Source organism: Pleurodeles waltl, chromosome 2_2 (assembly GCF_031143425.1).
Source record: "Pleurodeles waltl isolate 20211129_DDA chromosome 2_2, aPleWal1.hap1.20221129, whole genome shotgun sequence".
NCBI classification, from domain to species: domain Eukaryota; kingdom Metazoa; phylum Chordata; class Amphibia; order Caudata; family Salamandridae; genus Pleurodeles; species Pleurodeles waltl.
The window spans coordinates 643,036,140-644,189,572 of NC_090439.1; the positions used below are offsets into that span (position 1 = coordinate 643,036,140).

The 1,153,433-nt window shown below is 45.0% G+C and overlaps 1 protein-coding gene across 1 annotated transcript; it reads left to right on the forward strand.

Annotated features, from left to right (window-relative positions):
• Positions 1-168,699: 168,699 nt before the first annotated feature.
• On the forward strand, positions 168,700-967,431 carry XKR4 (XK related 4). Its single transcript, XM_069220191.1, is given in 4 exon segments — positions 168,700-169,379; positions 544,983-545,010; positions 545,012-545,186; positions 966,110-967,431. Coding segments are annotated over 4 exon segments (1,830 nt in total). The 3' UTR covers positions 967,057-967,431.
• The last annotated feature ends 186,002 nt before the right edge of the window (positions 967,432-1,153,433 follow it).

Consider the following 1,153,433-nt stretch of genomic DNA (forward strand, 5'->3'; position numbering starts at 1 on the left):
CTACTGGTAGGGTCCTGCAGATGGTGGAGGACTCAGGCTGGCTGTGGTACTAGCGCTGCAGCACCCCTGCAATGGAGGGCATGGTGGCATTGAGCTGTTTCCATTGCTCCATAGCCTCCTGTTGGTGTGCTACCTGCAGCCTCTGATTCTGCTCCAAGGTGACCAGGATCTGGCCCATCTTGTCCTGGGTATGGTGGTATGCTCCCAGGACCTCGGATATCACCTCCTGGGCTGCTGCATCCATCCTTTGGCCACCCCCCTGGGCCACTAATGCCCTCCCACTGGGCCTAGCCCCCTGTGCCTTAGTCCCCTGCACAGGTCTGGCAGTCCCACTTGCACTGGGCCCTTCGTCATCCTGCCTGTTGGTGGGTTGAAAATCTGGCCTCTCTACATGTGGGCCACTAGTTTGTGGCCTGGAGACACTGATGTGGGGTCGTTTGGCCAGAGCTGATGATGGTGGCTGGGTGGTATGGGTGTCAGTGGTATCCTGGGTGGGGCTGCTGGAGGGTGACAGTCCAGGACTGTGTGATGGGCCAGGGAGTTTCTCTATTTCAAGGCATCCCTCTGCACTCTCCTGAGTGAGGCCTCTGTCTTCAGGTGGGGCGCTGGCACTCGTTGGCGTCTCCGTCCGGGTGGCATGGGTGGTGGTGCCTGTGTGGGGGAATAGACAGGTGGGTGTCAGGTACTTTATTGGCAATTGCAGCACTGCTCTGCACTACTTGATGGTTATATTCCCCTGTCGTCTCATGCTAGGTCACTTCGTGTAAATTTGGTTGCATTTTATGTGGGTGGGTGGAGGTAAATTGTGGGTGGTGTAGTGCCACTAGGGAATCTATGCAGGGGTAGCTTACTGTGCCCTGGGGGCTGGATGGTGCTCTATTTGTGGGATTGTGGGCATGCAGAGAAGTTGGATGTGGTTTTTGGGGCCTGGGTAGGGGATGGGGTCCTGGTGGTAGTGAGGGGGATGGGGTGATATATATGCATTACAGGTGTGATGACTGTTAAGGTATTGTAGTTGCTTACCTGAGTCCAGTCCTCCAGTGAGTCCGGTAAGGTCCTCCGGGTGCAGGATAGCCAGGACCTTTTCCTCCCAGTCGGTGTATTCGGGGGGTGTAGGTAGGGGACGACCATCAGTCTTTTGTACGGCGATGTCGTGTCTGGATGCTATTGACCTTCCTGGACAGGTCACTCCATCTCTTCTGAATGTCGCCCTTGTGTGTGGATGGTTTCCGCTGCTTTGACCTTGTTGACAATCGTCTGCCATAGCTCCAGCTTCCTTGCCACGGGTGTCTGCTTCACCTGTGTCCCCCGAATAGTTGTGGCTTGAGCCTGAGTATTTCGTCCAACATGGTCCTTATCTACCTGCCTGTGAAGCGGGGGTGGTTAGGGGGTGCCATGGTGAGTGTTGTGGGTGATGTGTTGTAGGTGTATTGGTGAGGGTGCTGTTGTCTGGTTGGGTGTGTGGCTTGTGATGGTGTTTGGTGTATGCATGTGTTTTAGTGGTGTGTTTGTGTGTGTGACTTGTGTGATGGGTAGTTCAGCGTATGTGTGTTATGTTGTCAATATCTGTCTTGCTATTGTGATGCAAAAGATTGTGGTGTGTGTATGTGTTTTATAGTGTTGTGGATGTATGTCAGGTGTGTGGGTTTCAAACTTGCCAATGGGTGCATTTGTTGTTGGTACGTCCCATTGCTGGCCGTGGCAGTCCGTACCGCCAATGGTCATTCAGCATTCACTATCCGCCACGCTGATTTGTGCATCATTATTTGGTGGGCAGAGGATTTGTCTGCACGGTGGTGGCGGGGTAGGGTGTACTGCCTTTCTGCCGTCGTAGGCCCTGGTGGTGGGTGGAGGTTGCAGGATTTTGGGAGGTTTTACTTTTTGGCATCATTATTCGGCGATGTGCAGTCTACTGCCACTGGTGGTCTTTTGTTCACCGTTGCCACGGCGGTCAGCGGTGTTTACCGCCATGTTCATAATGACCACCTATGTCCCTACCAGCTCCCTCACAGAGTGTTGAGGGGAGTGCAGGGGCGTGTGGAGCCTGGCTATGGTGCCCCCACAAGGTCCCTCAGGCGCAAGTTGTGTGGAAGTATCAAAGTTGCCAGTAGGACCAGACATGAACATCCCCATCCAACATGTCTCAAATATGCACTAACAACAGATTTGAGGTCCTAGCCCCGAGGGAGGATTGAGTAGGGAGGGGGAAACTGCCAGGTCAAACAATGGGATATGGCTATCTCTGTCAGCAGGGCAGCTGATGGATTAGACATGGGCGGAGGACAGCTTGACGAGTCAGTAGCATCAATTCGTCTGGGTTTTAAGGCTGAGATCAAGAACAGATTTGCAGTCTCTGAGGCCAATCACCTTGGGATCCATGCCTCCTGTCAAGTGCTGAGTCAAAAATTGGATGAGGTGGTTGAAAGGAACAGGCTGTTGGAGGAGGAAGTTGCTCAGGCTAAGCAGAATACTCAGAAGAATAGAACAGGCATCAATTTACTACTCAAGCAAAATCAAGGCCTGAGAGAGGACTTGGAGACTAACGAGAAACACTCCTGGAGGAATAATTTCTGAATTCTCTATGTTCCAGAGGCAGAGAAAGGTGGAGATATGAAAGCCTTCATCAGAACACTTCTTCGAGATACATTCCTTAAGGATCGGCCTGACATTAATCTCGATCACGAGATCCAGAGAACACATAGAGACTTGTTTAAAAGAAACTCAAACCGTCAAAAACCCAGGAAGATTCTGGCTTTGTCATATCTGAGCTCTTTATTTCATCCAGAGAAATCTATTTTATATTGCATGAATGATTACATTGTTCTCCCTTTAAGTGGGTCTGCCACCGACACTTCCCCTATCAAATATGCATGACACCATTGTTGGCATGACTTAGGCATTGAAGTGTATAGGAATGTAAGGGATGGAAAACCTGTAATACCCAGTTTCACCACTAATATGTCCTGCACATGGAGAGCAGTGGACACTGGGGTGCCAAGTCCATAAAAATCATGCAAACCATTCACATTCATGTGTAATGATTGTGACTACCATTATGGTGAAAAACGTCTGCGATCTTTGTTTTTCAGCTGAGAAAATATGTGTAATTATGTTTAATTTGAGGTCCAGGTTTAATTTGATGTTTGTTTTGATACATATTGGCTTGTGATCAAAATATTAATGTGCTCAAGGCATTAGACATGGCCAGCAGCCTTACCCTCTGTCCAACACCCCTGCCCAAAGAGGACACAAGCGTAGTCGTCAGCTATCTCATTCAATTCTGGTGCAGGGCATGACCTTCAGCTATTCCCTACGCCCTTTGTCACTATCTCTACAGACCATTTTAAGGAGCCTACGGTGTTCTACCACAGCATTAGGGTGAGGGTATGGGAATTAGCTACATCCTGCTCATCTGCCCCAAACATATGATTTACATTGACATGCTTATGCCCTACAGGCCTACAGCCACACCCTGGACCATAATTACGAGGCCCTTGCACTGCTGTTGTGTCACTTTTTATGATACAACTGCAGCACAAACCACTAAACCATATTTAGGAGGCAACGCTCAGCCACTTTGCTTGGGTTTGAATGGCCTCATAAATATATAGTAAGGCAAGGCAACGCAAATTGCTGTGTTGTCTTACTTTGCACAAGGGAAGCATTCCATGGATGTTGGTGGTGGGTGTTCCCACGCAACACCCATGGATTTTGATGCATCTCCAGATGTAGAATACCTTGCAAACCTGGGGATGCACTAAAACCTTACACTTCAACAGAAGAGGCTGAACATGGAGAAATATCACTATTTCTCCTTGTTGTTTCCCTTCCTGCACAAAAACAATCCTGCATGCAACGTAGGCACCCTTGCACCATGGTGCAAGGGTGGCAGCGTTGGTGCTAGGCCGCTGAAAATGGCACTGGCGCAGGGGGAAAGGACAGGAATGCGCTGCAGTGGCAGTTTTCTCATTTTAGCTCCAGGGCCATGCACCCTGCTTTATTATATCTAGTGAATAATAATCTTCTGTTCTGTTGGTATATAAAGAAAATGCAGTCTAGCAGCAGCCTAAGACATCCTTGCTGAAAAGAATGTCTGATGTCTGGCACAGGTGCACAAAGACACATGAACCAGCCATCAGAGATTATCCAAGGCTGGTGAAACCCCCAGCCCTGGTCTCAGATCCCTGGCATGCCTCAGTGCCTCCCAATCAGTGACATAGTAAAGCACCACAGATAAAGTTAGCCACACCATTGCAGGCTTAAGCCCTGCAGTGCCTGTGGTTACATGTCACGCAGCCAGTCACCCCACCCTTTCCCAACTCGTCACTGAGTTGGAAAAGGGTGGGGTGAATGAGCAGAGACTGAACACTCGAATCTGCGACTGCACAGGTTTGAGGTTTCAGTTTCAAGTGACTGAAGCTGAAAGAAGCAGCTGGAGTCTAAATGAGACCTGCACAGACAGCAAGGTAAGTGAAGAATGCTTTGAAATACTTTGTATGTATGTGTGACAGTGTGTGTCCGTGAAACAGTGTGTGTGTGTGTGTACATTGTGAGCCTGTCTGTGTGTCTATGTGCGTATATGTGGATAAACATCAGAGTGCCAGTGAAGGAGTGAATCAAAGTGAGGACAATGAGGTATATGAAGAGTTAGTACAAGTGAGAAAGAATGAGTGAAGGAGAATAATTGGTAGTGTAACTGAATCTTACTGTATGTGAGACTGAGTCAAGTCTGAATGATTTAGAGAATGAGTGAGATAGGGTGAGTCAGTGTGAGGGTGAGGGAGACTGATTAAGTCAGACTGAGTGAGAATGATTGTGTCTGAGTGAGTTTGAGCCAGAATGAGTGTGAATGAGTGAGTCTGAGTGAGTACAAGTAAGTCAGAGTAAATCAGAATGAGAATGACTGAGTGATTCAGTGAGAATGAGTGAGATTGGGTGTGAATGACCAAGGCACAGTGTGAATGAGTAAGACTGAGTCACAGTGAGGCTGAGTGAGTCAGAATGAGTGAGACTGAATGGGACTAATTGTAAATGAGTGAGACGAATTGAGTATGAGTGAGTCACAGTGAAACTGAATCCAAATACATATGACTGAGTGAATCAAGGAGGACGAGTGCGTTATGAGGAGAATCTGGGAAATTAGGTGAGCATGAGTGAGAATAATCAGGAATGAGTGAATCAAAGTGAGAAAGAGTAAAACTGAGTGTCAGTGAGACTGAGTGAGTCAGAGTGACATTGTGTGAGTCAGAATGACTGAAACTGAGTGGGACTGATTGAGTATGAGTGAGTCACAGTGAAATCGAGTGAATCAGAGTAAGTGGGACTGAGTGAATCATGGAGAATGAGTGAGTCATAGGAGACTCAGGGAAACTAGTTGAGAATGAGTGAGACTGAATGAGAATGAGTGAGTCAGAGAGAGAGAGACTGAGTGAAACAGAGTGAAACTAAGGGAGACTAAGTGAGTCAGAGTAATATTGAGTGAAACTGACTGACTTAGAATGAGTGGGATTGAGTGGGTCAGAGTGAGAATGGGTGAGACTGCATGAGTCAATGAAACTGTGTAAAAGTAAGTAAAAGTGATTGCAAGTGCGAGTGAGAGTAAATGACTAAACCAGAGTGAGAATAAGTGAGAGATTATGACTGACTGCAGCAAGTATGAGTGAACCCACTAAACTCTCCAAGTAAGTGAGCCAGTCTCGTTCACTGGCATCCAAGCCAAGGATTACACTCACATCTTTTAATGGTCACTAGCCCCCACTGATGCGCTATGCCACAGATACGGCATATTCCTGCCCTTTTCCTATGAAGCAGGGCACCACAGCAGGGCAACTTGCTACCCTGCACCAAAAAACATAAATATGCCCCCCTGTGCCTAATGCCACAGCCATCAGAGCCCACCTATGCTCATGCACTGTTTAGTTTGCTTTGAAACAAGTTATAAAAAAAACCTAAAATACAGATTAAAACAGCAAGCAGAGAAAGCCATTAAAGCAATAAAAATGATTGATTTATTCAAGGCAGCTTGTATTACTTTCGAGTTTGTTCCTAGTGTACTTCTAGCCTGAAGCAATATAGGCTGCAATTGGAAGAAATATGACTGAAGTGTCTGTCTTATCTAACAATAGTACTTCCTTGGTGGACTAAGGCCCATAATTATTAAACAGAGGGACCAGCTGTATTGTTAGCTCTAGGTGGTATCTTTTAAATGAGATCGTTCTTTATCGGTTTTACTTATCTGGATAACTTTAATTTGCCAGAATTCCGCCTTGATGACTGTGAAACTTGTTGCCAATTTACTGAGATTCGCCCAAAAGACGCCACAGCCCATCGCTTCTATCGTTTCCTCTACTCTTTTAATCCAAGGGCTGACATTATGGGGGTCATTACAACATTGGCAGTAAAAGCCACAAACCGCCGTGCAGAAGACTGCCAACACACCGCTGCGCCTGCGGAATTCCGCCACGGTCATTATGACCCACAGCTCGGAATCCGCCAAAATCCAGACATCCACACAAGTACGCCACACCAAAGGTCAGTGATAAACTGGCGATAACAAAACCTCCACCATCACGCCAAGAGAAATACGTCCACACTATCATGACCCACAAATCCACGTGGCGGTCTTTCAACCACGGTATTCCATTGGCGGTACACACCGCTGCACTCAAAATACACACACATTTACAAAACACTACCACATTGGAAATTTCGAAATACAAACACCTGATACACATACACACACCACTCCCACACCCCCAATACAATATAAAACACACACTCACATTAACCACAAACCCTTACGTCAACAATTGCGACTGAGGGCCAGAGAGAGACACCACCATCTACAAACTAGCATCCACAGGCACTCCACACCATCACTCACACAACATCCACGCACCTCACACAACACACCTCTAAATATCACCCCACACATCACAACACACACCACCCCACACATCACCCAAACCACCCCATGGCACCGCAAAGACACCCCAGGTTCTCTGAGGAGGAGCTCAGGGTTACGGTGGAGGAAATCATCCGGGTAGAACCACAGCTATTCAGATCACAGGTGCAGCACACCACCATAGTTAGGAAGATGGAGCTATGGCGAAGAATCGTGGACAGGGTCAACGCAGTGGGACAGCACCCAAGACCTAGGGATGACATTAGGAAGAGGTGGAACGACCTATGGGGGAAGGTGCGTTCCGTGGTCTCAAGACACCACATTGCGGTTCAGAGGACTGGAGGAGAACCCCGACCTCCTCCCCCCAACTAACAACGTGGGAGGAGCAGGTGTTGGCTATACTGCATCCTGAGGGCCTCGCAGGAGTAGCTGGAGGATTGGACTCTGGTAAGTCAAATCTTTCACTACTTCATTCGCCACCCTACCTGCATGCTATCACATGCCCCCACCCTCGCCTTCACCCCCATCACTCCAACTCCTCACATAGGTCCCAATATCACAAATCACACATCACAAACTCAAGCCCTGCATGTAACACCAAAGCATGGACACCCATCACCAATGCATGGCCACTAAACATACCCACACACACCCCTAAACCATTATCACACAAGGTCCTACACAGGAATGCAAGCACTGGGGTACACGGTCACCCACCCATTGCACACCATGGCACACACAGATGCAACAATCATGCCTTTACACCCCTGCAGGACCCCTACCCAACGTCACCGGGCAGGAGGTTCCAGATATGTCCACTCCACGCACAGAAGAGGCCCACAGTGATGACAGCAGCTCTGTCCAGCTAGATCTAGATGACCAGCCCGGCCCATCTGAAACCTCAGGACAGTCGGTTCCCCTCACACTGGCACAGGCCACTACAGAGCTTGCCCCCTCTGGAAACACCAGCACAGCACTCACCCAGTGGGCCCATACCTCTGTCCCCAGGACACGTCAATCAGCAGTGTGTCCACCACTACAGGGAACCCAGGCTAACCCACCACCCCAACGACACCAGGGACCTGTGGGCAGTAGTAGTGGGCACACGGTTCAGGGGACAGAGGCCCAGGAACACAGGGGAACTGGGAGGGCTGCTGTGCGACAGGGGGAGGACAGGCCCAGGGAACCCACTCTCCATGAGGCCCTCTCCAACATCAAGGGAGCCTACCACCATTCCCAGGAGACGATGGCAACGGTACTGGCCAAGTTTCAGGAGATCCAGCGGCTGCAGGAGGAACAGTATTTGGGCTTCAGGGAGGAACTCAAATCCATCAATTCCACCCAGGGCACCATTGTAGGGGTGCTGAAGGAACTCGTGAACACCAGGAGGGACACTGTGGTACAGCAAGGGGCCCCTGACACTAGCCTGAACGATGAACTGCCCACCACCTCTGCCAGTGCTAGTGGACAGGAGGCACCGCCACAGGACCACCACACCAGCACCCCACCCCCTGCAGATGAAGAACCACCCCGCAAATGGTCCCTGAGATCCAGGACAAAGACAGAGAACAATGCCAAGACCCCCGCCAAGAAATGAGACCACCCTGATTGTCATCCTTCTGTCCCACTTTGTCACCCTGTCCATACTTAAACTGCCCCAGCTCCACTTCCTATGCCCCTTTGGACAATGCACCTCTGAGATTAATAGACTGGATTCAGCCATGGACATTCCTCCACCATCACCCCTGACCATTTTACAACCTCCTCCACTTTTGAGCACTTAAATAAACACCCTTAAATCAAAAAACAATCTGGAGTCAGTCTGTGCTTTCGAAAATGTGTATGTGCAATAACAGTGTCAAAATGCTATATCAAATGTAATGTCAACATACCTATGTCACACAGCTCTAGTCCATGCGGAAACAAAGCAGATGTCACACAGTGGGACCCACATCTGTGAAATCGTAAGGGAAAGTGACAACTCATTGACCATACACTGGGTGAAAATGACAGACAGATGAGAGGTAGTAGAATTAAATCAGATGTAGCAGGCTGTGTTGCCTTCTTACCTGTGTCTCACTGGAAGTATTGCAGGATCACCGTGTTCCTGTTGTCTATGTCCTCTTCTTCTGCTTCCTCGTCTTCACTGTCCACAGGCTCCACAGCTGCCACTACACCTCCATCTGGACCATCCTCCTGCAGAAAAGGCACCTGTCATCGCAAAGCCAAGTTGTGAAGCATACAGCAGGCCACGTTGACCTGGCACACCTTCTTTGGTGAGTAGAATAGGGTACCACCTGTCATATGGAGGCACCGGAACCTGGCCTTCAGGAGGCTGCAGGTCCTCTCTATAACCCTCCTAGTTCACCCATGGACCTTATTGTAGCGTTCCTCTGCCCTTGTCCTGGGATTCCTCACTGGGGTCAGTAGCCATGACAGGTTGGGGTAACCAGAGTCACCTGCAAATGGCGAGGGACAACTGTTAGACACACACTAACTCAAAGGGACATCCCCAGACCCAGACAACTATTCACACTGTATTGGGTCCATGTCCTCACCTAATAGCCAGACACGGCGCCTCTGGAGTTGCCCCATCACATAAGGGATGCTGCTATTTCTCAAAAGGTAAGCGTCATGCACTGAGCCAGGGAATTTGGCATTCACATGGGAGATGTACTGGTCTACCAAACACACCATCTGCACATTCATCGAATGGTAACTCTTCCGGTTTCTGTACACCTGTTCACTCCTGCGGGGGGGAACAAGGCCACATGTGTCCCATCAATGGCACCTATGATGTTGGGGATATGTCCCGGGGCATAGAAATCACCTTTCACTGTAGGTAAATCCACCACCTGAGGGAAAAAGGATGTAGCTCCGCATGTGTTTCAGCAGGGCAGACAACACTCTGGACAACACGTTGGAAAATATAGGCTGGGACATCCCTGATGCAATGGCCACTGTAGTTTGAAATGACCCACTTGCTCGGAAATGGAGTACTGACAGCACCTGCACTTGAGGGGGGATTCCTGTGGGATGCTGGATAGCTGACATCAGGTCTGGCTCCAACTGGGCACACAGTTCCTGGATTGTGGCACGATCAAGTCTATAGGTGATGATCACATGTCGCTCCTCCATTGTCGACAGGTCCACCAGCGGTCTGTACACCGGAGGAAGCCACCATCTCCTCACATACCCCAGCGGACGGTGCCTATGGAGGAGAACAGCGAGCAGAGAGTCAACCAACTCTGAGGTACGTAAACACAGCTTACTCTGAACTATTAGCAAATCAACATATGCCTGTATGAGTGTGTAGGCAAGGCCTAGATATGTGTGACGCAGTACAAAATAATGGCATGTGGGCCCATGAAATGGCAGCTACCTGACTTGTAAAGTGGGACAATGGGATATGAGGTAACTGCGCTGGCGTTGTACACGGTCGCGGTAGGCGGTCGAAGACCGCGGCGTAATCCTGCATTTGTTAACATTGGACCCTATGGGTCCCAGGAGCCAATGACGATGTACGCCGGCGGTGACGGTACGCACTGCTGCGGACGTGACCGCCATTTTCTCTCTGTTCAATCACTTGATACCTGATCTTCGACAGGAGAGGACCTACACTGCAAGTGCTGCTGTGACCTCAGTCTGGAAAAGACAATGGCTCGTGTGTCTGGGGAAAGGGCCCCTGCCTTCAGCACGGAGGAGTTGGAGAAACTCATGGATGGGGTCCTCCCCCAGTACACGCTACTCTACGGTCCTCCAGACAAACAGGTAAGTACAGTGTGAGCTTGCTGTATGGGCAATGCCTGTGTGGAGTGGTGTGGATGAAAGATAGGGGGGGTGAGAATGAGGTGTGCATGAAACCACGGTGAGTGCATGTGCGTCATGGCAAGGGTAGGGATGCGGTCCAATTACTGTGACGGTGCGGATGGTAATAACTTCTCTTTTTCACCTGTACTATTCCTTTAGGTCAGTGCCCACCAGAAGAAGGACATTTGGCGTGCCATCGCCAAGGAAGTCCGGACACTAGGGGTCTACCACAGACGTAGCACCCACTGCCGGAAAAGATGGGAGGACATTCACCGCTGGAGCAAGAAGATGGCAGAGGCCCAGCTGGGGATGGCCTCCCAACGTGGGAGGGGTGCCCATCGCAGCATGACCCCCCTGATGTTCAGGATCCTGGTGGTGGCGTACCCGGAGTTGGATGGGCTCTTGAGGGCATCACAGCAGCCACAAGGGGGTGAGTACACTCTAATTCTGCTGATTCAGCGCGCATTGGAGGTGTCTGGGTGGGGGAGGTGGGCTTTGGGTTCCCCTAGGCCAGGGCGAGTTTAGTAGGCAAGACCCTTCTTAAGACAGGCCCATCTGTGCCCCCCGCATCTATAGGTACAGCCGCCACCCCCCCTACCAGCACCGGCCTCCCAGCAGCCCCTCAGTGTGTGTCCCGTGCCCGCTCACCCAGGAGGGTGGGCATCTCCTTTGCCCCAGGCACCTCAGCCCCTGCCCCTGTCACCCCCTGCTGCCCTCAGTGAGGAGGCCATTGACCTCCTCAGGTCCCTCAATGTTGGGCAGTCTACCATTTTGAATGCCATCCAGGGTGTAGAGAGGCAGTTGCAACAAACCAATGCACACCTGGAGGGCATTCACTCTGGTCAGGCAGCCCATCAGCGAGCTTTTCAGACTCTGGCCTCAGCACTGATGGCAGCCATTGTCCCTGTCTCTAGCCTTCCCCCTCCAACTTCCTCCACCCAGACCCAAACCCCTGTACCTCAGCCTATCCCAAGCACACCATCAGACCAGCATGCACACACCTCAACACAGAAGGGAAGCTCTGGCAAACATAAGCACCACACATCACACAGGCATTCACGCAAGCATCACACATATGTAGACACACCAACGTCCACTGCCTCCACTGTGTCCCCCTCCTCCTCGTCTCCCTCCTCCCTCCCTGTCTCATCTCCACTGACACCTGCATGCACTACATCCTCAGCCACTACATCCATCACCAGCACACCCACCACCACACCCCGTTCACATACAGTCACCACCCCCACTACCATTCACACATCCCCTGTGTCCTCTCCCAGTGTGTCTGTGAGGCCATCCACCTCACAACAGCCTCCAGCCCATGCACCTTCACCCAAAGTCACCAAACGTACACCTCCTACAACCACTACCTCTTCCTCCACTCCCCAAACCCCCTCCATCTACCCGTCCCAGTGTTCCTAAGAAACTTTTCCTGTCCAACCTTGACCTCTTTCCCTCACCTCCCCCACCCCTTCAGTCTCCTAGGGCCCGACTCTCCAGGTCCCATTCCAGCACCTCAGCCACAACATCTGCGTGACCAGTGGTGCCAGTAGTGACCGGCTTCTGGAGTGCACCAGGCAGCAGGGCAGCCAGTGTGGCAAGGAGCCAGGGCACGGACAGTCCCCCACCTGTAAAGCATAAAAAGTTGGCCAGTGCCCGGCGGGAGAGGGGAAAGAAATCAGCCATCAAAGCCGCTCCCAGGGGTACAGTTGGGGGTGTGGAGACAGCTGCGCCACCATCCAAGGTGGGGAAGGGGCACAGTAAAACTGGCAAGTCTGGGAAGATCTGCACGGCGGACAAGATTGCCACCAGCCCCGCTTCCCAGGACACCGCCGCCACCAGCCCCGCTGCCCAGGACACTGCCACCAGCAGCACCGCTGCCCAGGACGCTGCCACCATCAGCACCACTGCCCAGAACACCGCCGTCACCAGCCCCGCAGCCCAGGACACCACCGCCAGCAGCACCGCTGCCCAGGACACCGCCGCCAGCAGAACCGCTGCCCAGGACACCACCGCCAGCAGCCCCGCTGCCCAGGACACCACCGCCAGCAGCCCGCAGGCCAGTGAGCGCCAATGATTCCGACGCTACTGAGGCCGCCACGGGCAGGATGAAGCACTCTGGGCACAAAGCCCCCTCCAGAACCAGTGGAGTATCACATCCACTACCTCTGTCCTTGGCAGGATGAAGCACTCTGGGCACAAAGCCCCCTCCAGAACCAGTGGAGTATCACATCCACTACCTCTGCCCTTGGCAGGATGAAGCACTCTGGGCACAAAGCTCCCTCCAGAACCAGTGTAGTATCACATCCACTACCTCTGCCCTTGGCAGGATGAAGCACTCTGGGCACAAAGCCCCCTCCAGAAACCAGTGGAGAATGTTATCCACTCACACAGTCCTTGGCAGGATGAAGCACTCTGGGCACAAAGCCCCCACCAGTACCAGTGGAGTATCACATCCACTACCTCTGTCCTTGGCAGGATGAAGCACTCTGGGCACAAAGCCCCCTCCAGAAACCAATGGAGAATGTTATCCACTTGAGAGACTGTGGCTTTGCGCTCCCCAGGATAAAGCAGTGGACAAACCACCCACTGGAGAGACTTGAGAGACTGTGGCTTTGCACTCCCCAGGATTGAACAGTGGGCAAACCACCCACTGTAGAGACTTGAGAGACTGTGGCTTTGCACTCCCCAGGATTGAACAGTGGGCAAACCACCCACTGTAGAGACTTGAGAGACTGTGGCTTTGCACTCCCCAGGATTGAACAGTGGGCATGGAGCCCCCTCGTGGATCTGGCGTTGTGCACTCATCCGGCTGAGGTGCCCCCCCCCTTCCCTTCCCCCTGAGGTGCCTGTTTTATATCTATCTGATGCCCCAGCAGTGTTCTGTCTGTCTTGTTCGGGTATTGAGTGTGGGCCTCGCCCATGCCTTTTGGGCCCAGTGGTCCACAGACTATGATAGTGGAATACCTTGGACTTGTATTCTTGGTGTATATATTTGTTTATAGTGTGAATATCTTAATATATGTATATATTTTTGATTACTGTCTTCGTATATATTACAATCATTCGACTCATTTCCTTTTGTCCTTGCATTCTTCCAGGGGGGATTGGGGAGTGTAACTGTGATGTATCATGATGTATTAGTGTGTGTGTTGTCGTGGGTGAGGGTGGGGGTGTTGCGTGTGTGTGTCACTGTTTTTTCCCTCCCCTGTGTCATAGGTGCAGTACTCACCATGGTCTTCGCCGCCGGCGTTCGTGTTCCTGGTAGAGGAGCAGGAAGATAAAGGCTGGAAGAATCTGAAGTTCCGGTTCCATGGCGTCCTGGTTCCTCGTGGAATGTGTAGAGGTGAGCGTTTTCCCTTCCAAGTCCTGTTTCCGTTGTTTTTTTGTTCGCGGTGTATCCGCACCGGAAAAGGTGGCGGATTGGTGGCTTGTAATAATGTGGGCGGTACATTGTCTTCCACCTGTCTGTTGGCAGTTACCGCCGCGGTGTTTGTTTGTACCGCCTTGGAGGTCGGAGTGTTAAAGTGGCTGTCTATCTTGGCGGTTTCCACCACGGTCGTGATTTAAAAAAATTCCCGCCGGCCTGTTGGCGGTTTTACCGCCGCTTTAAAACCGACCACCAGGGTTGTAATGACCACCTATATACTTCCATGCTCAAAAGATCATGCTGTGCATTTCGCTATACAACGGCGTGAGAGTTTGCACGAACCCTTGCCCGCAGCAAGACTGGTTGCAGTTGGATCACATCTATGGGATTATGCCCAAGTTCTAACTTAGTTGGGTACCACAGCCCACAAGCAGGAGTTTCTTAAGCAAACTGTTTACCTTTTGTGCCTCTGACATTCTTTGCTAAGCCCATATTTCTGCTCTGCTTGTGGCCGGCGCAAGAGCCGTCATTCTATACATGTCTAGGATAGCTTTTCCTGAGTCTCACTGATATTTTGTTTGCTGCATTGTCCAGCTCCCATGTTTTGCTTCATGGTGCCAACTATCCTCTTTTTTGTTGGAGTCTCGTTTACAGTAAAACCATGTTTCAGGAGAGTCTTCTGATTTATAATTAAAAACGTGGTTTTGCTTGCTTTTATCGTGAATTTGTTTCTTTTTACAATCTGTCCTAAGGCCCTTTAAAGCATGGTACATTACCAGAATCACTATTTTTCATTTCCCAATGGTGCCACACCAAGGTTAATGTCCGATAGATACTTATGTACATCATTTGTATATAAATGAAGACGCGTTCCTATTGGACCCCAACACCATATGGAATGTATTTGGTTTATTCCCTGTTCGCCCCATAGCTGATCCTTGTTGTGGGGTCTTGGTGCACCTATATCAGGGCTGAAAGTAGTTACTCTGGAATTCCCTGTACTTTTCACATCGTCCACAATAAAACTATCTAAAAAGAGTTGAAGGCATTCTTCAGCTCAATAAAAGTTCAATTGTTGTTAAGTCTGCTCTGAACTCTGATTGGACTGAAAGTTTCTCTCTTTCAATGCAATCTTGAAGGTGGTTTAGTTGCTGTTTGCCATATATTTTATCTGCCTCATATGGTGGTGATATGGGGCAGTAGTTTGAAGGATCTGAGGGTACAGCAACTGCTGATCTTCACACAGCATTGAACACATATAGTCCAGGTGCCTCCCCGCTGCTAGTCTGCTGCTAATCTTGAGGTACTGCTCGTACCTCCACCCTTCTCCTCTTTCACCCTCTCTCTTTCTTGCTCTTTCTCTCTCCCTGGAGATTCAGCCAGACACCCTCATGCTCTCACACCATCTGTGTTGTTCGCAGGACTCCGATATTTTAGGAGCAGAACTGCATACGTGCCAACCCTCCCGATTCAGACGGGAGACTGCCGATTTCAACGCTAGTCTCCTGCTTCCCGATTCCAGCATTTAACCCGGGGCGTCAGCTGACAGGGCCTGGGTTTGTGTACTCGGAGTATGCTCTGCCGATAATCTGCTTCTGCAGGCCAGAGCACAGCACTCGCATCACGCTCTCTCTGACTGCCATAGTGCTTTCTCCCTGCTCCTGACAGGTAAGGGAAAAAAGGTACCGTACATTTGCGTACCTAATATCCGATCCTGCAGCAGCAGACTTGCAAATCCACAGCACAACAGTAACTCGCTTACTCGATTCAGGACCCCATTCTCCTGATTTTTTCTAAAAATCTCCTACTTTCTCTTCTAAAATGTTAGCACGTATGGAACTGCTGCAGGCGTCATTTATCACGTATGTCCGCTTTCACTTGCCCACCTGTGAAGAGATACGAGTCACGAGTTTTAGCACCTAAATCTGTGCTGGTGTGAAGGCAGCGGTTGACAAGGCCTCTAGTGTGTGTCTACGCTGACTTGACGGGTGCTTCTCTCTGAGAGAGGAAAGGGAGGTGAGTTGAGCGTTTGGGACTATTGGACAGAACTTTGGTTCTCTGGCAAAATATATTTGTATATACACCTTTACTGATGATTCATTATGAACGAATATTTGACTGCGTTACTTGTGTGTCTGAATGGGATTTTACTGATTCAATTTATATGTTTGTTTTAACAGCAGTTTTTTTAGGTTCGAGTCCGCGTGGGCATTTGTTAGCGCATGTGTCTCTCTTGGGAGACACTATTGTTAACAAAAAAGGGCTTGGAGTCCTCCCATTGCTTGCCATTCCTTTAGCTTCACTGTCAATCTTCTTTACTTTCTCTCAATTATACAGCACAGGCCAAGCATCACTTACTGTTTCTTCACTGGCACAGGGACCAAGCACAGATTGATTCCCCACCATTAGGGGCATATTTATGAGCCCCTTGCTATGCCCTGCACCATATTTAGAAGGTGGCATTAAGCCTCTTTTTGTGGCTTAATGCTACCTTGTAAATACGACCCTTTCACACGCAGCCATTTGCATGGAAGGGGCGTGCAATGGGTGTTTTCTGTGGATGTGCCACAACAACACCCATTCCATTTTGACGTTGCCTCAGATTTACAAGTGTTTGTAAACCAGAGGCAGCGCCAAAATCTAACGCCATCCCAGGGGTGGCGTTAGCAAGGCACAACAAGAAGGAATACTTTTATTCCTCCTCGTTTTTTGCTTTTAATGTGTGTGCTGCATTCTGCAGCACACATGGAAAGACCAAAGTGCCAGACATGATGGTTCATGTGTGGGAAGGTGTCCCTTCCTGCACATAAGCAATGATTTAAAAATTACGAGTTGGCACTTCTGTGTATGCTGCATTTTGCAGCACACACAGAAATGTCAAATCGCCATTAGTGATTGTTTATGTGCAGGAAGGGACACCTTCCCACACATAAACAATCACACTCCTCAATGCAGACATCTAGCACAATGGTGCGTTGGCACTGGCAGCTAAATTTAGCGCAGCGCAAGGGACAACACAGGTGTGCGCCGTATTCAATTAATTACAGCTCATCCTTGCGTTGCAAAAATGACGGAGCGCGCTGGTGCCAATTTTGGCGCAGTGGCGCGCTCCATAGTTTTTCTCTATATGGGCCCAAGTGTCTTTTTGCTGCTCGCACCATGACCAGAATACAATTTGTTCCCCCTCCTAGTCAACCCTTTCCCCACCAGTGATACTTCACTCATCTACCCCTTCTCATGTTGCTGCTTCCGTCTCCCCAACCCTCCCCGTTGAATTCAATTACAATACTATGCTACTACCAGTCGCGGCTTGTGGGGTTCATAGTGGGCGGGGCAGCCGGCATGCGGGGGAGAGAGTGGTGGGGCAATAAAAACATAAAAATAAAATACATTTTTAGAAAACTTTCCCTCGCTCCTCACACCGCTCCTCTCCTCTGTCGCTGCAGGTACAGGCTCTCAGCCTGCCCTGCGGCCAATCCTGACGCTGCTGGCTGGGAGCGCCAAGCCAGGGCATTCCCAGGCAGACTGGGTGCCTGTACAGACTGGGAGGCTACGGCGCATGTGTGTTTAGTCGGCCCAAGACGGCCGGCCAAACATACATGCGCAGTGAGGGGAGTACACAGTGCACTCCCCTCACTACTCAGCACCCTGCATGCCCCGCCCTTTAACAAGGAAAGGATAATAAACATAGTTTATTATCCTTTCCTTGTAACTGGATTTGCAGCAGTTGCTGATGGTGGGGGGTGACGCTCCTCGGCCCTAGCGGAGGAGCCGCCACTGGCTACTACTGTGTTGCACTTTCTGCCTGTACAGCAGGAGTACAATAAATAGAACACAACTGACACTCTAAAGACTTGCACAGACAGCAGATTATGACTGAGCACGCATTAACATTTAGATTGTAGGTTGCCTCCTCTTCTTTATTGAATTTGTAACTGTTGGTGGTCGTTTGCAAGATACTTCTGTGTGACCCACTACTCCAAGTTCGTTGTTAACATTTCATATATCAGTTTGTGTAACAGTTCAGGTGACTCTGAGTACAAGCACGCATGAAGTAAACCCTCTACCCACACTGCACGAAGACGTTTACCGTTGGTTACGGTTTAAACTTTCCTGGGACTATTTTTCGTATATTTGAGCACCAAAACCTGTAAAAACGTGCACTTGCTACTGTTTTCACTTGAAGGAAAAAACATGTGCAGCTTTACAGTACATCTATATAGAGGGGCAGCAATTGAACATTGTTGTTCCCTCAAAAGTCTACTGCCATTTAATCCTATTGGCATTTTTCTCCTATTTACTCCTTACTATGTCCGCATGGTCAGAAACAGAACTTACCGACGGTTCCAGAAGACATTTGCTCTCAGTTTTGTTTACACCCCCGATGATAAAGTGTCTTTAATGATCAGCATTCATTTCATAATCAACCACTTGTTCTCTTTTAAAATTTGTCCCACGAAGGAGAGTAGGAGAGCTATTACCCCTCATGGGGTCCTCCTCGTCCCAGTCCTAACAAATTAAGCTTGCCCTCCACCCGACAGTAGTAACACTGAAGTCCTTCTTTTTTTTTTATTATATAATTTTTTTTTTTTTATAAAACAGCTCCTCCCCCCACCTCGTCCTATATGTTACCAAGCAGAACCAGACAAGGTGCAACAGGGAGGGAAGGAGGGAAGAGGACTGGGCCGAGGAGGACCCCTAATCGGCGTAATGAAAATTACCAGTAAGTAACGGAACAATAATGCCTCTGCTTCAGAGAGCTGCTGGGGGAGTAGGGTGTTGTGGACACTGGATGACCTTTCTCCAGCTGAGAGGTGGAATCTTTTATTTAACCTTTTCGGTCATTGAATAGCAGGAAATGCGCCAAAGCCTAAATACTGTAATATGGTACAATAGCACATTACAGCCCAAAGAGCAGCCTGCACTAAAGTGCATCATTTACATGCTGAGAATGTATTTAAATTAGGTATTTATTTTGGGTGCGTTCCGTTGATACTGTCGTGATGAAGTAATAATGAGACCACAGACCAGACCAAGTGATCAGCTTGGTTTCTGTTAACAGTGTAGTTTTTGTAATGCAATGGTAGCAATAATCAGAGAAGATAATGGGATAAGGGACTACATCTGGTGGTCGGGTTGTGAGAACAAAATCTGAGTTTTGTCATCTCTCATTTGTTCTACTTCGATGCCAGTCCTGGGCCTTTTCTTTGTACCACATTGTTTTGGTATGTCGCCCCCCTTTCTTCAATTTAATGAAAGTCAAAAGACACTTAAAGCTCACTCCCACCTCAGTGTTTTCATAGTTGCATGCAGTGTGTTTTCTGGTTTGCAAGACATTGTTTACAACAAACATTGGCAAAGCCAATAGGTCTCGCCTGTAAGAGATCATTTGGCTTGGTCTATGTTTTATTAACTGTGTTGAACAGTAGCGCAGCATGTGTATCACAGCTGAAAGTAAAAAAAATGAAAGCGCTATGATGCGGTCAATACTTGCCTCGTCATAGCGCTTTTATTATTTTTACTTTAAGCTATGTTGCAGAGCAGCTGTGCTGCAATGCAACCCTGCGTAAAAATGTTGACAAATCCAAGAGATCTTGAATAGGCAAGATCTATTGGCTTTGCCAATGCTTGCTGTTTACGGACACTTTTCACGGAGGCTCAGTGTACAACACATTGTCAACTGGAAAAGCTGACTGCCATACAGTGTTCTGTAAATATGTACAGAAGGGATGTCCCGATCACCCAAAGTTTCAATAAAAAGGTGAAATCAAATAGAAAGAAAATAAAAAAAGTAAAGGGCTTCAAAGAAAGGCTCAAGGCAGATCAAGTTTCAGTTCTTTTGCTTGGACCACTGTGAGCCCATAAATGATCCTTTATCAAAAAAACTTTTGTATTCACATAGTTGTCAAACTGGTTCACAAGAGGCATCTTCTGAACCAGTAGGATTGTGACTTTTTCACTCAAGTGGTATTCTTATACATCTGGTACAGGCCTCCCATAGAGTTTCAATTGTGAATTTCAGTTCATCCTCTCAAGTCAATGCTTCTCACTGCCGTAGAATATTAAAACCGTGTGGACTTCAAAGATGTAATTTCTGGGGCAAGGTAAAAAATGGTACATTTCAGTCAGGATGGAGGAATGGTTAACTTAACACCCTGTATCAAATTCTTGGTCATGGGTCCCAAATGAGAATGGGATCAAACCATCAGCATAGACATGACTCCTTGGTGTCCTCAACAGAGCCAGGTCTTCGGTTGGGGTTTCAACCACATTTTAGCCAAAAGCTTCTGATTCTCTTTTGGAATGTGGCATGGATTTTTATACATAACAGAAAGTGGACTCACTGTTAAATTCTAAGGGAGATATAATTTGCCTCTGACAGACCTGAGTAATGAGTAAGTTTCAGATAGGAAATTATGTTGTTATTAGCACCCCCGTCAGAAGTTCTAGAAGAAGCCATACAAGTGGAGCTATTTCCTGCCTCCTCTCTGTGCAAACATTTATAACGATATAAGGCCTTATGTATCAAAGGGTTTTACTCTTTTTTTGTCTATGGGAAAGTGTTTTCTTACATATTGGCCATAGTTACTACTCATTCAAATAATGCAGTGCATTAAATCTATAGGGTCTTCCAAGGTACACAATTCCTCCTAGCTACTGTTTTAAGTGTATGTGCCTCCAGGTTTGATTTTTAATACAGTTCTTTTATTTTATTTAATAAAAACAATCAAAGAGGAACACGTTGACCAGTTTTTAATTCTTGGTGATTTTAATGCTAAATTATCCAAAAAGTTCTTGAAATGTACCGAAATGTGTAACTGGAGGAGGTCTGGACTATTATCCCTGCCTTGGTCCTGCAGAATAGTAGGGCAGATTAGCAAGGGATAGTATTGCTTCAAAAACTATTGGAGTTGGATAGTGTGGTCCTAAATGGCAGGAAACTCAGTGGCTAAACCATCACCAAGGTCCATCCTGTTTCTCCATAATGGATAACCTCATCTCCTTATTTGAAGACGACCTAAAGCAATCATTCAACTTAATGTGTAAAATGTAATGTACTCCTAATACAATGGCAGGTTGAAATTTGGAAGCAGGAGATTGGAAGGTTCAGAAATCTTTTGCAGGCATTCAATGGTCTCTAAAAAACATTACTTCTTATATACAAAGGTTTTGCTATGTACCAAATAATTACTCTGTAATGGCAAGAGTGATACAATTGCAAAATGTAAATTTTGTATGGCTGGTTAAACTGATTTTCAATTTAAACTTCAAAAATAACTTTAATTTTATGTACTATATTTCCATTAGTTAACCATTTATTTTAAAATAAAGTTAATAGTGTTATATGTAGTGCTTTGTATTGTATTTATTATTTTGTTCTACATTTAAAATAAATATATAAAATCAATTTACAACAATATTTAAAAAAAAAATATTTGTAATGTTGATGTTTGCATTAAATAATTTCCTTATGTTCCCCTATACTTTACCACGCAGAGATGTCTGCATGGTAAAGTATCTTAACACAGTATATTAAATTAAAGTTATTTTTCAAAGTTTAAATTCAGAAAAATAATTTCCATATAAAGAAAAAAATGCATTAAAATTATTAAAAGTGATGTATAGAATGCATTAAAATTGACATAGTTATATTTTAATAAATACGATTGTTACTTTAATTTTTAAATTCAAAATGGGGTGTTAAAATACTTTGTAATGAAATAATACATATATACTTTGTATGCATGTTTTTATTAAAATAAATATATTTATATTTTTATTTTTTTTTAAATTATTTCATTTATTATTTTTTCCTGTGTGCAGGAACTTACATTCACATTTTTTGAATAAGGAACAATGAGTCAATTTACTCAAAAGTGTAAATTACTCAAATATGAAGTTACCTTTGAGAATCAGGCCCATTGTGATTTTCTTTTAATCTTATTGAATTGAGGGCTATGTAATGTCTATATAAACTTGACTGCACTGCTAAGAATGGAAACTCATTTAAACAATTGGACAACATTTACTTCAGAATAAAACCTGTAACTTAAGCAACATGGCGTTGACATTTTTTCTTAATTTAAATCTTGGATGTTTTCCATTTTTATCTTAATTCACATCAAAGTGATGCAGAGATGATTTTATAGTAAACATCGAATTTGTTGTTATATATGAGTCCGCCTGACAGAAAAACAGGCAAAATGTATGAATATATGTCTCTTTTACTAGATGTGGAAACCATGACGTTAAGAATACAATGCCAATAAGATGAATAGATGAATCTGCCAATATGTTAATTGTTTCATTAAATATACTGATGCTTTCAATTTATTGGTAAACAATGTGATAGTGTCTAACCGATCATGCATTTATTATTTACAAGATGTGAGAGCTGTAATGACACTTATTTAATTTAATAATAATTAATTTTTATTTCTTTAATTTGTCGTCTTATTCCATTTCTTTTGCAATATTTTCCATTAAGAAGTATTTGGATTGTCAGAGAAGTTTCCACCTTGATGTTATAAATATAGCATTGTAGAAACAATGTGCTAACATTCTGTTTTTGCCCGAAGTACTGACATGTCACTGTGATAGTCCCAAAACACGCACAGAAAAGCAAAATTGACAATCAGAGCGATCTGTTAAATAGGGTATTTATTTTCTTTTGAAATTAAAAAGCTACTTGTGAAAGAATAAAAGATAACCTAATCCACCACTCTTTAGGGCCCACTGGCTCTTTTCTAATTTTGTATGCCAATGTTGGAGCACTGCATCACAGGAGCCCCCTTTTTCCGACGATCAAATATGGAGGTCCCCACTCTATAATACTCGTTAAGATTAGGCTCACTGAGTCATGGCGCTGGAAGTGGGGGTTGCTGCAGCTACCCCAAAATAACCCTGCTGGAGTTCAGAAGGTGAAAGAGCAATGAAGATGAACATATTTTGTTTTTTTCAGTCACATTTGCTGTCGTTGAAAGACCGAGGTCAAATGTCAGAGAATGTCTTCTAACAAATTGTTGCTTATTTTTTACCATGGAAATTAGTGTTTACTTTATCTGACTACAAAGTAAGAGAATTTTGTAAAATGAACTCTGACAGTCTTGCTGATGTGAAAAGAAAGGCTGCAGGATGTATTTTTTTCTAACACACGACAAAATATGCACACCTATAAATGGACTGTGCAAAGGTTTCAAAATATATCAGCAATTACAAAACCACAAATGAAGGTGATGCACAAATGACACATATTGGTTGAAACCGGATTTCTACACATTTTCTCTTGTGGGTTATATAGTTTTATTGATAAAACAATGCCTTTGCAAATTAAGTGGCCATTTCAGTGGCGAATGTGCTCTCTGTAAATGCCAGTGCACTACCACACAATGGTTTAGCAATATATTTCCTACAGTGTGCTCCAAAATGCACCACCAGCTGCATTCTAAACCCCTACCAAACCCGTGCCACTTTCTTGCTCAATGGATGTGGCTCACTTCCTACATTTGATGTTTTGTGACACTGAATTTTTCACAATTCCTATTAGTTCAGTGATGTAAGGTTGATGGGAGCATCCCAGCTCTGAAAATTGTTCCAGCACCACTGAATTGTGTGAAAAACCTTTAGACTAACCAAACTATTATAGTATGCGTGAACAACTGGCAGATTTGCTATTCAACTACATCACAAGACATAGAACAATTGTGGGAATTGGTAACCCCAAAAAGTGTAAAACAACTATTTTAGAATGATTCAGAGCGGGTTGAGAATGTATGTATTTCAGCTGCTGGAGACAATACAAACAAGCTTTGGGAAAGCAAATAGGTCTTGCCTGTACAATAACTATTTTCCTTGGCAATGTGTTTTTGCCATGTAGCACACTACTGTGGCTATTGTTCAGCATGGTTAAAAGCTAGTGGGGTGGAGTGTCATAGAGTGGAGTGGGGAAGAGAGTGTTGTAGAGTTCTGTGGCTCTGTGGCAGAGAGTGTCATAGAGTGGAGTGGGTGGAATAGTGTAGAGTAGGTTGGAGTGGATTGAGGTACTGGGGTCGATTAGATTGGAGAAAAGTGGAATGGGTTGGGGTGAGGTAGAGTGGATTGGATTTGAGTGGGGTGGATTGGATTGGGTTGGATTGGAGTGGGGTGGATTAAATTGTATTGGGGTGGGTGGATTGGATTTCAGTGATAGGACTGGGGTGGAGTGGATTTGGGTGGGTTGGACTGGAGTGGGGTAGATTAGATCGGACTGGAGTAGGGTAGATTGGAGTGAGGTGGATTGGACTTATTGGATTGGCGTGGGGTGGATTGGACTGGAGGGGGGTGGATAGGATTGGGTGGGTGGATTGGATTGAGGTGGGATGGATTGGAGTGGGGTAGGCTGGATGGATTGGATTGGAGTGGGGTGGACTGAACTAGGATGGAGTGGATTGGTATAAAGTGGAGTCGATTGGAGTAGAGTGTGGTTGAGCGGGGTGGATTGGATCAGAGTGGGGTGGATTGAAATGGAGTTGGGTGCATTGGATTGGGGTGTGGTGTGCTGGACTGGAGTGTGATGGATTGGATTGGATTGGGGTGGGGGGGATTGGTTTCGGACAGATTGGGGTGTGGTGGATTGCATTGAGGTGGGGTGGATTTGATTGGCGTGGGGTCAATTGGTTTTAATGGAGATTGGAGTGGGGTGGGCTGATGTAATGGAGTGGGGTAGACTGAACTGGGATGGGGAGGGGTGGGATGGATTAGAGTGGGGTAGATTGGAGTGGGGTGGATTGTATTAAGGTGGAGTGGAGTGGATTGGATTGGCGTGGGGTGGATTTATCTAGGATGGGGTAGGTTGGACTGGGTTGGACTGGGTAGGCTGGATGGATAGGATTGGAGTGCAATGGACCTAACTAGGATGGGGTGGGTTGGACTGGGTTGGATTGGAGTGGATTGAGGTGGGGTGGACTGGATTGGGGGATTGGATTGGCATGTAGTGCATTGGATTGGAGTAGGGTGATCAAGTTGAGTGGGGTGGATTGGATAAGGGTGCGATGGTCTGGACAGGGGTGTGGTGGATTTGGGTGGGGTGGGATGTTTGGAGAGGAGTAGATAGTTTGGGGTGGGTGGATTGGAGTGGGGTGGATTGGAATAGAGTGGGGTGGATTGGACTGGAGTGGGTTGGATTAAATTGGAGTGGATGGATTGGACTGGAGTGGGGTGAACTGGATTGATGTGGGGTGAAGTGATTGGAGTGGGGTGGATTGTGTAAGAGTGGGGTGGGGTGGTTTAAGGTGGTTTGGGGTTGTGTGGATTGAATTGAGGTTAGGTGGATTAAGATGGACTGGATTGGACTGCAGTAGGATAGATTAAGGTGGATTGTATTGAGTGGAATGGTTTCGGGGTGTGACTGGATTGGATTGGAGTGAGGTGGACTGGGTTGTGGTGGACTTGACTGGAGTAGGATGGATTAGATTGGAGTGGGGTGGAATTGATTTTAGTAGGTGGACTGTGTTGGATTGGAGTGGGATGTTTGGATTGGAGTAGGGTGGGTTAGATCAGAGTGGGGTAGATTGGAGTGAAGTGGATTGGAGTGGGGGTGAATTGGAGTAGAGTGGAGTGAAACGGAGTGTGGTGGATTAGACGGGTGGTGTGGGGTGGTGTGGATGGGAGTGGGGTGGGTTAGGTTGGACTGAAGTGGGTGATTGGACTGAAGTGGGTGGATTGTATTGGAGTTGGGTAGAATAAGGTGGATTGTATTGAGGTGGGATGGATTGAGGTGGTGTGACTGGATTGGTCTGGATTGAGGTGGACTGGGAGTGGACTGGGAGGTGGGGTAGATTAAGGTGGATTGTATTGGATTGGGATGGATTGGGGTGGTATGACTGGATTGGACTGGAGTGAGGTGGACTAGGTTGAGGCGGACTTGACTGGAGAAGGATGTATTGGATTGGAATGGGGTGGAATTTATTTGAGTGGGTGGACTGGGTTGGATTGGAGTAGGATGGTTTGGATTGGAGTGGGGTGGGTTAGGTTGGAGTGGGTGGGTGGGTTCGAGTGGGGTAGATTGGAGTGGAGTGGAGTGGATTGAAGTGGGGTGGAGTGAATTGAAGTGTGGTTGGTTAGACTGGGGTGATGTGGATTGGAGTGGGGTGGGACGGACTGGAGAGGGGTGGGTTGGACTGGAGTTGGGTGATTGGACTGGAGTGTGTGGATTGGAGTGAATTGGGGTGGGTTGGACTGGATTGGGGTGAGGTGTATTGTATTGGGATGGGGTAGATCGGGCTGTGCTGTATTGGGGTGGATTGGATTAGAGTGGGGTGGATTGTGGTGGATTAGAGTGGGGTGAATTGGGATGGAGTGGGGTGAACTGGGATGGGGTGGGGTGGATTGGGAAGAGGTGAATTGTATTGGGGTGGGTTGGATGAGATTGGGGTGGGGTGGGGTGGATTGGATTGGAGTGGAGTAAATTTGATTGGTGTGGGGTGGATTGGAGTGGATTAAGGTGTTTTGGAGTAGGGTGGATTGGATTGACGTTAGGTGGATTAAGATGGACTGGATTGGACTGCAGTAGGGTAGATTAAGGTGGATTGTATAGAGTGGAATGGTTGGGGTGGTGTGATTGGATTGGAGTGAGATGGACTGGGTTGTGGTAGTCTTGACTGGAGTGGGATGGATTAGATTGGAGTGGGGTAGAATTGATTTGAGTGGGTGGACTGGGTTGAATTGGAGTGAGATGGTTTGGATTGGAGTGGTGTGGTGTGGATTAGATTGGAGTAGGGTGGGTTGGAGCGGGGTAGATTGGAGTGGAGTGGATTGGAGTGGGGTGATTTGGAGTAGGGTGGAGTGAATTGGAATGTGGTAGATTAGACTGAGGTGGGGTAGATTGGAGTGGGGTGGGACGGACTGGAGAGGGTTAGGTTGGACTGGAGTTGGGTGATTGGACTGGAGTGTGTGGATTGGATTGGAGTGAATTGGGGTGGGTTGGAGTGGATTGGGGTGAGGTGTATCGTATTGAGGAGGGGTAGATCGGACTGTTGTGTATTGGGGTGGATTGGATTGGGGAGGAATGGATTAGAGGGGGGTGGATTGTGGTGGATTGGAGTGAGGTGAATTGGGATGGAGTTGGGTGAACTGGGGTTGGGTGGGGTGGATTTGATTGGGAGGAGGTGAATTGTACAGGAGTGGTTTGGATCAGATTGGAGTGGGTGGATTTCATTGTAGTGGAGTAAATTTGATTAGTGTGGAGTGGAATGGAGTGGATTAAGGTGGTTTGGAGTGGGGTGAATTGGATTGAAGTAGGGTGAATTAAGGTGGACTGGATTGGACTGCAGTGGGGCAGAGTATGTGGGTTGTATTGCAGTGGGATGGATTTGGGTGGTGTGGGTGGTTTGGACAGGAGTGAGGTGGATTGGGTTGTGGTGGACTTGATTGGAGTGGGGTGGATTGGATTTGAGTGGTGTGGAATTGATTTGAGTGGATGGATCAGGTTTTATTGGATTGAGATGGTTTGGATTGGAGTGGGGAGGGTTGGATTGGACTGTGGTGGGTTGGAGTGGGGTAGAGTGGAGTGGATTGGAGGGAAGTGGGTTGGATTGGACTGAGGAAGGTTGGAGTGGGGTAGAGTGGGGTGGATTGGAGTGAGGTGGAGTGGATTTGAGTGGGGGTAGGGTGGATTGGATTGGAGTGGGGTGGGTTGGACTGGACTGGAGTGGGGTGGGGTGGGGTGAGGTGGGGTACATTTGACTGGAGTGGGGTCAATTGGACTGGAGTTGATTGGATTGGAGTGGATTGGATTGGGGGTTGGATTGAATTGTTGTTCGGTGTATTGGATTGGAGTGGGGTAGATTGGAATGGGCTGCATTGGGGTGGATTGGATTGGTGTGGGATGGATTGGAGTGGATTGGAGTGGTGTGAATTGGGATGGAGTGAGGTGAATTGGAATAGGGTAAATTGGGATGGGGTGATTTGATTGGAGTGGGAAGAATTGGAGTGGGGCAGATTGTTATGGATTGGAGTAGGTTGTTTGGGATTGGAGTGAGGCAGATTGGAGTGGGGCATGTTGGAGTGGGGGAGATTGTTTTGGGCTGGAGTGGGGCAGATTGGAGTGGGACACATTGAAATGGATTGGAGTAGGGCAGATTGTTATGGATTGAAGTGGGGCAGATTGTTTTGGATTGGACTGGGGCAGATTGTTTTGGATTGGAGTTGGGCAGATTGTTTTGGACTGGAGTGGGACAGATTAGATTGAGTGGGTCAGGTTGTATTGGAGTGGGGCAGATTGTTTTGAAGTGGGGTAGATTAGGCTGGAGTGGAGTAAGGAGGATTAGATTGGAACGGGGTAGATTCGATTGAGCTGGATTAGGGTGTATTGGATTAGAGTGGTGTGTATTAGATTGGAGATAGATGGGATGGATTGGTCTATAATGGGGTAGATTGGAGTGCAGTGAATTGGGATGGAGTGGTGTGGACTGGAGTCGGGCAGATTGGATTGGAATGGGGCAGATCGGAGTGGGGTTGATTGTTTTAGATTGAGTGGGGTGGATTGTAGTGGGGCAGGCTTGTTTGGATTGAATTGGGGCAGATTTGAGTAGGGTGGATTGAAGTGGGGCAGATTGCTTTGGATTGGAGTGGGGCAGATTGGAGAGAGGCAGATTGGAACGAGGCAGTTTGTTTTAGATTGGAGTAGGGCAGATTGTTCTAGATTGGTGTGGGGCACAATGTTTTGGATTGCTTTTGGATTGGAGTGGGACAGATTGAAGTGTGGCAGAGTTTTTTGGATTGGGGTACAGGAGATTGCAGTGGGGCAGATTGTTTTGGATCAGAGTGGACATCTTTTTTGGATTGGAGTGGGGCAGATTGGTGTGGAGCAGATGTTTTAGATTAGAGTGGGACAGTATGGAGGGAGGCACACCATAATGGGGCAAATTGTTTTGAATTGGAGTGGGGCAGATTGTTTAGGATTAAAGCAGGTCAGATTGTTTGGATTAGAGTGTGGCAGAGTGTTTTGGATTTCAGAGGGGCACATTGTTTTGGAGTGGTGCAGATTGTTTTGGATTGGAGTCGGGCAGGTTGGAGTGCTGAAGATTGGAGTGGGGCAGATTGTTTTGGTCTGGAGTGGGGCAAATTGGAGTGGGGTAGATTTGGAAGATTGGAGTGGGGTGAGTTGGAGTGGACTGGATTGGGGTGGGATTGGTTGGATTGGATTGGATTGAGCCGAGTTGATTGTGTGGGGTGGGTTGGATTGGCGTGGATTGTATGGAGAGGATTGGAGTTGGTTGGATTGGGGTGTACTGCACAATTTTCTTTCTGTCGCTTTGCAATATTTAGAACAAGATAATCGCCATCTTTTGAGAACAGCTCCCACAAGCAAAAACAAAAGAAAACATGAGTGCAGAGTGAGAAAAAACAATTTGGGAAAATAAAAGAAAGTTAGCTATAGAAAACAAAACTTAGCAGTTTTGTTTATACTTCTAGGCACGTTTTTGCAAGTCACACGCCTTCTGTTTTCACGGCACTAGAAGTTTAACAGAATGAAATAGTACCTCAGTCATGCAGAGAGCAGCAGACAGGCACTGATTAAGTTGAATCAATCAGTGCTCAGTCCCTGTTTCACAAAGAGGAATGGAAATGATGCTTGGCCTGCAGTGAAGAATTATGAGGCGGTAAAGAAGAGTGCCACGCAAGCCAACACATGCCAACAAACGAGTGGGCTCAAAACCCTTAAATGTAAACAAGAGTCTCACAAGTGAAATGCATGCAAAGTGCATGCTCTTGCAGGCTCAACCCTAAAAATGGGAGAAAAGTGGTATAATAAGTACAAAGAACTCTCCTTTGATCTCATGGAAATTCTTATTGATAAGGCAGAAAGGATCATTACTAAACTCCAGGCAGAGACCAAAGTAGCTAAAAAATAAATGCAGCAAATGTGGGAGAGATGGGGGTGGGAGGGTGGTTGGAAAATGGAGAATACTTTCTTTAAAGTGAGAGAGATTTAGAGAGTAGTAAGCTGGTTTAAGGGAGGAGTTTAGGGAGGGGCAAACACCCACACCACAAATGAGTAAGCCCAGTGCTATTCACAAACTCCACCTCTAAAGTTACTACAGACAAAAAAGACCCAAAACTGTAGTAAATGTACTCAAGTCCATCGGTGGAGTAAGTGCTGCATCACGCATGGCCATTTACAGGTACTGCAAGATGCTGCCATAGAACGTTACGAAGCAACCATATAACTCTACAATATATTGGAAAATAATGGAACATTTTAAGTTGATTTTTTAAATATATAATAATTCTGAGAACTTTTGAGTTAATCATGTGTGGATTTTTAAATTTGCTATCATCCATTTTTTGCTTTAAAGCTTATCCTGTTGAATTTTATAAGAAGGAACACACACAATAAGGCAAATAGTTATTGTTATGAACTCCACTACACATTTAGAGGTGAAACACAATTCAACACTATCCAAACACATTCGGCTGAGCACAAAAGAAATGAACTCACACTCCAAATTTGATTCTGCTTTACTTTGTCTGTGAATGTGTTTGTTGCTTTGCCTCTCCTTTTAAGGAATAATTATTTGAAGAGGAGATAGGGGATTTACAGGCAAAGGATCAACATCTTTAGGATGTCTAGGGAAGGAGTCATTACCAGATACCACTTCTTACCTGGTATGATCAGTGACAGGGTTCCAGATTGGGAGCTGGGGCTTGATCCACGTATAGACTGCTCCCAGTCTTTGTCCATGTCAAAATATTAGCTGCACTCCATTCAGCTTTCCAGAGGGTCAGCTCTGATGAAGTAAGCACATCGCAGGTAAGCCCTTCCCAATATTTTTGCCAGGTACTGAGATTAATCAACAGAAGAGTGCACCAGGCAGAAAGGCAAAGGTGGCAAGGAATGTTATGCCTTTGCTCACTTCTCTAAGTGCTAAGTGGCACAGACTACATCCATGTGACACTTCAGTCACCTCACCACATGGCACCGCTCTTCTACAGCAGACACCACTGGCATTCCATGAACTTGTAAGTTGTCTGAAATGTTTGGGCTTATTATCCTGGAGGCATACACAATAGCTACTTCTTGCATCAGTTATCTTTTGCACAACGCTTGGGTACTGAGGATTTTGGTGACATTTGGCTCACTGGAAAATAACATAATTTCATGTTGGGCAAACTGTGCATCAAGGGGCGTGAACTCTCAAAAATGTAATTAATACAGCACAATACACCACCATTACCCTGGCACACTGTGCATTTATGTATGCATGGTGTCTTACATTTAGAATAGAAACTCTTTTTAAGATATGTACATGTCTTTGTTGCAGGGGCTACTAGTTATTCTCCCTCTCTATTTTAGGGCACCCATATGTACACAAGTCATTATTAAACAAACTTCTAGGATCCTCAAGTCTCAATTCAGATATATTGCCCATACATAGGGTCTGTTGGAATAAGCTCCAGGCGTTATGTGCAAGGTTATTGTAGCCTGGTGTGTGTTGCAAAGCATTGCCATGCGGTGGCTTTCATATAGATTTTGACCCTGATCTATGCCTAGATCCAGATATCCATGTGGGTTACAAAACTGAGGTCAAGATATACTGGTGTGGGATCAACTAGTTAACAATTTCTTTCCTTGAAATCCTAGTTTGGGTGATGCTGCATTTTTGTGGTTGGACAGTCTCTTGTCAGTGATGAATTGTCGACTACCAAAGCACATATATGTAGCATCCTTAAACAATTTTCTAATTTACATAATCAACAAATATGCTATGCTCGAGGTAAAAATACATTACCATTTTATTTTTTTAGAACATTCCTATGCTTTTCTTTGACACCACTTAAACAGGTGGTGCACTCATGCTTTAGGACAGCCATATTTCTGACAAATAAATGGCATACACACACAATCTCGGTTACAGTTTTTTGGATCCTCTAAATTTTGGGGGGGTTTCTCCACAAGCAGAGGTCTCCCTCCTGCAAACGGACCTTTCTCCTCTGCCAGTGGAGGGTTCGCTCCTGCATGCCGAGTCTCTGTCCCACATGCAGACATCTCTGTTTTACATGCGAGCAGTCATGTGTTAAATCCAAGCTTTGTTCTAATATTCCATATTATATTTAGCCTGTGCTATTTGTGAGTTGAGAAAGGAATGAACGTTTACAAATAAAACATGCATGTATTGTAGTTTTGGTTGGAGTTAATAATCAGTTTTTCTGGACATAATGGAAATGATTTTCAAATTCTATATTCTGTGAGAGCATAATAGTTAAAAGGCAATTTCAACATTTGGGTTCATTCACATTTACATTTTGTCAGACTTTTATTTTATGTGATGCTGACATAATGTGCTTTCAACTTACTTTCAAGGCACCATATTTTTCTAAAAAATATTTCTAAATTCACATAATTAGTAAACAAAATTAATACATGTTGCACAAAAATCAACAATAATACATAATCATTTAGAACGTTTCGCAAAAATACACTCAAATCTAAGAAAGGCAATGTGTTGAAGATGTTGCAAAACATCTTTCAAAAATGTAGTCCCAGGGAAATGGCAAAAAAACACTCATCTTTGCACAAACGTCTCTTCTCCTTTAAATGCCTGGTTCCAAAGACTTTTGAAAATTATCACTTCTTACAATTTGGAAGATGGTAAACATTAGTATATAAACACTAGTGTGCTACCTGTTTGGAAAAGATTGCACAATGTAATTTCTTGTATGTAGGGGTACAACATCCCTTATAAATAAAGTACATTTGATATGAAGTATTGAACAGATGAATTCCAAGTTACTTTCATTTTTTATATTTCTTTTCAGCGTACTGGACTGGCCAGGCATCAGTGGGGCAGGACCCAGGGCAAAGAAGGAGTTCCTCAACTACTAGGCGGGCACAATAGCTGAACCCTACCTGCAAGAAGGAGGAAGCCCAGGGAAGTTCAGTACACCCCCCCAAAGAGGAACAAGATATGTAATGAAAAGACTCAGCACAGGCTGTAGAGCAAATTTAGGGATCAGGGCAGTGGACACCACCAGGTGTGGGGAGCTGCTCCTGGCCCTGAGGAAGAGATACCACTGGTGTCCGAAGAGTAGGCCCCACCACCATCCGGGCCAGTGTCCATCCCCTTCTTAAATCCAGAGGCCCTCATACCATCAGGGCCTTCACTTGCTCTCCCTGCACAGCTTTAACCTCGTCTTCCAATAGCCTGCCCAAAACAACACCATTAGTTGAGGGGCACTTTAGCCTCCTGAAACCCAACAGCCCTTTTGCATAACACACTCCCTTTGCCCAGATTATGTGTCGTAGTCTGCTCTCAAGTAGGCACTCAGGCCAATCAGAGAGTTTCAGAGAGCAGTCTCTCGGGATCTCCAGGATTTTATTGGAGAGGTCAGAATACTCAGAGAGACATTCACTGAAGAGCTTTAAACTTTATGTCAATCAATCAATAATATTTATAAAGCGCGCTACTCACCCGTGAGGGTCTCAAGGCGCTAGGGGAGGGGGTTACTGCTGCTTGAAGAGCCAGGTTTTGAGCTGCCTCTGGAATGCGAGGTGGTCCTGGGTGGTCCTGAGGTTGGCGGGGAGGGAGTTCCATGTCTTGGCCGCCAGGTAGGAGAAGGATTTCCCACCTGCCATTGTGCGGCGGATGCGAGGGACGGCGGCAAGTGAGAGGTTGGCGGAGTGAAGTTGACGGGTGGGCATGTAGAAAATGAGGCGACGGTTGAGGTATTCGGGTCCCTTATTGTGGAGGGCTTTGTGTGCGTGGGTGAGGAGCCTGAAGGTGATCCTTTTGTTGATGGGTAGCCAGTGCAGGTGTCTCAGGTGGGCGGAGATGTGGCTGCTGCGGGTTATGTCGAGGATGAGGCGAGCTGAGGCGTTTTGTATTCGCTGAAGACGTTTCTGGAGTTTTGTGGTGGTTCCTACGTATAGGGTGTTTCCGTAGTCCAGGCGGCTTGTGACGAGGGCGTGGGTCACAGTTTTTCTGGTGTCGGTGGGGATCCAGCGGAAGATCTTTCGGAGCATGCGGAGAGTGAGGAAGCAGGAAGACGATACAGCGTTGACTTGTTTGGTCATGGTGAGAAGCGGGTCCAGGATGAATCCGAGGTTGCGTGCGTGGTCTGAGGGGGTTGGTGCGGTGCCTAGGGCCGTGGGCCACCAAGAGTTGTCCCAGGCGGATGGGGTGTTTCCGAGGATGAGGACTTCCGTTTTGTCTGAGTTCAGTTTCAGACGGCTGAGTTTCATCCATTCTACGATGTCTTTCATTCCATCCTGCAGGTTGGTCTTGGCGATGGTAGGGTCCTTGGTGAGGGAAAGTATCAGCTGGGTGTCGTCGGCGTAGGAGATGATGTTGATGTTGTGTTTGCGTGCGATGTCGGCGAGGGGGCTCATGTAGACATTGAAGAGAGTCGGGCTGAGCGAGGAGCCCTGTGGGAGGCCGCAGATGATCTCGGTGGGGTCCGAGCGGAACGGCGGGAGGTAGAATCTTTTAGAGCTGTTAGAGAGGAAAGAGGTGATCCAGTCCAGGGCCTGTCCTTGGATACCGGTGGAGCGGAGGCGGTATATTAGGGTTCGGTGGCAGACGGTGTCGAAGGCAGCCGAGAGGTCGAGGAGGATGAGGGCGGCTGTTTCTCCGTTGTCCATCAGAGTTCTGATGTCATCGGTGACTGCGATGAGGGTGGTTTCTGTGCTGTGGTTGGCTCGGAACCGGACTAGGAGGGGTCGAGTAGGTTGTTGTCTTCAAGGAATTCGGTCAGTTGCTTGTTGACGGTCTTCTCGATGACTTTGGCAGGGAAGGGGAGGAGTGAGATGGGGCGGAAGTTCTTCAGGTCGTTGGGGTCCGCTGTAGGTTTCTTCAGGAGAGCGTTGACTTCCACGTGTTTCCAGCTCTCGGGGAAGATGGCAGATGCAAACGAGCTGTTGATGATGGTCTGGAGATGGGGGGCGATGATGTCGTTGGCTTTGTTGAAGATGAAGTGGGAGCAGGGGTACGAGGGGGCACCGGAGTGGATGGTGTTCATGGTAGTTTTGGTCTCTTCCGTGCTGATGTGTGTCCAGGCGCTGAGGGTGATGGCTGGGGCTGTGGGTTCTGTGGTGGTTGGCTGGGTCTGAGGACCGAAGCTGTCGTGTAGGTCGGTGATCTTTCGATGGAAGAAGGTAGCGAGGGAGTTGCAGAGATCTTGTGAGGGCGTGATGGAGTTGGAGTTGGCGCTAGGATTGGAGAGCTCTTTGACGATGTTGAAGAGTTCTTTGCTGTTGTGAGTGTTCTTGTCCAGTCTGTCTTTGAAGGATGTTCTCTTGGTGGCGCGGATCAGCTGATGGTGTTTGCGGGTGGCGTTTTTGAGGGCAGACATGTTTTCTACGGTGTGGTCTTTGCGCCAGGCTTTCTCGAGGGTACGGCAGTTTTTTTTTGGATTCCTTGAGGGTGTCTGTGAACCATTGAGGTTTCCTGGCGTTGGTCTGTCTTGGGAGGCGTCTGAGGGGTGCGAGGTTGTCCGCGCAGTTGGTGATCCAATGTGTGAGGCTGAGGGCTGCGTTGTTGGCGTTGGTGGAGATGGTAGGTTGGTTGTGGCTGAGAGTGGAGAGTAGCTGTTCCGTGGAGATTTTGTTCCAATGTCTGCGTGGGATGGGTTGTGTGCGGAGGTGGAGAGTCTTGCGTCTGAAGGTGAAGTGGACACATCTGTGGTCGGTCCAGTGTATTATGGAGGAGTGGCTGAAGGATACATGGTTGCTGGCGGAGAAGATGGGGTCGAACGTGTGTCCGGCGATGTGGGTCGGGGTGTTCACCAGTTGCTTGAGACCGAGGTTGGCGAGGTTGGCGAGCAGGGTAGTGGTGTTGGGGTCGTTGTTCTGCTCCAGGTGGAAGTTGAGGTCTCTGAGGAGGATGTAGTCTGGCGAGGCTAGGGTGTGCGGGGAGATGAAGTCAGCGATGGATTCGCTGAAGAGGGCGCGTGGTTCAGGGGGTCTGTAGATGAGAGTTCCTCTGAGGGTGGTCCTGGGGTCGGTGTGGATCTGGAAGTGCATGTGTTCAGCGGCGAGGGGGGTATCTTTGGTGGAAGTGGTGACGTTGATGGAGTCCTTGAATATGATGGCGATTCCTCCTCCGACTTGGTTGGTGCGGTCTCTCCTGGTGATCTTGTAGCCGTCGGGGATGGCTATGGCGATGTCGCCATATGGCCTCATGACCACCTTGATAGCAGGTCTAATGTCACATTTGCTTCTCCAACTAACCCCACCCCCTGTTGTCTTTTTCTCCTAGTTCATCTGCCATCTCTGTTTTCCCTGCTACCCCTATGCTTTCCTCATCCCAGGTGTGTCTGTTCCCGCCCCAGCAAGACATTTAACACCCTTGTCAGAGGAGAATTTTTTGATCCTTGTGGTGAACAGTGAAACCGAGGACCACCCAGAAATTTTGCCCCCAAACCATAAAGATAAGTCTGACACCCATCTTGGGAGAGTTATTTTATCATAGTTTAGGAAAATGTACTTTGTTTAAGAATGTGGTTTGGCTTTTTTTTTTTTTTTAACAAAATGAATAATTCTTTTTATGGACGGATTTTTTGGCTCTTTATGGACACTTATTTTTAATTGGTCCTCTTTGTATATAGACTTCCTCCTGTTACATTTCCTGGCATATTTTTTGTATTAGCCCTCTCCTTCTCCTCTGAACCAAGGGCCTGATTTAGATTTCAGCATATGGGTTACAACAGTGACAGGTAGCCTATTCCCTGAAATACAAATGCCACTATTTTCTATCGGATTTATATTTTGGCAGGCGGGATATCCGTCTTGGTTGTGACAGAGTAGCCATCTGCCGATATCTAAATCAGGCCTTAAGACATTTTATTCCATTCCATTCCCAGGGACAGTTTATTTATTCTCTTTTTTTCAAAAATATATATTTTTCAACTTATATATAAAAATAAAAACAATAAAACATTGTCTTTCTTGGTTTTCATTATTTGCTGATTACTTGACTGTATGTCAGGAAGAAGAAATGTTTAGTTATTCAGAAAATGCTTTCAATATCATTATGGTATTATGGTATTTTTAAATCCAATACACTTGTAATGTAAACAAAGAAGAGAACAACACTTCTCTATATGGTAACTTCCACATCAAACATTCTACACAGATGAGAGATAGATATAGGGTTATTATAAAAAAAAAGTATGTAGCATTTTATTTTTCGAAATCGTTTTCAATGAGTGTGTTAGGGATAGATTTGGGTAACTTAACTAAAGTTATTTGGGGGTTTATATCATACTCTCCCTTCGCAGTAGTGGTGGTGAGACTAAAAGTGTGATTTTCTTGTGGGTGGTTGAGTTGATGGTGGTTGAGTTGGTAATAGTTGGGCTGATGGTGGTGGAGGTTGAGTGGTGGCAGTGGTGCAGCTAGAGGTAACACAGGTGACTGGGCAAATGTGTGTGTGGTAGGCAGGTGGTGTACCCATCCAAGGGTGAGGAGCCACTATCGAATCTTGTGCATGTTTTGGCCATGAAGAATGACACTCACGTGTTTTGCATATTATGCTTGTTGTAGCCATCAGCCAAGCCATTCTGCCTTGCTCTCCTTTCCCTCAAATTTGAAAGATGTTCTCAGTGCATCTTTGCCATGTCTTAATAGCATTCCATAATGTTATTGAAGGCACTGGTTTGCCTGTCAATCATCTGAAAGAGCCCTTTAAGAGATACGGCTATCTCATGAAGAGTAGCCTCCATTGAATGATTATCTTCTTGCCCATTAGACTGCTGTAGGAAAAAGCAAAAATAACCAAAAACAAACAGCTGTTCAAGACTTATTGTAAGGTGTCCTTGCACACGCCATTTATTGCATCTAGCTTTGTCTGTTTATCCAAATTGACATAAATTGTTTGTGTTCTCTCTAATATTAGTTCTTTTTCTCTGAATCCCAGATATGTCAATGTAAGGTATTGCCTCATCTTGTATGGTCACTCCCAAGTTTTTTGGCTGATGCTGCTTATTTTTCTGACTCTGAGAGTACACTGAGGCCTGCTAACCAGACCTCATTGCCAGTGGCTTGACACTAAACTGTATGTCGAGATAGCTGTACCCAATTGGAAATGCCTAACTTACCTGTACCTAGTGTATGCTACCCTATTGCCCACAGCATGTAACTTAGAGGGGTACCCGAAAGCAACCTATGACACAGGCAGGGCAGGTATTTTACTTGTCCTGACAGCAAACACACAAAACCACTGTCTTTGCTGTGGAAAGGCTTGGTCACCCAATTGGCGAGGATATAATTATACCGTGACCCCTAGGCTGTCCTAAATCTTGAACGGTGTGACCAAAGAGGGCACTCCAAGGTATCAAACAATTTATCACATTGAGTTGACTTGTATCTCAGATCGAAATTATTGTAATGTGTTGCAGTGTGCAACTTCTACAAAGCTGTCACCTTGTTGCCTTTAACATTCCTGTGCCTCCCTTGGCACACATGGAGCCTGTTCCACAAAATATTTTTTTGCTCTCCTGGAGAGACCTGCCAACAACTTTTGGGAAGGAGAACAATGAGGGATTGCAGGCCAAAGAGGTATTACCTCCCATCTTCAGGAAGCCATTTTGGTTCTCCTGAGGGCATTTTCTGAGCTTAAATGGGCACCCCTGGCACCCAGACCTCAGATCTCTACCACCTGGAAGAAGGACAGAAGGTACACTGCCCTGCTGCACTAAAGGAGCAGCAAAGAGAGGCTGCACTGATGAAGATTGCACCTGCTGCACTTGGTAGCAAGTGAAGGAGGGGCCAGTGGTTGCAGTGTCCTGCTCGAGGAGCTGTATTCTCCAGAGCACAGCAAAGCCAAGAGACTCCAAGTGCGAGCTGACTGGCCACCTGTTTGCAGCACAGAGACACAACAGCTGAAGAAGCCTGCTGGGCAGGTTGGTAGCCCAAAGTCTTTAAGCAGCTACCACCACCAATGTACAGCACCTGGGACCAGGACCCAACACACAGAGGTGCACCCGAAATTGTTGGAGAGCTGCTGAAGCCCTGGGAAGGAGAGGTATTGACACACGAAGGATTGGCTTGTGACAGCAACACTGAGCGACTGGTGTTCCAGTGACGACTGGACTTCAGCCATACTGGAGAGGACCTTGTGGGACTTTGAACCAGTGACCAGGATCTTCTCGCCATCTTTGTGGACCAAGGAGTGTCTGCAGGAAGGCTCCCATTGACTGCATTGAATCCACAGCATCTTTGAGCCATCTTCACCATCCTTCATCCCTTGCATCAGAACCACTCACTAGGAATCATTGCATCGAAAATAAAGGACCTGGAACTGCATGAAAACTGCTTCTTCTGTGGATATATCTGTTCTTGAGAACTTTGCTGATCCCCCTGACTCGCTCCTTGCTAGAACTGGCCTCTCTAAATGCCTCTAACAAACTGCATTGGCATTTAGCCAAGTTTTCCTTGGAGAAGTTTTTAAGAGTGAAATTCACTGAATTTGCCAAAGTTTGTTCATGGTTGTGTGAAAACTCTTTCATTTATTATTGCTTGTAAAATCCATATCTCCGGAACCCTCTGGTGGATGATTTTCATTGGGGTGTGTAAATTCTTTTAAATAAACAGTCTGTTTTTATAAACTGGTGTCTGATTTCTTGAGTAATTTCAATTGTTCTGGTGCTGTTTAAATGCTTTATACTTGTTCCTTTGTGTAAGCCTTGCTGCTCAGTGATGAAGGTACGCAGGGTTGAGCTGAGGGTTTGACAGACAACATCTAAGGCTCCTAAAGGGGTTGGTAAGTGTGTTATGCAGTGAGGTTACCCAACGACACCATATTATGTATCCCATACTCTCACAGTCAAGATACAGAGGTCTGTGGCTTGCAGTAGCTCGCGTTGAGGCACGCTTCTTGCTACCTCGTTTGTGTCCCTTGCTAACAAAGTGCTGCACCTCCACTCTGCACCTGTGCCTGATGTTCACTTCAGTTACAGCAGCAGCCAGAACAGCAGAGTGTAGACTGGGCAAGATATCTCTTCTCATGAGTCACTGCACTGCCTCTAGGGCACCTGTGCATCTCACCCCTGGGGGTAAACGTGTGTGGCCAGAGGAGGTGATGAGGTAAAGTGATTCAGACAGGCAGACCTGGGACTTGTGAGGGATTGGTTATGGTGGATTTAGCCTGAGCTGTGTGTCACATCATTGACCACAGTGCACACCCTCAGCATGTGGTACATTGAGGAGATAAAATGTGAGCTTTGGAAGACAAAGGGCATGAGTCCCTCAGCTGTTAAAGAGAATACATTTTTACTGAGGTAGAGCAGGAATTCACAGCATATTTATGGTCTTCAAAATATTATATGAAGTGTGATAAATTGCTCTCCAGACACAGTTTTTGTCTAGTGATGCCCCTCACAGCCTGGAGCACCCACAACAAAGGCACAAAGAGGTGTGCATAATCGCATGAGGGATGGCAATATAGAAGGGGTCCCACTAACCCCTGAGTTAACGCCTGGCCACCAGAGGGACTGCAGAGAGATATATGGAAGGTTTTCCAATGTCTTCTCGCTGGTTCAATGGTTGAGACCTGTCTGTGTGCATGATATAGACACAGGAAATAGTCTACCAGTGAAGCGTGGGATCTACAGCATGTCTGACCGGGTTCAGGGTTGTTTACGGTGAAACTTGCCAAGATGTTGGGCCTGTGGGTCAGTGATATATATTGTAGTCTGTGGTCTCGTCCTGTGGTCCTAGTAACAAATCAGTGATCTATTGACTTGCAGTTCTTTGTGGAATACTAAGCTCTTAATGAATTAACCAAAACTGATGCCCATCCATTCCCAAAATCGGATGAGTTTGTGGATCGGTTAGGTGCTGCAAAATACTTGAGTATAATGGATCTGACAGCTGAGTACTAGCAGAATGCATTAGCACCAGATGCCAAACAGAAGACAACATATTCTGTGCCAGAGGGGCTAGATTACTTAAAGGCAATGACCTTTAGGTTGAAGAATTCTCCTGCCACTTTTCAGCAGCTGGTGAACCATGTTTTCGCAGGGCTGAAGGAGTTCTGTGTGGCTTTTCTGGATGACATTGCGGTGTGTAGTAATTCATGGCAGGATCACCTGTGTCACCTAGCACAGCTATTGGCTAAAATAAAGAAGGCAAACCTGACCATCAAGTTGACCAAGTGTCAGGTGAGGCAGTCCTCTGTAATTTACATTGGACATAAGGTGGCGAACGTGAAGATTCATCCATTGGATGCCATGATTCAGTCTGTGATGGAGTGGGAGGTGCACTAGTCTAAAGTGAGGGCCTTTTTCAATCAATCAATCAATCAATCAATCAATCAGTAATTTGTATAGTGCTGCTTATCACCCAAGGCACTGTTGAGGGGGAGCCGCTTAGTTGAAAAGCCAGGTCTTGAGGTCCTTCTTGAACTGATTGAGTGAGTGGGGCATGCCTGAAGTGGATTGGTAGCATGTTTCAGGTCGGCGCTGTGAGGTAAGAGAAGGACTTGCCTCGCACTGTGCTCTTCCTGATTCTAAGTGTGGTGGTGAGGGCAAGTTGAGAAGATCAGAATTGTCTGGCAGGGGTGTAGAAAGATAGGCAGAGGTGGAATATGCCTGTCTGCAGAGCCTTGTAGGCATGTGTCAGGAGCTTGAAGGTGATACGTCTGTTGATGGGGAGCCAACGCAGGTCTCTAAGGTGGGCAGAGATGTGAGGGAGGGATGTCTAGGATGAGTCTGGATGCTGCGTTCTAAATTCTCTGGAGCCTTGCTTGGAGCTTCTTCGGGATTTCAGCATAGAGAGCATTGCAGTAGTTGACAAGTGCGCGGGTGACTGTCCTTCTGACCTCGGTGAAGAGATCTTCCGGAGGAGGCAGAGAGTGTAGATGCATGATAATGAGACGGTGTTGACTTGGTGGTTCATGGACAGCATGGAGTGCAGTGTGATAACCAGGTTGTGTGTGTGGTCGGTGAGTAGAAGGGCGCTTTTGAGGCCAGCTTGCCACCAGGAGTTGTCCCAGGCGGAGGGAGTGGGACCCAGGATGAGGATTTCAGTCTTGTCTGAGTTGAGCTTGAGGTAGCTGTTTTTCATCCAGTTGGCGACTGCTCTCATTTTGTTGTGGAAATTATTTTTGGCTGTTAATGGTTTGTCGGTGAGGGAGAGAATTAGTTGTGTGTCGTTGATGACTATGTTGAGGCCGTGGTGTCTGATGATTTTTGTGAGCGGAGCCATGTAGATATTGAAGAGGGTTGGGCTCAGGGAAGTGCCTTGGGGTACTCCACAGAAGGTTTCTGTTGGTTCTGAGATGAACAGCAGGAGTCTGACTCTCTGGGTTCTTCCAGTGAGGAAAGTGTGGATCCATCCCAGGGCCTTGCCACAGATGCTGGCGTCATGAAGTCTGGTGCATAGGGTGTTGTGTGATGTGGTGTCTAAGGCGGTGGAGAGGTAAAAGAGGATGAGGGCAGCCATGTCTCCGTGGTCCAGTATGGTGCAGATGTCATCTGTTACTGCGAGCAGTGCTGTTTCAGTGCTGTGGTTGCTTCTGAAACCAGATTGGGAGAGGTCCAGGCTTTGGTTTGACTCAAGGAATTCCATGAGCTGCGTGATCATGGCCTTTTCGGTTACCTAGGCTGGGAAGGGGAGAAGAGAAATGGGCCTGTAGTTTTTCACATCTCTAGGATCGACAGTGGGTTTCTTTAGTAGTGGGTTGATCTCTGCATGCTTACAGTCATTCAGGAAGGTGGCTGTTTTGGTGGAGCAGTTGATTTTCCGGCACAGCTCAGGGGCGATGGTGGTGCTGGCTCGGTTGAAGATGTGGTGTGGGTACGTGGCCGAGGGTGCCTATGAGTGGATAGAGTTCATGAGCTTTCGGTGTCTTCTGAAGAGATGGAGCTGCACTGGCTCAGAGTCGGTTGGGCGATGGGGTTCGTGGTGGTGCTGGTCCACGGTGGCAGTGGGATTTGGCTCTTGAATGCTTTGAGTATGTCCTTGATTTTATGGTGGAAAATGTGGCAAAGTCATTGCAGAGGTCTTGAGAGAGGGGGGATGTCTATGGTGTCCATGCCTGGGTTCGTGAATTCCTTGACTATTCTAAAAAGCTCTTTGCTGTTGTGCGTGTTGGTGCTGAGGCGTTCCTGGATGGCAGCCTTTCTTGAGGCTCTGATTCATTGGTGGTGTGTGGTGATTGCAACTTTCTCTACTGTACGGTCTGCCATGTTTTTGCTGTTCCTCCATTTGAGTCGTCTGCAGGTACACTTTGAATCTTGGAAGTCAGTTGTGAACCAGCTGGGTTTCTTGTGGTGCTGACTTCTGGCGGGTTTTCTTCGGGGGGCTATGGTGTTTGCACAGTCGGTGATCCAGCGATGGAGGTTGTGAGCCAAGTCGTTTGTGTCTGTGGTCTCTGGTGGAGGGGGAGGATAAGTGCGTCGGTGAACTGGGCTTCGGAGATCTTGCTCCAGTTCCTGCAGGGGGGGCAGGAGGCGTGGTGGCATATGGTGGTCTTGGTAAATGTGTAGTGGACGCAGTGGTGATTGGTCCAGAAGTGTTCGGAGGTTTGAGAGATGGAAGACAGGGTCAAGGGTGTGCCCTGCTGGGTGAGTGGAGATGTTGACCAGTTGCTTGAGTCGGAGAGTGGCGAGGTTGTCCAGGAGGGTTGTGGTGTTAGGGTCGTTGTGGTTTTCGAGATGAAAGTTGAGGTCACCGAGGAGGATGAATTCAGTGGAGGTGAGGGCATTGGGGTGATGAGGTCTGCAATGGCCTTGCTGAACTAGGTGCAATTGAAATGCTCACTGTGTATTACAGGAACTTTGCGGCTAACTATGGAAGAAAAATTACCACAGTGTCTACTTTGACTTCCAAGAGGAAGCCCAGGAAAGTGATTGGTAGAGTATCGCTATAAGCATACACATACACAGTATTGTGCAAACTGGTGGGCGATGTCTGTGTTCCCAGTAATTTGTTTGCCCATTCAAGTCGAGCAGATATGGAATGGGGCCTTGTTGTGAGTTGTTGGAGTAGAGATAATGTAGGAGTTTACTGGCTTTTTCTCCTCTGAAAGAGCTTCTACTAGGACCAGAACTGGAGGCTAAGGTTTGCCATTCTTCCAGCTGGGAGAGGGGATTTCACTGAGGTAAATCCAAGACCACCTGCCCTGGAATCAGCCGCACCAGTGCTTTCCTGCTTTCCAAGACCAGTGTACTCTGTGTGGAAGAGGAAAGCACTTGGAGGGAGCGAGGTCCAGTAGGGGATCCTGGCAAGTGGATCCCCATTGCAAGTGTGAGGAAATGGCTGCTGCACCGATCCGGCCATCGCCCATGTGTAGACTGAATTTGGTGACCACGTATCACCAAGAGGGTCGCTGTGAAGAGCTAGGAGCATTGCCATGGTTTTGCCAACTTCTAGAGGAAAGAACGCTGTGATGACGTGTGTGTCTGAGACCCAACTAAAGTATTGGAACCCAATTGATCGTTCCCCTACCTGATCGAAGGATCATAAAAACTACTGAGTAACTATAACTTGCGCTCTCGCCATGCACAGCTTATGTCCTCACATATTACATCACTTATGGCATGTTCTCTACATCATTGATAAAATCATTGTAACATCTGCAATGACATCATTGATGACAACACTGTGCATGGCAGAGGTCCAAGATATAGTTACTTTAAGGCAAGAGTTATAGTTACTTGGGATAACTAACTGGTGAATTTCAGTTGTTTTGTTTGTCCACAATAGCATATTTTACCTAATATTTTCACCTAACTATAACGTCCCCTTAAGCTTTTTGGCTTTTTTGGTCAAATATATCTTTTACAGTGGTGGTAAACATTGTATAGTTATATTTATGTGTGACTTATCATAGGAAAAGCATTCTTTTTTTTGCTAATAACAGTGGCGCTATTGATGAAACTTCACAAAACTTTCTCAGAAAAGGTTCACCCACCTCAGCTCCTTACTGGAATGTTTTGGGGTGATCCATCAAGTGGGGGCTGAGAACAAGGGTGGGCCCAAAATGCAATTTCCCTATGCAATTTTCATAGAGAAATGAGACAATGCTACAGAAAAAGTAGCTAAACAGAATTACTAATAATTTGGAAGAATGTTACACAGAAAGCATGTTTTTGAGATTTGGTGTAAATCCATTCAGTAGGTTTGGAGAAATGAAGGTAAAAAATGTTTAAAAAATAGAGATATATTGACAGCTGCCCCAGGTTTGGCCCTGAACACAACCTCACAAAAATATGCATGACGCAAATGTGTACTTGCAATGACAGTGTCTGTGAGCTTTTCTGTCAAAAAAATGTCTGCTGTGTGTGTACAATATGGTCACTGGTGACTGTGGCTCCTGTGAGCATGGGCATGTTGTAAGAGTGTGCCTGCCATGACAGTCTGTGAACCACAAGATTAATTCTGCCATGAGAAGGTGCCTACAGTAGGTGCATCGTTCTCTGAGTGTGTGTCTCCTATGAGAGTGTGCCTGGTGAGAGTTTGTAGATGTTGTAATGTGGCAGGTATGACTATCTCTCTGCTGCATTACTATGCCTGCGCATTTTATCTGCCTGGAGGGGCAGCCAGCCCATTAGGGAAAGAGTAGAGCAACCTCACCACTTTCATCAGTTGTCGTTGCCAATAATCATGCTTCTGGCCTAAATTGCATTCAAGAGTCAAACATGCACATGTGCGATGTACAGAGCTCTATGCCTGTGATAGAGCGGAACGTGGTAACAATTTACCTGCGTTCGGATGCTCTTTAGGTCGATGAATCTTCTGACCAAGTGGGAACTCTCTGTACTATTAATCGATCACTCACCTTATATCGTTAATCAATAACGAACATAAGCAACACCTTGAACAACATAACACTTAACAATTAATCCAGAATACATTTCGGCGAACCCTGACCTTTCAGCCAGGAATAACCACACCAGTTTATTGCAAAGTTAGTGAATTTATTTCCCTATATTAACAAAGCTAGCACGATATAGATGTGTCTCAACACCAAATGATAAACATATATGAACATTAATAGCTGTCCATATCGTCGAAACAAGTGTAATCTATGTAGCATTTGAATCACAAGGCATTCGATAGTGGCAATACAAAGCACTAATACGATAATCTGTAATGGGCTAATTGCGTACATTTAGTCAGCATAACAAGATCTCCAATTGCATTGTGCGACATATGGAATCCTCATCTAACCTCAAATTAGCATCAGCATGTGGGACTTCATGCAAAAACGATTTGGCAACATCAATTTAGAAAACTCCTAGCTAGGGTCCTTATCAAAATCAGCAGTTGGTTACCTAAAAGAAACACAATGCAATTTTACAATTTCCTTTCATAATTACCAATTCCAATCAGCAATCAATGAAGTCTTCGTCTCACAGGTACCGTTTCTCGATCAGCATGGGACGGGACAAAGGGGCAGGGGTGAACGGGGCAATTGCCTCACGGCGGCAAGATAAGATTACTACTTCATGCAAAGGGGCAAATCAAAGTTAAAGTCTCTAGGGCAAGAATCATTAAAGTCTCTTTCTCTCGACTAGAGAAAGCATCAAAGTCTCTCAAAATGGTGTCGCAGCAAAATGGGTCATAGTAGCTACGAAGTCAAAATGACGGGATGTCCGAAGATAGAGAGAGCTTCCCTCTCATGCACCTGGGTTTTATAGACAACAGTTCAAGTCCAGTAGGGTCTTCATTGGAGGGTTCATAGGTTAGCTTCAAATTGACCAATCAAAAACGACAGTTCTCAAGCTTTTACTTAAGCATACATTATCCTTGGAGATGGGTACGCAATTTGCAACATTGTTTCTCGATTAGCTTACTCTCAGAGGCTCCATTGTCCGCACCTGCAAGCCGACCTTGAGTTAAAGAGAAAATATGCCATGCTGGCACCAACTTTAAGATAAGCATGCGAGCAGTCTCTGTGGAAAAGTACAGCTTCAAGCAGAAATACACGTTTAATACCACAGTGGAAAAATACGAACGTTTAAACCGTGAGACCAGGCAACTAGGCCAAAGCCTCCGCTAAAGTAATGCTAAGCTAAGGCATTTCAAATAAGCAAATCGTAGCACGCGTTTATGATTATGTCGGATTAGTGCATTTCTAATACACCACGTTATATAAAGCACGCGTATAAATGATGGCAAACTACTCTGAGGGCACATTTTGTCCCCGTACAATCTTTATTAATTCGGTTAATGTCACACATGATTATTTCAGCACTACGTTTATGCGTTAATAAATCAAAACCTTCATTTTCTGCTTCATCAATCCCTCCTCTGATGACTACTTGTCATCACACAAATTTAGCCCACAAATTTTATCCCATTAAAATTCTGTCAGCTCCCTTTTCCTTTTAGTCCCCCTAGTTTGCGCTTTGTATTCTTCTGCCATTTTTTTCATAATTTTCTCCTCCTTTCTTCTTTTAATTCTCTCCATAATCATTATTATTCCCCTTTTTATTCCCCAAATTCCAAATACACAAATTATCACTATTAATATCCCTTCTATTATTTTCAATAATATTCCATTCCAAATTCCCCCAATCCAATGTCCCACTGAAGCAAGTCCCTTTCCTACCTTCTCCCACACTCCTGGTTCTTTCAGTTCCTTCAAATCTGCACTTTCTTTTGTTAGATTAGCAAGCATAGTTTTAATTTTCACACTATTATCAGGTATATAGGTGCAGCAGTGACGTGCACCAATCATTTTGCAAACGCCTCCATCCTTTGCTAAAAGAATGTCTAAAGCAAGCCTATTTTGAAGAGTCATAGCTCTTTCCGCTGCAAGTTCAGCATCCATCAGGATTATAGCACCTGAAAACTTTGTCAGCATGTTATCCACTATAGTAGACAACTTTCTTATTTTGATGGAATTCAGCACAACTCCTAATGAAGGAATCATGGCTCCAAATATATCACCTACCACAGCAGCTGCGGTCTCTCTTTTCTGGATACGGTGGGATCCAGGTGTCTTTTTAATCATCGATATGTCATCCAGTTGATAAACCTTCGGAAACACTATACCCAAATAACATCTTCCACACCATCCCTTTGGAAGACGATAATAGGCATTATGCCCACAAATGTAATACACCCCTGGAATGACAGGGTCAAGTCCGTCCATCATGAATGTCCATTTGGCCTTAAAAATAAACGTATGTTTGCATTCACTCGCTCCTACAAAAATATTGTCATAGTAAGATTCACCTCGATATATACAAAACTTCCCTACATGCCAAGCATCTAAAGCTATTTTCCCTTGTGTCTTTATAGCAGCAAAATCATAATTATCTACTGAAGTCCTCTTATGCAGTTCTTTTTCTAACTTCGCCTTCATTTGAGCCCTTCTATCATCTGTGCGATCTAAAAAGCTTATTTCTACAGCAGAGACGGAGCAAGTAAGGTTCTCCCTATGAGCATGAGCCGTTTCAAAAGGTTGCATTGGCTCGAAAAAATCCCTCATAATTTTGTAATCCCAATATTTTGCAGTCTCGCTTAGCTGTGCTATTATAGGAACATAAGCAAAGGTAACATCATAATTTGAGAAAAAATACTGTATATTAGATTGACCAAAAAACCTAGACATTACTATACTACATGTAATCCCATATGTAAGAGGCATGTGGTGATAAGTCACCCCTTCCTTTACTGATGTCGGTATCTGAGTACACACATAACAATCTTTCGCATCCATAGTCTCAACATACTCTGTTAGTAAGCGATAGAAAACGTTATACGAAAGCTCTTTCTTATCATGCAAGAGCCTCTCATCCATTGCTAGCCTTTTCAATGGTGTTAGTTCAGTGACAGTAACAGGAACAATAGTAGAAGCAGCAATAGTCTCATTCTCACCCTTTCCATGCATTCCAAACACAATTGCCATTATTATTAGTACACATGTTAGTACCAAGCCTATACACACGTATTTACAATACTTCTTTCTATTGTTTTGCATAGCGTACCCAGGCATGATCTGTATAGAATCAGAGAGCTAGAAGCACCTATAAATGAAACTACTTAGCAATTCAGTTACAAAGCTTGAACGAGCACAATGTTCACACCGTCTTCTTCAAGAGGCCAGTCACTTATCGGTTAGCAGCATTTGTCTCAATTCGGTTTAGCAATGTCTCAGCTGGTTGTTTATCTCACGTTAGATTGCAGCAAGCAATGCCATTTACTACCGTTTCAGTCAACAGAGTCTATGAAACTTTTCTTTTCTATTGGTATCTCTTCTTCTTCTTCGTTCTCGATGCTTAGAGATACAAACTCATCAGTCCAATCATCATTGACTGCATATGCCCATTCAGGACCGGAATACCTCTTGTTTGGTATCCTTTTCCTTTTCAATTTTGCTTCTCTCTTGGATTCTGCTTCGCTGGCACTCTCCTCCTTTGCCAAGTCCTTTTCCTCACTTGACAATTGTTCCACGACGGTCACTTCCTTTCTTTTCTCTTTCACTTTCGGCCTTCCTCCTGCGTTCAAACCTTCTTTACCCTTTTCTTTTATCGGTGAGATACTTAGTCTTCTTTTTGCACCGTGTCCGTTTGATGGACCTGCGATCTTTTCTGTAGAGGTTTGAACTCTTTCGTTCTGCTCTTCTTTGTCCCCACCTTCAGGGGAATCAGTCACGTTTTCCTTTTCTTTTTCTGTATCGTCTGTTTCTGGGAAAGCCCCCTTCTGCTCAGGCTCTCCTGCCTTCTCACTCTCCTCGAGCCCTTCGTCACCGTTACTTTCTTCAGGCTCTGTATCACTTTCAGCTGCTTCAGGTTCCTTGTCACCTTCAGCTGCTTCAGGCTTTTTGCTACCCTCAGCTGCCTCAGGTTCTTTGTCACCTGCAGCTTCGTCGTCGCTGTCTGAACTTTCTCCTTGGTCTTCCCCAAGTGAGTCGGACTCTTCGTTCTCCAATAATATCTCTTTTTCTCCTGCTGTTGCTTGTTCGCTTTCAGTTCGCTTTTGTTCTGTCTCAGCACTCGGCACCGTTTTATCAGGCACTGGTAGTTTCAGCGCTTCAACTTCCTCATCTGTGGGACACAGCACCTTCTTTGTATGACTGGCGTGAATCCAGTTGGGAACCCCCGCGCACTTCACAGCGGTAGTTGTTGTCAGGATCACTTGGAAAGGGCCTTTCCAACGGGGTTCCAGACACGACTTCCTCACGTGCTTCTTTATCACGACCCAGTCACCTGCTTTCAGGGCGTGTCCTGGACCTTGGATCGGTGGCAAGGTGGTCGCCTCCACCTGGTGAGAGAAAGAGCGAACCACGTCAGCCAGACCTTTGCAGTAGTCTAACACCATATCATCTGTAATATTCAAAAGCATATTTGCGGGAACTGCAGGAAGTCTCATAGCCCTGCCCATGAGAATTTCGTGCGGAGACAATCCAGTTTTTCTATCCGGAGTGTTTCTCATTGACATTAGCACTAAGGGCAATGCGTCAGGCCATTTCAAATTTGTTGATGCACATATTTTTGCCTTTCTCGATTTCAGCGTACCATTCATCTGCTCCACCAGTCCTGATGCCTCAGGACGATAGCTACAGTGCAGCTTTTGCTCAATGTTCAGTGCTTCGCAAAGTAACTTCATCACCTCGTTATTGAAGTGACTTCCCCTATCTGATTCTAAAGAGATCGGGAATCCGAAACGTGGTATTAACTCCCACAATAATAGCTTGGCAACTGTAAGACTGTCATTTCTACGTGTGGGGTATGCCTCAATCCAATGACTAAAAATGCACACAATCACCAACACATATCTTAAACCTCCATGCACAGGCATCTCAATGAAGTCCATCTGCATTCGGCTAAAAGGACCGCTTGCCCTACCAATGTGGCTCGCGTTCACAACTGTTCCCTTTCCTGGGTTCATCTGTTGGCAAGTGACACATCGATGGCAAACTGCTTCCGCAGCTTGGCGAAATCTGGGGTTAAACCAATCAGTTTTGAACAATCTTATCATGGCATCTCTCCCTAGGTGAGCTTGCCCATGATAGAACCGCGCAAGCTGTGATAAGAGACTATTTGGCAAAACACATTTTCCCTCATGTGAAACCCATAGCTCGTCTTGTCTTTTTATGCATTGTGATTTAATCCAGGAATCTCTTTCATCCTCCCTGACATTACTTTGTAGTGCTTTTAGTACTTCTATTGTATCTACGACCTTCAAGGCAAATGCTTCAGCTGGTTCGAGTTCTGGTTCACTTATTGTATTCCAATCATCCCTTAACAATATACAGTTCAAGGCACAAAATCTTGCGACTTGATCTGCATAGGCGTTTCCCAGAGACACATAGTCCTGTCCTTTCGTGTGAGCACTGCACTTTACCACTGCAACTTCAGCTGGTACTTGAATGGCATGTAACAACTCCCTTATTCTCTCCCCATTTTTCACTGGGGATCCTGAAGAAGTCAGGAAACCTCTCTGTGACCACAGTTGTCCAAAGTCATGCACAATCCCAAACCCGTATTGGCTATCAGTGTAAATGGTGACTTTCATCAATGCAGACAATTGACATGCTCTAGTAAGGGCTACAGTTCTGCTACTTGTGCAGAATAGACTCCTTGGAGCCATCCCGCTTCCAAGACCCCTGTTACAGTACATACAGCATATCCTGCTTTCAAAATTCCCACCCCATCTCTTAGACATGAGCCATCAACAAAAAGAATTTGGTCATTTTCATCAAGTTTTGTATCCTTGATGTCCGGTCGGGGTTTTGTGCAAAATTCAGTCACCTGAAGGCAGTCATGCTCGACGTCTTCAACGTTCTCAATTTCAGCATGTTCTCCAGGAAGCAAGGTAGCTGGATTCAACGTAGTGCACCTTTTCAGCTGCACATTCGGTGAGCCCAGAATAGTCGTTTCATACCTTGTGAGTCTTGCTCCAGTCATGTGCTGTGTTCGGGATCGGGTCAAAAGTATCTCAACTGAGTGAGGGACCATGACTGTTACTGGGTGTCCCATCACTATTCCTTCACTCTGAGTGAGGCTGATACCAACTGCTGCTACAGCGCGCAAACACCCTGGGAGTGCTGCTGCAACCGGATCCAAAGTAGCTGAAAAATACGCTACTGGTCTGTTTACGCCACCATGGGCTTGAGTCAAGACAGACAAAGAACATGCATCACGTTCATGGCAAAACAATGTGAAAGGCTTTGTGTAATCAGGCATACCTAAGGCTGGAGCCCTGCACATGCACTCCTTTAATTCAACAAAAGCATCCATCTCATCCCCTTTCAGTTCGATCTGATCCAAGGCATCCTTCTGGGTCAATTTCAGTAAAGGCTTTGCTAGAGACGAGAAGTTGGGAATCCACTGGCGACAGTATCCCACCATTCCCAAAAACTTCCTCACCTCCTTCCTTGTCTTTGGTGGATTCATTTGAAGTACACTTGTAATTCTTTCCTTCATTATTTTCCGTGACCCTTTCTCTATCTGGTGACCCAAGTATTTCACTTTCTTCTGACAGAACTGCAGTTTGGAAGGAGACACCTTGTGTCCATTCCCTCCCAAATGGTTCAACAGAGCAATGGTATCGGCTGTGCAGCCACTTTCTGTCTTTGATGCAACCAGTAAGTCATCAATGTACTGTACTAGGGTTGACTCGAATGGCAACTCTAACTCTTCCAAGTCTTTCTTTAGAACCTGATTGAATATCGACGGTGACTCAGAAAACCCCTGAGGAATTCGGCACCAACTGTACACTCTGTCTAGGAATTTGAAACAAAAGAGGAATTGGCTGTCCTCATGAAGAGGCACAGAAAAGAATGCTTGTGACAAATCGATGACTGAGAACCACTCAGCTTCGCAAGGGATCTGAAACATTATCACAGCTGGATTCGGTACGACAGGGCAGCACTTTATTATGATGTCATTTATTTTCCTCAAATCCTGTACAAGTCGGACTTTCCCACTTGGCTTTATTAGTCCCATTATCGGTGAATTACATGGGCTGCTTAATACTTCTTTCAGTACTCCCTGCTTCACGAATTCGTCAATAAGTTGGGCAACTTTCATGAGGGTATCTTGTGGCATGTGGTATTGTGGGGTCTGGGGAAAGATCGCATTGGGCTTTACCATCACTTTTACTGGTTCTACTCCTTTCATCAATCCCACCTCTTTCCCTGTCATGTCCCACACTTTCTCTCCGACTGTTTCCCGTAGTTCTGCTGGGATATCTTCTTCAGTTATCATTGGTAAAAGACAAATCAGAGGATACTCTTCGTCAACTGTTTCTATCTCATCCCCCTCTACACTGTCCTCGTCTTCCCCATCATTGCTCGTCTCTATTGTTATTCCTTCGTTTGAACACATGATCGAGCAACCCAATTTACACAATAGGTCTCTTCCTAACAGTGCTATCGGGCTTGAGTCACACACCACAAACTGATGTACCCCTTGATAGTTACCAATGTTGACTGGTATCGGATCTGTTATTGGGTTCGTCAGATGCCTGTTTGCTACTCCCACCACTTGAACTGTCCTCCCCGAGAGTGGCAAATTTGGTACTTCACTGCTCTTAACTGTTGAACGTGTGGCTCCCGTGTCAACCAGGAATGAGACGCGATGACCCATTACTCTTCCCTCTACGTACGGACCCTTTTGATCAACTTCTAGGGATGCCGAAAGCACACAATCTCCTTCCTCTTCTGAGCTTTCACTCTCCCATACATTGTTTATTCCACTCTCACTGTGTAATGGGAACTGTTGTACTGTGCCGTTTGTGCTCATTACCTGACCCGTTACCTGTGGAGGAACCATCATTTGCTGCTGACTCATTGGTGCCAAAGGTATTTGCATTTGCTGATTAGGTACCAAAGGTAACTGCTGTTGCATCGGCTGCATTTGCGTCATCTGCACACGGGGCATCTGCATCTGCTGCGGCTGCATAGGTTGTAATCCCTGCAATAGATTTATGGTCTGAAAATTTGGGTTTGGACCTCTTATTTTCGGTCCTCTCATTGTCTGAAATGCATTGACATCATTGTTTTGCTGACCAACACCTACACCTGCACCTGCACCTTCCTGCACCACCATCGGACACTCGCGTTTCCAATGACCTACGTTTCCGCACGCGTGACACGGCATCACCTTTTTCATTGCCTGCACACCTGTCACAACAGTGTTCAAATCCGGACCATTATTCACAAAACCTCCTCTACCTCTGCCTCTGCCCTGTGGCTGAAACGCCATGTTTCCTTGCAACTGCGGCTGCTGTTGCTGAAACACCATGCCTCCCTGCAACTGCGGCTGTTGTTGCGGTACCTGTTGTTGAAACCCTTGCATCCCTGGCAACCCTTGCAGCCCTTGCAGACCTTGCAAGCCTGTCTGAGCCGCCTTAAGCTGCATCATCATCACCTTCTCTTTCAGCTTTTTCTGTTTCACCTCAATTTCATCGCTACAGTATTTCGCATAAGTCAAGACTTCATCAATCGGTTTCGACTGCCAGCAGATCAAATGCGATTTTATCATCTGACTTATCTCTGGTCTCAGCCCTTCCACAAATCTGAACACAAAATGAAGCATATCTTTCGCCTCGATTGCTTCTGTGCCACTGTAATTCTTGAACGCCTTCAACAACCTCTCATAGTAACTATGAATCGATTCTTTAGCCTCTTGGGCAGTTCGATCAATTTTCTGCCAATCCACATTTTTGGCGGCAACCTTCGTCTTCAAATGTTCAATCACCTTATAGTACAGACACATCACCATAGGTGATGGCGCACCCGTCTCTCTGTCTCTCTCTGGTTCACTTGTCGGCCAACCTACAGCTCTTTTGCAATCCTCCCACAAATCTGCCGGAACCACAATCTCGAATAAAGTGTTCAGGTCTTCCCAGAGACATTTGGCAAGCTTCACAAACCTATCAGTCTTTTGATACCATTCGATCGGCTTCTCCCTCAGTTTGGGAAAATCATTCGTAAAAGACTGAATATCACTCCTGTGCCATGGTACATGTACTAACTTTCCTCCTGCTGTCTCCCTCATTGGTAACATGGTTACGGTCTCGCTGCTCTGTGGTCTTTTCTCATTGTGTTCTGTAACACTGTCCCTCCTCTTATCCTTCCTCTTTACCCATCTGCTTTCCCACTTGTCTAAGCACCTCCACACTTGGGCACTCTGCAACAATTCTCTAAGGTGTGCCTTCATGCCTGCTGATCTCATGTGTTCAAAATCTGTGGTCCCAAAATCCAACCTATAGCTCCTGCTCAAGTGTTTCGTCTTGCCTATGTCAATCCCGTTCCTGTCTGCTACTTCCTGCAAACTTTTATGTACCTTGTTTACCTCTTTCGTGATCTTTGGACATAGATACCTCAACTCCTCTTCCGTGTAGGATTCTAACCTGTTCACACCCATATTCCCTTCCACCAATTCTTGTGCTTCCATGTTCAGCCTCATCCTGCTCAAGTAATCGTCTCCTTTCCCACTGTCTGAGCTTTGTGTGGAATTTAAACTGTTGAACCACTGTGTCAGCTGTTGCGCATTTACCCCTATCAGTGTAGCATTCACATCGACTGCCATCGATGGTTGTGGCAACTTTTCAGTGTTCGATGTTAATGGTATTATCAGTGGGGGGCTCGACCTCACCAGTGTTGATTGAGCGCATACGGGACTAAACTCCATCAAGGACCCAGACCCAGTTGGTTGAGCCACTATCGGGGTTATCCCTGGAGTGTTTTCTATGCACCTTCTTTCTGTCCCATCCTGCAGCATCGGTCCCTGACTGTTCATGCCTAAGTTAGGCTGACTATACAAAGGTACCACTGGACCTACGGTAATGGGCAGTGATATCGCATCTGGATTTTGTCCATTTCCCATATTCTGAGGCATGTTCATCCCCATATTATGGGCCATCATTGCCGGCATGCCCATCTGACTTCCCGTCATTTGAGCATGAACATTTCCTCCCTGCATCTGCTTTTGAGGCATCATAAACTGAGTTGATTCAGCTTGTGCCATTGTCGGGTTGTAACCATTCTGTACGCCCCTTACGGTTGGATCTAGAATCATTCCTCCACTGTTATCACTACTGTAGTACCCTGGCATCTGCGGCTGATAGTGTTCTGCTGGTTTCAACACGGGCACATCTGGATACGTTCTCCTGACCTGCGGTATCTGTGGGGTGAGCAGTAAACTCGGGTCCTTAGATCCCGATGGTACTCCTGTATTCTGCGTTTCACTGTTCTGTACCGATGCCGGAGGGGCAGAACTGGTACTTGGACCTTGTCCATTCTCTGCATAAGGTGGTGGACGGTCGTTCAGCAACTCCATTATCAATTCCTCATCCTCTAGCTCCTCTTCTTTTCTCAACTTTTCCTCGTCCTCTCTGTCCTTGGAACACTTACTGTCTGTCTTACAGGTAGCTTTCTTACCTGTCTCCTCTTCATCTTTAGTAATTGCGGGGAACAATTTTATTCCCTGCAATACATCTGACCTCCACACCTTCTGCGCATTATCCCACCTAGCATCCGCTAGTGTCTTTTCTACCTTCCTCATCCTTGTTTCAAACTTGTTTTTCTGTTGCTGTCTAGCCATGAGTTCCCATATTGCTAGAGCCTCAAACTGTGCTGGCCTTGGAGGCACCTTCATGTCATACATCGTGAATCTTAAGTTCTCTAGGACCCTTATATTGAATGTCCCATGTATCGGGAATGCTACGCTCCCATGTTTCTCTGTCCACTTGTGCCATTGTTTTAGCCAAAGGCACGGAGCTACCCCTTTTTCCTCCATTACAATGTAAGCTGGTTAACCCTCGGGCGGCGTTTCCTCTCCTACGCTCGCTTTAATGTAAGTCTCCCCCTTCATCGCACTCCTAAATGCTTTAAGGAATTTCATTTTCTCGTCTTTTAATTCACAAAGTTTATAATCAATAGATCACTGTTATTCCACAAGATTTGTAATCAATTGGTGACTTTAATTCCCGGAATACTCTTCACCTGCCTTTCCCCTTCCAATCGAGTGCCACGGACTGCGTCCAATCCGTGCGCGACCCTTCTTTCCAACCAACCTATCCCAGCGCGGCTCTTAGTGACGTCACACTCACACACACTGCGGCTGACAAAGCCTCGCGGCTAATCCTCCTTCACTCAGTTCCTCCCGTAACAACTTTTGCATGTATCGCGAGCTACCAAAAACTAAAACAGATCTGTCGGTTTACTACAGGAAGGGTAACATAATCGCTTCAGGACCTTAGGGACCTTTCACTAACCTCGGCCACTATTCGATCTCTTTCACCAGCCTCGGCCGCTATTCCGTCTTTCTCAATCCCCACATTCGCAAGCAAATCTGACCCGCAGACCTACTCTCAACTTGTCAATGATCTGTTCTAGTGCACTTAGAATCTCGTCAAAGCCCGAAGTCGAAGTTCCTATCACTCCCTAACACACATACCCACTTGTTGACCACGCCCGATCAACCTACTAAACCGCCCAGACCACAACATGGATCAACATACTCCGGAGTCTCTTGACCTCGCAGGGCCCGCCTCAACAACAACAACCACGTGGACCTTTTTATGCACAAAGCGCCAGACGCACATGAAGTTCGACGACTTCCCTACTCTCACACTCGGAGCCGCACCTCCGCTAACTCTATGAAGTTCGACGACTTCTCTAGTTCTACACTCGGAGTCGCACCTCCGCTATCCTTAAAAGAAAATCCTCGCAACCTTTTCACACACCCTGCGGCAATAAGCTGTGCAAGCGCAAAACCCTAACTTCACTCATACCATCACTAGTACCGCCAACGCTGTTTCCACATCTCCTTTCTCTCCATTCGCAAGTTCCGAGATCCCGGGAAAGTCGCGGTGGACCTAGCCCATCATCATCTTGTCAATCAGTTTTATCCAGGAAAATCTAATTCAACTTTTCGAATGGGGTCTCAAAAATGCGTAACCGTTAATTCGACACCATGTACTCTAATGGTACAGGGTCCCAAAAGACGAAACCGTCCTCTGCTACCATCTACTGATAGAGCGGAACGTGGTAACAATTTACCTGCGTTCGGATGCTCTTTAGGTCGATGAATCTTCTGACCAAGTGGGAACTCTCTGTACTATTAATCGATCACTCACCTTATATCGTTAATCAATAACGAACATAAGCAACACCTTGAACAACATAACACTTAACAATTAATCCAGAATACATTTCGGCGAACCCTGACCTTTCAGCCAGGAATAACCACACCAGTTTATTGCAAAGTTAGTGAATTTATTTCCCTATATTAACAAAGCTAGCACGATATAGATGTGTCTCAACACCAAATGATAAACATATATGAACATTAATAGCTGTCCATATCGTCGAAACAAGTGTAATCTATGTAGCATTTGAATCACAAGGCATTCGATAGTGGCAATACAAAGCACTAATACGATAATCTGTAATGGGCTAATTGCGTACATTTAGTCAGCATAACAAGATCTCCAATTGCATCGTGCGACATATGGAATCCTCATCTAACCTCAAATTAGCATCAGCATGTGGGACTTCATGCAAAAACGATTTGGCAACATCAATTTAGAAAACTCCTAGCTAGGGTCCTTATCAAAATCAGCAGTTGGTTACCTAAAAGAAACACAATGCAATTTTACAATTTCCTTTCATAATTACCAATTCCAATCAGCAATCAATGAAGTCTTCGTCTCACAGGTACCGTTTCTCGATCAGCATGGGACGGGACAAAGGGGCAGGGGTGAACGGGGCAATTGCCTCACGGCGGCAAGATAAGATTACTACTTCATGCAAAGGGGCAAATCAAAGTTAAAGTCTCTAGGGCAAGAATCATTAAAGTCTCTTTCTCTCGACTAGAGAAAGCATCAAAGTCTCTCAAAATGGCGTCGCAGCAAAATGGGTCATAGTAGCTACGAAGTCAAAATGACGGGATGTCCGAAGATAGAGAGAGCTTCCCTCTCATGCACCTGGGTTTTATAGACAACAGTTCAAGTCCAGTAGGGTCTTCATTGGAGGGTTCATAGGTTAGCTTCAAATTGACCAATCAAAAACGACAGTTCTCAAGCTTTTACTTAAGCATACATTATCCTTGGAGATGGGTACGCAATTTGCAACATTGTTTCTCGATTAGCTTACTCTCAGAGGCTCCATTGTCCGCACCTGCAAGCCGACCTTGAGTTAAAGAGAAAATATGCCATGCTGGCACCAACTTTAAGATAAGCATGCGAGCAGTCTCTGTGGAAAAGTACAGCTTCAAGCAGAAATACACGTTTAATACCACAGTGGAAAAATACGAACGTTTAAACCGTGAGACCAGGCAACTAGGCCAAAGCCTCCGCTAAAGTAATGCTAAGCTAAGGCATTTCAAATAAGCAAATCGTAGCACACGTTTATGATTATGTCGGATTAGTGCATTTCTAATACACCACGTTATATAAAGCACGCGTATAAATGATGGCAAACTACTCTGAGGGCACATTTTGTCCCCGTACAATCTTTATTAATTCGGTTAATGTCACACATGATTATTTCAGCACTACGTTTATGCGTTAATAAATCAAAACCTTCATTTTCTGCTTCATCACCTGTCATCCCATTCCACATGCACAATCTCTATGTAATAGAAGGACAAAACGCAAGAAATATGGGTTACCTGTAATAAAAAACATTTCATGTCCACACCTCTCATACAGAAGGCCCCCTGCCCAGTTTCAGAGTAAAAATGATGCTGTGTAACCCAGAGTTATGCCCTTCCCGTGACTCACTTTGGCCCTAGTTACTCAACAAATTACAGAGAGAAGTCTGAGGTAATCAAGATTCCATTTCTTGTATATTTGATCTATTTTATTATGTATAAGTCCTGTGTAAAGAAGCCTCATCCTGTCAACAAGACCTTCCACTCCAACTGCCCCAGTTAGGAACCTTGTTGAGCTCTTTCACATTCTATGTTCCATATTCTTAGAACGGTCTTGTTCACAACACATAGAGCTTCCAATACAAACAAGTACGTGTACAGTGCTTAACAACAAGTAACTAGGTACATCAATAAGAGTACAATACCACATCACCTCCCTTACATTACAGACTAAAAACATAGTACCATTGGAGACTATAAAACAAATAAAATTATACATAGTCCCTTAATTTCTCTGGTCTCCGTGTTGATCTCACAGGTCTGAAACCCACCTTTTTTGTTGCATCAACATGAGACCTCCCATCAATTACTTCCGGAGTACTTGCCTCCGGAGTGACAGATTTATGAAACTCCTCTAGTCTACTGATACCACATTTTGCCACTCTGTTTAAATTCCATATCTTATGATCATTCGTCTTTATTGCATTTTTAAAAAGTTTCAAAACCTTAAATGGACCTATGAATTTGGTATCTGTTTTCTCCCTTCTAGGAGATTTTATCTTTATCCAATCTCCAACACTTATTCTAGTTTCTTTTACACTTTTGTGCACATCATACCATTTTTTCCTTAAATTCTTTTTCTCTTGTTCTTTCTTCCTCCATCCCCTCACATCCCCGCAAAGAGGATCCATACCCAAACGTTTCTCTTGTACCCAACGAGGGGCTACCTCATGACAAGGTAACCTTCCCTTAAATAAGCGAAAGGGTGTCACCCCTGTGGATGAGTGTGGAGTCAAGCGATATTCCCGTACTTTCTTCTTTATTTCGCTCTCCCATTTACTACCTTGTCTTTGTGCTAGTTGTATACTTTCTTTGAGTACCTTAATGAAGCGTTCCACTACCCCATTGGATTCAGGATGATATAAAGCTGCCCTTTTATGTTTAATCCCTCTATCTTTTAGAAAGGATTCCGTGGCTTTTGACACAAATTGAACCCCATTGTCTGTAAGAACGGAAGAGGGAAACCCTTCCCTCTCAAAAAGTTCCTCTAAAAAGGCAATTACATCCTTAGATTCCACTGAACTTACTATCTTTATCTCTGGCCATCTTGAATACATATCAATGGAAACTAGTACATACCTGTCTACTGAGCCCAACCTCACTGGCCCCAAAATATCTAAGGCTATATCCATCCAAGGTCCTAAGGCATCCTCCCTTATCACCATGGGTTGTGTTCTACATTTTAAGACTTTGTCTGACTGAACACAAAAGCGACATTCCCTTACCTCTCTCTCTACCATAGTGTCCATTGCAGGCCACCAGTATGTGCATCTAAGCCTTACCTTCCACTCCAACTGCCACAGTTAGGAACCTTGTTGAGCTCTTTCACATTCTATGTTCCATATTCTTAGAACGGTCTTGTTCACAACACATAGAGCTTCCAATACAAACAAGTACGTGTACAGTGCTTAACAACAAGTAACTAGGTACATCAATAAGAGTACAATACCACAAAGTCACTAATTAGTTCTCCTTCAATACTGTTCGTAGCACTTATGGACACACACACACACACACACACAGACACACATATAGTCCTCAGATGTAATTCATCACCAAAACTTACTGTATTGAAAACTCTATATGAGTTCAGATGTGCATCAGAGGCTGAAACTACACATAAATGACTGCTGCTCCCACCCTGTTATTGTCCAAACCATTCCCTGTAGGATGATCCAGTCACTGATCGACCCTTGCTTTAACCCTGCTAGCCCGAAAAACATTTTAACCCCTTTTCCAAAACGGGCCACGTGCCTTAACATTTAAAGTGCATCACACACAGGGCTAAAAAGTAGTGAAAACGTGCTGTGAGTGCACACCTGGGGTATAGGGGCTACTAATTGGTACTCCAGTTCGAAATAAACAATTTGCTAAAAAAGTACAAAGTGCGTCAAATGGGGGCTGTAGCATAATATCTGTTAGGATTTCCGATGGAATTACAACCATTGTTATTTCAGCTAATTAGAAATTGTCCGTTGTTCTCTTTTCTCCGCATATTTTGAGACTTCAAACCCCAAACCTCCAGTGGTGGTGAAACTCCTTTAGGACAGAAATTCACAAATAGTGAAATAGCATTAGGGGTTGCACTCGGCGACACCTTGCAGTATGTGGGAGGGGGTCCTACAAAGCTTGAACGTCTACTTCTTCGGCCTTCATGTTCTTCACGACGGCAGCATCGTTGTTCAGTTCCTTCACTGCGCCGCTAAGAATTTCAGAAACCACGCTGACAACTACATTTATTTCCCCCTGTTAAACACCAATCAATCGCCGCACTGCACCTACGAATGTTCTGAATTCTGATGAATGGACGCAGCCAGAATTTCCAGTGAGGCAACAGCTTCTTGCAAATGTGCACCACGAGGCTGAGCGATTTCCGTCGCCTGACCACAGAGTGTGACATCTGAACCTCCACGGTAGGCTTCCAACGGAATTAAACCAAATAGTAGCCACATCAGTTGCCTCTTCGGTACCTCGAAAGTGGATGACTTTGGTGGCCCAGCAGCTGTGGAACTTGCCGATCATATCCTTTCTATCAAGATTAGCTGAGATGATTTTCGCTAGCTCTTACAAGTAGCCTGGGATATGTTTTTCCTGTCTCTATAATTCACCAGACACTAATTTACTTATGGCAAACTACTGGCTCGGCACAGAGTGTGCCTGCGTTATCTCCTGCCATAATAAATACTTCAATGATACCAAGCTTGTTTTTTTAAAAGGATAGCAGCATAGGATAGGTAGGCATTAATTTGCTGTTGATGACTTTAAGGAGCACTCTAAAATCCCTGCAAATCAAGTTCTTGTTCAGTCATTGGAAGGCCTAAGTTAAAGCTTTTGGGGAGCTTTTCAAGTACTTTATTCGTAGAATCATTCGACCTCTCTCGTCCAAACAGACAACTCCATATTTTTTAGGTCATTACCCTTACTAGATGTACATTTTTTGGTGATTAACAACCTCTTTTCATTATATTACGGCCAAAGACCATGACCTTGTCTTGGCTGAATTATTGTCAATAGTATGGGACCCCTACAAAATGTGTAAAGCTTCAGGTGATCTCTGAACATCAATAGGTGTCTGATCAACAAGAATCGTGTCATCTACATATTGTAAGATTTGAATTTTCCGGACAGCAAGACGCTGTAGAGACGAGAGAGTTGCACCCATATATTGAATAAGTCCTCTAAGTGTACATTGAATAACTAGGGGCCAAAATACACCCTTGCTTTAGAGGCCTCTGTTGGTAAATACCTTGTCTGACATGGCCCATTTTGGCACCTTAATTTTGACCCATGTGTCGGTATATATGGAGATAATGGCTCTTAACAAGGCTGATGGTATGCCCTACTTTGTCAGTTTGGCCTACAGAGTTGTTCTATCCACATTATCAAAAGCGGTGATAAAGTCAATGAATGCAGCATACAATGATTTCCTCTTCTTTATCATAGTCTCATCAATAGGAGTGAAAAGACAGAATAGGTTGCCCTCAATTTTTCCACCTTTTTAGAATCCTTTTGGAAAGAAGGAGATTATTTGGTTCTTCATGGTCCACTTTTCTAACTCTTTGTTTAAAATGCGGGCAAAACATTTTCCCTCCACATCCAGAAAATCTATCAGTCTAAGAATTTCAGGAGAATTATTGTCCTTATTGTCCCTTTTTATGAATGGAAACCAATAAATGTCCCTTTCAGCTCTCGGGGACCACATATCATGTTAGGCACAGGTTCTACTGTGGCGTCAGCATCTTGGCCCACATCGCTGGTGCTGCATTGCCACGAAATCCCAGCTATTAGCTTAAACTGAATAGTGGATTCTGCGCAAGAGGTCAATGGATAGACGCGACAAAGGAGTGAGGGGATGTCATCAATTAGCAATGTGACTATCAACAGTAATCAATATATTCAGAATTCTGAGCCTCAAACAATAACCACAAAAGCTTATTAAGAAGAATTATAAATGTATTTCCCTAGATTAACAATGCTAATGTCACGAAAATAACTCTCAAACACAAATGATAGGCATATAGAATCAATTTTGGCTGATTAGAACGTCTGATATATCTGAGTTTAATCAAAACAATCAAGCAAATAATATCCAGTATCATAACACTGATTAATAACACCAGAATTGGCAACAAAGGTAAAGTATACATTAGTACAAACAATCAAAGAGTGTCAATATGAATCCTGAGCACTTGAAAATTAATTCCCTCACTAACCACCAATTAGCATCAACATGTTGGATTTCATGTAAAAGAATTTAGAAACACAAATTTAGAAAAACACACTAACTCGGGTTATTAAAAACATTATTGTTACTATGCAGCATTTAAACTATATGTTGCAGCTGGTACCTGCAAAGCAAAAGAGACACATATATCAATGCAATTTCATACATTACCAATACAACAACAACATGCAGTCTACTTCAGCAAAGGGACACCATCAGATACGTCTTCAGAGAATCAGGCCTATCGATAGCTAAACCCACACCGCTAACACAACTCGAACCATCAGAAACTCTAACTAAGAATTTTAAAATCCCCCTCTAGAGTCTCCCATTCTTCTTTTTCTCTTGATAAGATTCCTACCCAGATAGTTATACTAATCTTCAAAAAGTTTATGATTGGTCAGTACTTGGGGTGGTTTACGATTCAACCAATAGTCGCTTTAATTGATAACCTTAAATGCAATGACATCAATAATAACCAGGACACATTCATAACAGTAACTTTTCCTCTTCTGTCTCGTCTGTGACTCCATTGTTCCATCTCGTCTAAACTTCTCTTCTCAGGAAGAAACTTCTCAAGTCCAAACATTTACTTCCATCCTCAAGGCAGAAACCACGTATTAGTGACAATTTCAAACAATAGAACGTTCAAATCATATTATGGTTTTATAAATCTGGCCTTGTAAGACACAGTGCACAATGGAAAATTACCACAACTTTAGTTAGAATTTTGCTTAGCCAAAGAACAGAAATTAATTATGGCAACCATTTTCAAAAGTCACCTGTTTTCGCATGTAAATTTATTATATGATTAATACATTGAAATCATTAATAAAATGTATTAGAAAATTCACCCTCTCACAATCCCTCCCCCGATGACTATTTATGCCATCACATCAATCCATAATAAATATATGTATTATCACCAAATAATTCAAAATCTGGTCTCATTTACTTTCACATAATTTTTTTTTTCCCTTTATTTTTTCCATGGAGTTTAGTCATTTGTACATCAAATCTTCTCAGATTCTTTTCAAGTCTTCTCCTTTTCAAACATTTCATCAATTTATATATTCCCCGGTTTCTAATTAAACAAAACATAATTATTGCCCCCCATTTTAATATTGTTAATATAAATCCTTTTCCCACATTGCCAAACCAATTTCCCACACCTGCAATTCCATTGCCAGCTTTCTCCCAAACTGTAGTTTCAGTTAGTTCTTTTAAATCTTATTTATTATTGTTACATTTTTAATCAACTCTCTAACTTCTCCTGAATTATCAGAAATGTATGCACAACAATGACTTAAACCAAGTAATTTACAAACTCCGCCCTCTTTTGCCAAGAGAATGTCTAATGCATGGCAGTTCTGAAGTGCCATAGCTCTTGTAGCAGCCAATTCAGTATCTAGAAGAATGATAGCTCCAGAATAACTTGTTAACATGTAATCAACTATTGTAGACAACTTCTGTATCTTGATAGATTTCATAACTACTTCTACTGAAGGAATTATAGCTCCAAAAATGTCTCCCACAATGCTAGAAATTGATTCTCGCTTGTGTCTCGTTTGAATTTTCATCATCTCAGGAAATTTACTCAAGTCTTCCAGCTGATACATTTTTGGAAAGACTTTTCCAAAATAACATGTTCCATACCATCCTCTAGCAGGACAGTAATATGCATTTCTTCCACAAATATAATAGATACCAGGTACCAGTGGATCCTGTCCATTCATCATAAAATCCCATTTACTCTGGAACATAAACACATGTCTACACTCACTCGTTCGCAAAAACACTCTATCATTCTTACTCCATGGCTTATATATACAAAGATTTCCCACATGCTCAGCATCCAATGTTAGTTTTCCTCGTTTAGTAATGTTAGTATAAGCATAATCAATCCCAGGTCTTCAAATAATTATTCCCTTACCTATCCTTGCCTTTATTTCTCTCCTTCTAACTTCTGTATTGTCCAAAACTTTCTTCTCTACAGGTGTTAGTAAACATGTTAAATTATTGCAATGAGCAAAAGCAGTGCCAAAAGTTAAAGTAGGCTCAAAGAAATCTCTCATAATAACTATGTTATAATCCTTAGCTATTCTATTCAAATAACCAATGACAGGTACAAACGAAAATACCATGTCATAATTTGAATAGAAATACTGAATATATTCTTGGTTATAAAAGAGCGTTAGTAAAAGACAGCAGCTTATAGCATAAGTGACAGGCAAACTATGGTAAGTAGTTCCTTCTTCCACTGAAGTCGGAATCTGTGTACATACATAATCTTTTGTGTCCATCACCTCAACACACTCAAGCAATAAGTGATAGAAACCATTGGAATAAAGCTCTTTCTCTTCATGTAAGTATTTGACATCTATTCTAAACTTGTCCTTCGTTAGTGATGTAATAGTGGTATCCACAGAGTTATCAATCTTTGCAGAATGGTTGGGTCCATTCGTCTCATAAAGAATCACTCCTACGAATAACAATAAACACATTAACACACTCGCTGCTGCCAATCCAATACCTAAAATCCTACAATGGCCAATTCTACTGTTTTGGTTATGAAAGTTTCTCATAGTCTCCATGGATTGTTAAAACCAAAAAATAAAATAAAAATTAAGTAAACAAAATCCAAAATCCCTCCTAATTTCTTTTCTTCCAATAGTTCATTCACTCAGGATAGTCTCTTTTTTTCAATTCCAGTATAGCAGCTTGTCAAGTCTGGTTAGTTTAGTTATTAATGTCTCTTTTAAGTACAACTTTCAGATAATTTGCAACGTCTTTTCCCAGATCTTTTCTCATAATCTTCAAGTGTCAGGATAAAAAATGTCTGTGTCTCTATCAAAACAATAACTCAAAAATTCTTCTTGCTATTCATTTGTAGTTATATATGCCCATTCTGGACCAGAATATCACCTCCTTGTAACTCTTTTTCTTTTCGGTCTTTTACTGCTTTCGCCTTCTTCTCCACTGCTGTTTTCTCCTTCATTCAACTCTTTATCCTCTTGACTCAGTGTTACTACATTAATTCTTCCACTTTTTTAACTTTTCTTTGCCTAACTGTCTCCTTTCAATGTCTTCTTCATTAACAACTTTCTCAAAATGTATCCATCGCTTGATTTTGAACCTTTTTCTTCTGACATTCCAGCAACTCGTTCAGGAAGAGTTTAATCCACTTGTGCGGGACTACCCTCAATTCCTTTCCCAATGGGGGTCAGTCCTTTGTTCGGTTTGGTATGTCAAACCACGTGCTACTGAGGACACCCTCCTCTGAGCAGATCTTCTATCAGCCAATTGTTTCTGATCACTCTCATCTAAGGAAACCCTCTCTTGATCAGAATTTCTCTCAACCGATATTCCTCTTTCTTCATGAACCAACTCTTCTTCTACTCTGTCTGCAGATTGTTCAGCCTTTTCTGAGCCTTATTCTTTCTCATCTGTTATAGGAGTAGCTACATCTTGATCATTGTTTGGATCTGGCTCTTTACTTTCTTGCTCTTTACCTTAGTCAGCTGTTGGTAACCTCAACAACTCCTCTTCTTGTTATTCACCTTTCTCGCATGGCTGGCATGCACCCAGTTCGGTAAACCTGCAGACTTCACAGCTGTTGGTGTTGTGAGAATGACTTGATAAGGTCCCTTCCACCGTGGCTCCAGACAAGACCTCTTCACATGCTTCTGTATATTTACCCAATCACCAGCTCTCAAGTTGTGGCCTTGACCTTGTATTTGTTGCACCGTTGTTGCTTCCACCTGATGAAAAAAAAGACCGAACCACATCAGCTCGCTTTTGCAATAATTTAGCACCATGTCATCTGTAATATTCACAAGTGCATTTGCAGGTATCGCTGGCAATCTCATTGCTCTCCCCATTAAAATTTTATGAGGGGACAACCCAGTCTTCTTGTCAGGAGTACTTCTCATTGACATTAGAATTAGTGGTAAAGCATCTGGCCACTTTAAATTCATTGACGCACACACCTTTGCCAATCAAGACTTTAAAATTTCTATTCATCTGCTCTACAAGTCCTGATGCTTCTGGGCGATAACTACAATGTAGTTTTCACTGAATGTTTAATGCTGAAAAAAGTAATTTTATCACTTCTTTATTGAAGTGGCTTTCTCTATCTGATTCTAAAGAGACTGTAAAGCCAAAACGTGAAATTAGCTCTCTCAAAAGTAATTTAGCTACTGTAAGGCTATCAATTCTCCTTGTTGGATATGCCTCAATCCAGTGACTAAAAATGCACAATCACTAATACATATTTCAAACCAACACACACAGGCATCTCAATAAAATCCATTTCCATTCTGCTGAATGGACCTCCTGCCATGCCTATGTGTCCCATGTTGACAACCGTTCCTTTGTCTACATTCCTCTGTTGGCAGACAATGTACCTATGGCAAACCAGTTCAGCAACTTGTCTAAATTTTGGATTATACCAGAACTGTTTGAAACACCTAATCATCGCATCTCTCCCTATGTGTGCTTGACCATGATAATATCTGGTCATTTGTGGCAACAGACTGTTTGGCAAAAACACTTTTCCTTCTATTGACACCCAAATGACATCTTCTCTTTGACTGCAATTATGTTTTACCCAATCTCTACGCTCTTCTTCTGGAACATTGTTCTGTATGGTTTTCAGCTCTTCTAAGGTCTCAACAGTTTGCAATGTGTAATTTGTATGCACTTCATCATTTTCAGACATTAATTCCCAATTTCCTTTAAATAAACTACCATTTAAGGCACAAACTTTTGGTCTGCATGAGCATTTTCCAAAGTTACATAATCTTGTTCTCTCTGATGTGCATTGCATTTAACCATGGCAATTATCTCAGGTTTCTGTACAGCCTGTAGTAATTCGTGTATCCTTTCACCATTCCTTACAGGTGAACCCGATGAGGTTAAAAAACCTCTCTGTGACCAGATTTGCCCAAAATTGTGTACGATACTGAATCCATACTGGCTGGCAGTGTAGATCGTTACTTTCATCTGATACAATAATTGGCATGCTCTAGTAAGAGCCACCAATTCTGCAAACTAAGCAGAAATCACTCCTTTAAGCCACGAAGCTTCTAGTTTGCCAGTAACTGTGCACACTGCATAGCCTGCTCGCAATGCACCTCTGTTGTCTCTTAGACAGGAACCATCAACAAAGATAATTTGATCATTGTCTTCCAGACAAGTGTCTTTATTATCATCTCTTGGTTTTGTGCATAATTCTGTCACTTCTAAACAATCATGTTCAGTATCATCTATTTTGTCTGGATCATCTCTCTCATCTGGTAACAACGTTGCCGGGTTAAGCACTGTGCACCTCTTGATCGTCACATTTGGTACCCCAAGAATCACTGTCTCATAACGTGTCAATCTTGCATTGGTCAAGTATTGTGTCTTTGATTGTGTCAATAAAACTTCTCTTGAAAGAGGTACCATTACTCTCAGAAGATGACCCATTACAATATTTTCACTTTAAATTATACTCTGCTCAACTGCTGCACTGCTCATAAGCATCCTAGTTAGGCCGCTGCAACGGGATCCAAAGTAGCTGAAAAATATGCTACTGGTCGATTGACACCACCATGTGTCTGTGTCAAGACAGACAAAGAACATCCATCACGCTCATGACAAAACAACAGAAAAGGTTTTGTGTAATAAGGCATACCTAGAGCTGGGGCTTGACACAAACATTCTCTCAGCTCAGTAAATGCTCTCATGCATTCTTCATCCATCATTATGTGGTCTGAAACATCCTTATGCGTCAGCTTTTGCAAAGGTTTAGAAATGACTGTAAAATTTGGAATCCACTGACGACAAAATTGTACCATTCCCAGAAACATCCTCGACTCTTTCTGTAAACTTGGTATTTTCATTCTCATAATTGTCGCTACTCTTTCCCTCGAGATTCTTCTAGATCCTTTTTCATTAAAATTACTCAAATATTTTACTTCTCGCTAACAATACTGCAACTTGGTTGGAGATACCTTATGCAATTGTATCCTCTCTGCAACCGTCTTTTGTCTTTGATGCAATTAATAAATCATCAATGTATTGCACCAATGTTGATTGGTAAGGCATTACCAATGACTCCAGGTTATTTTTCAAAATCTGATTGGAAATCGATGGTGACTCTGAAAACCCTTGAGGAATTCTACACCAGTAATAGACTCTGGTCAGAAATTTGAAACAAAAGAAATATCTACTGTCCTCATGTAGAGGTACCGAAAAGAATGCTTGACACAAATCAGTCACTGTGAACCATTCTGCATCACACGGAATCTGAAACATTATCACAGCTGGATTTGGCACGACTGAACAACATTTCACCACAATATCATTTATTTTCCTCAAATCCTGTACAAGACTAATTTTCCCACTTAGCTTTTTCGAACCCATTATTGGAGAATTGCACAGACTACTCATCACTTCCTTCAAAACTCCCTGTTCCCAAAACTGTTCTACTAAAGGTCTTATCCCTTCAATTGCCTCATTTGTCTTGGGATATTGTGCAGTTTGTCAAAACACCACATTCTCTTTCACTGCCACTCTGACTCCTTCAACTCCTTTAATTAAGCCAATGTCTTTTCCTTATAAATCCCAAACCTTTGACTTGACTCTCTCCTGTAAGTCAACTGGTAGATTTTGTATTTAAAAAACTGGAAAGAAATTAATTAAGACAACTGAATTGTTGTCTTCATTTGTCTGCTCATTTTCATTTGTCTGATCATAAAAATTAATCAGAGGAAGCTCCCTGGGCACCAATTCCTTTTCAACAGTAATCATCGAATCCTCTCCATCACTGTTTGTCTCAATTCCATTCCCTTCAGTTGAACATGAAATTGAACAATTTATCTTACACAGCAAGTCTCTTCCCAGTAATGACACTGGACTACAATCACAAATGCCAAAACTGTGGAAATCTCTAAAATTGCCACCCTTCACAAGAACAGGTTCTGTAAGAGTGTTAGTCAAATGTTTGTTTGCAACTCCTACTTCTGAACTGTCATCTCTGAAATCGGTATATCTGAAACTTCCACAGTTCTTACTGTTGAAGGTGTTGCTCCTGTATCAATCAGAAAGTTAACTTCATGACCATGTACTTCACCCTTCACACAAGAACCTCTCTGATCCACTTCTAATGATGCTGCCGTCACATACTCCTCCTCATCTGGACTATCCAACTGCCATTCATCTTTTATTTCATCCTCAATGTGTAAAGGAAATTGTTCAGCTGTTTTTTCACTTTTGTTCTTTTTCTGATTTTGACCACTTGTGAAAGCATTACCTGTTGTTGATCCATAGGACTCTGTATCATTTGAACCTGTCTCTGCATGTGTATTTGCTGTATAGGCACTATCTGCACCTGTGGCTGCATTTGTTGTATTTGTGGCATTCGTACTTGTTGTACTTGTGTTTGTTCATTCTGTATCTGTTGTATTGGTTGTAAAGGGTGAAAACCTTGCATACTATTCATATTATTCTGGAAATTCTGCTGTTGACCCCCCATTCTAGGTCCTCTCATGCTCTGATGTGAATTGACACTGTTTGTCTGCTGTGCAACACCACTTTGTTTTAACATCGGACACTGTCTTTTCCAATGTCCAAATACCCCGCAATTATGACAAAGTAACACCTTTCGGGGGTCATTACAACCCTGGAGGACGGTGTTAAAGCGGCGGTAAGACCGCAAACAGGCTGACGAAAAAAAAAAGGGAATTATGACCGTGGCGGAAACCGCCAACAAAGGCAGCCACTTTAACACTCCGGCCACCACAGCGGTACAGACAAACAGCGCGGCGGTCACCGCCAACAGACAGGCGGAAGACAAAGTACCGCCCACAGTATCACAACCTACCAATCCGCCACCTTTTCCGGGGCGGACTCACCGTGGATGAAAACACGGCGGAAACAGCCATTTCAATGGGAAAACGCTCACCTCTACACACTCCACGAGGAAGGAGGACACCATGGAACCGGAACTCCAAATACTCCCTGCAATAGTCTTCCTGCTCCTGTACGACCATCATCAACGCCGGCGCCGAAGACAACGGTGAGTACTGCACCTACGACATAGGGGAGGGGGGAGGCAAAAGTCAGGGACACACACACGCAACACCCCCACCCCACCCCGACTCTCACCCACTACAACACACACACCAATGCATATCCAAACATTACAGTAACAACCCCCAAACCCCCCGGAAGAATGCAAAGACAAAAGGAAATGAGTTCAACCATTGTAATATATCAAAATACAGTAACCAAATATATACAGATATAATTTCACATTCAACAAAATATACATCACGATTAGTAGTGCAGGTAATGCTCCATTCAATGTCCGTGGACCACTGGGCCCAAAATGCATGGGCGAGGCCCACACATGATACCTGAGCAAAACGGAGAGAACACTGCTGGGGCATCAGATAGAAATACAACAGGCACCTCAGGGGGAAGGGAAGGGGGGGCACTTCAGCCGGATGAGTGCAGCACGCCAGATCCACGAGGGGGCTCCATGCCCATTGATGTATCCTGGGGAGTGCAAAGCCACAGTCTCTCAAGTCTCTACAGTGGGTGGGTTGCCCACTGTTCAATCCTGGGGAGTGCAAAGCCACAGTCTCTCAAGTCTCTACAGTGGGTGGGTTGCCCACTGTTCAATCCTGGGGAGTGCAAAGCCACAGTCTCTCAAGTCTCTACAGTGGGTGGGTTGCCCACTGTACCATCCTGGGGAGTGCAAAGCCACAGTCTCTCAAGTCTCTACAGTGGGTGGTTTGCCCACTGTACCATCCTGGGGAGTGCAAAGCCACAGTCTCTCAAGTCTCTACAGTGAGTGGGTTGCCCACTGTTCAATCCTGGGGAGTGCAAAGCCACAGTCTCTCAAGTCGATAACAGTCTCCACTGGTTCTGGAGGGGGACTGGTGCCCAGAGTGCTTCATCCTGTTAAGGACAGACGGAGTGGATGCTGTTCTCCACTGGTTCTGGAGGGGGACTGGTGCCCAGAGTGCTTCATCCTGCCAAGGACTGAGGTAGAGGATGCATGTCTCCACTGGTTCTGGAGGGGGACTGGTGCCCAGAGTGCTTCATCCTGTTAAGGACAGACGGAGTGGATGCTGTTCTCCACTGGTTCTGGAGGGGGACTGGTGCCCACTCTCCCCGTAACGGTCCCAGTTCCGTCACTGCCCCTGCCGCACATGGGCTAGCGGTTCTTGAGTTGGCGGTGCTTGCCCTGTTCAGCGGTGCTTTCCATGGCGGTCTTTGCCCTATTCAGTGGTGCTTGCCCTGTTCAGCGGTGCTTGCCATGGCGGTCTTTGCCCTGTTCAGCGGTGCTTGCCCTGTTCAGCGGTGCTTGACTTTGCTGTCTATGGCCTGTTCAGCGGTGTTTGTCATGGCGGTCCTTCATTGCCCAGCGGGGCTGTGGCTGCCGGGGCCCTCCTGGGCACTGACTCTGGCGGCGGCCTCCTGGCCAGTGACGATGGGGCTGCCCTCCTAAGCACTGACTCTGGCGGTGGCCTCCTGGCCAGTGACGATGGGGCTGCCTTCCTGGGCACTGACTCTGGTGGTGGCCTCCTGGCCAGTGACGATGGGCAGCAGGGATGAAGGCGGGCTTCTCCGCCGTGCTGCTCTTCTCAGACTTTGGCGATTTCTTCTGCCCCTTCCCTACCTTGGGAGGAGTCACAGTTGAGTGGACACTCCCCCCGGGACCCTTGTGAGCTGCTTTGCCGGCTGGAGTCTTCCCCCTCTCCCGTCGGGCACTGTCCAACTTCTGGTGCTTCACAGGGGGGGGACTGGCGGTGCTGTGGCTCCGTGTCACACTGGCTGCCCTGGTGCCCAGTGCACTCCACATACCTCTAACAGGCACCACTGGTACCTGCGATTTTTTGGCTGAGGTGCTAGTACGGGACCTATGAATTGGAGGTGGGGGTGGGAAAGAGGTCAAGGTTGCTCAGGAAAAGTTTCTTACGAACACTGGGACGGGTAGCTGGAGGGGGTCTGGGAGTCGAGGAAGAGGAGGTGGTTGTAGGAGGTGTAACTTTTGTTGATTTGGGTGCAGGTGCATGCGGTGGAGGCTGTCGTGCAATGGATGGATGTTGGGTGGGTGTGTGCAGGCTGGTCTGATGGTGTGCTTGGGATAGGCTGGGGTACAGGGGATTGGGTCTGGGTGGAGGAATTTGGAGGGGGGAGGCTAGAGACAGGGACAATGGCTGCCATCAGTGCTGAGGCCAGAGATTGCAGGGTTCGATGAAGGGTAGCCTGACCAGAATGAATGCCCTCCAGGAATGCATTTGTGTGTTGCAACTCCCTTTCTACACCCTGGATGGCATTCAAAATGGTAGACTGCCCAACAGTGAGGGACCTGAGGAGGTCAATTGCCTCCTCACTGAGAGCAGCAGAGGTGACAGGGGCCAGGGGCAGGGGCTGAGGTGCCTAGGCCGAAGGAGATGCCCACCCTCCTGGGTGAGCGGGCACGGGGCGAAGGATGAGGGGCTGCTGTGAGGGCGGTGCTGGTAGGGGGGGGTGGCGGCTGTACCTGTAGAAGTGGGGGGCACAGATGTTGCCGCCACCACAAGGGACCTCCCATCGGAGGACGAGTCTGTGTCACTGGTTGCTGATCCTGTGACTGCCGTGAAGCTCTCCTCGCCCTCCATCCCACTGGTGTATTCAGAGTCCGTGGTGTGGCCCTCCATGGCCATGTGGGATGCAGCTCCCTCGTGCTCCGGTGCCAATGTACCTCCGTCTGATGATGCTGATGCACACAAGAACAGGGAGAGCACAAAAAGGGGGAGGGGATGACAGAAGGAAGACAGGTTGAGTGCATTGCTTACCGCTACCGTTGGCGGACAATACAGACACAGGAGCCCCCTGCACTACGCCGCGCTGTTGGGCTCTACTGATGCAGTTCCTGGGATATGGCCTACATGGCTATGGTGGACATCAGCACACATAGATGACACAGGGGCATGTATACCTGTACTTGGCACTCTACAGAGGTGGGGTGGAGTGCCACATGGCCTGCATTACGGAGGGGCCTAGCCTACGGAACTCGCCCTGGCCTAGGGAAACCCACAGTTATCCTCCCGCACCCAGACACCTTCACTGCGCGCAAAGTCCGCTGAATGAGAGTGTACTCACCCCCTTGTGTCTGCTGTGATGCCCTCAAGCGCCCATCCAACTCAGGGTAGGCCACCGCCAGGATCCGGAACATCAGGGGGGTCATGGTGCGACGGGCACCCTCCCATGTTGGGAAGCCATCCCCATCTGAGCCTCCGCCGTCTTCTTGCTCCAGCGGCGAATGTCCTCCCATCTTTTACGGCAGTGGGTGCTCCGTCTCTGGTGGACCCCCAGGGTCCGGACGTCCTTGGCGATGGCACGGCAAATATCCTTCTTCTGGTGGGCACTGACCTACATGACATGTACAGGGGAAGAAGAGAAGTCATTAACAACTGCACAGTCAAAGTGAGTGGCCCACATCCTTACCATTGCCATGTGGCACATGCATTCACAGTCCTTCATGGTCACAGAACTCTGCCCCCTTCCTTCTTACTACCAGCCCTCTCCACCCAGGCATAGCCCATACAACTTGCTCCCTGTGTACTCACCTGTTGGTCTGGAGGACCGTAGAGTAGCGTGTACTGGGGGAGGACCCCGTCCACGAGCTTCTCCAACTCCTGTTCAGTGAAGGCAGGGGCCCTTTCCCCAGGCGCACGAGCCATTGTCTCTTCCAGACCGAGGTCACAGCAGCACTTGCAGTGTAGGACCTCTCCTGTCGAAGATCAGGTATCGAGTGATTGAACAGATAGAAAATGGCAGTCACGTCTGCGGCGGTGACGTCCGCGGCGGTGCATATCATCACCGCCGGCGCACTTCGTCATTGGCTCCTGGGACCCATAGGGTCCATTGTTAACCAATGCAGCATTGCGCAGCGGTCTTCGACCGCCAACCGCGACGGTGTACAACACCAGCGCAGTTACCTCACATCCCATTGTCTCAGTTTAGATGTCAGGCAGCCGTCATTTCAGGGGCCCACATGGCCCACACTCTGTAAATACAATTTACAGAGTGCATATGCACTTTAGCACTGGTTAGCAGTGGTAAAGTGCTCAGAGTTCAAAAGCCAGCAGCAACAGGTCAGAAAAATAGGAGGCAGGAGGCTAACACATTGGGGATGACCCTGCATAAGCAAAAAAGTCCAACACGACCCCCTACCAGCCTAAAGCCAGGGAAGAACAATCAATACCTTGATGTACTTCCCTGATTGGGGTGATAGAACAAGGACACAGGCCCACAACAGCAGGGGCATGTTCTACGCCTTCCTGACTCCAGCTGGATCCTTCTGTCCATACTCTCAGGGCCCACTAAGCTAACCCATGGGGAACCCTTCTCCTCATCTCCAGATACCCTCTGTGCAGCACCTAACTTTACTTTGCTCACAGATGTATCCCAATTGGCAGATAGTACCACCAGGGCCAACACAGTGGTGTTGCCCACTCCGCCCCCGGGGTGTGAATCTCGTCTCCCCCAGGGGCAACTCTGTCCACCAGGACAGCAAGCCACAGTGACCCCTGACAACTGTCAGGGATAAGAGCACAACCTCAGGCTTCTCCAAGCACTAGGACTGTAGAGAGTGGGGGGCGGTAGTAAAGAGCCCTTCAAAGATACAGTTATCTGCAACATAACAAGATAAACTGTACCAAGCTGTACTCTACAGCTGCACACCAGCAACTAATTAGGAAATACAGCGGTCATTGTGTAAAAGAAAACATTTCAGATGAGAACATGAACAAGGCCACATTCATGTTGCAAAGGTGAACTCAGCTTTTCCTGGAATGAAGAAAGGGACATTATGTGAAGCAAGATGGCATCCAGACCGTAGTCATTTTCAAATACAGGCTGGCCCATATTAACTGTGGTTATTCTAAACGTGAATGATACACAATCAGTACATTTGTGTGTTACATGTAAATCAGGGATGGCTTCTTTGCAGTGCACTTAGGTTTCTCTAACAGCCGGTTTGGAGAAACTGCCCAGACTCCCACGCAGTGTCTGAGTGGCAGAACAAGCCGCTCAGACCAATGCTGGTGCTCCTCTCATGCTAGTTATAGCATGAGAGCAGCTCCAGGTTTGGGTGGGGAGTCTGTGCTGGTGTCCCAGGGACTACTGGGACACCAACACCATCAAAGAGGTTCAAGGCAGCTGGCAGCGGCAGGAAAAGGTACGTTTATTTAAAAAAAAAGTATTTTTGTTTTTTACCCTGTCCTCCTCCCTGTCCCCCCTGCCCCAATAGTTGAGATTTGCAGTGGCCGCCACTGAAGTTAATGACAATACTGTATGAATGCAAAACCCTTAATATGGAGTGATGTGAGCAAGGCTCAGCAACATGCAAAATCAACTCTTAACATGCTTTTACTAAAGCAATTAAGATAAACGAGGTCAGTAGAAAACATCTAGTTTTTCAATATCTGTTCACTTTAAAAGAAGTCTCCCGATAATAGGTTGTGTTTGTGACCTCAGTAGTTGAATTTTTTATGTGCGTTATTACATCACGTAAGAGATTTCTTTCTGTTACTGATATTTTAATTTCCGTTATTTTCATTTAATTTATGAACAGTAAAGTTGTAGTGCTTGACATTAGCAGCATATAACATCGTCAAACATGTTCATTTGTACAAGGAGCATAAAAATTGAAAACTTTTTGCACAGAAAATTAATGTGCTGCTGACTGTTTTTTCCGAAAGATTGCCGAGGATTATGATATCATAAAGGCACAAGACATTAAACGTTCGCAAATGTGATATGTTAAGAATTATAGTTAAACAATCCTTATGCTGCACGTTATCTGCATTTGCCCTGTTCTTGGCCAACAGCGAAGAAGCATGCTGAAAAGAGAATTTAAGGCAGTGGGGTTAGATCTTGCAGAGCTATAATCGAGGCATTAGATCAAAAGAGCATAATGATTAATATTTTATGTGTACAAACAGTTCCTGGATATTTTGAAAGCCCTGGTCAGGAGGTGACGAGGATGGATGGCAAAGAAGGCCTCAGATAGAAGTTTGAAAACTATCTAGACTATAGCAGGCTGCTAGGGAAACCACAATTTTACTGTCTCCATATCCCACCATAGTGGACATTTGGCTAGCGTTCCCTAACCACTCACACAAGGAAGCATCAGTATTTATTTAATGTTTTGCACATTTTTGCACACAGCATAATCCTTTATTAACCCCGCAAATTAAACATGAGCACATCTGCACTGCTGCATCATTTTGCACATTGCACAGGCTTTGGCCAACCGTGTATGTGCATCTTTGCAAATAGTATAAGTCTACCAGCCCCGTACATTAAATACAAGCTCATTTGAACTTATGCATAGTTTTGCACATAGTACTGGCTCCGTACCAGTTGGTACCACCAAAATTAGATAAACCTTTAAGCGCGCATTCTGATTAATTCATTATTCCTCTTTGAATCCTTGCCTACTTGTTGTATTTTAATAATGTTTGTGGTTTCAATTGACTAATAAACAAAACACTACTACTGCTACTACATATAAATAATCCTTGCACTGTGTGCAGTACATCTCCCCTTTACCCGGTGATAGGTATTGTTAGGTTTACAACAATACTTAAAAGAAAGCATCTTGTTTCACAAGGAGCACGCACACAATATAATTAACACTCACCACAGACAATAATGTGAAATGTGCCTGTATTCTTCAAAATACAGGAATTTGCTTTTCCACTGAGCATTGCTTCAACATAGGCACATAGGTATATGATCAAGTGGTGCCTGGTGTATATATCTGAAGGCCATTTTTAAGAAGAGGAGGGATAGGTATGCCTTTTGCTGTGTCTCTAGTTCTGCACTGGTGCTCTGCTCTCCAGCTGTGCTGCACAGCCAGTTGATGTGGATGATTCATAGAATCTGGCAGCCAGGACAGAAATGGATTTACCTCGCTTTTCTTTGTTGTTTCCATTCCTCCTCCGACCTGATTCTGCTCCTTTGCTTCATTTCTTCAACCCAAAGGTTCAGGTTCCTCTCTCTCTTTCTCTCTCTCTCTCTGTCTCTCTTTCTCTCTTTCTCAGCTGACTTTCACTCTCAAACAATGTATATTTCAGATTTGTACTAAGAGTCTTATTTATTACTCTTCTTTCAAGAGGAGGAAGAAATTATGAAGGCCATTGCATAAGACAATTCATCGAAAAATTAAAATTAAAAAGTGGCTGTATAGGAAAATGCCACTATTGGCATGGTTGCCTTGTAATTATGCCAACTTTGATTGAAAGTGTTCTGGGATCCTGCTAACCAGGCCCCAGCACCAGTGTTCTTTCCCTAAAACTGTACCTATGTTTCCACAATTGGCACAGCCCCGGCACACAGTTAAGTCCTTTGTAAAATGTACCCATGGTACTAAGGGCCCTGTGGCCAGGGAAGGTCTCCAAGGGCTTCGGCATCTATTATGCCACCCTGGGGGACCCCTCACTCAGCCCATGCACACTTCCTTGCAGCTTGTATGTGCTGGTGGGGAGAAAAAGACAAAGTCGGCATGGCACCCCTCTCAGGGTACCATGCCCCCAAACCACTGCCTGTGGCATAGCATAGGTAAGTCACCCCCCTAGCAGGCCTTACAGCCCTAAGGCAGGGTGCACTATACCACAGGTGAGGGCGTAGCTGCATGAGCAATACACCTCTACAGTGTCTAAGTCTATTCAAAGACATTGTAAGTGCAGTGTAGCCATATTGAGTTTATGGTCTGGGAGTTTGTCATTACGAACTCCACAGCTCCATAATGGTGCCACGAGTGACTACCAAAACAAATAAATAAAGTGAACTATGGAAATGTGTCTAAAACAGGAGTGATAAACATCATTTTTTTCATATTCAGATCATAAACATTGTTTGGTGTATACACAAAAGGATTAAAACCCATTATTATTTGCTTCATTTCTATATATGTCTCCTCTTTCTCTATTATAGGTGTCATTTTGGAAAATGGCAGAAAGGGTGCTCTGAGGCGTTACTTTCTGTCTCTTTAAGACTCCCAAAACCTATGTTTTGACACCAAAATGAAGTATATAGATCTCATGGTTCCTGAAATGTTACATCATCACTGCAGCACAACTGCCGTTTTTGAAAATGTTGTCCAGAAATATCAGCCCAGATTAGCAATGTCTACCCAAGCTAAATTACTTTTGTAATAAAACAGAGATAAAAAATTAAAATCTCTGGACAACAATTTTTGTACAGAGGTTTATCAAAAGGCGAAGACTGCATAGATTAGATACAGAGTTACACCTATCATATGTGAAACTACATTCAGCAGTTTTATGATTGCTAATAGTAACATTAAGGCCCTATTGTGAACTGTATGTGTCCTCAGCCTTTGATGTAAGTGGGTGGGGCACTTATGCTTACTGCTAGGCGTACATCTATGCACAGAGTTTCAGAATTGCATTCTGATGGGGATTTATGTCCAAGCACAGGTGTTAATGTATCTGTGAGGAGAACTCAGTCAATAGGTTTAACTTTCTGAATTGGGCCCATTATGCACAGTATGATGGTCTTGCGTTTATATGAATCATATAATTCAGGAAATGTTTACTTTTCAATGGGGCTGGGCATGTCATATGTTTCAGCCCCCACTAAATGGAAGCAATCATTACCACTGGCACAGTTTAAACATAAGAGTGCATGCAGGAGTACATGATTTCAAAACAACTCATTCAAAGTCTAGAAGAACAGTTCTAAAGTGTTGTTATGCTTCCCCGCCCCCCAGAGGACCTGGATATCAATCAATTACATGAGATTATTCTAATGTTTTTATTGCAGTGTTCTCCATCACTGCCGTCTTTAATGAGCCAATTACAACTTCATTCTCAGTGAACTTTACATCACTGTAACTTACTGCTTAAGGCAGAATTGCCTTTTATCATGAAATCATAAGGTTACATTTTATGTGAAACTGACAGACTGTTGTTACTTCACTATGCTAAAATATAATGTTTCCTGCTGAAGGTTCATGTCTTGAAATGTTGTACCTGCAGCATAATGTCGAGAAGTCTGAAGCACATTTATTTGTTCACTTTCAAACCTTTAGGGGCATATTTATACTCCGTTTGCGCCGAATTTGCGTTGTTTTTTTCGACGCAAATTCGACGCAAAACTAACTCCATATTTATACTTTGGCGTTAGACGCGTCTAGCGCCAAAGTTCATGGAGTTAGCGTCATTTTTTTGCGTGAACACCTTCCTTGCATTAATGATATGCAAGGTAGGCGTTCCCGTCTTAAAAAATGACTGCGATGCATATGCGTCGTATTTATACTCCCGGGCAAAAATGACGCCCGGGAGTGGGTGGAACTAAAAAACCCGCATTTGCGCCAGATTTTAGCGCCTGGGTCAGGGCAGGCGTTAAGGGACCTGTGGGCTCAGAATGAGCCCAGAGGTGCCCTCCCCTGCCCCCAGGGACACCCCCTGCCACCCTTGCCCACCCCAGGAGGACACCCAAGGATGGAGGGACCCATCCCAGGGAAGAAAAGGTAAGTTGTAGTAAGTATTTAAAAAAAAAAAAAATTGTGGCATAGGGGGGCCTGATTTGTGCCCCCCTACATGCCACTATGCCCAATGACCATGCCCAGGGGACAGAAGTCCCCTGGGCATGGCCATTGGGCAAGGGGGCATGACTCCTGTCTTTGCTAAGACAGGAGTCATGTTAATGGCGTCTGGGCGCCAAAAAAAAATGGCGCAAATCGGGTTAAGACGATTTTTTTGCCTCAGCCTGACTTGCCCCATTTTTGGACGCCCAAACGCCATTTTTCCCTACGCCGGCGCTGCCTGGTGTACGTGGTTTTTTTCCACGCACACCAGGCAGCGCCGGTCGGCTAACGCCGGCTAACGCCATTCAATAAATACGGCGCCCGCATGGCGCTTCAGAATGGCGTTAGCCGGCGCTAATTTTTTTGTCGCACAACTGCGTTAGCGCAGTTTGCGTCAAAAAGTATAAATATGGCCCTAAGTACTTGCGTAGTTTCACATTACATAGGTAGTTCAGTTTGAACCCAGTTTGCGCCTGGTTGAGAACTACACTAACGAAAGTGGGGAAAAGCCATAACACTGTAACATTCTGCAAATAATCTTTCTAATGTGTGGACACTATTTGGTTTGTTGCCTTTTTATGGAAATGTAATTAAGGCGTTATGTGGTTTTCCTTGTTAAACAAAAATACGTTTTTATCATTGTGGAGAGTTACAAAGCTGTGGAGAAAAATATTTCCTGGCTGCATTTCAGCCGTGGTTGAGATACAAATCATGTAATTTCTGCTACTTTCCAACAAGGATTTTCCGACTTACACCCTCATTCCTTTTTTTCCTTTTTTTTTTTTTATTGGTGGAAGAAAACATATTACATAAACATCTTTAAATCATTATAAACTGAAAACTTACAGTAAGATAATCTATGGGGGTAAAGAGAAAAGATAAACGAAAAAGGGGGATAAAAGATAAGGTACAGAATAATAAAAAAAAAAAAAAAAAAAAAAAAAAGGGGAAAAAACCATCACCAAATTAAATCATTCATATCAAATACAGAGCCTAACCACCCCACAAATACTAACTTGGGAATGGTACCCCTTAATTCGAAGATGGGTGACCCCAGCCGGTATGGGCCTGTACCCAGGCCTGAAACAGACCCCATATTGTCTTCCCCTTCCTCCTGGCCTGTCTCCCCTTCCGTTCATACAATGATTTTTCCAAGTAGTAAGAGGAAAGCAACCTAGCCAACCATTGTTGCCAGGACGGGGGTCGTGGATCCAGCCATGCCGATGCTATACAAATTCGAGCCACCGCCATGGCTATGAATATAAATGCCCTACAAGGTCCAGCGATTTCGCCATCTGTCCCAAAGACCATAATTTCAGGTGTAAGGTTTATATCATAGCCCACTACTTCCTTCAAAACAGATTGGATCCCTTCCCTTAAAGCTTTTAATTCCCCACAGGTAGGCTTCATATGGATAATATCTGTTCCGTACATCCCACATCTCGGACAGCTTGTTCCTGTCGTACATCCCCATTTGACAAGATGGGCTGGTGAATAATACAGATCAAATATAGTCTTATAATGCTGCGCTTGTAGGGAAGATGATAATAAAGTAGTGCATCCCAACTCCAATGAACTCAGGAAATTGCTACTACCCTCTGCCATTTTCTTACTCCACCTCTCCTTATGTTTTTCTAAATCGTCAGCTTGTTCTACTAAAAAGATAGGGTAGGTTGACCTAATGGCTAAGCTGGGTTTTGCCAACATGTCGTCCAGCAATTGGATACTTTTGAATCCCTGAGCCCCCCCTGTTTTTTTCCCTAAAAAATCCCTTATCTGTAAGTATTTGAAAAAATCCCTTTTCTGTAGCCCATACTGTTCCTGTAGGTCTCGAAATGTCTTGACCCCCGAGTTATCAAAAAAAGTTCCTAACCGAGTTACACCTAATGTACACCACTTCGCCATATATTTATCGTGAAATATTTCTGGGAGTAATGGATTCTTCTTGACCATAGTATAATAATTATATCTACCTAGTCCTTTTTTTTTACACCAAAATCGCCACCACTTGTGAGCGGCTTCTAACACTTTATACCTAGTTTTTTTGTAATATCCAGGCTCATGGTATGTTACTAGACACCCATTGGCAGCTTCTCCTATCTGCAGCTCCTATATGTTGGGGCTGTCAACAATTGTAGTACCTTCCATATCAAATCCGAATAGTGGGCGCATGTATTGAAAGGCTGCTGCCAATTGATACAATTTTATATTCGGTAAGGACCATCCACCCCTTTCCCGTGGAAGAGACATATATTTACTCGCTCTCCTGCACTTTCCATATGCCCATATAAACCTCATGATCATTCTGTCAATCTCTTTAAATTTTAGATTGGAGAAATACAATGGGATAGTGCGAAATAAATACAACAGCTTCGGAAGGAAAATCAACTTTATCATATTGCATCGTCCTACAATAGTTAAATGTAGATTATCCCATCTACGTGCATCTTCTCTAAATTTAGCAAGTATAGGATCTATATTTAAATTTACTACTTTATCTATATTCGGTGTGATATTAATACCTAGGTATACTGCATGATCCACCCTCCGTGTATCTTTAATATTTGTATATTGATTAGCCAACAGTTGTGTCTTGGCTCCATTTAACGAATATCCAGAAAACCGACCAAATTTTTTCGCCACCACTTCTATTTCTTTTAGTGCTGAATCAGGGGATGATACAGTGGCTTATTCGGATGAAGAAGCCTTAGAGTTTTTGTATCCTATCACGACAGGAAAACTAGATAAGAGCGACCAGCTATTCCTTGGAGAACAGATAGACATTACAGCAATAGAAATGGCAATCAACAATCTGCTCACAGGGAAGGCTACTGGCCCTGATGCTATCCCCTTAGAATTTTATAAAGTTTTTAAGTCACCTTTGCTTCCGGTAATGTTGGAGCTGTATGTTCAGGTACAAAAAGGAGGGAAAATCCCCCCGTCTTGGGACCTAGCTAACATAGTCATATTCCAGAAGAAGGGCAAATCCCCATAAAATCCTGCCTCATATCGCCCGATCACATTAATAAATAGTGATGCCAAGATATATTCAAAGATCTTGGCCGCCCGATTGTCATTGGTGATAAAAAAGCTGGTTTCTCCATGGCAGCACGGGTTTATTCCAGGGAGAGACACGACTAATCATATTCAGAGAGTCTTAGCACTCTTTGACTCCACGGAAGCTGTTAAAGAGCCTATGGCGGCTATCTTTCTGGATGCAGAGAAAGCTTTTGATCGGGTAAAGTGGAAGTACTTGTGGTCTGTAATGGAACAGCTTGGGCTAGGGAGGCAATTCATTACAGCAATTAGGGCCTTATACAGATCCCCAGCGGCGAAAATACAACTAATGGGAGGACAATCTGAGACTATATTGATTAGGAGAGGAACCAGGCAGGGGTGCCCCTGCTCTCCTCTTCTCTTTGCTCTGTATATAGACCCTTTGCTGAGACAATTGGAAGCGAATAATAAGATACCACCAATTCACAGGCAGGGATGGGATACCAAAGTTCTAGCATACGCAGATGATATAGCCATACTAACCCCATCCCCTGATTCAGCACTTACACCCTCATTCCAATGTGGAAAGCAGCTTACATCTAAACTGAATTCACATTTTGCCAGACTTTTTACCCAGCTCTAATTCGTCCTGGTAAATCCGTCAGGATATGTGCAGGGAAAATATTGATGTTCCGAGTTTTGCAGCTTGGCACAGAGAAAACATGGCATTATAGCCAGGTTATCCCCATTCAGAATTCCACAATTGGAATGGATAGGTATTACCACAACTATCAAACACTGTGCCCTGAAGTCCCTGAATTTACTGAATGCAGAATTGCACGACATAATAGGCGCATAATATCTGGACTAAGAGGAGCTCTAGGCCCTCATTTCAACCCTGGTGGTAAATGCTGTTGACTTCCGTGCTGACGACCACCAACATACCATGACCGCGGCGGTATACCGTTACGGGTATTATGACCCACACAGAGAAATCCGCCACTATACAGACACACACACAAGTCCGCCAGCCCAAAGGTCAGTGATAAACTGGCAGTACCAAAACCCACACCGTTACGGCAACAGAAATACGTCCACAGAATCATGACCCGCGAATCACCGCGGCGGTCATTCAACCGCAGTAAACCATTGGCGGTACACACCGCCATGCTCAAAATAAACACACACTAACAAAACTACACCACATTGGACAATTCAAACTACACACACCTGACACTCATATACACACCACACCCACACACGCAAACCAATATAAAAAAACACACCCACATACCCACAACCCCTTACAATGAAAAAAAATATTGCCAACTGAGAGAGAGACAAGCCAGGGGCACCCACTGAATCTGAGCCACATAACACCATCACCCATACACCATCCACGCACCTCACAGCACACACCCCAAAACATCACCCCACACACCCTCACACATACCACTCACACTACAGCCATGGCACCACAAAGACACCCCAGGTTTTCTAAGGGTCATGGAGGAGGAAGTCATCAGGGTAGAGCCACAGCTATTCGGATCACTGCTAGGAAGATGGAGCTATGGCGGAGAGTCGTGGACAGGGTCAACGCCGTGGGACAGCACCCCAGAACAAGGGATGACATCAGGAAGAGGTGGAACGACCTACGGGGGAAGTGCATTCCATGGTAGCAAGACACCAGGTAGCCGTACTGAGGACTGGCGGTGGACCCCCACCTCCTCCCCCAAAACTTACAACATGGGAGGAGCTAGTCTTGGCGATCATGCATCCTGAGGGCCTCGCAGGAGTAGCAGGAGGACTGGACTCTGGTAAGTCAAATCTTTACTACTATATCCCCCACCCTACCTGCATGCCATCACAAACTCCTACCTCTACCCTCACCCCATCACTCCACCACCTCACATATACCCCATTATCACAACCCACCCATTCCAATACCAAGCCCTGCATGCAACACCAATACACCAATACATGGACACCCATCACAGACCTGCATGGACACCCATCACCACAGCATGCACACTAGTGACAATCACTTAGCCAAACCAATAACATCTCACACAACCTAAAGGTGCCTTCCTAATAACAGCCACAGAGGGAAACATATCCATGCACAAGATGGCACACGCTGATACAATAACACTGCATTTACATCCCCATAGGACCCCCATTCCACGTCACCGGAGAGGAGGTGCCACCAACATCCAGTCCCCCCAGAAGAGGCCCACAGTGATGACAGCAGCTCTGCACGCCTGGATCACGATGACCAACCTGGCCCATCAGGGACTTCTGGACAGTCGGTTACCCTGCCACAGTCCTAACCCACCACAGAGCCTCCCCCCTCAGGAAACACCAGCACAGCACCCACCCAGCGGGCCCGTACCTCTGTCCCCAGGACATGTCAATCAGCAGTGTGTCCACCACGACAGGGACCCCAGGCAACCCCACAAACCCAAGACAATCAGAGACCTGGGGTTAGTGGCAGTGGGCACACGGTTCAGGGGACAGAGGCACAAGACAAAAGGGAAGCTGGGAGGACTGCTGTGCGACAGGGGGAGGACAGGCCCAGGGAACCCACTCTCACGAGGCACTTGCAGGGATCCTGGGAGCATACCACCATTTCCAGGAGACCATGGGCCAGATACTGTACAAGTTGCAGGAGACCCAGCAGCTGCAGGAGGGACAGTACCTGGGGATCAGGGAGGACCTGAAAGACATCCACACCACCCTGGTCACCATTGCAGGGCTGCTGGCAGACATGGCCAACACCATGAGGGAGGCAGTGGCACACCAACGGGCCCCTGACACTAGCCACACTGATGAACAGCCCTCCACCTCCGCCAGCACTAGTGGACAGGAGGGCCCCGCCACAGAACCAACAGGCCACCAGCACCCCACTCCCTGCAGAAGGAGAACCACCCCGCAAACGGTCCCTGTGATCCAGGCATAAGCCAGAGAACATTGCCAAGACCCCCACCAGGAAATAAGACTCTCCTGATTGCCACCCTTGTGGCCCACTCTGTCACCCTGTCCACCTTTAACTGACATTGCTCCCCTTCCTATGCCCCCTTGGACAATGCACCTGTGATACAAATAGACTGGACTCTACCCTGGACTTTCCTCCATCAGCAACCCAGCCCATTGCAATACCCCCTACACTTATTAGCACATAAATAAACACCCTTGGAACAAATACAAGTATGGAGTCTGTCAATTGATTGAAATATGTATTAGTTTAACAAGCTGTAAACATTGCAATTCAAATGTACAGTTATATATACATAGTTATGACCTGTAGTGGGCAGCAATAAACACACCAGGAGCCAGAGTGGGGCACAGAGATCTGAAAATAGAGATGCAAAAGGGTACAGTAAGTGGCCATAGATATAGGGAAATCATGCTGCCATGTTCAATGTCTAACACAAAACTGCAATAGAAAGTGAAGTTACAGTGTCTTACCTGTGTGTCACTGGATGTACTGTTGAATGAGTGAACTTCTGTTGTCCACAACCTTCTTCCTCTGCCTTCTCTGCGTCACTGTCTACAGGCTCCACCGCTGCCACACGACTGTCTCCGGGCTCCTCCTCCTGCAGAAAAGGCACCTGATGTTTCAAGGCCAGGTTGTGCAACACGCAACATGCAACGATGATCTGGCACACCTTCTTGGGTGAGTAGTACAGGGCTCCACCTGTCAGATGGAGGCACCAGAATATGGCCTTCAGGAGGCCAAAGGTTCTCTCATTTATCATCCTTGTTCACCCATGTGCCTCACTGTAACGTTCCTCTGCCCTTGTCCTGGCATTCCGCACTGGGGTCAGTAGCCATGAGAGGTTGGGGTAACTAGAGTCACCAGCAAATATCAAGGGATACCTGTTAGCCACACACTCACCCTTAGGGCCAAACCCACACCCATATACCTACACCAACTGGGTGGGGACCATGGGCTCACCTATTAGCCACATCCGGTGCCTCTGGAGTTGAGACATCACATATGAAATGCTGCTATTCCTCAAGATAAAGGCATCATGCACAGAGCCAGGATACTTGGCATTGACATGGGAGAAGTACTAGTCCGCCAAACACACCATCTGCACATTCAGAGAGTGAAAGCTTTTTCTATTGCTGAACACTTGTTCATTTCTTCAGGGGGGGTACAAATGCTATATGTGTGCCATCAATGGCACCAATGATGTTGGGGATATGTCCCAGGGCATAAAAGTCAGCCTTCTTTGTGGCCAAATCCTCCACCTGGGGGAATATGATGTAGCTGCGCATGTGTTTCAGCAGGGCAGACAACACTCAGGTCAACACGTTGGAGAACATTGGCTGAGACATCCCTAATGCCATGGCCACTGTTGCTTGGAAGGAACCACTTGCCAGGAAATGGAGCACTGACAGGACCTGCACTAGAGGGGGGATACCTGTGGGCTGGCGGATAGCTGAAATCAGTTCTGGCTCCAGTTGGGCACACAGTTCTTGGATTGTGGCCCTATCAAGTCTGTAGGTAAGGATAATGTGTCTCTCCTCCATTGTCGCCAGGTCCACCAGGGGTCTGTACACGGGGGGAATGTCTCCATTTCCTATTCGTCCTCAGCGGTTGAACTCTAGGGTGGAAAACGGTGAGCAGAGGGTCATATTCACACATATGTGAAAATAAAAATGCATTTTTTCCTTTACAGAAACAGCATGTGAATTCGAGAGTCAGTTGATGTGCCAATGTCTGCTGTGATGCAGTTAGATTCCATGGCCTGTGCCCCCCTTGAAATGGCGGCTGCCTGACCTGTGAGGAAAGATAAGTGGAAATGAGATAATTCTGCTGGCGTTGTGCGCTGTTGCGGTCGGTGGTCGACGACCGCCACGCAACTTCGCATTGGTTATCATTGGGCCCTATGGGTTCCAGGAGCCGCTGACGATGTACACCAGCGGTGATGGTAAGCACCGTCACGGACGTGACCGCCATTTTCTATCTGTTCACTCACTTGCTACCTGACCTTCAACAGGAGAGGACCTACACTGCAAGTGCTGCTGTGACCTGTGTCTGGAAGCGACAATGGCTCGAGTGTCTGGGGAAAGGGTCCCCGCCTTCACTTCGGAGGAGTTGGAGAGACTGGTGGATGGGGTCCTACTCCAGTACACTTTACTGTATGATGCATGGGCCATGAATGTATGGATTGCTGTGTGTGTAAGCCTGTAGGGGGGGCTGAGGGGTCCTGGACAGAGTGCTGCATGTCTGGTGGTCAATGTCTGTGCGTAAGGGGATGGGAGAGATATTGTAGGCCATGAGTGTAACAGTCCGGACTGTACGACTAATCCCTATTTTCTATGCATATTTTCCTGCAGGTCAGTGCCCATCAGAAAAAGGGTATTTGGCGTGCCATCCCCAAGGAGGTGCGGACCCTGGGGGTGGAGCACCCAATGCCGCAAAAGGTTGGAGGACCTGCGCCGCTGGGCAAGGAAGATGGTGGAGGCCCAGCTGGGGCTGGCCTCCCAACGAGGAAGGGGTGCCCGTCGTACCCTGAACCCCCCTTGATGTTCCGCATCCTGGCGGTGGCCTATCCGGAGTTGGATGGGTGCTTGAAGGCATCACAGTAGCCAAAAGTTGGGTGAGTACAGATTCAGAATCATGACTTTGCACACGTTAAGGTTTTACCTGGGTGGGGGATGTGGGCTGTGGGTGCCCGTATGCCAGGGCGAACTGGCTGGGTAGGTCCCTTGTTGGGCTAGCTCTGAAGCACTCCAACCCCAATAGTGTTAGTGGGCATCTACTACTGGGCAGGGTCCTATTGATGTCAGGTGTGCAACTAATGGGCATTAGGCAATGTACCCCATGGGCTAGTGACTAGCTTTGTAACTGGTATTGCCTGGTCTAGTGCACAGGGCTGATTCCTGTGTGCTGTGTACGCCAACGGTAGTGTTTTTGCTAGCATTGACCAAGTGTATCCTCTGTCTCCCCCCCCCTTTTTGTTAAGGACAGGCTGTCCTTGTGTGCATTAGCATCATCTGGCGGAGGAGCAGAGGCACCGTCAACGGAGAGACCTGCATCCCACATGGGCCTGGAGGCCGAATCCACCAACGGTGAGGGCTCCAGGGGGACGGAGGGCAAGGGGAGCACCACGACTGAGACAGGAGGGGACATTACCGACAGCGACTCCTCCTCCGATGGAAGCTCCCTGCTGGTGGCGGACACCTCTGTACCCACCCCAACGACAGGTACAGCTGCAACCCCCGTACCAGCATCGCCCTCCCAGCAGCCCCTCAGCGTGTTTCCCGTGCCCGCTCACCCAGGAAGGTGGGCATCTCCTTCGCCACAGGCACCTCAGGCCATGCCCCAGTTAGCCCTGCTGTCCTCAGTGAGGAGGCTATTGAGCTCCTGAGATCCCTCACTGTTGGGCAGTCAACCATACTGAATGCCATCCAGGGTGTCAAAAGGCATTTGCAACAAGCAAATGCATACCTGGAGGGCATCCACTCTGGCGTGGCGACCCAACAGAGAGCATTTCAGGCTCTGGCCTATGCACTGATGGCAGCCATTGTCCACGTCTCCAGCCTCCCTATTTAACTTCCTCTACCCAGTCCCCAATCCCTAAACCCCAACCTATCCCAAGTACACCTTCAGACCAGCAATCACACAAATCAACACACAAAAGTGGCTCAGGCAAACACAATCACCACACTTCATCTCACATGCACTCACACAAGCACCATCCCCATGCAGACACACCAACATCCACTGCCTCCACTATGTCCCCCTCCTCCTCCTCGTCCACATCCCTCCCAGTAGCGTCTCCACTCGCACCTGCATGCACTACATCCTCATTCACTACCTCCATCACCAGCACGCCTATCACTACACGCCCTTCACTGGCAGTCACCACCCCACATCCATGCACATGTCCCCTGTGTCCTCTCCCACTGTGTCTGTGACCCCTCCTCCCAAAGTACACAAACGCAAGCACACACCCACCCAACAGCCATCCACCTCACAACAACATCCAGCTCATGCACCTGCACCCATACACAGCGGACGGTTACCTCCTACAAGCACTCCCTCTTCCTCCACTCCCAAACCTTCACCCGGTTCCCGCCTCAATGTCCCTAAGAAGCTTTTCCTCGCCACCCTTGACCTCTTCCCTACCCCTCCTCCCGTCCTTCACCTCGGGCCAGGGTGGCCAGAACCCAGCCCAGCACCTCAGCCACCAGGTCCACGTCCACTGTGGTTTCTGCAGCTGTGAGAGGCTCCAAGGAGGCACCCGTCAGCCCAGCCAGTGTGCCACCAACACCTGCCAAGGACAAGAAGGTTCCACCACCTGGCAAGGGCAAGAAGGGGACAGCATCCAGCAAGGGGAACGAGGCACAACCAGCCAGCAAGGCCAAGTCAAAGACTCCAGCTGGCAGAAGCAAGGAGGCACTACCATCTGCCAAGGGCAGGAAGGGGCACAAAACACCAGCCTTGGCACTTCAGCCGTCCGAGCCTGCAGATGAAGGCCTGGAGGCTACCACCACAACCTCCAGCACCGCCTGCACCATGGCCAGCACTGCCACCTGCACCACCACAAGGACTGTCACCTGCACCGCCGCAAGCAGCACCACTGCCAGCAGCCCCAGGGGGCAGCCGTCCGAGCCTGCACGTGAAGGCATGGAGGCTACCACCACAACCGCCAGCACCACCACCTGCACCGCGGGCAGCACCGCCACAAGCGGCACCACTGCCAGCAGCAGCAGCTCCAGTGGGCAGCTGTCCGAAGCTGCAGGAGAAGGCCTGGAGGCTACCACCACAACCGCCAGCACCGCCACCTGCACAGCAGCCAGCACCACGACCTGCACCGCCGCAAGCAGGACCACTGCCAGAAGCAGCTGCCCTAGTGGGCAGTCGTCCGAGGCTGCAGGTGAAGGCCTGGAGGCCACCACCACTTTCAGCACCCCCACCTGCAGCGCAACTGCGATTCAATGAGCAGCCGTCACTACCGGAGAGCAGTGTGTAGTGGTGACTACATGGGCTGCAGTGCGTCCTGGCCCCTGCAAAATCTGTTGTTGTGATACCCAAGTGAGAGACTGTGACCTTGCACTCCAAAACATCTGCATCACAGGGCGCAATGCCCCCTCCAGAACAAGTGGAAGAAGGCATCCACTCACCCCCTCCTTGCCAGGATGAAGCACACTTGGGACAAAGCCCCCTCCAGAACCAGTGGAAGAAGGCATCTACTCACCCCATCCTTGCCAGGATGAAGCACTCTGGGCACAAAGCCCCCACCAGAACCAGTGGTAGAAGGCATCCACTCACCCCATCCTTGCCAGGATGAAGCACACTGGGCACAAAGCCCCCTCCAGAACCAGTAGAAGAAGGCATCCACTCACCCCCTCCTTGCCAGGATGAAGCACACTGGGCACAAGGCCCCTGCCAGAACCAGTGGAAGAAGGCACCCACTAGAAAGACTGTGGCCTTGCACTCCCCAGGACCAAGCTTTGGGCAAAGCACCCACTAGAGAGACTGTGGCCTTGCACTCCCCAGGACCAAGCAGTGGGCAAACCACCCACTTGAGAGACTGTGGCCTTGCACTCCCCAAGACCAAGCAGTGGGCAAAGCACCCACTTGAGAGACTGTGGCCTTGCACTCCCCAGGACCAAGCAGTGAGTAAAGCACCCACTTGAGAGACTGTGGCCTTGCACTCCCCAGGACCACTCCCCAGGACCAAGCAGTGGGCAAAGCACCCACATGAGAGACTGTGGGCTTGCACTCCCCAGGACCAAGCAGTGGGCAAAGCACCCATTTGAGAGACTGTGGCCTTGTGCTTCCCAGGACTAAGCAGTGAGTAAAGCACCCACTTGAGAGACTGTGGCCTTGCACTCCCCAGGACCACTCCCCAGGACCAAGCAGTGGGCAAAGCACCCACTTCAGAGACTGTGGCCTTGCACTCCACAGGACCAAGCAGTGGGCATGGAGCCCTCTCCAGGAGCAGTGGCGTTGTACCATCTTCCGTCTAAGGTGCCCCCCATTCCCCGTCCCCCTGAGGTGCCCGTGTGTTTTCGACCTGATGCCCCTACAGTGTTCTCTCTGTATTGAGGCAGGAGTCAAGTGTGGGCTTGGCCTATGTGTTTTGGCCCAGTGGGCCACGGTCATTTTTGAGTGGGCAGTGTCCCGCCTTTTGTATATATTATATATATTGTAAATACTGTTTTTGATTTATGAACGTGTTTCTAAGTGTTTCTAATATAACACTTATTTGGCTCAATTCCCTTTGTACTTGTGTTATTCCTGAGGGTTATGGGGTGTATATGTAATGTTGTTGAATGTGGTTGTGTGTATGTGTTGGGGGTGGGGGTGTTCCATGTGTGTGTCACTCTCTTTTTTCTACCCCCCTCCCTTGTGTGCTAGGTGCAGTACTCACTGTGGTCGTCGTTGCCGGCGTTGGTGCTCCTGGTGTATGAGAAGATACACCAGCATGGGCAAAACCGGCAGCTCGGCCCCCATGGCGTCCTGGTTCTTCCTTGAGTGTCGAGAGGTGAGTCGTTTCCCTTCAGAGTACTGTTTCCGCCGTGCTTTTGATCGCTTGGTACCGCCGCAGAAAAGCTAGCGGATGGGAGGGTTGTAATGCTTTGGGCAGTACATTGTCTTCCGTCTGACTGTTGGCGGTTACCGCCGCAGTGTTTGTTGCTACCGCCGTCGTGGTCGGAGTGTTAAAGTGGCTGTATGTGTTGGCGGTTTCCGCCATGGTCATGATTCCGTTTATTTTACTGCCGGCCTGTTGGCAGTGTTATCGCCACTTTAACACCGACTGCCAGGGTTGAAATTAGGGCCTTAGTCTTCTCTTCATGCAAACAGTCCTATTGTTGGAAGATGTGAATCAGTGAAGTTCTCTGGTGATCGGAGGTGAGGGAATACTCCTTCCAGTGGAGAATCTGAGATCAGACCTTTACTGATGTCAAGTATTTTGTGTGTGAGGGGGTCTCTCTGCCTCCATTTTAAGAAATGCTGTAAAAATGCAGCAAGGAAACTAGAAGACCATTCAGACAAAAGCAGTAAGACTCAGAAAGCAACAATGGTTTAAAAAAGTTAATCTAATTGTTGAAAACCTGAACAGAGAAAGTATACAGTAGGATTTAGAATTTCAAGAGTTATTTTCAGTATGGAAGACGGTAATAGTGGAGTAATTATTAGGGCCAAAAGTTACCTAAATGTATACATCTAAGGGATGATATCCCTCACTATTTAGAATATCATTAACTGTAATTGTTCTCGAAATAATGCACACTGGGAAAAAAAGATGCCACCACTGCGTTTAGCATCTAGAAAACCAGATATTTTGGCATGTGCTTGCAGTTTGGGAAAGTTGTTCAACATAATAGGTGTAAAATATGTGCTGGTCTGGAACGTCTTCCCTCAACAGGTTAATTTCCGTTTAGGTACATTTCATTACATCTATTATCACATGTAATTTCTGAAAAGTGAATTGACGCTGTCGTGGATGGTGCAGTTTATGCACTCTTGCTATTTGCATGCTCGTGTATGGCGAGGCTTGCTACTCACTGCTGGTTCCACAGAAATTCCTGGAAATGCCACGACATTGTGTTCCTGCACCCCACGGCACTTGCACTCCCTCGGACCTAGATGTCAATAATGGAGCAGAAGCAGTGGCAGTGGCATCCATAATTGTGAGGGTCACCGTGCACCCCAAATACTACTGTCTTTTACAACCTAACCAGGGAAGAGGAAGGCCCGTTTTCCTCACTTGCATTAGAGCCAATCACACCATTGCTGCACCTTTTGACTTTTTGTGTGTCACTGGAATCCACAATAGCCAATTGCTTCATCTTAGCAGACATAAGGCTGACGCACAAAGGCCAGCACTGTCGCCAATCTCATGTGATGCTCACATCATTTGTGGTGCCATTGAAACATACAGCTGATGCTGCAGGGGTGAAAGGGAGCATAGACAGCATCTTGGAAGTGCACTTGGTGATGGAGTGAGGGCAGATAGTGCAGTGTGAGAGAAATGTATCAACAGTTGTTAAAGGACAATACAACAACCCAAGAAGCCAAACACTGTGACTTGCGTTTAATGCAAAACTAGCAGGCGACACTGCAAATGATCAAGAGACAATTGTCATTTCAACCGACCAAAGCTCATGCCCAAAAACAGCCAGTGGGAGCATGTAAGGCTAAAGTACATGCTCATTTGAATGCTTAGTATACATTTATATCTCTATACAAGTCCACAGGGCAGACACTTCTTCGTGTCTGCAAAACATGTAGTGAATAGATGACGGGATCTTCTTGTAGAGAAAATGCGAGACTTACTTGAAGCAGCAGACAGAATACATAAGCACACTGGTGGCTTCATTCATTTCTTGACATCACAGTTCTGGCTGCCAACATCGAAAGAAAGGTTATGCTTTGGTGTGAGATAAAGTAAACATGAAAATCTACCACCTCAAATAAAACGGTTACTACACCTAGTTGAGGCATTGGATGTAGCAAAAGTGTAGAGAATAAAGAGCCCTTCAGATTAATAAAAAAAAAAACATTCATGTCTTATACATATGTCAGTGGACGTTCAATATACTGATGCAAAAAAGAAACACTGACATCAAAACTACAGGAAAACAGGATTGTGTTTTCACACAGTATAATGTGGTTAGTGCCGCTCCCTGTGGCTGCTGCCTCATAGGGCCATAGTGGTTTGAAGAGCAAGACATTTGGAAAAGATGGTCGATTTTAGAATATCGTTGCTGGACCGCATCTTCCAAATCTACCCTGATCTTAACCACCCTTAAACCCTGAAGTAAAAAATCAATCTGCAATGTTGCTGCACAGACTTTTTAACTTGCATAAGTAACTGTGTGCCCCACTTGTAATCTTTGTCAATCACTTTCAGTAAAATCAAACCGATTAAGTAGGAATTCAAGAAATGTGAAGGAGCAAGGAAAACCGCGAGTCCAGAAGGTCACATGGTGTTGTGAATCCCTATTTAGACCTCACTGAAAACCTGAAAATAAATGCAGGTGTTAATGAGGTGCGAGACACTTAGGGGGTCATTCTGACCCCGGCGGTAAAAGGCGCTTACCGCCGGTCAGAAGACCGCCATAACACCGCCGCGGCCGCGGAAAGCCGCCACGGTCATTCTGACCCACAACGGCCAAACCTCCAAAAATCCGACCTCCACTGCAGGCCGCCACATCAGCGGGCAGCGATAAACTGGAGATGACCAAACCTCCACCGTCACGCCAACAGAAATACGCCCATGCCATTTCGACCCACGAATCAACGCAGCGGGCTTTCCAACGCGGTATTCCATTGGCGGTACACAGCGCCGCGGTCAAAATACACACACAGCACCAAAACACAGGCACATTGGACAATTACAAATACACACACCTGATACACATACACAACCCACTCCCACACAATCAATCAACTATAAAACACACCCCCACATCACCCACAAACCCCTGCGACCACAATTACTGAGAGAAGGAGAGAGAGACACAGCAGACAATCCATAGCAATACACACTGAGGCACACTACACCATCACACACACCACATAGTAGCACAAAGCACCACACACCAACATACTCATCATCACATACACCACCCCACACCTCACCCACACCACCCCATGGCACCCCAAAGGCACCCACGCTTTTCGGACCAAGAACTCCGGGTGATGGTGGAGGAAATCCTAACAGTGGAACCCCAGCTCTTCGGCTCACAGGTGCAGCACACCAGTATAGCTAGGAAGGCGGAGCTATGGCAGCGGATCGTGGACAGCGTCAACGCGGTGGGACAGCATCCCAGGAATAGGGAGGACATCCGCAAACGATGGAACGACCTACGGGGGAAGGTCCGATCTATGGTCTCCAGGCACAACATCGCGGTCCAGAAGACTGGCGGCGGACCCCCACCCACCCCTCCCGAATTTACATCATGGGAGCAAGAGGTCTTCAACATCCTGCATCCTCAGGGCCTCGCAGGAGAAGCCGGAGGAATGGACTCTGGTAAGTCCAATCTCAACTACTATATCCCCCCCACCCCACCAGCATGCCAACCCACACCCCCACCCTCACCCCCAAACCCCCAGCACACATCCTCCCTGACAATGTCTCACCAGCACAACCCACCCATCCCAACACCAACTCCTGCATGCCAACACAATCCATGGACACCCATCACCCAAGCATGACCACTGCACTTACCCCCCCCCCACTAACTACCCTCACAACACCTCCCTCAAGTGAATGCCTGCACTGGGGGACGAGGGCACCCATAACACGCACGCCATTGCACACACAGAAACAATAACCAAACTCTCTTACCCCATGCAGGACCCGAACGCCAACACACCAGCCAGGAGGGTCCAGAAATGTCCATCCCACCCCCGGAACAGGCCCACAGTGAGGACAGCAGCTCTGTCGACACTGAACCTGATGACCAGCCCGGACCATCGGGGACCTCTGGGCAGTCGGTTCCCCTCAGGCAGCCACAGGCCACACCAGACCCGACCCCCTCTGCCAACACCAGCACAGCTCCCACCCAGCGGCCCCATGCCTCTGTCTCTAGGACACGTCAATCAGCGGTGTGTCTGCCACTACAGGGCACCCAGGCTAACCCAACACCCCAACAACAACAGGGACCTGGGGGCAGTGGGAGCGGGCACACCGTCCAGGAGACAGAGGCCGGGGGAAACCGGGCAGCTCGGAGGGCTGCTGTGCGACAGGGGGGGGAGGAGAGGCCCAGGGAACCCACTCTCCAAGAGGCCCTCACCACCATCATGGGGGCCTACCACCACTCCCAAGAGACGATGGCGACGGTACTGGCCAGGTTCACGGAGATCCAGGCACAGCAGGAGGAACGCTACATGGGGTTCAGGGAGGAGCTGAGAATCATCGGGACCGCAATGGGGACCATCGTCCTGGCCCTCAACAGGATAGAAGACGCGTTGCGGGACCATGTGGCACCACACAGGGCCCCTGTCACTAGCCCGGACCAGGAACAGCCTACCACCTCCGCCGGCGCAAGTGGACAGGAGGCCCCAACACCACGACAGGCCACCAGAACCCCACCTCCTGCTGAAGAACAACCACCCCGTAAGAGGAGCCTGAGATCCAAAAAAAAGACAGAGTAGGATGTCAAGACCCCCGCCAGCAGGACATACCCCCTGAACTCTTCCCACTGTCCCACATTGCCACCCTGTCCAACCATGAACTGCCTCTGCTCCATCCTTCCACAGGCAAAAGGACAATGCACCTGTGAGACTGAGAACTGGACTCTGCCATGGACATTACTCCACCCCCACCCATCACCCTTATAATCACATGTACCAATATCTAGCACTGTAAATAAATCACATATTGCACACAAATCAGTTTGGAGTCATGCTGTATTATTAGCAAATGTTTTACATATTACTGTTCAATATCTGTTCTGTCAATTAGTGATGACAACATACCAATGTCAATACGCTGTAGTTCATGGGCAAACCAAGCAGAAGTCAGGCACTGAGTCATACAGCACTGAGAAGGGAAGGGAAAAACAAAAATTAACCAAAAAGATCTGGTGGGAACTACAGAAAGTACAGATGCAGGAGGCTATAAGCAATTGTGAAATGGCGTGGGTGATTCTTACCTGGGTGTTACTGGAAATACTGTTGTATCACTCTGTCCCTATTGTCTGTGTCGTCCTCTGAGTCTTCCTCCTCTTCACTCTCCACAGGCTCCACGGCTTCTACAACACCACCATCTGGACCATCCTCCTGCAGGAAAGGCACCTGGCGTCGCAAAGCCAGGTTGTGAAGCATACAGCACGCCACGATGATATGGCACACCTTCTTTGGTGAGTACATTAGGGATCCACCGGTCATATGCAGGCACCTAAACCTGGCCTTCAGGAGGCCAAAGGTTCGCTCAATCACCCTCCTAGTACGCCCATGGGCCTCATTGTAGCGTTCCTCTGCCCTTGTCCGGGGATTCCTCACTGGGGTCAGTAGCCACGGCAGGTTGGGGTAACCAGAGTCACCTATTAGCCACACACGTTGTCTCTGTAGCTGCTCCATCACATAGGGGATGCTGCTATTTCGCATCACATACGCGTCATGCACTGACCCTGGGAACTTGGCATTTACATGGGAGATGTACTGGTCAGCCAAACAGACCACCTGGACATTAATCGAATGATAACTTTTTCTGTTTCGGTACACCTGCTCATCGTCTTTTGGGGGTACCCAAGCCACATGGGTCCCATCAATGGCACCAATGATGTTGGGGATATGTCCAAGGGCATAGAAATCACCCTTCACTGTAGGCAAGTCACCCTCCTCTGGGAAAATGATGTAGCTCCGCATGAGTTTCATCAGGGCAGACAACACTCTGCTCAAAATCTTAGAAAACATAGGCTGAGACATTCCAGATGACATGGCCACTGTGGTCTGGAATGACCCACTTGCCAAAAAATGGAGGACTGACAAAACCTGCACCAGAGGGGGAATCCCTGTGGGTTGGCGGATGGGGGACATCAGGTCTGGCTCCAGCTGGGCACACAGTTCATGGATAGTGGCACGGTCAAGTCTGTATCGAAGTATTATATTGCGTTCTTCCATTGTCGACAGGTCCACCAGCGGTCGGTACACGCGAGGATTCCTCCTTCTCATCCCAAGTCCCAGCGGACGGTGCCTAGGAAGGACAACATGGAGCACAGAGTCAGCCAAACCACAGGTACGTACAGACAGCTTGCACAGTTAAAGAATGGCAATGGGTTGCAAGGCGTGTATGTGTGGCAATGCAAGGCCTAGGCCTGTGTGTCGCAGTCAAAATTAAGCCATGTAGGCCCTTGAAATGGCGGCTGCCTGACCTGTGAAGTGGGACAATGGGATGTGAGGTCAATGCGCTGGCGGGGCACACCGTGGCGGTAGGCGGTCGAAGACCGCGGCGCAAAGCCGCATTGGTTAACATTGAAGCCTATGGGTTTCAGGAGCCAATGACGAAGTGCGCCGGCGGTCGCGGTACGCACCGCCGCGGTACGCACCGCCGCGGGCGTGACCGCCATTTTCTATCTGCTTAATCACTCGAGACCTGATCATCCACAGGAGAGGACCTATACTGCAAGTGCTGCTGTGACCTCGGTCTGGAAGATACAATGGCTGCTGCGACTGGGGAAAGGGCCCCTGCCTTCACGTCTGAAGAGTTGGAGAAGCTCGTGGATGGGGTCCTCCCCCAGTATGCGCTACTTTACGGTCCTCCAGACCAACAAGTGAGTACACCGGGTGCACATGGAATGGGCTATGCCTGTGTGGATTGGGGTGGATGTAAGTTGGTGGGGTGGGGGGCGAATGAGGAGTGCAACGCCCGACAGATGAGAGCATGTGCCATATGGCAAAGTTGGAGGGGGGGCCAATCACATCTAACATGCAGGTCATTGATGATTTCCTCCTTTCCACCCTGTACATGTCAAATAGGTCAGCGCCCATCAGAAGATCGAGATTTGGCGTGCCATCGCCAAGGAAGTCCGGAACTTGGGGGTCCACAACAGACGGGGCACCCACTGCCGCAAGAGGTGGGAGGACATCTGCCGCGGAACAAGGAAGACCGCAGAAACACTGCTGGGGATGGCCTCCCAACCTAGGAGGGGTGCCAGTCGCACCATGACCCCCCTGATGTCCCGGATCCTGGCGGTGGCCTACCCTGAAATGGATGGGCGCTTTAAGACATCACAGCAGACACAAGGGGGTGAGTATCAGCACATTCTCCTATCTTTCTGCGCAGTGGAGGCGTATGGGTGGGGGAGGAGGGCTGTGGGTGACATTAGGCCAGGGCGCTTTCTGTAGTGTAGTCCTCTCCCTTAGGCATGGCCCTGTGCCCCCGGCCCCCACCTCGGTAGGGTGACAAGTACAGCCATTGAAGGTCCAGCATCTCCCATGTGCGAGTTTGACGTCTCTTGGTCTGTTGTCTTAGTCAGTAGTACTGAGTAGTGTACCCCAAATGCGCGGCTTAGTTCATTAGGCACCTGTGTCTGTCCTCTCCGCCAACGGTGTTGACATTGCATGCACTCAACCTGGTCTTCTTTTTTCTCCCCCCACCCTTTCTCTTCATCTTCTTGTGCATGTGTGCATTAGCATCATCAGGCGGAGGAGATTTGGCATCGGAGCACGAGGGAGCTGCAGGACACAAGGCCCCGGTGGGCCCAGGAACAGACACCGAGGGCACCAGTGATCCGGAGGGCGAGGGGAGCACCACGACGGGGACCGCTGGTGAGAGCAGCGAAAGCGACACGTCCTCGGATGGGAGCTCCCTAGGGGTGGCGGCAACATCCGTGCCCCCCGCCTCTACAGGTACAGCCGCCACCCAGCGCACCAGCCCCGCCCTCCCAGCAGCCCCTCAGTCTTCGCTCCGTGCCCGTTCGCCCAGGAAGGCGCGCGTCTCCTTCGCCCCAGGCACCTCAGCCCCTCCCCTGTTGCCCCTGCTGCCCTCAGTGTGGAGCTCATTGACCTGGTAAGGACGCTCATTGTTGGGCAGACGACCCTTTTGAATGCCATCCAGGGTGTGCAAAGGGAGGTGCAACAGAGCAATGAGTACCTGGAGGGCATTCATTCGGGTCAGGCTGCCCATCAACGAGCGTTCACTGCTCTGGCCTCAGCACTGACGGCAGCCATTGTCCCTGTTTCCAGCCTCCCTCTTCTTACTGCCTCCAGCCTTTCTCTGTCTCCTGTCCCTCAGCCTATCCCATCCACACCATCAGACCAGCCTGCACACACCTCAACACCCAAGAGCAGCTCATCCAAACACAAGCACCACAGATCCCACAAACACTCACCCAAGCAACACCCAGATGCAGACATGCCAACAGCCACTGCCACCCCTGTGTCTCCCTCCTCCTCGTCTCCCTCCTCCCTCCCTGTGACGTCTACACTCACACCTGCATGCAACCCAACATCAGCCAGTGCTTCCATCACCACCTCACCCTCCAGTACAGTCCACACTCGTGCAGTCACCACCCCCACTGCCATTTACACGTCCCCTGTGTCCTCTCCCACTGTGTCTGTCACCCCCTCTTCCAAGACACACAAACGCAGGCAGCCACCCCCCCAACAGCCATCCACCTCACGACAGCCTACAGCACCAGCACCTTCACCCAATGACAGCACACCTGACTCTCCTACAACCACCTCCTCTACCTCCACTTCCATCTCCACTTCTCCTACCCTTTACCTTGGCCCTAAGAAACTTTTCATGGCTAACCTTGACCTCTTTCCCCCCGATGAGCTCCCCCATCCATCTTCAAAGAGTCCCAAGAGCACCGCAGCCACCACCAGCCCAGCTTCGGGTGTCACTGTTGTGCATGGGTTCTGGAGCCCACCCTTTGCCAGCAGTGACACATCGATCAGCAGCAAGGACACGTCCAGCCCCCCCCCGGCAAGAGGACCCGCAAAAACAAGGGCCGCCGTGCGAGGACCGACAGGGCTGCCCCCAAGGAGCAATGTGCGGCCACTTCACCACCCACACCATCTAGGGGAGGCAAGGGCCCGAGAGCCCCATCAAAGGAGAGGAAGGGCAGCAGGAGCGCGGAGAAGGTGGACCCCACATGCCACATCCCAGCTGGGAAGGAGGACACTAAGGAGGCCAGGAGTCCATCCCCGAAGGGTCCAGAAACGTCACGGTCCGCGGGCGACTGAGCAGGGAGTCCAGGCCAGGTCTGGCTCCCTTGACCTGCTGGATGAGCACCGCTGAACCGGGCCCGCCGTGGAGAAGAGCACCGCTGAACAGGGCCCGCCGTGGAGAAGAGCACCGCTGAACAGGGCCCGCCGTGGAGAAGAGCACCGCTGAACAGGGCCCGCGGTGAAGAAGAGCACCGCTGAACAGGGCCCGCCGTGGAGAAGAGCACCGCTGAACAGGGCCCGCCGTGGAGAAGAGCACCGCTGAACAGGGCCCGCCGTGGAGAAGAGCACCGCTGAACAGGGCCCGCGGTGAAGAAGAGCACCGCTGAACAGGGCCCGCCGTGGAGAAGAGCACCGCTGAACAGGGCCCGCCGTGGAGAAGAGCACCGCTGAACAGGGCCCGCGGTGAAGAAGAGCACCGCTGAACAGGGCCCGCCGTGGAGAAGAGCACCGCTGAACAGGGCCCGCCGTGGAGAAGAGCACCGCTGAACAGGGCCCTTCTTCTCAAGCACCGCTCCGCTGGGCCCTTCTTCTCAAGCACCGCTCCGCTGGGCACCGCCGTCTCAAGGACCGCTCCGCTGGGCCCTTCCTCTCAAGCACCGCTCCGCTGGGCACCGCCATCTCAAGCACCGCTCCGCTGGGCCCTTCTTCTCAAGCACCGCTTCGCTGGGCCCTTCTTCTCAAGCACCGCTCCGCTGGGCCCTTCCTCTCAAGCACCGCTACGCTGGGCCCTTCTTCTCAAGCACCGCTCTGCTGGGCCCTTCATCTCAAGCACCGCTCTGCTGGGCACCGCCGTCTCAAGCACCGCTCCGCTGGGCCCTTCTTCTGAAATACCGCTCCGCTGGGCACCGCCGTCTCAAGGACCGCTCCGCTGGGCCCTTCCTCTCAAGCACCGCTCCGCTGGGCACCGCCGTCTCAAGCACCGCTCCGCTGGGCCCTTCTTCTCAAGCACCGCTCCGCTGGGCCCTTCATCTCAAGCACCGCTCCGCTGGGCACTGCCGTCTCAATCACTGTTTATGGTTCACTGTGCCCACCATGCCTCCTCCTTGACCAGTGGAGACTGTCATCCACCTGATGGACTGTGGCTTTGCACTCCCCAGGATGGTCCAGTGGGCAGCCCACCCACTGTAGAGACATTGAGAGACTGTGGCTTTGCACTCCCCAGGATGGTCCAGTGGGCAGCCCACCCACTGTAGAGACATTGAGAGACTGTGGCTTTGCACTCCCCAGGATGGTACAGTGGGCAGCCCACCCACTGTAGAGACATTGAGAGACTGTGGCTTTGCACTCCCCAGGATGGTACAGTGGGCATGGTGGCTCCTCGTGGATCTGGCGTCGTGGACTCATGTGGCTGTGGTGCCCCCCCCTTCCCTTCCCCCTGAGGTGCCTGTAGTTTTTACATCTGATGCCCCTGCAGTGTTCTCTCCAAAGGACTCAGGTCTCCTGTGTGGGCTTTGCCCTTGTTTCTCAAAACTTTGGCCCACGGACATGATGAATTCGTAGGATGTGCAGGACTTGTTACTTCAGTTATACACTGATGTGTATGTCATTTGTTTTCTTGTGAATATCTTTCATGGTTGTACGATATTTTTCAGGACCTTTTTGGTACATAAATATTTATTCCAAATTTGATTATGTCCTAGCATTTTTCTGGGGTGTTTGGGTGGTGTCACTGTGACTTGTTGCTCTGCATTGGTGTGTACATAGTTGGGGCGGGGGGGTCGCATATGTGTGTGCCCGTAACCTTTCGTCCTCCCCCCTCCCGTGTGTCGTAGGTGCAGTACTCACCGTTGTCGTCTGCGCCGGACTTCGTACTCGTGGTAGATGAGAAGGTAGACGAGAGCAGGTAGGATGTTTAATTCGGATTCCATGCTGTCCTCCTTCCTCCTGGAGTGCGTAGTGGTGAGCGTTTTCCCGTTCGTAGTCTGTTTCCGCCGTGTTTTTATCGGCGGTGCTCCCGCCCCGGAAAAGGTGGCGGATTGGTGAGTTGTGATAGGGTGGGTGGTACATTGTCTGCCGCCTGGCTGTTGGCGGTGACCGCCGCGCTGTTTGTTTGTACCGCCGTGGCGGGCGGAGTGTTAAAGTGGCTGTCTGTGTTGGCGGTTCCCGCCAGGGTCAGAATTTCATATTTTTTACCGCCAGCCTGTTGGCGGGTTGGCCGCCGCTTTAACACAGACCGCCAGGGTTAGAATCACCCCCTTAATATTCTTGGAAATCTGCTTTTAATTTGAGTTGCTTATGCGCCAATCAACTCATGTGAACCACAGGGCCAAAGACAATTCTCTAAAAGTGGCATTTCCCCCTGCAATGCTCAATAGACAATATCCAACCAAAGCTGCAACCCATACTTCTTCACGGAAAGTATGAGAACATTATTTCAAATGCAGTCCAAAAAGGTCCACATGTTTCGAAAGTGTGTGAAAAACGCAAAAGGTTAATAATGAAAAATCTACTTACAATTAGGAAATGAGAAATGGAATTAGGGCTTTAAGATTTTTTCTTTGAAAAAAGCAAGCAGCAAATCTACCTTCTGCGTGTCAAACTAGACAAAGAGAGAGGATATGGAATGGAGCATCCGTCCTTTCAATAGATGCCCCTTGCCATCATACTCATTGTTCCCTATATTTTTGCCTTCTACAGCTGCTTTCCATACACTATGTATAAAACCTGGGGGAAAGGGAGGGTGGGTACCACTATCAGCAACTGGAAACCAGTAGGTGCCTTTTGGAAACGTCAAAACAACCAGAGAAACAACTGGTTGAATGTCGGACTCTCAAACTCAAGAGATGCCAAGACAGGAGACATTGACTCAGAGAGCAGTGGCCAAAATTTCAAAGACTAAAACATATCTTTGTATGCTAAGCTTTTAACTCGAGTATAAGCAAAATAATGAGATTGCAAGACTCAAACTGGAGAGCCAGAAGGCAAACATGGAAGTGTACCAAACTCCAGTACTTTTCTAGAAGTAACTTTCAATCTCTGATGTCATTTTCCAATGATACCCATACTAAAAATTGCACCAGGCAGTTCTGACACAATCAATGGAATCAAAAGCCCTATGACAAGCAAACACAATATCCTGCTCCAGTTATTAGGGACATCCCCAAGCTATGCATCACTGGTGGTAGGAGTAGTCAGCGATTCGTCGTGGGGCCAATCAAGGTAGACACAGACATTAGGTAGACTTATAGTTTCTCAGATTTTAGCTATTCAGAACATTATATCTTGAAATTTGATTGCATGCAATTAATATTGATTACAGGTTTAAGTAACATTCTATACTTTAAGAGAGAAGCTTAATTAGTGTTGTACTTTGACTCTTGCTCTCGACAAGACTGCTGGTTAAGGGATGACACCACTTATGTTTGTAGGTGACTAGGTCAGTCCTACAACAAGTCGCAACTGTCGGCCCAACCATCCCGGCTCACAAGCTGTACCTCACCAAAAACCCAAACAGTAAAAGGTGATTTGTGGCAGTCTTTATGCATGGACTCAAGAGTGTGACATCTCAAGGAAGTCGTGGTTAAATTTAGATTACCCTTTTCTCACATGAGCAACATTTGTCAGTCATACACAGGCAACGAAGGAGATGCAGTAAAGTTTCAATAGGTTTTATTAACAAGACTGCAATCTACTATAAATTGCTTGGGCTGCAATGAGTAGGATAATGAACAATGCAAGAAACAGAATGGGGAAAAACAAGAGTCATGAATACAAAGACCTCCACCATCTTGCAATAACATAAAATGTGGAATAGATGTGAAATATGCCCTATTACCCTAGCATGATGAACCTAATCTCTAACCTAAAGAGAGCTAGGTGTGTTAAACCTACTCTGCCAGTACCATGTCCATGAGAAGAGCGCCCCAACCCTCATTACCTTGGAATGAGGTCTCTAGATCAGACTCCGTGGGGACACAAAGACTGGGTCAGCATCACGGTAACATGTAGCATAGATAGCATTGATAGCATCTGGTAGGAATCCCTCTGATTATCTTGTCTATGTGAGCTGTATTTATACAGATCTGGTAGGACCTCTGACGCAGGTATGTTCCCAAACAATAGAAAAGAAGTCATGCTTGGGGTGGCATTATATAAACAATTCCCTGAAAAGGTACATTGTGTTACTGTCACACGAAAGTGGGAAAGTACATAATGTGAATACCTATGTATTTCATTTATCTTTGACACTGATAGTGATGGCTTTACAGAGTGGCACTGATACCATGAAACAAAAACATCTTCCTAACTATAAACATGGCAGCCATCTTGGAAGAAATAATTAAATAAATGTGCTAAAACAGAGCAAGCTAAGTAGGTTAAAAGTCACTAGGTGACAGGGTCACAGGCCTGCAAGCCAAAGGCTAAGCTAAACTCCTGATTCCCATTAAAACTAAATAGGATCCACTACATTAGTGTCTGATATCTCTTTCCCAAATCAGCTGTCGCTCACATTATGAGGATATTGTGTCAAATGAGAACAACCATGAACTAGGGTGGACCACCCATCTTTGCACTTTAGCGTATCAAGGTGCTCTTGCCAATGGCTACATGTTTGCTTACTACAAACAGACACAACATGCAATGTACCATGGTATTTTCAAGAAGGCAAAACTCTTTGGCCACACTAATCTTGGACTTTAAGAGCTGGTGGTGTGTGAGAGTGTCATAGGGAATCGCCAGTGGTCTCCCACATCTAATACTAAAATCCAGTTTGAAGCAGGCACAGTACCTTCAACAAACCCAGAGACAGATGACTGATGGGACAAAAGTAGGGTCCTTTAGCAGACAGACAAGGGACACCCAAATTATCTTGGCATCCTGTTCTTTCTCTTCCAAGTGAACTCCAAGTTTTACTTGTGGCTCAAAAAAGGCATGTCAAGTAGGATTTGACAATGTGGTCTCAAGATGATGCCCACAACCCTCAATCTGAATATTCTTTTGAGCTCAGAGTGGTCTTCTATGCCCATTCAGGTCAGTGTATTGTTTTCTCCTGGGAGGTATTTTAGCACAGGATGGAGCTGGGAGAGGCTTATTCTAGTTAGCCTGCTGACAGTTCAGGCTGGTAAAGGGTAACTTTCCCAAAGTTACTTTTCCTTGATATTTATTACCAATCTGGCTTCACCATTTATTTCATTTTCAATAACTATTAAAAATGTGGTAAATTATTTTTCTAAGTTGGTCCTTTCCAGAGAAAGCAGTATTGTATTTTAATCTGTTCTCTGGTTTGCTACAGAGGACAGCTAAACTTGCCACAGTGAAAATTGTTTTAGGACCTTGCTACTGTAGGGACATGGTAGCATTAATTTTCTACATGTCCTAATACCATGCACCCTACCTGGTGAGCTACAAGGCTTACATAGGGCTGACTTACTAGTATTTTAAAGGGAAGTCTTTACGCATTAAAAAGGGTTATTTTAATAGGTCACACTGCATATTTTACACATTAACTACATTGGTAGGACTGAAGTAATGTTTTCCTTTGTCAAACTGGTGGATGGCACAGTACATGCTGTAGTCCATTGGTGACAATTAACTTTTCATGACATGGGTGTATTTCCCTTTCATTTACTATGATTTTGTAGAAACATTGAAAAAGCCAATCAATAATTAACTAATTTCTAAAGGTTTTAAGAGTCATAACACATACTGTGGGCACTAGACAGTGCTGAAGCACTACGAAATCCTAGCTATTACTTAAACTGAATAGTGGATTTTGCGCAAGAGGTCAATGGATCGACGCAACATAGGATTGAGAGGATGTCATCAATGAGTAATGCAATTTCCAAAATTAAATAACAAATTTAGTATACTGAATGTATTAAGAAGAATTATGAATTTATTTCCATAGATTAACAATGCTAATGTCACGAAAATAACTCTCAAACACAAGTGATAAGCATATAGGATTAATAATGGCTGATTAGAACGTCTTATATATCTGAGTTTAATCAAAATGATCAAGCAAATAATCTCCAGATTAATAACACTGATTAACAACACCAGAATAGGCAATAACGGCAAACTATGCATTAGTACAAACAATCAAAGAATGTCAATATAAATCTTGAGCATTTAAAGTTAATACCCTCATTAACCACAAATCAGCATCGACATGTTGGACTTCATGTGAAAAGAATTTAGTAACACAAATTTATAAAAATCACTCTATCTCGGGTTATTATAAAAACCCATTATTAATATGCAGCAGTCAAATTATAAGTTGCAGCTGGTACCTGCAAAGCAAAAGAGACACATATATCATTACAATTTCATACATTACCCATGAAACAACAACATGCAGTCTACTTCAGCATAAGGACACCATAAGGTAAGTCTTCAGAGAATCAGGCCTAATAACAGTTAAACCCGAACTGCTAGTATGTCTCGAACCATCAGGAACTCGAACTAAAGATCTCTCTAAAGTTTGACAGAATTCTATCCTAGAGTCCTGCTATGGAGTCTAAAATCTGACCACAGAAAATCCTACCCAGGTTGTTTTACTAATCTTCAAAAAGTTTATGATTGGTCAGTACATGGGGTGGTTACGATTCAGCCAATAGTAATTCTAATTGATAACCTAAAGTGCGGTGATGTCACATTAACCAGGACATATGCATAACAGCAACTTTTCCTCTTCCATCTCGTCTGTAGCTCCATTGTTCCATCCCGTCTAAACTTCTCTTCTCAGGAAGAAACGTCTTACAAAGTAACTCTTACTTCCATCCTCAAGGAAAAAAAACACGTATTAGTGACAATTTCAGACAATAGAACATTCAACTTATGCAAGAACTTGGTTAAACATGGCCTTGTAAGACATAACGCAGCAACCAACTAGGGGTGTGTACACGTCTATGATACCATCCAACACACTTTTATAAAAAGCATTGAACTATGGAAAATAACCACAACGTTTGATTAGAATTTTGCTTAGCTAAGAACAGAAATGAACTATGGCAACCATTTTCAAAAGTCACCCATTTTTGTATGTTAATTCACTATCTAATTAATATACTAAAATTATTAATAAAACATATTAGAAAATTCACGCTCTCACAACAGCAATGCCCCGGTGTGCAGAGTCTAGACATCAGCAATAAAACTTAGCAAGAAATTGTGTTAACCATGCCAAAAATTGGCTTTTTTTTCACACAAGCCCTCCATAGCTAAAAAAGCAAAGCACACCAGCAAGCCCCTTGGCAATTCATATTGTTTTGAGAAGAAACAATGTGGAAAAGTCCTCTGTGTTGGCGGGCTCAGTTCCAGCCTCACTCTGACTGCCTTGTCTAACCCTTGGGGCATTAGGGCCCCCCTCAATAGTTTTTGACCAAGCTCCCAGTTCTGTCTTTGACAGTACTGCCATTCATTCAAGCTCAGCCATAGCAACTGACCTGGTCCATAGGGAGCCGTTCTCATCTGCAGACCCTACCTGGGATAGAGCTAACACTAGCCTCCTCAGAGAGGCCTGCCAGCCAGAGAATAGGACCTTCATGGCCAACATTGTGATATAGCTTATCCTACCTCCTAGGTCAAGCTTCTGTCCCTAATAGCTATGCCCAAAAGGCTAGCAACCAACAGAGGCCACCAACTGCTGACAGGTGGATTCTCTGCTCTGGTGCCTGCAGTAGGCCTGACCTCTAGCAGCTGGGTTGGCAGGGAGTTGTCCACTTTCTCCTGAGGCCCCTGAGGCCTCTTAGGTTTTTCAGAGGTGGGGGTTACAAATGCAGGTTGCAGACACCCTTCTTCCATTGTCACTTCTGCTATCCCAGGGTCTGTACTCTGAGAATGACTATGTGCTTGGCAGTTCAGAACTTTTAGAGTGGGCACACAGTTCTCCTCAATGATGACACACTCTGTTTGTGACTTGTAGGAGTGTGGCTCAGGTCCACAGTCTTCTGTTGTTGTGACAGTGCAGGCAGCACCTCCAGGCCAAACGTGACCCAACCAGTGATGATTTTGGGGCCCTCTCCTTTCAGGTCAAGCAACATCTGTTCTCCGGTCTCCCCATTGTGGATGGCATCCACCCCTCACTCTTCTCTAGGGTCTCTGTCACATATGTTTAGGGAGAGCACCCTGGGAAAATTGCATTTTTGGGACATCCTGTTCAAGCCCCCATTGTGGCTCTTTTATCCTCTGTGGAGGCTCATTGCCAAAGATGAAGTCTAGGGGCATGTCAGGACTGACAATTTGTGTTCTCTGGGCAAATAACCCCTCCCGTTGTAAGGATACTAAGGCCAAGGGGCGGACAGTTTCCAGCCCATAGCCATTATTTGCTCTGCAAACTGGCAGATATCCTGGCAGGTACCGTTCTGAGAAAACCTATATTCCAACACCATTGTATGAGTGAGCAGCATATCCCACACAGCAGATCAGGTACCCCATTCACTGTGACCCTGTGAAAGAACTCTCAGGCATCACCAGCTTATCTTCCTCCCAGACATGGACTACTAGGGTCTCCTCTCAGTAGTCCTCCCACAAAACTACACTAGTCACCTTCATAGAGTATCCACTAGTGCTACCATTTCTCTTGCCTTCTCATATTGGGAGTTGTTCCAGATGCAAGTTTTGAGAGATGACCTCAGAGGCAATACCGTAGCTTTAATCCTAGCATATATCCGGAAACAATGTATAAAATATAAGAGTAGGGGGAACATCCTATTGAGTTTCAAACTATCTTAAAATAGCCAACTTTTTGTGCATTGAGAGCTTGGCACTCACTTGTGGATTGCGCACCTGTGCAAAGCGCGTATTTGAATTATAACATTATGTTATTCTAGATATTTGGCTTCCTGGTTAAGATTATGAGCACAGAATTAAACTATCGTAGTGGTTAGAATTATCGAGCACCAATACGAGCGCCACAATATGGCGTTCAGATCAGGCCATTTGAATATGTGGACGCGGACTAGCGGTAGTCCGTCTTCTGTTTTTATAAACCCCTTTGGGTGCGCAATGTTTCCCGATATTCTTGCCAGAGGAGGAACAGCGTTACAGCTGCGTGTTCTGACACCGAGAGTGCGGACCTGCGGCGTTTGTTAAAAGCTTAAAAAGTAAGTGTCTACGATGCAGGAGTTGTAGAGGTTTTGCAGCTCGTGCAGAGAGCAATTTTTAGTCTTAATTAGATCTTTATACGCTGGATATTTTTTTGATGGTTTCAGAACAAGGTGAAATGACTGCACAGACGCCGGTGTGTAAACGAAGGGCGCCATTAGTTAGGTAAGCCACCATGTGTTGTTTCTTAGCACTTGTTCAGATGGCAGAGCAGCCGCGTGCGTAAAGATTAACAGGGCGGGTTGCCCTTCTCTTCTCTTATCTTTTGGTCTGTTTTTGGCATACGAAGCTCGTACACCCACTATAATTGAAAGAAAAGGTATGAATTATAATGTGGAAGGGTCACTTGACGGAGTAGCTTGTAAAGCTGATGATATGAGCCACCTGAGCTAGACTTTTTAGTGGCATGCCCTGCGAATACATTGTTCATTCTAAAGTGACTTTTTAGGCACGATAGGTGGTGTCTGATATTAATATGGATTTGTAAATAAGGGGCTAGTAGAGGTATTCTGACATGGATTCTTGACACATTGGGTGTTAGGTGGTGGAAAAGATGAATGTAAGAGGCTACGTATAATGTATGTTTTTATTTTTATAGTGTTGCCAGTGTTCCCCGACAGTCCTGATGAGGCCTATAGTTGTCAGGCCGAAATGCGTCGACATATTTCCAATGGGTCCAAGGAGTCGGATCAAATAATCAATTGATTCCAAAAGAAACCTATGTAGCACTTCTTACTGCCTTGGATAAAGAAAATTAAGGCAGTATACAGCTGGGTGCAAGATCCTTGGGCACCATATAATTGTTGATCACTTCGTTTATGATATTTTGTGTTGTGACTTTTCTAGAAATCGTTGGAGTAGGGCACATATGTAGTTATATTGTATGGATTTTATGTTTTACATGTTTGGGATGATTGTAAATATGTACATTTAAGTGTATTCTAATCCACTGTAGTGTCTTTTGTGTATAGGTAGGAAGTCTGACTCTGACCTTGATACGTGTGTGTATATTTACAAATATAATAAATAAGGAAAATAGTTTTATTCCTCCGAACCAGGAGTTATTATTGGTTTCGTGTAATAATTACTTAATTTGTCCCTCTTCTGCTAAACTTTTGTTTGACCATTTCTCTTGGGACATGAAAAATTTCTCTTTCTGTGCCCTAACTGCAGATGGTCAAAGCACCTTCCACTCGCAAAGAAAATCTGTCTTCTGGGTACCTACTTCCCTGTTTTTCAGGAGTTGGATGGGACTCTTCCCCTTTTCAGATGTTTGGGGCCCTAAGGAGGTTTCTATTAGAGACCTGCTACTCCCCTCATTTCCTTGTGTGGGCCTGCTACTGTCTTGGAATCACCCTCTGGGATCTTGTAGGCACCTGAACATACCCACACATCAGCTGCCCTTCCAAGTGTACTGGGATCAGTCAGTTTAGAGTCCACTGGGTGCAGGTGGAAATCTGAAGAACAATTATTCAAGATTTGATCAGTCATAATCAAACAGTATTGCCCATCAAAAGTATCCTCTGTATTGTCCTTCACCTGGCCCTCTGGTGCCTTTAAGTAGATATCTACAAACTCAGTCCAGGATTGTTGTGATTATTTGTGTGTGTCACAGAATTTCTTCCAGTACTCTTCAGGTGTAAGACTGAACGTCTATCACTAGGGCCTATTACATATGTGTGTATGAGTGAGCTACCTTTTCTCCTTGATTCAGGAGTGCATTCCTCCCCATTCTTGATACCAACTTCCACAGTAAGGCTCCCTAGTGATTCTCATCACACCTGCACATTCTCAATGCTCTTTTATAGGAGGTAAACCATTTGTCGGTGTCACCCCCCACCAAAAAGCTAGTCACAATTATCTTGGGGTAATGGGTACAAGCCCCTCTGACACTTCACCATTGCTGCCACCATCATCATAGGACTGGACAGATCCCACCCTGGCTCTCTTCTCTTTTCTCCCCTAGGGCCTAAGGCTAATTGCTTCTCCTCCAGGTCCAAAGTAGCTGGCTGTAACCTCAATTCTCTCTCACTTTTCAGCCTGCTAACTTCAGTGTGTGAGCTTCCAGCTCTGATGGGGTGATGCTGTGAGAGGACATATTGCTTCCAGCCCTGGACAACACAGGAAATTCTGCTGTTTGGGTACGCCATTTGGACTAGCTTTCCATCCATCCATGTCATCTTCAGAGTTGATCTGTGCCTGGCGGGCCTTCTCCTAGGCCCTAAGGGTCCTCTTGTAGTCCTTCTTGCTGTCATCCAGGCCCATCTTCATCTTCCCTGCTTTGCATATGGCCTTTATCTCCACCACAGCAAAATTAGCCATTGTAACCAGGTCCACTTCTATGTTTCCTTAGACTTAAGGTGCAAAAATTGAAATGACAAATAATTTAAAAGAGATATCTAAGAAATGCGTATCATTTGATTTGTGTCAGAAAAAGATACGAATGGAGGACAGCCTTCCGAACTAATTTTGGGCTCTTTGAATATCAAATTATGCCATTTGGATTGTGCAGTGCACCAGCTGCATTTTAATATTTCATTAATGCAATCCTTTGTGAGTACATTGATATTTTTGTAATTGTTTTGCCCAGAGTTTAAAAAAAGGAATTCCATCCCACTTTTCTGAAGAAGCAAATGAAGCCTTTCAAACTTGCAAGAAGATCTTATTTTGCCCATCCAGATCCTCTACATCCATATTTTGTAGAAGCAGATGCATCAGACATAGTCCTTGGAGCAATTCTTTCGCAGTATCACCCAGAGACAGGACAGCTACATCCTATGTCCTATTATTCAAGGAAATTAACACCATCAAAAAATAAAATACTCTGTTTCAGACAAAGAATTTCTATTGAATAAATCATCTTTTGAGTGATGGACAAATTACCTTTTAGGAGCTGCCTCTCCTATTACAGTGAATACTGATCATCAAAATATTTTGCAAAAGCATTCCTTGCACAATTGAGATGGTCTTCATTTTTTGCTGAGTATCACATTTAGATCAAGATGTCAAAATGGAAAAGCAGATGCACTGTCCAGAAATCAAGATACCAACTCACACAAGTGGAGTTTTTTATGCAAATAAACCATAGTGAAAATTCTAAGGATCAAGTTATTGCAGAATTAATGAAGGGAAGACTGATTTATGAATTCATTGTTCAACGGGTGACTTAAGATGAAGGAAAAAAATCCAAAGAAGATTTACTGTGGTACAAAAGAATAATTTCTTTACCTACTCTTAAACTGTGACAGCAAATTTTACATAAAACCCATGGCTGTCCCTTTTATGATCATTCTGTTATCACAAAAACTCAATCAAAACACACTGCTAGTAGGAAAGGTTAAGAAAAGAAGGGCAACAATATGTATCTATATTTGACACCTGCAGCAAGACTAACAATGATTGAATAAAATCCATGGGTTATCCATACCCACTTCACAATCCACCACAGTCTTGGCATATTATGGTCACTAGATTTCACAGATGACCTCCACTCTTAAAATGCATTCACTACTATTAGGATGGTGGCGCATTCATTAACAAATATGCCATATCTGATACCAGTAAAAGGCAAACAGCAGTAAAACCTAGTGAGTTGCTTATACAAAATATTGGGCCCCTCCATGGAATATCTTTAGTAATAATTTCATATTGAGGATCTCAGCTTATCTTGGGGGGCATTTTACTAGTTCATAAGATTAGAATTCAGGTTCTTTTCTGCATTCCATAAACAAAATAATGGTCAGATGGCAATATTAAGGGCCTGAATATGACTTTGACGGTCCCACCACAGGACTGCCAAAGCCGCAGGGAGGACGCCATGGCAGTGACATCCACCCCGTTCATATTACAATGTTCCCACTGGGCTGATAGGTGGAAAAATTGCAATACACATTCCCGCCGGGCTGACAGGCGGGAACCGTGCTTGGATATTGGCCACAGCTCCTTCAATGAAAAATATATTTACACAATTTACATAATTAATAATCAATAAACAATGAATAATAAATGGATTAAAAATTTAAATAATCATTTAATTAGCTTCTCACTCTATCACTCTACAAACCCAACAACCCTCAGCTAGCATATAACTAAAAAAATATAATTATTACACAATTTACAAAATTAACCATCAATAAAATCATTAATAATAAATGACTAATTAATTAATACGCATTATTTAACTACCCACCCTATATCGCTACAAGCTCAACAACCCACACCTAATATGTAACTTGAAAAAATGATTACACAATTTATATAATTAATAATCAATTAAACAATTATTAATACATTAATAACTAATTATTAACTATTACTTAATCAACTACCCAATGTATGTTCCTACAAACCTAGCAACCCACACCTAAAAGATATAACTAGAAAATTGACATAATGAATTATTAATGAAATAAATAATAATACATTATTATCTAATTGTTAATTAATTATACTTAATTAATTCCCCACCCTGTACCTCTACAAACCTCAAAACCCACTACAACACTATAAATTACCATTAAAAGGCGAATTAACAATTATATATCACTTAAAATTACAAACTATGTTCAAAAATATTGTCAGCACATATACAAACAATATTCAACATGAAAAACTAATATATGAACTAAACACATAAAGATAATTTAAAAATGATATTTTTTACAACTATACTATAGAAAACGATATTACCAGCACAGATATTCTAAAAAACAATATTACTTACCTAAACATAAATTGATAGTCTTGTCAACAATATTTCTGCATCACAATATTTCTGTATAGTGATATGTTTTCTGATATTACTGTTTCTCGATATTTAAAACTCGATATTTTGTCCAAACACCAAAACTAATTTCAGCAACAAATGGAGGGGAAAGGGCAAACAGTTTGGAGGAATACCACTCTAAGGCTGAGAGGTCTAACACTAAATGAAGAGCAGAGAAAGTCAGTTGGTAGCATGGACCACAGGGGTGATGTGAAGAGTTGGTGAGTGCTCCTGTAAAACACATCAAACTCCTCACAGTTTGATGGGAAGCGTATGTGCTTCCATTTTTGTTTAACACTTGTGACATGGAAGATATCATAAATCTCTGCAGCAGATGCAATATCCAAATGATCGTAGTTTTGAAAAAAGGAGATATAACACATGCTGATATGTCATAAGTATGAATACCTTTTCTTTATGTTTGACAATGGTAGCCCACAGATCTTCAACATGTTAACATAATCTTGTTTTTACGCTGAGAGGATTTGAGTGTTGGATCAAGTAAATATGAATCTGTTATGCCTGAAGCAGGCATCTATTGATGTAAGATGGCTTCATATCTTATGCAGGCTAACAGGCTTTGTATGTACTAAATCATTAGGCATTGCCTATGCACATCAAGTTTTATTTGTGTGTGTTGTAAACGTCAGAACATGATTTTTCCATTCTCTGCTGCATGGTGGCTAAAAATCTGCTTGGAATTCGATATTCCACAAAGAGCTAAAATATAGTTTAGGTTGTATGTGATTCCCAAACAAAAACATTGTTTTCTATCCCATGTAACAAGAGTGTTATCCAAGCTTAAAAGGCCCTTCCTTGCTCAGTGTGTAGTAATGCATGAGAAAGGTATAAAGGACCCTAGCAGTAGGGGACACAGACTGACCACTTGCTTGGGAAAGATCCTAACAAAATGACTCTGATTTTAATCCTCCTGGCATAAGAGTCGATAAGGATAGTTACAAGACTCTGCTAATAAAATAATAAATCAAACCATGAGTCAGCGTTATAAAATATGGGTTGAAAATTATGATATTTTATGGATGTGTGATGAACAATGTTTGCTGTGTATTTAGCGTTCACCTTTATTTCATATTTATTTGCTGAGAGGTTCATAATTACAACATAATTCTTGCTCACATGTTTTATACAAGTATAGCATATAATAAATATGAATACATTATAAAATACCATCATTTGAGTGCTCAGGGTGGGGCTCTACTATATCACCTGCAGATGTAACAGATTCTCTGACAGATTTTTTGTCTCTTAACAGCCTTACTTCCCATATGCATAATGCATATACACTTGCCAATTTCACCTGCTCCTTACTGTAGTGTCTCGCACATTTTGTGACAGAACCCTTTTGGTGCCTAATGGACTCCGTAGAGGTGTGATGTAGCAGTTACAGCAAACTGCAATGAATGCTTGGTTTAGAGTGTTGAGTTTGCAGTTACACACAGAAGAATAAAGACATGTACTATTCAGCTCCATATATGGCGTAGTTTTTGGCAGGTACCTAGGCATGGGAGGACGCTACAACTAGTGACGAGATAGGGGATAAGTAACTTGAAGAATGTTCATGCTCTCCCAGAGACTTTGTTGTAGTCCAAGCAAAGTTGCCGTGCGTGCCATGGATGTCACTGTTGAAGTACGGAATCAACGCTTCATGCATGTGGAGTCAAAGCACAGCTCCAGCCACCCCTAAGCAGTTGAAGACAACAAAATCATTGTAAAGAGTCTACATGTTGGTGGCCAAGAACCTAGTGGTCACGCCATACATAAAGGTAACACACTGCCATGCAAAATAAAATTGTACATTATATGGAGAGTTAACGCTGAAGGCAGAAACAACCAGGTTTACAAAGCTCAGCCAAAGATAATAATAACTTGCCAAGTAATGCCGCAAACAAAACCGCTTCAAGGAGGAAATCAACCAGCTGAAAGGAAGTGAAAACTGATGTCTAGAAAAGAAGAAATACATTACTTACCGAATCCACTAAAGAGAATCATTGTAACACAGCACTCGGTGAAGTGCCTCAAGGAGAAGTGCCCAGGGTTGTGTTTACTGAGCCATCCTTGCCCGAAACGGTTTGCCCACTAAGTTGCTGAGTGGGGCTCAGAATAACTTCATAGGTCTTTATACCCCTGCACCTATTTTTCCCCCTTCCTCTCTCCTTCCCCTCTTCCCCTTTCTTTCCTTTCCAAACCACAAAAACCCCACCCAACACCCTTCTCCCCTCTCCTCCCCTCCACCCTGTCTTTCCCCCCTACTTTAGACCCATTCCTTCTCTCTGTTGCTCCATTTAACAATGGTACATTTATTTCTCCAGCTCCCATTTGGGCGTTTGATGGGAGACTCATGGGACTTCAACCCCCATGAGCCTCAAGTCCGTGGTAACGTGCCTCGGTAACTACCACAGAGTGCGTGAGTCACATCACCCTACGCAATGGTCAGTTTCATCTTGATTTTTCAGCACCGTGGTGACGTGCCTAGCACATGCCCATGGAATGCACAAGTTGACTTGACGCGCAGGTGAATCATCTCAGTGATGGGCTTTATCAGCATACTCGCCGCTCTGGCCTTAAGTTTCAAGCGGCTGGGGCAGGGACCCAATTAGGTTATTTTGTAGGATGCTTCCTTTGATGCAGTAAGTCCTGCCTTCTACCTCTGGCTGGGGGCCACTTCAAGCAGACATTCCGGAACCTTTCACCACAGATAAGATGATTGTTCTAATTGTTGTCTGTCATTCATTTTGTATTTACCTTGACCATATACTCTTGGTTTTCTTTGATATTGGGGTATGTATCATGTATGGTGACTTTGGATACAAGCAAACCACTAACACATTTATGGGAGATACACTAGTAGTTTGCCTCATTGTTTTCCATTCCCTTATTAACCTTTTAAGCATAGCGACCACCTTGCACTGGCCTAATTTACATCCCTACGGGACACTTTGTAATTTTCCTTGTGCTCTCGTTATTTTAGTTGACTCTGAATCTCGGGACACTATAGTATATACCTTACATTTACTACTCCTTGCATCCTTTATCCTCTCACAGAGTGTGACTACAAGGGGCATCCTCCCCTCCCCAGACCAGGGGCAACTTGCCTTTTTCCTGTAGGGTAAGAGAATGAGCCAGTATTTTTTTTTTGTTGAGGTGTCAAACATTAATTTTGTTTGAGATTTGCATGTGTGTGTGTTCACCTTTAGCATTATTTTTTCACTCATAGAGTGCTGTGGCTTGCTGTGACTACTTTCATGCACTGTGTGTCAATTGTGTCTGTAATTTTAATTCAACTTACTTTCCCTTTCTTTTATAGGCTACCCCATAATGAGCTATCCCTCATATAGGCCCAGTTTGCATATTAGCGGTGCTTTTCACTCTTAGCGTAGGATAGGCACTTACCATGCATATAGGAGGGATACTAGGCCCTGATGAATGCCCCAGACCAGCTCAGCTAGACAAGCGGGCAGAAACATGTTGGTCATTAGGACTATGGTGACACTATGAATCATTATACTCAATAGCGTCCCAATTGTGTTTTAAACCTTACCAACAAACACCACTATTAAAGGTGTAAGATACATTGGTGTTTTGTTAGGTAATTTTAGCTTCTATTTTCATTCAACTGGATGCCCACGTTATTCAGAAAGATATAATTTCAGCACTCCCTCAGAGTTCCTTTAACGACGAACTGTGCTAGGATGTGAGGTAGTGCGCCCCCAACCCCCCTTCCTATTTAAAAGGCTCCCTTGAGCCAGTGAGCTGACGAGCTTTGGAGATGCACCCGTGTGCCTGTGAGTGGTACTTGACCTGAGAGGATTTTGGCAGCATTTTCAGCAACCCCGATAAATATTCCTTGTTCTCTACTCTCTACTGATGAAGGGCTAAACCCAGAAACACATGTCTAGAGATATACAGCAATGTCTGCACCAACTTTGGTGAAAAACTACAGATAATATTCAAGTAAGCGCTAACTGTGAACTGCATTTACCAGGATGCAAAGGGGTGAACTGTGCTGGGATGTGAGGCAGTGTGCTCCCAACCCCACTTCCTTTAACAACGAGGTTGAGTCCGCCAAGGTGGTACCATCCTACCTGGCTGGGGATAGGTGGTCAAATGATGAAGCATGACACTATAATGTGTGTGAGACCACCTATTCCGTAAAGAGGAATCCCCCTCCCACAGTACACAACTACCATTACCATACCTCACACCGAAATTAGACCACTACAGCAGTGATCTGATCATTGGTTGAATAGGCCAGACCGGCCTGTCCACCAAGTTTAGCATATTTTTGTGTTGTTAACTTCATAGGTCTTCAAAGATTAAAGAGCCGAAAAGGACTTTCGGAATGGTGACATTTTTTAGGTGGCAGCTAAAAATGACGCTACAGTTCCAAGTAATGTCAAGGACGATCCTGAGGACAACATGTGAAAGGACCTTGGAGAAGGTTTGCATAAACATGATTACCAAACAGCATCAGAGAACAGGCTACCCTCAGCATCAATAAGTTCCACAGTGGTCTGCAAACCTTCCTGAAACCACCACCATCCTTCGGTAGTGCCTAAAAGCAAAATGTTGGCAATAGATGGGCTGCATGGATAGAGACATTTGATGATTTCATTGATGCACTTGAAGAGATTGATAACAGAAAGTTTTTCTAACATCTCAAAAATCTTGCTGGTGATGATGTGAAAAATGTCATAAAGAAACTGACAAGAACTGACAAGGAAGTCACAAGCCATTAGATTAAAGCAGCCTTACATCTCAAATTCAATCCAGCACCAAACGATTATAAAAGACACATTTTCAGTCAACAACACCAAAAACCATTGAGGAATTTGTGGAGCTACTCGATACAATCATCAAACACTGTAAGTGAAATTAATTTAATGATGAAGAAGCTATGCTTCTTAGAGTTATTGATGGATCTTTGTCAGATTGGGTCAGATGACAAATGCTGAGAGAAACTCTTAGTCTGAAGCGAGTCTTAATGGCTGCCAGAGCTGAAGAGCCTGCAGAAACACAAGCTGCTGACATGGAGGTCAGAGGTGCCCAGGGTGAATCAGTCATAAGTGGGAAAAGTAAGCCAAAGCAAAAGACTAAAGGGCCCAAAGGGTCTGATTTAGATATCGGCGGATGGGTTACTCTGTCACAACAGTGACAGATATCCTGTATACCAAAATATAAATCCCACAGTGAATAATGGGATTTATATTTTGGTGGACGGGATATCCATCACCGTTGTGACAGAGTAACCCGTCCGCCGATACCTAAATCAGGCTCACAGTGGTGTCTACACGTAAAAAGAAGTTATGTTTTATATGTGGATTTTTGTTTTCTCATGAAAGTAAATGTCCCGCCATTGGACAGATACGTAAAGACTGTTGTAAAGAGAATCATTTTGTGAAGGTTTGTAAAGCAAAGAAAAAAGCAAGTGTGTTGCATCAGGAAGCTAAAATGGCTAGCAGAATGTTCCAGAAGCAACGTTCGATGCATGCCCACAAGGCCAAGTGGCGACATAAGTGGTGCATCGATAAACTTAATACCTGAAGGGAAGTACAATGAAGTACGCCATTGAAAACCAAAGTGTATACATTGGCTGCATCGATGCCCATAAAGAGTCTAGGTTTATTTGCAGTGACAATGAAACACATCAAAATGAAGGTGCAAGCACCCATCCATGTGCTTCAAGGTACAGCGTCAAGTGCCTCTTTACTCTGTTTCAGCACAGTCACTGATATGGGACTAATATTTGGGAATTACAACTTGAATGCTCATCACAAAATAGTAAGTCAATTCCCTCCATTGTTTCATGATTTAGGGAAACTTAAGACTATGAAAGTAAAGCTGCATTTTAATGAGGATGTATGTCCTGTTGCTCAGACTCATAGACAATTAGATTTTTATTTACAAGAAGCTTCTGATAAAGAACATGAATCGTTACTCAAGCATGACAATATAGAGCATTCTTCTGGTCTGATATAATGGGTTTCTCCCATAATAGTAGTGCCTGAAATGGACAATGAAGGAGCTGTACGCATAAGCATTGACATGTGTCAGGCAAACTAGGAACTTGAACGAGAACAACATCCAGGTCCACACATTGCTGACATGATAACACAATTAAATGGTGCAAAGGTCTTCTCTCATCGTGATTTAAATAAAGGTTATCATCAGTTGGAACTTGAAGAAAATTGCAGGTACATTATAATCTTTTCTACACATGTTGGTCTGTTTCAATATAAAATACTTAGTTTTGTTGTGCTGTTGGCTGCAGAACTTTTCCAAGATGTCATTTGATGTATCATACAGCATGCTGTGAATATTTTCAATTATAGCAATGATATTTTAGTTTTTGGAGCTAAACTGAAGGAGCATGACAATGCTCTCACGCAAGTATGTTGTTTACTTACTGATGCAGGTTTGACTTTGAATGCAGATAAGTGTGATTTCTACAAGACAAAGCTAAAATTCTTTGGCCATATTGTTTCTGATGGGGGTACGACACCTGACACTGCGAAAGTACAAGCACTGTCAAATGCTGATCCCCCACAAGATATTTCAATGGTATGCTTATTTCTTGGCAAAGCCAGTTACTGTTCAAGATATGTACAAGACTTTGCCACTGTAAGTGCTCCATTACGAGAGTTAACAAAGAAAAATATTTCATTTAATGGTCACAATGTGAGAAAAGTTTCAAGAAAATCAAATAAACTATTGAAAATGCTGCTGAAATGGCATACTTCAATCTGAAACTTCATACAGAGGTTGTTGTTGATGCTAGTCCTGTCAGGCTAGGCGCTATTCTTGCACAGCCCAGTGGACACCCAAATGCTCGAAAGCACATTGTGGCATATGCCAGAAGACGTTTGTCCCAAACATACGTGCTTATTCACAACCTGAGAAAGAAAGTTTAGCTGTGGTACGGGCTTGTGAACATTTCCATGTATTCCTGAAGGGAAAGCCTTTTATGCTGGTAACTGATCATCCAGCTTTACAGATCCTTGGCAATCCAAAAGCCAAGATGCCTCCTCGCACTGAACAATGGGTACTGCAATTGCAAGAGTACAATTATACCATTGTGCATCATTCAGGGAAGGATCAAAACCCTGCTTACTACTTTTCCAGAGTGCCTGCACAAGGCCAAGTTATTCCGCCCAAGACGACTGAAGCCTACATTAATTTCTTTGTAAGATCAAATACGTAAGCTGCTATCTTGTTAGCACAGACTATCACTGCCACAAGCCATGATAGTGACATGCTGAATTTAAAAGACATAATTACACATCAGTCATGAAACCGAAACACTCGACCTCTGATGGTCAATGATGGTGAATTAAAAAAAAATACAGAAATGTTAAAGATGAACTGTTCATAACTCAAGAGGGTGTTATACTGCGAGGGTTGAGGATACTGATTCTGGAGAGTCTGCATCAGAAAATAATTGAAGAGGCTCACGAAGGACATTGTGATATTGTTGCCACAAAAAGAGCTCTCTGAGACCGAGTTTGCTTTCCGTATTTAGATGAGAGGGCTGAAAAAGAACTTAAGGTCTGTCATCTATGCAATTTCCTTTCTACAAATCTTACTCACCATACTCTGAACATGTCAGAACTCCCATGCATGGGAGAGAACAGACATCAAATGTTTCAGTCCCCTTGATAATGTACATCACCTAAGGGTGATTGTGGACGAATACTCAAGTTTTCTTTAGTCAAAGACCTCTCATCCACAACTCGCGAACGAGTCATTGAGAGACTAGATGACATCTTTGCAACATGGGGTGTTCCAGCGATTTTGAAGTCTGATAATGCCCTGCCTTTTAACAGTCGATAATTAAAAGAATTCCTAAGGCATCTGAATACAAAACATAAAAAAGGTACACCTTTGTGGCCGCAGTTCAATGGACTGTTGAGCGTTTTATGAGTATGCTAAAGAAAGTAGTACAGCATGCAACTTGAGAAGCCCAGTTTGAAAACTGTATTAAATCCTACCCTATAAGGTTATCGTTCAGCAACTCTTTTGACCAGAGGCAAAAATGACAGCTTCCAGTAACCAGATCAGGTCGACTGATGAAAGCGCCGTGAAGGTTGATTGAAGACATGTAGCTGTACATATAGGTGAGTGTGTGTGTATGTGTGTGTGTGTGTGTAACCCTTTTGGCTCTGAACAGACTCCATAGAAGTGTGAGGTAGTCATGAGAGTGGAATGCAATGAAAGATTTGTTTATAATGTTGAGTTCACAGTTACGCCCAGAATAAGAATTTTTTTTTGATATTCTGCTCCGTGTGTGGCGTAGTCTTTAGCGGGTACCCATGCTGAGGAGGACACTACACTTAGATGTGTTAATTTTCTTTTCGAGGTTTTCAAATCTACTGGGTGGGGCCAAAACATATAAGGATACACAACAGAATATGTATTCAAATCATGCTACAAATGCAAATGTTAAGTAGTAGGTGTCACTATAACTGATCTGGCAGTTCTTATGCTTGATATTCTGAACCAGGCCTGTCCATACATGCATTGGTTATCTGAAGTTTAGTTGCTGGTTTCCTCAGCAGGCAAACTAAGATATGTATATATCTGAACAAGTGGTGAGAACAGCAAGAAGTTATGACTTACTAGCATTGCACATCACACAGGGAAGTGCCACTGTATCCTTTTTTTTAAATAGATGCAATTATTGTTTGGATTACTTAAACCCATTCTATTATATTCAGGGTGTGCTCTTACCAGCAGGCCTCAGGTGCACGTGGGGCTAACAAATAGTCTCTAGGTGATTGGTCCTTCACAGTGCCAAGAGGGCCTCCTTGGTCTCTAGGTGGTTAGTGGGTGCAAGGCTCCACTCTGGTGGTGAGATGCCCCTTTGGTGGTTACAGTAATGCACATGGCAATGATGGCGTTGTTGCAATTTAACAACCTGTAAGACAGGTGGCAATGACTTGCATGGGGTGAGGGTGAATGGAGGGACTTCACAGCCACTTGGCTTGTTGCATTAGTGTGGTTCTTCTCCTGTGGCATGTGCAGTTGCTAGCGGGGATGCCATCTCCTTCAAGCAGCTGGTGACAAGTGGCTGGATGATCGCACTGTGAAGCTTGGGGTGTGGGACAGCCACTATACTGAAAGAGAAGAACAGCACTGACAATGCAAGGAGTCACGTGACTGTGAAGTTGCTCAAGTCACCTTCATCCCATTCTCATTGTCATTATATAGTTGAGGGCCCTAGGTCCTCATGCAGAGTAAATGACTGCACCGACACAGGTGCACAGTGTAGTGAACTGGCCACAAGCATGTGCACTCTGGCTCCTTTATTGTCAGGCCCACGTCATTTAGGACACCTGTGATGGATGGTTGTGGGATGAGCGTAAAGGGCCAGCCCTCAGAGAGTGGCTGGAGAAAAACCACTTTGGGGTCCTCATTTGAGAAAAGAGGCGAGAAATCAACTGGTGGGCCCGAATTCAGCCAAGAGCCACCTTCTCCCAGTTAGGTCTCATTCAACCATACCTTTATGTAAACTGTGCTTCCAAGGTCTTTTTTACATATGTTAATGTCTTGTGAGGAGAACAAACCATAACTTACCATATGTCCTTTTCCTTTTAATATATACTTGTTCAAAGGGCACATGATGTGTGACCGTACAATATGCTCTTATATTGTAGTTGAGGGATTCTGGTGACATCATAAGCTACGAGGCTGAAGACAACATAGGAAATTATTATCTGCTATGTATTTCTTATTTTCCATCTTTATATTGGTAAAGTTAGTGTGCAAACTGTGTTTTTTCGAGAAGGGAAATGTTTATTAAAAACAGTAAGCGAAATGGAGTTTAGTGTTTGATTGACCGTATTAAAAAGAAGAGTAAATATTTTATATTTGGTTAAGGATATATGGTTCTTGAAAAGACAGGTTTTCCGTTGTTAAATAGAGCATTCTATCTGTAAAAAGCAAAGAGTTTTGAAGCTACTCCCAACTAATAATGGTCCCATTAGCAATTGTAATGTTCAGGTTCTGCTTAGCTTTTATGAATAGACTGATAATTAAATAGTAGTAGTGGTTAAGTAAAGAAATTGTTTTGAATATGCAGATTTTGCATAGCTTTCATTAAGAGGTTTCTGAGTGAACAATAGTTAAAGGCAAAACTCAGTAGAGGGGTTCGGGCTGCCATTATCTAACTGTTTTGTCTTGCACAGAAACTATGTAGCTAAATTGAAGAAAATACGCCTGAATGTAGGCCTGCTATTGGATGGCAAACATATTTCATAAGAATTATATCATATCCATAAAATAACATTCTCTGTTGGTGAAGCCACTGCTTTGCCTCGTGTAAGCCATGTCCCCTCCCCGCGTTCAACATTTTGAATACGGGGCATATTAAACTCTATGCATCTACATATGTAATACAAACATATGTGTACACTTATTATGGAACAAGGATATGGAACATTGACAGCCTGCATTTTACAAGAGTTTCAAATATACACTTTGTGAAGGAGTCACAGGCAGAGCACACATGGGAGAGAGGTTATACCAGGTATTCACAGGCAGTGGGAGGCCTAAGGCTCTCGAAGAAATATTCAGACTTACCTTCTGGAGGCATGGTCACATTTTACGTCTTTACCCCATTACAGCAGCAACACGTTGATGCCACAGCACTGCCTTCATAGTTCGGTGGACGTTAACGTGTCGTCCACTGGAGGGGATGCGGGAATCGCTGGTGCCTGCACAAGAGGCTTCTCGGATGGAAATACATATGGGGCCCAAAGCACAATCTCTTCTGTGTCAGCTGCTGACCCGCCACCTGCCCATCAATGACATCAGCGCACTGCAAGGAGTGCTGACTTCACTGATCCCACCGAATGGCACCAGTGGAGCAGGTAAGGAAGCTCAGAGTGTGACCAGTGGGTATTGCTCCCCCTAGCGAGCACCCTTCAGTTTGAGGGAAACATCGCTGGAAAGGGGAGAGTCCCCCCTTTCCAGCAATGCCTCTGTCAAACAGATTCCTGCTTGTGGATGTTCCCTGACCCATGAGCAGGAATTGACCCTCCCAGGGATGCATATTTAAAATAGCTCGATTTTTGATTACTTTGGGAGAGCTGATAAGACCCAAGAGGAGGGAGCAATCACCTCCTCAGGAAACAGAACATTTGGCATCCACGTTCACAGCCACATTCTTAGCTGCCTGGGGCCTTTCTGCCCTGCCCCCCTGCCCTCTGAGAAGCAATCTCCCCTTTCCAAGGGAGTCCCTCTGGTTCCACTCATCCCAGCAGAGGGCAATGTCTCAGCCCACTTCTGACACTGATCAGATACTGTATCATTCACACTGTACTACCTCCCACCATAGCACAAAAAATGTCAGCTCATTGCAGCCATCGATCAGTTTTTCCATCATTCACATTTTGCTTCTGCCCACCCCAGCTTACAGCACTGGGCAGTGGATCAGGCCACTTCACCCATTATTCTGATATAGTGACATAGACATTTTTCTTCTGTTCACCGCAGCATAGGCAATGTGCCAGCCCCTTCATGCCATGATTACTTGCATTGTGCCGTCAAATGATACTTTTTTTGAAGCTGTCTCTTGCTTTTTTGCCGACGAGCAAGAGTGCATGTTGCTTGGGTTTTCCAGTTAAATGGAAGCCTATTCATGCAAGCATATCTGTCTTAGAATGGGTGACGTCCTATGAAGTGCACTAGCATCAGTCAATTTCTCACAACATCCACTGCATGGCAACACAATATATTTGTTTACAATTTGGACACTAGCGCTACAATCCTATAATCCTTTGGTTTTAGAATACGAAGTAATTTACTGTGTCACTTACCAGAACCGGTGACTTTTAAGGCAATTTTTTGGTTGTCTTGCAATTCTTTATTTGATTAGCCACTCACCTTACCTTGATGCACTCTTATTTGCCGACAGGAAACAAACCTTGCATTTCATATTTTCCCACAAATAATGACAAATGGGATGCGATGGAGACCAGTTACCCATACTCCTCGATGAACTTGACATAATTCTTTTGCACCCTGTTTATTGTCCTAACAAGCAGGTAACATGGTATGTGTTTTGTGACCTCATTCTGCAATCCAGATCACTATGTGATATTTTCCAGATATACTAGACAGCGGAATGTGACAGTAGCTAACGATGGACGTTTTAAGTGAGTCCCATGTGTACGTTTAGCCTTCTAACATTGAACACCACATCCTAATTAATATAACATGAGGATGAGTATGTGTAAGCTGAGCGACGTGCTATTAATTAAAAAAGAAATCAGATTTATTGTTTATAGATTGTTCTGACGCAGATATGCTAATTAGAAATTATTAATGAATGTTTATGCGTTTTGATTAACAAGAAGTTAATAGAAAAATTAAATGTAGAGAAATTAATGTGCATGATTGAAAATGTGCCCACGGAGAGTGACAGCTAGTTTAAACGAACTTGTACTAAAATGATTAAAAATGTGAAAAAGAGTAATAATAATGTAGTAATATGTCATATTAAGATGTATAACCTATGTTTTGCATTATATTGTAGAGTTAACTTAGCCGAAGTTGTGGCCTAGTTACCAGGTCTCATGCAGAAGCTGAATTTCTAGCGCACTGTAAAGAAGCTGGTGCGTTGAACTGACCATGAACCGCGTATGTTAATAAAATCTGCTTAGCTAGAATTTTCTGCAATGTACCGTCATACAGGAGATGATGGAACTAGACATGTAACAATTTTGGTGTAAGACAGACTCAATGTACTTTCCCAGGACTTGAACAATAGAGACACTGGAGAAGAGAAGAAGATGCAACATTTTTGATACCAGATGAGCCGGATGATGAGGACTTTGTACATTGAACCAATCAACGAACTGAGAACAGCGTAGTCTTAGAATTCAAAGATTTGCTAAATTAATATTATTGGGTAGAGTAATAACTGGTGATTGACTGACCAATTAGGATTTAGGGGGATGGACTGGAAAAGCTTAATATAAAGTCATGACGAAGGGTAAAAACTTCAGATGATGCGAAGGGAGAACTTATGTAGATATTAGATGTCAGAAGATGCGATTCGAGGTTCTGTCATTGGGCTCATGCTCTTGAGATCCCCTGATGCGTTGCTGATAGATTGATGATCTGAAGACGAAGACTGACTTTGTTGCTGATCCATTCTGTGGATAGGTAGCTATGACAATGTGACTGTTAACTTTTTGTGCTTTTCTTTTCAGGTACCAACTGCGCTGTTTAAATAGTTTTTCTTTTAGCTAGATATTTTCTAAATTCATGTCCTAAATTGTTTTCGCATGAAGTCCCGCATGCTAATGTTAATCTGGGTTAGTAAGGTTCCTTTGGGTGACGTTGACAGTGACAAATGATTGACAAACTGATTGCTGAACTCGGCTATTAATGTCAATATATTAATCTTTGTTAACTTGTGCTGAAGCAGTAGAGCATATGTTTTCTCAAGTTCTGAATAGATTATGTTATTGGTGGTCACTAATGGATTAACTATGAGATAATTGAATAAAGTTTGAATTAAACCAATGGTTTAGAATTGTAACTAATAGAGTAATCAAAATTGTTAAAATGTTTAATGAGTTGTGGTTATTCATGAAATGTTGATATATTGTCTAATGTTTAATGATTCTCTTAGTGGTTTTTGATTGACTTCATTAATTATTGATGACATTGATTACCACACGGCTAGGATACTCCATGAGATCCAAAAGGTTCATCGGCCTATACGCGTCCCCTTTAAGTTTACTTACTAAGGACCAGGCGGGCTAGCAATTGTTATGTATAGGGTCCTCTGATTGAAGCTATTGACTGTGAGGTAAGAGCTCCTCCCTTGCACACTGTTGCGCCACGTTTCCCTAGGCCGCGCAACAGGGTAATTCTTTGTTCCTTCACTTGGTAGGGCTCTTACTCCCTTGTGTCCTGATGAAGACACTGCAGGTGATTTATATTTTACAAGGTCTTAACATAGACATATATATGTTGAGTATGCAGACAATATGTACAAAACATAAATCTGAACTCTAAAGAGAGTCTGTGATTTATTAATCAATTTGTACTAGTCAACTTTTTTCTTTATAATCACAGTTCACTTATTTTCTCTTTTTCACCAAGCATTATTACAGCACTGTTCTATAGAGAACCTACTTTCTTAGTTATTCATTGGCTGATTATTGTAAATTTTGGATTAAATTAATATTTTCATAATATATGGTTGTTGATCACCCATTGCTCTCAAAGTAAGAAGCATGCAAATGATACATCCAAGAAAGCCATTGTACTTGTATTTTAATTTTGTACCTAGAATCTCAGGAATATCAGGTTGCCCCTTTTCTGCTTTCCTTGTTTGCTTGGAGAAATATTATTGGGGGGGTATTTCATCTTTGTCCTAATGCACATTAACTATTATGGAGATGTTTATAATACAACCATTCTAATGCACATTTAGACAAAGAATGTATAACAAGTTACCCTTTAGTAAAATATAAAATATTATGTGCATTTTGATTTTTGGGGAATGTGGCTCCATGTGTATGACCTGTTCATAGTAGATTCTCAGACGGATTTGTCTTGCTAATAACAATCCCTTATGCTCAATTCTAAATTAGTGGAGGCAGGGTGAGAACCAACTGACACTTCTATTTTTCTGTATTTATCTTTTTGGGTATAATTGGTCTACCAGGTGTCATTCCAATAAATTGGAGGTTACACAGCATGGCACCTAACTTAGGACTTTGCTTCAAAGAGCTGGTGCCGCAAAAAAACATAAGCCACACACAAAGTTAACTGGAGACATCAGAAGTGTTTTACAATCCTCCATAGTACTAGGGAAGGTATCCCCTTGCCCAGGTGAGGTTTGTAGAGTTATAAAAGATCTGCCCATATTGCTAGTACTGAGCTTTATCATTTGTAAGCAATGGTAAGGGGAGCACAGGAGGCAGAACTAGAAACTGTTGATATGGCGCAGAATGTGAGCCACACCCCTACTGCCATCTGACAGCAAAGAGACTGCTACTGATCATGGGAGAAATCACAGTGGATGCTGAAACTGACCCAATATATTAAATTGAGGTATTCTATTTATGGGTTGAAACAGAGGTTGTGGATGCAATATGACAATTCACACATTATTCAGTAATAGATCCTCCAGCATGCTGTGAGCCTTATAGATTTATTGAAGTGCTGTTAACTAACATACATCACTTGATGTTGCCTCAAGAGAGGCTACCACGAGTAACGTGTACAATGCACTTAGGAAGTTTAACTTTCAGGGCAGACATGGCCCAAATTAGCTACACGAACACTTCACCCAGAAAAGGATCACATGAACATAGGAAACAATAGGGACATGTTGACCGAGGTCATTGCAATATACAGTAAACTGAGGTAATATGTAATACAACTGTTTGGTGTAATGACTGACCAAATCCACGGGGATGTCAAGAGTCACAAGCTTTTCTACCTCGGCCACATTACCCGCTAAAGTTTCAATAATTTGAACATCTGATGAGGCTGGAGGTGGGAGGAGGATAAGTGTCTCCTGCTTGAACCAAGGAGGGGTCTGACTGGTGCTTAATGATATCGACAACTTATCCTAAAAGATAGGTGACAAAATGTATTATTACTGCTATTTCTTTAGGAACAAATCCTGGTAGCATATAAAGACCTCTATCCAGCAGTCTCTGTATTTCAACGCACATAATGATAATCAGTAAATAATTAATAACTGAACTCTCAATTTCTTTACTAAACACATAAACATAAACCAAATACTCATAAAAAGGTATCGGATTGGAACCTTTGATGTTCAGAGTGAAGGAGCTCTGTTCAAAAAGTGTTCCATAAGAAACCCTTGCACCATAGTTCCATAACCAAAGCCAGATAATTGGATGGGCATCTGTCATTTCCTCTGATAGTTCTCAGTTGTACGCAGGCAACAAGCTATCCAAAGTTTCAAAAACAAGGAGTTCAAAATTTCAGTGACTAGACACAGAAGAAGGAATGAAACAATCGGGAAGCATCTGCACTCAGTGCGTCACTTCTAAATACTCTTGAAATGGCTATCATCATTTAATTCCCATAACGCCAAAGGAAATCTCGTGAGAATAAACCCGCTACGGCGAATCAGGATAACTCTCTCCTTTTACCACTCGGTACTGTATCCGTCTTCAGTGAGTATAAAGTCATATCAGATAGACCCAGCTGAAGTATGAGTAAATAATTTATGCAAATACAGCTATCTAAAAATGTATGGAGCTGTGGGAAGTGTAAATATCTCTGAAAAGGAATCACTCTAAACAACTGATCTTCCTATTGCATCTGTAATGATTATCACCGTAACAATACCTCTCCTAACAAAGACCATAGTGATGCCTTTGGAGCCGACTTTCAAATTACTAGCATGTCACAGACACTGAGTGAGTGAAAGATTTAGGGCCTGGTTTAGGTCTTGGCAGATGGAATACTCCATCACAAATGTGATGGATATCCTGTCCACCGTATTACGATGCTATTGACTGTAATGGGGTCATAATATGGCAGACGGGATATCCATCACGTTTGTGACAGAGTATTCCCCTCTGCCAAGATCGAAATCAGGCCCTAATTGTTTATGCTTTCAATAAAAACCATATACTATAAAACGGTAAAAAGAACAATAAAGTATGTCAATAAAAAGGAAAGTATAATTCTATGTATTCTATATGAAATAAAAATTATCAGTGAATTAGTGAATTTAGGCCAGATTTAGATCTCGGCAGAGGGGTTACTCCGTCGCAAGGGTCACGGACATCCTGTCTGCCGAAATCTAAATACCATTGTTTTCTATGGTATTTCGATTTTGGCAGACAGGATAGCCGTCAAAATTGTGATGGAGTAACCCCTCCGCCAAGATCTAAATCAGTGCCATAGTCTTGTAAAGCTTTATGGTCAATTCTAAAAATGTAGTTATGTGTCCAACATTTTTGGGCAATATGCTCTGAAGTGAAAAGAATTTGCTTTGGAGATTTTTCTAATTGAATAACTGGTCTTATGTATTTTCTACATATATAAAAAAAAGTCTTGGGCATAGGCAAACTATGTGTTAAATTTATTACTCACCCAGATTACCAATGCAGAGTTGCCTTTTATAGTATGGTTGCAGGAGTCATCAAATTGGTTAAAGGCAAGATTCAATAGTCTAAATTGAAGGATGGCTTTCTTTGCTTTAGTAATAATCAGGGTCACTGGAATTATGCGGCAGGAGGGTGACAAATTATGCAGTAGTGTTGAGTAAATTATGCAGCAAGAAAAGGCAAACTATGTGGCTTAGGGTACTAGTATTACTTTATTAGTTTGTCATTTTTATACTTGGTAAAGCTGCATGGGCACTGGTTGCACCTCATTAGTACTAGTTTAACACCCAAATTTAGCAGTAAGCTACATAAAGCTTTGAAAAAGGGCCTTCTCCTGCGCAGCAGCATGTATAGCTTCTTTTTTAATAACTTTTGAACAGTTTGAGCTAGAAACAATATTATTTTTGTTAATATCTGCAGATTGTGCAGGTGATGATGGATTATGTGGCGAATGCAGCAAATCTATAACTATACAAAGATATAATCGACCACAGAATTGCATAATTCAAGTGGCCCTGATAATAATATTAAAGCCCAAGTATGGCTGACTAGGGCGTAGTGAACTTTTGCAGGTTAAGCGGGGGTGCTAATGAGGCAGATTAAATTGTTTTATGTTTCTTCTTAACATAAAACTGATAAGTCATTGCAAGTCAGAAGTTAAAACTAATATATTCTGCAAGAATAAACTATAATAACACACCTGTAGGGTGGGGATCAAAAGAAAACCTAAAAGCAGCCTGAAACTATGACAGAGAGAAAGACAAAGTATTAAATTCAAGTTTATTATGTTACGGAACTCCGATACAGATCAACATAAGATAAACACATAAATACACGATGAGAAGAAATGTAAGAAATAACAATTGAATTAAACTTTGATAGACATATTGAAATAAATTAATACAAAGTTAAAAAAACACTTAAAATAGTTGGTAACTCAAGCACAGAACATTTCATTAGGCGGAATAAATAAAGCTTGAAATAAATTTGATGCAGATCTGAGTGAGAGAGATAGACAGATGGGTAAAAATTGCAGATGGATCCAGTTGTAAGAGATCCATGGCATATAAGAAATTCCTACTGATGGTATATTTCACTTTGTGACCAGCTAATATTTATTCTTTTAGCAGTGACCACAAGGAGTCGTCACAGCTCGTCATCAAATTAAACATCCACCGGATTACTGCGGCCAGGCCTTGAATAAAAGCACTACGCAGGCCCAACTCAAGTCTTAGTAAATGTGCAGAGAAGGCAGAGTTTTCGGTTAAAATATTTCTTAAAACACGTCCTTCGAGTTTGTCGAGAAAGATCCACTTGGAAACTGCAATCTGCTCAATACCATACAGTAACGATGGATGTATCTTTACCCGATATACCTCTAAGAGATGCTTAAAATGCCTTCTGCCCGTTGCTGTATAGAGGGTGTTCAAACCATTGGTTTGAGATTGGGCCTTTCTGTGATTATGCTCTCTTTCTTTGAGATTCCCACAGACAATTTTACCCAGAAATGTGTAAGAGGTGACTCTTTCAAGCTGTTGAGCTCCCATGGTCCAATTAAAATTGCTGTACTTTCATTTTTTGTTCCCATGAAAGCACAAGATTTTACTTTTTGAGCAATTTATCTTTAAAAAGTGCGCTTCAGAATAATCCTCGAGGGCTTTTAGCTTATTATTAAGCCCCGTTGGGGTACGATCTAAAATGATTATGTCATCAGCATAAAGTAGACAGCATAAAGATCTGCCTCCTAATTTGGGAGCAAAACCCTCACATTAAGTTAAATGTGCTGGTACGTCTGAAAGATACAGAGAAAATAACAGTGGAGCTAACATACATCCTTGTTTTAGGCCGTTTTTAGTTAGTATAACATAAGATAGACCTAGTTCACCCCCTAGCAAAACTCTGCACCAGGTGGAGGAGTAAAGAGCAACCACAAGGTCAAAGAAGGGGCTGGGCATGCCTAATCTTAAAAGCTTCTTCCATAACAGAACACGGTCAACCTTATCAAATGCTCTGGAGAAACATATGAAGGCTGCATAGATCTGCTGCCCTTTCAGAGAGAAATATTTTTAACTACTTACTTGCAACATGGAAATGTTGTCAATTGTGCCATGATTTTTCCTAAAACCTGACTGCTTTAAGGGAATAACTTTGCACCTTTCTGCCCAATCATTAATCTGTGACAGCAGGAATTTAGCAAAAAAAATTCCGACCGCATCCAAGAGTGCAATCTGGCGGTAATTCATAGGACAGTTTTGATCCCCTTTTTTATACAAGGGGACTATAACACTACCCTTCCAAGAATGGGGTACATCCCTGACTTCATAACAATGCTGGAACACCGGGAATAAAATCTTGCACCAGGAGGATATGTCATGTTTTATTAACAATATTGGGATTTCATCAGGTCCCATTGCTGCGGAACTACGCATTCCTTTTATTGTAGCCTCAATTTCTTTTAGGGTTGGATATGAGTATTGGGAATCGGATCTGGTTAGAAGGATATCCACAGTAGTACCATTAGAGGCATAAAGAACGGATAGAAATGTTGACCAGCTTGACTCACAAATTGCTATTGGAAGGGGCTTGGTTCTAGAACCACACCCTTCGGCAATCAGGGACCAAAACCGCCTATTATGGCCGGAAGAGGCTGCTTCTCTTATTGCGACCCAGGATCTATCTGTGGGGTCCCTTTTTAGGTGCGCTCTTAATCTCCTTCTCCTTCTTTTTAGAATATCTAACTGGGATTGCCTCATGGATGTATGATTCCTTTACTGTTTACGGATTAGAGCGTTTATTTCTCTGTTTACTAATAAAAGGGGGGAGGGTTTTTTCTATATATTTATTCAGAGGCTTTTGACGAGAAATTGAAGCAAATAGTTGCATGAAACAAATGAAACTCTCCATTTCGTTCCCTACCCAGCTACCGACGTCAATTAGGGTACGTTCCAGAATATCTTTAAGCCCCTTAAAACTATTTGCGGACCAATATGTTCTGCCATTTTTAACGCTTAACTGGGGGTGCTGCCCTGCTAGACTCCATGCATCAGAACATTGTGCCTTCAAATCAAGAGACACTACCAGAACATTGTGATCACTAAGGGTGGTCTGTACTACTAATAAATCCTTTAATATAGAGAAAGACTGGTAGCTTGTTACCACGTAGTCCAGGATTGCGGCACCCCCAGGCGATTCATGGGTCAGATGGGCTGGAGAGTCAGATGGAAGTCTACCATTAGCAATAACACGATCATTCTCTCTCAAATATTCTAGAAAGAGCCTCCCACGCTTATCAGACTTTATTTTTTGGGGGGAAATACAAGGCAATAATCTAAATGCTTTTTCCTTTTCCTCATCCCAGAAAGATGCAAGCCCCGGGTTAGAAATCTTACAATTTAGATCTCCTACCAATATGATTTGGGCTTCTGGATCCCTGTCATAAAGTTCCTTAATGTAAAGAAATACCTTCAGTAGGAGATTATTAAAAGGGATACCCGCTGGAACATAAGAGTTAATTAAAGTGAGGGAGACTACCTTGTTTCCAACTCCAATGCGGTGTAATGTTACTGCTAAAAACAAATTACTGGAATCCCTTAAGCATTCATGCTGCCAATGTAGTCTATTCAATAGCAAACATGCAACCCCTCCCCCCCCCTTTGCATGACCCCTCGTTGAGGGGGAGGCCTTACAACAAAAGGAATAGTAATTTTTAAGATGAAGCTCCCCAATAAACCAAGTTTCTTGGAGACAAATTATATCGGAATTGACGGAATTCAGAAAATCTATTTTTTCCCCTTTAGACTTTATACCTGCCACATTCCAGGATACGAGGGTAAGCTCATTGCTACATTAGTGGTGCTATTGGTTTAGAGTTTGTAGTAGAACTACTCAGAACTGCTGGTAGCCAATTCCAAGAGTGGGGGTTGATACTTAAATCAGTAGGTGGACGAACGGGAGGATCCCCAAATAATACTTCCCGGCCGTCGGCCCCCGGGTGAATTTTTAGGTCCTGGTAAGAGTGAGAGTTTATGTCCTGTTTAAACAAAGGGATGCCTGAGGGAAGAGGTTTCCACACACCATCGGAAAATTGGAGATCCCGCTTGGTTAACCTTAAAGCCACCCTGCTCAAAATGGGAACTACATCCATGCCTTTACGTTGTAAAGACTCCAAATTGCTTAATATTTTGTTAACTGTCAAATTGTAGAAAAACAATACACGTGACGACAGAGCAGAATCTGCGACCTTCAAGAAAACCAAATGTATGTCCTTCCTTTCAATCATTCTTAGGGGTTCAATACTAGAAAAACATTTTAACAATTGAGATCTCTTTAAGAAGAGATCATTGTCAAATAAGAGCATGAAATCTAATGTTAAGGTGTCCACAGGGTAGCAACTCTATCCTATTGAAACAGGTTGCAACCAGGTCTGGTCGGGTGTAGAACCTGTGGTGGCTTCGAAGGATTGAGCAAAGGGATTTCAAAGATAACCTAGTTAATTGAAAGGTAGTTGGTTCACAGGTTGAAATTTGGTTGGCCGTTACGGAAATGTCGATAGGTTGGTGGAGGTCGCACGTTGACGGAGAGGCAAGAATGTAAAGCTGGGGCCTCCTGGATTAAGGAATCTTGCAGGCCAGATTGTACCGTGTAAAAACATATCTTTCTCTGACCTTTTTTGGGATTTCTCCGGGTTCATTTTTTAGTCCTTTTTATTTTCTTTTTATGTATTTGAGGCTGCTCTAGGGTATCCGAGGTACTAGTTAAGATGCTAGCCTTTGAACGAGCTTTAAAGATTGGAAACATAGCCGTCTCAGGATTTTGGCAGACCAATTCTGTGTCTGTCTCTGTTGTAAAGTCTCTTAGTACAAATCTGATGGAGTTAACTGGTCTTTCAATTGGCATGAGAGACGTGGGGGGTTGTCCCACCTGCGGGGCTCCAGCCTGGGAACAAAAGTCAATACCAGCCGGTGTTTTCCTGTTCATAATGGTGTGATCCCGTGCTAGGAGATCATTCCAGTGCTGCGTGCGGAAACCAGGAATTATTCCATTGCCAGTTGTAAGTTCTTTTAAAATGGTCGTAACGGAGTCAAGAATACAATCGGACCCGCCAACCATTTTTTCTAAAAGGTTCAAAATGGAGGATAGGAGACGCTCTAGGCTTGAGAGCGAAGAGGAGACCAAAATGTTTTGATCAAAATTATTGCTTAAGGGATTAATGTTTAGGCTCAGATCAGGTGTTACTGAAAGGTGAGAACAAAGAGAGGAGTGGTTGGAGGGTGTACTACTAAAAAGCCGTAATCCCTTGGGTAAAAAGGGAGGCGAAGGTGGGGGAGGAGCAGCTTCCTGATGAGATCCATATCTTTGGATAAGTTCTAAGTCTAGATGAGGGAGGGTGAAGTCCCCGGGAAGATTCTCCTGGTTGGTACATGAAAAAAGAGCATCAGAGCGGGAATCCTGAGATGAAGGTTCCTTTGCCGGGGGTAAGCTGATCACGTCATGATGTGGTAAAGGAATTATAGCTGAAGCAGGTGAAGAGACTTTGCAACAAGTCACAGGCTCACGAATGGAGGAAGATGTATGAGACAAAGCTGGGCTCTTATTTAGATCAGCAAAGACATGTGCGGGGGCTGATTCCTTGTGACCTGGACAGGTGGAAAGAATTTCCTCTGGTAAAGAAAAACCCTTTTGATCTAAAAAGTCTGGCTTAGAAGGAATAAGGGGAGCCTTCTCTTTATCCCATAGGGAGAAATTTTGATTTCGGCATTTTAGGCCGGAGGTATTTAAGATTTTATTGCATATTGGATTAGATTTTGTTTTTGAACATGATCTTCCCAAAACCAGACGACCGGATCTCAATTTTTTAGCCGTCATTTTGTTCTCTGCACGTTAGATCCCAGTCCGTTTGGTGTTTAGCCACCAACACCTCTCTCGTGGCCTCTATGGCTCTTTAAACTGAGGATCTGAAAGTCCCCAATTTGCTACACTGTTTCGACGATATATCGTCCACAACCTTTGTGCAGGCCTATAAGATTTCTTTAAACGTAATAAGGAGAGGCGGTGGTAGGAAATTACAGTGAATTCACTGTGCTCGTGATCACCAGCTGCGATATGATATAGCTTAGCTCCTAAATGCCAAAGACACCGCACCAAACCACCACCAATCTGCGGAGGAGCGGCCAGGAAGTCTAAAAGTCCGTGGGCGGGCCACCTGCACTCCCCCACAACTTCGGCAGAGTCCTCGGCCGCTTCCGAAGGAACCAGAAATGGGCTCCTTGCCCACAACGGGTCAACAATGGGGCGACAATGGGGTGGGGTGGCAGGGCAAAAAGACGGCCACCGGTGGGGTAGTGGTAACTTGCTGCACTCACTATCTCTATGGCCCTCTCTGCAGGTTCTTGATGGGCTCCTTGCCTACAGCAGAGCGGCTGATGTAAAGGTGGCGGGGGAGGGGCAGAACGGCCCCCACCAGGGAGCTGTAGTATACTGTGCTCGTTTGTCCCCGCTGCCCCCCTCCTCTGCCCCTCTGCGAGGTCCTTTTTGGGCTCCTTGCCTACAGCGGAGGGGCGAGGCTGCGAGGAGGTGAGGTGGGAAAAAAGACAAGGCAGTAAGGAGCACAAAGAACAAAAAAGCGAGAAAAGTATTATAATGACAATAAAAAAGTTAGAGGCCAGCACAGTGAGCAAGTGTAAATGGAAGCAAGTAAAATGCACATAATAAAGGAAGGAAGAAGGAAGCATGACAGAAAAAGGGTATAAATCAACACAGGGAAAAAAGGAAACAAAGTGTAAAAGAAGAAAAGTAAGGAGGAAAAGAAAAGAAAGAAGGGAGGGTAGAAAGAAAAAGGAAAGATCAAAAAAATAAAAAATGAAAGGTGAGGGAAGAAAAGCAGACAAATGTAATGAAATAACAAAGACCAAATATGAGATGAAAGAATGGGGGATTGAAGGAAAAAAGAGAAAGAGACAATTAACAAATAGAAGTAATACCAAAAAAAAAGATGCAAAGAAAGTGTGAAAGAATGCCAGGAGCAACATAAGAATAAACAGATAGAAAGAAGAATAGAAAGCTGGAAAAAAGGACTGATGAAATGAAAGAAGAATAGACAAAATGAAAGAAAGATTGAAAGAATGAAATTCACAAACAATAGAAAGATGATGGTAAGAAAGAAGCATAAAAAGAAAGATGGAAAGGATGAAATAAGAGAAATAAGTCAATATAGGTAAATATGTAGTGTTTGGCCAAATTTATTTAAAATCATGCTATAATATTCATGCTTTTGCATCGTTTTCTGCAAATCTTTCCATAAGGGTACAATTCCCATGACAATTCATAGAAACGGTTGGGATTCCTCACTTAACTCACATTTGTTTGCTTTATATGGGACAAAGTGGGGGCATTTTATTTTTCTGGCTACTCCCTTGATGGTTGACATTGCATGGTGTAATTACTGTATTTATATAATAGAAATCTCTCAGGGTCCATCCTGAAAAGGTTTATTTAATTTCCTGTTTTAAAAATTGTTTACGAGCTATTCTCGGCACTGTTGTCAGTTCCTTCAAATCAGATATATTGAGAGGACAGAACCGTACTTAAGTTTTGTTCAGTCTATACCACTTCTGGATTATGGCTGACCATCCTGGCCTTGATGATTGATTTTAAATATTGTGACCAGATAAATCATAATCCAGAAAGTAATTTAATTAATTAATAGTTATGATACGAATCACTGGAGTGAATCCTAGTTCAAGTCTTAAACATGTTTCTGGAGTAGATCTTTTTGGATTTAATAGTTTTAGGTCACAGACTGTCGCGTGTGCTCTCATTATTCTAAATGAGACTACTGGATTTCTAGGCAGCAGGATCGATAACGGTGTGGGGGACTGAGTCTGACCCACGTGTAAAGAACTCTGTCACCCTAAATCCGGTTTTTGCTCCGGCTAACTAGCAGTGCCTTATTTCTCCCATGTGGAAGGAATAATTCGGCAGCCGAGCGCATGACATCTTTGTTACTTCTCAGGGAAGTCGTGGTTACTCAGATCCAAACCAACTCTCTTATTTACAATATGATCTCATATACAAATGACAAAGACAGTATAAGTTTTATATAATGTTTTAATAAAACGACTGTATTTTAGATATTAAGGCGTGAGCCGCAATAACCAGAACGATACAACACAGTAGGATTGAAATAGTCACCAGGAGAGTAAAACATAAGAACAAAGCTATCATATTGTCTAACAGTTTCTACTCTCCCTCTGCTTGTTCTATTTAGAGCACAGCATGTTAAGCTTCTAGCTTGCCTATTAGAATCACTGTGAAGACATCAGCCCTCATACCTGAGCAAAGACCTGTGATCTTGGTTCAGCATCTGCAACGAGGCAGTCAGCGTCTAGTTGTGGTTCCCTGGTCGGAATCTCCCTCTTGCGTGTATTGGGACAAGGAAGTGATTTTATAACTAACATGTCATCATGATCACAAAATGTCCCTACGCAGGAATGCTAAGTCTAAACTCCTACCACGTCTATCGGCAATGTACCAGACTGTATCCATGACTGAAGCACAGAGTAAATGTTATGGAGAACTCCAGTGCTGAAGTAGGCAAAACAGTGTGATATTAATAAAAAAACAACACCATAGAACTGGCTATTCGAAAAATAACAGTACGAAGCCTAATAAAAAGCATGTAGAGCAAAGTGCACAGAGGCTCTAAGCTGCCAGCAAATGAATAAAATATAGTCAGGGCAAAGTGCATAAAGGCCTAAAGCCTGAAGCTAAAGCGCAACGAATACGTAAAACTGACCACACTACACCCTCCCCTTGTCGGTAGCAAGTGGTTCCAATAATATAAAACGATGCCCCAGAAATAAACAATATAAAAATCATATATTTTGACAAGGTGAGAAGACAACAAAGCCATAAATGTAGGCAACATGTGACCATAAAACCAAATTCAATATTGTGTCAATTTCGTAAAAAGGGAAAAAAATCCAATCGTCAAACCGAAGCAACAGAACGCAGGAGTTCCTCCACTTCGATATATGTTAATACCGGAAGATCCACGCCACAAAGTACCATGGAGCAGGTGTGGTCCAAAGCCCCAAAACCATTCAGGGCGGCACCCCGTGCAGAGCCTATGAAAGAGACAACACCATCTTCCTCCAGGAAGGGAATCTCATAAACCGCCTCACGAAGCAAGCGCATCCGTAGTGCACAAGTCTGGGAATGAGCCCTAATCGGGAACATCAACAGATCAGAATCGACCATTGGAGAGCGCTGCAGTGAGAGACAGAGAGCCAGTGCATGTTCAAACGAGCACCAAAGGCATCGAAACACGGGTTGCACACAATCCAAAACCGGTCTAAATGACAGAGACCAGTCACACTCCAAATGTCCCAGGAGTGTTGCTCCAAAATGCTGCATCATGCGTTCACGACACAGCTGCGCTGACGGGAGCAGTAATACAGGATCTTGTCGTGACGGGACAGCCATTGCGAAAAAATAGCAACAACAGCAAAACTCCAGCCAATAAAGCTAAAGTAATCGGGAAACCCCCAAAAATGCTTCCAAAAATAGAATGTATAGCCGAAGGTATCAAACCGAATATGGAAGAGAAGGTGTGAGTAAAACCAACACCAACGGCTTTGAAAAAATGTACAATACCAGCAGTGCTGGATCCATTAAATATACGTCCCACAAGTTCACCGAAGTGACTTGGAAAGTTAGTATTCAAAAGGGACTGTATCTCCGCCAATGACCTTGCCACTTGAAGTGCGTAGGTCTCGCTAGCAGATGTAAGGGCCACATGCTTTTGAAACAACAAAGCTTTTAGCCGACTCAACTTGTCGAAATCAACCTTGGAAGTAGCAATATGAGGCCAGATGTCTGCTACCTCCCTAATTTGAGTGGGGGGAAACAACACATTCCCGCAGCACGTAACGGCCTTGTTGACAACGACGATGTAAACTATTCCGGCACGCATGCCACAGCAACGTTCGCTGTTAAGAACAACGTAACTGCCATTAGAAAGCACCTGGAAAGTGTTTTTAATAACTGGGACTGGAACTCCCTTCAGATAACAAGCTAAGTTAGCAATCGAAGCGTTACATGCCCCGTGCAAGGACAGCTGTTTACAAACCATTGAATGGCTGACAGAAGCTTCGCATTCGCTGCCGCTAAGAAAAACCTCCCTCAAACCATTAACACATCTGTACTGAAAGGGAAGCTCCCACACCTCGTGTATGTAACTGTCTCCCAATAGTTCATATCTACCCACCGGAATGTGCTTCAAACACGAAGTAAATTGCAAAGTGGAGATAGGCAAATTAATAACCCCATGAATCAACCACTCAGCTGACGGAATCTCAGCTACCGTGAAAGGCAGTTTCTCTAATTTCTCAATATTCAACATAACATATGACGCTTCCTTTTTAGCCATCAGTTAATGCTGACGAGTCAAATTAAAAGAGATAAAGATCTCTCTGGCACGAACGTGCTGCCATGGAACGCAACCCGCATTCAAGGTCTGAAGAGTCCAACCGAGCTGCATGATGGACCGCTTCTGACTCTGCCCAGGATATAAAGAAGACATGTCCGATTTAATAATGTCAATGGCAGAGGAAACAATGCTGTCAATTGTGTAAACACGGTCAGAAAGGGTATGCATGCCATTATCAACAACAGACAAAGTCTGCATCAGGTTTTCCTGATCAATCTGCCTCAACCGGGCTGCAGCCTCTTGTTGTGAAAGCTTCCAAATCTCATTATAAACTTCGTATAAGAACCTTTTCTTCCGTGATACTTTGGGACCCGACAAAAAATCTTGTAAATCAGTATCATTAGACAGTGACGTGAGATGTGACTTAACTGCATCCAGCGTGGATGACTTCAACCATTGCTGACAAAGCTTCCCCACACTGTATGTAGTTATAATATCAGCATGTTCTGGTGAAATATAACGAGGGTCTGCCCTACTAGTCCTGAACCCCCCTGAAGAGGTGACAAAACGTTGATGACACACATTAGTGTCTATAGGCCATAATAACCACCCGCCTGGATGTAACGATGAAATGTTAAGCGTACCATTCAGGACCCAATGTGTAAATTCACTAAAGGTAGCATTCACATAATGTTGCCAATCTCTCAATTTAGAAGGGGCAGGTATACTAGGCAAAGTCATCTCTCTAATTGTCGCTAAGCCCAAACAGCTAGTCTGTTGTACTGTGTCATTGAGGAAAATCATCTGCACAGGGATAATACATGCTCTAAATAACGTGTCCCTGCCTCGAATTTGCCAATTTTTTGAACCCCAAATACTTTTCAAATCAACAGTTTTAAACCAGTATTCATACCCCTCGACCGAAAGTTTAGATACAAACAAATTTGAATACAGTAATTTAGTATCGGTCAATAACATTTGCTTATTGGAATACGGTGCAACTTTAAAATAGTAAGACTTAGCATTTCGTTGATCATGCCCAGAAAAATATGCAAATTTATCATAATACGTTTTCGAACTCCCTTGTGGAGGAGTCGAGCAATGTTCCCATTGCACATAATTAAATATGGACTTAGGGCTACTAGCTTTATGAATAAAGTGGTGTCCATAATAGTTGTAGCAAAACATGTCACCATGATTATCTCTAAAATGGTAAGCATCTTCATCGTCATAGACAGTATAATATTGCAAATCCGTTAGCATAGAATCTACTGTCTTCACATCCCAATCATCAGAAACAATGCCAGGTATAACAATATCATTCATTGATAATTTGAGGACATACGGTATTTGAATCAATTCAGTGGGACCATATATATCAAACATTACTTTATCCCACACAATCCCATCCGGAATTGGTATAGCAGAAATGTTTACTGTGGACAAGTCTCTTCGAACCATATGAGACGAAAAATGCGGTTTTAACACAGTCTCCACGTGCTCAATGTCAGATCGATCAGGAAGAAAATAACCATGTATTATCAGAAAAAAAGTAACCACAAATCCCAACCACAATAAAAGAGTCATCACGGCCAAAAACAGCCACAAATAGTTCCAAGGAAAAACAAAATATGTGCGTGTAAGCCAATCCAGCATCCGACGTGGACCGTGGATAGAAGACATCGAGGACGAGGAGCCGGACACATCAGCATCAGCGTTATTGAAGCAGCCAGAGGCAGTTCTAGCAAAAGGCGCAACTGTGAACATAGAAGCAGATGGAGGCTCTCGCCTTGGCACGCTATAGACCACATGTTCAGAAACATCAGTAGAACGTACAGCAAGTTGATCAAAAGATTCCATATTAATCATCGTCGGAGGAACAATCGCAAGATCATCATCCACCCTCCCCAAGCTCGGAGAGGAAACAGCATCGGTGTAAATCACCTGCAGCGGGACTTCTTCCCCAGTAGTGAGAGGGATTCCGGAACTACTGGGTGTCCCTCTTGGTCTGCTGTGCAGAATCGGCCACATGTTGTAACTTGACATTATCAATGGAAACAAAGCGATTTCCTTTGGCCCCCTCGCAGCGACGGTAAAATCACAGTTCTTGTGCCGCTAACTCCCAACACAGAGACAGGTGCTCGATAAGAAGGGCCAAATTATTTTTTAACTGCGACCTTTTCACGCACTAGATCCCCAATCCTGGGTATCCAGCCAGTAGGTGTTACTGGCTCATCCTTAATTCCTGAGGAGGCAGCACAGGCAGAAGAGTTATCTTCACGGAATTGTTGTAAATCCTGCAAAACAGTGACACGATCATTTATGTCAAAGGGCGTATCTGCCGCCTCCACACCAGGACCATCTAGATCAGGAACATACATTCGTGTTCCAAACAGGCACTCATATGAAGTACGACCCCCCAGTGACCTTCTAGGCAAGTTATTAAGTGCTCTCTGTACTCCATATAGATGGGCTAGCCAACCACGACCCGTACCTATAACCCTGGCCGTTAAGGATTGCTTTAAATCACGATTTAAACGCTCCATGACAGAATTTCCCTCGGGAGGAAATGGAGACGAGAATTGGAGTTGGACCCCCAACGAAGCCATGGTGTCCCTGAATGCCTTAGAGGCAAAAGCAGGGCCCTGGTCCGAATGAAAAGCCGCAACTGCAAATATATCGACAAAGATGCGCAAATCTTTAATAACAGTTCGAGCGTCAGCCGAGCGTTGTGGCCATACCCACACAAATCTGGAGCATGAATCTACAGCAACCAATATTTATTTGTATGCACTATCTGGTGTCAGCGGACCACAATGATCCAAGTACACACACTGTAAAGGCTTATTTGAAATCAGAAGGGGCGTCTGCTGCGGGCGTCTAGCCGACGATGCTTTAATTTGTTGACAGATGTCACAACAAAGGACATACTGCTTCGTCTCTTTATAGAGACCAGGCCACCAGTAACGAGCCTGTAAAAGTGAAATCGTGGCAGCCACCCCAGCATGTGCAGAAGCCACCCCCTCATGTGCTGCAGAAATTAATCGAGGTCTCTCAATTTTATTGGGAATTTCACGTACACCAATGCCTGGAATTGCAACAGTAGCATTCAGCGCACCATTCAAGCAGTAACTATATTTAGAAGGAAAACCTTTAGGAAAGGGCGTGCCATCAGCCGTAGCCTTTATGGCAGCCGAAATTTCTGTGTCTGGTTTGGAACTCGAACGAGTCATTGCGGCCACAGTGGCGACTGCCACTGCCGATTTCGCGGCTTCATCAGCCAAAGTATTCCCAGCAACGTGTATTCCAACGCGCTGGTGTCCAAGTGTATGCACAACATGGACGTTAGGAAGCGTCTCCTTCAGATCTGCAACCTTACCCCACAACATTTTATGTTTAATGGTGTTGTCTTTAGAATCTCTGAACCCATTCATCTTCCAATAGTGCAAATATTCATTGAAAGACTGTACACAGTAGTAGGAGTCACAGACCAGCAAGGTTAAAATCGCCAGATCCGCGTGCTCCAACGCTAACAATAGAGCTTTGAGCTCAGCCAGCTGTGCCGTGCAATCTCCCAAGGTTTTAGTATAAGTATGTCGGGGGCAGAACACTTCCCCCTCCATAGTGCCGCTCACCACCGCACATGCAGCAGAATACTGTTGTTTAGTCCCAACCGCTGGTTGCGCAAAGCCATCAGTATACATGACCACTTGATATTGGTCCATAGGCAACGTACCAGCAGGAACAGGGTATTCCATCTCATATTGAAGAAATTCTTGAGTCTGCAGTTTGGGGTCAAATACATAATCTACATCAGTGGCTGTCAAAGACGTAGCCCATTGTATCCATCGCGGGTGTAAAGCTTTCGAATTAGGAACACTCGCTTTTGTAACAGCCTCTAAGGCCGGAATCGGGGAAACGACAATAATGCGTTGGCCCTGGGCAAGCGGTCTTTCTTTAATCACAGCCATCTGTACTGCAGTGAGTATTTTCTCAGTCTGTGCAAATCGTTGTTCTGCAGCAGAATACAAGTGGGACTTGTATGCAATCAGGACTGTCTCACCCTCATTAAAGGTGACATACGTAAACCCAACAGCCCCAGGTATCACCCTGATGACTAAATGGGTCTTATTGTCCCGTGTGTGTAAGTGTTTAACTGCCAAGAGATCAGTCTGTAACTCTCGTAGTATGTGTGTATGCTCAATTGTCCAAAATTTACTTGAAAAATTCGGGCGAATCAATTCGTATAAGGGTTTTATACGCGTAGCATAATCAGGAATGTAAGTTCTGCCAAAATTCAGAAACCCCAACAATGACTGGAGCTTCCGAACCGTATTAGGAGGCTGCAATAAAGCACATTTCTCCAAAAAATGTGGCGCTAAGCTCTTGCCCTCACTCGACAACTCATATCCCAGGAAAATGACGCTGAGGAAGGCAATCTTTGATTTCTTAAAATTAAACTTATAGCCAATATCAGCAAACCCCACAACAATGCGCGATATAAGCCTTAGATGTTGCAGAATCTCATCGTCTGTCAGATATATGTCATCAACATATGATAACGCTTCAGGGTCGAACTCGTGCAGCATTTCAGTTACACGAGCCGAAAACAGTCCTGGGCTATTCTTATACCCCTGAGGCAAATAAAAAAATTCTGAGAGCCAAACGCACTGAAACTGGTATAGTCCCGACTTTCGGGCGCTATATTCTGGCAGAAAAATCCATTTGAGATATCTAATGTAGTTTTGTATTTTTTACGCACTATATTATTCATAAGCGCTACGCTGTGTGAATTCTGTATTGCATATGTGCGTGTATGACCATTCAAATGTCTATAATCCACCACTATCCTATATGAATGGTCTGGTTTAGCAACCGGAAATAAGGGATTATTCATTGGCGAGACACAGGGCTCAATTACACCCTGGTATTCCAGTTGTGTAAGAATTTTCCTAACCGATGCCCTTGCTTCAAATTTAATAGGATACTGCGGTTGTGGCTGAGGTTCGCCCTTTATTGGAATTACATGATAAGGTGATTGTCTGTCCCACCCCACGTTATTTCTATATAGGGCGGGAGCCTGTGCTAGAGCCCATGATTTACTAGTGAAGCAGAGATCTGGCTCAAGACCAGGGTTCAAGTCCCGCTTCGGCAGGTCTTGGGCTCAATTCCCCTTGACCAGATAATTCTCGCCTCGGTGCCTAATCTAATTCATGGGTCCCACTCTGCAACTCTGGGCAATAGCTTGCTTAATCTCCACAACGGCCCCAACAGCGCTTGGATGCCTGGCTTCACCCTGGGGGTGCTCAGGAGTGGGCGCCTCACAGGGAAAAGCCAGGAGGGGTTCCATAGCGGTATGAGTACAGCGCCTTGAGACCCTAACAGGTGAGTAGTGCGCTATACAAGTGCTAATTTACATTTTACATTTTTTACTATAGGACTCCGCTAGTTATCTCGGAACAAGTGGTGAGAAGGAAGGTGTAATAACCTCCTCCCCCACCGGACAGTCGCGAACAAAGTCAGGTGGCCAATCCTGTTCGGCCAGCAGAACATCATATGATTTTACCACATGGTCCCAAAAAATGGTGTTTATAATACGGTCAATGTCCCCTTCCAATCACAGAGTCACTTCATATACTCTATCAGGATCAGAGACCCGCATATCCGCCGTCTCGACTTGTATGAAGTCATCAGTTGCTTTCACCTCCAGATGCTCTAGAAGACTCCGGCGAACTATTGTGACCTCTGCCGCGCTGTCTAACAGTGCCAACGCCCATGTCTTGTTCGTCAAAAGAACTCTCTTCTTGAGCGGCATGTCTAACTGAGACTGCTGCCACTTTCTTCTTTTTAAATTGCTGTTTTTGTTGCAGCGGTTTCTCTTCTTGTTTAATAGAAACCTCCGCCGAGCGTTGTGAATCCTCTCTCGGTTTCACGTACTCCGTCCTCCGCTCTGACCGCCCACCTCTCTCACTTCTCTTTTCCGAGGAGTCCTGAAAGGAACGAGATTGGCGTGTATCAGTATATTGATATCTATCAGGCGTCTTCAAAGTATCCCTATTCCGGAGATTATACTTATTCTGTGGGGTCTCCGGTTGTGGAGACTACCCACCATCTTTTTTAGGTGTCTGCTGTTTCTTGTCCCAGCGCTTTTTTGAACCCTCAGGTTGTTGCTGTTTAGCATTATCTTTATTATTTTTACCCTGCAACTGAGGTTTTTGTGGTCTAGCACCTAGGCTATCTTGACCAATACTAGAATATGTTTCCGCTATTATTCTCGGAAGTTCCCGCTCCTGATTAAGCAGCGGAACATCCCGAAGACGCATTCGCACCGCTAGCACTACTGCCTCTCCTTTGAGATTACTCAAAATAATAGAAGAAACTGTGGCAAAATTGCCCAGCAACTGCATGCCCAAATCTAAGGCAGGGGCAGCCCCATATTCATCTTGAATTTGTTTAAGCACGTCCGGTAAATTAGCTAATGTCGGTGTACCGTGTGCCGTAGTGTAGAGCGCGGCAAACACCGTGCCCCAGGTATTACAAAGGTCCACCGGAGGAACCATCCCATACGGCAAACACATCGTCAAAATTCTATGTTTATCCTGAGGTCCCGTATGGGGAAATACTGCTTCCAGCGTATTAATTTTTTGCGCCAGCCAAAATGGAGTCTCCTCTCGTTTAGCCGGTACCTTACCCATAACGGAGTGTACAGTGGCCGGATTAATACCCGGAACCACTGCCTGTGGGTGCGCTGGAGCAGCACGCGCTGCGTTTATATTTAGTGTCTGCATTACAAACTGAACTAATCGTCTATATGTAGCCGTGAAGTCTGTATATAAACGACGAACTTCAACCACTGCCAATTGAGCAACCGCAGGATGAGGTGTATATGTAGCCAATAAAGGCCAGGTAGGACCATCATTACTCAGTGAACCTAACCTAACTTGTGCAACTGTGTGTGGGAGGGCGCCATCAAGCCAATTATGGTGTTCTGGATAAGATAGAGGTATTTCTAAATAAGCGTAAGCCCTGTATTGTCCAGGGACATTCGCAACAGTGTATTCGTGAAAAGTATTTGTACCCCCATCCACTGCTGGAAATCCGACCCAAGAATAAAAAAGTTCAGTTCTACAGGCTGCATGGGCGTCCACCACAAAAGTGACTGGACCCCCATGGACTGTCAGTCCATGTGCCAACAGATGTCCTGTGAGCGGTTGACGCATATTGATTGCAATATTCACTACATTAGGATTCGCCATTTATAAAAAATAGCTCCAGGTCAGAGAAGGCAAACCAATATCGGGGTTTTCCTTTCAAAGTTCAAGCTTGAACAACCAACCACTAAGCAATAGGAAGCACCTATCCCGTGGCGGCGGAAAGCCTCAGCCCCACGGACGTCTCCGTATACGGGACCGAGGAGTCAAAATATATATGAGACCAAGAGAGTCAGTCGGACCTAAACATTAGAGCCTGACCAAACGTTGGCGGCGCCATGTCGCGTGGGCTCTCATTATTCTAAATGAGACTACTGGATTTCTAGGCAGCAGGATCGATAACGGTGTGGGGGACTGAGTCTGACCCACGTGTAAAGAACTCTGTCACCCTAAATCCGGTTTTTGCTCCGGCTAACTAGCAGTGCCCTATTTCTCCCATGTGGAAGGAATAATTCGGCAGCCAAGCGCATGACATCTTTGGAACTTCTCAGGGAAGTCGTGGTTACTCAGATCCAAACCAACTCTCTTATTTACAATATGATCTCATATACAAATGACAAAGACAGTATAAGTTTTATATAATGTTTCAATAACCAGAACGATACAACACAGTAGGATTGAAATAGTCACCAGGAGAGTAAAACATAAGAACAAAGCTATCATATTGTCTAACAGTTTCTACTCTCCCTCTGCTTGTTCTATTTAGAGCACAGCATGTTAAGCTTCTAGATTGCCTATTAGAATCACTGTGGAGACATCAGCCCTCATACCTGAGCAAAGTCCTGTGATCTTGGTTCAGCATCTGCAACGAGGCAGTCAGTGTCTAGTTGTGGTTCCCTGGTCGGAATCTCCCTCTTGCGTGTATTGGGACAAGGAAGTGATTTTATAACTAACATGTCATCGTGATCACAAAATGTCCCTACGCAGGAATGCCAAGTCTAAACTCCTACCACGTCTATCGGCAATGTACCAGACTGTATCCTTGACTGAAGCACAGAGTAAATGTTATGGAGAACTCCAGTGCTGAAGTAGGCAAAACAGTGTGATATGAATAAAAAAACAACACCGTAGAACTGGCTATTCGAAAAATAACAGTACGAAGCCTAATAAAAAGCATGTAGAGCAAAGTGCACAGAGGCTCTAAGCTGTCAGCAAATGAATAAAATATAGTCAGGGCAAAGTGCATAAAGGCCTAAAGCCTGAAGCTAAAGCGCAACGAATACGTAAAACTGACCACACTACAAGACATTGCTCACAAACCAGCACATTTGCTTGGGCCACCTCAATTAATCCACAGACTATAAAGGCAATATTAGGACGATACCCAGCAAACTAAATAAAAATTTATTTTGGATACTCAGATGGATGTATAGGTTTGAGGTAGTTTATTCGCCGTGACCCAGGATAAATACTGGACAATGAATATGTGCCTTCAATTTTCATTCCCTATTGAAACAGCCAAAGATGTAGGCCCAATTTGTTCCTATATGTCTCAGAGTTTGCTGATTCCCATGAGACTCCATGTTTGGAATCCAGGCGAGTTACCGACCTCTCAGATTAGATCACTGTCCCATAAAAGGATTTACATAGTTAGTACTTTATCCCATCTCATGTATTTTGTCTAAGTTTTAAAGGCTCTAAACACTGTTAACGTTGTTGGTAGTTCTTTCTTCCCTTTTCTCCTGTATAGAGCCCAGGATTATCCTCAAGGACCCATTGTATGTCTATCTACCTAAACAGAGCATTCATCTTATAGGGAAAAGTGCCTGTTCTTCAACCCCACCAATTGGTCAACACAGTTATACTTCTGAACATCTGTAAGGGTGATACCCCCATATTATACATCCCTGGGTTAGCTTTTGAGCTAATCTTCTTAGTTGCCTCACAACCCATAGGAGCAGTGTTGAATCTAGCCCTGTCTGCAGGGTCACCCTCAAACTTTTTCCTGTCACCCTTCCTGCTTTGGTGAATTCATTTTTGTTGGCTTTAGTATTTTGTGCAATCTACCACTGCTAACTAGTGCTAAAGTGCTTGTGCTCTCTCCCTAAAACATGGTAAAAGTGGCCCACACCTGATTGGTGCATTTAATTTACTTATATGTCCTTAATATATGGTATCATATGGAATCCAGGCCCTGTAGATGAAATGTTACTAGTGGGTCGGCAGCACTCATTGTGCCACCCACTAAAGTAGCATTTTAAAACATTTCAGGCCTGCCATTGCAGCCTGTAGTGCAGTTTTGAACCGCCAATTCGATTTGGCAAAATAAACCTTTTGCCAAGACTAAGGGCCTCCTTATGAACCTAGCGGTCTTATGACCAGGATGATCGCAGTGGCTGTCGGACTGTTGCCAATGCGGTGGTCCGAGCAACACATTACGACCGCTGCGGTTGCACCGCGGTTGGACCACCAGGATTAGTCATGCCAGCGGTATGACATTTGTGGTGATCCTAATCTGCCAGGGCAGCACGGATTACGACTTTGCTCTCCGCCAGCGATTTCATGGCAGTAGCACTGCCATGAAAAGGCTGGTGAAGAATGGGTACAGGGGATCACAAGGGGACCCTGTCCTGCCCATACATTTGGCATGGTCAGTGCAGCGGCCCCCTAGCCAGCACCGTCATAAAGTTCACTCTCTGCTTTGCAGGCAGTGAACATTGCAAGGGTGCTGGCACACCATGCGTACTACAGCATTGTCGCTGGCTCTATTACGAGTCGGAGATAATGCTGTAGGCTGTTTTCCGATGCCGCGACTCAGATGGAAACTTGTAATGGGCCTGGCGGGGAGGCAGCCACAATGGAGGCAACCTCCCCATCGGGATTTCTGCGGTCGGGCTTTTCCATCTGTCAAAATAGTCATAAGGCCCTAAATCTTCTTTTCTAATACATTTAAATCACTCTAAGGTAATCCTTAAAGGCCCATAGGGCAGGGTGCATTGTATTTAAAAAGCAGGACATATTAATTTAAGTTGCCCATGTCCTGGTAATTAAAACAAATACATTTGTTTACACTGCTTCGAGGCCTACCTTTCCCATTGGATAACACTGGGTTACCCTATTACATTTAATAAGTGCAAACGTTTGATTGGAAGCAGGTAGATATGTCATGTTTAGAGTCAAATAAATTGTAATTTAAAATCCTCTCGAAAGATCAAATCAGATTTCAAGTCACAAATCTGAAAATGACACTTTTAGAAAATTAGCATTTCCATTCCATAATCATTTGATGACAGCTGCCAGTTTCCTGGATCACACATGTTTCAATGGCTCTGCTATTGGAGTTTGTGTATTCCTACCAGTGAGACAAAGGGAACTGTGTGTAGGCAGAAAGGGCCATCCTGCCTGGATGGCTGGGACAGAGCTGTTCTCTGCCCCACTTACATTCCCAAGGCCTTGTCTGAAGCAAACAGAAAGGAACCTGACACCAGCGTTTGTCACCCCAGGCTACTTGAAGCCTTGGCAGGGGAAGGAAATACCTTTCCTGAACCAGATGTTGGGTTAGCCCAGGATGTCTCTGGGTATAAATATTGGACCCTCAGAACAGCTCTTCAGTACACTCCTGGACCTGTGGACATTACAGAAGATGGGCTGCCTTGTTCCTCAATGGACTACCCTGCTGCTTGAGCTCTGCCTTGCTCCCCAGTGGACTTCTTTGCTGCTATCAGATGACTGCTGTGCTGCTTGAGGACTGCTTTGTTCCCTGGGGGTCAGTTCTCCTGCTAGAGGCCTGCCATGCTCTCTTAGAAGGAAGACTGGTTCTGCTCCCTTCATCACAGGCTAACCTCAGTGACTCCAAGGCCCAGTTGGTTGGTCTCCTGTTTTGAACTACAGGGACACAACAAGCTCATGAGGCCTCCCCCTAACTGCCCAGCTGGACCTGGACCAGGGAGTGAGTCCCTGATCCCCAAGAGGTCATGGACCCTTGGCAGGAATCGGAGTGTACTCCTCTTCAAGAAAAGAAGAAATCCTAAGGTTTTGGCTCTTTGTGACTGGGAACAGGCTTCAAGCAGAGACTCTGCTGCCTGCAACAACTGCCAACGCAAAGCTCCAGTGAACCTGAGTCTTTGCGCTACAGTGTTCACCAACCATGATTGGGAACGCAAGATCTGCACTTTGCACTACAGTGACAGCCCAACACATCAGGTCTACTCTTCATGCTACTGCAACCACCACCTGCAACGCTCTCCTTGCTCCCTGCTGCTTTCTCAACCGCAAACTGGACTTTTCGCACTGGACCTTGAGAAGGAAACTTTTTCAGAAGGGCTAACCTGGTCCCTGTTTCTTGCTTGTGCTCCATTGTAGTTGGCCTGAACGTGTGAGTGTGAACAGTTTAGTATGACCGCGAGTGGCTCTTTGTGTTTTTAGGTGCAATGCTTACCTAAAGCTTTGAAATTCAATATCTCTGTTACGACTGATTGGATTTTTGTCATTTTGGTATCATTTTATTTATTAAAATGTATTCATTTTTTTCTAAGCTGGTATCAGATTTTTCTTGTGTTGTGTTTTCACTGTATTAATGTATGTATGCTGAATACATTCTTCACACATTACAAGTTAAGCCTGGCTGCTTTGTGCCAAGCTGCCAGAGGGTGAAGCACAGGTTAATTTAGTCAACTTTGACGTTCACCCTGACAAGGATTTTGATTGCTGCTTGAGTGGGGCTCCACCCCCCTCAACAAATAACCCAATTTCTTACAGTCAGTTTTACTTGGTGGCCTACACCCCACAAGAACAGTTTTACCCCTGTTTCTATATTCTAAAGAAATCTTCCAGGATTTGATATGGTATTTTCTGAAGGATATATAGGAATTTTGGTAGCACTATCATTTTGACTAACGCAATTCGTCTCAGGAGGACAAGCAATAATCCTCTCCATTGTCTTAACGCAATCCTTACATCTGTTTAATTAACTGTGTAGATTGAGGTTACGGATGTCAGTGGGTCTATCTTTGATGTAGATACAAAGATCTTCGAAAACTTCTCTGCCTACATTTAATGGATATCTGGACAGCCTCAGAGGGCAGACCTATTAGTGGGCATAGAAAGGATTTCTACTAGTGGAAACCTGGAGTACCTTCTGAGTATAAATAGATCTGTAGTAACCTGTATATTGTTATACCTGTCAGTGCAACACAGAGTAGGTTAACGTCTGCCTACATAGATATCATCTCATCTAATGTGTCATTGCATCTCAAACCCTATACCAAAGCATCTTCCCAATTTCAACATGACAGTGGCTCCAGTGCTAAGACAAAGATCGGAGGAAGTAGACAGCATCCTAGTCTTTTCCAGCTCCTGAACTGGAAAGTGTATGGCGGTTTTATGTTAACTTTGACCCTAGAAATGTTTTTTTTTAACAGTAGTTTAAGCTAATTTGGGTCCGAATCACATCTTCTTTAGTGCATCAAACACATAAGAGTGAAATGCCTTGGTTTCAACCACAATAGAACAACCGCCAGCTCCACTATGCCTTCAGTATAAGCCATGAATCAAATAAGCATTGGTAGTTCAGGCTAGTGCTCCTCACCGGCATAAAGCCTGTCTAGTTGAGGTGTACAAAGGTGCTGATGACATCTCAGAGTTTGGTTGTGAGAACATTGGTATTAGACCTGACACCCTTAGGGTGGTCACCCCTAACTTTTTGCCTGCCTCCCTCCACTTTTTGGACTCTGTTTTTGCGGGCTTTTCGACTCTGCGCACTTTACCACTGCTAACCAGTGCTAAAGTGCATATGCTCTCTCCCTTAAAACATGGTAACCTTGGATCATACCCAATTGGACTATTTAATTTACTTATAAGCCCCTAGTAATGTGCACTATATGTGCCTAGGGCCTGTAGATTAAATGCTACTAGCGGCCCTGCAGCACTGGTTGTGCCACCCACTCAAGTAGCCGCTTTTACCTTGTCTCAGGCCTGCCATTGCAAGGCCTGTGTGTGCAGTTTCACTGTCACTTCGACTTGGCATTTAAAAGTACTTGCCAAGCCTAAACCTCCCCCTTCTCTACATATAAGTCACCCCTAATGTGTACACTAGGTAACCCCTAGGGCAGGGTGCTGTGTGGGTAAAAGGCAGGATATGTACCTGTATAGTTTACATGTCCTGGTAGTGTAAAACTCCTAAATACGTTTTTACAGTACTGTGAGGCCTGCTCCCTTCATAGGCTAACATTGGGGCTGCCCTCATACATTGTTGAAGTGGTAGCTGCTGATCTGAAGGGAGTAGGAAGGTCATATTTAGTATGGCCAGAATGGTAATATCAAATCCTGCTGACTGGTGAAGTTGGATTTAATATTACTATTTTAGAAATGCCGCTTTTAGAAAGTGAGCATTTCTCTGCACTTAAATCTTTCTGTGCCTTACAATCCACGTCTGGCTAGGTTTAGTTGGCAGCTCCTTGTGCATTCACTCAGACACACCCCAAACACAGGATACTCAGCCTCACTTGCAAACATCTGCATTTTGAATGGGTCTTTCTGGGCTGGGAGGGTGGAGGGCCTACTCTGACACAAAGGACTGCCACACCCCCTACTGGGACCTTGGCAGACAGGATTGAACTGAAAGGGGACCTGGTGCACCTCTATGCCACTCTTTGAAGTATCCCCCACTTCAAAGGCACATTTGGGTATTAAATAGGGCCTCTGCCCTACCACCTCAGACACTTGCTGGAGAAGAAACCTGAACCGGAACCAGCATCCTGCCAAGAAGAACTGCCTGGCTGCCCAAAGGACTCACCTGACTGCTTTCTACAAAGGACTGCTGCCTAGCTGTTGGCCTGCTGCCTTGCTGAACTCTTGCCTTGCTGCAGAAGTGCTCTCCAAGGGCTTGGATAGAGCTTGCCTCCTGTTTCCTGAAGTCTCAGGACCAAACATACTTTTTTCTTTCAACTGGACTCCTTGTGCGCCGAAAAATTCAACGCACAGCTTGCTCTGTGGTAAAAAATTCACCCCACGCCGATCCGGAAAGGCGCCGCTCGACCCCGCAAGGAAAAGATCGACGCGACGCCTGCGGTGCGACCGGAACTTTGACACACGGCCCGTCTGGACAATGCCGCCCGACTTCCAGAGAGGAAATTGACGCGACGCCTGCCGTGAGGGAGAAAATTCCATGCACAGCGCAACGGAACGACGCACAGCCGGATAACAAGCCCAGGAATCCACGCACAGACCCCGGGGCGTCTGAAAACCCCGCGACCCACAGAGGAGACTGTACGCGCGCCGGAAATTGACGCAACGTCTTCCCCGCGTGAAAAATAAGGATGCAAGTCCGTGTGTGAAGGGGCAAAACCGACGCACACACCATTTTTCCACGCATCTCCTCCTCTGCGGTCCTTTGCGGAGATTTTTTACTCCAAACCAGGTACTTTGTGCTTGAAAGAGACTTTGTTTGCTTTTTAAAGACTTAAGACACTTCATATCACTTTTCAGTGATATCTCTACAATTTCTTATTGCATCTTTTATCATTTTTGACCTGCAAATACTCAGATAAATATTATATATTTTTCTAAACACTGTGTGGTGTATTTTGGTGGTGCTATATTGTGTTCTTGTATGATTTATTGCACAAATACTTTACACATTGCCTTCTAAGTTAAGCCTGACTGCTCAGTGCCAAGCTACCAGAGGGTGGGCACAGGATAATTTGGATTGTGTGTGACTTACCCTGACTAGAGTGAGGGTCCTTGCTTGGAAAGGGGGTAACCTGACTGCCAACCAAAGACCCCATTTCTAACAATTGGCTAATATATTGGTTTCCACACCTCAGTGGAAGATTGGTGTATATGAAGAACATTGATTTGGGGCTTCCCCAGTGATGTATTGTTACCCGTGTTGCCATATGGAAGGGTGCTATCTGCTCTCATTACAAATATTTTATGAAAACGGGTGGTTAATTTACTTGCCATCATTTTATCAACCTCTAATAGCAAACCATTAGGGCCCAAGGCTCAGCCCATCTACAGTCCTTCAATGGCTTCTCTAGAATCCCTTATGGTTATTTCAGCGTCTAAGCATTCTCTATTGCAGTCAATAGAATGGGAGATCTATGTCCGTTGCGAATGCCTGCAATTCAGCCTCCTCAATGTGATTTGTAAGGCCTACATGAACCAATAAAATTCAGCAGATGCTTTGAAAATCAAATAGTCTGTTGCTCCAAGTGGATTATTAACCCCTTAGCTGCTGGGCCAACCTCCCCCCGACCCCAGTGCACAGCCCTTTTTTGGCAATTTAGGGTAATTCATGCCAAGGGCTCCATAACATTTTTTTCACATAATGTATCCATGCCAAAATTGCGTCCTTTTTTTAACATCGTGGGGATTGGAAAGGTACCTAAGGTTTCTGGATTCCCCTGGAGGAGACCGAGAATATAGACAAAATATATAAAAAATGTGAGTTTTTTCTTAGAAAAATAGGAACAATATGCTCCCGATAGAAGTGGCTGCTTTTTCCCCTAAATATGGCATCCACAAATGGTTTGCTGTACTAAAGTTGTCATCTTCCCAGCTGCTTTTAGGAACATACAAAGCTGAATCCAGAAACCTAACTTTGTACCACAGTTTTGGCATTTTTCTGAGAGATAGCCTATTTTCCCGATTTTTTGGGCTCTCAACCTGTTTCCAGTTTGTGGTGGAAACCAGTGTGAAGCCCTTGGATGATCCAGAAAAGCTATAGATTTCTGAAACAAAAAAATTGTATTCCAGCAAAGGGTCAAATGTGTAGATCCCTCAAGGTTTTGCCAAGGAAAATAACTGTTGAAATAAAGAAATATTTTAAAAAACTGGCATTTGTGGCAACAATTTTCAGCTGTAACTTTTTGTCATGATGGCCAGTTGACAAAAGCAATATACAATTATGTCAGCTAGACCCTTCTGATTGCAGGGATGTATAGGGTTTGTAGGTTCTCCAAGAACCCAAGGCACCCAGAGCCAACAGCTGAGGTGCACCGTACAATGTTTTTTTATTGAGTACCTAGTATAGACCAATTCTTATAGCAAAACAGGCAGGATGAAAAATGGGTATCAAGGTAACTCATGTATTTCTGAAATGAGCATCAGATATGGAGTTTAGGAAGCGTGGTCATTTCTATATCTGAATTTGTGGTTGTTCATACTAGTGTATGACTTGGAGGGTATGTTTCAAAATGTCATCCTTCTTATACACTGGCTTACATTTGAAAGGCAGAAATGCAGAAAAATCCAATAGGTTATAACAAATGTTCTACTATTCTATGCTCCCACAAATATCTCAATAAAAATGGTACCTCACATGTGTGGGTATGTCTAGTGCCGATGACAGGAAATGGCACAAAATGCAACAAGGGTGCATCACATTGTTCCAACAAAAACTGGCCTTTTTTCCCAATGTGAGTAGCTTGGGATTTAGACCCTAGCTCAGTCGGCACCTAGGGAAACGTAGCCAACCTGTACATTTTTTAAAGCTAGACACCTAGGGGCATCCAGGGTGGACTGACTTTCATGGTTCACAGCATGGTTTTTACCCAGAGCCCCTTGCAAACCTCAAACTTTGACCAAAAAACACATTTTCCTCACATTTCTGTGATTAAAAGTTCAGTTCTCTGTCAGGAGCCGCAAACGTCCTTCCACCCGGCATTTTCCCAAGTCTCCTGATAAAAATGGTACCTCACTTGAGTGAGTAAACCTAGTGCCTGCGACAGGAAACGGCCCAATCCTCAACACGGACACATCACATTTTTTCATTGAAAACTGTTCATTTTTTTCCAATGTGGGTAGCTCAGGCTTTTGTACCATAGCTCAGTCAGCACCTTGGGAAACCTGGCCAACCTGTATATTTTTTAAAACTAGACACCTAGGGGTATCCAGTGTGGGCTGTGTTGTGTGGCTCTCCCTGTGTTTAGTAACCCAGAATCCCTCGCAAACCTCAAACTTTGACTAAAAAACACATTTTCCTCACATTTCTGTGGTGAAAAGTACTTGAATCTGCAGGCAGTCACAAATTTCCTACCACCCAGCATTCCCCCAGGTCTCCCAATAAACATGGTACCTCACTTGTGTGGGTGGGCCAAATGCCCACGTCAGGCAGGAATCCAAAATGTATTGTGGTGATTATGATAACAATAGTGAGTGTACTAATTAGTCCTGGGATCAGCAACCATATAGGGAAACCTACCAAACCCAGGAATTTCTGAAAAGTAGACATCAAGGGGAGTCCAGATAGGTATCGCTTGTGTGGATCCCCCAAAGTTTTCTTACCCAGAATACCTTTCAAAGATGAAACATAGAATAAAAACACAATTTTTCCATTTATATCTGTGACATAAACTGCAGGAATGTGCAGGGATCCACAAACTTTTTATCACCCAGGGTTCCCCAACGTGTCGGATGAAAACGCTACCCCACTTGTGTGCCTAAGCCTAGTGCCCGCAACAGGAATGGATCACTCAAGGGTCAACACAAAAAATAAAAAGAAGAAAAAAAGACAGTATTATTTCACCTTGCAACACACCCAACATCACAGCCTTTGGAGGTGGTGGCGCCCAGTATGACAACCAATTTTGGCACCTCCGCCCCATGTCCTCCTTCTTGGATTTCTTCACTACCAAGAAAAAGTGCCCCTAATCTCTCCATAGCCCCTCCCTCATATACATTGCATTTGCTTTAAAGCACCGGTAACGGCTGGCTTTACTAATCCACTCAGCTATCCACACAAAATACAGATCTATTCTTTGCATCAGGCATATTAACCCTCTGCACTACTTTATGCCATCCAAACTACCACTAGACAAAAGTCTGACCTCTCTCTAGCAGGAACATAATCACAAGAGTTAGCTTCACATTTTTATTGCTGCCTGACAAGCTATGGAGAGAGTCTCTCTCTCCATATGTATATGTAAAGAGATCACTTTTATATGTGTGTGTGGTTTCCACACATGCACTGAAAAAAGTGGACTCTCTACTATACTTATATATATATAAAAATATATATATGAGAGAGAGAGAGAGAGAGAGAGAGATTTCTCTCTCCCTCTATGTATGGAGAGAGAATCTCTCTCTCTCTGTATATATATATTCACTAAAAAAAACAAAGGTTACCGGGACTGTATAGTTATGAAATAGAAATTTTAAAGAACCTTAGAAATTCAATGGAAAAAACAAAGGTTACAGGGACTTTATAGTTAGGTTCTGAATTTACTTGTATGAAACAACAGATATTCAACAGTTATAAAGTTCTTTCAAGTAACTATAACTCACACCCTAAGGTAACTATAACTCGCACCCTCATAAAACATAGCTTTTTCTTAAATTTTTTTACTGCTAATGTTTCATTTATAGTTTTAAGGGTGTTGTAGAAGTTGTCATGATTGCTGTAATATCTTGGGTAATTAGCAGTGCTTGGCGAGGGCGCGAGTTATAGTTACCTTAGGGCGTCACAATGATTAAAGATAATAGCAATAATTGGTGGTGGTTTTGGGAATGGTACCGGAGCCCGGTGTGCTCTTTTGACTGTGAAGAAGTTGAATAGGCCCTGGTTTAAGAATAATAAGTATTTGGTGTTTTATGAACAGGTGCATGGGAGGTTTTTTCACTTCTTTTGCAACTTCCACTATATGTATATTATTTTTCCTGGACCTCCATTCAGCATCTTTTAGCCAGGCTGGGTGTCTGCTATGCCAGACAGTGCCCATTCAGAGGGTGCTGGGGGCACCCTTTGTGTAACAACATTAGACTTGGTTCCTCTCGGCTCCATGAGGCCAGTGCTGGCACATGGTTTCCCCTGGGCAGACCAGTGGAAACCTCTGTCTTTTGATTTCAGAGGTTTCCGCCAGCCAGCCCAGTGGAACCCTTGTAATGGACCCAGGGTAGAGACCGCCAGTTCCACTGCGGTCTCCTCTCTACGGGGCAGGCAGGCTGATGGTTGCCCAGACTATGTGTCTGGGCTTATTTTAATATTTTTTGTATCAAAGCTGAATCTGGCAAGCAGTTTGGCTATTCTTGATGGAGGTGCAGTTGGGCTAGAAGAGTGCTGGATCAGGGTATTAACTGCTGAATACGAAGGGAGATTAGTCCCTACGACATTAGTTGGCCTGCCTACTTTCACTTTCGTTTTCTGTTGCCTTTTCAAAGTTATATATTGCAGGTTTAGGGCCTCCTGTTGCCCATCCAATTATTTCTCACTTCAGACATCTGGCTTCAGATCTTGGCACTGGCTCCTGACATTTCTGAGACTCAGTCCAGGTGTCCTTTTATTTCTTTTTGGGAATTTCACTTTTTTAAATACTCTTGTAACTCTGCCACTCCAGGCAATGCTCTTGCTTACCAGATGGAGCTGTTTTAACATCACTCCTCTTCATGGCATCTCCACCAATGTCTATGTTTTCTGCTGTATGAGGGACGGACTTGGCTATATCATGCTACTTGGAGCTGTTTTGTGTTCAGGACTTAAGAGGACACAGGCATGGTCGTGGGTCTTTTTCCACATTTCTAGTGTACTTCTGTCATGCTCCACCTTACTCAGTGATCATTTCCAGGTGAAGTATGGTTGGTTCTTCACAATTAGAGATGCGAACTCGAGTGTTTCCAGGGGAGGAACAGATAGTTAGCTGTTGGGAGTGTTGTAGAACCCACAAAGCCTTGACTTTGTGTATAGTTGTCAACATTCCCAATGTTTTCTAACACTATTTAAACAAGTAACTTTAGAACAAAAAAAAGTGTGAAAGTACGAAACAGGCTCCATCTGTATAGTTTCAGGCGATGTATAGAAAGGCTTTACTCCACAGTGAAACATGTTTCCCTTGTGGAGAAAAGGATGTGAAAGTGAGCATTTTAAGAACACTTACTCTTGCAGATTGCCACACTCTGCATAATCCACAGTAGTAAATATAGAAGAACAAGATTATGCCTGGAAATCAATGACGTGCATAGTTTTATGGTTGTAGTTTTGAGGTTTACTGGCAATCTGCAACATTATGAAAATGTATTCAATTCATGTACCAAAGACTATGACGCATACATTTCAGGTTTTTTTGTGAACTGGATCCAATTACATGGAGGCTTGACGAAGACAGTGCAAGTTAACCAAACTGACTTACGGACTACAGATAAAATTCAATTTTATTTATTTAATGATGCTCCATAGTTAGTACATTTGAACGGATAATGCTGCAGATTCTGTGTGGAAATTTAAGTAGAGGGAAAACCAGTACTGTTCGGTTTGAGGCAGGTTTCATACAAGTGCATGAAGGCTCTCCTAAAGCTTTTGGTAGCTCAATGGAAGGCATCATGAAGTTAATAATATGAATTTCCACTACCAATTTAATGGGAAACATGATTGTTCTACAACTGTAGATCTGTTGCCACCTTCAGTAGTACATTCAAATTCTGAATTAGCCTCATGGATGTCTTCAGTGTTCCACCTATGCCCAGCGACGTTTGTACTATATAAATATCACCCCATACATACATTCAGAGAGCACAGGGGCAATGTGTGTGCAGGCTAAAGGTAATATTTGTTTGAAACAAATATAAAGAAGTCTTTCACCTAAATGCCTCATACTTCTGATCAATTTGTATTATTTTTTATTTGTAAAAAACATCAGTATTGATAAAGGACACTGCAAATAACTGACTATCCCTCTAATGTTACAACCTTCGTAGGCGCGAGATGTTCTACCTGGCTGAAAATGCAGATATCATAGACCTACTTCAAGTTGGTGATTTGTGTCTTCCATTTGAGTCAAGAGCACTATTTACACTCTCTTGTTAGTGATACACACATTGTGTACTTTTGAGTTAATTAAAATTCCTCAAGTAATATTCCAGCTGTGTGCTGGGCCACGTCTAGCACTTTAGCCTTTCCATCATTATTCTCCATAAAAAAACATTTTTCTAAAACTGTAAACGACATTTCACTTTTGTATTTATTGCATTGTGGTTGCATTTATGTAGTGCTTCATACCCCAGAGGAGGTGCAGAAGTGTGTTCATGGTAGGGTCTCAAGATCCTTCATGAGATTACTTGGATGTACGTCTTTATATAATGCATAGGATTCTGTAGTCCCTGTATAAACAGCAGTCACTAATTTCTTTATAATCAGCGCCTTGTGACGCACCCAGTCTCTGATTATAAAGAAAAGACATAAAGTGACTATTATAAGTTTATTACAGTTAAATTCTGACATCACTATGCTTGTTGTTAGTACTAGCTGCCGATGTGAAAGTCAGGTCATGGAGCATAATTAAAGCAGCTGTTTAAAGCAACAAACAGAATGTTGTTTTTCTTTCTTCTGCTCTATTTTAATAGCTTACAATGACAAGCTGAGACAATATGTTTATTTTTTGCACTCCTTCTGCATGTTTCTATATGTTCTGAGCTACTGCTGCTTCTTTTTAAAAACTGACTTGAATTGAATTGTTTCTATTATCTGTTTGCAACAAATATCCAACAGGATTTTGATGTGTATAATTTTGCACTAGCGGTTTTATTTTTATTCTTCATGTTTTCAAACATGCTCACTCTTTAGTATGAAAGGGGTGCGCACCAAGGTTTTAAGTGATTTGTGGGAAAAGTGATGGTGTGACCATGTATTATATGGGATAAAGTACCCTGTAGGCATGCATGATCAGGACATTACAAGTCAACTCAGAGTTCCATAACCTTACAAAGAAATTCGGCCTTGTTCCTCTATATGATTATGGAACTCCTATCTGACTTGCAATATCTTTGTTACGTACAGCAGAGTTTTAATCCTTATAACTGTATTGTTACCTATATTGTTCGTGTTTTGATGTCATGCATGAGTACCAAAGTGGTGCTCTGATATTTATATCACTGCTCCTTAGCGTATATTGGGTTGAAACAGAATGAGAAATTCTGCACTTTTGCGTTAGATAGTAGCATACAAATGAATGTCATTTAGTAAGTGCAATTGTTGCCTATGAGTGAAATGCTTTGGTCGTCTTCATATATGAGAGAAACTGTTCATAACATGTCTTTGTAAACAAATACCTTCACATAAGCAAGAACTTCATTGAAAACAGTGCAAATTGATGCAGTAGGGCCTTTCGAGCAGTCTGTATCATACCATTTAAGCACATTGGCTGTGTAAGTAAGGAAGCTGCCCAGAGGTGAAGGGTTCTATTCTTGGAAGGTTCAATTTTCTACCAGCTCGTTGCAGCCCGCAGGGGGGCAGCGAGGAGCAACCCATACTAATGGTCATTATACAAACGGCCATGGCATGCTCCCTGAGCAGCCTACCCAAGAGCAACAGGGAGCAACACCCCTTCTGATTCATCTAACAAAACAAATTTACAGAAAGTAAAAGACACTGTGTGGATCCTATGTGTCAATGTGTGACTTTACTACAACGTACAGAACATCTCTTGAAAGGCACATACATAAGGGCTTCTAGCCAGTTCTTAACTGTAAAATAAATAAATAAAGCAGAAGGGCGAAAGTTTATCTAACGAGCTGGAGGCCGTCGATGCCAAATGCTGGGGTTGCTGCACGCTGAAGATGTCTAGTTTCCATTCCACCGCATGACGCTTTCTTCCACCACCCTACACTCCTGCTCTCTTTCTTTGGCATGTTCTTGTCATCCTATCGTTCTCCATGTGTCACTGTTTTCCAGTCTTTGCCTTCCTCCTTCTTACTGCTTTCTCTGCCTTTCATTCCCTTGTTCTAATGATGAAATATAAGGTCTAGACTTAAAAAAATGAGTGCCAGTGGCCTCCACTTGCAGACACCTGCACAAATTAAGCATGTCACGTGATGTTTGCCAGTATCGACCAGTAAAGGTTCAAGCTCACGCTGCTGTGGGTGTTTGCAGCATATCTGCCAGCTGGTGGTGTTGAAGTGCACAAAATGCAGCTGCCAAGTACTGCATCAGCAGCCAGGGCGCAATACGTAACCATCAATCACAGACCAAAAGCATTACCTACCTCACTATTTAGCGCGCTCTCTGTCGCACAGCTACAGCTGGATCCAGACGAGAGCGGAGGCATTTGTAAAATGTTGGTCGGGTGTTTTACGTTTATATTTAGCAGTAAATCACGGAACACAGATGAGGACTGCTACTGACATACTGGCAGTCCTAGTAGAGAAGTGTAACGAGAAATTGAAAGTATCGATGAATCCTATGTTCACTGTGTTGCGTCCCCGCTCTTTCGTGAGTGTAAATAACTGTGAACAGAACTGTGAACGACCCGGGAACTCCTAGCTTATGAATGGACCTGCCGCCGGGCAGCGAAAAAGCACCACGGGGCATGGCAGTGCCCAGGCAGCATTACAACAGCCTGCCTCGCGTACCGATAGCTCGGAGCCCCCTTCTCCAAGAGTTCGACGTTTTCCTGCCTTTATAGACATCAGTTGTCTTGCATATTTGTATAGCCAGCCTTTTCTTGAGAAGTGTTGCAGCGCACTGGAGAAGCACACGGAAGGCTCCCTCGCGCGGCGCGCTTCTGCCCGCGTAGCCCCGCGGAGCAGGGTCCCTGCCTCCGGTGCCAGCGGCGGGGCCCCGGCTCTGCTCCCGGAGCCGCCCCTGCACCGGGAGAGGGAGGGGGAGGATGAGGTCATCGCTTCTCCCGTCCGCCGCGGGGAGCGGGGTGGTCCGGGAGGCGGGCGCAGCGCTGCAGTCGGGCGGCGGCGGCGGCGGCGGAAGGGGCCGCGCGGGGGGATGCTGACGGGAGGGAGGGCGCTGGGAGGGAACGGTGTCGGCTAGGGGAGGCTCTCTCTCTCCGGGCGGGAGGGGGGCAGAGGATTCATCATGGCCGCGAAGTCAGACGGGCTGCTGAAGATGAAGAAGAGCGACGTGGCTTTCACGCCCCTGCAGAACTCGGAGCACTCGGGCTCGGTGCAGGGCCTGGCGGGCCCCGCGCTGCCCGGGGACGGGGAGGCGGCCGGGGCCAGCCCGGGCTGCTCGGAGGCCGGCGGCGGCTGCTGCGGGGGCGGCGGCGGGGCCGGGGGAGAGGTCCGGGGCCCGGCGCCCTCCGCCTCGCTCTGCCTGCGGCCGGGCGGCGGGCGGCGGCGCTACTCGCCCTGGGACTGCCTGTGGGTGCTGGCCGCCGCCCTGGTCTACCTGGCCGACGTGGGCACGGACGTGTGGCTCTCGCTGGACTACTACCGGCGCGGGCAGCGCTGGTGGTTCGGGCTGACGCTCTTCTTCGTGGCGCTGGGCTCGCTGTCCGTGCAGCTCTTCAGCTTCCGCTGGTTCGCCAGCGACTTCAGCACCGAGGACAGCGGCCAGCAGCAGCAGCCGGGGGAAGGGGCCAAGGCGGCGGCCGGGGAGGAGCCGGTGCGGCCGGCCACCCCGCAGAGGCAAGCCTCCACCGCCAGCAAGGGCGCCCCTGCTGTCCCCACCGCCCGGGGGCGCTCCACCTCCTGCGCCTTCTGCATCTGGCTGATGCAGTCCCTCGTCCACATCCTGCAGCTGGGCCAGCTTTGGAGGTAAGCTGCCCGTCCGGGTCCCCTTCGCTGGTACTCCCTGGCCGTGCCACGCGTGTGTACCTGTGCATCAGCCGTGCAGCTGGCACCTCTTATGCTAAATGATGTGTATATCGCATAACATGTCCCAGTGCACGCCTCGTGGCGGATGCCCCCATATATGTGATGAATGCCCTTTGATGTGCCCACTCGTGCCTTATGCCCCAGGAGCGCTGTCCGAAGATGTGTGATGTGGCTGCAAATGGGGTCCCTCGGGCCTTTGGCATCAGCTGTGGTACAGTGGATAGTACTAGGCTGTACTTCATGGACCCTAAACATTAGGCATCATGGTTGTCTGTTGTATTTGCGTCGATGCTCTCTTTGCCAAAAAGTGTGCACGTGCAGCTGTAGTAGTGACCCTCGGCTCGTAGCGTAAAATAGGTTGCGCTGCATGGGCTCTCGCGCCGCCGTCTCCTATGGCTTGTGTTTGACAGTCCACTGTACCTTACCATCCTACATGCATATTATATATATGCTGATACCCAGATGTGTCGAGATCGAGCTTTGGTTTATTGTCATTGTTCAGTGCGGAGAGGGGGGTCATCATTCACAAAAGGCGGAGCCTTGCTTCGAGTCGGCCGTGAAACCCCTCCCCTTACTTAACAAAGGTATTACGTTGCACATTTCAGTCAGCAGATCTGCACATGTGGTACATGGCATGCTCGTTTTTCATGTGGAGAAGCAAATAAAAGTATTTAACGAGCGCACGAGGGATTCAATAGGTGCAGTGAGGTAACATTTCCGTAAATAAGTCTCCTGAGTGTACACTCAGTGGTGTTCCTCTGTAAAGTGACTGTGGAAGGTGTGATTTCATAAGCCAGGATGTATTAAGCATATTGTGTTGAGTTTGACCTTTGCACTGTAGTAATAAGTGTATGACAGGTATATGATAGATATATATATAAATCGGTAGGTTATGGTCGGGAACAAAGATACTTGACTGGAGTTTACCCACATAGTTCTCGGGAGTCAAACACTTTTGGAATCCAGGCTCGGCTTCCTTATAGGCAGAGGCTCTTGATTGAAGCTCAGCCTTTCTTTCCATGGCAGAGCCTGGTTAATCGGTTGTCTCTGTGAATGGGTATTTTTGTGCACTGGAAGGATGTCGCTTCGCACACACCTCTTAACATATTCAAAACAGATGCGAAAAGCATCTTGTGTGAAGGCCGGAAGCATCCGAGGCAGTCCGCTCCCTAAAACATTATCTACTTTTCCCTAAGATAGGAACATATCCCATCTCTCCACCACACTTTCTTTTCTCTCTCCTCTCACTTTGTGTTTATGTTAACCACGTTTGCTAGCAATATGGATGAGGATGTATTTGAATATTAATGTCAAATTCTACTTATGAATTACCTACAGCTTTGGCAGAAATGCCCCTTTCTGCAGTAATGTTTTTATACAATAGTACCGTTATTTTATTATTCAGCACCCCATGTTGGCAAATGCTGAAGGATGGGTTCAAGTATGGAGGGAGGTGCTTTTTTTGCTGCCGGGTATCTGCTCATGATTTCTGTAAAATAAACCTGACGCCACTTTTTAAGACAGCCCTATCTTTATCTGAGAAGGTGTTGGTTGATAAGATAGATGGTGACCTGTTTCACAAAAATGTTAAAAATGAGTTCTGTTTACATGTGCGCAATATAGGCCAAATCACAAAGACATTTACATGTGTAAGTTCAACATAATCAACGGGTTGATTTATGAATGCAAGAAATTCACAAAAGGTAAACTTCCACTCATAACGTGTAATATCACGTGATGGTGCAATGTTAGGTGTCGGTAAATTCTGCTCCAGGGAAAAATAGTGGGCGTTCCATGGTGGGGTTGCCATGGGAAGTGTGGGAAAAAATAATTAAAAATGGCAATCATACTCATGTGAAGGGATCCCCACAAGAGAAGTTGTAAACTGGGTAGAATTATGCATGCAGAAACTCCTTCACATTGTTGTGGCTAATAATTCACAAACGTGTTTCCTGAGTACTTATAGAAACGTGTGACTCTTGGCATTTTTGTGAATTTCAGGAATTCATGTGTGGTAGTACAGTTGTGGTCAGATTTCAGACTGATTTTTTTGAATCACGACCTCTCTGTATTTAAACATTAAGACTAGAAACACACTCCCATATCGAAAAGTCCTAATTTTGTACTTTGTGCTCAAACAGATAGCATGCAAGTGGGAGGGAAAATAGATGAAGAAAGCACAGAGTAATACTGGCCACTCTCTAATCAATTCAAGTGACTGGGCCATTCATTGGAGCAACAGCAATGACTGTAGATTGGTTCAACCTTTATTATTGTCTCACAAGATTTCTCTGAGTCAACCTAGTAGATCCAGTTACACTTCCCAGAATACAATGTGCCACAAAGGGAATTACAACATAAATTGATTTCGATTTCCATATTCCACACAGACTTAAATAGAGTTTTACTCTGCTATTTGTTTGACTTTTGATTATGGGGGGAATAACCATTCTGGAAATGTAGCAATTGGAATATCTGGGTTAGTCCAGTAGGTTTGACACATTTGTTCTACAGTCCATGTAAGTAGCAAGACCAAAAAGCAGTTTGTAATTGAAAAGCCCCTTGAATTGCCTTTAGACTTGAAACAGAAATGGCTTGGTTTATAACTAAAGTTACTTTTGTGCAGCCTAGGAGAATGTTCACGGCACATTACACTCTGGTATGGAAGAAGCCCTAACAACTTCACATTCCTAAACCAATTTTAGAAATAAAGCATTCCTAAAGACTACATTTAGAAAGAACAAGCATGAACCACACTAATTTGTCTGGATTTTTCGTAGTGTTTGGTAAGAGTTTGGCTACTTTGTGTGTGTTGTCCTCATCAGTACTAGAAAGAAAATACCTTAAAGAGGCAAAATATTGGGCTACACAAGTATATACAACATGTGAACCTGAGGGTTAAGGTGTGCCCTCATAGAAAATTATTATGAAAAGGAGTAAGAAGACGAAGCGTGTGTTGTAATAAGTGAATTTAAGAGGCTTTCACAACAACATATCACGTAGCTGATACTTTTGACAATGGGCCAGTGTTGTATGCACTTTTAAGAAAGCCTACATGCTGCACATCTTCACCTTGTGAACAACAAACTCCCACTAAATCGAACAGCGTCATCATACCAGCGATGTAAAACAAATGCATGCGCCGTGGCACTTAGTGATTAGCACTATGCCTTTTTAAAAAGACACCCACACCCCAGGCCCTCACAGACAAAAAAGCCATAAATCAGCAATTAAAATGTTATTTTATCAGTACAGCAACTACATCAAAGCCCGTACACTCATTTAATCTCACGAAAAGACTACTTGAGCCCCATTGCCAATATCTGATGGGACCCCATAAGGGATAATGCAACCATCCACAGAATGTGACTGCCTTGATGGAAAACCTACCCAAGCAATGGCCGAAGGGGCTGGCTCACAGCCCACCTTTGCTCTGTACTCTTAAGTTGACCTTTTCAAAGAATTGACAATATAAGGGTTTAAGCGGCAAAAGCTGTCTGTAGCCACAGCTAAAAAGTTTCAGTGCTATAATGTTTAGATACTCCACACTGTTATATTATGCAATATTTAGAGCGCAGCAAATACCTAGAGAGGTGTCTTGGCACTAAACAGAGCATTGAATGGCAGCACAGGTATGAGGGAAGACCGAGTTCCTAAAAAGCCAGGTATTCAAGCCTGTCCTGATTATTAATAATAAGGGAATCTTATGGAGAGTGCGAGGAAGCCCGTTCTGAAGCACAGCAGCCCTGACAGGCAATTCCTTCCCACCCGAGGAAGGCCTCTCAGTTCTTGGTATAGTGAGCAGCAATGCTTCTGAGGATCGCAAACACCGGGCAGATGCATAGTTGGTATTTTTTCCCCACAAATTGTCCGGACCAGTTTGGTGGAACAACTTTAAAGACATGAGACAAAGACTGAAAAATAATTTTTTTTCTTCCGGAAACCGGCGTAGTGTCTTTAAAACTGCAGAAGAGACTCATTAGAGTCAAAGAGCCAATCTGGCGCCCCATTTTAAGCCCTTTGTAGCTTCTTCATCAGGCCAGTGTCCGTATCCAGAAAGAGAGAATCGCAGTAGTCCCGATGACTCTGGATCAGCACACTATGGCAGCTCTTTGGGGGAAAGAGGCATGATCTTCCTGAGGACCTTCAAGAAGGAAGAAGCAAGTCGAGGCAACATGATCAATGCCTAATACATAAGACGAGCAATGCTCAGACATTTTGTGTGAGGCACTTCACCAACCAGGTTATATTAGAAGAAGCCTTGACATGTTCTTCTCACTAAAACATGTTGCTTAAATAACACATCTGATCACTAAAGTCAAATGAAGAAACGTCTTTCATTGCAGTGCCAAGATTAGAAGTGTTGCTGTAGGGTGACCAACAAGCCAGAAGGCCAATTCTGGGCAGCCACTGTCAAAATTGACGACAAAGAGTCAAAATTCAGGACAAAAGCTTAATTTTATCGACACATCTTAGGATGCTGCATAAATCTAAAATCGATGGTCAGTGGAGGTGCAAATAAAAATTGGTTTATGTCTTTTGATTTGTGTAACGAATAGGATTACTGAGCAGACATTCCCATATAAGTTGATTTATTTAAATGTGAAAAAAATAGCAAACATATACACTCCAAGCTGAATTTTTAGAAGTTGAGGTCATGGACAGATGTCACAATTCTACCCCGCACCTTGAATGTTTGTGCCAGAAGCAGCACTTTGTTGGTGAACGTGGCTTAAAGCTCACATACAGTAGCAGTAGTAGCTTTACTTTTTCTTTATGGAGGTGTACTTTCTGTCATAATTGGCAGTGTTGACAAAATATTTGCTCCCAAGAGGAGTTGAGTGCCAGGGAGTTCAGGTGTTGTGAGTGTGCTCGTTGTAGGAGAGCAGCGGTGTTCTGAAAGTATTTGCTGTCAGATATTGTAGTTGCTGTGAGCGTGTTGAACGCGAGAACGTGTAGATGTAGCAGAGCAAAGGTTTTGCAAAAGTGTTGGGTGTCAGAACTCTCTAATTTGTGTAAGTGTTGGAAGTCGGAAAAGGCTTTTGCTGTAAGAGCACTGGGTGTTACAGTGTTGGGTGTGATAGTGCTTATCACACGATGCAACACTTAAAGCTCTCACACCCAGATTGTCTCTCAACACCACAACTGCGAAAACATGCTGAGTGTGGGAGTGCAGGTTTCATTGTATACTTGTGAGTTTGTTGGGAGACTTAAACCCCCTTGAACCTTTCGCCAACACACATATACTCGCACAAGTATGCCGAGCCTGCTCAGGTACACGGCTGAAATTCAGTACTCACTGCAAAGAGCACCTGGTTTTTCCAGTCAACGTGTGGGAATGTCCGAAATCAGGTGTTCACAGAGGACAATATGAAGTTAGGGGTTGATGGACAAGAGGGTCCTAGTGGCACTTTATTTTTTCATTTATTTAACGTTTTTACATAGCGCCTTGTCACCGGACAGGCATTAAGGCACTTAACACAGCAGTTTAGCATCACTATTGGCTGTCCCTACTAGTCCTACCATCTGAGAGTGGGTTGAAGAGCATCCCATGACAGAGAGACAGCTAATGAAAGTGTTGAAAAGGCATAGAAAAAAGTGTGTGTGAAACAGGAGAGCGAAAGGAAGTGAAGGAAGAGAGGACAAATACTGTGAAACAGAGGAAGAGATGGTAGAGAAGAGAAAGGATGGTTATAAATGTATATATGTTTATGTAATTAAATAGCTATATGCATAGATAGAGAGCGAGAGAGACACAGAAGGTTGGGACCTTCTGTCCAAAGAGGCTTTAAATCAGCGTCCCTCCAGTTACATATACAAACATCTGATAAGGTAACCAGTCAAGCATTTCTACTACAACACTGGATTTCACACAGATTCATTTAACTTGCATTTATTTTTCATTTATGGGGTTTGCGTAATATTTAAGAGAAAGGCCAACCCAATAGTTATTGCATCCATTCAGGATCACAGTTTCCACACGGATCCTGCAGAAGAGAAGCCTGTGCTGCGTGCTGCAGAGATCGGAGGCGTCTTGCAGGAGGGCAGTAGAGGTGTGCCTGGTCCGGTTTCTTTTTCTAGTCTGATCAGTGGGCGGTGCGTGGCTGTGGAGTGGGCTGACTGGCCCCAGACCTGCCACTGCTCACAAGGATTGCCTAAAATTACTGACAAAAGGTGTCTGTCAAAGAGCCAATCACGGACAACGGACTTGAGCCATAGATAAGGGACGGTCCGTGAAATTTACGGACGGGGGCCACACTAGTGCTGCATAATCTAACAGTAGTTTAAGAAGCTATGAAATTAATTGGAACGGACTTAAATTCACACTAAAGATTCACAGTACAAAAAGCAAAATTACAAACTGTGGAGTTTAAGGTATCCGGCAAGGCACGCGTGCCTCCCCATAATGCTTCGCTGAAGACATGACATACATGAAGGCAGTCAGATGGTTCACGCTGTCTCGCTAGTGAAACTGTGGGTGACACTTGCGTCCGCGTGACCATTGTGTGATACTGAGGGAGTGAGGGACAGTATCACACTGTGTGCACTCTCACGCTGCAGGAATCACTCTAAAGTCCATCCATGAGCGTCCTGCATGCCTTTACTGCTGTACTCCTACCTGCTGTTCGCAATATGTATACCATCTGCAGCATTGTTCCAGTTTACTGAGGCAGCAGATTGAAATTACATTGTTATGTCCAAAAACGCAGAAACAGCTCTGTCAAGTTTCCTAACTCCTGAATGTCTGCCTTGCTGCAGTGGCTGCCATACTCTGCCCAACTACCCACACCCTGGAACAATCCGCCTCTTACCATGAGAAAAGAAACGAGTCCAGACTCCTTTATGAAACCCTTAAGATTACTCTCTCATACTAGCCTCCTGTAAACCTTGCAATCTAGCACACGTTACTTCATTCTTCGGGCAGCGTTACTGGTATCTACTTAGACCAGTCTGTCTGTCTGTCTGTCTGTCTGTCTGTCTGTCTGTCTGTCTGTCTGTCTGTCTGTCTGTCTGTCTGTCTGTCTGTCTGTCTATCTATCTATCTACCTCTCTCTCTGTCTATCTGTGCCATCCACTAGCTTACACAAAGTGAAAGCGGTCACACAAGGTCGTCTACCACTTTGCGAATCCGATATCACACCGAGTCAGGTCAGCTACATTAACCGTTTTTTTTCAGAATACCTTCTTCGCTCCTCCCCCTCATCCATTGTTGTAGATAACTGTCAACCATCACACCAACAAGCACTGAAAAGGAGTAGCCAATATCATCTTCTGCTCTATACATCAACTAGTTATGGGAGTTGTTGGGAGTTGATGGGAGATGAGTGAACGCCCTCCCTCGCCTGCATCAGTAAGCATCATCAAAGTGTTTCCCACCTCACCACCCGATCATCATGGTGCCAGATGCCCTTACCACCGCTCCGAATTAGTCAGTGTTGCAGTGGATTGTGTCCTCAGTATTGTACAGCCTAATATAACCGGTTCTGGGCCGGCTTCCCTTCCGACAGTTGAATGCAGGCCATCTCAGTAAGCTTGTAGTGCAGTTCCTTAAAGGTCCTACTGTCCAGGAGTATTCTGGCTACTTCTCAGACGACCATACAGTGGACCATCAGAATCACATAGACTTTGCAGGACCCTGAACCTCAAGGACACCAGTCCCCTCTCTACCCTGGGTAAGGTATGTGCAACAATTCTTGTAGAATTGCTTTTGGTGCTACAAGAAAACAAACAAACTCCAAAGCCCTGGTGTGCCAAGGTAGCCATTCCATAGCAATTCCCTTTCCCTAGCATGCCTTCATCAGCAGCCTTTTATACCTTATATTCTCTGTCCCAGTGCCTTGTGCCTAAAGATATCCATATTTTGTTTTGCATAGTCCTTTAAACTGCAGCAGCAGACTCAAAATCCATCACACTCACGCACCAACATCACCAGTTAACGTAACGCACCTAGCATTATCGCATACGTACATACTCCTGAATGATCCCGGTGTCAGTAGGGGAGTAAGTGCGGGGAACAGCAAAAATATTCATCATAATAGAGGAGGAGAAGAAACTTCTCACTGGAAACCATCTTCCGTGAAAAGAAGCATAAGTTATTTTCGAAATTAATTTACTTAACTCATTTTGTGCTGAGTTTCCGGACTTGTGTGGGCACCATGATGTATCCCAAAAACCTTGCTGAATAACACAAATATCCACCTGCAAATTACAAAAACACAGGAACCACTGCACGCTTGATTTACTGTCTTTACGCATCATGTCCACAGTTGTAAGTCAGAAGTCTCTGTAGCGCCGGCGCACACACCAGCATCTGAATACTTTTTGGTGAGTGTACCCTGTATGTGTGACTATATGACTGTCTGTTTAGGAAAGCACACTGAACTTTTATCTATTCACTGACATTATTTACCTTCAGGAAAATCACCGGTGAATTTGATAACGTCATTGACCCCTCTGGTCCCCACCCTTGTGAAGCTTTGATTACTTCCGGGTCACCTCCTTTACTGTGGTTCTTCTTTCTGGGCCCAGACTGACGTCATGACACTTGAACACTCCCTATGATCCAGGGACTGGAGCAAGGAACTGATGAGCAGGCGACGAAGTGCTTAGCCTCTGCGATGTGTACGCACTTTGAATTATCATACTTCCTTCTCTTGGAGTTGTTTATTTCCTATTTTCCTCGGTTTCTTTCCCAAACGTGCCTAACAGGTGAACCCCAGCCACCCACCGTGAGTCAACGCGCTGCTTCACTTGTCATTACTGTGTTTGCTGTGGTTGGGAGGTGGCTGTCTCTGCAGGTCTGTAACCGATGAGGGTGACCTTTTTTCAAGAATTGCCCATTTTCTCCTCAGTGGGGTGTCTTTGTCATGTGAATCTGCTTTTTAGCAGATCCAGAAGTGGGCATTGGCTGCTCCTAAGTTCCCACTGGTTTGCTATTGTCTTGGCTAACATAAGGGATAAGTCCACTCTCAGTTACAGTGTGTTAGCATATATAAATGTATAGCTGTTTATGGTTTTAGTTGATTCCTTCCCATGCAAGTATTCGGACTTTCACTAATGTATCGCTCATGCCTCAATCAAGAAAGCTGTAATTAAATCAATCAAACATACAATTCTAAAATATGGCGACTTTTAATAAGCAGGGTGTTGCCCCACCAACATAGCTATCTTGGGTGCATACCATGACTTGTAAATAAGAAGTATATGTTTTCATTCAAACACTAATACATGATTTAGAGTTGGCGGAGGGGCTACTCTGTCTCAAGCGTGACGGACAGCCCATCTGCCGTATTACAAGTTCCATAGTCTCTAATGGAATTGTAAAATGGCCAGTGGAGGCTCCTCTGCTTGGGCGGGGAAGCGTCTCCCCCCCAATCAGCAGCAGGAGCTGCAAACCTTTCACAAGGAAGGGACAATATGTTTATTGTCCCTACCTTGTGAAGGGGGCCGGGCCATGGGGTGACAAGCAGTGAGGGAAGTGCACTGTGCACTCCCCTCACTGCGCATGTATGTTTGGCCGGCCCTCTCCGGCCAGAGAGCCTACACAGGCTCCCAGTCTGCCTGGGAGCGCCCAGCCACGGTGCTCCCAGCCAATCCTGATGCTGCACTGTGCAGCGTCAGGATTGGCCGCAGGGCAGGCAGGGAGTCTGTGCCTGCTTGCAGCTTGATGAGACAGAAGAGAGGAGAGGAGCGGCGCAGAGGTAAGTTTTTTTTTTTTTTTACATTTTAAATTTAAATTTATTTACTCTCTACCTCCACATGCTACCCTGGCCCGCCCTGTGTAACCATGGCGAGCCGCGACTGAAAATGGCAGACAGATATCCGTCACGTTTGCGAGGAGTAACTCCCTCCGCCAAACTCTAAATCAGGCCCTTAGTCACATGCCTGACACCTCATATTTCATAACGTGAGTGCATAAGAGCCTCTGTTATAAATTTACTTTTTATCCTTTTGACACAGACAGTAATTATTTGTAAAAAAAAAACTGTGTTCATTGTTATTATAAACACACATAAATTGTCAGATTTACTTTCTACAGGTGTCGTTTGCACTTCCACCTGTTGCACCCCAAGTCAAACAATTCATCATGGTGGATGCAGTTCAATTTGATCGCAGTTCAGTTATCATGCAGTGTTAGTTCAAAATCCAACTGTTTAGCAGTCATGCACGTAATTAGTACTGAAACTGAACTAACGTTACATAAAATTTGCCATTTATCAGGGAAGAACATTCCTTTCTTGTAGGGCTACTTACATTTTGTTTGTATGCCACTGCCCTGTTATCACACTGTTGGTGCGTCCCACCGGCTTAGATAGCCAACTGACTTGCCTTTTGTTCAGCAGGAGCCCTTGTTAACATTTTACTGGTCCAGCTCCTGGTCTCACTTGTCGCCAAAACAGTGATGGCAGCATTGTCTGAACAATACTTATTTAAGCCCTAATTATGAGTCAAACGTGGAGATGAATGCTTGATGGCATTTCATGCGGCCTGATTCCGTGTGGGCTCGTGTTCCTGCACCCGATGTCTGTACCTGGTGTTGGAACACTGGACTTGATTTTACCTGGTGGTAATTCTGAGTGGTAAAATCGCATGAAATTTTGGCTACAACATCAGCTAAGCCTCTTCTTCATTTCCTCTGGTGGAAGCACCTACTTTGACTTAGTTTCCTATTCCCTACCCTCAGCGCTTAATTTGTAAATAAAAACGCGCCGGTGCCCTAAGTTCTCTAAAACATGTGGCTTCTGCAATTAACTGTGCGAACGCGGAATACGGATGCAGAGAAATCCTGAAGCCATCTCGGGCCTCTCTAATCCTTCACAGCCACTCCTTGCCCCTTCAGCTCACTCTTGCAGCTTTCTGCGTTCTCCCTTTGTGACACTTTTTCGTTTTTCTCTTCCTCTGTCTTTCCCATATGTCTTTTGCTCGCAGTAAATTATTGAGGCAGAAAAATAAGCGCCGGCCCTCAAAAATAAGTGTTGGTGCTCCACACTGGAAACAGCAAGCACAAATTAAGCACTGCCTACCGTTCGCCTCACACACTCTGCCACCACCCACATTTCACACTGGAGCCACAACAATGTATGAAGTACATCCCATGTAATTGGGAATTCTCTGTGGTTTTATGACTTGCAAATCTGGATCGACTCAATTATTCTCCATTCCATGGGGTTTTAACTTGTAATTGCTTGGTGCCAAAGCAGTATTAATGCACTATAGTTTAAGTGCTGCAGGCAGTTTGCATCTTGCCAGTACCTTGCAAATCGTAATGAGCACCCTAGTGAACATGTGACTGGCACCATCAGCATTAATGTAGATTCTTAAAACATTTTTGTTTCAGAGGGTTTTCGGGAAATTCACCCATATCTTTCTTCTGGGGTATCTGTTTATTGACTGTTAGTTGTGCCACTAAATGAATGGTGAGTTTGCTGGCTGAATTGTGTTGCTGAAGGCCACTGTTGTACCACAACAGCATTTTTATATAATTTCCTACACTTTTTTTAATTAATCTATTATTCAATTTCTGTTTTTTAGAATTCCATGTGACATTTGTCCTTTTACTAAGCATTAAAACAGGATTCCAGGTCATGCCTTTTTGGGCCCTCGTCACAAAGGCATTCTGGAGTACATAAAGTGATACCCCCTATAGCGCTATATGCTGCACTCTTACATGCCAAAACATCTGAAATGGTAATGAACTAGGAATATTCAGGAAATATTTCCATATAATTAGTGCATATAGAAGGGACTGTGCTTTCTTTGTACTTTTACTTGAAGGGAGTCGGATGTTTCAGTCTGTTTCACAGAGGCATGTAAGAGTACACACCGGAGCACTATTCCCCATATCCATAACAGCTTTCGAGAATATCTCCTACCACTGAAAGTGGTAATTTTATTGATCTTTACAACAATCTCAAATCAAGGCTATTTGAACTAGTGTGTGGATTAGGTGATCATGTGGCACCTCATATAGTGCTTTACTAGAGTTAAGGTTTATCATGGTAGCAGCACTGCTTTACCTCAGTGTAATTTATTGAATCTGACAATGTTGATACATGTTTAGTAAATGAACCTCTAGGTCTTTCTTTTTTAATGTAACTAATAATGTAGTGTACTGCTTTGAAAAGTGCTAAGCCCATTACTTATTTGGCCAGTTTATAACATAAATATGGTATTTACACCTCTCATGTCTCCTCATCACTGGGTAGACCTCGGAGATAGGTTGTGTGATATTTGACCCTCATGATGTATGTATGCTTGATCTTCCAGGCTGCTGCCAATGGATTCCCCATACATTTTCTTTGAAATCTTGCACGTCGGTTAGCATTGCTCCCTTGAGTTCAATATATTTGCACTGAGGCAAAAACACTATCCAGCAATGTGGAGGGATTGTTTTTGAATCAGTCTTAACTGGTTTACATTCTCTGCAGAGGCGTCCCCTCCACGAGAGCAGAGGAGCAATGCCCCTCGAAAAAAATGCCCCAAAAATGCCCCAGAGCTGAAAAATAAAATGGTAATAAAGCCCTAACTCCCTCCAAGCCCCCATCTGGCGAAATGGTGTATAAACCACAACTCACCAATTAGGGGTAAAAGGCCGCTTTAATAGAACAGGTCTGGAACAATAACCTTGGCATTAAGCCTTACAAAACTAAACATCCTAACTAATACATGTAAGATCCTAAACCCCACCCCCACCCTCTAACGAACTTTCCTGTCATCAACCTTGACCTGCCCAATCCAGTACCCACCTGTCCTGCTGTCCACCTTCTGTAGTTACCTTTGCCTTTTCCTCCCTTTGTTCCTTCTCCAAAATCCCTGACCTGTCGTCTTTGTACATCCGTACCCTTCCCCCTAAAGCATGTCTGTAAAATACCCGCCACACAGGAAAACCCGCCAGGTGTTTTCCTGCTCCACCAAAACATTTAATCTCCATCTTGATCCCACAGATTTTCTCCCAGGAGGTCTGCAACTCGTATTTGAAGATCCAACAAATAATGTTGATTACCTAAAAAAGATAAATGAACCCCATCCTGTCGAAAAAGCTCTATGTCCTTATAGCCAATCTTCTCATGATGTAATACAGAAATACCTTGCTAATAACAAAAACCTCTAATTTCCCTGTTCACCTTTTTACGCTGTTTCTCAATCCCCATGAAAGATCTTGCCCCCCCCAAACCTGCCTAGGCACCAGCTCACTCCAAAGAATGTGTGTCCCTGCCCACTCCTCTTTAATCCTCAAAAGATCCATTTTCATCGCCTTCAAAAGACAAACACCTGACAAAGTCATTTTCCCCCAAATGCACCACTAGTAAGTCTGGACAAAACCCTTTAGCTAATTTTTGGGAAAGAACATATATCAATTCCCCCACCCCATGCCAATTTTTCCCACCCAGTAAACCTTTATTCTTGCCACGTCCAACCCAATTGCCGACCAAAGGTGCCGCTGCAGCATGCTTCTCGGTCGAATGCACAAAGGAGTGCCCCACTATCCACACCAAGCAAACTGTTCTGTCCATGCCAGCCACACAACTTGAAAGATAAGAAACACACAATGACCCAAAACAAAGGACAGCATGTAATTAACATAAACTTGAAGGACTAGGTCTCACATAACGATTATAGCATTGAGACCTCCAGCATCCTAAATCCATTATTGCTCTGTCTGATAGTCAGAGTTTCCTAGCTTCTGTAGCAAACCCCAATCCAAAATGAATGAGTACCATACAATTGCTGTGGCAAACCCAATTTCTTAACCTCCATCTTTAAAACTGACAATTACTGGTGTGACTGCAAATGTGAACCATTTTGATGAACAAATACAAACCTGGAGTCGTTTGGTAAAATCCTGGAAAAAGAAGACCAACAATACACCTAACCCAATGGGGGGTCATCACCCTGCATCACCACATCATGTCCTTTCCCTTGCTGATCTGTTTTGGATACCCGTAACCAGAGATAAATGACCCCCACCCTCACACACACGTCAGAACGCCTAATGCCCATCTTACCTTTGACACCCAACAGTTCTGAGACTCTAAAGGCCCCATGAAAAAAACATGACATACAAAGTGACATTAAAACCACCTCCCATGGTGAAAAACACATTTCCACTAAGACTAAAATGATATCCCTAAGCAGATGCCTCTTTATCGGGTGTCTCTGATCACACCTTGTACCCACTCGTCTAGCCCACCCTGCCAATATCCTACGACAAATCTCCGCTTCCATTGCATCATAACCCCAAAAATACTTACCATAAAACAAAATGCCGAACAACTTACCTGATATGGTAACTGCAGACAACCCTAACTCAATTTGCTGCATAATAAAACAAACTGCATCTCCCCGTCTTTCTCTAAAAACAAAAGGCCCACTGATCTCTGAACTTAAAAAATTCTGACCAAGCCTGATCATAACTTTTTTTGTGTAGACAGAGTTATGGACTATTGAATCCGCTCCAGCATCCTCATATTCCTATCTCCCATAATGAAGAAGGAACTGTTGTCTTCTGAGCATCCACTCCCGGTGCAAGACCACGGAATCTCTGCCACTGCGAACGAGATGGCGCATCAGCAATGTCATTATTAACACCTGGAACATACTTAGCCTTAAACATTATATTAAACTTCAGACAATTCAAAAGAAACACCCTTAACAATTTCAGGACTTTCTCAGCTTTAGCTTTTTGAGAATTCACTGAATTCACCACTGCCTGATTGTCAGCACTGAAGACATTTCTGTTGGCTAGTGCTTGCCCCCATAATGACAAAGCCACCACCAAGGGAAAGAACTCCAAAAAGGCAATACAATGCCTAGTCTCTTTCCATGTATTTGGCCAGCTCTCCGCAGCCCAATGACCATCTCAGAACAAACCAAAACCATTTGAGCCAGAAGCATCTGAAAAAATCTGAACTTGCTAGAACCAATCTTCACGGTACAAAAACATATATACACTGTTGAAATCTTTCAAGAATGAAATCCATAATTTCAAATCCCCCTTAACACTGGCCCGTATTCAGACATGATAGTGAGATAACAATTGCTCCGTTAAGTGCAAAACCCAACTTCCTGCAAAAGGCCCTTCCAACTCTGACCACCCTACAAGCAAAGTTTAAATGACTCAGCAAAATTTGCACCGGCCTCAATTCCAACTTAGGTTTCTGTACTGCTTCTCCTAGCAATGCAAAGCAACACCATCTCCTTTGACAAACACACCTCCATTTTTACAGAATACAACTCAATACCAAGAAAATGTAAACATGTCATAGGACCTTCCGTTTTCTCCTTTTCCAAAGGCACACCCACCTCAATCATGGCATCTTGAAAAGCCTGCAAAGCTCTCTGACAATTACCCGATCCAGCTGTAACTACCAAAAAGAAGTCATCCAAATAGTAGGTCACATACTTATACCCACTCCACGACTGATAAAACCACTGAAAAAATGAACTGAATGTTTCAAACAATGAACATGAAACTGAGCAACCCATAGGCAACATTCTATGTAAATAAATGGCATTCTCAAACTGAATGCCTAACAAAGAAAAATCATCCGGGTATACTGGAAGGAGTCTAAATGCTGACTGAATATCTGATTTTTCCACTTCCGCACCCTTGCCTCAGCTTCTTACTAGTGCAATTGCCTCATCAACTGACGCATAATGAATAACAGAGTCCTCCTGAGCAATAAAATCATTAATGGAGGCCCCCAGGGGCCATGACAAATGGTGTATCAACCTAAACTCACCTTTCTGTTTCTAAGGAACCACGCTCAGTGGTAAAATTGTCAAGTTCGGCAACGGCCAACAATCAAATGTGCCCACAATCTGCCCCAAATCCAATTCCTGATGTAACTTAGCCCTAACCTCTTCCGGTTTTTCCATAGCAGATCTCAAATTTCTTGCCCATATCCGCACTCTTGGTCCTTGATAACATAGACGATAACCCTCTGCAAAACCTTAGAACATAGTCTTTGCCTCAGATTCCAGAGAATAAAACCAGAACCAATATTTCAATGTCTCCAATTTAATAGGAGTAAGGCCCTTTTCTTGCCACATGGTGCATGGCACCACTACCTCCCTTACCGCCTGTACCTTGGTTTCCTTTCCATCCCCACTTCATTCCCCCGAAACATTGGCAAACCGGGTCCCTACCCCCACAACTGGAGCAATCATGCCTAAACTTGCATTGCTGTCTTGTAGATATTTCTCTATTGAACCACCAGCATGCTCCGTTCTGAGGCAGCTGTCCTTTTTGCACATTCCCCACCCCATATTGGGTGGGACGACCTTGAAAGGGCTTATACTGTAGAGGCAGACCACTAGCAGTATGCATTACTGGCACATTCTTAGCAGTCCTAAGCCACTGCATCCATAATTCATTATCGATCTCTCCCCACTCCTTGTCCGGATAAATGGCCATTCTTGCCCTAAACTCCTCATCGAACCTAAACCAACCGAAACCACCATAATCCATTTGGGCTCATTTCACAATGTCCATGTACTTAAACAAAGCCCCCACCTTTCTGGACAACGCTCACAATAAACGCCTTTTAACACCATAATTCTTGTCCTCCCTGTGCTGAGCAATCTCCCCCTCCTCTGGTTCATCCTCCTCATAATCCAAAACTTCATCCTGTAAATCATAGTTCTCTGCTATGAAACCAGCGTCCTGGCTGGTAGACGGCTTCTCCAATATCGTTTGACATTCCGATCTAAGTGGTGCCCTCAATGTCAGGTGAGTCGCTCCAGACCTCACCCTCTCTTCAAAACGCTGTCCTGAGGGTGCCCAGACCCCCACCGTCACTTTTTTATGACCTGCCGACCACCCTAGCTGCAGCGGTGACGACTGTTTCTCATACACGACCTGTGTATGAGCACTGCCCCATTCAGACTGAGGGACATTTGCACCTGTAGGCCAAAATTCCAATCGAACCTGTCTGTCTACCAACATTACTTTCGCCATACAACATGCCTCTCATCTCTAAACCACTCTTATCCTTAGTCTCAATAGGCTGCCCTACTCTATATAATGTCTGATTGTCAACATCCCATTGCTGTACGTTGTGCAACATGGAGATAACTGTCCTTAGAATCACCTGCAGCATGCTACCTTCCTGCACCATAAAAAGCTGTTTGGACAGCTGAATCTTTGAAATAGGACCCTTTGCAGCCATTTGACAGTTGTCATCATCATCATCTGACACGATAATAATCGAGTCCTGATAAGAATCTGTGGGTGGCGCCATCTTGGATGCCCCCCCAATGGCCTTTTCCTAATGGAGCCTCTCTGCGCTCCTGGGTTTCCAAGGGGAGTAGAGCTTGTTTTGCTCTTCCCCTCGTGACGCGCTGCTTACAGCGCGCATGCGCGTTAACAATCTTGGCCCCCATATGGCTTTGTGCTGCTACTGCACCATGTAAAGCCACACCTCGGCCTCTCCTGGATACACTCTAGCACAACGACGTCCCAGAACGCCCAGCAAACCGCGGACCACCTCTCCTGGCTACCATAAATGTAACCAGTAAGCCCATCTTCATTCCTCCCAAAAGCCTTGCGCTCCAGCAATACACTGACCTTTTTGCCCCCATACCTTTTTGTTAAAATTTCTTGCTCTTCTGCCTCGGCGAATTACACGCTATGACAGCTGCAGCCACACCTTCAGTTGATGCCCTCTTTAGCCTCCTCAAGCCTACCCACCCCTGCTCCAATATCCCCTACCGTCCTCCTGCAACATTTTTAAAGCCCACACAACTCTGTTATTATTATCCACAACCATTAATAATACAAAAACACTACTACCCTTAAACGGAACCGAAGCTAAATTGATCTAAGGCCTACCTCACCTCCAAAAACTATAACTATCTCTGGGTGTGACAAAACGGCCAAAGAGGCCGCCCTCACCTTGACCCACATGTATAAACCCCTAATTATCTCCTGCCCCCTGCTAACCTCAACCAATAACATTCTTGATGTGGTGGATTCTACCACTGAAGCCCGATCAGCCCGGAGGCAGACCGGGTAAGCCCTAACTCCTCCCCAGCCCCCAGTGTGATGTGATAATAAGAAAACAAGAGTAATTATTTTTATAACGTTGTTGCTCAAATATAATAGCAATAATATGGATGAGTAGCTGCTATTGAATGCAGGAGAGAATTTACAGAGCACAGTAAAGACGGCCGCTCAAATTCTAACTTCTCTGTGCCGCCAGAACCCCATGGACCTACTGAAACAGGTGGGTGTGCGCTTCAGAGCCCTGAGTCTGGTCCCATCCCTCCCACAGACCTCAATCTCTTAATCTTTCCCTTGAGCTTTGGCTTCTGCAGTTTAAATGGAAGTGGCCGGGAAGCAGGCACCGTGAGCCGGAAGTGAAATGCTGTCTTTACTGGGTCATGAAGCTTAGATCACTCTTCCCCCTATCTCCAACACTTAGGGTCGATTCCTCCTACTGTCACTTCTTGGTTTCTTACTCGCAGCCAAAACTTTATTCTCCACTCTCACTCTCTGATTTCTCTTCCACCTCCACCCTCTGCTCCTACGAGACCAAGTTTAAAAACATTTTTCTGAGATCCTGTCGACTCACTCCTGAAGTATGCTTGATTTAGTTACAATTAATGATGGAAAACCTGATTCTGGAACAGTCATTCTAAGTGCCACGTCTAGCAATAAACAAGATTAAAGCACTAAAGTTACAAATCCCAACATAACATGAAATGTTTCTCGGTGGCCTACCACCTTATTTAATTACCTATTTTATGAAGTTTCTTGAACAAAGTGTGCACTCCTAAGAGAATTGAGCACCAGAATACAGTACTCCAATTTGAATTAAAGTATGTAAATAGAGGTCAGTAAAAGTCAACAAAAGTGTACCTCCGGGAACGAGCAACGTTTGCTTACCTGCTGAGTGCCCAATGGTCCAGAAGTAGTGAAGGATAAGACATATAGGGCCAGATATACTATGAAAGCGGTTGCAAAACGCAGTTGTGAATTGCACACCAACTCTTATGAGCACTATTTTATTATGTAAACCAACCTATGAACTCGTAGAGCGGGGCACAAAACAACAAATTGCAGAGAGTAATAGAATGTTCTCCCTAATTAATATTCATTAGGCAGGTTGGGTTGTATGACACAACCATCAATGCCAAAACCATGTATGCCTTAACAACGCAGTCGTAACCACAACCGCGTCTTTTCCACGCTTGCCTTTTCAACTAATTTCATTGTAAAAATATACTAAGTAAAGGAATATGTGGAAACGGCATGCGTGGTTGCGTTATACAACCCCCTTTCTTCACCTAAAAAACTACGCCAAACCCCCACCGCCCTGGGGCCCAAAACTACCCCATACCTAAACCCTCCCCCAAAAACCCTGGCCCCTGTTTACATAAAAAACTCCCAAATCCCCCCCATACACCCTAAGCCCTAAAACCTCCCCCACCCTTAAACACTAACCTACCCCAACACCCCCACCCGCCCTGAACTCTAAAACCTTCCCGCCCCCAATAATTAAACTACCCCTAGCCCCCCACCCACCCTAATCCTGCCCCTAAAAAACAAACTACCCTGACACTCCCCACCTGCTATGGGCCCTAAAACCTTCCCCCACCCCTAGTAACTAAACTACCCCGACCCCTCACCCACCCTAAGCCTTAAAAAATAACTACCCCTACCCCTCGCCTCTGCCCCTAAAATATAAACTAACCGAATCCCCCAACCCACCCTAAGCCCTAAATCCACCCCACCACTATAAACTACCCATAACCCTGCCCTAGCCCCACTTAACCTCACTGCGTCCTCTCCCGATCCTTCCTCCTCTACTCTTTGCCTTTCTTTAAACCTTCCCCAGCCCCTAAAAAATAAACTAACCTGAAACCCCACCCGCCCTGAGCCCTAAAATCTTCCCCCACCCCTAATAACTAACCTACCCCGACCTCCCACCCTCCCTAAGCCTTAAAAAATAAACTACCCTGTCCCACCCCACCCCGTCCCTAATAGATAAACTACACTGACCTCCCACCCACCTTAAGCCCTAAAAAATAATCTACCCAACACTAACCCTTAAAAAATAAACTACCCCGACCCCCTACCCACTGTAAGCCCTAAATCCACCCTGCCCCTAAAAACTACCTTCCAACCCTGCCCCAGTCCCACTTACCTCACCCCGACCTCTCCCTATCATTCCTGCTCTTATCTCCACACCACTACACCGCTCTCTGCCTTATCTCTGCCTTAACCACGCATATGCGTGGTTTAGGCACATACAAGATTAAGGCAGAGAAAAAGACAGTCGTGGGTTAGGCACGCGTTGTTTCGCTTGTATGGTAAACGTCCATGTGGCTTAGGTTGCAATGTCTAGGACGTTTCCCGGCAGGTTTCGCTTTGTTGCAGGAGATATTCGCAGGGGCATGAGGAAGGCATAAGCAACATTTTTATTTAGAATTTTGTTTTGTAACAGCAGCTGCGGTAGCTTGAAAATGTGGCATTCATGCACAGATATGTTTATGTTATTTTATATTAGTCATTGCTTAAATATGACACTCGTGCTGCCTAGTGCCAGCTTCAGAATGTTGACAGTCATTGGCCTTCAGTTGAGTGGAGCAGAATTCCTGGATGTAATTCTGCTGTGCTCAAATATAAGTGGGCAAGTGGTTCTGCACCCAGTTTTTCTGGGTATAGGAACATCAAAACTGATATTCCCAGCTAGAAAATCTGGCCGGTAAATTGCATTAAGAATGGCCTTCAGTACAGCTCAGCCCTGCTCCTCTTCCAGGTAACATCCTTCTCTTCCCTCACCCACCTTCCCCATCCCACAGCACCCACCCCGCACCAGTTGGCTCACTGACATTAGCCACTTGCTCAAAGAAGGTAGTAAATATCTGTGTTAAACCCCGTGATGGGAATTTCATGCAGAATTCCCTCTGGTAAATCTAGATCTGCACAGTTATTCCACATTCCTTGAGGTTTAAAAAATAATAGGTGTCTATATGTGCGGAGATACCAGTTAGCAATGAACAGATACTCACACATATATCCATCTGCCTTGTAATCGGGCCACAGAGTAGAGTCCGAAAGAAAGGCGCAAGTATAAACAGCTGAGTCAGTTTGTCAGACACAAAAGGGATAGTCTGGTTTGATGCCAAACTGCTGGTAGAAGAAGCATAGTTTGAGGCCTTTCCAACACATTCCTCAGCCAAGCTTGAACTGGGGAATTATAATGAGACGAATCCCCCTTCCAAAATGTTGATGTCACACTGGGCTAAGGGACAATTGTTTTTTTGCTTGGCAGACTTTAAAATGCTTGATGGGGTCATAAGAAAACCTGGATCTGGAATTCTGAATTATTAGATGGAGCATTAGAAAAGATTAAGGGCTTGATTTAGATCTTGGCGAAGGGAATACTCTGTCACAAACGTGATGGATATCCCATCCGCTGTATTGCCACCCCCATAGGATATAATGGGATCATAAAATGGGGGACAGGACACCCGTTACATTTGTAGCAGAGTAACCCCCTCCGCCAGGATCTAAATCAGACCCTAACTCTTATTTGAAGGAGACACACTTGGCATATAGAAGTGGAAAAAGTGAAATTCTGTATTCATTTCAGCATAAAATCGTTTCATGTTTACATCTACTATTCCTATATTTAGTGTTAATTTCATAGCCTTTCATGCACCTTTTCCAAATACTGAACTCAGATATCAAAATAATTAAATGGAATATCCTATTACAGAGAGAAAGGGAACTCTCCTGTCTGTTGGCTTAGGAGGATAAAAAGAATGGTGTAATTTCACCAAAATCACAGGTGTACCACCAGCCTTCGGTGATCTCAAAATAATAAAAACAGAAGGGATATTATATGATCCTTGTTATCAATGATGGGGTATTATATGTTTTGTTTTAATCACCATTTGTAAAAATAAAAATAATTTAAAAAAACTTCCAAATGCAGTCTCTTAAAATACAGTGAATTAATAAAGTCATAAACACCTAGCTGCCAGGGCCTCAATTACGAGTGCTGTAGTGGGGTATACAATATTTATGTCACTTGTTAAAATCTGACACCCCGGAGTTTGGAATGTAATAGGTGCTGTAAATATTACCCCTGTTGAATTTTTACTACTTTCCTGTAAGAAAGTAGCCTCTTTCTAGTTAGGCTACCCCCACTTCTGGCCTGTTTGTCAGTGTGTTTGACTGTGTCTACTTGGATCCTGCTAATCAGGACCCCAGTAGTTATGCTCTCTCCCTTAAAGTATGGTTATTGCATACTGGTAACCCAGTATTTCACCCACAATTGGCATACTGGTGCCCCCTTATAAGTCCCTAGAATATGGTACTTAGTACCCAGGGCATTGAGGTTCCAGGGGATCCCTCTGAACTGCAGCATTTCTTTTGTCACCCATAGGGAACCCATGCAAAGACTTCTGCAGGACTGCCATTGCAGCCTGCGTGAAAAGGTGCATGCATTCTTTCACTGCCATTTACACTGCACCAGGTCACTAATAAGTCACCCCTATAGCAGACCCTCCAGCCCGAGGGCAGGGTGCAGAGTACCTGTCTGTGAGGGCACCCTTCACTAGTAGAGGTGCCCCCGTGACCTCCAGGACCATTTTACCGGACTTCATGAGTGCGGGGACGCCATTTTACGTGTGTACTGGACATAGGTCATTATCTATGCCCAGCTACATAATGGTTAACTCCGAATATAGGCATGTTTGGTATCAAGCATGTTGGAATCATACCCCAAGGCCTTTGCACGCATTGGTTGTATGATTCCATGCACTCTGGGGTCTCCTTAGAGGACCCCCAGTATTGCCATTCCAGGCAGCCCCAGCTGCAGCCACCTCTCAGAGAGGTTTCTGCCCTCCTGTTGCTTGAGCAGATCAAACCCAAGAAGGCAGAACAAAGGATTTCCTTTGGGAGAGGGGTGTTACAACCTCTCCCTTTGGAAATACGTGTAACAAGCTTGGGAGGGGTAGCCTCCTCAAGCCACTGGAAATGCTTTGAAGGGCACATTTGGTGCCCTTCTTGCATAATCCAGTATACACCAGTTCAGGGACTCCCAGTCCCTGCTCTGGCACCAAACTGGACAAAGGAAAGGGGGGGTTACTACTCCCCTGTCCATCACCACCCTAGAGGTGGTGCTCAGAGCTCCTCCAGAGGGTCCCTGGGTTTTGCCATCTTGGATTCCAAGTTGGCAGGGAACTCTGGGAGCATCTGAGTGGCCAGTGCCAGCAGGTGACATCGGAGCCCTCCCCTGATAGGTGCTTACCTGTTTAGCTGACCAATCTCCCTTTCAGGGCTATTTGGGGTCTCTCTCCTGGGGGGGGGGGTCTTCAGATTTAGATTGCAAGACTCCAGCTGCATCCTTTACTTCAACTTCTCACAGAAGAAACTTCATCTGGACCCTCCAGGAACTCTACAAACTGCAACAAAGAAGCAAAGATGACTTCTGCAACATTGTTTCTTCAGCTTCTGTAAGCAACTGCAACTGTTTCCTTGTTGTGCATCCTCAGAGGACAGCCTGTCTTCAACCTGCACCAGAAGAATGAAGGGATCTCCCTGGAAGTCACTCCCCTGCTGCAGCAGGCACCTCTCTGCAATGACGACTAGCTGCGTGGGTCCCCTCTCCTGATGAGTTGCATGGATCCTGCATCACGGGTGGTGGACTGAAGTGGTCCCGACAGTACTGACGTCCTACTGTCCAACTTTGGAGGAGGTAAGAGCTTGCCTCCCCACACAAGAGCAGCACCCCCATGCACTGCGTTTTGCAGTTGCCAAGGCTTGTTTGCATTCTTCCACAAAGTTCTTCATGCACTATGCAGCTCCAGCCCCCAGCACTCTATCCTGCAACACACAGCTTCCTGAGGTTCTCCAGCGGTGTGGGATCCTTTGTTGTAGTGCTGCATGGGCCTCCTTTTGCACCTTGCAACCCGTGTTGTGGGACTCCTGTTTGCGCTGCCTGGTCTTCTGTGGGCTCTCTGAGTTGCTGAGAGTCCTCTCTGACTCCACCTTCTGGGTAGAGTCCACCAGGTCCCTCCTGGCCCCAGGTAGTGTCATTTTCCACCAACCGCGAGCTTTGTGTGTGCCAAGGCTTGTTGGTGGAATCCAGCAATGCAAACCAGACTGCAATCTTCCATCCGGCATGGGACATCATCTGCACCAACCAGGAACCAGCATCCATCTTCTTGGGTGCAGTACTGACTACTGTTCGTCACTGGTGGTTCTTCTTTTGCACCTTCATCTGGGTTAGCTGGGGCTCCTGTTGTCCCTGGACTCTTCTATGCTTCTTGGGCTTGGTCGCCTTCTTCCACAGGTCTTCAGGTCCAGGAATCCACTGTCGGTGTCTTGCAGTCTCTTCTGGTTCTTGCATAATCTTCTTTCTACAGCTACCCCTAGAGAGTCTGGCTTCTAGACACTGCCTACATTTCACTAATAAGGGATAACTGGGCCTGATATAAGGTGTAAGTACCTTAGGTACCCACTACAAACCAGGCCAGCCTCCTACATTTCCCTCATTAAATTCTTGCAAATGTACCTAAATAATTGTCCATGGGGTGCAGTAAACATAGACCTACATGTAGCTGTGAAGCCTGTTGACACAGGTGTATTTGCATATAATTTGCACACAGGTCCGTAATTACAGAGTGACTGGTAATCAAGACCTAAAAGCCAGATAAGGCCCAATGACTTTCAATATTGCGATGAGGTGAGTGTAATGACTGCAGCAATGCAGGTAAGGGGTTCAAAAGCATTTATTTCTCCTCAGTCACAGCACCTCTACCGAATGCTGGAACTCCTCTGATCTCCACCTGAACTCCCACCAACTGTAACATTCCAAATCGCTTGTGAGGCTAGTCGTGCGCACACAGAAGGGAGGAAGTTATAGGGAAGGGAAAGACCACAAAGGTGGACACATCAACTGACACATACAATATAACAAACATCCAGTATTTAAGTGGGATGCTGTGAGGATATTACAGTGGGGGGACTGGGGCTCCCTATCTCATTTCAGCTGACTGCCCACCAAGCACTTGGAAGAATACTTAAGCTTGATAACCAACTTTACATGCTGCAATTCCCCTTCTTATATAGTAGATATTCCGCTGTATTTATTAAGAAGCTGCAAGTGTGTGTAATATTTATATTAGCATTTAAAACATCTGATTGTAAATTACACTAAGCTTGATTATTTCAGAAACAAGCAACAGGAGTGCAGCCATCTAGTACCTGCACCTGGTTCTTTTCATGCTAAGGAGGTGTCAAGATCTCGACCCAGGCGAGTGAGGGCATTTCGAGCCTCACTATAATGCTACCTAACAACTCCCCCCACCCAACATAGCAGCGATTGCTGCCCCAATCTTGGTCAGCCGCCACTCCTCCAGCGTATCCTTGTGCATATACACTGAGACTGATGGGCGTATCGTTAAGAGGACATACATCGTTGTTGATCGTTGTCGATACCAGCACACATACCAGTGCCCTCCAACATGCTACTGGCGTCACAGCCATCAAGTTATATTGACTAGACAGGGAGAGCTGACAGTGCTGTGACCATCTCATCCAAGCAAACCGAACAACTCCTCAGACATCAGCTTGAGCCCAGGGCATTGTAGGGGCGGAGTGTAAGCAATCAGATTGGTAATGTCTCCAGGGCTGCACTCAAGAAAACAGGAACTGCAGAAGATACCTACCAGTATCCACCAATAAAATTCACAGAGGAAAAGCATCAAGCCTTGGGGGTAGAGTGTAGAAGGATGTCATCAGTATATCCCTGAGGAAATAGAACCTACTTAGGTTGGTCAAGCCTGGGTAAAATGGCTGCCAACCTGTGCTCTGTTTTCGTTGCCACGCTTTTGTCAGAGCTATTGCCCCTCACGGGTGACAAGCCATGCTTTACAAATATTTGATTGATTGATTGCAGGTAATCAGAAAGAAGCAGGAGCCTGTGCTTGGCATAGCACAACACTCAGTCGGGGACCATAAAAAAACCTAATACCATGCCAATGACATATTGCAGATTCCCGCAGCACTGGAGGGCCCCGCCCCATGGACATTCTAAGGCCTGGGCAATGTGGGCGATTGCCCAGTGCTCGCACCTTTCAAGGGGCCACTGGGAAAGTAAAGTTTTGATTTTTTATACTTCTATTTCTCCATCTCATCCTTTGGCTTATAACTCAATATTATTTGGCATTTTGGGGTTTTAATTAGCTGAAAATGGGCAATAAGATTTAAATTTATTCCGTAGAGGGCCCCAAAAATATTTGTTGTCATGGCCTCCATAGTCCTTAGCATGATACAGCTCCATCCGTCTGATGTCCTCATTCAGTCTAAAGTGCCTAAGGATATCTGTTGGATAAGGGTCCAGTGGGCCCCTTATCGCCTTCTGCAGGTGGGGTGTGGGCGACATCATTTCCCGTTACAACACTTAGCCATGCCTAAAGGGTATTTATTTAATTGTGCATGACTGAAGTGGGCTTTAAGCTTCGACTTGTCCTCGAGGTACCTTTCTATGAGTCTTATTCGTAAATGTAAGTTCATGATACCTTCCTAAAGGGGCCCTAGATGATGCGCCACTCACAGAAAGGGAAGAGCGGTCCTCACTCAGCTTTGCAAAGAAACTCTATTTCATTCAGACCTTTGCAGGCCAGAATCTTAGCAGCGTTTTAGCTTCAGAATCCGAGAAATAATTGCCAAGTGTAAACTCATCTTTCAAACACTGCAGAGCAGGTGCTGTCCACACTGGGAGAAGAAAGGGCCTACTATTTCTTTTGAAGTAGATTTACAATGCTCACATCTCACGATACTTCAGTGAAGCTCTTCAAGCTACCAATATGCATGCAATCCTTCTTCTCCAGGGAAACAGGAGCCATCCACAATAAATACTGTGCACGTTAGATGCACATACCTTTTCATGCTCGCTGCACATCGAGTATTTCTAGGGAAGAAAATGAAGAATCTGCACTTTCTTTAGCTTATATTGAAATGTATAACTATTTTTAAGATTATTGCTTGTTTATCTTCGAAGATAACATGCAAATGACTGTGCTTCCTTCATAAATGCTTTACTGGAATAAAGATACCACGAAATGCAGCTAATCCTTGCCACTGGTGATCAAATTCAGGGCAAAATACCTGATGTATCAGATTGGATTTATAGGGCCTCAAAACCTCGCTGGTTTTGCAAAGCGCCACACAACGACGTAATCTGTTTTTGCACTTTGACCTATGCAGTAATCTAAGGCAGTGTAAAATGCAAATTTTTCAGGATTAGTAGAAATCGTTTGTCATGAATATTTATGAGGTAGTATTGCCTCTGCGAATACTACCGAATCGCCACAAATGCAGGCAGGAGGTCTGCACACCACAAGAACAGCACAGACATTTGCAAAATGCCTTGACTGCAGCCCCGTCCTTTAACTAAGTTTTCCTCCGGCTTTTTATGTACAAAGCCATTACAGGCTCTTAATTTAATGGCAAATGGGAGCAAACGAGAAAGAAATACAGCCCTCTGTAGTACACAGTGGTTTCTTGTAGGCCCCTGGAAAAGGGAATCCATAGCCAGATCGGCCCACTGCAATGTGCACGTGGTTCAGTAGTGATAGAAAGAGGACTGAGTGCCAGTAGAGTCAGTTCTGTTTATGTAGGCTCCTGCCCCAATGTAGGGTGCAATGGGAAGCTATGTTTTATGAGATAAGGTTCAGAACTTGGTGTTGCAAGACAAAATTGCTGTAGTAATGAAATATTCATATGCAGTGAAAGATGGGGGTCAGCTCGGTGATGTAAGCATTGCTAACGTGCCACAGAATACTAGCTATTATCAATACTGAATAGTAGATTCAGCGCTAGAGGACGATGGATCAAAGCGACATAGGTTTGAAGGGATGTCACCAATGAGATACTCCAGTTTAGTAATTAATGGTCATCGATTTATTTCCCTATATTAACAATGCTATTGTCACGAAAATAACTTTCAAGCACAGATGATAAGTATATAAGATCAATAGCGGTTGATTAAAACAACATATATATCTTAATTTGATTAATACAATTAAACAAATTATCTCCAAAAGAATCACACTTATTAATAATACAAAAACTGGTAATAATGGCAGAGCATACATTAGTTCAGCATCAAATGATCTCAAAACAAACCATGAGCATATCAAGATTAATTCCCTAAATAACCACGAATTAGCATTGACATGTTGGACTTCATGTAAAAAGAATTTAGTAACACAAATGTAGAAAAATCTCATAACTTAATTATGTTGCAAAAAAACTATTGATGTGCAGCAATAAATCATTAGTTGCAGCTGGTACCTAAAAAACAAGAGAGACTCAATTCACATTCAATAATATGCATTACCACAAAGGTGGTAACAGCAAATGATCAGATTCAGCTTGAGGATACCATCAGTTATATTATCAGAAGATTTGGGCCTAATCCCCAGCTAGTCTCGAATCTCGTCTGTTCTTCAAGAATCACTCTAGAAGAAAAAGAACTCACAACGACACACTAATCATTCTACCCAGGTTGTAATACTAAATTCTAATTAACTCCTGATTGGTCAGTCTATGGGGTGGTTTCATTTCAGCCAATCGACAGCTAAAGTGATGACCTAAACTTAACAAATTTATGCTAACTATAACATTTTCTTTCGATGTATCTTTTCTTCTTTCTCGTCTGCAACTCCATTGTCTCATCGCCTCTCGAGTATCTTGTTCTCAGGAAGAAACTTTTACAGTATCTTCTACTTCCACCCTCGAGGAATGACCAGATATTTCTAATATTTCTCAAACAATAGAACATTTAAACTTATGCAATGCTTGGTTAATACACAACCTTGTAAGACATAATGCTGCAACCCACTAGGGGTAGCTGCGGGTATATGTACACAGGCTTCGAAAACACTTATTATGAAAGCTTTGAATCATGGAAAATAACCACAGCGTTTGAATATAATTTTGCTGAGCCAAGAACAGAAAAACAGACATTTCAGAAGTTTCTTGTTGAACATGTTAGTTCATTACTCATTTGTAATATGAAAATCATTAATAAACATATTAGAAAATTCACACTCTCACAATTAGCATTTACGGCTAATATCTAGACCCGTAATGCATACAGGACGTATGGTTCCAGCCTGCTCCATGGCGCACCCTAAACTCTGTGCGCTGGGCACAGAACAACACAATGTACCACATTATGAAGAATGTGCTGTTCAGAGTGCCGGAGCAACCTTGTGCCTTCACTCTGAATAGCACACTAGTGAAAGGTGAACAAGCTTTTTGAAGCCACTGGTGCACCTCTTACTACAGGCAGTAACCTAGCTGGTGCTTCACTGGTTTGTGGGCTGTGTGATAAACCACAATGGTGCAGGATGGCTCCATGAGACTAGCCATTGGACACGATATGTGAGCCCAAAAGCCAAGGAAATAAGCAATTGAAATAAACATAATTTGAGTAGGTGTATGCGGTAGAGGAACAGAGCTCCCTGAAACAACATAAAGCACTTGGCATGAACCTTCCATTCAATAATATTAAATGAACGTTTATACACCCACTGAAGACACACATTTCATGTGAGTAACCTTTGGTTTCGAACATATTATAGTCTGCTACAAGACTTTTCAAGGATTTCATGGATGTACATTTAATTGTACCAGTTACAGATATGCCACAGCCCATCTACAAATGTGTAGCCTACTCAATATTGCATACATGGCAGGTTGTTTTTTTCTGGGTCATTATTGTGATAATGGAGGCCTCTTCCTAAATCTGTGCCATTTCCAATCTCTGGAGCGTTGTCCTTATTCAAAGTTCCTTCGTTGATTGATCGACTGCTCAGAGTATTTGCCCAATCACTGCCAACAATGGCACTGATCTTGGCTACCTATTCAAAAGAGAGTGATTATAGAAGTGTGCAAAGAATAACTCTAAATGCTGAAAGAGCAAGGAGAGGTGAAAGAGCAAGGTAGCAAAAGTAATACTCAAGGTACTGAAAGGAGGAAGTAGAGAAAAGGGATGTATAGTAGACCTTCAGTGGGGTATACATCACTTACAAAGTGTAGAAAGTGCCTAACTGTAAAGGAGTCAATGTGGAAAAACGAAATGTCAAGGATGGTTACACCCAATTTGGGGCTTTTGTGAACAAAAAAGCTACCTGTGAGTTTGACAGGGCTTGCATAGTCTGTTGGCCGTAGGTTGTAGGAGGTGCTTAACCTTAGAGAATTTCCTAGGTGACAAGAGGAACAGGTAACAAGAGGGGTGAAGAGGAAGAAAGGGAGCCCATCAGAAGAAACTGCTATGAAATGACAGCATGCAGTGAGACCATGAAGAGTGGAAGGAGCTACTGCTTAAGATATCAGCTTCAGTGATTGCAAGAGGCCTGCAAGCTGTAGAGTATTAGCAACAGGGAGATACTAAGCAGGGCATTGGGTGATGGGAAGAAGCTGAGCTCATGCTAGCCGTTAAGACACAAGAATTTCAGGATACCCAAACAAGACATAGAGATGGAAAGGTCATGTGGTGGGGCGAAAAGCAATTAAGGCACTAGCCAAATGATAAAAATGTGAGATTCAAGCTGTAGATAATCAATGAAGATGGAAAAACACATGCCTCATGTCAGCTGAAATAGAATTAAAGGGAGTATTTTGAAACAGGGATGAGAAGCATAGGTACAGATGATCTTAGTAAGTCATAAGCACTTGCGGGCCGGTAAATGTTCCACCCCATGATTAAAGGGGAGGGAATGCAAGCCATAAACCCGGTGTGTAGAAAAGACTGGGCAATGGTAGCAGCAAGACAAACATTACAGCATTCCAGAAGGAAATTTAAGAAAATGACTTAAAGAGGATTAGGCGAAATGTGAAAAGGGTGGACACAAGCATTAAAGTCATCGAAGAAGACTGACATGCAGGGTAGCAAAGCAGGCCAACAATTATCAGTGAAAGAAGTAGAAGTAGCTATAGATGGAAGCTGTAATAAACGAAAAAAAGATTGGGCAGATATTGGTGATCAGAAGTAGGTACCCCATAGTTTCAATATTAATATTAGAGAAGTGGAGCAATACAGGTCCGCACCTTGGGGTGCTATCTTAAAAGGATTGGCTTGGCCTGGTGTTTGTGGCTTTTTGGTTTAATGGATCTCAAAGTACAAAATTTAGTTTTTGTGGAGAATCCTTTTACCTTCCAATTTACAAGTATGACAGCCAAGTATCTCTGAAAATGTATAGCCTTCTAGGTTGACCAGGCCATCATGAATCTGCAAGAGCTTCTATCAGTAGGCATAGACGTGAACAGAGGGCTGAGGTGATGTGATCACATTGAAATTGCCCAACATGCTGCAAATAATATCCTATGAAGGCCAGGTGATGGCAGTGGCTTAACTCAGTGCACAAATGACCAAGGCCTGCCCTAAAAGGTCTGCGACTGTAATTTTGATGGCCAATGGTTCAAAATGGAAAAGGTGAAACTGAGTACCTTTTACCTCATCTTTAATATGGAGGTCAAGTTGTAACCTGCTATCAGATAAACAAATTGCACCATCAACTATGGTCAGAAAGATATCGGTGCTTGTAAGAGCCATCACCCATTTCCAAATAGGCGGATTAGATAATAAGGACAGTTTAGTAAGAGGCCTTTGAGGGTCCAGTTTCAGATAATGAGAAATTTCAGCTGGGAAATATTGCTCCAAATTGGTGACATCTCACCTTGATATTGCAGTGCATATCATTAGCATATTGAAAGGCAGTTAGGGTCATGTATTTTATCAACTTACCTAAGCTCCCGATGTATAAGCTAAACCACCGAGATGAGAATATAGGGCCTTCTGTGACTATATAATGAAAAATAAGAGAGCCCTTTATGTCATGTTTATTGCCTCAGCACAGTATTTGAGAATAGAGGTAAGGCATCGAGAATGGTCCCATCAATATTGAAAGGGACTTGTAGATAGGTAGAAAAAACCTTTGGTCTACAGCACCGAAAAGTCTAGTAGAATGAGCAGGCAAGCCTCTCCACCAGCATGGGCGTGTGAGCTTCTGCTCACTGGAGGGTTGCTGCTAAGGTGCAGCAGACATGTCTGAAACATAATTGTACTTCCACTAGTAGCTTCCTCAAAATAATGAATCCAGCTGTGTGGCCAAGCAGTGGTCAGTAGGTTTCACTAGGAATGTCTTGTTTGGACTAAGCAGAGAGCCGCTCAAGTCAGTGGGCCATCTAATGACTTCTTTAATTGATAATAGAGCACCCTCTCCTTTTTTTAAAAATGTAGGGTAACAGCACTTAGTATTCAGATGATCTGTTTCACCAGCCCTCCTGGTATCGGGTTATCTATGTATCCTGATGATTTAGTGCAATAACGGTATTCAGAGGTTCCACTCATAAGGGTGCTAATTCCACCCAGCGTGCAGTGAATTTGCGATTGAGTGCTGGAACCAGCTTAGGGGAGTAGGTTGCTGAAATTTCAAGTCTGATTTTGTTGATTATCTTGACAAAACTCCCAGAAATTCACAGCAGTTCCCATTTGAGTGAGGGATCCTCTCAAACCATCTTAAAGTGCTTCATCTGCTCATTTTTGCACACAGCATCGGCAAAAAAATTATTACCAAAGCCAACAGGTCAAAAAGACGAGATGTGTTTTCTTCCCCTTGTTTGTTGATATGGGTGTGGAAAATACATATGCAACAAATGCGGAAACCTACCGGCCTTTGAGGACCATTGGGAAAGGTGAACAGACAGGAACTTATAACAGTGCAGTCATCCTGCACTCATGGTGAATGTTAATTCAAGAGGGCAGCAGGTAACAGCAGCAGAACAAAGGATGTGCAGTGTTATCGATCACTGCGTTGAGAAAAGCAGAGCAGGTACTTTATAATGATTAAGCAAGCAAATTAATGAATTTCCGTAACGCGCTCTCTATAGCTAGACTGTTTTCCACACGAGGACGGATCGGACCCCGCCATTCCCTTTATGGTAGCTGTGATGCTGCATATATCAGGAGCAACGGATTGAAAATCTGTAGATGATTTGCACATGCTTTTTTTTCTTGAGATCTGCCATTGTGCCAGCAAACTTGAAGTGGTCACCAGGGATCGTGGCTGACTGGTGGTGGGCCAATGGGGACAACTGACCCCACGAATCATGCAGGGAAACCAGTGCACATATATGAAGATTCAGGTCTGCTTTACAAACTGAAAAAGAACATTCAAATTCAGAACACTGATTCAATGGGGTTGGTTATTACCTTTTTGTTTCTGCAGTGGTTTAAAGCTTCAACTTAAGCACAATTTGTCAGTAGAAATAAAAAAATAGATTCCCTTACAGCAATGACCTGGCACAGTCGCAACACATGTGGCAACAGCACCACAATAGTAAGCGCCAAAAATGGGCAAGTGGCAGGGTGGGGACATGCGCAAAGGACATACAAAAATGAGATAATACATGATGAAAGTGAAAGAGATACAGAAATTCACGATATGGGGGGGGATCATTTAGAAAAAAACTGAGAAAGTAGGAGAAAACACCGCTCCACCCAAATAAAAACAACTCGTGATTTAGTAAATCGATGTGTCTCCTAAACTTCTCTTGAAATCAAGATGTTTGCATTACTTTTGGAACCCAGACTGCGACATTCTTGAATAGGTAATGTGAACACAGATGCATGCAAGCCAGCACAGGATTAGAAGGATAAACTAAGGGAGAGGCAGTTGTAACTGTGTGAATGGAAAAGTAAAGTGACCACAAGAAGGCGCCCTGGGAGTGTGGATCAGAAGTATGCCTCCGACCCTCAGCCTGGTCCTTGGTGTCTGTCTCATGTGATGATCTGAGTGAGCAAAATAATTCACTATCTGCTCGTGTGTTCTTGCTCCTGTGCCTCGTATTGTAAAAAGGCGCTGGTAAGCTGCCTAAGCTGATTGCTAAGCGGTAGCTGTAGCCCTACCACAGCTTCCTTATCATTCACTAACAGATGTAGGGACTTATGCTTTCATGTCTGAAAGGTGCTGTTAAACAACTTTTGCTTCAATTTACTTGTATCACGTGGTACAAAAAATGAAAACATGAGCATGTCCATTTACCCACGTTGTGGTGGGCCAACATAATTTCAGTGTCATGGTTATTGTCCAACACACGCATCCTAACCATTAAACAAGCATTAGCAAACCCAATGGGTCTGGCGTTGGCTGCCAGCCTTTTGACTTTGTCAGTGCTTGGCGCTAGTTGTCATGGTTTTTGTAAGATGATATTCCTGAGGGAGTTGCAGGTCCATCACCAATACAAAAAAACAAATTGACTAAGAGCAATTTATTTTGGTTTTAAAAAGAATGCATCACCGTAGTAGTCCAATCCACTGAGCAGAACTACTTTGAGTGCAGATGTGCTACATGTGACAGAGCAGAACTGTGTCCCTCATAGTGAAGTTAGCCAATTACTGAAGTGGGCTGAGCCAATGCCTCATGCTGTAGTGGGCAGAAGAAAAATGTGAATGAGAAATCAAATAGACCAGTGGATGGAGAGGGCTGGCTGGAAGCTAGTACAAATGTATATATATATATATACATATATATATATATATATATATATATACACACATATATATATATATATATATATATATATAGTGCATGGTAAAGCATACTGTGTGTCAAGTATGAGAAATTAGCAGCTGAGTATGTTTTTGAAGAGGGATTTAGGGTATGGTAAGGATAGGGAAGAGTGGCTGGAGGGGCTGAGAGCTAATGCAGCAGTTGAAGGTCAGTAGATAAAGGGAGATGTAGCGTAGAAGCTTATGTGTGATATAATAGGGCGATTGAGACCTGTATGAGTAGATAGGGAGGGGCATTGTGTTGTAGGGAGTGTGGGAGTGCTATGGGAAGGGGGGAGTCTGTGTTATGCAGGGCTCAGGGTGGAGAGGAAAAAAGTGCATCTTTGACTTCACCTCTTCTAGGATCGCATCCTAGGTGGAACCAATTTGACACAAAGACCTCTGGCCTCCTTTCTGTTTAGGGCTTTACTTTCTGCTTCAGTCCATTTAAAAGAATGGTGATCCAGTTTACAACTGAGAGGGAGTTGTTACCTCCCAGTGGCAGGTGAGTATGTGCTTCACTAGAAGAAGACCAATTTAGAGAAAGGGGACGCAGTTTTATCAGATTTGAACGGTTATAGATGTCAAGTGCTGTCGTTACCCAGTCAGGGGGCATAGGCTTAGTCATGAGGGACGAAACCAATGTGATGACTTTGGTACAGTACAGTGTTAGGGTGGGAAACAGCCAAAGCATATGTTGAAAGTCAACTGAAACAATGGAGCAACTGGGAAGGTGACATTGGCTTAGGGAAAAATTGTGTTACTCACCCTGGAGAAAGGTGTGCCCTATGGATACTATAATATTGGAACAGTTTAAAATTTGCATTATGGGATACAACTTTGGGGTAAGCCAACGCTTGGGACCACTCCGAGTTGTGGAAACCCCAGCCGGCGTCCACTTTCCACCTCACTTAGAGAGAAGTGAGGGAGTGGGCCATGAGGGGAAGGCTTACTTTAACAAACAAATGGTATGCCTATGTCAATATATAGTGGTAAAATAGCCTGAACAAGTGAGTGTGAACCAGGTTCAGGGTCAACCATGGACCAGATGTATCGGAGGATGATTTATATGCAGCAGTAGGTTAAGTATTGTCCCCTATGCAATGCAAGTTGGTCTGAGAGGTCGTCAAACTAAAGGAGGCAGCCACTTTCAAAAACGTCACCTAGAGTGTCGAAGTTGGTATGGTGCCAATGTGTCAAATCACTGCTGGTGAGGGTGGTGTGGAGGTTGGGTAGACCTTAAAGACGGATTCCTTGAGCATAAGGAAGGGAGCCACTGGTGTGATGCAGAGCCCAAGAATAAGACCATAGTGCTACAAAAGTAAACGGGGAGGGTGCCAAGGCACTGGGAATCAGAAATTAGAAGCCCGTTAAATCACTGGGCTGGTGGCCTTCCACACATGTCTCCTCAAGGGAGAGGTCTGCCAACCATGGAATCAACCACTGTAGTTGAGCATAGAGAAAACAGAGCTTGAAGTGTGGTGTATCTAATCCACTATCCTATCTCATCTCTATCCAAACGGAGGCCCAATTTGGCAACTGGCACCCTATGATGACCTGTGGGCCAGAGAAGGTCAGTTCAGTTCAGAGAAGGTCAATGTGGTCAATGAGAAGCTTATCTAGGGTTGGGAAGAATTTATCAACAAGTGTGATAGGTATGATACATGAGGCAAGACAGGATTATCATTTTAAACAGGTGATTCGCCCAATCAGAGCCAGTGGCAGAGTCTTCCTAATTGCCAACTGGGAAGTTAGGACAGTAACGGCACTCGTAAATTTGTCATTTAACAATTCCTGGTCTTAGTGATAGATCCTGATGCCAGGATATCTAAAGGCGATACCCTCCCAACAGTGTGGAGTGTATCCTAATGAGAGGTCAACTGCTGGACCAGCGGGAGCAAGAGGGAAAACACAGGCTCTGACTCCATTCAGTGGTATCTCAATGGAGGTCCCAGAGGTAAATGAGGCATTTGCCTGCATAGAGTGAAACAGAGTGAGTCTTATCTTACATTGGGATCCCGAGGCCACCTCCCCCACCACCGAGACACGCTTCTAGAGGCTCAATGGCGAGGGCACATAGCAGGGGGGATGGGGCAACCCTACCTTGTTCCCTGGCCAAACGCAGAGAAGATGAGCCCTCAGATTCAGACACGCGATATGGTGCAGGAGTGCAATAAGCTTACATATTGGTTGATGCAGTGGGCAAAGTCGAAACGTCAAAGAACGGCACAGAGGATTTCCCAAGGAAAGGTGTCAAGCGCCTTTCTGAGGTCTAAGCATCTATTTCACCTTTAATGGTGGAGAATTGTTTGCTTCATAGTTGACCTGTTTTGTTGTATTTCTTTACTTGGTAGTCATCAACAGTTATTTTTTTTTAAACTAACTTTATCTAACATTGCAGTGTGCAATAGTTTTGCCGATCTGTCAGTTTGCCTAGAGCGACATTCAGTGCTGTGGCCGAAGACTACTTAAAATAGAAGAATGATGGAATTATATATTTTTCAAACTCGTAATGCGAGATGTGCTAGATGTGGTGGGAGAATGGGTTGAAGTACTCACTCCCGAAAGGAAATTCCAGCTGTATGGCTCTGGATGAGAGCCACTCTCACACCTTCTTCTGTTGTCTGCATGATAAGGTCTTGCAGTTATTTCCTTTGAATTATTTGACAAGGGTCTTTTCTGAAGGAAGCAAGATTGGATCCATGCTAAACACAGCTATAATAATACATCTGGGTACGGTCCAGTGAGCCTCTCTTTAAAGTACTTTCTTTGGTAATTTAGAGAAAGCTGTATTGATTTTACAATTTAGAGTTTTAATATTTACCCAAACGTCCACATAATCCTTTATGGTAGCAATTAATGACATTGATATTTACATCTTATGGCTACCATTCAATGGGCAGTTGTTTGTGTTTTATAGTTTTTCCTTTTTTGTGTTTTAATCCTTACACTTATGAGTTCATATATTTCTATTGGTTACGTAATGAACAGAAATGCAGTGCCTGGTTTTAATGTAAACAGAAATACAGTTTAATAATAGAAAATTAAATATTAACAAACACATGTAACAGTACACACAACAATACATTGTTTAAAATATCACATCAGACCTGAAGGTACAACCACTTCCAAATGAGAGAAAAAGGCAACCTAGAAGACCCATCTTTCCTGTGCTGAATGTACTATTGCAGTGCTTCCTAACCTGTGGTCAGGGGACCCCTGGAGGTCTGCGAAACCTCCTAAGGGGACCCGTTACTGCATAGAAAATTACATAGTATTAATAGATTAATACAGTGTAGATGAATAAAGTGGCTAAGTGAAGAATTGAAAATTTTAAAAGTACTGTAAATGTCATGGAATTTGGAATTGGAGGCTAAAAATTAAATTAGTATCCTCAGATTGACTTAGTGCACATGCATTAAACAGAATATAGTCTGAATGATGCCTGGTTTTAATTGAATTTAGAAAAGCTTCAATATTCCTAATAGCTTCAACATTCCTAATAAAATTAAATTATTTTTTATTTATATTAGTTTGCAAATTAAATAAAATGTGTTATTATATCTGTATGTGTTTGATGAATGCTTGCTTCTGTATTTTTGTGTGTATTGTATTGCACTTAAGGGTCCCCGGGTTCTAATAATGATTCAGCTGGGGGGGGGGGGGCGGGGTTCCAGTAATGATAAAGTGGGGTTCCACAGAAGTCAAAAGGTTGGGCACCACTGTACTGTTACCTCAAAAAAGTCAAACATATTGACGTAAAAGAATAATAGTTAAAGAGTCATCAATGATGCAGACACCAGCGAGAAGTAGGGGCTGTCAGGATGCCCAAATGGATCGTACCCGATCACTTGAGTGCCCCATCAGATAAGCCTCTGCAGTTCTTACCAATCTTCCTGTAACCTTACAAGGATATCTCATTCTTGGACCGCTTAAGAAATATTAATCAGGTTAGAAGGGAGAGTACAGGTATAGCTCTCCACCTGAAGTCGTGACTGAGAGGCATTCAGCTAAGCAGACCAACACTGCACACAGTGCTTTAAATTGAAATATAGAAGTGCAGGTACTCACTGTTTACTGTACTTGTTTGCTCTTGTGAAGTAACGGTACTCTCCCATTAAATTAACTGCAGCAGTACTGAGAAATGCAGGTACTCTCCCTTTCAAATTAAAGAAGTGCAGGTACTCAGTACTGGAGAGTACCTGCCCTTTTAAACCTCTGACCACCTACTCACAACAGAAGATCAACTCTGCCATCAAGAACGGCTTCTGTATTCCAGTATGTGGTATCACTTGGCCCTGAAAGTCAGAAAGTCACGTGACACAGATATCCAGCGAGGGAGACAGGCGCCACCTACCGAAGACCATTCTACCCTAGCCGCTGCAGCCCTTCTAACAAAATTCTAGATAGCCTGCCTATCTTTGTACCGCCTCATGCTGTATGTTCAAATGTCTCACAACATTTCAGAGATCCTGCTAAAAGGGTGCCACTCATACATTTTTCCCCTCCACCACTCTGTTGTCTTAGTTTAAAGCTGAGAAAAATAGAGTTGTCTATTTTGATTTTACTGTAGCCATTCTGACGGTTATTTCTATGCAGTCATGACGTGCACTGAATAATGGGTGCAACTGAAGACTAACTGCTTAAGGGTGGTCAACATACTGATGGCTCGAGCCAGATGCCCGGCTCTGACTCATCGCGATGTGCCCCATTAATACTTAGCTAGTGGCTGAATTGCACAACCAGGCAGCCTGGGATCATCCCGGGCTTCCCTGTTTGTCCAAATTGTGCGATCTTATGCAAATCCCTTAATGTACTGTCCCTCCTTACCCTTTTTCATCACGTTCGGGAACACCTTGAAATACATCAGTCCAGGATGTTTGCTGGATAAAAACCTCTTGCAAATGTTTTATTAGACTTTCATATTACTTCATCTATAAAAACCTAGGCCACTTAAAGGATGCAAATGACAACTGACTATCCTCTTGGGTCATTATTGGCAACATCTTAAGGATGGGGTTGGGAGGGGCTATTTCCAAGTTCATGTTTAGAAACTACAACTTCTAAAAAATGCCTCTCTGTGCAGTGATAAAGTCCAATACTCCAGAGTGAAATGTTTCTGTAAGTTAAAGTGCACGTTTTTGAATCCTGAAATCTCCTTATCCTTTTTATATATCACACTGAACGATTAATATTTCAAATATGTGGACGGCTCGGCTCCTATTATGGCTCTGAGAGTCAAGTCAGACGCTTGGCTTTGCTCTGCTTGTTAATTTATTGGCTCGCCCACCTCTAAGTGTGCTGGGACTTATGGGCTGGGAGTGCACAAGGTGTCCCGTTCATGTGACATTTTAATAAACAGAATTGCTCCTAAAGTTCCCATTGATTTTGTCTCTATTTTCGAAGCTCAGATTGTAAGATTAAACGCCGCTGTGTCCTTGAGCGTCAGTTTAGTTTGCAGTAGCTCCTGATTTTTCCAGAAGCTAATTTTAGTTGCCTTTTTCTGCATTACGTCAAGTGCATTAACAACAATCCCTTGTTTCTGGTCTTTACCCCCGGCCTACTGAATGAACGAACAGGCTTCGGCGTGGCTATGCTGCGTGGTATCCTTGTAATATCAAGTGCTTGTTCCGATTATGTCATTTTTGTAATTGCATTGAATTGCTGTTCTGGTTAAATATTTTAACAACTATGACTGCATTCAGATATCATTTCTGATTTACATGCAGCACATTGCGGGAGACAGCCCGTCTGATGTTTTGCCTTCTGGTGTTGTTATGACCCATGGGGCTCCTGAGAGAGGAAATCCTGTCAGAAAGACTCTCCTCTCGCCATGGATTCTGACAGTTTGCGCGCATTGCCACGCTGCCTTCCAAGTAACCTCCTTCGTACGCAAGTCACGTTTCCAAATGTATAATAACGCATTTTTGCTTGTACTTCATACAAGGAATTGCATTTTCTTCCTGTACATTGCTTTCATGAGGTTTACTCAATGCAGACCAACAATTATGAAATGATGTAATGTACGTCGTATTTTTACCATTTCTATAGTATGTTGCCTCTCTTAAGTCCTAAACTGACCGTCAGTTTGTAAGCTTTTGATTCACATGTATAATGGAATAACTGAACAAGGGACTGTGGTCGCCTTGCATGTTTTGTATATGTCATGGTCATTAGCGTGATTCTGTTTTGTGCCCATACACAGATGCAGAAGGGACCTGTGGGCGCATTTTTCAACAAAAATTACACTGTCTACAGGAATGCACTAACTTAGCAACCACCAATGGTGACTGAGCTGCAGGTAGTGCATGTCATAAAGAAGCGAGAAACTGCTACTTTTTTGAGAGATATGTTTTCTACAGCTCATGCCCGGTCTTGTAAAAATGCCAGGTTGGTGTTATGAGCTTTTTACCTTTGGTGAAAACAGATTCTATGTCAGTACTGGAGGCTTCAGATTATGCTTTCTCTTTCTTCAATATCAAACACAGCAGCCAATAAAAAACAAACAAAACTTTACTACATTTCCCATGAGGCGTGAATAACCTCCATATGACCAACTAATCAGGGCCCACTATACACTATATAGTCCTTAACAGACAGAGTCCGTCCTCTTTCTTTGCTGCTTACACAGAGCTAAGTACAGTTCTATTACTTCACTTTTATACAGTTTGGGTTGCGTAGGTGGCACAGCGTATTGCCTTCAAGTGCCTGCTAGCTTTCACGGTCCAGTGGCGCGTTCACCAAAGCAATGCGCTTTGCCTTTTCCGAGACGCATGCCGTCTCAGGTTATAGATTTTCAGGCCCATGAAGAGCGGCTTGCAGGGAGGTCGCGTGACTCATTCTCTCAGTCCTTTTTCTGCAGTGGGCCTCGTGCATGAACCCAGCTTCTGAACAGCAGAAGGGCAAACGTAAGCGCAAGTCGCACCATGGTGAGAAGTCATCATCCCCTCCTCCGAGGAAGAATTTACAATTTAACCCTGACAGTATTGTGCACCATAGGTCCACCGAGTGGAGCCCCTATCAAGAAGTGGCCTTGTATGTTCAATTATGCATTTGGAAGGGTTTTGAAAAAGACATTCGCAATACGTTGCGGTCAGAATGTCCTTGCCTTTTGCTACCAGGGAAAGTGGCAGAGACCCTAGAGTTGGATCCACACATGGTTACCTTCCTTAAGAAATATGCAAAGGACCCTAAAAAGGCCTAAATAGGGCCACGCACAGCTGCCAAGTACAAGCTACTGGACTTAAGACCTTTCACCAAAACCCTGGACTTAGCAGTCCAAGCCAAGGACGCACAAGAAGCCATTGACCAAGACGTCCTGTTGGAGTGGGCTCAGAGGGCAGTGTGCCTGTTAGGAAATGCCAATTGTTCCATTTCTACTGAACAGCGAAAGTCTTTATTGATTTGCATTGACCCCAAATTGGCAGAACTGGCTCCCTCTGATGCAGGTCCCTCGGCTAATGGACTCTTATTTGGCGACAAGTTTGTAAAAGACCTAGCTAAAAATGTAACTACCTTCACTACTTTAGATAAAGCCCAGACTTTGATTAAGAAAGTTTTTAAAAGTGGCTTTTCTCACAGGGCCAGACGCTACAGAGGTTGAGCCTGTGGCAGCCCCAAACCTCCAGACCATCCAGGGGCAGAGGGGACTCTTATTATCAAGGAAATCCCAATTTCTATCCATCTCAAGGCAGAGGATACAGGGGACGAAACTCCAGAGTCACTGAGGTGGACAATACAGCCAAAGCGCCCCTCAAACAGGTAACAATTATTCCTTCCGAGGAGGTTGCACTGGGGGGCAGGGCAAGTTCGTTTGCACAAAACTGGCTATTGATTACACAAGATGCATGGTCTTAGAGACGATAGCCGGCTATCACCTGGAGTTTTATTCAAATCCCTATCAAACATCTTCTCCCCCCCCACACATTTTTTCCCATCAAGTGAGTCTTTTTTTAAATCAATAAGTGGCAGCCCATCTTTAAAAAAAAGCCATTGTCCTTGCGCAACCCCATTCCAGGAGATTTATCAGTATGATCTTTCTGGTTCAAAAGAAGGGAGGGAGTTCTCGCTTGGTGCTCAATCTATGGCAGTTCAATTCTCGGATTGTCTACCGACATTTCAAGATGGGGGCATTCACCTCCTCTGAGATCTCTTACAAGAGGAGGGTTGGAAGGTGCGTCTGGACCTCAAAGACGCCTACCTGACCATTCCTATATTTTCTCCTCATCTCTGGTTCCTTTAATTATTTTGGCACGACAGGTGCTACGAATTCTCAGCCCTTCCATTCGGCCTCTCCCCTGCCCCTTGGTGTTTCACTAAGATCATGCTTCCAGTAATGCAGTTGCTCAGGGAGAAGGGTGTCCGTCTGATAGTTTACCTAGATGACATTCTCATGGCACAAGAACGACACCTTGTACTTCTTCATCTTTCCTGGACAATTCAACTTGCTTTAGGATCTGGTGTCCATTATAAACGAAGCAAAATCCCAGTTGATCTTGTCCCATAGTATGGACTTTCTGGGCTTGCAGATCGATTCGGTCTTAGCCCAACACAGACTTCCCCTGACCAAGAGACTAGCCATCAAGAAAGAGCTGAAGAAAGCATTGTCTGCTCCTTCGATTTCATTGAGGGTACTTGCCCGATTGGTGGGCCTCCTGGCTTTGTCTGTCCAGGCCATATTTGCCATCCCTTACATCATCAGGCTTTACAGAGGTTGAAGATTCTGCATCTCTGCAGAGGTCTCTCCTACTTGGAACAGATTGCTTTGTGTCAGGAAGCCAAAATAAAAATTCAATGGTGTTTTACTCATATGGATGCCTGGAATGGCAGGGGGATTTTCGCTTCAGTTCCGGAAGTTGTCATGGAGTCAGATCCCAGCAGATATGGTTGGGGTGCCAGATGCGGCCAGCTGGAAACGGGGGAACGGTGGTCCCCCAGAGGAGCTTCAATTCCATATCAATTGTTTAGAACTATTGCCAGGTCCTTTCGCAGTAAAGACTCTATTCCCTGTCAAGAGGAAATGTAATATCCTCCTGAGGATGGACAACATATTGGTGGTAAGGTATATCAACAAACTTGGGGGAACTCGGTCCCAGATGGTAGCGGAAATTGCTAAATACTTTTGGCATTTCTGTCTGGACTATCCCTGGGTGTTCTAGTTTCTGGATCGTCTTTTGGGTCTGAGCTCGGTAGACCTATTTGCATCTCGTCTGAATGCCCACCTATCACGGTTTTACAGCTGGAGACCAGATCCATTGGCAGTTAGTTCGGATGCCTTCCTACAATCTTGGATGGGGGAGTTGTGTTATGCGTTCCCCCCGTTTTCCATGATTCACATGGTTCTCTCCTAAGCTTGTTGTCGAATGGCAGAGCTGGTTCTAGTAACTCCATTTTGGAGAGCTCAATTGTGGTTTCCGGTGGCATTAGATCTGTGTTGTGCTCCCCCAGCGCAGATCCTGCCGTCATGGGATCTATTGTTAGACCCAATTGGGTATCCACACTGTCTAATTTAGGAGGAACAATTGTCCCTCATGGTGTGAAGGATTTCGGGGGACTTGAGCGAATCTCAGAATTTTCAGGCAACACTAGATTCTTTCTCAATCCCTGGTGCCTAGTACACATAAGAGATGCGCCTCTGCTTGGAAGCGATGGTTGGATTGGTGCAGTCAGAGGGGTGTAGGTCGCTTGGGGGCAACAGTGCAAATGATTGCAATTTTTTTGTCTCATTTAGCATTGCATGAATTAACCTACAGAACAATCAACAATTTTCGATTGGCCATTTTCGCCAGACATCCTCAGATTGATGGTAAGGCAATTGGTGAACATCTCTTAATATGTAAACTCCTGCCAGGCGTGCGTATGGTACGACCGCCTCTCCCGAAATATTCCTCTTTCTGGGATGACAATGTGGTTTTAAAATTCTTACAAGTTTGGCCGGCTAATGAGGATCTTTCAAGGAAACAAGAATCCGCTAAATTGACGATATTGCTTTGCCTGATTTCCTGTCAACGAGTGTCAGATGTCAAGGCTCTGGACATTGCAGGTAGGGTTTTTTCATCCCAACTGGGGTTTCTTTTTGTATATCTAAATGCACAAAATCAAACTCTAAATGTATTAGAAATCCGAGTTTCAGAGATAACACTAAAATGTGTGTGGTGCAATACATAAAGGTATATGAAGATGTTACGCGTGAATTAAGCAGGGATCATTCTGGCCAGTTGTTGATTTCACTTCAGAAACCTTTTGGCCCAGACTCTTCGGTGACTATGGCAAGATGGGTCAGGTGGTTGTTGCAAGAGGCAGCAATCAATATCTCCATATTTGGGGCTCATTCTGTGAGGGTAGCAATGGCTTCAAAAGCTTTTGCCTCAGGGTTAAGGTTAGAAGACATTATAACGGTGGCCGATTGATCGTCAGATTCTACTTTTAAATAGTTTTATCACAAACCTATTGTGGATGTTGTATCTGGTGTTATCGCTCACCTTTAAACTAGAATAATCTGAAGTCTCTGGTCTTGACATAGAATCAAAACTTTTCTAGCATTCGCATCAAGAATTTTCAATTCTATTAAGGACACAGAGACAAGGATTATCCCACCCACGATATGGGCAATTTTTCATATCTTGTCATTATGATATCATGTTATGATAAATTGTTTCCCACCCTATCTATTAAATGCATTGGTCTTTGGTCTTGGATGTTACAACATTATTTTTCCTGCTGTTGAAAACACTACTTAAGAAGTCACAGTGGATTCCTATCTGAAACTGGGGATGTGATGAAGATTCGATTCAAAGTTGCACCGGTTGTGCTAGTCCGTTTCCGTTCTTCAGGGATGGAACCAAGGAGAGTTTCGAACTTCGATGTTGGTTGGTGGGACTGGTTTCAAGTTTTTCAATGTGTTATCAATGAAGTTTTGAGGGGCAAAGAAAGAGGACGGACTATGACTGTTAAGAACTATATAGTGTATGGTGGGCCCTGATTGGTGGGTCATATGGATGTTATTCATGCTTCATGGGAGATGTAATAATGTTTTGTTTGTTTTTACTGGCAGCTGCGTTTGATACTAAAAAAAGAGAAAGCATAATCCTTGCCTCCATGTACTTAACAGAATAAAAAATTATTGATGCAAATGCTAGAATTTTTTTGACTCATGGCTCTTTGGTACCCTGTGCAGGGGCGCTGAGTAGGACTATGACAGGGACCATCAGTGCTTTAAGTGGGATGAAAAAGAAGTGTGGAGTCTCTAAAAGTGTTGTGGACAAGGAAGTGTAACTGGGAATCTCCACGAGGCGTGGCCTAAGTCATGTTTTAAACCATTTAAACTAAACTAAAATCTTATGTTTCAGACAGCATGTGGCCGGAACAATATTTTGGTGCCACTGTGAATTTTCTCTTATTAAATCTGAATCTAAACATAACACAACAATCAATTAAATAAACAGGTTACAGGCTTACACTACCTGGTGCATGTACTCGGATCACCGGTTTCCCTACCAATAGTCAGTCCAAATGGATAATGTATCAATAATCTGAAGAAAAATTCTCAATATATGTCCGCTTTTGTTCAATCAATGGATATGTTTTTATTTTTATTGTGTATATATATATATATATATATATATATATATATATAGATAGATAGATAGATAGATAGATAGATAGATAGATAGATAGTTAGATAGATAGACAGACAGATATTCACTGAAAAAACAAAGGTTACAGGGAGATTATAGTTAGGAAATAGAATTTAAAAAACATAGAAATTCATTTTTTTTAAAACTACGTTACAGGGACTGTTGGACTTTTTTGCTTATGCACGGTCATCCCCAGTCTTTTTGCCTCCTATTTTTTCTGACCTGTTGCTGTTGGCTTTTGAGCACTTTACCACTGCTAACCAGTGCTAAAGTGCATATGCTCTCTGTGTAAATTGTATGTAATTGGCTTATCCGTGATTGGCATATTTGATTTATTAGTAAGTCCCTAGTACAGTGCACTAGAGGTGCCCAGGGCATGTAAATCAAATGCTACTAGTGGGCCTGCAGCACTGGTTGTGCCACCCACATAAGTAGCTCTGTAATCATGTCTCAGACCTGCCACTGCAGTGTCTGTGTGTGCAGTTTTAACTGTAAATTCGACTTGGCAAGTGTACCCACTTGCCAGGCCTAAACCTTCCCTTTTCTTAGATGTCAGACACCCCTAAGGTAGGCCCTAGGTAGCCCCAAGGGCAGGGTGCAGTGTATGGTTAAGGTAGGACATATAGTAATGTGTTTTATATGTCCTGACAGTGAAATATTGCTAAATTCGTTTTTCACTGTTGCAAGGCCCGTCCCTCTCATATGTTAACATGGGGGCTACCTTTAAATCTGATTAAAGTGTAGATTCCCTTTGGGAGCAGATGAACATATGGAGTTTGGGGTCTCTGAGCTCACAATTTAAAAATACATCTTTTAGTAAAGTTGATTTTAAGATTGTGTGTTTGAAAATGCCACTTTAAGAAAGTGAGCATTTTCTTGCTTATACCATTTCGGTGACTCTGCCTGTTTGTGGATTCCCTGTCTGGGTCAGTTTGACAGTTGGGCTGGTTGCACCTCACACTAGACAGTGACACAAAAGGAGCAGGGGTGTAGCCTGCATTTCCTGATGGGCCATCTGTGCTAGGAGGGAGGGGAGGAGTGGTCACTTACACCTGAAAGGGCTGTGCCTGTCCCCACACAATGCAGTCTCAGACCCCCTGGTGAGTGCCTGGGGCCTGGCCTGGGCAAAGCAGGATTTCACATTCAAAAGAGACTTTACTTTGAAGTAGGCCTACTTCAAAGGAGAAATTGGGTATAAGAAGGGCACCCAAAACCACAGACGTTAGAAACACTTCTGGAACCAAGAGGAACCTCTGCCTGGAGAAGAGCTGAGGAAGAAGAGCTGCCCTGCTTGTGACTGTGCTTTGTGAAGCTTTCCTGCAGTGCTGCTTCTGCCAGATTAAGAGGGCAAAGACTGGACTTTGTGTACCTTCCATCTTGGGAAGAAATCTCCAAGGGCTTGATTTAGAGCTTGCATCCTGTTGTTTGAAGTCTCAGAGACAGCAAAGACTTCTCTCTGCCAGCACTTGGAGTCTCTGAAGAGACTCCTGATCTGACAAGTGGTGCCCTATCCAGTCCCTGGGCCCTTGAAAGGAAAGCTGGTGGAAATCCAAGGAAATCGATTTCGGACGACTTCGGACTGACGCCGCTGTTGAATCCGGTGACGCCTCCTGCACCCGACGCCGTGACCTTCGCTGGAACGCGACGCTCTTCGCGGGCCCGACGCCGCTGCAGCCCCGCTGAAGTCCGCGACTCCGTGGAAGTCGCCGCACCACGTCGTGACCGATACATGTGTATATTACAGCGATATAACTTCCCTGTAACCTTTGTTTATTTTTCAGTGAAGTTCTATGTTTATTTTTTACGTAAAGTAATTTTAATCACTATACGTTAATCCAAACATGGCACGCACTACCTTTGGCTGTGTGTGGCAGAGGTTGGCCACACATGGCGGAGGTTGGCCGCAGGGCTTGGCCTGTGGCCTGACCTAGCGGTAACCCGCTGTAACTACCCAACCCCATGGCACCCACTGCCTTTCGCCGTGCACAGCAGTGGTTGGCCACAGGGCCTGGCCAGGCCCTTAGGCCAACCCCCTATAACCTCCCAACCCCTGCATGCATAAGTCTCTGAGAGTGTCTGTGAGTGTGTGCATGAGTACATCAGTGGGTTGGTCAGTGGGTTCATAGGTGTCTGAGTGGGTCTGTAAATGGTTGCATGAGGGTCTAAGTGGGTCTGTGAGTGGGTGCGTTAGTGTCTAAGTGGGTCTGTGAGTGTGTGTGTAAGGTTGTGTGAGGGCCTGAGTGGGTCTGTGAATGTGTGCATGAGTGTCAGAGTAGGTCCATGAGTGGGTACATGAGTCTCTGAGTGTGTCTGTGAGTGAGTGTATGAGCCTATAAGTGGGTCTGTGATTGGGTGTGTAAGCCTGAGTGGGTCTGTGACTGGGTGCAGGAATGTATGAGAGGGTCTTTGAGTTGGTGCATGGATGTCAGTGGGAGTCTGTGAGTGGTTGCATGAGTGTCTAAGTGGGTCTATGAGTGGGTGGGTGAGTGCCTGAGTGGGTCTGTGTGTGAGTACATGAGTCTGAGTGGGTCTGTGAGTGGGTGCATGAGTGTCTGAGTGCGTCTGTGAGTGAGTGAGTAAGTGTATGTGTGGGTGTGTCAGTAGCTGTGTGAATGATTCCACCACAAAAAAACTCACCTGCCCTTTTATCCAACAAGTGTCCACAGTTTTGCACAAAATATCTACCCAAGTGTACTTCTTTCTGCCTCCTTGTGTAAATGTCCAGTACGTATTCTACGCTACAGCTGCGTAATGGAGCACAAGGAATTGTCACCAGTGATCTTGTGTGCGTTTTAGCAACATGATTGTTCTAGTGCGTCTTTCTCTAGAATTCTGTGATAACATGAATCCTCCTATAGAGAGGCCAACAAGACTACAAAGACGTAAATTCCCACCAACTAGGGTCCTTCCTGTTATCTATATGATGTAAGCGCTTCTTTGTTTTGTGGCAATGTCCTCATATTCCTTGGATTTAAGAACACAACACCAAAATGAGCGGGAAATGTACTGAGGGACCCTTTGGTAAGCATCCTGGCAAAAGGCGTGAAGACTTTTCCATACTACTAAGGTGGACGGTGTGGGGCCAAGCATACAGAGCTTCCAGGTAATGTGCATACTTGTAGCAATTTAGAGGAAGAATCGTGGACTTTGCTCTCACCAGGAGAGGACAAGAAAGGACCCACTTGTCATAGTCACATACAGATTGTGCTCCAGTAGATCACTTGGGGCCTGGCCTTTATTCTATAGGGGAGGGGGCTGTGCCCCTCCTCCTGCCGATTTGGGCCCCTGGGACCACATCCCCTGGGGCCCAGCCTTAAAATATAATATTTTTTAATGTGGGAGGGGGACTGTGCGACCATCTGCCCTAGGCCTATTTCTGCCCCAGGGCCACATCCCCCAGGGCCCGGCCATGTCTCCTGGGTGCTCCCAAGGGCACCCAGTGTGCAGTAGGACCACGGGTGGAGATCAAGGCCCCTATGGTCCTAGCCAGCTCCCTGCCTTCTGCAGAAGCATGCATTGCTATTGCACACAGGGAGCTGCTAAACATGCAGCTCCCTGTGTTCAAGAGCAATTGTTTCATGGGCAGGGAAAAAGAAGAAACCTATTTTTCCAGCGGGCAGGAGCACTTTGACAGCTCTCGCCTGCTGAAACTGGAGTGTTTGCTTTTGCTTGGTGGGAGCATTCAGCTCCCACCTAGCAAAAACACACAGCTATGTCCTGGGTATGGGCACCTCGGAACATAGCCGGAGCCGGTCCTGGTGGAGTGGCATCCTGCAGGCCCATGTATGGCTCCATGAGAGGGGCTGTGCGGCCCCCCTCCAATGTTTAATTTAAAACATGAAGGTGGTGGTCCCCGGTGCCAGGGATCCAAGACGGACCCATTTCATTATTTAAAAAAAATCAAATTGGAATGGATTGTGTTTTTTTTCCGAGCTTTTTTTAAAAAAATGCTCCTTAGCCCCGGTGGGGTCTTTGGGGGACCCCTAGACCAAGGCTCGGGCTTAGGGTGACCCTACCCTGGCCCCTTTTCTTTTTTTTAAACTTTTTTTCAGAGACTCAGCTAAAGTGGAGTCCCAAGATGACTGCCAACACTGGTTGAAGTGTTGGCATCCAATCAGATCTCAGCACAACACTCGGAGAGTTTGCGGACCCTTTGTGTCCCTATATATACAAATTTGATTTTCTTTAATATCTCAAAAACTACTGAACTGATTTACACCAAATAACAAAAAGGGAGCTCTCTGGACCAAAAGATAACTTTCTGACAATTTGGTGTAATTCCGTCCAGCAGTTCGGGCTGTAGTTGTGTTCAAAACCCTATGAAAATTAGCATGGGAAAAAACAAGTTTTGGGACCCTCAATCCTTTTTCTCGGTCCCAGCTTGACAGATCACTGCAAAACTTTGCAGACGGCTGAAGTGAGCATCAATTTTTTTGGGGAAATTTTGTGAAGATTCATCAAGCGGTGCCAAAGATACAGGAAAGTCAAAAACACTTTTTCTATGAAAACCAGGTCCTAACTCTATATATATATACAAATGTTGGCTGTGGTTGTGAAATTCATAAGGCTGTGGTTATAATTTATATATATATATATGGGTGTGCAGTAAGAATAAAAACATATCCATTGAGTGGGCAAGAGCGAGCATACATTGAGAATTTTTCTTCAGATCATTGATTACATTATCCACAACACAATGGAAATTTGCTTAAAACAAGACAAATTTTTCGGTTTTGCTAATGCTTGTTAGCAATATCAAATACATGACCAACAATGATCTTGTGAATGATTAGAATTGAAAATGTCTCAGGTTGGAAACTATGAGACTGTAAATATTACTATGTTCTGTGGGAGAGGAAGTGTTCTTCAGAGTGTCTTATTCACCCCAGACTCCCCCTCATGTCCCTTTCCTCTACTACAGTCACTCATTGTTATACACAAATGCCCCTTTTCTCCCCACGTATATCTGAAATTCGAATCTGCATATCTCACACAAATATACTTCCTCATCAACATGTGTTTTTGCTTGCTCCTTCTGCACATGATTCCTTCCATCCCCTACACTTTACCATCTATCCCACACACCAAAACGACCCACTCACCTGCAAGCACTGTATTTCTTTTTCTCCAGTGCTGTTCATATTTTAGGCAGCTGAGTACTTCCTTTACTCACTTCCAAATGTTACAACTGGCACATAGCTGACCATCTCTGTGTTCAATGGTTGGATTTTCATGCAGCCTGAACATCTTTCTGATCCACTGACAGGCACTGTGAGAAATTCTCACTGCCTTCTGCCTCAGCTCCAGAGCTCTTGATTGCCCTGTCATAAACACCCTCCCACAACTTGAACTCACCCAGACACCCAGAGGCAAGACGGTTCCCAATATGCACAACAACAAAGGCATAAAGTTGCTTAAGAAAATAAAGAAATACAACATCTTGAAAAAAATAATCTTAGGGCATGCAAGATGAAATAAAACATGAAATGTGAACAGGGACTGCATTGCTAACATTGAGTATTTTAAGTGGTTTTACAGTCACTGTTGGGATATCGATCAGTGTTTTGTTTGTGAAGATAAGGACATGACTGTAGGGTCCAAAAGTGACCTGTTTCAAAGTCCAATTTTAAATAGTGACAGATAGACTTGACAGAACCCGGCTCTCTTAAACCCTGGGACCCGTTGTTCATTCTGTTATTTGGATTTCTATACAAAACATAGATCTGTATTTATTCTTTTTTTAAAGTTTGCCACAACACTGCATATCACATAAATAAAATGACCATCTTGTATCACAATTAGTGAATTTACTGTACAATATAAATTTGGGTAAACAGAAGTGGGTGAAGCCCAATGACATGCCAAATATTAAACTCCAGTCAGATTGTCAAGAATTACACCATAGATATGAATGAGTTGAATTTATATTTAATTTGCAGATGTTCAAGTCGCTCTGAAAACCTTACTGGAGTTTACCGTCCGATGTGCCTACGAGCTTAGCCAGGGTGGGGAATATGTCTACCAGCAAGAAATTTGAATCATAGCTTAGCAAATTAGTTTAAGACCTCTATATCCTAGTGGAAGGATCCATCTTTGTCAAAAACAGTCCACTTATAGAAAACATGAGTGGAATATCTAACTTCTTAGAATTCTTATTTGTGAAGGTATCTGTCAGTATGAGTAGTCATTCGCCTCAAAGCGCTTCAATCCCCCGTCAGGGTGTAGTAAGCGCAATAAAAATACAAGTTAGAATTATCATTATGTGCAAGTCTCCCTGACAAACATGACACCCATATGGGGCCCTTCCTCCTATGGCTGCCTTGTGGGCTAAGCACTACAACAGCTATCCCACTGGTGCACTGCTGGAACACATGTAGACAATGTGGGTTAACATATATGTGTGCTGTACGTGCTACTTACTTGCAACTTTGCATACCCCATTCCACTGGGAGGTGCTTTGACCGCAGGCCGCACCCACCTCTATGGCATTATCATCACATCAGACTACGCAGCAAAATAAGATCTGCTGCCTTTTTAGGTCGAGCATAAGCGTACGACCTCTTGTATACTTTTAGTATACTTTTATGGGCTTAAAGCCATTTCATTTGTTCATTTCAGTGTCATTTAAAAATGCTTGCTTGCTAGTGGTCAGTCATGCCTTTTTGTCCCTCCTTTTTCCCTTTGGGAGCAGGGACTAACTACTGTATAATTAAGCCTTGTTGTGCTTATCTGCTCTTTGGGGGCCTTTTTTTGCTTGGTTTCCTGCTCGTGTTCGGCGAAGCTTCCCTTTTCTTTTGCAGAACATTCTTGCTTTCAGCTTAACTTTGCTGCAACGCTGTTTCTGTAAACAGGGCTGTAAATTCGGCTGTTATCTTGGTCACATTTGCTAAGCATTCAAACACCGAGATCATAAACCAAATGTCCTCATCGCTGCTTGTTTTTTAGGCATTTTTCATTTGTTGTTTACAGTTTGCCACTTGGAAGAGCTCCTAGTCATGAATAAATCCGCGCTTTGAATGCACATTTTTTTCAGCCAGTATATTACTCTTGTCTGCCCTCCCTCATAACCTGAATGGACAGCATAAAACTTTTCTCGAAACGGGGGCTGCGTTTCACTTTTCAGCACGCACCCAAAAGTCATTGGGGATGTGTTGAATTCAAAATTGCGGGGTGCAGTAACTTAAGTGTCCAAAAGAGGTCCCAAGGGACACCTAGGGACTGCCTGTGGTACTGCACCCTTTCCCTGCCACGTGCACATTAGATCAGTAAATGTTGCAGTTTTTTTTCAGCCAGCATATTATAAGTGTAAAAGCATTAACATAACTGTTGTTCCTCCTTACATTTCACATGCTTTACTTAATCTTGCATTCTCAATGAGTGCTTGCTTTTTCCAGGATGTTGCTACTTATTTTCTTTTAGCCAGCATATTACTCTTGTCTCCCGTCCCTCATAACCTATTTCACATTTTCTGGCTCTCTAGCGCCGGAAGGTCATATGAATGGCAATAACACTATGCAAATACCATCACTCCACTGCATACAAAAAAGGTAAAAACAAATGCCATTTTCAACACCAAGAGCTCCGACTTTCACAAATGCAAGACCAATTGCATTGCAAGTGCTTATTAAGTTAAACCAACTGCAGTCTTAAACTTTGTGTTCACCAAAGTTCAGTTTTCCTTTCAAACTAGACCTTCGGTAATCTTAAAAGTTATGTTAATTTTTTACAAGGTCCTTGCTTTCTCTATCATGCTAAGTATGAACGTTCTACGTTGACATAAAGAGCTAAAGGGGAACAGCCAAAAGAATCTGATTGGTTTTCCTGTGGTAACTATGGCGGCCAGGACAATTGACATAATTTAACCTAGAATTCAAAATGTGACCTCGAGAGTTGCAAGTGTTGACATATTTACACAGGACATAAACATGCTGTACCCTCAGTTGCACACACAAACAATACGGAATATTGTATTTTCGCTGCACTTACTTTAAATGCATTTGACTGCTCGACAGGGCTTTAATTATTCAAAGGCAATTCTTTTTACAAGTAAAATAATGAGATTACAGAGAGCTGAAATGTTGATTTTGCAGACACCTAAGTCTTTCTTATACTTGCTGTGGTAATTGTTCATTTTTGAGGGAAATCCCAGCAGGATTTAGAGCAGAACAATTCCACACAAAGCACCATTAGAGATTTTAATTCTGTTTTCTGGAAAGTCACTTTCCAAGGTGGCGAACGTAATGACGTCATCCGTCTTAGAGAATACCAACGGAGTCCCGCAGCAGCGTCCCCTTATCTCTCCTCAAAGGACAGCGTTTGTGTCAGTCAACAAAGGCAGCAGGGCCTGTGAAAAGATGACGGTGCATCAAGCAGAGAGCCCGATATGTTGGTGAATTTCAAGAATTTGTGAAGTGCTCCGCTTTCAGTAATAGAGATACAATGGCTTTAGCGTCCATGGTCTGCCATTCATTGGCACAATATCCAACACTAATCGGAAGATGGTGCGAGTCTGTGAATGGGAACCGTAGCAGGGATCTGTATGTAGACTTGGTGCTCGATTGCCTCACATGCTTGACAACAAAGGAGGGTTTTTTAACAGTGTATTCTGTTGGACGTGGTTTGCAATGTCAAGGAGTTTAGCTGCGGGGAGAAACCTATTGTGAATAAATGCAGAAATCTAGCAAGATTACAAAATATACTAACAGGCAGGTTGTAAAAGCTGCGTGCTGGAGAAGGTCATTTAAGGTCAAATTTACAAAATATTTTAACAGTTGAGGTTGGGAAAGGTGGAGTGCTACCAAAAGTGATTTGCGGTCATGGTTAATATTGTCGTTTCTGTATTCTAGAGTAAAGATGTTTTTCAAACGTAAAGACAGTGCCACAAAGTTGTGGGGAGAAGAAAAGAATACTAGAAACATTTGCACAAAAAAACAAAATAAATACGCAATACAGGCAATAGAACATTGAAAGAGAATTATTGTGTTATTCAGTTAAAATCATATCATGAAAAAATACAATCATAAAGAAAATACAAGTCACTATACGTCATCTGATCATAAAAATAATTTCCCATAAATCAATTGAAATCAATTGAAACCATAAAGTACGCCAGTAGTATTCATAGCATATACATCATGTATTAATTAGAGTTGCCGAAATTGTCCATCCATTTGAAGTTGCTAAGGTTGCCATTCATTTGAAGATGCAACAGCAGCAGGCAGCCCTCAGGTGTTAGACTAAAGCATTTTAGTGTGGTGATCCGCATCACTGCACTACAATGCACAAGTCGCGCCTCTTGGCATCTGTGGCGCTGAGGCAGACACAAGCGAGAGTGCCGCCCATAAAAGCAAACAGTGCAAGACCGCGTGCTGCTCTGGCACAGAACACTGCTCTGCCTGGTGCAGTTGTTGAAGTTCACTCATGACAGTGGGTCATGTCGGCCTGGGGGCTCAGCTACGCTAGAGGTAGTCATTATCTGGAGAGGGCTGCTGCTGAGACTCACTCGTCCCAGGCTGGCCACAGTGGCATCACGTGACATGGCATCATGTAACAATCCCACAGTGTGTCATTTTGCCTCACCACTGCCTGTGCCACCAGCTTAATGCATGCCGTGACGCATCAAGTGCAACTATTAGGAGACGCGAGAGGTCGCACAGAGTCATCGTTGCAGAGGCAGGGATCATGCTTACAAATGATCTGCCTAAGTACGGTGCCCTGCTGCAAGACTCGTCGGCCGCTCAGGTCTGTGGAATTAATCACCGACATTGATAATTTATATTAAGAACATTAATAAATAATAAATATATAACCTAATTTTAGCAACCAGTGAGCCTGCATGTAGTGAGGCAGGAAATTATTAGCCCAGTGAGGTTGTGAACACGGAGATGTCAGGTGTGTTATAGAAAAGCCTGGTACGGTACAATTGATAACATCTCAGCCCTTCAGGTAATAAATGAGAAATACGTAACTCTGAGTGGAGAGGTGATCTACGCAGCCTTTATTGACTTTTCCACAGCATTCGATAAGGTTGATCGGATTATGCTATGGGCAAAGCTTTCTCGACTAGGCATGCCAGGTACGCTCCTAGATTTGGTGATCGCCCTGCATTCTTCCACCTGGTGCAGGGTGTTGTTAGGTGGCGATAGGGGTATATCCCATCAAATACCAACTCAGAACCGTTTAAAACAAGGTTGTATGTTTGCCCCAATGCAGTACGTCTTGTACATCTCTGACTTACCCACTCACTTATCTCGGTGCGAGGGCTTCGCCCCGATATTAGGAGGAAGGTCCATACCCTGCTTGCTCTATGCAGATGATATAATTATACTGGATCGTACTTCAATAGGGTTAAATAATCGTCTTCAGGCCTTGGGGCGGTTCACGGACGCCCATTTTGTAAAAATAAACTGCTCCAAAAGTAAAATCCTGTGCTTTCACGGTAAAAAAAGGCTCAAATACGGTAACTTTTGCTGGTCACTGGGTGCTCAGAAGCTTGAGAGGGTAAATTCTTATACATTTTTGGGTAAAATTGTCTGTGAGAACCTCAGCGACAGGGCACACATAGAACTAAACCAACGGAAAACTCTATCACAAGCTAATGGCTTGAATACCCTTTATAGGGCTACCGGCAAGAGACATTTTAAACACCTCTTAGAGGTGTACAGGGCAAAAATCCCTCCGTCTTTACTTTATGGCCTAGAGCACATCGAAGTCTCGAAATGGGCTTTTTTAGATAAATTAGAAGGTCACGTTTTGAGGAAACTCTCTTCCACAAACTCGGCCCTCTCCGCAGCAGCCTTAAGGCCTGAGATGTGGCTGCGAAGTGCTTTTGTTCAAGGTCTCGCTGGGGTTGTACGTTGGGTGGTTAGTATGATGAACTGTGGAGACGATTCTTTGAGGTTTGAGGTCATTGTTAAAAAAAGAAGTCTTCGCAGGCAGCAGGTCAAAATATACCATTGGCAGGAATTTCTTAAATGCCATAGATTTCCTACAGTTAGACCCCGCCTCCATTCCCACACTCTCTCAGTTACAGTTAAAAGCCATCCTCAGGCAGTTAACCTGGCTTGCTAGCCTTCACCGGGATAAAAAGGCCTGCGCACACAGGCAGGGTTTTCAATTTGTAACCGATACCATTCTGTTGAGGAAAATGCAGCCCTACCTTAGCTGGAACCTGCCCCAAGGGATCAGGCATTTCTGGCTCCTATTGCATCAGGGGCTGCTTCCCCTCAACTCATTGCGGGCCAGATGGTATGGTTCCTCAGCCACTTGTAACCTTTGTCATAAGGGCGATCAAGACCTGAACCATTTAGTTTTTATATGTCCGGCCTTGCTGTCTTTCTGTCGTAAGTGGATACGCCCTATCTGTCTCAAACTTTCATTTCGCACAGCTACGGTGCTAATGTTGGCCTTTTTTAACCCCCCCAATGAGATGTTTTGCTATAGAGTTTTAAACTTTAAAAAAAGTTTTTTATCCTTATATTACATTCAATTTTCATATTCTGTCTAAAGTTTGTTTAGGAATTATGTTTATTTTATGCAATCAGATCTCTTTGGGGGGGTGGGTGTTAGTCGTATATATAATACTGTGTTATTTATCCATTTTATGTATTTATTCTTTTATGTGGACTTCTATTGAGTTCCGTATCATAATAAACTTGAAACTTGAAACTTATAGAAAAGCCCCAATGTAATCGGCACAAGGTGATTGGTTGTAGAAAATCGGACTCTGAATCTGTCATTTCCTTTTTCCAGTTCGTACTGGCAGAGAAACAGAAGCTCTGACCACAAAGGATAGCTGTGGAGGTCTTCTATAAAATGCATACGATCTATGCACATAATGGAGGCTTAACCTATTGGTGTACTTACCTGTTAGCATGGGCACCCAAGGTCTTCCTTCTCTTTCTTCTGGCGACGCACGGCCCCTTCTACTCCTTTCCCGCTATCTGACCCCTCTCTGTTGCTGCTTATCAGAGCCCCATCACTCTGAAGAGTTGGCTAATGCATGCCATGCGTATCAACTCAAGTCATTTCTTTTTTTTTTAGGTACATTGTGTTGTTAGTTTGAAGTTTTGTTTTAAACAGTGTGATGGGCGATCAAAATGCGCACAGGCATTATTATTTATGACTCCCCTCGAGGATCACAATAATCTTGTGGGCATGGGCTGAAAAAATATGAGTGTGGGGTTTGGGGACGGTGCAGAATACCTCAGGCTTGCTAGTTGTATACCATGCCTAAAAAAAGCAGTAATGGTCTGCAGCGTAATGAGGCTGATAGGAAGACTGCCAAGTAGTCGGTGGGCACTTGGAGCATATATGTCCATGGCCTGATGTCATGTGACACTTATCATCTTAGGACAAATACAAGCTTATTAATGTGTGCTAGGTAGGGTGAGACACATTTCCAGCATGTAGTTGGTGACATTTGAAGGGGTTTTCTGGACATTTAAGATATTTTTAGAGCTTCCTATTCCTCAAAGGGGGTACTTTCTGACATTTATTTCTTCAGAATTCTTCATTACTTTGTTTTATTTGTGAGAAAGTGTCACTCTAAGTGTCACACATTTAGCCATAGAATGTTACTCATAAGTACCCTGAAACCAAGACAATGTCACACATAAGCAATCTGTGAACTTGGCACCTATATATGTTTCCCTAGTCTTCATTGTTTGGTTTTGCTCACAAGAAAGTGGCACTCATAGTCATTGAAATGCCACTCACAATTATACTGAAATTATGAAAATGTCACACATAGAAATTGAAACCATCGCAAACTGGGAAAATGCTCTGTCTCCACCAGGGAGCCCACCTAAGCTGAACCAACCAGGGTTATATACATCACAACATGGCCTTTTCCACAAATGTTTTACCACGCAGTTTTTTACCACAAATATACCTTTACCACTCATGGAAAGTCTATTTAAGTTAATTATTATTAAGGTAAGTGATATATATATATATATATATTTATATATTATTAAGGTAAATTATATATATATATTTGGGGGAGACCTTCCAACCCCCCTTTTTTAATTACCCTTACCACCCAATACCCTTACATCCCTAAACCTTAAAACACCCTTACCACCCTATACCCCTACCCATCCCTGAACCCCTACCCTACCCAACCCTAACCTAACCCCCTTCCCTAGCCTTAAATATGTAATATACATATGTATATACATACATATATACACACAGAAAAACATTTATGCTTACCTTAAATTAAATAGATTTCCCATGTGTGGTAAAGTCATGAGTGATAAAATTTGCGTGGTACAAAATGCATGGTAAAGGCACTGCGTGGTAATTTCTGCATTTGAAAGGCTGTTTCCCTCAACCACACTGGCACAAAATTTGGAAAACAGTCATATATTGTGATAATAGGTTACAAAACCTCTCAATAACTACCACAATAGCTGCCTCGTCCCTTCACAGCTTGAGTATGACAGACAACCTGAGAATTCTTCTCATTGGCTGATTATGAAAGACACAGTTCCTGAACCAGCCAATAACGAAATGGGCAAAGACCTAAAAGGGGCAGGGTGGAAGCTAAATATCAGCTGCTGCTTTGACCATGACCCTGCAAATGTAATGGCTGGCCCTGCCTGGTGGCTTTCTGTTTAGTAGGAAGACAGACCGCCACAGTGATAGCACAGTGTGGCCCAAAGCCCAGGCCCCACCTGATAAGAAGACCTAAAGCAGCAGAGAAAAAGCAAATGCAATAAGCATAGTGAGCGAGGGAGAAAGTGATCAGGTAAATGGTGTTTTATGGGTGTAGGTCAGTACTTACAATGATAATATTATAAATACCTTGTTTTTAATATAGCACTTAGCACGTTTCTGCTTTTTGTATGTACTTGAATAGGTTGTTACTATTACCAGTGGCGTAGCGTGGGTTGTCAGCACCCGGGGCAAGGCAAGTAATTTGCGCCCCCTAACCCGTGGATTTTAGCACTCGCGAGTGCGAGCGCGCCCCCCCCCAGATGTTGCGCCCGGTGCGGCCAGCCCCCCCTGCACCCCCCACGCTACGCCACTGACTATTACCCAATTCAATCAACTAGTATCAAAACGATGGATGGCTGAGTTAACCTTGTCACACCTTAAACGTTTGTCCTGCAGATCACAGCAAACGTTAGCTGTGCACTATTAACTCACTGAGTTGTCTTCACGTTGACTCTGAGTTTTTGGCTGGTATATTAAGAGAATGTCCCTGTGTGTTGGAGGCTATGTGCATGCCTGTGTTTGTGTATGGCATACCTTGGAATTAACTCGCTTATAGCCAGCTGAAAATCACAGACTTATGTCTGTGTCAAGAACAATGCTAACCATCAATTATTTGCAGTAAAAAATAAATAAACTATTTCAAGCTGACATTTGAGTGATAATTCCGCCTGAGATGGGTTGTCACCTGTTGATGAAGTTATCATTTTATTGGTCACAGAGGTAATTGTCTTGTTCTTCCAGTAATAGAGAGGTTGTATGACATGTTTATCACAATATATAACTGTTTTCCCAAGCCTGTTTGATCGGCTCAGCATAGCTCTGTGTTATGATGTGGCTCGCGGCTGTATCTGTTTATTCTCGAGCCGCGAGCCTGGAATGTGGGTATGGCGTTCTCTCTCCCAGCAGTTGCTTGCTGACGGGGAAAGAGAGCGCCGCGTCCGAGAAGAGCTCTGCCAATAAACCGTATTTGTTCAAGTATGACGCTGTACGTGCATGCCTTATACCACATGAGTCTAAAAAGGCTTAGACTCTTAGAGTTTAAAAAGGGTTAGAGCATGAACAAGAGGGGAGCTGTTGCGCCTTTGGGTTAAGTTATGCATTGGAGCAAAGGTGCTGTGATAGAAACCGACTGGGATCTGGCTATGAAAGCAGATGAAGTTTTGTTGAGGGTTGTTGATTCGAAAAGGAAAGGTGGTAGGAGAGACAGTACTCTTCCGGCTTCGGTTCGGCCTTTCAACAAAGTGTTGGATGAACTTTCAGAAGTTGATGGTCGGATGATCAAGCGGGGGGAAAAGGTTGTTCTGCCTGCAGGTGTACGCAAATGTTTGTTTGATATTGCACACGAAGGTCGCCTGGGTCAGAAAATTACCAAAAGAAGATTGAGAATGGAGTTTTGGTGGCCTGGCATGGATGATGATGTGGTGAGATGGGCTGAGAGATGTTCTGAGTGTATTCAGAGTGGGAAACGGTTCAAAGTGGGACAGCAATCCGATGGGGGTAGCATAACTGATCCCGGTAAATCTTGGCATAATGTCTGCTTGGACTTCATTCGACCTTTGTCGGTATCGGTAGAGGAAGGAATTTTGCCCTGGTTATGGTGGACATGCAGTCCAAATGGCTCATTGTCAAGTTTATGTATGAGTTACAATGTCTGCTACTATAAGTGTCTTAAGAGAGATTTTTGCGGAGGATGGGTTTCCAATGGTTTTGATTACAGATAATGGTACGCAGTTGACGTCTGAGGAGATGAAAGCCTTTTTAGACTCAAATGGTATAAGGCATGCACATACAGCGTTGTACAATCCTCGTGCCAATGATATAGTGGAACGGGATAACCGCATGATAAAGAGTGGGCTGCAATTGGCTGTGGTCAATGGTTTAGATGCTGGATCGATGATCTCGGAATTAGTGTGGGCATATCGCACCACGGAGAATATAACTTCTGGTAGAGTACCGTTTGTTGACATGGGAAGTAGGAAACCTGTCAGTAAACTCAGATCTTCATGGATGGAGAAATTGTTGGGAGGTTGTGGTGCATTCAGTGGGGACCTGGTGAGTGAAATGGGGTGTAACATCGTGAGGATTAAACCTGGTGACTGGGTGAAAATCAAATCGGGAAGAGTAAAAAAAAGGTCTTTGTAAGTTTTTAGGTCCGTTCAGAGTTCGTCAAGTACACAAGTAGCATGTTGTGCTTGAAAATGGTCAACGCTGGAATTTCAGGCGTGTTGCAAAATTTGCTTCTGCGTGGAGTGGGAGGAATGGAGAGAGGTGTGATGATTGTAGTGGATATATGTTGATGAAAGATGAAGATGTGACTGATCCTCGTGGTGGTGAAAGGGATCAGGGTGGTGGTGGAAGTGGTGATGCTAATGTTGGTGGATGTGATGTTGTTTCTACTGCTCATTCGGGTTCCATGAGAGCTTCTCTTGTGATCTGAGTGTTAGGTCTCCTAGAACTTCTAGATTCAGAAGACCTTCTGTTTTTTTGAATGATTGTGTAACATGATGTAAATTTCTTTGTTTTTTTGTAGCTCTTGGCTGTAATTTTCTGTGTTTAGACTTTCTTGTGTTTTCCCTTTGTTGTAACTTGTTCTGAAAGGTTTTTTTTTCTGTTATTTAATTTTGGTGTTTTATTAGTGGGTGTTAACGGAGAGGGATGTGTTATGATGTGGCTTGTGGCTGTATCTGTTTATTCTCGAGCCGCGAGCCTGGAATGTTGGTATGGCGTTCTCTCTCCCGGCAGTTGCTTACTGACGGGGAAAGAGATCGCCGCGTCCGAGAAGAGCTCTGCCAATAAACTGTATTTGTTCAAGTACGACGTTGTCCGTGATCGCATCTTTACACTCTGCCCTCTGTGTCAATAATATCTCTCCTACTTGTGGTATAGGTTTACTGCTTTAGACATGAGGGTGTGAGATCTTTGTAACTTTATATTTCCCCATCCTTTCCCTTTCAAGTAGATTTTGGTTGTTTGGTATCATTTAGTACCTACCTGAAAGAGACAAAGTGGATACATGGAAAATAGTGGATATATGTGAAGGGGGAAGTTTTATATTGTTTGAAAAATATTCAAGAAAACGTTAAATGCCTACTCTGTGGTTCATTCTTTAACAACTACCTATTTTCAGCTCATGAGTTAGATAAATGACTATAATATGTACTATTTTGATGCTTCAAGCCCTCTGTGGCCACCTGCTTATGCTATTTAAGTTTGTTCACTTCACTCATTTACACTGCAGTTTGGGTTGTGCATGTATACTTCATCTGTTTGAAAACCGAACAGTCACACTGATGATGATACAAGAAACCATAGAGTAGAAAGAACAACTTTTCAGATGCCATTGTTTATAGTCATAAATGCCTCCCCCCTACAGTGAATGAAAAGTGGATCAAATATTGAATTTGCTAGTTAAAAAGTAAGTATATATTTATTTCGAATATTCTTAGGTATGATACACAGCTGATTTCACTATACTGTAAATGTTAACCAAGCTGGCACTGTTACTGTGATCTTTTATCAAACGTTGAGAATTGAGTCAATGTTTTTGAAGCCATATATACATTGGACAACTGCCATTGCCCAAAACATTTTTGTGGAATTAGAGTGTGCAACAAGGATGAAGGGATGTTCCCCACAGTGTTTCTCCTTTATTGGCTGCAATGGGCCTAATTGTATTAAGTAAGGCTACAAGCCAATATGTAGACGTGAGATATCCAAACCTTTCTGCTGACTCCTGACACCATCAGGACCAATAATCTCCTGGCCTATCTATTGCCCATGGTACCCATCCACTGTCCGTGACAGATATTTTGACACTAACATTATTCTGATGAAGGACTCGTCTTATGAAAGCATCACAGCAGAGCTCCGGGATAAGACACTAGAAAGTGAGACCATGAAGGACTGTTCTCAATCAGGAATACCTTTATTTACTTGTAGCTGTTGCTGAGTGCAGGCCACGCCTGGTCAAGGGCTATATTCCTTTTCAGAATTTATGTCTGTAGCAACAACCGATGAAGGCCAACATAGCACTCTAGCAAGAGGCATGCTTTATTCATCTCTGAGTAGCCTTTCTTAGAGGACTGCTAGAAGCAGAGCAGTGCTTTCACTGTCTTTTCGTAATAAAAGTATCAAACCTAGTGAGAAATATTGTTTCTTTAAATTGTTAATCACCATCTACAAGGATAAAAAGGTTTAGAGCTGGCAGCAGTAACCGTAGATCTGTATTGTAAAGTGTTATGAAACCAACTGCCCTTGCATTTGCACTCATAATTCGCACTGAGACAGTTTAGCCAGAATTCCTTAGGAATGGAGGTCTGCGAGGAAAGAGCGAATGATGGGGTGTCAGATATTCATCACGGTCGCTATGGTGACTGGAATGCCAAGCTTACGTTGTTATTGAGAACATACTTTTACTATGGTGAATATATATCACAATTCACCAAATTATAAAGAAAGACACAATTACTGCATCTTCTGAGAGGCAAAGAGCAGTTCTACTTAACATGTTATCTCTGAACTTTAACGCATATGATGCCTTAAAGCAAAAGTTACACTTTGAGTACTCTGTGGCTATGTACATAATATCTATATCCTAGGAAGGAATGCATTTGTGCCTTATAAATTAAAACATGTCAGAATAATTCTAATGATGCCTTAGAACAAGAAACATTCGTGCTGAGTCAGGGTTTTTGAAATGTACATTAACATAACTATAGGGAGGTAAAGTGGCGATCCACTGTTCATTAAAATAACCCCTGTAACGAGGAAAACAAGAAAAGGGTCCGCAAACCATTTAGGGTTTTGTTAGCTGGATGGAAAACGTGGCATGATGTATCTAGTGTTATTCTACCACTAGTGTGGGATTTTTAGTCCTGGTACAATTCGCGGAACAACAATTCATTCTCATCTACTTATTAGTTGTGATGTTCAGGTAAAGGCATATTCGGGTGCATTGCAGAAATTATGCTTTTTTAAGCTTCTCCGCACAGAAATCACATTTTGGCCTTTTTTTAAACCACTGTTCAGGCACCATCCGGCCCATATACATGAGGGTGTAAGCACAACGTCTCTCTTTTTCTAAGCTTCCCAGAGACATTAATACATCACCTGCAGAAGACAAGAAACAGAGGGAGAAGTCAAGATTCATGGTATGGGTTTACCTTCCTTCATGGTACGGGTTTCTCTGTTCTTCACGATACAGATTCTCCGTTCTTCACGGTACAGGTTTGCCTTTTGTTCATCATACAGGTTCTCTGTTCTTCATGGTCATGGTACGGGTTATCTGTTCTTCATGATACGGGTTGACTGTTCTTCACAGTACAGGTTTGCCTTTTCTGCATGGTACAGGTTCTCTGTTCTTCATGGTACAGATTCTCTGTTCTTCGTGGTACTGGTTCTCTGTACTTTGCGGTACAAGTTTTCCTTTTCTTCACAGTACTGGTTCACTGTTCTTCGTAGTACTGGCTCACTGTTCTTAATAGCACTTCCTTACTATTCTTGACGGTACTGGCTCACCGTTCTTCACGGTTCTGGTTCAGGGTTCTTCGCTCTACTGGCTCTGCATGTTTCTCACGTGGCACGTTGATGCAAAATCTGTGCGTTTATGAGACTCTGTTGTCCCATTATAGTTCAAGAATGCTCAGGTCTGCCAATTCTGGTTCCTCAATCCATAAAAGATTTCATTGTGTACGATATGAAACTATGGGGGTCATTCTAAGTCTGGTGGGCGGCGGAGGCCGCCCGCCAGACTTCCCCCTCCAAAATACCGATCCGCGGTCGAAAGACCGCTGAGGGTATTTTGGGATTTGCCTTGGGCTGGCGGGCGACCGCCAAAAGGCCGCCCGCCAGCCCAGGGCAAATCATCCTTCCCACAAGGACGCCGGCTCAGAATTGAGCCGGCGGAGTGGGAAGGTGCGACGGGTGCAGTGGCACCCGTCGCGTATTTCAGTGTCTGCAAAGCAGACACTGAAATACAAAGTGGGGCCCTCTTACGGGGGCCCCTGCAGTGCCCATGCCATTGGCATGGGCACTGCAGGGGCCCCCAGGGGCCCCGCGGCACCCCATACCGCCATCCTGTTCCTGGCGGGAGACCCGCCAGGAACAGGATGGCGGTATGGGGTGTCAGAATCCCCATGGCGGCGGAGCGCGCTCCGCCGCCATGGAGGATTCACATGGGCAGCGGAAAACCGGCGGGAGACCGCCGGTTTTCCGCATCTGACCGCGGCCGAACCGCCACGGTCAGAATGCCCTGCGGGGCACCGCCGGCCTGTCGGCGGTGCTCCCGCCGACCCTGGCCCCGGCGGTCTCTGACCGCCGGGGTCAGAATGACCCCCAAAGTGAATTAGCTTTAGAGGATGCTTTGCATGGGGAGGAAATTAGGAGCTAACACCCAATCCAATGTGGCAAGTTCATCAAAGCCCAAATAAGTTGTAGGACTGGACTGACCAGTCTGTCACTTGTTCATTTTGGCAACTGGCTGCATGCTTGGATGCTGCTTTCAGAACAAGATGGGCTCCCAGGACCACAACATAAAGCCCCCATAGCCCCTTTCTAATCGTGACCTCTTACAATTTCGGGCTTGTTTCAATATTTTTGTGTGAGCTGATTTTGTGTCCACTTCATCGCTGCAGGTTTTTCGTAGAACGTCCACAGACTGAAGGGCATGGAATACATGCCAGCAGTAATAAAACCCAACAACCCTCAAACAAGATAAGCACATCAATCCTCTTTCAATTGGAGTAACATATAAAACGCAATATCGGTGAACTCACAATCCTTCACTGCACCAAAATATATGAAAAAGTTCTAGTAATTTGAAAACCGAAATGTGCCTGATTGTTAGAAATTGGGCTTCTGGTTGGCACAGATATGCCCCTATCAAAACAGGAACTACAATCTTAGTCAGGGTAAGTCACAAACACACCCTAAACTAATCTCCATTCACCCCCTTAGTAGCTTGGCACAGAGCAGTCAGGCTTAGGTTACGAGGCAATGTGTGAAGTTTTTGTGCAACACTTCAAACAGTGAAATAGTGAAAGCACTATACAAAACAATACCACAACTGGTTATAGAAATAGAGCTTAATTTAATGAACAAAACAAGACCCAAACATCAAAAATACAATAAGCAGAACTTGAGATATGCATTTTTAAAGAATAAACTGAAATGTAGTGCTTAAAAGCTTAAAACGTCAACCGGAGCTGAATGATTGCACTAGACTGGGTCAAATCTAAAAGTTCAGGCTGGCCGTGATGGAGTGTGGGTCAGACACAGGGATCAGCCTTGGCCCGCTGCGAAAGTACCTTGTTTGTGCTGACGTCACGGAAGATGCGAGGAGCAGAGAAGCCGATGCATTGTTGTTGATTAATGGGATGGTGGCGATGTGTCAGCTCTGAGCCACGCAAATTTGGGGATGCATCGGAAATGGAGGTGTTGCACTCGATCCTAGCAGCAGCAGCAATGTGTTATTGGTGCCGATGGAGATGTGCCGGTTCCGAGCAGCGCAACAGCGTTGATGCAGGGATTCTGTTGAAGAAGTACTTTATACCCAATTCCAAGATCCCAGGCCTGGATCAGCACCACTTGGCAGGGCAAGACTCACAGATGGCTGAGTCCAGGTGCTGGAGCAGGAAAGTTGTGTCCCTGAGACTTCAGAAAACAGGAGACCAGACAGCTGGCCTTTGGAGTCACTCTGAGTTTTGGGTTCAAGTGGTGTGGGTCTAGTCCTTCTGACCCAGGTGAGGGGAGCAGTAGGCAGCAGGTCAGCACAGCAAGAAAGCTGTTCTTCCAGAGAAGCAGGCAAGCAGAGTGGTGGTCCTTGTAGCAGCACAAGAGTCCTTCTTCCTAGCAGAGTATCCACAGGTCAAGAAGTGTACTGAATTGGTATTGTCAGAAGTCCAGGTCTTATACGCAGTGAAGTGCAGAGAGGTCCTCTCTTTCTGCCCTGGCTCCAGACGCACTAAAGGGAGCTAAGCAATCCTCTGATCGGGGACAGGACACTGCCTATTCAGGTGTAAGTATGAGGCTGTGGCCAGCTCCTCCCTCCCATTCTGCCCAGGATGGCCCATCAGGATGTGGATGGCCCATCAGTCATACCTAAGGTGCCTTTGTGTGTGGCTTCCTGGAGGAATGCACAAAGCCCACCTGTCACCCACCCCTGACGTGTACTGGAGGCAGGCTACAGGGTGTCAAAGCAGGAAAATCCAACTTTCAAAAAGTGACATTTTCAATATTGTAACAACAAATCTTACTTTAAGAGGATTTATCATTATAATTCTGTAGGTACTAAACATCATAGATCCACCTCTTCCCAGTCAGGAATTACAGTTTAATAACTGTAACAATGAATCCCCAATGTTATCCTGTGAGAAGGGTAAGCCTCACAGAGAAAAACAAATTTGACAGATTTTCACTATCAGGACATAAAAAAACTGAAAGTATTTTTCCTGCCTTTTATTTACACAGCACATTGCCCCCATTGCCCTATGGGATTCCTACCTACCTTAGGGGGTGACATATATGTAATAAAAGGGGAGTATAAGGCTTGGCAAGGGGTTTTACATGCCAGTTCGACACAGCAGTGTAAAACTGCATTCAGGCTGCAATGGCAGGCCTGGGACATGTTTTTAAGAGCTACCTAAGTGGGTGGCACCAGCAATGCTGCAGGTCTACCAGTAGCATTTAATTTACAAGCCCTGGGCACAAGTAATGCACTTGACTGGGGAATTAGAAGTAAATTAAATATGCCAATTAGGTATATACCAATCAACCCATATTTCAGGGAGAGAGCACATGCACTTAAATACTGGTTAGCAGTGATAACGTGCAAAGAGTTCTTAGGCCAACAAAAACACATTCAGCAATATTGTAGACAAGCAGGCACAAAGTCTGGGGGAAGACTAGCCTAAGGCTGTCAGGTCTAACACTGATTATGATGGGTATTTGACAGTCACACAAAGTGAAGAGATGAGAAAATATTTTAAACTGTGTTTGGTCCTGGAAGAACTGTGGTTCAAAGATGATTTACTCACTTGAATATGATAACTACAAATCTGAAGCAGCTTGCCTGTCAGTGATGTCTATTGGTCGGTGAAATGTGAAAAAACCTTACTTTTTTGTTACTACGAGAAATCAATAGTATGTGTTATAAAAAAGAAAATACTTTGCCTAATGATTGATTTTAGTGGCCAGATTGAAGGGTTTGTGGTGTATATAGTAGACTGTATATACTGACATTGTGTACGATAGAAAGGGCCATTTAAAAAATATGATTGTAAATCATTGACTTCTATGATGAACAAAGCACATTTAGATCCCAAAATGTTAAGCAGTGGAAATATCCACTTGTCTACACTGTACACTCTACAATCTATGTAGACATATTGAGAAATGTTTTTGGAGACCAATGGCTTACATAGGGTTTGGCACTGGGCCCATCTAACAATACGAGCAGCCAAGGAATTGCCGCCATCAGCCTGGCAGTGGCAGGGTGTTTCTTCCTGAACTTGGGGATATGTAGGCCCGTATTTATACTTTTTTTTGCGCCGCATTTGCGTAGTTTTTTGACGCAAAAACGGCGCCAACTTGCAAAATGCCATTGTATTTTGTAGGTTTGCGCCGTTTTGCGTCAAAAAGCGGCGCAAATGCGGCGCTAAAAAAAGTATAAATACGGGCCGTAGTATATTTTAACTTTTTGAAACTCCTGTGACTGTAACCGTGGTCACAAACTAGAAAAAACATAATTGGAAGGCCTACAATGAGCAGAGTGGGCTTTGTTACGATATGAAACGTGCAGTGCTATATAGAAGGGGCCACTGGTTGGTCATTTCTGATGGTGGTTATAAATCAGGCTCCACCATCAGAAACTCTAGGGCTCCCCCACTGTTCATAGATGCCAACTGCAAAGTTGGCAGAACTACGCATCCACCAGTTGTCAAACACGCAAATGGTGATGGGAAGAATACTTGTAAATAATCTAACCACTGGCAATTGCTCAGGGTAGCATTCCAACCCATTGCTTTCCCTCCCACCATGGCACCTCAAATTAGACCCACCCATATGCAAATCAGAATTGGTTCTGCTCCAATGAGAGCAGTCCAGACCCAACTGGCAAGCCAAGACCTTTCTCAATCAGAGCACAAGCAACCTAAAACTGGTTTTGCCCTAGGTGGTCTTTTTCAGTCGTATCATCTTTGCACCAGTGGCACAGTGAGCATGAGACCAATGTTTTGGCATAGCCTTGTCCAACTAGCGCATTACATCAAACACATAGTGCAGTCTCTCCGTGAATCAATGGAAGTATACAAATTTGCGGGAAGGCCTTTGCCCTCTTAAGACTCCTTCCTTTGCAGCTCCTAACGCCACCCCTCTTCTGAGAAGCAGACATCAGAAAGTATTAAAAACACCTGAAGGAATGTGTCTGCACACAAGTACTGGGACTTGATGCCTGGTCTTTTGTCTGTCTTCTTCCTTTCCTCCATCACCACTGTTCTCCTACTGCTCTGGAATATCCATTTGGATGGACTGGCACTATAGGGCACTACAAATTGAATAACAGAAACAAAGTTTGTTGATATGTTAACCTTCTTGCGGCTCATATTCAGGTTGTTTGGCATTAGATGCACCAAAAGCTTTATTGTTGCCATAATTCAGTAGATAATTTCTCACTGAAGCATGATCTATAATGTATTTGTATATGACAGTAAGGTTAAGTCTGCAGCTTTGGAACTCTAGACCAGCGTCAGATGCTCCATGTTCATTGTGGAAATATTGCTCTCTGCATTACAGCTCCTAAGCATTGCACAGTTTGGCCAAGCACTTCCTTCCAATCTGTTTGTTCAGTGCCTTGCTTAAACACATGCTGTTCTTAATTTATGATCAATTCATGTAAGTAGTTTGCACCCAAAAGTTGGAAAATGCTTGATTTATAAGAAAGGATATATTACCTATAAACTACTTCCATGTTTTAACCCATTATAAAATGCTGTATTTATAAGCAAAGGTGCTCGAACCACCAACAGTTTCAATTTTTTTAATCCATTGGAAAGGGAATGGATTTGTAAACAACTTCCGTGCTTTTAATCCACCGGAAATGTTGGATTTGTAAGCAATGAAGCATACCTCATTTATCAACAACTCTCATGTTTTAATCCACTGGAAAATGGTGGATTTGTAAGCGATGAAGGTCCCCATGCTTATTAACAACTTCTTTGTTTTTAATCCTCTGCAAAATGTTGAGATACCTGGCTTAGGGCTTCCTTGGACCACCGAACTAGTGGTGGTGGTTGGCCCACAGCAATCCTGATGGTCTGACCACCAAATTACGATCCTGGTGGTCTGACCACCAGGAGACCGTTGATGCCGCCAGGGTCAGGGATCCTGAAGGGTTGACAGAGGTCAAAGTTGTGGTCAGCCACGGCTGTGCCAAGTTCAGCACTGCCATGCTAATCATAACTTTCCTTTCCGCCAGCCTTTCCATGGTGAGGTCCCTACCATGGAAAGGTTGGCGGAAAGGCAGAGTTGTGGGCCACAGGGGAGGCCTCTGTACTGCCATTTCGAGGGTGCGTGTGCCCAGGGAGCCGAGGCCAATTCCGCCACAGTGTTTACACCAGGCTAACGTATTGCTATTGGTGCGGTTCAACCACCCAACATGCAATCAGGCCCTGAGCAACAATTTCCATAGGCTTTCTCCCATTCGAACACTTGCCCTCCCTTCAAATTCCATCTTCCATGGGATTGCTAACAAAAAATCTTTAATTGGTTAAGTGTGTGACCTGCATGAGAAAATATACTATGTACCTGGCTGTGTGTGAGGAACATACAATAGACTGGAAAAGCAGTGCTGGCTCTGCATTGTCAAGCTAATGAAATGACCGAGCCTAGAACTAATTTTATCACAGTTCCATTTGGCCTGACTTTTTGACTCTTCTTCCTTCATAGACACACGTTTTCTTTCTTTTGGTACCAAGAGTCTTCCCTTCTGGTGTATTTAACAAGGTTGCTGATTCCTACACATAGTTCGGATCCCATCCATTCTAGGAGATAGACTGGGAGAAGGAGCATCTGCCCAGCTTGCGCTTGTTTGGTAGTTCACTTGCCCACAGCTATGTCAATGAGCACTGCCCTACTCCCCCCTCATTCACTCAAAGAGCATACACTGATGGCTGTCCACAATCTAAGGCTCCAGCAGTAAGTAGATTTCTCAACTAATGTACAGTGCATAGAAGTGATACACCAACAAGAGGACATATACCCATTTAATATAGAGGACAGTCACTCTTATTGTTAAGTATGTCAGCATACAAGCTGCCACACTGTTTTTAGTTTACAACAGGGATCTCCAACCTTTTCTGTAGTGAGAGCTACATCTGATCAGTGAAAATCATTGTGAGCTACTGAAAGCTAAGCAATTCTCACACCCAGATTCATGGCCTTTAAGCCTAATGTCGATCAAGTCAGGTATTATGGTTTGAACACAATACTTTGACTAGAGGCACTATGACAGGCTGTGATGTGTGTCAGTTAGAGTGTGGTCTTTGGGGATGTATGAGAATGTGTGCATATGAATGGGATATATGTGTATGGGTGACTGAGAGCCTGTATTTAGGTACTTGTGGCACAGGATAAACCTTTTTAACATATGTTGCACCCTTACATATATACCGCAAACATACACACATTATTTTAAGCTGGAGAAATTTTAAGTGCAGAAAAATGTTCTGCGAAAATCTTCATAATATGGAACCTTTTTCTGCACTTTAAATTTCTCAAGCTCAAAATACTAGCTGCGTTTTCCAGTTATAAATAGGGCACCTTGTCTGCCAGTCACTGGGAGCATGATGCCTGCTGTGTGTAAAGGCGGCACTTTGAAACAGGAGTAAATTAAACTGAAGAATAAACTTTGTTTATACGGATTGCATAAAACTCATCATTTAAATGTTCTCCCTTGTCCAAGTGTTAACTCTATAAACAGCAGTTATCTTGCTCCTAGTGGCTTGTGGACACAGTGTCATATTTATAACAGACAAATACAGCAATTTTTAAAATGGGAGGACTTTAAAGTGATGAAACATGCTTCATAAAACATTAAGCAGTAATTGGCTTATTTGAAAGTGGAGAAAAGTATTAAGACTTAATGTTTCATATAAATATTTCCCTTCACTTTAAATTTCTCCAACTTAAAACAAAATGACTATACTTTTAAATTATAAATATGGCACAGTGTTTACTGGCCACTGGGAGCAAAAGGCCTGCTGTTTGTAAATGCAATTCTTTCAAATTTGAGAAAATTAAAATAACTTAACTTGCTCATTAAGGTACCTTCTCATTTTAATTTCTCCCATTTAAAAGCATTCAAATATTGAACTGACAAGGACTTTTATTTAAGAGTTATATACCTCAGTTTGTCAGTGCCTCTGTGCCACAGCCTGGGTCCTATATCTGAATGAGCACTGCTCAATATCAGTCTCTGGAATCTGACACCTGATGATAATGTAGAATAAACACAGCCTTCTCTTAACTTTAAGTGGACAATGTGACCCTGTGCTTATTTAAAAATGAACTTAAGGCGAGCTACTCTAAAGGTGTCTGTAAGCTACTGGCTACTCATGATTGACTGGTTGGAGACACCTGTTCTACAATAAATCATTTCACACTAGGGCCCTCAGGACGAGTCAAGCAGTGTGGAATTACCTCATGGGAATTCCACTATGCTTGTTTACAAGTGTAGTGTTTTTTCCGCACCCAGTTTTCACGGGCGTTGGAACACCAGACCTGATCTTACTGTGTGGTAATTGTGAATTACAAAATTGCATGAGGTTTTGGTTGAAGAGGGAGCCAGGCTCCTCTTACCAGAAAACACTTCATCCTTCCCTCTCCAAAAACACTCCACTCCATCCCCAGTTTCTTATCCAGAGGTCCTCACATACATTGACCGCTTGCTCAGGGAAGGTGGTAAATGCATTTGTTAAACTCCACAGAATTGGGAATTCCATGTGGTTTTATGACCAGAAAACTCAGTCCCGTTCAGTAAGTTCCCATTACATGGTGGTTAACTTGTAGTTACAGTTTCACCCTCGAGCAGGTGTTTCTCTAAAAGAAAGCAATGTAGTTCACGCCATTCTATTTGACTGGTAATGGTGTGAACAACAGCATAACATGCTGCTCAATGACATAGGTACCTTTTATGCGTGTGGAAAATAGTATCTAGTATCGGCAGAAAATGAAGACCATATTAGCGCTAGACAGAAACTAGCAATAATGTGACTTGAAAGCGGCTGGTAAAATTACAGTTTATTCACAAAATAAAAAGCTAACTTTTTCCAGACAAAAGCCTGAGTGAATTGAAGCCGAAAATGTTCAGGAAGAGATATGAAAGATATTTTTGCCATGCATTTTCTGTTGCTCGCTCATAAAGTTCAATTGACCCATTCCAATTAGCAATGGGACAGGCGTTGAGGGATGGGATGAGAGGAACCTTGTTTCTGTTACTTTTCGGCAGAAAAAGAACTTGTCAATATGCATTAGCAGCTACCCCGTTGGGACACCCTCCTGCCTCATCCAGCCCTCCCATGCAGAACTTCATATGGCAGCCAGACTTGCACAAGGCTTAAACCGAGTTGAGAGTTGCACGCCAGCCCTTCCAGCCCAGGCTTGCCTGTCAGTGTCAGCAAGAATCAGCAGGAGTCACTAAGGTTAAAAATTATAACCCAGCTCACTTTCTATACTCAGTACAGCTTCTCTGATTATCTGTTCCGCAGTCAAAGCAACCATTTTTCTTTTTCTGCGAAGATTTTTGTAAACATGTCCCAGACTTACTAAGGATTTGTAAAGAGGAACATGCTATTCACTATCAATCAATCAATCAATCAGGGATTTGTAAAGCGCACCTCTCACCCGTGAGGGTCTCAAGGCGCTGAGGAGGGGAGGAGGAGGAGCTGGGGATGAGGTGCTGCTACTGCTCGAACAGCCAGGTCTTGAGAAGTTTCCTGAAGGTAAGTAGGTCTTTGGTCTGGCGCAGGTCGGATGCAAAGGTGTTTTGGACTCAAAAAGTTAACCTTTCACAGCACAAAAAAGCTTTGCGCTGCTTTGCTTCAAGGGAGCATCAGTGGAGCAGAGCAATGCAAACACTCACTCCTAAGTTAGCCAGACTAGGCTCTGTGTATCAAACATACATATACTTGAGGCAGGCACAAACAAGAGCAACTGTGATCCTTTCTTCCAAAAACCAACACAGGAGAGCACACATCCAATGCACGAGAGCACTCTGAGTTTGTCTGGGTGGTTGGTTGGTAGAAAAAGATGTGACTGTTCAAGTAGGTTGGGTTTAAGTTGTATAGTGCCTTGAGTGTGTGTATGAGGAGTTTGAAATGAGTGAGTGTGTTTGTGTATGGGAAGCCAGTGGAGCTCCCTGAGGTGTGGTGTGAGTTTTATGTGGGCGGTTGAGAATGATTCTGGCTGCTGATTTCTGGATTCTTTGCTTCTACTTTGCTTGGTCATCCCGGCGTCAAAGTTGCTGGTGATTAGGGCATGAGTGACAGTTCTTCTAGTGTTACTTGGGAGTCATTTGGAGCTCTTCCTCAACATCTTGCAGGCTTGGAAGCAGGATGCAGTGACAGAGTTGACTTGTGCAGGCACGTCCAGTTTGTTGTTGATTATTCTAAAGTTCCTTGCTTGGGTGCTGGGTGCTGGGTGTGGGTCCGAGGTCGGCCGCCCAGCAGTTAGAGTCCGCTGGTGAGGTATTCTTGCTAAAGATCACTACTTCTGTCTTGACGTTGTTGAGCTTGAAACAGCTGGCTTTCATCCATTTAGCGACTTTGGTTATGCAGGCAGTGAACTTGTTTCTTTTGTTGGTTGTCTTGTCCAAGAGGGAGCTTATGAGTTGGATGTCTTCAGAGAGGATTTTAAGGTTGTGTGCATGGATGATATTTGACAGAGTGATCATGAATGTGCTGGAGAGGGTAGGGCTGAGCGATGAACCTTGAGGCACTCCCCAGATGAGTTTGTGGGCTTCCAAGGATTAAGGGTCTAGGCTGACAGCTTGTTTTCTATGTGTTGAGAAGAAGTAGATCCAGTGGAGAGTAGATCCCTGGCTGCCAATGTCATGCATTTGCCTGATGAGAATGGGGTGTGAGACCCTGTCAAATGCCGCAGAGAGATCCACGCGAATGAGGGCTGCCATGTCTCCTCTATCGAGGATCATACAGATGTAATCTGTGGCAAAGATGAGTGCTGTTTCTGTACTGTGGTTGGACCTGATACCAAACTGTGTGATGTTGAGGAGCTGTGGGTTGCTGAGGTGGTCAGTGAGGCAATGGTTGATTAGTTTCTGTAAGACCTTTGCTGGGCATGGTAGGAGGGAGATGGGTCCGTAGTTCGAAAGCATGCATGGGTCAGCAATCAGGAGCAAGACAGTGGCATGTTTCCAGGTGTCTGCGAATGTGGCTAAGTCAATGGAGGTTTTGAGGATGGGTGTTAGTGCTTTGCTGATCTATAGGAATCCTCTGGTAAAAGCGTTGTGGGTGCAAGGGTCAGAGTAGGCCCCTGAGTGGATAGTTTTCATTTTCGCACCAATTCTGATGGTAGTGATGCAGGGCCGTGAGACCAGGTTTCACTCTTTGGCCATGATGGGAATTTGATCTGTGATGGTGACAGTTCTGGTTGCAGGTCAAAGTTGCTGTATTTGGAGGTGTTACAGAAGAATTATGAGAGCTTGTTCCAAAGGACTTGTGAGGGGGTGATGCTGCTGAAGATGGCAGGAGGTGGAGTAAAATCTTTCATGATGGCGAAGATTTCATTGCTGCCGGTAGAGCCAGCGTCAATGAGATCTGCAAGAACTGTACTCTTTCAATTTCATTGCATTGCATTACATTCAAGCCTATTTCGATTTCCATCTGCCTGTATTTTTTCAGTTAACCTCCAAATAATTCGCCACATTGCAGTTGGAGTCGAAAGACTCATTGTATTTGTCAATCCAAAACTATATTTTTATCGTTTTGTATTCACATGAGATCGAAATCTCTGCATTTTCCGAAATGAGTCTCTGATAAGTCTCCGTGGAAATATAATTGCGTTATCAAATGTTTAAACAAGCATTTGCAATGCAATGGGTCTCGCATTTGCTTGAGTTAGAGCTATTAGCGTTGTAAGCTCCTAATCTGACTTTTCTTGCCACAGAAATTGAAAATTAAAAATAAAACAGTTTCACATAAGCGAGCCGATTCACAGTGCCATGGCGCCATGAGCATCAGCGTAAAGAGACACGCAATAGGGAAAAGAAGTTCGCTGGTAGTCAAACTTATTGGCAAAAGTGCAATTATTCATGTAACGGGCGATGGCCAAGGCGGTAACAAAACCTCCCCAAGGAAGGGCAAACGTAAAGCACCTACCAATATCATCAAAGGATTTTTGAAGGGCAAGCCCACGAACGAGTGGTAGTGATGGGCGTGAGGTGGGCGTGGTTAAAAGCCCAAATACATACCAACATGTCCGAAAAGCAGCGCTTGCACACTGCTATGCTTGACCTAAAAATCTTGGATATATTTGCATTCTGTATTTGTCTTTGAGCCTACTTGTGAAGTGTTCACCAATATCCCAATTGATGCCTATTGTTCTCCTGTAGCTAGGACCTCCTTATCCATGTTCTGGCAAGACAATGGCTTCAATGAAAATTGTCCCTGCTCAGAACTTCAAAAAAAGTTGAACATTTCCACATGACCTGGGATTTTTTCAGTGATAGTTTATGTGTTTGGCTTTAGTAACTAACCCATACCTGAATAATTTAAAATAATTATTTACAACAGTGAACATGTTTTTTTAACCATTGAGCTCATAGGATATTCAAACTAATGTTCTAAGATATAAGCTCATGATCATTTTGTGCTTTTTGACAGTTTCATGACATCTGCTTAACATTGCGCAGCATGGGTCTGGGTCAAAAATAAGCCCTCTCCTTTCCCTAGCCAATTGAAGGAGGAACCCAAGAAATGTCTTACTTTGATACAATCGCTTCTGATATCAGTGTGGCACCTTGTGTGTTCTGATTGAATTCTATGGAACGAATACTAAATTTGGCATAAACTAGTGTTGAGTGGTCGGATGTCTTTCTCTGTTAATAGTCTCCTGTTCCTCTTGGAAATCTCCAAACCTAGATGTCAGTTTTCAATTTTATGTCCTCTTTTAGAATCACGAAGTTGGATTTATTTTTCCATGTCATGTGAATGCTTCCTCAGAAAGCATTTGAAGCACCTTCATAAAATCAATAATGCTTCATTTGGACTATAACAAAAAATTCTCAAATAACTTTCTCTCCAGTTTTGAAGTTTGCATTAGTTATAGGGGTAGGGCAGAATCGGCATACGCAGCAGAAACCCTGATGCTAAGTTTACCTGTGTCTTCGGGAACAACCAGGATGCCTGTTTTAAGGCAAGTGAAGGGGCATAATGCAGACCTTCTGCATCCTTCCTGGGTTTCACCACTCAGCCAGAGTCCTATGAATATCTGTGCGATATGGGAGTGTCAGGGGCCGCAGTTATGGCACTGGGTGATTGGTAAAACTGTCTCTTTTTGCCTCTTTATTAGTATTGATAATTCATACATACTATGGCGTGAAGTGAGCTTGAAAGCAATGGAGTGTATTTGGGTATGAAGAGACAAATTGGCTTGCAATGTACACTATTGTAGGCCAGCGGCAGCCACCGCCAATATCAAGGGGAAGAGTGGGCAGGGGACACAGGAACAGGGGGTGAAATAAAAAAAATAATTAAAAAACAAACTTACCTATCACCACGATGCCGACACTGCCTGCCGCCTCGCTCCTCTGCTCTCCTAGTGTCCCAGCATTCACTCGGAAACCAGCACAGTCTTCCCAGCAGTTCTGGCATGACTCTCATGCTACACCTAGCATGGGAGCAGCACCAGGATTGGTCTGAGTGGTTTGTTCTGCCGCTCAGACAATGCACTGGGGTCTGTGCAGTTTCTCCAGCCCGGCTGTGTAACACAGCCAGGTTGGAGAAACCTAAGCATGCATGTGTGTTTGGTCAGCCTACGACGGCTGGCCAAAAACACATGCTCACTTAAGTGCACTCCACTCTCCCTCCCCTCTCTCATGGCCCAGCACCGCCCCTCCCTGTACAAGCTGCTGTCTGAGCCAGCAGCTGAAAAACGATTGTTTAAATAAACTATTGTTTTATTTTTCAGCTGCTGGCTTAGCAGGGGGGCATCTCTCATTTGCCATTGCGAAGGAGCCACCCCTGTTGTAGGCGCCGAGTAAGATACAGTAAAATTGAATGCAAAGACTAACACGTTCCTTTGGTAGAAGTAATGAGTGGCCTCATTCAAGGACCACCATAGAAAGGATTGAACATGTGTTTTGTGTAGTAGGGAGCAGGTAATTATATTTGAAGAAGTGCCCCTCTTAATGTTATAGGGGGTGTTTCAAACACCTTCATGCGTCTCTGAATAGAATACAGCGCTTCCCATTGTCAGTGGGTAACTTTCTCAAATTGTCTTTGCAAAACGAGGTTAATTGTTTCACTGTATTTATTTAATGAGATTATATTATCCTAAGTAAAGGATTCCAGAAAGTGGGATCCATCTAACGAGGACAGTAACCATGGTAATTCAGAAATTTGAAAGACGGCGATGTCTACCACCATAAATGACAGGGAATGGAAAGCAACTACTGAATACTTGGATACCTGTAAACATTTTGAAAGGCCCAACAGCAGTTTTTTTTCCATTCCCTAGCATTCATGGTGGTATATATATTACGGAGTTGGCGCTAGGTTGATACCGTATCCCTCCCTAGGTGCATTGATGAAAGATTGGGGTGTCCACTGCACTTACTGCTGTTAGTAGAGACCGATATTCCCCAAAACAACGAGCGCCAAACACCTGTTTTACAGGCTTCTTCTTCTATGCCCGCTCTTATATCACAGAACCTCAAGGTAACCTAACAGACAAAATGGTTGCGCTTCATTACCCTGGGCTCAAGCCAATAACTGATCGCTGTTAAATGTGCAAAAGGCTCCCTGTTTGATGGCTTACCTCAGGGATTGGTCGTTGCGTACCGCAGTATTGACAGTCTGCGCTACAGATCTTCCCGATTTATTCAAACCACCAAACTGAGGGTTCATTACCACGGTGTCTGGAAAGCATTGTCCACTTCAGAAAATAATCCTTTTCTGCTTCCTCTTTTTCGCTAGTCGATAAATCCTGTCCATTAGAATTAATTAAGGTGTGGATCGAAACTTTCACTGCAGAGGAATTATTTCTCTTACAAATTCGTCCATGCCGTCAATAGAGGAACCCATATATAACCTGCAAAGTAGTTGGGCGGGCAGCTGAGATTATGCGACAAATGGTTGTGATTTTTTTAACATTTCTTTTGCATGAGCAATGGGTAGACATCTGCGATTTATTTTAACTTTTTTATGAAGTTCTGAGGAAAGCATCATAAATTTACAGTCTGAAACGTTTGCGTTGGAGCAATGCCATAAAAGTTGTATTTACCTGAGAATTTGCGACACACTTATCCGTGTTTAATAAAAAGAAAAAAACTGAAGATTTCGCCGAGATATAATTCACAGAAAAGGATCGACCCTTATTTCGAGCCCTGTGGGGAATAAGGTATCAAATGCAAACACTTGTTTTTGTCCAATTTTGGATTCCAAGTTATGAAAAATTACTGGGTCTGGACAAATGTGCAAGGCACAGTTATAATTGCAAATTTCAGTTCAGGTAAAACTGCCCCTGCACTGTTTTTCCAATTCTGACATGTCAAACACAGAACAGTGGCGCAAATTCACAAGATAAAATCACAGTGTCCAGAAACGGATTATACCCAGAGCAAATTTACTACTCAGTATTCCAGTAGCATTTGGAATGAGGTCCTTTGTGTTTTTGTGCAAGTTGATTGCGAAGGTTGAAATTTGGAAGCTTCTTAAAACCTAGCAGCAGAAAAAATACAAACTAGCCACACCCCTAATGTTGAGTTGTGCCCTTTAATTGTCTTTTCTGAAGGACAAAGCACACTTTCAGGCCTGTGACCGGTCCTTTTTATGGTCTGACTTTACAGCGCAGTTTTCACTGGACAATTATGTGAGCACCACTAGAGAGGGGCTTTGGCTCCGCCCACATGTTGAAAGCCAGGAGTACATGTTTTGATTGGGCAGATGTTGTGTGATTCCCAAAAAGGTGCTTGCCCTCCACCTGCTGTTATCATTTTGTTTATTTATCCAGTTGGCTGAGCTTGAAGTTTCATGGGCACACCGATGACACAGTAATGCTGTAACAGTGTCTTAAATAACAAGTTAATGTATTGTGTTTGTCTTTCTCTGGCAAAAGCACAGATGGGAGGCAGGCAGTGATTAAACTACATGTTTTTTCAGGTCTGGCTTGATAATGCAACTGTCACCTGACATTTTAACATATACCACTATTATTCTACAGTTTGTTGCTTCCACACAAGTACATGTTAGTTACTTGTAATGCTTGACATTACCATACAACGTTCCTTTCAAGCCAGATCTATTGGCATTGCCAATGCTTATCTATGTACGTTTCTCCACTGCATCGTTCACCAATCCCATGGAATATATTATTCTTTGTGGCTTCCAAGTAACTCATTAAGAGTTTTTAATACTGGTCACAATTCAGAAACCATCACCATTAATATAGGAAAATGTTTGCCCCCCATGAATTGCTCCTCCATTTGGAAAATATTTCTGACTTTTTTCGGATTCGCAGAGAATCTCAGAAGGACTCCTGGCAGCATGTGTCAGTTGCAGGTTTCTAGAAATACTTCAGTATGCAAAATTTGATCCTACAGGGTTCCAACAGGAACGAACATCTACATGAGTAAATCTTGTACAATTGTGCATTATCTTTTTTTACATGGAGGAAAATAGTTTTTGGAGGATAAAACCCTCCCTTCAAGTTCTTTTAAATATACTGGTGATCTCACTCCTTCCACCCTACAACTACCTATCACAGGAGTAAATATGCATGCATTTCCAAAGTGTGAAGCGGATGCTACAAATTGAAGATAATTGGATCAGCATTACCTGACCCTTTCAAGGAGGTCCGGCCACACAATTTGAAATTGGAGAGCCAAGCTTGCATCTGTAGGACGGGCAAGAGCTGTTAAGAGCCCACAAGGCAGCATGTAGTACAAACAAAACACGGTCTTACATGAGTCAAATTATCCATGTTTTTCATTGTTGCTATTGGTGATTAAGACATGGAAATTGATGTTATCACCTGTTTGCCAGTTTTAAAACTTTTTTCTTCACAACTTTATTTTAAACTTTATTGGTAATAAAGACACACACCTTGGTATCATTATACTTTATGATACTTGGCATGCAGGGTAACATAGCACAGTACATTGCAAGCAGTTATAGAATTATATGACCTGAGCCCAGGCCCATTAGAAAAACCTCTAGTTGCTTGATTCGTAAGTCAATACCTTAGTCTTAGACTGCCTCTCCGCTTCAGAAAAGGGCATCTAGCACATCCCTTAAGCCTGCAAAGTCCTGGACATTATCATGTGTATCCTCCCTGTGCTTTGCATTCTCTTCTCATATGTAGTAAGGGATGCCAGATATCAAATTTCGCAACTATATCATGGATGGTTGCTGTAGGTTGTTTCATAGCATAGATTGACCTTAACTTCCCCACCACATATTAAGCGAAGGTGCCTGTGGTTGTTTCCACATCTGAGCCACACATCTGAGCCACACTCAAGCCTGCAGCCAGGAGAAAGGGGAAAAATAGCTTCCCCTAAGGGGTCGTCATGGGTTATAGTCTGTGTTCTCCAGGGTCTCCCAGGAGAACCAATAGGGGGTCCTGGGGCAAAGAGACATTAGTGATAGAAGGATTATGAAGAGGACTTTGTCCCTGAACTCCCAGACCGGCAGGCACGTTGTTTTTGCATCTTCTGGTTTGCCAATGGGCCACGAGTTTGGTTGTCATTGGGAGGAGAGCATGCCCCGGCTATGGTCGGAAACCACAAAAAATCGCCAATGGGGCCAACAAGAAGGCCTGCTTAACTTGTACCCAAAATTTACCCCCAGGGTCCTGGATCCAGGCAAGTGGAGGGCACAGTTGAGCCGCTAGAGTATATGTTGTTATCCCCCTCAGAAGTGAGCGGAATAGGGCTATGAGCAGAGGAGGGATGTTACTATGGTAACGGGCACTTGGGCGAGCCGGAAAGTGAGCCCCCAGGTATGTTTTTGCAGATACAGCCCATGTAAATGTGCCCCACTGGATGAGGTCACGAAGGTAGCACTGTGGTTCTGCTACCCCCAATATCTGGGATTTGGAGCAGTCAATTTGAAAGCCAGATACTTGGCCAAAGAGGTCTAACTCCTTCAGCAATACCGGGATGTTTGCTTCGGAGTCAGTGACAAAAAACAAGATATCATCAGCGAAGAGGGTTAGGTTGTGCTCTTTGCCCTCCCCTTATGCCGTGAATTGTGGGATTCTTCTGTATCTTGGCCAACAAGGGTTCCATGGCCAAGGCAAAGATTAGGGTTGACAAGGAGCACCCCGTCTTGTGGTTCTCATCAGGGGGATATCGGACGTGAGGTTTAATGGACGTTAGCATAGAAAGTATAATCTTGTTTGTGGGAATGGTGGTGATGCCAGGCATCTACCAAAGCTAGCTTTAACTGCTTTAGAACGTTTTAAACAATATTTAGAGGAGTCAATTTAAACGTGTATCTTGAAATTGCTAACCCATTTATCGTTAAAGCTGCTGTCCTGGGGAAAACACTTCACATTGTGTACACATAGATCCTCTGGTACACTTAATAATAGATTTGTTTCAATAGATTTGTACAAAAACTTTCCTATTATATCTGGGTGTAATCAGCAGACTTATGTGCAATAGGGATACATTCTGCACTTTACAACATAAGTGACAATTAAATGGTGGCTAAACAAAGAAATGGTCCAAGACTCTGGAAATACATCTATCGAACACAGATGGCCCAAACCAGTAAGCAGCAGAACATAGCAGCCTTCTGTCTTCATTTGTTATTCTGGTACAATCGCTTTTAAACATACTACTTAAAGCACTCTCCTTCACCGTCTCCTTCAACAAAACTGGGGCTGGGTTTAACAATCCCCCACATAGTAAAATCCACTTGGGTTTTCAAAACGACCAACAAATATGAACATTTTCTCCACTAAAATGTTTACTAGTAAAGTTTCCTAATGCATATTCATGGTGAATATCTTAAAAGCCAGATGTGATTTACTAACCAGTGGCTCAAAGAGTCATCCCTTGTGAAAACTTTGAATGCAAATAACAAGTTGTTTGATCCAGCATACCTGAAGCAAGAATTTAACACAACGTATTGTTGTATTGTTATTGGTGAAATAAATAGTGACCGGTTCTATCTTTTCTCGCCAAATTGCTTAACCCTTAGGAACAGGCAAGGATTTGCCAAATGCAAGATGAAGCACTTAGGTTCAAACAGAATAATACAGTCATAATCTGCTGAGGTTGCACTATACTAAGTGCCCTGGGGAAAATAGGCCTGTGTGCCTACTTTCTGTGCCCCCGGTACACTTTTATATAACAGACGGGGCCACAGATAGTCTGTGGTCCCTTCTGTAATACAGCTTGTGCCTAAGTATGCCACACCATCAGGAGGTGTTCCCTTATTTGCTTAGGGCTGGGGCACCAAACAAATTAGAAAGCACTTTATCTCTGTGCCCTGCTATATTACAGATGGGGCCCAGAGGGTAAGGCGCTGGTAGGCCTACTTAGTTTGCGCCGTGATGGTGCCCCTTTAAAGGGTGCAAAGGTGTTGGCATGGCTTAATTTGAGCCTGTGGCTGCAGGTGGGGCCCACTGCCACTCGTTTTTGGGGATTTCACTTATTTTTCCTCATCAGACTTTGACACCAAGCACAACAGAGAAAAACACACAAGGAAAAAGAATGAGAATAAGAGCAATGGACTAAGTGACAAAGGGTGAAAGCAGGAACCTGCAAGAGTAAGATAAAAGGCAAGGATTGTCTGTTGGTGGAGTAAAAAACAGTGGAATCAAGACTAGGCAGCTTTGGTATTCAGAACACCGACATACAGAAGCGCTGGCCATGAGCTTCTGAGCAAATCTTTAGGTCCAGGTACTTATTCTTTTGCAAATTAAGCACTGACCCCAGGAAACCATCTGCCGGTGGGTGCAGTCACTCATTTCACTTGACTGCAGAGGAATGGCTTACTCCTTTTTAAGTTTGGACCAGCAGCTTCGAACATCCAGTCCATCTTTCACTAATGCGACATTCACAGTGGAGGCACAGATTCAAGCCTGCACTGGCATCTGTGCATCTGTCGTAGAACTCTTCCAATTTACACCCAGCTCATAAACGTAAGTGTGCTCCATTGTACAGTGTGGGACAGCGTGCCTTATTCATAATATGTTCTCTGGTATTTTTTGGTGAATCTGCTGCCTCTGTAAAGGTTAATCAGATTCATCACGCATGTTTCTTATTGGTTCAATGCTCCAATTTTTTTTTTTAAGATTTATTTTTGGGGATACTGTATACAGTGCAATATTAAAGTGCACCGTACAGGTGGACTGGTTTGACTCAATTTCAAGTTTTTATGATCCAATTATTCATGTCAGACGTATTTACTAATTTGATTTAAAAAGCGCTGGGGCGATCCAAGGGTCACTCTAGAAGAAGAAGGAGAAACTGGGGTAGGGAGAAATAAAGGACTAGTGTGAGCAGAGACAAAACTGTAAATGTCACAAGTATTGATTTCAGGAAGGGAGCATGGCAAATGTCTGATGGAAGAAATTGGACTTTGGTGATTGCCTAAAATTCGAGAAAGGTTCCTTTGGCGTGGGTTAACGGAGTAAAATGTGTCTGAGAGGGAGGAGCATGTGAAGATCAGCCACAAAAGCCTGTATACCTTATCGAGTCAACGAGAAGGCTGTTCCAGATGGCCATCCATGGTCGGTCAACTGAACAGCAGAAACCTTAAAACATACTACCAACCCATAGGAGGCCATTAACAAAGCTGCCCATGGCATTTATAGTTTTCGTAGCTCCACCCTATGCAGAATCGAGGGTGTCGAAACTAGAACCAAAAGCGTTTGCTATTCTCTGTATCTGGCATCTCAAGGAACCACATCTGGAAACCTTTTGTGATGCTACATTGAGGGCACAATAAATGTTTTATGGGGAAATAAGCTGGCATTGTGTAGGATCTGTGCTTGCACAGCATGGTAAGTGTGGGAGCCGCTTTCATGACTCCATTTTGAAGACACAAGAGGTCATTGCGGGTGAATATGCAATGTCGTTTCCTCTTGGTAGCCAAGGTTCACAGTCACTAAATAGTCTGAATATGAACATAGCAGTGACATTTGCACCAACCAGACCAGAAACCATATGTGCACTGATTCACTGATAAAGAATTTTTGGTCAGATTGTGCATTTGTAGGTTGAAGACTGGTGTAAATTTGCCCAAGGCTAGCACAAGATTGCCTACCACGGATAGAAATCATGAGATGCACCCATATGCTAAACTTCAGAGCAGTCAGTCTAAGGAGGGTTATCGTGAGTGGGCAGAGCAAGATTCTAAAGGGCCTTCCCTTGGACTGATGATGTGTACTCCCTCCACAAACCGCACAGCTCTTTCCTGAAACTGACACTTCTTGTGTACGAGGAAAACCTCATCCTTCTGCTGTTTCATTTATATTCATTTTAGTTCACACCCTGTCTTGGCCTTGCTTCAGGGATGCTTCGCAGTCTTATGTCAGCTATTAGGACGGTGAAGCAGAATTAAGGCAGTGTAGACGGCAGGCAGCACTCGGCGGATTGTAAAGGCAGTGTTTATTTTCTGTGAGCAAACATGGCGAGCATGTTCCTTTTGTGCCGCTGCTAATACCTGTATCTTTCATCTTCTCAGAATTTTAATTTGATGTTTTGTTTGTAGAAGCCTGTCAGACTAGAGCTGAGCATCTCTCGCCGCAGTAGTATTGCAGACGAAATTAAAACACAGGTGCACTGGAAAGCCTTCTTCAAATTTATACATTGGGAGAAGATGAGAGAGCCCGTGGGGAAAGCATTTTGATATGAAAATGAACAACTGCACAAAAAAAAAACATTTAATCTTAGTATTACTATTCCACCCCAATCAAAACATCCTTTTCATACCTCGCGCACGTCTGAGATGTTTATTACAAAACTCCATGTTTATACTTGCTGTTGTGCTTGCCAATATTTCCTTTCATATGTATTGGTAATGCCACATACCGTCGAAGAAGGTGGTTAAACCCAACATTGTTGAGATGTAGTGAATCTTTCACTTTATGCACAGCAACATGTGGATAGGAAAGGGCCTGGATATGGAAGCGGAAAACGATGGCTCTTGTGGAATGGTACTTTAGGAGATCGGATAGTTAAACCAAGGGGAAGGGAGGCCACAACGAAGCCTTGCCAAGGCTACTGAAATTATCAGTTTGCAGTGGGTCTACCATTGTACAGAAACCATGTTCTGGTGTTTTTTTAGTAACTTTTGATCAGATTGAGTTAGAAATTGTTTTGGCGGAAATCTGCAAATTATGGGGTAAATGGTGGATTATGTGGCAAACATAGGCACTTCGCCTCGGAATCATACAATTCTAATGGTCCTACCTATGACTGTGCTTCCACAAGGCCCAACAATCTAACCTAAAAGGGTAAACTGTTTTTATTTCTGTAGGAAATTCCTGGCTCAGTTGCTAATGCAGCAAGGCTTTCCTTAGCTTCCATTTGGAATATTGTAATTGTATTTATATTGTGCTTACTACCCGTGAAGAGGCGTCAAAGCACTTTTCGATGAGTAGCATGCTACTCTCAAACCCAAAAGTATTAGTGGTGGATTCGTAGAGGAAAATATGAGCGCCGTGTTAGTACGAGTTGATTTGAGCAGAGGATATGTGAGTTCCTTAGTAGGTTTGAATAGAACAATGGAGGGATAGAGGAGGGAAAAATTCAGAAGTGTTAATTGGGAGTTTATAGTAATAGAATGAGGCTTGGGATGAATAAAGGAGAGATGGAGGAGGGAAGAGTCTGTAGAAAGGGGTTAGGGAGATCTTAGTAGTAGAAGGGGCTTGGATAAGTTAAAGTTGGATAAGTGAGGTAGTAGTTAGTAGGGTTGTTTGGGAGATCATAGTAGTAAACTGATTTTCGAGGTGGGCCAGCAGCGGTAGAGGAGGGAAGAGCTTAGGCAGGGTTATTTTAGGCAGGTTAATTATCTCGACTGGATCACATCCTACCTTTAAAACAGAACAAATGTCATCTATTCTCCCCCTTTCTCGTCCAAACCCTACTTCACAAAAGCAAGGGTCCCTCAAGGATCAATCATCTCACCTATGCTTTTCCACAGAGAAAGCTAAGGTCCCACTGCAAGCCCAGAAAAATTTAATCTTATTACAACCCTACTAACACTAAGCTCCAGGTGCTCTCGGCAGAGTACACAGAAGAAAACCCTGCTGAGGGGAAAGACCACCCCTCATATGGGGAATAAGTTAGGGATCACCAGGATGACCTCCCCCCTCCTAACCTAACTAGGGAGGACAGGGCCTCTGTGCCCCTGGTTCCAAAGGTAGTTCTCACAGGACCTGGTCTCTTACCTAGTCAGGTCCCTATGAGAACACTGAGGACAGCATTTGTAAAGAGAACCTCCTTTTAGCAAGGATGGCCAAAAGACTAGCCTTGGAGAAACAGCTCCTGGCTATAGAGAGGGAGAGATCAGAAATGGGCCTAGCACCCATTAATGGTGCCAGCAACTGAATACCTTGGGACAGAGAGCAATCTGATACCCCTAATATCCCCAAAGGGATTGTCCCCAAGTATGATGATGGTGATGCCATTTGAGAGGGCCTGTGGCACCAGAAGATTGAAAAAGTCTCACTGGGGAGCTCCCCTTTGAGAACTGTTTACTTGTAAGTGTAGGGATAGGGTCCTCACTGGTGCAGATGCTGAGTCCTATGATCACATGAATTCTACCCTGATCAAGGGCTTTGGAGTCACATCTGAGGAGTATAGAATTAGGTTCAGAGGGGCTCAAAACCCTGGAGGCACTCCTAGGTTGATTTTGTAGACTACTCAGTGAAAACACTAGATGCTTGGATAACTGGAAGTGATGTGCATGACTATGATGAGCTTTATAATTTATTTATGAAAGAGCATGTTTTGAGTAACTTTATTAATGAAAGATTGTATCAATATTTGGTAGACCTAGGTCAAATGTCTTCCCAAGAATTTGGAAAGAAGGCAGATCCTGGGGTCAAGATAAGGGTGACCAAGACTTCCACTAGGGGTGACCAAAAGAAATGGGGTTACTAAGCCTTTCCAGAGTAAAGTGGGTGAGACCCTAATGATAAAAGTAAAGAATCTTCAAGAGTCCCCCAAAAACCTGAGCAGGAGGGTGGGCCCCAAACCTCTTCACAATCTTCTCATGGTTACAAAGGTAAAAACTTTGATCCCAATAAGGCCTGGTTTTTCAACTGTAAACAGAATGCACACTAAACTGGAGACTTGGCCTGTCCCAAAAAGAATCCCCCTAGTACTGCACAAGCTAGCTCCGGCATAGCCAGTCTCCAGGTGGGATCAACAGTGTGCCCAGAGCAAATCAGGGTTCAAACTGAAGCTACTTTAGTTTCTGAGGGTGGGGTAGATTGTGCAACAGATAAGCAAAAAACAATACTGTGAACAAACCATTAAATAAAGAAACCTTAATAAATAAAAACCATATTGTCTGTACTGAATAAATGGTAATACGTGAAATGCAACACAAGTAAGGCAATCTAGTTGAGGGTTCAAAAGCTGAGGCAAAAATGAATAATGCTAACTGTTAAACGTCAGCTCTCAGCTTAAAAGTAAATAAAATAATTTACTCACAAAAAAAGGTCAGAAGGATCAATGCATTTGTTTTTACCATCGAAAAGGAGGAATTCCCCTAAAGGGACAGGAGAAAATGGCTTTGATACAAAGTGCCCTGATAATGTGTCCTGCTTTTTAACAGTGAGTCTTAGATCATCAATTTTTTTTTTCAGATGTACAAGAAAGATTCCCTACATGCCTGGTAAAGCTCCACTGCAAAATGTCCAGCTTCATCAGAACATTGTAGTTTAGAAGACCACCTGCCGTCCGTAGGCTCAGGGGAATTGTACAGGGTCAAAAATAATATATGCCCACTTGTACATGGTACACTGGCTATTTCCAGGCAAGCACAAATGTGTCTCTCCCAGGGAATTTCTGAATTCCAGCTACAGGAGATAAGACCCACGGGGTCAAGGCTGTTTCACTGGCTGGACCGCTCTGGACCAGGATCTTTGTAATTTTCTCCTGTTCCAGTCCATTGCCTGCTGGAAGTGGGTGATTAGAAGCAATATAAAAAAGTAATACAGTCAGTGATTTTTGTTGAGACCTAAGTGAATGTGGTTACAATTTTCAGGTGTTCATGTTCCACGTTTTTCAGGAAAGTGACTTAGTTCATGCTCTTGGGATATGAGTTCAAATATAATCTACCCATATTCCCTTTCACCACAGAAAATGGTAGAAAATATGTTTTTATAGATTCGGTCCTCCTCTTTTCCAAACTTCACACTAAGCCAACCCAGTTACTCACACTTAAGATCAAAGTAAATCTCTGCTTTAGTGCTGTCTGGGCTTTTGACCTTGATGTTCAAGCCTACAACAGGGGAGTAAAACAGAAGTATCCAGCTCAGTGGTGCCCTTCACAACTGCAGCTTACAGCATTGTCCTGCTGATGTTTTCTGGAACTTTACTTTAGTGCACTTGTTTATTAGCACCGTTAGATGTCCATGAAGATGGCCTAGGTCTTTGTCAATTTAAAGTAATATGTGATGAATAAATCCAATATTCTTAGTTTGTATGTGTTTTATATTATTACATTTTCTTTTTTTTTACATAAATTGACCCGAAAATGTATGTTTTTGTGATGTTGTTGCACAGGTATTACTTGCAGAATGGGCCTGCTGCCTGAACAAATTGTCATTGGTGAGCCAAGTAATTCTCTCTGAAACCAGTTCTAGAGAGCAGATTGGTCTGATTCTGAGGGAGCTCAGTTACTGTTACATCAAGCCTGAGGCTTTTCTCCCCTATACCTATATACAATCTGGTTTCTAGAGCTCTCTTCTAATTCTCTCTCTCCCTTGCTCATTCTCTTTAGGGCTCCATTACTGTCCTTTCACCTCTTGTTGCCTCATCAGGGAGCCTTTGACTGCTGCCTCTATTACAGTGATGCTTACTAGGAATGGCCCTTGGAAATATTTCATTTGTGTATCATTTTTGCCTTGGCTGTCAAAACATGAGCACTCTCAGTGGTAGGAAGAAGAAGAACTAGAAAGACTAACAGAGCAGTGAGTGAACTGTTAACTAAACATATCACAGGCCCACTAGATAGTGCCTTTTCAGCCTCGCCCCTTAATAAGGCCCGGGATTTGCCACACATTCTTAATTTTTACCCATAATAGGGAGTGGGGACAAGAAAACAATGCTTCTCCGAAAGAAAATAGTCTGGAAATTGACATTCGGTTCTTTATTATTAATGTGTGTAAGCATTTGAAGATTTATCTTTGTGAACATATGAGCAGTGGCTCACCGTGCTGCCACATACTTCCATGAGCTGAACATTCAACCCCACCTTTTTGCGTATAAATGGCAGTTGTAATGCACATTCAACAATGTTTGCCTCAGTAGGTGCTTGTCTCTCTTGAGAAAGCAGAAAGGGGGCTAAGTATTTTGAAACAATTGAGTAAATTGTATTATATCAGTTTGCATACTTTTTGGAGAATCAAAGCTTCTCCCTCGGGGAAAAAGCAAGGCAATCTTCCCATTCTGTTAAAGTCAGCGTCACTTTCCTACCTGGTATGGTAGGGAGGGTGAAACCAATTGTGCAAAAATCATAGGGGCAACTTTGACAATATAAGTGCACCTAATGCATGCGTTTATGAATGTCGTGCATGGATGGCGCAAACTCAGCCAAAAAGCAGCAGCGCAATAAGCTGAGAAACAATGGAGGATGTTGTGCACCTGGAAAAGTGAACATTTCCAGCGATAGATTGCAGGATAACATGTAAGACAGGGCTACACCTTACCCTTCAGTCCAGTCCTTAACTGCGAATATGCTCAGGAACTGAGTATGTTTTGGAACAGTAATACATCAAAGCTCTTATACACTACTGCCATACAATCAGGTGCAATATTATATATGCAGACCTCAAAATAGCTCTGTTCCTTGGGGAGAATAAGCGCCAAAGAAGCAGAATGTAATTTCGTCTGGGGCTCTGAAAAACCTTGCATCAGAGTTTCTAGTGATCCTAAACAATAGCTGACAGAATGGCTGTCCTGTCTGCCATTTTACACGTGACAAATGTCCTGTTAGCTGTACTACAAGTGCATCGTAGCCTATGGCACTTTGTAACATGGTGGGCTGGATATTCTCAGGTTTTGACAGACTATCACATCTGCCAAGTTCTAAATGAGGCTACAAATGTTTACATCTACTCTATGAATGAGCTTACAATCGCCCCATAGGCAAAAGCTTGCTGATGTGCAAGTGCCATGTTCTGTAATTATATTATGATCCTACTTTTACATCTGACTTGAAGCTGTATTAGACTAATGAACAGACTGAAGGATGAGAAATGTAGAGCAGGAAAACTGCCCCAGGTGTTTTAGGTGTCTGACTAAGGTTCTATCCATACAGAAATACTTTTTGGGGGTTTGCAAATCAGAGTCCTGGATGGGTTTGAGTATAGTAGAGAGGAAACCTAATGCTACTGATTACTCTGTAAAATGGGTGATGTGTGTCTGAGCAACTGGTTTTAGTTAGTGCCTTTTGTTGCAATGAGATGATGCCTGTCTTGCAGACCCTAGCATACATTAAACTACTCTCAATCAACCTTATAGAAAGTAAACCCTCTATTTAAAAGGGCTTAATTATTTATGCACGTGCTTAGCTTACTTTTATAGTATTGCATCCATTTGCCATGATTTTTGCATGCTTTACACTGACTTCAAACTGTTTTTGATACAAGGAGTAGAGCAATTATTCAGGGAAGGAGAGTTAGTTTTGAGGGAAGTGGTGATAGGACATCTCAGAGTATAAAGGGGTAATGGTTTCTTCTGAATGTGTATGTAACCCGTGCAGAAATTGAAGCGAGTGCGTGACAAGCCCAAATTCCATCATCTTCGCCTAGTCTAGACACAATCTGAGTGTTGGGGTGAATGTTGAGTTTAAGAAAGATAGTAGCTTTGGAATGCAGTTTATTCTTCCTTGCACCCAGGAACATATTCTTTTATCTCCATGAATGTGCAGTTAAAGAGATTGGTTGCATTCCACCGGCCATGGTGGTTGCACATGAGTCTCCCTCAAATCCTTGGTGAACTTTCTTGCCCCTAGGATAAACTGACTGTCTCAGTGCCCAGTTAAAAGACACCTCTGCTCAGAAAAATAATTCAGGTTTCTGCTTCCAGTTTTATGCGTGCATCACACTCCTCCTGCAACAGTATGAATCGTAGTTCATTTTGACCTCTCCTTAGCAATTCACTAATCGTAGACTTGTGAACTGAGGCGATGAAGTGATTTACACCGTGTAAGGTTGTTACACTACACGTTGGCTTCGAGCTGTTGAGCACTTCACTTCTATTATTAAAACACTCTTTAGAGCCTTAAATAGCATAAACTCTTTACCTTAACGTAGAAAGGCAATTTTACTGTCAAAAACACTTATTGTAGGCAAGGTAAAAAAGCACCTCATTCCCTCTGTCAAATGCATAAAGCCGATTAACAAGGTAATAGTATGTTGGGCACTTTAGCTTTATCTATGACAGTGATCATTACAGCAGGATTGAAGAATTCCCTACGGACTTTTCGGGAGATTGTGTCTAGCACAAGGGATGCATGCCGCCATATGCAGTGAAGACATCCGTTCACACCCTTATCCTCCTAGCATTGTTACTGTTTAGCGTTGCGGTTCTAGATAATTGGCAAGAGTTGAAAAGTTCCCACAAAGCCCTCATGTATTTGCATGATATGGGATCCACACTGCTTCCAGGGAGTCCTGTGCTTCATGCAACATTGAAATGTGCCAGCAGGAGTGCTCCTTGTGCACTGCAAAAGGTAATATCTTCTTTACTTTCAGTAACTTGGCACCACCTTTAGGTGGTGTCTTACCTTGCATAATGAATTGCTATCAAGGATGGTGTTCCGGTTGTCTGAAGGTTCCTTGAGGTCACAAAACATATTTATGATTTTTTAGAAAAGCAATAAGTGTCAGGGCCAAGGTGAACTTTTGTTAGAATTGTCAGGTTTTCTGGTAGGAATATGAACAGTTGTCCACAATCGATCGAAATACCCAACCTTTGATCACTCTGTTAACACAATAAACTTTCCAGACAAAACTGCATTTCTAAACCAAATTGGAGATAGTGTTTCCTTTTATAGGAAAACCGTGGATAAATACAGGTATTGACAATGTTCATCCAACTCACATAAAATATTCTGTCTTCACCTTCAACAAGGCTATAAGATATCATAAAATCAGCTCTTATGCAAATACCAGAGATCAATATACTTGATCCCTGTGTAAAGAACTAATCAAACAAGGTACCTTTACCTGACAAATACACAGAGAAATGAACTGTTCCATGTAAACACCCACAGTAGACTTGCTGCAACACGAGGCATGAAAACCAGCTGCACCATGGACATTCCCAGAGAAAACAACTCCTTCAACTTGTGCCTCAACTGCTCAGTTTTCTCAAGAGCAAGTGACACCTCTTTTTACCCAAAATATAAAACACATTCAAGCATACTGAAACAACACAAAACCTGAATACTCAAAATGCACTACCTCAGCATTTTCCCCTGTTTTACCATGACCACCTCTCTAGTACACTTCCTCAGATACAATATAATCCATCAATGCCAGCAACTAACCAAACAAAGAAGGAAGAAAACATGAGTCTCCCTTAAATCCTTAGTGATGTTATGTACGTCCTGCGCTAGCGGCCCCGTATACCGTCAATTCAAACCCTCACTGGAACATTTGGTGGTTTGACATGAATTTGATTCTGCGTTTGTCAAGTGCCTACTGAAAATGGATCCCTTGATCCTACAGGCTGAAACAGCAAACCTTCTTGAGGTAGCAACTAGATCCTGCTCATGTGGAGTTCAGACTGTACCGAAGCATAGCACAATTTCAAAATGCAAGCTACGGCCATGCTGATGGCACTAATTAAAATAAATAAAGCCAATACCTGTAACTCTGACCGTATAAATATCAGCATGGCTAAATTAGAGCAATGGATGACCTAAAACTAATTGCAAAGTTAATCAAGATAAAACAGAAATAATGCTAGCTGGTAACAACTCTTTTAAATAATTTCCCCTCCTCTGGATATATTGGTCGCTGGAATACAACCCCCTCATCTACCACTCATCATAAATAGTAAACTCCCTCTAAATTCTCAAATAAACTTGACAATCAAAACTCGTTTTTGTCACCAGAAAATACATGAACTATAATAATCCCCTCTATGGTAATGTCCAAAATGGAGTACACAATCTTTTTATTCCTCGGCATTCAGGCCAATTTAACTAAAGGCTCTCAAAAGAACAAAATACTGGAGCCGGACAACTGCTCTACAGAGACCGAAAGTACTATGTATTCTCAGCACTTCACACTCTGCATTGACCGTCAATGAACCTCACAATAACTTTGAACTCGCTTTGAACTTTTCACGAGGCAATAAAAATTTTAGGACCATAATCCGAGCAAATGAAACATGCCACTCAAATTATGATTGCTTATGTTCAATCCTATATTCATTTATAATAGGAAAATGAACAATTAACTTGCGATTACCAGGTGCCTTTTGTAAACTGAGGTAAATATGTATATATTTGTGTACAGTGTATTGCTGATATGTAAAATGGCTAATAGATTGTTGTCCTGGAAATAATTATGACAGCAAATTTTGGCTGGATTGCAGGGGTGCTGCTTTTGGTTCTGGGTGACCTAGACAACGATGACATTTTCTGACATTTCAGAAGGCCAAAAGGAAATGTGGGGTTTCCTCCAGTCAAGTCCTTTTTTTGCTAGGTTGGCTCTGTAGTCAGGAGAAGGTGTAGTGGGTCCCCAACCGACCTCCGGACTCTAGTGTATCGTGTGAAGTGACCCAATTGCGAAGGGGTGGAAGATTTATTACATTGCTTTACAGAGCTTTACGTGGGTGGGGAAGCGAGGAACGGCCGCGGCACACCAGAGGCCAGCAGGAAAGAGATGGGTGAGACCCTTTAGCCAATATATAGTAGGATAGAGTGTGTCTTTGCGCCAATGAATGCAATAGTAGTGCTTGATTTAAATGTATGTGTTCTGGTCTTGGGAGGTCTCTGACATCATTGATCAATGATGTCAGAGAATAGAATGGAGATGTTCAGAGGATTCTGTGGGAAGACGGTTGGGAGTGAAGGAAGAAGCAAGAAGCAGCAGGCACTGTTGTGGATGCTGTATTAATAAAGACTTACCATACGACTTCCAGATCTTTGGAGTACTTTGTAACAGTATGCTATGGCGATACCTACATTGAGTGTACTACAAACCTGTGATTATGCACCAATTCTGTCTACATAGGTTGGAGGTCTGCCCCAGTTGCACAGGAGAATGGGAGGACCTACTGTATATGATATACATAGCAGAGAAAAGCAAGACAGCAGTGCAGACAAGACAATGCATCCTGGGCCTACACACCACTAAAAAAAAATGAAAAAAAAACTATAATTTAGATTTGAAGCATTATGATTGCTTCGGGCTAAGTTGTGAATTGCTAAATATTAGTTCCGCTTCACGGGACAATCGCTAGTGAAATTGAAAAAATATCTATTGGAGTGGCATGTGGCATAAGAAAGTGCTGTGATTGCACTGATAAAAGATGAGAGAAAGCTTTGTTAAGCGGGAACAACTTGTGTGGGAGTTTGATGAAACTAACAATATTCCAGACTATGCTCCTGACATAATGATGGTGTGCACTGGACTGCTAAGGATTTAATGGTTTTACCTTGTTATCTTGTGCTCTGCAGATATTACAATGCATAAGGTATGCAAGATGTTCAGATGAATAAATTCCAATAAAGGAAATTTACAAACTTAACTAAAAAAATATACTTTTTCATGTATTACTTATCAATCATTTTCTTGTTTTAGCTATTTATAGGACCATATTTCTTTCTAACTATTGAACTACTGATAAGCTGCTTCCATACTCTATTATTTATAAAGTTCACTAAAGTTGATAGATTATTTATAGATAGGCAGGAGCTTTCCGGAAATGCATTTTTTGTTTTCTTACTAACTTTAGTGCTTTTCAATAAATCTGCACCAAAGATTCCAAAATAAAGTTCATCCACTTTGACTCTTTAAGAAACTTTGTGATGATCCGTCAAGCTTGGGCCAGAAAAAAAAAAGGGGGGGGGGGCAGCAAAACATCGCTTTCCTGTTTTAATTCCCTTAGATACAAAAGAAAGCTAAATGGAATTACACCAAATTTGGCACAAAGATAGAACTTTACTCAGAAAGTGTGCTTTTCATTATTTGGCATAAATCCGTTCAGTAGTTTTCAACAAATTGGCATTTCAAAAGGCGCTTGGGTTGGTCAAGATGAGGTTAAACTCCTGGAAATATCTGGACCAGTGGTCCCCAGTTATGATTTGAATTGTCAATTTAAAAGGTAGGTCAGTCCGGATCATCTGGCCACAGTATCAACATCATGTTGTAGTAGCTAATCCTGGACTGTGTGTGTTGGCCAGTGTGGGAATGTAAAAATCCCACTTGAAATCTGACAGACACTTCACCATGCCAGACTGAAAGCACTTGTGCCCACATATTTACTACAGAATAAATATTTTTGGGGGAGTGTACCAGCCCAAACATCCCCCGGAACCTGCACCCCTGTGCACAATAATAAATATTTACTGAGATCGGATTTGTCAACATTATCATTTGTGTGTAATATAGCTTTATCTATAATACTGTATGTCTGTGCAAATATAGTGACCATTTCAAAAGAAAATTTGCTGGACAATGCACTACCTCACAATGATTTATGACATCAAAAAATTGCTTGCCTCATGTCATTCAAAACTAGGTGGGGAGTGAAAGTTTGTCATACTACAAATTGGGTTGCAGTTCTAAAAAGTTTGCAAAGCACGGCTCTAGAAAGCTAAAATACAGACACGTTTTCTATGAGTTCTCAAATACCTTCCTCATCCATTTCAGTCAAAGTTATGACGTGCAGGAAGAAACATTTCAAATAAAATACAATTAAAATTACATGTAAAATTATTTAAATATTCATCACGCTACAATATCTTAAAACCATAATGAACATTCTTTTTGGATGCCCATTACAAATCGTTTAAGGCTTCTTATGACATCAGTGAATCTCACTTCATTAATGTTTTAGCTTGATGGCACGACTACCATGTTTGATAAAAAAAGGATTTAAAAAGCGAGAAGTTATAAAACACAGTCTAATAAAACAAGACGTTTCAGCTGAAGAGGACACAACATATGTCCTGGAAATAGCCTGTTGGGGATTTCCCCATGGTTACTAATTGAGTGAAATTACAGGATATGAAAGAATGTTTTCCATGCAAATTTTGCCAGAAAAAAACCCCGATTTTATTTTCATGGAAAACAGTTGTAAAGGGAGGACATTTGAGGTAATTTGGTGCATTAATTCCTCTACTGCATGACATCCTTCGGTCTGTGCTAGAAACTCAAATAGGGAGGGAAACACACATAAATGAAACATTTCTACTTTACAAATGTGCAGTGGAACTTTGCATTATATTGTGCATATTTAAACAAACTCCCTGGAGAAATATGGAGATAAAGTGATTTGACAACAATCAAATTATTATTATTTTGATAAACTGCTGAAGCTGCAATTAGAACCCTTGCCTCTGGATTAATAAACCTGCAGATTGGCTAATAACCTCATCTTTATTTCAAAACCTCCTCTTTCACCTCCCAACCAGACATTCAACTAAGAAGACAGAGTAAGCAGAGTTTTTGGCAGCGATGATTGTTTGAAGCACGCTCATTAAAAACCCTGTAATATAATATGATAAGTTAGCTGTCCAGTGGTATGAAGGTCACCAGAACCCAGTTAACGTCCACCTGAGGGCCACAAACTCCAACCTGAGAAGCAGAATGTGCTCTTCTGAGATGTGGTAAACCCTGAGTTTAATTTCAGTGCTGTTAAAGGTTATTTAAGGGGAAAGGAATATTGTGCTGGTGCTATTTTTTTATGTTTTGGTGGGACAGAGAAACAAATCTAGTACTCCGCGGTAAGCCTGGTTTAAGTTTCCCACAGCTTACTTGATGAAAAACCTGCCATGGGCCTGGAGAGCTCCACAATATGTCAGAGGTCAACACTGTCTACAAAACCATAACCTATAAAATCATTTGTACTGTTGGTCAAAACACTTTGTTTCCTCTCTTATACTATCTACGTAAAGGCATCAACATGTTTGCAACGAGACATCCACAAGGCACTTATCCCACTTGCAATATTGAGTAAAGAAAGCACACCTACAAAATTCAAGGTGACATAAGAGGTTAGTGAAAACCCGAGGAAATGGTGAATAAATTAGGTGTAGAAACCTAGCTTCAAATCTAAAAGCCAACGTTAATAAAAAGTGTTAAAAATTCCCAGTTCCTAAAATGACAGCAATTGAAAGTTAATATTTAAAAGGAACTATATAACTGAGAATTACCCACCTTACTCAAACATGGAGTTGAAGTAATGATGTTTCATGGTGAGGAGTAATGGACACACGTCGCAGGGAGCGGGGCATTGGGAAGAGAGAAATAATCACATTTTAACAAAAAATGTAAAAATAAATATTATGGGCGGAGGTGCATGGATTGTAGAGCCGAAATTTATTTTTAAAAAGTGGGAGATAGTTCATTTGAGCTATAGGAACTGACTCCTCCCTCAAGAAAAGGTATCATATGAGGAAGAGGTGGAGGAGAGAGTAATGAAGTACTTTGTAGTCAATTTATTGTGCCAAATATCAATGTTGGCTTTGTTATCATTATTACGTACGCTAACACCTGTATGTTTATCGCAGTCTGATACATCCCTCCTCATCAGGGCGAGTTGTTGTTGTCTACATTCTAGATCACAGTAGCTCTGATAACTTAGTGCCTGGGGCACAAGGTTGTTGCCACTGGACTAGTCTTCAGTGTGGAGTCTGCAATAAACTTTAACTTTGAATGCCACTGTAGTCGTGTGCAGACTCGTCATAGGCTGTCCCGGGCACCAAGATTAAAGTGTCCCCCATTAGTGAATTAAATAACTAAAACTGACCCACATTTGCAAATCAGGCCAGTTTTGAACTTGTAAAGACATGCTGTAGGAATTTTTTGCAAGGGATGGAGAACTACATGCATTCGTGTTTACTGCAGGCAATGCATGTGACAGCGTCAGGGAAGTCAATAGTACAAGCCTGCTCACCTGGCCATAAAGCAGGCCCACAAACTGCTGAAATATCAGCCCATAAACCTATCTGTCAGAACAGCCCATCGGGCACTGCCTGATTGTCCTGTCGGCCAAGAGAGCTAGATTTAAGAAGGGAGTCTTAGGAGCAAAGTGCCCAACTTACTGAATGGGAAACATTAGAAATGAAGCAATATCTTGGAAGAGGGAGTTAGTCCCGTTGAATTCATCAGCCTTTAAAAGGCCATGTTGAATGTGAAAATGCAAAATGAGTTGTCGGCTTCATTTTGTCAAGGAAGCCTTTGTCAGCTTTTGCGGCAACAGGATCACTTTCGTTACAATATGGATTATGATGACCAGAAACACAAATGCATTATTTTGCACAATCTTGTTACAACATTACGTATATGTAGTATGCCAAATGCATATGTTCTTCCTTATGCAAAGTGTAGATAAGCAGCATACATCATTGGACGATCGTTTTTTCTCTAAGCATCCCCCTAAATAATTTCAGCCAGATATCAGCTTCTAGTGCTGCCTGTATCTCATCTTTGATGAACATTAGTCACAGAACTGAATACATTTACTGAGAAAGATTGAAGAGAAATTGTGAACTGCTTTAAAGGTGTGAAGTGCGCACATTGAAAGATTGTATTAAAAGCTGTTATCAGTTCAACAGGGTGCCGCACGACTCTTCACAGTACCAGAAGAGGGTGAATCCACTCATTTAACTGCCTCTGAAAAAAGCCTTTCTTGAAGGTGCTCTGACATATAAAGTGCGTCAAAAAAACACCCAAGGGTGTTTAAATTGATCACACATTCACTTGTTTGCTCAGGACTCCAAAAGCAAAACTCTTCCTGAGGGGAATGCAACTACCTTTCTACCAGGTCTTGAAATCTGGTTACCTTCAGTGACCTATCACAATATGATGAGACACCTCTGCAGAATGTGAAGAGGGCCCCCTTAGCCTCCCATGTGTCACAGATATTCATTGGCATTGGGCTAAATGCCACACCCCCGTAAGATTGAAGGGGACCTGCAAAGTCCCCCCTTCCCCCACTGGCACCGCAGGGGCTATATGGGCTTCTGTTACACCCCTGGTTTTCCTAAGTGGGCAAGCTAGGCAAGGCTTGAGCAAAATGTCTGACTCCCCTGAGGACTGGTTTCAAAATAGACACAAAAATAAACACATAGGGACTGGTTTAGATATTGGCGGATAAGTTACTCCATGCCAACGGTGACGGATATCCCATCCACTGAAATCTAAATCCCATTACATCCTATGGGATTTAGATTTCAGCAGACGGGATACCCATCACTGTTGTGACGGAATAACTCGTCTGCCAATATCTAAATCAGACCCAAAGCTGTTAAAAGCAGGGCAGCTGAGCAAATGTATGAAATTTGCTTTTCTACCGTAACTAAAAGTAGAGCATGTAAATTAATGTTTCTTTGCAGCTTGCTGCAATTCATTTGTGTCACATGAAGACCTGTAACACAGAGCACCCTCTGCAGGATCTCCAAGACTTTTTTCTTATTCTGATCTGTTTAAATAATGTAATTGTAGTGTTGTGCTACACCAAATATCGATTAGAAATACCAATATACATATATATTCACTGAAAGAAATAACAGTTAAAGTGATGGTATCGTAAGGCTCTGGAATGAGACACGAGGTAAGTTTAAAAAAAGAAAAAAACACTAAAGTCCAACAGTTGTAGTTTACTGAACTAACCATAACTTGCATCACAATCATGTATTGCTTTAGACCTCATGTATTACATCACTCATGAGTTCTATTTAGTGATCATGCCATATCGGCAGATATCCCTTCACCACTTCAGCCCTTTTGTCGTTTCTCTGCCCGTTAGGTATTTTGGTAAAAGCAGACGTGCCAAGCATGGCTTGAGCCCCCCGATTCAGACATAGTATCTGGCTGGTCTCTTGTCCCGTGCGGACTGGTTCACTAAAACAAAGATGAACAAACCATCCTGGGAGCGGCCCTTCTCCAACCAGCTCAGAGCGCTCTAAATGCAGAACAGCTGAGCACATAGCATCTAAATGTGTTTTGTGGGGGTCTATCAACAGCTGACTTGTAACTAAGATAGGTGTGGCAGAGTCTTTGTTTTCTAATCAACATGATGGCTGTCCTTCTTCCTCATTATTCTTTGTTAATTTAGGGTACAGCAGTGACATTAACATACTTCCCTCCTTAAACTTTGTATCTTTTTTTGGAGGACGCCATTTCAAAATGTTATACATGTCAGAATGAATTAACGTCAAACCTGCATTTTTTGAAAATTATGTGGTAATTTAGGTCATGCAATAATTAAATACAAACCTTAGTCCTCTGTTGGTAAAAGGGTGAGAGAAGGCTATATTCACCAAGTGGCTGGGTAATGTGTAAATGGGAAACTTTAGGTTCAGATCTAGGTCAGACCAAATATGGTGAAATCACTTAACTTTCCTCTGCCTCATTTTGGTTGAGTGTTAGATCTGGGAGCACTTTGATGGAATTCAGTTTAGAAAGGGCGCTAAGTAAAAAAAAACAGCAACTAACGTTATTGTGCTGTGTTGCACTAGGGGGAGACAGAGCAACACAGAGCCATATTTACTGAATATTGCCTGCTGCCGCTCTCTTCCCCTCTGCTGGGGCTCTTGAAGTCTGCCTAAACCCACACATACACAATCTCTGCATAATAGTGCAAAGGTGTAACCATAATTTTCAGCACAGATTGTGTACTGGAATAGTACTAATTACACAATTATTTTAGCATTTTCATATTGGATGTGTGCTGTATAATGCTCCACAGACGCAATGCTTCAAATATTAAGAGAAATAAAAACACTTCTCTTAATTTGCAGCTGCCTCAAAAAAGGCAATATTTTTAACGCAAAGCTATGTTGGGCAATCTTTGTAGATCTGGCTTTGTGTCACAAACATTGGCAGTAGAGATGTAACACCCAACTACCACCCATGGAGTGTCCCCTCTTAATGCAATGTTAAACAAATGGCTATTTGTGCAAGACAAAGTCACCATTCCAGGACAACATTTATTTTTGCCTTGCAAGATAAATACTTCATTAAGACTTTGCGCTGCTTTGCATGACTTTGCTTGAATTTACAGTGGCGGAGAATCTTGATAAATCTGACCCAACATTTTTTCTTGATCATGTTTGTCAATGAGCATTGAAAACCCAGGAAATAGACATTTGGTGGGGGCTTGGTAAAGACCTTTGTTTGATTCTTAGTAGGTGTGTAAAAAGAGTCCTTATGATTCATTAGTCACGTTATTTACTAGTTCCCTGGCCTAGAGTTAGTAGAATTTTGTTTGTTCATGTGCGCGAGACATAGTGTGGCTATGTGCACATAGAAATTCAAATGCCAGCACCTGTCTACTTGAAGAAATCTAGTCTTAACTGTTTCTTCAAGTACAATCTCACACGACACACCATATGCCCATACTAAATCACGTTTAGTTTTACAGAAATCCTTGCATTTGCATTTGTATAGCCCATCGTTGACCCACAAAACGAAGGATCTACCTTGGAGTGAGAATTCTGGCTGCTCACACTGAGCAGTGCTGGGGATTTTAACACCATGGTGCCACGCGATTCTTGATATATGTGCTCCTCATTGTCACGGTCACTGGAAAGGAGCAATGGATTCTTCATATCCTCCATGCAAACAAAAAGGCAGAAGCAGTATCATGTTCTTTTATAGAAAGTGCCAGGTAATGTTAGTTGTCTATTCCACACAAATATCAAGCTTAGGGCACCAGCAATCCGATGTTATACCTGGAGAGTGCAAGGATGAACTTCTTGCAGACCAGGGGTGTAGCTCATAGTGGTGCAGCTGTCAGAGGTGCGGCAGGTGCAGTGGCCCCAGGGTCATAGATGAGAGGGGCCCTCCCTTGTCTCCACCCACAGTTGACAGAGAGCGTCTTAGGTCATGACCTTTATTTCTTTGTACTCTAATTGGGTTCGAGGTGGGAGGTGGAATCCCCTCCCTCTGTGCCGCAAGCGTGCTAACCGACCGTGGTAGGTGGCACAGCACCATGGGTTTGTGCTGCTGCAGCCAGGCAGAAAGGTTAGCCAAGGGGCAGCATGTGTTGTTTGTGGTCCCAGTTTAGCCTTGCAGCACATAGAATGATAAACGTGACCTCTGAGCAGCTTGATGCCAGCTAACTGTTCTTGGAGAATTGGTATGAAGGAATTTTATTTATATATTATGAACGCTCCCGAAGCAGATTTATTTCGGCCCTGTCACTCAGTGTACGTGAACTATACCTCAGATTAAGGGCAGTCTTTAGTTTAATCTCTTCAAGTTATCAAGTAACATTTCTATAATGGGGCAGCAGCAGCATATGGCACTAGGTGAACCAGGGTATAGGACCCTAATTCGCACTCAGTTTTCATGGTAATGTTTAAAGTCCTACAAATGCAACCTGCAGATCATTAATATCTGGTGTCTTAGTGTAATTAGTTCAATGGAAGCAAACATGAACTGCAATACCGAGAATACATTAGTCACACCAAAGCCGAAGACTGGACACAGCATCTATGATGACTAAAGAGCGAGGAGCCGTCGCTTCATTTTATCATTGTAGGACTGGAGCTTGCTCTGCGCTCTGCCTAAGAACATCTCTCTTTCACTGCACGAGGAATCCTGCAGTATGGATACCCTTAATGGACCTTATTTGTTTAATTATTGGAGACCAACAGCACACCCGCCCTTTCTGTGTCTGTTCTCTATGTGTGAATGAAGTCTACAGTGCTAATGAATGTTGGTTACTGGGGGCACAAACAGTGGGGCAGGTGCTGCACATGAAGAAAATTCAACAAGACCAGTGTGAATGGTACAACTGCGTGATACCTTTTGCTCACTCAGATTGCAGACACATTTTCTGTGCATGACTGCTAGCTAATAAAGACTCCGGTATCCATTGCAATACTTATCCCACCCCAGCCGTCGACTCCCCAACCTCCTCACAATGTGAAGAGCACCTTATGTATGAAACACTGACACTGAGTGACCTGTATCGCAATACTTACCAGAGCCCATCCCTCGCCTCTCCAACCTCCTCAAAATGTGAAGAGCACCATCTGTATGAAACACTGACACTGACTGACCTCTATCGCAATACTTACCACAGCCCAACCCTCGCCTCTCCAACCTCCTCACAATGTGAAGAGCACCATTATGTATGAAACACTGACACTGAGTGACCTCTATCGTACTACTTACCACAACCCAGCCATCGTCTCTCCAACCTCCTCAAAATGTGAATAGCACCTTATGTATGAAACACTGACTGACCTCTATCGCAGTACTTACCACAGCCCAGCCGTCGCCTCTCCAACCTCCTCACAATGTGAAAAGCACCTTATGTATGAAACATTGACACTGACTGACCTCTATCGCAATACTTACCACAGCCCAACCCTCGCCTCTCCAACCTCCTCACAATGTGAAGAGCACCTTATGTATGAAACACTGACACTGAGTGACCTCTATCGCAATACTTACCACAGCCCAGCCCTCGCCTCTCCAACCTCCTCAAAATGTGAAGAGCACCTTATGTATGAAACACTGACACTGAGTGACCTCTATCGCAATACTTACCACAGCCCAACCCTCGCCTCTCCAACCTCCTCACAATGTGAAGAGCACCTTATGTATGAAACACTGACACTGACCTCTATCACAATACTTATCACAGCCCAGCCCTCGCCTCTCCAACCTCCTCACAATGTGAAGAGCACCTTAATGTATGAAAGACTGACTGACCTCTATCGAGCGCTCACGCTGGCCCATGCCAGGATGAGTAGTTCATCTGCTGCTAGTTTCTTTTTACCAAATTGGTGTTTGTAAAGTATACATGCAGGGCTACATGTCCCAGAATGCAGTGAAATAAAATTAATCGGATGGGTTTCTCACACCTGGCACGTTCACAACTTAGAAAGTAATTTAATAAGATGCAGGTGAACATGGGAATATGAGGTAGTACCTCCTCATGTTGGGCAGTCATAAATGAAAACACCAGTTGAAAAGGACAAGCTGAATATGTTAGCAAAATGATTGTGTTCACTAAATTGGTTTTGTTAAAAGGAACAATCTGGTATTTAGATAATTGCTATCTTTCGCTTAGGGGGAAAGTGATTACTTATTTTAACTCGGGTAAACAATTGATGTGTGTTTTCAGAAAATGATAATATGATAGCTGGTAACAAGTTACTACATTTCCAGGGTATATTTAAAACTCATAGTTATATCACGCTGATAAGTCAAGCAAAGTTGGGAAAACTACAGCAGCAAAATCACTGGTACCAGTGTGCACCCAATTTCTGCAAATGCTGTTATTTATTGTCTTCCTAGGAGGCATTTCTTGATGTCTAGTTAAGAGTAATATATTTTGATGACGTTATCATCAGTGCTTACTAATGTGTGCATCAGAAGTCTAATCATAAGAGAAGGGTTCCCTGAAGAAAGGATTGATATTGGAGAGGGACATGGACAAAGCCAACTAGAAAAAGAGAACCCCACCTCCAAACAAAGGTTCTAATTAAAGAATCCAAAACCAGCTATTTCAAGACATTTCTAGCTATATAGACTAGTACAAGGCAAATAATAAGCAAACATTTGCTTTTTATTATACCTATCAAATGATAATCTCAATCAAAAACTTACTGTAATACAATATATCAATTATTTACTGACAGAAACCCCTATTCCTATACATAAAATATATACCACTCATACAAATTCAAGCACACCATTCATACTCACTCTTCACCCCATATTATAAAAACTGTAATGCCAAGCCAACATCATGAAGAGAAAAGAAGAAAATAATAATGCCAATTGACATCTAATACATGGCATTCATAATTTAAGAAAACTACTGGAACATTTAATAATGTCCCTTGATCCTACCATTTAAAACTCCTGCATGTGAAATACAATGATACAGTTCGTTCATAGAAATCAAAATGCCCAGAGTTGCAATCCCAAACCATTGTTATAAAGATGTCAATGCTTCCACTTATAACATCCAATAAGCCTATTCCTTAAATTCAATATTTGAAGTTACAACGAAACAGTACATAAAGATCTTTCATAGAATTCAGTCACCGAAATTGTGGTCTCAGCTGGAAGGCTATTACAGGAGTGCCGACACGCGTTGGGTGCCAGGTGGCCCGATGGCCATGCACCCTCCTTAGGGCACTCACAAAGTTGACATCAAAGATAAGACCACAAGAGAAAGGAAGAATCCCTGTCACAACAATAGTCTGCAAAAACAAGGATTTAAAACCCGTATAAGAAAACATGAACAAGGCCTTATGCTCATGACCGTACCTCATAAAAAGGAAAAAGCAATAGAAGCGCGTTACATATTCATTACTGTTTTACATGTGCTTACTTTTAATATCACTGCATTCTGCTGTTGCCAGTGTAATATGCTAGAATCTTGGTGAGGATTGAGGATTGGCTGTGTGCAGTTGCTCTGTACTGTGCTGCTACTAATAAAAGACTTTCATAAGAAAATATGATTGCTGATCTAACAATGGCGATGACTTTTGAAGACGTATCGGCTACTTTTGATGCAGCACAGGTGTGGAACTTTCTTCACTGAATCCAGGTTCACTTACTATGTTCCAGCTTTTACTTCAAACCTATGTATTATTTCAACTTTCAACACAGAACTTTGTCAATATGCAATACGACTCATCATCAAAATTTATTTTGATGGACGGTCGAATTACATAATGGCAAAGTTTTATATATCCTGTTTATATCATAATTCCACTATACCAAAACGATATAATCCCAGAAAATCAATTTTCCACAATGTCTGCCAATGGTCTGACATGTAATGTAAAGAGCGGAGGACTCAAAGTGGAGAGAGAATACTTTTGACCTATATTGGTTAGTATGCACCTGAAAGGTGCAATCGGCCCAAAAAAATCTAATCCAGGCTAACGCAGTGTCTTGTATTCCCATTCCTTTTAGTCTTTTTAGGAGCATATTATGGTTAACCATATCAAATGCTGCACTGAGATCTAACAAAAGCAGTGCAGCAGCATCACCTTCATCCAGTTGATGCCTCAAAAACTCCATGAGCCCAAGGGGCACCGATTCAGTATTATGACTTGCTTGAAATCCAGATTGAGATGGGTGGAGTAAGTCATTCCGTTCTATGTGTCTTGTGAGTTGTAAATTCACATGGTTTAGCAAAGATGGGCAACAAAGATATAGGCCTATAATTAGATCATGTAAGGGGGCCTGGCCTACATTAGGTTTTTTCATTAGTGGGTTGACCAAAGCAGTTTTCCAGATTTTTGGAACCACACCCTCTGCCAATGACTGATTTAATAGTTAGATAACCAGCTTCATAACTTGATGGGAAAGCTTCCCCATTATATCTGGAGGGCGGGTTTCCGGGGGGAGCGTGATTTAATGGATGAAAGTATGGCCCTAAACGATGGCACATCCAAGGGCTGAAACCCCACCAATCTAGTATCTACCTCAGGGATACTTGTTAGAAAGTTAAACATCAGCTGCGTTGGAAAATGCACCCTTCATGTCATCCACTCTTTTGATAAAAAGTTAGGCAAATTCCTCACACTGCATTTGAGAGAGCGGAGTAACTGGTACCAAGTTTGTAGGATCCAACAAGGCTCACACTACCCGAAAAGGAGTCTTGGGACAGTTTTGGGTTGCAGTGATTTTATTCATGAAGTATGTGGCTTTGGCCTCACAACAGATTTTACGTTAAGATGTTAAGACATTCTTGTAGATTACCTTCTGTTAGTTATTTTCAGTTTTAAGCCATGCTCTCTCTATAGCTGTTTGCATAATTTTTTGTCTTGTATGTAAAGATTCATTACATTACTCCTGCTGCTGTTCGGGCGTGGACAGAGGCAGATGAGCTTGTCTTAGTTGTCCCTTCAGTGTACCAGAGACGTGTCCGCTGCACGTGTCCGTGCCACGGCCGCACTTAAGTAGTCAAGGCAGGAGCTAATGGACTGAAGCAAAGATGTTAGAGCGGTAACTCCTTGTGGTCAATTGGCAACAAAAGATGGCTGCTAAAAATTTAAATTCCCTCTTGAATTCCCTTTCCTCCACACAATTCCCCCCACAAAAGACCTTATCCACACAAGTCTCCCAAAGATTTCCCTTTTTTTATAAAAATGCTGCAGTGCAAATGTATAAAAATAAAGTAAATGCAGGTGCAGTTACAGTAAACACAGCCGGTCTTACTTCGCCACTGTCACACTTAAGTAGGCAAGCCAGGAGCTAATGGCTTGAAGCAAAGACCTGATATGTAACCTGAAAACAGGCACAAGCATGAATACCTTTGTCAGAAGAGTCTATAATCCCACCCCCCGGTTACACAATATACCATACCTTCGTTTCCATCACTTTCCTCAGAAACGCTGCCAAACTAGCATTACACCTCAATCATCAGCTGTATGGAGAGACTGTTGCGTCGCTTTGATGTTTGAACCAAACCCAATATTTACAACATAAGGTTTGTATACACATTGGTCACTTCGTAGCCTGAGCACAATTTATTGTTAAAAGTATTCTTTTTGTTTTAATTATTTGTAGGTGGCCTTGAAAATCTAAGATTTTTTCCAGTATTCATGTAGTTGGGACCCAAAATATATTAAAAGTAGGACGATACAGTGACACAATTTAAGATTTAAAAATGTATATATTTTTTTACTTTGAGGGGTGTGGGACCTGTAGAAAGACCGATAATGCATATTGGCATAAGGGCTATCCACTCCCTTTGGTTCTATATATTTGCAGATGCATCAAGAAGAGGTAATTTGTAAAGAATGTGAGTACCTCGATTAGCATTTGACAACAGGAAATCTTTTATTTAGATGTAAAGATTTCCTATCATATTTTGATCTATGCACATGAGGTGTTGCTGGTAACCACTGGTTTCTGTTTTCCTTTGCTCTTTTTTATAGTTTTTATTTGTCTTTGTGTGTGCCCTGAGGACGGTGTGTGGCCATCGGGCTACTTGCACCTGAAATGCATGTTGGCGCTCCTGTAATAGTCTTCCAGCTGAGACCACAATTTTGGTGACTGTGAATTCTATGAAGGATCTTTATGTATTGTTTTGTTGTATCTTTGACCATTGAATATGTTTATTGGATATTATAAATGGGACCATTGGCATCTTTATAACAACGGTTTGGGATTACAACTCTAGGCATTGTGATTTCTATGAACGAACTGTATCATTGAATTCCACATGCAGGGGTTTTGAAAGATAGGATCGAGCGATATTATTAACAGTTCCAGTAGTTTTCCTAAATTATGAATGTCATGCATTAAATGTTAATTGGGATTATTACTTTTTTCTTTACCCTTCATTTTTTTCTTTTTTTCTTTTCTCTTCATGATGTTGGCTTGCCGTTACAGTTTTTTGTACTGTTAGAAATGGGGTCTTTGGTTGGCAGTCAGGTTACCCCCTGTCCAAGCAAGGTCCCTCAGTCAGGGTAATGTCGCGGTTTTCAATGGTCTTACCGTCGCAGCTGAGAGGTGTAGGGGAACGGTCCTTGTTCCGACGGGTTCTGCTCTGGCCGAGGTAGGGGCGACCCCTTCCGGTAGCCACGGTGCTGTTTGGTATGAGCGAACCACTACAGTCCGTGCCCTCCAGAAGGAGTCCCAGAGGAAAAACCCCAGTAGGGTAAAAAACCTCCACAGGAACTCCCTGAAACGAAAAGGAGGACACCAGGGTATTAGGACCGTAGATCAGGAAGGCAGGAAAACAAGGCAGATCAGGAACAGACAAGATTCGCAGAAGGAAATCAAATAGGAGCGTGACTACCACCAAGAAGTGTTGCAACGCAATGGACAAGCAGTTGGAATCCCCTTATATACCCCTGGACAGGAAATAGAAAACAGGAAGTAGAACACCACCATCTTGGATTGGGAAAAAGAAAACAATAAAGAATTAGGTATGTGTGTTTAACAATGCATGCTGGGCAGAGAGGAAGTGGTAAGCATGCTGGGAAGAGAAAAAGGCGAGTATAAAGAACCCCAAGTGTAAGGGTTCGGTTTGTCCTAGGAACATCGGTAAGTGGTGGGCAGGAATGACATGCAGGAAAAATAAATGTTAAGCGCATGATGCGCTGTGTGCGGCCATGCCTGAAACCCCCTCGGGGTTTCAGGCTCTGCCGCGTCTGCCTTTATGGCAGAATTTGAAAGAAGGGAAGCGGCGAGCGCTGCGGCCCCCAGACCGGCTCTCTGGAGCCTCCATGGCTCTCGCCGGAGCCGCGGCAACCCCCGCGACCTGGGCGTCTGCCGCGGCAGAATTAACGTGCCGCGGCAATCTGAGCCCGCGGCCGCGGCGAGCGCCGCGGCATGACAGGTAAAGGAGAATCACCCTCAGCTAACCGGCTCACCCCCTTGGTAGCTTGGCACGAGCAGTCAGGCTTAACTTCGGAGTCCTAGGTGTAAAGTATTTGTGCAAACACACACAGTAACGTAATGACAACACTACAAAATGACACAACACAGGTTTAGAAAAATAGAGAGTATTTATCTAAACAAAACAAGACCAAAATGACAAAAATCCAACATTCACAAGTTAAAGTTATTAATTAAAAAGCGAAAAGAGTCTTCATGTTCTTTTAAACATAATGCTGTTAGTGTGAAAATGTACCAGGGTTGCATCAAAATAACCTGCACGGGCGAGTGTGCATCAAAAAAGGTAAGCGGTGCGTCGATTTCCCACCCGCAAGCGAGGTCGTGCATCGTTTCTCCTTCTGCGGTCTGATTGGCGTGCGTTGTTTCTTTCCCGGCAGGAGAGAGATGCGTTGATCCAGACAAAACACCTCAGGTCTCGGCAGGCTTGCGTTGTTTTTACGCACCCAGCGATGTTGTGTCGTTGCAGCCTCCGTCAGCGATGCTGAGCGCTGTTTCTCCAGCCGCGTGCGTCGATTTCCCAGCTGCGCTGCGAGCGCTGCATCAATTTCAGCCGCATTTCTTTAGCCACTCTCAGAGGTTGCATCGGAAATTTCCCCGCACAGTGATCTGTGCTTGGATTTCCAACCCTGGTCCACCAGCTTCACCTGACAAGCCCCAGGAACTGGATAGGGCACCACTTGGTAGGGCAGGAGTCTCAGCAGAGGCTCCAGGTGCTGGCAGTGGGAAGTCTTTGCTGTCCCTGAGACTTCAATAACAGGAGGCAAGCTCAGTTTCAAGCCCTTGGAGAGTTCTTCACAAGAAGGAAGGCACACAAAGTTCAGTCTTTGTCCTCTTGCACAGGCAAAAGCAATGGACCGCAGCTGGGAAAGTGTGAATCCTAATTAGAGAATACCGAGAGAAGGCTTCAGACAGAATCTGAAAATCCTCAAATGGATATGAACATGCTTTGTTAAATTAGAACTGTCTGCCAAAAATAGGAGCAATAGTGGGATTTAGTGTCCTAGAATGTTAGGTGAGAGACAGGAGAGGAGATGGCACAACTCTTAGAAAGTGCCTTCACTGCGACAGAATATTGTCAGTCACATAAAGCCACATTACAGAACAATAAAGAAATAAGACTATACTTCCCCTTAGCCGAAATAACCTCTTGGAAACAATGAAACGAGGAAGAGTGAAGAGAAAAGGAACACTGATAAATCTTTCTGTGGAGATGGTCTAGTAGAATTTCTTAACTTTATTTTCCCTTTTGTACATGCGATACCAAAAACAAGAAAAACAGAAGGTTGCTCAAACTAGGGACTGGCTTGTGAGTTCATGCAATTTTTAAAATGCCCAAGAATTTGCATAACGTCTCCTGTGCATTTTCCTTGTGTACATTCACTGTGAACATCCTGAAAACTTTACTGGAATTCACTATTACGTGAATCCAGCCCTAGCTCAGACTCAAAGACTAGTACTCTTAGCATGGTTACCCTCTCCTGCTTCTGTGGCAGATTGCCAAGAGAAAGTGCAGCAGTAATGACCTAGCTCAAAAACACTGTAAAAGAGAAACTAAGAAAAGGAAAGCACCCGGGGAAGCATGAAGAGGTGTTAAAAAGGTGTTATGACTTAGGTAAAGGCCAAGTGTGTTACTATAAAGTTATACTGGGTTACAACATTTGATGTTCACTGTCAGGAAATTACCCTGAAAATATAAAACTAACTGCGCGCTTGTGTGACCACCCCCTGTCTGGGTGCCTGGCCTGCTGTATCTGCGTCTGGTTAAACCAGTCGAAACAGGTGATGTCTCTACTGGGAATCCAGTGATTGGCTTCCTTGCCAAACCATGCGCTGGTTGCTCCTCACCTTATCGCTGCCCATTCCTTCTGCGCTATGTTGCCTCAAAACAAAAAATCCCATTTGGCTCCTATTCCATTAGTACTGCGGATCAGGCCAGCTGCTCGCCAAGTGGGAGGTAATGTAAGAGGAAAGAGGGTTGATTCAGTGTCCCTTTTAAGCTTACTTTAGGTCCATATTTCACCCTTTTCTCTGAGCAGTGGGACATTGGCAATGTTTTTTTAACAATATTTAACCAGTGTCTCTACTCCGGTCTGTACGATGAATGTGTTTGAATGTTTTCCATTGCACATTAATAGTTAAAAAGACACATTGCTACCCTGAAAACATTAAAGTAGTTCATCTGTGTGCAGTAAAACTTTTATGTAGCATGAAAGTAGTTCATCTGTGTGCAGTAAAAGTTTTATACAGCAGGAAAATAGTTCATCTGTGTGCAATAAACGTTTTATGAAGCAAGCCATTTCTATGATATGGAAAGTCCAAAAATAGAAGTGAGCCCCCCAGTATAATAGCAGAAGTAAATTTGCATTCACTGTTATCATCTCCGCAGAGGTTTCCACTAGCAGTTCTCCTTAGAGGCATTTCATCCAAGGAAAAGATTCAAGAATATGGTCTGAGTGTGCACATTCATAAAAAGAAACACTTTTAGGGTCAGTGTAGCCCAAGCAAAAACTCAGAACGATATCACCATCAAAAGACAATAACTTTCAAAGATCACTTCGAAAGTAAAAGAGTGTTTGTGTTGTATAGGGGCTGACGTGTTTTGGGAGTGAGGGTACTCATGTGACTCGTACACCAAATTATGTCAATATTATAGCAAGTGAAAAATGGGGAAACCATTAACTGAAAGATTCAGATGATCTGCTCAGGGCAGTGCCGGCTTTAGGGCGGTGGGAGCGCTGCTGACCTGCACTGGGGTGCCCTGAGTTTAGCAATAACTTACAAAACTTTAAATTTAAAAGCTCCTGCTAAAAAGTTCCTTGTGCGTCCAGCCTTCAGGAAACAATTGAAATGTCAAGATACCGCTTGTGATTAATTTTCCTGCAAGGGAGAGGGATGGGGGTTTTGTCTAGTGCAGTGGTTCCCAACCTGTGGTCCCAGGGGGTCTGCGGCCTGGGCTGGGAGGAAGGCACTTCTCCAGCTGGGTGCGTGTTTTCACATTTATTACTTCCTTTGTTGAGCAGTTTTAAACCCACTTTCAAAGCTCCTTGTACTGCAAAAATAAAAGCATCAGGCTAACTCAAGTGATTAATGTATCTGCTGGAGAGAGATGGGAGTTTTGTGGAGTGGCAGTTTTGACTCAAGGGTAGCGCAGATGGTTAATATGCCTGCTGCAAAGAACGTGTATCATGCAAAGAACAGTATTTTATGTGCATGGCACAGTGGGTTACTTCGTTTGTCACAGCGATTCTTTTGTTACTTTGCAGTTCATAATCATAATCTAGCACAGTGAGCTGTGAACTGCCATTAAAGAGCTGCATGCAAACCACTTCCCACAAATTATCCCCTAGTCTTTCATTTTCCTTATGCTGCTAAAAAAGGTTTGCTTGTGTAGAAATACATTCTTATTGCTAAAGCAGTGCTTAATTTGTGCTTGTTGTTTCCGGTGCTGTGCACCAGCACTTATTTTTGAGGGCCGGGGCTTAATTTTGCTGCGAGCAAAAGACACATATTGGAAAGACGGAGGAAGGGAAAAACGAAAAAATGTCACAAAGGGAGAAAGTAGAAAGCTGCTAGAGTGAGCTGAAGGGGCAGGGAGTGGCTTTATATAGATTGAAGAGGCCCGAGATGGCTTCAGGATTACGCTGCCTCAGTATTCCGTGTTCCACATTTAATTGCAGCAGCCGTGTGTTTAAGAGGAGGGCTTTGGGCACCGGCACGTTTTTATTTACAGATTAAGCACTATGCTAACGTCATCGCTAATCACTGTGCTGTGTTCTGAATCCTAAGTTTGTGCTTCTCCGGACCAAGCACTCTTAGAAAATGCCTACCAGTGTGGATGACATGTGAATCCTACACCTTGTAGTCCTCTCCAAAGTGTCCTGACACCCTACAGTGGTATGAGAGGTGCTATAAAAAAATGAAGTACATATGAGAGGCTAGGGAGAGATGAGAGGCCCTTATGGTTTACTTCCTTTCCCCTTTACTTATTTATGTAAAAAAGCTTTATCAGATCTTGCATACCTAAAAAATAAAAACAGAAATCGCTCCGGAAATGTAGAATCTGGCCTGAGGATTTACCTTTCCTAAGCAAAACCAAACATTGAAAAGGTAGTTGCCGAAATGCAGCGCCAACCTTCCCAATAAAATATTTCGATTTTTGCATATTTTTTCAATATAAAAGAATTTTATCTTTAGTATCTTTATCTTTTGAAAATTAAATCATACACATTTCTGGGGGTCTCCGGCTTCCACTAATGATTCATTGGGGGTCCCGAGGAGTTAAAAGGTTGGGAACCACTGGTCTAGTGGGCAGCTTTGAGTCGCCGTAAAGTATTGTAGAAGGTTAATATGCTGCTGCAAAGAACAGAACTATATGTTATGTGGATAGCTGAGTGGATTAGTAAAGCCAGCCTTTACAAGCGCTTTAAAAACAATGAATGTATCTGAATGGGGGGCTATTGAGAGATGAGGGGCACATTTTCCGGGTGGTAATGAGTGAATCCAAGGAAATGGTCAAGTTGTGTGGGTTGCCAAAAAAGACTGTCGCACAGGATGCCACCAGCGTTAAAGCTGGCCCTGGCTCAGGGTGTATCAACCCTGGAGCCCAATGGCATGGTTTTAGGCCTAGAATTTAGGCGAAGGAAGAGTGTGTATGTAGGCGTGTTTTCACTAGAATATTCCAACCTATGTTTTCAAGTTAATATTCAGAATAATGCCATAATCTTAGGGCAGTGTTACTTTAAGCACAGCTCTTTCAGTCAAAGATAGACTAGACAACTAAAAAACAGTAAAAACAGAAAACTTAAGTTTCACGAAAACAAAGGCTTGGAGCTGCATCAGTTTAAGACATGGGCAAAGTGGGCTCTGGCCCAGTGCCCTAAGCATTCGGGGGGCCCTCTAATAGAGTCAGCTCTGTTCTGCAGAGAGTCTTGCATTGTTGACCTTGGATAATTATTGTTTTATATATCGTTTTCATTCAATGTATTTCTATTGTGGGTGTTGCGTGAGAGTCCATCGCAGTAGTTGCTGAGACATTTTGTGTTTGTTTTGTGCAACAGCCATAAAAAAGTTTTTTTTTAGATCAAAACAGGACCTCACATATGAGAATATTTGCAGTAGTATTAGTGATACAATGCTGTGTTATAATATTGAAAAACGCCCTGTCCCTGAATATCAGATGTAAGCACATTTAGACAAGTGTGCCCGTGCACCAGGGGCGTCATGAACACCACCCCATTAGCACCTACTGCAGGGTCGACATTCTTTATGGGCCTCCTCTGTTTGCAATTTTCAGAAAAAATACTCATAATTGATGCTATAAATGAATACAGCACTGACAGAAGAGCAAACAGGGCAAGGAAGAACAAAGGATGGGTAAATACGTAAGGGAAAGAGGGAAGGAATACTGAATGAAAGTAAACAAAGAAGGATGGATAGGTGGGCGAGTGAATGAATGAGTGGGTGAAAGGATGATTGCATAGATAGGTGTATGGATATTTGGAAAGATGGCAGAGTAAAGGGATTGATGGATAGGTGGATAGATGGACAGATGAAAGGATAGCACTATAAAGGGATGGATAGGTGGATGGACCAGGTGAAAGAGGGGCAGAGTAAGGAATGAATGGATGCTTGATTGGGTGAAAAGAGTAGTGAATTGATGGTAGAGTGGAAAATGAGTGAATGGATGGCAGAGTGGATTGATGGATGAATCGATGATAGAGTGGATGTACAGATGAAGGCTGGCAGAGTGGATGGAGGTATGGATGATAGATGGGTGGCTGAGTGGATAATTGGATGGCAGAGTGGATGAATGGATGGATGGATGGATATCAAAGTGGATGGATGGATGGCAGAGTGAATGAGTGCATGGCAGAAGAGAAGAATGGCAGAGCAGATGTATGAATTAATGGGAGAGTGGATGAATGGATGAGATGGAGAAAGGCTGATGATGAAAGAATGAATGGGTGACAGAATGGAAAGCTAAGATAGTGGATATGAGTGGGTGGATGGAAGTGGGAAAGGCTGAAAGGATTGATGCTTGGACCTGAGGGACAAAGGAGCTGCCCTAGAGAGGGTTGAGATCATTTGCTGCACTTGCTTGATGTTCATAAGAGATTTAGTTCAAAGTGGGGGTATTTTAATTTTCAGGCTACTCCCTTGCTGTGCACTGTCAGTAATCTGGCCAAAGAGGGTATGAGAGAGTTGAAAATACATCATAAATTCAAAGCTGTCACGAACACGCCCCATCCAAATATGCTTGGCCTTGGCCCCCAAAATCCTTAAGCTGTCCCTGACTTTTAGAACAATTTAAAGCATAGCTATTATGACAGTAATTTTTTACTTCTGTTGTGTGTGGATTCTATAAATAGGAGCCGTTGCCTATTATAAATTCAGTGATATGCAATTTGCCAACCATAAAAGGACGGACGGCTTAATTGGTCTTTCTTTGCAAGCAGAAATACCATCACAATTCATACTTTCCCCAAATTATCACACCAATCAACTATTGTCTCAAGATAAAAAAACTAACAAAACTATCTTAAATAAAAAAACAATCCACAGAAGAACTGAGATACATCATTAGTCAAATTCCTGATTAATAAGCGTAACATGTGCTTTAGGAGGAGAAAATATACAGGTAAAGTTCATTATTGTTTAAAGTTCACAACAGTGCTTTACAAAATTGATTGCATTGTGCTATGTATGACAACGCACTTGCACATGCTTTCCTCCTAAAGAGATAAGAACCATAAATATGTCAGAGAATGGGATGAAACAGATAAAGTGTGTAACCCATTTTCTCAAACGATTCTTGGGTTACCCAATCAGGTGCTCTGTTCATAATGTATTGCATTTTGAAACCCCAACTATCCACACTTGGGGAGGGGTGTCTGGGCACTTCTACAACTGTGCCATTAGAGACCAATAATGAATGAATGATAGATCGCAGCACATGGGTCACCTGGGGAAAAGATGGCTCTATCTGATCTAAGACAACTAAAACACTGAGATTCATGATGTGTAAGAACTCATATGTAGTTCAACTAGGATGAAAATGGTCACACACAATCACAAGAACATTTTGGCATGACAGTCAGCATCTTTGTTGACCAGTGGAAGCGTAACAGATAGATGAATGCTTTAAATGAATCTTTGTGTTGTACTAGTGTGTCGCACACGCATGCTTTTGAACGTTGTTAAGTATCCTCTACCAGTACAATAAAGTTCTTTCAACAGAAAATCACAACAATGTTGAGCAATACAGAGTAAATGTTCACCACTGCCATGACTATGATGATAGCTAGATGCATGCTTTCAATGTATAATTGTCTTATACCAGTGCGTCGTCCATGCATACCTTTTAATATTGCTAAATGCCCGCAACCACTATTTTAATACGAAATCCTTTAGACCGAAATATATATAATAAATCTCTGTGGCAGCAAATGGCTAAGCATCCTTCACCGGGGCATCTGCCACAAAGACAATTGTTAATTCCTTTTTGTTCACCACAATAATTTCCTGTTTACAGCATATACTCATTCATATCATGTTTTTAGTTTTTCTTTTCTTTTTATTTCATAACTCTTTCTATATATTTCTTAAAAGTACAGCATGCAATTTCTTCAAAGTTGTACAAACATTCAATTTACATCAATTTATGAAAAAACATACAACAATGCTAACCACTCCTATGGAACTGTGTACTCTTTATCAGTTCTTACACAAATGTCAAGTCTCCGTCAATTTTGTCATATTATTTAGACAACAGCAATTGTTTGTAAAACGTTAAAAATGGTGCGCTTATACTTTCATATTCTTCTCACACAAGCTGATAAATACAGTAATATTTACAATTCTGTCAATGCAGTTTTCAACAATATTTTCTTTCTTTAACCTTCATCAAAACTTGACATTTGCATTGTCTTAAGCAGTACTTAATTTGTGCCCATGGTTGCCAGTTAGGGCCACCAACACTCATTTTGAGCATCGGCTCTTATTTTTCCTGAATTTCGGACATTACCGGAGGGCAACAGAGAGAAAAACACACTAAGGGGAAAGAAGGATGAAAGCAAAGACGAAATAAACTGCCACAGAGGGAGAAAGCAGGAAACTGCAAGAGTTAGGTAAAGTGGAAGGAGGTGTGTGGTAGTGGATTATAGAGGCATGCGCAGTGCTTAATTTGTGCTTGTTGTTTCCGGTGCACTTATTTTTGCGGGCCGGCGCTTATCTTTCTGCCTCAAGCACTCACTGCGAGCAAAAGACATATATGACAAAAACGGAGGAAGAGAAAAACGAAAGAGTCACAATGGGAGAAAGCAGAAAGCTGCAAGAGCGAGCTGAGGGGGCAGGGAGTACCTTAAAATGGATTGAAGAGGCCCGAGACGCCTTCAGGATTACGCTGTCTCAGTATTCCGTGTTCGCACATTTAATTGCGGCAGCCGCGTGTTTAAGAGGAGGGCTTTGAGCACCGGCACCTGTTTATTTACAAATTAAGCACTGGGCATGCAGTAAATTGATGACTAAGTAGCCTTGATTTTGGCAAGCTGACAATTAATAGTGCTGGAGGCGTGCTTCTGAGCTGAGATTTGGGCCCCATCACTTATTCTTTTACAAATTAAGTACTGATTTTAAGGGTAGGCTCATCCCTAGCAAACATAAACATAATATTAGCATTCTACTGTTAAATACATTAATGACATCATTTACAAGACTTTACACATTATACATATTTCTTCCATTAAATTCTCAATCAATCATTGTGCAGAATCATGATAAATAAAAAAATTACTCTCTGCAAGCTAATACATTATTTAAATAAATACAATTTATCCTTGCAACCTAGAAACTTCTGAAAAAACATAATATACTTTCTATAATTTAATCAAAGATTTTCAAGAAACCCACATAGAAGCTACACTGGCAAACCAGGAAAGGATTCAAAACCCATCAAGCACAACTCATAATTAGGAGGTTAAACAGTGCGCCAAAGACCAGTGATACTGGGGTGAGTTATGAGTATGCCTAGAAGGATCAGATAGTCATCTCTAAATGGAAAAAGAACGCTTTTGGAAAAAAACGGATAGGTGGGAAAATGAAAGGACCTAATATTCGATCTCATAAATATGGTTTCACAAAGGACTCGCCTGCAGCCCAGATAACCAGGCCTTCAAGAAAAAGACAGAAGAAGACCTTGAGCGAGAACATCTGATACTCACATTTTCTTAGTGAACCCCAGAGAGGCAGGAACGAGTGTCACTGTGCACCAAACAGGCAGCAATATTGCAATGAAATTAGCACATTGCCTCGCCTTTCCCTCCTGCCCCCATGACCCTCAAGCCTCCCCGCCCCCAACTTTCATCATTTATGTCTTTTGGTGCACTGTTTACCTAATTAGGAGACCTACTTTATGGGCTTACATTTATTTCTTGGTTTCTCATCGTTCCTTCTACTTTGAATTCTCGAGAAGCTTTGCAGAAATTATTGCAATTATATTTGTTAGTAGATTCTAGCTGGCAAGGATGATTTTTATTTATTTAAGAAACTAATATGGTGATTTTGGGAGTACACTTGCTTTTGCTCACCATGATTTTGCACAACGATTCATTGAAGACATAATTGGGGAAAATAAATATAATAGCACAAGGTTTTAAATGATGTAATGGATATAACAGTTGGGTGCTGACAGTATGTTTAAGTATGATGGAGAAGACAGAGAACGGGTATCATATGTTCTGGATGGGAGATCATTGTGGTAAACAAAACGGGTATTGAGGCATGTGCTGTTTTTACTAGGATGTATCACCCACATAAATGTGGACAAGCAGAATCTTTCTTTTGTTAGTATCATGAAGACATCGGAGCCTCACAGGAGCAAGAAGATTGGTGATGTGTGATTATGCAGTGGGCTTTACTACATTAAGGGGGGCATTACAACTTTGGAGGGCTGCAGAGGCCGCCCGTCAAAGTCCTGCATCGGGATGACCGCCTATGCGGATGTCCCTCTGCGGGCCCTATTATGAGTTTCCCGCTGAGCTGGCAGGTGGAAACAGTGTTTCCGCCCGCCGGCCCAGTGGGAAACTCACCACAACATTGACGCCAGCTCATAGTCAAACCGGCGGCAATGTTGCGGTGCGTCAAGTGTGATAGCACCTGCCACGCTTTTCACTGTCCATACTTCGGGCAGTGAAAAGCGCATTTGGGGCTGTCCATGGGGGCCCCTGCACTGCGCATGCCAAGTACATGGGCAGTGCAGGGGTCCCCCTTTCTGCAAGCCTTTGCATGGCGGTCCAACCACCAACCAAAGGCTGGCGGAAAGGGAACTCATAATCCGGAGGGCAGTGCTGCGGATTACGACCGCTGAGACCACCAGGCTGTTGACTGGTGGCAACCTGGCGGTGCCAGCAGTCGGACCGTGGCGGCTCCGCCTCGGTCGTAATGTGGCGGTCAGACCACCACTATGGTGGCGGTCCGACTGCCACCGCGAGTGTGCGGGTCTTAAGACCGACACACTCGTAATGAGGGCCTAGGTCTCTAGTTGGAGCCAATAGTGATACCGGAGTAGGACAAAAACAACAACTCGCAAATATCAACGTCAATGACAACAAAAGAGCATCTACCAAAACATGTGTCCCAAGTAAAAACAGCCATTTTATTTCTAACTTCCATCACTGTTAGATTTACTCTAAGAATTATTACAAATATTATTCCTAATAACAGCCCAAGAATTTATCCAAATATTCAAAATTTACAGTTGAAAATGTTGAACTCTCTGAGGTGGAGTTTTCTTTTTTGGCAATCACGGAATGTTTCCAGTGGATGGATGGAAATTTTTATTTATAATCCGTTGTTTTAAGACTTCCCTTCAACTTCAGGTAAACTAGTAGTAAAAACACAAAAAAGTGGTCAAAAGAATTGCACTCTACTGATACAGTGAGGATTGTGGGTAGCTGTGTCTCATCTGTAATTGTGAGCCAATGTACTCTCTTCACCCGACTTCTTTGGTTTGTCAATTCATAGGAGAGTGCTAAAGACAAGAAACACAACGTATAAATTCACATAATCCCACATAGTAAGGCACAGTAGGTAAAAGCTGAGGAAAAGATTGCGCACTACTGTACAGTTATTGCATCTTGTTTTGCTGCAAGATAAGTACCTTTCACAATCATGCATTTCTTGGAGTGTCTGTTAACACTGCTTTAAGTTTCCAAAATAAAAATGTCTTGAACTCCTGAAGCCTTTGTGCCACTCATGGAAACACTTGACAAATTGGCTTTTTCTCCATGGTGTTCTCATAACATAGGTGGAAACTGCAGCCTTACATATGATTTGCCTATCCAGTTTGTTTACAATTGTTTCTGAACATGCTTACGTCTTATCTGCTGCAATAAAGAGATTAGATGGTATTTTGAAACAAGGCACTATCCCAAATGGCATTCAATTGCATTTGGCAGCAGGAAGCAATTTCTCTATACATTAGACCACGCTTCTCCAACACGTAACTCGTGAACTACTGGTAGCTCTCCAGCTACTTGTAAGTAGCTTTCCTATGTGTTGCCAAGCCTATTAAATTAGAAACATTTGCTTGGTTAAAAGAATATACGAATACCAAAATTGAGAATGTGTATTTGAGATGCAAATTTCTTTATTTTCAGAACTCGTGGTGATGTTTGAAGAAAAACTGCTGAATTTCCAAAATATATTTAAAGCTGATATTTGAGGAATAAATCATGTGGCATTGAGGTGACTTTTTACAAATGTTATTGCCTTGTTACCAGGCACATTGCAGTTGCGGCTTTTTTGTATTACCCATGTTGAGGCAATTCATATGGATAAAGCTTTTTTTACATTACCGCTGGCAACCATGCCTGATGCACTGACGTGAGCGCTGGTAGTAACCTGGTAGTAACCTTGCATGTGGTGGCCACTAATGTAATATTGTCTGATTTGAACACTTTTAGAATACTAATAATATTAGTAGCTCTTAATACATTTTTCTGAACTTAAGTAGCTCTCATTACAGGAAAGGTTGGAGACCCCTGCATTTGACTAATAATGTAAGAGAAGTGTTTCCACTTTAATTCTTTAAAATAAATGTTCTTTGAATTAATGCAGCATCTAGGGTGTGAATATTAAGTAAATGGAGAAAAGTCATGGCACGCTTTGCAAGGAGAGCACGCTGGGTATGCTGATGGATAAGCCTGAGTACCACTACCACCCTTCCTATGTTTTTCAGTGTTCTGGAATGTGACCAGCACCCTAAGTAAGGAACTTTTGACTGTGATTGGCTTCAGATTTACATAACACACACAATAGCTTGCATTTATGGTTATCTTTTGAAAACACTAGAGAAAGCATGTACTCCCGTTGTACTACAATAACTGCTGTTGAAATGCAGGACATTTGTTTCTGCCAATGGTCAGGACTACCCTCCCACAGAGGTAGGTGACATCTACTGATTTTACGTAGGCTGATGAGGTGACCTAACAGTTCACTCACTTCCTAATCCTCAAGTAGCCCACACATCTCACAAAGCAAGGTATGAAGCAATGAGAACCCCAAATTACTAGAGACACCCAAATAGGGACACTAGGTCTGCCACTTGTGTGGTAACCACTTTGGTTATCATGTGAACGTACAGCTGACATATTCAAAGCCATATCCATTGCCCTCGTGTATTGGTGGTACAGCTAACAGAGGAGTAATCCATCAAACTCCTCAGTGTCAACTTGTTTCAGGTGAGAACATGCTTTAGCCAATCCGGAATAGTAAAAGCAGAAAGAAGTCCAGCCAACAGCGCCATTATTGCTCATCTGACACCAACATTCACCATCTCCAACCACGCAGTGCCTGCTGTGACTTCAGTGGGCATGGCTGGCATCTTTTACACAATCAACTCGCCCAGCAACCGGATAAAAAATAGAGATGCCAAAAGCCTCATCAATTCCTCTACCTTTTTCTGACCAAATTGTTAGAAGCCTTCTGAAGAAAAAGATCCCAGCAAATCTATACAGCATATGGCTTTATGAGGATGAGTGTTGCAGAAGGAAAGAGTTGCTGCATAAACTATCAGAGGAATCTCTACAAGTCTCTAGATGGGCCCTAACTGTTCCCAACCACTTAGTGAACAGAGTCATTCCCTTGCATGGCAGGCTAGGCTTTGGATAATCTAGCTCTTCTTGAAAGTTGTAAGCATACAGGATGAAGGAAGAAACATGCTATGCATAATATTAATGGGTACAAATTAAACACACGGTAGGGAAAATAATTGTTGATTGATCATCCATTAATTGACTGGAATTTAAAAAATGTGCAATCCTGGAACTGAGCACGACATCACTGGATGACAGCTAAGAAATCAAGCCAAAGGAGCAAAAAGCCAAGAGCCTGCTGCACAAAGAAGTTGTGTGGTCACAAAGCAAAAGGTTTGTAACAAAAAAAACATAGTACAACACCTCAAAACACTTTTGCAAGGACTATTGGGACCTTTGTTGAATTGTAAATAGGAGGGGGCATTAAAGAAGTTTCCCCCTTCCCTCTGTAAGTTGCAAAGAAAGGTATTAATAGTTTGTAGCTGCAACTGCAGTTGCAAACCATTGATTGGTTAATGAATCCTGAGTTGGGGTAGTAACTGATACGCAAATGGAAAGCTGTCCTCATCAAAGAATTTCCTGTGTGTTAATTGTAGCTGCAGGCATCAGGGAGCAGAGGATAGTCCAGGGGACATCTGCATGTTGTCCTTGATGTCATTTTTAGTAGAGAAACTTTAAAAAAGCAGCAACAATCTGTATAAGGGGCTCAAGTTACTTTTTTTTTTATTCCCTACAAAGAATGTGAACCCTTGCATGCAGGTCTGCTGTCTTGTACAAGCCTCCGTTCCTGTGTTCATTGGGGCCTGGGGGTTCACAGACTGCTTCCTGTCTAATTAGTACTCAGTAGGTAGGAGATGTTCGCAGCCTCCTGAAAATCCACATTTAGCGAGGATACCCCCCAGTCTCCAAATCATTGCTGAAAAGATGATCAGACTGATGATAAGAGAAGAAAGGAGAAGGTTACAATAATTAAGGGCCAAATAAGAAAAAATATTGTATACCAAATCCAGGATTTCCTTAATACCTTGGCATTAGTAGGTAAAAGGCCTGAAAGTAAGGAGTCATTCAGTGTTGGAAACAGATGCACCTTTACTCAACATGGTGACAAATACATTGGGCACAGAAATGTTACTGTTTTGCAATAAGAAGCAAATGTATAATGGTAAGATTATGAGATACAGAAGAATGACGTAAAGCCCATTAAAGAGGTAGGACTCAAAATGTTACTAATTTAGAGACAGGATATAAGGCAAAGAGGAAGACCTAAATATTGAGAGTTGACATAATACAGTCGGAAAGAATGATAGATTGCAGTTATATGAGATCAAGAAAAAGTCAGTTGCAAGTGAGAATAACTGGCTAACGTTTTAAAAATAAGATTTTTGAAGCAGTTGGAATGAGTCAGAGGCGAAACGAACTCATAAAGCCATGACAAAAAAGAACAGATGGAAGGAGATGTGCCAATAAGTACCACCCCTTTTTTCTGAAATTGAGCCTCACCGAATCAGACTCAGCTACCCAAGTAAAAAGGATAAGTCGAGATATGACATTGAGTGGTGCAGGTAGATCCAGGAGGACCAGAGATCCTATGCCACCATAGTCCACGGTAATCCTCAACTCATCCAGTAAATTTAACACTTCAGACCTCATTCAGTGAAGTGACTGACAATATGACCACAGTAAGTTGAAATTGAGAAGAGTGCTGACAGAGTGATTTAAGTCAATAAGATGGTTAGTTAGATTACAAAGAGTAACGCTCCTCAGCTTGAGGTGCAGGTTAAAAACTGAGGAAAATATTAACAATTTAATTTTTTGAATCTAGTAGAGAATGATAGTAATTACCCAACAATTTTTTGAATCACAAATTTACTTTGTAACAAATGTATTTGTTTCACAAATCATTTCTTTATCTGGCCCCAGAAAACTCAGGCTGTGGGCATCTTGGGGATCATTACGACCCTGGCAGTCTTCAGACTGCCACGGTCACAGTGGAGGTCTGACTGCCACCAAAGTGGTGGTCCGACCTCTTTGGTGGCGGTCTAACCACCACATTATGACCGTGGTGGTCGTGCTGCGGTGGGACTGCCAGTTCTCCTCCACAGGAGAGAAGGGGGATCCTGGTTGTCCTAATCCGCCAGGGCAGCGCTGCAAGCAGCGCCACCCTGGGGATTACGACTCGCCTCTCATCCAGCTTTTACATGGCGGTAGCACCACCATGTAAAAGCTGGTGGAGACGGGGTGCAGGGTGCCCCAGGTGGGACCCTGCACTGCCCATGCACCCCATGGCCAGCCCCGGTGCGATGTTCACTGTCTGCTTTTCAGACAGTGAACATCCCAACGGGTGCTGGTGCACCCTATGCACTGCAGTATTGCCGCCGGCTCTATTACGAGCCGGCGTCAATGTTGTAGGCTGTTCCACACTGGGCCAGCGGGCGGAAACACCATTTAGGCCCGCTGACCCAGTGGGGAACTCTTAATGGGGCCCGCGGGAAGGCTGCCACATTGGTGGCCACCTGACCGCGGGACGGTGAAAACTGTCCAGTGAAGTCATAATGACCCCCCAAGTGTTGGAGTATGCAGCCGCAAAGGAAAAGGAAAGTACTTTCCCTCTGACATGTCTGATACGCTTGATGTTTTGCTTCAATTGAAAAAGTGTGAACATAATCATGATCTCTACTAGAGAGTTCATGATGTCTCAAACTATTGACCAAACAATAAAAGCCCATCAGCTTACACGATCATCTTCAGTGGATTGTTCTCCGGTCTGGAACACATACGAGCACATTACTAAAGAAAAAATATAGGGCGAACCCAAATGCCAAGAAGGACTTCTGTACATTTGTTTAAGAGAAATCTCTGGTCCTTATGGGCTTGTGTAGCTATTTGTTACTATTTACTGAACAGGTATTAGTCTGTCCTGACCATATCAAAAACATTTATTGTCAAATACGGATAAAATTTACGCTTTGCTAAAATATAAGCAATAGAGAGACATTCAGTGCACTGCTCAATAGTCCTGTGGTCACCCACACAAAGACGTTCACAATATTATTATAGGTTGTCATACAAAGATTAATGATTATCATACAAAGATCAATGGCCAAGAAATGTAAAATTAAGTCCAAAATTAAACATTCTCAATGGGATTGTGTGGTCAATTTTTACACCTTAACTTTTCAATCCAAGATGAAAAATCACAGAGTCATCATCAGGAGTGGAAAAGGTAAAGGAGCAGGTGGAGTGTCAGTTTCGGACAGCCAGGCAACCTTTTGTTGAAAGACTGAATCAGACATGATTGTGAGATTAAATTAGCACATTCCTCGTTTGCAGGGAGCGTTACTCTTTACGTGCATTGCAAGCATTGTTTTTGGTGATATTTCACTAATATAACCAATATCAAGTATTTACTAAAACATCAGCGGGGGAGTTAGTAAAAGTGGTCACATTCAATCATGCATCCCGTCTATATGCATGTAAATACTTTGACTTAAAAATCAATATTCTGACTTATGGGTGGTGTGATCCTGCTCCCCATCCATTAATGAGCCTTAGAATGCTCTCAGTATGTTTCAGATCTTAGCTGTGACCAACTACCAGACAAAATATTTGAGAGCATTTTTGAAGTCAACTGGGCTAGTAGCAAACAGAATCTGGTATATTAAAGTTCAACTGCATAGGATTTTGCAAGCAAATTCCACAGTGCATCACTTAGTGGCATTGATTACTCTAGCAAGATGACATCTTGTTAGCAGATAGGGGCCACTAAACTGTGCATTCGTTGACTACTCAATAACCTTAAGCTCAGTAAATAGATCTTTCTTCTACAAGAAGGTGCTACTGATAAATGCTCCTGTAGCTTTGGGTTCAATACTTCAAGACATATACATAATATCAATAAGGCCTATTAAGAAAAGCTACAAAACACAATGGAAAGTAAATTCTGTATAAAACAATAGAACTGCTATATTAAGTAGGTTACCCATGAACGTCATTTAGGGGTCACCAGGGGTAGCATCTGCAACCCCTGACTTTCCCTTTGCGACCCCGGACACTGCCTTTGCAACCCCTGGCTTCAGAGGTGGCGCATCGAGTGCCAGGAACACAGTTGCATCTCGTGCTTATGGATGTCAGTTCGGGCTCCACTCTCTTTGTTTTCTGTCAATTTTCATTAAACTAATAGTGAATAATAAAGTATTATTCACTATTAGTCTAATAAAATGGGGTAGAGTTAGCTGGAATATGCCCTTCCATGGCAGCTTGAGGTATGTAAAAATGCTTTTAAATTATGTTTTATTATTGCGCGAGAGAAAGTGTGTTTGATATGATTTTCACGTATGTGTGTGTGAATGAAAGCGGAGGTCAAAGGGTGTGTGATGTCACTTCTGCTACCCCTGGCATTTTGGTGAATTCACGTCCATGAGGTTACCATTCTGCGATGACTAGCTTGTGACTCTACAGTGTAAGAAGCTATTTAATGATGTGTCTGTAACCTTGTAATAGTTTCAAACTTGTATTGAACAACAGATGCTAATCTTAAAATGAGCCACTGATGAGGTCTCAGCACAACGTAGCACATAACATAGGCCTTCCAACTCACGTACACAATCCTATTAACCCACAATGCCAAAGGCAATGTGAAAAGATTCGTTTTGGATACATGAACCCATCAGCATGTACCATGGCCTGGAAAGGTTTAACTTGTCAAGAACAATTCAGCTGGTACCGCCCTGATAAAGCCAGCGCTGTTCTGCAGAGAGCCTTGCCCTGATGATCTCTAATAACTTTAAATGGATTGTTTTAAATACCATCTTCCTTTCATTTATTTTTAATGTGGGTGATACGTGAGAGTCTTTTAGAGACATTTCGCAAAGAAATGTGTTTATATTTCATGCAACATCCATGAAAAGGTTTCTTTTAGATCAAAACGAAACCTCTTGTCTGAGAAATGGGAGAGTGACACAGAGATTAATTGTGGTAATATTAGTGAGCTGCTGCTGTACAATAATGAAAACACACATCACTATCTCTGAATATAAGATGTAAATATGTTTAGAATGTGGAGGAGTGACCTGGCCAAAGAGGCTATGAAAGAGCTGAAACTGGATTATAAATTCAAAGCTTTTCTGAACAAGGGCCCCCAAAATATGTTTGGCCCAAGACCCGGAGTATCATTAAGATGTTCATGATTCTATAATGGTCTCTTGGGTTACAGGAAGTGGCCAAGTGGGATACAGCTAACTGCAGCTGAAATGAGCGGCAAATAGGCAACCCATGAGTGCTGCTGGAGTGCTGCAGAATATATTTTAAGAAACATTTACATAAAAGAAAGAGAAGCAAAGAAATGAATTGGGAACTGAAAAAGATGAAAACTGAAAACTACGGAACCTGCGAACCAGCCCTGACACTGAAGTGCACTCAAATTCAGGTGGATCTACGTGTGATTATGAAATACCTTCATTCAAAGGGCATGAAAGTCAAGGACTGATGCGGAGTGAATCATCACCCCCTGCAGTAGGCACTCATGAATGAAAGCAGAATGTAAATAACAATCAGACCGAACAGTGGCAGAACCAAGCTGACCCAAAGACCCCCATGTCTCCATATGGATATAGATTTACTCTTTTTTTTACTACAAGGTCCAGAAAGACAGATAAGAAGAAATTCTAACAAGAATTATTACAGTGCAAATCTTCTTCCCCTAGGGCTTGTCAGAGACAGTAACCAACACCAACATGCTTCCCTACAAAGGTAATCTGTGACATTCCATGTAGCAAAATATCCCTTGGTAGGCTTTAACACAGAGAAATAACAATGCACCCTTTAAGGCCTATTGGCGTTCACATATGTGTTACACAATAAATAAATCAGGCCTGCTGCCTTTGTTTCAAATGTTCATAATAAACAGCTCAGACCTACAGCATCAGAAATATTTTCTTTCCTTATAAACCAATCAGCCCTTTAGGTGTTATGATTATGAACCAACTGAGGCCTCCTTCACTCAGTGGAAGCTCGCCCAAAAGGCAATGATCAGACATGCAGTCATTAAATTTAACTGTACAGTATATAAAAGCACAGTTGGCAAAGCAAAATACTTCCTCTTCTAAGATGGCCTAGCAAGGATTCTGACAGTGCAAACTTTCACTACCCACAGTTTGTCCGGTATTACCAGCTCCAAACTGCTACCTACTATGGTAATCTGTGAGATTCTATATACAAAAATACCCAATGTAGCATTCACTATAAAGCAAAAAGCCTACTTTTCAATACCCATTATCCTTTACATATACCTTTTACAATCAGTATGTCAGGCCTACTGCCCTTATAACTTTTCATTAAAAACATCCAGGTCTCTAACCTTTATCATTGGCTTGCTACCCAACTCAGACCTGCTGTGTTGGTCATAAGCCTTCCCACAAGGAAACCATCGGATATACCATAAGAAAATACTAAAATTTAATTATAAAACAAGATAAAATTTCTACTAATAGAGTCTAATAAGGATTACCATTGTGCAACTCATCTATCCATATAGCTTGCTCTGGTGGGTCACCAAGACTAAAACCCCTGCCTACATTAGTAATCTGCAAGATCCCATGTAACAAAATATCTGCTTACAAGGTTTAGCACAGTGTAATAACAATCCACCCATAGAGCCTATTGACTTTAACACATGCTTTTGACAATAAATAAATAAGGCATACTTGCTTTGTCATAACTTTTATTTATAAACAGATCTCACCTAAGGAAACTGACATAACTTTTCCTAGTGAACTGATGAGGCCTCAAGCCTTTACCAAAGCCTTGGCAATATATACAACACAGGCCTACTTAAGAGCACATAAGCTGACAACCATCAAGCATACATTTATAAAATAAAATTTCTGTGCAAAACGACATTTGACAAAACAATATACTACCTCTCTCAATAGGCCCGAACAAGAATCCTCACAGTGATATTCTACTTCCAGGATTTGTCAGAATGGGTGACAATTACCAAAACCCTTGCCTACTATGATAATCTGTGAGATTACATGTAATAAAATCACTATTCGTAGGTTTTATTATAGAGCAAAAACATTCCACATTTAAATGCCTATTAACTGCAACATATTTTTACAGTAAATATGTAATGACTAGTGCTTTTATCATAACATTTCATAATAAACTGATCATACCTAGAGCCATGATAACTGGCTTGCCACCATAACCAATTTAGCCCTGTTGTATCAAGTACAAGCATTACTACAACCCAAAAAGTGCAGTAAAAGCAGTTATTAATAGGAATAACACAAATTCCGCCCAATCAGTTCCTGTACTCAGGGCACCAACATGTGGGTGGAGCATAAGCCCCTCTGTAAGTAGGACTTTGAAAGCTCTTTAAAAGTTCAGGTTCAGACAACCATGCTGCTGCTAGCTCAGTCAGCTCAATAAATATACAAAATAATCACAGCTGTGTGGAAAGGAAGCACTTTTTCTGTGGGAGCACACCATTTCTGACCAATCAAAATATGTACTCCAAACTTCCAGCATGCGGAAGGAGCTAAACCTCTCTCTGTAGTCCTCTTGAAAGCTCTTTCTAGCTTATCACATTACGTCTAGGGACAGCTGCAATATCAAGCCAGACCTACGAATGGCCTCATATACTGACCCTTCATAGCAGCCCCCCGTTGACACTGCCAGCCTGCCCTATAGGCCAGTCCAGTCCGGCACCCGGAAGACGATGATGTAACTGAAAGGGGTTAGATGTATCTTATTTATGACGTTCTCTTTTTAACTGTTAAAAACAATATTAAACTATCGCTGAGAAATAATTTTAAGAGATCGGAGGGTGTCTTGATTATTCGTTATAAGCAAAACGGCTGAGCTGCTGTAATTGTCTTCGTTCTGTCCTTGTGACCAGATAGATCAGTGTTCTGAGTATTTCAAAGAGACAGAGAGTGTGTTTGTTCTCGGCTGTATGGCTATCGATCTTTTGTACCAATGTATTGAAAGGTGCGTGACATGTGACCGTGCAGTGTTCATGCCTCCCTTTTATCAGTAAAAGACCGTCCTGAATTCGATGCACGGCTGCTCGTCTATGGCTTCGATTTTCACAGCAGCCCCGGATGGACAGCGCAATCAAAACATGTAAATGCAAAAGAAACGTGGTCGTTTGAAAAGTGGTTGTTTTGAAAAGTGGTTGTTTTGAAAAGAGAATATTATACGAAATACTAATATCTGGTATATATTGGTTTTGCTACAACAAGCGGTAATGTTCCGCATAAGTGTGCTTATGTTAGCACTGTTCACCGTAGCATGTTGTTAAATGTGCAATAAATGGACCCCTGAGTATTTTGAAAATATATATTTAAATATTCAGCATTAGTAAGGGATTGTCATCACGTGACCACCGGGGCATTTCTTTTCACAGGGTGTTTCTAAAGAAATAGGACCCTGAGAGGAGTTCGAGGATACGGCAAGAACCCACCGTGCGCCATCTGACCAAGGGTCGCGGCTTTGGATGCGCACAGGACGCCGGGAACGCCGAGCAGCTGGGCGCGCTTCGGGTGCATCCCGCGCACCTCAGCGCCGACAGGCGAACGCAGCATCTGTCACGGTCGATGCTCTTGGAACAGGAGGCCGGGAGGGCGGCCTCTGTGGCGGTGTCACAAGGGTCTGGAAAAAATGAACACGGCTTCTTCCGCATAGAAACGACCCTTCAGAAATAAAAACCCAGGGCTACATTGTCTCAGCAGCTGGCTACAATGGCCGTGTTTTTATTTTTTCTCGTTTGTGGGATTCTTACCCCCCTTTCTTCCCCTTCTCCCTGATCCCCACTCCTATTAATGGATCTCAACGCTGGTAATGAAATACCTCTGTTGACCTGAAGGCCCACTTACGTTTTGGCATAGGGGACCTGCCACGGGCGGCATTTGGACAACCTCAGCCCAACCCGTGCTCTGTTACGCCCTCGGTGTTTCATACCTGCTGCTGCGTGTTTTATGTTCTAGGCTGTGATTAACATTCATTACGGAGGGCGCTTAAGACAGATTTTGATGTATGCTCCAGATGTAACAGAGCCACCATTTTCTTTGATCCACAATTATTTTAAAGGTCAGGGTTTCACAAGACCAAGCTGCGGGTTGCGTTAGCGAACTCAGTTTTTAGAGCTGCTTTTTCTTTGAGGTAGAGAGAAGGACATGGTCTGCATTATAATAACTGGGGAAATGAAATTGCATCATTTTCAAATCCCTTTCTGGGATTTTTAACGTTTGAGCCAAGAGAAAATGGCATTTAGAAAAGCAGTACGGAGTTTTTCTTTTATGCGTACCTCTTGCATGCAAATCCATCCATTAGGTCGCCTTAAACCTTCTGAGACTATGCTTCACTCAAACACTGAAATGGAATAACGATAAGACTTTACTGCTAATAACCCTTGACAGGAAATCTGTCTTTTTAGGAGGCAAATAAACACTGAACATGTTACACAGAAGCGAGGAATGATGAAAATAGTTATGAATTTAGACATTGGTGAGCTTTCACATGTCCATTTTGTTTTTGTTTTTTTACGTAAGAATATACTACTACAAATATGAAGCACAATGTAGATAGTGTTTATACTTATCTTGTCATTTGAATTCAATAGTGGATTTAAATTGTTCCTTATATTTAGCGATTCTGTCTGCTAGATGAATTTATTTAGTCTAATATTTATGTTTTTACAAACCTCTTGAATATAGACCCCACTATCAATCAATCAATCAATCAGAGAATTTATAAAGCGCACTATGTACCCGTCAGGGTTTCGAGGCGCTGGGGGGGTGGGGGGGGGGGGGCTGCTAGCGTTCGAAGAGCCAAGTCTTGAGGAGTCTCCTGAAGGTGAGGAGGTCCTGGGTCTGGCGTAATGAGGTGGGGAGAGAGTTCCAGGTCTTGGCGGCGAGGAAGGAGAAGGATCTGCCGCCAGAGGTCTTGCGCTGGATTCGGGGGACGATGGCGAGGGCGAGGTTGGCAGAGCGGAGTTGATGTGTGGGGGCGTAGAAGTTGAGTCTGGTGTTGAGGTAGGTGGGTCCGGTGTTGTGTAGCGCCTTGTGAGCGTGGGTGAGGAGTTTGAAGGCGATCCTTTTTTCCACGGGGAGACAGTGGAGGTCCACCAGGTGGGGGGAGATGTGACATCGGCGGGGTATGTCGAGGATCAGGCAGGCGGATGCGTTCTGGATGCGCTGGAGTCGTTTGATGTCTTTCGTTGGGATGCCTGTGTAGAGTGCGTTGCCGTAGTCAAGTCTGCTACTGACGAGGGCTTGAGTAACCGTCTTTCTGGTTCCTGTTGGAATCCACTTGAAGATCCTGCGGAGCATGCGGAGGGTGTTGAAACAGGAGGAGGAGACGGCGTTGACCTGTATCAATCATACTTCGTGTAAAGAATCTAGTTAAAACATCTTTTTATTATTATCCTCCATAAAGTTAAAATATTTTGGCAGGAAGACACATTAACCACACCGGTTTGAGAGAAAAAAGCCGCTTTAGTAGGACAGGTAAGCAGACTATTAATTTAACTTCACATTACATTATTCAAAACCCCACCTCACTAATACAAATACAAAAACCTAACACCCCACCCATAAAATTCCACCCCCAAAACCTGAGAACGATTGCCCCGTCCACCCTTCAAACCATTATTCCTCACAATCCCCTTTCTTTCCATTCACCGCCATTCTCAGTCATCCCAACCATCTTTCCCCTGCCTTCCCGTGCCCCGCCTACCCTGCAAGGCCCCCAACCCTTCCGGCTTCTCTGCCTGTCCTCGCTTCTGTCACCTGTCCTAAGCAACAAACTAATTGTCTGCCTACCTTACCCAAAGCTGCCCATGATGTAACAAAACAAATCCTCATGAAATCAATGTTTTTTGGGGAGGTGGCAGGGACAAATTTAACTAACTTGCCTACCAGGACCACATCGTACTAACTGGCACAAACCTAACTGCTACGAGGACCTAACTGTCACCTTAAGCCCCAACCTGCCTCAAACTAACCAATTAGGGACCATAATGGCCTGAAATGTGCCACCCACCCGAAGTACCCCGGGGGTGAACACATCTGGTGCCACCACCGGAACCCTCACTGGGTAGGAAGACACAATAACCACATCAGTTTGAGAGAATAAAGGCCGCTTTATTAGGACAGGTAAACAGACTATAATCGTAACTTTACATGACATTATTCAAAAGCCTGCCTCACTAATACAAATACAAAAACCTAGCACCTCCACCCATAAAATTCCCCCCAAAACTTGAAGATCGTTGCCCTATTCACCATTCATCCATCATTCCTCACGATCCCCTTTCTTCCCATTCACCGCCATTCTCAGTCAACCCAACTATCTTTCCCCTGCCTTCCCTGTGCCCTGCCTATCTTGCGAGGCCCCCAACCTCTCCGGCCTGTCTGTCTGTCCTCCCTTTCTGCTACCATGAATAACCCTAAGTAGAATTTATTCCTGTCCCGCCTTCCGCCATACTTAACAGCTTTATATCAAGACATGGCCACTCATTACCAAGTCCTTTAGTACTGGGTAAGTAGATGTGAGGGGGGGAAGGGGCTGTCATCCTAACAGCCCCTAAGAAAACTTGATAGGAAGAAAAAAAAAAACCTGACCTGGAAGGCTGTCGCACCAATAGCTGCTAGCACCTACCCCTCTATGCCATTAGGTTAGATAAACATTCCCTGATCTCAAGTGAATAAAGCTCATTCCACAGGGTTGACAGATGAACACCATCGCGACGAAAAAATTAAAAGTTCTCTTTTTTAAAATAATTCTGCTCAATCCAAGTAAGGCCTCTTTCCCCACAAAAACGACACATGTCTCTGTTCACTTTTCTCATGGACTTTTCAACTGTATATTTCCTTGCGCCCTTCCAAACCCTACTTGGAACCAAAGCAGTCAATACCACCCATGTACCTGCCTAGGATTTACATCTGACATCCAAGTCATTCTTCATTGCCTATGACAGGCCTAAGCCTCACTCCTGAACCAAATTATTCTCCCCCACATGCAATATAAGGACACCCGGACAAGGCCTCACCAAGATAAGGTCAGACAGGCAAGGCAGCAATTGCCCCATTTCATTCCACCCTTCCCCCACCAAGAGATATTATTGTCTTGAAAACGAAAACCCAAATTCCTCTTGTGCTCTGCGTACTTCGCCTCCAATTTTACAAAGGAGTGGCCAACGATCCATACAGAGAACGCCATCGCCATTGGTCCTGCCACACAACATAGAACGAAAAAAGGGTGTTATTATCCTTACTCATCACTTTTCAACTCCCTGATATATCTTATACAGCAGTCTGATACCCATTGCCCAAGTAGTCACATCTGTTTCAAAGAAAACCCCAACCTTGCTGCCTCCGAAGCTGCCCCTATCTTGAAAGAGTGTGTCCCAAAACACCTAGGGTCCTCTCCCTTTGCTGTCAGCACCTTCCTCATAACAGCCAAAATTTGGCATGCCATCAACCTGGACCCACCTGGTGCCTGAAAACATAAAGCCCTCGAGCTCCACCCCCCAGTGTAAATGTTTGCCTTGCAGAGACTGGGTACATTGCCCCCCAATCCTGTAGAACCTAATCATGACACCCTTATCTACATGATACGTTTTTGACCTTTCAAGAAAAATGGTTATCATCTGTACAGTGCTCCTTAAGTGCTCTACTTTAAAACCCCCACCCCTCATATCACCCAGCAATTCAGAAATCCTAGATGCTTCAAAAAGGCCACAACATACACAATTTGAACAAGCAAACCTCATAATTGGAATAATTAACTTAAAACAAGCCTCAGTAACACCAGCCTCTTCATTGTTATTGGTTCTCTGACAAACCTCTTCCTTCTGCATTCTTTGGCCCAACCAGCTAAAATTATTTTGCCTATCGCCCCTGTTGATGGCTCATAGTCTCAAAAACACGTACCGCAAGAACTGATACCTGCCAGCTTGCCTGCAATGGTTGATGTTGAAACGTGCTTCTCTACATTGTCCATAATAAAGCGCATCACATCCCCCTGCCTGGCTGCAATACCTGGGCCCTCTTTTGCACCCCACTCCACAAAAATACCTCCCATGCTCTTCTGCATGCAGTTTTCATACTCAAAGAAAATGTATTTTCCACCAACTCCATATCTCTCATTCTGCCAATTCCCACACTTCTGGTGGCACTTGAGTCTTCAAATCATCCACTCTCGACACCAAACCACAAAATCTCTGCCACTGTGATTGAGACAAAGCGTCTTCAATGTTATTGTCTGTCACAGGCACATGTAGTGCCCTAAAAATTATGTTAAACATCAACCAGCCTATAATGAAACACTGTAACAGTTTTAACAATCTTTTGTCCTTTGCCTTCTGACCATTCACTAAATCTTCCACCGTCTCGTTGTCAATGTGCAACGTGACAGTCTTGTTCTTACCCCAAACAGATATGACTACCAGCAGCTGAAAAAACTCAAAAAGGTGATGCTTCTTCATTCCTGTTTCAAATGCAACAGTCATTTCTCTGAACACTACCTGCCATCCCCAAAACAAGCTAAATTCTTCTGAACCTGCTGAATCAGAGTAAATTTGCACCATCCGCTGAAAGTCTTCGTCCAGAGTCCACAATGATACTCCATTGAAGCCCCTGAGAAACATTAATCTCAATGCTGCTGTGATTCGCCAAAGCTTGTCACCAGCAAAAGGCCTGGCCAACTCATACCATTCTACAGGCAAAGGTAAGATGACCTAACAATTGCTGCACTTGCTTCAACTTGAGTTTGTCAGCCAACTCCGCACCCTCCAATAACTGCACTAGCCCTTCAACTTTCTGCGGACGTAACTTAGCTTCCATGTTGATTGTGTCCAATTCAATACCTAGAAAAACTAGGCTTGTATGTGAACCTTCTGTTTTCTATGGAGCTAATGGCACACCCATTTCTCCTGACAAATTCTGAAAGTTAGACAAGGTCATCCGGCAATCATCAGTGCCTCCTACTCCAATAAATAAAAAGTCATCCAGATAATGAGTAACCAACTCATGTCCTGTATGAAAGTGAAACACCTCAATTAGCTTGCAGGAGATAGAATATCCCTTAGGAAGCATTTTATCAACATACTGTTCTGAACTGAATTTCTAACAGAGGAAAGTCAACAGGGTGAACAGGAAGAATACTAAACGCAGACTTGATATCACATTTTTCCAATTCGGCTCCCACACCTACCTTCTTTACCAAGTGAATGGCAACATCCAGTGATGCAATTTGGACTGCAGAATCTTCCCTGGCAATAAAATCCTTAACATATGCTCCTTCAGGCCAGGAAAGATGAGGAAGCAACCTAAATTCACCTAACATCTTTTTAGGGACCACTCCTATTGGGGAAACAACCAAATTTAGTAAAGGCCAGAACTGAAATGGATCTGTCATCCTCCCTTCTTTCACCTCCTTATTCAATTTCTCGTTTATAATGTCCTTATGTTCTCTGGCAAATCGAAGATTGTGTGCAAATTTTCTAGCTCTCAGACCTTGACACCCCAGCCTAAAACCTTTCTTAAACCTCCATTTTAGAACCAGTGCTTGCTCTCTTTTGTGGTAAAAGTCCAACCACTAAAACAAAACCTTCAACTTAATTGGTGTAAAAGCCTTTTTGACCAGACATAAATGCTCCCCTTCCTTGACCCTGACCGCTGCCACTGAAAGATGCCTTCTCTCCAAAGCATTGGATCACTGCATGTCTCCCCTGCCTTTGGAACACCTTTGCTTGTATTTGCAAGAGTTCCTGGAGCAAAAACCCCTGTTGAACCCCCAATATGCTCCCTGATTGGCAGTATAGCTTCTACCCCAGTTGCCGCCCCCCAAGGGTGGGACACACCCGAAAAGGTCAGTATTGTACTGTTACCCCACTGGCTGCATGCATGGAAGGTGGGGGTCTCTGAGGATACATCCATTGCACCTGTAGCCCATTGTCCACTTCATCCCAGGGTTTTCCAGTCTCAGTACAATTCTGGCCCTGAACTCTTCATCATACTGGAGGCAGTCAAACCCCTGGTCTCAGCTTAATCTTTCCTTATTGTATGCATATATTTAAAGATTGACACTGATCTATCAGGATATTTTTCACAAAAAACACTGGCATATATAAAAATGTTGATGTCCATGTGTCAATGTTGGTAGGCACCCTGGGTCTCTTTGCCAATTCCCACCTTTCCTCCCTTGAACCTTCTTTCGCTTGGACTTCCCTGTGTAGCAGCTTAAAAATATCTATAAGTGCCCCTTTCCACATTTTTTCCCTAGTAGCAGTAGATACATGTGGGCCCAAAGGCAATGATACCCCCATAAATGGCAACTTTTTAAAAATGTCTTGTTTGATGCTGTTACAATTCTCCCCTTTGCTTCCCTCTTTACCATTCTCTGACTATGCCTTACTTTATGCTATATCGTCTTTGCTTACCTTTCCTTTGCTCACATCATCCCCCAACGCCCCCTTTTAGACCCCCTTACCTCCGCACTACTAACATCTGTCCCCACTCCTTTGTCCATCAAGGAAGTCCCCGCCCAAGCATCCACTATGATGTTGTCCTTGGACCATTTCAAATCCCATCTACTCCACCAATGCATCTTATCTTGTCAATCTTGCACCCTCTGAGGTCAACCTCTTCTTCCCACTTCTTCCTTCAGGCTGTTTCCACTGTGTTTTGGGATTCTCTATCACCTCAGCTCCCCCTTTTTCCTGTAAAACATTAGTAAGCCAAACAATGTTAGCTTGCCCACACCCTTTCTCTTCACCATCTCGCTTGTTTACTTCCAATGTGGTATCTCCCCCTCTCAAATTCACTTCCATAACCATCATCATAATCAAGCTCACAGTCCATAGCCATACCATCCACAGTGCATCTACAACTCGGACATTCACCATTCCCAACACCCCCATCAAACGTCTTCCAATCTTTCATTTTTAGTGGATCCTCTTTGTTATCGGGTGTCAAATTCTCCCTGGTTGTCTGGATGGTCACCACAAACGTCTCCCTCACTTTGGACCGGTTAACCCAGGCCGCCTGTAACCTGGCCGGAAAATGCTCGCCGCAGTTGTCCAACTTCTGTGGCATTCTCCCACCAATGCCCTGCAGGTCGTCCCAACCTATGAGATCTGCTGTTCTTTCCTCTAAACTACTCCCCTTCACCTGCTGGACACCCTTTGCCAATTCAGCTAGCCATACCCACCTACCCTGAGGGCTCTTCTGCCTTGTATCCCCAGACTGTACCTTGGTGTCTTTAATCTGATGCCCATATCCTTTTTTTTGCACATTACTTGTCTCTCCTTTTGTCATATGCTCCTGTACCACCTTAGAGCCTTCATTATCAGGCTGCTCCTCTTCAATATCAACCTGCCGTGGAGCCACTAACTTTGATTCAGCTCATTTTATTTCCTCGTGCTGCTTCATTTTAACCCTCTGCCTGCCCACCGGGCCTTCAGTGGGGTTTTTCCCAGTAAACATGAGTCCTTCCGTGATTTCCATTTCTGTCACGTGAGTGCTCATGCACACTGACGTGTGCCAGCACTCTGGCACCCTCTACGCTGCCTTTCTCCACACTGCACTCTGCGGTGGAGGGGCAGAGGCTGCGTGCGTCCTCTCTAGTTGAGCCACAGGTGCCTCCTTCTGTCGCACGGCACCTGCTGACCTTGGTAACGGAGCCATGTGTGTCCTGGCTCTACCGTGGTCCACTTTAGCTTCCTGCACTACACTAGAAGCAATAAGTGTGCTAGCCACACCGCCAGTGCCTCCCACTTAACCACCATCCCATGCTACACCGCTTGTCATAGCCAAAACTCTTCCTTAATCTTTAATTTGGACTTTGGTGGTGAATATGCCAAAACGGCTGCACTACCCTGCTGGCAACCGGACCCTTGGAGGCTCCATCCCCACGCATGCCTGCTCTAATACTGCTGGCCTGATTAAGTCCTCTAGCCCTGCTGAGCACAATACCTTCAGCGCATCACTCACTGCCTGCATCTTCTCTGCCATTACTATGCTTTTAATATCATCTCCCCCACACTAAAACAATACAACCTACCACTAAAAACAACTGAGATTAGTTGGTTCTCTGTGAACAAAAAACGGGCCTATAAGCTAGACAAATTTGCCTAACCTGCTATGAGGACCTAACTGTCACTTTAAGCCCCACCCTGCCTAAAACTAACCAATTAGAGACCTTCCTGGCCTGGGATGTGCCACCTGCCCGCAGTACCCTGGGGTGATATCTCTTTTACTGTTTTTTTGTGCTTTACATATATCAGAGGCAAAACACCAGATGTTCAACTCATTAGTTGCATATACTACTGACATGTTTTGTGGCTGCACTGTTGTAGTAAGGCTCCTGTTGAAACTTGAAGCATACAGAAATTCAATTCCATATTTCATTAGACATAAGTACCCATGATAAGGACCAAAATCAAGGATGGCAACACTTCCAGACCTCACAACTTCAACAAAAATCTCACAGTGTGAGGAAGGGTTGGGGGCCTATGGGGGAGCGGGGCCTTGTGCTGAGAAGCACCTGAAAGACACCTTTGCCCCCACCCCAGTCCCAGACACCCATCCTCTAAAAATTTTTTTTAAAAAGCTTGCTAAGGCTGTTGCCGATATGTTGGGGTGCTTTCACAACCATTAATGGACATCGGCAGTTAAAATCCTCCGAAAACAAACTGTAAACCACTGTTTTCAGTGGTTTTCAGCTTGTTTTCCCTGCCACCATGTGATATTGGCTCCTCACCTGGTGACCGTGTGATGGGAGTCAATATCGTGTGTCACACTGTGGCACTGTGTGAGTTGGCAGGTCTGCACTTCACACAGCATTTCTGCAAACGGTTTGCAAAAATCCTCTGTTAAGTGCTACCATCCTGCAATTCAAACCTTATCATAAGTCTTACATCTGGTGTTTGGCCTTTGATATATGGAAAGCACAATAACAGTAATAAACATTTTAAAGTGTGAAAACCTTATGGGTAACAATATAAAAAATATTTTTAACTGTATTCTTTACCAGAAGTATGATTATGAGTGGGAATTAAATTTAAGCAGTGTCTTTAAAAGGTAAATTAACTGTGAATAAAGTTAAACTCACCAGTGAGCCTTTTTCTGCACTGGGCTGGTTTAATGAAGTCTGACTGTTCTAGTGTGGAACATACATATGTACGCCTAGTGTGAAAAATAGGTTCGGCCACATTTGATTGCCCTGCATCTTTGCTTTTGGGGCTACCTGGTTGATGGACTTCTGCTGTAAGGAGTCTCACTACCTCATCCTCACTCTCTCAGTAAACTCTGTTATAATGGACTGAGCCAGCAACCAGAGCCTACTTTTTCAAAATATGGAATGCTGCTGTGCAGCTGGGTAAGAGGCTCTGGGTTGGCTGCATGCGAAGACGTGCCAGTACTCATGTGCATTCATGTGCGCGTTGAGTGTGTGGGGATGCCCTCTAACTTAGCCCAGTATACGCACACGGGTAGCCTTCATGGATTGGTTGTGATCTATGCAAGCCTTATAATTTGAGTGGGCGTTAAAGGGGTACGTCTGTAGTGCTTAACTGAAAAAGAGCATCTGAACACTACATTATATAATCCATCTGCCAAAGCTTCACAAAAGTACAGTGCTACCATAGTTAGGCCTAGAGCCTAGTGTGACATACTGATCCTATGATAAATTAGGGTCCCAAATGCAGGTCTGACATCGATTTCTGCATATCTGCCCTCCTTGTGGCATGTCAATATTTATAATTTCTCTCTGATTTGGGACGTAATTAGATTCCGCTCTTTGAATCACCCTACTGGGCCAAGCTAATTATTCTGCTAGCTAGCTGAAGGTTTAAAGGCCTCCCCCAGATAATAGGTCCATTTGCCAAAATTAGGCCTGCTCCTGGGAGAGAAGAGGGTGACACAAAATCTACTTGTGCTAATTACTTTCAGCACTGCACCTGGCTAGGGAACCCTCACCCTACAAAAACGGAGGGTAGGCACTGAAAGGGCTGCCCTATTAAGTTTTGAAGCTTAAGCCCTGCCCCTAACTGCCCCAGCAGCCTGGTGCCGTCCCTCCAAGTCATCAAGTAAAAAGGATGGTAAAGAAGCTATGGCCCAGAGTAGTCACAAACAAAAGCAGAGGCAGGAAAGCCACCAAATAAGAAGTAAGCAAATGCTATTGACAAGAAAGCCAACAGGCAATAAGCAGTGGGATGACATCACGCCCATTGTAAGCACTGGTATTGTTCACAGCAGGCCTTCTAACAACAGGCAACTAAAGCTGTCTGTAAGCAAGACCTAGAAAGCTTTTTGAATTGGATACACTGTTCTCAAAGCCAGACTGAGTGCTTAAGGATGCTTGAAGTGGCCAAATGCTATGTTCCTGAATCATAAAACCACTTATGAATTACAAGGAGTATATTTTACAGCAACCTATACTTTACAAGGGCGAGGTTGATTCATACGCACTTCTAATCTGCATGTGGATGAAATATAGATGTGGTACAATTATGAACATATTTGCATTAAATTAACAAACATGGTAGATGTATAGCTGTTATCCTTATGTACATGCACAAGATACACAGTGTCTAGATACGTTTCCTTCAAGTATATGGAAACTGGAACTCATGGCTCCTAATTATGATCCCTGCCTGCTTCTCTGTAGAGATACAGACACACGATGTGCATCTATTTTATTTTGGAAATAATTCACTATTTACAGAGCATTCAGAAACACACGCTGTGTTTTTCTAACACTGTAACTCAAAAACATGAAGACATGGTTAACGGTCTGGCCTTCATAACAAGAGCCCTACATCAAATCAAATCAAATCAGGGTTTATAAAGCGCAACTACTCACCTGTAAGGGTCTCAAAGCCATAGTAACAGAGATAGAACCAGTAACAGGAGTTATCAGCTCTTACAGAATTACAAGATCTGCGGTAATGCTGTAGAACACGATTTTTCACGTGAGGACTAAATCTGCTGAATGCACCCAAAATCTCTGGGTGAAAAAGGTAACAGTAAAATGAGGGATTATTGTGAGAATCAGGTGCAGAATTGCCTAGTCAATTGGTAATTGGTAATTTATGGATTTACTAAGTAGGTGCACGTGGGTTAGGAAACATGCCCATGGCAGCAACATATCTGCTGTAAGACAGATAAAGGGCATCTGTAGTTACTTTCCTCACACTATAAGGAGAGAGTGCATTTTTGCTGGTCTAACTTAACTGTTCTGTAAAGTACTCAAGCATCAGGGAAGAACTCAAGCAGTCATCCCACTCAATTTTATTTCTTAATTAAAAGAGAATTGAGTTAAGCACGTTTGATGGTTCTGAAAATGACCATAATATGCCTAGCTTTCATTTAAAGGCAGTCTTAAAAGGATATGATCCTTAAAGGGATTCCAGGACCCTCTGTTAATTGAAAGGTTTTACCCTCTGCACGCTCACTGGCTTGGGCGTGTAGTGTCTGTCCTCGCTGACACGGCCATGGGGTGCGTGTGTGTTTAGTAGAGAGTATACTGCAGCCGGCGAATGATCTAAGGAGCCCACAGACGGATCTTTCTTTGAAAATGAACACACAGCTTGGGTATGTTTCAGTTGTTTGTTTGCTGAACGGCAGTGTCGTAACTAAACTTGAGGAGGTCCCCCGGCAAAGAACCTGGATGGGCCCTCTTCCCCCTGGACTCAGTCAGGGGCCTGCTGCCCGTGCGCGATGTTCTGTGCCGAGGGGGCCCCCTGCAGGCTTCGGGGGCCTTTGTTACATTACACAACTGCTGAATGGTGATGCTTTTTCTCTGAGCATTGGATCAGCGGTGTGTTTCTTGAAAAGAACAAGACAGTACTGTGATCTCATCGCCCCCAGGGAAAATGAAACACTTCCCTCCAGAGGTCTTAAATGAGAAAAACAGGGAGCGTCAGTACAAGGTGGAGGGAAAAACCACAAGGGATAAGAAAAGAGAGGGAAAATGTGTGTAACGTCGAGTGTGTGAGGTGTGTAGTTATTATTAGTCATAGTGACATAATGATTCACCGATTCAAAAGAGATGTGCATATAGTAATAGTTGTGTGTGTGCACATGTGTTTTTACAGGGACTTGTGTGCACAAGTGCACGTGAGAAAGAGAAACCTCTCCTTCTGAAACAAGAAGGGATGACTAAAGGAGAAAGGGGCTGAGAGAAGGCTAACAAACGAGAATGACGTGAAAGAGAGAGGTTGAATGGAGAAGAGGGAGAGACAAAGGGTTGCATGGTGGGGTGTGAGGGCAACAGAAAAGAAATGAGGAGGTATATGCTTTGTTAATTATTCACGCTTACTAATACCATGCCCTTTTCTGAACTCAAATTGTGTAAGATGGACGACTCTCAGGTTTGTGACCGAGATGAGGGCATTGGCAGTGAGATCAAAATATAAGACTCCACAGTGTTGAAAGTTGCCTATGCGCCTTTTCCCAGGCTAAACTTGTAGGAGTTCTGCCATGTATGTCACCCTGAAGTGGATCAAAACCCACCCTTCGGAAAATAGGATGTGAGCAGTGGCCTCTATTCTACCTCATCTAACCCACGGGCATCAAACCTCATCTTTGGGCCTCCTGCCTTGATGATCATCCATCAAGCCCTGCTCAACTCAGTAGTACCTCCTCTGTACTTCCGGAGAGGTACTACATAGTCGCACATGAATTCAGTACATTTATCCCATTTTTGGTCTCTGCTGATAGTCGTGACCGGAATGCCCTCCGCCCCTTCTGTGTCACTGCACCATTTATAAAATAAACCATACCTTGTTAGGAGTACAGTTCAGATGCCATGCTATGCCTAGGAGTTGGCTCCTGAACGGGCAACTCAAACCAGGGTATTGTGTACAGTGTTCTTTACCCTTTGACAGAAAGTACTGATTATATGTCATGCAACGGCTAACTAAACAAATAGCTTGTTCCTCACTTTCCTAGACTAAAAGCCAGCTGATAAAAGATATGTAAACATCATCGCTAAAAGCAGCCTTACAAAAATGAATAAAGTATGAGCACTAAAATGAAGCTAAAATAGATGGGGTAGGATGAAACAAGGACAGGGCAAGCAAACCTATGCACTCTTATGGAGTGCTTTAAAAGGAAACTAAAAGGAAAAACGTACCTCCAAAAGCACAAGCAGTATAAGGACACTTCCTGAGTCTGGAAACAGTACTTGGGTCATTCTTTAGGGGAGGGACAAGCACATGAAGAAGAAGTAAAGCCTACATGTGCATTCCAAAGAGGAGTAAGTAAATTAGACAATGAAACCAACCAATGATACACAATAGATGGGATTTAAGCCCCCTACGAGAAAGCCAAATGAATTACCAGGTACACTGCACACGCTGTCCTAGACAAGACCTAAAAAGGGTGATAGTGGAGTGAAAGCTGGAACAGGAGAGAACAAAAATCTGGAGATAGGAAAAAAGGGTAGTGAAAGAATTAATGGAGATCAGGAAAGAGTTAAAGTGAAGCATTATACTTCTGTATCTTTCTATATATGATCTTCTACATCTGCTGTGATTCATAATCCATTTGTTAGAAGGACGTTTACTACAGCGCTATGATGTGCAATGTGTTTCAAAATTTCTACACTAGTATAGCCAATGTGGATATAGGCAAGGGGACAGATTTGTGAAAAAGTATTTAATTATTGTAGCACCAAAATCATGTTAATAAAAGTGCTTTATTCAAACAGACGTTTGACATGGCAAACCAACTTGCTTAATGAGGATGCTATACAACCTTAACCTCTCGAAATATCACAATTTTGTAGTTTTCTATTTCGATCTTCAGCTCCGCCCCTGTCCAGAAGTGATGAAAATGAAAGGCAATGAGTTGCCCCTCTACCACCATTGTATATGTCTTTTTCTTTCTACCCTCTTATCAGAAATGGAAGGCAGTCCAGACCACAGACAAGCCAGCATTCCCATACCACTACTAGTGCCCCCCCACCGAATACCTGCCCTCTGGAATATGAAGAGGCATCCTGATGCCTGTGCTGGGCAACAGATCAGGAAAAGGTCTTCTGGTGTAGAGAACCTAATTCCAAAATTAGACCGCCATAAGCCCTCACATTTGCCCATTGGCATGTCCTGCAAAGCCTGGACAAAATTATGATTCTCCACTATCACAACCCCAATAACCAGTCCAAAATAAATAAAATAGATAGCCGGAAATTCAGTTGGGAGAGCTAACCTACCCCACCTGCAAACCTGCAGCTCCACGAGACTGTAAATGTAACAAATAGACAGAAACCTGTGGCCTCCACAACCATGGGTTCTACCTGGATCAATAAGGAGAGCAAGGAAGGGAATCTCCTTGACAAGTGCCATACTTTGCTTATGGGGGCTGAAACTCCTTTAGTCTAACTCTGTTTCACGTACTTCCCTTTCCACCATCTTGTTTGGTGTCAGGCAGCAGGGCTGTTGTTAATTTGCGTCTTGTAAATCCACGTTCTATTTCTGTTCACCACAATAGAAAAGACATTAGTAATTCGCTGGTTTGCACCAGTAAGGGAAACACCTTATTGGGCTCCATATTTTCAATTTTCTTTGGCCAGCTTCGCCGGTTTTCTGTTCAGTACCTTCGTTCTAAAAAAAAACTGCTGTCCACATTGCTTTAAATTACATCTTTTCATCCCCTTGGCTGGTAGTAATTCTGGATCTTTAGCATGTTGTTTTCCTTATTTGTTCGCACAACTTTGTTAAAATCGCATTATGCTCAGAAAGCGACTATGGTAATTTTGGTTCCAAAAAAGGTACACACAATTGGCTGCTTCCCATTGAGAATAGAAGTGTGACACGTTTTAGAGGTATGCCATTTCACTGGAATGTCATGTACGAGCCCCAGTTAGGGAGCATTTACTCTGGCTGATCCCGTAATAGGAGAGAGTCTGCACTGTGTCTTTATCCAAACTGAGCCATGGATATTGGATTGTCTGCTACTCAAACTCTTCTATATAGTGAAGCACATATAGTGGTAAACCTGTTTGCCATATTCCATTTATGTGCCATGTATCCAACGAGTAGCTATGCACATGAAGTAATACATTTGGTGGCCCATAACAGTAACTCACCTCATTTAAGGAGAACCACCTCGCACCATGGGCCTGATTTATACTTTTTGGCAGTTTTGCGGCAAAAAGTATAGCGCAGGCTTGTGCCATTCCACAGGGCCAGCCGGGTGCCATATTAAAGGAATGGCTCAAGCTGGTGCTAAACTTGGGCTAGTGTCTTAAAAAAATACACTAGCCGGGTGGGGGTGGGGGTGGTGGTAGGGAAGGAGGGGTTGTGCTTCAAAAAATTACGCTAGTCTGGTTAGAGGCAAAAAATGCCTCTAACCAGACTAGCACCATTTACTGGCACACAACCACCAAAAACATGACTCCTGTCTTAGGAAAGACAGGAGTCATGCCCACCACCCCAAAGGCCAGCACAGGGGATGAGTGTCCCCTGGCCATAGCCATTGCACCCTGTGCCATGCAAGTGGCCCCAAGTTAGGGCCACCGATGGCAAAAAAAATAAATGAACAATTACTTACCAGGACTTACCTGGGATAGGGTCCCTGAGCATGTGGTGTCCCTCTGGTGGGGGTGTTCCTGGGGTTTTGGGAGGGCACCTGTGGACCTATTCCATGGTGTTTAACCATGGAAATGGGTCCACGGGATCCCTAATGCCTGGTCTGACCCAGGTGTTAAATAATGGTGCAAAGCAAGCTTTGCACCATTATCTAGCCCCTCCTCCCGCCCGTGCATCATTTTAGCATGGGAGGTGCTTGCATCCAAAAAATGGTGCAAACTCCTATGTTTTACTGTTCTGTTTGTGCTGAATTTGCATAAACAAAATATGCAAATTTGGCGCAAACCGAGTATTAATATGCCCCATGTTTCTTCACTGCTTCCCCTGTTACACTAGACTCTGTATCTCCCTTATAAACAGCTTGAGTAGGTAAAGAGGGCACATGTTGACAAAGTGGTCTGGGGATACTTTGTGTACTACTTAGGTAATAGATAATTCTCCACCGTATGGCATAAAAGGCAACACTATCCAACTGCTGCCAATCAGACACAAAACACACTTCTTGCAAAAAGGTAGAGGAGACATGATCAAGGAGGGGGTAAACTGTTCTAAAGAATAAAAAAGAAACACAGCACATCGTAGCTGATTAAATTTAAAAATGAAAGCCACCAAACAACAACAGTGTAGGTTAACATGACATCAAGAAAGACAAGCATTTGCAATGCAACTGGTATCACGTTTGCTCGATTTAGAGCTATTCGCATTTTTAACTCCTAACCTGACTTTTCTTGCCACATAAACTGAAAAGTAAAACAGTTTCACATAAGCGAGCCCACCGCCACCATGAAGGTGATGGAGACACACAAAAAGAAACCGAAGTTTGCTTGCAGTGAAACGTATTGGCAAAAGTGCAATTATCCATGTAACCGGCAAAAGTGCAATTAGCTATATAACATGGTCAATGTCATGCAAAGCGCTCAACTACTGCCCAGCGAGATCGTGCGACCTGTGAGAAAAAGAGAAAAAGTAGTCCAGAAATCATACGGAAAACATGGAGCCTCGTATGTTTTCAGTAGTTGGCCGGTGCGCTCGAGGAGGGCTAAACACTGGAAAAGGCATGACGTATGTATGCCTTTCACTAATATAATGAAGAAATTGTAAAAGGTAAGCCCACGAACCAACCAAACTGATGGGTGTGGTTAAAAGCCCATAGATTACACCAGGGACAGAGCGCTTTGCGCTCGACCCTAAAAAACAGGCTACAACTTCAGAATTGTATACAAGAAATTACTAAGAGGATCAGCGTATATCAGCCGCACAGACATTCGACCCACGTAGTTTGCTTTAAGCAACAATGAAACCTACGCAATGATAAAATGATGCTAAGAAAAAGGAGGTGGCCTAGTTATACTACTGGAAGAATCAATACTCATCATTGAAACCTCAGACGATCGATACCACGCATTCAAAGCCACAACAGCAATATCACTGGTCTCCAAAGCTGACCATTAACCTTAGGAGCAATTTTCTTCCTATTACAAACCTGGAACATTTTTCATGAACACAATGTGCGCCTCTCTCATGCTTAGTGTAAAAGCCCTCATTGCAACACTCGCTGTCATCATAAGGATGGAGGATGCTGAATTCCCCATACATTCTTGCCTGTAATCTCGGGGAAAGTCAGAAAACTAAAGATGAGAAGAAAACATTTAGGGGCCAGATGTATCAAAGCTTTTTGCATTTGCAAACGGTGCAAACGGCCGTTTGGGAAGGCAAAAATGCCTTTCAGTATGTATGAAAGGCATTCGCTATGCAATTTTAAGGAATCGCTAAAATAGCGATTCCTTAAAATTGCGATCCCGTTTAGAGAATCACAATTTGTGATTCTCTAAATAAGAAATCGCAAATAAGGAATCCTTATTTGCAATTTCTTAAGCACATGTATCAAGCTTTTCCTTAATGCGAATTGGGCATTAAGGAATCGCAATTACCACCAAATACAATTTGGTGGTAACCATGTGCAAATTTAAAAAATGCATTAAAAATGCATTTTTACAATTGACATGTAACGCACACATGCCCCTTTGGCATGTGTGTGCCTTACATGTCCTAAAATAATTTTTGGGGGTGCAGCAGAGGGGGCCTTAGGACCCCAGGACCCTGGGGTTTGCATTTCCGAAATTGCAAATTCCAGTTAGGAATTCACAATTTAGGAAATGCAAAAAGTTCGAAAATATGGGCCTACAGGCCCATAGGTGCGAATCGGGTCAGAATCACTATTTGCAATTCGGTAATAGCATTTTCGATTTTTAAAAAATTGCTATTACTGAATCGCAAATATGATACATACCATTTTGCGACTCTGAAATAACGATTTCTTAAAAATCGCTATTTGAGAATCGCAAAATGGATTCTTGATACATCTGGCCCTTAGGCCTTCTGTGTATTCGAACTGTTGTAAAATGACTTTGATGTAAGTCTGGAGAAGGTGGTGTCCTAAATGTATCTTAGAGTCTTCATTAGCTGGGAAGGTTGTGATCTGGCTCAATCACGAGTAGTTCTCACTTTTATTTGGCATAAATGCAGTAATTCTAAGTCATGCCATAATGTAAGATTTGAGACAACACTAAACAAAATGTTCATAATTTGTCCATGATGTTGCAAGAAAGGAAAGCCTACTGTGCTGTACTGTGCAAGATGTTCATCATTCACAGATGGTTACCATTTGGGAATGGGAACTTGTATACAGACAAATCATTATCTATGTCCTAAAATTGTCACTGTTTTTGCTGACTTCTTGAATAAGGTTATGGCCACTTTATGATCCAACAGTGATCACTTTCATCTGTGCGCTTAATATCTGAGTGTGCAGACTACGGGGCAATACACAAATCAGAGGACTCACGGGACATAATGCTCACACAAACCTCCGAATCAATTAAGCAGCATTCGCCCCTATTAGCTCTCAAGAACCTGAAAGTCTATAGTTTGGCGGGAAAATGTATACTTCAAATCTACGAGCACATACAATATTTAGAACGGAAGGAAATCCAGCATCACAATCACATCCAGCATTGCATTGCCACACCCGTGCTACAGACAGATGAAATGGGGGCCGAGCTAGAGTTTGGCAGAGAGGATACTCCATTGAATAGCAACAGAGTACCCTCTCTGCAAAACTCTTGGTCCGTCCGGCCAAATTAGAGGTGGGTGGACCGACAGGTTTATGTTGATAGAATAAAATTCACTCTCTCAGCAAAAAACTTCCTCCGGCAGCCCAAGGGAGTAAGGGCTGTCAGTGGTAAGCCATCAGACCATCTGCCCTATTTAGAGTGATGGGTCGGCAGCCTTTTTTTTTTTTTTTTACTGTGCATCACTGCTAGGGTATAGATAGTTAAAAAAGAAAAAAATGGCCCCTACACCAAGGGAGATAAATCATGTGGTGTGGGAGGTTATCAGGTGTATATTTTTTTAAAACAAGCTCCCACTTTGGAAATTTGCTTTTGAAAAACTATAAAACTTTGATGGAGTCATCGGTCAAACATTTCCTACATTGACAGGAAGCAATATGATGGAAGATCCTGCAATCTATAGAGATTTCCGCAGAGCCAGTGGACATCTGTAAATCTGGTAGGCGGAGTAAAGGCAAAGTGAAGTATGAAAGTCCTCCTCCACCCTGAATGCATTTACTCCATTTGGTAAATCCTAAATTAGGCCCATAGTCACAGATTGGAACAACATGAAACCAAATTAACAAAGTAACATCAAACACCACCAACATCATAACCACACTTAAACAAGTGGTTATCAGAAACACATTTTCAATCACACTGTTCAGAAATCAACACTTATTGAAAAATATTTAGAAAGGAATTATATTTATGAAGGCATTAAGAAAGAATAAACTACAAGAAGGAAAAACTAAAAATATTAATGGATAAATGAGAGCACAAAAATATAGAAACATGAGGAATAAAAGGAGGAAAATATCACATCCTTACCCGTGAAGTCACTAAAAATGCACAAATAGAAGTCTTAATATTAAAGAAGCAAGAAAAGCTATTGGATCAGCACAGCACTCCAAATAACTAAAAGCTGGTGTTTGCACACCCAAAACATCTAATGAAATTATTTGAGACAGGTTATTTTAGTTTAAGCTGATTTTTTTGTACTCTTCAGGATGCATCCTGCAAGAAAAAAACAATCCGAAGGATCCTAACAACTCAAACCACACCACCACCAAATTCAAAATAAAATAATCATTAATTAGCACCAGGTGAGGACCGGAGGTAGTGTCCCCCTAATCAGCCTCTGGTTCACCTCTGCAGTTAAAGAATATGCTCGCTATCTACCGCGTTGTGGAAAAACTGTTAAATTCTACCTCCAAGAGGAGATCAAACATGGCTCCCGCCCTCACATACCAATGAGTAACTTACTAAAGAGATAACAGACCTCAACCCTACACCTGGTTAGCTTTAAATGAGAATCTAACCGTCTACTCGGCTGCAACACCAGAATAAATGTACACGAACAAAGTGTATTGTCAGCAGCCATGAATAATTTTCATCCTAGCCAAAATGAAAAACAGGAGCTGCCTTTCAGATCCTGCAGTCTAATGCTGGTGGAACTGCAGTCCAACCGCGAGAACAAGGTGACAAGCCACCCACCCGGAAGCTGCGTCATCACTATTACCTGCCCAGAAGGCAATCACTGTAACTCCAAACGACAGCTCCTTGCCCCTGTGGCTAGCATGATGGCCTGTCCATTTCAGCCAAGCAATGGGGCTACTTCCAAAGGCCTATGTGTGCCATGTGGCCTGCACACAGCGCTGCAAGGCAAGCTGAACAAGCTGCAGTTTATTCCCCTGAAGCAAAAAAAAAACCGTTTTCATGAGGCATAATAATTAGTGGGTATTTCTATACGTTCAAGACATTTTGACAACAATGAATCCCATTGTTCAGTCAGACATTAATCGCAGGCTCTTGCTCATTCTCCGAGGTATCCGGCAGTTCAAGGACTCTTAGCCTGAGGACATTAATAGCAACTGTATTCAAATAGCATTCACATTATGTGCGGTGAAATCGAGCTAATCGGATTTTTAGGTCATCTATCTTTCTAGGTCGCAAATAATTGATTTATTTTCAAATTTTCGGCAAAATGCCATTTTCTGCCTCGTTCGGCACCGCAGTTCATTGGTAAATATAGCCATATTCATAATTAAGAGAGAGTGAACCCATGGGCAGAAGAAACCGCGTGTGGACAGTCACGAAAAGAAATGAGTTTCAGCCTGTGCAGGGTTCCGGCTGCCTCTCGCAACAGGCACTTTCCTACCTGGTGAATTTGGAAGGTATAACTGCGATTAAAAAAATACAACAATGATATATATATAAAAAAAACAAGATTAAAAATGCCGATGTAAGTGATTTGGCATCAAAGCTCTCAATGTTGAAATTTTAACATACAGCTACCTGGTGTCCGCCCGAATACTGTGGTCTGGGCCGTGGCCATCCCTATTGTCTTAGCTTGGTACAGTTTTTGACCATGAGTTCTGCAGCATAGATGTGAACTCTTGGGTTTGCGGCAGCTCTGCAGAGGACTGGAGAGGGCAGGGCCCACCACAGGGGAGTGAAGACACATTGAGGTGGACCCCGAAGGCCTCGCCTCCTCTCCACTAGCGCTTTCAGGGACATTATTCAACCTGCTGTGCTCTAAAAATAATGAACAGCCAATCAAGTGTACATCTGTGCCCCACTGCCAACGTGCCTCAACTCCCCCTGTGCCCATATGCACGCATCGATCATAGGGCTTGAGTACAGGCAGGAAAGCCCACACCCCCATGCAAATGACAGAATGCACGCTTCACATTTAATGTGCGCAAACCGTGCACCCACCCGTGCAGTGGTGCTACAGCAAAGCCTACCAAGCCTCTCTGGCCCCTTCTATAATACAGAAGTGCACATCCCGCCACAGGGTACATCTGGGATCCAGCCTCTAGAAGGATTTTTCTCACAAATCAGAATCGATTCTAGCTAGGACGTTCCCAGCTGATACATTGAAAATTTTCCTGATTCATCACATGCTGAAATCCTAATGGATCTATTCAGGCTACCATCCTTCCATGGTTGGTAAATGAGTAACATTGAGTTGGGTAATAGTAACACATCTCGTTATCAACAATGAGATGTGTTAGGAGGTTCCTTTCATGGTGCAACAATGAGATGTGTTAGGAGGTTCCTTTCATGGCCCAACAGTTGGGACAAACTGGTGTAGACAATTACTGGCACAAAGTGATAACTGTGTCAACTATGAAGAACAATGGTGCAACGATATGAAGCCAGTATTTTAATTTGGAAAACTCTGTACTTTCTATAAATCATAACACCTAAGAATGAAAGTGGACAACTGCCAAAGTATTATGGGATGTCACAGGGGTATTTGATGTCAGAGAGGCGCTGGTTAAAGCTAGGCATGGATTGGCAAGAGGGAAGGGTGCCTTGTACAACTGCTTTGACCACTGAGTTGTATGGTGCTTGAGAAGCAGCTATAGGGGATGGAACAGATAGGATAATGGAGATGAATCTAGGATGTTTACTAATACAGTGATCACAAAGAGACGAGAAGCGTGGCTAAAAGAAAACACTGACATAAGAAACAGAACAGAAACAAGATATTTGGGACAAGTGGAGAATGCAGTGTGGGTGCGTGAAACATATGACTGATTAGGGAGGGAATCAGAATCGGGGTCAAGTAAGCGGGGTACAGCTAAGCGGGGTACAGCACTGTGACCATGAATTGGGGAGGAAACAGATATAAAGAGAGTGGAAGAGAAGAAACAGAGACGGTAGTCGGGCACGGAGGGAGCAGTTATGGCAGATGGGCCAGGGGTGAACAATGAAATTAGGAGTAGACAAGGAAACTGAAAAGTCATGTAGAATGTGGAATTTAGAGGTAGATGTTGTGAGGCGTGCTCTCAGGGGTCTCAAAAAGCCTTCTGCTCGAGGTTTCCACTTTGCAGTTTAAACCCATCAGCTTTAATAGCATTATCAGTCAAACAGTTGTATGATAGAATATCGAGGACAACAAGCTTTGGAAAAGCAAATGGGTTTCTGCCCTAAAACGCCAAGCTATTGGCGTTGCCATTGCATCTTTGCAGTGCTATTAGCTAGTAGAAAAATGGCTGCTAGCGTACCAGGACACATGCATGCATCATGATATATGCACATGCTTGAGGACATATGGGTAGCGTCTTGGAATCAGTTTTCTGATAAAGAAAAGCCATCCCAAGATTACTGTTGATGAGTACCCATGTGTCATGACACGAGTCTGCATGTGTTGTAATGCTTTGGTGGGCATTTTGGCATTTTTTTATTCACCATTCCAACATGGCTGACGGCCATTGTAGAATGGTAAATATTTAAAATTTATAAAGAAAGTATTCAATAGGGCTTACATGGTAGAGAGTGGCCAGTAGCACTTTACAGGTGTTGGGCCCTTGTAAAAAAAACTGTAATTAAGTTCCCAAACCAATTTTACCTTCTGACGTAAGCCTAGACTTCTCGCCCTAGCTATCCTTAGAAAGTCAAATGTTCAAACGGTGCAATTGGGTTATTCAGCTGCAGTGAAATAGAACCTTTTGATTTCCACTGTGTATTAACCAATCCATTTTGAAAAGGTCCTATAGGTAAGATAATGGATTTCCCCAGAGCAGCTAATTCTAAATCTCAGTGAATTTATAGCCCAACATTTCATTTGTCACAAAGAAGGTGGTCCTGGATATTAACTGGTTACCTTGGTAACAGGAACTCCTTGCTCTTTATTGCATTACTACACTACTGTGGCATGCAAGAAATAATTAATAATATATATATATATATATATATATATATATATATATATATATATATATATATATATATATATATATATATATATATACATATATGTATATATATATATATACATACACACGCACATATATTTGATGTGCATAGCCTTACCTGAACATGGGCTCTATCTTAGTCGATTAAGCCTGAATTTAGTCCATCACTTAGTTGCCTTCCCTGTAACTAGGGCTTGGCATGCATCTTTACCACCCTGCCCTTGTGACCCTTGTGACGGGGTGACAAAAAAATCTATTCCGCACTTTATATTGTTCTGTAACTGTATGCGTCACCAAGATGGAGATTTTTGTGTCCCATTCTTTTGAATAAAGATTTTTCCTCTTATAATGAAGGGTTGTCTTATCTGCAATCTCGGTTGACTATTGAAAATTGTGCTGCAGTGTTAAATTATATATCAACTACTCTAACTATAAGAAGAGCTTATGCACTTTAATGCCCTTGATATCTTTTTTTAGTAAGGATATCTCTATGTGACGGATATGTAGGCACAGATGAATTTAATAAATCAGGTCAGTCTAGTAATGGAATAGCCGAGGAATTCTCTTATTTATGTATTTAAAGATTTGAATGTTTTTAAATGAATTATTATAGAACATTTCAGCTTTTATGTAACTGATGAACATTTTATTTTGATACAATTTTCTGTGATTTTGTACTTTTAAGGTTGATTATTTTCTATGTGACTGAATAAAGATTGGTTTGATATATGTATATATATATAAATATATATATATATCTCACCATAGGACAAAATGGCAAATTCTACATGAACAAGTTCTATTTTATGTTCATTCATCACTGAAAATTTCATGCAGCTTAGTGAGAGGAGCGGGGTAATCTCAACAATTTATTTCTTAATTGTAACTCCACCATAGAGATTAGATGTGGAATAGGCTACAAAAATAAACTGACACAAGCCATGACACCAGATTTGTCAGGAACACAGAGGCAAATTTCTCCCACATGCTTTTCCAATCATGGCATACATGTGGTTTTTCAACCACGATTCCTATTAGAGGTCCTATTCATATAGCCAGCTGGGTACATACCATAATTTTGGGTCACACCGTGTGCCTTTGTGAAACCCATATGCTCTGTCCCCTTGACTCAATTTATCTTTGCCCCAACACCATTTTTAGGCTTGCTGTTAGCCAAGACCTGGTGATTTCTCAGGGGATTTCTGTTTGTCAGCCCTCTACTATCTATTGTTTTGTTATTGTGTCATTCACATTTTTCTTCTGCACACTAAAGCATACAACATGGGTTAGTGGGTCAGCCTATTCAAGCATTGGCTAAAACTGCTGTGAGTGACAGTATTCAAATTCACAAGCAGCACATCCATATACAAAGTAGATCCTCTCAATGTGTGCTTTTTGAGACCAAAAATATTCTTGCCAATTTAGTTTTTTCAGGTATTACAAGGACCCAGCAGTTTCCCCAACAATAACTCTTTGCAAAGGGCATACCAAAACAAGCTTTGGCAAAGGCAAAAGGCTGATAGCTGTTGCAATCTCTATTAGCTTTGCCATTACTTGTTTTACATTACATCTCCCAAATCAGCACTGATGACACATAAGCCAAAACTAGTCATTTCATCTGACTCTCAAATTGGTTTGTTCAACTCACAAGTGGAAATACAATTTTGGTCATTCACAGTTGATAATGTTTATCAAACTGTGCATATTGGCTTTTGAGGTGGCTGGCATGACTTGTGGGCCACGGCCTCTTTTTTAATGAAACTTTCCCTCGAACTGCAGCAATATTCTATCCTTCTGGACATGCACTCAACCTATTTGGGTGGATTGTAGCCATGCAGCACCTATGTATCGCTACATCCTTTTTTGGAAAGGGTTGTATGTATGAATGATTTTCCAACTGGTTTTATATAGCCTTACAGATCAATGATATTACCAGATTAATGTTTGAAATAATGACTCAGTTATTCATCTCATGATATTTATTGTTTGATGTATCATTCCAACTTCTAAGGGGTGCTTGCTTTGCAGTGCATGAGGGACTATTTTACATTTCAAAAGTACACCAAATTTTCACACGTTACATTCTTCATCACATAGATGTATTCTATACAGAGAGAAACCATTAGTTCTTTTCTGCTGTCAGGGTACAGGGTTGTTGATCTATTGATCAGGGCTAAAAAGTCAGGCTGACTGACGTTGCCAGTGTTTGTTCTTCATTATAACTTCGGTGTCATTCTTTCTGGCAGTTTTTTTAGATAAATTTCAGGAGAAATCTCATATATAATTCTGAATGGGAAACATCTTTCAGAACTCCCTGTATGTCTACTGCCCACTTCACCAAAGAGAACAAATCTTTCTAGAATCAAACAAACTATATTCTTTCTTTACGAAAGCAGGTGAGTAAAATGGGGCTAATGTTTTTAGGGATTACAAACATATGTACTATATATAGACTAACCATCTTAATCATAACTATGGAGTCACATTTTTCAGCTCCAAATATATAAAAATACAAGTATATGAAAGATGCTGCCCTTTTGTCTTTGGACTTCTCCAAAGCTTTTCAAGTTACAATAGTCAAGCTAACTGCTAATGTTTGTGCCCACCACCATCTTTCAATATCTGTCAGGGGTACTTTAGACGGCTCTTTATATGGCTAGTTGTTGAACTGTACATCATTTGTCTACATTGCATTTTTAACATTATATTGATGATGAACCCTAGATTTTTTTCTTTTGGCCTCTGGTCAGATAGTGGACCCATAAGCTGCTAGAAAGGTTTGCTGGCCTGGAGAAAGGGCCTCTGAATTGGCTTTTCTGGTCCTCGAAATATGACTTCAGTTTTGAACCTATTGGTTCTAGAAAGGTACGTGTCATCCATTCATATATGCTCTTATATCGCTAAAGATTTTGCTATTGGAGTTTATGAATGAGCAATTAAAAGTGGACAATTATCAAATACTTGCTAAGTTAATTATCTACAGTCATAACTGTCTACCAGTACAATGATAATTCATTTTTAAGTATTTAATTGGAAAAGCATGATCAAGCTGATTGATCCAAACGTATTAAATGGAGAATTGGAGATTTCCTTTAACACTTTATTTGTGCAGGAGGTATATTGGCCCATGGCTTACCAAAACCTTGAGATGACATTTAATTAATTGACGCCACTTCTTTCCTCGACTTCTACAAAAAAATAATCTCATATATTGTGCTTCTCTGAGCTAGTGGTATTTTACCAGGCCCCACCAAATCCAGCATGTGTGTTCCAAATTTCCCAGATGGCCTTGTAAAACATTTGTGTGTGAGTTGATTTCTGAGGCAAATTACCAATTGTCAGCATTAAAGGCATTGCACACACATATCTTGTGACAACACTACGTCACTCTAATAGTAGTTACTTACAGGTGCAGTTCATGGCTTTATGTATACTTTCACCTCTCTCTTGTTGTGCTAAGCGTTGTGGGCCTTGTAATTAAGTTTAATACAGTCCATCTTCTTTACATCTAGTACTTGGCTCACTTGCTTAAGGCAGTGCATTATGGTCATTGCAGTAGTTACTACAGCAACAAAATTGGATGCAACTCTTGATATGTGGTTTCCTCTTTTGGTAGCTTTTCAGAAGAGCAGAGTAATCTTGGTTTGTAAGCAGTGGAAATAGCATAACCTCTAGGAATTGGATCGATTGCAGCTGCAGTGTTAGAACAATATGCCAGTACAAGCCATTGTGTATTTTGGAGAGAAGCATAATTTCTAAGGATTGTTTTGGACTCTTGTGTGAAAAATGAGTGTGAATTTTGCTGCACTATGAAATTAGTCAAAATATTGCTGCCTACATGAAGTAGGGCTGAATTAGGGACAAAAAGGACCCCTAGAAAATGTTTTCATACTAGTCCCACATTGCATGGACTGAAGGGAGCAAGCATGGCCCCAGGCACCGGCTCCTCCGATAGGGCGGAGGAGCGTCGCACCCCTGCCAGCAGCAGCAGCTGCAAACCTTTTAATACAAGTTTATTATCATTTTGTATTAAAGGGGGTGGGGCCACGGACTCTGACGAGCACTGCACCATCTCGGGCCGACCAAACAAACATGCGCTGTAGGCTCTCTCCAGTCCGGCACTGTGTTGCCGGGCTGAAGAGAGCAGGCACAGGCTCCCAGTCTGCTTGGGAGCATCCTAGGTGGGCGCTCCCAGCCAATCCTAATGCTGCTCTAAGCAGTGTCAGGCTTGGAAGCAGGGCAGGCTGGGAGCCTGTTCCTGCAGTTGACTCAAGAACGGAGCAGTGGAGCACAGCGGCACGGAATTAAGGTAAGTTTCAAAAAAATATATTTTATTTTATTTCTCCCCCGCCACGCGCTGTGCCACCGTTTTTCCCTCCCACAAGCCGCCACTGCATGGCCTCATGCAAAGCACTTTGAGTAGAATCTGCTCCCAGAACTTATTTTTAAAGTTGGTCCAACAATTAATTCTACAACACAGTGCTCTTAGCATAAAAGCTGAACTAGAAACCTTAAATGTAGTCATGAACAGAAACATGCAACATATTCATAGACTTCAATATGTAACAGAGTGTGCAGCATAGTTATTTTATCAAAGCATCAAACGAGGTATGAACCAGTAATGAAGGTGCGAGCTCTTCAGTTACCTTTCAGGAGTGGATTTGCAGGGGATTATTCGTCCCTCCCACCTCTGAAAGCAATTGGTTGTCACTAGTTGTTCTATCCAATTTGACCAGGTCAATCTTGGCCTTGAGTAGTCACACCATAAAGAATGTGTTGTTTACAGGGCTTTGCAAAGGCAGGTATCTCAGTTTACTTATTGATGCACAAACTGTAAACTTTGGCCTAGATAGGGGTGTTCTTGACAGATGGGGGTGCTAATCACGAACTAGTAACTCCACCACACGCAAAAATAAATTGCATGATACCTCGCCTTCCACCATAAGTCAAACATCTCACTCTACTGCATTTCACACTGATGTCCATATATCTCTACACTTTACCACCAAGGACACTCAACAACCCTTCTCTCATCTCTTTCACCATAGTGTGCCCTCTAACACACTCCACCACACTTAGAACCCACCAAACTCCATTCTGATCAAATACAGTTTAGTACCCCCACCACCCTTCACACACCATCATGCTGCAACATACATAGCTTCTCCTCCATATTCTTTAGCAATCCACCACACTCTAGCACCCTGCACATTACACCCATTCAACCACACTCGCCTCTAATCCACACTTCAGTACACTCTTCACTCCAACACACAGCATCCAACTCAACTACAATTCTACTACGTTTCTACCATCTTGTCTTTTCTGCTGGAATCTGCACGCCTGTTGAGGTGGTGACAGCTCTGGACTTACAATCCACACTTTGCACAGCAAGGTACAACCAGTGCCTGCAGAAATGTTGAACCGTTGAGGCACGGGTATGCATGCCTGTGATTGTTGTAGGGCGAGGTGCACTTGTGTGCGGTGGAAGGGGGATACAATAAGATGTGAGGGTAAAAAAAGGAGTGATTGCTGCACGTAGAGTGAGGGATTGAAGGCGGAAGAATACGTGAGGGAAGGTAAAAGTAGACTTTGCTTTGATTGATATGATATTGACTTTCAGGGTGACAATGGTAGATTTTACTGTGTTGGAATTATGAAGCGTGAGCTCTATTTTGAAAATATTGTAACCACAATGCGCTCTCATAAAGCACCAGTGAGCTCCACTTACTTCAAAGCTCTCCAAGGGACTCCGCCCGAAAGAACAGCCTTGTTTCGCTTGGACCTCACCACTTCCGGGCCTGGCCGGAGACCCTTTTCTCATGAACTCCTGACGAAAGCACTGCATCCTGAGCGTATACCTCAGCTGCTGTTCAACTGAAATGTGCTCACATGTTGGCAAGATCCGTTTCGCTATTTCAGTTGTAAACGACATGAAAAGGAATGAAGAATTAAAAACAAGAACAAATCTTGACACATGAAAGCAGTGACATTCTGGAACATCGCTCACGCTTCTGTTCATTCTTCGCTCCAGACCCTGCACAACATCAGTAAAGAGAATGCCTGGCCTGAGGGTCATCTGGCCTGCCTTATGCTGGCTTCCTGCCACACTAAGGGCAGATATCATTCATAAATTAATGGAAAAATCGTTTTTCGCCCTTTTAAATATGACTTCCGAAATACCCTTCGTAAAAAGTGAAGTAAATGCAAACTGAAGGACTTCTGTCCCATAGGATTCCTGCCAGCATTCAAGGTGAACTTTTTGCTGTACTGTCTGGCACTTTACCCTTTTGTGGAAGCCTCTTCGGAGCCTTGCAGTATTAGGCTCTTTGTTTATGAGAAGGAAAGGCACAGGGGGATCAGGGTATAGCTGTCTGGTTTGATGTTTCCAAACAGAAAGACGCAGAAACGTCTGTCATAGTGCAGCAGTGCAACAAAGACAATGCACTGGCCATCAGAAAACTGAGGGGCATATTTATACTTGGTTTACGCCCTTTGAGCATCATTTATTTTGACACTAAAATAGCGCAAACTTAACTCCATATTTATATTTTGATGCTAGACACTTCTAGGTGGAACAGCAGAAAAAGGATACCAGTTCCTAGAGGATTGAAAGAAACAGGTTGTGTGATGTTTTCTGAAAAGGGTGTAATTTTGATAAGCAGTGGCAGAGCAAGACTTTCTGCTAAGAGAGGAAAGGTCGAATTTCTGTTGGAGAAAAAATAACCTTGCACTGTGAAGGTTTCTGTGCAAGATACAAATGACTTTGGAGATGCCTCTTTTGGTCACAGGAAGCCTCTGAAGGAGAGGAAAGTGATGGATGCCCAGTCTGGAAGTGTCAGGAGACTAGCAGTAAAATTCTGGATACATTGAAACTACTGAAAAAGCTGTTTAGGTATTGCCAAATGAAGGGAATTGCAATAATTAGTTCCAGAAAAAATGAAAGCTTGCATGATAGTTTTGTCACAGTCAGTGGACAGGAAGGGAAGAATTTTACAAAACGTCTTGAGGTAGTACCAGTAGGAAGAGCTGACAGTTGCTTTTCTGCCGAAAAGACAGATTCATTTTGATGAGTACGCTGAGGTTTTTGGATTTAGTTTCTCCCAGCTCTTGGGAATACTAATCAGGTAACCAGATAGATAGTGGTCCTACCCAGATTGATGACTTCGGTTTTACCTCCATTCACCTTCATACAGGTATCTTGAATCCAGTTGGTTTCTGCCTTTTTTGCTGCCCCCACAATGTACACTAACTGACTTCTTTTTTAAGATCTTGAAAAGAAGAGGCAACAGTGCATTGGGTGAAAATTGTGGAAGACCGTAGGATCCCCCAAAAGTTCTATTAATATTGGAATGGCCTGTACTTTGTCCATGCAGTAGGCACAGTGTAATTGGGAATGGATAGATTACAGAGTGTAGTAAGAAAAGGAGTGATATTCAAGCTGGCGTGTTTCATTGTGAAGCAGAGCAGGGATCAAGAGCAGAACCAAATTTGCTGGAATGTAGCAGAATCCATTTAAAGACCGCCCCCATGAGGCTGCCACCATGAGGCCATCTATGAACAAAACATAAAAAAGGGAAATTCCAAGATGGCTGCTGTGGCAGCATGCATATCCACAATAGCAATATTTGAATAAATGTTATTCTGCTTTACCAACAGATTCTAAGATGACCACTGTTTATGCATACACACCAGCTACGCAAGTCAAAAAAACATTGGCAAAGCCAACAGATTTTATAGCTGAGACCTATTGGCTTTACCAAGTCGTGCAGGCATTTAGTACAGTGAAAAAACAAATATTGTATATTTTCTGACACAAAAAAATGTATTACTTTTTTCTCTCTCTCATCTATGAATCATGATACAATTCATTTTCAAAACTGAGCCTGAGCAGTGTCAGGCATAAAGTTGTAGTTGGGAATGTTTGTGATGTCAGAGCAGTACTGTTATTGATAACAGTACATCTTTGATGCTACGAGTGTGATAAGTGTAGTTGTAATGTCATGACGATTCTCTAAGTCTAATAGAACCGCCCAGACACCAGGATGTATCAATACTTACCCCGTTATAAAGGTATACCTTTCACTGCTCATTAGTTTAGCGCTGTGCAATCCTCCATGTTTTGTCCTGAACAAATCTCAATTTATTTAAAATCTACTATTCTATTCTCTTCTGAATTATGCTAATGTATAGAAATCTAGGACTGTATTTTGGTAGGATTCTATCCCATCCCTTAATCATACATGTAAGTAAATTGGTACCTGCGAATAACAGGGATGTTTTTCATTGAGGGTTTGTGAGTGACAATCATAGACAACGAGAGTGAAATCGGAAATCCGATGTGAAAAAGATCCCCATTATTCACAATTTATGCATCCATAATTTTAAGCTGTGAATGGCCCCACAAATTGCCTGCACCTGCTTCCAACATCTACACAGGGGCAGAGGAGTTGTCTGCACGGTTTAATTTTTCCTCTTAGCATGGGTCAGCAGAGGCCTGTGCTCACAGAGAAAAAGGATTGTGCAAGCACAGTGCTACACACTCTCTCATATCCCTCAGTATGTGGGAATCTAGGAGAGGTAAAGCCAGCACTTCTCCAAATTACATCACAACAGTTGTCAACCATTTTGTTTAACCATTGTTGAGAAGTCACTGCAGTGAATATCCTGATTTCAATCCCCTTCTTTAACATAAAGTCTTCCTATGGAAGCCATATGCAACAGTAGCATAGACATCTGAGTCTTAATCAGATCATTTTTGTATTAATGGCTCGACACAGTCAGTTTCATAAATCTATTGTACTGTGGATTCCCACCATTAAATACTGAACTCTGCGTTGAGTAACAAATTGTCCCATTGATTTCAGATACAATTAGAGGATTGTGCCTTGTATAATGTATTCAAGGCCTGCATTTACAGCAAACTGGTGAATTGGCAACAATCAAGCATATTAGAGCTTTATTTAAACTGGTAAGAATGCTTGAACTCAGATGAACTTTTTCCGTTTGGAAGACGTCATTGTAGCAGGACTTGCACCAAAAAGGGAGTGCGTGAGACCTGGGCCTAGATTTACAAGGCCCTAGCACTACCAGAGCGTCACTTTTTGTGACAATCAGTCCCCTCAACGCAGACACCCTTGCACTATTGTGCAAGGGTGTCTGTGTTGGCCCAGGCAGCTAAATTTAGTGTAGGCGAATGGGGAAACACGGGGTGCAGTGTATTTTAGTAAATATGGCATATCCCTGCATTTCTAAAGTGATGCAGTGTGGCGCTGCAAATTTTGGCGCAGCTCTGCGCTGCACCACTTTTTAGTAAATCTGGCCCCTAGTTTCTAAGCTACTAAATTTGAAGCATAGGTTGCAATTCTGGCTCAAGCACAAATGGAGATCGTTTGATCCTGGGTAATCCACTTACTGTCCTGTGCCTAAATGTATTTAGAAAGAAACGCAATTGTAAATGTGTGAAAAGTAACGTTATTGTGTAATTCCCCAAAAGATGTACACATGTACAGCACGATATCCAGCTAGTTTGGTTTCAATAGTAAAACAAACATGTACCAGTATTTGCAGGCAAATGTTTATAACTGATCTTGAGGTTGAAGGAAGTGCTGAGGGATGGCACGCCAAGGGGCTCATGGCTGCTGCATATCGGGATGGCCCTGTCACTCCACTTCACTGAGAGAAGTCTTCTGTTATCTTTGTTTTCTCCATTTTTGATGTGTATGGGAGGAAGTTGAGCCGACCAGGAGTCAGCCATCTTGTTAGATGGATTCTCATCATCTGGGCTACTCTATGTTCAGCCTCATGATATTGGAGTGATTTATGCTTGCTAATTTGGAATGCAAGAGGAGTCTGAGGCTTTGACTGGGACTTCTGCAGTATTTTAGAAGATTTTAGCCTACTTCCTGTGCACATGTTGGCCATTATGAAAACTTGCTAAGACTACAATTTCAAGCGTCTGCGAATCCAGTCTTACTGGTGTAGGATTGCACTGAGGGACACTCTGAACTGGCATCCTAGGCTAACTGCATGTATATGGTTTGGTGGTGGTGAGGATTTGGAGAAGTGAATAATCTATAGGGTATGGATGTTGGGTTATATTACATCAGCACCACATTATTAAACCCTACCATGCTTGTGCTGCCCAGTATAAAGGTGGGTTTGTTGACTAATCATAGAGTCAGTGCTTAATTTGAGCTGCTAGTTGCAGTTGGGGGTCACTGACACTTATTTTTGGAGATCAGGACTTATTTTTAATCATCAGACTTCGATGGAGAACAAGAGAGAGAAAAGCAGTAAAAAAGACAGAGTAGAAACATGGAAAATGAGTGATAAAGGGAGAACACAGGGATGAAAAAGATCCAGCAAAAAGGGAGTTAAAGGACCAGGAAGTGTTTGGTATAGGAAGAGAGAGGCATGAGGTGAAATGAAGACTGGATAGCTGTGGTATTCAGCAACCCTGGTATTCATGGTAGTCTGTAGAGCTCTAAACAGAACCCCCAGGCTTGGAACCCCTGGGGAACTTCAGAGTACTCAAATGACATCTACAGTGCTCAATTACCTTCCTGTGAGTCACTAGCAAATGGATGGTCTGTTGGCAGACCAATTGTTTACAATACATAACATATAGTTAGAGTAGAATTTGGGTCAGCCTTGTGCTGAAAAATGAAGGGCTTTGTTGTCTATCTTAATTGCCTTCCTAATCCTGCCTTTGTTTCGCCCAGGAACATTTCTGTCTCACCATGTTCTGATTAGAGGAATTGTATCTTTCCACTGCATACTTGAGAGGTCTAATTTTTTAGGGTTGAGTGCACAAGCACTCCGTCCCTGTTGTAATCTCTCTTAGGGCTTTAAACCACGCCCATGTCATGCCTGTCACTTTCATTGGTTCGCGCGGACTTGCCCTTTAAAATACATTTGATTTCATTAGTGAAAGGCATGCATACGTCATGCCTTTTCGGGTGTTTATCCCTCCTCAAGCGCTCCGGCCTACTACTGAAAACATACTAGGCTGCATGTTTTCATCATGGTTTCTGGACTACTGTAGCTTTTTATTTTCCACGCAGCGTGATCGCGCTGGGTTTTACTTAGCGCAATTGCGCTTGTTTTTTTCGTTTACAATTTCAGCGTGATCGCGCTGCGTTTTACAAAGCGCGATCGCGCTCGTTTTTTTTATTTTAATTTGTGGGGCAAGAAAAGTCTGGTAAGGAGTTTACAAAACTAATAGCTCTAACTCGAGCAAATGTAAGACCCGTTGCATTGCAAATGCTTGTTATTTTATTTTCAGCACTTCATCAAAGTACATTCATTTCATTGCTGCATTCCTTTCCCTGACTTCCCATTCTCTGTGTTTTATCTCTCCTTTCCCACTACCCAAAGCTTCCTGTCCTGCTCCTACAGTCAAGGAAAGGTTTTAACAGAAACTACAGCTCAGTTGAGCCAAGACCTTTTGGTATGTCAATGCTTATTTCAATAGGTATGGAAGTTCTGGTTCTGCCCCAGGGCCAATGGCAGAGCGCTCTACAGCAACATCTCCAGAACTCTGTATTCTGCATTACCTATACTGGTGTTTATAAAGTGTGAGGTGATCAGGAGGCATGGAGTGTGAGCACAAGAATGTATCTATAAATCTTAGGCCTATAATATTCAAGGTTTTTTCAAAACAAATCTTTATGTACTATATGGGCCAGCTCCAATTCAGGGCAGCACAATGGTATTTTGCTGAAAAGACATGGTACCTGCGCCTTAGCCTTTCCACTACTCTGCCACATCATTTTATGGCATCTGAGTCACTGAATAGGCCCAAGTTCCTTTAGCTGATAAAAGGTTTTTATGTGAATTCAGAGCTGATAAGTATTAATGACCCATTGGCGATAAAATTCTTCAGATTTTTTTTCACAAGGAATGGCATTCATGACTGACACACCGAAGCTGGTGAAAGTATTCGGGTAGAAAATCATATTGATGAGGTTTGATTTCCTGCCACTTCTCAGAGACATATCTGCTGTATTTTCTTCTAGCCTTTTACACTCCAGCCTATGCCAAGCAATCTTTGTTCTTTGTTCACACATCGTATTTTAAACCTAAAGTCCTGATTATGGCCTAGGCAGAGCACACTTTCCATGTAGAATTCTGCTTATGACAAGTATAAGGGGTCCAGTGTTCTGGCACCGGGATTTGCAGGTGCAGGAACAAAATTTCTGATTTTACTGGTTAGAAAATCCGGGTGGTAAAATCGCCTTGAATTAGGGCTGCATTGTCCTATACAGCGACTCATCGTTCAATTTCCCCTTTACCCACTTCCCTATTTCTTTTGATTTTTAATTATTCAGTCTAACATTTCTTAATATTTTATGGAATTTAAGATATACATTTTTTTTATTTAGAGCCTTACATCCTATTTCGCGTCCGGAATACACAGAAACCATGACACTTTCACGGAAATGGTTTTTGCACATTATGCTTTTTCTCTAGGCTGGAGATTTGCAAGCCTGGGCGTCATCGGGCCTGTGTTCACCATTTTTGTCCTTTGATAATATGAGGCTGAGCTGATAAAAGATCGCATTAACCGTGTTAGCTCACTGATCATTCAAATAAAGATGTTGGACCCACCAAACCTTAGATTTTTAACCTTAATGTGAATTACATGAAAATTGGGGGTAAAAGCAACAAAGAGTAAATTGCGTTTTTCCTCAACTTAACTAGCCCACTGAACCGAATATTATTTTTTTCCCGTCTTTAGGTGTACATAGGTTCGTTCAATCTACTTAGCTATTGTGTGCTAAATTGATATTGAAAGAAATATATAAGTGGGGGCCCCCTGGTTGTGCTAAGAACCCACTGCGGGCACTGCCAGATTCCACAGTTTCTGTATAACATGGGCGCCCAGCCTTGATTTTACCTCATGCATCTGTCTCCCACCACTCTAGACTTTCTGTATCTTTATGTCACTCATGCAGCTTCTTTCCATCTGTTTTCTCCTTTTGCCACTGTTTCCCCAAATTTCTATTCACTCTTCTTTCGTCCTTTTCTCCCTTCCTCGGTTTTGTTTCATGTCATAGCCTGATGATGAAAAGTAAATTCTAGTTCCTAAAAATGAGTGTCACGGCCTGCCACTAGCACAGATCAATAACTGGGCTCACTCTCACCAGAGTGCTGCTCAGCAATTAATGAACCAGTCCCTGACTCCGTGCTTTCTCCTTGGCGTCTCGGGTTACTTCCTTGAATCTTTGCTCAGGAATTTCACAAAACTGTATTTAAAGTTCAGCAAAAAGAAGCGTGTAGTTAAATATTTGAAGCTTGCATTTTATTGATACCAGCTCTCCATATTCTTCTCAGATATTTTCTGCTGACGCTTGCTCCCATATTATTGTTCATCCCAATAGGGTTTGACTCACAGTACGAGAACGCTGAACTCATTGGCCGCTTTCCTTATCCCACGTGACACAAGTTAGATGAGGTCATGGAAGCAGAAGTTACTGTGCTATCCCAGTCTGGAAGATCTAAGTTAATCTAAGGGATTGACCTACGCGGTAGGGAACTAGGACATCACCCAACAATAGGTGCGAGAACACGTACTTTGTCCTCTCTAGGAGCCTGAAGGAGAAAAGACAATGGCAGTGGCAGCATCAACATTCCTCATAAAGAGACAGCTTTAATGAGACGGCGCTAGTTTGTCTGTCAGAGGCATAGAGGAGTTCTTGATCAATGAAGCTCTCTCATTCTTCCAAAAAAGACTCAAAGCTAATTTTTACAGTGCAATAACACCAGGATGAGAACATCCAGTGAGGTTTCTGCTGCATGAGCAGGCATATATTACCATTTATGTCACTATTAATACTGAGAAGTGATAATGAGGTGTCTCATCTGCATTCTGCTATCCTTGTGACCTGACTAATTTAATTGCGAAACTGTCCTTTCTGGGAGAATTCACTTCCACAGCATCTTCTCTCTCCCATCTGTTCTTCATATTGTTATTAGCCTTCATATTATTTTTAGTCTTTAACAGGAATTGCTTTCTTGTGTTTTTTATCCGCCTGACACACCATCATTATAAAACACAAATATTTCACAGGGGTGAAACTCTACCTTTCATAATCCCATTTATTACACAGCTGAGTCCACGGTTCATGGTGTATTTATCTGTAATGCGCTGTGTGTGCGTGCACTTGTGGGTGCGCGTGTCAGGAGTGACCTCTTGAGGAGACCACCCTTTAAGTGTGAAGAAAAACTAGCTGGCCAGAGCATGTGCCTTCAAAACACATGCAAAGATCACCCGTTTACATTTCCGAACACAGCTAAGAGGCTTCATTAAACTGAAATGTTCGCCTGAAAAAATCAAACCTAATACAAGATGTTTCCATTCTTCTGTCGTTTCACAACTGATACTCAATTTGATTTTTCCTTTGTATAAGATCCTCAGCTGCACTCCACAATCAAATTTACGCCTGCATGGTTTTGCGACAGTAATAGAAATGACCCTCCACTGTGCTTTATGCTGATAACGTATCATCTGTGAGGTAGTCTATGTTTCTCATTACCAATTGAGATGTCTCTCCACAGGGATCTCCACATGGTTTCCTTATTCAACACCTGTGCACTTCTTCACATGAGCTTTCTAAGAACACTGTGTCTCCGCAGCAACCAATTCGTTGATGATGTACAGATCTTTCGTAGAATCAAAGACCACATGCTGATAGACCCTCGCTAACACATATCCACTCTGTTTATTGGACATATATTGTCAGTTTAAAAAAAACATTATTTATAGTTTGAATTTTCCCCAATGTAAGCTTGCACGCAAGTTCACTATCATAGAGAGCCTTCTTTTAATTCAGACATCTCTTCCAAAGCTACGTAAGTGTCAACTGAACTGTCTTTCAAAAGTACAAAATGATGTAGGCCCCTTACAAATGGTCTAAAGAAAAAAGACCTGTGTCTGTGTCAACTCCGTGCGGGCCTTGTATTATTTATCTTCTAGTTTCAAGCATATGTGCATGACCCTGGGTCCGAGCTGTAATTCGAGCTAGCTCTGCCACACTGTATAAATACTTCAAGTAAACCCACAAGTTTCACAGTGCAAGTAAGCAGATGCTTCATAGACCAAGTACTTTAACTCTGGAACGAGCTGCCTCATTCCATCATGTTCTTACCCAGTCTTGAAGCATTCAGAAAGATCATTATATCTATCTGACCTGATAGGCTGACGTCTGCCACGGGATCTCTTGCTATAGAAGTTAAGAATGTGAATGAGGCATAATTCAGTGTGCACTCGGTGTGTTAAAAGCTCATACCAGAGCATGAGGTAAAACTAGGAACATAATCCTATCTTTCAGGTAGTAGAGATGTCAATGGAAAGATAATGAGAAGTAGGGGTCCTAATGAAGCTTGTCCTCCAAAGTTATTCATCTCAGTCTACAACATTCAAGGAATGAGAGTAAGGGAAGTAAAGGTAAAGGAAAGAGATGGAGGACGTATTGGTCAGGAAAGAAATTTAGAATATAGTTCCATCTGGAAAAAAAAGTGAAAGCTGAAGAATGTCAGATCCATGTCATAAATCGCTTCTGCAGTAAACAAAACAGTGGAGAGATGCAGGCTTAAAAGTGAGAGCTTTAAAAGAGAAAGAAGAACATAGAAGGCATCTGAATAAGGAGAAAATCAGATAAATGCCCTAAGTGGAAGAGTTTGTGGAACTCTTTCATGTGATTCTTTAAAATGGAGATTGATTTCCAGTGGGTAATTGTGCAGCGACTGCCAAGTGGTAGACTATGATTGTTCTGTATCCAAAGGTTGCACAAAGAGATAGACAATTGGAAGGAGAAGGTGGGGAACGTCCATTGCTACTTTCAGGAGGAGAGGGAAAGCTGCCTGGAAAGGCTAATCAAGAATGACTGGGATGATTCTGGCAGTGAGTCTCCTTTCTCAGGCAGACGGAAAAGGTGAGAGACATAGATGTGATATAATAATCAGTCCTGTAAAAAGGCATATGTAGCCCATGCACCTGTATGCATTGGCAGCTGGTGTTTCAGGGAAGGAGCCAAAATGTTGAATTCCAGATGGCCCTGGAGGTCTGAAGCAGACTAAAAGACCCAAGGGGCCAACTTCAAGTTTCTTTATCCAACAGTCTCAAAGTCCTAAGGGGCCAGCCTCCAGTTTCTCAAGTATTGGGGACAGTCAGAGTATGAGTATTCTATTGAACTGGACAGGCCCAGGCGGTAATCTGGAATGATCAAATGGCAGTTGTGTTGAGAGAGTTCCCAGAGATTCCCTGAGGCCTCCTATCTTGTGCCCACTAGTTTATTTACATACCATACCTCAGACAAATTGTCTAACCAGGTAGCACACACAAGTGCCTCTTCTGTGTGGTGAAACTCAGGCCCAGAAAGACGTTCAGCACATTTATATGGACACAATGCTCCACCTTGGACAGCTTTTCAACAAGAGGACTAAGAGCCCCCTGTTTGGAAGCCATTGAAGGTGGCACTCCAATCTGACCTGCGGTTATGTACTTCTCTTATTTTATCGATAATGTCTAGCGAATATGGGTTTTAGTCGGTTGCTATGTTTTTGCAATGTGGCAGGAACCTACCAAATACATAAAAAATATCACCGGAAACAGTGAATTCCAACAGCATATACCTAGAGCATTATTCCCTAGTGTACCTTGAAAATCAATTGTGATTGAATCCCCATGGATTCAAGAGTCAAGTCCACCAAATTAAATTTCTCATAACCCATACTTCAATAAATCCACAATCCAGAAGCTATACTAGTTTTGTGCATCATGGCTGGCATACACCAATATCAATGCAACTAGTGTGTGCAATTGCTTTGACTCAAAGGCAGCAAGCCTGTGGACAAAAGAGGGATATTACATTATGAAGACGTGCAACAATGAAGTTTAATATTCGAAAACATACTGACACTATATTAACAATAAATGAGTAGTAAATATGGTATAATGCACTTCATGTGTTGTGCCATGATTTGCAGCACATGCTACAGAAATCTGAACTTCATAGTATGAACAAAATAGAGCATAGAACCTTTTCAGACATGTTTAATAGTCTTATGTGATATACTCATTGTAGTTGTACAAATATTTGGGAGCCTATGTATTGGATTTTAATGCATTTATGCATAGATTCTATGTTATTGTTTTCACCTAAAAGTCACAGTTAAACCATATTTAGGCTTTCAATACTATAAGAAGGGTTTGAATGAAATGTTGTCCTAACAAATTTTCATGATTTGTAGTATAATTGCACAATGTTTTAGGAATATTGTGCATAAAGAAGCAAATAGTTATACATTTGCTCAGTAAATGCAATTGGTATTTGTATATGACTCATAGGACCTATACCAACATGCATAAGTCCAACTGCATTTGCAAACCATTTTACACATTAGTGATCAGTGTAATTGGCAGGCAACATTTGTACAGCTTAAACTGAAATTTGACAATAAATGTTAGTGTGGATACTGATGGTGGCATCATTTGTGTGCATGTTAGATGAAGTATTCAACCTGTTAGACTATTTGTACACAGAATTCAAATCAAAAGTGTACCTTGTGAAAGATCCATTCGAACTCACAAAGGGCTCGATTCACAACTTTCCCTGGTTGGAAGGTTGAAATGTACTCATTCAGGCTTGCAACTGCATTTTGAGCAATTATTTATAGGAGGATGCCTGGGAAACTGTGACTGGGATATTCACATGAACAAGCATTGGCAAAGCCTATAGGTCTTGCCTATGTGAGATTTATTGGTTTTGCTAATGTTTTTTAGCTATGTTGCAACTGGCTGAAAGTGATGTAAAAAAGATGTATGACACAGCCAGCAATGTCCACGTTATACCACTTTTTTATATTCAGGTATGCAGCACTGAAGGTAACACTGCCATATAATATGGCCGAACAAACATTGACAAAGCCAATTGATCTCGCATAGGTGAGACCTGTTGACTTTGCAAGTGCTTGGTATGGAATGCCATATGGTAAGTTATAAATATTTATATAGTGTTTACAACAGCTTAAGTGCTAATGTTAAAGAATGGAGAATGCCTTTCATAAGGTGTTACTGTATCCAGATTCAGAAGCATTTTAGGACCATACAAAAACTGTGAGAAAATGCCGTATAAATGCGCTGAATGTAACATAGGTTGTAGGTAGACAGAAAAGTCCAATAGGTTACAGCTTTTATTACATTGATGCTTTAGGCTATATGTTACTTTGGATACAAAGGTTACAAAAGAATCAAAAAAGCACTCTAGAGTGCTTGTGTAGTAGTAAAATATAGCAATAATTGGTGTCGAGTGAGTTTCATAGAGCTTTTGGCCCCTGTGCCACTGCACCTGCTGCACTTTTCAAATTGTGGCCACCCTAGTGCCTGCAAGGTAACAGCACTTGTGACTACTTGTTTAGTAGCATAATAGAGGAATAATAGGTGAACGGTGGGTTTCCTAGAGCTTTTGGCCCCTGTGCCACTGCATCTGCTGCACCATTCAAATCATGGTCCCCTAGTGCCTGCAAGGTAACTGCACTTGTGACTGCTTGTTTAGTGGTAACATATAGTGTGGCTGGCTAGTGCCTGCAAAGTAACTGTGCTTGTGACTGCATGTTTAGTGGTAACATATAGCCATAATCGGTGTTCAGTGGATTTCCTAGAGCTTTTGGCCCCTGTGCCACTACACCTGCTGCACCATTCAAATCGTGGCCCCCCTAGTGCCTGCAGGGTAACTGCACTTGTGACTGCTTGTTTAGTGGTAACATATAGCAAATATCTGTGACCAGTGGGTTTCCTAGAGCTTTTGGGCATGTGCCACTGCACCTGCTGCACTATTCAAATCGTGTCCCCCTAGTGCCTACAAGGTAACTGCACTTGTGACTGCTTGTTTAGTGGCAACATATAGGAATAATTGGTGTTCGGTGAGTTTCCTAGAGCTTTTGGCCCCGGTGCCACTGCATTTGCTGCACCATTCAAATCATGGCCCCCTAGTGCCTGCAAGGTAACTGCACTTGTGACTGCTTGTTTAGTGGTAACATATAGCTATAATCGGTGCTCAGTGAATTTCCTGGAGCTTATGGCCCCTGTGCCACTGCACCTCCTGCACCATCTAGATCATGGCCCTAGTGCCTGAAAGGTAACTTGGCTTGGGGCTGCTTGTTCAGTGGCAAGATGTAGCAATAATCTGTGCTCGGTGGGTTTACTAGAGCTTTTGGCCCATGTGCCACTGCACATGCTGCACCATCCAGATCATGGCCCTAGTGCCTGCAAGGTAACTGAGCTTGGAACTGCCTGTTCAGTGACAAGATGTAGCAATAATTGGTGCTCATGGGATTTCTAGAGCTTTTGGCCCCTGTGCCACTACACCTGCTGCACCATCCAGATCATGGCCCTAGTGCTGGCAAGGTAACTGTGCTTGGGACTGCTTGTTCAGTGGCTAGATATAGCAAGTACTGGTGCTTGGTAGGTTTCCTAGAGCTTTTGGCCCCTGTGCCACTGCACCTGCTGCACCATCCAAATCATAGCACTAGTGTCTGCAAGGTAACTGTGCTTGTGACCGCTCGCCTTGTGGTAACATTAAGCAAGAATCAGTGTTTGGTGGGTTTCCAGGAGCATTTGGCTCCTATGTCACTGCACCTGCTGCACCATCCAAATCATGGTTATTGGGAATGGCAAACGTTTTGCATCTGACCTCTTGTTTTTGACTGTATGCTAAAGTTGTTTTTGCTGGCTTTAGTGCTCTGGGCACTTTACCACTGCTGACCAGTGCTAAAGTGCAAGTGCTGCCTGTGTAAAATATATTTGTGATTGGCATATTTGATTTACTAGTAAGTCCCTAGTAAAGTGCACTATCTGTGCCCAGAGCCTGTGAATCAAATGTTACTAGCGGGTCTGCAGCACTGATTGTGCCAACCACATGAGTAGCCCTGTAAACATGTCTCGGACCTGCTACTGCAGTGTCTATGTGTGCAGTTTTAAACTTACATTTTGACCTGGCAAGTGCACCCACTTGTCAGGTCCAAACCTTCCCTTTTATTACATATCAGTCAACCCTAAAGCAGGCCCAAGGTAGCCCCCTGGCAGGATGAGATGTATTGTAGGACATGTACTGATGTGTTTTACATGTCCTGATAGTGAAATAATACTAAATTTGGGTTTTATTGTAAGGCCTATCTTTCCCATAGGTTTACATGGGGGTTGCCTTGAAATATCTTTAAATGTATTTTCCCATTGGGAGCAGATGGAGATGTGAGGTTTGGGGTCACTGAACTCACAACTTAGACATACAACTTTTGGTGAAGTCAGTTTTTGAATTGTAAGTTTGAAAATGCCACATTTAGAAAGTGGATATTTTCTTGCTTAACCATTCTATGCGTCTGCCTGTCTTTTGTAGTACATGTCTGGGTCAGGATGACAGTTTGTCAATTAAATCTAGACAGTAACACAAAGGGAGCTAAGGTGTGCCCTGCATATCCTGATGGGTCTTCCTGGGCTAGAGTAATGGGAGAAGCCGAGACTTACACCTGAATAGGGCTACGCCTGTCCTCAAACAAAGCAATCTCCTACCCACTGGAGTGAGTCTGGGGCCAGGGCATGGAAAGGTAGAGTCTTGTGCACTGCTGACTTTTCTTTGAAGTTTGCCTACTTCAAAGACAGAAATGGGTATAAGTACCGGACCTCTGAACCCACAAAGTTAGAATCCTTCTGGACTGAGGACATTCTGCCAGGAAGAAGAGCTAGATGCCGTAGGAGGGACTGCCACTCTGCATGTTGCTTTGCTGTGCTGGCCTGATGCTTGCTGCTTCTGTCCTAGGAGTGAAAAGACTGGACTTTGCTTTCTACATCCTGCTTTCCAAGGTTTTCCAAGGGTTTGAGCTGAGTTTGCCTCCTGTTAAGGAGCCTCAGGGACAACAAAGACTTCACCTACCAGTGACTGGACTTTTCTGGTGGGACTCCCAACTTGCTAAATGTTGCCAACTCCAGTCCCTAGGCCCTTGGAAGTAGAAAATGGTAACCTGAAGTAGAAAATCCATGGCCAATGTGCTGCTGCAGAAAAATCGACACATCGCTTGTCCTGCAGCTGAAGAATCAATGCAGTGCTGGTCTCGCAGCTGCAAAATCAATGCAGCGCCTGTTTCAGCGTGATTCTATCTACTCAGCGCATCTGGATTTTCCTTGCATCGTCCCTGGGTGTCAATTTTTCATTGACCCTGCAGTGCAGTAAGGAATCGAGGCTGTGTGTCCAGAAATCAATGCATTGCCTTTACTGTGAGGAAAGAACCGACGCACCACTTCCCCTGCCAGTAAGGAACTGATGCATCGTCTCACCTGCGAGGAAAGAATCAACACATCACCTCCCTGGTGCAATAAGGAACCATAGCATCGCTGTGTTTTTCCAGTGCCTCAACTCCCCACAGCCCGCATCGTCTTCATTTTGACACATCCCAGGTTTCTGTGTGTTGAAAGGAAACAACCATTGATTCCTTTGGATTAAGATTTATTGAAACTTTTAAAAAGTGCTATCTTGACTTGTGTATGTTGGATTTCTGTCGTTTTGGTCTTGTTTTATTCAGATAAATATGGCTATTTTCCTAAAGTGGTGTGGAGTCTTTTTGTAGTGTTTTCACTGTGTTACTGTGTGGGTGCGTACAAATACTTTAAACATTGCCTCTAAGATAAGTTTGACTGCTTGAGCTAAACTACCAAGGAGGTGTGCAGGGGTTATCTTAGCTGTGTGGCTCCCTTACCCTGCCTAGAGTGAGGGTTCCTACTTGGACAAGGTGCAAGCCACTGCCAACTACAGACTCCATTCCTAACAATGGCCCTAGTGCCTGCAACGTAATATGAGGAAATAATTTCTATCCAGTAATGTATGTGTTCCAAAAAAAGGCACAGTTGCAGACAGAATGCAATAATATTTTTTAGGTAAACAAACACAAAATTTTTCATAACCAGTGCCTTTAAATTTATCCAGCTCTCCCAAAAAAGTTGCCACATATATCATAAATAAAAGATATGCTTTACACATCAAAGTGAAAACCGAGCATGGTTAAAATGTGTTACAATATGGTTGAATCTCTTCTGTAAAAAGATATTTTCCTCTGCTTGACAGTGAATGGGCTATAAACAGTGTAAATTGCCCAAGATCACCATATGTTAGGATGATGCTGAGACTGAAATGCGATTTTGTGTTTGTTCCTAAAAAGGTAGTTTCACAAATTAAATAGACTCAAAGAAGAAGAAATTTGCAACAAATGTGCAAATAGTTTGTGCAGATGAAGAACAAGATACCTTTTGACCTAACTGGACAGCCTAAAGCAAATAAAGCCAGCAAATGGGAAGCATGAAAACCTGAGTTACAAACTGGCACTTGTTGCAGTCCCCACTCACTTTTTGAATTATATAAATGATATTGATGCTGGCTTGACTGAGAGTGTGCTGGGATCCTGCTAACCAGGTCCCAGTACCAGTGTTCTTTCCCTAAAAATGTACCATTGTTTCAACAATTGGCTCATCTCTGGCACACAGATAAGTCCCTTGTAAAAGGTACCAGTGGTACCAAGTGCTCTGGGACCAGGGAGGGTCCCTAAGGGCTGCAGTATGTGTTAGGTCACCCTAAGGGACCCCTCACCAAACACATGCACACTGACGTAGCAGACTGTGTGTGTTGGTGGGGAGAAAAAATGCAAAGTCGACATGGCATCCCTCTCAGGGTGCCATGTCCACAAAACACTGTCTGTGGCATGAGTCAGTCACCCCTCTAGCAGGCCTTCCAGCCCTAATGCAGGGTGCACTATACCACAGGTGAGGGCTGGCTGCATGAGCAATATGCCCCTACAGTGTCTAGGGCCATTCTTAGACATAGTAAGTGCAGTGTGGCCATATTAAGTTTATGGTCCGGAAGTCTTTCATTACGAACTCCACAGCTCCATAATGGCTTCACTAAATACTGGGAAGTTTGGTATCAAACTTCTCAGCACAATAAACCCACACTGATGCCAGTGTTGGATTTATTCCAAAAAGCACATAGAGGGCATCTTACAGGTGCCCCCTGTATTTTACCCAATCCTCTAGTGTAGGACTGACTGGCCTGTGCCAGCCTGCTACTACCAGACAAGTTTCTGACCCCATGGGGTGAGGGCCTTTGTGCTCTCTGAGGCCAGAAACAAAGCCTGCTCTGGGTGAAGGTGCTTCATACCTCCCACCTGCAGAAATTGAAACACCTGGCGGTGAGCCTGAAAGGCTCAGGCCTCGTGTTACAGTACACTGGGCACTCCAGCTAGTAGAGATGCCCGCCCCCCGGACAAAGCCTCACTTTTGGCAGCAAGTTCGTCAGGAAACTTAGGAAAAACAAGGAGGAGTGACCACTTCAGCTGGGACCACCCCTAAGGTGTCCAGAGCTGAAGTGACCCCCTTCCTGCAGATCCTCCATCTTGGTTTGCAGGACAGGGACCAATAGGGTTAGGAATGTGCCCCTCCTCCCCAAAGGGAGAGGATTCAAGAAGGGTGTAGCCAGCCTCAGGGACAGTAGGCATTGGCTACTGCCCTCTGACCCCTGTAACGCCCCAAATCTTGTATTTAAGGGCTTCCCTGAACCCAGCTCACCAGATTCCTGGCGACCTCACAAGAAGAAGAAGGACTGCTTAGCTGAAACCCTCAGCAGAGAAGATGAACGATGACAACTGACTTGGCCCCAGCCCTACTGGCCTGTCTCCTGCTTCAAAGAACCTGCAAAAGAACGGCGACGCATCCAGCGGGACCAGTGAGCTCTGCCAAGCTCCAGAGGACTGCCTTGCACCCAAAAGGACCAAGAACTCCCATGGACAGAGGCCCTGTCCAAGAAGAAACCAACAAGTAAGGACTCCAACCTCACTCCGAATGCGTGAGTCCTAACCACTCTGCACCTGACGCCCACGGCCTGTGTCCAGGTGGCCCAAACAGCTAGAGAAGATCCCCAGGTAATTCTGAGTAATTTCCCACCCTGGTTTGACCTCTCCACCCCTCCACAACAACGTCTGCAGAGGGAATCCCGTGGACCCCCCTGACTGTGAAAGCTCCAGATGAAGATATATGACGCCTAAGGACCCGCTGCCCCCAGGCCTTGAAGAAACCGACTCCCAGTGCAGCAACATTCAGCAGGCAGCTCTCCTCCCTGTCCAGCCTGTGGTTTACCGGAGACGACCCCTGGACCTTGCCTGCAGCCTCTGAGTGACCCCCGTGGTCCCCTCCTAGAGAATCATTGGAGACCCAACATCTTGTTTGCACCCTGCACCCGGCCTCCCCAGTGCCGCTGAGGGTGTATATTTGGTGCCTACTTGTGTCCCCCAGTGCTCCTCTAAACCCCCCAGGTCTGCCCTCCCAAATCACTGGTACTTACCTGCCTGCAGATCTGAAACCGAGTGCTCCCAGTCTCCTTAGGAGCCCATGTTAATTTTGCCTACACTTTAACCTCTGCACCCGGAATGCCCCATGTTGCTGGTGGTGGGTGTTTGGGGTCAACGTGACCCACGGCCTGTGGACTTCCTAACCTCTGGAGACTGGTACTGTAAGTGTTGTACTTACCTGTAAAACGAACTAACTTTTCTTCCCCCCAGGAACTGTTTCTGAAAATTGCAATGTGTCCATTTTTAAAACAGATTACTGCCAATATTTAAAAAACTGTATAACTTATCGATTTCAAACCAAGTACTGTTGATACATGTTTGAAATACAAATCTATTAAAGCACTTACCTGCAACTTGAATCTTTTGGTTCTAAAAGTAAATTAAGAAAATATATTTTTGCTATATAAAAACCATTAGTCTGGAGTTAAGTCATCGAGTGTGTGCTTCTTCTGTTGTCTATGTCTGTACAACAAATGCTTTACACTACCCTCTGATAAGTCTAACTGCTCGGCCACACTACCACAAAAGAGAGCATTAACATTATCTACTTTAGCCTCTGTTAAGCCTCTAGGGAACCCCTGGACTCTGTGCACACTATGGGCCTGATTACAACTTTGGAGGAGGTGTTAATCCGTCCCAAAAGTGACGGTAAAGTGACGGATATACCACCAGCCGTATTACGAGTCCATTATATCCTATGGAACTCGTAATACGGCTGGTGGTATATCCGTCACATTTGGGACGGATTAACACCTCCTCCAAAGTTGTAATCAGGCCCTATATCTCATTTTGATATAGTATATACAGAGCCAGCTTCCTACACAATGGCAAGTGACATGCAGAATGCATCCCCAGGTCAACTTTCTGAAACTCCCCAAGTTGTCTAACCAGCTGCACTGTCTAGTAGGCTGTAACCTAAAAACCAACTACATATACGAAAACAAACATACTTTCTTTATGTAGAAATGAAACACTAACAAGTAGTTGCAGTATGTAGCTTGTTTGTTGTATAGAATAAAACGTTCCGCGTAGGGAAACTATTCCTGTGTCTTTATGAGTCCTCTCTCCCATTCTTGACCAGGAAACGGATTAATGCATGCGATTTTCAGGAGCACATTTTCAAATGTTTTTATGTGATGAAAGTACCTGAAAAATGTTTTGTCAACAACAAAGTGTTTGAGACTTTGTACACGTTCACTGATCTTGGCCACTGGAAACAACTGCTCTAAACAGATTTATTCACCTGGGAGTTCCACTATTCGTGTAGTAGAAGGTTTATTTAAGAGCATTTCCTTTGATAAAAGCACATTTTTTGAGGTTTCATGCTTCCATCTCCGCTCAGGGGGTGTATTTTTGTGATCCTTTTCTCTCCTCTGCTAACTTCTCCAGTTACTTTGCAAGATTTCAACCTCAAGAAACAGTAAGTGAGTAAATGCAGAAAACAAGCCCAGCTAGTCTTTACAGCCTTTTTTTAAAATGTTTGTCATTTTTATTGTATTGATTGTAACCTGAATGAAATTACATTTTCTCGAAGAGCCACACTGCTATAGCTTTAAAGTGCTTGATTCCTTTCTTTTTGAGGTTGACACATCTTCCCAGTTCAAAAATATGAGATATATGTTTTCCAAGAAGTTTATCTGTACAGTTGTATTGTTTCTAAATGTGCATTATTCCTTTACTGTCCAAGTCTTCAGTAGCAATTCCAGGAGGAGGTTCCTCACACTCAAAGGCCAGACTAGGAAGTAAAAGCAGTGTTGGTAATTTTTTTTTAGACCAGCCCGCATGCTGTGCGGAGTGCTGCCAACCACTGTAATGGTGGCACGGGGTGGGTGTATTTCCCTCACAAATATTAAATATACAAAGAACATATGTGCATTATATATATCACTGTTTCTTTACGTACTGGTGATTGACCACAGGCTCAGTACATGGTTTTCCCAAGAACATGTCAGTGAGGGTTTAATTTAAATGCACAAATGGTTTGGTCTGTGCCTGGCCAGTCACAAAGACCCCCATGAGGACATTAGTTTTTACCTCCATAGTGAGGAGTTGGAGGTCAAGGACTTCCGCAGATTTCCTGATGACTGTTGCAAATGATGAACTTTCCTCAGTCGCTGGTCCAGGAGGAAAAATCAAACTAGTATTGGGTGAGGTATCCAGTCCACTGGCATCCTGTATGTCCGCATACCAGTTTCCCTCATCATAGGGTGGAGCAAGCTCGGCCCCATCATTGTCTCGAGATGACTGACTCAGGTTGGGGTCCAAGCTAGAAAGTTGGTGATTGGTGCAGTGTCTGTGATTGATTGCGCGTAATGGTATTGTGTCCGAATCAGAGGGGTTGAGCACTAGCTGTGCCATATCATGATCAGGGGTGACTTTGGTCAAAGTTGAGGCGAAATTGGCTTAGAGTCTGACACCATTATAGGTTGTGGGTCATCCTCTGGTGCCGGCAGTATTGGTGCCACCATAGATGTTCAAGGGACCAGCGCAGATTTTGGCACCAGAACTGTAATCAGCACTGGTGCTGGTGCAGTACCTGAAGCAGGTTCGAAGGGCAAAGACTGCGTCAAGGACGGATTCATCAGCGTAACCCAATTGGAGGCCCCGTGGATCCTTGGGACCCAAAGGTGCACCATATGGAGCAGGAAGCTTCCTAAAGATGCCCAGCTTAAACTTTCTAAAAGCTATTATCTACTGTGATGTCACCAACCAACCCAGAAATTTGGGTTGCATCAAGACCAGGGTTGGAATCGGCTTTCGGTGGAACGAGGAAAAGACCTAGAGGTACAGATATGCCCCTCACTCCTTTTGTGGACATCGAAAGTAGAGGAAAGGGGCCGAGTACCTCTTGGAGTTTTGATTTTATTTTTTGGACTTATCCAAAGACTTCAAATGCGATGAAGATCTGTTGTGTAAATGGCGAGTGGGTCTGCACTCTGAACTTCAACTACGAGCGGGACCTGTGTAGAGACCTGTAAAGGTTTACCTCACATTCTCTGATGCCTTCCAGATTCATCCAGGTGTAGTCCTTGCAGGCCTTAGAGTCATGCACCAAACCCAACCACCTGAGGTATACCTCATGGAGATAGTCCCTCACAGACATTTGTTTGCAACAGTTCATACAAAGTTTAAATTATGTTATCCTAAGATGTGAAATGTACCCCTGCATACTGGTTGAAATGAGGGAAAAAATTGTCAAGAAATGAAGAAAAGGAGCGGCATCTGCAGGAGCGGAAAGAAAGGAACTGATGTCGGCATGCATGGGTGGTGCTGCTTTGCTGCTCTGCTCACCACTTCTAAAGTGTAACCAAGTTGGTGCAGAGTTGCACGATGTGCACAGTACCATTGCTTTTTCAGTTTCTGTATCCAGGTGGATTTTGAGTCACAAGTTGAGGAATCTGCAGTTGGAAGTAACCATCAGAAAGCAGCCATGGGCAAGAAGTTATGGAGGGAGAGGGGTTATGGAGAGGGAAATGGAGCACGCCTGCTATTGGTGGCACGTCTTCCTAACTCTGCTCGTGTTCTGTATGATTGATTAGAGCTTCAGGTTCCATAGCACGTATAAATGAACTACCCTATTTCGAACCAAGAGAAAGTGGTTAATTTGGGACGTGAAACTGATACAAGTGCCAACCACTCCAGCCTGATAGCAGGAAGAAATGAAGGGAAGAGAAGGGGAACACTGCCACCACAGATGGTACTGCGAGAGTCCGTGTCCAGGTCACAGAGCCAGCGGGGCAGTTAGGCCTGTCCTCGAACTGACAGACGCGGGTGAGTTCCGGCCGGGGTGTGAAATGGCGGCTGCAGTAGAGCGCGCATAGTCTCCCCGCCATTCACTCTCCCTATAATTTCCCAAAGCACCTGACAACTATTTCTGAACAGCCTAATAATGAACTTTGCATACTAAGTTAGGCTCGGATACAGTCTATTCTTCTTCATCTATTATATGAAACAATGCAGAGCCATGTGATGGTAATTACTGTAAAATATTTAACAGGAATGTGGATAATAGATTTCTAATTAGCATTTTCCTGGATAAAGCAAGTTAATGCGGAAAGCCAGCCCAATGAAATAGTCTTTAGAACCTATTTACAAACGTTTTATGTCGTTTTTATTATGCTAAGTGTACCCTGAATTAAATTAGATTTTCTCACAGAGCCACACTGCCTAAGATTTAAACCGCTTGATTCATTGCTTTTGTGCTTGAATTTTTTTCTCCGTGGAAACAACACCTGTTTCCAGAGAAGCAGATATGTGCTGCTGGGTTATGTAAGAGAACCTTATTACACGTGGACTGTTAAATTCTAGTGCTTAGTGTAACCTCTGTTACCGCTCGCACTGGAATTCTGAGTTTTGTGGCTAATATCTAACTCCCGCAGTTAGTCTCAGATTAAACCTGCAGCAATTTCACTACAGAAAAACGCCCTGTAATTACTTGAGCATGGGGATTTTGATGCAATAACTAACCAAATCCATGTCAATCCAGAAATACTCGTAATAGGTGATCACCCCAATAAATTCCCAACTCCTTGTTGTTCCTTACTTAGACACCTTGGCTCGTATTTATACTTTTTTAGCCGCATTTGCGTCATTATTTGACACAAAAGCTGCGCAAATTTACAAAATATCGGCCCATATTTATACTTTTTTAGCGCCGCATTTGCGCTGCTTTTTGACGCGAAAACGGTGCAAACGTACAAAATACAATTGTATTTTGCAAGTTTGCGCTGCTTTTGCGTCCAAAAATGACGCAAATGCGGCGCTAAAACAGTATAAATATGGGCCCTTCTGTCTTCATCAGCAGAAATGTGGTAAACATCCCTGTGTATCAGCTCAAATGATGCTGTGTGAGCATACTCACACTTGGAATTACTCGACATATGGTTTATATATGAACGTGTGCACTATGTATCGTTGTTGGTGCTACACAAAATGAATAAATAAGATGCTTATTTGTTGTTTTTGATATAGGGTGTTTTTTTTCATCCCAGGACCGTTTCCATGAACCACTATGCGTGGAACTACGGGCATCTTGCAGGGAACACTTTCCGTCTCAATTGTCAGCTCACCGCGGAACTGCTCATATGACCTGGGGTCCTCCAATAATTTTGTTAACTTGGGTCCTGTGCACAAAAGCTTGCATACAAGCAGGTCATTTTTCATGCACCCACCCATAAACATCTTTCCATTAAAATTCCTGCACTTTTCTGAGCACATAACTTACACCCTTTTCTATGAATAGTACAATAATTTTGTTAACTTGGGTCCTGTGCACAAAAGCTTGCATACAAGCAGGTCATTTTTCATGCACCACCCATAAACATCTTTCCATTAAAATTCCTGCACTTTTCTGAGCACATAACTTACACCCTTTTCTATGAATAGTACAAAACGCACTTGAAGTGTGTGTTTGTATGAAGGAGTGCCATTAATAGTTAAAGTGAAAAATGAGTGGAAAATAATTGAAATTCCACAAAACGTTTGACCTTTTAAATATAATTTCGGAAATAATGTCTGGCAATTGCGCACCAAGCAAGCAATATGCCCTGACCTGTGATCTTTTGTCTTTAATCTTTGCAACTATTAAGGTAAAATATTTGTCCTTTCAAAAATGTCATGGGAATTGACATATTTTGAAGCCATCTTTCGTGGAAGCAATGGTGGTGTGATTTCATGTAAAACTTTCTGGGTGTGTTTTTTTTATGATCCAATGCCCCAAGCTTCTGCCCTCTCCAAGATCCATCTGAACTGCAGCAGCAGATCTTGGCTTCTGTCAGTCCCTCTTTCCTATCAGTTACATGGCGACCATCTTTGCACCTTTTGTTTCTACGACCTTTTGTGATATTAACATACCACTGTGCTTTTTTTACTCTACTTTTTAAGAGTATGATTCATTTTTTTCTACTTTGCGTGGGTGATTCATTTGATTAGATATTCTTACCTCACCCAAAAGGGCGTGTAATACCAATAATGCCAGTGGATTCTGGAAGATGAACAACTACATACAAACATGGTTAGGATATGTTAGCCCCAGAGACAGACTGAAAAGTCTTATATCCTTCGATGTGAATCAGCCAACGACCTGATGAGTAATGATAACTAAAGCAAAGCAGGGAACTGCTGATGCTCACACACAATTCATTTTCTGGGAGTCAAGTCAAGGAAAAGGGAGAATCCTAGTTTCATATAGTTTACCAATCACATTAAGGAAACAACCTGAGACACTAATCTCAGGCCTGTTATTGTATTTATATATATCAAAATAATCTATTATTACAGAAGGAGGAAGGTTAGTTAATCAATCAAGGGGATTAGCATAATCAAATCATAAGCAAAAGCATAAACTCGCCCTCTAGACACTGACATAAAGTCTGTCTCAAAGTCTAAAACAAATGTCCAAAGCATGTAAGCTCCGGCCCTCAGGACTCTGAAGCTAAAAGTAAAATGACTAAAATATCTTGGCTGTTCCCCAGATGGCATGTCTTTTATAATGTTTTTGACAAAAAAAACACATAATTTTTATAGTATGACGTTATGCAAATGGACGGTACTGAAATGTTGTATGCATAGCAACCAATCAAACTATTAGTTATCAAGCCCCTACTTCCTTGTGATTTTCATTGGATGGTAAATCCACACATTAGCTGGAGGAATGTTACATTTAGAAGCACAGTCTAAGACAGTAAACTACAGCTGGATTGAAATGATTTTCTGAAAATGAACGTGCAGGGCTCGTGCCCACAAATAAACAAGCAATCGTGTAAATGATACAGCCTAATGTAGCCTAGTCATGTTAATAAAGCAAACCTAAATTAGGCACAATATTTTTAATATGAAAATCTGCCCCCACAAAACCATTTGTCAAAGGATTATGTTAGTTTAAGTATATTGTTCACAATGGTAAAATAACTCCGTTAAGTTTGAAGGTTGAGGCAGAAAAGAAACAGATTGGTTTAATCACAGTATGAGCTGACAAAACATTTCAATGGTGTAATACAAAATTATGGTCCCCCTTGTGCATTTTGGTGAGGAGCCCCTAATATTCCACATGTAGTACCTAAATCTCAAATATACAAAGTCATATGACTGAACAAAGCTTGCCCTAGGTAACCAGGGTGTCACAGGGGTGCAAATGCCTAAATTACATCACACACTTGTCCATGTGACCCAAATTAAATAGCACAATCGAACCACATTTAGGCCCTCATTAGGAAGACCGCCAGGGTCGCAGTGGCGGTCGGACTATCGCCAATGTGGCGGTCTGACTGCCACATTACGACCGTGGCAGTACTGCCGCGGTCAGACCACTAGCACCGCCAGTTTTCCTCTACAGGATGGGCTGAGGGCACTGGCGGTCCTAATCCGTCATGGCAGCGGTGCACGCAGCACTGTCCTGGGGATTAAGACTCCCTTCTCTGCCAGTGGTTTCATGGCAGTAGCACCGCCATGAAACAGCTGGCAGAGACGGGGTCCAGGGGGCCTGCACAGCCCATGCATGTGGCATGGGCAGTGCAGGGGCTCCCTTGGCCAGACCTGTCGCAACATTGCAACGGGTCTGGTGAACCCTACGCACTACAGCATTGCCGCCTGCTCAGTTATGAGCCAGAGACAATGCTGTAGGACATATCCTGCTGGGCCAGTGCGCAAAATCTCTGTTTCCAGCAGGAAACTCATAATGGGGCTGGCGGGGTGGCGGCTGCACTGGCAGCAACCTATCCGTAGGGACTTCAGCAGACGGGCATTCCGTCCACTGAAGTTATAATCGACCCCTTAGTGTCTTCTTAACACTAGCAAGATAATCTTCGGAAAATTGTGAGCTAAAATAAATTATGCAATTGTTCTTCAGACTAGAGATTTGATCCTATTACGTATCTCAGCCCTTAAAATGTAATTACGTTTGGACGTGACATTTTTTTTTACCACTATTGGAAATTATTTCCAGTGAGCAACGTTTGTTAGCTGCTAGAAATCCAGGAAAATACTAGTTTTTCAATCCAGTGGTGTTGGACATAGTGCATAATAACAATACCTTTGAGTTCCTGCGAGGAAGAGAGGTACTATCAGTTTTACGTAACAAACCACTGTTGGTCATTTCACCAAACTTCCATGGGTGGCCGAAGTGACAATTCAAACCTTTTCACCCTGATGACATCGCCTGGTTGACCCTTGTGCCACATATGGAGCCTCAAGAGCCATCTACATGATGTTGTGCAACTAAGGTGTGTCAAAGAGAAGAACTTACTGAAAGTAAAGAGAGCGGATAGAGAGAGGCGGATATTTGTCTTCCTGCGACAGCTTTTATGACCACGGAGACCATGGTTAGGAAGTGCCTTATCAGAGATAACTAAAAGCCATAAAGGGCAAGCAAGGGGTAGTAGGAGGTAGCTAGGGGTATCCGTAATTGACGTCCATGTTGTTGCCATTTGTCATATGATCATGTATTAGTAGCTATTTATTCATATAATCAATACCTTTATTTCAGCAGATGCTAAATTATGTGTTCTGACAATGGTGCACTATTGCTTAAAACTTACATTCCCTTAAATAAAAAAAATAAAGAAGTTGATTGCAAAGGGAGGCACCTGGAAGTGCTTGAAAAATATTGCAAGTTTACCTAGTGACATAGAAGGAAAGGAATATAATCATCAATCCCGACAGAAGTACATGTTATGATCAAGGAATTGTAGAGCTTCTTTACAAAACAGACATAGCATTCCACCAAGCTATGAGTTCATGTTACGTATAGTGGTGCACGTACACAGGTCTCCTAGAGACATCCAGGTGTGTTGAAGTCATCTGTGTAGGGGTAAACTGACCATTACCTATGTCAGGATACTACTAGATGGGTCCTGAGTGTTACAGGCATCGCACCCAGTTCCCACTAGTTTAGGTGTGAACCACTGCTAGCTCAGGGCTACGCCACGGTATCCGTTCACATTCCTCCTTAACGTCTTTAAATGTAAAAACTAGTTACTAAAGCTGTGTTTTGCAGGACACCTTCTGTGCTACAGCTCCTCCCTCCCACTTACCATGTAAGAAACGCTTGCCCGTCATAGGCACCGGCACTCCTTGTGACCTTATGGTCACAGCGTTCAGGAAGGCAAGGCCATCCCGCCGAGCTGCGCAAGCGTTCCCGGTCTGCCAGGGGAGGTCTGGTTCCTCCACTCTGCTATTTCCCTGACGGACTGCAGGCTAAGAGACTGTGTTCAGAGCACCATGAGCTGCCTTGGTCCAACCAACACCCCCAGCACCACCACCACCACCGCCCATGGGGACCTTTTCTAGCATCTTGCAGTGTGAAGCAGTTACAAGCTTCCATGACACAACCATGCCCCCCCACCACCACGTCCCCTTTTTATTTTCGGCCTCCTGCCATGTGGATCTCCTGTGAGCTTTTTTGCCGGGGTGGATTTTGGATTCCACTCTGGCCCAGCAGTCCGCCCCTGCGTCTGGGTGTCACGGGTGACCTCACTGAGTCTCAGGGGGGAGGGAGCGGCCACAATGCCTCCCTCTAACCTGTGAAAAGACTTCTGACAGAACCCCCCTGAGGTGCAGACGAGAACACACCACTGGGCAGCAGAAAGGGCCATAGGGACCAGTTTGCAACCCAGGGAGCTGAGAGGGGGTCTCCTCTTGGCAGCAGCATTTCTCTGACGAGTAGGCGATATTGTAGGCATACTAATAGATCCTATGTGCACCTGAGCACAGAAAGACACATATAACACCTCAAGGAAGCAACAGATAGGCGCTGCCACGGCTTGTCATCATAGGTAGAAAAAACGTAATAGGATATCCGCGCGGTAAACAAATGAAGATCGTGTTATTCTCTCACTGAAGATTTGCTTTCGCATCCTGCTGAAAGCGCGTGACAGCTGGTTGGAAAGCTAGACTGTGGCAGGTGGCGACCCTGTGAAGCACTTAAAATTCCAATAGATGACATCATCCATTGAAAGCTGCAAAGAAATTGCAAAAATAGCTTCCTTCCGCTGTGCTGTGTTCTGCCAGGAGAGGCAGCTTCGCCAGATCTTCATACTTAGCCTCAAATCCCTGCACACTCATAAACAAAGCGCTGGCATGCGCCACTGGACTGCGCATTTCGCCTTGTTCTAAATACCTTTTTCCGTTAACGATTTCTGGAATCCTGGAGCCCCCCAGCCTCCCTCCCTGCAGAAAACCACGTGCTGGCTGTTACGTTTCTGTAATATGCACAAAACCGCTTCTGCGTTTCATTGCCTCTTCATAACCGAACGTCAGCGTTATATGTTGAATGTTACCACTGTCGCCTCCATGCAGCGAGGAGGTCGGGCTCCCACAAACTGCACCTAAAGATGCCACCTTGTGGCTTTTCTACCGGCACCACCGGTATTTTAATGTCTCGGATGGGACAAAAATAAGCAAAATCCCCAAAGCCTGTATTTTTAGCCCTTCTCTTTACAATCTGTAAAGTTAACGCTCCCTCGCTGATAAAACGGACAGTAAAGTCAAATTACAAATGAATACATTCAATTTTATTTATAGTCCTATTTAGTATTATGCCCAGACCTTTGCACACTCTTAAAACTTCAAGAAATGCCTGGTATTTTTCTTTTGGAAAGGTGACATCCCTAACTGCAACTGTAGGATGGTGTGCAGGGATTAATATGGAAAGCACACTTCAGTGGGATGAAAGTAGTCAATAAAGCACAAAAACAGCTGTAGGTCTACATGTCTTTTACCTAGAAAAACTGTGCGCCACACGCGTACGCACACACAGAGGACACACCTGGGTACTCCTCTGATTTGTTCTTATTCAGCTTTATAGGTGGCAGTATCAAGGGGGGGGGTGCATTTTCAGCAGGTCTGTTCTGTCTCTAGGTTGAAGCCTACATTAAGACATCTTGGGGACATTCAGAAAGCTTCCCTAGGAATGCATTCTGCCCTTTTAATACCATTGGCTTTGTGGTTTGTAACTCACATTTTCTGGCTTTCTGTTTGTTGGTTTGATTTGTTTTAGGCTGTACAGTGTGTTTGTCCCTCCCAAGGAGCAAAGCCTTCTCACACTACCTCTCCTTGTATTTGTCCTCCAGTGCTCATTTCTGTAAACAGGCCTATAAAACATGTTCTTATCTTTGCACATTTGCTGTGCATTCAAAGAAAGAGGTCAGATGTCAGGCTCTGTCTTCAGAGGAAGCTTGGTGTTTGCTATTGTTTCTCTAACTTCAAAGTAAGAGGATTTATGTGACAATTTTGCTGGACACTGGGGGTAAGAAAGTGTTTTTTATAGCACACAGTAACATTTAAATGTACTGTGCAGGCTTTTCTGAATATATCAGAATCTGGAATACTCAAATGAAGCACATGTGTTAATTCTGAAATGTGTTAGAAACAAATACTTCAATATGATAAAAACAAATCAATACACAATGTGATGCCATTTGCACACATTATCGCTTGTGCATAATGGTAATTTCAATTGAAAATGGGTTGTCTGTAATCGTAGTGTGCTACCACACCATGGATACGCCACTCTACATCACTCTACTCTGCTCTGCACCACTCCATGCCACTGCAATTTACTCCACTATGCAACACTCCACTCTAAGCCACTTCACTCTATTCTTCACCAATCTACTCTATGTCAATGCACTCTACACCACTATAAACCACCCCTGTCTAGGTAGCTCCACTTTGCTCAACTCTGCTTTGCAACACTGCACTCTACGCCACCGCAACATATGCCAATGCACTCTACTCTGTACCACTCAACTTTACACCCCTTCCCTATATGCTAATCCACTGTATGCCACTGTGATCTACTCTGCACCACTGCACTCTATGCCATTACACTCTACACCACTGCACTCTACCCTACACCACTCCGCTCTATGCCACTTTACTTTACTCTGAAACAATCTACTCTATCCTACTGCACTCTTCGCCACTGTACTCTATGACACTGCTCTCTATGCCACTCTATGCCAATGCACTCTATGCCACTCTACACCACTGCATTCTACAACACTCTACTCTGCACCACTGCACTCTTGACCACTGAACTCTACTCCACTCTACTCAGCACTACTGCATTCTATGCCATTGCACTGTATGCCACTCTGCTTTGCATCTCTGCAATCGGCACCACTCCATGTCACTACACTCTGCTACTCTATGCCACTCTACTCTGCACCACTGCGCTCTATGCCACCATACTCTATGCCATTGCACTTTATGCTGCTCCACTCTGTACCACTGCTCTCAACTATGACCCACTCTAATCTACACCACTGCATTCTACGATGCTGCATTGAACACTGCTGAATTCTATGCCACTATACTCTACAATCCTCTAAGCAACTGCACTCTACGCCACTATACTCTGTAACACTCTACAGCAATGCAATCTATGCCACTGCACTCTATTCTACACCACTGCACTCTACAACACTCTACTATGCACTATTGTATTCTATGACATTGCACTCTACGCCACTCTACAACACTTCACTGTGTGCCACTGCACCACTGTACTTAAGCCACTGCACTCTAAGCCACTCTACACGACTGCACTCTACAACACCCTACTCTGCACTACTGCATTTTATGCCAATGCACTCTATCCCGCTCTATACCACTTTGTTGTATGTCACTCTACTCTGCATCACTGAACTGTACGCCACTCTACTATGCAACACTCTAATCTACGGCGATGCATTGTACACTGCCGAATTCTATGCTGCTCCACTCTACACCAGTGTTCTCTGTGCTATTACACTCTGCAACACTCTACGCCAATGCACTCTACACCAGTCCATTCTTCTCTACGCTACTCCACTCTACGCCACTAGTACACGTGACACTCTACAACACTCTACTCCACTCTTCGCCTTTCCACTCTGCCACACTCCACGCCGCTCTCCTCTACACCACTAACTTTTAGCCATGTTGAACAGAAGCCACGCTGGTGTACAATATGGTTGAAACATGTTGGCAAAGCCAGTAGCTCTTGCATAAGCGAGACCTATTGGCTTTGCCAGTGTTTGTTTTTCATAGCGAGGGTATTTATCCAGTCGGAGGAAGTTACAACTGTTGCTTTACTAATTATCGCACACAGTGGAAAATTACCTTGTGTGAGGGAAAAAATCTACAAATATACGTTTATTATTTTATATTCTGATAATAATTTATGTTACGTTACATTTTTTGTTACTGCCATCATTCTGGCTTTACACCGCTGTTGCTGTGCAAGTACCTTTTCCGTGATCTTGTAGATTTGTCGCAGATAAGAGTCTGTTTTCTGTCTGAATTCGGTCATCAGTTTTGTGGGTGCGATTCTCAAGCTGCTTCTGTCTATTTGAATGGTCGTATGTGTTTTAGTGATGCTCGGTGAGTGTAGCCGGAAGTCTACGTCAGGGGCAGTTCCTTCACTAAGGTGAAGGAGCGTCGCCCCACAGGCTGTGCCAGAAGCAGAAAAATAAAACAATAGTTTACTATTGTTTTATTTTTTTGCTTTTGGCATAGCCAGCAGTGCAGGGAGTGGGGGGCTGGACCACGGAAGGTGGGAGGGGGGATGAGGAGAGAGTGCACCTAAGTGCACATATGTGTTTGGCCGGACAAACACACATGCACACTTAGGGTTTCTCCAGCCGGCTGTGGTTAACAGCCGAGCTGGAGAATCTGCACAGACCCCCAGGCTGTGCCTGAGCAGCAGTCACTGCCACTCAGACCAGTTCTGGGGCTGCTTTCATACAAAATCTTGCAGGATCGATGGGAAGCCTGTGGTGGTGTCCCAGCAGTGAATGCTGGGACACCAGAAGAAGAGAAGCGCGAGGCGGCAGGGACGGAGGCAAGGTAAGTGCTTTGTTTTTTTTACCTTGTCTCCATCCCAACTTACCCCACCCCGCCCCTCCCCTTGAGTTATGTCGCTGGTCTACATGCAACTCACTTTTGCTATGCTGTTTAAATCCATTTGAATCCTATGCATACATTATCGTTCTGATCCTTTACTACCGAATGTTGTGTCACTCATGTCTCTGGTAGAAAAAGAGATAAAATATACCACATTGCTAAGGATAAAGCCTTGCTAAACGCTAAGTGGCAGCTTTGTTAACTGCAATGTAAACCAAAGGCACTGGACTGCTCCTTTATGCCATGTAATGGTGAATTAGTAAAGTGACATGAGAAAGGGCGTAATGGACCCTGGTACAAGCAAGGAAATCGTAACCCGTGCCCTGGTTTGGTAGTAAAAAATGGACACTAACTGGATGTGCTGTGGGCCTTCACACCTTTGGTCTCCAGCAGCACCTGCAGCACCACTGATAGCTATGCCCCTGAATTACTGGATTACTAGCACAAGGTTGTATTTTATGCAAAAAAACACATTTTTTCCAGGGGTGGGACGGAATAAGGCTTTCCTGTCCAGTCGCACACTTGAATGATAGAAAACACAGATATTGCTAGGAACATGGTCTCCACATTACGGCAGCTGAGGTGGCGATTTCTTCTCATAATGGAAGGTGATCCTATATGCTTTTTGGAACTTGTATGTGTTTACACAATCATAAGGAATGAGGGTCCCGCAAGAGTTCAGCACATGTAGGCCTTAGTCCATCCTACAAAGACAATTGAATCAGTTGTAAATTGAACAATATTTCCTGATCCTGTTTTTTCAGAAATCATATTATTAATAATTTTGTTATTCAGTATCTTAGTATGCACACACATAATTTGTTAAACATTTGTATTGTAATCCTGTAGTGGAAACCAATCGTCAGGACAGCAGGACAGATTTCGTTCAGCACACAATATTTAATACATCAATTCTGCCAAGTACTGCCATATGTTCTTCATGTTATATATAAATATAAATATATATATATATATATATATATATATATATATATATATATATATATATATTTATATATATATGTATGTATATATATATATATATATATATATATATATATATATATATATATATATATATATATATATAGACTTGCCTATATCTTTGGCACCTTTTGATGAATCTTCACAAAACTCTTAAAAAACAAGTGTGCTGGTGATTCTTGCTGTGCACAAAAAGTTTTGGGGTGACCCATCAAGCCGGCGCCAAGAAAAAGGGGGGGTCAAAAAAGTTGTGTTTCCCATGTTAATTCATATAGGACCTTTGAACACAACTACAGCCCGAGCCACTGGATGGAATTACACCAAATTTGGCAGGAAGCTAGCTTTCGGTACGCAGATTGTGCTTGTGGTTATTTGATGTAAATCCATTCAGTGGTTTATGAGAAATTAAAGGAAATCCAAATTTGTATATCTGAGGTCTCAAAGACTTTGCAAATTATAACAAGCTTATGCAGGGAAATGCAGACCTCTGATTGTCTGCCAACACTTCAACAAGGAAGGGTTGGCAGCCATCTTGGGACAAGGCTTCAAAATAGAGAATTTTTATCTGTGAAAGTCAAGATCCAAACAGTCAAAATGCAATCAGGACATTGAATAATAATTAGTTCACCATGCGTCAAAACAGTGCTTGAAACAGGGCTCATCCTAGAGCCTTTAAGGTATCTTTGGGAATATGTTATGAGGATTGGAAGAAAAATCAATTGTCAAGGACTCTCGGGCTTGGCCTGTGAAATCAGGCCTCTGTATGGGGTCAGCAGTGCCATGTCATAAGGATCAACCTGGCCCCGCACTGAACAAGACGGTCCTTGAATAAAAGGGGTGCAGCGGAGGTCTGTAGACTTCCTGAGTGGGACGATCAGCCGAGTTGGTGCACCTCTCTTACGAAGAATAGGGTTCTGCTGGGAACTCCACACACAGCACAGGATTGAAGTGGCCACCTCGGAGAACACTGTAACACCAGTACGGAGAACGCACTGGTTCGGCTCAAGGTAATCCCAGGGAACTGCCAAGCAACAGTTGGGTGGGCCAGTCGCTGCAAGTTGGGGGCCCGCCCATGTTGGATAAATGCATCTGGTACCTTGCAAACACCACCGGCAGGCTCCTCAAGCTGGAGGGGAGGCTGCAACATGCAGCAGTCTGTCTGGTGTCTAGTCAGGGCACGCCGGCACTGGGGAATGGAGCACTCTCTCAACCAGCCCTTGGCTCACATTGGCGAGATCGGGGGTAGCGTCCCTCCAGCAAATAGCGCTGGTGTCCACTGCATCAGCAGTCCGGTTGGGACTCCCATCCTCGGAGTTCACCAACCTGAAACACCCTGCAGGAGAGTCGCAAAGCTGTGCAGAGTACAATACAGCATGCAGGATCCCGAGCGCTGGAGCGGCATGGTGGTCCCACGAAAGGGTGTGCAGGTATTTAGCTTACGAGGCATTTGATGTCCCTGAGACCTTGGAGAAGAACAGGGGGCAAGGTCTTGGAGACACTCGGGGATGGTTGTTTGTTCTTGGGTTGCAGGGCAGAGATCAGCAGGCAGCAGGGCAGCACAACAGGGCAGAGAAGCAGTTCCTGGGAACAGTCAATTCCGGCAGAGTGGCGATCCTGGCACACAGCAGTGTTTACTCCAGCAGAGTCTTCCTAGGTCCAGCACTGTACTGTCTTAGCGGGTCAAGAGGCCCAGTACTTATACTAGAAAGTGCCTTTGATGTGGAGGACGACTACAAAAGATTTCTGTGAGGTGCGCAGCCTCGGCTCCAGACTAACAGTGGGTGTAATCAGCCCCTTTGTATGGGATCTGGTCACTAGCCTTTGAGATGTAAGGGTAAGTCCTTCCCAACCTACTCCCCAGAAAGATCCATCACTATGCAGATGAATGCAGATGTAGCTCAGTAACCTGTGTTGTGGGTGTCTGAAGGGAATGCACAAGTGTAACTGTCACCTAACCCCAGCCAGACGTGTATTGGAGATAGGCTGTAGGCACACAGGGCAGAAAGTGCAGTGAAATGTCCACTTTCTAAAAGTGACATTTCTAAAGTAGTAATAATAAATCCAACTTTACCAGTAAAGAGGATTTATTATTACCATTCCAATGATACTAAACATGATGCAGCTACTCCTTTCAGATCAGGAATTGCAGCTTAAAGATATTGCAATGTATTCCAAATGCTGGTTTATGAGAGGGGCAGGCCACACGGTAAGGAAAAATGACTTTAGGAGTTTTTCATTACTAGGACATGAAAACGTTACATGTCCTGCCTTTTGTTTACATGGCACCCTCCCCTATGGGCTACCTAGAGCCTACCTTAGGAGTGACTTATATGTAAGGAAAGCGGAGTTCTGGGCTAGGCAAGATGTTTTTAGAGGCCAAGTCAGGGTGGCAGTGAGACTGCACACTTATGCTCTGCAGTGGCAGGCCTGAGACATCTTTACAGAGCTACGTAAGTAGGTAGCACACTCAGTGCTACAGGCCCTAGGTAAATGGTATACCATTTCACAAGGGACTTACAGGTAAATTAAACATGCCAATTGTGGCTAAACCAATGTTACTGTGTTTAGGGGAGGAGCGCATGCACTTTAGCACTGGTTAGCAGTGGTAAATTGCTCAGTGTCCTAAGACCACCATAAAGACACAGCAACAAAACAGGAGGTAAAAAGGCAAAAACTCTGGGGTAAGACCACACTTAGAATACGAGGTCTAACAGTCCCTATAACCTTTGTTTTTTCCCAGTGAATTTCTAGGGTTTTTTGATGTTAAGTAAAATGCCCATCGCAATGCGCGGTGTTGGAGTTGGACGCAGGGCCTGGCCTGGCATTGTGCTGTCCCCACCCAAGCTTGCTGCTCCTGCCCCTCCACCTCACCATCCATTGTCCAAGTCCATGCCCCTGCTCCCTCATTACAGCCCTATGTGGTTGATGTGCGTCCACTGCCCTTCCCGCCTGCACTGAACAGTTAGTTTGCTGACCCATCCACCTCCTCCTGACCCCCTCCCACCTTCTCTCTGTTGTCTGTGTGTATGCCGTTATAGCCTCACTGTTATCCTCCATGGTGTGTTGTGCTTCAAGTGCCCATCCTGCCTGCCCTTCATGGTCAGCTTGCTGCTCCATCCCTGCCCCCTTGCCCCCTGCCCTTTGTTTTTCATGAGTAGGCCCCTATCCCCTCCCTCCTGCCTTGTCTGGTCCATTGTTGTCCCCCGGCCCCGTCCGTCCTGCCCTTCATGGTCTGTTATGCTACAACTGTCCCTCCTGTCTGTCTGGCATGGCCAGCTTGCTACCGTTGAATCTTTCCCCCCTGCTGTCTGTTTCCATGTGACTGGCCCTGTCCCCTCCCCATTGCTTTCCATGGTCAGTTGTGCTGCACTGCCATCCCGCTTGCCCTGTGTCATGTATTGTGCTGCTGCAACCCCTGACGCCTGCCCTGTAAAGTCAGTTTGGTTTCCTGTCCATCTCCCTCCTACCCTCTGTTATCCGAGTCCATGTCCTTATCCCATTCCTCCTGCCCTCAGTTATCCAATGTAACATACTTGCCAATATTCTGAACTTGGTGAGAGGGAGATTTTGAAAAACAAAACCTGGGAAATTGATTTTCCCTATTGACTTACATTGAAAAAGAGGAGATTTTAGTCAGGAGACAGATAAAATAAAGCCCTTTGGAGTCTCCTGCAATCAAGTCTGTTGGCATGTATGGTTGTACTGCCACTGCCTCTTCCTTCTGCCCTCAGTTGTCTGGTCTATTACCACAGCCTTTCTTGCCTGTCCTGCGTGCTTGGTTTGTTTTTCCTGCCCCCCCCCTTTGCCCTGCCCTTCATTGTCCGTTGTGCTGCCATTGCTCCTCTCACCTGCCAAGCGTGGTCAACTTTCTGCCTCTGCACCCTCCTCCCTACACTCAATCATCCGAGTCCATGCCCTTGGCACCTGCCTCCCCACACTATTCTAAAGAACAACTAGATTGCTAACTATATATTTATTACAAAGGTGTGGCACACCTGATGTCATCTTGATGTAATCAAAACTGTAATACCTAAAGCATTTCCTTTAGTAATTATAAAAATGAGAGAGTCTTATTCCCATAAAAATTATGGTTACTGCACTAGAAAACAAAAATGAGGAAATATTTTCTGAGTTCTCAAAGAGCAACAAAGCACTTTTAAACTATTTGCTATCTTGATGTTTTTATATCCAGTTGATCGCTTGATTATATGTTACACTTAGGGGAGAGAATGTGGCGTTACGGCCAGAGCTGCAGACTTTGGAATTGGGGAACCAGGTTTGAGTTTCAGTGTCAGCTCGACATCCTGTGATTCTGGGCAAATCACTTAGGGGGTCATTCTAACTTCGGCGGGCGGTGGAGGCCGCCCGCCAAAGTTCCCCCGCCAGAACACCGCTGCGCGGTCAAATGACCGCCGCGGAGATTCTGACTTTCCCGCTGGGCGGGCGGGCGACCGCCAAAAGGCCGCCCGCCTGCCCAGCGGGAAAGCACCAGCAACGAGGAAGCCGGCTCCGAATGGAGCCGGCGGAGTTGCTGGTGTGCGACGGGTGCAGTTGCACCCGTCGCGATTTTCAGTGTCTGCCATGCAGACACTGAAAATCAATGTGGGGCCCTGTTAGGGGGCCCCTGCAGTGCCCATGCCAGTGGCATGGGCACTGCAGGGGCCCCCAGGGGCCCCACGACTCCCGTTCCCGCCAGCCAGGTTCTGGCGGTGAAAACCGCCAGAACCAGGCTGGCGGGAAGGGGGTCGGAATCCCCATGGCGGCGCTGCTTGCAGCGCCGCCGTGGAGGATTCCCCGGGGCAGCGGGAAGCCGGCGGGAAACCGCCGGCTTCCCTTTTCTGACCGCGGCTTTACCGCCGCGGTCAGAATGCTCCCAGAAGCACCGCCAGCCTGTTGGCGGTGCTTCCTCCGTCACCTACCCTGGCGGTCTATGACGGCCAGGGTAGGAATGACCCCCTTAATCTCCCCAATCCCAAAAGGAATGTGTACTGGTGTAATGTAACAGATGCTCATATAAAGCACTCCAATAGCTTTGGTATAGCTAGTCTGTGCTATATAAACGTTTTTCACACTTCCGTCATTGGGCTACACTTGGTCTACATTTGGGCTACATTTGGGTTATATCTGTGCTACATTTGGGCTCTCTTTTTTCAGGTGGCCATCTTGGGAGACTTATTTGTTATAAAACTCCCTAATCTCGTCATCAAGGGCCAGATGTATCAAAGCTTTTTGCATTCGCAAACGGTGCAAATCGCGAAATTCCACAGTTTGCGAATGCAGAAATGCCTTTCAGAATGTATGAAAAGCATTCGCAGTTTAATTTCAAGGAATCGCTAAAATAGAGATTCCCTGAAATTACGACTGCATTTAGGGAATCGCAAATTGTGATTCCCTAAATAGGTATTCGCAAATAGGGAATACCTATTCGCGATTACCAGTGCGCATGTATCATGCATTTCCTAAATGCAAACTTTGCATTTAGGAAATGCAGTTGCCACAAATTGAAGTTTGGTGATAAGCATGTGCAACATTTAAAAATGCATTTTTTAAAATGACATGTAGCACTTTAGTTGCTCATTAGAACACTGTAGTAAACTGCTGATTACCAGGTAGATAACTGGCAGTCTGCTGCTGCTGTTGAAAGTGCATGTTTCAGTCTACATGTCAGAATGTTTTAATTACATAGAAGAGGAAGATATTTGAGAACTCACTTAAATTGTGTCCTAATTTTTCTTTCTATGACACTAACTGTCAGAGTCACCAGATCCTTGGGGTCTGTGCACGTTCCCAACACGTCCACCACTGAACAGCTCCAAGACCCTGATAGATAAATCACAGAGGCTAAGAGAGTTCAAGAGGGGAATAGGGGATTAGGAAGGGAAACAGCTGGGAAGGAGACCTGTAGTAAGAAAAAGGTTAGAACACAAAATATGAAAATTATATCTCCTGAAATCAATACTAGACTATGATTCTAAGCATAGTCATTCTGAAAACATGAACAATCTAAGAATTAAGTTTAAAAATGACTAAGTCTCAAGATGGCCGGATACCTGTAAGGGAATCAAGATGGATTACATGAAAACTTTCTTATTCAAGTACTTTCTTTTACATGAGAATCAGAAAAACATTCTGACTACATTTTAAACCAGTCATATAAATCCTTTTTTGAGAATGAATACTAGAACCATACAATATTGCATCTAGAAACTCTGATCTTCTGTGTACTCTTAACCACTTCGCTGCCAGGCCTTTTCCCCCTCCTGTGCCAGGCCTTTTTTTGCCTATTTGGGGCAGTTCGCGCTTAGGCCCGCATAACTTTTTGTCCACATAAGCTAACCAAGCCAAATTTGTGTCCTTTTTTTCCAACATCCTAGGGATTCTGGAGGTACCCAGACTTTGTGGTTTCCCCTGAAAGAGGCCAAGAAATTGGCCAAAATACAGGGAAAATTTTGATTTTTTCAAAAAAATTGGAAAAAGTGGCTGCAGAAGAAGGCTTGTGGTTTTTCCCCTGAAAATGGCATCAACAAAGGGTTTGCGGTGCTAAACTCAGCAGCTTCCCAGCTTTCAGGAACAGGCAGACTTGAATCCGAAAACCCAATTTTTCAACACAATTTTGGCATTTTACTGGGGCATACCCCATTTGTGCAATTTTTTGTGCTTTCAGCCTCCTTCCAGTCAGTGACAGGAATGGTCATGAAACCAATGCTGGATCCCAGAAACCTAAACATTTCTGAAAAGTAGACAAAATTCTGAATTCAGCAAGGGGTCATTTGTGTAGATCCTACAAGGGTTTCCTACAGAAAATAACAGCTGAAAAAGAAAAATATTGAAATTGAGGTGAAAAAAACATCAATTTTTCTCTACTTTTTACTCTGTAACTTTTCCCTGCAATGTCAGATTATCGAAAGCAATATACCGTTACGTCTGCTGGACTCCTCTGGTTGCGGGGATATATAGGGTTTGTAGGTTCATCAAGAACCCGAGGAACCCAGAGCCAATAAATGAGCTGCACCCTGCAGTGCGTTTTCATTCTATACCGGGTATACAGTAATTCATTTGCTGAAATATAAGGAGTAAAAAATAGCTATCAAGAAAACCTTTGCATTTCCAAAAAGGGCACAAGATAAGGTGTTGAGGAGCAGTGGTTATTTGCACATCTCTGAATTCCGGGGTGACCATAGTAGCACGTGAATTACATGGAATTTCTCAAATAGATGTCTTTTTTACACACACCCCTATATTTGGAAGGAATAAATGTAGAGAAAGACAAGGGGCAATAACACTTGTTTTGCTATTCTATGTTCCCCCAAGTCTCCCGATAAAAATGATACCTCACTTGTTTGGGTAGGCCTAGCGCCTGCGACAGGATATGCCCCAAAACACAACGTGGACACATCACAGAAAACAGAGCTGTTTTTAGCAAAGTGACTACCTGTAGATTTTGGCCTCTAGCTCAGCCGCCACCTAGGGAAACCTACCAAACCTGTGCATTTCTGAAAACTAGAGACCTAGGGGAATCCAAGGAGGGGTGACTTGTGTGGCTCGGACCAGGTTCTGTTACCCAGAATCCTTTGCAAACCTCAAAATTTGGCTAAAAAAACACATGTTCCTCACATTTCTGTGGCAGAAAGTTCTGGAATCTGAGAGGAGCGACAAATTTCCTTCCACCCAGCATTCCCCCACGTCTCCCGATAAAAATGATACCTCACTTGTGTGGGTAGGCCTAGCGCCCGCGACAGGATATGCCCCAAAACACAACGTGGACACATCACAGAAAACAGAGCTGTTTTTAGCAAAGTGACTACCTGTAGATTTTGGCCTGTAGCTCAGCCGCCACCTAGGGAAACCTACCAAACCTGTGCATTTCTGAAAACTAGAGACCTAGGGGGATCCAAGGAGGGGTGACTTGCGGGGCTCGGACCAGGTTCGGTTACCCAGAATCCTTTGCAAACCTCAAAATTTGGCTAAAAAAACACATGTTCCTCACATTTCTGTGGCAGAAAGTTCTGGAATCTGAGAGGAGCCACAAATTTCCTTCCACCCAGCGTTCCCCCACGTCTCCCGATAAAAATGATACCTCACTTGTGTGGGTAGGCCTAGCGCCCGCGACAGTATATGCCCCGGGGGGGCAGAAATGGCCTAAAATAAATTTGCCCCCCCAACCCCCACCCCCCCCCCCCCGGAGCGACCCTTGCCTGATGGGTCGCTCCCCATCTCTAAAAAAAGAAACAACAAAAAAAAAAAACACAAAAAAAAAAATTGCCCTGGCGCCTAGAGTGTTCTGCCCCCCCCCCGGGGGGCAGTTCGGCCTAATAATAGGCCGATCTGTCCCCCGGGGGGGCAGAAATGGGCTAAAAAAAATTTGCCCCCCCAACCCCCCCCCCCCCCCGGGAGCGACCCTTGCCTACGGGGTCGCTCCCCCTGCGTGACATTGGCGCCAAAAAACAAATCCCCGGTGCCTAGTGGTTTCTGCCCCCTTGGGGGCAGATTGACCTAAAATCGGCCAATCTGCCCCCAGGGGGGCAGAAATGGTCTAAATACAATTTGCCCCCCAGGGGAGCGACCCTTGCCTGATGGGTCGCTCCCCATCTCTAAAAAAAATGAAAGAACAAAAAAAAAAAACACAAAAAAAAAAATTGCCCTGGCGCCTAGAGGTTTCTTCCCCCCCTGGGGGCAGATCGGCCTAATAATAGGCCGATCTGCCCCCAGGGGGGGCAGAAATGGCCTAAAATAAATTGCCCTCCCCCCCAGGGAGCGACCCTTGCCTAAGGGGTCGCTCCCTTTGCGTGAAATTCACGCAAAGAAAAAACTCCCTGGTGTCTAGTGGTTTCTACCCCCCTTGGGGGCAGATTGGCCTCATCAAAATAGGCCAATCTGCCCCCAAGGGAGGCAGAAATGGCCAAAATATAATTTTCCCCCAAGGGGAGCGACCCTTGCCTAAGGGGTCGCTCCCCACCAAAAAAAAAAAAATGAAAAAAAAAAAAAAAAAATGGTCTCTGGTGCCTAGAGGTTTCTGCCCCCCCTGGGGGCAGATCGGCCTAATAGTAGGCCGATCTGCCCCCAGGGGGGGCAGGAAAGGCCTTCCCAAAAATATGCCCCCCCTGGGAGCGACCCTTGCCCAAGGGGTCGCTCCCTTTTGTCAATAACAATAATAAAAAAAAAAAAAACCTGGTGTCTAGTGGTTTCTACCCCCCTTGGGGGCAGATTGGCCTCATCAAAATAGGCCAATCTGCCCCCAAGGGGGGCAGAAATGGCCAAAATATAATTTTCCCCCAAGGGGAGCGACCCTTGCCTAAGGGGTCGCTCCCCACCTCAATAAAAAAAAATGAAAAAAAAAAAAAAAAAAAATGGTCCCTGGTGCCTAGAGGTTTCTGCCCCCCCTGGGGGCAGATCGGCCTAGTAAGGCCGATCTGCCCCCAGGGGGGGCAGAAAAGGCCTTTTCAAAAAAATGCCCCCCCTGGGAGCGACCCTTGCTCAAGGGGTCGCTCCCTTTGGTCAATTTCAATGAAAAAAAAAAAAATCCCTGGTGTCTAGTGGGGTTTCAAAAGCCGGATTGCAAGCAATCCGGCTTTTGAAACCCTCGGAGGGACTTCAAAGGGAAGGAAATACTTTTCCTTCCCTTTGAAGCCCCTCCGGGCCTCCCAAGTGATTGAAAAAGAAATGCTTTTGCATTTCTTTTTCAATCGCGCTGGAAGCAGAGCTTCCAGCGCGACTAGGGAGGCCCCTGTGACAAATCAGCGCGCGCTCGCGCGCTGACGTCACACGGGGGGGTGGGGGGGGTCGGGGGTGGAAGGGGAAGGGATTCCCCGGTCAGCCCTGACCTAGGGGGGTGGGGGGGCGGCCCTCGGGAGGAGCGCTAGCGCTTCTCCCGAGGGAAGCATTCAGGACGTAATGGTTACGTCCATGGCGCCACACGGGCGCTGCCATGGACGTAACCATTACGTCCGTGGCGGGGAAGGGGTTAAAATGTTTCAACACAAATTGCGCATATTGTAGATTTATATATATATATATATAGTAAACACCATAAAAGGAATGTGCACCATGAATAACACAATATGGATTCAGGAAAACAAATCACATAACTTGTCAACTCGAATATTACATGATAAATATCTTAAAATAGTGGCATACAATAAACAACATGAATTAAACTTGAGGAGAGAATCGTGCGTCTTGCCGATTCAAGTGTCACCATGTAAAATGCCAAGAAATGATAGTACACAATGAATATCAAAGTCAAATCATCATTAAACGAATCGCGCGTCTTGCCGATTCGTAAACCACGATGTAAATGCCAAGAAATAACAGCTCACAATGAACAACAAGATCAAAGTACAATGAAACGAATTGCGCGTCTTTTGCCGATTCTTAAGCCACCATGTAAATGTCAAGAAATGGTAGCGCGCAATGAACAACAAAAACACCATGAAACTAATCGCGCGTCTTGCCTATTCCTAAACCACCATGCAAATGTCAAGAAATGGTAGCGTGCAATGATTAACAAGATTAAATTATCATGAAACGAATTGCGCGTCTTGCCGATTCGCAAGTCACCCTGCAAATGTCACAAACACTCAAGCGCATATTTCACACGTGCAAAGTACTCTGTCAAATCATAAAAGAATTAGGCCCAAGAACATGAGAGTTCTCGATAACGGCGCCGGGAGGCCAGCCCAACCACCGTCTTACCGCCCAGAACAAGGATCTCCAAATGAAGAATGAAAGTCAGATGTCTGGAAGATCAAATAGGCCACCGGGACAGGAGCTCAGGAAGTAGCTGCTGCTCTGCACTGGGACCTCTGAATAGTGAGCACTTGGAGCTGGGCTGGCTCCTTTTTATAGAGTCTTGGCCCAGCCCACAACCACACCCAGGCATGTTGCAGGGAAAGTCTCTAGAAGGCCCTGGAAAGGGACCACACCCTAACACACTCTGAAAGCCTGCAGCAATACATTGCAAATGAACAGCATTTGTAAGCACATTAAAAATAAGTCTTCAGGATTGAACTCTGCAATGCAAAAGGTTAAACAACAACATATCAGGCCAATGCATAAATTACGTTGTTTTTAGAGTGCTGGGGTTTTGCATTCTAGTCGCCAATAGAGCGCGCACTGCCCTGGTGTTGACACTAACCATAATTTCTATGACAAAATAAAACCTCTCATTTTGTTCCTTTCTAAATTAAACGTTTTAAGCTTTACTAGTTTGATTCAATCAAGATGGCTTCAGGTGGGCCACGCTTTTGTCATAAGGTAGACTGTTAGCACTCTAGTTGTTCTTTAGAACACTCTGGGAGGCTGCAGTAGAACACAAGGGAATCAACTGGCAGGCTGCTCCTATGGGAAGTACATGTTTTAATGAAAATGTCAGACTTCATTCTTATATGGTTGAGAAAGATAGAGTGAATTTAAAGAAAATATGCTCTCATTTTAGCTTCAGGAGCAACCTTTCATGACCTATATGGGAAAATCATGAGAAAACAGTTTTCTCTTAAACATGATTTATGAAATCGTAGCAGAAGGCTTTTTTACAAGGTAAAATCACCTTAGCAACAAATGATTTATTTTGTAACTAAATTCTGTTATCACCTTTTATACATTCTCTTTTTTGTGACCCTCAAAACCTGCCATTCACTACAATACATTTCAGTCTGTGCTATCATGTATTTTGGTCCCAAGATGGCTGCCAGCACTTTGTGGCTAAAGTGCTTACAGCCAACCAGATCTTACCATGAGATCTGCGCTTAGGCTCTGCCCAGATATCTATATTTCCCTTTTCTTTGATATCTCAAAAACTACTGAAAGAATTTACATTTACACCAAATCACAAAAAGCATGCTTTCTGGACCAAGAGCTCGATTTTTGCCAATATTTGGTGTAATTCCGCCCAGTGGTTTGGCTGTAGTCGTGTTCAAACCTCCTAAAGCAATTAACAAGGGAAACACACTTTTTTGACTCCCCTTTTTTTTCAGATCCAGCTTGACGAATCACTCCAAACCTTACCATGCACAGTAGGACAAATTTTTGGGAAACTTTTGTGCAGATTCGCCAAACAGCACCAAAGTTATAGCCAAGTCAAAAACACTTTTCCTGTGGAAACTAGGTCCTAACTATATATATACATATATATATGTATTAAACAATATCAAGTACACTCAAAAGCATTGACTGAGATGTCTGTTCACATAATGCAGGCCAGTAAAAAAAAAAGTCAACATTTCAGGTCAATTGCATTAATCATATCACTGTCAGGGTAACAACATGGCTTGCCTTAATATTATCACTTTTCTTCAAAAACGAAGAATGCTTTGTTATCCATTGAGAAGGCTGGAAGACTCATGAACAGATCGAGACAAAATCAGTATGTTGCAGGTTGTAGGCCACCAGTTTCACCAGGGCTGTTGCCACAAATGTGAGAAACTCCTTATCCAAGAAACATGAAAAAAAAACTGTCTAGTCCCTTGAGCACAGACAGGGATGTGAGAACAATGTTGTGTTGCAAATTTGGCAGCGCTAGAGGCAGCCCATTCTCAATCAAAGCTTTTGAGGTTTCCACTATGTTGCTGTGTTACCATGGTGGCCTCCTTCCTTGGTCTGTGGTCTCAACCAGACCAAGTTTGATGCTTTGTCTTAGTGGCCCCCTGGGATACTGGGTAACTGTTCTCCTCAGCAAACGGATAACAGCCCAATAGGCTGAACAGCAAACTTCACAGAGGCCCCACTTGGCACATAGGGTCACCCACTTGATACCACACATGGGCTACGGCCCGATCGGCATGGTAGTGATCTTCATGGCAGCCCCACCTGGCATACATGGTTTCCAACTTGCTAACACACATGAGCTACGGCCTGATTGGCACAGCATCAATCTTCACGGTGGCCCGTACTTGGCATATGGGGTCATAGACTTGGGACAGCACATGGGGATGATCCATTTGGTGCAGCAACATTTCCGGCTCACTTCAAGGTGGCCCTCCTCTGGCATATGGGGAACACAGACTTCTCCCTGCCCATGTGCAATGTCCCATTCGGTGCAGCAGCTGCCTCCTCACACCTCATTATGGGGATCCACTCTCCAGGATCCCTCCAATGCACTTCACTCTCTCCAAAGCGCAATCCCTCCTTCACAGAACACACTGGTCTTGGCAAGCAGACACACACTGGTGCTCGAGACTCCAAGGGCAGGTGGTAAATTTAATTTAGAGTCTGAGGCCCTGGCTGTGGTGATCTTACTGCTGCAGACCCAGTGGTAAAGACTGCCTCATTACAAGTTGTGGGGTTTGGCAGAAGCCAAACCTAAAACAACGCCATCTGGCCCGCCAGTGTGGTCGCACCAACATGGCTGACAGATAGCACCTCCAGCCAGGTGGCAGGCCTCAGCATGCTGACTGGATTACAAGGCTGCAGACCGCCATGCTTTCCATGGCGGTCACCTCGCCACAAAAACCCTGGCGGAAACGCACCCGGTGACAGGAATCCTCAGTTCTACCATGGGCAGATACATGCACACGTGTCCTCACACCTCCATGCACCCCCTCACCCGTCCACACACTTACAAACACCCTCCACCCGTTCACACACTTACAAACACCCCCCAACCATACACATCCATCCAAACACCCCACCCGCTCTCACACTGACATACACACACCCCCACTCACACATACGCACCCCCCTCTGCAAACATTCACACCCCATCCCGCCCTGCACCGCATACATACACTCACCCTCCCCATCCACTTACACAAATACATGCACACACGCACCCGCAAACACCACCCTATATCCCCATCCACAAACACTAACTCACCCCATCCACATACAATTGCTCACACACGCACCCCCATCCACAATCATTCACACCCCCTCTGCATTCATGCACACCCTCCACACACGCATACATTCACATACTCCCCCACCGCATAAGCACACTTGCACACATCCCCCCTCATCTGCACACTTGCACACCTGCAACCCCACTCCCTTGCTCACAAACACGCAGTCAGACACCCCCATTCGCACACACGTACACACTCAGACACCCACATTCGCACACATACACACACACACACACACACCACACTCATGCACCCAACACTCCCCCCTTCCTTTCAGACGATCACCTTACCTTTTCCAGTGAGCTGGTCATCCAGGAGGGGATAGGTCCTGGCAGTTTTGCACTGCCAGTGTCACCACGGCATCAAGACTCTGCCATACGGCAGGCAGAGTCTTGCTGGCGTGGCTGTGCTGTCAGTGCGGCTGCCTCTTCAACTCCGTCGGCCTGTCGGACTTCTGCCCATATATGGGCAGAAGTCCTCCAACGACTCTTAATATGGCGGTCAGCAGACCGCCAGCACTGGTGGTCTGTTGGCTGCAGCGGCTTCGGCGGTCTTTGAAAGAGACCGCCAAAGTCATAATGAGGGCAGGAGTCTTTGAAGTTTATGTTGGGGGTCTGCTTCCTTTTGAAGTGTTCTCTCCTCTGTTTCTCATACTCCAGATAGAAGTCTGGCACAGCAGGCGTGACTCCAAATCTGACAGCCCAACAATTCAGGCCATGGGAGTGACTAGAGGTTCACATGTGGATGTCAGTGATAAGTGCCTGCAAAGCTTACCCCAGTGCCTCAGGCCTATTCTTCTGATTCTCTTTTCAGCCCTATCTCTGTCCTGCGATGTGCTAAGACCCCTTCCTAGTGACATCTCTGTGAATCCAAGAACACCCTTTGAAGTGTACAAAGAGCCTGACTCTCCTTTTCTCCAGTGTGTCCCACGCAGCACACTGGAATACAGCAACACACAAGTCTGTCTAGGGATTGCTAAACCTTCTCTCCTTTGTTCCTTCAGGCAGCCCTGAGTCTTTCAAAATGGAACCCAGAGTGTTCCATGGACTGTACCATGCACAGGCACACATCCACCCAACACATGTAAATAGCATACACACACAACACAGCATTACATATTTTTTGTTCTGTACCATTTACAGACACAAATATACCCAGCACATGCATATAACACACACCACTGCACAGCTCTGTTCTATCCCTGTATTGTACTATTCACAGGCACATATACACCCACACATGTATACCACACATGCAGTATGAAACTCTACACACCACACTGATGTAGGCCAAGGGTGAATTAAGCACAGAGCAGACCTATTTACGCTTACTGATCACTACACAATATGCTGCCACCACGGTGCTTGTGGTGCCTAACTCCTGGCAAAGGCAGTGGTCTTTCACCACTGTGAAAGTAGTGTTTTGGGCATCTCTCCCGGTCCCAAAAGACCACAATCTGTGAGACATCCCTATGTCATGGTGCACATGCATGATCAGTGTTCGCCCAGGACAACAAATATCAGCATTAGGGATCCAGACATCGGTATAGTTGGGGCACTCAGGGTAGGAGTGCATGTCTGTCACCATACAAAAGACTCTTCTGTATCAATAATAGGGGTATGTGAATAGTGAAAAACTTCCCCAGTTTGTGGGTGTCCACTTCCTTTTGCATGCAGAACCTAAATAGATCACCATAAATTGAATGAGGAAATTCTCCCATACTGGCAGAATTTTCATATTCACAAATCTCATATGCTGAAGTTAAATTCTTCTAATCCTGATTCCACAAATCAGGTATGGGACTTTGCCCTAGCAAGTGCATTTATTTGCACATGTAAGTTAAATTTACACATTCAAATACCTTAGTGGATCGAGCCCATAGTGTTTGGGCTCCAGATGTAAACTGCACTAAGTACAGAAACTCAGTATTGTGCACAAGTACTATTCTGGTGCATAACACTCAGATTCTGTCAAAGATCACTTGCAGGCCTTCCATTTGCTGCATTCGTTTTGACAATTTCTCTGAAATAAAAGCTTGCATAATGTATGAGTCACACAACCATGCAAGAGAATTTGTGATAAACTGAAATCGCTTTCCAACTCATTGCTGAGTTGGCTGAGTGGCACAAGCGAGTGGTGAAATCCCTAAGGTTCAATGTGCCAACACCATGGCAGGGGCATAACAAAGGCCCCTGCAGCCCCCATGGGGTGGGGAGGCCCGAGCTCCGGGGATCCTCTCAGAACAGCTCCTGGCCTGAGTGAGTCCAGAGGGGGACCTCCTCCATTCTCTTTGCAGGGGGGGGGCTCCACTTTCGTTACACCACTGCACCATGGGAAAGTACTTCACCATGAATTCATTACTTGGTACAGCCCAGGTCAAAGCACACCACATCTAGAGAAAGGGTTATTAATATAAATGCCTCGTCAGGGGTAATAAGTGCTATATAAATAAATAAATACAATTACAATTATTCTAGCTATCACCAGATGTTCTTATATTTAATTTATCCTGATCACACAAGGTGAATAAAAGTCACCAGTTGTGTATGGGACTAGAGGAAAAAATAGTGGTCCTTTGTGTTGCTTGACACATTTGAAATGGACTAAACATCAGTGCGAAAATGGCCAATGTACATTGCACCGGCATTACAGTGTCATCAACCATTCATTACCAGTTTTTCTTGACATAAGTGTATAAAATGCATGACTATCACAGAGTAGAAGTCGAGTACACTCATTTAATGCATTCGGCTCATAAATTCAGCCTAGCTTCCCCTAGTACCTGCAGGGACGTAGGTACTGCAGAATACCTACGTGGAAATCACAGATTTCCAAGTGCCAATGAGGATAACGCTTGAGAGCAAAAAAAGAGCTGAAAACAATCAATTTTCAAGTCAAACAAGTACTTGTCTTGTAATGTAGGAGGTGAAATATAAAGTAGGCTTTAAAAAAATGCTGCAGAATCTGATCACTGGGAGGTGAGTCATGCCATAAGCTGGCGAATATTAAATTCACCGAGGAGGAAACATGTGAATGACTACCTCTCACCTCCCTCGCTAGATATCATCTCCAAGAGGAAGATTCGAGGAGATGCAGATGCTACCAGAAAATAACTTTTTTCCTAGCCTCATTTTTTTTGCCATAATTGGAAACGCTTCTGTTTAATAAATTAATGCCGGGGCTGCAATACCTTGACTCCCAATTATCTGCTGTCTAATGCAAATCTAATGAGGGAACAAAAGGTGTCATTTCAGCTCTAGGATCCAAATAATTAATGTTCCTCTCATGAAGGGAGCCGCTCTGGTTTCTGAGTGATTTGTCACAAAATGAAACTTTGAAATATTCCCTTGCCAGTCTAATGGAGTTCTTGAAGCAAAGGAAAAGTAATGCTGCTGGCCACTAAAACCACATGACGCTGGAGTGCCAGGGGTGTCACTAATCCCAACTCTGAAGCCTTTGTGAGGGAGCAGAGACGACTCTGTGCACTGCATCAGCATTGACTCCAGTCAACCTTAGTCGCTGTCAGCAGCGCCGTGATTGGCTGGGAGCCTGGGCAGCCGGGAGGAGGAAGAGGACGGAGGTGAGACGAACGTGTCTTCCATTGAAGGTATGTGTTTTTTTAAAATTAATTAATTTTTTTAAACACCCTTTCCCATCTCTTCACGCCCTGTCCTGCCGCATGGAGTCGAAAAGAGGCGTTGCTGGAGTCGGTTCGGCATCAGCCCCTTACAGCTTCCGAGGAAAGAGGCATTGGTTCTGCCCTGTGAAGAAGGTGGAGGTGAGGTGTCGGTTCTGTCCAGATGCAGGGTGAGATGATGCGGTGTGGTCCGCGATGCGTCGATTTGTTGTGACCCGGCAGGGTCGCTAGTTCGGGTCCATCAGGACGAATTACCCTTACGAATCTGCGGTAGTAACCAGTGAGGCCTAAGAAGGCTTGCACTTCTGTCTGAGTTATATGTGGTTCCCTGCTCCCGCTCCGAAGATCTCCCTGCACGCAACGACCGTGGCCTGCAATGCAAGTCCGGCGTAGCCGCGGCTCCGCTGATGTCCGCCAGGGTCATCGCGACACTGCGAAGTTGACACATCACGTCCTGATGGACCCGAACTAGCGACCCTGCCGGGTCACAACAAATCGACGCATCGCGGACCACACCGCATCATCTCACCCTGCATCTGGACAGAACCGACACCTCACCTCCACCTTCTTCACAGGTCAGAACCAATGCCTCTTTCCTTGGAAGCTGTAAGGGGCTGATGCCGAACCGACTCCAGCAACGCCTCTTTTCGACTCCATGCGGCATCCTTGTTCTTTGTTTTCAAACGGTACTGTACCTTGGGGTCCATGTGACTCCATGACCGGCACCGGTGGTGTCGGATTGTTAGGAACAACTCAGTCAATGATGCCGTGATAGTCCCAGTCAGAGCTAATGTGTTTCTAGGTGCTTTAGTTGGATTTAATCTTTAAAAATCCATAATTATGCTCGTGTACATTGGATTTTCCTCGTTTCAACAGTATTTTACTAAGATAAATATTCTCTATTTTTTCTAAACTTGTGTGGTGTCTTTTTGTGGTGTTTTTACTGTGTTATGGTATAAGTTCTGCACAAATACTTTACACATTGCCTTCTAAATTAAGCCTGACTGCTCAGTGCCAAGCTACCCGAGGGTAGGCACAGGATAATTTGGATTGTGTGTGACTTACCCTGACTAGGGTTATGGTCCTTACTTGGACAAAGGTGTATACCCCTGCCAACTAGAGACCCCTTTTCTAACAACCTTTAACATCAAACAAACATTACGAGTAAGGGCTCCTTGTGCACGTACCATGATGCATTGCATTGGGGACAGTAAGATACTTGTGAACAGTATGTGTCTTCTCCTTCTGATGGGGTTATTACAAGCTCCTACCTCTTGGGGAGCTGGTAATAGCCATCTGGGGCCCGGAGTTATCACAGCAAGCTGTTTGGAACTAATCCATATAAACTAAGCTGCAGGCCATGCCTCCAACCGAGCTTTTTTGCCTTTCTGATAAGTTCACGAGAACGAAATGCAAGTGTCAAAGGCGGTATACAGCAGTGGCTGTAATTCAAGACTAAGTAACAGCAACCAAACACTGAGGAAGGACTACCCAGAGCAACAGCTATCTAACAATTTCGAGGAAGGTCCACCTCGTACAGCAGTTAAGACAATACAGTAACTGGTGAGGACGAGAACAGGCTTATGGACAGGGTGGAACTCCAACTTCTGATACAGAAAAAGGATTTGTAAATTTATAAAACATCTACATTTATACTGTACCCAGGCAGTCAGCAGGTAAAGGTATAGAAGTTTAAACTAACGTAACTTAACCTTAACTTTACTTTATTTGCACGATTGATAAAAACCATTGCAATCAACTACTAAAAAGAAGTAAAAAGCATTATCAGCCCAATTAGTTACTTCACAAGCTGCGAAAGTAGAGAAAAAGTAAAGTTACAAGAGGTTAAGAATATCATAGTAGGCCAACAGAACCTGATCTAAAACCATCAGAAGTAAGGCGCTACAGTGCCCTGCTTCTGCGTAAGATGATATGCGTCAGAGTGGTGTTTGCTACCGAATCCAAACGAGTCTAAGAGGTATACATTCTAAAATCGTCCCTTTGCTTGTTACAGGGGCCAAAGTGCATTTTTTCCGATATGCTTAATTTACGGTGATAGTGTTATTGTGCAGGGCATTTGTCAATAGTCAAGTTCTGAAATTAGGGGATGGAAGCCAATCATAAAAGTGGGTTGTGTGCGCACTTCATTTCATTCCGGATCCGTTGGACTCGGTTGTGGACACTTTGATAAGAGAGTACCTTAAAGAGAAATTTTGCAAAGCATGCCATGATTTGTGGTGTTGGACACTTCATGCAGAACAAAATTGTTTGGCGGCAGAATGTGATGCCTTTTGATTTAAAAATGTTTTGGAGATACATTTTTTACCAAGGCAGTAACACTGGGCAGATACATAGTATATGCAGGAAGTCTTCCTGAGGATGTTGGCACAGTCTGTGCTCCTTGTTCTCTATAAATTGGTAACATTTTGGAAGGGTGTTGAGTGAAGGTAGATGCCCGAATCTGGCTTGGAACACTTCTATTTCTATGTACTACCTTAAGAGGGCAACCATATAAGTTGGTGCTTTGTATGTACTGATGGTCTCCCAAGCATGGCTATGCTGTCTGACTTTTGTTTTGTCTTCACGCCAGGAAAAGCTGCTTGATTTGTTTGTTCAGTGCTAACTTGAAAACCTTATGAGGTAGTCTTTTTGCCAGACTTGTTCCACTTTCAGATGATTAACTGACACCGGTATTTTCTCTGACCAGGAATTCGGATTTGGGGGTGTGTTTGGTGCCTTTTCTTGCCATAACAAGAATCTTAGCAAGTGTGGGGGGCCTGCCTCAGCAGCAACGGATATCTGAGAAAAGAACCCTCTTGTACCAGCTCTTGAACCTGGAGGCCAAATTCTAGTCTGATCTGAGCCGGAGAGGTGTTTTGTGGCCATAGGAAAAAGAGGTGGAATATTTTACTCTGAAATGTTCAACAAACTTGCAAATTTGCTGGGTAAGATTTCCAGGCCGTATGTTAACGTTGGTAGAAACTTTGCCTTTATCCCTGTGAACAGTGGCTGCCAGGTTTGACTTTGTCATTTGGTTGTCAGTAGTTGGGAGTACTAAGATTTTTGACACCACCCTTGCTTTCAGTACATTTAAATGCAGATGATGATACCGGCAGCGCTGGAGTCATGCACCTAGGTACTTGTAGTTTCCGCTTCTCCCCACTGGGCTTCCCCCCACAATGATTCCCCCACACTTTTTCTTGATGATCCTTTGACGCAATAGGATTACCTTTGATTTCTCAAGGTTAATAGACATCTCATTGGTCAAGCAATATTGGTGAAGGGAGATTAACAGATTTTGCAGGACTGTGCCAGAAAAGGTTCCATAAAACAATGTTGTCTGCATATAGTAGTGAAGTTATTACTGCTGCCTCGTAGCTTTGGAGAATGGGAGCTGATGGAATCCAGTTGAGGGCACAAGTCTGTCAAATTTAAGTTGAATAAGGTCGGGGACAGCATGCACCCTTGTTTTATACCTCTGTCTATATGTTAGACTTTTATTACACCAGAGTGTGACCTTGGCCCAGTTATCCGAGAATAGAAGCTGAATTCCTTTTAGCAGGGTTGGAGTGATATTCCATTTTGCTAACTTTCTCCACGGGCCGTTTCTGTTTACCAAATCAAATGCTTTGGTTAGGTCTACAAACCAAATGTATAATGATAGTTTTTTCCTTGTATATTTTTCCGTTAACATAGCCAAGGCTGCCAAATTGACAATGGTGCTAGATGTTGGGCAAAATCCTTTTTGGTTAAGCAGTATTACATTGGATTTTATTGCACAGGATTCCAGTTCTTCAAGTAATGGCAGACATGCCAATCTTAAGAAAGAAATTCACCATGTGAGGAGGGGGGTGGGCCTTGGAGGGCCACTGAACTACCTAGGAGGCACTTCTACGCCCTCCCCTACAAAATCCCCTCCTCCTAAAAACAAGCGTGCTGAGGCTGGTCCGGATGTCCTGGAGTGATTTCACATCCCATAATGCACATTGGCTTTTAAAAGCCTTTAAAACATAAAAAAAAGAGCTGGAAATCCACTCTTTGCAGTGGTTTGCAGCTTGTTTTTCCTGTCACCAAGGGATATCAGCTACTCGCCAAGTAACTGTGTAAAGGGAACCCATATTGTGTGACACATGGTGGCACCTCATGGGTTGGCAGGTCGGGAATAGCCATGGTGGGGCCACACATCTCCGACCCTTTTGCAAACTGGAGTTGGGAGAAGCCTAAATATTAGTGCTTGTACAAGCTTTGGGCAGGGACTTCCCGTTTTTTTCTGGTCTGCCCACCAAGCAGATTTTGTCGTTTCTCCTTTCAATGATGTTCGCATTTTCGAAGAATATTTTAGTCCGCTTCTATTGTTCTCCGTATTCTCACAGGCTGCTGCCTGGTGCTCTCATTGTGTCACTGTATAGCCCTGTTCTCACCACTGCCCCTACCATTACGATAAGTGAAAATGCCATAAAATTGATTTCCTGCAGCTGTAAGCAATGTTGTGTCTAATTAACTTGAGGTAAGTGGAAGTAAGTGATAAGGTCAGTACTTATAAGCAAGGTGGTTACCACATTTAAAAAATACATGTATGTGTGCGTGGATGACTTACGCACATGCAAGTGAAGAAGTGGTGCATATTTACAAATTATTTTGAGATTGGGCCCCCACACTTTTTTCAGGAGTTATTTAGGAGACCAGCAAAATTTGCAGTTTTTCCAGAAGTAATTCCAGAAATAATGTATTTGCAAATTTTCAGTTAGGTGCATGAGATAGCAGTAATTCATGCCCATTTTGCATATTGTACAGCCGCTATGAAAAAATGGCTTCATATTTGAGCAACTGTACTTTAGTTTTTTTTCCTACAGTGGAAAACATTTTCCCCTTGGAGTAAAACCTTTCCCCACAACATGCCATTCTTACAGTGTTTTTTTCCTCTTTGCCCACAACACATCAATCTTAGAGCGTTCCCTTCTCATGTCCAGTCTGACAAGGGATTTAGTCCTGGTTTTGACAGCAGGCAAAAACCTAATTTCCCCATTGGTGCTTGATAGGATTCTGAGAAGAAGGGTGCATTACGCTGATCTCAGGCGATGTGATGAAGCCAGTGTTCATGGTTTCCGTGAACCCTAAAATTACACTACAGCGAAGGTAGGTGTTAGGGTGTAGCAAGGGCCTTTTCCTAACAGGATGTGCTGCCTGACCTTTACCCGACCCCTTAGGAGGCAGACACTGGAAGGCTTCATTTGGCAGCCTATGCCAAATGTGCTTGCTACTTGTTCGAAAGTGGGGATATGGAAAAGGGTGGGGGGCTTACAGTATTCGGAAAAGTCCATAGACAGCTTTGCCACTGCGTAAACTTTGCAACGCTTTCCATTTTGCACCATTTGTGGCATATTTATGAGTTTGGTGAACATTTGTGTTGAATATATCGTTATTTAACACCAACTAAATTGCCAGGCAAGTGACATAGCTTGCTGAGAACAGTCAGGGCCCAGGGATGCCGAAATAACTGGGACCGGCGTTATTGATTCCAGACATTACTTGCGCCCCTAGACAGTTCAATTATGTGATTCAGACGGCAGAAGGAAAACTAACCTGGTTTTCCAAGAACTACCGGGTAAAAAATGCAGGATTTTTCAGATTCCCGTGTCTTTTCCTCTTCCATTTGCCACCGATCTTGTGCAGGTGGTAAGTGGGAGACGGGCCACCGCGAGTCACTATGCTTCCGCTGTGGGGTGGACAGGGTGTCAGGTGTAGGAATCAGGCTCTATGGCACCTGGGGGAGCAGGGCCGGCTTTTGGGCGGTGCGACTGTTGCGGCTACACTGGGGTGCTGACCTTGGGGGTGGGCACTGCCCTGGGGGTGGAGGGTGCTTTGTTTAGCAATACCTTACGATTTAAAAGTGGCTGGCAGCGATACAAATGTCAAGAAAACTCTTGTGATTATTGTTCCTGCTGAGACTGAGGCCCATATTTATACTCTGTTTGCACTGAATTAGCGTCATTTTTTTAATGCTGATTCAGCGCAAACCAAACTCCATATTTATACTCAAAGTTATGGAGTTATCGTCGTTTTCTGGACGTGAAAACCTGCCTTGCGTCAATGAGATGCAAGGTAGGCGTTCCCGTCCAGAAAAAGACGATATGGCCTTAGCACCATATTTATCCCCCTGTGCTAAAATCCAGCTTGGGAGGATGGGGGCTTGCTTAGCGCCATTATTTAACGCCTGGGTATGGGCAGGCGTTAGGGGACCTGTAGCCATAGAGCCCACAGGTGCCCTTCCCTGGCCCCAGGAACATCCCCACCCACACCAGAGGGACACCACAGGATGGAGGACCCATCCAAGGTAAGTCCCGTAAGTATTTCTTTAAAATTATTTTTACACTCAGGGACCCTGACTTGGGGCCTCCTGCATGGCACTGGCCCCAATGGCCATGCCCAGGGGACATTTGTCCCCTAGGCATGGCCATTGGGGTGGTGGGCATGGCTCCTGTCTTTACTAAGACAGGAGCCATGTCCATGGGGGTTGTGCACCAGAAAATGGTGCTACACTGCTTAGAGGCATTTTTTTTTGCCTCTAAACAGTGTAGTGCCATAATTCGGAGCACAAGCTCTGGTTTCCCCTACGCCTCCCCCACCCTGTTAGCGTCCTTTACAAGGACGTTAACAGGGCAATAGCGCCGGCTAACACAGTGTTGCTTGAAAAAGTATAAATATGGGCCTGAGTTTTGTCCAGTGGCTGTTTTGACTCACCATAAAGTAGCGCAGAGGGTTAATATGCCTGCTCCAAAGAACAGGACTGTACTTTATGTGGATAGCTGAGTGGATTAGTAAAGCCAGACTTTACCAGCGTTTTAAACAAATGAAATGCACCTGAGAGAGGTGCTACGGAGAGATGAGGGGTACTGATATTGAGGAAATCCTCAGAGGTCATGGGAAGGAGGGGGTGCTGAAAAAGGGTGTCACACCAGGCGCCACCAGCGCCAGAGCTGGCCCTTTCGGAGAGCTCCCCATGCTCTCCCTTGGTGTTGGAGGGATTAGGATGGGTGTCGAGTGTGCTTTTGTATGTGGCCCCTGCAACAAACCCACATGCATTTTTACCGGGGATGTGTGCAGCTGGTAATCCCAGGTGTGGCCACTCCCGACCACATGAAATGAGCGGGATGCCATTGGGAATCCTGCTCTGTAAAGCCATAGCTGACACATAATTTGCCCATAGGTGTTTTGTCCTTCTCAGCAGTGCACATTAATGCATTGAAAAGCTTGCAGAAAAACCTTTAGCAATATTAGTTATTGCACATTTTATATACTTTTGTTTTTATGTTGTATTTTGCACAATGGTATGATTTGAGAATATTCTTGAAGTTATTGTCATGCACATTTATGGTTGCTCGTATTGTCGAAATAAAGTTTATGAGTGATTGGTTGATATTGCCCTCAGAAAATCTCTGCAAAAGCAACCGTGGAGATAATATTCTGCATATATTTACCAGCTTGAATCCTTTAGATTGCAGAGAAAATGATGTCGGTTTGAGAAAAAAGTATTTTGCTCTGTGCATTAAATGTTCACGTAGTTGATGATGGTAAGCCAAGAAATTTTGCAAACTTCACAAGGGTTAACATTGCAAAACTTCACCAATGAAAAAACATGTTTGCACACCCTTAACTGTAAATCGTTTACGTTCTCCTTTCCTCTTCAGAGGTGTATTGTTGCCTGCCTTTTTTCCATTAAGGGAAGCTCCACTGGCCCCAGGCAGTGTCTGGGCAGAGGAGATTAACAGCGAAACAGAGCATACCATCCAGCCTGATTAGGGAAAAAAAGTTTTTAACATAGAAAAACATATTTGCGTTTGAATGTGAAGTGGTTACAGGTAGTTGTGGGTTGAACCGAACCGACCCCTGCCTACTCTGTAGAGCCAGTTATTTGTTAGAGAAAAGGATGGAATGACGTCAGCAATATTTATTTTTATAGTTTTTTGGATGGCAGTACTTTTGGTGGTACGTGTTACTCCTTTCTGTCATCCACTGCGACTTGGTATGGTGTTCTGCTATCATTGCCAGTCAACCACACATGAACCAGCACGGGCTGTTTGCCCTTCATAAGATGGGTTTGCTTCCGAGGAAGGTCTTCCTCGCTCATCTCAGCAGAAACTTCAAAAGAGCAGCACGTGAGACCCCGTGAATGTCATCTGCCCTCCCAAACCATGGGCCTGCGGTTCAGCCCACCACATTCAAAGGAAAACAAACCATGCCTATAACCAGGGCCACTGGAATTATGCGAATGAAGAGGACCAAATTAAGTGGTAGGGCTGAGTAAATTATGCGGCATTATGCACCACATTATGGTATAGTATTACTTCATTATTTGGTCATTTTAAAACTTGATCACACCATCAGGGCCTTGGACCCCATTAGTAACAATTAAACACCCAAATATAACAAAAAGCAACAGAAAGGTGACCAGACCAGCTCTGCAAAGGGCCTTTCACCCTGCAACCTTACGTGTCACTGCATTTTAAGTAACTTTTGAACCATTTGAGCTAGAAACAAACATTTTTGTTACACTCTGCAGATTATGCGCCAGATGATGTATTGTGTGGCAAATGAGGCAAATCTGTAATTATGTGAAAATCTCTGTGGCCGCACAATAGCATAATTCCAGTGGCCCTGCCTATATCCCAACAGTTTGGCAGTCTCTTTACACGGTTTCAGTCTCTCATCAACAGTTCAAGGACTTTTTCATAGCTGACGTGATGGCGCAAGACTGACAGATGTTACTTTGGAAACCCACGCCAGTCCTGTAGGCCTTCTGAGTTCACATAAACCTCCCTGTAGTGGGCGGTTCCTCCTCTATGACAAATCAAAACATATTGTTCCCTAGCTAATGGCTCTCTAATTACATGCTCTCTTTAGCATCAGTGCACCTGCTGCACACAATGATGTCATCAATCACAGGACAGGAAATTCTTGCTTGAACACTGGAATTAGTTGATGTTGAGCCGTTATACTCAAGATTAAATCGAGCTTTGAGGAGCGGTGTATAGCAGTGTCAACTAAATAGCATGAAAAAGAAACAGCTGAGGTTCCTAATTTGCACCCTTTGAAATGTTCTTCAATGCACCCTGATTGGTCTTGAGCATACAACTGTTTTGTGTCGCTTGTCATCATCGTACTTGTTCTAGAGTGCTTAGTTCTCATCCCTCCCTCCTATCTTCACACAGTAGTTCTTTCAGTGTTCAGCCCCAGTATTGGGAGTAAAGAGAGAAAGTGACGGATTGTTTGTCTAGGGCCTGCATCTTGGTCATATGCACCGCACGGAAGTGTGCAGCCGTTCTGTAAAGAAACTATGTTGCTACCTCCCCATGTGCTGTCCTGACAACTCTATGAGTTTAGGCATATGCTCCATTGTGCACAACACAAAAACTGTTACTCCATGTTTCCATGCTCTGCTGTAAGCATTGTGCTGCAGCGCCACGAAATCCTAACTATTATCTATACTGTATAGTGGATTCTGCGCTAGAGGTCAATGGATCCAAGCGACATAGGTTTGAGGGGATGTCATCAATGAGTAATGTAAGCATCAACAATAATCAGCATAATCAATAATATTAAACCTCAAACAAAGAACCGCACCAGTTTATTAAAAATATTTATACATTTATTTCTCTAGATTAACAACGCTAAGGTCAGTAAAATAACTCTAAAACACAAATGGTAAGCATATACAATAGTGGTTGATTAGAACGTCTTATATATCTCAGTTTAATCAAAACTACCAAACAACTAATCTCCAAGAGAATTACACTTATTAATAATACCAGAACTGGTAATAAGGGCAAAGTATACATTAGTACAGCAGTCAAAAGATATCAATGTATGTCATGAGCATTTTAAGTTAATTCCCTCACTAACCACAAATTAGCATTAACATATTGGGCCTCATGTAAAAAGAATTTAGAAACAGAAATTTAGAAAAACTCTTCAACTCGGATTAACAATAAAAAAATATTATTAATAATGCAGCAATCAAATTACAAGTTGCAGCTGGTACCTGGAAAGCAAAAGAGACGCATATAACATTACAATGTTATACATTACCCCTTTCGATCATGACATGCAGACTACTTCAGCAAGGGAACACCACCAGGTATGTTTTCAGAAGAATCAGGCCTAACAACAGCTAAACCCATGCTGGTACAGGAACATTGGAATCTAACGACTTCAACCTCTTCTGCCTGTTCTCATCAGATCTCTCATCATCTCATCTTCTGACTCTAGAGAATCCTACCTAGATTGTTATACTAATCTCTAAAAAGCTTATGGTTGGTCAGTTCATGTGGCGATTACGTTTCAGCCAATAGAAAACTAAATTGATAACCTAAAATACGACAATACTACATTAACTAGAACATTTTCTCAAAAGTAACCTTTCCTCAGGGCCGGCTTTAGGACGGGTGGCGCCCTCCTCTTAAACATGCGGCTGCTGCAATTAAATGTGGGAACACGGAATACAGAGGCAGCGTAATCCTGAAGCCATCTCAGGCCTCTTCAATCCATTTACAGGCACTCCCTACCCCCTCAGCTCACTCTTGCGGATTTCTGTTTTTTCCCTTTGTGACGCTTTTTCGTTTTTCTCTTCCTCCGTCTTTCCCATATGTGTCTTTTTCTCGCAGTAAATGCTTGAGGCAGAAAAATAAGCGCCGGCCCTCAAAAATAAGCGCAGGTGCTCCGCACAGGACACAACAAGCACAAATTGCACACTGCCATAGGGGCATATTTAAGAGCCCCTAGTGCCATTCTAACACCACATTAGTGTCATTGTTTTACACTAATGTGGTGTTAGAAGGCCAAAAACGCTGCACCATATTTACAAAGAGGCGCAAGGCATGCGTTGCGCCACTTTGTAACCCTTTGCGCTACATTTTGCCTGCGCCAGGCATAATGTATGCAAAGGGGGCAATCCCCCCGTTAGGGGGGGGGGGGGCAAAAAACATGTTGCACAGAAATCTGACAGATTTCTTTGCAGAATTTTTTTCCGGCACTTTTAATGTCTGCTCAGAGCAGGCATTAAATGGAGGCTTCCATTGGTTACAATGAGCCTCTGGGTGCTTTGCAAGATTAGTGTCAACATTTTTTATGCTAATCCTGCAAAGCAGGACTAGCATAAAAAATTCTGACGGTAGTCCCACAACTACCGCCATGGTGCGCCATATCTTAAATATGACACACACATGGTGGCGTTAGCGTGGGTGCTAAGGGGCACTGTGTGCAGTGCCACTTTTTTCAAATATGTCCCATAAAGCAGTGCTTAGTTTGTAAATAAAAAAGTGCCGGTGCCCAAAGCCCTCCTCTTAAACACACGGGTGCTGCAATTAAATGTGTGATCACGGAATACAGAGGCAGCGTAATCCTGAAGCCATCCTAGGCCTCTTCAGTCCATTTACAGGCATTCCCTGCCCCTTCAGCTCACTCTTGAGGATTTCTGCTTTTTCCCATTGTGGCGCTTTTTAGTTTTTCTCTTCCTCCGTCTTTCCCATATGTGTCTTTTTCTCACAGTAAATGCTTGAGGCAGAAAAATAAGCACCGGCCCTCAAAAATAGGTGTCAGTGCTCCGCACCAGAAACATCAAGCACAAATTAAGCACTGCCATAGGGGCATATTTAAGAGCCACCTAGTGCCATTCTAATACCACATTAGTGTCATTTTACTTACACTAATGTGGCGTTAGAAGGGCAAAAACTCTGCGCATGCATTGCGCCACTGTGTAACCCTTTGCGCTACATTATGCCTACGCCAGGCATAATGTATGTAAATGGGGCCAAAAAAATGAAATCTATCTATCAGATTTCTTTGCATAATTTTTTTCCAGCACTTTTAACCCCTGCTCAGAGCAGGTATTAAATGGAGGTGAACATTTTTGACGCTAAACTGACAAAGCACCAGACTAGCGTAATCAATTCTGACGCTAGTCCCCTAACCACCGCCGTGGTGCACAGTATTTTAAATATGATGCACACATGGTGGCGTTAGGGGGGGCGCTAAGGGGTGCAAGAAAAGTGGTGCTGCCACTTTTCTTAAATATGCCCCATAGTTCTGTGTTTTGCAGCAGGCATATTAACCCTCTATGCTACTTTATGTTGAGTCAAAGCTGCCAACAGGCAAAACTCCCATCTCTCTCTCTTGCAGGAACATTAATCACAAGAGATATCTTGTCATTTTAATTGTTTCTTGAAGGCTAAACGCACAAGGAACTTTTCAGCAGGTGCTTTTAAATCGCATGTTTTGGATGTTATTGCTAAGCACAGCGCCCCCTGGAGGCCCTGCCTTTCCTCTTCTGTCTCGTCTGTAGCTCCATTGCTCCATCTCACCCAAACTTCTCTTCTCAGGAAGAAACCTTTAGAGTTACAAACTTCACTTCCATCCCCAAGGGAAAAATCACGTATTAGTGACATTCTCAAACAATAGAACATTCAACTTATGCAATGCTCAGTTAGAACATGGCCTTGTAAGACATAATCTAGCAACCCACTATGGGTAGCTGTGGACACATCTATAAAAACACTGAATGCACATTTATGTAAGCATTGAATTATGGAAAATAACCACAACATTTAGTTATAATTTTGCTCAGGAACAGAAAATGAACTGTGGCAACCATTTTCAAAAGTCACCCGTTTTACATGTTAATTCATTATACATTTAGTATACCAAAATCATTAATAAACATATTAGAAAATTCACACTCTCACCATTGTATGTGCTAACACACACTTGCATGCATTGTAGACAGTGCTATTATGACAGCACACTTCTCTTCGACATCTACGCACACTGGTGTGTTCGATTTGGAGTCAGACCTAAATGAGAAATTACCGTTTTTTTTAAATTCAAGATTTTGTCGTTTTTAAGGCTATCACACAGATCACAAATCCAGCCTATAGCTCAGGGTTCTGCAAAGTCGTCGTGGAGAGCCGGGTCCATGCCAGATTTTTAGCATATCCACATTTAGAAAAATGTAGATTTCTGAAACATCTTTTTTCTAAATGTGGATATGCTAAAAACCTGGAATGGACCCGGCTCTCCAGGACCGACTTTGCAGAACCCTGCCATAGCTCAAGCCAATACAATTAGGCATTAATTCAACCCATTTTAAGCCAGCCACCTCCCCCATACTGTGGACCCCCCTGGAGAGTAAACGGGTCCTTCCTATTGGGTGCAACAGCCCATCACAGTTTTCCAGCTTACCCAAAGGGGGTCGGGACGAGAAAGTACAGAATTTGGCAATGTCTCTTTTGGCCAATTTTGTACCAATCTCAATGAGGGTGGGATCTGCTCTAGCCCCCTCTCTCCGTCCTCCATAGTGCCTAGCAATGCCACTTGAGGGGAAGGATCCAATGATATCCCCAGCACATGTGAAAGAGAAGCAAACACAGTCCTCCAATAATGCTCGATGGAGGACATTCCCACACCACAAGATTTAAAAAAGCATGCAGTTCCGAACAATGGAAACACACTGGTGATATTAGGCCCCAGGCATGCCACATTTGGAGCAAAGTGAGATACCCCACGTGGAGGTATTTAAGTTGAATAATTTGAAGTATCGAGAAAATGTCCAGCACCCTAGGGTACATACACGATTCATTCCTGTCTGAATGGTCCAGCATATCCAGCCAAGCCTTCCATCGGGCCCAGTAAGTCACGGAGAAGATCTGGGGAATTGTTCACTAGGGTCTTAGATGGTCATGATATCCCATCTGCCCTGGTAGGGCTCATACGGATTTTGGCCTCCAAGGGGTTAAGCTATAGGACATTGCTAAGGGCATCTCAATGTTAGTCATGGGCATGGCGTACTTGCAAGTATCGAAAAAACGTGAATCTGTGTAAGGAATATTCTGTTTGAACTGTTTAAAAGGATTTCAAGTTGGATCCTTGCGCACGTCGCCAACTTTAGAAATGCCAATATTGTCCCATCTGTCGAACCCCCAGAGAGAGGTTGAGTGTTGCAGCCATCAGCCACTCTACAAGAATATTCTTAACATGATCCTTTTGTCCCACATGACACACCTACGTGCAGATCACCATGCTAACAGTGCACTTTTAGTGGGGTCAGGAAGAGTGTGTGGATGAGGTCCCAATGGAGCATTCTCAGGATGTTGTCACGGCCCATGGATGCAAGTTCTAGATGAAATTAGAGGTTATGCTAGCCTCCACATAGCCAGTTGTTAATAACCAGTATAATGGCTGCCTGGTAGCATAGACAAATATAAGCCATACCCATCCCCTCATTGTAGGGTGAACTAACGCACTTGCCAAAGGCATGAAGGAAGACGCTGGTTAAGCCACAGGAGTGAACGTACGGTGGCCACTGTGTGTTGAAAACAGGTTTAGTGTATAGGGAATGGGACATTTTTAAGGACATACACTATTTGAAACAGTGCTCTTATTTTTAAAGGCAGCCTGACAAGAATATTGAGATGGAGTTTTGCCCACTTGTCAAGATCCACAGTGAGCATATCTGTCATAGGTTGACCGAGATTCCAGGTTAGGTTAGGCTCTAGCACTATATGGATTCCCAGGTACTGGAAACTAAGTATGTGGATCAGCACTTGTGATTGGCAGTCTGGCATGTCTCTGCAACCCATTTGTGGAACCAACAGTGGTTTAGACGTTAACCTGCAGACCCAATGTCTCACTGTAAAGAGTCAGGAACTGAATTAACCTGGGCCCATGAGGGAAGGTCTGGAAACGAATGAGGGACATATCTTCCACATAGAGTGCAGTTCAGCCTTCCATTGGCGCTCCCCTGTTAAAGCTCCATATTTGTGCATCACATCTAATCCAGGCAGCTTGGGACTCTGTAGCCAAGGTGAAGAGAAGGGGTGGGGGGCAATGGGTAGCCGTGCCCGGTACCTCATCCTATTGAGAATTGAGTCGTAAGAGTCCCATGAATGTGCACCTGAGACCATGGATTGGAATATAGTATCCAAACATATGACTGGAATTTAAGTCCAATTCCTCTTTTCGCCCATACTCCATTAAGAAAAGCCCAATTCACTAACTTGAATGTCTTTTCAAAAAATATGAGTAGGAAACTCTGAGGGTCTTTCAACATGGCAAGGCATGCCAGGGACACTTAGACTCTGCAAATGCAATGTCTAGAGCATTGGTGTGGCCTAAATCCACACTGGTCAGGGTGGACTGGCTGTGGCAGTTTTAAGGAGCCTATTGGGCAGGACTTTAGCATAAGTTTTAACCTCAGTATTGATAAGAGAAATTGGTCTGTAATGTACAAACAGTGATCAGGGGGACAGTCAGGTTTGAGTGAAAACCATTGGTTGCCTGGTCAACTTCTGGAAAAAAATTCAACTTGTCAATTACTTCCAGGAACATTTCCTGAAGGCAGGTGGGGGAGCCGGAGGGTCTGGATGCAGTGATAGTAATCCACTGGAAAACTGTCTGGGCCCGGAGTTTTACCAGAGCTCATGTCTTGACTAGAAGAGGCAATTTCCTCTTGTGTGAGGGGGAGATCCAGGCCAGCATGGTCAGTAGCCCATCCCTGATGCATTCGGAGGTCTGCGATCAATGGGGTGGAGTCCTCTTGCAAGGGCCAATACCGAGGTGCATACAACACTGTGTAGCAATCGGCAAACGCTTCTGAAATGGCTGTTGTTGCTGTCACTGCCACACCTTGGTCATTCACAAAGGAGGAAATGATCCGGGAAGCAATATCTCCAAATGCCAGACAATATAGCAGCTTACCTGACTTGTCCATCCATTTATACTCCGTACTTGATGCCTCCCAGCACCTGCGAGGTTTATCAAGCAAGAGATACTGATGAGACTCTCTCTCAAGAGTGAGGCAGTGCTGTTCCTCCTCCAACAGGTTGCCATGTTGGTGCAATCCAGTGCCAGGATACTGGCCTAAAGCTATCTGCCTATGTTTTTCCCACTCCTTACCTCTCACACGGGATGGATCCACTGGCCGTAGTATGGCCGTAGGACGGCCTTTTCAGCCTCCCATAGTGTGCCCTGTGAGTCAACTGTGTCAACATTGAGATCATGATATGATCATATTCTTAGAGAAAGAAACTGTGTGAATTGTTTATCAGTAAGACACCATGCATTAAGGCTCCAGATTAGAAGGGGTCCTCCTCTTTCCAAAAACCAAAGCTCAATGTCACTGGTGTATGGTGAGAGATACCACTATGTAGAATGTTGGAGCTTGATGTGTGGGCTGCATTAGAGGCCGGGAGCAATATTAAATCGGTACAGGAGAGTGCTTTGTGTGCTACCGAGAGGAGGATATAAGCCCAGAAGTTTGGTTTCCACAGTTGCCATGTGTCCATGTTCCATTTTCGTAATCTGCCCTGGCGCCTACCCACAACTGTTCCAAGGCCAGGGAAGTCCAGTTCTGGGTCCATTATGTCATTAAAGTCACCCTCAAAAAAAGTAAGCCGTTGGGGAAAGGCAGAGGATCACAGACCTCAAGTGTTCAAAGATTCTATTAGTCGGGACTGGAGGGATATAGACAAATTAAGTTATGAAGACGCCTTAAAGGGTACATTCCAGCAGGTCTGGTATCACCTGAGAGGCAACGAGGGGGAACATCTTGTGGAAGAGTACTGCAACTCTCCTGGAGTCTGTTGTGTGTCCGGTGTGGTATACTTGATTGCATCCATAATGGGCGAGGAGGGGACAGTTATTAGTCAGCAAATATGCTTCCTGCAGAAGCAGGACTTCACATAGTGAAGCACTGCTTCCTGTTTGATGCAATGATTCAAGTCATTGATATTCCATGTCATTAGTACAAATGTGCATGAGTCAGGAGAGGGACAGACTATGGACAGCTATGACGAGTAACAAGACGAGGCAGATGAAGCCCACAGCGGAGCACGCTGGACTCCTTGGCCTGGCAGTTAGGAGTGATAGGTGTCCCAGTGTGCATGAGTAATATGGTGTAAAACATTCAACAATAAACACCAGAAAGTCTAAAAAGGCCAAACTAAGGATCTTCCCCTCCCTGTTAACAGCCCCCCAACACACACTTCCCCCCAGAAATATCTGTAACCCCCACCCAAACAAACAAAACAAACTGAGGAATAAGTCTAAGTAAGGGCTCCCAGCCAAGCTGTGGTGATGATGGGTTAAATAAGTATCAGAATATATTAGGGTGTCAGTCGTGTACCCCCTTAGCCACAGCCGGCTCATAGATGGCTCCTTGAGGGGGCAACAGGTCTTGTGTCTGCTCTAAGGATTGCTGGTTTGCTGATTTGTAATAGGAGTCATCGGATTCGGAGAGAGACCTTGTTGTGGACGTCCGGAATTGGTGTCTCTGCAATTTTCTGTGCTTGAGTGGGTATTTTGAGTGTTTCAAAGCAGCCATTGGCATTGACGTTTCACATGTGGTGAGCTCGTGGCAGAAGAGCAGCCACTGTTTCACTTCCTAGTTCCATGCCGATTCTGAGGAGTCAAAGAAGAAGGACTTAGAGCAGGGGTCTTCAAACTTGGGGGCGGGTCCCCCTAGGGGGGCCTCAAGTGATCCCAGGTGGGGCGCCAGGCTCGGATCAAAAGAAGCATTATGCAGGCAACAGTGCTTGTAAAAAATTCTGAGGGGGGCCAATGAGTTTTTTTCCCACTGGGGGAGCGCTCAAAAAAAGTAAGCCGTTGGGGAAAGGCAGAGGATCACAGACCTCAAGTGTTCAAAGATTCTATTAGTCAGGACTGGAGGGATATAGACAAATTAAGTTATGAAGACGCCTTAAAGGGTACATTCCAGCAGGTCTGGTATCACCTGAGAGGCAACGAGGGGGAACATCTTGTGGAAGAGTACTGCAACTCTCCTGGAGTCTGTTGTGTGTCCGGTGTGGTATACTTGATTGCATCCATAATGGGCGAGGAGGGGACAGTTATTAGTCAGCAAATATGCTTCCTGCAGAAGCAGGACTTCACATAGTGAAGCACTGCTTCCTGTTTGATGCAATGATTCAAGTCATTGATATTCCATGTCATTAGTACAAATGTGCATGAGTCAGGAGAGGGACAGACTATGGACAGCTATGACGAGTAACAAGACGAGGCAGATGAAGCCCACAGCGGAGCACGCTGGACTCCTTGGCCTGGCAGTTAGGAGTGGTAGGTGTCCCAGTGTGCATGAGTAATATGGTGTAAAACATTCAACAATAAACACCAGAAAGTCTAAAAAGGCCAAACTAAGGATCTTCCCCTCCCTGTTAACAGCCCCCCAACACACACTTCCCCCCAGAAATATCTGTAACCCCCACCCAAACAAACAAAACAAACTGAGGAATAAGTCTAAGTAAGGGCTCCCAGCCAAGCTGTGGTGATGATGGGTTAAATAAGTATCAGAATATATTAGGGTGTCAGTCGTGTACCCCCTTAGCCACAGCCGGCTCATAGATGGCTCCTTGAGGGGGCAACAGGTCTTGTGTCTGCTCTAAGGATTGCTGGTTTGCTGATTTGTAATAGGAGTCATCGGATTCGGAGAGAGACCTTGTTGTGGACGTCCGGAATTGGTGTCTCTGCAATTTTCTGTGCTTGAGTGGGTATTTTGAGTGTTTCAAAGCAGCCATTGGCATTAACGTTTCACATGTGGTGAGCTCGTGGCAGAAGAGCAGCCACTGTTTCACTTCCTAGTTCCATGCCGATTCTGAGGAGTCAAAGAAGAAGGACTTAGAGCAGGGGCCTTCAAACTTGGGGGCGGGTCCCCCTAGGGGGGCCTCAAGTGATCCCAGGTGGGGCGCCAGGCTCGGCTCAAAAGAAGCATTATTCAGGCAACAGTGCTTGTAAAAAATTCTGAGGGGGGCCAATGAGTTTTTTTCCCACTGGGGGAGCGCAGCATTAAAAAGTTTGAAAACCACTGACTTAGAGTCATACAGTAAATTAAGTTTAGCCAGATACATCAACATATACTTTGGTTTAATGGCTTGAAGCTTCTGCTTGACTTTGTCGTATGACATCTGTAGTTGTTGGGTGTATCAGGGAAGATCGTGATACAGTGGGACTGAAAAGCGAAGTCTCTTTGCTTGCGCGCTTTGTGAAGGATTGTGTCCCTGTCTTTATAGTTCAGTATTTGTGCAATTCAGGAACATGGAGAAGCCGCAGGAGGAGGTCCCTGTGCTAGAGATCTATGCGCACTCTTGATAATAAAGCACGCAGGGAGTTGATCTGCCAGTAGCCAGGAGGTGAGCCACTTTTCGAAGAAAGTGTCTGGTGTGAGAGTTTCCATCCCTTCTAGGAAGCCAATGAAGCATAGAGTGGAATGCCTCATCCTGTTTTCAGCATCCTACACACGGTCTTCAAGGGACCTCAATGTCGAAGAGAGTCAAGAAACTGTAGACTGAGTTCTTTTAAAGTGTCTTATCTTTCTGAGATACGGCCTTCAGCCTCAGTGACCCTATCTATTACTACACAGAGATCTTGAAGTAGCAGGAAGACCTCTGATATGGGGGGGGGGGCAGTTGGGCATCTGGAGTGGTCTGAGGCCTCCCTGGATCCGGTTGTCGGGCCATATATTTACCAATCTTAGTTTGGGAACCCGGTGGCTTGTCGCATCCCATGGCCAGGGTGTCACTGTCAGTTCTGGTGATTACTTCCAGAGGGATCAAAGATGTTCAACAAAAGATTGCGGCAGAGAGCCTCCTTTATATCAGCCAGCTGTCTAGAGTGTCAGTGAAGGGGGTTTTGCTGGAATCACAGGTTCTCAGGAGGAAAGACCTGGGTCGGAAAGGCACTGACTCCCACCCGCTTACTCCATCATAGCGAGGTGTGCAGCACAAGCAGCTTAGGAACAGTCAGGAGCAGCGCGAAATCCAGTAGTGCACTTTAGTTCAAGTGTCTCTCTCATTCGCCACCAAAAAGGAGAGTAAGGGCCCTCTTTGACTCAATCAAGAGGAGGGGGAGGTGAGTGGACTGTAGGTGTCTTTTGTCCACCCTCAAGTCACTGAGGAGAAAAGGCAGGTGGCCCTCGGGAGACTGACGGCTGGAAGTAAGGTGGTCTGAATAGCTGAGTATATTTATAATGGAGCTACCCGCAGACCCAGGTGTGAGATTACCACATGTTACATGCCAGCAGGCCCTACTGCTCCATGGAAAGGTATTGTGAGTGGTGGACAGCAGAAGTACAATCTTCTTCTGGGGCAACTCACCTGCAGTCAGCACTCTGACGTTCGATGGCTGCATATGGAGCCTCAGGCCACCACACAGCAACCCCAAGGCTACCCAACAAGGTAGGCTGAACCCAGACCACAGGGGTCCTTGTCGGTGTCGCCAATGTTTGGGTTCAGGCATTGCCATCCAGGGCAGTCGATGTGGCTCACTGTGGCCAAGCGCCTATGTGTTATAATGTCTGTTCTATGATTCTATGTAGGCAGGGTAGGTGGCAGTTATTCTCCCCCAGTACCCTCAAGGCCATGGCCACCCAAGATTGCCCCATAGGAGGAATGACAGATTGTCATCTACCAGTTCACCAGTCTGCTGCCACTTTTATGTTTCTTTAGACATGATGCGGGTAGAGTATGACCATCAGAAAGGGTACCAGTTTCTGAGCCCTTTTCTCGATGCTCCTTTGCCAGTGCAGTACAAGAGTAAACCTTGATGTTTTTAACTGCTCAGGTGTCAGAGCAGTGTATCAATGGGTTCAATCTAAGGCCTTCATAGGGTAACCATTTATAACAAGAAAGTTCACCACTTGCTTTGTTGTAATGACTTCTAAACAGTGTCCTGCAGAAGATGGAATGGTGCTCGAGTTGCATGCCTCATCTGATTTTACTGCAGCATCACTTGGAGCAGGCACCCATGAGGATTTCATTCAGGCACGAATCTCCTAAGGTCAGCCTCTTTTGTATGTCTTCTCTCACAATGTCTGAATTTGTTCTGAGTCTTTGTCTTAAGTTTAGTCGCATTTTTAAATCTTTTTTTAGATGCAGTTAATTATTTTTGTTTAGGTTGGCATTATTTATACTACTTTTTCACTTTGCACCCCACTGCAAATCGGCAGATTTTCGAACTCCTTTTTGAAGTATTTTTTCAGTTTGGGAAAAGTACACAGTTTAAAGAGTGGATGGCAAGAAAGAAAAATGGAGCATCTCACTGAAGTCCCTATTCTTAGGTGTAAGGGTATCTCAAGCACCCTGGACCACTTCATTGTGCACCACCGCCGTGTACACAGAGTGCGGCATGCAGATACACTATGGTTGTACTTCTGCCTGCAATGACATCTAATAGCAAATTACTCGACCTACCGTGGCACTCCTGCCTACACTATCACAATCAGTTGTTGTCTTGTTTTAATAATTTCCACATGGTGTCAGAAAGCACTGTACATCCAGCACCACCTACATGCATAGCCACTGCTTATGCAACACCCCTGTCCATCTGTACGGATGACGAGGTTGTTGTTAACTCTTTTTCAACTACATGGGGATATCAAGGTTTCAGAAGATTCCTGCTACCTGTGGAATTCCTTAGGTGATGGGAGGCCATACATAGCGTGGGTTAGAAGCAAGGTATGGCCACCTGCCCCCCCAACCACCCACAATGGACAGCCCATCTTCCTCCGGACACCCAACTCACATCTTAATATTATTATTTTTTTCCAGGGACCGCAATACTGGCATTGAAGTCAAGCTTCACCCCCATGTACTGCAGTACTGTGAAAGTTTGAGCAGGGACTCCCATGGGAGTACCACAATACCTCATGGGTGCTATGCACTTAATCCTACTGGAGTACCACTTGACCCCTAGAGGCGGTCCCATTGGGTCCCCCCCACAAGTGTCAAGGGGTCAGGGTGTCTCTATTCTAACCCCTTCCAGTCTATTTTATTTTATTTTTTTACATTTTCAGGACCGAGTCCCCAAGACCTGTAATGGCAGCTGCAATATTTTTCACTGGATTGTGGCCAGCCAACAAGCTTGAACTGTCCCACAGTACAGGGCTGATGGAAGAAAAAGCTTACTAGGCTTATCGGAGGGCCGTATTTTTTAAATTTTCGGTACTGCAGAAATCCCTCGGGACTAACTGTCCAGATATACATAACTTTTTAACCCCTTCCAACACACCCCAATCACCTCTTTAAGAGCACATTTTTCAAAACCAGCTGAATGGATTTACACCAAATAATGAAAAGCACACTTTCTAGGTAAAGTTCTAATATTCTGCCAAATATGGTGTAAAGCTATTTTTTCTGTATCAGAAAACAAAGTTTCATATTAGAATTTAGCATGGTAAATCAACATTTTGGGGACCCCCACACTTTTTCTTTGCCAACACTTGATGGATCGTTGTGAGACTTTCCAGGAAGAAGCTGAGGGTGGATGAGCTTATATTTTTTGGGGGAAGTTCTATACAGATTCGTCAAACAGCACAAACGTTTTTTAACAAAACAAAAAATGCACTTTGACCTAACTATACCTACTACACAGTGGCACGCGCCACTGTGTTTTTATATGTGTGTATATATATATATATATATATATATAAGTGAAAAAAGAAAGGTTAAAACCAAGTTATAGTAAGGAAAACTCGATTTATTTTATATATACAAACCCAACTTAAACTATATAAACTGTAGAAATTATAAAGTTATAACCTAAGTTTCTAATTTACGCACCACCTTCAATTGACTCTATGTCGTGCACCTCTGTACACATTGTTCTCAAATCAATCGCCTTACTGCATTAACTATAACTCACCACTCTACCATGCACTGTGCTCTGAGAAATTATGTCAGTTCAGGTATCATAAGTCTTATTATAAATGCCATTATTTCGCATGCTATAAATTATATAATATGCAAGGGTATAGTGCATGAAAAAAGGGCGATGTAGGAATCCATACACACATACATACTAAGTCACATTTAAACATTTTAAACAAATAAATCCTGTAATGCAATGAGAAGTACTTAGACTAATGAATGTGAGTGACATATAATATGCAAGGGTATAGTGCATGAAAAAAGGGCGATGTAGGAATCCATACACACATACATACTAAGTCACATTTAAACATTTTAAACAAATAAACCCTGTAATGCAATGAGAAGTACTTAGACGAATGAATGTGAGTGACAGGGTTTTTTAATTTTTTTATCACGTCCTGGCACGTAAGGCAACTGTAGCAGTGGGGCACAAGGAAGGCTAGGGCAAATAGATCTGGGGCACCGCCCCATCCAGCCCCCCTCATGAGACGCCACTGCCACCCTCAAGTTTAAGACCCCTTTAAATGGCTTCCGAAGCTCACCAGCGATGCTACAGGTAAATCTTGAAAGAGTAAGTTATGAGCCTAGAATGTCAGAAGACAAAAGCATTTCATGGCATGGCAACAGATTTCTCCTTGCACACTGTGGATAGCACTGATGAGGCCAGTCAAGAGATCTGGTTTAATTTTCTAACTCTTAAGAGTAATTTCAGACATCCAAGTCCAATATTCAACAAAACACCTTTGATCATTAACTTCTACGCCCAGAAGGCATCTTATATTGTTATATTGTCAGCAATCAAAACTAGCAGGTTCTGCTTAGGAACAGCCCTGGGGGAAGGAAGCAATACAATCACTGTTACAGTGAAAAAAAATCCTCCAGTAATTGGAACATGAGCTGCTCATCCACCTTCCAACAATTACTGGATGAGGTAACCCAAAGCAAGTCCACAGACAGAACCTGCATTTCTACAATGGACAACTGAGTTGTATTGCATACAGAGTCCAAGGGGTGCAAAGAGCATGTGCATCCATTTTTGCATCCCAAGGACAGTGTAGTATTGCAGATAACATCAGCTCTATAGTAAGGGGGAATTCCTTTGTTTCCATGGGAGCTTGCAAAAGAAGGAAACACTTAGTCTCAGCGCCTCCACCATTTTATGAACCCGGGTGCGCAGGGAAAGAGGTAGGGCAAGTCAGTGCACCCCTGAAGGCACCCTCTAAAATAGAGGGAAGTGGATTCCAATCAACCCCCTCAACATCCTGCCGCAGTCAGCTGCAGTCACTCACTGCACTTGCCTGCAGAAGTCTCTGTTCCCTTCTTAAAGTACAGGTTGGGTGCCACCAGTACTGTGTAAGGTGAAGCAACTTCCTCAAATAGCTGCTTCCCCTTTTGCTAATGTGCTGCCTTCAGGGCAGTTGCAAGTTCTCGTTCGCAGCTGCCCTGAGGGCAGCACATATTATGTAATACAGTGCACTGTCCCTGTTTATGCCTGGTGCACATTTAACAAGGAGCTTGCCAACGTGTATACTGCATCCTAAGTATAACACAGCCCCTGGTGCACATACGCCACATTGACAACGTATTGGTGCCCTACCCTTAAAGATGTACAGACGGACTTGTGAATGCGATACATCTATTTCATACATCTGTTACACTAGTGCGGATAAACCTCTTAAGTACATTCACTGCTAGCTCACATGACACAATCCCCACCATCCCTCACCACCCTCAACTCCCCTTCTCTGTAAAATAATTATAGTGCATCATCAGGGTCACATTCAGACCTGGATCCCCCAAAATCTCCAGAGATATATTTTCAAAAGCTTGTGCAGGAGTAGCAGTCAAAAACAAATTGATCAAGTCTCTGGAACTAGAATCTTTCTCACAGGAGCTGAAAACTTTGTACATCAGGCCAATCCTCAAATAAAAACATTTTGAGCCATTCAACCAAGCAAACTAAAGGCAAAAATCATAATGGTTTATGCCTGGTAAACTATTCAAAAGAGCTGCTTTTATTCAACTCTCCAACTTTATTGAGGAAAATATCCTGATACTAGATCAACGGTCTGGGTTCAGACAAGGTAGGGGCCTTGAATTAGCCCTTCTACCCACATGGGATGACCTGAAATGGCTGTTGTACAAGAACAGGGTGTCTGCTCTGCTGCTTCTGGAACTATCAGCAGCAACATCTGACATGATCCACCATCAGGCATTATTGAAAAGGCACCATCGTCCTGGAATACGTAACGATGTTCTAAAATGAACTGTCTACTTCCTCAAAAAAAAAAGTGCCTGATATTCCAACATCTTTCATATCTGCCTCTCACATCTAATACTGTGATGTTCCTCATGGATCCATCATGTCCCCTCCCTTATTCAAAGTCTACTTAACTCCTGTAACAGACCTAATCAGATTGCTTAATCTTACATGTTACACTTATTTGGAGGATACACAATCATCCCTAAAATGCATGGCTAAGACGACGTCTAGCAGTCTAGATTTGACAACTGTCAGTGTATCACGTTTTTTGGGGATTATGAGTGTCTACCTAAAGTACAACACCTCAAAGTCAGAGACAATGGAACAAAAACAAGACTGGGGCTATCTGGGCAATTGAATCTGATGCCCCACCATGCACATCAAGAGAGGTGAACAACTTCGGGCTAATATTGGACTCTGGATAGCCCTACTACCACATGTCATCAAGGTCACTAGGAGAATCTTCTACAAAATGAAAATACTGTGATGCCTGCTCCCATTTGTTGGTTACAAACAAAAAGTACAAGCTATCCTTACATTTGTTTCTCCACGCTTTAGTATGTCAACACACTGTGACATCCTCCATTTCATCATATGCAAACTACAATGGATCCAGAATGTTGCAGCAAGACTCCTCCTCCACCTTCGCCCTAGAGAAATATGACACCAATTCAGTAAACACTTCACTGGCTACCAAATATCCAAGTTCAAGACACACTGCATTGTTCACAGTGCTTCCCCAGGTCAAAAGATTGCAATACCTACAAGCAGAATTTGAGCAATATAGATAATACAGGACTCTACCACCTGCCACAATCAGCAGAGTACACTGGTTTGAGAACCTAGAAAACACCACAAACATAATACCAAGACCTGAAGAGGCAAATAGAGCTGCCAGCATTCCACAAAATTGTGAAAAAACACGTCAATCACATTCCCTGACCCAGTACACTATTGAGGCTGTTTCCCACAGAACAATAATTGCAGCTTATCCTCACGCACGACAAAAAACAATTCCTATATGGGCAGACAAAAAAGACAACAAACGTCCAACCACATACTCATGCTTACCAACTTCTAAGAAGAGGAAAGTGGGAGATTTAAAAAAAAGAATCAGGAGACTGTATTTCTCCCTTTGACTTCTAATGAAGAAAAGGCAATTTCAGACAGGAGACAGCCAAAATAAAGCTATTTTTGGCATAAAAAAATAAGGAGTCCCCGTCTAAATCAGGTTTATTGGTATGTATGGATACTTGCTATGTTGTAGCTTGCTATTCATGTAGACAAGAGGTTCTATGCCCCACACAGGGTAAGACGCTCTGTACAAATGTTACAATCCACTACAATACTTACTCCCAACCAATCAGGCTTTTCAAAGTTTTCCGTTTGTTTCTTAAAGTCATGTGGCTCAATCTTAGGTGGGATACACCATCATTCTATTTGGTAAACATGAATAATTCTGGTCTCTGAGACAAGGAAACTGGAAATTAAACACACGTTAAGATTTTGGTAAGTACTTCTCAGATATCTAAAGCAGTCTCGTTTATAATACATGAATGGAAAGTTCCATGCCCTTGACGACTCCTTGTTTTCCAATGTACAGAGCTGAGCGAGCCTTAATTTAGGCTCATCTGCATGTGAAAATGTGCTGCACTTCACATCCTTTACAGCAGTTAATTAAAGCAACATGGTGGAATGATAATCAGGCTTATTTTTGGATAATTAAAGAAATGCTAATCCATCTATTTTTTATATTAGAAGGAGGGTTGTGAGCACACTGCCTCACAACCTAGCACAGTTCATCCCTTTGCATTATGGTAAATGAAGTAGACACAGCGATTACTTCAAATTTAACTGTAGTTTTTCACTAAAGTTTGTGTAGACAGTGCTGTCTATTGCTAGACACGTATGTGTTTCTGGATTTCGTCCTTCATCAGTAGGGAACAGCAAAATGTAATCTTGGGTTGCTGGAAATGCTGCCTAAATCTTCACGCAATATCACTCACAGGCATACAGGTGCATCTCCAAAGCTCTTCAGCTTACTGGCTCAAGGGAGCCATTTAAACAGAAAGGGGGTCGGGATCGCACTGCCTCACATCCCATCACATCTCGCCCCTTTGAAATATGGTAAATGAGGTACACAATTAGCACGTACTTCAAATTTGACTGTAGGTTTTCACCAAAGTTAGTGCAGATTCTGCTGTATATCTCTAGACCCCTTCCTAATTGCGAGTTGCAGTCCCATGTATGATTGTTTTGTGACCGCGAATGCGGTCGCAAAACAGTCCCAGTTAGCACCAGTTTCAAACTGGTGCTAACTCATTCGCAAACAGGACGGGGTCCCCATGGGATCCCTTCCCCTTTGTGAATGGCAGTGAAAATATTTTTTCAGAGCAGGCAGTGGTCCCAGAAAACTTTTAATTTTTTGTATTTGAAATGCATTTTGTTTTCCTTTAAGGAAAACGGGCTGCATTTTTTTTTTTTAAACTGCTTTATTTAAAATCAGACACAGACATGGTGGTCTGCTGTCCCCAGCAGGCCACCATCCCTGTGAGTGCCACCATTCCCAATGGGGTCACAAATTGCGACCTACCTCATGAATATTCACGAGGTAGGTCATTTGAGACCCCATTGGGAATCGCAAACAGTGTCATTGACACTGTTGTACATCAGGATTTGCGACTTGCAAATTGCGAGTCGTTCTGACTCGCAATTTGCGAGTCTCAAAACCTGAATTTCGTACATGTGGCCCTTGCTTCCTATTTCCAGTTCAAAGAATCTAGTTTGAGGCAAATTGCACCAATAAAGCAGTCCTTCGCTCTGCTGCCCGACTCCTATCCTGAACAAGAACATCTGACGATATCAAACTATTGCTAACATAATTAAAAGTGTTTTAAATTAAAGGCACAAACATATACAAGGCTGTTTGTATCACTTACAAGGCACCACACAAGGAAACCCCAAAACACCCGGCAAACAAATCGACTCTTTTTAGAGGAAGCAAATAACTAAAAGAAAGTTCCACCCTGAAGCGTGCCTTCTTGGGCACTACCACAAAAACTACTAATACATAAAATACACGTGGCCCCCACCTATACATTGTTTAAGGGTGAACCAGAGAGTCACATATTGGATAACTGCCTATTTGAAAATGTCCATACTGTGTTTTGTCGTATACAGAGGTGATATAACAAATAACTGTGTGATATGATCCTATGTTACCACCGAGGGAACCTGGTGATCAAAGGTCGAGTAGCTTGAAATGCCATCAGACCCGTAAAATGGCAAATCAGTAACACATCACATATGCTAACGGTGTTAAGCTTGTGGCACTTGGTTTTAAAAAGGCTATTGTTCCAGTATGAAAACAAGATTTGAAATACTTGATTGCACACTCTGGTAATCTGTGGTAAAAAAAAATACAAATGTATGTAGAGAAGAGTGCAAAAAATGTGATGCACGTTTGCTTTACTAAAAATAATACATTCTGACTGTAGACGGGACAGATTGCTGAGGTTGTTCTCTGAAAAGTACAGCTAAAAACTGGCATTGAATGGAGTTAGTTTTTTTTCCATGAGTAGAATTCTAATTAAACCAGTGGTTTGAGGTTGTCATTATAACGATGACACCGGGGTTGATGGACTATTTTCCATCATTTACAGCTTCTTATCAAATACACTGCAATTGGTTGCACTAAACATGTTTTCTCACATAGGTTAAGAATCAAGACCTAGTTAACAAAGTAATTAAAATAAATGCAATTGTCCTATTTAAATTTTTTTTAAAAATTATTTTAGCATCGTTTCCGTTCAAATAACTACCATTTCGAACTACCACTACCGCGCAGCAACTACAACTATGATATTTTATCCTCAAGGAGCTAAATGCTTCTTTTTCATCTGTTGCATAATTGTGACTCTACATTCAGAATCGATCTAGGGTCTCTGGCTTGCGCGTGGTTATCCCCCTTCAGGGAACTGTGAATTCATTTATGCCAGGTCAGCAGTACTACACAAGAGGTCTATTGACTATACCATTACTGCCGCTAATGATAACAAACTGCATGGACTGCGTATTCCTAAAACCTAATTTATATCTATAATCTCATTTAACCTCTGACCTCACTTCTTTCATAGATTGAAGCTATTGTGATACAAGCTTTATTTCAAGCGCATATATTAAAACTGATTCTTTCAAATTTGGCTGTTATACTGAAGCAGGTATTGCACTGGCACCTTCATCATGATTTATGAAAACGCTTTACTGCCTAATGTGTCCAATCACCAAATCCGTAGTTTGGATCATCTTGTAGAAGAGGCCTTCAGACCTGTGTTTAGCCTGAGGTGAGAGGTGGCCGACGTTCCTTCACCCTGGAATTATACAGTGGATGTCCTTCAGTGCTTACAGTGATCTATTTCAAAACCGTCCAATGCTGATATTTGGGGCTTAACATTTGTTCATAATGCTCAGTTATGTGGAACAAGAGTTCTTCATTTCACTCATCACGTAGGTTTTGCTGTGCGTCCATGTGTGTCTGCTTGTGTGTTTGTCTAAATATGTATGGGCGCATGCATGTGTTTGTGAGATAAATGCACTTGCTTCCATGTTTCCTTCGGGCCTCTTATACTAAGAATGCGTTTGGCAAAATTGGGTGCATTTTGCGTACCAACTTTTAGCAAATGCAGTGGTATTTTGACAACTTATGTACTAATACTTACAACCTATGTACTAATATGTCGGTTGACAAAATAATAATTCATACTGGGTCACAATTCGACCTACCTCATAAACATTATTGGGGTAGGTCACAAATTGTGACCCCTTATGATTTGCTGCCTTCACAGGGTTGGGGGTCAGCACACCACCAAGTCCATGATTGCTTCCAAATAAAGCAATTGTTCTTTAACTGCAGCCCATTCTCCTGAAAGTGTTAAGTTTTACAAATGTTTTTTAGAAATAGGCCCTCATCCCAGGGACCAGTGCTAGCTCCTAAAAGTATTATTGCCAACATTCACAAAGAGAAAAGGTAAAACTCCTTCCTGTTTTGCCAATAGGTTACCATCTCTTTAGAGGTGTCTTTAAAATATTAATGTTTTGTGACTGGATTTCGATCTCAAAGCATAAATACATACCATAAGGAATTGGTATATGGAAGGGAAGCCCCTAGCACGCCTCTTCCAAATACCGACTTAGGGCGTCATTACGAGTCTGACGATCGGAAAAACCAACCACCAGATTCGCGGCGAGGAAACCACCGCAGAGCTGGCTATCTCCCCACCAAACCCATTACAAGGTTTCCACTGGGCTGACTGGCAGAAACCAAGGGGGACCCCATCACCATCGGAATCTGCATGGTCTGCAGTGCAGAATTCCCATGCAAGGTTTTTACTCTTCCTGTCTAATAGGAAGTGAAGAAAGTAAAAGGGGAGACAGGATAATGTGCTGGAAAGCAACCTCATTTTGTGAAGCTGCTGTTTGCAGAGTGGTGTAGCGTCGTAAAGAGCAGCAAATAAAGACACAGTTGCTGAGGTGAGTCATTACTGCCCACATGAAGCATGGGCAGGGCCTTTGTAGGTCACAGCCTACCAAAAAGCGCAGCTGTCTGGTTTGCTAAAGACATTTTGAGGACTTTTAGAAGGTTGACCTAGGAAAGCATACCACTTGTTGATTACCATTAGCTTTGTGGTTTGTAACTCACACTTTCTGGCTTCCCACTTGCTGGCTTAATTTGCTTTAGGCCTTTCCAGGTTCAGTTCATCCCTCCTGTTGCCTAAACCATGTTTTCTGTAGCCTTCCACAAACTTGCTTTCTGTTAATAGGCCTATAAATCTTGTTCTCATCTTGTCACATTTGCTGTGCATTCAAAGATCGAAGTCAAACGCCAGGCGCTGTATTCCAAGGACACTTGTTTACTTTTCTTTCTCTGACTTAAAAGTGAGAGGATTTATGAGACAATCTTCCTGGATACTGGGGGTAAGAAAGAGTTTTTTCAAGCACATGACAACATTTAACTGAACTGTGTAAGTATTTCAGACTATATCAGAATTATGAATGAACAAAAGAAGCACATTTTTTGTTTTTTTTGAAGTGTGTTGGAAACAAATACTTCAATATGTTCAAAATGAATCAATAAACGAGGTGATGCAATTTCCACACATTTTTGTCTGTACCCTCTTTAGTTTTATTAGCAAAACTGTGTGTCTGTGAAAATGTAATGGTCATTTCAACTGAAAACGTGTTGCCTATAGTGGCAGTGTGCTACCACAACATGAATACTTCAGGCTACGCCACTTCACTCTACTCTGAACCACTCCACTTTACACCACTCCACTCTCTGCCACTCTACTCTACCTTGTACCACTCTACTTTATGCCAATGCACTCTTGGCCACTCTACTCCACTGCACTCTTCGCCACTGCACTCTAAGCCACTCCAGTCTAGGCCACACCAACCTACTCTGCACAACTCCTCTCTACGCCACTGCACTCTATGCCACTCTGCAACACTGCACTCTATGCCACTGCACTCTGTGCCAATACCCTGTATGCTAATGCACTTTACTCTGTTACTTCAACTTTATGTCTCTGAACTCTACACCAATCCACTGTACCCCACTCTAATCTACTCTTCACCACTGCACTCCACACCACTTTACTCTCCACCTTTACACTCTATGCAACTCTATGAAACAGCATTCTACCCTGCATCAACCGACTCTATGCCACTTCACTCTACTCTGAAACAATCGCCTCTATGCCACTGCACTCTACGCTACTCTTCTTCACTCTGCACCACTCCACTCTATGCCACTGCACTCTACCCCACTCTACCCCACTCTACAGTTAACCACTGCACTCTACGCCACTGCATTCTACACAACTGCACTCTGTCACTGCACTTTACTTTGCATCACTGTACTCTACACCACTGCACTCTACCCACTCTATTATTAACCCCTGCACTCTACGCCAATGCACTCTGCACCACTGTACTCTATACCACTGCTCTCTACCAGTGGCAACTGGTGGCAGGTAAAAGTGAGTGGGGGCTAACAATTCCATCATTTGACCCACTAACAGGCACTGAGACGTTGTGCATGCCTTTAAAGTCAAAGCCAAAGCTTTTAATTGTGGTTCTTTATAAGCAGTGTTTATAACGGACCATGACTGAGAGCTCTGGAGTTGAGCCTCAAGGCAGTGCGAGTTTCTCACAGTGGCTGTCAGTGGGTCATACATTTAAAAATTAAAAGAGGTACTTACCCACTGACTTGCCTCCTCTGGTCATCTTTGGTGTTCTCCAGTCGGGGAGCATGTGGTTTCAGAGCCAGCACTCTTAACCACTCTAGATGCTTGTCTCATGCTGTATAATGTTAAGCAGCATGACAAAAGTGCCAGGATTGGTTTGAGCATGCTGGCTTGACACTCCCTCAGCCACTGTAGCCCTATGCCTGCTCCACCCAGCTAAGACAGCTCAGGTTGCATTTTAAACTTAAGTTTAAAGTGTGCATGTCACTTTGGATGGCTGTCGTGCGACTGCAAGCCAGACATGTGCACTTTAAACTGAAGTCCCCACCACTTCTCCCTGCTGCTGCCACTGAGCAGCTAAAGCCGCACCCTGAAGCTCAGCAGTAGTGAAAAATAAAATGGTAATAAATTAACTTTACCATTTTATTTTTTGACTGCAGCATTTTATTCAATGGGGCAACAATCCTCAGCTCTAATAGAGGAACCCAGGCTTCTCTCTATGCCACTCTACTCCACTCTACACCACTGCATTGACGTTTTACTCTGCAACACTGCACTCACCGCCACTGAACACTACTACACTTCTCCATTCTACGCCACTGCATTCAATGCAACTATACTTTACTCTGCAACACTCTATGCCACTCTACGCTGCACAACCCTATGCCACTGCACTCTATGCTACTTGACTCTGCTCTGCACTCTACGCCACTGCAGTCTATGCCACTCGCCTCTACTCTGCACCACTGCCCTCTGCATCACTCAACTCTACGCCACTAAACTCTATGCCACTGTACTCTACACCACTCTACATTGCGTCACTCTACTCTGCACCACTCCTCTCAGCCCCACTGCACTCTACTATGCACCACTCTAATCTACACTGCTGCATTGTACAATGCTACATTGTGCAACGCTGAATTCATTGCCAATGCACTCAATGCCACTGTACTCTACTCCACTATACTCCTCAACAATCTACTCCAATGCACTCTTCACCAGTCCCCTCTATTTTATGCCACTTCAGTGTATGCCACTCTTCACAACGTCATGCCAAGCCACTCCAATACACGAAACTCTACACAACTCTACTCCACTCTTCGCCATTCCACTCTACGACCACAAAGCACTACTCTCCTCTATACCATTAACTTATAGCCATGCAGAACAGCAGCTGGGCTGGTGAACAACATGGCTAAAACACTTTGGCAAAGCCAATAGCTCTAGCCTGGGCGAGACCTATTGTCTTTGTCTATGCTTATATTATTTCCCTTGCGTCATCTCAGCTAACCCATACACAACCCCACTGAAGAGGCCAACTAGACCCATGTCCAAATAATATGCGTTGCAGTTGTGCAATACTACATCCTTCTCCAAAATCAAAATAAATGAATGACGAGCAGCTGTTTGCAAACAAGAAGCCAAGTTCCTGAACTCCCACACATCTACTGGTTATTTCACGAAATAACTGTGTCTGGTGTCTCTGGGGTGGGGGAGAATCTGTTTAATGCTGCATTGAGAATGAACCTCTTTCTGGCTCTGAAACTCAGTCAAGGGTTCATCCTGAAAGACCTCCCTATGGGCTTAAAGATCTGGACTGGGGGTAAATCAGCTCTATCTTTACACCTGCAGAGGGTAGAGAAGCTTGTGACTCAAACCCCTGGGTAACCTCTAAGGATGCCCCTCCATTGGGAGACCCCTCAGTTTCCAAAGGGGTTTCATCCTCCTCTGCCCTTGGAGGATCAGTGCTTTTGACCCAAACATTTTTAAAGAACGAGCTGTTTTGGGTGATGTCTTCGAACATTCTCCTGGCTGTCACTATGGTGCCCTGTACCCAAGGAGTTTGTTCAAATGGGAGCCTGAATTTTCTTCCCAGGTACCAGTCTTTGGTCAACATCACATCAGGCCACCCGCCTGCAAGTCTATTTCCCTTGCTTGTCAATGCTTGCTGGCATAAGCATTCTCCTTCTTGCTATATTAGCAGGCCTGGTCACCTGGTGGCTCTTCCGGGCAACATTCCGGATGGTGTGGGATCATGACCACTACCTGACGGCACATGCAGGCCAGTCTTAGTGTGTGACCCGTGGTCAAATGTGAAGTCTGTCTGTATTCTCTCAAAAAGCACTAAATGGCAGATTCTTGTTGTTGGCCTGGGCTGTGCAAATGACTTTCGACAGTGTGCCCATAAACCTTTTAGCATCACCATTTGCTTTGGGCAACCAAGGTGTGATAATTTGATGCTTTACACACAGTGATCTGAAATAATCTGCTATTTGATGCCCTGGAACAGGGGACCATTATCTGGATCTTTTCGAAATTTGGAATCCCTTCATTAGTAAAAGTAGTCAACACAATCTCTACTTTGGGATACTTGGAGTGACAATTGATCACTATGGAGTGACCATCTGGCATGCTTCCAAAATCGGCACAGCCCAGGACCCAGGATGACTGAGGGACATCTTTTGTGACAAAGGGTGCCAGAGGTCCAGGGCTCTCTGTTACCTGGCACATCTCACAGGTTCAAACAGTCTCCTCAACCTCTCATCCAGCTTGGAAAAACAGTCTTTGCTCAAGATCCAACACTTATTTTTGACATGCCTTGGTGAGCTCCGTGTGGAGATAAATACCCACATGTCCAGGCTCTGAGGAATAACCAGCTGGAGCACTCTCATTACGAAGCCTTCTGCTGAGGCAGCCAGCTCATGTAGAACATTGTGTTGTGATGTCAGAATCTGTTGAGCTTTTACTGTTTGGTGAGAGGCCTTCAGTTTGAGAGCATTCTAGTCTCCCTTTCTGATGGCTGTCAATGCCATCTGTGGGCAGTGATCTGCTTCCATGGCAGCCAGAATCTTGTCCAGGAACACCAGCAGTGTCTAGGACATCCCAACTATAAGTTTCATGTATACTTCCACCTCCTGAGCCTTCATCTCTTCTTCTCTGGTGACAGACAGAGAATATTGTGATAGATAGCCTGAAGGATTTTGACACTGTAGTTTCCACTTTCGGATTTGGTGGGTGGTTCTGATACCGACCCTTGAAACAAAATGATAAGGGGTTTGTGGTCGGTAAGAAAAATGAATGGGTGCCCTTTGAGATGCAACTGGAAATGCCTGCTCCCTAGTGTATGGTGATGGCCTATTTCTCATTTGAGAATACTGCTGTTTATGGAACCACTCCCCACAATCTTGCTTTTGGGATAGAATTGCCCCTAGCCCTGTAGGACTGGAAACTACCAGAAGCTCTGAGTCTCTTTTGGTGTTGAAGCATAACAACATGGTGTCTGCTGATAAGGCCTTCTTTGTGTTTTAGAAATACTTTTTGTCTTCATCGTTCCAAACCCAGGGAGCTGATGCTTTTGTTAGCACATGTAGAGGGATTATGAGGGTGGTCAGATTCTTGATGAAACAGCTGCAGTGACTAATCATCTCCAGAAAGCTCATCATCTCTGTCACTGAAGACAGGGGGCGATGCTGACTGGATGTCTCTAATTTTGGCCGGTCCAGGAGTCACACTGTCAGACGAGAATTGGCATCTGAAGAAACTAATGCTGCTCTTCCTGAACTCACGTTTCTCTATATATTGAAAGTCAGAGTCCTTGACAATTCTTTAACACTTCCCCAAAGCAGGCATAATGTTCTCCAAGCGCTCAGGCATAAACTAAAATGATATTGCTCACACTGACCACCCCTTTCAGTCTAGTCAGCACTTCCTGGATGAGGTCCCAAAAAAACTCTGCCATACTGGAGATTCCAAAATGTAGTGTTTTCTATTTGCGTAGATCCTGGTACACCAGAAAGTACTAATGTAGCAGGACTCTGGTTCCAGCAGGAGTTGGTGATATCTTGTCAGAAGGTTCCACATGGCCCAATGATCTCGCACAGCAGGTCATTTACATTTGGGATTATGTGCCTCTCCTGTTTGATTGCCAGATTTGGGAATCATATATCAATGCGCAGTCTAATCTCCCCTGGTTACTTGGGTTTGCAGGTTACTAATATGGGAGAAACCCAAAGGGCGTGCCCATCCACCTGTGATGATGTGCACCTCTTCTAGTTTGCAAAGGTCTTCTTCCTCCTTGGGCCTGAGGTGGAAGGATACTCACAGATGACATAGTGCAGCTGGCTGTACTGAGTGGTCCATATGGATTCTCACCATCTTTCATTTCAGGTGGCCAGTTCCTTGGAAGAGTTCATAGAACTCTTCTAGCAAGCAGTCCAATCAAGCAGTGTGTACACTGCGAGCAAAATGGCTAAGTTGCATGTTTTTGGCTGTTTGGCATCTCAGCAGCATACTTTTCCCCCTTTTTTGATGTATACTTTGGCAGGGGTAATCTGCTGATTGTGGCTAATGTCATTTAGAAAACCCTCATCAAGCAGGAGTGGACTTGGGTGTCCATAGGTATACATTTTCACCTCAGTTGGTTGGAGGGTTGGATTTTGCATGATAGCCTTGTATGTTTACTAGAAAATCATCTAGATGGATGCACCGATGTCAATGAAGACAATTATATACCGTCCTCCTAGTAGCACTCGCCACTTGGGCATGTATTTGATCTTTAATCCGAACTGACTGACAGCATGAACCACATGGATGACTCATTCCTCCTCATCATGGTCCATGTCATTCTTCCCCGGAAGCCTATGAAAGGTGCAAAGGCATTTACCACTTTTTCCAGAGCGTTATGTTTTTAGGAGGAGGACCTGCATACTCTTGTGAACTGGTTCATCTTCCTGCATGATTTGCACTTGTTCCCAGTCACCGGAAACTCTCCTGCATGCGGAAATTACCCAAAGCATCATTCACATGGCCCCTGTAAGGTTCTTCTCCCTCTCCCCTTGGGTGTAGAGCTGCAAAGGATAGTTGGTTGACTGGTCTGCTCCTTATTTGCTGGTATAGGGCCACTTCCATCTGTGAGAATCTTGCTTCCAACCGTTGCTTGCGGAAAATGACTTGCATTGATTTTTGCGGTTCCTAAAATATCTGTTCTCTCAGTTTAGCTGTTAAGCAGCACTGTATGATTGTTGCCCTGATTTCTTCCATCTCATCTTGCAGTGTGCAGGGGCTGGCAAATGCCTTCAGGGAGGCATAAAACTGTTGAGAGACTCATCAAGGCCTCGCTGTGCCTGGTGCAGGAGAAAATGTCTGTAGTCTGTTTTGGCCATGGATTTGAAGACTTTATTAGGAGCTCTCACCAGTGGGTTGTACATGAATGGGGGTCCAGTCTCTGGTAAGTTTTGCAACAACTTGTATATACTCTACCTGGCCAGGTGCAGTGGCAGGGATCGCTTTCTGACTTCTTCCACAACCGTGGCCGCAGAGTATATTTCAAGTCCTAGACCCACAACTTTCATTCAAGGGCTTGTGCTCAAGGACAGCTGTGACGACCAAATGCTTGATTGGTGGTATCTACAGATTGGCAGTTATTAAAGTGATAGCTCACTCCCTTGATGGTGTGGTGTGCTTGGCTCACCTTGTCTCTAGTCTCCACATGGATGTCCTGTGTTAGTGTCCCTACCGTGCATCCATCCCTGGCTGCGCTGTTTGAATGACCCTGAATAGGGTTGCAGAGTGACTTGTGGCTGGCCAGTCAGCTGGTCCTTGTCAGGTCCCTGTAGCTGTGGGGTGCCTGGGGCTGACTGAACTTGGCTGAATGTACCCTGGTCGCTTCTGGCAGCTTTTGGGAGATCTTCACACCTGCACAGGGATGTGAGGGTCTGATGTGCTGGTACAGCCATCAAACGTTTCACAGATGGCCTTTTAATGCCACCAAGGGTGCACCCCCGGTGGACTGCCATGTGAACAGTGACTACTGTCTCCACCCCACCCACACTTCCTTGTACCTACCAGGGGAGGACATTATTGGCTTCTGTAGGCCTCCCTTCCCAGTGCTGGGGTGCTTGACTGGTGTGCAGGCTTTGGCAGGTTGCAGAGTCTCTCACAGCCCTGCGGTGCGACAGCTACAGCTGACGATGGTGCAAGTGAGCACGCCTAGACTTGAGCACACGGCCTCCTATTTTCCTTTGGACCAGCAGACAAGTAAGGGGTACAGGCCATTACTCCCCACTCATCGTTATTCTGTTGTGTTGTGCGTAAAACAAATAAAGACGTAGTTATAGTTGCTGAGGTGAGTCACTATTGTTACACGAGCCGTGGCCACATGGGACCAAGCATGTGTTAAGGACAATTATGGAAGACGAGCAGCGGCAACACAGTTCTTTGATATCTCTATTATGACAGATAAGTCTTAGAAATCCTGGACGCTTGAAATTAATTCTGTTCTATTCTAATCTGGGTTGGCTATTACATGCCAGCTGCAGGATCACGCTAAATATCAGTGGTACTAGTTAGAATCACAGCATGCCTGATGAACTGATTTCAAATGGGTATTAATTAATGAAAATGAAATGCTCCTTGGAAAGCACTTTGGAGAAACGGCTAACTAAAGGCCTCCATCTTTAAAGGGGCCATCCGATGAATGGTGTCACATTACGTCCAAATATCCAAGCAAACTTCATCACTCAAAGTAACTTTCTAGAATGCCTTTTATTGGTGGATGTTATTGATGGAGACTGGGTAAAGAGGACATAGTTTTCTCTTCACTGGATGTCCCCTTTAATAGAAGTGTATTTTCCTGTAATCAGCAAGCTGCCAGCACATCCAGTAAGCAGGAGAAAAAGAAAAATTAATATCATTTGGCATTTCATTACTGGCAAAGACATATGGCAGATATTTATTTCACTTACTCGAAATGGAAAGAGCTTTCTTTTTGCGTTGTTTAAATGTTATTGCTTAAAATGTGATGCCCAGTGCCGCTTTTTGTTTGGGCGTCTTTAGTGTGTGATTGTCTTGATCTTGGAAGCCTTCTTCTGTGTTGTGAAGGCTCAAGAATGAGGTCACGCAGACCCTTTCATCACTGCTGAGTTATTCTTGCACTTTTGTCATTGGTGTATGTTAGCAGCAGCAGGCAAGAGCCTCGGATCTATGTCTGAATTCGCACACGTCCTTCAGTCTTTATCCATGCCTACTTCCTGCCAAAACACTGGTCGTGCTCGAACTATAAGTTGCTTCACTAAACTTTAGAGGTTGTGGTGACTTTTTGAAGTTTATTTGCCTTGCAAAACTGTTATCGGTCGTCAGAGCACAAAACATTCACTTCCATCATTTCGATTGCCTCTGATTTGATAACATTTAAGGTTATTGTATGTGTTGAACAGGGTAAATAAATAAACTCATTTCCGATTTCCAAGCGGTTGTCGTGTTGATAACTGATAGTAGAGGGCCATGGGCAACCTTTGAATGGACTTTGTGCGTATGATCCTTATAGTTTAAGATGTTTATTTTATTTTTGTAATTAGATTTGTGGTAAGCATGGCCGAGCAACACTCACTGCTGTCAGCCATGGCAACCTCAACACTGTATAATGTGTTGAATTTTTTTTTTCAGTGCCCACATTGTGACTGTACGTTCTGTTCCAAGATTATTGCAGGTCTTAATCCCATTTCTCAGATATACTCGTAATCTGACTTTTAATTTAAAACATGTAAACAATTAGACTTCTATAAAATAAGATTCATTCCACTTCACTCTCAACTTCTCCTTACATTAGAGAAAAGGATCTGAAGGCCAACCTTAGTTTTGCTATTAACAGTGGACTATGAGATATATCAGACACAGTTTATGCAAGGCAGAAACCATTTTGCTTTGCTACATGCCATTTAGTGGGCCTCTATTCTAATCATTTGTAGGGACAGTTATCAGGGACATCTTCATCACTCACCACATTCTACATTGTACACAATCTTAAGAGGTGCATGTGTTTCTGATACTTGGATTTGGCAGAGTTTATGAAGTGATTTTTCTGAGATTCTGTATTTTAGTTTACAGGCATCCATGGTAGTATGCAGATAGTACCAATTTCTTGGTGAGTCATGTTTAATTTGCTACTTCCATTTATTTTGTTAATAATATCATCCTTCGTCAAGACAATGGTAAAATTGAATGGGTTTCCAGGAGAGTCACCACCTATGTAAATAATATTTCTTTAAATTATTTGCATGTTAATTGATCACTTGTGTATATCAGAAAACCTGTTTGAATTGCAGCAGTTGAGACCTATATTGGACATGTTAGTTCAGTCAACATAAGTAACTTTATGTCACTGGGGCACTTTTTTTTTTTTAATTGATACATTTTAATGTTTTTCTATAGCACAACTGAATTAGGCAGGTATTAGTGAGCTTCCTACAGAACAAAAAATAACTCCACGGGGGGTGAAAGACAAGGGTTTTGCCAGTCTTCAGACATAAAGGGATTGACCAAGATGGCCATACGTCTGGAGCAGGCATTGAATGTTTGATTTAGTGCTTGAGAGGTTTAGAATCTTGGTCTATCCAGATAAAACAGGTTCTTTCTCTGGAGATCTGGTCCTCCAGAAATTGTACTCACGCTGGCCAGACAGGTTGCTAGCTTTGCACGTGAGGACGCAGATTTTAAGTTTAACAGTTATATATTGCGATGTGTGGTTGATCAAAACTATCTCAATAGAGGAGGGAAGTCATTCTCACATGTCAGTCATTAGTTTTAAGCCAGGCTGGTTGATCCATAAAATTGAAAATTTCAAGCATATGTTCCAAATCCGCACACTCAGTATGCAGGAGACAAATGTATGTACAATGGATTTCAGATTACATTGTTTGTATGTGCTGATCATTCAAAATGGCCGAAACACAGAAAAAAGAAACGCTGCATTTTGAAATAGAATATCTAGCAAACACAGCCAGCCACTTTGGCAATTTACACCTTTCCCATGTATAGCCTATGCAGTGGTGTAACAAAACATGAGGGGGGGTCTCCCTGCAAGATGTACTGAAGCCCCCCCTCCACACTCACATCAGTAGGGGCTGAAGGCGCCTCCTCTAGTGTGGGTAAGCCTGGGGCCCCCCTTCACTACTGGGACCTCTGTGACACCCCTGATCCTATGGACTTAAAGATTAAAAGCAAACAACAAACCTTTCTAGGAAGGCTAAACACGCAGAGTAACTTTATTCAGTACTTATAACACTCAAAACACAATACTCTGCTGCTCATTCACTATATTGACTTTTGGACAACTTTAAGGCATCTTTTACCACACAAGGTTCCTCTGGTCTAGGTGTATGATTATGCACTTTGGTTAGTTTTTCTAAGATTCGATTTGAGGGCAATGCACAGCTTCATGTCAGACGTCTGGATCGGTCTCTCGACACTGGGCATGAACGCTTGTATGTATTGTGGTTTTGCAAACTGTGGTCTTCACTGAGAGTGATCCAGTTCCCTGAATACTAGGTTACTGCAGTAGTAGTTTCCATAGGTGCTGCTCTCTGCTTCAGTGGTTATGTGCAGAGGAGCAACTGTGCAACATTCAGGTACAGAGTCAGGGCTCGTAGTTGGAAATACTAGCATAAAGCAGCAATAATTATGCATCCATTTGTTTATGTATTTAGCATTCTTGTATCATGCTGTGTCGCTGAAGGTGGATAGTTCTGTAATCCATTCAGTGTCCGATCCTCAGGGCCAACTACCAAACACTGGGCTGCGTAACCCCCCACTTCAAATCACTGCATACAGGCTTTTGGGGTTAGAGCATGCGGATGTTGCAACCTGCAAATGAATGCTTGGATGCAGAAGTATAAGCATGTGCCATTGGAGGAATGCTACCCTTGTAAGAGGGTGTGGTATTTGTGAGCAGGACACATGGTGGGTATATATGCTTCAATGAAGTTGGATCAATCTCAGAAGTCCATAAAAGCATTTCCTATTATTTAACAAACCTCTGTCCTCCAATGGGTCTGGGAAGCCAACTTGTAATAGTATATTATTCTACCTCAACCTTACAGGAAACTATTTGGTTTCACTTTGCCTCTAGGTTCAGCTCAAATCCCATGAGTGCACTTTGGCAACATTTAAGGTTTTTTCCACATACTGAGGAACATCCAACAGATAACTTAATTTGCTCATTACAGGAACAGGTTGTGTGCTTTATTACTTTCTGCATTTCTGATCATCAAATATATTTTTCTGTAGTACTTGACATTCTCTGTTAAGTTCTTCTTTAAATTTGTTGTTGTTTGTAAAATGTATGTAACATATTTTATGGCCAAAGTGGAAAATGTCTTACATATTCCTTTGGTACCAAAACAGCAGTCCAGGCCAGTGTGAATGTGCACATTGGACTTTTCCAGTGTGTACAGTAGTGTCACCCACCATTATGTGATATTGTGCAGGCCCCTGATATTTGGGTGACGTAAAGTCACCAAGCTAGAAAGGGCAGTCCCTTACAGATTCCCCACCTCAATGGGCTGGTCAGGCTGTCAAGCCCTTGCCACTGTGCCATGGAATCCCCAACCTCAGTTAGAAAGGGCAGGATGGCTCCATCCCAGGGGGCTGCAAGGCAACCCCCTCCCCTTGAAAGCTCCCCAGAGGGCCTGTAGGAATCCTTGTCACACTGTACCAAACATACACCCCCGCCCCCCTTCAGAGGGACAAAATACACAGGAATGTTCCAGGTTGCTCTACATCAGACACTACACTTTCCTTGTGTCTGCCTGCTGCTCTCATGGAAGTTCTAACTGATTTTATAGGACAACTAAATGGAGAACATGAGCTTGACCATACCAGGTCAATAGCACTTCAGTATAATGAATTTCCAAACTAAGGGAAACCTATTTTCTCTCAAAATGCCAGCCATTTCAACAACAAAAGGCTTAAGAAACAGAGATTTGGAGAATTGGTTACTGATACCTCATGCTCATTTCTCTGAAGGTTGCTTTGCTGCTAAGACCTAGCTACTACACTCAGAGGGTGTGGAATTTAACTAAATATTTACTTGCCCATGGGACAGGCTGCATCATAAATCTACTTGTCCTGTAAAAAAATCCACTTGCCCCTTGAGTGGCAATTAGTGCGGCAACAAATTATGGTAGCAATTTAATTAATTAAGAGCTCTGATAATAGCCTCTCTGATTATGCCAGAGCTCATACTATAGTGCAGTTTGAATACCAGTAATTTCCTTCTTTTTCCACCTTTCCACAGATCACATTCTGGGGCTGGAAGTAGTGGTGAGCAATAGGTTCAAGGATGCAATGCCCTTTTGAATCTGTGCAAATCTACCGGCTTGAACATTTGAGTGGTTTTTACTAGCTCCTCTCTGATCTTTTCCCATACTGAGAAAGGTTGGAAATTTACTCCTGACAAGGGCAGGAGTAAAACGTATTGCAGAGTTGGGAAAAAAAGTGGTTGGACGAACGTGAACTTGTAAACGCTCAACAGATATTCGCATGAGCAAATCTACAGAGGCGTATTTGCTTGTGCTAAAATGCAGTTCACAAATACGTTTTAGGAGCACGATTACCTGGCCTACTTCTGTGAATTCTTATGAATTCATGAAAGCCATAAATCTGCACTAATGCAAGGGCATATATCATAGGTGCATTTTTGTTAATTCTTCAAGAATTTAACTCCCCTAATTAGGTCTAACATTAACCAAGACCTTTTGTTTTTATTAAAATTATGTCTAGCAATCTATTTATCAGCAGTTTTATCTGCAGGTGACAGCATTCTGCTGTTTCACAAGGAGCATATCTGCACACAAAGTAGTTTTGTTCAGTGCTAGGGCCTATTGAGCAATTGTGTGCTTTTTGAGACCAAATAATATTTTTGCTTTTTGCCAATGTTCGTTATAATGGTGCAGGCCCTGCAGCACCCACATCAATAACGTTTTACAAAAGCATGTCAAAACAAGACACACATTGTCAAAACCAATGTCAGACATGCTAGCGTTGCCAATGCTTTTCTATTTTCATCTTTCCCATAGTCGTGTTAAAAAATGATTACACTTATTTTCTATTACGAACATTTTTGCATGCATTAACATATTTTACTAAATTATGTTTCAAAGAAATGGCACATACAATTTCACAATAGTTTAGCAAAACCCTTTTTTCCTAGTTGCATTTTATTTTGAAAGCAAAGAATCAAACTTGCCTTTAAGCTTCTTCAAATATTTCCATCTGATTAGAGAGCATTTTGGGAGCATTATAGGTAGCTTTATATTGTTAAACTTTGCAAAGGTCTATACACATTTTTATAATGGAACCACTGTCAGTAGTGCAGTCCGAGCTTACATTTCCTTAGAAGCTCACCCTAATAACAAAGGCTTTTCATTAATGAACAATAAATACAAGCGTGAACAGCATTAACATATGGACACAAATGCTGCCTTAACTGCAGACAATGCCCTTCCTGATCCATAATGTGGTACTGTAAACTGGCAGCCCTTGTGCAGCAGGGGGTTGGGCCTACTTATCCTAAGGACAAAATAAACTTGAAAACTTGTTGTCCTTCACCCCAAACAATATGTTTTGGTTGCTGGGCTATAGGAATTCCAAATCCCTGTACACTAGAGCTCTGGATAGTCATAGGACAATTAGGTTTACTCTTTAGGCTCACTCTATTAGGGCAGTGAGAGATTAGCCATAGCTAACATCAAGACTGTGACAGCTTGGTTCTATAACCTGCCACTAAGATTCCCTACATTAAGGTTATGTAAAACCAAAAGTATTATTTTATTACTAGCATGTTATTCCTAATAGTCTTAAAAAAACCTAACATGGGTGCAAGGAACCAGTTTTGCCATAATCAGACTACGAACCATCTCTATTAGTTTAAGATCAATAGACAGGCAAATAGTGCTTACAGTACGATGAACTCTGCACATCTGTGCTTGGTGCAGTATTACATATTTCCTGCCATGTACAACCCAACCATATGGCTTGTAGCTCCTCACCAAGAGGGTCAGACTGGGTCCTTGGGGCCAATAAAAGCAAAGGGAGGGAGAGGCACAATTTTTAGATACTGACTTGGGTGATCCAAAGCTGCGCTCTACACTGTGGGGAAAGGTTCACCTGTGCATCTTATGTAATATGAAGGAGGACTGTTGCTACGGTCTCGTCTTAATGTTTTCTGGCTCGTACATTTGAAGACAATCATATGGCCAAAAGAATTCGGAATTTAATTGTCTCTTCTGTAATATCAAAATTGCATCACCCTTGTTCTCCCTGGTGTGGTCAGTGCAAAAGCACTCATACTCTTATTTCTTAGACGCTGGCCTGCTTAAGAGGCGGTATGCCAGGTGGGACACCAGTATGTCGAATTTTAAGGTGCCCAGTGTTTCCACGCCCAGATTTCCTTGGTGCGGAAACATCAGACCCGATTTTACTGGCCGGACATTCTGGCCAGTAAAACTGCTAGTCCCAACCTGCATCTCAGGCCCAACCCCCTCCTAAGGCATGGGGGGAGCACGTAATGCAACTCCTCTGCAAGGCCACATCCTCCCCTTCCCTTACACACCTGCCCGAAATCACTCCTCTCCTGCACACCTTTACTCCCTGTTCGAAGCATTGAACCTTGCAGGAAACCCGGATCTGCAGTTATTTCCCATTCTGTGGTGCTTACCTCATAACAGACCGATATATGTGTAGAGGGCGCGGCCGGAAAAGGAAAACCGAGCCACCCCGTGCCTGTATTTCCGCCTAACTTGTAAAAAAGTCCCGTGTGGATCTATATCGCTGTTAACATCTTTCATTGATGCCTGAACTGCAGCACAGAGCAGCCAGTAGGTAGTTGACTTGTAGCAGTAACAATCTTTACACAACAATATTTTCTTTGCAACCTCCGCGGCCAATTTGTGTATTCTTCTTCATGATACTGGAAATAAACACCAGTAAATTACAGACTGGGGCCGCTTGGAAAGTTCACGCCCTGCAGCTCTGGTACAGAATTTTGATTGTAGCTACTTATAAGCATAATATATGATAATAGGGAGAATGATTATTCTGTTTATATCGTACAATATAATTGGGATTTATTGTCAAGTGACTAGGCGGCTCTCGCATCTTAGCACTTTCTGTAACAATATAAATGCCAACTAGAAGCCAGGGAAGTAAATTGTAAGGTGAAGGCAAGATGTTTATTTTCAAAGTGGGATGCCATTATCGTGCCACAATCCATTCCAGTGACATTTTTACAGCACCAAATGATTAGACGCATAAATAAGGCCACTGAGAGCCCAGCTCCCTCTAAGAAACACCGCGGCAATTGAGTGGATTTTACTCACCGGCATAGTACTCAGCTCTGCATGACTTCACCACAGTGGGCAGTTTTTACTCATATTCACGAGGTGGTTTGCAGTGCATAGATAGAAAGGAGGTTTCTTGGTTTGCGTTTGAAATTATCCAACTCCATAGTTGCCAACTAAACAAACAAGCATCTGCAACGCAATGGGTCTCGCGTTTGCTCGAGTTAGAGCTATTAGCAGTGTAAACTCCTAACCGGACTTTTTTTGCCACATAAATTGAAAACGAAAAGTAAAACAGTTTCACATAACTAACCGGACTTTTCTTGCCATATACACTGAAAAGTAAAAGTTTCACATAAGCAAGCCGACGGCCGCCATCAGAGCAAAGCAGACACACAAAGGGAAATAAAAGTTTGCTTGCAGTGAAACCTATCGGCAAAAGTGCAATTATCCATGTAATCGGCAAAAGTGCAATTATCTATGTAACCGGCAAAAGTGCAATTACCTATGTAACAGGATTGTTGTCATGCAAAGCATTCGTCTACTACCCTGTGAGATCGCGATGCGAAATAAAGAGAAAAAGTAGTCCAGAAACCAGACGGAAAACATCAAGCCTCGTGTTTTCAGTAGTTGGTCGGTGCGCTCTAGGAGGGCTAAACACCGGAAAAGGCATGACATATGCCTTTCACTAATGATAGCAAGCAGATTTTAAAGAGCAAGCCCACAAACCAATGAAAGTGACTGACGTGACATGGGCGAGGTTAGAAGCCCAAAGAGAGATTACAACAGGGGACGGAGCGCTTTGCGCTCACCCCTAAAAATTGACTGTATGGGGAGGGGAGGGGCCTTCGAGAGGGTGGAGCTTCATGCTGAGAAGTACCTAAGAGGCACTTTTGCCATCTCCCCCTCCCAAGCCCCCTCCTAGAAAATAAGAAAAAGAGCTCGCTGAAGCTGGTGACAATGTTCTTGGGTGTTTTCACACCCTTTAATGGATGTCGGCAGTTCAAAACCTATGGAAACTAGCAGGGAATCCACTGTTTACACTGGTTTTAGGATTTAGCCGGGGTGGAAGTACTTTAGTACAGTTAGCGGTATAGGTACCCAGGTACAGTTAGCAGTAGATGTCTCAGGGTAAACATATGGAAAGATGTGCTAGGTCATAGATAAGTATAGAGACAAAGTATTGCAAGGGTAGGAATACTAGGGTGTAAATAAAAATGTATGAGTAGATATACTAAGATATTGGAAGGGATTGAGCTACTACAACATATTCAGGAATCAAAGTACTAAGATATAAGTAATGTTAGAAATATTTGGGTATAAGTAAGAGTAGAGGTGCTATGGTATAAGTGGCAGAACAAGTGCTTGGGTTTAGGCAGGAGTAATAATTCGTATTTTTTTAGAGTGGTGCCAGGGTATAGATGGAGGTGTTAGGGTAAAGAAAAAGGTAGATGTACTAGGGTACAGACAGAGGTGCTGGGATATTGGTAGTGATAAAGGTACTGGGGTACAGGTAGAGGGACTGAGGTATTGGCAAGGACAGAGGGCAAGATTAAAGGTAAAGACCTGGTTCAAGGAGCAGGGGTGTTGTAACCAGCTTATTTTGCTTGGTCAAGGTTGTTGCAAAATGTTATTCTTGGGGCTACTGCCAGGCCTTCATCTGTAAAAAAAAATAATAAAAAAAATAATAATAGCTATAAGCAGAAATATTTTTTGGGTCAAGAAATGACACATTGCCATAATACTCTTTGGGACAGTAAGGAACTACTTTGCACGCAGATGTGCACCTTGTGAAAAGGCAGAATGACGTAAGTCACAGTGAAGTTGACCAATTACTAAAGTGGACTCATAATAGACCCATGATGTATGGTGACGCGAGTGGGAGAAAAATGTGAATGACACAATAGTAATGATGGCTGGTTGAAACTCCTGGAGGTAAGTATATTATATATATATACTTTTTGTAAAATTAAAATATCCTAGCTGATGCCAGACTTAAAATGGGGTCAGGAGTAGTGGGGTTCTCCCCACCTCCCTTCAAAAAAGTCAAAGAAGAAACAGACATGAGGTAGACAAAGGTGCGATCTTTGTGGATGTTGGGAACTATTTTCATGTGGATGTGTGCCTTGTGAAAGGGCCGAATGCCATCGGTCACAGTGAAATTGACCAATTGCTAAAATGGATTGACCCGTATTCCCATGCTATAGGATGAAGTAGGTGGAAGAAAAATGTGAATGGCACACTAGTGAAGTATGTAAGTATATTATACTTATACATTTTGTAAAATTAAAAGATCCTGGATAAAGCCAGACATAAAAAGAGCAAGGTTGTAGGGGGTTCTCCCCACCTCCCTTCAAACAAGTCATAGAGAATATAGGCAGGAGGCAGCAAGAAGGTGTCTATGCAGGAGAGGGGGGATTCCACAGCATGGAACTACCATTCATTTGGAAAATTAGCAAGTTAGAGAGGTATAAAATATTTTTTCCTGAACAACCGTTCTTAAATCCGTTTTGTCCAGAATCACATACAACCCTAATGGAAAATTGCAAGTCTAGCAAGGAATTCCTTATTTGACAGAGATATGTTGCCATACAAATTAGAAAACACCCATCTCACGTGTCCTGATATGTGGTGAGCCCCGTAAAATTATTTCACCAACTACAACTATCTAGCCCAGGAGGACTTTTGAAACATATTTTGCCAAGACTGTCATCTTAAACTTGAACCCAGGAAGTAGGAATGGGTATGCCATTGCTCATAGAGGATCAACCCCTTTTTGTGTTTTTCAATGTAATTGTCAACTGAAGACTCAAGCACCTTGCAGTCAAATTGAACAAAAACGACCATGGCTAGCCAAAGGTTGCATGATACATTGGTTGAAACAAGTGGAATGGTAGTAAGTCATGAACAGATACTTATTTATTTACTATTGAGTGTTTGCATGGTGCTTGCCCTTTCAACACTTGTGACTTTTTCTTCATGGTGTCAGATGCGTGCCTTGGGGCCCAGTTTGTCAGCGGTCATTCAGGTTGTAAACCTGTTCGAAGGGCTATGTCCCTGGTCTGATGTTGGTATCCAGCATGAGGGTATAAGACGAGGGAAGTTGGATGATTTATGCCGAGCCACTGAATGATATTAATTGCAGCTGGGACAGGCATGGTGGATTTTCTTTATTAAAGGTTTTCTTTAAATCTTTGCTTGAAGCTAGTCCATTAATGAGATGCGTATGGTCCTTCTAAACTTCCTTTTTCAATGGTCGTCCAAAACAGTGTTTTTCAGATCTTTTAAATCTTTGAAAGTTGGGTGGCCTCCAAGAAACCAGGCTAGGGTGCTCCAGAACTCTGTGCCCTCTGCCCGCATTTTCTTTCTACTCCGCTTCTGACACCTTCTTTTGGTTGATCAGAGCTACATATTTTGATCTCAGTATTCTGGATGGTTGGTAACCGAGTGCCAACTTTTTGAAGGACGCTGGCACACCTTGCCCATTAGGCCTTGTGGGTAAGTCACATCCATTTGCATTCATTTGTTTGTTCTACTTGAAGCTAAGGTAGGGCCTAAAGGTGTGTCTAAAGCATAGCCACTTTTCTTTGTGTTTTGGGTAGCGCTGTGTTCATTGGACTGTAATAGACCAACCCTGAATGCATCTAATTAGTGGTATCCGTTGTAGTAGCTATACGGTCTTCCCGAGTGAATACAGCTAGAGGTTTGCATCCTTCCCCATCGCGTTGACTTGAGAAAGAAAGATAATTAGAAATCAGACCTTTTGTGAAGGGGTTGTGAAGCTTCTCCAGTGTTGTGTCCAAGGGAATACACCAAACCAGCAGAATACAGCCTAAAACATAAAGAGAACACATGTGGCAAAACTTTAAAATGTTTACAAAGAAGTGACAGAATAAAGGGATAAACTATGAAATAGCTATTTGCAGTAATGGATCAACTTGCCTGGGCTGCATCTTAAGGGAAAAACATAATTTAATTTATTTTCAGAAATCTCGACTAATGCAACATAAGAGCTCAAGAGTAGTATTAGTGGTACTAGAGCGAATGAGTGCAAAACTAAGTGCAACCATTTCTAAATCACGAACTGTGGTGTAAACAGAACATCAGTGGTTGGTGGCATTTACATAAAATATTAGGCCATTGCACAGTTTGCTTAGCTTTGGGGATCTGGGACAGCTTAAATCAAGGGTTATGCTGGAATACAAGAAAATACCTAACAAAAGCATTACTCAAATGAGGGAAAAAAGGGTCGAATTAAAGGTTCCCAAAGGACATGGATTTCATTGCTAGGGTAAAGGACAATAAGGCTTTCAAAATACTCTAAAAACATGCACAAGAGAGTTAGTGGTATAATGCAAAATGATGGGGTCCCATGCAGACTGTTCAGACGGGGGCATGAGTATCCCAAATGCCACCGATATTCATAGTCCATCGCGCAATGGGTGTTCCCTGAATGCGTCTCCACTACGCCTTTGCAGAGAGCAGGAAGGGAAATCGAAGCGTGTGACCCTCCCGAAGATTCCATGATCTCATCAGTGACAGTAAATAACAAGATAGAGCTGTAGATGGCGGCAAGAGTGAGACACAGCTGCGTAAAAATAATGACGGGAGTCACATTTAATATTGCAGTTTCCATGGAAGAAGACTGTGACAACTTGGAGGACAGTCAACATAGTGCTGGACAAATCTTAAAATGATCACTGGATAGACATAATACGTTTTGACAACATAATTAGATGTAAAAGTACAAAAACACAGTAACTTAATAATAAAGTACAAAGTGGAATTGTGTTTCATAACACAATGTGGGGTTCTGCTTACGTGGCAAAAATGCCACCAAAAATAATCCATTAATTCCTTCATTTCTCAAATAAAACCGCACACAATAATTTTCGGATTTTTTTTAACTGTGTAAATTGTATATAAATCATACATTTGAGAGAATAATTACAGTTATTTCCTAGATGCAGAGGTTTAGGTAGTTGAATAAATACCAACCATGTTAGTTTTAGTGGAATATGAGGGAAGTGAGACACCTCTTTAAGTTCCTTAAGGCCGGAGGGAGAAACACAGATTGTTTACTAAGCGAGACAGCACAGCATTCCCTCTAAATAATGGATCAGGTATCATGCTTGCTCTACACGCCTTCGCCTCCTAATGCTTACTTTTTCTGCTGAAATATCCCTTTTTGACACGATTTGATAACCTGATTGCAGGTGTTAAATTTATTAGGGTTTGGTAGGATGGTGTTGAGTCTTTGCTGCTGGTAGGAGCGTGCAGTACCTGTTTTGTAACTGCTCTAAAATATTGAGAACATGGTAGCTTGGCAGTGGCAGGAGAGACAAGGTCTCATCTTTGTAGTTAGAAAGCTGTTACAAATGGGATGAAATATTGACGATTCTGAAAAACGAGCACATTACTGGACCCTTACCAGTTGTCCAAAATTAAGTACAGGAAGCAAAAGCAAAAAGGTCTTGGGACTGAGCAGAGCGGTCTGAGTTACAATGCAGCTTGTGGTGTTGTCTGCAAACTGATGTGATACCAATTCAGGAAATGACAATCTATAGCACTTGTACTCACAAACATTTCTCCAGGGGCCAAAAAGTTTGGTCTGTGATGTGACCAAGGGCCACATCGATGCCATCAGTGGCAGTCGGGCAGGGGTGGGGGTGTTTGCCGGTAAGGTTGATATAGGGGAAGTGAAGCATATACTTCCACTGGTTTGCAGAAATGAGAAACCAGAAAATCTGACATTAATCCCAGCTTCCTCACTTTACCAAATTGTGGGACCATAGGCAATTGTTTTATTTCACTTTTTCGAGGACCTCGAAGTACATGATTGCAGAGTTGGTACTGTACAAAACCTTTCCTGTGTTTGATTTAAAAAACGTATAGTGTTGCTCATGTATAATAAGAAACCAGGCCACCCAAAGAATGCACATAACAATTTACTTTCCACTTATTTCACTAATGGTATCATTGTCAGGATGGGGGGAAAAATGAGTGTTTCTAAATTTATGTTTGAAAACTATCACGTTTAAAAATATTTCTCAATGCGCTGATATAATTTAACGTACAAAGGTGAAACGGTTCTGCATGTTGATGAAATACACTTTTTGAATTCTGAAGAGACTTGGAATGGAGCATATAACTAGTAAGAGCCCAGTCAGCATGAGTCATTGCTTTCAAAGATAGTGACTGAATCTCAAGGATGACTGTTAGGTAGGATGCGGGGAGGGGATAGCCCACGATGGCCTTGATATGACTCAAAAGGTAGTGATGAGGCTGCAGGACCACCAGACATGACAAAAATCTCCTTTATCCATAATGCATCACCAGCAGGTAGAGGATGTGCCAGGATAAATAGTAGAGAAGCAGGCCAGGGTGTAGTGCAACTGAAGCATGAGCTTGTAGGCCATTTCCCTAAGGGAGATACTGCGGCACCTATTAGGTATGTTGTGCCACAGTTCATCCCACTGTTTGGGCGATATTCCCTTTGTATTATTGCTTTGCCATGTAGTCTGATATAGGTGTGGACGAGGGGGCGTGGAGTGTTGGAGTGTGTGGTACGTGTTGGAGATAAGCCCTCTCAATTCATAGTATGCTCTGACCAACCTCTCAAAGGGAGTGTAGGTTCATGTGGCGTCAGGATAGACTGAGGGATTAAGCGCCCAGTGGCATAGCTGAAAGTACTGTATCCTAGCTGTCTCGGGCGGCCATACTCCCCACTTGCACCGATCAAAGGGTTTGATGGTGCCCCCTGTAAAAATATTGCATTCACCATTGGTCCAGCCCTGGAAAGTGTGGGAAGCCATCGCTGGGGTAAAATCAGGGTTGTGAGCTATAGGTGTGTTGGATGAGGGAAAAGTAAGTAAGTCCTTTCCTGGTAGCCAGTTTGTCCCAGATATCAAACACCCCTTTGGTGGGGGTGGCAATGTATGTGCTGTGCGGTCTAGCATGCTTAGGCAGCCAGGCCAGGTCCCAGTGGGGATCAACAAGCAAGCTACTGCTCTGTTCATATTGAACCAGTGCTTCTCGCTCTCCCTAACTTGCAGATATAGTGAAGGGTGGGCAGCCCAATAGTATTCAAGGAGGTTAGGGTACACAAGGCCTCCCTTGACCCTGGGTTGCATCAGAAGAATGTGACAGACCTGAGGTCACTTTTTGTTCCACGTGAAGGCAAGGATATCATGCTGTAGATGCAAAATATCGTCCTGAGGGCTCAGAGTGGACAGAGTCTGAAAGAGGTAGAGGGCCCACAGCACTATGTTCATTTTTATAGCACTGATCCACTCCAGCCATGATATCTGAAGAGGTTTCCATCGCTGGAGATCCTCCTGGATTGGGCAGTGGGGGGGGGGGGGGCAGTTTGCACAGGTCCAGGTAGTAAGTGTGGGTGTCAGGTTGAGGTATTTAAGTGTGTCTGTGGACCAGTGGAACGCTACCATCTCTTGGAGGGCAGAAAATTAATGATGTGGTATAGTGAGGTTAAGTGCACTGGATTTGAACATATAAATTTTGAAGCCTGACACTGCTTAAAAGGCTGTCAGACCAGTCACCACCGTTAGGAGAGAGGTATCAGGCCGTGAGAGAGTAAGTAGCAGGTTGTTGGCAAATAGGCTAAGTTTATGTACCTATCGTCTAAAGGGGATACCCTCCATTTCAGTTGTGCAGCAAATAGTAATGTCCAGGGGCTCAACTGCTTGGGCAAATAGAAGGGGTGACAGCGGGCAGCCCTGTCACCTGGCTCTCCGAACAGCTATGGGTTTGGTGAGTTGACCATTAACATGAAGTATGGCTACAGGGGCCACATAAGAGGCCATGATTTTAGTGATGATGCCCGGACCCAGTCACACCTTGCACAGGACTGCCCAGAGGTAAGACCAATTCATCCTATTGAATGCATTCTCTATGTCAAGCGAGAGGAGGCAGGCCGGGATATGACAGCAGTGCAATTTCTCGACAAGGTGTGCTACAAGACGTGCATTATCTGCCCCCTGTCTATTCCGGATAAAGCCAACTTGATCAGGGTCAATAAGGCCCGGGAGGTAGCGTTCGAGCCTAGTAGCCAGAATCTTGATAAAGATCCTAGCATCAGTGTTAAGGAGAGTAATGGGACGTTAGAAGGAGCACAACGCAGGGTCCTTGTCTGGCTTGGATAGGAGGGTTATCTCCACCACCACCATAGAAGGTGTGAGGCATGTGGCATGTGTGAAGGAGTTGAAAAGGCATTCCATATGTACCTGCAATTCAGGCAAGAACATAAGGTAGAAGCTAATTGGGAGTCCAGCAGGGCCTGGCGGCTTGCCAACGGGTAGAGCTTGCACTGCACTTCGGATCTCATCAATTGTGATCATGGCATTAAGGTGTTCCGAGTGCTGTGGGTGAATAGGTTCCCAATCACATGTAGCCAGGTAGACATCTATTATGGTAGGTGAGACCTCTTTAGTGTTATAGAGGTTCTGGTAGTATTCACAAAACGCCTCTATTTTATCCCATTTGGAGATTGCACATACCCCCGTTGTCCTGCTGGAGTTTTACAATATGTGCCTTAGTGAGTGCCTGTCACAGCCAATGTGCCAAGAGAGTGGCCACCTTGTGGCCCCCTCATAGTATCGCTGTTGTAGTGCTAAAAGGAAACATTCAGCCCTATCTGTCCTATGGGCTTGGAGTTGCTCTCTTAGAATAGCAAGTTGCAATTTAGTACGATGAGAGGGTGCCATTTTATCCTGTTGCTCCAGCGCCTTAACCTCAGCCGTCAAGTTATCTTCTACTAGGTGAGTCTCCATTCCCAGTGTAATGGATACTGATGAGATCACTCCTCGGATAGTGGCCTTGAAACCATCCCTTAGTGTGTGTAAGGGGTTTCAGGCAGGGTGTTGAGTGTAAAGTATTCATTAAGTGCCTTATGGATGTCCTCCACATCCACTGGGTCGTAGAGGAGTCGTGGAGATAATCTCCAGCGCAGGAGGCCCATCGAAGAAGATAGGGTGCCAGACCAGGTCAGTTCAGTGTGTGTACATGGTCAGAAATGGAAATATTGAGGTCTCCACTGTGTCCAGGTGTCGGAGGAGGGAATGTGTAGCCAAGAAGTAATGGATGCAGGAGTATGATGTAGGCACATGAGACCAGAAAGAGTAGTCCAGTGCGACAGGATGTTTATAACGTCAGGCATCTACCAGTTCCAGGTATGCTATTTTCTTTCTAAGCTGTGCTGACATGGCTCCAGTGCCTTGGTAAGTAGTCACTGTCCGGTCCATCCCTAGATCCCATGCCAGATTGAAATCACCGTGGACTATAATGTTGCCCTCCAACCCTGACAACTGCTCTTGCAGAAGGCATCGTAGGTAGGAGTCTTGCATGGTGTTTGGGGCATAGATGTTAAGTAATGTCAGCTGTTTTTTGCCGCAAAGTAGTTGTAATGTCAGATAACGGCCGTCCCTGTCCCTTACCACCCTGTAGACCGTGATACCAAGGTCCGATTTACATAAGATGCCCACTCCCAGTGTCTTCATGCCAGCATATGTCCAGTGACGTATGGGGTATTAAGGATACACCATCCTGTGTATGTCGGACCCCATAAGATGAGTTTTCTGGAGGCAGATGATGTTGTGGTCTTGGTGCAGGATGTATCCCCAGACCTGTTTGTGTTTATTCAGGGAGTTAAGGCCCCCGACGTTAAAAGTGAGTAGTTTAGAGCCGAATATCATGGTCAAGGGCAGGGGTGCAGAGTGCCACCACACATTGTGGGCCCCACCCTGAGGAACGGAAAGTGATAGTAGGAAGACGTGTTTGGGTGATGGATTCCCCAGGTCGTGCTAGTGTCTGGAAGACGTGGTTGTGGCCAGTCCCAATAGGCAGAGTGTTCTGCAAGGCCTGTAGAGGGGGAAGGGGTGGAATATGACTCTCATGCAAAGTGGAATGAACGCCTAAAAGAGCATGGACATTGTGGTAGACAAAACCAGTCCAACAGAACAGGCCAACAGGGCCCAACTAATATGTCCACTTTCCATGGAGACCAGTGCCATTGTGCCCACATCACGCTGGGGATGTCGCCCTCTTGGGGTATGTGGCATACGGGGTCGGCCCGCAGGCAAGGCCGAAGTTCAACTGAGGATGATCCATGAAAGATATTCCCCCAATCCCTCACCTCACAGCCCCTCCAAGGTCATGAGGGCAGACATGGCCTCAATCCCTGCTGCAGAGGACAATGTGAGACAACATGCAGAGAGTCACATCCATTTCAGCAAGCCTGCTAAGGAAGGTGCCAGGATGTGTCCTTCCCCATATTTTGCAAATGTATGATTTCAAGTTTTGTTTCTTGGGATGAAGTCTCTACTTGGTGTTTGTCCAGGTGGTGGGATTTCACTGTTGCCCAGATTGGTTTCAACCCCTCTCAGGGTGGCCCATACACTGTGGATGTTCTTTCTCTCATCTCATGTTTCACCTCCATCAAGGAACGCAGGAAGCTCCACCTGCCCTCCCAGGTGGAAAGGAGCGCAGAGGGGTTCCCCATTGGTACTGGATGCCCAACTTCGGAGCTTATCTGTAACCGGCTTCAAGTCCCATCTACGCAGCAGCGCGACAAGGGAGAGATCCTGGTAAGGGTAGATAGTGTGGCCCCTGAACACCAGGGCTGTGTTCTTCCTAGATGCTTTGAGGATAGCCTCTTTTTCTGTGAAAAAAACACACTCATGTGAGGATGTTAGGGGTGGAGGCGGGGCACCCAGGGGTGGAGGCCACTTGGTGCACCCTGCCGAGTATGGGCAGGGGGGGCAACGTCCTCTCCCCAGATCATCTGGAGGAGCCCCGCCGTGAACTTCATAATGTCATCGCCCTCTGCTCCTCTTGGCACTCCCCTAATAAATATAATTGTTTTGACGGCTCTGATTTTCCACATCTTCCTGTTTGGTTTGGAGCTCAATGAACTCTTTCTCAAGGTCTATCATCCGCCTCCAAATCATCTCCTGATCTTCCTACCTGGCGTCTACAGTGTGTTCCAGGTCGTCAACATGCTCTCCTATCTCGCAAACCTACTTCTAGATATCTTTGATGCAGGTCTTAAGAACAGTTTTGAGTGATCCAATTTCAGGGCGTATCTCCTGCAGAAAATTATCCATGTAGTCTTGTGTGATCGAGGTGCCAAAACACTTGTAGGTGTTGTGCCAGAGAAGAGGCCCACATATATATAGGGGGGAGATAGGAGCATCCCCAGCTCACCAGGAGTCAGTAGTGGGCTCAGTTCATGTCGGCACCTGCAGTACAGACAGAGCACATCGGAAAATCCCCTCTGGACGTCCGGACACTTTTATGCAGGCAAGCAGTAAAGGAGGGAGTTCATCCAGGCCTACCACATGCCCCCAGGTGCCAGGTATCTCTATTCAGGGTGCGAGGAGCGAAACAGAGAGGGGTTGTATCCCCGCCGTGGTGCCCAATGTGTGTGTGGAGGTTCTGCTGGATGTAGTGGTGAATAATATTCAGCAACCAGTGTTGTGCTAGGCTGTGGCAGCGTTCATCCTGTGCATGGTCAGGGGAAGGGCATGGGATAGCCAAAGGGTCACCAGCAAAATGAGTATGTTGTGTTCCCCACGTCCCCCGGTGAAGTCATGCCGGTAGGGGTGTCTTCTCACCACCGGTGGGCCACCTCGCAGCCCCCTCTCAGCACCAAGCTGAGCGCCTCAGGGCAGTGTCCGCAATTACTGCCTCAGGCCAGGGTCCGACGCGGTAGCAATGTTAGGCTGTGTTGCCACTGAAGCCGCTCACCTGCCCACCACTCTGATGGGTCATCCGGGTCCAGGGAGGGGGGGTAGTGATGTGGCAATGGAGGCAGGTCAAGATCCAGCCTGCTGCCCTGTAGTGCCATGCAGAGGGACCGGGTTGTACCCCACGGCTGGCAAGGCTGGCAAATGATAAAGGCGCCGAGCTCCTCCGACCAGGGGGTGGAAAACAGTCCAGAGGCGGAAGGGTCTGCCAGTCTCACAAGCATCTCAGGGTTGTATGACACAACCACGCATGCCGGAACCACGCATGACTTAACAACATGGTCGGAACCACGTGCGCATGTTTTCCACGCATGCCTTTAGAACAAATTTTGTTGTAAAAGTATGCTTAGTAAAGGAATATGTTAAAACGGATTGTGTGGTTGTGTTATACAACCCCCCCTTAACCTAAAAAAATACCCCAACCTCCCACCAGCGCTGAGGCCCAAAACTACCCCCACCACCCTAAGCCCTAAAAATAAACTACCCCAAATATGCCCTAAAAAATAAACTATCCCCACCCCCACCCCTGCCCCTAAACAATAAACTACCCCAACCCCCCCACCCACCATAAGCCCTAAATCCACCCTGCCTCTAAAAACTACCCCCAACCCTGCCTCAGCCCCACTTACCTCACCTCCTCTCTCAATCCTTCCTGCTCTCATCACCGCACCACTAGACTGCTGTCTGCCTTAACCATGCATATGCGTAGTTTAGGCACATGCATGGTTAGAGCAGATAAAAAGGCAGTCATGGTTTAGGCAAGTGTTGTTCCGCTTGTGTGGTAAACATCCGCATGGCATAGGCCATATTGTTTAGGACGTTTCCTGTATCTCAGATAATGGACCGCAGCGATCTCAGCTCCGGGAGGGTCCCAGCATTGCTCTGGCAGCCACGTTGCAATGCGGCCTGCTACATTCAAGATGGTGGCTCCCAATGTTCTAGGTCGCAAGTGGTGCCCATTGGTTGAAAGCCTGGGCCGCTGTGATGCACCAAAATCTGCCCCATGCCAGCCAGCGGTGGAGTGTTCCAATTTCCAGCTACAGTACTAGGGCATGCAGCATGGACCCAGTATTGTGGATGGGGCTGGGAGCACTGTGAAGGACCAGAGTCCTGGGAAAATGCGTCTCATACTATTCTCGGCTAGGCCACGCCCACATTAATGCCTTTTGTTTTAAAACATGAATTAGCCTTTAAACAAATGCTTGCCTGTTTATTTATCATTTTTTTAACATTTAGTGCAGAGTCGAATAAATAGCAGTCCATTGCTCCTGTTGAATTGGGGGCCGCGTGCAAAGGTCAGGAGGGCCACATACAGCCCATGGACTGTAATTTCAGTATCAATGATCTATACAAATCAAAACATAAAGATCTTCATGGCTTGGGGAGGCTGACAGCCTTCCTTCTGATGCTTTTCATGAGCAAATGGTCTCTATGATTATTACCACTGCCTGAATAAATTCCAGAGGGTGATTCCCCCTGCAAATATAAGTACTAGTGCTAGTAATAGATATAAGTACTCCTAGCAGGCAGTAAACACTGACTATTCACAAAGACAAGCAAGTAAATATTATCAGGCTGGTGTTTTTATTGAAGATGACTGTTAGACCTGACATGCCTTAGGGTGGTCACCCCTAACTTTTTGCCTGCCTCCCTCCACTTTTTGGACCCTGTTTTTCTGGCTTTTTAGACTTTGCGCACTTTACCACTGCTAACCAGTGCTAAAGTGTATATGCTCTCTCCCTTTTCAAAAATGGTAACTTTGGATCATACCTGATTGGACTATTTAATTTACTTATAAGTCCCTAGTAATGTGCACTATATGTGCCTAGGGCCTGTAGATTAAATGCTACTAGTAGGCCTGCAGCACTGGTTGTGCCACCCACTTAAGTAGCCCCCTTAACCTTGTCTCAGGCTTGCCATTGCAAGGCCTGTGTGTGCAGTTTCACTGCCACTTCGACTTGGCATTTAAAAGTACTTGCCAAGCCTAGAACTCCCCTTTTTCTACCTATAGGTCACCCCTAATGTGTGCCCTAGGTAACCCCTAGAGCAGGGTGCTGTGTGGGTAAAAGGCAGGACATGTACCTGTGTAGTTATATGTCCTGGTAGTGTAAAACCCCTAAATTCGTTTTTACACTACTGTGAGGCCTGCTCCCTTCATAGGCTAACATTGGGGCTGCCTTCATACATTGTTGAAATGCCAGCTGCTGATCTGAAAGGAGCAGGAAGGTCATATTTAGTATGGCCAGAATGGTAATACAAAATCCTGCTGACTGGTGAAGTCGGATTTAATATTACTATTCAAGAAATGCCACTTTTAGAAAGTGAGCATTTCTTTGCACTTAAATCTTTCTGTGCCTTACAATCCACGTCTGGCTGGGCTTGGTTGACAGCTCCTTGTGCATTCACTCAGACACACCCCAAACACAGGGTACTCAGCCTCACTTGCATACATCTGCATTTTGAATGGGTCTTCCTGGGCTGGGAGGGTGGAGGGCCTGCTCTCACACAAAGGACTGCCACACCCCCTACTGGGACCCTGGCAGACAGGATTGAACTGAAAGGGGACCTGGTGCACTTCTTAGCCACTCTTTGAAGTCTCCCCCACTTCAAAGGCACATTTGGGTATAAAACAGGGCCTCTGCCCTACCTCATCAGACCATTGCTGGAGAAGAAACCTGAACCAGAAACTACATCCTGCCAAGAAGAACTGCCTGGCTGCTCAAAGGACTCACCTGTCTGCTTTCTACTAAGGACTGCTGCCTTGCTGTTGGCCTGCTGCCTTGCTGAACTTTTGTCTGGCTGTGAAAGTGCTCTCCAAGGGCTTGGATAGAGCTTGCCTCCTGTTCCCTGAAGTCTCAGGACCAAAAAGACTTCTCTTTTTCACTTGGACACTCCATGCGCCGAAATTTTCGACGCACAGCTTGTTCCACGGTGAGAAAAACGCTGTACACCGACGCTGATCGGCGCGACGCCTTCGGGACGACCGGAACTTCGACCCACGGCCTCGCAAGGACAACGCCGCCCGACCTCCAGAGGAGAAATCGACGCGACGCCTGCCGTGAGAGCGAAACTTCGACACGCAGCCCCGCAGAACGACGCGCAGCCGGAAAACAAGCAGGAGAATCCACGCACAGACCCGGGACATCTGGTAATCCCCGCGATCCACAGAAAGAGACTGTCTGCGCTCCGGAAAATGACGCATGACTTCCCCGCGTGAAAAATAACAACGCAAGTCCGTGTGTGCTGGGGAGAAATCGACGCACACACCATTTTTCCACGTATCTCTTCTTCTGCGGCCCTCTGAGGAGATTTTACACTCCAAACCAGGTACTTTGTGCTTGAAAGAGACTTTGTTTGCTTTTTAAAGACTTAAGACACTTTATATCACTTTTCAGTGATATCTCTACAAATCCACATTGCAACTTTATTTGTTTTGACCTACAATTATCCGGATAAATATTATATATTTTTCTAAACACTGTGTGGTGTATTTTTGTGGTGCTATATGGTGGTATTGTATGACTTATTGCACAAATATTTTACACATTACCTTCTAAGTTAAGCCTGACTGCTCATGCCAAGCTACCAGAGGGTGGGCACAGGCTAATTTTGGATTGTGTGTGACTTACCCAGACTAGAGTGAGGGTTCTTGCTTGGACAGAGGGTAACCTGACTGCCAACCAAAAACCCAATTTCTAACATTGGTGATCAGCGGTGAGGATAGGACTTGTATTTGTGCAGTGACATATAGTAGCTAAGTATTTCACCACCTACCCACAGTTGAAGGTCAACTTGATTTTTTATCTCTTTTTGCAAATTCGTTTTTTTCCTGGCAATTTTCAAAAACTAAATCCTCACTCAACATGTCTCTGACTGGGTCTCAAATAGGAGACTTTGACCTAGTCCTATTGGATACATATACGGTCAAACAGCTAAGAGGGTTCTGCAGGGCAATGAGGGTACCCACCCAAGGGGCCTCCAAAAAGGAGGACTTTCAAGTGGCGCTGAGGGCCTGGGCAGAAGCCCATTTAGAAGAGGATGATGAGGAAGAGGAGCCAGAAAATGGCCCCTCAGAGGATTTGTTGCTATCTGTGGATGATGTTACCACTGCAATTGTGCCCCCTTCCAGACCAGGGAGCAGTGTCTCTGTGCAAAGCCTGACCGCCGAGGAAAGGAGAGAGGAAAGGGAGTTCCAATTGCAAATGGCAAAACTGAAAATTGAGGCTCCACAGGAGGAAAGAAGGGCAGAGAGAGAACCCAAGCAAGCTGAGGCTGAAAGAGCAGCCAAACAGATTGAAGCTGAAAGAGAAGCCAAACAAGCTGAAGCTGAAAGGGCAGCCAAACAAGCTGAAGCTGAAAGAGCAGCCAAACAGGTGGAAGCTGAAAATAAACTATTGTTGGCTCATGAACTGAGTCTCAAGGAGCTGGAGATCAAGGCGAGACAGTCTGAATCCAGCAATAATGGTGGCAGCATACAGACAGGACCTGCTGGAGAAAAGAAGGTTTGTGTACCCAAAAATGTGGTGCCCAGTTTTGTGGTGGGAGATGACATAGATAAATGGTTAGCTGTTTATGAAGTTGCACTAAGGGCTCATGAGGTTCCTGAAGGGCAATGGGGGGTAGCTATGTGGGGGTTATGTGCCGCCATTGGGGAGGGACACACTTCTCACATTGGATCAACCTGATCAAAACACATACCCACTGCAGAAAGCCACTTTACTTGCCAAGTTTGGGCTGACCCCTGAGGGATACCGTCAGAGGTTCAGGGACAGCACCAAACAAACCACACAAACATGGGTAGATTTCTTTGACTTTTCCAGTAAGGCACTGAATGGATGGGTGCGGGGCAACAAAGTAGATAATTATAAAGGGCTATATGACTTGATTCTGAGAGAGCATATACTCAATGTTACCTATACAGAGTTGCGCCAGCACTTGGTAGATAGTAAGCTGACTGATCCCAGGAAGCTTGCTGAGGAGGCAGACCTCTGGGTTAGCACCAGAGTGTCCAAAAAGGTACCTGGGGGGACACCCACAAAGGTGGTCAGGGTTCCCAACAGAAGAAAGAAGGGGGAGATAAACTTACAGATAAGGAACTCTGAAAAGGCCCCCAAAAGAATTCCCAGGGAGGGGGTGGCAACCATTCCTTTTCCAGATTTGGGAAAAAGCCAGGGACATATGATAGGTCAGGGAAATCCAATCCCAAATGCATGGAGTGTTACCAGTATGGTCACTATAAAGGCGACCCCCAGTGCTCCAAGAGGGCACCGTCCACTACTGGACAGAACCCTGGGTTGACTAGCGTAGCGCTTGGTGGGGAGATGGACCCAGAGAGCTTTGGGGAGCAGGTGGAGATTTCCCTTGTGTCCCTGGGAGAAAGAGAAATGGTGCCCAAAGCCCACATGCCCCGAAATACTTCCAAGTACAGGCAGTGGGTCACCATTAATGGGCAGAAGGTGGAGGCTCTGCGTGACACAGGAGCCAGTATGACTACTATCCAGAGTCAGCTGGTGTCAACAGAGCAGATAGTCCCTAATACATTCCACCAGGTCATAGTCGCTGACAATCGTTGAGAGTCACCTACCGGTGGCTCTGGTTCCCTTGAGTCTCTGGTACTCTGAAAGTAGCTGTGAGTCCTGCCATGCCTGTAGATTGTCTGTTAGGCAATGATCTTGAGCATACTGCTTGGAAAGAAGTAGAGCTCAGATCTCACCTGGAGATGTTAGGGTTACCTGAGTGGGTCTGCATGACCACACGGTCCATGGCTGCCCGGGAAGGGAGTCAAGGGCGTCTGGAGCCTGGAAAGATGGCCCAGACAGCTGCCGAAAGGGAGGGCAAGGGGCGCGGGAAACCCGCCTCCAATGTTCCCACGGTGGTAGACGAGGCCCCTGAGGAGGAGGAGGCCCCGGAGCCAACCGGGGAGGACATAGCTGCCCTGGGTAACCTACCTGAACTTGCTGGCTGGCAAGTAGAAGGGGGGCCAACCAGGGAAGCATTCTGCAAGGTGCAGAAAGAATGCCCCACCCTTGAGGGTCTAAGGAAGCAGGCCACAGACCACGCAGCAGGTGACACCTCTGGTGCTCACCATATTTACTGGGAGAATGATCTCTTTTACAGTGAGCGTAGGGTTCCAGGTCCTGGGGCACACCGTGTGCTGGTGGTCCCCCAGTGTTACCGGAAATTCCTACTAGGCCTGGCTAACGACATTCCCCTGGCAGGACACCTGGGCCAAGACAAGACCTTTGACAGGCTTAACACCCACTTTCATTGGCCCAGAATGAGGAAACCCTCAGATAACTTCTGCAGAGCTTGCCCCACCTGCCAGGCTAGTGGGAAGGCAGGGAAACGGCTTAAAGCTCCCCTGCTCCCACTCCCAGTCGTTGGCACCCCCTTTGAAAGGGTGGGCATCGACATTGTTGGTCCCTTGGACCCCAAAACTGCCTTGGGCAACAGGTTTATCCTGGTTTTGGTGGACCATGCCACCCGCTATCCAGAGGCAATCCCTCTGAGAACAGTGACTGCACAGGTGGTGACAAGAGCCCTGTTGGGAATATTTACCCGTGTGGGATTCCCTAAGGAGGTTGTGTCTGACAGGGGCACAAACTTCATGTCTGCATACATGAAGACCCTGTGGGATGAGTGTGGGGTGACCTACCGGTTTACCACCCCTTATCATCCTCAAACCAATGGGCTTGTTGAGAGATTCAACCAGACCCTGAAAGGCATGATTGGTGGCCTGACTGAGGCCATGAGGCGTAAGTGGGACGTCCTCTTACCTCGCCTGTTGTTTGCTTATAGAGAGGTGCCCCAGAAAGGGGTGGGGTTCAGCCCCTTTGAGCTTCTCTATGGTCACCCTGTCAGGGGACCCCTAAGTATTGTTAAGGAGGGCTGGGAGAAAGCTTCCCAGGCCCCTCCCCAGGATGTGGTCAGCTACATGCTGGCCCTCCGCAAACAAACCCAATGCTTCTGGAAGCAGGCCCAGTGTAACCTCGAGGCCAGTCAAGAGGTGATGAAGGAGTGGTATGACGAGAAGGCCACTCTAGTTGAGTTCTCACCTGGAGACAGAGTTTGGGTGATGGAGCCAGTAGAGCCCAGGGCTCTCCAGGACCGCTGGACTGGCCCCTTTGAGATCAAGGAGCGTAAAGGGGAGGCCACTTACCTAGTGGACCTCAAGACCCCTAGGCACCCCCTAAGGGTCCTCCATCACAACCGGCTCAAACCTCACTTTGAGAGGTCTGAGGTCAGTGTGCTCCTAGTCACAGATGAGGGCATGGAAGAGGAGAGTGAACCTCTCCCCGACCTCCTCGCTGTTAAAGAAGGGAATGGGTCAGTAGGGGGTGTAATTCTCTCTGACTCCCTGACTCCAACCCAGAGAGGGGACTGCTATGAGCTGTTAGAGCAGTTCTCCCCCCTGTTCTCCCTTACTCCTGGACTAACCCACCTCTGTGTGCATGACATTGACACAGGTGACAGTTCCCCTGTAAAGAACAAAATGTACAGGTTGTCAGATAAGGTGAAGGCCAGCATCAAGGAGGAGGTCTCCAAGATGTTCACTTTGGGGGTTATTGAGAAATCCAGTAGTCCCTGGGCCAGCCCTGTGGTATTGGTTCCCAAGGCTACTGCCCCAGGTGCGAAGCCAGAACTCCGGTTCTGTGTGGACTACCTGGGTCTCAACTCAGTCACCCGGACTGATGCTCACCCCATCCCCCGAGCTGATGAGCTCGTTGACAGGCTAGGCGCTGCCAAGTTCCTGAGTACGTTCGATCTTACTTCCGGGTACTGGCAGATTGGCCTGACTGAGGGAGCTAAAGAAAGATCTGCTTTTTCCACCCCTGATGGGCATTACCAATTCTGGGTGATGCCATTTGGGCTGAAAAATGCCCCCGCTACCTTCCAACGGTTGGTTAACGGGGTCCTAGCTGGTAAAGATGCCTTTTGTGCAGCTCACCTGGACGACATAGCTGTCTACAGTTCCAGTTGGGAGGAACACCTGCTCCACCTCAAGGAGGTGCTTCAGGCTCTGCAACAGGCAGGCCTGACTATCAAGGCTAGTAAGTGCCAGATTGGGCAGGGTTCCGTGGTGTACTTGGGACACCTGGTAGGTGGTGGCAGGGTGCAGCCACTCCAGGCCAAGATTGAAACTATCAAGGCCTGGCAACCACCTAGAACACAGACTGAGGTGAGAGCCTTTTTGGGCCTCACTGGATACTACCGCAGGTTCGTCAAGGGCTATGGTACCATTGTGTCCCCCTTGACAGAACTCACTTCCAAGAAACAACCCAGGTTGGTGAATTGGACAGAGGCCTGTCAGAAAGCCTTTCGATTCGCTGAAGGAAGCCATGTGCACGGCCCCCGTGCTCAAGGCCCCTGACTACTCCCAGGAATTTATTGTGCAGACAGACGCTTCAGAGCATGGCATAGGGGCTATTCTAGCACAGCTGAATGAGGAGGGCGCAGACCAACCAGTAGTCTTTATTAGCAGGAGACTATTACCACGGGAACAAAGGTGGAGTGCTATTGAGAGAGAAGCATTTGCTGTGGTCTGGGCACTGAAGAAGCTAAGACCCTACCTCTTTGGGACTCACTTCCGGGTTCAGACAGACCACAGGCCCCTCAGATGTCTCATGCAGATGAGGGGTGAGAATCCAAAACTCTTGAGATGGTCCATTTCCCTACAGGGGATGGACTTTACGGTGGAGCATCGCCCATGGGTTCACCACACCAATGCTGATGGTCTCTCCATATACTTCCGCCTTAGCGATGAGAGCTCCCAGGAGGTCAGGTAGCTTTCCCCACTTTCAGCTGGGGGGGACACATGTTAGACCTGACATGCCTTAGCGTGGTCACCCCTAACTTTTTGCCTGCCTCCCTCCACTTTTTGGACCCTGTTTTTCTGGCTTTTTAGACTTTGCGCACTTTACCACTGCTAACCAGTGCTAAAGTGTATATGCTCTCTCCCTTTTCAAAAATGGTAACTTTGGATCATACCTGATTGGACTATTTAATTTACTTATAAGTCCCTAGTAATGTGCACTATATGTGCCTAGGGCCTGTAGATTAAATGCTACTAGTAGGCCTGCAGCACTGGTTGTGCCACCCACTTAAGTAGCCCCCTTAACCTTGTCTCAGGCTTGCCATTGCAAGGCCTGTGTGTGCAGTTTCACTGCCACTTCGACTTGGCATTTAAAAGTACTTGCCAAGCCTAGAACTCCCCTTTTTCTACATATAAGTCACCCCTAATGTGTGCCCTAGGTAACCCCTAGAGCAGGGTGCTGTGTGGGTAAAAGGCAGGACATGTTCCTGTGTAGTTATATGTCCTGGTAGTGTAAAACTCCTAAATTTGTTTTTACACTACTGTGAGGTCTGCTCCCTTCATAGGCTAACATTGGGGCTGCCCCCATACATTGTTGAAATGGCAGCTGCTGATCTGAAAGGAGCAGGAAGGTCATATTTAGTATGGCCAGAATGGTAATACAAAATCCTGCTGACTGGTGAAGTCGGATTTAATATTACTATTCAAGAAATGCCACTTTTAGAAAGTGAGCATTTCTTTGCACTTAAATCTTTCTGTGCCTTACAATCCACGGCTGGCTGGGCTTGGTTGACAGCTCCTTGTGCATTCACTCAGACACACCCCAAACACAGGGTACTCAGCCTCACTTGCATACATCTGCATTTTGAATGGGTCTTCCTGGGCTGGGAGAGTGGAGGGCCTGCTCTCACACAAAGGACTGCCACACCCCCTACTGGGACCCTGGCAGACAGGATTGAACTGAAAGGGGACCTGGTGCACTTCTTAGCCACTCTTTGAAGTCTCCCCCACTTCAAAGGCACATTTGGGTATAAAACAGGGCCTCTGCCCTACCTCATCAGACACTTGCTGGAGAAGAAACCTGAACCAGAAACTACATCCTGCCAAAAAGAACTGCCTGGCTGCTCAAAGGACTCACCTGTCTGCTTTCTACTAAGGACTGCTGCCTTGCTGTTGGCCTGCTGCCTTGCTGAACTCTTGTCTGGCTGTGAAAGTGCTCTCCAAGGGCTTGGATAGAGCTTGCCTCCTGTTCCCTGAAGTCTCAGGACCAAAAAGACTTCTCTTTTTCACTTGGACACTCCGTGCGCCGAAATTTTCGACGCACAGCTTGTTCCACGGCGAGAAAAACGCTGCACACCGACGCTGATTGACGCGACGCCTTCGGGACGACCGGAACTTCGACCCACGGCCTCGCAAGGGCAACGCCGCCCGACCACCAGAGGAGAAATCGACGCGACGCCTGCCGTGAGAGCAAAACTTCGACGCGCAGCCCCGCAGAACGACGCCCAGCCGGAAAACAAGCAGGAGAATCCACGCACAGACCCGGGACATCTGGTAATCCCCGCGATCCACAGAAAGAGACTGTCCGTGCGCCGGAAAATGACGCACGACTTCCCCGCGTGAAAAATAACAACGCAAGTCCGTGTGTGCTGGGGAGAAATCGACGCACACACCATTTTTCCACATATCTCTTCTTCTGCAGCCCTCTGAGGAGATTTTCCACTCCAAACCAGGTACTGTGTGCTTGAAAGAGACTTTGTTTGCTTTTTAAAGACTTAAGACACTTTATATCACTTTTCAGTGATATCTCTACAAATCCACATTGCAACTTTATTTGTTTTGACCTACAATTATCCTGATAAATATTATATATTTTTCTAAACACTGTGTGGTGTATTTTTGTGGTGCTATCTGGTGGTATTGTATGACTTATTGCACAAATACTTTACACATTACCTTCTAAGTTAAGCCTGACTGCTCGTGCCAAGCTACCAGAGGGTGGGCACAGGCTAATTTTGGATTGTGTGTGACTTACCCTAACTAGAGTGAGGGTTCTTGCTTGGACAGAGGGTAACCTGACTGCCAACCAAAAATCCAATTTCTAACAATGACATATTTAGTTACGGCTGAAGGAGTGTCATGAATCTGGAAGAGGGGAAATTATCAACTTTTGACCTCTATCAGCTCTGTAATATAGCCAGACCTAACTCAGCTAAACCTAACTTGGTCAACCCAAACTCAGCGAAACCTAACTCAGTCTACGCAAACTCAGCTGAACCTAACTCAGCCGAAGTAAAGATAGCCATCCCAACCTCAGCTATAGCAAACTAAGGGCCTGATTACGATCTTTGAGGATGGGATACTTTGTCACAAACGTGACTGATATCTCATCCGCTATATTATAAGTTCCAGTATATTCTATGGAACTTGTAATACGGCGGGAGGGATATTTGTCACATTTGTGATGGAGTATCCCATCCGCCAAGATTGCAATCAGGCCCTAAGTCAAACCAAGCGCAGCCAAACCTCAAATAGCAAAACCTAACTCAGCTAAACCTAACTCGACCAACTCGAAGTCAGCCAAACTTAACTCAGCCAAAGCAAATGTAGCCAAACCAACCTCACCAATACTAATCTCAGCCAAACCACACTCAGCCAAACGTGCTCACCTAAACCTAACTTAGCCAACCCAAACTCAGGCAGACCTAACTCAGCTGAAGCAAAAATAGCCAAACCAACCTCAGCTGCACCAAACTACGTCAAAACAAACTCTGTCAAACCAACCTATGCCAAAGCAAACTCTGTCAAACCTAAAACAGCCAAACCTAATTCAGCTACAAATAACTTGTCCGACCCAAACTCACCCAAAGCTAATGTGGCCAATCCAACCTCAGCCATACTAAACAGCCGAAGCAAATGTAGCCAAACCACCCTGACCAACACCAGTCTCGGCCAAATCATACTCATCTAAACCTAACTTAGCCAATCCAAAATCAGGCACCTGGGCACCAGGCCTGCCACTTGCCTGTGGCTTCCAGTTCCTGCTTGTCCCAGACTAATCCAGTGACACTGCAGCTGCTTAGGATTTCCTGCCGGGATTTCCCAGCTGGGTTTTTCCACTCACCGTTCGTCCCGCCAACAGAAGCCCGGCCTACCACAGGACCGACTTAATGCAGGCCGCAGCGTGACCACATCAGTAGGCACCTGGACACCTACCCTGGCCCTTGTCTGGGGTTTCCCTCCAGGGTTTTTCCAAACGGGTTTTCCCACTCACCAGCCTTCCCACCAACAGAAGCCCCGCCCACCCCAGGACCTACTTAATACATACCACAGCGTGACTGCACAGTGAACACGTGCACCGGGAGCACAAAAGGCAAGCCCATCTGCGCATGTATGCCACTGGACCATGCCCAGCGCCCCGGCCCCTGACCCTCCCTCCCCCTGAAAATACACCACTGCCAAGCTCTACACCATCCGTCACGGATGCTGCAGCAAGCATTGCCACCGTGCCGATCCATGCTCCACGTTAGGACCTTTCGTCTGTGCCTATTCCCACTTCACCTGCCACAGCACACACATCAGCCCACTGACCAGCCCCACACCACAGACACCACCAGAACGAAAACACCAGCTCGCATGTGCCTTTCTCAACACACACTCAGTATGCAACCATTACACCGAATTATGGGACCTCATCACCACCTCTGCACCCGACATTCTCTTCCTCACTGAGATCTGGCTCAACCCCACATCCGCCCCAGACATTGCCATAATGATCCCCAACGAATATAAAATCACTCACCAGGACTGCACCAATAAGCCGGGAGGAGGAACAGCCTTCATCCACAAAGAGACCATACAGTGCACCACCACCACTGACAACACCACCACCCCCAGAGAACATCTCAAATTCAAGCTCCACACGGACAACAAGACAACCATCAGAGGCACCCTCTCATACCGACCCCCCAGGCCTGCGCTCCAACTTCTGCAACACCATCGCAGACTTCATTGCACCCCTAGCTTTAGACTGCAGGGACTACATCTTCCTCAGCGACCTAAATTTCCACATCGACAACCCCAACGACAACAACACTGCACACCTTCTCGACAGTATGAGCAGCCTCAAATTGACCCAGATCGTCCGCAACCCTACACACACCTTAGGACACACAATGGACCCCATTTTCACCTCCAGCTACCGCGTCAAATACAGCCATGTCACAGAACTCACATGGATCAATCACTCCATCGTCCACTTCAGCATTTCCAGCTCCCATACCTGCGCCCGAAGATGGCCAGCGGCCCCATCAGACTGGGACAAAATCTCAGAGACCAGCTAGGTGGACGCCCTGACCACCTTCAACCCCTCTCCTGCCACCAAGCTTGAACAGGGAGTGAAAATCTTCAATGCCTGGATCACCAATTGAGCCTACAGCATTGTCCCCATCACGAGCACCATTGAGAGAAATCCTCCAAAAATGCCAGCTGGTACACCCAAGAACTCAGACCAGTGAAACGAGGCAGCAAACAGCTGGAGAGGAGATGGCATGCCAGCAAGGACACCGACCGAGCAGCCTTCAAGACCTCCCTCAACCTCTACCACCGCTTGCTGAGGGCAACAAAGAAGACAGCTCTTGCTGCACGCATCAAAACTAGCCCCATCATCACCAAGGAACTTTTCAGCATTGTTAAGGAATTCTCAAACCCAGCTGCTAGCGAAAACAACATCACACCCTCACAGGAGCTGTGCGACAACCTCTGCCACTTCTTCCACAACAAGATCACAACCATATACAGAAACTTCAAACCCCAACCCACACCTACGGACTTCCTTGACAGATACGCCAACACAGTAACCAACACGGACCACACACTGACCACCTAAAACATCCTCTCCTCCCAGGTCATCACCTTCACCATGAAATCCATCCACTTTGGAGCTCCCACAGGCCCATGCCCGCACCACATCTACAACCTTGGAAACCAAATGATCAGCCAGGAACTTCCCACCATGCTCAACACCTCTATGACGACTGCAACATTTCTGGATGACTGAAAACACGCCGAAGTCAGACCACTACTCAAAAAACCCTCCACTGACCCCAGCAAACCCAGAAACTACCAGCTAATCTCCCTGCTCTCATTCCCAGTGAAGGTACTGGAAAATATCATCAACAATCAACTCATGACATACCTGTAGCAGAACCAGCTACTCAATGCCTCCCAATCAAGCTTAAGCAGCAATCACAGAATCAAACTTGCCCTGATTGCAGCCACTGATGACATCCAAACCCTTCTTGACCAAGGAGAAACAGCAGCTTTGATCCTCCTCGACATCTCGACAGCCTTTGACACTGTTTCCCACCACGTGCTGATCGAAAGACTCCACCACATCAGCATCCAAGGGGGTGCGCTCAGATGTATCATCTCCTTCCTCACCGGAAGAACCCAGAGGATCCCTCTCTCACCTTTCACCTCCGAAACCAAGGAGATCACCAGGGATCATCTCTCAGCCCCATGCTCTTCAATGCATATATGACCCCGCTGGCCAACATTGTCAGATCCCACGGTCTCAACATAATTTCCTACGGAGATAACACTCAACCTATCCTCCCACTCAGAGATGACACTTTCACCACCAGAACCAACTTTCATAGATGCATGATAAACCTTGCTGACTGGTTGAAGAACAACTTCCTGCAGCTGAACACTGACAAGATGGAAGTACTGATTTTTCAACAGCACCAACACATGGAATGAGTCCTGATGGCCATCAGACCTAGGACCCGCACCTACACCCTCCGACCACGCCGAAAACCTCAGAATCATCATTGATAACAAGCTCACAATGAAATCACAGATCAACGCCATCTCCTCCACCTGCTTCCTCACTTTGCGCATGCTACATAAGATTCTCAAGTGGCTACCCTACACACAAGATGCACCATGACACAGGCCCTCATCACCAGCTGACTATGGTATGGCAATGCCCTCTATGTAGGAATCGCCACACACCCCCTACAGAGACTTCAGACCATACAGACCGCTGCAGCCAGATTCATCCTCAGCCTTCCCTGACGAACCCACATCACACCCCAACTCAGGCAACTCCACTGGCTATCCATACAGAAGAGAAGGCAATTCAAGCTGCTGACCCACGCACACAAGGCTCGACACAACCAAGGACCCGCGTACATTAACCACCACCTGAACTTCCACCAACCGTCAAGAAGACTGTGCACTGTCTCCCTTTCACTTGCCCATACTCCTCGCATCTACCGAAGCAAAAGTGGAGGATGCTCCTCCTCTCACATTACAGCAAAAATCTGGAACAGCCTCCTCACGCACCTCCAGACAATCGCATCACTTCCAGAATTTCGAATGGCCCTCCAGACCGGGCTGTTCGAATAAGCCTCCAGGACCTGCAAGCGCCTGGATCTCCTATGGGGTGATTAGCCACATTTTAGAAATCTTGATTGATTGATTGAAAGCAAATGTAGCCAAACCCAGGCAAACCACACTCAATCAAACATAATTCAGCCAAGGCAAATGCAGTCAATCAAGTCAAACTCAGCAAAACCTGAGTCAGCTACACCAAACTCATCCAAAACAAAGTCAACCAGTGCAAACTAAGTCACACCACTCTCACCCAAACCACGTTCAGCTAAACGGCCTGTCGCGGCTCGCGGGTGTTAAAGGGGGCGGGGAGGAACAGCGGTGGTGGCAGGGGGGGAATAATAATACAATTTAATTAAATAAACTTACCTGAACGCCGTGCTCTGCCGCCACTCCTCCGTCTCCTCGGCATGCTGCAGGCACAAGCTTCCATCCTGCCCTGCGGCCAATCTTGATGTTGCTCAGAGCAGCATCAGGATTGGCTGGGAGCACCCAGCAAGGGCACTCCCAGGCAGGCAGGGAGCCTGTGCAAGCTCTCTCCAGCCCAGTAACTGTGTTGCTGGGCTGGAGAGAGCCCTGTGCGCATATGTGTTTGCCCGGCCCGAGACAGCCGGTCAAACACACATGCACTCTGAGGGGGAGTGCTAAGCACTTCCCCTCACACTTGTCACACCGTGGCCCCGCCCCTTTACAAGGAAATGATAATAAACATTGCTTATTATTGTTTTCTTGTGAAGGTTTTGCAGCTGCCACTGCTGGCAGGGAGGTGGTGACGCTCCTCCGCCCTAATGAAGGAGCCGCCCTTGTAAATGGCTACACTGCAAATATAAACAAGCATTTGCAATGCAACGGGTCTCGCATGTCTCCGAGTCAGAGCTATTAGCAGTTGTAAACTCCCAACCGGACTTTTCTTGCCTCATTAAATGGAAAAAAAATTAGCTCGATTGTGCTGCTAAACAGGCGAGATCGCGCTGCGAAAAAAAGAGAAAAAGTAGTCCACAAACCGGACGGAAAACAGTGAGCCTCGTATGTTTTCACTACTCGCCCGCTGCGCTCGAGGAGGGCTAACCACTGGAAAAGGCATGACGTATGCATGCCTTCCACTACTAAAAGCAAGCAGATTTTAAAAGGCAAGCCCACAAACCAATAAAAGACACTTACGTGATATGGGCGGAGCTCCGAGCCCTTTTCTAACTACTACAGTGTCTCGCAAGCGATACGCAGGCTCGACCCTAAAAAATGATACTGCATTTAACCTCCCCTTCCTATTTTAAGCTAGAGTTAGAAATACTAAATTATCCTATCCATACTTATTTGGGGACAGCTACCAGCCAGAGATATTTCAAAACTGCACTTCAAATTAGTACACCTTAACTCTCTTGAAAATGTAGAGATCTCAACTACCCCAAACCACTTAGGTCTTGATAGTAAGCTGTGGGTTTGTGTTTACGCCCTATCACAATTGTAAGTACTGCGATAACTACCATACACCCTGTTGTTTTCTCTGACACACTAGATACAGCTGGTCAAACCAGCCACACCGTAGGTGGGAACAAGGCCCCTAAAAAAGCAAAGTAAACAGAATTTGCAGTGTTAGATTAGATACCGATCTGAATATTATGCCTCATTTCCAACTTTAGAACCCAGAATAAGAGGTATTCAGCACACTGTGTAAAAACTTTAACCCCAGCTAATGGCATTTACCGGGTATGATAAATACCGTTCTTTTTGTGTAAGTGGTTCATGCCACACTTCTAATCGCTGTAAATATCGTTACTAAACCTCTGAAGAATGGAATGATGGCCAAAATTAGACTCGATCTTGGATGCCCTTTACATCACTGTATACCTGCAAACGTTTAACTCGCTGAGCCATTTTGCTAACAAGGAACCCCTATCACATGTTCCATTTTTGTGCACGGGAATACAATATAGAAATTCGATGTATTTGAAACTAGCGCGGCTGAAAGAAAGCTGCAACATCATCACGGTCGATCATCCAAAGACGACGATGCACCAGCATGTTGTTTTCCAGAAAAGCGTGCGGTATAACTTCAGATTTTAACACAAAGGAATATGTGACTGCTGGTCATAACAGTAACGTCACCAGCATTGGCATGGCCAGTGTGTCATGGGCTCTAGTACAAGAAAGGAAGGGACCACTCTATGTAGTTTGAATTTTAAATTACAGCAAGAAACAAGGTTCGGTGTCCCTCGGGTGCCTGGGGCCTGGGACCGGGTGCCACTACACCTGCTGCACCAATACTAGACACGCCTCTAGTCACCAGCTGTAATATCATAAGCCGCTGTGGTGTGTCACTGGCTTTGGCGTGCTAGCGGTTTTATTCAGAGCACACCGGTCTGCTGAGTTTGCTCCATGGTAGCTCCGGGTTTGCCTTTCCTACTTTTAATATCCAATGACAAATCCAGCTGCGCTGTGCAGCTTTGGGTAGATTAATTGAAATAGCATGTAACATGAATGGCTTGGCGATCCTTGAGCTGGCAGAATCCGAACCCCCGCGGATTGGTTTCCTAAAGCTGCCAGGACGGCGCTGAAATCAGTGCTTACTTAATGTAACGCTTTCACTCTGTCACAAAGGAAGGCTTACCTCACGGAGCGCAATAAAACAGCAAGGCGTGCGGAGTGTGTATATATAGCAGGCACCGATCACCCGCCCGGGGAGAGCAATTTAGTTAAGTGGGGACAAGGACAAGCAGAGTTTACCACCCACCGAGTGACGTAGGACACACAGCTCCGCGAGCCTTCTGGCAGGGGCATCGGACGGTGGCCCAGAGGCACTCGTATGCGCGCCTTTGTAGCTAGACCAATGATGCTCAAAGCAAGGCCCAGCGGCCGCAAGCGGCCGGCCTGACCTTTACATGCGCCCCTCCTGGTCAATAGCAGCTCTGGGCTGAGGTTTACATGCCTCTCCACTAACAATAAAAAAATATAAAAAAATATGTTAAATAACCAGGCAAGCATTTATTCAAAAGTTAATTGGTGCTAAAGAAAGGAAGTAACCACGGAGCCCTGCTCTGCTTTACTTTTAGCAACACCTTCATTTTTAAAGACATCTTGCAGCAAAAGTATAAAATAATGGCAGTCTCTTCAAAATTCAAAAACATGTATTTAATTAACATGCAGAACTTTTCACCTTAGTACATTAGATTATATCAGTGCGCTAGAAAATAAAGTGATAGTTTTAAAACATGCATTTAGAAACATTAACTTTTCTCCAGCCACTCTGACAATAATGCCAGTAGTGAACTAAAACATCAAGAAATTGCTACATGCACTCTTTCAATTGCCTGAGTTCCTATTATACATGAACATTACAATTCATTACATCAAACACAGGAGAAAGTTTTGTACAGCCTGCATCCTGAAGCCATGTATTTCGAGGTTCCCTTATATGTGATAAAGAAAAAGGAGAGAACGTGAAATAAATTAATTGCCTAGGATCACACAATTTAATAAAGTGGTGAAGCTGGGATATATCCCATGTTTTCTTGTTTCATACTGTTCATTTCAGCCACTATATGTATATGCTTCCCATGGGGACCCCTTCCAATTTGCGAGTGGGTCGCAAATGGTATTGCATGCCACTCCAAATCGCAAATAGGAAGGGAACACCCCTTCCTATTTGCGATTCTGAAATGCATATTGCGAGTCAGTCCCGACTCGCAATATGCATTTCTGCATCGGGAAATGCGATTAGCGAGTCGCAAACGGCAATTTTTGCCGTTTGCGACTCGCTAATTGTTTCCTGCATCTGGCCCAGTGTTCCTGGGAGGGGTTTTCACCATTAACAAGAAAGCATCAGTTTCTGTGATCTATGATTGAGCGTTGACAAAGCCCATTGACTCCAGAGAATACCAAGGTCATTGTGTCACCGAGAAGAGGTTGGTAACAATACAGCATCAAGGAATCGGTGGCTGTCCTTTCCGGGCTTTTCTCAGTTTCTCTATCTTTCTTTCAGTGAGTGTGGGAAGGTTGTTTTTCTGACAACAGAGTTGCTTTTGGGTCTGTCAACAGGAAAACCCTTGCTGATGACAGGAATAGCGTAATAGGTGCCACTTTACTTATGGCGGCTTCTCCTTGCACTATTACCGCCAGGAATGCCCCAGTTTAACTCGATCTAGTTCTCCGGCTCCTGGTGATTTCAGGTTCAGGAGCAGTTCACTCCGAATTGGCCATAGCACTATCCCCCAGGAGATACTGCGGTGGCCACCCGGCCCTGAGGGCCTATGTAGAGATCGTTCTTGCTTTGTTTTTGCCCTGCATAACAATACTCCCCAATATTGCTGAAAGGGTTCAATATTAATTTTCAGCTGGAAGGAAGGAAATCTAGTTAGAGCCAATGCATTCCATTTAAGGGGCCCAACTATAGAAAAGTTTGGCTAGAATTGGTAACTTGCCTATGTCTTGGAAGCGAGAATGACTGTGAGTGCAAAAACTGCAAAACTGACGTTAGGAAGTTTTTGTTTGTGTGCCTAGAGTAACATTTGACATGTAATCCTTACCTTTCTTTCTTCCATCGGCTTTTCTCACCACTGCTCTCTTATTTCTTTGTTCTCAAAAACCCCACAAGTGCATGTTGTCCAGCTATCTCTTGCGTGCTTGCCTCCCACCTCCCGCTCCATATTGCTATTTCTTGTCTGTGTGCTGCTCTCTCAACCTTATACTTCTTTTGCTCTCACTTGACTATGTGCTTCTTTGCCATTCTCTCCTTCCTGTGCTTCTCTTCTCTGTCCTCCATGTGCTAGTTTTACCACTCTTTCCCCTACCCGTTCCTCTGTTAAAACACTTATGGTCCTTATTTTAAATGACAATTTTGTGCTTGGAAATCTTACTTTTTGTATTAACCGATACAAGTAGCGTCTACCATCTTGGATCGGTAAATAAAAAATAAATCAAGTGGCTCTTGTGTTACTCCTCTGATGCATACATGCAACAGCGGAATGTCGTGACCATCATAGTGTCTTTATTTTTTACTCTGATGACGCTGCAGTGTTCCGACACTGTAAAGCATCACCAAAAGCCATTGGCAAATCCAATAGGCACCAAAAGCGAGACCCTATTGGCTTTACCAATGCTTGTTTTATTCTTTTATACACACAACCTATTATACAACACTGCCCTTTGTAAATGATTGTCTTGTACACCTACAAACATACACAGTGCACAAACCACCCCTTTGTGCTCAACATGCAAAAGTATTCCAAATAAAACCGAATGCCACGCGTATTGTACCTGTCAAAGCCTTTATGTAGCACAAACAGAAAGTAAGCAGTGCTCTAAGGCCTCCTGTAGTTTCCTCTCCGGGCCCCTGCCCTAACCTCTGGGGCTAAGGGGCTACAGCATGTTGACCAGATTTTCAGGAGCAAAAAAACACAAGACAGGTCAGACATAAAAGAAGGACTAAAGACTACTCTCACTTTTATATCTGCCCTGTCCCGTTTTTTTTCCGCGTAGCTTTGTGAATGTGGTCCTATACATATGTGTGTGTTATATATACATATATATACATACATACACACCACACACGCACACATGCACACACACACACATTTACAAGACTACATATATAAAATTAGCTATGGCTTGACCTCCCACCCTGCACCCCCAAAACGCCCCCACCCACCTCCCCACTCCGTCTATCTGCTGGGAGCAGGCAGGGGACTGTGTTGCCTGACAGTAACAGATAAACTACTTTAATTATTTCATACTTTACTTATGCTTCACCACATGATCTGACCTTTGTCCCAATATCCGGGACATTTATTTAATGATCTGACCTTTGGCCCAAAAAACAGGACATTTGTTTAAAATTAAGAGAAGGGTCGGACCCCGGTCAGTACTCTAAAAAGCGGGACTGTCCGGGGAAATCCGGGACGTCTGGTCACCCTGGGCTGGAGGGGCACCAAGGCGTGAATTCAATGATATCACTGGGGTCATATGATGATGGCTGTGACTTCCACTGCGCCTGCCTAGAGGCTACTCTGAACTGTCCGGTGATTAGGACGGCAATGGCATAACAATGTTCCGGGGGTCGGACTCGGATGACATTGAATGAAGGGGAAATCGGCCTTGAAAGCTAGAGTGGCGCTCAGCCGCTGTCCTGCAGGGTCTCACTGTTAATCAACCGGGCGTCTGTTGTGTAGTATTCAATCAATGCTACTTTGCACATTCTGCCAGGTCAAGCAGCTTTATGAATGGGTTCCGTTTTCCACGTGACTTCTCGCCCTCTGTCTCAATGGAGGAAACTCGCTTGGAAATAGGGCCCAGGAGAATAGACACCAAAATATAAAAGTGGCACCGCCTACAAAATTGTTTCCGGAAGTCCAAGTCATATTAATGCTCCAGTTTACATTAGCATTCTGACAAGAATAACTAGGAGCCGGTCAGCTGTCGAGAGAGCGGAAGCAACATTTTATAGTCTGGAACACGGCTGATCAATAATAGTACCAGACTTGAAAGGAAAAACATCCTGCTGTGTCTGGAAAGGCGTCCTAGAGCGGAACAGCACCACGGCAGAAGACTGCCTTGATGTGGCTATGATATTTCAAAGACTGCATTTAAGAGGTCCTTTCCTTTTCTGATCCGGTTAGAACGATAATAGGGTGAAAAAACACACAACTTGCCGTAGTGTACTAGAACACATGATTTGGAATACTTCATTAGTAGATCCAAGGTAGGAGACTCACAGCTCTAAACTACAACACATAAGTAGTGTACCCGAACACATACATCTTACCATTATTCGATTAAAAAACGTGTTGAGGTAAGTTAAAAGCCTGAAAATGTTTCCTGACAAAAATTAATTTGAAATTATGCTATGGTCCAAAACCTAAAAAGCGCAACAGTTCATTACTTATGGTGAGTACTGAAACATGCGCAACTAAGAGATGTAAACCTACTCTACTATAACAGGATACACACAGTAGTTTACTAGAATACTAACAACACTATGCAAGAACACTTGTAATACTTAGAGCAGTTACAGTAGTAGGGTGTAGAACCAATACTACTAAGCTAGAGCATTGCTACTAGTGTTGTGTATACTGCAGCACTAGAAAAGTCACAGTCGAGCACCAGAACATGTACAGTGATGTATTAGAATACTTAGAACACTACGCCAGAATACATGTGGTACAGTATTACAAAAGTTATAGTAGTATGCTGGAATACCAATATCACTACGACAGATGTATACTGCAACATTGGAAAACTCACAGTAGTGTACCTGAACACTTAGTGTAGAGACACTAGAATACTAAAAACACTATGCTAGAGCATGCACAGTACTTTACTAGAACAGATATAATACTGTGCTGGAATGTCAATACCACTGTGCTAAAACACTGATAGTAATATAATAGACATGTACTAGAAAACGAACAGTAGCATAACAGAATACTTAAATTATAGAAACTAGAATATTAGTAAGATAAGACTATACCAGAGCATATATAATACTTTCCTAGAACAATTATAGTAGTATGCTGGAATGTCAATACAACTGTGCTACAACACTGCTAGTAGTTAAATAGATGTATATTATCAAACTAACAATTGTGCAACAGAACACCTCAAGTAGTATACAGGAATACTAATAGCACTAGAACAGTTACAGTAGTGTGCTGGAATGTCACTACGCCTGTGCTACAACACTGCTAGTAATACAATAAGTGTATACTAGAAAACACTAACAGTAGTATAACAGAACACTTACAGTAATATACTAGAACACTAATACCACTGTGCCAGATCACATATAATACTATAATAGAACAGTTATAATAGTGTGCTGGAATCTCAGTGCCACTTTACTACAACACTGCTAATAATACAGCAGCTTTATCCCAGAAAACTAACAGTAGTACAACAGGACACTCACAGTGGTATGCTAGAATACTAATAACACTATGCCAGATCACATATAATACTGTATGAGAACAGTTATAGTAGTGTGCTGGACTATCAATACTACTGTGCTAAAATACTGATTAGTAATACAATAGAATATACTAGAAATCTAACAGTAGTGTACCAGAACACTTACAGTACTACACTATAGCAGTAATATTATTGTTATGCTGAAGTGCCTATGGTAGTTGGACAGACCATTTAGATCATAAAAAAGACACTTTATTCATGTATTTATGGAACAGGTTTATGTAGCACATGTGTACTACCTTCTGGTTACTTCATAGCATTCCAATATGAAGATGGTAACTCACCATGGTAGGGATAGTGAGAGAGGGAGGGAGGGGGGTTGGGACATATAGAGAACACAGACCTAGAAAAAGTATCACCCCTAGCTATAAGTCTGAATGAGAATAAGACAAACATTACTTAACAGATTAATCTACAAGTGAGCAAGTGCACTAAGGTCTTCAGGTAATGTCAGCCTTCCCCTTGACTGCTTTGATCACAGCTGCAGGCTGTGTTATGGAAGGACCTTTTTTAATGGAGCCAGTGACTGAAAATGGCAATTGATGTTAAAGAAGGAAGTGATTAGGGTGTCTTGCACCACTTAACTTTAGGAACAGCTTCATTTTTGAAGACATCTTGCAGCAAAAGTGTAAAATTATGATAACGTTTTTTTTTTACTTCAAAAAGTGTATTTCATTAACATGCAGAACCGTTTCACTTAAGTACATCAGACTATGCCCTGAGAAATACTATTTTAAAAGTGATAGTTTTTGAGCATGAATTTAGAAATATTACTCTTCCCCCCCAACCTGGCAACTATTTCAGTAGTGAACTAAGAGGCAAGCCAGTTGTTATGTGCACTATTTGGGTGGCCTGGGTTCTTCTTATACATGAACAACACTATATTTTATTAAATAAAACACATGGGAAGGTTTTGTACAGTACATATCCTCAAGTCATGTAATTCAAAGTCCTGTTGTTTGGGATAGTAAAGAAAAAGGAGGAAAGTGAAATAAAGCAATTGCCTGGGATCAAACAGTTTGGTTAATTGGGGAAGCCAAAATTAATCGCAAGTTTTTGGGTTTCACATTGTGCAATTCAGCAACCAGATGTATATGCTTAGCTTCCCCTACACCTACCTTACTGACACCCTTGCCCCCCCTCCACCCCAAAACCATGACCGCAGCCCTGTTGGCATCAATGCGGCCCTCTGGCACATCACAGACCAAATGTTTTGGCCCCTGCAAAAATGTCTGTGAGTACCCATGGTCTAAAGGTCCATGGTAATTATTGGAGGGTTTTGAAGTATATGGCAATAGTCCGTTATACTGTGCTCCCTTATTCAAAAGTCTGCCTTCGTAATATTGCTTTCATGAGTTTCCTGAAACACAGTAGACTGTGATAGCTCTTATACAAGGGTTTAGAGAGTCTCAAAATGTTTGCTGTAGAAGTCTGAGGGAACACCATGCATATACGTATGTTTGTGGCGCTTGAATCTAGGCTTATATAAACAAGCATCCCCTAAAGAAAATAATACACACCTTACAAACTTTGTCCCAAGAATACTTAAACGGAGCTCGGAATTCAACTTGTATGGGTGTATGCAATGTCTAAAGTTATTTGTCCTTTTAAAAATAATTTTATTTTATTATTTTTTAAATAAATGTACAATGTGATTTGTATTGGTGTCTGCAATGTATTATTTATATGACCATTTTGTCTTTTATAAAATTCCAATTGTTTAGGTATATGTCTTTGTGTTGATAATGTCAGTCCTTGCATTCATTACTTTGTATACAATTTCCTGCAGTACCTGTGAATAGCCATGTCTTGGATGTGACTTATGCCAAGTATTGGCTGGAATAATTCGGAGCATATTTGGGTTGTATTTTTACAGAAGTAAATGTGAGTGTAACTTTTATGAACTGCAACTAACATACCAGTGTGTGTGCGTCATTGTGTATTTGTATGTTCCTCCTTGAGCCCCTGCATAATATTTAATTTCTCCTACTTTATAGCAGGTATATCTCTATTTCCAGCCACTTTCTCTTGGCACTCTGACATTTTTACCTAAAACACAGAACTGTGTGCAAAGTTCTACATATTCTTGGCAGAGAACTCTGCCCATAAGTGTTAGTGCTTGATTAGGCATAGATCTACACTCCAACCTATTACAATTGCATTTAGGAGTATGTGAAGTACAATTACTGGAGTACTATTGCACATATTCAGAATTACCCTTGTAAAACTTTTTTTTTTTTTTTTCCTGGAAAGATTTAAACTAACTAACATAGTAAAAAATGTGAAATAGCTGCGTCAAAGATAAATTAGGCTGAACACCATTATCTGGGACTATGTCCTCTTTAAAAAGCTTATTTTGAACAAACACCTAGGCAATTTCAAAATATGTATTTTTCCCTTTTTTACAATGGTACTCTGGTGAGCAATAATCTGCGAACTCCAGAGCACATGTGGCTGTTACGCCCACCGAACCAGATTCACAAAGTTGGGTTTGGAGATATAGGAAATCTACGGCCACAGTTTTTTTTCCATGCTTGGATTAGATGTCGCTCCCCTATTTGCCTTCCTTCCTCCATCTTAACCAACCCCTCTCTACATGACAGGCCCATTCTTTCGTTCTAGTATCCTCACACTACATACCAACTTGTCCACTTTCACTTCAGTCTTTACTATCCACCTCTCTCTTATCCACTTCCAAGCCTATCATCCTACATTGTTCTTTGATTACTGCAATGTTATCACCCAGGGCTGGTTTTAGCTCCTGTGGCACCTGGTTCAATAATCATTTTTGGCTCCCCCACTCTCCTAACCTCCTCCATGGATTCCCTCACTACAACCTGGCAAAAGTGCCCTTCATCTCTCCACAACCCCTGTCTCGCATACATTTCATTTGTTTTAAAGCGCTGGTAAAGGCTGCCTTTTATAATCCACTCAGCTATCCACATAAAATACAGATCTGTCTTTGCATCAGACATATCAACCCTCTGTGCTACTTTCTGGTGAGTCAGAACTGCCACTAGACAAAACTCTGATCTCTCTGTCTAGCAGGAAGATTAATCACAAGTGTTATCTTGACAATTTTTTGCTGTCTGAAAGCTGGGGCCCAAGGAACTCTGTAGGAGGTGCTTTTAAATCATAAGTTACTGCTAAACACAGCACACCCAAACCCCCGAGGCCAGTACACTCCTCCAGGTCAGCACCCAGTGCAGCCGCTCCAGTCGCACCCCCCTAATCTGGCCATTTTATCTCCAGTTCTAATATTTGCTTCTCTCTCACACATCTCTCTCAGTGCTCTACTGTTTCACAGCTAAGTTTGTGCTATTTTCATACTTCTACATACAAACATACATACAGGTGGTCATTATGACATTGGCGGTCAGGTTACCGTCACACCGGTGATAGTACCGTCGCCAGGCCAGCAGTAATGAGCAACAAATAATGGCCATGGCGGTGATTCCTCCCATAGACAGCCAATGTACCACACCAACCACCAGCGCGGTATGAACACTGAACATGGCAGTAGCCACCTACAGGCAGGCGGAAGACATGGATCCACCCACCATATAATGACACAGCACATCGCCAGAATTTCCAGGGTGGTAGCAACGACACCAGAAGCCTGGAGGAAACACATAATTTAAAAGGAGACACTCACCTCCAGGGAAACAGAGGAGTCCGTGGCCACCATGGAACCAGAACTGCTAGCCTTCCTGATGTTGTACCATGCCATAGCCATCCTGGAGCACCAACGCTGACGAAAACAACAATGGTGAGTACAGCCGTCTAGCACACAAGGGAGGGAGATGGGGGGAGAGTGGCACACACACACACAACACACACCATACACACACATCACACACCCAGAACCAGCTGCAGAGTAAATCGACAATAACAGTACCCACGAGCAAAGAAGGCCAGGACACATACCTCTGTCCCAACCACTGTAATCATGTTGGATAACAATTCAAAGAACATACAACTGCATATGTACATGCAGGCCCAAAGGCCAGTTCAAAGTCACGAATACCCACAGGGCAAAGTCCAGGCCTCAACTTGACTCCTGACAACAGCAGGACTCCACTGTTCAGGGGCATCCTGTTGGAAATGGGCAGGCACCTAAGGGGGCAGGGGTGGGGGCGTTTGGCAGGGGTGGGGGGGTACATCTCATTGTGAGGGGGCTCCTAACCCACTGGTTCTGGAGGGGGCCCTTGCTCACTGGCTACGAAGGGGGCTCCTTGCCCACTGGAGACTAAGGGGGCTCCGTGCCCACTGGATACTAAGGTGGGTCCTTGCCCACTGGACACTGAGGGGGCTCCTAGCCCACTGGTTCTGGAGGGGACACTTGCCCACTGGATACTGAGGGGGATCCTAGCCCACTGGTTACTGAGGGCTGTCCTTGGCCACTGGCTACTGAGGGCTGTCCACGGCCCCTGTTTCTGGAGGGCAGTCCTTGGCCACTGGTTCTGGAGGGCTGTCCTTGGCCACTGGTTCTGGAGGGCTGTCCTTGGTCACTTGTTCTGGAGGGCTGTCCTTGCCCATTGGTTCCGGAGGGATGTCCTTGGGCTTTGTTTTTGTTAGGGCCTCCTATGGCTTTGTTTGTGTTGGGGCCCTCCTTGGGCCTTGTTCTTTGTTGGAACCTCCTTGGGCTTTGATATAATTGGGGCATACTTGGGCTTTGTTTTTGTTGGGGTCTACTTGGGCTTTGTTTTTGTAGGGGCCTCCTTGGCTTTGGTCTTGGGAGTGCTATTCTTGGCCCTAGGTTTTGGAGGTGGCTCCATGCTCTTGGTTGTCTGTTTGGGAAAGGGTGGCACTTTAGCTCTCTGTTTTGTGAGTGGAGGAGTGTCCTTGGGGCGGGTGGACGGCGTCGCACTCATGTGCTCCTTAGTGGCTGCTGGAGACTTTGTGGGTGGTACAGAAAGAGTGGATGAGGACAGACAGGACATGTGGATGGATGTTGTGGTGGTGTCTCCAAGTGAGTTGGGTGTGCTGCATGATGTGGAGATGATTGTGGTGGTGACTGCGCATGTGGTGTGTGGGGTGCAAATGTGCGGGTCTGCTGTTATGGTGACTGTGGACAAGGCTGTGCATGTGGCAGGTTCAGGGACTGTTGCTGCAGTACATGCAGGTGTGAGTGTGGATGTGATTGTGAGGGAGGAGGAGGAGGAGACTGTGGATTCAGTGGATGTTGTTGTGTGTGCCTGTCTGTTGGCTATGTGAGTGCTGTGGACTGAAATGTGCTGCCTGAGTTTGTCTGTGCGAGTCTTGTGTGATGTTTTGTGTGCATGCTTGTCTGAATGTGTGCATGGGATGGGTTGGGGGTGATGAGACTGGGACTGGGAAGTGGTAGTTGGAGGGGGAATGGAAGAAACACTGACACAAGCCACTGTGAATGCCCTCCAGGAAGGCATTGCATTGGTGCATCTGGGATGCCAGCCCCTGGATGGCATTCACTATGGTTGACTGCTCAACAGAGATGGATCTCAGGAGGTCAATAGCCTCTTCACTGAGGGCAGCAGGGCTTACTGGGGCAGGGCCTGAGGTGCCTGGGGCAAAGGAGATGCCCACCCTCCTGGGTGAGCGGTTACAGGTAACTCGGTGGAGGGCTACTGGGAGGGAGGTGCTGGTGGGGAGGGTGGCGGTACAACCTGTAGGTGGGGGGTCTCAGAGGGGTCCGCCACCACCAGGGAGCTCCAATTGGCGGAGGAATCAGAGTCAGTGGTATCACTTCTGGTCCCCGCCGTGGTGCTCCCCTCACCCTCCATCCCACTGGTCCCCTCGGCGTCAGTGGATTTTGCATCCTGGGTCCCGTGGGCTGCAACTCCCTCACTCGCAGTGCCCCTGCTCCTTCACCAGATGATGCTAATGCACACATGGACAGGATGACAAAAGGAGAGAAAGAGGGGGAGAAAGAAAGAGAGCACAGGGTCAATCACAGCACCAACTGCACATCACTTTCACACACTGAAACTGTGAATGGGCAGTATGGACCACATTGGCATTCCGTTGGATAAGTACCAAAGCAGGTAGGAGTCAAACACTGCCAGCTACACACCCACTGGGACCAACTAAGCCTTGTCTGCCATGGAAAGCCAGCTACCTAGCTATCAAAAACATGCATTATACCCTATTATCCTAAGCTGGACCACGCAGCAATGTCTAAAGTGGCATATTGGGGCATCCACTGACTAGTACCCTGCACCCAAATCCCATGCCAGGCAACAGAGATGTTTGTCAAACACACTGTACTCACCCCTTGTGGCTGCTGTAATGCCCTCAAGCGCCCATCCAACTCAGGATTGGCCACTGCCAGTATGCAGGCCTTCAGGGGGGGCAGGTTCATTTGGGGACCCCTCCCTCGTTGGGAGACCATCCCCAGCCGGGCCTCCACAGTCTTCCATGCCCAGCTTCTCAGATCCTCCCACCGTTTCCGGCAATGGGTGCTCTGCCTGCTGTAGAGCCCCCAGGGTCCGCCCTTCCTTGGCGATGGCACGCCAAAACCCCTTCTGATGGACGCTGACCTGCAGTAGAAACACAATCAGTGGGACACCATGAACAAGACAATCCAGCCTGTTACACATTTGGCCTACAAACTGCATTAGCCCCTCATCAGGCACACACATAACCCGCACCCCTGCATTAACACTGCCACTAGCCATACCCCCCCAATGAGACATTGCTGGCAGACTCATACATCTCCATGCTGCCATGTCGCATTCAACGTACCCATGATGTACTCACCTGTTGGTCTGGAGGCCCATACAATTGCCCATGCAGGGGTTGGACCCCATCCACAAGCCTCTCCAACTCTTTCAACTTGAAGGCTGGGGCTCTTTCCCCTGCCGCATATGCCATGGCAGGTTCCAGACACAGGTCACAGGAGCACACGCAGTGGAGATGTCGTACTGTGGAAAGTCAGGAATCAAGAAGTGGTAGAAGTAAAATGGCGGTCACGTCCGCAGCGGTGAACACCGTCACCGCCGGCGTTGATCATCATTGGTTCCCATACTCCATAGAGGGCCATGTTAGCCAATGAGGAATTGCACGGCGGCGCACATCGCCTCCTGCCATGACGTGAACGCCGGTGGAGTGAGGTCACTTCGACCTGTCCCTGCATACAGGACAGGCTGTAGCCATTTTCTAATGCTAGTACACATGTACAGATTTAAAAGTGCATCACTGTAGTTGAATGTACTCACCTATACAATTCCAGTGTCCAACATGCAAGCATGCTCTGTGTACACTGCTGTAGGGAGTTCATGGTTCCTGTTGTCACTCCTTTCTTACTTTTGGGTCCCTTAGGTACCAACCACTGTGGAGGAATAGGAGGAGGAGGCAAGCACCAATGTACAGACCCCTTGTGGACTTGGCCACACTGGAGGACAGGCATTATACACACCTATCGTCTGGACAGGGCTACAATCACAGAGCTGTGTGCACAACTGGAGCATGATCTGCTACCTGCTATCCGTTACACCACAGTAATACCCCCCCTTGTGCAGGTACTTTCAGTGCTCCATTTCCTGGCAACTGTCTCTTTCCAGGTGACAGTGGGCTTGGCTGCAGGAATGTCACAGCCAATGACCTCTATTGTGCTTGTAAGGGTTTTGTCTGCCATGCTCAAACACATGTGCAGCTACATCGCATTCCCCCAGGTAGATGATTTACCCACTGTAAAGGCTCAATTCTATGTGATGGGACATATACCACATGTAATTGGGGCCATTGACCGGACCCATATTGCCATAGTCCCACCCCAGGGCCAATGAACAGGTGTACAGGAATCGGGTGAGTTTCCACTCAGTCAGTGTCCAGATGGTGTGCCTTGCTGACCAGTACATCTCCCACGTCACTGCCAAGTATCCTGGTTCGGTGCATGATGCCTTTGTCATGAGGAATAGCAGCGTCCCACAGCTGATGGCAAAACTACAGAGGCACATAGTGTGACTCATAGGTGAGTCCCCACTCAATGTATGTCAGTGTATGCCTTCTGGAGTCATATCCCATGTCATTGTGCAGAACTAATGTGTGTCCCTCACTTCCTGCAGGTGATTCCGTCTACCCAAACCTATCCTGGTTCCTGACCCCTGTAAGGAATTGGAGAACAGATTTTGAGAATAGGTACAATGATGCTCATGGGTGTACAAGGAGAATCGCTGAAAGGACCTTCGGGCTCCTGAAGGCTAGGTTCAGGTGCCTCCATCTGACAGGTGGATCCCTATACTACTCCCCTGAGAAGGTCTGCAGGATTGTTGTTGTGTGCTACATGTTCCACAATTTGGCCCTCAGACGGCATCTTCCCTATCTGCGGGAGGAGGGGGTGACAATGAGGCTGTGGCAGCAGTGAACAGTGAGGATCTTGAAGAGGAGGAAGAAGAGGAGGATGTGGACAGCAGAGCACATATGATCATGAGGTACTTCAAATGACACTCAGGTAAGACTGTTGAACTAAACATTTCTCAATTTTTGTGTTGTGCTGTGTGGCTCTAGCCTTATGCTAGTCATTACCTTTGCATCCCACCTGACTGTCACCTATGCCTTCCCTTATTGTAGATGTTGCTGTGGTTACTACAGTGTATTCCTGTGATGTGTACAGACTGCTGAGGCACATTTGTAGGACATATCAACATGTAACTGGGCATTTACACAGGTTCATGCAGTTCATAACAGTTTGATACATTGTACATTACCTTCAGATAAAGCACTATTACTCAAGTTGTGTCCAAGGGTGTTTATTAAGAATTGGTATACAATGCAAAGTGCAATAGAGTGGGGTGATGGTTGACAATAGCCCAATGTAGTGGGCCAGTCTGTTTGTAGCACAGGTCGAGTGTCCAAGGGGCCATAGGAAGGGGAGCAATGGCAGTTCAAAGTGGACAAGGTGACACAGTGAAACACATGGGGGACATTCAGGAGTGGCTCATTTCCTGGCAGTGGTCTTGGCAACTGTCTCTGGAGTCTAGCTGGGTCGCAGGGACCGTTTGCAGTGGTTCACCTTCTGGAGGTGGAGTGGTGCTGATGGCCTGTTGGTCCTGTGGCAGGGCCTCCTATCCACTAGCTGCAGCAGATGTGGAGGTCTGATCAGTACATCGGCTAGTGGAAGGGACCTGCTGGTGTGCTGTGTAGTCCCTCATGGTGTTGGCCATATCACCCAGCACCCCTACAATGGAAACCATGGTGGTGTTCAGGGCCTGCAATTCTTGCTTGATCTCCTGGTGGTGTTCCCCTGCAACTGCTGGTTCTCCTGCATGATGTTTAGCAGCTGACCCATCTTGTCCTGCGATTCTTGGTAAGCCCCCAGGACATTAGTGAGTGCCTCCTGGGAAGGAAGTAGCCTGTCCTCCCCCTGGCGCACAGCTCTCCTCTGACTGTCACTGGCCCCCTGTGCCTGTGTCCCCTGAACACTGTGTCCACTGGCACTGACCCCAGGACCCTCATTGTCTTGCCTTTGAGGTGTGGACTGGGGTCCCTGTACAGGTGAGCACACTACTGATTGACGTGTCCTGGGCACAGAGGTCTGGGGACGTTGGTTGGCTTCTGTGATGTTGGATCTGAGGAGGGAGGCTCTGTAGTGGACTGGGTGTGGGCTGGGGTAGCTGACTGACAGGGGTCCCTGATGGTCAGCTCCAGAGTTGCTGTCACCACTGAGGGCATCTTCTGGTGGGGGACTGGGTAGCTGTGGCCTCTCCTCACCACTGAGATTGGCTGGGGCACCTGTGGGGATGTAAGTGGTGTATTATGCTACATGTCTGTGATATGTTCTGCATCACTAGCTTCCCGTATTCTATTCCTGTTGCCCTTCCACCTTTGTTTGTGTATGGTGATGGATTGTGGGATTGTCAGTTTTCCATGCTGTGCATGCATTGGTGGTGGGTGTACATGCAGGGCTGGAGGGAATGTGCATGCAGTGGGTATGGCATGCAGGGCTTTGCATTTAGGTTTGTTAATTGTGATGGTGTGGGGTGATGGGTGTCAGGGTGAGGGGTGGTGGTGGCATGCACCCCTCACCCTGGTGGGGGATGATAGGTAGTAAATGTTGACTCACCAGTGTCCAGTCCTCCTGCTCCTCCATTGAGTCCCTCAGGATGCAGGATTGCCAAGACTTGCTCCTCCCATGATGTCGGCTGTGGGGGAGGAGGTGGGGTCCATCGCCAGTCCTCTGGATGGCGAGCTGGTGCCTTGCTGCAATTGAACGCATCTTCCCCCATAGGTTGTTCCACCACTTCCTGATGTCGTCACTTGTGCATGGATGTAGTCCCACGGCGTTCACCCTGTCCACAATCCTCCACCATAGCTCCATCTTCCTGGCAATGGATATCTGCTGGACCTGTGCTCAAAATAGCTGTGGCTCTACCCTGACTATTTCCTCAACCATGACTCGCAACTCCTCATCGGTGAAACAGGGGTGCCTTTGTGGGGACATGGGTGTTGTGTGGTGTGTGCAGATTGTGCAGAGGGTGATGTGGGGTGTGTGGTATGTGGTGCATGTGGGATGAATAGGTAGTTGTGATATGTGTGTACAGTTCTCATTTGTGTTAGCATCGCTAAATGTATCCATTTTGTGTTAGCAAGGGATTGTGGGTGTGTCTTTTATAGCGCTGTTGTTGGGTGTGTAGGGTGTATGTATAAGTATCAGGTGTGGGTTTTTTTTCTGGCCAATGTTGTTGTGTTTTGTATTTCAGTGGCCTTACCCACCGCGGCAGTGTTCACCGCCAGTGGCTTACCGCCGTTGACTGTCTGCTGTGGTGATTTGTTGGTTATTATTTGGAAAGCGTAGTTTTGGTGGCGTAACATATGTATGGTAGTTCCAACAGTTTAGCACGTTCAGTGGGTCTGGCGGATTTGTGGTTGTGTCAATTTTCTGTTGGTTTTGTATGTGTCATAATCTGGCAGATGGATGTTCGCCTCTGCGGCGGTATGTTGCCGGCAGTCACCTCGAAGGTATTCAGAATTTACTGCCAGTGTCAAAATGAGGGCCACAGTATTTACAGTGTTTTTTCACTTCTATGAAAATACCTCTTCAGGATAGGTAAGGCATCCTTAATGGAACTTGTGCACCAGGAGCATGATAGTTTGTTCATGTGTATGGGTGTGTTTGCAGTGAACTCACTCACTCAGCCTAGGGTGGGTTGTTATTTTATGTACGTGCTCGATAAAAGCTTTGGCAGGTATAGAACTTAGAATCCATTTTTGGAGCCCATCCATAATGCTGCGTAAATTTAACATCCATTAGAGTGTCTTCAAATGTTAGTCTTTCTGTATTCTATTTTTCACACTGATTGCTATAAGCAGTGAGTTCCCTGTCCACTACTAAGATCCACGAATTCTGGTTCAGTCTGTCCTATGTTTTTTACACATTTATACACTAACCTTAGAGACACCTGCAATAACACTGGTAGTCTTTTAAGGTAGTTACATCTGGGATCTTGGTCCTCAAGAAAATACCAGACTAGTGAAAGGGTAAAACAAATGCAGGGTACTATGGTGTCAGGCCCTGTGAGCACCAAAGAACTGTATGACGAAGGGTGGAATAGGGCTGGGAATCCTCGTCCTCACTTATATAAGTGCAGATTAGTGAGGTCCCCTCCCCAGTGGTAGGTTTAAAGAGGTGCAGGCTTTAAAGCAGTACTCAGGGGGATATCTGTCCCTAAACCTTCTTAGAACCAGAGCATGCTTTTTGTATGTTGACTGAGTTTAATTACTGCTTGCACTAAAACACACCAGTCTCATTTCCGAAGAACTATTAATATATACAGATGTTATGGTAAAGTTGGGTTGGCCAGTGGTTCAGTTAGGAAAGCCACGTACTGTAACCAGTGATTAAGGCATGCCACATCAACTTGTGAGAGCAGCGTATCAAGTCAGATATCACGAGTAATCCCCAGTATTTGCAGCCAGACATTTAGATTAAAACATATTTCTGACAGAAGTCTGTTAAGGACCCGATAAGACAGCAGCCTGGGCACCTGTCCTGCGTGCTGTGGCCAGAAACAAAATGCCAAGCAAGGGACACATGCAGGCACACGAGCCTCGGATAATGCTGCCCACATGCAGGCACAAAAGCCTTGGACACTGCCTCCTACATGCAAGCACACCAGCCATGGATATTGCCGCACACGTGTGGGCACAGGAGCCTCTGATACTGCCGCCCACGTGCAGGCACACCAGCCTCTGACACTGCCACCCACATCATGCAGCCAAACCAGCTTCTGATACTGCCACCCACATGCAGACACACCAGCTTCTGATTCTGCTGCCCACATGCAGGCACACCACCCTCAGATACTGCCGGTGACATGCAGTCACACCAGCTTCTGATACTGCCGCCCACATGCAGGCACACTGGCACCTGATACTGCCACCCACATGCAGGCACACCAGCCTCTGATACTGCCGGTGACATGCCGGCACACCAGCTTCTGATTCTGCCACCCACCTTTAGGCACACCAGTCTCTCATACTGCTGCCCACATGCAGGCAAACCAGCCATGGATACTGCTACCCACATCATGCAGCCACATCAGCTTCGGATACAGCCGCCCACATGCAGCCACACCAGCTTCTGATAATGCCTCCAACATGCAGGCACACTAGTTTCGGACACTGCCACCCACATGCCGGCACACCAGCCTCTGATACTGCCACCCACATGCAGGCACCCCAGCTTCTGACCCTTCAACCCACATCATGCAGCCACACCAGCTTCTGAAACCGCCACCTACATGCAGGCACACCAGCTTCTAAAACTGCTATCCACATTATGCAGTTACACCAGCCTCTGGTACTGCCACCCACATCATACAGCCACACCATCCTCTGATACTGCCACCCACATGCTGGCACACCAGCCACAGATAATAGCGCCCACATGCAGGCACCCCAGCCATGGATACTTCCGGCCACATGCCGGCACACCAGCTTCTGATACTGCCGCCCACATGCAGGCACACCAGCCTCTGATACTGCCGCCCACATGCAGGCACACAGGACACAGATACTGCCATCCACATCATGCAGCCACATCAGCCTCGAATATTGCAAACCACATACAGGCACACAAGCTTCTGATAATGCTGCCAACATGCAGGCACAAAAGCCTTGGACACTGCCGCACACATGCAAGCACACCAGCCACGGATATTGCTGCCCACGTGCAGGCACAGGAGCCTCTGATACTGCCACCCATGTGCAGGCACTCCAGCCTCTGACACTGACACCCACATCATGCAGCCAAACCAGCTTCTGATACTGCCGGCGACATGCAGGCACACTAGCGTCTGATACTGCCACCCACATGCAGGCACACCAGCCTCTGATACTGCCGGCGACATGCAGCCACACCAGACGCTGATACTCCTGCCCACATGCAGGCACACCAGCCACAGATACTGCCACCCACATGCAGGGACACCAGCTGCAGATACTGCCGCCCACATGCAGGCACACTAGCGTCTGATACTGCCACCCACATGCAGGCACACCAGCCTCTGATACTGCCGGCGACATGCAGCCACACCAGACGCTGATACTCCTGCCCACATGCAGGCACACCAGCCACAGATACTGCCACCCACATGCAGGGACACCAGCTGCAGATATTGCCGCCTACATGCAGGCACATCACCCGAGGACATTGCGTCCACATGCCGGCACACCAACTTCTAATACTGCCACACACATCACACAGCCACACCAGCTTCTGATACTGCCTGCCACATGCAGGCACACCAGCCACGGATACTGCCACCCACATCCTGGCACACCAACCTTTGAAACTGCTGATAACCAATCTTCACGTCTCTAAGAGCAGTTAGCAACTTTAGTGCAGGGTGCCAAGAACAGCGGCACAATAAAGAAGAGTACATGGCCACTCTCAACATTTTCAAAACATAACTGTAACTTTTATACGAGCTGGCAACATTGTACTGCAGCTGGTGGGATTCAACCAGGATAGACTCAAATATTCTTGACTTTACATCTAAAACCTTGATTGTAACCTATACACTTCTATACGTCTATATTGCCATCCTGAACCTGCACCTTCAGCATTAAATACCTAAGTAGTAAGGATAATAACAATTATAATAATATTAACATAATTACTCCTAAAAGTGATAAATTCTGAAAGCACACGCCGATCTATGGTGCAGTAAATCCAGTAGCATTAAAAACTTGTGTTTTTCTATAGCACTTGCTGCCACAATTTAGGCCTACTCAGTGGCACAGAGAATGAATGATAGGTGGTATTTTATTCAATAGTACCCATTTCAAAAACTTCAGAAAGGTGAAAGGCTGAGTACATTTTCTACATACATTGATTGTCATGACCTTGTATATTGTGCAAAAAAAATGATTTAAAAAACGAAAAAACACATGAACGGCTGAGTTCCACTGCCCCTCTGAGTCCCCATGGCCTGATGTATACTACACAGAGGACTGAGCACCCAACTCTTTAACAGTTTAGTTGCACACATACGTAACATTGCCCTGTACACGGGGGACTAACCTCACTCTGGGCTGATACTGGCCCCTTGGGGGATTACCCCTTGTCACCATGACCTACTGGATAAATATTTTACGCAAGTGCACAAAATGCTTTCTGTTCTTCATATGTTGTTTCAACCATCAAAGCAGAAATTATGCAGACGGTAGGGCACATTATATGTCACAGGAGCAAGGTGAGTTCATGTTAATTGCTAGGATAACAAAGATTCGATTTAAATTGACCACCTGAAAGTTAGATGAAATTTAGATTTCATGCATGGTGCCAAAGTTCTTATAAAGATAATCCTGGGGATACAGCAGTCCGGTTGCAGGTGAAGGCAAGGCTTCTTAAAGGCCTGGTAGGTGTTCCTTAAGCCTATCGATGGACCGGGAGCACCTGGAAGGTAAGTACATGTATCATACCTTAGGTGTATTTGCAAAAGTGGCAGAAGGAGTGTTATAGCCAAACAGAGAGATGGGTAATTTGTTTAGTAAGGTGGAAAGCTTTAGAACAACCAGTGAATTAGCTTGAGTTTTAAACAGGTTAATTAAAATATGACAAGTAGCTCCATAATCCTAGTAGAGCAGACCAGTGCGTACACCAAGGCAGACCAATTTCCAAACTTAAGTCCTTTACTGTTCCAGCAGGGAATTTCTGGTGACAGGTCTTCTGCCATCATGATAGGACAACTTTTGGTAGAAATGTAATGTCAGGCAGGCCACCATTTCATGGCATCCAGCTTGGAATTATTTATAATCCTCAGAAATAAACACCAAAAGCGTGGGGTTGTTTCTGAGAAAGAAAAATGTCAATGGATTTATGCTCGGCAAGTTCTATCCCTTCGCAAGGGGGGCGTAAGTTACTTTTCCTCCTTGTGACTGCCATGACTCGAAAGTTGACTCCGTGCAGAATAAATGTACATCAAAAGGTCTTCCCCAAACAGACAAGCCTTCTGACACACGGAACTGAGGTAGAGGGGTGAGAGGTGGGAGGGTCTGCTGGTAGAGGGTTTCTGATGGCAAAATCAGCCAAGGCTCCACCCCAGGAAGCCGGAGATCTCCCCGTCTCTAAATTAAGTGATGGAAATATAGTCAGAGCCTAGATGTTCTGCTTCTGCCAAATTCCAAATTACCCACTTAGAGTGAAACTGCTTTGTTCAGCAAAGGTGCCACCGATGTCTCATTGCAAGCTGTGTTCTGTCTCCATACTAAAGCCATATTTAAGCAAATGTAAGCCTCACCGCGATGGTGAAACCCTTCCTCACCCTCCTCAAGGACTCCTGACCTTCGCAGGCTGTCCTATTTCCTCATCAAGATCATCAGAGCGGTGTCCTTTGGATTTCCCAGGACCAGCCTCCTTGGGCGTTGCCTCTCTCCGCCCCTCCCTCGGTCTGAGGCTCGGACACCACAGAGCCCTTCATGCGAGCAGCCTGGGGAGTGTCTGATGGGAAGTCCCTGTGCTCTGCCTCTGACCCGCACCAGATGCTGCTCTCATCAACGGATGCACGGTCTATAATTACAGAAAGCCATAGCTGAAATTGTTTACAGTTCTATCGATTTTACCGTCATTGTAGGAAGTGCATTATGGACTTGGCAGGGCTGAGGTAAGCGGAGAGAAACACAACGCTGGATAAACCGCGCAATCTGCTCTCGTGAGCGGAAGGGCTAGTATTGGACGTGTCACCGCGAGCAGTGTGTTCATCATTGATGAGGCTGCAACAGCAGATAATTGCTTTTCATGCGAGATTATGATGTACAGTTATCCCCCTCGCCGGCCGCCATTTTCAAGTGAAGACTATTCATAAACTCGGGTAAACGCGAGGCAATTTACGCCATGATTACTGGTGTCACACACAATTTACATGTTACTCTAATTAAATTTTCGCATGTGGATTATCAAATGTTTATTCTTATGTAATTATGGTTTTGCGGGACCAATGAGGATTAACTCCCGGTGTATTTTAACAACATTCCACAGTGCACGTGTTCTTATGAAGTGCATGTGCTTCCTCTTTTGAGGTTTTTAGCGCCAAGATACCTCAACAGAGGTGATAGTTTGCGCTTTACAGATCCCATAAATATAAACAACACATTCAGTAATGTGGAAGAGATTGCATGCAACTGCACGGTATGGTAGGTTAATTTATGCCAAATCTCACTGCAAACCACAAGGTACACATCATTGGCTAAGGGAGTAACCAGGGAACTAAAATGACCCCCACTTTGAACCATACCCGTAGACACACTGAGCACGCAAAGCCAGAGTCCAACCCTCCCGAGATGAGTCCCATTCACACTTTTTACCTCCTTCCAACTATTCATCCATGCTCTCACTCTTCCATTTATACATCCATCCATTTTTTCTTCTACTCACCCATACAACTTTACTTTCTTCAATTCATCCGTCCTTTCACTTGTTCATACATACATCGATTCTTTCACCTACAATATAACCAAGTATCTATATGTCCACCCATTAATCCTTTCTCTCTTTCTTCCTCCATTTTTCACCTATCTGTACATTCCTCTATCCTCTCAGACTTTCATTTATCGATCCTTCACACTTCACTCCATTCATTCACTTGTTCTTTATTCTTCCGCTCTGTCTTCCATCTATCCTTTTACCCTTGCATTCTGTCCATTCTTTCACCCTGCCATCCGTTCATTCACCTTTCTAACTTTATTCTTTCCGCCGTACCCTACAATCCTATTGTTAATTTTTTCTTCTTTCTTTCATTTCATGTTTTCCTCCTTTCTTTCACCCTTACTCCCTGCTCCCTTTTTTATTTCCCCATTGTATCTATTCCTCTTTTTCTCACCATCCCTCTTTTTTATACTCTTTTTCATCTCTCTCACTTACTCTTTCCAGTTTCCTCTCCCTCTCTTTCCTTATTTTCATCATTTCTCCTTTTTTCTGTCTTCACCATGCAGCACAGGGACACATCCCCTCTCATAATGGTCCTTCAGAGTGTTATTTATGAGCACCTGCCTGCAAACCTGCAGACACAAGAGCCCAATAAATAATGTTGTACAGTGAGAGTGTTCACCTGCCCAGTGGGCCCAGTGGCACCCGCGCTTAAGCTGCTAAAGCAGGGGGTTCACTACACCACTGTCCTGGACACATCTATTAATGCAGATATCAAGAGACCCAGTTTGCACATGACTCTGTTTGCAGAACTTCACATTTTTCAGATGTTCGTTCAAAATGAGGGTAACGTTTGAATAAACTTATCATGCCAAAAGGTCATATCAGACACTGCCTGGAGCTTTCCGGGTGGAACTAATGGAGCTAATGAGAGTGCTCCTGAAAGGGTGGTCATTACACAGAGCGCCCCTGACAGCCTCTGGGCGGATGCAGAAAGGCCTCTTCATTTTTAGTGAAAACAAAGAAAGAGTGAGTCCTTTAATGACCAGAGAGGTGTGCACCACTGCACACGTCTGTGTGCAAAGAGGAGGACATGGGCTTCCTACCAGAATGTCTCTGGCACTTCCTATAAAGATGCCTCTGTTGGGGATGAAAAGATGAGGGTGCAGGAGCGTAACACAAAATGATGGACCCCTTGGCAGGATATGAAAGGGGGGCATAGTCTTCAATATCTCAGAGATATTTATTTGTCTTGGGCTAAACGGGCCCCCCTTGAAGGGTTGGGTGGCGCCTGAGTGGTTGGGGGTGGGGGCACCCTGAAGGGCTTCAGGGACCTGCTCTACATCCCTGTCAGAGGTTGTACATGCTCCAGATCAAACCTGAGACTTTCACATTACTCGTGCAGATCTTCCAATAACGTGCATTAATTGTTGTTAGGAGTTTTTTGGGAAATAGATATTACAGTATTTAAGATGTGGCCAATGTGATCAAATATACTCGCCACATATTTTCAGTAGGTTTTATTGGTTAGGTCTGACCACTTGCTGACCTCCTAGTGAGTTTTTTTTAATCAAATGAAATAAATGATTGCCCAGACCTGGGTCTTGAAGGCTACATACGAATCGCTGCAGCTAGTATAATAACCCATAGTGCTACGTCACCGTAGGTACATCTTCTCCTATTAGATATATGCACATTTCATTCACATAAAACAAACTTTTTTTGTAGCCGGCACTCTAGTGTCACAGATCTCTTATGTGGAATGGAACCTGGACCTGTAGGTTACAAACTGAATTTTGCATCAGATGAGTTAACCTCCGATGATATCTCACTGGAATATAAATATGTGACTTCCAGATAACACATACATTTCTACAGCTGCCAGTAAATCTGCTAAGTTTTTTCATATGAAATAACACTGTATGTTACACGCCAGTCTTATATACCTTTCAAAGGATCAGCCTCCTACGAAGTAAGGACGTTTCATGACAAGGAGAAGTCTTAGTAGACGTTGTAGTTAGGGCAAAGCCTGTCATGCTTCTGAGGTAATTTTATTAGGCCTCACATACCAACAGCGCAATCTGGTTGTGAAAGACCTGTGAGCTTACCAAGACTTTATAGTGGGCATTTGCGTACAATTGATTGGATTTATGGTCACTCTCATGTACTTGCTTCTTAATCAACGGTTTTCAATGTCCATCTTGTTCCATCTTGTGTATGTCCCGCTATTGGAGAAGGACCTATTTACCATTTTCTTGATTGGCTGATTTATGTCCTCCCTCTGCTCTCATATATGGAAGTACTTTTTGGCTAAGAACTACATTTAGGTGGATATGTTTTCCAGCTGTTTCCCCTGTGGGATTCTCTCCGCACCCTTCTGTGCTGCCCTCCCTCTTGCCTGTGTGCTTCTCCCCTGACCCTCTGGCCTATGTTGTGCTCTTGCATGTGGACTTCTCCTATTTCCGCCTCATGTAAATCTCCCCTCCTGTAATTCTCTCCTTCCACGTTGCTCCCTTACTCGTGTTTTCCTTTTCCTCTCCTCCCCACTGCTTTCATTTTTACTTTACACCCCCACCCATTTCCCCGACCCGCTCTTCTTTTGTCCTCCCAACCCATGCAGTGTTTTTTTTAAATATATATTTTTTTTTTGGGAAGGACCCACCACTTTAAAAATAAGAAATAAAGCATGTTAATTAAAATAAATTGCACCACTTCATTTCATGGGTGAGTGCATGCGAGACGACACAGCCACTGGCAGCTGCGGTGTTGGGCATTTTTTCCTTCCTTCTGGTCATACCGCATAGCAATACAAAATATGCTTCTTGCTAAAGCTGTACAGCATTGCCCAAAGGCATTGGCAGTGGCAGTAGGTTTCAAAGGCAGGACCTATTGGCTTTGACCGTGCTTGTTGAGTTCTAAAAGCTGAAAAATCGCGTCTTGTCATGGACAGTTTCACGTGTCACTGCCCTTTAGAGTTCCCCAAAATAATGGTGCCGTTAAGCACTCCATTGCAAAGATGAAAGGCATGACTGAGAAGTAACAAACCCGCTCAATATGCCTTTAAAATAGGGCATTTTTGTGTTTCCGTCTTGTTCATTATTCTTACCCCAAATGGATACAAGGTTCATTCATTCCCGCTTCACATGGAATCAACTTTACCCTGACTCTGACCTTAGTTCCTACCGAAGTAATTAATTACATTGAAGGAAATCTCATATCACATCCCTCCCCTTTTGACAAGATACCCTTATGTCAAATTATTTACTCAATTTCTATTAACCTTCCAAAATCAATGCCCATACTGAACACTTTCTTTTTAAGTCTGGCCACAGACAGCTTTAGCTTTCTAGAAACCTCTTAGATCAATTATTTTTTGAAAAAAAAATACAATATGAAGAAGTATAGAGCGAGAGTTTGACTTAGGTCACCCTTTCAACCATTGGTGTGCATTTTCGTGGTTTGCCATTTCTTGGATGGGCTGTCCATGGAGCCCCTGGCATTTTGAGGATAGTTACATTGCTGGTATGGCATGATGTGTAGCTTGTCAATAAAAGCCAGTGTTTGTTCTTTGATGTATTTATTTTGCTGACACAACCTTTTGAAAGTGGAAGTGATACTAAGTGGATGCTCTGGATGTCTTAGCTTATCATAAAAACATAGGGCTAATAACAAATAGCCACTGCATGATCATTTGTTTTACTTTACTGTTGTGATAACATTTAGTTGGATTTACTGCTTGAGTGCTTCACAAAGTAAAGATTTTCACACACGTAAGCCTTGTTGGTCCTTTGTCAGTAGTATCTACAAAGCAACATTTTGCTGTGTGCACCTGACAATGAGAACCTCATTTTCTACCTCCTTTCATAACACTCTTTGAGGTTACAGCTTAGCACTGGAAATGCAGTCTTCAGCGAAGATGTCAATATTGTTGTAGCACAAGATATTGCTTCACTGTGCAGCTTCCTTTCTAGGACGCTTCAGAGCAATACATACCAATTCACCCAGCAGGTTCCAAGCAGCTCACAACACAAAAATACAGGACGATGGCCTTTCCCAATGCTAGTTTCAATGTAACACTCTTTAGTGTTGGCTGTTAGCAGCCTCAGAATACTAAAAGGCTGAGCTACAGACTCCACATGTGACAGAATCTACCTCAGCCATATCTGCATTTGAGACACACTTGAATGTGAACATTTCAAAACTGCATTTAGACCACTTCTTTGTTGTTGTTCTAATGATGCCAACCATGTGTTATTTAAACAAACGGGATGATACAAAATCTGAGGTTTTTTTTGTATCTTAGAGGTTCTAATTAAAATCTTCTGTGCAAAGGATGGGTGACCCTGTTTGTAGGATATTCGAACTGAACAATTTTCAGCTGGTTTGAACTTTATAAGGGTGTGAAGGATATGGAGAGGGAAAGGTTTCTCAGTCTTCAAAAAGTACAGGTTGAAATGCAGGTTCTACTGCTTCCCAACTACAGGGAACACTTGTGGGTGACAGTTCATTTATCAGATTAAACTGGTTTGTGATGTTCTAAGTCTGATTTGGCCAAGCCGTAAGGAACAGTTCACTCTGAATTGTAGGCCACACGCCCTCTGCATTTGAACACAGTCAAAAATGTTGCTGCTTTTTAGGTCATAAACTACATGGAGCTCAGGGCTCACTTTGTTGCGTAAACCTCATTTGAGAAGTGCAATGAGATTAAGAAAGTGAAGAATGCAAATTAGTGAGTCAATGTTTCAATGCTTCTTTAGCTATAGTCATACCAATTTTTAGATCTGGCTTGGCAGTGCAGCCATCTACAGACCCTGTTGGCACCAATTCTATCACCTTCTTTTATTGCCTATTTGGTATATCATTTCACCTTCTATGGAGAGCTTGCACTTCAAAGCATGAGGGACTTATTTACATCTCAAAAGCATACAGTATTATCACATTATATTCTTAATTTCAAGCACACATCTTATAAATAGAAAAAAACAATCCTTTTGTGTTTATCGTTGTCTATCTTCTCCATTGTTTGTTTAACTCTTTGTCTTTCCTATTGACTTGCCATTTATTTAGATATTCCATTGCTTTCCCAGTGAAAATGATCTAAGTGTTTGCTCCGTCTGTGTCTTAACTATTTGTTCTTCTTAATCTATTTTTTCACATTAATTGGACAAATTCATTGCAACTATATGCCTACACATATGCTGTTTCCATATTAAAGCCAAGTGTGTTAGCTTTGACAATATTTGTTTAACTTGGCTATGACATTCCGGAGTGGATCAACCATATAGAAACGAATCTTGGCCCCACCACAAAGAAGCAGTTCGGGCCAAAATGGAGGCTTCCTCCTTCTATGAGAGATCACAAGTCTTTGACACACGGGTATGCTGATAGAAATAGGGAAAGGTTCACAGACTTTAAGCTAGTGGTGCTTTGTAAATGCAAGCACACATTATTTTCACACTCTATATTCCAATTGTTCATACTTCTATAAAAATAAATTTATAGCTCCTACCCACCATACTTTCGTTCTGAAAACAAATTTTGATGGTGAATCAATAATGCAGGTTAAGTGTTACCAAAGCGCCTTGTGATACCAGGTAGTGCTTTTGTTAGAGAAATTCAGAGGCAGTTTTTCTCTCTATGAAACAAAATGCATTCAGTCAATTTTTAAAAAGTTTGAGGACAACATCTTACTTGGAAAATTATTGTGAACGTAATAAATGTTATTATATTATAGTAAGAGCAGTTGACCAGCAGTTCTGAAGTTGCTTTCTAGAAGAAAGTTTCACTTTCTTGAGAAGAGGGAGCTGATACAAGACAGTCTGTGTTTCTGGCATTGTGTTCCTTGTGGGTGAGATTGCTTACCATGTGGAATCCAAGTGACTGGGCATTCACTTAAACACTGCCTTTGTCCTCGATTAAATCACAGGAAGTGATATCAAAGGACTGAATGAAAACAGCTCCCACATCTAGTACAGCTGCAGTAGTGATTGTGACAGACACAAACCACCAGCAATAAAATAAAAAAAAAACTAAGGCATGCACTTCCTCTTAGAAGAGTAGTCTGATTGGTTAAATACCTGTGTAATCCCTAAAGGTTGAAATCAGCAAAATAAGCTAAGATATGTATGACTAAATTTCAAGAAGCTTCTGACACGCGCTGTAATAAATTACCAATTTCTTCCTATCCCTACAATATTCTCTTTTACACTCGCAAACAAATGCATGTGCCCTCCGCTATCCCCACTGCAGTGAGCCCTGCTTTTGTTCACTTGGTTGTAATGTGCATGTGTGCTCCTCTTCTCTGATTCCACCCCACGCGAGTCCTCTTTCCCCTTGTTATCACCATGCCAGAGTCGACTATTCTCTGCCTGATACTCTGTTAAAAGTAAAATATAAATGACAGAGGGTACATGAAAAAATGAATAAGACAGGCTTAGATACTCTGCAGTAATTCCCTTAACAAACGTAGTTTAATCCTTGGTTTAGACCAACTCATCTGGGTCAGAGACACAGATTTTGCTGCTGAGTGAAAAAGGGGGAATACATTTCTTAGGATTTTTTAATGCTATTGTGGGTGAAACAATGACAACAGCATCTTTCCATCTTTCGCTATAGATACATTGGTTTCTGCAGCTCTTCTTGTTAAAAATTTGCTATTTACAAAGCATGGAAGTCTGGTTAGGAACTGCATGACAAGTAAATTGAGCCAGCGTAAATTCTGGAACTGCCATGGGACTCCTTTTTTATACCTATCGACGTGCCAGAGTCTTAATCTATAAAGTACAGCACCCCCAATGTCCTTTAAGCAACCTCTTGCATTCAATTCATTGACGACTTTTATATACTGCTAAATGCTGAAGACAGCGGAAAATGCCCCATCGGAAATGTGGCTGGAGGAGCAGAAACACGGTATGAGACATTGCGCTGGCCTATTCCATAGACCATGTCTAGTGGTCCAGCTTACAATACGGACATATATCATGAAAATTTACAGCGATCAGCAAGTGGAGGAGCTGAAACCACGTAATGATTTCTTCCAGATCCCCATACTTATTGATTGAAGCAGGTACCAGTTTATTGTCACCTACAAATGGTTAGAACGATTTCAAGGGATATATTTGGATTAAAAAAGTACATCAATATGTAACAGGTTCACATGCTGTTTCCTGTTTATGACAGAAATATTACCTTTCATCTTCCAGAAAAATGTCGTTTTGCCTCTCACAAATATTGTCATATTGAAATGCTACGAAAATATTCTTGTTTCTTGCAATAAAAAGATACTGGCGGTGTGAAACAAAAATTAAAAACCCTCTTAACTCTCAATTACTGCTAACTCACAGGAAAGTTTGGCGTTGGCCTCCATAAGAGAGCTACATCCTTACAATTCAATACAGACGAAAACTGTGGGGTGGGGTCATCAGTTCTATCTGCAAAGGTCAGGGTGGGGGCGGGGAGTTGTGAAGAGAGTGGGAGGATTGCACTGTCCAGTTTCCTCGAGGATGCACCTAAATTGTCTTGACAAAATCGTAACATTCCAATATTTTGCCATATTTATAAAAGAATACATTCTACGTGGTTTAAAAGTAATTGCTGGGCTACAATTTGATTAACAAAGCACCATCACACTTTATTTGTACTGTGGTTTGAGTGCCTCCCTCTGGAATGTCACTACATGTAGTCCTCCGAGGGGCACAAAACCTAACTCTCATCGCTACATCACATTCCTTCATAAACCTAAAATAGATTAAAATTGTATACGTCCTTTTCGAAGCTTTTGGCCCTCATTTGGAATAAAAAGAATCAAACAGTGGGCGGACACATAAAACTCGAAACCTTCTGTAGAATCAACTCTGGATTGCGGGCGCTTCTGCTTTGCCACCTCAATGGCTGATTGTGCACTATAGAAGTGACAATAAAATAACATTACAAAGTTAATCCAAAAGTCTGCAGAATTAGAATACTCACAGGAAATTACTACACCCACCTATTTTAAAATTGGTGATATTACTTCACGGGGGTAGTATGTGAGAGTATTGCATGACATAAACATTATGTCCAAAATATCGTTTAGAAAATAACTTTCCATTGATTGTTGATTTTCTACTATAAACTCTAACAGGGTAATATTTTTGGAAACAATATATAAGACACAATAATGATTTTAGATGATAATCTGATTATGATATTCTGGTACCCCACCTCTCAGAGGTGGTATTACCAACATAAGATATCACCACACATGCTGCTTTAACCTATGAGGTAAGCCAGCAAATTTAAAGCTGGTCAACAACATTTTACATAAATAGCAACCCTCATAAAAGTGAAACGAAATAGAACATAGTAACCACCTGACCTGAAAATTACAAATAGTAGGGACCAAAATCATACACCTCAATACGCTGTTGACACTGTATATCACAATTGGGGCTAAAGATGAGATTAGGTAAAACAGCAACAGCTGTATATTTCTGCATGTGATCATGCTGATAGCTCTATATTTGGAAATCTTTACTGATTAAATCTCTACAAATGTTTTAGGTAAGTTCTTACCAGCTGTGAACTTATCACTCTTGGGATGGTTCCCAAGCCATCCGTTTGCTCATTTTTGCAGTGGTTCTTGGTAAATTACCAAACTGGTCTTTACTCTTGCTTGCCTGTGATTTTTCCTCAGGTAAGCAATATTATATTTACCTCCTGCCCCTTCACAAAGACTGCATCCTTACCTGGGAAACTCCTGTGATTTTTCCTGCAGAGATGCTATGGCACACACTTTCTCAGTCCTGGTGACCCCCATACACTGAGTCTGTAGGGCTAAAACGTCAACTAATACATTCTCAATCAACCGCCTCAAAAGTGGGGATCTAGGAAGGAAATGGTTAATCTTTAGCACCCCCTCCACCCCCGCGATGAAAAGGTTAACGCCCCTCGTTAGTTTTGAATAATATTGACACCCTCTGTCTTCTTTTTACATCTACTTCCTATTTTTTCTCGTGGTATATGTTTACATATTTATCACTCAGTGACCACCCAGAAACTGAACTCAGGTGCACAAAAAGTTCCCGCATCATGTCCTTTGTGTTCACTGCAGCAAAAGAAACACTTGAACGTTCACAAGTGTGTTTTCACATGACATGCGCAGGATATTGTACGCATAACATTTTCTATAATTTGTTTTCTGGAACATCATGACTGACAGGGGGTAATGAACATTACTAGCTCTGCTCTTCAGAGTTACTTTCTTCTGGATGTGCTTTGCATTTATTTGTCTCTATTTTCTTGTCATATATTCTTGTAACCCGAGTGAGGAGCTTCACACTCAGGAAGGGCACTACAGAGAGGGCAAAAGGCATGAACAGAGAATTCAAACGGCTCACACCAGGACATTTGAGGTCCTTCTCGATCTTGCTAGTGCACAGGCCATCATGGTTCGGGACATCTGCCGCAAAAGCAGGGTATTACAATAACTAAGCAATACACGTGGGGTGGGGAATGGGAGCGGGATTTTCCATGCCGGGAAGCCATCATCCACCTCGCATGCAAGTGATGTTGATTTTGCATGGCAGGTCACTTCCGGTGTCTGGTAGGGAGAGGGCTTCCATGGGCTGTATACACTTCTTTGCACTATCTAGAGAGGCTGATGGATTTCATGCAGATAGTAGCAACAGGGCACACCAGCAAAGCTTGTTTCCAGGCAAGTGTGCACAGACAATACTTAGATCAGACTCAAGGAAAATTACAGGAGGGTCAATGTAGTTCTCTGTCAATGTCGGTACAATATTCTTTGAGCTGAAGTGCAACTGTGGCTTATATGACTAGGTCCAGGCAGATTGTGAGTAGCCCAAGGCCAATCAGATTTGATGCATCCTTTGCAAGTTAAAAATATAACCACCGAGACAGGAGCAGATTTTCCTTACACATCAAGGCTTCAGAAAGGATCCACATCAACCTCCTTTAAGAATGCACTGAGGTGGCCGCTGCCTATGTGTAGCTGGCCATATATAACATTCAGGAGTCCGCTCTGTTAGGAAACCTTGTGTGTTTCCCCCCACGTGCCCTGGAGACAAAGAGAGAGAAAGTGAGGCAAGCAATGTCTCTGTTGTACTTTGTAAGTGGCAGCCATCCTCCGACTTGCAAATTCCCTAGGAACAAATGTTAAATATGCTTATATCAGCTAAAGGCAAATGCAAAAGAGCTAGGGTGCTCTAAAGGTCACAAACTATACTCCAACCACACAAAGTTCGATGTTCGCAATAATTATAGCGAAGCTTATGCTCACAATTTCATTAATATTTTCAGTCAAAAATACAAAGAAACACAAAAGGAACCCAACTTATCCCAGGCCACTGAACTTACATTTGGAGATGCTGCACTCTAAAGCTCGTGAGTCCGTGCCTTCCACAGCCTCTTCAAAGAGAGCTGAGGCTTCCCTTGTGATCAACAGATGTGCAGTATAAACGTTTCCTTAGGGTCATGTGCTCCACAGACTAATGGCAGAAACAACCAGTGTATGCGTAGTTTAAAGAGAAAGGCAAGACATTGGGGATGGTAGCGATGGTGTGGGACTGGGGGCCCTTCATTGACGATGCTCTCTACTCAGTCATGGATGATCTATAAGTAAATTTGCCTCAAAATCTGTGTTCCGTCTTCTCCCTATATTTTACTAGGGAGGCTTGTAAAAAAAAACCTTGGTGGTGCAAAGGTTGGTGAGCACAGGGAGACCATCATATGTACCGTAGGTGAGACCTAGCCACACCCTTGTGAGGGAAGATAAACTGAGATAAGTTAAAAGTCTCCTTTGGCTACCCATAATTCAATATTTAGGGCCTGATTACAACTTTGGAGGAGGTGTTAATCCGTCCCAAATGTGACGGATATACCACCAGCCGTATTACGAGTTCCATAGGATATAATGGACTCGTAATACGGCTGGTGGTATATCCGTCACATTTGGGACGGATTAACACTTCCTCCAAAGTTGTAATCAGGCCTGTAGTGTCAGAGTCTAGCTCTTCTCAAAATAGTGCTAGCAGATGCATCAACAATTTGAAAAGCATCACAGCTAAGAGAATAAAGATAGTTCCAATCAAGTGTCACAGGGTTTAAACAAGCCTTAGCAGAGCCAGCTGGTCTCACTGTAATGTACCAACAATGTAACTACAGGCATTCACAAAAGCTGTCCATTGGCATCGCATGCACAAATGCAGTTCGTCTCATTAAAGCCTGACTTATCCGTTTTGCTGACGGTGAGGCAAACAGCCAAGACAACTGTATTCCATGTAGAATTCATTAAGGAGGATGCGTATAGGAGAAACGAATATGACAAACAGTATGATGATTGGCCGTTCTTTTCAGAAGTAAACAGTCCCTCTTGCAGTTTAATGGAAGCAGCTCCTAGAAGGTGAACTACCAAATAGCCAGTAGCAGGCCGTGAGAGCACTACCCTTCTGGGTGGAGCTAAAGCGCATTCTATGTATATTTTAAATAATTAGTAACAATGCGCTGCAGACAGCTGTGCTCAGACCTAAAAGTGAACCAAGTGAAGATATAAAAAATAAGTAATAGAATTCCCATCAACCAATTAGTCAATGAGCAGTTCATTTTGACTCTACCTGTTAAGAGACATGTGCAAAGCATCATAAGCCTAGTTCATTAACACAATTATCGTTGAAACTTTGTAAAATTATGTGTAGCATGCAAGACAACGTTTAAGTGCAAAGATTAGGCCATAGCAGATACAATTCATCATAGAGCACCAATGCTACAAATGAGCAAGTAGGTCGCAGTCACACATTACAAACTTTAAATGATGATATGGACTTCACCCTAAACTACCTAATGAGTGCCTCACAAATACTACTCTATATAAATCATTTGACAACAAAAAGTAATGATAAAATATTCAGCCTCAACAGCTATTAGAAAGTTGCATGGGAACGTTGGCCTGTGTCTTTTACGGTCCTAATATCTTAGCAGAAGAAAATTAAATAGCTTCCTGGGGCCACTGAAAAACTTACAAGAAAGAGAAGAGATGCACTCAAAGTCTGTACAAATTCATCATTAGAAGGAAAGACAGTAGGCAAAGTCTGTGGCATCGTTGTAGTATGGAAGACTAGAATGCCTTTTGAAGTGTAGGTAGAGAGGGAACACGCAGCCAGACCTTTACATACCTTACCTTGGCTACCACCGCAAACAAGGAGAGAAAGCAACCAGCCGCATGCCACACAAAATACAAATTACAGTAATATCCTGGGATATAGAGTTAAGAGAGGGCAATGCCCTTTACCACACCATGATCACATATAGTGCATAATCAGGATTTTACCACAGGACACCTAGACAAGATGATTACGGAGCACAGAAGCAACACTGAGAGATCTATTCCACAAAGGACATCCAAGAACCTCAATCTCCTTGGTGCTAAAATGGCAACTGCATAATAAGGATCCATAAAGACACCAAAAAAAATTATCTCTGCGAGGCAAAAGGACAGAAAAATAGTGGAAAATAGAGACTTGACAGCCACTGAATCTCTATTCAAATGTCACGCCACAAAAAGGTATCACAGTTTTAGTTGTTAATTAACTTACAACCTATAAACAAACAGACATCTGTCGCAAAATGGGAGCATCCACTGGGTGTAGAATTTAATGATGAATCCTGTGTGAATGCATGGAGCGTATCGACCTCTTCGTGGTTGTGTAGCCAACACAAGGACAACAGCTATAAGATACTAACGAGTTGGTATCTGACTCCTGTCAGACTGCACATAATAGTCAGAACTCATGACATCTGTCAGCAGGGATGTGGAAATAAAGCCACTATGGCACATATATGGTGGTTCTGCAATGGAGGTCAATCATTTTAGAAAGAGACTCTAGCACAAATGGAAACAACAGCAGCTACTGTACAAATATTAAACCCATTAATTTGATTTATGGCTGACATAGAAGAAAATTTTGATAACTTACTCACTATAGTTACAAGTACATGTCTAACTTACATGCGTCTCGCAGCCACACGTACAAAGACACACTTGTGGAAACTTCCTACCCCTCCTTCAATAAATAAGAGGTGGACTAAATTATAATATACGATCGAAAAGTTAATGGCAGTTGTCATGATAAAGTGGACAAATTCAGGAGAATCTGGTTTCCTTTCCGCACAAGTGAAAAGGACCAAGGACGCCACAAGTTGGACCTGGGCCAGAGGTCCACAATTATACATAGATCAGGGATATGTACAACAAGCTCACCTTCTGAATCTTGATAAGAGATGAAGGTAAACATGGTTTATTAAAATCCAAGAAGCAAAAGGGTATAAAACCTATTGTACTGTAAAAAGGCAATGGGGGTGGGGCAGGGATGGAAAATGTATGACAAAAGTTATGTATGACAGTAGCATAAACATATTTAAAATTACTCAGGTAAATTGTTGGACCGTGTATCTCATTCTAAATGGAACAGATATTGATAATGTTACAGTACTAAAAAAGGTTTAACTAAAGTTTGGAAAACAAGAAGGCCTTCTACACTGCTAGCCCTGAATCTCGCAAGTAATACCAGTCTTATGAACAAGACACCCACCCAAGAAAAGGTTCTATCCTGAAAGACGTTTTCATGGGAATATAACTTTTTAAAGGGTAATTCGGGCTCCAATTTTACAATTTCATAAAATAAAGTGTGTCACCACTTTGCATTTGACATTGGGCAAGTCAGCTGGAGATTTCAAAACGATATCACAAATCACCCTTTGGGCTGTTTTAGAAATAAAGGTAGCCCAGGGTATACAGTGAGTATTGTCCATCTTTAAAACATCAGCCAAACTTTAATATATCAGTGCTATTCGCATAAACAGGAGTCCACTGATCAAACGGAAACCATTTGATGCTACCCTGGACCCCTTCCGCCTCCTGCCGGCGAGCGTGACGGCGCTCCCCCCATCCTGGAGATCCCAGGGGATCAAAAGGAAAAAATCCGGGCATACTGCTGGAGCAGAACCCAGTGCAATAACATACGTACCTCTGTTTACTCCTTTTCGCGCTTCCATTGTCTTTCCTGCACCAATACATGATACTTGGGATTGCCCAAGAGTGTACACAATTTACAAGACTGCTAAGAAAACCAGTCTGCCTTTGGGCAGTCAATTATATTTTAAATGGGATCTCCCAGAGCTGCCCAGGAGCACAGGTTGGCATTTATCAACAATCAGCAGTGTATGCAACAGCAGAAAACCTTTAGAACTCCTATTTCCTTTAGCTAATCCCAAAGCCATCACAGTTCAGCCAGGCTTGTGATATATTAAAAGGGTTTCCCAATTACCAGGTTGAAGGGCTTAACAGCAAGTTGATTTGAACCTGCCATGTTTCTTTATGCATTTCTATGTGTAGGGTTTCTGGAGTGGCTACAGCACTTTCTTCCTTTGGCTTGCTGTGTGTGCTGCAGGTAGGCAAGTGCAATGCTTTCTTAATAGTAAGTTTGAGGCAATGAGTTATTTATTCATCTCTACAGCACACCTGGACCTAGCGGTGTGAGGTGCTTTCCCCTGAAACAAAGTTAGCATAACTAGGATTACATCGAGATGGGAAGAGGGTTTAGCAATGTTTTTTTTTCTGCAGTTTTATATAGCATTAACTCGATCTGAAAGCATTGAGGCACTTTATACGAGCACCACTTACATTACACAATGTCAAGTTAATTTTATTTTAGGCACATGGAGATCTAGTGATTTTCCATGAATCACAGGACGTTGAGCCCACACCGAGACTTGAATCTGTTTCTCCAGTTATAACGAGGGCAGCCATGACCATAACCTCAGACCCTCTCATTCTATAAACAGATGAACATAGGTGTAGAGCAGCGGTTCCCAACATTTTGACTTCTGTGGACCTCCACTTTATCATTACTGGGACCCGGGGACCCCCACTGAATCATTATTGGAATCCAAGGATCCCCCCACTGAGCCATTACTAAAAGCTGGGGACCTAATCTGTTAATATTATTTAATTTTCTAAGCAGTCACTGACCCCCTAAGGAGGCTTTGCGGCCCCCCTGGAGTCCCTGACCACAGGTTGGGAACCACTGGTGTTTAGTCTAACAATTTACTGAAAAGGTGAGCCTGTGGCTCCTTGCAGAAGATGCTTGAATGTAACCAACAAATGGTTGTCAAGGGTTTTAGAAATGTTTTGCAACAGGACATCCAGAGGTGTTGTGTGCAAATGCTCAGCAGGAAGATCAATGTTCAAGAATAACAATGTTGAAAGGCCCACAGTGAACTTCCTATTTTCCAAACCGTTTATGTTAACATTGGGGTTGCCCAGATTGTGGCTCCCACTCCCTGTAGCATATTCCTCTTTGCAATTCAATCTCCCAGACCACCTGCATGTATGTGCCCACCCACTTCGATTCACCTTCCTCAGTCTGCATGAGAAGGTGCAGACCACCTTCTCCGGCTGTGACCCACCTCTATGTCCCTTCCTGCAGTGTTCGAGTCCATCTCCCCTTGCCGCCCGTTTCCTCCTCCTTTTTCCTCCCCAACTACGATGTTGTGCCTGGTTTATTTGCTCATGGGGTTGCACATATTGGCCACAACCTCTCTCCTTCTACCTAGTGTTGTCTCAAGAATTTTTGATGACCCAATGAGTCCCTACTGGGAACAACTTACAATGTTATTATCCATTTTCATCTAATTCAAGCGTGCATGATGCCAAGAAAACCTGTAGAAATCGAGTCACTCAGAAGCAGATGAAATATGCCTGGCCCGCAAGATGAAAATGTTTACTAATCCTAGTGTCATTAAGTCAAAAACAATTTTAAAAGTGTTTAGAAACACAAAAAGAAAAAAAGTGTGTAGAAGCACAAAAAGAAATGTAGTTTATCCAGGACCCCTAAAATCCTCAAGATGGCCACAGGCAAAGACAGGCAGAGGTAGACAGAGAAGAGAGAGGTTGACGAACAGAAACCTACAGAATTGTAACAAAGAGAAACGTCACTTTCCTAAAGTGCCCCTTGGAAGGTGGGGCCAGGGCTATTGCCTACCTTTTCCATGCCTTAAAACGACCCTGCGTCTACCACCCCATCCCCATGGATGCATTCCGCTATTCCACATGGTCTCACCGCCGTTGCACTGATAAGGTTCAGCATGGAACATGCTGTATTACGTTCCCAGGCACTAACTTAACAGCAGTGAGTACCCACATACGGTCGACCTCATAGCAGACAAAAACTGATGCACTAGGAAGTGGGTGCCACATCTATGATGTGAAATTTGAACTACACACTGCCACCTGCTGTGCACTCAATTCAGTATCTATGCTTAGGTTCTGCTCTTACATTGAGAACATCGCAATAGATTGGCTGTAGGTATATACTGCCCTGAGTTATATAGCTGCCAAGTCATATAAAACTATAAATACCCTGACTTATGTGGGCATAGAGCCAGGCAACACAAAACAAAGGGGTGTGGACTGGAGTGCACACAGTGCCCGAGCCTCAACACCAACCTATAAGTACATCTTAAAAGAGGACAGGTGAGCGCGTGCATCTGTGTAGCTAACAAAGAACAGATGCAGATGCTGGGAGAATAATGTGCTATTTACCATCATTGCTGAGTGTGGGGAGGGGCCATAACTCATGAGAGGCAAAGCCTCAAGGTGGACATGAGGCCTCCACACTCCCTCAGCAATGATACCAAATAGCATATTACACTCAGCGGTTCTGCGTCTATTGCTCATGCCGTGCTGTTTTTCATTTACAGCAAATTTAAACAACATTTTTTGCTCCTAACCACGTAACACATGTGGTTACATTTGTACAATCGGATAAAATCACAACAAGCCATCCCTGTGGCTATAGCACCAGTTGTTACTGCATATAAAACGATGGAATCTATTAGCATAAAGTTGTGCTTTCTCAAGAAAATTAAGCAGCATCATGGTAATAACATGGGATTTGACCTTTGCACTGTAGTAATAACTACGTGAATCTGTGTTTATTGGTGCACTTGTTTCAAATAATGTGGTATTGGGACTACTTTTTTATATGGCCAGGTTTAATGTTACACTATGTAGCCTGACTATAAACAGTGTAACATTAAACCAGACTGGAATGGCGGAAATTCTTCAATATTCTTTAGAAGGGGTGGGATAACAGACATTATACATGTGGAACAAAATTCGGTGTCTGTTTTTGTAAAGCCTTCACTGGACACCACCTGAAGAAGGGAAGTATTTTTCTAAAAGCTTGCAAATAAATTCATTTGTTAGCCTAATTAAGGCAAACAAGTGAAGGTCCTTGTCCATAATGCTCTGCTCCAGGTGCTGGTGCCTACTCATAGGTGAATCCACTTCAGCCGGTAAATTTCAATACAAATCCCTCTCTGAAGAAGGGGGCAGCTCCAGCCAGTGTCTTGCTTTACTACGAAAGAGTTTTAAGCTGAACAAATAGGTCCTAATGAATGCCACAGTCTCTTTTCTGTGTCCATTATTTTGTATGTCAAAATGGTTCGTGTCAGGTTCGCTGCAGATTCTAGTCCTTTACTGGGTAGAAAGCCTCTGTGATTAATTATAAAATACCCAGTTAATTTTTTGCAACTTTAGTATTAAAATACTAATATTTGTATTCATCGTCACTCACACCGGCGTTCATGGTTTGCCTAGCTCATTATACCAGCCTTATGCCCTCCAGTGGTCTAATCTGTATGTTTGTGCATGTGTGATCATTTTACCATAAACCTGACACTTGTGATCATTTTACCACAAACCTGACATTTTCAGTCTTTGTTACAGTTCTTGTCGCAGAGAGAGATTGCTCTGTGTGTCAATGTAGAAGACATGGCGAGTAACCTTCCTTCCCCTCAAACGGTGTGAAACGGGGTTGTGTACGTGCTCCGTCCGGCTAATGTGTGTTGGCCCGTGTAGCACAACAAGGTGCAACGTTAAGTTGAATAAAAACATACCGCTGTTGTTGGACCTGGCTTTTTGACGGGCACATCCCCAAACTTTTTGCCTCCTTCCTCCTATTTTTTCTGACCTGTTGTTGTTGGCTTTTGACCTCTGGGCACTTTAGCACTGCTAACCAGTGCTAAAGTGCATATGCTCTCTGGGTAAATTGTACTTCTGATTGGTTTATCCATGATTGACTATTTAATTTACTTGTAAGTCCCTGGTAGAGTGCACTACATGTGCCTAGGGCAGGTAGATTAAATGCTACTAGTGGGCCTGCAGCACTGGTTGTGCCACCCACCTCAGTAGCCCCTTAAACCTGTCTCAGGCCTGCCATTGCAAGGCCTGTGTGTGCAGTTTCACTGCCACTTCGACTTGGCATTTAAAAGTACTTGTCAAGCCTAGAACTCTCCTTTTACTACATATAAGTCATCCCTAATGTGTGCCCTAGGTAACCCCTAGAGCAGGGTGCTGTGTAGGTAAACGGCAGGACATGTACCTGTGTAGTTATATGTCCTGGTAGTGTGAAACTCCTAAATTCGTTTTTACACTACTGTGAGGCCTGCTCCTTTCATAGGCTAACATTGGGGCTGCCCTCATACACTGTTGAAGTGGCAGCTGCTGATCTGAAAGGAGCAGGAAGGTCATATTTAGTATGGCCAGAATGGTAATACAAAATCCTGCTGACTGGTGAAGTCGGATTTAATATTACTATTCTAGAAATGCCACTTTTAGAAAGTGAGCATTTCTTTGCACTAAAAACTTGTTGTGCCCTTCAATCCACGTCTGGCTAGGTTTAGTTGACAGCTCCTTGTGCATTCACTCAGACACACCCCAAACACAGGGTACTCAGCCTCACTTGCATACATCTGCATTTTGAATGGGTCTTCCTGGGCTGGGAGGGTGGAGGGCCTGCCCTCACACAAAGGACTGCCACACCCCCTACTGGGACTCTGGCAGACAGGATTGAGCTGAAAGGGAACTTGGTGCATTTCTTAGAGACTCTTTGAAGTCACCCCCACTTCAAAGGCACAACTTAGTATAAAACAGGGCCTCTGCCCTACCTCATCAGACACTTGCTGGAGAAGAAACCTGAACCAGAAACTACATCCTGCCAAGAAGAACTGCCTGGCTGCTCAAAGGACTCACCTGTCTGCTTTCTACAAAGGACTGCTGCCTTGCTGTTGCCCTGCTGCCTTGCTGAACTCTTGTCTGGCTGTGAAAGTGCTCTCCAAGGGCTTGGATAGAGCTTGCCTCCTGTTCCTTGAAGTCTCAGGACCAAAAAGACTTCCCTCTTTTACTTGGACGCTCCGTGCGCCGAAAATTTTGACGCACAGCTTGTCTCGCGGCGAGAAAAACGCCGCACTCCGACGCTGATCGACGCGACGCTCTTGGGACGATCGAAGATCCGACGCGCGGCCTCGCAAGGACAACGCCGCCCGACCTCTAGAGGAGAAATCGACGCGACGCCTGCCGTGAGATCGTAATTTCAACGCGCAGCTCCGCAGATCGAAGTCTAGAGGAGAAATCGACGCGACGCCTGCCGTGAGATCGTAATTTTGACGCGCAGCCCCGCAGACCGACGCGCAGCCGGAGAACAAGCAGGAAAATCCACGCACAGACCCGGGACATCTGGTAATCCCCGCGATCCACAGAAAGAGACTGTCCGAGCGCCGGAAAACGACGCCGACTTCCCCGCGTGGAAAATAACGACTCAAGTCCGTGTGTGCCGGGGAGAAATCGACGCACACACCCTTTTTCCACGCACCTCTTCCTTTGTGGCCCTCTGAGGAGATTTTCCACCAGAAACCAGGTACTTTGTGTTTGAAAGAGACTCTGTTTACTTTCTAAAGACTTAATACACTTTATATCACTTTTCAGTGATATCTTTACAAATTCATATTGCATCTTTGATCGTTTTGACCTGAAGATACCCAGATAAATATTATATATTTTTCTAAATACTGTGTGGTGTATTTTTGTGGTGTTATGCTATGGTGTTGTATGATTTATTGCACAAATGCTTTACACATTGCCTTCTAAGTTAAGCCTGACTGCTCGTGCCAAGCTACCGGAGGGTGAGCACAGGCTGATTTTGGATTGTGTGTGACTTACCCTGACTAGAGTGAGGGTTCTTGCTTGGACAGAGGGCAACCTAACTGCCAACCAAAAACCCCATTTCTAACAGCTGTAAATTGTTGATATTATGGGACTGGTATCTAGGGTAGTACCATAAAATGCTGCAACCTCCCTTCTGTTCTGAAGTTCAGAGCACCGTTTGCAGGCTGTACATTTGTCGGAAGTGCATGCTGTAACAAAGGGGCTTGTGCAGGGAAACTTCGGCCACCGATGCATACATTTTGAAATAACAAGGCGCAGCCAGTTGGTTGATGCGATTGCGGCGTTGTCGTCTGTTTGTTTGGTATTCCCTGACGCGACTTTATAGGAATCCTGGGCCACATAGGTCTGGATGGAGAGGTTTTATTGGTATTTTAAAACCTGTTCGTTCGTGTTTGGCGAGTATTTAAACTCTACACGCCCAGGCCTCGCATGGTCTGAACAGCAGAGCCTGTAAATGGCGCTGACTGATGAGGTGTGAATCACCTACGGCTGCTTCAGCTATGGTGTGGCAGGCCCATGGATTATGGGCTACAGTACATTAGCCGTGCTGGCACTGCCACACATTCTTGCTGCATTGTTTTTTTTATCCTTTTAATGTTTTGTAGTGACATTTACTGCCTTTTCCAGGTTTGACAGATCTTCACTATTTCTTTCGTCTGCGTATTTATGTCACATCAGTGCTTTGTCACACCAACGAAGTACGTGCACTTCTACAAAACTTTACCCTAAGATCTATCTTCTTGGATTTAGTAGAAACATTTCTCTTGTTTCCTCAGAGGTAATCTCTGAAGACTGAATTCTACAAGGACTACAAAATTATATCACAGAACGCACCACATCAATTGACAAGGGTGTACTGATATAATGAAGCTGGATTGGTGAGACCTCTGTCTTTTCGCAGAGAAGCTTGCAATGTAGGAATGTTTAAGGCCTTGCCTGTGAGTTTTTGGCGATTTATTGGTGCTGGGCAAACACAGTATCAGTTCAAGTGACGTTACATTTTAAGTATGGGAGAGTTACCCTGTGTCATCATCAATGCTGATTAAATTTGTGTAATATAGAAATAACAGAGGATAGGTCGCTTGTCTACAGATGGATATGCCATGCTACACATTTCCTAAGTTTATAAAATGTCTTCTCATCGTTGTTGTCGATTGCCAATTCAATGTTTGAGATATTTTGCAATGATATATTGCTACCCTCTTTGCCAATATCTTACTCCTTTTAGCTAAAAAAAATTCAAGAAAAAAAAGACCGACTGAGAAGAGATACAACTTTGTATTTTCATGGGGTACCGTTATATCCATTATTTGTGTCAGTATTATGTAATTTGTCTCTGCAACTAGGTACCCTGACAATAGTGCTCTGAGGACTTTTTTTGATTAGCATCGTCTAACATTTCTTCGCCTCTTACTTTCCTCGGTCACTCTTCCTGGAACCTTGCCGCTTTGTCCCCATATTTCCTACTATTCTCACACTTCACAGATTGCTTCACCAGGAGTCGTACTCCACATCCTTACCTCTGGTTTCCAAGTGCCGTATTTTCTGTAGTAATTCTGCGATTAAAATCTTCATTGTGCAAGTGGTGTCCCCTATTCGGGAGACTAAGGGAAGGAAGTCTGATTGAGGACGTTGTGCGTCATCAGTTACATCTGCACCTACAGTTTGTATTTCTTCAGTGACATTTCTTGCTTCTCCTGTCCTGCAATATGCTTTAGCTTGACACATTTCCTTCATTTACACTGGAGCTACTTCTTTCCAAAACGTCTGGCTTTGTTAGGCTGGGTGAACCTTTCCGATTGGGTTTGTTAACTGTGCCCTTCAGGATTTTGAATTCTGGCGACTTAGAATTTGACCTCAGGAGTACATGGGGCTTTCTGGAGACTTCAGCTACATAGGTTCTGCCCTGAAAAACAACAGAAATTAGCAAAACTGGCACGTTGGTAAGTCAACTATAATGTGTAATTGTTTTGTCCAGTGGCGCCATGTTCTTATAGGATGCAAGAGGGAAAGGAAAGTATCCCCATTTCCATTTAGAAAATGTATAATTTGCTTAAAAGCATGTATTTTTTCAATAAACTGTAGCTACCGTTATCTACAATGTCAAGTGGACAAAAAAAGTAAAAACACTAACTTCATATAAGAAAATTTAACAAACGTCAAATTTGTAGCATATGGATAGTAGATTTGACGAAATCAATCGAATAATTTAATTTAATTATCTATACTAATTTTCTTTTTTAAAGTTTGGCATTTTGCATGCTTGCCACTTAGCAATAGTGCTCAGCAAAATATCCTACAGTTGCCTTGTCTGACCGCTTGTGGGTAACACTGCTTGTCCCTTTACACACCTAATCTGCCCTGAGCCTCCAGTGTGGCTGAAGACATTTTCTCTTCAATACATATTCTTAGTACAAAAATAGCACGTAAGACTAGGACAAACCACAAACTCTAAGTAGGATGGGCCACCACATCCTGCAGTATTACAATGAAATTTGAATTCCCACTGTTTTCTATGAAAATGTTTGCCTTCACAATAAACCCTAATCCCTGGCTTACATTGTCCTCACTTTTGTGCAATATTAGCGACAGATTCCTTACTTTTTTAGCTAAAAGGTTTTGGAGAGTTTTAGTAATTTATTTTCTAACTGAGATACAGCTTTTGTGTTGTTCCATAAAACTACATGGATCGTTCCTGAAGAAAGCCAGGTATACTTTATAGAAATCAGTTTGCCCAACAGGAATCAGATAGTTTAGGCTTCCTGTAAATTCAGACACATAGTATATCAAGACCTTAAGAATTAACAATCCAGTTTCCTACATCAGGTTATTCTTATTCCCTTGCTAAATCCTTCTTTTAATTCGTTTGGATAGTGTATTCTGTAAACAAAAAAATATTTTATGTTAGTTGTAAAAAAGGTCCGAGTTTCAATTCTGCGGATCCTTAGAAAAAGATGAAAACTCAAGGTAACCAAGGCCAGAACCCCAAAATACTCTCACCCTGGCACTTCTCGCTAGGCAACTATGCAACACTGCGTATGAAGAAGCAGTTCGATATCCTGTAAGTTGGGAGGGAGAAAGAGAAAACTCTTGGGTGTTGGGGAATACGTTCAGTTTATAAATAAATAAAAAATAAACAAATAAATGATACACATATCTATTCATTTTCAAAGCAGCACTGCCTCACTTTTCCATTACTTATTTATGCATTCTCTGATTTTAATAGGGCGCAACCAACGCCAGCCTGGCTTGCCGATCGCTGAACAGCAGTAAAAAAAATTCAAACTATAATAGAATATGTTCAACGCAGTGAAGACCGCTTTATTAAACAGGCTTCTGTTCTCCATGCACTGCTTGAAGAGCTACTTGAGAGGGACAGGCCTGGAAGATATGCCGCAGAGAGCGCCGCATTTGGTGGGGACCTTTGAGCGAACACTCACGTAGTTAATGAACGATAATGAAAAAGGGACGCGTAAGTAGAAGGTCGCAGCTGTGCTCCTGGTGAGATGAAAAGGCAGAAGCAGCACTTTCAGTGATGGCTCTGCAGACTCGGCTAGCACAAGATAAGGTCACCTGTAGTCCTCAAGAACAAGAATGGGAATTCAGATGAGAAGGCCAGGGCAAGAGTAATGTCAGTGGATTTTGCATACGGTACACACTTCACTGCGGATACCCAGTGACTAGGAAGCATGCACACAATTAAAAGCAGTTAAACCGCTCCCAAAAGACATACTGTATGCAAGCAAGAAATAGAGCTTCAACTTACAAGTTCTAGCAGAAATGATAGAACCAATTGATCAAGTTGACACAAATAGCTATAGGGGGATTTGGAGTGAATGCCAACATCGCTTTAGCTTAAACAGGTGTCTTGGTAAATTCAGCAGCTTCATTGTAAGTCAAAGTGGCACTGTTTGGTTCTAGTCAGAAATTGTGCCTCCAGGGTGGCGTCAGGAAGTGAACAATTAATCACACATCCTCACAACGCATGTGCATTTAGCACAGCACAAGTGCTCCTGGTAATGAGGAGCTACACGTCCCGGCAGTATGCCAGGTTTGCGTAATTGGACGAGAGTGTGGTACGAGAATCCTACACTGTTGAATGTAGACAAATCTAGTGGGTAGTAAGAACTAATGTGTAGGAGCACAACTTCATCTTACTTTACGTGTAGGGCATTTACAGACTTCAAAGCTGAATGATGGCCTGGAAACAACCCTCATCACTTCGGGGTGAAAAAACTGGTTTCCGTATCAGTCTACCAGGAGGAGTACAAAGAACCCTTCCTGAACATTGCGCTGACTTGGTACCTCATGCAACTGTTAAAAACTGGTGAATGCCAGGTCACCAACATCAATAGATTGGATGATAAGCCCCTTTCCCTTCCTTATCGTTTGCAAACTGAATACAGTAATAGGACAGGAGAGCTAATTGTTGACATTTTTTAGTCGATTTTCTACAGATCATACTGGAAACCTGGTGTCCCTATGTGGTTAATCTGCAATCATATTACAAAAGGTGTCAAGCAGTTTCAGGAACTAAGCTCGAGCGGCAGAATTTCAACATTCCAAATAGTAATATTATGTGTGTGTGTGTGTGATCCTCACACAAATTTTATTAGCCAGTGAGCAGAGGTATACACTAAGCGTCAGGTTAAATCTGACATGCTGGGTTTAAACAGACACATCAAATCTGTCCACCTGATCATATTGGTAGGTGTCTAGCATAGCTGCATTTCTTCGCCATTCCACCCACTGTTGCCTTATTGGCCACATCTCTGCCCCTCCCTCTGTGTCCTCTTCCTCCTTTCCCACATTGTCACTTCAGTTCACATCACCTCCCTCCAGTATCACTCTTCATCCATTACTTCACCTTCCCTTAGCTCTGTGTACTTGGCTTTCACTTGTTTTTGTTTCCTCGGGTACTATAGCTCTTTATCCGCCCAGATACCCTGGCATTGTTTTTGAAGCCCTCCCTGAACCATAGCTTTAATCAGAGCTTTCGTCAAAAGAGGCAGATCACGTGCTCACTCAGTGACTGATGGCAAAATCCTTAAATGTCTACTGAATGCTGTCCATCTGGGATCTTCCAGCAGGAACTGGTGCATGTGACTCTTGGTAGCTCCTTTATACTTGTCGCTTACAGTGAGTCCACTCCCAAGTCTTTTTTGAAGCAAGGCAAAGTCCTTAGGGCTGTTGTTCCAGTCTGCAACAGGAGCAGTACTTCAGAGTGTAGAGCTTGGGGTTGCAGACCAGGGTTTCAGCAGGACAATCCTTCCTCTTCTTGTGATTTCAGGCAGCAGATCTGAATTGCAACGCAGATTAGCCACTTTTATTCAATCATCCCTGGGGGACAAGGAGAAGGCACCCTTGTCCAATGAGCTGCTGGGTGCCACCCAAAATATTACAGCACCCCCCAAAGTGTGGCATTATCTTGTCCCATAAAGCACTGCACTTTAAAATTCCAAGCTGGACGATTTTCCTCTAAGACCTGGCTAAACCAACCTACTGGTGTGGCTCATTTCCATTGACAGTGCCCCTCTGGACATCTGCAAATTCCTTTCCTGGGCCTGCTATCTATCTGTGGGGTACAAGGTGAGAGGGCAGGCTTGGCTGGCATTCCTTTTTGTCCTGCATCCTTTGAAGTCCAGTTTGATTTTCCCAGTCCCCTCCCTGGCCTCAGCATCTGTAGATCTCACCCCATCAGAAAAATTGGGGTGAACATGCTAAAAAGGATGACTTTCTCACAAGAACACTGCATCACAATGCATTAAATGTCCACAACCTTACCTTCTGTTCTATTACTCATTGACTTAGTGCTTACCTTTGACCATGTACAGTGCTCCACTGCCTTTTGGCTTGGTTCCCACTATACAAATACCACACACATACATAAAGAGTTAAAGTTTTAGTAAACAAGATGCATGCTATCTTTGGAACAGCCAGCACTGTTAGCTGCCAGCAATGGCAGTTTTGACAGAATGAAAGGGAACCGAGCCCTTGAGAAAGTGTACACTGTACATAACTAATTAATGCCTCTCCTGAAAATTGAATAAGCAGTTCAGATTAGTGTTGCAATTATTCTTCAGAGAATTCTCATACATATCAAATCTTTAGGGGGCTGTTTCTTTTCTTAAACGATTGGTGACCTGAGTGATTTTAATAAACACTTTTATTCCCTGCTGAAAAAGGAGAAGGTTTATAAGAACCTCCAGTGAGAATAAGCTGAGAGGAGTGCTTGAGCCCTGAGGTGGCTGTTGCCTTCACTATGACCCGTGCAAGACGGATCCTTTTCGATGGGGTGAGAGGTAGGACATATATAAAGCATCTCTTGGAGGCGAGAGCTAACCAGGGAGCAGGAAGCGGGAAGCAATGCGCAGGCACCTGCCCCAGGACGTGATTGTTGTTCCTGCAAATAATTGAAACTGTGTGGTGGTGTGGTGTGCAGCCTAGCTAGGAAAACGGAGCCTGCTGCCTTTTAGTACAGTAGGTGCCGAAGGCTCACAGAAATGATCTCACTGAGACACAGATGGAAATCAAAAGATTTTATTTTGTTTCAGTCTTTCCTTCTTTTCATTCATTCCTTTTTGTTTTGTTTCTTTGTTGCTATCTTTCCTTCACTATTGTTCACAATTTTTGTCTTGATCACATTTTCATTATTTCTTTTACTACCTCTTTCGTGATTCACTTCATTCCTTCTTTCTTTCCTTTCCTCTTTCATTCATTCTTTCTGTTTCCTTCACTTGATCCCTTTATTTATTTTTCTTTCATTTACTTACTTTGCTTTTTCCTGGCTGTCTTCCTCTTTTATGTTTATTTTCATTCTTTACACCTTGCCTTTTAACTTTTATCTACCTTTCTCCCATAGTTGATTCGCTTAGTCCCTCGTTTTCTCTCTTATTCTTTCTTAACTTTCTTATTTACGATTCTTTCTTTCTAATGCCAAGAACTAGTACGTAATCTATTTGTAAAACCTTAACTGTATTTGAAAAAATGTGATGTATAAATGTGTGCTGTATTTCTGATTTAAGGTTAGATTAGATGTGAGAATACTAAAAAGGCTTGTTCCATATTTTACCTAGAGGCATTCATCTGAATTGGGCTACCCAGGCTAAATGAACTTTGGGTTCATATCAAGTAAAATGTAATAATTTATTAAACTTTATTTCTTTCTAAAACGATTTATGATTCTTAATTTAAGTGTGTATTTGTTAAGACATTGTTCATTAGTCTATTATCTAGTCACATTTATTCAATGATGCTCACAGATATGCGCACCATGGTATTCAAAAGTATGGCATGCCACATTTAGACTATTTTAGTTCATTACTGTCACTGTATGCTGTTGTTCACAAGAAGCTGGCTATATTCCTTGGTTATTTCACACAGTGTCCTCCTTGTGTTGTCAAATGGATTGCTATCATGTGATCTTGTCCACGTCTATTGGCCGTTTAGCATTGTGTGAGCTGGTATAATTTTACCAGTGATTAGTTGATATTCTGGTATTTGTTTTAAATTTCATAATTTTTTATTAAAGCAATAAAACAGAATTACATAGAATAGCTCATACAATAAGATACATATGTCCCAAAGATATTAGAATAAAAAAGGAACAGAGGAAATATAAAGAAAGAAAAAGTCAGAAAAAAAGCAAGGTTAGGTAACTGAAAGAGCACACAGAAATATAGTAAAAGGCAAACATATGAAATCATTCTTAATTTTGTTTTGAATAGCAACAGCACAAACAGTTTCAAGTCTACGGTTACTTCATATAAGGTTTCAATAGGACTGAAAATATAATTTAGAAAAATCTTTCCAACAAAATGGTTTTGATTAAAGGCAATGGCAATAAGAAGGTCCAACAACTAAACTTTACAAATACAATCACAACAGGAGGGTGATAATGAACCAAACCATTTATCATAAAAGGAAATTGGATCATCTTGGAACATAAGACCTTACTCATTTTGAGAATTAATTAAATATTCACATTAAAATAAAATATGAAACATTGTACCTTCTCTACTTTAAATAAAATGTCATAAATTAGACAGATGACTATGAAACTTTGAGATATGGACCAGAATAAAAAAGGATTCTGTTATAGATAAAGAACAACAATTGAAAGGTAATTGTTGACTTAGATATTTTGAAAAACTGAAGCCATATCCTGTTCCAGGATTGAATATCAAATTCATGTTGCATGTTGTGTTCCCATATTAATTCAACTGGGGATTTAGTTTGCATTGCAGTTGGCTGGTAAATCAATGTAAGTGACAGCGGCTTTGACATACTACCATTCTAATTCAGATTGTTGGTGGTATATCAATGAGTGTGAGAAAGTCATCCTTTTAGCATGTTCACCCCAATTTGTCTGAATGATACTGGTGGTAACTGACCCTGACTGTGCCCTGGGCTCTGCTAACCAGGACCAGGGCCAGTGCTGTGAATAAAAGGCATATCGTAAAGTGGTACAATTACAACTGGCAATGACGGACCGCTGTAAGTCCCTAGTCGATAATAGGACAAGGGGGATTTAAACTACCTATAATTCCTAGTATATAATGGAGCAGGGAAGTTTAGAGGCCCTGTAGATTTCCTGCACTGGAGTGTGCACTACTGTGTTGCCTGCTGTCACTTTTAAAGGCAACCCTGCCTTGCAGACTGTCTTTAAAAAGTAAAATGTGTGCACATTCGACTTTGGAATTAAGGGTACTCCCAAAGTGATAATCTACCTTACTTTTACACATGAGTCACCCCTAAGGTCTCTCCTAGGTGCCCCAGGGGTGGGTTGCCTTGTAACTATAAGCAGAAACATTATAGAATACATTTTATATGACCTGCTGAGGTAACAACTGCACCTTTCATTGTTACTCATTGTAGATACTTTGCTCCATAGGCTAACATGAGAATAGTTTCCGTAAGCATAAGTACTGCTGACTAAAAGTGTCATGAAGGGACTCAAAACATTGGTAATGATACATCCAACAACTTGCCACTGCTGAATTTATCATAACTAATACAGAAAAGAAGCTATAAGACTTTCTTTTGAGTAAGCCATCTTCCAGCCTGCTAGTGGCCTGTCCTGATTGGTCAGGGTTAGCCAAGTTGCTTTGATGAGGAGATAGGAGGCCTGCACTGAGTAGAGGTTATCTGATGGGGGGAGGTCTGCAATGCTGAGGCCAGGCTTTGACTGGGATGGGTAAATCTAACTGGGCTTCAAAATAGGCAGCACAGAAAGGAAAGCCAGCCCTGCCAGCCCTCTCACCCAGTACACCACAAATAGATAGCAGGCCCAGGGAAGTAATTTGCAGATGCCCGGAGAGGGAGAGTTAATCAAAATGAGCCACACCAGTAGGTTGGTTTAGCCAGGTCTTGATCCACTGGAGGACCATTGCCATCTTGGAATTTTACAATGCAGTGCTTTATGGGACAAGAAAAAGCCACATTTTGTAGGAAGCGTCATGCTTTTGGGTGGCACCCTGCAGCTCATTGGACAAGGGTGCCTCCTTGCTTGTCCCCTAAGATGATTGAATAGAAGTGGCTGATCTGCATTGCAGCTCAGATCTGCTGCCTGAATTCACAAGAAGAAGGTTTGTCCTGCTGGAACCGTGTCCAAGGACTGCACTCTGAAGTACTGCTCCTCTTGCACACTGGAACAACATTCCTAAGGACTTTGCCTTGCTTCAAAAAGGACTCAGGAGGGAACTCCCTGTAAGCGATAGGTATAAAGGAGCTACGAAGAGTCACCTGGATCATCTCCTGCCAGAAGAGCCCAGCTGGACAGCATTCAGTGGACTTCTAAGGATTAGGCCAGATGCATTGTAGGAACTGTAGTACCAAAGAAGCAACTCAGAGAGTCTGGAGCCTTGGATTGGGGTTGTGGACCACTTTCCTGCATCAAGAAACACTTCTGGAAGGAAGTGTAAAAGTGCTACATTGCGGATGGCTGCAACTCTTGACTGTGTCCCGGTCTCGTGCAACCTTTTTTTTACTGCTTTGAGCGCTATTTGATTCTAAGTTCTAGTTTTACTTTAATCTTTAAAACTTCATATCTCTGGTATCCTATATTGTTTTGGTGTCATTTTAAAGATAAAAATATGTCCTATTTTTTTAAATACGCCTTTCAACAAGGAGTTTACCAATGAGTGGTCGTAAATTCAAGGACTCAGAAAAATATATAGAGAAGCATGTTATAAAATATATATCCTTTAACAAACATGTTAGTTTGCAAATAAATATCTTGTAATTTTTCAAAGGGTACCCCTGTACCATGCTTTACCCATGAAATACCATGTTCTTCCCAGGAAGAAGACTTGTCATACATTTTGGATTTTCAAGAATTTATTGTTCCAAGTTATTGATAAAAAGAAACATCTCAAAGGGAAATGTTCATGAAGGACATGATGGGTATATTTTAATATATTTATAAAAGCCTTACCTAGTGGCATATCATTTTCATAAAAGAGAAATCAGAAAAGAAGGTGCATTGAAGACTAACCTATATACTGGTGAAAGAGCATTTTCATAATGAGAAAATAATGCCCAATTTTGCCTGATAATAAAAAATGCAAAAATCAGTAAATTTCACACTACCTTCAATTCTAAGATTCTATAGGGAAATTCCAGAGGTTTCGGTACTCCTTAAAATAACAGCATATGCTGTAAAATTGCTTAAACTCAAAATGTAGAACCTTAAGAGGTAACACTGAAAATGTAAAAAAATATATGAACAATGACCAACATTCTCATGGTATCTCATTTGCCTCACCATGAAAGCGAAAGAGAGGACCCAACTGATAACAGATAATTTTGCTTGGATTTAAGGGAAAAGGTATTAAATGTAATGGTGTTCCTAAGAGTAGGTGAAAACCAAATTCCCAAATATATAATGTTGGCTGGGTGCCACATAAACCTATAGTCATTAAACATATACCACACAATCAAAGCATTCAAAGGTAAAACATGCCTTATTTATATTTATCATATGACCAAAAATTTGGGAAGAAATTGGACAGCCTCTTAGAAAAGTTTCAACAAGGCGGAGGCATTAGGTAAATTTAATAGAATATCATCGACATATTCTGAATCTGTAATCTGTAATTCATTATATTGAAAACCAGTAACAGAAGAGGTACATCTTAAACTTTCAAGGAAAGGTTCTAAACATAGTAGAAACAGCAAACGGGACATGTCCCATGGGTCAAACTAAAATAAGAAGAGAAACAATTGTTTATAAAGACACTAGTTTCTGGAGAGAAAAATAATTTAACACATGAAATAAATGGTGGACCAAAACCAAACAATTGAAGAGTTATTAACATATACTGCCCATTAAAATGGTCAACTGTTTTCTCTGCATCTAGCAATAAGGATACTACTGGGACCTTGGCTTTTAAAGCTAGTGAAAGAACATAAGAGAAAATGAATGCTTTATCAGCAGTCACCCCCCTTTATAAATCCTGATTGGTCAGCTTTTAAACTTACTCCATAAAAGAGTTGTGATGAATGACAACATTTTCAGATTCATTGTGCAATCATAATTAATTATTGAAATGGGTTTATTTTTGCAAAACTCTAGATCTTTATCTTGTTTTGGAATCATAGTTATGAGTGCATCCAAAAAGCTACCAGTTGCACATGAATTATGAATGAATGAATGAAATGTGTAAGTCTAGCAGTTAGGGGCAAAAGAGGCTGAGAGATGAGCTCAATGGAAATTCCACCAGGACCCTGCACCTTAGATCTTTTCCAAAATGTGAACTCTTGCAAGACTTCCAGAGACATATTTCTTTAGTGATCTTCTTAATCCATGTCTTGCCAAAGTAGTTTGGGGATGTCAGAAAACAATTCACTAATGTGCTGGAATTATGGATTTACATCCTATGTATAAAGGTGTTTACACAGTTTTTTCATATGAAACAGGGCGATCAGTGTTAGAAATGGCAGTGGATTTTCATTAATGATATTGCCTTTTAATTTGAACTCACTCCTATCCTTTGATTAACTAATAATTACTAGATTTCTGTCCACAATTAAATTTAGAGTTAATATACAGTAAGGCATTACAGTCGTTGTGGTGGTCATTATACTTAATTGAAATTTAGCTTTGACATTTTTTGCAACATATTGTTTGTTTTGAAGTGAAATAATTGTGCTCAAGGGTTTTTATAGTTTTAAGTAATTGTTTATGCTGGGCATTTACTTTCTTCTTTTATGGTGCAGCAAATGATGTTACAAAGGCTCTGAAAAATAGTGATAACAAAATAATAAAGAAGTAAATAAAAAAAGCAATAGAAGATTCATATTAAGAAAGCAAACTTGAAAGAGAATAGATTAAGATGAAGACATACAAATAAAGAAGATACAAACGACTAGGGAAAAAATAACAACAATAACATGGTAGATCAAGGGAAAGAACTCAGATCTGAAGAGAACAAGCAAGAATGAGAAAACTGTGTTTGACAAAAATACAGTAAGATAATCAGCAGAGCGATAAAAGTCCAGCCCGAACAACCAGGCCAGGTTCTCCATGAACACAAGCAACCAAGGACTGGTTTCACCCTAGTTAGGCAGCATGGTGCAAAACAAGAATGGACTAGGATGTGGCTCAGAGTGAATACCAGTGGCTGAGATTAATTCAAACACTCTAACCTTTGCTTTTTTGTATACTTTAGTGTGTCACTCTATGTGGAATGGGTATGCCCAGATGTGGGTCCAATACACACAACCTCTGGAACCAAACTACACCTTGCTGATGAGGCCTAACTAGTGCGAAACAAGTTCTGGGTTGCTTGTGTTCCAGGTTCAGGGAGAGCCTGGCTGTTCAGGCTGGACTTTTCCCATTGGAGCAGGGTCAAGACGGATTTGCATACAGCTGGGCTCAAACGGAGGTGGCATGGTGTGCAAATAATGGTGGACTGGGATGCGTCCCCAGTGATTACCAGTGGATGAGATTAATTCAAGCATTCCGTCCATCACCTTTTTGTACAACTTATAACAAACTGTGGCAAAACAAAATGAGCACTAAGAAATCCAAAAGGTTAGCAGATAGCCTGACCGACTAGATTTACTAATGCTTGTTTTTTCTGTTTCTAAGTCGCCTTTCATTTGAAGTGTGCTCGTGTGGATGACTGAGGCCTATATAAAAAGACCCTTGTAAAAAAATAAAAGATGATGACATTGACCTTTAATTACAATTTTAATCTACTATTGGTGACTCTATACTGATTTCAGGAATGGTGGTGAATTTTAAGACTATTTTCACCATGTCTTGAATGCTTACCTGCTTCTAAGGTTTGATACATTCCATCTAAGAGATATCAAGTTTTCTCTTATGACTGGTTCATGAAAGTTATGAATAGCATGCCAGAGTTCTGAAATGTAGTTATAATTTCTGTAAATGCATTTGAAACCGAACACATTTCACCAAATGCATCTCACATTAGGAGAGAAAAGTATGCTTTCCAGGGCATCAGTATGTCAGATGATCCCACAACGTTTGACTGTAGCACCGCAAGAGAGTTACAGAGTTTTAATGACAAACTAGAGTGCTAATATTCTGTATTGAAGACACCCCACCTAAACATCTTTGGAACAGAAGTTGTGGAATTGACAGCATTTGAAAATTATGACATGTAATGGTACTGATTTGTTCAATGATACAAGCGGAGGACTTTACACCCTTGGAGAACTAACCTGACACTGTGCTGCATATTCCACATGAAGTCATCTGTGACCAATTCATACATTGTTGTGCCTTTTACATGCATTGACCAGCCTCCTGGTGTAAAAACTCACATCACCTAGTTCTCTCAACCAATCTGTTTGCCTAGTCTTCATCCACTCTGGTAGCCACCCTACCACCCACAACTTAAACAACATTCTGCCATTAGATGTTTCACCATCATCACCACCATAGCACAGCACCCAGGAAAAAAATAGCCACAATACTTTTCTCCCTATCAATAAGTGGTATTAAACCTGTTCGAAAAATCAATGGACTGTCTAGGTGTGACACTGGCAGCACTAAACTTTGTCATGATATGAACCCTAGGTTTGTGATGACACCTATTCACATAAAGTATCCCTCATCAATACACCCTAACCTTCTGTGACCTCCACCAACAGTCTATCACCTCCTAGTCAATGATGGAGGAATGAATGGCTTTTTGCTTCTTCTAGCGCTCGTGGGACACAAGCACTTGTTAAAGTCCAATTCCTTCCCCTTCAACCTAATACAGAAGTGCTGGAAGAACCTTGTTGGCATCCACTGCCAAAAGTGTTGTTGCACAAACATCACAACACTCCTGTGAAAGAATATGAACTCCTGCAAATAATGAAAAGATAAAATATAATACCACTGACATGTATAATTTATTGTATCAATGCAATGATTCATATTAAATAGAATATCTTCCTACCCAGGCATTATTTCATAGAACAAAAGTCACTGGCAGCGTCACTAATGTGGAGTCATTAATAAATATGGAGCCAGTCATTCTTGTAAAAAGAATCTTGTATGCAAATAAAAGTTTTCATTAAAAAATTCGTCGATGAAAAAGTCGCTCATTCATAAACAATAGGCTGTGCTTTGCTATTAATGTATTTATATTTACAAAAGCTTGTTTTCAAATAATAAAATTCTCACAAAACGACGAATTATTTAAATTAAAAGTCCCTTGGTTTCCAAAAAATAAGTGGTTGGAATATAATCCCATTTGTCATGTAGAAAATGAATGTGATTATAAACATAAACTCCCTTACGTGGCTCTTGCTTGTCAATGACGTTGAGGCAAACAAGGTAGGCGTGCGTGTCAAAAGGGAATTAATTCATAAAACGGCTCCCTCTTAGCATTCAGACAAGTTCTCCGCGCCAGCCATCTGCTGGGTTTTTACTGAAGGAGAAATGCCATCAATGCCACCAGACAATGCACCCAAGACGGTAGCGCGCGCTGTGTGCGTGCGACATATCTCTCACACATCGTATCCAACACGAATATAGGTCAGGACAACGCATGCTGGAACCACGCATGCCTGAACAAAGCGGTCGGAACAACGACTGCATTGTTACCATTAATGCCTTTACCACAAATGCCTTAACAACAATTTTTCGTTGTAAAGGCATGCGTGGAACGGCATGCATGGTTCCAGCATGCGACCTAAAACTATCCTGACCCCCCACCTCGCCCCTAAAATCTAAAATTACCTTGACCCCACCCCTAAAACTACCCCAACCCCCCCACTCCCGCCCCTAAAAGCTAAAATTAACCCAACCCCCCACCCTGTCCCTAAAACTACCCTGACCCTCACCACTAAAAACTAAAATTACTCCAGCCCCATACCCCCACCGCTGCCCCTAGAACTACCGCAACCCCCAACCCCCACCCCTAAAACCCAAAAACTACCCTGACCCCCACCCGCCCCTAAAACTTAAACTACTGCGAGCCCACCACACTGCCCCTAAATAACGAACACTACCCGACCCCCACCCCTGCCCCTAAAACTACAGCGACACCCCACCCCGCCCCTAAAACCTAAAATTACCCCAACCCCTGCCCCTAAAAAACTAACACTACCCCGACCCCCCCACACTTAAAATGAAAACTACCCCCACCCAGCTCGTAAAACTACACCCCAACCCTACCCCAGCCCCACTTCCCTAACTGTATCCTCTCCGATCCTGAGTCTGTTTTCCCCTGCCTTAACCACGCATGTTCGTTGTTCCGGACATGCGTGGTTAAGGCAGAGGAAAACAGGGTCGTTGTTCACGAAAGCGTTGTTCCGCTTTGGTGGACAACGCACCTCGTTGTTCCACCGTCGTTGTTCAGGCTGTTCTCCATCCAACATGCATTGGGATGGTTTCGAAATGAGCCCTTTGTAGAGAGCTTGCACTAAGAGTGGCCTTCAGTTTCAGTGAACAAGTGTTGTCAAATCATGTCCTCTGTAAACGTTGTGTGTACATTGTTTTAGTGAATGGTGTGTCAACGATACACTGAGACCCTGTTCATACTTTCAATTTGCACGTTTGTAGAGGCTTTCTATTATTATTTATTTAAAAGTTGTTCTAGATGAGGATTTATACAGCAAAAAAGGGGACTTTCAAGAAAAAGCAGAAACCTATGTGTAGTGCCAACTGAGAGTGGCTAGGAATCCTTGGTGGTTTGAGTAAAAAAAAAAATACATCACAGAGCAGACTTAAGCAGGCATCAGTATGCAGTAGGGCAGTGTTTCCCAACATTTTGACCTCTGTGGATCCCCACTTTATCATTACTGGATCCCAAGGACCCCCACTGAATCATTATTGTAATCCGGTGACCCCACCACTAAGTCATTACTAAAAGCTGGGGACTCAATCTGTTAATGTTATAGCATTTTCTAAGCAGTCGCAGACCCCCGGAGGAGGCTTCGTGGACCGCTAGGGGTCCCCGGACCACAGGTTAGGAACAACAGCAATAGGATATTTGACCATTGCCCGATGTGCCTATGGGTGAGGCTATCTCATTTGGCCGTTTTTTTAGGTGGATAATGTGGCCCCACTTCCCTGGACTGGCTCTCTATGATGCACATCTATGATGCACAGGGGCATATTTAAGAGCCCCTAGTGTCACAGTAGTGCTGCCATAGCGTCATTTTCTTTATGCTAAAGTGGCGCTAAAGTGGCTTTTTCCCCACGTCATATATACAAAATGGAGCAATGCATGCAATTTGCCTCTTTGTAAACCCTTGAGCCACATTATGCCTGTGCCAGGTATAATGTGTGCAAGGGCGGACCTTCCGGCGCTAGGAGGAGTGCAAAAATGGCGCAGTGACATTTAAAAGATTTCACTGAACCATTTTTGGCATCATGTTTAATGTCTGCTCCATGCAGGTGTTAAAATGACTCTCCCATAGAAACCTCCTTGCACTTTATTACACTAGTGTCAACATTTTGGACGCTAGTGTAGCAAAGCGCCACCATAGCATAAAAAATTGTGACACCATTGTGCTAATGACCGCCATGGTGTGCCGTATTGTAAATATGGTGCAACCATGGTATCGTTAGGTGATGGGAGAGGGGCACAGAAAAAGTGGCTCATCAGCTCTGATGCACCACTTTTTCTTAAATATGGGCCGAAATCCGGGCCAGCTGTACGTTGCATTTGTGGGGCTGCGCAGATCTCACAAAATCAGGCCAGCTAATTATCATTCAAATAGAGGGGCCGGGGTGAACTTAACAAGAGGTACACTGCTTCCAGCATGCCTCTGGGCATGAGACGGAGACTAAGCAAAAGTGGCTACTTGGAGCAGATGAACTGGCCGTAAAGTGAAGGATGATTTGCGGTCGGCACTGGCTGAGGTGATGAGGTTCTGCTTTTATGTTTGTTTTTATGAGCCAACAACCTTGTCTTGGAGATAGCACACCACTTTGAGAGCTGGCTGTTACACTTATTTTCTTTACCCTTTTAATTCCATTTAAAATGGATAAACTATGGAATTATAGATGGGCAACAAGAATTTTTCACCAAGTGTTTCCGAGTGACAGCAAATAGATAATGGGAGCAAAGCCCACTATTTAGCTGCCTATAATTTTATGTTATGTTTTGCCTCCAAAATTATGGGCCTCGTTATGAGTTTGGCGGGTGGAAAAGGCTGCCCACTAAACTCCTTCGTTCAGGAGACAGCTAGTGTGGTCTGTTTCCCTTCGGCCCTATTATGAGTTTCCTGCTCGAACAGTGGGAAATGCACAACAACATTGACTCTCGTGCGAATACGTCTGGCGGAAATGCTGTTGTGCATCAGATGCACCAGCACCCGTCGCGGAAATCTCTGTCTGCAAAACAGTGATTTGCGTGACGGGTCTGGCCAGGGGGCCCCCGCACTGCCCATGCCAAGTGCATTGGCACACATCTCCGCCAGCCTTTATATGGCGGTGAAAGCGCACCCCAGAGTCTTTAGTCCAGCCCACTTCAAAGTGACATGCCTTTTTTCACATTTTTTTTGTTTTACATTTATTGGTACATATGCTGTTTGACCTTCTTTTTTTTTTAACAAACAACTTATTACCGCACCCTGCAGTTTGCAGCACTGTTAATGTAGGTTAGCAAATTCAGTGATGCTTAGTTTAGTCACCATAGAAGAAGGAAAGAATCAGATGGCTGCAACAAGCTTTGAACGTGACGTGTGACCTCCAGGCTACTCTTAATTTTTAACTGCAGAATTGCTAATCATCAAGCTATTTTACAAGTTCTATTTAGTGGTCAACTTGGCCTAACGTAAAGTAGCTGAAATTAAGTCTTGTGCTTCAGAGACAGGTCTATCCAGCAACGTTCATACTATAATATTGTCAAGCTAGCTGACCTGTTTAAAATGCATCTTCGACAAATAAATGTAGAACTTTGAATTATCTGTTTGCTGCAGAAAAATACATGTAACCTGCCGGACATGTGTTTGAATACTAATAATGTATTGCTATTAATTTCAGCGCTTTCAGAGATCCTTTAATCACTGATAAACACTTCTGTTTTGTGCCTATTGTGAACACCTACATGTTAGCAGACATGCACATTTGAACACCTGCAAGAATATCTCACATTTTCCTTCTCCAGAGGGTTCCTAAAATGAGTGGTGTTTATCAGCATGCATTTTGTGGTAGTAAATAATTATTCCTATGATTATACACAAACTCCTGCACCTATATTGTACACTACGTTAAATTCAATAACTACATTATTGCATTGAATATGCATGTTACATTTTCTGTGTTTATTGAAGGCTGTTTGCAGCATGTTGCAGCAAGTAATTTCCATGGTCTCTCTTTGTTCTTTTGTTCTACTGGTGTCATCACACGCGTTTTCTTTAAGAAATGCGTTTTGTTTTTACAATGCTTGAAAAACTGTTTCTTAGATATTGCCCAATTACAGTGGGACCAATTATGGAGAGACACCCAGCACATTTACAGAAGCAATTCCCAACAAGACATAGCATTCAAGATTATGCTGCAGTGTCATTGCACTCCAGCCCATCTTCGCACCATCTACCCTATGACCTCCTCGCTGTGCTGGCACTGTGGCACACAAGAGGGAGATTTTTAGCACATATGGTGGACTTGCCCCCCTCTCTGACCATGTTCTGGAAGGAGGTTCTAAGCCATATCAAGAGCACGTTGGGCTATCCAATGCAAGCAGACTATCATACAATCATATTGGGAATCCGCCCGACCTCCTTAGAGGACATGACATACGCTGACTGGTATCTTGTAGGCCACATGACTGGAGAAGCTAAGCAGCTTACAGCGAGAGCAGGGAAATCCGCTACTGCCTCACCGGTGGCGTGCTGGTTCACACAGCACTGGCATACTATAGCTATAGAACAAATGACACACAAATTAACCTTTACTGCTAAGTCTTTACTGCACCAATGGACACCTCTCATCAACTATATGTCCTGGTTAGAATATCTATATTTCCAACCTCCTAGACTCCGTATGCTGCACTTCTTTGACTCACCGGCTTGTGGTATCCAAATTCCGCCACTCCAGGCCCACTCACACGCCCAGGGTTATAGGCTTTGAATCCCGGCTGTGCTCCGCACGTCCTGCCGAATAATATGCATACTTAAGACTTCTTCACCTTCCCTTGCAATTTCTACCCCTGTTCAAAACATCCCCCACTTTTTTCTTGTACACACCCACATAGGCTTAGACATGGAGCAAAGTTCATTTCGTAACACTATATTATGGCTGCATTACTGGACTGTTGATTGGCCATTGTCAACATATTTTTCCTACTTTTTCTCCAATGAACTTGGAGCAACACTTGTATTCCAATATGGTACACAATCGCATTGTTTCTTTGTTGGGACTGCTAATGATGGATGTAAGTTCATAGCTTTTAATTCTTTTTTCTTTTGGCTGCAAAATTGCTGCATGGATGTTAAATGTTAGTAAAAAGATGTTGAGCAAGAAATACTCTGTTTTGTTGGCTCTTTTCTAGAGTAACGTCATGACAGGGTATTTCCAAAGAGTGGCCTGTTGGGATGATTTATTTCTAATATTGGCTCACTGCTTCAATACGAAGCTAAATTAAGGGCCCAATTTATATGTTGGAGGAAACTGTAATCTATTGCAACGGCAATGAAGTACTCTTCCCGCCAACGTAATCGTCCACTTGCCAAATTTAAAAGGAGGCGGACCATTGTTTGCCACCAGCTGTGACCACTCCAACTCTGACAGCATAACCATGTGAGGGCTGTCAGAGAATTGTCTAAATTAGGATAGGCGGACATATAGCTGGTTTGTACTGCCTGTCACCCCCATGAAAACCCTGAAGGTAAGGGGTAGTAAACCCTAAAAATGCTCCTGCCATGGGATATGATTCCCATGGTGAGGGTGGCACTGTTTCTTTTTTATTTAAAAAAACTAAATTCTACTTTGCAGTTTTGTTATGGGACATAAAAAAACTTTGTACCTTTGCCATACGGCTCCGTCATGTTTGATGGAGCCATACGTAAAAGTGTTTCCATAGGAACTTACTTGACGGCAGTTCCTGTGAATGCTAGAAATGTCCGTCGGGCTGAAGGACAAATTTAAATTTGGAAGACTGTTACTCCACTAGGGCAACAGAGTAATTGACTCTGTTATTCTGATGGATTAAAATCCATCCACCAACATGTAATGCTGCCCCAAAACCCATTGGCTTGGGGGAAGTGGGAAGACAAAGATTGAACTGACATGCTTCTGTAAGGCAAAATGAAGCACAGGCTTATATTTGGTGGGGGGCTAAGTTGCACAACTGGCAGTATTTTATCCCTCTTCTAAATTCATTGATGTCAACTTGTTCAGTGAACTACCTTAAAGCGATAAAGGGCAAGCTTCCCAGCATGCCCAATATTTTGGAGACAGGTCTGTTCGATTTGAGTGATTATGAGTCAGCAGGCCAACTGAGACAAAGAAGACAAGGTGTGGTAGTGTACTTTACTGAAATTTAACACCGCCTGAGGACATATTTGCAGGCAATATCGACTGCTAATTGCTCGTCAATTGCAGTTTTTCCTGTAGGCCTTTTCTTTCTCTACTGTAATTACTGTTTTTTTGCAACTAAAAGAGGTCTGTAGTGCCAAGAAACATATGAATGTGCTGAAATACAGGCATCCTGATTTAGCAATGTAAATTTTGAGTCTTAAGTTTAAAATTGCATGGATGGTAACTGGTCCTACTACCAGGTCCATTCAGACAGCCAGGCAAGGTTCGGAACAATATTGTCTAACATTTGTCCCCCCGCAGCTGAAAGAGGGAAGAGCTAACTAACCCTTTGGGAGCTCTCTTCACTGAGGTGGAAGAATCTGGAGAGACTATCAGCATAGATGTGGTCAGTCCCTAGGTGATACTCCACCGTAAAGTCCATTCCCTGTAGGGAGATGGACCACCTAAGAGTCTAGGATTTTCACCCCTCATTTGCATGAGCTATTTGAGGGACTGTGGTCTGACTGAACCCGGCAGTGAGTCCTAAACAGGTATGGTTTCAACTTCTTCAGTGTGTAGACCACAGCAAATGCTTCTCTTTCAATGACACTCCACCTCAGTTCCCATGGGAGTAAAATCTCCTGCTAATGAAGGCTACTGGTTGGTCTAGGCCTTCCTCATTCAGCTGTGCTAATTCCGCCCCTATGTCATGCTCCGAAGTCTCAGTCTGCACAATTAAGTCTTGTGAGTAATAAGGGGCCCTGAGCACAGGTGCTGTGCACATGGCTTCCTTGAGAGAATCAAAGGCTTTCTGACAAGCCTCTGTCTAGATCACCTATCTGGGCTGCTTCTTAGAAGTCATCTCTATTAAGGGGGCAATAATGGTGCCATATCCCTTAACAGATCTTCGGTAATAGCCTGTGAGGCCTCGGAAGGCTCTCACTTCGGTTTGGGTTTTAGGTGGTTGCCAGGCCATGATAGTTTCAATCTTGGCCTGGAGGGGCTGCACCTTGCCACCACCTAACAGGTGTCCTAAATACACCATGAAACCCTGTCCAGTCTGGCACTTGCTGGCCTTGATTGTCAGGCTTGCCTGTTTCAGGGTCTGAAGCACCTCTTTGATGTCATGCAGGTGTTCATCCCAGTTGGCACTGTAGGCGGCATTGTTGTCTACGTAGGTGGCACAGAACGCCTCCTTGTCAGCCAGAGGCATTCTTCAAGCCAAAGGGCATCACCCAGATTTGTTAATGGCCCTCGGGGTTGAGAATGCTGAGCTCTCTTTTGCTCCCTCCATCAAGGAGATCTGCCAGTACCCTGATGTTAAATAAAAAATACTGAGGAAGTTGGCAGGGCCTAGTCTGTCAATGAGTTCTTCAGCTCTGCGCATGGGATGTGCATCAGTCTTGGTGACGGAATTGAGGTCTCTGTAGTCCACACAGACCCAAAGATCTGGTTGGGCACCGTGTGGGGCAGCCTTTGGTACCAACATCACAGGGCTGGACCAGGGACTGCTAGAGGGTTCAATAACCCCTACAGCTGGCATCCTGAAGACTTCCCCCTGGATGCTGGCTCCCACCCTGTCTGACAACCTGTAAATGTTGTCCTTTACAAGGGGACTGTCTTCCATGTCAGCATCATAGATGCACAGATGGTTGAGTCCAGGGGTGAGCGAGAACAGTGAGGCAAACTGTCCCAGCAACTGGTAACAGTCGCCTTTCTGATCTGGGCTCGTAGTGGCAGAAAGGTTGACACCCTCCACTGACTTGTCCTGTTCTTGTGCTGAGAGGAGTTCAGGGAGAGGTTCATTCTCCTCCTCCACACCCATCTGTCACAACGAGCATTCTCACTTAGGACCTCTCAAATCGAGGCTTGAGTCTGTTGATGTGGAGCATCCCTAAGATGTTCCTAGGGGTCTGGAGGTCCACTAAGTAAGTGGCCTCCCCCTTACACTTCTTGATTTTGTATGGGCCAGTCCAGAAATCCTGGAGAGTTTCGGGCTCTACTGGCTCCATGATCTATACTTTTTGGCCAGGCTGAAACTCCACCAGAGTGGCTTTTTAGACACATCAGCATTTCATTACCTCCTGACTGGCCTCGAGGTTGCTCTTGACCTTTTTCCAGAAGTGGTGCATTTGGTTCTACAGGTCCAACATGTAGTTGACCACATCCTGCGGGGGTTTCCTAGGCGCATTCTCCTACCCCTCCTTGACAATGCTCAGAGGTCCTCTGACAGGGTGGCCAGGGAGAAGTTCGAAGGGACTGAACCCTACTCCTTTCTCTGCACCTCTCTGTAGCAAAGAGAAGGCATGGCAAGAGGATGTCCCTCTTATGCCTCATGGCCTCAGTTATGGCTACAATAATGCCCTTCAAGATCTTGTTGAACCTCTCAACTAGACCATTGGTTTGGTTTTTTTTTCAAAACGAGGTCTCTTGTTGGCAGTCAGTTTGCATCCTGTCCAAGTAAGGACCTTCACTCTAGTCAGGGTAAGGGAGTCACACTCCTAAGATAACCCCCTGCTCACTTCCTTGGTTGCTTGGCATGAGCAGTCAGGCTTAGCTGAAAGGCAATGTGTTAAGTATTTGTACCCGCACACAGTAACACAGTGAAAATACTACAAATGGACACCTTACCAGGTTAGAAAATAAACAATCTTGATCCAAACTAACCAGAATGACAAAAATCCAACATACAGAACTCAAAATATGACTCTCTGAAGGTTTAAGGAATTCTGTCCATAGAACTCTTTGGATGCGGGCTGTTACACGCAGTACTTTTGAGTGTGTCAAATTCCAAAGCAGAAACAGGCGCAAAGGAAGAAAGCGTTGAAAAGCAGAGGGATGCGTCAGTTCCTGAGTCTATGAGGAGGGGATGCGTCAGAATCCTGAAAGTAATGGGAAGTGAGGTATCGAGTTCCGAGGCAGTTACTTTCAAGGGTGCTGCATTGGAAACTTGGGCGCATAGGTGTGAGGTACGAAAATCTGGATGTGCTGAAGTTCAATGCGGCGGTGGCAAACAGGCGTTGCGTCGATTCCCTTAGATGTGGCCCAACGATGCATTGATTCTTTCAGCCGCACAGCAGGGCCTGCGTTGGAGTCAGTGCAGGGGTCTCAGACATCAGAGACACAAGGTGCTGATCTCGGGCGGCGGTGGTTCAAGGGCTCAAAACTGGAATGGGCACCACTTAGCAGGCCTGAACTCACAGCAGTGGAGTTGAGGGGTGCTGCAGGTAAAGTCTTTTCTGGCCCTGAGACTTCCAACAGGAGGCAAGCACATACAAACCCTTGGAGAACCTTCACAAGCAGAATAACAGCAAAGTTCAGTCCTTGTTCTCTCTAAAGAAGAAGCAGCAACTGCAGGCCAACCGAACACAGCAACACACAACAAAGGGACAGTATTCCTCCTTACAGCCCTTCAGCTCTTCTCCTTGGCAGAGCCTCCTCTTGATTCAGAAGTGTTTTAAAAGTCTAGGGTTTTGGGTCCCATACTTGTACTCATTTCTGACGTTGATGTAGGCAAACTTCAAAGGAAAGTCTTTGTAGTGCATAAGACCCTGCCTTTCCTGCCCTGGTCCCAGACAAACTCTAGGGGGTTGGAGACTGCATTGTGTACGGACAGGCACAGCCCTATTCAGGTGCAAGTGTCAGCTCTTTCCACCACTCTAACCCAAGAAGGCCCATCAGGATATGCAGGGCACACCTCAGCTCCCTTTTGTGTGACTGTCTAGAATGAATCCACAACCAGCCCAACTGTCATCCTGACCCAGGCGTGTATTCTACAGCCAGGCAGAGACACAGAATGGTTAAGCAAGAAAATGCCCACTTTTTAAAAGTGGCATTTTCAAGCACAAAATTTAAAAAACACCTTCAATAAAAGATGTATTTTTAAATTGTGAGACCAGAGGCCGCAAACTCCATATCTTTATTTGCTCCCAATGGGAAATTACTCTTAAAATATATTTCAAGGCAATCGCCATGTTAACCTATGGGAGGAATAGGCCTCGCAATAGTGAAAAACGAATTTGCCTGTATTTCACTACCAGGACATGTAAAACACACCAGCACATGTCCCACCTTTTAAATAGACTGCACCCTGCCCAGGGGGCTACCTTGGGCCTACCTTAGGGGTGCCTTACATATACTAAAAGGGAAGGTTTGGACCTGGCAAGTGTGTGCACTTGTCAGGTTGATATGGCAGTTTAAAACTGCACACAGACACAGCAATGGCAAGTATGAGACACGTTTACAAGCTACTCATGTGGGTGGCACAGTTATTGCTACAAGCCCACTAGTAGCATTTGATTTACAGGGCTTGGACACCTCTAGTGCACTTTACTAGGGACTTACTAGTAAATCAAATATACCAATCATGGATAAACCAATTACCAATCCAATTTAGACTGACAGCACTTGCACTATAGCAACGGTCAGCAGTGGTAAAGTGCCCGAGTCCTAAAACCAGCAAAAACAGATCAGAAAGAAAATAGGAGGAAGAGGGCAAAAGGTTTGGGGATAACCCTGCAAAAAAGGCAATTTCCAACACGCGTAATAGGGTGTGGTGAACTTATAAGTTACAACACACGCATCCCACATGAACTTCATATAGGCAGACAAGAAGTTAGTGTCTCGATCAGACAGTATCTCTTTGGGGAACCCCACACGGGTAAAGATCCCCATCAGATTTGGTTTGGTTATCAGAGGTGCTATCACCGTCCTCAGAGGGATTGCCGCTGGGCAGCATGTGGCCTGGTCCACCAAGACTAGGATGGCCCTGTTGCCTAGAGTTGTCTTGGGGTGAAATGGACCAATGACATTGATGCTCATGCTTTCAAATGGGGTACAAATGATGGGAAGTGGGATCAGGGGAGCTTTCAGCTTTTTCCCTAACTTCCCACTGGCCTGGCAGATGGGACACGACCTCCAAAATGTATCTAAGGCTGTCTTCATGCTGGGCAAATAAAAGAGGGGGCAAGCCTGGTGAAGGTCTTGTGTAGTCCTAAATGTCCTGCCAGGGTTATGTCATGAACCAAACCCAGTAGGAAGGCCCGGTAACACTGGGAGACCACCAGCACATGGGCTGCTCCAGTACCTGGAGTCTTAGGCTCACTGTAGAGGAAATAATTCTCCCAGCAGATTAGTTGATCCCCAGAGGCTTCACCTGCTGTGTGGGGTGAGGCTTGCCAGCCAGCAAGCTCAAGCAGGTCACCTAGGGCGGCAATCTACTTTCTGGTTGGCTCAAGGGCCTCCTCATCCTTAGGGACCCGTCAACCCCCACTGCAGAAACTTCAGGGACCGGTTTCCCATGCCTCTTGCCCCTCTCTTTGGCAGCTGTCTGGGCCATTGTTCCAGGCTCCAGACATCTTAGACTCTTGTCCCGGGCAGCCATGGACTGTGTGGTCATACAGACCCACTCAGGCAATCCCATTATATCCAAGTGAGACCTGAGCTCTACCTCCATCTAGGTAGTGTGCTCCAGGTCATTACCTAATAGACATTGTACATGCTTGGCAGGGCTCACAGCAACTTTCAGAGTACCAAAGCCCCCCACCCCACTCAAAGGGAATCAGAGCCACCGGTAGATGGCTCTCACAATTCTCGGCAACTATGACTTGGTGGATTGTGTCTGTTAGGGCCTGCTCTGCTAACACCAGCTAACACTTGACAGTTGCCATGCTGGTCCCTTTGTCACGCTGTGTCTCCACCTGTTGCCCATTAATGGTGATCTGCTGTCTATACTTGGACGTTTTGGAAGGCATGTGGGCTTTTGGTGCCATGTCTTTATCCCCCAGGGACACTAGGGTTACCTCTACCTGTTCCCCAAAACTAGCTGGGACTACCTTCTCCCCGAGCGCTACAATGACCAACACAGGTGTCTGCCCACCAGTGAGGGGCTGTACCCTCTTGACACATTTGGAGTCGCCCTTGGTGTGACTATGCTTGGAACACTCTGTACATTGTGGTACAAACCTCCCTTTCTTATGGTCATAAAACAATTTCTATTTCAGACTTGGACTAGTTACCACTATTCCCTAGGGAATTATTTTGGGGGCCTTTAGAGAACTCCTTATTTTTAAGTTTTTCTCCCCTCTCTTTATTCTGGTGGGAAACTTGACAATCTTTGTGGGTGTCTCCCCAAAAACCCTTTTTTGGACAAGGTCCGCCTTCTTAGCAAGCTTCCTGAGATTGGTCAGCTTACTGTCAACCAGGTACTGGCTCAACTCTGTAAAACAGAGCATGTGCTCTCTCAAGATTAAGTTGTACTACCCAACATAATCACTAACTTTGCTGCCCCGCACCAAGCCATTCAGTACCTTACTGAAGTAATAATAAAATCCACCCAGGCTTGGTTGGGGAGCTCATTACTCTCCCTGAATCTTTGGAGATACTTCTCAAGGGTCAGTCCCAATCTGGCAGTCAAAATGGCTTTCATGGGTGTGTACTTGATCTGGTCCTTAAGCTCTAATTTTAGAAGTGTGCCCTTCCCAGGTGTTGCATGTGTTTCCACAGACTCACCCCCCAGTGCTCTTCAGGAGCCCTATATACCCTCAGTGCAACTTCGTAAGCAGAAAACCACTTATCAGTGTCTTCTCGCACCACATAACTGGGCAATAAATCCTTGGGTATACGTACTTTTTTGTCTCCATTAGGTACTGTATGTAGGCTGTCACCATCACCGCTGGAATCCGCCTGCCTGGCCTCAGGTTCCAGCTCTGTTAGACTCAGTTCATGAGCCAGAAGTAGTTCCTTGCCTGCTGAGGCTCTTTCAGCTTCCCTTTCAGCTTGTTTGGCTTCGATATCAGCCTCTATTTTTAATTTTGCCAACTGCAGCTGGAATTCTCTCTCCTCTCTCCTTTCCTTTGAAGTCAGACCATGACTAGAGACACTGCTCCTGCCGTCCCAGGTAGCACAACTCCAAGGGTGCCCCCCTCAACTGCTGCTGTTGTGTAGCCATTTTAGGCAAAAGCTTTATACATGTTATTTTAGCATACTAGGCCTGCCGCTGTGCACTTTGACCTAGATATGTTTTATTCAGTTTAGTTTTTATTATTTTAACAATAGCTACATTTGCGGTCTTGTTTTATTTTCTCTATCCAGCTGTTCTTAGCCTAGGTCAGCACTGTGTTCTTAAACCAGACATTTCTTTCATTCTGTGCTTTTCTCAAGGCTGCAGTAAAATAGGTTGCCGGCAAAAGTGGTGCGCTTTGTCTCCAATGTTCACAGAAACATACACACGCTTACGTGGGGATCATCAGCTGTTTTTTATTTTATAAAAACACCACTTTGACCCATGTACGTTAGAGGGAGGTTCCTTCCAGATGACCTCAACTGGATGCTGATTGCTGATTGCTTTGCTGCAGCTGCTTATGTAGGCTACAGGCCTCTTGCTTAGGTATGAGGAATGATGTCTTCCCAGGGGAACCTGAAGGGCAGAATTAAAGCTTAACAGGCTGTGCTCTAACATAGCCTAGGTAGGGACTATCCTTCACAATCTTAGTGACACAATGGTAGCTTTATTGTTGTGTTTTACTCTGCTTGTCACAATTTTAATCCTATTGTGCTTCATCGTCCTAGTTATTGCAATGCATGCTTTATTATCTAAGATGCAGTTACTTCAATAAAACCTTATTGAACCTTACTCTGCCTCTGATTGTCCTTGCATACGTGAGACTAATGTAACTGAGAGAAACGGATGAGATCTGAGTGACCACAATTTCCCTGAGGAGTCATTTATGTCATGCGCCCGGTTGCCCAATCGTCCCTGCTCTTGGGTGGAGATGAGGCACTGCTAGCTAGCCGGAACAAAACCTGGATTAGGCCGACAGGTGTCACCTGGTGTGGGATCAGACTCAGTCCCCCGCAATACAAGTTATTCTACTGCCCAAATCCAGTAGTCTCATTAGGATAATGAGAATCTACCCAACACTGCAAGTAGCTCCTTAGGACAGCCATTCACATGCTCCCCCAACACATCATCCTCCTGGGAGCGGGCCTGCCCAGGCCCTCAGCGCCATTTGAACCTACGCTTTCTTGATGGCTCCTTGGGCAGGTACCCCCATCCCTTTGCAAAAGCTCTTTAATTGGTTAACTGTGTAAGCCTCCACCTTAGCCAGCTCAAACTCCATGGCTCCACTTTTAGAACCAGCCAAAGACGTGATGTATAGAATGCATTAAAAATGCAAAGCAGTAAAAATTGCAGATAAAGAAAAAAAATAAAAATGGCCTTCAAATGGTGGTAGGTAGTGTACATGTAGCTATGTATAACACAAATAAAGAATGGGTAAGCTGTTCCAAGGGAGCGATACCAGGTCGGCAAGGCACTCTTACTAGTGGAAGCAAGAACCCTCACACACCTAATAGGTGTCATGCTTCATCATAGGGCCTGCTCCTCGTCGTGCTGGCACTGCAATACCCGACGGGCCCCTCAAGGGGGCTCTCTGCCAGAGTTCTTTTTATAAATGCCATAGTAAGGTGTAGGAGTAGACTCAAACATACCGGGGAGTGAAGGGCTGGAGGTAGTGGTTTAATATTGACTCTTGGCCCTAATGTCAATCAATTTAATATTATCAGGGGGTCTAGATCAAGGTTAAAAACAAGGGGAGTGTTAAATGAAGTAATGTTCCTCCACTCTGCCAAGATGAAAAAGGAGATAGAATTAGGGAAAGGAGAATTTAACTTTTAACCCTTGGGAGCGGTTGACATGTTTCATGCCTATGTTGTCACATACGGATAAGTCGGCGTTTCTTCAGGACCAAGAAAACAAAAAGAAATCCTAGGCTTTACTCAAACCTTCATTGGCTGTAAGGTGTTTTTGCAAGAGATACTTAACTTGTATGGAAGAACGAAAGTCCCTAGTAACCATGACACTGCACAAATACAAGTCCTATTCTCACCATTGATCACCGATGTTAGAAATTGAGTCTCTAGTTGGCAGAGGTATGTTCCCTGTCCAAGTAGGGACCACAATCCTAGTCATGGTAAGTAACAACACAACCTAAATTATTCTGTGCCCAACCTCTGTTAGCTTGGCACAGAGCAGGCAGGCTTAACTTAGAAGGCAATGTTGAATGTATTTGTGCAATAACTCATACAGTAACTCAGTGAAAACACCACACAAAGTACTCCACACCAGTTTAGAAAAATGTATATTTATCTGAATAAAATAAGACAAAACGCGAAGAATCCAATATGTACAAGTCAACATATAATTTTTTAGAAGTTTAGGTAAGTCTTAGAAATCATTGATTGTATCTGGGATGCATCAAAAATAATGACACAGAGGGCCGCTGAGGAGGTGATGCAGCAGAAAGTAAAGCCATGCATTGATTTTTCTAGTGCGGTACAGGTGATGTGTCGATTCTTTCCTCGTGGGCAAGTTGTTGCGTTGACATCTAGGTGTGCAGCCTTGGCTCCTTACTGCAGTCCAAGGATATTTTGACGCCCCAGGGTGATACATAGAAAATTCAAAACATGCTGGGAGGATGAAACGGGTGCTGTGTCGATCTGGTAGGCGATGAGGCAATTTTTCAGCCGCAAGACGCTGCATTGTTTCTACAGGCAATGTGGCGATTTTTGCAGGCATTACACCGATTTTCTGATGCAGTGGATTTTCTCTCTCTGATTAAGACTTTGATGGCCCGAGACTTCTTTAACATGAGGCAAGCTCAGTCCAAGCCCTTGGAAATCACTTGAGGGGGAAGGCATAGTCCTTCCAGCAGAATTAGGAAGCAGTAGGTAGCATGGCAACAAGCAGGACAGCAGTCCTTCTGAAAAAGCAGTCCAGATGAGTCCTTTGGGCAGCATGGCAGTCCCTCTGACAGAGTCCAGTTGCAGGTCCAGAAGTGCCTGCCTTGAGGGGGTCATAGACCCAGTATATATACCCAAATGTGCCTTTGAAGTGAAGGAAACTTCAAAGAATGGTTTTAGCATTTCTAAAATAGTAATTTTAAATCCAATTTCACTAGTAAGCAGGATTTCTCACTACCATTCCAACCACACTAAACATGACAATGCCACTCCTTTCAGATCAGAAATGAACACTTAAAAGTATATAAGGGAATATCCAATACTGCCCTATGAGAGGAGCAGGAGTCACAGTAGTGAAAAACGACTTCGGGAGTATTTCACTACCAGGACATGTAAGACGTACAAGTTTATGTCCTGCCTTCTACTTACATAGCACCCTGCCCTGTCTAGGGCTTACCTTAGGGGTGACCTATATGTGATAAAATGTCAGTTTAAGGCTTGGCAAGTAGTTTTAAATGCCATGTCAAAGTGGCAGTGAAACTGCACACACAGGCCTTGCAATTGCAGGCCTGAGACATGGTTATGGGGTGACATATGTAGGCGGCACAATCAGTGCTGCAGGTTCACTAGTAGCATTTAATTTACAGACACTGGGCACATGTAGTGCACTTTACTAGGGACTTATAGGTAAATTAAATATGCCAATTGGGTATGAGCTAATGTTACCATGTTTAGGGGAGAGAGCATAAGCACATTATCACTGGTCAGCAGTGGTAAAGTGTGCAGAGTCTAAAACCAGCAAAAATTAGATCAGAAAAATGAAGGGAGGCACGCAATGAGTTGGGGCAAGACCTTCCTAAGGCTGTCGAGTCTACCAAATATCGATTGGCGGTTTCAGGGGGTTGTCCCACGATCTGGAGAAATGTTTCTCAATTCCAGTGCACGCCTTTGGCAAAAGTCGTAGAACTTCAGTGGCTCCATCCAGCACCACCCTCTTCCCACTGAGGTCCTGGCAGAAGGCTTGTGCCAGGCAGAAGGCAAGGTTTTACTTTCTACCTTTGTATCAAGAGACACCATCCAGCCTCATCACTGTTCCAGAGGAAGGTAGGGAAGTATTGTGACTCTTCCAGGTCCAGAAGGGCAATGGGATATTGCACAAATTTCCACTAGACATTGTACTGAGCTAAGGCGCTGCCAGCCACGAGGCCCCATTTAATCAAGACCCCCTCTGCAGGCCAACTAAAGCAGGCAAACAAGACATCTAGCTCTTGTCCATCCTGTAGATCAAAAATACTGTGTAGTGCCCAGTACGGCTTCCATGTGGGTCAAAGTTTCACCCAGGCTTTTTAGTTAGGCCACTAACAATAACAAGCTCACAGGCCCATCAAAAAAGGAGGACACCAGATAGCAGCTAGGCCACTGTAAGAGAAACCACCAGGTAGTCTTAACTGCAGATCAGCTTGCCACTTTTGTTGTTCATAGCACTCATGTTTCCAGGGAGTTGCTAGCTTATCTCTTGCTGTGAAGGAACAGGTAGGAAACAATGCTTTTATTTATATTTTGCACATTCTTTCTGGAACAAAAATGGAGCCCTTTGTCCACCATTCCAGCTCTAATTGTAGGGCTTAGAACTGAATGCAGACAAGGGACTCCTTTCTGCACGCAGCAGAAACATTGTTTGATAGATGTTGATGTTTTCCTTTTAATGCAGATATATCGTGCACCTTTCTGGACTACTGTCAGTTTGAAGGTCAGCCCTGCCAATTACCACACACAGGCGTGAGTCTACCACATTTCAATGTGGTGGTCTGCATCACTGTACTGAAAATCAAAATCACACATAGCGCCTCCTCAGCTGTCAAGCGGAGCGCTGCTATAATGCATGACTGAGCTGCAGCCTGGCAGAGTGCAGTGTGCGCTGCTCCTGGCAGTCTAGGAGTCTGGCTCAAGAGATGCTTGCATCTGTACTCTGCTTGTTACAATGTATTGAGTTGTAGTCAGAAACACCCCCAGACGCGAGTCGACACGTGCATAACTGTTGACATCACAGGAGTTCCCAATGGCTTAAATACTACTCAGTGAGTTAGAGACACAGTTAAGCTGAGGGGTGAGTCATGGGTCCTGACATCCTGCTGAGCTCAGCGGCTGCCCACAGTGCGAGCGGACATCATTTCATAAAGTTTTGGCTGCACTTTGGCCAGTGCCGCAACTCAGATGTGTGCAGCAGTCTGGGAGCCAGCTTAGAGCTATTCCAACTTCACCATACTGCGGCAGGGATCATAAGGAGTGGATTTGATTCACTGGCAGGCCGGACCTAGGCAATGCCGGCCGCAGATCACTCACCGTCAGCAACCTGCTAAGTGTTGGGCAAGGCTGAGAGCTGCCCACTGTGGCTGGACGTATCAGTCACATCCCACGCAGGACCCGATCCCAGCCACTAGGCTGTGGCATAGGCAGCCAGGCTCAGCTGCCACGAGTCATTCATCATGGTCAGAGATTAAGTAAGAGCCTGACAGAGAGTGAGAGCCTGTATGTCCTAAAGTAAACACTTCTGTGTCATAACGGTTAAATTGTGTTTTTAGACTTGTCTTAGAGCCTGCTGCATGGCGGTGCGCCGGACCCCAGCTAGGGCAGTCAGCCGCTCAGCTATTTATGATTTTTACAGCTCTGTGTCTCAGAGAGTGTCTTTTTGAAATAATACAACTTGCAGCCAGCTGTGAACAAGGCTACATGTGCATCAGTTAGCCTCTTCTCCTGCGCCTTGCCCCCCAAAAACGTTGCATTATTTTGCTGTAATGTTAATTACTTAGACTAGCTGTGCAACTTATTCTCCGACTCACGTTAATAATAAATAGTTGGCAAAGCTGTGCTCAGCTAATTGATGTTTTTTTATACTGCTCAGTGTGTCTCTTTTTCCAAGGCCAAGCTGTGGCCCATAGGCCATGTGTGTGCCCTTACATTTGTAGAGCTTTGCAGCAGTTTTAAGATATTCTTAGAGTTTCTCATTGCTCAAATGGGTGTAATTTCTGATATTTATGTTTTCCTCCTTACTTGATTTTGCTTGTGGGAAAGAGTCACTCATAGTTGTTGAAATGTCAATAATAATTACACTGAAATTATGAAAATATCACAAATAGAAATCTAAAACCATGGCAACTATGGAAGGTCTAGGCCAGAATTTGTAAATAATGCCCATTTCAGCGAAATATACCTTAGTGAATCCAGTAGAAAAATTCTATTTTCAGTCTTGACCAATGAAACTGGCTTCATGGTTTTGTAACACTTAACTTAGCAAATATTTCTCTAAAAATTAGTTCCAGGGCACTAACTAAGCAATCTCTTGCAAAAGGTTTCAAATAACATATATTAGCCATGTTTTTTAGTGCATTGGCCAAATGTTCAGTCTAAATCAGACTCTGAAAATAGGAAAAGCCGGCAACACTGAACTGTGGCTAGAACAATAATCCAAATCTATGAAAGACTTTCCTTAGTTGAGAAACACTCGCTGACACTTAGGCCGTCATTATGACAATGGTGGTCTTTTGCCAAGACTGCCGTGCATAATGCTGCCACCATACCCCCAGTGCTGGTGGTACTGTGACCCCTGTATTTGGTGTAACTCACGGATTTCCGCTCATTCACAGGCGGAAAACTGACACTGTTGGCCTCACTGATGGTGAGAGGCTGTTCCACCGCTAGCAATGCCACGCCGCAAGGACTCCACCCAATGTATTACGATACGTAATATGGCACCGCGGACCCTGCAGGCCGGTGCAGGGCTGGCAGTGGAATAGCCGATACCCATACCCTACCCGACAACCATTTCGCCCAGACAGGTAGTTGCCCTGACCGAAAAGGGGGGGTTGCATGCATGTGTGTGTGTGTAATGGAATGGGTGTGCCTGGACGGGGTGGGGTGTGTATGAATGTAGAGTGGGGTAGTGTGTGTATGAATGCAAAGGAGGAGTGTGTGTATGAATGCGGAGGGGTGGGAGTGTGTATGATTGTGGAGGGGGAGTGTGTGTATGAATGTGAAGTGGGGGTGCGTATGTGTAAGAGTGAGGGGGGTCATGTATGTCAGTGTGAGAGCGAGTAGGGGTGTTTGTATTTATGCGTGCTGTCGGGTGGGGGGTGTCTGCAAGTGTACAGTTGGGTGGGGTGTGTTTGCAAGTGTGTGGACGGGGGTGTTGTGTGCATGTGTCAGGTGTGTGCGTGTATGTGTATGTGTAGCGGTAAGGGCGTGCGCGAGTGCGTGTGTTAATCTATGTGTGTGTGGAGGGGGTGTGTGTCTGAATGGAAGGGGAGGTGGGTGTCAGGGTGTGATTGAGTAGGTGTGTGTATTGGGTTGCATGCGAGTGGGGGTGCATGTGAGCAAGTCTGCGAGTGATTGGGGGTGTCTGTCTGGATGCGTGCGATTGAGTGAGGGTGTCTGTGTGGATGCGTGCGGTCGGTGGGAGTGTTTGTATGGAAATGTGCGGATGGGGGTGTGTGTGCGAATGAGGGGGTGGGGATGTGAATTATTTCGTAGAGGGGTGCATATGTGTGAGTGGGGGGTGTCTGTCAGTGTGAGAGTGGGTGGGGGTGTTAGTATGGTTGTGTGCGGTTCGGTGGGGGGTATTTGGAAGTGTGTGGATGGGTGAGGGGGGTGTCTCCATGTGTGTAGACATGGGGGGTGCATGTATCAGCTACAGGAATTCCTGTCGCCGGGTGCGTTACCACCAGGGTTTTTGTGGCGGGACGACTGCCGTGAAAAGCCTGCTGGTTTGTTGCCTCCTAATATGGCCGGCGACCATAGGCCTGCCGCCGGCCCGGAGGAGCTCACCGCCGGCCTCAGCAGTACGACTGGACCGGCGGGTCCTGTCGTACCGCCTGTTTGGCTGTCTCATGACCGCCAAACTCGTAATGAGGGCCCTGGTCTGCACAGCTTGATTACTGAGCACAGCAGCTGAAATCTTATGTAGACTCTTAGAAAGTGATGATAGACAAAGGCAAACATTTCCAAGTAGCCTGCCTAATTGTGTAATTGCTGCAGAATGTAGTGATTTCAGCACATCTCTGTGTTGCCTGCACTACATTTTGCCTTGTAGGAGTTTAATGCAAAAAGAACAAATGATGGACGGAATGCTGAACAATGTCAAGCATTCACCCCCAGTACAGAGATCTGGGCCTAAATCCATCGTATATTTTGCTATCCATGTCATTCCAGTTTGGACCCAGCCATATGCAAATCAGTCTTGACCCTGCTCCCTATAGGAACAGTCCAGCCTGAATTGCCAAACCACAGCCTCCCTGGACAGGAAACAAGCATCCTGGGACCTGTTTCAGGGTATCACCCTTCATCAATCAGGCTAGCTTGACTCCAGTGGCATAGGGAACAAGAGACCCACGTCTGGGCATACCCTTCCCACGTAGGGCGACAAACGCAAAAAGAACAAGGCATGGCAGTTCGGGCTGAACTGTTCCCATGGGGAACAGGATCAAGACTGATTTGCATATGGCTAGATCCAAACTGGGATGGCGGTGTGAGCAAAACAAATGATGTACTAAAACCATCCGCATTCCGTCCATCATTTGTGTTTGTTTGCTTTCGTAGGGTTTAAAGGCTTTGAAATTTTGTTTCTCGTTGCATATTACATTATAAAAATATTTTTTACAATGAATTTTGCCTGCTACGCTATGTTATGGATAAATGATCTCCACATATCGTTCAGGCCTCGCAAACAGACAACTCTCACAAGGTTCCTGCTCCTCTTTGGGTCGCAACATGAACATGGTACTGTCAAGTTTGAGACCCCTGTGCAATCAGAAAATAGCTGGATTAAATCGAGAATAACTTCACAGGAAAATAGTTGCTCATATCTCCTTTTAAATCCCTTTTTTGTCAAATATAGCTACTAATAGAAGAAGTTTTCTAATACTGTGGTAATTAAGGTAACAAAAGTGACGAGTTTGTGGGGGTGATCTTACTTGTAATTGGACCAACGCTTCTGTGACCTCACAATATATTTCCTTTAATGCAAATGAATGGAATAAGCAACCCCATGCATGTGTACCACCAAAATATGTACAAGGCAAGACATGGGAGAGGGAGTCTGGTTGTGATATGGCCCAGTCACTTGTTCTAGATCCAGCAGACATAAACTCGCTGGCATTGAGCAATGGCGTGACTCTACATCAATCTGCCACAATGTTACTGAATGCACAACGAAAAGGTGGCAAGTTAGTAATGTGGGGAAGAGTGATTTTTCATATCTCCTTTTTCCTTGAATAGGAGACATTATCCAGACAGATTGTTGTGTTTAGGATCAGACCAGCTTCCTTCAAATGCTATGCGAAGGACTTAAAGCCCTCTTGGCTTCCCCTCCCTCTTCAGAGCCTCCCCCTCTAGTGAGCTCCTACCTACTAAAGAAAAGAGAATCGCTGCCGTTATGCCACTAAAAATTAGTAAACATAACAGTGTCTCCTGGAGTAGATGATGACGCTGTTAAATGCCACGTAGGGCTCTGTAACATCTCTGGGTGTCCCTTTATGACACCGACTGATAAAGTCACTTTGTAACGCTTTGGCTTTACTGCTGATTACGGCCCTAATTTATAACAACAGATTCAATTAAATGCATATTATCTAATGATAGTGAGGAGGTAGAAAACCAGCCACTCTCTGAACTAAAAATATGTAGCTTTCGGGTCCGAAAGACATTTCCGTTGTACTAAGAGACACTAAAAACACTCCGCTCAAAATCATGCGTTCCAATCTTAATTCAAGGCATGCAACGTGCCTGGGGCGCTTTTAAAGCGTCCTAATTCAAAACTACCTAGTTCGCCATTTTCGGGCCCTCTCTAACCACTGCACCAGGTCCTCTGCCCTGCGCCACTCGGCTACTGTGTCGTATTGCTAAACTGTCTCGTCTTTCAGTCTTAATTCACAGACCCGCCAAGCAACCACCTACCGCTTCAAGATTTAGCCAAACGACCGGAATATGTGTCTGAAAGACATTCAAAACTCCGCACTTTCCTGTCGGCTGTTTAAATGCCATGTTGTGTCAGTAATTGCCCGGCTACCGCGCATCCTTTGGCTTCCAAGTCGTCCTCAAGCAGACATGTTACAAAAGAGCTGGCATCTCTGACTGGCACGTACCGCCAGCAGAATTAGACGCCGAACAATGAAGAAGTAACTTCTGTCTGGAGCTGTGACGGATGGAAATTTTAATTTAATTTGCACGCTATTAATTTGAAGATTCACTTGACGGACATACTATAACACGAGCAGAATTATTTGCTTAAATGAGAAACGTGCCTAACCGGCTGAGTCACGAGCTGGTGGCGTATGTCACTGAGAGGGTGTCTGCATGCAGATGTGTATTTCGGTGTAGTGATGTACAGGGAATGCACGAGTCACGAGACAAGTGTCGGAGAGTGGTTGGTTAAAAGGCGATAGATTTACTTCCAATACACTTGAGCAGTATGTTTAAAAGTCTGTAGAACACAAATACTTGAATTATGAAAAACAACTACTCTATCTTGCCTTTTCTTCTGGCTTTTCTATTAATGTAGATATTCCTATCAGACCTTAGGTGTAGCTTCAAACAACCTCAATCTTTCTAACAAACACGAATTCACACACATTTATCGCGTTGAGGCGTCTTTTTGGCATTAAGTAATTCATCAAATTAGGCAAAGAAAATTAAACCCTGAAAAACTCACCGCTTTGTGATTTTGTTCTTTACATGGTGGATACCTAGCTCAGTGACCCTGTATATGTATTTTGCTATTTTAGGAACTGAGTTATTTACACGATATTTTGTTGCATATTATTATATTTGTCAATCAAATTGGTTTTGATGACTACTGAATTCCCGCCCACCAGAGATGACGGCAATGTTTCTCTACCCAAGAGATTATGGCAGACCGAAAGTGATTATACAAATAATCTCCATTGTGCAAATCAGACCACCAAAATACCTGTCTGTGCAATGAGTATCAGCTGTGTTCTGATTCTTGGTCCCTTCCTGTGATTGAGAGGGGGCAGTGATGACCTCCCACACTGTGTTGCAAAAATATGGAGAGAAAACTTGAAAGCACTGAGCCTTGTACGTTCTACTCTTTCTACTCTACGGAATTTAATTTTGGTTCTCTTTCTCACACTTATTCCTCTGTTCCTGGGGAGTTTACTTCCACCTAGGTAGTCCTTTCTCAGACATGACCTGGAATGTCTATTGACCGTCTTCCCTACCCACAACTTTCTGTTCAACTCTGTGTCGGGAAGCTGTGTCCAGTATACATACATGGACCATGGATGGTCCTGGCTCCAGGAGCCTCTCATCCAAATAACAACACAAGACAGTGGGAGGTGTCTTACACTCTGCCCAAACTCCACCAGTTTTAATACCAGGATAATGCTTGTCTCAATCGTAGCAGTGTTTCCTATTAGCTGGCATTACAATAACAAAATGTTATGCAGTAATAAAGGTGATAAGGGGGCAGGCTGCAGGACTCCTGTGTGCACTCACCAGTGGTTCTTCTTTTGCACCTTCATCCGGGTTAGCAAGGGCTCCTGTTCTCCCTGGACTCTTCAGTGCTGCTTGGACTTCGTCCCCTTCTTCCACAGGTCTTCAGGTCCAGGAATCCATCATTGGTGTCTTGCAGTCTCTTCTGGTTTGTGCATTATCTTCTATCATGACTTCTGGTGTGTTTTAGGAAACTTGCTTTCTTTCACTCCTGCTTTCCTGGGCTCTGTTGTGGGGTATTTTACTTACTTATGGTGTTTTCTTACACTCCCAGCGCCCCTCTACACGCTACACTTGCGTAGATGAAAAACCGACTTTCACATTCCACTATTTTAGTATATGGTTTGTGTCCCTACTAGGCCCATTGCAACCTGTTGTGATTTTTACTGTTTGCACTATTTTCTGACTATTTACTTACCTGTTTTTGGTTACTAGTGTATATATTGTGTAATCTAATTACCTCCTAGGGGAGTATAGTCTCCAAAGATTTTTTGGCATTGTGTGACTAAAATAAAGTACCTTTATTTTTGCAACACTGAGTATTGTCTTTCATGTGCATGAGTACTGTGCGACTACAGTGGCATTGCAAGAGCTTTGCATGTCTCCTAGTTCAGCCATGCCTGCTCTGCCCACAGCTACCTCTAGACAGCCTGGCTTCTAGACGCTGACTACATTTCACTAATAAGGGATAACTGGACCTGGAATAAGGTGTAAGTACCTTAGGTACCCACTATAAACCAGGCCCGCCTCTTACATACACCCCATGAACATGTGTGGTCTTCCCACTGTTGGTGTGTTACTGTCTGTATTAATTAATGGGCAATAGGTATAGTTGCTTTCATATGCACAGGCAGAAGAGTCCAAGGCATGATGCAGTTTGTGCAATTGTTTACTCTTTGTAAACCTGTTTGATTCAAAGTATATTTAAAATAATCCAAAACCAAAACATCTGAAGTAAAAAAAAAAAAAATACTGAAAAAAATACGTTTTCCATTCTATTTATGAGTAAAGGAGATTGAATCACTGAAAGTGAATAAGATATTTAACACACAGAGTTAAGTATAATTAAAATAAGTGATTTGTATTAAACACTGTCAAAGAGGAATCATTATTAAAACTCTATCATGGCTTGGATGAGATGTCATGGGTTATATCTATATATCTATAAATGTGCAAAAAAGAAGTAGGAACCTCAGGTTAGTTCCCAAATTTTACATGGCGAGCAGCTCTAGAAACTCCACAGGCACTCTCAGACTGCTCACCTCAAATGTCTGTTTTTCTAGCAGAATTCTTAAACACATTGCCTCCCACACTGAGTTAAAAAAATGTGAAAAGGTCCTTAAGTTTAGGATTAGCTAGTGCCATCCATGACAAGCTGAACAATGACAAAAGCCATTTACCTCTGCAGTCACAGTATTATAGCACTGAATTGGTAAAATACCATCTAGTCTACACAGGAATGAAGCAAAGCAGTCCCTGACACGTGTTTCATTCTTATTAAAGCATAACATAGCTTTGTCCAGAAAAAAGGGAGCACCCAGTAAAGGTCAAAGCAAAACTCTTTCAGGCTTAGAGTGGCACATACATTATGCAAAAAAAGGAGGGAGCTCTGGGTATGTCCTAAGTTTTAGGTGGAGAGCAGCTCCCTATCTATCTATCTATCTATCTATCTATCTATCTATCTATCTATCTATCTATCTATCTATCTATCTATCTATCATAACGCCAACATCTGTAAATGTGGAGCTAAAAATATTAAGTCCATATTCTAGATACAATATTTTGACAGTACAATTTCTAAAACTTGGTATTGTGCTATAACACCCTATTTACTTTTTCTACATTTATGTTGCATTTGTTTTCTGATGAGTGAACCAAGCATGGTACAGTATCGCCAACAATGACTTACTCGAGGGTGAAGGATAGCTTTCAATAAACTTTAAAAATGTTGTGAAACAAGGAGCTTTCTAGAAAACTGTGTTGAATATTTTTATTTTTGTTATTGTTACCGTTTATACTATAAGAAATATTATTAGGCTATTGTAATAAGATTGTTTAATGCCTCTGCCTAGATTTAAAAGTTACCTCTACAGAAAGTTGTCTGAAAAAAAGGCTTAGAAGGGTCTAACCTATAAAAAAGAAATATTACTCACACTTCTCACATATTTCAATTTTAAAAGCAAGATCCAGGTCAAATAACTTAGGCCCTCATTCTGACCTTGGCGGTCGGCGGAGAGGCGGCAGTCGGACCGCGAACAGACCGGCGGTATTAAAAATGGCATTCTGACCGCGGCGGTCACCGCCGCGACCGACCGCCACTTCCCCACTCCGACAGCCACGGCGGTCATGACCGACGGGCTGGAGTCTGCGCACTCCGGTCCGGCGGTCGACCCAAGACCGCCAACGGTATCATGACCCTGCTTACCGCCGCGGTTTCTGGCGTTCGGGAACCGCCATGCGAACCATGGCGGTAGGCACTATCGGGGCCAGGGAATTCCTTCCCTGGCACTGATAGGGGTCTCCCCCACCCCCCCACTGCCCCCCCGAGTCCTCCCCCCACACCCTCCACCCCTCTGCCACCCCCCAGAGGTGGTACGAACCCCCTCCCCACCCCCACCCCGACATGCACATACACGCACCCCGACATGCACACACCCCCAACATGCACATATACACACCCCCTACACACACACATACACAACGGGGACACATACCCGCACACATACATGCCGACATGCGCACCCGCCGAACTACACACATTGCCCATAGGCACAGCAGCACTCCCCGCCCGCATGCACGCACTCACACACCCCCTCTACACACTCACACGCACACCCCCATGCACGCACACATCACACAACACCCGCCCACCCCCTCCCCTCACGGACGATCAACTTACCTTGTGCGTTGGTCCTCCGGGAGGCGACGGGAGCCATAGGGACGTGACCGCCAACAGAAGACCGCCAACAGAAGACCGCCACACAGAAATGTGGGTCGTAATTCTGGGGGCGGTGTTCTGCTGGCGTGGCGGTGGAGGTTGACCAGTCTCCACTTTCCCGCCGACCGCCAGTGTGGCTGCTGGCGGTATTCCGGCGGAACGCTCCCAGCGGTCGGAATACGCGCAGCGGCATACCGCCGCGGTCGGCGGTCTTTACCGCGGCGGTAACTCGGCGGTCTTGCGAAAAGACCGCCAAGGTCAGAATGAGGGCCTTAGTGTCCATTTATCGTTAATAACTTGGTTCTGTTTCATTCTTTCTGCAATGGGCTTATTTCGATGCCTCTACATCAGAGACCTCCACAAGCACACCTTTCTCATGAAACTGGTTGGCTTAGAAAGAGAAGGGCTGTTTAGATTAGTTTAGGATACGTTAGAGTTGGTTTGAATTTTCTATTTTATAGCTTCTTCACACCCCAAGTGAATGGTATCCTGATCCAAATTCCTGCCCTGCGAAGCAGGAAGAAAACAATCACTTGCCTAATTTAGAGTTCAGAGGGGGTGGAGTGATGGTAAATTCTAAAATTTATGGAGGAAAGAATTAATCAGGGAAACAATCAACTTGTGCAATTTTCCCCTTTGTGCTGTTCCTTTGGTGGATGAAATTCCACTGGTGGATTCTCAATATATTTAACACTTTGTCAAGAACTCTGAATACTACTACCTATCTCTGAATCATGCCTGAGTATGAAAGTACCTCTGAAGGATTTGTGAATCAGTGTTGAGTGTGAAGACAATTCCACAAGGATGAAGTAGGCACATAATAAAACTGGACTAATTAAACAGTGTCAATTGTATTATTGGTGATGAGGCCAGGGAGCAAGTTAATTAATGGAACTTAATATCTCACAAGTACACTCTCATAAGTACAACTGTCCAAATGAGCTCTTTAATAGAAGTTGTGACCATAGACCACCTCTTGAATAGTAATAGGTCTCCTCCCCAAGTTGTTGACTCTTTCAGAGTTGTAGAATATACATAAACTACATTTTAAGTGCATTCTCTTTTCCCCCCAGATATTTCCATACAATTTACTTGGGTATCCGACCGAAGCAGACAGAGTGCAGAGAGTGACAGATGGCGGTTCTACTGGAAAATGGTGTACGAGTATGCAGACGTCAGCATGCTGCATTTGCTGGCCACTTTTCTGGAGAGTGCTCCTCAGCTGGTCCTCCAGCTCTGCATTGTTGTGCAGACTCATAGTATACAGCCCCTCCAAGGTAAGGGCACACACTTAAGTATTTTTCACAGTCATAACGTTAATGCAAATGTACTTCCATTATAATTTATTGTAGAGTCTGTTGCTATATTCCACTAATATTTGGTGTTAGTGTCATTGACTTTTATTGTTCTGTTGGTCCCTGGAAACTAATGCAAAGTCAATTTCAGAAGGCAGTGGATGATCCTCTTAAAACAAGGTGTTAATAATTGAAACAATTGCGTACTCTATTGCATAACATGATAGTATGTTCTTGCCAGTGCTAGTAATGGAGCTATATAACAGTGTCATTAGTATTCACAGCCCCCCAAACCAACCCTTTTGGGGCGTGAGGCGATATCCATGTGATGTAAAGGCATGGTATGAAGGTTGTATAAATCTTCTTTAAACACTTCACAAGTGTGTCTGAAAACTATATTTTGCAAGTGTTCTTGGACAACTAACCATCATTTCAATTAATTAGAAGTTGAATATGCTAATGTAGTAAATAATAAATATCAGATTTTTCTTAGTTTCTTGAGGATATATATATATATATATATATATATATATATATATATATATATATATATATATATATATATATACATATACAGAAACACCCATCTCCTAAAATCCCATGTGCTTTTTGGCTCTCTTAATTACAGATTTTTAAATTTTCAAAATCTATTTTTAGGAAAAAAATCAAACAGCATAATCTTAGGACTTTTTCTTCAGGATTCAACTTTGTAGTTTCACTTAAAATTTTCACCTTCATTACCATGCTTTAAATGGCATGTATCCATTGCGAGAAATTAAAAATACAGCTAAATATCAGTGTTGATTATATTTCTTGGAGAAAATGCATTCAGGCATCTCTACAATAATTTACTTTGCTCGCAATATTTTAACATTTGACATATTTGTGAGAAAACATTATGACATTTTGGGGAGCCCTGGCAAATGGGAATACTGGGATTGAGAAATAGGAGAATAACTCACCTTTATATCATGCTATACCATGCTCAGTGAATTAATGGTTTATATTTTACAGTATCAACATGGCGAGCCAACTCGAATAACCTCAAACATTTCATATGGAAGGGAAAAACCTTTGTCTCTCTCTTTGAAGGAAAACAGTAGGATACATCCTACAATGATTTGGGGGGATTTCAGATCACTGCTGGGTTAAATGATCCAAGCTTCAGGTGAACCGGATGCCACTGTTTATGGATGATGGCCAATTTTGAGGCCTCCCTGTTAACCCATATACTGGAGGTTTGTCATTCTTCACTTCTCAATGGTGGCTCCAACATTCACAAGCCCTCTCCCAGTCAATACTACCTCCACTCTACTATCCGTTTGTATGATTACTCCATTTTTGGGATTCCAATAAGTACTGATTACTCTAAGTAATTTCCCTACTGGAACTCCAGGCCGACTGTTGAGTACTTTCCTGAATTGTTCATTGTCCTGATGATGACCTCAGTGTTTGCATAGAGGTTGAAACATTGCCACTGTCATACAATTTGAATCACACAACCCTATTTGTGCTGAAATTGGAATTGTTTACAGTCTTTTATTCTCATTTGTATACATAGGTGTCAATGTATCGTGTGTGATCACTCTGTTGAGCACGCCGTTGGCATTGAGAAACGAATATATACAATCTGTACAATTGTCACTGGTTATATGTATGAGTGCTTCTAGATGCTGTGGATGATTGTTTGCATCCACCTAACTTGTCACTTATCATTTGAAATGAGTCCTCTGTGAACCCTGTTCGCAATATCTCATTTGATTGACAATGGTTCTGGATTTCCATAGTGGGTTATGTTCAAAATGTTAAAATTGCTTATATCACTCATGACTCACCCCATAGGGGCATCTCAGCGTGTAAGCTCAGTAGCTGAAAGACAAGCCACAAGTAAATAAAACTGTTAAAACAACACAGTTTTAAGGAGTTTCCCGTAAGTATCCCCTTTTTTAACACATTGGGTACATGTATTATAGCATGCTGGCCCTTGCATTTGTTGCTCTAGGGTAGGGTCAGTTATTCAATTCACCCGGGTTAGACCTGCCATCCTTGAAAATATATTTTTACCATGTAAGAGAAGGAGCGAAAGGCTTTGAAGGGTCAGGGTCTGGAGATTGGCAGCACTCTGAGCCCATCACTGCCTTTCCCACCCTAATGGGGGTTTGTTGGGGGGACTTGGGAAAACAGTCCTACCCACCCTATTACACTCCAAAGGTTTCCAGTGCTACTTCCCATGCCCCAGGGAGCTCTCAAAATACCTAATGGACGTTCGCTGCGCACATCCTACATGCATGAGGTGGAACCCGACTCTGCAGGGGTTTCCTTCTCAGCTTGTGTTTCCACTATATGATGTTGGCACCTCTCCAGGAGACAGTGGGAATACAACCTATAATGTATGATACATGGTGATAGACCTGCCACATGCTGATACAGACAGCTGAGCTACTCTTGCTTTCAAAATCAGGAAACTAATCTCCTTGTTAGGGCAGCTGAACCATCCCTGGGGGCACAATATCACAGTTCTTAGTGAACATCTGTGCCATTCAATTTGAAATATCTATTTTTTTAGATAGTTTGTAGACAGGCACATGTCACCTTGTAGCCATTTCAAGGGCATGTATTGACTAGCAGTCATTGCAAAGAGGGATCCAGAGCTCAGATCAAGAAGCTGCAGTGATACTGTAGCAAGTCAATCATTTCATCACCAAGGATTGAAAGGGGAGGAGCTAAAGGCCCACCCAGAGTGTAGTAGGGGTTATCCTGGTCTGTGATGGTAAGGGGGTGGAAGATTCCTTACTCAAGGATATTTTCAGTCTCTTTTTAGAATTAGGGAGACTTTAAAATGTAGGGGGCCCAAGGAGTACCACTGCTTGTTCAAATTAATCTGGGGGATTTAAATGAACCCCCTGGGTGCCGAGGACATAATGGTTACGTCCTCGGCTGCAGCGCTCAGGTGCAGAGGATGTAACCATTATGCCCTGGACCCGGCCCTAAGGAGGAGCTCTAGCTCTCCCCTATATGCCTTCCACCCCCCTTCCCTGAGCCGGGATGGAAGGGGAATCGCGTCCCCTTACACCCCAAATCCCTCAGTTGACGTGTGATGATGTCAGCGCGCGATCATGCGCTGACCTCATCAGAGGTCGCCCCCATTGCGCTGGAAGATCATCTGCCAGTGCGATTGGAAGAGAAATGCTTTCATTTCTCTTCTGATCAGGGGTGGGGGAGATCAGAGAGGCATCAAAGGAAAGGAAAGGCCCATTAGACACCAGGGTGTTTGTTTACAATATGTAACCACATGAGGGGAGAGGCCCTGTGGGCAAGGGCCATTCCCCAAGGGGAGCATTTTTTTATTAGGCCATTTCTGACCCCCTCAGGGGCAGATCGCCTATTTTAATTAGGCCGATCTGCCCCCAGGGAGGTAGAAGCCAGTAGGCACCAGGGATAATTTTTTAAAAACGTTTTTACAAGTGGGGAGCGACCCCTTAGGCAAAGGTTGCTCCCCTGGGAGGCAAATTTATTTTAGGCCATTTCTGCCACCCTTGGGGGCAGATTGGCCTATTTTTATTAGGCCAATCTGCCCGGGGGGGGCAGAAAATTATAGACACCAGGGATTTTTTTCACAGCAATTTCACACAAGGGGAGCGACCCCTTAGGCAAGGGTCGCTCCCCTGGGGGGCAAATTTATTTTAGACCATTTCTGCCCCCCCGGGGGCAGATCAGTCTATTTTTCTCAGGATAACCTGTCCCCCGGGGGGGGGGGGACAAAAAGCCTACTAGATGCCAGGGAATATTAAAATAATTAAAAATTAATTGGGATGGTGGCTCCCAACCAGTATGGACATGGTTATGCCCCCACCCCAACTGAAGGAGGTAATAATCTTTCATCTCTCCCCCTGCACACTAAAAGATCTTATCCCAATGGCAAGAAAGAGGACATTTGATTCTTTTGGGTTTTGGTTTTACATTTGGGCCATGAGAGCTTGGCTAACTCTCAAAATCGTCCCACTTATAATGGTGAGGGCTGCACTTTTTGGACGCTGCCATGTAGAAAAATCTACGAGACCTAGACACATCTGAAAACTAAACATCTGGGTGAGTCCAGGGTGCTGTGCTTCACATGCACCCCACACCATTTTCTTACCAACAATGCCATGCAAACCTCCAACTTTGCTTGAAATCACACATTTTCTCCCATTTTTGTGATGGAACCTTCTGGAATCTAAAGGAATCCACAAAATTCTTACCACCCAGCATTGTTGCATCTATTCCAATAAAAATTCTGCTCCACTTGTCATCCTAAAAATGTATTTTTTTTCAAACTGCCCTTTTGGACCCGCTTTGGTTCCCCCTCAATTTCGACATGTTTTCGGCTCTGCCGTGTCACAGGCACTTGGTCCACCTTCACAAGTGAGGTATCATTTTTATCAGGAGACTGAGGGGAACATTGGGCAGTAGGAAATTTGTGCCGGTGTGGTGATCCCACACAGAAATGTGGGGAAAATCTGATTTTTTAGCTAAATTTCAGGTTTGCTGAGGATTCTGTGAAAGAAAACACTAGGGGATCCAAGCAAGTCGCACCTCCGCACCTCCCTGGACTCTTTCGGGTGTCTAGTTTTCAGAAATGTCCGGGTTTGGTAGGTTTCCCTAGATGGCTGCTGAGCCCAGGACCAAAAACGCTGTTGCCCCCACTGCAAAAACAGGTAGTTTTGTAATTGCTAATTTTGATGTAATGACGCAGTGTTTTGGGGCATTTCCTGTCGGGGGCACTCGGTCTACCCACACAAGTGAGGTACCTTCTTATCAGGAGATGTGGGGGAATGCTGAGTAGAAGGAAGTTTCTGGCTCCCCTCAGATTCCAGAACTTTGCAGCACCAAAATGTGAGGAAAAAGTGTTTTTTTGCCAAATGTTAAAGTTTGCTAAGGATTCTGGGTAACAAAACCTGGTGAGAGCACCACAAGTCACCCCATCCTGGATTCCGCTAGCTGTCTAGTTTTAAAAAATGCACAGGTTTGGTAGGTGTCCCTAGGTGCCGGCTGAGCTAGAGGCCAAAATCCACAGCTAGGCACTTTCCAAAAAACACGTCTGATTTCAATGCAAAAATGTGATGTGTCCATGTTGCATTTCCTGTCACGGGCACTCGGCCTACCCACACACGTGAGGTACCATTTTTATCGGGAGACTTGGAGGAATACTTAATAGAAGAACAAGTGTTATTGCCCCTTTTCTTTCTCTACATTTTTTCCTTCCAAATGTAAGACAGTGTGTAAAAAAAGAAGTCTATCTTGGGCCCATTTTGGAAAATACCAAGGTTTCCTTGATACCTATTTTTCACACTTTATTTTACACCAAATGAATTGCTGTATACCCTCTATACAATGAAAACCCACTGCAAGGTGCAGCTCATTTATTGGCTATGGGTACCTCTGGGTACCTAGGGTTCTTGATGAACCTACAAGCCCTCTATATCCGCACAACCAGAAGAGTCCAGCAGATGTAACGGTATATTGCTTTAAAAAATCTTCCATAGCTGGAAAAAGTTAGAAGAAAACGTGAACAGAAACGGCTCTTTTTTCACCTCAATTTCAATATTTTTTTATTTTAGCTGTTTACTTTCTGTAGGAAATCCTTGAAAGATCTACACAAATGACTCCCTTCTGAATTCAGAATTTTATCTACTTTTCAGAAATGTTTAGCTGTCCGGGATGCAGCATTGGTTTCACACTCATTTCTGTCACTAACTGGAGGGAGGCTGAAAGCACAAAAAATAGTAACAATGGGGTATGTCCCAGTAAAATGCCAAAATTGTGTTAAAAAATGTGGTTTTGTGATTCAAGTCTGCCTGTTCCTGAAATCTGGGAGGATGGTGATTTTAGCAACGTAAACTAAATTTTAGCTGTATTTTGGCTAATTTCTTGGTCTCCTCCAGGGGAACCCACAAACTCTGGATACCTTTAGAATCCCTAGGATGTTGGAAAACAAGGATGCAAATTTGGCGTGGGTAGCTTATGGGGACTAAAATGTATGAGGGTCAAAGTGCTAACTACCCCAAATAGGCAAAAAAAGGCCTGGCACCAGAGGGGGAAAAGGCCTGGCATGAAGGGGTTAAAATAACCCGAGGATTTAAGTCACTGTTCAGTGAGAAGCCACCCTCTGAATCTACATGTAGATAATATACCACTCAACCAGAGCAGGAGGTATGTTGTCAATTTTCATCTCTTCTGGCACTCTTGTTGCTTCTTTTTGTGATCTCTTCAGTGGGGCAGAAAGGCTGAGACAGAGAGAGAGAGAATGTGTGTGCCTGTAAAAGTGCGAGTGAGACTATGTGAGAGAGAAAATGTGAGGCAGAGAGATACAACCACACACTTTTATTGAAAGAAGTAAATGGAGCTGTGGTGTCCTGGAGTTAGCAGGCAGACAGATGTGTAAATCCAGCATTCCAAAACATTGCATCTATGTGTGAATACAACCGAAACCCTCTGGGGAACTGCGGGTAAAGGATGGAGTCTGAAGCTGTGAAGTACACCGGCAGTGCCTGCTGCCTGCATTCGATGAAATGTTTCCATTTAGCAGATGAAAACGAGGTTTCGCTGAAAGCCTGCAGACCGTTCATGTATTGTGACTGATGCCATTAGCGGCACCGCAGAGTTTGCATAGGCGGAGAACGCGCAGGCAGCGCATGCGTCCTCTTGTCTCCGAGGAGGGCACTGCTCATTCAGCACGTCCAATAAATCTATCAACGAAAATGGCGCTTGAAAAGGATTTTACAAATTAAGGTCCCTTCTGACCAAAGTTTTTTTTTTCCCTTGCTGGTGACAGAATTCTTGCTCCTCTAACCCCTTGCACGCCAAGGACGTAATGGTTACGTCCATTTACCGGCCCACTGAGGAAGTGCTAGCGCTCCCCCCGAGGGCTGCCCCCCAACCCCTCCAAGTCAGGGCTGGAAGGGGAATTGCTTCCACTTCCACCCCGATAACCCTGACCCCCCCAGTAAAGTCTAATGATGTCAGCACACGAAAGCGTGCTGACCTCATCAGAGGTCACCTCCCATCGTGCTGGAAGCATGCTTCCAGCGTGATTGCGGAAGAGAAATGCTCAGCTTTTCTCTTCTGCTTGGGAGGAGGGGGCCATCGGAGACATGAAAGGAAAGGAAAGGCCCTTCCTTTCCTTTCATGACTCTGCAAGCATTTCTGCTGCCCACTAGACACCAGGGATTTTTTTTTTTTTAAATGAACATAAGGGGAGCGGCCCCTTGGGCAAGGGCCGCTCCCCAGGGGGGCAAATAATTCTCAGGCCATTTCTGCCCCGCCTGGGGGCAGATTGGCCTAATATACTTAGGCCGATCTGCCCTCAGGGGGGGCAGAAAACCCCTAGACACCAGGGATTTATTTTTTATTTTATGTTTAGAGAGAGACCCCTTCAGCAAGGGTCGCTCCCTGGAGGGCCAAATTGTTTTTAGGCCATTTCTGCCCCCCCTGGGGGCAGATCGGCCTAATATAATTAGGCCAAACTGCAGAAACCACTAGACACCAGGGAGTTTTTTTTTTTTATTATCCTTATGCATAAGGGGAGCAGCCCCTTGGGCAAGGGCCGCTCCCTGGGTGGGCAAAATATTTTTAAGCCTTTTCTGCCCCCTTTTGGAGGCAGATCAGCCTCATATAATTAGGCCAATCTGCCTCTGGGGGGTAGAAACCTCTAGACACCAGGGATATATATATATTTTTTTATTTACTTTATATTTTTATGTATGGGGAGCGAACCCCTAGGCAAGGGTCGCTCCCCTGGGGGGCAAATTGTATTTAGGCCATTTCTGCCCCCCGTGGGGGCAGATGAGCCTATTTTTGTTAGGCCAATCTGCCCCCAAGGGGTGCAGAAATCACTAGACACCAGGGATTGGTGTGTGTGTATGTGTGTGTTTTGTTTGGGGGGGCTGCCCCTTAGACAAGGGTCGCTTCCCACGGGGGCACATTACTGTTGGCCATATCTGCGCCCCTTGGGGCAGATCAGCCTATTTTTGGAAGGCCCATCTGCCCCCAAGGGGGGGCAGAAAGCCCACCAGAGACCAGGGAAGATTTTGTTTTTAAAATAAGACGGTGGGGGTATGGCCATACCCCCACCCCAAATGGGGCCAAAGTTGTTCTGCCCATCAGTGGGCAGATTGGGCAATTACCTCCAGTCCACACCCCGGGTGGACAGAAAGTCTACTAGATGGCATGGAATTTAAAAAAACTAAAAATAGTGGGGTGGTGGCTACCTACCAGTATGGACCTGGTTATGCCTCCACCCCCAACTGAAGGGGGGTAACAGTCTTTCAGCTCTCCCCCGCACATTAAAACATTTTATCCCACGGCAAGCAAGAAGACATTTGGGACCATATGTACGAACACATTTTCCCATTGACACAGAATTGGAAAAACTCTTTGCTACATCTGGCCCTTGATTATTTTGGGTTTTGGTTTTACATTTGGGCCATGAGAGCTTGGTAACTTTCGAAATCGTCCCACTTGGAATGGTGAGGGCTGCACTTTGTTTACTTTGGGACGCTGCCATTTAGAAAAATCCACATAACCCAGACACATCTGAAAACGAAGGCCCATATTTATACTTTTTTTGCGGCGCATTTGCAAATTTTTTTTACGCAAAAACATTGCAAACTTACAAAATACAATTGTATTCTGTAAGTTTGCGCCGATTTTGCATCAAAAAACAGTGCAAATGCGGCTCTAAAAAAGTATAAATATGGGCCTTAACATCTGGTTGATTCCAGGGCGGTGTGCTTCACATGCTCCCCGCACCATTTTCTTACCCACAATGCCCTGTAACCCTCCAACTTTGCTGAAAATCACACATTTTTCCCACATTTTTGTGATGGAACCTTCCGGAATCTGCAGGAATCCACAAAATTCCTACCACCCAACATTGTGCCATCTATACCGATAAAAATTCTGCTCCACTTGTCAGCCGATTTTTTTTTTTTCAAACTGCCCTTTTGGACCCGCTTTGGTTCCCCCTCAATTTCGACATGTTTTTGACTCTTCCCTGTCACAGGCACTTGGCCCACCTACACAAGTGAGGTATCATTTTTACTGGGAGACTGAGGGGAACATTGGGTGGTAGGAAATATGTCCTGGTGTGGTTATCCCACACAGAAATGTGGGAAAAAAGTGATTTTTTAGCTAAATTTGAGGTTTGCTGAGGATTATGGGTAAGAAATCATTGGGGGGGTCCACACAAGTCACACCTCCCTGGACTCCCTCGGTGTCTAGTTTTCAGAAATGTCTGGGTTTGGTAGGTTTCCCTAGATGGCTGCTGAGCCCAAGACCAAAAACGCAGGTTGCCCCCCCCCCCAAAAACAACAGGTAGTTTTGTATTTGATCATTTTGATGTGTCCAGATAGTGTTTTGGGGCATTTCCTGTCGCGGGCACTAGGCCTACCCACACAAGTGAGTTATCATTTTTATCGGGAGACTTGGGGAACGTTGGGTGGAAGGAAATTTGTGGCTCCTCTCAGATTCCAGAACTTTTTGTCACCAAAATGTGAGGAGAAAGTTTTTTTTTTAGCTGAATTTTGAGGTTTGAAAAGGATTCTGGGTAACAGAACCTGATGAGAGCCCCACAAGTCACCCCATCTTGGATTCCCCTAGGTGTCTAGTTTTAAAAAATGCACAGGTTTGGTAGGTTTCCCTAGGTGCCGGCTGAGCTAGAGGCCACAATCCACAGGTAGGCACTTTGCAAAAAACACCTCTGTTTTCTTTGGGAAAATGTGATGTGTCCACGTTGTGTTTTGGGGTATTTCCTGTCGCGGGCGCTAGTCCTACTCACACAAGTGAGGTATCATTTTTATTGGGAGACTTGGGGAAATGCTGGGTAGAAGGAAATTTGTGGCTCCTCTCAGATTCCAGAACTTTCTGTCACAGAAATGAGAGGAAAAAGTGTTTTTGTGGCCAAATTCTGAGGTTTTCAAAGGATTCTGGGTAATAGAACCTGATCAGAGCCCCACAAGTCACCCCATCTTGGATTCCCCTAGGTGTCCAGTTTTCAAAAATGTGCAGGTTTGGTAGGTTTCCCTAGGTGCCGGCTGAGCTAGAGGCCACAATCCACAGGTAGGCACTTTGCAAAAAACACCTCTGTTTTCTTTGGGAAACAGTGATGTGTCCGCGTGTGTTTTGGGGCATTACCTGTCACGGGCGTAAGGCCTACCCACACAAGTGAGGTACCAGTTTTATCGGGAGACTTGTGGGAACGCTGGGTGGAAGGAAATTTGTGGCTCCTCTCAGATTCCAGAACTTTCTGTCACCGAAATGAGAGAAAAAAGTATTTTATTGGCCAAATTGTGAGGTTTGCAAAGGATTCTGGGTAACAGAACCTGGCCACAAGTCAACCCATCTTGGATTCCCCTAGGTGTCTAGTTTTCAAAAATGCGCAGGTTTGCTAGGTTTCCCTTTGTGCCGGCTGAGCTAGAGGCCAAAATCTACAGTTAGGCACTTTGCAAAAAACACATCAGATTTCAATGTAAAAATGTGGTGTGTCCATGTTGCGTTTCCTTTCGCGAGCATCAGGCCTACCCACGTGATGTACGATTTTTTTTCGGAAGGCTTGGGGGAACACAGAATAGCAAAACAAGTGTTATTGCCCCTTGTCTTTCTCTTCATTTTTTCCTTCCAAATGTAAGACAGTGTGTAAAAAAGACGTGTAATTGAGGAATGCCCTGTAATTCACATGCTAGTGTTATTGCCCCTTGTCTTTCTCTTCATTTTTTCCTTCCAAATGTAAGACAGTGTGTAAAAAAGACGTGTAATTGAGGAATGCCCTGTAATTCACATGCTAGTATGTGCACCCCGGAATTCAGAGATGTGCAAATAACCACTGTTTCACAACACCTTATCCTGTGCCCATTTTGGAAATACACATGTTTTCGTGATACCTATTTTTCACTCTTTATATTTCAGCAAATGAATTGCTGTATCCCCAGTATAGAATGAAAACCCATTGCAAGATGCAGCTCATTTATTGGCTCTGAGTACCTAGGGTTCTTGATGAACCTACAAGCTCTATATATCCCTGCAACCAGAAGAGTCCAGTGGATGTAACGGTATATTGCTTACAGAGTAAAACATTGAGAAAACTTGTTGTTTTTTTACCTCAATTTCAATATTTTTTTATTTTCAGCTGTTATTTTCTGTAGGAAACCCTTGTAGGATCTACACGAATGACCCCTTGCTTAATTCAGAAATGTGTCTACTTTTCAGAAATGTTTAGCTTTCTGGGATCCAGCACTGGTTTCACACCCATTTCTGTCACTAAGTGGAAGGAGGCCAAAAGCACAAAAAATAGTAAAATGGGGTATGTCCCAGTAAAATACCAAAGTTGTGTTGAAAAAAGGGGTTTTCTGATTCAAGTCTGCCTTTTCCTGAAAGCTGGGAAGGTGGTGATTTTAGCACCGCAAACCCTTTGTTGATGCCATTTTCATGGAAGAAAACACGATCCTTCTTCTGCAGCCCTTTTTTCCCATTATTTTTTTTAAAACAAAATTTTAGTTGCATTTTGGCTAATTTCTTGGTCTCCTTCAGGGGAACCCACAAAGTCTGGGTACCTCTAGAATACCTAGGATGTTGGGAAAAAGGACGCACATTTGCTGTGGGTAGCTTATGTGGACAAAAAGTTATGAGGGCCTAAGCGCGAACTGCCCCAAATAGCCAAAAAAATGCTTGCCACCTGAGGGGGAAAAGGCCTAGCAGAGAAGGGGTTAAGGCATGAGACAAGATAACGGGTAGCATTATTTATCCGTGCCATGACCTGACCCTTCCTTGCATGTTTTCAATCTTTCCTACTCAGTTATCATTTGTTTCCAAAACAGCAAAATTCTCTGCTATTTCTTTGAAACCGTACAAGAGGCAAATATCATATCATTGTTCATCAGTCACAGGTAGAGAAGTCTGTTTTTACTGTTTGTTCTGGCAGGAGTTTGAAAATGTTTCGGTCATTTGTTTCTCGCCTTTTATTATATATACAATGGAATGTGCCATCCTCCACTGCATTATCAGAATATACATTTCGGTTGCCCTGTGAAGTTCATTTCAGTTTCCTTGGGAAGTTTCCACTTCAGAATCCTGCCCTTTCCTGCTTTACCGCTTACTCTTGCTTACTCTTGCTTACTCTTGCAGTAAAGCGTTTCGTCAGCCATTGCATGTTTTTACTGAATAGGCACGGGAGCTAGTAAATAATGTGGATGCAGATAAAGCGTGAGGCTAAGAGTGAACAATTTTAACGTGTCTTCAAATAGTCTTTTTTTTTTCTGCTAACAGGATGCCGGAAAGTGCATTTTGGCCTTAACAGTCCACTCTGCTCATCTTATTTTTTTTAAATTAATTATTTAAGGGGTGAAGTTTGGACTTGAAAGTACCTGAACCCGACAGTGCTTCGATGCCTTTCTAATGACAATACAAATCTGTACAAATCTCTAACATATGTTAGCATAACATCACATAACGTAATATCTCAACATAATAAATAACAGACTAAAACAAACATACTAATTCGGTTTTCTATTACAGAGCACATTAGCAAGCACCTGCCTCTCTTTGAGAGAAAACGTGCCCTCAGATCTTTTAATTTGATTTCTCACACTGCTACAGTTAGTGGCTTTGCCGCAGATGTTCCAATGATTAATGAAACTGCAAATTGTGCTGAAGATTGCGAATTGTGTGGGTGTAAGCCAACGAAAAGTATCATAGTTCACTGCTCTAAAAATGGATGTGTGAAAGCGACATTTAAGAAAAACACAATATTATGTTATGAATTGGATTTATTTGGACAAGGAATTCTAATCTGTGCACAAAAACAGAGCTTATGAAGATAAGACATAAGTATTAAGGTAAATAATGTGCAATATAACTTAAACAGACCCAGAGCATTTCCAGCATGATAGTTAGGTGCTGGGCCATGCAAGGGAGGCACCTGGCTGAGAAACAGGGGATAAAACCCATCAAGATGCGTACAACCAGTTTTGCAAAAAGCTAGACCCGATCCTCTACACCAAGTTCATGAAGACCTGTAGATTGACCATGTCAATTAAGTAATTAATGTTCACCTGCACAACTGGGTCACTTCCTGGACCAATCCAGGACCTAGTCCATGCCTACACTTAATATCAACTTAGGAACTTCTGTATTGTGGACATTGACCTTGTCTAGAAGTATTTGTTTCATTCTGACTGTAGGCATATTAGGATGAAAAGCTAGAGAGTGGTTAACCCAATAGGAAAGCCTGTGAATACATGCCAAAGGAGGGTGTGTGAGAAATTCAGTTTAGGAAGCTGTTGGAAATTGGGCTATTAGATTTGTGGCAACTACAAGTAATACGTCCACAGTAGTCCTCACTGGAAACCAAAATCCCCACTGTAGCGCTTGACTCTCACAGGGCAATGGGAAGTAGCAATCCAAGACCTATTCAAGGGAGGTGCTATGGGCTAGTAGTCACCAATTACTTGCACACAGTAATAACACTAAATAAATGATTGTCCAGTCAGTACTTTTTCTTTAGAAAAAGAAGTACATCTATTACGCACACACTACTAAATACTATGCAATAACTTACAAATATATACATTGGCAGATGGAACATACCATAGATGACATTGTGTAATCACTGGTGACCCCCTAGAGGGGTCACCCAAACATATCAAGTGAATTTCAACAGTCATTTTGTAATAACCACAATACTTTGGCATGAGTCATTATCATTATTATGATAAGGCTGAACCAAAAACAAAATGTGCAATCATTATGATAATCTAATAAAACAATTATAAGAAAAAACACGTATTTTTGTGTATTTGTTTCATATATTATGCATGTAATGATAAAAACAGCCCCTAGGGTGCATCACAGTGAAAAGAATGGCATTGCAACCATAAAGGTAGACCCTTGACGGTGTAACCACATTAACATTACAATTATACATATTGAGGCCTTCCAGGCCTTCTGGGATGTTACCATACACCAGGCCCCTGAAAGACAAAAGACTTGCGGCGGTAGAGCAAAGCTCCAGCCATGGGAGAGCTTGAAACAACATTGAAAACCAGTGAAGGTGATAATTTCCCCCCCATCCCCCACAAGTTTGGGATGAGGGCACAGAGAGTACCATATGAAGAAAGACTGTTGTACTGAAGAGCTTGGTGGTCGTCCTGTCATCTTGGGACCACCACAGGCAGAGATATAGTCTCCACAAAGTATTTTGGGGTGTGCTTCGTGGAAAGTAGTAAATACTTCTCTCCCGCTGTGCCCAGGAAAGCTGTGTTAACATTTTTCTTTTGTTTTCTGTCCATGTGGCCTTGCAGCACATTTTTCTGTTTGTGTATCAGGGTGCCCAGACCCACTCGGGCACCCCAGGGATTTCCTTTGTTGGAGGGCTGCTCGGGGAACTCGCCTCCGGCTGCCCTCGCTGGCTCCCCATGCTGGCAGCATGTGAGCATTCTTTTGAGTCTACCCGCTCCAGTAGGCAGACATGCAGCAAGTGTGTACGCCCCCTGCTCCCCCAGATGCAGGTACGGGTAGAGTACGTGGGGTTGGGGTGCCAGCGGCACTCTCCTCGCCCGTTTTGGCTGATTAAGGGCTGAGGGATGGGGTCCTGGGCCCCTTATGCCTCCTGTGGGTGGAGTGTAACAGTGCTCCTCAGAACACCAGAATCCCAGGGAATCGCGACGGCGCTTCCCCGCATCATCAGTACTCTGGGGTCTAAAGATGAGGTCCTGGCCCCTTTATGCATAAATCCGCCAGGGGACTGGGTTTCCGAGCAAAGTGGGCAAAATGGACTGGGGGCTCAATGCACACCCTTTCCCCTATATAAAATGCCACAGCTTCCTTGCACCATCCCCTGAGGAAAAAAAATTAACCGGCAGCAGAGCCCCATACGTTCTGAGAGAGGAAAGTAGGTCCAAGGTCACCAAATTTGAGTATACCATAACTCGAGCCCCGATGGACGGATATGAATGATCCTGGGCTCATTTTACTCTTGGTGGCAAGCTCTCTCAGCAAGGGGCAGTTGCAGCCCCCATCCTCACCTCCAAAGTGGTGCAGTCCCCAGAAAGCTGGTTTTCCTGGTCCCTTGCACCAGCTCTCCTCTGGTTCTTTGTTGGTGAGCACAGGAAGGTCCAGGGCTTGCCCACAACTGGACCTCAGGGGATCTAAGGGGCCAGCCTGACTGGCTCTTGGGGAGATCCACTGGCCCTAGGCTCCACTGGGCAGAGTACTGGGTCCTGAGGGGGAGGGTCCAGAGGTTCTTTCTTACAATTCTCCCTGGCAGTTCCAGGACCCAGCAGCAAAGTGGGTAAAAAATCCACAGGCAAAAGAAATCTTCCCCTTGTGCAAGAGTTTATAAAGGGGAGAGGAAGGTTCCAGAAGACAGGCACCCCTAACCAATCCTCGGGTGCCACATCACCTCTCTACCCCTGCCCCAACCCTCCTACAGAGCATGTTGGGACAATCCAAAATGGCATCATCCAGGAGCCACAGGCTACATCAGCTCCAGGGGTCTCAGCACCACCCCTTGCTGACGACACTTCCAGGGACTTGCCCACTAGAATTTCAAAGGGATCCCCCTGGTGGGTTGGCTCCAGTTGTCTAAGCACTCACTTGTGTTCAGTGGGCGTGGGCAGACCCATCCCTTGTGTAGTGTGACAGCTGGGTGAGTGATACAGATCATTCTGCCCCACCCTTTTCATCCTCAGGAGCTAGGAGAAGTACTGCTATTTGCTCCTTTTGTGTGCCTTTGTTCCTGCTGCTGGAGAAAATGTTATAACTAGGCACAGCCGGGTGATACAAAACCTGGGCTTTGATCCTGAGCTGAGCCAGGAAAATATGGAAACTTTGAATGACTCATAAGATGTACAGTTATCATTTTGGAAGTTGCAAATTTGGTTTTCTCTCACAGATTACACTCCAGTTCATGACATCAGTGATCTCTGTTTGCCAAGGGGAAGTGAAACTCCTATGTGTATACTATATACTGTAGTTAAAACAGTAAAGACAATGAATTTCCCTAATAGTGTACAAAACCCTCATGAGGCCTATCCCAGGTGAATACCTAATCCTGCAGAGTCCCCATTGCGCCAGGATACCTGTGCGCTGTTACTGGGCTGTGCACAACAGTAGTCTCCCACTTGCAGCCTGCACACATGTTCATGTATGACCAGCCAAGTGCCGTGGCTTCATCGTAGTTGACTTATCTTAAAAGGCATGCATTGGCGTAAACATGCCCAGTCCGTTTACCGTGTGATTACCGTGGGTGAGACACCGGTAGTGAGACTCACCCACAGTAAAAAGTCCAAAAACTGGGTGATCAGAAAAGCAAAAAAATCCAGGTGCACTGCAGGGGCAAACCCCAGTGCAACAGAAGCCCCTTTTAGTCAGAAAGCACTGGGCGCTAATTGTGTCATTGGGTGTCTTTTACCTCGGAGGTCTTGGGTCTTCTCAATTGCAGGTCCTCAGACTAGGGACAGAGTACCCTTTTAGCACGTGACTCTGATGATAATGAAAATGAGCAGCCCAAAGCTGACTCAAGGAGGCACTATGGGCTAGAGCTCAGAACCCAACAATGCACGACATAACACTCACTAAAGACCTGTTCAAGTAGTATTTATTCTTTGATGAGGAAAAGTGTTAATATTTTCGCAAATAGATATTATACACAAAACTACAAATCAAATACAAGTTCTCAGGAAGGAATACCACTTGGAAGTGCTCCTAAATGGGCCTCGTAGACTAACCAGGATAAAAGCCACAAACTCTAAAAAATGTCCCTGAGGCAAATAAGTTCCTAAACTTAGTCTGTTCCTGTTCTCTGTTAGGTACCCTGTGAGAAGTTGTGGACCAGTAGGCTGTAAACCTAAAAGCGGTAAAAAACATACATGTACCTATTACAGAAAACAAACAAGGCTATTCAATATTAAAAGGCTTACCCAGAAGACTACTGGCTTTATCAAGAAAAGAGCAATATTCACTTGCACTATATGCAAACTAAGTCTACTGGCTTTAATGGGCACTCTTCTCCATATAATTATAAGGCCTACAACCTTTGACATCAACAATGTTTTGTTTGTACTTTGTGCCAATCAACCACGTTTGACTCCACAACACAAGTGGTCAACTGGTCAACTTCCTCAGTACCTTAAACAAAAGCCTAGGAGGTTTGTAGCTGTGTGCGCCCTTACCTTACTGGGCATCCGTTCCAACCTTCTGGTATACGTCGCCTGACAAATTTTTTTACCTGCCCTGGAGGTCTGTGAGTGCATGCTTTTCTTTCTTCATGTTTCCTTTGATGTGGCAGCTGCCAAATATTATGTGCTTATTGTTTTTTAATTGTGGCGTTCCTTCTCTGTCTTGGGACACCTGCACACACTTCTGTGGGAGTCATGCAGTGGGTCCTTCTAGCCACATGGCCTGGGATACACATCCCGCCCTCTGATGCATCTGCATGCAAACTGCTTTATTTTGTTTGGGCATGCAGTGCAGGCACAGATCACTGCAGGGAGGTGCTCTCATAAAAATCATGATCTCCCAGGCCTCCCCTATCCCAATAAAGCCTGTGACCACTCACTGGCAGAAAAAAAGGGGCATGAAAGGTTCTTATTGCCCTAGGAGCTCATCTGTCATTTTGGCCAATCCTCCTAAGGGCACAGGAACACAGGTGGCGTATTTATGGTATAGTCTGCCCGTAGGAGTCATCTCCTTCTTTGGGAACATCATGGGTGGACTTTCTGTGTGGTAGAACCCACAGATGGCTCTGCTGATGGACTGAACAAATGTGCTGACAATTCTGTTGGGCTGGCAGCCTCACCCAAGCTCCAAATATCTGTATGACTAAAACAGGGATATATTTGTCACCGTTGCATTAATTCGCATTGCATCTTCAGTGTTTTTCTTCTAGGAGACCAGCCCTAGCCAGCAGAATCAACATCCAGTAGCATTCCATTATGAATATTTTTCACAATGATTTCCTGCAGCCTTCCTGAAAGCCTCTAGCAATAATTCACTCTCCTCCTTCGCGGCAAATTAACATCAGGTATCTGGACGTGCCCTCCAGTCTAGTTGTGGTGTTCTCAAGGCCAAGGGTTTCCCTAGCAGCATTGCCTGAGGGCCTCCTCTCTACTTACACAGACTTCTCTTCTACCTAGTCCTTTGTCATTTTTTGGATGACCGTGACAACAAAGTCAACACTGCCAACTGCAAGGGCATTTACAAAAGGACCACAGCAAAAATATAGGGAACTTCTTCCTCTGGGTCCCCTGCAAATCCACCTTCCTAAGGCCCTAGAAAGGAGTCAGGCAGATTGTAGGACAGCCCTGAAGAAAGTCCAAAGTCCACTAAGTCTAGAGTACAGGTCCTTTCCCTCACCCTACAGCCGCATCTCATGAATTTCGGTTTGGATACCAGTGTGTCAATCAAAGTCAGAGGAAACAGAGACAACGTTTAAAAAAGACTGTATGATACACCAGGGGTGTGCAATTTAATAAAATATCTTCTTGTCCATGGGACAGGTTCCTTCTTAAATCTACTTTTCCTGTAAAAAAATCAACTTGTCCCTTTGGTGCCATGTAGTGCAGTGACAAATTATGGCAGCAATCTCAAAATGTAAGAGCTCTGATAACAGCCTCTGTGATTATGCCAGGGCTACGACTATAGTAGGGCTTGAATACTTGCAATTTCAATCCCTGCTATAGCAATTTCCTTATTTTGCCACCTTTTCACAGATCTACATGCTGAGGCTAGAGGAAACAGTAAGCAATAGTTCCAGAGCTGGAATGCCCTTGAGTCTGCAAACCTACTAACTTGCATGTTTTAAGGATTTTCACCAGCTCTTCTTTAATCTTTTCCCATAATGAGAACGTTTGGAAATTTACTCCTGACAATGGCAGAAGTAGAAGTTCTTCCCGGGTTGGGACAAAAGTGGTTGGAGGGAGAGTGAACTTGTAAACGCTCAACGGATTTTCACATGAGCAAATCCACACTTGCATTTTTGCTCGTGCTAAAATACAGTTCATAAATATTTTCTAGGAATATGACTTCCTGGTCTACTTCTGTAAGTTCTTGTGAATTCATGAAAGCCACTAATTCAAAGACATATACCATGGGTGCACTTTTGTAAATTTCTTTAAGAATTGTGTCTGGCATTAACAAAGATATTTTGTTTTCATTACACTTCTATTTCTCTCTCTATCTATCGGCTGGCTTTACTATGAGTGATCGCATTCTGCTCTTCCACAAGGAGCATATTGTCACACAAAGTAGTTTTGTTCAGTGCCAGGAACTTCTGTGGCAATCAGTGGCATAACGAAACTGAAGGGGGCCCCCTGCAAGTAACATGGAGCCCCCTCCCTCCAGACTCACTCAGGGCAGGTGCTGTGCTGGGGGGGGGGGGGGCTTTGTTTATGCCACATGTGGCAATGTGTGGTTTCTGAGACCAAAAACCTGTATTTCTTTTTGCCAGTGTTTGTTACAATGGTGAGGGCCTGGCAGCTCCCACAAAAAAAGTTACAAACGCCATGTCAAAACAAGACACGCATTGACGAAACCAAAAGACTCACAATAAATGTCAGATCGGTTGGCTTTGCCAGTGCTTGTGCTATTTTCATGCTTCCCATAATCTTATTGAAAATGGCTACAGTGATTTTCCAATAGGAATATTTTTGGGAAATGCTAGCATGCATCAACACATTTTACTAAATGACCCTTCAAAGAAATAGCAGCTAACATTCCATAGTAGCAAACCTTTTTTTGGCTACTTGCATTTTTTTCTGAACATTTTATTTTGAAAGCAAAGAATCATCACTCTTGCTTACAAGCTTCTGCAAACATTTGCATCCACTCAGAGCACATTCTGGGAGCATTACACTTAGCCTCATATTGGTAAATTCGTCAAACGTGTGTGTACACTTTTCTTTTTTTACTGGAACCACTGTGAACTTAAAATGTTTAATTACATCGCTCACCCTAATAATGAAGGTTTTTCATTAATAAACCATAAATACAGGTTTGAACAGCATTAACACATGGACACACATTACCTCAACTGCAGACAGTTCCCTTCTCTATAAACTGGCAGTCAATGCTTTTGTGCTGCAGGGGGTTGGGCCTACTTGTCCCAAGAACAAAATAAACATAAAAACTTGTTGCCCTTGACCCCAAACAATATGTCCCGGGTGTCAGGCGATAGGAATTTCACATCCCTGTACACACACTGCCAGCGATGACCCCCCTTCCCCCATCCCGCTCAGACTGCTTTAGTCGCATGTTTACAGGTAGTGCTTATTCTGATAGGACACTTGTGAAATCGCTACCCTGGAAAGATGTGACAATACTTTGAGTTCTACATACAACATCGTCTCGTGTTGCCATTAGAAAATGGTTGCTTTGTCTTATTGTTCAGAGCTTGAAAATGAAGACAGAGATGCCTGAAACGTTGTTTGCTTTGCCTGGATCTGTGACAAGTAGATTGATCACTGCATGTCATCTTCTGCAAACTCTGCCTCGGAATAGTGCGACATGCAAAGAAGGCATTTTGGGCCAGATGTAGCAAAATGCATTTCTGAATAGGAAACTGCGATTTGCGACTCGCAAATGGCAACATTTGCCGTTTGCGAGTCGCAAACAGTTTCCTACATCTGGCCCTTTGTTCTCTGAATCAAATGGTTTATGTTTCTACCCAGTGAGCCCTGTTTAACAAAAGATGCATATAGTGCCTGGTTGCTTATGTGTATAAAGAAGCCTTTTGAGGTAAGTCAGTTAATAATGCATTGTAGGTATAATATGAAAGAACCCGAGCCTCCTAGTGTGGTTGACTGACCCTTTTATGCCCCTGAGGTCGGTGAACTGAGTGCCAACTGTAATTGGGAAATAACAATTTAATATATCGTTTTTATTCAAAGTGCCCTGGTTAAAATTACTGTCTTTTAGGTCATTTATATGAACAGTGTATTTTTTTAAACTAAGAGCCTGATTTAGACTTTGACGGAGGGGTTACTCCGTCACAACGGTGACAGATATCCCGTCCGCCAAAATATAAATCCCATAGGATGTAATTGTATATATATATATATATATATATATATATATATATATAGTGAAGGGGATATCTGTCACCGCTGTGACGGAATAACCCCTCCGCCAAACGCTAAGTCAGGCCCTTAGTTTTTAAACAACATGATTTGTCATCAAGGGTAGGATCCGGGTTTTAGGGGCAGCAGAGGTGAAGGTTAAGTCAATGATGCATTCCTTCAGTAGTCTAGACAAAAAACAACATGCTCAGGAGAAACATCATGCATAAGTATATAAAGGAGGATTTTTTTTTTTTTTTTTTTAAAACTTGGGTCTCAACTCAGACTGAGGAGACAGAGGAGGCTCTCAGCACTTCAGAGAGCCATCAGAAGACCAGGCAGCACCCACAGGAGTCCCAGAACAGGGGGACAAAGAAGATGAAAAGTGCAGTCATCGCAGCACTACACTGGAAGGTCCCATGCCGCCGGAAAACAACTCAGGGAGCTGTGCATCGGAGGATGGAGTGCTGGGGACCCGTGCTACAGTGTACATGAAGAACTTTTGGAAAATATGCACAGAAGCCCAAGAAGCTGCAGAAGATGCGGTGCACAGGGGTACTTTTGCAGCACGGGGAGGCAAGCTCTTACCTCCTCCAAATTTGGACAGGTGGACCTTTAGACAGTCTGGGTCACTTCGGTACACCACCTGTGTTCCAGGGAGCACGCTCATCATCAGGAGAGGAGTTCCAGAGTACAGGTTGTCGTCGCAGAAGGGTGCCTGCAGAAGCAGGGAAGTGACTCCGTCAATCCACGGGAGATTCCTTCAGTTCTTCTGGTGCAGGGTGAAGACAGGCAGTCCTCAGAGCGTGCACACCTTGGAAACTATTGCAAAAGCTGGCTGGAGCTGAAGTTGCAGGTCACAGGAGTCATCCTGGATACTTTGTTACAGTTACAGCGGATCCTGGAGCAGTCTGCGGTTGATCCGACAGTCATAAGCTGAAGCACAGCATGCAGAGGAGTCCTGGAGGAATCTTGCAAACCCAATCTGAGGAAACACCCAGACAATAGACCCTAAATAGCCCTTAGAGGGGGATTGGCTTCCTACGCTGGTATGCACCTATCAGGAGGGGTCTCTGACATCACCTGCTGGCACTGGCCACTTAGAGGCCTCCAGATGGTCCCCACACCTTGGAATCCAAGATGGCTAACACCAGGGACACTCTGGAGGAGCTCTGGGCACCACCCCAGGGGTGGTGATGGACAGGGGAGTGATCACTCCTCTTTCCTTTGTCCAGTTTCGCGCCAGAGCAGGGAAAGGCGGTCCCTGAAACGGTGTAGACTGGATTATGCAAGGAGGGCACCTTTTATGCCCTTCAAATCATTTTTAGAGGCTCTGTGAGGCTACGTCTCCCATGCCTGTAACACCTATTCACAATGGGAGAGGGTGTAATATCCCTCTCCTAAAGGAAATTCATTGTTCTGCCTTTCTGGGATTGAGCTTCTCAATTCCCAGGAGGGCAGAAACCTGTCTGTGAGATGGCAGCAGCTGGGGCTGCAGTGGAAACCTCAATCTATACGTCAGACCTTTGCTCAGAAGAGTCTAATGTACATTGTGCAGGAATATTTGTAATGACATACCAGCCCTGTACAAGCACATACTCACAGATTTACAGCACAGTCCTGTTAAATGTATATTTTTCCCAAAACCTCCGGTTGATTTACTTTATTAATATCAAATCCTTTTGTGATCAGGCTCATTCACTTACTGATTTTGCAAATATTTTTCAAAAAACCTCAGGTTGCATTGCTTTACGAGAAACAAATCCTTTTGTGATCAGGCTCACTCACTCACTGTTTTTTCCAAATTCATTGTGAAAGACACAGCAACTTTTTGTAATAGTCATTGAGGGTTTCTCGATTCTTTTGATACTAGTCAAAGCAGCTTTAAAGTGACTTCCAAAGATATAGTCTGCCAGAACTACTTTCAAGAAGAATCCAATAGATGTGTTTGCAGTGTTTGTGTTAAATATTCAGCTCAATTGCTTAGCTAGGAAATTCTCACAGTATCTCCTTATAGGGACTATTGAAAAAAGGAATGTGCTTCTGGGACACAAGTGTCCCCCTTTCCCAAGAAATTGGTAAAGCAATTCTTCGACTTGTTCACATAGCAAAGAAAGAAAGGTATGTAACAATATTTTTCCAGATTTAGAGAATCCTTGGCAGAACAACCTTTTTTAATTCATTCACTCATCATATAACTATTTCACCTGGGTACTTTAACGTTTTCAATATTTTTTCCTCGAAGTTAATGCAAGGGTTTCAGCTTCTCTGTTCCAAAAAGGTGCAGGTAACATGGAACCCCTTCTTGCTGCCTCAATCTATAGAGAAATCAGGGGGAAGGGCACTTTTTGATATGGTCTTTAACACGGATCCCATTAGACTGTTTTTAGGCCATCTGTTCAATTTAGCACACTGACTCTCATGTGTTTTAGAACGCTAAGTGCAATCGGCCATTCCAGATTCTCAGAACTGTTTTAAGTGTCACGATTCAAAGGACCTGTGAGTTGCCATCTTCCTTCTGTTTTATATAGTTATCTCTTGTTGGCCTTTGACGAACTCAGTTGGAGAGAAATTTTAAATCGTCTTTCATGTCAAGATGGAATAGTAGCTCATTTGTCTCAAGGTTTTCACCTTCTTGTATATGGCTTGAGAATTCTGTCAAATTATTTATTTTCATAAGGGGGTGACATTTGGCGCTATTATATTATTGTTTGTATTAATGTGTTCCATCAGAATGGGTATAATATTTGAAAATTGCTAATAAAATTCCTCAGGAAGTCGATAAAGCCCTGAGTGCTTGACTTTCAAAAGTGGTTTAATTACTTGATTATCTTCAGAGTAATTTATAGCTTAAATCCTGAGGCTAGTTTCTTGAAAATGTATACTTGGTAGACAGCAGTTTACGAAAAACGTACCTATGTATGTGGATACTGCCCCAGCCCATGTGTAGACATTCTCTTAATATCATTGAATTCTAAGCTGGCACCTTTGTTGTAATAGGACTGCTATTTAGATTGGAGTGCAGTGTATCACATTAAACGTTTGCATTCTTATGTAATCAAGACATTACCACCATCGACATTCTTCTGTTTTAACTTGGAAAATAACTCAGCTCTCTCTGTATAATGGCAGTTATTTTTTAACTTGATGTTTACCAGCCAATGATTTATGTTAGTGTTAGCACAGTTTACCACCTAACGAAAAGCTTCCAGGGACAACCAAATTAAGCGGAGGGTTGTCACAGACCCATAGTCGTTGTATGCCTAAATATAGACTACAGAATTATTAGCTTACAAGAAAATCCAGCAAAAATATCGAAAAGCAATATATTGTGGCTATATAGTAAAGCCATACCTGCCTGCATACCTATACAAACTTACCTTATTTGAGATTATATTTGTGTAGCAAAGTATTTAAAACTTGATTTTCCGTTACCATACCTCCATTGCTTATGCACAGAAAATATTTGAAGGCAGAAAATAACACATTTTTGATATCTTTATTTGAAAGCAGTGAGACGTACAACTTCCAATTAAATTGTTTTGAGTCAGTCATTTGACTTAACCATTTTGATTTCCCTCCAGATATCCTGCTCAATAGAAATGTCAATGCTAAGAGTGATGGAAGAGCCAGAGTTTCTCTGAATAGATTTGATTTTTCTTGGACTCTAAGATATTTGAAGGTTGCTCCCTCTTACAACGGAAGACTAATAATTTTATTTCAAATTCGATAACACTCAAGATTTGGCTATTTCTGTTACTTAAGCAAGCGTATTTAGACTTTTTAAGTGTCAATAGTTATTTTCCCTTTAAATAAGCATATTCCCAATCAGTTTAATTATAACGTGTCAAGTACTCATATGAGTATCTGTGTGTGGTGGCTTGATTAGGTTAATTTGTAGGATCATTTAATTAGGTACTCCCTCAGCCGCTCACTAATATTCTACTTCTAACTATTGTTGTATTTGTACTGGGCTTTGTAAAGTGCAAAGTAGGCCAGTGAGCCTCTTGCCTCTGAAGATCAAGGAAACCAGAGACCTGTGGGTTCCTCCAGTGTGGCTAGACCCATTCCATTTCTATCCCTTGGGGCCTGAGGTGCTGTGGGTGTTTGTGAATTGGGTCACGTAAGGAGTTCCCCAGAGTTTTGGATGCCACTAGGAAGTGTAGATGTTTATCTTCCTTTTCCTGTAGTATTCTTTGGGGTTTTACTTATAAAGAGCAATGTATGGAGTCATGAAATATTGGGAAATCCAAGGGGTAGCAACTGCTATCCCTATGTTACTGCTAGTCATACCTGTTGAATGCTGTGCCGCGCGTTAAATGTATTGTGTTGTTTTGTAGTGGTATTTATATACCGCTTTTTACACCTGACAAGGCTCCAAGGTGTTTTTCAGACGGGTAACTTGCTACTTGTTTAGTCATATGTACTGGGTTAAGAATATCAAGCTGTTCTTCGCAGTTAGCAGACTATTAGTTAGTAGTCCAACATACAGTTTCTCATGCAGTCTGTCACGTAAAGCCGCCATGCACCAATGTGCGGTCTATCAAAAACCTGTCATGCGCTATATGTCATGATGTGGGTTTGCAGTCTGTCATGCCCGTGTTTATTCAGTTTATTACACGTTGCCTTGAGTGCTATGGGTTGGCCATTCAAACAGGCAGGCCTGATCATGGGCTCGCACTCATGTCTAAAAACAAGGCACGCAATCATGCAAGGCAGGAGCTAAAAATCTAAATATCAAGCAATATCTTCTGAAGAGGGTACGCACTCTGTCATGCTGGTGGTCATTTCAGTGATCGCAACGGCTATCAAATAGCGGACGTTCAGGTGATCATGCTATGAACCATGCCTGTGGTGAGGCCAGCGCATGCATGAATGTATGCACGCAATCATGGAAGAGGCGCACCTGTAAACAGGGCACAAGTAATAATGGTTCACAGACTTCTCATTGGGCTACTTTATGTAAAATATGTTATTGCATTTCAGTATGACTGTATATTGTTCTATAACATCCAGAGGTGATTCCAATGTGGACACACTTTCAATGATATGCATAGCTGCTCCCTGAGGGGCTTTGTGTGCGACTGTACGTGGCATTGATCTCCAGCCTTTACCATTTCATGTTCATTTCATGTTTTCTTGAATGCTTTCTTGCAGTTTTTGTACGTATGCTGCATACTGCAGGCCGTATATGGAAATACTATTATCATTTTTTATCTCTTTTTATGGCCAAATGGGAATTCATTGCCAGGACTACTTCTTGTGGCTGATCTAGGGAAGAGCCGGATCTTTGCCACCCCCTAAACTCCAGTGGGTTTTCAATGGTCCGTATTTCCTCAGGAAGTGAGTTCCAAAGTTTGGCCGCTTGAACGGAGAAAAAAGAAGAACATAAAGGTTTCTTTTTGAAAGGACGTGATTTATTGTGGTGTCCTTCTGGATCGCAATGTTCTTTCCTCCGACTGTGCTTTGATCTTCACTTGTAGATAGTCTGGACCACATCCATTGATGAGTTTCTGTGTAGTGCACAGGACATGGGGAGTAGATCTTCTTGCGACTGGAGGTCAGTCAGGTGCTTCTGAGGCAGGAGAGATGTGATCTCAGTTAATGCGCATATTGCCTCACTGCAGTGTTCTGAATTATTTGTAGCTAACACCTATCCGAAATGACACCCGATGGAGAAGACCATTTTCGTAATCCAGACACCATAACAGAGGTAGTTGCCTGGATCTTTTGTGGAAAACCCAGATATAGGAAGAGAACTTTGTTTAAGTATTGTGTCTTTGGCTTCTTACTTTTCAGTAGTAAGAGTTTGTGTGCTAGCAATTACTGGTTTTCAACACGCTAAGGCGTCGAGTTTCCAATCTATTTCTTTTCAGTTTCCAGTTGCCATCCGAGTCAAGGTTTATAGTATGTTCAGCCCTGTGCTGGTATGGAGTGTCAAATGGTGTATGATGTCATTTCCAATATACCCACAATTTGGAGTAATGCTCCACTGCTTAATACCAGTATTCAAGTTAAGAATTTAGGATACTACCCCCCTTATCTACATCTATTGAAGGACACTTGCATTTGTCCTCATACAGAATCAAGATGAACGATCTCCCCCCTGATCTAATAGGTCGACAAGATGAATACTGTTCAAAGAGCTTGGTAAGCTTAATCACTTGAAGAGAAACTTTCCAGGCTTATTGCAGTCTTACACTTTTGAACACAACTCACATTGTCGTCTGCTCAACTCTGCACTGTGCTGCATTAAAGAGCAACAGCCATGGCAGGGGAGACCTTGAAAGTAATGGAAATATTGATCTCTTTGTATTACCTGTGGTGGTGATTGACTGTGTGTGCTAGGCGCAGCAGCATTGGTGATTAGTGGTATGGTTGCTGATCCATTCTTTTAGGCTTGATTCAGTGTCTTGAAATCCGCTGTGATTTGTGCAGATACGGTGTTAGCCATTGTCTAAAGCCAACAGCAGAAGAGTACAGAGTCCCTGCTTACTTAGCACAAGAGACTTGAAGAATCCTGTTCACAGTGCAGGAGCCAAGTGAGAGTTCGTGAATGAAAGGAACATGGGGCCAGATGTAGCAATATTGCAAATTGCGACTTGCAATTTGCGAGTCCATCCGACTCGCAAATTGCAAGTCGCAATTTGCAATGCAGTACGGTGTCTCAGACACCGACTGCGACTCGCTATGGGGTCGCAATGACCCACCTCATGAATATTCATGAGGTGGGTCGCAAATTGCGGCCCCATAGCTAGTATAGGCACTCGCAAACATGGAGGCCTGCTGTCATCAGCAGACCTCCATGTTCGTGACTGCTTTCAATAAAGCAGTTTTTTCTTTTTTTTAAGTGTAGCCCGTTTTCCTTAAAGGAAAACGAGCTGCACTTAAAATAAAAACGAAACCTTTAGTTTCGGTATTTTTTCAGGGCAGGGAGTGGTCCCTGCCCTGAAAAAATATTTTTGGGTCCATTCACAAAGTGGAAGGGGTCCCATGGGGACCCCTTCCAATTTGCGAGTGGGTTACCATCCACTTGAAGTGGATGGTAACTGCGATACGATTTGCGACCGCGTACGCGGTCGCAAATGGTATTGCATACCACTCAGACTCGCAAATAGGAAGGGAACACCCCTTCCTATTTGCGAGTCGGAAATGCATTTTGCGAGTCGGTTCCGACTCGCAAAATGCATTTCTGCATAGGAAACTCCGGTTTGCGACTCGCAAACGGCAAATTTTGCCGTTTGCGAGTCGCAAACTGTTTCCTACATCTGGCCCCTGATGTTGGTGACCAACAACACCCCATGGCCCTTGACCCCACCTACATATTTAGAGGACAACATGTTACTACAGGCACTGAGCAAAATATATATATTTTTTTTACAAAACTATCATCACTAATTAAAAAGTAATTATTTTCCTTTACCCAAAATGCATGTCAAAAAAGGACAAATGCTCATTGGTTAATTACAAGACATCAGAGCAGTGCTGTTAGAACAATAAGTAGATTCATGTTGGAAGATATGGGCAGACACAAGGAAGTCAAAGTGCTGAAATTAAAAAATGATAAATATGAAAAACAAGTGCTGCCTGCTGTACGATAGAAGAGGTGAGTAGACAGGTGGATAGACTAAGTGTTGTTTCAGCTCTAATCTGCTGTCAGATCAATGCACACCCAAAATGAAACAATTCGGGTGAAACGTACTCGCTACACATGGCTCTTTCTTGACTGCTTCCATTCTGACCCCTGCAGTCCTTTTCTAAGTCTCCATTTTCCATCTCTCCCATCCCTCACGTTAGTACTCTGAGACAGCCCAAGGGTGGCATAAAGTGATTCACACATAAAAAAAAAAAACACAACGTTCCATGGATTGACTCTGTTCCAGCCATCCTGGTTTTGCTAACCTGCAAAATATTGAGAAGCTAGGATTTTCTCTTGACTGGGCCTCTGGTCAGGGTCAGCTTTAGCGTTGGTGATGTCAGGTGCGACAACATTTGTTGATGCCCTCACCAGTGAGCACCTTCGCCACAGATTCCCTCACTACCACCCTTTAACAGTGCCCGCAAGTCTCCATAACCACTCTCCCTCAGATGCATTTAATTAGTTTTATAGCACCACTCAAAAAAGTATAGCATGTCAGAGCACTGTGTATCACAAACACATTATACGGATGCACTTCAATCATGTGTGGAAATCAGTGTATAGGGAATTTTACATAAGATAAAGGACTACAAGGTGTAGGAGTCACATCATCCATACTAGTAGGCAGTATAGTTTCAGTGCTTGATCTGGAGAAGCACAAACTCAGAATGTAAAAAGTACAACCATAGTTAGGGGTTGTCTTTACTAATAAGAATTGATTTCTACCCAATTGAACCCTTTTTGCAACATTAGGATAATGAAAGACTGGGAAAAAATCAAAATGCTCTAGCCTATACATTGCAGTTTGCATGCATCTCTTTGATGGCAGTTTCTAGCTCACTTGTTCTATGTTAGGATTTGAACTTATAAACTGCAAGTGAGTAAAGGGAATCTCCAATAAAAGCAGTAACCCACAAACCTATTTAGATTATATCCACTTTGTGATTTGCATGGTACACGTTCTTTGCAGCAGGCGTATTAACCCTTTGCGCTACTTTGTGATGAGTTAGAACTTCCACTAGACAAAACTCGAACTCTCCTCAGAAAGTCCATTAATCACCAGAGTTAATTGTTGAAAATTACTGATGGCAAGGAACGCTGCAGCTTTAAAACCATAAAAGACTCCCTCACCCGAAGTCAAGGCCCGGTGCAGTGGCACCGATCGCACCGCCCTAGAGCCGGCCCTTCCGTTGGTGTTTTGAGTGCCTTCACCAGCCTAACTGGCCCTTAGCGTGCTGATATTCCTAAACATGCCTGTCAGTTTTGCCACAGCGCTTCCTTCTCACACTCACATCTACACAACGTCCTCGCCTTACACCCTGCCCTAATAGAGCAATTCACCCTGACAACAAACCCTTTAAAGAGAACCCCACACTTTTGAATGTGTCCATTATGTGCCCCCCTGATGATCCTGGAGACGCCTGATTTTACTGCTTCTAATTCTCCATAGACTGGCAGAAACACAGATACCAAGGGCAAGGACTGAAACGTGTTCGGTGGCAAGAGAGATTAGACAAGCAGCCATGAAGAGCTGTATTGAGGTTTTAGCTGTGTTTTTGGTTTTATTGGCCAGCATTCGGCTAGCCGTAAGGTCAAAGTCCTGCATTTCTGTTTTCTTCCAATTCCCCTCCAGGCCTATCTGCTGGCGTGGCCGGTTTGTACAATGCACTATCTCGCTGCCGGGTGAGATGCTCCAGTTTTGGGGAAAGCCATAACATCCATAAGGCACTATTCACGCTCCCTTTAGCTTATCTCCTCCTTCTCCCCCGCCCTCACTTCCATTTCTCCAACTTTTCTTTGTCTTTCCCCACTTTAGCAGCTACAGCCGGGGTGGAGTTCTTATTGGGCCTCTTCTGCCTGCAGTTGGGCAGACAAAAAGCTCATAATTAGCGTGAAAGGGTGGGCGGGGGAGTAAGTGAAAGGGTGGATGGACAGATGCATGGATAAATGAGTGAAAGGACGAATGTAAGGATATGAAAGGTTGCATGGATGGGTGAGTGAAAGGACGGATGAAAGTAAATGGATGGATGGATTAGTGGTTGGATGAGACGAATGTATGGACTGTTAGGCTGGATGGATGAACATAGTGAAACAGTGGATAGATGGATGAACAAAAGGATAAATGGATGTAAGGATGGATGAGTGAAAGGGAGAGTAGATGGATGGCTGGATGAAAAGGTGAGCTGATGGATGAGTGAAAGGGCAATGAGTGAAAAGGAGGATGAATGAGTAAGTGAAAGGGTAAATGGATGATGGGTCAGAGAGTAGATGGATGAGTGAAACTGAGGATGGCTGAATGGAGGGAAGAGGTGAGTGAATGGGTGGATGGATGAGCGAAGGATAGATGATAGGGAAAGTGTGGGAGAAGTTTGAAGATGGATAGGTAAGTTTGGATATGGATGGACGGGATGGTGAGACACTGAATGATGGATGAAGGATTGAATAGATGACAGAATGTAATGGTGAAATGGTGGGTGGATATCCCTTGGCAGATGGAAATATGAAAGGATGAATGGATAGATGCTTGGATGGAAAGGACAAGCAAACTCTTTCTGGATACTCCCTTGGCTTTATGTGCTCTGAGGCACACATACAATGGCATAACACAGTGTCAACTTAATACAACAAATATTGTAACTGCTGCCTATAGTGCAGACTGCTTTACAACAAGGTCAAAATATAACTGTTGGGAAAATCTTTGTTTTCCTAAAACTGAAATCTATTTATTGTGACACCTCATTGCAGCTTGCACAGACCTGACTGTGATTTATACAAACCCCTTATTTTGTAAAATAAATCCCACTTTAACTGGTTTTCTGGTTCTGCAGCTACCTTCATCCATCCAAGCATTACTTGTTATTCCTTGTTTCATATACTTAAGCACAGGTCATAATTTTTCAGTCAGACCTCCTAGGCCCTGGAATACTCTATTCATAAAACCATATCAGGTATCAAACTGTGTTGTAATAGTTCATAACTCCCCCTGGAAAACCGCATTAAACGCATATTATGTTTAGCTAGCTTGTTAGAACTTAGTTCATTTTGTAAAATGGCCCTTTAGTATACATGTGTTTCGATGTGTAACATGATTTCTCTGTGGGAGAAATCCCTTGACACCATGCTTAATTTTTATATAAAAACGTGCCAGTCCTCAAAGCTCTCTTCTGAAACACACAGCTGCTGCCATTAAATGTGCAAGCACAGAATACTGAGGCAGCTAATCCTAAAGCAATCTCTGGACTCTTTAATCCATTTACAGTTACTCCCTGCCCCAGCAGGTGACTCTTGCAGCTTTCTGCTTTCTACCTTTGCAACGCTTTTTCGTTTTTCTCTTCCTCCGTCTTTCCCATATGTGTCTTTTGCTCGCAGTAAATGCTTGAAACAGAAAAATAAGTGCCGGCCCTCAATAATAAGTGCTGGTGCCCCGCACTGGAAATCACTGGCTCAAATTAAGCACTGCCCGAGACAAACTGGGAGGGGCAGGCCTGGCTAGCCGCCACTATTTCCACTTTATGTTTAGACTGACAGGGCTGGCTGACAAACCATCCCTTCCTGTCCTCTCAGTCTCTATGATGTGCAGAACACAATGCAAGGTCTTCGATGCCAGGTGGGGTGGCGTAAAAGTATCTGAAACAGGCTAAAAAACCCAGCTGCTCTAAATGAAATATTTGTTTAAATGAACGACACATTCAATATAAAGATCTGCACAAAGAGGGATGATTACACAGACAGTTGTGGGAGTTCTTCATTTCCAGCTCTTATTTCTGACAGCTAGTCTTTGAGAGCCTTTTGTTGCTCGAGTAGTGTCATCATAATAAGAATTTATAAGAAATCTGAAAAAGGGAAGTGGAGTTTTTCTTTAATACTGTGGTACACATCATCTTCAAAACATGTGTTGCTTAGTTGTAAAAGAGTGTCCTTTCAGATGCAGTGAATGCACAGTAAGCCAGGGGCGTATCATAAAGTGTTGTGCTGGCTCAGTGCACAACCAAGTGCCCCTGTTGTTTTTGTTGTTGTTTGATTTTTCTGTTGCATTTGAGGAGTGACAGTGGCGGCACTATGGTGGGGCCAGCTGCAGCCCATACCACAGCACTCTGTGCCGCTCCACTGTACGCCACTCCACTATATGCTATTCCAGTATATGCCACTCCACTCTGTGCCACTCCACTCAAAGCTGTTCCACTGTACACCACTCCACTCTACCCCATTCCACTGTACACCACAACATAATGCCATGACAATCTATGCCACAATATTCCATGATACGGCACTATACAACATGACACTGTATTAATCTGCACTCTATGCCACTCCAGTCTATGCCACTTGAGTTTAATCCGCTCTATGACCATCTACTCCCTTCTTCGACCCTCTATGCCACTCCACTCTAGGAAACTCTACTCCACTGTAAACTACTCATCTGTACAACACTGTACTCCAATCTGTGTCACTATACAATACTATACTCCAGTCTGTTCAATCTACCACACTCTATGAGACTAAGCAACTCCTTCTATGCCACTTCACCACAATTTACTCTACTGTACCCTATAACACACTACTCCACTCTACTCTACTGTATGCCACTCCACCCAACAGCACTGTATGCCACTTAACTCTACATCATTCTATGCCACTCCACTGTACTACACTCTGCTCTACCTTACAATGTTCTACAACACTGTACTCCACTCCATACCACTCCATGACATGGCATACCAGTCCACTGTACAGCATGCCACTCCACTCCATAACACTTTACTCCAGTCTATGCTACACCACTACACTGTACTCCACTCACAGCACTGTACTGCACGACACACCACTTCACTGTAAGAGACTTTACTCTAGGCTATGCCATTCCAATCAACTCCACTGTACGACACTTTACAACAGTCCAGACTACAACACTCTACTCTACACAAGTCCACTCTACTACATGGTATCCCACTCTATGCCCCTACACTCCACTCTACAACACTCTACTCCACTCTATGCCACTATAGGACACCCCACTCAACTCTGTTCCACTCAATGACACTTTAAAATACAGTACACAACTCGGTCTACACCACTCCACCCAACTTTACTTAACTCTACTCTATGACATACTACTCCACTGTACACCACTCGACTCAATGCCACTTGACTCTACAACACTCTCTACCACTATACTGTTCCACACTTACGACACAGTGCTGTATGCCACTCTACTCTTCAACACTCTCCTCCACTCTATGCCTGCCCACTGTATTCCACTCTGTGAAAATTTCCAACAGTCTATGACATGCCATTTCATTGTACACTCCGCCACTCTGCGCTATTCCACTGTACGCCACTTGACTCTACCCAACTTTACTACATGCCACTCCACTCAACAACACTCTATGCCCATTCACTCTACCTCACATTACTCCAATCTATAGCACTCGACTGTATTCCATCCCACTGTACTCCAGTCTACGACACTCCACTGTTTGACGGTCTCCTCCACTGTATTGTATGACACTCCACCAAACGACAGTCCACTCGACGACACTAGGCTGTTCAATCTGAAACACATTTTTATTTTTAAAAAAACAAAAAACATTCAAATTCAATGAAAAAGAATACATTTTAGCTAGGAAAAATTGACTTATTATTTCTGTACAAACCCAACTTAAACTATTCACACATTAGAAATTCTGAAGTTACAGTTACAACTCAATCAATCAATAAATCCGTTTTTGTAAAGTGCAGCTACTCACCCATGAGGGTCTCAAGGTGCTGGGGGGGAGGAGAGGGGCCTCATCGTAAGAGCCATGTCTTGAGGTTCTTCCAGAAGATGGTGAGCGACGGGCTTTGTCTGAGGTGCAGGGGGAGGTTGTTCCAGCTCCTTGCTGCAATATAGGTGAAGGATCATCCAGGGCCATCTGTGTGGAGCGGAGGGATCTGGCGGAGTTCAGGTAGGCTTGTCCTGCATTGTGTATGGCCTTGTACTTGTGGGTGAGTAGCTTGAAGGTGATTCGCTTCTCGACTGGTAGCTAGTGGAGGGTCTTCAGGTGTTGGGAGATGTGTTCTCGGCATGGGAGGTCTAGAATGAGTCTGGCGGTGGTGTTCTGAATGAGTTGTAGTTTTTTTTAATGTTTCTAGTTGAGGTGCCGGTGTAGAGGGCATTGCGTAGTTGAGCTTGCTTGTGACTAAGGCATGGGCGACTGTCCTGCGACAGTCTGCTGGGATCCATCTGAAGATCTTCTGAAGTTTGCGGAGCGTGTGCCAGCAGGAGGAGGTGACTGAGTTTACCTGAAGGGTCATGGATAGGGAGGAATCGAGAATGATGCCTAGGGTGCAGGCATTCTCAGTCAGTGCGGGTGAGGCGCTGAGGGATGTGGGCCACTAGGAGCTGAGGTGGCATTTCCGATGATGATGAGCTCAGTCTTGTTGGAGTTGAGCTTGAGGCAGCTTTCTCTCATCCAGGTGGCGACGGCTTCCATTCCTGAGTGGAAGTTCATTTTGGCCGTGTCCGAGTCTTCGGTGAGGGAAATGATGAGTTGTGTGACATCGGCATATGACACGATGTTCATACCCTTGGCTTCTGACAACAACTGCGAGAGGGGCCATGTATACGTTGAACAGTGTGGGACTCAGTGAGAATCCTTGGGGGACTCCGCAGTTGACTCCTGTGGGTCTGGATGTGTAGGGTGGGAGTCTGACCCTCTGTAGCCTCCAGGAGAGGAAGGAGTGGATCCATTCCAGGGCTCTTCTGTGGATTTCTATGTCATGGAGTCTGGTGCGCAGAGCGCTGTGGCAGACCGGGTTGAAAGCTTCTGAGAGGTCGAGGAGAATGAGCGCTGCGGTGTGGCGGCGGTCTAGGAGTAATTGGATGTCGCTGGTGGCTGCCAGGAGGGCTGTCTCCATGCTGTGGTTGCTGCGGAAGCCAGCCTGGGAGCTGTCCACGGCGTTGTTGGCCTTGATGAAATTCCGTAGTTGATTGTTTTCTCCAGTACTTTGGCAGGGTAGGGTAGCAGCGAGATGGACCAGAAATTCCTTAGTTCTGATATGTCAGCCGAAGGGGTCTTCAGGAGAGGGTGTATTGTGGTGTGTTTCCAGCCCTCTGGGAAGGTGCCAGTGTTAATGGAGCAGTTCATTGTGTTCCAGAGCTCGGGAGTGATGGATGCGCTGACTCTGATGTATATGTGGTGTGGCCATGGGTCCGTGGGGGCTCCGGAGTGGGTGCTGTTCATGATGCTGACTGTTTCCTCTGTGGTGAGCGTGTACCAGCTGTGGATGGTTCTGGTGGGTTCTGGGGACCGTGGGGGTCGGTCACAGGTTCCGGTGCCAGGATTTTCCAGGAGGAAGCTGTCGCAGATGTCCTGGATCTTGCGGTGGAAAAAGTTGGCAAGTTTGCCGCACGGGTTCAGTGATGAGGGGATGCTGGTGACTTTGGATAGGGGATCTGTGACTAAGAAGCAGTGTTTGCAGCGGTGGTCAGTCCAGTCCAGGGTGGAGATGGTCTTGATGGTGATCCGGTTGCTTGAGCTGAAGATGGGGTCCAGTGTGTGTCCTGCGATGTGTGTCGGTGCGGAAACCAGCTGTCTGAGGCTGAGGGTGGTGAGGTTGTTGAGTAGAGCAGTGGTGTTTGGATTGACGCGGTCCTCGAGGTGGAAATTCAAGTGGCCGAGGAGGAGGTAGTCATTTGACGCCTGGGGGTAGCGATGTCTACAACATCCTCTATGAAAGTTGGGCAGGGGCCAGGTGGCCTGTACACCAGGGTGCTGCGGATGGAGGAGTTGTGGTTGGAATGGACCAGGAAGTGAAGGTGTTCCATGGTGGTGCATTGTTCTTCTGGGACGGCCTTGACGCGTAGTGAGGACTTGTGTCCGATGGCGAGTCCTCCACCTGGTTGGGAGGGCCGGTCCCTCCTTAGGATGCTTTATACGTCGGGAATGGCGATGGTGATGTCTGGTCCCGAGGTGGGGTTGGTCCAGATCTCGCTAAGGAAGGCGATACCCGGTTGAGCGTTGTCGATCAGATCCCAGAGTTCAGTGGCATGTTTGTGGAGGGGGCAGATGTTCCGGAGCAGGCAGTTGATAGGGTTGTCGAGGTTGATGGTATGTCTGTGTGCGGAAAGTACCTTCAGCTTGTTGAGGCTGGCGACGAATTTGCAGTTCCTGCAAGTTAAAGGTCTGTGGGTGTCCTTGGGGGAGATGATGCAGCAGTTGCTGAGACGTCCGGTGTTGACGTTGGAGGAGGGTCTCTGAGTCGTAACTGAGGCAGGCCAGGGGGTGGTTTAACGGAGATCCAGGGTTCTTGGTGCTGGGTGCGGTCTGGGTGTAGACGGGCGCAGACGGGCTTGGCGTTGGTGCGCCAACGGCGCGCCCCGCTGCGTCACCACACTGCAGCCACCATTAAGAAGGGGAGGGGGCGATGGGGAGAAGTCAGCTGGGAGGCGGGAGGATGGGAAAGGAGCTTCGCGGGGGAAGGGACAGAGGAAAGGAGGGGAGAAAGGAAAAGTAAAGGAAAACTAGTGAAAAAAAGCAGAAAAAGCAAGAGTGAACGAGCGACACTATTGATGACCACTATACCACCAAGTATGTGGTGCAGGGACGAGCCTGTGGGTGGAGGAGGGCATCAAACTGAGAGTCAGGAGGCTCTCAGTTTGTCCCAGGCAAAAGGCAGAGGCAGCATCAGCAGGTCAGTGCAGTTGCCCTCTCACAGCGCTGCAGCTGCCATTAAGAAGGGGTGGGGGGTGAGGGGTCGGTCAGCTGGGAGGCAAGAGGGCTGGAAAGGTGCTTCGCGGGGGAGGGTGACAGAGGAAAGGAGGGGGGAAAGGAAAAGAAAAGGAAAGGAAAACAAGTGAAAAAAGGCAGAAAAAGCAAGAGTGAAAGAGCGACAGAGAGAAATACTTACTTGTGATGGCCACTAGACCCCCAGGGATGAGGTGCAGGGATGAGCCTGCAGGTGAAGGAGAGCCTCGAACTGAGAGTCAGGAGGTTCTCAGTTCATCCCAGGCAAAAGGTAGAGGCAGCAGTCAGAGGAGCTGGGGAGGGGAGCAGACGCTGACCAGGAGGTCAGTGCAGTTGAAATGTATATTTTACGCACCACCAGTTATAACTTAAATTTATATTTTACACAACACCTTCAATTTACTATAAGTTGTGTACATCCGTACACAGTTTTGTCACCTCGTTTGCCACACTACATTAACTTTAACTTGCCACTGTACCATGCACTGTGTTCTCAGAAATGATGTAATTTAGTATGTCATAAGTGTTGTTATGAATGCTATCATTTCACATGCTTTTACGCATGTAGTATGCACAGGTATACCCAGTGCGTAGCATCCTCCCCAGCCCGGGAGCATGCAAAGACCACGCCACACACAGAGCTCCTGATTAGTCATCTTTATTCATATGATCACACACTAAATCACTGATTACATCATAGCCACTACTAACCACACCTTAACACCTCCCCGCAGGTTGCGCAATCTCCTTTCTAAATCTGCCCAGAACCACAAGGGTCCTAGAACACTGAGTCTCATAACACTGCATCTTCTCCCATGTTAAATAAATAGTATAGACAGAATGACATTAGAGCTCTTCGATGAGTCGTCTAGGTGCTCACACTAGTAGACCAGTTCTTGTGGTCAAGGAAATGAAACTGCATTCTGATTTGGCACCGTAGAGTCCGATCTTGATCTGGACTTTCAGGTGGAGTCATCTCGTTGAAGATTGCAGAAGCTGACATAGTTTGAAGTAGGTGTCTAAAATGTGATGAGTCCCATGTAATGATTTTTCCCGGTCACTGAGCCACCACCTTGTGTCCTTTGCAAGACTCCACCACCAGATGTTCGAGTTCAACTAAAGTGTCCATTTTCTGTTGTTGCTTTTGTTTAGCTAGGACCCAGTCACCTTCAACAAAGACTGTTTCCTGAGTTCGGCGACACCGACCAGCATACTCTCCTACATTTGCGAGAAGTGTCTAGGGTCCGAACCTTATCAGCATCCAAAGGTTGATCCAATGTGGCAGTTTGGTTTTAATAACTATCCCAAACAGTAGGACTGTCACCAGTAGTGGAGTGAGGAGTTGGGCGATAAGCACAGAGAGCTTGGCACAAGGCTTGTCTCGGTTCAAATCCCTCCATTGCCACTCGCTGAGTTACTTTCTTGAGGGTGCCCATGCAACCTGCAAAAAGGCCATTGGCTTGAGGCCACAGAGATGTTCCATTCGGATGCTTGACATTCAGCTTCACAATAAACTTCTTGAATTTGCGACTATTGCACAGCGGATCATTGTCTGATTTAAGAATGGGAGGGATACCCCACGCTGCAAAGATATCATCCAGTCACTCAATAAACTTGTCATGAGTGGTTTATGACATTTTCTCTACTATTGGAAAGTGTGAATAGTCATCGATGACTACCATGAGATGATGTCCGTTCCCCAAGGGCCCATCAACAGCAACTCTTTCCCACGGCTGGGTAGGAAGATCCAACACAGTCAATGGGTGCTGGGTCACTTTACTTGAAAGACAGTTGAACAGATGGCACACCCTCAGTTCCCTTTCAACTCATTCATCTAGACTCAGGAATCACACACAGTATCTCAGGACTCTTTTGGTGGCTACAATGCCACAAGGTCCTTCATGTGTCATCTCAATGACTTGCTGGCCAAGGCTAGCAGGTATCATGATTCGCGAACCTCTCAGTACAACACCTTTCTTGGTCACAGATACCTCATCCTGTACATTTTTAAACTTTTAAAATTCAGCATCATCCTCCATAGGTCGAACACTCTTATTCCACGACTGGGTTGAAATTATATCCATAAGAATGAGCATGTTCTTGACAGCATTTGTAGCAGCAATTATTTGTTCAATGGATAAGACAGGATGGATACTGGACCTAACAATGAAATTAATGTACCCCTGTTTTAAACGTCAAGCTGTATTTGTGTAGAGGTACTCGTGAAAAGTAATCAGCAGGGTTCTGATATTTACCTGGCCTGTGTACAATAACATGGTAATACTCTTGCAGTCACAATCCCTACCTCTCGAAGCGAGGGGGCATCTTGGCTTTAGGGTTCCCAACAATAGTGAGTAGCACTTGGTGGTCTGTGACAATGGTGAAGCACTTTCCATACAGATATACAAGAAAATGTTCACAGACGGCAGCCAAACTCTCCTTTTCCGGCTGAGAGTAGGCTTGTTCACTGTTGGACAAACTTCGGCTGGCGTAGGCCACAATGTGTTTCTGAGCATTTGGATGACCATTATGTTGGGCAAGGATCGCTCCCAGCCCCACCGGACTCATGTTTACATGAGTTCAGTTAGTAATTTGGGGTCAGACCAGGCCATCTCAGTTGCATTCTCCATTACATGTTTTATCTTTTTGAAACTAAGATCACATACTGCAGACCACTGAAAAGGAACATCTTGCTTTGTCACCTCCCTCAGTGGGGCACTCACTATAGCAAAGGCACGAATGTACTTCTGCAACATGGTGACACCTTACGGGGGGCACATAGCTGATAGTGCTTGCACTTTATCTGGGTCAAGAGTCATTCCCCCATCAGAAAATATGTGCCCAAAGAATTTAGGCTTGTTTTTATGAAACTCACACTTTGCTGCATGTGGAGTGAGACCTGCATTGACAAGTCATGGAGCTTTGTCATGCTCCTCCTGTGTTTATCCAAACACTAATATGTCATCACTGTAGTTGAAAGCATGCATATCTGGTTGAATTATGCGGCGTATAATGTCCTTAACCATTTCTGCAACTGATGATACTCCAAAGCTCAATCCTTTATATCTGGCCAAACCAACAAGAGTCGAAAAAGTGGTACTGTACCAAAAGTTCTATTCCAGCTCCAGTTAGTGATATCCTTTGTTCAGTTCAAGATTAGAGAAGACGCTGGCATCATTCAACTGCATAATCATGCCTGTGATGCACAGAGCAGGATGTCTTTCTCTCTCGATTGCTCTGTTGGCCTGGTGCATATCACACAGATGAGCACTGCAATTCCACTGTCCTTTTGGGTACTACCACTATGGGTGAAAACCATGGTGTAGGACCAATGGAATGCTCGATGATGTCATGCTTTAACAGTGTTTTTAGTTTTTTGCTGACCAGCTGTAAATGAAAGGCAATTCTGTGGTGCCACTGAGCAACAGAGCAAATGTCCTTGTTAATGTGAAGTCTCATTTTCATTGTTTTACCTGAGCAACAGAGCAAATGTCCTTGTTTATTTGAAGTCTCATTTTCATTGTTTTATGTTGGCCCAGGCCGTGGAATAACAGTGGAAATTGACTTACAATTTCACATTCAATGTATAAGTTGTAATTGAGACATATCAGTCCCATGTTAGCAGCAGTGGCAAAGCTGAGCAGGCTTGCACTGGTTGAAGTTCCTGGAAGTAAGTGAATTGGTGCTTGGACAGGCACTACTTTATATTTTATGGTCACTGTGAATGACCCTTGACTTTTCAATGGTTTGGGAGCAGCACAAGTCTATACCTTCGTATTGGACAGATTAAGTTGTGGCACAGGAGACAGGTTGGGAAACTTCTCAACTGGCATGACATTAATTGATGCACGCCTGTCTAAGATGAAGGTTATAGGATAATCGTTAACCTTTATTGGGATCTTCGGCAGTGCCCAAATGAGCTGGGATGTTCTGCTTGATGACTGATCTTTGTCACTTGTTCTGCTCGCATGCAGCCAACCGAATATGTACCTGGAGTCCTTTGGCTGACATCATCATAGCGCATTGGTCCTCTTCACTGGTGCTGGATAATGGCATTGATGAGTCTCTGCAGGACGAGCTTGACGATGACCGACTTCGAAAGGTTTGTACTTGTCGTAACTGATGCTGCTTTTTGGTCTTGCGGGTGTGGCAAGAATGTTTCTGGAACTTTCTGGCGTCCATTTTCTCTTCTTGGGGTGACACATTTGGTTTCTCTATTGCCTTGAACACTGTCATAAAGTAGTTTTCTTTTCCGCAACCTTTGCACATCTGTCCTATGGATGGACATTTGTTCTTGTGGGATATGAAAACCTACATCAAATAAACACTTTTTCCTTCTTTGAAGACATTGATTTGTGTGCATCTGCCAAGTGCTTGTACTTGCTTTTCATGACTAGCGCTGATTTATTTTTTCCTGTTCCCGCTTCCATGTCAGCCGATTGACGTTCTGCCCTTTCATCGGCTCTTGCGGCATTAATATTTATGTAAACTGGGTGTCTCTCTCAACATGTCATCTTAAAGAGTCCGATAGACAGGCACTGATGACTATAAAGGTTATGGTCTCTTCATCGATGATTTCAACGAATTTACGGTGTCTGGTGAGCACATCAAGTCTTTCAACAAACTCATCCACATCTCACCGTCTTGCTGTCTTGTCTGATTGAAAATATACCTGTCAGCATCAGATTAAACTTTGTATTCAAAGCTTCCTTGAGCTGACATAACAATATGGCCTCACTTTGCTTTTCTTCAAAACATCTTTTACACCGTCACCGGTAAAGCTCTTTAAGTATAAGTATTTAATGATGTTCTTATCATCTACTTCTTCTAGGGCATCTTTGAAGTCATCAAACATCTCAATCCCCGCGGTCCATCTAGCGCAAATATTCTGTTTCTTGGCAGTGTCAAATGGCAGTGGTGGTTTCAGAAATGCAGCTACATCGTACTTTGCGCCCTTTCCTACTACTGCTGAAGGTACACATTGTTCGGGTAGTGGCCGCTGCTCACTGGTGGCAAATGCAACTTCTGCAAGCAGAGGCCGCTTGCTTGTGGTTGGGTCACCTTGTCTGAGTGTAGGTCGTAAATCATTGTACTCTTTCCTGACAGTAAGAAATGGTTCTGTTTCTCATACTTAATCAATGTAGTGCTTAGAGTTTTCCATCGTACCTGGTTGTCTTTAGTGTTTTTCTTGCATCGGCGATGGTGCTACATTATGGTGTGCCACAGATTTTGGTCCTTCTTTTGAGCGTTCTCTTCTGCAAGGCCTTCCACTCTTCGAGGGCAGTATGAAGGCTGGAGCACCGCTTTAATTCCACATGCGCCAACTCTGACCAACCTCTGATTGAGTCGAGCGCAGGTGATACATGCACGCAATCTTCTGGGTCGTTGTGCGCACTCAGGGAGAGGAGTTTTGTTTCCTTGGGGCACGTATCCTATCCTCATCGCCAGTTGTAACATTCTCCTCAGCATGAGAGCATGCAAAGGCTACACCACATACAGACCTCTTGATTGGATTTCTTTATTAATCTGCCTAGGATCAGAAACTAAATTACTTAATATATCATAGCTGCTACTAACCACACCTTAACCCCTCCTAGCAGGTTGCACAGTCTCATTTCTAAGTCTGCCCAGAACGTCAAGGGTCCTAGCGTATCCAGTTTCACAACACTACACAGTGCATGCAGAAGGCACAAGTTATAGCTATTGTAGTGTGGCAAGTGAGGTGACAAAACTGTACAGGGAGGAGCACAACTTAAGTAAATTGAAGATGGTGCCAAAATGATAAATTTGTTATAGATGGCAGAGCGTAAATTATAAATTCCAGTTGTTACTATATCTTTAGACTTTCTAATGTTTGTATAGTTTAAGTTGGGTTTGTATAGAAAGAATAAAGTTTTTCCTAACTATAGCTTATCCTTAACCTATATATGTATATATATATATCAAAGGAAACCTCCCCAGATCAGGAAGAACCAGCACTTAAAGAAGGGAGACCAATAATGTATTTATTGGATCAGGTAACTCCAGAAACAAAAGAGACTGCCCTATTATTAATGAACAGTGTGTAGTGATCAAGAGATGGAACATTTAAGACAGCAGAATGAGCACAGTGTGCAGGCACTTTTTGGAATCACTGCAATAGACTTTCTTTTCATCAGTAGTAAAGGGTAGAGTTACATTCACCCTCTTAGTACACAAATGCAAATGAGTTTAAGATGTATAAATTGCTAATGTTATCACAAATGTATGTCATGCTAATTATGATGAATTATGTTTTTGTACCTGTTATTAATACCAAATGTAAAGGTTTATGAATTGTTTTAAGAATTATGAGCAAATGTTGCACATGAGTAAGTTGTAGTATTTTGTCAGTGTCTAACAAGCAGTATATATAGTGTGATAAAATGGCGCTATTTAAGATTGAGAAAGGCTGTGGATCAGCTGAAATGCACCTCTTTTGTTTCTGGATTTACCTGATCCAATAAATAAGTTAATTGTCTCTGGTCTTCGAATGCTGGCTCTCCCCTCATATGGGGAGGTTTCCTTTGGTGTTGTTAGCGGTAGGGTCTTTCCATGCACCATCGGCGATCAGACGCAAGCCGGCAAACTGCAACTGACTGGAATATATATCTATATGTATATATATATTCACTGAATAAAACAAAGGTTACAGGGATGTTATAGTTAGGTTCTGGATTTACTCTTACAAAACCATAGAAATTCAGCATTTATAGTTAGAGTTCTTTTAAGTAGCTATAACTCACGCTCTAAGGTAACTATAACTCGCGCCTTTGCCATGCACAGCTAATTACTCCACATATTATACGAGTGATGACATCTTCTATGGCATCTTTGATATTATCACTGCAACGTTTGCAATAACATTATTGGTAAGAAAACTGTGGATGGCAAGGACGTAAGTTATATTTCTCTTAGAGCATGAGATATTGCTACTTGAAAGAACTCTAACTAGAACTGCTGAATTTCTGTGGTTCTGTACGAGTCAGTTCAGAACCTAACTATAACGTTCCTGTTACCCTTTGTTTTTGTCAGTGAATGCCTTTGTCCGTACGTGACCGGGTTTGGTCGCAAGGGCTGGCCTGCATCAACACCTTGCATCCAAACCCCTATAACCACCCAACCCCGAGCCACGCACGGACTTTGGCTGTGCATAGCACAGGTTGGCCACATGGCCTGTCTCTTTCGGTGGATCTCTGAGTGGGTGTGTGTTTTTGAGGGGGTCTGAAAGTGGGTGTGTGAGTCTCTGAGTGGGTTTGAGTGGACGCATGAGTATCTGAGTGCATGTATGAGTGAATGAATTTGTGTATCAATGAGTCTGTGGTTTTTCTTTCAAATTTTCTCCCATTTACAAAATTTGCAAACTTTCAAGATTATCGCGCATGGTGACGCAAAGTTCTTTTCAATCCATAATTTGCCCCAAAACACACCTATAGCACACCCCTGGGGTCAGGGGACATTCACCCTGACCCCTAAATGCCACTTTCAATAAGGATTTTCACCCCTGGGGACCGTGACCCCTAAAGTAAAATGGCAGCCACAGTTTTCTAGTCAGGTTGAGGTCAGCCAATTACAGTGCTTATTTTCGCACTTGTGAAAATTCTTGAATTTCCATAAAATATCCACAAAATAATCACGAAGTTACTGTGGCCAGAGATATACAAATTTTGATTTCCCTAAATTTCTCAAAAACTACTGAACAGATTTCCACAAATAAGTGAAAGCACAATCTGCATACAGAAAGCTACCTTTCTGCCAAATTTGGTGTAATTCTGTCCAGTGGTTCAGCCTATAGTCGTATTCAAAGGGCCTATGGGGATTAACATATCCAAAAACGCTTCTTCTATGGAAACATGGTCCTAACTATAACTACCTACTGGGGAGCGCCAGTAGGTTATATATATAAGTTCTTCACATGTTCCCTTGAAGGTGACCCCACTAATTTTAGCCCTTTACGAGCTCTCAATACAAATTATGTCTAGCGATGTCCCAGAAATGTAAACACCTAATACAACATTTTTCAAAGTTAATGCATAAAATGAAGACAGCACAAGTCGGAAACAGTAAGCAGAGATGAACTCTTTCGTTCCCAGCCTGTTCTGTTTTAAGGTCTTGCATAAAGAGAAATGTGTGCGATCCAGGTGTCAGAAAGAAGCGCATGGGTCCTTTCAGTGCTGCGATTAAAACGTCATCTTGATACGCCTCGGATCTTCTTCTCTCTGCCCCTCCCGCAGAGACGTGTTGAGGTTTTTCCTGCACAGAAAAAAAATGTTGCTTTCTATTTCAGGCCCCCAGCTTCTCATCCCTTCAGATACTTGCAGGGGGCTGATTGATGGGCAGAATAGGTCGCGTCGCACTTAGATGATTTTGAGAACGGGGTGCTATTTGTTTGCATATCATCTCCGCACGCGTGAGGATTGACTACGTTGTGTTTGCTAGTTTCCCTCTTTGCTCATCTTAAATGGCAGGCACACGGTGAGCACGAAACCAGATCTACTGGTGGAGATGTGGGCACCAGAATAAGCACAGTGTGCAGGCACCCGCCTCCCCCACTCTGCATATTGGTATAATCCCCCTTTCCCTGCTGTGTTGGCAGCAAGTATCAGCACATTCCATGCTGGTTTGTTCTGGAGGACAGAGATAGTTTGTCTGACTCGTGCTAAATGACATCTCAATCCTTCGTCCCCTTAGAGACTTCGCCGCAGACATATTGGTTTCCAGAGGAAATTACCATAAGTGGCTGTCCGTAGGAGGCAGCTATTTCATTTCTTTCTAGTACGTGACAGAGGTTACTAACTCAGAAGTCTCAGCTTATTCTATAAAGCTTCAGTGGCTGGTTGAATTTGTTAAAAATACATACGGAAAACGCATTCAAGTTGGTCAGTTGTGAGAGCATGTGGCAGGGAGTGCGCATGCAATGCTTCAGTGACAAACCAGAGGCTCCGTGCACGTGCACGGGACTCGTTCATTGGTTCTCTTCTTTATCGCCTTACAGGAACAGCTTCTTGACGTAGTAGCTGTCCCGGGGTTCACTTAGGTTTCTCCAAAGACAGAGAGGAGATTAACAAGTTTTTGGCATCAGCACCATCAGCCTTTCCCATATCCTTCATGGGGCGTGGGAGCCTTAAGGAAGGTGGAGATATGGAGCCGAAATCACTGGGACATCAATACAGTCAACCAGCGTGCCACCACAGCATTTTGGTGGCTTCTTGAGTCCTACGTTTGTGAAATGACATTTTAGGGAAGTCGCCAGTAACACTTTGGTGATAGTTTGAAAATCCAATCAGAAGATGGGACAACGTGAAACACTGGAGACCAAATCCCTCGCAATTACAATAACTGAAACTTTCTTTATTGCCATATAATTTAAAACATGCAAGGTATAGCACAATTATTGTTGGATGCCACCGTCTTACGTGTGCAAAAATTCAGGGCATATTATGATGTAATTCATTTAAAAAATAATTTTTAATGTATCCATCTCAGTGAAGTAAAAACGACATTCTGCTGTGCAAACTGGTTGCCACATCATTTTCCTGGGCATCGGCATTGCAATCATGCCTGGCATATTATCTGCAGTCAGTCTTTACAAAAATGAATAGCTATTCATTCAATCTTTCGTGGTCTAATTTAGAAAGCAAACATTGGGTACCAGATCAGCTGTTCTAAATGGTAAATACACCAGGTAAACCAAACAAATGATGGAGATGGGTGTTGGGGCGGGTGGAGGGTCAAAAACTGAACTCTAGTTCATACCGAGCAGTGTTGCCACAGAAAGATAAGCAGAGAGCTGAATTGAGACTAAAATAGTAAAAGAATATGGGGGAGAAAAGGGTGGCGGTATGCTGGAGGTCCGTATGACAAAAATGCAGCAGTTACCTGTAATGCCAAACTGAAAAGAATTCACTATAAATATGAACACTGAGTATACATGATACCAGTACTGCTACACAGAATTCATCCAGAGCACAATGTTTACTGACCTAGATCTCAGATGGAAACATGTGGTGGCAAATGATACAGGGGGTTATTACGACCTTGGCGGGCGGCATCAGCCGCCCGCCAAGATCTGATCGCAGTGCGGCCACCAATGCGGCCGCACCCCCGCCACGGCCATTTGGAGATCCATGCTGGGCCGGCGGGCGGAAACCTGGTTTCCGCCTGCCGGCCCAGCGGGGATCACGGCCGCAACATAGGAGCCGGCTCCAAATGGAGCCGGCGGTGTTGCGGCCGTGCGACGGGTGCAGTTGCACCCGTCGCGCTTTTCACTGTCTGCATAGTAGACAGTGAAAAGCTGCATGGGGCCCTGTCAGGGGGCCCCTGCACTGCCCATGCCAGTGCAGGGGCCCCACGACTCCCCGTTCCGCCAGCCTTTTCCTGGCTGTGCAAACCGCCAGAAAAAGGCTGGCGGTCAGGGACTCGTAATCCCCTGGGCAGCACTGCAAGCAGCGCTGCCCTGGCGGATTATCACTGCCGGGGCAAAAGTGGCGGAATTACGCCAGCCCCGGCGGTGCGACCGCGGGTAATCCGCCTGGAAGCACCGCCAGCCTGTTGGCGGTGCTTCCGTCATTTTAGCCCTGGCGGTCTCGTACCGCCAGGGTCAAAATGACCCCCACAATATTTTGGCAAGAATTTGATTCTAAGTAAGTAACAAAATATCCCTTGCAAGGAAAGCGAGAATACACCCCAGATGGACCATCTAACGCCTTCTTGTGGCGTGAGCAGGTTTTTCATTATTGAAGAGAGCAGGTTTAATTTAAGATCTATACATGTAGCCACAGGAGGCCGAGCCTTGGAAATGCTCAGGTACTGGGCTGGGGAATATTTCCTCCTCTGCTTCTCTCTTCTAACAGCTCTGAGCACAGCAGCAACCAGTAGTAAGATGGACATGGTGGATCAGTGTTGTGAGACACAGTTACGGACACTTTCACAAAACAGTCACCACTATGATTCAGGCCTAAACCAGTAGTGACACAATGCTGAGGACCATCTTTTCACTTGCTCGCACACCTGTCTTAATAGAGGCAGAAACCTTAGTCTGGTTGGATATTGTCCACTTCACAAGAAACCACTGCTGTTTATGGCACAAAAATAGTTTGCAAATTTCTGGCAACTCAAAAGTGCTTCCCCATACCACCCAGTAAACAATTTAAACGATTCAAATAACAATAGCTTAAAATATATCACATCTCCTGTTCACAACATCCAATCATGGTTGTTTACCTGGCTAATGATCCTGTCTAGAAAGAATCTATGTAAGCGGGAGCATGGCCGGAGTGGCCATTTGAGCATTTTGGCATTTCCCTAGTCGACTACAAGCTAGGGGGCTGCTTTAGGGACTCGCTTGCTGTAGTGAAAGCTCTAAAAGCACTTACTGATTTAGTTGAAAAACTATGCCATAACTGAATCGTTTGTCTCAACTTTTTGAACAATATTCAATGGTGGTGGAAAGAATCCCTCTACTCAAACCTAATGGAGAAAATCAGGCAAGACCGCCCATGATCGCTCTCCTCGTCTAATGAGGAACTTCATTCATCATTTGTGTCAGGGCTCATTGTGGTTCTCAGTCTGACCCTGGCAATGAACAACCAACCATTTAACACATTACAAAGATATTGAGCATCAATAAAATCAATGTGCTCTCACATTAACTAACACGAACCATTTCTAAAGTAGGCATATAACAAATCGCTACTAGCAGTAAACTATAGGTTGATGTAAATCCCACAACCTTAGAAAAAGGTGGCCAAATCCGAAAGCTATAATGCCAAGGTGCTGACTTAAGGCACTATAAAAGTGCAGATAGCATAATATCTTGCTGGCGGTGCCAGTAAGGAATCAAGGATTGATTGTACAGTGTATCTGAAGTACTTTGTCTCTGCAGAGCAGGACTGATGCAGACTGAACCTGTGTTACCAAGGGCATAACATAAGTCCCTGTGGCCTAGTTGGCCCCTCCTATTCAGGGTGGGGGCATGCAGGCTAAGAATATAAGATACATTAATATAGTTGACATATGGAAGACTCCTGGACTGCTCATTACATTCTGCAGCGGATTGGGGGTGGGGGACATCATTTTCCGTTACGCCACTAAGTATGCGAAATCTTGCATTGCCATGGGGCTCTTCAATTTTCCGTTCTCTCTACTATTCGCAGGCACTAAATGTGCATTCTATGTTCACAAAAATGAATTCTGTTCATTTTGCTCTGTACATTACATCCCTTACCGGCGGACGGGGCGTTGCTGCGATATTCTGCATCAGTTTAACCACGGTTTAGAACTTGTAAGCATCTATTCACGTCAAGATGGACATGGGCTTTCGCTCTGGGGAGTTTTAGTTTTCTCAATTCGAAATTGCAGACCCCATATCGCCCCACTGCCACCCCATGCCCTTTCAACAGAGCGGTGCCAAAGCCATCCCGGAAATACTAATCATTTAAAAGAGTGAATACACTGGCTGGTACGCATTCATCAGTGGAACAGACAATTGAGCCGTCAAGTGTCCCTTCCACAGTGCCAGGCGCCCCTCGCTTTCCCTCTGCCGTCAGGGCGCTCAGCTTTGACAGCCTGCTGCCACATCTTCCTTGGCGCGGGCACCAAAGGAGAGATTTGCGCGGGGGTTGCTTTGTCACAAGGGAGGCTCCTTGGCTGCTAGCCGTGCAGATACGGTAACCTTCCCTCACACATCATGACCTCGCGATAGGTCTGCGCGAGCTGACGCTTTGAGGCCCTACCAGGCGCAGCTAATTAAGGCTTTCCCTCGGCGCTGCACTTTACGCGTTCTGGGAGCGGATCACACACCGCCTAACGTGTCTAAAAGGAGAAGCGTGTTTAGCTGTGAGAGCTCCGGCGCCACGGGCAACAGGTTGCCATGGCACCGATCACTTTTGCAGCTTTATCAGGGAAACAAATTATTTATGACAACTCAGGCGCTTGCAGCTAATTCAAGGTGCTGTCCGTGATTGTTTAAGAAGTTCCAGTTACATCATTATAACAAAACAGAATGTGGCACATGATTGTGTTTGTTTGGAGTGAATAACCAAGGGCTCTATGTAGCCTCAACTGGCCTACAGAAGAATTTACTGAAGCAGCAATTGCCACTTTCTGACATACTAATTTGTCAGTTTATGGGAAATCAGCAGTGGTGTAGCAAGCATCATAATGCAGGCATGGAATTGAGCCTATCCAATGATTCTGTAGTAAGAAGTGGGCCCCAACTGGGGGTGAAGTGGGCTCCTCACACCCAAGGCCTCCGAGTCATTGCACCTGCTGCACTATTGATAGTTGTGCCTAGCGGTCGAAGCGGCTTAAAAAAGTATGGGAACTTTGATGCTGCACACAGTGGGGGTGGGGTCAATGGTGTGGCTAAAAAAAAAAAATATATATCGTTTTTTTCAGTCTTTCAACTTGATGTACTAACACATCAAATACCTCACGGCTTAAACGAAATAAATTAAAAAAGTTAAGTTAATCAGTGGCCAGCGCACTGTTGTACATTACGAAACCTCCATTAGTTTAAAAATGTTGATTGGTGCAGTGGAGAATAGTGGCTTGTATATTGTTCGTGTTTCGGGGGTCCAGCCTGTGATAGAAAGCACTGAGAACTTATGTTAAACTTGCATTACACGCAGTATAAGATATACTGCTACCAAATTTGCAAAAAAGGTTTCAGATGAAATAGTGCCTCAAAATATTGAATTTAGTAAACCCCAGACTTTCCGTAATGATTTATTTTTTTGTAACTGCCCTGAAAAGCACACACTTCACAGCTCAGCTGGTAGCTCCCCTGTACTACCACTGGTAAATAATACGTCTCTGTCATCACAAAGCTGTGATTCAATCAAATAAACCAGCACCAGCTCCCAAGCCCCCTTTACATTTGCAGATTAACCAGTTGTGCACATTTACATTTCTCCCTGACAAGCAGGGCCCCTGGCAGGAAGGCTTGTTTATTGTTAAGCTGCCTCCCACGCCCTCAGTTTCACAGCACAGGAGACTGCAGAATGACACTTCAGCTGAAGACTTTACACTATCAGAATTTTCCATCCTGGGCCGTTTGTCTTTTGGTAAAAAGTTGGGGAATGTTTTTCCATGAATTCAAAAAGTGTGGGCATGTCGTGCCCCTCCAATTTGACCACTGGTTATGCTTTGGAAAGCAGTGGTTAACCGTAATTTAAAACATGAACTGACAATACTATACAGATTAAAGCAATCTAACCATATCGAAATTTAAGTGACCCACAGCACTTCATCAGACAACACAGCAAACAACATATCTCTTTGTGCATTCTTTAGATGTTTCACCTGAAAGTGTGGTGGACAGTGGAGCCCACCAGGCTCATCATAAATGTACTCCACCTGCCTTCATGAGGTCACCAGAACAGCAACCTAGATTAGATTCAGTTCTTAGATGAACAAAGCAGTCTCACAAATATTGTTGTTTTAATGCACTAAATCATATGTAATGAATGTTTTCTCTCATTGTCATTATTTTATATTTTTATTATTTTTATCTCATCATTATTTTGCCACCTGCTAGCACACTGATATCCGTTACATGCTCTCACATCATGTACAATTCATTTACCTTCCAAAGATCCATATTAAGGTCCTAGTATGAAAACATGAAAAATACAAAGTAGCATTGTAATAACAAAGCTTTGCTAGTTTTTATATCGAGCAAGTGATTGAAAAAAATCACTCGTTACCGAATATCGTGTTCCCCTAAGCCCCCAAAACATTTAAATACTGTAAAAACAATGTTCCTTTCACATTTTGCTCTGTCTTTGAAAACACTCTTGAAGGTTTTAGTAAACTTTACTATGGAGTTTTTGTTTTTATTTTAACTAATCAATCCACACATATTGTGGATGCCAGAGCCATAAAAATAACATATAAAAAAACAACAGTTATTTAAAATGAATGATCGGTAGCAAAAGACCGTGAACAGGAATCAGTTAATATTTGCAATGAGTATTATAATAAAAACAAATTCATAGTTTAAACACACACAACAAACATTATTTAAATCATCTCAAAGTTTGCTTCATAGTACACACTAGCTGCTTAAAATTAATTAGAGATTGGCTCTTGTGGCTAGACACTCTCTTTGTTGTGTTAATCTATGTGTGTTTGTAATGCGCTCTACCACCAATGAAGGTATCATTGCATTGAACAATTGTGTGCCTAGCCTGCCTAAGGTAGATTGAGTAAATAAAAAGCCAGCTCTTCAGCTTCTTGCAGAATTAAAAAAGAGATGAGGAGGGTGTGATGTGGAGTGGGAGGTTATTCCATGCTTTATGAGTGATGTAAGAGAACGCCTATTGTCCTGATCTGGTTATGTGTATGTGTGGGATGTGTACGAGTAGTTCTGCAGAACTGATGTTTCACTGTGGTTGTTTGAAGGAAATGCAACTATTCAGGTAGGCGGGGCTTAAGTTGTGTAGTGTACTAATGCAGACATGGGAATTGGATCCCCATCCAATGATTAGGTAGTATGAAGCGGGCACTAGTTGGTGTGAAGTGGGCCCTCTCACACCCCAGGCCCGATTTGTTTGTACTTGCTGCAAGATTGATAGTTATGCATCAGGAAAGCAGGTATTAACCATTATTTAAAAATACGATTGGATAATAATATATGGCTTACAGTTCTGTGAGTGAGGAGTTTGGAAGAGTGTGGAGCTTCCTGAGGTGTTGTGTGATGAGTTTTGCTTGTGAGATTGAGGATGAGCCTAACGGATGAGCTCTGGACGGTTTGTCGTCTTCTGGTAGTTGCTTGGTGATCCCGGTGTAAAGGGTGTTGCCGCAGTATAACTTGCTGGTGGGTAAGCTGTGAATGACAGTTTTTCTGGTGTTGCTTGTGAGCCATTTGAAGATCTTCCTCAGCATCTTCAGGGTGTGGAAGCAGGATTCTGTAACCTCGTTGGCTTGTGCACTCATGACCGGTTTGCTGTCAGTGAGGATTCTGAGGTTCCTGGCATGGATGATGAGTGTGGCTGTGGGGCAGATTTCAACCGACCACTATTTGGAGTCCTATGGTGAGGTGTTCTTGCCAAAGATCACTACTACTTTCTTGACAGTTTTGAGCTTGAGGCAGTTGGCTTTCATCCAGCTAGAGTCTCGCAAGCAGTAAAGTTTCTTGTGTTGAAAGTCTTGTCTGTGAGGGAGAGTATGAGTTACATGTTGTCAGCACTGGAGAGGACATTGATGTTGTGCGCGTATTACATTAGCCAGTGCGCCCACACATGTGATGTAGAGGGTGCGGCTCAGTGATAAACTTCGAGGCATTTGGCAGTTGAGTTTGCGAGGAGTATTGCTCAAGGCTGACAGTTCATTTTATTCCATAAATGAAGCAGATTCAGCTGAGAGCAGGTCTTTGGATGCCTATCTGGTGCACTCCACTGGTGAGGCTAGCTTGAGAAACCAAGGCAGATGCTGCTGAGCGGTCCCGGAGAATGAGAGCTGTTGTGTCTCTTCTGCCACTGGTCATGCAGATGTCATCAGTGACGGCGATGAGTGCTGTTTCCGGACTGTCTGAATCTGTACTGTGTGCCGTCTAGGAGCTGGTGGTTGTTGTGGTGGTTGGTAAGTCATCAGTTGATTAGTTTCTTCAAGATATTAGCCTGTTATGGTAGGAGGGAGATGGGTCACTGATGGTTACTTGAGCAGGGGTATGACAGTGGCGTGTTCCCAGATGTCCAGGAATGTGGCTGAGTTGATGGAGGTGGTGAGGATGACTGTTAGTGCTTCGCTGATTGGCAGGTGTCCTTTAGTGAAGGCATGGTGTGGTAAGGGTCAGATTGGGTCCCCGAGTGAATGGTCTTCATGGTAGTGGCGATTTCAATTGTGGAGATGACTAACTACAAAGTCAAGGTTCATTCTTCAGGAGTGATGGGAAGCTGAGTTGCACCAGTGGTGGGGTATGGTTGAGGGTTGAAGACGCTGTAATTGGAGGTGACTTTGTTACTTAAGAATTCCAAAGAATTTTCACATATGCAAATAATAATGTAACTTTGTACAGTTTTGCATTCTAAGATTCCATTCAATCTCTAAAAAGTGTCCTCTGTATTCTCATAAAAACTCACCTTGACTTAAAACGTCCAAGTATTTCCTCTCCTTTTTCTGAAAAATGAACATACCCTTACTTTACATCCTCTTCATGCCTCCTATATCTGAGGACAGCCTACTCTAAGTTTACATGCATGTTTGCCTTAATCCCTGTTATTGTAGGCAGCAGTCCAGCAGTCAACTGTAGTTCATACATAATAGATAACACTTTTCTTACACTGCTTGACACTCTGACACTCACATAAGACTAATCTGCCTTAGGTCCTGTCCATCATCCAGTACTGTTCCAGTCCACAGCAATAAATCATTCATCACTGAATGCGCAGGTATAGAATATATGAAGAGATCTGCCACATTCTGCTAGGCACTGGAGGATTTTAATTTAGTCTACCACTGCAGCTCCCAACAAGCTACATTCCATGTCTACTGGTTGATATTTCACAATGGCAGTCAGATATGGGATGATATTACAAAAGTCCATCCCAACAGATCCCTCCACCATGACTTCATCCAACCTGTGCCTGCTCAGGACAATAAACTGTAAACAAAATATCTGAGTGGGCATCCTAGTGCAGAACCTACTTAAGTGGATTATGATCATTAGAAATACCATAAAAGGGCCTGAAGTGCTGCTACAACTACCAGCTTACTGAAAGCAAAATCTGCACACCACTCTTCTCTCACATCTTCATCCATCTCTTTGCTAAGTGCCAAGTGCTGCGTTTCAAAACACCATAACCACACCTCTGCTGTCATCACATACAACATAAAAACACTTCCTATAGAGGATCAAAACAAAGACAACACACACCACAGTGTAGCATGCTACAGATGTAGGCAAGTGCTTCAGCTCTTCACATAAGGGTGGTAAACGCTATAAAAATGTTGCAATCTAATACAGAGCCTGCCAGGCAAGTACATCTTCTACGTCCTCCTAAGAAGGTCTAGCAAAGATTATCACAGTGCAAACCTTCTACCTCCAGGTGTTTGTCACTGATTATCACAGTGCAAATCTTCTATTTCCTAGGTTTTTTTCAAAGAGGGTGATTGACACCAAAACCCTAACCTTCTAAGGTAATTATTGAGTCTATTTAAAAAAATACTGGTCTACAGGTTTTAACAGGGTGCAATAACATTCCTATGTTTGGGCCTATTGCCTTTAACATATGCTTTTAATAAGTAATAAGTCAGGCTAATAATGGATCAAACCTAAGGCACCTGAAATATATTTTCCCAATGAAACAATGATCCTAAAAATGGTCTTCTCACTATAACCAAATCTGTCCTGCTATATTGAGCATAACCCTTGTAGGAGACTGGCCTGGTTTGTAGTGGGTACCTTGGGTACTTACACCTTATACCAGGTCCAGTTATCCCTTATTAGTGAAATCTAGTAGTGTTCTAGCAGCTTAGGCTGATAGAGGTAGATATAGCAGATCAGCTTAGGCTCAACTAGGAGACATGCAAAGCACATGCAATAACATTTATAGTTACATAGTACTAATACACAAGTAAAGACAATACTCAGTGTTACCAAAAATAAAGGTATTTATTTGGGTGACACAGTACCAAAAATATATTAGAGACAATACTCCTTCTGGAGGTAAGTATTATACACAATAAATACACTAGACACCAAAATTAGACAACGACAAGTAAATAGTCATAGAACAATGCAAACAGTAGGAAATCCTATAGAATGCAATGGGAGAAAATAGGTCTGGGGCAACACAAACCATATACTAAGAAAGTGGAATGTGAATCACAAATTCCCCCTAGACAAGTGTAGTGTGTGCAGAATCGCTGGGAGAGTAAGAATACAGTAAAGGTAAGTAAATTACCCCACCCCAGATCCCAGAAAAGCAGGAGTAAAGTACTGCAAGTTTCCTTAGGACACACTATACCTCGTTTTTGGGATTTTGCAGCAGCCAACCAAGTCTGCAAAGAACACCTGCTGGATTATTGGACCTGAAGACTTGCAAAGGAAGGGGGCCAAGTCCAGAAGTCAAAAGAAGTTCCAGGAAGGACAGGAGCCCCTACCAACCCAGAAGAGGGTGCAAAAGAAGAGTCCCCAGTTAGTCTAAGACTGCAGAAATGCACCCTAGGAAGATGCCAGCGGGTTCCTGCATGATGCAAAAGATGTCCCATTGCGTGAAGATCGTTGCAGATGAGATTTCGTGTTGGAAGGCACCAACAAGCCTTGGCTACGACAAAAGTGCATTTTTTCATCAAAATGGCACTGGAAGGACCCAGGAGGGACCTGGAGGCCTCAACTCTGTGTGAGGAGGAAGAGGGGGCTCTCAGCACTTTAGAGAGCCCTCAGGATGCCAGCCAGCACCCCCATAAGCCACAGGATCCAGGTTCAAAGGAGGTGCAAAATGCAGTTGATGAAGCACAACAAAAGAAGGTCCCACACCACCGGAGAACAACTCAGCGAGTTGAGCGTCACAGGGTGGAGTGCTAGGGACCTGGGCCAGGCTGTGCATGAAGGAATTTAGCAAAGAGTGCACAGAGGCTTCAAGAGGTGAAGAAGACAAAGCACACAGGGGTACCGTCGTTCTCAGGGGAAGGCAAGGTCTTACCTCCTCCAAATTGCGTCAGCAGGACCTCAGGACAGTATATGTTGATGATGTCCACCCTCTGTGTCCTTAGGAGCATGCTCGTCATTGTGAGAGGAGTCCCAGGGTACCTGTCGTCATCTTGGAAAGTGCCTGCTTGGAGCAGGGGAGTGACTCAGTCACTCCACGGGAGAGATCTTTGGTCCTTCTGGCGCAGGATGAAGATAGGAAGTCCCCAGAGCATGCACACTGTGGAACTGTTGCAGTTGCTGACTTGGGGCTGAGGTTGCTGAAGAAAAGTGTCTCTTGTAGACACTTTGTTGCAGTTACAGCATTTCTTGGAGCAGGCTGCGGATGATCCGAGGTCAGAAGAGTCTAAAGTTGTTGCAGAGGATTCCTGAAAGAAACTTGCAAGGAGAATCTGAAGAGAACCCACAGGAGAGACCCTAAATAGCCCTGAGAGGGGGATTGGCTACCTTATCAGGTATGGACCTATCAGGAGGGGTCTCTGATGTCATCTGCTGGCACTGGCCACTCAGAGCCCTCCAGAGTGCCCCCACACCTGGCAAAGCAAGATGGCTGAAGTCTGGGAAACACTGGAGGAGCTCTGGGCACCACCCCTGGGGTGGCGATGGACAGGGGAGTGGTCACTCCCCTTTCCTTTGTCCAGTTTCCCACCAGAGCAGGGGAGAAGGGGGTCCCTGAACCGGTGTAGACTGGTTTATGCAAGGAGGGAACCATCTGTGCCCTTCAAAGCATTCCCAGAGGCTGGGGGAGGCTACCCCTCCCAGCCTGCAACACCTATTTCCAAAGAGAGAGGGTGTAACACCCTGCTCTCAGAGGAAATGCTTTGTTCTGCCTTCCTGGGACTGGGCTGCCCAGACCCCAGGAGGGCAGAACCCTGTCTGTGAGGTGGCAGCAGCTGTAGCTGCAGTGCAAGCCTCAGAGAGCTGGTTTGGCAGTACTGGGGGTCCATGGTGGAGCCCCCAGGATGCATGGAATTGGCTCCCCAATACCAGAATTGGAATGGGGGGACAATTCCATGATCTTAGACATGTTACATGGCCATATTCGGAGTTACCATTGTTAAGCTACATATAGGTATTGACCTATATGTAGTGCACACGTGTAATGGCATCCTCACACTCACAAAGTCTGGGCAAAGGGCCCTGAACTATGTGTCACACTTAGTAACTTTGCACCTAACCTTCAGCAACTTTATCCTGTCCTCATGAATGCGCTCTTCACAATGGATATACATAGAAATTACAGTGAATTTCCATTGTCAGCAAACAGATTAGAAAAAAATCAATGCCTCACATTTTCATTGATACCATTGTTGATGTGAATGGGTATATTATATGTAACAGTGACCATGAAAGCAGAGTTGGCTCTAGGGCACTGCGACCTGTGCCACAGCACCAGGTGCTGACTTTGGGTGGGGGCTCCATGTTTGCAGGTATATTATGGTTTTAAAAGCACCTACTGCAGCGTTCCTTGGCTCCAGCAATTTTCAGGCAACAATAAATATGTCAAGATAACTCTGGCGATTAATGTTCTGCCTGGAAAGAAACCAGAATTTTCTCTAGTGGACGTTTTAAGGTAGCACAGAGGGTTAATATGCCTGCTGCAAAGTATGTGTACCATACAGATCATACAGTGCAAATAAGTCACTGGGTTACTACTTTTGTCAGAGAGGTCCTTTTGTTTCTTACAGTTTATAAGTTAAAATCCTATAAAGGAGTCTCTAGTGGACGTTTTAAGGTAGCACAGAGGGTTAATATGCCTGCTGCAAAGAACGTGTGCCATACAGATCACACAGTGCAAATAATGCAGATAGGTCAGTGGGTTACTACTTTTGTCGGAGAGGTCCTTTTGTTACTTGCAGTTTATAAGTTAAAATCCTATAAAGGAACAGTAAGGTATTAGGTGTCATCAAAGAACTGCATCCATGGTGCAAGATATGGATTAGAGTGTTATGATTTTTTCCCAGTCTTCCAGTATCCTAATTTTGCAAAAAAGGGTTAATTTAGGTAGAGATTAATTCTTATTGTTGAAGAGAACCCCCAACCATGGTGTTAAACTTCAAATTCTGAATTTGTGCTTCTCCAGACCAAGCACTTTTAAACTATACAGCCTACCAGCATGGATGACATGTGACCCCCTACACCTTGTAGTCCTCTGTCTTATGTAACATTTCTTATGCACTGATTTACACACCTATGATTGATTGTCTGTGCGAAATGTGTGTGCAATGTAAAGTGCTCTGACACCCTACACTGATCTGAGTGGCGCTATAAAACAAATTAAATGCATCTGTCAGAGAGTGGTTACGGAGACTTGATGGGCACTGTTAAATGGTGATAGTGAGGGAATCCGTGGCGGAGATGGTCATTTGCGGGTGCCAACAAACATTTCTACAAAGGGCAACACCAGTTCTAAGGCCGGCCCAGCATTAAAGCATCAATGATGTAATTTAATTTGTGTGTATAAATTATAAAACAAAATATGATAATTACAAATTACTATCAAAATCTTTCCTCGGGACGTTGAGAGAAGTTGGAATGTCGTAGGATAGCTCCCAATCTACACAGGTCTTGGTAGTTGATACACAAAGAAACTAGCAAATATTTCCACTGTCCGCAGTCAGAGTTTGAAAATGCCAATCACTTGCAGATTTAGTGATGTCATTGATGATTTCAGAACTGATGTGATATGTAAAGTCACCAGCGATTTAGTTTGTGATGCCATCTGTGCCATCATGTCAAACGTTCTGTGCCATGTATTTGTGGGACTGATGTGATTGGTCACCACACAACAAGTAGGGAATTTCAGAGCTTTTTTCAGGGTTTGGATAATAACCATGATGGGCTTTCAAATTAGGATTATATCTACAAGAGCAACCCTCCAACCCATGGGAACCTGGGTATGCAATTCCAAAGTGCTACAGTGGTTCTCATAAGCAACCGTATGATATCATATACATCTCACGTTGTAAGATGTGAGAAAAGGATAAAAGGGGTTCGTGAAAGAAGGTCACCAAGCAGAAAGGCAATGCACAGACAAGTCATATAATAACCAAAATAATTTTAAAAAAATTCACAAAGGGCACCACATAATTTAAGTGATTTTTCTATTGTTTTTTACTTATAATTCATAGTTAACCTAGGATCTCAATTGACGGCATTGGTAGGTCTAGTGTGCGTACAAATACATACATTATGCCCCAAGTGCTAAGAAACACGACTACAAAAAATTACAAACACCAGAATATACACAGAAAGAAAGAAAGTTGTTGTTTACACAACAGACAACTTTTCAAAATGATTAATGATCTCAATGGTATACAGGAAATAAGCAAGTTCTTTCCAAAATGATTAATAATCTTAATGGTATACAGGAAAAAGGCAAGTACTTATTTCCTGTATACCACTGAGAATATTAATTTTGTGACTTAAGGTGTGTGAGTCAGATGCTTCAGGTTTGAAAAGTGTCTGGTTAAGGGCATAGACTCAAGTTCCTCTCAGTGTTTGGTTTGCTTTCAAAGCTTAGCACGAGTGCTTGTGTTTTCGGCCAAAGACAGGGAAGTCAGATGCTTGTGCTCAGTGCTGGTGTTGAGTGCTCAAAAGAAACAAGGGGATGCGTGTAGGAGCGCGCAGTGGCTGGTAGCACAGGTGCTTGTGTTGAGAACAAACTAAAGAAGAATTTTCAATGCAATGGGTCTCACACTTGCTCAAGTTAGAGCTATTAGCGTTGTAAATTCCTAACTGTACTTTTCTTGGCACATAAATTGAAAATGAAAAGTAAAACAGTTGACATAAGCAAGTCAATTCAAAGTGTCAACGCCACCATGAGCATGAGCGAGAAGGAGAGACACAAAATGAAAAAGAAGTTGTTTGCAGTCAAACATACCAGCAAACGTGCAATTATCCATGTAACCGGGTCGGTCCCCAAGGCGGTAACAAAACCGCCCCAAAGGGGGACAAATGTAAAGCATTTCCCAATGTCATGAAAGCATTTTTGAAAGGCAAGCCCACGAACGAGTAAAAGTGATGGGTGTGGAAAAAAGCCCACCTAGTTACCTAAACGTCAGAAAAGCAGCGCTTGCGTGCTGCTGTGCTTGACCTAAAAAGTAGTCCCTAAACACTAATCTAAACTGAGAGGAGTGGATGAATGGTAGTACTTGGTCCCTGCTCACGGGGGAGAGATAAAGACAGAAAAACACATGCATGCCATTACAAATGAGGAGTAAGATTTGGAAAGCGACGATGGAGTGAGCAAATCAGAAGCTTATGGGCGGGCTGAAGTCCAAAAACTAGATACAGCATGTCTTGGTCTAGAGCCAAGACCTAATAAAACCAGAGCATGGGTAGGAAGACACACCTTGGTAAGCCAATAAATTCCTTTTTATAGGGTATATTACATAGCTTTATTTTTTAAACCTCATCCCTTGGTACCCTTGAAGATGTGGTGATCTGGATATGTAACATGCCTTTGAAAACACGGGTAGGTCTGATTACGAGGTATGTATGAATTCTTCATTTTTATTTAAGTGCCAGAAACTGATCAATAGCAGTGTAGTATATTTTAAGGTCCCATATCCCACCAATTATGTAGATTTAAGATGGAAGTAACGTACTTAAAATGCTTTTTAAAAAGTATTTATTATGTTTTCACACTGAACAGTTTGGAAAAACAGTACAAGTGACAGGAAATAGATGACGTAAATGAAGCATATTTGTACGTTTTCAGCTGCTGTGAGCCATGTTTTGAGATTTAAAAACAAATGAGGCAGCTGTAAGCAAGGTAAAGTTGTCCACAGGTTACACAGCGTATGTTAGCCCCAGAAACTCAGCAAAAGGCCAGGCTAAGGAGGAAACGCCAAGGCGACAGGAGACACAGTTATTACAGAGGCCTGTGCTGCTTGTACCACACCCCCACAGTGGCTGGGATTAAAGTAGCTGCAGCGAGCGGACAGTTAAGGAACTTCTGAGAGAAGTCAGTGATACTTTCACTTATAAGGGAGCTCAATCTATTTGTTTTAGTGGGGTACTAAAGACCATTCCTAATGAAAACACTCCCATGCATTACAAAACCATCAGCTTTACAATGTTATTGTGCAGGAAAACTCCCGTGCAACTCTGTTCAATTTCAAATGTGATTTTACAAATTTTAAATTGTAAATACAATCGATAATAAGGCATAAGGGTGATCTTTGTTTTTATTCACTGCTCCCTAAAGTAGTTTGGCTGTTTAATAGTGATACTAATAAACACATTTTCTTTTACCCATCACGGTGGTACTGTTTCAATCATAATAAACGAAGGAAACAATGAGACCGCACATCAGGGACTCAAAACAGTGAGCGATGTGAAGGCTGCGCAAAGATCTCTGAAGTCGGCTTTTAACTCACAGAGTTATCTTGCAATAGCCTGAAAGTCTGCTGAGCAGTGTAGAGGCCTCTGTTGAGAGCCAGTAACATACCAAAACATGATGACGCGCACAGACAAAACCAGAGTTTTGCCCCATGACGAGCCTGCTTAAACGTTACTCATCCAAAATCAGCCAAAATAAAAAAAACAAGCTTGGCAAAGTCAGTAGGCTTGGATTTTTGTTAAGGGAAATAATTGGTAATAGTTGGGTGACGTTGTATGGGTGTCCCCGAGCTGTCCCATTAAGAAATTGCAATAATGAAGCAACATCCTAATCTAGAACAGCATGGAAACTCAGAGTATGCCCCTTTGTTGAAAACCCTGCATTAGCAGAGTTAAGCTTTCCACTAAGAACAGTATTATGAAATCGATTCAGAAGATGAACCTTAACTTTTAAGCAGTGACCTTCAAAGACAAGATTGCACAATAGATACTTTTGGCAGAGGGCTAGTATTTTGTTGCATCTTAAAGAAAGGCTATGTGTGAGAGCACCCTTATTTTGTGAACAAAAAAGACTTACATCAGCAACAGGTTGTTATCACTGCAGAGTAAAACAAATAAAAAGGGAAGGGGATCAGTGAATAGCACTTTGACTTGATGGAATTCTCAAACATCACCACACATTTTCTATTGTATTGTTTTCTTGCCCATATATAGCATTTCCTATCCTACTGAGGGATGCTGATTAGCATTATCAGGAAGTTAGCATGCTTACAGCATGCGAATCTGCTTGGTCGAATAGTGAAGTATTTGATGTGAGCCAATGTGGGGAAGCCACTCAGTGCTGTGCATGAGTAACCAGAGGTAATCTTTCCTTTTCTTTTGGTGCAGTGCTTAACAGCGAGGTCAGTAAGGATTTGTGAGGGACAGGTAAATTAGCTGGCAACTATGCTTTTATATTGTTTACTAGCACCATGCTCAGCTGCTAGTAAAACTAGAAAAACTCAGCATGTGAAGGAAACCAACTAAAATGGTGTTGGAAGGTGGGTCATTAGTTGGGTGGCCTGCAAAAGTAATGGGTCCGTACGTGACCACCACTGGGAACCAAACACCCCATTCTAGCGCTTGACTCTCTTAGGATAGCGTTGCAGAGCAGTCCAAGGCTTACTCGATGGAGGTGGTGTGGGCTAGTAATACCCATTCACAAGCACAAAAGCATGACTCTCAATAAATGATTGTCCAGTCTGTGCTTTTTCTTTTAATAAAGTAAAAGTACATTTATTATTCACACATACACTACCCAACACTATGCAACAATCTACAAATATACACAAAGTGATGGAATCAATCTGGGATGGCACTGTGTAATCTCTCATGTCTCCTCCAAGGGGGAATATAATCCAACAACCCACCTGGCAAAACAATCCCCGGTGTCCCCCTACAACATTTGACGTTAATGTGGAATGAGCACACCTACATCTGAAATTAAGTTCATCTATCTTGCCAAGAGGTGGCTGTCAGTCTCATTATTCAAATTAGCATCAACAGGGAACATGTAAGAATATATTTAAATGATTTAAAGAATAGGATTACTTTTAGATTACTTTTGCATTACTTTCAAATCACTCTTGGTTAACAATCAAATTACTGTTGAGTACATTGTGTAATACCAGCCTACACCTCTAGTAAGCTCAGTCTCACAAGCCAGAACAAAAGTCCACATACACTTGTGCTTTACCTAGCATTGGAACCCTTGGGGGTTTACCATTCTTTTGTCCCACCAACCTAGGGTGGGTACACAATCTACATTGATGGGAGGATGTGCTGCTCCTGCAGCTCCCCCTGTCCATGGGCACTGGTTTGGTGGTGGCCCCATCTTCATGGGGTAACCACACGCTGGTTAGGGGCCTAGACCCCTGCTGGTAACCCGCAAAGCATTCTAGGGCCAGCCACATACCAAATGAGCGGCTCTCCCACTGAGCCTGGGAGAGCTGCGGTGCAGCAGAAGCTGTTATTCTGCCTCAGGGGTGCCCGGTCCCACCCGGACACCCACACACCAGGTAAGTGCTCCCTCGTAGGAGGGCAGCAAAGGGAGCCCACTCATGGCCGCCCCCACCGGCTCCCCGCACGGCCAGCACCTCCATGTGCTGCCGCAGGAGCCGGCCTTTTCTCTGGTGGCTGCCCGCTCCTGCCCACCACCGGGGGGAGTGCAACAGCACTCCCCCCTCCTACTCTGCAAATTCGAGGCCCCGGGATGGGGTCCAGGGCCCCTCCTTACCTCCACGGGGAGCGCAACATCACTCCCCGACGTCCTCCTCCTCATGGGGGCCCAGGATGGGGTCCAGGACCCCTCTGGCAATTTTCACGGGGGTGCAACGGCGTTCCCCGACTTAGCTTCTGGTGGGGCCCCGGGATGGGATCCGGGGCCCCCAGGTTCCATCTTCATGGGGAGTGTGAAGGGGCTACCCAGCTTCTTCTTCGGCTGCCGGCCCCTTCCATAGCCAGCAGCCATCTTGCGGGGGAGCGCAATGGCGACCCCCCCCATTCATCCTTCTTCACGGGGCCCCTCCTCCATCATGTTCACGTTCAGTACTTTGGCCGCAGGGGGTGTCGGGATGGGGCCCGGGGTCCCGACCCACTGCGGCATGGGGAGTGCACGACAGCGCCCCCCAATCAGTTTGAACTGGCCAGGCTTCATGGGGCCCCAGAATTCGGTCCAGGGCTCCTCCTCCTTCCAGAGGGGGAGTGCGACGGCACTCCTCTGACTTCTCTTCCTCCTGGGGCAGCCCCCAGGCCCTGGCCCGCCCCGGGGGCACAGTCTGGAGCAGCGGCAGAGCCCCATGTGCTTCGTCGCTGCCTCTGGAAAGGTCTAAGGTCGCAATCCTTCTCCCCTTGATATCTGATTCCCCCAAGGGCTGATTTTCATGATTCTGGCGTCGTTTCACTCCTGGTGACAAGTCCTTGCCACCAGGAACACTCTCCTTAGGCCTCCTGGCCAAGAAGGGTCTCAGATTATAGGGAACCAGTCCCACTGACTCCCTGCGCCAGCCTTTCCTCTGGGTGCCCTCTTTTCCTTCTTGGCAGCGCGCTATCCTTGCGCTAGCCCGGTCTTTCCCCCAACTAGTCCTCAGGGGTGGTAAGGGGCCAGCTTACCTGGCCCTGGTGTGTGCCTCGCTGGCCTGAAGTCCTTTATGGGCAGAGTCCATGCCCCAGGGGGCAGACTGGGGGCTCTTCCTTCCAGTTGCCCATGACGCCTGTCTGCAGTCCCAGTGTCCAGCAGTGAAGCACAGCCAAGAGAGAGAGCTCTCCCGTGTGCAGGACCTTTTAAGTGGGGGTGGAAGTGTCCAGAAGGTCTGCACCTATGGCCTATCCAGATGTGCCACGTCACTTCCTTGCCCGTCCCCTCCTTCCTGCACAGTCTTCTGGGATAGCTCAAAATGCCATCATCCAGGAATTAGTTGACACATGTGTTCTGAAAGTCTCAGCCCCTCCTCACTGACGTTCCTCCTAGGGCCTCTCCAGCCTGCTCCTAGCACGGAGTGACAGCTGGCTAATTGATTCAAGGCCCTGCTCAAGCAACTGGACAGAGCAGTAATTGGCCCTAATACTGAGCTGAGTAGAGAAAGATGACATCCCTGGATGACCCATAAGTTGTACAACTATGCTCTTGTAACCTACAGCATTATTATTTTCTTACAGGTTACAGTGTACCTTGGTGTGATTCTGGTCTCAGTGAACCCCAGAGGACTGGAGTTGCACCCTAGGCCATCCTTTCCCATTGACATATAATGGAGTATCCCCACAATGCAAATACATTAAGCCCACTGACATTGGCATTTAATGGACTGTCTCTACAGTGAAAAGAAAGTAAGCACACTGACTCTCCCTCACATGTGTACACCCCTCTCATGAGGCCTAATCCAGGTCACCACCCACTCTGCATAGTTCCACCTGCGCCAGGCTTACCTAAGCACAGTTCTTGGGCTGCGCACACCAGGAATCCTCCCCAAACAGCCCTCACATGGGTGCACATGTGTGTGCACACATGATCACATGTAACCCGCCCGGGGCCTCCTGCTTTTGCTGCGCCACAGCAGCCTTTCCTTAGCACGGCGGCACCGGCTGTCAACATGCGCAGTCCATTTTACCATGTGTTTACTGTGCATGAGTCCCCTCATAGGAGGCTCCCTCACAGTAAAAAGTAAAAAACCAGGTGGTCAAAAATCTAAAAATCAGGGCAGACCTGATGGTCAGAACTGTCCTCTCACAAATGGATATTGCCCTATTTCAAAGACAAACAAAGCCTAGTAAAGAAATGCCATACACAAGGCTCAATAATTTCTTCTCTCTTTTTTAACTTCGACTTCACCCCCTTTCTAGACCCGCTCAGATCATTTAACCTCATGTATTATCACTATGCAGACACTATGAAGATTATCTTTAAATTTAAAAACTTATAGACAGAAGTAAACCTAGGTTTGACTAACGCCTCCATGCCATTGATGAATGGATGATGACCAACCATCTTAATTTCAGTGTTGTAAAATCCGAGGTCATCACCCGTGGACAACGGCACAACTACTAGCCTACAACATATGGCCGGGTGAACTAGAAATTCCATTGGCAACATCAAGGTAAATAAGAAAACTCTGTATGATCATGGACTAACACCTCTCACTGACCCCCCCATTCTACTGCAGTTACAAGGAGGAACTTCCACTCAAGGCAGCTGTAAGGTGCATCTTCCTTTACTGAGGGTACCATCAGAAACCACAAGCCATTCTCACCCTCATAATATTGGGCTGATTATGGAAACATCCTGTATCCAGGCGTCCCTTGCTTTCTATTTTGACAATTACTAAGGATTCAACATACCACATCAAGGACACTATTACATCTTAACTAAAGGGAACACATGACACAGATGTTTCAAGCTATCATTTAAGACACCTTGCATCATCCACAGAGCAATATAAGGGAAAGGCCCATGGTACCTACAATGAAATTCCAGTGACAGTCCAAAAGTAGAACACTGCACTCAAGGCTAACACTTTAAGTCATAAGTCATTCTTATAGGAACAAGAGCATGAGTGGATCATCGTTCTTGGCGCAGGCAGCAAAACTTTGGACCTCCTTGTCAGCCAACATAAGAAACATACAAGATTACTTAAAACTCAGGAAATAAGTTAAAACCTGTCTGTTCCCAAGATAATGATCCAGAACAACTGTATCCTCAGACTTCAGCACAGAAGAACATTTGGGATTTGTATAGATTACTCTGTCCAGGAAGGACGAAAGTTCCCAGAAACACCAAAACAACATTAGTCGAGATTATTAAAGAGCGCTCAGTCCCAAAGAGACCAACAGCTCGATAAATGCCACATGTAGGTCCTATTTATGGCAGCTGTAATCAGTACAAACCATTCCACAATCAGACCTGAATTGCAGAATGAAATGCTACAACAGCTGACCGGGATCATTGCATGTTGCATAATATGTATACTCTCTGGAACTTAAAATAAAGAACTCATAGCTGTCAGGCTACTATCACAACAGCCGTGAACTGGCCAGTATTTGCCAGAGGCATTGTAGAAACTGCAAGTTTTGTGTTTGACTTGGCTCTGAGGTTTTAGTGAGGGACAATCCATCACCGTGCGTCGCTGGTAGGTGCTATATTTATTTTCTGCATTGTTTTGACAAAATGCCACGGGGTCACGGCCACCTATTTAGGATTAGTTACTTTCTCCTTTGGAAATTGAGAAGCTGCGCTCTGGTCTAGTGTGGAACACCCATGGTGTCAACATGTGGTGTACCTAACCCTTAATACGTGGACCGTGGTGGGAGGTACTAATTATCAAAACTATCAATTTGATGAGCCACTTTGGGCTAGATGAAGAATAGATTGTGATATGCAATTTGGCCTAGAATGATTATTTGCCTTTTGAATTACTTATGAACCACGGTATTTTGTGAATTGCTATGCCCTGAAGAAGTTACATTTTTGAATGACATGCATTGGTTGAGGCTGCATTGTTTCAAATGAAAACAAAAAAATGTCTTTCTGGAAGCAAAGTAAAGAACACAAAAGAACTTAAGATATATAATTTGGACTCTTTATTTTGGGTGAACCGCTATATGCAGAGGTATCACAAAGCAGCTGTTACCATTTACAGTGTGCATCAGATGTATTTTTAGTGATGGGGTGGGAAATGCGAGTTACTTTAGCTAACCGCTATTTGTAGTTGTTTGAAAAACAGTACACCACTTAACCTGGTGTGCTCAGCCAGTCCAATCTGATTTCACATTTCAATTTCAAGAATCAGTTCATGACCAAACCGTGAGCATCATAATCATAACAAACGTACCATCATAAAATTCTATTGGGAGTATTTTGAACTTTATTGTGAATATTGAAAAAGCATTTTATAGCTGGACTCAACCCTTGCTTCCTTACCACACAAGTTAGTGTAATTCTCTTAACTATTTTTATGTTCATTTTAGCAAAAATCACTACAGAATATTTAAATGCTGGGATCCTCCTACAGAACTCTCCTTTTCAAAAACATGTTTTCAGGTTTGTCAAATAGGTTAAAGTTATTAGCAATCCGATAGGTGCTGTTCCGATGGTCTGATGAATTTGACCATAACTGCAGACTTGACATTTGAGGGGTCTATAGTTACTCTTCAGCCGGCGGTGCATGAACAAGCTGGGCTGCCTTCTAAAATCATGGTGTAAACACTCCCTTGTCCAGTCTGGCAACCTCGCACTGCGGGTTGGGCTTGTTTGGGGCTTCTTTTGGCAAGAGGTGGGTCTAGTTGCACCGACAGAGCCGTGCGCCTTTGGGTATGCGCCATGCCTCCCATCACTCCTCTTGTGTTGCTGCTCACTGCAGTGATTCCCTGAGACCATGTTGCTGGATTTCTGCCATCTGGAGCTTATCATCTGCATTCTGCGGGGGGAAACGACGACAGGTGGATGTAACGTTGTCCGGGCTTGTTTGGTGGGAAGTTCGGAGAAAGATTTGGGTCCCGTAATCTTGCATGCAGACGGACCACTGGGAGGAGAATGTGGCCGACTAGGATTTAGGATCCAAGAACTATATTTGTTGACAATGTCAATTAATTGTTAATACCAGCCCCAAACCCGCACACAAATGCATTAACATTGCCAACACCTGTGGTTCTCGGATTGCTCCGACCTAATGGCATTGCCTATGCTTGGTGTAAAGATAGGTGCACTTTCCAAATAATTATAGACTTCAGTCTCCTTCTTCATGTGAAACTAGATTCTCTTCTGGTAAATTGTGTCACATTATAAATAAACAAATACAAATAAAACTTTTCTGATGATCTATTATAGATGGAAAATACTTGAGCAATATTAAATCAAATTCTGAATTCTTAGCTACTTCTGAGTAGCACACAGTTTTAAATGGTTATATGTCAGACTTTTATTTACAAACTTTTTATCCCTTTGGCGGTAGGTTTCATATTATTAACTTCAGTGGTTCAATATATTGCAAACAATAATGAGTTAATAATATAGTTTTCAGATTATATTTAGCCCACTAAATTCTGGTACATTACTTTTTAAAGAGCATCTGGTCATACCGAAATAAAAAACCCAAAGTGAGTGGCTTCCCTTTATCTAAACTGTGGGGAGCAGCTCTTCTGGCAGGTCCATCGTTTTTGAATGCCATCCCTGCTAGACAATGTTTTGCATTTAAAGGCAATTTTCTAGCAGAGTTCAAAAATTAGTTCCAAAGTAATCTACTCAGTAAATGCTTAATTGAGGTTAATTGCATTTAATTCCCATTCTGTAGTGATCGTGCATGTATTCAGCATAAACACAAGCAGTTTCTCATACATGCATCCCTAGATACGAGAGCCAAAAATAACCCAGTGCATAACTTTATTCTCATAAGTTATTATCCGAGACTTAAAATAATTGCCCTGTATATCTTTTTCTCTTAACTTTTGCAGACCTTTTCAGATTGACGTCCCTTCATTTCAAGCACAGATGCATGCAAGGACCAGTTCAAAATCGTATATTGTCAGACTTGCTTAGAAGGCACAGGCTAGGCAGGTCCTATGCGACCACAAAACTGCTAGTTGAGGTCATTTGGCATTGGTGCCCGCGGAGCCCTTTCTATTACGACTGCAAACTGGGCCAAGTGCAACTGTTTTCACACTTGGGTAGCGAGTATCACAGGTTTCTCAGTGGTTCTGTGGGGTGTATGAGCTCAGAACTCAACAACCAACCAACAGACACATAAACCTCGCCCAGTGCCTGTCCTTTTAGAAAATAAAGTACCTTTAATTTCACAGCAGTTCTTAATACTACAGTTCACTCTTCTGCTTGAGTTTGTACCCCTGGTGGTGTAGCAGGTAACAGTTTTTTAGTACTTTGCACTAAGAGAGGACATAGCAACTCGATCCCACTGTGGCAGAGGCTTAGCGTTATCAGGTGCAGTCACTCACAAGCAGCTGTCGAGGCCAGAAGCCCCCTGCTTCTGTCCGTTTGGAGCTGCCCAGATTGGTCGCGTGCTGATGCGCAGAGTTTTCACAACTGTACAGGTTTTGGTTTCGCAGCTGTGGCCCAACATCAGTGAGATAGCAGAAGGAGATTCAGCCCCGAATGGACAGAGGCAAACCCCACAATAGCTACAGGCCCGACTGGGCTAATGTGAACATCAAAGCAGTTGCAGCCAACTCAACTAATTTACAGAGGTACTTAAGCTTTTTGCGGTTCTCGCCAGGCACTGTGGAGAGACTAGGAGACCCTGTGCAGCGTGTGTTGCTCCTGGCTTCGCTCTATGGTAGTCCACTTTCTTTGGATGTTCCTCTGACCAGGAACATGTTAGACTTGTCCTCCTGGACAGTCTCACCTCCTACATGGCCAAGCACACCCCTCCCCCTTTGCAGTAGGCAGGCAGGCAGGCTTCTAGGCACTAGATAATCCGTCTGCTCCTAGCTTAAAGTGCAGCCTTCAGGTGATCTCCTCTCACCCCTGGGAGACTGGCTTTCAGACACAGAGCAGTTCTTCGAATACTCTGCATAGCACTCCCTTCTTTGGTTATGAAGAATTTGGAGCTGGAACAAAGTGGGGTGGTTTAGTACCCACTTTGATACACATTTTCTAGGCAGGTTGTCTGGATCCTCTGTCTCAATCTTCAGAACCAGTTTGGGGTGTTTCTCTTTCAAACCTCTTTCTCAGGTTGCGCTCCAGACACCTTTAAGTAAAGTGATGCTTCTCTTGGCAGGTAGCACTGGGGCTGTTTCCAAACATAATAATTTATATAGATGATTAGACTTTCTTCTATGACTTGTGGAGTGAAACACCTTTGAAGACTAAGTGCATTAGGGAGATTGAATAGAAACATACTAAATATAAAGGTGATAAAATGCATCCCTGTTGTAGCTAATTTCAATCTCACCCTTACATTTTTAGCCCGCCCCTGGTATCCCCCCTGCTATTAGCCAGTTGCAAGGGAGCAGCAATGATAGCGTTCGCAAAGTGGTTGGTTGGATAAACAATTGCCTTGATTAGGTCTATGATAATACTCATGGTGTTCAACCAAATACATTAGAATGGCAGTTGTAGCTAGCACCCATGTATCTTTCCCATATATCACAATACTTATTAAGTAGAAGTTATGAAACAAACACATTATCATATCTTGTGTAGCCAGAATACAAACCTGCCTGTACTGGAGGCAGGATATTCTCTTCCTCAGCCATCCTCGTAGGTTTTCCAGGAAAACCCTTGCATAAACCTTCACAGTGATAGGAGGGTGGATACTTAGTGGACATTAGAGGGACAAGGACCCTCCTTCTAAATTGGAACATTCATCCTTCCTGTCCAACTTCTAGTCAACCAGTACCAAAGTAAGAAATCTTTGAAATGTGATGTCTATAATTTAATTCACCCAAGCATGCAGAGTGTAAATATAATGTGCAATAGTCATACCTTAGTGATAGTTCATTCCTTCATCTCGTCCAAATATCTCAAACTGCATATGCTTGAAGCTTTGAAAATAATTCTTATGTAGGTTACCCATGCCTGAAGCTTGTCCTGTCCCTTTCTCACACACAACCATGTGATCACATTGTACCATCTCTCATAATCTTCTAAAAGTGGGTGCATCCCCGTTATTGATATTTTTTGCACCAACCCCCATTGTTAACTGAAGAAAGATCCTCCTTTTCGTGCGCCTGTATTTCCTTGTTTTTTGTATTTGATAATTACTGGATCAGAGTGTTTTTCTTAGAACACATGAAACCAAACAGTGAGTTATCGTGCGGCAACTATCCACCCCAGCATACTACTGTTTGCCACAATTCAATTCACCAAATTCCTCAACCATCTTACAAAAAGTGGCATTCGATAAGCTACTTTATTTTTAACACCAATTTAACCATTCTAACAGATTCCCACAAGCTAATGAGAGAAATGGTGAAAGTGTTTAATGTCTTGCAAGTGAGGGAAGATACCTGTAAGGCTCAAGATTATTTTACTAATCTCTCCGGGCGGCCCAAGTCGCTCTGCGGACAAGAAAGAAATACTTATACCTTCTTCAAATACATATGGCATATGCCTAGAACAAAATAAAAGCAGTATCTTCGATAATACAAAGAATAATATTTCCATTATGCCTGCAGCAAAACAAACATAATAGAAGGGCTCCTTTCTGTACTGCAAAAGATAGTCTTGGTAGTTACAACTACTAGAACTGGTTGCAGTGAGTGTAGCCACTGGGAGGGAGAGAGAAATAATCTTTAACCATGGAAAACCCTCATCTGCAGTATAGTAATGTGTTAAACTCACCAAGTGGAGGGTTCAAAAATAATCACAGGGATGGGGGCATTTGCGAATATTTAAGGGGGGGTTTAGGAGGCACCTCTAAATAGTTGAGGGCTCAAATTGACTCTTGGAAATTTACAGGCGCATCAATTGTGTTGGCTCCGAACTGTCCAAACTGATACATACCCTACACCCCTCCGATCTAACTTTATGCCTACAAGGTGATCAAGCCTAATACAGCGAAGCTCAAATTCACCCATATTCTTGAGAATCCACCTCTTTCTTTCCTCTTGCTAACTCTTCACTTCACTGGTTAATCTTTTAGTTCACAAAGGAAGAAGTTGTCTGTTAGAAGTATAAAAGGAGAAATAATAAGCTTGCAAAATAGCACAGCGACTGCAGTTAAAACTGAAAAGGCGTAAGAAACTACACTGGATATGGAAGGAATTATGAATTTGTTCAAGTGCTACAACATACACATGGGATAGTAGCTGCTGTTGACACTTCATTTGTGTAAGAGCAGGGTGTTAATACCCCTAACAGTAGTAACACCAAATATATGGTGAGACCATTTAGGTATGAGTGTTAATGGACCACCTATTTGATTATATTGGTGCATCCATTTTACAGCATAAACTCTGAATGTGTGTATCACCAGAATAGGTCCATGCACTTTAGCATGTCAAATTCAGCCATGTCCAAAAAGCTGGGGAGGCTCCCCCAGAAGCAGTGAACTGCGCTGTTTCACTGCCTCATTACACGGTTCACCAGTCACCAAGCATGTGCACTCTAGGTCCCCCCGCGAGGCACCTGCTAAATGCACCACACAAGGCAGGCTGAAGCTGCTCTGCGGCCCCTGAAAAGGAAGCATCAGCAATGATCTTACAATACAGGTGCTCTTCTCTGGCAGATAATTACTACACCTCAGAAAGCATCGATTACAACCTCCTTTGTCCTATTGCTCCAGCTAATGTGCCTGAGTACCTGTGTTCAATTAATGATCTGCTGCTTGTGGGCTTGATGCAGGCTCTAGGTTATATGCCATAATTGCTGGTTTGATAACTGTTCATAATCAAGGTATCAAATAGATTTACCTCTTATGTAATGTACAAACAACCCTTTGTATTTGACAAAGCATGGCACGATGCTGAAATCTTTCTTAGGCAAATAGTTCAAGTGAACAGTTTTTATTAGCAGGAAGGAAAAGCAGGACATTTACACTGTGACTTTCCCACAGAGTTGCCAAAAGGGCCATAGAGCAGTGTTGTTTCTTGCACTGCATACAGCTGAGACAGGACAAAGGGAAGAATAATACTTGCACATACTTCCATAACACTGGAAAATGCAGATTGCAATGCGTATAGACCTATTTACTCAGATCTGTTTAGGCTTCTGATAACTCTACATGAGTAGCGTCTCTAGATGTGATTTTTAGGAGACACACACACAAAAAAACTGGTGGGGCCATCTGCAAAGAGTGTGTGCACATGCATGTGTGTTTCACTGAAAAACCAAGGGTTACAGTTAGCTTTAAAATGTACATGTGCAAAACCATAGAAATTCAGCTGTTATAGTAAGAGTTCTTTCAAGTAACTATACCTCGTGCCCTAAGGTAACTATTACTCGCACCCCCGCCATGCTTTGTTTTTTCATCAATAATTCTATTACAAAAATGTTGCAGTGATATTATCAATTATGTCATAGAAGATGTCAAGACTGATGTAACATGTGGGGTAATTAGCAGTACATGGCGAGGGCACGAGTTATAGTTACCTTAGGACAGTGGTTCCCAACCTGTGGGCCGGGGACCCCTGGGGGTCCTCAAAGCCTTCTCAGGGGGGTCGCGACTGCTTTGAAAATTAAATAATATTAACAGATTAGGTCCCTAGCTTTCAATAATGACTCCGTTGGGGGTCCCCGGATTCCAATCATGATTCAGTGGGGGTCCCTGGGTTCCAGTAATGATAAAATGGGGGTCCACAGAATTCAAAAGGTTGGGAACCACTGCCTTAGGAGACCCATTTCCTTGTTGCTGAATGCTGCGGGGGGAACCCCAATGCCCCGCAGCCCCAGCCTGTTCCCCTCCTCTAGGGACAGCCGATATTGCTTCATCATGCAGTGAGCTTTTGAAAATTCTGCTCCCTGCAAGCAGGAGCAATTTTTTTAACTGTTTCCCTGCCCACTTTTCACACACTCCTGTCTGTTGGGAGCGAACGTACTGTTTGCTCTCACTTGGCGGGAGCTGACATTGTATGTTTGGCTCCAGGGAGGTGGCAGTCCCTGGGACTTCAGTAAGCCCAGGAAGTGTGCCCTGCGTGCCCCTATCCTTATTTTCGACATGCCCCCGGGACCTGGCCCACCTGGGGGCTTTATAAAAACAAGTGGAAGGCCCACGCTTGTTTTTTTAAAAAATGTTTGCCACGGATTGTGACTCCAGGGCCGGCTCCTGCTATGTCCCTGGGTGCCCACCCCTGGGACATAGCTGTTTGCTCTGACTTGGCAGGAGCTTTGACAGCTCCCACCAAGTCACAGCAAACACTCCAGTTCCAGCAAGTGAGCTGTCAAACAGCTCCTACTTGTTGGAAGTGGAGGTTTCCTCTGTTTCCCTGCCTGTAGAGATGGAGGCAGGGAACCAGAGAAAACTATTGCTGTTACAGGGAAGGAGCTGCATCTTTAGCAGCTCCCTCTCTGTGACAGCAATGCCGGCTCCCACAGGAAGCAGGGAGCTGGCTCCCCCGCAGTCACCTGCCATTTTGACTGGGTGCCCTGGGGGACCCACGAGATGGGGTTCCCAGGGTCTAGATTGGCATGGGGAGTGGGGCTGCGTGGTCCCCCAACCCCCAAAAAATAAAATGTTTAGGCTGGGCCCCAAGGTATGGGGTATCAGGGGCTGAGATCGGCCAGGGGAGGGGGGGCCGTGTGCCCCCCAAATAAAATTAGGTGGGGTTCTCAGGGCCATGATCGGTCCGGTGATGGGGGCCACACGAGCCTCCTAGCTAAAAAAAATACATGTATTAACGTTGGGCCCTGGGGGATGAGGTCCACGGTGCTGAAATCGGTCAGCCACGTGGACCTGCGGCCAACTCCTGCTTCCGAAGGCTGTGCGCAGCATGGGCTTGGGTGGTTACGGGGTTGGCTGCAGGGACTGGACACAGGTTGGGTGGTTATAAGGGGTTAACGCAAGGTCAGTGCACAGTGGTGGTTGGATTAACGTATAGTAATGAAAGTTGCATTCCATTAAAAAACATAGAAATTCACTGAAAAAAAACAAAGGTTACAGGTACATTATAGTTATGAAATAGAATTTTTAAAAAGCATAGAAATTCACTTAAAGAAACAAAGGTTACTGGGACTTTTTAGTTACTCACATTTTAAACGTACAAAACCATAGCAATTCACCTGTTAGAGTTATCTCAAGTAACTATAACTCGTGCCCTAAGGTAACTATAACTCATTTCCTCGACATGCACTGCTAATTACCTCACTAATTACGGCATTCATGACATCTTTGATAACATCACTGATAATATCAATGTAATATTTGCAGTAAAACTTTTGACAAAAAAACTGTGCATGGCGGGGTACGAGTTATAGTCACCTTAGGGCACGAGTTATAGTTACTTTGGGATAACTATAAATATAACAGATGAATTTCTATGGTTTTTTACTCTGCGCATTCCCCAAGTTAAGGTGGAGAGCAGCTCCAGTAAGGAGCACCCTGCAACACCAGATACACTCTAGATTTGCTCACCTCAAGTGTCTGTTTTTCTAGCAGAGTTTTTAAGCATAAGATTAGCACAGTGCCATCCAGGCAGAGCTAGAAAGGGACAAAATCTTTTGCCATTTGTACAGCAAATTCTTTAAGCATAGGATTTGCATAGTTCCATCCTCTCTGAGCTGTAAAATGACTAAAGCCTTTCGCTATTCCAGCACAGTATTACAGCTGTGGTTTGGTAAAATACCATCCAAGCCAACCTGGAATGAGCAAAAGCAACCCCTGACAAGTGTTCCGTTACCATTATAGCTTTTCAGAGAGGTTTAGCTTTGACCATATACAAGAGAGCAACCAGTATAAGTCAAAACAAAACCCTTTCAGGAATAGAGTGACGCATGAATTATGCAAAAAGTATTTTTTGCCATTTGTATAGCAAAATCTTTAAGCATAGGATTGGGACAGTGCCATCCTTGCCGGGCTGTAAAATGACAAAAGCCTTTCACCACTCCAGACATTTGAGGTGAGCAAATCCAGAGTTTCGCATTTTGGGACCTCTTTTTTCTCTGCCCCTGCTTGACAAATCTGTCTGAAACATTCAAGACAGCAGCTTATGGGACAAGTTATAGTTGCTTGAAATAACTCTAACTATAACAGCTAAATGTCCATGGTTAAAAAACAAAGGCGACAGGGACGTTATAGTTAGGTTCACGTTTCACCCACACAAAACCATAGAAATTCAGCAGTTATAGTTATACTTATGTTAAGGAGCTATAACGCGTAGCCTAAAGTTACTTTCCGGCACAAGTTATTGTTTCTTCAGGGAAGTATATCTATAACTGCTGAATTTCTATGGTTTTGTGTGCGTAAAATGTGGATCTAACTACATATGTGTATATGGGATGTAATTAGCAGTGCATGGCGAGGGCGCAAGTTATAGTTACTTTAAGGCATCTGTTATAGTTGCTTGAGATAAGTATAACTGGTGAATTTCAGTGGTCGTGTTAATTTAAAACAGTAAGTTTTAATTGACATTTTCACCAAAGTAAAATGACCCCTTAAGCTTTGGTTTTTCTGTGAATTTCTAAGTCTATTTTAAATATAAATTAACATAATATTACAGTTCCTAACTATAATGTCACTTTAACCTTTGGTATTTTCAGTGAATTTCTATGCTTTTATTTCAACAATAAGTAAGATGTTTAGCGCAACGTGGGGTTGGGCGCAGGACCTGGCCTGGCACCCAACCCACCACTGCTTATGGTCTTTGGCTGTGTGCAGTGTGGGGTTGGGTGTAGGGTCTAAATCCCCAAAGGCTGACTAGGTGATGTTACAAAGGGTGTTATTTTAAGTGACCCAGACAAACTGACTTTGTCAAAGCGTCAGAACACCAAAATATAAAAAGTGGGCCTATTTGCTTTATCAAGAGGTCAGCATATCAACATACATAAAGCAGACCTATTGTCTTGGTAAAAAAATCAAATCAAATGTATACTTCATTAATTCACATATTGCAATGATTAATAAAAGTGGGTCAATTGAACACTTGATAGTTTGGCAGTTGAGCCGCTCTTGACTGATAGGCCGAAGTTAACAAAAAGATCTATTTGCTTATGACTGAGGAAGGATGTTTTCTCTATATTGAGGCCCCAGAATTCACAAGGTGGAACTTTGCCTCCTGAAAAAACATAATATTTTTATCTGCTTATCTAACATCTAGAGAATGCAACCCTCTTTTTAAATAAGAAAGAAGGCTAGGTCTTGGGAACAAATGAACACTACAGCTTTTTGAAAGAAAAAGAGTCATAGATGTAAGACTACTTTATCAAAAACACTCTTCATACAGGGAGTGATATACTGGATGTCTCATAAAGAAGCTTTTTAAAAGTCTAGATGCCAGATCATCTATTGGAGCCACTTACTCACCCCTGAAGGCCTTCATCACAGTTCATTGGCTCTTCAGGGTTTACATCGCTACTCCTAAAAGAAACACATATTGCAAAAAATCAAGAATTAAAGTTGGGTTGAAAGGAGAAGCTCATTGACCTTTGTCTTTACAGCATTTACCAACATTTTCCCAATGGCTAGTGTAAACCTTCAGTGTCACTGGAGTTATCAACTGCTCAATGCTGGGTAACTTTTGATGAACAACCTCTTGCTTCTAAACTAACCTTTCAAAAGCCAACCCACCAGATGCAGGTGGCTGAGAGTTGGCTGGGACAGAACTGGTAACAGTAGTGTAGATGGATGTAGACTGAGATCCAAGGCTGCCAGCATGCTATATGGGCCAGTGGGGAACAGCCAACATCATCTTTCTCACCCCCCAAAGTTTCTGAAGTACTCTGGGCATTAAGGGAAATACCAGGGAAAAGCAGGAAGAAGCTCTTGGGCCAAGCACATCTATTTCTCTGAAAGAATACAAGTGCATAAGTTTGGAAGGAGGATATTGTCCTGTGATACAAAAAGATCGATCTAAGGAGGATGGAAGCGAGAGACAATCTTCTAAAAAAGAGTGGTGATAACTGCATTGAAACTCACTAAGGAACAATCCTGCTTAGGAGGTGGGGAAGCCCCTTCTCTATCCCTCACAGATAAATTGCCATTAGATGGAGAATGTGCTCTTCTGCCCACAAACATATCTTCAGAGTCATGGCTGCATGAAAGAGATTCTGTGAACTATCCTGACTGTTGATATAGGAATTTGACTCTGAAGTGGAGGGGCAAAATGCAGAAGAGTTTGATAGATTGCTGCCAAATCCTTTCAATTAGAGGACCGTAAGCTCTCCTCTCTGGACCAGAGACCTTGTACGTTGAGGTCTCCAACCCTTGCCACTGGCATCCATGGTTAGAATGACACCCAACCCTTGGAACTGACAGAGGGAGAGCTAGGGAGACTCTGTCCCTGCCTAAACTGGTTGACAGCAACAACCATTGAAGGTTTTTGACAGATCTCCACAAAAACTGCCATCAGTTGCTCATAGTCCTGAGAAGTTCATTTTCACTAAACCAGTAGATGTTGAACCAATGGTCAAAGGTGCCAATAAGCACAAGGCACCACAGAAAAGGATGAAGCTAATTGTCTCTGCACCATTAGCCATACCCTGGCGGCAGGTAAGCTGAAAGATCTTGCACCAGCTTGGATGGACGGTGTTGCCCTTGTTCACTGTTTTCAACACCCAAGAATCTGAAATCAGATTGTTCCACACCTCCCACTGAAGACTCCACAGATAGTCAGGATTTGTTCATGGAAAGTGCTTCTGAGGCTTGGGAGATTAACCAGGATTTGTCAGCAGTAGAGGTTCCCCAACCCCTACCTTTTACTCAAAAGAGCTTGCTCCGGATCTTTGTGGAAGAACATGAACTAGAAACTCTTCATGGATTGAGCCCTCCAAGGCCGCACAGGAGCCACTGTTTTTCCACTGACGTCTTGACCACATATTTGATTTGTAATCCGAAAGGTTTCTTGCCAGAAATTGGGGGATGCACGTTAGAGATTTTTAGCTGTAGTCGGCTCTCAAAGCCCTCAATCAGAGATATCTAAGAATCAGTGATCCAGAGGCTTCAGCTGCTGCACTCAGAGAATCATAAGAAATGTCAGCCAAAATTACACATGTTGCTCCATTAATGAGAAAATAGAGATGCCATCATTGCCCGGCTATAACAGGACTGCCAAGTTTTGGAAATCTCTAAGGAGAGATTGGACTATATAGGAAGAGTACATGTTGGTATGCTCTGCAAAACTGGAAGCCACATGGGTACGTTTCAGGGCAACTTTGTAATTGTTTGTTCACTGGACATAGCGGGTGCGAAGATAAGTCCAATTTTTAAAGAGATGTTTATTCACAGCAGCCGAGCAATGCATCCTCGAGGCAGGACAGCTCCAGTCCAACTGCAGTGCAGCAAGGCATCCCATTATCAAAATTCTCATGGAATTCAGAACGCACTACAAAACATAACAAAGCTTGTGTTAGATTGTATGCAAATGTATGCTCAAAATACAACACATCTTTCCCCCTATAACCACAAAAAAAAATTACAAACAAAGAAAAGAAACTTAAACTAAAACCAAACTACATACACAAACAAGAAGAGAAGGAAACAATAAGGGGAACAAAATACATAATATAAAATTACATTTCCTATTTGACAAAAGCATTACATTTCCTACGTGGTTCCCTGGTTCTGCCTGCTTCTTTGACTCTAGAAAATACGGAATCAGCAAACCCTTCCACATTGTCAGATGATCTAAGGTGCTCATTACCACTTACACAATGATAACTACTGTTCCCTCTTGTCAGACTTCACCAGAAAACCTTGTTCTCATCCTCTGTATCCTAATCTTCTCCTCTGTCATTTTCCTTTGAACTCGTAACAATACATTTTGCAACTCTTTTCACATTCCGTACTTTCCTGTCTTGAGTAATCACACAATTAGTAAACACCTTCAGCACCTTCATATCCTTACCAAACTTGTAAAAGCCCTTATTAATGAACCCAGGTTTAAGTATCCTCACTGAACCTCCAACTTTAATTTCACGTGACCTCACCTTCCACTTGGCATCATACCACTCTTTGGGGCATATTTTTACTCTGTTTGCACCGAATTTGCGTCATTTTTTTTACGCAAATCCAGCGCAAACCTAACTCCATATTTATACTTTGACGCTGGACCCGTCCAGCGCCAAAGTTATGGAGTGTGCGTCATTTGCTGTACGTGAAAACCTACCTTGCGTTAATGACATGCAAGGTAGGCGTTCCCGTGCAAAAAATGACTTTAAGGCATGTGCGGCTTATTTATTCTCCCGCCTCATTTTGACGCACAGGAGGAGGCAGGCCTTAAAAAATGGCACCCAGCCGGATCTGTGCCGTTTTTTAACGCCTGGGTCAGGGCAGGCGTTAAGGGACCTGTGGGCTCATTTCCATGGTCTCTGACCATGGAAGCAGTCCACAGGTGCCCTTCCCTGCTCCCAGAGACACCCCCTGCCACCCTCGCCCACCCCTGGAGGGCGAGGGTGGCAGGGGGCCATTTGGCCCCCCTACATGCCACTGTGCCCAATGGCCATGCCCAGGAGACAGAAGTCCCCTGGGCATGGCCATTGGGCAGGGGGGCATGACTCCTGTCTTTGCTAAGACAGGAGTCATTTCCATGGGGGTTGTGTGTCAAAAAATGATGCTAGTCAGGTTGGAGTCATTTTTTTTTACTCTAACCTGATTTGCACCATTCTTTGACGCACAACCCCCAGTCTTCCCTACTCCTCCGCTGCCTGGTTAGAGTCATTTATTTTGACGCTAACAAGGCCGCAGCGCCGGCTACCGTCATTCCTTAAATATGACGCCCAGCTGGCGCGTTGGAATGGCTGTAGCCGGCGTTAACTTCTTGACGCAAAACACTTTTCAATTTTATTCTATGCGTAAAGCCTTTCCATTTTCCCAACTCCTCGGAGAAAAGATTTCTTAAAACACGCCTTAAGACAGTTTTTCCCCATTTTCTCCACAATTAATGATATATGTTAATCAAAAAGTTATTTGCACAATAATACAGGTTCCCTGCACAGAGGATTCAACATTATACCCAACTTCCACTGATTTCTACATCCCAAAACATTCATACCCTGTACAGCAACATAAAGCTTGATTTGAGCCTTCTCCATTTATACTCTACCTTCACACAGGCATACCCTTCCATCTCAATAGCAGAGCCATCAAAAATTTCAGCAATGATATCAAACATTCACTGTAGAGCATGCAGCTAAATTTTTCCTTGAAATATTTCCTGCTGATAATAGTCCATGGAGAACCCGAATCTGCCATGAGGTCTAATGCTAATCCCTGCAATGCGCACCAACACTTAGATGGTTCCTCACCACACCCTCACTTAAACTTTTCTCACTTTCAGTAGTGCATGACGCTTTAGCATGTGTCTGACTCCAGCTCTTCTGTAGATCTCTACACATGCACGCAAAATGACTCTATCGTCCACATGTTTTGCATTATTTAGTAACAACAGGACAACCAGCATATGATGCCATGTGTGCATTACTACCTCACCTATAACACACACTACCCCTCTCTGTTTTATCACATATCACTAGAAACATTATTCATAAGTGAACTACTTGTTTTAAAACCATCATAACAATGTTCCTCATCACGTTTGACAACACACATATTCTCAGTACCCTCCACATGTATGCAAGTGCTCTTCACAGTCAACATCAACTTTCAGATTTTCCAAAGCTTTTGCTGTGGAAATAGCATCCTGTAACTTGGGATCACCCATGACCCATAACTGCTCTTGGGTTTTCTTACTCTTCACATGTACTATTATCTGGTCCCAGATAATTTAATCTGTGATAGAACCCAAATTGCAATTCAAAGATAATGCCCTCAATGCAGTCAGAAACTCATCAAATGATTCTCTTTTTGCATCCTGGTGTGAAAATTTAGGCCAATATTTATACTTTTTTAGCGCAGCATTTGTGTCATTTTTTGACGCAAAAGTGGCGCAAACTTGCAAAATACAATTGTATTTTGTAAGTTTGCGCCGTTTTTGTGTCAAAAAGTGGCGCAAATGCGGCGCTAAAAAGTATAAATATGGGCCTTAATCTGTTCACAGCTATATTGAGTGGTCGTTTAAATCTCAGTTCCATCAATAGGATAGCTTTTTTGTACAAATCCATCTTATTTTGACCCTCAGATTGCATGACCTGGGGCAGCGTCCTAAAATCAAATTGACCCTCTGACCCGAGACAATGTAAAAATATACTTTCTTCCATTCAGTCCCCATGCGTTCGCCATCTGTAGCTTTCATACCATGGAACAGGAGGCTCACCCTTGGTTTGCAAGAATTTAGCTGGGGGATCAAACTGCATAGGGTCTATGTTACTAAAGGCCATATGTATGAACACATTTTCCCATAGACACAGAATGGGCAAAACTGCTTGATACATCTGGCCCTAAATGTGCTACTGCTCCACAAAATATTACAACGCTCCAGGTAAATAGAGATTACAAGCACAAAGTACTTGTGATGTCTTATAGTTTTAGGTGATACACTCCTAAAATCTTTCCTTAATAAACTTCACCTGGAGGTAATCATAGGAATTCCGTGTGAAAAATAGGAGGCGAGTATTACTAAAGCAAGACTGACCAAATGTAAATTATTTTGCCTGCTGATGATTAGCATCAATTCTTTATATGAAATGCAAAACGATAACTACCACAGTGCTGCGCTGGTGCTTAAAATATTATCGAAAGCAAAATGAACGCCACGCAGCACGATGAGGAATACGTGCTATGTGGCAATGTGGTACGTAACTTGAAATTCGCTGCATGCGACACATGCACAGCGTCACAGCAGCGATGGCAGCTTGTACTCGGCAAGAAGATTCTGGTGCTCCTGCATCAATGACGCGCCAGCGGCAGCCGGTGAGAAGGCATTGACACCACAACAACGCTCCAGGGATTCCAATAAGGAGCTCTCAAACACTATGCGATGGCTGGGGCGGGAAAATCCCAAATTAACTATCAGATGTGCACAAAGAAACAAATCAGAGTCAAGCAAATGCAAAGATCTGTAGTTGTCGCTGTCCTCGGGCAAAAGAGTGGCTCCTCCGTATAATAACTTAAACTCCAGGCAATCCAATGAAATAATAAAACTACATCTTCATGGGTACGTGAGGTACTCTGCTTCTGTGCTGCATGAATGACAGAAAATCTTGTTTTAATTAGTCGCCATTGTTGCAAAAATAAGTCAACTTTTTTAAATAGATGTTTATTCACAGCAGCATGGCAATGCGTCCTAAAGGGAGGACAACTTCAGTTCAACTGCAGTGCAGCCAGATATTCCAAGATCAACAGAATGCACTGCAAATATAACAAAGCATGTGCATGGAATGTATGCAAATGTATGCTCGTAATACAACAGCAGCATCTTCAGGGGTAATGGAACCTTGAAACGTCAAACCTGCCCTCAAGGTTTCTACTTTCACACTGGGTGGAAATTGTCAATGAAATCCCAATAGAGGATTCCTGCGAGAGAGGAACCTGTGACAATGAAGTCTGTCCACCTCATTGCATTTTTTTGACAGCAGTTTGCATCCCGTACTGGGCAAAAGCAACTTTTATGGTTCCCTTCCGGTGGTATTGCTGAATGATGTCTTGTTTGTTGTCATGAGGAGAAGCATGAAGGAATGTTGGATTCTTTCTGGGATGCTGCAAAATGTCTTCCAATCATGGCCCTGAATTGTATGCCCCCCAACATCTTCTTGTGGTTCATCAGGGTCAGTGTCCTGTTGCAGCCTCTAGGTACTAGTTGGCTTTATCCAGAGAAGGAAATTCAAGATTAGGTTGTAAATCTGTTTGGTTATGTTTCAGTGAAGGTTCAAAGACATACTCATGGTCCACATGTTTTTATTTGCAGCAGGGCTCATGTGGCTTTATGAGTTCAGCAGAGCTCACTAACTCACATTGAAAACTCTCAAACAGGAACCATTTTATGTTTGCAACTTTGTTTCTGTAGTAACAAGGTCAGGCTTCAATGCCTGTTCTTGTGATGCATTAATGTACAAAAGGGAACGCCCGACTTCTGTACTAGGCCTATAGGTTAGATTTAAATCAGCTGATGGGTTACTTAAGTAGACCTAACATCTCGGTAAAATTATGTATCCCTGTAGGAGGCTGGCCTGGCTTGTAGTGGGTACCAGAGGTACTTACACCTTGTGCCAGGTCCAGTTATCCCTTATTAGTGTAGAAGAGGTGTTTCTAGCAGCTTAGGCTGATAGAAGGTAGCTATGGCAAAGCAGCTTAGGCTGAACTAGGAGACATGAAAAGCTCCTACTATACCACTGGTGTCATATGCACAATATCATAAGAAAACACAATACACAGATATACTAAAAATAACGGTACTTTATTTTTATGACAATATGCCAAAAATATCTCAGTGAGTACCCTCAGTATGAGGATAAGTTATATACACAAGATATATGTACACAAACCAAAATGATGCAAGTAATAGCAAAAGGAAGTAATGCAAGCAGTGTAAAGTTACAGTAGATTGCAATAGGAGCTCATAGGTATAGGGGCAACACAAACCATATGCTCCAAAAGTGGAATGCGAACCACGAATGGATCCCAAACCTATGTGAGCTTGTAGAGGGTCGCTGGGACTGTAAGAAAACAGTGAGGGTTAGAAAAATAGCCCACCCTAAGACCCTGAAAGGTAGGTGTAAAGTGCACCTACAACCCCCAGAGAGCACAGAAGTCGTGATTGGGGGATTCTGCAAGGAAAACCAACACGAGCAATGCAACAACAGTGGATTTCCGGACCTGAGTACCTGTAAGACAAGGGGACCAAGTCCAAGAGTCACGACAGTGTCGAGAGTGGGCAGGAGCCCAGGAAATGCCAGCTGAGGGTGCAAGGAAGCTGCCACCGGATGGAAGAAGCTTGGTGTTTTGCAAGAACGAAGAGGACTAGGAACTTCCCCTTTGGAGGATGGATGTCCCACGTCGTGAAGAAGCTTGTAGAGGTGTTCCCACGCAGAAAGACCGCAAACAAGCCTTGCTAGCTGCAAGGGTCGCGGTTAGGGTTTTTGGATGCTGCTGTGGCCCAGGAGGGACCAAGATGTCGCCACTTGGATGAGGAGACAGAGGGGGTGCCCAGCAAGTCAGGGCGCCCTCATAGAAGCAGGCAGCACCCGCAGAAGTACCTGAACAGGCACATAGAAGAAAAGTGAACCAGAGTCCACCCGAAGTCACAAAAGGGAGTCCCACGACGCCGGAGGACAACTCAGAAGGTTGCGCACTGCAGGTTAGAGTGTCGGGGACCCAGGCTTGGCTGTGCATGAAGGAAATCCTGGAAGAGTGCACAGGAGCCGGAGCAGCTGCAAATCATGTGGTACCCAGCAATGCAGTCTAGCGTGGGGAGGCAAGCACTTACCCCCACCAAACTTGGACTGAAGAGTCACTGGACTGTGGGAGTCACTTGGAAAGAGTTGCTGGGTTCCAGGGACCACGCTCGTCGTGCTGAGAGGGGACCCAGAGGACTGGTGATGCAGTCTTTTGTTGCTTGCGGTTGCAGGGGGAAGATTCCGTCGACCCACGGGAGATTTCTTCAGAGCTCCTGGTGCAAGAAGGAGGCAGGCTACCCCCAGAGCATGCACCACCTGGAAACAGTCGAGAAAGCCGGCAGGATGAAGCGATACAAGGTTGCTAGTAGTCGTCTTTGCTACTTTGTTGCGGTTTTGCAGGTGTCCTGAGCAGTCAGCGGTCGATCTTTCGGCAGAAGGTGAAGAGGGAGATGCAGAGGAACTCTGGTGAGCTCTTGCATTCGTTATCTAGTGAGATCCCCAAAGCAGAGACCCTAAATAGCCTGAAAAGGAGGTTTGGCTACCTAGGAAGGAGGATTGGCTACCAAGAGAGGTAAGAGCCCATCAGAAGGAGCCTCTAATGTCACCTGATGGCACTGGCCACTCAGAGCAGTCCAGTTTGCCACAGACACATCTGTTTCCAAGATGGCAGAGGTCTGGGACACACTGGAGGAGCTCTGGGCACCTCCCCTGGGAGGTGCAGGTCAGGGGAGTGGTCACTCCCCTTTCCTTTGTCCAGTTTCGCGCCAGAGCAGGGCTGGGGGATCCCTGAACCGGTGTAGACTGGCTTATGCAGAGATGGGCACCATCTGTGCCCATCAAAGCATTTCCAGAGGCTGGGGGAGGCTACTCCTCCCCAGCCCTGACACCTATTTCCAAAGGGAGAGGGTGTTACACCCTCTCTCAGAGGAAGTCCTTTGTTCTGCCTTCCTGGGCCAGGGCTGCTTGGACCCCAGGAGGGCAGAAACCTGTCTGAGGGGTTGGCAGCAGCAGCAGCTGCAGTGGAAACCCCGGAAAGGCAGTTTGGCAATACCCGGGTTCTGTGCTAGAGACCCGGGGGATCATGGAATTGTCCCCCCAATGCCACAATGGCATTGGGGGGACAATTCCATGATCTTAGACATCTTACATGGCCATGTTCGGAGTTACCATTGTGACGCTGTACATAGGTAGTGACCTATGTGCAGTGCACGCGTGTAATGGTGTCCCCGCACTCACAAAGTCCGGGGAATTTGCCCTGAACGATGTGGGGGCACCTTGGCTAGTGCCAGGGTGCCCTCACACTAAGTAACTTTGCACCCAACCTTCACCAGGTGAAGGTTAGACATATAGGTGACTTATAAGTTACTTAAGTGCAGTGGTAAATGGCTGTGGAATAACGTGGACGTTATTTCTCTCAGGCTGCACTGACAGGCCTGTGTAAGAATTGTCAGATCTCCCTATGGGGGGCAAAAGAAATGCTGCAGCCCATAGGGATCTCCTGGAACCCCAATACCCTGGGTACCTCAGTACCAAATACTAGGGAATTATATGGGTGTACCAGTATGCCAATGTAAATTGGTGAAATTGGTCACTAGCCTGTTAGTGACAAATTTGGAAAGCAGAGAGAGCATAGCCACTGAGGTTCTGGTTAGCAGAGCCTCAGTGAGACAGTTAGTCATCACACAGGGAACACATACAGGGGGCATACTTATGAGCACTGGGGCCATGGCTGGCAGGGTCCCAGTGACACATACAACTAAAACAACATATATGCAGTGAAATATGGGGGTAACATGCCAGGCAAGATGGTACTTTCCTACAATCCCGCTAAGAACCATTCAAGCACTTCACAGATAAAGCATGCATACTAATACATGCATAATCTCTGTTTGAGGTACAGCCTTCATAGCCCTTCACAGTAAATTAAAATAAAATGTTAAACGTTTTAAGGTCGCTGAAGCAGGGCTTTCATTTACCTGGTGCTGCAGCAGCAAAATCTGACAGCAAAAGAACGAAAAAACAGGAAGTGCTGGTGGGTGCAGGCTGTTTTACTTCCTGATCTCATATATGTTGTGACACCAAGGAAGCAAAGTGCATGGATGTTTCAACTGGTAAGAATCCTTACTTTTTACTTTACATGGGCAGCAAGAGAGTTCATATAGTTTAAGATTGTGGAAAGGTATGGTGAGGAGAAGGTAAGGATTTTGTAGCTGTTTTACACCATGTTTTTTTTCCATTTAGTTCTCGGTTTTCACCGTGACCCTGAGGTGAATCAGGCCCCAAAACCAAAGAAAGTATGAAATCTGCACTAACATACAATTACAGTAAAATAGATTTCACCTGTTGTTACCAATGGCCAGGGCCACTGGAATTATGAGGGAGGGAAGGGCCAAATTATGCGGCAGGGTTAAGTAGATTATGCGGCAAGAAAAAGCAATTTATGTAGCATAATAAGGCACATTTTTTCATGGTATTACCTCGTTATTTTATCATTTTAATGCTTCTTAACACTGTCTGTAGATTGGTAGGACCTCATTAGTACTATTTTAACATACAAATACAGCAACAAGCAACAAAAAAGGTGACTAGCCAGTTTTTGCAAAGGGCCTTCAACTGTGTGGCAATGCGTGCCTCTTCATTTTAGTAACTTTTGAACCTTTTGAGTTTAGAAACACATTTGTTGTTAAAATCTGCAGATTATACAACAGATGATGTATTATGTGGCAAATGCGGCAAATCCATAACTATGCGAAAAACGCCACAGCCCCACAATCGCAAAGTTCCAGAAGCCATGCCACTGGCTCATGTTCTTGGCTATACAATGACCCCAAACACACAAAGAAATAAAATAGAAATGTAAATCTAAAATAAGCACATACATGGATGTTTTTTAGGGGTTCCCATTTGCGAGCCCTGATACCATTCCTTGCCACTCCGGAATCATAGTTCAGCACCTAAAAGTGCTTAATTTTCTATAGCTCCCAATCATCGGCTTAGCCTCTCTACAGACTCTGATTGGTTGGTAATGCATTAGGACAGCAGTTCTGAAGCTTTTGACTTATTAGGACCGCCAATAAAACATTACTTGAATCTGGGGACCATCACTGAAGCCGGGGACCCCGGCCTAAGATTTGAGCCTCAAAAAAAAAAAAAATACAAAAACAAGTATACATCAAACAGTTGCTGAAACATTGAAATATTTTATTTAATTCACAACCAAATATAGGAAAAAGTTTTCACATTTTTAATTTTGCTTCTTCAATTATATACACTTTAATCATTTTCATGTATTAATCATTTACTACCCCAATAGTTGATACGCATGTTTACCAGCTTAATGATTGCACAGTGTTTAGAGATCCGTGCCTACCTGATGCACTAAGTGGGTCCACTGCTACACTGTTCAGCTAAAAAATATCATGTCAAATATCAGAGACCCAAACGTTCTAAGGCATTCATAATTATTACTACCTATTTTTCCAATAAAATATGTTATTGATTTATTTGACACAACCATGCAATTAGATGCATACTCGTCATGACAGTGGTTTGTGGACAAGCTAGTTTTGCATCTGAAACATATTAATCCTTGTGTTCAAACCGGCAAAAAGACAAACCTTGGATGAACGTGCCACACATTTATCATGGCACTGTATGCAGGAACTCTGCACTGACAATGCATCTAGTAAGGCCTTTAGGGGCATGTGTCTATGTGCCCCCTAGCACACCACAAGGAATTAACCCCTTAGTGATTTTGGGGTAATCATGTTTGTTATGAGAAATTTGATGAGAACTGCATTAATTTAGTGGGATTACAAATAACGCGTATCTACTACAGAGATATGTACATAATATGATTCTATTTTAACTGCGTTTTAATAACTTCATTTACTTCAGCGTGTTTTCGCCAAGTTTACTCACACTGCTTCCTCATATGTTTTTGTGTGTGATAGAAGCTTCCAATATTCGTATTGTTGTGCCCCTCTATTTCAGGCTATATGTGGGCATTAGCAATTGTGTCAGCAGCCTGGGGCTGGGCACTCAGACTATGGTTGGTATTTATGGGCTGTGCCTGACCTATTTGGAAATGTGCCTGTCCATTTTGCCTTTTTATGCAGGCATATATGGCTGTGCCTTGGCTTGCGGAGCTATGTGTAAACATTTGATGCTGTGCTTTTCCATATTATATTTTGGCATTTGATGGCTGTTCCTGGTTGAGTTTGCTGACCAGGAATGTCAGAAAATGGGTTATCCATTTGAGAGGGGGTACCCCTAACAACAATAAACCCACTCTGATTAGATCAAACACAGTTCAAATAGAGTCTCTGCTCTACCCATGGTAGCTATAGCACAAGGAGCAGGTAATCCCCAGAGACGTGTGCGGTAGATTCAAGCAGCATCAACAGTTTTAGAGTAAATAACACACACACAATAAAATTCCCAAATCAATTTAGAAACAGAGAGAAAATGTAATGAGTTCAAAGACACCAAGTTCACCAAAATAGGTTAAGGAGAACTAGAGATTTGCAATGTAAAGTTTTAAAGGCAAGAAAGCACCTAGAAAAAGACTAATACTATTGAGAAACAACATTTTGCTGTGGATAAAGATCTAGGACAATTACAGGCTGACTATAGTGGAGTGGAGGTCAGATACACCAAGAGGGCCATTCCTGCTCAAAGGTGTTATCTTCAGTTGTAGTCTCCAGCTGAGAAAAAAAGCGTATTCTGGTCAGTCCAGCAGCCCTCACCTCCTCGGGAAATGCTTCTGAGCAACAGGTCTGTCTCTAGCAACATCTTCTGAAGGGTCTAGTTCTCTTTTGCCAGCTGGGCTGTCTTGGAGTCATGAGTCCTTCTGCTTCTTGTGTCCCCGGAGAAGGTAAATAAGAGGCCAACTGCTTGATCCTTTGAAAGAAGTTCCAATCCCTGGGCACCAGGGAAGCTCCGGGTCCTTGTATCCTTCCAGCAGGTGCCAGAAGTCAAAAGTCAGGATTCTTCTTCCAGCAGGGCCTTCTTTAGATGAAGTCTTCCCAGGTCCGGGAAGGTTTAGAGGAGTTGGTGGTTGAAGTTCCAGATTTATCCTGTGCATTAGCCAGTGGTTGAAGGAACTCTATAGCCCAAATACTAACAATTTTCTAACAGTTCCTCACCATCTTTTGCAGAACATCCTTTTTTGACTTACGGTAAAATTACCCAGGACCCCTGTTTTTAGCCCAGCAGCCACGGGCAACACCAGTCTTCAGCTTATTGGCACTCCCCCTACCTGGCAGGGAGGACCCTCAGGATGAATAGAAGAAGCCATCCTTGGCATCACTAAGTCAAAAGAGGTAATTCTAAAGCTGTGCTTTGCTCTACCAACTGTTTCTGTCTACTCCCAAGTAGCTAATCAGTTCACAATCATTGGCCTTTCCTAGGCCCTCTGAGCCAGCTCTGGAGGTGTGATGAATGGCAGAACTGGTTTTGAGACAGGTCTGGCTCTGGCAGCCTGAAGTGCATTTTTACAAAGTGACTTTTCTGTTGAAATTCTCACAAATCTGTTTTCACCCTCAAGTTAGATTTTAAAAACCATGCACGCAAAAACTTTAAAAGATTTTTCTAAAGCCCTCTTAAGCAAAGGTGAAAAATGAAGATCTGAGTTCCACCTGTGCTGCCTGTTAGAGAAAAGTCCAGCCAGGCCTACAAAGTGAAATAGCTTGTGGCCTTTATTTCACTGTGAAGGCACACTATCTTCAATAGATTTTGATATATTAGTACTCTGTCATTAGGGGCTTAAGGCACACTTTAAGGGTGACTTTAGAATACCTACAACCAGGCTTCTTCTACATAACAACGCCTGTTTCCCTTACCTGTGCCACAGCAGTGCTACAGCAGCCTATCAAGAGCACAGCTGTGCTTCGGGCAGAAATATATTCTTTTCAGATATGTGGGTGGTGTAAATATACACTGCTGTCCACCTATGCCATTTATCTTCCAAAGCGATTAATACACTTTTAGGAACCACTTTCAAAGTTAAGTTGGCGAAACATGGAGTTTAAGGACTGGCACTTTACTACTAAATTCAATGAAAACAGGGAGCAGAAAAAAGGCAAAAGGCTTGGGTGACCATGTATAAAAAGGGAAATTTGCTGCAGGTTGGTAAGTGAAAAAGAACTCTATAAGTCAGGGTAATGTCTCTTACTCTTTATGTCATCACAATGAAGAACACACATTGCCTATAAAGTCACCAAGGTTAGAGTTCATGTCACTTCTGGTGATGTCATTGTGGGTGTCAAATTGAGTGTGGTGTTACATCTGATCCCCCTAGCATTTTGGTGAATCAACATCCATGGGTGCACACAGAAACACGCACAACACACACAAACAACTCATATGCTACTTATAACTGTAAGTACCAGGGCACACCAAAGTTGTCCAACAAGTGTTCATCCAAGTGGAACAGTACAACGTCCAAAGACACAATATTGAAGTTGATGAAGGTTTATTCTTGTTGAGAAATGGTAGTTGGTGTTGTTTGTGCGGATGGCCCTGATGTGTTCCTGAATTCTCTCCTTCAATGGTCTGTTGGTACTCCCAACATTGATAAGGTTGCATTCAGTGATTAGACAAAATACAACAAATTTAGTGTTACAGTTGATAAATTTGAAGGAGAGAATTCAGGCACACATCAGGGCCATCCTCACAAACAACACCAACTACCCCTTTGCTGTACATTACAATACTGCTCATGGCCAACAAGAAATACTAGGAATCACCGCACATGGGGTAGATGCTGTAAGTGTCTTACCATGAGGGCAGTGGAGGAGGGTTCGAATATTGATGAAGACCTACATGTATTCCTTTAAACAACAGCATCAAACCCTGCTTTCTGTCTCTCCCATTCTTACTTGTCATCAGGTATCAAACTGTACCTTTTCACCTGTAGTGCAGGAAATAAGGTATTGTAGGGATTTACTCCCTTTTGCCAACCTTACATGTATCTTCGTTTCAACATGTTATCATGTTTGCTTTCAACTATTGCCTGGTATTTTTATTTGCAAATTATGTCTTGTGATATATATGTATATTTTTTAGTTTTCATTATGAATTTCTGCCCTCGCCTTTTGGCCTATTTATCTTGTACAGTGCATTGCTGAATATGTAAAATCCAGCAGCTTTTTTGTTGCCTCTCTCCAACCTTCTTGACTATTATCTTTTGTCGATTGTTTAATCATTGTTCTCTGCATACCCTATAGCAACTAATACAATTCTCACTCTATTTCCACATAATGAGTTCACTTCAAGATGGCTCCCACTCTTCTTGTCTTGCCTGCATATTGGCCCTCCTTTTTGTCTGTCATTTTGTATCGTGCAGTGCTGAACATGTTAAATCCAGCAGTTTGCTTTTTGCTTCTCTTCAACTTTCTCGCATGTTTTTCTCGCTGTATTTCACTGAGTCCAACATTAAATACTAATTTTACTCTACTTCCACATAAAGAGTTCACTTCAAGATAAGCATTTCCGTGAGCCCATCGCAGAGAAGGTTTAGCACCTCATTTTTTTAAAATCATTTATTTAATACACTGAACATTTCATATGCTCCATATTTCGTATCATTTACCGAAAGTGATGGAGTCACTGCATTAGTTTCACTGTAATTTCAGGAGCCAGAAATATTTAATGCATTTACATTCATTTTAACGAGTTATGCGGTGAAACATATCAGTCACTAGGTTGTTTCCAAATCAGGAAGACCCACCCCTTCTCATTTTCATAGAGTACCGCCCCGTCTCATGCCACTTTCTCATGTATATTTTTATGGGGTCTGTAGCATGTCTTTTTATTTATTTAACAGTTTAAACTTTAGTTACTCATCTACAAACTAATTTTTTTATGATTTTAAAACAATGTTAAGATTGTTTTCCCCAAGAAAACATTTACACTTCTAAATTATTATTTACATTTTTTTTCATAATTTAGGAAACTCTTTGTAATATGATGACAGTTATCACTTTTTCCTAGCTCCAAAATAACATTATTTTTGAATTTTTCAAAGGAAAATCAGTGTACAATCTTATGTTGCATATTCATGTATTTCTGTTGTTTTTTTCCGTGGCAACATCAGTAGGAGTACCACAGGAAATGGCCCACCTGGTAAAGGATAACATTTTTCAAACAGAATGGTGAATTTTTTAGGAAGTCAACAGTATTGTTTTTCCCCTTTTTGACAACAAGTGTTGTTAAAAAGCTAGCTGTAGCAAAACTGCCCTAAGATCCAGATTTAAAAAGCCATTTAGTGGTTACAGATCTTGTTTTTTGCAAAACCACAGGGTTTGTGACCGCAAAATGTGTTTTGTGCTGCATAGTAAACCCCTTTGCAAGTCCAAAAAGTATTTCAAACTCACAAAATGGGTTTACTGACCCATTCTGAATCACAGTTAGGAAGGGGCAAGAAAGGGGCATCCCCTTCTATTCGTGATTCAGAATGGCATATATCAGTGGAATGCAACCGCAATTCCAATCACAAAGCACTGAAAAACTACTGACTCTTCAAAAGAGGTAGCAACAGATTTGCGAGGGGGAAGCGGTCACTGGTGAACAGCTTCTCCTTTAGGATATATGCCGGGTACCCAGCACAGCCGGCAGGCAATGCTCCCACTGATGTGTATTTTCTAAAAACAGGACTGGTTAATTTAAGGAACACCGGCTCATTAAAAAAAGTTTCCTGTTTGGGAATGCAAACACAGGGACGGTGGTGTGCTACTCTTTGCAGGTCACCATCCGTGGTTTGTGGTCAACCACTAGGGGTTTCAAATAGTCACCTGCTCAATTAATATTCATTAAGCAGGTCATTCTATACCCCCTGCGACTGGACATTTTGAAATGTGATCTATTACTACAAAGTTCATATCACATAATTAAAAACTGATTGCAAAATGTTAGTGTACAGTAAGCCACCATTTTTACAAACAGTGTTTTCATACATCTGGAGCTTACATTTCAGAAATTTTGCATGCATGAAATGACTCAGAGTGGGACAGAAATAAGCCAGTTAAATAAAAGGTGAGGACACTTTTGTAAAATGCAGCGTGCCTCTTTTTGTGACACTGAGTTTGGTAGCATTTTTTAAGTTGTATGGAAATCTCCAGATGAAGTTTCTTTTTTGCATGTCGACAGGAAATGAAATGTACATAGCTCCAGTTTTTGCTATTTCCCAGAAAAACGCATGGGGCATTTCTGGTGTATACTTCTACATTGATTTATACTTCTAAAGTATTACATCTGAACGACATCAACAGCCCATGAACTCTTTAAAATGTAGTAGGCCATGTACCACTGAACACAAGAGCATCATCTTGACTGACTGATCATCTTCCTGATCATTAATCTGTTCCTAAGTCTCCCGGAAATGCATAAAAATTGCATCAGAATTCCCGGAACAAAAACATTAAGCTTCTCAAAACTCACTGGAATGGCTAACTGATCCCAGTCACCCCTAAATGTATAGAAATACGGGGCAAGGCAAACACTGTCTGTGTTAAATACCTAATGAAAATGAATCAATAATTCTTCTCTCCAAGGATCTCCTGGAATCAATTTTCCAATCATGGGCTGTATGCAGCTGCAGGCAGCATACTCGCTTACACCACATTCAGGTAAGCCACGTCTCTGGTCCAGGATTTCAGGAGCCTTTCACTATTGAAGAAGTCGCCACTACTTCATGTGCTTTTCATAGACGAGAAACTGTAAAAATCTGTCTTTTCTGCATGGTCACCCGGAATTTTTCGGCTCTTGCTGGACCCTCTATTTGTTCTGGCTACAGAACTCTGTGCACCTTACCCCTGCTAACCAGGGATAAAGTGGTTGTGCTGCTCCTTTAACTTGGTAAAATTGGGAAACTTCTAATTGGAATATTTAACTTACCTATAAGTTCCTATTATATGGTACAAAGTGTACCCAGGGCCTCTGAGCTAAATGCCAGTAGTAGACTGCAGCAGCCATTGTGTCAAATGATACAGTGACACTGCAAACAACATGGCAGGCCTATCATTTGTAAATTTAACAAGTCAAAACACCCCTTTTGACAGGCCTAGACATTCCTTTTAAGTATCTCTAAGTCATCCCTAAGTAGGATGTATTTCCCGTGAGACAAGGTGCAATGGTATTCAAAAGTAGGGTATGTAAAAGGTTAATGAGACACATGCCCTTTCAGTGAAATGGCTCTAAATTCTGTTTTCATTATTTTTTTTAATAGTTATTAAAATCCAATTCAAAGCTCAAGTTGGCTTTCTACTACATATCAAGGAAAATAAACTTTTAGAAAGTCCCTTTTTCATGCCTAAATTCCTAAAGACTAATTTGCACTTTGCTTCACCACTTTTGCCAGCCAGTAAATAGCATTTTAATAGGTGTGAATTGGCGTAAACAGTAAATAGCATTGTAATAGGTATGAATGGGTGTAAAATTTCTCTCAGGAACAAATAACAGGCTGACCTGAATGGGCAGAGATGACCCTTCTGAACCTGATAAATATGCAGGGTGGAGCTGTAAGCATTCTTTTTTTTTGACAAAGTGTCAAATCATTTTACACCACACATGTAAACATATGTTATGTAAACATCTGCTAACTTAACCGCTTCTGTGCCCAGGATGAGCTGGTCTCGCATTCGGCACCGGTTGCGCGGTGCCGAGGACGAGACCAGCTCATCCTGCTATGGGCTCCCGGGGGGAGCGCTAGCACTCCCCCGATGGACGAGCACCCCTGTCCCCTGGGCAGAGATGGAAGGGGAATCGCTTCCCCTTCCACCCCTGCGACCCCCTGTGGCGTCTGATGCCGTCAGCGCGCTTTCGTGCGCTGACCTCATCAGAGGCCTTCTCTCCGGCACTGGAAGCTCAGCTTCCAGCACCCGTTCGAAGGAGAAATGCAAAAGCATTTCTCCTCCGATCACGTGGAGGGGGCAGAGAGGCATGAAAGGAGAGGAAAAGCCTTTCCTCTCCTTTCATGTCTCTCTGGGCATTTCTGCTGCCCGATCGCAGCAGCAGAAATGCCACTAGACATCAGGATTTTTTTTTTTCTTATTTCCAATAAGGGGAGCGGCCCCTTGGGCAAGGGCCACTCCTCGGGACAATTTATTTCTTGGCTATTTCTGCTATTATTAGGCTGATCTGCCCCCAGGGGGGGGGGTCAGGAATCCACTAGACACCAGGGAAAATTGTATTTATTGTTTTTTTTATGTTTGGGGAGCGACCCCTTGGACAAGGGTCGCTCCGGGGGGGGGGCAAATTATTATTAGGCCATTTCTGCCTCCCCGGGGGCAAATCGGCCTTGCGATCTGCCCCCAGGGGGGGCAGAAACCACTAGACACCAGGGAATATTTTGATTTGTGGGATATTTCAAGTAACGGGAGCGGCCCCTTGGGCAAGGGCCACTTCTCGGGGGGCAAATTATTTCTAGGCCATTTTTGCCCCCCTGGGGGCAGAAAACCACTAGACACCAGGGATAATTTTATTTTGTTTACTTTTATTTTTTTATGTTTGGGGAGCGACCCCTTAGGCAAGGGTCGCTCCCCCGGGGGGGAAATTGTATTTAGGCCATTTCTGCCCCCCTATTTTTGTTAGGCCAATCTGCCCCCCAAGGGGGCAGAAACCTCTAGACACCATGGATTGGTGTGTGTGTATGTGTGTGTTTTGTTTGGAGGGGGCAGCCCCTTGGACAAGGGTCTCTCCCCATAGGGGCACATTACTGTTGGCCATACACCCACTCCAAATAAATGGGGCCAAAGTTGTTCTGCCCACCAGTGGGCAGATTGGGCAATTACCCCCGATCCACACCCCTGCGGGACAGAAAGTCTACTAGATGCCAGGGGCTAAAAAAAAAAAAAAGAAATTAGTGGGGTGGTGGCTACCAACCAGTATGGGCCTGGGTATGCCCCCACCCAAACTGAAGGGGCTAACAGTCTTTCAGTTCTCCTCCGCACACTAAAACATCTTATCCCATTCCAAGCAAGAGAACATTTGATTATTTTTTGTTTTTGTTTCACATTTGGGCCATGAGAGCTTGCTAACTCTCAAAATCATCCCACTTGCAATGGTGAGGGCTGCACTTTTGTTTACTTTGAGCCGCTGCCATGTAGAAAAATCCACAAGACCTAGACACATCTGAAAACTAAACATCTAGTTGATTCCATGGTGATGTGCTTCACATGAACCCCACACCATTTCCTTACCCACAATTCCCTCCAAACCTGCAACTTTGCTGGAAAGCGCACATTTTTCCCACATTTTTGTGATGGAACCTCCTTCCGGAATCTACAGTAATCCACAAAATTCCTACCACCCAGCATTGTCTCATTTATACTGATAACATTTCTGCTGCACTTGTCAGCCCAAAAATGTTTTTTTCAAACTGCCCTTTTGGACCCACTTTGGTTCCCCCTCAATTTCAACGTGTTTTTGGCTCTTCCCTGTCACCAACACCTGGCCTACACAAGTGAGGTATCATTTTTACCGGGAGACTGAGGGGAACGTTGGGTGGTAGGAAATTTGTCCTGGTGCAGTGATCCCACACATAAATGTGGAAAAAATTTGATTTTTTAGCTAAATTTGAGGTTTGCTGGGGATTCTGGGTAAGAAAATATTGGGGGATCCACGCAAGTCACACCTCCCTTGACTCCCTCGGGTTTCTAGTTTTTAGAAATGTCTGGGTTTGGTAGGTTTCCCTAGATGGCTGCTGAGCCCAGGACCAAAAATGCAGGTGCGCCCCCGTAAAAACAGGTAGTTTTCTATTTGATAATTTTGATATGTCCATATAGTGTTTTGGGGCATTTCCTGTTGCGAGCACAAGGCCTACCCACACAAGTGAGGTACCATTTTTATCGAGAAACTTGGAGGAACGTTGGGTGGAAGGAAATTTGTGGTTCCTCTCAGATTCCAGAACTTTCTGTCACCGAAATGTGAGGAAAAAGTGTTTTTATAGCCACATTTTGAGGTTTGCAAAGGATTCTGGGTAAGAGAACCTGGTGAGAGCCCGACAAGTCACCCCGTCTTGGATTCCCCTAGGTCTCTAGTTTTCTGAAATGCACAGGTTTGGTAGGTTTCCATAGGTGGCGGCTAAGCTAAAGGCCAAAATCCACAGGTAGGCCCTTTGCAAAAAAACACCTCTGTTTTCTTTGAGAAAATGTGATGTGTCCACTTTGTGTTTTGGGGCATTTCCTGTCGCAGGCACTAGGCCTACCCACACAAGCGAGGTACCATTTTTATCAGGAGACTTGGGGGGAACACAAAATACCAAAACAAGTGTTATTGCCCCTTGTCTTTTTCTATATTTCTTCCTTCCAAATATAAGACAGTGTGCAAAAAAGACATCTGTTTGAGAAACGCCCTGTAATTCAGAGAGTAAAACGTAGAGAAAAATGGCTGGTTTTTTTCACCTCAATTTCAATATTTTTTTATTTCAGTTGTTATTTTCTGTAAGAAACCCTCGTAGGATCTACACAAATCACCCATTGCTGAATTTAGAATTGTGTCTACTTTTCAGAAATGTTTAGGTTTCTGGGATCCAGCATTGGTTTCACACCCATTTCTGTCACTGACTGGAAGGAAGCTGAAAGCACAAAAAAATTGTAAAAAGGGGGTATGTCCCAGTAAAATGCCAACATTGTGTTGAAAAATTGGGTTTTCTGGTTCAGGTCTGCCTGTTCCTGAAAGCTGAGAAGCTGGTGATTTTAGCAACCCCTTTGTTGATGCCAATTTCGGGGGAAAAAAACACAAGCCTTCTTCTGCTGCCCTTTTTTCCAATTTGTTTTACAAAAACGAAATTTTCACTGTATTTTGGTTAACTTCTTGGTCTCCTTTAGGGGAACCCACAAAGTCTGGGCACCTCTAGAATCCCTAGGATGGTGGAAAAAAAGGACTCAAATTTGGCGTGGGTAGCTTATGTGGACAAAAAGTTATCAGGGCCTAAGCGCACCCTGCCCCAAATTCGTTCAACAGTTTGACTCTGCATACAGCCAAATGGTCCTTAATATGGCTTCAGTTATCAATTATATAGATATTGAAAGTCTAAAACTCCTTTTTCCTAAAATTGATTAAAACACTGTTGAAAGTCACATGTGAAGCAAAAAACACAGGCATCTCCAATCCATAACTCTATATTCCACCCTACTATGTAGTATAAACGCAAATATGGTTTACTGTGTCGGAAATATATCTGAGTATTTCAGACTGAAAAAATTATTCTGAAAAATGACTAATATATTGTGCAGTGATTTGGAATAGAACATTTCCCAAAAATGGACACTGCTGATAAGTGATTCTTAAATGTCTACTTTCTAGTGAATGTTCTGTGAAAAAGGATTGCACTCAAATGAATGAGGGATGAAATGCTGAATCTTGCATATTAATTAATTATGGATTTGAGGTTTTTAAAAAGGATTAGAGATCGGAACATTGATGGAAGTTATTATGTAGGATAGCATTTCAAAATAGTCCCAAACAGCGCAGCTTTGACTAAGCACCGTGGAGATCGAAAAAGAGGTGGCATGGCGAGGGTGCGAGTTATAGTTACCTTAGGCAAGTGTTACAGTTACTTGAAATAACTCTAACTATAACATCTGAATTTCTATAATTTTGTGCGTGTAAAATCTGAAATTAACTAAAACGCCAATGTAACCTTTAGTTTTTTTGTGAATTTCTGTTTTGATTTTTTTTTATTTCCTATCTATAACGTCCCTGTAAGGTTTGTTTTTTCAGTTAATTTCCTTTTTTTTTTTTTTAACATTAAGTAAGATTCCCATTGCAATGCACGGTGGGAGCGTTGGACGCAGGGCCTGGCTCCCTAATTTCCTTATTTTCTGCAGTATCCTCAATAAAAAATGCTTTCAGTTTTCCACTTTGATTCCATCAAGATGGCATTCAGATGTGCCACACTTTTGGCATAAACTCAGAATGTTAGCAATGTAGTTGTTCATTAGAATATTGTAAGCTGCTGATCTCCAGAGTTAACTGGCAGTCTGCTGCTGGTGTTGAAAGATCATGTTTCATTCCTCAGGTCAGAAAGTTTTAAGGAAATAGAAGTGAAAGATATTTGGGAACTCAGTAATGCGGTCATGAACAAGCCCAAATAGCTTCATGTGATTTTGTTTGGGGGATGTGGGTAAGCTGGTGACCATGAAAAATATGCTCTAATGATTAAGTAAGGTCACCTTCTACCAAATTTAGCACATTCTGTGTAACAGGGCATTGTTCATGCAGTGAGAATAGAATCAAGAAAGGCATTTTGTTCAAAATTATTGGTATTTCTGAATCGGAAATAAGCATTCTTGTTTATGACACTCAAATGAGATTTGAATTGAAAACGTATTTTGCTGTTTTACAATGTGCAGGATTTAGAAACATCTGTTTTGAAAGCAAAGTAACAAAGTTGTTTTGATTAGGTTTTTATTTATATTTTAGAGTAAAAAGCAATTTAAAGTTCTATTTTGCTGTGTTGTCAAAATTGAATTTATACAGAATCAGTGTGTTCCAGAAGCTGAATTGATTTTTTGCAACATTTGTTTATTGAACATTTAAGTGCACATCAAATAAACAGCAGGGCAAGTAATAATAAAGGCTGCCTCGATAATAAGAATCATCAAAAAAGGAAAAGAAATGTTAATGACTGGGTAATCAAACACCACCACCTCTGGGCAAACCCATAATACAGTGAGGCAGGCCTGTAATCCAGTGGCATGTGACAAAGTTATTGCAACTGGAAATAATTCTATACTACTCCACAAAAGAGAGGTGGGTGGGAAGACATACAACAGATATGGTAGGAGTAAGGTTCAATGGAAAAAAATGAGTTTAGCCGAAATATTGCATCCTCTGGACAACTGAATGGGAGTGTTAGACAACATGATACATCTGGGAGTTACATGGTGTTATATACAGAGAACTAGACTTGGCAAAAACAAAACAAAAATTATAACCCAATGAAACGGATCTCCTGTCTGCCGTATTATGATTCTCATTGGAGATAATGGGATCATAATAATGACAACAGGATATCCGTCACGTTTGTGACAGAGTAACCCCATCCGCCAAACTCTAAATCAGGCCCTTAGTATAAACCACATAGAAGTTCTTCATGGTTCATGATTGTCAATAAACAGTGCTAACCTGTATAGTGTTAACAAACCCCAAATAGTATTAGGGCCATAGTTATCAGTTAGGAGAATCAGCTGATTGCAGTGTCTTCATTAACCAGCTTGTATGACTTATATATCAGCATCAGGTATCTTCCCAGCTCCACTGGAAGGGTCCCCCACTTGGATTAAGGACATTCAGTTTATAATTTATTTTATACATAATATGTTTACAGTGAACAATTCGCCATAGCTCAGCCAACCAATCATCAGGCGTGGAATCTTTTGTCTTAACTAACGAAGAATACAGATTTTGGATTCCAATCTATGGTTGGAGGCAGGGATAGGCTTGTGCTACATAAAACGGTCCGTTCCTGTAAAGGGTTTTTTAATCGTGTGTGTTCAGATTGTTTCTTCGTTATGACAGTGTCTTACATCACGAGTCCTCTGCAAGTAGTCTTAACCGCTGCCCATAGTGATCACGTTTTCAAAAGAGAGCCCAGATTCTCTCATGTATATTTAAGAATATGTGACAGGAGTATGTTATTCTTGTGGGGAATTCTGTATCTTGTTGGGGGCATTCACCAAACATGTAAGGGCTAATGTGGCCTACATTAAGTCCCAGTTGTATCAGTGAGTGCTAAGTTATTCAGCCTTTTGGTATATCACAGAAGATAATCTCCTTTATTTAGGGGCCATGGAGCAGGAAGTAGTCTACACACAGGACGTACCATGTACACAGAACATAAAAGTGTAGTCTCTGACAGGTGTGATAGTTGCCATTTATTTATTAGTTCATGGTCTATTAGTAAATCTTTCACCCTTGCCTTGTCATTACCAATATGCGTGTCTGCTGGTCTAGATTTGTTTACTACAGGGTCAAGGACCTGGTTTCTGTCTGTGCCCAACTCAGTAATCACTCTAGATAGTTGAAACACAAATGGCTGTTTATGAACATTGGTATTGAATTCTACCACAATTACCAGGGTCTTATCCAGTCTTTTCAGGTTCACAAACGCACAGAGTCTTCCTGGATCAAGCCATGATTTATGGGGTTTATGAGGTCTAATCAATGTGGCCTCACCACATTTGTTTGAAACACTACATATGCTATAACTGTACCATGGGGAACAATTCTGCAACTACTACTAATCAACAGTCCCACCCATGCTCTTTTCTATTTGACGGATTCCAGGTGAATCTGATGGGCGTGTTTCCAGTAGGAGGGCAATGTCTGTGCACTTAGTGTTTAGGTTATGGAGACTGCTTCACTCTTAATGTAAGGTGACATAGCAGTACTGTTAAGGGAACTGATCATCAATGTCTTGATGGTTCAGTGTTTCCCAACATAGTGCAGATGGTGAAAGCAGACACTGACTGAGGGGATCTCTATTAAGGGAATCTGAGAGCAATCTGTGTAGGGATGGGGTGAGAGTAAATCACAAGGAGTAATGTAAGCAACCAGCTAAGGCTTTGTGTATCAGAACTAATGTAGAAGGGTAGAGGAAAGTAAACGAGTAGGAGTACCACAGAAGTGGAAGTTTACGCTAGTCGGTATCTGATGGTCCTGAGTTCAGGGGGTAGAGATAAGAGGAGGAAAAGCATAAAGGAATAGCCAAGAAGAGTAGCTGCAACAGGGCCCTGCAGATACCCTCTACAGGAGATACTGAGAGCTGGGAACCTAACTCCAGCAGTGCGGCACCAAATAGGGAATAAGGTTGAACTGTGGGGGGATACTACCGTACAAACTGTCAGTGGCTGCTGGGCAGTACCCGTGCAAAGCAGTGTTTCAATTATCTGGATAAAGAATCGATTCTGCTCTGACACAATTATCAGAGTAAGGTCAGGTTCCAGAGTCTTTTAGAACACTCCCCTATCTGCATAGTGAGTGACCAATGTGAGAAATGTCCCAGACAATTGCAGGGATCCTCACAGGCAATCTAATGAGATCTGAAAGTCAGGTAACTTAGGGCTAAATCAAAAGGACCAATCAGTGAAAAATAGAGGTACTGGGCATGAATGTCGTACATGATCTCAGGACAACACAACCCGTAGAGAATCCTGAAGCATTTAAGCAATTCACCACTTTAGCCAACAGCCAGGGCTGAATTGATTTTTAAGTGCATTATTTGTATATTATTTGTATATGAAACGTTGTGTAGTTAGCCGAATATGATCATGGATGTCATTACAGCACCTGTGGTGCAGAACATATGAGTTTCTGTGTGGATCCCTAATTGTGGAGACCAGTCCAAAAACCTCTAGACAGTTAGCCTGACTTAAGAAGTGAAATCTCCATAAATTAGGGTGGGGCACAAAAAGAGGGCAAAGAAAATCAGCAAGGAAATGTAGGATCTCCCTTTGCTATCTCAGATGAAAAATACATAATTTAATATGTCCCTCCTTTCTTTCTCTGTTTGCTTGCTTTATCTCACTGCCCACTGGACCACTACTCACTTTTTCTGCACTCTGACCACTACTCTGTCTCTGCCCACCGGCCCACTAGTCTTTCTCTGCCCACTGGCTCACCATTCTCTCTCTGTCCAATGGTCAACTACTCACTCCCGTATCCTTTCTTCACATTTTCCCCATGGTTTGAGGATACACAGGAGAAGACAAAAGCAAACCTCACCTTCCTGTGGTCCAACCAGGATAATCTGTCTTCTTTTACGGACCTACTCCTCCAGATATTTGAAAGATTCTGAAGTCAAACTTACCTTCTAATATATTGTTTCATACATTCGGGCGCTGTATAAATTCCACAAACAATCGTATTATTTGGCTACCAACCAACTGAACGTGTTCCTATTGGAAAGGCGGCAGCCATAATGCTGATGTTCAAACATAGTTTGTGCTTTGTAGACCAATATTTCTCGAGTGGTGAACTCTGCCACATGGCACATGCTTGCATAAACCAGACGACAGGCATTACTGCTAAGGGCGTAGCTCGGAGTGGGGGAAGGCGACAGCCCCCTAATAAATGGATTCTGGTGTGTGAAGTTGGGTCTAGGGGTCTCCTGTGAGGCTAGAAGTGTCTTGGTCGGGTTTCAACTCAGATTAGCAGCCCTCTTAGCACTGACACACGTCTCTATGAAATGTTGAGGAACTTGTTCATACTCACCCCTCCTCTTACACAAAGCAGGCCGAGAATAAACAAAGGACTGGATAGTTCTTACGTAGTGCAGAGAAGCCTTTTAAATGTATTACTTTCATTCATTTTGCCATTTCAATGGCAGTGGTGGTTAGGAAATCTCTGTTCCACACCCCCTGAATCTAACCGACTAAGCTGTGCCCCTGAATGCTGCTCATTCTAGCCACGGCGGCTTACTGTTTCATGTACACATCTGCAATGCTTTGTTAGGCACAACTTCAGTGAGGAAATAATGAGGTCTTCTTTGGAGATGGTTCAACCGTTTTTTTGTAATCAACATCCAAACCCTTCAGCAACATTCCATTGAAGGACTTTTGGGGTAATTTAGGAGAGAGGTTAAAACTCTTTTTGGGAGCTCTGTCAGTTATGAGACCAGTTTGATCGTAATGATCCCAATGTCGAATAACTGTGATATGTTGATTACGCGTTGTATTTTCAATTTCCTGATAAATACCGTGGCATAACCTTGATTTAGGACTGAAACAATGTTGAAAATTGCCATGGCCGCGTCAATGACTGCTGCTTCCTTGAGTTCGCTGAAGCATTGTGCTTCATGGAATTCTCCGATTGTCACAGGAGATGGTTGCAGCAGAAGATATGGAGCACACATTTACCCTCCTTCTGCACTGTGTATTTACAGCACGCCCATCCGCAGACAATCAGTACGAAGTCAAGGACTGCATCCAAGGTGCCCGGCCACCAGCCTGACACAATTTCCCCTAATAAAGTAGCAGACATTCATCTTCCTCAATGGAAGTCTTTAATAGTAAAGGCGGTCTTGTCCTCAGAACCTGTCACTTTAATTATTTTTGCAGGGCATTTCAAGTGGAAGAAAGAAGAGCCCCAACTGGGTTATGCCTACCCTTGCATCCATTCAAAGAACAATGATTTCCCAAGTCCTGCCTGTTCTCAGATGCTGGTGTGGGCTTCTGTTTCTTCATTACAACAACGCCGGCGAAAATCATTGCATGTCGGCTTTCTCCAGCCCTGCAGGACTATAATTATTTCTTTAAATACATTTATCTGCAATTCATGTAGAAAGGATGTTCAATTTGTACTGCAAAAGAGGACTCTTCTGCGAGATATCATCATTAATCCTGCGGCTCCCGTGCAGCAGGCAACAATGAGAGGAGATGTGTCATTTCTTATTAAAGAGGAAGCCTTTGGTAGATGGTGTTCTGACCTTTCTGCAAGATTACCTTAGCATGGCTCATTCTCCTTTACAGTACTTGGACCACCACAAGAGATAAGACTCTCGCCTGTAGTGGAACTGATGTGTGTAGCTGTCTCTTGACAGACAGGTTTTTCTTTGCCCTGTGAAATGACCACTCAGTAAAGATAATGAAGTCAGTCTGTGCCTAGTACCAAATTTATACTCATTATATCAACACCAAAAATCAGACTGTTATGCCAATTATACCAATAGCAAAAAGTCAGACTGTGCCTAAAGCCTAGTTTATACTCATTTCAAACTTCAATTCTGCCTGGGTTTACTCTGAAACCACTGTGGGTTGTCTATGTGAGACTAGTCATTGGAGCTTTTGTCCATTAAATATATCTGAAACGCATCGGATCGTTCAGTAAAAAAGTGGCAAGCATACTTAGAGAAGAAGCATGCAGATGGGGCCCATTTACCTTTCCTAATAAATTAAAAGATAACACTAAAAGTGCAAATGGTACCGGACGAGAGCTTTCAGCGCAGCACAAAAGCACAATTAATATATATTCATAAACAAAAAACAGCACTTCAAGCTTGAAGAAGCATCTTCCACAAATTGTATTGCACTATTCATGCAGAACATATTCCAATTTTTCCTGTAAAGCCAGTTGCTCTCATATGATTCTTGTAATGTCTGAGTTTTTCTGACAAAGGTATAGGATCAAGATGGTCTGCCCGCTTAGACTGGAGCCTCAGGAACTGGAATTGGCACTGTAAGGTGATGCCTCCAGGTCAGATCCTATCAGATCCTATACTAGTCAACGCACTCTCACCTTTGCTACAGGGTGCAAGGTTTGTGTCGCACAAGGCAGCCTTGTTAGACCACCAGAACAAGGGAAGAAACCAGCAGCTGGACAATTTTAGTAGATATGTCTGCGCTGTTTATTCCCCCATTAACAACCTAGTACAGTAAACTTGGTTTCTGCACCGCAGTGATTGACTAATTAGTAGCTCTGGGTCTCAGACTAAAACCTACGCTTTATTTATTGCTGAAATGGGAGTCTCAGAGACTAAATTGATATATGTATTTCAAAGAGGAAACATAGTCAAAATGTACATAGTCTTTGTAGCCCTCTATTTGTAGGGGAAGGAGATCAGATACTGAAACTCCAGCGGCCCGATGTCTAGTCTTCTCAGTGCTAAAGGGGAGTGTGCAAGGGTCTTCGACAATTTTGTTTAATCAGATCCATAGAATTTTGGGGTCACCACGGGGACTTATTTTTTGGTCCGAGCTGATGGACATGTGTACAGTCCTTTGACTGCTGAAGGTAATGAAAACTGTATTTCCAATAATAAATAGAAGTGTCCCCTTTTCTTCTGTTTAAAAGCTTTTTAAAGCTGCAACTAAACAACGCTTTCACTTCAAGGGCCTATGCCCTGTACACACCATTACTGTCAAAAACCTGTGCCTTTTGGTGAATGTTGACCCCGTTGTTTGACCCTGGATCATTTCTGTCTTTTGAAGCTATTACTTGAATGAATGAATGAATGCATGAGGAGATGTAGAGATATTTTTAGAGGACTATCGCTGTTTCATAAGAAGCGTCCTGGAATTGCGTAGGTCTGGTAGTATACCAGAGTTACAGCTCACCAAATAGCACTTGTTTTCTACTGTGCTTTAAACAGGCTGTCACTAGAGATGGATCAAAGGGTGGATGATAGGGCGTTCCAGAAACTGGGAGCCAGAACAGAGAAAGACCTTCCTCCATACCTGGCTTTACGGAATCTGGGAACGCATAATAGGTTATGATCTGGAGAGCGAACTGCCCTTACAGGAGAGTAGTGTTTAAACCTGTCTTGGATGTAACTCGTACCATCCTGGTGGAGGGCTCTGTGAGGGATCACATGAGTTTTATTTTGATCCTAGATTTGATCAGTAGCCAATGTAGGTCTTTGAGCCCTTGCCTGATAGAATGGCATTTGGGGTCATTCAAAATGAGCCCGACTGCAGCATTTTGTACATGCTGCAGAAGAGACAGCAGATTCTGAGGCTCACCTGCATAGAGTACGTTGGCATAATCTAACCTGGAGGTGATTAGCACATGTTAAATCCCCTTGCAAGTATCTAGGAGAAGATAGTTTAGAAGCTTTGTTAAAGATTTTAGCAAACCGAACCAAGTAGCTGCAATGCCTTCACATGGAGTTTGAAGGACAGCGCCGTATACATCAAGACCCCCACATTCCTGACAACTGTGCAAGAGGTGGGAGTGGGCCCTAAATCAGAAGGACAAAGACACAATCCGTCAAGAGGGGAGTGTGGTACGACTGAAGCAGTCCTCGCTGGGGCGGTATGTAAAGTCTGCAGCATAAATTGTGCTAAACGTCTATTTATTATAACTAAATAATGGCATAATGGGTGCAGGTCTGCTGCCTGTAAATTTTGAATGTTTGGGTGTGGTCTGTATGTAGCAATTCTGGCCATATAGGTCCATCATTACTTAAAGGACCTAACCTGACGTTTTGAATAACGTGTGGAAGGGCGCCTTGAAACCAATTATGATAATGGTATTTCTAGGTATGCATAAGCTCCGTATTGTGCAGGTGGATTTGCTACAGTATATATATGAAAGTGGTTTGAATTTGCATCTACTGCAGAAAAGGTGACCCATGAATAGAATATTTTGGTCCTGTATGCATGGTGTGTCTCTACCACAAAAGTTAACATCTCCACCTCAATTAGGGAGCCCAGAGCTAATACATGTTGTGAGAGGTTGTCTCATATTTACTAGAATTATCACTGGATGTTGGAATGCCATAGTTTCATGGTATAAATTTCAGAAATAGAAACACCAAATAGGGAATCCTTTTAAGGCTCAAGCTTGAACAACCTACAGGCTACGATAGGTACTACCTATTTAGCTGAGGAGGATTTTCCCTACACCACTGATGTCTCTGTATAAATGTAATTAGAGTACCTTTGGCATGCGAGAGAGAGGAACTCAGGAGATTGTTAAACGCTGGTAGTGTCATGTGGTATGGTTCCTACTTTGGGAATAGGACTGCATAGTTTAGGGAGGCAGCACCACTGATTGTGGATGACTGAGTTAGTCCCACACCATCTGGAAGCTGACAGCATGACTTCTTGTCTAGCTTGCAATGCCTCACACACCGAGATGGTGAAGGTGATTTGTGGCAACCTAAACACGACACTTTGACTCCTCAGAGAAGTCGTGGAGAACAGATTATACCCCTTTCTCTCACTTACACAAAAACTTACACATCAAATGCCAAGGCAAATGAAGAATGTGAAATAAGTTTACATATATTTATTGAAGCAATTGCATCTGATTATAAAAAGCATGGGCTGTGATAATTAGGCAGATGAAACACAACACAGTGGTCATTGTTACCACCAGAATGAAGAAGATGAAAACCCCCACCATCTTGGTATGATCTTAAAGGGTAGAGATTCCTACCTACACCCTAATGTCTAAAACCTGAGAGCACAGAGGTGACAACCCTTCTGCCTGTCCAGGTCTATGGAAAGGACTCTGACCCCATACCTGAACGGCGAGCAAGGGTCTGCCCATTGTCTGCGGACAATCCTCACGGTTGGCTGAAGAGGCGGTACCAGGACAAGAGAAGCTGTCAATGGAATGGTGTATGCCGCAGGATGGCCATGACTGGAATGCCCTCTACCCCCCATAGGCCTATGTGGTATTTACATATCAAATGTGACAATGTTCTGAGAACAGGCCTGGAGTGATAAAATAACTAGAACTCAGGGTTGGCTTCCTAACTCCTGGAGCGGCAATAAGAGTTAGAATATCATGTACCAAATATGACATCCTTGAGCAGGGTCTAGAGTGAAATGTGTGCGAAGGGCTAGTAAAATGTGCAACACGAACGACCAGGCCTTCTCAGAAAAGGCAACTGATTAAAATATAAAAACAATGAGCTAAAAGCTGACTGTGCTAAAATGTATGAAAATGAATAAAACATGCATGTGTGTGCAAGGGCATAAGCTATGGGCCTAGAGCTACAATAATGATGTCCAACCTAGGTACTGAGGGGGACCCACAGCAGGAAGAAGAGCCAAAAATCACAAATTCCAATTTTTCAGAATTGAGTTGTAGACAGCTGTTGAGCAATGGACATAAGACAGCCCTGAATATCCCCAATTACAGTTTTATTGAGCTGCAATTAGATGAAATAGCAGATTATCATATCTGTCATTGGCACATCCATTGAAAGTCCATTCATTCCATCTCACCTTGGATATAGAACCATCATGCTCTGCAGTCTATCAATTAAATCTATTGAACTGCTTCAAAATATTCATAACTGTGCTGTAATTATTCTACTTGGTCTTAAAAAGCTTAACCTTTTATCACCATCCCTCTGTCAGGTCTGGCTGCATAATAGAACAAGAGTAGCACAATCGCCCAATATGCCTGTTACTCATATTCCCCAGTGGTACGTGGATATGAAGAGTGGGCTAAGTAAATTGGGGGAGGAAGTGTAAAGGTAATTTGAGTCAGTAGCCATCATAGAGAAGTAACAATGAGAAGAGTGAGTTACTAAAAAAAGGTTAATATTTATAAATTCAACGGAGATCCTGCCCACAATCTTTCCTAGAATATCACTTGCTGAGTCAAATCTTAGGTTGCAACGCTAACTTATAGGAAATTGAGAACAAAGATACTAATTTCTTAGTTTTTTCAACTTAGAAATAATTTAATTTCATCAACTCAAGTGACTGATTAAGTTACAGCTGGCTGTTCAAGAGTGACAGTGCTTCCTGGGTGCACCAGGCTTGTGGAATATATTCAAGAAGACTGTGTTTTTGGGTTTGTCCATCTTTCTTGTCCAAGGATGCAAAAGATGGTGATGAAGTTTCTCTTGGTTGCACAAAGGCAATGAAGTACAGTGGTGGCATTATCTCTAGTTGCTGGACCACAATGGTGAAATGATGGTACCCAAGGATGCAGGTGCGTGGTCGTGAAGTTCTCTGTGGTGGTCCTGGAGGACAATTACAAACCTGGGAAATGTGGACTAAGGCAATAAAGACACTGGTACTACTACATCTTGGCTAACGTCAAGACTGTTTTAGGTGCTAGAACAACTTGGACAATAACGTTATAATGAACTCAGTGAATCTACCCTGCCCTATGCCTTTGGTTAGAACCACAGATGTTTGCAGCATGGTTGTATTGTGCTTACTGTAGCGTATCAGGAACACAGATTCTGACAGGCCCTGGTAAATTAATGTTTTCCTTAGACAAACAGGAGCACATCCAGCATAGGCCGCATTCTTGTGAAAATTCAGCCAGCAGTTGGAGGGGTTTCACAAACCGGGGTCAGATCCCAGGAAGAGCTTCTGTCACAGACTCACACATTGAACCTTTGTATAAACAACTGCAGTCAATGGCATCAAAGCTGGCACTGTGGTCCATCGGCAAAAAGACATGGTTCTCACACACCTCACATATTTCCACTAAGGCAGACCTAGTACTTTGGGCAGGTTTGATTTCCAACTTATGTTTCAATATTTGACTACACTTGGGCAGTGACGACCCTTTCTATAAAAATGCATTGGAGTTCTGTTCCTGCATTTTTTGCCGTAACGGCATTGTATTATTAAGGAACTCCTCTATAACGCAACTCTCCCACCAGGTCTGCATTTTAGTTAATCATATATGTTATCTTACACTTTTCACTGTTTCACAAATATGCCCACCAAAAATGCCCACAGTAATTGTTCACACTCTTCTGTGGTCTAGTGGTGATGGTGCTGTCTTACGAACCAGGAAGCTCAAGTTTTAAACCATCCCTTCCCACATTATCAACTTGTTTGATGCTCTTCTTTTTAGTTTGTCTTCCAAGGCCCCAGTTTCAATATGTGTGAAAACTGATGAGCTTAGAAACTATCTAATAAACAGTACTAGGTCGCAAACTTAACAGTCAACATTTACATTTAACTGTTATTTATAAACTGTACAAATTTGTTCTTGGCTAAGTATGCAGTGGCCACATTTTAGTGACAGAACAAAAATTGCACATGGACAATTCTGATATTTGATGGTTGTGCAAGTTCTCTTGATTATCTGCACGTCATTAGTGAATCTGTATGCCAGTCTTGGTAGGCTATATGGTGCTATCCAGTTGCAGAGGATTTTTGTTGCTTTGGTTTCTAATGCACTGGTATAAATGATCGCCTAGCAAACAATCTAGCAAAGCCAAAGACAGTATATGCAGGGGAGTCAGGCTGTTTTTAATGGGGTGGATAATACTATTGTCCTGAAGAGTTCTAGTGAATTTCTTGTTACTCAGTTGCTTGTGAGAAGCAAGTTTGATTCCAACAAAGGTGGTTGTAGGGTGGGCAGGCTCTCTGCTCTGGCAATGTGAAAGCCCTGAAAATTCCACATATTGATCTGCCTGGGCTATGCATCCCTACGATAGAGAAGATGTCTCTCGATGCTGAGAGGAATCGCAGATGTTCAGAGCTGCCCCTCTCCTCCCTTCTCCACTCAGCCTGGTATTAACCTGGCATTCTAGCATGGCAACTGAGTAAGTCCCATTGACTGCTCGGAGATGCCCCTAGCACAGGGTTCTGCAAAGTTGGTCCTGGAGAGCCGGATCCATGCCAGATTTTTAGCATATCCACATTTAGAAAAGTGCAGATTTCTGAAACATCTTGTTTCTAAATGTGGATATGCAAAAAATCCGGCATGAACCCGGCTCTCCAGGACCGACTTTGCGGAACCCTGCCCTAGCAGTTTCAGAGTGAGTGAGTGTAAGACTGGGAAGTAGGAGAGAGAGAGTTTATCCGTTTGGAATGTTGAAATGAGGTGACTGCTCCAGACAAATCCACAGCGAGAGGCCGCCCTATGGAAGGGGTGCAGAGACTCCTGGTCAGTGTACAGTGTAGGACCCCACGTTGTTTCAGCAGAAGGCTGTTCCAAATCTGCAACGGAGACTGCCTCTGCAGGGAGTGAAGAGGCACTCCTCTGGGTCTTGAAAGTTTATTGTAGCATTATGTGACCTGAGTCTCCAAAAGGTGAGAAGATGGGGTTCAGAGTTGCTCACTGACTGATGAAAGACATGCTAGAGGTCTGCTTTCTAACTGCAGGGGCCGTGCAACAGAGGCGTGAGGTTTGTCCTTTCCACACTGAGCAGGGACTGACTGTAGCATAGAGGGGACTCAGTCGGGGAGCTGGTTTGGAAGCTTGCATTATGCAGTGGGTTGAGGAATTACCTGGAACACAACACAACATTTCTGATTCCTTGTGGATATGCCATGTGAATAAGTTCCACTAGCAGGAGGCAGGGATACCTTTCGGCCAGGAAGTGAGCTATTGAGTGAGTTATTACTGTTACAGTACCTTGCTAACTTAAAAAAAACACACCCTGGATGGATATCAACACAGTCCTCCGTGAAACACTGTCTGTCTCTTGTTATCTGTGGCACATGCAGCAGACAGTTTCCATGAAAAATGAGGGTTAAGTTGAAGCAGGCCACCAGGGAGATAACTTATTTAAATGAGCAGACGTCATACTGTGATATTTACTCTGGGGTTCTGAAACCCACTTATATCTCTTCAAATACAATAATGCTCTACCTGTGGAGGGGGCATTACTTTACCCAACCTCATGACCGATTACCGGGCATCACAACTGCTGGTGTTAAATGACAGTGTGGATTCCTCACTGGAAGACCTGTGTGAATAGCTAGACTGGCACAATATATGGGTGGAATCCATTGACTACCCTATCCAAGATGACAACTATGGATATAGATGAATTGAGTAATGCATCTAAAGTGATAGGCTGGGCACAGATACTGACGAAAGAAACGCCATATTGGGAAGTAGCGGGCTTTCGGCAAGTGACCAATGTGGAGTTCTTTAGGGCATGGAGTTTCAATGGATTCAATAAGATGGGTACTTAGTGGGGATGTAGAGTCTGATGCCTTTCTCAGCACTGCAAATGGAATACGAATCATCACCCTTCGAATACTTTAAATATCTGCAGATCTGACATGCGTACAGCTCGCACAAATTCAGATCGGATGAAATCAAAGACTATTCTCTCCTGGATGCAGTACAAATGGAAGAGCTGCAAACACAGGACATATCTAGCCTACATGAGGCAATCTTGAACAATCTTGAAGACATAATGCAGAGACTGAGGGAGTCTTTCAAGCATGAACATAGGACCAACGAAGAATGGGAAGAATGGAAAGAGGCTTAGATGCATCCGAGAGAAGTGGTCATCTAAGCTAGTTTCAGACTAATACAGCTGAAAATACTCCATAGAATATACTACTGCAAGTCCCAACTCTGCATACCCAGATATTCAGACAAGAAGCAGCGGCATGGGTTGGTATACTGAGATGGAAAGAAATGGGAAAATATATGGCGCAACAGAAGGGAAAGTTAGGAAAAGTGGTTCTCCAGGTCAACACTCAACATAAATAAAACAAGGGTTGATGGGAAGAGGGCACACATTTGCACTCTGTGAGATTAGAAAGCACCTTGATTCATGAGTGTTGTCTCGTATTTTATACTTGGGATTACATGATGTGGGTATAAGATCCATTACAAGCATGTCCCTGTTTTTCACAGTTGACAATGTATGAGGGACTGCCACAGATTTTATGTTTTCTTTTGTGCCGGAGCTGCTGATTTTGTTTAGCCTACAAAAATCAGGACTAATCTAGATTTTTTTTAATGAAAAAACAGAGAAGATGGCACGGTAGAAAGAGCAACAGAAGGACTTTAGGGTAAAGTTACTGATAGAGGTATCTGGATGGATTGAATGGTATAGGTATGGTGCTTAAGAATGCAATTATAGCCTTGAGGTCAACACAGCCTTGAGACTACCTTGTGACATCTGCACTGCATAAAGGTGAGTAGTAGTAGTAGAGATAACAAGTACTAAACTAATCAATCTTCCACCCCCAGCAAACAAAGAAACGATTGCTTTCACACATATCTTTACTATTCTAAGAGTGATTCCCATGTGCGTTATGCCTTACAATAAACTTTGACAACAAGCAAATTTGCTCAGTGGAATCAGCGATCTGAATTTTTAAATTTAAAGGCAAAATAGTGCCTAGAAAAAATAAAGCACCAATGTAAAATATCAGTTCACAAATGACTGAGACTTAGGTGTCATTTCAGGTTAACCTTTTATGGAGTGGAGGTTAGCTACTCCAAGCTGATTGCACTGATCAAAGAATTTACATTGGAACTCAGTCTACATTTTTCAGCCCATTTTCTTCAAGCCGGGCAAGGGTCCCTCAAAGTTAGATACGTTGTCGTAAAGCTCTTAATGAATATGTTGGCTTCGGTGCTAGACATTTTAAGTGGACAAAGCTGGATTTCATAACCACGAAGGTCACTTCATTGCTGGAATAGATTTGCTGTCAAACTCTGCTCTAAAATGTATCTTCAGAATTACTCACTTTTCTCAAAATCCGTCAGTGGGGGCAGGTCCGGATGCGGCTGCCACGCAGGGCTCTTGCATGCCCTTATTTTGAGATCCTCCTGAACCAGGTTTCAGCACTCAAAGCAGGACAAACCAAGATTTCTTGTGTGTCGAGGCTGCAACATCCCTGTGGAAGGCTCAATACATTATCCTGGACCTTCGGATGACTCCAACAACTTGGAGAGTTCCCCCAGTCACTCGTCTAGCCTTCTGATCCTCAGGGCAGGATTCTAGGGACTAGTCAGGGCTTCTGCAGGATCCCATCCATAGTTGTCAGCGGGGCCTTCTTGGAGTCAGGAGTCTTTTGCTTTGTCTGTGTCCCTGCTTCATCAACTGTGGCTTAAGTAAAGTTATGGTTGCAGTTGCATGGACTTTGAATGCAATAATTTCAGTGACAGTCTGCGTTACCCACTGACAGTCAGTACCACGCCACATCAAGGGCCCAGCCTCCTTGGCCTCATATCTAGTAAATCATGGGTTGTCCCTAAGGTCCAGTATATGTAATTGATATATCCTGACTAGGGATTTTAGGTGAATCAATCTGAGTTTGTAGTAGGGAAAGTGCCCTAGTCAGGGAGCAACAGAACTTCCATTGTACATCAGTAAAAGGTGCATCCAAGTCAGCTAGCCATTTTGCCTTATACAGAGCAACTCATGTTGTTGCTTCTCTCTTCATGGCTGTGTATAGACGGGATACCAGAGGATGGGGAATCAATCAGTGTCACCAACGTGCAAATGTTGGCAGGGAAGTAAGAAACATTGTAATAGTAGACCTACATGTTTCATGTACTCGAAAATATATGAATGTGCCTAATGGGGTGTGCTTTGTCCTGACACATACATCCACCAGCAGAAGTAATCTATCTCCTGGGTATAAGTCCCCAAGACTTTGCTTTTTGAGATGTTGCATTTGCCTACATGTCGTGAGTTCACTTGTAAGAGGTAACGTGATTGTCTGCAATTGGTATTCCTGGTGCGTATATCTGAGCAAGGTATTCTCTTTCTCTAGGCCTGTCCTAGGCCCAGGCAGTGAATCTGGCATTGTTCATTTTGGCAGTAGGGTGCCTGGCGGGTAAGCAGATAACTGTACCAAGAGTGTGTGGTTCAGCTGTATTTGCCTCAATTGCAGTGTACATCTGAAAAGGTGTAGGTTTGCCCCAATAGTGTGCATATTGATCCCGAACATATAAATGCTATAATTTGAATGAAAAGTTTAGTCTCCCATTTTAGATTTGGTTGCTTGTTCCCCCATATCAGCTTTACCATCCTGGATCTAAGTCTATCCTAAAAGAGTCTGGTGAGGGAAAGAGAGATATTAGAGAAAGGTAGAGGATTGGCAGGAAGAATATCTACTGGTTACAATTGATGCAGTCTCCCTTTACACATCTATCAATCATGCAGTTGGACTGAAAGCAATAGAATATTTTTTGAAACAACTGAATATTTCTGAATTAGAACATTCTAACATGTTATGTGTTTAAAGAATAATATTTTCATTTTTAATCATGAAATTTTTCACCAATTGTGCGGCACAGCTATGGGCATTTCTCTTTCCCCAAATTATGCGAACCTAGTAATGGGGTGGTGGGAAAGAGAAATAGCATGGACTAGAATGAATGATCAATATGTTGAGAGAGTACTATTGTGGGTCCGCTTTATTGATTACCTTTTTATTATTTGGAATGGGTCCAAAGCTGAATTTATGGAGTACTTCACTATCCTTAATAATAATCAGGTATGCTTAAAATTTACATGTGAAACAAGCACAACATTGATCAATTTTTTAGATATCACTATTTATATTGAGAACAACAAAATAGAAACAACAGTATATCGCAAAGAAACAGCTTGCAATAGTGTATTACACGGTCAAAGTTTCCATCCTAAACCCTTGATGAGGAGTATACCCATGGGAGAATTTCTTAGAATGAGGCGAATCTGTTCTAATGACAAAGAGTTATCTATAAAATGTCTAGAAACTTATGAAAGGTTTAAGAATCAAGAATACAATGAAAACACATTAAAGAAAAATATGACCTTAATCAAATCAAAAAAACGAGAGGAAATTTTATTTAAGAAAAAAGAATCTAATCTGAAGGAACCAGTGAGAATGATTATGAAATACACAAAAGAAAGCGGCTGTATAAAGAACATAATTGAGAAACATTGGAAAATAATTGAAAAGGATCGGTATTTGGGGCCATTAGTGGGTTCCAAACCTCAGTTTTCATTTAGAAAGGCACCCAGTATCAGAGACTTAGTGGTGAGAAGTCACTTCACTCTTAATAAAGACTCAAATTGGTTGGAAGTGGAACAAAAAGGTTTTTTCAAGTGTAATAGCTGTAAAGCGTGTAAAATAGGTAAATCTATGAAAAATATTCTATTTGCAAATGGGCAAGTGAGGAAAATTAAATACAGAATCACTTGCAATACCAAATTTGTAATTTATATTATTGAATGCCATTGTGGTCATAAATACATTGGGAGTACCATTTGCAAACTTAAGAAAAGAATATTAGAACACATGAGAGCAATAACTAATAAAGACATGACTTATGCAACAGCAAAACATATGCAGACACATACATTGAATGATTGGAGAAGTTTGAGATATTATGGAATAGATCACATTCCAGACCAGGAAAGAGGAGGTGACCGTACTAAAAAGTTACGACAGCTGGAGTCTAGGTACATAATTCAAATGCGAACGAGAATTCCGTATGGAATGAATTACGATGAGGAACTTCATGTACATTTATAAAATATATCAATGTAATATTGGAATTTTGATAAATTTTGATGATGAATTAGCTACTGTGGTTAGTAAGCATTTCTTTATTTATTTATATATTGTACGATGTTCTAACACATAAGGAATAGTATGAAATAACACCTAATTTAATATAATTTTGGGAGACTTAGATTTATATGAAAAGGTTTTGAGTATTGATTAATTGATGTGGATAATGAGTCAACATTGCATGTGATAGCAGAAGTACTAAACTTTTAATTTTTAATTTATTAATTTTTAATTTCTAAATTTTTATTTCTAGTTTTTATTATAATTAAATTTATGTCAAAGAGTATGCAGGAAATAGATATATGTTCCTTTGCTGATTTCAGCTAGTAAATGTTTTGTAGTTTGGCACTTTTCGCTTTTTCCTTTCCTCCATTGCTTAGTTAATCCTACGAGTCCCAGCTTGCATTGCTTGAGTACAAATGTAATTGGCTATAAATAGAATGGGAATGGAATCATGAACTGTTTGAACTTGACAAAGACCGTAACAGTCGAAACGCGTTGTTCTTTTCTTTTTTCACAGTCAATAAACAATTGAATTACCATTCTTGGTGGAGTGCTCAACCGAACGTTGTTTTGGTAGATAAATATTGGCTATTTTTCTAAAACTGGTGTGGTGTCCTTTTGAAGTGTTTCCACTGATTACTGTGTTACACATTACTTCTGAGATAAGCCTGACTGCTCTGCCAAGCTACCAAGGGGGTGAGCAGGGGTGAGCTGAGTTTTTTTTTTAGGAGGGTAGGGTGGAAACCTATACCGTGAAGGAACTAAAGGTAGTTTGCAAAAACCTCTAAGTCCAGGTCAGAGGCCTCACCAAGAAGGAGGCGCTAAAAAAAGGCGCTGAGGGTCTGGGTAGAAGCCAGAGCTGCCAGTGGGCACTCTGAGAAGCCAATTGGGGAGGCCGTGAAGCCAAATCCGATGGAGGATGTGCTGGGGGTGCAGGAGCTGCCTGGGAGGAGGTACCCCTGGTCAGGCAGCAGTGGTGATTCTAAGGACCTGACACCAGTGGAGCAGGAGGACTGAGGAGAAGCCAGGAGGCCCCAGATAGAGTTGGAGAGGTTATAATTGGAGGATCACAAGTAAAAGCAAGCCATGGAGGAAAGGAAGGTGCTTATAGACCATGAGCTCAGAATGAAGGAGCTGGATCAGAGGAGCAGATCCAGGAATGACTGTGGCAGCAATACCTCAGTGCAGTCAGAGAAAATAGTACACATTCCTAAGAATGTAGCGAGAGAGTACACAAAGGGAGACAACATCCAGAGGTGGCTTCAGGGATATGAGGCATCCATCCACATGAATAGGGTCCCTGAGAAGAACTGGGGAGCAGGGATTGTGGAACTGGGGAGCTGGATTGTGGAACCACTTGACAGAGGAGGGGAGGGACACTTTGCTAGCTTTGGGCAAGGGATACAACCTCACCTATGCTGACATGAAGGAAGCCCTTCCCACCAGGTACAGGGGTCAGTTTAAAGGGAGTAAGAAACCCAGAACTGCTTGGAAAGTGTAGATTCACTTTGCAGAGCACTGGATGGTTGGGTGAAGGGCAGTAATGTGACAGATTTTCAGGGGCTGCACAACTTGATTGTGTGGGAGCACTTGTCTACTCTGTGTTTTGCAGAGCTGCACCAGCACTTGACTGATAGTAAGCTGACTAACCCCAGGAAGCTTGGTATAGAGGCGGACCACTGGGTGAGTAGCAGGGTCCACAAGAAGGCTTCTGTTGGGGACTCCAGCAAAGTTGGGCAGAGTTCCCAGCAGCAGAGTGGGGGGAGGACAAGGGTAAACAAAAAGAGTTCTCCAAAAGGTCCCAATCTAGTTACCCTGGTAAGAATTTCCACCCTAGGAGATAAGAAACCATGGGCCTCTTCAGGAAAACCTGTGGGGGAAGTGCTTTGCTTGTGACCAGGTGGGTCACATGAAAGGGGATCCCAAATGTCCCAAGTGGACACAACCACCCACTGGTGGGCAGACCATGGGGTTGGCCAGTGTAGCGCTTGGGGAGGAGTTAGTCCCAGGTGGGTAGGGGCAGCCCATCAAGATGACACTTGTCTCACTAGGAGACGGTGAGATGGTCCAGCGAATCCTAATGCCCGATAACACTAAGAAATACAGGCAGTGGGTGACCATCAATTGGCAGAGGGAAGAGGCTCTCAGAGATACTGGAGCCAGTGTGACCACGGTCCAGTGTAACTTGGTGTCTGTAGAGCAGATAGTCCCCGGTGCACTCCACAAGTAGTTGCAGTGGACAACTCGGAGCGCCAGTGTAGGGTGGCGCAGGGTTCCCTTTGAATGGGGGGGTCTCAGGTTCCCTGAGGTTAGCTGTGAATACTGCCATGCCTGTTGACTGTCTGTACGACAACAACCTGGAGACTTCCGCCTGGAAAGAGGAGGAGCCAAGGTCACACTTGGGAATGTTGGTGTTGCCAGAGTGGGTGTGTGTGACCACTTGGTCCATGGCGGCCAGTCAAGGTGATCAGAGAGACCTGGAGCATGAAACAGTGGCCAATGTGACTGCCAAGAGAAAAGGCAAGTGGCGCGGGAAACCCGCCCCAGAAGTTCCCATGGTCTGGGAGAAGGCTGACCTTGAGGGGGAAGCCCCGGCACCTACGGGGGAAAAAGTGGCTGAACTGGGTGACCTACCTGAGCTGACCCATTGGCAACAAGAAGGGGGTCCCACCAGGGAGGAGTTCTGCGCAGAGCAGAAGGTGCGCCCTACTCTTGTAGGTCTTACGCAGCAGGCCAAGGACCAGGCAGCTGGCACTGAGCCCAAGGATCACTTGGTCTACTGGGAGAATGATCTCCTGTATAGTGAGCCTAAGGCTGCTGAGCCTGTGGCAGCTTGTGTGCTGGTGGTACCCCAGCGCTTCAGAGCCTTCCTACTGGGTTAGGCTCATGATTTGCCTCTGGTGGGACATTTGGGGCAGAGAAAGACCTTTGACAGGCTTGTCACCCACTTCTACTGGCCTCAAATGAGAAAAAATTCAGAAGCGTTATGTAGAACCTGTCAGACTTGCCAAGCAAGTGCAAAAGTGGACGGAAATGCAAAGTCCCCCTCCAACACTTTCCTGTCGTGAGCACCCCTTTCGAGCGGGTGGGCATTGACATAGTAAGGCCTCTGGATCCCAAGACAGCCCTAGGCAACAGGTTCGTCCTGGTCTTGGTGGACCATGCTCCCCTGTACCCGGAAGCTATCCCTCTGAGAACCGTGATGGTGCCCGTTGTGGACCGAGCACTGATGGGCATCTTTACCCGAGTGGGTTTCCCCAAGGATGTGGTATCTGACCGGGTACTAACTTTATATCCTTGTACATAAATGCAAGGAGTGTGGTGTCAACTACAAGTTCACCACTCCTTACCACCAACTGGTGAGAGATTCAACAGAACCCTAAAAGGCATGATTGGGGGTCTGTCAGACTCCATGGGGCGTAAGTGGGACATCTTCTTGCCATGCCTACTATTTGCTTACTTGGAAGTACCCAAAAGGGGGTTGACTTTAGCCCCTTTGAGCTGTTGTTTGGGCACCCGGTCAGAAGACCTCTGAGTCTGGTGAGAGAGGGCTGGGAGCAAGCTCCTTGAAAGCCACCCCAGGATGTATTTAGCTACATGCTGGCCTTCTGAAACCAGACCGCCTGCCTTAGGAAGCTTGCACAAGAGAACATAGAGGCAAGCCCGGAGGACATGAAACGCTGGTACGACCAGAATACCACTCTGGTTGAGTTTCAGCCTGGCCATAAAGTGTGGGTCATGGCTCCAGTGGAGTTGTGTGCTCTACAGGACAAATGACAGAGCCTTCATCAAGGATGAGGTGTTCAAGATGTTGGCTTTATGGGTAATTGAGTGCTCCAGCAGCGCTTGGTACAGCCCTGTGGTTTTGGTACCCAAGGCTGCTGCACCTGGTGCACCCGGTGCCACACCAGAACTCTGCGTGGACTACCGGGGACTCAATGGAGTCACCAAGACTGATGCCTACCCCATACCCAGAAAAGATGCGCTCATTAATCTGTTGGGGGCTGCCAAGTTCCTCAGTACGTTTGTTTTAACATCTGGGTACCGGCACATCACTTTAACTGGAGGGCCAAGGAGAGGTCGTCCTTCTCAATGCCACCGGGGCATTTCCAGTTCCGGGTCATGCCCTTTGGATGAAAGAATGTCCCTGCCTCTTCCCAGAGGTTGGTCAATCAGGTCCTGGCTGGTCTTGAAAACGTCAGTGTCGTCTACCTTGATGACATTGCTGTTTTCAGCTCCATTTGGGAGGACCACCTCTGGTAAGTGTTGAAGGCCCTGCAAGCCACAGGCCTCGCTATCAAGGCCAGTAAGTGACAGATAGGGCAGGGGTTGGTTGTGCACTTGGGACATCAGGTGGGGAGCGGCCGGGGGGTGCTCCTACAAACCAAGATCGATGCCATTCTGGCTTGGACACCGGCCAAGACCCAGACAAAGGTGAGAGCCTTCTTGGGCCTCACTGGGTACTACAGGAAATTTGTCAAGGGATATGGCACCATTGTTGCCCCCTTTGACAGAGCTGACTTCTGAGAAGCAGCCTAAACAGGTGATCTGGACTGACGTGTGCCAAACGGCGTTCCACACCCCGAAGGAGGCCATGTGCATGGCGCCCGTTCTGCTGGCCCCTGACTTCACCAAGGAGTTTATGGTACAGACGGATGCTTCAGAGCATGGTGTGGGAGCAGTACTGTCATAGCTAAACGAAGAGGGTTTAGACCAGCCTGTAATCTTCCTTAGCAGTAGAATACTCCCCAGGGAACAGAGGTGGAGTGCAACAGAAAGTTACGCTTTTGCTGTGGTCTGGGCACTGAAGAAGCTAAGACCTTACTTGTTTTGGTCTCACTTCTGGGTTCAGACCGACCACAGTCCCCTCAGATGGTTAATGCAGATGAGGTGTGAGAACTTCAAACTGTTGAGCTGGTCATTTCCCTAGAGGATGGACTTTACGGTGGAACACTGTACTGGCACAGAACACACCAACGCTGATGGTCTGTCCAGGTTCTTCCACCTTAGTGAGGAGAACTTCCCAGGCCTTGGGTAGTGCCCCTTACTCTCAGCTGATGGGGACATGTGTTAGACCTAGCAGCTTTTTGGCGTGTCTCCCCTGTCTTTTTGCCTTCTGACCTCCTGTTTTTATGATACACTGGACTTGTTTTTACTGGTTTATTGTCTCTGCACACTTTATCACTTCTAATCAGTGCTAAAGTGCAAGTGCTCCCTATATAAATTGTATTGATGATTGGGCTATCCATGATTGGCATATTTGATTTACTAGTAAGTCCCTAGTAATGTGCACTAGAGGTGCCCAGGGCCTGTAAATCAAATGCTACTATTGGACCTGCAGCACTGGTTCTGCTGCCCACATCAGACCTATACAAAAAGAACAGATGAGGAACGGAATACTGAACAATGCAAACATTCACCCCCAGTCACAAAGATCTGGGTTTAATCCATCATTTTTTTCTCACCTTGCCACCCCAGTTTAGACCCAGCCATATGCAAATCATTCTTGACCCTGTTCCCCATGTGAACAGGCCAGCCTGAACTGCCAACCAGGTCCTCCCTGGACCAGAAAGAAGCATCCTAGGCCCGGTTTCAGTGTATCACCCTTCATCAGCTAGGCTAGCTTGAATCCAGTGGCGCAGTGAACACGGGACCCACGTCTGGGAATACGCTTCCCACTTGGCACGACAAATGCAAAAAGAAGAGATGATGGACGGAATGCTGAACAAAGCAAACATTCGCCTCCAGTCACAAAGATCTGGGACTAATCCATTGTTTTATTGTTCACTACGCCACCCCAGTTTGGACCCAGCCATCTGCAAATCAGTCTTGACCCTGTTCCCCAATGCGAAAAAGTCCAGCCCAAACTGCCAAGCCAGTCCTACCTGGACCGGAAACAAGCATCCCAAGACCGGTTTCAGGGTATCACCCTTCATCAGCTAGGCTAACTTGAATCCAGTGGTGCAGGGAGCACGGGACCCACTTCTGGGAATACCCTTCCCACTTGGGGCAACAAATGCAAAAAGAAGAGATGATGGACGGAATGCTGAACAATGCAAACATTCACCTCCAGTCACAAAGATCTGGGTTTAATCCATTGTTTTTTTGCTCACCATGCCACCCCAGTTTGGACCCAGCCATATGCAAATCAGTCTTGACCCTGTTCCCCATGGGAATAGTCCAGCCCAAACAGCCAAGCCAGGTCCTCCCTGGCCCGGAAACAAGCATCCTAGGACCGGTTTCAGGGTATCACCCTTCATCAGCTAAACTAGCTTGAATCCAGTGGCGCAGTGAGTGTCTGGGCATACCCTTCCCTCTTGGGGTGACAAATACAAAAAGAACAGATGATGGACGGAATGCTGAACAATGCAAACATTCACCCCCGGTCACAAAGATCTGTCTGCAGTGTTTGTGTGTGCAGTTCTAAACTGCCAACTCTACAAGGCAAGTCTACCCACTTGCCAGGCCCAAACCTTCCCTTTTACTACATTTAAGGTACCCCTAAGGTAGGCTGTAAGTAGCCCCATGGGCAAGGTGCAGTGTGTACTAAAGGTGGGACTCGACTGGTGTGTTTTACAAGTCCTAACAGTGAAATGCTGCTAAATTCGATTTTCATGTTTGCAAGGCCTATCTCTCTCATAGGTTAACATAGGGGCTGCCTCTGAATATTCTTGAAGTGCAGCTTCCCTTTGAGAGGAGATAGTTTAGGATCTCAATTCACAAATACATCTTTTAGTGAAGTTGGTTTTCAGATTGTGAGTTTGAAAATGCCACTTTTAGAAAATAGGCATTTTCTTGCTGAAACTAATCTGTGACTCTGCCTGTTTGTGGATTCCCTGTTTGGGTCAGTTTGACAGTTGGGATGTTGTGAATTCCCTCTAGACAGTGACACAAAGGGAGCTGGGGCATAGCCTGCATATCCTGATGAGCTATCTGAGCTAGAGTGGGGGAAGGAGTGGTCACTCACACCTGAAAGGGCTGTGCCTGCCCTCACAAAATGCAGTCTCCGACTCCATGGTGTGTGTCTGGGGCCTGCCTGGACAAGGAAGGATCTTAAAAACAACTGAGACTTTTCTTTGAAGTTTGCCAACTTCAAAGGCAGGATGGGGTATAATTATTGGAACTAAAACACCAGACTTTTAGAATCTTTCTGGAATCAAGAGGAACCTCTGCCAAGGAGAAGAGCAGAAATGGTGGAGGAGGAGTACTGCCCCTTTGCTGTGTTGCTTTGCTGGGTTGGCCTGCAGTTGTTGGTTCTGCCTTAAATGAGAGGAAAGGGTGAACTTTGCTGTGTCTCCTGCTTGAGAAAGTTCTCAAAGGGCTTGGAGTACAGCTTGCCCCCTGTTGGAAGTCTCAGGGATATTAAAGACTTCAGTTTTATCTGCCTACAGCACTGGGAACTGTGTGTTTTGTGTTGTTCAAGAAGAAAAACCACTGTGATGCTATCAACAACGCCACTGGCCTGAACCGTGACCTGCCAATTCCACACAGAGCCGCACTGCCCCGCTTCTCACCGCGACCCCGGTCTCACCGATGCCGACATATGACGCTGCCAACGAGCTGTTGCTCGCACCGTGACCTTTGGACCCCGCACTCCAGCATCGCCTTGCATACACTGCAGCCTGGGCATCCTCGAAGACCCCGGTCCTGCTGACACTGATGCCGCTGCCTACACCGTGGCCTATAGACACTGCTTGTGTGTTATGCGAAGCACCATCCCATCCCGCACCGCACCGCAGTCCCGGTCCACCGAAGCCAGCATTATCGACTCCAGTGTCGTCAACCGACGTCTATGTATAAACCGCGACCCGTGGATGCCGCACAGAGCCAATCCTGTGCCGCACCGCTGACCTGGGCCTACCGACAACAGCGATTCAGCAATAATGACGTTGCTGCCTGCACCTTGAGCTGGTGACACACCACGTCGTACTAGCCCGCTTCACACCGCAGCCCTGGTCTCACCTACGCCGCTGGATGACCACCACTGAGCCGCTGCTGGCTACACCGTGACCTGTGGGCCCCGCACGTCACACCATGCCGCTTTGCACCACAGCCCCAACGCCATCCACGCCAGCGCTCCTGACTTCATTAGCCCGGAGCTCGATCTGCAATGTGCGTCACTTCAAGGGCTCGACGACCCCCACACCGACTCTGGAACAGACACCGCAATGTCAGTAACAGCATTCTCTGGAACCCACCGCGAGGATTACAACGCCCTGCAAATCCAAAGGTACAGTTTGCGGGTCTTCCCAACACCGCAACTGTCCTGGGACGCTGCAGCCGGCCTGAACTGGTGCTTTTGTTGATCACGATGCCGTGATAGCCCCGGGTGGAGCTACTGACTTCAAGGAACTGTATTTTTAACAGATTCATATCTTTATTACTGCATGTTGGATTTTTCTTGTTTTAGTCTTGTTTTATATAGATAAATATTGGCTATTTTTCTAAAACTGTTGTGGTGTCCTTTTGTAGTGTTTTCACTTATTTCTGTGTGTTATGTACAGATGCTTTACACATTGCTTCTGAGATAAGCCTGACTGCTTGTGCCGAGCTACCAAGGGGGTGAGCAGGGGTTATCTGATTGGGTATCTCCCTTATCCTGACTAGAGTGAGGGTCCCGACTTGGATAGGGTGCAAACTGCCTGCCAACTAGAGACCCCATTTCTAACAGTCTTCCATTGCATGTTTATTATGAGTATAAATAGACTGGATGTCATGAGACATTGTGATTGTAGGCCCACTTGGGCATAATTGTGTATTCAAGTTGATTTGATTACAATGTATGGTACACATCTTACATTCTACACTTTATATTTCATCAATAGACGGATTCAGTACAGGCATGGTGAATGTAATTAATCATTGGTAGGGCATTGACAATTAACAGGACTGGGGGATGTTTAAAGAATGACATCTGAATGTGAATACCATGAAATTATGATTTGTTTAATGCTCTAATTCTATGTACAATTCTCGAATATGCATTTAAGAATGACTTAAATTGATAATAATTGCATAATGACTTGTAATTGTAGTTATTGGTATAGATCAAATAGGATAGAGAGGTATCCGGTATAGATAATGGTATTTAGGACTTTTTTTATTAATTGAAAAGCAAATGTTGGTATTTACTAATATTGTGATATAAAGATAAGGTATACATTTGAATCTGCCATCTAGTACAAGTCCTGTTTCTATGGTATTTATTCACTTTGCATTGGTCGACGAGTGCATGTGATCAAGGCTGCTGTTCAGCCGAAATGCATTGTGTTTGTGATTAAACTTTCCACTTTTTACAACTGTACCCCAGTCCTGAGTGTGCGTTTGTAAGTTTTAAAAAAAATATTATTTTACATATATATATATATATATTATATTTAAATTGGACATATTCCTAAATCAGCAGTAAAATATTTCTTGTGTGGTCTCTAACAAAGAGGGTTATGGTGCCAGCTTGGAGCGAGACAATTAGGCATCCGGTGATGAAACTGAGGCCTCCTTTTCAGTGCTACTGTCTGAGCATGGCAACTACAGCTCGATCACAATCTCCAAGAGTAAAGGGGGAGAAAGGGCACCCTTGTCTAGCCCCTCTGGATATTTCCTACAAGACTGATAGTAGGCTATTTTGATAACTTGTTGTGTGTTTAGTATATAGCAATTCAAACCTGTATATATACCTTCCACTGAATCAAATCCTTTCCAAAATCTAGAATTTAATATTTCCTTTCTAAAGAATTGAGGCCCATATTTATACTTTTTTTGCGCCACATTTGTATCATTTGTTTGACGCAAAAACAGCGCAAACTTACAAAATACAACTGTATTTTGTAAGTTTGCGCTGATTTTGCGTCAAAAAATGACGCAAACGGGCTCTAGAAAAGTATAAATATGGGCCTCAATGCCTTAGTGGCTTATATAAATGCAGCTGTTGCACTTATCCACAGATCTTGTTGATGTAGCAAGGTAAAAATGGTTTGGGCATTGTGAGAAGTGAAGCCTCCAGGTATAAAGCAACTGGGCATTCCCCGGGTAATCTGAATGATTTTCTCTGTAGATATTGGCACATCCAGATATTGGTGGTGGCCATCCACAATCCAGGCAAAGTTCTACTTTGACCAGAAATGAGTTGGTGTTATCTAAGGTGGAAGTAGTGTTGACTGATAAAAATCTTGATAGAAACCTGTAAATTCTTGTAGGGTTTCACTGGCCTTGTACATGGCCAAGATCTCTAGGATGTCTGAGCTGGCCTAGGGACATTTAAGGAGATTTGTGCGTGTCTGTACCCTCCCCATCACCATATAATCTGTCCTTGACTTCCCTGCCAAGATAATTTAGTTCCCATTCCGCTGCTCCACTGTATTCTTCCCGCTCTCTATGTATTTCAGCTGCGTCCCTGTTATTCCATCAGGCCCAATATCTTTGTCCTAGCCTATGAAATCCCTTTCTAGATTGCTAATCTGGTCTATAATGGCCCTTAGATTCCGAGATTGTTTGGCTATGCAGGTCCCCCAAATTGCTACTCTGAATGCCTCCCAGAACACAACAGCAAAATCTACTGACTATTGAATGAAAGCAAAGTAGTCTGTTGTAGCAGTGCATATCTCCAAACAACTTGCAGGGCATTAGGCAAGAGTTTCCAAGTGAATGCTTTATGTTGTGTCCCTGCGATAGCTAACTTCAGAAGACGGAGGCATGGTCATATAATGTTTTAGCTTTTTGTTCCATGTGGGTAGTCCAGGCACCAACATCTTTTGTGACCAGCCAATGGTCAGCCATGCTGATAAATTGTGTGCAGTACACTAAATATCGATAATGTCATAATCGCTCACAATGTTTGTAGCTTGGAGACTGCCATGGGGTGAGGGCGACTGTCTAATTCTGGATCTAAAACTACATTGAAGTCACCCCAGATTACCATCTATAGGCTAAGTAGTACAACTTTCAGCCATCTCTAATGAAAAAAATCTCAGCTATCAAGGTTTGGCTCCTACGTACCACTATTATGATATTTTTGCCCATTAAGGTAGGCCAAATGGTATTATTCCTTCCCTCTACATCCTATTTGGTCATGTTGAGCCTCAATTGTGACTTCTCATTCGTATTAGGACTATGATGCTTCAAAGACTGTGTGTACTTTTTAGACTTTAAGCCTAGACTTAGCGTGATCAGTGAAGTGAGTGTATTGTAAGATGCTAAAGTCGATGTAAATTATATTAAAGTACACCAGTGCCTGGCAGGCCATACCTGGGTCATTGATGCCCCACACATTCCGCATTAACATTATAATAGTGTGCATGGTAAATTAAAAGGAATAAATAAGAAAAAGAACCCGTGAGATGATATTGGGTGATTGTCTGGTTGTTAATGTTGTCTAACTGTATTTAAGCAGTAATATAGTTGAGTAAAGAGAAGTTGTATTATCAATATCTCGTTGGCTTCAGTCTACCTGAATATCCATCTCCCACTCCAATAAACTATGAACATCAGAGAAGATAAGATTTTCCATCCCCTCCCTAACAAACATAGCTAGAACATACCCCTCGAAACCCCTGAGAATAAATTTGCTGTGGTATAGAGGTCTAACAGCATAGGACAGTCAGGAAACAAACATGCTGGGAAAAAACAATAAGGATTAGAAATAGTAGGCATGAAACTTTCATGGGGACCAGTTTGAATTGCTAGCTCCAGCTCACTGAGGGAGCAGATGGCTGGGTGAAGTAGGAGTTCAGAGTGCATACAACAAGGACTTGTCTATAGAAATAGTTACTACCTTTGCCTTGGTTCGAAGTACATTGTCTCGCTCAAGGAGGCGATGGCCAGGAACAGTAGCTTTCTAAAAGTGATCATTTTGGGTGGGCATTTGTAAGAGGCAATTCTCTAGTCTACGATATTGCTACAGGAGGATGGACCTTCTCTAGTAACTCCATTGTTACTGGACAGGGTAAAATTTGGTTGCCTGTTTGAGGATGGTGAGCACATGATATCTGTGCTTAATTGAGATCCGAAGCTTAGCTGGGTAGAATAAGACATACTGGATATCTGCCTTTTGTAGATTACTTTTTTCTCGGGGGGAACTCCCACCTCGAACCTTGGACTGCAGCAGTAAATACCCTTGCAGGTTCCCTGTGTATGTAAGATCCTGTTACAAAGGGTGGCTTTTCTCAAAGGAACTATTTTTTTTAAGTAATGCAAATGAAGCATTGTAAGACTCAGTGGTTAGTAACTGCGGTAACAACCCAGTGTAATTAACAGATAATTCAGTTTATATGTTTTCATCATTAATTCTCACACATTTATCTTCATTCATGCCACGGTGAGAAAAGACATGGCAAGCCAGGGTTGTTTGTTCCTTGTTGGAAAGTGTATTCTCCAGTCTACTTAACACATGCAAAATAAACAGATTAAGAGAACTAGTAACTACTGACAGTGAAGAATGTTTTTTTCACATTCCCTAGCATGACTGTTTATTGCCATTCCCTATTACGGAGAATTGGGTAGTTTTGTCACTGAAACGTCCCCTTCACATATTTTGTTGTGTCTCAAGCGCATACACATCTTGCTCTTTTGTGAAATACTGCAGGGAGTTGCTTTTTGAAGCTTGTTTCTTGAAACATTTTGTGAACCAATCCAATTAAGATTTTTATATATGGAAAACCTTGGCAGTGTAGCTTGGGCATCGAACCACATAGTCTCAACTGCACTGGAGGGCTCTGCTGAATGTCTTTGAGCAAGTGGGAGCCACCTGATTTGTGTCAGACATCATCACAGATGAGGAAGTCAGAGGGAAACTGCGTGTATTATGCAGGGGGTGATAACAACTTTGACAGACGGAAAAACCCGTCTGCCGAAGTCCCGACGGGTAGGTTGCCGCCAGTTTGGCCGCCTCGCCGCCGGCTCCATTATGAGTTTCCCACTGGGTCAGAGGGAGGAAACAGAGTTTCCATCCACTGGCCCAGCGGGAAACAGCCTACAGAATTGTCTCCGGCTTGTAATCGAACTGGCAGCAACGCTGTAGTGCGTAGGGTGCACCAACACCCGTTGCAATGTTTACTGTCTGCAAGTGCATGGGCAGTGCAGGGCCCCACCTGGGGGCTCCCTGCGCCCCGTCTCCACCAGCCGTTTCATGGCAGTGCTACCACCATTAAAACGCTGGCGGAGAAGGGAGTCATAATGCCCTGGTGGATTAGGACTGCCAGCACCACCACACCTTCGTATGGACGAAAAGTGGCAGTGCTGGCGGTCCGACCACGACGCTACCACTGCAGTCGTAATGTGGCGGTCGGACCTCGGCATTGGAGGTGGTCCGACTACCACCGCGAGTCTGGTGGTCATTGGACCGCCAGGGTCTTCATAAGGTCCACAGTGTTTAGTTTTTATTTCTTTATAAGAGGTATAGACACAAGAAAGTGGGGCGCTTCCCATAAAACTAGAATCATACATTCTTTGAACGTCTGACACAAATCACCTGCAAGGGGTATTTTTTAACCTCACCGAGATTTACAAAAACATGTATGAAGTGTCAAAGTGCTCCCTGTGCTGCAGATTTTGTGTTTTTTCCTCAAGTACATTTGGCTTTAATCGTGCACTGTAAGAGCCTCTCTCTCTTTCACTTTCTCCCTCAAAATTATTATATTGCATAGGTGCAAAAATGTCCAGCACTGTTGAAAAATATAGCCTTTCACCGGCGCCATTCATGCGACATGTATTTTTATCTGCCATGAAAAGTAATACTTATTCTGCTCACATTTGAGAATAAACATCATGCTATCTTTATGCATTGATTATGCATATTTTCGAAGCAGCAAATTAGTGTCAATTTCAGGCAGTGCAAAGGCAAAAATTGTTCAAGTTGTAAGACGTAGGGTATGGCTCAGAATAGAATGAAAGGCGGAATAAACTTCTATGTGATGTATTTTTGTGAAAAAAACAATTTGAGAATAATTTCAGGTGAATAATCTTAAATGTAGAAATCCGTGCATTCTGGTTTTATTTTTGGTTTTGTAAAAATCGCAGACCGTTATTTTTTCTTTTCCTTTAAAGGCTTAAAGGAGGTTGGGGGGTTCTACATTTCCAAAACCTTATTCGTTCCCCTTTTCACTCTAACCCATAACCCAATCTTAATTCCTACATTCATAATCACCGGAACTTTCGCTAAACCCTTAGCCCTCTAGCCCTAATTCTTATTTTAAACCGTATTGTCATTCTGAACCTTCAGTAAGTCCCATACTTAAACCTATCTCAATCCTAAACCTAGGCCAAACCTAATTCCATCACTCAATGTAAAGCTAGCTATAACCCCATACCTCATGTGCCAAGGGTCTCCAACATTTTCCATAAAGAAAGCTACTTCTATGTAAGGAAATCATCCATGTACTGCTAACAAATGTTAGCAATATTATGCCAGAAGCAGCCTCTATTATGTGAAGGGGTGGGCAGAATTAGGTGTGTCATGCTTAAGTATGACAGTGATGGCTTCTGGTATGCATAGCTAAACCAAAATGCCAAAAATATGTAAAGGATGACCCTTATTATGTCAGGGGCACTATTATGTTAGAAAATTACACAATTGTGTAAGAGATGAACTCAGTAGGATGGAAATACTTTTAGTGGTCTTAGACACTAGGCATAGCTTCCAAGGAGCAACATTGTTTATCATGGAGAAACACAATGTCAAACACTCATGCATCCAGACACACACCTGAACATGTACACATGCAGGGACACAAAAGTCTGAATTCACGGTGAGGTTCTAAGTGGATATCTGCTCTGAATCCAGTCCCTGCTCTCCTCAGCTAGTGGGCTAATCATGCAGCCAACTCACACACTTTTACCCCGGCTCGTGCTGGCCCACACTTAAATGACTCAGTACTGGCTCCTGGTGGCACTCTTATTTCCTGGCCCATTGTTCACCCACAGAGCTTGTCTGATAGAGCGATAGAGTAGGTCCTACAAGATGCCCAGTCTCCTTGTGACCTCACTAAATTGAGAGTGGAAACGCTCTCCCATATAATCATGTTTCAGACCCAGCAAGCCAACACCTGCTGTGCATTTGTGACTTATCATGAACCCCTTCCATTGGCTTAGCAGACTGCATCCCCAGTGGTCCTGAGCTGAGCAGTACTATCTTTTTTAATGTGCAAAAACCTTCTGAATGATGTACTGGGCTGAGCTTCACTTTGGAGAGCTATGTTGAGGGTGTCGATGAGCTATCAGTAGCTCCCGAGTTTCTTGTAAACCTATACCTATACCATACCCTAAAACCTCACTACTACCCAAAACTAAATCCGTGCACCCGTTGCACAATTTTTTCTTAATCATTTTTGTGTCCTGAACTTTTACCCTGGGATTATTGTTTGCTGATGTGTTATCCCTCAACATGATTCTTTATATCAGTGGCCATGTAGGAAAGGGATAGCTAGGAAGAAAATTAACAAAAATGACAAGTTGGTGCTCTTTCATGATGTAAAAATACTATGCACCGTTTAGAAAGCTAACACATCAAACTGATGGAGCTTGAAACCAAGCCGCGAAGAGTCCTGCGCACACAGGAAGCCTCGTGGTTGTAGGTAGTAGAGCCATGCCTCCTCCATGGAAGGATAAAGCACCTTTCCCATCATTTGGTTGCACGTTCAGAGGCACAAATGAGGTCAACGCATGGAGCCAAGGACATCACGCTGTAAGTCTCAGAAATGTAGGAGTGCTCGCGACATCCAATGATTTAAAGGAAGCCAACGAAGAGAACTGATTATTACACTGAGGTGTGCGAAGACGGCAAACCCTGATAGCAGGACCACGCTAATCGCTGCCCGTGAAGATGAGCACACACTGGGCAAAGGGAGCAGATACGTGGAAGCGAAGTCTCTAATCTCTCATTAAACACACGATTTGGGTCGAAACAGCATGTCTGCTACGGGCACCGAATTAAAGTCTCTTTATGCATTTTGAGATGAGCTTTGATGGGCAGTGGGAAGAGCAAATCGCCACTAAAACCGCTCTAACGCTGCTGCTGCTTGCAAAACCTCTAAAACCGGCCTACGTTATTCTTCAAAGCCTTAAAGTAGAAGAGAGATGCTGAACATTGGGCTGCTTAAGCTGCAATTGCACCCTATTTGCATACAGTTTTCTGTGATAAAACTGCACGGTTAGAATGCTTTAAACAATATAAAATGTGTCGTCTAATGTACAGACCACTTCTCTTTGTCAGGATGTCCCACAACATATTCCCTCCCTCGGGTTATCCAATTCTTGGCCTCATTACAAATGCTCCCAGTAATCCCAATGGGACCAGTACCTGAATTACAAATTGAAAGCAGCTGACATCTCCAAGTGAAACACCAGAGCAAACCCGCATAAATCATGCTAGAAATACCGATCCGTACATTTTATTCACTGGTATCTTCCACGAGGGTGTATTTCCGCCCCTAGACTTCTCAATGTTCAATTATTCACATCTCCGTTTAGGGGTTGGGGATAAGAAATGACACCAAATACTGCCTGACCTTAAAACCTGTGTTCTGTCTGGGTTACTTACTAAACAAGCATTTCAAGTAGCTATGCTGGGAATCAGGAGCCTCCCGTAGCCCGGGCCTCCCAGAAAATATGGAAGAGAATGCAGCAAACAGTCAAAATACAAAAAGTGTCTGCAGTCATTTTTGGAATATAGGGGATCACCGGCCATTTGAAAACAAGTGAAGGTTCAAATATTGTAAGGAGGCGTGAGATAGGAAATATATATGGGTTTGATGTGTGGAGTTATACCAGTGGGTGGAACTTAGAACTATCCACAATTTTTGACAATTTTAAGCTTCCTGACGGTATGGAAAATGAATGTTTACGTTGGGAGGATAGTAGATGACTAATGGAAAGGGATCTTTGCGGCTATTCATAACTCTTCCTCATGGATTTTCATATATGGTTTGTGCCCTTACACTTGTGCTGGGAAACGTGTGTAAACTGGTTGTGTATAATACCCATATATCTCATGGAGATGTAAGGGAGAGGATCGCCACTCCAATTAAAAAAATATTTTCCAGGTAGAGTAAAAAAATAAGAAAATGTATAAGGCGGATTTGCTATTAACACAGAAGTGTAAAATAGGGAATTTTCTGTCAGCTGAACATACACTGATTTATTTTCAGATAAACACAAACATCAGTACTTTTCATAGATTTAGATCTTTGGAGTTTTTTAAAAATCTCAGAAAATAACTTCTTTATGAAAATTGTAGGCTTAAGCCCATAACTTCTCAAGTTTCTCCTTTTCTTTGAATGAGACCCATAATCTTTATACAATACTGTCCGTGGGAGAGGTCACTCTCAGGTAGCTGGTTATTGTGGCCATGACTAATAGGCCAAGAGAAGATACTGAGAGCTCTGCGCTACCACGGTCAGTAAAATGTAGGTCTGCGCTCCTTCACTGAACAATATGCAAACTGGTTTGACATGTGACCTGTTCTTCCATCTGTTTTGGTCCAAACCTAACGATGAGTAATAAACTTGTGTTCCTCATGAGGGAATATAGCACAGATACAAAAGAGAGTGGAACAATAGCTTACTGTGATTGCTCCAATGGTAACATACCAGAACATCGAGTTTTAAATATTATACTACAAAGATATGGCAAACTGAATGTCGACTACCAAAATATTGTCGTGCTCTTTATATACAACTAAGTACAGATTTAGTATTCTTAACTCAACAAATATGAATATTGACTATATATATAAATGAACTGAAAAAAACAAAGGATAAACTGGAGTAATGCATAGGTCTTCTAATAAAAAAAAGTTTAAAAAACAAATACAAACGCTCTACCTATGGAAACTCTGTCTCACTAACAACACCACAGCCACTGTGTTTTATTAGCGCACGCGCGCGCATGTGTGTATATATATATTTTGGAATAATAAATCTATACTTAACTATATATTCTTACTTTCATGATATTTTGGTAGTCTGGCTACAATATTTTGACAGCTCGATATTCTGACATACAACTGGTAAAATAGCTAACAAAATAGGGAGGGGAAGTAGGGACTCAAAAATAAAAGCAGGATACAATTATTTTCATCCGTTTTTACAACTGGCGTGACTGGATTCAATGTTTATTTGATTGTTTGGATAAAAATAAGCAGTGCTTAATTTGTTAGGTTCATCAACAAATTACCACAAAAGAGGAAAACTGTGCTTCCTCACCCTCATCATCCCTGATTTTGGGAGCAATGATGGCACTCCTACTACCTTCGTCCATTTGACGCAGGATGTAAAGGAATACTGTGCCTCGTATGTCCAAAGCTCCGCTTCTATTTTATACAGCATTGAACATTTAGGGGAACGCAGCATGCATGGTGAGTGAGGCTCCATTCGGACTGGTGACACAGGACGTGGAAAAATAAGTGCACAAACGTAACATGCATATGTTATGTCGATCATCTCCATCAAGGCTTACATTAGAAAGACCATAGATAGTCCGCACAGGCGATGTACACGTGAGACCTTTTTCCCAAGTGTTGGTCTAGATGATGGATCCATTTGTAGGTCCTAGATAAAAGGATTCTGCAATTGAAACACAAACATCAGAATGAGTCACCGTCACCGAGAGTTAACCGGTTGTCGCAGAAAAGAGGACAGTATTGTGCAGCCCTCATAGAATATCCTCTGCTGATTCCGTTAGGCAAGTTTAAAAACTGCACAGATCTTTTTTTGCCCAACTATTGTTATTCTGCTGAAGTTGGTGATAAAGCCGCCTCTGCCTAGCTTGGAAGACCTGCTGACTGAAATCTTTAGCTCACAATTGGACGACTCTGTTTCACACGGCGCGCCCCTTTGGTGTCTTTCTTTAAATGGCTGGACCATTTTTTAAAGGTTCAGGAGCCTAGTCACGAATCCTATAAAATTGCTTTGTTAAACTCATTCGATGCGCAGCTGCATGCCAGGCACCCCTTTCAACCCATATAAAGCCTTACATGAAACAGTACCGAGCTCGATTCAGCCCTGAGCAGGTGGAGAAATGACAGGAACATTCATAAATTGGAGGAGTAGCCTAAGAGATTGAATGAACTACAAAGACAGCTGAAACTTTAAAGTTCAATAGAGGAAAAAAAACGTATTCCTTGATACAGCCATCCGCGTATCGTTTTTAATCTTCTGGACAGCGATCGTTATGGTAAGGGGGTACGGGGTACTTTTGACAACTGATCAAGGTACGTCCTATGAACTTTTGAGCCTAATTGCCACCACCAAGAAACTCCTGGGAATGTTTCACAAGGTCTACAGACAGGCAGGCCAGAAATAGCGCAATTTACCTGAAAAACAAGCGTGAAACAGAGAGCTTTGCCTGCAAGTTGCTGAGAGCTACTAATTGTGAATACTAATGTGTGACGAGGCCTGTCATTATCATGGATGCAATTGAAATCTGATTTTTTGCTGATTGTTCTTGGCATGCTTTAAGGGTTCTTTTATTTTTTGGGGGAAGTTGTTTTATTCATTTTTTTCAAATAGTGACAAGTACAGTCTTACATCATTGGTAGGCTTGTAGCCAAGCAATAGTACTGACATACATAGCACCATAAACCAATGGATTTACAGTTGAGCCTCCAACAAACCCCCCAAGCATCCGCAGACATGTTTTTTGGGTTTCATATGAATTGGGGGTGCGTTACATCTTCAGATGCAAAAAGAACAGATGATGGATGAAATGCTGAACAAATCAAACATTCACTCCAGTCACAGATCTGGGTTTAATCCATTTCTTTTGCTGACCAAACCACCCCAGTTTGGACCCAGCCATATGCAAATCAGTCTTGACCCTGTTCCCCATGGGAACAATCCAGCCCAAACTGCCAGCCCAGGTCCTCCCTGGATTAGAAACAAGCATAATGGGACTGGTTTCAGGGGATCACCTCTGATCATCCAGGCTAGCCTGAATATAGTGGCACAGTGAGCAGGGGGCCCACGTATAGGCATACCCCTCCCACTTATGGTGACAAATTCAAATAGAACAAATGATGGATGGAATGTTGAACAAATCAAACATTCACCCCCAGTCACAGATCTGGATTTAATCCATCACTTTCTTACTCACCTTGCCATTCCAGTTTGGAGCCAGCCAAATGCAAATAAGTCTTGACCCTGGCCAGGTCCTCCCTGGACTGAAAACAAGCATCCTGGGACCGGTTTCAGGGTACAACCTCCCATCATCGGGTCAAAACTGACTTGCATATGGCGGGGTCCAAACTAGGGTGGCACGGTGAGCCAAAAAATAATGTATTAAACCCAGATTTGTGACTGGAGGTGAATATTTGATTTGTTCTGAATTCTGTCCATCACGTGTTCTTTTTTTTTTGTCACCCTAAGTGGGAAGGGTATGCCCAGACATGCGTCCCATGCTCACTGTGCCTCTGGATTCAAACTAGCCTGCTGATGAGGGGTGATACCCCAAAACCAGTCCCAGGATGCTTGTTTCCAGTCCAGGGAGGACCTTGCCTGGCAGTTCGGGCTTAACTGTTCCCATGGGAGCAGAACCAAGACTCATTTGCATATGACTAGGTCAAAAACTGGGGTGGCATGGTGAGCATAAAATGAGGGATTAAACCGAGATCTGTAACTCGGGGTGAATGTTTGATTTGTTCCGCATTAAGTCCATCATCTGTTCTTTTTGCTCACATCTTCAGGTGGCAGACCGCCTCAAATTCATTAATGCTTGGAGCCAGCACAATCAGTCTTAAATGCTTCAGACCAGAGCTAGTCTCTGACCCTCTCTGTGTAAAGGACTGTAGCTCTTGTCTGGTGCCAGGCAGGGAAACTGCAGTGTGAAGCTTCTAGAGTGTTATGTAGATCAGAGGGTCAGTTGTGCAAACTCCATTTGAGGTGAAAATCCACAGGCAAAATCCCAGGATGGCAGACATCACAATGTGACTGAGGCCAAATAATTCTAGATCAGCTTTAAGTTGCCAGCACTCACTGAGCACACACTGCACAAGATAACAACAGCTGTTTGCTGGCCTAAGTTATGGTAGTGTCTGCAAGGGGTACCAAAAGGTCTCCCCAAAATGAGGCTTCCAGAGGACCCATACACAGTGATAGAGAGGGCCACATTGACTGTCTGTTTTGAAAGAGAAGCACTTTCCCATATACCAGCCAAAGTATTTTTGTTCTGTGCTGATGAAGAGTGGCAAGTGGAAATCTCAGCGTGGACAGTAAAAGATCTATCTAGACCTTTTTTCCTGCTGCCTGTGTGGAAGGCGATCAGTTTGTGTAATCCAGGTTTGCTTCGTTATTACCACACAGCACAATGACTGCAACTTCCACCCAGCAGACAGCTCAAGTCTTTAATAAGGACTCATCTCAGGGAGCTCTCCGGTGCCATACCCCTCTTGTCCAGTCCCTAGGAGCCATTTATTTATTGGGGGATCTGTCACCCAGTTTTAGGCGTCAAAGCTGGTCCATCATTTTTGGCTGCAGCCTATTCATGTTTCTTTAAGAACAAAAAACCCAAATATTCTTGCCTGCCATTGCAGGAGCCTCAAGCCATTAAAAATGCTACTCCCTAAATCATGCTGCTTTCTCCAAAAACACTGTTTCAACGAGATGTTATAACTTCAAAGCAATTTAAGGTCTACTGTCATTTATTCCATTTCCCTCTAATATTACATTTTGCATTGGTCTATATTTTTATGTTAACCAGTGCCATGTGAGGATGAATGGACACGACACCCAGCTTACAGCCTGCGATATATTATAGTGTGTGTTCTGAGGGGCACCCCAGTTATCCTCAGGCTGCCAACTAATAGATGGCTTCTCTTCAAAATTAAGAATTAAGATTGCCAGGGCTGTTGCTGCATGTAAAGTCAGTGTTCTGCTGCTAGGCTGTGAATACAGTGCCAGTGCAGAGCTATTAAAGAACACGCCTTTCATTCACAAATTTGTTTTTGCCTTCCTCCTCAAGGGCCTCTTCATTTAATTCTCCCTTGCTCTTTTCCAAGCCAGACTCTTGTCAATCCAAAATTACTGTTCAGCATTTGTTACGTCAGGGCTACTGTTTTTTCTATTCCATATACAATGTCCTATTTTTAGGGTTGAGCCTGTGATAGACTGTGCTAGCACATGCGTATCACTAGCAAGACACTGTTGTAGTTAGAAAAGGGCTTGGAGCCCTCCCATGGCTTACCATTTGTTGGCTACAGCGCCCCTCTTCTCTACGGCCTTCTTAATTGGCCAGTACTGGCCAAACATCACTTCCAGTTCTGTCAGTGAGCAGGACCAAGCACAGATTAATTAAACTTAACTAGTGTCTGTCCACTGCTCGCATTATACTGAGGTACTATTTCTTCTCCTCCCTCCCACTCACCCATCTGGTTATTGTTTCCTGCTTGTGTCTTTGACGCTTGTTTATTAAGTCATGTTGCAACATTGTCCGTTGTCCGTCTGAAGTCTTCGTGTTTCCCATGAACAGCGCGGCACGCTGCGCTTTATTTTTAAGTATGGTGCCTGTGCCTTTCTTTTGTTCTGCACGGCGTGGCTTACTCACCTCGATTTGTGTTTTTTAGTCGCTCTGCTTGATTTGTTGTGGTTTCTGTATGTATTTTTAAATGCACACACACATTTTTTATTATTATTTTCTTTTAGTTGCTCTGCTTTGTGCACCATTATTTTCAATTAGTCGCTCCACTTTTTAAAATGCTTCAGGAAGCGTGTGTGCGCTTTAGAAAAATATAGGTTTTCAAAGCACACACATGCTTCCTGAAACATTTTAAAAAGGCTTTGTTTCTCCTCCTACATTATACTACTGTGTCATAACTTTACATGACAAAAAGAAAAGATGATGGACGGAATGCAGAGCAAATCAAACATTCACCCCCAGTCACAAAGATCTGGGTTTAATCCATAATTTTTTTGCTCACCACACCACCCCAGGTTGGACCCAGCCATATGCAAATCAGTCTTGACCCTGTTCCTCATGGGAACAGTCCAGCCCGAACTGCCAAGCCAGGTCCTCCCGGGACCGGAAACAAGCATCCTAGGACCGGTTTCAGGGTATCACCCTTCATCAGCTAGGCTAGCTTGAATCCAGTGCCGCAGTGACCCATGTCTGGGCATACCCTTCCCACTCGGGGCGACAAATGCAAAAAGAAAAGATGATGGACGGAATGCAGAGCAAATCAAACATTCACCCCCAGTCACAAAGATCTGGGTTTAATCCATCGTTTTTTTGCTCACCACGCCACCCCAGGTTGGACCCAGCCATATGCAAATCAGTCTTGACCCTGTTCCTCATGGGAACAGTCCAGCCCGAACTGCCAAGCCAGGTCCTCCCTGGACCGGAAACAAGCATCCTGAGACCGGTTTCGGGGTTTCACCCCTCATCAGCCAGGCTAGCTTGAATCCAGTGGCATGGGAAGCACAGGACCCGCGTCTGGGCATACCTTTCCCACTTAGAGCAACAAATGCAAAAAGAACAAGTGATGGACAGAATTCTGAACAATGTCAAACATTCACCCCCAGTACAGAGATCTGGGCCTAAATCCATTGTTTTTTTGCTGCCCATGCCATTCCAGTTTGGTCCCAGCCATATGCAAATCAGTCTTGACCCTGTTCCCCATGGGAACAGTCCAGCCCAAACTGCCAGGCCAGGTCTTCCCTGGACTGGAAACAAGCATCCTGGGACCGGTTTCGGGGTTTCACCCCTCATCAGCCAGGCTAGCTTGAATCCAGTGGCATGGGAAGCACGGGACTCACGTCTGGGCATACCCTTCCCACTTAGGGCAACAAATGCAGAAAGAATAAGTGATGGACGGAATGCTGAACAATGTCAAACATTCACCCCCAGTACAGAGATCTGGGCCTAAATCCATAGTTTTTTTGCTGCCCCTGCCATTCCAGTTTGACCCAGCCATATGCAAATCAGTCTTGACCATGTTCCCAATGGGAACAGTCCAGCCCGAATTGCCAGGCCAGGTCTTCCCTGGACTGGAAACAAGCATCCTAGGACCGGTTGTGGGGTTTCACCCCTCATCAGCCAGGCTAGCTTGAATCCAGTGGCATAAAACGACAAAAATCCGGCATACACAAGTCAAGTTCTGAACTTTTAAAGATTAAACTCAAAAATAGCGCTTAGAAACACAAAATGCTTCGATGAGGTATTAACACGGCATCGTGATGGAGTCGTTCCCAACAAGCCGACACCAGCGGTGCCGGACATGGAGTCGCTTAGACCCCCAAGTACTGTACCTTTGGTGAAAAGTGAAAACAAGTCGATGCGCGGAGTCGGGGATCACGACGTCGGTGCGAAACTTTGAATCCGCGCACTTCGAGCGGTGTCAGTTGCGACGTGGTACGGCGACTTCCACGGAGTCCCGGACTCCAGCGGGGCTGCAGCGGCGTCGGGCCTGCAAAGGCCTTCACGTTCTAGCGAAGATCACGGAGTCAGTTGCAGGCGGCGTCACCGGATTCAGCAGCGGCGTCGGTCCGAAGTCGTCCGAAGTCGATTTCCTTGGATTTCCACCAGCTTTCCTTTCATGGGCCCAGGGACTGGATAGGGCACCACTTGTCAGAGGAGGAGTCTCTCCAGAGACTCCAGGTGCTGGCAGAGAGAAGTCTTTGCTGTCTCCGAGACTTCAATCAACAGGAGGCAAGCTCTAAATCAAGCCCTTGGAGATTTCTTCACAAGATGGTAGGCACACAAAGTCCAGTCTTTGCCCTCTTACTCTGGCAGAAGCAGCAACTGCAGGATAGCTCCACAAAGCACAGTCACAGACAGGGCAGCACTTCTCCTCAGCTCTTCAGCTCTTCTCCAGGCAGAGGTTCCTCTTGTTTCCAGAATTGTTCTAAAGTCTGTGGTTTTGGGTGCCCTTCTTATACCCAATTTCTCCTTTGAAGTAGGCCTACTTCAAAATAAAGTCCCTTTTGAATGTGAAATCCTGCCCTTCCCAGGCGAGGCCCCAGACACTCACCAGGGGGTCAGAGACGGCATTGTGTGAGGACAGGCACAGCCCTTTCAGGTGTAATGACCACTCCTCCCCTCCCTCCTAGCACAGATGGCTCCTCAGGAAATGCAGACTACACCCCAGCTCCTTTTGTGTCACTGTCTAGTGTGAGATGCAACCAGCCCAACTGTCAAACTGAGCCAGACAGGGAATCCACAAACAGGCAGTCACAGAAATGGTACAAGCAAGAAAATGCTCACTTTCTAAAAGTGGCATTTTCAAACACACAATATTAAAATCAACTTTACTAAAAAGATGTATTTTTAAATTGTGAGCTCAGAGACCCCAAACTCCAATGTCCATCCGCTCCCAAAGGGAACCTACACTTTAATCAGACTTAAAGGTAGCCCCCATGTTAACCTATGAGAGGGACAGGCCTTGCAACAGTGAAAAACGAATTTAGCAATATTTCACTGTCAGGACATATAAAACACATTACTATATGTCCTACCTTAACCATACACTGCACCCTGCCCTTGGGGCTACCTAGGGCCTACCTTAGGGGTGTCTGACATGTAACAAAAGGGAAGGTTTAGGCCTGGCAAGTGGGCACACTTGCCAAGTCAAATTTACAGTTAAAACTGCACACACAGACACTGCAATGGCAGGTCTGAGACATGATTACAGAGCTACTCATGTGGGTGGCACAACCAGTGCTGCAGGCCCACTAGTAGCATTTGATGTACAGGCCCTGGCACCTCTAGTGCACTTTACTAGGGACTTACTAGTAAATCAAATATGCCAATCATGGATAAACCAAATACATACAATTTATACAGAGAGCATATGCACTTTAGCACTGATTAGCAGTGGTAAAGTGCTCAGAGTTCAAAAGCCAACAGCAACAGGTCAAAAAGAAAATAGGAGGCAGGAGGCAAAAAGACTGGGGATGACCCTGCATAAGCAAAAAAAGTCCAACAATAAGTTTGTTTTTTGGTTTCACTGCCTTGTCTGGGTGTATACGATGTATTTGTTTCACCACCTTAAACTGCGCTGTCTGTTTATATTTAAATGTTTAGCGTTTGTGATATTTGGTATGAGTTTTGCCCATCTTTTCACCCAGCACGTTGTTGTAGACCGTCTAGCATTTTAAAAATGAAATGCGGCTCTGCAGTTTTTTAGTAGATATTTAGTAAAACTACATGCATTTGTGTCTTAAATGAGCTTTGTGATGTGAAGTAAAAGTTGCATAGTTCATAGTAGCATGATAAAATGTTAAATAAGTTATTGAACAAATCAATTGCATAGCCCTCCCATGAGCAGACTTTATGAGGTGACTTGATTTTTGCTTTTCCAAGTACTCTCCAACTGGCCATAGTTAAAAATGTAGGCTTAACTTTTTAGTTTTCGTGGAAAACCAGATGTCTCCTGCATCTAAATGGCTGCAATGAGCAGATGGGCATGACGGGGTCAGTACTTTTGATCTTGAGGGCATTCCGGGGTCTTCAAACAGTATTCTTTTTAACATGACAAACAACACCACATAATTCCTCACCACACAAATCACCGCCACTCAATTCAACACCACCCAGCATAGTTGCACTCCACATAATACCACTCAACACAACATGATTCAAATCCATATAATTACACTCACCTCAATACCAGATAAATACACCCCACATAAAACCACTCTATGCCACATAGCAAAAGTCCACTAAAATACACTGCACACCATGCCACATAATTCCAATCAGCATAATTTCACTCAGTGCCACACACTTCCACGTCACACTGTTCAACTACACACATTTCCATTCCACACCACATAATTCGTCAACAAACCATACATTTCAGCTCAACAACACAATTACACAACATACCACATGCATCCAAACCACACCATAGAATTCCACATTATGCCACAAAATTCCACAACCAACAATTCCAATCCAACCCATATCATTCCACTCTGCACCACTTACATTCACTCCCCTCCATAACACATTGTTAAAAGACATTGGGGGTTATTACAACTTTGGAGGAGGTGTTAATCCGTCCCAAAAGTGACGGATATACCACCAGCCGTATTACGAGTTCCATAGGATATAATGGACTTGTAATACGGCTGGTGGTATATCCGTCACTTTACCGTCACTTTTGGGACGGATTAACACCTCCTCCAAAGTTGTAATAACCTCCATTATCATTTACAATGCCATTATTTAGTTTTAGGCAGAAAGAGCCCACATCCCACTCAGTTCCTCTGTTGTTCCCCTAACTCCCTGTTGCTGCTGCAGCTTCCATATTTGCCTTCTTAATTAATCTTTACAGCCAAGCCCCGAACCCCTATCTATCCACCATGCCACATAATTCTACAACACAAATCCACTTCACACCACATCATATTTCCACCCCACACAATTCCACAAATAACAATTCCAATTCAACTCACATCATTCCACTTCAAACCAACTCCACTCCAAAATAAAAGCCATTGGGCCAGATGTATCAAAGGGTTTTGCCCATTCTGTGTTTATGGGAAAATGTGTTCATATATGTGGCCCATTGTCATTTACAACACCAATAGCTGTATCACTCACACATGCGAGACCTATTGCATTGCAAATAGTTGTTTTATGTAGTTCTGTAATTTCTGCTCTGGGAGACTTCAGAGCGCTGTGACTCCTAGAGAGGAATGGAAGCGGAGGAGAGGTGAGAAACACGCTGGGTAATGTTGAACTTGGAGTACTTTATAGCAATTCACAAGTCAATCAGGTTTTCAACATAAGTAATAAAATTGATACATTCGATATACGATAAACTGCAAATTAACCGCTTCTATGCCTTGGACGAGATGATCTCGTCCAAGGCTACAGTTCCCCTGTGCCTTGGACGAGATCATCTCGTCCAAGGCACAGGGGAACTTGGGGGAGCGCTAGCGCGCCCTCCTGTGCACCCCTCTCCCCCCCAAGGTGGGGATGGAAGGGGAACACCTTCCCCTTCCACCCCCGCCCCTCCCATCCCCCCGTGACGTCAGCGCGCGAGCGCGCGCTGATTTGTCACAGGGGCCTCCCCCATCGCGCTGGAAGCTCTGCTTCCAGCGCGATTGAAAGAGAAATGCAAAAGCATTTCTCTTTCAATCACTGGGGGAGGCCCGGAGGGGCTTCAAAGGGAAGGAAAAGTATTTCCTTCCCTTTGAAGTCTCTCCGAGGGTTTCAAAAGCCGGATTGCTTGCAATCCGGCTTTTGAAACCCCACTAGACACCAGGGATTTTTTTTTTTTTAACTGAAATTTACATAAGGGAGCGACCCCTTGGGCAAGGGTCGCTCCCATGGGGGGCATTTTTTCGGGAAGGCCTTTCTGCCCCCCCTGGGGGCAGATCGGCCTATTATTTTAATTTTTTTTAATTTTATTTTTTTAGGTGGGGAGCGACCCCTTAGGCAAGGGTCGCTCCCCTTGGGGGAAAATTATATTTAGGCCATTTCTGCCCCCCTTGGGGGCAGATTGGCCTATTTTGATAAGGCCAATCTGCCCCCAAGGGGGGCAGAAACCACTAGACACCAGGGAGTTTTTTCTTTGCGTGAATTTCACGCAAGGGGAGCGACCCCTTAGGCAAGGGTCGCTCCCTGGGGGGGCAAATTTATTTTAGGCCATTTCTGCCCCCCGGGGGGGGGCAGAAACCTCTAGGCGCCAGGGCAAATTTTTTTTGTGTGTTTTTTTTTTTTTGTTTGTTTGTTTTTTTAGAGATGGGGAGCGACCCATCAGGCAAGGGTCGCTCCCCAGGGGGGCAAATTGTAATTAGACCATTTCTGCCCCCCTGGGGGCAGATTGGCCGAGTTTAGGTCAATCTGCCCCCAAGGGGGCAGAAACCACTAGGCACCGGGGATTTCTTTTTTGGCGCCAATGTCACGCAGGGGGAGCGACCCCGTAGGCATGGGTCGCTCCCGGGGGGGGTGGGAGTTGGGGGGCAAATTTATTGTAGGCCATTTCTGCCCCCAGGCGGGGCAGAAACCTCTAGGCGCCAGGGGAATTTTTTTTGTGTGTTTTTTTTTTTGTTTGTTTTTTTAGAGATGGGGAGCGACCCATCAGGCAAGGGTCGCTCCACTGGGGGGCAAATTGTATTTAGTCCATTTCTGCCCCCCTTGGGTGCAGATTGGCCGATTTTAGGTCAATCTGCCCCCAAGGGGGCAGAAACCACTAGGCACCTGGGATTTGTTTTTTGGCGCCAATGTCACGCAGGGGGAGCGACCCCGTAGGCAAGGGTCGCTCCCTGGGGGGGAAATTAATTTTAGGCCATTTCTGCCCCCGGGGGGGGGGGGCAGAAACCTCTAGGCGCCAGGGCAAATTTTTTTGGGGTGTTTTTTTTTTTGTTTGTTTGTTTTTTTAGAGATGGGGAGCGACCCATCAGGCAAGGGTCGCTCCCCAGGTCGGGCAAATTGTATTTAGACCATTTCGGCCCCCCTGGGGGCAGATTGGCAAGTTTAGGTCAATCTGCCTCCAAGGGGGCAGAAACCACTAGGCACCTGGGATTTGTTTTTTGGCGCCAATGTCACGCAGGGGGAGCGACCCCGTAGGCAAGGGTCGTTCCCGGGCAGGGGGGGTTTGGGGCTGGGGGGGCAAATTTATTTTAGGCCATTTCTGCCCCCCTGGGGGCAGATCAGCCTATTATTAGGTCGATCTGCCCCCAGGGGGGGGGGCAGAACCCTCTAGGCGCCAGGGCACATTCTTTTTTTTGTGTTTTTTTTTGTTGTTAGTTTTTTCAAATTGTATTTAGGCCATTTCTGCCCCCCTTGGGGGCAGATTGGCCGATTTTAGGTCAATCTGCCCCCAAGGGGGCAGAAAGCACTAGGCACCTGGGATTTGTTTTTTGGCACCAATGTCACGCAGGGGGAGCGACCCCGTAGGCAAGGGTCGTTCCCGGACCGGCTGAGCTAGAGGCCAAACTCCACAGGTAGGCACTTTGCAAAAAACACCTCGGTTTTCTGTGAAAAAATATGTTGTGTCCACGTCGTGTTTTGGGCCATTTCCTTTCGTGGGCGCTAGGCCTACCCACAGAAGTGAGGTACCATTTTTATCGAGAGACTTAGAGGAACGCTGGGTGGAAGGAAATTTGTGGCTCCTCTCAGATTCCAGAACTTTCTGCCACAGAAATGTGAGGAACATGTGTTTTTTTTAGCCAAATTTTGAGGTTTGCAAAGGATTCTGGGTAACAGAACCTGGTCCGAGCCCCACAAGTCACCCCATCTTGGATTCCCCTAGGTCTTTAGTTTTCAGAAATGCACAGGGTTGGTAGCTTTCCCTAGGTGCCGGCTGAGCTACAGGCCAAAATCCACAGGTAGGCACTGTTTTCTTCCAAAAATTTGGATGTGTCCACGTTGCGCTTTGGGGCGTTTCCTGTCGCGGGCGCTAGGCCTACCCACACAAGTGAGGTATCATTTTTATTGGGAGACTTGGGGAAACGCTGGATGGAAGGAAATTTGTGGCTCCTCTCAGATTCCAGAACTTTCTGCCACAGAAATGTGAGGAACATGTGTTTTTTTAGCCAAATTTTGAGGTTTGCACAGGATTCTGGGTAACAGAACCTGGTCCGAGCCCCGCAAGTCACCCCTCCATGGATTCCCCTAGGTCTCTAGTTTTCAGAAATGCACAGATTTGGTAGGTTTCCCTAGGTGCCGGCTGAGCTAGAGGCCAAAACCTACAGGTAGGCACTTCGCAAAAAACACCTCTGTTTTCTTCAAAAAATTTGGATGTGTCCACGTTGCGCTTTGGGGCGTTTCCTGTCGCGGGCGCTAGGCCTACCCACACAAGTGAGGTATCATTTTTATCGGGAGACTTGGGGGAAGGCTGGGTGGAAGGAAATTTGTGGCTCCTCTCAGATTCCAGAACTTCCTGCCACAGAAATGTGAGGAACATGTGTTTTTTTAGCCAAATTTTGAGGTTTGCAAAGGATTCTGGGTAACAGAACCTGGTCCGAGCCCCGCAAGTCACCCCTCCTTGAATTTCCCTAGGTCTCTAGTTTTCAGAAATGCACAGGTTTGGTAGGTTTCCCTAGGTGCCGGCTGAGCTAGAGGCCAAAATCTACAGGTAGGCACTTCGCAAAAAACACCTCTGTTTTCTTCCAAAAATTTGGATGTGTCCACGTTGCGCTTTGGGGCGTTTCCTGTCGCAGGCGCTAGAACTACCCACACAAGTGAGGTATCATTTTTATCGGGAGACTTGGGGGAACGCTGGGTGGAAGGAAATTTGTGGCTCCTCTCAGATTCCAGAACTTTCTGCCACAGAAATGTGAGGGACATGTGTTTTTTTAGCCAAATTTTGAGGTTTGCAAAGGATTCTGGGTAACAGAACCTGGTCCGAGCCCCGCAAGTCACCCCATCTTGGATTCCCCTAGGTCTCTAGTTTTCAGAAATGCACAGGTTTGGTAGGTTTCCCTAGGTGCCGGCTGAGCTAGAGGCCAAAATCTACAGGTAGGCACTTCGCAAAAAACACCTCTGTTTTCTTCCAAAAATTAGGATGTGTCCACGTTGCGCTTTGGGGCGTTTCCTGTCGCGGGCGCTAGGCCTACCCACACAAGTGAGGTATCATTTTTATCGGGAGACTTGGGGGAACGCTGGGTGGAAGGAAATTTGTGGCTCCTCTCAGATTCCAGAACTTCCTGCCACAGAAATGTGAGGAACATGTGTTTTTGTAGCCAAATTTTGAGGTTTGCAAAGGATTCTGGGTAACAGAACCTGGTCCGAGCCCCGCAAGTCACCCCATCTTGGATTCCCCTAGGTCTCTAGTTTTCAGAAATGCACAGGTTTGGTAGGTTTCCCTAGGTGCCGGTTGAGCTAGAGGCCAAAATCTACAGGTAGGCAATTCGCAAAAAACACCTCTGTTTTCTTCCAAAAATTTGGATGTGTCCATGTTGCGCTTTGGGGCGTTTTCTGTCGCGGGCGCTAGGCCTACCCACACAAGTGAAGTATCATTTTTATCAGGAGACTTGGGGGAACGCTGGGTGGAAGGAAATTTGTGGCTCCTCTCAGATTCCAGAACTTTCTGCCACAGAAATTTGAGGAACATGTGTTTTTTTAGCCAAATTTTGAGGTTTGCAAAGGATTCTGGGTAACAGAACCTGGTCCGAGCCCCGCAAGTCACCCCTCCTTGGATTCCCCTAGGTCTCTAGTTTTCAGAAATGCACAGGTTTGGTAGGTTTCCCTAGGTGCCGGCTGAGCTAGAGGCCAAAATCTACAGGTAGGCACTTCGCAAAAAACACCTCTGTTTTCTTCAAAAAATCTGGATGTGTCCACGATGCGCTTTGGGGCGTTTCCTGTCGCAGGCACTAGGCCTACCCACACAAGTGAGGTATCATTTTTATCGGGAGACTTGGGGGAACGCTGGGTGGAAGGAAATTTGTGGCTCCTCTCAGATTCCAGAACTTTCTGCCACAGAAATGTGAGGGACATGTGTTTTTTTAGCCAAATTTTGAGGTTTGCAAAGGATTCTGGGTAACAGAACCTGGTCCGAGCCCCGCAAGTCACCCCATCTTGGATTCCCCTAGGTCTCTAGTTTTCAGAAATGCACAGGTTTGGTAGGATTCCCTAGGTGCCGGCTGAGCTAGAGGCCAAAATCTACAGGTAGGCACTTCGCAAAAAACACCTCTGTTTTCTTCCAAAAATTAGGATGTGTCCACGTTGCGCTTTGGGGCGTTTCCTGTCGCGGGCGCTAGGCCTACCCACACAAGTGAGGTATAATTTTTATCGGGAGACTTGGGGGAACGCTGGGTGGAAGGAAATTTGTGGCTCCTCTCAGATTCCAGAACTTCCTGCCACAGAAATGTGAGGAACATGTGTTTTTTTAGCCAAATTTTGAGGTTTGCAAAGGATTCTGGGTAACAGAACCTGGTCCGAGCCCCGCAAGTCACCCCATCTTGGATTCCCCTAGATCTCTAGTTTTCAGAAATGCACAGGTTTGGTAGGTTTCCCTAGGTGCCGGCTGAGCTAGAGGCCAAAATCTACAGGTAGGCACTTCGCAAAAAACACCTCTGTTTTCTTCAAAAAATTTGGATGTGTCCACGTTGCGCTTTGGGGCGTTTCCTGTCGCGGGCGCTAGGCCTACCCACACAAGTGAGGTATCATTTTTATCGGGAGACTTGGGGGAAGGCTGGGTGGAAGGAAATTTGTGGCTCCTCTCAGATTCCAGAACTTCCTGCCACAGAAATGTGAGGAACATGTGTTTTTTTAGCCAAATTTTGAGGTTTGCAAAGGATTCTGGGTAACAGAACCTGGTCCGAGCCCCGCAAGTCACCCCTCCTTGAATTTCCCTAGGTCTCTAGTTTTCAGAAATACACAGGTTTGGTAGGTTTCCCTAGGTGCCGGCTGAGCTAGAGGCCAAAATCTACAGGTAGGCACTTCGCAAAAAACACCTCTGTTTTCTTCCAAAAATTTGGATGTGTCCACGTTGCGCTTTGGGGCGTTTCCTGTCGCAGGCGCTAGAACTACCCACACAAGTGAGGTATCATTTTTATCGGGAGACTTGGGGGAACGCTGGGTGGAAGGAAATTTGTGGCTCCTCTCAGATTCCAGAACTTTCTGCCACAGAAATGTGAGGGACATGTGTTTTTTTAGCCAAATTTTGAGGTTTGCAAAGGATTCTGGGTAACAGAACCTGGTCCGAGCCCCGCAAGTCACTCCATCTTGGATTCCCCTAGGTCTCTAGTTTTCAGAAATGCACAGGTTTGGTAGGTTTCCCTAGGTGCCGGCTGAGCTAGAGGCCAAAATCTACAGGTAGGCACTTCGCAAAAAACACCTCTGTTTTCTTCCAAAAATTAGGATGTGTCCACGTTGCGCTTTGGGGCGTTTCCTGTCGCGGGCGCTAGGCCTACCCACACAAGTGAGGTATCATTTTTATCGGGAGACTTGGGGGAACGCTGGGTGGAAGGAAATTTGTGGCTCCTCTCAGATTCCAGAACTTCCTGCCACAGAAATGTGAGGAACATGTGTTTTTGTAGCCAAATTTTGAGGTTTGCAAAGGATTCTGGGTAACAGAACCTGGTCCGAGCCCCGCAAGTCACCCCATCTTGGATTCCCCTAGGTCTCTAGTTTTCAGAAATGCACAGGTTTGGTAGGTTTCCCTAGGTGCCGGTTGAGCTAGAGGCCAAAATCTACAGGTAGGCAATTCGCAAAAAACACCTCTGTTTTCTTCCAAAAATTTGGATGTGTCCATGTTGCGCTTTGGGGCGTTTTCTGTCGCGGGCGCTAGGCCTACCCACACAAGTGAAGTATCATTTTTATCAGGAGACTTGGGGGAACGCTGGGTGGAAGGAAATTTGTGGCTCCTCTCAGATTCCAGAACTTTCTGCCACCGAAATTTGAGGAACATGTGTTTTTTTAGCCAAATTTTGAGGTTTGCAAAGGATTCTGGGTAACAGAACCTGGTCCGAGCCCCGCAAGTCACCCCTCCTTGGATTCCCCTAGGTCTCTAGTTTTCAGAAATGCACAGGTTTGGTAGGTTTCCCTAGGTGCCGGCTGAGCTAGAGGCCAAAATCTACAGGTAGGCACTTCGCAAAAAACACCTCTGTTTTCTTCCAAAAATCTGGATGTGTCCACGATGCGCTTTGGGGCGTTTCCTGTCGCAGGCACTAGGCCTACCCACACAAGTGAGGTATCATTTTTATCGGGAGACTTGGGGGAACGCTGGGTGGAAGGAAATTTGTGGCTCCTCTCAGATTCCAGAACTTTCTGCCACAGAAATGTGAGGGACATGTGTTTTTTTAGCCAAATTTTGAGGTTTGCAAAGGATTCTGGGTAACAGAACCTGGTCCGAGCCCCGCAAGTCACCCCATCTTGGATTCCCCTAGGTCTCTAGTTTTCAGAAATGCACAGGTTTGGTAGGATTCCCTAGGTGCCGGCTGAGCTAGAGGCCAAAATCTACAGGTAGGCACTTCGCAAAAAACACCTCTGATTTCTTCCAAAAATTTGGATGTGTCCACGTTGCGCTTTGGGGCGTTTCCTGTCGCGGGCGCTAGGCCTACCCACACAAGTGAGGTATAATTTTTATCGGGAGACTTGGGGGAACGCTGGGTGGAAGGAAATTTGTGGCTCCTCTCAGATTCCAGAACTTCCTGCCACAGAAATGTGAGGAACATGTGTTTTTTTAGCCAAATTTTGAGGTTTGCAAAGGATTCTGGGTAACAGAACCTGGTCCGAGCCCCGCAAGTCACCCCATCTTGGATTCCCCTAGATCTCTAGTTTTCAGAAATGCACAGGTTTGGTAGGTTTCCCTAGGTGCCAGCTGAGCTAGAGGCCAAAATCTACAGGTAGGCACTTCGCAAAAAACACCTCTGTTTTCTTCCAAAAATTTGGATGTGTACACAATGCGCTTTGGGGCGTTTCCTGTCGCAGGCACTAGGCCTACCCACACAAGTGAGGTATCATTTTTATCGGGAGACTTGGGGGAAGGCTGGGTGGAAGGAAATTTGTGGCTCCTCTCAGATTCCAGAACTTCCTGCCACAGAAATGTGAGGAACATGTGTTTTTTTAGCCAAATTTTGATGTTTGCAAAGGATTCTGGGTAACAGAACCTGGTCCGAGCCCCGCAAGTCACCCCTCCTTGGATTTCCCTACGTCTCTAGTTTTCAGAAATGCACAGGTTTGGTAGGTTTCCCTAGTGCCGGCTGAGCTAGAGGCCAAAATCTACAGGTAGGCACTTCGCAAAAAACATCTCTGTTTTCTTCCAAAAATGTGGATGTGTCCACGTTGCGCTTTGGGGCGTTTCCTGTCGCAGGCGCTAGGCCTACCCACACAAGTGAGGTATCATTTTTATCGGGAGACTTGGGGGAACGCTGGGTGGAAGGAAATTTGTGGCTCCTCTCAGATTCCAGAACTTCCTGCCATAGAAATGTGAGGAACATGTGTTTTTTTAGCCAAATTTTGAGGTTTGCAAAGGATTCTGGGTAACAGAACCTGGTCCGAGCCCCGCAAGTCACCCCATCTTGGATTCCCCTAGATCTCTAGTTTTCAGAAATGCACAGGTTTGGTAGGTTTCCCTAGGTGCCGGCTGAGCTAGAGGCCAAAATCTACAGGTAGGCAATTCGCAAAAAACACCTCTGTTTTCTTCCAAAAATTTGGATGTGTCCACGTTGCGCTTTGGGGCGTTTCCTGTCGTGGGCGCTAGGCCTACCCACACAAGTGAAGTATCATTTTTATCAGGAGACTTGGGGGAACGCTGGGTGGAAGGAAATTTGTGGCTCCTCTCAGATTCCAGAACTTTCTGCCACAGAAATGTGAGGAACATGTGTTTTTTTAGCCAAATTTTGAGGTTTGCAAAGGATTCTGGGTAACAGAACCTGGTCCGAGCCCCGCAAGTCACCCCTCCTTGGATTCCCCTAGGTCTCTAGATTTCAGAAATGCATAGGTTTGGTAGGTTTCCCTAGGTGCCGGCTGAGCTAGAGGCCAAAATTCACAGGTAGGCACTTCGCAAAAAACACCTCCTGTTTTCTTCCAAAAATTTGGATGTGTCCACGTTGCGCTTTGGGGCGTTTCCTGTCGCAGGCGCTAGGCCTACCCACACAAGTGAGGTATCATTTTTATCGGGAGACTTGGGGGAACGCTGGGTGGAAGGAAATTTGTGGCTCCTCTCAGATTCCAGAACTTTCTGCCACAGAAATGTGAGGGACATGTGTTTTTTTAACCAAATTGTGAGGTTTGCAAAGGATTCTGGGTAACAGAACCTGGTCCGAGCCCCGCAAATCACCCCATCTTGGATTCCCCTAGATCTCTAGTGTTCAGAAATGCCCAGGTTTGGTAGGTTTCCCTAGGTGCCGGCTGAGCTAGAGGCCAAAATCTACAGGTAGGCAATTCGCAAAAAACACCTCTGTTTTCTTCCAAAAATTTGGATGTGTCCACGTTGCGCTTTGGGGCGTTTCCTGTCGTGGGCGCTAGGCCTACCCACACAAGTGAAGTATCATTTTTATCAGGAGACTTGGGGGAACGCTGGGTGGAAGGAAATTTGTGGCTCCTCTCAGATTCCAGAACTTTCTGCCACAGAAATGTGAGGAACATGTGTTTTTTTAGTCAAATTTTGAGGTTTGCAAAGGATTCTGGGTAACAGAACCTGGTCCGAGCCCCGCAAGTCACCCCTCCTTGGATTCCCCTAGGTCTCTAGATTTCAGAAATGCATAGGTTTGGTAGGTTTCCCTAGGTGCCGGCTGAGCTAGAGGCCAAAATTCACAGGTAGGCACTTCGCAAAAAACACCTCCTGTTTTCTTCCAAAAATTTGGATGTGTCCACGTTGCGCTTTGGGGCGTTTCCTGTCGCAGGCGCTAGGCCTACCCACACAAGTGAGGTATCATTTTTATCGGGAGACTTGGGGGAACGCTGGGTGGAAGGAAATTTGTGGCTCCTCTCAGATTCCAGAACTTTCTGCCACAGAAATGTGAGGGACATGTGTTTTTTTAACCAAATTGTGAGGTTTGCAAAGGATTCTGGGTAACAGAACCTGGTCCGAGCCCCGCAAATCACCCCATCTTGGATTCCCCTAGATCTCTAGTGTTCAGAAATGCACAGGTTTGGTAGGTTTCCCTAGGTGCCGGCTGAGCTAGAGGCCAAAATCTACAGGTAGGCAATTCGCAAAAAACACCTCTGTTTTCTTCCAAAAATTTGGATGTGTCCACGTTGCGCTTTGGGGCGTTTCCTGTCGCGGGCGCTAGGCCTACCCACACAAGTGAGGTATCATTTTTATCGGGAGACTTGGGGGAAGGCTGGGTGGAAGGAAATTTGTGGCTCCTCTCAGATTCCAGAACTTCCTGCCACAGAAATGTGAGGAACATGTGTTTTTTTAGCCAAATTTTGAGGTTTGCAAAGGATTCTGGGTAACAGAACCTGGTCGGAGCCCCGCAAGTCACCCCTCCTTGGATTTCCCTACGTCTCTAGTTTTCAGAAATGCACAGGTTTGGTAGGTTTCCCTAGGTGCCGGCTGAGCTAGAGGCCAAAATCTACAGGTAGGCACTTCGCAAAAAACACCTCTGTTTTCTTCCAAAAATGTGGATGTGTCCACGTTGCGCTTTGGGGCGTTTCCTGTCGCAGGCGCTAGGCCTACCCACACAAGTGAGGTATCATTTTTATCGGGAGACTTGGGGGAACGCTGGGTGGAAGGAAATTTGTGGCTCCTCTCAGATTCCAGAACTTTCTGCCACAGAAATGTGAGGGACATGTGTTTTTTTAGCCAAATTTTGAGGTTTGCAAAGGATTCTGGGTAACAGAACCTGGTCCGAGCCCCGCAAGTCACCCCATCTTGGATTCCCCTAGGTCTCTAGTTTTCAGAAATGCACAGGTTTGGTAGGTTTCCCTAGGTGCCGGCTGAGCTAGAGGCCAAAATCTACAGGTAGGCACTTCGCAAAAAACACCTCTGTTTTCTTCCAAAAATTAGGATGTGTCCACGTTGCGCTTTGGGGCGTTTCCTGTCGCGGGCGCTAGGCCTACCCACACAAGTGAGGTATCATTTTTATCGGGAGAGTTGGGGGAACGATGGGTGGAAGGAAATTTGTGGCTCCTCTCAGATTCCAGAACTTCCTGCCACAGAAATGTGAGGAACATGTGTTTTTTTAGCCAAATTTTGAGGTTTGCAAAGGAATCTGGGTAACAGAACCTGGTCCGAGCCCCGCAAGTCACCCCATCTTGGATTCCCCTAGATCTCTAGTTTTCAGAAATGCACAGGTTTGGTAGGTTTCCCTAGGTGCCGGCTGAGCTAGAGGCCAAAATCTACAGGTAGGCAATTCGCAAAAAACACCTCTGTTTTCTTCCAAAAATTTGGATGTGTCCACGTTGCGCTTTGGGGCGTTTCCTGTCGCGGGCGCTAGGCCTACCCACACAAGTGAAGTATCATTTTTATCAGGAGACTTGGGGGACCGCTGGGTGGAAGGAAATTTGTGGCTCCTCTCAGATTCCAGAACTTTCTGCCACAGAAATGTGAGGAACATGTGTTTTTTTAGCCAAATTTTGAGGTTTGCAAAGGATTCTGGGTAACAGAACCTGGTCCGAGCCCCGCAAGTCACCCCTCCTTGGATTCCCCTAGGTCTCTAGATTTCAGAAATGCACAGGTTTGGTAGGTTTCCCTAGGTGCCAGCTGAGCTAGAGGCCAAAATCTACAGGTAGGCACTCCGCAAAAAACACCTCCTGTTTTCTTCCAAAAATTTGGATGTGTCCACGTTGCGCTTTGGGGCGTTTCCTGTCGCAGGCCCTAGGCCTACCCACACAAGTGAGGTATCATTTTTATCGGGAGACTTGGGGGAACGCTGGGTGGAAGGAAATTTGTGGCTCCTCTCAGATTCCAGAACTTTCTACCACAGAAATGTGAGGGACATGTGTTTTTTTAACCAAATTTTGAGGTTTGCAAAGGATTCTGGGTAACAGAACCTGGTCCGAGCCCCGCAAGTCACCCCATCTTGGATTCCCCTAGGTCTCTAGTTTTCAGAAATGCACAGGTTTGGTAGGTTTCCCTAGGTGCCGGCTGAGCTAGAGGCCAAAATCTACAGGTAGGCACTTCGCAAAAAACACCTCTGTTCTCTTCCAAAAATTTGGATGTGTCCACGTTGCGCTTTGGGGCGTTTCCTGTCGCGGGCGCTAGGCCTACCCACACAAGTGAGGTATCATTTTTATCGGGATACTTGGGGGAACGCTGGGTGGAAGGAAACTTGTGGCTTCTCTCAGATTCCAGAACTTTCTGCCACAGAAATGTGAGGAACATGTGTTTTTTTAGCCAAATTTTGAGGTTTGCAAAGGATTCTGGGTAACAGAACCTGGTCCGAGCCCCGCAAGTCACCCCATCTTGGATTCCCCTAGGTCTCTAGTTTTCAGAAATGCACAGGTGTGGTAGGTTTCCCTAGGTGCCAGCTGAGCCAGAGGCCAAAATCTACAGGTAGGCACTTCGCAAAAAACACCTCTGTTTTCTTCCAAAAATTTGGATGTGTCCACGTTGCGCTTTGGGGCGTTTCCTGTCGCGGGCGCTAGGCCTACCCACACAAGTGAGGTATCATTTTTATCGGGAGACTTGGGGGAACGCTGGGTGGAAGGATATTTGTGGCTCCTCTCAGATTCCAGAACTTTCTGCCACAGAAATGTGAGGAACATGTGTTTTTTTAGCCAAATTTTGAGGTTTGCAAAGGATTCTGGGTAACAGAACCTGGTCCGAGCCCCGCAAGTCACCCCTCCTTGGATTCCCCTAGGTCTCTAGTTTTCAGAAATGCACAGGTTTGGTAGGTTTCCCTAGGTGCCGGCTGAGTTAGAGGCCAAAATCTACAGGTAGGCACTTCGCAAAAAACACCTCTGTTTTCTTCCAAAAATTTGGGTGTGTCCACGTTGCGCTTTGGGGCGTTTCCTGTCGCGGGCGCTAGGCCTACCCACACAACTGAGGTATCATTTTTATCGGGAGACTTGGGGGAAGGCTGGGTGGAAGGAAATTTGTGGCTCCTCTCAGATTCCAGAACTTCCTGCCACAGAAATGTGAGGAACATGTGTTTTTTTAGCCAAATTCTGAGGTTTGCAAAGGATTCTGGGTAACAGAACCTGGTCCGAGCCCCGCAAGTCACCCCATCTTGGATTCCCCTAGGTCTCTAGTTTTCAGAAATGCACAGGTTTGGTAGGTTTCCCTAGGTGCCGGCTGAGCTAGAGGCCAAAATCTACAGGTAGGCACTTCGCAAAAAACACCTCTGTTTTCTTCCAAAAATTTGGATGTGTCCACGTTGCGCTTTGGGGCGTTTCCTGTCGCGGGCGCTAGGCCTACCCACACAAGTGAGGTATCATTTTTATCGGGAGACTTGGGGGAAGGCTGGGTGGAAGGAAATTTGTGGCTCCTCTCAGATTTCAGAACTTTCTGCCACAGAAATGTGAGGGACATGTGTTTTTTTAGCCAAATTTTGAGGTTTGCAAAGGATTCTGGGTAACAGAACCTGGTCCGAGCCCTGCAAGTCACCCAATCTTGGATTCCCCTAGGTCTCTAGTTTTCAGAAATGCACAGGTTTGGTAGGTTTCCCTAAGTGCCGGCTGAGCTAGAGGCCAAAATCTACAGGTAGGCACTTCGCAAAAAACACCTCTGTTTTCTTCCAAAAATTAGGATGTGTCCATGTTGCGCTTTGGGGCGCTTCCTGTCGCGGGCGCTAGGCCTACCCACACAAGTGAGGTATCATTTTTATCGGGAGACTTGGGGGAACGCTGGGTGGAAGGAAACTTGTGGCTCCTCTCAGATTCCAGAACTTTCTGCCACAGAAATGTGAGCAACATGTGTTTTTTTAGCCAAATTTTGAGGTTTGCAAAGGATTCTGGGTAACAGAACATGGTCCGAGCCCCGCAAGTCACCCCTCCTTGGATTCCCCTAGGTCTCTAGTTTTCAGAAATGCACAGGTTTTGTAGGTTTCCCTAGGTGCCGGCTGAGCTAGAGGCCAAAAGCTACAGGTAGGCACTTCGCAAAAAACACCTCCTGTTTTCTTCCAAAAATTTGGATGTGTCCACGTTGCGCTTTGGGGCGTTTCCTGTCGCGGGCGCTAGGCCTACCCACACAAGTGAGGTATCATTTTTATTGGGAGACTTGGGGAAACGCTGGATGGAAGGAAATTTGTGGCTCCTCTCAGGTTCCAGAACTTTCTGCCACAGAAATGTGAGGAACATGTGTATTTTTTAGCCAAATTTTGAGGTTTGCACAGGATTCTGGGTAACAGAACCTGGTCCGAGCCCCGCAAGTCACCCCTCCATGGATTCCCCTAGGTCTCTACTTTTCAGAAATGCACAGATTTTGTAGGTTTCCCTAGGTGCCGGCTGAGCTAGAGGCCAAAATCTACAGGTAGGCACTTCGCAAAAAACACCTCTGTTTTCTTCAAAAAATTTGGATGTGTCCACGTTGCGCTTTGGGGCGTTTCCTGTCGCGGGCGCTAGGCCTACCCACACAAGTGAGGTATCATTTTTATCGGGAGACTTGGGGGAAGGCTGGGTGGAAGGAAATTTGTGGCTCCTCTCAGATTCCAGAACTTCCTGCCACAGAAATGTGAGGAACATGTGTTTTTTTAGCCAAATTTTGAGGTTTGCAAAGGATTCTGGGTAACAGAACCTGGTCCAAGCCCCGCAAGTCACCCCTCCTTGAATTTCCCTAGGTCTCTAGTTTTCAGAAATGCACAGGTTTGGTAGGTTTCCCTAGGTGCCGGCTGAGCTAGAGGCCAAAATCTACAGGTAGGCAATTCGCAAAAAACACCTCTGTTTTCTTCCAACAATTTGGATGTGTCCACGTTGCGCTTTGGGGCGTTTCCTGTCGTGGGCGCTAGGCCTACCCACACAAGTGAAGTATCATTTTTATCAGGAGACTTGGGGGAACGCTGGGTGGAAGGAAATTTGTGGCTCCTCTCAGATTCCAGAACTTTCTGCCACAGAAATGTGAGGAACATGTGTTTTTTTAGCCAAATTTTGAGGTTTGCAAAGGATTCTGGGTAACAGAACCTGGTCAGAGCCCCGCAAGTCACCCCTCCTTGGATTCCCCTAGGTCTCTAGATTTCAGAAATGCATAGGTTTGGTAGGTTTCCCTAGGTGCCGGCTGAGCTAGAGGCCAAAATCTACAGGTAGGCACTTCGCAAAAAACACCTCCTGTTTTCTTCCAAAAATTTGGATGTGTCCACGTTGCGCTTTGGGGCGTTTCCTGTCGCAGGCGCTAGGCCTACCCACACAAGTGAGGTATCATTTTTATCGGGAGACTTGGGGGAACGCTGGGTGGAAGGAAATTTGTGGCTCCTCTCAGATTCCAGAACTTTCTGCCACAGAAATGTGAGGGACATGTGTTTTTTTAACCAAATTGTGAGGTTTGCAAAGGATTCTGGGTAACAGAACCTGGTCCGAGCCCCGCAAATCACCCCATCTTGGATTCCCCTAGATCTCTAGTTTTCAGAAATGCACAGGTTTGGTAGGTTTGCCTAGGTGCCGGCTGAGCTAGAGGCCAAAATCTACAGGTAGGCACTTCGCAAAAAACACCTCTGTTTTCTTCCAAAAATTTGGATGTGTCCACGTTGCGCTTTGGGGCGTTTCCTGTCGCGGGCGCTAGGCCTACCCACACAAGTGAGGTATCATTTTTATCGGGAGACTTGGGGGAAGGCTGGGTGGAAGGAAATTTGTGGCTCCTCTCAGATTCCAGAACTTCCTGCCACAGAAATGTGAGGAACATGTGTTTTTTTAGCCAAATTTTGAGGTTTGCAAAGGATTCTGGGTAACAGAACCTGGTCCAAGCCCCGCAAGTCACCCCTCCTTGGATTCCCCTAGGTCTCTAGATTTCAGAAATGCATAGGTTTGGTAGGTTTCCCTAGGTGCCGGCTGAGCTAGAGGCCAAAATCTACAGGTAGGCACTTCGCAAAAAACACCTCCTGTTTTCTTCCAAAAATTTGGATGTGTCCACGTTGCGCTTTGGGGCGTTTCCTGTCGCAGGCGCTAGGCCTACCCACACAAGAGAGGTATCATTTTTATCGGGAGACTTGGGGGAACGCTGGGTGGAAGGAAATTTGTGGCTCCTCTCAGATTCCAGAACTTTCTGCCACAGAAATGTGAGGGACATGTGTTTTTTTAACCAAATTGTGAGGTTTGCAAAGGATTCTGGGTAACAGAACCTGGTCCGAGCCCCGCAAATCACCCCATCTTGGATTCCCCTAGATCTCTAGTTTTCAGAAATGCACAGGTTTGGTAGGTTTCCCTAGGTGCCGGCTGAGCTAGAGGCCAAAATCTACAGGTAGGCAATTCGCAAAAAACACCTCTGTTTTCTTCCAAAAATTTGGATGTGTCCACGTTGCGCTTTGGGGCGTTTCCTGTCGCGGGCGCTAGGCCTACCCACACAAGTGAGGTATCATTTTTATCGGGAGACTTGGGGGAAGGCTGGGTGGAAGGAAATTTGTGGCTCCTCTCAGATTCCAGAACTTCCTGCCACAGAAATGTGAGGAACATGTGTTTTTTTAGCCAAATTTTGAGGTTTGCAAAGGATTCTGGGTAACAGAACCTGGTCCGAGCCCCGCAAGTCACCCCTCCTTGGATTTCCCTACATCTCTAGTTTTCAGAAATGCACAGGTTTGGTAGGTTTCCCTAGGTGCCGGCTGAGCTAGAGGCCAAAATCTACAGGTAGGCACTTCGCAAAAAGCACCTCTGTTTTCTTCCAAAAATGTGGATGTGTCCACGTTGCGCTTTGGGGCGTTTCCTGTCGCAGGCGCTAGGCCTACCCACACAAGTGAGGTATCATTTTTATCGGGAGACTTGGGGGAACGCTGGGTGGAAGGAAATTTGTGGCTCCTCTCAGATTCCAGAACTTTCTGCCACAGAAATGTGAGGGACATGTGTTTTTTTAGCCAAATTTTGAGGTTTGCAAAGGATTCTGGGTAACAGAACCTGGTCCGAGCCCCGCAAGTCACCCCATCTTGGATTCCCCTAGGTCTCTAGTTTTCAGAAATGCACAGGTTTGGTAGGTTTCCCTAGGTGCCGGCTGAGCTAGAGGCCAAAATCTACAGGTAGGCACTTCGCAAAAAACACCTCTGTTTTCTTCCAAAAATTAGGATGTGTCCACGTTGCGCTTTGGGGCGTTTCCTGTCGCGGGCGCTAGGCCTACCTACACAAGTGAGGTATCATTTTTATCGGGAGAGTTGGGGGAACGATGGGTGGAAGGAAATTTGTGGCTCCTCTCAGATTCCAGAACTTCCTGCCACAGAAATGTGAGGAACATGTGTTTTTTTAGCCAAATTTTGAGGTTTGCAAAGGATTCTGGGTAACAGAACCTGGTCCGAGCCCCGCAAGTCACCCCATCTTGGATTCCCCTAGATCTCTAGTTTTCAGAAATGCACAGGTTTGGTAGGTTTCCCTAGGTGCCGGCTGAGCTAGAGGCCAAAATATACAGGTAGGCAATTCGCAAAAAACACCTCTGTTTTCTTCCAAAAATTTGGATGTGTCCACGTTGCGCTTTGGGCCGTTTCCTGTCACGGGCGCTAGGCCTACCCACACAAGTGAAGTATCATTTTTATCAGGAGACTTGGGGGACCGCTGGGTGGAAGGAAATTTGTGGCTCCTCTCAGATTCCAGAACTTTCTGCCACAGAAATGTGAGGAACATGTGTTTTTTTAGCCAAATTTTGAGGTTTGCAAAGGATTCTGGGTAACAGAACCTGGTCCGAGCCCCGCAAGTCACCCCTCCTTGGATTCCCCTAGGTCTCTAGATTTCAGAAATGCATAGGTTTGGTAGGTTTCCCTAGGTGCCGGCTGAGCTAGAGGCCAAAATTCACAGGTAGGCACTTCGCAAAAAACACCTCCTGTTTTCTTCCAAAAATTTGGATGTGTCCACGTTGCGCTTTGGGGCGTTTCCTGTCGCAGGCGCTAGGCCTACCCACACAAGTGAGGTATCATTTTTATCGGGAGACTTGGGGGAACGCTGGGTGGAAGGAAATTTGTGGCTCCTCTCAGATTCCAGAACTTTCTGCCACAGAAATGTGAGGGACATGTGTTTTTTTAACCAAATTGTGAGGTTTGCAAAGGATTCTGGGTAACAGAACCTGGTCCGAGCCCCGCAAATCACCCCATCTTGGATTCCCCTAGATCTCTAGTGTTCAGAAATGCACAGGTTTGGTAGGTTTCCCTAGGTGCCGGCTGAGCTAGAGGCCAAAATCTACAGGTAGGCAATTCGCAAAAAACACCTCTGTTTTCTTCCAAAAATTTGGATGTGTCCACGTTGCGCTTTGGGGCGTTTCCTGTCGTGGGCGCTAGGCCTACCCACACAAGTGAAGTATCATTTTTATCGGGAGACTTGGGGGAACGCTGGGTGGAAGGAAATTTGTGGCTCCTCTCAGATTCCAGAACTTTCTGCCACAGAAATGTGAGGAACATGTGTTTTTTTAGTCAAATTTTGAGGTTTGCAAAGGATTCTGGGTAACAGAACCTGGTCCGAGCCCCGCAAGTCACCCCTCCTTGGATTCCCCTAGGTCTCTAGATTTCAGAAATGCATAGGTTTGGTAGGTTTCCCTAGGTGCCGGCTGAGCTAGAGGCCAAAATTCACAGGTAGGCACTTCGCAAAAAACACCTCCTGTTTTCTTCCAAAAATTTGGATGTGTCCACGTTGCGCTTTGGGGCGTTTCCTGTCGCAGGCGCTAGGCCTACCCACACAAGTGAGGTATCATTTTTATCGGGAGACTTGGGGGAACGCTGGGTGGAAGGAAATTTGTGGCTCCTCTCAGATTCCAGAACTTTCTGCCACAGAAATGTGAGGGACATGTGTTTTTTTAACCAAATTGTGAGGTTTGCAAAGGATTCTGGGTAACAGAACCTGGTCCGAGCCCCGCAAATCACCCCATCTTGGATTCCCCTAGATCTCTAGTGTTCAGAAATGCACAGGTTTGGTAGGTTTCCCTAGGTGCCGGCTGAGCTAGAGGCCAAAATCTACAGGTAGGCAATTCGCAAAAAACACCTCTGTTTTCTTCCAAAAATTTGGATGTGTCCACGTTGCGCTTTGGGGCGTTTCCTGTCGCGGGCGCTAGGCCTACCCACACAAGTGAGGTATCATTTTTATCGGGAGACTTGGGGGAAGGCTGGGTGGAAGGAAATTTGTGGCTCCTCTCAGATTCCAGAACTTCCTGCCACAGAAATGTGAGGAACATGTGTTTTTTTAGCCAAATTTTGAGGTTTGCAAAGGATTCTGGGTAACAGAACCTGGTCGGAGCCCCGCAAGTCACCCCTCCTTGGATTTCCCTACGTCTCTAGTTTTCAGAAATGCACAGGTTTGGTAGGTTTCCCTAGGTGCCGGCTGAGCTAGAGGCCAAAATCTACAGGTAGGCACTTCGCAAAAAACACCTCTGTTTTCTTCCAAAAATGTGGATGTGTCCACGTTGCGCTTTGGGGCGTTTCCTGTCGCAGGCGCTAGGCCTACCCACACAAGTGAGGTATCATTTTTATCGGGAGACTTGGGGGAACGCTGGGTGGAAGGAAATTTGTGGCTCCTCTCAGATTCCAGAACTTTCTGCCACAGAAATGTGAGGGACATGTGTTTTTTTAGCCAAATTTTGAGGTTTGCAAAGGATTCTGGGTAACAGAACCTGGTCCGAGCCCCGCAAGTCACCCCATCTTGGATTCCCCTAGGTCTCTAGTTTTCAGAAATGCACAGGTTTGGTAGGTTTCCCTAGGTGCCGGCTGAGCTAGAGGCCAAAATCTACAGGTAGGCACTTCGCAAAAAACACCTCTGTTTTCTTCCAAAAATTAGGATGTGTCCACGTTGCGCTTTGGGGCGTTTCCTGTCGCGGGCGCTAGGCCTACCCACACAAGTGAGGTATCATTTTTATCGGGAGAGTTGGGGGAACGATGGGTGGAAGGAAATTTGTGGCTCCTCTCAGATTCCAGAACTTCCTGCCACAGAAATGTGAGGAACATGTGTTTTTTTAGCCAAATTTTGAGGTTTGCAAAGGAATCTGGGTAACAGAACCTGGTCCGAGCCCGCAAGTCACCCCATCTTGGATTCCCCTAGATCTCTAGTTGTTAGAAATGCACAGGTTTGGTAGGTTTCCCTAGGTGCCGGCTGAGCTAGAGGCCAAAATCTACAGGTAGGCAATTCGCAAAAAACACCTCTGTTTTCTTCCAAAAATTTGGATGTGTCCACGTTGCGCTTTGGGGCGTTTCCTGTCGCGGGCGCTAGGCCTACCCACACAAGTGAAGTATCATTTTTATCAGGAGACTTGGGGGACCGCTGGGTGGAAGGAAATTTGTGGCTCCTCTCAGATTCCAGAACTTTCTGCCACAGAAATGTGAGGAACATGTGTTTTTTTAGCCAAATTTTGAGGTTTGCAAAGGATTCTGGGTAACAGAACCTGGTCCGAGCCCCGCAAGTCACCCCTCCTTGGATTCCCCTAGGTCTCTAGATTTCAGAAATGCACAGGTTTGGTAGGTTTCCCTAGGTGCCAGCTGAGCCAGAGGCCAAAATCTACAGTAGGCACTTCGCAAAAAACACCTCTGTTTTCTTCCAAAAATTTGGATGTGTCCACGTTGCGCTTTGGGGCGTTTCCTGTCGCGGGCGCTAGGCCTACCCACACAAGTGAGGTATCATTTTTATCGGGAGACTTGGGGAACGCTGGGTGGAAGGATATTTGTGGCTCCTCTCAGATTCCAGAACTTTCTGCCACAGAAATGTGAGGAACATGTGTTTTTTTAGCCAAATTTTGAGGTTTGCAAAGGATTCTGGGTAACAGAACCTGGTCCGAGCCCCGCAAGTCACCCCTCCTTGGATTCCCCTAGGTCTCTAGTTTTCAGAAATGCACAGGTTTGGTAGGTTTCCCTAGGTGCCGGCTGAGTTAGAGGCCAAAATCTACAGGTAGGCACTTCGCAAAAAACACCTCTGTTTTCTTCCAAAAATTTGGGTGTGTCCACGTTGCGCTTTGGGGCGTTTCCTGTCGCGGGCGCTAGGCCTACCCACACAACTGAGGTATCATTTTTATCGGGAGACTTGGGGGAAGGCTGGGTGGAAGGAAATTTGTGGCTCCTCTCAGATTCCAGAACTTCCTGCCACAGAAATGTGAGGAACATGTGTTTTTTTAGCCAAATTCTGAGGTTTGCAAAGGATTCTGGGTAACAGAACCTGGTCCGAGCCCCGCAAGTCACCCCATCTTGGATTCCCCTAGGTCTCTAGTTTTCAGAAATGCACAGGTTTGGTAGGTTTCCCTAGGTGCCGGCTGAGCTAGAGGCCAAAATCTACAGGTAGGCACTTCGCAAAAAACACCTCTGTTTTCTTCCAAAAATTTGGATGTGTCCACGTTGCGCTTTGGGGCGTTTCCTGTCGCGGGCGCTAGGCCTACCCACACAAGTGAGGTATCATTTTTATCGGGAGACTTGGGGGAAGGCTGGGTGGAAGGAAATTTGTGGCTCCTCTCAGATTTCAGAACTTTCTGCCACAGAAATGTGAGGGACATGTGTTTTTTTAGCCAAATTTTGAGGTTTGCAAAGGATTCTGGGTAACAGAACCTGGTCCGAGCCCTGCAAGTCACCCAATCTTGGATTCCCCTAGGTCTCTAGTTTCAGAAATGCACAGGTTTGGTAGGTTTCCCTAAGTGCCGGCTGAGCTAGAGGCCAAAATCTACAGGTAGGCACTTCGCAAAAAACACCTCTGTTTTCTTCCAAAAATTAGGATGTGTCCATGTTGCGCTTTGGGGCGCTTCCTGTCGCGGGCGCTAGGCCTACCCACACAAGTGAGGTATCATTTTTATCGGGAGACTTGGGGGAACGCTGGGTGGAAGGAAACTTGTGGCTCCTCTCAGATTCCAGAACTTTCTGCCACAGAAATGTGAGCAACATGTGTTTTTTTTAGCCAAATTTTGAGGTTTGCAAAGGATTCTGGGTAACAGAACATGGTCCGAGCCCCGCAAGTCACCCCTCCTTGGATTCCCCTAGGTCTCTAGTTTTCAGAAATGCACAGGTTTTGTAGGTTTCCCTAGGTGCCGGCTGAGCTAGAGGCCAAAAGCTACAGGTAGGCACTTCGCAAAAAACACCTCCTGTTTTCTTCCAAAAATTTGGATGTGTCCACGTTGCGCTTTGGGGCGTTTCCTGTCGCGGGGCGCTAGGCCTACCCACACAAGTGAGGTATCATTTTTATTGGGAGACTTGGGAAACGCTGGATGGAAGGAAATTTGTGGCTCCTCTCAGGTTCCAGAACTTTCTGCCACAGAAATGTGAGGAACATGTGTATTTTTTAGCCAAATTTTGAGGTTTGCACAGGATTCTGGGTAACAGAACCTGGTCCGAGCCCCGCAAGTCACCCCTCCATGGATTCCCCTAGGTCTCTACTTTTCAGAAATGCACAGATTTTGTAGGTTTCCCTAGGTGCCGGCTGAGCTAGAGGCCAAAATCTACAGGTAGGCACTTCGCAAAAAACACCTCTGTTTTCTTCAAAAAATTTGGATGTGTCCACGTTGCGCTTTGGGGCGTTTCCTGTCGCGGGCGCTTGGCCTACCCACACAAGTGAGGTATCATTTTTATCGGGAGACTTGGGGGAAGGCTGGGTGGAAGGAAATTTGTGGCTCCTCTCAGATTCCAGAACTTCCTGCCACAGAAATGTGAGGAACATGTGTTTTTTTAGCCAAATTTTGAGGTTTGCAAAGGATTCTGGGTAACAGAACCTGGTCCAAGCCCCGCAAGTCACCCCTCCTTGAATTTCCCTAGGTCCTCTAGTTTTCAGAAATGCACAGGTTTGGTAGGTTTCCCTAGGTGCCGGCTGAGCTAGAGGCCAAAATCTACAGGTAGGCAATTCGCAAAAAACACCTCTGTTTTCTTCCAACAATTTGGATGTGTCCACGTTGCGCTTTGGGGCGTTTCCTGTCGTGGGCGCTAGGCCTACCCACACAAGTGAAGTATCATTTTTATCAGGAGACTTGGGGGAACGCTGGGTGGAAGGAAATTTGTGGCTCCTCTCAGATTCCAGAACTTTCTGCCACAGAAATGTGAGGAACATGTGTTTTTTTAGCCAAATTTTGAGGTTTGCAAAGGATTCTGGGTAACAGAACCTGGTCAGAGCCCCGCAAGTCACCCCTCCTTGGATTCCCCTAGGTCTCTAGATTTCAGAAATGCATAGGTTTGGTAGGTTTCCCTAGGTGCCGGCTGAGCTAGAGGCCAAAATCTACAGGTAGGCACTTCGCAAAAAACACCTCCTGTTTTCTTCCAAAAATTTGGATGTGTCCACGTTGCGCTTTGGGGCGTTTCCTGTCGCAGGCGCTAGGCCTACCCACACAAGTGAGGTATCATTTTTATCGGGAGACTTGGGGGAACGCTGGGTGGAAGGAAATTTGTGGCTCCTCTCAGATTCCAGAACTTTCTGCCACAGAAATGTGAGGGACATGTGTTTTTTTAACCAAATTGTGAGGTTTGCAAAGGATTCTGGGTAACAGAACCTGGTCCGAGCCCCGCAAATCACCCCATCTTGGATTCCCCTAGATCTCTAGTTTTCAGAAATGCACAGGTTTGGTAGGTTTCCCTAGGTGCCGGCTGAGCTAGAGGCCAAAATCTACAGGTAGGCACTTCGCAAAAAACACCTCTGTTTTCTTCCAAAAATTTGGATGTGTCCACGTTGCGCTTTGGGGCGTTTCCTGTCGCGGGCGCTAGGCCTACCCACACAAGTGAGGTATCATTTTTATCGGGAGACTTGGGGGAAGGCTGGGTGGAAGGAAATTTGTGGCTCCTCTCAGATTCCAGAACTTCCTGCCACAGAAATGTGAGGAACATGTGTTTTTGTAGCCAAATTTTGAGGTTTGCAAAGGATTCTGGGTAACAGAACCTGGTCCAAGCCCCGCAAGTCACCCCTCCTTGGATTCCCCTAGGTCTCTAGATTTCAGAAATGCATAGGTTTGGTAGGTTTCCCTAGGTGCCGGCTGAGCTAGAGGCCAAAATCTACAGGTAGGCACTTCGCAAAAAACACCTCTGTTTTCTTCCAAAAATTAGGATGTGTCCATGTTGCGCTTTGGGGCGCTTCCTGTCGCGGGCGCTAGGCCTACCCACACAAGTGAGGTATCATTTTTATCGGGAGACTTGGGGGAACGCTGGGTGGAAGGAAACTTGTGGCTCCTCTCAGATTCCAGAACTTTCTGCCACAGAAATGTGAGCAACATGTGTTTTTTTAGCCAAATTTTGAGGTTTGCAAAGGATTCTGGGTAACAGAACATGGTCCGAGCCCCGCAAGTCACCCCTCCTTGGATTCCCCTAGGTCTCTAGTTTTCAGAAATGCACAGGTTTTGTAGGTTTCCCTAGGTGCCGGCTGAGCTAGAGGCCAAAATCTACAGGTAGGCAATTCGCAAAAAACACCTCTGTTTTCTTCCAAAAATTTGGATGTGTCCACGTTGCGCTTTGGGGCGTTTCCTGTCGCAGGCGCTAGGCCTACCCACACAAGAGAGGTATCATTTTTATCGGGAGACTTGGGGGAACGCTGGGTGGAAGGAAATTTGTGGCTCCTCTCAGATTCCAGAACTTTCTGCCACAGAAATGTGAGGGACATGTGTTTTTTTAACCAAATTGTGAGGTTTGCAAAGGATTCTGGGTAACAGAACCTGGTCCGAGCCCCGCAAATCACCCCATCTTGGATTCCCCTAGATCTCTAGTTTTCAGAAATGCACAGGTTTGGTAGGTTTCCCTAGGTGCCGGCTGAGCTAGAGGCCAAAATCTACAGGTAGGCAATTCGCAAAAAACACCTCTGTTTTCTTCCAAAAATTTGGATGTGTCCACGTTGCGCTTTGGGGCGTTTCCTGTCGCGGGCGCTAGGCCTACCCACACAAGTGAGGTATCATTTTTATCGGGAGACTTGGGGGAAGGCTGGGTGGAAGGAAATTTGTGGCTCCTCTCAGATTCCAGAACTTCCTGCCACAGAAATGTGAGGAACATGTGTTTTTTTAGCCAAATTTTGAGGTTTGCAAAGGATTCTGGGTAACAGAACCTGGTCCGAGCCCCGCAAGTCACCCCTCCTTGGATTTCCCTACGTCTCTAGTTTTCAGAAATGCACAGGTTTGGTAGGTTTCCCTAGGTGCCGGCTGAGCTAGAGGCCAAAATCTACAGGTAGGCACTTCGCAAAAAACACCTCTGTTTTCTTCCAAAAATGTGGATGTGTCCACGTTGCGCTTTGGGGCGTTTCCTGTCGCAGGCGCTAGGCCTACCCACACAAGTGAGGTATCATTTTTATCGGGAGACTTGGGGGAACGCTGGGTGGAAGGAAATTTGTGGCTCCTCTCAGATTCCAGAACTTTCTGCCACAGAAATGTGAGGGACATGTGTTTTTTTAGCCAAATTTTGAGGTTTGCAAAGGATTCTGGGTAACAGAACCTGGTCCGAGCCCCGCAAGTCACCCCATCTTGGATTCCCCTAGGTCTCTAGTTTTCAGAAATGCACAGGTTTGGTAGGTTTCCCTAGGTGCCGGCTGAGCTAGAGGCCAAAATCTACAGGTAGGCACTTCGCAAAAAACACCTCTGTTTTCTTCCAAAAATTAGGATGTGTCCACGTTGCGCTTTGGGGCGTTTCCTGTCGCGGGCGCTAGGCCTACCTACACAAGTGAGGTATCATTTTTATCGGGAGAGTTGGGGGAACGATGGGTGGAAGGAAATTTGTGGCTCCTCTCAGATTCCAGAACTTCCTGCCACAGAAATGTGAGGAACATGTGTTTTTTTAGCCAAATTTTGAGGTTTGCAAAGGATTCTGGGTAACAGAACCTGGTCCGAGCCCCGCAAGTCACCCCATCTTGGATTCCCCTAGATCTCTAGTTTTCAGAAATGCACAGGTTTGGTAGGTTTCCCTAGGTGCCGGCTGAGCTAGAGGCCAAAATATACAGGTAGGCAATTCGCAAAAAACACCTCTGTTTTCTTCCAAAAATTTGGATGTGTCCACGTTGCGCTTTGGGGCGTTTCCTGTCACGGGCGCTAGGCCTACCCACACAAGTGAAGTATCATTTTTATCAGGAGACTTGGGGGACCGCTGGGTGGAAGGAAATTTGTGGCTCCTCTCAGATTCCAGAACTTTCTGCCACAGAAATGTGAGGAACATGTGTTTTTTTAGCCAAATTTTGAGGTTTGCAAAGGATTCTGGGTAACAGAACCTGGTCCGAGCCCCGCAAGTCACCCCTCCTTGGATTGCCCTAGGTCTCTAGATTTCAGAAATGCACAGGTTTGGTAGGTTTCCCTAGGTGCCAGCTGAGCTAGAGGCCAAAATCTACAGGTAGGCACTCCGCAAAAAACACCTCCTGTTTTCTTCCAAAAATGTGGATGTGTCCACGTTGCGCTTTGGGGCGTATCCTGTCGCAGGCCCTAGGCCTACCCACACAAGTGAGGTATCATTTTTATCGGGAGACTTGGGGGAACGCTGGGTGGAAGGAAATTTGTGGCTCCTCTCAGATTCCAGAACTTTCTGCCACAGAAATGTGAGGGACATGTGTTTTTTTAACCAAATTTTGAGGTTTGCAAAGGATTCTGGGTAACAGAACCTGGTCCGAGCCCCGCAAGTCACCCCTCCTTGGATTCCCCTAGGTCTCTAGTTTTCAGAAATGCACAGGTTTGGTAGGTTTCCCTAGGTGCCGGCTGAGCTAGAGGCCAAAATCTACAGGTAGGCACTTCGCAAAAAACACCTCTGTTTTCTTCCAAAAATTTGGATGTGTCCACGTTGCGCATTGGGGCGTTTCCTGTCGCGGGCGCTAGGCCTACCCACACAACTGAGGTATCATTTTTATCGGGAGACTTGGGGGAAGGCTGGGTGGAAGGAAATTTGTGGCTCCTCTCAGATTCCAGAACTTCCTGCCACAGAAATGTGAGGAACATGTGTTTTTTTAGCCAAATTTTGAGGTTTGCAAAGGATTCTGGGTAACAAAACCTGGTCCGAGCCCCGCAAGTCACCCCTCCTTGGATTCCCCTAGGTCTCTAGTTTTCAGAAATGCACAGGTTTGGTAGGTTTCCCTAGGTGCCGGCTGAGCTACAGGCCAAAATCTACAGGTAGGCACTTCGCAAAAAACACCTCCTGTTTTCTTCCAAAAATTTGGATGTATCCACGTTGCGCTTTGGGGCGTTTCCTGTCGCGGGCGCTAGGCCTACACACACAAGTGAGGTATCATTTTTATCAGGAGACTTGGGGGAACGCTGGGTGGAAGGAAATTTGTGGCTCCTCTCAGATTCCAGAACTTTCTGCCACAGAAATGTGAGGGACATGTGTTTTTTTAGCCAAATTTTGAGGTTTGCAAAGGATTCTGGGTAACAGAACCTGGTCCGAGCCCCGCAAGTCACCCCATCTTGGATTCCCCTAGGTCTCTAGTTTTCAGAAATGCACAGGTTTGGTTGGTTTCCCTAGGTGCCGGCTGAGCTAGAGGCCAAAATCTACAGGTAGGCACTTCGCAAAAAACACCTCTGTTTTCTTCCAAAAATTTGGATGTGTCCACGTTGCGCTTTGGGGCGTTTCCTGTCGCGGGCGCTAGGCCTACCCACACAAGTGAGGTATCATTTTTATCGGGAGACTTGGGGGAACGCTGGGTGGAAGGAAATTTGTGGCTCCTCTCAGATTCCAGAACTTTCTGCCACAGAAATGTGAGGGACATGTGTTTTTTTAGCCAAATTTTGAGGTTTGCAAAGGATTCTGGGTAACAGAACCTGGTCCGAGCCCTGCAAGTCCCCCAATCTTGGATTCCCCTAGGTCTCTAGTTTTCAGAAATGCACAGGTTTGGTAGGTTTCCCTAGGTGCCGGCTGAGCTAGAGGCCAAAATCTACAGGTAGGCACTTCTCAAAAAACACCTCTGTTTTCTTCCAAAAATGTGGATGTGTCCACGTTGCGCTTTGGGGCGTTTCCTGTCGCAGGCGCTAGGCCTACCCACACAAGTGAGGTATCATTTTTATCGGGAGACTTGGGGGAAGGCTGGGTGGAAGGAAATTTGTGGCTCCTCTCAGATTCCAGAACTTCCTGCCACAGAAATGTGAGGAACATGTGTTTTTTTAGCCAAATTTTGAGGTTTGCAAAGGATTCTGGGTAACAGAACCTGGTCCGAGCCCCGCAAGTCACCCCTCCTTGGATTCCCCTAGGTCTCTAGTTTTCAGAAATGCACAGGTTTGGTAGGTTTCCCTAGGTGCCGGCTGAGCTAGAGGCCAAAATCTACAGGTAGGCACTTCGCAAAAAACACCTCCTGTTTTCTTCCAAAAGTTTGGATGTGTCCACGTTGCGCTTTGGGGCGTTTCCTGTCGCGGGCGCTAGGCCTACACACACAAGTGAGGTATCATTTTTATCAGGAGACTTGGGGGAACGCTGGGTGGAAGGAAATTTGTGGCTCCTCTCAGATTCCAGAACTTTCTGCCACAGAAATGTGAGGAACATGTGTTTTCTTAGCCAAATTTTGAGGTTTGCAAAGGATTCTGGGTAACAGAACTTGGTCCGAGCCGCTCAAGTCACCCCTCCTTGGATTTCCCTAGGTCTCTAGTTTTCAGAAATGCACAGGTGTGGTAGGTTTCCCTAGGTGCCGGCTGAGCTAGAGGCCAAAATCTACAGGTAGGCACTTCGCAAAAAACACCTCTGTTTTCTTCCAAAAATGTGGATGTGTCCACGTTGCGCTTTGGGGCGTTTCCTGTCGCAGGCGCTAGGCCTACCCACACAAGTGAGGTATCATTTTTATCGGGAGACTTGGGGGAACGCTGGGTGGAAGGAAATTTGTGGCTCCTCTCAGATTCCAGAACTTTCTGCCACAGAAATGTGAGGGACATGTGTTTTTTTAGCCAAATTTTGAGGTTTGCAAAGGATTCTGGGTAACAGAACCTGGTCCGAGCCCTGCAAGTCACCCAATCTTGGATTCCCCTAGGTCTCTAGTTTTCAGAAATGCACAGGTTTGGTAGGTTTCCCTAGGTGCCGGCTGAGCTAGAGGCCAAAATCTACAGGTAGGCACTTCGCAAAAAACACCTCTGTTTTCTTCCAAAAATGTGGATGTGTCCACGTTGCGCTTTGGGGCGTTTCCTGTCGCGGGCGCTAGGCCTACCCACACAAGTGAGGTATCATTTTTATCGGGAGACTTGGGGGAAGGCTGGGTGGAAGGAAATTTGTGGCTCCTCTCAGATTCCAGAACTTCCTGCCACAGAAATGTGAGGAACATGTGTTTTTTTAGCCAAATTTTGAGGTTTGCAAAGGATTCTGGGTAACAGAACCTGGTCCGAGCCCCGCAAGTCACCCCTCCTTGGATTCCCCTAGGTCTCTAGTTTTCAGAAATGCACAGGTTTGGTAGGTTGCCCTAGGTGCCGGCTGAGCTAGAGGCCAAAATCTACAGGTAGGCACTTCGCAAAAAACACCTCTGTTTTCTTCCAAAAATTTGGATGTGTCCACGTTGCGCTTTGGGGCGTTTCCTGTCGCAGGCGCTAGGCCTACCCACACAAGTGAGGTATCATTTTTATCGGGAGACTGGGGGGGAACGCTGGGTGGAAGAAAATTTGTGGCTCCTCTCAGATTCCAGAACTTTCTGCCACAGAAATGTGAGGGACATTTGTTTTTTTAGCCAAATTTTGAGGTTTGCAAATGATTCTGGGTAACAGAACCTGGTCCGAGCCCCGCAAGTCACCCCATCTTGGATTCCCCTAGGTCTCTAGTTTTCAGAAATGCACAGGTTTGGTAGGTTTCCCTAGGTGCCGGCTGAGCTAGAGGCCAAAATCTACAGGTAGGCACTTCGCAAAAAACACCTCTGTTTTCTTCCAAAAATTAGGATGTGTCCACGTTGTGCTTTGGGGCGTTTCCTCTCGCGGGCGCTAGGCCTACCCACACAAGTGAGGTATCATTTTTATCGGGAGACTTGGGGGAACGCTGGGTGGAAGGAAATTTGTGGCTCCTTTCAGATTCCAGAACTTCCTGCCACAGAAATGTGGGGAACATGTGTTTTTTTTGCCAAATTTTGAGGTTTGCAAAGGATTCTGGGTAACAGAAGCTGGTCCGAGCCCCGCAAGTCACCCCATCTTGGATTCCCCTAGGTCTCTAGTTTTCAGAAATGCACAGGTTTGGTAGGTTTCCCTAGGTGCCGGCTGTGCTAGAGGCCAAAATCTACAGGTAGGCAATTCGCAAAAAACACCTCTGTTTTCTTCCAAAAATTTGGATGTGTCCACGTTGCGCTTTGGGGTGTTTCCTGTCGCGGGCACTAGGCCTACCCACACAAGTGAAGTATCATTTTTATCGGGAGACTTGGGGGAACGCTGGGTGGAAGGAAATTTGTGGCTCCTCTCAGATTCCAGAACTTTCTGCCACAGAAATGTGAGGGACATGTGTTTTTTAGCCAAATTTTGAGGTTTACAAAGGATTCTGGGTAACAGAACCTGGTCCGAGCCCCGCAAGTCACCCCATCTTGGATTCCCCTAGGTCTCTAGTTTTCAGAAATGCACAGGTTTGGTAGGTTTCCCTAGGTGCCGGCTGAGCTAGAGGGCAAAATCTACAGGTAGGCACTTCGCAAAAAACACCTCTGTTCTCTTCCAAAAATTTGGATGTGTCCACGTTGCGCTTTGGGGCGTTTCCTGTCGCGGGCGCTAGGCCTACACACACAAGTGAGGTATCATTGTTATCGGGAGACTTGGGGGAACGCTGGGTGGAAGGAAACTCGTGGCTCCTCTCAGATTCCAGAACTTTCTGCCACTGAAATGTGAGGAACATGTGTTTTTTTAGCCAAATTTTGAGGTTTGCAAAGGATTCTGGGTAACAGAACCTGGTCCGAGCCCCGCAAGTCACCCCATCTTGGATTCCCCTAGGTCTCTAGTTTTCAGAAATGCACAGGTTTGGTAGGGTTCCCTAGGTGCCGGCTGAGGAAGAGGCCAAAATCTACAGGTAGGCACTTCGCAAAAAACACCTCTGTTTTCTTCCAAAAATTTGGATGTGTCCACGTTGCGCTTTGGGGCGTTTCCTGTCGCGGGCGCTAGGCCTACCCACACAAGTGAGGTATCATTTTTATAGGTAGACTTGGGGGAACGCTGGGTGGAAGGAAATTTGTGGCTCCTCTCAGATTCCAGAACTTTCTGCCACAGAAATGTGAGGAACATGTGTTTTTTTAGCCAAATTTTGAGGTTTGCAAAGGATTCTGGGTAACAGAACCTAGTCCGAGCCCCACAAGTCACCCCTCCTTGGATTCCCCTAGGTCTCTAGTTTTCAGAAATGCACAGGTTTGGTAGGTTTCCCTAGGTGCCGGCTGAGCTAGAGGGCAAAATCTACAGGTAGGCACTTCGCAAAAAACACCTCTGTTTTCTTCCAAAAATTAGGATGTGTCCACGTTGCGCTTTGGGGCGTTTCCTGTCGCGGGCGCTAGGCCTACCCACACAAGTGAGGTATCATTTTTATAGGTAGACTTGGGGGAACGCTGGGTGGAAGGTAATTTGTGGCTCCTCTCAGATTCCAGAACTTCCTGCCACAGAAATGTGAGGAACATGTGTTTTTTTAGCCAAATTGTGAGGTTTGCAAAGGATTCTGGGTAACAGAACCTGGTCCGAGCCCCGCAAGTCACCCCTCCTTGGATTCCCCTAGGTCTCTAGTTTTCAGAAATGCACAGGTTTGGTAGGTTTCCCTAGGTGCCGGCTGAGCTAGAGGCCAAAATCTACAGGTAGGCACTTCGCAAAAAACACCTCTGTTTTCTTCCAAAAATTAGGATGTGTCCACGTTGTGCTTTGGGGCGTTTCCTCTCGCGGGCGCTAGGCCTACCCACACAAGTGAGGTATCATTTTTATCGGGAGACTTGGGGGAACGCTGGGTGGAAGGAAATTTGTGGCTCCTTTCAGATTCCAGAACTTCCTGCCACAGAAATGTGGGGAACATGTGTTTTTTTTGCCAAATTTTGAGGTTTGCAAAGGATTCTGGGTAACAGAAGCTGGTCCGAGCCCCGCAAGTCACCCCATCTTGGATTCCCCTAGGTCTCTAGTTTTCAGAAATGCACAGGTTTGGTAGGTTTCCCTAGGTGCCGGCTGTGCTAGAGGCCAAAATCTACAGGTAGGCAATTCGCAAAAAACACCTCTGTTTTCTTCCAAAAATTTGGATGTGTCCACGTTGCGCTTTGGGGTGTTTCCTGTCGCGGGCACTAGGCCTACCCACACAAGTGAAGTATCATTTTTATCGGGAGACTTGGGGGAACGCTGGGTGGAAGGAAATTTGTGGCTCCTCTCAGATTCCAGAACTTTCTGCCACAGAAATGTGAGGGACATGTGTTTTTTAGCCAAATTTTGAGGTTTACAAAGGATTCTGGGTAACAGAACCTGGTCCGAGCCCCGCAAGTCACCCCATCTTGGATTCCCCTAGGTCTCTAGTTTTCAGAAATGCACAGGTTTGGTAGGTTTCCCTAGGTGCCGGCTGAGCTAGAGGGCAAAATCTACAGGTAGGCACTTCGCAAAAAACACCTCTGTTCTCTTCCAAAAATTTGGATGTGTCCACGTTGCGCTTTGGGGCGTTTCCTGTCGCGGGCGCTAGGCCTACACACACAAGTGAGGTATCATTGTTATCGGGAGACTTGGGGGAACGCTGGGTGGAAGGAAACTCGTGGCTCCTCTCAGATTCCAGAACTTTCTGCCACTGAAATGTGAGGAACATGTGTTTTTTTAGCCAAATTTTGAGGTTTGCAAAGGATTCTGGGTAACAGAACCTGGTCCGAGCCCCGCAAGTCACCCCATCTTGGATTCCCCTAGGTCTCTAGTTTTCAGAAATGCACAGGTTTGGTAGGGTTCCCTAGGTGCCGGCTGAGGAAGAGGCCAAAATCTACAGGTAGGCACTTCGCAAAAAACACCTCTGTTTTCTTCCAAAAATTTGGATGTGTCCACGTTGCGCTTTGGGGCGTTTCCTGTCGCGGGCGCTAGGCCTACCCACACAAGTGAGGTATCATTTTTATAGGTAGACTTGGGGGAACGCTGGGTGGAAGGAAATTTGTGGCTCCTCTCAGATTCCAGAACTTTCTGCCACAGAAATGTGAGGAACATGTGTTTTTTTAGCCAAATTTTGAGGTTTGCAAAGGATTCTGGGTAACAGAACCTAGTCCGAGCCCCACAAGTCACCCCTCCTTGGATTCCCCTAGGTCTCTAGTTTTCAGAAATGCACAGGTTTGGTAGGTTTCCCTAGGTGCCGGCTGAGCTAGAGGGCAAAATCTACAGGTAGGCACTTCGCAAAAAACACCTCTGTTTTCTTCCAAAAATTAGGATGTGTCCACGTTGCGCTTTGGGGCGTTTCCTGTCGCGGGCGCTAGGCCTACCCACACAAGTGAGGTATCATTTTTATAGGTAGACTTGGGGGAACGCTGGGTGGAAGGTAATTTGTGGCTCCTCTCAGATTCCAGAACTTCCTGCCACAGAAATGTGAGGAACATGTGTTTTTTTAGCCAAATTGTGAGGTTTGCAAAGGATTCTGGGTAACAGAACCTGGTCCGAGCCCCGCAAGTCACCCCTCCTTGGATTCCCCTAGGTCTCTAGTTTTCAGAAATGCACAGGTTTGGTAGGTTTCCCTAGGTGCCGGCTGAGCTAGAGGCCAAAATCTACAGGTAGGCACTTCGCAAAAAACACCTCTGTTTTCTTCCAAAAAATTGGATGTGTCCACGTTGCGCTTTGGGGCGTTTCCTGTCGCGGGCGCTAGGCCTACCCACACAACTGAGGTATCATTTTTATCGGGAGACTTGGGGGAAGGAAATTTGTGGCTCCTCTCAGATTCCAGAACTTCCTGCCACAGAAATGTGAGGAACATGTGTTTTTTTAGCCAAATTCTGAGGTTTGCAAAGGATTCTGGGTAACAGAACCTGGTCCGAGCCCCGCAAGTCACCCCTCCTTGGATTTCCCTAGGTCTCTAGTTTTCAGAAATGCACAGGTTTGGTAGGTTTCCCTAGGTGCCGGCTGAGCTAGAGGCCAAAATCTACAGGTAGGCACTTCGCAAAAAACACCTCTGTTTTCTTCCAAAAATTTGGATGTGTCCACATTGCGCTTTGGGGCGTTTCCTGTCGCAGGCACTAGGCCTACCCACACAAGTGAGGTATCATTTTTATCGGGAGACTTGGGGGAATGCTGGGTGGAAGGAAATTTGTGGCTCCTCTCAGATTCCAGAACTTTCTGCCACAGAAATGTGAGGGACATGTGTTTTTTTAGCCAAATTTTGAGGTTTGCAAAGGATTCTGGGTAACAGAACCTGGTCCGAGCCCCGCAAGTCACCCCATCTTGGATTCCCCTAGGTCTCTAGTTTTCAGAAATGCACAGGTTTGGTAGGTTTCCCTAGGTGCCGGCTGAGCTAGAGGCCAGAATCTACAGGTAGGCACTTCGCAAAAAACACCTCTGTTTTCTTCCAAAAATTAGGATGTGTCCACGTTGCGCTTTGGGGCGTTTCCTGTCGCGGGCGCTAGGCCTACCCACACAAGTGAGGTATCATTTTTATCGGGAGACCTGGGGGAAGGCTGGGTGGAAGGAAATTTGTGGCTCCTCTCAGATTCCAGAACTTCCTGCCACAGAAATGTGAGGAACATGTGTTTTTTTAGCCAAATTTTGAGGTTTGCAAAGGATTCTGGGTAACAGAACCTAGTCCGAGCCCCACAAGTCACCCCTCCTTGGATTCCCCTAGGTCTCTAGTTTTCAGAAATGCACAGGTTTGGTAGGTTTCCCTAGGTGCCGGCTGAGCTAGAGGCCAAAATCTACAGGTAGGCACTTCGCAAAAAACATCTCTGTTTTCTTCCAAAAATTTGGATGTGTCCACGTTGCGCTTTGGGGCGTTTCCTGTCGCAGGCGCTAGGCCTACCCACACAAGTGAGGTATCATTTTTATCGGGAGACTTGGGGGAAGGCTGGGTGGAAGGAAATTTGTGGCTCCTCTCAGATTCCAGAACTTCCTGCCACAGAAATGTGAGGAACATGTGTTTTTTTAGCCAAATTTTGAGGTTTGCAAAGGATTCTGGGTAACAGAACCTGGTCCGAGCCCCGCAAGTCACCCCTCCTTGGATTTCCCTACGTCTCTAGTTTTCAGAAATGCACAGGTTTGGTAGGTTTCCCTAGGTGCCGGCTGAGCTAGAGGCCAAAATCTACAGGTAGGCACTTCGCAAAAAACTCCTCTGTTTTCTTCCAAAAATGTGGATGTGTCCACGTTGCGCTTTGGGGCGTTTCCTGTCGCAGGCGCTAGGCCTACCCACACAAGTGAGGTATCATTTTTATCGGGAGACTTGGGGGAACGCTGGGTGGAAGGAAATTTGTGGCTCCTCTCAGATTCCAGAACTTTCTGCCACAGAAATGTGAGGGACATGTGTTTTTTTAGCCAAATTTTGAGGTTTGCAAAGGATTCTGGGTAACAGAACCTGGTCCGAGCCCCGCAAGTCACCCCATCTTGGATTCCCCTAGGTCTCTAGTTTCCAGAAATGCACAGGTTTGGTAGGTTTCCCTAGGTGCCGGCTGAGCTAGAGGCCAAAATCTACAGGTAGGCACTTCGCAAAAAACACCTCTGTTTTCTTCCAAAAATTAGGATGTGTCCACGTTGCGCTTTGGGGCGTTTCCTGTCGCGGGCGCTAGGCCTACCCACACAAGTGAGGTATCATTTTTATCGGGAGAGTTGGGGGAACGATGGGTGGAAGGAAATTTGTGGCTCCTCTCAGATTCCAGAACTTCCTGCCACAGAAATGTGAGGAACATGTGTTTTTTTTGCCAAATTTTGAGGTTTGCAAAGGATTCTGGGTAACAGAACCTGGTCCGAGCCCCGCAAGTCACCCCATCTTGGATTCCCCTAGATCTCTAGTTTTCAGAAATGCACAGGTTTGGTAGGTTTCCCTAGGTGCCGGCTGAGCTAGAGGCCAAAATCTACAGGTAGGCAATTCGCAAAAAACACCTCTGTTTTCTTCCAAAAATTTGGATGTGTCCGCGTTGCGCTTTGGGGCGTTTCCTGTCGCGGGTGCTAGGCCTACCCACACAAGTGAAGTATCATTTTTATCAGGAGACTTGGGGGACCGCTGGGTGGAAGGAAATTTGTGGCTCCTCTCAGATTCCAGAACTTTCTGCCACAGAAATGTGAGGAACATGTGTTTTTTTAGCCAAATTTTGAGGTTTGCAAAGGATTCTGGGTAACAGAACCTGGTCCGAGCCCCGCAAGTCACCCCTCCTTGGATTCCCCTAGGTCTCTAGATTTCAGAAATGCACAGGATTGGTAGGTTTCCCTAGGTGCCAGCTGAGCTAGAGGCCAAAATCTACAGGTAGGCACTTCGCAAAAAACACCTCCTGTTTTCTTCCAAAAATTTGGATGTGTCCACGTTGCGCTTTGGGGCGTTTCCTGTCGCGGGCGCTAGGCCTACCCACACAAGTGAGGTATCATTTTTATCGGGAGACTTGGGGGAACGCTGGGTGGAAGGAAACTTGTGGCTTCTCTCAGATTCCAGAACTTTCTGCCACAGAAATGTGAGGAACATGTGTTTTTTTAGCCAAATTTTGAGGTTTGCAAAGGATTCTGGGTAACAGAACCTGGTCCGAGCCCCGCAAGTCACCCCATCTTGGATTCCCCTAGGTCTCTAGTTTTCAGAAATGCACAGGTGTGGTAGGTTTCCCTAGGTGCCAGCTGAGCCAGAGGCCAAAATCTACAGGTAGGCACTTCGCAAAAAACACCTCGGTTTTCTTCCAAAAATTTGGATGTGTCCACGTTGCGCTTTGGGGCATTTCCTGTCGCGGGCGCTAGGCCTACCCACACAAGTGAGGTATCATTTTTATCGGGAGACTTGGGGGAACGCTGGGTGGAAGGATATTTGTGGCTCCTCTCAGATTCCAGAACTTTCTGCCACAGAAATGTGAGGAACATGTGTTTTTTTAGCCAAATTGTGAGGTTTGCAAAGGATTCTGGGTAACAGAACCTGGTCCGAGCCCCGCAAGTCACCCCTCCTTGGATTCCCCTAGGTCTCTAGTTTTCAGAAATGCACAGGTTTGGTAGGTTTCCCTAGGTGCCGGCTGAGCTAGAGGCCAAAATCTACAGGTAGGCACTTCGCAAAAAACACCTCTGTTTTCTTCCAAAAAATTGGATGTGTCCACGTTGCGCTTTGGGGCGTTTCCTGTCGCGGGCGCTAGGCCTACCCACACAACTGAGGTATCATTTTTATCGGGAGACTTGGGGGAAGGAAATTTGTGGCTCCTCTCAGATTCCAGAACTTCCTGCCACAGAAATGTGAGGAACATGTGTTTTTTTAGCCAAATTCTGAGGTTTGCAAAGGATTCTGGGTAACAGAACCTGGTCCGAGCCCCGCAAGTCACCCCTCCTTGGATTTCCCTAGGTCTCTAGTTTTCAGAAATGCACAGGTTTGGTAGGTTTCCCTAGGTGCCGGCTGAGCTAGAGGCCAAAATCTACAGGTAGGCACTTCGCAAAAAACACCTCTGTTTTCTTCCAAAAATTTGGATGTGTCCACATTGCGCTTTGGGGCGTTTCCTGTCGCAGGCACTAGGCCTACCCACACAAGTGAGGTATCATTTTTATCGGGAGACTTGGGGGAATGCTGGGTGGAAGGAAATGTGTGGCTCCTCTCAGATTCCAGAACTTTCTGCCACAGAAATGTGAGGGACATGTGTTTTTTTAGCCAAATTTTGAGGTTTGCAAAGGATTCTGGGTAACAGAACCTGGTCCGAGCCCCGCAAGTCACCCCATCTTGGATTCCCCTAGGTCTCTAGTTTTCAGAAATGCACAGGTTTGGTAGGTTTCCCTAGGTGCCGGCTGAGCTAGAGGCCAGAATCTACAGGTAGGCACTTCGCAAAAAACACCTCTGTTTTCTTCCAAAAATTAGGATGTGTCCACGTTGCGCTTTGGGGCGTTTCCTGTCGCGGGCGCTAGGCCTACCCACACAAGTGAGGTATCATTTTTATCGGGAGACCTGGGGGAAGGCTGGGTGGAAGGAAATTTGTGGCTCCTCTCAGATTCCAGAACTTCCTGCCACAGAAATGTGAGGAACATGTGTTTTTTTAGCCAAATTTTGAGGTTTGCAAAGGATTCTGGGTAACAGAACCTGGTCCGAGCTCCGCAAGTCACCCCTCCTTGGATTCCCCTAGGTCTCTAGTTTTCAGAAATGCACAGGTTTGGTAGGTTTCCCTAGGTGCCGGCTGAGCTAGAGGCCAAAATCTACAGGTAGGCACTTCGCAAAAAACACCTCCTGTTTTCTTCCAAAAATTTGGATGTATCCACGTTGCGCTTTGGGGCGTTTCCTGTCGCGGGCGCTAGGCCTACACACACAAGTGAGGTATCATTTTTATCAGGAGACTTGGGGGAACGCTGGGTGGAAGGAAATTTGTGGCTCCTCTCAGATTCCAGAACTTTCTGCCACAGAAATGTGAGGGACATGTGTTTTTTTAGCCAAATTTTGAGGTTTGCAAAGGATTCTGGGTAACAGAACCTGGTCCGAGCCCCGCAAGTCACCCCATCTTGGATTCCCCTAGGTCTCTAGTTTTCAGAAATGCACAGGTTTGGTAGGTTTCCCTAGGTGCCGGCTGAGCTAGAGGCCAAAATCTACAGGTAGGCACTTCGCAAAAAACACCTCTGTTTTCTTCCAAAAATTAGGATGTGTCCACGTTGCGCTTTGGGGCGTTTTCTGTCGCGGGCGCTAGGCCTACCCACACAAGTGAGGTATCATTTTTATCGGGAGACTTGGGGGAACGCTGGGTGGAAGGAAATTTGTGGCTCCTCTCAGATTCCAGAACTTTCTGCCACAGAAATGTGAGGGAAATGTGTTTTTTTAAGCCAATTTTTGAGGTTTGCAAAGGATTCTGGGTAACAGAACTTGGTCCGAGCCCCGCAAGTCACCCCTCCTTGGATTTCCCTAGGTCTCTAGTTTTCAGAAATGCACAGGTGTGGTAGGTTTCCCTAGGTGCCGGCTGAGCTAGAGGCCAAAATCTGCAGGTAGGCACTTCGCAAAAAACACCTCTGTTTTCTTCCAAAAATTTGGATGTGTCCACGTTGCGCTTTGGGGCGTTTCCTGTCGCAGGCGCTAGGCCTACCCACACAAGTGAGGTATCATTTTTATCGGGAGACTTGGGGGAACGCTGGGTGGAAGGAAATTTGTGGCTCCTCTCAGATTCCAGAACTTTCTGCCACAGAAATGTGAGGGACATGTGTTTTTTTAGCCAAATTTTGAGGTTTGCAAAGGATTCTGGGTAACAGAACCTGGTCCGAGCCCTGCAAGTCACCCAATCTTGGATTCCCCTAGGTCTCTAGTTATCAGAAATGCACTGCTTTGGTAGGTTTCCCTAGGTTCCGGCTGAGCTAGAGGCCAAAATCTACAGGTAGGCACTTCGCAAAAAACACCTCTGTTTTCTTCCAAAAATGTGGATGTGTCCACGTTGCGCTTTGGGGCGTTTCCTGTCGCGGGCGCTAGGCCTACCCACACAAGTGAGGTATCATTTTTATCGGGAGACTTGGGGGAAGGCTGGGTGGAAGGAAATTTGTGGCTCCTCTCAGATTTCAGAACTTTCTGCCACAGAAATGTGAGGAACATGTGTTTTTTTAGCCAAATTTTGAGGTTTGCAAAGGATTCTGGGTAACAGAACTTGGTCCGAGCCCCGCAATTCACCCCTCCTTGGATTTCCCTAGGTCTCTAGTTTTCAGAAATGCACAGGTGTGGTAGGTTTCCCTAGGTGCCGGCTGAGCTAGAGGCCAAAATCTACAGGTAGGCACTTCGCAAAAAACACCTCTGTTTTCTTCCAAAAATGTGGATGTGTCCACGTTGCGCTTTGGGGCGTTTCCTGTCGCAGGCGCTAGGCCTACCCACACAAGTGAGGTATCATTTTTATCGGGAGACTTGGGGGAATGCTGGGTGGAAGGAAATTTGTGGCTCCTCTCAGATTCCAGAACTTTCTGCCACAGAAATGTGAGGGACATGTGTTTTTTTAGCCAAATTTTGAGGTTTGCAAAGGATTCTGGGTAACAGAACCTGGTCCGAGCCCCGCAAGTCACCCCATCTTGGATTCCCCTAGGTCTCTAGTGTTAAAAAATGAACAGGTTTGGTAGGTTTCCCTAGGTGCCGGCTGAGCTAGAGGCCAAAATCTACAGGTAGGCACTTCGCAAAAAACACCTCTGTTTTCTTCCAAAAATTAGGATGTGTCCACGTTGCGCTTTGGGGCGTTTCCTGTCGCGGGCGCTAGGCCTACCCACACAAGTGAGGTATCATTTTTATCGGGAGACTTGGGGGAAGGCTGGGTGGAAGGAAATTTGTGGCTCCTCTCAGATTCCAGAACTTCCTGCCACAGAAATGTGAGGAACATGTGTTTTTTTAGCCAAATTTTGAGGTTTGCAAAGGATTCTGGGTAACAGAACCTGGTCCGAGCCCCGCAAGTCACCCCTCCTTGGATTCCCCTAGGTCTCTAGTTTTCAGAAATGCACAGGTTTGGTAGGTTTCCCTAGGTGCCGGCTGAGCTAGAGGCCAAAATCTACAGGTAGGCACTTCGCAAAAAACACCTCCTGTTTTCTTCCAAAAATTTGGATGTATCCACGTTGCGCTTTGGGGCGTTTCCTGTCGCGGGCGCTAGGCCTACCCACACAAGTGAGGTATCATTTTTATCGGGAGACTTGGGGGAACGCTGGGTGGAAGGAAATTTGTGGCTCCTCTCAGATTCCAGAACTTTCTGCCACAGAAATGTGAGGGACATGTGTTTTTTTAGCCAAATTTTGAGGTTTGCAAAGGATTCTGGGTAACAGAACTTGGTCCGAGCCCCGCAAGTCACCCCTCCTTGGATTTCCCTAGGTCTCTAGTTTTCAGAAATGCACAGGTGTGGTAGGTTTCCCTAGGTGCCGGCTGAGCTAGAGGCCAAATTCTACAGGTAGGCACTTCGCAAAAAACACCTCTGTTTTCTTCCAAAAATGTGGATGTGTCCACGTTGCGCTTTGGGGCGTTTCCTGTCGCAGGCGCTAGGCCTACCCACACAAGTGAGGTATCATTTTTATCGGGAGACTTGGGGGAACGCTGGGTGGAAGGAAATTTGTGGCTCCTCTCAGATTCCAGAACTTTCTGCCACAGAAATGTGAGGGACATGTGTTTTTTTAGCCAAATTTTGAGGTTTGCAAAGGATTCTGGGTAACAGAACCTGGTCCGAGCCCTGCAAGTCACCCAATCTTGGATTCCCCTAGGTCTCTAGTTTTCAGAAATGCACAGGTTTGGTAGGTTTCCCTAGGTGCCGGCTGAGCTAGAGGCCAAAATCTACAGGTAGGCACTTCGCAAAAAACACCTCTGTTTTCTTCCAAAAATGTGGATGTGTCCACGTTGCGCTTTGGGGCGTTTCCTGTCGCGGGCGCTAGGCCTACCCACACAAGTGAGGTATCATTTTTATCGGGAGACTTGGGGGAAGGCTGGGTGGAAGGAAATTTGTGGCTCCTCTCAGATTTCAGAACTTTCTGCCACAGAAATGTGAGGAACATGTGTTTTTTTAGCCAAATTTTGAGGTTTGCAAAGGATTCTGGGTAACAGAACTTGGTCCGAGCCCCGCAATTCACCCCTCCTTGGATTTCCCTAGGTCTCTAGTTTTCAGAAATGCACAGGTGTGGTAGGTTTCCCTAGGTGCCGGCTGAGCTAGAGGCCAAAATCTACAGGTAGGCACTTCGCAAAAAACACCTCTGTTTTCTTCCAAAAATTTGGATGTGTCCACTTTGCGCTTTGGGGCGTTTCCTGTCGCAGGCGCTAGGCCTACCCACACAAGTGAGGTATCATTTTTATCGGGAGACTTGGGGGAACGCTGGGTGGAAGGAAATTCGTGGCTCTTCTCAGATTTCAGAACTTTCTGCCACAGAAATGTGAGGGACATGTGTTTTTTTAGCCAAATTTTGAGGTTTGCAAAGGATTCTGGGTAACAGAACCTGGTCCGAGCCCTGCAAGTCACCCAATCTTGGATTCCCCTAGGTCTCTAGTTTTCAGAAATGCACAGGTTTGGTAGGTTTCCCTAGGTGCCGGCTGAGCTAGAGGCCAAAATCTACAGGTAGGCACTTCTCAAAAAACACCTCTGTTTTCTTCCAAAAATTTGGATGTGTCCACGTTGCGCTTTGGGGCGTTTCCTGTCGCAGGCGCTAGGCCTACCCACACAAGTGAGGTATCATTTTTATCGGGAGACTTGGTGGAAGGCTGGGTGGAAGGAAATTTGTGGCTCCTCTCAGATTCCAGAACTTCCTGCCACAGAAATGTGAGGAACATGTGTTTTTTTAGCCAAATTTTGAGGTTTGCAAAGGATTCTGGGTAACAGAACCTGGTCCGAGCCCCGCAAGTCACCCCTCCTTGGATTCCCCTAGGTCTCTAGTTTTCAGAAATGCACAGGTTTGGTAGGTTTCCCTAGGTGCCGGCTGAGCTAGAGGCCAAAATCTACAGGTAGGCACTTCGCAAAAAACACCTCCTGTTTTCTTCCAAAAATTTGGATGTGTCCACGTTGCGCTTTGGGGCGTTTCCTGTCGCGGGCGCTAGGCCTACCCTCACAAGTGAGGTATCATTTTTATCGGGAGACTTGGGGGAACGCTGGGTGGAAGGAAATTTGTGGCTCCTCTCAGATTCCAGAAATTTCTGCCACAGAAATGTGAGGGACATGTGTTTTTTTAGCCAAATTTTGAGGTTTGCAAAGGATTCTGGGTAACAGAACCTGGTCCGAGCCCTGCAAGTCACCCAATCTTGGATTCCCCTAGGTCTCTAGTTTTCAGAAATGCACAGGTTTGGTAGGTTTCCCTAGGTGCCGGCTGAGCTAGAGGCCAAAATCTACAGGTAGGCACTTCTCAAAAAACACCTCTGTTTTCTTCAAAAAATTTGGATGTGTCCACGTTGCGCTTTGGGGCGTTTCCTGTCGCAGGCGCTAGGCCTACCCACACAAGTGAGGTATCATTTTTATCGGGAGACTTGGGGGAAGGCTGGGTGGAAGGAAATTTGTGGCTCCTCTCAGATTCCAGAACTTCCTGCCACAGAAATGTGAGGAACATGTGTTTTTTTAGCCAAATTTTGAGGTTTGCAAAGGATTCTGGGTAACAGAACCTGGTCCGAGCCCCGCAAGTCACCCCTCCTTGGATTCCCCTAGGTCTCTAGTTTTCAGAAATGCACAGGTTTGGTAGGTTTCCCTAGGTGCCGGCTGAGCTAGAGGCCAAAATCTACAGGTAGGCACTTCGCAAAAAACACCTCCTGTTTTCTTCCAAAAATGTGGATGTGTCCACGTTGCGCTTTGGGGCGTTTCCTGTCGCGGGCGCTAGGCCTACACACACAAGTGAGGTATCATTTTTATCAGGAGACTTGGGGGAACGCTGGGTGGAAGGAAATTTGTGGCTCCTCTCAGATTCCAGAACTTTCTGCCACAGAAATGTGAGGAACATGTGTTTTCTTAGCCAAATTTTGAGGTTTGCAAAGGATTCTGGGTAACAGAACTTGGTCAGAGCCCCTCAAGTCACCCCTCCTTGGATTTCCCTAGGTCTCTAGTTTTCAGAAATGCACAGGTGTGGTAGGTTTCCCTAGGTGCTGGCTGAGCTAGAGGCCAAAATCTACAGGTAGGCATTTCGCAAAAAACACCTCTGTTTTCTTCCAAAAATTTGGATGTGTCCACGTTGCGCTTTGGGGCGTTTCCTGTCGCAGGCGCTAGGCCTACCCACACAAGTGAGGTATCATTTTTATCGGGAGACTTGGGGGAACGCTGGGTGGAAGGAAATTTGTGGCTCCTCTCAGATTCCAGAACTTTCTGCCACAGAAATGTGAGGGACATGTGTTTTTTTAGCCAAATTTTGAGGTTTGCAAAGGATTCTGGGTAACAGAACCTGGTCCGAGCCCTGCAAGTCACCCAATCTTGGATTCCCCTAGGTCTCTAGTTTTCAGAAATGCACAGGTTTGGTAGGTTCCCTAGGTGCCGGCTGAGCTAGAGGCCAAAATCTACAGGTAGGCACTTCGCAAAAAACACCTCTGTTTTCTTCCAAAAATTAGTATGTGTCCACGTTGTGCTTTGGGGCGTTTCCTGTCGCGGGCGCTAGGCCTACCCACAAAAGTGAGGTATCATTTTTATCGGGAGACTTGGGGGAAGGCTGGGTGGAAGGAAATTTGTGGCTCCTCTCAGATTCCAGAACTTCCTGCCACAGAAATGTGGGGAACATGTGTTTTTTTTGCCAAATTTTGAGGTTTGCAAAGGATTCTGGGTAACAGAACCTGGTCCGAGCCCCGCAAGTCACCCCTCCTTGGATTTCCCTAGGTCTCTAGTTTTCAGAAATGCACAGGTGTGGTAGGTTTCCCTAGGTGCTGGCTGAGCTAGAGGCCAAAATCTACAGGTAGGCATTTCGCAAAAAACACCTCTGTTTTCTTCCAAAAATTTGGATGTGTCCACGTTGCGCTTTGGGGCGTTTCCTGTCGCAGGCGCTAGGCCTACCCACACAAGTGAGGTATCATTTTTATCGGGAGACTTGGGGGAACGCTGGGTGGAAGGAAATTTGTGGCTCCTCTCAGATTCCAGAACTTTCTGCCACAGAAATGTGAGGGACATGTGTTTTTTTAGCCAAATTTTGAGGTTTGCAAAGGATTCTGGGTAACAGAACCTGGTCCGAGCCCTGCAAGTCACCCAATCTTGGATTCCCCTAGGTCTCTAGTTTTCAGAAATGCACAGGTTTGGTAGGTTTCCCTAGGTGCCGGCTGTGCTAGAGGCCAAAATCTACAGGTAGGCAATTCGCAAAAAACACCTCTGTTTTCTTCCAAAAATTTGGATGTGTCCACGTTGCGCTTTGGGGTGTTTCCTGTCGCGGGCACTAGGCCTACCCACACAAGTGAAGTATCATTTTTATCGGGAGACTTGGGGGAACGCTGGGTGGAAAGAAATTTGTGGCTCCTCTCAGATTCCAGAACTTTCTGCCACAGAAATGTGAGTGACATGTGTTTTTTAGCCAAATTTTGAGGTTTACAAAGGATTCTGGGTAACAGAACCTGGTCCGAGCCCCGCAAGTCACCCCATCTTGGATTCCCCTAGGTCTCTAGTTTTCAGAAATGCACAGGTTTGGTAGGTTTCCCTAGGTGCCAGCTGAGCTAGAGGGCAAAATCTACAGGTAGGCACTTCGCAAAAAACACCTCTGTTCTCTTCCAAAAATTTGGATGTGTCCACGTTGCGCTTTGGGGCGTTTCCTGTCGCGGGCGCTAGGCCTACACACACAAGTGAGGTATCATTGTTATCGGGAGACTTGGGGGAACGCTGGGTGGAAGGAAACTTGTGGCTCCTCTCAGATTCCAGAACTTTCTGCCACTGAAATGTGAGGAACATGTGTTTTTTTAGCCAAATTTTTAGGTTTGCAAAGGATTCTGGGTAACAGAACCTGGTCCGAGCCCCGCAAGTCACCCCATCTTGGATTCCCCTAGGTCTCTAGTTTTCAGAAATGCACAGGTTTGGTAGGGTTCCCTAGGTGCCGGCTGAGCTAGAGGCCAAAATCTACAGGTAGGCACTTCGCAAAAAACACCTCTGTTTTCTTCCAAAAATTTGGATGTGTCCACGTTGCGCTTTGGGGCGTTTCCTGTCGCGGGCGCTAGGCCTACCCACACAAGTGAGGTATCATTTTTATAGGTAGACTTGGGGGAACGCTGGGTGGAATGAAATTTGTGGCTCCTCTCAAATTCCAGAACTTTCTGCCACAGAAATGTGAGGAACATGTGTTTTTTTAGCCAAATTTTGAGGTTTGCAAAGGATTCTGGGTAACAGAACCTAGTCCGAGCCCCACAAGTCACCCCTCCTTGGATTCCCCTAGGTCTCTAGTTTTCAGAAATGCACATGTTTGGTAGGTTTCCCTAGGTGCCGGCTGAGCTAGAGGCCAAAATCTACAGGTAGGCACTTCGCAAAAAACATCTCTGTTTTCTTCCAAAAATTTGGATGTGTTCACGTTGCGCTTTGGGGCGTTTCCTGTCGCGGGCGCTAGGCCTACCCACACAAGTGAGGTATCATTTTTATCGGGAGACTTGGGGGAAGGCTGGGTGGAAGGAAATTTGTGGCTCCTCTCAGATTCCAGAACTTCCTGCCACAGAAATGTGAGGAACATGTTTTTTTTTAGCCAAATTTTGAGGTTTGCAAAGGATTCTGGGTAACAGAACCTAGTCCGAGCCCCGCAAGTCACCCCTCCTTGGATTCCGCTAGGTCTCTAGTTTTCAGAAATGCACAGGTTTGGTAGCTTTCCCTAGGTGCCGGCTGAGCTAGAGGCCAAAGTCTACAGGTAGGCACTTCGCAAAAAACTCCTCCTGTTTTCTTCCAAAAATTTGGATGTGTACACGTTGCGCTTTGGGGCGTTTCCTGTCACGGGCGCTAGGCCTACCCACACAAGTGAGGTATCATTTTTATCGGGAGACTTGGGGGAATGCTGGGTGGAAGTAAATTTGTGGCTCCTCTCAGATTCCAGAACTTTCTGCCACAGAAATGTGAGGAACATGTGTTTTTTTAGCCAAATTTTGAGGTTTGCAAAGGATTCTGGGTAACAGAACCTGGTCCGAGCCCCGCAAGTCACCCTCCTTGGATTCCCCTAGGTCTCTAGTTTTCAGAAATGCACAGGTTTGGTAGGTTTCCCTAGGTGCCGGCTGAGCTAGAGGCCAAAATCTACAGGTAGGCACTTCGCAAAAAACACCTCTGTTTTCTTCCAAAAATTAGGATGTGTCCACGTTGCGCTTTGGGGCGATTCCTGTCGCGGGCGCTAGGCCTACCCACACAAGTGAGGTATCATTTTTATCGAGAGACTTGGGGGAACGCTGGGTGGAAGGAAATTTGTGGCTCCTCTCAGATTCCAGAACTTCCTGCCACAGAAATGTGAGGAACATATGTTTTTTTAGCCAAATTTTGAGGTTTGCCAAGGATTCTGGGTAACAGAACCTGGTCCGAGCCCCGCAAGTCACCCCATCTTGGATTCCCTTAGGTCTCTAGTTTTCAGAAATGCACAGGTTTGGTAGGTTTCCCTAGGTGCCGGCTGAGCTAGAGGCCAAAATCTACAGGTAGGCAATTCGCAAAAAACACCTCTGTTTTCTTCCAAAAATTTGGATGTGTCCACGTTGCGCTTTGGGGTGTTTCCTGTCGCGGGCGCTAGGCCTACCCACACAAGTGAAGTATCATTTTTATCGGGAGACTTGGGGGAACGCTGGGTGGAAGGAAATTTGTGGCTCCTCTCAGATTCCAGAACTTTTCCTGCCACAGAAATGTGAGGAACATGTGTTTTATTAGCCAAATTTTGAGGTTTGCAAAGGATTCTGGGTAACAGAACCTGGTCCGAGCCCCGCAAGTCACCCCATCTTGGATTCCCCTAGGTCTCTAGTTTTCAGAAATGCACAGGTTTGGTAGGTTTCCCTAGGTGCCGGCTGAGCTAGAGGCCAAAATCTACAGGTAGGCACTTCGCAAAAAACACCTCTGTTCTCTTCCAAAAATTTGGATGTGTCCACGTTGCGCTTTGGGGCGTTTCCTGTCGCGGGCGCTAGGCCTACCCACACAAGTGAGGTATCATTTTTATCGGGAGACTTGGGGGAACGCTGGGTGGAAGGAAACTTGTGGCTTCTCTCAGATTCCAGAACTTTCTGCCACAGAAATGTGAGGAACATGTGTTTTTTTAGCCAAATTTTGAGGTTTGCAAAGGATTCTGGGTAACAGAACCTGGTCCGAGCCCCGCAAGTCACCCCATCTTGGATTCCCCTAGGTCTCTAGTTTTCAGAAATGCACAGGTGTGGTAGGTTTCCCTAGGTGCCAGCTGAGCCAGAGGCCAAAATCTACAGGTAGGCACTTCGCAAAAAACACCTCTGTTTTCTTCCAAAAATTTGGATGTGTCCACGTTGCGCTTTGGGGCGTTTCCTGTCGCGGGCGCTAGGCCTACCCACACAAGTGAGGTATCATTTTTATCGGGAGACTTGGGGGAACGCTGGGTGGAAGGAAATTTGTGGCTCCTCTCAGATTCCAGAACTTCCTGCCACAGAAATGTGAGGAACATGTGTTTTTTTAGCCAAATTTTGAGGTTTGCCAAGGATTCTGGGTAACAGAACCTGGTCCGAGCCCCGCAAGTCACCCCATCTTGGATTCCCTTAGGTCTCTAGTTTTCAGAAATGCACAGGTTTGGTAGGTTTCCCTAGGTGCCGGCTGAGCTAGAGGCCAAAATCTACAGGTAGGCAATTCGCAAAAAACACCTCTGTTTTCTTCCAAAAATTTGGATGTGTCCACGTTGCGCTTTGGGGTGTTTCCTGTCGCGGGCGCTAGGCCTACCCACACAAGTGAAGTATCATTTTTATCGGGAGACTTGGGGGAACGCTGGGTGGAAGGTAATTTGTGGCTCCTCTCAGATTCCAGAACTTTTCCTGCCACAGAAATGTGAGGAACGTGTGTTTTATTAGCCAAATTTTGAGGTTTGCAAAGGATTCTGGGTAACAGAACCTGGTCCGAGCCCCGCAAGTCACCCCATCTTGGATTCCCCTAGGTCTCTAGTTTTTAGAAATGCACAGGTTTGGTAGGTTTCCCTAGGTGCCGGCTGAGCTAGAGGCCAAAATCTACAGGTAGGCACTTCGCAAAAAACACCTCTGTTCTCTTCCAAAAATTTGGATGTGTCCACGTTGCGCTTTGGGGCGTTTCCTGTCGCGGGCGCTAGGCCTACCCACACAAGTGAGGTATCATTTTTATCGGGAGACTTGGGGGAACGCTGGGTGGAAGGAAACTTGTGGCTTCTCTCAGATTCCAGAACTTTCTGCCACAGAAATGTGAGGAACATGTGTTTTTTTAGCCAAATTTTGAGGTTTGCAAAGGATTCTGGGTAACAGAACCTGGTCCGAGCCCCGCAAGTCACCCCATCTTGGATTCCCCTAGGTCTCTAGTTTTCAGAAATGCACAGGTGTGGTAGGTTTCCCTAGGTGCCAGCTGAGCCAGAGGCCAAAATCTACAGGTAGGCACTTCGCAAAAAACACCTCTGTTTTCTTCCAAAAATTTGGATGTGTCCACGTTGCGCTTTGGGGCGTTTCCTGTCGCGGGCGCTTGGCCTACCCACACAAGTGAGGTATCATTTTTATCGGGAGACTTGGGGGAACGCTGGGTGGAAGGATATTTGTGGCTCCTCTCAGATTCCAGAACTTTCTGCCACAGAAATGTGAGGAACATGTGTTTTTTTAGCCAAATTTTGAGGTTTGCAAAGGATTCTGGGTAACAGAACCTGGTCCGAGCCCCGCAAGTCACCCCTCCTTGGATTCCCCTAGGTCTCTAGTTTTCAGAAATGCACAGGTTTGGTAGGTTTCCCTAGGTGCCGGCTGAGCTAGAGGCCAAAATCTACAGGTAGGCACTTCGCAAAAAACACCTCTGTTTTCTTCCAAAAATGTGGATGTGTCCACGTTGCGATTTGGGGCGTTTCCTGTCGCGGGCGCTAGGCCTACCCACACAACTGAGGTATCATTTTTATCGGGAGACTTGGGGGAAGGAAATTTGTGGCTCCTCTCAGATTCCAGAACTTCCTGCCACAGAAATGTGAGGAACATGTGTTTTTTTAGCCAAATTCTGAGGTTTGCAAAGGATTCTGGGTAACAGAACCTGGTCCGAGCCCCGCAAGTCACCCCTCCTTGGATTTCCCTAGGTCTCTAGTTTTCAGAAATGCACAGGTTTGGTAGGTTTCCCTAGGTGCCGGCTGAGCTAGAGGCCAAAATCTACAGGTAGGCACTTCGCAAAAAACACCTCTGTTTTCTTCCAAAAATGTGGATGTGTCCACGTTGCGCTTTGGGGCGTTTCCTGTCGCAGGCGCTAGGCCTACCTACACAAGTGAGGTATCATTTTTATCGGGAGACTTGGGGGAATGCTGGGTGGAAGGAAATTTGTGGCTCCTCTCAGATTCCAGAACTTTCTGCCACAGAAATGTGAGGGACATGTGTTTTTTTAGCCAAATTTTGAGGTTTGCAAAGGATTCTGGGTAACAGAACGTGGTCCGAGCCCCGCAAGTCACCCCATCTTGGATTCCCCTAGGTCTCTAGTTTTCAGAAATGCACAGGTTTGGTAGGTTTCCCTAGGTGCCGGCTGAGCTAGAGGCCAAAATCTACAGGTAGGCACTTCGCAAAAAACACCTCTGTTTTCTTCCAAAAATTAGGATGTGTCCACGTTGCGCTTTGGGGCGTTTCCTGTCGCGGGCGCTAGGCCTACCCACACAAGTGAGGTATCATTTTTATCGGGAGACTTGGGGGAAGGCTGGGTGGAAGGAAATTTGTGGCTCCTCTCAGATTCCAGAACTTCCTGCCACAGAAATGTGAGGAACATGTGTTTTTTTAGCCAAATTTTGAGGTTTGCAAAGGATTCTGGGTAACAGAACCTGGTCCGAGGCCCGCAAGTCACCCCTCCTTGGATTCCCCTATGTCTCTAGTTTTCAGAAATGCACAGGTTTGGTAGGTTTCCCTAGGTGCCGGCTGAGCTAGAGGCCAAAATCTACAGGTAGGCACTTCGCAAAAAACACCTCCTGTTTTCTTCCAAAAATTTGGATGTATCCACGTTGCGCTTTGGGGCGTTTCCTGTCGCGGGCGCTAGGCCTACACACACAAGTGAGGTATCATTTTTATCAGGAGACTTGGGGGAACGCTGGGTGGAAGGAAATTTGTGGCTCCTCTCAGATTCCAGAACTTTCTGCCACAGAAATGTGAGGGACATGTGTTTTTTTAGCCAAATTTTGAGGTTTGCAAAGGATTCTGGGTAACAGAACCTGGTCCGAGCCCCGCAAGTCACCCCATCTTGGATTCCCCTAGGTCTCTAGTTTTCAGAAATGCACAGGTTTGGTAGGTTTCCCTAGGTGCCGGCTGAGCTAGAGGCCAAAATCTACAGGTAGGCACTTCGCAAAAAACACCTCTGTTTTCTTCCAAAAATTTGGATGTGTCCACGTTGCGCTTTGGGGCGTTTCCTGTCGCAGGCGCTAGGCCTACCCACACAAGTGAGGTATCATTTTTATCGGGAGACTGGGGGGGAACGCTGGGTGGAAGAAAATTTGTGGCTCCTCTCAGATTCCAGAACTTTCTGCCACAGAAATGTGAGGGACATTTGTTTTTTTAGCCAAATTTTGAGGTTTGCAAATGATTCTGGGTAACAGAACCTGGTCCGAGCCCCGCAAGTCACCCCATCTTGGATTCCCCTAGGTCTCTAGTTTTCAGAAATGCACAGGTTTGGTAGGTTTCCCTAGGTGCCGGCTGAGCTAGAGGCCAAAATCTACAGGTAGGCACTTCGCAAAAAACACCTCTGTTTTCTTCCAAAAATTAGGATGTGTCCACGTTGTGCTTTGGGGCGTTTCCTCTCGCGGGCGCTAGGCCTACCCACACAAGTGAGGTATCATTTTTATCGGGAGACTTGGGGGAACGCTGGGTGGAAGGAAATTTGTGGCTCCTTTCAGATTCCAGAACTTCCTGCCACAGAAATGTGGGGAACATGTGTTTTTTTTGCCAAATTTTGAGGTTTGCAAAGGATTCTGGGTAACAGAAGCTGGTCCGAGCCCCGCAAGTCACCCCATCTTGGATTCCCCTAGGTCTCTAGTTTTCAGAAATGCACAGGTTTGGTAGGTTTCCCTAGGTGCCGGCTGTGCTAGAGGCCAAAATCTACAGGTAGGCAATTCGCAAAAAACACCTCTGTTTTCTTCCAAAAATTTGGATGTGTCCACGTTGCGCTTTGGGGTGTTTCCTGTCGCGGGCACTAGGCCTACCCACACAAGTGAAGTATCATTTTTATCGGGAGACTTGGGGGAACGCTGGGTGGAAGGAAATTTGTGGCTCCTCTCAGATTCCAGAACTTTCTGCCACAGAAATGTGAGGGACATGTGTTTTTTAGCCAAATTTTGAGGTTTACAAAGGATTCTGGGTAACAGAACCTGGTCCGAGCCCCGCAAGTCACCCCATCTTGGATTCCCCTAGGTCTCTAGTTTTCAGAAATGCACAGGTTTGGTAGGTTTCCCTAGGTGCCGGCTGAGCTAGAGGGCAAAATCTACAGGTAGGCACTTCGCAAAAAACACCTCTGTTCTCTTCCAAAAATTTGGATGTGTCCACGTTGCGCTTTGGGGCGTTTCCTGTCGCGGGCGCTAGGCCTACACACACAAGTGAGGTATCATTGTTATCGGGAGACTTGGGGGAACGCTGGGTGGAAGGAAACTCGTGGCTCCTCTCAGATTCCAGAACTTTCTGCCACTGAAATGTGAGGAACATGTGTTTTTTTAGCCAAATTTTGAGGTTTGCAAAGGATTCTGGGTAACAGAACCTGGTCCGAGCCCCGCAAGTCACCCCATCTTGGATTCCCCTAGGTCTCTAGTTTTCAGAAATGCACAGGTTTGGTAGGGTTCCCTAGGTGCCGGCTGAGGAAGAGGCCAAAATCTACAGGTAGGCACTTCGCAAAAAACACCTCTGTTTTCTTCCAAAAATTTGGATGTGTCCACGTTGCGCTTTGGGGCGTTTCGTGTCGCGGGCGCTAGGCCTACCCACACAAGTGAGGTATCATTTTTATAGGTAGACTTGGGGGAACGCTGGGTGGAAGGAAATTTGTGGCTCCTCTCAGATTCCAGAACTTTCTGCCACAGAAATGTGAGGAACATGTGTTTTTTTAGCCAAATTTTGAGGTTTGCAAAGGATTCTGGGTAACAGAACCTAGTCCGAGCCCCACAAGTCACCCCTCCTTGGATTCCCCTAGGTCTCTAGTTTTCAGAAATGCACAGGTTTGGTAGATTTCCCTAGGTGCCGGCTGAGCTAGAGGGCAAAATCTACAGGTAGGCACTTCGCAAAAAACACCTCTGTTTTCTTCCAAAAATTAGGATGTGTCCACGTTGCGCTTTGGGGCGTTTCCTGTCGCGGGCGCTAGGCCTACCCACACAAGTGAGGTATCATTTTTATAGGTAGACTTGGGGGAACGCTGGGTGGAAGGTAATTTGTGGCTCCTCTCAGATTCCAGAACTTCCTGCCACAGAAATGTGAGGAACATGTGTTTTTTTAGCCAAATTGTGAGGTTTGCAAAGGATTCTGGGTAACAGAACCTGGTCCGAGCCCCGCAAGTCACCCCTCCTTGGATTCCCCTAGGTCTCTAGTTTTCAGAAATGCACAGGTTTGGTAGGTTTCCCTAGGTGCCGGCTGAGCTAGAGGCCAAAATCTACAGGTAGGCACTTCGCAAAAAACACCTCTGTTTTCTTCCAAAAATTAGGATGTGTCCACGTTGTGCTTTGGGGCGTTTCCTCTCGCGGGCGCTAGGCCTACCCACACAAGTGAGGTATCATTTTTATCGGGAGACTTGGGGGAACGCTGGGTGGAAGGAAATTTGTGGCTCCTTTCAGATTCCAGAACTTCCTGCCACAGAAATGTGGGGAACATGTGTTTTTTTTGCCAAATTTTGAGGTTTGCAAAGGATTCTGGGTAACAGAAGCTGGTCCGAGCCCCGCAAGTCACCCCATCTTGGATTCCCCTAGGTCTCTAGTTTTCAGAAATGCACAGGTTTGGTAGGTTTCCCTAGGTGCCGGCTGTGCTAGAGGCCAAAATCTACAGGTAGGCAATTCGCAAAAAAAACCTCTGTTTTCTTCCAAAAATTTGGATGTGTCCACGTTGCGCTTTGGGGTGTTTCCTGTCGCGGGCACTAGGCCTACCCACACAAGTGAAGTATCATTTTTATCGGGAGACTTGGGGGAACGCTGGGTGGAAGGAAATTTGTGGCTCCTCTCAGATTCCAGAACTTTCTGCCACAGAAATGTGAGGGACATGTGTTTTTTAGCCAAATTTTGAGGTTTACAAAGGATTCTGGGTAACAGAACCTGGTCCGAGCCCCGCAAGTCACCCCATCTTGGATTCCCCTAGGTCTCTAGTTTTCAGAAATGCACAGGTTTGGTAGGTTTCCCTAGGTGCCGGCTGAGCTAGAGGGCAAAATCTACAGGTAGGCACTTCGCAAAAAACACCTCTGTTCTCTTCCAAAAATTTGGATGTGTCCACGTTGCGCTTTGGGGCGTTTCCTGTCGCGGGCGCTAGGCCTACACACACAAGTGAGGTATCATTGTTATCGGGAGACTTGGGGGAACGCTGGGTGGAAGGAAACTCGTGGCTCCTCTCAGATTCCAGAACTTTCTGCCACTGAAATGTGAGGAACATGTGTTTTTTTAGCCAAATTTTGAGGTTTGCAAAGGATTCTGGGTAACAGAACCTGGTCCGAGCCCCGCAAGTCACCCCATCTTGGATTCCCCTAGGTCTCTAGTTTTCAGAAATGCACAGGTTTGGTAGGGTTCCCTAGGTGCCGGCTGAGGAAGAGGCCAAAATCTACAGGTAGGCACTTCGCAAAAAACACCTCTGTTTTCTTCCAAAAATGTGGATGTGTCCACGTTGCGCTTTGGGGCGTTTCCTGTCGCGGGCGCTAGGCCTACCCACACAAGTGAGGTATCATTTTTATAGGTAGACTTGGGGGAACGCTGGGTGGAAGGAAATTTGTGGCTCCTCTCAGATTCCAGAACTTTCTGCCACAGAAATGTGAGGAACATGTGTTTTTTTAGCCAAATTTTGAGGTTTGCAAAGGATTCTGGGTAACAGAACCTAGTCCGAGCCCCACAAGTCACCCCTCCTTGGATTCCCCTAGGTCTCTAGTTTTCAGAAATGCACAGGTTTGGTAGGTTTCCCTAGGTGCCGGCTGAGCTAGAGGGCAAAATCTACAGGTAGGCACTTCGCAAAAAACACCTCTGTTTTCTTCCAAAAATTAGGATGTGTCCACGTTGCGCTTTGGGGCGTTTCCTGTCGCGGGCGCTAGGCCTACCCACACAAGTGAGGTATCATTTTTATAGGTAGACTTGGGGGAACGCTGGGTGGAAGGTAATTTGTGGCTCCTCTCAGATTCCAGAACTTCCTGCCACAGAAATGTGAGGAACATGTGTTTTTTTAGCCAAATTGTGAGGTTTGCAAAGGATTCTGGGTAACAGAACCTGGTCCGAGCCCCGCAAGTCACCCCTCCTTGGATTCCCCTAGGTCTCTAGTTTTCAGAAATGCACAGGTTTGGTAGGTTTCCCTAGGTGCCGGCTGAGCTAGAGGCCAAAATCTACAGGTAGGCACTTCGCAAAAAACACCTCTGTTTTCTTCCAAAAAATTGGATGTGTCCACGTTGCGCTTTGGGGCGTTTCCTGTCGCGGGCGCTAGGCCTACCCACACAACTGAGGTATCATTTTTATCGGGAGACTTGGGGGAAGGAAATTTGTGGCTCCTCTCAGATTCCAGAACTTCCTGCCACAGAAATGTGAGGAACATGTGTTTTTTTAGCCAAATTCTGAGGTTTGCAAAGGATTCTGGGTAACAGAACCTGGTCCGAGCCCCGCAAGTCACCCCTCCTTGGATTTCCCTAGGTCTCTAGTTTTCAGAAATGCACAGGTTTGGTAGGTTTCCCTAGGTGCCGGCTGAGCTAGAGGCCAAAATCTACAGGTAGGCACTTCGCAAAAAACACCTCTGTTTTCTTCCAAAAATTTGGATGTGTCCACATTGCGCTTTGGGGCGTTTCCTGTCGCAGGCACTAGGCCTACCCACACAAGTGAGGTATCATTTTTATCGGGAGACTTGGGGGAATGCTGGGTGGAAGGAAATTTGTGGCTCCTCTCAGATTCCAGAACTTTCTGCCACAGAAATGTGAGGGACATGTGTTTTTTTAGCCAAATTTTGAGGTTTGCAAAGGATTCTGGGTAACAGAACCTGGTCCGAGCCCCGCAAGTCACCCCATCTTGGATTCCCCTAGGTCTCTAGTTTTCAGAAATGCACAGGTTTGGTAGGTTTCCCTAGGTGCCGGCTGAGCTAGAGGCCAGAATCTACAGGTAGGCACTTCGCAAAAAACACCTCTGTTTTCTTCCAAAAATTAGGATGTGTCCACGTTGCGCTTTGGGGCGTTTCCTGTCGCGGGCGCTAGGCCTACCCACACAAGTGAGGTATCATTTTTATCGGGAGACCTGGGGGAAGGCTGGGTGGAAGGAAATTTGTGGCTCCTCTCAGATTCCAGAACTTCCTGCCACAGAAATGTGAGGAACATGTGTTTTTTTAGCCAAATTTTGAGGTTTGCAAAGGATTCTGGGTAACAGAACCTAGTCCGAGCCCCACAAGTCACCCCTCCTTGGATTCCCCTAGGTCTCTAGTTTTCAGAAATGCACAGGTTTGGTAGGTTTCCCTAGGTGCCGGCTGAGCTAGAGGCCAAAATCTACAGGTAGGCACTTCGCAAAAAACATCTCTGTTTTCTTCCAAAAATTTGGATGTGTCCACGTTGCGCTTTGGGGCGTTTCCTGTCGCGGGCGCTAGGCCTACCCACACAAGTGAGGTATCATTTTTATCGGGAGACTTGGGGGAAGGCTGGGTGGAAGGAAATTTGTGGCTCCTCTCAGATTCCAGAACTTCCTGCCACAGAAATGTGAGGAACATGTGTTTTTTTAGCCAAATTTTGAGGTTTGCAAAGGATTCTGGGTAACAGAACCTGGTCCGAGCCCCGCAAGTCACCCCTCCTTGGATTTCCCTACGTCTCTAGTTTTCAGAAATGCACAGGTTTGGTAGGTTTCCCTAGGTGCCGGCTGAGCTAGAGGCCAAAATCTACAGGTAGGCACTTCGCAAAAAACTCCTCTGTTTTCTTCCAAAAATGTGGATGTGTCCACGTTGCGCTTTGGGGCGTTTCCTGTCGCAGGCGCTAGGCCTACCCACACAAGTGAGGTATCATTTTTATCGGGAGACTTGGGGGAACGCTGGGTGGAAGGAAATTTGTGGCTCCTCTCAGATTCCAGAACTTTCTGCCACAGAAATGTGAGGGACATGTGTTTTTTTAGCCAAATTTTGAGGTTTGCAAAGGATTCTGGGTAACAGAACCTGGTCCGAGCCCCGCAAGTCACCCCATCTTGGATTCCCCTAGGTCTCTAGTTTCCAGAAATGCACAGGTTTGGTAGGTTTCCCTAGGTGCCGGCTGAGCTAGAGGCCAAAATCTACAGGTAGGCACTTCGCAAAAAACACCTCTGTTTTCTTCCAAAAATTAGGATGTGTCCACGTTGCGCTTTGGGGCGTTTCCTGTCGCGGGCGCTAGGCCTACCCACACAAGTGAGGTATCATTTTTATCGGGAGAGTTGGGGGAACGATGGGTGGAAGGAAATTTGTGGCTCCTCTCAGATTCCAGAACTTCCTGCCACAGAAATGTGAGGAACATGTGTTTTTTTTGCCAAATTTTGAGGTTTGCAAAGGATTCTGGGTAACAGAACCTGGTCCGAGCCCCGCAAGTCACCCCATCTTGGATTCCCCTAGATCTCTAGTTTTCAGAAATGCACAGGTTTGGTAGGTTTCCCTAGGTGCCGGCTGAGCTAGAGGCCAAAATCTACAGGTAGGCAATTCGCAAAAAACACCTCTGTTTTCTTCCAAAAATTTGGATGTGTCCGCGTTGCGCTTTGGGGCGTTTCCTGTCGCGGGTGCTAGGCCTACCCACACAAGTGAAGTATCATTTTTATCAGGAGACTTGGGGGACCGCTGGGTGGAAGGAAATTTGTGGCTCCTCTCAGATTCCAGAACTTTCTGCCACAGAAATGTGAGGAACATGTGTTTTTTTAGCCAAATTTTGAGGTTTGCAAAGGATTCTGGGTAACAGAACCTGGTCCGAGCCCCGCAAGTCACCCCTCCTTGGATTCCCCTAGGTCTCTAGATTTCAGAAATGCACAGGATTGGTAGGTTTCCCTAGGTGCCAGCTGAGCTAGAGGCCAAAATCTACAGGTAGGCACTTCGCAAAAAACACCTCCTGTTTTCTTCCAAAAATTTGGATGTGTCCACGTTGCGCTTTGGGGCGTTTCCTGTCGCGGGCGCTAGGCCTACCCACACAAGTGAGGTATCATTTTTATCGGGAGACTTGGGGGAACGCTGGGTGGAAGGAAACTTGTGGCTTCTCTCAGATTCCAGAACTTTCTGCCACAGAAATGTGAGGAACATGTGTTTTTTTAGCCAAATTTTGAGGTTTGCAAAGGATTCTGGGTAACAGAACCTGGTCCGAGCCCCGCAAGTCACCCCATCTTGGATTCCCCTAGGTCTCTAGTTTTCAGAAATGCACAGGTGTGGTAGGTTTCCCTAGGTGCCAGCTGAGCCAGAGGCCAAAATCTACAGGTAGGCACTTCGCAAAAAACACCTCGGTTTTCTTCCAAAAATTTGGATGTGTCCACGTTGCGCTTTGGGGCATTTCCTGTCGCGGGCGCTAGGCCTACCCACACAAGTGAGGTATCATTTTTATCGGGAGACTTGGGGGAACGCTGGGTGGAAGGATATTTGTGGCTCCTCTCAGATTCCAGAACTTTCTGCCACAGAAATGTGAGGAACATGTGTTTTTTTAGCCAAATTGTGAGGTTTGCAAAGGATTCTGGGTAACAGAACCTGGTCCGAGCCCCGCAAGTCACCCCTCCTTGGATTCCCCTAGGTCTCTAGTTTTCAGAAATGCACAGGTTTGGTAGGTTTCCCTAGGTGCCGGCTGAGCTAGAGGCCAAAATCTACAGGTAGGCACTTCGCAAAAAACACCTCTGTTTTCTTCCAAAAAATTGGATGTGTCCACGTTGCGCTTTGGGGCGTTTCCTGTCGCGGGCGCTAGGCCTACCCACACAACTGAGGTATCATTTTTATCGGGAGACTTGGGGGAAGGAAATTTGTGGCTCCTCTCAGATTCCAGAACTTCCTGCCACAGAAATGTGAGGAACATGTGTTTTTTTAGCCAAATTCTGAGGTTTGCAAAGGATTCTGGGTAACAGAACCTGGTCCGAGCCCCGCAAGTCACCCCTCCTTGGATTTCCCTAGGTCTCTAGTTTTCAGAAATGCACAGGTTTGGTAGGTTTCCCTAGGTGCCGGCTGAGCTAGAGGCCAAAATCTACAGGTAGGCACTTCGCAAAAAACACCTCTGTTTTCTTCCAAAAATTTGGATGTGTCCACATTGCGCTTTGGGGCGTTTCCTGTCGCAGGCACTAGGCCTACCCACACAAGTGAGGCATCATTTTTATCGGGAGACTTGGGGGAATGCTGGGTGGAAGGAAATGTGTGGCTCCTCTCAGATTCCAGAACTTTCTGCCACAGAAATGTGAGGGACATGTGTTTTTTTAGCCAAATTTTGAGGTTTGCAAAGGATTCTGGGTAACAGAACCTGGTCCGAGCTCCGCAAGTCACCCCTCCTTGGATTCCCCTAGGTCTCTAGTTTTCAGAAATGCACAGGTTTGGTAGGTTTCCCTAGGTGCCGGCTGAGCTAGAGGCCAAAATCTACAGGTAGGCACTTCGCAAAAAACACCTCCTGTTTTCTTCCAAAAATTTGGATGTATCCACGTTGCGCTTTGGGGCGTTTCCTGTCGCGGGCGCTAGGCCTACACACACAAGTGAGGTATCATTTTTATCAGGAGACTTGGGGGAACGCTGGGTGGAAGGAAATTTGTGGCTCCTCTCAGATTCCAGAACTTTCTGCCACAGAAATGTGAGGGACATGTGTTTTTTTAGCCAAATTTTGAGGTTTGCAAAGGATTCTGGGTAACAGAACCTGGTCCGAGCCCCGCAAGTCACCCCATCTTGGATTCCCCTAGGTCTCTAGTTTTCAGAAATGCACAGGTTTGGTAGGTTTCCCTAGGTGCCGGCTGAGCTAGAGGCCAAAATCTACAGGTAGGCACTTCGCAAAAAACACCTCTGTTTTCTTCCAATAATTAGGATGTGTCCACGTTGCGCTTTGGGGCGTTTTCTGTCGCGGGCGCTAGGCCTACCCACACAAGTGAGGTATCATTTTTATCGGGAGACTTGGGGGAACGCTGGGTGGAAGGAAATTTGTGGCTCCTCTCAGATTCCAGAACTTTCTGCCACAGAAATGTGAGGGAAATGTGTTTTTTTAAGCCAATTTTTGAGGTTTGCAAAGGATTCTGGGTAACAGAACTTGGTCCGAGCCCCGCAAGTCACCCCTCCTTGGATTTCCCTAGGTCTCTAGTTTTCAGAAATGCACAGGTGTGGTAGGTTTCCCTAGGTGCCGGCTGAGCTAGAGGCCAAAATCTGCAGGTAGGCACTTCGCAAAAAACACCTCTGTTTTCTTCCAAAAATTTGGATGTGTCCACGTTGCGCTTTGGGGCGTTTCCTGTCGCAGGCGCTAGGCCTACCCACACAAGTGAGGTATCATTTTTATCGGGAGACTTGGGGGAACGCTGGGTGGAAGGAAATTTGTGGCTCCTCTCAGATTCCAGAACTTTCTGCCACAGAAATGTGAGGGACATGTGTTTTTTTAGCCAAATTTTGAGGTTTGCAAAGGATTCTGGGTAACAGAACCTGGTCCGAGCCCTGCAAGTCACCCAATCTTGGATTCCCCTAGGTCTCTAGTTATCAGAAATGCACTGCTTTGGTAGGTTTCCCTAGGTTCCGGCTGAGCTAGAGGCCAAAATCTACAGGTAGGCACTTCGCAAAAAACACCTCTGTTTTCTTCCAAAAATGTGGATGTGTCCACGTTGCGCTTTGGGGCGTTTCCTGTCGCGGGCGCTAGGCCTACCCACACAAGTGAGGTATCATTTTTATCGGGAGACTTGGGGGAAGGCTGGGTGGAAGGAAATTTGTGGCTCCTCTCAGATTTCAGAACTTTCTGCCACAGAAATGTGAGGAACATGTGTTTTTTTAGCCAAATTTTGAGGTTTGCAAAGGATTCTGGGTAACAGAACTTGGTCCGAGCCCCGCAATTCACCCCTCCTTGGATTTCCCTAGGTCTCTAGTTTTCAGAAATGCACAGGTGTGGTAGGTTTCCCTAGGTGCCGGCTGAGCTAGAGGCCAAAATCTACAGGTAGGCACTTCGCAAAAAACACCTCTGTTTTCTTCCAAAAATGTGGATGTGTCCACGTTGCGCTTTGGGGCGTTTCCTGTCGCAGGCGCTAGGCCTACCCACACAAGTGAGGTATCATTTTTATCGGGAGACTTGGGGGAATGCTGGGTGGAAGGAAATTTGTGGCTCCTCTCAGATTCCAGAACTTTCTGCCACAGAAATGTGAGGGACATGTGTTTTTTTAGCCAAATTTTGAGGTTTGCAAAGGATTCTGGGTAACAGAACCTGGTCCGAGCCCCGCAAGTCACCCCATCTTGGATTCCCCTAGGTCTCTAGTGTTAAAAAATGAACAGGTTTGGTAGGTTTCCCTAGGTGCCGGCTGAGCTAGAGGCCAAAATCTACAGGTAGGCACTTCGCAAAAAACACCTCTGTTTTCTTCCAAAAATTAGGATGTGTCCACGTTGCGCTTTGGGGCGTTTCCTGTCGCGGGCGCTAGGCCTACCCACACAAGTGAGGTATCATTTTTATCGGGAGACTTGGGGGAAGGCTGGGTGGAAGGAAATTTGTGGCTCCTCTCAGATTCCAGAACTTCCTGCCACAGAAATGTGAGGAACATGTGTTTTTTTAGCCAAATTTTGAGGTTTGCAAAGGATTCTGGGTAACAGAACCTGGTCCGAGCCCCGCAAGTCACCCCTCCTTGGATTCCCCTAGGTCTCTAGTTTTCAGAAATGCACAGGTTTGGTAGGTTTCCCTAGGTGCCGGCTGAGCTAGAGGCCAAAATCTACAGGTAGGCACTTCGCAAAAAACACCTCCTGTTTTCTTCCCAAAATTTGGATGTATCCACGTTGCGCTTTGGGGCGTTTCCTGTCGCGGGCGCTAGGCCTACCCACACAAGTGAGGTATCATTTTTATCGGGAGACTTGGGGGAACGCTGGGTGGAAGGAAATTTGTGGCTCCTCTCAGATTCCAGAACTTTCTGCCACAGAAATGTGAGGGACATGTGTTTTTTTAGCCAAATTTTGAGGTTTGCAAAGGATTCTGGGTAACAGAACTTGGTCCGAGCCCCGCAAGTCACCCCTCCTTGGATTTCCCTAGGTCTCTAGTTTTCAGAAATGCACAGGTGTGGTAGGTTTCCCTAGGTGCCGGCTGAGCTAGAGGCCAAATTCTACAGGTAGGCACTTCGCAAAAAACACCTCTGTTTTCTTCCAAAAATGTGGATGTGTCCACGTTGCGCTTTGGGGCGTTTCCTGTCGCAGGCGCTAGGCCTACCCACACAAGTGAGGTATCATTTTTATCGGGAGACTTGGGGGAACGCTGGGTGGAAGGAAATTTGTGGCTCCTCTCAGATTCCAGAACTTTCTGCCACAGAAATGTGAGGGACATGTGTTTTTTTAGCCAAATTTTGAGGTTTGCAAAGGATTCTGGGTAACAGAACCTGGTCCGAGCCCTGCAAGTCACCCAATCTTGGATTCCCCTAGGTCTCTAGTTTTCAGAAATGCACAGGTTTGGTAGGTTTCCCTAGGTGCCGGCTGAGCTAGAGGCCAAAATCTACAGGTAGGCACTTCGCAAAAAACACCTCTGTTTTCTTCCAAAAATGTGGATGTGTCCACGTTGCGCTTTGGGGCGTTTCCTGTCGCGGGCGCTAGGCCTACCCACACAAGTGAGGTATCATTTTTATCGGGAGACTTGGGGGAAGGCTGGGTGGAAGGAAATTTGTGGCTCCTCTCAGATTTCAGAACTTTCTGCCACAGAAATGTGAGGAACATGTGTTTTTTTAGCCAAATTTTGAGGTTTGCAAAGGATTCTGGGTAACAGAACTTGGTCCGAGCCCCGCAATTCACCCCTCCTTGGATTTCCCTAGGTCTCTAGTTTTCAGAAATGCACAGGTGTGGTAGGTTTCCCTAGGTGCCGGCTGAGCTAGAGGCCAAAATCTACAGGTAGGCACTTCGCAAAAAACACCTCTGTTTTCTTCCAAAAATTTGGATGTGTCCACTTTGCGCTTTGGGGCGTTTCCTGTCGCAGGCGCTAGGCCTACCCACACAAGTGAGGTATCATTTTTATCGGGAGACTTGGGGGAACGCTGGGTGGAAGGAAATTCGTGGCTCTTCTCAGATTTCAGAACTTTCTGCCACAGAAATGTGAGGGACATGTGTTTTTTTAGCCAAATTTTGAGGTTTGCAAAGGATTCTGGGTAACAGAACCTGGTCCGAGCCCTGCAAGTCACCCAATCTTGGATTCCCCTAGGTCTCTAGTTTTCAGAAATGCACAGGTTTGGTAGGTTTCCCTAGGTGCCGGCTGAGCTAGAGGCCAAAATCTACAGGTAGGCACTTCTCAAAAAACACCTCTGTTTTCTTCCAAAAATTTGGATGTGTCCACGTTGCGCTTTGGGGCGTTTCCTGTCGCAGGCGCTAGGCCTACCCACACAAGTGAGGTATCATTTTTATCGGGAGACTTGGTGGAAGGCTGGGTGGAAGGAAATTTGTGGCTCCTCTCAGATTCCAGAACTTCCTGCCACAGAAATGTGAGGAACATGTGTTTTTTTAGCCAAATTTTGAGGTTTGCAAAGGATTCTGGGTAACAGAACCTGGTCCGAGCCCCGCAAGTCACCCCTCCTTGGATTCCCCTAGGTCTCTAGTTTTCAGAAATGCACAGGTTTGGTAGGTTTCCCTAGGTGCCGGCTGAGCTAGAGGCCAAAATCTACAGGTAGGCACTTCGCAAAAAACACCTCCTGTTTTCTTCCAAAAATTTGGATGTGTCCACGTTGCGCTTTGGGGCGTTTCCTGTCGCGGGCGCTAGGCCTACCCTCACAAGTGAGGTATCATTTTTATCGGGAGACTTGGGGGAACGCTGGGTGGAAGGAAATTTGTGGCTCCTCTCAGATTCCAGAAATTTCTGCCACAGAAATGTGAGGGACATGTGTTTTTTTAGCCAAATTTTGAGGTTTGCAAAGGATTCTGGGTAACAGAACCTGGTCCGAGCCCTGCAAGTCACCCAATCTTGGATTCCCCTAGGTCTCTAGTTTTCAGAAATGCACAGGTTTGGTAGGTTTCCCTAGGTGCCGGCTGAGCTAGAGGCCAAAATCTACAGGTAGGCACTTCTCAAAAAACACCTCTGTTTTCTTCAAAAAATTTGGATGTGTCCACGTTGCGCTTTGGGGCGTTTCCTGTCGCAGGCGCTAGGCCTACCCACACAAGTGAGGTATCATTTTTATCGGGAGACTTGGGGGAAGGCTGGGTGGAAGGAAATTTGTGGCTCCTCTCAGATTCCAGAACTTCCTGCCACAGAAATGTGAGGAACATGTGTTTTTTTAGCCAAATTTTGAGGTTTGCAAAGGATTCTGGGTAACAGAACCTGGTCCGAGCCCCGCAAGTCACCCCTCCTTGGATTCCCCTAGGTCTCTAGTTTTCAGAAATGCACAGGTTTGGTAGGTTTCCCTAGGTGCCGGCTGAGCTAGAGGCCAAAATCTACAGGTAGGCACTTCGCAAAAAACACCTCCTGTTTTCTTCCAAAAATGTGGATGTGTCCACGTTGCGCTTTGGGGCGTTTCCTGTCGCGGGCGCTAGGCCTACACACACAAGTGAGGTATCATTTTTATCAGGAGACTTGGGGGAACGCTGGGTGGAAGGAAATTTGTGGCTCCTCTCAGATTCCAGAACTTTCTGCCACAGAAATGTGAGGAACATGTGTTTTCTTAGCCAAATTTTGAGGTTTGCAAAGGATTCTGGGTAACAGAACTTGGTCAGAGCCCCTCAAGTCACCCCTCCTTGGATTTCCCTAGGTCTCTAGTTTTCAGAAATGCACAGGTGTGGTAGGTTTCCCTAGGTGCTGGCTGAGCTAGAGGCCAAAATCTACAGGTAGGCATTTCGCAAAAAACACCTCTGTTTTCTTCCAAAAATTTGGATGTGTCCACGTTGCGCTTTGGGGCGTTTCCTGTCGCAGGCGCTAGGCCTACCCACACAAGTGAGGTATCATTTTTATCGGGAGACTTGGGGGAACGCTGGGTGGAAGGAAATTTGTGGCTCCTCTCAGATTCCAGAACTTTCTGCCACAGAAATGTGAGGGACATGTGTTTTTTTAGCCAAATTTTGAGGTTTGCAAAGGATTCTGGGTAACAGAACCTGGTCCGAGCCCTGCAAGTCACCCAATCTTGGATTCCCCTAGGTCTCTAGTTTTCAGAAATGCACAGGTTTGGTAGGTTCCCTAGGTGCCGGCTGAGCTAGAGGCCAAAATCTACAGGTAGGCACTTCGCAAAAAACACCTCTGTTTTCTTCCAAAAATTAGTATGTGTCCACGTTGTGCTTTGGGGCGTTTCCTGTCGCGGGCGCTAGGCCTACCCACAAAAGTGAGGTATCATTTTTATCGGGAGACTTGGGGGAAGGCTGGGTGGAAGGAAATTTGTGGCTCCTCTCAGATTCCAGAACTTCCTGCCACAGAAATGTGGGGAACATGTGTTTTTTTTGCCAAATTTTGAGGTTTGCAAAGGATTCTGGGTAACAGAACCTGGTCCGAGCCCCGCAAGTCACCCCTCCTTGGATTTCCCTAGGTCTCTAGTTTTCAGAAATGCACAGGTGTGGTAGGTTTCCCTAGGTGCTGGCTGAGCTAGAGGCCAAAATCTACAGGTAGGCATTTCGCAAAAAACACCTCTGTTTTCTTCCAAAAATTTGGATGTGTCCACGTTGCGCTTTGGGGCGTTTCCTGTCGCAGGCGCTAGGCCTACCCACACAAGTGAGGTATCATTTTTATCGGGAGACTTGGGGGAACGCTGGGTGGAAGGAAATTTGTGGCTCCTCTCAGATTCCAGAACTTTCTGCCACAGAAATGTGAGGGACATGTGTTTTTTTAGCCAAATTTTGAGGTTTGCAAAGGATTCTGGGTAACAGAACCTGGTCCGAGCCCTGCAAGTCACCCAATCTTGGATTCCCCTAGGTCTCTAGTTTTCAGAAATGCACAGGTTTGGTAGGTTTCCCTAGGTGCCGGCTGTGCTAGAGGCCAAAATCTACAGGTAGGCAATTCGCAAAAAACACCTCTGTTTTCTTCCAAAAATTTGGATGTGTCCACGTTGCGCTTTGGGGTGTTTCCTGTCGCGGGCACTAGGCCTACCCACACAAGTGAAGTATCATTTTTATCGGGAGACTTGGGGGAACGCTGGGTGGAAAGAAATTTGTGGCTCCTCTCAGATTCCAGAACTTTCTGCCACAGAAATGTGAGTGACATGTGTTTTTTAGCCAAATTTTGAGGTTTACAAAGGATTCTGGGTAACAGAACCTGGTCCGAGCCCCGCAAGTCACCCCATCTTGGATTCCCCTAGGTCTCTAGTTTTCAGAAATGCACAGGTTTGGTAGGTTTCCCTAGGTGCCAGCTGAGCTAGAGGGCAAAATCTACAGGTAGGCACTTCGCAAAAAACACCTCTGTTCTCTTCCAAAAATTTGGATGTGTCCACGTTGCGCTTTGGGGCGTTTCCTGTCGCGGGCGCTAGGCCTACACACACAAGTGAGGTATCATTGTTATCGGGAGACTTGGGGGAACGCTGGGTGGAAGGAAACTTGTGGCTCCTCTCAGATTCCAGAACTTTCTGCCACTGAAATGTGAGGAACATGTGTTTTTTTAGCCAAATTTTTAGGTTTGCAAAGGATTCTGGGTAACAGAACCTGGTCCGAGCCCCGCAAGTCACCCCATCTTGGATTCCCCTAGGTCTCTAGTTTTCAGAAATGCACAGGTTTGGTAGGGTTCCCTAGGTGCCGGCTGAGCTAGAGGCCAAAATCTACAGGTAGGCACTTCGCAAAAAACACCTCTGTTTTCTTCCAAAAATTTGGATGTGTCCACGTTGCGCTTTGGGGCGTTTCCTGTCGCGGGCGCTAGGCCTACCCACACAAGTGAGGTATCATTTTTATAGGTAGACTTGGGGGAACGCTGGGTGGAATGAAATTTGTGGCTCCTCTCAAATTCCAGAACTTTCTGCCACAGAAATGTGAGGAACATGTGTTTTTTTAGCCAAATTTTGAGGTTTGCAAAGGATTCTGGGTAACAGAACCTAGTCCGAGCCCCACAAGTCACCCCTCCTTGGATTCCCCTAGGTCTCTAGTTTTCAGAAATGCACAGGTTTGGTAGGTTTCCCTAGGTGCCGGCTGAGCTAGAGGCCAAAATCTACAGGTAGGCACTTCGCAAAAAACACCTCTGTTTTCTTCCAAAAAATTGGATGTGTCCACGTTGCGCTTTGGGGCGTTTCCTGTCGCGGGCGCTAGGCCTACCCACACAACTGAGGTATCATTTTTATCGGGAGACTTGGGGGAAGGAAATTTGTGGCTCCTCTCAGATTCCAGAACTTCCTGCCACAGAAATGTGAGGAACATGTGTTTTTTTAGCCAAATTCTGAGGTTTGCAAAGGATTCTGGGTAACAGAACCTGGTCCGAGCCCCGCAAGTCACCCCTCCTTGGATTTCCCTAGGTCTCTAGTTTTCAGAAATGCACAGGTTTGGTAGGTTTCCCTAGGTGCCGGCTGAGCTAGAGGCCAAAATCTACAGGTAGGCACTTCGCAAAAAACACCTCTGTTTTCTTCCAAAAATTTGGATGTGTCCACATTGCGCTTTGGGGCGTTTCCTGTCGCAGGCACTAGGCCTACCCACACAAGTGAGGCATCATTTTTATCGGGAGACTTGGGGGAATGCTGGGTGGAAGGAAATGTGTGGCTCCTCTCAGATTCCAGAACTTTCTGCCACAGAAATGTGAGGGACATGTGTTTTTTTAGCCAAATTTTGAGGTTTGCAAAGGATTCTGGGTAACAGAACCTGGTCCGAGCTCCGCAAGTCACCCCTCCTTGGATTCCCCTAGGTCTCTAGTTTTCAGAAATGCACAGGTTTGGTAGGTTTCCCTAGGTGCCGGCTGAGCTAGAGGCCAAAATCTACAGGTAGGCACTTCGCAAAAAACACCTCCTGTTTTCTTCCAAAAATTTGGATGTATCCACGTTGCGCTTTGGGGCGTTTCCTGTCGCGGGCGCTAGGCCTACACACACAAGTGAGGTATCATTTTTATCAGGAGACTTGGGGGAACGCTGGGTGGAAGGAAATTTGTGGCTCCTCTCAGATTCCAGAACTTTCTGCCACAGAAATGTGAGGGACATGTGTTTTTTTAGCCAAATTTTGAGGTTTGCAAAGGATTCTGGGTAACAGAACCTGGTCCGAGCCCCGCAAGTCACCCCATCTTGGATTCCCCTAGGTCTCTAGTTTTCAGAAATGCACAGGTTTGGTAGGTTTCCCTAGGTGCCGGCTGAGCTAGAGGCCAAAATCTACAGGTAGGCACTTCGCAAAAAACACCTCTGTTTTCTTCCAATAATTAGGATGTGTCCACGTTGCGCTTTGGGGCGTTTTCTGTCGCGGGCGCTAGGCCTACCCACACAAGTGAGGTATCATTTTTATCGGGAGACTTGGGGGAACGCTGGGTGGAAGGAAATTTGTGGCTCCTCTCAGATTCCAGAACTTTCTGCCACAGAAATGTGAGGGAAATGTGTTTTTTTAAGCCAATTTTTGAGGTTTGCAAAGGATTCTGGGTAACAGAACTTGGTCCGAGCCCCGCAAGTCACCCCTCCTTGGATTTCCCTAGGTCTCTAGTTTTCAGAAATGCACAGGTGTGGTAGGTTTCCCTAGGTGCCGGCTGAGCTAGAGGCCAAAATCTGCAGGTAGGCACTTCGCAAAAAACACCTCTGTTTTCTTCCAAAAATTTGGATGTGTCCACGTTGCGCTTTGGGGCGTTTCCTGTCGCAGGCGCTAGGCCTACCCACACAAGTGAGGTATCATTTTTATCGGGAGACTTGGGGGAACGCTGGGTGGAAGGAAATTTGTGGCTCCTCTCAGATTCCAGAACTTTCTGCCACAGAAATGTGAGGGACATGTGTTTTTTTAGCCAAATTTTGAGGTTTGCAAAGGATTCTGGGTAACAGAACCTGGTCCGAGCCCTGCAAGTCACCCAATCTTGGATTCCCCTAGGTCTCTAGTTATCAGAAATGCACTGCTTTGGTAGGTTTCCCTAGGTTCCGGCTGAGCTAGAGGCCAAAATCTACAGGTAGGCACTTCGCAAAAAACACCTCTGTTTTCTTCCAAAAATGTGGATGTGTCCACGTTGCGCTTTGGGGCGTTTCCTGTCGCGGGCGCTAGGCCTACCCACACAAGTGAGGTATCATTTTTATCGGGAGACTTGGGGGAAGGCTGGGTGGAAGGAAATTTGTGGCTCCTCTCAGATTTCAGAACTTTCTGCCACAGAAATGTGAGGAACATGTGTTTTTTTAGCCAAATTTTGAGGTTTGCAAAGGATTCTGGGTAACAGAACTTGGTCCGAGCCCCGCAATTCACCCCTCCTTGGATTTCCCTAGGTCTCTAGTTTTCAGAAATGCACAGGTGTGGTAGGTTTCCCTAGGTGCCGGCTGAGCTAGAGGCCAAAATCTACAGGTAGGCACTTCGCAAAAAACACCTCTGTTTTCTTCCAAAAATGTGGATGTGTCCACGTTGCGCTTTGGGGCGTTTCCTGTCGCAGGCGCTAGGCCTACCCACACAAGTGAGGTATCATTTTTATCGGGAGACTTGGGGGAATGCTGGGTGGAAGGAAATTTGTGGCTCCTCTCAGATTCCAGAACTTTCTGCCACAGAAATGTGAGGGACATGTGTTTTTTTAGCCAAATTTTGAGGTTTGCAAAGGATTCTGGGTAACAGAACCTGGTCCGAGCCCCGCAAGTCACCCCATCTTGGATTCCCCTAGGTCTCTAGTGTTAAAAAATGAACAGGTTTGGTAGGTTTCCCTAGGTGCCGGCTGAGCTAGAGGCCAAAATCTACAGGTAGGCACTTCGCAAAAAACACCTCTGTTTTCTTCCAAAAATTAGGATGTGTCCACGTTGCGCTTTGGGGCGTTTCCTGTCGCGGGCGCTAGGCCTACCCACACAAGTGAGGTATCATTTTTATCGGGAGACTTGGGGGAAGGCTGGGTGGAAGGAAATTTGTGGCTCCTCTCAGATTCCAGAACTTCCTGCCACAGAAATGTGAGGAACATGTGTTTTTTTAGCCAAATTTTGAGGTTTGCAAAGGATTCTGGGTAACAGAACCTGGTCCGAGCCCCGCAAGTCACCCCTCCTTGGATTCCCCTAGGTCTCTAGTTTTCAGAAATGCACAGGTTTGGTAGGTTTCCCTAGGTGCCGGCTGAGCTAGAGGCCAAAATCTACAGGTAGGCACTTCGCAAAAAACACCTCCTGTTTTCTTCCCAAAATTTGGATGTATCCACGTTGCGCTTTGGGGCGTTTCCTGTCGCGGGCGCTAGGCCTACCCACACAAGTGAGGTATCATTTTTATCGGGAGACTTGGGGGAACGCTGGGTGGAAGGAAATTTGTGGCTCCTCTCAGATTCCAGAACTTTCTGCCACAGAAATGTGAGGGACATGTGTTTTTTTAGCCAAATTTTGAGGTTTGCAAAGGATTCTGGGTAACAGAACTTGGTCCGAGCCCCGCAAGTCACCCCTCCTTGGATTTCCCTAGGTCTCTAGTTTTCAGAAATGCACAGGTGTGGTAGGTTTCCCTAGGTGCCGGCTGAGCTAGAGGCCAAATTCTACAGGTAGGCACTTCGCAAAAAACACCTCTGTTTTCTTCCAAAAATGTGGATGTGTCCACGTTGCGCTTTGGGGCGTTTCCTGTCGCAGGCGCTAGGCCTACCCACACAAGTGAGGTATCATTTTTATCGGGAGACTTGGGGGAACGCTGGGTGGAAGGAAATTTGTGGCTCCTCTCAGATTCCAGAACTTTCTGCCACAGAAATGTGAGGGACATGTGTTTTTTTAGCCAAATTTTGAGGTTTGCAAAGGATTCTGGGTAACAGAACCTGGTCCGAGCCCTGCAAGTCACCCAATCTTGGATTCCCCTAGGTCTCTAGTTTTCAGAAATGCACAGGTTTGGTAGGTTTCCCTAGGTGCCGGCTGAGCTAGAGGCCAAAATCTACAGGTAGGCACTTCGCAAAAAACACCTCTGTTTTCTTCCAAAAATGTGGATGTGTCCACGTTGCGCTTTGGGGCGTTTCCTGTCGCGGGCGCTAGGCCTACCCACACAAGTGAGGTATCATTTTTATCGGGAGACTTGGGGGAAGGCTGGGTGGAAGGAAATTTGTGGCTCCTCTCAGATTTCAGAACTTTCTGCCACAGAAATGTGAGGAACATGTGTTTTTTTAGCCAAATTTTGAGGTTTGCAAAGGATTCTGGGTAACAGAACTTGGTCCGAGCCCCGCAATTCACCCCTCCTTGGATTTCCCTAGGTCTCTAGTTTTCAGAAATGCACAGGTGTGGTAGGTTTCCCTAGGTGCCGGCTGAGCTAGAGGCCAAAATCTACAGGTAGGCACTTCGCAAAAAACACCTCTGTTTTCTTCCAAAAATTTGGATGTGTCCACTTTGCGCTTTGGGGCGTTTCCTGTCGCAGGCGCTAGGCCTACCCACACAAGTGAGGTATCATTTTTATCGGGAGACTTGGGGGAACGCTGGGTGGAAGGAAATTCGTGGCTCTTCTCAGATTTCAGAACTTTCTGCCACAGAAATGTGAGGGACATGTGTTTTTTTAGCCAAATTTTGAGGTTTGCAAAGGATTCTGGGTAACAGAACCTGGTCCGAGCCCTGCAAGTCACCCAATCTTGGATTCCCCTAGGTCTCTAGTTTTCAGAAATGCACAGGTTTGGTAGGTTTCCCTAGGTGCCGGCTGAGCTAGAGGCCAAAATCTACAGGTAGGCACTTCTCAAAAAACACCTCTGTTTTCTTCCAAAAATTTGGATGTGTCCACGTTGCGCTTTGGGGCGTTTCCTGTCGCAGGCGCTAGGCCTACCCACACAAGTGAGGTATCATTTTTATCGGGAGACTTGGTGGAAGGCTGGGTGGAAGGAAATTTGTGGCTCCTCTCAGATTCCAGAACTTCCTGCCACAGAAATGTGAGGAACATGTGTTTTTTTAGCCAAATTTTGAGGTTTGCAAAGGATTCTGGGTAACAGAACCTGGTCCGAGCCCCGCAAGTCACCCCTCCTTGGATTCCCCTAGGTCTCTAGTTTTCAGAAATGCACAGGTTTGGTAGGTTTCCCTAGGTGCCGGCTGAGCTAGAGGCCAAAATCTACAGGTAGGCACTTCGCAAAAAACACCTCCTGTTTTCTTCCAAAAATTTGGATGTGTCCACGTTGCGCTTTGGGGCGTTTCCTGTCGCGGGCGCTAGGCCTACCCTCACAAGTGAGGTATCATTTTTATCGGGAGACTTGGGGGAACGCTGGGTGGAAGGAAATTTGTGGCTCCTCTCAGATTCCAGAAATTTCTGCCACAGAAATGTGAGGGACATGTGTTTTTTTAGCCAAATTTTGAGGTTTGCAAAGGATTCTGGGTAACAGAACCTGGTCCGAGCCCTGCAAGTCACCCAATCTTGGATTCCCCTAGGTCTCTAGTTTTCAGAAATGCACAGGTTTGGTAGGTTTCCCTAGGTGCCGGCTGAGCTAGAGGCCAAAATCTACAGGTAGGCACTTCTCAAAAAACACCTCTGTTTTCTTCAAAAAATTTGGATGTGTCCACGTTGCGCTTTGGGGCGTTTCCTGTCGCAGGCGCTAGGCCTACCCACACAAGTGAGGTATCATTTTTATCGGGAGACTTGGGGGAAGGCTGGGTGGAAGGAAATTTGTGGCTCCTCTCAGATTCCAGAACTTCCTGCCACAGAAATGTGAGGAACATGTGTTTTTTTAGCCAAATTTTGAGGTTTGCAAAGGATTCTGGGTAACAGAACCTGGTCCGAGCCCCGCAAGTCACCCCTCCTTGGATTCCCCTAGGTCTCTAGTTTTCAGAAATGCACAGGTTTGGTAGGTTTCCCTAGGTGCCGGCTGAGCTAGAGGCCAAAATCTACAGGTAGGCACTTCGCAAAAAACACCTCCTGTTTTCTTCCAAAAATGTGGATGTGTCCACGTTGCGCTTTGGGGCGTTTCCTGTCGCGGGCGCTAGGCCTACACACACAAGTGAGGTATCATTTTTATCAGGAGACTTGGGGGAACGCTGGGTGGAAGGAAATTTGTGGCTCCTCTCAGATTCCAGAACTTTCCGCCACAGAAATGTGAGGAACATGTGTTTTCTTAGCCAAATTTTGAGGTTTGCAAAGGATTCTGGGTAACAGAACTTGGTCAGAGCCCCTCAAGTCACCCCTCCTTGGATTTCCCTAGGTCTCTAGTTTTCAGAAATGCACAGGTGTGGTAGGTTTCCCTAGGTGCTGGCTGAGCTAGAGGCCAAAATCTACAGGTAGGCATTTCGCAAAAAACACCTCTGTTTTCTTCCAAAAATTTGGATGTGTCCACGTTGCGCTTTGGGGCGTTTCCTGTCGCAGGCGCTAGGCCTACCCACACAAGTGAGGTATCATTTTTATCGGGAGACTTGGGGGAACGCTGGGTGGAAGGAAATTTGTGGCTCCTCTCAGATTCCAGAACTTTCTGCCACAGAAATGTGAGGGACATGTGTTTTTTTAGCCAAATTTTGAGGTTTGCAAAGGATTCTGGGTAACAGAACCTGGTCCGAGCCCTGCAAGTCACCCAATCTTGGATTCCCCTAGGTCTCTAGTTTTCAGAAATGCACAGGTTTGGTAGGTTCCCTAGGTGCCGGCTGAGCTAGAGGCCAAAATCTACAGGTAGGCACTTCGCAAAAAACACCTCTGTTTTCTTCCAAAAATTAGTATGTGTCCACGTTGTGCTTTGGGGCGTTTCCTGTCGCGGGCGCTAGGCCTACCCACAAAAGTGAGGTATCATTTTTATCGGGAGACTTGGGGGAAGGCTGGGTGGAAGGAAATTTGTGGCTCCTCTCAGATTCCAGAACTTCCTGCCACAGAAATGTGGGGAACATGTGTTTTTTTTGCCAAATTTTGAGGTTTGCAAAGGATTCTGGGTAACAGAACCTGGTCCGAGCCCCGCAAGTCACCCCTCCTTGGATTTCCCTAGGTCTCTAGTTTTCAGAAATGCACAGGTGTGGTAGGTTTCCCTAGGTGCTGGCTGAGCTAGAGGCCAAAATCTACAGGTAGGCATTTCGCAAAAAACACCTCTGTTTTCTTCCAAAAATTTGGATGTGTCCACGTTGCGCTTTGGGGCGTTTCCTGTCGCAGGCGCTAGGCCTACCCACACAAGTGAGGTATCATTTTTATCGGGAGACTTGGGGGAACGCTGGGTGGAAGGAAATTTGTGGCTCCTCTCAGATTCCAGAACTTTCTGCCACAGAAATGTGAGGGACATGTGTTTTTTTAGCCAAATTTTGAGGTTTGCAAAGGATTCTGGGTAACAGAACCTGGTCCGAGCCCTGCAAGTCACCCAATCTTGGATTCCCCTAGGTCTCTAGTTTTCAGAAATGCACAGGTTTGGTAGGTTTCCCTAGGTGCCGGCTGTGCTAGAGGCCAAAATCTACAGGTAGGCAATTCGCAAAAAACACCTCTGTTTTCTTCCAAAAATTTGGATGTGTCCACGTTGCGCTTTGGGGTGTTTCCTGTCGCGGGCACTAGGCCTACCCACACAAGTGAAGTATCATTTTTATCGGGAGACTTGGGGGAACGCTGGGTGGAAAGAAATTTGTGGCTCCTCTCAGATTCCAGAACTTTCTGCCACAGAAATGTGAGTGACATGTGTTTTTTAGCCAAATTTTGAGGTTTACAAAGGATTCTGGGTAACAGAACCTGGTCCGAGCCCCGCAAGTCACCCCATCTTGGATTCCCCTAGGTCTCTAGTTTTCAGAAATGCACAGGTTTGGTAGGTTTCCCTAGGTGCCAGCTGAGCTAGAGGGCAAAATCTACAGGTAGGCACTTCGCAAAAAACACCTCTGTTCTCTTCCAAAAATTTGGATGTGTCCACGTTGCGCTTTGGGGCGTTTCCTGTCGCGGGCGCTAGGCCTACACACACAAGTGAGGTATCATTGTTATCGGGAGACTTGGGGGAACGCTGGGTGGAAGGAAACTTGTGGCTCCTCTCAGATTCCAGAACTTTCTGCCACTGAAATGTGAGGAACATGTGTTTTTTTAGCCAAATTTTTAGGTTTGCAAAGGATTCTGGGTAACAGAACCTGGTCCGAGCCCCGCAAGTCACCCCATCTTGGATTCCCCTAGGTCTCTAGTTTTCAGAAATGCACAGGTTTGGTAGGGTTCCCTAGGTGCCGGCTGAGCTAGAGGCCAAAATCTACAGGTAGGCACTTCGCAAAAAACACCTCTGTTTTCTTCCAAAAATTTGGATGTGTCCACGTTGCGCTTTGGGGCGTTTCCTGTCGCGGGCGCTAGGCCTACCCACACAAGTGAGGTATCATTTTTATAGGTAGACTTGGGGGAACGCTGGGTGGAATGAAATTTGTGGCTCCTCTCAAATTCCAGAACTTTCTGCCACAGAAATGTGAGGAACATGTGTTTTTTTAGCCAAATTTTGAGGTTTGCAAAGGATTCTGGGTAACAGAACCTAGTCCGAGCCCCACAAGTCACCCCTCCTTGGATTCCCCTAGGTCTCTAGTTTTCAGAAATGCACAGGTTTGGTAGGTTTCCCTAGGTGCCGGCTGAGCTAGAGGCCAAAATCTACAGGTAGGCACTTCGCAAAAAACATCTCTGTTTTCTTCCAAAAATTTGGATGTGTCCACGTTGCGCTTTGGGGCGTTTCCTGTCGCGGGCGCTAGGCCTACCCACACAAGTGAGGTATCATTTTTATCGGGAGACTTGGGGGAAGGCTGGGTGGAAGGAAATTTGTGGCTCCTCTCAGATTCCAGAACTTCCTGCCACAGAAATGTGAGGAACATGTTTTTTTTTAGCCAAATTTTGAGGTTTGCAAAGGATTCTGGGTAACAGAACCTAGTCCGAGCCCCGCAAGTCACCCCTCCTTGGATTCCGCTAGGTCTCTAGTTTTCAGAAATGCACAGGTTTGGTAGCTTTCCCTAGGTGCCGGCTGAGCTAGAGGCCAAAGTCTACAGGTAGGCACTTCGCAAAAAACTCCTCCTGTTTTCTTCCAAAAATTTGGATGTGTACACGTTGCGCTTTGGGGCGTTTCCTGTCACGGGCGCTAGGCCTACCCACACAAGTGAGGTATCATTTTTATCGGGAGACTTGGGGGAATGCTGGGTGGAAGTAAATTTGTGGCTCCTCTCAGATTCCAGAACTTTCTGCCACAGAAATGTGAGGAACATGTGTTTTTTTAGCCAAATTTTGAGGTTTGCAAAGGATTCTGGGTAACAGAACCTGGTCCGAGCCCCGCAAGTCACCCTCCTTGGATTCCCCTAGGTCTCTAGTTTTCAGAAATGCACAGGTTTGGTAGGTTTCCCTAGGTGCCGGCTGAGCTAGAGGCCAAAATCTACAGGTAGGCACTTCGCAAAAAACACCTCTGTTTTCTTCCAAAAATTAGGATGTGTCTACGTTGCGCTTTGGGGCGATTCCTGTCGCGGGCGCTAGGCCTACCCACACAAGTGAGGTATCATTTTTATCGAGAGACTTGGGGGAACGCTGGGTGGAAGGAAATTTGTGGCTCCTCTCAGATTCCAGAACTTCCTGCCACAGAAATGTGAGGAACATATGTTTTTTTAGCCAAATTTTGAGGTTTGCCAAGGATTCTGGGTAACAGAACCTGGTCCGAGCCCCGCAAGTCACCCCATCTTGGATTCCCTTAGGTCTCTAGTTTTCAGAAATGCACAGGTTTGGTAGGTTTCCCTAGGTGCCGGCTGAGCTAGAGGCCAAAATCTACAGGTAGGCAATTCGCAAAAAACACCTCTGTTTTCTTCCAAAAATTTGGATGTGTCCACGTTGCGCTTTGGGGTGTTTCCTGTCGCGGGCGCTAGGCCTACCCACACAAGTGAAGTATCATTTTTATCGGGAGACTTGGGGGAACGCTGGGTGGAAGGAAATTTGTGGCTCCTCTCAGATTCCAGAACTTTTCCTGCCACAGAAATGTGAGGAACATGTGTTTTATTAGCCAAATTTTGAGGTTTGCAAAGGATTCTGGGTAACAGAACCTGGTCCGAGCCCCGCAAGTCACCCCATCTTGGATTCCCCTAGGTCTCTAGTTTTCAGAAATGCACAGGTTTGGTAGGTTTCCCTAGGTGCCGGCTGAGCTAGAGGCCAAAATCTACAGGTAGGCACTTCGCAAAAAACACCTCTGTTCTCTTCCAAAAATTTGGATGTGTCCACGTTGCGCTTTGGGGCGTTTCCTGTCGCGGGCGCTAGGCCTACCCACACAAGTGAGGTATCATTTTTATCGGGAGACTTGGGGGAACGCTGGGTGGAAGGAAACTTGTGGCTTCTCTCAGATTCCAGAACTTTCTGCCACAGAAATGTGAGGAACATGTGTTTTTTTAGCCAAATTTTGAGGTTTGCAAAGGATTCTGGGTAACAGAACCTGGTCCGAGCCCCGCAAGTCACCCCATCTTGGATTCCCCTAGGTCTCTAGTTTTCAGAAATGCACAGGTGTGGTAGGTTTCCCTAGGTGCCAGCTGAGCCAGAGGCCAAAATCTACAGGTAGGCACTTCGCAAAAAACACCTCTGTTTTCTTCCAAAAATTTGGATGTGTCCACGTTGCGCTTTGGGGCGTTTCCTGTCGCGGGCGCTAGGCCTACCCACACAAGTGAGGTATCATTTTTATCGGGAGACTTGGGGGAACGCTGGGTGGAAGGAAATTTGTGGCTCCTCTCAGATTCCAGAACTTCCTGCCACAGAAATGTGAGGAACATGTGTTTTTTTAGCCAAATTTTGAGGTTTGCCAAGGATTCTGGGTAACAGAACCTGGTCCGAGCCCCGCAAGTCACCCCATCTTGGATTCCCTTAGGTCTCTAGTTTTCAGAAATGCACAGGTTTGGTAGGTTTCCCTAGGTGCCGGCTGAGCTAGAGGCCAAAATCTACAGGTAGGCAATTCGCAAAAAACACCTCTGTTTTCTTCCAAAAATTTGGATGTGTCCACGTTGCGCTTTGGGGTGTTTCCTGTCGCGGGCGCTAGGCCTACCCACACAAGTGAAGTATCATTTTTATCGGGAGACTTGGGGGAACGCTGGGTGGAAGGTAATTTGTGGCTCCTCTCAGATTCCAGAACTTTTCCTGCCACAGAAATGTGAGGAACGTGTGTTTTATTAGCCAAATTTTGAGGTTTGCAAAGGATTCTGGGTAACAGAACCTGGTCCGAGCCCCGCAAGTCACCCCATCTTGGATTCCCCTAGGTCTCTAGTTTTTAGAAATGCACAGGTTTGGTAGGTTTCCCTAGGTGCCGGCTGAGCTAGAGGCCAAAATCTACAGGTAGGCACTTCGCAAAAAACACCTCTGTTCTCTTCCAAAAATTTGGATGTGTCCACGTTGCGCTTTGGGGCGTTTCCTGTCGCGGGCGCTAGGCCTACCCACACAAGTGAGGTATCATTTTTATCGGGAGACTTGGGGGAACGCTGGGTGGAAGGAAACTTGTGGCTTCTCTCAGATTCCAGAACTTTCTGCCACAGAAATGTGAGGAACATGTGTTTTTTTAGCCAAATTTTGAGGTTTGCAAAGGATTCTGGGTAACAGAACCTGGTCCGAGCCCCGCAAGTCACCCCATCTTGGATTCCCCTAGGTCTCTAGTTTTCAGAAATGCACAGGTGTGGTAGGTTTCCCTAGGTGCCAGCTGAGCCAGAGGCCAAAATCTACAGGTAGGCACTTCGCAAAAAACACCTCTGTTTTCTTCCAAAAATTTGGATGTGTCCACGTTGCGCTTTGGGGCGTTTCCTGTCGCGGGCGCTTGGCCTACCCACACAAGTGAGGTATCATTTTTATCGGGAGACTTGGGGGAACGCTGGGTGGAAGGATATTTGTGGCTCCTCTCAGATTCCAGAACTTTCTGCCACAGAAATGTGAGGAACATGTGTTTTTTTAGCCAAATTTTGAGGTTTGCAAAGGATTCTGGGTAACAGAACCTGGTCCGAGCCCCGCAAGTCACCCCTCCTTGGATTCCCCTAGGTCTCTAGTTTTCAGAAATGCACAGGTTTGGTAGGTTTCCCTAGGTGCCGGCTGAGCTAGAGGCCAAAATCTACAGGTAGGCACTTCGCAAAAAACACCTCTGTTTTCTTCCAAAAATGTGGATGTGTCCACGTTGCGATTTGGGGCGTTTCCTGTCGCGGGCGCTAGGCCTACCCACACAACTGAGGTATCATTTTTATCGGGAGACTTGGGGGAAGGAAATTTGTGGCTCCTCTCAGATTCCAGAACTTCCTGCCACAGAAATGTGAGGAACATGTGTTTTTTTAGCCAAATTCTGAGGTTTGCAAAGGATTCTGGGTAACAGAACCTGGTCCGAGCCCCGCAAGTCACCCCTCCTTGGATTTCCCTAGGTCTCTAGTTTTCAGAAATGCACAGGTTTGGTAGGTTTCCCTAGGTGCCGGCTGAGCTAGAGGCCAAAATCTACAGGTAGGCACTTCGCAAAAAACACCTCTGTTTTCTTCCAAAAATGTGGATGTGTCCACGTTGCGCTTTGGGGCGTTTCCTGTCGCAGGCGCTAGGCCTACCTACACAAGTGAGGTATCATTTTTATCGGGAGACTTGGGGGAATGCTGGGTGGAAGGAAATTTGTGGCTCCTCTCAGATTCCAGAACTTTCTGCCACAGAAATGTGAGGGACATGTGTTTTTTTAGCCAAATTTTGAGGTTTGCAAAGGATTCTGGGTAACAGAACCTGGTCCGAGCCCCGCAAGTCACCCCATCTTGGATTCCCCTAGGTCTCTAGTTTTCAGAAATGCACAGGTGTGGTAGGTTTCCCTAGGTGCCAGCTGAGCCAGAGGCCAAAATCTACAGGTAGGCACTTCGCAAAAAACACCTCTGTTTTCTTCCAAAAATTTGGATGTGTCCACGTTGCGCTTTGGGGCGTTTCCTGTCGCGGGCGCTTGGCCTACCCACACAAGTGAGGTATCATTTTTATCGGGAGACTTGGGGGAACGCTGGGTGGAAGGATATTTGTGGCTCCTCTCAGATTCCAGAACTTTCTGCCACAGAAATGTGAGGAACATGTGTTTTTTTAGCCACATTTTGAGGTTTGCAAAGGATTCTGGGTAACAGAACCTGGTCCGAGCCCCGCAAGTCACCCCTCCTTGGATTCCCCTAGGTCTCTAGTTTTCAGAAATGCACAGGTTTGGTAGGTTTCCCTAGGTGCCGGCTGAGCTAGAGGCCAAAATCTACAGGTAGGCACTTCGCAAAAAACACCTCTGTTTTCTTCCAAAAATGTGGATGTGTCCACGTTGCGATTTGGGGCGTTTCCTGTCGCGGGCGCTAGGCCTACCCACACAACTGAGGTATCATTTTTATCGGGAGACTTGGGGGAAGGAAATTTGTGGCTCCTCTCAGATTCCAGAACTTCCTGCCACAGAAATGTGAGGAACATGTGTTTTTTTAGCCAAATTCTGAGGTTTGCAAAGGATTCTGGGTAACAGAACCTGGTCCGAGCCCCGCAAGTCACCCCTCCTTGGATTTCCCTAGGTCTCTAGTTTTCAGAAATGCACAGGTTTGGTAGGTTTCCCTAGGTGCCGGCTGAGCTAGAGGCCAAAATCTACAGGTAGGCACTTCGCAAAAAACACCTCTGTTTTCTTCCAAAAATGTGGATGTGTCCACGTTGCGCTTTGGGGCGTTTCCTGTCGCAGGCGCTAGGCCTACCTACACAAGTGAGGTATCATTTTTATCGGGAGACTTGGGGGAATGCTGGGTGGAAGGAAATTTGTGGCTCCTCTCAGATTCCAGAACTTTCTGCCACAGAAATGTGAGGGACATGTGTTTTTTTAGCCAAATTTTGAGGTTTGCAAAGGATTCTGGGTAACAGAACGTGGTCCGAGCCCCGCAAGTCACCCCATCTTGGATTCCCCTAGGTCTCTAGTTTTCAGAAATGCACAGGTTTGGTAGGTTTCCCTAGGTGCCGGCTGAGCTAGAGGCCAAAATCTACAGGTAGGCACTTCGCAAAAAACACCTCTGTTTTCTTCCAAAAATTAGGATGTGTCCACGTTGCGCTTTGGGGCGTTTCCTGTCGCGGGCGCTAGGCCTACCCACACAAGTGAGGTATCATTTTTATCGGGAGACTTGGGGGAAGGCTGGGTGGAAGGAAATTTGTGGCTCCTCTCAGATTCCAGAACTTCCTGCCACAGAAATGTGAGGAACATGTGTTTTTTTAGCCAAATTTTGAGGTTTGCAAAGGATTCTGGGTAACAGAACCTGGTCCGAGCCCCGCAAGTCACCCCTCCTTGGATTCCCCTATGTCTCTAGTTTTCAGAAATGCACAGGTTTGGTAGGTTTCCCTAGGTGCCGGCTGAGCTAGAGGCCAAAATCTACAGGTAGGCACTTCGCAAAAAACACCTCCTGTTTTCTTCCAAAAATTTGGATGTATCCACGTTGCGCTTTGGGGCGTTTCCTGTCGCGGGCGCTAGGCCTACACACACAAGTGAGGTATCATTTTTATCAGGAGACTTGGGGGAACGCTGGGTGGAAGGAAATTTGTGGCTCCTCTCAGATTCCAGAACTTTCTGCCACAGAAATGTGAGGGACATGTGTTTTTTTAGCCAAATTTTGAGGTTTGCAAAGGATTCTGGGTAACAGAACCTGGTCCGAGCCCCGCAAGTCACCCCATCTTGGATTCCCCTAGGTCTCTAGTTTTCAGAAATGCACAGGTTTGGTAGGTTTCCCTAGGTGCCGGCTGAGCTAGAGGCCAAAATCTACAGGTAGGCACTTCGCAAAAAACACCTCTGTTTTCTTCCAAAAATTAGGATGTGTCCACGTTGCGCTTTGGGGCATTTCCTGTCGCGGGCGCTAGGCCTACCCACACAAGTGAGGTATCATTTTTATCGGGAGACTTGGGGGAACGCTGGGTGGAAGGAAATTTGTGGCTCCTCTCAGATTCCAGAACTTTCTGCCACAGAAATGTGAGGGACATGTGTTTTTTTAGCCAAATTTTGAGGTTTACAAAGGATTCTGGGTAACAGAACTTGGTCCGAGCCCCGCAAGTCACCCCTCCTTGGATTTCCCTAGGTCTCTAGTTTTCAGAAATGCACAGGTGTGGTAGGTTTCCCTAGGTGCCGGCTGAGCTAGAGGCCAAAATCTACAGGTAGGCACTTCGCAAAAAACACCTCTGTTTTCTTCCAAAAATGTGGATGTGTCCACGTTGCGCTTTGGGGCGTTTCCTGTCGCGGGCGCTAGGCCTACCCACACAAGTGAGGTATCATTTTTATCGGGAGACTTGGGGGAAGGCTGGGTGGAAGGAAATTTGTGGCTCCTCTCAGATTTCAGAACTTTCTGCCACAGAAATGTGAGGAACATGTGTTTTTTTAGCCAAATTTTGAGGTTTGCAAAGGATTCTGGGTAACAGAACTTGGTCCGAGCCCCGCAATTCATCCTTCCTTGGATTTCCCTAGGTCTCTAGTTTTCAGAAATGCACAGGTGTGGTAGGTTTCCCTAGGTGCCGGCTGAGCTAGAGGCCAAAATCTACAGGTAGGCACTTCGCAAAAAACACCTCTGTTTTCTTCCAAAAATTTGGATGTGTCCACGTTGCGCTTTGGGGCGTTTCCTGTCGCAGGCGCTAGGCCTACCCACACAAGTGAGGTATCATTTTTATCGGGAGACTTGGGGGAATGCTGGGTGGAAGGAAATTTGTGGCTCCTCTCAGATTCCAGAACTTTCTGCCACAGAAATGTGAGGGACATGTGTTTTTTTAGCCAAATTTTGAGGTTTGCAAAGGATTCTGGGTAACAGAACCTGGTCCGAGCCCCGCAAGTCACCCCATCTTGGATTCCCCTAGGTCTCTAGTTTTCAGAAATGCACAGGTTTGGTAGGTTTCCCTAGGTGCCGGCTGAGCTAGAGGCCAAAATCTACAGGTAGGCACTTCGCAAAAAACACCTCTGTTTTCTTCCAAAAATTAGGATGTGTCCACGTTGCGCTTTGGGGCGTTTCCTGTCGCGGGCGCTAGGCCTACCCACACAAGTGCGGTATCATTTTTATCGGGAGACTTGGGGGAAGGCTGGGTGGAAGGATATTTGTGGCTCCTCTCAGATTCCAGAACTTCCTGCCACAGAAATGTGAGGAACATGTGTTTTTTTAGCCAAATTTTGAGGTTTGCAAAGGATTCTGGGTAACAGAACCTGGTCCGAGCCCCGCAAGTCACCCCTCCTTGGATTCCCCTAGGTCTCTAGTTTTCAGAAATGCACAGGTTTGGTAGGTTTCCCTAGGTGCCGGCTGAGCTAGAGGCCAAAATCTACAGGTAGGCACTTCGCAAAAAACACCTCCTGTTTTCTTCCAAAAATTTGGATGTATCCACGTTGCGCTTTGGGGCGTTTCCTGTCGCGGGCGCTAGGCCTACACACACAAGTGAGGTATCATTTTTATCAGGAGACTTGGGGGAACGCTGGGTGGAAGGAAATTTGTGGCTCCTCTCAGATTCCAGAACTTTCTGCCACAGAAATGTGAGGGACATGTGTTTTTTTAGCCAAATTTTGAGGTTTGCAAAGGATTCTGGGTAACAGAACCTGGTCCGAGCCCCGCAAGTCACCCCATCTTGGATTCCCCTAGGTCTCTGGTTTTCAGAAATGCACAGGTTTGGTAGGTTTCCCTAGGTGCCGGCTGAGCTAGAGGCCAAATTCTACAGGTAGGCACTTCGCAAAAAACACCTCTGTTTTCTTCCAAAAATTAGGATGTGTCCACGTTGCGCTTTGGGGCGTTTCCTGTCGCGGGCGCTAGGCCTACCCACACAAGTGAGGTATCATTTTTATCGGGAGACTTGGGGGAACGCTGGGTGGAAGGAAATTTGTGGCTCCTCTCAGATTCCAGAACTTTCTGCCACAGAAATGTGAGGGACATGTGTTTTTTTAGCCAAATTTTGAGGTTTGCAAAGGATTCTGGGTAACAGAACTTGGTCCGAGCCCCGCAAGTCACCCCTCCTTGGATTTCCCTAGGTCTCTAGTTTTCAGAAATGCACAGGTGTGGTAGGTTTCCCTAGGTGCCGGCTGAGCTAGAGGCCAAAATCTACAGGTAGGCACTTCGCAAAAAACACCTCTGTTTTCTTCCAAAAATTTGGATGTGTCCACGTTGCGCTTTGGGGCGTTTCCTGTCGCAGGCGCTAGGCCTACCCACACAAGTGAGGTATCATTTTTATCGGGAGACTTGGGGGAACGCTGGGTGGAAGGAAATTTGTGGCTCCTCTCAGATTCCAGAACTTTCTGCCACAGAAATGTGAGGGACATGTGTTTTTTTAGCCAAAATTTGAGGTTTGCAAAGGATTCTGGGTAACAGAACCTGGTCCGAGCCCTGTAAGTCACCCTATCTTGGATTCCCCTAGGTCTCTCATTTTCAGAAATGCACAGGTTTGGTAGGTTTCCCTAGGTGCCGGCTGAGCTAGAGGCCAAAATCTACAGGTAGGCACTTCGCAAAAAACACCTCTGTTTTCTTCCAAAAATGTGGATGTGTCCACGTTGCGCTTTGGGGCGTTTCCTGTCGCGGGTGCTAGGCCTACCCACACAAGTGAGGTATCATTTTTATCGGGAGACTTGGGGGAAGGCTGGGTGGAAGGAAATTTGTGGCTCCTCTCAGATTCCAGAACTTTCTGCCACAGAAATGTGAGGGACATGTGTTTTTTTAGCCAAATTTTGAGGTTTGCAAAGGATTCTGGGTAACAGAACCTGGTCCGAGCCCCGCAAGTCACCCCATCTTGGATTCCCCTAGGTCTCTAGTTTTCAGAAATGCACAGGTTTGGTAGGTTTCCCTAGGTGCCGGCTGAGCTAGAGGCCAAAATCTACAGGTAGGCACTTCGCAAAAAACACCTCTGTTTTCTTCCAAAAATTAGGATGTGTCCACGTTGCGCTTTGGGGCGTTTCCTGTCGCGGGCGCTAGGCCTACCCACACAAGTGAGGTATCATTTTTATCGGGAGACTTGGGGGAACGCTGGGTGGAAGGAAATTTGTGGCTCCTCTCAGATTCCAGAACTTTCTGCCACAGAAATGTGAGGGACATGTGTTTTTTTAGCCAAATTTTGAGGTTTGCAAAGGATTCTGGGTAACAGAACTTGGTCCGAGCCCCGCAAGTCACCCCTCCTTGGATTTCCCTAGGTCTCTAGTTTTCAGAAATGCACAGGTGTGGTAGGTTTCCCTAGGTGCCGGCTGAGCTAGAGGCCAAAATCTACAGGTAGGCACTTCGCAAAAAACACCTCTGTTTTCTTCCAAAAATTTGGATGTGTCCACGTTGCGCTTTGGGGCGTTTCCTGTCGCAGGTGCTAGGCCTACCCACACAAGTGAGGTATCATTTTTATCGGGAGACTTGGGGGAACGCTGGGTGGAAGGAAATTTGTGGCTCCTCTCAGATTCCAGAACTTTCTGCCACAGAAATGTGAGGGACATGTGTTTTTTTAGCCAAATTTTGAGGTTTGCAAAGGATTCTGGGTAACAGAACCTGGTCCGAGCCCTGCAAGTCACCCAATCTTGGATTCCCCTAGGTCTCTCATTTTCAGAAATGCACAGGTTTGGTAGGTTTCCCTAGGTGCCGGCTGAGCTAGAGGCCAAAATCTACAGGTAGGCACTTCGCAAAAAACACCTCTGTTTTCTTCCAAAAATGTGGATGTGTCCACGTTGCGCTTTGGGGCGTTTCCTGTCGCGGGTGCTAGGCCTACCCACACAAGTGAGGTATCATTTTTATCGGGAGACTTGGGGGAAGGCTGGGTGGAAGGAAATTTGTGGCTCCTCTCAGATTTCAGAACTTTCTGCCACAGAAATGTGAGGAACATGTGTTTTTTTAGCCAAATTTTGAGGTTTGCAAAGGATTCTGGGTAACAGAACCTGGTCCGAGCCCTGCAAGTCACCCAATCTTGGATTCCCCTAGGTCTCTAGTTTTCAGAAATGCACAGGTTTGGTAGGTTTCCCTAGGTGCCGGCTGAGCTAGAGGCCAAAATCTACAGGTAGGCACTTCTCAAAAAACACCTCTGTTTTCTTCCAAAAATTTGGATGTGTCCACGTTGCGCTTTGGGGCGTTTCCTGTCGCAGGCGCTAGGCCTACCCACACAAGTGAGGTATCATTTTTATCGGGAGACTTGGGGGAAGGCTGGGTGGAAGGAAATTTGTGGCTCCTCTCAGATTCCAGAACTTCCTGCCACAGAAATGTGAGGAACATGTGTTTTTTTAGCCAAATTTTGAGGTTTGCAAAGGATTCTGGGTAACAGAACCTGGTCCGAGCCCCGCAAGTCACCCCTCCTTGGATTCCCCTAGGTCTCTAGTTTTCAGAAATGCACAGGTTTGGTAGGTTTCCCTAGGTGCCGGCTGAGCTAGAGGCCAAAATCTACAGGTAGGCACTTCGCAAAAAACACCTCCTGTTTTCTTCCAAAAATGTGGATGTGTCCACGTTGCGCTTTGGGGCGTTTCCTGTCGCGGGCGCTAGGCCTACCCACACAAGTGAGGTATCATTTTTATCGGGAGACTTGGGGGAACGCTGGGTGGAAGGAAATTTGTGGCTCCTCTCAGATTCCAGAACTTTCTGCCACAGAAATGTGAGGGACATGTGTTTTTTTAGCCAAATTTTGAGGTTTGCAAAGGATTCTGGGTAACAGAACCTGGTCCGAGCCCCGCAAGTCACCCCATCTTGGATTCCCCTAGATCTCTAGTTTTCAGAAATGCACAGGTTTGGTAGGTTTCCCTAGGTGCCGGCTGAGCTAGAGGCCAAAATATACAGGTAGGCAATTCGCAAAAAACACCTCTGTTTTCTTCCAAAAATTTGGATGTGTCCACGTTGCGCTTTGGGGCGTTTCCTGTCACGGGCGCTAGGCCTACCCACACAAGTGAAGTATCATTTTTATCAGGAGACTTGGGGGACCGCTGGGTGGAAGGAAATTTGTGGCTCCTCTCAGATTCCAGAACTTTCTGCCACAGAAATGTGAGGAACATGTGTTTTTTTAGCCAAATTTTGAGGTTTGCAAAGGATTCTGGGTAACAGAACCTGGTCCGAGCCCCGCAAGTCACCCTCCTTGGATTCCCCTAGGTCTCTAGTTTTCAGAAATGCACAGGTTTGGTAGGTTTCCCTAGGTGCCAGCTGAGCTAGAGGCCAAAATCTACAGGTAGGCACTTCGCAAAAAACATCTCTGTTTTCTTCCAAAAATTTGGATGTGTCCACGTTGCGCTTTGGGGCGTTTCCTGTCGCAGGAGCTAGGCCTACCCACACAAGTGAGGTATCATTTTTATCGGGAGACTTGGGGGAACGCTGGGTGGAAGGAAATTTGTGGCCCCTCTCAGATTCCAGAACTTTCTGCCACAGAAATGTGAGGGACATGTGTTTTTTTAGCCAAATTTTGAGGTTTGCAAAGGATTCTGGGTAACAGAACCTGGTCCGAGCCCCGCAAGTCACCCCATATTGGATTCCCCTAGGTCTCTAGTTTTCAGAAATGCACAGGTTTGGTAGGTTTCCCTAGGTGCCGGCTGAGCTAGAGGCCAAAATCTACAGGTAGGCACTTCGCAAAAAACACCTCTGTTTTCTTCCAAAAATTAGGATGTGTCCACGTTGCGCTTTGGGGCGATTCCTGTCGCGGGCGCTAGGCCTACCCACACAAGTGAGGTATCATTTTTATCGAGAGACTTGGGGGAACGCTGGGTGGAAGGAAATTTGTGGCTCCTCTCAGATTCCAGAACTTCCTGCCACAGAAATGTGAGGAACATATGTTTTTTTAGCCAAATTTTGAGGTTTGCCAAGGATTCTGGGTAACAGAACCTGGTCCGAGCCCCGCAAGTCACCCCATCTTGGATTCCCTTAGGTCTCTAGTTTTCAGAAATGCACAGGTTTGGTAGGTTTCCCTAGGTGCCGGCTGAGCTAGAGGCCAAAATCTACAGGTAGGCAATTCGCAAAAAACACCTCTGTTTTCTTCCAAAAATTTGGATGTGTCCACGTTGCGCTTTGGGGTGTTTCCTGTCGCGGGCGCTAGGCCTACCCACACAAGTGAAGTATCATTTTTATCGGGAGACTTGGGGGAACGCTGGGTGGAAGGAAATTTGTGGCTCCTCTCAGATTCCAGAACTTTTCCTGCCACAGAAATGTGAGGAACATGTGTTTTATTAGCCAAATTTTGAGGTTTGCAAAGGATTCTGGGTAACAGAACCTGGTCCGAGCCCCGCAAGTCACCCCATCTTGGATTCCCCTAGGTCTCTAGTTTTCAGAAATGCACAGGTTTGGTAGGTTTCCCTAGGTGCCGGCTGAGCTAGAGGCCAAAATCTACAGGTAGGCACTTCGCAAAAAACACCTCTGTTCTCTTCCAAAAATTTGGATGTGTCCACGTTGCGCTTTGGGGCGTTTCCTGTCGCGGGCGCTAGGCCTACCCACACAAGTGAGGTATCATTTTTATCGGGAGACTTGGGGGAACGCTGGGTGGAAGGAAACTTGTGGCTTCTCTCAGATTCCAGAACTTTCTGCCACAGAAATGTGAGGAACATGTGTTTTTTTAGCCAAATTTTGAGGTTTGCAAAGGATTCTGGGTAACAGAACCTGGTCCGAGCCCCGCAAGTCACCCCATCTTGGATTCCCCTAGGTCTCTAGTTTTCAGAAATGCACAGGTGTGGTAGGTTTCCCTAGGTGCCAGCTGAGCCAGAGGCCAAAATCTACAGGTAGGCACTTCGCAAAAAACACCTCTGTTTTCTTCCAAAAATTTGGATGTGTCCACGTTGCGCTTTGGGGCGTTTCCTGTCGCGGGCGCTAGGCCTACCCACACAAGTGAGGTATCATTTTTATCGGGAGACTTGGGGGAACGCTGGGTGGAAGGAAATTTGTGGCTCCTCTCAGATTCCAGAACTTCCTGCCACAGAAATGTGAGGAACATGTGTTTTTTTAGCCAAATTTTGAGGTTTGCCAAGGATTCTGGGTAACAGAACCTGGTCCGAGCCCCGCAAGTCACCCCATCTTGGATTCCCTTAGGTCTCTAGTTTTCAGAAATGCACAGGTTTGGTAGGTTTCCCTAGGTGCCGGCTGAGCTAGAGGCCAAAATCTACAGGTAGGCAATTCGCAAAAAACACCTCTGTTTTCTTCCAAAAATTTGGATGTGTCCACGTTGCGCTTTGGGGTGTTTCCTGTCGCGGGCGCTAGGCCTACCCACACAAGTGAAGTATCATTTTTATCGGGAGACTTGGGGGAACGCTGGGTGGAAGGTAATTTGTGGCTCCTCTCAGATTCCAGAACTTTTCCTGCCACAGAAATGTGAGGAACGTGTGTTTTATTAGCCAAATTTTGAGGTTTGCAAAGGATTCTGGGTAACAGAACCTGGTCCGAGCCCCGCAAGTCACCCCATCTTGGATTCCCCTAGGTCTCTAGTTTTTAGAAATGCACAGGTTTGGTAGGTTTCCCTAGGTGCCGGCTGAGCTAGAGGCCAAAATCTACAGGTAGGCACTTCGCAAAAAACACCTCTGTTCTCTTCCAAAAATTTGGATGTGTCCACGTTGCGCTTTGGGGCGTTTCCTGTCGCGGGCGCTAGGCCTACCCACACAAGTGAGGTATCATTTTTATCGGGAGACTTGGGGGAACGCTGGGTGGAAGGAAACTTGTGGCTTCTCTCAGATTCCAGAACTTTCTGCCACAGAAATGTGAGGAACATGTGTTTTTTTAGCCAAATTTTGAGGTTTGCAAAGGATTCTGGGTAACAGAACCTGGTCCGAGCCCCGCAAGTCACCCCATCTTGGATTCCCCTAGGTCTCTAGTTTTCAGAAATGCACAGGTGTGGTAGGTTTCCCTAGGTGCCAGCTGAGCCAGAGGCCAAAATCTACAGGTAGGCACTTCGCAAAAAACACCTCTGTTTTCTTCCAAAAATTTGGATGTGTCCACGTTGCGCTTTGGGGCGTTTCCTGTCGCGGGCGCTTGGCCTACCCACACAAGTGAGGTATCATTTTTATCGGGAGACTTGGGGGAACGCTGGGTGGAAGGATATTTGTGGCTCCTCTCAGATTCCAGAACTTTCTGCCACAGAAATGTGAGGAACATGTGTTTTTTTAGCCAAATTTTGAGGTTTGCAAAGGATTCTGGGTAACAGAACCTGGTCCGAGCCCCGCAAGTCACCCCTCCTTGGATTCCCCTAGGTCTCTAGTTTTCAGAAATGCACAGGTTTGGTAGGTTTCCCTAGGTGCCGGCTGAGCTAGAGGCCAAAATCTACAGGTAGGCACTTCGCAAAAAACACCTCTGTTTTCTTCCAAAAATGTGGATGTGTCCACGTTGCGATTTGGGGCGTTTCCTGTCGCGGGCGCTAGGCCTACCCACACAACTGAGGTATCATTTTTATCGGGAGACTTGGGGGAAGGAAATTTGTGGCTCCTCTCAGATTCCAGAACTTCCTGCCACAGAAATGTGAGGAACATGTGTTTTTTTAGCCAAATTCTGAGGTTTGCAAAGGATTCTGGGTAACAGAACCTGGTCCGAGCCCCGCAAGTCACCCCTCCTTGGATTTCCCTAGGTCTCTAGTTTTCAGAAATGCACAGGTTTGGTAGGTTTCCCTAGGTGCCGGCTGAGCTAGAGGCCAAAATCTACAGGTAGGCACTTCGCAAAAAACACCTCTGTTTTCTTCCAAAAATGTGGATGTGTCCACGTTGCGCTTTGGGGCGTTTCCTGTCGCAGGCGCTAGGCCTACCTACACAAGTGAGGTATCATTTTTATCGGGAGACTTGGGGGAATGCTGGGTGGAAGGAAATTTGTGGCTCCTCTCAGATTCCAGAACTTTCTGCCACAGAAATGTGAGGGACATGTGTTTTTTTAGCCAAATTTTGAGGTTTGCAAAGGATTCTGGGTAACAGAACGTGGTCCGAGCCCCGCAAGTCACCCCATCTTGGATTCCCCTAGGTCTCTAGTTTTCAGAAATGCACAGGTTTGGTAGGTTTCCCTAGGTGCCGGCTGAGCTAGAGGCCAAAATCTACAGGTAGGCACTTCGCAAAAAACACCTCTGTTTTCTTCCAAAAATTAGGATGTGTCCACGTTGCGCTTTGGGGCGTTTCCTGTCGCGGGCGCTAGGCCTACCCACACAAGTGAGGTATCATTTTTATCGGGAGACTTGGGGGAAGGCTGGGTGGAAGGAAATTTGTGGCTCCTCTCAGATTCCAGAACTTCCTGCCACAGAAATGTGAGGAACATGTGTTTTTTTAGCCAAATTTTGAGGTTTGCAAAGGATTCTGGGTAACAGAACCTGGTCCGAGCCCCGCAAGTCACCCCTCCTTGGATTCCCCTATGTCTCTAGTTTTCAGAAATGCACAGGTTTGGTAGGTTTCCCTAGGTGCCGGCTGAGCTAGAGGCCAAAATCTACAGGTAGGCACTTCGCAAAAAACACCTCCTGTTTTCTTCCAAAAATTTGGATGTATCCACGTTGCGCTTTGGGGCGTTTCCTGTCGCGGGCGCTAGGCCTACACACACAAGTGAGGTATCATTTTTATCAGGAGACTTGGGGGAACGCTGGGTGGAAGGAAATTTGTGGCTCCTCTCAGATTCCAGAACTTTCTGCCACAGAAATGTGAGGGACATGTGTTTTTTTAGCCAAATTTTGAGGTTTGCAAAGGATTCTGGGTAACAGAACCTGGTCCGAGCCCCGCAAGTCACCCCATCTTGGATTCCCCTAGGTCTCTAGTTTTCAGAAATGCACAGGTTTGGTAGGTTTCCCTAGGTGCCGGCTGAGCTAGAGGCCAAAATCTACAGGTAGGCACTTCGCAAAAAACACCTCTGTTTTCTTCCAAAAATTAGGATGTGTCCACGTTGCGCTTTGGGGCATTTCCTGTCGCGGGCGCTAGGCCTACCCACACAAGTGAGGTATCATTTTTATCGGGAGACTTGGGGGAACGCTGGGTGGAAGGAAATTTGTGGCTCCTCTCAGATTCCAGAACTTTCTGCCACAGAAATGTGAGGGACATGTGTTTTTTTAGCCAAATGTTGAGGTTTACAAAGGATTCTGGGTAACAGAACTTGGTCCGAGCCCCGCAAGTCACCCCTCCTTGGATTTCCCTAGGTCTCTAGTTTTCAGAAATGCACAGGTGTGGTAGGTTTCCCTAGGTGCCGGCTGAGCTAGAGGCCAAAATCTACAGGTAGGCACTTCGCAAAAAACACCTCTGTTTTCTTCCAAAAATGTGGATGTGTCCACGTTGCGCTTTGGGGCGTTTCCTGTCGCGGGCGCTAGGCCTACCCACACAAGTGAGGTATCATTTTTATCGGGAGACTTGGGGGAAGGCTGGGTGGAAGGAAATTTGTGGCTCCTCTCAGATTTCAGAACTTTCTGCCACAGAAATGTGAGGAACATGTGTTTTTTTAGCCAAATTTTGAGGTTTGCAAAGGATTCTGGGTAACAGAACTTGGTCCGAGCCCCGCAATTCATCCTTCCTTGGATTTCCCTAGGTCTCTAGTTTTCAGAAATGCACAGGTGTGGTAGGTTTCCCTAGGTGCCGGCTGAGCTAGAGGCCAAAATCTACAGGTAGGCACTTCGCAAAAAACACCTCTGTTTTCTTCCAAAAATTTGGATGTGTCCACGTTGCGCTTTGGGGCGTTTCCTGTCGCAGGCGCTAGGCCTACCCTCACAAGTGAGGTATCATTTTTATCGGGAGACTTGGGGGAATGCTGGGTTGAAGGAAATTTGTGGCTCCTCTCAGATTCCAGAACTTTCTGCCACAGAAATGTGAGGGACATGTGTTTTTTTAGCCAAATTTTGAGGTTTGCAAAGGATTCTGGGTAACAGAACCTGGTCCGAGCCCCGCAAGTCACCCCATCTTGGATTCCCCTAGGTCTCTAGTTTTCAGAAATGCACAGGTTTGGTAGGTTTCCCTAGGTGCCGGCTGAGCTAGAGGCCAAAATCTACAGGTAGGCACTTCGCAAAAAACACCTCTGTTTTCTTCCAAAAATTAGGATGTGTCCACGTTGCGCTTTGGGGCGTTTCCTGTCGCGGGCGCTAGGCCTACCCACACAAGTGCGGTATCATTTTTATCGGGAGACTTGGGGGAAGGCTGGGTGGAAGGATATTTGTGGCTCCTCTCAGATTCCAGAACTTCCTGCCACAGAAATGTGAGGAACATGTGTTTTTTTAGCCAAATTTTGAGGTTTGCAAAGGATTCTGGGTAACAGAACCTGGTCCGAGCCCCGCAAGTCACCCCTCCTTGGATTCCCCTAGGTCTCTAGTTTTCAGAAATGCACAGGTTTGGTAGGTTTCCCTAGGTGCCGGCTGAGCTAGAGGCCAAAATCTACAGGTAGGCACTTCGCAAAAAACACCTCCTGTTTTCTTCCAAAAATTTGGATGTATCCACGTTGCGCTTTGGGGCGTTTCCTGTCGCGGGCGCTAGGCCTACACACACAAGTGAGGTATCATTTTTATCAGGAGACTTGGGGGAACGCTGGGTGGAAGGAAATTTGTGGCTCCTCTCAGATTCCAGAACTTTCTGCCACAGAAATGTGAGGGACATGTGTTTTTTTAGCCATATTTTGAGGTTTGCAAAGGATTCTGGGTAACAGAACCTGGTCCGAGCCCCGCAAGTCACCCCATCTTGGATTCCCCTAGGTCTCTGGTTTTCAGAAATGCACAGGTTTGGTAGGTTTCCCTAGGTGCCGGCTGAGCTAGAGGCCAAATTCTACAGGTAGGCACTTCGCAAAAAACACCTCTGTTTTCTTCCAAAAATTAGGATGTGTCCACGTTGCGCTTTGGGGCGTTTCCTGTCGCGGGCGCTAGGCCTACCCACACAAGTGAGGTATCATTTTTATCGGGAGACTTGGGGGAACGCTGGGTGGAAGGAAATTTGTGGCTCCTCTCAGATTCCAGAACTTTCTGCCACAGAAATGTGAGGGACATGTGTTTTTTTAGCCAAATTTTGAGGTTTGCAAAGGATTCTGGGTAACAGAACTTGGTCCGAGCCCCGCAAGTCACCCCTCCTTGGATTTCCCTAGGTCTCTAGTTTTCAGAAATGCACAGGTGTGGTAGGTTTCCCTAGGTGCCGGCTGAGCTAGAGGCCAAAATCTACAGGTAGGCACTTCGCAAAAAACACCTCTGTTTTCTTCCAAAAATTTGGATGTGTCCATGTTGCGCTTTGGGGCGTTTCCTGTCGCAGGCGCTAGGCCTACCCACACAAGTGAGGTATCATTTTTATCGGGAGACTTGGGGGAACGCTGGGTGGAAGGAAATTTGTGGCTCCTCTCAGATTCCAGAACTTTCTGCCACAGAAATGTGAGGGACATGTGTTTTTTTAGCCAAAATTTGAGGTTTGCAAAGGATTCTGGGTAACAGAACCTGGTCCGAGCCCTGCAAGTCACCCTATCTTGGATTCCCCTAGGTCTCTCATTTTCAGAAATGCACAGGTTTGGTAGGTTTCCCTAGGTGCCGGCTGAGCTAGAGGCCAAAATCTACAGGTAGGCACTTCGCAAAAAACACCTCTGTTTTCTTCCAAAAATGTGGATGTGTCCACGTTGCGCTTTGGGGCGTTTCCTGTCGTGGGTGCTAGGCCTACCCACACAAGTGAGGTATCATTTTTATCGGGAGACTTGGGGGAAGGCTGGGTGGAAGGAAATTTGTGGCTCCTCTCAGATTCCAGAACTTTCTGCCACAGAAATGTGAGGGACATGTGTTTTTTTAGCCAAATTTTGAGGTTTGCAAAGGATTCTGGGTAACAGAACCTGGTCCGAGCCCTGCAAGTCACCCCATCTTGGATTCCCCTAGGTCTCTAGTTTTCAGAAATGCACAGGTTTGGTAGGTTTCCCTAGGTGCCGGCTGAGCTAGAGGCCAAAATCTACAGGTAGGCACTTCGCAAAAAACACCTCTGTTTTCTTCCAAAAATTAGGATGTGTCCACGTTGCGCTTTGGGGCGTTTCCTGTCGCGGGCGCTAGGCCTACCCACACAAGTGAGGTATCATTTTTATCGGGAGACTTGGGGGAACGCTGGGTGGAAGGAAATTTGTGGCTCCTCTCAGATTCCAGAACTTTCTGCCACAGAAATGTGAGGGACATGTGTTTTTTTAGCCAAATTTTGAGGTTTGCAAAGGATTCTGGGTAACAGAACTTGGTCCGAGCCCCGCAAGTCACCCCTCCTTGGATTTCCCTAGGTCTCTAGTTTTCAGAAATGCACAGGTGTGGTAGGTTTCCCTAGGTGCCGGCTGAGCTAGAGGCCAAAATCTACAGGTAGGCACTTCGCAAAAAACACCTCTGTTTTCTTCCAAAAATTTGGATGTGTCCACGTTGCGCTTTGGGGCGTTTCCTGTCGCAGGTGCTAGGCCTACCCACACAAGTGAGGTATCATTTTTATCGGGAGACTTGGGGGAACGCTGGGTGGAAGGAAATTTGTGGCTCCTCTCAGATTCCAGAACTTTCTGCCACAGAAATGTGAGGGACATGTGTTTTTTTAGCCAAATTTTGAGGTTTGCAAAGGATTCTGGGTAACAGAACCTGGTCCGAGCCCTGCAAGTCACCCAATCTTGGATTCCCCTAGGTCTCTCATTTTCAGAAATGCACAGGTTTGGTAGGTTTCCCTAGGTGCCGGCTGAGCTAGAGGCCAAAATCTACAGGTAGGCACTTCGCAAAAAACACCTCTGTTTTCTTCCAAAAATGTGGATGTGTCCACGTTGCGCTTTGGGGCGTTTCCTGTCGCGGGTGCTAGGCCTACCCACACAAGTGAGGTATCATTTTTATCGGGAGACTTGGGGGAAGGCTGGGTGGAAGGAAATTTGTGGCTCCTCTCAGATTTCAGAACTTTCTGCCACAGAAATGTGAGGAACATGTGTTTTTTTAGCCAAATTTTGAGGTTTGCAAAGGATTCTGGGTAACAGAACCTGGTCCGAGCCCTGCAAGTCACCCAATCTTGGATTCCCCTAGGTCTCTAGTTTTCAGAAATGCACAGGTTTGGTAGGTTTCCCTAGGTGCCGGCTGAGCTAGAGGCCAAAATCTACAGGTAGGCACTTCTCAAAAAACACCTCTGTTTTCTTCCAAAAATTTGGATGTGTCCACGTTGCGCTTTGGGGCGTTTCCTGTCGCAGGCGCTAGGCCTACCCACACAAGTGAGGTATCATTTTTATCGGGAGACTTGGGGGAAGGCTGGGTGGAAGGAAATTTGTGGCTCCTCTCAGATTCCAGAACTTCCTGCCACAGAAATGTGAGGAACATGTGTTTTTTTAGCCAAATTTTGAGGTTTGCAAAGGATTCTGGGTAACAGAACCTGGTCCGAGCCCCGCAAGTCACCCCTCCTTGGATTCCCCTAGGTCTCTAGTTTTCAGAAATGCACAGGTTTGGTAGGTTTCCCTAGGTGCCGGCTGAGCTAGAGGCCAAAATCTACAGGTAGGCACTTCGCAAAAAACACCTCCTGTTTTCTTCCAAAAATTTGGATGTGTCCACGTTGCGCTTTGGGGCGTTTCCTGTCGCGGGCGCTAGGCCTACCCACACAAGTGAGGTATCATTTTTATCGGGAGACTTGGGGGAACGCTGGGTGGAAGGAAATTTGTGGCTCCTCTCAGATTCCAGAACTTTCTGCCACAGAAATGTGAGGGACATGTGTTTTTTTAGCCAAATTTTGAGGTTTGCAAAGGATTCTGGGTAACAGAACCTGGTCCGAGCCCCGCAAGTCACCCCATCTTGGATTCCCCTAGATCTCTAGTTTTCAGAAATGCACAGGTTTGGTAGGTTTCCCTAGGTGCCGGCTGAGCTAGAGGCCAAAATATACAGGTAGGCAATTCGCAAAAAACACCTCTGTTTTCTTCCAAAAATTTGGATGTGTCCACGTTGCGCTTTGGGGCGTTTCCTGTCACGGGCGCTAGGCCTACCCACACAAGTGAAGTATCATTTTTATCAGGAGACTTGGGGGACCGCTGGGTGGAAGGAAATTTGTGGCTCCTCTCAGATTCCAGAACTTTCTGCCACAGAAATGTGAGGAACATGTGTTTTTTTAGCCAAATTTTGAGGTTTGCAAAGGATTCTGGGTAACAGAACCTGGTCCGAGCCCTGCAAGTCACCCAATCTTGGATTCCCCTAGGTCTCTAGTTTTCAGAAATGCACAGGTTTGGTAGGTTTCCCTAGGTGCCGGCTGAGCTAGAGGCCAAAATCTACAGGTAGGCACTTCTCAAAAAACACCTCTGTTTTCTTCCAAAAATTTGGATGTGTCCACGTTGCGCTTTGGGGCGTTTCCTGTCGCAGGCGCTAGGCCTACCCACACAAGTGAGGTATCATTTTTATCGGGAGACTTGGGGGAAGGCTGGGTGGAAGGAAATTTGTGGCTCCTCTCAGATTCCAGAACTTCCTGCCACAGAAATGTGAGGAACATGTGTTTTTTTAGCCAAATTTTGAGGTTTGCAAAGGATTCTGGGTAACAGAACCTGGTCCGAGCCCCGCAAGTCACCCCTCCTTGGATTCCCCTAGGTCTCTAGTTTTCAGAAATGCACAGGTTTGGTAGGTTTCCCTAGGTGCCGGCTGAGCTAGAGGCCAAAATCTACAGGTAGGCACTTCGCAAAAAACACCTCCTGTTTTCTTCCAAAAATTTGGATGTGTCCACGTTGCGCTTTGGGGCGTTTCCTGTCGCGGGCGCTAGGCCTACCCACACAAGTGAGGTATCATTTTTATCGGGAGACTTGGGGGAACGCTGGGTGGAAGGAAATTTGTGGCTCCTCTCAGATTCCAGAACTTTCTGCCACAGAAATGTGAGGGACATGTGTTTTTTTAGCCAAATTTTGAGGTTTGCAAAGGATTCTGGGTAACAGAACCTGGTCCGAGCCCTGCAAGTCACCCAATCTTGGATTCCCCTAGGTCTCTAGTTTTCAGAAATGCACAGGTTTGGTAGGTTTCCCTAGGTGCCGGCTGAGCTAGAGGCCAAAATCTACAGGTAGGCACTTCTCAAAAAACACCTCTGTTTTCTTCCAAAAATTTGGATGTGTCCACGTTGCGCTTTGGGGCGTTTCCTGTCGCAGGCGCTAGGCCTACCCACACAAGTGAGGTATCATTTTTATCGGGAGACTTGGGGGAAGGCTGGGTGGAAGGAAATTTGTGGCTCCTCTCAGATTCCAGAACTTCCTGCCACAGAAATGTGAGGAACATGTGTTTTTTTAGCCAAATTTTGAGGTTTGCAAAGGATTCTGGGTAACAGAACCTGGTCCGAGCCCCGCAAGTCACCCCTCCTTGGATTCCCCTAGGTCTCTAGTTTTCAGAAATGCACAGGTTTGGTAGGTTTCCCTAGGTGCCGGCTGAGCTAGAGGCCAAAATCTACAGGTAGGCACTTCGCAAAAAACACCTCCTGTTTTCTTCCAAAAATTTGGATGTGTCCACGTTGCGCTTTGGGGCGTTTCCTGTCGCGGGCGCTAGGCCTACACACACAAGTGAGGTATCATTTTTATCAGGAGACTTGGGGGAACGCTGGGTGGAAGGAAATTTGTGGCTCCTCTCAGATTCCAGAACTTTCTGCCACAGAAATGTGAGGAACATGTGTTTTCTTAGCCAAATTTTGAGGTTTGCAAAGGATTCTGGGTAACAGAACTTGGTCCGAGCCCCTCAAGTCACCCCTCCTTGGATTTCCCTAGGTCTCTAGTTTTCAGAAATGCACAGGTGTGGTAGGTTTCCCTAGGTGCCGGCTGAGCTAGAGGCCAAAATCTACAGGTAGGCATTTCGCAAAAAACACCTCTGTTTTCTTCCAAAAATTTGGATGTGTCCACGTTGCGCTTTGGGGCGTTTCCTGTCGCGGGCGCTAGGCCTACCCACACAAGTGAGGTATCATTTTTATCGGGAGACTTGGGGGAACGCTGGGTGGAAGGAAATTTGTGGCTCCTCTCAGATTCCAGAACTTTCTGCCACAGAAATGTGAGGGACATGTGTTTTTTTAGCCAAATTTTGAGGTTTGCAAAGGATTCTGGGTAACAGAACCTGGTCCGAGCCCTGCAAGTCACCCAATCTTGGATTCCCCTAGGTCTCTAGTTTTCAGAAATGCACAGGTTTGGTAGGTTTCCCTAGGTGCCGGCTGAGCTAGAGGCCAAAATCTACAGGTAGGCACTTCGCAAAAAACACCTCTGTTTTCTTCCAAAAATTAGTATGTGTCCACGTTGTGCTTTGGGGCGTTTCCTGTCGCGGGCGCTAGACCTACCCACAAAAGTGAGGTATCATTTTTATCGGGAGACTTGGGGGAAGGCTGGGTGGAAGGAAATTTGTGGCTCCTCTCAGATTCCAGAACTTCCTGCCACAGAAATGTGAGGAACATGTGTTTTTTTAGCCAAATTTTGAGGTTTGCAAAGGATTCTGGGTAACAGAACCTGGTCCGAGCCCCGCAAGTCACCCCTCCTTGGATTCCCCTAGGTCTCTAGTTTTCAGAAATGCACAGGTTTGGTAGGTTTCCCTAGGTGCCGGCTGAGCTAGAGGCCAAAATCTACAGGTAGGCACTTCGCAAAAAACACCTCCTGTTTTCTTCCAAAAATTTGGATGTGTCCACGTTGCGCTTTGGGGCGTTTCCTGTCGCGGGCGCTAGGCCTACACACACAAGTGAGGTATCATTTTTATCAGGAGACTTGGGGGAACGCTGGGTGGAAGGAAATTTGTGGCTCCTCTCAGATTCCAGAACTTTCTGCCACAGAAATGTGAGGGACATGTGTTTTTTTAGCCAAATTTTGAGGTTTGCAAAGGATTCTGGGTAACAGAACCTGGTCCGAGCCCTGCAAGTCACCCAATCTTGGATTCCCCTAGGTCTCTAGTTTTCAGAAATGCACAGGTTTGGTAGGTTTCCCTAGGTGCCGGCTGAGCTAGAGGCCAAAATCTACAGGTAGGCACTTCTCAAAAAACACCTCTGTTTTCTTCCAAAAATTTGGATGTGTCCACGTTGCGCTTTGGGGCGTTTCCTGTCGCAGGCGCTAGGCCTACCCACACAAGTGAGGTATCATTTTTATCGGGAGACTTGGGGGAAGGCTGGGTGGAAGGAAATTTGTGGCTCCTCTCAGATTTCAGAACTTTCTGCCACAGAAATGTGAGGAACATGTGTTTTTTTAGCCAAATTTTGAGGTTTGCAAAGGATTCTGGGTAACAGAACCTGGTCCGAGCCCTGCAAGTCACCCAATCTTGGATTCCCCTAGGTCTCTAGTTTTCAGAAATGCACAGGTTTGGTAGGTTTCCCTAGGTGCCGGCTGAGCTAGAGGCCAAAATCTACAGGTAGGCACTTCTCAAAAAACACCTCTGTTTTCTTCCAAAAATTTGGATGTGTCCACGTTGCGCTTTGGGGCGTTTCCTGTCGCAGGCGCTAGGCCTACCCACACAAGTGAGGTATCATTTTTATCGGGAGACTTGGGGGAAGGCTGGGTGGAAGGAAATTTGTGGCTCCTCTCAGATTCCAGAACTTCCTGCCACAGAAATGTGAGGAACATGTGTTTTTTTAGCCAAATTTTGAGGTTTGCAAAGGATTCTGGGTAACAGAACCTGGTCCGAGCCCCGCAAGTCACCCCTCCTTGGATTCCCCTAGGTCTCTAGTTTTCAGAAATGCACAGGTTTGGTAGGTTTCCCTAGGTGCCGGCTGAGCTAGAGGCCAAAATCTACAGGTAGGCACTTCGCAAAAAACACCTCCTGTTTTCTTCCAAAAATTTGGATGTGTCCACGTTGCGCTTTGGGGCGTTTCCTGTCGCGGGCGCTAGGCCTACCCACACAAGTGAGGTATCATTTTTATCGGGAGACTTGGGGGAACGCTGGGTGGAAGGAAATTTGTGGCTCCTCTCAGATTCCAGAACTTTCTGCCACAGAAATTTGAGGGACATGTGTTTTTTTAGCCAAATTTTGAGGTTTGCAAAGGATTCTGGGTAACAGAACCTGGTCCGAGCCCCGCAAGTCACCCCATCTTGGATTCCCCTAGATCTCTAGTTTTCAGAAATGCACAGGTTTGGTAGGTTTCCCTAGGTGCCGGCTGAGCTAGAGGCCAAAATATACAGGTAGGCAATTCGCAAAAAACACCTCTGTTTTCTTCCAAAAATTTGGATGTGTCCACGTTGCGCTTTGGGGCGTTTCCTGTCACGGGCGCTAGGCCTACCCACACAAGTGAAGTATCATTTTTATCAGGAGACTTGGGGGACCGCTGGGTGGAAGGAAATTTGTGGCTCCTCTCAGATTCCAGAACTTTCTGCCACAGAAATGTGAGGAACATGTGTTTTTTTAGCCAAATTTTGAGGTTTGCAAAGGATTCTGGGTAACAGAACCTGGTCCGAGCCCTGCAAGTCACCCAATCTTGGATTCCCCTAGGTCTCTAGTTTTCAGAAATGCACAGGTTTGGTAGGTTTCCCTAGGTGCCGGCTGAGCTAGAGGCCAAAATCTACAGGTAGGCACTTCTCAAAAAACACCTCTGTTTTCTTCCAAAAATTTGGATGTGTCCACGTTGCGCTTTGGGGCGTTTCCTGTCGCAGGCGCTAGGCCTACCCACACAAGTGAGGTATCATTTTTATCGGGAGACTTGGGGGAAGGCTGGGTGGAAGGAAATTTGTGGCTCCTCTCAGATTCCAGAACTTCCTGCCACAGAAATGTGAGGAACATGTGTTTTTTTAGCCAAATTTTGAGGTTTGCAAAGGATTCTGGGTAACAGAACCTGGTCCGAGCCCCGCAAGTCACCCCTCCTTGGATTCCCCTAGGTCTCTAGTTTTCAGAAATGCACAGGTTTGGTAGGTTTCCCTAGGTGCCGGCTGAGCTAGAGGCCAAAATCTACAGGTAGGCACTTCGCAAAAAACACCTCCTGTTTTCTTCCAAAAATTTGGATGTGTCCACGTTGCGCTTTGGGGCGTTTCCTGTCGCGGGCGCTAGGCCTACCCACACAAGTGAGGTATCATTTTTATCGGGAGACTTGGGGGAACGCTGGGTGGAAGGAAATTTGTGGCTCCTCTCAGATTCCAGAACTTTCTGCCACAGAAATGTGAGGGACATGTGTTTTTTTAGCCAAATTTTGAGGTTTGCAAAGGATTCTGGGTAACAGAACCTGGTCCGAGCCCTGCAAGTCACCCAATCTTGGATTCCCCTAGGTCTCTAGTTTTCAGAAATGCACAGGTTTGGTAGGTTTCCCTAGGTGCCGGCTGAGCTAGAGGCCAAAATCTACAGGTAGGCACTTCTCAAAAAACACCTCTGTTTTCTTCCAAAAATTTGGATGTGTCCACGTTGCGCTTTGGGGCGTTTCCTGTCGCAGGCGCTAGGCCTACCCACACAAGTGAGGTATCATTTTTATCGGGAGACTTGGGGGAAGGCTGGGTGGAAGGAAATTTGTGGCTCCTCTCAGATTCCAGAACTTCCTGCCACAGAAATGTGAGGAACATGTGTTTTTTTAGCCAAATTTTGAGGTTTGCAAAGGATTCTGGGTAACAGAACCTGGTCCGAGCCCCGCAAGTCACCCCTCCTTGGATTCCCCTAGGTCTCTAGTTTTCAGAAATGCACAGGTTTGGTAGGTTTCCCTAGGTGCCGGCTGAGCTAGAGGCCAAAATCTACAGGTAGGCACTTCGCAAAAAACACCTCCTGTTTTCTTCCAAAAATTTGGATGTGTCCACGTTGCGCTTTGGGGCGTTTCCTGTCGCGGGCGCTAGGCCTACACACACAAGTGAGGTATCATTTTTATCAGGAGACTTGGGGGAACGCTGGGTGGAAGGAAATTTGTGGCTCCTCTCAGATTCCAGAACTTTCTGCCACAGAAATGTGAGGAACATGTGTTTTCTTAGCCAAATTTTGAGGTTTGCAAAGGATTCTGGGTAACAGAACTTGGTCCGAGCCCCTCAAGTCACCCCTCCTTGGATTTCCCTAGGTCTCTAGTTTTCAGAAATGCACAGGTGTGGTAGGTTTCCCTAGGTGCCGGCTGAGCTAGAGGCCAAAATCTACAGGTAGGCATTTCGCAAAAAACACCTCTGTTTTCTTCCAAAAATTTGGATGTGTCCACGTTGCGCTTTGGGGCGTTTCCTGTCGCGGGCGCTAGGCCTACCCACACAAGTGAGGTATCATTTTTATCGGGAGACTTGGGGGAACGCTGGGTGGAAGGAAATTTGTGGCTCCTCTCAGATTCCAGAACTTTCTGCCACAGAAATGTGAGGGACATGTGTTTTTTTAGCCAAATTTTGAGGTTTGCAAAGGATTCTGGGTAACAGAACCTGGTCCGAGCCCTGCAAGTCACCCAATCTTGGATTCCCCTAGGTCTCTAGTTTTCAGAAATGCACAGGTTTGGTAGGTTTCCCTAGGTGCCGGCTGAGCTAGAGGCCAAAATCTACAGGTAGGCACTTCGCAAAAAACACCTCTGTTTTCTTCCAAAAATTAGTATGTGTCCACGTTGTGCTTTGGGGCGTTTCCTGTCGCGGGCGCTAGACCTACCCACAAAAGTGAGGTATCATTTTTATCGGGAGACTTGGGGGAAGGCTGGGTGGAAGGAAATTTGTGGCTCCTCTCAGATTCCAGAACTTCCTGCCACAGAAATGTGAGGAACATGTGTTTTTTTAGCCAAATTTTGAGGTTTGCAAAGGATTCTGGGTAACAGAACCTGGTCCGAGCCCCGCAAGTCACCCCTCCTTGGATTCCCCTAGGTCTCTAGTTTTCAGAAATGCACAGGTTTGGTAGGTTTCCCTAGGTGCCGGCTGAGCTAGAGGCCAAAATCTACAGGTAGGCACTTCGCAAAAAACACCTCCTGTTTTCTTCCAAAAATTTGGATGTGTCCACGTTGCGCTTTGGGGCGTTTCCTGTCGCGGGCGCTAGGCCTACACACACAAGTGAGGTATCATTTTTATCAGGAGACTTGGGGGAACGCTGGGTGGAAGGAAATTTGTGGCTCCTCTCAGATTCCAGAACTTTCTGCCACAGAAATGTGAGGAACATGTGTTTTTTTAGCCAAATTTTGAGGTTTGCAAAGGATTCTGGGTAACAGAACCTGGTCCGAGCCCTGCAAGTCACCCAATCTTGGATTCCCCTAGGTCTCTAGTTTTCAGAAATGCACAGGTTTGGTAGGTTTCCCTAGGTGCCGGCTGAGCTAGAGGCCAAAATCTACAGGTAGGCACTTCTCAAAAAACACCTCTGTTTTCTTCCAAAAATTTGGATGTGTCCACGTTGCGCTTTGGGGCGTTTCCTGTCGCAGGCGCTAGGCCTACCCACACAAGTGAGGTATCATTTTTATCGGGAGACTTGGGGGAAGGCTGGGTGGAAGGAAATTTGTGGCTCCTCTCAGATTCCAGAACTTCCTGCCACAGAAATGTGAGGAACATGTGTTTTTTTAGCCAAATTTTGAGGTTTGCAAAGGATTCTGGGTAACAGAACCTGGTCCGAGCCCCGCAAGTCACCCCTCCTTGGATTCCCCTAGGTCTCTAGTTTTCAGAAATGCACAGGTTTGGTAGGTTTCCCTAGGTGCCGGCTGAGCTAGAGGCCAAAATCTACAGGTAGGCACTTCGCAAAAAACACCTCCTGTTTTCTTCCAAAAATTTGGATGTGTCCACGTTGCGCTTTGGGGCGTTTCCTGTCGCGGGCGCTAGGCCTACCCACACAAGTGAGGTATCATTTTTATCGGGAGACTTGGGGGAACGCTGGGTGGAAGGAAATTTGTGGCTCCTCTCAGATTCCAGAACTTTCTGCCACAGAAATTTGAGGGACATGTGTTTTTTTAGCCAAATTTTGAGGTTTGCAAAGGATTCTGGGTAACAGAACCTGGTCCGAGCCCCGCAAGTCACCCCATCTTGGATTCCCCTAGATCTCTAGTTTTCAGAAATGCACAGGTTTGGTAGGTTTCCCTAGGTGCCGGCTGAGCTAGAGGCCAAAATATACAGGTAGGCAATTCGCAAAAAACACCTCTGTTTTCTTCCAAAAATTTGGATGTGTCCACGTTGCGCTTTGGGGCGTTTCCTGTCACGGGCGCTAGGCCTACCCACACAAGTGAAGTATCATTTTTATCAGGAGACTTGGGGGACCGCTGGGTGGAAGGAAATTTGTGGCTCCTCTCAGATTCCAGAACTTTCTGCCACAGAAATGTGAGGAACATGTGTTTTTTTAGCCAAATTTTGAGGTTTGCAAAGGATTCTGGGTAACAGAACCTGGTCCGAGCCCTGCAAGTCACCCAATCTTGGATTCCCCTAGGTCTCTAGTTTTCAGAAATGCACAGGTTTGGTAGGTTTCCCTAGGTGCCGGCTGAGCTAGAGGCCAAAATCTACAGGTAGGCACTTCTCAAAAAACACCTCTGTTTTCTTCCAAAAATTTGGATGTGTCCACGTTGCGCTTTGGGGCGTTTCCTGTCGCAGGCGCTAGGCCTACCCACACAAGTGAGGTATCATTTTTATCGGGAGACTTGGGGGAAGGCTGGGTGGAAGGAAATTTGTGGCTCCTCTCAGATTCCAGAACTTCCTGCCACAGAAATGTGAGGAACATGTGTTTTTTTAGCCAAATTTTGAGGTTTGCAAAGGATTCTGGGTAACAGAACCTGGTCCGAGCCCCGCAAGTCACCCCTCCTTGGATTCCCCTAGGTCTCTAGTTTTCAGAAATGCACAGGTTTGGTAGGTTTCCCTAGGTGCCGGCTGAGCTAGAGGCCAAAATCTACAGGTAGGCACTTCGCAAAAAACACCTCCTGTTTTCTTCCAAAAATTTGGATGTGTCCACGTTGCGCTTTGGGGCGTTTCCTGTCGCGGGCGCTAGGCCTACCCACACAAGTGAGGTATCATTTTTATCGGGAGACTTGGGGGAACGCTGGGTGGAAGGAAATTTGTGGCTCCTCTCAGATTCCAGAACTTTCTGCCACAGAAATGTGAGGGACATGTGTTTTTTTAGCCAAATTTTGAGGTTTGCAAAGGATTCTGGGTAACAGAACCTGGTCCGAGCCCTGCAAGTCACCCAATCTTGGATTCCCCTAGGTCTCTAGTTTTCAGAAATGCACAGGTTTGGTAGGTTTCCCTAGGTGCCGGCTGAGCTAGAGGCCAAAATCTACAGGTAGGCACTTCTCAAAAAACACCTCTGTTTTCTTCCAAAAATTTGGATGTGTCCACGTTGCGCTTTGGGGCGTTTCCTGTCGCAGGCGCTAGGCCTACCCACACAAGTGAGGTATCATTTTTATCGGGAGACTTGGGGGAAGGCTGGGTGGAAGGAAATTTGTGGCTCCTCTCAGATTCCAGAACTTCCTGCCACAGAAATGTGAGGAACATGTGTTTTTTTAGCCAAATTTTGAGGTTTGCAAAGGATTCTGGGTAACAGAACCTGGTCCGAGCCCCGCAAGTCACCCCTCCTTGGATTCCCCTAGGTCTCTAGTTTTCAGAAATGCACAGGTTTGGTAGGTTTCCCTAGGTGCCGGCTGAGCTAGAGGCCAAAATCTACAGGTAGGCACTTCGCAAAAAACACCTCCTGTTTTCTTCCAAAAATTTGGATGTGTCCACGTTGCGCTTTGGGGCGTTTCCTGTCGCGGGCGCTAGGCCTACACACACAAGTGAGGTATCATTTTTATCAGGAGACTTGGGGGAACGCTGGATGGAAGGAAATTTGTGGCTCCTCTCAGATTCCAGAACTTTCTGCCACAGAAATGTGAGGAACATGTGTTTTCTTAGCCAAATTTTGAGGTTTGCAAAGGATTCTGGGTAACAGAACTTGGTCCGAGCCCCTCAAGTCACCCCTCCTTGGATTTCCCTAGGTCTCTAGTTTTCAGAAATGCACAGGTGTGGTAGGTTTCCCTAGGTGCCGGCTGAGCTAGAGGCCAAAATCTACAGGTAGGCATTTCGCAAAAAACACCTCTGTTTTCTTCCAAAAATTTGGATGTGTCCACGTTGCGCTTTGGGGCGTTTCCTGTCGCGGGCGCTAGGCCTACCCACACAAGTGAGGTATCATTTTTATCGGGAGACTTGGGGGAACGCTGGGTGGAAGGAAATTTGTGGCTCCTCTCAGATTCCAGAACTTTCTGCCACAGAAATGTGAGGGACATGTGTTTTTTTAGCCAAATTTTGAGGTTTGCAAAGGATTCTGGGTAACAGAACCTGGTCCGAGCCCTGCAAGTCACCCAATCTTGGATTCCCCTAGGTCTCTAGTTTTCAGAAATGCACAGGTTTGGTAGGTTTCCCTAGGTGCCGGCTGAGCTAGAGGCCAAAATCTACAGGTAGGCACTTCGCAAAAAACACCTCTGTTTTCTTCCAAAAATTAGTATGTGTCCACGTTGTGCTTTGGGGCGTTTCCTGTCGCGGGCGCTAGACCTACCCACAAAAGTGAGGTATCATTTTTATCGGGAGACTTGGGGGAAGGCTGGGTGGAAGGAAATTTGTGGCTCCTCTCAGATTCCAGAACTTCCTGCCACAGAAATGTGAGGAACATGTGTTTTTTTAGCCAAATTTTGAGGTTTGCAAAGGATTCTGGGTAACAGAACCTGGTCCGAGCCCCGCAAGTCACCCCTCCTTGGATTCCCCTAGGTCTCTAGTTTTCAGAAATGCACAGGTTTGGTAGGTTTCCCTAGGTGCCGGCTGAGCTAGAGGCCAAAATCTACAGGTAGGCACTTCGCAAAAAACACCTCCTGTTTTCTTCCAAAAATTTGGATGTGTCCACGTTGCGCTTTGGGGCGTTTCCTGTCGCGGGCGCTAGGCCTACACACACAAGTGAGGTATCATTTTTATCAGGAGACTTGGGGGAACGCTGGGTGGAAGGAAATTTGTGGCTCCTCTCAGATTCCAGAACTTTCTGCCACAGAAATGTGAGGAACATGTGTTTTTTTAGCCAAATTTTGAGGTTTGCAAAGGATTCTGGGTAACAGAACCTGGTCCGAGCCCTGCAAGTCACCCAATCTTGGATTCCCCTAGGTCTCTAGTTTTCAGAAATGCACAGGTTTGGTAGGTTTCCCTAGGTGCCGGCTGAGCTAGAGGCCAAAATCTACAGGTAGGCACTTCTCAAAAAACACCTCTGTTTTCTTCCAAAAATTTGGATGTGTCCACGTTGCGCTTTGGGGCGTTTCCTGTCGCAGGCGCTAGGCCTACCCACACAAGTGAGGTATCATTTTTATCGGGAGACTTGGGGGAAGGCTGGGTGGAAGGAAATTTGTGGCTCCTCTCAGATTCCAGAACTTCCTGCCACAGAAATGTGAGGAACATGTGTTTTTTTAGCCAAATTTTGAGGTTTGCAAAGGATTCTGGGTAACAGAACCTGGTCCGAGCCCCGCAAGTCACCCCTCCTTGGATTCCCCTAGGTCTCTAGTTTTCAGAAATGCACAGGTTTGGTAGGTTTCCCTAGGTGCCGGCTGAGCTAGAGGCCAAAATCTACAGGTAGGCACTTCGCAAAAAACACCTCTGTTTTCTTCCAAAAATTTGGATGTGTCCACGTTGCGCTTTGGGGCGTTTCCTGTCGCGGGCGCTAGGCCTACACACACAAGTGAGGTATCATTTTTATCAGGAGACTTGGGGGAACGCTGGGTGGAAGGAAATTTGTGGCTCCTCTCAGATTCCAGAACTTTCTGCCACAGAAATGTGAGGAACATGTGTTTTCTTAGCCAAATTTTGAGGTTTGCAAAGGATTCTGGGTAACAGAACTTGGCCGAGCCCCTCAAGTCACCCCTCCTTGGATTTCCCTAGGTCTCTAGTTTTCAGAAATGCACAGGTGTGGTAGGTTTCCCTAGGTGCCGGCTGAGCTAGAGGCCAAAATCTACAGGTAGGCATTTCGCAAAAAACACCTCTGTTTTCTTCCAAAAATTTGGATGTGTCCACGTTGTGCTTTGGGGCGTTTCCTGTCGCGGGCGCTAGGCCTACCCACACAAGTGAGGTATCATTTTTATCGGGAGACTTGGGGGAACGCTGGGTGGAAGGAAATTTGTGGCTCCTCTCAGATTCCAGAACTTTCTGCCACAGAAATGTGAGGGACATGTGTTTTTTTAGCCAAATTTTGAGGTTTGCAAAGGATTCTGGGTAACAGAACCTGGTCCGAGCCCTGCAAGTCACCCAATCTTGGATTCCCCTAGGTCTCTAGTTTTCAGAAATGCACAGGTTTGGTAGGTTTCCCTAGGTGCCGGCTGAGCTAGAGGCCAAAATCTACAGGTAGGCACTTCGCAAAAAACACCTCTGTTTTCTTCCAAAAATTAGTATGTGTCCACGTTGTGCTTTGGGGCGTTTCCTGTCGCGGGCGCTAGACCTACCCACAAAAGTGAGGTATCATTTTTATCGGGAGACTTGGGGGAAGGCTGGGTGGAAGGAAATTTGTGGCTCCTCTCAGATTCCAGAACTTCCTGCCACAGAAATGTGAGGAACATGTGTTTTTTTAGCCAAATTTTGAGGTTTGCAAAGGATTCTGGGTAACAGAACCTGGTCCGAGCCCCGCAAGTCACCCCTCCTTGGATTCCCCTAGGTCTCTAGTTTTCAGAAATGCACAGGTTTGGTAGGTTTCCCTAGGTGCCGGCTGAGCTAGAGGCCAAAATCTACAGGTAGGCACTTCGCAAAAAACACCTCCTGTTTTCTTCCAAAAATTTGGATGTGTCCACGTTGCGCTTTGGGGCGTTTCCTGTCGCAGGCGCTAGGCCTACCCACACAAGTGAGGTATCATTTTTATCAGGAGACTTGGGGGAAGGCTGGGTGGAAGGAAATTTGTGGCTCCTCTCAGATTCCAGAACTTTCTGCCACAGAAATGTGAGGAACATGTGTTTTCTTAGCCAAATTTTGAGGTTTGCAAAGGATTCTGGGTAACAGAACTTGGTCCGAGCCCCTCAAGTCACCCCTCCTTGGATTTCCCTAGGTCTCTAGTTTTCAGAAATGCACAGGTGTGGTAGGTTTCCCTAGGTGCCGGCTGAGCTAGAGGCCAAAATCTATAGGTAGGCATTTCGCAAAAAACACCTCTGTTTTCTTCCAAAAATTTGGATGTGTCCACGTTGCGCTTTGGGGCGTTTCCTGTCGCGGGCGCTAGGCCTACCCACACAAGTGAGGTATCATTTTTATCGGGAGACTTGGGGGAACGCTGGGTGGAAGGAAATTTGTGGCTCCTCTCAGATTCCAGAACTTTCTGCCACAGAAATGTGAGGGACATGTGTTTTTTTAGCCAAATTTTGAGGTTTGCAAAGGATTCTGGGTAACAGAACCTGGTCCGAGCCCTGCAAGTCACCCAATCTTGGATTCCCCTAGGTCTCTAGTTTTCAGAAATGCACAGGTTTGGTAGGTTTCCCTAGGTGCCGGCTGAGCTAGAGGCCAAAATCTACAGGTAGGCACTTCTCAAAAAACACCTCTGTTTTCTTCCAAAAATTTGGATGTGTCCACGTTGCGCTTTGGGGCGTTTCCTGTCGCAGGCGCTAGGCCTACCCACACAAGTGAGGTATCATTTTTATCGGGAGACTTGGGGGAAGGCTGGGTGGAAGGAAATTTGTGGCTCCTCTCAGATTCCAGAACTTCCTGCCACAGAAATGTGAGGAACATGTGTTTTTTTAGCCAAATTTTGAGGTTTGCAAAGGATTCTGGGTAACAGAACCTGGTCCGAGCCCCGCAAGTCACCCCATCTTGGATTCCCCTAGGTCTCTAGTTTTCAGAAATGCACAGGTTTGGTAGGTTTCCCTAGGTGCCGGCTGTGCTAGAGGCCAAAATCTACAGGTAGGCAATTCGCAAAAAACACCTCTGTTTTCTTCCAAAAATTTGGATGTGTCCACGTTGCGCTTTGGGGTGTTTCCTGTCGCGGGCACTAGGCCTACACACACAAGTGAGGTATCATTTTTATCGGGAGACTTGGGGGAACGCTGGGTGGAAGGAAATTTGTGGCTCCTCTCAGATTCCAGAACTTTCTGCCACAGAAATGTGAGGAACATGTGTTTTTTTAGCCAAATTTTGAGGTTTGCAAAGGATTCTGGGTAACAGAACCTATTCCGAGCCCCGCAAGTCACCCCTCCTTGGATTCCCTAGGTCTCTAGTTTTCAGAAATGCACAGGTTTGGTAGGTTTCCCTAGGTGCCGGCTGAGCTAGAGGCCAAAATCTACAGGTAGGCACTTCGCAAAAAACACCTCTGTTTTCTTCCAAAAATTAGGATGTGTCCACGTTGCGCTTTGGGGCGTTTCCTGTCGCAGGCGCTAGGCCTACCCACACAAGTGAGGTATCATTTTTATCGGGAGACTTGGGGGAAGGCTGGGTGGAAGGAAATTTGTGGCTCCTCTCAGATTCCAGAACTTCCTGCCACAGAAATGTGAGGAACATATGTTTTTTTAGCCAAATTTTGAGGCTTGCAAAGGATTCTGGGTAACAGAACCTGGTCCGAGCCCCGCAAGTCACCCCTCCTTGGATTCCCCTAGGTCTCTCATTTTCAGAAATGTACAGGTTTGGTAGGTTTCCCTAGGTGCCGGCTGAGCTAGAGGCCAAAATCTACAGGTAGGCACTTCGCAAAAAACACCTCTGTTTTCTTCCAAAAATTAGGATGTGTCCACGTTGCGCTTTGGGGCGTTTCCTGTCGCAGGCGCTAGGCCTACCCACACAAGTGAGGTATCATTTTTATCGGGACACTTGGGGGAACGCTGGGTGGAAGGAAATTTGTGGCTCCTCTCAGATTCCAGAACTTTCTGCCACAGAAATGTGAGGGACATGTGTTTTTTTAGCCAAATTTTGAGGTTTGCAAAGGATTCTGGGTAACAGAACCTGGTCCGAGCCCTGCAAGTCACCCAATCTTGGATTCCCCTAGGTCTCTCATTTTCAGAAATGCACAGGTTTGGTAGGTTTCCCTAGGTGCCGGCTGAGCTAGAGGCCAAAATCTATAGGTAGGCACTTCGCAAAAAACACCTCTGTTTTCTTCCAAAAATGTGGATGTGTCCACGTTGCGCTTTGGGGCGTTTCCTGTCGCGGGTGCTAGGCCTACCCACACAAGTGAGGTATCATTTTTATCGGGAGACTTGGGGGAAGGCTGGGTGGAAGGAAATTTGTGGCTCCTCTCAGATTCCAGAACTTTCTGCCACAGAAATGTGAGGGACATGTGTTTTTTTAGCCAAATTTTGAGGTTTGCAAAGGATTCTGGGTAACAGAACCTGGTCCGAGCCCCGCAAGTCACCCCATCTTGGATTCCCCTAGGTCTCTAGTTTTCAGAAATGCACAGGTTTGGTAGGTTTCCCTAGGTGCCGGCTGAGCTAGAGGCCAAAATCTACAGGTAGGCACTTCGCAAAAAACACCTCTGTTTTCTTCCAAAAATTAGGATGTGTCCACGTTGCGCTTTGGGGCGTTTCCTGTCGTGGGCGCTAGGCCTACCCACACAAGTGAGGTATCATTTTTATCGGGAGACTTGGGGGAAGGCTGGGTGGAAGGAAATTTGTGGCTCCTCTCAGATTTCAGAACTTTCTGCCACAGAAATGTGAGGAACATGTGTTTTTTTAGCCAAATTTTGAGGTTTGCAAAGGATTCTGGGTAACAGAACCTGGTCCGAGCCCTGCAAGTCACCCAATCTTGGATTCCCCTAGGTCTCTAGTTTTCAGAAATGCACAGGTTTGGTAGGTTTCCCTAGATGCCGGCTGAGCTAGAGGCCAAAATCTACAGGTAGGCACTTCTCAAAAAACACCTCTGTTTTCTTCCAAAAATTTGGATGTGTCCACGTTGCGCTTTGGGGCGTTTCCTGTCGCAGGCGCTAGGCCTACCCACACAAGTGAGGTATCATTTTTATCGGGAGACTTGGGGGAAGGCTGGGTGGAAGGAAATTTGTGGCTCCTCTCAGATTCCAGAACTTTCTGCCACAGAAATGTGAGGGACATGTGTTTTTTTAGCCAAATGTTGAGGTTTGCAAAGGATTCTGGGTAACAGAACCTGGTCCGAGCCCTGCAAGTCACCCAATCTTGGATTCCCCTAGGTCTCTAGTTTTCAGAAATGCACAGGTTTGGTAGGTTTCCCTAGGTGCCGGCTGAGCTAGAGGCCAAAATCTACAGGTAGGCACTTCTCAAAAAACACCTCTGTTTTCTTCCAAAAATGTGGATGTGTCCTCGTTGCGCTTTGGGGCGTTTCCTGTCGCGGGCGCTAGGCCTACCCACACAAGTGAGGTATCATTTTTATCGGGAGACTTGGGGGAACGCTGGGTGGAAGGAAATTTGTGGCTCCTCTCAGATTCCAGAACTTTCTGCCACAGAAATGTGAGGGACATGTGTTTTTTTAGCCAAATTTTGAGGTTTGCAAAGGATTCTGGGTAACAGAACCTGGTCCGAGCCCTGCAAGTCACCCAATCTTGGATTCCCCTAGGTCTCTAGTTTTCAGAAATGCACAGGTTTGGTAGGTTTCCCTAGGTGCCGGCTGAGCTAGAGGCCAAAATCTACAGGTAGGCACTTCGCAAAAAACACCTCTGTTTTCTTCCAAAAATTAGTATGTGTCCACGTTGTGCTTTGGGGCGTTTCCTGTCGCGGGCGCTAGGCCTACCCACAAAAGTGAGGTATCATTTTTATCGGGAGACTTGGGGGAAGGCTGGGTGGAAGGAAATTTGTGGCTCCTCTCAGATTCCAGAACTTCCTGCCACAGAAATGTGGGGAACATGTGTTTTTTTTGCCAAATTTTGAGGTTTGCAAAGGATTCTGGGTAACAGAACCTGGTCCGAGCCCCGCAAGTCACCCCATCTTGGATTCCCCTAGGTCTCTAGTTTTCAGAAATGCACAGGTTTGGTAGGTTTCCCTAGGTGCCGGCTGTGCTAGAGGCCAAAATCTACAGGTAGGCAATTCGCAAAAAACACCTCTGTTTTCTTCCAAAAATTTGGATGTGTCCACGTTGCGCTTTGGGGTGTTTCCTGTCGCGGGCACTAGGCCTACCCACACAAGTGAAGTATCATTTTTATCGGGAGACTTGGGGGAACGCTGGGTGGAAGGAAATTTGTGGCTCCTCTCAGATTCCAGAACTTTCTGCCACAGAAATGTGAGGGACATGTGTTTTTTAGCCAAATTTTGAGGTTTACAAAGGATTCTGGGTAACAGAACCTGGTCCGAGCCCCGCAAGTCACCCCATCTTGGATTCCCCTAGGTCTCTAGTTTTCAGAAATGCACAGGTTTGGTAGGTTTCCCTAGGTGCCAGCTGAGCTAGAGGGCAAAATCTACAGGTAGGCACTTCGCAAAAAACACCTCTGTTCTCTTCCAAAAATTTGGATGTGTCCACGTTGCGCTTTGGGGCGTTTCCTGTCGCGGGCGCTAGGCCTACACACACAAGTGAGGTATCATTGTTATCGGGAGACTTGGGGGAACGCTGGGTGGAAGGAAACTTGTGGCTCCTCTCAGATTCCAGAACTTTCTGCCACTGAAATGTGAGGAACATGTGTTTTTTTAGCCAAATTTTTAGGTTTGCAAAGGATTCTGGGTAACAGAACCTGGTCCAAGCCCCGCAAGTCACCCCATCTTGGATTCCCCTAGGTCTCTAGTTTTCAGAAATGCACAGGTTTGGTAGGGTTCCCTAGGTGCCGGCTGAGCTAGAGGCCAAAATCTACAGGTAGGCACTTCGCAAAAAACACCTCTGTTTTCTTCCAAAAATTTGGATGTGTCCACGTTGCGCTTTGGGGCGTTTCCTGTCGCGGGCGCTAGGCCTACCCACACAAGTGAGGTATCATTTTTATAGGTAGACTTGGGGGAACGCTGGGTGGAAGGAAATTTGTGGCTCCTCTCAGATTCCAGAACTTTCTGCCACAGAAATGTAAGGAACATGTGTTTTTTTAGCCAAATTTTGAGGTTTGCAAAGGATTCTGGGTAACAGAACCTAGTCCGAGCCCCACAACTCACCCCTCCTTGGATTCCCCTAGGTCTCTAGTTTTCAGAAATGCACAGGTTTGGTAGGTTTCCCTAGGTGCCGGCTGAGCTAGAGGCCAAAATCTACAGGTAGGCACTTCGCAAAAAACACCTCCTGTTTTCTTCCAAAAATTTGGATATGTCCACGTTGCGCTTTGGGGCGTTTCCTGTCGCGGGCGCTAGGCCTACCCACACAAGTGAGGTATCATTTTTATCGGGAGACTTGGGGGAAGGCTGGGTGGAAGGAAATTTGTGGCTCCTCTCAGATTCCAGAACTTCCTGCCACAGAAATGTGAGGAACATGTGTTTTTTTAGCCAAATTTTGAGGTTTGCAAAGGATTCTGGGTAACAGAACCTAGTCCGAGCCCCGCAAGTCACCCCTCCTTGGATTCCCCTAGGTCTCTAGTTTTCAGAAATGCACAGGTTTGGTAGCTTTCCCTAGGTGCCGGCTGAGCTAGAGGCCAAAATCTACAGGTAGGCACTTCGCAAAAAACACCTCCTGTTTTCTTCCAAAAATTTGGATGTGTCCACGTTGCGCTTTGGGGCGTTTCCTGTCACGGGCGCTAGGCCTACCCACACAAGTGAGGTATCATTTTTATCGGGAGACTTGGGGGAATGCTGGGTGGAAGTAAATTTGTGGCTCCTCTCAGATTCCAGAACTTTCTGCCACAGAAATGTGAGGAACATGTGTTTTTTTAGCCAAATTTTGAGGTTTGCAAAGGATTCTGGGTAACAGAACCTGGTCCGAGCCCCGCAAGTCACCCTCCTTGGATTCCCCTAGGTCTCTAGTTTTCAGAAATGCACAGGTTTGGTAGGTTTCCCTAGGTGCCAGCTGAGCTAGAGGCCAAAATCTACAGGTAGGCACTTCGCAAAAAACATCTCTGTTTTCTTCCAAAAATTTGGATGTGTCCACGTTGCGCTTTGGGGCGTTTCCTGTCGCAGGCGCTAGGCCTACCCACACAAGTGAGGTATCATTTTTATCGGGAGACTTGGGGGAACGCTGGGTGGAAGGAAATTTGTGGCTCCTCTCAGATTCCAGAACTTTCTGCCACAGAAATGTGAGGGACATGTGTTTTTTTAGCCAAATTTTGAGGTTTGCAAAGGATTCTGGGTAACAGAACCTGGTCCGAGCCCCGCAAGTCACCCCATCTTGGATTCACCTAGGTCTCTAGTTTTCAGAAATGCACAGGTTTGGTAGGTTTCCCTAGGTGCCGGCTGAGCTAGAGGCCAAAATCTACAGGTAGGCACTTCGCAAAAAACACCTCTGTTTTCTTCCAAAAATTAGGATGTGTCCACGTTGCGCTTTGGGGCGATTCCTGTCGCGGGCGCTAGGCCTACCCACACAAGTGAGGTATCATTTTTATCGGGAGACTTGGGGGAACGCTGGGTGGAAGGAAATTTGTGGCTCCTCTCAGATTCCAGAACTTCCTGCCACAGAAATGTGAGGAACATGTGTTTTTTTAGCCAAATTTTGAGGTTTGCCAAGGATTCTGGGTAACAGAACCTGGTCCGAGCCCCGCAAGTCACCCCATCTTGGATTCCCTTAGGTCTCTAGTTTTCAGAAATGCACAGGTTTGGTAGGTTTCCCTAGGTGCCGGCTGAGGTAGAGGCCAAAATCTACAGGTAGGCAATTCGCAAAAAACACCTCTGTTTTCTTCCAAAAATTTGGATGTGTCCACGTTGCGCTTTGGGGTGTTTCCTGTCTCGGGCGCTAGGCCTACCCACACAAGTGAAGTATCATTTTTATCGGGAGACTTGGGGGAACGCTGGGTGGAAGGAAATTTGTGGCTCCTCTCAGATTCCAGAACTTTTCCTGCCACAGAAATGTGAGGAACATGTGTTTTATTAGCCAAATTTTGAGGTTTGCAAAGGATTCTGGGTAACAGAACCTGGTCCGAGCCCCGCAAGTCACCCTCCTTGGATTCCCCTAGGTCTCTAGTTTTCAGAAATGCACAGGTTTGGTAGGTTTCCCTAGGTGCCAGCTGAGCTAGAGGCCAAAATCTACAGGTAGGCACTTCGCAAAAAACACCTCTGTTTTCTTTCAAAAAATTGGATGTGTCCACGTTACGCTTTGGGGTGTTTCCTGACGCAGGCGCTAGGCCTATCCACACAAGTGAGGTATCATTTTTATCGGGAGACTTGGGGGAACGCTGGGTGGAAGGAAATTTGTGGCTCCTCTCAGATTCCAGAACTTTCTGCCACAGAAATGTGAGGGACATGTGTTTTTTTGCCACATTTTGAGGTTTACAAAGGATTCTGGGTAACAGAACCTGGTCCGAGCCCCGCAAGTCACCCCATCTTGGATTCCCCTAGGTCTCTAGTTTTCAGAAATGCACAGGTTTGGTAGGTTTCACTAAATGCCGGCTGAGCTAGAGGCCAAAATCTACAGGTAGGCACTTCGCAAAAAACACCTCTGTTCTCTTCCAAAAATTTGGATGTGTCCACGTTGCGCTTTGGGGCGTTTCCTGTCGCGGGCGCTAGGCCTACACACACAAGTGAGGTATCATTTTTATCGGGAGACTTGGGGGAACGCTGGGTGGAAGGAAACTTGTGGCTCCTCTAAGATTCCAGAACTTTCTGCCACAGAAATGTGAGGAACATGTGTTTTTTTAGCCAAATTTTTAGGTTTGCAAAAGATTCTGGGTAACAGAACCTGGTCCGAGCCCCGCAAGTCACCCCATTTTGGATTCCCCTAGGTCTCTAGTTTTCAGAAATGCACAAGTTTGGTAGGTTTCCCTAGGTGCCGGCTGAGCTAGAGGCCAAAATCTACAGGTAGGCACTTCGCAAAAAACACCTCTGTTTTCTTCCAAAAATTTGGATGTGTCCACGTTGCGCTTTGGGGCGTTTCCTGTCGCGGGCGCTAGGCCTACCCACACAAGTGAGGTATCATTTTTATAGGTAGACTTGGGGGAACGCTGGGTGGAAGGAAATTTGTGGCTCCTCTCAGATTCCAGAACTTTCTGCCACAGAAATGTGAGGAACATGTGTTTTTTTAGCCAAATTTTGAGGTTTGCAAAGGATTCTGGGTAACAGAACCTATTCCGAGCCCCGCAAGTCACCCCTCCTTGGATTCCCCTAGGTCTCTAGTTTTCAGAAATGCACAGGTTTGGTAGGTTTCCCTAGGTGCCGGCTGAGCTAGAGGCCAAAATCTACAGGTAGGCACTTCGCAAAAAACACCTCTGTTTTCTTCCAAAAATTTGGATGTGTCCACGTTGCGCTTTGGGGCGTTTCCTGTCGCAGGCGCTAGGCCTACCCACACAAGTGAGGTATCATTTTTATCGGGAGACTTGGGGGAAGGCTGGGTGGAAGGAAATTTGTGGCTCCTCTCAGATTCCAGAACTTCCTGCCACAGAAATGTGAGGAACATATGTTTTTTTAGCCAAATTTTGAGGCTTGCAAAGGATTCTGGGTAACAGAACCTGGTCCGAGCCCCGCAAGTCACCCCTCCTTGGATTCCCCTAGGTCTCTAGTTTTCAGAAATGCACAGGTTTGGTAGGTTTCCCTAGGTGCCGGCTGAGCTAGAGGCCAAAATCTACAGGTAGGCACTTCGCAAAAAACACCTCTGTTTTCTTCCAAAAATTTGGATGTGTCCACGTTGCGCTTTGGGGCGTTTCCTGTCGCGGGCGCTAGGCCTACCCACACAAGTGAGGTATCATTTTTATCGGGAGACTTGGGGGAAGGCTGGGTGGAAGGGAATTTGTGGCTCCTCTCAGATTCCAGAACTTCCTGCCACAGAAATTTGAGGAACATATGTTTTTTTAGCCAAATTTTGAGGCTTGCAAAGGATTCTGGGTAACAGAACCTGGTCCGAGCCCCGCAAGTCACCCCTCCTTGGATTCCCCTAGGTCTCTAGTTTTCAGAAATGCACAGGTTTGCTAGGTTTCCCTAGGTGCCGGCTGAGCTAGAGGCCAAAATCTACAGGTAGGCATTTCGCAAAAAACACCTCCTGTTTTCTTCCCAAAATTTGGATGTGTCCACGTTGCGCTTTGGGGCGTTTCCTGTCGCGGGCGCTAGGCCTACCCACACAAGTGAGGTATCATTTTTATAGGGAGACTTGGGGGAACGCTGGGTGGAAGGAAATTTGTGGCTCCTCTCAGATTCCAGAACTTTCTGCCACAGAAATGTGAGGAACATGTGTTTTTTTAGCCAAATTTTGAGGTTTGCAAAGGATTCTGGGTAACAGAACCTGGTCCGAGCCCCGCAAGTCACCCCTCCTTGGATTTCCCTTGGTCTCTAGTTTTCAGAAATGCACAGGTTTGGTAGGTTTCCCTAGGTGCCGGCTGAGCTAGAGGCCAAAATCTACAGGTAGGCACTTCGCAAAAAACACCTCTGTTTTCTTCCAAAAATTTGGATGTGTCCACGTTGCGCTTTGGGGCGTTTCCTGTCGCAGGCGCTAGGCCTACCCACACAAGTGAGGTATCATTTTTATCGGGAGACTTGGGGGAACGCTGGGTGGAAGGAAATTTGTGGCGCCTCTCAGATTCCAGAACTTTCTGCCACAGAAATGTGAGGAACATGTGTTTTTTTAGCCAAATTTTGAGGTTTGCAAAGGATTCTGGGTAACAGAACCTGCTCCGAGCCCCGCAAGTCACCCTCCTTGGATTCCCCTAGGTCTCTAGTTTTCAGAAATGCACAGGTTTGGTAGCTTTCCCTAGGTGCCGGCTGAGCTAGAGGCCAAAATCTACCGGTAGGCACTTCGCAAAAAACACCTCTGTTTTCTTTCAAAAAATTGGATGTGTCCACGTTGCGCTTTGGGGCGTTTCCTGTCGCGGGCGCTAGGCCTACCCACACAAGTGAGGTATCATTTTTATCGGGAGACTTGGGGGAACATAGATTAGCAAAACAACTGTTATTGCCCCTTGTCTTTCTCTACATTTTTTCCTTCCAAATATAGGAGAGTGTGTAAAAAAGACATCTATTTGAGAAATGCCGTGTAATTCACATGCTAGTATGGTCACCCCCGAATTCAGAGATGTGCAAATAACCACTGCTCCTCAACACCTTGTCTTGTGCCCTTTTTGGAAATACAAAGGTTTTCTTGACAGCAATTTTTTACTCTTTATATTTCAGCAAATGAATTGCTGTATACCAGGTATAGAATGAAAACGCACTGCAGGGTGCAGCTCATTTATTGGCTCTGGGTTCCTTGGGTTCTTGATGAACCTACAAGCCCTATATATCCCCGCAACCAGAGGAGTCCAGCAGACGTAACGGTATATTGCTTTCGATAATCTGACATTGCAGGGAAAAGTTACAGAGTAAAACGTAGAGAAACATTTATGTTTTTTTCACCTCAATTTCAATATTTTTCTTTTTCAGTTGTTATTTTCTGTAGGAAACCCTTGTAGGATCTACACAAATGACCCCTTGCTGAATTCAGAATTTTGTCTACTTTTCAGAAATGTTTAGGTTTCTGGGATCCAGCATTGGTTTCATGCCCATTTCTGTCACTGACTGGAAGGAGGCTCAAAGCACAAAAATTTGCAAAAATGGGGTATGTCCCTGTAAAATGCCAAAATTGTGTTGAAAAATTGGGTTTTCTGATTCAAGTCTGCCTGTTCCTGAAAGCTGGGAAGCTGCTGAGTTTAGCACTGCAAACCCTTTGTTGATGCCATTTTCAGGGGAAAAACCACAAGCCTTCTTCTGCAGCCACTTTTTCAAATGTTTTTGAAAAATACGAAACTTTCCCTGTATTTTGGCCAATTTCTTGACACAAAGTCTGGGTACATCTAGAATCCCTAGGATGTTGGAAAAAAAGGAAGCAAATTTGGCTTGGTTAGCTTATGTGGACAAAAAGTTATGAGGGCCTAAACGCGAACTGCCCCAAATAGGCAAAAAAAGGCCTGGCACAGGAGGGGGAAAAGGCCTGGCAGCGAAGGGGTGAAAGGAACAGATGCCTTTGTTTTTCTTAGGGACCCAGGCTGTCCACATACCTAAAAACCGAATTCCAGGCTATAGGTTACATTTGCATTCAAAGGAACCCTTTGAGACTCTACACTGGTAGTATAAAATGATATCGCTTGTCCTCTGTCCTCCGGTCTTCTAGCTGCCACCCCTCCCATCTCAGTTCCTCACCCTGATGAGGAGCAACAGAGAAGTGAACAGACAGCCAGATCGCCTCAGTGATGGAGAGACAAGTTAGGTCTTTCATTTTATGAGATCTAGGTCTCTTGCTGTCAGCTGAGAACATTATTATAGATGCCACTAATACTTAATGTACCAGCCAGACAATTGTAGGATTGCTTGCATACCGAAAATAATATTTGAATACTGTAATTGAAAAACTCATACACATGAACTTGAAAAGCAGCAAGGCATAATTTTCTTATTATTGTACAAAGTTCTTTCTGACATCCAAATGAAAAAGGCAATAAAAGCTTGCATGTATTAAGTGAATATAGTGTGCTTTCTGGTGTTTGGTGGGTCCTTGACTTGCTAGGAAGGTGCAAGGATGGTAATGAGCCACAGTATTGGGTGTGTATTTAAAAAAAAAGTGGTCTGTTTATATGTACTTGTATTTTTCATATTTCTCGAGTTATCTCTAGAGTGCTGCTTTGGCTGTAGAGAGTAGGGAAACAGGTAGAAAGAGAAGCACTTTCCCCTCCACCGGTGGAGGTACGTTTGTGCTGTGGTGATGGGGAGCAGCAAGTGGAAATCTGTGGGTGGGCACTAGAAGATCCCTTTTTGTTTTGCATTTTGTAATAATTAAATAATGTACTTTTGAGGTGGTTTGATTTACCACAGGTGTCACAGGGGGTAAACGGCCTTAAGGCCGACTCCCGAACAACGAAGTCCTGGTTAACGAAAGCGGAACACCGCTTTCCTTAACCACGACTTCGTTATTTTGTGCCTTAACCACGCATGTGCTGAACAACGCACATGCGTGGTTAAGGCACAAACAAGGGAGTCGGCTGAGGAGGACGAGGCAACGAGGCGACGATTCAGGTAAGTGGGGCGGGGGTGGAGGGTTGGGGTTTAAGTTTTAGGGCAGGGGGTGGGGGGCCGTTTATTTTCTGTTTTAGGGGTGGGGGGTCGGGGTTTAAGTTTTAGGACCGGGGGTGGGGGGTCGGGGTATTTTCTGTTTGGGGGGCGGGGTGGGGGGTCGGGGTTTAGGGCCAGGGTTGGGGGGTTGGGGTATTTTCTGGTTTAGGGGCGGGGGTGGGGGGTCGGGGTTTTAGGTTTAGGGCCGGGGGTGGTGGGGTCGGGGTATTTTCTGGTTTAGGGGCGGGGTGGGGGTTTTAGGTTTTAGGGGTGGGTTGGGGGTCGGATAATTTTAGGGGTGGGGAAGGGGGTTGGGGGTTTAGGTTTAGGGGCAGGGTGGGGGGCTCGGAGTAGTTTTAGGGGTGGGGGTTGGGGTACTTTAGGTTTCAGGGATGGGGTGGGGGTTGGGGTTGTTTTAGGTTTTGGGGGTAGGGTAGGGGTCAGTTTTAGGGGTGGGGGTGGGGGGTTGGGGTTTTCGGTTTTAGGGGTGGGTTGGGGGTCGGGTAATTTTAGGGGCGGGGTGGGGGGTTGGGGGGGTTTAGGTTTATGGGCAGGGTGGGGGGCTCGGAGTAGCTTTAGGGGTGGGGGTTGAGGTACTTTAGGTTTCAGGTTTAGGGCCGGGGGTGGTGGGGTCGGGGTATTTTCTGGTTTAGGTGCGGGGGTGGGGGTTGGGGTTTTAGGTTTTAGGGGTGGGGGTCGGGTAATTGTAGGGGCGGGGTGGGGGCTTGGGGGGGTTGAGGTTTAGGGGCAGAGTGGGGGGCTCGGAGTAGTTTTAGGGGTGGGTGTTGGGGTACTTTAGGTTTCAGGGATTGGGTGGGGGTTGTTTTAGGTTTTGGGGGTAGGGTGGGGGTTAGTTTTAGGGGCGGGGCTGGGGGGTTGGGGTTTTAGGTTTTAGGGGTGGGTTGGGTAATTTTAGGGGCGGGTTGGGGGGTTTAGGTTTAGGGGCAGGGTGGGGGGCTCGGAGTAGTTTTAGTGGTGGGGGTACTTTAGTTTTCAGGGATGGGGTGGGGGTTGGGGTTGTTTTAGGTTTTGGGGGTAGGGTGGGGATCAGTTTTTGGGGCGGGCGGGGGTAGTTTTAGGGGCAAGGGTGGGGGGTTGGTGTGGTTTTAGGGGGGAGTCGTGGTAATTTTTAGGGGTGGGGGGCTAGGGGGGACGCATGCAGGAACAATGGATGCCTATCACTAATGCCTTTACCAGGAATGCCTTTACAACGAAAAATCGTTGTTAAGTCATTCGTGGTAAAGGCATTAGTGGTAACAACGAGGTCGTTGTTCCGACCTCGTTGTTCTGGCATTCGTTGTTCCGGCAGGCGTCGTTCCAACATACAACCGTCACAGGGCGATAGATGTGTTTACACTCCTAGTAAGCATGTGCTCCCCTCATTCTGCTAACTCCCGCTGCACGTGGGTGGACAGGCAAGGATTGCTCCCTGAAGCGGTAGCACATCTGGAAGACGAAGGTGGTATACGATGGTATCATTCACCACACAGGCAACAGTGGACTTCCATTGTGCACGCCCCCCACAGTTCGAAACAAGTTACAATATATGGAAGATGCTGCTAGTATTATAGGACAGACCCTCTTGCAATCAAGCCTGAAAATCTCAAGGCATACTGGATTCTGTGACATAAAACGGCACACCATTTGCAGGAAAACAGGAGTTCTCTACAATGTTGGAGTGTCTTTTCAAAGCACTGCTAAATGTGGTAGGATTTACTCTCAAGTTTCTTAACATTCTTCTTCTTAGGTTGATACAGTCACAACAGTCGTGACTTCCTAAGTGCTTTGCCCTGTGCAGAAACAGCCCTGAAACTGGACGTTTGTGCCTGAGTAGGTATATTCATAGGGAATGCAACTGGAGTCGATACAGGCCTTCACAAAGCCATAAGAGGTTCAGCTGTTTTCACAAGCCCACATGCTCACTGCTGACCACCTAGGCGGGTGTAAAGGGGGCAGGGGCTGCTCTTTGGGATGTCCTTGACCGTCTAAAGGTGTACACACAAATCTTGCTTCTCATGCTCGGTTCAGATCAGCTTACCTGCAGGACTTTACAGATCCTAGGGAGGCGCTCTACTAAAGGTGCCCTCCACATCGGTCTCTGTTCCACAGTATTTGGGTACATCTTTTGTCCAGGAAGTCTTAGTCTCTGCTTCAGACAGTAAATCTCAACATCCCCCAGGCAGTGCACAGCACAGAAACCTCGTTCTGGACCTAAGCTTCTGTTCTGCTTTTGGGTAGGGCAACAACAGGATGTGATCTGGGCCTGCCTGATCACCATTAACTCTGCTGGTGCTCCAGAGTTCCAATCTGAAATCAAGGCAATTGTAGTACAGTGACTCATGAGGGACAGCATGAGTATAAATCAGGGACACTACCAGAAATGCTAGGGCCTATGTAAAAGGTGTGCTAGCTTCAAATATCAAGTTCTCAGTCATCAAGACAGGCGGTCTCTGCTGGTTCTTCGTTGCTTTCAACGCGATGGGAATAGGCAGCAAATCGTCACTTGTATGTGGATGTCACATTTGAGATATCCTAAGTGGGTGCAAGGCAGATCATGAGACCAGACCAGCTAGGCAGACAGATTGGTTTTAGCTAGTGCTTTGTCTCAGGGAACGTGTGGGGGCTCAATGTGGATAACTGTTCAAAAATCAGACGACACTGAAGCATATACATGGACCTGGGATGCAGACTTGATGGGGTGTTACAAGGACACAGACCCTGCAATAGGTGTAATCCTGATGTATGAAATCGCCATCAGCATAACATGCAGTGTGTCATGCTAAAGGACGTGATGAGCTGCCATTTATGGGACAATGAACTGACTTTACTCCAAGAGGTCAGGACACAACTTCCCAGATAAAGAAGTGAAAAAGAATTTCAGTTAACTGCCACCAACTCTCTGCATCCTCATAGGATGGTTATGGGCCAATAGCAACCCTGAGCTATGGAAGTGGATTCTCTTTGAATGCATCCATGTTGTGTGGAGCCTCGTGATCTTCTGATTAGCAAACATACACATGGGGAGCACATCCAGAAGCCTCAAAGAGCTTTATTCCAGTGGGGGAAATGTACATGGATCAGCCAGGTACTCTCAGTGAGAGCACTTTCATGCCTATATACGTTGATGTACAAATTTAAAAGAACTAGCTGGCCTAGACGATTTTTTGATGATAGTGACTAGAGAAATGAACAACTTCCGAGTAGCATTAGGGTAAGACATTGGGCTCAATTCACAAAACCTTTCAGGTATGTTTGTTGTGCATGTGAAACGAGCTACACGTTTTGTCAGTAGGGCCAATCCCTCTGCAAGGTGATAAGTACTCGAAAGCCTGAATCCAAAAACAGTCCATAGACTTAAGTTGAACCCAGGTGTGCCACAATTAATGTATGACCATTACTTTTTTCAGTTAAAAAAAAACTTTTAGAATGTATGTTCTACAGATACACAGGGCAACTGTAGCATATATCCTGTTGCACATTACAGTGCATCTTGGTAATTTACATACGAAATGGCACAAGGGCACAGTTGTTGCATCTCTGAACACCCACCACAAACATGTTCACAAATCTACAAGTAAGGTCTTTACTTTAAAGTCTCTGGTTTACAAATTTAGGATTTGAGGGAATTTATGCCCACAGATGGGACTGCTGAGTGCAGACAATCTGTTAGTGTAGCAGGCAGGAATAAGGAAGGGAAGGGACTTGCAACAATTCACGCATGGAACGATCAGAAAGTTAAAACTTTCCGGGTATTCACAAGCTTTACGCATGCCATGCCGCTAACTCAAAATCTACAACTTAACCTCAAATAACCGTATAAAATACTAGGCAGCTTGTATAACTAAATGCTCCAATAACCAAGTGACCTGTTTTACTTTGGCCAACCACCCGACCCCTAATCCCCCTCCCACCCCAGTGGCCGACGATTCAGAATCACTCTCTCTGGAACGAGCATCAAGAAAGAACAGGAATATCAATAGGAAGTGGTGTTGCAAGCAGTGAGTTGGAATGTGGCAGGACTTTCATTTTTAGTAAGGAGTAGGGTTTATTCCAGGGTTTCTGGGTATACTTGTTTTGTTGAATCATTGCTGAGCAAATACATTTAAGGATGATAATCCTCATGTTTCTTATTATAGAATGAGCCTTCAGAATTTAAACTAAACAAACGATCTTTCTTCTATATTCAATGGTACTTATATGCACATTTATTTAATGCAAGGCCATTTACAAATGTTCCGATTTATGGACAATTAAACGATATATACATTTGGCAAAAAATGTATCAACAAACAGTTTACTGTGTCTTTTAAATTGTAAATAAAAAGTAAAACATCCCTGATTTTACCTACAATAATATTCCCGCTCCAAATATTACATTTGTTAATGCCATTTATAATTATAAACATGTGAGAATGTTCAGTTTGGGGAACTACCTGCAAAGATTTGGAGAATATCCACCAACTTCCGACACTTTGGGCGCGAATACATTTTTTTATAATCTACACACTCAGCACAGAAGCACTTTTTTCCAAAATGCAAAATCCAGCATACTGACTGCATTTTTGTGTAAGGAAAATCCTGTTTGTGAGGACAGCATACCACCATTCCTAATTCTTTGATCAGGATTTTTTGTTTTCCTTGGTCAATACAGTTACGGACATAGTTATTTTGGTGTGTTGTGCATTGGGCCCTGTGTCTCACCACTTCATGCATCATTCCCGTGTCATGGTGAAGAACATGTCAAGTGAGTTCATCAAAACTCTTCCTACAACATTTGTGCTATTTGTGACTTTACAGAGATTAATCATGTTAGAGTGCAGTGCACAGAGGCCATGAAGTACACCCTGTCCTAATTCCGGCAGTATGACCCTCGCTTTGCCTGCTGCAAGTGTTGACGTCACCAGTGCCATTACACGCATCCGAAAGGACGTAAACATGCAATGCACAGTAGCACAGAAAAGAGGGAAGGTGTAAATTGCGAATTACAATGCAGTTTGCTGCACAGTCCTATTTTGCACACCTACTGCAAACTTGAAACTAGAAAAAAAGAATATACCAGCCTTTCTTTCCCAAATCTTTTAAGCTGAAGGATGGAAAGCGTCATTAAGCAAGAATAAAACCACCCATTTCTGATCGGTGATGCGCGTTTGAATCCAGGCGTAGATTAACACGTAGCTGCCAAGTTACAAAATCACAGGTGTGGGATCATAATGCACTGTTTTTCGGCTTTCTTGCGGCAAATATTTTCGTTTTGCTAGCCGAATAAAGAACTCTATTTTAATATAACGAATCCGTCCACGGCAATGTTTTTTTTGTTTTTTTTCTTCTCGTTGAAGTTTTATGTTTCGGTCGAAGGGACACTGAAGGGTTTATTTTTTCCAAGTAACTATATTTTCAAAGAAGGGAGACTCTCTTTGAACAGCACTTCGTGTATTTGAGACGGGTGCAAACATTTTTTTTAAAATGCCATACAAAGTGCAGGAACTTCTCCCAATCAACTGTGTCTTGCCATGGGAGAAAAATCTTTCTTTGACGCTGTAAAGATGGCTCTGTAGTTTGACATCCGTTCGCTTCCAATATCCTTGTTTTTCTACCAAAATATCGTTTGCAAAATATAATATTCTGGGGATGCCTTTGGACTGTACATCTGCAGTATTGTGTCTGCTTTCATGCCAGCCTGTCTCATGTCAATTTGTTATATACTGACATAATGTAAAGATAGGACCTTGATTCTGCAAAATAACAATCATTCTTACTAAAGCTACAAGGCTTATTAAACCTAACAAGTCTGGTCTAGGAGAAATAAGAAATGTACAGAGACATAAAGCCTTTGGAGTGTCATCTTAAAATAGAGTACTGTGCCTTACCACAATGTAACTGACAGAGGACACCGAGCTGCAGGGTGGTAATTAGAAGAAGGTACCCAAGCAGTATTCTGGGAAATACAGTATATTCCCAACGTGTTCCTGAAATAAACTTTACAATACTATTAACGTTTTGTAATACAGATTGCTGCATAGATAGGCAGTATGGACCTCATTACACTTGAGTGGAAGCAACTACCCCTGATTACATGTGCTGCGCAATGTAGCAGATAATTGTGGACCTATAGTGTATACCAGAATGGACGATGTACTTGTCTTGCCAGGCAAAAATAGAGCCTGGTGGAGATCCCAGTGATTCTCCTCCCACGCAATCCCCACGCAATCCCTAAAAAAAGGAGTCCTGTGGATTCCTTTTCTACTACCATTCATTTCACCCCACCACCGTTGTTACTCCCCACCAAAGCAATGAAGACATTGGGCAGTGAATACCGCCGCTGATTCTAACACGAAAAGGGTTTGGAGGGTCACTATCAGAGAGTGAAATGGGGGTTACGGCCATCCAATTGCCACTATCTTTACCTCTTATATCATCTGGTAAAGTGAAACGAGACAGCGGCTGGTGGAACCATGGGGAGAGAGGCTATCGCCTCCCTTCCTCAAGGTGAAAATCGCTGAGCCAGATATGTTGTTCAATCTTCTTTGCCACATAGGAGCAGAGACTAATGTTGAAGGAGATATGCTTTTGGAGTACTATAAAGGGCAAGATGTTCTGCACCCACAATATTTGCCATGAAAATATGTGGTTGAACAGCTGCATCATTTGGGATGGGATACACATTACTTTGTTTCACAATTATTTTCTGTAAAAATGTATATTTTGGTTTCATCTATTTGGAATTTGAAGTACTGTTAGGGTCAACCATATGTGTGTTGAGCAAATTTGGGGGTAAGCATGCTAACTGGAATATTGAGGCCTCAGTGTTGCTGTAAAACTGCATGCAAACAAATTCAGGGAGGGTCACCACAGATGCTGAAATGATGACTGAGCATGTGGCAGCAGAAACATCTGTGCAAGCTTCTAGAGAGTGCGAGGTGCTATGAGCCCTCATCTCTGTGGCGCAATTAAAACATTGGTGGTGAGATTGATCACAACGTGACATTATCATATTAGACCTGGACCCTGCATCAGAACCAGACATGTGAGCAACTTGTTACCTTGGTGTCTAAATCAGATTTGCGCAGCATGTCTATCCGCCATTTGTGAGCTAGTAAATAAATTTCAGATGACAAAGTAGATTTTATCGGAGAGCACGGTAATGGCCATGGTAACACCTAAGCCTGTAGATTTGCTTCAAAAACTCAGGCAGACAGAACTTTCAGTGGTTGCTGTGGAGGTCTTATTTAGTCTCTGGTAATAAAGAAAAAGCTACTAATAAAAAACAGATACATATATGAAAGGGCTTTAGGCCATCCCTCTTCATCCATCGGTTTGATCATCTGTTATTCACATTTCCCTTCTGCCCTCCTCAGCAATTAGTCAGCTCCCTTTTGTCACTGGCACTCTTGCACTGTGAATGGTGGCATTTTGCCTGACTGGGTGTGCACATTCACCTAAAAGGAAGTACACTTGAGTTCCAGGACTGAAGGGCAATTACTTTTCCTTGTTGAGGCTTTTCTCTTTCCATCCTTTATCATTTTTACTTTCTTAGTCATCCTTTTGTGCTTATACTGTTAGCGCGTCTGACCTTAATAAGTAAACCTACAAGGGGACGCAAATAGGTCGATGAACCTTTTGACTCACAATTAAGATGTTCTTACCATAGATCCAGTACATAATCAATAATCAATACACGATAATCAGTAATCATTAACAATGGAGTCAGTAATTGTCACACACCATGACCTTTCAGTCATGAATAACCACACCTTTAGTGAAGTTTAGAATATTTATTTCCCTATATTAACAATGCTAAGGTCATGTAAATTAATCTCAAAATCAAATGAAACACATACAGAAACAACACTGGTTGTCCAAAGCGGCGGGAGAAACGCAATCTAATCAAAGTTTGAACTACAACACATTCTAAGGTTATGGTGCAAATCAATAGCAAAGTCAACTGCGTCAATTATATGAAGTACATGAAGTTTAGCAGAGAAATTCATCAAGCATTAGTCCCTATTATCATAAGTGGGGATCCTTAACTACCGTCAGATTAGCATCAGCACGTTGGGCTTCATTCAAAACATTTTAGTAACACTACTTTGGAAAAACATCTAACTGGCTCTATCAACATAGTGCAGTTGGTACCTAGAAAGAAAAAGCAAATATGCATGATAATCCCAATTCGGAATATACTTATGCTCAGGGTGAATCAGCAAAGCAGAATCAGTCTTTGTCCTCAGGACATCAGTCGATCAGCAAAGCATCAGGTTTCAGCATCAGAAATTATAAAAACGGTAAAGTCATTAAGCATTGAAGTTAAGCATGTCTCTAGTAAAGATGCATAAGAAAGCAATAACCATTCGGTCAGGAAAATATGGGCAGTAAGCTGTCTTCTCTCAGAATGAGTGAGTGAGTCTCTTCTCTCTCTGTGGCATTGTTATATTAAAGTTACGTAACTATCCCCTAATTCCCCGTTGATCAGTTAATTGTATGTTCACACTCTGTCCAATAAAACTAATATCCCAAATCTATAAATTTTAATATTACTTCATTCTCATATTGTTGATTGTGATGCCCTCATCATCCGGCTTATCAGGTAACAATATTGTTGCAGCTTCTACTCTAGTCAGTATCTTCATTGTTCTTGTCCTGGGAAAGTCACTCTCACACACATTACATATAAAATGTTGCATTAGAAAGAACATCATCTCCTAGGAGTCGGTTCTCACGAAAAGCTTCCGTTATGAGCACATTTAAACAATACAATAGACATTTCACAGTTTCATTCTCTTGGTCAGCAATTTTATTAAATGCTAAGAAATACAGCTTCTACATGAGGTCTCGCATGTAGGCCAAGGCACTCACTAGGTTAAGGCCTACAATTAATAAAGCTAAAGCTTAATTCATTACCTTCAATGTGACATATTACTACATTAGTCTAACATATATTCAACATTTCATACTGTTTAATCATTGATTAGTACATTTCGTTAACATTGGTGGCCATTCTTCGTGATCACAATTTCAAATACGTGCATTATATTTTCTACGTTATTACATTTTCTACATAAACTTTATTTCAAAATACATAAACACTCATTAAGAAATTGTATTAAAACACCTGCGCTAGCAATACTATGTCTTCAGGCTACTGTAACGTAGAGCTAATAGTAATCTTTTTGTGCCAACAAGACTCATGTTTTCTTATGATGTGTATTAAGACTAAAAAGGATTTCTATACCTGTTCTGAGTTCACCTATCTGCTTGGAAAAACTCATACTGTTGTATTAAAATCATGATTTCAAATGCACAGAACTTAGGTCCTCTTGTTTTTCTTGCTTGCTCAGTGAAAATCAGGCAGTTATTTCACATCCCACCACCATTAACCTTCTCCAACAGCATTGTTCTAGACAACACTATATATACCACCACTTACCATGACACTCCTTAAAGAGCATTTCCCTCCTAGTGAAAATAAGCACTGGTAAAGCAAACAGGTCATGTTTTAGTAAGCTAAAGTTATGGTTATTTATTTATTTGTTTTTTGCTGGAGTGTTTTTTTTTTTTTTAAGAAAAAATATACTTTCACCTAAATGTGGTGGCCATATGCGTGCAATACAAAAATAACCACAGCTTATAATTTTTACTTGAACGATCTGAAAAGCCAAATGGCTGATGTATTCTGATACTTTCATGGTTTGCCAGGCAAATCTTATCGTCACGAAGGACGCAGAAGTTTCAACCCTCTAAGAAAACATTTGAAAATTGTGGCAAGATTGTGAATTTTTAACAACAATTTCCTTATATTTGGTAAATTATAAATATGAGAACCATTTAGGAAAATATGGGTTTGTGATTTCACCTGACCTATGATTTTAATCAATGAGTTGGATTTTTTTTTTTTTGGGCTTCAACTTTCCACTTCCTTTCATATTCCCATCATGCCCTAGCTGGGTGAGACATCTTGCTTCTTGTAGCCTCAGTTTAGATGAAGCAAAACGTTGCCTCGGGCAAAATGGGAAAACTTCACCCAGCCCTGCCACAGAAGCTGTACCTTCATGAGATCATGAATTCCCAATGTGGTTTTCGGTATCCTTATAAAAATCCAATTAGACAGTATTTTACTCCTCGTTATAAATGGTGCCTTAAATGCATACAGTGGTTATTAGTACTAGTGACAAGAGGCTTAAGTTCTGTTTTGTTTCAAAGATATATATCTTTTGAAAGGCAAGAATTATTTTTAAGGTAAACTTGTTACTTAGAGTAAAGACAAACAACTTGGGGCTCGTTCACAAAAGCATTTATAAGTATGGGACGTAGTACTACATGAGTATTTTTCAAGTACTCTCATAAGTATTTGTGATTTGGTCTCGAAATGTTCAACTCCCAATTACTAAAATGGAAAGGAAGGCACAGTCCTTTCTGTTTCTACTTACTATATGTGACTATACCCCCAATATTTTCCAATGTGGATGTTTTTGGAGCCATTTTGCAAAGCCACATAGGAGTACTACAGGACATCTATTTTAGGTACTTCAAAATGCCAAATGCCAATGTCAAAAAGATTCCTCACTTGTGTACCAGCAACAGCGCATGCACAGCGTGTGCTCTCTTGCAAGAGATATTGTATACAAGAGGCTTGCATCCCTCTGATTAGCATTATTGTTTGTAATTGTCATTCTTATTTGCTGCCTTCTAATTAGTCAGCACGTGCTTACTTCACTTCCTCTTCTTTTGGCTGGAGCATGGACCAAGTACTAATTGCTTCAGCTTCACTGCTGATTGAGGTGTGAATGAGATACTGCATTTATTTTTTCTTATTCCCTGCCATCCATGTGAACCTCTTGTAGCTATGTTCTGCTGTATCACATACACTTCAAAGAAACCATTTTCTCTTTTGAAATGGATGTTTCTTGTGACAGCAGAAGGTATATGCTTTTATTGTGACAACAGATGTTATCTGTTTCCAAATGTATTTCACTAAGGCATAAGCACACTGACTTCTTTATGTGATGGTATTTTTTGCCAAATATCATTTTTTTTCTTATTCATTTATGGGGCGATTAACTGATTTGCTGAGATTCACATAGGTGTTGCGCAAAGACCTATCATGCATTGGCAAAGCCAATAGGTGTCGCCTTTTAAAGTATTGCCTCTGCCATTACCTTTTGTTCATACAGTGCTTCATGGGTATTGCTGACTTTGACAGTGATTTGTAGCCATGCCGTATAGGAGTGTGACTGGTGTTAAAATAATAATAATACAAAAAATAAGATGCACCCAATGCTAATGCACTCTAAAAATAAAAATCACATTAGCCCTGGCTGCATCCTAGTTTTTTGTTAGTTCTAGTCACACTGCAAAGCTTCCATGCTGCTGTACAGCATGGCTACAAAACATTGCCAATAGCTCTCATAGGCGAGACCTATTGGCTTTACCAATGCTTGTTTACTGCTGATTTCTCTGCCACATGCACAGAGGAATCTGCTGAACTAAACATAAACAAGAGGTGGGAAGTTGAAGGAACAAGGCACAGCCTTGTAAGTGTAACAACACCCACAGAAGTACTTTTCAGGACATTCACAAACTGAACTCTGAACCCTTTCCATCCTGGAAATTGTCAGACATTTACTCCAGCCATAGGCTGGATTAACTCCCCCTCCAGGATGGAAAGGGGAAAGTGGCACTCCTAGATTTGATGGGGTGTAGGATACGGGCTTCCTCAGTGGATAACAAGCATTTGCAATGCAATGGGTCTCACATTTGCTCCAGTTAGAGCTATTGGCTCTGTAAATTACTAACTGGACTTTTATTGCTACATAAATTGAAAATGAAAAGTAAAACAATTGACATAAGCGAGCCGATTCAAAGCGTCACGGCCACCATGAGCATGAAGGAGAGACACAAAAGGAAAAAGAAGTTCGCTCTCTGTCAAATATATCAGAAATAGTGCAATTATCCAGGTAACAGGGGCAGTCTGCAAGGCAGTAACAAAACCTCCCCAAGGCGGGACAAACCTAAAGCATTTACTAATGATAACAAAGGATTTTTGAAAGGCAAGCCCACGAACGAGTGAGTGCGATGGGGGACGATGGACATGGTTAAAAGCCCACAATATTCACAACAAGTCAAAGCGTTTGCGCACCCTATCTAAAAATGTTTTCCATGGAGTAAAATAAAGAAAATAAATGTCTTGTCAGCCGCTCTTCTCTCTGGGCTAAAATGTACTCTATCTATAGTTCATAATGGGTGTGCGGGTAGAAAGGCAACTGAAAAATATCACATAATAGGGCAGTGGTACACCTGGAAACATGCACATCGAGTGGCTTTCTAAATGTACTACAACACCTGTTTTGCGAATTTGAAAAAAATGTTAATTTACTTTTCGGCTGAGTCTGTGGTACATTGACAGTTCACTTCATGTGCTCATTTTGACATCTCACTGCCACCTGTCTCTGGGCGTCTGTGCATTTGTTAAGGAAATATAATACCTCTGCACCCCTTGTCTCCAGGGAATGCTCAGATTATCCAATAGTGATTAATAAATCCCGCTTGCAGGTCGAACTACATGTTTTCTCTCCCGGTCTGTTTAAAGTATGAGATAATTAAGTCGGTAAAAACTGCACTGCGAGGCGTGACATGCTCTGCAGATGTTCTGACCTTTTCAGTTTTCGGAGAAAGAGTCGCGTGACATTGCAGCTCCACGGGTAGGGCGAACGCTTTGAATTGAGGAAGGCACGGGGTGGGTAAGCGCATCGTAGAAGGCAGGCTTTTTCTGTTAAAAAAAATACTCCCTTACTCGAAAAGGGATCTCATTTTACCACTGCAAAAAAGTAGAGCCGTTTGCGGCTGTTCACTGGCCAAACCGAATGATTCTCGGCCGTTTTTGATGCGCATGATGCAAAAATCATTTGTCCTTTAGGGCGCCCTCGGAGGCGACGTGCGAGGGACCAACGTGGCTTTGATGAGGAAATAATTAAAGTCTCATGCGGAGACTGCCACGTGTTCGAGTCAGATAACAAGGTAATCTGCCATAATGGCCCCCGCGCTGAAGGGCGGTAATCAAGAGATGGATGCGCCTAGAAGTACATTCGCCCCCGGTAATTGCATTGGATTCCCAGAGCCGCGCGCGCAGTAATGCGAAGAAACAAGTCCCTTCGTCAGGCGCGTGGATTTGGCACGCCTTGCTGGTTTTTGAGGAATTTACTGGGGGGCCTAGAAATACAGTGCCTACTAATCTTCTCGCAATGTAATTACTTCTATAGTAATCACCCGCTGCGCACACGCGCACCTTCAAATTAAGTATGCATTCATGATACAAACTACTTTGTACCTGGTCCCATTCAAACCCCTTTTAAGTTTACATTGTCTGTAAAATAACCCGATGCATGTATCATGTGACGATATTTGTATAGTGTGAACGTAAGCTAGAAATCACGGGGACCCTTATCGGTGACCGCGAGCGCATGAGTAAGACAATGTCCAGTGAGACCGGAAACCGGCGCTAGGAGGGCCTGTAATACGTACTGGCTGCAGTACGAAGTCTAATGCGATGGCTCAGTAGCCGGATATCACTTGGTGACTGACCCAAGATGTGACATGCTGTGACTTTTAAGAAACATAAACAAACACAGCCACAAAATGGTGGATTATCATAGTACGGTCAAATTCACAGTTTGCACGCAGAACGTATTCTGGTATATATGTACAATATCCCAGGCCCTAGAAACCTTTGTGCCAGTGCTAATTGCTGTCCTATCAACTTGTCCATTAAAACTGAAATAAAGAATTAAAGCATAGAATTATGTCCGAACATTCATTTTGGCTGAGCTCTGCTGTGTTGTTATGCTGTGTAACTCCTAGAAGGTTCATTTGGCTCGGATCTCATGCACCTTTATCGTTGTCATCATTCAAACAAGCTTGCTCAGTTTTGCAAGTTAAGCATTTCTTTACACTGGAGATTATGATCAACGAATGCAAAATTATCAATTGTGACAGACTCCAATAGCCGGGCGTGTTGGTGGTTAACCCAGGAATCCGCCTAATAAAAGCAACTTCCCTTTGATTGATGATTTAACCTCAAGTGGCTAAATCTGGATCGCATAATCACACAAAGAGATTGTTTCCAATTTTAGATTTGAGACATGTCCTGCAACGCATGCTCAAATAGGTAATATTGGAGGTGGAAGCTGGCCAGCATGACTGAAGTAATGCTATTGACTGGGGTATTTTAATTTGAAAAACATATCCCTACCTTTCTAGGAACAGTAGAATCAGAAACAAACGGAACATTAAGAAAAAAAACAGAAGGTTTAAATAAACATATAAATGATCATTGCAACAGATAAAATGAATACATCTGCGACACTCTTCGTTCTTGGACTTTTCTCAAACCCCTCTAAAAAGACACTGACAGAAGTGCACACCACTCTGTCATGCAACACAATGAGCAAGTGTACTCTTTTTGTTCCCAGTTTGAAATTCATGGAGTGTGGTGACAATAGGAGGGTCTGAAAGCCAGAGAAGGATGCCCATTCAAAGGGAATATGTTCAATTGTTTAGAGTGATTCTGTAGGGGATGTCAGGGTTCTTGGCTAACCTGCTTCACCATGCAAAGCTGCCACTCCCGCCCAAACAAAAGGTAGGCCAAATCTGAAGTTCGTCAACGAACTATGAAGTTCTGTAGGAAAAAGTAGCTGACTTAGACTACAAAAGAAATGAACCAGGAAGTGAGGACTGGAAGGGAGTATTAGAAACAATCCATGTCCCTGCCCTTCCAGTCTTTACTTCTGAGTTAATGTCTTCTCTTGTTGAGCAGGAGAGATGGCGGAAGGGAGGATGAGAGTAGTAGAACTGCTCCCCCATCCCTCACACGTAGGCCCTTCCTCGCTGGCAAAAAAACTGAGTTGGGCCAGAGGCTGTGGCTAGAGAGGAGAGGAGAGGTGATCAGCGATGACAGCTCTTAGCCCCTCCCACCGTCCAGCTCAGGAGACTAGTCCTGGAAAGGACCTTGGAGGGGCTAGCGCATCACTCCAGGACTTTTTCATATGCATAGGACTTCAGTTAACCTTCCAAACACAAGAACTGCAGCAGTAAGAAGAGCAAAGAACCATTAAACATTCCCCATGAGGTTATCCGCCAGGTACTGCTCTTCTCCACCGCGCTCAGTTACAGGATCACTACCACATTATATGACGATTGACATCCAATCTCCAAGGCTTGCCTCTACATCCTCTGGCGTACCACAGATTTGACCCTCTGAGACTCACTTACGCAGCATACTGCCACTTCCGACGTGGTAACAGCGTGATGTCACCTACTGGCAGTTTCCCGTCACAGCAGGGCTGATGCTGATATTCAAATAGAAAAATACAAACTCCATCCCTATCATCTCCTATGTGCATGTTAATCAAATAGGCCATCGCAGCACAAAGTAGGTGGGGTGGCTCTTTAACACTCATTCAATTCAAAGACATTACAGAAGAAATCTCATAAGTACAAAAGCAATTACAGCAGGCTGTCTCTTGGAAACAGTTTAATGACTGCGCAGTAACTACCTCCCATTTCATTTGCTCTTGCGTCGATGAATTACGGTGTAGTAAACAGTATTAACGACAGGCTCTTGAAGAGAAGGCAAAGAAAGCGTTTTGACATTGTTTATTGCTTACAATTCCTCCTCACCACCAAAACAATACAACATATCCTATTTAACAGGTTACAAACAGCATTTTGTGACTCCAGTTATGCTTTCAGAGCTCGCAGCTAGGAATATTAGACTGAACAACGGACTAATAGTGATAAATGGCATCCTTTTCAGTTATATTTACTTCATACTCCACAGACAGCAGGGAAGAAATGTTACTTTACTTGGATGAGGAACTACTGGCCTGTCCATCAACCACCCACTCCCCAAAGAAGTCCATCTCTCTCAGTTAATAATGCACAGACCTAAGAGCTTTGAGCACACACTGCAGGCTTGATTTAATATTGATCACTGAGTGTGGTACTGGGTCAAGAATTTGAGCCACAGGGTCCGTGGTGTGATGTTGCGTGGTGCGTTACGGTAGGGTGTTGTGTGGCCTTGTGGGACTGCATGGTAAGATACATCCGAGTGCATATCATCTTAACAAGCAATCCCCTCTCAACTTGGGATAGTGAATATAGCAATGTTCGTTCACTAGTCACTTAGGTAAATATAGCAACCTCATTGGAATGCAGCAAACCACTTGATAATTCACTGTTTTACCACAAAAATATACACAATTAATAGATATCACTGTGCCTGTATTCTCATATGAGTCAGCTTATCAACTGTTAAAATGCATCTAAGACTACACAGCTATCTGATACAGGATGGCATCCAATCCCTCACGTTCAACTTGTTCAACGCAAAAATGATCTAATTCCCATCACCGCTGCAACTGCTACCCCTACAAATCCCAGCCATTATGCTCATGAAGCCCTGGCCACCACCTGCTAAAACCTTTGAGTACGCCTTAACCCCACCATCAGTATATAATGCTTCATACCAAAGGTGTAGAACCAGTTATCAAGTACTAGTTAGATGTGTTAAATTCACCCAATTATTTCTTTTCACACAGCTGATTGTGCTCTAGCCTATAGAAAACTAACTATTACACTAGTCCATTGGTGAACCTTCTCTTTCACTACTTCTGCCACAGGGATACAACACTCAATTTTGCCATCAGTACCCATTTCGATCTCCCCATACCTGCTACTATCATGATCACGCTGGCTGCCTGTCAGCAAATAAACCGAGCCCAATGCAAGCTGTTGATCCTGTCCTTCAAAGACATTAATGGTTCCTCTTCAGTCTACATCAATGAAACTCTGAGCCGTTCTATCCATACTTAAAGACTATGGCCATTGACAGAAAACCTCTCACTTACTGAAATATTCAAGTGGCATGAAGATGTCAGCCTTTCGATCTATTGGGAAACCTACATTAGAAATCTCCTCATTTGGTCCAACAGATCACGAAACATACTACCAGAAGTATTAAACACGACTGCAAATGTTATTTAATGATTACAATTTAAACCATGCTAACTAAAAATCATCCAGAAAAGTAGGATGTCACTATCAAAACTGAAGGGAAAATCAAAATTGTCGTGCTTAGAATTCAGTTGAAGGAGAGACACATTGGTGGAGCACGTGGAATCCTCTTGCTTCTCGTGAGAGCCCAATTTACAAAGCATTTTTTTGCCTGTGTTTCTTACGTTATATCTAAGTGGGGAATACGACGGGACTGCTCACAGAAAAACATTTTACAGTCAAACCCTGTGTGAAGTAGTGTCTCCCTTACCACCCCTGGAAGAACTGACTGTCCCAACCGTCACAAAATGTATTTTGGCTAGTAGTGTGCTCATCAGACTCCAAGCCATTAGAGAGCCTCCAGGCCTGAAAATTTCACCTACAAACGCCTGATTTCAGTTGTGTTCGCCTAATAATTTAAATCGAATCAAAACAAGACTATAACAACCAGAGCGTCTTAGACTATCACTCAAAATTCTAGGGCTGGAAACAGTGTCGGGCATGAGCTGGAGAGAGGCAGTTACCCTATTGACAAGCTAAAATAGAGCTGGGCCAAGCATGCCAGGCACCAACTTCACCACCCCGTACAGATTCATGCACAGTGTCCATGCACAGTTAATCCTATACATGGGCTACCTGTTGAGGCCCAGGATAGAATTCAAAGGCCGGTACAATTCTACATTAACTTATAGATGTGGACCACAAACACAACCTGGAGATATCTCCACTACAGCTTCCCTTCAGCCTGCTCCCAACACCTTCCAGACTGCCCCGGAAAAGGTATTTTCCTCTTATTGTCACACAGTCACAGGGGAGCAGATCTTCATCTCAAGGCCCAATGCACACATCACAGTGGTCACCAACCTCTGGAGACCTATGAAGCACATGCCCCCAATTTTGACCATGCAGCAGCCACCAAGTCCTGCATTTCCGGCTTACACACACACAGACATAGATTCTTAGTTCTGATCTGAGTGAGAGAAGACCATGTCTGGATTTGGCAAAGGAGAAAAGGATCTCAGGAAAGGGAGTGCCAAGAGAAACAGGAAGGTACTTCAGGACACCATCCAGAGCACCACAAAGCCTGCTATTCACAGCCTAGCTCTTTGGAGGAGTCAAACACATCTCTGGCCTCCTCAGAGAGACCTGCAGTGTGCTCAAGGTTTTTCTGGAGAATGTGATCTGAGATATCGTCACCTACACTGAGGGTAAGACCGTCACTGCCACAGATGTGATGCACACTCTTAAGCGCCAGGAGCGTACGCTCTACAGATCTGGTAAATATTCCACTTACCCCCACCCCCAAAACACATGAGGGCGCCTGCAGAAGTGGACAACATAGTCTTGCAACCAGCCCGCTTTGTTTTCTAGAGCACACGCTTGCTCTTTGTTAGACTCTTCTCAGCAACAGTGCCTTTGTGTGTGAAGCGGTCTTCTTTTACCAGCACATAGCAGTAAAAAATCACTGAGGCTCGAGGCTCTCGTGCACAGCAGCCAAAGCCAAGTTGCTTACTACTTCTTTTGCCTTAAACGCAGTGAATAAAAAAACAAGCAAATGTAGGCTTATTTATGATACTTGTAATAGGTAGAAAGTTCTTTATGGGCCAGGAACTAAAGCTCACATAAACTGAACTTGCCAGTATCGCATCCGATTCCAATGCACATAACCCAGGTCGGTCTCAGTGGGATATCACTCCTCTTTGTTTTACTGATCATGTAATTGTAATTACTGCTTGACGACCTTCTGACCTCCTCCCACTCTATTGCATATTTAATCAGAGCAAGGCAGTGACTTTAACAGAAAAAAAACATTCTCTTGCGTTTAACCTGGTACTTTTTCAGGAAATACAATATGATAGTTTATGTGCGCATAGATCATGCCAGGTTGCATGAACATGTGTACTTAACAGTTATTGAAGTAGTGTGCTAACTTATTACACTATATTACTCTAACGCAAAGCATTCACCGTTGGTGTGCAAAGGGAAAGGATGAGATATTCACCCATTGACTGAATTTCACAATAAATAAGCAAGAAACGTGGGTTCAAATCCCAGCTTCCTTACTTGACCAAACTGTGTGATCCTAGCCTAATTGTGCCTTCTTTTTGAGTGCCACATCTAAGAGCACCTGAAGTAATTCAATTAAGGATGTGTGCCTTATAAAAATCTCACTTGAGGTGAATAGTTTAAAAACAGTAATGTGGTTGCACATGCAATAACACTACTGTATGTATGTATGTGGTATAGCTCTACCCTTGTTAAAAGGCAGTGGAGAGCTGAAAGAGACTGATTTCAGGGGTAACGATTATTTAACAACACAAGTGGACCATTGCTGCATTCTGGTGTAGTGTTCTTCACAAGAAGTGTTTCTTCAGCTATTCCCTAAATTGGAGCCGGTGTGGGTAGTGCTCATGGATATTGCACTGTCGGTCCAGATGCTGGGTACTTACAAAGACACAGCTTCTTGGCTTGTTTTTTCTCATTGCTCTTTTTTTTATCTCCGGTGTTATGTGTCATGGCTGTTGGTGCGCCGAAAGCCACCAGAGATGGTGATCTTGTTAGCAAGATATGTAGGGGTACCAGTTATGATGGCTTTGTAGCTGATGTAGATAATTTTAAGGATGGGGCAGGCTTGTAGAGGCAGTGGGCTGGGGGTGGGGTGGCCATATTACGTCAGGCCCTTGACAAGGTGTGCCGCTGCATGTAGGATACCCTTAAATGGGGGCATTGTGGAGTCTGGGAGTCCATGGAGCAGGAGGTTGCAACCATCCAGATGCAGGAGTACAATGGCTCATACTGCAGTTCTGAAGTCACTTTCAGGGAGGAATGATTTTCACTTTCTTTAGTAGTGACAACTAGCACAAGGCTGTCATACGGCCAGCAGCAGCTGCTTATCGGGGGCGTCAGGGTACGGGCCTTGCTGCCCCGTCTGGCTCCTCGTTCGGAATCTTGGTTTGCTGGTTCCAATGCCCAACACCAGATCCCTGCTCCGCTGCGGCCATGGAGTCTCCAGGTTACTAGATAATTAAGCAATTTAAGTAAAAAAAATGTAATTATGTGTTTGTGAGTGAACTCAGAGTGAATTAGGTTGAGTGAAAGTGTATGTATGAGTGTGTTTGAGAGTGTCAACGAGAGTAAAAGAAAGTGAGGATCTGAGTTAGACTGTGTGTCAATAAGTGAAAGTGAGTAAGAGGGAGTGAGTGAAGAAGTGATTGACTGGAGGTTGTGAGAGGGAGTGGGAGTGAGCTGGGGTGAAGGTATAAATGGTGCAGCAGGTGCAGCTGCACCAGGACCCAGAGTCAGTGAATGTGTGTGTGTTTGTGTGTGTGTGTTACGAAGTGAGACCGAGAACCAGTGAGTATGAGTATGTTTGTGTGTGATGTGTGAGTGATAATTAGTAGGTGGGAGAATGTTAGAGTGAAAGAGGGAAAAGAGAGTTAATGTGAGAGAGAGTGAGTATGATTGAGGATTGCATCATTGAGGATTAAATGATTGAGGACTGAGAATTGAGGTTTGAGGATCACCAGCTCTCGCAGTATATAGCATTGGTTGAAAAATAGTGTTCAAATCCTTCCAGATTCATGTAAATGAGAATGGTTTGAGCTATTTGTTGCTAGTTGTTCTTGATAAACAGCAGGAAAATTGTTTTGGCGCAAAACTTAAGACAGGCACTGGGCATCACAGGTCTGAATGAGGTGCAATTAGTGTTTGAGGCGTTTGTTATCTGGCGCAGAGGATACCTTCAAATACAGTTATGTGTTGGCTTTCCATAGAGGGCACATGACAAACTACCGAACTCTCTTGGTTCAGTCATGGCAGCGTTGTTAGGCGTTTGTGCCGGGGAGTTTTGAGCTGTTTTTAAATTTATATTTAAAAACGATTACTTTCAACAGCTGCAATGCAATTATTCACTCTTACTCTTAAATGTAACAGGGAAATACAGGCGTTAAAGATAGAACTTTTTTACATTTTAAACAGAGAATACATCAGATTTTTACATTGTGCTTTTTAAATGTTAACACTCCTCCTGAGTAGATCTTGGAACGTAAAATCACATTTTGAAAGCTGAATTTTTGACCACCTTAGAGCAGTGCCCAAAGCTCTCCTCTGAAACACGCGGCTGCTGCATTTAAATGTCAGAGCATAGAATACTGAGGTAGCGTAATCCTGAAACCATCTCTGGCCTTTTTAATCCATTTACATCCACTCCCTGCCCCTTCAGCTCACTCTTCCAGCTTTCTGCTTTCTCCCTTTGTGATGCCTTCTCATTTTTCTCTTCCTCTGTCTTTCCCATATGTGTCTTTTGCTCACCGTAAATGCTTGAGGCAGAAAAATAAGTGCCAGCCCTCAAAAATATGTGCCGGTTCCCTGCACCAGAAACCACTGGCTGAAATTAAGCACTGCCTTAGAGTAGCAGCTCTTCCATCTGAGTTAACATGTTAAGAAAAACCTTTCTCTCACAAATACCTCAGCTCATGTTCTGCACACAGGGCGGCAAGTGAGACATCACACACACACCTCCCCTCCCACCCTCCACCCCCCCTGCCAAGGACTACCTTACCAAAGGAGGCACCATTTTCATTTCTCCTATGACGCAACAAACAACTGACCCTGAACGTGTATCAATCATGTACCAGCCCTGTCATCCCATTGCAGAATAACACTTTATGATCAGGAACCTGGTGGTGCTGAAAATTTAAAACAGAGCCACACTGGCAACTGAACTACAATGTTAACTACAGTAGTGACATGTGTTTCACTCGCAATCTAACTACGCCCAACACAACTTTTCTGATATGTTTCATGTTCCTTGTTGTTAGGTTGAGCATAGCAGCGCACAAGCGCTGCATTTCTGACATGTTGTTATCTATGTGGGCTTTCAACCAGGCCCACCTCATGCCAATCACTTTCACTCGTTCATGGGCTTGCCTTTCAAAAATCCTTCAATAACATTGGTAAATGCTTTATGTTTGTCCCTCCTTGGGCGGGTTTTGTTACCGCCTTGGGGACCGACCCGTTTGACTCTGAGCAAACTTTTTCCTTTTGTGTCTCTCTTTCGCGCTCATGCTCATTGCAGCCGTGGCGCTTTGAATCGGCTCTCTTATGTCAACTGTTTTACTTTTTATTTTCAATTTATGTGGCAAGAAAAGTCCAGTTAGGAATTTACAACGCTAATAGCTCTAACTCGAGGAAACGCGAGACCCATTGCGTTGGAAATGGTTGTTAAACTCTTCTCTCTCTTCGAATCTTAAGTTCGCCTTAACCTTCTGGTACACATCTCCATCAAGCATTGCATATGTCAGAGTGTATGCTACGCATGCTTGTTAATGAAACTTGAAACAGAAACTTGAGTCAGGAACAACATTCCAATATCTTTGTACTCCCAAACACAGACCTGCCAACTCAAACGAAGTCAACATGGGTCAAAAGATATCGGTCCCCTTCACATGGTCATGTGGTAAAGAGGCAATATCACACAGTGGCAGGGAAGGCAAGATGGAAACTACAGATGAACGCAGCTGATGTCCATTAAGGGGTGTGAAAAAAACCTCAGGACGTCGACAGCAGCGACCCTTTGATTTTATCTTTGTTTTTTGGAGGGAAATAGGGGGATTGGTGGAGTCAGAGTGCCTCTTAGGTAGTGTTTTTGTAGAAGACCCGGTCTCATCCTCACAAGGGGAAATATATTTTCAAACTGGCAGGTCTGCAATCATGGAAAACCTATGTGTATTTGTTGTTTGTTTTGCATTCCTTTTGCCACCTCTTATCTTGGAAGTTTCAATTTTACTATTGCCTAAATGTTTTGATGCTTGTGACTCCTGACTGACATTTCCTCATTTTAACAGAATTCACTTTCTTTCCGGCAGTTATCATATTGCTGTTTTTACTATTGCCACTTTATCCTGAAGAAACACATCTCATACCAGGGTCTTAGTCTGCACATCTTTCAAGACTTGGCACCTTAGATGCTGCATAGTTGCAAGGAGGTGAGACCTAGTACTGATCATCTGCACTCTTAGGATGTCCCCTACCAACGGGGAAACCCTTTCTAGTTGATCTTCTAATGGTAAGACAATAGGATGATCGCCAGATCCTCCAGGGTGGAGAGGAATATTCGGGGCATGCTGGAGAAGAATGACAAAGACTGTATTAACAAACCACACATGACAGCCATGAGGCCTGTGGCAATGTGTGACACAGACCTAAAGACTAAACAGTGCAAATGGATCAAGCATTGGCAAAGCCAGCAGAGCCCCCCTTTAAGAACTTTTGGCTTTGCCAATGATATTAGCCATGTTGTACAGTAGCACAGCTGCTATGCAGCATGGCCCAAAACAATATATATAAAAAAAGTTATGATGCAGTCGTCATGTCATTTTGCACAGATGCAAAAGCCTACACAATGATGCAAGATTTTGTTTCCTTTTAGAAACCAATCCACAATGGATTTGTAAAACAATAGCTGCACCAAATGGTCTTTTTTGATATTGGTGCTAATGTGCTTTTTTTGTAAAGACACACAAAAGGCGAAGTGGGTTGTAAGTGAGGCCCTACGGAGGGAGGGATCGCATTAGAGAAGGATGTGGGTGGGGGAGAGAAGAAGTGAGACACAATAGGGAAGCAAACTGACAGTGGATGGTGGGTGATGGGGAGCACAGAAACAATGGAGAATGGGCAGGTGAGGAAGCACATGGACAACAGAGAACTGGCAGGGAAGCACACAGACAGTGGGGGCAGATGGATTTATGGGAAAACATGCGTGCAATAGAGGCTGGGCGGGCAGATATGGGGAAAGAAATTGGCAAAGAAAGGTGGGTGGGGATGGAGAAATACACAGACAAAGAAGGGATGAGAAAGTAAGAATGGCAATGGAAGGTGGGCTGGCGGGGAGAAAGCAACAATGTAAAATGAGGGAGGGTGTGTGAGGGGTGAAACATATGGGTGAAAAAAGTGGAACACTAGGGAGACAGCTGAAAAGTACACATGCTCTTGTAGAGTGCTTAAATTAAAAGAAACATTTAGCGCCTAAAGAGAGCAGTGGAAGGACACAAGTAATGGGTCCACGCTCTAGGGTAGGGACAAACATCAAAACAGAAAGGAAAGCCCACAGAAGCTCACGAACAAGAAGCAATAAAGTCAACCAATGGTAAGCAATAGGTAGACTCTAAGCCCTTTGTAAGCTAACAATATGTTTTGCAACAAACAGTGGCTGCCCTATTTAAAAGGAAGCAACCTTCACCTAAATAGCCAAAATGCTGGGACATTTGAGGTCCAGCAGCAGGTCTCCCAAAGACCTCCAAGGGACAGATGACAGGACAGCGGGTTCCCCTAAGGGTATAGATGCTTGAAGCAACTGAATCAGGCACCCATATGAACTGGTTTGGGGGATATGGAGCCAGAGTAGGAGAAGAGACATGAAAAATCATTGCTATTGACCTCATTTAGGCCCATATTTATACTTTTTTAGCGCTGCATTTGAGCAATTTTTTGACGCAAAAACGGCGCAAACTTGCACAATACAATTGTATTTTTGCAAGTTTACGCCTTTTTTGCGTCAAAAAGCAGCACAAATGCGGCGCTAAAAAAGTATAAATATGGGCCTTAATATTAGGAAGAATGAAGCTAGAGACGGGCATAGTTGTGGGGTGGACTAATGCTACAAAGACATTTGTGTTATTCAATTGGTTTGCCTAAATGGGGTAATATTCTTTGAGGATGTTGTTTGGTAGATCTCACGGAAGTGGTGGAGAAAAACTACTAATCTCTATAGGAAGAGAGAAGCAGCAAAAAAGCAATTCTTCCTACAAGTAGGGAAGACATGGTATGAATGACACTAAGATGCCTTAGATTTAATGCCTCGGGCTTGACTGGAATTGTTCAGACTCTATTAACAATGGTTTCCTTGGCTGTTTTTTGCAGCAGGTTTGAGCAGAACAGGAGGAGTAGCTATTCTGCTGCTGCAATTCTGTTGCCCCCGAACAGAGGACAGGATCTGTGCCTGAAAGCAGTGACAGATGATATTCTTGAAATCTTGCAAGGTCATTTGATAATTGGTGGGGATCTTTACTTAGTAATGGCTAGCTTGAAGCATTGGTCAGCCCTTCACAGTGGTCAAGCTAGAACCATGTCCTAAAGCAGTAGAGGCTGGCTGGAAGATATGGGCCTTGTAGTCTTCTGGAGGTTACAACCCGCAGGGGTAGAGTGATTACATACATTATTGTACAGTGCACCAAACCAATGTAAGACTGGAGCTGTTTTTGTTCTGGATATCACTGACATCAAGGTTAAAGATTTGAACATAGGACAGATTGCTTTGTCGGGTCATGATCTGAATTTCATAAGTGTTCAGACACAGCAGGGCTGCCTAGAGATAGCACTGGAGCCTGAACAACCCTATGTTATATTTAGATATGGTAGGGGAAGAAAATACTATCTCACTGAGAATTACATTAAGATTATGGTAATGCAGACTCTGGAAGGCCCTTAAGGCAGTTATAAGAGGAAGGTTGATAGTGACAGCAGCAAAACAAAACAAGGACAGTGCAGAAGCTAGGGAGTAGGGAGCAAAACATCCTTTACCACCTTTTGTAATAACCTATAACAAGAAGACACATCTCAAGCTCTGGGTGCAGAATCATGCATAAAGATCATCCAAGTTCAGAAAATCTCCAAGGAACAGGAATCCTCACTAGATACACCCATAGAAACAGAAAACGTGGGATGTGCCATTGAGGAACTGTAGAGAGGGAAGGTCCCAGGGCCGGATGGTGTTACAGCTATTACAGGAGTTACAGAATAAGATGTGATTTTGTGCCTACAGTTGCGATTTAGAACCTGGGACCTAGGTTTGAATTCTGACCTCAGCACTTGGTTCGACAGTGTGTGATTTTGGTTAAATCACATAGACCCTCATTACGATCGCCAAGATCTGCGCTGGCGGTCAATAAATGACCGCCAGCACGACTACCCCCCCTCCCCGCCATATAATGTTTACCCTGCTGGGCCGGCGGGGAAAAGGGCTGTAACATTGACAGCGGCTCCAAATGGAGTAGCACCCCTCGCGCAGATCACTGCCCGTAAATCGGGCAGTGACCTGCGCGATAGGGGACTGCACGGGGACCCCCGGAGCACTCAGTCCGGCAGCCTTTCTCTGGCGGGGGACCCTGCCAGGGAAAGGCTGGTGGCAAAAGGGATCATTATCCGAGGCGCTGCACTGTCGGAAAATGATTCCCTCCACCGTCAGGCTGCCTGTCGGCGGCAGCCTGGCGGTGGAGGAGGGACGCTTTAGGCGGCCCTCACTGTGTCCATAATATGGCGGTTTAGACCGCCATGCCGGTGGCGGTCCTTGCCCCCACCACCGGCATGGCGGTCTGAACCGCCGGGGTTCATAATGACCCCCTTAATCTCCCTGTGACTAAAAATGTGCTGTGCATTTGTGTACTTCTCACTTTAGGTACATGATCACAAGATTGTACTCCAAACCCTGTCTATTGTAAAGTGTTCCATTACTTCCTAGCTAGGTTACCAATCCATGCATACATACATGTGGTTATATTTTAAGACTTTCTGCCACATATTGTCCTGGCATCAACTCAGGTATATATCCTTTCGGGAAACTGGTATTATCATGCTCACTATGAGAGAGGCCTGAGTGATAGTGATTCTGAAGCCAAGGAAAGATTCCTTGCAGTGCACTGCTTATCAACCCATTTCAGCTCGATTTTACCAGTATTGATCAACTTTGATCAGTCTGGATTTATATACGGTAGAAGACACAAGGATAACACTAAAACTAATTGTTCACCTGCTAGGTAATATTCATAGAACTCACACAAAAGTATTTCTGTTCTCAGTAGACACTGAAAAAGCGTTTAACAATGTGGACTGGTGCTTTTTACATCAAACATTTGACACCTGTGACTTTGGCTCTATCTTTTGTGCCTGAACCGTGCCAGGGTATAAGACTCCAAGAGTCACAGTGAGAGTCAATAGCTACTCATCAAGTTATTTTGGTATTCTGTGGCGCACAAATGACAGGGATGGCCTCAGCTGCCTCTTTTGTTTGCCTTGATGATGGAGCTCTTTGTGGAACCGATTCATCAGAATTAAATAAGAGTGATGCAGTTAGACAAAGCTATGTTCAAAATCTCGATGTATGCAGATCATGATTCTTTAGTGGACCCAAGGTATTTGGGAACTGTGGAAATTGTTAGTAAGATAGCAGCTGGAAAAATGAATCCACTGCCAAAAACAATTACATTTATTTCAATTGCTTCCAATTCCCTTGGCTGTGATGAAACCTCAATAAATTCTGTTAGATTTATGGGCTGATAAGGAACATCATCTGAAGAAGGGACTCCTGTATAAGTTATGAGATGGTCTGTGTATTAGGATATTTCCAAGTTACACAGCTACAATATGTGATGGAATGGAGAAAGCTGGAGACAGAGAAATAATGGGGCTACGCTACTCAGGTGATTGCCAGTAACCACATCAGGAAAATCCTATGGCCGGTATAGATTACAGGTCATGAGGTCTGTATTTGTCTCTCGTTATGAGAGCTATGCCAGAGGCTTAAAATAGAGTAGGAGTGAAAGTGTCTCTTACAACCATCCTATCGCTGCCCACTTCTAGTCTACACAAACCTGACTTCTTCCAGGACTTCAGAAGGAGATGTTTGCCGAGGGGCAAGAGAAGGGATGCACAAGGCTTGAGACCTGTCAATGAGATGCGTATCAAGACATTTGGATCACTCAAACTATATTTTGGCATCAAAGAAAAAGATAGGTACTAATATTGCCAGATTCAACACTGGCACTCCACCCAGCAATAAAACAATATGGGAAAAGAAGCCTAATTGAGTTGACTCCTTCTAAAGAAGGGTAATAAGGAAATTGTCTCAGGCCTTTATACATTATTGGAACCTATCAGCAGGGTGATGAACTTGATGGGTAAGAAAAGGTGCAAAAAGAGTTTAGTCACACATTGTGCAAGAAAGAATCAGAAAACACGAGGGACAGCAGACCATCTTGATTAGGTGCGCGACAGGTAGCAAAGCCATGGCTACAGTGACACTTATTAGTATTATACCCCAAAAAAGCCTCATGATTGGGAAAAGAGGCCTACAGAGAAGGAAGTTTTGGACAGGCTGTGGCAACAGAGGCACCCTAACAAATATACTGTGGCACTACCATTTCCTTCAGAAATCCTGGAAGGAGGTAACAGATGAGATAGATCACATGTTTGATATAATGATCTCCAGACTCCCGGCCTTTGGGATCCTGGATCTCCCCAATGGCCAAACATTCTAGTTGTGTTATCTTGGGGGTAAACAACTGGTGATGTTGCAATTTGCAGGAAATCAAGCTATCACATCACTGTAGGGAAAACTAGGGCACCAACGTCATCACTTACAGGAAATGATGGGGATGAATCAGACTGGCGTATTTAACCTCAGAATTTAGGGAGTTGTGATGCTCTAGAAATCTTAGAGTCTTAAGAATTATCCTGTTACATACATGTAGTTTACATCATATTAGTGGAAGCATAGAGTGAGGCTGATTGGAGTGACGCAATAAGCCAGAGAGGAATGGAACTAAACATTTATGTTCAGCAAGACTGACGTGATACTTGTTGGATTGACTCAACCACTGTTGGTTTTAAAGAGAAATAGCTAACGTTTGTTCTTCAAACTTCATGAAGGTAAATGTGTGAATAAGTGAATGCAGGACCTAACTTGTTTTTTAGTGCTTCCTTCTTGGAGATTAATTTACGTGTTATTAAGGGAGTTGTATGGCAGTTGAATACTAGGGTGTAAGCACTAAATCTGATACAACCTTATAATATATAATAGTGTGCTGGGGTATAACCATTTCTGCCAAAGGTGTTGGGTTTCAACACTGGTCTCTTGTTGTGTCATTCACATTTGTCTTCCACCCACTACAGAATACAGAATGGGGTAGTGGATGAATGCACTTCATACAATGTGTGCTGCTTAAAACCAAAAATATATTTTTGATTTTAACCAATGTTTTTTTGTTAGATTAACAAGGGCCCAGAAGCTTCCCTGATAAAGTTTTACAAAAACTATGACAAAATAAAACAAACAGTGACAAAGCCTTAAAGTTGGCAGCCTGAGCCTAAACTATTGCTTTTGCCAATGTTTTGTGAGCCTGCTGTGGTGCCACAAGTTGCTAAGTACCTTGCTGATTTTTTCCATGATCATCAAGTATTTCAAGGGCCTAGGTATTGATCCGATTGAGGTTCTACTTCACTCCAGTGTTCCTGCTTGAAATATGTACTTTTTCTAGCAAATGTGTCTGAATGACACACAGATTTGCATGAAGTTACATAAGGATGTAAGGGGCTAAGACCAACTCGCACCCTCAAACTGCCTTGTCCATAAGCAGACCTGGAAGTTGCTGAATGTCAACAACTGGATGCTGAGAAGGTTTGTTGACTACCCTTCTAGATTGCCTGATGAAAGGATGGCTGCTCCCAAAAGCCACAGTGCCACGCTGCACATAATAATATTAGCAAAATGTGTCATGTGTTTCTTTAAGGGTTCACAGTTAAGAGGAAAACTCCTTTAGGTGGAAAAAAAAAACTTTTTTTTAATCTGGTAATTCTTGAGTGAAGATGAGGGTTGCAATGGAGAAATCACCAAGGCACCTACTGACATCAGGAAGTACAAAAGAGCCAAGAGAAGTTTTCAAAAGGATCAATCCTATCTGCTTGAAGCAAAAATCAGGGACAAAAATAGTAGCAAAGGTGAAGATATCGATGAAAAAAGTAGGCTACAAAATACACTGCAAAACATATTACACTCGAAAAGCTTCCTTCATATATGCTTTGAACAGGAGCCAACAATACATAAAAAGATGTGTCAATATTTTGAATTGAGAGATTCAGATATTCTCCTTCTGACAGGCCGCCGTCTTGGAAAGGGCTACTTATAAGGTTTGCTTCTTCCCTTTCCAACAGCTCTTGCTGTTCCTTCCACAATGAAAAAGAAACCCGATTGGACACAATGCATGCCGGGTAGAATTTTCAAGTCCTGCTGCCTCCCTTTGCACGTTGGGTTGTGCGCGACCCAAAGGTCACAGAAGCACCAGAATGACTGAGGCTTCAAGGAATCTCATCAGCCGTCTTAGCACAGCATCTTGAACTGTGTTAATAACAGGGAACATATTCAACCCTTCTTCTCCTCCAGAACCGAAGCAGTATCAGGTGAGCTCTTTGGTACTGTCCAACAGACAGATAACAGTTTGAATCTAACACTGAACTAGTTGTGCTCCGATTCTTCAAAGAGGGAGAGCCTCATACTAAACCCAGTGATTCCTTCTTCCCGAAGCAAGACATCCACAAACGGGGAGTTCTTGTCAATGCCAATCCTCATTTGTACCATGTCAGTGCTTTTCCTCTGTTTCTTTTAGGCTGTACAGATGTTTCTCCAAACACTGCAATGTTTGTTCTTGGTCCCAGTGGTCATAACATCCCTCTTGAACTACTGCAAGAATGGCTATATGGGATCCACAACTCAAAATATTATCAAAAATCAATAAAGTCAAAAACTTTGCAGTGAGGCCAATCCTCAGCTTCAATCATTCCGATCCAGCAGCTAGGAAATCCCCAACGATAGGGCAGGAGTGACCATTGTGCCATTTCCCTGGTAGGCTGCAGGGTAGGAGGGCTGCTTTCATAGCAAGATGGGCTGCCACAACCCAACCACAACCACGTGGCTCCCATCTAACTCCAGCTTCCTGCAGTCTTGGGCGGTTTTGAACATTTTTCCCAGGGTAGGTTTTGGTTTACAGGTTGGATCTGTCCAACAGGGCCCAAATGTGTTGGCCCTCCACAAACCTTCCTGCAAGTGACTTAGGTGAAGATCCGTGAACACCCAAGATCTACCTTCTAGAACCCCCCTTAGCCCCTACCGAGGCTCAAAGCTACAAGAAGTTGAAAAGCGCTCCATAATAAACCTCTCTGTACCGCTCGGTCTATTGACTTCCTAACCTCCTGGTTAACAACATCAGATGTGATTTGGCCCACAAAACTTGATGATTTTCAATCTCTCATACACATACTCCTGTCTCCTAAAGTTTCTTTAGCTATTCGGTGTGGTATCGCAGTGGTAATGTCAAATGTGAAAAATAAAACGAGAGAATAGGGGACGGAGTCAACTCAGTAGGGCTGTTCTTCCTCATAATTGTTCATAAATAGCTTTTGTTGGAAACGTGACAGAATAACTTGCATTTTCTATGAATTGTTAAGTTGCCTTATCCTTTTAGTACGCATTGATATAAAAGATTCTTTAAAAATACTTTTGCTATAAAGTTTTTCTCATCATTGAACAGTTAACGCATCAATTAATTATGTTCTGTTTTTAATTAGTTAAACCACCTTTCCTGTTTAAAGTTTTAAAATAGTTTCCTCGTCTACATGCCAGCGTCACCCCGCCAGAAAGGCACAGCTGAAATATTGTACATCTCTACCGAAGTTAATAAAACAATTACATTATGTATTCAAAGTACGAAACATGAAACGGAGAAAGTGAAAATTGATACTTACATGAATAATGGAAGATCCAGTCATTTAAGCATTGTGCATTTCTCGCAGAAGAGAGGTGCAGATGTTGCGGGACACAGTTGGAAAAAGACAGTATCTACTACCAGGGTTGGAGTGAAGAGCTTTGGCATGAAGAGTCTTGTCACAGAGGGCTTCAGAGTGTACTATGCTGCCCCCCTCCAAATGACCAGGACCCTATACTTTGGGGTAGATATTATGAAACTCAACAAGGTAGCTCTTAAAAGTTAACAGAATTCATTTTTAATCATTATAACAACCCATGCATTAATGTTTGGCTCATGTTATGCCTATTAGCCACATAAGATAGACAAGTATTGTTTATGAACAAATAGTTATTTATCCTTTGAATGAACTGAATCTCTGCTCTCATGCTGGGTATTTCTGGTACTCATTTTTCAGGCCTGGTGTTAGCAAAAACCAGCCAGCCTTCCATCCACTGGTTTGTTATTGTGTCATTCACGTTTCACATTTATCTTCCACCCACAACAGCATAAACTTGGTTAGATCACTTTAGCCATTGGCTAACTTCTGTGTGAGTAACCACATTCTGCTCTTTCTCAAGGAGCACATACACACACAAAGTACAAAGTAGTTCTCTCCATACTTGACCCACAGTCCTGGTTTCCCACCCCCTGCTTTCTTTGCTAACGGCTAGCTCAAGTTGTTGACCATCCATAGCATGCACCATTATTCACGCAAAAAGGCAGGTATTTACATTACAAAGAATAGTACAGGCGAAATGCTCCAGAGGACACAAGATGAGTGGAAAGAGACCCCACACATGTTGTCTGGAGGGCATACACCCTTATCCTATCCAGGAGCTTGCCCACCATTAACACAATCCCTAAATGCCACGTTTATTTCCCATCTCGTTGTCTCTATGATGCTGCCGCCTAGAGAGAATCTTTTAATGGAAGAGGATTCCATGTGGCATTTGAAGATACCATCCCTATTGGTGAAGCAGCTCACATGTCATCTCAGATGTCATTTAGATCATAGTCTGTGATAACACATCAATCATAACAGCTATCTGGCCCCTCTTGCTACCCTTTGAGTCTAAAGTGCCTCAAAATACATTTTCGGTGCCCTACAAATGTGTCAGGCCTATTTGTGACACTATTCCAACTCTCCCTTTTAAACATTTGTACCTAATTTGAGCTCTGCAACTAATGATCACTTTGTCATTTTACTGAAATAGTACTCAGTATTTTAGCGATTTTTATTTTGTAATTGATGTTGCTTTTTGAGTTGTTTCGTGGTTATGAATCAAATATTACAACTCTCCCCTGCAGTGCATCCCACACCATACGTCTACACTCTCTAATTCAAGAACTCCAACTGTTAAACACCATTTCCAATGCTGAATTCCACATTCATTAATGATTACATATTAAAACAGTTCAATCCTACTTCACGCAAAGGGTCACCTCGAATTGAAGGCACAGCAGAACAAGAGCTGGATCAATCATTACTTACATTCAATAATCTTATTCGAAAAGACAGTTTGCAGCATAAACCACCTAAATAGTACAGATGAGTTGTAAAATGATACTGCCAGTGTAGACAGAAGCAGTGCTTAATTTGAGCTGGTGGTTTCTGGTACTCAGCACCAGAACTTAATTGTCAACACCAGCACATATGATAGTCTGCCACATGGTGGCGCTGTTTGTCTACTTTATAGATGAGCACAACAGTAGTTTATTAAAATACATTAAAAACAACTAATTCCTTTCCCCTAGCTTTGGGGGCCTGGAATAGTCTGAATTGTAACACTTGTAGGAGTGTGATGGTCAGTAGTTGTGATCGTGCTGTCATCGCCAGCGCTGCCAGGGGCAGTAGGTTTCAGAAGCTGCAGTGACCTCCTGATGAGGGTCCTGGTGCTTAGTTATTTATTTTTTACAAGGTAAGCACTAGTCAGAAATAAGTGTTCTAAAAACAGACAACGATAAGCTGTATTTTCCACCAACACCGCTACTCTCCCTCTTTTTTCCTACCTAGCTCATCTTTCTCTCTTTACCTCACAACATTCTCAACTTCACCTTTCTCTCAACCTCATCTATATAGCCATTCTCCTTCTACTGCCCTCCTGTGTCTCACCCCCTCACATATGTCTTACTCAGCAGAGCCGAGGTCAGAGGAAGAGAATAAAGGAGAAAAATACCAAGTTTCAACCGATAGAATCATAGAATCGTGAAAATCTTCCAAGTAGTGCACTGATTTTCCCTGTTGTGAAGATGTCAGTTATAAAGGGGGATTTGTTTGTGATAATGAATATGTAGCACATAATGCTAAAAATGTAAGCATTAGGTCTAATTTTTTAAAAATGCACTAGTGACAAACTATCCACAAGTTAACATTACCACGTCTTTCCTACAATTAGAGGAACAGGCTTGTTAGACACTGAGGCCCATATTTATACTTTTTTAGCGCTGCATTTGCGGTATTTTTTTACGCAAAAGCGGCGCAAATATTCAAAATACAATTGTATTTTGTAAGTTTGCACCGTTTTTGCATCAAAAAGTGGCACAAATTGGGCGCTAAAAAAGTATAAATATAGGCTTTTCAGGTAAATTCATTTGTTGCAAGAAAAAAAATCTAGATCCAAGCACAAGAAACAATACTTTATCAATGCTTGTTCAAGCTTTCTGTTGGTACTAGTTGACTTGCACCTGCTGGGCAGCTTGAGTTTTTTGACTTTTTATGTATGCCCTTATTTCTGAAACTTTAAGATATAATTCAGTATGCCTTGGTATTACAAGGGCTTCTATCAGCAGAAATTGAGTAATGAATTTAATGTACGTCTTTCCTGAGGCACCAAAAGTGTTTATGCAGTTCAAGTCATGGACCGCAGAATCTGTACACAAGCTACAAGCAGCTTGACTTAAAAGAGGTAAGCTCCAAGTATACTTTATTAATTGGCAGACCCATGCTATCTGTTGTGTTCCCCGCTTGTTCTGATCGGCTTTTTGTAACTTTGAAGTTTCCCAAAACAGACAGAAGTGTCATACAGTTAAATTCAATGACTAAGGAACTTTTGTGGGGACTTGTGTTAAAATGGCACCTTGAACTAACAAGTATATCTGTAATTATCACTTACCTCCTATATCCTTTATTTATTGTTAGTTCTTTGTTATTTATTTGGTTTGCACAGAGCAAATAAATCACCATAAACTTGTGGTTATCAAATCAGTTTGAATTAATATGCTTTAAAGACCAACTTAGGAGCCAGGTATCCATGCTTATATTAATATTATTATAAATTCTATCATCTTTACTGTTTTTCCATAGACATATAATTAAACGAATAAATCAAAACTCAACAAGAATCTCTAAATTCATCATCTTATCGGGAGCGCATCATTAGCTATTTTTATTGGCATTTTCAAGGTAACACTACAGTCATGTCAATACATGTTCATAACTTTCCATCAACTCAAGCAGTAATTAACTTTTAAGAATATCATTGACAATCATTTTTCTTATTCTTTTCATTTTTCTTACCTCTCACCAACCGCACATTTTATACCTATGATTAAATCTAAGGTACATCACATGAATGCATTTATCACGTGTGCAGTGTATTCACAAAGGTGCAGCCCAAATCTGTATAGCATGTTACCACTAATACAGATATTACAAACCAAATACAATATAATATTAACAGCAGTTATGAACTTCTTCAGTTTTAAGCCTTGAAAAAGTCCCAAGTTTGCGTGCAAACACATTGGATTTATTATAGTTTATTCCTTTTCAGTGATTACATACAGGGACATTCATCCTTACCACATGATGTACTGGGAACTGTGTGACAGGATCTCTTTATGAAGCACTAATATGAAAGCCACGAAAAAGAAGTAAAATGTCAGCTTTATCAACCTTATTTCTATGAGGAATCATTTGCATTATCCAACTTCGTACAATAGTGAATTGATTGTGTAACTATTGGAATTAATACACACTACAAAATGCCTCTTAACCACAAATGAGAGGTTTCAGGCCCTACCCTCAATGAGTGTTGATATTCCTTCAATAAAGTTATTGTGGCACAATAAGGCACTAATCAGCAAGTGCAGAGTGGATCGGTTCTTCGTCACTTAATACCAAAGGTTTTTATGATGGCTTTATCAGTGCTTACACACAATTAGTGGTCTTGATATGTAGCCATACATTTGGATGTAAGCACTGTGTGAAAGGATCTGAGTCTAGGACCAGTGTGGTTCTGCATATGACTAGCTTTGCATGCATCATCAAACAGATGTTCCTGGGTTCTGCTCTAAGTATGGTACACTGTAATTCTAGCTCAGACAACACCTGTCACACAACAACCAAAAATGTTTTCTGCCAAAAGGCAGGGAATACTGTGGTGCTACTTAACTTGATCCCTATGGTAGTGAGGAGATTGGAAATACATAACTGCAACATTTCAAATAATCCAATCACCTTACAGGACTGTGCTACACCAAATCGTGCCTAGTACATGCACAGTGTTTTATGTATGTAAATAAAAATAACTCCAAGCTCCAACACACAAGCGCTCACAGCTGCCACAAATATGAGGACTCTTCACCGTTAGCTGAAACAACACTATGGTATTAAAATAGTGTGGACTAAGTAGCGTCTGAAAAAACACAGTGTATAAAACATAGTGTGTTAAACACTGTTTACAAAAGTGCTGGAGTTAATAAAAGGCAATCTACTCCCACTGGCGCAATAGTTTTGCAAACGATATTTGGAAAACAATACTTATTTTCTGTCAGGCAGTTTGTTGTGGATATTCTGACAAAAAAACAAAACAACGATAAGTTACACCCGTAGGCTGGCAGGTTAAAGCTCTGTGCATGTTGTTCGTCAATGGACCCCATCGCCATCTCATGCCAAACCTCACAGTGCCTGTGCACTTTGGTGCCTCTACAATGGACAAAAAGCATGTGAAGGCCAACCAAACAGCAAGGTAGAGGGGCTTCCGAGGAGGCAAGTGTTTCACAAATCGCTGAGGTCCAACCACAGAAGCCAGCAACATCACAGGGTGGCGTGGAGGAACTTAGAAACTGCAGCGTACCACACACTTTGACGCTCTTGAGATGTTCCAGAAGGACAGACTTAGATACCCAGCTAGAAGATGCTCAAGATACTGATGTGTACATTGCCTCTAGGAAATAAGGCCCATATTTATACTTTTTTAGCGCCGCATTTGTGCCGCTTTTTGACACAAAAATGGCGCAAACGCCACTTTTTGATGCAAAAACTGCGCAAACTTACAAAATACTATTGTTTGCGCCGTTTTTGCGCCAAAAAGCGGTGAAAATGGGGCGCTAAAAAAGTATAAATATGGGCCTAAATATTTTTCCGTGGTCTCGCCTTAATTTTTACCATTGTTATCTATGATTACCAAAGATTAAAGTGTGTAAAAATGCGTCTGAAAACTACTGTTTTTTAGAGTAAGTAGTAGTAATGTAAAACAAAACCCTTACCAAGATAGAGAAATTTCTTCACAAATTATAGCAGCAGAGTTTTTTCTTGAAACGTAAAGCTTGATGTGCAGAGCTCCCCTGACCATAATATTTCCCTTAAGTGCTCCCTCTTGCCACTCTTAGTAACTGTGTTCCATACTGGCAAACACAGGATCGCTTAATAGCCATCTGTTTTTCACATTTCCCCCAAGAATTCAGTCTTAGCTAAAAGGCCGTGTATCGATCTCTCGTATGTGTATTTAATGCAGAATGAACTGAGTCTATTGCTCCTTAAATTCCAAGGTGGGACTGCACAAGTTCAGGCTGGCCATTAAAGGCCATCTTGTCTACACCCCCAGGAACTGCACTCTTTAATTAACGCTGTGACCTACACTCACTGTGGAAGGCATGTTCAAAATTCACATCAATTCTTACTTGTAGTCTAATCTGTTGCAGAGGCACCAAAGTGCACAGCAACTAGGCCAGAGGTCTTCAAACTGGGGGGCGGGCCCCCGTAGGGGGGCCTCAAGTGATCCCAGGGGGGGGCGCCAAACTCTGGCCAAAAGAAATATTATACAAATAACATGCCTTTGTTTTAAGCAGAAGCATGTTATTGCAGTTTTAAAAAGGTAACAGCAGTTAACTGCAATGTTTAAATAGGTTTAGACCTATTTAAATATTGCCATCTTTCTAAAATAATTGTGAAAAATTCTGAAGGGGGGGCCCAATGATTTTTATTTTTCAACTGGGTGGGCGCGGCATTAAAAAGTTTGAAGACCACTGAACTAGGCGCTTCAATTAAGTGTGTATTCGTGAGAGTGCAAATAAGAGATACAAATGTACGAAGTAATGGAGGAATCAGATCACATTTACGGAAAATACTTTAAGAGAAATCAGATTAAATGGATATAAACCGAGAATCTAACAGTCTGGCCTTGAAGAAGAGGAAGCCTTTAAGGCTGTGGTATGTAACTCCTGAGGCACACAGTGCCCCAGGGGTCTGAATTTTCTGCCACAACAACCCCTGCCGGGGCACTGCAGTATTGCAGTGTGGCCCCTCTGTAATACAGATACACCTGTGCGCATAAAGTACTGGTGCTATCTTAAGGGGGGCGTGGCTCTGTGCAAACAAGGGAAACCCTTTGACTCTGGACTTGTGTCATGTTATGGAGAAGAGGGCGCAAAGAGGCCACCAGGAGGTGCACAGACTGAGCACCACTAAGAGATGGAGCACAGAGAGTTTGCCTCCGAGGGTGTCCTCTGAGAGGTCCCATGGACCTCCCAGACATCTCTGCCCCCTCTTTGAATAGCAGGGGCAATCATTATGGGCTCCAGGCACAGGATCTCTAGGGAGATTATGGGGTGGCAACAGGAACCCCTGGTGACTCATAAATAGACGTAGTAGTGAAAAACTGTTCCAGCCTTGGGTAAGCCTGTATCATAGAGAAGTGGTTCTAACTCTGCCCCACTTGCAGGAGCTGTACTCACAGATTGAGTCAGACAAGATCCACGTGGAGTGTGTGAGTAAGAAAAAGACAAAGATGAATACCAGGAGGCCAAGAAAGCAAAGGGAGAGAAGCATCCCCCCTCAGTACTCAAGTCCAAGTTATGGCACGGACGCCTTGTACGACAGACAGCTGAGCTACAACAGCACTCTGGTTCAAGTGTCATAGATGTGCTGAAGAGCAGTGGCTCGAGAGTGGCGGAAGTGAAGCTGTCCTAGATGAGGAGCCCATTCAAGTTAATGAACCGCTCTGAAGTGGGCCATCTTTGAGGTTGTTGATACTCACTGTGGTCCTTACGTGACTAAATATATCCACAAAGAACTTTGCTAATCACGTCATTATCTGCATTATCATAGCAGCTCTCAGTACTGCCTCTTACATGTTTAAATTACAGTGCTTCAAAAAATAATGAGGTAGAGAGTCATTTTTCATAAATAAACCATGTGATAAATTGATGCTTGCCAAAAGATTGAATTTTACTCTTAGAGAGCGCGTGTGTGGAGAAGAAGTCACTATGCTCAATTCTCTGTCCAGGCATGCGTGAAAAGTTGCACTTATAGACATACTGCACATACACACTCTTGCTGTACAATCACAGTTTATACATTCACTGTTTCATTTTTAGCATTCAGCTGGTATAATAAGCACATTAATAAAATATACATTCACATCTTCTTTTAACTTTGGGGAAGGCATTCACACAATTCTATGTATAAAAGTTTAGAAGTCCTTCCACATTTTTGGAAATGTAGATACTCCACTGCCTTAAGAATGTGTATAAATGAGTCACATGATAAAAATGTGAGTCACAACTTATTGATTGTGGTACTGAGTGTTTCTTCATGTCCTAGTTTGTCAATTCTGAGAGAAAAACTGAAAATAAAGCAGCCAATGGGATTCTTAAGAGTTCTAGAAAAAGGAGTGGTGGCGTGAACAGGCATGCACTGAAGTGAAATATGCTCCGGTGCTGCTCTCACCCTGCCAATCCCACACCACAGTAGATCTGCACTTATTATTTGGGAAAAGTCACAAATCTTTGAGCAAAGTCCCTAATTAAGGTCTGCAGAACAAGAACCACTGAGTGATTGAGGACATTCGTGGGGTGGTTTGACATTGATTGCTGCTGAAAATGCAAGGCCAAGATGGTGCCACTGCATTGAGCAGAGCTGAGAGGGTGCTGGAGGCGGTACTGGCGAGAGGCTTTGAGTATTCTATGCACAAGCATCAATGCTTAACAGACACTGAGGGCTCCCCGGCGGGCAGCATAGTGACTGTGATACAGGAACGTACACAGAGTGGCAGATGGAACTGCAGGTCTGGGCTCCCAAATAAGTGATGAGGTAGACGTGCATGGTATTACAAGATATTAATGAGCCAATATGTCTGTTGTGTAAGGTGAACAAGTTATGTTTTCCCTAAGGCAGTGATGCAAAGTCACTGGAGACCAGCAAAGTGCAATCATGTGTGGGGGGCAGGTGGAAACTATATACGGCTCTCCCATCACCTATGGCAGTAAGGCAATGGTTTGAATTGGCAGTGAAACACAGAAGAGGTAAGCCTCCAGCAAGAGTGTCTGGGTACTGTGAAAGAATGACCTTAAAGACGATGAAGTTCTTGGAATAGTTTACCCAGATTGTGTCTGGAAAGCAGCTGAACAAAGAGGGGTGAGTATAACTATCATTTCAATAAAGTGAGTGACATTTAAGACACAGGAAAAGTAAAACTGTGATACAATTGATGGGGGTGGTGCCTTCTGGGTGTGTGGTCTTGTGTGTCCACTACTTAATTGGGATGACACGCACTGCAGGAGTGATTGGTTACACAACGCTGAAGCCCAAATCAGCCATGCGGGCCCCGAAGGACAAGTCTGGTGACTCAAATAGTGGTAGTGCTGCAACTGAGGATATGTTGAAGACAATGGAAACAATATTGCAAGAGATTTACAGGAGCAAGTGAAAGAACTGAAGGTGGAGATAGAACTCCTCCATCACCGATCAGAGGACGTGGAAGGGTGTTCTAGGTGCAATAATATCCACCTTGTGGAAGTCCTGGAAGATGAGGAGGGGAGGAAAGTAGTGTCCTTCCTACAGAAGTGGCTAACAGATAAAATAAGTGGAAGGACAATGGCACATCACTTCATAGACAAAGGGCGCAGATACTTGACTCCCACTGTCCGCCGGGACACCCTCTGAGGCCCATAGTGGCCTGAATATAGAATTTCAGAGACTGAGAGTACATCCTGCAAGTAGCACAGGATCATGGTTCATAGATGATAACAAGGTGATATTTTCCCTGATTATATGGCCCATACTGGGGGAAGATGAGGTTTCATGGTAGTTAAGCAAGCTTTACCTGAAAGGAAATTAAAAAGGCTTGTTGTATCCAGCAAAGCTGCAGATCAATTTGGACAGAGTATCATTTATTCGCCTTGCAGCGGAAGGATGAACATGGCTGGAATCTGTTGTGATACCAAGAACAGAGGGTCAAAAAAGGATACACCAATGTGGATTAAGGTACCCGGTAGTATCTTATGTCACACAGAAACCATGTAAAGATAAAGAAGGCAGGTTTACTATACTGGAGGGTACATTAGAGGGGAAGATGGTAAGTCTGGCAAGTGTTTACACGCCAAAGGCCTATCAGGCTCAGTTCTTAAATCCATTAAATGTCCCCTTATTCAAGTTATATGAGGTGACATAGGTGTGGGGAGGAGACTAAAGCACAGTTCTAGATATTGAGAAGGCCAGATCAATCTCCTGGTAGATCAATGTCACATAAAAATGTGTACCTGGGTGAGGCAGTGTCAGTTCCTCGACTCCTGGAGGAAAATACACCTGGACAAGATTGAACATTCCTTTTACTCCCAGTTCATGGGATACACACAAGATATGGTATGTTTTTAGTGAAGTTTGGGAGAGACACAGATATGGTTATGTGTGACTCTCTTTGTCATACTGAATTGGATTATAACCCATTGCAGCTTCAAATTGCATGGGGCAGACAACACTCAATTATTCACAACACCCAGTTATCCATATCTAGTGACAAATGAAGGCAGAGGTGGATGCCCTTATTTGGGCTGGATGGGGAGCAAATTTGATAGTTACTTTAATGAGAATAAGGGCAGGACAGGGGATAGAATGGTGGAATGGGACACCTTTAATGTACGAATAAGGGGGATATGTCACAAGACTATATATGCCACAAAATAGGCCATTATAATAATAACTGACTGTGCTGGAGGAGACCCTTCAAGAGTTAGATATGAGGGCAGTACTGGACCCTAGTTGTCAAATTATTATACAGGAAACCAATTACTATGGTTCCAATGGCACAGTCAATTTGCAGCAGTGGCAAATTCACAGTCACTAGGCAGGGATGCATTCTCTCACTTTTGCTATTTGCTCTGGCCATGAAGCCCCTGCCTTGCATCGTGCGGGGAAAGGTATGTAAGTGGGGAATATGATTGGCACACGAGGCACATATAGTCTCACGATATGCAGGTGATGCGCTCCTGTTTGTAAGAGACCCCATCATAGCTTGCTATACTTGCTGGATGTGTTGGAGGCCTTTGATGAGATGTCTGGACTTATTGTAAATTGGGAGAAATCCTGTCTGTACCCAACACACCCACTAACCAAGCCTCAATAGGCGAGGTCACCAGTCTCACCACTGAGATGGGACACCAAGACTTTTAAATATGGCTGGTCAGAAGTATCACAAAAAACAAGCGACTTTAATCAGCAAATCTGGCAAAAGTGCTGATGTCTATAAGGGTTTATGAGGTTTCATAAACTCACTGCCAATACTGTCCATTCGAATATCTCGGATAGGATGCAGTTCGGTACTGTTCACGGCAGCCACCAGTAAGGAAGCAATTGATTACTTAGCTCCAGTGCTTGATTTGAATAGAAAAAGAAATGAGTTCCGGTGCCCAAAGCTGCGCTCAGAAGCCCAGGCTCAAAGCTATTAAGTGTAAGGTGCCGAACGCCTCTTTAATATACCACCAGCCCTTTATAAAACTCCTGCAGGTGCCTCCTTTCTCCCTTTGTGACGGTTTTTGCCTCTCCCTTCCCCCTTTCCCTTGTGTGGTTTTCCCTCTCTTTTTCTCGGGGAATGTCTCATTAGGAGAAATGAGCACAAGTCCCCAAAAATAACCAGTGCCACTGCCCCCCACTGGCTCAAATTAAGCACTGCTTAGATCAGAAATCACTGCAGCTATTGCTTCCAGCGATGGGATGGCCGGGATTATGCGGAAAAAAAGTGTGACATCTGAGCCCCCCTTACTCTGTATGCAGGTGTGGCCTGAGTATTTTAATTACTCCATTGTGTAGCAATAATTTATTTGACTGGCATGACAGTTTAAACAATGCAATACTCATTCTGTACTCACATTTTGCCACATAGAAATGCGAACTCTGCCGTTCCGCAACTAAGAAGCATAATGCCGTTACAATTCATCTGCAGAGTAAACAGGCCTAACAGGATCAGGTAGGGTCTTCTGTCTGGTGGTGGTGTCACTAGTATGCATGTCTTAATACACTTTTAACTGCTGCCAGCCTCCATCAATTTAGTTTTGATTAAAGCCGGAAGATGGCCAACAGGACACATGCTAAGAACCTACTAGCGTGGGACAGCGAGTTTTAGGAACCCACCATGCTCTCTGTCCAGGAATAGCTTATCTTATCCCACCCTATATGTCATGTGCAGCCATCTACCATCTTCACTGGTGTCTGATGTGAGACAGAAGCAGGGCACAAGTCCTAAAAAAAGAAGTGGGGGACAACCAAGTTAGGCAGTATGCAAATTACTTCACAGCACAGCACATGACATTACACACAGCACTACAGGAAGTGGCGTCACAGGAAGTGACATCACACCCTGTGGCTTCACAGGAAGTGATGTTGTAAGAAGAGACATTAGATCTAAAGACCTCACACACTTGTTAAGTAGGTCTATCATGAGTACATTTGAGTGCATTATGGGTATACATACAAACACTCCTCGCATGTAATGCCTACCTGACACAAGGTAATGCAATGCAGGACAATGTGCTGCCTTGCGTTCGTGTTTTTTTAAACAAATCAACTCAACCAGGATTTGTGTGGCACTACAAATCCCAAAATAGATTTTGCATCAGGGTTGCACCAAAAAAGGGGCGCAAGCCTAATGCAAAATGTGTGCCTCTACTTATACATTTGTGTTTAAAAACTCTGCACAAATAAAATGGCAACAAGGAGAAACAGGACAGTAAATCTTTTCTGCTTAATTGGTTGGAGAGTTTGAATTTTTAAATATCGTATGGTGTTACAACACCTGCCGCTGAGATCTTTAGTTTCCCAGTAAATCTGAGCGAATAATAATAATGGTACCGTAACTTTGGTGCTTAACATATTTGCTGAAAAGGTCTGTGTTTTGTCTAGTGCCCCTTTTAACTCAAAGGAGCATATATGGTTTATGTGTCTCCTGCAAAGCACATCATGTAACATGCAGAGGCCAGATTTTTATTGTATGTAGACAGATAAGTGAGTTACTGCTTCTAACACAGAGATACTTTTGTTACTTGCAGTTGATAAATTGTATTCCTTTTGATATAGCGCAGTGAGCTACGAAGGATGATATGTGACCCCTAAACCTTGTAACCCTCACTGTCTTATGTAACATATCCTGAACACTGATGTACAAACTTGTGTGGTTGAATGTCAGTGTAATGCGTGTGTTTGATTGAAAGCACTCTGATACCCTTTAGTTTGATGAGTAGCATTATAACAGAAATTTTAAAACAGTGGCATTTAAATTGTTATTTTGTGAAAATACCGGGATAGACCAACACATCTGACATTCTTCCAACAGTGCATGCATATCGCTCATATACGGGGCATGCACAAAGTCAAAGTGTGCCTCTCTTAAGTGCTTGTTCAGTCCTAACAAGCACTGTGAGCCTTTGTTTCCCCTCCACTGAATTTACATCTCGATGTTAAGCCCCAGATAGGTGCGAAGCAGGATACTCCAACAAAAGGAGCCCTGAAGGTCCCTTAAATTTAGCCTTCGTTGTGGGCCCAGCTGGAGCTTGAATTATGAAAGCCCCCTAGCGGCCTGTATGTTGTTGCTCTGATCGAAAGCAGACAACGTGCAGACCCAAGTGAATGGGTCTGGTTGCCTGAAAATTACATCAAGACACGTTCAGTATTTTACAGTAGGACACAGCTCCTTTTTGGCATGGTGGACGGCATCCACCCTGTGAAAATAGTGGGTGGGTGCTGTCCACCCACGTGTACCCCAGACTTGTTCCCTGGACAGGAGATAGACCTGCAAAGCAACCACCATGAAGTCTCGGTGAGGGGGCATTAGAGGGAGAGACTGCACAGCAAGGGACGGAGCATGAACATGGCAGAAGAGGGTAGTGTCACCCGTAACTTTAATGCTAGCAACATGGTGGAAGTGCAGGCAGTGGAAGAAAAAGGCAGCAGCGACCTGGCACATTCCACTAGCTGTGCCTCCCCCATGGCATCTTCGTGCAGCACCCTTCACCTGCGTCAGCAGAATCCCTACCACAGTCAGCAGCTCCCCAGGCATATTTCAGCACAGCCTCTGGGACAATTGACCAGGAGGCTCATTGAAAGCAAGGCGGTGGAGCCCCAAGCAACGTCAAGCTACCCCTGTGTTCCTGGCATTGATTTTATGACCTCCGAGGCCAGGGGTCACAAGGATCAAGCTGGGGGTCGCAACTGCGACCCCTGGCAAACCCTAAATGACGTCCATGGAGCATACCCACTTACGTTTGGCAAGCTCCCATTGAACGTTCACTCAGGCGTGGCTTATTTTGCATTAGCCCGGGCACTTTGGAAAAGGACCCTTGCAATATTTAATCTGCAGGCCTCTCATTCTTTAGCAGCACCCCAGTCTAATGTTACCACAGAAACATATTTGAGCTTCACCCTTAGAACATCTAAGCAGCAGTCATGGCACGTGTTACTGTATACGGGGAACTTTTAGCAGCACCTCTGACAGCATGGGCCGCACTCTGGGGCCTTCTGAGTATTGGTCTTGCATAGGTGAGATCAGAAAGGGGCATATTTGGGCAGTATTCACTTGGGATACTTGAAGAGCACCCTGGTGATGTGGCACAAAATTAAACATCACACTGGCACATTGAGGCACTAGAGATAAAACCTTGGTACATTTGAACAGAGCCCTTTGAGCATTGAATCACTAACTAATAAAAATAGTGTTTTTTCCATTTCAACTGAACTGGTGTGTGATCATTGGACCATTGATTACTCGAGTCAATTTTTGCTCATCTAGATCTGACCATGGACTTTTCATACACACTCTCCTAAGGCTATGCCTTAGGCATTCAGTCCAGTTAATATTGGTTCCTTATCATTTGAGAACATCTAGGCAGCACTTCACCTTCAGTCCCTTAGATAATCAACCAGTCTTCTATTCTGCAGTCATTCAGTACTCTGGGAATCACTCACAAAATAAATACTGGGACTCAATACCAAATTTAAATTATATGGAAACGTTAAAAAATGAAAAAATATTTATTGGGCTCATATTTTTTGTTGCATTTATGTGTGTGTTTTTAATTTTTGATTCATATAACATTTTATTTTATGAAAATGTATTAATGAAATGCAACAACAGCATGGAAATCTAAAGTGTGTAAATAAAAGCAAATATTGGCTGACAAAATACAATTAAAGTAATATGAAAATTGTATTATTTTATATATAAAAATATGATTATTGACGTTCCAATATATAATCTAAAATTCCTAATATATGCACTTTCTACAAAGAAGTTAGAATAGTAAATATGAACACCCCATCTTCCCCCAGTGTGGGTGGGTTAAAATAATACTGATAATCTGATCATCCCAATCTATGTGCTTTCTGAAATTGGAGTTATATTGTTAAATACACTCCCTCCCCTTAAAAAATAAATATTGAAGATTTGTTGGATTAAATTTAGCATATTGAATCTGACCCACACCAACATATGCACTTTCATCAATGTTGCTGGGATTGCATTTTGAATAGTTAATCTGCTGTCTAAAACATATAGCAGCCTTGATGAATTGTGCTGGAAGAGAGATGGAAGAGGTGAGTTGACTGAAGCTTAAGAGTAAAAACAAATAGTCTTTAAAAGGGTCTCCTCCATGGACATCTGTTTCAAGGCCTGCCACATACTAGGATAAGATTACGTTGGAGCCCAGTCCACCACTTTACATTCACCCTGGAGATACATGTCCATTTGTAATCAGTACAGAACTACAGAAGGTCAAACTGTATTAGGGAGATTCATTTGCACTGATGGCCAATTGAATGAATGCCAACACTGTTCATTTAGGTGTGTTTTTGCTAGTATACCATGTCTAGGAAGAAGTGGCATGGTTAAAGTGCAGTGTGGCAAGGTGCGTGGGGCTTTTGGTACTGCATTCATATGAATATCCAATTTTGGAAACTGTTTCACTCCAAGGATACAGGTAGCATATATCAGTTTCTGTGAGCTCATAGGGACTGATTTCTCCATGTTCTCATTTGACCAAAACCCCAAAAGATCTACTGTACTGTATATTTGACACTGTGTAATATATCCCCTTTGGTAGGATAGCTGCATCGAGGCTTGACTATTGGTGACATTCATTGATTGTTACCAGTGGTGGTATGCCAATGGCACTGTTAGTTTTGTCAGTAACACTCCCATAGTATGCAGCTTTGAGCCCGATAGCAACAAAAACAACACTTAGATGTGGTCTTCAAATGCAAGCTACATTTTAATTAAAATTCAGCTCTATTTTCTTTTAATGTTCCTCCATTTGCAATAAAACATGATCTTAGGTTAATTCACTCATGCTTGAAAAGGCTCATCCATATGTCCCAGAAACTGAGGCGAAGAAGACTGTTATTGGCAGGTTCGGTATTTAATGCAACCAGCCTGAACTATTCTGGAACATTAATGAGGAGAGAGTCTTATTAAAATGATGTGACATTTAGAAAAAGTATTTTAATTTTGAAGATCCCTCCATTTTCCAAGGAATAAAGCATTTCAAGCAAAGCGCTGTGTTTTTCTTGTTTCCCCTATTCAGTGTTATGTCCACAGTTGTTTCGAGTCGGTTTACCTGTGGTAAGTGCAATTAATAACACAATTAATAACGCAAGTTCTGTGGCTTTTTATCCTTTTACTACTAACTCTAACAAAAGTGCTTATGCACAGGTAATTAGGAGTAGCTATTGCTGGTAGCTAGTGTTGCTGGTTGTGTTAGAGGAGAAATTTTGGTAATGCTCTAGTGGCACAGAAGTCAGCATTACGTGACTTTATATTCGCATTTAAAATACAATAGAACTCTTTGCTAAACATATGAGACGACCCAATGGAAGAATTCAGGTTAAAGAGAAATACATAATTCAGCTTTTTCATTACTGCTGCAACTGCAAAACTTCAGGCCTTGTTATTCTAGCACAAGAAATTCAATGAATTAATATAACCATTAATCAAACACGCAAAATATGAAAACTCATGAATTTATCTCACTAATATTATCATAAAATATGTAAAGCATTTCAATATTAATTGCAATCTTTGTTAACGAATTACACTAAATATGACTGAGACGTGCATTTATTTTTCTGCATGCATGTAACTTTAAACTAATAACTCATATACATCAATAAAAATCTTAATTATTTCTATTCATGATAATTAATTCTAATGATTAATTATTCACAAACATTGTTATAAATCAAGTTAGCATTTTATTGATCACGCTTGGGCACAAAATATGCCATGGTAAGCATGATGTCCACCAATGGTAGGCACAAAGTCCACCATGGGAACCAAAGGTGTACACTTTAAAATACATAATAGCGCATCTCGGTTAGGCTTTTAAATGCAAATATAAAGTCACCTAAAGCTGACTTCTGTGCCGCTAATGCATTACCAAAATTTCCGCTGTAATACTTGCAACCCCTGTGAACTGCCTTACAATCTCTCTTATTTTACCAATTGAATTACTGTTTCATAAAGTAGAAATACCTTTATCTTTTTCAAGATTTAGTACCTGGCTGTTTGTGCTTGTTATCAATCACTGTGTAATAACCTCCTGCTTCCTTGATTTTTTGCTATAAAGATCTCCCAAATGTTCAGTAGCCCATCGTCTGGGCTTGAGGACCAGTGATGCTACTTACTGCACGCCAAACAGCATGTGATGTGCTTCTGGTGGGCTGTGGGTTTGCTGAAATGATGTCAGTGATTCTTCCTCTGTAGCGTCCATGCCTTGCTTCGTTTTAAAATGTCTTTCCTGGTTGGTGCTGGGCACTGCCACACTGACTGTGCCTCACTGTTTACTTTTGGGCACCTGGAGTACATGCTAATGTTCCCAGTATAGCCACAGCCCATATAGTGCCAGGCAGATCTATTTTCTTTCCTTTGGCTATTTCACTCAGTTTAAATGAGCACACAGCATCCTATGCAGGGTTAAACTCATAAGACACATACTTTGAAATAGTGATTAGTTGTACATTTTCTGAAATATGCATTCACATCGAAACGGTCTGCTCATTTTTTATAAGTGAACCATCAACCGTAGTAGTAAAACAACTACCTGCCGATTGCTGTACTATTAATTCTACCCCTCAGAGAGTCCCTAAGGTAATTTGATTCAAGGAGAGTAAGACCTTGTTACAAAGTTTGTTTGCTGCTGTTGGGTTTGTCTACTGGGACACCCATTAGTTTCTGTTCAGACATCTCTGCAGAGGGCTTCTTGAACACTGCTGGTCAGTGGAATAGGTTATTTTTAAGCAGCTCTGGAAGAGCAGACCTCCTCTTTTGGTTTCAGAGCTCTGCATTATGCTGATGACTCTCAGGTTCTGCGGCATCTTGAACAGGTGTCGTTTAATTCCATCAGTCATCTGGAGACTGCCTAATCACCATTCACAGCTGCATTTCTGACATATTCTTGAAAATGAGTGAAGAGAATACAGAGGTACTCATTATTGGTGGTAAGACCCCTGTTAGAACCTAGAGTTGTGCCCTGACCCTTTGGGCCTCTAGCCAGCATCTGCCAGGGAAATAGAAAACATTGTCATTAATTTTACTGCGACCTCTCAATGGGGTCAAGGTTAAAATAATCTGGACCATGTGTATTTTTTCAAATCCAACTCCTCTAAAAATCCAGTCTTTCATTCCAACACAGAGAAGAATCGAGATGATTACATGTTAATTCTATGGAAATGTAATCTACCTCATCTAGATAGAGGTCATGCTTCTGCGGGTCCAAACCAGGATAATCAGGCTGGCTTGAGGTTTCTGGAAGTTTGAGCACATTGCTGATGTGAGACATTCCGTGCACCGGCGTTTTGTTACGCAGACAATCCAGCTCAAGGTGCTACCTCGTCCACTGGGCCCACTATAACTCTGAGCTAGTCTTCCTCCTTGTACTTTTAGTGGTCAGTCCAGCCAGGCCCATGCGTTCCAGTTCTCAGGTCCTGAACCATGTCCTGCATTTCAGGAGAGTCATTTGTAAGGGCTGAGTGTGCTTGTCCTAGAGTCTTTGATCTGAGATGAGCTCTTCTTTTCTCTTCGCCACACTACCAAACATATTCCAAAAGCAGAAACGATCCCTCATCAGACGACAACTGCCAGGCTTTAATAGCTTGTCCCATCCCCAAAAAACACACCGCAGTGAACTTCTTTATCGACCTCCGCACTAGTTTAAGATGGTCTCCTTCTAGATAACATCAAGGATTGTGGTCCTTTCCTAGTTGAAGTTGACATTAATCTCTTGTACTATCTCCTCCAGACACAGCCTGTGTTCTAGTGTTTCTTCCCTTGACCCACAGTTTCTTATGCAGGGCTGTAAGTTTTCTCCAAGCTTCTGCTCAATAGCCCAGAAGGATTCAATGGTAGTGGTGCTCAAAAAGACACAGCATACCCACCCTGACATGACAAAGAGGCCTTCCTGTGTTTCAAGACTCATTCAAGTTATCAGGTTTCTATATTTGCCACTATCACAACAGAGAGATCTGCTCCCAAAAACGATGCCAACCCTTTAGCAGCAGTATCAGGCTGACAGGTAAAGAACTCATCCATGAACCTTTTAACTCTGAAGGGTGGCTCTAGATGTTCGAGTCAGGCGGGGTAAAAATGCAGTTTTCCCTGCACATCTCAATGATGCGGATATTTAAAGTGTTCAGAAGACCAGAAAATAACTTTCTATCTATTTTGCAAAGATGCTAAATTTCAAGCTGAAGTGTGGTATTTGCAACTAATCATTTTATGTGAAAGAAGGAGCTTTCGGTCAGTGCATTCCTGTCAGATCTTGGACTAGGACCTGTTGCTTGGGTTTAGTTATGACTTACCTAACAGGTACACAAATTAAACTTCATAACTTGACTAAAGTTCCATAAAATACTAGCCAAGCCTCAAAGTAACAGAGACGCAATTGTAGGTGCAGGTGGGAGTGGAAGAAAGGGCAGTTACGTAATTACGGTGTTGATGGAAGTAAAAAAAAAATAACAATAATTTAAAAATTCATATTATATGGCATTTGCTTGATCCCACTAATGTTTTCATCTCTTTAAAAACAGAGTATTGTAGGATCCCCAAGCTATTACCGGTGCTGATTAGTATTGGCATTCACTGCGCACCACACAGTGTTTGAAAGTAGGGTTTCCAGGCAAGATACTCATTAAATTAAAACATGAGTGGTATTTTAACGTACAGGTAGCTCTATTTATGCATAAATTGAAACCTTTTTGAACCTTTTTACTAATCTGTTATTGACTGCAACTTTTTTACCGTTTAACTATGTAAAGAAGCAACCACTCTCTATAACGCAGGCACACAATGAGCATGGCTAACAAGCACAGCCAGTGCTTTAAATGGGCTGGTACTCACCGGTACTGAGTACTGGCACTTTTAATTTTCTCTCCTTGAGTACCGGGACTTCTCCTGGGTTAAGGAAAGTACCAGTACTCATGGAGCCTGGCTTTGATGCAGTTGGTGATGAGCTCATGAACCCCGTCTTTGACAGCACCTTCTTTCGGGGTGGGGTGTGTGTGTTTCCTTTAACTTTTAGAGGGGGTAGAAAGGTGACCATAAAACCTAAAGGGCACGGGTGTGAAATGCATTGTTCAGGGCAATACAGCTTTTTAGCCTGCCCATCGTTTTAAATGCTTGCAAATCTTCACCAATTTAAATTAAAGGTATTTATTTGCATGAAAAATAATCTCTGCCCTCTCAGGCTTGATTGAAAGGGTAACACTTTCATACAGTTCTGGCAAACCTTTGAATTTTGAGATTTGTAGTTTCTTTTTCTAATTCTAAGTAAGATTTAAAAAATCCTAGCATGAAAGACGTGTACTGCAAAACTCAGAAACAGATTGAACATGGCACGTAGCATGGTGCCACTTAGTAACTACCAAGCGCCTACTCACACATTGTGTGAGAATCCACACACATCATGCCAGGGGTCCTGATTTGGCTCTAGGACACTTTGATGGAGCCGAGCCCTGGAAACGCCTGCAATGTAAATCATACAACAAACATAATGTAAAATAGGATAAAGGGCCTCATTATGACCCTGGCGGTGTTGCACCGCCAGGGTCAACGGGGGCGGGAGCACCGCCGACAGGCCGGCGGTGCTCCCTTGGGCATTCTGACCGCGGCGCTTTGGCAGCGGTCAGAAATGGAGAACCGGCGGTCTCCCGCCGGTTTTCCGTTGCCCATTTGAATCCCCCATGGCGGCGCAGCTCGCTGCGCCGCCATGGGGGATTCTGACACCCCTCACCGCCATCCTGTTCCTGGCGGTTCGCCCGCCAGGAACAGGATGGCGGTAGGGGGTGTCGCGGGGCCCCCGTAAGAGGGCCCCGCTAGTATTTCACTGTCTGCATAGCAGACAGTGAAATACGCGACGGGTGCAGTAGCACCCGTCGCACCTTCCCACTCCGCCGGCTCGATTACGAGCCGGCTTCATGGTGGGAAGGTCGTTTTCCCCTGGGCTGGCGGGCGGCCTTTCGGCGGCCGCCCGCCAGCCCAGGGGAAAAGTCAAAATACCTGCCGCGGTCTTGCGACCGCGGTACGGTATTTTGACGGCGGGACTTTGGCGGGCGAAGGTCCGAATGAGGGCCAAAGTATCTTCAAAATTTAAAAAAAGCATATTCCTTTAACATGCAGAAGCTTTGACAGTATTAAGTCACATTACATGTATATTGAGAGGCAATGAAGAAAAAGGGGATTGGAAAAACAAAATATCTGCCTAACATCACAGAATTCGGTTAAGTGGGGAAGTCGGGGTAAATCCTAGGTTTTCTTGTTTCACATTGTACATATCTCCCACTAAATGGGTGTCTATTTGGCTCTCCCATTTACGTCAGATGTTAATGCTTTGTTTTTAACTTTGTGCATAAGGGTACAGCAAGCGTGGCAGGCAGCAGCCACATGAAACCTTGGCTCAATTTTGGCTCGAGGTTCCAAGAGAACCTTGAGCAGAGCCAAAGCCCAGATACTGGCTCGAGACTGGGTCAACCTTTAAGTGGCCTGTCTACCTCTAGTCAAATGTATTTTCAAAATAGCTACTTACGAGGCCAACACTAGCTTTATTATTCAGGCAATGGCCAAGGGTTGGCAGCAGATAGTGGGTACAATCACAAAGAGCAAAGTCTGAACTTATTTATTTTTTAAAACTCTGCCCCAGAGAATTTGACAACAAGACACACGTGATAATAACTTTATTCTGCCTTCCTTAACTGATAACAACAGGAAGGCTCTGGTACAGATATCTTTGTGTATCCAGTAAGGCCCCTTGAACAGTGGTGCTTTAATAATTCTGCTGGTTAATGTACTTGCTGAACATATCTGTGTGCAGTCTAATTAAAGGTTCCACTCAGCAAATAATTGCATAGAAGGTCAATGTGCCTGCTGCGAAGCACAGCAAGAAACACGCAGATCACATTTTTTTTTTATGTAGATAGATCATTTGCTTACTGTTTTTGTTGCAGAGATCAATGTGTTACCTGCAGGTCACAGGTTAAAATCATTGTACTATACCTTAGTGACTTATGATCTTACATAAAAAATATACAAGCAACTACTAGGCAAGCGTTTGGACACCTTTTTCCTCAGTGTTTTATTTATTTTAAGGTTGCTAAAAAGGGTTACTTTGGTTAATATTAAGCACTTCTTGGTAAGTATTATGTAAATGGTTATTAGTGTAATAACTTGTGGACAGGTACATTAGACATTTTTACAATGCATGCATTTGCATACAAAGCTAAGAAATATTTTTTAAAAAACATCCCTCTTACCCCACTCTTATGCCAGCTTAAAACTTCTCCCCCAGTCCTCTGCTCCTTTAGTGAGTACCTGCACTTATGTTTTCAATTTAGTGCACTGAGTACAGCCAACTAGTGCTATGCATTTGATCGGTTACTGTTTATATTATAATACTGGTTGCTTGAAACTATGCCAGAATGGAGAAGTGTTCATGCAGCACACCAGTGCATTTACCAGGGTTTTACCATCATGTATTTCCGTCCGTGCCTTCAAGATCATCCAGGATTTGTGTTCATAGCCTAACTTCTAAGCACACTCCTTATCCTGCACCCTTCCTCAGTGTGCTCCTGGATGACCATTAGTTTCTGGAAATTAATGAGAGTGCAAGTCCTGTAATAATCTAAACATTCAGATGGTCACTCCCATCCAAGAAAGCAGCACCTAATTCAACACAAAATGCACTTAACCCTGAATGGCAAAACCACATAGAGCAGGGGTGTGGAATTTCTATAGCCTGACACCCAGGACATATTGTTTGGTGTCAATGACAACAGGTTTACAGATGTATTTTGTTCTTTAGACAAGTAGGCCTAACCCGCTGCAGACAAAACCATTGACTGCCAATTTACAGTACCACATTATAGAGCAGGGAAGGGAATTGTCTGCAATTGAGTGTGCACATGTTAATGCTGTTTGAACTTGCATTTATGTTCATCAATGTAAAGCCTTTATTTGTAGGATCACTGCTCTAAATACATTTTGTAAGCTTGGACTGCACTACTGACAGTGGTTTTAGTAAAATAAATGTGTATTCACATTCGCAAATCTTAACAATATGAGACAATGTATAGGGCTCCCAGAATGCTCTCTGATTAGATGAAAATATTTGCTGAAGCTTGAAAGCAAGTTTGATGATTTTTTGCTTTCAAAATAAAATATTCATAAAAATGCAACTGATAAAAAAACGTTTTGCTAAACTACTGCGACATTTTAGGGACCATTTCTTTGAAGCATCATTATATATGTGTTAGTGAATGCCAGTATTTCCAAAACATATTCATAACGGAAGGTCAGTGCAACCAGTTTCAAAAAGATTATGGGAAACATGAAAATAAACAAGCATTGGTAAAGCAAATAGGTCTGCCATTGGTGGTCAGTCTTTTACTTTTGTCAATGTGTGTCTTGTTTTCATGTGGCTTTTGTAAAACTGTATTGTTGTGGTAGCTGTTGGGTCTTCACTATTGAAACAAACATTGGAAACAAGCAAACATATTCTTTTGGTCTAAAAAAGCACCCATTGCCACAGTAGTTTCTGGCATTGGACAAAATTATGTTGTGTGCCGATCTGTTCCTTGTGAAAGAGCAGATTGTGATCATTCACATTGAGACCAGCCAATAGAGAGATATAATTTTAACAAAAACAAAAGGTCTTGATTATTGCCAGACCTAATTCGGGGCCCAGTTCTTAAAAACAGTCACAAAGGGTTACCCATTGCATTTATCTTTGCATTAGTGCAAATTTACATATTTCATGAATTCAGAAGAATTAATAGAAGTATACCAGAAAATTGTACTCCTAGAAAATATTTGTGAACTGTACTTTAGCACAAGCAAATATGCATGCTTAGATTAGCTCATGTGAAAGTCTGGTGAGTGTTTGCAAGTTCACTTTCCCTCCAACCACTTTTTTCCTAACCCTGGAAGAAGTTTTACGTCTGCCCCTTGTCAGGTGTAAATATCCATCCTTTCTTGGTATGGGACAAGATCAATGCAGAGCTGATGAAACCCTTAAAACATGCAAGTTAGTAGGTGTGCACACACTCAAAAGGACATTCCAACCCTGAACTACTGCTTACTGCTACCTCTAGCCCCAGTACTTATATCTGCTGAAATGTGGCAAAATAAGTAACTTGCTAGTATTCAAGCCCTTCTGTAGTATTGGCCTGCTCAGATCAGAGAGGCTATTATCAAAGCCCTTACTTAATAAGATTGCTGCTATAATTTGTCGCTGCACTACATGGAACCAAAGGGACAAGTAGATTGTTTTTCAGTAGACAAGTAGATTTTGAAAAGTAGATATTTTATTAAATTCCACACCTCTGATAATAACTCAAAATTAAAGGCCCCATTATGAGTTTGATGGATGGAAAACTCTGTCTGCCAAACTCCGTACTGGGTAGCCGCCGCCTACACGGTGACCTCCCCGCCAGAGCGATTATGGGTTTCCTGCTAGGTCGGCAGGCGTAAACTTAAGTTTCTGCCTGCCGGCCTAGCGGAAAACAGGCTACAGCATTGTCTCCGGGCTCGTGATCGAGCCAGCGACAATGCTGTAGCCAGCAGAGTGCACCAGCACCCTTGCAATCTTCCTGGTTTGTAAAACAGACGGTGAACATTGAGATGGTGCTGGCCGGGGGGGTGGGGAGGCTGCACTGCCAATGTTTAGGGCATGGGCAGTGCAGGGCCCCCCCTGTGGCCCCCTGCACCTGTTCCTCGCCAGCCTTTCCATGGTGGTGTTACCGCCATGAAACCGCTGGTGGAGAAAGAGGTTGTAATCCCCAGGACAGCGCTGCCCGGGCGGATTAGGATCTATGCCACCACCTGACCACTGGGATCCAAGATCATGATGGAGCTGGCAGTTCTCTGGTGATCTGACCACCGGGGTTGTAATGTGTCGGTTGGACCACCACATTGGCAGCAGTCCAGACCGCCACCATGAGTGTAGCGGTCTATAGACTGCCACACTCATAATGAGGCCCTAAGTGACCAGAGCTGGAGAAAGTAAAGGGTCTCAAATAATTTGAAACATTACACTGAAAACAGAGTGAAGCGCTGGCATCATGCAAATTTTGCTGTTGCTGCTGTTGCAGCAGGAGGCGGAGGATGCGGTACTCAACCCTCTGTTCCCTTACTCCGGTCTCTTGGCTCTCTTGGCCACTGAAGTGGACAGGACTGAGGCCCTGCTTGGGCCCTTTTTAGTTTCTGCCCCTTGGCCCCCTGCACCTCTTTTCCACCAGCCTTTCCATGGTGGTGTTACCACCATGAAACCGCTGGCGGAGAAAGAGGTTGTAATCCCCAGGACAGCGCTACCCTGGAGGATTAGGATCTATGCCACCACCTGACCACTGGGATCCAAGATCATGATGGAGCTGGCAGTTCTCTGGTGGTCTGACCACCGGGGTTGTAATGTGTCGGTTGGACCACCACATTGGCAGCAGTCCAGACTGCCACCATGAGTGTAGCGGTCTATAGACTGCCACACTCATAATGAGGCCCTAAGTGACCAGAGCTGGAGGAAGTAAAGGGTCTCAAATAATTTGAAGCATTACACTGAAAACAGAGTGAAGCGCTGGCATCATGCAAACTTTGCTGTCGCTGCTGTTGGAGAAGGATGCGGAGGATGCAGTACTTGACCCTCTGTTCCCTTACTCCAGTCTCTTGGCTCTCTTGGCCACTAAAGTGGACAGGACTGAGGCCATGCTTGGGCCCTTTTTTCTTTCTGCCCTTTGTACCCACTCTCCCTATCAGTAGAACGGAGCTTTTGTCAGAGCGCTGCCACATAGGAGGGCATGCCTTCTCTGTCCTGCTCCTGCCTGTATATTTGCCATGAGGGTCCATGGCCAGGGCTGTGGTTGTAGCCTGCGGTTGATGACTCACCCCATTGCCCCTTTTCTTGCCACTAGGCTCTTTCAATGCAGACAGCCCAGCAACACCCCCCCAACGGGCTCACCACACTGCACACGTGGCCTACGTTTCAACTGCCAACCCACGCACTGCCACGTGACATGACCAAACCAGTAACAGGCATCTGGGTACGGTGAAGCCTTTTCCTAGATTACAACAGCAGTTGCCCTGGAAGGTGCCCAATGCATTAGGAAGCAGGCACCACCACCGGCTGTGTGGAAGCTGCTGGCATTAGGCTAGTGCAGCTTGCATGCAGTGAGGCAGCCGGCACCATACTACCCCACACCCACAGACTTTTTACCTTTACCCCTACAGCGGTTACTCCACAGCGGCTACACAACTCTTGGCAGCCTTCTGAAAATAGCAGTCAGGAGCCTCCCTACAGCTCCTTTCCTCACACTCACCCTTCAAAGTACTGCATCACACTCTTCACTCACCTCTGACAGGATGCTCCAAACACCTCAATTTAGCATGCTTGTGCCCCTTCCCTGCAATTCTTTTGAAGGCAGTCACTCAGAGGAGGTGAGGTGGTGCTAGCAGAGGTACTCCCTGCCTCTGACAGGGCGCTTTAATCCCTCAACCCCTTAACCTAGCATGCTTGTGACCCTCCCCGTACCTCTTTTGAAGGCCATCTTCAGTGCATCCTCCAGGTATCCTCCAGATGTGCAGTAAGTAAGCCAGGGGGTCAGGAGGTCAGGAGGAAGGAGCCCCTAACCACCCCAAGGCACAGGAGGAACAAGTCAGGTAATTTGAACAAAGAGATCACCTCTTCTGTACCGGAGCTTAGCCAACAGTGTTCTCCATCTTCTACACCACTCACAAAAGTTCAGCACAGATAAAAACTGGGCCCCTGCAACATGAATTTCAGGCTATTGTCCCTTCCGTCCCACTAGCGTATCCAATCCCTGTCCACAATAGGAACATTAACGGTGAGGAGGCCGAAGTCGAGCTGACAGAGTCAGAAAAATCTATTGCCCCCCCAGCCTTATTGGCCCCAAACCAGCTGTCTTGTCATCAGTTCCCTACTTGAGCAGCCACACCCCATCACAATTTTGCATCAGCCGCCTCATCACCAGCCCCTTCTTTAGCATCAGCCCACCCCACCATGGAGGTGGAAGAAGATCCAACAACAACAACGTTAACATCAACCCAACCCACCAGGTCACCACCTCAGGATGTGTATGGTTCTCAAATTAGAGCCCATTTCCATCTAGCAGCTTATGCTTGGTCTGAGTCAACATCTGAGGCAAATGCATATTGTCCCTTAAGCTTGCCAGCGGCTCAATGGGCCTAGGCATCAGCCAGGAATATAATACTACTTTTACCCACGAAACCCTCTCATCTGGATGGTGCTGGAAACCCAGATCACTAAAGTGTTGGTATGGAGCTAAATGATCAATCTCTTCTAGAACTGTCTTTTCTTGCCTCTGACCTCCCTCTCAGTCTTTGGACACCAGGTAAAGCCATTTCATACATGACCACAGCCCTACCTGACACAATCTGGCCACAACTCCTGCAGACACTCCAATCCGCCATTTCTGCCCTCAATTACCACACTAATAAATTAGACCTCTAGGCAGACCTGAATTTGCTCGCTGTCTTTACAGCAGGGATCGACAGCAAGCTTGATAACTTAAACAAATTGATTCTTAGAGTGCAATCAACCGCCAACCTTGTTCAGTCAGCTGGTTGCCACTCCCCCATCATAGGCAGCATGTCTTCACTTCCAACCGTCCTCAATAATGTCCTATCAGAAATCAAGGGGCTTACAGTGGGCTACGGACATTGTCAACAATATGCAAGTTTAACCTCTTCACAAGCACCGGAAGTTCATAACATCCAATCTCCATACGTACATATCATGTCCATCGGTTCCACCTCTGAAGTTGCAGGCTTCCGGTCGGTGACTTGCTGTTTAGCGATAACTAATTTAACCACCTTTTCGGCTGGTGAAGGCACTGACAACCCGCCTGCCAACGGACATGCATACTCAGCCAACAAGTTGAAGTGCTGAGCAGGCAGGTGCATCATCTCTGCCTTCCATTGCAGTAACTTCCACTACAGCGATCCAGCCTGCTCTTGGAAAGACTGCCTCAGATGGATCGCATCCACATTGTCCACTTAGCAAGAGGGAACAGAAGAGTCTCTGGAAGTAGCAAAACAAGGCCAGTAGCAACCCATCCTCTGCCCACAACTTATTCCCATTGTTCACAAGTAAAAGAATAAGGCACGCTCCATCTAAGGACGAAAAGAAAGTAGCTCCCACCAGATAGCACACGCCTCATTCTCAACCCAAACAGAAGGCTCAGCATCTGTTGATTCCAATGCAACATCAAGTTCCCCAGCAGTGGGCAACACCAATTAATTATTAAGGCAATCCTGCTCGCATCCATAAGTTAGAACATCAAGAGTCCCCTGAAGTGGGCTGAGGTGGACTGCCCCTGATGATAAACCATAGCCAACCTGCTGACCAACCTGGGCTTCCTGCCCTAGGCAACAGCGATCTAGCCCACGCCACGAACACCACTCTATGAGTGACTCTTACAAGGATCCGGAGCTCCCTGTGCCATCAGCTAGACCCAAGCTCTTATCGGTGACCCTGCCCTGGCCTGTTTGCAAGAGGGTGACCCCCAGGGAACCATACTGGCTTTCCCACCAGGCGGCCCAGGTTCTTCCTAGGTCACACGACTATCCACAGCAAGTAACTTCACAACTTTTAAGTGGCAAGCTGTTGTTCATTCAGGAATACCATTCCCAAGGTCCCCATGATATTTTAAACAGGGGAAATATTCTAAGGATATTGAAGGTTGTCTCGGAGCTGAATCGCGTGGAGTCGCATGATATTGTATTAATTGAATTCCAGTATTCCATGGGTCCTCAAATCTCAGAAGCTACACTGGTAACTTTTACTGAGCTGAACTGTGCACAATTTACCCTAGCCAGCTCTGAGGTATTTAATGCATGATGCATGATAAGAAGTCACCAGTTACCCAGTGGTCTGGGCAAAACCTCAGGCACCCACAGAGCCAGCCAGGCAAGAGCCCTATTCAATCTTAAAAAATGCCCTGGGTCATACTCTTACAAAACTGGCGAACATGTTGTGGTTACTTATGCCCCATCTAGAAACAATTGGAACTGGCTTCCGTCAGTCCTATCCCATAAGCACCATGATTAAACCATGCTTATGGTGCTCCAGCACTCCGAGTCGCTGTGCTCTTGAAATATCAACCGCCTTGTGCATCAATGACAGTCTCTCGACTTAATAGCTTTTTTAAATGGCTTTAACATTATCACCATGCAGGAGACATGAGTCAAGCACAGTTGCTCTATAATGGGTTTCATTGAGTACAGGAAGCCGGCCTGGAGAGAACACAAGTATGGTAGATCTAAAGGTGGTCCGTCCCTATGTAACATTACAAGGGAACTTTGATCCAATAAAATTTCAAGAGAATTGGTTGCAAGGAATCGATATCAGCAGCTGGAGATTGCGGGGCTCGCTCTTGCTGATTAACGTCTACCTCAGTCCTAGTGCAAGGGGGAAGAGGTTAAAGCTTAACCGTTTAATACTTGTCCTCTGCAATCTAGCCAGGGATTATCTTCAAGCAGACTGTGTTAACAAGGTACTTCAATACGAACCTCTTTCCAGATCATCATGAGAATTTCGACGGATTTCCCACAGGGGCTCCCAGAACATTGCAGAACAATCCAGGCCGAGGTGCTGCCCACGAATCCTATTAGGGGAATTCTTGGTCCTACAACTCAACTCTATGGGCTTTGAAGTACTGAACAGCCAGCTCCCACAGGACACCCCACTAAACTGGTCACCGAACTGACGGAAAATCACACTCTTACCTTGATTATTGCATATGTAACACAGAAATTTTATCTTCAGTAGAAAACTACTGTATTGTCCCGGGTATAGAGAGAGATCATTGTCCCCAGGCCATCAGAAAAAAATCCAAATTGTCCTACCATGCCTCAGCCAGCGAGACATGCAAAAGCATATACTCCGATAACCACAAACACCTTAAATAAATACCATCAGTGCTAACATCAAGGTTGAATGTATAAAACTTACTGCAGAGGCGGCCCTGGGCGATGTGTCACCAGTTGCCGAGTGGTCAAACCTTATTACCCGACTTCTTGCCAAATTTTCACAACCATCCCAGTCGCATAGTCTCACCAAACCAGTAATCATCACAGTCTTGAATCAGCACCTAAAGAAAGTCTGCAATAAAGCCATGAGGGGTGTTCCCAGGAAGAAAGAGCTAATTGTTGCCTTTGAGTTGGTGCAGAAAAATTACAGATAGGCAGTTTATGGAGAGAAGCTAACATGTCATCATTACTTGTGGACCATTCTCCTATGCGAGAGTAAGAAAGCTAAATGCAGGAACTTCTGGGATTTAGTGAATCAAGAAATAAATGGAGTTAGTAGGCTTGGCTTTCCCCTCTCCCGGAAGTCATGAGAGCAGAAATGTTACCATCACTGTCCTATGATAACGAAAGATTACTGGGCAAAGACAGTAGCATGATGAATAAATTGATTATTTGAATAAACAAATGCGTCAAGGTCATTTTCTGCTACCCAGATCAGGCTGGAATTAGGCCTTCTTTACCAGCGGGCAGTTAGTGCTGGTGCCTTTCTCAACCTGTGTCATAAATTAAGGGCGGTTAGGGGCGGCAGCTTAGAGGCTTTATTATGGACTGAAAGCAACACCAGGGGCCCAAGGCAAACGCATTCATCAGTTCCTTGAAGACTGCCAGCATCTCTTGGATGTGAATGATCTTACCAACCTGAGCCAATCGGCCTTCAAATTGGGCATCAAAATATGTGTTCGCCTCTGATCTTATAACTTCGGTTGGGAAACCCTAGCTAACCGTATGCATGCTTGGGCAGTCATCAGCACTTGCTGGCCAGACCCTTCTTCATCCTATCATGCTGTATATACTCCAACCATTTAAAGGCACGGTTTATGGCTCTTAAGCTCAGAGAGTGGCTGTCCTTAAAACACCAGTTGGTGCTGACCCACAGAAGGATCACCCTGCAGGGCTGCAGCCAGAGTGAGGAAACATTTCAACAAGTTGTTTGCCTCTGTCCAGCCCTGAGTGTAAATCCAAGATCAGGTGAGAGTGGAACAATCTGGGAGACCATTCGTGTTGGCAGGCCGTCATTGCCACCCTAAATCCAGACAACACCTCTTTAAACATTCTGCTGATCAAATGTGTATCCCTTGCTGTTAACAGACTCAGCCACCAAAGGGCATCACTTGGGAGTCTTGCTCTTTCTCCCTGTGCTCCTTCACCAGGCTTGGTCTAAGCTGGGAGGTTCCCCCGGCATGCAGTTATGTGCACCCTCCCCTCCAGAGCTTCAGTGTGTCAACTAATACGAATCTCTTTCCAGCTCTTAGCTGTGAATGCAGTGATATTGTACTTTCGCTGACATTGCCTAGTTTTTGTCTGCCCTTCCGTTGAATGCTGCAAGATAGTTTCTCTCATTCTATGAGATGTCGTTAAAGTGTTGATTTTAGGTATTTTGTTAATATGCCCCAATGACTTCTGTGCTGCATAAACATGTTAACCTCTTTGCTGCCAGGCCTTTTCCCCTCCTGTACCAAGCTTTTTTTTTTGCTATTTGGGGGAGTTTGCCCTTAGGCCCTCATAACATTTTGTCCAAATAAGCTACCCATGCCAAATTTGCGTCCTTCTTTTCCAACATCCTAGGGATTTCAGAGGTACCCAGAGTTAGTGGGTTCCCCTAGAGGAGACCAAGAAATTAGCCAAAATACAGCAAACATGTTGCTTTATTTAAAAAAAACTGGAAAAAAAAGGCTGCAGAAGAAGGCTTGTAGTTTTTTCCCCCCCTCAAAATGGCATCAACAAAGGGTGCTGTTACCCAGAATCCTTAGCAAACCTCAACATTTGACCAAAAAAAACTGTTTCCTTATATTTTGATTCTGCAAAGTTCTGGAATCTGAGGGGAGCCACAAACTTCTGTCTACCCAGCATTCCCCCAGATCGCCTGATAAAATGGTACCTCACTTGTGTGGGTAGGCCTAGTGCCCATGACAGGAAATGCCCCAAAACACTATGTGGACACATCAAAATTATCAAACACAAAATTACCTGTTTTTGCGGGGGAGGGGGCACCTGTGTTTTTGGTCCTGGGCTCAGCAGCCATCTAGGGAAACCTATCAAACCCAGACATTTCTGAAAACTAGACACCCGAGGGACTCCCGGGAGGTGTGACTCGCGTAGATCCCCCAGTGTTTTCCTACCCAGAATCCACAGCAAACCTCAAATTTAGCTATAAAATCACATTTCTCCCACATTTCTGTGTGGGATCACTGCACCGGCACAAATTTCCTACCACCCAATATTCCCCTCAGTCTCCCAATAAAAATGATACCTCACTTGTGTAGGTAGGCCATGTGCCTGTGACAGGGAAGAGTCAGAAACAGGTCGAAAATGAGGGGAAACCAAAGCAGGTCCTAAAGGGCAGTTTGGAAAAAAGCATTTTTAGGCTGACAAATGGGGCAGAATTTTTATCGGTATAGATGCGACAATGCTGAATGGTAGGAATTTTGTGGATTCCCGCAGATTCCGGGAGGTTCCATCACAAAAATATGGGGAAAATGTGTGATTTCAAGCAAAGTTGGAGGTTTGCAGGGCATTGTGGGTAAGAAAATGGTGCAGGGGGCATGTGAAGCATACCACCCTGGACTCACCCAGATGTTTAGTTTTCAGATGTGTCTAGGTCTCGTAGATTTTTCTAGATGGCAGCGTCCCAAAGTTCAAAAAGTGCAGCCCTCACCATTCCAAGATTTTAATTTTGAGAGTTAGACCAGCTCTCGTGGCCCAAATGTAAAACCAAAACCCGAAATAATCAAATGTCCTCTTGCTTGCCGTGGGATAAGATGTTTTAGTGTGCTGGGGGAGAGCTGAAAGACTGTTGCCCCCTTCAGTTGGATGGGGATATAACGATGCCCATACTTGTTGTTAGCCACCACCCCACTAATTTTTTTTAAATTCCCTGGCACCTAGTAGGCTTTCTGCCCCCCACCCCCCCGGGGAGTGGATCGGGGGTAATTGCCCCATCTGCCCACCGGTGGGCAGAACAACTTTGTCCCCATATATTTGGGGTGGGGGTATGGCCATGCCCCACCCTCTTTAAAAAAAAAAAAATCTTCCCTGGTCTCTGGTGGGCTATATGCCCCATTGGGGGCAGATGGGCCTTACAAAAATAAGCTGATCTGTCCCAAAAGGGGGCAGAAATGGCCTAAAATAAATTTGCTCCCCAGGGGAGCGACCCTTGTGTTAAATTGGCGGTAATAAACATCCCTGGGGTCTAGTGGTTTTTGCCCCCCTGGGGGCATATCGGCCTAATTGAGATAGGCCGATCTGCCCATCAACGGTACAGAAAAGGCCTAATAATACAATTGCTCCCTGGGGTCGCTCACCTTATAATCATAGGGCCATATTTATACTTTTTGACGCAAAACTGCGCTAACGCAGTTTTGCGTCAAAAAAATTTGCGCCGGCTAACGCCATTCTGAAGCGCCATGCGGGCGCCGTATTTAATCAATGACGTTAGCCGGCGTTAACCGCCGGTGTTAGCCGCCGGCGCTGCCTGGTGTGCGTGGAAAAAAACGACGTACACCAGGCAGCGCCGGCGTAGGGGAATATGGAGCTTGGGCGTCAAAAAATGGGGCAAGTCAGGCTGAGGCAAATTTTTCGCCCCAACCCGATTTGCGACATTTTTTTCGACTCCCAACCCCCATAGAAATGACTCCTGTCTTAGCAAAGACAGGAGTCATGCCCCCTTGCCCAATGGCCATGCCCAGGGGACTTCTGTCCCCTGGGCATGGTCATTGGGCATAGTGGCATGTAGGGGGGCACAAATCAGGCCCCCCTATGCCACAAAAAAAAATAATAATAAATTACCGGAACTTACCTTAATGTCCCTGGGATGGGTCCCTCCAGCCTTGGGTGTCCTCCTGGGGTGGGCAAGGGTGACAGGGGGTGTCCCTGGGGGCTTGGGAGGGCACCTCTGGGCTCCTTCCAAGCCCACAGGTCCCTTAACGCCTGCCTTTTCCAGGCGCTAAAAAACGGCGCAAAATCGGCCGTACGTCATTTTTTTTGACCCGCCCACTCCCGGGCGTGAATTTTGCCCGGTAGTGTAAATACAGCGCACATGCCTCGGAGTCAATTTTTTAGACGGGAACGCCTACCTTGCATCTCATTAACGCAAAGTAGGTGTCCACGCTAAAAAATGACGCAAACTCCATGGACTTTGGCGCTAGACGCGTCTAACGCCAAAGTATAAATATGGAGTTAGTTTTGCGTCGGAATTGCGTAAAAAAAAACGACGCAATTCCGGCGCAAACGGAGTATAAATATGCCCCATAATTTTTACAAAATAATCCCTGGTGTCTAATGGCTTTTGCACCCCCTGAGGGCAGATCGGCCTAATTAATATAGGCAGATCTGCCCCCGGGGAGCAGAAATGGCCTTAGAAAAAATGGACCCCCTTGGGGAGTGACCCTTGCCAAAGGGGTCGCTCCCCTTATGCCAATTAAAAAATATATATCCCTGGTGTCTAGTGGCTTCTGCCCCTCCCCCCATGGGGGCAGATCAGCCTAATTAATATAGGCTGATCAGCCCCCGCCGGGAAGGTCTCATAATAAAATTGTCCCCTGGGGAGTCACCCTTGCCGAAGGGGTCGCTCCCCTTATAAACATAATAAAAAAAATAAAAAACATACCTGGTGTCTAATGGCTTCTATAGGCTGATCGGCCCCCAGGGGGCAGAAAAGGCCTAATTATAGAATTGTCCCCTGGGGAGCGACCCTTGCCAAAGGGTTCGCTCCCCTTATAATAATAAACACAAAAAACCTTCCTGCCGTCTAGTGGGCATTCCTGTTCAGAGAGACATGAAAAGGAAAGGAAAAGTCTTTGCTTCCCTTTTCATGCGTCCCTGACCTCCCCTGCCCCTGTACCGAGGAGAAATCTGTTTCTCTTCGGTCACGCTGGAAGCCAGCACGATGGGAGACGACCTCTGATGAGGTCCGCGCACGATTGCGCGCTGACTTCATCAGACGTCACTGGGTAGGGTTTATGGGGATGCAGGGGTGGAAGGGGAAGTGATTCCCTTTCCATCCCTGTTCTGGGAGGGGTTGCGGGGAGGCTCACGGGGGAGCGCTATCGCTCCCCTCATGCTCCAGTACGAGGATGTAATGATTATGTCCTCCGCACAGGAGCACTGTGCTGTGGGATGTACCCATTACATCTGCAGCATAGAACCAGTTAAACCGCAGTTTTTATAATTCGAACCGTAGTTGTTAACTTGCCCCACGCTATCGACTCCATTTTGTTGATGATCTTGTGATGTATCTTGCTAGATTGCATTTAAATCAAACCGACCGCTGCTGCTACCTGGTTTTTCACTAGCACTTTGCTACGTAAACTTGTTAAACAGTAGTTTTTATAGTTTAAACCGTAGTTATTACCTGGCCCACACTATCACCTGCTCTGTGTTAATGATCTTTGTGTGATGTATCTTGTTAGATTGCATTTTAAATTCAACCAAATGCTGCTGCTACCCAGTTTTACTCTAGCACCTTGCCGATGACTGAGACACCCCATTATCATCTTTTGAAGCCATCTTATATGCCTGAAAAGTACACATAGTGCTAGAGCTGTGGCTGATGGTGATATTTCTGCTTATTTAGTTTCTGTACTAGCACTTTTGACTGTTGCATCATTGCAATATGTGAGTGTTTAGTTCTATGACTTAAAGTTTTTATTATCTATAGGTCCTTTGAACAATTGTAATGGTTTTAATTAAACACATACAATAAATATATCCTTCCACATAGTGACTCAAAAATGGTTACCATAGTGACATACCCACACACCAACAGTCACAAAAAGCACACAAAGTAACTTGACTCAAATGCATAGTTTAGCCAGAGCAAACAAACAGAATATTCAAAACGCCTCACATGCCTGTTAAAAGGCGGCACCAGTGAGTTCACTATGCGTTGCTGGAGGGCATTCACCATAGATCATACATTTGCAAACGTCTTAAAAGAACAGTCAGGGGCTAAAAATGCACCCTCCTTTACAGCACAAAGCAAACCAGCACACACTGAACTACAGCGAGGCAGATAGCCTGGTGCACAAGTAAATGCTGCTGGCCACATACGTATGCACTGCTACTGAGAGGGAGGAGAGGAGACAAGTAAAGAAACCAAATTACGATGGTGGCCGCTGCAAATCTCAGGGGGAAGAGTGGGGGGATTTGGGGGATTAAAAAAATATATAATTTAAAAAAACATAACTTTTCCTGTCGCTGCTGTCACTGCTGCCTCCTGCCGCGTTGCTCCTCTGGTCTTCTTGTGATACAGTTTCCCCAGCAATCCTGTCACTGCTTTCTTGCTAAATATAGCATGAAAGCAGTGCCATTATTAGTCTGAGTGGCTTGGACTGCCGCTAAGACACAACCCTGAGGACCGTGCACGGGCTAAAGACAGCCTGCCAAACACACATTCGCACTTAGTGCACTCAACTCCTCCCCATACCCACCTCCCATGGCCCTGCCCCGCCCCACCCTGAACACGCTGCTAGCTCCGCCAGCAGATGAAAGATAAAATGATAATTAAATATCGTTTTATCTTTCATCTCTTGGCTTAACCAGGAGAGTGACGCAAAAGAGACACCCCCTGGCACCAGAGAAACACAACTGGCACCCCATTCTCACAACAATCCTTAGGCAAGGCCTAACAGCCTGCCGCCTCGGAGCACCTGTCTGCCATCTTCCCACTGCCACAGAGAGGAGGCTGCTACACCGTCAGACACCCCTCTGGCACATATACACGTATTACAAAGCTCATGACGTCGCTTAAATAACATTTATCAGGAAACACAGCTGTTTCATAATTTCCAGAGTCAAGTAAAAATAGACTTGCAGCTTTTCCTCTTCAGCTAAGCTGTGCCTAAGTGCAAGGCAAATAAAGAATTAACACCTCTCCCTGGGAGGTTCCCGAACTGGCTGTGTCTCCGAGACACCAAAAGGTGTGAAAGTCTCTGATGTGGATCTTCTTCCTATAAATGTCCGAAATGTTTCTCTTATCGCTACAAATATCCTAACCAATAACACTGGGCTAACCACTAACCTTGGGTTGCACGGCAGCGTACTGCCCGGCGTAAAGTGCCTCAATGCCCTGTAATGGGTAGTAAGCACTATATAGAAGCAAAATACAACACAATTAAATGATCACAGTGTTTTCATGGGTTCCTTAGCAACTGTCAAAAGCCTTCTTCTTGAAATAATGGTTTGGGTCTTAACATGTTGTGTTATATTCTTTCATACTGTGTTGTGCTGTTATTTTCTGTAATGATGTGTCTGTCATTCCATTATGTACTATGTTACATTTAGTTAAATTATAATATATTTTGTCATACCATTTCACATTTTGTGCTACACCAGTTTACTTTATATTTTGAACGTGCTACAACATGTAAATCTGATATTCATGACATTTTAATAATTCTCATGTGATGTAACGTTATGCTATTTGGCTCCTATTGTCACATTACAAAATGTCATGCCAGGCCCTGGCGCTTTATACCAGCCCCTGTGTATACCATGGCATATGATGTCAAGCCATTTCATTACATTTACATGGCACTACAAACTCTCTGGGCACCAAAGGGTTGTGTGTAATAAATATCTTGCATGATATATTTAAAATGTTAGCATGGATAACAGGGGTAGTTGTTTCTTGGGCAGTTTTCTGAAGTCACGGAAAGTAGTACATGCTCCAGGTAGGGTTTCTTCCAGGTGGAAGATGGGTGTTCCTGCAAAGACTGCCTTCCTGTAGTGGGTGAGAAAAGGAAACTCCTGAGCATTACAGCAGCGGCGTAAAGAAACTTGAGTCCCTCCCACCCTGCAAAATCAGGGGTCTTGGGCTCGTGCACAGTGTACCGTGCTGAAGGCCACCGGGTTTGCAGAGGCCCCCTGGGCTGCGGGGGCCTTTGTTGCACCACTGCATTACACCCCAGGCAGTGAGTTGACTGACACAAGGGAACTCTGCTGTTGACGTTGATGTTCAAATCTTTTCTATTTGTGTGTAATAGTTGATGGTCTCAATTCGCAAAGAAGAGTGCAGTTAAGTGAGGAGACATGTCTACATATGTTCCACATTTGCTCTGCTTTTGGGGAGTTCTCAGTAATCCGTCAGGCCTAAGTCCCTGCCCCGTATCCCTAACTCTCCCCATGCTGACTGAGTTCATTGTAAACTTTTCCATTAAACCAGTTTTTTGCCCACTGGGAAAGCATTTCCCCTCAGGAGGAACAGTTTTCCCAACATCTCCTTTCTTATGTAAGTGGTCTCTTCCCTGTCACACGGGAAACACAACTACTCTCTTGCCTTTGGGAGAAGTTTTGTTTGTGCTTCCAGAGTAGCATGTTTGATGTAAAAAAAAATTGAATATCCAAAAAGTTGCAACTTTGTGGTTGTCTATAGGAATTTGCATCGCCACCCAACTCATAATACTATTAATATTCCATCTAAACTGACTTTGGTGCACCTTGGCACATGAGTAAATGATATTTCCATTAGAAAATCCTCAAATCCTGTGAATGAGGATTCGGAATGACCTAATGAAAATACAACTTTAAGTATTATATATACGAGGCCCAATGAGCTTGACACTGCTCCAGGTGTCAATACGTGGCTTCTGTTTGTCTGGTTTATGATTCTTGCTGTATTATTTTGGATCATCAGTGTATGGTGACACCATTGTAGGGTTACCAGGAATATAAACAATATGCTAATTTTATCTGACCCCTGAAGTGACATTTGTTATGGTCACAATGTAATTTTCTGAATTGAAGGAGAGATGTTTACGCATTATATTAGTTAGAGGTCTATCCAAGCACCAAATGATAACAATGAATTAAATTAAGCTGATTGTCTTTAAAACAAGCATATCACATCTTGACTCTTATTTTGAGAGTGTGCAGAGAGGTCTGTCTGAGGGAGATACACGCAGCAGAACTCCAGAACTTACCGGGTGTGTTCTGAAAAAGTAGACCTGAATTATAATCCCTTAAACGGAAGTACGCCTTAGCTTTTGTTAGCTGCAGTTGTCACTCTCTGGTCTTCTTATTCATCTCAAACACATTTGACAAAACATAAGTTGCTCTGCCGCCTGACATAACAAAGAGCCAGCAGTGCCCCAGAACTCTGTTCTACTAGCCTTAGGAAGAAAAGATACTGTCTACCTCCCACATCCTCCTGCTACCTTGACCCTCCCAGTGAAACAAGTGCCATTTGGATGAAGAACAGGGGAGGGTGGGCTATCAGATATCCTCTGGACAATTGGACTAGTTGGTCTCTTGATGTTTTGCAGGGGTAAAGCTCTTGTGATGATATGCTCCTTCATTGGGTCGTGTGATGCACATGGCAATGATGTGTTTGCCATTAGATGACCTGGACGACAGGTGGTGACATGCTAGAGTGAGTGTGGCTGGGGGTACTATGCAGGCATGTGGCTTGTTGTGTATTTGGGCAGTTCTTCTCTTTTGGCATGTGTCATTGCTAGCAGGGATGCCATCTGCTTCAAGCAGCCTGTGGCTGGATGGTCGCACATTGAAGCATGGGGCAGATATGTGGTTCGTGCATGCAGGTGGCTTACTTTCGGTATTTCCGCTTGGTTGTCTCTAGTGAATTTGCTGCAACCTGGAGGCTGGCTTGTGTTGTTTGGTGCACTCTTGGGTAGCAATACAAGTCATCGGTCTTTTCACCCTGTTCATCCCTCCTGCGCACCTGTTGTCGTTAGGTTCTTGAGCGTGACAGGTCTGTCACACGCTCCTCTCCCCGCTCCTCACTTCTCTTTGTGATGGGGCGTTGTGCCACGCTCTCTGCTTGCATGCTGTGATGTAGCGTCCAGCATCATATGTTCTCTTTGCATGGACCTCTCACAGGTCCAGTCCTATCTGATGACTAGGTGTCTTATCCTCTTCATGTTGCGGTGGCGGCAGCTTGCCATTCGGGGTGTGCGACTCTCCTCTTGCTTGTAATGGGCAACTGGTGACTCTGTCTCAAGGCAGTGTGGGGAAGGACATACCCTGAACAGTGTTTGGCCCACTGCAGGGCAGTGCTAGTGCAGTTATGGAGACTGCAGTCTCATTCCTGCATTCAGGCCACACTGGGCCCCTCCTTCAGGATCTTCTTGGCTGCTCTGTTCCGTGGATGGCTGGTAACTTCCCTTTCACCTCCTCTTTGCTTGAGGACACAATGCTTGCCCCTTGAAGCTGCACCCATTGCAGCACTTGGTTCTGCTTACGGTCGTGTGTGCTTGGAAGGGTTGGTCACTCTGAATGACACTCCTATTGACGGGCCAATAGTGGCCATTAAGTGCTGGGGCAGCTGGCCGGTACGTACTCTTTTATGCAGCCCTGCATTGTCCATGTGCTCCCTGGAGGCACTCTGGCTGCATTGCACAACAGCGGCCTCTTCATTCACAAAGGTCCTTCCCGTCTGTGAGGTGCTACCTTGAACAGAAGTGACTTCTCTGGGCAGTGTCTCTGCTGTGTTGGCAGTTGGTGGCTCGATGCAGGTAGGTAGTGTTGTGACACTGGGGAGAAATTGCTGCTCGGTCCTTACTTTTCCTCTCATAGGTGTGTCATCCATTTTGGATGGCAGTGGAGATAGATTTTACTTTCTTTGATCTGGTCTGCAACATCTTCCATACTTTCTTTCTCATGGCCACAGTATATAGGGTGCTCTGCTGGATCACTGTAGGAGGCGAGGGTCTTCTTTTACTTCCGATGGTGGCAGCTTGCCACTAGGAGCCGTGTGACTCTCCCCAGAGTGTGGTCACAGCAAACTTCCACTAGGAGGCGTGCAATGCTCTCTCGACTAGTTGAGTGGGCTGAGTATGCAACTGGGCTTTAGCCTCTTGCACCTTAGTCTCCCTCCTGTTTCTCTTTGCCTCTTTGCCTGCATGCTGCAGGGGTCAGGTTAAACTGTTCTGTACATTTTCTTTATAAGACATGTGTCCTCTAGCAGAGTCTGACATGCACTGCACCTATACTTATCCTCCGTCTCAACAGTCCAACGCTTGCAGTAGGACTACTGTTCCTCTTTTGCACCATTGCAAATCCTGTCCAGATCTGTCTTTTGCAGGGGGATGGTGGGTGATGATTCCCCCAACTACAGTAGCTTTACTTGCCTTCCTTTTGTGGACAGATGATGGTAGTTGCAACCGGAAGCAAGTACTCTCCTCTGACCAGCGTGTTGTACTCGCGACGTTCTGGTGTTGCCTAGCGCGACACCAGAAGAGCGGAGCGAGCGCGGCCGTTCTGGTGTTGCCTAGCGCGACACCAGAAGACCGGAGCGAGCGCGGCCGTGATAGATGAAACGGTTGCTGCTCGTGTGCCGCCTCGGTACGCGTTTGGAGATCGGGGACAATTTTACATTAAATAAAATTACCGTGTTGCCTACAACTTCGGCTTCCCTCGCTTACTTCATTTGGCGACAAGGGTTATCTCCAGATGCTGCGGACCTGCGCGGAAAGTCTCTTGTCGGTGGCTATTCTATGTTTGAGGCTGTGACGACGTTGGAATCAGAAAAAAAGAGTTTTCAGCACTCGGGGGAGTGGTTTTGCTTCAAGGAAATACTCCAACTGCACGCAAAAATAAGCCAAACGCAAACTAAGGAGTTTATTTGCTACTAAATAAAAAAAAAACAAGGTATGGACTGGTCTACTGATGATTTGACCTACGCTACTTTACGTTGTCACAGTATATGTCTACAAACAGCGTTTTACAGACTTAAGACAACTGTTCTCAGAAGGATTATAGATTGTGTAGCGAACATTTGTTGGAAATCTAACTTTTGATGTGAGAGAAAAAAAAAAAAAAAAAAAAACAAACAACATTTACATTTTGGTGTGTTGCGGACAATTCAGCAAAATTATTTTTTCAGTACAGTTATATTGTTTATTTTGTAAATATTTTTGAGTAGCCTCACCATGCAATCGGTTCTGCCCCCACCGCCATTTCTAGACAGTCCAGGTGAACCAGCTATATGTTGGAAACAATGGTTTGATGCCTTCGAAACATATTTAGGGACGATTGGTGCATCACGTTACAGGCCGGAACGGAAAAAATGTCTGCTGCTCCATTCTATTGGCTTTGAGGGAAGAGCGATTTTCAAGCATCTACCTGAAGTACTGATGGAGGATGATGAAATGGATGAGTATGAATCTGCAGTGAAGAAAATGAGCAACAGATTTGATGCTCCCCCCAGCTTGGTAGTGGCTAGACACAAGTTTTTTAAAAGAGTACAACGCTCAAGTGAAGATGTAGACACATATATTTAACGTGAGGGCAGATTTTCTGTCAAGATTTCCCAGTCAGCGTAGCCCGTTGGTTGATGATTTTGTGGATGACGAATGTTGTATGATTGCAGCAGTTGAGGTTGAACAAGTATGTGTATGTTCTGAGTCAGAGTGGAAGGAGAAGATGGCTGATGATATTGACTTGTGCACAGTTATGAAGTGTATAGTTGAGGGTTGGCCGTATGAGAGGGAGTTGGCGTCGGCCATTCAGCCATTTTGGTAGGTTTCTGATGAGTTGACAATTGAGGATGGTATTCTTTTGAGGAACGACAAATTAATTCCCCCGGAAGGTTTGAGGTGTTCTCTATTGAAGAAAGCGCATGATGGTCATTTGGGGGCCACATTGACAAAAAGACGAGTGAGAGACAGTTTTTGGTGGCCTCGCATGGACAATGAAATCGATCAATTAGTAAGGAATTGTGTAGTGTGTTCCAACCCTGACAAGTGTTTGAAACCTGTAACACCACCCTTAATGCCCATAATGTGTCCTGATGGTCCTTGGCGTAAATTGGGGGTTGATATGGTAGGACCTTTTCACTCACTAAATTGTAAGTTGCGCTATGCATATGTTATTGTTGATTATTTTTCAAAGTGGCCTTATGTCAAATTTGTTCAGGACCCGAATGCCAAGACTCTTGTGCTATTCCTGAGGGAAGTGTTCATGAGTGAAGGGTTTCCAGAGGAAATCATTTCGGACAATGGAGTTCAATTTATGTCTGAAGAGTTTAAAACATTTTTGGAGCAAGGGCATGTTAAACATCTGAGATGTTCTCTTTATCAACCCCAAACGAATGGTTTGGTGGAGAGATTCAACCGTGTGTTGGGGGATTGTGTCAGGTGGGCGTTGAAGAATGGGTGTGATGTGCAGGCGTCGGTCCAAGCAATGCTGTGGTTTTATAGAACTACTCCTCATTCCACCACGGGGGTATCTCCTTTTGAAGCTTTGAAAGGAAGAAAGCCTAATACGCAAATCAAACCTGGGTGGATGTCCAAGTTTTTTAAAAATATGCATGTTGGAGACCGTACTGACATTATCAAAACTAACGTGGATAACAAACAGTGTGCACAAAAGAGATACTTTGACAACAAGAAAGGGGCAAAAGAGTCGTCTATTGCAGTAGGCGATTGGGTTGCAGTAAAATTGCCTACTTTTGTTAAAAAGGGCAATCCCAAATTTTCTGAACCGGTTAGGGTTGATCTTGTTTTGGGTAATGCTGTAAGGGTTCAGGGGTCAAGGTTGTCAAACTGAAAGGGAGATCGGATCCTCAGTTTGTAACTAAGGGTGATTTAGTAAGACAGTCTGACTCGAATGTAAGTGGGGCTGGTTTAGTGAAACAGTCTGATTTGTGTGACAGTACTGGTGAAGGTTTGGTCGTGCGCAGGAGTAACAGAGTAAGAAAATTGACTTGGAAACTGCGTCAATGAGTTACTGTATGAGTTGTGTCTTCTAAACTGCATTTATTAGACAACGGGTAATTTCGATGTATTTTCTGGCAACGTTAATTTCTTATGTGTTTATTTTTTTATTGTGGTTTATAGCTTTTGTAAATAAGGGTATTTTTTTCTGTTGAGATGGGGGTTGTATTGTTTGTAAAAAAAAAATTAAAAAAAAACTCAATGTTGTACTTGCGACGTTCTGGTGTTGCCTAGTGCGACACCAGAAGAGCGGAGCGAGCGCGGCCGTTCTGGTGTTGCCTAGCGCGACACCAGAAGACCGGAGCGAGCGCGGCCGCGATAGATGAAACGGTTGCTGCTCGTGTGCCGCCTCGGTACGCGTTTGGAGATCGGGGACAATTTTACATAAAATAAAATTACCGTGTTGCCTACAACTTCGGCTTCCCTCGCTTACTTCACAGCGGTCACTGCAGATGGCCACCAGAGGGTTCTCTATGCACTATGCACCTGTCCTGGCTTCCCTTTAAAACCCTGGTCACCCCTGCAGCAAAGGAGGAAAAGAGCTGTTCTCACTATAATATATACCTTGGGCCAGGCATGGTCATGTTTCTCCTGCAACTGATTAGCAATTTTTGGAAAGCAATGGAGATATGAGAGGTAGCAGATGTACACTCAGGTAAAGCATGCCAGTTCTTTACTTTGCTTTCTTGACTTGATTTGATGTGCCCGGCATGCAGCACAGTGAAAGTCGTCACACCGGCTCCTCTCTATTTCAGCAATATCTGTGTGGCGAGTGGCCATGGGGATCTACCTCCCTGTTGTTGCATAGCTGTGAATGGCATGATGTTGGCTCATTCTCACCTTTGCCCAGGTGCGCAATGAGGGTGAGGGTGCTCAAGGGAGTGCTTTGTTTCAATCACGGGGTGGCCTCATGCTGACACCTATGGGTTCTGGCCTCATTTTTTCGTGTGTGCTGCGTGGCAGCTGTGGCCAGCATCCTTTCTGGCAGACACTGGCTGCCGCAGCCGGGTTGTTGTGGGGGATTACTAGATTTTGTACCTAGTGACCGACAGTGTTCACCCGTTGCCAAGGCTCCACTTAGGCCCTTCTGCATAGTCCACGCAATCCTGCGGCGACCCATCGAAAGGGCCTCAATGGAATCCCTGCACAAGAGTTGGTCCAAGAAGCACTGGGGCTTCAGAGGAAGGCATCCAAGCATCACTGATGTCCTTCCAGTCTTTGCGGGATTGGCCATCATGGAGTCAGGATGCCTTACGAGAAACCTCTGCAGCAGGCTCCACCAAGGCTCCTGATGCACCATGTTTGAACTGTTTGACACCAAAAGCATCACCATGAGAGCACTCAGGACTGACCAATAGTGTGTGAGTAGACATTGACCTAACCAACTGGCTGTCAAAAAATCTGGACTCCATCTGCACAGAGTACGTGCCCAGTAGTAGCTGATTAAACCATGGGTGAGTACAGAGACGCCTGGGTGCACCCAACTTCGCCTGTCTACTGCCAGCCTGTGGACTGCCTTTCGAGGGTGAGAGACTAAGCGGTGTCTAGTGTGTTTTTTGTTTTATTCTCACAGGTTGGACTTCTTTTTATTTTTAATAAAGTTTGGGAGGAATGCAATGCCCTGCTGGACATATACTAGTGTTTGCTAAACACTTACTCTCAGCCACTCCTTGAGGGCTGGTCTTTACCCCCCTCCCCACACCCATCCAACACAGATGTCACCGGTCAGGAGTCCCTGCCAGTAAAACAGCCTGGGTGCATGTGCTCATGGCTAGTTGTAAGTCCAGTAACCATGTCTCTGGGTCATTCATTTATTTGGTATGTGGCCCAGGGCTTACGACTTTATAATATGCACAGACCCAGCAGCTTCAAGTGGTATCTGGGTTGATTATAAGGACATCGTGTTTTTTGCTTTTTTAGCAACGGGGAACTGAAGCACAGAGACAGACAAACGGATCTGCCTTGGAACACTCATTGTAGGGAATGAAGTGTGTGCAGTTTTTGAATAGAGCGGCATACCACACTTCTGCTGTTTGAGTGCTTTGTAAATAACCTGTTTACAACAACCCACTTTAATGGTATTCAATGTACTAATCTCCACAAGGAGAGACGGCTGAGTAGGCTGTCCTAGGATTACAACTCGTGACCAGTCATCAATGCATACTGCAGCACGTGCACAGTTCATCCTGCTGGCACGAAGCATACTTACCTTATTATGCGTGTAATTCATTTACAAAGTTGTTTTTCTGCCGGGGCTCTAGAAGGTCTCTTGAGAAATACTCCTGGAAATCCATAAAAATTGAAGCGCTGACAATTTCAAAACAATACTTTGAAAGCGTTTTTTATTTTTTCTATCATCATAGAAAGGTTCACGACTAGGTGCCAAACATCGCACTGAATAATATGACTCATTTGGATGCCGCATTACCAGAACCTATCACGCTTGTATAACTATTTAATAATACAGTTTTTTCCCAGGGGGAAAGGATACTGACAAGCACTGACAATGCCAATAGGTTTGGATAATATATGAAAGCCTTAACCCCTTTGCTGCTAGCCCCCCCCCCCCCCCCTCAGGTGCCAGGCCTTTTTTTTGGCTATTTGGAGCAGTTTGTGCTTAGGCCCTCATAACTTTTTGTCCACATAAGCTACCCACACCAAATGTGCGTCCTTTTTTTCCAAAATCCTAGGGATTCTAGAGGTACTCAGACTTTGTGGGTTCCCCTGGAGGAGACCAAGGAATTAGCCAAAATACAGCTTTTTAAAAACACTGGGAAAAAAGGGCTGCAGAAGGCGGCTTGTGTTTTTTTCCCCTGAAAATGGCATCAACAAAGCTTTTGTGGTGCTAAAATCACCATCTTCCCAGCTTTCAGGAACAGGCAGACTTGAATCAGAAAACTACATTTTTCAACACAATTTTGTGATTTTACTGGGACATCCCCCATTTTTACTATATTTTGTGCTTTTAGCCTTCTTCCAGTTATTGACAGAAATGGGTGTGAAACCAATGCTGGATCCCGGAAAGCGAAACATTTCTGAAAAGTAGACAACATTTTGAGTTCAGCAAGGGGACATTTGTGTACATCCTACAAGGTTTTCCTACAGAAAATAATAGCTGGAATAAAAAAATATTGAAGTTGAGGTGAAGAAACAGCCATTTTTCTCCCCGTTTTACTCTGTAACTTTTTCCTGAGATGTCAGATTTTTTAAAGCAATATACTGTTACATCTGCTGGACTCTTCTGGTTGCACATATATATAGGGCTTGTAAGTTCATCAAGAGCCCAGGTCCAATAAATGAGCTGCACCTTGTAATGGGTTTTCATTGTACACTGGGTGTACAGCAGTTAATTTGCTGAAATATTTAAGGAGTGAAAAATAGGTATCAAGGAAACCTTTGTATTTCCAAAATTAGCACAAAATAAGGTGTTGAGAAGCAGTGGTTATTTGCATATCTCTGAATTCTGGGGTGCCCATATTAGCATGTGAATTACAATGCATTTCTCAAATAGACGTCTTTTTTACACACTGTCTTACATTTGGAAGGAGAAAATGTAGAGAAAGACAAGGGGCCATAACACTTGTTTTGCTATTCTGTGTTCCCCCAAGTCACTTGATAAAAATGGCACCTCAATTGCGTGGGTAGGCATAATGCCCGCAACAGGAAATGCAACATGGACACATCACATTTTTACATTTAAAACTGATGTGTTTTTTGGAAAGCGCCTAACTGTGGATTTTGATCTCTAGCTTAGCCGGCACCTAGGAAAACCTAACAAACCTGTGCATTTTTCAAAACTAGACACATAGGGGAATAGAGGATGGGGTGACTTGTGGGGCTCTCACAGATTTTGTTACCCAGAATCCTTTGCAAACCTCAAAATTTGGCCGAAAAAAACCTTTTCCTCATATTTTGGTGACAGAAAGTTCTGGAATGTGAGAGGAGCCACAAATTTCCTTCCACCCAGCGTTCCCCCAAGTCTCCCGATAAAAATGCAAATCTTCTATCCCCAAGGTTTGTCACAGGGGATATCCAACACTGAAGCACTTGCCTTCTAGAGTAATATGTAACACAGTAACTTTTTGAAGTTTTACCACATAGTAATAATAATTTGTATTGTTTATTGACTTTAACTTATGCTTTTCACAAGAAACACATTAGTACTATTTCCGCTATCCAAACTTTTCATAATAAGCAATGTGATCTATAGCCTTGATCACTGTCTTGTCATAAGATTTCCAATAAAGCTAAAAACGGAACACAAACACACCTTTTTTAGTGAAACACACAACTTCACCCCAATCAAATGCTGTACTCAAGGGAATCAACTTGTGGCCTACTGAGAAGCACATCTGAAACTCAATTTCTACAGATCACATTAGATCTGGTGAAAGCTATGCTGTCAAGCCAGACGTAAAATGCAGTGATACATACAGACCTTAAGTCACAAACATAAGTACAACTCTGCTGCATAGCACAATATGTATCCACATTCATCTCCGTGCCCATGAATCACTGGAGTGTGGCAATATGCATGGCGACTGAACTTTTTGTAGTCATACTGAAGGGCTCTATAAAGCTCACTCCTACGGGTTTGTGGAACATTTAATTAAATCATATTTTATTTCAGCACTGAAAAGAGGCATTGAAATCAGAAGAGGTACTCTTGTAATGTACATTAAAAGCCCAGAGAATCTGTAGTTACATATAATCACTGGAAGAAAGACATGTAGAAGGACCATTTGTTGTGCCCAGAGATTGTGTGAGGTGATCTAGATAGTTCTGCCATGCTAAGTAAGTTTTCTATCATGCCTTATTTATGGGAGATTGCAGTAGACCTACCAGACATGAGTGTGGTAGACCTTGTTAGGCCTGAAGACGGTTGGCTGTTGAAGATAAGCAAAGAATGCAAAATGACCTACTTCCATTGGGAAAAAATAAAACTCTCATGTACTAGAGTCTTCTACACCAAGCGAATCATAGCCCTCGCCCTCAAGGGAGAGGAGATGCAGAAGGTATCTATCCCCCTTTATTGTGATGCAGCTTACCCCACCCGGTTTGTGAGCCTCAGATTCAGGAAAGTGAGAGGAAGTGTTTTTTAGGATGGCTGCGCTAAGCCCTTAATTTCTCTATCTGAAGTTTTGCCTTAAGAACCAACCATCTGAAGTTCATCAAAAGCCCACAACTAAGGTCCTGAGTATGACTTAAGTGGAATTCTGCTCTGTTCAGTCATGAGTGAGCCATTCTTCCCACACCTTGAATTCCCAATACAGGAACAATGGACTCAATTTTGCCAGTCGAAAAATCTGGCTGGCAAAATCACCTTAGGAATGGACTGCAGATCAGCCCTGCCCCCTCCCAAGGCAGTGTGGGGCATGTAATGCTCTACCATGCCAAGTAACATCCACCCCATCTCTCCTCATCCGCCCTGTTAGAAATGGGGTCTTTGGATGACAGTCAGGTTACCCCCTGTTCAAGCAAGGACCCTCAATCTAGTCAGGGTAAAATAAATCACCCTCAGCTAACCCCTGCTTACCACCTTGGTAGCTTGGCAGAGCATTAGGCTTAACTTCAGAGTGCTAGGTGTAAAGTATTTGTACCAACACACACAGTAACTTAATGAAACACTACAAAATGCCACAACACCAGTTTAGAAAAATAGGAAATATTTATCTAAACAAAACAAGACCAAAACGACAAAAATCCACAATACACAAGTCAAGTTATCAATAAAAATGCAAAAAGAGTCTTTGAGTAGTTTTAAACACACACTAGCGCTGCTAGCGTGAAAATGTACCTGGTGCGCTTCAAAAATAACCCCACACGGGCGAATGTGCATCAAAAAGGGCTTGTGAGGCATTGATTCCACTCACGAGCGGGACCGTGTGTTGTTTCTCCTGTCGCCGGGTTGGGCGTGTCATTTCTTCTCTCCGCAGGAGAGCGGTGCGTCGATCCAGTCAGCACTCTCGGGTCCGGGCAGGCCTTGCGTTGTTTTTCCACGCACAGCAGTACTTGAGTCGGAAATCCAGCTGCACGATGATCCCAAAACCCCGCGTCGTTTCTCCTGCTCCGTGCGTCGATTCTTCGGTCGCGTTTCCTGCCAGCATTGTTTCTCAGCTGCAGAGCCGGCGGCGCGTCGTTTCTTCAGCCGCAGATCAGAGTTGCGTCAATCTTTTCCCCGCACAGCGCTCTGTGAGTGGATTACCTTGTCTTTATGCTGCCAGCTTCTCCTTTCAGGGTCACAGGAACTGGATGGGCACCACAGGGCAGGGTAGGAGTCTCTCCAGAGACTTCAGGTGCTGGCAGAGAGAAGTCTTTGCTTTCCCTGAGACTTCAAACAACAGGAGACACGCTCTAAATCAAGCCCTTGGAGATTTCTTCACAAGATGGAAGGCACACAAAGTCCAGTCTTTGCCCTCTTACTCTGGCAGAAGCAGCAACTGCAGGATAGCTCCACAAAGCACAGTCACAGGCAGGGCAGCACTTCTCCTCAGCTCTTCAGCTCTTCTCCAGGCAGAGGTTCCTCTTGAAGTGCAAAAGTGATCTAAAGTCTGTGGTTTTGGGTGCTCTTCTTATACCCAATTTCTCCTTTGAAGTAGGCCTACTTCAAAGTAAAGTCTCTTTTGAATGTGAAATCCTGCCTCGCCCAGGCCAGGCCCCAGACACTCACCAGGGGGTTGGAGACTGCACTGTGTGAGGGCAGGCACAGCCCTTTCAGGTGTGAGTGACCACTCTTCCCCTCCCACCTAGCACAGATGGCTCATCAGGATATGCAGGCTACACCCCAGCTCCCTTTGTGTCACTGTCTAGTGTGAGGTGCAACCAGCCCAACTGTCAAACTGACCCAGACAGGGAATCCACAAACAGGCAGAGTCACAGAAATGGTATAAGCAAGAAAATGCCCACTTTCTAAAAGTGGCATTTTCAAACACACAATCTTAAAATCAACTTTACTAAAAGATGTATTTTTAAATTGTGAGCTCAGAGACCCCAAACTCCACATGTCCATCCGCTCCACAAGGGAATCTACACATTAATCAGATTTAAAGGTAGCCCCCATGTTAACCTCTGAGAGGGACAGGCCTTGCAACAGTGAAAAACGAATTTAGCAATATTTCACTGTCAGGACATATAAACCACATTACTATATGTCCTACCTTAACCATACACTGCACCCTGCCCTTGGGGCTACCTAGGGCCTACCTTAGGGGTGTCTGACATGTAAGAAAAGGGAAGGTTTAGGCCTGGCAAGTGGGTACACTTGCCAAATCGAATTTACAGTTAAAACTGCACACACAGACACTGCAGAGGCAGGTCTGAGACATGACTACAGAGCTACTTATGTGGGTGGCACAACCAGTGCTGCAGGCCAACTAGTAGCATTTGATTTAAAGGCCCTGGGCACCTCTAGTGCACTGTATTAGGGACTTACTAATAAATCAAATATGCCAATCATGGATAAGCCAATTACATACATAATTTGTAAAGGAGCACTTGCACTTTAGCACTGGTTAGCAGTGGTAAAGTGCCCAGAGTAACAAAAACAGTAAAATCAGAGTCCAGCACACATCAACAACCTGGGGAATAGAGGCAAAAAGTTAAGGGAGACCACGCCATGGATGAAAAGTCTAACACGCACTAATCCTTGCCACCACCTTGTCCCACAAAAGCCCACTTCCACACATTTACCACCTAGCCAGAGAAGGTGTTAAGTGTGTGTGTGTTAAACCACACAGAGCTGGAATTCAAACCATAAACAAACAGATCTGCATATTTCCCCCGTTTTGTGGAGTTTACTTAGTACTCAGAGTAAATATGTGCAGAGATACCAGTTAGAAACAGAAATTACTACCGACCTGAATCTCTGCACATATTTAATCCTAACTCATAATCGTAGCCCAAATTATTTATCAGATCCTTTAGGATTCATCACCATTAACCTCAAAGCCTCTTATATTGGCGTCTGGTCCAGAGTTTTCAACCATGTGTCCGAAAGCAAAGCGACTAGATACTTGTTGTGTGCCACGTATAAAACTGTTTTAGCATAGTAACCTAACCTCTTCTCATCCCTCGAATTAAATTTACTTTTTTGTTTCTCTGTCCAGTACATTTACTGTAGAGCGAATCATTGCTGAGACCCAATCTGACGAGCCCGCTGCATGTACCACGCCCTTGTCTACAAGCAAACCAGCTGGAAACTTGCTGTGTGCACTACATTAAACTTCTTTTGCATACCATAAGAACGTTTTTATGATTCTGATAATTATCTCTACCCAATATATTTACTCCAGAGAAGATCGTTAGTGAGACCCAATGTGAGATAGCCCGCTTTACGCACCACTCAAGTGGCTTCGTCCTCTCCAGTCCTTCCAGAGGCATCAAGGTCGGTCATGGATGGCCGAGGCCTCACTGCAGCGTTTGTGATTTATTGAAGAGCGGTCAAAAGAAAGTCCTCGTAAATTGCCAGGCTTGGATAATTATATATTGTGTCAGTGTGCTTGATAACACCAGGTGTCAGAAGATTGTGGAATACATTTGTGCGCTTGGCAAACAGATTCATTCTGCAGCACAATAAAACTTTAGACTCTGTAAGTGGAATTATATCTAGGGCCGAACACTCGATCCCTGATTTCTTATGACTCACATTTAAGGAGGAAAAGGTTGTCGTCTTCAAGACAGGCAGACAGTGTAAATGCGATGAAGAGCGAGCTCCACTCCCATCCCTTCTCCCCGCGGTTGAATTCAGCCTCTGAATGTGGCTGCTGCTTCTCTGCGGAAAGCTCCACGTACGACGTCAGTCAATAGGTAAATCATCCTTGGCTGCCACTCAAGAAGATGGACGGCCCCAGCGCTGCCGCTGTTTAAGAAGCTCCACACTGTGGAAATGGCTGTCAGGTTTTTGAAAGAGGTTATGGCTATCTTTATTCTGTAACATTATCCATTTCCTTGTTTACATGTGTGTTTTATAGTATTCTATAAATACAGCCATTCGGTCTCGTCCTTTGAGACGCTTCTGTGTGGTATTAACTGGTGATTCATTTTTCATTGCACGACACATCTAACTAAAACAATACATTTTTCGTATTTAATATAAAGTCGGCCTAATAAAAGACGATTCAGCCTACAGCATTTATCAAATAGCAGGACCATCGTTAACACGTTCGTCATGTCTACAAATGGCCAGTGAAATGACCAGTACCTTTTCACCAGGGCAAAAGTTCAATTGTCGGCTCATAGCCTCGACTCTGCTTACGAAAATAAATCAGCTATTAGTCTGTGCACTTTAAAGACTCTACTGATGAACAGGTAGTCGTGATTAATGTACTATTGCCCACACTTTCACGCTGAGGACATATAACATTTTTGGTAATTAACATTTAACAGTCACTTGAAGCGTACTGGATTAAGACTCTCCTAGACCCAATTTATAAACATTTCTATTTTTTTGTTCTCAGACACATGCATGTTTCCAGTGTAAACGATAACACTGGTTTGGAACTCAGAATATATAGTATGTAAAGGATACTCAATTTGAGTATTTAGCACAATAATTTACCTCAAGGGTTAACCTAACCATTTGTTTAGCCAAAGTGAACCGCTCTGCCCTGTGTAAATATTGTCCATACTGCTGCAATGACTACTGTCTGTGGATGTGTTAAGATGGGGGTTTGTCTTTAGGCTCCCAGCACTGCCCACCCTCTGTGTCTATCTAGTAGGGTTAATGTATGTAAAAAAGAGAGCATTCTACATCCTTCCTCAGGGGCGCCTGGTTCAGCTCAGTTTAACAGTCCCTAATGATAGTCATCTGATACACTTAGACAAGAACCAAGAAGCTTTGTTACCTTAGTGATGCTCAGCTATGGAGTTCTGGCAGTTCATCTGGGTACCAGTTATGTCAGGATCCACCTTCCATCCAGTAACCCTTTTACAGAGGGACGGATTTTAGTTTCACTGTACCTCTTTTGTGGTCCCTGGAACCTGGAACTTGTAGTTTCCACCACTCTCTGGTCAATCCCTGACACCCATCAGGACTACAGTTCACCACACTCCCAAACTCTCCTTCACCTCAGCACCAGCTCCCACATTACAATGCCAACATCACAGGCAGTTCAAGCCACACTGGCACTATAACATTCTGCACAAGAGCACTCATACCTACACCTGACATATTTGAAAATAAACACCAAAAGACCCGGCCAAATCCGAATCTATGAACAACACAAATGTCACTCTGAATGCTGGGTAGTATAAATAACACTTAGCAGTGCATGAGCATAATGCCCGTATCAGATCCCGTTCAGGGGAGGTAGGGGCAAAAGGCAGAAAGAGGCTACTGGGCCCCAACCATGTCCTGGGGTACTTCCCACTATGGCTCTGCAAAATGGTCACAGTACACCATCTCTGCACACTTGACTGTCAGGGTAGCAAGGACGAGCATTCAAAGACTTCTCAGGAAGGTAGTGATAACGCGTCTAGCCTTTATAAATTTCCCTATACCTGGACACGTTGGAGGTCTGTGAACCTTTTAACCGAGTTGGGTTCTCCTCATCCTAGAATAGTCGGATCACTTAAACTAATAATCAGTGACTATTGTAATCGATAGCCAATACTCAATTAATAGATCAAAATAACACATTAGGAATCAATAACAGTTGGTATTTCGACGCACCATGACCTTTCAGTCATGAATAACCACACCAGTTTATTTAAGGTTAGTGAATTTATTTCCCTATATTAACAAAGCTAAAACGATATATATGAGTCTCAAAACCAAATGATATATGTATACGAACATTACTAGCTGTCCATAGCGGCGGAAGAAACATAATCTACGCAAAATCTGAATTATAATACATTCAGTTATGGCAATGCAAATCACTAATATTAGTAATTGAACTTGACTAATTGCATACATCGGTCAGCATAACAAGATTTCAATTCAACATGGTGCATCAAGTGAATACCTTAACTAACCTCTAATTAGCATTGGCATGTGGGACTTCATGCGAAATGAATTTAGTCAACACAAATTTGGAAAACTTCTAGCTTGGGCCCTATAAAAATAGCAGTTGGTACCTAAAGGAAAAACACAATGCATAATACAGTTATCCTTTCATAATTACCAAATACAATCAGCATACAAGGAAAGTCTTCGTCCTTCAGGTACCGGTTCGGTCAGCATGGGGCAGATCTCAAAGGGGCAGAATTAAGGGCAAGTTTCCTTGCAGCAGCAAGGAGAATGGGGCAAAGTTACTGCATGGGCAAGACGGGGCAACATTAAAGTTAAAGTCTCTAGGGTGAGAATTCTTAAAGTCTCTTTCTCTGGAATAGAGAAAAGGGCATCAAGATGTCGTCCAAGATGGCGTCTGGCATTTAGCTTCAAAGATGGCATCAAGGAAAATGGCTGACTTCTCTTTGTCCGGTGGGTTTAAGTAAGAATCATTCCAAATTCTGCAGAGTCTTCCATTGGAGGGTTCATAGGGTGGCTTCAATTTGACCAATGAATAGTGTCTTTCTCCTAGTACTCTTTTATGCATACATTGTCCTTGGAGCCTTGGAACACAAGTTACAACAATTTTGCCAATTAATTTTATCACAGTGCTTCTATTGTTCGCACCTGCAGGAGTTGACCTTGTATCAAAAGGGATGCAACCATCCTAGCACGAAACCTTGAGATAAGTGTATTAGTCATTTCTACTGGAAAAGTACAACCTTTAAATTAAATAATATGCTTTTGTTAGTGCAAGTGAAAACCACGCAGTTGAATTTGAGACCAGGCGACTAGGCCAAAGCCTCTACTAAATTTAAGCTAAGCACAAAACAGTTCCAATCAAGAAAATCATAAAACACATTTTGCAATTATGACGGATTACTACATTTGTCAATTCTTCATGATTAATGAGGCTTGTTTATAATAATGGCGAACTACTCCGTGGGCACAATTTCCCACGTACATTATTTTTCTTTGCTAAAATCATTCTACCTTATACGATTTTGTTACATGATATATGAATATATGTTAGTCCTTCTTTTTCTGCGTCATCAATCCCTCCTCTGATGACTAATTATGTCATCACATCAAATCTACCCACAAATTTTATTCCAATTAAAATTCTGTTTTAGTAATTCGGCACTTCAGTCAATTCCCTCTTTCTTTTGGTTCCCTTTGATTTTCTCTGTATATTTCTACCATTTTGTTTTCTATTTTCTCTTCTCTTCTCTTCTCTTCTTCTTTTGTTTCTTGCTTTCAATATATTAATAGGTTTCCATATTCCCGAAATACCCAATAAACAAATTAATACTATTAATATTCCTTTTACGATTTTCAGTAATAATCCGTTCCAAATGTTGCTGAGCCAATTTCCCACGGAAGCAAATCCTTTTCCAACCTTCTCCCATACTCCTGGTTCTTTCAATTCTTTCAAATCTGCACTTTCGTTAGTTAAGTTTGTAAGCATTTTTCTAATTTGCCCACTGTTGTCCGGAACATAAGTACAACAGTGACGTGTACCAAGCATTTTGCAAACGCCGCCATCTTTTGCTAAAAGGATGTCTAAGGCAAGCCGATTATGAAGAGTCATAGCTCTTTCTGCAGCCAGTTCAGCATCCATCAGGATTATAGCTCCTGAGAATTTTGTCAGCATGTTATCCATAATAGTAGACAACTTTCGTATTTTAATTGAATTCAATATGACTCCTACTGAAGGAATCACTGCTCCAAATATATCTCCTACTACACCAGAAGCTGTCTCTCTTTTCTGAACATGATGTGATTCAGACAGCTTTGGAAAATTCTTTAAATCGTCCAGTTGATAAACCTTTGGGAACACTATTCCCAAATAACATCTCCCATACCATCCTTTAGGAAGGCGATAATAGGCGTTAAGTCCACAAATATAATATACCCCTGGAATAACTGGGTCTTGTCCATTCAGCATGAACGTCCATTTAGGTTGAAACAAAAACGTATGTTTACATTCACTCGTTCCCACAAAAACTGTGTCATAATATGATTTATGTCTATGTACACAGAATCTCCCTACGTGTAATGTATCTAAAGCTATTTTCCCTTGCGTCTTTATCGCGGCAAAAGCATAGTTATCTACAGATGTCCTCTTGTGTAATTCCCTTTCTAATTTCTCCTTCACCTCTTTCCTTCTATCGTCAGTGCGATCTAAAAAGCTTATCTCCATTGGTGAAAGCAAGCATGTAAGGTTTTCTCTGTGGGCGTGAGCTGTGTGAAAAGGTGACAAAGGCTCAAAGAAACCCCTCATCAATTTTATATAGTAATCCCTTGCTACTTTACTCAGGTACTCGATTATGGGGATATATGCAAATGTAACATCCTGATTGGAATAAAAGTAGTGAATATACTCCTGGCCGTAAAATCTGGTCATTATTAAACTACATGTAATTCCATACGTAAGAGGCATTCTATGTTATGTCACCCCTTCCACTACTGAGGTAGGTATTTGTGTGCATACATAACAATCTTTCGCATCCATTCTCTCAACATACTCACTCAACAAGCAATAGAAAACGTTGGACGAAAGTTCCTTCTTATCATGCAAATGTCTTTCGTCTTGTTCGAGTTTCTTTAAAGGAGTTAGTTCAGTAATAGGTTTAGAAGTAGAGGCATCATTCGTCTCTCTCTCATTCTTTCCATGCATTCCAAGAACTATTGCTACAATGATTAGTACACATGCAGTTATTAGACCTATACACACGTATTTACAACACTTCATCTTATGTCCCTGTGTAGTGTAGCCTGTCATGATCTATATAGAATCAGAAAGTTGAAGACACTCTTTCAAATCAGATTTGTATATATATATATAAAGCTGAACAAGTTCAATGTTCACACTGTTTTCTTTAGCAGCTTAGTCTCTTATCGGTTAGCAGCTTTGTCTCAAAATCGGTTTCAAAGTCAATCAAGTTAGCAATGTCTTAGCCGGTTCAAAAGTCAATCAGATTGTTAATGTCTTATTCAGTAATGCTCATGGGATTTCGCTTCTCAAGTGCCAAAGTGAAGTTCTGCTTCTTCGTTCTCAAGACTGAGAGATAGGAATTTGTCTGACCAATCGTTAGTGGCTATGTATGCCCACTCCGGACCAGAATATCTTCTGCTCAGTATTCTTTTCCTTTTCAATTTTGCATCTCGTTTTGATTCTCTCTCACTGGTACTTTCTTCCTTGGCCAGGACTTTCTCTTCACTTGGTGTTGCTATTGCAACAGGCACCTCTTTTCTTTTCTCTTTCAACTTTGGCCCATCACCTTCATTTGATAATTCTTTCGTCCTTAATTTCACTGGCGATATGCTTTATCTCCGTTTCGCACTGTTTTCTCCTGATGGCCCTGCAACCGGTTCTGGATGAGGTTGAACGACTTCACCCTGTCCCGCCTCCTTTTCTTCCCCTAGGAGGTCAATCAGGTTTTCCTTTTCTTTTCCTGTGTCGGCTGCTTCTGGGAAAGCCCTCCTCTGATCAGGCTCTCCTGCTCCTTCACCTGTCGCAGGCTCTTCGTTACCTTCAGGATCTTTGTCACTTTCTGAGGTTTCTCCTCCGATCTCCTCAAATGGGTCTGTTGTTTCTTCCTCAGAAAATATCTCTCCCTCCTCTATTTCTGCTTGTTCACCTCCAGGTTCTCTTTGTTCTGTCTCAGTCCCTGGTACTTTCTTGTCAGTCACTGGCGATTTCAGCGCTTCAACTTCCTCTTCTGTTGGGCACGTCACCCTTTTCGTGTGACTGGCGTGAATCCAGTTGGGAACTCCGGCACACTTCACAGCGGTGGTAGTTGTCAGAATCACTTGAAAAGGTTCTTTCCAACGGGGTTCCAAACACGACTTCCTCACGTGCTTCTTTATCATGACCCAGTCACCTGCTTTCAGGGCGTGTCCTGGACCTTGGATCGGTGGCAAGGTGGTTGCCTCCACCTGGTGAGAAAAAGAGCGTACCACATCAGCTAGACCTTTGCAATAGTCCAACACCATATCATCTGTAATATTCAAAAGAGCATTTGCAGGAACTGCTGGAAGCCTCATGGCTCTGCCCATGAGGATCTCGTGTGGGGACAGTCCAGTCTTTCTATCATGGGTGTTTCTCATTGACATTAATGCCAAGGGCAATGCGTCAGGCCATTTCAAGTTTGTTGATGCACATATTTTCGCCATCCTCGATTTCAAAGTGCCATTCATTTGCTCCACTAGTCCTGATCCTTCAGGGCGGTAGCTACAATGCAATTTTTGCTCAATGTTCAGTGCTGCACACAGTAATTTTATTACTTTGTTATTGAAGTGACTTCCCCTATCTGATTCTAAGGAGATCGGGAATCCGAAACGTGGTATTAGTTCTCTCAAGAGTAGTTTTGCGACTGTAAGGCTATCATTTCTACGTGTGGGGTATGCTTCAATCCAGTGACTAAAAATACACACAATCACCAACACATATTTCAAGCCTCCATGCACAGGCATCTCAATAAAATCCATTTGCATCCTGCTCAAGGGACCTCCCGCTCTTCCAATGTGGCTCAAATTTACTTCTGTTCCCTTCCCTGCGTTCATTTGCTGGCAAACGACCAACGATGGCAAACTGCTTCAGCAACGTGACGGAATTTGGGATTAAACCAATCAATTTTGAATAGTCTAACCATGGCATCCCTTCCAAGATGGGCTTGTCCATGGTACAATCTAGCCAACTGCGTCAAAAGACTGTTTGGTAAAACCAATCTCCCTTCACTTGAAACCCACAAATCATCTGGTTTCTTTACGCATTGTAATTTGCTCCATGAGAGTTTCTCATCTTCACTGACGTCGTTCTGTAAGGATTTCAATTCATCAATTGTATCTACAACCTTTAGAGCAAAAGCTTCACTTGGTTCAAGTTCTGGCTCATTTATCAAGTTCCATTCGTCTCTGAGCAATATACAGTTCAATGCGCAAAACCTTGCGACTTGATCTGCATATCCATTTCCCAAAGAAACATAGTCTTGTGATTTTGAATGTGCACTGCATTTTACCACTGCAACTTCTCCTGGTAACTGGATGGCATGTAACAGTTCCCTTATTCTTTCACCATTTTTCACTGGTGATCCTAAAGAGGTCATGAAGCCTCTTTGTGACCACAATTGTCCAAAATCATGCACTATTCCAAATCCGTACTGACTGTCAGTGTAAATGGTGACTTTCATTAATGCGGAAAGTTGGCAAGCTCTAGTAAGTGCTACCAGTTCCGCTACTTGTGCAGAGTAAACTCCTTGAAGCCAAGATGCTTCCAGAACACCTGTTATTGTACATACAGCATATCCTGCTTTCAATATTCCTAGTGCATCTCTTAAACATGAACCATCAACAAAAATAACTTGATCGTTTTCTTCCAATCGGGTGTCTTTGATGTCAGGTCTTGGTTTTGTGCAAAATTCAGTCACCTGAAGACAGTCGTGCTCGATGTCTTCAGCGTTCTCAATTTCGACATTTTCACTGGGAAACAATGTTGCTGGATTCAACGTAGTGCACCTTTTCAGCTGCACGTTAGGTGAACCCAAAATTATTGTCTCGTACCTTGTAAGCCTAGCACCGGTCATGTGCTGTGTTCGGGTACGTGTCAAAAGTATCTCGACTGAGTGAGGGACCATGACTGTCAAAGGATGTCCCATCACTATTCCTTCACTCTGATTTAGGCTGATACCAACTGCTGCTACGGCACGCAAGCACCCTGGCAGTGCTGCTGCGACCGGATCCAAAGTAGCTGAAAAGTATGCTACTGGTCTGTTTACGCCACCATGGGCTTGAGTCAAGACAGACAAGGAACATGCATCACGTTCTTGACAAAACAATGTAAAAGGCTTTGTGTAATCAGGCATACCTAAAGCTGGAGCCCTGCACATGCATTCCTTTAATTCAATAAAAGAATCCATCTCATCTCTTTTCAGCACTATTTCATCCAGCGCATCTTTCTGGGTCAGTTTCAGCAAAGGTTTTGCTAGAGTTGAGAAATTGGGAATCCATTGGTGACAATAGCTCACCATTCCCAAAAACTTCCTCACTTCTCTTCTCGTCTTCGGTGGACTCATTTGAGGTACACTTGTTATTCTCTCTTTCATAATTCTTCTCGACCCTTTCTCTATTTGGTGACCCAAATATTTCACTTTCTTCTGACAGAACTGTAATTTCGAAGGGGACACTTTGGGGGTCATTCTGACCCCGGCGGGCGGCGGAAGCCGCCGGCCTGGCTGGGACCGCCAGAATACCGCAGTGCGGTCAAAAGACTGCCGTGGGTATTCTGGGTTTCCCGCTGGGCTGGCGGGCGACCGCCAGAAGGCCGCCCGCCAGCCCAGCGGGAAACACCCTTCCATGAGGATGCCGGCTCCGAATGGAGCCGGCGGAGTGGAAGTGGTGCGACGGGTGCAGTTGCACCCATCGCGATTTTCAGTGTCTGCATGGCAGACACTGAAAATCATGGTGGGTCCCTGTTACGGGGGCCCCACGACACCCCTTACCGCCATCCTGTTCCTGGCGGCCACGACCGCCAGGTACAGGATGGCGGTAATGGGGGTCGGAATCCCCATGGCGGCGCAGCAAGCTGCGCCGCCATGGAGGATTCCCCAGGGCAGCGGAAAACCGGCAGTACACCGCCGGTTTTACGTTTCTGACCGCGGCTGTACCGCCGCGGTCAGAATGCCCATGGGAGCACCGCCAGCCTGTTGGCGGTGCTCCCGCGGTCGTTGGCCCTGGCGGTTTTTACCGCCAGGGTCAGAATGACCCCCTTTGTGTCCATTCCTTCCCAAATGATTCAATAGGGCAATGGTGTCAGCTGTACAATCACTTTCTGTCTTGGACGCGATCAGCAAATCGTCAATATACTGTACCAAGGTTGATTCAAATGGTAATTCCAATGATTCCAAATCTTTCTTTAGAATCTGATTGAAAATTGATGGTGACTCCGAAAACCCTTGAGTAATTCGACACCAACTGTAGACTCTGTCAAGGAATTTGAAACAAAAGAGAAATTGGCTGTCCTCATGAAGAGGCACAGAAAAGAATGCTTGTGATAAGTCGATGACTGAGAACCATTCAGCATCACAGGGAACTTGAAACATTATCACAGCTGGATTTGGTACTACAGGAAAACACTTGACTATTATGTCATTTATTTTCCTCAAATCCTGAACAATCCGGACCTTTCCACTCGGTTTTATTAGTCCCATGATTGGTGAATTACATGGACTACTTAACACTTCCTTTAGTACTCCCTGTTTTACAAACTAATCAATGAGTTGGGCGACTTTCATGAGGGTGTCTTGTGCCATATGGTATTGTGGGGTCTGGGGAAAATTTACATTGGGTTTTACTGTCACTTTCACTGGTTCTACTCCTTTGACCAATCCTACTTCTTTTCCTGTCATATCCCACACTTCCTTTCCAACTGTTTCCTGTAACTCAGCAGGAATATCTGCTTCAGTGAGCATTGGGTAAAGAGTAATCAGGGGATACTCTTAGTCGACAGTTTCCACTACGTCTCATCCTAAACTGTCCTCTTCTTCCTCATCACTGTTTGTCTGAATTCTAATTCCATCATTTGAACACATAATCGAGCATCCCAATTTACACAATAAATCTCTCCCTAATAGTGATATCGGGCTTGAGTCACACACCACAAATTTATGTGACCCTTGATAGTTACCAATTCTGACTTGCACTGGATCTGTGATTGGGTTTGTCAGGTACCTATTTGCCACTCCCACTACTTGAACTGTTCTCCCTGAAAGTGGCAAGTTTGGTACTTCGATACTTCTAACTGTAGAGCGTGTAGCTCCTGTGTCAACCAAGAACGAAACACCGTGACCCATAACTCTTCCTTACACATACGGACCCTTTTGATCAACTTCCAAGGATGCTGCAAGCATACAATTTCCCTCCTCATCTGAACTTTCACTCTCCCACGCATCGTTTATTCCATTCTCACTGTGTAACGGGAATTGGTGTACTGTGTCATTTTGATTCATTCCTTGACCCGTGACCTGTTGAGGAAGCATTACTTGTTGCTGATTCATTGGTGCTAAGGGTATTTGCATTTGCTGATTAGGTACCATAGGAAACTGCTGTTGCATTGGCTGCAACTGTGCCATTTGTGCGCGGGGCATTTGCACCTGCTGTGGTTCTATGGGTTGTAAACCCTGCATTTGATTTACATTATTTTGAAAATTTGGATTTGGACCTCTCAATTTCGGTCCTCTCATATTCTGAAATGCATTGACATCATTGTTTTGCTGACCTACTCCTTCCTGCACCAACATTGGGCACTCCCGTTTCCAATGCCCGACGATTCTGCACATGTGACATGGCATCACCTTCTTCATTGCCTGTATACCATTCTGAATCATAACAGTATTTATATCAGGACCATTATTCACAAAACCTCCTTGGCCTCTGCCTCTCATTTGTGGCTGAAACATAGCATTTCCCTGCTGTTGCTGCTGCGGCAACTGCTGTTGAAAACCTTGTAAACCTTGCAAACCTGTCTGAGCTGCTCTAAGCTGCATCACCATCACCTTTTCTTTCAACCTTTTCTGCTTCATCTCAATCTCATCACTACAGTATTTTGCATAGTTCAACACTTCGTCGATCGATTTTGACTGCCAACAAATCAAATGCATTTTAATCATCTGGCTGATTTCGGGTCTCAATCCTTCCACAAATCTGAACACAAAATGGAGCATGTCCTTTGGCTCAAACGTTTCCGTGCCGCTGTAATTTTTAAATGCTTTCAACAATCTCTCATAATACGCATGTATAGACTCTTTAACTTCTTGTGCCGTTCTGTCAATCCTCTGCCAATCCACATTTTTCGACGCGACATTTGTTTTCAAGTGCTCAATCACCTTATGCTATAAACTCATTACCGTAGGTGATGGTGCACCTGTGTCCCTATCCCTTTCTGGTTCACTTGTCGGCCAACCTACAGCCCTCATACAATCTTCCCACAAGTCTGCCGGAACCACAATTTCGAATAAGGTGTTCAGGTCTTCCCAAAGACATTTTGCAAGCTTCACAAATCTATCTGTCTGTTGATACCATTCAATTGGTTTCTCTCTTAATGTAGGGAAATCATCCGTAAAGGATTGAATATCGCACCTGTGCCACGGTACATGTACAAGTTTTCCCCCTGCTGTTTTTCTCATTGGCAACATGGTTATCAGGTCGTTATTCTGTTGTACTTTTTCATTCCGATCTGGGGTACTTTTCTTCTTTTTGTCCTTTTTCTTAACCCATCTACTTTCCCACTTGTCTAAGCATCTCCAGACCTGCGCGCTCTGCAGTATCTCCTTAAGGTGTGTTTTCATCCCTGCAGATCTCATGTGTTCAAAGTCTTTTGTCTCAAAGTCTAGCCTGTAACTTCTGCTCAAGTGTTTAGTCTTACCTATATCGATCCCGTTTCTGTCTGCAATCTCTTGTAACTTCTTATGTATGTTGCTCACTTCTCTTGTAATTCTAGGGCACATGTACCTCAGCTCTTCTTCTGTGTATGATTCTAACCTGTTTAGTCCCATCGTTCCCTCTACTAGTTCATCTGCTTCCCAGCCCAATCTTATTTTATTCAGGTATTCTTCTCCCTTCCCACTGGATGTACTCTGTGGGGAGTTCAAACTGTTGAACCATTGTGTTAGCTGTTGTGCGTTCAGTCCCATCAATGTAGCACTTACATCAACTGCTACTGATGGTTGCGGCAACGTTTCAGTTTTTGAAGTGAGCGGTACTATTAGTGGTGGATTCGATCTTACCACAGTTGACGGAGCACAAATTGGAATTGGACTAAATTCCGACAAAGACCCAGATCTATTTGGCAGTGTTCCTACCGGGGTTGTTTCTGGAGTGTTTTCTATGCATCTCCTCCCTGTCTCATTTCGTATCATTACCCCTTGGTCGCATGCATTCGGCTTTGCCTGTATATACAATGGTACTGGCGGACCTACAGTGATAGGCAGAGATATTGCGTCTGGATTCTGTCCGTTCCCCGAATTCTGTGGCATGTTAATTCCCACATTATCGTTCATCATTATTGGCATGTCTAACCGGTTCTCTGCTATTTGTGTGTACCTCGGCACCTCTTGCATCTGCTTCTGAGGCATCACAATTTGTGTTGATTCAGCTTGAATCAATGTCGGTCTTTGATAATTCTGTCCTCTCTGCGCCATTAAATCAGAAGTCATTCCCAGATTATGCTCATCACAGCAGCGCCTTTGAACCTGCGGCTGATAATTATCGACAGGATTCAATTTAGGCACGTCAGGATATATCCTCTGAATTTGTGGTATTTGTGGTGAAAAGGGCATATCGGAACTGCTCTGCCTCTGTGATATTCTCGAATTCGGTGTCACATTACCTTGTATTGGTTCTGGAGGGCCAGTGCTAATTATTGAGCCTTTTTCGCTTTCCACATATGGTGGCGGGTGATCATTTAACAATTGTATAATGAACTCCTCATCGTCTGACTCGTCTGATCTTTTCGAATTTCTGTTGTTTTCTCTATCTCTGGACTGACTCCTGTTTGTTTTATAGGTAGCTTTCCTTCCTTCCGTTTCTGCTTCATCAGTAATTGCTGGAAACAATTTAATTCCCTGCAGTACGTCTGATCTCCAAACCTTTTGTGTGGTATCCCATCTAGCATCCGCTAGTGTCTTTTCTACTTTTCTTATTCTTGTCTCAAATTTCTTTTGTTGTTGGTTCCTAGCTATTAGTTCCCAAATTGCTAATGCCTCAAACTGCGCTGGTCTTGGAGGTACTTTCATGTCGTATAGCTCGAATCTTATGTTCTCCAAAACTTTGAGATTAAACGACCCATGCATAGGGAACGCTACACTTCCATGCTTTTCTGTTAGTTTGCACCATTGCTTTAGCCAAAGACATGGTGCGACACCCTTTTCTTCGATCACGATGTAAGCTGGTGTACCCTCAGGCGGTGTTTCTTCTCCTACATTTGCTTTTATATACACATCTCCCCTCAATGCACTCTTAAATGCTTTGAAAAATTTCATCTTTCCGTCTTTTATTTTTCTAAATGTGTAATCAATAAGTGACTTTAATTACCGGAATACTCTTCGCTTGCCTTTCCCCACCAATTGCGCTTCACGGACTGCGTCCAATCCGTGCGCAACCCTTCTCACCAACCAACCTATCCCAGCGCGGCTCCTAGTGACGTCACACTCACACACTGCGGCTGACAAAGTCCCGCGGCTTGTCCTCTTTCATTCAACTTCACTCAAAAACTAATTTCCACAATATATCGCGAGCACTAACCAAAAAAGAAGAAAACAAATCTGTCGGTTTACTACAGGAAGGGGTAATACAATCGCTTCAGAAACCTTAGGGATTTTTCACTAGCCTCAGCAGTTATTCCATCTTTCTCGGTTTCCCGCTCTCGCAAGCAAAATTTGACCTGCAAACTTTACTCTCAACTGATCAATGAACTATTCTAGTGCACCTTAGAATTCGTCAAATCTCAAAGTCGAAAAGTTTCTTTCATTCCTCAATATTCATACTGACTCGTTGACCACGCCCGATCAACCGATTAAACTGAACAGATTACAACATCAATCAAGTGTCTCACACACTTTTCAACATACTCCGGAGTCTCTTGACCTCGCAGGGCCCGCCTCAACATCAACAACCACGTGGACAATTTTCCTGCACAAAGCGCTACACACATGTGAAGTTCGACAACTTCCCTACTCTCACACTTTGGAGTAACACTCCTCTAAAATCTTTTAATTGGAGTTCATAACCCCCTAGAATCCTCACAAACTTCTCAATTAATCTGCGGCAATAAGCTGTGCAAGCGCAAAACCCAAACTTCTCTCACACCATCACTAGAAACGCCGAAAACATTTTCACACCTCCATTTCCTCCATTCGCAAGCTCCAAGATTCCGGGAAAGTCATTGGGGATTTAGGGCATCACCATCTCTCCAACTTGTTTTATCAAAGAAAATTCTAACTTGACTCCGTCTATTGTTCGGATGGGGTCCCAAAGGGCGTAACCATCAATCTCTGCTACCATCTACTGATAACGCGTCCAGCCTTTATAAATTTCCCTATACCTGGACACGTTGGAGGTCGGTGAACCTTTTAACCGAGTGTAGTGCTTTTCTCTTATCTAGTTTCTAAGCACTAACATAAACCACCAGAAATGCACTTCTGAGTTCAAAGAAGACTTTTATTGTTGTTAATTCTTCCCCAACCACACTTTTTATGTTGACGAATTAGTAGCTTTCAAGCCCGCGTTAATCAAACAAAATATATCAGTTTGCAATATACACAGCAGGTTATATTTATAAGATATTGAATGCAAAGCAAAACAAATACTTCACCGTGTGGGAAACTATTTACAGCTTCATCTTTCTAAGGTCTGCAAGCTGATGACCCCCTGTCAGCCGCGAGAAAGAGATTCATCTACCCACACGGGATTGCTGGCAGCTGGCGCCAAGCTCCAGCACGAGGTCCGGCAGATTCGAATCTGAATCTCTGCAGCCTGTTACATTCGTTACAAAGGTGTGCCCCCTCCTCTCAGACTCGGGAAACTGAGCAAGCCTTTTGGAGACTGGCCAGGTCTCCAAGACTACTCCTGTTCCCAAGCTCAAGTGGAGAAAAACGACACCCATGTACCCTCTCTTATCAGGTCTAGTCTACTGTGAGAAAAACATCTTGGTTCATCTGGTGCAAAAACACAGCTTGGAAAAATACAGCTTGGATTCTCAACTGCAATGTCTAACTCCTTGTTAAAGGCAATAGGCATCTAACCTAAATATCAAATGCAATGTCTAGTGTCATGTCAAAGCCAATAGGCAGCTGAGCTGAATACAAAATGCAATGTATAATATCATGTCAAAGCCAATAGGCAACTGAGCTGAATATAAAATGCAATGTATAATATCATGTCAAAGCCAAGAGGCAGCTGAGCTGAATATAAAATGCAAGTATAATATCATGTCAAAGCCAATAGGCAGTTAAACTGAATACATCATGTCAAAGTCAATAGGCAGCTAAACTGAATACATCATGTCAAAGCCAATAGGCAGAATACAGAATGTGATGGCTAATGCAATGTCAAAGTCAATAGGCAGAATACAGAATGTAATGACTAATGCAATGTCAAAGCCCATAGGCAGAATACAGAATGTAATGACTAATGCAATGTCAAAGCCCATAGGCAGAATACAGAATGTAATGACTAATGCAATGTCAAAGCCCATAGGCGGCTAAACTGAATACAGAAAGTAATGGCTAATGCCATGTCAAAGCCCATAGGCAGCTAAACTGAACAAAACATACCATGTGCTACTGGTGAACATTGAGCAACTAATATGCGCAGTGGTGAAACACAAAGTCATTGGTCAAAACAAAATTTAACAAATGGCAGTACACCGAGTTGGGTTCTCCTCATCCTAGAATAGTCGGATCACTTAAACTAATAATCAGTGACTATTGTAATCAATAGCCAATACTCAATTAATAGATCAAAATAACACATTAGGAATCAATAACAGTTGGTATTTCGACGCACCATGACCTTTCAGTCATGAATAACCACACCAGTTTATTTAAAGTTAGTGAATTTATTTCCCTATATTAACAAAGCTAAAACGATATATATGAGTCTCAAAACCAAATGATATATGTATACGAACAGTACTAGCTGTCCATAGCGGCAGAAGAAACGTAATCTCCGCAAAATCTGAATTATAATACATTCAGTTATGGCAATGCAAATCACTAATATTAGTAATTGAACTTGACTAATTGCATACATCGGTCAGCATAACAAGATTTCAATTCAACATGGTGCATCAAGTGAATACCTTAACTAACCTCTAATTAGCATTGGCATGTGGGACTTCATGCGAAATGAATTTAGTCAACACAAATTTGGAAAACTTCTAGCTTGGGCCCTATAAAAATAGCAGTTGGTACCTAAAAGGAAAAACACAATGCATAATACAGTTATCCTTTCATAATTACCAAATACAATCAGCATACAAGGAAAGTCTTTGTCCTTCAAGTACCGGTTCGGTCAGCATGGGGCAGATCTCAAAGGGGCAGAATTAAGGGCAAGTTTCCTTGCAGCAGCAAGGAGAATGGGGCAAAGTTACTGCATTGGCAAGACGGGGCAACATTAAAGTTAAAGTCTCTAGGGTGAGAATTCTTAAAGTCTCTTTCTCTGGAATAGAGAAAAGGGCATCAAGATGTCGTCCAAGATGGTGTCTGGCATTTAGCTTCAAAGATGGCATCAAGGAAAATGGCTGACTTCTCTTTGTCCGGTGGGTTCAAGTAAGAAACATTCCAAATTCTGCAGAGTCTTCCATTGGAGGGTTCATAGGGTGGCTTCAATTTGACCAATGAATAGTGTCTTTATCCTAGTACTCTTTTATGCATACATTGTCCTTGGAGCCTTGGAACACAAGTTACAACAATTTTGCCAATTAATTTTATCACAGTGCTTCTATTGTCCGCACCTGCAGGAGTTGAACTTGTATCAAAAGGGATGCAACCATCCTAGCACGAAACCTTGAGATAAGTGTATTAGTCATTTCTACTGGAAAAGTACAACCTTTAAATGAAATAATAAGCTTTTGTTAGTGCAAGTGAAAACCACGCAGTTGAATTTGAGACCAGGCGACTAGGCCAAAGCCTCTACTAAATTTAAGCTAAGCATAAAACAGTTCCAATCAAGAAAATCATAAAACACATTTTGTAATTATGACGGATTACTACATTTGTCAATTCTTCATGATTAATTAGGCTTGTTTATAATAATGGCGAACTACTCCGTGGGCACAATTTCCCACGTACATTATTTTTCTTTGCTAAAATCATTCTACCTTATACGATTTTGTTACATGATATATGAATATATGTTAGTCCTTCTTTTTCTGCGTCATCAGTAGCGTGGAGGGCAAATGTCAGAACTCAACAATCAACCAAAACAAAGAATAACATATTGTTCAGCCCTGTGCTTTGTTGTAATCTTGTTTGCAAACTCACCAGAAGTGCTACACCCTTCGGTACCCTCCCCTGCTATCATAGTTCCTCAGAATCTATAAACCCTGGGGTATGATACAGGAAAAAGCAATGATTAAGCAAAAGTGCTGTTCACCCTCTAGGCATAGATGTACCCTACAGCTCAATTTGCTTTCAACTCTTTACAGTTACTGAGTAAAATCCTTAAGTTAGTTCTGCAAACCTTGGTCTGCTTCCTCAGTCACTTTTTAGGTCCCACAGTTACCTGCTTTCTGGGAGACACACAGCAGACCTTAGAGTATTCTGCTGGTCATGAAGAACTTGGAACTGGAACTAAATGGGGTGGATTAGTTCCCATTTTAATACACATTTTCCAGAGAGGGGATGTAGATCCACTTTCTAGGGTTTCAGAACCAGTTTGGGTTGGTTCTCTTTCAAGTGTAATTTTCTGGCTGTTCCTCAGACAGAGCCTTTGTGTAAGGTGAGGCTCTCACAGCGGATAACAAAGATGTTGGCATCAAGCAAGAGTATTTAAAGTGAAGGCACAATGAAATGTACCTAGATATCATCAGCGTTCTGAACCTGTAATCAGAGCCAGACAAAAGGACATGCCCTGCCTACGAAATTCCAAACTTTCCACAATATAAATTGGAGTCCCACTCCTCACCTCTACCATCTATCAAATGACAGTACTCAGGAACAACTATTCAGAAGCCCTCTACTATCAAGATCCTCACCACATTTCTAACGGGAACCCTGCTTCCACCTCCCAGCCACAGGAATGCAATTAATACACTTTCACTGTCTGGGTAACCAGTATCTACCATTCATCTTATGACATGCTAAACCAGGAGCCATCCAAAATTAATCCAATTGATGCTAGTACTCAGGCTTTCACCACACGGATACCTATTGGCATATATGCCAAATTAACAGGGCTAGGCCTCTGCGCACATGCTAGATTAGCATGACGCCGTGACCAAACAGAAAGTCAGGATAACAGCTTCACAAGCATTCAGGGATCAGGGCAGAGGTATACACACATTTTCCATGCATAGGAAATTCCTGTCTTAATAGTCTATTAAACCTATGCAAGCTCTGGAATTGCCAAGCTCATAGACACTACATTGAGTTGAGGTCATGTGGCGATTTCCTTGGTGCAGAAAAGGCTGTTTGCATTGAGGTGGTTGGTCAGGGTGGTATTCAGATGTTTTAGTATTTATGAGGTGCTTTGTGTTCAAATAAAGCTTTAGCAGGAGGTCAAGATCTGTATTTTCAGGCACTTGTGAGCACCAGCTGAGATAGTGAGAATTTAGCTTAAAAAACGTATAATCTTCAAGTGAACAGCTGTTAACTGTAACTATGACCGCGCTTCAGGCACATGAGCATGGTTCAGGAACAGAGCAATTTGAGCTAAGGAGCAATGGTCATCAACACACATCTGGGTTAGTGTGGGCACTGGCCGTGGCAGCTGGATAGGTTAAAAGCTATCTGTATTGGGATACAGATATGAGGAGTTCTTATTTGATAACAAGGAAAAATTGTGGATCATCCTTTGGGGTAAGTTGTCATGCAGGTGGGGCAGGAGCCCAGGAGCTACAAACATTTTGCTAAAAGATGAGACGCTAACACATGTATCTGTATCACTGAATTAAACTGTTAGAAAATGCATTTTGCCACTTTGATGTTACATTGTATGGTGATTAGTAGATCTGATGCAGTGTTCTCTTTGTTGTGCGAGACTGGCACGCCATTTACTTTCCTTTTTATGAATGTATCTTGTTCTCCGTACAAAGGGGATGAAGAAAAGGATGATTAATTTGGTTGCTCTTCTTTGGGAAGCTGGAAATTGAAAAGTTGAATTTATGATGGTGTTGTACATTATGTCCTGTCCATTTCCTTATGCTAAAATGTTGCTGTGATGACACTTAATCTGAGGAAGGATCTTCTTCTTTGTTTCTTTTTATTGAAATCATCAGCACTTTGAAGTTGATAAGAAGCCAAGGGAAGGTAGTTTAGTATAAAATCTGAGTTGGAGACGGTATTGAAAAGAACAATTCAGGAATGGCCTGACAGTGTACACTACCTGAGTTTTGGTCAGATGGGGGAACACACTGAGGATCACAAGAGCCAATATATGGCCTGCCACGGTTGTTCAATAATAGGTTTAATATTTGGGGAGTGATACAGAGGAGGTATCATAGAGATGGATGTGCCTGGCATTCTTCTTAATACGAACGAAAGGAGACTAGAGGTCCTTGGGATTTAACATGAATCAAGCTAAACACTTCATTAGCTGGAGAAGGTCCTGAAGGATGAATGTGTTCCAAAACTTGGCTATGACCTTTCATATATAGAAAGAGTACGAAACTGGATACACGGTAGTAAATGTGCCAAATGTCATTTTTGGCTGGGCTGCTAGAGCTCAGGTGGTTCAGGAGGAGGGAGGAGCATTTGATTTAGTGACTATGGAGACATGTCAGAAGACAGATGATTCATGTTGCTTAGTTACGTTTTGGGTGTAGGTACAGATCATCAATTGAAGCTAATCTTTATTAGCTGGTAACCGCGGCTGAGAACTAATCTGAAGCTATGTTAGGCATGATTGGGCCTAGTTTAGAGCAGAGAGTAATATGCTTAGAAGTTCTGATGTGGCTTTAGTGTCGTGAGTTTCATGCTCGGGATTTGTTGGACCGAAAACAAACTGTCTAAACATGGAGTGGGTGTTGGATGTTGGAGTGCAGTGGGAGAGCATGCCTATGTTAGGTGATGGGTAATGGGGGTGCCACGAGACATCAGAGCATGATGTACGCTGCTCTGAAAAAGAATTAACCGGCAAGCGTAACCTGTATTAAAGATAACTGCCCGAGGATAACCGTATTTAATTTACCACTTAGACAGTGAACACTCGAGTAGTGAATGTCATGATTTCACTCTTCAGTATAGCACTGATTAGTAATTCATTGCCAAGTGTCACACAATTCCTGTATTGTGATCCAACAATGTATTTAGAACATTTGGTTTATTGTCTTTAAAGGTAACGTAAAAATCACCTAAATGAAAATGTGGTATTGGATTATATGGCCTTAATGTTTGCTTGGACATGCAGTTCCTTTCTCTAGTGACCTTTTGTAGCTTAATGTTGGCTGTTTTTTTTGTTTCCCTTTCAAACGTCCTTTAAACCATTTAGACTTTTACTGTTCCTGCAGTGGCTGCTTCTCCTATTCATTGCGATTTTCTGGGCCTGGGTATTGTACGGTCATATGGGAAGCCCCATCTTGCCCTCACTGTTTATGTTTGGGGGGGTTCATAAGAGTCCTTCTGGGAGCCGACTACACTCCTACATGCTATCCGTTTCTTGCAGTACCCATCATCCCTAGGTGATATTATGTCACCCATCTGCTTTTGCTACCCCTGGTATTATAGCTCAGTGGAGTAATCCATATCTTGTAAAGACCTGTGTGCAACCTAAAGGTCAAAGGTTGAATCCTGGCAAGAACTCTCAGCATTTCTTCCTTCCAAGGTCTATAAAATGAGTGCCCTTAAGTTAGGTAATACGTATTGTGTGTTTAAAGAGATAAAACAAATCACAAGGTGAGTTTAAAAATGAGTTGGTTTAGAACAGTGCTTCCTAACCTATTGGCTTCTGTGGACCCCCACTTTAGCAATACTGGATGCTGGGGACTCCCACTGAATCATTATTGGAATCTGGAGACCCCCCCGAGTCATTACTGAAAGCTGGAGACCTAATCTGTTAATATTTAATTTTCTAAGCAGTTGCAGACCCTCTGAGGAGGCTTCATGGACCCCCAGGGGTCCTGATCCACATGTTGGGAACCACTTGTTTAGAGGTTTGCGGGCATAGGTAAGTCTTTTGGTATGGCAAAGTACTTTACTCCTGCATACCGAAGGTTATCTGCCTGCTAAACTAATAGTTGCCCGCCAGCCCTGTGGACAATTCCAACAATTCTCAGGAACCACCGTCACAGGAGTTCCTCTCAATGTAAAAGGAACATTTTTAACATGTTTGTTGAGTTCCTCTCAATGTAAAAGGAACATTTGTAACATGTTTGTTGTCTCAAAAACGAATTACCTGCACACTATCAAAGTTTTCTCCCATGGTGTGGGGATCATTTACATTTTTACACTATTCCTTACTCCCACTTTTTCATGGCAGTAAGGTAGAGTGAAAACTTGCCATTCGACCGACCAATCTAAATCAGGCAGGTGGTCAAATGGGCAAACACCAATGATCCTTACCCTCCTTGGCCATCGGAGTAGTCTACATCAATGAGATATTTAAGGTCCTTCCATCCATAAACCAGGTGGGCCAAACTTCAGCCTGGCAGAGAGGGTGCTCTGTCACCGTTGCAACAAGGTACCCTCTCCGCCAAAATCTAAATCAGCCCCTAAAGTGTTCTAATCATTATGATTTCTGCAGCCTGTCTTCCTCTCCTTTCCCTCTTTTGCATCCTAGATTGCAACTAAACCCTTCAAATGTTTTACTGCTGTCACTCTTTGATGATTTATTTATATCATGGTGTTTGCCAGCCTCTTAGAACCCGAGAGAGGTGGCTTTTCAGCAACAACACTAATTAGAAGTTAAATAAGTAAAACAGCATTTGTCCAGATTTTTACATCTCTGGAGATAGCGAATCCAACAGATGAAGAAAGCACTAGATGGCATTTTTGTTATACCAATTAGAATTCCCAGTAATATAACAAATTATTAATATTCAAACATAACTTTGACGTTGTTGATTAATTTGCACAAATGGCATACATGCTACACTAGTAAAAGGACTCAGAAACTGCAGTATGTCGTGCATAAAAAAGGGGAGATGTAAAACCCGGCTATAAAGTACGTTTTCCTAAATGATAATTAAAGAGACAAATTAATTTCTTGAGACATCCTAACTGTAGTACATTATATCTGCTTACTCTTAGTTTGTCGGGCAGTTTTTGTAACGTGAGGTAGACTGAGAGAGTGCAGAGCAGAGCTTAGTCTGATTTCTGATGTCATGATGCCTGCCGTCTCATTCAACTCACCTCTATGTGTCATGATGTGGTGGGGCCACTTTGTTTCTCATACATAGAGCTACTAACCCCTTTCTTTGTGTTTTTATGTTGAGGTGAAGTCTGTCCTCACAGGAGATAGCTTCCCAACCTTCGTTTGTTTTGTGATGTCAGCATTGAAGTCCCTCTCACAAGTCCTCACTCAGATATATACTACTTTTAGAGATTAGGTTGTTGGTTGACTGGAGTTTGAGCCCCGGTCAAGCAGCAACCACAAACTAAGTTAGGGTAAGGCACACGCAAACCCCAAATTAGCCTGTGCTCATCCTTGCTGGTAGCCTGGCACAGAGCAGACTGGCTTAGCCTGGAGGCAATGTGTAAACTATTTGTGCAACTTTTAAACAGTAAAGCAATGAAGCACCACACAAAAAGGATCCCACACCATGTTAGAAAAATAGAACTTATGTCAAAGAATAAAACTGCCACAAAAAAAAAACAATAATCAGAACTTGAGTTATGATTTTGTTAAAGATTAAACTGTAAAATAGAGCTTAAAAGCAAGAAGCACCAACCGGGGATATCTGGTCACACCAAACTGGAACAAAGTCAAAAGTTCAGGCTGACCGTGATGGAGTCTGGGCCAGCTACAGTGACTATATTCGGCCCATTGAACCAAAGTACCTTAAATCAGGGTTGTGGAGAAATGCGTCCTTCCGAACCATGCAGTAGAGTGGATGTGTCTCTTTTCTCCACACAGCAGTGGTGATGCATTTGTTCTGAGGTGCCTTGAGGCTGCCATGTGAGTTCCCGATTCGTCAACATCAAGAAGGTGTTAGGCAGTCAAGGCGATGCATTGGTTCCAATGACTGCAACGGCTGCGATGTGGAGTTTCTGTGTCATTATCAAGGCTGCCATCGATAGGGATGAGAGGACCTTGCACTGAGAAAAATGCAGCAGTGTTGTTTCCAAAGGCTAAGCACTGGTTTTGAGATGTGAGCGACAGCGCCGATGTGATTCTGGTTGGGCCGGTTTCGACCCACACAGTAGAGGTGATGTGTTGATTTTCTCCACGCACCAGTGGCAATGGGTCTTTTCTGTTCCCGCAGCAGAAGATGTGTTGTTCTGCTGGAGCAGAGCATCTCAGGCCCACTTCCAAGGGTCCAGGACTAGAGTGGCACCACTTGGCAGTGCAGGTCACAGTTAGCAGAGTCCAGGTGCAGGGGCAGGGTGGCTGCAAGCCTGCACCTGAGGCTAAGAGGCCTGTCAACTAGCCCTTGCAGTCACTCTGGGTTCTGGGATGAAGAGATACAGGTCCAGTCCTTCTCACTCCCAAGCAAGAAGGCAGCAGGCACAAGTCAGCACACCAAAGCAGGAGTCCAGCAAAGAGCAGTCCAGCAGAGGGGAAGGCCTTCAGCAGCACAGCAGTCCTTTCTGGAATAATATCCATAGGTCCAGAAGTGTACTGAAGTGGTGGTGTCGGAGGTCGAGTATTTATACTTTGGTGTCCTGGTGCAGGGCATACATACAAATGTAACGACATACAAAGGCACAGAAAGTAAACTAGAGAGTCATACAAAATTGACATACAGGCTAAACTGGTTCACAAATATCAGTACAATCCTCAAATAAAATAAATACATACAAGCATGGCAGACAGGGGTACAGTTAGAAATGCACTTCATTGCACATATAACTAAAAAAATGACAACTTCATGAAGAACAGTTTCCACTGGGCACAATTTTGGTATGTTGTGAAATAGCAGTAGTCAGATTAATAATAATAAAACCTCTCCAAAAGGAATTCATAACACTATCAGCAGGAGAGGAGACAGTAACGGATAAAGGTGGAATGTGCCCTCAGCTTATTATGGAGAGCTGATAGAAAGCATCCCGCTATCTCATCAGACTCTAAATACAAAGGCAACACCAAAGTAACAATGTAAATATAAACACTAACACTGAATAGAACTACATTGTGCGTGGATGTGCCCCTTGTGGCAGCAAAATGCAGTCGCTCAAAGTGAATTTATCCAGTGGCTGAAGTGGGATGGCCCCATGCTGTAGTAGGCGGAAGCACACCAACAGACCAATGGATGAGCATATGGCTGAAAGCCACTTTAAATAAGTATTTTATACATATATTTGTGTAAAACATCAGGTGCTCTGGGCAACAGCCCCCAAAAAAATGCAGTTCTAGAAGAGAGGTCATTGTTGATTGCATGCCAGAACAGGTTGAATAATTGAGTGAAAAAAGTGAGGCTGTATGAGGCTAGAGCCACAGGATTTTTAATATGATAACAGTAGGGATCATAGGAGTTGCATAAAACAGGACTTATGGTCTTTATGGTCTTTTAGGATGACACAAATGAAAAAGAGGAAAACATGGCATATCCATTGCGAGCACATGCAAAAAGAAAACCCTAATCGTTAGGATTCCATTGGACATTCCAGTTGGTCTTGGGTTAGCTAAGATCACAGCAAGTGTTGTGAATTTAAAAACATTTAAGTGATAGAATAGTCAAACTAAATAGTTATGTTAATTTTGTTAACAATACAATATCAGTCTCAAACCCATTAAAAGATTACTCATTAAGGATTACAAACTTTCTGTTAAAAAATTATGACTGTTACCTAGTATCCACAACATGAAACTAAACCTCCAATATGTGATTGAAAGCGTTTAGGTGCGCTGGTTTGACAAAAGGTCCCTTGCATAGCTTTGGTGAGCATGTGCCCGGACCCAAATTTGTCCTGGCAAGCCTTTTAGATTACTGACACCCCACCTCAGCACCCAGTGCAATCATGTACGCACAATGAAGTCTTCCTGTGAAACAAACTGCGACCCGCAGCAGGCGTCTGTGGTCTGGTGAACATACAATATGCACCCTTCTTATCAAGTCTGGCATCTTTCATCTCACCAGACTGGGTGTTTGATGTAATGCCATAAGTGGGCAAGGTTATGCACAGATGTGGGTCCTTCCTCACTGTGCCACAAGATCCCAGCTATACTTCATTGATGAAGCCCAATGGGGTCTAAACTGGTCTGAAGTTGCTTATATTCTCTTCTAGGCAGAGCCTTATCCGCCACTTTCGGTTCCAATGAGGAGCAGAGTCAGTACTGATTTGCATAATGTAGGCCTCTGTCTGTAGTGGCACAGTTAGTGAAAAAAATATGAATTGGAATGCTGCCCAGAGTGATTGACAGTGGTTTCCACTATTTGCAGGCATTCCTACTATCACCTTTTGTGTAGGACTGGCAGTAGTGACAGAGATACAATTGTAGTGGCAAGACAGGCATTTTTCCTTGTCTCTATCAGAGAGGATTACTGATCTCTACTGTACTGCAAGTGAGGACTTTTTAAAGTAGGGGATTTTTAAAAGGGGAGGTGGTCTACCAGTCCCCTGCAACCGGATGTGTCACCTATCCATATCAAACAAGGATAACGCATGTCTATACATTACCTCTGCATGTCGGTAATGTGAATAGAGCATATATGTCACATGTAGCTGTAGCCACACTGAAATCCATTTTGCTTTCCTACATCCACGTGACACCTAAGAGGAAGAGTGGAGTGAGACCCAGAGAACAATATAAATTGCAGGGATCGTTCAGGGCATTCTAGAGATCCTTTTCAGTGGTTCAAACATTTGTGTGTGAAGGACAGGAGACAGGACCCCATATAAACTTTGGCCTCCATTTGACAACCTCTTAAACTGTGGGGGCAGCCCTCCTGCCCCCACAGTTTAAGAGGTTGTAAAATGGATCCAACTCTTTCTCTTTTGTGGCCTTGTTTTGGTGTCTCTGGGTGGAGACTACCAGTCCCACCCACCTTCCTGTTGACACCTGAAAACAAAGACTATGGCTGGACCAGTTTGAATGTAAAACCAAAAGACGGGAACTTCCTAAAACCAGTATTAGAGCTGACTGTTGAAATAAATAAACATTGCCTGCAGCTTTAACATAAAGATGAAAAAGAACTGGTCTCCAGGTTACCTACTGAAAAAACACAAACACTGTCTACAAGTTCTGTGTAAAGATGGATTTGAAACTTCCAGTCAGTGTGCCATGTTTTCCCTTCCAGAATCCAAGGCCTCCACACTGCTGGTGACTAAAGGCTCTGTGCTTCCAGGTTCTGTTACTTGCAGCGATATTCCCCTGAAGAGTTCCTGACCAGAAACCTGGAGAGTTTTAGCAGGTTGCCAAGCCAGGCTGTCATATCCCTGCTTTGAAGAAGAGAGCTGGCCAGCCACTCAGGAGGGCATTGCAGGTGCCCTTTTATAAGGAATTTGCTGCTCAGTATGACAGTGAAGGGACCATGCCAAAATAAACCGAAGCTACCTGCTATGAGAGAGTGAAGGACTTGTATATTACACTTGATGGTAAAGCCTGGAAGCCCTGATATGTCCCTGTGGGGCGAGCTTAAGTGCACACCAGCACTGTGTGGCATTGTGGAATGCAAAATTGTGAGAATTCCTCATAAGTGACACAGCGCTGAGAAGCACCAGGGCACTGGAGAATCCTGACCACATCCTGTGGTGTTTACCAAATACATAGAATACCGAAAAGGTGCTATAATGATTCACAAAGTGTCCCTCAGTGTCAGGGGGGACTTCAGACAACCCAAAGTACTCGCTGATGTAACCAAGTGGACAACAATCTTGTTATGGTGGTGGGTTTGTGATTGAGCCTAAGACACAACCCAAGTGGCAGGATCTGCAGAACCACAAATGATGCGACCCTGGTGGAACCTCTTACATCCGGTACTTTCCTGTGAACTGCAAATATAAACCAAGTGCAAGTGCATGAGGGGAGCTCATTCCTTAAGGGAGGGAACTGAATTCTTGTTGTTATTTGTGATATGAGTTAAATATATAATGTTTACATTTTCTTTGCAATTTCACCAAAACATGACTTAGGGACCTGAATTGAAAACACGTCAATAGAAGCATGTTTGCAGGTGTACTAACATAATAGTAGTTAGTATTATATTTGACCCATTGCAAAAATCATAATACATCATTAGTATTGTGCTACATCACATTAATGATTGCCTTCCACGATTTGTCATCTAATGTATAATTCATGCCCACCCTCCGCAAGTAGACCAATGTCCGGGCAGTATAAACACTGCTAGAGATGTATAAACAGGGGGACCTTTCCCCCGAGTGACAGAGGAAGAACAGGTGGGCCTGTTCAGGCCTGTTAAGACAGTTAACCCGAGTGATCCTCTGGACAACCAGGTGCGGAATTTGGGCCACTTGTCCCAATAGGGAAGAAATACGGGCATGTTAGTGTCTTTGGATCAAAGTGCAGAATACCAATGTTGTGCATTGGTCTGACACAGGAAAAATAAGGTAAATTCTGTTGCTCAAATAAAACTCCAATATCAGTGTATTCCATTAAACACAACTAGACAGTTGCAAGATATAGATTACTTTTTTCCATAACCCTCCAGTGCAAGTTTAAATGGGAAATGCCAGAATCTGTGTCCAAAAAAAAACATTCATAACTCACCAAATGCATTCTCCACTGCGTGTGCATAGGATCAAGGCGATATATTCTCATTTTATACTTTCTCTTTCAGAATATTAAAATGATCTTCTCACAGAAGATATCACAGATGGGTCTCTGTCAATAACAGGGTTGTTTTTCACTGAAGGGTTTCTAATAAGCTCAAGTAATCTATGTTGTCACTTGGTTGCCAAAAGAGGAAAACTCTCCTTTAATCCCATTTACCCATCTATCATTTTGATGTTGTCTGCGTATGCCAGTTGGGTTTTAAAATGTGCCGGCACTGGCAAAACCAATATTGGCAACTGCCCATCATGGAAGTTTATTTGATACAATTTTAGGATGGTCACTGCATGTGTGATGCAGCATGACATGATGCAACATGGAAAGACAGAATGTGGAAACCATTTTTAAAGTATAAAAATATTGCTTTTATACTTTCAAGGTGGCTGCCACATTGCTTGATGCAAAGTGGCATGACATGGTGGCCATCTTGAAAGTATAGAAAATTACACATTCATACTTTTCAGATGGCCACCACGTTGCATGACTCAGCGCAGCATCCATCTTAAAATTATATGATATAGTTTAGTGTTCGCTGTGAAACAATTGAGGGAGGGTGGGAAGAGAGACAGGCTATGAGGGTCAGGAGAAGCAATGGAAAGAGCATATGAGCACTCTTTGTCCAGAAAAATCCTGAAGAATTATTAGTACATGCACTTTCATGTACGGCTTAGTGAGATATGATAAAAGAAGAAAAAGAGCTCCATGAAGTCAGCAGTAAAGGAATACAAATCAGCCAGTCATAAACAAGGGTAAAGAAAAAGTAATGCTCTAGGGGAGGGACAAACACAAGACGACATTGGCATGTTCTAGCCAATAACCTCATATCAGACTCCATATCAACTACAGCACAGGTGTCCTTTCCCAAAAGTACTAATTTCAAAATGCTACTAAGTTATAGGGAGTTAGAAGACGTGAGAGAAAAGACAAAGCCACAATTTCTCAAACCAGTAGGCATCTAAGGGTGCCAATATTCTTTGGTCTGTTAATTGGGTGAAAGGAAGAGGACAGGGATGGAAATAAACTTGGTATACTTGATACACAGCCCTTGCCACTTAGCGTACATAAGCAATACCGTAACATCACTGAAAACAAGAATACAGGGACACTGTAGTAACATTCACAAGAATGACATTAAACTCCCCCTCATAGAACAGTTCAGCTGATACCATGAACACCAGAGGAACTTAACATTCTTTGGTATAATCACATCCACACGAGAAGCTTAGGAGGAAATTTGGAACCAGTTCTCAGACAGATGGGAGCTTTAGGACTCTGGAACTGAATACAAATAAGTTTGGCATTAACAAGGAGACAGATTTACATTATTGGTCATGGGTCCTCAATTTCTACTTCTCCCTTCTCCCCTTTTAATAACATATTCCTCTCTCACTTAACTAGAACTCGTTACATATGCTCATTTGAAGAGCATCCTGTCAGATTCAACCCTTTATAATCTGCCATTTGACTGTAAAGATCTATGAACATACCCTAATATGCACATATATTGCTAACAATGCCTTGACTTGTCTGGAGAGGGTTTCAGCACCCTCTTGCCAGTATAACCATATCCATTGACACACATCATCAGTGTGACTGAATATTTGAATCTGACATTATTAGCTAGAATTAATGTATTCACTGTATTTCCCTTCTATACAAAAATGGTTTTATGCTTTCCCAAATACAGTATAATTACCATGCATTTTCAGTTTTCTCTGCATGAACACTGGAGGACATATACTCTTCTTTTTGTATTTTACTGTATGCACCATGCTTAAGCTGTCTGATTAAATCTGTACCTAGACTGATGTATTATAATGCAAAACAACCAATCTTTGTACTATTTATAGAAGACAACTACACCTTTAGTATCAATGGAATTACACAGAACTATGTAATAATGAGATGTATACCAATGACTGGGATAGTCGGACATACCAGAACCATGTATTCGGGCGCCCTCCCGTGACATTCTAAGGGAGTTATACATTCGGCACCTAGATATAACATACAGACTAGACTGACCCCAATACTGCATGTTCAGACATGCATAGTGCTGTAACATTTACCACTTTTGGTATGAACGAAGCATAGCTTTCAAGTCCCAGCCATTTGAGATGCAGGTGCATTGAATTTCTGACTCATACCCTGCCCCACTGGAGACAATCTTTTCTGTTACAAACACATTGCTCTATATTCACCTTCTTGACAAATAGTACCATTCCAGTTAGGCTAACACTTTCCAAAGGACGTCTTGATTTTGGAAACCAAACTCATGTAACTCATGGTGGCGCCAACCTCCCCTATATAGACCCTGAGTGACTACATGAACATGTGAACACAATAAAGTAGTACACCAGGGCCTAGCCAGCAGGATGTCCCATCTCATGTGAGGAGGCCAGTCCCTATGGTTCCCAATACTTTTAAAGGAAGGACCGCAATTTACGTCCAGGAATCCACATACCACTAATTAAGGCAGGCTTTTACTTTCATTCTACTCTTTCTGTACCAGGAATTGTACAGTCCGACCTTTATGATAGACAGGTACAACCAATGTACATTACGAGGCCAGTTCCTCTATGTAACTTTCCTCTATATAGAAAACACAATACTGCAACCTTAAGTCACTCGTTATGACTAAATGTACCTGGTATTATAGACACCCTCATTACTATAAGAAGAATATATGTATTTTTAGGATAACCTAATGCACCTCCTCATACTTATGTTTCACTAATTAGTATTTTTCATAGAGTGTGCAGTGTCATGGGTTCCTATGCCACAGTTATCATGTGAATACATATTGCTTTTCATTACATTGTATGGACACTTAGATATATACTGTATTCCCATAATGACAATGAGCTTTCAGCATTGACAAAGCCTCACGGGCAAAACAAGAATGAACTTTAGATGAATAAAACTCAAGAAAAGATCCCACAGCATGTAAAAGAAGATTTACTCAGTGAACAAAGCTGAGTTGCGTAGCAGCTTGAAGTCTTTCATGAACTTACCAAAAAGTCAGTACCCACGAAATATCAAACTAATAACTGCTGACTGTATGATTTGTGTTCTACCTTTTCTGTGAGAGATATTTTGGATATGTTTTTACTATTCAGAAATGCTTTTCAATTGGCTAATCAGTGTTAAAACTATGGTTACGCAGTATGTTTCATTTTGCCCACGAATTGGTGGAATTTGGCAACTCCGTGTGACTCTTGTAATGCTGAATTCCTGGCAAATTTTCTCAATCACTGCATAGTGGGATTTATTCTTGCGAGGCTCCAGAAATGCGAGCGATATCTGGCGTCCCCTTGCACTATTTTTTAACGTGGGCGGTCACAGTCAAAGGGCTGCTTCTTGAGTAGATTTGCAGCTGAATGAGTAGATTTTCTACTCAAGCAGCAGCAACATCAACTTGAATAGTCACTTGCTTTTGCGCACCAAAGCATGGTGCCATTGGCATTGATTTTTCAGTGCTGCTCGCGCTAAATTGCAGAGCGAGCACGTGACATGCATATTTTCTGCTTGTTGGCATAACTCCACAGAATCTCGCAGACCTTTTATGTAACTCTGCAGAATTCAAGGTGGTAAAACTCAGCGAGTTCTGCCTGCCCCTATATAAACCTCTGGCTCATTTAGTACTAAGATCCAACTACAAAATGGGGGGGATATAATTGTATGTGAGTGGGACAATGGGAAATACAGCAGGACAAACAAAAAATACTTAGACCACTCTTACAGGTGCAATAACAGAGAAGGGTCTGCACACTTAACGCCTTACTATACACATATTGTCTGTAAGGCTGGCTTCGACCCTCCAGCTATTCTGCAAGACTTTTCCACTACCTACATAAGCCATATCGGTGTGTCCCCTCAAAAAAGGACCAAGCAGCCTTCTTATCCAGTGCGCCCCCTTCACCGTACACTTAACAAAAACAGATGAACTGGCATTCTGCCACTCCCCTTGCCCCCCTCAGTAGCTCCACACCCGTAAAAGAGATAGTCATGCTTAATGACCTCTCCCCGCATCCCCCACGTACGTATGAACCATTCTTGCTTTTGCCCTCCGAGGGTCAGGATGTCTCCTCTCAGTGGGAGAGCTTGGCTGACGGTGGCTCTAAAGGAGCCTCTACTAGCTTGCTGTGAAGCCTCTTTCCTGCAAAGGTCTGCACAGATTCATAGCAGGAAGGATGAAGTGGGGGTGGCAGTGCCAAACTCTCAACTTTATTCCTCCATCTCCGTCGGGTATGTAGAGACCTGATACAAAAGTGGGTATTCGGAGGAGTCACTGAACACTTACCTGTCATTCCTCTGCCTCATAGAGTCACTGGGGCCCTGGGGAGAGCGGGGGGTTAGCATATTATAGTCAACCATTCCATAGATTCAAAACTCTTTTTATGTTCTGACTTGTAAGCTGCAGAAACAAGTTTGTCAAGTTAGTGAACAACAAACTTTTGAATCCTGTGCTGTTCACAGGGGACTCCAATGTAAGCCACAGCTAAATTAATAGTTGTGAATGAGAAGGCGCTGTTGTTAAGTACAAATGTAAGTGATCTTTTTTCAAAGCCTTTTTTGTCTGCAGTATATGGTGCTCCATAACTGTAGAGACACTGGCAAGCCAGAACCCCCTTCTCTTGCAATGAAGGAAGGCTTGGGCATTTGACAGTATTTAATTATTGTGCCTGGCTTAAGAGGACATTACCCTGACTATTTACAACTGTGATCAAAGGTCAATAACTAGGGACTAGAAAGCTCGCATGCAAGAGTCATAAAACCCACTGAAGCCTTAATCTTTAGAAAACAAACAATCACTCCAATTGATTTAATTATTTATTGCATTCCTTAATGTGCCAAAGACACTCGTGTGACCTTCTGGTGAAGGTGTTTCAGACAGTCAAACAGAGAACCGACAGGCCAGACAAAGAATTTATGGACTATGGAAACAGATAATCAATTCTGCATTTAAAAGACAGGTGTGAACCTTTAACTCTTTACTAGCCACTGAGCAGTGCTATGTCTACATGGATGGCAAAGGAGTACACCCTCCCTCCACAGAATGAGCCCGCTATTTGTTTGCCTGATCAGAGACCCGGGACACATCATGATCGCACAGACGGAGAATGGTGTTGTCTACCTGTTTCTTCAATAAAGTGAATCGTGTGCAGCACATGTGCTGACGCAAAAACATGTAGTAAAGGCAGTGAGTGAGTGCTGAAGGTACCTAGTCCCCTTTCGTACAGTTCACCAGGGGCTCTGATCCTTCTCGAAATGATAAAGCTCTGCACTTGACATTGCTCCTGGAGATGAGTTCAACAGCTCAGCACAAACTCCACTCCTATGTCCTGCGTAGTTCTTTTTTCTCATTTTGAACTGTGCATGGCAAGGCACTTTTCCTGAAGGACATGAGAGCAATGGAGAACATAAGCCAGGGAAATCAAGAGTAGAGTCTCATCAAGATTACTGCCAAATACCTGTCGGATCGGGAGGGTATCCTCAACTGAACCTGAACAGCCTACTGGAAGGTGATCCAGGCACACACACTTTTTATGGGTAATTACCCATAAGACCCTGGGTGGGCCACTTTTATTAATTATGCTGATGTCAATCATGGTCCTCATAAGAGAAAGGAGGTGGTTCCATTTCACAGCATCTCTTTGTGGCCACCTTATATATGTGGTGCACATGCAAATACTACATTTCTCTCTTAACACAAAACATGAACCTCTTACCATGCCTACTAACAGGGGTGTAATAATAAACAAAAATAGCCCTCTTAACTAACACTTGACAGTCTGTGCCTTATACTTAGTCTTGATATTTCTGAGATCGTGCTGTATTGGTGCAAAGATGGCAGCTGGGGTGTTTGCCCCTTGCCTCAAATGTTTGGGGAGAGGTTGCTTACAGCTGTTGACCAACTCTAGACGCTCCTATTCCCCATTCTGTTTTTTTTTAGCTTCTGTTTTTCCAGACATCGATAATGTTGCAATATTTTTACAGGCAGGTGCAGCCCTTCCAAGGTCCTTGTCAGGCTAACATCCCGCTCCTCTCCCTCTCTTTCTGATTCGAGAGGTAGGCTTGCACGGCATTAGAAGAATGATGAGTTCCTTGTCACTTCCTCCCCCCTCCCTTGCAGTTACCATAGTACCTATTACTTGAGTCTCTCGCCATGGTAGGGGCTCAAAAGGCAGTCTCAAGGGGCTCAGAAGGCAGTCTGAATTTGCTTCCTATATGCCGGCCTCTAATCAGTACCAGGTCACCCACTCACAGAGGGTGGCTTCAAGCCAGTCACTTAAGGCTTGTGTAATTATTTTCTTTCATCTCCATGTGGTTACATGGTCCCTGTCCAGCGTTCCGGTGGTCCATCTAAGATGGTCCATTATTGCCTCTCATAGGTTTCTCCCTATGCATGCTTGACTCAGGGGTTACCCTATAATCATATGGGAGTTAGGTAGTACTCCTACAGAAACAAGTGAATGGCCCACAAAAGGTGCAAGTAACTAATTCTGGCAGTGCAGGCTACTTTGGTTATGGTGCACATGAACCACTCCACTTCTCCATTGGCTTGTGGCTACTAGGGGTTATCCTGATGAATGTGACCCCTATGGAATCTAGGTAGTGCCACCTGCTGACTTTGGAAGTAGGGGGTCCATTGTCTGTTTGGATTTATTTAAGAAGACTCTGCACAGACAATATTTTCTCTAGTTTTAGAATCACTTCTTCAGGCAAGGTGGTTTGACGATCACAATGTTGAGAAATTGTCCATGATGAACAGCATGTAGCATCCATTGGGAAGGCTTCCAAAGTCCACACTTGTCCTTATCTATGGCTCGGTATCTAGTGCCCTGGTGCTCATTGTTGGTGGAGGGTAAGGGTTTTAAGGTGTCTGGCACAGATGACACTCCTATACCATCTGCTCCAACAGTTCATCTTTTTCTGTTGCAGTTGACTCTAGATCTTCACAGTCCCTTGGTGCCCTGTATGAGCTAGCTGGATGATGCACTTAGCAAGGCTTTCGGATATCACTAGTTGGTGTTCCTTCAGAGATTGCCATACGTGGTGGAGGGATTTCAATATTAACCTTGCCTCTGGAGTTCATTGGTTTAGAGGTCTCTTAAGTTGTGACCAACTTCTGGTGAATGTTGCTTCAATAGTCATTTAAAGGCTGTAGCTCACACTATTTATTTTATAGGGTAATGGCAATGGTTGAGATCTTTCTACCACTAACCAAACATACACCTTGGTGTCATTTGTAACATACTCTGCCTCAGGTGTTACTGACCTTGGATGTCATGAGAGGTTCTTGGCTGGGTTGTGAAATCCTGGTTTATACTCCAGAGTAAAAGAGTAGTCCAGCAGGTGGAGGACCCATCTTAACACCAATTGAGCAGTGGAACAAGCAGTTTGTGGTCAGTGTTGACAACCAAATGGTGTCTTAAAAATATATGTGGAAATGTCTGTACCACACTGAATTGCGATTGTCTTCTTCTGGATTTGCGAACATCACTGTTCTGTAGAGTGCTGTGACTGTGTATGCTACTGGTGCAAACTCTCTGCACAGTTGTAGCAGTTGTGACAGGAGTGCCATTAGTCTCTTGGGGATGCCTTCTATAAATAGTTTGTTATATCTTAATATTCCTTTAAATAATTTGGAATACTAGTGGGAGAAGAATGTTTTGTTTTGTCTTAGGTTGGATTCTGCTTGTAAAAAGACAGTTGCTCTGTTGGAGATCCTGTGCTGAGGCTAGTTCAGAGATTGATCCTAGTTGTACTGGGCAGAAAAGAGGGAGGCAAAATTATACTTAAGTGTAGATCTGCGAGATTTGAATGACTGTATCTGGATGGACTACCATCCCCTCCCAAATAAAAATGAGATGTTGAGTATGCTGGAATTAGAGAACGCTTTTGTAACTCTGGAAGGGGCATTTAGATGCTAGAGAATGCCATTTGGTTTGGGTTTTGACATCTTAAGTGTTTCAATCAGTGGTGAGTAAAATATTAGTTGGAACTTGTGCAGCAGTTTTTTTTCAAGATGATATATTGGTTTGTGGAAAGAACATGTTGGATCATGATGCCAAATGGAAACAGATTCTGGACAGACATAAAGTTTCAGGTTTGACTATAAGAGTGGAAAAGTGCAAGTTTGCTGCTGAGTAGGTAGAATGCCTAGATTATGTTATCAGTGAAACTGCTGCAGGCAAATAAGGATCCACCCAGTCCCTCAAACAACTAACAGTTTAAGGGGGTCATTCCGACCCTGGCGGTCCATGACCGCCAGGGCCGGGGACCGCGGAAGCACCGCCATCAGGCTGGCGGTGCTTCCTGGGCCATTCTGACCGCGGCGGTAAAGCCACGGTCAGAAAAGGGCAACCGGCGGTTTCCTGCTGGTTTACCCCTGGCCCAGGGAATCCTCCATGGCGGCGCTGCTTGCAGCGCCGCCATGGGGATTCCGACCCCCTTCCCGCCATCCTGTTCCTGGCGGTTTTTACCGCCAGGAACAGGATGGCGGGAAAGGGTGTTGTGGGGCCCCTGGGGGCCCCTGCACTGCCCATGCCACTGGCATGGGCAGTGCAGGGGCCCCCTAACAGGGACCCATAATGATTTTCAGTGTCTGCAAAGCAGACACTGAAAATCGCGACGGGTGCCATTGCACCCGTCGCACCCCTGCAACTCCGCCGGCTCCATTGTTGAGGGGGGATTCCCGCTGGGCCGGCGGGCGGCCTTCTGGCGGTTGCCCGCCAGCCCAGCGGGAAAGCCAGAATGGCCGCCGCGGTCTTTTGACCGTGGTGCGGTCATTCGGCGGTTCCCTCCAGGCGGGCGGTCCCGCCGCCCGCCGGGGTCAGAATGACCCCCCTAAGTCTTTTCCAGCTTTAGCAGAATATTATGCTAAATGTATTCACCATTTTGTTGACACAACTAAGGATTTGGGAAAAGTATAGAAAAAGAGAGCTAGATATGCATGGTCACAGGAATGTTATTCGGTCATCGAGAAATAAGCACTTGCTTGTTGGTGGGGCATTCAATATTTCAGAACATATTTATGGGGAGTGAGATTTGAATTAAGAACAGACCATAAACCGTTAGTGTAACTTTTTACAACTAAAGGCGACAGCCGAGCCACACCAAGGTTGCAAAGTGGTTATTTAGACTTCAGGAATATTCCTTCCAGATTGGATATGTGCCAAGTGTTAGAAACATTGCGGCTGGTTGTCTCAATTGCTTCTAGACTCTGGAGTACAGTGCAAGAAAAATGTTTGGGTTATGGCCAATGGGAAGCCTCATTAGGAGGTGCTATAATTGAAGGGGAATGGAAAAACTGTGTGAACGATAAAGAATTGAAGAAAATCAAAGAAAATGTAGTGGAAGGAGTATATGAAAGATGTGTATATGAAGGTATATACGAAAGATGACCATAAAAAATCATGTTAGTATGATCAGAATTATCTATATTGCGTGGGATAGTTTATAGAGGAGATAAACTAGTGGTGCCATTTTCCATTAGCAACAGAACAACCAATTTGTTTCCCAGAGGTCATATAGGCATGTCAGCCAGGAAAGGAAATGCCTGGGCAGATTGCTGGTGGCCATTCATAGATCGAGCCTTAGAAAGGTATGTGAGGAAGACTGAAAATTACATGTTGAGTGACGGGTCTTAGATGGTTAGAGAGGATACTATTAGGCCATTATTTTTCATGTTTCATAATATTTAGCATCACAAAGCTGATCTGTCACCATTCCAAAGAAATCAGATTAATTGAGAGATTAAACACAGTGCTGGGTGTGATTGTCTTCAGCTGGCAACAAAGAGCAATTTAGAGTGTTAAGAAATGTTGCTAAAGATGCAGAGGGCTGTAGAACTATTAAGCAGTCTACAACAAATGATCCACCATTTCCTCTACTAAGGGGAAGGAGGCCGACAACTGGAGGATGAAAAAGATTGAAGAGAAAACGTGTGATCTAGAAATTGCTCTGAAAATAGTAGAAGCAAAATCACTTCTATAGGAGGACAGAACTTAATACAGACCGGGAAAGGATATGCATAAATTTAAAGTAGAGGAGTGCTTGTGTATTAATGTGTGTACTTCTGTGAGGTAGGGGTAGTCTAAATTTTTTGATCCCAAGAGAATATGTTAAGTTTATGTCAATTCTGTGATCGTAGGTACAATGGTGTAACAAAACATTAGGGGGCCCCCATGCAAAGTACATGGAGCCCCCCCCAAACTCACACATGAGCTCTGAGGCTAGGGTTCTGTGCTGAGGGGGTCCCACTGGAGCTCAGGGACTTCCCACAGCTGTGGGGGTCTTTGTTATGTCACTGCTTAGGTAATGACAAAAAAATGAAATATTAGGTTAGTGCACTGCTCGTGAAATGGTGTTCAGAAAAATAAACTGTTAAGTTGAAATAGGATAGTAGAAGATGAAGATGGGGAAAAAGAGTGAAATGGAGTCTAGAGTGGAGCCATGACTATGTGATTTACTACTAGATATTCAATTATTTTCATTCAATATTTCTTTTTACTTTTGTTATCTCTTATCTAAGTAAATTGATGATTCACTGGCTTCTATTTCATTTTTTGTTTTGTAATGAGGAAAATGGGTAATATCTTCATGTTTGGTTCTATAAAATGATTTGGAATCCTATAGTGAATAGAAGTTTTTGTTTTGCATGAGGCCAGATTGTGCTTGTAAAGACAGTTGCTGGAGGACGCAAGAGAAACAGAAAAGCTTTAGGGTGTCTTATTTAATTGAAATGCTGTGGTAGATACTGTCAAGCAGCAACTCATAGGATTTTGTGCTGCCTTGCTTGGTTACCCACATTACCGTCAGTGAACCCCATCAGGTTTAAAGAACATTATGTTAAACTTGTTATGTAAGCGGAACTTTGAAATGGCTGCAGTTTATAACTGAATGCCATTCTCTTTTTATTTGTACATGTTATTGCCAGGCTAACAGCAATAATTCTGATTGTAATGATAACACAGTTAGTATATGGATGGAACATCCGAAAGCTTATCAGTTGCCAATTAGCCCTAAATAAATGCCAATGAGATAACAAAAAGCTCCATTCTGTGATAGCATGCAGTGTAAAGATTGTGTTTCTAGAAGTCCTGGGCTCTGTACAATGTTAGAGATCAGTGAGTCCAAAGACGATGTGCAGCTTTTATGTGGACATGTATCCAAATTTCGCTTTTCACAATGATGACCAGCAAGAAGAATTATAAGATAGATTTCGAGTTTCTAAACCAGTTGTTGCATTTTAATCACGATGTTTATATTTAATATTACAGCCTGTGTATACTTTTTCATGTTGTTCTTTTTTTTCCTTGTCAATGGCTCAGCAGCTGCTATTTGCTACATGGACACTCCTTACTCATGAATGCAGTTTAGTGTGTCTTTAAAAAAAACAGTTAGAGCTATCGGTGTTGTAAATTCCTAACTGGACTTTTCTTGCCACATAAATTGAAAATGAACAGTAAAACGTTAGTTGACAAAAGACAGCCGATTCAAATCGCCATAGCCACCATAAGCATGAGAGCGGAAGAGAGACAAAAAATGAAAAGAAGTTTGCTCTCAGTGAAACATATTGGCAATCGTGCAATTATCCATGTAACAGAGTCAGTCTGCAAGGCGGTAACAAAACCTCCCCAAGGAGGAACAAACGTAAAGCATTTACCAATGATAACAAAGGATTTTTGAAGGGCAAGCCCAAGAACAAGTGTAAGTGATGGGCGTGAGGTGGGCGTGGATGACAGCACACAATTCTAACAACAGGTCAAAGCGCTTGCCCGCTCGACCTTAAAATGGTTTAACAGTGCTTTGACACATGCTTAGTGATGCATGCACATGCCTATGCCATCACTCTGAGGTCAGCCTATTTAGGTTTTTTTTTTGCCAATGTTGGTCAGGATGGGGAAAAAGGCATTTTTCTTTTTGCCTATGCGACTTAGTGGCTTCACCAATGTTGGTTTAACAACTCATTTACTTTCTGTTTCAGTTCAGATACATTCAGGTATGCTTCCTCTTCTCAGATATTTTTTCTGCCAGTTTACGTGTGTTATTTTTAGTTCATCTTCATTGGCAGTTTTAGAAAACAGTGAAAGTAAGCAACAAAAAATGAATCCCAACTGAATCTCCCCTTCCGAAGCCGCTGCCTCCCTCCAGCAATAAATCACAAGCCTTTAAACACAAAACCTCTTCTTAGCGCCATGAAGTTGGAACATTAAAAACTACATGCAGGTATACAGTCAACTGCATGGTACCAGAGACAGGGATACATATTGTTGGATATAATAGGCGCTAGAGGTCAATCATTCCCTTAGATGTGGATGTCAGTCGTTGTGTGCACACATGCTGGAAATGTGGGGCAAGTCCCCTAGGGCAGCCTCTTGTCCGACTTAGGGTTGCCAGTTTACTTCTTTTTATAAAAAAAAAGATTTTCTTGTTTGTTTCTTCGAAGTTATTTTTTTCTAATATTGTCTGTACTTTCTTTCAGATTTCCTCTCACCCTTTTTTGGGGAATTGCAGTTTTTTCTGCACGTACATCTACTACTTGTCTGCAGATTAATAGTGTTATTAGTCTTCTCCAATTTTCCATTATGACTGCACATTTGTTCTATCTGGAATTCAACATACAATGCAATGGTTAGTCGCCAAGTATAAAAATAAAATCGCTTAATTTTAAAAAGGATTTTGTCTTCTTTCTCACTTATTTATTTTGGCTTTTTTGTAAACAGAGGGTTAATATTGCTTCGGTTCACAACTTTTTTTAATGTAGCTTTACAACTATGTGTTTCTGTTCTGTTTTGGGATTTGTTCATCAGCACAAAAGAAACCACTTTTTGGTCGGGTAGCGCGGTCTGAGCATCTCTATTGTAACACAATGTATTTTTTACATTGTATATTATTATCCTATGGTTGAGAAGACTTTCAGAAGTAAGATTTGTCTTTGTGCAGGTAACCTGGTGTTGGATGAGGGTGATTTCTCTTGTGAGCCGTTTGCCTCTCAGAGAAAAGAAAACGAGCTTCCATGAGCTCAGAAGAAAAAAACATTTAAGTCCTTGAAGATTTCACTTATGGTGTCCGCCTGAAGACATAGCCTATGATTATCCTCGGGTTCAACACCACTGGGGAACTTAAGGCATTATTGCGCAGAAAGAGGTCATTAGGAGCCCTGGCATGGCCTGAGCTGCGCAGGAGGCAGGGGAGAGTCCCAGAAGAAGGCAATAGCTGCCATTATTAAGTTTATGTAACTTAAAATGGCTTCCGTCATTAAGGTTATACAACTTAAAATGGCTGACATAATACGTGCATGAGTTTTGCCTGGCAAAGGCCAGAACAGGACATCCTTCAAAGTGGTAAATCTGTTTTGCTCCGTGCTGTGGTTTTCTTTAAATTAATTCCTGCAGGTCATCTGAATTGATGCATATTAACAATCACTGTGTAGTGGGTATCCTGTAGGCCGAGACGCAAGCACATCCTCTTCACACTAGAAAACTGAAAAGACCCTATTTCATTTAGACAAATGTTGGTTGGTGTAATATCATCCTTTGAAATATGGGATCAAACGCATTACTAGCTTTGGGCCTCAATAGCAGTCAACCAGTGTTGTGTTTCACTCTGTGACAGCATTTGCTAAAAGCTTTCAAGCAAGCCATTGGTCCACTCCAGTCTAACACTCTTTGTTTATTGTTTTTAATGTCAGTTAAAAAAAAGAAAAAAAAGGACATACATCAAACAATGGTACACAGAACAACATGCATATGTGCTGCAATGTTCCCTAAACTTAATGCTGCTTCTTGGTAGGTCAGCTGTGGGTCCATAGCAAGGACTTTGAACTGTAGTTATATGCCTGCAGCAACCGTATCCACAACACTCGTTAGATTCTACAAAATATCTGACACATCACGTGGCCAAGGCTGTCATAAATGTCCATGGCCCAGTGATTTCCAGTGCTTCTTGGACCTGGATATTGATGAATATTTGAAGGGGCTTTATAGCAAATGGGAGAGTAGACATAAGTCCGGTATTATTATCATTATTTTGTAATTTTTACACATGGCAATAATGTATGAGCAAAGATTACACCTCATTAGTATCAGTTTAACAACCAAATACCTAGCTAAGCAACTGAAAGATGACCAGTTAACCTTTGCCAAGGGTCTTCCATTGCATGAAAAAATATTGCCACTTTTTTAGTAACGTTTGATCCGTTTGAGCTGGATATAATTGTTTTTGGTAAAACCTGCAGGTTATACCGCAAATTATAGATAATGTGGCAAATGCAGCAAATTCTTAATTATGTGAAAAAGCTGAGGCCACAGGGACTGCATAATTCTAGTGGCCCTGATCATAATACCCCACAAAGCTACAATCAGAAAACTCAGACACACTTCCGAGAAACAGAACCTTCTCTGGGATGGTGGTCCAATGATCCACATCTTAGGAAGGCATGATAGTCTGACTCAAAATTGGAAAACTGCAAAAAGCTGTCACTGTTCCAGCTCAGGTCAAAGAAAATCATTAAAAAACTCATTAAAAAGTGGAGTCCCTTCCCTTTAAACTAACTGTGAAAAACCTTTCCAAAGAATCACAAAGTTTTGTGTTGATGCCATGCAAAACCATTACATAACAGAGAACACCAGAATAAAGAAGCCCACTGTAGTGGTTTGCCTTTAAAGGAATTTAATTACAGTTCCAATCATCTATTGATTTTTCTTATTATCCATCTGCACAGGAAGTGTCATCATTAGTTTTATGCCAAAACAGTCTGTAAAAGAAAAAACAGAGGACTTTCCCCATCATCTGTCTGCAAAGAAAGTGACATCACTGCATTTCCCATCTTCACAGGAAGTGACATGACGGGTTTCCTGCCAAAACAGTCTTTAAAAGCTAAAGGCAAGCAAAAGGACTTCATTTCCCATCATCCATCTACACAGGAAGTGACACTACTCCATTCCCCATTATATACCTGCACAGGAAGTGACACTACTGTATTTCTTATCATTCATCTGCAGTAGGGGGGGGGCGTCACTGGTTTCTCACCAAAATTGTCTTTAAAAGATCAAGCTAAGCTAGGGAACTTCATTTTCCATCATACTTCTGCAAAGGAAGTGACATCACTGAATTTCCCTTTATCCATCTGCACCGAAAGTAACATTGCTTCCTCCTTTCTCCCCACTTCAATCAACTTTTCAGTTTGTCTCATCGCCAGAGCATCCCCAGCAAAGGGCAAAGTCAGACCAGGGCATCACCTGTTTGGGCCTGTTAAGGCAATGAAGGGCCTTGGTCCAGAACCCCTGCTCTGCTGAAACGTATGAGGTAAGATCAAATCCTGTGCATCACTCAGCACCTAAACTGCCAATCTCCACATTTACAGTCAGATGCAGATGACCCAGACACTCAGATGCTAAATGCACAGCACATACATCCAAACCTCAAACACATTCTCCTAAATGAAACACTCTCTCAAACTAAAGAACACACATTCCAACTCGTGATCATTAACACCTGCTCTTCGGAATTCCACGCACCAGTCATCATAGACCTCCTCACCTATCACAAACTTGAATCTCTCTTCTTCACAGAAACATAGTTCACGGCCACCTCTTCACATCCTTCTTCCCACAGACTACAGCATTCATTATGGTGACTGTGTACATAAGAAGGGAGGAGGCCAAGCTGTCATCCATAAGGTCTTCTGGCCCTGCACCCTAGGCAAATAAGTAACGCTTAGCTCCATGGAACTGGTGACATGCTGTTACAGCTAACAGCCTTAGGGTGGTCTTCCCACCAACTTTTTGCTACCTCCTCCATTTTTCTGACCTTGTTTCTGCTGGTATTATGACTTTGTGCACTTTAACACTGCTAACTAGTGCTAATTTTCTCCCCTAAGCTTGGTAATACTGGCTTATCCCCAGTTAGCTTATTTAAATGGCTTATAAGTCCCTAATTGTTAGAAATGGGGTCTCTAATTGGCAGTCGGTCTGCATCCGGTCCAAGTAGGGACCCTCACTATAGTCAGGATAAGGGAGATACCCAGCTCAGATAACCGCTGGTCACCCCCTTGGTAGCTTGGCACGAGCAGTCAGGCGTATCTCAGAAGCAATGCATAAAGCATTTGCACACACATACTAATACAGTAAAAACACTACAAAGGTCACCACACCAGTTTTAGTAAAATAGTCAATATTTATCTGTATAAAACGAGAACAATCCAACATGCAGTAATAAAAATATGAATTTTGCAAGAATTAACTTAAAAATATAGTTCCTTGAAGTTGATAGCTCCACCTGGAGCTATAACGGCGTCATGAACAACAAATCCAACAGTTCAGGCTGGCCAAGGCGTCCCGGGCCAGCTCGGGATGACCCACAAACAGTACCTTAGAAATACAAGGCATCGTGATCCTTGCAATGAGATCCAGAGTGCGGGATCACTGGTGTTGCAGGCGTCAGTTCCGGAGGTCTGTGGGGAGGCCTTTGAAGTCACACACATTGCAGATCGATCTCCAGGCTGATGACGTAGTCAGGGGTGCTGGCGTGGATGAGGTCGAGCTGCGGTGCGAAGCAGGATAATGGGACGTGTGGTGCACACAGGTCACGGTGCAGGCAGCTGCTCGGTGATGGCATCCTGCGGCATCGGTGAGACCAGGGCTGCAATGTGAAGCAGGGCAGTGCGACATGCAGTGTCTCCAGGGCACTGTGCAGGCAGGAGCATCATCGTGGCTGAAGCGCTGTCGTCAGAAGGCCCACGTGTCGCATTGCAGACAAGGGCATCTGTTGACGACACTAGAGAAGATGGCGCAGGCGTCGGTGGACCAGGACTGTGGTGCGGGACAATGCTTTATGCACCTCGTGAGTGGTGTCCACTAGCCATGGTGCAGGCAGCGGCGCCGGTGTTAGCATGGAGCATCGGTGTCGGGGATGACAAGATTGCGGTGTGAGCAAGGCGATGCGGAGCCCACATGTGATGGTGCAAGCAGCGGCTCGGTGACGGCATCAGGTGGTGGTGTCGGTGAGACAAGGGGTTGCGGTGCGACGTGGGGCACAGCTCTGTGTGGCGTTGTCAGGTCAAGGTGCAGTCAAGTGCATCGTAGACGGCGGCACTGTGATTTTTCTTCTGTTGCAGCACAAAACTCATGGTTCCCAGTGCTGTAGGCAGATGAAGCTAAAGTCTTTGATATCCCTGAGACTTCCAACAGGAGGTAAGCTCTACTCTAAGCCCTAGGAGAAACTTCACAAGCAGGATATACAGCAAAGTCCAGTCTTTGCACTCTTTAAAGCAAAAGCATCAACTGCATGCCAACCCAGCAAAGCACACGCAGCAAAGGGGCAGTACTCCTCCTCCAGCTCTTCTCCTTGGCAGTGGTTCCTCTTGATCCAGAAGTGATCTTAAAGTCTGGGTTTTTGGGTCCAATACGTATACCCCTTTCTGCCTTTGAAGTAAGCAAACTTCAAAAGAAACTCTCTGTTGTTGACAAGATCCTGTCTTGCCCAGGCCTGGTCCCAGACACACACCAGGGAATCAGAGACTGCATTTTGTGAGGTCAGGCACAGTCCTTTCTGGTGTAAGTGACCACTCCTCCTTCCACTCTAACCCAGATGACCCATCAGGATATGCCGGCTATACCCCAGCTCCCTTTGTGTCATTGTCTGTAGGGAATTCACAACAGGCCAACTGTCAGTCTGACCCAGACGTGGAATACACAAGCAGGCAGAGGCACAGAATGGTTAAGCAAGAAAATGCCCACTTTCTAAAAGTGGCATTTTCAAATAGACAATTTAAAAACCAACCTTACAAAAAGATGTGCTTTTAAATTGTGAGTTCAGAGACCCCAAACTCCACACCTCAATCTGCTCCCAAAGGGAAACTACACTTAACCATTATTTTAAGACAGCCCCCATGTTAACCTTTGAGAGAGAAAGGCCTTGCAACAGTGAAAACCGAATTTGGCAGTATTTCACTGTTAGGACATGTAAAAAACACACCAGTACATGCCCTACCTTCTAAATACACTGCACCCTGCCCATGGGGCTACCTAGGGCATACCTTAGAGGTGACTTACATGTAGTAAAAGTGAAGGTTTGGGCCTGGTAATTGGGTACACTTGCCAGGTCGAATTGGCAGTTTAAAACAGAACACACAGACACTGCAGTGGCAAGTCTGAGACATGTTCACAGGGCTACACATGTGGATGGCCAACCAGTGCTGCAAGCCCACTAATAGCATTTGATTTACAGGTACTGAGCACCTCTGGTGCACTTTACTAGGGACCTACCAGTAAATCAAATATGCCAATCATGGATGCACCAGTCACCAATACAATTTACATAGGGAGCACTTGCACTTTAGCACTGATCAGCAGTGGTGAAGTGTGCAAAACCAATAAACCAGCAAAAACAGATCAGAACAAATATAAGGAAGAAGGCAAAAAGTTAACCCTGCAAAAAGGGCCATTTCAACCACTAATAAAGTGCACTACATGTGCCCAGGACCTGTAAATTAGCAGCTATTTGTGGGCCTACAGCACTGACTGTGCCAGCCACTGAAGTAGCCCTTTAACCGTGTCTCAGGCCTGTTACTGCAGAGTCTGTGTGGGCAGCTTTACACTGACATTTCGACTTGGCAAATATCCCTTTTGCTAGGCCCAAACCTTCTCCTTTTAGATATATAAGTCTCCCCTAATGTTGGCCCCGTGCAGCCCAGAGAGTAGGGTGCAATGTTTTTAAAAGGCAGGACATGTACTTTGAGGTTTTACATGTCCTGGTAGTGAAAACTCCCAAAGTCATTTTTCCCTAGAGCAAGGCAATCTCTCCCATATGATAACATTGGGGTTACCTTATAACCTCTTATAAGTGTAATTCACAAAGAAGAGATAAACCTTCCGAGTTTGATGTCTCTGGAATCAAAATTTAAAATCACAACTTTGGGTGAAGTTGGATTTTTAATTGCAATTCTGAAAATGCCACTTTTACAAAGTTGGCAATTTCTTACTTTAGCCATTTGGTACCTGCTGCCTATCGCTGATCACTTGTCTGGGGTGGGTGACAGCTGGGCTTTGTGTATTCCCATTAGACAATCACACACAGTGGGAGCTTAGGTGTAACTTGACAGACCATCCCAGGAGAAGCTGGGCACAGCCTCACTTAAACCTAGATAGGCTGTGTCCTGTTCCCACACAAAATGGTGCATAACCCACTGTAGTGAGTCTGCAGGAAGGGCAGGACCTCTGTGCACTTCAAAGGCCTGTCTTTGATGTCTCCCTGACTTCAAAGCCCCAACTGAGTATAAGTACTGGACCTCTGACATCACCACTTTAGTACACTTCTGGACCTGTGAATGCTCTGCCAGGAAGGACTGCTCTGCTGCTGGAGGACTGCCACTCTGCTGGACTGCTGCTTTGCAGGACTCCTGCCTTGCTGTGCTGTCCTGCTGCCTGCTGTTCCTCTGCCTGGGTGAGAAGGACAGGACTTGCATCACTTGAACCCAGAGTGACTGCAAAGGCTAGCTGACTGGCCTCCTCATCTGAAGTATCAAGGCACCTGGACGGTGGTCACTGCCATGTGCGAGTCTGCCTTGCCTAGTGGTGCCACACCAGTCCTGGACCCTTGGAAGTGGGCTTAGGGTGTTTGTTCCAGCAGAATCGAAACATCCTCTGCTGTGGGAGCAGAACTGGCATATCACTGCTGCTGCATAGAGCAGAACTAGCTCATCACCACTACTGCGTGGATCTAAATCAATGAAACAGACTTGCATCGCCACTACTCTCTGCACCTTAGGATGGACCCACCATCTTGGCAACCACTACTGCTCGCTGCTTTTCCCTGAGCAAGCTCCTTGCATCCCTTGTCAACAGCAGCCTCGAAGACGCTGCTACAGCTCCGCATCGCAGCCTCAGCACTCATAGGAACTGACACATCGCCTCAGCTGCACAACACATCCCTGACACAGGCCTTTGCATTGCAAGCCCGGTCGACGGGATCCTCAACAACAGGACTTCACACTGCAGGCTCGCTGCATCTCAGAACTGACGCTACGCCTCGGCTGTCCGGTGCATCTATGTTTCGGATCCACGTACATGCTCAACAACTAGGATTTAAGGTACTTTGGCTCAGCGGGCCTAAATGGGTCCCTGTAGCTGGCCCACGCTCCATCGTGGTCAGCCTGAACCTTCGACTTTGTCCCAGTCCAGCATCACCAGGTACCCCCATTTTGCACTTCTTGCTTCTAAGTGCTATTTACAGTATACTCTTTGAAAATTCATAACTCAAGTTCTACTTATTCGATTGTTGTTGCTGTGATCTTATTTAATTTTTAAAATAATTTATTTTTTTCTAATCTGGTGTGGAATCTTTTTGTTTGGTGTTTCCACTGTTTTACTGTTTGAAATGTTGCACAAATACATTACACATTGCCTCCAAGGTAAGCCTGACTGTTCTGTGCTAAGCTATCAAAGAGTAAGCACAAGTTATTTTGGGGTTTGCCTGACACCCTGACTTCGATTGTGGTTGTTGCTTGACCATGGCATTTCCCACACTCTTCAACTCAGACTGCCACCTTACATGTCATCTACAGGCCTCCCCGGCAGAACAAGGACTTCATTGATTAATTCTCAGTTCTCTTTACCACCTTTTTCATCCAACATGCCCACACCACATTCTCGGGTGACATCAACCTCAACACAAGCTTAAAAAAAAAAAGAACAAGAGACACCCTCTTCAATCTCATTGATACACTCAATGTGGTACTGCATGTCACAACCAGCCCACTCTAACCAACACACTCTATAGGCTACATCCTCAACCTTGTCTTCTCAGCATCACCACAAATCCAAAGGAAATCACCCATATGCGTTGACTGGACTGACTACTCTTCCATCCCTAGCTCTCTGCTCAGCATCATGCTAACACACCAAAGTCAACTCGAAAGAGAAGCCCACCATTCAGATCCTTCAAAGGCAAACTGATGCTTGAACTCATCTCTCATCCTACCTACTTCAAATTCAACATCAACACTCTTCTAAACAACATCAGTAATTTTTTTGGAAAGCTATGCGATCATTCACTGCCCAATTACAATAAGCAAGTGCAAGCCACAGTCTTCAGCATCCTGGTACTCTAAAGACCTTGCTGACAATAAACGCCCCACCTGCAGATGGGAAAGAAAATGGAAGAAAAACATAACTCCTGACAACTTTCTGCTATTCAATTCCCTCACTTCAAGATGCAGACAGCTCATCACATCAGTCAAAGCAAAGTAGTATATCAACACCATCAATAAAGCCACCAACCGAAGGAGAACACTGCTCAAAACAATCAAGCACAGTATCAACCCCCTTTTGGACCCACCTATTCCTCACTCCACAGAAAAGTGCAATGCCATCAATCTCTTCTTCAGTGAAAAAGTACAGATGATCCAGCAGCAAATCAACACCACCAAGCCTACTTCATCTCTTTCAACCCCCCTTCCCACCTAATTCCACATTGGTCCGCCTTGCAAGCCCTTACCTCTCCCAGATCTCACTGACAAACTCAATTTTCTCGAAGCCACTTCTTATGAAGATGATGTCTAACCATCATCGTTCATCAGAGCTCCCTACGGGGAAAATGTCCTACCCCTGTTAACCATTTGCAAAGCCTCCTTCTCTCTAGGCATCTTCCCAGAAGCTGTCAAGGAAGGCCAGATCATCACTGTTGGACTTTTGGCCATACGCATGGTCATCCCTAGTCTTTTTGCCTCCTTCCTCCTGGTTTTTCTGACCTCTCGCTGTTGGCTCTAGGACTCTGAGCACTTTTTCACTGCTGACCAGTGCTAAAGTGCAGGTGCTCTCCCATCTAAAGTTGGTATGTTTGGCTTATACCTAATTGGCATATTTAATTTACCTATAAGTCCCTTGTACAGTGGTATCTCTATACCCAGGGCCTGTAAATTAAACACTACTAGTGGGCCTGCAGCGCTGCTTGCGCCACCCACTGAAGTAGACTTTCAAACCTGTCTCAGGCCTGCTAGCGCAGGGCCTGTGTGCGCAGTTTTCTGCCACAGGGACCTGGCATCTAAATTTACTTGCCAGGCCCAGAACTCCCCTTTTACTACATGTAAGTCACCCCTAAAGTACGCCCTAGCTAGCCCTATGGGCAGGGTGCCATGTATGTAGAAAGGCAGGACATGTGCCATATTGCATGGCCTGTCCTGGTAGTGACAAACAGCCTAACTTGGTGTCTCACTGCTGTGAGTGCTGCCTTCTCATAGGATTGCATTAGAAATGCCCTGCCTTATGTGTAAAGGGTATTGTCTGATTTATGAGGGGTAGCGTAGGCGTGTTTGGTATGGGTGTGATGGTGATAATAAATACTGCTTACTGGTGTGGGTGTATTTTTCATTACTATCACAGAAATGCCACTTCTAGAAAGTGCGCATTTATCTGTGCTTATGATTCTGGTGTTTTGCAGCTTGACTCCAATCCACGTCTGGGCAGAGTGACAGTTGGGGCTTTGTGCATACTTTTCAGACAGCCTGTACACAGGGAGGGTGGAGGTGTCACTGAGGTGCATCTACATACTGAATAGTCTTCCTGGGCTGAGAGAAGGGAGAGGCGGGGCACACCTACATTTGTAAAGGCTGTGCCCTGGCCTCACACAATAGGGTCGTTAACCCCCCACTGATGTTTGGAGCCTGTGCTGAAAGGAGAGAGGGGGCACTCCCAGAACCAGTTGTAACTGGCTGGAACCTCCTCTCCCTACCACTGTAAAACACTGTAAGAACTGACTATAAGTACAGGGGAATTTTCCCCACAATTTGAACATTCTTGGAACTTGAAACTGGACACAGGACGCTGATGAATGGACTCACCAGGAAACCGCCATGGACTGCTGCTGCTGTGCTGACCTGTGACCTGCATGGTCACTAGGAGGAACTGCCACCATCTGCACCCCTTGTGCTGGCCTGTAGCTGGGCCCACCAGCCCTGTACCTCTTCCTTGCATTTTCGTTCCCAGGGGCAGGGTGCTGTGGCCCCTGGCCCCTGCCACGATCTCCACAGCTTTGCGGAAGCACTTAGCAAAAGTGCTATCTTTTGAAAAGAGCTGGGAAAGATCACCACCGCAGCCCGAGTTTTAGGTGGCTTTAGCGCTTTGGGAAGCGCTTTATTCCTAGCCCCCAAGAACACCGCCGCAGCCCGGGAGCCTCAATGTGCTCTCGCGCTCTCCACAGCGCCTTTACTTGGATGGAATCACCGCCGCAGCCCGGGCGGAGCATTTGTGTCCGAGCGCGAGGTTCGCGCTGTCTGTAGTGCCCCCGGGGCACTACTAGAAACAAAGGAAGGAGCTGGCACGCTCCTATCGTGCTCCCGGGGGACGCGCGCTTCTCAGAGCGCCCCCGGGGCACCAACAGGCCCCACCTTGGGCCGCAACGTCATCAGAGGGAGAGGAGGACGCCTCTCCCTCCCTTACAGGAGTCCCGGAGGCAGAGGGAGAGGAGGACGCCTCTCCCTCCCTTGCAGGAGTCCCGGAGGACTCTCCTGCTCTTCTGGGCCGGGCGGCAGCCTCACCGGAGGCTCGCCCTGGCCCCCGGCTCTCTTCTTGGCCCCCTCGCGGGCCAGGAGTATTTGATTTTTGGGGTCTCCCATAGTGGCAGGGAGACCCCAGGAGTTAACGGGTCCCCGGAGGGGCCCGTGTTTCAGTAAGGGGGGAGCGCGAGGCGCCCCCCCCTCCCTAAAGTCTTGGGTGACCTTGGCCCCCCACAGGAGGGCCGGTGGAGGCCCGGGGGGCCCCCAGTGATCGCGGACCCCCAGAGGGGCCCGTCAGCAGTACAGAGGGGGTGCGTGCCGCCCCCCCTCTTCCCCAGGACTTTAAGGAGGCCCCCTCATTGCGCAGAGGAGCGCTGGGGGCCCCTTTCTTCTTTGTCTTAGGCACCGGAGGTGCCTCTACCATCTACCAGGTACTTTTAAATGGACCAATAGGATCATAATTGAAGTTCTTGTTACAGACTTTTCTAATTGTGATATATTGCCTACCTGTTACCTGATGCTTTTACATATGTGTGCACATGTTCCTTTTATGGGCATGACTTGCTAATATGTTTCCCTCACTTGCCATAGGTTTTCTAATGTTCCTACTATGGGCGTTTTATGATATCCTTATGACAAGTGTTCTAATGTAATTACGTGTTTCCTGACTACTGCTTATGTTGCAGAATACTGAGTAACCTGTGTGTTATGTGTGACTACTGCTAGTTTGCAGAGTAACTAATGTGTAACGTTCTGACAACTGCTAAGGTAGCAGGATAGTACTGTTATGTGATGTTGGTCTAATAATTACGTTGTGTACAATACAGTGTATTTTCATATAATCTGGTGTTGTGGTTCCTTTGTGGTGGGGATATTGCGTCACATGTATGTGTGTGTTGTGCAAACGCTTTACGCATTGCCTCCGGGTTAAGCCTGACTGCTCGTGCCAAGCTACCAAGGGGGTGAGCAGGGGTTATCTTGGACGTGTAACTCCCTTGCCCTGACTAGAGTGGGTAAGTTCTGCCTGGCTGAGGTGCATACCCTAGCCAACCAGAAACCCCATTTCTAACATTGGAAGTCAGCGGTGAGGATAGGACTTGCGCTTGCACAATACCATTGTGACTCATTATTTCACTACAAGGATTGCGTTTAGACCATCACATGTTTGGCTTCTCTTAACTTTCTCTCTTTGGTCATTTTTCCTGTTTTCAGTTCTCACGCTTGGGTATTGTGGTTGTCACAGTTGAGTTATTTGTACCTTTTCAAGATGGGGCTTACCTTTGATTTAGAGGACCTGCCGTTTTACACGCAGGAGGAATTAGAGGGGTTCTGTAGAGAGAGAGGGCTGCCTGTAGAAGGGGACCTCAGGAGATCTCTGAATTTCTTTGAAAGGTTTGTGACATTTACCCAGGGAGGGAGTGTGCGTAGGGGGTACCCAGAGGATCCTGAGTGTAGCGAGGGTTCCCAATGGGAGGGCTCCCAGACCTCATCCCTAGAGAGTGGTAGAGAGACTGATCAGGAGGGTGAGAATGACCGGTTGGGGACGCCAGTTGACGGGGAAGGCCCCAGTGATAGGGAGTCCCTTGCTGGGTCCAGTGTAAGAAGCAGGGCTACCTCTCATTCCTTGACGCCTGATGAGCTAAGAGAGAGGCGGGAAGAGAGGGACCTGAAGTTGCAGTTAGCGCGCCTAGCTGTTGAGGAGAGAAGGGCTGAGGTAGAGAAGGCCTTAGTACAGGAGAGAATGGCAGAGGCAGAGAGGGCCTTTGCCAGAGAAAGACTCGCTCTAGAGCGCAGTCTGAAGGTTCTGGACTCACCAGCGCTGCAGGTGGAGTCCAGTGGTGGCAGCAATGTACAGTGCTGTAGCAAAGATGTTCCTCACATACCCATAGATCTGGTACCTAGGTTCCAAGAGGGGGGTGACATACGTCAGTGGTTAAAGGAATATGAGAGGGCTCTGGTAGAGCGCAGGATCCCTGAGAAGGATTGGGGAACTGGCCTAGGGAGTTTTATTCCTGAGGAGGGGAGGGATGCCCTACTGACTCTAGAAGAGAGTGACAGGGAGGGGTACTCCGCTGTGAAGAACGCACTGATTGTGAAGTATGGTTTTTCCCCTGAGGAATACAGAAAAAGGTTTAGGGGTGGTAAGAAACTGTCCCACCAGTCTTGGGAGGAGTTTGTGGAGGATTGCTGCATTGCACTAGATGGATGGGTGAAGGGTAGCACAGTAAACAATTTTGAAGGGCTGTTTAATCTGATTCTCAGAGAGCACCTGTTTCGTTGTTGTTTTTCAGAGTTACGCCAACACTTGTCAGTGTGTGAGCTCTCTGACCCCAGGGAGCTCGCAAAGGAGGCAGACTTCTGGTTGCGTACCAGAGGGTCTGGTGTGGCATTAGGGGGTGTTCCTAATGAGAGTGGTCTAGGTGTTTCCCAACAAGGTGTGGTGGGAAAGGAATGGAGTGTCCCAGGTAGGTCCCAGTGGACTGGGATGGGTGAGGGACCCCATGTCCCGTCTCTGAGGAGAGGGAATGGGGCTGGGCTGAGGCCCAAGGTGCCCAAGATACCGTCCCAGGCCCCTGAAGGTTCCATGAGTGAACGCCAGGAGGTGAGCCTAACCTGTGCCGTAGGGCCAGCTGTTCAGAAGGATCCCATTTTGTCATTAGGACTTAGGCGGGTGGCTGGTGATAGCGTTCCGCCGGTCCTGGTGTCTGGTAGTCTCGCTCTACAGCGGAGGAGGCGGAAATCCAGGCATAGGGTTGAGAGGGGGCTGCGGGCCCCAGTGGAGAACCGGGAGGGTCAGGGGTCAGCTCTGAGAGCAGAGCCCCCCAGGAATGACCTTGGTGAGACCATTTCTGGGCTGGGGGGAATCCAGACTCTGTCCGATGGGCAGAGGTCAGGAGACCTGCGCCAGCCAGACTCTTGTGTGGCCCTTGGGGAAAGTGTTTCCCTGGTGGGGGGTAGGTGTGCCCCCCAGGAAGTCCTGGTGCGCCAGGCAAGGATTCAACCTCAGGGTGGTGACTCTGGGTTGGATTGCCAGATTCAGGGGGTAAGCTCTGATCTGGTAGGGGGTAGGTGTGCTCCCAAGGAAGTCCTGGTTCGCTGGGCAATGGTCCAGTCTAAGGGTGTCGTCCCTGGACTAGATAGACAGGTTCAGGGGGTAAACTCTGACCTGGTTGGGGGGGCGGTTAGTGTGCTCACCCCCCTGTGTGAAACTTCTGGTGGCTTCTCCCGAGGTGGGGAGACGCAGGACTCTGGAAGTGGGGTTCAGGGAGGGGGAAGCCCGCCCCGGACCCCAGTGCAACCCAAGGGTGTCGTCCCTAGGTTGGGTGGTCAGTCGCCAGGTAGTGATCCTGGGCTGGCGAGAAAGTTGAGCAGGGCTGCTGTACCCAGCACCCTGGCAAGTGTGGATTCTGGTGATACCCCTCCTAGGAGAGGAGGGCGGGATCCTAGAAGGAGGGGTAGAGGGAGGAGAGCCTCGCCTCTAGCCCCTGTAGAACCTATGGGTGCGGACCCTAGGTTGGTGGATCAGTGGCCGGGTAGAGCCCCTGAACTGATCGGAAAGGGAGTGGAGACAGGTTGCTTTGCACCTGGGGCTACCGCCCCCCACTCATTATGGTTTCAGAGACCAGAGGCTCCTAGATGGCCTGGGGCCTGGTTCTGGCCATTGGCAGCTAGAGAATCCCCGTGGGTTGGTCTAGGCTGCCTGGGACGCATTGACAGAGAGATCCCAGTGGAGTCAGGAAGGCGTAGAACTGGAACATGCCCCTGCTGTTGTGGGCCTGGGTCCTTGTTCTATCGCCCCAATCAGGAAAGTACATCAAGGTATTGATTGTTCTCCCCTGGATTTTGGCTGGTAGGGGGTTGTGTTGGACTTTTGGCCATACGCATGGTCATCCCTAGTCTTTTTGCCTCCTTCCTCCTGGTTTTTCTGACCTCTCGCTGTTGGCTCTAGGACTCTGAGCACTTTTTCACTGCTGACCAGTGCTAAAGTGCAGGTGCTCTCCCATCTAAAGTTGGTATGTTTGGCTTATACCTAATTGGCATATTTAATTTACCTATAAGTCCCTTGTACAGTGGTATCTCTATACCCAGGGCCTGTAAATTAAACACTACTAGTGGGCCTGCAGCGCTGCTTGCGCCACCCACTGAAGTAGACTTTCAAACCTGTCTCAGGCCTGCTAGCGCAGGGCCTGTGTGCGCAGTTTTCTGCCACAGGGACCTGACATCTAAATTTACTTGCCAGGCCCAGAACTCCCCTTTTACTACATGTAAGTCACCCCTAAAGTACGCCCTAGCTAGCCCTATGGGCAGGGTGCCATGTATGTAGAAAGGCAGGACATGTGCCATATTGCATGGCCTGTCCTGGTAGTGACAAACAGCCTAACTTGGTGTCTCACTGCTGTGAGTGCTGCCTTCTCATAGGATTGCATTAGAAATGCCCTGCCTTATGTGTAAAGGGTATTGTCTGATTTATGAGGGGTAGCGTAGGCGTGTTTGGTATGGGTGTGATGGTGATAATAAATACTGCTTACTGGTGTGGGTGTATTTTTCATTACTATCACAGAAATGCCACTTCTAGAAAGTGCGCATTTATCTGTGCTTATGATTCTGGTGTTTTGCAGCTTGACTCCAATCCACGTCTGGGCAGAGTGACAGTTGGGGCTTTGTGCATACTTTTCAGACAGCCTGTACACAGGGAGGGTGGAGGTGTCACTGAGGTGCATCTACATACTGAATAGTCTTCCTGGGCTGAGAGAAGGGAGAGGCGGGGCACACCTACATTTGTAAAGGCTGTGCCCTGGCCTCACACAATAGGGTCGTTAACCCCCCACTGATGTTTGGAGCCTGTGCTGAAAGGAGAGAGGGGGCACTCCCAGAACCAGTTGTAACTGGCTGGAACCTCCTCTCCCTACCACTGTAAAACACTGTAAGAACTGACTATAAGTACAGGGGAATTTTCCCCACAATTTGAACATTCTTGGAACTTGAAACTGGACACAGGACGCTGATGAATGGACTCACCAGGAAACCGCCATGGACTGCTGCTGCTGTGCTGACCTGTGACCTGCATGGTCACTAGGAGGAACTGCCACCATCTGCACCCCTTGTGCTGGCCTGTAGCTGGGCCCACCAGCCCTGTACCTCTTCCTTGCATTTTCGTTCCCAGGGGCAGGGTGCTGTGGCCCCTGGCCCCTGCCACGATCTCCACAGCTTTGCAGAAGCACTTAGCAAAAGTGCTATCTTTTAAAAGAGCTGGGAAAGATCACCGCCGCAGCCCGAGTTTTAGGTGGCTTTAGCGCTTTGGGAAGCGCTTTATTCCTAGCCCCCAAGAACACCGCCGCAGCCCGGGAGCCTCAATGTGCTCTTGCGCTCTCCACAGCGCCTTTACTTGGATGGAATCACCGCCGCAGCCCGGGCGGAGCATTTGTGTCCGAGCGCGAGGTTCGCGCTGTCTGTAGTGCCCCCGGGGCACTACTAGAAACAAAGGAAGGAGCTGGCACGCTCCTATCGTGCTCCCGGGGGACGCGCGCTTCTCAGAGCGCCCCCGGGGCACCAACAGGCCCCACCTTGGGCCGCAACGTCATCAGAGGGAGAGGAGGACGCCTCTCCCTCCCTTACAGGAGTCCCGGAGGCAGAGGGAGAGGAGGACGCCTCTCCCTCCCTTGCAGGAGTCCCAGAGGACTCTCCTGCTCTTCTGGGCCGGGCGGCAGCCTCACCGGAGGCTCGCCCTGGCCCCCGGCTCTCTTCTTGGCCCCCTCGCGGGCCAGGAGTATTTGATTTTTGGGGTCTCCCATAGTGGCAGGGAGACCCCAGGAGTTAACGGGTCCCCGGAGGGGCCCGTGTTTCAGTAAGGGGGGAGCGCGAGGCGCCCCCCCCTCCCTAAAGTCTTGGGTGACCTTGGCCCCCCACAGGAGGGCCGGTGGAGGCCCGGGGGGCCCCCAGTGATCGCGGACCCCCAGAGGGGCCCGTCAGCAGTACAGAGGGGGTGCGTGCCGCCCCCCCTCTTCCCCAGGACTTTAAGGAGGCCCCCTCATTGCGCAGAGGAGCGCTGGGGGCCCCTTTCTTCTTTGTCTTAGGCACCGGAGGTGCCTCTACCATCTACCAGGTACTTTTAAATGGACCAATAGGATCATAATTGAAGTTCTTGTTACAGACTTTTCTAATTGTGATATATTGCCTACCTGTTACCTGATGCTTTTACATATGTGTGCACATGTTCCTTTTATGGGCATGACTTGCTAATATGTTTCCCTCACTTGCCATAGGTTTTCTAATGTTCCTACTATGGGCGTTTTATGATATCCTTATGACAAGTGTTCTAATGTAATTACGTGTTTCCTGACTACTGCTTATGTTGCAGAATACTGAGTAACCTGTGTGTTATGTGTGACTACTGCTAGTTTGCAGAGTAACTAATGTGTAACGTTCTGACAACTGCTAAGGTAGCAGGATAGTACTGTTATGTGATGTTGGTCTAATAATTACGTTGTGTACAATACAGTGTATTTTCATATAATCTGGTGTTGTGGTTCCTTTGTGGTGGGGATATTGCGTCACATGTATGTGTGTGTTGTGCAAACGCTTTACGCATTGCCTCCGGGTTAAGCCTGACTGCTCGTGCCAAGCTACCAAGGGGGTGAGCAGGGGTTATCTTGGACGTGTAACTCCCTTGCCCTGACTAGAGTGGGTAAGTTCTGCCTGGCTGAGGTGCATACCCTAGCCAACCAGAAACCCCATTTCTAACAATCACACTCCTAAAGAATCCTGCACTAGACCCTGATGACCGCGTCATTTAGGGACCCATCACTCATGTACCATTCATTGGTAAGATCACTGAAAAAACAGTCTACATTCAACTCCAAGATCACATCAATGCTAACTATCTCCTTGTCAACTACCAGTCTGGCTTTGGATCACGCTACAGCATGGAGACCTTTACCTTACACATCATAGATGATGCTTTCTTGACCACATTTGAAGATGACCCCCTTTCTCCTGATATTGCTGGACCTTCCAGTGCCTGTGACATAGTCTACCTCCCTACCCTCATGGACACCCTGGAGTCTTGAATGGGATTCATCTGCAAAGTTCTTCACTGGTTCCCCTTCTACCTTTCCAATTAACATCCGTTTCTTCACAGGAGCACCTCCGGTTGGAAAAGATCCCTATTACCAGTGAATTCTAAAGGTTTCCATTCTGTCTCCTGTCATCTTCAACCTTTACCTGGAGCAGCTGGTGCTCTTCTTCCGGACAGCAGTATCAAGGTTCACCTATATGCCAATGCTACACTTAAAAGTTGCTTTTGCTTCAGGCACTCAGCACCTCAAACACTGCTTGCACATCATCCATAACAAACAAGATACAGTACAAATCTGGTTCAATTACATGAACTTTGGTACTTTGAACTCCAACTTTCCCTGAATGCCAAGACACTTGGATTCATACTGGGCACCAATCTCACACTCACGGAACACACAGCCAAAAAACAAAGATGGCCTGGTACCAGCTCTCTCTTCAAAAGAAAGTCAAACAATACTCTCACATCTGGATGGTGGTAATGTCTCTATTCCATGGCCTTCCAGATTCCACATTGGCACTCCCTAGGGGCATTCAACATGCTGTAGCACGTCTCAACCAAGGCCTGAAGAAATATGACCATATCACCCTGTTCTTAATGGAATTCCTTTGACCCCCTTACCAGTGCTCATCATCTTCAAAACAAACTGCATCACTTACAAAGCCATCACAACAAGCATCCCAGAAGACAAGCTCACCGTCTCTGATGGTTCACTGCAAAGCCAGAACACCACCAAACTGCAAATTAAGAAGTTTAATAAAGCCTTATCAATGTATGCAAAAAGGATTTGGAACAGTACCCTATTACCCATCAGGACCACCCTAATGCTGGTCCAATTTAAGAAAGAGGTGAAGACTCACCTCTTTAAAGAACACTGCATCACAATGGATTACCAGTCCACAACCTTCTTCCCCTCCTGTTACTCACTGACTTTATGCTTGTCTTTGCCAATTTACAGCTCCCCAATGCCTTTTGGTTAGGTTCACGCTATATAAATACTATCTACATACAAACATACATACATACAGGTACTTCTCAGGGGAAAAAACTTAATATCAGGTTGAACAACCCCAGGGCAGTAACCAAGTAAATAGACTATGAGCATAAGAAATACCATAAAAGTGACCTGCAGAGCTGCTCAAAAGCTGCTTACTTATTGAGATTTATAAACTGCATGTCTATCTCTCACTCCTTTTGATCCACCACAATGCTAAGCGCTGCATCCTATACCACGATAACCGCACATCGGTGGGCACCATGCTTAACATGGAAACACTTCCCAAATAAGTTAAAAACAAAGACAACACCCTTCTATCCACACACCCTACATGGCATAGCTTGTTGTCCATGTAGGTAATAGATTCAGTGCCTCACATAGGGGTAGTAAGCACTATATAAATGTTGCAATACAATACGTCCCCTGCTAGTTGTGCTCAAGATTCCCATCAAATACATAAAACTGAGCCCGCAGAGTCTCCACAAGCCAAAGTGTGCCTCCTCACTGTTTGCTGCTATGATCAAAACACATTGCCCTTTACAGCAAAATTATTAAGCACAGAAAATCACAAATATGTGTACGTACATTAATGCAGAGTACAAATTACGCATTATCTCTTTGTCATGCAATTTGCATTGCATACATAATATATTTAGTAACGCCGACAGATTTTTAATGAAGGTATGATGCAGTTTATGACCTTGATGAAAATGAAGCCTGCGGGTTGCAGAGAAAGATCACAAATGCCCAGCGACATATCTGTGCTCAAGCTATACTATTCATTTCCAAGTAACCAAGAGCTATTGCGTTTGCATGGCAGTCCCTCCTCTCAGGCTATGGCCATGAAGAGTTAAAAATTACTTCTACACTTGATAACATATCTATCATTGTGCACTACCCCTTCTTGAAATACATTATTTTCCTATTAGCTAATTCAGGTCGATTAGATTTCTTTTTAATTTTTTTTATTAATTTCTATTTTTTTGTATGCTCAAATGAAAAGGATGGCATTGTCAATGCTACAGTCTTATTATGAAACAAAGCCACAGCCAAGAAATGTTAATGGTCAACATGTCAAAAAATGTAACTGCTAAATAAGGTGCCTTCGAATTTGTCAGCGCCACTTGGAGACTGATGTTAAAATAGGCACATTCGTAAATGTCTTTCATCCAGTGACAACTGGGTATCGAACTGTCATTGAAAGTTTGGCATTGGGACTTGATTTCACCTGCAGACCATGAAAGTTGAAACAAAGAATCTCTCAGGTCTTGAAGATGAAACAGGGGCTGAAGGAATAAAGATAGATTCTGAGAAAGCAACCGAGGGGGCTTACTTCCTCACAAAATCTAAATCTAATTACCGCCTATGGAATTTAGATTTCGGTGGACAGGATATCTGTCACCCTTGTGAGAGTAACCCATCTGCCCAGTTGAAAATCAGGCCCTGAATCTGCTGTTTGCTAACTGGAACTATTGGTGTACACAAATACACATATCTGAAATAATCTAGTACGCAAAAAAAAACAATCAGGCCCCAAAGCGTGAGGTTTAAAGTGGTGAAAAGGAGACAGTCTGACTGGATGCAGCTTTTCAATCAGCCTGGATGTAAATGTCTTTTGTCATGTAGCGTGCCTGGAAACCTGAGTGCGGCTGCATTTTTCTGAGATGCTCATTACATAAGTTAAAATGACACAGCCGCCTCACTTGAAGGGGGAAGCAAATACAGCCAACTATCTTCCTGTCGCGCTTCCAAGATTGCGTTTTGTAGCAGCTGATTCTACTCAAGTGCTAATAAGACGAGAAAACTGCTCCAGGCAAACCAGGAAATCGCAGTATCGAAAGTCACACTGAAGAATTCAGATGTTACAAAACTAAACATTTCTAACTACAAATCGATCATGGTGATGTGACGCTTTAACGGTATATGAGAATGGAAAAAAATGGCCTTCGTCGACTTTCCTTAAATCATGCTTTCTCGGTTTACAGGAACATTTTCAGAAATGTTCCCATGTTCCCCACATGAAATCTGTCAAGTCGCTCCTCCTTGGAAGGGCTTTCCTGTGATCAGGCTGGGCGTGGCTGCCCCCAAACACTTATTATTTCAATCACGGTTATTCGTTCTCATCCTGATCATTGGACCTAAAGTTTGATCATGGAAGGAGCAGCACAGGGTGGGCTAGGTGCTACAGGACAATATGCAGAGAAGCATCCACTGTGGATGTCTTTACTGGTATTTGTGCATGATGTTCGCTTAGGGTGACCATATTTTGAGAAGTAAAAACCGGGACAGGCCAGACAGAAAAGTAGGACTAAAGCCTTTACTCTCACAATGATATCCGGACTGTCCCGGTTTTTTCGTGGCCTTATAAATATATGCCCATATCTATGCTAGGTATCTTGTAAAATATGCCTTTATGATGTGTGTGTGTGTGTGTGTATATATATATCAGATCTATGCTTACATAATATTACTATGGCAGTACCTCCACCCTGCACCCTCTTGCCCACTATCTTTCTCCTGGGAGCAGGCAGCGGACCTGCTCTGAGCTACCTAACAGAAAAACAAAATTACATAAATTGCTTCAGACTTCAAATGCGCCTCTGTAAGGAGAGCATACCTTTTACTTCTGCTTTGCAGAGTGACTTGGCCTTTGTCCCAAAAACCGGGACAAGTATTTAAAATTAGGAAAAGCATTGGGACACCGGAGAGTCCTCTGCAAACCGGGACTGTCAGGAGAAATCCGGGACATCTGGTCACCCTGTTAGCTGGTGTTGCGTCACTTATGATGCGTTATGGTGAGTGGTGCAGTATGAGTATGCCGCTGCACTAGAGATGACCCTGACATTGAAGAATGCACCATGCTGAGGTTATGAGGACTGTTGTACTTTGTGCCTTCTCTCTCCTTGCTTTGTTAAACATCTCACTGAAGGTGATAGGAGCTGAGTGATCGATAAACGGAGAGTCTTGTAGTTAAAATGTGGGAAGGGGAGGTACATGCGTTCGAAAGCATTCTCAGTCAAGGTGTGTCTAAAAAGTGGCTAAGGGTAGTGATTGAAATGAGAGAATCTTGGATTACTGAAATGTTCAATTGGCCCTAGCATACCTTGCACGGGCAACATGATGGCACAAAAAGCTTGCGGATCATTTGGATTCTTTCCTGTAGGTACACGACTTGATACTAACTGATTTTTTGGTATGCTAAATTATTCCCTGAAGACGTAGTTTGCTTTAATTTTCCAATCTTTAATTGTAACATTTCATTTAATGTATTACATAACAGGCCTGGTTTGTAACTAAAGTCGATGTAACCTTGACCGAAGAGTGTAGCATTTTATTGCTTAAAGTTAAAACAAGGTAATTTGAACAGCCAGTCCTACTTGTTGCACACACTTTAATGTATTTATTTGCCTTAATATAATTCTTGACCAACGAAAAAGAAAGACGTCTTCATGTGAATGGTGGCTTAGGATAGCCCGTGGAATCTTAGGGTGGCCTGCAGTTCAAAGTCTGGAATAGGAATAGCAGCAGTACCAAACTTGTAGGGGGCTCTGCACTGGAAGAGTTTCATGGAGGTTTAGGCTTGAAAGATGGGAGATGGAATACCTGCTGTCACAAAACTGAGCTCAGAAGTTGATAAATAGGAAGAGGGAGAATTGCAGTGAAAAGTTGAAAGTTGGGCAGTTCAGGACGTGGAAGCAGGAGTCAGGCAGCAGAAAGCAGTGTAGCCTGCTTTTGAAATTCAGGAGAGAAGAATTATGCAGTTGGATGGTTTGAGGAGAAATATTTAATCTGTCTGTCACTGACAGTTTGGGAGAGAGATGTGTGAAGCTGAAAAGGGGGGAAAGACAATTTCAATATATAGACGTGTGAAAGGAGGTCTGCATTTTAAAGAGGAGACGGAGGTCTGCAGTTGAAATCTGGAGGTAGTTCTGTTTCCATGTGGAATACTACATGACCAGATAAGAGCTCAGTAGTTAATGGCATGGAAAATTGCTCTTTTTTGGTGTCCTTATAAAAAGTTGAAACCTTACCCCAGACCATAATCAGGAGGCCACAGACAGGATATGTTACTTTACACAATATTAACTAGTCACAACTAGTTACTCAAGGCCCATAAATAAGTAGGTTCTCCCATTAGCGTTCGCGGAAAGAGGTAAGAAACAACATGAAAGCAAATGTAATTAATTATCATGTTTGACTTTTTGTATGAACTACATATGGAGTTAAACATCCAGGTTTTTGAGTACGGATTTTTAGATTTAGCTAGAGACTGGTTTGGCTGCTGACAAAGTTGATATAATCACAGAAAGGGTAAATCCTGAAGTAGAAATAGAGAAATGCAGTTCTATCTCAGTATTGACCTTCTTCTTTATTGCAGCCTAACTGGACATCAGTTATGTTCACCTGTCTAAGTACTGCTTGTACTTCAGTGCATGTAAAATGATGTGGCCATGTAGCGCATCAGAAGGTTATTGTTATATGTCTGCTGCCCAGCCTCTAGAAGAAGCTACCAATACTGGGAGATTGCGCCACTGCCCTGTGTGATTGCACCACAGGTCCTTCATGCGACAATAGGAGCAGGGCCGGTAATGCCAGAGTGTCACTGGAGCTCATGCAAAGTCAGGAACACCAATGCTAATTTTTTTCCCTTCTCAATTTCTTCGTTGAAATCAATGTATATAAAGTATTACTTTTTACATCACTGACAAAATTGCACCTCCTTTTGTTTAGTTAATTATTATTGTATTTTATTTCTAACAAACTTTTTTATGCTTTGGTATATTGCCTTACATTTTGCAGGTTTGGTCAAAGACTGCCCCATGTCTCTTAAACTATGGCTGCAAACATGTTACTTTAACATATTAGAATGCAGCATTGCCTCTGCCTCCAACCAAGCCTTAAGGCCACCACCAATGGGGCCTGGAGCATCCTCAAGGCATCCTCTAGGCAATACTGGCTTATGCCCTTCAAGGTTTGGGGGGCAACCATCTGCCCCACTATTGTCCAGCAATGTCATGGTTGCCCTTTGTTCAAGGACAAATACTGCCAGCAGCCTACAACTTCATCAAATGGTCTTCTTTCCCAAAAGCATGAGGGAGGCTCTAATGGAATGTTTAATATTTCAACAAATAATATGGCCTAAAGGTCATTAAAACACCTTCATCAGAAAAAAACCCATCAACATTACCAGGTTATACTGCTAAAGTCGTACTGAACGATCACAAACATCTGTAAGCCTAGGCTAAAACTAATGATTGTAGTCCCGAATGACACAGCACTGCATTCTGGTCCATTTAAATAGCCTCTAAGTGTATCACAGAGTAAATGTAGAAAGTGAAGTAAAAAACTTTGAGTGTCCTCTTTGACACAAACCTCAAAGCCACTATGAAGGTTTGTCCATTGTTAGCTCCTCGTAGGTTTAAAAATAGTCTGTCTGCTTCAAATGCAGCACTAAGTGAAGAAAACCAGAGCTCTAGCGATGGCAAGTTTTCGTTGTAGCAAAATCGTCTACAGCGAGCTACCTAGGAATTGTATCAACAATCTGCACAGAGTGCAAAATCAGGTAACCGCATTAAGCCTCCACCTGTGGAATGAAGGATTACATTCAAGATTCCTGGCACTGGGGCACAAGGTCAACTGGTGCAAACTCCTCACATACTTGTAAAAATGTGGCTATTTGGTTCAAAGAGCTCAGATTGGCTAAACCCCAGCCTGAGCTTTTTGATTGGCCTTCTCTCACCAGACACTGCAAAATAAGAACATTTTAAAGTCTCAAGGAAGGACCCTTATAATCTAGCAACCAATATTTGAATTGTCCTGAACTCTATCATGGGGAAAAATCCAACTAGATGTAAGTCAGGAATTCCTGAAGTTGAAGCTGTGTGGGCTGGCATTCAAGAGAGGACTGTCTTCATACAATACAGTTACAAAAGCATTCCATGTACAGAAACATTATTCCTATCCAATTAAAGTCCTTTCTGCCTCTTTTGGTTGCCATTTACTATGTTGTAAACCCAGCACCCCTATTTGACTGCATGGTACCGCTGTACCAGTGAACAACATTTTGTAATAAATAAATAGTTTTACTGTTGTAGTGACATGTTTGTGAGTGATACCCCCGGGGATACAAGGTTATATCTTATCCCTAGTATGCCACAGAAGGTTCTGTTCAAAACAAGTGAACTAATTTCTTCCCTCAACACCAAACTATTACGTTGTTCCCAAACAATACTGTTGCAGTACTACAGCAACATCATGGCACAAAACATGCCACTCCTCTAAGTAATCATTCCTGTCCGCCTAGCATGTCATCACCACTCAACATAACCAATCACAAATATTCCTTCCCATCCTCACCACCCCTGCTGTTTGTTACACAAGTTCCATCAAACTCATTTTGTGCATGATTTCAGCTCCCTACATGTACACATTTTCCCAATATTGTTCATTGATTTCCTTTGGAACATGCCAAATTACACAGATATCGTCGTTTTACATTGTTACTTGTGGTAACTGAGAACACTGGGTTGCTTTAGTAAGCTTCAATTTGGATTGGGATTCATACGAGAAACAGGAAAGTCAAATCTCACTTGAGCTGATGTAAACAGATTTGCTCATAATCCTTTTCGTTTGACGATAATAAAACATGGGAATATGTTAGAGATTAGAGTTTTCAGGAAAGATTAGAATACATGCTTTTGCATCTTTGCCCTGAACTAAGCCAATTCTCCAACTTTTTTTGCAATGTATTCATTGAGTACAGTCTGCCAGCGCCTTGAGACCCTACCGGGTGAATAGTGTGCTTAAGAAATTGTTGATTGATTGATTGATTGCCAACCAGGGATGCACAGCACAGAGCAAACACAGGGTGCAACTGTAGCAACAACATGCTTGCAGGACACTGAAGCATCACAATAAGAATTAGTTTATTGCAATGCTATGTACGAATTTCTTATGAATAGACACCAGTAACCATGTTTTATACGCTTTGCATGCATTTCATCTTCATAATCAAGTTATTTTAATGCTAGCATTTGAGGACAAGGACAATTGAGAAAGAAGCCAAAGTACTTAAAGGTAATAGCAGGCAGTAGAAAGGATAATATTATTTCAACTTTTTGCCTTACAATTGTACCCAGTGTTGTAACTTACATGTTATTTACATTAGTAAGCCTACATATAATATTGTTGGAACAAGTGTGCATCAGACCTGTGAAAGATATTGTTTTTAGCATATGTTTAGGTCTTGCTTACAGTTAGCTTTTAGGTTTTGACTAAAGACCTTTTGTGGACTATACTGCAAGTTACAGTGAGCTTAGCCCGGGCCATTGCTTGCCAGTCTCATTTGCTTTCTACTTAATCTATGACTTTCCTCCCTCTTATTTTTGTCCATTCCCTGGAGCACTGCCTCTTTACTATTCTTTTGAATGGAGGACTTCTTATCCATGCACTGCTTACACTGAGGAAAGTACTCTTTTCTTTTTCTTTCGGAACTCCTGAAGAGTAATACATGCTTTCTTTCTCTCTCCCTCATGTACAGCTTCTTCCCCCAGATACCACCCATATGTTCCACTGTTCTCCTTTTTCTTCTCAGTTGGTCCACTGCTTCCCCAACCCATTTTTTTTTTTTTTAATCCTCCCTTGCCCACTCTCAGTTGCCCCTTGTTGACCCCGGTCCTCAATTGCTCCACACCCCCATTCTATTCCTTAAAACGTTATTTTTTCAGTTTTCTGAAGTGCCATTTACTGCCTGGCCGCTACTTTTTTTAAAAGTACTTTTGTTCACATTTATTTAGTTTTAATTTATGTCTCCAAATGGCGTCCACCATCTACAGCAGTAAATACAAACTAACCAAGAAGGCACGTATGTCATAATGTATGTGTGCAATTGAGCCCCGATGCATGGGTGTGCATACATCGTCATGCTAGGGCACCATAGCATCATGACACATTCACGCCATTGCACTCTTTCTTTTTTTACCTTTTTGTCATCGGTGCACAACATCCACAAAAATTGCAAAGCAAATAGGTCGACAAGGCGAGACACACTGGCTTTGCAAATTCTTGTCATAGATACTGAAACATGTCACATGGTTACATACAGTACACAGATACTGCTCAATCACGTTTTTACCTTTTTGCTCATTATTCAAGTACATATTCGTAAGGTTAAGTAAAGATTTTTTTCCCTGTTCCAATCATTCATAACATGTCTTTGCTGTGTCTCATGAAATGTTATTGCTACCGATTTCATATATTACGATTTCCTGTTTTCAGTGTTTATTTTTTACAAACTCCAGTGGGTATTTTTTAGTGTTTTCCATACCTCTCAAAATCACTGGTTATCTGTGTATGTTTCGGCACCCCAAAGAATTTCAAAATAAATTTTACCTGAAACACAAAGAAGTCTCTTTTGGTACTTGAATTTAAATGAATAGTAAACTAGGCCTACAGACACCAAATGTAAATAACAGTGTTCACTATAGATACTGCCCCATAACTACCTAATGCCCAATGACCCACAGAAAAGGCCTCACCACCTTCTTCTGGTGGTTTTCCCATATGTGAAATCATTAGTATTTAAAAACGGAATACATTATTATAGTTAAGGCTAAGAGAAAATGCCTTGACATGATCCCTAACAAGGTGAGCAATTCACAGGAATTGGCAAACACAAAAACTAAATTTTGTCCTGCAGGTAATTTGTAGCCCACAAACTAGGAGATTTACCATCTATAAATTATGCAGTGCTTTCTCAATTTAGCAAATTATGCTGGTTATAAATCCTGCCTACAGATGACAGATGCCATGAAACAGTGGCATTTCCCTAGAGAGTACTGACCATACACATATTCCTCTACTTCTGTTTGTTTATGAAGGATGGAAGTATTACAGGTTGGTGTAGTAGAGAGATGAAAATATCTGCGTTTCTGAAATATACCTACGAGTGAGAGTGATTGGGATTCAGAGCTTTCTGTACATTCAGTCAAAGAGCTGAGCAGGTGTACTTTGCGATGGAAAACTTGTGAACGGCAATACTAGAAACTAGGCTTTATGTAATATAAAGAAAAATGTTGAAAGTAGTGATACCGTGGATTAGGAAATATTTTTCGAAAAGTGTTAGAGGAAGTAGGAGAGTGTTTTCCAAAGGATCAGAGAGCACTCAATTGATCTTAGTGTGTCTTTTGATATTGGTAAATAGAGTCTTGCAAAATCCACTGCTCTACGTGTTGGTTGTTGACTGTCCTCTATGATTCTTCCTGACGTTTTATTGTATCCCTCTCTTTTGTTTCAGGTCTTACAGCAGCGGCCTCTCTTGTGTCCTTGGCCTGGGCTTTGGCCTCTTACCAGAAAGCTCTCCGCGACTCCAGAGATGACAAGAAGCCCATCAGTTACATGGCAGTCATTATCCAGTTTTGCTGGCATTTCTTCACTATTGCAGCCAGGGTTATCACCTTTGCTCTCTTCGCCTCGGTTTTCCAGCTCTACTTTGGGGTCTTTATCGTCCTTCACTGGTGCATCATGACCTTCTGTATTGTCCACTGCGAGACAGAATTCTGCATCACCAAGTGGGAGGAGATTGTTTTCGATATGGTTGTTGGCATCATCTACATCTTTAGCTGGTTCAATGTCAAAGAAGGAAGGACACGGTGCCGACTGTTCATCTACTATTTAGTCATTCTTTTGGAGAACACTGCCTTGAGTGCCCTCTGGTATCTATACAAGAACCCTCAGATTGCAGATGCTTTTGCCATCTCGGCACTGTGTGTGGTTTTCAGCAGTTTTCTAACTGGCATTGTTTTTATGCTGATGTACTATGCCTTCTTTCATCCCAATGGACCAAGGTTTGGGCAGTCACCAAGCTGTGCTTGTGAGGACCCAATATCTACCTTCCCTTTGCCAACAGAGGTGGCCTCGAACACTTTGAGGTCCATGTCAAACAACAGGAGTATGGCTGGGGACCGGGATCAGAAGTTTACTGAAAGGGATGGCTGTGTGCCAGTCTTTCAGGTGAGGCCAACTGCTCCATCTACCCCATCATCTCGGCCACCACGGATTGAGGAGTCTGTTATAAAAATTGATTTGTTTAGAAATAGGTACCCAGCTTGGGAGAGACATGTGTTGGACAGAAGCCTACGGAAGGCCATTTTGACCTTCGAATGTTCTCCTGCTCCTCCGCGGCTACAGTATAAAGATGATGCTCTCATTCAGGAGCGCTTAGAATATGAAACCACATTATAAAAGAATAGCAAACCGCTCCAGCATTGAGACTGTCAGGGCTCAGCCACGTGAGGTACCAGTCTGAAATAAAGGTTTTCAGAAAGGCTGTGGCAATAACTATGCTTCATTTCAGAGTGGAATATGAAGTGGAGGCGATCCTAGCCATGAGGGGTTAAAGAGTCTTGTTAACATGTTTTATCTGGATCTTAATCATGATTATCATTTGATCCTCAGTTCAAGGTCATTTCACAGCACGAACAACATCCACTTTAAACCTCAAAGGTGAAACATGAATTGCAATAGAGAAAATACAACATACCTACATTGTGGCTGCTGCTACCTAAACACCCTGCCTTTCCGCCACCAATCGTAGTTTTCGTAATTGTAACCTTTTTCAAACAGGGATACTTATAATTATATATGTATATATATATATATATATATATATATATATATATATATATATATATATATATATAGATATATATATATATATATATATATCTATATATATATATATATATATATATATTTATATATATATATATATATATATATATATATATTTTTTTTTCATGGGCAGTTGCTCTAATAAGTACACATGTATGTCACAAATATACTTTCCTCAAAAGACAATGCTGCTGTTATGGGAAATACGTGTCTTTTCAAACGGAAACCATTTTGGATGAAAGTCTGTTGTATGCTCAGACGGTAAACTGTAACTACAAGAACAAACATTGAAGCCAAAAAAAGCTTTTCTTGCCAGCCTGCCTATTAAGTAAGTAGGATAGGCACTGGGTAAATTTTTTTCTTATCTGCCTCTATTGGGATGTGGTTGTGTGCTTGAACTGTCCTTGCATAGTGCATTCTCAGCAAACAGCAAGTCAATAGATGCACACATAAAATGTGTGAGATACAATTTACTATGCAGGAAAGTACATTCTCATTTAAAGAAAGGTACATATAACAGAAGGTCCCAAATCAACCACAACATCTACATTAATTAGCAAACATTTCTCCATTATGGAGGGATTTAAATGAAATGATAATCATGATGAAATATTCAGAGGATAAAGAAGCAGCAAAGAAATTGTCCAGGATATTGTTTCTTGACCCGGAGAAGTTAACAGGAGATGTACTGTACTTGCGGATAAGCGCTTATAATCTACTGCAGAACTTGGGATTCATGGGCCCACATGACCGGATGAGGACGGTGCAAGATGTGATACCTTTCCAGTGCCAAACATTATGTAATATGTCAAATATGTGGCATGAGGAGCCCTACAGAAGGGCAGGAAACGTGAACAAGTAATTGATCACTCCACATGTACAGATGGAGCTCACTCATGTCTTGGAAGCTCCACAACCATCCAATAGTGTATATGCACCGTATGGACACACCATAGTCTGTGGATTAAGAACCATCATTTAATCCTGACCACCATTTGTTCCCAGTGCTTTGAGAAGCAATGAAGAGCCACGTGTACAAGATTTGTCATTTTGCTGCAAATGTTCTGGGTTAAATATGTACCTGGTTAGATCTAGTCAATGTAATCCCGGTATATGTTAAAAGTATCTACTGATGGTGCTTTCATTTGCATTAATGGTGCAAGTTCAGAGTAGGTAGGATTTTTTTTAAAGTTGACTCAGAGTGGAATGAACTCATGGATCATTTTAATATTTTTGTAAAGTAAAATATGGTTTTCAAAGGTATTACTTTTTATAGATATCCTATCCTAATATAGCATCTCATTGTCCTGGATACTTTAAATCTCGCTCTACAGCCAATATCTTATAAACTAAAGAGAGTATACACTTCACATCAAACAACTTGTTGCTCTGTATCTGCTTTGAGGTAGCCAATCTAGACACTGTTAAACTATAATAAAGATATTATAATTTCAACTCTAGGTCCTGGATTAAAACATGTCCTATAGATAGACAGTCTAGGTGACCTGAAACCTAGAGCCCTAAATCTCTAAAAGCCAAGTCTGTAGCTCTCTGGCTCGTGATGGCCCTGCCACAGACAATCGAATGCCTTCTCTGGCACTGTGACCAACAGAAGCTAGGGTCAGCTCTCCATAATGGGTAGGCTCAGAACCTGATTGCATGATGTTAAGGACTAAATTTAAATTTCACTTGCACCGAATAAAGGGTAATGTGACTGTATGTGTCAACAGAACTACACCTCCAAAGCCCATAAACAGCGAAAATGCACTAATAAAGCCAGTCTGTCAAGGTGCATTTTGTCCTTAGCTCTAGACCTGAAAGAGTCTTACTTTAAGAGGTTTGAGAACCTCAGTGATGGACCTAATTTGTTTAACAAACATTCGTGGGCAGCTGTTCTTAAACAGTTATGTTCTAAACTTTTGCTTTTTGAAGAAGTTCATTATGGATCTTATGACCTCTAATGGAAAAAAGAACACCCGTTCCCAGTTCCAACTGTAAATGCTGCTACATGAAACACCAACCTGATTGCCAATTTACAGTTACAAAGAACCTCTCACTGATGCCAGGATAGTTGAAGGTGAATGGCATTAAACAGCTAAGAGACAAAACATTTTTAAAAATGTACATGAACATTTTTTTTTAATTCATATTATTGTCCAAAACAGATCCTCAATTTTGATTACTCATATCTAGTTAAAAGAACATCAGAGACCTTCAAGAAAGAATAGTGTGCTAAATAATATATGTCATTTTAGCTATATAGAACAAAACTGAATATATCTTCTTCTGACCTTGCGTTGTAATGTTGGAGTATATTTAAGGGCTTGGCTTTTCACTTTGCTTTCTGAGACCCAAAGTTTAGTTAATTCTATGATGCTGCTAATTAACCTGGTAACTATCACACACACTTTAATAATGTACAATACCTGAATTCAGTTGACAATACTGTGCTCTAAATAATGTTCTAAATAGTAACCATATTGAAACCCATATCCTTTCCTTTTGTTAAACTCCGATTACAAAGTCAGATATCTTTACATTTCTGTAATTGTTAAAGAAGACCTGTTGTCTCAGGCAGACAAGAATAATCAGACTGTTTTACATCCGGTCAATGCTGATTGGCAACTGGGGGGGAGGTAAATATCAGTTACATGTGGAGGGCTATGTTGGACTTTCTGAACAACATAGTCAGAGTGTTTCTACTTAAACGGCTAGCACAGCCAGAATTTGGATTACTGAACAAAAAGGCATTTGTTTGGTGGTGTAGATGAATCGAGTTAGATGTTCAATATCTGTTTGTCACTAATTGCACATAACACTAGAAGCACACCTGCTAATGACTGACAATCTCCATCGCAAGTCCAGTGGATGGATGACGGAAGCACAATGTGATTTGTCATTACAGAGAACTGACATGGGCAAACCAGTGAAAAGATCTGAGAAATCGGGAACAGAAGTACCTTTCTTCTGAAGCATAGCACCTCAATTATTTTGCAGTAAGAGTGAAAGTTAAGGTGAAGCAAAAACGCTTGGCTGAGGCCACATAATCAAATAAAACATTATTTCAATTTGTTCAGCTGACAGAAGATAGATGATCATCAGAATTAAGCGTTGTTCCTCAAGTCTCCTCTTTTCATCCTTGTTTCTTACCCAAACACGTGTGGTTGGTTGGGATTAGGTTTTGTTGAAACAGTGGAAACATAGCCTACGTTTTTAGAAACACTTCAGAGAGGGGTCAAAACATGCACACAACGGGCCAGATTCCCCAAAAATTGTAGCAAAATTAGTGCTTCCAATAGTACTACTAATAACGAGTGCCAATTTACTATTTTTTATATTTCACAAATATTGGCAATAGTACACCTAGAAAGCTGTGCCAGTTATAGGAGTTAACATGTTCTACTGGCAATTAGTGCAACAGTCGTACAATTACAGCGATGCAAAATGATGCTCAGGGTTCAATTCCCTTTGAGGAAAGGCACCCGTTCTGTGTAATAGACATTTTATTATTTCAAGGGAAAACAATTTTCCCCTCCGAGAAACTCCTGACCCTCACAAAGGTTGGGGGTATTCCCTTACCCTTCCAACCGTGGGAGGGAAGTTACTCTAGTTCTTTGCTGGAGCAAACCTCTGGTGATTTCCTGGGAGGGAGAGGGTTGGAGAAGAGCTTCTGAATACCCACTCGTCAGGGGTAGTAAGCGCTATATAAATACTATTACAATACAATACAATACAAATACACAGGTTTATCAGGGTTCATAAGATGTCAAGGGAAACACCCTGCCCCCTGGATGGGATATAGTACTGTGTAGATGTGTGCAGTTTGTCGTAAATGTCAGTTACAGTAAATATACTTATGCCTGCTAGGGATTCTTTTGTGCAAAACTGACAGAAAGTGCAGTCTTTTCGGCCAGAAACGTAGCTACACGCCTAGGAGCAGCTTTGTCAATGGGGACCAATTGATTTAAACGCATGGACTGAAGAGGCATTATACTCACTATAAACTGACCTTCTAGTGTTAAAGTCATCTCAAGAAATAAAAATGGAAATATTTCAAGCTAAACATGAAGACCAGATTATTGAACCATGATAAGGTGATTTGAATATTCTGTTCCAGTCCATGATTTTAATTACACAAAGATAAAACACTCTCTCATGAAATAATAGTGATTTATGTTGCTGTAGTCATGTCTCAGACACAGTATGGTTGGAATTTCAACCTGAGTAGTACAAGAAGGTTCTCAGATAATAGACCAAAAGAACATGATGTGGCAGTGACAGAAATTAGACCAGGGTGAATGGCTTGTGGACTAAGCAGTTGAGGAAAAATAAGGTGGCGGATGATAACAAATAGTAGTGAAGCAAAATGTTTGCTATTGGAGCAACAATTATGACTTTCTCGAAAATCTTGATTCTTTGTTCTGTTATTTTTAAGCTAAAATGTACTTCTTACTGTCTTCAGATTTTTTTCATCTCATTATCGCAGGTTCTTTTCGGAGGCTCCGTAGTTAGCAAATATATATATTCTCTTTGCAAAAATTCTCACAATTGCAACCTGCAGGACAAATAGTTCCGCCGATTTCTCTCTTCAACTTGGCAATTATCTGTCCAAAAACGTAATCCTCAAACAATAAAATCATCATTGTTTTCTTATAAAACACCCATTGCAAAAATTGCCAATGTACCTAGGGGTACTAAAAATGTGCTAATATACTGAATGGGTATACAATTTGAATACATATGCATCCGAGAATCCTCAAACAAACCCAGCCAGTTCCTTACTCCTTTAAAATCCTGTTTTTCCTACAATATGCTACAATATGTGAAGAAAAATCATAATTCTGGGGCAAATAGTTTATATTGACCTTAGTGTCTGACAGCTGTGAGGGCTTCCTCAGCATAGAAGCAAACCACTGAAAAAACAGGTTAAAAAAGGGTGCAGTTATCCAATGTCTTACGCTCTATAATCCTCCTTTTCCTTTCGGGTGGAATTGTCAATCTCCATCCCAATGTCAGACAGGCATAACTGAAATAGGAGATATGGTAATAAAGCAAAAGTAACTCACATAATTCTTGTATTAAGTTAAATGGGTTTCTAAATTCTGGGATCTTAGCAAACTAATTTTGAATATGAAGTCTGGCTCTCCTTTAGATCCATGTCCTCCTTCAGTGATTCATATGATCCCTGATTATATAGCTAGGATTCTCATTCCGATTTTTCAGAAAATTCTTAAATCTGGATGTTTTCCTTCTAGATGGAAGGAGACCATAGTAGTCCCTGTAAAGAAGAAACCACTTGGAGACGTGCAAGACCTTGATAATTTACGGCCAATTGCGCTCCTTCCTTTCTTTGCCAAGATCTTAGAGAAAATCATGAATAAGGCACTAGTGGATTTTCTGGGGGAAGTGGAAGTTTTAGATCCTTCGCAGCATGGTTTCAGGAAAGCTCATAGTTTGGAAACGGCCCTTATCTCCTCCACTGATTCTATTCGTAGACTTGTGGATGAGGGACAGGGTGCCATTCTAGTCCTGTTAGATTTATCTGCAGCCTTTGATACTATTTCTTCCCAGATTCTGACAGCCTGTCTCTATCAAGCAGGTGTTAGAGATAGGGCCTTGAAATTACTAGAATCTTTTCTAACTAACAGATGGACTATGGTAAGATGTGGTAACTTCGATTCCACACCTTACCTTCTTCCTTGTGGGACTCCACAGGGTTCCTCATTAAGCCCTACTTTGTTTAATATTTATGTTGCCCCGCTAGCCAACCTGGTTCATTCTTTTGGCTTTATCCCCTCTTCATATGCAGACGATACACAACTTATTATCCCTGTTAATAAAAACTGGGAGGAGGTGGCGGACCGTTTTAACCTCTGTATGAAGGAAGTTAGCAACTGGATGGGATCTAACTGGTTGAAATTGGCTTCGAAGACTGAAATTCTCTGTTTTGGATCTGGTGTTAAATATTGGAATCCACGCTGGTGGCCATCAGACTTTGGTTCTCTTCCTACCCCTTCTAATTTTAGCAAAAATGTGGGTGTTATGTTTGACAATCAACTGTCCTTCAAATATCAGGTCAATCACATGGTTAAAATTGGTCTATGGCTGATTAAAATGTTAAGGAAAGTCTTTCCTTTTCTTCAGCACAAATGGAGAGTTGCCGCCACTCTAGCCTTGGTAATATCTAAAATGGATTATTGCAATGCTTTGTTTCTCAATTTAGACAAAGGCCTTCTTAATAGGCTACAGCTGATTCAGAATTCAGCTGCCAGAGCAGTTGTTAATCTTTCACGTTGGACCTCTGTGAGAAGTAGTCTCAGACAACTGCACTGGCTTCCAGTGGCTCAGCTGATTATTTTTAAATCCCTTTGCTTGTCTTTTAAAGCTGTGCATGGCCAAGGCTCTAAATATCTGTCCGCTAAATTAGGCTGGTATAAACCAAAGAGGCATCTTAGATCATTATCAGCCTGCTATATTCATGTTCCCCGCACTTATAGAGCGAAGTGGGGTGATAAAGCCTTTACTGTGGCTGCTGCCAAGTGCTGGAATTCCCTCCCTCTCAATATTAGGGCTGAAACATGTTATTTACGGTTTAGGAAGTTGATTAAAACTTGGCTCTTTCCTAACTAATTCTTTCTTTTTTTTTTTCTATGGGTTGGGTTTCCTTATGAGTGTAGTGACGTTTTTTACCTATGTTAGCGCTTCGATGCTCTTTGTGAGCCGGAATGCGCTTTATAAATATATCTACATACATACATACATACAAAAAGCAAGAAACAGAGGCAGCAATTTTACAAGTTCAAAGAACATTCATCACCAACCATGAAACATTCTCTTGAAACTAATACAAAACTTCAAACTGAAATCTGAATGTCTCCTTCAGTCTGCTTAGTTCTAACATATCGAAATGGATCCTTGACAAAAATGGTCTTGGGTGCCTTCGATCGTCTACAGGAATAAGGTCAAAATTATAGAGCATATATACGTATGGCCAGGCAATCTCTGATGTCCCTTGGGAACAAAGCACCATCCAACCACCCCACGACCCATAACACCTGCTAAGACATTGACAAGACCATCAAAACAAGTTTAGTTCCATTACGAGTCGAAAGACCCTCAGTCATATTTATTTACACATATATACATCAACACATTTTTTATCACTTTATGCACAGTAACCTACAGTTTTGCATATTCGCTTACAGAGATTAAGTCCTAGCCTTAACAGGGATGCTAGTACATGAAAGTTACCTATCCACAGCTAAGATTGTTCCTGTGCATCCTTCAAGTTCCTTCCTCTTAAAAACCCTTATCCAGTAAAATTGGACATGGATGAGTCCCTCCTTATGGGTGGACCTCAGCCACCGACCTCCTATACTGGGATGGTCCTCTGCAAGGGGCCCGTCTGCCCCCTAGGAGACCCAAATTGGGCACCTCCTACACTCAACTTCCTCCTCCCAAGGGCCTGTGCAAACTAGTGCCCACTGCGCCTCCACAGGTGGTTGCCAGGTAAGGACTGCGTGTCAGCAACCGCCCCAACCACCCGCCACCCCTGGAACCTCTTGACTTGCTACCAGCACCCCATGGAGGGTCCCGTGATGTGGCTGTCACTTTGGTCTAAAAGGATGCCTTACATGGACCCGAACTGTCCCACCAATCATGACCTCATCCGCTGCACAACAATAAATAAGACATAGCCATTTCTGGAAGAGAAAAAAAGGGGTAGACATAGCACAAATCATAACAATGACTTAAAATAAAATCCTATTGAAACATTCACATAGTACTGTCATAAGGTCATAACAACACATCCCTAAAAACTCCCCACACACCCAAGTGCTCCCCCCACCAGATGCCAATTGCCCTGGGGATGGTGGGTGGTGAAAACAAAGTCCTGGTATGGTAGGTAGCGGCGTGGGTTCAGGACCGGCAACTTTCTTGGGAGGTGCCGAGCGGGAAAAGAGAGAAGTGTGCGACCTCACGTCGCATTTTATGGGCAGGGCTGCCGCACAGCTGTAATGACCCAGGAAGCACTCAAGCACTTCCAGGGTCATGTCACTGCCAACCAATCCTGACACGCCTCCACCAAGGGCCGTGGTTGCTCATGCCATGCCCCAAGGACAGGCTACGGCTAGCCACAATAATTACAGCTCCCCCGAGTTGAAGAACCTCTGTGATACAAGTTACGCACAACTAACCTATATTACAAAATCAGGGGAATATACACGAAATGTGTTAATAAAAGAAATAAGAAGCTGTGATTCTGATGTGATTTCATTGATAGTCTTGTATACACTGCCACGTTGAACGGTACACAGATTATGATCATGAGAAATATCTAGCTAGTTAATCGACAGAAGAAAACATCTGCTTCTCAGCAAAACACATTTCACATTAGAAACCCAAACAAAAAAATAAAACAACATACTGTATACAGTTAATACAGCTAATCTTGCAAATCATTTTTCGAAAAACAACTGATTGTTACATTATCTGGAAATATTGCTAAATAGCATTATCCCAAAAACATTATATATTCAGCTTAAAGGAGCTCATTAGCTCCTTTCATTTCTTGGCAACTAACAATCTCTATATAAAGAAACATAATGAAGCACAGATAATATTGTGCTTGCAAACCCAAGTTTCTCTTGGCAACACCTCTTAGAACTGATTTTACCAAGTTAAAATGTAGACATTTATCAGGCATGATGTTGTATCCCGGGGGACTAGCAGCAAATGCTCTCTAAGAACCAGGACTCGATTTAGGAATTTCTGTTTATTTGAGTTCCTCAACAAAGCAGATACATAACTGCAGATAATTCAGACTCTGCACTGAGGTTTCTGTTTGGCCTAGGCAAGGGGGATTACTTCCCTGTATTGCATAAATCCATTCTCCGCTTACCTTCATGAAAATGAGCGCTATTTAAATAAATGTTCAGTGCACATACAATCATGTATAGGGCAACAACCATGTTTCCAACACGCAAATTCCAGTCATATGTTTCTATGATAAAGATCCTAGGTTTGCTCTTTGTAGACTTAAGCAGGTGAATGGAGAAGGATACGCTTTCAGCATGCTGAGGCTGAAAAATAAAAGCGTTTTACACTTACTCCTAAGAGGGAAAGACAACCATTTGAATTTCAGGAAACACATCAAATATGAATTCAGGAAAGGACACCTTGGCCACAATCACGCAGATAGTTATTATGCCGAGCACCAAGAATTTTCAGCATGTACATGTGAGAAGTAAATTTTAAGGTAACATTTAACATCATCCAAACATTAAGAAATTCTGTTGGACTGGCATCTTTAATGAGGATGAAACTAATAAAGGTCATAAACAGACCATGTTCCACCTGAAATACTCCCTGCATTCACCAGGATACTGTCTGAGTTCTACCTGAAATCCTGCATGTACTAACTGCATAAAGCTTTCAAGGACTCATTTGTATTCATTGCAGTTTAGCTCTGTGAACAATTAGAGTCTAGAAGAACACATTAATCTATATATTACTTGACCTGTTCTGGGTAATAGATTTTTGAAGGCCAAAACACAAACTACAATCACTGCAAGCACATAAAAATGCATGCTTCAGCCCTATCTTGTCCTGTGTAAAAAACCTAGGATTTCTTAGCCCACCCTCTAACTATAAAATTGATGCAACTATGAGGTCATGTGAGAAGTAAAACTATTTTAGGGGGCTCACACTGCTTCTAGGTTTCTCACAACATACAAGTGCTGGTATCTCAAGTAGTTTACTTTATTATGTGATCTTTCCAGGCACAGAGGTGCTTGAGTCACCAAAACAGCTATTCCCTGGCTTTGAAAGCAAACTCACATGTCGCTTTGTATTCAAGCCTCTTCTGGAGGTGAAACATTTTCAGTTTTTGTATTTCTCTGTAGTTTAAATAAGCAGTAGGCTCAAAATGACTCACTAGTTGTGAACATTGCCTAATTTAAATTATCTGACATTTGTGGAGCTATTTGATCTTTCTTTTAAGGGCATAACTTTTAAGTGAGAAGTTAAAGGTTTAAGACGGCTATTCATCAAGAACCCTTGAAACTCTACTTTGTAAGTCAATTGTGTTCAGCAAGAGAAAAAATCCTAACCCCTTGTGTGAACTATAAATAACTGAGGGTGTCTCAAATCTAACCAAGCCATTCAGTACTTGGGGTGAAGAAAACTACACAACATATTAGTTTCTTTCTCTTAAAGAGTGTGTATGCTACAATTGTATTGGGTTGTCAATGAGTCAAGATTCAATTTCAGTTGACTTTCTCACTGGTAACAATGTGGCCCTGAAAACTCTGTTTTGTCTTTGGAAATAGGGTAGTTATCTCAACGTATAAGTCTGAACATTTTTCTAGTCAATATTCTGAGCACTTATATTTTGTGCACGCTTACAGGTTGAACAGTCTTATCATAAAAATGACTGCCAGAGTCCTTCAATGTTTCAATAACCAGGGGTCTCTGGAGATGGCTAAACATGAAAGGAATGCGAAACAACCATGCTATTTTTTACTTGCAAAATAAAAGGGGGATTTCAGAAAAGGTCTCCTAGGGATTGTGTGTTAAAAACATCCTGGATTAACAACTTCCCTTGGATCTTCTCACTGTGGAAAGGAAAGGTTAGTTGACCTGAATCGTTGCTTTGCAAAGGAAGCTAAAATTGGAAATGTCTTAATTCCCAGCTGAGAAACAGCCTCTCATCCAACCGAGGGGAAAGGCCGTAAGCACAAGGCATGTATAATTCACCCATGTCAAAAGTACTGCATAAATGCCTCTATTATGTTAGTTTCCAAGACGAAAACTGCCATTGATGAATCGTAGTTCTTAGTAAAACTATCTTTTGAACTACCTGCATGACAATATTTCTGCGTTCTGCTAATAGCTCAGAATGAATCAGAAAGCCTATTGCCTACTGCCCTGCTTTCCTGAACAAGTCAAAGCTACAGTTTTAGAGCTCCATCCCATCTAATTAGAATATATGTGTGAAGGGTTACAGAGTGACAAAGACCTGATCTAGTCTTAAGTCCCTCTTTTAAGGTCTTCTGTGGATTTAACTACTCGTGTCACAAAGTGAAGATCAAGTTGTAGAGTGAGCATTGATTTGGGATACAGCACTTAACTCTCACCTCATCCTTAACTTCATTTTTTTATGGCTTAGAAAGTATAATTCAGGTATTGCACCACACAATGCAGGAGAACCATTCTCTGGACCAATGGTGAATCAAGGCTCCTGGGATAAACATGGCTATTTACTGAGACTGAACAACTGAGAAAACCACAATGGTTCCCTTTGTGTACTTGGCTCGCCAAAGCCATGGAGAAGCCATTATTCCTCCCTTTCAAATTTCTTTTATAATTTTCTCAAGGACAGAGAGTGGTTTTGTTTTTAGACTTAACTTGGAAAAAAATGTATTTGATTATTTTTAATCAAACAAATTTTGCTTTCGTGGACAGCTTTTAGGACACTGCCATCACCCTTGGATGCCATTCCCTCTCATCCAACATTTTCTTTATTCTCCAGTATAAGGGGATCACTCACTGACAAACATGGCATGCATGCATGCAGAAATAAACAGAACCACCTTATTGCTGATCTAGTTTAATGAACAATGCTGTAGTCATTTCTGCCAACCATGGGATTAAAGATGGTTTTATTCTGCTTCTTATGCTTGTGACTCGGGCACTGTAAAGAGCAGAAATATGCTTTAAAGGCCAGGAAACAAACAGAACTGCAATGAAGAAAGATAAATAGCAAGCATTAAAGGAATTCCAAAATAAATCTAGAATCTTATTTTGTTGTTGTGTCAAAAGCCGTGGAAACCTGCCCAAGCTGAAATTTACTTCAGTGGGAAACGGAGAAGCTGGGACAGAGAGCAGTCGAAAGTTTATATTTCTTTTGATGATCAATGCAATTTAACTCTGTAAAAGAACTATGTGGCTAATGTAGGTGCTGGATTAATAATAACAAGATCTAGCTAAACCATCCACTCCACTTTCTACGGGGAAAAGCGTGTGTGGATCAAATAGCTAAAAAATAAATAACGTAAATTGCTTGCAAAAAGTTAAAGGTTTCCAGCAAGGTTATACGGATGTAAACTAATCAAAACTTTTGAAAGAAACCTGAAAATAGCATACATGTAATCGAAAAAAATATCTGGAAATGCTGCTAGCAGCAGCAGAAGAAAAGACGTATTCTCCAATGAAATACGGTGGCATAAGACATAATGCTCTCTGATAGGTTTGTGAAGACAAGGACGTCCATCTCATGGGAAAGGAAGTTTTATTTTTCTTCACTTTTTACATTTAAATCCTTGATGCTAGAAGGGGAGAAGAAGGGGAGAAACTCATGTTCTTGCAGCCCATGTGGCGTGGTGGTTCGGAGGGGGGGGGGGCAGCCATTCAGGGGCCCCATTCAGCCCAAAGGCTTTGAATATTTGCGGGATGTTGGAGATTTGCGAGACCCCTATCATGTTCTGCAGGGGGGCATCGTTCTGCATTACGCTATTGGACGGTAGTTGTAACCCATGATCGGCTATAAGACGACGAAAAAGGGAAACAAAGAAGGCCAGTGTTCTCCAATAGAATTTAGCCACTCAACTCAACTTAGTAACCACCTTTACAGTTATCCCAAGAAAGTCCAGCACACAGTAATGGATACTGTGAGTACCAGGTAAAACTGGGGCCAATAGCTTCCTTAAGACACCCGAGTGCTTCACTGCTCTTCCTACAGGAATTACACAAGCGATGCCAAGGGCGTCTCCTGCCCTCAGAGCCTGGCTTCACCACTCTCGGCGCTGACCATCACACCAAGGAAGCTGGATTTGTGTTTTTCTCTGAAACTGAGCTTGGCATCAATGGAACAGTGCTCCCCCCCCCCCCCCCCCCCCCCCCCCGCTTGACACCCACCCAAGGAAAGGCCTAGCTTTAACAAGCAGGACAGCCCACAAATTAACGGGCGACAGCCCATAAATTAGCCGCATCCGCACGGAGCAGTAATTACTCCTTCAGTGGTGTGGCGGTACATAATGTGGGCGGAATTGTGTAAAAAAGACAATGCACCGGTTAAGTGTGCTAATTAGGGCAATTAGGCTGCCTCATACAAAGCCCACTCTCATAGCAGAAAGTCCAATCGAAAAAAGAAGCCGACAGTCACTGAGAGACGAGGAATATTTAACGATTGCTCGTACAGTTTGATCTTCGAGTGGGTAAACTATTTGCCAGGCTCATTTAGATCGGGCAGATTTTTTACCAGCAGATTTTTATGTAGTTTTTCTGGGTGCAGTTGTTTGCCTTTCACACTGAGCTCAGCACCAGCCCAAGGAGTCTGGCATTTCGACCAGTCCTGTAATAGGAAATCGCTGCTTTAAGGGCGGTTAAAGTGACTTGAAGTCGGAGGTTCATACTCTGTTTAAACCTAGAGCTTGCTAGTCGGCATGTTCCATTTTCAACTTTTTTCAGAATCATGTTTCTTTGATCTTGAAAGGCCTGAACTTTACCTGGCTATGATTCATCTTTCCCAATGAGATGGTGAGCAAGTCTGCAGCCAGAAAGCATTTTCAGCAGCAATCCTGCACCCTTAAGTTTGCTTTTAGTAAAGTTAAGTATTCTTAACTTGTATTCACTCCCTCTTCAAAAATCACATTTGGAGTGTGTGAGGTTTTTCAAAAAATGATTTGCAGTTTATTAATTCAACAGACATTGTAATCATGAATTTAGTGACTTGTAAAATTGCAATCAAGAGATGCTGTCTAACATTAATCAGCTAGGCAAAAAGAAAAGCATATTCATATTTATGTTACTGTGTGCAGGGGGAAGAGCTGACGGTCGAGGCGGAATGCAAGGTGAATAACTTCAGACTGCCCAAGTCCCCTTCAACTCTGCTGTGGAGCCATCAATTTCTTGAGCTGTTGATATCTCAACGTACTTCAATTGTTAAGCCATTTTGGAACCTATATTCTAGAACTCTTAGGCCCACACTTATACTTTTTTAACGCCGCATTTGCGTCATTTTTTGACGCAAAAGCGGCGCAAACTTAAAAAATACAATTGTATTTTGTAAGTTTGAGCCGTTTTTGCGTCAAAAAATGGCGCAAATGCGGTGCTAAAAAAGTATAAATATGGAACTAAGTTTAAGTCTTGGACTACAGAAAATCTTTCCTGTTGCATGGGAAAGACACTCCGCTGAAGTACACCAACAGACTCCAGGAGCGAAGTATCAATAGAGGGGCTAGTACAGCACACAAGGGCTCATTTCATTGGCTAGCAATGCCTTCCTCTATGAGGTGTTGCATGCTTGCTCCATCTATACTTTAATGTCAGTGTGTGTGAGTAATTTTTAAGCAGTTAGAAGAGCAATACTACAGTACAAAGCATGCTTTGAAATATCACTTTGCACACTGAGGATGTGTGGCCTTTGGTGTGCAGTAGGGCACAACGCCTTTGGCTGACTCCCTGAGCCTCTATGCAGTGCTGCCAATGAGGGAATGACTACACTTAATAAAGACTTTTAGAAAATATTGTTAAAATAATATATTATTTTCTGTAAAAACATAATAATACACGGTCATGCCTCCACTATTAAAAAGCAAGCTGTAGGAAAGTGAAACCTTGTTCCATGATATATTGTAACCAACTCTATAGTTTGTCTTTCCTTTGGCAATAGATGCTGTGAGTATCCTCTGAACACCCAAACATGAACCAAACTCCACCACTTGGAGGCTGTGCAGCAAAGCTGTATAGCTCTAAATACCAAATAAGTAGAGCCGTCCTAAGCACTGGTCGCAAAAGCTGTGGCTGCTAAGCAGCAATTTACATGGTCCTCAATCGCTCCCTTACTTGTACTGCACTCCACTACTTGCCTGCTGTGATAGTACTGATGCATAAATCCTGGTAACAAAAGTATCTGACATGCCACTGTCATACCTTGAACGCATGGACCACCAAGTCCACAAATCAGTCTATATTCAGAGATTTGTTTTTCACACTAGTGCATTTCAAGCAGGCGTTAATGCACGTGCCTTTCCTGAATTTGTATGGGTTAGTTGCTGTCCTTCTGTAGTTGTCTATGGGTATCTAAACGTTTTAAATACTCTCCAATATACTGCTATGCTATGCACATTTCTAGAGTGCACTTTTACACGGGAAGGATATTTCAATGAAGACTTGAGCATGTATGTGTTGACTGTATCTTTGGTTATTTCTGTTTTTAAAAACACAGATAGGGTTCTACACCCCAAAAACTCTTAATAAGCAGTGACTAAAATTCACAATTCTTTCTTCTGATTGCTCCCACTCATAAGCATGTGCTTAGTACAAAAACCAGCTAAGCATTATAGCATAGAGTGCAAGAAGCAGAAAATGTTTCTTTAACTGAAAACTAATTTTCACACAATGTGCATTAGCTGTAAAAAAACAAAAAAATAAAACTACGGCATTCTAAATGTGGATTTGCTAAGTATATCTGCTGAACTGAAACACTGTGCAAACAACAGGCATGAAAACAATGTGATTATTTTGAGGAAACAAAATTTAATGTATCAGATTGATCACTATTAGTTGCTTATATAGAACATTTGTTGTTTCTGTCAGCGTTCATATTTTGTTTGCATTTTAATCTGCACATTCTTCAAATTGTGTTTTCCCACTTACCAAATTCACAACCTCAAATACCACAGAAGCATTTAGGAGTTAGGTACATGGCTGTAATTGCATAAGGGTGGTGGTGCTTTTAGTCTGTTACTTAGGATACCCCACTGTTGGGTGAAAGCCATATGGTCATTCTTAAGCAATAGAGGTGAGATTTTATCATTCTCACTGCTCGCTTTCGAAGATGGTGAGCAGCATTACTTCAGACTAACAGGTATTTACAAACGTAGAGGGATGATATGGCAGTCACGGTTACAACACTTAGGTTTGAAACATATTTATGATAGAATATAGGCAGTCTGTGGGTTGTTACAACTATTAAGATGGTTCTATATAATCAGTTGAGTTCCCTCTAATTGTGGCCCTACACACTTCACTTACACAGGTTATGAGGGCTATTATATGCATCCAAACAGTTTCTTGCCATTATTACATATTTATACACTATAATCTGGATCAGGCACCTGTGATGAAAACAAGCATATGCAACAGACACTTTCTAGAGTTCAAAGCTATTCCAAATGGCCATACTTTGCAACTACAGCAGGAGGGAATGCACACACAAAGGTGTAGTCTCTGAACAACATACTTAGATCAGATTAATCAACAGAGAGAATTTCAGACCAGTAGCATAGAAGGGGGGCATAAACTGTAATTCAAGCTAAGACAATGACCGGTTTGTCCACTGGTGGAGTATTAAAAGACAGCATTTGGCGGGTGTGTAGTAGACGTCAAACTCCCTGAGTGCGAGTGCCACTGCACATGCTGCACTAATAATAGCTATTTCTGTTTTAGGCACCTTTCTGAGTTGAGAGCGGACACACCTCCATGTTGAATGACTGCCTGACTTGAAAATTCACAAATGTGTATATTATACCATGGCCTTGCTTGTATTATGCACAACATCATTAGTTCACTACCTACTCAGTAGTCCTGGTGATAAAGATTTCAGGAGTTTGAACCCCACTGACACATCTTTTGCTGTAAGCAAGATGTAAAGAATTATTTATACATATCTTAATTTCAACTTTTGCTTTGGTGTTAAACAATCTGCAGCTCCAAAGATGCAATAATTCTGGTATCCGAAATGGAGGTTTTAGAGGATATGGCAAGATTGTACTTTCTAATAAATAAAACAACTGAAAACATGCCTTCTAAAAAGAAATCCTGGAAAATAATCATATAACCTAGCTGCGCATCATTGCTAGAATGAATGGTTATAAAAAGAGCACAGGAATGGGTATTCAACATAAAACGGTGAAACATATGTATGGGCTTCTGAGTTAAAATATTCCTGGTTTTCTCAGATCAAAGCAATTTTACGGACCTCAAGCATGTTAGCCTAGAATCAATAGTGACATAACTTTTTAATCCAGAGCCCAGATGATTCATAGGGGAATCATTGGTTATGAGGTCAAATAAATAATATTCTGAAGAACAAATTTTGTACCGCAATTACAAATATATGTCTAATCAAAATTAGATTCACAAATCTTTTTATATTTACCCGATTAAAGCCCATTTACTATTTCTTAGCAGACACAGTGGAAATCAACAATACAATGTGTGTAGTGCGATGTTTTTAAAATGTTCTTTTTAGTCATTTGGTGACTGACTTTGAAAAGTACCATGCATGCAGTGTGAGAATCTACAGTGAGTGAGCAATATATGTTCTAGAGAAGGTATTGCCTAGAGAAGACATAGCCCGTGGAAGATATGATCTAGGTTATGTAGTGTGTAGTGAAGATATGGCTTAGTGGCAATATTTGATGAGAAAGATATATTCTACAGAAGATAAATTGTAAAGATCACATTGCCTACAGAATATATGGCCTAAGAGAAATATGTTCTAGGATCGCATGTTCCAGAGACGATATAGTCTGAAGAAGGTAATATCTAAAGAATATGAGTGCTAGAAAATGTCTGGTCTACAGAAGCAGATATGGTCTAGAGAAGATATATTGTCTACAGCTTATATTGTCCCCCAGAAGAGAAAATGATCTATAAAAGATTACATATAGGGTAGTTAAGGTCTGAATAAGCTATGGTATAAGATATGCAGTGTGAAGAAGATATACAGAATGGATGTGATATGGAAGACCTGGTTGTGAGAAGATATGGTATTCAGAAGATGCTCCAAATATGATACAAGAACACAGTCTCTTTAAGATGTATTCCAGATATTAACTCGCAGCTCTACTATCGTGCTGTAGCGTTAGTCAAATCACGGACTCTGTGTGCTTCTCGCAGACAGCTACACTGGAAGAGTGCATGGACATGGCTGTTCTCGAGTGAAAATGCTTCACAGGTAAATGATGTTAATCAAATGTTCTATGTGTCACTGCCAGAAGTGAAGTATGTTGCTTTGGTAGTTAAACATTGCATATACTTTCTAAGCAACTCGAAATAATCTGACCACAAATAGTGCAAATGTTATATGACCACTTAAAGAGTAATTGCTTCCCTGGAGCATTGACTCACATTTGGGAATCCTCTCATTTAAAATAGCACAAATGCAGCCCAGTACAGCACATGATTATTGCTTGTGATTGTGACTGTCGAGTTGTATTAAGTACTCCGTTTTTTAACTAAACACTAGGTGACGTGTAGAAGTAGAAGGCAGCTACTTATCCTCATTTACGTACTATGCAGTTATAAAAAAACTCCAAGGTGATCACTTAGAGTTTGGCAAGAATGGCTGTAAATTAGCAGTTTTCCCGCCTTCCAACGTGGCAGTTCCCCGGTTTATTGAGAGCCAGGGGATTTAAAGTCTAATCTCCGGCAGTCAATCAATGGCTGCAGCTAGTCCACCACAAGCACGCCACTGATGGAACATAAGGCGGCCTGCTGTGCTGAGGTGGTTCCTGCTGTGGGTCTTCCCTGGGAAGGCATAAAAACACTCAATGGCCCCTGATGCACAGGAAGAAAGCTTCCAGTACGTAGGGGCCACAGTTTTTTTTCTCATAAAAACGTTCTCCTTTTGGAAGTTTGCTGAATGGGCCAAACAAAACAAGGCACTGATCGTTCCAGGGCCGAGGTTTACATACTATAAATGCAAGATTAAAACTGCATAAGAGATGAGCCATTTTCCAAAAAGGGTACATACTTTTACCATAAAATGTGAGTTTTTAAATGAAACACAGAGAGGGATGGACACTGTTTTTGTAAAAATTGAGAGCATTTCAAATATTACATTCAATAAGACAGAATAGTGAAGTCAAAAGTCAGCAACTATGTTGCACGTTGTTGCACATGCATTGACATTTTCAAAGTCTCAAAGATCTCTTTGCGTTTTCTCTTCCTGAGACATCCTTTGTTCCTTTCTTAACTTTGGTTCGTAGTTCACTACTGCAGATGGATATGTCTGCTACCTCTTTACCTAGCTGCTCCTATTCTTTCTTCTGACTTTGTAGGCAATGTCTAAGTTAGTCTTGATAGTCCTCTCACTTCTGAATCTATATGAGGCCTCTTCCACGGCCTCTCCAGTTAATCATCTTCCAACTGCTGCCAAAACTCCCATGCCTTACAAGTTCTTTTCAATCTCTATTATTTGTTCCTGACTCTTCTCTCCCCGTGAACTGTTCCCAGTGCTTCCTCTTTAAGAAAGCCTCCCAGGGCCCTTCTCTCCAGGCTAAATTCATTCCGTGTCTCTTCCTGATTTTCATTTTCTATCTAACCAACCTGATTCAGCACTGTTATTATGTACCATGACTGTTGCATCTCTGCTATTTTGGTACTGCACTTTGGAAACCATATGTGCATGAACTAAATAAAAACGCATATGAATAAAGTGCTCACATAAACACCCGAATGGAAGTAATTGCACATGTAACCACTGCAGCACAGAAACCATAACTTGATACCACAATACAATGATGTGTTGACTGTAAATCAATGCAGATTTCAAGATTGACACCAGAATTGACATCAGAAAGTATATTGGTAGTGACACCAGTAACAATTCCAGTAACAGAAATTAGTGGTTAGATTTACAGTCAGGTGAATGGGCTATTCCGTCACAATTTTGACTCATATCCCTTTCCCTGTCTTACAAACGCATTATATCCGATGGTACGTGTAATATGACGGGTGTTTGTGATGGAGTAATCTGTCTGCCAAACTCTAGATCAGGACTAAATCACTAATAGTGCCTATAACAGTAGCTGTAGGAACATCAGTAACAAAATAAGAGATGATCATAGAGAGGGCTGTGAAAGAATGCTGCAAAGAAAAAGCTAAGTCTTTCAGTCCTAGCTTCTAACTTCCAATGCAAGGTCACTGCTTCCTTTAAATAACTTATGCAAATGAACAGTCTAGGACAAAAGTTCTGTGAATATGTTTTCTGCAGTTAATATAGCACAGTGCCTTTAAGAAAGCCCTTTGTCTAATATCACATTCTGTGTCTTGCCATGACTACCATTTGGAATAATGGTTAGATGTATCCCACTATGTTATGATTTTGTAGTCAAGGTTGGTTTGTCATCATAACTTGTCCAATAAACTGTTTTGCAATAATAACTGATACAAGCAGATAGGTTCACCATATCCATATTTAATTTACAGTAGGTAAGAATCAATTTACAATAATTTCATTGCATTGGTTCTACAGCTAACCAGCAAAATGAAAATTGCCTTTCTGTGAACATTTATAGAATGAATACTTGGAAACTCTGTGATTACAGTTCCAGGAACCACCCCCAAACATATCTCTGTAATGCATAAAGTCACCAGGTTTAATGTATTTACTGACATTCAATCTCTCCGTTAGTATTCAAGAATGGAATAGGAGTCTTTATTATTGCATTTTTTAAAAGTCAGAAACATAAGTTTCAACAACCCACACACACAAAGTCAACATCAATAAAACCATACAACATAACAGGTGTCAAAGACCTTACACACTGCATGCCATTCCACTCTCTGAAGCCAAAGAAAATACACACATCAGATATGAGCAACAAAACTGAATGTCCCACTAAAATATGTCAATGTATTATTAGATGAGTTATGACAGTAAGACAAGGTGCTTTCAGTAGTGTTTCAGCATTTGTGGGCCTTTCTGGGCAATGACGTATTTGATTTTCAAATGTACATATAAAATATCAATGAGATACATAATGCAATAGAGCAGGCAAGTTAGGGTAAAGGGGTGCATGTACTATTTTAATGTATAACTACACATAGTCTTTCCATGTTGTGCTGTGTTTGTAAAATACCATACTGGTTTGATCTGGTATATTAATGCACATCTTGAAAACAATCTAAATGGCAACGATAGTGGGAAGTGGATCCACTGTTTTGACTCCTTATAGAAGGCTGGTAAACATCAGAAATGAATGACCAAATGTTTCAGATAGAGGCGACTAGAAGTCAATTTGCATTTAACTGACCACTTATTTATGTTGAGATATTGTTAATAACTGATTTTGCAGCCTAGTGCATGAAGGAGGGAAGGAAGGAAGGTAAAAAAGAACTTCAGTGCCTTTTGTGTTTTGTGGATAGCTTAAGTTAGCTGCATATTCACTTTTCATATAATTGGGCAACAGAGAAGACTAATAAGAATAATTTAAAATATGTAATTTAGAGACATTTGTCAATACTGAGGAAGTGAGTGGATCACATTAAACACAGAATAGTGGGAAAATATATATAATATTATGTTTTGTATAGGGCAGACCTGCCACCAAGCATCGTCTTCGCAGATCACTTTCCACGCTGGCAGAACAGTAGTGTGTGGATTCTCTCGATGGTTTGGGGTCCAATCCATCGAAAGGATAAGTTGGTCTCATTTGAATGCTTGATTTAGTTGCGTCTTCCCTGTGCAGATAAAGAGACTGGTTGAAATGGGTTTGGATCAAAAGGGAAGGTCTCTTGAAAGATGTCTACAGTATGTTTACCCTGAATTATGGCAGCTATGGCAATTCTCTAGGCCCAGGTTTTGGCAGATTACAAATAGTGCAGTCCAGTAGCATGATGGCTTTGCCTCAAGTGTGCATTGTTCAAAATCTTGTCTCCAGGTCATTCTGGTGCCACTGGATCTAAGAGAATGAAGGCGATGCAGTGCATAACACATTTGAAAAAGTACCACAGGTATTCTTTTTGGGCACGATCCCATGGTAGCAATGTCTAATGAACATGAGTTTTGAACTTCTCTACTCCACCAGAAGCCAGTGCAACAATCTCAGAATGTGGAATAGGCGCTCAAGGTGTTTTCAGGCTCAAGTTTAACAACCTGGTTTTGGATATCTTTTTGGAGAATGTGCATCTAGTTACTCATGCAGTTGGCCAATCAGGAGAGAACCAGAGTCCTGGTTACTTCCACTCAGTGGTAAGCACAAGGGATAGGAGGGACCTACTTTTCATTAGTTGAAAGTTTGCATTCTTGACAACAGAAATGAGAGATCATTAAAAATGACCAACAGGTTTCTACCTTTTTGATAGGATTTTAGGGCCTTTCCCACTGTGATTCGGATTATGTCCACGATTTGCCTCTCCCAGCCCTGAGATTTCAGATTTGGATCCATCACACAAAGGGAGCTTCTCTTTCACCCAAGACAGGATGTTCCTCAGTTATTTGATGATATTTTTTTACTTCTTTAGAATTTCCCCAAATGATGGGAGAGCTGCATATCACCCATGTGCAAATGAAATTAGGCCCAGGTAACAAAAATAACCTCACCTAGCAGTTTAAAGAATACATTAAAAAGGATAAATGATGAAGCTGCGGTGAGATGATACTTTTGTTGCATAGGATCTATATTCAGAGAGGAACAACTAGATCCATTCTAGGGTTCTACCTGTTACTCCAAACCAAGGTTCCAAAGTATTCACCATTTTATGATCTACTGCTTAGTATACAGCCTTCAGGTTCAGTAGGGTCAGGACTGATGGATTGTCAATATTCAGAGCTGGTGACAGATCCTTTGCAATTGTGATTAAAGTGGTGTAAGTCCATTAGTGAGGGTCTAAAAACTAACTGAGCACCCTGATACAACTGATAAGATTAAAGAAACGTTAAAAATTGCTTTTCAATCCACCCTTCCAGGATTTTTGTTTATGGACAAGGAGATTGGATAAAGGGTGGTATAGGTCAGTTGGTATAGAGTAACATGTTTTCCAACAAATAATTCTAATGTCAAATTATTCGTTGATGGACAATGCTCACCCTGGGCGTAGATCGCCATGTTTAGTCATGTGTATCATTACCCACTGAGGTCACGACAGATGTGTAGCCAATAGACAAGTGAATTTGGTTTGATTTTTTTTTTAATAAAACAAAAGTCAAGAGTTTCAAACTTGGATATGAAGACTGTTATCATGCTTACACTTCTATGGATGTATCTGTTGAACAGGTGTTGTAACATCAAAATAAAAACAATTATGTTTAGATCAAAAAATGAATAATGGCAAATGTATTTCTTTCACCTGAGGAAAATCCTTTTTCTTTTCTACACTAAAGAAAGACTGGTGATTAAACATGAGTACACTGAGATAAAGTTTGCTTTGAAGGTCTACTAGTTTCTTCTAGCTAACTTGCTTCAGCCTTTTAAATACAAGAGTCATCAATACTAAATTCATCACTGTGCAACCCACTAGCATACACCTACTGACTAAGTACAAAGTTATTGCCTGTAGAACAAAACGTGAAGCAATGTAAAAAAATAATGTGCTTCTCCCATCGAATATAGACTCAAGAATGTGTTATGATGTTCAGCCTCAACCCAAATTATGGACTTTGGTTGTAGTCTGGATAGCTATGGTTTGACTATAATCAGTATGTGATTATCGTGGGCAGGTTCAAAAGTGTCCTGGTCATGACCAAACTGTTAACATAGATCACTATATCAGTATACCAAGCTCCACTTGTAGAAATAACTTTGTCAAAATCAAGCAGGTTTCAGGCCATTGATGAAAAAATTGAGACCGATATACCAGCCTTTGGAAGTCTCTTGGTTCTTAGATGCAACCTTCTGATGCTGAAAGTACTGAGCTGTATCTCTGCATCTGGAGCCCAGGCATATTGTCCATCACCCGGAGTGGCCCCATCCTACGCAGCATCCAGGCCTCTTGATGCACTGTTTGAGCTAAGTGTCTTGGGAAACGGGATTAAATGCTTTAGATTTTAAAAGCAATATGATTCATACAGTTAATGGAGAGGGCTGGGGTTACTCTTTACTCAGGACACCATCTGATTAAGATATAAACATCAAAAATCTATAATGACACCATAAATCACATTTAAAAGCCATAAGAACATTTTGGATTTAGGTTTTATTAATTCATCTGCCTTAATGTGCACCTGCAGTACCAGTTTTATTATTACCCAACTATTGATTGTTCCACTTCGGCCACATGAAAGGCTACTAGTCTGCCGAACATTGGACAACACTGAAGAACTGCTCCTAATGATCATTGCTGATCTTGTGCACATCTTCACCTCAGCAGAACTGCCATGGTTGTGTGAAATGTAATTAATAATCTATAGGTCTAGAGACTCCCCATTCTCTCACAGTTGAATCAAATCTAACTAGTCACACCATTGCAAGATGGGTGTTTGTGGTCGCAACTTTGCAGATTTGACTGTGGTCCGCTGCCTTGTGTTGAAGTGTTGTTTTACTGCATGATGGAGATAATGGTGACTCTCCCATCCCTTTCCCATCCCTTTCGTCACAGTACACCTTCTCCTTGCCCTAGGCATGGAAGGGACTCCCAATCATCTCCCCTTTGTTACTCACTCTGTTTCCTACTCAGCCTCCTTATAGGTGCATTGTTGCACTTCCATTTTTGGCCTCTACTGCCCAACCTTGGTTGGTAGCCAGAGCAATTCCAGCCACTGTGCTTATTCCCAGTGTCCCTCGTCATGCCCCTGTAACACCCATCCTTTCTCCTTCGCTGTTCAATTAGCCTGTGTCATGATCATGTCTAGGGAGGAACAGTCAGGTCGTGACCAGCACTGTTGATACCGAATATCAACACCTTTTATTGACACACAGAATGTGATCAGTGTAGACGTGTGTATAACTTAAGGTACTCCTGAAATTACTGCCCATGATAAAGTCAAAGACAAATTGACTGCCACAGCTGCGATATCATCCTTCAATAATAGGCCACACTTAAGATGTTGACAGATGAAAAGCATAAGACCACACTGCTATTTTGGTCTGCTAAGTAGGTTGACCTTGGCATCCATTACATTATCCCACAATGATGTGTGAAATCTACAGCACTGGCCGCTGCACAAGGCAGCATTTTCAAAGACTGTACCCCCATCTTCATTTTGTCTCATCAGATTCATCCTTTGCATAGAAAAGTTAAAAACACAATCTACGTTACACAATAGAGCCTGATATCACTTGAGTAGAAAGTTGACTATTTTGAAGTATGAAGGGCCCAGTTGACTTACAAAATTTACTTGCAGGGTTTCAAGACATCACTATATCTAAGAATACAAAAATGTAATTTGAGAAAAGTTATTTTGTTTACCAGCAGACATTTAGGAGTATTTACAATTTTTTGTGCGCCTAATTGAAAACGTAGGTGCAAATCTGAGATCCTTCATAACAAAGTGAGGATCTGATTGCATTTATGCACTGAGATGTAGCCAAGCACTAAAGATAATTTGCTAATAAAGTGGATTATCCAATGCACTCATTTCAGGGGTAGGTGCAGCAATGAGGGCATAATTGAATAGCCATATAGAAGGTGTGGAATTGTACAAACCTATGACTTTTAGCTGTTGTGACTGTTAAACGTTTTGCAGCCATTCCCCATCATAAAAATACATGTAAACTACTTCTTCAAAAGGCAGGTATGTAGATGTTTCCAATATGGAAAAGAAAATGAAGGCTATCATATTCCACAGAAGTGTTGGTAACAGGTTTTCTATACAAAGAACATCATTTCCATTTGTAGGTAAAAATAAATCAAATATTTGCATAGAAATACACAAATCCACTAAACTTAGTAAAGAAATTGTCTGCCCTCCACTCAATCCACAAAGGTTGAGGAGAGGAGTACACATTGTAATGAATAGATTGCATACCGTTCTATTGGCACTCTAGAAATACCATGAATCTGTGCATATTATAGATGTAAATCTATGATGTGGAGATTTTTGATTTTTCCAAAACATTCTGGCATTTATGTTTGCGGTCAGACTTTCGATACACACAGTTCAATAGACGGTCTAAAGTGGCTGATTCTGTTGCAGAAAGTGCTTTGAGAGAGGATAGTTCTCCTCTAACGTGTAGATAAATCTAAAAAACTAAGGATGAAAACTACAGTTAACTAGTTACAACGTCTGTAGTCGTTGTCATACCGATTTTTTCAAGCACCAATGAACTGCTATGAACAAAACCCAGTAGATCACATTTTGCTTATTGGAAGTGTCTAGTGGTGTCTACAGAAGGTGTTTATTCGCTTCAGATGGGATAAGCCTTGCCTGATTTCCCCGCTCTGGATATAGAGATTTCAAAAAGCTATTTGCTGAGACTGGATCCAGTGGAAACCATGATTTGTAAGAGGTCAGCTAGAATTTTAGCTAGAAGTCAACACACATTACTGCTACATAATACATGTTTTTCCACTCAATCACGGTTATGTTTGACAGAGCCTTACTCAAACAATTTCATCAGGCAAATAATAACACGTACAGCAAAGGGGTGGAGGGTCTGGGCTCTGGACTGAATTTACTACCCAGACAAGGCCACAGAAAATGCAATATCTAGTCTGGGCTGTAATCCTACATCTAACAGTAACATGCAACAGTCTACTTACTATGTGGTTGGAGCTGCCTGGAGGGGAAGATACTCTGTCCTTGTTTCTAACAGATCGTGGTCCGGTCACGGACTTTCAATATTTTACTTATTGCACTCTTGCTCAAAATAAACGTTTCTCTGCACAGAAAGGCTCGGTTGCCTACCCCTGGGGCTGAACAGGTTCAACGTGTCTAGACTTGAGTTTTGCAAAACAGGCATCTCCCTAATTTAATTGTGGTTGTTTTATGAGTTCATACACCCGAATAAGAAAGAGTAAACGTACATTTTCCCATTAAACTACCTCAGCTACTTCACGTTGTGTTGTTCCCACCTCACTTCAGCTTGCATTTTTGTTTTGTTTGACATTGCTTTGAGGAGTTTGCTCTGATCGTGAACTTTTGAACTTGCTGGGCGGGTAAGCAATGATGAAATTCCCGAGCGCTGCTTCTGAGCGCTTTCTGCTGTTTCATTTGTTCTGCACGTGGGACGTCTGACTGTTGCGACATTCCTTTCAAAATAGCACCGACGCACATAGAAGCTACTTCAGTTCGCTTTATTTGCCTTAAACACGTCAGTAATATTTTTCAGCAGTTTATTTTCTTTCCAACCACTTTGCACAGACGACCGAAAAATAAAATGCGAGCGTCTAACTCAAGGCAGGCAACTCACAAACGGCATGAAACAGATCAACAGTTTTTCATTTCCGTTTTAAACTGTTGCATTTATATTGAGTGTACAACTGAAGAATACAAATATTGTTTCTGTGATTCTGATCCCACCCCGGATTTCCCAGTAGCCGTTACAATGAATACAAGCACAGTGGAATATCATTATCTTGGCAGTTCTTGTGTTTTAACTGTAAACATTGTACAAAAATGTATTTGGTATTTTATTTGAAATGAATATAGGAAAACAGAGAATATAGTGACTAAGAATAAATCTAATCTCTTTCATGTAAATATATATATTCATATTCCATGTATACATTCCTTAGAGTGCAGATTGTGAAGCGTGTCTTTATTGGCTAGGCTCTGCTGCCCCCGTGAGGCGGTAGCTACTTGTGCTGTAGTAAAGAACACCTGTGCGTATGTGTGAAGTATTTGATGTAATGCAGTACCATGGCTATTTTGGTCTGTTAAGTAAGTTACAATTCGTGATGAAATGAAATTGGAAGTCGTGCTTCATGACAACTTACCTTAGTTTGCCAACATGATTTTCTTGTAAAACGTCGAGGAAAACTTGAAAATTTTTATATATTTGGATTTTGTACATTTTTTTTATTTTATTGCAACACAAGGTACCAAAATCATTAATAAAGTACACTGTGGCCATTTTACATGCAGTCTGAGGTGTTTTTTTTTTTTTTTTTAACAAATCGTTATATTAATGAATATGAGCTGTGGTCATTCAGCTGCGAGGCGGAAATTCACAAAATAAAGGTCTTCGTTGCAGAGGAATGTGCCATATTATAAAATCGACATAAAGTGTTCTAGAACACCCTTTTGCGAGCACACATCATCCCAATTATGCCTGACAGTGAAAAAGTATGAAAAGCTCAAAGTGTCCTTTAAAATCTTAATGCAAAGACACTGGAAGAAGGCACTATTGGTATACTTTGCACCTGACTTATTGATCAGCCTGCCCTGCGCCAATCATGATGCTGCTCAAAGCAGCGTTATGATTGGTTGGAGTGCCCTGGCTAGGCGCTCCAACGCAACCTGGGAGCCTGGGCTGGCTCTCTCCAACTTGGCAACACAGTGCCAGGTTGGAGAGAGCCCTTGTGTGATTGTGTGTTTGGCCGGCCCAAAACAGCCGGTCAAACATACATGCACACTGAAGAGAGTGCTCTGTGCACTCCTCTCACTGTTCATCACCCCAATGGCTAACCCACTTAAAAAATACAATGATATTAAACAGCGTTTATTATCGTTTCATTTCTAAAGGTTTGCAGCTTCAGCTGGTGGGGGGAGGGTGACGCTCCTCCACCCTAACGGAAGGCACATTTACCATCGACAGTCAGAGACCTGATAGGCATTGATAGCATGCAAATGCGTGATTTACGATTTCTCATGCAATGGATTTTTTTAAGTTGATTGAGACCCTAAGAGGCTTAATAATAACAAAAAAAATCAATTTTTGTGAAGCCCATTTGGCCAAACAATAAGGCTCAGGAATTGGTAGTTGAAGTGAAGTCATTTTTATTGCAAGTTAATAATCAGCCCAGTGTATATGCATGTCGGAGAGTATAAAAATGATACAAGATTACAGCTGACAAACAGAAATATCACAATAGATTTAGGCCCATATTTATACTTTTTGACGCTAAACTGCGCTAACGCAGTTTAGCGTCAAAAAATTTAGCGCCGTCTAACGCCATTCTGAAGCGCCATGCGGGCGCCGTATTTATGGAATGGCGTTAGCCGGCGCTAGCAGACCGGCGCTGCCTGGTGTGCGTGGAAAAAAACCACGTAGACCAGGCAGCGCCGGCGTAGGGGGAAAATGGCGTTAGGGCGTCTTAAAATGGGGCAAGTCAGGTTGAGGCAAAAAAATCGGCTCAACCCGATTTGCGCAATTTTTTTCGACGCCCAGACGCCATTTAAATGACTCCTGTCTTAGTAAAGACAGGAGTCATGCCCCCTTGCCCAATGGCCATGCCCAGGGGACTTATGTCCCCTGGGCATGGTCATTGGGCATAGTGGCATGTAGGGAGGCACAAATAAGGCCCCCCCTATGCCACCAATTTTTTTTTTTTTAAATAAAAAATTATACTTACCTGAACTTACCTGAATGTCCCTGGGGTGGGTCCCTCCATCCTTGGGTGTCCTCCTGGGGTGGGCAGGGGTGGCAGGGGGGGTCCCTGGGGGCAGGGGAGGGCACCTGTGGGCTCATTTTGAGCCCACAGGCCCCTTAACGCCTACCCTGACCCAGGCGTTAAATAGTGGCGCAAATGCGGGGTTTTTTGACCCGCCAACTCCCGGGCGTGATTTTTGCCCGGGAGTATAAATACGACGCATTTGCGTCGCCGTCATTTTTTTAGACGGGAACGCCTTCCTTGCATCTCATTAACGCAAGGAAGGCGTTCACGCAAAAAAATGACGCTATTTGCCCATACTTTGGCGCTAGACGCGTCTAACGCCAAAGTATAAATATGGCGTTAGTTTTGCGCCGAATTTGCGTCGAAAAAAACGACGCTAATTCGGCGCAAACGGAGTATAAATACGGGCCTTAGGCCCATATTTATACTTTTTGACGCTAAACTGCGCTAACGCAGTTTAGCGTCAAAAAATTTAGCGCCGTCTAACGCCATTCTGAAGCGCCATGCGGGCGCCGTATTTATGGAATGGCGTTAGCCGGCGCTAGCAGACCGGCGCTGCCTGGTGTGCGTGGAAAAAAACCACGTAGACCAGGCAGCGCCGGCGTAGGGGGAAAATGGCGTTAGGGCGTCTTAAAATGGGGCAAGTCAGGTTGAGGCAAAAAAATCGCCTCAACCCGATTTGCGCCATATTTTTCGACGCCCAGACGCCATTTAAATGACTCCTGTCTTAGTAAAGACAGGAGTCATGCCCCCTTGCCCAATGGCCATGCCCAGGGGACTTATGTCCCCTGGGCATGGTCATTGGGCATAGTGGCATGTAGGGGGGCACAAATAAGGCCCCCCTATGCCACCAAAAAAAAAATTAAAAAATAAAAAATTATACTTACCTGAACTTACCTGAATGTCCCTGGGGTGGGTCCCTCCATCCTTGGGTGTCCTCCTGGGGTGGGCAGGGGTGGCAGGGGGGGTCCCTGGGGGCAGGGGAGGGCACCTGTGGGCTCATTTTGAGCCCACAGGCCCCTTAACGCCTACCCTGACCCACGCGTTAAATAGTGGCGCAAATGCGGGGTTTTTTGACCCGCCAACTCCCGGGCGTGATTTTTGCCCGGGAGTATAAATACGACGCATTTGCGTCGCCGTCATTTTTTTAGACGGGAACGCCTTCCTTGCATCTCATTAACACAAGGAAGGCGTTCACGCAAAAAAATGACGCTATTTGCCCATACTTTGGCGCTAGACGCGTCTAACGCCAAAGTATAAATATGGCGTTAGTTTTGCGCCGAATTTGCGTCGAAAAAAACGACGCTAATTCGGCGCAAACGGAGTATAAATACGGGCCTTAGGCCCATATTTATACTTTTTGACGCTAAACTGCGCTAACGCAGTTTAGCGTCAAAAAATTTAGCGCCGTCTAACGCCATTCTGAAGCGCCATGCGGGCGCCGTATTTATGGAATGGCGTTAGCCGGCGCTAGCAGACCGGCGCTGCCTGGTGTGCGTGGAAAAAAACCACGTAGACCAGGCAGCGCCGGCGTAGGGGGAAAATGGCGTTAGGGCGTCTTAAAATGGGGCAAGTCAGGTTGAGGCAAAAAAATCGCCTCAACCCGATTTGCGCCATATTTTTCGACGCCCAGACGCCATTTAAATGACTCCTGTCTTAGTAAAGACAGGAGTCATGCCCCCTTGCCCAATGGCCATGCCCAGGGGACTTATGTCCCCTGGGCATGGTCATTGGGCATAGTGGCATGTAGGGGGGCACAAATAAGGCCCCCCTATGCCACCAAAAAAAAATTTAAAAAATAAAAAATTATACTTACCTGAACTTACCTGAATGTCCCTGGGGTGGGTCCCTCCATCCTTGGGTGTCCTCCTGGGGTGGGCAGGGGTGGCAGGGGGGGTCCCTGGGGGCAGGGGAGGGCACCTGTGGGCTCATTTTGAGCCCACAGGCCCCTTAACGCCTACCCTGACCCACGCGTTAAATAGTGGCGCAAATGCGGGGTTTTTTGACCCGCCAACTCCCGGGCGTGATTTTTGCCCGGGAGTATAAATACGACGCATTTGCGTCGCCGTCATTTTTTTAGACGGGAACGCCTTCCTTGCATCTCATTAACGCAAGGAAGGCGTTCACGCAAAAAAATGACGCTATTTGCCCATACTTTGGCGCTAGACGCGTCTAACGCCAAAGTATAAATATGGCGTTAGTTTTGCGCCGAATTTGCGTAAAAAAAAACGACGCTAATTCGGCGCAAACGGAGTATAAATACGGGCCTTAGTCTTAATAGGATAAGATCAGAATAATCACAGCCGCAACAATACAGAAACTGAGAATTAGAAATAGGTGTTCCTTAAAGAAACTCGATTGTCTCTCCTAAAACATGAACATGTTCTAAAGTCATCTAATTAGTGCCCTAAATTAGTAATGAGGACGGCTGGAATGATGTCTTAGGAGAGTTTAGAAATGCGAGGAGGCGTCAGCATAGGTAAGACTCCAGTAAAGGTCTTCCAGAATTTGAATAAGTGTTTAGAATGAAGATTCACACTTGCAAGAATAAAGGAAGCAAAGAGGTCTGTACCCCTCAAAGTCTAAGGAAATCTGCTCTAACTTCTGACGGGGTGAACAATAATTAGAACAAACACAACCTTCAGTAACAAGTGCATCTCTTCCCACCCCACCAGTAAACCAATAATTTCTCTTCTTGTGATATGCATTTGCAACATCACCAGAATTTCCCATCCCACAGGGCTGGACAGTTACTGCAACCTTGAGTATCCTCCTTTCTTGATAAGCCATGAACAGGAGACTTCATCTGCTCATTAGGTCTTCATATTTCTTGCCAACATTTCTCTTCTCAGGCCGTACTATCAATAAACTAGTACATTCAACAATGCTCCTTTCTCTAGCTAATGCAACCTTGAGAACGGACCTGCAAAATAAAGAACACTCTAACCAAGCATAATACATTTCAAAATTAAGGCCTTTAGTCAGGCTAACTTTAACGAAACATTTAGCCCCTCGTTACGATTCTGGCAAGCACCGCCACTTCTGGAGGGAATGCCGTGGGGAAGAGGGGCGGGGGTAGTCAGGACAGGACACCGGGGGCCCCATAGGAGCCCCTACACTGTCTATGCACTTGGCATAGGCAGTGCAGGAGCCCTCATGGCCAGCCCTGTTGCGCTTCTCACTGGCTGCTTGACCGCAACATTGCCGCCGGTTCTATTATGAGCAGGCATCAATGTTGTGGGCTGTTTCCCGCTGGGCTGGTGGGTAGAATCTCTGTTTCCTCCCACCGACCCAGCTGGAAACTCTGAATAGCCCTTGCGGTCAGATCACCGCACTGGTGATTTTCTGACTGCACGGCTTCGGCAGAAGGGCGTTTCCGTCCGCCGAAGTTGGAATGAGGGCCTTAATGTGCATTTCGAATATATGAATATATATGCACATATGTAACTTTCAAAATAAATGCAAAACATGAACAAAAGAAATACGTTACATCTGCAATTACAACTTGAAGTGTAAATATGAACATGAATAAGAAATATATGGAAGCAATTTAAATGAACATTAGTGCACACGTTTATAAAGCTTCAGCTTCTCAATATTTACATTTCATTAATGCGTTAAAATGTTCACACACATTAATATTGTTAAGGCACACAATAATATAATTTCAAAAATAGGTGAAAAAGTGCACAATGATAACGCATATAGGATGAAGTCTAACTTGTGCTACTCCAGGATTAGTATTCACTGGGTGCATTCTCCGTTTGCACACTAGCCCATGGGATACATTGACTAGTGGTGTGTGTGTAAGTCCTAATACACACTGACGCACAGGAGTAAGAATGAGCTTGAGAGTCCATACTGCGACATAGGAGGTGACTGAGCAACAGGCCTCCTCCGGGTCCTCATTACAACTGAGTGATGATAGAATGATCTTGTATGACTATTGGCGCAGTGGTGGTGAGCCATTTAGTGGATTCACATGATCATGGGAAGACACCATGGACGAATATTAAATAAAAATTAAAAATGCATCAAAACTCTCTTGGATGCCAGTGGTACAAATAAAGAAGCTAATGGTGCAAATGAAGAAACCAATAAGCTAAGATCCACACCCAAAGAGAGAACATTACTTACAAATCCACCATCAAAAATTCCAAAAGTGCTTACTACTCAAAGAGGACTTCTAACCCCAAATGTGCCACAAAGGAACTTCACAATATACACACATATATCAGAATCTTGCAGTACAGAATCAAGTTATTTTTTAATGCCTCTATCACAAGACATCTGTAACCCAATAGCAGATAGAAGTATTAGAACTTTACCTGGTAAACAATACGAGAAGCTCCAAATCTGAATCCCAGTATAAAGGAATCACTCTGAAAAAAATCCCCAGCTGTTACTTCCTGCTAGCAACTAACCCTTCTTGAAACTCAGACTATCAACTTTAGTTGCAATACCTGCATTGAACAGAATCAACAATTCACTAATCATAGTCATGTTTCTAGCTGAACTCAAATGTGATACAAACAACCTCTCAGTAGGAAAACAACATGCATGCAGCAGACCCAAACAGCCATAGAAATACCTCAAATGGGCATTTCCTTGAAAAAGTTATAGTAACAGCAGCTTTATCATAGATCTCAAGTTTCTAAAAAGAGAACATGACACTCTCTGACCAACAAACAGACTTCTAGCTTCCTCCCAGGGAGAGGTGCTGAATATGTTCCAATCTAAGTATGGGATGAACTGAAATCCATTGTAGATAAAATGGGGGCAGGGAGCAGCTACACTACTGCTCCGTAACACATCAACAGCCTTCAACATTGTTCCATATGATTGACTATTACATAGACTGAAAGAAACTGGTGTTGAAGAAAGGCAGCATCCCAAAATAGACCACCTCCTACTTTTCGGATGGCTTAAGCATGAACGTTGTACCTCTATTCACTTCAACATCATACAGCGTCAGGGAAGCAGTACCTCACTGGTCTTTCATCTGATCACTCCTCTTTAATGTATGCACTGGTCGACTTCCAGAACTCATCAAATTCCTTCACCTTAAAGGTTATGACTATGCAGATTATCCCCACATAATTCTAAAATTGGAAAAAACTAATATTGACACTTCAAAACGTTTTCACTGCCTCCAAGATGTTGAAAAGTGGATGATTACAAGCCACCCTAAACACAATTCATCAAAATTTAGATTCTTACACGTGGAGACTGGAAAACCTATGATCTGCTGACAACCTGGTCCAAATACAATGGGCATACTACCTGCAATATTAAAAGAAGTAATACGGCAAGGATTTATGAGCTACGCCCTCTCTATGAACCTCAAGATAACCAAGTAATGTGGGCACTTTCAAGTAAGCACTGCACCACATCTTGGATTCCTACAGAAGATCCAGGCAGCATCTTCCATCATTATATCACAACTGGATTCCGTCAATAGCTTTTACCATGGGGTCTCAGTTTTAGTTATGAGATACATTCAAAGGGCTCACAATGCAGCGGTGAGACAAGCTCTACATGTAAACCTATAAAGTCACATTTCCAGTGTTTTGAATTCCCTTCACTGTCTCCTTGTTGCTAAAACTACTTACAAGGTACTGTGCATTATCCATAAGGCAGTAAACGGAAAAGGATAGGTTTTCCTGCAGATGAAGATCAAGACATTCTGTCAGAAAAGGACAATGTTTTCCACTCTGCCCAATTAAACATACCACCCTACAAAAAGAAAACATCAGGGGCACCTCCTTTTGCCCCAGAGCGACAAAACCATGGCGTTCACTTCCAGCAAGGTAGAAGCCACTGATAACCATAAGTAATTCTGGAAGTTGTTGAAGACCTTCATTTTCTATCCAAATCTACTGGGGGTGGACAGATGAAGCTCAAAAGATGCACTCAGAAAAGAAGGCTGTGCTCTAGATTAAAATCAGTTTATTCATACTTCCCTACACGGAGAAAACACACAGATGGCACTTCTTTTTCGTCCAAGATGCTAAAATCTTCAAACTCCATTTCAACAAGGATATGCATAGAATTCATGAGGATCGTAAACACCTTGCTCCTTCCCACATGAATCTACTGGAAATGGGCAGGCGAACCATGAGCATAACAGATACTTATAGAAAAGACACTGTGGGTCATATTTGAAAGCCCCTAGTGCAATTCTAACGCCACATTAACGTCATTTATTGAGACTAATGTGGTGTTAGAAGGCTATTGCGCTACTTTGTAACCCTTTGCACTATATTATGCCTGCACCAGGCATAATGTCTGCAAAGGGGCGTTCGCATGTTAGGGAAGGCCGAAAAAATGGCGCAAAGAAATTGAGCAGATTTCCGTGCGTCATTTTTAAGGCACTTCTAACGCCTGCTCAGAGCAGGCCTGAAAAGGGGGCATATCATTGAATGCAATAGGCCCCTGTGTACTCTGCAGGAGTAGTGCCAATATTTTGGCGCTACTCCTACAGAGTACATCAATAGCGTAAAAGACGTTATTGCCCTCTACCCTGCATCATGGTGTGCCGTATTTTAAATACAACGCACACATGGTGGCAGAAGGGGGGCGCTAAAGGGTGCAAGAAAAGTGGTGCTGCACACCACTTTTCTTAAATATGCCAATGTGTTTCCAGAAAAGCGCAAAATTAATCATCCCACTGAACACACTGAATCCATAACTGTCATGACGTCTATTCTATGCAGAAGCCGCTAAATTATGGAACCCAATTCGAACTAGAATCCAAAGACAAATCAAAGGGATCTCCGTGAATATTCAATAAAGTCTGTGACAGATAGCGAGAGCACATAGGAGGGAACTGAACTATAATGACGATAGTGGGGCTTATGCCTGGTGGTAGGCTGGTTCAGGGTTATGCATGAACAGGACCACATAGGTTTGATGCTGTAGTGGCTCAAATGTATGGGAAAGACATCCTCAGCCACGAAATACTGAGAGCAACTTGTTCTAGATATTTATAGCATGTTAGATACTTCCATTGAATGCTGTTAGAAATGGGGTCTTTGGTTGGCAGTCAGGTTACCCCCTGTCCAAGCAAGGACCACACTCTAGTCAGGGTAAAGGAGAATCACCCTCAGTTAACCCCCGCTCACCCCCTTGGTAGCTTGGCACAAGCAGGCAGGCTTAACTACAGAGTCTAGATGTAAAGTATTTTTACCAACACACACAGTATCTCAGTGAAAACACTACAAAATGACACAACCCAGTCTTGGTCTGCCAGCTTCACCTTCCACGACACCAGGAACTGGATAGGGCACCACTTGGCAGGGCAGGAGTCTTAGCAGAGAGTCCAGGTGCTGGCAGGAGAAGTCTTTGATGGCCCTGAGACTTCAACAACAGGAGGCAAGCTCAGGACAAGCCCTTGGAGATTCCTTCACAAGCAGGAATGCACAACAAAGTCCAGCAACTGCAGGATAGCTCCACAAAGCACAGTCACAGGCAGGGCAGCCCTTCTACTCAGCTGTTCAGCTTTTCTCCAGGCAGAGGTTCCTCTTGATTTTCAGAAGTGATCTAAAATCTGTGGTTTTGGGTGCCCTTCTTATACCCATTTTGGTCTTTGAAGTAGGCTTACTTCAAAGGAAAGTCTCTCTTGTTTGTAAAATCCTGCCTTGCCCAGGCCAGGTCCCAGACACACTCCAGGGGGTTGGAGACTGCATTGTGTGAGGGCAGGCACAGCCCTTTCAGGTTTAAGTGACCACTCCTCCCCTCCCTCCTAGCACAGATGGCTCATCAGGATATGCAGGCTACACCCCAGCTCCCTTTGTGTCACTGTCTAGAGAGAGGTACAAACAGCCTAACTGTCAAACTAGCCCAGACAGGGAATCCACAAACAGGTAGAGTCACAGAATGGTTTAGGCAAGAAAATGCCCATTTTCTAAAAGTGGCATTTTCAAACACACAATCTCAAAACCAACCTTACTAAAAGATGTATGTTCAAATTGTGAGCTCAGAGACCCCAAACTCCACATGTCTATCTGCTCCCAAAGGGAATCTACGCTTTAATCATTTTAAAAGTTTTTAAATGCAGCCCCCATGTTAACCTATGAGAGAGATAGGCCTTGAAATAGTGAAAACCGAATTTGGCAACATTTCACTGTTAGGACAAATAAAACACATTAGTATATGTCCTACCTTAAACGTACACTGCACCCTGCCCATGGGGCTACCTAGGGCCCACCTTAGGGGTGTCTTACATGTAAGAAAAGGGAAGGTTTATGCCTGGCAAGTGGATACACTTGCCAAGTTTAATTGGAAGTTAAGATCTGCACACACCAACACTACAGTGGCAGGTCTGAGCCATGTTTACAGGGCTACTAATGTGTGTGGCACAACCAGTGCTGCAGGCCCACTTGTAGCATTTGATTTACAGGCCCTGCGCACCTCTAGTGCAATTTACTAGGGACTTACAAGTAAATCAAATATGCCAATCATGGAAATCCAATTAAACATACAGTTTACATAGAAGCACTTGCACTTTAGCACTGGATAGCAGTGGTAAAGTGCCCAGAGTAACAAAAACAGCAAAAACAGAGTCCAGCACACATCAACAACCTGGGAAACAGAGGCAAAAAGTTAGGGGAGACCACACCAAGGATGCCAAGTCTAACAAATGCTGCGATTGCTATGTAGAATATTAAAAAGATAATACGATGGCAGTACCATCCTCCTACCAAAGGGAGAAGATGTGTACAATAAGATCCTATTTAATGCAAGCAGAAACATACACCATTTATGACTCAGCCAAGCTGTCATCCACTGAACGGACATAAAAGTAAACATGATTCATATACCTCAATGACAAAGTCGATCACAGCAGATAAAACTAGAATAGTCCCAACTGCCAATAAAAGAGACATTTAAAAGACAAGTAATGGTACCTCTTCACAGTCAGGATCACAGTCTTTCCTGCTTTCAATTAAAATAAAAATCATCTGAAAAATGTTTTTTTCCAGATGTGTGGCTCTTGCATGCAAGCTGCACACAGTGTCCTGCTACCACATTGGTCTAAGCATGAACCACAAGGTGAAAACCCATGGAATAGTGCTCTCCTAACCCTTTATTTTAGCTGTGTAAGAGAGAACATATCTGTACTATAAGTGCATCTAACTAAATAGCACTCTCTGATATAACACATCGGTCTAATAAATAATTGCTGGAAGAGAAGAACTACAGATGAATAGCAGGACAATTAAATCACAAATTGCTTGACAACTGTGGTTCCATGTCATTTATGGTGTGGTACATAACAATCTAGGATTTACATATGGAAATTGCACAATAGATTTGTATGGGCAAAATACTATCAATGCATGCCGCTACATGTAAATATCATGGTAAACTGTAAGCCTTGTCCGAGACTAAGGGCTTGATTTAAATCCAAACAGACTGCCCATGGGTCTTCGAGGGCCACAGAGTAAATTATTCTGTTGCGCTGATGGAAGGACTCCCCACCAGATTTATAAATGACTGCCTCACTGGTGGTCATTTATTAAGGTATTGGCATTGTCAATTAAGTTTCAATGTTTGGTGCAGGGCTGTGTGGGAAGGATTCAACCCTGCAGCATTTTTCTCTTTTTCTTTTCAAAAACAAAATCCCGAAAAAGGATTTTCTTTCTGAAAAGAAAAAAGTAATGCTCAGCTCACCATGGAAGGCTTCTCCCATGGCACGGGGGAGCATTAGAATTTTTTCACTGTACATTACCGTCAGGTTTTACCTGGTGGTAAGGAACTGTAAATAAAATGACAATGGCCCTTATTACAACCCTGGCGGTCGGTGATAAAGCAGCGGTAATACCACCAACAGGCCGGCAGTTAAAAAAACTGGAATTATGACCACAGCGAAACCGCTCAGACAGACAGCCACTTTAACACTCTGACCGCCACAGCGGTGGCAACTAGCATCATGGCGGTAACCGCCAACAGCCAGGCGGAAGACAATGTACCACACACTGCATTAAGACAAGCCTATCCGCCACCTTTTCCAGGGCAGTACCAATGACATCAAAAGCACGGCGTAAACAGAACAGAGAAGTCACAGGACTCACCTCTGGACACTCAGGGAACAACCACGACGCCATGAAGCCCGAGTTGCACTTTTTCCCCATGCTCGTCTACCTCTTCCTGCATTACGAGCAGCAACGCCGGCGAAGACGACCACGGTGAGTACTGCCACCTAGCACACAAGAGAGGGGGAAGGAAAAAGAGGGTGAGACACACGCAACACGCAACACCCCAAAACCCCACCCCCAACACCATACACACAACCAGATACAGTAACATTACATATTCACCCCTACCCCTCAGGAATAATGCAATAACAAAAAGACTGGAAGAAAGTGAGTGTAATACAATAAAATAACATGAATGTGCATCAAAATATAAACATATATACATATTTACAAATGGAGGGACACTGCCCAGTCCTCAATGACCATGGGCCACAGGGCCACAACACATAGGCCAGGGTCCCACCTGACTCCTGCATTAACATGGAGAGAACACTGCAGGGGCATTAGGTCAAAAACACATAGGCACCTCAGGGGGATGGGGAATGGGGGGGGCACCTCAGCCGGATGATGGTACAATGCCACTGGTCCTAGAGGGGGCTACATGCCCTGTGCAATGTCCTGGGGAGTGTAAGGCCACAGTCTCTCAAGGGGTGGTTTGCCCACTGCTTGGTCCTGGGGAGTGCAAGGCCACAGTCTCTCAAGTGGGTGGCCTGCCCACAGCTTGGTCCTGGGGAGTACAAGGCCACAGTCTCTCAAGTGGGTGGCTTGCCCGCAGCTTGGTCCTGGGGAGTGCAAGGCCACAGTCTTTCAAGTGGGTGGTTTGCCCACTGCTTGGTCCTGGGGAGTGCAAGGCCACAGTCTCACAAGTGGGTGGATTGCCCACTGCTTGGTCCTGGGGAGTGCAAGGCCACAGTCTCTCTAGTGGATGACTTCTCCACTGGTGCTGGAGGGGGCATTGTGCCCAGTGTGCTTCATCCTGGAAAGGATTGGGTGAGTGGGTGGCTTCTTCTACTGGTTCTGGAGGGGGCCTTGTGCCGAGTGTGCTTCATCCTGGGAAGGATGGGGTGTGTGGATGGCTTCTTCCACTGGTTCTGGGCGGGGGTATTGTGCCCAGTGTGCTTCAGCCTGGGAAGGATGGGGTGAGTGGATGGCTTCCTCCACTGGTTCTGGAGGGGGCATTGTGCCTTGTGATGCAGATATTGGGGAGTGCAAGGTCACAGTCTCTCACCTGGGTATAACACCTACAGGATTTGCAGGGTCCAGGATGCACTACAGCCCATGGAGGCAGGACAGCGGTGGCAGTGGCGATTCTGGTGTCAGGGCCCGCAGTGGTGGGGGGAGGCTCCAGCCCATCCCCTGCAGGATTGGATGGCTGCCCACTGGGCTGCTGCTGCTGGCAGTAGTGCTGGTGGCGGTGCTGGCAGTGGTAGGGGGAGGCTCCAGCCCTTCCCCTGCAGCCTCGGACGGCTCCCCACTGGGACTGCTGCTGCTGGCAGTGGTGCTGGTGGCGGTTCTGGTGGCGGTGCTGGTGGCAGTGCTGGTAGTGGTGCTGGTGTCGGGGCTGGGAGTGGGGGGTAGGCTCCAGCCCTTCCCCTGCAGCCTTGGATGGCAGAACCGCCATGGCTTGTGGTGGGGGCTCCGAATGAGTCCCAGCACCAGGCCTCCAGTTCTTCCTGCCTGCAGGGGCTGGCCCCTTGCCCTTCCCTTTGGCAGCTGGTGGTGCCTCCTTGCCCTTTCTTGATGCACATGTTTCAGGCACACTTTCAGTGCTGCTGGCTGATTCCCGGGATCCTCTCCCACCTGCGGTAGCTGTCAATACTACTGTGGCTGTGGATTGGGTGGCTGAGGTGCTCGCCTGGGTTCTGACCACCCTGGCTCGACATGAAGGACGGGGTGGGGAAGGGATAGGGAAGAGGTCAACGGTGGAGAGGAAAAGCTTCTTAGGGACATTGGGGCGGGAAGAGGGTGAAGGTTTGGGAGTGGAGGAGGGGGCACGAACACAGTGGGAGAGGACACAGTGGTAGTGGATGAGGGTGTAGTGCATGCAGGTGTGTGTGGAGACGCTACTGGGAGGGAGGTAGACGAGGAGGAGGAGGGGGACACAGTGGAGGCAGAGGATGTTGGTATGTCTGGATGATGTTTGTGTGAGTGCCTATGGGATGATGTGTGGTGCTTGTGTTTGCCTGAACCACTCCTGTGTGTTGGCCTGGGTGCATGCTGGTCTGCCTGTGTGCTTGGGATAGGTTGGGGTTGAGGGGGATGGGACTGGGTAGAGGAAGTTGGAGGGGGGAGGCTAGAAACAGGGACAATGGCTGTCATCACGAGGAGGCCAGAGCCTGGATTGATCTCTGTTGGGCCACCATGCCAGAGTGAATGCCCTCCAGGAATGCATTTTTGTTGTTGCAAATGGCCTGCCAGCCCCTGGATGGCATTCACAATGGTTGACTGCCCAACAGAGATGGATTGCAGGATGTCAATAGCCTCCTCACTCACGGCAGCAGGGCTAACTAGGGCAGGGCCTAAGGTGCCTGGGGCAAAGGAGATGACCACCCTCCTGGGTGAGCGGGCACGGGAAACTCGCTGAGGGGCTGCTGGGTGGGTGGTGCTGGTACAGGGGGTGGCGGTTGTACCTGTTGTTGGGGTGGCCACCGAGGTGTCTGCCACCACCAGGGAGCTTCCATCGGAGGAGGGATCACTGTCCGAACGGTCCACTCCTGTCTCCGCCATGGTGCTCTCCTCGCCCTCCGTCCCACTGGTGCGCTCACCGTTGGTGGATTCGGCCTCCTGGGCCCTGTGGGATGCAGCTCCCTCCATCGCCTGTGCCTCTGCTCCTCCGCCAGATGATGCTAACACACAGAAGGACAGGGTGACAAAACAAAAAGGAGGTGGAGAGACAAAGGATACACTGGGTCAATGGCTTCTCCAACACCACTGTTGGCATACACGACACACACACACACACACAGGGAACAGCCTATGCATTAGGCAATGCACTACCAGTAACAATGCTAGTCACCAGCCCCTGGACAGTAACACCTAATGCCATAAACATCATACCAGAGACCCACAGACCCCTGCCCGTAGAGGATGCCTACTAGCTTAGTTGGAGGTGGTTCACATCATACCCTGCCCAACATGGGACCTACCCTGCAATGTCCGGCCTGGCGTAGGGGCATCCACAGGCCCACATCCCCCACCCGGTGACCACCCCACCACGCGCAAGTAGTATATTTGGAAACTGTACTCACCCCCTTGTGGCTGCTGTGATACCCTCAGTGGTCCATCCAGCTCCAGATAGGCCACCGCCAGTATGCTGGCCATCGGGGGGGTCAGGGTCCGACGGGGACCCCTTCGTCGTTGGGAGGCCATCCCCAACTGGGCCTCCGCTGTCTTCCTTGCCCAGCATCTCAGGTCCTCCCACCGTTTCCGACAGTGGGTGCTCCGCCTGCCACAGACCCCAGGGTCCGCACGTCCTTGGCGACGGCATGCCATTTACCCTTTTTCTGATGGGCGCTGACCTGCAGAAAAAGATACATAGAAAAAAAGGTGTCAGTCAGACCGTCCAACCTGTTACACTCATGTCCCACCATAGCCCTCCCATCCCCTTATGCACAGACATTGCCCACCATACAAGCAGCAAGCTGCCCAGGACCCTTCCACCAACCCCCCCTTACATGAGGCCCTCACACACACAGCACGCCATGCATTCATGCCCCATGAATTGTGCTCACAGTGCACTCACCTGTTGGTCTGGAGGCCATACAGCATTCGGTACTGGGGTAGGACCCCATCCACCAGTCTCTCCAACTCCGCAGTGGTGAAGGCAGGGGCCCTTTCCCCAGCCACACGAGCCATGGTCGGTTCCAGACACAGGTCACAGCAGCGCTTGCAGTGTAGGTCCTCTCCTGTTGAAGGTCAGGTAGCAAGTGGGTGAACAGATAGAAAATGTCGGTCACGTCCACGGCTGTGCATACCATCACCACCAGCGTACATCACCATTGGCCACTGTAACCCATAGGGCCCTATGGGATCCAATGAGGAGTTGCACGGCGGTTTCCGACCGCCTCACGCAACGGCGCACAATCTCAGCGGAATTACCTCATTTCCACATGTCACTCCATACAGGACAGGCGGATGCCATTTCAGGGGGGGGAGGGCAGGCCATGGCACCTAACTGTGTCACAGTACACATATGCACCATTTGGGCTTATACAACAATCTTGTGTTACAGTCACAACATGCAATGCAGTGTAGTGTTTTGAAATATGGGCTACTGTCAGAGTCACCAGATCCTCGGGGTCTGCGCACGTTCCCAACACGTCCACCACTGAACAGCTCCAAGACTCTGATAGATAAATCACAGAGGCTAAGAGAGTTCAAGAGGGGAAGAGGGGTTTAGGAAGGGAAACAGCTGGGAAGGAGACCTGTAGTAAGAAAAAGGTTAGAACACACAATATGAAAATTATATCTCCTGAAATCAATACTAGACTATGATTCTACGCATAGTCATTCTGAAAACATTAACAATCTAAGAATTAAGTTTAAAATGACTAAGTTTCAAGATGGCCGGATACCTTTAAGGGAATCAAGATGGATTAAATGAAAACTTTCTTATTCAAGTACTTTCCTTTACATGAGAATCAGAAAAACATTCTGACTAAATTTTAAACCAGTCATATAAATCCTATTTGAGAATGCATACTAGGACCATACAATATTGCATCTAGAAACTCTGATCTTCTGAGTACTCTTAAAATGTTTCAACACAAATTGTGCATATTGTAGATTTATATATATATATATATGTATATATATATATATATAGTAAACACCATAAAAGGATTGTGCACCATGAATAACACAATATGGATTCAGGAAAATAAATCACATAACTTGTCAACTTGAATATTACATGATAAATATCTTAGAATAGTGGCACACAATAAACAACATGAATTAAACTCGAGGAGAGAATCGTGCGTCTTGCCGATTCGAGTGTCACCATGTAAAATTCCAAGAAATGGTAGTACGCATTGAATATCAAAGTCAAATCATCATTAAACGAATCGCACGTCTTGCCGATTCGTAAACCACGATGTAAATGCCAAGAAATAACAGCTCACAATGAATAACAAGATCAAAGTACAATGAAACGAATTGCGCGTCTTTTGCCGATTCTTAAGCCACCATATAAATGTCAAGAAATGGTAGCGCGCAATGAACAACAAAGTTAAAACACCATAAAACGAATCGCGCGTCTTGCCGATTCTTAAGCCACCATGCAAATGTCAAGAAATGGGAGCGTGCAATAAATAACAAGATTAAATTATCATGAAACGAATCGCGCGTCTTGCCGATTCGCAAGTCACCCTGCAAATGACACAAACACTCAAGCGCATATTTCACACGCGCAAAGTACTCTGTCAAATCATAAAAGAATTAGGCCCAAGAACATGAGAGTTCTCGATAACGGCGTCGGGAGGCCAGCCCAACCACCTTCTTACCGCCCAGAACAAGGATCTCCAAATGAAGAATGAAAGTCAGATGTCTGGAAGATCAAATAGGCCACCGGGACAGGAGCTAAGGAAGTAGCTGCTGCTCTGCACCGGGACCTCTGAATAGTGAGCACTTGGAGCTGGGCTGGCTCCTTTTTATAGAGTCTTGGCCCAGCCCACAACCACACCCAGGCATGTTGCAGGGAAAGTCTCTAGAAGGCCCTGGAAAGGGACCACACCCTAACACACTCTGAAAGCCTGCAGCAATACATTGCAAATGAACAGCATTTGTAAGCACATTAAAAATAAGTCTTCAGGATTGAACTCTGCAATGCAAAAGGTTAAACAACAACATATCAGCGCAATGCATAAATTACGTTGTTTTGAGAGTGCTGGGTTTTTGCATTCTAGTTGCCAATAGAGCGTGCACTGCCCTGGTGTTGACAGCTACTGACCAGCTGCTCACCGTTTGCCCCCTAGATTACAACTGCTGCAGATGAATCAGAGATAGAGACATTCTCCCGTCTACAGGCCCCTGGTGGACTTAGCAACAATGGAGGACAGGCACATTATCCTCACCTATAGACTGGACAGGGCCACAATCACAGAGCTGTGTGCCCAATTGGAACTTGACCTAATATCTGCTATCCGTCAGCCCACCGGGATCCCCCCTCTTGTGCAAGTCCTATCTGTGCCCCATTTCCTGGCAAGTGGCTCCTTCCAAGTGACAGTGGGCTTGGCAGCAGGAATGTCTCAGCCAATGTTCTCAATAGTTCTGACCAGAGTGTTGTCTGCCCTGATTAAACACATGCACAGCTACATCGTTTTCCCCCAGGTGGAGGATTTGGCTACAGTGAAAGCTGATTTCTATGCAGTGGGACATATCCCCAATATTATAGGGCCTATTGATGGTACACATATTGCATTTGTTCCCCCCTGGAGAAATGAACAGGTGTTCAGAAATCGAAAGAGCTTTCACTAGATATCAGAGTCATATAAAACATATACTTATGCAATACCGATTAGGTTACTTGCCAATCTCCTACTCCTCAATAAGGATCAGGAAAAGGGGAAGAAAGTTTTGTAGTTGATGCAAAAAAGTGGATATTTCATTAGTCCATTTAATTGTTATCTGTTCAGGCCTCTTGAGAGAAGGAGGAAGTCTTTTATAACATCTGTTCAATCAAAGACGTATTTGATCATGTCGACAAACTATTATATGTGCTGTCAGTCCGAATTATCCCATTTTAATCTCACATGTGGTGACATTTATGATGCTGGCCGAACTGAAATTAAAGGTATAATTATTGGGTATAGACTATTGGTGGCTGTGTAAGCCCAGCTATTGGAAGGCAAGACATTTGAGGAACTATTTTAACTTATGCAAACTACTAAGGATATGTGTTTATTGTCTTTTTTTTAAAACGTACACATTTAAGCAGTGTTTTATACCGACTTTTCATATTTGCATCTAAAACATGCTATCTTTTAAGTAATTAAGTATGATTTCAATATTTGATTTCATTCGATAATAATGGGTTCGTGGAGTATCACTCTACCCATTTGTGAAACACTTCTGTTCCTCTTCAGGAGTTAAAAAAACACTACTTAAATACTCGGACTTTAGCATTGTAGTAGTGATGAAGAGGTTGATAAGGGAAGTGTTCATGAATACTAAACATGACATAATCTCAAATGTCAACTGTATTGGCAGAAAGAAAAACAATCCTACACGCAGTTGCATGTTGTGGTTCATAATATTCAGCTGTGGCTAAAAAGGTTGGAGAGATATATTTTTCAGCAGGTGGGACCAAGTTTAGAAACTTCTTGTGCGGTTTATGTTTAAGTGCAGGTTGGCACAAAAAGGACCACCAGTTCTGCATTGGACAAACAAAAGATGGTTTGATATTATCTTAGACCCCAATAGTGAAAATAGGCGCTTGTTGTAGGTTACGGGTGGATGCAAGGGACAAAATGTGGACTTAGTGTACTTAAGAGTTAAATAGATTAATGTATGCTCTCACAAGATAATTCTTAAATAGGAGCCATACAGAAGGTGCACAAGGTGAGAATAGTGTTCGTTGTGTTCAAGGATGAAGTTACCCCAGAATTAAGCAAACTACAAGAGAGTAATATTAAAGAGTCTTTTAAATATTCTGAATCGATTTCTCATCTGGTTTTTGCATGCTGGGGACATTGAAAGATAAGATTATGTGTCAACATCAAGTACCTTAGCAATAAAATGTAGGTAGACCTCTTTCCGTTGCCCAGTATAAATAAAATGGTACTAAGGACCAAAGGAGGGAAGTAGTGTTTTTTCTAGAGCTTTTATCCACCTATCCTCAAAGTCATTTACAGATCCTGATAGCAAAGGTTCACTGATGTTAGGATTGAGAGTGGCTGTTTTCAGTCTTCTGCAGCAGTTCTACAAAAACCTATGTTTGAATTGTTTGGTAAGAGAGGGGGGGGGTGATTTTCTTTCAAGACTGTCTTTTGGTGAGGGGAAATAATAGAAAAGAGCGCAATAATCACATTGAAAAATAACTACGTGTTAGGAGAGAACAGGTTCAATATATATACATTTTCTGCACACAAAGTTTTTACTTAAGACAATTACCTGGTTCGACAATGAGTGTGCCCAAAAGGGAAAAAAACAACTAATGAAGAAAGGAATATGTCCTTAATAGAACGAAATAAAATTGAATTTTTCCATATTAAATGGAAACAACTCAACCAGTTAGCAATTGTCAATGAAACAAAATGCTTTTTGGGTATGCTTTCTTGGGGGCTCTTGAAAAAATAGCCTTCCTTGAGTCCAAACTCTGAAATCACACCTGTATATCGCTGTGAGAATGTCTCCCAGCTTGAAGTCTCAGGTGAATCCCAGAGCAAAAGAAAAGTTGGTATAACAGTGGAATTTTTGGAACCTCTGAAATCAATTTTTTAGGAAGAGCATTTAATGGAAATCAAAAACCTGTTTTCAGTTAAACACATCAATGGGGCAATTTCCGGTGTGAAAAACGGAAAAGTATTTGAACCTTACCTCCTCCGGAACGAGCTGTTCAAACGTCATGAAGGAGCTTTTTCTCCACTCCATTGAAACCTGTAGCTTCCCAGATTCATGGCTTTATTGCACCATAATGCAGATACATTAGAAGTGCAAGTCTGCATGCCATGTGTGGCAGATCTTTCACGTAATAATAAGCCATGCTATAGGCAAGGCAAGCCTGATTGCATGTAAATATGTCTGCAGTGATTGCATTTTAAATTAAGAGAACGTGTGTAATAGGAAAAGGGACTAGAAAAGCAGACTAGTTGTTCTAATGGTAATGCTAACAGCGAATGCTTTAGCACCATATTTTCTGTTTAAAAAATCCCTGTTTTTGATCCCATTGCAACGCACAGGACAGAGAAGGACAGCTTTCCACTTGTCTGGTGTGAGTGTGTGACCATGGCTGACAGGGAAGATGACTTTGCAGAGGTCTCTCTTGATATGAAGAAGAAATAATTAGCACTAGTGTCCCTAGCTTGCGAGAGCGGCTGAAAAGAGGTATTGTTTGCACATCTTTGTAGCAAACCAGGGGCCTAACACACATGATCTCTCTTTGCTTCAACAAGACATCATCAGTGATAAAAGTATTTAAGGTACCAATGCAGGGGTGGGATTAGGCACGTGGACTGGTTGCTGAGGGGAGGTACTGCAAGACTGAATTCCGATTGCTGAGTTGATGACATCATAAGGTATCCAGGAAAATTATACATGGTTTGGCATAATTAAGGCTCAGTAAACATATGCATTCATATGATTTAGACAGCTGACAATGTTTCCACATTTTTGATAGGGAACAGCCTAAAAGGCTATATGTGTCTGAAGAAATATGAAAGGGGCCTAGCTAAATATGTGCTTTGATTAGCATATTATCTGCTTAGTTATTTTATAATAATTATGATAATTCTGATTTATATAATTCACAGACAAATGAAATGAAATAAATGATCATATATTTCTAAAAGACCAACAATCGTGTGTGCGTACTGATGATGGGGTTCCAGGCAGGGACTGTTTCTACCATTGCCTCTTGGTAAGAGATTCTGTGGTAGGTATGTCTGACTCCTAATAGTCCCTGTGCAACAGAGAATAATTCACTGGAGGGTAAGTGAGAGACACCTGCCAGTTCCACTTTTCTCCAACATGAGTACATTTCCTTTTGAGGCTAACCGGACCTACCAAGCATACCCCAATAATACTGGAGTGAACACACATTTGCCCAGTGTGTGGTCTGGCTTCTCAAGGCCTCCAAAGGCCCAGGACCCCTGAAAAATACATTGCACACCCTAGACCAATCAGAGACATCTGGGTCTAGAGTTATTTTATGATCCTCTGCAGTAACAGGAAAAGCATTTCCCTCCCAAGCACACCTGATGTTCGTTGTGCACTTAACATATTCAAAGGATCTGCCCAAAACACCAGTATCAGTTTTAAGCAATGGCGGAAGAAACAGAGGTGATAGAGCTAGAGACAATATATATATATACCAGAAAAAATGTGCACATCGCCCATACTATCCATTTCATGGGAAGATAAATCCAGGAGGCAAAAGTACACAAGTGTTTAGAGTGGACATGGTATTTACAAGTGAAGTATTTTATTCAAGGATTGAAATAGAGTCTCCATATGCAGCAGGGATATTTAGAAAGTATGCAATAATAGATCCTCCAAACTGCTGTGATGCACGTTTTTGTTGAAGTGTCTTTGAGTTACATAGACTGTGTGACCTCATTCCGAGCGAGATTACAACATGTGTTGCAAAATGTGCATCTCTGACACTGCAAGGGCAGATATGATCTGCATTAGCCCCATTCAGACTGCACCCAGAGGGGGATTGACTTAAGACTGGGCCTGGGGGGATCTCCCGAAGTTCTGATACTCTGAACTCTGCAAAGTGCTGGAAAAACTCTGCCACGCTCCACGGAGTTCCGCAAGTGTTAGAGTGCAGGAAGTTATGCTGCTTGCCCTGATTTTTATCGGTGGGAGTTTGTTGCGCTATAAAATCAGCACGAACGGTACAGCGCAAGAGGGCAATGATTAATTCTGCCGCTCAAGTAGTTTTTTTACTTGAGCGGCATCTTCCTCAACGCGAGTAGCAGGTTTCTCAACACGAGCAGCAGAGACATGCCGCAACCATCCACATTGAGAAATTTCACATGGAAGTGGTCTACCATGTGATTTTTCTCGCTTGCACTCGCCAACCTAACATTGTTGAGCCACGAGAGAGGAAAAACTCTGCTCCATGCCACTCCGCAGAGTTTTTCAGAATTCCACGCTCCTTATGGAAGGCAGAGTGGGCAAAACCCCACAAACTCCACCGGCAGAGCAGAATTAATCGCCCACCCCTACTTAACACAGCAAAGACTAAAGAAATGCTGATAAAAATAATAAATATTTACAGAAATGTAAGACAGTATGGCCCTCATTACAACCCTGGTGGTAAATGCTGCTTACCATGCAGAAGACCGCCAACATACTGCTGCGGCCGCGGAATTCCACTACAGCTATTACGACCCACAGCTCGGAATCCGCCATAATACACACACCCACATATGTCTGCCACACCAAAGGTCAGTGATAAACTGGCGATAACAAAACCCACACCGTCACGCCAATAGGAATACTCCCACACTATCACGACCCACGAATCCACGCAGTGGTCTTTCAACCGCGGTATTCCATTGGCGGTACACACCGCCGTGCTCAAAATACACACACATTTACAAAACACATCCACATTGGACAATTCGTAATACACACACCTGACACACATACACACACCACATCCACACACCCAACCCAATACAAAACACACACCCACATAACCCACAAACCTTTAATACCAGAATTCTGATACCACGCCAGAGAGAGACACCACCATAAACAACACCAGCATCCACAGACACACAACACCATCACTTACACAACATCCATGCACCTCAAACAACACACAACAACACATCCCCTCACACATCACAACACACACCACCTCATACATCACCCATACCACATCATAGCACCTCAACAACACCCCAGGTTCTTTGAGAAGGAGCTCAGGGTCATGGTGGAGGAAATCGTCAGGGTAGAGCCACAGCTATTCGGATCATAGGTGCAGCACACCTCCATTGCAAGGAAGATGGAGCTATGGTGCAGAATCGTCGACAGGGTCAACGCAGTGGGACAGCACCTCAGAACACGGGATGACATCAGGAAGAGGTGGAACGACCTACGGGGGAAGGTGCGTTCCGTGGTCTCCAGACACCAGATTGCTGTACAGAGGACTGGGGTGGACCCCCACCTCCTCCCCCACAACTAACAACATGGGAGGAGCAGGCCTTGGCAATACTGCATCCTGAGGGCCTTGCAGGAGTAGCAGGAGGACTGGACTCTAGTAAGGCAAAGCTTTACTATTATATCCCCCACCCTACCTGCATGCCGTCACATACTCCCACCCTCACCCCCATCACTCCAACACCTCACATATGCCCCATTATCACAACCTACCCATCCCAACACCAAGCCGTGAATGTAACACCAAAGCATGGACACCCATCACCAAAGCATGTCCACTACACACACCGACACAGACCCCAAACCAAATATCACACAAGGACCAAGACAAGAATGCAAGCACTGGAGTACAGGGTCACTCACCCATTGCATACGATGACAAACACAGATGCAATAATCATGCCTTTACATCCTTGCAGGACCCCAACCCAACATCACCGGACAGGAGGTACCAGACATATCCAGTCCCCCCCAGAAGAGACCCACAGTGATGACAGCAGCTCTGCACAACTGGATCAAGATGGCCAGCCCAGCCCATCAGGGACCTCGGGATAGTTGGTTCCCCTGACACCGGCACAAGCCACCACAGACCCTCCCACCTCAGGAAACACCACCACAGCACCCACCCAGCGGGCCCATCCCTCTGTCCCCAGGACACGTCAATAACCAGTGTGTCCACCACTACAGGGAACCCAGGCAAACCCACCAATCCAAGAAAATCAGGGACCTGAGGGCAGTGGCAGTGGCAGTGGGCACACGGTTCAGGGGACAGAGGCTCAGGAAAACAGGGAAACTGGGAGGACTGCTGTGCGACAGACCCAGGGAACCCACTCTCCACGAGGCACTCTCCAACATCATGGGAGCTTACCATCATTCCCAGGAGACGATCGCAACGGTACTGGCCAAGTTTCAGGAGACCCAGCGGTTGCAGGAGGAACACTATCTGGGGATCAGGGAGGACCTGAAGTCCATAAACAACACCCTGGTCACCATTGCAGGGGTGCTGCAAGACCTTGTCAACACCAGGAGGGACACAGTGGCACAACAAGGGGCCTTGACACTAGCCTGGACAATGAACAGCCCTCCGCCGGCGCTAGTGCACAGGAGGCACCGCCACAGGAACACGACACCAGCACCCCACCCCCTGCAGATGGAGAGCCACCTTGCAAACGGTCCCTGAGATCCAGGAACAAGACAGAGAACATTGCCAAGACCCCCGCCAGGATATGAGACCCCCCTGAATGTCACCCTTCTGTCCCACTTTGTCACCCTGTCCATCCTTCAACTGCCATTGCTCCACTTCCTATGCCCCTTTGGACAATGCACCTGTGAAACAAATAGACTGGACTCTGCATGGACATTCCTTCACCATCACCCCTGCCCATTTTACAACCCCCTCCACTTATTTGCACAGAAATAAACACACTTCAATCACAAAACAATCTGGAGTCAGTCTGTGCTTTCACAAATGTGCAATTACAATAACCATGGAATATAGCAATGTCAATTTAATTGTTCACATACTGATGTAACACAGCTGTAGGGCTGGAGGAAATATAGCAGAGGGCACAAAGTGGGACCCACATCTGTGAAATGGAAAGGCAAAGTGACAAGTCAGGGTCCATCCACTGAGTGAAAATGACAGACTCATGCTAGCTCCAACAATAGTATGAGATGTGGGAGGCAGTGACATCTTCTTACCTGTGTCTCACTGGAAGTATTGCATGATTATGTTGTTTCTGTTGTCGATATCCTCATCTTCTGCCTCCTCTTCTTCACCGTCCACAGGCTCCACAGATGCCACAAGGCCACCACCTGGACCATCCTCCTGCAGAAAATGCACCTGCCGTCTCAAAGTCAGGTTGTGCAGCATACAGCAGGCCACGATGATCTGGCACACCTTCTTTGGTGAGTAGTAGAGAGAACCACCTGTCATATGGAGGCACCGGAACCTGGCCTTCAGGAGTCCGAAGGTGCGTTCAATCACCCTCCTAGTTCGCCCATGTGCCTCATTGTAGCATTCCTCTGCCCTTGTCCTGGGATTTCTCACTGGGGTCGGTAGCCATGACATGTTGGGGTAACCAGAGTCACCTGCAAATGTCGAGGGACAACTGTTAGACACACACTAACCTGTAGGGACAACCCCATACCCATACAACTATTCACACTGTATAGGGTCCTTGTCCTCACCTTTTAGCCACACACGGTGCCTCTGGAGTTGCCCCATCACATAAGGGATGCTGCTATTCCTCAGAATGTAAGCGTCATGCACTGAGCCAGGAAATTTGGCATTCACATGGGAGATGTACTGGTCGGCCGAACACACCATCTGCACATTCATAGAATGGTAGCTCTTCCGGTTTCTGTACATATGTTCACTCCTGCGGGGGGTACCAAGGCCACATGTGTCCCATCAATGGCACCTATGATGTTGGGGATATGTCCCAGGGGATAGAAGTCACCTTTCACTGTGGGCAAATCCTCCACCTCAGGGAACACGATGTAGCTGCGCATGTGTTTCAGCAGGGCAGACAACATTCTGGACAACACGTTAGAGAACATTGGCTGGGACATCCCTGATGCAATGGCCACTGTTGTTTGAAAGGAACCACTTGCCATGAAATGGAGTACTGACAGGACCTGCACTAGAGGGGGGATTCCAGTGGGATGGCGGATAGCTGACATCAGGTCTGGCTCCAACTGGGCACACAGTTCATGGATTGTTGCACGATCAAGTCTGTAGGTGACTATTGCATGTCTCTCTTCCATTTTCGATAGGTCCACCAGTGGTCTGCACACAGGAGGATGCCGCCATCTCATCACCTGCCCCAGCAGACGTGTCCTATGGATGAGAACAGCGAGCAGAGAGTCAGCCAACACTGAGGTATCACAAAATGTAATTTGCACACATTTATTAATCCACAATGTGCCTGTTACTGTGTGTATTCAAGGCCTACATTGGTGTGACGCAGTTAATATTAATGCCATGTGGCCCCCTGAAATGGCGGCTGCCTGACCTGTAAGGTGGGACAAGGGGATATGACGTAACTGTGCTGGCGCTGTACACCGTTGCGGTAGGCGGTCGAAGACCGCGGCGCAATCCTGCATTGGTTAACATTGGACCCTAGGGGTCATGGAGGAGCCAATGATGATGTATGCTGGCGGTGATGGTACGCACCGCCGCGGACGTGACCGCCATTTTCTGTCTGTTCACTCACTTGATACCTGACCTTCAACAGGAGAGAACCTACACTGCAAGTGCTGCTGTAACCTCAGTCTGGAAGTGACGATGGCTCATGTGTCTGGGGAAAGGGCCCCTGCCTTCACTTCGGAGGAGTTGGAGAAACTAGTGGATGGGGTCCTCCCCCAGTACACACAACTGTACGGTCCTCCAGACAAACAGGTGAGTACATTGTGAGCATGCTGCATGGGCAATGCCTGTTTGGAGTGGTGTGGATGGAAGATAAATGGGGGGGGGACTGAGGCCTGCATGTGCGGACAGTGAGTGTATGTGCGTCAGGGCAAGGGTGGGAACGTGGGCCAATGAGTATGACGGTCCGGACGGGTAAAGATTTTCCTTTTCCCCTGTACTATTCCTCTAGGTCAGCGCCCACCAGAAAAAGGCTATTTGGCGTGCAATCGCCAAGGACGTCCGGACCCTGGGGGGCCACCACAGACGGAGCACCCACTGCCATAAAAGATGGGAGGACCTTCGCCGCTGGAGCAAGAAGACGGCGGAGGCCCAGCTGGGGATGGCCTCCCAACGTCGGAGGGGTGCTCGTCGCACCATGACCCCCCTGATGTTCCAGATCCTGGCGGTGGCGTATCCGGAGTTGGATGGGCACTTGAGGGCATCACAGCAGCCACTAGGGGGTGAGTACACTCTCATTCAGCTGACTCTGCGCGCATTACGAGGTGTCTGGGTGGGGGAGGTGGGCAGTGGGTTTCCCTAGGCCAGGGCGATCTTGGTAGGCAAGGTCCCTTGTGAGGCAGGCTCTGTGGCACCCCAACCCCACTAGTGGTTAGTGCCATCTACACCTAGTAAGGCTCCTGTGACTTCCATGTGTGCAGAAATCGGGCTTAGGCTTTGTACCCCATGGGCATGTGATTAATCTAGGAAATATAAGTGCATGGCGTAGTGCAGAGGGCTGCTGTGTCTGTAGTGTCCGCCAACGGTAGTAGTGTTGCATGCACTGAACATGTCTTTCTTCTGTCTCCCCCCCCTTTTTGTGGTCTCCCTGTTCTTGTGTGCAATAGCATCATCAGGCGGAGGAGCATTGGCACCGGAGGAGGAGGGAGCTGCATCCCACTTGGCCCTGGAGGGTGAAACAACGGAGTCTGAAGCCACCAGTGAGACGGAGGGCGAGGGGAGCTCCACGGCGGGGACAGGATCTGACAGCAGTGACAGCGACTCCTCCTCTGATGGGAGCTCCCTTGCGGTGGCGGGCCCCTCTGTGCCCCCTGCATCAACAGGTACAGCCGCCACACCCCCTACCAGCACCGCCCTCCCAGCAGCCCCTCAGCGTGTGTCCCGTGCCCGCTCACCCAGGAGGGTCGGCATCTCCTTAGCCCCAGGCACCTCAGGCCCTGCCCCAGTCAGCCCTGCTGCCCTCATTGAGGAGGCAATAGACCTCCTGAAATCCCTCACTGTTGGGCAGTCTACCATTCTGAATGCCATTCAGGATGTTGAGAGGCATTTGCAGCAAACAAATGCATACCTGGAGGGCATTCATTCTGGCCAGGCAGCCCAACAGAGAGCATTTCAGGCTCTGGCCTCAGCACTGATGGCAGCCATTGTCCTTGTGTCCAGCCTCCCCCTCCAACTTCCTCCACCCAGACCCAATCCCCTGTACCTCAACCTATCCCAAGCACACCATCAGACCAGCATGCACACACATCAACACACAAGGGTGGCTCAGGCAAACATAAGCACCACACATCCCACAGGCACTCACACAAGCATCATACCCATGCAAACATACCAACATCCACTGCCTCCACTGTGTCCCCCTCCTTCACGCCCCCCTCCTCCCTCCCAGTCTCGTCTCCACTCACACCTGCATGCACTACATCCTCAGCCACTACCTCCATCACCAGCACGCCCATCACCACACACCGCTCATGTGCACTCACCACCCTCACTACCATTCACACATCCCCTGTGTCCTCTCCCAGTGTGTCTGTGAGCCCTCCTCCCAAAGTACACAAATGCAGGCACACACCCACCCAACAGCCATCCACCTCACAACACCCTCCAGCCCATGCACCTTCACCCAAATTCAGCAAATGTATACCTCCTACAACCACTACCTCTACCTCCACTCCCAAACCCCCTCCATCTACCTGTCCCAGTGTGTCTAAAAAACTTTTCCTGGCTAATATTGACCTCTTCCCTACACCTCCCCCCCGTCCTTCCCCTAGGGCCAGGCTTTCCAGGCCCCAGCCCAGCACCTCAGCCACCACATCCCCAGGCACAGTGGTGCCAGCAACTGCGGGGTCATGGAGTGCGCCAACCATCAGGGCTGCCAGTGTGCCACGGAGCGACGGCAAGGACATTCCACCACCTGCCAAGGTGAAAAAGGTGCCCACATCCCAGAGGGAGAAGCCGACAACACCTGCCACCAAGGGGTTAGGGAAAACGAAAGGGGATAGTGGCAAGACATCCTCAGACAGTGGTACCACCGCAGACATGGCTACCATCCCCAGTGGCCAGTCGTCCGAGGCAGGTGGTGAGTTCCAGGACCCTGGGCAGCTTACATGAAGCATCACTGTCATCACAGTTGTCACCTGCATATGGAATGCGAAGCCGCAGCAGTGTGGGGTATGTCTCTGCCTCCATGGCGTATCATCCTACCTGTACCTCAGCAATCTCGTGGAACACACACCCAGGCGAGTGTATTGTTCCGGCCACAATGCACGTGGAGCACTCTGGGCACAAAGCCTCCTCCAGAACCAGTGAATAGATACATTCACTACCTCAGTCCTCGGCAGGATGAAGCACTCTGGGCACAAAGCCCCCTCCAGAACCAGTGGATAGATACATCCACTACCTCAGCCCTCACAGGATGAAGCACTCTGGGCACAAAGCCCCCTCCAGAACCAGTGGATAGATACATCCACTACCTCAGTCCTCAGCAGGATGAAGCACTCTGGGCACAAAGCCCCCTCCAGAACTAGTGGATATATACATCCACTACCTCAGTCCTTGGCAGGATGAAGCACTCTGGGCACAAAGCCCCCTCCAGAACCAGTGGAGAAAGGCATCCACTAACACACTCCTTGGCAGGATGAAGCACTCTGGGCACAAAGCCCCCTCCAGAACCAGTGGAGAAAGGCATCCACTTGAGAGACTGTGGCTTTGCACTCCCCAAGAGGCAGCAGTGGGCAAACCACCCACTGAAAAGACTTGAGAGACTGTGGCTTTGCACTCCTCAGGATGCAGCAGTGGGCAAACCACCCACTGAAATGACTTGAGAGACTGTGGCTTTGCACTCCCCAGGATGCAGCAGTGGGCAAACCACCCACTGAAAAGACTTGAGAGACAGGATGCAGCAGTGGGCAAACCACCCACTGAAAAGACTTGAGAGACTGTGGCTTTGCACTCCCCAGGATAAAGCAGTGGACAAACATCCCTGCACTCCCCAGGTTACATCAATGGGCATGGAGCCGCCTTGTGGAGCAGTGGCGTCGTGCGTTCATCAGGCTGAGGTGCCCCCCTCCCACTCCTCCTGAGGTGCCTGTATATTTTCTATGTGATGCCCCTCCAGTGTTCTCTCCGTTTGGAGTCAGGTATCATGTGTGGGCCTCGCCCATGCATTTTGGGCCCAGTGGTCCACAGACAATCATTGGTGCACTATCCGGACTTGTGTAGTTGGTGTACATAATTGTATATACTGGATTTTGACTTTTGACTAATGGATTTTTATTGATTACAATCGTGACAATCATTTCCTTTTGTCCTTGCGTTATTCAGGGGGAGGTGGGGGGATGTATATGTAATGTTGCAGTATGTATTTGTGTGTATGGTGTTGTGGGTGAGGGTGGGGGTGGGGGTGTTGCCTGTTGCGCGTGTGTGTCACTCTCTTTTCCCTCCCCCTCCCCTGTGTTGTAGGTGCAGTACCCACCGTGGTCGTCGCCGCTGTCATTGGTGCTCCTGATAGAGGAGCAGGAAGACCATCGCCTGCAGTATCTGCAATTCGGGCTCCATGGCGTCCTGGTTCCTCGTGGGGTGTGGAGAGGTGAGTGTTTTCCCTTCTGTGTACTGTTTCCGCCATTTTTTTATTCGCGTTGATTCAGCCCCGGAAAAAGTGGCGGATAGCCGTGTTGTGATAGGGTGGGCGGTACATTGTCTCCCACCTGTCTGTTGGCGGTGACCGCAGCGCTGTTTGTTTGTACCGCCGTGGCGGTCGGAGTCTTAAAGTGGGCGTCTACGTTGGCGGTTTCCGCCACGGTCGTAATCCCATTTGTTTTCCGCCGGCCTGTTACCGGTATTACCGCCACTTTAACACCGACCGCCAGGGTTGTAATGAGGGCCTATGTGTCTTACAACAGTGGGTAATTTAGGGCAAAGTCACCACTCAGAGACCTTCCTAAGCACATGCAACTGACATTAGTCCACAAACTAAAAATTCAATAAATGTGCGTTGCCCAACTAAGCAAAACAAAATTTCATTTTGAGAGTCTAGAAAAACATATGAGCTAGAAGTGGTGTATTCTCCTTAAACTCCGTAGGATAAACACCAAAAAATTTACCTGTACCTTCCAATGGAAAGGTACCCAATATACAGCAATGACAGTCATGGGGAAGTTTTTGTCTACCTTATATATTACCACAATACTCGCTATAGCTGTAACACCTGAAGTCCTGATGTCCTGATGCAAAAACAAGAGCATGGTGCTTCCCCTGCAGTGTACTTGGGTATAAAAATGATAATTAATATTCATACCATAACCAAAATAGTTTTCAGAAATAAAAAGAGTGATGCAGCTCTGTTCGCTGTTTGCCAAAACTATGCTGCAACTCAGAAGCCCAAAAAGAAGTGAAGTCACCATAGATTATCTCTCATCTTAAAAACACAAACATCACAAGTAAAACCTAGACTAGAAAAACAGAAAGTAAAAAAAATACAACCTTAATTCTATCAAATGAATGAAGAACAAGAAGGGTATACATTGAGAGATGGGAGGAAAATTAGGGATTCACAAGTATGTCAATCTTCTGATGAGAATTTTCCTCATTCTTCTCATGATCCTGAAGAAAAGATGCCAGATGTAAGTAGAAAGACACTCTTCCCAAGAACCAAACAAGGGACAGCAGGGAAGAGGGTGTTGGGACCACCTAAGATAAACTTTCAAAAGAGGAAGGTAGTTGCTACTAGGAGAGAAGAGGGCACTGTTGAAGAGTGAGGAATGGGCAGTAACAATACTAAACAAGGTGGTGGAATAACAATAGATCACCTGAAGCTCAAGTTGCTCCTGAACATGGGAGGGACTACTCACTTTGTTCAGGTAGAAACACCTGATGGGCAATCGAATGTGCTGGAATTAGTTTACAAAGTTTAAATTAAAATTGAAGGAAATATTAAGTTGATTTTCTGGACTCAACTCATTCTTATGGTATTATACTTACAGAAGCAGACTGGCAGCCACAAATTATTATAGATGCTCCACTCGGAAGGGCACTTTAATGACAGTTTTTTCTTGAGTGCCCCAGCCACTTAAAGCTCACTACATCAAGTGGGCATTACAAATTGTTTCTGCACTTTATAAAAATCACGTGGACTAGGATAAAAATGCAGACCTACACGTAGGGCCTCATTATGTGCTTGGTGGTCAGATGAGTGGGTCACCAAACATGCGGTGAGGACGCCACCGCCATGGCAGTGGCATCCTCCCAAGCTTACCCCCGAGCATAGTACAATGTTCCTACTGGGCTGGCTGACGGGAACATTGTATTATGCTGTTCTCGCCGGGCTGACTGGAGGGAACAGTACTACAGTATTGGTTTTGGCTCCCTTGTGGGAGCAGAGGCCAATACCACAGCACATCAGCACCATCGGAATGCGCACTGTCTGCAAAGCAGACCATGCGCATTCTGATGGTGCTGGGCAGGGGGGCCCCTGCATACCCATGACCCCTGTGGCCCCCGGGAGTGGCTTTCCACCAGCCTTTCAATGGCGGGGTGTAATCAGCACAGCAGCGCTGAGTTCAACTCAGACCGCCATCAGCCCGTCCGGAATGATGTTCCTGCCGGTGATAGCAGTCTCCTTGCAGGTCTCCCCTGCCAGGGATTTAATGTGGCGGTCGGACCGCCTGGAGTGTGGCAGTCTGACCGTCACCACACTCATACTGAGACCCAACATCCTATTGCAGGATGGATTACAAATCCAAAGGCAATAGCCAACTAAACCAAAGGCCAATTCAATTTTTGATGAGTTGGAGTATCAGGGAATCATCACCTCCTGGCCATCAACTATGGACACCTCAATTTTTTCCAGGACCCAAGTCAGATATGTACTGGACTATCACAATATGAACCAGCACTCTTAAACATATGCTGTGATAACCACGCAGCTCACATTGAAAAAGTACAAACCCACCACAGGCATATTGTAACAGAGCAAACGTACAGCTTTTATTTTATTTTCAGAAAGAAAATCCAAAAGTGGGATAAAAAAAAAAAAAAAAGTTTTACTCCCAGGGTGAGGGGAGCATTGAACACTTTTCAGTGCCCCTTACCACCAGGTTTTTCCTGTTAGTGACCGGCATTGAAAATTACCTGTATATCTACCCTTCTAAATTAGGTGGCTGGACATATAGCCAATCCTCTGCCCTTACTCGTTTGAGCCGTCAGAGGGGTTTAACCAAGTCCAAGACAGAGTAGTCTCCACTGTCATCAAACATATGGTCCACCCAACTCTAAATTCCGTGGGTGGACCATGAAGTTGTCATGAAGGGAACTCTGTCTCCCCTCCTCCAACATATAAATCAGGCCATTATGCTTTCTTGGAAGCCAAATTCCTACTGCCGGGCAAGGTAGCAGGATATATGTGAGGAGGTCTTCATGAACTTAGATTGGTATTGGACAAGGTACCATTGAAGCTGTTGGTTGTGGCAGGAAAAGCTCTGAACTGTAGAAATTCAAATGTGGTGCCCAGGGAAGTCTTCTTGCAGGGCGGATACATTTGGAACCTTCACCTGGTCAAGAATTTTACCTTCAAACTTTGGCCCTCACTATGACATTGGTGGTAAATCCCGCTTATCTCCTCTGTGACGGCCGCCAACATACCGCCGCGGTGATGAATATTCGTTCCCCATAATATGACACCCACACACCAATCTGACAGAATACAGCCACATACACAAATCCCCCAACCCAAAGATTAGTGATAAAGTGGCTGTACCAACACCCATACAGAACCACACCCACTGCATTATGACCCACGAATCACCACAGCAGACATTTAATGGCGGTAAACCATTGGCGGTACATACCACCGTGCTTAGAATGGACATCCACATACAAAACAACACTACAGTAGCCAATACTAAAAACACACACCTGACACTCATACACACACACACCCACATCACTAAAAAACACACACACACACATTACCCACAACCCTTTACAAACAACAATTACTGCCAGGAGATTGACATAACCAGCACAGAGACAACTAGACACACACACCACATACACCCATACATCCCTCACGCACCCCACATCACACACCCCACCACATTAATTAACACACTCTCACCAACACATACCACACAACACCCATGTCCCCACTAAGGCACCCCCGTTTCACTGATGAGAAGTTAAGGGTCATGGTGGAGGAAATTGTTAGGGTAGAGCTACAGCTGTTTGGAGCACAGGTACAGCAGATATCTATTGCCAGTAAGATGGAGCTAAGGAGGAGAATTGTTGACAGGGTGAATGGCGTGGGACAACATCCATGAATAAGGGACAACATCAGGAAGAGGTGGAACGACCTACGGGGGCAGCAAGGCACCAGCTCACCATACAGAGGACTGACGATATACCCCCCACTTCCTCACCCACAGCTCACAGCATCGGAGGAGCAAGTCTTGGCACTACTGCATCCTGAGGGACTCGCTGGGGTAGCCAGAGGCCTGGACACTGGTAAGTCAACATTTACCTGCATGCCATCACACCCCCTCACCCTCACGCCCATCACTCCATTCCACCCCACACACTGCACCAACGCAGATGACTAACCCCAGTGCCAAGCCCTGCATGCCATACCAATGGATGGACAACCCTCCCAGCCCTGCATGGACACCCATCACCACGGCGTGCACAGCATAGGGAAAACCAATAATCACACAATGCCTCACCATACACAAACAAAGGTTGCAGGGCAACAGCGACAATAGAGGGGAAGCCAGGGATGTACAATATGTCACAGATATGAAGCATAATACATCACTTACATCCCCACAGGTGCCCCAGCCAATGTCAGCGAAGAGGAGGTGCCACGACTATCTAGTCCCCCAACAGAAGATGTTGTCAACATCAGGACAGTGCGCGCTCTACGGGCGACAAAAATGCAAAAACCCAGTCTTTATGCAAGAGCATAATTCATGCATTGTGTTTATATGTAGTATGTTAACCTTTTGCATTGCAGAGTTTAACCTTGAAAACACTATTAATGATGTTTGCAATAACTGTTCATTTGCAAGGTATTGCTGCAGGCTTCCTTAGTGTATTAGGGTGTGGTCCCTTTCTAGGACCTTCTAGAAGCTTTCCCTGCAGCATGACTGGGTGTGGTTTGTGGGCTGGGCTTGACTCTATATAAGGAAGCCAGCTCAGCTCCAAGTGCTCACTATTCAGAGGTCCCGGTGCAGAGCAGCAACAACTTCCTGAGCTCCTGTTCCGGAGGCCTACCTTGATATTCCAGGCCTGCCCTCATTATATTGGTGATCCTTGAGCAGGGCGGTAAGGCGGAGGTCGGGCTGGGCCCCCGACCCCCGTTCTCAAAGACATTCGAGTTTTGGGCCTAGTTGTGAAACTCTCTGTGTGCATGAGTGTGATTTCATAGCATTTGCATATTCTTGTTCGAATCCGCAGAGTGCGCGAAACATTCCTAACATGTAAACCTTGGCATTCAGATCGGCAACAGTGTGCGCGATCATTTGATGGCATTTGCATATTCTTGTTCGAATCGGCAGAGTGCGCGATTCATTTCTAACATGTAAACCTTGGCATTCAGATCGGCAGCAGTGTGCGCGATCATTTCATGACATTTGCATATTCTTGGTCGAATCGGCAGAGTGCGCGATTCATTTCTAACATGTAAACCTTGGCATTCAGATCGGCAACAGTGTGCGCGATCATTTCATGGCATTTGCATATTCTTGTTCGAATCGGCAACAGTGTGCATGATTCAACCCTGACATAAAACTCTTGGTTTTTAGATCATCAGTGTGCTCGATCATTTCATGACATTGAAAACTTTGGTGTGCCGTGTTTGTTGAGGTGCACACATTTATCCTGTTGTTTCCAGGGAATGTTCAGATAGCCTTTGTCCTCATGAAAAAATGCAATGTTTATTCTGAATCATTATTGAAGAAGGTTCTTGAATTCTAAACAGCATGTGATATTTCCTGAAAAGCTCATATGAAATATTGTATTAACCCATTCTTGATTTTTTCCAGGTACCTAGATTTCTTGAGGTCTAGTTATAGTCATTTCTTAGGTTATCCATGACTACAGTATTAAGAACTCTTAGATCCATAGTCTATTGAAAGTCAATGTGATTTTATCTTGACATTGTGTTGTTTAACCTCTTGCTTCCTACAGGTCTCCTTCCCAGCTGTTCCCTACCTAATCCCCCTTCCCCCCACTTGGACTCTCTCAGGCTCTGTGGTATTTCTATTGGAGCTTTGGAGCTGTCTAGTGGTGGACATGTTGGGAACGTGCGCAGGCCCCGAGGATCTGGTCTCCCTGACAGATGTCCCCAGTGAGGACAGTAACTCTGGACTTCAGGATCTGGATCAACAACTTGGCCCATCAGGGACCTCTGGACAGTCAGTCAGCCAAGCCCACTCACAATCCACCACCAAACCTTCCCCATCAGTATTCAACACAACAGCTCCCATCCAGCATGCCCAGACCTCTGTCCCCAGGACACGTCAATCAGCAGTGTGCCCACCTGTACAAGGACCCCAGGCCACACCTCATACTCAAGACAATCAGGGACCTGGGGTCAGTGGCAGTGGGCACACTGTTCAGTGGACAGAGCAAAAGGCAAACAGGGACACTGTGAGGAGCGCTGTGCGCCAGGGGGAGGACAGGCCCAGGGAACCGACTCTCCAGGAGGCACTCCGGTGAGCCTACCAACATTCCCATGACACGATGGGCCAGATCCAACGTGCAGGAGAACAGGTTGCTGCAGGAGGAACGGTTTCAGGGGATCAGGGAGGGCTTGCAGGATATTAACACCACCTTGATCTCCATAGCAGGGGTGCTGGCAGACATGGGCAACATCATGAGGGAAGCAACAGCACACCAGCGGGCCCCTACCACTAGCCAGTCCATTGACCAGCCCTCTACTTCTACTGCAGCTAGTGGGCAGGAACACCGCCACAGGACCCACAGGCCACAAGCACCCCTCCCCCTGCAGAAGGTGAACCACCCCGCAAACGTTCCATGCGACCCAGACAGAAGCCAGAGACACTTGCCAAGACCACTGCCAGGAAATTAGACTCTCCTGATTGTCTCCCTTGTGTCCCACAGTGTCACCTTGTCCACTTTGAACTGCCTTTGCTCCCCTTCCGATGGGCTCTTGGACACTGGACCTGTGCTACAAACAGACTTGAACAATAACCTGGATTTTCCTCCATCATCACCCCATTCCATTGCACTTTTCCCTTGATTTCATAGTACTACCACAAACACCCTTGAACACAACTTGACTACTAGTATTTTATGTGTTGAAAATGTGCATTTATGGAAACAGTCACACCTAGTGCAAATGATCTGAACACTGTGACAGCATAGAAATAATGACCTGTAGCTGTCTGTAGTCATCACATCAGTACACAGTTCTTATCTCACCCACATCTGTAAAATGACAAGCCATAGGTGACAGTAAGTTGAGATGCAATGGAAGTTAATGCCATCATGCTACAGCCACACAGAAAACATCAATAGTCAGAGGAAACGTCAGTTGCACTGTCTCACCTGTGTGTCATTGAAGTATTGACGCATAACTGATGTTCTGTTGTCCTCATCCTCATCCTCTGCCTCCTCATCCTCACTGTCCTCAGGGTCCACTGCTGCCACAGGGGCATCTCCAGTCTCCTCCTCCTGCAGAAAGGGCACATACCGTCTGAGGGCCAGGTTGTGCAACATGCAGCATGCCACTAATATCTGGCAGACCTTCCCGGGTGAGTAGCACAGGGATCCACCTGTCAGATGAAGGTACCTAAACCTGGCCTTCAGGAGCCCGGAGGTCCTCTTGATGATCCTTCTGGTTCGCCCATGTGCCTCATTATAACGTTGCTCAGCCCCTGTCCTGGCATTCCTCACAGGGGTCAGCAGCCATGATAGGTTTGGGTAGCCAGAGTCACCTGCAAGTATTGAGGGACAACATTTAGCCTCACACAATGATTTGGGATGACACCTGAAGGCATACACTAACCTACAGTTGGTGGGGACCATGGCTCACCTATTAGCCACACCCTGTGCCTCTGTAATTGGGCATCACATTTGGGATGCTGCTATTCCTCAGAACAAAGGCATCATGCACCGACCCAGTGTACTTAGCATTGACGTGGGAGATGTACTGGTCCGCCAGGCACACCATTTACACATTTAGTGAGTGGAAACTCTTATGATTCCTGAACACCTGTTCATTCTGGCGGGGGGACTAACGCAATATGTGTCCCATCAATCGCCCCAACAATATTGGGTATTTGTCCCATTGCATAGAATCCGGCCTTCACAGTGGCCAGATCTTCCACCTGGGGGAAAGCTATGTAGCTGCACATGTGTTTCACCAGGGCAGACAAAACTCTTGCCAGCACGATTGAGAACATTGTCTGTGACATTCCTGCTGCCAAGCCCACTGCCACTTGGAAAGAACCAGTTGCCAGAAAATGGCGCACTGATGACGGATAGCAGATATCAGGTCAGGCTCCACTTGGGCACGCAGCTATGTGATTTTGGCCCTGTCCAGTCTATAGGTGAGTATAATGTGCCTGTCCTCCAGTGTAGCCAAGTCCACAAGGGGTCTGTACACAGGGGTATGTCTTCTCCTCCCATTTATCCGCAGCAGTAGGTACACAAGAGTGTGTAGGCTCTCACAATTTGAACAATGGTACCCCAACCTCAGAGTACATAGTGCATTTATGTGACTGGACAGTGGGAATGGCGAGGTATGTGCTAATCTAGGCTGTGACGCAGTTACGGTTGATATGACCATTGTCTGCCACCATGGAATGGCGACCGCCTGTCCTGTATGTAGGGACAGGTGGAAGTGAGGTAACTCCGCCGATGTTGGGTGTCATGGAGGTAGGCGGTCTTGCACCGCCGTGCAATTCCTCATTGGATAATATGGGGATCTATGGAGTACAGTGGCCAATGGGGATCTGCGCCGGCAGTGACGGTGTACACAACCGCGGACGTGACTGCCATTTTCTATCTGATTCCTCACTTGTTTCCTGACCTTCAACAGAAGAACACCTACACTGCTTGTGCTGCTGTGACCTGCGTCTGGAACCTACCATGGCCTGTGTGACCGGGGAAAGGGCCCCTGCCTTCACTTCGGAGGAGTTGGAGCATTTTGTGGATGGGGTCCTACTCCAGTACGGACTGCTGTATGGGCCTCTAGACCAACAGGTGAGTACACCTTGGGAACCATGCATGTGGGAAGGATGCATGGAGATATATGTGCAAGCATCGTGTCATCGGGTGGGGGGAATGTCTTGTGGTGGTGTACATGGTGTGCGCCGGCCGATGTGTGAGCCAATGGTGATGGAAATGGGATTGGTGGGTCATATGTGTGACAGGCTGGATTGTATGTGTAATGGTGTCCTCCTGTCTGTATTACCTCTGCAGGTCAGCGCCCATCAAAAGAAAGGATTTTGGCGTGCCATCGCCAAGGACGTGCGAACCCTGGGGGTCTACGGCTGGTGGAGCACCCACTGTCAGAAACGTTGGGGGACATGAGACGCTGGCCACGGAAGACCTCGGAGGCCCAGCTGGGGATTGCCTCCCAACGAGGATGGGGTTTCCATCGGAACCTGACCCCCGTAAATGCCCGCATACTGGCAGTGGCCTACCCAGAGCTGGACGGGCGCTTGAGGTAATCACAGCAGCCACAGTGGGCATTACTACAATAATTGGCAGGTGGCATGAGATCCGGGTGGTGGATGTGACTTAGTGGGTGCTCCTAAGGCCAGGCCAGACATTGCTGCGTGATCCAGCTTAAGGGTAATGGGTGTATGGCAAATGCAGGTAACCCAGCTTGTAAGTCCATGTCAGTCAGGGCTTTGTGGGTACCAGGAGGGGTGCAGTTGGCTGTGTGTGGCCCTCATCTTGCCGTGGCATCTAGCCAAATCTCTGGCAGTGCAATGCATAGTGCTCAAGACTGATTCCTGTGTGTGACGGTGCTGTGTATGCCAACTGTGGTGTTGGTGCAGTAATTGACCCAGTGTTTTCTTTTTCTCTCTCCCCCTTTTTTTCTTCTGTCATCATGTCCATGTGTGCATTAGCATCATCTGGTGGAGGAGCAGGGGCACTGGCGACAGAGGGTGCTGCATCCCACAGGATCCAGGATGCAGAGTCCACTGACGCCGAGGGAACCAGTGGGACGGAGGGTGAGGGGAGCACCACGGCGGAGACAGGAGGTGACAACACAGACTCAGATACCTCCTACGATGGAAATTCCCTGGTGGTGACGGACACCTCTGTGACCACCCCAGCTGCAGGTACAGCCGTCACCCCCCATACCACTACTGCCCTCCCAGTAGCCCTTCAGCAAGTTGCCCGTGCCCGCTCACCTAGGAGGGTGGGCATCTCCTTCGCCCAGGCACCTCAGCCTCTGCCCCAGTGAGCCCTGCTGCCCTAAGTGAGGAGGCTATTGACCTTCTGAGATCCATCTCTGTAGGGCAGTCAACCATTGTAAATGCCATCCAGGAGCCGGCATCCCAGATGCAGCAATGCAATGCATTTCTGGAGGGCATTCACGGTGGATTGGCGGCCCAACAGAGATTGATTCAGGCTCTGGCCTCCTCTCTGATGGCAGGCTTTGTCCCTGTCCCTAGCGTCCTCCCTACAACTACCACTTCCAAGTTCCAGTCTCCTCAACCCCAACCCATCCCATGCACACATACAGACGAGCATGCACACAAAACAACACACAAGAGTGGCACAGTCAAACACAGGCACCACACTTCATCCCACAAGCACTTACACAAACACCAGACAGTTGCAGAAACAACCACATCCACTGTCTCCCCTCCTCCTCCACCTCCCTCACAATCTTGTCCACACTCACACCTGCATGCACTGCATCAACATCCACCACCAGCATCACCACACCAAGCAGTACACACACCTCACTAACAGACACCTCCACAACATCCATGTATGCGTCTCCTGCGTCCTCTCCCACCATGTCTGTCCTCCCTCCTAAAGGACAAAAACGCAAGCACTCACACACCCAACAGTCCACCCGAGTCCAGTAGACATACACCTCCTACAACCACTCCCTCAATCTCCACTTCCATCCCTCAACACTCATCCCACCCCACCATCCATAAGAAGCTTTTCCTTGCCCAACTTGATCTCTTCCCTCCCTCTCTCCCCCATGCTGCCCGTAAGAGCACGGTCCCAACGACCCAGCCCAGGACCTCAGCCAAACAGTCCACGCGGACAGTGGTGGCACCACCTAGTCGTGGTGGCAAGTCAGTGAAGCATCCCACTCCACCAGCCAGGAAGGTTAAGGATCGCACACCTCCTGCCATGAAGGGGATGGAGTCCGCACCTCCTACCTTGAAGGGGAAGAAGCCCTTGACTCCTGCTCGGAAGGCTAAGGAACATGCACATCCTGCCATGAAGGGGAAGAAGCCCCCAACCCCTGCCAGGAAGGGTAAGGATCCAATGCCTTCTGTCAAGAAGGGGAAGAAACCCTCGACTCCATCGGCGGCTGTCAGGGTGACACCACCACCAGTGGTTACGGGGCCCCCACCGTCAGCTGAGGAAGTGCATCCCTCACCTCCAGCAGAGCCTGCCAGGAGGCACCTCCACCTGACAATACAGTTCAGCCCTCACCTCCAGTGGAGGCTATCAGGGTGACACCACCACCACCAGTGGTCACGGGCCCTCACCTCCAGCTGAGGAAATCCCTCACTTCAAGCAGAGGCTGCCCAGGAGGCACCACCACCTCACCTCCTGCTGACACTGTGCAGCCCTCACCTCCAGATGACACAGTGCAGCCATCATCATCAGCAGAAGCCATGTAGGCCACCCTCCAGGGACTGCTGTACATGGAGCCCTCTCCAGGAGCAGTGGGCATGTTCCACACCTGACAGAATGTGACCTTGCACTCCCCAGCACAGAGTAATGGGCAGGGAGCCCCCTCCAGAACCAGAGGTAAGGTCACCCGCCCCAGAGACTGTGGCCTTGAGCTCCCCAGGACAGAGTAATGGGCATGGAGCCCCTTCCAGAACCAGTGGGCAAGTCACCCACTCCAGAGACTGTGGCCTTGCGCTCCTGAGGACAGAGTAATGGGCATGGAGCCCACTCCAGAACCAGTGGGCAAGTCACCCACTCCAGAGACTGTGGCCTTGCACTCCCCTGGACAGAGTAATAGGCATGGAGTCCCCTCCAGAACCAGTGGGCAAGTCACCCACTCCAGAGACTGTGGCCTTGCACTCCCCTGGACAGAGTAATAGGCATGGAGCCCCCTCCAGACCCGGTGGGAAAGTCTCCCACTCCAGAGACTGTGGCCTTGCACTCCCCAGGACAGAGCAATTGGTGTGGAGCCCCCTCCAGAACCAGTGGGAAAGTCACCTACCCCAGAGACTGTGGCCGAGCACTCCCCAGGACAGAGTAATAGACATGGAGCCCCCTTCAGAACCAGTGGGTTTGTTCCCATATTCGGCTGAGGTGCCCCCCACCCCCTATCCGCCTGAGGTGCCTGCCCACTTGCAAACTGATGCCCATGCAGAGTTCTATCTGGATTAAGTCAGGATTCGAGTTAGGCCTTGGGCTGTGCCCTGTGGCCATGAGGGCCCTTAGTACATTGGACTGGGCATTGGCCCTTTGTGTACATTTGTACATATCTGTTTTTCATACAATCGGTTAATTTGGTAGCTGTTTATATAAATACATTCTCACTACTGCATTCTTGTTGTCCGTGCATTATTCTGCAGTGTATCGCGTGCCATTGTTTTTCTTCTGCAGCTGGTTGTGTGTATGGTGTGTGTGTCAATGGTGTGTGTTGTATGTGTGTGTGTCACTCTCGTTTTCCTCCCTTCCTCCCTTGTGTGCTAGGCGGCTGTACTCACCGTTGTCGTCTTCATCAGTGTTGGTGTTCCAGGTAGAGCATGACGTAGATGAGCATCGGGAAGACTTGCAGTTCTGGTTCCATGGCAGCGTTGTTCTTCCCTGTGTCTCCTATGGTGAGTCTTTGCTCTTCTGTGCAGTGTTTCCGCCAGGCTTTTGATAGCATTGGTACCGCCCCAGAAATTGTGGCGGATGGAAGGGTCAAAATATGGTGGGTGGCACTTTGTCTTCCGCCTGGCTGTTGTTGGCTACCGTCGTGGTCAGTGTTTTTAACGCCCTGGCGGTTGGTGTGGTACATTGGCTGTCTATGGGAGTTTTCTCCGCCATGGTCATAATTTGGCGGTAATTACCGTCAGCCTGTTGGCGGTATTACTGCCACTTCATCACTCACCGTCAAGGTCATGATGAGGGCCTTAGTCTCTTTTTTACGCTTGGAATCCTTCAGCAGGATAACGATGCAGCTGTATCTGATGTTGAGTTCCACGAGGCCAGATGCCTTCTCTCCAAGGGTCTGCTGAACCAGAGTTGCTGCTCCAGAGAAGTTCAGAGTGGGAGAAAACAGTTTTCTCCCACTCAGGAGGTTGTGGTCTGGTCGGATGGGCTGGGGTTTTTTGTCCCAGTCCTCTGGAGATTTAGAAGTCCTAACACATTTTCAGTCTCAGGTTTTAAGGGTTTGTACAAGATGTACAGTTAGACACAGCCATGGGTCAGAGGACTGCAGGAACAGCATTTGTGGGCCAAGAAGCACTCCAGCAGAGGCCACCTGCAGGGTTCAGTTGCAAAAAGAACAGATGATGGACGGAATGCTGAACAATGTGAAGCATTCACCACGAGTCACAGATTTGGGCCTAAATCCATAGTTTTTTGCTGGCCATTCCATTCAAGTTAGGACCCAGCCATCTGAAAATCAGTCTTTACCTAGCCTGGTAGTTCCGGCTGGACTGTTCCCATGGGGAGCAGGATCAAGACTGATTTGCATATGTCTGGGTCCAAACTGGGGTGGCAGGGTGGGCAAGAAAGTGAATTGGGGTACAGCCTGATCAATTGCCAGTGGCTGAGATTAATTCAAGCATTCCATCCATCACATTGCTGTTGTTGCATTTGCCTTCCTAAGGGCGCCAGGTATGCTCAAACCTGGGTCCCGGGCTCATGTGCCACTGGATTCAAGCTATCCTGGTTGATAAGGGGTGATACCCCACAACCGGTCACAGGATGCTTTTTTTCCGGTCGAAGGAGGACCTGGCCTGGCAGCTCAGGGTGGACTGCTCCGATAGAGAGCAGGGACAAGACTGATTAGCATATGGCTGGGTCCAAACTGCGGTGGCGTGGTGTGTAAAAAAACAATGGTTTGGGATGCAGCCGAGCAATTGCCAGTGGATGAGATTAATTTAAGCATTCCATCCATCATCTTGTTGTTGCACTAGCCGGGTTCAGGTCAAGTTCAGTTGGTACTGGTCATCTAGGATGTTAAGGAAAAAGGACTTGCAGGTTTTGGTTGCCCTGTAGCCACACAGAAAGTCAGTCAACAGATCCTTGGAATCCATTTTGTTTTATTCTGGTTAAAAAAAGAGGGAGCAGGTCCAGACCTTCAAGGCTCCCCTCAGTTCACAGACAGCAGATCTAGCCCTCTTCTTCTTCCACGGGTCCAATTTATGCCTGGCGCTAGTTAATGTTAATGAGAGGGGATGACACCTGGTCCCTCCCTAACCAATAGGGTAAAAGTTCTCAGGGGTTACCCTACACACTTTTTTAGTAGTATCTACTTGTCCTGAAATAAGCAATTCCACAATGCCTTGACTCCCAAAATCCAAGAAAGGAAACACCTTCTAGTAAACACTTTACTATTAGCTAACAGGGGTAATGTGCACAGTCAACAAGGCAGATAGGGCAAAAATCTGGGGGTGGACATCACACGAAAGATAATAATTTCATACATATAGCCGTTGGGCGTTTCACCCAGAGTGAGCCCCTGAATTATATTACTTAACCTCATTTACATTTGGGAGAACACCGAATGATTTGTAGATTACCTAAGGGATATAAAAATACCCCAGGGGTTTTCTGTTCCAAAATAACATAATTATTAGATAATTACTGATTATGATGGCTTATTATTTGAAATTTGCAGGAGCAGGACCCTGAATTACAAAATTCAGGCACCCCAAAATTTAGAACAACCAAATCTTTGCCTTCAGTGGTTCCATTCCAGCACCTTAGTTTTGCGATAAAGAATACCCTTCTCAACATCAGGCCCAATAATAATGAGCAGAGTCTTAAAATAAGTAACTTCGACCACTCAATAACTGAATTCTAGATCTGGGAAAAAATAAGGGGTCTTCTGACAAGATCTAAAAAAGCATGTGATACAGCATAATTGAAGAATACATAATCAGAAGTTAGAATAGTTCTAAGTTCCAATGAATAGCAAAATCAATAGAGAATCAGACAAAGGGCCTCGATATGTTTCTGGCGGTCCTAAGACCGCCAGCCTCGCAGTGGCAGTCAGGACAACTGCTGCTGTGGCAGTCCAATTGCCACATTAAGACCCTGGAGGTCAGACCACTAGGGTACTGCCATCTCTGCTGGGATCAGTAATCCCGATGGGCTGACGGTGGCAGAGGTCGGAATGCAGCACCGCCCTGCTGATTTTGACCTGGTTCTCTGCCAGCCTTTTCATGGCAGTATTACCGTCATGAAAAGGCTGCCGAAGATCAGGTGCAGGTGGCTACAGGGGGCCCCTGTACTGCCCATGCACTTGGCATGGGCAGTACAGGGGTCTCCCTGCCCAGCACCCTGCAGGTGACAGCACTGCAGCAGGCTCAATTACGAGTCAGAGACAATGCTGCTGCCACTTTCCCACTAGGCTGACTGGCAGAAATCTCAGTTTCCACCAGTCAACCTAGTGGGAAAGCACTAATGGGTCCGGTGGGGAGGTAGCCAGTATGGCGGCAAGCTCCCCAGCGAAAGTTCGGTGGACAGGTCATCCCGTCCGCCAAACTCCTAATCAGGCCCATACACTCTGAAGGAACAGGGAAAGTCTCTGGCTCACTCCCAAAACCAGGGCTTTCTATACATATTTTAAGAAAACTCAATGAGCAAAATCTGCATTCTCCCAGTGATATGATTAAAGTTAACACATTTCATACAAATTGGCAACTGCCCCCTAAAAGTAAAATACATAACAGTAGAAGTCCTAAACTCTGCTAGCTTGGAAGTGTGGATTTAGCCTGTCTGTATCCAAGGAGATTCTGAATAGAGCAGCAACTGCCTCCTCCCTTCCCACTGGGGCTGGGCCTTGCTGATTGGCTCTCTGAGTCCCAGTCAACCTGAGCCCTCCTCCCACAGCTGCCCTGGGCCCTTACATTTGTGGATGGAACACCAAAACAGCCACCTCCATTTTGTGAGCCCATCTTTTTCTCTGCACCCTAATATTGTCCAGTCTTCAAGGATTCCTAGGAGACCTAGGTAGGGAGCCCCAGACTTTTCTGGGAAATCTTATTATTTGTTAAAAGTGATTTCTACTGCTACTCATGCCTGTTTACTGTAGACTCTCTGTTTTTCAGGCAGCTTGGCATTTTAAAGTGCTGTTTATTTTAGTTGTGACTGTTTAAAATTTCCCTCCTAGTTTGTGGCAAAAGATTGCATAAAGTCCCCCCCTCTTTTCAAGTAAAAAGGCTACATACACCTCAGTGGCTAACCAGAGTGTGTTTAGGAGACTGCTCAATCTGTTGCTGTGATTTAAACTTGTATTTAGAAACTGTCTGCATCACCTGTTTTGCCTTGAAAAACCCAAATTTCTTAGTGCGCGACAAGCAGTATTTCAGTGTTTTTTTACAATATCTCCCTTACCTAGAAAGTTGATTCTGCTAGATTGGAAGTGTGGATTCAGCCTGTCTGTATCCAAGGAGATTCTGAATAGAGCAGCAGATGCCTCCTCCCTTCCCACAAGGGCTGGGGCTTCAGTTAACTTGACCCTTATATAGGTTTCTATTGGCTGTTGCATGGTATTGTGGTAGGTTGATGGGGTTGGTCTTTCTATTGGCTTAGGGATTAGGGTTGGGTTTGTGATTGGTACTAGGGTTGAGATTCCTATTGACTCCTGGTTTTAGGGTTGGGCTTGTGATTGTTAGTAGGGTTGAGATTCCTATTGGCTTCTGGTTTTAGGGTTGGGGTTGTGATTGTCAGGATTAGGGTATGATTGGTGAATAGGGTTGGGTCTCCCATAGGTTGTAAGATTTAGGGTTACAAATCTGATTGGTTAAGGTTAGGACTAGGTTTCTATTGGCCAGTCGGGCTATATAAGCCTAGGGCTCAGGGTGTCTCAGCCCGGGCGTCAAGGCTAAGGGTGGAGAGGTCAAGGGCAGTTGCCTGTTTGGGCCAGTTCGGGACAGGTAGGGCCAGAAATGCTGCCAATTTTCTATTTATCAGAAAGGAACTTACTCCCTACACATCCATCAACATGCAAACACATTATCCAGCAAAGACATCCAACTCCTGCATCACAAACGGACCTCATACAGATTGCAATGTCTCATCAACCAACACAAAACCCCATATACCACACCCATACACATATCCACCACAACTACAACAGTAAAATACCTTCATTCTCACAGCAAACACAACTCTGTCCATTCCCGCTAACACAACCTTCCATCGCCCATACAACACAAAACCACATTATATATTACTTTCAACCATCCAGGTACACACTCCCTGTTCATACAAAGCAACAGCACAACCCTCTATTTGCTCCACACAGACCCCCTTTTATCATGACAATAGCTAAACCCAGCCTTCCAATACACCATCTACAAACACCCTTCCCCTCTCTTCACCAATTACACACAACCATGCAATCTTCACACTCCACTCCACCACACATATTACCTCTTCCAGTCATCACAACTAACACTGTCTCCCCTGACACACATTCATCCCCTCTTACACACATCATACACTCATCTCCAAAACACATCAACTTCCCCTGTACTACTCTAATACCACTCACCAGCACTAACTCCCATACAAATCCTTCACAGAAAACCACTACATCAATATCCCCTCTTACTATTCCACAAAACAATACAGACCACACACATCAGCACATCAAAATAACACAAACTTTCATTATACTTTCTGTCACACCCACCCTCATGACTACACAAAGAATACAAATCCTGACCTATCTTTACCCTACATTCTGACTCTTCACAAACATCTAGCACAACCACCCCAACACATCAACATTAAATCACCCGCCTCTCATCCATTGCACAATTTAAAGCCTTAAATTATGATCCACATGCTCCTCCACCACCCCTAACCCGCACTCCTTCCACACTAAACAAATGCAAACAAAATAAACAACACGCCACTCTTAACAACTTTGCATCCCAACGCCCTACTCAAGAAACCCAAGACGGACCCGAGAGACCTCAAGAATTTCCGGCCCATCTCCTCGCTCCCGTTCCCGGCTAAGGTAATCGAGAAGATCGTCAACAGACAACTGACCCACTACCTCGAAGAGAACAACATCCTGGACCCATTCCAGTCAGGGTTCTGCAGCAACCACAGTACCGAAACTGCCCTCATCGCCGCCAACGATGACATCAGGGCCCTGCTTGACAACAGTAAAAACCACGGCCCTCATCCTCCTGGACCTCTCTGCCGCCTTTGACACCGTCTGCCACCACACCCTACGTGCACGCATCCACAATGCAGGGATCCAGGACAAAGCTCTTGAATGGATCACCTCCTTCCTCTCCGGCAGAACCCAGAGCGTCTGCCTCCCTCATTCCGATCCGAAGCCTCCAAGATCATCTGCGGCGTACCCCAAGTATCGTCCCTCAGCCCAACACTATTCAACGTCTACATGGCCCCGCTCGCCCACGTCGCCCGGCTGCAGGACCTCAACATCATCTCCTACGCCGGTGACACCCAACTGATCCTCTCCCTCACAAACGACCCCCTCACCATCAAATCCAACCTCCATGAAGGAATGAAGGCCGTCACCAAATAGATGAAGAACATCAGGCTGAAGCTGAAATCGGATAAGACAGAGGTCCTCATCCTCGGAGCCAACCCCTCAGCCTGGGACGACTCCTAGTGGCCAACGGCACTGGGAGCAGCCCCGCCACCCCTCGACCACACACACAACCTGGGCGTCATCCTTGACCCAACACTCTCCATGACCAAACAAGACAACGCGGTCTCCTCCTCCTGCTTAAATACCTTCCGCATGCTCTGCAAGATCTACAGGTGGATCCCCACAGAAACAAGAAGAACAGTCAGCCAGGCCCTCGTCAGTAGCAGACTTGACTATGGAAACGCCCTCTATGCGGGAGCCCCGGCCAAACTCCTGAAACGACTGCAACGTGTACAAAACGCCTCTGCACGCCTGATCCTCGATGTACCCCACCACAGCCACATCACTCCCCACCTGAGAGACCTACACTGCCTCCCGGTCAACAAAAGGATAACCTTCAAGCTCGTCACCCACGCACACAAGGCACTCCACAACACCGGTCCAGCCTACCTCAACAGACGACTCACCTTCTACACCCCGAACCGCCAGCTCCGCTCAGCCGACCTTGCCCTCGTCACTGTCCCTTGCATCCGAAGAGTGACCACCGGAAGCAGATCCTTTTCCCACCTCGCCGCCAAGTCCTGGAATACCCTCCCCTTGCTCCTATGACAGACCCAAGACCTGCTGACCTTCAGAAGGCTACTCAAGACCTGACTGTTCAAGCAGTAGCAGCACCCCCACTCCTCTCAGCGCCTTGAGACCCTCACGGGTGAGTAGCGTGCTTTACAGGTGTATTGATTGATTGATTGACCCCCTTTTCTATTACATAATAAGACTAACCTACAAAAAAATTTACACTCTTCATGTCTCTCTCAGCCACCAAGTCTTCCACCGACACACACAGACCCAACAAAATGCCTCCTAAGCCTGCTGGAAGAGGAACACCATATTGAAAAACAGTACTATTGTGACCCTCGCACAGTTATCACAACTAACAACACACCTGCTACAATCTCAAAATATACTGCTCACCCTTCTCCTAAACAAAACAACAACGCCACTAACACACTTTTTCTAAACAGCCAGCTTATAAGTGCTTGATCACTCTCAAAAACAAGCACCACATCTACGACCTGCTCACAGACACACAACCTGACTTACTATTCATTATAGAATCATGGTTGGGAGATGACATGGCCCGTGTTGCATGAAGCCATTCCTCCGGGCTATCAAACCATCACACAACACTGTATAGGCAAGAGATGAGGTGGACTAGCAATAATATTCAAACAAGCAATAAATCTCAGTAAGACAGACAAAATTTCCATCCAAGGTTGTGAAGCCCTCCTCACCAGATGACACCTTACTCCAACTTCCTCCTGTAATTTTCTCCTCCTTTACAGACCTCGACCTAACAACTCAACATTCCCAGATGCTTTTCTAGATACAGTGTCAGACCTTATTACGTTATACTCAAACCTATGCATTCTTGGGGACCTAAATATTTGGTTTGACAAACCCAATATGCCCCATCCAAAAGCTATCACCACTGGCCTAGTCACATTGAACCTACATCGTATTGTACACAATCCCACACTCATCGCTGGACACATCCTAGATGTTTTTTTTGCTAATCCTGAACTAGTTACTGTTCATATCATCACGCCAATCACATGGTCAGACCACCATTTGATAACATTCCGACATAAAACACCACAAATCAACACATCCCACAACTACTTACATGCATGCACCTATCGACCATGGAGCAAACTCATTTTTGATTAGTTAGAAACACAACTAACAGCCAACACAGATCTAGATACAATTAATTCTGCCACAAAACCTTAGGAGTGGCTACAGGAAGCTTTTGATATCCTAATACCACTCAGAAAAACTAAACAGGACAAAAGAAAACCAACACCTGGAGAAACATAGAACTTAAAAAGATAAAGCAACAAATCAGAAGGTTGCAGCAGACCTGGCTCAAAACAAACAATATTCAAGACAAACTGCAGCTACACAAACTTAACAGAATATACAAATCATCAATCAAAAAAGCTTAAAAAAAGCTACTACTCAGACAGAATACAAATCTGCAACCAAGGAATTTTATAAAAGTTTCAATTAATTTTGAAAACCTAAATGCATGGAAGGAAGTCATTCCACTGCTCAAAATTTCACAAACAAACTGGCAACTCATTACACAACCAAGGCAGACACATTGGACGTACTCCTATTTAAAACAGAAGAAAAACATCAGCACCAACCCCTTTCCTAAAAATCCCCTTGAAGAATAAACCAACCCAGCCTCTACGGCGCTTAAAACAAATATCACAAGGTGAATTTATGGATTTGGTCAAAGCAAGCAGGTCTTCCGGTTGTCCTTCTGACCCTTGTCCACCACACATCTTCAAGAACATTCTTTTATCTACTTCTGCTGCCACACCTGTAAGAAGAATCATCAACAACTCTTTAACTACAGAAACTATTCCTGAAGACCTAGAAAAGGCATACATATGTCCGTTATTAAAGAAAACAAACCTAGACCCGCAGGCCCCCAACAACTACAGACCAATCACAAATGGAGCTTTCCTGGGCAAACTGATAGAAAGAGCAGCATTCGCACAGATGTCACAATTCATTGAAGACAATTCCATATTTTCAAACTACCAAACTGGATTCCGCCCAGGAAGAGGCACTGAATCGGCACTCATAGCAATCTGGGATGGTCTTAAAAACACAGTCAACACAATGGAGTTGCTGCACTACTTCTCTTGGACCTCTCTGCTGCCTTTGATACGGTTGACCCTAATTCAAAGACTCCACAAAGCCGTCATAGAAGGGACTGCTCTTGACTGGATTACATCCTACCTTCAAAACAGAACCAATATTATCTATTCTCCCCCCTTTTCCTCCAATCCCTACCTCACAAAAGCAGGGGTCCCCCAAGGATCAATAATCTCACCTTTGCTTTTCAAAATCTACATGATATTAATACCAGATCTGATCGATGATTTTCAACTCACATGCTACAACTATGCAGATGACACACAAATACTACTTAAATTGGAATGCCCCAGAGACATTGAAAACACAAATCTTCAGTTGTCTCAGAGCTGTTGAACAGTGGATGACTTGGAGCCATCTCAAATGAAATGCCTCCAAAACGGAAATACTCATATATGGTGACTGGAATAATTATGACCCACTGTGCACCTGGCCTGACGATCTCGGACCACATCCTCAATTATCCAAGGAAGTTAAAAACCTTGGAATTACCATGGACTCCAAGTTAACAATGAATGCCCAAGTGTACAAATTAGCACGAACAAGCTTCATCACTTTGAAGACTCTGCGACGCATCTTTCCCCACCTCGGATTTCCACACAAGGTGCAGGCTGCTATCTCTCTTGTACTCTCCAAACTGGATTATGCCTGTGGCCTCTACAATGGATCATCTCTATCTATTGAGAAAAAAGTACAACGTATTCAAAACTCCGCTGCCAGACTACTATTACATGTAAAGCCACAAGCCCACATCTCCCCTGCCTTGAGAGCACTACGCTGGTTACCCATTGCCAAAAGATCCATCTTCAAGCTGCTTTGTATTACCCACAAAGCTATACATGGAATAGGACCACTTTTGATCGCAAACAAAATAACCAAATACATTATACAAAGAAACCTCTGCTCAAGATTGGTACCCCTCCTCAGAACACCACCATACAAGAAAAAGACTATAGGTGGTACATCCTTCTCTGTTCAAGCACCCAAACTATGGAATTCATAACCCCAAAATATAAGATCCACGGATAACTATTTTGTCTTTAGAATACTACTCAAGAGTTGGCTCTTTCCTTCATAACTACCATATTCAAACAGCAATGGACTGCATATGCCTGTGTTGATAAATATTTTTAATCTGAATATTTGAATATTCTAGATATGTATAGTTCTTTAGGAAATATGTATCGATACTATGTCATAACAATAAATTACACATATAGGCCCTCATTACAACCATGGCGGTCGGTGTTAAAGCGGCGGTTATACTGCCAACAGGCCAGCGGTAAAAAAAAATAGAATCATGACCACGGCGGAAACCGCCAACACATACAGCCACTTTAACACTCCGACTGCCACGGCGGAAGCAACAAATACCACAGCGGTAACCGCCAACAGCCAGGCGGAAGACAATGTACCGCCCACTTCATTACAACCCGCCCATCCACCAGCTTTTCCGGGGCAGTACCAATGCCATCAAAAGCACGGCGGAAACAGTACTCTGAAGGGAAACGACTCACCTCTCAACACTCAAGGAAGAACCAGGACTCCATGGAGCCCGAGCTGCAGGTGTTCCCCATGCTGGTGTATCTCCTCATACACCAGGAACATGAACGCCGGCGACGACGACCACGGTGAGTACTGCACCTAGCCCACAAGGGGGGGGGGGAGGAAAAAGAGAGTGACACACACGCAACACCCCCACCCCAACACCATAAACACAAACACATGCAACAACATTACATATACACCCCGTAACCCTCTGGAATAATGCAAGGACAAAAGGAATGGAGTAAAATGAGTGTAGTGTTAGTAATTCTTATTAATATGTTCATAAAGATAAAATAGTATGTACAATATATACAATATATACAAAAGGCGGGACAATGCCCACACAAAAATTGTTCGTGGCCCACTGGGCCAAAACACAGAGGCCAAGGCCACACTTGACCCCTGCCTCAATTCGGAGAGAACACTGCAGGGGCATCAGGTCGAAAACACACAGGCACCTCAGGGGGATGGGGAATGGGGGGGCACCTCAGCCGGAAGATGGTACAAGGCCACTGCTCCTGGAGGGGGCTCCATGCCCACTGCTTGGTCCTGGGGAGTGCAAGGCCACAGTCTCTCAAGTGGGTGGTTTGCCCACTCCTTGGTCCCGGGAAGTGCAAAGCCACAGTCTCTCAAGTGGGTGGTTTGCCCACTGCTTGGTCCTGGGGAGTGCAAGGCCACAGTCTCTCAAGTGGGTGGTTTACCCACTGCTTGGTCCTGGGGAGTGCAAGGCCACAGTCTCTCAATTGGGTGGTTTGCCTACTGCTTGGTCCTGGGGAGTGCAAAGCCACAGTCTCTCTAGTAGATGCCTTCTTCCACTGGTTTTGGAGGGGGTCTTGTGCCCAGTGTGCTTCATCCTGGCAAGGAGGGGCTGAGTGGATCCCTTCTTCCACTGGTTCTGGATGGGGCATTGTGCCCAGTGTGCTTCATCCTGGCAAGGAGGGGCTGAGTGGATGCCTTCTTCCACTGGTTCTGGAGGGGGCATTGCGCCCTGTGATGCAGATGTTTTGGAGTGCAAAGTCACAGTCTCTCACCTGGGTGTCACAACAGCAGCTTTTGCAGGGGCCAGGACGGATTGCAGCCCATGTAGTCACTACTACACACTGCTCTCTGATGGTGACGGCTGCTCAGTGAATCGCAGTTGCGCTGCACGTGGCGGTGCTGGCAGTGGTGGTGGTAGCCTCCAGGCCTTCACCTGCAGCCTCGGACGGCTGCCCACTGGGGCTGCTGCTTCATACAGAGGTGCTGCTTGCGGAGATGCAGGTGGTGCTGCTTGCGGCGGTGCAGGTGGCGGTGCAGGTGGCGGTGCAGGTGGCGGTGCTGGCTGCGGTGCAGGTGGCGGTTCTGGTGCAGGTGGCGATACTGGCGGTTGTGGTGGTAGCCTCCAGACCTTCACCTGCAGCCTCGGATGGCTGCCCACTGGGGCTGCTGCTGCTGGCAGTGATGGCCACGGTGCAGGTGGCGGTGCTGGCGGTTGTGGTGGTAGCCTCCAGGCCTTCACCTGCAGCCTTGGACGGCTGAAGTGCCATGGCTGGTGTTTTGTGCCCCTTCCTGCCCTTGGCAGACCGTGGTGTCTCCTTGCTTCTGCCAGCTGGAGTCTTTGACTTGCCCTTGCTGGCTGGTTGTGCCTCCTTCTCCTTGCTGGATGCTGTCCCCTTCTTGCCCTTGCCAGGTGGCGGACCCTGCTTGGCCTTGGCAGGTATTGGTGGCACACTGGCTGGGCTGACGGGTGCCTCCTTGGAGCCTCTCACAGCTGTAGAAACCACAGTGGCCGTGGACTGGGTGGCTGAGGTGCTGGGCTGAGTTCTGGCCACCCTGGCCTGAGGTGAAGGATGGGGGGAAGGGTAGGGAAGAGGTCAATGTTGGCAAGAAAAAGCTTCTTAGGGACACTGGGGTGGGAAGAGAGTGAAGGTTTGGGAGTGGTTGTAGGAGGTGTCAGTCTGCTGTGTTTGGGTGCAGGTGCATGAGCTGGATGCTGTTGTGAGATGGATGGCTGTTGGGTGGGTGTGTGCTTGTGTACTTTGGGAGGAGGGGTCACAGACACGGTGGGAGAGGACACAGGGGACATGTGCATGGATGTGGGGGTGGTGTCTGCCAGTGAGCGGCGTGTAGTGATAGGCGTGCTGGTGATGGAGGTAGTGGATGAGGATGTAGTGCATGCAGGTGTGAGTGGAGACGCTACTGGGAGTGGGTGGACGAGGGGGACACAGTGGAGGCAGTGGATGTTGGTGTGTCTGCATGGGATGGTGCTTGTGTGAGTGCATGTGAGATGAAGTGTGGTGCTTGTGTTTGCCTGAGCCACTTCTGAGTGTTGATTTGGGTGATTGCTGGTCTGAAGGTGTGCTTGGGATAGGTTGGGGTTGAGGGAATTGGGACTGGGTAGAGGGAGTTGGAGGGGGGAGGCTGGAGACAGGGACCATGGATGCCATCAGTGCGGAGGCCAGAGCCTGGAAGGCTCTCTGTTGGGCCACCACGCCAGAGTGAATGCCCTCCAGGTATGCATTTGTTTGTTGCAAATGCCTTTGGACACCCTGGGTGGCATTCAGTATGGTTGGCTGCCCAACAGTGAGGGATCTCAGGAGGGCAATAGCCTCCTCACTGAGGGCAGCAGGGCTGACTGGGGCAGGGCCTGTGGTGCCTGGGGCGAAGGAGATGCCCACCCTCCTGGGTTAGCGGGCTCGGGAAACACGCTGAGGGGCTGCTGGGAGGGCGGTGCTGGTACAGGGGTGGCAGCTGTACCTGTTGATGGGATGGGCACAGAGGTGTCCGCCACCGTCAGGGAGCTTCCATCTGAGGACGAGTCGCTGTCCGTAGTGTCCCCTCATGTCTCCGTTGTGGTGCTCCCCTCGCCCTCCGTCCCACTGGTGCCTTTACCGTCGGTGGATTCCGCCTCCAGGCCCATGTGGGATGCAGCTCCCTCCATCGCCGGTGCCTCTGCTCCTCCGCCAGATGATGCTAATGCACACAAGGACAGGGTGACAAAACAAGAAGGGGGGGAGAGACAGAGAATACACTTGATCAATGCCAGCAACAACACTACCATTGGCGTACACAACACACAGGGAGCAGTCCTATGCAGTAGGCCATGCACTACCAGTTACAAAGCTAGTCACCAGCCCATGGGGTACATTGCCTAATGCCATTAGCTGCACACCTGAAACCCACAGGACCCTGCCCAATAGTAGATGCACACTAGCACTATTGGGGTTGGAGTGCTTCAGAGCCTGCCCAACAAGGGACCTACCCTGCCATGTTCGCCCTGGCCTAGCGGCACCCAGAGCCCACATCCCCCACCCAGGTAAAACCTTAACGCGCGCAAATTGATTCTGAATTCTGAATCTGTACTCACCCCCTTGTGGCTGCTGTGATGCCTTCAAGCGCCCATCCAACTCCGGATAGGACACCGCCAGGATGCGGAACATCGGGGGGTCAGGGTTTGACGGGCACCCCTTCCTCGTTGGGAGGACAGCCCCAGCTGGGCCTCCGCCGTCTTCCTTGCCCTGCGGCATAGGTCCTCCCACCGTTAGCTGCAGTGGGTGCTCCGCCTGTCAAAGACCCCCGGGGTCCGCACCTCGTTGGCGATGGCATGCCAAATACCCTTTTTCTGATGGGGGCTGACCTGCAGGAAAATATGCATAGAAAAAGGGATTAGTCTTACCGTCCGGACTTTTACACTCATGGCCCACAATATCCCTCACATCCCCTTACGCACAGACATTGACCACCAGACATGCAGCACTCTGCCCAGGACCCCTCAGCCCCCACTACACAAGGCTTACACACACAGCAATCCATACATTCATGGTCCACGCATCATGCTCACAGAGTACTCACCTATTTGTCTGGAGGACCATAGAGTAAAGTATACTGGGGTAGGACCCCATCCACCAGTCTCCCCAACTCCTCCGAAGTGAAGACAGGGGCCCTTTCCCCAGACACTCGGGCCATTGTCGCTTCCAGACACAGGTCACAGCAGCACTTGCAGTGTAGGTCCTCTCCTATTGAAGGTCAGGTAGCAAGTGAATGAACAGATAGAAAATGGAGGTAACGTCCGCTGCAGTGTGTACCGTCACCACCAGCGTACATCGTCATTGGCTCCTGGAACCCATAGGGCCCAATGACCAATGCGAAGTTGCGCGGCGGTCATCGACCACCGAACGCAACGGCGCACAACACCAACAGAATGACCTCATTTCCACTTGTCTCTCCTCACAGGTCAGGCAGCCGCCATTTCAGGGGGGCACAGGCCAATGCACCTAACTGCGTCACAGCAGACATTGGCACATCAACTGACTCTCTAATTCACATACAGTGTCTGTAAAGAAAGAAATGCATTTTTATTTTCACATATGTGTGAATATGACCCTCTGCTCACCGTTTTTCATCCTAGAGTTTAACCGCTGAGGATGAATAGGAGATGGAGACATCCCCCCGTATACAGACCCCTGGTGGACCTAGCGACTATGGAGGACAGGCACATTATCCTGACCTACAGACTTGATAAGGACACAATCCAAGAACTGTGTGCCCAACTGGAGCCAGACCTGATTTCAGCTATCCACCACCCCACAGGTATCCCTCCTCTAGTGCAGGTCCTATCAGTGCTCCATTTCCTAGCAAGTGGTTCCTTCCAAGCGACAGTGGCCATGGCATCAGGGATGTCTCAGGGATGTCTCAGCCAATGTTCTCCAACGTGCTGACCAGAGTGTTGTCTGCCCTGCTGAAACACATGCGCAGCTACATCGTATTCCCCCAGGTGGAGGATTTGGCCACAGTGAAGGCTGACTTTTATGCCCTGGGACATATCCCCGTCATCATTGGTGCCATTGATGGTACACATATAGCCTTTGCCCCCCCCCAAGAGAAATGAACAAGTGTTCAGAAATAGAAAAAGCTTTCACTCTCTGAATGTGCAGATGGTGTGTTTGGCGGACCAGTACATGTCCCATGTCAATGCCAAGTATCCTGGCTCTGTGCATGATGCCTTTATCTTGAGGAATAGCAGCATTCCATATGTGATGTCTCAACTCCAGAGGCACCGGGTGTGGCTAATAGGTGAGCCCATGGTCCCCACTAAATTGATGTAGGTATATGGGAGTGGGTTTGGCCCTAAGGGTGAGTGTGTGGCTAACAGCTATCCCTCAATATTTACAGGTGACTCTGGTTACCCCAACCTCTCATGGCTACTGGCCCCAGTGAGGAATGCCAGGACAAGGGCAGAGGAACGTTACAAGACGCATGGGCGAACAAGGAGGATAATTGAGAGAACCTTTGGCCTCCTGAAGGGCAGATTCTGGTGCCTCTATCTGACAGGTGGATCCCTGTACTACTCACCCCAGAAGGTGTGCCAGATCATTGTTGCATGTTACATGTTGCACAACCTGGCCTTGAGATGCCAGGTGCCTTTTCTGCAGGAGGATGAGCCTGGAGATAGTCGTGTGGCAGCGGTGGAGCCTGTGGACAGTGACGAAGAGGAGGCAGAGGAAGAAGATGTGGACAACAGAAGTACACTCATTCAACAGTACTTCCAGTGACACACAGGTAAGATACTGTAACTTCATCTTCCATTGCAGTTTTGTGTTTGACATTGAACATGGCAGCCTGATTTCCCTATGTCTATGGCCACTTACTGTACCCTTTGGCATCTCTATTTTCAGATCTCTGTGCCCCACTCTGGCTCCTGGTGTGTTTACTGCTACCCACTACAGGTAATACCTATATTAATATTACAGTAGATTAGAAATGCAATGTTTACAGTTTGTGAAACTAATACATGTGTCATATAATCCACAGACTCCATACTTTAATTTGTTCAAAGGGTGTTTATTTTGGTGCTAATAAGTGGAGGGGATATTGCAATGGGCTGGGTTGCTGATGAAGGAAAGTACAGGGCAGAGTCCAGTCTATTTGCATAACAGGTGCATTGTCCAAGGGGGCATAGGAAGGGGAGCAATGGCAGTTCAAGGTGGACAGGGTGATAGAGTGGGACACAAGGGTGACAATCAGGAGTCTTGGCAATGATCTCTGGCTTCTGCCTGGATCGCAGGGACCATTTGTGGGGTGGTTCTCCTTCTGCAGGGCGTGGGGTGCTGGTGGCCTGTTGGTCCTGTGGCGGGGCCTCCTGTCCACTAGCGCCGGCGGAGGTGGAGGGCTGTTCATCGGTGTGGCTAGTGTCAGGGGCCTGTTGGTGTGCCACTGCCTCCCTCATGGTGTTGGCCATGTCTGCCGGCACCCCTGCAATGGTGACCAGGGTGGTGTCGATGTCTTTCAGGTCCTCCCTGATCCCCAGGTACTGTCCCACCTGCAGCCGCTGGGTCTCCTGCAACTTGTACAACTGGCCCATAGTCTCCTAGGAATGGTGGTATGCTCCCAAGATCCCTGCAAGTGCCTTGTGGCGAGTGGGTTCCCTGGGCCTGTTCTCCCGCTGTCGCACAGCAGTCCTCCTAGCTTCCCTGTTGTCCTCTGCCTCTGTCCCCTGAACCCTGTGCCCACTGCCACTGACCCCGGGTCCCTGATCGTCCTGTGTTTGTGGGGATGCCTGTGGTCCCTGTAGTGGTGGACACACTGCTCATTGACGTGTCCTGGGGACAGAGGTATGGGCCCGCTGGGTGGGTGCTGTGCTGGTGTTTCCTGAGGGGAAAGAGGCTCTGTGGTGGTTTGGGATTGTGGCAGGGTCACCCAATGTCCAGAGGTCCCTGATGGCCAGGTTGGTCATCATGATCCAGCCGTGCAGAGCTGCTGTCATCACTGTGGGCCTCTTCTGTAGGGGGGCTGGATGCGGCTGGCACCTCCTCTCCGGTGACATGGAGTGGGGGTCCTGTGGGGATGTAAATGCAGTGTTATTGTATCTGCGCGTGCCATTTTTGAGCATGGGTATGTTTCCCTCTATGGTCGTTATTAGCAAGGCAGCTTTGGCTTGTGTGAGTTGTGTTTGGTTTGGCTAAGTGATTGTCACTAGTGTGCATGCTGTGGTGATGGGTGTCCATGCAGGTCTGTGATGGGTGCCCATGCATTGGTGTTGCATGCAGGGCTTGGTACTGGGATGGGTGGGTTGTGATGGTGGGGTATATGTGAGGTGGTGGAGTGATGGGGTGAGGGTAGGGGTAGGAGTTTGTGATGGCATGCAGGTAGGGTGGGGGATATAGTAGTAAAGATTTGACTTACCAGAGTCCAGTCCTCCTGCTAATCCTGCCAGGCCCTCAGGATGCATGATCGCCAAGACTTGCTCCTCTCATGTTCTTAGTTGTGGGGGAGGAGGTGGGGTCCACCGCCAGTCCTCTGTACTGCTACCTGGTGTCTTGCTACCACGGAACGCACCTTCCCCCGTAGGTCGTTCCACCTCTTCCTGATGTTATCCCTTGTTCTGGGGTGCTGTCCCACTGCGTTGACCCTGTCCATGACTCTCCGCCATAGCTCCATCTTCCTAGCAATGGATGTCTGCTGCACCTATGATCTGAATAGCTGTGGCTCTACCCGGATGATTTCCTCCACCATGACCCTTAGCTCCTCCTCAGAGAACCTGGGGTGTTGTTGTGGTGCCATGGGTGTAGAGTGAGTGGTGTGTGTGAGGATGTGTGGGGTGATGTGTTGGGGTGTGTGCTGTGAGGTGCGTGGATGGTGTATGGGTGATGGTGTTATGTGGCTCAGATTCAGTGGGTGCTCCTGGCTTGTCTCTCTCGGTTGGCAATATTTGTTTTCGTTGTAAGGGGTTGTGGGTATTGTGGATGTGTGTTTTATATTGGATTGAGTGTGTGGGTGTGATGTGTGTATGTGTGTCATGTGTGTGTAGTTTGAATTGTCCAATGTGGTGTAGTTTTGTTAGTGTGTGTGTATTCTGAGCGCAGCGGTGTGTACCACCAATGGTTTACTGCGGTTGATGACCGCCGCTGTGATTCGTGGGTCATGATGCTGTGGGAGTATTTCTGTTGGCGTAACGGTGTGGGTTTTGGTACCGCCAGTTTATCACTGACCTTTGGGCTGGCAGACTTGTGTGGGTGTCTGTATAGTGGTGGATTTTTTTCTGTGTGGGTCATAATACCCATAACGGTATACCGCCACGGTCACGGTATGTTGGCGGCCGTCAGCACGGCGGTAGGCGGCATTTACCGCCAATGTTGTAATGAGGGCCATACTCTTTAAACCTGTTTAACAAATATGTATGTGTGTATATATGTGTGCATATATATATATATATATATATATATAGATATAGATATAGATGTGTGTGTGTGTATAAATAAAAATAAATAAATAGAATCTATAAATAAAATTCAAATTATAAATAAGTAAATTAAAGTAAAGCAAATTTAAAAAATAACAATGATAATGAATGAATAAATTAAAGAAAAATAAAATAATGGGTAAAAAAGTATATATATATAAATATATATATATATATTTATAGATACAATTATAATAAATAAAAATAATTTTAAAAAGTGTATACTTATATATATATATATATATATATATATATAAATACAATTATAATAAATAAAAATAATATAAATTTACTCTCTTGTAAGCTTTACTTTGTCTACCCTTCACCATATGACATGTCTCTATGAATCTATCCTCCATCACCAGTCTGACTCATTCCAAACCCATTCTACTACTTTCATCTCCAAAAATAACCCTGCCTAAGCTCTTCCCTCCTCTTCCACATCTAGCTCACCCAAAGCTCACTTTTCTACCATGATCTCCCAAACAACCCTACTAAGTTCTCCCTCATTTATCTCACCTTTGACTCATCCAAAACCCCTCCTGCTACTATGATCTCCCTAACCCTTTTCACAGATTCTTCCCTCCTCCATCTCTCCTTTACTCATCCCAAGCCTCATCCTATTACTATAAACTCCCAATTAATACTTCTGGATTCTTCCCTCCTCTATCCCTCCACTACTCTAGTCAATCCAACTAATAAACTCAAATATCCTCTGTTCAAATTAACTCATAAAAATACTAAAACTGAACTCATATTTCTCTATACGAATCCACCACTAATTCCTTTTCGGTTCCGGAGTAGTGTGCTACTCGCCGAAAAGCGCATCAACACCTCATCAGGGGTAGTAAGCACTATATAAATACTATTACAATTACAATAACACTAATGCACTTTTAAGTAAGGCTCCAACAGCTTCTACACTATTACTATCCAGAGGAACACAACACAATTTGATACATTAGCTTGAACAATTACCCATACCACAATGTTTCTTTGCTGGGCCACATTGTAAATACAGTGGAAGGACCTTAGACTATAGTTACTTTTAGAACATGAAGAAAAGTCCATTCTCAATGCAGGAGCTCTTAGGAAAATAACCTGTTAGGACACAGTGGCCTCATTACAACATTGGGGGTAAATCCTGCTTACCGCCGTGCAGAAGACCGCCAACACACCGCTGCGGCCGCAGAATCCCGCCACAGCTATTACGACCCACAGCTCAGAATCCGCCAAAATCTAGACACCCACACAAGTCCACCACACCAAAGGTCAGTGATAAACTGGTGATAACAAAACCTCCACCGCCACGCCAACAGGAATACGCCCACACTATCACGACCCACGAATCCACGCGGCGGTCTTTCAACCGCAGTATTCCATTGGCGGTACACACCGCTGCGCTCAAAATACACACACATTTAAAAAACACAACCACATTGGACAAATCAAAATACACACACCTGCTACACATACACACACCACTCCCACACACCCAATACAATATAAAACACCCACCCACAATACCCACAAACCCTTACAACGAAGAATTTGAAAGAAGCAGAGAGACAACAAAGCAAAGACCACACCAGCATGCAGAGGAACACAACACCATCACTCATACACATCCACGCACAAACCAACACACACCCCTAAACATCACACACCACCTCACACATCACTCACACCACCCTATGGCACCGCAAAGACACCCCAGGTTTTCTGAGGAGGAGCTCAGGGTCATGGTGGAGGAAATCATCTGGGTAGAGCCACAGCTATTCGGATCACAGGTGTAGCACACCACCATAGCTAGGAAGATGGAGCTATGGCGCAGAATCGTGGACAGGGTCAACGCAGTGAAACAGCACCCAAGAACACGGGATGACATCAGGAAGAGGCGGAACGACCTACAGGGGAAGGTGCGTTCCGTGGTCTCAAGACACCACATTGCGGTTCAGAGGACTGGCGGCGGACCCCCGCCTACTCCCCCACAACATGGGAGGAGCAGGTCTTGGCTACACTGCATCCTGAGGGCCTCACAGGAGTAGCTGGAGGAATGGACTCTGGTAAGTCAAATCTTTCACTACTTCATCCCCACCCTACCTGCATGCTATTACATACCCCCACCCTCGCACTCATCCCCATCACTCCAACTCCTCACATATGTCCCACTATCACAAACCACACATCCCAACACCAAGCCCTGCATGCAACAACAAAGCATGGACACCCATCACCAATGCATGTCCACTACAGATACCCACACAGACTCCTAAACAATGATCACACAAGGTCCTACACAAGAATGTAAGCACTGGGGTACAGGGTCACCCACCCATTGCACACCATGGCATGCACAGATGCAATAATCATACCTTTACACCCCTTCAGGACCCCTACTCAACGTCACCGGACAGGAGGTTCCAGACATGTCCACTCCCCCCACAGAAGAGGCCCACAGTGAAGACAGCAGCTCTGTCCAACTGGATCTAGATGACCAGCCCAGCCCATCTGGGACCTCGGGACAGTCGGTTCCCCTCACACAGTCACAGGCCACTACAGAGCCTCCCCCTCAGGAAACACCAGCACAGCACCCACCCACCCAGCGGGCCCATACCTCTGTCCCCAGTACACGTCAAGCAGCAGTGTGTCCACCACTACAGGGAATCCAGGCTAACCCACCACCCCAAGAACAGCAGGGACCTGGGGGCAGTGGCAGTGGGCACACGGTTCAGGGGACAGAGGCCCAGGAAAACCGGGGAACTGGGAGGTCTGCTGTGCGACAGGGGGAGGACAGGCCCAGGGAACCCACTCTCTACGAGGCCCGCTCCAACATCATGGGAGTGTACCATCATTCCCAGGAGACGATGGCAACGGTACTGGCCAAGTTTCAGGAGACCCAGTGGCTGCAGGAGGAACAGTATTTGGGGTTCAGGGAGGCACTCAAATCCATCAACACTACCCTGGGCACCATTGTAGGGGTGCTAAAGGACCTTGTGAACACCAGGAGGGACACTGTGGCACAACAAGGGGCACCTGACACTCGCCTGGATGATGAACTGCCCACCACCTCCGCCGGCGCTAGTGGACAGGAGGCACTGCTACAAGACCACAACACCATCACCCCACCCCCTGCAGATGGAGAACCACCCTGCAAGTGGTCCCTGAGATCCAGGACAAAGACAGAGAACAATGCCAAGACCCCCGCCAAGAAATGATACCACCCTGAATGTCATCCTTCTGTCCCACTTTGTCACTCCGTCCATCCTTAAACTGCCCTAGCTCCACTTCCTATGCCCCTTTGGACAATGCACCTGTGAGACAAATAACTGGACTCTGCCATGGACATTCCTCCACCATCACCCCTGCCCATTTTACAACCCCCTCCACTATTTAGCACTTAAATAAACACCCTTGAATCACAAAACAATCTGGAGTCAGTCTGTGCTTTCACAAATGTGTATTTCCAAGAACTGAGGGAAATAGCAATGTCCATTGTATTGTCAACATACCTATGTCACATAGGTCTAGTCCATGAGGTAATGTAGTAGAAGTCACACAGTGGGACCCACATCTGTGAAATCGAAAGGGAAAGTGACAAATTAGGGTCCACACACTGCGTGAATGTGACAGACAGATGATAGGTCGAACAATTTTAATCAGATGTAGGAGGCAGTGATGTCTTCTTACCTGTGTCTCACTGGAAGTATTGCTGGATCACGGTGTTTCTGTTGTCTATGTCCTCTTCTTCTGCCTCCTCTTCTTCACTGTCCACAGGCTCCACAGCTGCCACAAGACCTCCTTCTGGACCATCCTCCTGCAGAAAAGGCATCTGTCGTCGCAAAGCCAAGTTGTGCAGCATACAGCAGGCCACGATGATCTGGCACACCTTCTTTGGTGAGTAGTATAGGGAACCACCTGTCATATGGAGGCACCGGAACCTGGCCTTCAGGAGGCCAAAGGTCCTCTCTATAACCCTCCTAGTTTGCCCATGTGCCTCATTGTAGCGTTCCTATGCCCTTGTCCTGGGATTCCTCACTGGGGTCAGTAGCCATGACAGGTTGGGGTAGCCAGAGTCACCTGCAAATGGCGAGGGACAACTGTTAGATGCACACTAACCATTAGGGACAACCCCAGACCCAGACAACTATTTACACTGTATAGGGTCCTATTCCTCACATAATAGCCACACACGGTGCCTCTGGAGTTGCCCCATCACATCATAGATGCTGCTATTCCTCAGAATGTAAGTGTCATGCACTGAGCCAGGAAATTTGGCATTCACATGGGAGATGTACTGGTCAGCCAAACACACCATCTGCACATTCATCGAATGGTAGCTCTTCCGGTTTCTGTACACCTGTTCACTCCTGCGGGGGGGGGGGTACCAAGGCCACATGTGTCCCATCAATGGCACCTATGATGTTGGGGATATGTCCCAGGGCATTGAAGTCACCTTTCACTGTGGGCAAATCCTCCACCTGAGGGAAACGATGTAGCTGCGCATGTGTTTCAGCAGGACAGACAACACTCTGGACAACACGTTTGAGAACATCGGCTGGGACATCCCTGACGCTATTGCTACTGTTGTTTGAAAAGACCCACTTGCCAGGAAATGGAGTACTGACAGGACCTGCACTAGGGGGGGATTCCTGTGGGATGGCGGATACCTGACAACAGGTCTGGCTCCAACTGGGCACACATTTCCTGGATTGTGGCACGATCAAGTCTGTAGGTGACAATTACATGTCGCTCTTCCATTGTCGACAGCCCCACCAGCGGTCTGTACACCGGAGGATGCCACCATCTCATCACCTGCCCCAGCGGACGTGCTCTATGGATGAGAACAGTGAACAGAGGGTCAGCCAACATTGAGGTACTAAAACAACAACTTTATTGCACACATCTTAGTGTGTATGCATGGCCTAGATAGGTGTGACGCATTTAAAAATAATGCCATGTGGCCCCTTGAAATGGCGGCTGCCTGACCTGTTATGTGGGACAAGGGGATATGAGGTAACTGCGCTGGCGTTGTACACCATCGCGGTAGGCGGTCAAAGACCGCGGTGCAACCATGCATTAGTTAACATTGGACCCTATGGGTCCCAGGAGCCAATGACGATGTACACCGGCAGTGACAGTACGCACCGCCGCGGACGTTACCGCCATTTTCTGTCTGTTCACTCACTTGATACCTGATCTTCGACAGGAGAGGAGGACCTACACTGCAAGTGCTGCTGTGACCTCAGTCTGGAAGCGACGATGGCTCATGTGTCTGGGGAAAGGGCCCCTGCCTTCACATCGGAGGAGTTGGATAAACTAGTGGATGGGGTCCTCCCCAGTACACGCTACTCTACGGTTCTCCAGACAAACAGGTGTGAGCATGCTGTATGGGCAAAGCCTGTTTGGAGTGGTGTGGATGGGAGATGGGGGGGTGAGGCCTGCATGATCCGACGGTGAGTGTATGTGCGTCAGGGCAAGGGTGGGAATGTGGGCCAATGACTGTGACGGTCCGGACGATTAATGTTGTACCTTTTCCCCTGTAGTATTCCTGTAGGTCAGCGCCCACCAGAAGAAAAATATTTGGCGTGCCATCACCAAGGACGTCCGGGCCCTGGGGGTCTACCACAGATGGAGCACCCACTGTCGTAAAAGATGGGAGGACATTCGCCACTGGAGCAAGAAGATGGCGGAGGCCCAGCTGGGGATGGCCTCCCAACGTGGGAGGGGTGCCAGTTGCACCATGACTCCCCTGATGTTCCCGATCCTGGTGGTGGCGTATCCGGAGTTGGATGGGCGCTTGAGGGCATCACAGCAGCCACAAGAGAGTGAGTACAGTCACATCCATCTGACTCTGCGCGCAATGGAGGTGTCTGGGTGTGGTAGGTGAGCTGTGGGTTCCCCTGGGCTAGGGCGAGCCTTGTAGGCAAGGACCCTTTGTGAGGCAGGCCATGTACCCCATGTCCCTGTGAGGAATTAGGGAACTCTAGGTGCATGACATAGTGCAGGGGGCTGCTGTGTCTGTAGTGTCCACCAACGGTAGCGATATTGCATGTACTGAACATGTCTTTCTACTTTCTATCCCCCCTTTTTTGTGGTCTCCCTGTTCTTGTGTGCATTAGCATCATCAGGCGGAGGAGCTGTGCCACCTGGAGCAGGAGGGAGCTGCATCCCACATGGCCCTGGAGGGCGACACTACGGAGTCAGAATTCACCAGTGGGACAGAGGGCAAGGGGAGCTCCACGGTGGGGACTGGAGCAGAGACCAGCGACACAACTCCTCCTCTGATGGGAGCTCCCTTGCAGTGATGAGCCCCTCTGTGCCCACCGCATCTACAGGTACAGCCACCACCCCTCCTACCAGCACCACCCTCCCAGCAGCCCCTCAGCATGTGCCCCGTGGTCGCTCACCCAGGAGGGTGGGCATCTCCTTCACCCCAGGCACCTCAGCGCCTGTCCCAGTCAGCCCTGCCGCCCTCAGTGAGGAGGCCATTGACCTCCTGAGATCCCTCACTGTTGGGCAGTCTACCATTCTGAATGCCATCCAGGGTGTAGAGAGGCAGTTGGAACAGACAAATGCATACCTGGAGGGCATTCATTCTGGCCAGGCAGCCCAACAGCGAGCATTTCAGACTCTGGCCTCAGCACTGATGGCAGCCATTGTCCCTGTGTCCAACCTCCCCCCTCCAACTTCCTCCACCCAGACCCAATCCCCAGTACCTCAGCCTATCCCAAGAACACCATCAGACCAGCATGCACACACCTCAACACACAGGGGTAGCTCTGGCAAACATAAGCACCACACATCCCACAGGCACGCACACAAGCATCATACCCATGCACACATACCAACATCCACTGCCTCCACTGTGTCCCCCTCCTCCATGTCTCCCTCCTCCATCCCTGTCATGTCTCCACTCACACCTGCATGCGCTACATCCTCAGCCACTACCTCCATCACCAGCACACCCATCACCACATACCGCTCACGTGCAATCACCACCCCCACTACCATTCACACATCCCCAGTGTCCTGTACCAGTGTGTCTGTGAGCCCTCCTCCCAAAGTACACAAACGCAGTCACACACCCACCCAACAGCCATCCACCACACGACAGCCTCCAGCCCATGCACCTTCACCCAAAGTCAGCAAATGAACACCTCCTACAACCACTACCTCTTCCTCCACTCCCAAACCCCCTCCATCTACCCCTCCCAGTGTGTCTAAAAAACTTTTCCTGTCAAACCTTGACCTCTTCCCTTCACCTCCCCCACCTCTTCCGTCCCCTAGGGCCCGCCTTTCCAGGTCCCAACCCAGCACCTCAACCACCACATCACCGGGCACAGTGGTGCCAGCAGTAACCGGATTCTAGAGTACGCCAAGCAGCAGGGCTGCCAGTGTCCCAAGGAGCGAGGCCAAGGACATTCCCCCACCTCCAAAACAGAAGAAGTTGCCCACATCCCTGAGGAAGAAGGCCAAAACACCTGCCACCAAGGGCTCAGCCAGGACAACAGTTGGGAGTGGCAAGACAGCTGCGCCACCATCCAAGGTGGGGAAGGGCCTGAAAAAGAAAGGCAAGTCAACGTCGCCGCCAACTTGCACGGCGGACAAGACCGCCACCGGCATTGCCACATGCACCGCCGCCACCGGCACCGCCGCCAGCACCGCCGCCAGCACCCAAGATACTGAGCCCTTCACCTGCACCGCAGACACTGTGCCCTTCTGCAGCACCAAGGTCAGTGAGCCCGCCACCAGCACCGCCGCTCAGGACATAGCCGCCAGCACCAAGGTCAGTGAGCCCCCCACCAGCACCGCCACTCAGGACACTGCCACCAGCACCAAGGTCACTGAGCCCCCACCAGCACTGCCGCTCAGGACACAGTTGCCAGCACCGAGGTCAGTGTGCCCCCGACCAGCACCGCTGCCCAATGAGTGCCACAAGCATCCCGCTACTGAGCCTGCCGGCAGCACTGCCAACGCCACGCCACATCCTGAGCCAGTGTCACATCCACTACCTCAGTCCTTGGCAGGATGAAGCACTCTGGGCACAAAGCCCCCTCCAGAACTAGTGGAGAGATACATTCACTACCTCAATCCTTGGCAGGATGAAGCACTCTGGGCACAAAGCTCCCTCCAGAACCAGTGGAGGATCACATTCACTACCTCTGTCCTTGGCAGGATGAAGCACTCTGGGCACAAAGCCCCCTCCAGAACCAGTGGAGAAAGGCATCCACTACCTCTGTCCTTGGCAGGAAGAAGCACTCTGGGCACAAAGCCCCCTCCAGAACCAGTAGAGAAAGGCATCCACTACCTCAGTCCTTGGCAGGATGAAGCACTCTGGGCACAAAGCCCTCTCCAGAACCAGTGGAGTATCACATCCACTACATCTGTCCTTGGCAGGAAGAAGCACTCTGGACACAAAGCCCCCTCCAGAACCAGTGGAGAAAGACATCCACTACCTCTGTCCTTGGCAGGATGAAGAACTCTGGGCACAAAACCCCCTCCAGAACCAGTGGATAGATACATCCACTTCCTCAGTCCTTGGCAGGATGAAGCACTCTGGGCACAAAGCCCCCTCCAGAACCAGTGGAGAAAGGCATCTACTTGAGAGACTGTGGCTTTGCACTCCCCAGGATGCAGCAGTGGGCAAACCACCCACTGAAAAGACTTGAGAGACTGTGGCTTTGCACTACCCAGGATAAAGCAGTGGGTAACCCACCCACTGGAAAGACTTGAGAGACTGTGGCTTTGCACTCCCCAGGATAAAGCAGTGGGCAACCCACCAACTGGAAAGACTTGAGAGACTGTGGCTTTGCACTCCCCAGGATACATCAATGGGCATGGAGCCCCCTCGTGGAGCTGGCGTTGTGCACTCATCCGGCTGAGGTGCCCCCCCCTTCTCTTCCCCCTGAGGTGCCTGTTTTTTTTGTTGATCTGATGCCCCTGCAGTGTTCTCTCCATTTCGATCGGGTATATTGTGTGGGCCTCACCCATGCATTTTGGGCCCAGTGGTCCACGGACTATATTGGTGCAGTACCTGGACTTTAATTCTTGGTGTACATATTTGTTTATAGTGTATATACATTTTTGATTAATAGATTTTACATGATTACAATCGTTCAACTCATTTCCTTTTGTCCTTGCGTTCTTCCAGGGGTGGGTGGGGTGGGGAGTAAATATAATGTTTCAGCATGCATTGGTGTGTCTGTTGTTGTGGGTGAGGGTGGAGGTGTTGCGTGTGTGTGTCACTCTCTTTTCCCTCCCCCCTTCCCTGTGTCGTAGGTGCAGTACTCACCGTGGTCATCGCCGCCATCGGTCGTGCTCCTGGTAGAGGAGCAGGAAGACAATCGTAGGGAGTATTTGGAGTTCAGACTCCATGGCGTCCTGGTGTTTCCCCTTCCAAATCCTGTTTCCACTGTGTTTTTGTTTGCGTTGAATCCGCCCCGGAAAAGGTGTCGGATTAGCCTGTCATAATAGTGTGGGTGGTACATTGCCTTCCGCCTGTCTGTTGGCGGTGACCGCCGTGCTGTTTGTTTGTACCGCCGTGGCGGTCGGAGAGTTAAAGTGGCTGTCTATGTTGGCGGTTTCCACCACAGTCATAATTCCATTTTTTTTACCTCCGGCCTGTTGGCGGTCTTACCGCCGCTTTGACACCGACTGCCAGGGTTGTAATGAGGGCCTGTGTCTTTTGCTTTGCGAAGGCCTTAGGGAGAGAAGATACGCAGGGGGACATGACTTGGAGTGGGAAAGGGCAGTTAGCATGGAACATCAACTAACCATCCATATTAATGAAAATGGTAACTTTGTTAAATATAACACAAATAAATCACATTAACAAACACACTTCTAAATGCCTTATCAAAACCAAGTGCAATAGTACTAGCTCATCGGTTATTTTGAAAAAGAATCATAAAAATCATTATTTTCAAAGTTATGTTTTGCTCAGAATTGTGCATAAAAACCCCCACAACACACACACACACATATGTATATATACACACACCCAAATATGTATATACATCATATATATCTTCATATATAAGACATATAGATGACGGATAAAGAATTAGATGAACACCTTCAACATATAGACAAAATAGCTAAATAAGCAGATTAGCAGAAAATCAATAAGAAGAAAATCAAACATATGCTTCTTGAATGTGATTTCACTGGGATATGAGTTATGCAGTGAAGGAAAGGGATTTGCACCATGTCTACTAGAGAAATGTGGGATGTTAGAGCCCCTGGCCATCAAAAAAAATTGTAAGTATGATTCTAATTTCTGAATTTAGAATGATTGTGTTTCTCACATTATGTAGAGACACTAAAATGCTTTTATCAGTTAAATACTATAACATTTACAGAGAAAGATTGGAAAGATGAGCACACTTAAATCCTTAAAGTCTTGCAAAAGTACATGATTGCAAATGCACATTTACAAACACAAGGCAACAAGCATAATCTAGTGATACAAATAATTCTAAGGCAAACAGGATACAAATGTATCATGTGAACGTAAACTTTGCACTTGTATAGCGCACTACTCACCCATTTTGGTCTCAAGGAGCTGTACGCATACTACTGTGGAACCCCTCCTGGCTTTTCCCTGTGAGGAGCCCCAGGGTGAAGCCAGGCATCCAAGCACTGTCAGGGCCGTTGTGGAGATTAAGGAAGCTATTGCCCAGAGTTACAGAGTGAGACCCACTAATTAGGTTAGGCACCAAGGCAAGAATTATCTGGTCCAAGGGAATTGAGCCCAGGACCCACTGAGGCAGGAATTGAACCCTGGTCCCAGACCAGATCTCTGCAGCAGGATCTGTTGTTTTAACCATTGTGCCACACTTCTGTGCAATAACATTCAATATGTCAGTTGAAAACAAATCACGTTTATATTCTGCAACAAAAGAGAGTTTTGCTCAGATGGAGAATTTTTCACAGCAGTTCAAACTGAGACAAATCGCATAAGGTAAATAAGAAATTGTGGTAACACCTGAATAACTTTGACGCTGCCACAATGCAAGCATTCCGTGGAAGCGTAGTGTGCTTAGCATGTGTGCTGTGTGAAATCGGCTGGGAATCAGGCCATTACAGGATCACTGACAGAATATCAAAACCAACAACATCATGTAACAGAAATATTGAGTCAAAAATACTGTTTGCAAAAATATTGTGTCCCTATTCTTACAATAGTAAGTACAAACATATTGAAAAAAATATAGTTTCACACTAATATTGTTAAAAAACATACAAAAATATTGTTTCTTAATACATGTGTAGTTTGAAGTTGCAAATCCTAAATATTTTGATATATACAATTGATATAATGTTAATTAAATAAACCACTAATATTTAATACTATATATAAATATATACTTACATAAACACTCATAGATACCATGTATGTTTATATATAAATATATATATTTAATGTAACACAAGTATTAAAAACAAATATTTTACATTTTATTAACTTTTTAAACTCTTTAAATTCACAACTATAACAACCCACATTATACAGTATATGTATATATATTTTTATATATAAAAGATATCAATATAATGTGCTAAAATAGAATAATGAAAATACAAAATAGACATTTACAAAAACAATTTTAAAAATGTAAAAACAAGTACAAATATAAATAAGTATGATAAAATAAAAAAATAAACAAATATCAATAATAAATACATTTAACCAATATTAGGACATTTATTGAGGTCTGGTAATAATATATATACTATTCTCACTCCACTTTGTGCAAATGTAGAAAACAGTGTAGGATTTTAGAGGGGCTAAAAATATTATTTTCTCTCCAAACAGAGCAACAGCAGTGAAAGAGATGGACTTTGAATGGGTTAGATTTACTATTATCACTCCAGTCTGTGCAACAGTAGGGAAGCGTTGGACTTCAAAGGGATTACATTTACAATTCCCACTCCAGTCTGTGCAAAAGTAGGGAAACCGTTGGACTTCAAAGAGGGTAAATTTGCTATTCCCACTCCAGTCTGTGCAACAGTAGGGAAAGCACTGGACTTCAGAGGGGTTAGGTTTTCGCTTCCCACTGCAGTCTGTGCAATAGTAATGAAAGTGTTGGATTTCTGAGGGGTAAGATTTACTATTCCCACTCCAATCTAAGCAGCAGTAGATAAACTAATTCACTTTAAACATATTACATATTTAATTAACCCCATTAATTTATAAAAAAAAAAAAAAAAACTCCTAATATAAACATTATTACTTAACTGAAAGTATATATATATATATATATATATATATATATATATATATATATAACCTTTTTAAATAAATTAACCAATTAACACAATTCGTAAACAATGTAATAATTCATTTTCCATTAAAAATATTGGTCATTGAATTATAACTTAATTAACTTGCAACCCTATACCCCTACAAACCTAGCACCACACATCTAAAATATAAATAAAATGAATAAGTATAACTCATTTTATATAATTGATAATCAATTGCATAGTTCATTAACAATCAATAATTAACTGTTGCATATGTATTACTTAATTACCTTCCTACCCTATAAACCTGCAAACCCAGCAGCCCCATCTAAAATATATAATTACACAATTTACATAATTATTAATCAATTACAACTATACCTTAATCATTATTATTTTTAACTATTACTGAATTAACTTCCTACCCTACATCCCTACAAACATAGCAACTCAAAACTAAAATATAACTAAAATAAATTGGCATTACATAATGAACAATTAATAATGAATTTGTTAAGTATTGCTTAGTTATTATTTATCGATGAATTCATAAATTTTTAACACCCTATACCTCTATAAACCCACAAACCCACAAATTATGATTAATACGCAATTTATATAATTAATACTCAATTACATATTTAATCAAAAAAAGTAAAAATACATTGTTAATGAAATATTACCTAATTAACTTCCCACCCTATACACCTACAAACACAGCAACCCGCACCTAAAATGTAAGTAAATCAGATCAGTATTACATAATCTAAATAATTAGTATCAACCAGGTACTTACTTTAAAATGATTAATTCATTAATAATTATTTATTACCTAATTAAATTCCCACCCTATCCCCTGCAAACCCAGCAACCCACAACACTATAAATTACTATTAGCAATTAAATTAAAAGATCTAAATCACTTAAAATTACAAACTACATTCTAAAAAAAAATAACAATTTTACAAAAAACAGTAACACAGGAACTAATTATATGAACTAAAACACATTAAAGTAAATAAAAAACAATATTTTTTCCAACTATATTCTTGAAAACGATATTAACAATAACAATATTCTTAACAACAATATTTGTTTATTGAAAAATTATATTCCTGACAGTGATATTTCTGCATCTCAATGTTTTTGTATCGCAATATTTTTTCTATATTTCTATATTTCTGTCTTTCAATATTTTCAACTCAAAAACCCCAGTACAGATGTATAATTTGAGTATGATCTAAGAAGATCTAAGAAAGCACAGAAATCTATTCTATATCAACAAACAATTTCCGGGACATTATTGATAAAGCCATCGTATAAATAACGGGATGCCTTTTACACTGATGAATCACTACAACCTGCAGTTGGGACTAAACAGCTGAACACGGGCCTTAAAAATGAAGATCTACAATCACACTCATGACACAACAATAGTTACATCATTGACTTGGAGGAGACCATGGAGACTCGATGCATACAGACCTTTGTCGAAAATCTGTTTGGTGATAGGATTGGACAACCAAAGTTCTTGACAAAGTTTGTTGTGGAGAAAGCCCATAGATCGCTTGACCCCTGGGCCCACAATAAGTGCCTCTCCGGGTCCAATAAACAAACACCTTCTAACTTATAGAGAGAATGACACAGTCTTCAGACTTGCTGGAGGAAAAGGTCTCCTAGAATACCAGGAGCTACTTTGTCAATCTACCATACTTTTACTGTTGCTGTGCAAGAGGCTAGGCAAACATTCACGGAGGTGAAAACGTTTCTGAGAGCCTCAGACATCAGCCAGGCAATGATCTACCCTGCTGACACACAGATTGAAGGCCACATCGCCTACTTCACCTGCCCTGAGGAGGCCATGAAGCAAGCTATTGTCAAACTGAAGAAGCTCCAAAACAAACATTGACATGCTGCACAGAGAGGAGACAATCCTAATGAGAATTCTGTGGGAGGGAAAAGCAAGGTGGAATAACAAGGTGGCTGGTTGAACAGTGATGTCCACGAAAGGAAATGCTGCATGCTACCATGAAATAGTGGGCAGTTCCTCAGTGCTGGACAACATGGGCAACTAGAATGACTTTATATGTGGAGGATGAGTGTTCTCAATTTGGATCATAGAGATACATTTCAGTGGCAGCAGTGAGAGTGGGTCATCTGAATATACCCCCAGCGAAGGTGCCCCCAGTAACCAAAGTAGTTCATTTAAAACAGTACTGAATCGAGGGAAAGCATGAGGAGATAAGTAAGACCATACAGGATTTGATAGAGGCAGGTGTGGTGGCCCCAGTTACCACTGAGTGGAACAGTCCTCTGTGGCCCGTGCCAAAACCAGATAGGAGTTATATCCGAATGACAATCGATTATTGATAATTGAACAAATATACTCCCTGTTTGACTCCCGCAGTCCTCGACACCATCACCTTGACTGAAAGGACACAAAAACATAAAGGGACCTGGTATGCAATCATTGATACTGCTACTGCTTTCTTTTCCATACCATTGGCCCCTGAGAGCCAGCTGCAATTTTCTTTTTTGCACCTTGGAAGACAATTTCAAATATTACGTTTGCTTATGGGGTATGTACACAGAGCCACCATCTGTCACCGGCTGGTGGCAGAACACCTAGATGAGGTACCTGTCATTCCACTGGTGCAGTTGTCTCATTATATCAATGATGTGATGATTCAGGGAGAAACACAAGAACAGGTTCAGACTCAGTTGGACAGGGTTGTGGAACCTTTGCAAAGTAAAGAGTGGATGATCAATCTAGATAAGACTCAAGGATCCTCTCAAAATGTGAAGTTTCTGCGAATTCAGTGGAATCAGGAACAGAGGGAGGTGTTACTGCAGGTAAGACAAACGATACTAGAATTTGCCACCACCAGTAATAAACAGGAAACTCAGCGATTCATTGGATTGTTTGGCATTTGGAGACAGCATATCCCTTACTTGAGTCAAATTTTGGTCCCTTTGTACATAGTGACTTGAAAGAAACATGAGTTTGAATGGGGTGAGCAACAGCAGTGTGCATTTGAATTGGCAAAGGAGGCGATTCAACAGGCTTTAGACTTCTGGCCAGTTCAGGAAGGAGACATTGAGCTACACGTAAACGTCCAGGGGCAAAATGCACATTGGAGTATGTGGCAAAAACAGGGAAGTAAGAGGTTGCCCCTGGGTTTCTGGACCAAAAAGTTACCAGATGCTGGAGAGCAATATGCTCCCTTAGAGAAACAGTTACAAGTGTGTTATTGGGCTCTAGTAGATAATAACCATATGGCATAATGTGATTCTGAGACCTGAGATACCAATAATGCAGTGGGTGTTGAGTTCACCCAAACTCACCGAAAAGCACATGCACAGGAAGCAAGTGTCATTAAGTGGAAATGGTACATACAGGACAGAGCCCGAATGGGACCAGCAGGAATAGCTGCCCTGCATGAACAGGTAGCACAGGCCCCTGTGCAGGATGATGAGGTGTTGCAGGAGGTGCCCAAGGTAAAAGAGTCACCCGTGAGGTGGGGTAAGCCATTTGAATCCTTGTCCCCTGATGATAGGAAGCATGTATGGGTCACTGATGGTTCAACCAAGTATGTGGGGGCCAAGAGGTATTGGAAGGCAGTGTCATATAATCATGTAACTAAGAAGCTGCTTTCCACTACAGGAGAAGGGAAGAGTAGTCAGTATACAGAATTGTATGCTGTATATCAAGCTTTAAAACAAGAATTACCTGGGAAATGTCACATTTTTACTGATTCTCGGTCTACTGCCAATGGACTAGCTACCTGGCTTCCCATGTGGCATGCACACAACTTGCAAATACATTTCAAGGAGGTGTGGGGCAAAGAATTGTGGCAGGAAATTTGGGAAATGCTAGACCAAAGTACTATTACTGTATATCATATAGACGCCCACTGTCCAACCGACTCACTAGAGTGATGGTTTTATTCTCTTGTAGACGACAAAGCCAAGATCTCAGAGGCAGAAGTGATGACACAGAATTCTGACTTGGTGGAGATGACTAAGTGGGCTCACCAAAAATGCAGACACCTGAGAGAGAAGGCCACTAACAGGTGGGCAGAGATCAGAGGGATGTACATTCCTCTAGATGTGATCAAAACAGTTATAATTCAATGTCCTATTTGTCAACACATGCAACAGAGATCTGTTCCCCAGACTGTCAGATGTCAGTTAGAGAGAGGAAAGCTGCCAGGGCAGATATGGCAAATTGATTACAGCGGGCCACTACCAAATAGTTGTGGGTGTCAATACAGCTGCACGGTGGTGGATTCTTATTCTGGATGGCTGATTGCATTCCCATGCAATTGTGCTACTCAAATTAACACCATAAAAATGCTGGAATTGTTAATGTTGTATTACGGAGTCCCACCTCAGGTTCAGAGTGTCAAGGGGTCACATTTTAAAGGTAAATTGGTGCAAGATTATTATTCACAACATAGAATGGATTTATCATATGTCATATTACCCACAAGCTGCAGGATTGATTGAGAGAATGAACAACATGCTAAAAGCCCAATCACAAAAACTAGCTGATGGCACCCTGAGAATTTGAATGAGGCCTTGTTGATAATTAATAATAGACCATTGACAAATGCAGAAACGCCATGAATGCGAATGTTAACCCCAGCATTACAGATACAACCCATATAGCAACAAATACAGGAGCCTTAGCTCCATACCGAGCAACACCAGAATCTGCAGGTCTTGATGTGCAAGCTTTGAACATGTACAGATTGAAACCAAGAGACATTGTGCTTATTGAAACATGTGTTGGGATACAGATTCCCCCATAGCATTTCGGATTGATTGCTCCTCAATCTGGGCTGGCACTCAAAGGTATTCAGGTATTGGAGCGAGTGATCAATGTAGACTACCAAGGAAAGATTAAAACCATTCTGTTGAACAGTGGAGATGCTGAGTTGATAATACAACCTGGAGACAGAATTGCTCAGATTGTCATCATTCCAGCGTATGGAGGAATAGTTAAAAAGGGGGCTGCCCCAGCCCATTTTATAGTACATGGGGAGGGGAGTTTTGGCTCAACTGACAAAATTCCCGGTGCTAAGGTGTGGGTAGAATTCCAAATTGTCCTCCTGAACCAGCAGAAATCATAGCCAAGGGCAAAGATAATGGTTTGTTAGTCAATAAACCAGGACATGATAAGTGGGAGTACGTACGAGTTGATAAATGTTATTTGCGAGATTGATCATACTTGTCTCTTTTACAAATCATACTACGAGGTGTCTTTGTGGTGATTGTGCTGCATGGTCCGTTTTTGGGTGAGTCCGAGTGGGCTCGGGAGGGACCGAAAGCATTCAGCTCCAAAGTAATCGACCAACATCGCCGATTGACATCTCTGCTGCACTGACCGGAGAATGTATGGATGTATCTGGCACAAACTGTGCTGAACAGGTCAGATTTCTACATGACAAATGTGAAAAATACAATTGGTGTCATATCCACCTGCCAGGTGGTGAGTTCAACTCCCAACTGGCAAACTTTGACTTTGCCCCGGTCGAGGTGCGACCAGATTTCCTGAGTGAAAGTTTAAGTTTCCTTGCTCTAAAAATTTATATTTCCAGTTCTCCTTATCCAATTTTATTCATTTTGGTAAAGATAAAAATATTTCCTAATTGTGTAAATTGGTTTTGGATTTTTAAACTGTTTCCTGTGTTTTATTTTATTACTGTTTTGTGATGTTTGAACGCTTTATGCACTTTGGGCATCATTATTAGTTTGGTGGACAGTTTAGACCGTCCTCCAAACTTCCGACTGGGAAGTTGCCACCATAATGGCTACCTCCCCACTGGGCCCATTAAGAGTTTCCTGCTAGGTCAGTGGGTGAAAACCTCAGTTTCCGCCCACTGGCCTAGCGGGAAACAGCCTACAGCATTGTCTCCGGCTCATAATCGAGTTGGCAGCAGTGCTGTAGGATGCAGAGTGTTTTGCACCCATTCTCCGCCAGCCTTTTCATGGTGGTGCTATCACCATGAAATGGCTGGCGGAGAGCAAGGTCATAATTCCCAGAGCAGTTCTGCATGCAGCGCTGCCCTGGCGATTAGGACCGCCCCAACCGCCAGACCACCGGGATCTCTGATCCTGGCAGTGGGCAGTCCCACCGCTGCACGACTGCCATGGTCAAAATATGGTACTCGGACCGCCACATTGGTGGCGGTCCAACCGCCATTGTTGAGTCTGGCGGTCAAATGACCGCCAGACTCGTGATGAAGCCCTTTGTCTCCTAAATTAAGCCTTGTTGCTCATTGCCAAGCTACCAAGGGTTGAGCTGGGGTTAATTTATTGAGACCTAGTGGGGGTTAGTGGCCGATTGCCAAGTGTAGGTACTTACCTGCTCTTACCAATAATCCACTTTCCAACATTTTGGTGTGCAGTGATGGTATCCAGTACTTGTATTCAGTATCACACTACAGTTTTAAGTAAAACAAATTAAAAATCCTTTAAACTGTTCTAGTGCAAACATGTTGTTGATTGTTATTTTGGACTAATTGTAATTATTGCAATTTTTGTGTTTTTGTTCTACATTTTTGATTCCAGTTTTTGCAACAGTTTTTTTGTGTGACACAAAACTAGGGAACCATGGAGCTTGATCTGGCTAGTCTATCCATATTGGCAGGAGTCCAGCTTAGGGGGTTGTGTACTGAGAGGGGGTTGCCTGCAGACACTAACCTCAGAAAGAATGTTTTGATTAAATCCCTGACAGCTTGGGCTAAGGCCCAAGAGTTAGGCACAGTAGAAGCTCTAGGGGAGGAAGAAGTAGGGGAAGATCTCAGCTCCAACCAGTCAGGGGAGGGAGGGCATCTGAACCTTATTGTGGAGGAGGAAGACCGGACCTCCCTACATACAGTTTCCAGGGCCATACCCAAAGCTAGTTGCGTGAGGGGGTCCCTTCCAACCTGTCCCTAAGAGAGAAAGAACTAGAAGTCCAGCTGGCATATATAGATTTGGAGGTAGAGAAGCTGGCCTTAGAGAAGAAAAGGTGGGCAAAGGAAGAGATAAGAGATGGTGGCAGTGAAGAAGACTCTGAGATGTCCTGGGATGGTGGGGTTTGTCCCAGGTTACCCAATGGGGTGGTCCCTGTGTACCAAGAGGGGGGTGATATAGCTAAGTGGCTGGAGACCTTCAAAAGGGCTCTCCAGATGAGAAGGGTTAAGCCCCAATATTGGGGTTCACTCCTTTGGGAGTTGGTCCCAATATCTGGGAGGAATAGGCTCCGGACCCTAAGGGGGGAAGAAACAGATTCTAATCCCAGTATGAAGAGGTGTTTAACCAAGAAGTTTGGTCTGACCCCAGAGCAGTACAGGCTCAAGTTCAGGGATATGCTATGCACAAAAATACACTGTTCCACAGGGGAGGGAGGAGTCCTAGGAGCAAGAATCCTCACACACCCAACTGGGTGTCATGCTTCATCATCGGAAGTGCTCCTCGTCAGACTGGCGCTGCAATGTCTGACGGGCACACCCCTTAGAGGGGGCTCTTTGCCGGAGATCTTAAATCAATGATGCCAAGACCCCAATAGTGAGCTTGGGAGGCAGAAAGGAAGAAAGAGAGTAGTAAGGTTAAAATTGGCTCAGGACACCAAAACTCAGGATAACCATTTAGTACAACCACAGGGGGTAAAGGCCAAGGTTAAAACTAATAAGGAGAGTGAAATGAGTACAATGGTCAAAACACTGTCTACCACATATAATGGGGATGGGACGGTGTGGAATTACCAGGCCGACCCTGGGACAAGGGTCAACATGTTTCGCATCTCTTGTGGTCCATATGGATCCAGCGACGCTTCTTCAGAACCAGGTAAAGGTAAACTTCTCCTTCTCTAAAATTTAAAAATAACTCCTATAGACTAAGCCTATCATATTTCAGTACTCCAGTCACTTACATTGAGTGTATGGGATTAGAACGTCCTATTCCTAACTGTCGTCCTGAAATAAAAAATAACACAGGTTACAAGGTAGTCATAGAATTACAACATATAAGTATTAAACTACAAATGAGAGTGTCCTATTAAGTGAGAGACATACTGTGATGGTGCGGGTGGTGGCACTCGGTGCGAAAAAAAAAAAAATGCTTACCCCCTCATTAAGGGAACGAGCTTCATCGGATAGCAGGGGCCAAAAGGCCGAGCATACACTGTCTAGGCATTAAATAAAACATAGAGAGGTTGTTAATGAGGGAAACAAATATTAGAGTCCACATCTACCAGTCAAGTTATGGTACCCCCTTAATGGAAACTATGGTTCCTTGCCAAAAAATTTTTGGGCGTAGGACACTGCATCCCCTGAGTAGATTGGGCAGTAGATATCAGGTCATGGTACAATAACATTATGAAAGTCAAGTCGTATTAGGAACAAGCATATTATCTTCTGCATAACGATACTATAGTAATAATGTTCTCCCCGTCCGTGCAACAAACAACTGCATCGTAATAAGACCAGAATATCCAGGTCAACTAGGGTAGGTAAACCAGAGGGGCCGTAAAAAAGATTACGGTATTAAATCAAAAGAATGTCGCACGGATGCCGGCAGCCTCCACAAAGTGGCCGTGTGTTGTCGGTGAATGAGTAATCAACAGATATTAGAACTTACTTGGGTAGCCCTGGTGCCTGGGAGGTCCACCTACCCCTAGCCGCGCTTCCGGAGTAATGGGGAAAGTGTGGAACGTAGGGAAGAAAAATCTGCTTGCCGGAAGCGGGTGCGTCCGGCCAACGCGAGTGTTGCTGAGCAACTCTGCTAAGTAATGAACGCTACGATCGTGTTAAGATGCAGCATAAAAACAAAAAGAGGACTGAGCCTCACTCCAACTTACGATCATTACTATACGTTCGAGAGATGAAACTGTCTCGATCAAGTAAGACAATGTGGGGGACAATGTCGTTCTAAGTCCAGAAAGAGGTCAAACCAAGGCAGTTCGTCATCAGGATGACATACTTCTAATAAAGAGGGAAAGTGAAATATAAAGCTGAATTTGAGCATTTCTTGGTGATCACAGAGGGGACAAGGACTGTATAATCCTATGAATACTGAATGAGACCATTACTCCCCTGATAAACATAACAGCCCTCATAGAAGAGCTGTAATGTACAGTAGCAGCGGGCACACTAGGAGGATAAGATGGATAGACGAAAAAACAGAGTCTAGATCAGAACTCCACCGTTGATCAATCTATCTTTGTGATAAACTAATCCACGGGATGTCATCATTGAGGCCCTTCACGTGAGTGTTCAATTTATACACCCAACACTGTTCAAGTTCAAAAAGGCCCCTTGAGTCCTTAGTCGGGCAAGTCTGCAAAATAACCCACCACATGTCATCTGGGCTATGGTTCACCTCAATGTAATGTATACTGAGTTTAGTTGTGGTACGGCCACATCGGATATTACTTCGATGTTCATTGATTCTCTGTTTGACTGCTCTTGTGGTCATGCCTACATAACGTAGATTGCACGGGCACGTAATCAAATAGACACAATTGCGAGTGTTGCAATTGGTATGTTTCAGTAGATGCCAAGTACCTATAGGGTCGAGTTCGAGAGTGTCAATGCGTTTCGTAAGTGTACACACATTGCAATTGTCACAGGGAAAATGGCCTGCAACTGGTGGAATGTCCCACAGTGACCTTTGTCTGGAGGGAGTGGTACCGGGGTGTGGTCGAGTATGGACCAGCATATCTCTGATGTTAGTCGTTCTTTTAAAAGCAAAGAGAGGTTTAGGAATGTCTATTCCTCCACTGCACAAGATGTTCCACCTTCTCCGAACCACCTTTTTTATGGTGTTGGACAAAGGGGTAAACGTGGATACGCAGGTCAATTTATTCTCTGTAGACCGGGGGTTCGTCAACAGTAACGCGTCCCGGTTAAAAATTTTAGCTCGTTTGTAAGCTGTTTTTACCACATGAACCGGGTAGTGGCGTGCGTTCAATTTACTATTTAAATCCTGAGCTTGAGTGTTGAATGTGGATAAACTGGTACAATTCCGACGTAGTCGAAGGAACTGGCTGTAAGGAAGATTATTTCGTAATGCTTTAGGGTGGTGACTGTCGTAAAGTAATAGACTATTAGGATCAGTGGTTTTGTGGTAAGTTCTTGTCACCAGTTTGCCATCATCAATACTAATCAGAAGGTCAAAAAATTGGATCTCAGTGGAGCATACTGAAGAAGTAAACCTCAAAAAGGGATCTAGACTGTTGACCCAAGTCATGAAAGCATCGACTACCGAGAGTGGGCCCTGCCAAATGATCAATATATCGTCTATGTATCAGCGCCACAATTTGATGTTGTCATGAAAAGGATTAGTGGAGGGCAGTATCAATCGTTTTTCGAAATCGTACATATATAGGCAGGCCAGACTCAGGGCAAAAGTGCTCCCCATTGACGTGCCACGTGTCTGATGGAAAAGACAGTTTTCAAATTGAAAAAAAAATTCTGTCATGGCAAGAGTAGCACAGTGCATGATGAAATGGACCGGAGTAGCTGACTCCCAAGTGGTAGAGAAAAGAGCAGATTCAACTACCTTTAGAGTAGCTTCTTGTGGTATATTGGTGTATAGTGCTTCCACATCCAAAGTGATGAGGGTATGTACATGAACCGTCAAATTAATGGTGTCTATCAAATTGAGGACATCCTTAGTGTCCTTCATATAGGTGGCTGATTCTTGTACCAAGGGTTGTAGAAAATGGTTGCAGAAGGTAGATAGTGGTTTAAGAACTGAACCTATCCCTGAAACTATAGGGCGACCGGGGGGGAACCTCCCTTTATGGATCTTGGGAAGACAATAGAAATAAGGGACACAGGGATCTTTGGTATCGAGGAACTCAGCTTCTTTTTGAGTGATCCAAGAATTGCTGAAAGCCTCCTCTATCATCCCTTGTATCTCAATCTGTAGTCTCTCTGTCGGGTCTCGTGTGATCCGAGCGTAATAGGTGGAGTCCCCAAGAAGTCGCAGACATTCTTGCATGTGGTCTACAGTGTTCATTATAACTATTGCACCAACCTTATCCGCTGGTTTGATCACAATGTTGGTATCGGATGCTAATGTTCTAAGAGCATTCCGTTCCAAGTTAGTTAAGTTCACAAAATTTGATCTAGGTTGTAACATGGAGATATCGTTTATAACCGCCTTCTCGAATGCTAAAACCTCACACGGCAAGGAAGCTGGGGGGGCATGAATTTGGAAGGTTTCCTAAGGCCTGAGTCCTCAGGTTGATTGTCCAAAAGTCTATCTTTGAAAAAGACCTGTAGTCTAATCTTTCTGAAAAATTGGGAGAGCTCACAGTGGAGACGAAAGTAATCCTCAGAGGGGGTAGGAACAAAGCCTAATCCTCTGTTCAATACCCTACTCTCATCTGGAGAGAGTGATCTCGAGGACAGATTTACTACTAAGTCTGATTTGTCTGCATCTTCCCTTGGCTCCAAGTGACCATCTGTGGTTCCTCTGGTGCCCAATGGACCCTTCTGCGTCTTCCTCTCCTTCTGCCTCTTCCTCTGCCCCGGCCTTGGCCTAAAAAAGGCACATATGGTCCCATGGGGCGTGGTTGGTAGAAGGGGAACTGAGGTTGCCATGCTAATGGCTGGCCATGAGGGTACTGTGGGAAGTGAAAGTAGGGTTGGGGTCTGTCGTCATCAGTGTTCCATCCATCAGAAGAGGAGCTATTGCTACATTTCTGAGGTTTTTTGACAGAGGAGGAAGAATCGTCAGATGAAAGAGATTGCGTATCAACAGTGAAATCTTCCTTAATATAAGGGTAGACCTTCTCCCTGCTGAACTTGGTGATGTCTTTCTGTAATTTAGTAATCTTCTGTTGAGTAAGGAATTCTTTTGTTTCATTCAGTTCAGAATTTATTTCAGACAACCGACTTTTGAAAGCGGTCATGGAAATAGTGTTTTTCAGTGAACTTTCCATCAGATTGATTTGAATGGTAATAGACTCTACTAGATGTTTGGAAGTGTTGATGATAAGCACAACCCAGTCCCTGGTGCACTTCCAGGCTATCTGGGCCCAATCCTTTCTGAAAGCCAAGTCCTGTAAAAATATCCTTGGCATGTTAGATACCAATAGTCCATTCGGGGCTATGTTGGCTCTTAGGTACTCAGTCATAATAGTACCATGGAGGACCGTCTTAATAAGGTCTCGTTTGAGTGAGGACAACTTATCCCACTCTTCCTTAGTGGGACCCGAGGGTCCAGCACCATCATTTACCAAAATGGACGACGTCTGTAAAATTGCAGACACTATGGCCCTCATTCTGACCTTGGCGGGCGGCGGAGGCCGCCCGCCAAAGTCCCGCCATCAGGTTACCGTTCCGCGGTCGAAAGACCGCGGCGGTAATTCTGACATTCCCGCTGGGCTGGCGGGCGGCCGCCTTCAGGCCGCCCGCCAGCCCAGCGGGAAAGAGGCTTCCACGATGAAGCCGGCTCGGAATCGAGCCGGCGGAGTGGAAGCTGTGCGACGGGTGCAGTTGCACCCGTCGCATATTTCACTGTCTGCGCAGCAGACAGTGAAATACATTTAGGGGCCCTCTTACGGGGGCCCCTGCAGTGCCCATGCCAGTGGCATGGGCACTGCAGGGGCCCCCAGGGGCCCCGCGAACCCCCCTACCGCCATCCGGTTCCCGGCGGGCGGACCGCCGGGAACTGGATGGCGGTAGGGGGGGTCGGAATCCCCTCGGCGGCGCAGCTAGCTGCGCCGCCTTGGAGGATTGCAATGGGCGGCGGTACACTGGCGGGAGACCGCCAGTGTTGCCGGTCCGACCGCGGCTTTACCGCCACGGTCGGAATGCCCATTGGAGCACCGCCGGCCTGTCGGCGGTGCTCCCGCGGTCCTCCAACCCGGCGGTCATGGACCGCCAGGGTTGGAATGACCACCTATGTCATCATCAAAACTGAGTCCCTGGAAATCATCCATGATAAGGGACTATGAAAACAATATAATATCCCACAGCGATGCTGCTGTGCCAAGTAGATAAAAAAAAAGGGATAGGGAGGAATAATGGTCCAGTGTATCACCTCCCTTAATGAATATGCTATACACAAAAATACACTGTTCCACAGGGGAGGGAGGAGTCCTAATTCTAGGAGCAAGAATCCTCACACACCCAACTGGGTGTCATGCTTCATCATCGGAAGTGCTCCTCGTCAGACTGGCGCTGCAAAGTCTGACGGGCACACCCCTCAGGGGGGGGCTCTTTGCCGGACATCTTAAATCGATGATGCCAAGACCCCAGTAGTGAGCTTGGGAGGCAGAAAGGAAGAAAGAGAGTAGTAAGGTTAAAATTGGCCCAGGACCCCAAAACTCAGGATAACCATTTAATACAACCACAGGGGGTGAAGGCCAAGGTTAAAACTAATGAGGAGAGTGAAATGAGTACAATGGTCAAAACACTCTCTACCACATATAATGGGGATGGGACGGTGTGGAATTACCAGGCCGACCCTGGGACAAGGGTCAACATGTTTCGCGTCTCTTGTGGTCCATATGGATCCAGCTACGCTTCTTCAGGACCAGGTAAAGGTAAACTTCTCCTTCTCTAAAATTGAAAAATAACTCCTATAGACTAAGACTATCATATGTAAGTACTCCAGTCACTTACATTGAGTGTATGGGATTAGAATGTACTATTCCTAACTCTCGCCCTGAAATCAAAAATAACACAGGTGACAAGGTAGTCATAGAATTACAACATATAAGTATTAAACTACAAATGAGAGTGTCCTATTAAGTGAGAGACACACAGTGATGGTGCGGGTGGTGGCACTCGGGTGCGTAAAAATAAAATAAAATGCTTACCCCTCATTAAGGGAACGAGCTTCATCGGATAGCAGGGGCCAAAAGGCCGAGCATACACTGTCTAGGCATTAAATAAAACATAGAGAGGTTGTTAATGGGGGAAACAAGTATTAGAGTCCACATATACCAGTCAAGTTATGGTACCCCCTTAATGGAAACTATGGTCCCTTGCCCCAAAAATGTTTTGTGTAGGACACTGCATCCCCTGAGTAGATTGGGCAGTAGATATCAGGTCATGGTACAATAACATTATGAAAGTCAAGTCATATTAGGAACAAGCATATTTTCCTCTGCATAACGATACTATAGTAATAATGTTCTCCCCGTCCGTGCAATAAACAACTGCATCGTAATAAGACCAGAATATCCAGGTCAACTAGGGTAGGTAAACACGAGGGGCCGTAAAAAAGATTACGGTATTAAATCAAAAGAATGTCGCACGGATGCCGGCAGCCGCCACAAAGTGGCTGTGTGTTGTCAGTGAATGAGTAATCAACAGATATTAGAACTTTCTTGGGTAGCCCTGGTGCCTGGGAGGTCCACCTACCCCTAGCCGCGCTTCCGGAGTAATGGGGAAAGCGCAGAACGTAGGGGAGAAAAACCTGCTTGCCGGAAGTGGGTGAGTCCGGCCAATGCGAGTGTTGCTGAGCAACGCTGCTAAGTATTGAACGCTACGATCGTGTTAAGAGGCAGCATAAAAACAAAAAGAGGACTGAGCCTCTCTCCAACCTACGATCATTACTATATGTTCGAGAGATGAAACTGTCTCGATCAAGTAAGACAATGTGGGGGACAATATAGTTCTAGGTCCAGAAAGAAGTCAAACCAAGGCAGTTCGTCATCAGGATGAAGTACTTCTAATAAAGAGGGAACGTGAAATATAAAGCTGAATTTGAGCATTTCTTGGTGATCACAGAGAGGACAAGGGCTGTATAATCCTATGAATACTGAATGAGACCATTACTCCCCTGATAAACATAACAGCCCTCATAGAAGAGCTGTAATGTACAGTAGCAGCGGGCACACTAGGATGATAAGATGGATAGACGAAAAAACAGAATCTAGATCAGAACTCCACCGTTGATCAATCTATCTTTGTGATAAACTAATCCACGGGATGTCATCATTGAGGCCCTTCACATGAGTGTTCAATTTATACACCCAACGCTGTTCAAGTTCAAAAAGGCCCCTCGAGTCCTTAGTCGGGCAAATCCTGTGGGATTGCAAGTATAGGTGTGGGGGTTGAAGTTGGCCCAGGGCTCGGATCAGGATACATAGAGGTCACGTTAGTGGATGTGGGTGGGCTGGACATTGCAGCCATGGCCGCCTTACCTCCGAGCATGGAGAGGTATATGCTGAGACTTTAAGTCAATGGGACTGAGGTGGAGGCTCTGAGAGATACAGATGAAACTGTGATTATGGTAACGGAAAAACTGGTTTCTCCAGAGCAGGTCTTACCTGGTATTTTCCACCAAGTGACATATGCAGACAGTAGAACCAAGCTCCGTCCAATGGCAATGGTGGACTTAGAATGGGGACGTGTGACTGGCCCTAAAAAGGTAGTTGGAGCTCCTGCCCTCCCAGTAGAGGGTCTGCTGGGAAAGGTCCTGGAAGCATCTGAGTGGTCAGAGGTGGAAACAAGGGTCCATGCACAGATGCTGGACCTCCCTGACTGAGTGTGTGCTGTGACCAGGTCACAGACAGCACAAAAGGGAAGTGCTGGACACTTGGACCCTGGAACAATGGGCCAAGCCTCTAAGAAAAAGAGAAAGGACAATGGGTCTGGATTACCAGCCCCACCAACAACAGAGGTTCAGAAGCAATCCAATCTGGAGTAGGAGGATCTGACCTCTAAGGGAAGGACCCCTCACCTGCAAGCTCTGCCTGACTTGGCAGAATGCCAAGTGCCAGGTGGGCCCACCAGAGAAAAGTTGTGTCAGGGACAAAGAGGGTGTCCCACTCTTGTGGGTCTGAGGTGGACTGCCTCCAGGCAAGACAAGGGGATGTCAGTGACCCCCCAAACCAGGGTCATCCAGGAGAGCGGTGGTCCCCCAGAAGTATAGAGAATTTCTCCTAACTCTAAGCCATGATATTTCCTTAGTAGGACAATTGTGGCAGACCAAGACCTGGAACAGGCTGGTCAATCATTTTTGCTGGCTCCATATGTCAGAAAAAGTCAAGGAGTTTTAAAGCTCCTGTGTCACCTGCCAGGCCAGTGGCAAGACAGGGGGCAAGCCAAAGGCTCCCTTGATACACTACCAGTGGTTGGGACTCCCTTTGAGAGGGTGAGGATTGATATTGTTGGTCCCTTACACCCACCAACTGCCTCAGGTAACAGATCTGTTTTGCTGGTTGTGGGCCATGCCACTAGGTATCCAGAGGCAATACCCCTCCGGACTGTCACTGCTCTCACAGTGGTTAGGGCCCTGCTTGGAGTGTTCACCAGAGTAGGGTTCCCAAAGGAAGTGGTCTCAGATAGGGGCACGAACTTTATGTCTGCCTATCTGAGGTAATGTGGGATGAGTGTGGTGTTACCTATAAGTTCACCACCCCCTATCAACCTCAGACCAATGGTCTGGTAGAGAGAATTAACAAGACCCTAAAGGGCATGATAATGAGTTTGTCTGACAAATTTAGGAGGAGATGTGATGTTCTCCTCCCATGCCTGCTGTTTGCATACAGGCAGGTACCACAAAAGGGAGTTGGATTCAGCCCCATTGAGTTACTGTTTGGGCACCTTGTAAGAGGCCCAATGGGTTTGGTGAGAGAGTCTTGAGAGAAGCCTCTCAAAGAGTCCAAACAGAGTGTGCTGGACTATGTGCTGGGCCTGCGGTCACGTATGGCTGAGTACATGAAGAAGGCAAGCAGCAACCTGGAGGCCAGCCAAGAGCTCATGAACCTCTGTCATGACCTGAAGGCTACCATGCCTGAGTATCACCCAGGTCAGCTGGTGTCGGTTTTGGAGCCTGTGGCTCCTAGGGCACTTCAGGCCAAATGGACTGGGCCATATCCAATCTTGGAGAAAAAGGGTGAGGCCACCTACCTGGTAGATCTTGGCACCCCCAGGAATCCCCATGGGATCCTGCACGTGAACAGACTGAAACCTCACCAGGACAGGGCAGACATGACCATGCTTATGGTCACAGATGAGGGAAAGGAGGAGGAGAGTGAATCTCTGCCAGACCTTCTCCCAAGCAGTGCACAAGATGGGTCAGTGGATGGAGTGGTACTCTCTCCCAAGTTGTCAGCCCAGCAGCAAAAAAACTGCAGACAAGTATTAGAGCAGTTTGCTGGACTGTTCTCTCTGACCCCTGGATTCACCAATTGGTATGTCCATGAGCTTGGCACTGGTGACAGCTCTATTGTCAAAAATAAGTTGTACAGGTTGTCAGACCAGGTCAAGGCCAACATGCTGAGCTGAGCTAGCTAAGATATTGGGGTTAAAGGTTATTGTGCCCTTTGATAGTCCTTGGGCCAGTCCAGTGGTAATGGTACCCAATCCCCAAGGTGATTGGGGCTAAAGTTTTCTGTCGACTACAAAGGTCTAAATGCAGTCACAAATACTGACGCTCACCCCATAACTAGAGCTGATGAGCTCATTAATAGGTTGGGGGCTGCAAAGTTCCTGAGTATATTTGTCTTGACCTCAGGATACTGGCAGATTGCCTTAAGCCCAGGAACTAAGGAGAGGTTAGCATTTGCCACCCCAGAGGGCCACTTTCAGTTCAAGGTGATGCCTTTTGGGTTGAAAAATGCCACTGCCACCTTCCAACAGTTGGTGAACAGAATCTTGCCTGGGATTGAATCTTTTAGTGCAGCTTATCTGGCTGATATAGCTGTATTCTACCTGAAAGGATCACCTGGTCCACCCGAAGGAGGTGCTTCAGGCCCTGCTCCAGGCAGGCCTGACTTTCAAGGAAAGCAATTGCCTGATAGGGCAGAGTTCAGTGGTGCACCTGGGCCACATTGTTGCTGGAGGCCATGTACAGCCTCTCCAGCCCAAGATCCAGACTATCCTGGATTGGGAAGCTCCTAAAAACCAGACTCGGGGCCTTTCTTGGCCTGACTGAGTATTACAGGACAATTGTTCAGAATTATGGGGCCATTGTGGCCCCTCTGACAGAACTCACCTCAAAGAAACAGCCCAAGAAGGTTGTTTGGACCCCAGAGTGTCAGAAAGCCTTTGACACTCTAAAAAATGCTATGTGTTCAGCACCAGTCCTACTGGCCCCTAACTACAGCAAAGAGTTTATAGTGCAAACAGATGCTTCAGAGGAATCGATTGGGGCAGTGTTAGCACAAGTTAATGAAGAGGGCCAGGATCAGCCAGTTGCCTTCATCAGCAGGTGACTACTCCCCAGAGAAAGAAAATTGAGTGCCATTGAGAGAGAGGCCTTTGCTTTGCTCTGGTCCGTGAAGAAGTTGAGGCCATACCTGTTTGGTCCAAACTTATATATTCAATTTGACCACAGACCTCTCAGATGGCTCATGCAAATGAGGGGGGAGGATTCAAAACTGTTAGGGTGATCCATTTCCCTACAGGGGATGGACTTCACAGTGGAAGATAGACATGGAAGTGCCCCACGAAGATGGTCTTTCTAGGTTTTTCCACTTAGCTGATGAGGACTACCAGGGTGTAGGTTAGTACCCATCACCTTTCATCTGGAGTGGGAGCAGTGTAGGAAAGTCCTCCTTTTTGCCATGGTCACCCCCAAACATTTTGGACGGATACAGGTAGATACTGACTCTTGGCTGTGCCCTGGGTACTGCTAACCAAATCCAGGGACAGGGCTCTGTGTAAAGTGGATATGCAAATAAGGCTAATTATAATTGGCAGTATCAACCTACCTATATGTCCTTAGCATATGGTAGGGCGTGTGGGTTAAGGCATCCTAGCATAGCTAGTGCTCCCATAGGTGCACTGCTGAGGTGCCCAGTGTCATTTTAAAGGCAGGCCTGCTTACAATTCGACTTTGGAATTAAAAGTACTTCCAAAGTCGTAAACAACCTTATTTTTACATATAAGGCATCACCCCTAAGGTGTGACCTAGGTGCCCCCAGGTTTGGGTGCAGTGTAGCTATAAGCAGGGACCTTATAAAATATTTTTTTTATAAGCCCTGGTGAGGGAAATAGCCAAATTCGTTTTTCCCTCATTGTAGTAAATGGGCTCCATAGGCTTAAAGGGTGAGACTTTATTTTTAATTAAAGAAGTCCCAAAAGGAGCTAGATATTTCAAGTTTGGTATCAAAATAATTGTTATAATAATTCTAAATCCAACAACTTGCCATTGTTGAATGTAATCATTCAATATAATTAGTCAAGGGAAAGAGTTTTAGAACTCTAGCTGAAAGTTGCCAAATTTAGTTCTGTAGTTCCCTTCTGTGATATGCCAGTCTCTGGCAGCCTGGCCAAGGCTGTCTTAATGAGGTACTTCATCAAGCCTGGGCTGAAGACAAAGGAAGTGCCTGGGGCGGGAGATCTGTCTCAGCAGATGGTAAAACAGGATGGGGGGAAAGCAGCCAAACTGGTCTTCAAATGGGGGAAGGACATTTGGAGCAGCTCAGGACCTCCCCCATTTCCCACAAATTCAGACAACCAGGTGCCTCCTTGATTAGGTTAGGAGAGGGCAGGAAAAAAGTGTCTTAAAGAATTGTTGCCACACCAGTGGGTGGACTCGGCCAGACCTAACCTCTAAAATGTAGATTCTGCCATCTTTGATTTTTAAAGAATGTTGCTCCCTGGGGTTGCTTTTTGCCACACTTCCCGGGAAGTGGTAATCCAAGAGGATGGTGGCCTGCCTGTGATTGGACCATTGCCCCCCTCCTTTCCACCACAGGAGCAAGGATAAATAAGGCAGAGCTGCACCCACACCTCAAATTCCCTACCAGGCATAAGAGAACAAGAAGAAGTACTTCCCTGCTGGACCCCTGCCATGCACCTGGACACTGTACTCTGAAGGACTGCACCAGCTGCACAGTTGGGCTTCACCTCAGCAAGGACTTTGCTTGGCTTCAACTTGTTCCAGAAGGGACTCCCTGTTTGCTACAGGTATAAAATAGCTAACAATAGTCACCTGCATCAAATCCTTAAGAAACTGGCCAGCTGACCACTGTCCAGTGGTCAATTTTGAGTTTGAGCCAGGTTCATTCTGGGAGTTGGAGTCCTAACTCTCAAGGAGCAACCCATAGCTTCTGGAACCTCGGGGTGAGCTGTGGACTCCTAAAAGACCACCAAGTACCTTTTGGAAGAAGATCCAGAAGTTTGGAAAAGATTGGAGAAAGTTTGGTAAAAAGCTCCATAAAGGGCCCAACCCGACGTCGTGAGTCAAGCCGGCTTACATTGACCGCGACCCGGCCTGAGTTGCAGGCTCGTCCCACTGAAAAGGTCCGGAGCCCTAGACTTCCAGGATTTCACCGTGGGCAGGGGAAAGGCAATCCTATGACGTAGAACGTTAAAAGTTGAACAGGACTTCCCTTGCAGCGTGCCTGAGGAGGGTTCTAGGGATGTCAGATCCAATTTTAACTTTGGCCCAGACAAAGATTTCCATCCCGGAAAATCAATTAAGTCAGAAGGTAGGATTCCTCTTCGAGGTCTCCTGCGAAGCGTATCCAAAGGGGGCTCCAAGGAGGTCCGATCCAATCCGCCACTTCATCCCGGGAGAAAAATCTTCAAGAAAAAGACTATAAACTTTTGACCGAGGCTCCTCACTTGCTGTAGCCGAGCAGGTCTCCATTGCTGTCGGCCTCAAACTATGACTTTGCCCCTGTGGAGGTGCGACTAGATATCCCAATCGGCGCTTTTACTTTCCATGCCCCAAAAAACAGTAATTCTTTAAAAATTCATATCTCCAGTTCCCCTTATCCGATTTTATTTGTGTTGGTGTCAAATTAAAGCTAAGTATATTTCCTATTTTTATGAAAGGATTGTGAATTTTTAAACTGTTTCCTGTGTTTTATTTTATTACTTTTTTGTGACATTTGAATGCTTTGCACACTTTGGGGGTCATTATGATCCCCGGCGGTTCAGACCGCCATGCCGGCGACGGGTGAAAAGACCACCACCGGCATGGCGGTCTGAACTGCCATATAAACAACACAGGGAGGGCCGCCCTCCTCCACTGCCAGGCTGCCGCCAACAGGCAGCCTGACGGTGGAGGGAATCATTGTCCGACAGGATCATGATCCCTTCTGGCACCAGCTTTTCCCCTGCCAGGGAAAGGCTGGCGGAAGGGATGCTCCTGGGCCCCCCTGGAGGTCCCTGCACTGCCCATGCACTTGGCATGGGCAATGCAGGGGCCCCTGTGCAGTGCCCCATCGCGCAGGTCACTGCCCGATTTACGGGCAGTGATCTGCACGACGGGTGCAACTGCACCTGCCGCACAGAGGCATTGATGGCGGCTCCATGGCAATGTCCAAGCCATGTATTCTGCTGGGCCGGCAGGCGGAAACAATGTTTCCGCCCGCCGGCCCAGCAGAATGTTCTTTATGCGGCCGGCGGGGTCCCAGGGGGCTGGCGATCAGTGAAATGACTGCCAGCATGAACATGGCAGTAAACACCGCCGTGTTCATAATGAGTTCCTTTGTCTCCTAAGTTAAGCCTTGTTGCTTGTTGCCAAGTGACCAAAGGTTGAGCTGGGGTTAGTTTATTGAGACCTAACTGGACCTAGTCGGGGTTAGTTGCCTATTGCTAAGTGTAGGTACTTATCTGTCCTTACCAATAATCCACTTTCCAATATATATATGTAAATATATATATATGCATAACTGTAAATAATATATACATTTGTTAAGAAGGCCTAAACAGCATGTGTATATTTTAAGAGAAAAGAAGCATAGTTACTATATATATTTGTTCAAAGAAATGTACTTGTATAGATATGTACATATAATCAAATTATAAATGTTTACATGCACAGGGATACACAGTACATTGCTCTTTGAGTAGGGTGGTTATGTAGGAAAGAGTCTACTCTTGAGTAGTCTTCTGAAGATAAGATAGTTATCCATGGATCTTATATTTGGGGATAAAGAAATCCATAGTTTGTCTGCTTGAACAAGGAAGATGTACCACTTATTGGGGGTCATTTTGACCCTGGCGGTCCGAGACCGCCAGGGCTAAAATGACGGAAGCACCTCCAACAGGCTGGCGGTGCTTCCAGGTGGATTACGACTGCGGCGGAAGCGCCACGGTCCCATCGCCGGGGCCGGCGGTATTACGCCACTTTTGCCCCGGCGGTGATAATCCTCCAGGGCAGCGCTGCTTGCAGCGCTGCCCAGGGGATTACGAGTCCCCGACCACCAGCCTTTTTCTGGCGGTTTGCACCGCCAGGAAAAGGCTGGCGGAATGGGGAGTCGTGGCACTGCCCATGCCACTGGCATGGGCAGTGCAGGGGCCCCCTGACAGGACCCCATGCAGCTTTTCACTGTCTGCTATGCAGACAGTGAAAAGCGCGACGGGTGCAACTGCACCCGTCGCACGGCCGCAACACCGCCGGCTACATTTGGAGCCGGCTCCTATGTTGCGGCAGTGATCCCTGCTGGGCCGGCGGGCGGAAACCAGGTTTCCGCCCGCCGGCCCAGCGGGGATCTCCAAATGGCCGTGGCGGGGGTGCAGTCGCATTGGCGGCCGCACGACGGTCAGATTGTGGCGGGCGGCTGATGCTGCCCGCCAAGGTCGTAATGACCCCCATTGTCTTTTTCTTGTATAGTGGGGGTTTAGGTTGGGGTGTCAATCCTGAGCGGAGCTTCCTTTGTTGAATGTATTTGGTGATTTTGTTAGAGGTCCTGTTCCATGTATTGCTCTGTGGATGATACAAAGCAGCTTGAAGTTGGATTTTCTGGCAGCTAGTAACCAATGTAGAGCCCTCAGGGTTAGGTAGATGTGAGCTTGTGACTTTACTTGTAGGAGTAGTCTGTAGCAGAGTTCTTAATCAGTTGTAGTTTTTCATAGTACATAGAGATGATCCATGGCAGAGGCCATTGGCGTAATCCAGTTTAGACAGAACAAGAGAGATAGTATCCTGGACCTTGTGTGGAAATCCCAGGTGTGGGAAGATGCGTCGCAGAGTTTTCATGGGGATGAAGCTTGATCTTGGAAATTAATCCACTTGTGCATTCATTGTTAACTTGAAGCCATGGTAATTCCAATGTTTCATACTTCCCAGTCGCAAAGAGGGTCATAATTTTTCAAATCACCACATGTGAGTATTTCCATTTTGAAAGCGTTCAGTTTGAGATTGCTCCATGTCATCCACTGATCAATGGCTCTGTGGCAACTGAAGATTTGTGCATTTTCAGTGTCTTGGGGCATTCCAATTTTAAGGAGTGTTTGTATGTCATCTGCATAGTTGTAGCATGTGAGATGAAATTCATAGATCATTGCCGGTAAAGACTTAATTTATATGGTGAAAATCACGGGTGAGATTTTTGAGCCTTGAGGAACCCCTGATTTTGTGAAGTGTAGTTTGGATGAGAAAGGAGGAATAATGATGACATTTGTTCTGTTTTGAAGGTAGGATGTGACCCAGTCGAGAGCAGTCCCCTCTATGCCAGCTTCGTAGAGTCTTTGGATTAGATTGTCATGATCAACTGTGTCAAAGACAGCTGAAAGTTCCAAGAGTAATAGTGCAGCAACTCCACTGTGTTTGATATGGCTATCACAGATGGCAATGAGGGCAGATTCTGTGCTTCTTGCTGGGCAGAATCCAGTTTTGTCGTCTGAAAGTATTGAGTTATCTTTAATGAATTGTGACTTCTGGGTGAATGCTGCTCTTTCTATCAGTCTGCCCAGGAAAGGTCCATTTGTAATTAGTCTGTAGTTTTTGGGGTCAAGCGGGTCCAGGTTTGTTTTCTTTAATAGCAGGTGTATGTTTGCCTTTTTTAGGTCTTCTAGAAATATTTCTGTAGTTAAAGAATTATTGATGATTCTTCTAACTGGTGTGGCAGCAGAGGTAAATGAAAGAATGTTCTTGAAAATGTGTGGTGGACAAGGATCAGATGGGCAGTCGGAAGGCCTGCTTGCTTTGACCAGATCCATAAGGTCACTTTGCAATACTTGTTCGAAGGAATGCAAAGGCTGAATTGGTCTACTGTTCAAGGAGATATTTGGAAATGGGTTGGTGCTGGTGGTTTCCCTTTGTTTTAAACAGGAGTCCAGTGTGTTTGCTTTCGTTGTGTAGTGATTTGCCAGTTTGTCTGTAAATTCCTTGTGTAATGGGATGAGTTCCTTCCTTGCATTTAGGTTTACGAAATTCAATGAGAATTTAAATTATGCATTTTAGAAAATTATTTATTTGCAGATTTAGCATTTTGAATTCTGTCTGAATAGAATTTGTTTTAGCTTTTTTGATTATTGATTTGTATATTCTGTTACGTTTGTGTTGTTGAAGTTTGTCTTCCTTGAGGTTAGTTTTGAGCCAGGTTTGTTGCAGCTTTCTGGTTTGTAGTTTTATCTTTTTCAGTTCTGTATTTCTCCAAGGTGCTTGTTTTTGTTTGTCCTCTTTTGTTGTTCAGGGTGGTATTAGGGTATTGAAACCTAGCTGTAGCCACTCAAAGTTTTTGAACAGACTGTATTGTGGCTAGATCAGTTTTGGTTGGCTGTTAGTTGTGTTTCTAAGTATTCACAATTGAGTTTGTTCCAAGGTGGATATGTGGATGCATAGAAGGTGGTCTTGGGAGTGTTGATGTGTGGTGTTTTATGTTAGAAAGCTACCAAATAGTGGTCTGACCATGTGACTGGAGTAATTCTTTGAAAGGTAACTAGTTCTGGATTTGCAAAAATGACATCTGGGATGTGTCCAGCAATGTGTGTGGGACTGAGTATGATCTGATGTAGGTTCAGTGTGACCAGACCAGTGATGATAGTTTTTGGATGTGACATATTGGGTTTGTCAAACCAAATGTTTAGGTCCTAGAGACTGCATAGGTTGGAGTATAGTGATATAAGCATCACATTGCTAGGTGTTGGTCTGTAAAGGAGAAGGAAGTTACAGGAGAAAGTTGGAATAGGGTTGCATCTGGTGAAGAGGGCCTCACAACATTGTATGGAAATGTTGTCTGTTTTGCAGAGATTTATTGTTTGCTTGTATATAACAGCTAGCCCACCTCCTCTTTTGCCTATATGTTTTTTTGTGATAGACAGGAATGGCTTCATGCAGCACTGGAGATAATGTGTCAAGTGTTTGGAAATATGGCAAAATTGAATTTAAATTTAGTTTTATCAAACGTCAGCAATGTATTCCACTCTTGATAGGAGGGAGAAAGCTGCCCTTTCCCCCCCCCCCCACATTATGTTAAATCAGTTCCACTTGGCTTTACAGTTTTCATCTAAAAGGATTCCAATCCAATGTGTCCAGGTCATTGACCCTTCAGAAAGATTACTGTCACTTGTAGATCACTGTAATAATAAAGTTTAAGTTCAGGCAGAAGGGTTCAAAATGTGCCAATGTACCAGAGGTCCAGTCACTAGAGGTCCAGTCACAGTTAGCCAGAGGTCCAGTCACTAGGGCAGTGGATTCCTGTCTATATGCTTGCTTTCCTGCTGGGAATTTAGGAGTGTGGTTCCTGCAGTGCAAATGAGGGGAAACTGGAGACAGACAATGCGTTGCACCAAACAAACCAAGGGGCATATTTAAGAGCCCCTAGCGCCTCCTTGCACCACATTAGCATCATTTTTTGTTTACACTAATGTGGCCTAACAAAGCCAAAATCCCTGCGCCATATTTACAAAGTGGCGCAATGCTTGCGCCACTTTGTAACCATTTGTGCTACATTATGCCTGTGCCAGATATAATGTATGCAAAGGGGGGGTTCCCCGTTAGAGGGGGCCAACAAAATGGTGCAAGGAAATCTAAGAGATTTCATTGCATCATTTTTTTTCAGCACTTTTAACGCCTGCTCAGAGCAGGCATTAAAAGGGGGCACACCATTGTTTACAATTGGCCCCTATGTACTCTGCAGCAGTAGTGCCAACATTTTGGCACTACTCCTGCAGAGTACATCAATAGCGTCATAACAAAAGACGATATTGCCCCCTACACTGCGCCCATATAGTGGTGGCAGTAGGAGGGGGGGGCGGTAAAGGACACAAGAAAAGTGGAACTGCACTGTGTGCAGCACCACTTTTCTTACATGTGTCCCCAAATGTGTGTCACCATTAGAATGCAGCACCAAGAGATCTTCCAGCTCTTGAAGTGATGCATTCATTTAGCACTTAGCTCTTTTCCTGGCAATATAGAGCTCAAGAGCAGTTCAGGTGTAAAATAAAGCTGTTGCTACATGAGATATTCTCAGCTGTTGAAGGGTAATACCGTATTCAATAGTTAGTAGCACTACCACTAAGAAGATAGCATGAGCTAACAATATTATGCAATGGCACAAGTCATAATGGCAAAATAAACACAAAATTGCAGCAAGCTATGGAACACTAGAATTTACTATGCTGGTGTGGTGTTATCAAGCCACTATGTTTTTATTCACTAACAATATCTCTGGTGCCACCCACACCTACTTTGCCCAACGTTGAAAAACAGATTGTCTTGTGCGAGGGAAAGCAGGGCTTACAAATGGAGATTTGCACTATGTTATAAGACATCTGTCTATTCTAAGGTGCAGTCCTGGTGGAAACTCTGTCAACTTACAGACTGACTTGAGGAGTATCCACCAGTGACAGATTACAATTGAGAGGTATTATTATGAAAGGCATATTTTCTGTCTTGCATGAACAAATACTACAAATTTGTGGCTGACAAGGGTCCGTTTTTGGCCACAAAACATTCAATCGAGTCGCTAAATTCAGGGAGTTGGGGTGGGGCGGCCTTCCTAAAGCACATCGTCTCAGTCCTGCAGTAGAGATATATACTTTGGAGTCTCACATAGAGTAGTGCATTAAACACGGCTAATGGCAACCAGACATCAAACAAAAAAATATGAACAAGTTACTTGCCTTTGGTTATGCCATATCTGGTAGAGACATATTCTACTTGCAGATTCCTTACCTTACAATTTCCCTCAGGCGTCAGTCTGGATCTGAAGATTTTTCTTGAGCAGTACCCCTGCATACCCTCAGGTGGCGTCGGTCAGCTCTGTGCATGTCGTTGGCATCGTGCGCATCAGATATCAAGTTGCAGGACCTATATATGTGCCACCTTGGTACGCTGACGTCAGTTTATTTTCCTGACTTTTCACACTACAAGTGCAGAGATACGAAGAACACTGACCACTGTTGTGTCAAAACCAGGGACCTGAAAGGGAGCCCCTGTCACTAAAAAATCAGTTTGCAGAGAGGGGAGGATAGGTGGCTTGGTAATGAATCTACGGCTAGAATATGTCTTTAACAGATAATGCGCTACCAAAGGTAAGTAACTTGTTCCTCTGATAGAGTCTTCGAGTTGCAGATTCCTCACGTTTGAATTGATACCCAAGCAATACAATCCGGAGTGGTGGGTCATACTAGGAAGTCCTGCAGGCCTGAACAGGCAAAGTACATGTCCCTCCAGACCTCTCTGTCCAGGCAGTAGTGTTTTGTGAATGTGTGCAGTGATGCCCACATGGCTGCCTGACAGATGTCCAGGACTGGAACTCTGGATTAATAAATAGATAACAAAATATTTGTACTTCTTACTTACTACAAAATTTAATTCTCAAAACTACAAGTGTAAATCTTGATCCCCACCTCTTCTCTCCTATCTTTTCTATGAGGTGATCCTGACACATGTAAGTTTACTACTCAGCAATAAATATGGGAGGGACCATGGTAATCCCGTCCCTAAGATATACCTCCATAAACAAATTGTTGTCCAGAGATTTTCATTTTTGAATTGTGTTTTTAGATCATTATACAAGGGTGACATTGATTATTCGGGCCGAATATTTCTGGACGGCATTTTTTAAAATGGCAGATGTGCTGCAGTGATGATGTAATATTTCAGGAACCATGAAACCTAGACACCTGATTTTAGTTTTTGGGGGTCAAGTAGTCTTAAGGAGATAGAAAATAACTCCTTATAACAAACCTTCCATTTTCCAAAATGGCAGCTGTAATAGAGGAAGAAGAAACATATAAAGACATGAAACAAATAATAATGTTTTTAATCCTTTTATGTATAAACCAAACAATGTTAATGTCTGAATATGAAAACAAATAATGTGTTTCAATCCTGTTTTAAACACATTTTCATAATTCACTTTATTATTTGTTTCGGCAATCACTCGTGGTACCTTTGCAGAATGTTGAATATTTGAGAAGAGCATATCGGCAGGGACATCTTTTTGTAGCACAGGTTTTGCAAGTACATGTACTGTAGGTTCTGTTGGTAAAGGCTTTAGAAATTTCATAGGTTTTAGTGTCGCGTAGGCTCTCATTATTCTAATGAGACTACTGGATTTGAGAAGCAGAATCGCCAGCGGTGTTGGGTACTGAGTCTAACCCACTACAGGTGACACCTGTCGGCCTAATCCGGGTTTTGCTCCGGCTAACTATCAGTGCCTCATCTCCATCCAAGAGCAGGGATGATCAGGCAGCTGAGCGCATGACACAACTGACTCCTCTGGGAAATCGTGGTCACTCAGATCGCATCCGTTTCTCTCATTTACATTAGTCTCACATATACAAGGACAATCAGAGGCAGTGTATGTTTCAATAAGGTTTTTATGAAGCAACTGCATCTTAGATAACAAAGCATGTACTGCAATAACCAGTACGATTAAGCATAACAGGATTAAAATTGTGACAAGGAGAGTAAAGCATAAAAATAACACTACCATGTTGTCACTAGAGTCATTAAAATAATTCCTATCTAGGCAACGTAGAGCACAGCATGTTAAGCTTTAGTTCTGCCCTTCAGGTTCCCCTGGAAAGACATCATCCCCCATATGTGAGATAGAGGACTGAAGTCTGCATAAGTAGCTGGAGCGAAGCATTCATCAATCACCATACAGATGTGGTCAACTGGCTGGAATCTCCCTCTAACGTGTACGGGACAGAGAAGTGTTTTTATAATAAATCAGCTGATGTTCCACGAAAGAATCCCTATGTAAGAGTGAGTATGTTTCTATGAACACTAGAGACAAAGCTTTACCACGTTTGCCGGCAACCTATCTTACTGCAGCCTTGAGAAAAGCACAGAGTGACAGAAATGTCTTCAAGACAAGACCGCAAATGTGGCTATTGTTAAAATTATAAACAGAGCTGAATAAAATATATCTAGATTAAAGTGCACAGCTGCAGGCCTAGTGTACTAAAATAACGGGTAAGGAGCTATAATTAAATGGCTTCACAACATTAGCAACCCATCAATATCTTCCTAAACAAATTCACATGGCTCTTTCTCTACATATGTATGATCCAAAACATTTACACATCTTCCGATCAAGAAGAACACTCTTTCAATGTGCCCACACACAGAATATGACGTCAGTGGAAGGTCACTTAGCAGGACTGATCTCTTGAACTCACTGTACCGAAGATCGTTAAATGTATGACAGTCGGAACTCATTTTCCACACACGCACAAGGCCTTTTTCTTCGTCTTTAAAGCCATATTCTTCTTCTGTCTCAGCAAATCCTTTTAGAAATATCACAGGTTCAGCAATTAAAGCTTTGTTCCAATTTTGCTCATAGTATCATCACACATAGGAATATGTCCCTTGATAAGAACACTGGGCATCTCTGGGTCACGTTTCTTGTATGGAATATGGAGATATTAAGGGGGTGATTCTGACCTCGGCGGTAAAATGCCCTTACCGCCGGTCAGAAGACCGCCATAACACCGCCGCGGCCGCGGTCAACCGCCACGGTCATTCTGACCCATAACGGCCAAACCTCCAAAAATCCGTCCTCCACTGCAGCCCGCCACATCGGCGGGCAGCGATAAACTGGAGATGACCAAACCTCCACCGTCACGCCAACAGAAATACGCCCATGCCATTACGACCCACGAATCCACACGGCGGTCATTCAAACGCGGTATTCCATTGGCGGTACACACCGCCGCGGTCAGAATACACACACATCACCAAAACACAACCACATTGGACAATTTGAAAAACACACACCTGATACACATATACACACCACTCCCACACAATCAACCAACTATAAAACACACACCCACATCACCCACAAACCCCTGCGACCCCAAATACTGAGAGAAGGAGAGAGAGACACAGCAGACAATCCAAAGCAAGACACACTGAGGCACACTACACCATCACACACACCACATAGTAGCACAAAGCACCACTCACCAACACACTCCTCATCACATACACCACCCCACACCTCACCCACACCACCCCATGGCACCCCAAAGGCATCCACACTTTTCGGACAAGAACTCCGGGTCATGGTGGAGGAAATCCTAAGAGTGGAACCCCAGCTCTTCGGCTCGCAGGTGCAGCACACCAGTATAGCCAGGAAGGCGGAGCTATGGCAGCGGATCGTGGACAGGGTCAACGCGGTGGGACAGCATCCCAGGAATAGGGAGGACATCCGCAAAAGATGGAACGACCTACGGGGGAAGGTCCGGTCGATGGTCTCGAGGCACAACATCACGGTCCAGAAGACTGGCGGCGGACCCCCACCCACCCCTCCCGAATTTACATCGTGGGAACAAGAGGTCTTGACCATCCTGCATCCTCAGGGCCTCGCAGGAGTAGCCGGAGGAATGGACTCTGGTAAGTCCCATCTCAACTACTATATCCCCCACACCCCACCAGCATGCCAACCCACACCCCCACCCTCACCCCCAACCCCCCAGCACACATCCTTCCTGACAATGTCTCACCAGCACAACCCACCCATCCCAACACCAACTCCTGCATGCCAACACAAACCATGGGCACCCATCACCTAAGCATGACCACTGCACTAACCCCTCCCCCCCACTAAATACCCTCACAACACCTCCCTCCAGGGAATGCCTGCACTGGGGGACAAGGGCACCCACAACACGCATGCTATTGCACACACAGAAACAATAACCAAACTCTCTTACCCCATGCAGGACCCGAACGACAACACACCAGCCAGGAGGGTCCAGAAGTGTCCATCCCACCACCGGAACAGGCCCACACTGAGGATAGCAGCTCTGTCGACAGTGAACCTGATGACCAGCCCGGACCATCGGGGACCTCTGGGCAGTCGGTTCCCCTCACCCAGACACAGGCCACACCAGACCCGACCCCCTCTGCCGACACCAGCACAGCTCCCACCCAGCGGGCCCATGCCTCTGTCTCTAGGACAGCTCAATCAGCGGTGTGTCTGCCACTACAGGGCACCCAGGCTAACCCGACACCCCAACAACAACAGGGACCTGGGGGCAGTGGGAGCGGGCACACCGGCCAGGGGACAGAGGCCGGGGGAAACCGGGCAGCTCGGAGGGCTGCTGTGCGACAGGGGGGGGAGGAGAGGCCCAGGGAACCCACTCTCCAAGAGGCCCTCACCACCCTCATGGGGGCCTACCACCACTCCCAAGAAACGATGGCGACGGTACTGGCCAGGTTCACTGAGATCCAGGCACAGCAGGAGGAACGCTACATGGGCTTCAGGGAGGAGCTGAGAATCATCGGGACCGCAATGGGGACCATCGTCCTGGCCCTCCACAGGATAGAGGACGCGTTGCGGGACCATGGTGCACCACACAGGGCCCCTGTCACTAGGCTGGACCAGGAACAGCCTACCACCTCCGCCGGCGCTAGTGGACAGGAGGTCCCAACACCTCGACAGCCCCCCAGAACCCCACCTCCTGCTGAAGAACAACCACCCCGTAAGAGGAGCCTGAGACCAAAGAAAAAGACAGAGTAGGATGTCAAGACCCCCGCCAGCAGGACATACCCCCTCAAGTCTTCCCACTGTCCCACATTGCCACCCTGTCCAACCATGAACTGCCTATGCTCCATCCTTCCACAGGCAAAAGAACAATGCACCTGTGAGACTGAGAACTGGCCTCTGCCATGGATATTCCTCCACCCCCACCCATCACCCTTAGAATCACATGTACCGGTATCTAGCACTGTAAATAAATCACATTTTGCACACAAACCTGTTTTGAGTCATGCTGTATTATTAACAAAGGGATAACATATTACTGTTCAATTTCTGTTCTGTCAATTAGTCATGACAACATACCAATGTCAATACGCTGTATTTCATGGGCAAACCAAGCAGAAGTCAGGTACTGAGTCAGACAGCACTGAGAAGGGAAGGGAAAGGCATAAATTAATAAAAAACATCTGTGGGGAACTACAGAAAGTATAGATGCAGGAGGCTAGAAGCAATTGTGAAATGGCGTGGGTGATTCTTACCTGGGTGTTACTGGAAATACTGTTGTATCACTCTGTCCCTATTGTCTGTGTCGTCCTCAGAGTCTTCCTCCTCTTCACTCTCCACAGGCTCCACGGCTTCTACAACACCACCATCTGGACCATCCTCCTGCAGGAAAGGCACCTGGCGTCGCAAAGCCAGGTTGTGAAGCATACAGCACGCCACGATGATATGGCACACCTTCTTTGGTGAGTACATTAGGGATCCACCAGTCATATGCAGGCACCTAAACCTGGCCTTCAGGAGGCCAAAGGTTCGCTCAATCACCCTCCTTGTACGCCCATGGGCCTCATTGTAGCGTTCCTCTGCCCTTGTCCGGGGATTCCTTACTGGGGTCAGTAGCCACGGCAGGTTGGGGTAACCAGAGTCACCTATTAGCCACACACGTTGTCTCTGTAGCTGCTCCATCACATAGGGGATGCTGCTATTTCGCATCACATACGCGTCATGCACTGACCCTGGAAACTTGGCATTTACATGGGAGATGTACTGGTCAGCCAAACAGACCACCTGGACATTCATCGAATGATAATTCTTTCTGTTTCGGTACACCTGCTCATCGTCTTTTGGGGGTACCAAAGCCACATGGGTCCGATCAATGGCACCAATGATGTTGGGGATATGTCCAAGGGCATAGAAATCACCCTTCACTGTGGGCAAGTCACCCTCCTCGGGGAAAATGATGTAGCTCCGCATGAGTTTCATCAGGGCAGACAACACTCTGCTCAAAATCTTTGAAAACATAGGCTGAGACATTCCAGATGACATGGCCACTGTGGTCTGGAATGACCCACTGGCCAAAAAATGGAGGACTGACAAAACCTGCACCAGAGGGGGAATCCCTGTGGGTTGGCGGATGGGGGACATCAGGGCTGGCTCCAGCTGGGCACACAGTTCATGGATAGTGGCACGGTCAAGTCGGTATCGAAGGATTATATGACGTTCTTCCATTGTCGACAGGTCCACCAGCGGTCGGTACACGCGAGGATTCCTCCTTCTCATCCCAAGTCCCAGCGGACGGTGCCTAGGAAGGACAACATGGAGCACAGAGTCAGCCAAACCACAGGTACGTACAGACAGCTTGCACAGTTAAAGAATGGCAATGGGTTGAAAGGCGTGTATGTGTGGCAATGCAAGGCCTAGGCCTGTGTGTCGCAGCCAAAATTAAGCCATGTGGGCCCTTGAAATGGCGGCTGCCTGACCTGTGAAGTGGGACAATGGGATGTGAGGTCACTGCGCTGGCGGGGCACACCGTGGCGGTAGGCGGTCGAAGACCGCGGCGCAAAGCCGCATTGGTTAACATTGAAGCCTATGGGTTTCAGGAGCCAATAACGAAGTGCGCCGGCGGTCGCGGTTCGCACCGCCGCGGTACGCACCGCCGCGGACGTGACCGCCATTTTCTATCTGCTTAATCACTCGAGACCTGATCATCCACAGGAGAGGACCTATACTGCAAGTGCTGCTGTGACCTCGGTCTGGAAGATACAATGGCTGCTGTGACTGGGGAAAGGGCCCCTGCCTTCACGTCTGAAGAATTGGACAAGCTCGTGGATGGGGTCCTCCCCCAGTATGCGCTACTCTACGGTCCTCCAGACCAACAAGTGAGTACCCCGGGTGCTAATGGAATGGGCTATGCCTGTGTGGATTGGGGTGGATGTAAGTTGGTGGGGTGGGGTGGGGGGCGAATGAGGAGTGCAACGCCCGACAGATGAGAGCATGTGCCATATGGCAAAGTGGGTGGGGGGGGGCCAATTACATCTAACATGCAGGCCATTGATGATTTCCTCCTTTCCACCCTGTACATGTCTAATAGGTCAGCGCCCATCAGAAGATCGATATTTGGCGTGCCTTCGCCAAGGAAGTCCGGACCTTGGGGGTCCACAACAGACGGGGCACCCACTGCCGCAAGAGGTGGGAGGGCATCCGCCGCGGAACAAGGAAGACCGCAGAAACACTGCTGGGAATGGCCTCCCAACCTAGGAGGGGTGCCAGTCGCACCATGACCCCCCTGATGTCCCGGATCCTGGCGGTGGCCTACCCTGAATTGGATGGGCGCTTTAAGACATCACAGCAGACACAAGGGGGTGAGTATCAGCACATTCTCCTATCTTTCTGCGCAGTGGAGGCGTCTGGGTGGGGGAGGAGGGCTGTGGGTGACATTAGGCCAGGGCGCTTTCTGTAGTGTAGTCCTCTCCCTTAGGCATGGCCCTGTGCCCCCGGCCCCCACCTCTGTAGGGTGACAAGTACAGCCATTGAAGGTCCAGCATCTCCCATGTGCGCGTTTGACGTCTCTTGGCCTGTTGTCTTAGTCAGTAGTACTGAGTAGTGTACCCCGAATGCGCGGCTAAGTGCATTAGGCACCTGTGTCTGTCCTCTCCGCCAACGGTGTTGACATTGCATGCACTCAACCTGGTCTTCTTTTTTCTCCCCCCACCCTTTCTCTTCATCTTCTTGTGCATGTGTGCATTAGCATCATCAGGCGGAGGAGATATGGCATCGGAGCACGAGGGAGCTGCAGGACACAAGGCCCCGGTGGGCCCAGGAACAGACACCGAGGGCACCAGTGATCCGGAGGGCGAGGGGAGCACCACGACGGGGACCGCTGGTGAGAGCAGCGAAAGCGACACGTCCTCGGATGGGAGCTCCCTAGGGGTGGCGGCAACATCCGTGCCCCCCGCCTCTACAGGTACAGCCGCCACCCAGCGCACCAGCCCCGCCCTCCCAGCAGCCCCTCAGTCTTCGCTCCGTGCCGCTTCGCCCAGGAAGGCGCGCGTCTCCTTCGCCCCAGGCACCTCAGCCCCTGCCCCTGTTGCCCCTGCTGCCCTCAGTGCGGAGCTCATTGACCTGGTAAGGACGCTCATTGTTGGGCAGACGACCCTTCTGAATGCCATCCAGGGTGTGCAAAGGGAGGTGCAACAGAGCAATGCGTACCTGGAGGGCATTCATTCGGGTCAGGCTGCCCATCAACGAGCGTTCACTGCTCTGGCCTCAGCACTGACGGCAGCCATTGTCCCTGTTTCCAGCCTCCCTCTTCTGACTGCCTCCAGCCTGTCCCTGTCTCCTGTTCCTCAGCCTATCCCATCCACACCATCAGACCAGCCTGCACACACCTCAACACCCAAGAGCAGCTCATCCAAACACAAGCACCACAGATCCCGCAAACACTCACCCGAGCAACACCCAGATGCAGACATGCCAACAGCCACTGCCACCCCTGTGTCCCCCTCCTCCTCGTCTCCCTCCTCCCTCCCTGTGACGTCTACACTCACACCTGCATGCACCCCAACATCAGCCAGTGCTTCCATCACCACCTCACCCTCCAGTACAGTCCACACTCGTGCAGTCACCACCCCCACTGCCATGTACACGTCCCCTGTGTCCTCTCCCACTGTGTCTGTCACCCCCTCTTCCAAGACACACAAACGCAGGCAGCCACCCACCCAACAGCCATCCACCTCACGACAGCCTACAGCACCAGCACCTTCACCCAATGACAGCACACCTGACTCTCCTACAACCACCTCCTCTACCTCCACTTCCATCTCCACTTCTCCTACCCTTTACCTTGGCCCTAAAAAACTTTTCCTGGCTAACCTTAACCTCTTTCCCCCCGATGACCTCCCCCATCCATCTTCAAAGAGTCCCAAGAGCACCGCAGCCACCACCAGCCCAGCTTCGGGTGTCACTGTTGTGCCTGGGTTCTGGAGCCCACCCTTTGCCAGCAGTGACACATCGAGCTGCAGCAAGGACATGTCCAGCCCCCCCCCCCCCGGCAAGAGGACTCGCAAAACCAAGGACCGCCGTGCGAGGACCGACAGGGCTGCCCCCAAGGAGCAATGTGCGGCCACTTCACCACCCACACCATCTGGGGGAGGCAAGGGCCCGAGAGCCCCATCAAAGGAGCGGAAGGGCAGCAGGAGCGCGGAGAAGGTGGACCCCACATGCCACATCCCAGCTGGGAAGGAGGACACTAAGGAGGCCAGGAGTCCGTCCCCGAAGGGTCCAGATACGTCACGGTCCGAGGGCGACTGAACAGGGAGTCCAGGCCAGGTCTGGCTCCCTTGACCTGCTGGATGGGCACCGCTGAACAGGGCCCGCGGTGCAGACGAGCACCGCTGAACAGGGCCCCGCTGTGGAGATAGGCACCGCTGAACAGGGCCCGCGGTGCAGAAGAGCACCGCTGAACAGGGCCCCGCCGTGGAGATAGGCACCGCTGAACAGGGCCCGCGGTGCAGAAGAGCACCGCTGAACAGGGCCCCGCCGTGGAGATAGGCACCGCTGAACAGGGCCCGCGGTGCAGAAGAGCACCGCTGAACAGGGCCCCGCCGTGGAGATAGGCACCGCTGAACAGGGCCCGCGGTGCAGAAGAGCACCGCTGAACAGGGCCCCGCCGTGGAGATAGGCACCGCTGAACAGGGCCCCGCCGTCTCAAGCACCGCTCCGCTGGGCCCTTCCTCTCAAGCACCGCTCCGCTGGGCCCCGCCGTCTCAAGCACCGCTCCGCTGGGCCCTTCCTCTCAAGCACCGCTCCGCTGGGCCCCGCCGTCTCAAGCACCGCTCCGCTGGGCCCTTCCTCTCAAGCACCGCTCCGCTGGGCCCCGCCGTCTCAAGCACCGCTCCGCTGGGCCCCGCCGTCTCAAGCACCGCTCCGCTGGGCCCTTCCTCTCAAGCACCGCTCCGCTGGGCCCCGCCGTCTCAAGCACCGCTCCGCTGGGCCCCGCCGTCTCAAGCACCGCTCCGCTGGGCCCTTCCTCTCAAGCACCGCTCCGCTGGGCCCCGCCGTCTCAAGCACCGCTCCGCTGGGCCCCGCCGTCTCAAGCACCGCTCCGCTGGGCCCTTCCTCTCAAGCACCGCTCCGCTGGGCCCCGCCGTCTCAAGCACCGCTCCGCTGGGCCCCGCCGTCTCAAGCACCGCTCCGCTGGGCCCCGCCGTCTCAAGCACCGCTCCGCTGGGCCCTTCCTCTCAAGCACCGCTCCGCTGGGCCCCGCCGTCTCAAGCACCGCTCCGCTGGGCCCCGCCGTCTCAAGCACCGCTCCGCTGGGCCCCGCCGTCTCAAGCACCGCTCCGCTGGGCCCTTCCTCTCAAGCACCGCTCCGCTGGGCCCCGCCGTCTCAAGCACCGCTCCGCTGGGCCCCGCCGTCTCAAGCACCGCTCCGCTGGGCCCCGCCGTCTCAAGCACCGCTCCGCTGGGCCCTTCCTCTCAAGCACCGCTCCGCTGGGCCCCGCCGTCTCAAGCACCGCTCCGCTGGGCCCTTCCTCTCAAGCACCGCTCCGCTGGGCCCTTCCTCTCAAGCACCGCTCCGCTGGGCCCTTCCTCTCAAGCCCCGCTCCGCTGGGCCCTTCCTCTCAAGCACTGCTCCGCTGGGCCCTTCCTCTCAAGCACCGCTCCGCTGGGCCCCGCCGTCTCAAGCACCGTTGATGGTTCATTGTGCCCACCATGCCTCCTCCTTGACCAGTGGAGACTGTCATCCACATGATGGACTGTGGCTTTGCACTCCCCAGGATGGTCCAGTGGGCAATCCACCCACTGCAGAGACTTGAGAGACTGTGGCTTTGCACTCCTCAGGATGGCACAGTGGGCAGCCCACCCACTGTAGAGACATTGAGAGACTGTGGCTTTGCACTCCCCAGGATTGAACAGTGGGCATGGTGGCTCCTCGTGGATCTGGCGTCGTGGACTCATGTGGCTGTGGTGCCCCCCCTTCCCTTCCCCCTGAGGTGCCTGTAGTTTTTACATCTGATGCCCCTGCAGTGTTCTCTCCAAAGGACTCAGGTCTCCTGTGTGGGCTTTGCCCTTGTTTCTCAAGACTTTGGCCCACGGACATGCTGAATTCGTAGGATGTGCAGGACTTGGTACTTCAGTTATACACTGATGTGTATGTCATTTGTTTTGTTGTGGATATCTTTCATGGTTGTACGCTAATTTTCTGGAGCTTTTTGGTACATAAATATTTATTCCAAATATGATTATGTCCTAGCATTTTCAGGGGTGTTTGGGTGGTGTCACTGTGACTTGGTGCTCTGCATTGGTGAGTACATGATTGGGGGGGGCGCATATGTGTGTGCCCGTAACCTTTAGTCCTCCCCCTCCCGTGTGTCGTAGGTGCAGTACTCACCGTTGTCGTTGTCTGTACCGCCGCGGCGGTCGGAGTGTTAAGTTGGCGGGCTGTGTTGGCGGTTCCCGGCAGGGTCAGAATTCCATTTTTTGGACCGCCAGCCTGTTGGCGGGTTGGCCGCCACTTTAACACCGACCGCCAGGGTTAGAATCACCCCCTAAGTGTCTTCTTGCTTGTTCCACAACATATCTATAACTCTGACAATCCTTGACTTATGAACATTGCAGCTAATCTAAGTAGCACATTAATAGCACCTGTGTCATTTGACAGTATAATGACTCGATTGGAACCATTTCGACCAGCCCACTCAACATGTGGCACAACGCGAAGGTCAGCTTCCTCCAATTTGCTGTTAAGTTCTTGAGCAATATAGCCAGTATCTTTTGAATATATCTCTGCAGGCACCAACTCCTCATTGACAATCATTCCACTTGTAATAAATGGAAATTCAGTGTTCCCTGAAGCATCAACAATGTTTTGGCAAGTTAACATCTCCAAGTACATCTTGTTCGATGTTGATGACCAAAATTAAGCAAGTTAAACAGGTGTCGAATTTTTGATGCACCCAAGGTCAATTGTTCCACTTGTAGACATTCATCTGATTCGCTCACATTCTTTGACACATGGTTCAGGATAACTGTCAAAGACAATTTTGCAGTTCTTGCAAGGTGCACACTGAATTTGATATCTGTAGAACTGTCTGAACAACCTCTCCAAAGTTTTGCAAGGGCAAAATCTTTAGCAATTGTGACAAATAGTCCACAACAACAGCAGTTTTCAATGAGGACACCTTTTCAAATTGAAATTCTTCAGGTGAAAGTTTTTTTTTTTTAGCTCTTGCACAAGTCTGTGTTTCATTAGTTTGGTTGCCGCATCTCTATCAAATAATGCATTTGTTGGAAGAAGAACATATGACAGAATGTCCTTGATAAATTCACCCCTTTCGTTTGCTAAATCTCTCTATGTGCTTGCAAAAGTTGTTTTTTAGTAACCTGTTTTGTAGTGGTTGGTTGGGCAAAACTCTTACTTTTAATGTTAATGTTAATTAAAGTGTGGAAGGTTAGCGTTAGTGATTATGTCAAACAGCTTTTTCTCTGTCAATACAAATCTCTCCTGCTTCATTCTGCGTATAGTTTCGATCCATGTTCCGGACATCCATTAGATATGTTTTTATATCATTATCCACACACTATTGGGTCAGGAAGTTGTGTAGTCACACAGGCTCAGTTGTTTCAAAGGGGGTTTCCTTGCTGCTGCATGAAATGAAGAAAGCTCACAACATGTTTACTAAAATGTTCCCATCTCTTTCCCACAGGTTTCTGGTGAGGATCAGTTTCCCGATGGTCCATTAATTTTGAATTTGTCAACTCTATGAAAACATTGCAAAGAGAAAGGACATTGAGCAGCATATTCACTTTTACGTGTCTGATCAATGTTTCCCTTGGAACTTTTCTGTGACCTCTATATCGTCTGTTCTAATTTCATATCTGGAGCCACTGCACTGAACCTTCCCTCTCTGTTTTTCACCACAAAATGTCTTTGGATTAATTTTCTGTAGAGGTATGGATTTTCCACCTCTAGCTTATTCACTCTTTCCAAATACCAGGACCCATATCTCAGGTAGATTATGCAATCAAATTTGTGAAAAACAGAAATCAGCGACTCCACAATCTTCACATACAGCTCCCAGTCACCTTCCCAAGAAGCATGTACCAGTTTTTCACTAGAGGTATCATGTGTAAAACATTTCCCCAATACTTGTAAAGTTCTGATTTTAATTCACATTCTTTGACAAACTCTATAAACTTGTTTTTCAGGTTTTCTGATTTTGAACTGAGTGTATTAAACATTGCCTGGCCTTACATTGGGGGTCATTCTAACCCTGGCGGTCGTCGACCGCCAGGGCTAAAATGACGGGGGCACGGCCAACAGGCTGGCGGTGCCCCGCAGGGCATTCTGACTGCGGCGGTTCGGCCGCGGTCAGAAGTGGAAAACCGTCGGTCTCCCGCCGGTTTGCCGCTGCTCTTCTGAATCCTCCATGGCGGCGCAGCTCGCTGCGCCGCCATGGGGATTCAGACACCCCATACCGCCATCCTGTTCCTGGCGGTTCGCCCGCCAGGAACAGGATGGCGGTATGGGGTGTCGTGGGGCCCCCGTAACAGGGCCCCACAATGAATTTCACTGTCTGCATTGCAGACAGTGAAATTCGCGACGGGTGCCACTGCACCCGTCGCACCTTCCCACTCCGCCGGCTCCCGGCGTCCTCGTGGGAAGGTTGTTTTACACTGGGCTGGCGGGCGGCCTTTTGGCGGTCGCCCGCCAGCCCAGTGTAAAACCCAGAATACCCGCAGCGGTCTAATGACCGCGGTGCGGTATTCTGGAGGGGGGAACTCTGGCGGGCGGCCTCCGCCGCCCGCCAGGGTGAGAATCACCCCCACAATGTCTTTTGAATGAAGTGCACGCTGTGCCTTGTTCACTTCAGAGATGAGAAATGCAAAACCTAATTTGTCATTCTTGTTCCAGAAAGCATTCCAATGCAATGTTTCTATAGCCTCAGATATGATGAGCATACCTTGTAAGGAAGAAACATAATAAGTTCCACTCAATACTGACTAGACAGTTTGGATTCCAAAGATTTCAGCCTCAATAAGTTAAACATCTAAACCACATCCACTGAGATAACTTCCTGCACACCGCAACACAACTTTTGTCATGTGGAAAACACCCATCATTGCGTAAGGATCATCAAATTCTACTGGAGTGCTCATAAAATGTCAGCTACATTACCTACATCGCAGAAAATTGGCCAAATAAGCAAGTCTTGAAGCTGAGCATGCACATTTTGGAAATTTTGTTAGAGCAGTGTATACTGTTGCGTAGTTTGTGACTTTCTTTCTTCAGTGGGAGATCAGAGCATGAATTTCAGTCCACAGAGGAACTGGCTTTTCTTCATCCTTCAGTCCGCACTGAATAAGCAATATGATAAATTCAGGTAAATCAGCTTTGCGGACCGAAGCATCAGGTAGAAGAAGATCCATGTTCTCAACCACTTTGAAACTTTCTGGTAGACTGGCTCGTAGTGATTTTGCACACATTGGCAAGGCAGTTGGGTTTTAAGTTTGCAGCTTTATTTGTGAATCCCCACAACTGACATAGCTAGTTTTCCAGCAGCTACTTCATTGGTACAGTCTTGAAAAAGTACCATGGTAATATCATGTGTGCTGGATGTTCCAGACAACGAAGAGCTGTCTCTTCAATCAAAATCATCGAGAACAGCAATTGTACATCCTTTCCTGGTAAAGTGACTTGGAAGTGGTGTGGTGTCAGATTCACAAGATGTTACAGCATGAGCTGCTAACAAGTTCTTGCTCTGTACTACATCATTATAACTTGTTGATATACCAGTCCAAATCATTGAAGTGATTAGCTCTCTACTTTTGCACTTGTCATAGATTGAGTGGGCAGTTATTATGTGTAGCGGAGTTTTCTTTTGCTCTGATGTAATTCATAAAACATGATATGGAAAAGACAGTACATTTGCACAGCATAAGCCTGTCGGTTCATGGCATTGTCTTTCACTTCTTTGCTTATATCTTCAAAGCCATCATCAATGTTGTTGGCTCCTGTTCTAAACTTAAGCACTTTAGCTTGTAACAGTTTTCTTTGCTGATATTAAACAATAATGTAAAAAAATGTTAAGACAACATCAGGCATTCTTGTTGACTCCCATGATTTGCAGAGCTCTGGGACATCACAAAATGTGTCATTAAGTCCAAAAATATAAGCTTTCGGGATATTTCTCAAAATGGTTCCTGTTGATTTTACCGCATCATGTGACCTCATTTTGCTGCAAGAACTTCAGGAGTCAGATCATCTGAGAATACCATAAGTGGCTCATTCTTTTTGTTAGACTGACAAAAGGCAATTCTGTCATTGTACAGTCTCACCAGAAAAATCTTGATTAACTTTTTAATTCCTTTTATTAGCAAGATACAAGCATGTCAGGTAAATATTTGTATTCGTTCTGCCCACTGTAAGCCACTGAGAGAATTATACTGACATTCTTTTCAATCAATTCTCGAGCAATTTGTCTACTAAACCCACAGTCATCATGATTCCCCGCTCACCCTCCCTTGCTCTCTCCCCAGAGCTTCCAAAACAGATATACTATACATCATGCTGCAATTTCCATCACATTAGTCCAGTCGCAGGTGGTCCGATATCGAGGTGCCATTCAACAATGAGGAGCCTTCCTCCCCCAATTCGGGCATTACTCATTCTTCCCCTGCTGTGATGATGAACCGTACGACCTTGGCGGAGGGGATTACTCTGTCCCAAATTTGACAGATATCCCGTCTGTCGTGTTACAAGTTTCATAGGATACAATGGAACTTGTAATACTGAAGATGGGATATCTGTCACATTTGAGACAGAGCAATCCCCTCCTCCAAGATCATAATTAGGCCCATAATGTCCTCACTGTGATATTGCAATCTATTTTCTATGGATAGTGGTTGTAAGTGTTTATTGGCGCACTGTGCTCGGTATTTATGAATTATAAATCTACATCCTCCTGCCATTCCTATCATTGCAACAAGTGTGTGAGTAGATTCTGGGGCTTCAGGAAATGTTAATTGTCTAGCAGTTGCTGCCACCTTTGCATACTGTAGAAATTGACCTGTTCCCAGACTATACGACTCCTGTGCCTCTTGTATGGTAATAAGTCTCCCCTTCGGGTAAAGATTGGATAGAATAATGCATCTTCCCTCCTGCCATCTGCCCATTGTGTGGGCAATTTTCGGGAAAGGAGGACAGCATCCAAATATCCACATTGGGGGCATGTCCGGGGGATAAGGTGCCCTCTTAATTATCTGTCTGACAGATCTCTCCCATATTCTGCCAAAAAGACCTATTACATGTGGGGTTCTGCAGGGGATCCAAGCTCACAGCATCAACAATTCCCCCAGTTGACGTCCCTCATGGGAACCCTCCAGCAATTCCCTCTCCCAATTTGGCTCACCATCTAACAATGCACTGCATGCTGCAGTTGGGCAGCTATATAATACAATTCTAGATCTGGTACCTCTATGCCTCCCTTTTCGCATTCACACCCAGGGTGGATAAGCTTATTCTACATCTCTTACCTTGTCATTTTATTCTACCACTAATTTGTCTAGGACCCTAAAGGCCTCCCGAGGGAGTTCATAGACGGCTTCCTGCATCACATACAAGCAGCACGGTAACACCACCATTTTTAGAAGCACTATCTTTCGTATTAACGGTAAACGGAGAGTATTCCAAAATTTGCATATTAGATTTTAGCCCTGCTATCCCCCTTCCCATGTTGAGGTCATAGAATTGCCTCTCATGATGGGCAGTGTTGACCCCTAGGTACCTGACTGCATCCATCTTCCAAGGCAGACCCAACTTTAGCATAGTCTCCGGCGGCTGACCCCTCAGGCAACCCAATGGGAAAAGTATTGACTTTGACACATATAGCCGCACTCCTGAGAACTCCCAGAATGCCTGCATTATATTCAGCAGGATCAGGGACAATATATCGGGTTGTCTTAGGGATGCCATGGCGTCATCAGCATATAGTGAAACAATATGTTCAGTAGCGCCAACTGTTATTCCCCAGTCCTTAAGGGTCTGTCAAAGTCAACATGCCAGGGGCTCCATCACTATGACAAAAATTATTGGGAATAAAGGACATCCCTGTCTGGTGCCATGCAGTAGGACAATCTCTTTTGAGACATAGAGCCCCGTTTGAATTCATGCGTGAGGATGTGTTTAAAGCAGCTGGATCGAGGGCCACATTTACAAAACGCTAACGGCACACTGCCTGGCTTCAGTGTCAATGCGACTAGGACTTGAATCATGGACCAAGGAAGTTCTCTCCATTCATATGCTTCGGCGTACACCCCAACCATTTTATCCAATAAGATAGACATGAAATATTTGTAAAATTCTGATGGTAGGCCGTCCCCTCCCTGGGCCTTTGCCCATTTCAGGGACTTCAGTGCCTCCAGTAATTCCGTATTACTGATCTGGGATCCCAGTATCTTTCGGTCCTCCTGGGTCAAGATCAGCAACATGTGCTGGTTCAGATAATCTAACAATTCCTCACCCATCTCGGTAACTGTGGTTTTGTATAGACTCTTCATATGTGATCAGCAAATAATGCATTAATATTGTGTTGTGTGTGTACCTCATGGCCTCTTCGATCCCTTATAGCCAAGATGGGCTGCAGTGTTGAGTCTGATTTAATTAACTACACCAGTAGTCTGCCTGCTTTCTCACCCTTTGCATACCTGTGTTGCCTAGCCCCTTTTCAATTATATTTTTCCAATTGGTCCCATAGGTCGCAGAGTTTATATTTTTGTCTTTCCCAGTCCTTTTTAAGTGTCGCATCTGAGGACAGCCTCTTTTCTAAGTCCTCTAGCTCTGCTTCCTGTTTAGATAAATCCTGTTCTAAGGTGTGCCTCATTCCAACTCTGGTCGCCAAGCATATTACCCAAATGACCACTTTCACAGCATCCCAATCTATAGCTCTATTCCCTGCTGTCTCCCAGTTTTCCTCAAAGTACTGAGTCAGTGATGTGGCTCCTGAAGGAATGCAAAAGCTACCCTGTAGTGTCTAAGGTAGGCACTAACTTCATTGCGCTTCCATGGGTTATTTAGGCCTCTGACATTCCACGTGTTCCCTGACCCATCTTACATTTATCTTGTGACTGAGCCATCCCTTCCGTTATTTCTGACACCCATGTGCTGTGTGAAGTAATCCCCCTCATGGAAGCCCCTCCCTTAAACATATATTATGAAAATAAAACTATAGAATTGCCTTCTGATCACATAGAATGGCAAATAACATACCTGCTGGAATCAAAAACCGAACCAACAAATACCCAAACATAAGCATCCAACTCTCCCCCTCACTCGGGCAGTACACACTGAATCCCTCCTGCTCAACTATCAGTCAGTCAAGAGGGTAGTAAACACCACCCCAGATCCTCTTCCCTAGAAAAACATAAAGTAGTCTTAGCTTAGCTAAATATTGAACAGTTGACGAATATATGGACCAAGATCCCCACTCCCTGCTCGCCCCCTGGAGCCCCCAATAAGAACTCAGAAATCTACAGAGGCCTGGACCCCGGACTCTTGCAACCAGGACTCTTCCAACCCAGACTATGTTCAGCCCCCTGGTAATTTGTTCCTGTTAACTCATGTACTCTTTGTAAGCCCCAAGTTCTAGGCTTTGTTATATTACAGTCCTGTGCCTTGCACACCTCCCCAGTCCCAGCGTTACCTGTCAGCCCGGTCCACCTTGTCAAGTCAGATGATCCAATGGAACCTTCAGCCCAGCAAGGCATCCCATTCTGGGGATGCTGGCTGCTGGCTCAGAGATGTAAAAGGATTCTGAGTTTCTAACAAAACCCTATTCAGATTGTGGTGTCCCATCTTCTGAGATGAGGATTCATTCCACATTCTGTTCCTGGGTTGTTCTCCATTGTTGCGAGGACATCCTGTGCGGGCGGTTGGGTCACTGAGAGAGCCTCTGCACCATGGTTCCGGCCAATATCAGAACTGTTCACCTCTACCCTGACCCGAAGAGTTCATTTAGTCTGTTGCCTTCTGCAGGGTCTCAAAGAAGTAGACCTTGGCGTCATATTGGACACGTAGACGTGCTGGGAAAAGCAGGCTATGTTTGATATTCTGTTCCCGCATTCTCCGTATGACCAAAAGAACATTCTTGCAGAGGTTCTGCACCCTCCTGATGAAACCTGGAAAGATTTTCATTGATGTACTCTCATATTGCGGAGGCCATGTGTAGGGCCATACTGGAGGATGATGTCCCAGTCTCGATTGTTAAACAATCATGCTATAATTGCCTATGGAGGGGCCCCAGGCTGTGGTTCTGGGCCCAAGGTTTTGTGTGCCGGCTCTATCGTGAAAAACCTAGAGAGGCAGGCATCGAGTACGAAATCCACTCTTCCAGGAACAGTTCTGCTGAGAGACCCTCTGCAAATTCAGGAAATCCAAGGGAACATAGATTGTTTCATCTAGAACTACCCTCTGCATCCTCAAGGCGTTCATCCATTTGGGTTGCTCTACATTTCAGGCCTGCCATTGTCATCTGCAGTTCCTGAACCACGGTCCGGAGGGTGCCCACCTCTTCCTCCATAGACGTAATATATTCTGCCACTTTTTGTAGATCCAGTCACAGGAGGTTAATATCCATGGCAATTGAGTCCATTTTAATTTTGAGTGCCTGGCTCGGCCTCTTTATAGCTTCCAGTATTACAATTGTACCTTGCAGTGGTTCATTTCGCCACAGAGGTGGTGAAGCCTCTTAGCTTAAGTCCTGAAGTCTGTGACCAAGCAAAGTGTATTCCACAGCTTTGTTTGACTGGACACACGTGGCAGATTTATCTCTTCCTATGGCTACTTATAACTTCTGCTGCAACCGCTGGGGAACCAAACACTGGTTCCTACATAGGAATGCAAACCAATGTGTCAAGCATTACTGTCCTCTGCTCTCCCCGGGTGTCCTTGATCAATGTTAATCTGTGCAGGAGTACAGCATTCACTGAATAGACAGGCCTGGAAGATGATTCCCTGCGCAGTCCTGAACCTGTGCCGCTATCCCAGTGAGCCTTTTTTCCGGGTCCTACCGCCATCCCAAACATGTGGCCAAGAATGTGGTGTATCTCGAGTGTAAGTTCACTTCAGGTGAGTGAGGAGAAATGGCACTCATTAGTTATTTGCCTTCATGGGGCCACTTCACTCAGATCGTGGAAATAGTTTCCTCAAATATAGCACTGCAGGTATTTTCCTTAGGGTGCCATGCTACTTTGGTTCCCAATTTACATAGTTTCTCCCATTCAACTCTGTATTCAATGGCATATATTCAGGTTGTGGGCTCTTGTGTATTAGTTATCTGCCTGTTTCCTGTGGAATCATGTCCCCTCCGTCGGGATCACACAAGGGAGTCCTTTGTTGGAGCCCCCCATCTGCTCAGAACCTGCTGTATCTGCTGTGCCCTGGTGGGGCTGCCTCCCTGCTCTGGCGCCTCTGCAAACGCTTCAGCTCGGGGGGCTTACTACTTAGGGAGGGGATCTCACTGTTCACCATCACCATCCTGGTCTGGGTACCGCCACAGAACTGGACATGCCCTCTGCAGATCCTCCCAAAGAGGCCAAACTTCCTCCTTCAGCCGCCTCTTCGCAGCCCGCAAACCTCAACCGCGGTCACAGGCCCGCCATGCAGATGCACCCACCGCTAATCAGCCGGAGCTTCTGGGGGGAGCGCTCTTGCCCAACCACCAGTCCCATCTGGCCTTATCACTCACCACCACTGGGTCCCTTAGCCAAATCCTTGTGCCCTGTACGAATATACCATTTGCCTCACCGTTGTCCCTGCCGCTACAGAGGTAAGCAGCTCAGGCGCTGGCTTGCAAGAGGCATCCTAGCAGAGCTCATTCACTGGGGTCCCAGGCTGTAGGCCCGCAGGCCCAACTCCGAACTTTCTTCTTTTGTTTTTCCTGTCACCTTTCTGTTTCTACAGGTTCTCTATTCCTCTGGGGGCAACAAGGTCTCGCTCTCTGCCTCGCTAGTGCTTATTATGTCTATTCAGTCTGTGGGAGTGTCAAGATTATTAAAGGATTCTGCCATCAGAGTCAAGAGCTCCTGCAAGGTACGTCTATGCACCCCAAAATCTCAATTTACTTATTATGAATAATACAGTTTCATCAATGTTGACCATTATTTCTCTGATCTCACTGAGTGTGAACCCATAGCCAGCACTCAAGAGTGGCTTTAAAACTTAGGGGCAAAATTATACTCCATTTGCGTCCTTTTTTAATGCAAATTCGGGGCAAAACTCACTCCACATTTATATTTTGATGTTAGACCCGTCTAATGTCAAAATATTGGAGTTGCACCATTTTTTAGATGCATGAACCTACCTTTGCTTCAATGAGATGCAAAGTAGACGTTCCCATCTAAAAAATGGTGCTAACCCCATAGCCCCATATTTATCCCCGTGCTAAAATGGCGCACGGGTGGGAGAAGGGGCTAAATAATGGCCTAGCGTAATTTTTTGGTGCAAAACCCCCTTCTCCCATACCACCACCCCCACCCAGCTAACGTCATTTTTTTGGCGCTAGCCCACCCTTTGCGCCGGCTTGCAGCATTCCATATATTTTTCGCCCGGGTTGTGCTCTGGAATGACACAAGCCAGCGCTATACTTTTTGACGCAAAACTGCATATGTGCAGTTTTTGCGTCAAAAAGTATAAATATGGGCATTAACTTGCTTTTTCAAAGACTGCAAACTTAACTGAAAACTGCCCGTTACGTTGGTGCTGGGAGCTCATTGTACACTTGCAGATTGGGTGGGCATACATATCCACTGCAAACGCATTCACCTCGCAGTTTAGATCAGCTACTCGGCTGAAAATGTCATCTTGGAGGAAACTAGCTGCAGATAAAACATGTTTGCTCTGTGAGACTCACAAACTTTCTACTTCGTTCTTTCATCAATCCCTTTGCCCCTTTTTCTGGTTAAACCACAGAAAACGCATTGAAGATCCTCTGCTTTCTGATCAGTTGTTGGAGGTGGACAAGAGGTATCCAGCGATATTCTAAGTGGATGGGCATTGGGTTTGGTTGTCGTCGCTTTCTCAAAAGACTAGGATTCTTGGTGTGATTCAGTGGTTTCTGCTATTTTTTGACAATTTTTTTCCAGGCTTTTTTCATTGTATACGACTTGTAGCACTTGTTGTTACAATGATAAAATATTTGATCCTCTTCATCCATCAGTTTTAATCTTTTGTGAACTTCGACCTGCCAGATTTCTGCAGCACTTCAAACTCTCTTCTGCCTAGCCACAGTTTATGTTAGCTTTTCTTTCGGATTAGTTTGGCATATGACACACTTTTCTTTGTTGAAGGAGTCCTCAGATTTTGTAGTTAGCAACAATCAGTCAGGAGGTGAAAAACCTGTGCTACCACCTGCTTCGCTCATGTTTATCAATTTGAATCAATGGAAAACCTAAAACAAAAACAATATTAATATAAATTATCAATATGATGCTAAAGCACATCATTATAGAGCCGCTCATTTTGAAAATGCCAGAAGGGTTGCTCTGAGGAGTTATTTTCTGTCTCTATAAGACTACTTGAACCACAAAACCTATGTTTTGACACCAAAAACCATGGTTTGTGTAATATTACATCATCACTGCAACATGTCCACCATTTTTAAAAGTGTTCTTCAGAAAAAAATAAGGCCGAATTACTTCTCTAATGATACAAAAAGACAAATAAAAACTGAAAATCTCTGGACAATTTTTTACGGAGGTCTATCAAGGGGCCAGGACTATGGCCCTCAATATGAACACGGCGATAAACACTGCACCGCCGTGGTGGAGGTAACAACCACCAACAGACGTGCGGTCCGAACTGCCTCATAATGAACCAACTGAAACACAGGCATCCTGAAAACCACTCACTTCCAGCAGAGGAGTGCAGACAATGATGGCAGAGCCCGCCCACAGGCCGACAGAAAGGCCCTACCCGCCCATGAAATAATGAAGCACTTCGCCGCCGTCAGTTCCGGGGCGGGAATCACCGCCACGCAAAGCCAGGTGGAAACAAACCAAATATAAAGAAACACTCACCGGACGCTCACACAACACGTCGAAGCAGACATGGAGAGAGAGCTGCAGATCATGCCATCCCTGCTCCTTGCCATGTACCTCCACGACCGAGACCACAGACGAAGACGACAACGGTAAGTACTGCAACCTACTAAACAAGGGAAGAAAGGGCAGAGTGACATACCCACCCACTCCATCCACCCTGCAATGCTCCCACAACCCTTCACAACAGCACAAGCCAGACACCCCACAGCAAGAGGTACTTACCAGACACAAGGCATATCCAACCTGCCCAAAGTACACACATGTGCCCAACACCCCCAAACAATGAAACGAGAGACCATGGATCAAGAGTGTGCCTCAAACAACACAGGCCACACATTAACTTTTATTCAGCTCACAGAGCAACAGAAGTGCATAGAAGGCCAATGGCCAGTCCATAGTGAATGAAGTCCAATGGGCCACAATGGGTCCAACTTGACTCCCACAAGTGCAATCGTACTCTGCCTCAGAGGGGCAACAATGGGGCATCCAGGCACGGAACAGGGGCAGGGGGTGTTGGGGGTGGGGATTTACAACTGGGAGGGGGCTTAAATTTCCGTTTGGAAGCTAGGTTTAGTCACAGCAGCTGGTGGAGCGGACTGGGCCTGGGGTGCTGCAGATGTTCCTGGGCCAGCACAGGATCTCTTCCTCACAGGGGAGGTAGCACAGGAATGGGAAGGGCAGACAGGGGCGGGCTGTGACGTGGGAGGAGTGGACAGGGCAAGGAGGTGAGCACGTTTAGGGACGAGACGGGGTGGGCCAGTGGGTTCAAATAGGTCAACACGGGATAGGAAAAGTTTCTTAGGTGCAATTGGGGTGGACCTCAAGGAAGGCGTGGGAGTGGAGGTACAGGGAGTGGTTGTGAAAGGTGTGGATGTGCGTGACGTGGGTGCAGGTGACTGGACAGTATGCTGAGGTGTTATGGATGTGTGATGGGTGGGTGTTTTGGTGCATTTGAGTGTCTTTGGAGGAGGGGGGTGGACACAGTGGGACAAGACAGGGTGGCAGTGTAGATATATGTTGTCTGGGTATCTGCAAGTCTGGTGAGTGTGCTGCATGTGTCAACTAAAGTCGTTGTGGTGAGGGCAGGTGTGGTGTCTGGGGTGCATGAATGGATGTGTGCTATTGTGGTGACTGCAGGAATAGGGTCAGCAACGTTGATTGAGGGTGCAGTGCCTGTGGGTGTGCATGTACAGGGGACAGACAGGGAGGCGGAAGAGGTGGACACCCTGGGGGAAGTGGATGTTGGAGTGTGTGCATGTGTATGTTGGCTGTGTGTATGCTTGTGGTGGGAGGTGTGGTCCTTGAGTTTTGAAGTGTGCTTCTTGTGTGTTGAGGTGTGTGCCTGGGTGTCAGAATGTGTGCTTTCAACGGGTGAAGTGAGTGGGGTGCTGGAAGGGGTAGAGGTGGTTGCAGGGGGGACAGTATGACCAGGGACACTGGCTGCCGTCCAAGAGGAGGCCAGAGCCTGAAAAGATCTCTGTAGGACAGACACGGCACCATGAACGCCATCCAGATAGGCAGTGGTCTGCTGCACCTCTGATGCTAGCCCCTGGATGGTATTGACGATAGTTGTCTGCCCTACAGAGATGGTTCTCAGGAGGACAATAGCCTCCTCCGTGAAGGCAGCAGGGCTGACTGGGGCAGGGGAGGAGGTGCCTGGGGCGAAGGAGACAACCACCCTTCTGGGTGAGCGGGCACGGGCAACTCAGTGGGGAGCAACTGGGAGGGCGGTGATGGTATGGGGGTGGCAGAAGATGACACAGTAGGGGTGGGCCCTGTAGGGTCCACCACCCCCAGGGAGCTCCCATCGGAGGAGGTATCGGAGTCACTACCTCCAGTGGTAGTTGCCTCCCCCGTGGTACTCCCCTCCAACCCACTGGTCCCATTGGCGTCAGACAACTCTGCCTCCGAGGATCCGTGGGCCGCTGCCTTCCCACTCACCGGTGCCTCAGCTCCCTCACCGGCTGATGCTGATGTACACAGACAACACGAGAGAACAGGGATGGGGAGACAAAACAGGAGAGACACTTGTAAATAGCTGAATGGAGGTACATTAGTTGTTCACACATACACCCACCCAGAAAATATTCACCAGGCAGCAACCACCGCTATACACATGGCTATGCCCCTGACTAGTGGCCAGAACCCTGCTCTACAGCCATTCCCCAACTAACGTAAGGACCTGATGTACTGCAGACTTGACCCAAACACCCCTCCTCACACGGGGCCATTATGTAGATGGACATCAGTCATAGTCCCTGCCACTAGACAGCATAAATACGAATGCACACACACACATCCATCAAGAGGCCAAAATATGGTATATGTACTCACCCCCTTGTGACTGTTGTGCAGCCTTCAAGCGCCCATCCAGGTCCGGGGACGCCACCACCAGGATGTGTTGCATAAGGTTGGTCAGTGCCCGACGGGCACCCCTTCCTCGTTGGGAAGACTTCCCCAGCTGGGCCTCACAGATCTTCCTCGCCCAGCTCCGCAGGTCCTCTCACCTCTTCCTAAAGTGGGTGCTCCGCAGGTTGTAGACCCCAAGGGTCCGCACCTCCTTGGCGATGGCATGCCAAAGTCCCCTCTTCTGGTGGGCGGTTACCTATAAGGGACACACAGAAAAGTAACACTGAGGTCAGACACTGGCCAATCATATACAGCTGGCTATACGTCCACTATGGGATGGACATTTCAAACAGCCTAACAGCACACACGCACGCAGCATGTCAGGAACCCTGGACCATACAGTGTCACAAGTGCACACATGTATGCAGCCAACACCCACCACTACACACATCCATGCACCCCAAACCTCCTACTCACCTGTACCTCTGGCCGACGATAGAGCTTGGCGTACAGGAGCAGGACCCCGTCTACGAGCTTCTCCAATTCCTCGTTGATGAAGGCCGGGGCCCTTTTCCCTGCAACACGTGCCATTTCCATAACTAGAGGCAGGACTCAGCAGTACACTCAGTGGAGTACCTGCATGCACAAGATCAGGGAGTCAAGTGAAGTTAGGGTGACGAGTTTGTGTACGCACCGCGGCAGTGTGCACCGTCACCGCCGGCGGCGATCATGATAAGCTAAGAATGCCCATTGACAACCATGTTAACCAATGAATTTGCGCACAGCGGTAAACACCACTTTACGCTATTACGTCAACCGCTAGCGGTATGAGGTTCCTTCCACCACAACACTTCTGGATTACAGGGGGCAGACATTTTGGCCTTAACTACGCAGTTGTAAAACCCTCAATGCAGGCCCTATTGTCCCCTAAACACTCATAGGCATGTAACAATATACATTACCTCACCTGACCAGACCTGATATATCATTGTGGTCATGTTGCTGTAATGTCACATACACTAAGCATTAGTGTCGTCGACAATCATGCCAGCAGTGCTGAATGAGGAACAATGTGTGCAGATGTATGTGTGTTCCTCACACGTGTTTTCAACTCCGCCTAGGTACAGACCATTGTGGCGAGGGAGGGCCCCATCAGTGTACAGACCACTTGTTGATTTGCGGACCATGGTGGAGCGTCACATCATTATTAATTACAGACTCACTTGTGCAACTATTCATGAACTTTGTGCATTACTGGATCCAGCACTGAGACCAGCTAATCGTAATCAGCATTCCATCCCTACTGAAGTGCAGGTGCTCTCTGCACTCCATTTCCTGGCCACTGGCTCATTTCAAGTGACAGTGGGTATGGGTGCAGGTTTTTCACAGCCAATGTTTAGCATTATACTGTCCCGATTCCTGAATGCATTTGTATGACACCTGCAGTCCTATGTGAGTTTTCCCCAAAGTGCTGACCTCCCTGCCATGAAGTCGGACTTCTATGCCTTTGCCAACACACCCCATGTGATAGGTGCCATTGATGGCACCCACATAGCTATCATCCCCCAAGAGTCAGTGAACAGGTGTACAGAAACAGGAAGAACTTTCATTCCATGAACATTCAATTGGTGTCTACTGCAGACCAGTACATCTCACATGTGAATGCCATGTTCCCTGGATCTGTCCATGATTCCTTTGTGCTGAACAGTAGTGTGCCACACAAGATGGAACAACTACAAGAGGACAGAGGGTGGATCATAGGTAGGTGTTTCTGTCACTTATTGCCACATAGCAGACAGCCAGGCTGTCTGCCTCTGAGGGTTGTCAATGACAGTCCTGTTTTGCACCATTGTCTAGGTGATTCTGGCTATCCCAACTTGTGTTAGCTCCTGACACCAGTGAGGAATCCTGGAACAGATGTAGAGAGGAATTACAATGAGGCCCATGGACGTACTAGGAGGGTGATGGAGCGCACAATAGGTCTCCTGAAGGCTAGATTTCATTGCCTACATATCTCTGGCGGTTCCCTGGCCTATGGTCCTGAAAAGGTGTGTAGAATAGTGGTGGCCTGCTGCATGCTGCACTACGTGGCTGTGAGAAATTCTATCCCCCTCTTGGAGGAGGATGGTGCTGTATATCCAGACCAGCTTCCTCAGAGAGGGGATGAGAGTGATGGTGATGATGAGGAGGGGGAAGATGTAAATACCAGGACCCAACTTATGCAACTCTACTTCCAGTAACTCTGTGGGACAATTGGATGAGATTGCTGTCTGTGATACTGTCAGTGTGCCTTGTCATCTAGGGGGGTGTTGGGTCAATACTCATTGGCACTGTGAGCATGTCTGTGTAGGACAGGTTATAATATAGTATAATGGTTCAAAACATCTGTAGGCACAACAACATGTAATGCGTGTGGTGCATTTCCTGCTTCTCAGTTAATAATAATTGAGTTATCATACAGTTGCATCCATACTTCACTTTGTTTAAACTTAATGACAGGGGACATTGTAACAGGTGAAATGGTGTTTTATTTGGTGCAGGGATTAAATCGTACAGATTGCAGTGATGGGAGTGTGCTATTGGCTGTTGTACAATATGGCAACATGGTTGCAGCATTTTTGGGTAGTAATGGTAGGTCCATCAATGTTTACAAGAGTTTGTTGTAATTTTCACACGGTTTGGTTGTTGATTCAGTGGGACACTTGGAGGACAGTTCTTGCCAGAGTCACTTCTTTGAGGATCCTTGGTCTTGGCAGGTGTTCCTGTGACATATCTGGGCCTGAGGGTCCGTTTGGGTGCCTGGTGTTGGCCGGTAGGGATTGAGATGGATGTCCCTTGTGTGTCCTGATAGGGTGGTACGTGTGCAGTTGCTGCTGATGCTGTTGTTGTCCGGTCTGTATCCTGGCCTGTAGGAGGGGCTCCCTGGTCTGTGTGGGCCTCAGGCTGTGTTGGGACAAGGTGCAGCAGCGCTCCTGCTATGCTGGCCATTGTGGCATTGTGCAGTTTCCATTGCTCCATGGCCTCTTGGTGGTGTGCTAGCTGCATCCTTAGACTCTGCTCCAGGGTGGATACTATCTGGGCCAATCTGTCCTGGGTATGGTGATATGCTCCCAGGACCTCAGAGATCACGTCCTGGGCTGCAGCATCCATCCTGTGGCCTCCCCCCTGGGCCTCTGATGCCCTCCCACTGGGCCTAGCCCCCTGTGCCTGTGTCTCCTGCACAGGTCTGGCGGTACCACTTGTACAGGGGCCATTGTCTTCCTGCCTGTTGGTAGGCAGTGACTGTGACCTCTGTCCATGTGTTCCACCAGTCTGTGGCCTGAATACACAGTTGTGGGGATGGATGCCCTGGGCTGATGTTGTTGGCTGGGTGGTAGGGGTGTCAGTGGTATCCTGGGTGGGGCTGCTGGATCGTGACAGTCCAGGACTGTGTGAGGGGCAGGGTGATCGTCTCCCTGTGGGGCACTGCCACTCCTTGTCCTGTCCGTCAGGGTGGTGGTGCTTGTTGGGGGGAATGGACATGTCTGTTACATTTGCATGATCGGATGGGGTGCACAGGACTGGGCGGTTTTGTGCAGGTTTTCACACTTTGGGGCCATGCAGGATGCTTTCGTGAGGTTAGCATTGCTTTTTGCTTAGGATATGGAGGTGTATTGTGGGTGCTGTAGGCCATTGTGATTCCTTGCAGGGGTGGGTGGCTGTGCACAGGGGGAGGGATGTGGGCCTGTTAGTGGGTTTGTGGGCATGCAGGATGACTGGATGTAGTGATTGTAGCCTGGGTGGGGTTGTGGTCCTAGTGGTAGTTGGAGGGGTGAGGTGGTGCATGCATTCCAGGTGTGATGGATTTTGGGTAATTGTAGATGACTTACCCAAGTCCATTCCTCCAGTGAGTCCAGTGAGTCCCTCAGGGTACAGGATGGCCAGTACCTTTTCCTCCCAGTCAGTGTAGTCGGGTGGTGTTGGTGGAGGTCCTCCCCCAGTCTTCTGGACTGCAATGTGGTGCCTGGATGCCATGAACCTGACCTTCCCACGCAGGTCGTTCCATCTCTTGTGGATGTCGTCCCTGGTGCATGGATCCTGTCCCACTGCATTGACCTTGTTGACTATTGTCTGCCATAGCTCCATCATCTTTTGTGAACTTCGACCTGCCAGATTTCTGCAGCACTTCAAACTCTCTTCTGCCTAGCCACAGTTTATGTTAGCTTTTCTTTCGGATTAGTTTGGCATATGACACACTTTTCTTTGTTGAAGGAGTCCTCAGATTTTGTAGTTAGCAACAATCAGTCAGGAGGTAAAAATCCTGTGCTACCACCTGCTTCGCTCATGTTTATCAATTTGAATCAACGGAAAACCTAAAACAAAAACAATATTAATATAAATTATCAATATGATGCTAAAGCACATCATTATAGAGCCGCTCATTTTGAAAATGCCAGAAGGGTTGCTCTGAGGAGTTATTTTCTGTCTCTATAAGACTACTTGAACCACAAAACCTATGTTTTGACACCAAAAACCATGGTTTGTGTAATATTACATCATCACTGCAACATGTCCACCATTTTTAAAAGTGTTGTTCAGAAAAAAATAAGGCCGAATTACTTCTCTAATGATACAAAAAGACAAATAAAAACTGAAAATCTCTGGACAATTTTTTACGGAGGTCTATCAAGGGGCCAGGACTATGGCCCTCATTATGAACACGGCGATAAACACTGCACCGCCGTGGTGGAGGTAACAACCACCAACAGACGTGCGGTCCGAACTGCCTCATAATGAACCAACTGAAACACAGGCATCCTGAAAACCACTCACTGCCAGCAGAGGAGTGCAGACAATGATGGCAGAGCCCGCCCACAGGCCGACGGAAAGGCCCTACCCGCCCATGAAATAATGAAGCACTTCACCGCCGTCCGTTCCGGGGCGGGAATCACCGCCACGCAAAGCCAGGTGGAAACAAACCAAATATAAAGAAACACTCACCGGACGCTCACACAACACGTCGAAGCAGACATGGAGAGAGAGCTGCAGATCATGCCATCCCTGCTCCTTGCCATGTACCTCCACGACCGAGACCACAGACGAAGACGACAACGGTAAGTACTGCAACCTACTAAACAAGGGAAGAAAGGGCAGAGTGACATACCCACCCACTCCATCCACCCTGCAATGCTCCCACAACCCTTCACAACAGCACAAGCCAGACACCCCACAGCAAGAGGTACTTACCAGACACAAGGCATATCCAACCTGCCCAAAGTACACACATGTGCCCAACACCCCCAAACAATGAAACGAGAGACCATGGATCAAGAGTGTGCCTCAAACAACACAGGCCACACATTAACTTTTATTCAGCTCACAGAGCAACAGAAGTGCATAGAAGGCCAATGGCCAGTCCATAGTGAATGAAGTCCAATGGGCCACAATGGGTCCAACTTGACTCCCACAAGTGCAATCGTACTCTGCCTCAGAGGGGCAACAATGGGGCATCCAGGCACGGAACAGGGGCAGGGGGTGGTGGGGGTGGGGATTTACAACTGGGAGGGGGCTTAAATTTCCGTTTGGAAGGTGAAGGGGGCTTAGGTTTAGTCACAGCAGCTGGTGGAGCGGACTGGGCCTGGGGTGCTGCAGATGTTCCTGGGCCAGCACAGGATCTCTTCCTCACAGGGGAGGTAGCACAGGAATGGGAAGGGCAGACAGGGGCGGGCTGTGACGTGGGAGGAGTGGACAGGGCAAAGAGGTGAGCACGTTTAGGGACGAGACGGGGTGGGCCAGTGGGTTCAAATAGGTCAACACGGGATAGGAAAAGTTTCTTAGGTGCAATTGGGGTGGACCTGGAGGAAGGCGTGGGAGTGGAGGTACAGGGAGTGGTTGTGAAAGGTGTGGATGTGCGTGACGTGGGTGCAGGTGACTGGACAGTATGCTGAGGTGTTATGGATGTGTGATGGGTGGGTGTTTTGGTGCATTTGAGTGTCTTTGGAGGAGGGGGTGGACACAGTGGGACAAGACAGGGTGGCAGTGTAAATATATGTTGTCTGGGTGTCTGCAAGTCTGGTGAGTGTGCTGCATGTGTCAACTAAAGTCGTTGTGGTGAGGGCAGGTGTGGTGTCTGGGGTGCATGAATGGATGTGTGCTATTGTGGTGACTGCAGGAATAGGGTCAGCAACATTGATTGAGGGTGCAGTGCCTGTGGGTGTGCATGTACAGGGGACAGACAGGGAGGCGGAAGAGGTGGACACACTGGGGGAAGTGGATGTTGGAGTGTGTGCATGTGTATGTTGGCTGTGTGTATGCTTGTGGTGGGAGGTGTGGTCCTTGAGTTTTGAAGTGTGCTTCTTGTGTGTTGAGGTGTGTGCCTGGGTGTCAGAATGTGTGCTTTCAACGGGTGAAGTGAGTGGGGTGCTGGAAGGGGTAGAGGTGGTTGCAGGGGGGACAGTATGACCAGGGACACTGGCTGCCGTCCAAGAGGAGGCCAGAGCCTGAAAAGATCTCTGTAGGACAGACACAGCACCATGAATGCCATCCAGATAGGCACTGGTCTGCTGCACCTCTGATGCTAGCCCCTGGATGGTATTGACGATAGTTGTCTGCCCTACAGAGATGGTTCTCAGGAGGACAATAGCCTCCTCCGTGAGGGCAGCAGGGCTGACTGGGGCAGGGGAGGAGGTGCCTGGGGCGAAGGAGACAACCACCCTTCTGGGTGAGCGGGCACGGGCAACTCAGTGGGGAGCAACTGGGAGGGCGGTGATGGTATGGGGGTGGCAGAAGATGACACAGTAGGGGTGAGCCCAGTAGGGTCCACCACCCCCAGGGAGCTCCCATCGGAGGAGGTATCGGAGTCACTACCTCCAGTGGTAGTTGCCTCCCCCGTGGTACTCCCCTCCAACCCACTGGTCCCATTGGCGTCAGACAACTCTGCCTCTGAGGATCCGTGGGCCGCTGCCTTCCCACTCACCGGTGCCTCAGCTCCCTCACCGGCTGATGCTGATGTACACAGACAACACGAGAGAACAGGGATGGGGAGACAAAACAGGAGAGACACTTGTAAATAGCTGAATGGAGGTACATTAGTTGTTCACACATACACCCACCCAGAAAATATTCACCAGGCAGCAACCACCGCTATACACATGGCTATGCCCCTGACTAGTGGCCAGAACCCTGCTCTACAGCCATTCCCCAACTAACGTAAGGACCTGACGTACTGCAGACTTGACCCAAACACCCCTCCTCACACGGGGGCCATTATGTAGATGGACATCAGTCATAGTCCCTGCCACTAGACAGCATAAATACGAATGCACACACACACATCCATCAAGAGGCCAAAATATGGTATATGTACTCACCCCCTTGTGACTGTTGTGCAGCCTTCAAGCGCCCATCCAGGTCCGGGGACGCCACCACCAGGATGTGTTGCATAAGGTTGGTCAGTGCCCGACGGGCACCCCTTCCTCGTTGGGAAGACTTCCCCAGCTGGGCCTCACAGATCTTCCTCGCCCAGCGCCGCAGGTCCTCCCACCTCTTCCTAAAGTGGGTGATCCGCAGGTATCCTGGGTGGGGCTGCTGGATCGTGACAGTCCAGGACTGTGTGAAGGGCAGGGTGATCGTCTCCCTGTGGGGCACTGCCACTCCTTGTCCTGTCCGTCAGGGTGGTGGTGCTTGTTGGGGGGAATGGACATGTCTGTTACATTTGCATGATCGGATGGGGTGCACAGGACTGGGCGGTTTTGTGCAGGTTTTCACACTTTGGGGCCATGCAGGATGCTTTCGTGAGGTTAGCATTGCTTTTTGCTTAGGATACTGAGGTGTATTGTGGGTGCTGTAGGCCATTGTGATTCCTTGCAGGGGTGGGTGGCTGTGCACAGGGGGAGGGATGTGGGCCTGTTAGTGGGTTTGTGGGCATGCAGGCTGACTGAATGTAGTGATTGTGGCCTGGGTGGGGTTGTGGTCCTAGTGGTAGTTGGAGGGGTGAGGTGGTGCATGCATTCCAGGTGTGATGGATTTTGGGTAATTGTAGATGACTTACCCAAGTCCATTCCTCCAGTGAGTCCCTCGGGGTACAGGATGGCCAGTACCTTTTCCTCCCAGTCAGTGTAGTCGGGTGGTGTTGGTGAAGGTCCTCCCCCAGTCTTCTGGACTGCAATGTGGTGCCTGGATGCCATGAACCTGACCTTCCCACTCAGGTCGTTCCATCTCTTGTGGATGTCGTCCCTGGTGCGTGGATCGTGTCCCACTGCATTGACCTTGTTGACTATTGTCTGCCATAGCTCCATCTTCCGAGCGATGGGTGTGTGCTGGACCTGTGCCCCGAATAATTGTAGCTCCACCTTCAGGATCTTGTCCACCATGGTCCTTAGATCTCTTTCTGTGAAGCGTAGATGTTTGGTGGGTGCCATGGTGAGTGTTGTGAATGGTGTCTTGTGTGGATCTAGATGAGAGTGCCCTTTTGTGGTTGGGTGTATGTATTGTGTATTGTGGCGTTCGGTGTCTGCTTCTGGGGTTCTCTCCATTAGTAGGCATAATTTAGTTGCAAAGGATTGTGGGGTATGTCTGTGAGTGTTTTATAGTGTTGTGAATGTGTGTCAGGTGTGTGGGTTTCAAACTTGCCAATGTATGCATTTCTTGCTGTTGGGTCCACTTGCCGCCTGTGGCGGTCTGTACCGCCAATGGTCGTTCGGCTTCCACTGACTGCAGCGGTGATTTGTGCTTCGTTATTTGGGGCGGTTGTGTTTGTATGCTCGGCGGTGGCAGGGTGGGAGGTCCAGTATTTCCGTCGACAAGGTCCTGCCGGTGACTGGTGGCAGAGAGATTTTTGTCGGATTCTGATTTTTTCTTCATTATATGGCGGGTTTCTGTTCACAACCAATGGCGGACTTCTGTTCGCCGTTTCCACGGCAGTCGATGGTGTTTACCGCCGTATTCATAATGAGGGCCTATGTTAAGTGGCTGGAAAAGGGGTATCCTTACTACTAAATGGGAGTAGTAAGAAGGAGTATGGAGAGGTTTTGGATGAATTTAGGAAGGGTCAGACACTCATCCACAAAATAATAAGCCCATTGCTATTTACAAACTGTACTTCAAAAGTTATGATTGCCAAAAAGGTCTCAAAACTATCCTAAATATACTCCAGCTCAGAGCTTGACTACATCAGCATTACACTTTGGCAACAACTGGTACTGTAACACTCTCCCATAGAAAATAATGCAGGTAGTGAGTTAAAATTAAATCCTTAAAAAATAATGTTTAATTAAATTAAAATATCTAAGCTTGTTAAAACTGTAAATACATTTAATTTAATGTTTAAAAAAGTATCTACAAAACATTTTTATTTTAATTTAACATATTCCATTAATTGTACATTTAAAGAATAATGTAACTGTTTATTATAATATAATTACATTATTTGTAATTATTTATATACGTCACTTTTATTTTTTATATAAAATAGACTTTTTTTTACTTTCACTGGGAAATATTGTATACTTTTAATTTAATTTAGTATATTGTATACAATTAAATGTTAAAATTAAATTAAGTTATGAAAGCTGTAACTTTTTTTTATTTTATTCTACATTTAAAATAAATATATACAATTAATTTACAGAAATACTTAACATAAAAATATATTATAAAAAATATCATTTTTCAAGTTTAACACACTTTATAACTTTTCTTTTTATTTTACCGTAAGAAGATCTCTGCCAATTTAGAACACCTTAATAATGATTCAGTGATTTTACAACATTTAAGTTCAATGAATATCAATGAGTATTAAGCCAACATGACTCTACAAAAAAATCTATGTGCAAGAGTTTGAAATATCACCTTTTACTACTCATGCAAAATCCAGTATTACATGGGTGACATCTGGAAATTGGTAGTACTTGGCACCAAAGGTAAGGGCATCATTTCAAACTGCCTGGTCATCTACCTTTTGACTTCTGTAGACCTCTACTTTATCATTACTGGAACCTGGGGACCACAGGTTAATCATTATTGGAATACAGGGACCCACCATTGTGTCATTACTAGAAGCCGGGGACCCCGGACTAAACATTGTCTATGATATGAACTGTAAACAATACACAAAAAACACAGAAACAAGAATTCCATCAAACACATACACAAATGATAACACATTTTATTTAATTTGTAAACAAATATAAAGTAATACATCTATGTATATATATATATATATATATATATATATATATATATATATATATATATATATATATATATATATGTGAAAAACAAAAGTGCTCTCTCAACAGGTTGCAGTTTATTTTGGAAAGCAGCAAACTCAGTAACATTCAAAGGATTCTTTACACATTTTCCATGCCTTACGCTTTTCTGACATCTCGTCCTTGGTCTCAAGCCAAATGCTTGGGTTGAGCAAATGATTGATTAAATGCTCTGGAGAGTTACACAATGCATCCTGGTAGTGGTAGTCCTGCACATTTATATTACATCTTTAGTAGAGAAATCATGTTTGCCTTAGTAGGTTGTTGCAGCCAAACACACATTAAAGCACATTTAAAAACCTTAGTAGGCAAATTCAAAGCAGAGGTACTGAGTTTTGCTGAAAATATTTCATCCTGTTGCTCTATATATGACGATGTAGTAAAGTCACACAGACCTGCTTTCTATCTGCAGTGGTGCTGCTTTGACAGCTGGACAGGTCGTTAATTATGTGCAAAGCAAAATTTTGTGTAACTCAACAGAGCATTTAATCAAGTAATCAGGTGCATGCAGTCATTTGCTCAACCCAAGCATTTGACCTGTGACCAAGGACGAGATGACTGAAACGCGTAAGGCCTGGCAAATGTGTAAATAATTCTTTGAATGTTACTGGCTTTTCTGCTTTCCAAAATTAACTGCAACCTGTTGAGAGTGCACTTAAGGAAAACTTTGTTTTGCACATAATTAACGGTCTGTCCAGCCGTGAAAGCAGCACCACTGCAGATAAAAAGCAGGTCTGTGTGACTTTACATCGTCATATAAAGAGCAACAGGATGGAATAATTACAGCAAAAGTAGGTAACTGTGCTTTGAATTCGCCTACTAAGGTTTTTAAATGTGCTTTAATGTGTGTTTCACTGCAGCAACCTACTAAGGCAGAAATTATTGTCTACTAAAGATGTAATATAAATGTGCAGGACTACCACTACCAGGATGCATTGTGCAACTCACCAGAGCATTTAATCAAGTAATCAGGAGCCTGCAATCATTTGCCCAACCCAAGCATTTGGCCTGTGACCAAGGACAACATGTCTGAAACGCGTAAGGCCTGGAAAATGTGTAAAGAATTCTTTGAATATTACAGGCTTTGCTGCTTTCCAAAATAAACTGCAACCTGATGAGAGTGCGCTTTTGTCCGGAGGACAGCCATGTTTTGCACATAAATAACAGCCTGTCCAGCCGTGAAAGCAGCACCACTGCAGATAGAAAGCAGGTCTGTGTGACTTTACTACATCGTCATATAAAGAGCAACAGGATGGAATAATTTCAGCAAAACTCTGTAACTGTGCTTTGAATTTGCCGGCTAAGATTTTTAAATGTGCTTTAATGTGTGTTTGGCTGCAGCAACCTACTAAGGCAGAAATGATTGCCTACTAAAGATGTAATATAAATGTGCAGGACTACCACGACCAGGATGCATTGTTCAACTCACCAGAGCAGTTAATCAAGTAATCAGGTGCCTGCAATCATTTGCTCAACCCAAGCATTTGGTCTGTGACCAAGAACAAGATGTCTGAAACTCGTAAGGCCTGGAAAATGTGTAAAGAATTCTTTGAACGTTACTGGCTTTTCTGCTTTGCAAAATAAACTGCAACCTTTGAGAGTGTGCTTTTGTCCAGAGGACAACTTTGTTTTGCATATATATATATATATATATATATATATATATATATATATATATACATATATATATATATATATATATATATGACGATGGATAGATAGATAGATAGATAGATAGATAGATAGATAGATAGATAGATAGATAGATAGATAGATAGATAGATAGATAGATACTAGTAGGCAGGCTGGAGCTTTTCTAAATTCAGTTTACGTCATCATCCACACTATGGCCCTCATTTTAACTCTGGCAGTCTTTTGACCGCTAGGGTTAAAGTGGCGGTATCACCACTAACAGGCTGGCGGTGTATACTGCCACATTATGAGTGTGGCTCGTTGGCCGCAGCCAACCCGCCACATCACTACTCACACTGCCATGGCGGTATGAACCGCCAGGCCTGAGATGTGCATCCCCGACCCGGCTGTCCTCACATGACTGCTAGCGGTATAATGAGGTGGTCTACCGCCTTGGTTTTCACTGCAGTACCACTGCCACGAAAACCATGATGGTAGGGCTACCGGTGACGGGGAATTCCTTCCCTGTCATAGGTAGAAGGCTCCCTTCCCCGCAGCAATCAGCTTGGGAAAAGACCGCCAATGTCATAGTGAAGGCTTATATTCGGTTTGATGCACCTCCACTCGTCCCATGAATCATTCTGAGGATACTAATTTAATTTCCAGCCTCCAATTTTAAATTCCTTGACATTTACCGTATGTTTTACAAAATTAATTTCTACGTTTAGCCACTTTATTTAAATACACTTTATTAATCTGTTAATATTAGTTCATTTTCTAAGCAGTCACTGACCGCTGAGGAGGCTCCGGACCCCCAGGGGTTCCCAGACCACAGATTGGGAACGCTGATCTACAGTTCAAGTTACTGATTAATTGTTTGCCCTCCAACTGATAGCCACGTTGCTACGAGCTCAGACTTGGACTCCCCCTGCTCCTGTTACTGCTGAGTCGGACAAGTGTGTCTAGTGCAGAAAGAGCTGCAAAAATTGGGCTGAGAGACACGCGCATTGTGAGAGCAAAAAGCGGTAGACTAGTTCTGGCTTAAAGATTGCTAACTAACGTAATGACGACCTCAAAGAAAACAATATACAGTACTTGTGACTTAAATAAGATGAAATTACTGTGTAGTCTGTCGCCCTGAAGGCATCAGGAGAGGAGATATGATGATATCAAACATGTCACCATGAGTACTGCTGCGTGCCTAATGCTTAATGAAACAATCTCTTCATCAGGTCTTTTTTTAGAGATCAATTCCTGTCACAGTACACATGTTTCTCCAGAAACAGGTGACTGCGATGGGACTAATACTAACTGGGAGGGGTAGGGAGGAGTAAGGAAAGGTTCTACGAGGGCTAAGGATGAGTTTACCTACCCACAAAAATCCTGCTTTCTTTCGGGTAAGCCTTGAAAACTCACTTCTGCCTCTCCATTCTGGCTTAACTTTGCAGGCCTTGGACATTGAAGTGCAGTCAGTGTTTTGGTCTCACTGTGGGAAGAGAGACGATTTATTTGAGTATGGTCCAAAATACAGATATATTAAATTATTAACTCTTGCTGTCCACTAGCCAGGTACTATTGCAGCTTGTGCAATTATGGTGTGAGTTAATTGTCAGATGGTTATATGCATGCCTTCATCCTACAATAGGACATGTGAACAAGGATAGCATAAATGTTATGATGAAATCCTATCACCACCCCAGACAGACAAAATGTGGCCAGGAATGCACAAACTTTGGCACCCTCCAGCACCTGATGAATTGGCGTCCAGTTTATTGGATTCTTCAGGGAAATGTTAACAACGCAAAGAGGCAAATACTTGGGAACCGTACCATATGTTGTTGCATAAAATGTAAGATCCTCAAGGAGTGACCTATTGTCAGTCATAATAGGTGCTATCAGGTTCAGGAGTTTGAAAGGCCAAAATCCCTGTACCTATTCACAAATATGCATGCATGCATTGCGCCACTTTGTAACCCTTTGCGTTACATTATGCCTGCAGCAAGCACAATGTATGTAAGGAGTGTTCCCCAGTCACTGGGGCTGAAAAAATGGCACAAAGAAATCTAAGAGATTTCTTTGCGTTATTTTTTTCAGCTCAGAGCAGGCGTTAAAAGGAGTCTCCCATTGGTTACAATGGACCTCCGGGTGCTTTGCGGTATTAGTGTCAACATTTTTTACCCTAATCCTGCAAAGCACCGAACTAGCGTCCAAAATGCTGATGCTAGTTCCCTAACCATTGCCATGGTGTGCCATATATTAAATACGGCACACACAGAGTGGTGTTAGGGGAGCGCTAAGGGGCACAAGAAAATGTGGCGCTGCATTCATAAATATGCCCCTAAGTGACATGTAAAAACAACTATCGATAATTTGTGTGGTAATGTGACAAACCTAGACAATGAAAAGCTAGCTCAAAAATTTGAGATAAAGTATGACCTGGGAGACGTTCACATAAACTGCAATGTATGCTTCAGTGGATTTGCATACAACTTGCATAATATTAGTTGTATAAGAGTTTTGATGTCATCAATGTGCAGTTGATGTGCTTTTCAATAGGAGTAAAACCTGTATCTCGAGGAAGTCTGGCAGTGGCGTATCAAAACTTAAAGGCTCCCCCTGCAAATTACCTGTAAGGGGCCCCAACACCCCTAGACCCACTCAGGGGCCGGCTCCCTGTACACAGCATACTGTACTGAGGGGGGCCCTGGAGCTTGAGACCCCCCCCCCCCCGCACAGTGGGGGCTGCAGGGGCCTTTGTTACGCCTCTGAAGCCTGGTAAATTGTAGTTCACTTATTGAAAAAACCTGATGGGTATAGTCGGAATTTCTGTCGGTAGTCTTTCATTCCATTGTTTTGATTTTTTACCCCTTTCATACCGTGATACCACCTTAGGGGAGCATATCAACCTGAATCACTAGGTAACTTTTGCTTGAGAACACAAGCAATCACAGATGGGCTTCAATGTTATTGGTCTTCGCCGGTCAAGTGCTGATTTAGGCTCTAGATGCAGCAAACTCATTACCCCTGTCTAGGCATACGTCTTTAAATGGGATCATTTGGTGAAAGATGCCACAATAGATCTCAAATTCCTGACATCATCAAACAAAGGAATATTCTAAAATGCCTATTGTTGGTGACTGTTTGTGATGCAGGACTGGGCAAACAGAACTCTCCAGTAGATGCCTCCTTAAAATGACAAAGGCTGAAAAGCTAGTGAGTTATGAGCGAATTGCTATGGATGCTGTACGCAGTGAGCTGTTCTGTTGTCACCCACCTAATAATTATGAATGTGATAGCCATGTATGCCACACTATGGATGACACGTTAGCACAGCGCCTAGTTAACTGATAGGTAGTTGAGGAAAGGAACAGACTGGTCACTGCTAAATGCTGTTTGAATACAGCTCTGTGTTCAAACCAGGCTTGATCAATACATTGGTGCCTGGAGTCCAAATGACCCAGTTGTGTGTTACAGGATGTGGTTCATTCTTTGGGTCATATGCTCATAAAATGGCAAATGAATGCGAATTCAATGCTCAATGAAATCCTCAGCTCTAGATACTCCAACATTCTCAAGGGCGCCATTTTCTTCAGTGGTTATGTCAAACTACATCTCTCTTTTACTAGTGATTCAGTTCATGGCGAGTTCAACCGGAGCGAGGCGTCAGTGAACTAAAACAGATTGCAAATGAAATCTCAGCAGGATCCACAATAATGGCATACTTTGTGCAATTCTGAAAATAATTGGAAAATGGGTTGAGGGAGCTTGTGCCTTTCCAGTCGCAGGTGAGATAGGCGCTCGTTTGTCCGAGGAGAATTTCCGTAATTGCTGAAAGTAAATAACGTGCAAGTGTGATTGTGGAAACTCTTAAAAAACATAAACGTTACACTTGCTTCAAACACGGACGTCAAGAACAGAGGGGAAATGTACTTTAATTCACAAATTCGAATCCAGTACAGCCCTCTTAAATCGGACTGGCATTTAACCTGCTTTCTCCCGCTATTATCTCCTGGTGAACGTAAACAGATCCTGCAGTATTCTTGTGCTCTCATAATCCCGGACATAAGACCAGCAACTAAATAAATATGTGATCCTTGGGTAGACAGACAGGTTGTGCTTGCAATCTCTCTTGAAGACTGCTCTGCAGATGCTTCTCAGATTCATTCTGAGAGACCCTTTGATTTTCCCTGCCGGATGCTGTTCAGAGACTCAACTGAGATTCTTGAACGTCTCTTAATGTGAAGTTCTGCTTTATGTTTTGAGATGTTATACCCCTCTCAAATGTAGAGCTCTTTATGGGTTCTGAATGATACTTTTCTCTCATTTTCCATAGCTTAGAATAGGGACTTTTCCTTTATGGAATATGCTTTATGCACTTGCTCTGACACTGCTGATTTATATTGGTTAGCATTTGATTGATTATTTTGTTACTGAACAATATCTACTTACTAAAAGATTTCAAATAAAGCTCTGAAACTCACACCAACTCTCATCATCAAATCCCAAACATTACAATTGAAAAATTGTTATGAATTAGCATCTACAACAAAGGTCCGTCTGCCTGAGAATCTGGGACTTTTGTCCAGAAGAGTTGGCAAGATTTAAACTGTAAACCAACTATTTGACTAAAGTCTCTTCTCCATCACAAACATCAACATCATAGGTGAAAATATAAATTAAAGAGATTGTAATCAGAGAGCACTGCCAGTTTTGGAGGACTATACATGCCTTCCCAGAACACACATAAATAAAGGGTGGCAGACTCTCCTCCAGGCAGAGTACTCTCCCTATCCAAAGGAATGCTTCAAAAACAATTGTTTTGGAAATGTCTTTGTTATAATTTTCTTTTAGTGTGCCTTGCTACTAAATATGTTACTGGTGCTGAGAGACTTGAGGAGGAGGAATGAAATTAATTCCTAAAATTAAGAAGGTTTGCTTCAAACCGAAGGACCTGAGAGCGGGTATTTCTCAACTTTGGTGCTAACATAAAAAGTCATTTGGTCCAAGTCATTGACGACAATAACAAAGGATACTAGAAAAACATATGAGCCATAGAGAGACCTTTGAGGCTGTTGCAGCCTCAGTTTTACCAAGTGTAAAGAGTGAATTGGTGTGACACAGAAGAGGCGGGTTTTGTGCCATGACCAAGGACACCTTTGCTGCAGGATCTAGAGGGCTTTGAGCACCATGGTTGAAAACATCACCATTTGACACATCACCAGTAGCCTCTAAAGAAAGTTTGAAGTAGGTATGGAATTCAGGAGGTCTACAGTCAGATGTAAGAAAGGGTCACCAGTTTGTGGAGAACCCATTTGTGATATCACCGCAGGGTGAAAGAAAAGTCATGACCCATATTTATGAAGCCATCGCATTGTCCTTGAGTCATGCAAGGTGAAGTAAGGACAACACAAAGACTTTAATAATATTTACAAAGCCACACAAGACCTGATTTGTGTGGCCTTGCATGGCTTTGCAAAGAAATACAGAGGTGTGAGCTGCATTACATTATGTTACATTTTAACTTGGGAGGAGTTCCTTTGGTATTTACCCTTTCGACATGTGCTGCATTTTGCAGGAGACACAGAAAGAGGAAAATACCTCTAAGGATTATCTTTGTGCAGGATGGTGTCCCTTCCCACTTAAAACAACCCTGCCTTTCCTCTGTTAACCACTGTGCACATTAGATCGCTCTAGGTCTGCTATCTAATTAATGGCATACTATAATATCACCTTTTGCACACTCTTCTCACTCTCACCACCATACTCTGCTTAGGGCACTTCTCCCCAATTTACTAAAATATCTGCAGGAGCTCCTCCTGCATACCACAGGGGTTGCAGCCCACCCCCTGAACAGCTGTCACGCGGCGAGGAGATTTCCGATGATGAAACATGCCACTTTTGGTGGGTGAGGGAAATCACCCTTAAAAATTTATATTCCATCACAGTGAGGTTATTTATTCCTATTCCCTCCTTTTTTGTTGGTGAATAGACCCGGGTGTTTCTTAGTGTATTCCTCTCAGACAGCCACATAATAGGGGGAATCCTCCTTGCACTTCATAGATACTGCCTCAGTTCACACACAAAGAACTTCACAATTGGCTTTTGTGGCTCCAGGCATCCTGGGATCAGGGCAGGGGAGCAGACAATTCTAGAACCGTCTGTGGAGGGGTTTCAGAAGTTTCTTCCACTTCAAAGCTGCTACCAGGTATAAAACTAGGGCCCTTAGACCCCCTCTTCAGTTCAATTCTAGAGCTGTGGAGGAATCTCAGAGGACTGTCTGGCTGGATGCGTTCTGCTGTGTACTTCAGAGGAGTGTCCTACTGCACCAAGAGGATTGCCTTGCAACCTGAAGCCTTCCCTGTGCCCTCAGAGGTCTGCCTTGTTGCTTGAGACCTCCTTTTCTGCTTGAACCAAAAGCTACCATACTGATCTCAAGGGCTAATTGGCTGGCCATCTGATCAGAGCCTCAGGGACAGAAACGGCTCCACCCATCTTGTACCCAAACCCGGACCCAGCCTGAGTGAGTCCTGACCCTCCAAGTGGTGCCCTCCAGTCCTGCACTCTTGAGGGTGATGGTAAAGGGACCAGATAGCCCAAATCCCAAATGTAGGACTTAGAAAATCTTCTGCTAAAAATGTCTCTGAAAAGCGAGAGAAGACCAGGACCTAAGTGTTCGCCAAAGATCAAAGGTGCATCAATGGTGAGCCTGACTTCGTGGGAGCCCCTGGTATGTTTTTCTCCACAACAGCAAATTCTGTTCAGCAGCTTCTCTCTGAAGGGGTATCCAGCCTCCTGGAGCTCTCGTCAGAAACAGCCTGCAGCTTTGTCCCAGTAGATATTTTCAACTTTCAAAAAAAGTCTATGGGCCATATTTACAAGTGGCTTGAGACGCCGGTCCATGACCTTTTTTGACTCACCAACGGCGCAGGCTGAAGGCCCATATCTACAGTGCCACGCAAAGCCGCTTTGCCTGGCTTTTCATGGCCTTGTAGATATGAAGCAAGACAACGCAAGTCACTGCTTTGACTTACTCTGCATCAAAGAGGAGTTCCATGGGTGTTGCAGTGGGTGTTCCCACGCAACACCCATGAATTTTGACTCATTCCTAGATTTACAAGGTTTTGTAAACCTGAGAATGTGTCAAAAGCCTACACCTCCCCAGGGGAGGCGTAAGGGAGTCACAACAAGTAGAAATATCTTTATTTCTCCTCGTTTTTTCATTTTTCTGTGTGTACTTCATTCTGCAGCACACATGGAAAGAGGAAAATGCCTCTGATGATTGTTGTTGTGCAGGAAGGTGTCTCTTTCAGGACAAAAACATTCATCCCCGCAACAGTGGCACCCTTGCACCATGGTGCAAGGGTGCCTGTGTTGGGGCATGGCAGCCCATTGTGCGCCAACACAGGGGACAATGACAGGAATTTACCATATCTTGTAGATACAGCACATTCCTGCCCTTTTCTTTTGACGCAGAGCAGCGCAGCAAGTAGGCTTTGCGGTGCTGCCCTGCATCGAAAGTTTGTAAATATGGCCCAAAGCCTGAACATAAAAATGGTTACCACAACTTCGTCCAGCGGCTCCCTGATGACAATGCCTACTCCTTCGACAATGCCAGCTGCTTTTCCCCACTGAACATCACCTTCAACATTTTTCTTCAAAATTTCTTCTCAGTCTGGAGGTAGGCGGAGACCGGACTCAATCCACTTTGTGTATCCAAACCGGGCTTCATCGAGGTGGGCCATAACTTTCAAGTTCACCCCGGTCTCACATGACTAGATGTCCGCGGTTGGCACTTTGATGTTTTAGGTGCTATTTTTCACTTTTAAATTAAAAAATTCATAGCTCCAGGTCTACCGACTGTTTTTTCTTTCATTGTGGTGTCAAACAATTTATTAAAATGGACTCTATTTTTCTAAATTGGTGTGGGATTTTTCTGGTGTTGTATTTATCTTTGTTACTGTTTAAGTGCAGCAGAAATATTTTACTGAGTACATCTAAATTAAACCTCACTGCTTTTGTGCTAAACTACCAGAGGGGTAAGCACAGGTTAATTTAGTGACTTTTGTGGTTCATCCTGGCAAGAATTGTGGCTATTGCTTGAGAAGGGCTCACGCCCCCCTTAACCAAAAACCCTATTTCTCACACCTTCTTAAGAATAGATGGCTTAATCTCGCTCATCAGTGGTTGGGAGACTGATAGAATCAAGGAAGTTGGTGAAATCCTTAGAAGCTAAATCCTCACTGTTTTTGTAGTGATTCCCTCATCATTGTTGAATAACCTGCAAAGGTTTCAATATGATTGGTAAGCTTCCTTGCTTTATTTGTTATTGCTGTTATTATATTCTGATTTACCTGCTCTATAGTCATAAATACTAGTAACTTCCCTGAGTTTTCCCCCGTTTCAAAAATGTTGCTTTAATGTGAGAGAGCTAATTTACATATGCAGATATGCTCTCTGCAGCCCCTAAAGCAGATCGGAAAGGACATGGGGGTGGCACACTGGAGAAAAGCGGCCTGCATGGTGGTCAGAGATTTGTATCCCAATGATGGATTTATAATGTTTGATGAAGTTCTAGTAGCCTTTGGTATTGGACAACAGTAGTTTTTTAAATATGAAAAGTTGTCACGAATGGCTAGTCAGCTATGAGTGGGGTTTCCAGAAGTGTAGCTGTATACAGAAACCCTGCAATGTTGTTCACCTTTCACTTCAAGGGGAAGGGTAGCAGCTAACATATAATCAGCACTGCAAAGTGGCAAAGGAGTAGCGCCGCCTTGGGTTAGGAAGCAATATGAGGGTTTCTCTCCCAAGCCTATAACAAGTAAATCATGGAAAATAGCATGTCTTAAACTATAGAAAATCTCAAGCAATACAAGGTTCACACTGATCCAATTACATTATTTGCATAGAATATATCCAACCCCTGTAAAAGGGTTGTCAAAGTTCCGAAAGCAACTCTGGATTTCTCTACAGTACTTGGTCTTGCCCATCTACACAGAGGTTTTGAATGCTGATTCTGTTCAAAGTGCTCCTGCCTGTGAAAGGTTCCCAGCGCAGCTTTCTAGGAATTATTGCTAAGCCCAAAGAGGGAAAGCTATGATACAAATATGCATTTCTGGGAGCCGTGCCTAGCTCAGAGGCGCATATCAGTACACCAGTTAAGTCCTAGAGAACTGCAGCTGAACAGTTGGTTGATAGGTTAGAATGGGCCGCAGCTGAGGAGAGCAAAATGGAGCTCAGAGGAGAGATTCTGTGGGTCAAATAAACCGAAACGAGCGTGATTAACGACAAAATACGGTTATCTAGCACACCTTCCTCCTTAGAGCACTGCATCACCTGACGAGTGTTACTTAAATGCCCTACTTAGATTGTAAGACACAGTTTTTGATAAGATTTGTGGCCCAGTTCTCCCATTCTTCTCAGAATTTTGCTGAAACAAATTTAATCTTTGATGAATTTCACATTTTCTGTAGGTATGCGTTTTTCAGTGCTAGTAATAAGAATTTTGTTTTGTACTGCTATAGATTACCCTCAAACTCTGGTCATAGATCTTCCTAGGTGCTGTAATAGCAGAGATTGGTTTGTGCTAATTGAATCCTTAGAAACTATTTTGTCGCCTGCACTTTTCGTGCCAATTTCTTCTTTTTTTTCTTTAACCAATAATTGGTTTACAATGGCATTTTTTATATTAGATGGAAGAATGAGGACACAGTGTTGAAAGAAAATAATATGGAATTTGCAGCGCAGTATTGCACTCTTCTTTCACTTTGTACTTTTCATTTAATTGAATTTGGTGTTTTCTACACCGCAAGTTCCAGAGTGATGATCTTTTGTGTGTTTTAATGGAACGCAGACTTTAGTTGAAATAATGTAATTGGATTGTTTTACACTTCTTTCATAGCACAACCTAAAAGCATGTTGCAAAATAATGATATATTAGCTCCTGTCAGACCTGCTCACAGCAAGAAACACGTTCTCCTAAACAGGCATGGTGCACCCGGATCAGTAACGTCCAAAAGGGACGGTGAGAAAGACTAAAGAAAGGAATAAATACCGCTCCAGCTAACCCTCCGACACACACACACACACACACACACACACACACACACTCACATCTTATGAATACACTCAAAGTGGAGATGCTCCTTCACACACTACCGAAAAATGGGAAACATCAGAACATCCGACCCAAAAGAACAAAACGAGATGTAGAATTACCGTGGAAGAGAAGGAACAAAATACTTCTACGTAATAATTACACTTGACAGCAGCAAATGCACAGAGTTTTACAGTACCACAAATAAGCCGCCACAAAAATGCAAGGTCAAACGCAGTATGAGCTGGGTATATGCCTGCCAATGACTGCCTATTGAGCCACGCATCAGAAGCACTTATCTCACTAAAGTTGCAACAGAACAGTTCATATGATAATACTTATCAAATACAAAAAATAATTTGTATTGTATTGTACAACAACATTTATATAGTGCTTACTACCCGTATGTGGAGTGCTGAAGTTCTTGCCTACATGGGAAGCACAGTGGCGTCCGGCAATTTTAGGAGGGAGGGGGCAGGCAGGAAGCACACTCTCATGCATTCATTCACACACGCACGCACATCCATTCACAACACTCATCAACATTCAAACATACACACATGCGTTAATTTGAAGAAGAAAAAAAACACACACACTTACCTTCAGCTCGGTGGTCCCAGGAGGGTTGGGACTGCTGTCTTCCCTCACTGGCTTGCCTTAGGTCAGCCAATGAGGAAAGGCAGTAGTCCCAACCTCGTCACAGAGTGGGATAGGGGTCAGTGAGATTGCAGATCCCTCCCCACTCTGTGACGAGGTGTCACTGATTGACACTCGCCCTGGGCGCTTCGGGGCTTAAACCTGAAGCACCCAGGTCAAAGTCAATGGGTGATGCTTCCCCTCATCACCGAGGGGGATGGCCTCAAGGCACCTTTGTTGAGCAGAGGAGGTCACGCCCATAGGAGCTGTGACCTCTTCAGCCCAGAAAAGTTTAGCTCAGGCGGCCAGGAGTCTGCGCAAATCGCGCATGCCTCACTCCTGGCTGCTTGAGCTGAACATGAAGAGTGTCTGTCAGGCGGACCTTTGCTCAGCCTGACCGATACTCTTCATGAGGGGCAAAAAGTGGGGGGGGTGGTCCCTCTCCCCTAAAGGACGGGCTGCGCCTGCGCTAGCATGCTACGCTATGTAGGATGTGTGTTTGGAAGGGAGATGTCTTTGTTTTGATCCTATGTGGGAAACATTTCCATGTCATGCGTGATGACACTGATCTGAGGTTTTCGTGCTATGGAATGCAGTGATGGATGAAGAGGTCACAAACGGGTCTCTGAAAGTGTCAGGTTAAAAAGTTAGAACACTAGTCTGGCAAAGGGTAATAGGACAGTGCTCTTCATACTGTCAGGATTAAAATGCCAGGCTGCCCCAAATAGTGGCCCTTAATGTGGCAGGCCACTTTATACTGGCCCCATTAAAGGGATCCAGCACTCAGGCATGCTAGGATTAAAGGGACTGAGAGGGCTAAACATGCATGATATCCAGAATGGCAGGGATCAGGAGTTGGTAATTTCGGGCTGGCATGAATAAAGGGTTTAGCACTTGAGAGGTGCAGAATTAAAAAAGTGGGACAACCCACAAGACTGAGTTGTAAGGACAGGTCATTGCAGATTGGCAGAAAAGAAGCTGATTCCGATTGTCAGGGTTAAAATGGAAAGGACGCTTCAAACTGATTCAATAAAGAGGAGGGCATTGCAGGACTAAGGGAACAGGCCAGCCCAGACAGGCACCATCCGAAGTAAGAGCCCTGTTCTCAGATCGTCAGAATAAATGACGGTGAGCTCTACAGTGATTCCATTGGATGCAGTTCGGTATCTCTAGGCCACTGGTTCTTAACCTGTGGTCTGCAGCCCCCTCAGGGTCCTTGATGCCTACTCAAGGGTTCTGCAACTGCTTAGAAAATTAAATATTATTAACAGATGAATAAAGTATATACAAATAAACAAGCAAAATATAAAATTGAGCATTTTAAAATGTTCTGAAAGTGTGGGGGAATTTCAAATTGGAGGCCAAAAATTAAGTTGGTAAATTGTGGGCGCAGTGCAATTCATCAAACAGAATTTAGTATAGACAATGTTTGGCCTCAATTAAATTTAGAAAGACTCTACCCTTCCCATTAACAGTAAATGCATGATATTTAATATTTGCTTTTAAATCAAATAAATGTTAGAGTGAACCATAAAAAGTCACTAAATTAACATTTGCTTAACCCTCTGGTAGCTTGACACAAAAGCAGTGAGGTTTAACTTTGAGGCAATGTGTAAAGTATTTATGCAGCAGTTAAACAGAAATAAAGTGAAAAAAACAACACAGGAAAAATCCCACACTAATTTAGAAATGAGTAAATTTTAATTTATTATTTGACGCCAGCACAACGAAAATACAGTCAGTACAATTGGAGTTTGGAATTTTTAAATGTTAAAGCGTAAAATGGCACCTAAAAGATCAAAGGGGGTCATTACAACATTTGTGGTAAAAGCCGCTTACCTCCGTGCAGAAGACCGCCAACACACCGCCGCGGCCGCGGAATTCCGCCACAGCTATTATGACCCACATTTCGGAATTCGCCAAAATTCAGACACCCACACAAGTCCGCCACACCAAAGGTCAGTGATAAACTGGCGAAAACAAAACCTTCACTGTTACGCCAACAGAAATACGCCCATGCTATCACGACCCACGAATCCACGCGGTGGTCTTTCAACCGTGGTATTCCATTGGCGGTACACACCGCCGCGCTCAAAATACACACACATCTCCAAAACACCACCACATTGGACAATTCGAAATACACACACCTGATACACATACACACACCACTCCCACACTTTCCATACCATATAAAACACACACCCACATCACCCACAAACCCCTATGACCACAATTCACGACCGAAGGCCAGAGAGACAGCACAGCATAGACAACCCCACCATACAGAGGCACACAACACCATCACCCACACTACTTCCACGCACAAAACACCACACACCACTACACATCACCACACTTATCACCACATACACCACCACACACATCACCTACACCACCCCATGGCACGGCAAAGACACCCCAGGTTCTCGGAGGAGGAGCTCAGGGTCATGGTGGAGGAAATCGTCCGGGTAGAGCCACAGCTATTTGGATCACAGGTGCTGCACACCTCCATAGCTAGGAAGATGGAGCTATGGCGAAGAATTGTCGACAGGGTCAACGCAGTGGGACAGCACCCAAGAAATCGGGACGACATCAGGAAGAGGTGGAATGACCTACGGGGGAAGGTGCGTTCCGTGGTCTCAAGGCACAACATCGCGGTACAGCGGACTGGCGGCGGACGCCCACCTCCTCACCCACAACTAACAACATGGGAGGAGCAGGTCTTGACTATTATGCATCCTGAGGGCCTCGCAGGAGTCGGGGGAGGAATGGACTCTGGTAAGTCAAATCTTAACTATCATATCCCCCACCCAACCTGCATGCTATCACAGACCCCCACCCTCACCCCCTCCCCTATCACTCCAACTCCTCACATATGTACTAATAACACAAACCACACATCCCAACACCAAGCCCTGCATGACACAACAAAGCATGGACACCCATCACTAAAGCATGCCCACTGCACATACCCATAACACCCCCCTCAACCATCATCACACAAGCCCCCACACAGGAATGCTAGCACTGGGGTACACGGTCACCCACCCATTGCACACCATGACACACACAGATGCAATAATCATGCTTTTACACCCCTGCAGGACCACTACCCAACGTCACCAGACAGGAGGGTCCAGACATCTCTACCCCACCCACAGAAGAGGCCCACAGTGATGACAGCAGCTCTGTCCAACTGGATCCAGATGACCAGCCCGGACCATCGTGGGCCTCGGGACAGTCGGTTCCCCACACCCAGTCACAGGCCACCACAGACCTTCCACCCTCTGGTAACACCAGCACAGCACCCACCCAGCGGGCCCATACCTCCGTACCCAGGACACGTCAATCAGCTGTGTGTCCACCACTACAGAGAACCCAGGATAACCCACCACCCCAACAACAACAGGGACCTGGGGGCAGTGGCAGTGGGCACACTGTCCAGGGGACGGAGGCCCAGGAACACAGGGGAAATGGGAGGGCTGCTGTGCGACAGGGGTCGGAGAGGCCTAGGGAACCCACTCTCCACGAGGCCCTCTCCTCCATCATGGGAGCATAACACCACTCCCAGGAGACGATGGCAACGGTCCTGGCCAAGTTTCAGGAGACCCAGCGGCTGCAGGAGGAACAGTATTTGGGGTTCAGGGAGGAACTCAGAACCATCAGCACCGCCCTGGGCACCATCGTAGGGGTGCTGAAGGAGATACTTAACACCAGGAGGGACACTGTGGCACTCCAAGGGGCCCCTGACACTAGCATGGACGAAGAACTGCCCACCACCTCCGCCGGCGCTAGCGGACAGGAAGCACCGCCACAGGACCACCACACCAGCACCCCACCCCCTGCAGATGGAGAACCACCCCGCAAGAGGACCCTGAAATCCAGGAACAGGACAGAGCACGATGCCAAGACCCCCGCCAAGAAATGAGACCACCCTGATTGTCATCCCACTGTCCCACTTTGTAACCCTGTCCATATTGGAACTGACCCAGCTCCACTTCCTATGCTCATATGGGCAGTGCACCTGTGAGACTAATAGACTGGACTCTGCCATGGAAAATTCCTCCACCATCACCCCTCACCATTTTACCACCCCCCTTCAATATTTAGCACTTCAATAAACACCCTTGAAGCACAAAACAATCTGGAGTCAGTCTGTGATTTTGAAAATGTGTATTAGCAATGACAGTGACAAAATCCGTTCTCAAATGTAATGGCAACATACCTATGTCACACATCTCAAGTCCATGAGGAATGTAAGCAGATGACACACGGTAACCACACCTGTGAAACCGTAATGAAAATGTACAACTCAGTTACCATATACTGATTGAAATCGACAGACAGGATAGAAGTAGAAGTGTGAAAGTACTTGTAGTAGGCAGGAATGTGTTCTCACCTGTGTGTCACTGGAAATATTACTGGATAACTGAGTCCCTGTTGTCAATGTCTTCTTCCTCTGCTTCCTCCTCATCACTGTCCACAGGCTCCACAGCTGCCACAACACCGTCGTCTGGACCATCCTCCTGCAGAAAAGGCACCTTTCGTCGCAAAGCCTGATTGTGAAGCATACAGCAGGCCACGATGATCTGGCACACCTTCCTTGGTGAGTAGAATAGGGAACCACCTGTCATATGGAGGCACCTGAACCTGGCCTTCAGGAGGCCGAAGGTGCGTTCGATCACCCTCCTAGTCCGCCCATGGGCCTCATTGTAGCGTTCCTCTGCCCTGGTCCTGGGATTCCTCACTGGGGTCAGTAGCCATGAAAGGTTGGGGTAACCAGAGTCCCCTAATAGCCACACCCGGTGCCTCTGGAGTTGACCCATCATATAAGAGATGCTGCTATTCCGCAGGATGTAGGCGTCATGCACAGAGCCAGGGAACATAGCATTTACCAGGGAGATGTACTGGTCTGCCAAACATACCATCTGTACATTCATCGAATGATAACTCTTCCGGTTCTTGTACACCTGTTCACCCCTGTGGGGGGGGACCAGAGCTACATGGGTCCCATCAATGGCACCTATGATGTTGGGAATATGTCCAAGGGCATAGAAGTCACCTTTAACTGTAGCCAAATCCTCCACCTGAGGGAAAACAATGTAGCTCCGCATGTGTTTCAGAAGGGCAGACAACACTTTGGACAACACGTTAGAAAACATAGGCTGGGACATCCCTGATGCCATGGCCACTGTAGTTTGAAATGACCCACTTGCAAGGAAATGGAGCACTGATAGCACCTGCACTTGAGGGGGTATCTCTGTGGGATGGCGGATTGCTGACATCAGGTCTGGCTCCAACTGGTTACACAGTTCCTGGATTGTGGCACGGTCAAACCTGTAGGTGATGATCAAATGTCGCTCCTCCATTGTCAACAGGCCCACCAGAGGTCGGTACACCGGAGGATTCCGCCATTTCCTCACATGTCCCAGCGGACGGTGCCTAGGAAGGACAACAGCGACTACAAAGTCAAACAACTCAGAGGTATGTACCCACAGTCTACATAGAACACCATTCATACACAGAATCTGGCCTGTATTTGTGTTGTGCGACAAGGCCTAGGTCTGTGTGACGCAGTTGTGAATCAGGCCATGTGGGCCCCTGAAATGGCGGCTGCCTGACCTCTAAAGTGGGACAATGGGATGTGAGGTAACTGCGCTGGCGTTGTACACCGTCGCGGTAGGCGGTCGGAGACCGCGGCGCAATGCTGCATTGGTTAACATTGGACCCTATGGGTCCCAGGAGCCAATGACGATGTACGACGGCGGTGATGGTACGCACCGCCGCGGACGTGACCGCCATTTTCTATCTGTTCAATCACTCGATACCTGATCTTCAACAGGAGAGGACCTACACTGCAAGTGCTGCTGTGACCTCGGTCTGGGGAAGAGACAATGGCTCGTGTGTCTGGGGAAAGGGCCCCTGCCTTCACTTCAGAGGAGTTGGAGAAGCTCGTGGACGGGGTCCTCCCCCAGTACACGCTACTCTACGGTCCTCCAGACGAACAGATAAGTACACAGGGAGCACATTGTATGGGCTATGCCTTTGTGGAGAGGGCTGGTTGTAAAAAGGAAGGGGGCACAGTTCTGCGTGCATGAAGGACTGTGAATGCATGTGCCACATGGCAAGGCTAGGGATGTGGGCCACTCACTTCGACTGTGCAGTTGGTAATGACTTCTCTTCTTCGCCTGTGCATTTCATGTAGGTCAGCGCCCACCAGAAGAAGGATATTTGGCGTGCCATCGCCAAGGACGTCCGGACCCTGGGGGTGCACCACAGACAGAGCAACCACTGCCAGAAAAGATGGGAGGACATTCGTCGCTGGAGCAAGAAGACGGCGGAGGCTCAGCTGGGGATGGCCTCCCAACGTGGGAGGGGTGCCCGTCGAACAATGACCCCCCTGATGTTCCGGATCCTGGCGGTGGCCTACCCTGAGTTTGATGGGCGCTTGAGGGCATCACAGCAGACACAAGGGGGTGAGTACAACAACACTCAGCGGACTTTGCACGCAGTGAAGGTATCTGGGTGGGGGAGGAGGGCTGTGGGTTTCCCTAGGCCAGGGCGAGTTCCGTAGGCTAGACCCCTCCATAATGCAGGCCATGTGGCACCCCACCCCACTTCTGTAAAGTGCCAAGTACAGGTATACATGCCCCTGTGTCATCTATGTGTGAAGATGTCGACTATAGCAATGTAGGATATATCCCAGGAATTGCATCTGTAGAGCCCAACAGCGCGGTGTAGTGCAGGGGGCTTCTGTGTCTGTATTGTCCGCCAACGGTAGCGGTAAGCCATGCACTCAACCTGTCTTTCTTCTGTCCCCCCCCTTTTTGTGGTCTCCCTGTTCTTGTGTGCATCAGCATCATCAGGTGGAGGTACAGTGGCACCAGAGCACGAGGGAGCTGCATCCCACATGGCCATGGATGGCCACACCACGGACTCGGACGGAGGGCGAGGGGAGCTTCACGGCGGTCACAGGATCAGCAACCAGCGACACAGACTCGTCCTCCGATGGGAGCTCCCTTGTGGTGGCGGAAAAATCTGTGCCCCCCACTTCTACAGGTACAGCTGCCACCCCCGCTACCAGCACCGCCCTCCCAGCAGCCCCTCAGCCTTCGCCCCGTGCCCGCTCACCCAGGAGGGTGGGCATCACCTTTGCCCTAGGCACCTCAGCCCCTGCCCCTGTCACCTCTGCTGCCCTCAGTGAGGAGGCCATTGACCTCCTCAGGTCACTCACTGTTGGGCAGTCTACTATTTTGAATGCCATCCAGGGTGTAGAAAGGGAATTGCAACACACAAATGCATTCCTGGAGGGCATTCATTCTGGTCAGGCTGCCCTTCATCAAACCCTGCAAACTCTGGCCTCAGCACTGATGGCAGCCATTGTCCCTGTCTCTAGCCTCCCACTCCAACTTCCTCCACCCAGATCCAATCCCCTGTACCCCAGCCTATCCCAAGCACACCATCAGACCAGCATGCACACACCTCAACACACAAGGGAAGCTCAGGCAAACATAAGCACCACACATCCCACAGGCACTCACGCAAGCATCACACACATACAGACACAGCAACATCCACTGCCTGAACTGTGTCCCCCTCGTCGTCTTCTCCCTCCTCCCTCCCAGTGTCGTCTACACTCTCACCTGCATGCACCACCACTACAGCCACTACGTCCCGCACCAGCACACCCACCACCACACCACGCTCACCTGCACTCACCACCCCCACTCCCATTTATACGTCCCCTGCGTCCTCTCCCAGTGTGTCTGTGATGCCCCCTCCCAAGATACACAAACGCAGGCACACACCCACCCAACAGCCATCCACCTCACGACAGCCTCCAGCGCATGCACCTTCATCCAAAGTCACCAAATGTACACCTCCTACAACCACTACCTCTTGCTCCACTCCCAAACCCCCTCCACCTACCCGTCCCAGTGTTCCTAAGAAACTTTTCCTGACCAAGCTTGACCTCTTTCCCACCCTCCCCTCCAAATCATAGGTCCCGTACTAGCACCTCAGCCAAAGAATCTCCGGGACCAGTGGTGCCTGTTGTTACAGGTATGTGGAGTGCACCGGCCACCAGGACAGCCAGTGTGACACGGAGCCACAGCACAGCCAGTCCCCCCCGTGAAGCACCAGAAGTTGGACAGTGCCCGGCGGGAGAGGGTGAAGACTCCAGCCAGCAAAGCCGCTCACAAGGGTCCCGGGGGGAGTGTCGACTCAGCTGTGACTCCTCCCAAGGTGGGGAAGGGGCAGAAGAAATCGCCAAAGTCTGGGAGGATCAGCACGGTGGAGAAGACCGCCATCATCCCCGCTGCGCAGGAGGCCACCGCCAGCCCAATCGTCACTGGCCAGGAGGCCACCGCCAGAGTCAGTGCCCAGGAGGGCAGTCCCGATCGTCACTGGCCAGGAGGCCACCGCCAGAGTCTGTGCCCAGGAGGGCAGCCCGAACGTCACTGGCCAGGAGGCCACCACCAGAGTCAGTGTCCAGGAGGCCACCGCCAGCCACTGCCCAGCTGCCCAGGAGGGCCCCGGCATCCACAGACCAGCTGCCCAATGAAGGACCGCCAGCCCAGCTGGGCAATGAAGGACCGCCATGGCAAGCTCCGCTGAACAGGGCAAGCACCGCTGAACAGGTCAGAAACTGCAAACTCAAGCACCGCTGAACAGGGCAAAGACCGCCATGGCAAACACCACTGAACAGGGCAAGCATCGTTGAACAGGGCAAAGACCGCCATGGCAAGCACCGCTACCCCATGGGCGTCAGGGGCAGTGACGCAACTGGGACCGTCACAGGGTGAGTGATGCACTCTGGGCACCAGTCCCCCTCCAGAACCAGTGGAGAACAGCATCCCTTCCGTCTGTCCTTAACAGGATGAAGCACTCTGGGCACCAGTCCCCCTCCAGAACCAGTGGAGAACAGCATCCACTCCGTCTGTCCTTCACAGGATGAACCACTCTGGGCACCAGTCCCCCTCCAGAACCAGTGGAGACTGTTATCCACTTGAGAGACTGTGGCTTTGCACTCCCAGGATGGTACAGTGGGCAACCCACCCACTATAGAGAATTGAGAGACTATGGCTTTGCACTCCCCAGGATGGTACAGTGGGCAAACCACCAACTGTAGAGACTTGAGAGACTGTGGCTTTGCACTCCCCAGGATGGTCCAGTGGGCAACCCACCCACTGAAGAGACTTGAGAGACTGTGGCTTTTCACTCCCAAGGATGGTACAGTGGGCAAGCCACCCACTGTAGAGACTTGAGAGACTGTGGCTTTGCACTCCCCAGGATGGTACAGTGGGCAAGCCACCCAATGTAGAGACTTGAGAGACTGTGGCTTTGCACTCCCCAGGATGGTACAGTGGGCAAACCACCCACTGTAGAGACTTGAGAGACTGTGGCTTTGCACTCCCCAGGATTGATCAGTGGGCAAACCACCCACTGTTGAGACTTGAGAGACTGTGGCTTTGCACTCCCCAGGATACATCAATGGGCATGGAGCCCCCTCGCGGATCTGGCGTGGTGCACTCATCCGG